General features: G+C 41.4%; 3 protein-coding genes and 3 pseudogenes across 5 annotated transcripts; 3 read left to right on the forward strand and 3 right to left on the reverse strand.

The window, feature by feature from the left end:
* Nucleotides 1-85972: 85972 nt before the first annotated feature.
* Nucleotides 85973-140771, forward strand: SLC36A4 (solute carrier family 36 member 4). Of its 2 annotated transcripts, XM_047691996.1 has the most exons (11): nucleotides 85973-86136; nucleotides 102593-102716; nucleotides 103836-103926; nucleotides 105403-105491; nucleotides 106537-106632; nucleotides 108706-108790; nucleotides 113537-113764; nucleotides 115721-115819; nucleotides 123586-123755; nucleotides 132277-132446; nucleotides 136581-140771. In XM_047691996.1, the coding sequence occupies exons 1-11, from the start codon at nucleotides 86085-86087 to the stop codon at nucleotides 136886-136888; spliced, it is 1512 nt and encodes a 503-aa protein (XP_047547952.1). In that variant the 5' UTR covers nucleotides 85973-86084; the 3' UTR covers nucleotides 136889-140771. The 2 variants fall into 2 exon arrangements, with proteins under 2 accessions (XP_047547952.1, XP_047547953.1); XM_047691997.1 differs by lacking the exons at nucleotides 85973-86136; nucleotides 102593-102716; nucleotides 103836-103926 and adding an exon at nucleotides 104011-104030.
* Nucleotides 140772-186039: 45268 nt separating this feature from the next.
* LOC125078758 (60S ribosomal protein L32-like) lies at nucleotides 186040-186553 on the reverse strand (annotated as a pseudogene).
* Nucleotides 186554-224962: 38409 nt separating this feature from the next.
* Nucleotides 224963-237562, reverse strand: MTNR1B (melatonin receptor 1B). Its single transcript, XM_047693489.1, is given in 5 exon segments — nucleotides 224963-225385; nucleotides 225387-225434; nucleotides 225436-225486; nucleotides 225488-225816; nucleotides 237340-237562. Coding segments are annotated over 5 exon segments (1074 nt in total).
* A 29061-nt stretch (nucleotides 237563-266623) lies between these two features.
* On the forward strand, nucleotides 266624-268281 carry LOC125079695 (elongation factor 1-alpha 1-like; annotated as a pseudogene).
* A 17915-nt stretch (nucleotides 268282-286196) lies between these two features.
* On the reverse strand, nucleotides 286197-958342 carry FAT3 (FAT atypical cadherin 3). Of its 2 annotated transcripts, XM_047692974.1 has the most exons (28): nucleotides 957877-958342; nucleotides 805303-808611; nucleotides 639761-640075; nucleotides 469156-469217; nucleotides 412581-412895; nucleotides 409997-410207; nucleotides 400960-401099; nucleotides 387227-387502; nucleotides 384608-384818; nucleotides 375927-380000; nucleotides 372062-372258; nucleotides 370722-370875; nucleotides 368256-368489; nucleotides 347919-348308; nucleotides 345113-345327; nucleotides 343669-343806; nucleotides 342570-342713; nucleotides 339305-339502; nucleotides 337160-337958; nucleotides 325613-325747; nucleotides 323584-323741; nucleotides 315623-316091; nucleotides 301481-301634; nucleotides 298937-299592; nucleotides 295324-295437; nucleotides 293065-293124; nucleotides 292475-292510; nucleotides 286197-291866 (listed from the first exon to the last, which is right to left on the reverse strand). In XM_047692974.1, exons 2-28 carry the CDS (start codon nucleotides 808592-808594, stop codon nucleotides 291244-291246), a joined length of 13770 nt encoding a protein of 4589 aa, XP_047548930.1. In that variant the 5' UTR covers nucleotides 808595-808611; nucleotides 957877-958342; the 3' UTR covers nucleotides 286197-291243. The 2 variants fall into 2 exon arrangements, with proteins under 2 accessions (XP_047548930.1, XP_047548931.1); XM_047692975.1 differs by lacking the exons at nucleotides 292475-292510; nucleotides 293065-293124.
* On the forward strand, nucleotides 640098-790696 carry LOC125078540 (AP-3 complex subunit sigma-1-like; annotated as a pseudogene).
* Nucleotides 958343-1153433: the final 195091 nt, after the last annotated feature.

The raw sequence follows: 1153433 nt of genomic DNA on the forward strand, positions 1-1153433 counted from the left end.
AGATAATGAAAGTCTGAACCCAAGTGGTGGAAGGGGAAGAAGCCAAAGACATTCAGAGGTTATTGATCATTTCTCTAACCATAATACAGATGATGCTATCCTAAGTATCTAATTCCTGTCTATTTTTATCATCGATGCTATAGGTAGCTAGCAGCAAAGTGGCATTTCTTATGTAATTGTATTTCTTCACATTGAACACATTAAAATACAAAGAGATCCTGAGCTTCCCAGAAATACACAGAGTGCATAAGTAATTTACCAGGCTGAGAGAATTAAATACTCTAATAGAATAAAACAAAACAGTTAACTAAAGGGCCTTGTTGGCTAGAAACAGCCACTTCCCCTAAAGATATTTATTTAATTAAAAATGAAGTTCGTGGGACTTCAGCAGTGGCTCAGTCTTTTAAAACGTGGCTCTGTTGGTTGAAAAGTGCAGAAGCAATTTGGCTCACGTCATGATCCCAAAGTCCTGGGATCTAGCCTGGCATTGGGCTCCCTGCTTAGTAGGAAGCCTGCTTTTCTCTCTGCCCCTTCCCCCTGCTCATGTTCTCTCTCTCTCTCTCTGTATGACAAATAAATAAAATCTTTTAAAAAAAAAGGAAGTTCATAAATTCGTGTGTTGATTTGGTAGCTTCCTATAAAATAGCTCTGTATTATTTGGGGGAAAATATCTATTAGCCTCATAAGGCAATACAATTTAAGTTAAAAATTTCATTGGAAAGGAAATAATCAAGCATAGTGGACTTTTTCAAAGTGTGAGAAGCAATTGAATGACTGTTAATTGCCCAGGTGCTGTTAACAGAGCCCAGGCAACCGGAACATTAAAACAACAGTCACAAAGGAGAATGGTTTCAAAATTTACTTTAGAAGGCTTTGCCTGTATTCTCAGTGGGGTATCTGCCCCTCTGGCATTCCTTTACATTTTCCCCTTCCCCTCAAATATAGAGGAGCCTGTTGGGTTCGGAAAATGACTCCCACCCCTGGTTCTACTGAAGAAACAGGTGATGATGCTATGCTCATTAATGTTCTCCGTCACCCCATGTTTCCATTGGTTTCCATTAGTAAATGTCTTCCACAACCAAATCCTTTCTGCTACCAAATATTTCCACAGTGAATCATTTACACTGGAAAATCTGACCTAGGGAATGCATAGATCACAGCCTTTCGTTTGCTAATAACAGAAACCCTGAGTCAAATGTAGACCTTTATTTCCCCTTACAAAAAGTTTAAAGGGGGGGCGCCTGGGTGGCTTAGTGGGTTAAAGCCTCTGCCTTCGGCTCAGGTCATGGTCTCAGGGTCCTGGGATTGAGCCCCGCATGGGGCTCTCCGCTCAGCGGGGAGCCTGCTTCCCCCCTCTCTCTGCCTGTCTCTCTGCCTACTTGTGATCTCTGTCTGTCAAATAAATAAATAAAATCTTAAAAAAAAAAAAGAAGTTTAAAGGGGTAGCACTCCAAACCACGCCAGTGTCAAGGCTCCAGTTCTCAGCTTTGCCTCCTCCATGGCTCAGTATTGCTCTTGGGCTGTTTTTCTCATTACCATGAGAACCTGCATAGACCAGGAGAATATAGATTGCAGAGACTGCATAGAACAGTCATAGACCAGGAGAATATTTTCCTAGTTAGTTTAGGGCTGCTTGGAATCCACATGAGGAGCTAAAGATGGGATGGATAGCCCCAAAAGAGCAATGCTTTCTGAGGAAGCGGAAGCTAGAGGTGGGGAGACGTAATGCTAAAGGTGACGTAACGTAAAGGAGACATAACGCTAAATGCAAAAAGGTGTTAAAATGCTTGTCTCCCCCGAGGTGACAACGTGATGGGTGAGTTGTGAGACAGGTGACACCGCAAAACATTCAGAGTAGGTGGCAGAGACTTCCCACTACTGATTAGGTGAGTCACTCCTGGGCTTAAAATGGCACAGGGCAGAGACTGAGAGAGGGTTTGGTGTGAAGGTCTTGAAAGAAGATGCTGGTGTGCTTTGCATCTCAAGCCCTCATCCTAAGAGGGCGCAGTGTCTACTCTTAGCATAAGCTGAGCAGGAGGGGCTGTGAGGGAATCCCTCTGGGAGCTCACTGTCCCTTCCTGCCCCACCCCCCACCACAACCCAGTTAGAGAATCAGCATGGGTGTGGCTTGGCTCCTATCCTGGAGGGCTACAGGCTGGAGCTGGGCTCGCCCGCTCTGCTGGTGACAGAGAAGGGAGGGTGGCCACCATGCTACACACGGCTTCTGTGTACACGGTTGTACACGGTTTCTGGAAGAAGAATGTGTGAATGTTTCCTGTGGCAGGGGTGTGTGCCATATGTGTGAACTCCAGAGTCAGTGGGAGAACTGTTCTAGATCTTGTCCATTAGCCACACTGCAGGGACAATGAGACCTCAGCAGAAATGAGGCTGAGGGGCTCACCCATTCCCTCGGGCTCGAGTGGAGAGCAAGGAAGTGCAGGAATCGCAGGCCTTGGCCCAGATTAGAACAACCGCAGGGGACGGACAACCATGATAGCGGGGTCTCTAAAGAACCCTGGAAAGTGAGTCAACTTGACACACCTGCCAAACCCAGAAAGTGTGAGGCTGTCTGACAGCAGTACCTGTAAGAACCTCCTTTCCCGCTTTTCTTTCCAACCTCTCTGCTCTCGGCTCCCGTAGGGGCCCAGCTTGCTTTCTTGCCCGGGAAGCAAGCTGGGTAAAGAAGAACAGGGAAAGAAAGAAGGGTGATACCCTCAAACACCCTGCATGTGGTCAGCCTCTAGCAGTCCCTACCTAGTTTCAGGGCGGGAGGGGAGGAAAGTTGTCAATTTAAATCACGTTTAGAGCCAAAGGAATATAGCGTATCATGCCTTTCAATAACCAGGAAGGTAATACCCAGACTCTGAGATCTCTGCGACAACTGCCTCAAAAAACCAAAACAAACCAAACACAAGTACCAATTGCTTTGACCATCATGCTTGCAAAAAGCAGTAGCAGAATTGTGGGCCCTTGTGCATGATGTTCATGGCCTCCCAAACCCGGCGTGGGGCTATCTGCCAACAGAGTCTAGATTGAGTCTGGGTATACAGTCAGAGCTTCTGGGCTTCAGCATGAAGCAAACACACTCCTTTGGGGGGTGGGCATGGAATTGGGCGAGCCAGCCTGCATGCCCACCACAGGGCTGACACCACAAACCCGGCAATTTATATCCTGAGTAGATTTGCTCCCTAAATGTGTTTACTTAAGAGGCAGGATTAATGAGAAATCAATTCATAGCCTCACCATACAATCGAAATCGAGCTACTCTGTTACCCAGAAGCAAGACCTCTCTGTTTGCTGTTCAGAGACCACCTTTTCCCCAGGCCACCACCCCGCTTCCCTGAACAATGAAGCTTCTCCCCAGAGGTCTTGCCAAAGCCTGTTCCTATTTTACCCTAACTTTGGGGGTCCCCCTCAAGTGCTACCTTCCCTAAGAGACTTCCCTTAGCTTTCTGTTGAGTTCCCTCCTATCTGTGATTTCTAGAACTTCCTGTCCCGAATACCATTTTTTTGTGGAATTTATAAGTTTTGGATTCATTTGCTAATTTCTTCCTTCCTTCAGTCAACAAATGTTCAAGGAGCCCATCCAAGGAGCTTTGCCAGGTCCTAGGAGGTAAATGAGACAGTCACCCCTGTCTTCTTAATGTTTACAGACTAGGGAAGAGGAGACAGACACTCAACAAAGAGACATGGAAATATAAGAATGGTGAACAAAAATATAAAAAATCAGATGTATTGAGACAGAAAATCCAGAATCTATCTTCAGTGCTGTGGTCAGAGAAGGTGTCTCCAAGGAAGTGAAATCTAAAACAGGAAGTCTGAGTAGGGTTAGCCGAGTGAATAGTTAAGAGGGGACACATTCCAGGCAGAAGGAATCGTATGTCCTGAGTCCTGAGGCAGGCAAGAGATCAAAGCATTTCAGGAATTGAGGGGATCGTATGTTTGGGACATTGTGGGCGGGGACAGGGGGCAGGAGTGCGATAGGTTAGAATTTATATGGGCAGATTGCATGGGGCCTTCCAGGTTGGATTAAACACTTCGGATTTAAGGTTAAGGATACTGGAACATTTTGGAAGGATTTATGGCAGAGCAGTCCTAAGACCCAATTAATGTTTTAAAAGAATGCCCTATTCCTCGATGGAAAATGGATTGTAGAAGAGCAAGGTTAGAAGAAAAGAAATTAGATAGGGAGCAATTATAAAAGCCCAGACAAGAAGTCATTGTGGTTGGCCCACTAATGGTGGTTTCAGGGGAGATGGAAAGAATGGTTTATAATTGAGATCATAAGCTTTGTGTCTTGTGCATGCAAGGTATCCTGCTTGATAAAAACCTATAGCTGTGCTCAGTAAGTAAATATAATGAATCAATATGGTAATTAGTTAATTAATTACATGCTGTTTCAATCTTTTTAAAAGAGGAGCAGATCTATATTATTAACTGGATCAAACAATTCACAATGGCTGAGAAAGCAATTATATAGACACACGGTTTATCCGGATTGTTTGCTAAGAAGACAGACTGGTTGCAAGTCTGGCCATGTAAAAACGAAATAATACAGCCCACATGGTTACCCAGAGTTATGTTTAGTCACTATCTTAGTCCAAATGAAAAATCAATTCTGGTTTAATTCAGTAGATAGAGCTTTAAATGCACAACTTAGAGCATTACAATACACAGCAGTGGTTCCTAGATATTTTTAAATTTCATACGCCAGTATTTGTTTTTTTTTTTTTTTTCTGAAATTGGGGGAATGGCTTAATATTGGTCCTTTTTAGATTGTCTAGAGGAGTATTAAAACAAACCACTACTCTCACAGTTAAGGTTCTTGGCTACAAACAACAGAACAGATTCTGGCAGCTTTAAGGAAGAAAGAATTTATGATGAAGATTTTAGGTGGCTCACAGAATTGCCAGGAGGGCTGGAGGCCCAGGGCCAAGCTAACAAGGACACTGCCCAGATCTCGATACGATGAAGACACCACTGCCATTGCCTTCAAGCAGGAAACGACACAGCTTACCAGCTATGGCTGTGCCAATGCCTCCGTTAGATGACTCCGCTGACACCTGGCCCCCAGAACCGACGACAGCCATTGCTGCTGCCACCATTCATCCCCCAAGTGGATTCTGGGCACTTTCTGCTTCTTCAGAACGTTGGTCTCAAACTCAGAGTCTGGGGTGATTTTAGCATTAGCGGAGCGTTGCTCCTGGACTCACGTCCTCGCTGCTACAAGGTCGGTGGGGGAGCGAGTTTCTAGGTGTGGAGGGGGGCTGTGCTTCCCACAGGGATTTATAAAGGGCACAGTTTCCCAAACATCAGAATAGGGTGGAGATATTGGGACCCTAAAAAAGAGTGGTAACTCCTATTTATTATAATGGGGATCAGTTCATAAGAGAAAAAAAATAGCACAAAACTATAAAAAGGGGCAAGTTGCAGTATATAGGACAGCTTATTAATGAAATATGGTTTTGTTTTGTTTTTTAAGTAGAAAACTCACAGTATTGTCCTCACTGTTTTCTTTCCTAGACTCACGGTGAAACCGCTGCCTCTGGGCAGCTTGAGCCACAGAACTGTGCTGGGAGCCCACATAGGGAGAGGACGTGGCCTTGGGAGTAGCAGACGTGGTCTTTGCATTTCAGCTCTACCACTCCCTTAGCCATCGCACAATCTCACGTACATTAAACCTGAGATTTAAGGTTATCTTTTGGAATGTGGGGGCAAGAATTCCTAACTCAGAGTTGTTGGGTGAATTCAATGAGATAAGGTATGTAAATGTGGGGCAGGAAGCCTAGAACACAGAACAAGCTGGGGGAGGTGCTCCCCTTCTGTTCTTAGACATGGTCCAGGAATGGCATCTGTATCTTGCCCTAGAACATTGACTGTTAGCCCTTTGCAGGCATGAACTGAGCTTGTACTGTTTTGTTTTGTTTTTTAAGATTGTATTTATTTTATTTGAGTGAGAGAGCATAAGAGGCAGGGAGGGGCAGAGGGAGAGGGTGAAGCAGACTCCCTGCCTAGCAGGGAGCCCAGATCTTGACCTGAGCTGAAGGCAGACACTTAACAGACTGAGCCACCTGGACACCCCTGAGCTCATGCTGTTTACTGTTCAATCTCTAGCATCTAGCACCATGCCTACCTACTTCAAAAGTACGTAACTACTCAGTGGCTGCTTGCCAAAGAAATAAGTAGCTCTTACTTAAATTACTAATTATATGATGTAATAATGGAAGCACATGGCATCATTGTTGGCAAAGAATAGTTATTTACTCAAAGTAAATAAATGTGAGTTGCCAACTTCCGTTTCTAGTAACAGTCAACGAAGTTGTTTGAGTCAACCCTCCTCCTAGAATTTTTTTTTAATATGGTAAAATACATATAAAATTTACCATCTTACCCATTTTTAAGTATACCATTCAGTGGTATTAAGTACATTCACACTGTTGTGCAATCATCACCACGATCCATTTCCAGAACTCTCATTTTTTTTTAATTTTAAGATTTTATTTTTTAGATAAATTTTAGGTTTACAATAAAATTAGAAGGAAGGTACAGCGATTTCTCATAAGCCCCCTGTCTGCACACATGCATAGCCTTTCCCATCATCTATATCACTAACCAGAATGGTACATTAGTTACTAAGGATGAACCTACACTGATACATTATAATTATCCAAAGTCCATAGTTTACCCTAGGACTCATTCTTGTGTGTATTTTCTATGGGTTTGGACAAATGTTTAAGGACATATTACATCATTATATCATACACAGTATTTTCACTATCCTAAAAATCCTCTTTTCTCTGCCCATTTATCACTCCACTTCCCTACCCCTGGTAACCACTGATCCTTTTACTGTCTCCATAATTTTGTCTTTCCAGAATATCATGCATTTGAAATCATAGAGTATATACCCTTCCCAAATTGGCTTCTTTCACTAAGAAATGTGCATTTATGGTTCCTCTTGTCATTTGATGGCTTTATAGCTCATTTCTTTTTAGTGCCAAATAATATCCCAATGTCTGGAGGTATCACAGTTTAACCATTCACCTGTTGAAGGACATTCCAAGTCTGGCCATTACAAATAAAGCTCCTATAAGCATCCATTGCGGGTTTTTGTGTGGACATGTTTTCAGTTCTTTTGGGTAAATACCAAGGAACAGATTGCTGGATTGTATGTTTAGTTTCATAAGAAGCCTCCAAACAATCTTCCAAAGTGCCACGGCCTTCCCACCAGCAGTGAATGGGAGTTCCCATTGCTCCACACCCTTGTCAGGCTTTGGTGTTGTCAGTGTTTTGGATTTCAGCCATTCTAATACATGGTGTAGTGGTATCTTATTGTTTAAATTTGCATTTCCCAGATGATATATATGGAGCATCTCTTCACATGCCTATTTACCATTTGTATATTGTCTTTGGTGCAGTGTCTCTCGAAACGTTTTGGCCCATTATTAAGTCAGGTCGTTTGTTTTCTTCTTGCTGAATTTTAAGTGTTCTTCATTTTGCATAACAGTCTTATAGCAAAATTTTTTTGCAAATATTTTCTCCCTGCTGTGGCTTATCTTGTAATTCTCTTGATATTGTCTTTAAAAGAGCAGAATGAAGTCTAACTTATCAACTATTTCTTTCGTGGATCATATCTTTAGTGTTGTATCTAAAACCTCATCACTACATCTAAAGTCATCTAGGTTTCTTCCTATAGTATCTTCTAGGAGTTTTATAGTTTTTCACTTCATGTTTAGGTCTATCTATGATCCATCTTGAGTTAATTTTTGTCTCTCTCTAGGTCGATCTTTGGGTTCTCCTTTTTTTTTTTTTTTCTTTTTGTTTGCATGTGGATGTTCAGTTGCTCTAGCTCCATTTATTGAAGAGGCTCTCTTGGTTCTATTGTATTGCTTGTGCTCCTTGGTCAAAGATCAGCTGATCTTATTATTAATAAGAAGGCTAGAAAATAAATTTATGGGAATCTATTTCTGACCTCTCTATTTTGTTCCTTTGATCTGTTTATATATTCTCTCACTAATACTACTCTGTATTGGTTATGACAGATTTATAGTAAATCTTGAAGTCAGGTAGTGTTAAGTCCTTCAACTTTGTTCTTCTCTTTCAACATTGTGTTGACTATTCTGGGCCTTTTGCCTTTTCATATAAACCTTAGAGTCAGTTTGTTAAAACCTGTAAACTAATTTGCTGGAATTTTTATTACCTTGAATTGAATCTATAGATCAAGTTGGGAAGAGCTGACATCATGACAGTATTAAGTTTTCCTATCCATGGGGTGCCCAGGGGGCTCAGTCGCTTAAACGTCTGCCTTCTGCTGGGGTTATGATCCTGGGGTCCTGGGGTCAAGTCCCACATTGGGTTCGCTGCTCAGCAGGGAGTCTGTTTTTCCCTCTCACCCCCACTTGTGCTCTCTCTCTCTTTAAAAAAAAAGTCTTCCTATCCATGAACATAAAATATCTTTTCATTATTTAGTTTTTCTTTGATATTTTTTCCACTAGAGTTTTGTAGTTTTCCTCACATAGATCTTATATATATTGTTAGTTTTATACCTAAGTATTTCATTTTGGGGGGTGTTAGTGCTTAAATGGTATGATGTTTTGAATTTCAAATCCACTTGCTCAGTGTTGGCATATAGGAAAGCAGATGATTCTTGTGGATTAACCTGGTATCCAGCAAACTTGTTATAAGCACTTTTTTAATTGCAGTAGGGTTTTTGTTGTTGTTTCGTTTTATTTTGTTTTTTGGTCAGTCCTTTTGTGTGTTCCATCTAGATGATCATGTCATCTGCAAATAGAGACAGTTTGATGTCTTCCTTATCTATCTATATACCTTCTTTTGCTTTTCTTCTTTTATAAAAGGACTTCCATATAATGTTGAAAAGGAGTGATGAGAGGGGATATCCTTGCCTTGTACATTCTTAGTGGGAAGGTTTCAGGATTTTTTCATCATTAAGCATGATGTTAGTTGTAGGTATTTTTGTGGATGGTCTTAATCAAATTGAGAAAGTTCCCCTCTATTTCTAGTTTACTGAGAGTTTTTATCATGAAATGGTATCAGGTTTTCCCGGATCCTTTTCATCTGGCAAAACTGAAATTCCATATTGTACAACAACCCCCCATTCTCTCTCTTCCACTCATCCCCGAGCTCCTGGCAACAATTCTACTTTCTGTTTCTAGGAATCTGATTAATCTAGGTACCTTATATGAGTGGAATTGTATAGTATTAACCCTTTTTTGACTGGCTTACTTCATTTAGCAAAATGTCTTCAAGATTCATCTATGTTACAGCATATGTCTGAATTTCTTTCCTCTGTAAGGCAGAATAATATTCCATTGTATGGAATAAACATTTTGTTTATTAATTTGCCAGTAAACATTTGGGTTACTTCTACCTTTTGGCTATTATAAACAGTAGTGCTATAAACATGAAGACATACAAATATCTCTTTAAGATCCTGTTCTCAATCCTTTTGGATATATATCCAGAAGTAAAATTGCTGGATCATATGGTAATCATATTTTTAATTTTTTGAGGAATGACCAACCATACTGTTTTCTGCAATAGCTGTACCATTTTATGTTTCTACCAATACTGTCCAAGAATTCCAACTTCTGCACAACCTTACCAACTTGTTATTTTCTATTTTTTTGATAGGCGACATCCTATCAAACCAAAAATAGCCAAATTATGGAAGCAGCCCAAGTGTCTATCAATAGATGAATGGATAAAGAAGAGGTGGTATATATACCACCTCTCTCTCTCTCTCTCTCTCTATATATATATATATATATATATAATATAAAACTCAGTTATAAAGAACAATGAAATCTTGCCATTTTCAATGATATGGATAGAGTTAGAGAGTATTATATTAAGCAAAATAAGTCAAAGACAAATACCATGTGATTTCACTCATATGAGAAATTTAAGAAACAAAACAAACAAGTAAAGGGAAAAAGAGAGAGACACACCAAAAAACAGACTCTTAACTATAAAGAACAAATTGGTGGTTACTGGAGGGGAGGTGGGTGGGGGGATGGGTGAAATAGATGATGGGGATTAAGGAGGGCACCTGTGATGAGCACAGCGTGATGTATGGAAGTGGCGAATCACTATGTTGTACACCTGAAACTAATATAGCACTGTATGTTAACTCACTGGAATTAAAATTAAAAAAAAAAAAAACCCACAAAACTTTTCTTTTGAGATCAGGAACCATACAAGGATGCTGCTATCAGCACTTCCATCTAACTTTGTACTGGAGGTCCTTGTGAGAGCAGTCACACAAACAAGAAAAATGAATAAAACATATAGAGATTTTATAGATTGAGGCTGTCATTATTACTGATAATACGAATATATATATGCACTGAAAATCCAAAAGAATCTATAGAGGAGTTGTTATTACTAATAAGAAGGCTAGCCAGATAGCTGGATATAAAATCAACCTACAGAATCAGCACGTGTTCCCAGTGGAACTATAGAATATCCCAACTGTACTAATAACAGAAAGGATCAATAAATTATGCTGTAGCCTTACAATGGTTTATATACTGTAATTAAAATGAATGAATTATAGGTATATGCAAATTTATGTGTGAATTTTATAAATGTAATGTTGACCAAAAAAGTAAGACTCAGAAGAATCATAGCATGCCTTATGATTCTGCTTATATACAGATCAAAATCAGACATAGATCATGCTTAGTGAAAGAAGCCAGTATACGCTGTATTGTTCTATTTATGCAAAAGTTGGAGACTGAACTAGCCTATAGTGATAGGAAGTGGATTAGTGGTAGTCTGGGGTTGGGACCGAGAGGATTTACTGCAAAGAGACACGAGGAAACTTCCGGGAAGACAGAAATTCTGTATTTTGATTGGGGTAGTGGTAACATAGGCATATACACCTGCAAAACTCACTAAACTATATCATTTAATGGTGTATTCTGTTGTACTTAAATTTTGCCACAGTATAAATGACACGACACATTTTAAAATAGTTACTGCAGTAAAACTACAAGGGAAAGTGAGAAAATAATTATCCCAAAGCCAGGCCAGTGGTTTCCTCCCAAGAGAGGAATACATGGGACACTTGTAAGAGTCTTCACAATGTTTTATTGCTTGGCCTGAGTAGTGGCTCTATCAATTTCATTTTAGAGGGTTTTTTTGTTGTTGTTATTGTTACCTTGCAAATATACATTTCATGTACTTATGTGTGTGTATTTCACAATAAAACAAAAAAATGGAAAGCATAACTAAACCCACAAAAGAACGTTTCCCTCTTGCACTCATGGAGTAGAAAATCATGAGACAGTCCTCATTACCATTCACATTTAGGGAAGAGGTACTGTGGACAGACCACATTAGCAGCGATTGTGTTGGTAGAAGATCCCACGCACATTTTCTTAAAACAGATTTTGCTAAATGTCTTGTCTCAAAAAGTATTGCATCTAATTTCCTTCTGAGGTAAGTACAGGATTCGGTTCCTGCTTCAGTGCTGACTACAAGAGAAGTTTCTCTAGATTTTAAGAAGGAGACTCAAATTAAGAGAAACTTAACTCCACTTATAAAGTAACTAGAGTCTCTGTGTTACGGTTCAACTCTCAGATTTACACTTTTTAGACAAGTTTTTCACTTATGCTTTTTATTTTGATTATTACCATGTTTATTTCACCAGGAAATTGCTATTTTTTTTTTGAAAGTGATTTGGTGACTAGCAGTCAGGATAGATTATTCTGTGGTAATGAAAAAAAAATGGCAAAGAATCAGAGGTCTAATAGAATACACATTTATTGCTCAGTCACACCAAGTGCCTTTCGGTTTCAGTGCCTCTGTACCAGCGTGATGGTAAGAATAATACCTTATGTTTGTTTAATACTTTGAAATCTATCTTTTTCTCAACATCTTTTTCATTTACTATTCAGCAGATTTTTAAGGACTGGTCATGAGCGAGGCACTATGCTAGGTACAGAACGTGGGAATAAGACAGAGGCTCTCGCCTTCTCTGTGCCAATATCTTGTGGTAACTACAATATAAATGCCTGATGGATACAATGATGGCCAAGAGGAGAGAGTGCTTAACACCACCACAGAGAGACACTCCTAACCGGAAGCTGTACTACGTAAGACAAGGTTTCAAAGAGAAGTAGAAATTATCAAGGAGAAGGGATGGGGAGGTAGGAAAGGCAATTCAGGGAGTGAGACAGGCAGCTTTAGAGTCATCGAGAGTTACCTTACACGCTCTTCCCAAAACCCCAAGAACTGGGCATTCACCGCTCTCCCAGTTTTGTAGCTAAGGAAATGCAGGCACAAAGAAGGGAATGATTTTCTCAATTCACACACCTAATGAAAGGCAGAGGAGAACTCAGTCTTTTATTTTATTTCATTTTTTTTAATTTAAATTCAATTAGCCAGCATATTGTGTATCATTCATTTCAGATGTAGTGTTCAATAATTTATCAGTTGTGTATCACACCCAGTGCTCATTACATCACGTGCCCTCTTTAATGTCCGTCACCCACTTACCCCAACCCCCCACCCACCTCCCCTCCAGCAGCCCTCAGTTTGTTTCCTATAGTTAAGAGGCTCTCATGGTTTGTCTCCTTCTCTGAATTCTTCCCCTTCAGTTTTCCCTCTCTTCCCCTAAGATCCTCTGCTCTGTTTCTTATAGTCCACATATGAGTGAAACTGTATGATAATTGTCTTTCTCTGATTGATGTATTTTGCTCAGCACAATACCCTCCAGTTCCATCCACAGTGATGTAAATGGCAGGTGTTCATCCTTTTAAATCCGAATCTCATGCTCTAAGTACTTACTATCATCATCATCTGTATAAAAAGCATACTTTAAAGTAATGGACATACATAACTCACATGACCTATCTTGACCATATTACTGCCTGGCATAACATTGGTATTCAGTAGATCAAAGGAGTAGAAAGCTCTAGACAACTCTGCTGTCTAAGTGCAAGGTATTTCTTCTCCATATGGGCAGAAATTTCATCTCTCTTTTTCTTTTTTCTTTTTTGTTTTTGAAAATTGAGGCACAATTGACATGTAACATATTAGTTTCAGGTATACAACATAATGATTTGATATTTGCATATTTTGTGAGATGATCACCACCATAAGCATAGTTAACATCTGTCATTAATAATATACATAGTTAAATTTTTCTTGTGATGAGAACTAAGGTTTCATCTCTTTGCAACTTTGAAATATGCAATACAGCATTATTAGCTATCATAACCATGCTGCACGTTATATCCCCAGAACTGACTGATTTTATACCAGGAAGTCTGTACCTTTCATGTCTCTCTTCTTTTTTAAATCATCCTGTCCTTTGGTTTCAAGATGAGTATCTGATGCATTATTGGTTCTCTATAAACATTTATTAAGGGAAAGAAGGAAGGAAGTGGGGGGTAATGAAAGAATCTAAGTCTTTATCCTTAAACCAATGGGAAAATTTCCTTTGATTTATTTTTTTAAAAGATTTATTTATTTATTTGACAGGGGGAGAGAGAAAGAATGAGAGAGAGAGCAGGGGGAGGGCAGAGGAAGAGAAAGAGAATCTTCAAGCACATTCTTTGCTGGGTGGGGAGCCCAACCCAGGACTCGATCTCGGGACCCGGAGATCACGATCTGACCTGAAATCAAGAGTTGGACACTTAACCAACTGAGCCACCCAGGCGCCCCTCCTTTGATCTATTTGAACACCAAAATAACCATTTACTTTGCATTCATAGAACTTCCAGTCCACTTTTTTTGTGAGCTGGTCCATTTTTCACCATGACATAGAGCAGTCAGGACACAGAAGTGTGGGTCACAGGAAAAGAGCCCCGTTCAGTATTTTGAACTTGGCAGGTTCCCTAAATGTGGGTCCAGTGACTAGATGGCAAACTCATGTCTGTCGTTATTCATCTGAAACAACACATTCTGCGTGATTTAAACCCTTGGAGACTAGAGATTTATTACCCCTTAGTGATTACTTCAAACACTGCAGATTAATGAGGCGTAAGAGATTACCTCAGACTTTAGTGATCTCAGGAGTTTAGTAAACATCACCAGCTCTTCAGTCTGACGGGGCCACAGCAGGCTTTATTTATAGAAACTCTGGTTCTGCACCAGTGGTAGAACTGCCCTTTCTACTGTGAGAGAAGATTCAAAAGATGGTTTGGGGTGATTGCACAGCAGTACTTATCTCAGGGGCACATCAAAATGCTGCAGTCAGTCACCTTTAGAATTAACCATTTAGATGGCCTTGGAGCTGAAAACAGAAGCTAAAAGGCCACCGTCTGTCAGTTGGCAATGAGTTTTAACAACTTCCGACGCCCAACAGTACGCTGTCTACTTGCTGAAGTGGCTCCTGAAAAAACCAACAGAAGGCATATTCTTTGCTCGTGAGAAGGATGCAAACCAGATGGGAGAAGTATCACAGAATAACAGAAGAGGTCTTGAATCAAGTGCCAAATAATTGGGCAATGGGTCTCTCAGAAGGGAGAGGCCACAGGGTACCAAGAGCATCCAGGAAGACTTATTGGAGGAATAGGACTTAAGATACGTAGGTGTGGATTGTCACCCCTGCCTATGGACTCCTGTGATCCAGGCACACGACGTTTCACCCCATGGAAAACAGACACTTGTGCTTTTGACGGAATATGTGAAATTGCAGACGTCATGGAAGTTTTTCTTTAAGGATTTGATTTGTTCATTTGACAGAGAGAGAGAAAGAGAGAGAATGCACAAGCTGGGGGAGAGGCAGGCAGAGGGAGAGGGAGAAGTAGGCTCCCATTGAGCAGAGAGGCTGACATGGGGTTCGATCCCAGGACTCTGGGATCATGACCTGAGCAGAATGCAGATGCTCAACCCACTGAGCCACCCAAGGGCTCCCCACTTCATGGAATTATTTATGAGCTGCCCATTCTGCCTAGAAAATTCTTCCTCCACCTTCCTGCCCTCCCTGAGGGCATTCAAATAGGGTTTCCTCTTCCATATACTTCCCCAGCTTCCTTTGGCACCTGGGCAAAGTCAGCCCCTCCCTCCGTGGCTCTCCCACAGCCCTCTGTATGTGTCTCTAACGCATCAGCAACCACACTGGAGTGTAATGAATTGTGTTATGTGTCTGTTTCTCCCCTCCATGGTGCCAGGCAAGTCAGGGGTTCTCAACAAATATTTGTTGTATGGGTGGATGGACAGACAAATTAACTGGAGGAGGGCTTTCTAATGAGAGACCAGTGGGAGATCTGGTAAGATGGGTTTAGATTTTGAAGGACCTTTTTTCCCCTAGTTTTATTGAAAAATAATTGACATACATCACTGTGTAAGGGTAAGGCATACAGCTGAGTGGTCTGATTCACAGATACTGTGAAATGATTATCGCAGTAGATAGGCTCAGAGAACATCCATTTTTCATAGATACAATAAAAAGAAAAGAAAAAAGGAAAAAAATTCTCCTTGTGATAAGAACTCCTAGGATTTACTCTCTTTTAAAAATGTTAATTCACTGATATATTCATTTCAGGTGTATAGTACAGCGCTTCCATAGTTCTATGCATTACTTTGTACTCATTGTGATGAGTGTTACACTTACTCCTCATCATCTCTTTCACCACCCCTCCCACCCCTGCCCCTCTGGTCACCACCATCTGTTTGTTCTCTGGAGTTAAGAGTCTGGGGTTTTTGTTGTTGTTGTTGGGTTGTTTTTTTTTTTTTTTTTTTTGGGGGGGGGTCTCTTTTCTCCTTTGCTTGTTTATTTCTTAAATTTCACATTTCTTAAATTTCACATGATTTTCACATCACAGCTGATGATTTGTTTTTCCCTGACTGGCTTATTTTGCTTAGCATTATACTCTCTAGATCCATCCACATTGCTACAAATGGCAAGATCTCATTCTTTTTTGTGGCTGAGTGATATTCCATTGTGTGTGTGTGTATGTGTGTGGGTGCACACACACATATATGTCACCTCTTCTTTATCCATTCATGTATTGCTGGACACTTGCGCTGCTTCTATAATTTGGCTATTGTAAGTAGTGCTGCTATAAACACAAGGGGTGCATAGATCTTTTCAAATTTGTGTTTTCATATTCTTTGGGTAAATACCCAAGAGTGGAATTACTGGGTCATGGTAATTCTATTTTTAAGTTTTTAGAGAAACTTCCACAGTGGCTGTACCAGTGTGCCTTCCCACCAACCGTGCATGAGCGTTCCTTTTTCTCCACAGGATGTACTCTCCTAACAACTTTCCTATATATCATAAAGCAGTGTTGTGAAGTCCTTTTTAAAAGCTAAGACAAAGGTAGAGGTAAAGAAAGGGAGAAAGAGAGAAGGAAGGAAAGCAGGAAGGAAGGAAGGAAGGGAGGGAGGGAAGGAAGGAGGGACATGTTTGAGTAGGTTAAGGGAAAACAATGGAGTTGAGTGTTTTTTGTTTTTTCTTTAGATGATCCAGAAAATAAAACTCATCCATGATCCCACTTCTCAGAGATACCCACTATTAACATTATTTGTGTTTCCCCAGCAGTTTTCCTATGCATATAAATACACTGGCAAATTTCCCTATAATTTATGTTCCCACTATTCATGTACAAGAGTGTCCAAAACTCCAGTTAAGCAACAAATATTTATTGTATGCTTAGGAATTGCTGTGTAATGGGGAGCAAAACATTGTCCCTGCCTTTCACAGATTTTACTGTATAGTGGATAAAATAGCATCTAAAATTATAAATTGTTCAGTAAATGATTAAAATGTGCAAAGATTCATCTCCATCATTGCCACATGTTTTCAATGGACATTATATGATGAAACCAGTGTTTCAAATGACTAAGTTGTCAGCAGGAGAGATTGAGAAGGAGAAATGTTAATAAGGGACCTGGGTGTGGGTGATGGCAGTGAGAATACAGAAAAGACAGTGAAACCAAGAAATACTTTGAAGCAATATTTCTTTCTTTCTTCTTTTTTTTTTTTTTTTAGAGATTTATTTATGTGACAGAGAGAGAGACAGCCAGAGAGGGAACACAAGCAGGGGGAGCGCAAGAGGGAGAAGCAGGCTTCCCGCTGAGCAGGGAGCCTGACGTGGGGCTCCGCTCCATCCCAGAACCCTGGGATCATGACCTGAGCCAAAGACAGATGCTTAATGACTGAGCCACCAAGGGGCCCCAAATCAAAATTTCTTAATGTAGGGAGTACAGATCTATCTGTATCTGGGATACAAAGATAAATTTTATCTTTTTAGGATTGTTGAGTCCTCAAATTTAGATAGTATATATAGTTTATTTATGTATTTTTCTATGGACAGTAAGTCTGGTCGGTCTCCCTAACCTCTCTGCAGAGGCACTATACATAGTATGGTGTACTGCATTGGATTTAGAAAATCTAGGCTCCAACACCATCTCTACCACCACAACTTTTGGAACTTTAGACATGTTACTTAAACTTCTGGAGATAGCAAAGCAATAAAACAATAATAATGTAAATTTTTTTCACCCCATTATCTTTATTTTATAAGGGTCTACTACCTAAAGGATAAAAATCAGCACTGTAAAGAAAACAGCCAACGCTTGATGTCCAATTGATAATGAGGGAGAGAAAGAAGTAGAAGAAAGGGGATTCCAAGGTTTCTGGTATGGGAGATGAAATAAATGAAGATTTATTGCAGGAGCATGAAGGACTCTGAGAATATGTTCCTATAGGGGTACAGTCCCTCTGCATTGCATAGTTTTTAGAATATGAGGAGGGGGTATATTATAGACTTGCTGTAAAAAATTTAGAGTTTGGATCACTTTGCTGATTATCAAAAATGTTGACTCATTTTTATCGAATACTAAAAGCCAATGTTGGCAGAGTCGGGAGGGAGGTGGGGGGAGAAGAAAGCTGAGTGGAGAGTGGGTTGGCAAGAAGACTTCCCAGGACCTTCAGATTTGGAGCATCTACAAGTAGGCACTATTCACGCAGCTACTGGTGAAATTATTATGTTCTTGGTTCTTGGAGTCAGGGTTGGACCTTAAGACACTGTTTACAGATAATAACATACACATTGCCGTAGAGACATCTTGACAAGGGTCCAGTTGTCGAAGATCGTACCACTTAAGAACGTGTATCTCATTGTTAGACCACACCATCTATATACACTGGGAGTTAATATACTTATCATATTGTATTTTTCCTTTTTCCTTTTATCATCCTGAGAAAAATTTAAGCTATAGAATCTTGTTATCTGACCACTAAAATTATTTTTGTTATATTTTCTTCATTAATAGTTGCATAAATCTATTCTTGTGAATAATAGTTACATTGCATTGTTTTTCTGTTTTATAATCTTCTTTTGGCTAAATTTTTTTAAAATGCAGAAATCACAAAAAATGGAAATGACTTGGGTCTTTCTTGTTTTCCATGCAACCGTAGATCTACAAAACACTGTGATAAATGTGATGGAGGAGAGGGTCTAGAGGGAGGAGAGCACAGCATTTTCAAAAGACCCCAAGAGAATTTCTGCACCGTCATACCTTGAAAGTTATAAACAAGTGCCCTCCGTAATACCCATCCTCCATGCAACCCCTCCCCCTGCCTATCTCCCCTCCAGCAACCATCAGTGTGTCCTCTACAGTTAAGAGTCTGTATTATGGTTTACCTATCTCTCTCTTTTTAGCCTCATGTTCATCTATTTTGTTTCTTAAATTCTGTATATGAATGAAATCATATGGTAATTGTCTTTCTCTGATTGACTTACTTCGCTTGGCATTATACACTCTAGCTCCATCTACATCTTTTCTTTTTAAGATTTTATTTATTGATTTGACAGAGAAAGAGATCACAACTAGACAGAGAGGCAGGCAGAGAGAGAGGGAGCAGCAGGCTCCCTGCCAAGCAGAGAGTCCGATGCGGGGCTCGATCCCAGGACCCTGAGATCATGACCTGAGCTGAAGGCAGAGGCTTAATCCACTGAGCCATCCAAGCGCCCCTCCATCCACATCTTTGCACATGGCAAGATTTCATTCCTTTTGATGGCTGAGTAATATTCCATACACATATACACCACAACTTTTTCATTCATTCATCAATTGTTGGAAACTTGGGGTCTTTCCATAATTTGGCTTCTGTTGACAATGCTGCTATAAACACCAGGGAGCATGTGTCCCTTCAAATCAGTATTTTGGTATCCTTTGGATAAATACCTAGCAGTGCAATTGCTGGATCATAGGGTAGTTTCATTTTTAACTTTTTAAGGAACCTGCATACTGTTCTCCAGAGTGGCTGCACCTGTTTGCATTCCCACCAACAAAAACAACAATAACAAAAAATGCACGCTATTCCTATTTACCACTCAGTAGAAGTTTAAATGTCTTCAAAAAGACAGGCCACAAGTGCTTTTTGAGAATCTATTATTTATTTGCCTAGTAATCTGGGGAAATAAAAGGAAACTAAAATATATAGTTTTGTGTTAAGCTCCCAATCTGGCTGTGGCATCAAGATTTATGTTTAGGAAATAATTAAGAAACAAATATAGATAAATGTCCTTGTCAGTCCCTCAGGATGCTATTCTACTGATTCTACTGGTTCTTTCCCTCCGTGGTCAGAGAAAACAGTTTGTAATAATGTTTAATTATTTAAAGACCAAACTATATCTTCCAGGCTTATGATGCTAAATGCATCTCATTTCATGCAAAAATGGGACCTTTCTGAACAATACGTATGATGGTAAGTGCCCGCCACTTACCATGTTTATCATCTCTTTAGAAGAAAAGATAATTTTTTGCATTTAAATATATCAGGATTGGGGCATGTGACCCTGTTACCTAGCCAAAATGGATTGACCCGGAAATCAGAGTCAAAAGTAATTGTTAAGAGCTGAACATAGTAACAATAGGTAAATATTTAATGAGCACTTACTGTGAGTCAAACACTAGGCTGAGGTCTTCATTTAATTGTTTTATTTAATCTTAAAATTGTTCTATGAGGTGGTCAGAATATTATTAAATGCATCTTGATAAAAATACACATGTAGTTATACAGACACCCTGACAGGACTGGAAAAGTTCTCAATAACTTTAAACACATGTCAACTTTAAACACATGTCTCATGACCAGCTCATGCCCCCAGAGAATCTTAGTAATTGGTCAATGTCACAAGCTAGAAAGTGGAGTTGCTGGGGCTTGAACCCAGGATTTTTCTGCCTGCCTAACTCCAGAGTCTTACGCTATTGTTGTTGTTGTTTTTAAAGTAAGCTCTATGCCCCAAGTCGGGCTTGAACTCCTAACCCCAAGATTAAGAGTTGCATATACAGCCCTTACTCTTAACCCATAGCCTGTGTGTTCACCTCATTCTGCTTAATGAGGGTTTTCTGTATGGCTACAACTCAGTCAAATCCTCTCTTCCTGGAGGGTGTGTTGAAGGTGACACTTACAGTTAGAAAGTATGGAATCAAAAGAAATATAAAAGAGGTAAAGATAGAGAGCACAGGCTTAGGAGAATGGGCGTTGTCAGGAACCAGAAAGAGTGAGATGACAGCTATGTCACTACAGCTCAGAAATGCCGGACACGCTAAATGACCCTGAGAGACATTCAGCATTCCAGCTCTCGTTAGGCCTGATAATGTGACATTTCCTCAAAGAAGTCACCTGAGGTCATCTTTGGCCCTAGTTCCCCAAGCAAACCCTAAGTAACACAGAAATGATCTTTTGCTTGGGCAAGAATCAGGTTCCTGATTTCTATGAAGAAATCATCATAGAAGAAAGTTAATCCTGACGACATTCCTCACACCTGAAACACATGGAGTGCTCTCTAATTAATGACATAGATGACCTACTCTTCAAGAGAATTTAGGAGTTAATTTGACTATAAATTGACACTTGCTAAAAGCTGACTTGAAGCAGTTTCTGAGACTGAGTCTGAGAGACTTGTTAGTTTTCCAGACCTTCAGCTTCTCAAAATTCTCTCCCAGCATTAAATTAGGCCACTGTTGAATGAAGATTTAGTATTATAATTTTTGCTCCAATGAAGAGAGGCATGTACAGAGCATCATTTAAAATAATAAATTACTTTTGTTTCACTGGGAGGAAAAATTCATTTTTCCAAGTGAACAGCATATACTTCCTTTAATTACAAAGAGAATTTTAATAACATTAGGTTTTCTGCCATTTCTTAGCTGCCAGGATACTCACAGCCCCAGGATAATGTGCAAGGCTGTCATTAATCGCTCTCATATACCTGGGACCATTTATACACCTGGTGTTTCCAGTACATTTTGTTCTCATATTTTAAAAATGACCTATTTTTATTATAAGTTATCTCCAAACATTTTTGAAAGTGTTCAGTTGAGCCATCTGAAGTTGCCAATAGTCAATCATTTTGAATCTATAAAAGGAGCAATTCCAGATGGTTCAACTTGTAAATCAGAAGTAAATACAAGATGTGTGTGCGTGGGGAAAAGTTCCAAAGGGCACATGGCAAAAATTTAACTGTGAAATCCTACAGTGAGTCTGTATATGCTTTTTTTTTTTTTTTTAAAGATTTCTTTATTTATTTGAAAGAGAGCATGAGGGGGACGGAAAAGGAAAAGGGAGATAAAATTCCAAGTAGACTCCCTGCTGAGCACAGAGCCCTACTCAGGGCTCGATCCCACCACCCTGAGATCATGACCTGAGCTGAAATCAAGGGTCGGATGCTTAACCAACTGAGTCACCCAGGCACCCCTGCATATGCTTCTTATTTTTTTCTTCCTGCTTTTTGTATTTTCTAAATTTTCTATTGCTTCTACTTTATTCACCAACACTGTTGCTTCTTCCTTTTTGCTTCTGTTGCAGATTATGCCTTATTACTCTGTAGCTATCACCCTGGACTTACTATCTTGTATTTATTATCCACACTTATACTTACTACCTGCACTTGATACCTTGTACTTACTGTGTTGAACTTATGACCCTGTACTGCACCTTCAAAAACAAAAACTAACCAAACAAAACCCTATGTGTCTCTTCTGTGAATTTCTTGAGAGCAAATACTGTATCTTATTTATTTTCATATTCACCGTACTTGCTTCATAGGAGGGACTCAACAATTGTTTGTCTAATTGAATGAACAAACGTATCCATGTCATGCTTAACCAAATTAGAACATAATTCATATATAACATTTCAAGTAATTGATTTTTCTGAAAATAACTGAATAAAGCTTTATAATTACTTTTCTATATTTTACATCTTCTATTAATGTGTTAACCTTTGGATGACATACATTCTTTTATTATATTCAGGTGACATTTACATTTCTTTTCAGTTTATTTTAACCTGGCAGTAGCTTTTAGCATTGCATGACTACAGTTCTAAGATCATACTTGGATGTTTTCCAGATTTCTGGGGCTATGTTCAAAGAATGTCCTTGACTCTTGTCCTTTTTGCTTGGAATTGTTTCTTTTGATGAACCCAGTATCTATCTCTGCTCTACAGCAGATAACCTTGAGGGCATTTGACTCAGAGCTTTTCTCTGTGTTTTACATCAGTCAGTCTGCATAGAGTTTATGGCATCCCTTTAAGAATGACCAGTTTCAGATCATAATGATGCCCTGGGCCTAAAATGTATAAACAGCTCTATGTTTGTATGAACAGGGAGGCAGTAAGCTGTGACAAAAGCCAATGCTTCTCAAAATTCAATGTACATACACAACACTGGGGATCTTGTTAAAATGTGGATTTTGATTCAGTTGGTCTGGGCCAGGGTGTAAGTTTCTATGTCCTAGCAAGGTGCTGCTGGTGCTAATGGCTTGGGTCCAGAGTGTGAGAAGGCAGACGACGAGCCCTCTTGTATAGCTCTGGGTATCCTTAAATGCTCCAGTTGGAGCCTGGAGAGGGTTCATCTCTAGTAAATGTAGAAGTTCCATGGGCTGGTGGCATTGTATCTGAAGCATGCCCCCAAGTTAGTTCAAGTTTTTGTTGCTTCTCCATCCCCCTTTATCCTTCCAGATGCCCTCTGCAAGGTATGTCATGGAAGCTCAAGGTTCTCACCGTGGCATTCCACTTGAGCATAGCCTTTCCCTATGCTCTGAATTGTCTTGTTATGCATCCAATCAATTCAAGTTCCCATTTGAAACTAATTTAAGGAACACATGCTCAAGAATGTGTCAATAGACAACATAGTTCAATGTGGTAATTTCAATTTGAAAACACAAGTCTTTGGTTTGCATGTTTGCTCTGCTATTAACTGGCTAGGGATCTTGACAAATCATTTTGTGCCCTCAAAGATGTCCACATCCTAATCCCTGGAATCTGTGCATGTTACTTTGTCTGGAAAAGAAACTTTGCGGGTGTGATTACATTCAGATCTTGAGTTGGGGATATTGTCCTGCATCATCTAGGTTTGCCCAGGGTGATCAGAGGAGTCCTTACAAGAGGGAGGCAGGAAATGTCCACAACAGCCAAACTATGGAAAGAACCCAATGTCCACAGACAGATGGATGGATAAAGAAGATGTGGTACATATATACAATGGAATACTACTCAGCCATCAAAAATGAAACCTTACCATTTGCAATAATGTGGATGGAACTAGACGGTACTATGCTAAGCGAAATAAGCCAGTCAGAGAAAGACAAATACCATATGATTTCACTCATATGTGGAATTTAAGAAACAAAACACAGGGTTAAAGGGGAAGGAAGGGAAAAATAAAATAAGATAAAATCAGAGAGGGAGACAAACCATAAGAAGCTCTTAACTATAGAAAACAAACTGAGGGCTGCTGGAGGCAGTGGGGTGGGGGGATGGGGTAACTGGGTGATGGGCATTAAGAAGGGCATGTGATATAATGAGGACTGGGTATTTTATGCAACTGATGAATCACTGAGCTCTACCTCTGAAGCTAATAATACATTACATGTTAACTAATTGAATTTAAATAAAATTAAATTAAATTTTAAAAAGAGGGAGACAGGAAGATAAAGCAATGTGGAGACAGAAGCAGAGATTGTAGTGATGCAGGCATGAGCCAAGGCAGTCTCTAGAAGCTGGAAGAGGCAAGAAGCAGACTCTCTCTTGGAGCCTCCAGAAGGAACCAACCCTGCTGATACCTTGATTTTAGTCCAATAAAACAGATTTTAGATTCCTGGCTTCCAGAATCATGAGAGAACAAATTGTATGGTTTTAAGCCAAGCCACTAGGTATGGGGTAATTTCTTAAAGCAGCATTAGGAAATTAATACAACATTTCTGTTTCTTAGTTTGTAATATACGACTAATGATAACAAGACTAATAGAAGCTTTGATGCTAGTTATATATATATGAAAGTGTTTTGAAAACTCTAAAGCTATGGATCTCAGACCTTAGTGGATAAAGGAATCATTTGAGAGCTTATTAAAATTGAGATTTTTCAGGGAGCCTGGCTGGCTCAGTTGGTAGAGCATGTGACTCTTGATCTCAGGGTTGTAGTAGGTTCAAGCCCCAATGGGTATTGTAAAAAAAAAAAAATCTTGAAAAAAATAAAATAAGAAAGCAACTGATTTCTGTACGTTGATTTTGCGTCCTGCCACATTACTGAATTGCTATGGACTTTGAGAAACAAACTGAGGGTTTTGGAAGGGAGGAGAGTGGGGGGTTGGGTGAGCCTGGTGGTGGGTATTAACGATGGCATGTATTGCACTGGGTGTGGTGCCTAAGCAAGGAATTTTGGAACACTGAAAAAAATTTTAATTTAATTTAATTTAAATTAATAAAATAAAATTGAGATTTTTTTTTTTTCTTCCCTAGGGATTCTGATATGATATGCTTGGGGTTAAGCTCATGAATCTGCATTTCCAACAATCACCTGAAACTTTCTCATTTAGGTAGTCCCTGGACCACGCCTGCAGGGATTGTTCTCATGTGTGAATATTGATTAAAATCCAAGCCCCCCCCGCAAAAGAAATCCTAGCCCCCTGGTGGACAAGTGGGGTAGATCTTGGGGGGAGTGGGGGAGGAAGAAGGCAAAGGTCTAAATCACCTGACAGAGTCTCCCACAAATGAGCATATCTTTGTAAGGTGCCCTCAAATGGGGTTGGTATGTGTCATGTCAGTAGCAGCATCTATAAAAACAATGATCTGTCCAGTGGCGGGATGTGGCAGCAGCTTATACGGGTACAATCCCCTGGTCATGGTTCTCCCATGCCATATGGCACGGCCCTGGGGCAGCTGTCTGTCCTTCAGATTCAGAGCATATAGCTACCTCCATGTTCAGAACAACTGAACCAAATGCCCTTTATCTATACAAGTAATGGTCAGAGGTCAAACACATTAAAAAAAAATAAACCATAGCCGAGGTCTTATTTTGTGCTAGGCCCTGAGTTTCCGTTCTGAAGGAACACACAGTGGGCTGGGCCATAGACAGGGAACCATCCCAGGGGCATGCGCAGAGGGTCCAAAAGACTAGAAAATCTGCCAACAGAGGACTGAGAAGAGCCAACACTTAAATGTTGTTAATAATTTTAAAGTTCTAGACCAATGGGTTTTACTTTTACTTAATTATGCCTGTCTTTCAGAGTGTTACATGAGCCCAGAGGGGACAACTAATTCAACTTGGGTGATGGTTAATTTTTATGTGTCCACGTGACTGAATCACGGGGTGCCCAGATATTTGGTCAAATATTACTTGGGGTTATTTCTGTGAGGGTGTTTTTGGATGAACTTAACAGTTCCGCTGATAGACTGAATAAAGTGGATTGCTTTCCCTAACGTGGATGGGCCCCAGCCAGTCAAGCCTAAAGAGAACCAAAAGGTTGACCTTTCCCAGGATAAGAAGGAATTCCTCCTGCTTGGCTGCCTTTGAACTGGATATTGATTTTCTTCTTGTCTTCTGGCTCAAACTGCAACATCGACTCATCTTGGGTTTTGAGCCTGCTAACCTTCAGACTAAAACTGCCATTGGCTCTCGTGGCTCAGCCCTCTTGCTGCTTACTGACTGCAGATCTTAGGGCTCACCAGCCTCCTTAATTACATGAACCAATTCCTTATAATTAATCTCTCTCTCTGTGTCTCTCTTACACACATACACCCTGTTTGTTCCGTGTCTCTAGAGAACTCTAACGCAGATTGAGTATCAGGGAAGCCTTCACAGAGGAGGTCACTTCTCAGAGAGGTGTTGACATCATTTCTAAATATTCTACTTTATATACTGTAAATTCCTTTGTCATTCATCCATTCATTTCAACCAACACTTAGGGTTTGGATGAATTTTGTGAGTGCTCATGGCATACCAGGCACTTTGCTAGGCACAAAGGTGGGGTCTAAGCATAAGACATTGGCTCTGATCTTCCAGTGAGAAAGTCAGGCTTGAAGGCAAAGCACTGCTGAGCAATATCGTACGTACAGATGATCTTCTGAAAGTGGCAGTCCCATTCTTACAAAATAAAAACATGCTATCCAGCTAGGATTGCCGGATAAAATATTGCATGGAATATCCAATTATTGGTTGCTTATCTGAAATTCAAATTTACCTGGGCATCCTGTATTTTTAATTGCTTGATGTGGCAATTCTCTCTCGTTCTCCCTCTATATCCAGACGGTGTAGACTTAGGAAGACAAGGGCCACCTTGGACTCAGAAGGGAAGATGACCTTCTCTTCTCTTTTAGAGTATTTCTTCCACCCTGGCCAGCCCCCACCCCCCTGGGACTTCCACTGCAGACATTGCATACTGGCTGACAGCAAATCCCCCATATATCATTCCAGAAATGGTGTAAGCAATCCTTACTGGGACACGGGGAATGCCTTTGACTCTACCTCTGGGGAGGGAAGGGGGCCTGCATTAGCCTGAAGCTAATTCTGCTTTCCCCAAAGGCCCTCCCACTTGGATTTGCTGCTCCAGGTACTTTAAGCTAGTTAAAGCCAGAGCCAGGTTGGGAAAGAGGCAAGCACTCCTGAGTGCTCTTAGAGACAGGACTAAGTGGAGACTGAAAGCAGGGGATTTGGAATGAGCCAGCCTGCATCTGAATCGTCATTTACTTGCTCTGTAAACTTGGATGTGTGGCTTAATCTTCCTAAGCCTCTATTTCTTCAAGGATAACATGAGGAAGATCATTTTTCTGTGAGGATTAAGTAAAATGCTGTACATCAGCATAGTGCCTGGTATCCAGGGATATGTGCTCAGCACATGGTGGTCGTTACTAATGCTTCTGAGTCTCTTTTACACCTAGCTTATTACTGTTTTTTTTGTTTCAAATATGCTGTTGTACACATTTTTGTGCATTTGTGGTTTTTAATTAATTAATTAATTAATTTTAGAGAGAGAGAGAGAATCCTAAGCAGGCTCCACACCTGGTGCAGAGCCTGATGCAGGGGTGGATCCCATGACACTGAGATCATGCCCTGAGCCTAAAGCAAGAGTCCAAGGTTTTCCCATCCAGCCCCTGGCATTTTTTTTTTTTTTATTTTAGTTTTGAATGTGTGTCTTGGAACAGGTGCCTAGGAGTAGTATTATTAGGCCAAAGACCATCAGAGGCACAGAGCACAGATGCAGAGCATAGACTCTGAAGCCAGACCAGCTAGGATCTTCTTCCTGGCTACTCTTCTTCCTGGTTATACAATTTTGGGCAGGTTCCTTCACTTCTGTATGCTGTGGTGTTATGGAATTTAAATCAGTATTAGTTGTTACGGTGAATGTATGATTGGTCTCTGTACCTATTGGCAGGTTACCTTCTAACTATAATAGTTTGATTATGATAGTAACTATCTTCCCATTACCCTAAGAGCAAATCATATTCTCCTTTGCATCTACCATTTTTTAAAAGTGTTTTTACATTTCTCTGCTTTCTTTCTTTTTTTTTTTTTTAAAGATTTTATTTATTTATTTGAAAGAGAGGCAGTGAGAGAGAGCATGAGTGAGGAGAAGGTCAGAGGGAGAAGCAGACTCCCCGTGGAGCTGGGAGCCCCATGCGGGACTCAATCCCGGGACTCCAGGATCATGACCTGAGCCGAAAGCAGTCGTCCAACCAACTGAGCCACCCAGGCATCCCTTCTCTGCTTTCTTTTACTTTAATCTTTGTTTTTCATCATATCTGTTTTCCATTATGAAGTTTTGCTTCAAGCTTCAGAAGTTATGTTCTGTTTGCATCTAAATGACTCCAACTTGGTACTTTAGGAAGTAAATGGGGAAGATATTTTGGGAACAGGAAGGCTTTTTAGTACCCTTTATTTAGCACCAGCAATGAGAAATTTGAGGGCAATAGCAGGAAGCAGGGACTCTGAGAACCACAGTAAGATTGACTTTGAGTCTGAGGTAGAATTCTTCATATAATAATGGGATAGTTGAAAAGTGGAAACAACATCAGATCCAGAATCAGAATATCTTTTTGTTAACAGTATGATCTTTGGCAGGTGTATAGAATGTCTCCTGATTTAGTTCAAGTCCTTTTCAGACAGCCTTTTAAAATTTAGCCTACCAACTTTATGCTTTTATTAAGTTAAAGACCCTATAAAGATGACACTTAAAAGAGATAATAGGGGTGTTTTGTAATTTGGGTGATATGGTCAAAAAGGAATAAACAGAAATAGGGCTGGGACACCAAGGTGGCTCAGTCAGTTAAACGTCTACCTTTGGCTCAGGTCATGATCTCAGGTTCCTGGGATGGGGTCCCACATTGGGCTCCCTGCTCTGTGGGAAGTCTGTTTGTCACTCTCCCTCTGCTCCTCCCCAGCCCCTGCCGTGTGCATGCACATTCTCTTTGTGTCTCAAATAACTAAAATCTTAGAAAAAAAAAAAAGAAAGAAATGGGACTAACTACCAAATGGCGCATATTTTTACTCCTGGCTCTAAGATACACTGTCTGCACGGATAGGCAACATTATTTTTGAGGTGAGTGGAAATGCACCTCCCAATTTCTCCAGGACTATTTTCCTATACCAAGGTATTAGAGGAATAAGCAAGCCTGTGTCTCAGGGTATGTCCTGAACAAGGGATGTGGAAAGAAGACTGCCGAGCTCTACAGGAGCTCTCTCCTTCCACACCGCCCCAGCTACTGCCCACTGTATTCAGGGGGCCTCCCACTGGTCCCATCTCTGCAACGTCAGGCATGGTTCTACTCATTGGTTCTCATTGGTTTATTTTCTCCTCACACCCAACCGAAGAGCAAAGATCTAATTTTTATGGGCTCCCAATTTTTATTTGGCAGGAAGACCAGGTGAATGAAGCACACCATTTTCCTGGCTGCCTTCAGCTAGCTGGATCTTTATACAGAGTTTTAAGCCCAAACATACTTGTTGTCGGAATTCGGAATGTCAGAATGCACGATAGCGTGCATTTTATTCCTCTTTCCAGGGGTAATGAACAAAGTGATGTCAGGCAGGGGAAAATTCCTAAACATACACCAACATCTGTTTTACCTTTCCTCATTCTCTAGGGTTAGATGATCACAAATGAAATTTAAAGGAATATTCCGTACGGCAGGTTTGTCAGCTTCTCTCAATGTCAATCTTCGTCTGTCAAATAGGAATAATCAGAATGCCTATCCCTATCCCAGAACTGTTGTAAGTGTTAAGGAAGAAAATGCAGGGCTGCCTGGGTGGCTCAATCAATTAAGGGTCTGCCCTCTGCTCAGGTCATGATCCCTGGGTCCTGAGATCAGTCTCTCTGCTTAGTGGGGAGCTCGCTTCTCCCTTTCCCTCTGCCTGCTGTTCCCCTTGCTTGTGCTCTCTCTCTCTCTGTCAAATAAATAAATAAAGTCTTAAAAAAAGGAAGATAATGAAACACTGTTTCATAAGCCACTAAAGGGTTTACAATTATTAGTTAATATTTTTATTAGCTTCAAAATCTAAGCCATAATTCCACTTATTACTAACGGAAACAATAAAAGTGGCAAACATTTGGTAACATACTAAGGATGGTAAGGATCAGAAAATATTGAGGGTAATTTTTCTGTTTATTTTTATATTTGGAGTTTATTTAGATTTGCTTGTGGTTTACTGTATGATCAATTTCCATCAATACTCCTATGAACACATGAAAAGGAAAGGTACGAAATTCCAATTTTCTTAGGCATAAAATTCTACATATATTTATTAAGTACCTCATTAGTTAAATTATTTATTTTCTCTGTATTAAGAAATTGGCAATCTATGGATGAGCTTCAGGAGAGCTGGACTTTTTTTTTTTTTTTATAGAGGGAAGGTTCATAGTTTTTTCAGGTTCTCAAAGGGATCTGTGACTCCCCTGCTCTATAAAAAAAAATCTGCTCTATACCCTACTTGATCTGTGAAGGACTAAGAAAGAGAAGTTAAACTACTAAATATAACTTAATAGCATTATTAAAAACGATCCTCAAACAAAAATTATAATTATTTTGTTAACGTACAGGATTCCTGAGAAATTGTAATGTTGATATTTACTATATTGCTAAGTGGCCTTTGTCAAGTTTATTTGGGGCCTTGGAATGAGACTCACAAAAAGTCTGGGCTTCTATAGGATGGCAGAAAAAGGCCAACTCCCTTAATCAAAATTTATCAAATCCAGAACAAGCTGGTCACATATATTCCATTTTCCTTGTGAGTTTTGCACTGGGTCTCTTGCAATGTCCTCTGATGAATTCTGAGTCTTTTCCCTGAATACTTCTCCTCAATTGATTTTCTGAGGAGACAGTCCCACTTTGGAAAGCTAATCATGCCTTAAGGTGACTCAGTTCAAAGTCACATACTTCCTCAAGTGAGGCAAGGAAATAAATGCATCAATTTCTAGGATGAAAATGACAACCACTTAAAAACCGACAGCCAAATTACAGATGTATTTGGAACAGGAACTATCTGCTGGCAAACAAGTCATGTTTTTTGACACAATGGCCTTGAAGAAATTAAAGTCCACCTTAAGAGGAAAACTGAAGAGGCATTCAAATGAATAGGGAGGATTGAAGCTATAACCTATGCTCCTACTAAAGTCCCTATGCCTAATCCTCGGAAGTATTAGAAATTCACAGGGCTGACTTACCCATTAGGCTCACAGTATTATGATACCATGCACAAATGGCCCATGATGCTTTCAGGGCTCAGTGAGATATCCTAACTGCAATTTCTTCTAAAATCAGGGGAAAATGATAATAATAATAATGATATACAATCATGAATCCAGCCTAAATTATGTTTGCCTTTATACCAATGCAGTCATAAAATATATTATATATTTTTTTTTTATGGAAGAGGGACCCATGAAGGCAAAAGTCTCCACCTCCCATGGAAGTCATAATGGGGTCATGGAAATTATTGTTTACTCAATGTGGTTCCTGGTCAGTATCTGAGCAGATGCCTTGTGAAGTTTGCCTTGATGTGTGTTTATGCATGGTTCTAAAGCATTGTTTAGAATAGATTATATTCTCTTAGAAGAAGAGGGATTGAGGCTACAGAGCCTCTTCATGTCTGTGTATCTTTCTTTCTGTTTGCTTCACTCTGGCTCTTTCTACCCATGAACTTCTTTTACTTGCTTATCTCACGACCCAAAAGTCTCTAGCCCCAACTAAGCATCAGATTTGCCACTGATGTTGGTTTTCTGTGGATCAGAATTCAAATTCTCTGCTGGAATTTCCTCTAGTCAAGTGTTCAACACAGATGAAATTAGCTGTAACTAATCCTTCCCCTCTTGTTCCCTCCACCACATACACATACACACACACTCCTGCATGCCCCGCAGAACCCATGGTAGGTGTGGTTAGCCCTTCTGGAGGCTCCGTTGGGTGGTTAATGAAATGTCTTTTACTATACAGTTTTAATATGGCTCAATGACACTCAAGCAGAAAACTATCGGAGGACGATGAGCCTGGCAGTAAGGAGTGGTCTAATTCTAATTACATTATTATAATTTTTCATGTTCTTGATTGTCATTTTTGCCACATATTCAACACATGGGAAATGGAAGGGTCCTCCCCAGGAAATGTCATTTGCAGAGACTGTCCAATCTAGGCAGGTCTCAGTGAAGGGCCATATTGCATAATCAGCCAGGACTCCTGCCTTGAGATTAAGCCATTCTCTGAAGATGAACGATACCCCACTGAGTCTCTTTTTTGCTGGATAAGTGACCTATCTGAGTTAAGTATCCACATCACATACACTTCCTATCACTTTGGGATTGTAATAAGCCTTCTTCATTAATGATTCTGTATTAGGAACATCTGAGTAGATGTGACTTTAATAGCAAGTTGAATTTTATTTAATTATCAGTGTCACACACCTTTCTACATTTGTAGAATTTTAATACTCAACAAGCACCATATTGTTTCACTATAAAGAGGTATGATTGGTGGACCAAGCAATTGGTATGACCAAGACATATATTGTCTATCTCAAGAATGAGATGAACCCTGAGAAAGAAAAAAATTTTATCTGTCATATTTCCCATTTAGATGTGTCACTCCTATTTAAAATTGAAGAACAGGAAAGATTAGGTCCTTTTTGATCAGAAGAAAGCTTTGAGTAAAAAAAGACTGATCAATGACAGTTGTTTTTCTTTTAATATTATCTTACTAATAGAGAAATAGGAAAAAATCTGTCATGGGCATTGTATCAACCAGGATTCAGTTTTTGAAGAACAGAATCTATTCAGCAAGTTTAAGAGAAAGGGATTTATTAAAGGCTATTTTATGGTTTATTGTGCCATTGGGAAGCAAAGAATAGCCTCCCAGATTGAACTTGCAAGAATGACTCCCAAAACAACTGTAGATCTGGGTCAAGGGGAGCAGCTGCTTCTGCGGTGGTCAAGAGGCTGCAGATTCAGAAAGCTAAAATCTCAGCTACCTGCTCCTGGATACCCTGCCTCTCTGCCCACGACAGTCTCCACACCAACCAAGCGGTGTGACATCTTGTCTCTTGTCCCACGTGTCTAAATCAAAGTTTCATTTGACTATACTTGATTTGTGAAGCTCTACCTGCAAGGAAGTCTGGGAACTGTAGCTTTTAGCTTTCTGGCCTCTGCATGGTAAAAAGCGTCCAGAATGGGGGCCAATGAGCCAACTTGAGTATTTATTCTGGGTACATAATTGGGTATTACTGAAAATCTGAGTAACTTTGAGGGTGAAAATCAGATATGGTCATCTTTTGGGTTTATTTTTTTCCTCCTTCAGGACTGGAATTGTATTAATCGTAATCCTTGGTTCATGATACACTCACATCAGTGATCTACATTTGGATCCCAAAGTACTTAATAATATAATAAACATCATAGACCTACTGACCACTAGCATAAAAGCTAGGTCCGTGACAACAACCTACATCTAATCAAGCATCTCTTGACATTCCCCTATCCTAGGAAACCATCAGCCTGCATTTCATGTTTTATTGAATTTATATGTATTCTTATAAAACAACTTTACAAAATTTTTTAGATGTTTCTATACTGCTATAAAAATGGGATCATACCCTATGTAATCCTTTGGTTCTTCCTTTTTTAAGGAATGTTCTGTTGCTAAACTCATCCATATTTTTGCATTTCATTATAGTTCATTTCAACTGTATTCTGTTGCTGATTGTGACAATATTTCATCATATAAATATACACCCATTTTTCTTTTAATAGATATTTGGGCTGCTTCAGAGTTTGGACACAGTGAATAATGATGCTATAAACATTCTTTTAAATGTAGAGGAATTTCTTTGGGGGTGTCTACCAAAGATAGAATTACTGGATCATGGGGATTTTTAAGTTTGGGTTGCACTTGTATATGTTAAAGGTCATCAAAAATGTTTAATTTCAGCCAAGTCTGGCTTAAAAGTAGTAAACTAGCATAATCATCACAAGAATATAAAATATAGGACTTAGAGGTTTACCATTTGGAGAACAAGGGTATTTGGCATTTTGTACCTGCTTCTCTGCTGACATACCTCTTCCCTAGGAAACCAACACACCTTTCCCATTCTCAGTTGAGAGTGTCAACCAGCGGAATTCCTTGATACTCAACAATCATCCTTCTCTGACCACAGTCTCAGGACCATGATCTCTCTAACACTTGGCCAAAAACCCTTCCTGTCACACTATACTCCTTTAGCCTTTGAAACACACAGCTATTCTGCCACACTAAAGAGAAATCTCAGGGTTCCTACCACATCTGCAGGAAATTGATAAGGACAAAGAGTGTCCATTAAAGCCAGCTTGATTTAGTGTAACATAATCATCAGACTGTGAGTAGATATTTGATTTACATCAGGCTGCCTAAGCTATAGAGAGAACCCTTAAATTTCACATCTGTCATGAGATGGGTTCCCCTGAAAAGAGACTGTAAGATTTATGTGCACGTGCTTTATGGGGAGGACTCTCAGTTACAACAGCTGTCAGGGAATGAGGAAAGCTGGATTAAACAAAAGGAGAAGTTGAACCATAATACAGTTGTAACAGAGCCTGCAGCTGATTCTCTGGGAAGCTCTGATGCTGAGATGACCTTTCAGAGATGTCCTGTTTGAGCAAGGGACCTACGGCCTTTGTTCCCCATGTAGACTAGGATCCAGGCTGCCCCCTAGGAAGAGGGCATGATCTTGAGTGAGACAGCTCAACTTTGAGCAAAAATGATTCCTGGGAAAGGCTTCCTGGCCACTGGGGGGATGACTACTCTCTCCTGTAGAGGGGATCTGGGTAGCATATAACAACACTCTCACAAGTCCATCTCTTCTTCTACGTGAATCCACTTGCTTCTCATAAACTCATGCCATCATTAAGTTGTTGGAACAACAACTTAAGGATTCTTGTTGATCTTGTTTCTTGGGGAAACTGACAAGATGAAAATTAGTAGGCTAAACTTGAAGACCCGCAGCTACAAATGGTTATAAGTTTGCAAATAATCCTCCTCTACTCCTCATTCTAAATTCCTCACACCTAGCTAGCACGTCTGCTGGTCTAGGTGCATGACCTAGTGGAGTGTTCAGACTCTTATTCCTGTGGGGTCTGAACCCCCTGGTCAACATGCAATTCTTAGATCATGGCCACTGTTAGAATGACAAGAGACACTGCAGTTGTTCACCCAGATGCTGAACATATTCTTTCTTGTTCCTGTTGTATAACAATAACCATCTCTCTCCCTAAAGATAAGGGTCAATTACCCTTGGCAGGCTGGTGACTCCTTTCCTTGCCTACTGGTCTTGGCAAAAGCCCAAAGAGATTAGATGATAGCCATAACTTAAAGTTCAATGGGACCCTTAATTGTCCCTTAAAGGAAATATTCTACACCTGGGAATCAGAAGTTCTAGATCTGCAGAACCTAGGGTTATGAAAATAGAAGCATAAATTTTTCAAGCACTTTACAGAGGGTTATGATAAGTGGGACTACTACTTTCACTCCTTAGTTCCTTGACCCATGTAGCCTACATACTAGGGATAGAGTACCTTATAATGATCATTGGTTTAGGGTATATAATGGGTCCTAAAGGATGTATCTCATATTCATAAAGCTTCATCTCAAGTCTGGTGCCTTAATTATGTCTTCAAAGAGTGGTTCCATTGCTCTATCAGGCCAATGTCTTCTCGGTGGTGCAATATAAAATAGGATCAATGGCTCCCATGGTATGAATCCCTTTGCTGCAGTGGGTCCCTTGGTCAATTGCAACTTTATGTGGGATCCCATGCCAACAGATCAGTAATTCCATGAGCTCTCTGATAGTGCTGGATGAAGAGTCATATGAGCAGGAAAGAAAAGCCCATTGTCAGAAATATGTAAATTCCAGTCAAGATGAAGTGCCAGGGTCAAAGAGGTCCCATGTGATTATTTTTCCTTCAAATGGAAGGTTAGTCTCTTCTAAGAAAGATATAATATTGAGAGCTCAATCCTAGCCTCTGTTGCTGGTAGGTTAGACATTTCACAGCAACAGTATTGGTCTTGGAGAGGGGGAAACCCATGTTCTTCTGGGGCCTTGTTCCTTGAAAGCATAGCTTCTCTGGTCATGTGCCCATTGTGCCAGTACTGGACTGGCCAAGTCATTCTGCCTACTTGGTGGTTTAGTGCCTCTTCTGTGTTGAAGACTCTCCAGTGTGAATTATCACATCATACAAAGGTCTTCACACTTTGTGCCCACTCCCTAAGGTATATACATGCCTCTTTCCCACTTCTTCTGGACTGTGACCTTCTAATTTCCCTCTTTCCTATGTGTCTCATCAACCAATCAAGACATTTGCCATAACCCATGAGAAGGTGTGTATGTGTATATCCTGATATCAAATGCACACATACACATTTAATATCAGGATAATACACTTCTCTTTCTATACTAAGTTTATGACCATGTAAACTTATTGAAACTTCACTCTTAGGGAAGATTTCCCTTCATTGCTATCTTTTATGGTCATTCTTGATTTGGGCTGCAGTGTAGTGACAATCTATTTCAGCTTCATTCATATACTGGGCTTGCTCATCCATGAACCAAGCTTATCCTATTTATTTTTTCATCGACAGGTCATAATAGACCCATGTTGGTGTGAGCTAAAGGAGAGGCACCAGTGCAATAGTGGTGAATGACATGGGAGTCTGAGTGATCTGATTCTTCAGTTTACTTGCACCCTTTGGCTCTGTTAATGTTGGTCCCAGATGTGCCACTTCTGTCTTTTGGAGAATTATTTCTGGAGCTGCCAGACTTCATGACTTGGCAAGACTGGTGGAATCCTACTCATGATAGACAGTTTTGGTCACATGATAAGTTACATCTTAGGCTCTATGACGGCTTTTTCAAATAATGTATTGTTCTTTGCTGAGGATGGCATGCCTTGCTCCAGAACCCTGGTGCTCATTGTTGTGATTTTCCTACTGAGGTTTGTCATGAACTTCATATGGGCTCCCTGTGACCAGATACATCAAACACTGTAGATCTGTCATGTTGTGTGGCTCAAATTGCAGGGCTGTTTGTTTCACAGACTGAACTGCTGCAAAGTCTCCTGCTCTAGTCCTCACTCAGAGCTGGCTGTCTTCCATATCTGTTGATGAATAGGTCAGAGTAATAGTGTCAAGTTTGGAAGTTGTCGCCTTCAGAATCTGAGAAGGCCTTCTGGATGTTGTGCTTCTTTTGTAACTGCGGGAGGCACAAGTAATAATTTGTGCTTCACCTGAGAGGGGATGTGCCACCATGGCCCACCCCACTGGACTCCTATAAACTTAATTGATATGAGTCTTTAAATCTCTGAAAAGTTCATCTCTACTCCCTGGTGAAAATACATCTGTCCAATTCTTCCAAAGTTTCTGATGTACCACTCCTTGCTCATCTGGTTCAATAAACATAATTATATCATAAATGTGGTAAAGTAATACAAGGTACTATGAAAAGTCTATATTGTCTGGATCCATTCAGACTATATTATGACAATAGATGATAGAGTTAACATAGTCCTGTGGAGAGTGTATACAGTTATCTATCCCACTTGAATTTCAATTGATTGTCTTTCATGATGGAGGTGGAAAAGAAAGCACTCACCAGATGAGATCAATATATACTTACCATGAACCTGAGCCTGTGTTAATCAGCTCTAGCACAGATACTACCACTCACACAGCAGCTGAAACTGAGACTACTACTTTGTTGAGTTTGTAATGGTCCACTTCCATCCCTAGGGATCAGACTAGTGAATTAAATGAATAGGGATATGATAGGGACTACCACCCCTGTATCCTGTAGGTCTTTAAAGGTGGTGCTAATCTCTACCATTCTTCCCATGCAGTGGTATTGTTTTGATTTTATAATCTTGTTTGTGAAGAATGGAGGTTTCAGAGGCTACCATTTGGCTTTCCTCATTATGATTGCTGTTACCCCATAGGCAAAAGAATAAATGTAGGGGCGCCTGGGTGGCTCAGTGGGTTAAAGCCTCTGCCTTCGGCTCAGGTCATGATCCCCCAGGTCCTGGGATGGAGTCCCACATCGGGCTCTCTGCTCAGCAGGGAGCCTGCTTCTTCCTCTCCCTCTGCCTGCCTCTCTACCTACTTGTGATTTCTGTCTGTCAAATAAATAAATAAAATCTTTAAAAAAAAAAAGAATAAATGTGAAGTTTCAGCCAATTACCGGGCTGTCCATGAAAATTATAACATGGGTGCTGGAGAAATGATTGCTGGATTACTGGGTGGGTCCACGGAGCTGGTGAACACACTGTGAACCAGGACCTAGATCATGACTCCATTTACTACTTGAACCCCATAAAACCCCACTTTCATAAAGTGGCCATTATGACATAGTTACAACAGTGACTTCAGTTGATCATATGGGGATGAATATCAACTTGATTCGATGTCCCATAGTCCTTGAAATTCTGAGTATTCTCCTTTCAGTATTTGGTAGCCTGAATAAATGGCTGTAGATTCTTTGGGGGAAGAACCAGGGGAATCACTGCTCCCACACACTTGCCATAATGTTGCCAATTCCTTCCTTATGTGTACCTGGCCCCTCCTTTAACCTGTGGGTTTCCTGACTGAAAGTTGGCTCAGATAAGACTCAAGGAGAAACTGAATGGCAATGCGTTATAACAGAGATCTCAGTCAACCCCGGGGGGAGTTCTGAACTGGAATGACCCATCAGAGATAATCTGAATCAAAGCAAGGAGTTGAGACTTGGTACCTTCATATCAACTATCACTGGATGCAGGCTGCCTCTGGGGAGGCATTGTATATTTGAGCAAGGCAACTACCCTGATCTGAGGGCAATTTCTGGACAGAGCCTCCCTTGTATGCTGTTTGCTGGGCAACATTCCTCAAAGCTGATAGAGTAAGTTCCTTCACTTTGACTATGAAAGGGACATCTGGGTGTTGTCTCATGGCATTCTACAACACTGAAAGTAACTTCTCCGAAGGTACTTAAGCTTTGTCTGAAGCTTCTCTCCTCTGAATCCAGGCCAGCACTTCATTAGCAAGTCCTCAGTGTCTTGGTTGTCTTCTTTTACCTCAAAATGTGTTCCACAGAACACTAATACTATGAGATGTCCTCCAAAAAGAATTCCATAGTCAAACAAATTTGGTGCATGTGACCTAATTTATCACACGCTTGCAGGTTCACAAAGCACATCAACATGTTGAAACCTCTGAGATGACTGAAGCACAACACATTTTTTTTCCTAGAGTTAGTATTTTCAAACTTGTCTTCTTTTAATAGTTCATGAAACTAGAATTCTAGAAAACAACCTTTTGCTGAAGCTCTTTCAATGCTTGAAGAAATTCCTCCTGGCTTCCTTTCTCAAGGATTTTCCTGGTTCTCTTTCCTTTCTTATTTTTTATTTTAATTCCAGTCGAGTTAACATACAGTGTTTTATTAGTTTCAGGTGTATGATTCAGTGATTCAACACTTCCATATATCAGCCAGTGCTCATCACAGTAGGTGCCCTCCTTTATCCCTGTCATCTGCTTCACCCATCCTACTCCCCTCTGGTAACTATCAGTTTGTTCTCTATATTTAAGAGTCTGTTTCTTGGTTTCCTACTCCCCCCAACCATGCTCATTTGTTTTGTTTCTTATATTCCACATATGAGTGAAATCATATGATATTTGTTTTTCTCTGACTGGCTTATTTGACTTAGCAGTATATTCTCAAGGATTTTCTAAAGGATCACCTTTTAGTCAGGTAATGAATGTATGTCTTTCTTTCCATTCCTACTGCTTTAAGCTTGGCCAATGTCATTATGATTCTGCAGACCTAGACTATTGCAGGAGTCTCCTACAAGTGACCTTCCCTCAAGTTTCTCTCACTTTCAATCTTTTACACAGACCTGAGCAAAATCAATGGTCCAGAACTGCACTAAGTAACCACTAGCCACATGAGGGAGATAAAACATGCACGAATGAAGCAACTCAAATTAACTAGAAAATAATATATCAGCCAAATTTTGTACTTAAAATAGTCTATTAATAGTGTGATTTAAATTGAATATATAAATGCAGATGAAAAACAGCTCTTTGCTCCCCAGCATTGTGTACACAATTTCAAAGCCAGAGGTCAGAGGACTATTTTTTGATGATTGTGCTGCCTCGCCCAACAATACAGAGATCCAGATGGAGGCTTAAAGAGGTATTTTCTGAATTCTAAAATAGTAACATTTACAAAGCTGTACCCCACTCTTCTGATTCACAATGGTCAAGGAAGAAGCAGGGGGTCACCGTCAGATTTCTTTTAACAGAATTACCTGGGATGATAATGTTCTGAATAAAGATCACATGAAATAAACATCAAAGGTTAAAAAAAATTACTCTCTTGTATTCCTTTATTTCAGGAATATTACCTACCAGACTCACAAAGCTCTCTTGGCCTATGCAAAGAAGAGTTTAAGTCCCTGAAATTCATAAGAAGACAATATGCTATTTCTAGAAGACACAGGCTTCAGTGTAAACCATAGTATGTGGGCTTCCCAACAGCCAAAATTTTCATGTCACTGTGACCTGGGTAAAAGGAACTCTGAATTTTAGCTGTGAGGGAGGAAAATGAAGGGGAGATAAGGTGAAAAGAAAGGACTGGATGCAGACTGAAGAATGAGGGACTGAAGATGTCAAATGGCTGGCCACAGTTCCATTTACTAATTTAATAATTAAACATTTAAACCAGGAGATGCAAGTGGAATGTGGAGTCCAGTAGATAAACAGAGGAGGAAAGCAGTTAAGTAAAACAGTATACAGAGCTTCAGAGTGAACGAGGCAATAGAGAGTGTTGGGCTAACTGTAGGGTACCCGCCCCCTCTAAGGAGGGTACAAGGTCTCCACACCAGTGAGTTGTTGCCTGATGGGAAGTCAGGCCCTGCGTTGGCAGAGCTTTGGATATCATAAGGGAAATATTTGAAATATGGATTTTTTTTTATGAGAAACATCCCATTTAAAAAATGTTGTGGGAGGGTGGGTGCCCAGATGGCTTAGTGGGTTAAGCCTCTGATTCTTGCTCATGATCTCAGTGTCGTGAGATTGAGCCCTGCATGAGGCTCATGTTCAGTAATTCAATACGCAGTATATTAGCTTAGGTCCTTTCATATGATGGTGATTATAAAGTTCCCAAGAGCACCAAGAGAGTGCAAGTCTTTTTCAAATCTCTGCTTGCATTCCATTTATGTTCTATTGGCCAGAGCAAGCCACACAGCCAAGCCTAGATTCAAGCAGTGGAGATACGGACTCAACCTCCTGATGGGAAAATTGACAAAGACACATTGCAAAGGGGCTTACATATGGATGAGAGAAATTCGTGGTGATTTTAGCAATCTCTTATACTGGGCAGGCTATTCATACCAACCCTCCTACTGAAAACAACTAGAAATGGATATGGCTTTTAAATCTTATTTAAAATACTTATAGATCTAACAAGATATATGAAACGATTAGACCAATATCTATGACAAAATAGGAACCCAGAGAAGTTTGCAAAACATGAAAGCCACTTTTATCTTAAGGACATTTGACAATCCATGAAAACTTGAACTTTGCTATTAATGTGTCACAAAGCAAGGGTGGGGGGGGGGGGGAGAAAAGCTCAGAACCTGTCCAAACTATGGGATCTAAAGACACCGTCACAAAATTAAGTTGGAATCCCAAAGGGTTATACCTTCAGAATAAGAGTGAACCAGAGTAAATCCGTTCTCATCACTTTTCCAAGGGGACAGAAGTTTAGGTTGCCTTGTTGCTGGGCAGAATGTGTATGTGGGGTGGGGATGAGAGGAAACAGTTTCAGATTAATAGGTCTTAACACAGTTTTGCTGTGCAAATTAATTTCATCTAGGTGATACAAAATACCCCAAGGCACAAATTTGGTATCAAGTAATTCCAGGCTGTACTTTCCTAGGCATTATGAAGAAGTAAATTCATATCTTCTCTGGAGGAGGACACCTTCATCCTAGGCCTCAAAGAACCCCTCACAAGTAATTTTTCAAGAACTATGACCAGCATAGTGTCACAAATAATCAAGCATCTAAAGAAAAAAGATCCCATGAGTTAGATGCAGAAAAGGGAAATAGACCCATAAACTTCAGTTATTGAAATTACCAAAGATAATAAAACAACTGTGCTAATAATCATTTTAGAAGAAATAAAAGACATGTTTGAAAATATCTTCAGGAGACAGGGAGTCAAGATGGTGGAGAAGTAGCAGGCTGAGACTACTTCAGGTAGTGGGAGATCAGCTAGATAGCTTATCTAAAGATTGCAAACACCTACAAATCCAACGGGAGATCGAAGAGAAGAAGAATAGCAACTCTAGAAACAGAAAATCAACCACTTTCTGAAAGGTAGGACTGGCGGAGAAGTGAATCCAAAGCGACGGGAAGATAGACCGCGGGGGGAGGGGCCAGCTCCCGGAGAGCGGCGGAGCAACGGAGCACAAAATCAGGACTTTTAAAAGTCTGTTCCGCTGAGGGACATCGCTCCAGAGGCTCAACCGGGGTGAAGCCCACGCAGGGTCAGTGTGGCCTCAGGTCCCGCAGGGTCGCAGAAGGATCGGGGGTGTCTGAGTGTCGCAGAGCTTACCGGTATTAGAACGGGGAAGTCGGCTACAGAGACAGAGCCGAGGAGTGACTCTAAGCTCGGGTTACCTTGAACCGCTCGCAGGCTCGGTCAGCTCAGAGCGCGGCCGGAGGCCAGGGTAACGGGAGTAATTGGGTGCTGTTCTCTGAGGGCGCACTGAGGAGTGGGGCCCCGGGCTCTCGGCTTCTCCAGGCAGGAGACTGGGTGGCCGCCATCTTCATTCCCGCCCTCCGGAACTCTATGGAAAGCGCTCAGGGAACAAAAGCTCCTGAAAGCAAACCCAGTCGGATTACTCAGCCCGGCCCCGGGTAAGGGCGGTGCAACTCCGCCTGAGGCAAAGACACTTAAGAATCACTACAACAGGCCCCTCCCCCAGAAGATCAACAAAAAACCCAGCCAGGACCAAGTTCACCTACCAAGGAAGGCAGTTTCAATACCAAGGAGAGCAGTGGAATTCCAGAGGAGGAGAAAGCAAAGCAAGGAACTCATGGCTTTCTCCCCATGATTCTTTAGCCTTGCAGTTAATTTAATTTTTTTTTCCTTTTCAATTTTTTTTTCTTCTTCTGCTAAATTTTTTTAACTTTTACCCTTTTCTTTCTTAACATTTTTTAAACTAGTTTATCTAATATATATATATATATATATATATATATATATATTTTTCCTTTTAATACTTTTTCTTTATTGGTTTTCTTTTTTTAATTTTTTTTCTTTCTGAATCTCTTTTTTTTTTTTAGATTTTTTTTTTTTATTTATTCATTTGACAGACAGAGATCACAAGTAGGTAGAAAGACAGGCAGAGAGGGAGGAGGAAGCAGGCTCCCCGCTGACAGAGAGCCCGATTGGGGCCTGATCCCAGGACCCTGGGATCATGACCTGAGCCGAAGGCAGAGGCTTTAACCCACTGAGCCACCCAGGCGCCCCTTTCTGAACCTCTTTTTATCCCCTTTCTCCCCCCTCACGATTTGGGATCTCTTCTGATTTGGCTAAAGCATATTTTCCTGGGGTTGTTGCCACCCTTTTAGTATTTTACTTGCTCCTTCATATACTCTTATCTGGACAAAATGACAAGGCAGAAAAATTCACCACAAAAAAAAGAACAAGAGGCAGTACCAAAGGCTAGGGACCTAATCAATACAGACATTGGTAATATGTCAGATCTAGAGTTCAGAATGACGATTCTCAAGGTTCTAGGCGGGCTCGAAAAAGGCATGGAAGATATTAGAGAAACCCTCTTGGGAGATATAAAAGCCCTTTCTGGAGAAATAAAAGAACTAAAATCGAACCAAGTTGAAATCAAAAAAGCTATTAATGAGGTGCAATAAAAAATGGAGACTCTCACTGCTAGGATAAATGAGGCAGAAGAAAGAATTAGCAATATAGAAGACCAAATGACAGAGAATAAAGAAGCTGAGCAAAAGAGGGACAAACAGCTACTGGACCATGAGGGGAGAATTCGAGAGATAAGTGACACCATAAGACGAAACAACATAAGAATAATTGGGATTCCAGAAGAAGAGGAAACAGAGAGGGGAGCAGAAGGTATATTGGAGAGAATTATTGGAGAGAATTTCCCCAATATGGCAAAGGGAACAAGCATCAAAATCCAGGAGGTTCAGAGAACCCCCCTCAAAATCAATAAGAATAGGTGCACACCCCGTCACCTAATAGTAAAATTTACAAGTCTTAGTGACAAAGAGAAGATCCTGAAAGCAGCCCAGGAAAAGAAGTCTGTAACATACAATGGTAAAAATATTAGATTGGCAGGTGACTTATCCACAGAGACCTGGCAGGCCAGAAAGAGCTGGCATGATATATTCAGAGTACTAAATGAGAAAAACATGCAGCCAAGAATACTATATCCAGCTAGGCTATCATTGAAAATAGAAGGAGAGATAAAAATCTTCCAGGACAAACAAAACCTGAAAGAATTTGCAAATACCAAACCAGCTTTACAGGAAATATTGAAAGGGGTCCTCTAGCAAAGAGAGACCCTAAAAGTAGTAGATCAGAAAGAAACAGAGACAATATACAATAACAGTCACCTTACAGGCAATACAATGGCACTAAGTTCATATCTCTCAATACTTACCCTGAATGTTAATGGGCTAAATGCCCCAATCAAAAGACACAGGGTATCAGAATGGATAAAAAAACAAAACCCATCTATATGTTGCCTACAAGAAACTCATCTTAAACCCGAAGACACCTCCAGATTTAAAGTGAGGGGGTGGAAAAGAATTTACCATGCTAATGGACATCAGAAGAAAGCAGGAGTGGCAATCCTTATATCAGATCAATTAGATTTTAAGCCAAAGACTATAATAAGAGATGAGGAAGGACACTATATCATACTCAAAGGAACTGTCCAACAAGAAGATCTAACAATTTTAAATATCTATGCCCCTAACGTGGGAGCAGCCAACTATATAAACCAATTAATAACAAAATCAAAGAAACACATCGACAATAATACAATAATAGTAGGGGACTTTAACACTCCCCTCACTGAATGGACAGATCATCCAAGCAAAAGATCAACAAGGAAATAAAGGCCTTAAATGACACACTGGGCCAGATGGACATCACAGATATATTCAGAACATTTCATCCCAAAGCAACAGAATACACATTCTTCTCTAGTGCACATGGAACATTCTCCAGAATAGATCAGATTCTTGGCCCTAAATCAGGTCTCAACCGTTATCAAAAGATTGGAATCAGTCCCTGCATATTTTCAGACCACAATGCTCTGAAGCTAGAACTCAATCACAAGAGGAAATTTGGAAAGAACCCAAATACATGGAGACTAAACAGCATCCTTCTAAAGAATGAATGGGTCAACCAGGAAATTAAAGAAGAATTAAAAAAATTCATGGAAACAATTGATAATGAAAACACAACGGTTCAGAATCTGTGGGACACAACAAAGGCAGTCCTGAGAGGAAAATATATAGCGGTACAAGCAAACAAGAAGTCAAACTATCACTCTTTGCAGATGATATGATACTATATGTGGAAAACCCAAAAACCCCACTCCAAAACTGCTAGAACTTGTACAGGAATTCAGTAAAGTGTCAGGATATAAAATCAATGCACAGAAATCAGTTGCATTTCTCTACACCAACAACAAGACAGAAGAAAGAGAAATTAAGGAGTCCATCCCATTTACAATTGCACCCAAAACTATAAGATACCTAGGAATAAACCTAACCAAAGAGACTAAGAATCTATACACAGAAAACTATAAAGTACTGATGAAAGAAATTGAGGAAGACACAAAGAAATGGAAAAATGTTCCATGCTCCTGGATTGGAAGAATAAATATTGTGAAAATGTCTATGCTACCTAAAGCAATCTACACATTTAATGCAATTCCTATCAAAGTACCATCCATTTTTTTCAACGTCTTCGACCTCAGCCACGGCAACGTCTTCCTAGGAACATCTCCAAAGGCAAGGGAAACAAGAGTAAAAATGAATTATTGGGATTTCATCAAGATCAAAAGCTTTTGCATAGCAAAGGAAACAGTTAACAAAACCAAAAGACAACTGACAGAATGGGAGAAGATATTTGCAAACGACATATCAGATAAAGGGCTAGTGTCCAAAATCTATAAAGAACTTAGCAAACTCAACACCCAAAGAACAAAGAATCCAATCAAGAAATGGGCAGAGGACATGAACAGACATTTCTGCAAAGAAGACATCCAGATGGCCAACAGACACATGAAAAAGTGCTCCACATCACTCGGCATCAGGGAAATACAAATCAAAACCACAATGAGATATCTCCTCACACCAGTCAGAATGGCCAAAATTAACAAGTCAGGAAATGACAGATGCTGGCGAGGATGTGGAGAAAGGGGAACCCTCCTACACTGTTGAAAATATCTTGCATTGGGAATGCAAGCTGGTTCAACCACTCTAGAAAACAGCATGGAGGTTCCTCAAAAAGTTGAAAATAGAACTACCCTATGACCCAGCAATAGCACTACTGGGTATTTACCCCAAAGATACAGACGTAGTGATCTGAAGGGGCACGTGCACCCGAATGTTTATAGCAGCAATGTCTACAATAGCCAAACTATGGAAAGAACCTAGATATCCGTCAACAGAGGAATGGATAAAGAAGATGTGGTATATATACACAATGGAATACTATGCAGCCATCAAAAGAAATGAAATCTTGCCATTTGCGACAACGTGGATGGAACTAGAGGGTATCATGCTTAGCGAAATAAGTCAATCGGAGAAAGACAACTATCATATGATCTCCCTGATATGAGGAAGTGGAGATGCAACATGGGGGGTTTGGGGGGTAGGAGAAGAATAAATGAAACAAGATGAGATCGGGAGGGAGACAAACCATAAGTGACTCTTAATCTCACAAAACAAACTAAGGGTTGCTGGGGGTCGGGGGGTCAGGAGAGGGGGGTGGGGTTATGGACATTGGGGAGGGTATGTGCTATGGTGAGTGCTGCGAAGTGTGTAAACCTGGCTATTCACAGACCTGTACCCCTGGGGATATAATTACATTATATGTTTATAAAAAAAATTTAAAAGGGGCGCCTGGGTGACTCAGTGGGTTAAAGCCTCTGCTTTCAGCTCAGGTCATGAGCCCAAGGTTCTGGGATCGAGCCCCACATCGGGCTCTCTGCTCAGCAGGGAGCTTGCTTTCCTTCCTCTCTCTCTGCCTGCCTCTCTGCCTACTTGTGATCTGTCTGTCAAATAAATAAACAAAATCTTTAAAAAAATTTTTAAAGAAATCCTTGTGTTCTCATATTGTCTAAAATGGGGCAAAGTATTGATTAATTTTAGTTTTATGATTTGAGTATAGATTTTGAAATATTTAGGGAACCACTGAAAGAACAGAATAGCAGGTATACAGTCTAAACTAATAGTAGAAAAAAATAGAAATTATAGAAAATAATCCAAAAAAGTACATAAAGGAGAGAGAAGTGAAGAGGTAGGTGAGATAGGGGCACAAAAGAAATGGTGAATTTAAACCCAAACATATCCGTTAATTCCATGAAACTCAAATTAACTAAATGATTCTGTTCAAACTGTGTTAGTCCAAACTGGAAACCGCTTAGATGTGAATCTACAGTATACTGGATAAATTGCAACATAGACACACTAAGACACACTAAGACACACTAAAATAAAAATAAAAACAATAGTAAAGAAAAAACTGCAGTTAGACACAATGGCGTGGATGAATCATACAAACTTACTACTGAGCCACAAAGCAAGACACAAAAGAATACATATGTTCCATGTAAAGAATTCAGAAGTAGGCATAATTAAACTACTTAGATTAGTGATGCATATGTAGATTTAAAATAATGATATCTTTATCATTAAAGCTAGGATAATGGTTACCTTTAGGAAAAAGGAAGGGTTTGTGATCAGGTTATGACACATTTAGAGGAAGGGACTAGAATTTTGGCAATATTCTATTTCTTACCCCACATGTAACCAAAGGGTATTCACTTTGTAAGTCTAAAAATGTATGTATATGCATTTGTAGCAGTGTAGGCTATATTTAACATTAAAATGATGTGTTGGGGCACCTGGGTGGCTCATTGGGTTAAGCGTCTGCCTTCGGCTCAGGTCATGATCCCAGGGTGCTGGGATCGAGTCCTGCATCAGGCTCCCTCCTCAGCGGGGAGTCTGCTTCTCCCTCTGTCTTCTCTCCTCTTCTTATGCTCATGCTCTGTCTCTCTCTCTCTCAAATAAATAAATAAAATCTTAAAAATAAAATAAAATGATGTTTTAAGCCATGAATTTTAAATGGTGAGAGGAGTATTCTCATAGAGTATGATTATTATCCACCTTGTATTATACCTGTGATATAATTTTGAATACATGCAAGGCACTATTATAGGGGCATGGGGGGAACATATTTCTGACTTCAAGAAAGTTATCATCCATATGGGGTCCCCAACCTTTCCAAGTTTAATGATGCATTTTTAACATAAGATGATGATTAGGTATTAGGTATTTTAGTAGTTATCTATTAAAGATCCTACTATTTAGTAGGATCTATTAATGGGGGAAAGGAGCTTTTATTAAATCAATAAAGCCTTTTAGTGAAATTTTATTATTTTATTAATCACAACATCATCTAAAGCATTAGAATATATCTGTATGAGCCAAATGTTTCATTTATAATTTCACTGGTAATGTTTTATGTGTGTATTTATTCATTCATTCATTCATTCACTCACTCACTCGTTCTTTCTTTCTTTCATTCGTTCAGAAACAAAACTTTATGGAGATCTACTTCCAGCCATACACTATACCTGTCAGTTCATGGATCCCGGGCAATATTTTTTTTTTAAGATTTTATTTATTTATTTGACAGAGAGAAATCACAAGTAGGCAGAGAGGCAGGCAGAGAGAGAGGAGGAAGCAGGCTCCCTGCTGAGTAGAAAGCCCGATGTGGGGCTTGAACCCAGGACCTGGGATCATGACCTGAGCCGAAGGCAGTGGCTTAACCCACTGAGCCACCCAGGCGCCCCCCGGGCAATATTTCTAAGTCCCCTTAGCACAGGTCTGTGGTTGAGAATCATTGATTTATATCACCTGGCTGTAGCAATGTCTCTATGCTGGTCTTCATGCTGAGAACTTCACTCCAATAAATTAAAGGGACATAAATCTTGCCACACCAGATAAAAAGGCTCTGATCCAGAGTGATGTCTATGCACACAGATACCTAGAAGAGACCAAATTTAATATCTTTCTTTTAAGATATTATCCCTTTTATTTCTCTAATAGCCATTATTTGTCCATGATTTATCACAAACACTGGACATTCCTCTGGCTCTCAAGTATATTCTATTTTTTCCACTAATTTTAATCATATATGTTTTATTAAATTCTTCTCTAACTCTGGCCCTTCCTGCAGCACAGCATAGGAGGTAAGAGGATGGGCTTTTCAACACATAAGGTATCTCCACTGTTAGTGAAAATCATTTTGAAGGCAAGCCGTAGAAAACCTCCCTTGAACGGTATTGTTCAGGAAACTGGGAGGTCAGGATGGGTCGGGTTCAGGCACAGCTGAATCCAGGCACAGCTTTACCCAGAATACCTCATACAATACCTCTTGTGTGTGTTGCTCTCCCTATCTCTCTTCTATAATGTGTTTTTAAAAGATTTTATTTATTTATCTGACACACAGAGAGAAAGAGCAAAAGCAAGGGGAGCAACAGGTAGAGGGAGAGAGAGGAGCAGATTCCCTGCTGAGCAGGAACCCCCATGTAAGGCTCCATCCCAGGACACTGAGATCACGATCTGAGCTGAAGGCAGATGCTTAACCAACTGAGCCCCCCAGGCACTCCATCCCTTCTCTTATCTTTGCTTCCTTCTCCCTGCCCCTGTGGAGCGTGCATTCCCCTGGGAGAAACATGGGTATATGCCTTAGCTGGGGTGCCCAGCATCCTGCTTGTGATGATTCCTGCCTGGAGTTTCTTCATTTGCTCTCATCCTATTGTTAGGTTTGTATTTTTACGTTTCACTCTAAGCATTGCTTAACTCAGTCCATGCCATTCTCTTTTTTTTCTTAAGCTTTATTTTAATTCCAGTTAGTTAACATACAGTGTTATATTAGTTTCAGGTGTACGATATAGTGATTCAACACTTCCACACATCAGCCAGTGCTCATTACAATTGCCCTCCTTCAACCCCACCACCTATTTCACCCAACCCACCACCCTTCTCTCCTATGGTGACCATCAGTTTTTTCTCTCTATTTAAGAGTGTTTCTTGACTTTCTCTTATTTTTTCCCTTTGCTTCTTTGTTTCTTAATTTCCACATATGAGTGAAATCACCTGGTATTTGTCTTACCCTGACTGACTTATCTCACTTAACATTATACTCTCTAGCTCTATCCCTGTCATTGTAAATGGCATTATATATGTATATAAGTATACATATATATACATTGCATACATATAATATATATATAGTGTGTATATCTACATATACATATAAATGTATATATTATCTATCTCACTTTTTCAATCCATAGACACTTGGGCTGCTTCCATATCTTGGTTATTGTAGATAGTGCTGCTATAAACATCAGGATGCCTGTATCCCTTTGAATCAAACTTCTTGTATTTTTCTGGTAAATATCCAGTAGTGCAATCGCTGGATTGTAGCATAGTTCTATATATACTTAATTTTGTGAGGAACCTCCATATTGTTTTCCACAGTGGCTGCATGAGTTTGCATTTTTACCAAGAGTGCAAGGTTCTTTTTTCTCCACATCCTGGCCGATACCTGTTGTTCCCTGTGTTGTTGATTGTAGCCATTCTGACAGGTGTGAGGGATAGCTCGTTGTAGTTTTGATTTGCATTTATTTCCTTGATGATGAGTGATGTAAGTGTCCTTTTATGTATCTGATGGCCATCTGGATGTCTTCTTTGGAGAAATATCTGTTCATGTTTTCTACCTATTTTTTAATGGGATTATTTGTGGGGTTTTGGTGTTGAGTTGTGTAAATTCTTTATATATGTTGGATACTAACTTTTTATCAGATATGTCTTTGCAAATACCTTCTCCCACTTTGAAGGTTGTCTTTTAATTTTGTTGATTGTTTCCTTTGCTGTGCAGAAGCTTTTTTTCTCTCTCTTTTTTAAGGTATTGTTGAATTCAGTTTGCTAATATTTTGTTGAATATTTTTCATCTATGTTTATCAGAGATTTGGCCTGACACTGACCTCATAGAATGAACTTAGAAGTTTTCCTTCCTCTTGTATTTCTTTTGGAATAGTTTAAGAATCAGTATTAATTCTTCTTTAAATGTTTGGTAGAATTCACCTGTGAAGGCATCTGGTCCTGAACTTTTGTTTGTTGGGAGATTTTTGATTACTGACTGAATTTCTTTGCTGGTTATCAATCTGTTCAAATTTTCTATTTCCTCCTGTTTCAGTTTTGGTGTTTATATATTCTGAGGAATTTATCCATTTCTTCTAGGTTGTCCAGTTTTTTGGTATATAGTTTTTCCATAATATTCTCATATACTTGTTTATATTTCTAGGGTGTTGGTTATTATTTCTCCTCTGTCATTTGTGATTTCATTTTTTTAAGTCCTTTCTCTTTTTTTCTTGGTGAATCTGTTTAGAGGTTTATCAGTTTTATTGATTTTTCAAAGTATCAGCTCCTGGTTTCATGGATTTTTTTTCTACTGGTTTTGTTTTGTTTTGATTCTGTATCATTTATTTCTGCTCTGATCTTTATTATTTCCTTCCTTCTGCTGGTTTTAGTTTTTGTTGTTGTTATTTTTCTAGATCCTTTATGTGCAACGTTAGGTTGTTTATTTGAGATTTGTCTTGCTTCTAAAGGTCGGCCTGTATTGCTATAAACTTCCCTCTTAGAACTTTTTTTTGCTACATCCCAGAAGTTTTGGACAGCTGGGTTTTTATTTTCATTTGTTTCCATATTTTTTTAAGTTTCTTCTTTTATTTCCTGGTTGATCCATTCATTGTTTAATGGCATCTTGATTAACCTCCATGTATTTGTGGTCTTTCTAGATTTTTTCTTGTGGTTAACTTCTAGTTTCATAGTGTTGCGATCAGAAAAGATGTACAGTATGATTTCAATCTTCTTGAATTTGTTGAGGCTTATTTTACAGGTTTACATGTGATCTCTTCTGGAGACTGTTCCATGAGCACTTGAACAGAATGTGTGTTCTGCTGTTTTAGGACAGAGTCTTTTGAATACATCTGTTAAGTCCATCTTTTTCTGTGTATCATTTGAAGTCACTGATTCTTTGTTGATTTTCTGTACAGATGATCTGTCTGTTGATGTAAGTTGGGTATTAAGGTCCCCTAGCATTACTGTATTATTATTAATTGGCTCCTTTATGTTTGTTATTAATTGTTTTACATGTTTAGACGCTCTCATGTTGGTGGCATAAATATTTACCATATTTGTTATACTTCTTGTTGGATTGTTCCCTTCATTATTATTTAGTGTCTTTTTTGTTTCTTGTTACAGTATTTGTTTTAAAGTTTACTTTGTCTGATATAAGTATTGCTACTCAGGCTTTCTTTGGAGATCCATTTGCATGATAATGTTTCTCCATCCCCCCACTTTCAATCTGTAGGTGTTTTTAGGTTTAAAATGGGTCATATAGGTAGCATGTAGATGGATCTTGCTTTTTTAAAAAATCCATTCTCTCATCTTATGTTTTTTTGATTGGAGCATTTTGTCTATTTTCATTCAAAGTAATTTTTGATCGATATATATTTATTGCCATTTCATTACTTGTTTTGTATTTGTTTCTGAAGATTTTCTCTGATTCTTTCCTTCCTTCCCTCCTGTTTTGCTAATTTTCTAGTGATGTATTTGGATTTCTTCTCTTTATTCTTTGCATGTCTATTAGTGGTTTTTGATATATGGTTACCATTAAGTTTATATATAACTTCTTCTGCATTAGCAGTCTATTGAAATTGATGGTTGTTTAAGTTTGAACCCATTCTTTTCTTCATGTTTTAGGTATATGCTATTATATTTTATATCTTTTTTTGTGAGTTCCTTGACTGTTTTTTTTAAAGATTTTATTTATTTATTTGACAGAGAGAAAGAGATTACAAGTAGAGCAGCAGGCAGAGAGAAAGGGGGAAGCAAGCTCCCTGCTGAGCAGAGAGGCTGATGTGGGCTCCATCCCAGGACCCTGAGATCATGACCTGAGTGGAAGGCAGAGGCTTAATGCACTGAGCCACCTAGGCACTCCAATTCTTGACTGATTTTTTTACAGAGATACTAATTTTTATTGCTTTTGTGTTTTCTACCTCTGTACTGTCACTTTTGGTCCTTTCCCCTCAAACAGTCCCTCTTAATATTTCTTGCAGAGCTGATTTAGTGTTCACGAACTTCTTTAGTTTTTGTTTGTCTGGGAAGCTCTTCATCTTTCCTTTTATTCTGAATGATAGCTTGCTGGATAGAGGATTCTTGGTTGCAGATTTTACCCATTCAGCCCCTTGAATATATCATGCTGCTCTCTTCTAGTTTACAAGTTTCTGTTGAAAAATCTCCTACCAGCCTTATGGGCTTTCCCTTGTAAGTTACTGACCTCTTTTGTCTTGCAGCTTTAAAATTTTTTTATCACTATATTTTGCAAACTTAATTACGTAAATACTTTGCTGTGGGTTTGCATTTGTCAATTTTGTTGGAGGTTCTCTGTGCCTCCTGGTTCTGGATATCTGTTTCCTTTCCCAGATTAGAGTTTTCAGCTATTATTTCTTCAAATAAATTTTCTGCCCCCTTTTCTCATTCTTCTTCTTCTGGGACTCTTATAAGATGAATGTTATGTTTGATGGAGTCACTGATTTCCCTGAGTCTTTTCTCGCTTTGTGTAATTCTTTTCTCTTTCAGCTTAATAACTTTCCATTACTCTATCTTGTAGGTCACTAATTCGTTCCTCTGCTTCTCCTATCCTGCTGTTCATTGCAGTGTGTTTCTCACTTTGTTTATTGTGCCCTTTATCTCTGCTTTGTCATTCCTCAACTCTGTGTTAAGGGTTTCTTTCACTCATGTCTTCCACTCTTTTCTCAACTCCAGTGAGTATCCTTATGATCATTGCTTTAAATTCTCTACATCTGTTTTGCTTAGGTCTCTCGGTGTGGCCTGGTCCTGTTCTTCCATTTGGGATAAATTTTTCTATCTCCTCATTTTGTCTGCCTCTCTGTGTCTGTTTCTCTGTGTTAAGGAAGTCATCTGGGTTTTCTGCTCTTGAAAATAGTGACTTTATAAAGAAGAGATTCTGGAGTGCTCTGCAGTGCAGTGTCCCCTGTTCATTGGGACCTGGCCCCTCAGGAGAACATCTTATGGGTGTTGCTTATGCCCTGCTGTTGAGTCTCTTTTCCTTTCAGTCCAGTCACTGGCTGTTGGGGGCTGTGCTTGCAGAACCCAGGCAGGCCAGCTCTGAGGGGGTGTGGCTATTGCAGGACTTGGGAGCAGGGCAATGGTGTTAGCAAAATTTGTGCTGGGCCACTAGTGCTATGCCAGTCCCCTAAAGCTTGCTGGCTCATGCCCCGTGTCAAGGTTAGCAGGCTTGGAGCAGGCAAGTCCTCAGGAGAACTCATGAGCATAGGGGATGGCTAGTGGGCTAGGTAGCAAGTGTTTGTGCAGTCCTGACTCTCACAGGGGAAGAGGAGGAAAATGGCCTCTGCCAGCTCTTTTGTTCCCTAAGAAGTCCCCAGACATACTCCAAAATCAGTATGAATAGCTCTGTCTCCTGTTTGTTGCCAGCATTGTGTTTTTTAATGTTGCCTCACCATGCAGACTGCTGTCACTTTAAGGGCAGGGATGCACTGCCACTCACCCCCCCCCCCCAGTTCATCTGGTGCTGAGTCAGCTGACTTCTAATGCTCCAGGTTCCAAGTCCCACTGGTTTAACATACTCTTAGAATTTAGCCCCTCTGGTCTTTAAAGCCAAACCTTCTGGGGTTTAAGCCTCCCCTCTGTGAACTCCCTTGTGCGAGGGCCCATTTCTCTGCCTTCTCCATGCACTGTTGTCCCCCTCCTTCAATTCCTCACTTTCAGATGTAGCTTCTTCTCTATATTTAGTTGTGGGGTTTGTTCTGCCAATCTTTGGGTCATTCTGCAGTTTGTTGACTCAGATGTGGATGATATCTAGTTGAAATTGTGGGATGAGGGAGCTCAGGGTCCTACTCTGCTATCGTCCAAAACTCCCACCCATGCCTGTCTCTTTGGATGAAATGCTTCCCTATAATCCAGGCGGTTTTCAGACTACGTGGCTGAAGTGTCACACTTTTGAACTATAACCACACACATTCCAATCCATGGAGCACTATTGCTCTAGTTCTATTCTTTTTTACTATTGTAGAAACCACATAATGGCAAGCTAGTATCACTCAAGTATAAGTGTATGCTGAAAAAATTCTCTCTGCCCATGGACACCTTCTACAGAAACTTCTGTTCTCCAAGTAGCATGCTTTTACAAGCCTCCCTGAATTTAAATGGAAAAAGAATATTTCTTAGGGCTATGGCCTGAAGATGTCCTCATTAGTCAGAAGTGCTTTTTCCTATGCTCTCTTTGTCAAATATGTCCCATTCACCATCATGCCTCCTGGGTTAAAAGTTCTCCTTTTACACTTGAAGCATAAATCCAACACAGGTTATGCATTTGTTCACCAAAGATATGTGCAAGAATGTTTATAATAGCTTGATTCATAATATCCTCAAACCAGCAACAACCCAAATGCCCATCAATGGCAGAATTGACAAATATACTGTGGCAGATTCACACAGTGGAATTCTTTTTTTTTTTTTTCACAGTCACAGAAATATTTTAATTTCAATCTGTATCTCTACTTTTTTAAATTAACGTATAATGTATTATTTAAGGGTACAGGTCTATGATTCATCAGTCTTACACAATTCATAGCACTCACCGTAGCACATACCCTCCCCAGTGCATATAGTGCAATTCTATACATCCTTGAAAGTAGAAATCCCATTGTGACACCAAACAAATAAATGAATCTTACAAGCTACTAATGAACAAAAGAAGCCAGATACAAAAGAATGTGTAAGGTATGATTCCATTTATATAAGGCAAGACTAGGCAAAGCCAACGTAGAGTTTTGAAATGGCTCATTTTGGGGTAGGAGGGAGAGTGTTTGGAAGAGGGCATGAGGGGGACTTCTGGGGGTGTTGATAACATTTTTTATCTTGACCCGGTTTCATAGCTATGTTTGCTAGGTGATAATTCTTTAAGCTACTCACTTATGATCTGTGTACTGTTTTTAACTAAAAAAGGTCTTTCTTTTTCTGTTTTATTTATTTGACAGAGAGAGAGAGATCACAATTAGGCAGAGAGGCAGGCAGGGAGAGAGGGGGAAGCAGGCTCCCCGCTGAGCAGAGAGCCTGATGCGGGACTCGATCCCAGGATCCTGAGATCACAACCCTGACCCGAAGGCAGAGGCTTAACCCACAGGCTTAACCCACCCAGGTGCCCCTAAAAAAGGTCTTTCTTAGTGAAGTTCCCCATTTCCTGTATTGCCAAAGTTTTTATTAAGTCCCACTTCCTCAGGAGAGCTGTTCCATGCCAGAAAATTCTTAGGGGGAACACTGGGAGGGGAGGTTTGTTTCTCTGAGAAGCTGGCAATAGTGTGCATATAGTGGGTGAGGGCAGATGGAACTGTACTCCAAATTGGGGGGGGGGACAAGTTTGGAAGAAGGCAGACAGTTCCCCAAAAAGTGAGGCCATAATTAGGTGATGAAAAGGAGGCAGAAATAGATGGGCTCAAGAGCCAGAAAGCATGGGAATGGAGAATGCAGCGGTCACCTGCAGACTCTATAACCAGAATCCTTGGGTTGATAGCCCAGATCCACTCCCTTCTGTTTCACCTCAAGCAGGTTACTGAACCTCTCTGTGCCTCAGGGCTCTCATCCAGGAAATGCACAGAAGAAGTCAAAGTGTGATACTTGTCAAGCACCCCAAGCTGTGCCTGTCCTGGGGTGGGGAAACAATGCCTGTTGTTATAGTTGTTACGTGTGTCTTAATTTTTTCTTCCGGGATCCAGATGCTAGAGTATGGTTGCGCACACCTCCCGAGTTGTATGGAAAAGCAGAGAGCCCATTTTGTCTCTCTCAGTGTTAGTTCCAAAGTTCACACATCAGATCCCTTCCCTGGATATAAAAGGTATGAGGACAGACTCCATTGTAAAAATAACCACTCAAACCAAACTAGGGGGTTATACAATTTTTAAAAAAGGTGGAGCAGATCAGTTTTCAGAGAAATAGAAGGAAGGAATAGCTTGGGAGGTAACGTAAGAGGAATACAGCACACATAGCACCTTGGTGGCCCATCTTCCTTCAGAATTAAGCCATCTCTACGCACACAATGTCAAAGCGTCCATTAATCCTGAATATTTGCCCCAGATTTAACTCTGTCCTTAGCCAGGTCAAGATGGATAATTTCTTCAGTTAGAGGGGGGGAAAAAAACGGGTCATCCCTTAAGAAATCCACACTTTGATTTTATATCTCACCGGGTTTTTATTCTGTTGCTTTTATCTCTATGCTGTTTCTCAGTGCTTTATCTCAGAGTTTTTGAATGCTCTCCTCTAACTGACAATAATAACACAATAAACAGCCTAACAGTCAAGAACCTTGATATAGGAGTTGAGGCACATTAACCGCAAGGCATCCAAGGACACTGAGATAAAGCGGAGAAAAGCATGAGTAGCTGGCCAGAGGGGTTCTGAATGAACAACTTACAGCAGTGGACACTATGGAATTGGGGGGCAGTCTGTGAGCTAAATTCAGTCTGCTAATTTCAGGGGTTCTCAGGCTACTAAATAGGGATGTTCATAGCCAATTATAAATATCAGAAATGCTTACGATGATTGGCTGTTTTTTTTCTTTAAGATTTTATTTATTTTATTTGTCAGAGAGAGAGCACACGCAAGCAGGGGCAGTGGCAGGCAGAAGGAGAAGCAGGCTCCCCGCTGAGTAGAAAGCCTGATGTAGGACTTGATCCCAGGACCCTGGGATCATATCCTAAACTGAAGGCAGATGCTTAACCGACTGAGCCACCCAGGTGTCCTAATGCCGGTGGGTTTCTTTAACAGAATAAGTGCTCAATATGTATTGTTCAAACAAATAAATGGATGAATGAATGAATGGAAGAGAAATCAAGTATTTGGTATCATTAGCATTCGGAAATCATGAAATCTTAGAATTAAAAGGGACCTGTAAAGTCCCTTTGTCTATCCCTTTCACAAGCAGTTATAGCCTGAACACCTCTGAGTTACAGGTTTGAATTAGGAGCCCGTGAGAAAGACAGAAAAAGAAGTCAACACTGATACATGACTTTTTCTAGGGTGTACAAAGTATTTGAGAATAATGGCTACCTGAAGGATAGTTTTTAGCAAAATAATTCGCTCCTATCAAGGGAGAATTGGAAAGGACCCCAGAGAGATCATTTATCCTGTCACCTCTCCTCTGACTGTAAAACATAAAAGTCACTGGTTAATACCAACAATATTCTATATTTGTATAGTACTCTCAGTTCCCAAAGTGCATTCAAAGACATTATCCCCATTAATCCTTGCAAGGAAATAGGTGTTCTTTTCTGAGGTAGAAAGAAGTTATGAGCCCAGAAGTGATCAGTGCCTGTTGACTTACAGAATTTCAGTGACCTCATGATAGACATATGGAATGTCCTAATAAAAGATTGCTCCATAAAAGTACACATTCATTCATGGAATGAGTATATACACAGGGAGAGTCATTGAGAATTAATGGGTACCTTGCCTTTTTGAAGCTGTAATTCATCAGTGTTAATTTGGACAGTATCTTTCTCTCCTCCTCCCAAGATGATAGCAAGGACAGACATAAAGGTCTCTTCAGACAGTTATCCAAGCTGGGAGGAGAGGGAAAGTGGAGAGTGGCTCCTCCGTGGAGCTGACTTCTCAGGGACTGGGGTGGGGGCGGGGTGTCTACGTGTTCTGGGCTGTGCCTTGCCCCTGCACACCCCTTGTGGGCAATGTTTGAGAGGAGCAGGCCTTAGATGGGGTTACAGACATCAGGGGCCAGAGCGATGGCTGTGAGAGGAAGAGGGAAAGCCCATGCCGAGCAGCAAGCTAACTGGCAGTGACCACAGTCGATCGTATGGGGATCAATCTCAAGGGGTAGGGGCCCATGGCTTTTCACCTCCATTTCTCTCAACTGCATAACCTCACAGCTCTGGGATTTGGGTATGAATCACAGGAGATGAAAGGATATTTCTAAAAATAATTTATAAATATTAGACTCGGTGACTCAAATCTCAATAAACTGAGATTTGTTTTGATGTAGAAATATAAAGCCGTGACGTTTCTTGCACTTGACGTGTCATGGAGCAATTGTAGGTCGGGTTAGTCTTCATCCAGTAACTATTAATGGAGTACTTACTATGATAGGTGTTGGGGAGGTAGTGAAAAGAAAGACAGAATTGGTTCCTTTGAATCGCTTGTTATATCTGTCAGGGAAGACAGACAATTAAACAAGGAATAACAACGCAGTGTGCTGGGTATTACAATAGAGAAGTCCAGGGATCTGAGACACCACAGAACAGGGGTACATAACCTGGCCAAAGGGCCGGGAAGGCATCCCTACAGAAGCTGCATTTAAGCTGAGATCTGAAGGATTCTGTCCGGGATCGCACAACACGTCATTTCCACTACTACTAAGTTATGCACGGAACATGGGTGTGAGGGATTCATCATTTTAAAACCTTTCACTCAACCCTGACCTCGGGGAGGTCTTGGAGCATGATGTAAATTATGGTCATTATTACTTTTTTAAGATTTTATTTTTGAGTAATCTCTACACCCAACATGGGGCTCGAACTTACAACCCCAAGATCAAGGGTTGCACGCTCCACTGACTGAGCCAGCCAGGCGTCCCTACATTATTATTTTTTTAAAAAATTTCTGTATCCCCAGCACCTCTCACAGAACTACTACAAATAGTGGGCTTTGAACGCACGGTTACTAAGTGAAAAAAAAAAAATGAATGAATATATGGCAGAAACGTCAGTGCTTATCTCCAAAGGACCCAGGTTAGGTGCTGCATCCTAGCTAAGAGGGGCCACTGCGTTGCCGTTTTCCACGCAGCCCGGTGATAAGCACTTGCTTATTGAGGTTACACTGCCCCGGTGCGGGCAAGCCTGGTAATGCCAGGATTGGGCGGGACACGAAGGCCCGCTTTGGTACTCAGCTTCAGGCTGGTGAGAGCACTAGTGAGGCAGGCTCCTAGATGAAGAAGGGAAATGTTCCCCCGCCCTTGCCGTCCCTTGACTCAGACAGCCACCAGCCTTCCTGCAAAGCAAGGGCGTGCAGTTTCTCTTATAAACGGCAGGCCAAGTGAGAAAACTCAACTGCATTTGCATGGCAGAACTCTGGGGGCACAGAAGAATTGTGCCCCATCCCTTTCCTCATGAATAGGCTAGAGAGGAGGGCTCCAGTCCTGCCCCACTCCTTCCATTGCCCTAGAAGAGCCTCATGTTGACCACTCACTTAGACTGTGAGGGCTCCTGTAACCAAATGCCAAGGATGAGGTGGCTTAAACAGCAGAAATTTCCTTCTCACAGTTCTGGAGGAGGAAAGCTAAGATCAGGCTGGCAGCATGGTCAGCTTCTGGTGAGGGCCCTCTTCCTGGATTGCAGATGATTATCTTCTTGCTGTGTCCTCATACGGAGAGAGAGGGAAAGAGATGATCTCTTCTCTGTCTCTTCTTATTTTTTATTTTTTAGAGAGGCAGGGGAGGGGTAGAGGGAGAGAGAGAATTTCAAGCAGGCTCCACACCCAGCACAGAGCCTAACATGGGGCTTGATCTCACAACCCTGAGATCATGACCTGAGCTGAAATCAAGAGTCAGACGCTTACCCAACCAAGCTGCTGAAGACTGGGGCTAGTGTCACTGGGATTCAGACCATGTTGGGTCGGACCCAGGAATTAAACCCTGGCTGGCTGGGCCTTGCCAATACCTCTGCTAGCTGCAGACCCCGAGTCTTTGCTGCATTCTCTCTCCAGCCTGTCGGTCTGACAGTCTGCTCCTGATCTCTGCAGGGAGGGTCACCTCACCCCACATGGCAGACCCATGGGCTTTAGACTTAGCGTCCATTCAACATGGGAACTGAAAGGTCCCTGGAAAGTTAAACGTTAGGGCCTCTCTCTGCTTGACCCACCACACCATTAGATGTATGAGCCCTGCCCCAGATACCTAAATGAGAAAGGGCACTGACCTAATGAGTCATCCCCAAATGAGGAATATTAGAACACATACATATGGTTCTTCTCTTACTCTCTGCCTTTGCTTCTTCCCACCAATGCTCGGCACTGAAAATTGGGCAGTTTTTCTTTTACTTTTCGTACATGATACATGCCTCACCATAATGTTGGTGAGTCTCACGGCTTCACTAAATACCCATCAGGAGAACTTGGACACTGAATCCCATTCCCCAGTGAATTCTCTATCCCCGCTCATTCCCTGGACTCTTGCAGCCGCTGAGCCTCTCCACACAGGTTTCCACATGCCAGGACCCCATCCCTCAGCCTTCCAGCCTAAAGAACAACTAATCATGCTTATTGTGCATAATAGACTCTTCCTGAATGATGGTGGGGGGTGATGGCAAGGGAATGCAGTAAAACACAAGATGGGAAAGAATGTGAAATCAAATGGTTAACGGCACTCACATTAAACCTTCTGCTGTCCCTGCCACGATTTATTTTACCAGTGGACACTCTCAGCTTTTTTATGAAGCCCTGCTTGCCGTCATTCCCTGGATTTGTTTCACCTCCTTCTAGCCAAGCATTTCTCTCAACTCTCTCAGTACAAGACACCCTCATTAACTGTCCTCCAGGCAGCCAGCCCATCGGTCTGGTATGGAGGGAAATTTAGTTCTCATTTTATCCGACACGAAGCCAAGAGGTAGCGCAGAGTAATGATTGCAATCAAGGGTTTCAAAGGCAGTCTGCCCAGGTTTCAAATCTAGTGTTCACAGCTTACTAGCTATATGATTTTAAGAAGTCACTCACTCTCTCCACACCACAGTTGCCCCATCTGTAAACCCAGACTCATCACAGCCCCCCGCCGGCTGGGACGATCATGAGGATAATATGAGTATAGTCCTGTAAGACACTCATACCCATTCTTGGTCAAAAGTTAGTAGCACCCCATAAGAGGTAGGTGTTATTCTCTCTCAACTTCCCCTTCCTAGACGAGCCTAGAACAGTAGTTCTCAAACTTCAGCACACATCAGAATTATCTGGAGGGCTTATTACGTGACAGAACTTCTGGGACCCAACCCTAGAGTTTCTGATTCAGTAGATCTGGGATGGGGCCGGGAAATGTGCATTTCTAAGTTCCCAGGTGTTGCTATGAAGCTGGTCCAAGGATCATACTTTGAGAATTACCAGTCTATTTTTTTCCACTTAAAAAAGTACTATTAAGTTGTTTTTCTTAACATAAGAGCCATCAGTCTTGGCTTCCTACCTTTAGGAACAAGCAGAAGTTTCAACTTGTACTTTGTACAAAGCCTTCCTTGATCAAATTCCGTAGGCAGGAAAGAATATATTTACAATGCTGTCTGTTCTGTAAAAAAGAGGAAGAAACACAAATATATACACGTATCTCCACTTTTTGTAAAAAAAAGAAAAAAAAGAAAAAAAGAAACTTATGAAGGATAAACCAGAAACTGATAGAATTGTTTACCTTGAGTGTGGTATATTATTTTTGTGTGTAGTTTTGACTTTTGGAAGCATGTTGTATTTTACATATTGAAAACATTAAAGTAAATCAACAAGTTTGGAAAGAGAGGCCCAGAAGTGAATAAGGACAGAAACAAATAAAACTAACAGCATATCAAATGGATGACAGAACTACATAGAAGGCAAAAAAGGAGAATGAAGCCAAGTCAGCTGGAACATAGTATTTCGATAAATACCCTGGGTCTAAAGGGAAAAAGAAATACAAATGTTTTGATAGTGCTATGGGTGTAGGGATTCTGAAGCTATTTTGTATCTATTTTAGGACTGAGCAAATGAGCAAATATAATGATGTTTCCAGAAGGCAGGTTTTTTACTACAGGGGAAAAAGGTGATACAGTTTATGGAATAGGGGGAAATAAGGAAGACCTATGGTATTTGCTTAGAATTAGAGGTATCAGTATGAAATCATGATTTTTTTTTTAAATTAAAAAGTAGGGGCACTTGGTTGGCTCAGTTGGTTAAGCATCTGACTCTTGCTCTCAGCTCATGTCTTGATCTCCCAGGGTCATTAGCTCAAGCCCTGCATTGAGTTCTACTCTGGGTGTGGAGGCAACTTAAAAAAAAAACTTAAAAAGGAATATATGCATAGTATATATATTTTCCCTAGCTCTGTATGCTGAAAGTTTCTTCAAGTAATACTACCTCAGCAGCAATTGAATGACCTAGCACTAGATCTTAGGGTGTAAATATCACTCCCATTTTTAAAAAATAGCTGATTTTAAAGTACAAAATAAGACTAGGACTTTTTTGTGTCCGAAAATAATGAAATGCTTTTAAAAAAAAGGTGGGGGAGGTCAAAAAGAGGGAAAATACTTGAAGGAATTTCTACTAGCCAAATCACTGACAATTTGAGCAAAATAATAATAAAGAATAATGACAAATGAGTTATGGCCCCGGAGGGAGAAAAAAACACACATAAGAATCCCCGAATCCTTAATGATACTAAAAAGGGGGAAAAAAAACCCCAAAGAAATGAATAAGGATGACAGGATAGCTTTTCTTTAAAATAGAACACCAACTAATAAATGTAGAAGGAATACTAAAGTTAAAAAAAAATCACCATTTTTAAACCATCATAGCAATATTTGGTTCAGATAAGAATTATCAAGGAATACTAAAACAATTAGGTGAAAGTTTGTTGGGGATGAGCATAGTAACATGGTCTGAAAATTTGTCCTCCTAGATTATTATTTTTTTTTTAAGATTTTATTTATTTAATTGTCAGAAAGAGAGAGGGAGCGAGCGAGCACAGCAGAGGGAGCAGCATGCAGAAGGAGAAGCAGGCATGCACCCTGCTGAGCAAGGAGCTCTATGTGGGACTTGATCTCAGGTCCCTGAGATCATGACCAGAGCAGAAGGCAGACGCTTCACTGACTAAGCCAACCAGCCATTCCTGTCCTCCTAGATTCTTAACTACCAGAGGAAAGAAAGTACTTTTACAGCCGACAACACTATAACTAAGTGATCACTGACCAACTGATATCATGTTTCCTGAAAAGATATACTGAGAAGGACACAACACTCCTTATTTAACTTTCTTGCCAAAAATGTATAACCTGAATCTATAAAGTTTACAAACTGGTCTGTGCTTTTCAAAAATATCAGTGTCAGAAGAAACAAAGAAAGGCTGGGGAACCATTCCAGATTAAAGGACATTAAAGAGCTAAAGGCAGAACATAATTCTCAATTGGATGCTTAATTAGGAAAGAAAAACCCAATGTAGCTAACAAAGATATTATTGGGACAATGGAAAAGATTTTAAATGAACTACATATTACATAATACTATTATATTGCCATTCAATTTTCTAAATGATGATTGCATTCTGTAAAAGAATGTCTCTTTTATTAAAAGATAGATGCTCAAGTATTTAGGAGTGAATGGACACAATGTCTGCAACTTGTTCTCAGATGATTTAGCAAAAATAACAACAATAACCATTATATATGGAGAGAGATGAAGTAAATGTGTCAAGATATTTGCAATTGGTGAGTCTCAGTGAAGGCTATTCCCAGCTCTGTTTGAATTTTGCAACTTTTTTATAAGTTTGAAATTTTTGCAAATTAAGATGTGAAACAAAAGTTTTTTTTTTTAAGATTTTATTTATTTCCTTAACAGTGAGAGAAAGAACACAAGCAGGGGGAGTAGGAGAGGGAGAAATAGGCTTCCTGCACAGTTGGGAGCCCAAAGCAAGGCTCGATGCCAGGATCCTGGGATCATGACCTGAGCCAAAGGCAGATGCTTAATGACTGAGCCACCCAGGCATCCCTGAAACAAAAGTTTTAAGTCTGTAGGTGAATTTCTCTTCCTAACTAGCCAGCGTAATAAAAAATATTCTCCCTTTAAATCCAGTATTTTTTTTTTTAACTATTACCTTTTTCTGTTAATAATAACTTTTAGTTCCCTGGCTTGGGCAGCTGGGATGGGTAAAGAGATGGAGATGGTACAGTTTGGAATCAGTGGATCTGAGGAGTCTCAGGAAGTTCTCCTGAGACAGGTGCTCAGAGGAGAGGTCTAGGTTAAAGAAATAGAACTATCAGATGGTGTTATTCCCTTGAGAGTTCTGGGAGGATCTTGGAAAACAAGAGTGACACTTAAGGACACTGAGAGTGAATGGTGGGAGAACCAGGGGAAGCCATGTCCTGGGAGAACCTGGTGGGGTCCAGGGGCAGCAGAAGGACATGTCAGTATGCACGCCACGGCCAAGCCATGGGTGTGAAATGCACCAAGGAGTAGAGCGGACACCTACAAAGTCCACTGGATTTGGCAAATAGGTGGTCCTTGGTGACTTATGCAATAGCAATTTCCAGGGGGAGGGGAGTGGCACAGGGATGAAACCACTTTGAGCTGCGTAGAAGGGTAGTTAGTGGGGAGTGAATGTGCTGAGTCCACTCTTCTGATAAGCCTATTTTGAAGAATAGGAGAAAATGTAATAGCAACCATAGCAACAGTTGGGTGAAGGCAGAGTTTTAATTTTGATTTTTTAAAAGATTTATTTATTTATGAAAGAGAGGGAGGGGGAGAGGCAGAGGGACAGAATCTTCAAGCAGACTTCCTGCTGAACATGGAGCCCCACTCAGGGCTCGATCTCACCACCCTAAGATCATGACCTGAGCTGAAACCAAGAGTCGGACGCTTAACCGACTAAGCCACCTAGGCACCCCTAATTTGATTTAAAAACTGATAGTGATTTGCCTAAGGAGAAGGGGAGGTTGGAGAAGCAGAAAGGAGAGATGCTTGGATTGGCAAGATCCTTGATAAACTAGCGACCAGGACATCTGGACACGGTGGTGGGCCCAACCCTAGCCAAGGGAATAATGTCCCCTCCCATCCAGCGGCCTGCAGGCCCCAGAACCTTGCTTGGGTAGTCTTTCCTTCCCTACAGTGCTCTCCTCTCCAAAAAACAAACCAGAATGTTCCCCTCCTTCCTATTATTTCCCTTTGTAGAATCTGCAAAGCAGAGTACTGATGTGGGTAGAGCTCAGAATTTAGCCAGAGGACGCCTTTGTCTGCATGTGTACACGTGTGTGTGTGTCTGTCTGTGCGTGGTGGGTTTTTTTTTTTTTTAATTTGTTTCGCTTTTTGTTTTGTTTTGTTTTGTTTTGCTTGACTTCCTGACATTATCTTTCCCAAGCAGCAATTTGCTCTTCTTTAAAATGGGAAGATGTGCCCTATTTCATAGGTTTCTCTGAGAATAAATTAAGGTACTCTATGAAAGCACTCTAACAACTCTAAAAGGAAAAGTGATTCTGTGGCTTGTGTTTTTCATTTTGTTGTTGTTATTGTCACTGTGTGGGGGTTTGTTTGTTTTGGTCTGTTTGTAATTCTTGTGGCAAAGACTCATTCAGCAGTTACTCGCCAAAGGCGTACCACGTGCCAGATCGATGGCTCTTAGCATCTGGCAGTGTTCCAGGGAGCTGGAGACCCGGCAGTTGCCAAGAAAGTTCTCCTCGGCTGCCGGCTTCAGACTGGGCAGCTGCACCAGATCACGTGCTTTTGGCTGTTTGCAGTGAGGGGTGGAAGTGTGTCCACACAGACATCATGGACCCTGGCTATGGTTTGCAACTGTGAGGAATTGTGTAATGCAAGTTAATGGCCGTCAGTTGGGAAAGGGAAAGTTCACTATGAGGTTGTTACTGACAACAGTTTTATCAGAATCTAATTTTCCACTAGGTGACAGCAGAGCCCATAGCATTACCTTAATCATCGTTTCTTGGGAACAGGTAGTGTTTGAGAACCTTCTGGAAGAAGATCCCGCCTTTCTGGAGAGAGTACTTATTACTAAAACTATGATACATGGCCTGAGATGTCATTGTTGCTCTCCTGAGATAATTAAACCCCAGATTGTTAAACAATGGATTTTAGTTTTTTGACATACTGAGTCACTTGAATTTATAGAAACAACTACAACAATAATAAAATGAGCTAACATTTATTAAGCATTTACTGTGTTCACGCCCTGTCATAAATAATCAGGGCCCTGAGACACCCTACTTCTTAGAGATGTCCTTTAGTGAAGCCTTCCACAGGCGAGCTCCTGTCTCTGTAACACTAACCACATATTCAATGTGCTCACGGCTTAACCTCCTTGCCCAGGAGAGGAGGAAGTTGAGAAAGCCTGTTCATAGTTTAGTCATGGGCCGTTTATAGGGTTTTATAAATAATTTTCAGTTCTAATTGGCCTTTCTCAGAGCATATATCTTCTTTTTAAAAATTTTTTTTTCTTTAGAATCATGTCAATCTTTGTTTGGGTCTTCTGGGGGGAGATTCCCTTATCTTGGGAACATCCTGTGAGTTTCTGCGTGACCCAATGGAGTTATTTTCCAGCGCCCATGGCTGAGAAGCCAGGCCAAATGAGTTTGATCCTCACAGTATAAAGCCTTAATCATCAGAGGGCAGTGGGACTCAGAGCAAGAGGTGGGCATCTGATTCTGTCCCCAGACTCCTGACGGCTTTGCCTTGGTCCTGAGCAGAGCGATGCCCAAGGAGTAAAACCACAGGGCTCTCTGGAGCAAGCTGTGACGTAAGTGGGCCGGCTTTGTTTTTTTCCCTATTATAGTGTTACACAGAAAACAGAGAGCCATTCTCCCTGCCTCTCACACAGTGACCTACGACCTACGCACCTTCGTAAATTTTTAATTCTGAAAGAAGGCTTTGATGACCTGTGGATCAAAGGTATACTGAGCATACGGAGTGTACGTCACTGTGCTTGGTGAAGCCTCCAGATGGATGTTGGCTCCTGACACAGCAGCTGCGGTGGCTCGGATGGTGGAGTTCATAAAGCACATGACACCTCTTGATGATTCTCAGGGGCTAGGAAATCATAACATGTGGGAAAATGAGCCATGGAGAATCGGAAATGACTGACAAGGAGGTCTGATTGGTGGTACCCGTAGACCAGTGTGGCCCAGGGAAATTCAGGGTACTGTTATTATAGAAATAGCATATGTTCTCAGCTGACAGTTTAAAAATACAGGTAAGCATATCTCCTTCAGTAAGTGCGTATGTGTGCCCATACGAGTACATACATGTGATATAGTTCTTCCCCACAGTATGGAGCCCAAGCTCCAGTCTCCGAGTCTTAGAGCAACCCAAGCATTAGCAAACAATGTCTCCACGAGAGAGAAGCAGAGACTCCTCTGATCACCCAGAATCTTCCCCCACAATGGCAGCTGGGACCACAAGGAGCGACCATTGTTTCGGTGGCCAGCCTTGGCCAGCCATACCCCAGGCCCTGGCGTTGGCCCAAAGTACATTCACAAGGGTGAGTGCGTGTGCTCCTTGACCCAGAAAGTCTGCGTTGACACCCGGTGTAATTATTAACAGTCCCATTCCAGTCTCATAAAATGGGCCAAGTGAGTCAATAAATTATATCATCACACTAAATACTTCCTCTGTGCTTCAGCTCCCCTAGCATACCTCCTTCAAAGTGTTGGAATAGTTGCAGACCTCTGAGCTGAGGGGGGGCTTTCTCACCCTGGGGTCTCTTCTCAATCTAGAAGTCCCCTGTTTCTGGGGCCATTGACCTTGGAAGGACCAATATTACCTTCAGAGCAGACAAAGGACCTCCCTGGCTTCCTTTCTAAGACTGGCTGCCATCAATCCCTAAGATCCCTTTTCTTCCAGCAAGATCAGTACTCAGTAGCACAAAGGGAGGTTACTGCTCAGGAAGGTAACTTCTCTGGATAATTGTTTTGGCCACTTCCTGATCCCTAGCATGTCATCTGCAACACGAGAAAAAGAAGAAAACGAAACTCCCTCATAATTACCAATGAGAAATTCCTGTGGTTCATATTGTTAAAGCATATTTTCCGGATAGAGATATAAAATCTTTTATTAGAGCTAGCAGTGTTCCATCTGACTTTCATAGCTTTTTCCAGGGGAGACAACCAGGGTTTGCAATGAATAATTACATCGACACTTTCCTAATATTTATTTATTTTATCTTTTAAATATTCTTATTTTAGACTCTAAAACTCCTAGGATGAAATTGAATAACAATAGTTGAATTAAATAACAAGCTTGTCTTCTTCCTGATTTAGTGGAATGCCTTGAGTAGTTTACCCTAAGAAATGATGTGTTCAGTTGACTTAGGTTAGGAATTTGGGTGAAGGGAGTATCCTTTTAAATTTACCAAAATAGGGGTGCCTGGGTGGCTCAGTTGGTTAAGCGACTGCCTTCGGCTCAGGTCATGATCCTGGAGTCCCGGGATCGAGTCCCGCATCGGGCTCCCAGCTCCATGGGGAGTCTGCTTCTCCCTCTGACCTTCTCCTCGATCATGCTCTCTCTTCTCTCTCACTGTCTCTCTCTCTCTCTCAAATAAATAAATAAAATATTAAATTTACCAAAATATTTGTCTGGCTGTATTTATAAGCTACATTGTCAGTTTCTTGATTTTGTCCAGATAAATGGCATTGGAACTAGACTTCCCTCAAACATTCAACTTTTTCATCTCTTTCTCTTTTTACCTAACATAAAATATTAACTCCATAAATAATAAAAAGAATGGGCTTTGGAATCAAACATACCAAAGGTGATGCCTGGCTGTGGTACTCTGTTAACTCTTCTGGAGTTCTTTAGCTGAAAATGGGAATAATGACACTGATTTCACAGCATTTATCACACTGCTTAGAATGTAGCAATTAGTCAATAAATGTGTTAGTATAGTTTTTGATAATAATAGTTATTATATATAGTAACATATAGTACTATTATTATTATATATTTTTATTATTATTATTATTATCCTTCAGTGGATTACAGAATGGAAAATTTCCTTAGAAAAGACTTTCACATGAGTTAAAGTGTCAATTTGAAGACTATCTAATGATAAGTCTAAGATCACTGCTCTGTTTAGAGCTCATAGGGTGACCCACTGTCCCCAGTTGCCCAAGACTGATGGGCCTCTCAAGATAAGGATCTTCCAGTATTAAATGTGGGAAAGTCCTGGGCAGATCAAGACAAGTTAGTCACCCTAAATCATAGTGTTAATGGTTTGTTGCCTGTTTTATTTTAATCAGTCGGGCTTCTCCAAAAGACAAAAATAACATTCAAAGAAAATCATTAAAGACCTGCTGATTGAACAGACATCACCATCATCCTCATCCTCATCTCAACCACAATAACAACAATAAAACCCCCATATTTAGAAGAGAACTACATTTATCTAAAGCACTTTCTAGCAAATCAAGGAAAGCATTCCAGGGATGGTTTCAACAGAAAAATTACAGCATTAAGGATTAGCATCAGGAAGCTGGCTATTCCAGTAGGGAAGGAGGTAGGAAAGAGAAGCTGGGCTGCTTGATATACTTCAGGTAGTGCAAACCTGGTCTCCTGATCCCCAGGGAGAGGGGAGAGGGGGCCAGCCCCACAGGAGGTGTGAAAGGAACAGAAAGAGATGTACTAGTGAGGTGTTTGATGCCCTCATAGAATGGTTGGGGCAAGCCTGGAGGGGACACTGGCTTCAGGGGCTGTAGCCATCCTGTACCCAGATGAGTCATCCCCAGACTACTCTGATGGCAGGGAGTAACCACAGTTGAGGACATTCAGAAAGGTCAGGATCAGACCTGGATTCCTGGGCAGTGGCACTCCTGGGAATGGAGGGTGAGGAGCCAAGATCAGGGGTACCGTGGGACATACAGGTCACAGTTGACACAGTTAAAACTCAACACATGCGAGCTATTTTTAGTTTTTTGCACTCCGAAAATTAACCAATTAATTTCCCTTGGGACAGAAGCAGAAGACTAAAAGTCAAGGGTTTCTTTACTCATGTTTGTGTTGTATTTGTTCCACCATTTTCTGTCCATCCACACAACAGTATGGAAAGATAAGCATTTGTGTCCACAGTGGCTACTACAGAGAACAAGAAATGGTGTCAAGAGCATCTCTGCCAGGAAAAGCCATTAATGACCCTTTATAGGGTCATGACCTCTATACACCCACACAGACCTAGAACCCTAATTTTGTCCATCCACGGACAGAAAGCTTTTCTCTAAGGATTAGTTCCCTACATTAACCAGTACTTACTAGAGAGATACACAAACCAGTGTATCTTTTATTTTTAACTTTTAATATTGATTATTTTTATTTGTCAATGGTATATAAAACAAATAAGTAAAAGAGGGCCAAACATGGACCAATTGTGACAGTGTATCAATAAATGAGGATATTCCAGAAGCAATTAGCCATGTCTGCTCCAACAGGGTGCTCATTAATTTCTGATGAGAAATTACTATCAGAAGGCAGGGGTCCTTATGATCAGTAGCAAACTCCACAAAGTGTCCAATCAAAATCAGAGGCCTGTTAGCCCACTCACAAGAAGAAATGACTGCATAGGGACAGACTGCAAAGTTCCATTTGAACAACACAGTCTTCTCAAGACAGAAGCTTAGCCATAATCTAAAAAGTTATTCCAAATGCAGAGCACAGGAACTAAGAGGAGAGTTGACATCAGGTCAACGGCATTGGGTGAAGAGTACCTTACTCACAGAACCAGAAATACTGGCCAGGTCACTGCCTCTCTTGTACAGGCTGAGATGGGTGCTGCTAATACCTGTCTTCATGACTTTTTGCTTTTTTCTTTTCCTACACTTTGCTAGCTCCACAAAATCTCTTTCTCACATATGCATTCTCTATTTAGCCAAGTTAATATATTCATTCCTACGACGGAGAAGTTTTGCAAACCCACACAGGTCTGTTTGCCCTTGAAATAGCTATGTAGCATGGGGCTTCTTCCCTATCCTGCATTCTTACCTCTCGTTGTTTGCTTAACATAATGTTTTTTTCTGATATTTGCTTAGCACACCTCTCCAGCTGTTTCTGAGCACTGTAAGAAGGAAACAATTCACTGGGTGACAATACCAAGTAATCAAGTCTTCCTCTGAGCATTCAAGACCAGAGCTGTTGTGCAGGGTAGAATCTATGATTTGTTGCCAGTGGTCTCTGAAAACATATGCACTGTCAAAACTAAAATTATCCAGATAATTTGTCATATGATCAGCCAGGTGGCTATTTAAATGGTTTTAGAATGAGGCTGAGTTTCAAAGAGCAGTGGCCTTACCAGATCCCCGACTCCTCCAAAAAGTGAGGGTTTTGGCTCCTGGCATCCTGTCTCCATGAACAGTACCAGAGATGTGGATCTGCCTTGCTGGAATAGGGGACAAGAATGACTTCCTATGACTTCCTGGGCATGAGCTCCCATGTTGGAAGAAAACCATTGCTATGACTAGGGTGGCCATATGGCCTACTGTTCTAACTAGGACACCCCAAACAACAGAGTCAATTGGGTTGATCTCAGGCAAACGAGGACCTCACCTATTAGAGTATGGATCACCTCCCTGGGAATGAAGTCAGCAGCAGACACTTCTTTCCACTCCAGATGAGTGACAAAAGGGAAGGAGTGAGTGCTGAGAACAAGTACAGCGATACTCTGATGTGCTCAATTAATCCTGAAGTGACGGATTGGAATGAATCCAATAGATCCCTAAACTGAGACTTGATGTAAGGGCAGGCTTCTCAGTTAGAAGAGCAAGTCATGCTTTCCACTGACCAAGAGTCAGGCCTCTCCTGTAAATACTGCCCTGTGATGATGGGTAGGCAGAGCTCTGCCTGAAATGGGGCTGATACCTCAACTTGAAAGTCACAATGACCGCATCCAACATTTTCTTGACTTTCCAGCCAAGTGGTTATCCCAGGCTCTTTCCAAATCCTGCCTTATTATCAAGGCTCACTCAGAGGTGGACTGCTCTGTGTAGTCACACTGTCCTCCAAACCCCATTGCTTTCTCTTTCCTCAGAAACTGTTCAGCCTTCTGTACTACAATTCTGAGATTTGAGCTGAAGTTCATCAGTAGCCCAAGTAGAAGGTATCCCTACTTATTTTTAACCCCTGTGGCATTGAGAAATTTTTCAATCCCGTTGATCGTTGGCATATATGGCCTTATATTGTTCTTTAACATGGACTTTTGTTTTCCCAAATTCCCTGGGGATGCAAGTCATATACAATTGTCCCTCTTCCCACCCATCCCAATTGTGATTCAATTGTTGGTGAGTGCTTACTGATTTTTGGAAGGCTTATTTTACACATAGAACCATTTTAGTTTTGTTCCAAAGGGAAGAGCTATTTACTTTAGCAAAACTTATCTAGGCTTTGCCCTCATTTCTGAATATATTAGCAGCCCTCTCCCCGCAAAACCTCTATGCTAATCTGGAATTCAGATCAGACTTCTTAAAAAAGATGAGGGCATGCAGTCAATATTTTGGCCCACATGGTGATGCTGAAAGTCTTAAGTATGCAGTGAAATTGTAAAATGAGCAGAAGCTTTGAAATCCATCAAATCAGAGTTGGGGTCTGGGTCTGGGTCTGGTTCTTACTGACTATGGGGCTTTGAGATTCAGCCTTGGCTTTTTTTGTAAAATATTGATAACAATATCTATTTCACTGAGCTAGTGTGAGGGTTAAATGCGATAACACAGAAGAAAGTACATAGCACAATGCCTAGAACAGAGTAAGTAGAGTAAGTACTCATAAATGTTAGATAATTCTCAAGCTGAATGGGCCACTGATGTTGCTTTAGGGGATGCCAATTCCTGTAATTCTAGGACAGAAGGAAGGGAGTAGCTGTGAGACAAAGAGGAATACAGAATCACAGTGACTCTACGTGATGCCACATGCCTGGAAAAGAGTGTCATAAGGAAGTAATGATTCCGAAGTTTGAATTGGCTTCTCTGGAAACTTTCAGGTTTAATATAACTAATTGCAAACTGTATCCTCAGTCCGAAATTATTTCAGCGATTTTGGGAAAGTATGGAAGAGCATTTCGCGAAGTTTGGTCCGTTGAAACTAGTGCTAAGAATTAATTCACTAAAAATGTCAAGTGAGTTTGTTAAATCTTGCATTCTATATCACCTTCTTAGAGATAGCCATGCATACTAACATGTTGTAGACTGAGAAGCTCTGCATTTTAAACTGTGTAAACTTGGTGTTTCTCAAACTTATTTGACCATGGAGCCCTTTTCACATAACATCTGTCTACAAAGTCCTTACTAACTAAAAATATAAGTTGCAGGAAATATTGCCTTAAAACAGCAATGTGTATCAGAATTGCTGAGGAGGGCTTGTTAGTGTATTATCACAGGGACATACCCTCCCTGTTTCTGAGTCAGTAGGTCTGCATTAGTGCCCAAGAATTTGTCTTCCTTTTTAAAATTATTATTTTCAGGTTGAAGTATAGTTGATGTATATATTAGTTTTAGCTGTACAACATAGTGATTTGACAATTATATACATGAGAAGTGTAGTTACCATCTGTTTCTATACAAACTTTGTACAATATTTTTGTCTGTATTCCTAGCATAGTGTATGCTCCACTTTTCATCCCTAGGATGGGGATCTGAGATCTGCAGTTTGAAAAGATAAGGATGCTCTCAGTCCATGGACCTGACTTTGAGAAGTAAGTCAATAGAATGCGATACTGCCCAAGATCTTTTATTGTCTAAGTAATAAGGTATCTGTCTAGGAAGAATTCTGGTAAGTGTCATTGTAAATTCAGAGTTTGCTAGCAAAGTAACCTGATTTTCTTTGTAGATCTGGATGAACACATATAAAATTTCACACAGGATTTCTGTGGAGGAAGGTTTCTCCTGACATTTTCTATTAGACTAACACAGACTTGAGTAAGAGTCTGTAATTGTTTCTTCATATGATTTAGTCTGAACCTTGTAGTCATCAGAATGAAAGCTTGTATTGATTAGCTATTTGTGACAGAGATCCAAAATATAATGACTTGAATAACTTTTCTCTCTCATATAAAGTCCAAGACGGTATGACCAGCTTTACTTCTAGGAAGTCATGAAGGGCCCAGGTTCCTTCTGTTATGCTGACTCACCATTCCTAGAGTGTTGCATTTATTTCCATGGTTATAAGAGCAAGACTCATATGTTGCACATATTCTTTGATCATATCTCATTGACCAGAGTCTAGTCAGATAACAGAGACGGCCAGGCTGTCATGTGTATTGCTAAAAGTTGTATTTCAATAAAAGAAGGAAAGAGACAATGAATAGTCTCTGTTACAGCAGAAATGCTAATGACACCAATTCTTGAAAGGAGAGGTAAAATGGGGGCATGAGAATAGCAATTTGCTTGAGGAACAGTCACTTACAGCATAAGGACATGGTTGTGTGTTACTCTAGACATGGTGGAAAGTTCTGTTGTAAAACCCATATCCTGGTTTGTTTCTTTCTCAACAGTAACAGAAGATGGCTACAAGGATGATAGATGTTCCAGCAACAAATTATTATAAAAGCGTTGAAAGGGTTTCAAGAGTCCTGCAAGGAAGGAGCCAATCCCTGAGAATAGCAGCAGTTAACAATATGCTCTTCTATTGGGTTGGACCCCAGGATATAGGCAGGAAGCCTTTTTTGGGGGGGGGAATTCTTTGATCCCTTAGTTAAAAAATCTAGAATTCAGCCCAGTTTTGGCTAGAGGCTTCATTTATTCCAGGACATATCCAAAGACATTAAGTTGTGGAACATGCATAGCAACTGAGTCACACTATTTAGTGCAGCATGAGGCTGTCATTTGAGGTCAACTCCAGGAAGTACCTTCTTATCTGTGGAAAACCTATCACCCCTCCGCCCATGAATGGAAAGTCCACTCTGTCTCCATTCCTACTGTACTCATCCAAGTCCAGGAGATATGAGGTCAAGTAAATTTTACCCATGGAGCTCCATATTTCAGAGTCAAGTTTTGGTAATTAAAATGAAAATAAAGACAAAAATTAGAGTTTTATTTAAAAGATCCTAAATCTTGTGATATAAATAACTTTGTTTTTTATTTCCTTAAAGAGTCACATTTGAATGATCTCCAGTGAAGGTCAAACTCGTTAGATGATAGAGAGTCTCTTGACACAACTAATGGAGGTCCAAAGAGCTGACTGGGGGATGAATTAGGAAACACTTATATTATTCAAAGGGAACTCTTCCTTGGTCAATCCCTCACTTCTCTGACTTAATGTAATGGCCCATTTTTAAGTAGTCAATCAATGATCCAATTTATTATAAAATGGATGCAGTCTATTAAGAAAATCAGGTCAAAGTGCTCAGCTGTTTTCATGAGAGAAAAATCAGGCAATGAATAGTTATGTGTTATTATGACTGAAAAACAAAACTGACAGGAATGGGACCATATAAATAGAGTATCATGTGATTGTCTACCAGCCTGGCCCTAATGGAAACAGATGAGTGACATTTCCTTTTTAAAACCGTATCTTTTCCCAAGGACATCTTGTGTTAAAAACTTCTGAGCACATGAGCTGGAATGCAATCCTAGCTGGAACTTCTCTTTTATCCTGAGTGGAACATTATAACTTCTATATCACATTTGTTTATTACCAGAAAGCAAGTTAGGTGGCTTGTGTTTACTTTCTCTAACGAGACCCACTGAGGACTAGCATCTCCTAGACAGATTTCTTTAATGAGGAATGGTTCTATTCCTCCCCAGTGTGGCTAGAATCACTCAACAATGTCATTCAGTTGTGAGCATTCCTTAAATCACTGTGAAAAGGGTTCCAGGTAGCAGGAATTCTAGGATTCCTCATTCATGACCTGTGTCTCAGGTGACCTACTTTCCATAAGTAAGTCTTTAACACATTCTCTTTCAACTGTGATGAAAAGGAGGCTATAAAAAAGCCAACAGGTACAGACTGTCAGATTAAATCCCAGATCAATCTTGATGTTAAAAGCCTGAAACAGAGAGGACTTACCACGTTAAAATTACATGTAAGGACCATGAATTCTCTGTGTCCAGAGAAAACTAGACTTTTATACTCGGCATGACAGTAGTTTCATTAGAAGACAAGTCAAGTTGAATAATTTCCATGTAGATTAATGTCTCACCAATACATAATACTTAAAAGAAGTGAATTTTTGAAAGCACTCTTTTTCTTTTGAGAGTATAGAAGTACCCTTGAGATTTATTTAAGCACAAGCTTTAAAGGTTTTGTTTTGTTTTGTTTTTCCTACCACGGATGTTAAATAACAAGAGGACAAATAACATGTGGGAAAATACTATGTGCTTCTTAGTGCTAGCCATAAGTTACTTTTTTTCTATCACCCTTCAAAGAGTAATATTTTCAGAGAACAATGTTAAATATGTTGGTAGTGATATTTATGGCAGAGTTAAGGCCCAATAGAGAAGCTCAACTACCTGATTTCATGATGATTTTTCCTAATTTTTGATTAGACATATGAGAATGGATAGGTAGACATGTGCAATGCTCTCATGACTAAACCACACCACCAACCTGTGGTCAGAAGTGTTCAATGGCACCCACAACCTGCCTGCTCAGGGAGCTCAGGTGAAGCAGTTGTGAGACAGAGTGGTGTAGAGGTATATCCAAGAATCATAAGTGAACTTGACTACCAGCTGTTGGACTTAGGGCAAGCCACTTTGTCTATCGAAGCCTATTTCCTTGACTAAAAAATGACGTAGGGGCACCCAGGTTGCTCAGTCAGTTAAGTGTCTGCCTTTGGCTCAGGTCCTGATCTTTTGGTCTTGGGATTGAGTCCCATGTCAGGCTCCCAGCTCAGCGGGGTGTCTCCTTGTCCCTCTGCCTCGGCTTCTCCTCACCACTCATTCTCTCTCTCTTTAAAATAAATAAGTAAAATCTTTAAGATAAAAAGCTTTTGCACAGCAAAGGAAGCAGTCAACAAAACCAAAAGACGACTGACAGAATGGGAGAAGATATTTGCAAAAGACATATCAGATAAAGGGCTAGTATCCAAAGGACTAGTCAAACTCAACACCCAAAGAACAAATAACCCAATCAAGAAATGGGCAGAAGACATGAACAGACATGTCTGCAAAGAAGACATCCAGATGGCCAACAGACACATGAAAAAGTGCTCCACATCACTCAGCATCAGGAAATACAAATTAAAACCACAGTGAGATACCACCTCACACCAGTCAGAATGGCTAAAATTAACCAGTCAGGAAATGACAGGTGTTGTTGAGGATGCAGAGAAAGGGGAACCCTCCTACATTGTTGGTAGGAATGCAAGCTGGTGCAGCCGCTCTAGAAAACAGTATGGAGGTTCCTCAAAAAGTTGAAAATAGAGTTACCCTACGACCCAGCAATCACACTACTGGATATTTACCCTAAAGATACAAATGTAGTGATCTGAAGGGGCAGGTGCACCCGAATGTTTATAGCAGCAATGTCCACAATAGCCAAACTATGGAAAGAACCTAGATGTCCATCAACAGATGAGTGGATAAAGAAGAAGTGGTATGTATGTATATAATGGAATACTACGCAGCCATCAAAAAAACTAGAAATCTTGCCATTTGCAATGATGTAGATGGAACTAGAGGGTATTATGTTAAGCAAAATAAGTCAATCAGAGAAAGACAACTATCATATGATCTTTCTGATATGAGGAATTCGAGAGGCAAGGCAGGGGATTGTGGTGGGAAAGGAGGGAAAAATGAAACAAGATGGGACCAGGAAGGGATATAAATCATAAGAGACTCTTAATCTCAGGAAACAAACTGAAGGTGGGAAGGATAGGGTGGCTGGGTGACGGGGAGGGTATGCACTATGGTGAGTGCTGTGAATTGTGTCAGACTGATGAATCACAGACCTGTACCCCTGAAACAAATAACACATTCTATGTTAATAAAATTTTTAAAAAATGAAGTGATATAACATTACTTCATTGGCTGTTCCCAATTGGCCCTGAAGAAAAGGAAAGAAGCCGGAGATGAAAGATGGCTAAGCAGGGTGAGATGACTTCTGACAGGGGCCCCTCTGTTGGTGCCCATGTACCTCTTCATTTGGCATGCTTTCTTTGTTTGGTCAGAGGCCTTATTCTTTGGCCAAAATCATGACAACACCTGCTTCAGGAGTTGAATCTTCAGAAGCTGTCCTTCTGACTGACAATTATTGGCCTGTATAAATAACCATTCCCAACAAATGTTATTGAGGTGATAATGAAAGCTCATAGGATTCTAAGATTGGGGAACTTTCTGGAATGGGAATGTGATTTTCCATTCCCTGAATAAACATTTGTGGACACAGTGTCATTGGATCTTTAGCAATTTGCTTAACTTCTCTTCATCAAGATTTCTTCATTTGTGAAATGAAGATACTACTTGAAGTTTATTTGTTTGTTTTAGAGAAATAACAAGATGATGTATGTGCATTTATAAGGGTCTCTCTAGGAAATGGCATTCACACTCACACAAATTATGAATTGAGAGGGGCCCAGTAGAGGAACCATTTACAATAGGATGGACAGATTTTTAGGAAAATCAACAGGAATAATGCCCTGCTCCCCAGTAGGCAATGGGGAGAAGTATTCCTGCCTCTAGGCCTGAATAGGGAAAGGGAAGGGGTGTTTACAGGTACCCTAGGAAAGGCTGCTGGAGGGAAGCTGTGGCTTTCATAGAGAGATGGAGCCAACTTGTAGTGACTCGGTAAGGAGGGCACCAGAGGAATGAATTTTTTACCAATTTAACCTCTTCTGATCTCCTTACTCAACCTCTAATCACCAACCTCATTGGAGGCCAGAGATCAGGAAGCCCACTGAAGCATTCTGTATAGGGTAGTTTTCCAGAGCTCAGAGCCAAATGGAAAAGTGGGGAAAGTAGATCTGGAGGGTAAAATGGAGGGAAATGGAACATTAGCAGGTACATAGTATTTTGCCTGGCACATAGATATTAATTATAATCACTGAACTACAGGAAAGAGTACACAGATCAGGTTTCAAATTCTAGTTCCATCTTTGGGGGTTGGGAAGCAGATAATTCCAGAGCTTTTTAGAAATGTTCAAAGTTAAAAAAAAAGAGAGAAATGTTCAAAGTTTATAAGTATAAAGTTTTCCAACATTTCATAAATATGTTTCAGTCTGCTTATTGTTAAGAGGATTTTTCCAATAACACTAATATTTTGCAAGTACAAGTTTAACAGTGTTGCTCCAAATTACTGGGGAAAAAGAAAACATTAAGTGTGGAAGTCTGGGAATAAATATAATTCTGTCAACCAGTTCTTCAATTTGAACTTCCTTTTTCTCTGGAGTGTCACACTTATCTAGAGAACCTTTCTCAGGTCAGTTAGTGAAACAGGCAGCATTTCAATTCAATGCTTTTTATAAAATATTTTATTTATTTATTTGAGACAGAGAGAGGTTGAGCACAATCCCTGGACCCTGGGATCATGACCTGAGCTAAAGAAAAATGCTTCACCAACCAAGCCACTCAGGTGCCCCAACCATGCTTTTAATAAAAGCCACATTTTAATAAAAGCTAAAAGGAATTTAGCTTTTCCTAATCCAAATTTTAAAAAGACTTATAATTCATGATTGGTGATGAAAATTTGCACATACATAAATTTAAAGAAGTATGGAGCGGTGTTTGGTTAAATTAGTATGTTTTAAACCTATTTCTTGTGGGTCAGAAATCCTTAATGAGAAAGTTCCCTCTTATTTTGACTATTAAACTTCAAAGAACTTTTTAGAAAATCTGCTTCATAGTCTTTCCCAGTCATTAAAAATTCAACTTCTGAAACTGTTGTCTCTCTAGTCATAGGGCTGATTGGCCCTAAAACCAAATACACAAAGGAGCGCCTTGGTGGCTCAGTTGGATAAGCATCTGACTCTTGGTTTTGGCTCAGGTCATGATCTCAGAGTCATGGGATCCAGACGCGAGGTGGGCTCTGCACTTAGCACAGAGTCTGCTCGTCCTTCTCCCTCTGCTCCTCCCCTTGCTCTCTCTCTCTCTCTCTCTCTCTCTCAAATAAATAAATAAAATCTTTATAAAGAAAACCCAACTACACATGGGGAAAATATAGGAATATAGAGATAATACACGTCACATTATAGATGACTTTTGGAATCCTTGACTTAATAAAAATTAGTAACTGGCAGGGACCAGTTTTAAGACATATGGGAGCTTGAACAAGCTTTACATAAGCTCTGTACAAAGAGTTTTGTTTATTTCCATGTGCCTTTCCTTAGAAAGCCATAGAGGAATGCTCTATAAAAATTAAGGAGTAAACCTAGAAATAAGGAGACTTGTGATCCAAGAAACCAGGGATTTAACACAGGAGAGCGGAATCCCAAGAGGATGCCAAAGGGAAATTCCAGTTATCACAGTTGTGCTGAAGGCCAAGGAGAGCAATTAGTCCAAATGGGAGCAGGAGGACAGAAGTTACCAGGAAGGGATACTCCACAAAACAAACAAACAAACAAATCCAAAAGAACATTGATAAAAGAAATATAGGTATAGTGCACCATTTTCCATGGCAGTGAAAAATACATGCAAGCCGTAATACAAAAAATACAAAATACAAAATTAATGCAGGATGTGTTATGACTCTGTTTGAAGATGTAGTTGGAGTGGGCAGAACTATTCTGTATGAAGTTGATGCAAAAGACTAAATTCTCAGTTTCATATTAGAGAGACTATCATTTCTAAAACTGAAAAATTAATAGTGCTATAAGTATGTTATTTAGAAATATGGAGGTAAATACCAAATGAAACTACCAAAAAAGTTCAAAGTGGTTGCTTCTTGGAAAGGGGGTCAGAACTTGTTTCTTGTTTTAAGTCTTATTTGATCCTTTAAATACATAATGAAAATAAACACTAAATTTAAAAAATAAAAAGCCCTTTCATTGATGGACTGTTTGGCTAGATACAGAATTCTAAGTTGGACATGTTTTCCCTCAGAAGTTGTAATGCAATGTGCTCCCTTATCCTCTAGCTTCTGGTATTGCTACTGAATTTTAGTATTGAATTGAACGTGAGCCCCTCCCTTTTAGTTTTTCATTTCAGGAAGATTTTAGGATATTTCTGTTATTCTCAGTGTTCTAAAATTTTATGATGATATATCTTTGGCATAAGTCTGTTTTCATCTGTTGTATTGGTCATTCAATCAGTGGATCCTTCTAATCAAATGTCCTTCAATTCTGAGAATTTCCATTGTATTATTACTTTGATTTTTTCCCCTTCTTTCTGTTAGCCTTTAAATTTCTGAATTAAGATCTTAGATTTGCTGGATGGATCTTTAATATTCTTACTTTTTCTATCTTCCTTTTATTTTGTCTCTTTGTTCTATTTTCCTTCCCTAAACATTTCTTTTTCTATGGCATCCTATTCTTGTTTTATGTTTATTCATGTTTATGTCATCCTGTTTCCTAAGCTCATTAACAGAATAGAGAAGTCATTCAAGCACATATTATTTAAAAGATGGTGAGAAACTTGTCTCCATGTCCACTGAAAACATAGGGCTTAAACAGCCTTAAGATAATAATAAGTAATATTTTAAATAGAGGGGAATCAAAGTAGGGCAGGCACCCAGGATTTGGTTTGCTCAACTTCTCCTTTTGAGAACCGTTCCTGTTTCCGCACTGTCATCCACATGGTTCTATCAGCACCTACTGTGACCGTGATGTATGACTTTCTCCACCACTCACTAGTCTGGGGTAGGGACCTGACTAGTCTGGGGTAGGAACCTGATTCAGGGTGATCCGATCACAATTTTTCTCTGGAAAAATTTTAAAATCAGAACTGAGAAAAAGAGGCCAGTATTTCTTTGAGGACCTAAACAATAAGATATAGAAAATGAGAGTTCTTAGGAAGCATGTTTGCTGTCAGGCAAACCTGAGAAGCAGTGGAATTCTGCTGCACAAACTAACACAGATGCCCAAGCAGCTGCACAGAGAAAGGTGATTAGTGGAGGAGATAGAGTCCCAGAGCAGGAGGATCTGCTGTTCCTGATCGAAGGCACATCTCTGTCCTAGGGATTTCAGTATCCTCATTAAATTCTCCTTTTGGCTTAAGCTAGTTTGAGATGGCCTTTCTCTCCATGGTAACAAAACCTTCCTAAATCACACACTTGGTTTATTGACGCTTTCTATGAACTAGGCAATGTATGAGTGCTTTATACGCTTTATCTCATTGAATCTTCAGGACAGTCTGTGAGGTTGGTAAAATTTTACACATAAAGAAACTTTACACGTTCAACTGCTGTGTAATAGACACCACTAGCTAGATGTCCCCTGGTGTAAATCAGCATGTCAAAAACATACCACTTCTCCAACTGTAAAATGGGGAAAGCTGTTCTCACAGCCGGAACCATTCATTTTCCCTACATACACCTAGCCAAGTCCTTCTTACCTTGAGATTCCAGCTTAAATATTCTCCGAGGAGACTGTCGTGCCTCCCCAGTCTGCAGTACGTTCCTCATTAGCACCCAATGTCCTTCTCCAACAATGTAATTACACAGTATTTTGTTTAGTTCTTTTCCTTTGCACTCTCCTGTGCTGGACTATGAAGTCCAGGATGGTGGGGCCGATCCTAGAGTTGTTTGCCATTACAGCCCCTACATCTAGCACCATCTCCCTGGCACATGGAAATTGCTCCATCAACACATTTGGAGACATTAAATATTTCTAAATATTTTCTTTTATGTATTTATGAGGCTAGAGTCAACAACTTTCAACACCAAACGTGCAGGGCACTCTGCCAGGCCCTAACTGAGCCAAAAACACAGATAAAGATATGGCTTCTCTCCTGCAGGGGTTCACAGTATAGCTGTGAACTCAAACTGAATTTGACTTATTTGAGCTGAGACTCAAATAATTATAATACAAGGGGAGATGATTTATAACAAGGGGAGATAAAAACAAAGTGCCATGGTCATAAGGGAGGAAATAATCGAGATATAACCCAGGAAATTAAAGTGAGGAAAGAAAAGAGAAATGGCCAGGGCTATTCAAATGGTTAGACTCTTTATGTCTCTATCCGGATACAGCTTTTCCCCATAACCTCTTCCAATTTGTAAGACCTGGAGAAGAAGTGACAGTATCTTCTCAAGTAGTGGTATATGAAAACCATCATTTTCTTGAGTCTTGGGATCATCCCTATCATTGGCTGATCTCCATATCACTCTGCAAAGACACCAGGTCTAGCTGTCTACCTCAGCCCAGTCTTCTTCAAAGAAGCCCAGGTCTGTATTACAGGTCAGGCCTTCTCCCCCCACTCCCCCCCACCCAAACTGCCAGATCTGCTTTCCTGATGCTAAGATTAGAGGACAATGGCTTTGAGCCCCCCATGCCACCTTTTTTTTTTTTTTTTTTGGCTTTGATCCCTTTTAACACTCAAAGAATAATGCTTCTCTGTCACAACACTGTCCCAAGTATTCTCATCACAATGGGTGGTTTTATGGACAATTACCGGTCAGATGACTGTTTTATTTCCCACTCATCTCTAACCTAGTCCTTCATCAATGCTGATTAGGGACTATTCCTCTAGCCATGATCTAGAATAGAATTCTTATTTCTCTGTCTTCCCTACATCTGTGTTACTTGTCAGGGACATTTCAAATCAAACCTCTCTTTGGGGTTTGCATGTGGATGTGTGTGAGTGATTGGGGTTGATATGAGGGAAAACAAACGTTTGTTGCAAATCATCGTTATCACTAGTAAAACCTACAAAGGATGCAACAGGAGGAAAAACTGGATATTATGTAACTGTGTACCTTTTTAATATCAAAATTTTAAATATTTAACACTGTCACCATGTACTTACAGCAGTGGTCTTAGAAATTAGATGCCCCCCTACCCCCTGCAAAAAACTTTCCTGAAAAGACCCCACCGAAATGGAACAGACCAATAGAAAAAGTGTTGTCTGACTTTAAAGAACAATGAAATAAAAAAAAATTGAAAGCATTTTCGAAATTAAAATATTTTCCTTTCAAACCCAAAGCTTGCTTCATCTATTGATTCATCAAAATGAATTGGTACACACCTGCGAGGTCCGCTTTGTGTATTGGTTGAGAGCCCTGGCTCTGGCTGCAGATAGAATTCCATCTTTGCCATTTATTAGTTCACCGTCCTTGGGCAAGTTACTTAGCTTTGTGTGCCTTTAGTTCCCTCATCTGTAAAATGGATATAAATAATAGAATTATCTAGTATTTATACAGGATTGTCATCAGAATTATGTACAGTGCTTAAGAATATTTGACAGCACATCAGTATAATTCTTTTTTTTTTTTTAAGGTTTTTTATTTATTTATTTGACAGAGAGAGATCACAAGCAGGCAGAGAGGCAGGCAGAGAGAGAGGAGGAAGCAGGCTCCCCGCTGAGCAGAGAGCCCGATGTGGGGCTCGATCCCAGGACCCTGGGATCATGACCCGAGCTGAAGGCAGAAGCTTTAACCCACCGAGCCACCCAGGGGCCCCCATCAGTATAATTCTTAATCTTAATTTTCTTTCAGCCCCGAGTGAATGTCAAGTATTTTTGAAGGGCACTGAAAAATCCTTGAAGTGAAACTATTTGATTAAATTAAATCCTAAATGGGAGTGCATCCTGCATCTCTTCTAAAAAGGGGCACCGGAAGATGGATAACCAAGGAACAGTCAGAACTCCAACACGGAGAGGGGACAGTCCCCTCCTACTTTGCGCTCTCCCAGGTACCATACAGAATGCTAAAGCCTTGCAAATAGATGGGCTCCTCAAATTTAAGTTCGTGGTCATCTTTAAAGTCCTCCAGGGAACTAGAGGCCTGGGTTCCTGCCAGCTCTAAGCTCCCATCCCGGTGATCTCCGCAGCGCCCCTTCTCTCCGGTTATTCCACCCCTCCCCGCCCCGCCCCGCCTTCCCTCACTCGGGTCTCCCGCCCCAGTGCGGCTCGCCCGCAGCGCCCCGCGAGCCCCAGGGGGGCCCTTCGCGCCCCCAGCACCGCGGCGGGCCGGGCCGCGTCACTGCGCATGCTCCTCACCGCGCGGGTGGGGTGGCCGGGGCCGGGAGGCGGGCGCTGGGCGTGGGTCCCGCTCGGCTGGGAAGGCCTCCGCCTGTCGCGGGCCACGCAGCGGCGGGGGAGCGCGCTCCTGGGCGACGGCGTCCTGGAGACCCCGGCGAGATGGAAGCGGCGGCGCCGGCGGCGGCCGAGGCGGCGGGGCGCGAGGAGCTCGGTGGGTGCTGCGTGCGGGCCGGGGCGCGGGGCCGCGTGCCCGCGGGATGCACCCGGGGCTCCGGGCAGACGCTCGGCCTCGGCCGGGGAGGCGGCTGCTGGCGCCCGGCCGCCACCGCCCCTCCCCGTGCGCGTGGCCGGGCCGCATCCGGCGCCGAGCGGCTGGTCGCCGGACCCCGACAGTGGCGGGTGGCCTTCCCGGGGCCACTGGGTGTTTCTGGTCGGGGCTTTTGGGGTGGTGGGTCGGGCACGGGTTTGGAATGAAAACCCAGCCGAGCAAACCTCCCCGAACATGGGGTGAGTTGAGGCTGGGGAGGTGACCGATCTGGGGACCGCACCCGCGCAGGAACCCGCTGACTGGGGAGCTGGGCCGGTGACGAGAGGGGCCTACAAAGGGCATTGGATGGGCGCGCGCGCGAGCGTGTGTGTGTTGGGGGCTGGGGTGCGTTGTGTATGCAAAGGCAAGCGAGAGTCTGCGCTGTGACTCTCACTGTTTTCTCCAGGGGTGCTTGACGGCTTTCACACGCCGCAGCCCCATTCTGAGTCCTGGGTGAATCCTTCATTTACCCTGTGCCATCCCCGAAGTGGCGAGCGCGACGAGCTGACCGGACCCGACGGGAGAGACCTGTAGCTGGCTCACTAGCCAAAGTTTGTTTTCCTGCTGTCCTCGGGGCTTATCTGGTCTTATCTTCCTGGCCCCTGGGAATGCAAAACCTTGTTTATGGTTTCCTGCCATCAGCAGGAAAACGGAAAGCAAGGGTCAGGGCTGTACTGTCATTTCCCCTGCCAGTGATATGCATTCTATTTAGGAATATTTTTAATTCGGCCCTGAATGATTAAATGATTTTTTAAAAGTTGAGCTTTTTAAAGCAACACTTCATTATAGTGACTGATAGGTTGGCGTTCCTGTAATAATGGGCAGGGCACTCTGCAGGTAATTTCTTTGAAATCATAATAAGGGTAGAAATAAACTTAGCATTTTATTGATTGTTTACTGTGTGTCAAGCAGCCAGCTAAGTGCTTTACATATGCATTGTTTCCTTTAATCTTTAACACAATTGGGTGAGGTAGATGCTATTATTATCCCCATTATGGTAATTTTAAGTTAATTAATAGCAGAACCCAGATACGAACCTAGGTTTATCTGACTGTTTGAAATTCATTAAAAACACATCTTAGGATGTGGAGAAATGTGCATTCTCCTGCGTTACTGGTAAGAGCAGTGTAGTGTCTTTATCCTTAAAAAGGCACATATCCTTTGACCCAGCAATTTTACTTACAGAAATATTTCCCAAGGTAATAAGTCAGGTAACAAATACTTAACATCGAGAGATGTTCACCACATTATTTGTAGTTGAGAAAATACAGTAACTATCTAACTGTCCAGTTAAAGGAAGATGGGTGAATTGTGATAGAGCCGTATGGTCATGTGTTGAATAGCCATTAAAAGTAGTGTGGGAAAATGTTTACCATATACGTTTTTATTAACTGAGAAAGGTTCCAAGTTATTTCTTAAAAGTTATGTCTGTTCATTCAACACATATTCAACAAGCTTCTCTTATGTGCCAGACGCTGTTTTAGGCACTTGGGATACATCTGTGAACAACACAGATCAATATTCCTGTTCTTGTGGGGGTTGTATTCTAGTAAGAAGACACAGACAAATGAAGAGTAAAGGCAATAATCAACTAATTATGTATTATGTTAAGTGAAAAGTGCTGTGGAGAAAAGGGCAGAGTAAGAGAAGTCAGAGTCAGGGTGGAGGCTGGACAATTAACGTATTTTATGAAATGGTCAGGATGGATCGTATTGAAGAGGTGAGGTTTGTGTAAAGACTTGGAAGGGCTGAGGAAACTAGTCAAGTGGGTATCTGGGGAAAGACATTCCAGGTAGAACAAATGGCTGAATAAAGACAAATAGCAAAGAGGCTAAGATGGCTGAAGTGGGATGATCAAGATGGTGATGGGGCCAGGTTATGTAGGGTTTTCGGGATTGTGTAAAGACTTTAGCTGTTATTCTGAGAGAAGGGGGAGCCAGTGCAGGGTTTCAGCAGAGAAATGACATGATCTGACTTGAATTCTAAAAAGATTACACTGTTGCTGTGGGAAGAATAGACTGTAAGGGGCAGAAGTAGCAGATGGGTATTTCTGAAATGCAAGAAAGAAATGCACATGTTTCTTACAGAAGTATGCTTGTATTAGTGGGAGTGGATAGAAATGGTTAGACTCTGGATATACTTAAAAGTAGAACCAGCATGATTTCCTAACAGATTGGGAAAGGGTTGAGAATGAAACAGGAAACAAAGATGACTCCAGGGACCTGAGTATCCAGAAAAATGAATTTGCCATCAACTCAGATGTTACGGTGGTTTTGTAGAATGTCTACAGATTTTTTGATATTTGTCTCTTCGAAAGGAAGAACTTAATTTTCTTCCCTTGGAGTGTTGATTGGATTTAGTAATTTGCTACTAATCGATAGATTATGGTGGGCACGATAATGTATGACTTCAAAGCCAGATCCTAAAAGACATTGTGCCTTGCCTCTCTCTTTTGGATCACTCACTTGGAGGGAAGGCCAGGTGCCATGTTGTGAGGACACTCAAACAGGTGTTGAGTGAGCAATTTATTTCTAGAGTTAGTGAAAGGTCTGGTCTAGAGATACAAATTTGGAAGTTATCAGCATGTAGATAGTATTTAAAGCCGTGGGACTGAACGATAATGTACAGGAGGTGAGTGTATTTGTGTATATTCTAAAATGTTACCAGTGGTTATTTCTGGGTGGTGAGGTAATTTTAATTTCAGAAATGTTGCTTATTTATATATATATATTCTGATCTTCTACAGTGACCACATATTATTTAATTTAAAAAAGATTTTTAAAAAATTGGGTATGTATGTAAAAGGCACTGGTAGAAATGTTAAGATACAGGTTTCCTTAAGCTATCCAAATGTTATTTGTATAGCATAAGAACTATACTTTATTTCGTAGGTAGTGGGGACCTCTGGAAGTTTCTTGCTGTGCATGTTTTTCAGAAATGAATAAGATAGTTACTGTTTCTATCTTACATATGTAGTAGTTTATAGATTTAGATAGCTACATTATGCTGTATTAACAAAAAATTTTTCTACTTTGTTTTAGTTTGTCCATTGTCAAAATAGAAGTGATTTCCTTTATTTTGCTATTATGAAAGTAAAAACGTTTATTACTTTCTTCTTTTTTTGGATTAGCCAGAGAAAGACAGTAAAAAGTAGTCATGATCCTATGGCCCATCTCCATCCTTGTTAACTTATTTCCATTAAAAAAAAAAAAATTGTTTATTTTAGAGAAAGTGAGAGAGAACAGTGGGAGGGCAGAAGGAGAGGGAGAGAATCTCAAGTCAGCTGGGCACTGAGCATGAGCTTGACACAGGCTCATGCTGATGTCCTTGAGATCATGACCTGAGCTGAAATTAAGAATCCTGTGGTTGGGCGCCTGGGTGGCTCAGTGGGTTAAATAAGCCTCTGCCTTCAGCTCAGGTCATGATCTCAGGGTCCTGGGATGGAGGCCCCCATCGGGCTCTCTGCTCAGCGGGGAGCCTGCTTCCCCCACTCTCTGCCTCCCTGCCTCTCTGCTTACTTGTGATCTCTGTCAAATAAATAAATAAAATCTTAAAAAAAAAAAATCCCATGCGTAACTGACTGAGACACCCATTCACCCCTTATTCCCATTTTTGGTATATTTCCTTGCTTCCATTTTAAATTAACTTTTTAAAACATCATTGAATTAATACTGTGGTTATCTAGCACTTTCTTTTTTTTTTTTTAAGATTGTATTTATTTATTTGACAAAGAGAGATCACATGTAGGCAGAGAGGCAGGCAGGAGTTGGGGGGAGGCAGGCTTCCCGCTCAGCAGAGAGCCGAATGTGGGGCTCGATCCCAGCACCCTCAGACCATGACCTGAGCTGAAGGCAGAGGCTTAACTCACTGAGCCACCCAGGCGCCCCTGTCCAGCTTTTTCACACTCAGTATGATATACTTTTCCCTGTTTTACTCAGACTTCAAAACTATAATTTAGCATCACTGTAATACTTTATAAAGTGGAGGTCTGTAGTTAATTTTGCAATTTCCTGATTGCTGCACATTTAGGTTGTTTCCAAATTTTCAACATTTATAATGTTTCAATCGACATCTTTGTGCAGAAATTCTTTTTTTCTATATACTGGGTCGTCAGAAATGGAATTAGTAGGTGAAAGGATAAACATTTTAAGATTTCAAGACCTATTGCTAAATTACTGTGGTTTTCTTTAATTCTAACTACAAATAAAAATTTAGGTTGATTTTGGGTTAGGAGATTGAGGTTGAGACAGTTGTCTGGGCAGGCAGTAGAAGAGATGAAACAAGTACTACCTAACCTAAGAATGTACCAGTTTTATGCTGCATTAATGTATATGTATGTTCTATCATGTATGGTATATAATATTAAATTAAGCTAGTGTCTCTTTATTCATCTATAATTTTTCCATTTGTAAATAGAAATAACTGTTTAGGTGGTTTGGTTTCCATTGCTTAATAGTGTTTTATCATATAAGGCATTCATTATTAATTCTTATCTGTAGTGATCACATAGCACTTTTTAGAACTGCCAGTTCAGTACTTAGTACTGAGCGAAAAATTACAGCAAGACACGGACAAATAGTAATGTAAATTGTATTTTGTGACTTTTAATTATGTTGCAGAAGTGTTCAGATTTTTATTTCAAACCTTCTTAATTTTGTTAAAGGTTTTACCATGTTAAGTTTTTAAGTATTTGTGTCTTCCCCTAGTTTGTGTTTCCTTCTGGCTGGTGTACCACATTTTGCCTACTCAAATTTTGCCTATTATAGCAGTTTATAGGTTCATAAATGCTCAGAATTATTAATCACTGACAATTTCTTGTCAAAGATTTACAGTTAAAATCCTATACAGCATAATTTGCTTCTGATATATCATCGTGGGGGCGCCTGGGTGACGCAGTTGGTTAAGCATCTGACTCTTGGTTTCAGCTCAAATCTTGATCTTAGGGTCCTGAGATTGAGCTCTGTGCTGAGCAGAGTCTGCTTGAGATTCTCTTTCCCTCTGCCCCTTCTCCCTGAACCCCCTACACATGCATGCACTGTCTCTCAAATAAAAATAAATAAATAAATCTTCAAGAAAAAAATAATCACTCGGGGTACCTGGGTGGCTCCGTAATTTAAGCCTCTGCCTTTGGCTCTGTCATGATCTCAGGGTCCTGGGATCAAGTCCCACATCGGGCTCCCTGCTGAGCGGGGAGCTTGCCTTTCTCTCTCCTTCTGCCCCTCCCCACTGCTTGTGTGCTCTCTCTCTCTCTGTGTCTCTCAGATAAATTTAAAAATCTTAAAAAATGGGGTGCCTAGGTGGCTCAGTGGGTTAAAGCCTCTGCCTTCGGCTCGGGTCATGATCCTAGGGTCCTGGGATCGAGCCCCGCATCGGGCTCTCTGCTCAGCAGGGAGCCTGCTTCCTCCTCTCTCTGCCTGCCTCTCTGCCTACTTGTGATCTCTGTCTTTAAAAAAATTCTTAAGGGCGCCTGGGTGGCTCAGTTGGTTGAGCGACTGCCTTCGGCTCAGGTCATGATCCCGGACTTCCAGGATCGAGTCCCGCATCGGGCTCCCAGCTCCTTGGGGAGTCTGCTTCTCCCTCTGACCTTCTCCTCTCTCATGCTCTCTCTCACTCATTCTCTCTCAAATAAATAAATAAAATCTTAAAAAAAAAATTCTTAAAAAAAAAAACCCACCAAAAACTATCTTTGTGTAGGAAGGGGAAGAAAACTAGTATTTATTGAAGACTTACATCCCAAGGATTAGGCTATGTGCTTCCTGAATGTTACCTCCATTTCATTACCATAAAACCCTTGTGAGGTAGAAGTTACTACTCTCATTTTACACATGAGAAGATAGACCCTGGTTAAAATACAAATCAGATTGTATCACTCCTCTGCACAAAACTCTCTATTGCTGTGTTGTCCAGTGCCATTGTCCTTAGCCCTGTGTACATTTGAAATGTGGTTTGTCCAAATTAAAATCTGTTGTAAGTGTAATGCACACTGGATTTCCAAGACTTACTATGAAAAATAGAATGTAAAATGTCTGGTTAGTAATTTTTTATGTTGACTGCATTTTGAAATGATAATGTTTGATCTATTGAGTTGCATAAGATCTATTATTAAATTAATTTTACCTGCTGCTTTTCCCTCATTTTAAAAATGTAAATATTAGAAAAAGTTATTTCTGGCTCACATTATGTTTCTGTTGTACAACACTGCTGTAGGTGGCTTTCCTATCACTCAGAATGGTCTGCAAAGGGGTGGTCCATCTGTCTTCTCTAACCTCTCACCCTCCTCCTTGTCCTCTCCTCTCTGGTTACTCTGGACTCCTTCCTATTTAAACATACCAGGCTCTCTACACCTTGGAGCTTTTGCCTTTGTTGTTCCCACTGCCTAATTGCTCTTCCCCCAGATATCCACAATATTTACCACATCTTCGGGTCTTCTTTAAAATCCTTCTTTCTCCAGGAGAGCTAATTTGGCTGTCCTAACTGAAACTACAGGCTCTCCCTCCCAATCCCTAGTTTCCTTCTGAGTATAGAACACTAGCATGCTCCCTATTTTACTCACTTACTGTCTCTTTCCATTACTAGAGTTTGAGTTCCATGAGGTTAAGAATTTCTCTTGGTTGTAGGAATTGCTTTTTTCCAGCATCTTTGAGTGCCTGACACATAGGTGTTAATACTTGTGAAACTGAACTGGAAAGGATGGCAACCTCTTGCGTGAGTATGTTCCATCAGGAGGCACCGGCCTTCTGTGATGAGGGCTCCTGGCAGTAGATGTTGGGGAGAGGCCATGCCATTCCATTTGTGGAGGCTCTTGAGCGAGCCGTGCTCACGCCTCTGCATGGCCCCTGCTGTGTGCTCCCCCGGTGGTGCTCACATGCCCAAAGCTGTCCTTGTGCTCACCACCTCTCTCTTCTCTAGCAGACCCAAAGGCAAGGCCTTCAGAGTTTATTGTGCCAAGAAAGGCAACTCCCATGTCTTACTCAGCGCAGGCTTTTAGAACAAAATACCTTCAGTTGGGTGACTGAAACCACAGACATTTCTTTTTCAGGGCTCTGAGGGAGGGGGAAGTCCAAGAGCAAATGCCCGCTGATTCGGTTTCTGGTGAGAGCCCTCTTCCTTCTTTACCGATGGCCATGTTCTTGCTGCGTCCTCACGTGCTAAGAAGTGTCCTCTTTTTAGAAGGACACCTTAGGACTTTATCTAACCCTCATTACATGCCAAAGGCCCTATCCCCCAACACTATCCCATTGGGGGATGGGGTTTTAATGCATGAATTTTATTAATTTTAATTAATTTTATTAATTTATTAATGCATTCAGTCTAAAACATCCTGCTGACAGCTTCCACATACACATCTTTCTGGTTTTCTGCAATGGAATGGGTCCAGGAGAGATGAGGGACACAGTTCTACCCACTGCCCACCCCCCCACCTCTCTGACCTGGAGTTCAGAGGAATGAGCGGTGGGAAGAGTAGTAGGAGATAAGATCAGAGAGGGTAACAGTGACACCACAGTGTGCAGTAAGCCAGGGAAGGACATGGTGGGTGGGCGTGCCTTCCTTGACCCTGAGCCAGAAGCTGCTCACCAGGAAGGGGTTGTGGGTCTTGACAAGACTGATTTGAAAATTTTAATCTTTTGCTTACAATTTTGGATATCTGTTGTACCAAACTCAGTGCAGCCTTTGATCATTCCTTTTCAGTTGCTTTTGCCAACTTTTTACTTGAATTTAAAATATTAGTGGACCTCTATTATTCTGTGTTCCGTTCTGTTCTCCATACAATCTCTGAGTGACCTCATCCTGCCTTTTGATCCCAGTTATTTCTTATCTACCTTCTGATGTAATTCTCAGATCTTTGTATTTAGCCCCAAGTTTTCTTCTTACTTCTAGACCCTGTTTCTGACTGCTCATTCAGGATATAATTTCAGTTTACATGATTTAAAAATTCAACTTGTATTTCCTCCTTAACATGCCGCTTTCTCTTTTATGCATTTATTTGTCCCTCATCTCCTGCCTTCCAGATACCGAGGGTACATTAGCAGACAAGTTGGACATCACTTCTGTCACTTCATGGAGACTACAGACAAATAGAATGGGCCATTACAATACAGTGTATTACAGGAGGGGTGTAGGGTGCTGTGGGAACACCCACGGGAGAGACTTCAGCCAGGCTTGGGGTGAAGGAGGCTACTGGGAGGTGGTGGTGTCTAAACTGAGACCTGAAAGATGAGCAAGGAATAGTTAGACTAAGTGGTTAGACAAAATTGGAAGGGAAGAACAGGGAATGGGAAAATAGAGTATGATTTAGGAGGGAACAGCATATGTGAAGGCCAGAAGCAAGAGAATAAAGGCCACTAAGGGAAGAGAAATCATTCCCTATGGCAGAACTAAAGTCACCAGACTAGCTTAGATTCCCAGAATTAGTGCTGGTAGGATTGGGATTCAGCTCAGGCTCTTAAATTTGAGATCAGGGCTCTGGACCACAGGACACTGTTTCCCTGTGTTTCCTTTCTCAGGGACATTAGCATCCATTCTGTTTTCTCCACTGTGGTCACCTAGGAAGCATCCTCTGTTCCGTTATCTTCCACGTCTAGTTGGTCAACTAGTCTTGTTGTGTCTCCTCTAAATAACCATTCTCTTCTCTTCAACCAAGCTGGCTTAATTCAAGCCCTCACCCGTCTCTTGCCTGCAGTGTGTGCTGATTGGCCTTGCTGAGACCAGTCCTGCCGTTTTTCCAGTTGATCCTGACACTGCTGCCAAGGTGATGCTACCCAAATGCACATCTGACCGCTTCACCTTGAATTCTTTCTCCGGCTTTTCGCAGCCTCTAAGATCAAGTCTAGAGTCCCTAGCACGGTTCAGAAAATCTTTTCAAGCTTTCCAGCTGATCTTCTGCCATCTACACAGGCATTCAGTAACTCTAAAGATAACCAAGCAGGTGCATATGCTCCAATCCGGAATGTCCCACTCATTCTCATGGCTTATGCCAGTGTTAAAACCTCTTGCAAAGAATTCAAGAGTTAAATATAAGAAGACAGGATTACTGCATTTTCCTATACTGTATGCTAAACTTTGGAACAAAAATACAATTTCTTATTTTTTATTGAAGTATTACCTGGAGCTTCTGAAAGTCATAAGTGACTGGTTGAGACTCTCTTTATTAATAAATCTCATCCTCAGAAATCCAGGCCTCAGTGGGCTCTTGTCATTTAAAGGTGCAACTTCTTGGGTATGTAAGTATATCACTTTCTCAGATAATTGTAGTTAGGTGTCTTTGAATGTATTCTTTAGAGTCAGTAACTATTTTATATCATTCAAGTTAATGTAATCAGGCCTAAAACCCGATTTCTTCACCTACTCTTAGTTTACTTCGTTTAACAGATGCATATTTCTTAGTATGTGATGTCAACTAAATAATATAGGTGAAGTCGCAGAGAAAGTCTTAGAGAGTTTTTTTTAAATCTAGTTTTTAAAAATATGTTTAAGCATATACTTAGAACTTAGCTAATGATGTTTCACAATGCTTTAATGGTCTATTCGAAACAGTTTATAAATGTGTACTTCTTAAATTCCTAACATTGTTAAGAATTATTTTTATTTCAAATAGTTTCAACTTTTAAAAAATTGACTCTTTAATCTCATTGTTGTAGTTCAAGAAGCTTCCTGGAATTATTAAATTTTTATTAAGGCTTTAAGGGTGAAGGGTGAGACAAATGGATTTAGACCAAAGAAATAAAAGTTACTTTTCAAGTAAGTCATATTTAATGTTTCCTAGACCACATAAAGTTGGGAAATAATGAATTTAAGAAGTGAGGAAAAGTTTAAACCATAAGGGATTTACACTGTTAAAATTAAATAAGACAGTTGCTACTCAGTGTAAATTTGTTAAGAGTGACTGAGAGCCCAGCTAACTCTTAGTTGGGAATTTGAGGGCGCCTTATAATCCCATTTTAAAAACTTGATCCTGTGAATTATGGAACTAGTAGAAATAGTACTATAGATTATTTTAACACTTCTAGAAATTCAGGTTTAACTAAAAGATACGAAAAATAAATTATCTGGTGATGACATTAAAAGTAAACTTACCCTTGAGAGTTCATATTTTTTTAAGCTGGGAGGAAACCTTTTTCCTGACTTGCCATTGCAGCTGTGATCTCTTGGGAGGTATGCTTCAAATAACAGATTGTTCAGTTTTTGAGATATTGGTAGTGATAACTGTCTTTATGGAGAATTTAAATAGTGTGCTTAGTATACACAAAACATACTGTACATCCTCTGGCAGAAAGAAATTAGTTCAAATAACTGACAATTTGAATAACTGAATGAATAAAAATGCAAATGAACTCGAGTCAGCAAGGGCAATGAAATGAAATTTGGAGTGAAAATATTAACATGATTCTATTTAAAGATGATATAACAAATAATGATGATTGTTATCAATTAAATTCATATTGAAGTCCTACTCTTCAGTCCCTAAGTGACCTTATTTGACAGTAGGATCATTGTAGATGTAAATAGTTAAGATAAGGCCACACTGGAGTGGGGTGGGACACTAATCCCACAAGTATGACTTGTGTCTTTATAATAAGGGGAAGTTAAGACACAGACACGCCTGCTGGGAGAATGCCCTATGAACTTGAAGGCCGCCATCTCTAACCAAGGAGAAAAGCCTGGAACCGATCCTTCTCTTCCAGCCCTCAGAAGGAACCAACCATACCAACATCTTCATTTTGGACTTCTAGCCTCCAAAGCTATTAGATAATAAATTTCAGTTCTTGAAGCTACCCACTTTGAAGTACCTTGTTAGGCAGCCCTAGTGGTTTTACAAGATAAAGTACAATTTTCTTTGTATAGAACATAAAAGAAAATGAATACAGAATCTGTTCAAACCAAAGATGACCATAATCTGTAATACTAAAAACACTGGAATAAATGTGACATAGCTCCCTAATACTGAGAAACACTTAATTTTCACTGTGTGCAGGTTTAGACTGAGCCACTTTGAAATCCTACAGAATAATCTGTGGAGAATGTCTGGCAGGTCAGAGGGTTAGAAAAACTACCCAAAGATGAAGTTGGGGAATTTGAATTCTAGAAAATCCTCATTAATTTAGACTCCGGGCGTTTGGAGTTTTTGATATAATTCATTGGATTTTACTTCACACATATTAGTAACATTATTAGAAGAAGAATATATATTTTTAAGAGATTTCTTTATTTATTTTAGAGAGTGTGAGAGTGATTGGGGGAGGGGCAGAGGAAAAGGAAGAGAGAGAATCTCAAGTACAGTTGCTTCTGAGCGCAGACCTGATGTGGGGCTTGATCCCAGGACCTTGAGATCATGACCTGAGCTGAAATTAAGAGTCATATGCTTAACCGACTGAGCCATCTGGGTGGCCCTAGAGGAAGAATATTTAAATGACTTCAGAATAGACTATTTTCAAGCATTTTTTTTCCCAGCGGTTTATTTTTTAAATTGTAGTATGAACACTTAACATGAGATCTAGGCCTCTTAACAGATATTAAGTGTACAGTACCGTATTGTCATCCATAGGCACAATGTTGTCTGTCCGATCTCTAGAATTTACTCACCTTGCATGCCTGAAATTTTACACATGTTGATTAGCAGCTCCCTGTTCTCCCTTCCCCACTGGCAACCACCACACTAGTCTTTGCTTCTATGAGTTTGACTATTTTAGATCCTCATATAGGTAGAATCATGGTATTTGAACTTCTGTGACTAGACTGTTTCATTTAGCCTAATGTCTTTAAGGTTCATCCATGTTGTTGCATATTGCAGAATTTCTTTTTGAAGACTATATAATATTCCACTGTAAGTAGACATCTACTTTCTTTATCCATTTATCTGTCAGTGCCCATTGTTTCTACGTGCTGGGCCTTGTGACTAGCACTAAACTAAGCATGGAAGTACTAGCCTCTCTTCAAGTCCCTGATTTCAGTAGTTTTGGATGAATCGTCAGAAGTGGGACTATGGGTCATATGGTTCTTCTGTTTTTAGATTTTTGAGGAATCTCTGTACTGTTTTCCTTCACAGCCACAATATTTTGCATTCCCACTACCTGTGTGCAAGCGTTCCTGTTTTGCCACTTGCTCACCAGTACTTGTTGGCCTCTGTTTTTTTACAATGACCACCCTAAGTATGAAGTGGTATTTTATTGTGGTTTTAATTTGCATTTCCTTGATGCTTAGTGAAATTGAACATCTTTTCATAAACCTGTTGAGTATTTGTATGTCTTCTTTGGAGAAATACCAGTTCAAATCTTTAGATAATTTATTAATTGGTTCTCTGGGTTTTTTTTTTTTTTTCTTTGCTCTTGGGTTGTAGGAGTTTCATATATATTTTAGAAATTAACCCTTTATCAAATAATATAGTTTGCAAATATTCTCTTCCATTCTGTAGGTTGGCTTTTCACTATGTTGATTGTTTTCTTTGGTGTGCAGAAGCTTTTTAGTTTAATGTAGTCCCACTTGCCTATTTTTGCTTTTGTTGCCTGTGCTTTTGGTGTCCTATCCATGAAATCATTGCCAAAACCAACATCTGAAGCTTTCTCAAGTATCCAAGTCTTTAATACATTTTGAGTTGATTTTTATGTGTGGTGTGAGATAAATACCCACTTTCATTCTTGTGCATGTGGATATTCAGTTTTCCTAGGACCATTTGTTGAGGAGACTTTTTTCAGTTGTGCATTCCTGGCACCCTTGTCAAAGATCAGTTGACCATATACGCATAGATTGATTTCTGGGCTCTCTGTGCTGCTTCATTGGTCTGTATGTCTATCTTTATGCCAGTGTGATACTGTTTTGATTACAAAAGACCCCAAATACCCAAAACAATCTCGACAACGAAGAGCAAAGCTGATCATACTTCCTGATTTCAAAATGCATTACAAAAATATATAATACAAAGCTAAAGCATCTTCCAGTATCTCAAAGAATAACATTACTTTTATGAAAAAACGCTGTCATGTGTTCCAGTTAGTACGGAATAATGGAGGCTACCTAAATCCTAATTTCTTCACGTGTCCTTCCCCCAGAACCTGTTAATTCAAAAAGAAGCACAAGTAAACCATTCATGAAGTTGTTCTTTTAGCATTAGTAGGAGACAAAGCTACCACAAACCTCACATTATAAGTAGAAAAAAAAATAGCAAATTTCAGAATTCCTGCTGCTGCTGCAAGGACTCTTTAAAGAGAGTTGTTTAGAATCTCCGGAAGAGAGGAGAGGGCATTAGGACGTGTAGTCACACAGCAGCCTCTGCAAAACATTGCTTCTGGAGGAGGAGATAAAAGGAGCAGTTGAGATGTCCCTCTAATACATGGAGGTGAAAAGAAAGAAGGAAGTAAGGGGCAGGGGGTGGAGGGTGGGTAGGGAATTGAATATCCTGCAGAAATGAAGAGAACTAGAGATAGACCAGTTGCTCCCTGTAACCCCAGTAAGTCAACGTCATTCCTATGCTGACGGAAGGCACTACTCTCAAATTAGGATCCCTGTCCATGAACTGTCTAGTGGTAGGCAAAATCATAAATAAATAATAAAGTACAAGGTGTCCAAGGGAAAATGTATTGAAATGAAAGTTTAATAAGATTCATTTAATTTCGAAGGTAAAGGAAGGTAAAGGAAGGTAAAGGAAGACTTTACAAGGGTCAGAGAGAAAGTGGTTGAAATGGAAGGTGGGCAGAGGAGATCTGACATACATTTGGAAGCTCTAAAGAAGAAAAACAAAATATTTGAACTAAATAAATAGTCAAAGCCATAATCCAAGAAAAATTTCTAGAAATAAGAGAAAACCTAAATCTATATATTAAAAAGGCCCACAGATCCCTGGGAAAATTGACTAGGAATGCTTAAGCCCAGGACGTATCATGGTAAAACCATTAGATCATAAACTCAAAGAGAAATTCCTCAGGATCTCAAGCAAAGAACACAGTATGTAATGGCTAAAAAAATTGGTTTGGCATTAGACTGCTCAAGAGTAGCTTAGACAGCAAGGCAAGAGTGGAACAGCATTTTCAAGAAACTCAAGGACAGACAGTGTGAGTCAAAGGTGTTAGATCTAGCTGTCCATCATAGCAAGGCTATAGAAAATCAGTTTAAAGCGTTCCAGAACTTAGGGAATGCTGTGCCCACAAGCCCATCCTCAAGGATCTACTAGCGCAGTGGTTCTCTAGGTGTGGTTCCCAGAACCAGCAACATCAGAATCACCCAGGAACTTAGAAATGTATCTTCTCAGGCCCCCCACAGGCCTGCCGAATCAGAGGCTTCGGGGTGAGGTACATCAGTTTGTATTTCATCAAATCCTTCAGGTCATTCTGAGGCACAGTCCACAAGAGAATGAGCTTCTTCCAGCCAAAGAATGACTGAGAACACTTTGACAGAGGACTGATAACAAGCATTTAATATACTGATGGTAGATGTAAATCTAAGACATGGGTGGGGACATGATTGGAGTAGCAGTGTGTAAAGCATCATATATGTCGCCAAAATAGAAAGAACACAACAACAAAAGTTGTTATTCTCTCACAGAAGTGAGAGAATAGAAGAAGGGCATATCTGGGGGTGGGGGGAGCAGTGTGGTTTTCTGGGAAATAAATAAATAAATGACAAAAGTAGAATAAGACCATTAATTATTGTATAGGTAATAGGTAGAATTCAGAGGATACCATTTTTTAGAAAGATTTATTTATTTTGTTTTGTGGGGCGGGGCGGGGGGGAGGGACGGGGGGGGGGGGAAGGGAGGGAATCTCAATCTCAAAACAGACCCCCTGCTGAGTATGGAGCCCAGTGTGGGGCTTGATCTCGTGACTCTGAGATCAAGACCTGAGCTGGAATCAAGAGTTGGACACTTAACCATCTGAGCCACCCGGTACCCCCAGAGGCTGTCTGACAAACCTGACAAACAAGGATAGTAAAAGATTAAGGAGGGAAAAAGAGGAGGATTAAGGACATCATAAAAGACATAATGGCAAAAGTCACCAGTAGAATTAGTCAGCTAAATCCAATACAAGATCCTGCGGTGAAAACAATTGCTGAGAGAACTTCGTTGGTACAATTGATGAAGTTAGAATACGGAATGTAGGTGAACATACTGCATCAACATCAAACTGAGTGTTGGCTGTGATGTGAACATTCAAGAACTTCTTGTTCTTAGAGAGAACGCACGTGCTGACTGTGGGGTAAAGTGTTATACGTGTAACCTACTCAGATAGTTCAGAAAAAGTGATACACAGTTGAGAGAGAAAAGGCAAACATGGCAGAATGTTAAAAATCGGTAAGTCTGTAAAGGGTGTATAGGAGTTTTTTGGTACTCTTGCAAATTTAATGTGAATTTTAAATTATTGCAAAATAAAAAGTTTTTAAAAATTATGTGTCAGTCAGTCATAGTTACCCCAATTGTCTGGTTCACAGGTTTATTGTATTTGAATGGAACAGTCTTCCACTTCTTTAAAATATCCTATACTTCAAACCTTGCTAATGCATATTAGTCATCTCAATAAATTTGAGTTTAGTGAATTTTACTAGAACAAGGCAGACAGTGATGACTAATGTCATCATAAATCTTGCTAAAAATGAGAATACATTTTGACAGGGGCATGGGGGTGCCTGGATGGCTAGGTTGGTTAAGCATCTGACTCTTGATTTCAGCTCATGTCATGATCTCAGGGTTGTGAGCTCAAGTCCCATGTTGGGCTCCTGTGGAGCCTGCTTAAGATTCTCTCTTTCCCTCTCTCTCTGTCCCTCCTCTCATCCTCACTGTAATTTTCTTAAAGTATTTAAAAACATGATTACTATTTATGTATACAGTATGATTGAAACTAAAAGAGGAAAAAATTCATTTGATTATTCAAATTTTTAAAAAAGATTATATTGATTTATTTGAAAGAGAGTGGGCACAAGCAGGGAGAGTGACTGGAAGAGGGAGAGGGAGCAGCAGGCTCCTCGCTGAGCAAGGAGGCTGATGAAGGGCTTGATCTCAGGACCCTGGGATCATGACACCCACCAAAGACAGATACTTAACCAGCTGAGCCACCTGGGTGCCCTGATTATTCACATTTTTTAATCTCATAACTCTGTGATCATTTGCTAAAAACCTCATGTTGACAAAGCAGAAGAAGATTTGCATTGAATACTTAAGCTTTGCCCTGCTTTGTCCAAACAAAATAATCAGCAAATGAATCTCGTTTTTTAAATATACTAAAACTCAAAGCATTAATGGGAATTAACTTAGACTGGAAAAATTAAGTGAATTAACTTAAGTACCAGTGGTAGGCCCTTCTTTTAAAAAAATGCATTTATACCAGCTTGAACTCAGTGTTAAAAATCATAGTGAAGTACTTTGTTTTTCTTTTTGAAGATATGGATGTAATGAGGCCCTTAATAAATGAGCAGAATTTTGATGGGACATCAGATGAAGAGCAGGAACAAGAGCTCCTTCCTGTTCAGAAGCACTACCAGCTTGATGACCAGGAGGGTATTTCGTAAGTGTTACGGGGTTCAATGTCTCCTTTTCATTTAGTATATATATTTTTAATCTTCTGTAGGTAAAGCACAGGTACTACACAAGACACACAGATGAATAAGATATTGTCCCTACCCTCAAGGTATTTGTAGTCCATTTGGGAACGAAGAAATGCATCTAAAATACAGAGCAGCACGTGGAAATTGCTGCAGTGATGGTCCCATGCTTTGGATCTTGCAAGAAGGGAGACCTGATTGAAAGGAATAGAAATTTTACGAGCTGTGGCTTCGAAATGGTTAGGAGTTAGACAGTGAGAGGTAGTAGACACTTCTTTATGCTGAGTGAATGGTATAAAACAAAGTCATGGTGGTGGGAAGGCAGTGGAACCTTGTAGAACTGTTTTTGTTATTTTGTCATCATTAATAGATTTGAGTAAGTTCTTACTCTAACAGTTAAGCAAAGTTACATTTTAGTTGATCAAAATAGTATAAACTGAAAAAAATTTAGGCAAGCATGTTTATTTCCTGAGTTTAAGATTTGCACTATTCTTCCTACTTGAACTTATTTTTTCTTGGTTAAGAGACTTCCTTCAGATGCCTCTTGGAAACTTAGGTGGAATTCCTTAGGGAGTACATGATGTCTAAATGTTAATCAGTATTTATCTTACCTGATGATACACATAGTTTTAAGACTTGTGTGCTTTTTCTTTTAGTTAACTTGCTGTTAAGTTGATAATCATAGATCAAATGTGTTTAGTACTGTGTTTCATAGACAGTGTCAATAAATTGCTCTGTTTTAATAGCCTAGCCATATATAATCTTCAACATTATTCTGAATGTCATAGCAGCCAGGCATCTTATGAGAAAATTACCTTTTCTGTATTTCTTTAGTATGTACAAAAATAGTATCACTTAAATAGCTCATTTACTCTCCATAATAAGCCTCTGTGTCTCCTTTTGTGAATGGCAGAGGTAGCACGTGAACCCATATGACCTCTGGCCTATTCAACTTCTGGTTGAGTGGAAATGTTATTTGATTCCTTGCCGAGATTGATTTTCAGTTCCTTTCTAATGCTAAAACTGTGATCATGTGATTTTATTAGCTTTTTTCCTAAAATCTTACAATGTTTACTTTTCAGATTTGTGCAAACTCTTATGCATCTGCTTAAAGGAAATATTGGAACGGGCCTGTTAGGGCTTCCACTGGCAATAAAAAATGCAGGCATAGTGGTAAGATTTATCTTTGTGAACTCTATCTAACTTACAGTTATCTCTCTTAATTACAGCAAAAATGACAAGCTAACTGCTGGCCTAGTCACATATGACCTGACCAGGTAACAATGAGATTGTACTGATAAGATTGTGTAAACAGTGATAGTAACATTCATCAAAAATGAGAATTAATTACTCTTTTTCATTTCTGTTTAACTACTTAACTTTTTGTTTAATCACTTAACTTTCAAATACTTCATAGTGTTTGGCAGAAAGAGCCTAAAATAGTATTAAATTTTTCCAAGTATGGTTATATCTTATAACTTTTTTGGATTTCTGAGGATGTAAGCCATGTACTCATATCAACAAATATATTTATAGAGTAGATTATTTGAGTTGGTGAAATTTTATGGTTTTTTGGATTCAGAATAAAATATGCGGTTTTTAGATTTAAAGAATATTAGTAAAGAAAAGGGATAACACTATTGTTTGAAAACGAATGTGCGAAGTGTTAGAACCAGTTACTGTAATTGCAGAGAATCTTAGGGAGAATTGCCTTATGAACTAATGAGATTATATTTAGTCTTTTTTATTTTTTTTAAGATTTTATTTATTTGAGAGAGAGCGAGAGAGAGAGAGCATGAGTGGAGGGAGAGGCAGAAGAGAGGGAAAAGCAGACTGCTGAGCAAGGAGCCCGACGTGGGGCTGGATCCCAGGACCCTGAGATCATGACCTCAGTTGAAGGCAGAGGCCTGACTGGCTGAGCCACCCAGGTGTCCCCACTTAACCTTTTATTAGAGGTCTAAAACCTTACCAGTTTGCTAAGAACAGTTTCAACTATCCTCTCTCTCTGCATTTGCTTGGCCACCCTAATTTAGAGAAACTTAAACTATTTCTGATTACAAAAATAAATTTTGACCGTATTTTGTCTGGGTTGCAATAATCCAGGCAATATTAAATAAATGTCAAATAAATAATAATCCAGGCATTACTTCAATATTAAACAAATGTTTAATTTGTAAACAGTGTAAACAAATACTTGAAATTTTTTATGTACCACTTTTTAAAAATAATTCTTCTTCACCATAGCAAGTGCTCAACAAGCACAGCCCCAGATGGGTACAGCAGTTTTTAGTCATTCAGATGATGATTCATCGTCACATTTAATTTTCGTGATGGGACACTGATGGTCATAGGCTTACCATCTGATGTTACTGGAGGTGAGGTCTGTCCTACCTTACTGCATGGCTATCGTCTGTGCTCATAGTGTCGGCTTAGCAAGCCGTGGAGATGGAGTCATACGCACTTGTCTTAAGTATTGCTGAAATTCGTTCAGTATCAAGTTTATGAATTTTCCTGTATGCAAATGACTAATCATTTTGTCCAGCAAAATTGAATCACACAAATGAGTAGTCCGTTGTCTCATTCACAGTAAGACAGCTTAATTTTTGTTAAACTTAAATATTTAATCCTATACATTTTTTCCCCCCACAGCTTGGACCAATCAGCCTTGTATTTATAGGAATTATTTCGGTTCACTGCATGCACATTTTGGTACGCTGCAGTCACTTTCTGTGTCAGAGGTAAATGAGGATTTGTTAAGTGTGCTCTGTTTCCGTTAAAGCAATGTATTTATTTAAAGCATCAGCTAGTCTTAACTGTGCTTTGCAACTAACAATCATATTTCCTCTAATCTGTTATGTAGTCAAGTCTAAAATAATGAATATGGAAAAAGATAGTATTTCCTGTGATTGAAATCTGGTCAGAATAGATTCACTTCTTTTAGAATACAGCCCTGTTTAGTGAAATGGGATGGTTTATTTCCATGTAAATTAAAAAAAATCAGGATCGACATGGAGGCCCCAGCACTACTTTCAGTTATAGAGTGATGGTCTTCCATTTGGTAGGAATTCATTTTAGGGTATGGTGCCTTTGGTGTTCTTTGCTGATCTGTGGGTTGGCAAATAGTCAGTAAAATTATATTCTTTTTTCTTTGTTTCTGTATCATGAAATGTTTCTACTTGCACAATTGGACTATTTAAAAACTAAATATTGCCTATTCTAGTAAACTAATATTCTAACCTTAACTCTTTTTGTTATTGTTAAATGTTCTTAAAACTTTGGGCAAGTCATTTATGATCTTTAAATAACAATGATACCTGAAAAAAAGGTGGGGAAGAGAACAAGGGGAAATAATGCCTATCTCATGGGCTGAGTATTAGGTAAGATAGTTTATATGTAAATAAATTGTAAAACCCTGTGCTGATGTATAAAATAATGCCCTTCTAAGAATAAATAATCAGGCAGTGAATAATGTAGTTGATGCTGTTTGTAATTGAAATACTTACATATTTAAGTCAGTGAAGCACAAATATTACATTATATGACTTCTACAAATATGTAAACTTTAACAGTAGATAAAAACTAATATATTGGTTAAAAATAACAGATTTAAAATTTCATGATACATATCTTTGAGTATGCAGTTCTTGAAATTTCGAAAACTCTGTCAGTGCATGGCCTTGCATTTATTAATTCCTATTTATTTAATGTTCTTTTCAAGGGTTGGATTTATAGGCCAACTTCAAATTTTCCTTTTTCATATGCACATATGTCCTTAAATTACAGGTTCAAAAAGTCAACATTAGGTTATAGTGACACTGTGAGTTTTGCTATGGAAGTAAGTCCTTGGAACTGTCTTCAGAAGCAAGCAGCATGGGGACGGTAAGCACTTGCTATGTTGTTAATATCTGCTTACAGAAATCACATTATTTTTTAAGCATTTTAATTTGGCAAGATACATGAATAGAAGTATGATAAAGCTGGGGGAATAAACATAATCTTTAGAGTTATACAGACTTGGGTTCAAATCTCAACTCTACCATTTTTCAGTTTTATGACCTGAATCAAATGATTTGTCATTTTATTTTAATTTTCCCACCATCAGATGAGTTTACGGGATACTTACTTCACAGGATTACTATAGTAGTTTAAATAAAATGACATTTATAAAGTATTTGGCTAACCTATGACATAATCGTGCTAATATGTTTTTAAGGAAAGGAGCAAAAGCAAGAAAAATGTTACAGTCTCATATTTTAGATAAAATTGTGGTATTTAGCTACATGCTTATATGTGAAGTGTGTATTTTAGCATAATCTTAATTTTACTGTCTTATTGTTTAAATGTAACTTTATCATTGGTATACATGACTGATCAAAGCCAGATGAATACAGGACTGGGAAAATAAGCATGGGTAATCAACAAAATGCTCAGTAGTACCAGTGATATGTGTAAGGGAAATTAAGAGCAGGAAAAAAAACAAAACAAAACAGTGCTAGGAGAGTTTATGGTTCAATATGGCCTTTCTGGGAATTTGTAGAAAGTGAGATTTGTTTATGAGCTGCTCAGAGTTCTTGATATGCCAAGTAGAAGAAGAAGAAGACGGCCTAATGCTCTAGGATTTGCCCCAGAACCCTATCTTCTTCCTTCTTCTGCCCCAGAGTAGATGCAGCTTTGTCTATGTTTTCTATCAAGAAGAATCACTTTCCAAGTAGATGTGGCTGGAATGATTGCTAGTAGGATACTAAAATCCAAGGTGGATGAAAAGATCTTAAGGGAATACTTAAATGGAGCTCATCAGAGAAAAGAGACTTGAATTTGTTACATGGTACCAAGATTATTTACAAGGGAGATCCCTGAAGAACTATGAGAGCTGTAGTTATGACAAGAGTGAAGATAGGCAAGGGCCCTTCCGGTTTCAGATGAGAGAAGGAAGGGGTGTAGATCTGTAGACCAGGTTGTTTGACAACTCGACATCCGTGGTCAGATTAAAAACTATAATGAATTAGTAGGTGCATGCTTTGTAATCACTCATCGTTCTCCAAACAAAGTAGAGAAATATGGATTGCGTATTAATACCATGTATGCAGATTTAGAACTTGATTAACTACCATACCCAAACTATGCTAATTTGACTGGTGACATCCCCTTTCCATTACTGTGCACTATTTCGTGTAGCTAGAATTTTCTTAAGTATCTCATTAAACAATAAGAACAGAGCTAAGCTACTGGAAGGGTCTTTGGTCTTATGATTTAGGGCCATGCCCCCAGTCCTCTCCCATTCCATGTTCTTATTAGTGATTTGGATAATGGAGAGCATGCTCACTCATCATACTTGCAAATGACAAGAAGCTGGGAGGGCCGGAAAGTACCCTGGGTTAATCAGGGAAAGTTCTCAAGAAGTAGGAGAGACGGGTCTAATATAAAATATGAGATGTTTTCTTCATACTGTTTTTTTTTTTTTTTTTAAAGATTTTATTTATTTATTTGTCAGAGAGGGAGAGAGAGCAAGCACAGGCAGACAGAATGGCAGGCAGAGGCAGAGGGAGAAGCAGGCTCCCCAATGAGTAAGGAGCCCGATGCGGGACTCTATCCCAGGACGCTGGGATCATGACCTGAGCCGAAGGCAGCTGCTTAACCAACTGAGCCACCCAGGCGTCCCTCTTCATACTGTTTTATAAGCAGATACTCAGACTGTTGAATTTCAGAAATAAATGATGGGGAAAATTTTCACCTTTTAATGGAACATCTTTTTGCTCAATAATAATTCTAGTGACCTACCGATCATAAATGTGTGCCGTTTGTAGAAAATACATATTTTGTTTATTTCTTATTTGAAGGAAGTGAAAAGAATGTAAGCTATAACAAAATGTTTTAAAATAGTTTAACAAGAGAAAAAAATATTGATAATATCAGCCGCTCTTAGTGATCTTATTTGTGGGTATCTCTTTTCAGGAGTGTGGTTGACTTTTTTCTGGTGATAACACAGCTGGGATTCTGTAGTGTTTATATTGTCTTCTTAGCTGAAAATGTAAAGCAAGTAAGTATTTTCCTCCAGCTATTGAGATCAGTTTCTCCCACTTCTATAATTACGGCATCATATCTCCTCTGAGTAAGCCCTGGGTGAACACAGAAATGTGTTCCTTTCATAAGGCATGTTCCTTTATAAATTTTCCTTTAGTCTTCTTTTTTGTAAGCTGGATTTTCTGCTACTGTTGCTGATTTTACTTTTCCTGCCATTATGTATCAGTAATGTTTGTTCTGTCAGATCTGAACTGGACATAATTTAACTGACTCTTAGATACTTGAAATTTAGCAGAAACACAGATGTTTGGGGAGCATATTTTTATTTTGCTTTTTCATAAATAAATATATAAGGCTTTAGCCAGCAACCTAAAAAGTAAAGTAAAAAGTGGGTATTACTAAAATCCAGTAGTTGTTGCTATTGTCTGAAAAGATACTACATCCAAAAATGTGCAGTGTTCTGTAATTCTCTCCTTACTTTAAGGGTTTGCTTTACAAGAAAGTGGTTTGCAGTCTTGGTAGAGACTGTCAATTTGAACAAACATGCAAAGCACTGAAATAAAAAAAGCTCCCCTATCCAAACAATGCCGAAACACATTTCCTTACGCGCTCTAGCTTGTAACTAGTACATTACGCCCTGTTCCTCTTTAATCATTATTTTCATCAATAACGTTCATTAACTGTCCACACATGCATTGTGCAGTAGTAGACATCTTACATAGTAATATGTAGAACTTGTAGGTATTTTAATGCAAAATGATGATGTAAATATGTTTTCTAAAGAGTCTGTATGTAGCTATGTAAGTATATATTCGGCTTACTTTTTTGAGTATAAAATATGCTTCATTTTGTATTTAGAGCAGGGATGGCAAACTTTTTCTGGAAAGGGCCAGATAATAATATTTAGTGTTTCACAGGCCATATGGTCTTCTCAACTTAGCCATAGACAATAATATATAAACAAATATAAACTGTAATATTCCAATAAAATCATATTTGCAGAATTCGGTGGCAGACTGGATTTGGTGTATGGGACATAATTTGCTAAAGCCTCTAGCTTAGATTTTTAATATTGGCAAGGCTCATTGAGTCAGCCTTTCTTTATAAATAAGAGAGTTGATGCTTTCATTAGCATTGCTCATTATAGGTGATGTGCCTTTGATTTACAAGTTTTTAATTCCACAAGTTGCTTATTCTTTGGACTATTAACTCAGTCAAGAGGCTATCTGGTGTTAAGAACTGAGAAGACACATCATTTTACCAGTCATTTATGTGGAATACAAGGGAAATGATCCCTTTTTAGGATTGTGCAACTTGGCAGTAATGTATCTTTTCTAATATTTCTCAAGAGAGCTTCCAAAAAGCTTGATTTGAATTTATGGATAATGCTAATAATGCTTTATAATTGTATGTTAATAAAGTATGACATTTTTCATTTAGTCTTTACAACTACTCTGTAATGTACAACGCTCATTTTTTGAATGCGTAAATTGACTCTCACAGAGCATGGGCAGTGTGCCCTAAGTCGTGTGAATCAAGCTGAGACCTAGGTCTGTGACCCGGCTGCCACCTGTCACTGGACAGGATCATGTCTGATTTTAGCTGTGTGTGTGTGTGCAGTATGACAGAGTAGATGTCTGTAAGCTTAGGGTTGGTGACGTTTTCCTGCAGAATAGAATCAGTTGCTTCCAAAGTTGACTGGAACGATGTAAATCATTTGTACATATTCTAAGCAGACCAGGTAGAAAAAGTGACTTTCTAGGAGGAAGGAGATTGCCTGCTGTAGATAGAAGGACAAAAGTCCTTTTGAGGCATAAAAAGCAACATGGAAAAAGATGCTCAGACTTGAGAGAGGTTGAAAGCAATATTGAACCCCTCGCCTCAGCAGAGCGGACATATGGTCCCTGAGACAGCGGCGTCAGAGAAGCCCACACCCACATCTGACAGCAGTCTCCAGCAGTAGACACGCTGGTGGTTCCACCTTACTGACTACTACTCTTACAGTTAAAAACTCTTCAGTTTATTACTGCATTAATCCACATAAAATCAAAGGTGCAATATTTTATCAAATCAGAGAAGTGGGGGTTTAGTTGACATACAGGGAGATGGGAGTACATACAGGGAACCTCCTGCTCTGTAACTGCCACAGGGCTGTTTTTAGTCCCATTAAGTCATTATGAGCATTGGGGGGAGGGAGGGGGAAGGATGGGTAGTGCCTCCAGGATTCTAGCCCATTGTGGGTAGCTCCTTTCAGTTCTTACTCTAAGATACTCTAGAAAATTTCAGACGGATAAAAATAGTATATGTATGGGCATGAAGAGTGGGGAAGGGATATTATACTAAGAGAAAAAAATATATAATGTTACCTAAGACCATGGACTTCAGAGGCAGAAGATCCAAATTCAAATCCCTCCTCTCAGTTTTAAGTCACACGTGGGACAAGATCCCCTTATCCTTGGTCAAGCTTCAGTTTCCTTACTTGTAAAATGGGAATAGCAACAAAATCTCCCATTGTTCCTCCTAAACTTACCATGAGGCTCAACTGACAAAAGGTTTGTGAAAGCCTTTGCAAAATGTGAAGTAGTTTAGAAATACAGGGTCTTTAGTTCTGCATTTATTTTCGCTTTAGCTGAAGAACATAATCTACCTTTGGAATTCTAACCATTAGATTACTGAATCATTGAAAACTCATAAGTAGTAGATGTTAGTAAATTTAAGCTTTAAATGGAAACAACTGAATTTAGTAATTTTATTTTATAATATTTATTTCAGTGTTTTGCATTTTGGTAAACATGTGAGATCATAGGAAGTCCTATTAGATAGCCAATATCTGTCTCTAGAGGGCACCAAAGGACTCAAATGTTTACCTGAATCTTGCTCTGGGTATGTATCTACACTTTATTTTATTTTTTAATCCTGACAATTTTTATAACCGTCTTTCTGCCAAAGAATACTAAATTATTATGAGATATTTGTGATAGAATTAATTTCATATTCCCAACCATCTCACCATTCAAACTACCCTTCTTAAAATTGGTTATGTAACTGATTTTCTCTTGCCAGGTATCCTTGTTAGGGTTTAATTTTGATCATTATCTAATCTGATTATGGGCAGTACTTCTTGGATACAGAAACATTTGGCTATAAATAAATTTGCAATTGGGAAAATTGAGTCAACAAAAAATATATATTCTTAAAACCAAGTAACGTGAATTACCAATCTTTTATTTCAAATTATAAAATATAAAATAGAAAGTTGTGATAGCCAGTTACAAGATAAACATGAGGTATGCATTTCTTAAGTGGTTCCTGATGTAACCTGAGAGTTTATTAGTCCTGTGCGAGTTACAAGTTGCCTATCTAGCTTAAACTGGTAAATATATTCCCTGCAGTTTAAGATGATGTATACATTTGTAGTGACACTAAATATTGCTTTTCATAAGTGGTAAGTATAAAATTAAAAGAAACACTTGAATTGTTAATCATACTGTAATTTTGTTCTAAACTTCTGACTTGCGGGCGTCTTAATACTTAGTATATTTAGAGAGAGAGATGTCAGAGTAGAGGCCAGGCGGCTCCTTGGGTAGGGCCCCCTCCGAGATGGGGGGATTTGGTTGGGTTAAAACATGGCAGCTGTCATAAGCTGAATTCTAGTCTCATGCCTGGGCTGGAATCCTAGAGCTACCACTTACTGACTTGATACTACGTAAGCTTTTTTAACCCTCCTTAAACCGCAGTTTTCTTAACACCCACCTCAGAGAGTTGTTTTGAGGATGAGATGAGATGTTGTGTACCACGTTAGTTCAGTCCTCAAAAACTGCTTCCTGTTATTACTGTAGGCTCTGGTTCTTAAGAATTGATGTATCTGGAGACTTGATCACGTTCATGTGTTCAGTGGGGAGGGGGTACAGTGTTTGGGGGCAAATCAATTTTCACTAGTATTTATATTACAATATTATCTGCCTCTGCTGTGAGTTTTTAAGAATGTTTTTAAAATCCTCTATAATTTCATTTCTAGTTTAGTAAATTGGATCATATTAATTGGATGAGACAATTTTTAATATATAGAAACTATAAGTTATTGTATCTCTCTTGAACACTGAATGTTGGTTTATAGAAGTGGCTGAATAAATTTTAAGGTAAAACTGATGTATTGAAGTTTATTGCTCTAGCAGAAATTTACCTACATCTAACACATGGCCATCAATGAATTTAGTGGATTCTTACTAAGTATTTATTGATAGTGATGATAATTTATAAAGTTATTTTATAAAACAGTTTTAAAGTTAGACTATGATTTCTAAACTTTATTTTGACAACTGTACATTTCCTAGAGGAACTTAGAGCTTGCTTCCTCCTCTGAAGAAAATAAGTCGGAGTAGGATATGGTCATTCTTAACAAGTATGCATCCACTTTTGATTATCTCTAAAACAAATTGAACCTTTGCAGGGATCATGAGCACAAAGCTTCAAAATAAATTAGTAAATTCATCCTCATAATTTTCTAGTGAACCTTCTTTTTACAGTATGATAAAAGAAGTTACTTTCCAAAGAAGATTATCCTATTTTAATTATCCTTAAGCTTGATAAATACATATTTCTAAGAAGCTAGAATATCTTGAAAAAGGTAAATATTTGATTAATCATAAAGGAATTTAACATAGAGTGTATAGATAATAATTTTCTTTCTTTTTTTTTTTATTTATAAGTTGATGGAATTTCCCCCCCCCCTCTTTCTTATTCTCCTGGTAATACTATATAGGTTCATGAAGGATTCCTGGAGAGTAAAGTATTTCTTTTGAACAGTACCAATTCTTCAAACCCTTGCGAGAGAAGAAGTATTGACCTAAGGATATATATGCTTTGCTTTCTACCATTCATAATTCTTTTGGTCTTCATTCGTGAGCTAAAGAATCTGTTTGTGCTTTCATTCCTTGCCAACATTTCCATGGCTGTCAGCCTTGTGATAATTTATCAGTATGTTGTTAGGGTAAGTATAATATGTTTTTGACTGTCATATGTGTTTCTTAATAAGTAAATTCTTTGTTTACTTTGGAGGTGAAAGTAGTGATATGTAAAGACCCCTGCCTCATTATGTGGCATACCAGAGATCAACTTGGAGTCAACTCTGGTCTCTGGTTGGGGGATACTGATCAGCTTGAAAGGTGTGTGCCATAGAGCACAGGCTTAGTGTTCAGGTCTGGTTTTAGATTTTGGTAAATATGCTTCTGGGCTTTATTACTTTGCTGCGGAGGAGAGTAATACCCACCCTAGGAAGCTGTGAGATTTAGGATCGTGCCTCAGTACACTGTGCAACATGAAACAAAGACCTCAGTACTGTTTTGTTTACTCTCTTAAGATTTGAACCAGCTTCCAGATGGAATATAGATATAATTTTTTAATTTTCTTTTATTTGCTTTTATTTTCCTATTTATTTTATTTTTATATTTTCCTTTATTTGCTGCTACCATCTCAGTTCACTGCCACTGCCTTAGTCCGTAACTTCTTTATTAGAAGACCTCAGTTGATTTCATTGTTCATTGTCTGGGGAGCCCAACCATAAAAGTAGTATATTCCTTAAAAAAAAAAAAATTTTTTTTTTGATTGACGGGATTCAGGGGATCTGCAGATGCATTCAAAATATTTGCAAGATTTAATGTTCATGTATATATGCATTCTTCTACTGAGCACTGTATAGCTTTCATTTCTCAAAAGGGGCCAATGACTCAGAAAAGGTCAAGCATTCCTGTTCTGTTCTTTTCTCATCCAACCCATTTTGTATATTATTGCTGCAGTTGTTCTAAAACCTCCACTGGCAGTTTGTTACAAACTCTGTTTCATACCTGCCCCCCCACCAAATTCCAGAACCTGTAGACATTTTCTTACTGTACATAAGAGTGGAAGGGGACAGGCCAGAAGGTCTCATAAGGCTTTCCATAGTTCATGAATCCTTAGCTGAGCTTGTAAGAGTTAGCGGAGCAGAAAAGGAGGCTCCTTAGGTAGAGGGAACAGTGTGAGCCTTGAGTAACAGTTGGTGTTATCAAATGACTCAGACACTTACTACTCTTTTCACTTTAACCATAGCTTGTGTTTTCCATCATGTATCATCACTGTAGCACACACGTCTCCCTGTGCTTCAAATATTCTAGACCTCTTTATTTCCCAGGCTATCCATGTGCTTTCACACTTCAGTTTCTTTTTTCATCCTGTTTCCTTTGCCTTGAATCCCACTTCCAGTTAGGTAGGGCAGAGTGGGAACCAGTCTAGGCGTAGCTGGAAGATACAGCCATTGTGGAACCAGAGATCTTGAGCAAGATGTGCATTTGTGAGTTTCCAGATAGTGAAAGTTGGAACAAGGCTATGCGTCAAGACCAAGTAATCAAAGCCAAAGTTAAGGAATATGTACAAATAATGAGGGTAATGAGAACTATCAAGGTAAAGATTAAGACACAGAGACCAGGAGGAGACCTGTACTAGGAAGCAGCAGAGTTATGATGTGAAAAAGCCAGAGTTAGGAACAGGTATCTTGGAGACTGAAAGAGCAATGAAAACAAAGTAGAAAATGGATTTCATTGGACACCGTGAGTGGGGTTTGATACCGTGGCTCTCAGCTCAGACTGAGGATGCTTGTGTATTTCCTGTCATGCCAGGAGCCATACGTGGAGTGAACAGCCCAGGACTTGAAGGTAGCAGCAGGTAATCAGAAGCGTTTAGCCCAGATGGAATGTGTGGGCATGAGGGAAACAATGGCTTTTGGCAGTGAAGTCCTAACAGCTTGGCTACATTTAACATAGGATGCTTAAAGTGTTTATTGAAAGAATTACTCACTTTTATAACATACATTTGCTGTTGTAAAACTCAGAAGTAAATGATTTCGCTATTTATTTTAAATTCTTTAAAATAAGTAAAGATGTTAACTTATCTTTTTTTGTTTTTCTTTCTCTAGAATATGCCAAGTCCCCACAACCTTCCAATAGTGGCTGGTTGGAAAAAATACCCACTCTTTTTTGGTACTGCTGTGTTTGCTTTTGAAGGCATAGGAGTGGTAAGGATTTACTCTTTATTATTATTTTTAAGGCAACACAAAGATTTATGTAGTCAAACTACATTTAAAAATCATTTTTCTTTTTTGTTTTGTAGTTTGGTAGATTAGATTTGAATTATAGTTTAGTTTAGATTTTTAACACTTTATTATGGAAAATTTCAAGCCTAAGACAAAATAGAGAATAGTAGATGAGCTCCTGTGTCAGCATCACCCAGCTTCAGAATTCAGCTCATGGCCAATTTTGTTTTATCTGTCTTCAGTCTCGTCTGCCAAGCCCAAATTATTCAGACAGAGCCCAAGCATCACATTTTATAGACTAGATGATTTTAAGGGAATTGAAATTGTTACAAAGTTGCCATTACATAGAAGAATCAAATATAAATTCTCCCTTTAGATTATACATACCATGTTTGTTTTGAGAAATGATGTTATCATAAAGCTACTGCCAAGTAATACAAGCACCCTGAGGATCCTCAGATCTTAAGTATTTCCATTTAAGATGCTTCCAGTTTATTTAAAGCCTGGAATGTGTAGATTTGGGGAAAATAAAATATCACTCTCTGTTCTCTATATGTCTAATGGTTTAGTACGGGAGGGAAAACACTTATATGTACCTATACGAACCACAGATGAAATTGACCTAGAAGACAGTTTTATACCATTTTACTTGGGTTCTTGCTCTCTCTTAATTCTTCTTTAGAGAATTCTCACGAATTCTTACAGGTCCATTTATGACGGTTACAGACATAACTGCAGATTTTCATTTCCATCTTTAACCAGTAAGTTCTAGTTAACTATTGGACATACCCAGTTAAGTTGTCCTTTAACATCTCAAGTTCGACAGCTCTGAAGCTGACATAGACTTTCTTAATCCAAAGCTAGCTTCACTTTCTCATTTCCCTATTTCTCTTAGTTTTACTTTCAGTCCCTCAAGCTTGAAACATTGGAACATTTCCTTTCACTTTGTCCCTGGTTCCCCCATTCCATCAGTAATCAAGGCATGTTTATTTTTTTCATAGTTCCCCGTAAATGAAATTACATTTAAAACACCCACAGTGCTGCTAGCCCCAGAGGGAGCCCACATAAATGTGAATTTCCTTCCTTTCCTCCTTTTGTAGCTGCACTGGCACCATTCTTAACCATAGCCCCTTATTTTAGGTCTGGATTATCTCCAGAACATCCAGGTGGTTCTCTCTCCTATTAACTAGTTAATATTTCCATATGGATCTGACTTACCTAAGAAGTAGAGCTATTACTGGAGTTATTGTGGTATAGGGTTATGGTGAGGATTACATGAGGTGCTGCCTGCAAAGCATCCGGAAAAATCCCTGGCAGGGGGTGGTCCAGGATGGCAAGAAGGGAAGAGCCTGAACTCCCTTCCTCCCATGGACACACTACAACTAAAACTACATGTGGAATAATGGCCTCTGAGAAGGACCTGGAAACTAGCTGAACAGCTGCTCCACTTCAAAGGAGTAAAAGGTCCACCTCAAGACGGATGGAGGAGGCACCTGAAGACGGATGGGGGAGACAGAGATATGTTCTCACCAGAAACTCTGCCCCTGCTGCAGTGACCCAGTACAGGGAGGGATCTTATAGGCCTGGAGCTTTTCCCTGAGCAAGGGGTGTGTGCCCCCACATCAGGCATCCCAGCCCTTCAGACCTGCCCTTGAGAGATAAGCCCCCAAGTAGGCTTACATTCAAAGGATCCAAAGGGCCGTTGGGATCTGAGAAACTCCTTCTGAAGGGTTTGTATATGGACTCAGAACCTGGCATGAAAGCTGCAGTTTGAAAGGAACCTAGACTCTATGTGAAGGGGATTCATTTGCTGGTCTAAAAGCATCTGCTGGAGGGGCAGGGACAAGCTGGGACTTTCCGCAGGAAAGTTTTTTTTTTTTTTTTTTTTTTTTTTTAGAGTTTTTAAGAATATATTGAGTGACAGACGGCAATTACATCAAGTGATCTGAACAAACATGCATAGGTAACAAAACACTTCTCAAAGTAGAATATGCCATCACTAACCCATTTGGTTCCCTGTTTCATTAAGACTATTTGATTTTCTAGAGGAGGAAGAGGTGGCTTTCTCAGCTTGTTAGTGGTCCAAGTTCTACTAAATCTTGTGGGAGAACTACCTCCCATCAGGTAAATGCTTCTGTCTAGAAGAGGATTCCAGTTCTGTCAGCAGAGGGAACTTGACATTAAAAATCTAGGTCAAGAATCTATAGGATGAGTCACTGGAAAACTGAATTGTACAGAGATAGGTAAAAACCATTTGAAAGCATCTGTGAGCTTTAAGGTTAGTAACATCTTTTCAGGGATGTAGCATGTGAGGAAAACCACCAACATTACATAGATAGTGAACAAAGCAGAAGAATCTTTTGACTAAAGTGGGGAAGACAGTAGAAAAAAATATTTACACTAAAGAAAGGGTTCAGAATAAAATACTATTTACGGATGTTAAAAAATTAATCTTCAGCCATAATGAGGCCTCTCCGAGCTCCTAAAACCTTTGCTTTCTTCTCCTTTCGTCTTTGCTCATGTTGTTTCCGTTGTTCCTCCCTAGTCTGGAGAGGAGGTTGTTTGTAAGTTTTCTTGTGGAAGCTAACTCTGTTTACATGTTCCTTCAGAGAATTATTTTCTTTAGATTGACCCCATGGTTTCAGTTTGCCTTTGTGGCACTAGCGAGCACCCTATCCGTGGTCTCCCTCTGTCATGGTTGTGCAGGTGGACACTCACAAACACAGCAGTTCCCTGCTGCCTTTCTAACACTGGTGGCTGTGCCCTGCCCCCAGTGTCCTTGCCCTGCCTTACTAAATAAAGCCGTGGGCGAGTGTAGTCCACGTTGGGGATGCCCCTTGATCACCTGGCTCTGGTGGGTAGGAGGGTTTGTGTGCCAGGGCCCCATGGGACTTGAAAAATGGGAAAGACAGTTCTTGGCCGCCTGCCACGCTGAGGGCGCTGCACAGACAACAGACTGAAATGCACAGCAAGTCGGCCAGTGAAAAAGGCCTATTTGCTGGCGCAGAAGCTTTCACCCGAGGGGTAGGCTTCAGGTTGGTCACATATCTTGAGGCTGCGGAAGAGCTCTCAGGGAATGTAGACAGGGAAATACCATCTTGTGCCCTCTGGTCTTGCTACAGCTTGCTGGTACCCCCCAGAAAGGGGCTTATACAGTTATCTGAAGCCTTGACTTCGCAACTGTTCCCCCAGCAGACCCCTCCAGATCTCCTGGTCTAGAGGCCAGCAGGGTTTACAAAGATGGTCCCATAGGACTGTGTCTTCCCATACTTTAAAAGCTGCTGCCTGAGGATCTGACTTCCATCATCCTGAAACTTGGTACTGACTGAGATCCCTACACTGGAACACTGGCAGGCCTTGGCACACCTTCAACAACTGAAATCTATCAATAAATTAGGCTACTTAGACAATCACAAAGGTCCAAGAGACAACCAAGAGCTAGGGCAAGGTTGAATGATAGAGTTCGTCTCCTGTACAAAGTCACTCCTTCAAGACTGGGAGATGCAGCTGTTTCAGCTAATACATAGAAACAAACACAGAGAGTTAAGAAAAAAAAGGTGTAGGAATATGTTCCAAATGGAGGAGCAAGACAAAACTTCAGAAAAAGACCTTAGTGAGATGGAGGGAAGTCATCTACTTGTTAAAAAGTTCAAAGTCATGGTCATAAAGATGCTCCTGAAACCTGGGAGAACAATGGATGTTCTTCAAAAAAGCAACAGAAAAGTAATTACCAAACAGAAGTCATAAAGCTGAAGAATACAATTACTGAACTGGAAATAGACTAGAGGGGTTCAGAAGCAGACCAGATGAAGCAGGACTGATCAGTGACCTCGAACACAGGACAGTGGAGCTCACTCAAACAGAGCAGCAGAAAGAAAAAAGAATTTGAGAAAGTAAAGAGAACTTAAGGGACCTCTGGGACAACACCAGGCAGCATAGCATTTGCAGTATAGGAATCCTAGAAGGAGGAGAGGGAAAAAGATGCCAAAAAATAATGAAGAAATAATGGCTGGTAAATTCCCTAACCTGGGGAAGGAAAGAGTCATCCAGTTCCACAGGCAGTCTCAAATAAGATGAACCCAAAGAAATCCACACAGAGATAGATAATCAAAGAGGGAATCTTAAAGGCAGCAGGAGAAACAACTTGTTTCATAAGGGGAACCCCCTTAAGGCTCTTAGCTGATTTTTCACCAGAAAAATCAGAAGGGAGTAGCATGATATATTCGAAGTACTGAAAGGAAAAAAAAACCCCACAACAAAACTTTGAACCAAGAATGCTGTACTTGGCAAGGGTATCACTTGGAATTAAAGGAGCACTTAACCTGAATAAAAATGGGAACATGGGCGTCCTTGACTTGTTCCTGATCTTAGAAGAAAAGCTCTCAACTTTTCATTGTTGATTGATGCTAGGTGTGAGCCTGTCCTAAAAGGCCTTTGTTTTGTTGAGTAATGTTCCCTGTATATACACTTCTTTGAGTGTTTTTGTCATGAACAGATCCTGAATTTTCTAAGTGCTTTTTCTGCATCTGTTGGGATGATCATATGATTTTTATCCTTCATTTTGTTAATTTGGTGTATCATGTTAATTCATTTGTAGATCCCGACCCATTCTTGCATCCCTGGAATAAATCCCACTTGATCATGATATATGATCCTTTTAATGTATTGTTGAATTTGGTTTGCTAATATTTTGTTGAGGATTTTTGCACCTATGTTCATCAGGAATATTGCTTATAATTCCCTCCCCTTCCTCCCTCCCTTCCTTCCTTCCTTCTTTCCTCCTTCTTATTCTTCTTCCTTTTAAAGATTTTTTTTTATTTATTTGACAGACAGAGATCACAAGTAGGCAGAGAGGCAGGGAGAGAGGGAGAGAGGAGGAAGCAGGCTCTCTACTGAGCAGAGAGCCCAATGCGGGTCTCGATCCCAGGACCCCGAGATCATGACCTGAGCCGAAGGCAGAGGCTTTAACTCACTGAGCCACCCAGGCGCCCCTCTTCTTCTTGTTCTCCTCCTCCTCCTCCTCCTCCTCCTCCTCCTCCTCCTCCTCCTCCTCCTCCCCCTCCTCCCCCTCCTCCCTCCTCCCCTCCCCCTCCCCCTCCTCCCCCTCCTCCTCCTCCTCCTTCTTCTTCTGTGCTTGTCTAGTTTTGGTATCAGGGTAATGCTGCCCTTGTAAAGGAATTTGAAAGTGTTCTTCCTCTTCAGTTTTTTTGAAATATCTGAAAAGAGGAGGTATTTAAATATTATTTGAATTTTGGTAGAATTTGCCAGTGAAGTCATCTGGTCCTGGACTTTTGTTAGGAGTTTTTTTTAATTACTGATCTAATCTCCTTACTAGTAATCTTAGCGTTCTGGTTTTCTATTTCTTCACGATTCAGTTCTGGAAGATGTGTATTTCAAGGAATTTGTCCATCTCTTCCAAGTTCCTCAATTTTTTGGCATCTAATTATCCACAGTAGTCTCGTATGAAACTCCGTGTTTCTGTAGTATCAGTTGTAACTTCTCTTTCATTTCTGATTTTATTTGAGCCTTCTCTTCTTTTTAGTTGGTGAGTCTAACTAAAGGTTTGCCCATTTCTCATGGTAATCTCAGGCAATAATACTTTATTGCATATTTGAAAGTTGCTAAGAGTAAATCTTTAAAGTTCTCATTACAGAAAAATTGTAATTTTGTTTGGTGATGGATAGTAACTAGACTTATTGTGGTGATCACTTTGCAGTGTATATAAATATCAAATTCTTATGTTTACACCTGGAACTAATGTTATATGACAATTTTAACTTAATTAAAAAAGAAGAACCCCTGGCACATTGTAAGTGTGCTTGCCGCTGCTGTTTTCCTCTTGCTGCTCCTATTTCTTAGTATCTTTGACTGTATGGTCAAATCATTTGGCCAAAACCTCTGAAGATTTGCCTAAAAAACTTAACTCTTCAATTAGCCTTTTTTTCTTTTCTTTCAAGGTTTTTTTTTTCCGCACATAATAAAAATAACTTTTTCTCACTACATTGACAGACAGTAGCTGCAGGTGGCTAGCTGTAGAAGCAATTACAGAATGAATATAGCTGGGTTAGTGTGCACACACGTATTTTCTAGCACATCAGCTGAGAGTTACACAGTAGCTACGGGCACACCCAGCACCCTGATCTTGACTTCTAAGTACCACTTTACAGCAAAAGAACCAAAGTTCTTTGGAGAAATGTCTGATTCTAGGGCTGAAACAAGGACATTCAAGATGAGTCTAGAGTATCTTGTAGTTCTAGAAAGTATGGAAATGCTAAAAACAAAACAAGCAAAAACAAAACAAGCAAAAAAACGAAAGAATGGAGGCATGCAAAGGAATACAGGAAGCAACCTGATGTCATTCTCAATGACCAAAGCTGGAACAACATGAGCAACAAAATGAATAAGTGTCTTAGATTCATATTCACAGTATAAAACAAATACACGTGAATGTATACTAATATAAATAGGTGATTAAATAAATACATATATGGGGGGATTCCCACATAATTTATGTAGGTACTTCCCCATCAGGAGGTGTGGCTTACTCTCCCCAGTCCCTGGAGTATGGGCTGTGTTTAGTGACTTGGCTTGCAGTGAACAGAATATGATGAGAAAGAGGAGAAGACCTCTATAAGCAGAGAAACCTGGCAAACAGCCTTAAACCAAGTGATCAAAGTTAGTTTCACCAGGGACAAATCATGTTGGCAAAATGTGTGGTAAGAAGGGCATTTCACCTTTATGGTATCTTGTTCTAAAACCTACAACCCCAGTGTACAAACATCAGACAACATCGGACAAACCCTGCCAGAGAGACATTATACCAAACACCTAACCATTGCTCCTCAAAACTGTCAAGGTAATGAACAATGAGGAAGGATTGTGAAACCATCAAAGATCAGAGAAGACCAAGGAGATTTATGGTAACAAAATGCAATGTGGCATCCTGGAAGGCACCTTGGAACAGAAAAAGGACATTGTAGAAAAGCTAATGAAATGCAAATAAAATGTGGAGTTTAATAGTGATGAACCAATGCTGGTTCTTAGATGTAACAAATGTAATTTGGTAGTTTAAAATGTTAACAATTGGGCAAATTAGTCGGGTGTATGAGAGTTTTCTGTTTATCTTTGTAACTTTTCTGTAAATCTAAAATTATTCCAAAAAAAAAAGTTTATTTTAAAAAAATCTGACAGGTTTGCCTGCTAAGAGCTAATTTCAGATGTTTTTATTTTAAGGATTTGAAAAATCTGTAGTATAAAAATATATATAACACCAAGAAAAATATTCAGTAATTATGTCTTTTTTTATTTTTTATTTTTATTTTTTCATTAACATGTATTATTGCTTCAGGGGTACAGGTCTGTGAATCATCAGGCTTACACATTTCACAGCATTCACCATAGCCCATACCCTCCCCAGTCTCTGTCACCCAGCCACCCCATGCCTCCCACCCCACCCTCCAGCAACCCTCAGTTTGTTTCCTGAGCTTAAGAGTCTCTTATGGTTTGTCTCTCTCCTCAGTCCCATCTTTTTTCATTTTTTCTTTCCCTACACTCCACAACCCCCCACCCTGCCTCTCAAATTCCTCATATCAGAGAGATGAGGATGGACTTTCTCTGATTGAATTAGGTCTTATTTTAAAGGAAATAAAATATGCATACAAACTATAGAAAGATTAATTTACATATATATGTAAGATGGGATACTAGATTGTTTTCAATTACTTGTATTACCTGCATTCTCTTCTTAGGTCCTTCCACTGGAAAATCAAATGAAAGAATCAAAACGCTTCCCCCAAGCTTTGAATATTGGCATGGGAATCGTTACAACCTTGTATGTAACATTAGCTACCTTGGGATATATGTGTTTCCGTGATGAAATCAAAGGCAGCATAACTTTGAATCTTCCCCAGGATGTATGGTAGGTAGATACGAGTTTGTTAGTCCTTAGATACAGCTTACCGATATTTGGTGATAAAGGTGTATTTTTGGATTTATGGTTTAAACATTTAAAAATTTTATTGTGCTTTCTTATTTGTGTAACCTTGAATTTTTTCATAATCTTCAGAAGAGATCATCTGTGATTTTACAGATTTGTTTGGGATTCTTTAATAAGATTAAAAATTGTAACATATTCCCAATTTGAGTAAAATATAAAAGTAAAATGTGGATTCTTTTACTGTGGACTCACTGTAATAAAAAAATATAATACTTATATTTGTTGCCAAATAATCCAACACCCTGGATTCCTGATAAAATAATAAAACCCACCACTTATGACCCTCACTGTTTTACTGGTCTGCCTTAATAGGTATGTACCCCAAATCCTTTCAGAACACAGATAGGACACATTACTAAAAAAATAATATGGTGCCTCTTAATATTCTTTTAATATTAGAACCATATTCTACAAAATGAAGTAATGGGGTTTTTCCTTCTTCCGGTGTTTAGTCTCTGGGGATTTTAAAAAGATTATTGACAGCGATTCCCATATTGACATGCCTCCTTATTTATAAAAGGGAAAGTAACTCCTTAGTTTTGATAAATACAAAGAATAAATGCTAAAATGCTGATTCAATTAATGCCCCACTGCTCCTTGAGCTGCTTGGATAGAAGTCTGAAACCTGTAGTGTTTTTAAATATTATGTGTTCTGACTGGCTTCCTGTTGGTAGCTGGGCGTTTATCCATCACTCAGTAGTCCTCTGAGCCCCGGCTTTTTACTGGACTCAAAAATGTTGTAAGAACAAATGCATACGTGAAGACAGTTGTGATACAATGTACCTCGAATAGTTCCCAGGTTCACAGGGGGCAAACATGCAGTGTGTTCTTCAACTATAATTCTACTTCAGCTGTGACACATTTTTATTTCATGATGGAAACGTGTCCAATGTTATACCTTCGTTTCAGACTAGAGACATGATCACAAACAAGATATGTAACTTTAAGCATTTATTTCATTAACTTGCATTATAGTTGATTATATAATTGTGTTTCTTCCAAATATATCTCTTTTTGTAATAGTTTAATACAGGCTAGAATCTTAGATTAATATAAGAGATGATCAAGGCTAAAAAGTATGGTAGCATAGTTCTTTTTTTTTTTCCCCAAATACTATATGATGTCTAGAAAGTAGTATTTTTCCCTACTAAGAATAATATTTAGAATAAATCTGAAGAACAATTTCAGAAATAAAATTGACAAGTACTTCTAATGTCAAATATAAAATATAGGTGGAAATAGTCTCAGAACTTTCTTCCCTACTCTTCCTCACAGAAGTATTTAAAAAGAGCAGGGAGCGAAGGGGGAGTTGCATTGCATGTGAAGTTAAGATGTGCCTGTCCCCAGAGAGTTCAGAGCATGGCGAAGCAGTGTCGGGGAGAGAAGCAGGGAATGCTCTGGGCGTTCACAGCTGAGTCCTGAGGGAGCCGTATGCCCTGGCAGTAGCTCTGTGTAATCCTTGCCTTTTTCTGCATCCCTTCCCGCCTCTCCCCTTATCCCTCTTTGCTGTGCTTTACACTTAGAACAGAACTAGTTGCAAGTCTCCATTAAAAAGGGACCATTACATCATCATCTGTGTTCAAGAAAGCCTAGCTAGTCACCTGCTTTTCATTTAGAGGAAAGGATATAGTACACGTATCCTAAGAAACAAAAATCTGGAATAAAATGGAAAGTAAGTCAAGATACGGAATTCTCCTTTGGCGAGCTCGTGTAGGCTAGTTCCTTTTCCTTGTGGGAGGCGAGGGAATCGTTACAACCTTGTATGTAACATTAGTTGCCTTAGGATATGTGTGTTTCTGTGATGAAATCAGAGGCAGCGTAACTTTTTTTTTTTTATTTTTTATTATTTTATTTTATTTTTTAAAGATTTTATTTATTTATTTGTCAGGGAGAGAGAGCGAGCACAGGCAGACAGAATGGCAGGCAGAGGGAGAAGCAGGCTCCCCGCCGAGCAAGGAGCTGGATGCGGGACTCGATCCCAGGACGCTGGGATCATGACCTGAGCCGAAGGCAGCTGCTTAACCAACTGAGCCACCCAGGCGTCCCGGCAGTGTAATTTTTAATCTGCAGCCTGCTGTTCATTTCTTTGTGGTCTGTGCCTCTGGGCCGGTTAAAGTAACAGCCATGACCAAGGGATACCGCGGAGGAGAAGCCCGTCTCTTCACAGTGATAGACTTCTGTAGAATGAGAAGTTTGAACCGGCGTGATCATAGGATCGTATCTAAAATTTCTTTCTTGATGTGCTCTGGATCAGTCTCTTCCTTTCCGTCCCCGTGCTTCGGGCGGTAGGCCTAGGAAGTCAGAGAAGGGGCAGGGTGCTGGTTATTGTGGGTATAAAAGCCAACGGCTGTCACGGAGCCTGGGGCACTCTCAGCCGCTACTGCTGGGACCCCCGTGCGGGGCTCTTGATGCCCTGTGACGTACATTCTCTGAGTTCATCAGGGTCGTCCTATAAGAAAAGGCTGGATTAAAAAGCAGTGCGGGATAAAGCAATTATGGATTAGAGAAGCTCCAAGTTATTTACTGTTTATTGACTGAGGTGTCATCTTTTCAAACTAGTTATGAGTAGTAGTATTCAGTCTGTCTCATTTAGACTTCGAAGCAAAGAGTGTGTTTCAAAGATGATAAGTAAATTTGCATCATTAGCACCTTGAGGGCAGGAACCCCGCGGCTTCTCGGCTTAGGATGTACCTCTGTGATCTAGCATGTGGCTCAGCGCTCAGGAGGCCTTGGTAAATGTTTGCTACCTAGCATTCTGAGTTGAAGAGCATGTCCCTTGTTACCTGATAATAGAACCAAGGCACTGGTAGGGGTCTGAGTCGAGTGATGTTGTAGCAGCGTTTTTCCAGGACTTCCACTAACAGAACCCAAATAACAGCCTAGAGGGGGAAAAAGCATTCTCTTGGGAGTCTTGAGAAGAGACCTGTCAAGTAGCCTGTTTCAAGCATAGCATGGAGGAGTGGGGAGTGGAGGGTGATTATTGAGCGTGAATGCTGATGTAACAAGTTCACAAGAGATAAGATAGCAAACAGTGTTTATCTGGGATCTCTCTTGCTGAGGGACATCGTAGGAACAAACATCTTTCGCTTTTGTTGTGATCTCCTTTGTTCATTTGTGTTGTGTTGCTTACTTTTTACCGGTCTGAAACACAAGGTCTGTTCCATACCCCTCCGCCTTTTCCCCCTCACAGTTTCCATGCCTTCTTGGTTCCAGTTAGTGGCTTTTTAACTTTTTAAACTACAACCCATAGTAAAAAAAGGGAAATGTTTTAAAACCTTCTAGAAATAAGAGTATGTGTGTCTGTGCATATGTTTTTGTGGTGCCCACCGCCCACACTCCTATAAGTCACTGAAGTAGGGTATAAGTAAAAGGTTAAATAAAAACCCGTATTTTCTACATACAGTGTCTCCTGGTATTCTTTGTTCCAGTCTGTATCTTAGGGAAAAAGAAGAAAAAAACTTTTCACAACTCCCTCAATTGATACCATAACCCACTAGTGGGTCATGATTAGTTTGAAAAATACTGGCCTGGAGTGAATTCACATGTTACTCATTTAGTCAGCACACATAGCACTTCTAAGAAATATCAAGGGTATTAGGTTTTCACACACACAAAAAGGCTAAGAAGCAGGAAGGTGTTTCTGCTCTCACACACGACGTTCTTTGTGAAGCATGTGTTGGATAGGAACAATTCAGTTAAAAATAGAGAAGAACCATGTACGAACAGGGAAGGGATAAGGTAGGCATTTTAATTTATTAAGATAATTGAACTAGCCCTTCATCTGCCCCCGCCAAAAGTAACAGAACCAACCCCAGGTCTAAGCCCGCGTTTGTAGCATACCGGAGCTGGGAGCCTGAACATTCTGCAGAATAAAGCTGATGAGTAATGAATGGCAGGTAATCGCTGAACCTACTAGGCAGGTAGAGTGTTGAACTCTGAGGAGCTTGTTACCTAAAATGAAAATATTTGGGCAAGAACAGACTTGCCAAGAGGTACAATAAAAAAACAGGAAGAGAAATTTAAGGAAACTGGAAAAATAAGGTTCCTATCTCTTGGACTATTCCCTTTGTCCTCTCCCTGACAAATTCTGTTTGTTTCTTTGTTTTTTCTCATTAAACTTTTGTTTTCATGGTCTCAAAATTCTAGGACAGACTTAATTATCTCCTTCCAGTATTAAAGTTGCCTGTGACTGGGAATCCTGGGTCAAACTGCCTCTGACTCTTCTCTCAGAATGACTGTTCTTTATTATATTAAATTCAGAATGAAAGGCATCTAGAAGATATCGTATGCCTTTTATGTGCTCGCTGCAGGCACTAGACAGACAGCGGTGAACAGGTGAGAATCTCTTCCTCACAGTACGTAGAGTCCGGCAAACATGCTGCACAAGTTGAGTGGGTCACAGCCGTCAGTCTAGTTGTGAATACTAGATAACGCTTATGGTGGTATTTTTCAGCTTAGAATAAGGTGAGCTTCTTGGTAAGCATTATGGCTAGGCCTCAGACAGACTCCTTCTTAACAGAACTAAGCTCAAGAGTTTTAACGTGAGTATCATGAAGGGTCTAAGAGGGCAGGTTGAGTTATCAGTCTTTCCAAGAGTAGCTGCTGTATTCAACCTTGAGAGGAGAATCAGCAGCTTTCTTCCCAGATTGGCTTTAAAAAATTTTGCGAGATATTCAATCTGTACATTTAGAGTAAGTATAAAACAATTAGGGGGCACCTAGGTGGCTCAATTGGTTAAGCAGCTAACTCTTGGTTTCAGCTTAGGTCGTGATCTCAGGGTCAAGAGATTGAGCCCTATGTCCAGCTCCATAACTCAGCATGGAGTCTACTCCCTCCCTCTCGCTCTCCCGCTGCTCCTCCCCACCTAAAATAAATAAATAAATAAAATCTAAAACATAGTGAAAGAAAAGTACAGCAGATGCCTGGGTGGCTCGGTTGGTTAAACGTCTGCCTTCAGCTCAGGTCATGATCCCAAGGTCCTGGGACCCAGCCCCACATTGGGCTCCCTGATCAGCGGGGAGCCTTCTTCTCCCTGTCCCTCTGCCATCCCCCTCCTACCCACCCACCTCCACTTGTGCTCTCTGGCTCTATCTCTCTGTCAAATAAATAAATAAAATCTTAAAAAAAAAAAAAAAAACCTTTGGCAATGAATTTTAGAATGCTTTTTAATGTGCATTAGATGTTACTTAAAAGTTATTGATGTTCTATATCTTCAAAATAAATTCTTGTGACTTTAAGAAGGTGTTTTATCCTTTGGAGAGAGAGTTTACAGGGTAGATCTTCTTTCAACTCTTCATTTCTAAAACAGTACATAGATGCCTGCTTCACACCAAAAGGAGAACCAAGGTTGATAATACCTATAGAAAACCTGATTAGAGAAAAACAAAGGGATCGAAAATATAGATGAAACTAGTATTCTTAAAACAGAGAAGTCAGAGTAGAACAGTTGATTTTAATAGACTGCAATGCTTTTCTTAAACATCTTTATTATTCTTCTTTGTTGATAAATAGCATGTATATTAGCTTTTAAAAGTCTCATACCATTTTATTTCCCATTTGTTCTCTGTGTAATACATAATCTTACTGACTTGTGTTAGTAATAACCAAATTCTTATTCTGTATAACTTGTTTTAAATCAATAGAAAAGTAATTATACCTACATGCATAATGATGTATTTTTAAATATATTGTTAACCATATTGAAAAGCATGTAAGTTAAAATATATAAGTTAAAAGATAATTAGGAATGTTCAAATAATAACAAATAAGCAACAAAAAGAATGTTCAAATAATAAACTAATAAAAATATTCATTTAATTGTCTGCTGTTACATATCAGTATATGAGGCAGGAGTCTTTCAGTTGTTTTGTGCATTGCAATAACTGACCGTTTATATTTAAACTTTAAGCCTCAAGCTGAGAAATATATCCTGAAATTGTTTTAAAAATTAAGATTTTATTGTTGCTAGCCCTGAGGAGTTCCTTCTTTCTGTAATTATGTTTGTAGTATTTTCGAATCTATTTCTATTCAACTTCTTTTCCTTTCTCTTACTCACTCCTCTGACGCATGTATCATAGGAGAACACTTACAGAATTCCTTCCCGCGTGGCCACGGGTTTAGAGAACTGTTTATAACCTTTGCTACTTGAAATCTTAAGACATCAGAAATAAGCTTAAAGTCTCATTAAATGTTGAGGCCTTTCTCTACCAAAAGTGGACTATTTCATCTCTCTTTAAAAGGGCTGCATTTTTTTCCTAAGAAACACTCTTCCCTTGCATAGATGGGCCTTGCGGGTGGAAAAGCGGAACTCTCACACGGAAGACTGGGACTGTCAGGGATGACTCTGCCTCACGAGGACATGGGTGTTAACTAGTACCCCTAACGCTGCGGCGAGTTTCATCCTCAGTCTCCTCTCCAGTTGTTTTGGGTTTTCTATTTTAACTGTTGTAAAATATTCGAAATTTCAAAAAACAAAACAGTTTTATTGTCTGTAACCCAGGAGAATAGTTTCTATAATCTGAGTCCTCTGATACTGCACTTTCTCTCTGTGCCACTATCAACATTTAAAAAGCCAGACAAAAGGAAGTTAACCAAAGACTCTATCCAGACGTGGGTACTGATTTTGACAAGAGACCATCTACAATGTAGAAATCTAAAGATATTTGTAAAACTGAACGTTGCTGTGCTGTTTTGAAGCACTGGGCATCAACCCAACTAACAAACTTTATTTCCCTACTAATGCAACTTTAACATAGATGGATTTCCTGTATAATCTGGAGAACTCTTTAAGTTGAAACCATTTAAATGCCCTCCTTTTGGACCTAAGAGTGATGGTATTTCTGCAACTAATGACATACCTACCAAGTTTTTTAAGGAGAACTGTAACTCAGAGTTCGATGTGAAGTTTTCTTCTATATATAGATCAGTAAGTTATCAAAGACGTAATAGTATGCCTAGTTTTTAAAAGAAAGTTGAGAAAACATTGATTCTTCATGGGACACAGCCTAGCCTTTAGAACACTGGGTTAGCCTAAAATGAAATCTTTGTAGCAATATTCCCAAACCTTTGCATTGCCACATTTAAGCCCTCTGGGCTTGTCAAAATGAACTGTCGACCTGTCATCTAGAAATTCGGTAGAGACAAGCTGGCTTTTTTTTTTTTTTTTAATAAGCATCTAATTAGTAAGATACTGCCCTATGTTTGTGTTGGATTTCTTAACCTATGTTAACATTAAAGATAAAAGAAGAAAGCCAGATTCATGTCAAGACCACCGTGTAGGGGCGCCTGGGTGGCTGGGTCATTGAGCGTCTGCCTTCAGCTTAGGTCATGATCCCAGGGTCCCGGGATTGAGCCCTGCATTGGGCTCCCTGCTCAGCGGGGAGTCTGCTTCCCCCTCCCCCACTCCCCCTGCTTGTGTTCCCTCTGTTGCTGTTTCTTTCTCTGTCAAATAATAAAATATGTTTTTAAAAAAGACAACAGTGTAGATGAACCTGGAAGCCATTATGTTACGTGAAATAATCCAGGCAAAGAAAGAAAAGACAAAACTGTGGCATTACTCATAAGTGGAATCTAAAAAAATACATATGGGGTGCCTGGGTGGGTCAGTCGGTTAAGTGGCTGGCTCTTGATTCCAGCTCAGGTCACGATCTCAGAATCCCAGGATTGAGCCCCCCATCAGGATCTGTACTCAATAGGGCCTCTGGTTGAGGATTCGCTCTCTCTCTCAGCCCCTCGCCCTGCTCACTCTACATATGTTTTCTCTCTCTAGAATAAATACATTTTTAAAAAAGTTGATTAATTAAAAAATATGTGGGGCACCTGGGTGGCTCAGTCTTTTAAGCAGTCTGCCTTTAGCTCAGGTCATGACCCTAGGGCCCTGGGATCGAGCCCCACATCAGCCTCCCTGCTCAACAGGGAACCTGCTTCTCCCTTCCCTACTTGTGCTTTTTCTCTCCCTATCTCTTTCTCTGTGTCATGTCCCTAAAGTTAAAAAAAGAACACACACACACACACACAGTCGATCTCACATTGACTTTATGTGAAATATATATATCTCTCTCTCTCATAAACAGAGTCAATTAATGGTTGCTAGAGGGCTGGTGAATGAGGAAAAAGAGGAGAGTTTGCTAGAAGGGTACAAACTTTTAGTGGTAAGATGAAGAAATTTTAAGGATCTGATGTATAATGTGGTGACCACAGTTGGTAACAGTATAGCATATAACTGAAATTCACTGAGTAGAATCAGTGTTCGCACCAAAAAGAGAAAAAAAAAAGCAAACGTGTGAGGTGATTGATGTGTTAATTAACTCAATAGTGGGAACCCTGTCACAGTGTATATTTAATACTATGTTGTACACTTTACCTGTTTAACGGTGTTGCCTGTTGTACCTCAGTAAATCTGGGGGAAAAAAGAATGACTGAATTTTGAAATTTTTTTTATCAGGTTGTATCAGTCAGTGAAAATTCTATATTCCTTTGGCATCTTTGTGACATATTCAATTCAGTTCTACGTTCCGGCAGAGATCATCATCCCTGTGATCACATCCAAATTTCATGCTAAATGGAAACAAATCTGTGAATTTGCCATAAGGTCCTTCTTGGTTGCTATTACGTGTAAGTATTACTACACATTTACAGCATCATCAGTTTTTCTTGTTGAGTGTCATATAATGAAGCTACTTAAAGTATATTTTTTAATATTTTAAAATCAGTTTTGTTTACATAGCTGAGATACTTTTTGAGTTAAAATTCTGTTATTCTACTACTGTAGAAGAAAAACAGAGCAGATCCTATTACCTTTAAAAGAACTAATCAGATTATTTTGAAAATGCATCAGTGGTTAAAAATATAAGTATATTTAAATCAGATGCATAAGGGACTCTTATATTATTGATAGACATTTTACTTTGGTTCCAGTTTTCCTCAGGTTTTTTATTTCTGCTAACTTTTGTATATTTAACTGCTTAAATCTCCATGACTACCTATAGAAATGGGTTTTGTTTTGTTTTGGTCTTTAATAATTTCAGTGGCTAATTTTACTTACTATTTGAAGGAATGTGTGTAATCTCCTCCTAAGGTTTCACGTTATAAAATGCCTCACCAGGGAGCAGTAATCATGGAGACCTGTGGAGAAGCAGCTTGATTTTGGTACAGTGGGAAATAGTGTGCATTTTGGGGCCGCACTGATCTGACAGTTCACACCTACCAGTTACCTGCTGGTGTCTTTAGACAAGTTCCCTACCATCTGTAAGCTCCTCTTTTTTCAACTGTGGAATGAAGAAAGACTTCCTTTTATGGCATATTTTGTAGGGTTTAAGAATATTAACAAAGTAGCCAGCAGTTATAATTGTCACCATTATTGTTGTAACCAAAAGTATAAGATGATCCTAATACTGAACTGACGATTACCTAGAGTGATAACCAGGGACCACTGGAAATGGGTCAGCTTTCCATGGAAGATACAAGTAAACATCTTGGCCCAATCAAGGCGAGAGAATGAGAGAGTTAGAAATTCGGGGCAACTGTAAATTTCAGTGAGCAGCTTGGGGTGGAACTTATGCCTAGATCTAAAGAAAAAGCTGGGAAAAGTAAATGAGACCTTTTTTCCAAAGTAATCATTTAAATGAATTATAGCAACAATAAGATAAATCATAATGAGGAGTGAAGTCAATGAGCCGATACTCTGATGACTAAGAAAACATTCAGTAGGAAAAAGTCACTTTATGACTTTTTGAAATACTTCTTACTCATTGTTTTTATTGAATTTTGACAACTGTACTAAATAAAAAGGCTGATATCAGTACGAATCCTTTTATCTAGATGTAAAACTGTTCTATTCTGAAAGTGTGTCTCCTTTGAAAATTAGTAACTGAAGTTCACTTGAAGGAGCTTGAAGAAAATGTTACAGGGATTTAATAACTTCTGATAGTTCAGTAACTTCACCCATTTCTGTGCACTGGCCGCCATTGTTATGTCGAAGTGCTGTCTGCACATCTGCTACCAGGAGTCTGTTCCTAGAAGCCTGGGGCTCTCCTCAGGAGCTGAGTCCGTGACACACAGAATGGCCAGTGTTTCTTTGCCGCTTCTCTCTCTCTCCCTCTTTTTTTTTTTTTTTTTTTAAGATTTTATTCATTTATTTGACAGTGACACGGTGAGAGAGAGAACACAAGCAGGGGTTGGGAGAGGGAGAAGCAGGCTTCCTGCCGAGCAGACGGCTGGACACGGGGCTTTATCCCAGGACCCTGGGACCATGATCTGAGTCAAAGGCAGATGTTTAATGACTGAGCCACCTAGGTGCCCCCTGCTTCTCTCTTTTACTTAAAAATACTTAAGAAATTAAAAATAGAGCTACTCTATGACCCTGCAATTGTACTACTGCGTATTTACACAAGAGAGATACAGATGTAGTGAAAAGAAGGGCCATCTGTACCCTCAGTGTTCATAGCAGCAATGGCCACAGGTGCCAAACTCTGGAAAGAGCCAAGATGCCCTTCAACAGATGAATGGATAAAGAAGATATGGTCCATATATATTTCAATGCAGTATTACGCCTCCATCAGAAAGGATGAATACCCCACTTTTATATCAACATGGGTGGGACTAGAGAAGATTATGCTGAGTGAAATAAGTCAAGCAGAGAGAGTCAATTATCATTTGGTTTCATTTATTTGTGGAGCATAAGGAATAACACAGAGGACATGGGGAGATGGAGAGGAGAAGTGAGTTGGGGGAAATCGGAGGGGGAGACGAACCATGAGAGACTGCGGACTCTGAGAAATAAACTGGGGGTTTTGGAGGGGAGAGAGTGGGGTGTTGTGTGAGCCTGGTGGTGGGTATTAAGGAGGGCATGTATTGCATGGAGCACTGAGTGTGGTGCATAAACAATGAATCTTGGAACACTGAAAAAATTTTTAAAAAATAGTTAAAAGTTACTCGGTGGTATATGAGGGTTATAGTTTCAGCGCGCTTTGGACGAAGAGAACACAAAGCGAGGAGTATCCCCTTGTGCTTCACTGGGACGTGTCGCCAGATGCTGACCTTCTTTGGAATCTTGGGCTCGTGTTTCCCAATTAAAGTCAAAGCCAGCTGACATGCAGGACGGGACTGTTTTTTATCTGCCCTGGGGGCCCTTGATAAGCTTGGGGGCAGGCTCCTGACGGATGCCTGTGTGGACAACCGATGGGACCATCGTGTCCACAGAGCAGGCTGTGTGACACTGGCAGTGAGAGTGGAGGCCCAGGTGGATGTGAAGCTCGGGTATCTTGCAGTGTTCCACAGTCCTCTCCAAACACTGAATGCAAGTTTGTAGTACTGCTGTTTAGAGTCCTGAGCTCATCAGCCTGCATTATATTCATTACACCTTTTCTCTAGTTAGCATTTGAATCATCCTTTCAAACTATCTTCTTAGTAGGACTCAAAAGCTTGGGAAGATGGGTCAGACTCGCAGGGATTGACTTGCTATGGCGGCCTCTCAGAAATGGATGTTGTCCATGAAATTTGAAAGGTCCTAGGTTTGTTTGGGAGTTACGATTATGGTTCCCTGGAGAAACATGTTACAAGAATGTGGCAAGCATCTATTTAACAGGGAATCCACTTTATCAAGCATTTCCAGTTTAGAGCTGCAACTCCTTCAAAGTCATGTGTCTTATTTAGGAAAGTTTGCCGCACTTCAGTCCTCTAGGTGTGAGGCTAGGTTCATCATTTCAAAATAATTTTTAGCATTTTAGCTTTCAAAAGAAATTAAATAAATAACAAGTACTTCCAAGAAACCTAGTAGTTTTCAGATTAATACCACATCCTCCTGGAAAACATTGAGGCCACAAAAAGAATATAGGGGAAGGAAAAAACCCATAACCTAAAAATAAAGGAGTGGAAATGGAAGCGTTCATTCCAGAGCCCAAGTTAAATTATATATACACCAGGAAAGTTCAGCAAGAGACAAAGAGGCTAGAAATGAGGAAAGCAAAAGTATGTAAACTTAGGAATAAAAAGAGAGGGATGGGGCCCCTGAGTGGCTTAGTCGGTTGAGCGCCCAACTCTTTATTTTGGCTCAGGTCATGATCTCAGGGTTTTGAGATCGAGTCCCACATTGGACTTGATGCTCATCTGGGAGCCTGCTTGAGTTTCTTTCCCTCTGCCCCTCCCCCGCTCACGCACGCATGTGCACAGTCTCTCTCTCTCTCCCTCTCTCTAAAAATAAATAAAAATCTTAAAAAGAGAGGGATAAAAAGATCAGAGGGGAGATGATAGCTTTAGGAGACAAGTTAGGGAGAGCCAATGCACATGTCAATGGAGTCCTCAAAGCCAGAACTGTGGTGACAGAATCCTCATAGTTTATTGGGGGGGGGGGGGGGGGGGGGGGGAGGGCATAGCTGACATAGCCTGCCCGTGAGCAGACTCTAGCGTTATTTCTGGTGGCCACTCCAAACCCTGAGCAAGTTGATCAGTGACGTTGGAGAAAGGAATCCGAGTCTTAGTTTTCACATATCCTCTGTTGATACCTTCAGCAAGAGAAGGGTAAGTAGGACTAAGAAAGTACGAGATCAGAGCTTTTGAGAAAGCTTGCCAGTAGTTTGGAAGAAAATCGGTCAGAAGTAGTGGTACTTTTTTTTTTTTTTTAAATTTCATCTGGAAATAACTCAGAAAAGTTACAAAAGAAAGTAGAGTTATCATACCCACTGTCTGCATTTAGTTTTCATTTAAATATTAGGTATTTAATTAAGGATTATATGTATTTTCTTTTTCTAGGTGCTGGAGCGATTCTGATTCCTCGTTTGGACATTGTGATTTCCTTTGTTGGAGCCGTGAGCAGCAGCACGTTGGCCCTGATCCTACCACCTCTGGTTGAAATTCTTACATTTTCTAAGGAACACTACAATATATGGATGATCCTGAAAAATATTTCCATAGCGTTCACTGGAGTTGTTGGTTTCTTCTTAGGTACATATGTAACTGTTGAAGAAATCATTTATCCTACTCCTAAAGTTACAGCTGGCGCTCCACAAAATCCTTCTCTAAATTTGAATTCAACATGCTTTACATCTGGTTTGAAATAGTGGAAACAGAACTGTGAGTCTTCTCCTTTTCTCTTGACTCTGGAAATGATACCAATAAGAACTAGTAGAATATATTGCAGTGAGCTTATAAATAGAACCAAATTTTCTTTTCTTTTGGTACAATAATGGCATTTTAGTAGTAAACTATAGTTCTTTACTGATAGTGGTAAATCATGACAGATTATTGGTTTTAAGTATTTGCAATAATTTCAAAATATTTAGTTTTAAAAATTTTTAAAATTAAAATGTAGAAAAATTCAAGAATAAAAAGACTTCCACTATTCTTCATTCAATCAGAAATACTCTAACCAAGATTCTCTTTTTGACCCATGCTCCTCTTTCCCCACCTAGTTGAGGAGGGAACAGGATTCTAACAATAAGAGAATCAAAGAAGGACCTACTTAACAAAGTCTTCTCACTATCTCGGTGAATATCAAAGTGTACTTTGTGTATAATGTAAAAATGTCTTAATCACGTTTTTACTAGAGAGCCAAATACTTAACGATTTGTCCCTGGAAGGATAGAAAACTCATTAAACCTGATGTAAGCATCAGAAGTCCCTACAACCGGAATTATGCTGCATGATTCTCTCATGGTCGTTGATCTGCACGACGAAAACTCTGAGGCACTGTGTGAGGTCTCGACTCTGTGTCTCAGTCAGATGTGAAAGAGACTTTAAGGGCTATCCAGCATAATTCCCTTATTTCTTACCTAAGGAAATTAATGCCTAGAAAGGTTCAGGTAACTTGGTCAAGACCATTCAGCTTTGAGGTCAAGCAAGAGAACGTGATCTTTTGATCCCCAATCTAGGATTTTTTTGTTTTTTGCATCACATCCAGGAAAAAGAATAAATGAGGTCCAGTTTAGCCATTAGTGTTGCATCTATTTAGTTATATTTTACTACTCGGAAAACCAGGGATCTCTGTACTCTGTGCGACCTGACCATAAGGATCAGAGAACTCTAGAAAGCCTGTGTTACAGCCATATAAATCCCAACAAGAGAAGGAAGTTTTTGTTTTGTTTGTTTGTTTTGTTTTTTAAAGAGAAATCACATGCTGGTTTAACTGCTGGCTGGTAGAAGGTACCCAGTACTCTCTGGCTCGGACTCTCCGTATTAGTTCCTCCCTCTTTGGGTTTTGTATGCACCGTCTTTCTCAATAGCAGAACATAGGCATCTGACAAAATACAGGATTTGTGTATTCCTTCCAGCCCTGTGGCCTTTTACTGATCTGAATGGGCAGAATAAAAAAAAAGACTATAAAGAAATGTATGCTGAGGAAAAATCAAGGCAGTGATAGATTACTAAATCTTGAGACACTCCAGGTTTCTTCCAAAGAAATGCCTTTTATTGCCCCAGATTCATCAAGCCCAGTTATTAACCAAAACAGGCTCAGTTGACTTGAAAAATGAAAAAAATTTTACTTTTAAAACATGAAGAATCTTGACTTTTTAAAAAACTCATACTTTCAAAGATGTTGAACTTTTTAATCAGGCTGATGGGACTCTTAATTTGTAATATATCATCAAGATCACTGTAGTGTATGTATTCTATATTTTTATATGTAAATGTTAACTTAGTTTAAGTATTTTTTGCTTTGCATCATTAATGAGTCATCAAATACAATTCTAACAAAATATCAGAAGCTTTATTTTTGTACAAATTCATAAGAATCAAACTTTTTTTAAACATTTACATTAGATGTCACCAATAATTGTTTGTGATACTTTTATACCAAATCTGTTCTATTGAGCTTTTAGTCATACTGAGAGAATGTGGAAGAAGTTATAGGAAGAGTAATCATCATTGAAACTGTTATATAACGTGTTTCTAAGAATAAATTAGGGTTTTTTTTAAATGTATAACTTGGTATAAAATGACTTGAAAACCATTATTTAATAGAAAGCACTATTATTTTGTCAGCTGTCCTCAGATATTTCTAGTCTATGCGTGAAATTTTATTTTTATACTTTGACCTGTTTATTTTCCTTATTAATTCATCAAATTCAATAAATTCTGAATAGTTGATCCTAGCAATAAATAAATTCGAGATTGAGCATGAACGAAACATTGAGCGCACTATCAGCCAGGCTTCCTTATGCAGTGGGTGCTGCATCCACAGCCAGTACTTGGTCCCCTTACTCATCGACACTTTAAATACCAGAGAAAAGTGGAAATGGTGAAAGCAGGGGTTAAAACCGGTAGAGACTAGTCTTAATCCTTAACAAGAAACTGTTTAGGTGTAAAGCATAAATGCGCCCTTACTTAAGGGTTTTTGATGATGTATTTTATTTGGGAAAAAAATCAGTGGCAATATTTTTCCTCTGAAAAATTTAGTTTTAATGAGTCACAACTTTTTTTTAAAGATTTTGGGAGAAGATATTTTGATGGGGCCAGCTGTTGCTTTTATTTTGGGGCCTGGAAAAATGAGAATGATTGCACCTGTCAAACTTTGTGTCTGGTATCTCAGTCCATTACATTATGGCTCGGACGACTGCTGTGTTTCATCTGGCACCATCAAGAGCCCTCTTCTTTGAAAGTGGATCGGGTGCCTGAGAGCCTTTTCTACCACTGACATGGGGGAGGGAAAGGAAAGCTTCACTGACCTCTGCTGACCTCTGTCCTAAGTCAGTTATCATTAGTCCCTGACCTTCAAAACCATGTCACCAGTTTGAGTCAACTTGTCAAAACACTGGTTCTCGAATTTTTTTTTTTTTATCAGAGGATCTTCTTTTCCCCACCTGGTCAGATCTCTCCACAATTAAATAAGAACTAGGGTTTTTCCTTGGTGAAAGACCAATTTGTATGATGTTACCGACTAAAAAAGGATACGGGATCAGCCAATGCCACGTGATGTTTTAATTCTGTCCTTGCTGGATTCTCCAACCATTTTTGCCTCTCATGTAGGCAACGCACTGAATGTTTTTATAAGCATTTTATGCAATGTGCATGTAGTAAATTTCCTAATAGGGCCGAATTTCATTCAGTATTTTCAGAATAGTTACAGGAAAGCTGTCTACCTGCAAAGCACTATAAAAATATTAATGGGACTGTGAATTAAAGTTCTGCATTAGGGCCACATCTAGCTGCGGCAGATGGGTGGCCCAATGGGTATTTTCTGTTGAGGAATACAATTTGGTAAATACACAGACCATTGATCATGTAAAATGAGTTTTGTTTTTCTTTAAATGAGTGTGTCTTGTTCATTTCAGCTGAACTAGGTTCCCCCTTCCTAAGAAAATCTGAGAACTTCGATCTAAAAGGTGTAACAAGAACCTTCCTGACACTAAATGGCTGACTATAATAGTTAAGACTTTGGCACTATTATGGATAATCTTCTTTATGCCCCTAGTGCTTACTCAGCTAAACGCCTTAATAAAAGTGGTTGGTTTTCACCTAGGAGATGAGAAAACATGCTGAAGAAATGACTGGAAATGCTATTACCCTATGATAAATGAAATGACGACTTATTCTCATTCTTGAAATGCCATATTAAAATTAGCTAGTTCTTACGTGTGTGTACACACACACACACACACACACACACACACACACACCAGTAATCCATGTGAATTGGATACTGATATTAACATACCATTTAAATTGGGACCGAAAAATGATTGTTGAAAGATCACTCCCAAAATGATTCCATTAGTGTTTTATTGATAACAGTTAGGAAAGTAAATGCTTATACCGTGAATAAATTAAGCTGTGGATTTTTGTGTTTTTCAAAATGATTTTGTTTTGTGAGTTTGAAAACTAAAAATCATTGTACTTGAGTCAATTCTTTTTAAGTTATTTTTCTTTACACTATGGAAAAAAGCTGTCTTAAAGTACTGTAACTCTTCTGAATTTTCAATAAAATATAATTATTTTGCTTGCAAATGCCTTTTTAAATGAATTCATCTTCTCAAGATTAAATGATATTGACGAATGTCATAAGCTGAAAATGGCACTAGTATATTCTCATCTTAATCAGTCTATGTGTTTAGTTCTTTGTCATGTGATCTTCAGCCTTCGAAGTTGGTATCATGAGCCCCTAAGATTTAAGAGGAGAGGTTGATTAAAAATGAAGGGACATAATCAAAACCGTGACCTGATCTTCCTACGGAGTAAATGCAGAATTAGCAAGCAGTCTGCAGATGTTATGTCTGTGATTTAATTTACCACACTCCAGGTCAAGAATATGTATCAGTTACACTTTGATAATTTTGCTTGTGTTATGCCAACTCACCAAATCAAAGATCATAAAGATTTGTACCTTTATATCAATAATCCTCCTCTTGTGAACCTAGCCTAAGGGCATACCATAGTTCATGAGAAGAGAAACACTCTTTGCCCAAAGGTGCACTGGCAACATTTTAGTAGTGAAAAATTGGGAACAACCTAAATGTTCAACAATAAGGAAATAAGTTGTGACACAGTAACCTAGAATACAATGAAGATCATATTAATTACGTTGTCATTATGCTAAAGGTTAATAATTTGGGAAGAAATACATAAAATTAATTTTTGATTGCAGCTCCATAAAAATAATGCTTTTGAAATGATACAAGGTACACAGAAAGTGGGACCATAGTGTTAGGAAAAAGATGGGTTTTGGGCAACCTGGGTGCCTCAGTCGGTTGAGCATCCAACTCTTGGTTTCAGCTCAGGTCATGATCTCCTGGATGGTGAGATGGAGCTCTGCGTCAGGCTTCATGCTCAGGAGGGAGTCTGCTTCAAGATTCTCTCCCTCTGCCCCTTACACACTCCTGTGTGTGCTCTCTCTCAAATAAACTGGAAAAAAAAAAAAAAAAGCAAGGGTTTTACTCTTTGAATATGAATAGTATTTACTATATTTATTATATGAATAGTAAAGGGAGGACTGCGAGAGAAATAAAGGGGAATAAAATTAAAAAGCCTTAGGGGTACATGCTTTTAGCAAGCAACAGAAGAAATGGGAAGACAAAGACAATAAACCAGCAGAGAAGGGCTGGAACTAGGTACAGAGAGATAATGCAAATGAAAAGACCCACAGAATGCCAGCTGAAGGAAAACAAATAGAGCCACTTCGTAAAATTAATTGTAGATTTTTTTTATGCAGAAGAGAGTGGTGGTTCTAACATGCACGCATGGGTCTCAGAATTTTGCACATAGATTGGTGTGGTTCACACGTTAAAAACTGGCTTGATTCGAATTTTCCTTTTAAGGATGGATTTGTTTGAAGGCTTTAAACAGTGGGAGAGAATCAGGTCTTTTCCGAAGGTCTTCAAAGTCAAAGTTTTCTAGTGCCATGAAGCAAAGGACCACGGGTCCCAGATGATAGAATGATTTTCAAACTAATGCTAAAACATGAATCTTACCAAGGAATTAGGGAGTAAGTTCGTTCTCCTCCACCCTGGATCTTGAGCTGGGTCAAAGGATGAGGCCGGGACACAGGAACACCCCACCCCCATCCCCGCTGGCTCTAAGCGGAGAGGAATATTGAATGTGGATCAGGCTGAGCAGGTCTAGAGCAGAACAAGAAGGTAGACCAAAAAACTGGGCAGGGCAGAAGGAATACCTTCAGATCAGAGATCCACAGGGTCTTAGGTATCTTTGTAGCTCCAGCTCCTCACAGCGCTCCAGAAGGGCAAAGAACAAGTGATGATACCATCACTCTCCTGTCTTAAATCTTCTCTCCTTCCCCAACCTCTCTGCTGTATAGAGACCACGCTCCTTAATGTCATTCACTGGCAGGCGTCACTCCCTTGCCTCCCTTCCAAGTTACAGTAATGCCAAGGTGCCGGTCGCTGCACAAACATATGGCCCGTTTTCTGTTGATCACCTGCATAACTCCATCACGTCAGGTTGAGACTATTTTCTTCTACCCCTACTCCCCCATGTTTTCCTGCCATCCCTTAGCTATTGGTAAGACTCAGTCTGGGTGTTCTACCAGAAAGCCTTCCCATCCATCCTCTCCCCTCTCCAGAGTGTGCTGTGTCTTTGGCACTAGCAGAGGACTTTGGGTTTATCGTCACCCTTTCCACATGGTTTGGTAATCCAGTTTCTGTGTCCGTGTCTCCGCTACACTGGGAGTTCTGCAAGCATACTACATGTATTCATTGCTTGGTTTCTTCTCTGTCCACCCTTAGAGAATGTAAGCTCGCAGACGAGGTGATGTGGGCAATTGTCTTCACTACTAAAAACCCAGTGCCCAGAGGCGGGCTGGGCACACAGCAGATGCCTGAAAAACATTTGCTTGAATGAGTTATGAATTGAGAAGAATTACAAGGAAAAGCCCATATTAGAGCTCTGGCACATACTGAAATCTTCAAGCATACGGGCAAAGTCATGCTTTTTAAACAAACCTCAGCATGCCATGCCTATTTGTTTAATGACTGGAGCTAGCTCTCTTCCATATGCTAACCCAGCAGGCTGCGATCCTGTAGAGCAAAGACCGCCAAGTCTGATGGTCTTGTAAAAAATCTATGAATCACTCCAACCTTAACATCATATTCAGGAGCTCCTGGTCGTTCATGTGAAGTCTAATAAAAAGGAAAAAACTGGAAAGCCTTTCTCACAAGCCTTGATGTCTTCATGTTTTATATGAACTCAGTAAGTTTTGTAGAAAAAAAACTCAGGTTATACTTTTCTACCCATTGTTTAAAAAATTATCTATGACCTAGAAGGCAAGTCGTCCATTTCTGTCCAAAAAGCATAAAAGGAAGTGTGCCTCAGCGGCTCAGTAGTTAAGTGTCTGCCTTCGGCTCAGGTCCCGACCCCAGGGTCCTGGGATAGAGCCCCACATCTGGCTCCCTGCTCAGCCAGAAGCCTGCTTCTCCTTCTCCTACTCCCCCTGCTTGTATTCCCTCTCTCACTGTCTCTGTCAAATAAAATCTAAAAAAAAAAAAGCATAAAAGGAAGTAGCCATTTAAACCATGATATCTAGTCCTGATGTCTGAGAGTACTTTCCTGAATTTTTTTTTCTTTCCTGAATTTTTGATCCCTAAAGTTTCCCTGCTTATCGAAGAGTCATACATTCAGTAGTTTGGGGGAAGCCCCTCACAGAGGAGAATATTCTCGGCTGTTCTGAGAAGCTACCCATTGTCAAAGTGCATCACAGTACACGTCATAAAGGGAGCCCAGTAAAAATCAAGAACGGGAATCTAGAACTGTTGGGAGGGACTGTCAAGATGATCGTTTTGCAGAACTAGCTAGGAATATTTAACTATGGACACCTGGAAATCGGAATTAATTTAATGGAAGAGCCACTGCTTCCTACATTGTCTTTCACGAGACCTCCTTCATGCATGTTATCTGTAGTGTGCTCTCAGACCATGGTCATAGTTTTCACTATATAATAGATGAATTTTGTCATTGGGGGAAGACAAGACCCCTCAGGGTTCCAGTCCTCATGTTGCCCAGGTCACCGTCTTTAGGTGTTTGTACTAGTGGTATCACCCAGTGTTGATGACTGCTCTGTATTAAAAGATGGTGTCAGAAATCACATAGTACCGGCAGCGTGTGGTGTGGAAGACAGCATCACACATGGCATGCCGGGAGCAAGTTCCCCTTTCAGCTAATGCTGTATGACACATGTACAAAGGAAGTGCTGCTTGACTTTCGGTTATTGTAGTACAGAAAACCCATAACAGAAGAGGTTTTTAATTTATTTTGGGGGACACCTGGGTGTCCTGGGTGGCTCAGACAGTTAAGCATCTGCCTTTGGCTCAGGTCATGATGCCAGGGTCCTGGGAACGAGTCCCACATCGGGCTCCCTGTTCAGAAGGGAGCCTGCTGCTCGCTCTGCCTGCCACTCCCCCTCCTTGTGCTTGCTCGCTCTCTCTGACAAATCAATAAAGAAAATCTTTAAAAATTAATTAATTAATAATTTTGGAGCCATTATATAGACAGGAGATGTGTTGTGCTCAATTCTGACAGAGGTCCAGATTCTTGCAAATCTAGAAGAGTAGCAAAGGTAGACCCACACTTGCTAGGTTTTCAGAGATGAATTAGCCGTCTAGCATAGCCCCTCCTGATTGCAATTTTGCGTTTAAGGAAGCAGTGAAAATTATACTGTGATCACCTTGCAGTTACCGAGTGTAGCATGTTCTGTCACCAAGGGGGCTGGGAATATAAGACCCTGCTTTTCCCCCACTGACAAATGCTGGTTGGCAGAGGGAAATGTGCTCTCAGGAGCTGAGAAATAAGGGCGGGGAAATCCCTCCATGACACTGATAATGCCGACAGAGGCCATGTCTATCATTTCAAGCACATGGGGCATCTCAGCAATACCCTCATTTGTCCTGACAAGCCTGGCTTTATCACTGCAGGGATGGACTACTGCCAGTTTTCAATGGTGAAGATCAGGTGTGAGCATTAAGACAAAGGAAAACAAGGTGGGGGCCAAATGCCTTGGTCACTAGGAATTGGACTCATTCCCAATATTTGATGATTTTCTTTCTCATTAGAAGAAACAAAGTAGGGGCACCTGGGTGGCTCAGTGGGGTAAAGCCTCTGCCTTCAGCTTGGATCATGATCTCAGGGTCCCAGGATCGAGCCCCACATCGGAGTCTCTGCTCAGCAGGGACCCTGCTTCGCCCCCTCTCTCTCTGCCTGCCTCTCTGCCTACTTGTGATCTGTCAAATAAATAAATAAAATCTTAAAAAAAAAAGAAATTGTGGGTATGTTTAAAAGCCACATCAAGATGCTGCAATGAGACATGAGGAATTGTTCAACAGAACGCAATGCAGTCAAAGAGCAGATTAGGAATTTATCCATCACTACCCCTAACTAGACCTAGTCAATCCACCAGGTCTCAGTTCCCTTGTGGACTCAAGGGTTTTTAAGGTCCTATCCTCATTAAATCTCTCCAGTAAGTTCTGGGTCCATGTAGACCTGGATGTCCAGAATTATCAGATGGAGACTTCAAACATCTGCTGAAATTCTCAATCACCTATAATTTTAATTTTAATCCTTCAAGTTACCAGCAATAAAGAATCAGGGAAGAAACATACCACATATAGAAGCTAATGCTTAATTATTGAACCAAAGCTTAGTGAAATGTTAGCAGAGAGATCATTTTTCTTCCACTGACATGAAACAATTATCTTTACCATTAATATTATGTTCCACTTTTATAATTTAAATACTTATCATGTCTCTTTCTACTCACTTAGAATTAATGGTCTAAGGGTACACTGAGTAAGCCATTAAGTAGTTTGGAGATAACGAAAATTTGAGAAATGCTGATGAGAGATTGTTGGTGGAATGAGTGGCTGAGGAAACTGTCTAGGATACAAAAAGCCTGAAAATGGCAAGAGAGAGCCCTCAAGGGTTTCATTCTTGTCATGGCCATAGAAAATTGGGAAAAATATTGAGAACTGGCTTAAGGGAAAGAGTTACAAATCCTAGTTTTTTGCGTTTGGTAAATATGGTGATGACTGACTCCTTTAAGACTCCCCTACCCCCACCCATATCTATGAAGGATATGTTCCAAGAAAAGAAAGAAAGAAAAGAACAACAATTTTTGATATCCACATATTATTGTGAGCTTGAGGTCTAGGAGTCTTATCACAGCAAGAAAGAAGAGATGGCCTAGATACTAAATCTGATAAGGTTGTCATTCTTCAATTCAGTCCATTTTCAAAATTAACCCCAGGAAACGGTACCTGGATGAGAACAGCTGGCACCAAAATATGGTACTCATATTAGTCAAGACAAGTACTATAGCTGCTATAACAAACTATCCCTAAAGTCTTAGCGATGTCACATAATGAAGTTTATTTCTTGTCCGAGTCACAAAGTCCCATACAGTGGGACCCTCTCCCCTAGGTGCAGACTCCAGGATCCTGGCCCTTTGCATCTTGTGTCCCTATCATGCTAAACACCTAACTTCCATGGTCACTGGAAGAGAAAGAGAAAGCATGAGTAACATTGTATGTAGTTCTATGGCCAGTCCTAGAAGAGGGGGACATCACTGCCACCCACATCCCATTGCCTGGGACCTAACCAATTGTCCCTATGCTACTGATTGCAAGAAAGCCTCATGGATTGAGAACTTCTCTATGCCCAGGAAAAGGAGGTGGGACTGGTAAACAGCTAGTCAGTCTCAGCTGGAGATGGTAACTGAAAATGCTACTTGATATTTGAAAAAAATATTATGCTCTAAGATCCAAAAAAACACATGAATTTTTAAAATACAGCACAATGCCTTCAGGAAATTTTGAGCTTAAGGATTTCAAATGGGGTTATACTACGGATCCCTGGGAAAACACACTCACACTCTGCTGTCCTCAAAGGTGTCTTGGTAAAGAAGTTGGAGAAGTCAGTAGCCATGTTTTCAGACTGAGCTAGCCACACATCGTCATTTCCAGCTCAGTGATCCATGTCGGAGACTCAGATACACAATCTGCAGACATCGGACAGAATTTCTTCTCACACATTCCTCCCCACTCCCTTCACATTGATCCTTGACTCCTATGAGGGACCCAAGCTGCTGATCTGATGAGCACTGTGCTTGGAACCAAGGCGCCTCAACATGGGAACATTAAAAAGAGACAATGATTGAAGATTAACTGCTGTCATAAAAAAGGTGAAAGGAATCCAATCAGCTCAGCTGTTAACACTGAACAAGGAGAGGAGACAAATCACCACTGGGGAGAACATGGAATGGTATTTCACTTCTGAAATATGAAGGTCCTTTTTTTCTTCAGACCTTACGAGTCAGAACAGAGGAAGCGTCATGCATGGAATGCGGCCACTGAACTCAATTTAAAAGTCCCTTCTGAACACAGCAAGGTATCAAGAAACATTTAATGGGTTGAGGAACAGAAGTCAAGAATGATATTGATGTACGGACAATTCCTGAATATAGCACTGCATCGTTTTAACTAAAAAGATAAAGTCGGTAATTAAACTTGTGAGAGGAGAATGAGTTTCCTGAAATGACAACAGCATTAATATGTAGTTATGATTTGATTATAAGTAAATAGTTACCAAAACTTCATATTTTTTTTTAAGATTTTATTTATTTATTTGAGAGAGAGAGTATGAGAAGGGGGAGGGTCAGAGGGAGAAGCAGACTCCCTGCCAAGCAGGGAGCCCGATGCGGGACTCAATCCCAGGACTCCAGGATCATGACCTGAGCCGAAGGCAGTTGCTTAACCAACTGAGCCACCCAGGCACCCAAAACTTCATATTTTTTAAGTAAAAAGCATCTCTTAGTACAACCTGAGAATAAAAGCCACTGGACATAAGAGATAAACACAAAAAAACGACCAAACCTCTGTCTGCCAAATAAATAAAAAAAAAAATTAAAAATCCAAAAGAAAAGTTTAAAAATAAATAAATAAATGAGTAGTAAAAAAATAAAATTCTATTTTTACGTTTTACATCAAGTCCATGATCCATTTTGAGTTAACTTTTGTTTAAGGTGTGACACTTAGGTCAAGATTTATTTTCCCCACATGGATGTTCAATTGCTCTGGCACCATCTTTTTTTTTTTTTTTTTTTTAAGATTTTATTTACTTACTTGAGAGAATGAGAGAAAGAGCATGGCGGGGGGGTCTGAGGGAGAAGCAGACTGAGCCACCCAGGCACCCACTCTGGCACCATTTAATGAAAAGGCTCTCTTTCCTCCATTGACTTCTTTTTGCACCTTTGTTAAACACCATCCGGGGTTACCTGTGGGTCTATTTCTGGGTTCTCTGTTCCACTCATCTATGAGTCTATTCATCCCCCAGCGCTCACACTGCCCCAATTACTGTAGCTATGGCATACGTCTTGATATTTGGTCTACTAATTTCTACCGTTTTATTCTCTAGTACAAAATTGTTTTAGCTATTTTACTTCCTTTATTTTCCTATACAAATTTTAGAATAACATTGTTTGTGTCTACTAAAAATCCTTTAGTAGATTTTTTTTAGCTCAGTCGTCTGTTCACAATCTCAGAATGAGCAAATGTGAGAGGTCATTGTATAATCATTTTATGCTTGTGTCGATTATGTTCCCTAGTTTCTGGAGGGTTCCAGTTTTATCCTCTGGTGTCCAGCTGGGTAGCTGTTATTCTTAGAGCATAAACAGCCCACCTCCGTGAGAGCACAGAGTGGCACCAGCAGAAAGATATGGAGGTTTCTTTCTTGCTTCCAGTGGTCTCTCACCCCCGAGAATTTGCCTCCTTTGGCAGCCTGACTGTAGTTCTAGCTCTCTCATCCCTTGGGTTTGTATCTTGCTTGCTATTCTATACTGCTACCTTGCCTTTCTACTAGGCTCCATTAATGGACATCCAATGCAGAGAAAAAAAATGTTCCAAGAATTATTCCAATGACTTCCGAGAGCCACTTTGCCAGTGGTAGTTGAGAGCTGCCGCTCAACAAGCATCATTGTCTGAATATCTTTCACAGTGACCCTCAGCAAGACTTAAGGTCACTTAACTTTGTGAAAAGAGCAGAGCCAGAGGTAATTAAGAATAAAAATTGCTTAAAGTTTGGGGCACCTGGGTGGCTCAGTCAGTTAAGCTTCTGCCTTCAGCTCAGGTCATGACCCTAGAGTCCCAGGATTGAGCCCCACATGAGGCTCACTGCTCAGTGGGGAGTCTGCCCTCTGGCAGAGGGCCCTCTGGCCCTCCCCTTCTTGTGTTCTCTCTCTTGCTTGCAAATAAATAAATAAAATTTTTTAAAAATTTTACTTAAAGTTTATAAAGACACTCAATGTATTTTCTTTTCTTCTGGACTTAAATATTTAAAAAATAAATAAATGAAATCCTCATCATTGCTTTCAAATTTGGCCACATGGAGTAATGGGAATGACAATTTTTCTCTTAGATAATTCAAAAGGATAATTATCTACTACATAATATCTCATTGCTCAGCTTTAATAAAATAGGTCCATTGTAGTTAATAAACAATAAAAACAAATAGTTATAGGGCACATAGTATGTGTGGGGCCAGTATTTTGTTTAAATCCCACAGTCATACAAGGGAGGCAGCATTATTCTCCCAATCCGTAAAAGAGGAAACCGAGTCCTAAGAAAGTTAAGCAAAGTACCTCAGGGGACCTAGCTAGCAAGTGGAAAAGCCAGGATAGAGACTAAGGTCTGACCAACATGAAACCGCATGTTCCCAACCAGTATAATACATATTATATTTGATTGCATCTTCGTGAAGGGAAATGACACTGAACAGTTAAGGATCAAATTAATTATCATCCTATGACATTATTCAACTTTAATGATAATAGCTCTTGGCAGTTTTCAAAAGTCAGACAATGGAGTAGTAACTTCTTTAGGTAATTATGTGAATGCTTCCAGGTTGTTCCACTCTCCTTAAAAATGTCAGGAGACAAAAGAAAGAAGACAAGCTCAAAGTGGAACAGGTCAGATGTAAAAAAGAAATTCCCAACAGTCTAATAAGTATGGAAATGTTCTACTGAGGGAGGAAGTGCATAATCTTAAGATGTCCACAAAAGGTTTAAAGATGTCAGCCCAGAACAAGAGGAATTGAGTTAATTACTTCTGAAAATCTTAAAGGGTTTTCATTATTAAGGACATCGTGAACCAAAGTTCAGGTTCTTGAAAACATATGCCTAAAATCTTTTTGGTTGTTTTTTTTTTAAAGATTTATTTTATTTATTTATTTTAGAAAGAGAGAGAGAGCACACAAGTGAGGGGGAGGAGCAGAGAGAGAGAGATCCTTAAGTAGACTCCCCACTGAGCAGTGAGCCCTAGTGGGGTCTCGATCCCAGTACCGTGAGATCATGACCTGAGCCAAAATCAAGAGTTGGATGCTCAACCGAGTCCGCTACCCAGGTGCCTCTTTTTTTTTTTGGGTTACAATAAGGGAAGACCAAAGAGTCCCAAATCTCTCTAAATTTGAGGACTATTTAGACAACTAAGATTTTGATAACATTTTATTACTAATTAAGACCTTCAAAGAAGAATAACAAGTAAGTTTTGCAATAAGAATGTCTTTCTTTTTTTTTTAACATTTCCATCTTAATGAAAGAAGATATTAAAAGAAGCTTTCTAAACAGTGTTGTTTCAAAGCGTTAAGCACGTGGTCCTTTAGACAATAAGAATTTCAATGTTAATTCAATATGGCTACCTCATGTTGGATGCACACTCAGAAGAAAGACAGAGAAGAATTTCCATAAATAAACTGAAGGAACTTCTGGAAAGAATACTGTTGCCTCAGTGTGGTCCTCTTCATTCTGATACTTGGTAAGCAAGCCAAATAGCCAGATCCTTGCCCAACAACCCAAAAGTCAATCTTCTCTAATTACTGCCCTTCTTAGATGGCCTACCCACACATACACAGAGCTCTTCTATAGTCTTCCTGTTCAAGGGAGACACTTACTAGAAAAATGAATCTCCTATACAATGGCAAAGAAACTCACACCATCCACCTCCAACAACCATTCTCAAATATGAGTGGACAGCCAAGAGTCATCAGACAAATGAGGAAAACATCAAGATGGAAGAGGAAGTCCGATACAAATAAAAGGGTACAAATAAAACAATTTCATGCATCACCCAGCGCTCATCACGACAAGCGCCCCATTAATCCTCATCACCTATTTCACCCATCCCCCCACCCGCCTCCCCTCTGGGAAATCACATTTCTTTTATCGCTGGTGCTTAGCTGTTTTGTTTTTGTTTTTTTTTTTTTTAAAGATTTTATTTAGTTATTTGACAGAGAGAGATCACAAGCAGGCAGAGAGGCAGGCAGAGAGACAGGAGGAAGTAGGCTCCCTGCTGAGCAGAGAGCCCGATGCGGGACTCGATCCCAGGACTCCGAGATCATGACCTGAGCCGAAGGCAGCGGCTTAACCCACTGAGCCACCCAGGCGTCCCATGTTTTGTTTTTTTTTTAACACATAAACAGAATAAAACAAAAAACTGTTAATAATCCTGAGCAGGATATTGTAAATATCACCTGAGCTTGGTTATCTAAGATAACAAATAGAAATGCAGCTATTAACTAAATGCTAAATGGAAACATGGTAAATATTGTATAAAGGGCATACATCTAACAAATGAAAATAGTGATTTTTTTTTAAAAAGATATGAATTATTCTCATCAATTATTACCCCCTATAATGAAAAAAGCATGGTCTGCCGTGTCGGGGAGTGAAGTTGGACTGGGAAGGTGGGCCATTCTGGTTAAATGTACGTGGCCTAAAAGAAGACATTCAAAGGCATCTGAGAAGCAATTTCTTTAAACTACTGTCATGCATTTGACTTACTTGCTTTAGGATAAATTTATTCCTTTGTCTGCAATACAAGTCCAATGCATTTTAATTTTCCAAAGAGTAGTTTTCTCAGGAAGCATTTATTCATGCCCTTACCGTGTGCCCAGAACCATGCCAACCAGTATTATCTTCTATCATTCAGTACTCTAAAAAAATCCTAAAAAAATCCTCTTCTCTTCCCAACAGCACTGAAGGTCAAGTTCAAATGATCATCTTTAACATTATCTCAGAGGCCTGTGAAAAAATGCCAACAGGAAAGGAAAACTTAGGTCCACGCAAAAACTTGCACATGAGCATTTGTCCATAGCAGCATTATTGAAAAGAGGTGCAAAGTGTAAGCAGCCTACGTGCCCATCAACTCAGGAATGGATGCGTGAAATGTGGTGCGGACTGACAGTGGGGTGTGATTTGGCAACAATAAGAAATGAAGTACACGGCACATGCAAGGATGAGCCTTGAGCACATGACACTGATCCAAAGAAGTGAGTCATAAAAAGTCACATAAAAAAAAGTCACATAAAAAGTCAATTCCATTTGTACAAAGTGCCCAGAATAAGCAAACTCACAGCAAAGACAGTAAATTAGTGGCTGCCTCAATCTGTGAGGACAGAGGAGCCAGGGGGATGATGATGAAGGTACGAGAGGTTTCTTTTGGGGGGAAACACAAATGCTCTAACATTCACGGAAGGGAGGGGTGTACAACTCTGTGAATATGCTGAAACACTTGGAATCCTATGCTGCAAAGGGGAGGAGTAGGGAGTGTGGGAGTTCTAGCTCAACAAAGCTGTTGGAGGGAAATGCCCGTGGCGGGGGGCTCCTTAGCACCTTCATTCTGGCCTGCAGTGGCTGACAGGCCCCAGGATGTTAGTCCTTGCATGGAACCCCGCTGGGCACATCGCGGAGCAGGGGGGCAGTCTGATGCTTGTAAGAAGCCCTCGGAGGACAAGTTGTGTCGCTTCCCTGGCTGTGTCTCCTATGTGACTTGGGGATGGTGTTATGCCTTCCTCCTTGTGAGATAACACATGACCTTCGCAGAGTGCCTGGCATATGGAAAGACTTGGATACATGCGGGCTAGCATTATTAGATGTGAAATGAGCATAATGACGCCTCCGCGAAGTTGCTATGATGACAGAATGAGTTAATGTAAGGAAAATACGAACTGTGCCTGGCACATAGACGGTGATCAGTAAATGGTGGGTAGGAGGAGTAGCGGTCATTTGGGTTGATCAGATTATTGTTTTCGTGTGCTCTAGGAACAGGGAGCTTCTAAATTTCAGTCCTCATGCGCATACACAAAATCTGTGTTAGTGGTCCCAACAAAGAACCATGGCTGTCTTCAGCTTTAAATCAGGGCCCCAGCATCATCCCGTCCCCCAGAGTCATGGCCTATCGTGAGTGCTCCTGGCCGTCCCTCGGCCCAGGAGCAGGAGACACAGTGCTGAGGGTGCTTCCTTCTTCAGTGGTTGTTGGGTGGGAGTGGGGAGTGAAAGCCTGGCCCTCACCTGGCTCCCGTTGCCCCAGCCCAGATGAGCGGAGCTGGCCTGCAGACCAAGAATGAGAGCGCCCTCAGAAGGCCCTCGAGGGGCTCTGACCTTGACCAAGTGGCTCTCCAAGGTGAGGCCACCTCACTTCCCCTCCTGAAGTTGTTTTAGCTGTGTTGGTTTGGAGGGTTTGTTTTGGCTCTTATTCCTCCTTTCTCTGCTCAAACAACTTAAAAGCCAAATTACTTAGAGAATTATTTATTAGAAAAAACAAAAGATTCTTTTTCTACCTCTTGTTCCTGGATCTTCATTTTCTCCTCTGTTTCTGCTCCACGGGCACGGAATCTGAGCAGAAGTCCTCTCCCACAGCGGGGAGGCTCAAGCCACTCCGAGGGCTGCTGGAGGCAGGGTACTGAGGTGCGTCTGTGGACCTGGGGCCCTGAGGAACCCCGGGCTTCTCTTCCAGCCCCTGGTACTGGGTTCTCTGCAAGGCCTCTTACAACCCCAGGGCATTGGCACGACAGTGTTGAAGGCGTGTGGAGATATGAGACTTCCCTGCCTTCCAAGCAGCCCTGCTTCTCTGTAAGTCTTGCCTCATCTCCATTTGTTTATTTTGGTCCCTATATGCAACACATACTAAGTTCCTATTAGCGCTACTTAAAAACATGGCCCACATGGGCTCCCCTCTCAGCCACTGCTATCCTACCAGCCCACACCACCATCTCCACTCACCTGGATTTTAAAAATAGACTCACGAAGGGGGCTGGGGTAGCTCCCTCGGTTAAGTGTTTGACTCTTGGTTTAGGCTCAGGTCATGATCAAAGGGTCCTGAGAGTGAGTGGGGAGAGATAGGGAGAGAGAAGCAGACTCCCCACTGAGAAAGGAGCCTCATGTGGGGCTTGATCCCAGGACCCTGAGATCATGACCCAAGCTGAAGGCAGACACTTAACTGACTGAGCCACTGGGGTGCCCTTGTATTGTTTGTGTTGGACTCATTAATTCTTCCCTGACTTGCTTCTTTTCCAACATATGTTGAACATTCAACCATGTTGATGCATTTTAAAGCTTAAATCAGATTGTGTCTTTCACCTACTCAAAACCCATCAATGGCTGCCCACCACACTTAGGAATTAAGTCTAATCTCCTTTCTTGTACCAGAAGGCCATACATGACTGGCCATTGCTTGTTTCTCTTGCCTCATTTCCTATGCTTACACCCTAATTTTTTCTGTTCCTGGTCCACTGACTCTTGTTTCTCAAATGTGCCAACTTTGTTCCTGCCTCAGGGTCTTTGTGCTTGCTGTTTCCCTTTGCCTCGGATATCAGGACCTTGCATATATTAGGCATCCAATAATAATTTTGTGTTGAATGATTAAAGGAATGAATGAGTTTGGGGGGGCATAACCTCTATTAGCCCACACCTCAAATCAACCAAATATAAGCAATCTAAATGTAAATACTGTGTTTGCTTTGTAAATGCATCTTTAACATAGACACCTGCCCCTACCCAGGGCCCACCTGGTATAGTTGTGCATGTTGCACACTGCACAATGTTAGGGGTCACCATGAATATACACTAGCGATTTTGGAATGGCCATCTCATTATTCACTAGCATATTTGCTAGTTGTTTCACATTCATAGTTCATATTCTTGTTTAGTTGCACATAACAGAAAATGCAATCTAAACTAGGATCAGTAAGAAAGGGGAATTTGTTGGTCTGTGTTCCTGGAAAGTCCAGCCAAAGAGCAGACAGCAGGCTGATGGATTCAGCAGCTCAGCAAGATCATTGCACTCTCTCTGGTCACACTTTCTTTGACCTTCTTTCTCCTCTGTTGCTAGGAGCGCTAGTTCCATTTATGAGTGGATCATGAAGGATTAGAAGCTAATTCGAGAATTGAAGGAGGAAAGGCACAGCTTCTGCCCCAGCATCCCAGCAGGAATCCTGATTGGTCTGGAGTAGATCATGTATGTGCCAAGTCTCAAGAAAAGGAGCATGGTGAACAGAGTCTCACGGGCGCATGTGCTGGTCAGCCCTGGTTTCCCAGGCTCACTGTGTCCTGAAGGCTAGTCTTCCCAAGTACTGAGTCTGCAAGGGAGCCGGGTACCAGAAGCAAGAAGGAAGGTGTAGAGAGAGTGTCTACAGCAGGTGCTGAGTGGACCCCTGTCAAAGTCCACAGAGTCACCTGTATGGAAACCGTGAGGTTGAGGGAGATCCTAGATCTGGGGGTGATTGAATGAAGCAGTGAATATAAATAGAATGATGGTGGCTGTGAATTCTGTGAGCATCTCTCCCTAGAGCTAAGGGCAGCCACTAGTGTGAGGGCCTGTTCATTTTCAGTTAGAAAGCAAAATCTTCATTTTCAGGAGTCAGAGCCGAAACCGTGCCTTAGCTGCCTATAAACTTTTCTTCTGGCAGGGTAGTTTCCTCCTGGGCTTTACACACCTCGGATGAGAGTGAGAAGGAAAAGAACATTGTGCTCTCAGGGGTTTGATGCCCTCTGTGTTGGCTGATTTGCATTTCCAGGACAGATCCTGCCTCTTTGCAGCAAAGTAGCTCATACAGAGATCTCAACTGTCAGAGAAGCACATTTGCTAAGCATCTGGCAATATCCTGGCCTTGGGAAAAGAAACCATGACCTGACCTTGGGGAAGGTGTTTTTTTCCAAGAAGCTGGGGGCTCCTCCACCCGGTACCCACCTTTCTGCTTTGGACCACTTAGGTGCCCTGAGAAGGATGTCACCCTTCATGACTTCTGGGTTTCCTTATTGTCCTTTACTAATACACGAGGAGTTGCTGCAGGGGAGGGATGTTAATAAAACAGAAGAAAAGAAGAGGAAAAAATGGTTGGAGCGTGTGCTGGCATGTGCCCCTGTGTTTGTGTATGTGTGTGAGTGACAGTGTGCATGTGTACGTACGTGTGTTACCCTTGTGTGTAGGTTGTGTATGCATGCGTGGGCGTGTGACCATGTATGGATGTGATTGAACCAACGGAGGTAGATTGGTAGGTGACTTCTTGGTGTCTACTTCTAGACATATTCCAGAAAGTTCCCTGACCCTTTGTGCTTCTTTGGTCCTCTTCTGTCTGTCTGAAGAATCTGGTCTGCACATCTGAGTCCCTGAACTTTAAGTTTCTAGAAGGGTGAACAGAAAGGAAGCAGGTGGGGTACACCCCGTGATGCCCACACGCATGCAGGACCCGCCACACACCATCACAAAGCCCATGGAGCCTCCCACCTTGCAAACCCAGCCAGAAAGCCGAACCACACCACCTGCCATGAACTGCCACAATGCAGGGAGGAGGTTTCATCAGGACTTAGCTCACGAGGAGCAGAAACTCTCTCAAGTTTGCGTAGATAAAGAAGATCTTCTGGCCCTAGTGTAACATAGTGTAACATACACGACTGTGCCTCATAGGGTCTGGAAGCTACTGGGCAGCTGCCCTCTCCGTCTTGCTCCCTGTGACCTCATGACCTCTTACCTTCAGTTTCTCTGCACTTCCGCTCCTCTCCACAAAAAGCATTTTCTACCCTCCCATAAATTCAGCTTATAGATGGTTTGGTGCTATGTCTGATCCCAGCTCCAATGCTCAAGAGCTCTGCCCATGCTTCCTGTGCCATTAGTTAGTTACAGAAAGCAAGAGAACAAGCATATGTGTAGCCTTGGTGGAGTCTCTTTGCACAAAAGTGGCCACTTTGGCCCATCTTCAGTATGGGCTATGGGGATGAGGTTGTCTTGCAATATTTGGGGGCATACTTGTACTAAAAACTAACTTCTTATTTCCCTGAAAGCCAAATTACGCTGGGTGATCTATATGTTTCTCTGCTAAGTCTACAGTGCTATCTGGAGGCACTCTGAAGGTGTCCATCCACTCTGGGGGCCAAGGAAGGATAACGATTAACCGGCACCTTTTTGTCTTTTGGTCCAACCCTCAAATGCCGCTTTACCATTCAGAACAAGTGTGAATCATGTAATCTTCTGAATGTAAATTTCTAAATGGGAATCATGATCTTATTAATTAAAAACAATTAGAGAAGACTATTATTTACATCCTTCTTTGTTTCAAAATAAAACAGGAAATGGAGTGGAAAATAAAGCTAGTTAGAGCAGGTAAAGTAAGGCAGGCTCTTGACCGAAGGTGGAGACTTGGTGATTTTTGGTTCCCTAGACGGCTTCACCTCCACCCTTTGTTAATCTACCTTGTAGTGCCTACTTAGCTGGAGCAGCCCCACCTCGGTAGAACAGCCATTTTGTTGTTTATGCAGTGAACTTAGATTGATCCTGCCCCCCAGAGGAACTCACTTAAAAATAGGTCTGGGAAACCAGTAAAATATGGCCGACCAGCCCCTGATAAAAGAGCCTATATACCAGGACGTGTCAGATCAGGGAGAGATAACAGAGCCCAGAATGCAAGGACGAGTCAGGCCAGGTGGAGACATCCAGTCAGTAAAGCACACATACTATCTCCCTGACTACCAAAGAATGTGGGCCCCACCTTTTGGGTGCCTTTTGGGCGCCAATTCTGACCAGAGTGATAGGCTGGTTCAAATAGCTACTATAGGGTGAATTGTAATTCAATTGGCCACCTGTGTGTGGCCAGGCTCAACCACATGGCCTTTGCTCTATAAAACTTAGTCTGTAAGGCAGGAAGGGGTCGCCTCTTTGCAAGAGATGGCCCTGAATGGTCGGTTTGATTCTCCATGCTTGGCGCGAAATAAAGCTTTGCTTGACCTTCACTTTGTATCGGTCTCTTTCCTTTAACCATGGACCCAACAGCAGAAGGAACAATTCTCACGGCTCTCGGATACGTCCCCACCAAAGGTTGGGGGGTGGTGCTTTGAATCAGTAACTTGAGAAATACGAGTTCATTGCTAAGTGCAGTTAATGTGTCTATGGAATGATGGCTACCATGTTTTCAAAACTACTTACAGGAATTACAAAGAAGATGCTAGAACTGTTAAGGTAATGGGATCACGAGGGATTTCTTTTCTTTATAATTTCTTCTGTGGTTCGGATAGTGTCGTATGTGCAATAAAAATGTGAATTATAAAATGCCTTTCTAGGGGTATTGTACAAGACAAGACCATTTATTCAAAACAAGCAAAAAACCCAACAAGGTCTCTGTGTGTTCTCGGGAAAGGTTTCCAGCAGTTTCTGTCCGTCAGTCAGTAGCAGCCAGTTTGACAGACAGAAACGCAGAAATTGGCAAGCAATGCCATTACTTACAAAAAAGACAGACCCTGCAGTTGTAAGGCCCAGAGCTGGAACAAGAGACATGAGGAGGTCACTCCTGATTCAGCCTATGACATCTGAGGAAACACAAGTCTGCAAGATGAGGAACCTTGCCTTTCAATCTCTCTGACTTTTATAGTGAGGGCAGGGATCTGGCCAGGCACTGGAAACATCCGGAGTCAGGGACTCAAATAACAACAGGATTTCTGTCCTTGTCTCAAGACTGTGGTAGAATTAGTGAGTACATAGTGCTTTAAATGGACAAGTGTGTAGTAAGCACTGTGTATTAGCTGTTCTTATGATTGCTATGTTGTGGACTTCTGGTGAGAACTGTATTTTCTATATGACAGGGAGTACTGCTTCCAACAGTTCTTCAGTTTTATATCTTACTATTCACTGGAAGGGATTTGTGTCCAGTTCTGAATCCAGTTAAGAAAAATCCACAGGTATAAGAATCAGAAAGAGGTAAACCAACCCTGCAGGAATTGAACACCAAATTCCAACCAACGGGATGGCAAAGATAAATTAATCCGTGAAACTGGATTAAGATGATCCTGATTGATAATATCACTTGACCCCTGACAGAAGCAAGCAAAACTCCTCTCTGGAGAAAGATGACGTAATTCTAGGTTTTAAGATATTACTCAAACTTCTTTTTTTTCAAATACTATGCCTGGCACATCATCAGTGCTAGCCAGGCATTCAAGACCGGAGATGATGAGAACAAACACCAATGGAACCGTAGACAACAGAGACAGGAAGGGACTCCAGGCACTAGAGTTACCTGATGCAAATGTTAAATTATGCTTACTGTGTTCACAAAGATAAAAGACAAGTTCGAAAGTTTCAGCCAAGAGCTTGGAACTACAAAAAGTGACATAACCATTTTGAAAGACCTTCGGGTTGGTGAGCACGTGGAGATTTGGGGAGCATGGTGTGCACCCATTCCCTAAACCATACTCGATGCATCTCTTCATCTCGCTGTTCCCAAGTTATATCCTTTATAATAAACTGGTGATCTAATAAGTAAAAGCTTTCTTGGAGTTCTGTAAGCTGCTCATCCTAGCAAATTAACCAAGCCAGGGAAGGAGGTTGGGGAAGCTCTGATTTATAGCCAGTTGGTCAGAAGTATGGCTAACAACTTGGGCTGGTAGGACTGAGCTGTTAGCTTGTATAACCTGATGCTATCTCCAGGCAAATAGTGTCAGAATGGAGTTGAATTATAAGACACCCAGCTGGTGTCCAGAGAATTGCTTGGTGCTGTGGAGAGAACCCCACCACCACACACGCACACACACCAGAGTTGATTTCAGAATCAAAAGGTATGTACTTGTATTTTCTGACCAGGATGCAATCAAGGTAAAAATCAATAATGAAATACAACTAGAAAATCCTTTTACATTCTGAAAGGAATAAACGTATTTCCAAACATTTAAGATGTCACATGCTAAATTGGGAATATTTCGAGCTGCATAATAAAAATAGTATATATCGCACTGTGTGGGACGATAGCTAAAGCAATACTTAAAAATGTTTCATAAATGCATATATTTGCAATGAAGGAAAGTTGAAAATCAATGAGCTCAGAGTTCATCTAAAAAAGCTGGGAAAAGAACTGCAAATTGAAGTGAAAGAAACAGAAGAAAAGAAATAACGATGAGAATAGAAATTAATGAAATAGAAAAAACGTACTCCAGATCAGCCAAACCAGCATGGTTTATGACAGCCCAGGGGAAAGGAACTGAAATATGCTGCTTGCCTGGTACGTGCTTTACAATCTATAGGGTCTTTAAAAATGCTGTTTAATTTTATTCTTCTTAAATAGCCTTATTAAGATATAATTCACATACCATAAAGTTCCTCTACTTAAAGGATAGAATTCAGTGATTTTAGTGTATTCGCAGGGTTGCACAACCCTAATAGCATCTAATTTTAGAACATTCTGGTCTCTACATAAAGAAAACATCATAAAAGTTTGAGCAGTCACTCCCCATTCTTTTTCATATTCCCCTCCCCTACCAAGCTGGGCTACCAGTAATAGACTTTTTTCTTTATGAATTTGCCTTTTCCTGACATTTCGTATAAATGAAATCTTACAGTAGGTAGTCTTTTGTGTCTGGCTCCTTTCACTTAACATTACGTTTCCGAGTTTCATTCATGTCATCGAATGGATCAGTACTTCATTCCTATTTTTTTTTAAAGATTTTATTTATTTATTAGACAGAGATCACAAGTAGGCAGAGAGGCAGGCAGAGAGAGGAGGAAGCAGGCTCCCTGCTGAGCAGAGAGCCCGATGCGGGGCTGGATCCTAGGACCCTGGGATCATGACCTGAGTGAAAGGCGGAGGCTTTAATCCACTGAGCCACCCAGGCACCCTTTCATTCCTTCTTATGGTTTAATAATATTCTGTTATCTAGATGTGCCACATTTTGTGTATCTTTTCATCAGTTGAATGACATTTTCTTGTTCTCACTTTCTGGCTCTTGTCAATAATGCTGCTGTGGACTCACGTGTACAAGTTTTTGTGGACGCATGTTTTCATTTCTTGAGTTGAAAAGGTTCTTTATATATGCTGGGTACCTGTCCCTTATTAGACGTATGACTTGCAAATATTTTTTCCCATTCTGTGGGTTGTTTCTTGCTTTCTTGACAGTATTGTTTATAAAGCAAAAGTTTTTAATTTTTGGGCACATGGATGGCTCAGTGGTTAAGTGTCTGCCTTCAGCTCAGGTCAGGTTCCTTGCTCAGCGGGAAGCCTACTTCTCCCTCTCCCACTACCCCTGCTTGTGTTCCATCTCTCTCTGTCAAATAAATAAATAAAAATCTAAAAAAAAAGTTTTTAATTTTGACATAGTCCTAAGAAACAGTATCTGTGTAAGATGAGTACTGTTATAGTCATTTTATATGAAAAATAACTGTGACTCAGTCTAAATGAATTCTCCAAGATCAAACTGATATGCATTGAAACTGGGATTTAGATGTAAATTTGAGACCCAGTCCAGACACGAATTTTACTTTATCGTAAAGCCTGCCTAACATTTCTACCACATGAAATCCCAGGCACTTCTAAAGCTGGAATTTTATTCAATAGTATACTCATTTAGTGAAATGTTGTTTCATTAGATATTTAGATTTGGGAAGAAAATGGTTTGGCAAACATCTTCTGGGGCTGGGGTTCATTAAAAAGACATATATTATGGGATGAAAAAACATACCAGAAAACCAACTAGACTCACTAAAGCAAGTGTAATGAGGCTCATAAACCACATTCCATTACATTTTATCTCTTAATTAAATGCCACATAAACTATTAAAATACACCATTTCTACTGTATAGCTAGCAATATCATTAATATCAAAGGATAGTAAATAGATCTCTTAAGCCAGCTTCCTTGTGGCATCAAGTAGCTGATGTTTTCTCTGGGTGAAGAAAACTCAAACGCACCATGAATGAACACATGGATATAAATATAAAGAGATTTATATAAATATGATAAATATATAAAGAGATTTTATATAAATATAAGATATAAAGAGAAACACAGGACAAAATTGGTATAGTTTTTGGAGTAGGAATGTTGGGGTCCGGAGCTGCTGCCCAACAATTCTTGTGATCTTTTTGGTGCAAACAAGTGTTAAAAAAGCACAGGGACAGGCCCCATGGGCAGAAAGAGCTGCAGTTTCCCCGCGCTGCCTGTGGCCCCAGCATTGTGAAGAGCAACTGATTATTCACCCTGGCTTTGAGGGAAGTAAAGATTAGGGCAGTTGCAAAAGGACTTTCAGTGCTAAAGAAGACTGACCCAGTCCCTGAGGCCTTGCTATACTGTCAAGCTAAGACTGTTTTTGCCTCTAGCAAAGCAGTAACGGCTAAGACAGTTGGGAGTTTCCTGGAGGAAAGTTACACTCTGCCTGCCTCCAGTGAGCATCCACGGGCTGGAGGTTATAAGGACATTTAATTTTATCTACATTTCCTTCTACATCTGTTTCCCATGTCAAAATTACTCAGGATGAATTTAGTGAGTTTCATGCAAGTATCGTAGAGCAGTGGCCAATGGTGGTTGAGAGATGTTTTGTTGCGGTTGAGTAGCCGCAAACATCCAGATTTTCTAATAAAGTCTTCCAGGCTTTCCCAGAACTCCCACCCTGTATGTGTCCCACCCTAAAGAAATTAAGTGCCTACCTGGTCTTAGTGAAGACAATGGCTCAGAATCCACATGGCTCTGCCTTCTCCACTCCCATCTCAGATGCCTTCTATAAAGCAGATGGCCAAAACTGGTGCTACTCAGAGTAGAGCAATTTTTTTCATATTTTTTTTTATTAACGTAAAATGTATTATTAGCCCCAGAGGTACAGGTCTGTGAATCACCAGGTTTACGCTTCACAGCACTAACCATAGCACATACCTTCCCCAATGTCCATAACCCAGCCACCCTCTTCCTACTCCCCTCCCCGCCGGCAACCCTCAGTTTGTTTTGTAAGATTAAGAGTTCCTTATGGTTTCTCTCCTCCAGATCTCATCTTGTTTCATTTATTCTTTTCCTACCCCCCAAGCCTCCCATGTTGCCTCTCAATTTCCTCACATCAGGGAGATCATATTGAAAGGTCCCCCAATGATAGGTCCATGATCAAAGGAGTGAGACTGATACAAAGTGAAGGTCAAGCAAGGCTTTATTTTGCGCCAAGCATCGAGAATCAAACTGACTGGTCAGGGCCGCCTCTTACAGAGAGGGCGACCCCTCCCAGCCTCACAGACTAAGTTTATAGAACAAAGGCCATGTGGTTGAGCCTGGCCACACACAGGTGGCCAATGAGATTGTAACACACAGAGAAAGCTGCACAGTCATGCTAGGTCACACACGGGTGGCCAATTGACTTACAATTCACCCCATAGTAGCTATTTGAACTAGCCTATCACCTTGGTCAGAATTGGCACCCAAAAGCCACCCAAAAGGCAGGGCCCACACTCCTTGGTAGCTAGGGAGACAGTATGTGAGCTCCACTGATTGGATGTCTCCACCTGGCCAGACTAATCCTGCATTCGGGCTCTGTTATCTCCACCTGACCTGACCCACCCTTATATGTGGGCTCTGTTATCAGGGACTGGTTGACCATATTTTACTGGTTTCTCCAGACTTGCTTTTAAGTAATTTCCCCTGGGGAGGGGCGGGGGCAGGGTCAGTTTAAGTTTTACTGCATAAACAACAAAATCACTGTTTAACCGGATGGAATTGCTCTGGCTAAACAGGCCCTGACAATATGATAATTGTCTTTCTCCGATTGACTTATTTCGCTCAGCATGATACCCTTTAGTTCCATCCACATCATTGCAAATGGCAAGATTTCATTTCTTTTGATGACTGCATAGTATTCCATGGTATATATACACCACATCTACTTTATGCATTTATCTGTTGATGGACATCTAGGTTCTTTCCATAGTTTGGCTATTGTGGACAGAGCAGTGCAATTTTTAAGCATTAAATATGTTTTAAATAAAATGTTGGAATTGATGGATGACGGTTATTTTTTATTTAAGACTTGACTTGGCAAAAATCAAAACAAATGCTGGCAACTTGACATCAGTGTCTCAGGTTAAAACCATGCAAAACAAAACCTATCAAACTGTCATGACTGGTTTGTCTGTTCTGCCCCCACCCCCAAAGATGCTGAACCTTAACCTTTAGGACCTCAGAATATGACCATACTTGGACATAGGGCCTTTAGGGAGGTAATCAAATTAAAATGAGATTATTAGGATGGGTGCTAATCCCATATGACTGTCCTAACGACGTGGGAAACAGAGGCAGAAGAAAAGTTATTAAATTTCCTTACCCACTGACAAGCCCTTGAAACAGGCAGAGTAACACTCCTCTAGGGACTCTAACTACCTCCATGTCAAGGCTTTGCTAAGGGCAAAGGGCAATCCTAGCCTGACCGACCCCTACCCCAACCAGGATCCTGTAAGTCTAGTTTAACAATTCCTTTAGGAAACTTCCTTTATCTCTATACCCTCCAAGTTACGCGCTGACAATCATTCCCAAGCATGTGGCCCACTGATATACATCTGAAGGGTCTAATGACAAAGGTTTTATTACCAGTAATGAACAACCTTTTTCCCAACCATAGCTAGCCCCATCAAGGTCCTGGAAACCTTGCTTCCAAAATTCCTTAGAGACTTACACTATTCCTGACCCCCTCCCATCTTGCAAGTATATAATGGACCACTTCTCACAGCCCCGGGGCAGCAGCTCTTTCTGCCCGCAGGTCCTGTCCCCGTGCTTTAATAAACCACCATTTTACACCAAAGATGTCTCAAGAATTCTTTCTTGGTCATCAGCTCTGGACCTCGCCCCACGAAACCTCACCTATATTCTAAAACTTCATCACTTAGAAAAAGGATGTCAGCAAGCAGGGAATGCCCAAGGCTAGGAGAATGGCATGCACCAAACTTCTCTCCAAGCCCTAGGAAGAAACCAACCAGCTACTGCCTTGAACCCAGACTTCCTGCCTCCAGGACCGTGAGACAAAGGATACCAAGTCTGAACTCACTCAGTCTGTGATACTTTGCTATGGCAGCCCTGAGAAACCAATACGCAAAGAAGAAACTATCGATGCCTGAAATCTCCAAGTCCAGAGGATTACTGGAGAAGCACAATCAGAAGAAAAATAAGACAATTTTTTTTTTCCCCCCAGAGAAGGAAAACAGTCAGCCTCCCTGGAGTTCTGCCAGGTACCAAGCCCTGGGCAAGTTTGGTACGACCTGTTAGCTCATCTAATTCTTGCACTGCAGGGCTAAGTCATTGGTTACTGATCCATGTATGGATGAGGAAACTAAAGTTTGGAGAAAATCATTTGACCTTGTCCAAGGTCATACTAAGTGGCGAGTGGGATTCCCCAAAATTATAACTAATATTATTGAGCACTTCCTATGTCTGGGAGCTGTTGTAAAGGCTTCCCATGTATTAACTCATTCACCTTTTTTTTTTTTTTTAATTTATTTATTTGACACAGAGAGAGAGAAAGCATGAGCAGGGGGAATGGCAGAGGGAGAGAGAGAAGCAGGCTCCCCGCTGAGCAGGGGGCCGGTTCTGGGGTTCAATCCCAGGACCCTGAGATCATGACCTGAGCCCAAGGCTGGGGCTTAACTTATTCAATCTTCCCAACAACCCCGTGAGGTAGCACCCATGAACATGACCTGTTTCTCATTTTAGTCATTTTTAAGGGTTTTAAAAAACAGAATTATCTTTAAGAACGTTTCTCCATAGTTATCTTTTAATTCTTTCTTGGATTAATTCCTCTAACCAATAGCTATGTTACTGTTACAACGTTTTCCAGTTGGTTATTGCTGGTAGAAATGAATTGTTGTAAGTTACATAACGCTGTGGTTAGAGTCTGGACTCTGCAGTTTACCCCTTGCTCTGTGACCTTGGACAAGGTATTGAATTTCGGCTTTGTGCATTAGCACTTTATCTGTATAATGGGGATAATAATAGCACTTATCTCATGGGGATGGTGTGAGAATTCAATGAATTAATATATTTAGATCATTAAAACAGATCTAATATGTAATAAGTATTAGCTCTCAGCATTGTTATCTGTTGTTATTATCTCATTTTACAAGATGACAAATTCTGTAAAATGTAGGCTTTGCTTTTTGGCAAAACATAGGTTTTCAAGTCAGGCTGACCTGGGTTTGAATTGTAAATTTCACCTACTATGGGACTTCCTCAAAAATGTTCTCCAGGTCTTGGTTTCCTCGACTGGGTAATTTTAACTCTGTTTGAGAACAAAGAAAACTTTGTGCTGCCTTAGATTTTTACAGATTTCCAGAGCAGAGATAACCAAACGGATGTTAGCTAAAATACTGGAATTATTTTGAGTTCCTTATGGTTTTGAAGAGCACTGAGTTCAGTGTTAGGCAGGAAAAGGAAGGGAGAAATAGAGACAGAGACAGAGAAAAGAAAGTCCAATAAATTCACTCTAAGTTCAGTTATATCTAAAGGGATTGATACTATATAGAATTTAGTAGTGACTTCCTACAACAATTAAAAAGTGTTCTATAATTCTTGACATCTAGTCAAACATAGATAAGGGCAGATTTTTTTTTTTTTTTTAAATAAAACCATTTCAGGCTTTGCATTGACCAGGAAGAGAGCATGAGGGCCAAATGTCTCACTGATAGAAGGAATGGTGTAGCCAGTCCAGTCCTACTTGCGATCAGCAAATGGGTTCTGGATCTCCAGCCTTGACTCAGCTGCTTGTCCACACACTTGTCCACAGAGCAGCGTTGTCCACACACGTCCAAGGACGGAATCCGTATGAACTAAGTACTTTTAGGAATCATTTTCCTCTTATAGTTTTCCTTTATTTATATATTTGTTCATTTAAAGATTTTATTTATTTGAGAGAGAAAGAGCACAAGCAGGGGGAGAGAGAGAAGCAGGCTCCCTGCTGAGCAGGTAGCCGGACATGGGACTCAATCCTAGGATGTGAGGATCGTGACCCAGGCTGAAGGGAAATGCTTAACCAATTGAGCCACCCAGGCGCCCCTGGTTTTCCTTTATTTATAGCTGATTCCTTTCATAAAGGAACATTGCTATTTGAACTTGCACATTTTCCTTCCTCAAAAAGAGGCCTTATTTTACTCTCTCACACTTATGGACTTGTTATAAGGATTAAATGAAATAAGTGTTTGCAAAATTCTTAGCACAATGGCTGGTAATGAAGAAAACACTAAATCTTATAATCATTATGCTTCTCTAGAAACCAAACTATTAACTTTCTATGAGAAGGAACACAAAGATGATTCTGTATTAGAAGCCAGTAAGTATTTTCTAGTTTCTTGGGCAAATGCGTCCTCCTATTTCTCTGCCTTTCTAACTATGAGATTTAAAGCTTAAAGCTTTTTTTTTTTTTTCTTAAATGGCTATGACAAGGCCCTTAGAGATTTTCAGAGCTTGAATTTTCATAGTCTTATTTTCAAATATAAAACAGGAAGTAAAAAAAAATAAATGGAAGAAGGCTGAAAGATCTTTGAAATTATATTTGACAGTTCCATCATGAAAAACAGCAATGTGTTTGATTCATTTCTGAGTTGGGAAAGTAAATGCCATTTATTGACGGTAGTATAGACTTGTTCTCTAGAAAAATCACATAAAAATCTTGGAGCTCAACTCTACAGGGAGCCAGCCCACCATCTCAGTTCATCACTTCTGGAGAAGTTTGTGATGCTGTCTCCTGAATGACGAACATGAAAGAACAGATGGCATAAAAAGGAAGTTTCACCAAGTAATAAGGATGGTTCCGATTATTCTGAAAAGCCCTTCAAAAAGGACTGCAGCCACCTCAGATTATGATATAATTGTAACCAAATTCTGTATGAAAAAATGTGGTTATACTCCACCTATTTCTTCAAAGAATTTTATTTATTTAGTTTTTAAAATATTTTTAAAAATTTATTTGACAGAGAGAGAGATCACAAGTAGGCAGAGAGGCAGGCAGAGAGAGAGGGGGAATAGGCTTCCCGCTGAGCAGAGAGACCGATTCGGGGCTCAATCCCAATCCCAGGACCCTGGGATCGTGACCTGAGCCGAAGGCAGAGGATTAACCCACTGAGCCACCCAGGTGCCCTCTTCAAAGGATTTTAAAAGTAGCTCATGGACTTTCCAAAAGAATAATGGAACAAGAAGAGGAAAAAAACTAATAATCTAGGGAAAAATAACTATTACCAATTCTCAGGAAATAGCATCGTTAATGTAGGAAGCATAAAATTTGTTCTGAATTTCTTGGAAGCCAGGGCAAAAAGGGAGTCTCATTTCAGAAAAAGAGCAAAACAAAACAAAACAAAAACCCATTGCAAGGCTGTTAGAATCAAAGAATGGAAGAAACAGAAGCTGCTGCTGATCACACGGCAGTCTGGGCTGGACCGTCTCATCTGCTCATTAATCCCAGAAGGTCAAATACAATCCCTGGGCACCCACTCACAGCCCAACCCCATAAAACATGGCCAAAGACTGAAATAAAAAGGTGTGTGTAGCTATTCAATGCAGTGTGCACATGACACATTTGTTTTGTCCATTTGGCTGACGGGGTTTTTTTTGGGCTGAACTGAACTGACCAATTCGTCTGATGTGCTCAGAACGATATTCTCATTTCGGCTGATACATTGTCTTGCTTGTAACAGGAATTCAACTTAACCAACTAGCCTTATCCCCTCGCCATAAAAAATATTAATAATAATAATGCATTTTTTTAAAAAGGAAAAAAGTTTTGTTTTCTCATGAAAAAGAACTTGGAGCTGGGGAGAGCATTAGTCAGGCAGCTTCACGACCATGAGAACTGGCCCTTTCTACCTTCTGGTTCCGCCGTCTGTAGCGTGTGGCTTGTTTCCTCATCTTCGAACGATGGCTACTTCACCTCTAGGTGTGTGTCTATGTTCTAGGCAGGAAGACGTGGAGAGGACAAAGGGTTAAGGATAAAAGGCAAAAGATGCCTGAACTTTGTAATATGCTTTCCAAGAGCCTGGCATTCCCGTGTTTAGTCAGCCAGAGCTTGGTCACATGGCCACTCCTAGAGGCAGGGGAGCCCGGAGAAATGAGTCTTTCTAATTGTGCATCTTGACATCCCAGAGAAAACCACGTGTTTGTTGGTAAAGAAGGAAGGAAGAAAACATATTGGGTGCACAATTAACAAGAATTGTTAATTAAAGCGATATGGCTTTGACCTCTTTAACTTATTATAAAAATTAAAAAAAAAAAGGCACATCCATTTCCTTATTTTCACACTTTCACTGAATTTCAGGATGGTAGGATTTGTGTGTTGGTGTTTGAATCTTTCATCTATTTAAATAGGTTTGGTTTTTTTTATTTATTTTTTTTTTATTTTATTTTTTTTAGTTTTTTTATTTTTTTCAGGTTTGGTTTTTTTTTAAAGCACAGTTTTAGATTTATGGAAAAACTGAGACGATAGCAGAGAGAATTCCTATATACCTCCTTATCCAATTTCCCCTAACATCTTATATGTTATATGTTATGGCACATTGTCACAATTAATGAAATAATACTGATACTGTATTGCTAACTGAAGTAAATAGTTTATGCGTATTTCCTTAGTTGTACCTAATGTCTTTTCTGTTCTAGGATCCCACCCAGGACACCACAGTACATTTATTTGTCATGCCTCTTTAGGCTCCTCCTGGCTGTGAGTTTCTTAGACTTTGCTTGTTCTTGATGACTTGACAGTTTTGGGGAGTACTGCTACTCAAGTACTTTTCAGGATGTGCTTCTATGGGAATTTGTCTGGTATTTCCATCATGATTAGACAAAGGTTATTCATTCTTGGGAGGAAGATGATAGGGGTAAATTGTCATTTCTATCACATAATATCAACATGATTTATCACTGTTTATCTGACCTTGACATTGAGTGAGGTGGAGTTTGTCAGGTTTTCCTCTACAAAGCTACTCCTCTTTTTTTCCTGGTGGTATTCTGTGCTCCCCACCCTTAAGAAGGAGGAAGTTACGTCCTCCATCCTGAGGGTGGAGTATCCGTCTACATTATTTGGAATTCTTACACAAGGGATATTAGTCTCTTCTCCCTTCTTGATTTATTCAATCGTTTATTTATATCATTATAGACTCATGGATATGTGTGTTATACTTTGAGCTTATAATTCAATACTATTTTATTTTATTGCCCAAACTCATTGGGAATTCTTTCAGTTGGCTCCTCTGTCCCTTTCACGTATCTCAACAATGCAATTGTTTGGTTTGTTTGTCTTGAGTACATTCTTATTTTCTCATACTACAAAGTGTTACAAGCTCCTCTTATTTCCTGCTGCAGGTCTAGAGTCAGCCATTTCTCCAATGAAGGGGCGTAGGACTTTTAAGATATTATTTCTCCCTCTTTACAACGAAGGTAATTGAGGCAGATTAGGTAGCTTATTGAAGTTTCCAGAATTTTCCAGAACTAACTGGCGGTAGTATTAGTAAAGGAACCCCAGGCCCTTTCCTCTAGACCATGATTTTTATTCTTTTATTTAATAAATCTTAGAATCCCTGCAGAAATTTCAAGCACAGATTTCCACAGACTTTTGTCCTTAGCATAGAACCTCAGAGAATTGTCAAGTTGTATACACTGAAACCTAGTGAATGTGACACTCTAAAGGAAAAGAAGAAATACTGTGGGAATATTGAGAAGAAGTGGGGGGGGGGGATTGGGGAACCTTGCCTAATCCACTGAGAAGTTGTCCTTTTTCAGAGACACAGGGACTCTGTGGGTGTCTGAGTATTTGTTGTTGCTGCAAAGGGCCCCTGATGGGAAGACGATTTCCACCAGGGCTGTGGGGATCCTGAGACTCAAGTCAGAGGGGCTGGGGTCACTCCTCAGGAAGCTCTCGGTGTCAGCCGCAAGTTCTCCTGTGCAGAATTCTTAGTCCTACAGGGAGCTTCTGGAAACCCCTTAAAGCGACTACCATAAAAATGGCTCAAGAAAATTTAGGACGTTTGGGGCATAAGTTTAGCCTTTTGAATCAAGTTGGGGATTATTACAAAAACTATGTGATTGAAGCCCTCAGGACTTTGGGGGACATAGCACAATACTTAGAAAAGATATGAAAACTGCCATGCTGGGGATATGAGGGTGAAGCGTGCTTTTCCCATAACTAAAACTCATTAATGCTCACATCACTGGGGGGAGAAAGCATTTGTTAATCAAAATGGACTAGTGGGATTTATCATCCTAGACGTTCCCCCATTGATTTCTTAAAGAAATTCCCTAGTGTGCTGATCCAGAGTTCCCACAAGGGACGCCCATTCTCTTACTTCGGTTTAGTTTCTTGTCTGTCATTTATTGCTATACCAAATGTATCTTTTTCTTTTTTAAGTTCATTTCATAGATTCAGCTGACCTCCTCACAAAGATGGTGTAAATCAGTGACTCAGAAAAAGAACGCCAAGTGTAAGTCTCCATTCAGGTTGCTTTTCTACCAGAAATCTCATACAACCACCTGTCATGATTATGAGGAAGAAGATATCTCTGCAGGATATAGCCCAGACTTCTCTGTGAACACTCAGTGTTTCATGCAACCAGCACTGCCGTCAGAAGAATCTCAGATGATGGGGCTGATGAGATATACAGCAGATGCAGCTACCATTTCAGAGTACTCCCTTCTAGATTTGTTTCTCCTCCAGAAAGAAGGTGATCTTCTAGAGCAGTGGCCCTAACATGAAGCCAATCATTCTGCCTAAGCCATAGCTTGGCAAGTCAGCGGGGCTTTGGACTCCATACTTGAACTCATGCAAATAACCTTACACAGTCAGTATTAAAAAGATTTCATCTCACTTGTTTATTTTTGTTTTCATTGCCTTTGCTTCTGGTGTCCCATGCAAAAAAACCATTGCCAAGACCAGTGTGAAGAAGATTATTCCCTATGTTTTCTTCTGCTAGTTTTATTGTATCAGGTCTTATGTTCAAGTCTTTAATACACTTTGAGTTGATTTTATCTCTACCCCCATGATCTGGGCAGCATTACTCACAATAGCCAAGATATGGAAACAACCTACGTGCCCACCAATGGACAAATGGATAAAGAGGATGCTATATATATATGTATATATATATATATATATACATATATACACACACACACACACACATACATATATCTATATCTATCTATCTATCTATCTATCTATGTATTTATATACTATGGAATATTTTTCAGCCACAAGAAAGAAAGTAATCCTGCCATTTGCAACAACATAGATAGAATTTAAGGGCATTATGCTAACTAAACAAGTCAGATAGTCAAAGACAAATACCATGATATGAATTATATGTGAATTATATGTGGAATTTAAGAAAGCTGAACTCATAGAGATTAGAATGGTGGTCACCAAAGGTTGGGCGAAGGAGGAGGGAGTAGGGAGATTTTGGTAAAAAAACATGAACTTCCAGCTCTATGATGAATAAGTTCAGGGGTTTTAATGTAGAGCACAGTCCTATAGTTTATAATCCTGTATCATATACTTGAAAGTTCCTAAGTCAATATGCAATGTTGTCACCCCAAAAAAGAAATGTTAATAATGTGACATGATAAAGGTGTTAGCTAATGCCCCGCAGTCATCATTTTGCCAACACATAGGTACCAAATCAGCATGTTGTATGTCTTAAACAGACACAAGGTTATTTGTCTACTCTATCTTAATAAAACAAACAAAAAATATCCTGATCACAGTCAAGGCTGTACCATAAATGAGTTGCCTGAGAGTTGTCATAGTTTAGAAGAATTAAGACAACACTCAACCAGGAGTCAGGATGCGGTTGAGGATCCAGCTCTGCTTCCAATAAACTATGTGACTTTCCTTGAACAAGTCCATGCACATCTCTGCCTTAGGTTTCCTTGCAATGAAATGAAAATAAGGTCATTAGAAAAGGTGTCCTCGGATTCATTCAGGGTGTAAATTTTGAAGGTTTTATCTTGCCTCTTCAGAATCTGAAATTCCCAGATCTTTTTCCCTAATGTTAGGAAACACTGTGTAGTTTTTCATTTTAATCGACCTTTCCCAGCTAAAATGGAGATTCCACGAGGACAGGGATCTACTTTGTTCATGACTGTATCCTCAACACTTAGAGAAATTCCTGGCTGATAGTAGGCACTCAATAAACATTTGCTGAATGTTCAAAGATCTCAAGTCTCCCATTGTCTTGGGGTAAAAGCAGAAAAAACAAGGAGATAATTAGGTGTTTAAGGAATCAGACCAGAGAGAGGGTAAAATAAGGAAAAGCTTAAAGAGATGTTACCTGAGCTGACTCTTATAGCATGAGTAGGAGTTTGCATGGGAAAAAGCAAGGGAGAAGCCATTTTGAACAGAGTATTAGGTATGCAAAAGCATGAAAGAACAAAGTTCTTCCAAATCTGCAGCTTGCTGTAGTTTAGCTCTGGCTGGGCCAAAGATACAGGAGGGTGGACATCAAAAAGGCAATCTGAAGAATAAATGAAACAAGATGGGATTGGGAGGGAGACAAACCATAAGTGACTCTTAATCTCACAAAACAAACTGAGGGTTGCTTGGGGGAGGGGGGTTGGGAGAGGGGGGTGGGGTTATGGACATTGGGGAGGGTATGTGCTATGGTGAGTGCTGTGAAGTGTGTAAACCTGGCGATTCACAGACCTGTACCCCTGGGGATAAAAATATATGTTTATAAAAAATTAAAAATTTGAAAAAAAAAAAAGGTAATCTGAGAGAAGGGCCAAGTGAGAGAGAGACTTGCGTGCCTACCAACTGACCATTGTCAAGGAAGGGGAAGCAACCAAAGAGTTTTTGTCACGACCAGACTGAGATGTGACAGCCACTAGGAAGACAACTGGGGCTGGACAAGAGATGGGGAGTGTGTCGAGAATGGAGAGCATATGACGATCTTTCTAACCTGTCAGATCATCTAAACTAGGTTAGGTAGATCAAACTAATCTTTCATCAGGGATTTCTCTGCTTGTCAAGACAATATATGAAGTTCTTAAAACGTTCAGGACTCAAAACACCGTGTGGTTGGATTAATTATTGGGCAAATTCTGCTAAACTCTCATGAGGTTGTTAGTTGGTGTTTCCATCACTCAGAGTTCCCTATTTGCAATGTGTTCACCGATTTTGAAGGAGTCTTACAACAGGTGGGTTTCTGTATTTAGGTCATATTCTATACATTTCCATGGAAATTTCAATAGGGACATCCTGTTCATCATCACCATCAAATTGTGGGGCGGGTTTTTATAAAGTGTGTACATGAACACTTGTTTTGAAATTCGAAATGATGGGGTAATTTTCTCTGCTACTGTCATCATTTTCAGAAAGCAATATTTGCAACATAATCACTTTTTACCAGGCAATATCGATATTGCCAAATGAACTTAAGTGAAAAATAATGAAGAAAAGTTTCTTTGTGTTCTCATTATTCTGAGAGTGAACACGTCCTTCTGGACAAAGGCAGTCATGTTGTTTATTCAAGCCTTATGTTTTCTTTTTCCTCTCACAAATACACTCATGTCATTTTTAAGGTCTTTGTGTTCTCCCATTCCCATTTACCTTGTTTGTTATCTTCCCATATATGCCCATCTTCATATCAAAAAGGGAAGATTAGCCATTAGGATTCAAATCCCATTGTCAGATTTATTCACTTTATGGAAAGGGAGAGGTAGCAAGTTTACCTTCTTCTTTCAACATTTTCCTTCTGGGTGCATAATTGTGATGTTTTTATAATAAAAATGGTAGAACCCTTTTGTATGTAGTAGAGTACATGCTCTTCCCTGGTCACTGATGAGAGACACAAAGGGCACCATTGAACAGAAAACAATGAGTACCATACCATTTGTGCTTACTTACCTCATTACCCTGTTTTAATTAGCCCTCTAATTACTTTCAGCTGCTGCTAATGAGCTTCCACTGTAGAAAGAAACACATACACCTTCCCACCCCCAGTAAACACACTGAAAACTACAATTGCTCACCTCTTCAGGTCAGCACAGGGGGTATATTAGCAGATTTATTGGCAGTAGAAGTCATGGTGGCTTTTCTCTCGTGGTTACAGTTAATCACGTTGAACTTTTTATCAAACGGATCGCTCCACCTTTTGGCTAGTTTTCCATGAGTTTTCTTTATTCACGGAGAACGAGGTCTCCATCTATAGCCTAAATGCAGCTGTAGTTTGATTTCATTCCGTTCGCAAAGATCTGGAGAAGTTTTAGCTGAAAGAGTAATTCTCCCCCCTGGTGAAACCTACAGCTCTCACGTTCCAAGTGACTGTGTAGATGCTTTACAGACTCAGTAGCAGGGAAGGAGCTATGAATAGTGTTTTCTGTACTAAAAGTTCCCCCTTTCATTCCCTTCTTTGGCTATTGACTAGGCATTTGCTCTTTGCTTTATCACATCACATGCCTACCCAAAATTTCTTGGTGGTGTTTTATTGCTTATAGAATCCAAATCCAACCCCCTGAGTCTCATATTGTGGGTCCTGCCAGGGTGGTTCCATTCCTCATCTTCTCTAAATTCCTACCAACACACACACACACCCCACACTCCAAATATGAATTACTATTGCTTCTTTAGGATCTTTGTTTATGCTTGAATCCCTGTATATCTTCACTATCTTTCAAAGACACCTATCACAGGGAAGCTGTAGTGTGCTGCTAAATATTTCACAACCAGCAACCCAGGAATACGCATACACAAACAAGCAGGCAAACTGATTTGTGGCATATACTGATTTCCATCGAGTAAATATTCCCACTATGGTCAATTTCAGTCTATTAGTGCTATGTCACCGAATGAAGAGTGGGAAGAGATGAGCAGTATTACACACAGTTCTACGTTATTCCTATCAGCAGGCACAATAAAATTAGGCAATCTTAAGAACATAGATAAGAGTAAAAGAAAGTGAAATAATTAGGAAATGATGAGTCATGTATTTATCACCTTTATTTTCGTATAGTTGAGCTGTACCTTTCTTTAACTTAATTTTCAATAATGGCTTCATTTAACAACTGAAAATCAGACAGCTGTCTCTCGTGGGCTGGGTTAAGCCAACTGCTTCCAGCGCACCCCTGCCTGGACCCTACCATTACTTCCCTAGCCCACGGAAATCTCCCTCTCTGTGCACAGGCTGGCTATGTAACTATTTTGACAATTCATTTAAGCAAGCATGTGGTGAGTGCCTGTAAGCACTCTGGTTCAGGGAATTCAGGCAGAAACCACCTAAGAAAATAAAAACACAATTTCAGGTGTAATCAGTTGCACCAAGAGGACAGTGACGGGGGCGTGGCGGTGGGGGTGAGTGGTACCATTTACAGGGAAGAGAGAGACGAGCGGATGAGCAAAAATCGGGAGGCAGGGTAGAGGAGCAGGGGCTTGGTTTTAGATAAGTTAGGTCCAGATGTCTAGTAGACCTCCAAGGAGGAGAGGCAATTAGACCCTTTCTTTATAGATTCTATAACATTTAGAAGCCAGGTGTTAGAGGATGAATCGTGTACACCCCCAGAATTTTTATGTTGAAGTCCCCACCTCTAGTACCTCAGAACGTGACTGTATTTGGAGGCAGGGTCTTTAAAGACCTGATTCAGTTAAAACGAGGTCATCAGATGAGTTGTGGGAAACTAAATTTCTCTTGTTTCAGTCTCCCAGTCTGTGGTACGCTGTCATGGCAGCCCTAATGAGCTAATACACCAGGCAAAGACATTAACCAGATTCCACCTGCCATGAACTTTTCACATGCGGGTGTCTTCGTTTCTCCGCGAAACTGCGCTCCTTGAATGCAGGAACCGTGTATCCCCACAGCATCTGTCCCACAGCCATGACTTACGGTGGTTTGCCAGGGGTGTAACTGGGCACAATTGCAGCGGAAGGGGGCCTGGAGCCCTTTATCTAAAGCCCCAAAGGAGCTGAGGACATGGTTTCTTGGTTCCAGACAAAGTAGCTCCTGGGTATTCATATCCTCCCCTGGGCAGCGAGCTGGTCCTGTAGGAATCCTGGAGTACCTTTCATCTGCATCACATTCCACCCTCACCACGGTTTCCCCCAGCGAACAGCCTGTGAGGCAGACCCAGTCAGATCTCGCTCCCATCCAGCACCATGGCAAGCAAGGCCAGTGAGGGGCAAAGAGCAGCGGAAGGCCAGGTCCTAGGGAGGGCAGGGACTGAACTTGGGTCTCCCCGTCCCCTTGCCTGTTCCAGCTCCTGGGGAGTTCTTGGTACAGAGGCCAATTGCTCAAAGGAACCACAGGACCCAAGAAAGTATGGAATTAAAAACATCTTTCTGATTGTGGGGCAAAGACTTCCCCAGGGAACAGACTACGCTTAAACCCAGGAAGAAAAAGCCAGTCTTGGTACCAGAGTCGGAAGTAAACAAGTTTGTGTAATGCATTATTCGAAAAGTCATCTCTTCTCCTGACCCAGAGTGTCATTTTACTTTACCAGCCTGAGAATTTATCATTTTAATAATAGCCTCTGGGACTCCAGAGGCAAGAACACTTGCTGCATTTGTAAATACAGCAACATCTCCTTTCTTCTATAAAGGACGGAACCACAGACTTTGGGCACCAACAAGGAAATTAATATAATTTGCTCATACAGTCTTTTCCTCCAAGGACAAGCCTAGAATACATATTCTGACATCGTTCCTGACCCGCAGTCTCTCCCAACACTCTGAAGGCTGAAGGCAGGTTCCTTTTTCATCTTCCTCTGAGCACAGAATGAAATTCCTGCTCAGCAGGAGGACTCGCCAGCTCAGGCTTCTGAATCCAGCCCTCTGAGCCTCTCTTACGGTCCATGGGGAGGACCACCCAGCCACCCAGAAGCCACAGTGTGCAACTGTCTGCGCACGGGACTGGTGTGACCATTTGAAGAAGAACTGAATGGTGCATTTCCTTTCTTTGATGTATTTTATTTTTTACTTTTCATTTTATTTTATTTTTTTATTTATTATATATATATTTTTTTAACTTAATTTTTAAGGCCACCTGAAGTTTGGTTTTATTTACTTGGCATCAAAAACATCTTAAAAACATTTAAAACATTTTTTAACTTATTTTTTATTTTTACTTATCCTTTTTTTTTTTTTTAAAGATTTTATTTATTTATTTGACAGAGAGAGATCACAAGTAGACGGAGAGGCAGGCAGAGAGAGAGAGAGAGGGAAGCAGGCTTCCTGCTGAGCAGAGAGCCCGATGTGGGACTCGATCCCAGGACCCTGAGATCATGACCTGAGCCGAAGGCAGCGGCTTAACCCACTGAGCCACCCAGGCGCCCCAATTTTTACTTATCTTTTAAGGTCATCTGAAGTTTGGTTTTATTTATTTGTTGTCAAAAAATCTTTAAAAAAGCATAATTTGTCAACATTTTTCTCCCTATTATGTACTTCTGTAACATGCTATTTCTTTTTTGTTGTCAATTTTTTTTATTGTTGCAAAATACACATAACATAACATTTACTCTTTTAGCCATGTTTGAGGGGACAGTTAAGTGGTATCGTGTATGTTCATCCTGCAACCATCACCACCACCTACGTATATGGATTTATATGTGTTTTTAGGTTCTTTTAGATCAGCGAATGAGTCTCCCCGTCAGCAGGTCACACATCAGCAGTACATAACAATCCACATATGCCCGCAGGAGCGGGCGAAAGGTGAAGACGGTACTGTCCGGTCCGAGGGGAGCCGGGAGATCGGGGGATGGTGGACCTATTTCCTGGGAGGCCTCCCAGGGTTGTGAGGGAGGAAGAGAGCAAGCGTATGGGCAGGTCAGAAGTTGTGTTTAATTAGGAAAGAAATGCAGTCTGAGATCATAGAGAGGGACAACTTCAGAAGAAAATGGAGCTGTGACTTGAGAGGAGGTAGCCGAAGTAGTAGAGAGGTGACAGTTACGGAATGCAGGAAGTCGGGTGGCAAGTCGAAAAGATAGACGACTGCCGTCCTGCCTGTTTTGGGTGACTAGCAGAGCTGTCTTCCTAGCTGTGCAGAAGAGCCCCCCTGGGGTCTAGCCTCAAGGCTCTGTCAAAGTGCCAGCTGCATCCATTGGCCAATGCCTAATAAGCAAACGACGTTTGGGTTGTTAATCCCACCAAGTGCTGCCTCAGCCGTCCTTTTGGCAGAGGTCTGGTGTGAGGTGCCAGGGAGATGCAAGTCTGGGGAATCTTGACACGGGGGCTCAAGGCTGTAAAGAAGTGGTGTTGGCCTGCAGTCAAAACCCATACTCCACCACACTGTGATTCCTGTAATGGTATCGAGTACACTCCAGGTGATTGGCTTAGTGTCTGTGAGGCTCTGACCAAACTTATCCCGGCCTTTGAGTAACACTTGAGATAAATTTTAGGGTAAGGAAACAGGTTGAGTATGAAAAGAGTACATTCCCTAGATATGACCCTACCTAGGGAATTGAGAAGTGCCATAATTCACAGAGTTAGGATTTCCCTAGGAATGGGATCCCCTTTCCAGAAATCAGGTGGAGAACTGGTGGGTACGAAGCGAAACTGAGTTTCTGCTAGCCAGAAATAAAGGGAAAATGCCAGAAGGCTGTGGGAGGTATTTGCTATAGCTTTGAGGCCACAAAAAAAAACCCAGGATCTTTAAGACAGAAGCTGTTTATGTAAACAATCTTCAATCTCCTTTTCTTCAGGAAATACCCTAATTAGATGGCAGGGAGGCTCAAGTTGGATTTATTATTTATTTATTTATTTAAAAAATATTTAATTTATTTATTTGACACACAGAGAGAGATGATCACAAGTAGACAGAGAGGCAGGCAGGGGGTTGGGGAAGCAGGCTCCCTGCTTAGCAGAGAGCTGGATGCAGGACTTGATCCCAGGACACTGAGACCATGATCTGAGCTGAAGGCAGAGGCTTAATCCTCTGAGCCACCTAGCGGTCCCTATTTTTTTTTTTTTTAATATTTTATGTATTTATTTGACAGAGAGAGAAATCACAAGTAGGCAGAGAGACAGGCAGAGAGAGAGGGGGAAGCAGGCTCCCTGCTGAGCAGAGAGCCCAACTCGGGGCTTGATCCCAGGACCCTGAGACCATGACCTGAGCCGAAGGCAGAAGCTTATCCCACTGAGCCACCCAGGTGCCCCTCAAGTTGGTTTTAAAAATAAATAAGTTTGTTCTGACTGAGAAGAATTGTGTTTCTGGAGAATTATGGCAAAATGAAGGCAATCTTTAAAACTTTTCTACATTTGCAAAAATTTTCTTTAGTAGGCACCAACTCCACTATGTAGATTTCTATTGCTTTAAAAAAAACAATTATTTCGTATCACAGGTAAAAATAATAGAGCAAAATGCACTAATCTTGAGTGTATAGTTTGCTAAATGATTCCATGTAGAAATGCCCATGTGACCACCCTCTAGACCAAGACAGAAAACATCCTCAGCACTCTATAAAGTTCCATTGTTCTTTTCCTAGTCAATGCCCCGACTTCTGCAAGCGGTACCATCATTCTGACTGCTGTAGGATTTATTAATTTCATCTGTTTTTGAACTTCATATAAGCACAATCATATTGCTTGTTCTTTTCTGCCTGGTTTGTTTCATTCAATATAGTGTTTGTGAGATTCATCCAACTTCTGTGTAGTCCCTCTCTGTTTTCTCCTGCATAGTGTTCCATACGATGAAGATACACAATTATCCTTTTTCCTGATGATGGACATTCGTCTTGTTGCCAGTTTGGGGAAAAAGGAATGTTCTAGTTGCTCTACAACTTCATCCACAATTGAAATTCTCAGCTTTTTCTTTTTTTGGGTTTTTGATTTTTGTTGTTGGTTTTTGTTTTTGTTTTTGTTTAGTTTTAGTTATTGTGTTGAATGTGTAGTTGTATCTTATTGTGATTTTAATTTGCATTTCTCTGAAATGTCATGGAGCTGAGTCTGTTTTCATGTTTATTGGCCATATGGATACCCTTTCTGGGAAGAGTTTAATCTTTGCTCATTTTTTATATGGAGGTATGTGTCTTTTCCTTAACAAGTTATAGGAGTTCTTTATGTATACTGGATATGAGTCTTTGGTTGGATATCATGAGCCAAGTAAATGGCTTGTCTATTGCAAGGCCATTAAATGTGACAGTCAAAGAAAGAATTCTTGAGATGTTTTATGATGCAACTTAATAAGTTTATTTAAGTAGCATGGGGACAGGACCTCTGAGCAGAAAGAGATGTACTTTCACTGTGTGAGGCTGGTAGCTATATACTTAGTGCTGAAGGGCGAGGGGACATGCAGGGAATATCAGATCATAAATGCCTTTCAATTTCTACTCGTGAAATTACTTTCTCAAGATTTTTCTGATGCTTATCATTCAGCTTGGTATTAGCTATGGGTGAGATGTATAGACAGCCATGAGACCCTTTAGGAATGTAGCAACCAGTACATAGTTTATCCTTCTGGAAACCATGCAGTCTACAGATCAGCCTTCTGGACTAAAGGTGAACACTTTTCTGTTTCTATTCATCATGATGCCTTTTCATTTTAATAGGGTTTTTTGAGAGACAGAAGTTCTTAATTTTAATGAAGTTCCACTAATAAATCTTTTCTTCTAAGTTAGTACTCTGATGTATTATTAAGAAAATTTTGTCTACCCTAAGGTCATGAAATTATTTTCTTCTAAAATTTTTATTGTTTTACCTTTAGAATTTAGGACTATGATCCTTATGAAATTAATGTTTGTGTATAGTGTGAAGAATAGATAAAATATCCAGGAATATTTATTTCAAGGACCATACTTTTCTCCTGAATTACTGTAGTGTCTTTATTATAAAGTGACTATTTAATCATAACTTTGTTTCTTAACTCTCTCTTCTATTCTATTGGTCTAATTTGTCTAACCACACACCAATATGTACTGTGTTAATTATCATAGCTTTATAATGAGCTTTGGAAGCTGGTAGGTAAGTCTTTTAGGTTTCTTTGTTCCTTTTTTTTTTTTCCTCCAAAGAATTCTTGGCAATTCTAGATCTCTTCATTTCCATAAATACTTCATTTTTATTTTTTTTTAAGCAGCCTACACAGCCAATGTAGGACTTGAACTCATGACCCTGAGATCAAGAGTTGCATGCTCCACTAACTGAGCCAGCCAGGTGCCCCTTGTAAATATTTTACAGTCAACTTATAAATTTTCAATAAAATACCTGCTGAGATTTTGATGAGGTTGTATTGAATCTATACATCAATTTGAAGGTAATTAACACCTTAACAATACTGAATCCTCCCACTGTCACACTACATAAATATCCTGTTCCCCAACCAAAGTTCACCTACTGATTTTAACAGCCATTGGTGATGCTTGTCTGTATTAATTATCATAATGGAGGCTGGAAATTACTGGCTCTAATTTCATTTATTCTTTTTTTTTTTTAAAAAAGGTAGAGAGAGAGAATGGGGGCAGGGAGGGGCAGAAGGAGAGTGAGAGGGAGAGAGAGAGAGAGAATCTTAACCAGGCTCTATGCCCAGCACAGACCCTTAAGATCATGACCCAAACTGAAATCAAGAGGCAGATGCTTAATCAACTGAGTCACCCAGGCGCCTCAATTCCATTATTTCTTCTACATTCATTAACTTTATATCTGTAAAGAAGAGCCTTATCTCCTCCCTACACCCTTTTTTGAGGGAATCTTTCCACTGAGTTAGAAATGGAAATTTCTTTCAGTATTGGTCAATTGTTTTCTGTCCAGTGGTATTGCATATCTTTCATTAGATTTATTCCTAATTATATGGTCTATTGTAAATTTTCATTTTCCAACCATTCATTGCTGGTACTTAGAAACACAATTAATTTTTAGATACTGTTCTGTGTTCAGAGACTATGCTAAAATCCCTACTTAATTCTTTTTTTTTTTAATTTTATTTATTTACTTGACAGACAAAGATCACAAGTAGGCAGAGAGGCAGGCAGAGAGGAGGAAGCAAGTTCCCTGCTGAGCAGAGAGCCTGATGTGGGGCTCCATCCTAGGACGCTGGGATCATGACCTGAGCCGAAGGCAGAGGCTTTAACCCACTGAGCCACTCAGGTGCCCCCAAGTCCCTACTTAATTCTGATAGCATGTCTAGTTATATATTTATTTTAGATTTTTATAAGGAATATTTTCATCTGTGATAATATATTCCCCTGTCTTACCATGCAGGCTAGGATCCCCAGGCCAATGTTGAATAGACAAAGTGTCTTTTTCTCATTATCATTGGGAAGATGCCCCTTCTCAGTAACTCCTGAGAGATGAGAATACTTCAGAGAAACAGATGATTTTCTAAAAAGAGGACAAGAATTGAAAACTGTAGCAAGGTGAGAGAGGACTCACGTTGGTTCGGAATGAATATAACTTCATGGAACCTCAGGGGTGACCGGAGCAAGAAACTTCTGAGGCTAATTTTGAAAGGGTGTCTCTCTTTTGAAAGCCATGTTATTTTTAGGCCTCACACAAGGACAGCTAGAAAGGATGGCTGGGGGTGTGGGACTGAGGAATGATCAAAGACTGTGTTCCATCAAGAAATTGATCCAAAGGGGAGGGACTTCTACAGAATGTGAAAGGGAAACTTATAAAAAGAAAAACAACTTCAGACAAACAATGCATCAGCAAAAGAAGGCGACAGTGAGCTGTAGAGAATTCCCATGGAGGACCACACCATCACGCCATGGATTTTTCTCAGGACACTTTGCACACACATACACACACATCACAAATTGCGACGATAGTTCTTAAGCGCGTTACAGCTCAGCAAACGAACCAAGTGAGAGGGACCTCCTGAGAGAGTGCACTCATACATGCATCGAGGAAAGTATCTGGGACAAAGTCCGGCCTCTAAGAACATCTGACCCTCTCCTCTTGAACTGTATGTAACTGACAAGGATAAACGTTTATTGCAATGAGGATCTATTCCTCCTGGCTTATAAAACCAGGAAGATTTTAATGAAGGAGGTTTTGTGATCAATTGTGATCAATAACTCCATCTCTTAATTAAATGTGAGCCTAACCTATCAGCCAAAGCAACAGTGGCCACCCTTAAGGGACCTTTACTGAGCTGTCACTTAAGTCCAGTGATCATCTATGCCCAGGTCTGTTGGGAGTGACGGGAATGCCAGCTTTTTTCTATTTTTAATTTGGTGAGAGTCTCGAGGTATTGACATTTGGTACAACTGTGAAAACTTTAAGGCTACTCCTTTAAAAGGCAAAGTAAAGCAGGTGAAATTAATTTTAACAACATGTTTCATTTAACCTGGTATATCCAAAATGTTATCATTTTAATGTGTAATCAATGTAAGATATTTAATTTTTAAAAAGATTTTATTTATTTATTTGAGATAGAGAGAGAGAGGGTGTGAGAGAGCATTACAGGGGAGAAGGCCAGAGGGAGAAGCAGAGTCCCCATGAAGCTGGGAGCCTGATGCGGGACTCGATCCCAAGAGTCTGGGATCATGACCTGAGCCGAAAGCAGTGGCTTAACCAACTGAGCCATCCAGGTGTCCTTTAATTAATTTTTTAAGATTTTATTTACTTATTTGAGAGTGAGAGAAAGATCATGAGCAGGAGGGAAAGGTAGAGGGAGAAGCAGACTCTCCACTGAGCAGGGAGCCCTAATGCAGCACTTGATCCCAGGACCCCGGGATTATGATTTGAGCCAAAGGTAGACCCTTAAATGACCAAGCCACTTAAGTGCCCTGATATGAGGTATTTTATACTCTTATCTCATATAAAGTCTTCAAAATCCAGTATTTTACATTTACAGCACATCTCAATTCTGATTAGCCTCATCTCAATTCTTCAGTAGCCACATGTGGTGAGTATTGGATAGGATAGTTCTAAGCTTGATTGTATATGAACATTTTTGGCCAGAATACTTCATAGAGGGTGTTGCATTCTTCATATCTTATCATTCATATTACATGCCCAGGATGTCATGGCCTCCCATGATTAGTGATGTAAACCTTATCATTTGATGAAGGGGGCAACCATCAGATTCCTTCATTACAAAGGGACGTTTTCATCTTTATGTTAGCAAGAAATCTGTGGGCTGATACTTTGGCCCCATGCAAACATCCTGTTCCCCAACCAAATTTCACCCACTAATTTTCGCAACCATTACTGATGCTTGCCTGGGTCAGTTATTATAATGGAGGCTGGAAACTACTGATTCTAATTCCATTGTCCCTTTCATATTAATCAACTTTATATCTGTAAAGGAGAGTTTTATTTTATCCTTTCCCACTTTTTAAAAAGTCATTAGGGTTTATGGATTTTTTTTTTTACCTGATGTGTTATAATTAATTCATTTTTATATTAAAATTATTGCAAAGTTTGGCTCCCACAAGCTCATTTCTATAAAGGAATTGGTAAATTTGTTTTCTTTTTTCACTTCTTTAGACACTTCCCTAAATAATAGGTTCCAAAAAGACTTCATAATCTGTGTTCGAGTGAAATACCATTAACATCTCAGAACAGGAATATTTCACAATATGTAACATGAGGTCATATCACAGTTGTTCTCAAAAATGTTGATTTCTGGGGTGCCTGGGTGGCTCAGTCAGTTTAGCATGTCCGCCTTCAGCTTGGGTCATGATCCCAGGGTCTTGGGATCGAGTCCTGCATTGGAGCTTCCTGCTCAGCCGGGAACCTGCTTCTCCCTCTCCCTGTGCCCCTCCTCCCTGCTCCTGTGCTTCCTCTCTCTCTTTCAAAAAATAAATAAATAAATAAATAAATAAATAAATAAAATCTTTTTTTTTTGTAGTTTTATGGTTTTATTAACACAAATATGACGTGCACAACAAGCTGTCTATTCATTTTCTTCGCTGCGCAGCCTGGCGTTGGGATTGGTGACTCTGATTGCCAGCTGGGCTGCTCTTTCCACAATAGCTTTGCGGTTCTTGGAGGAGACGTTGTGAACAATCTCTGCACAGTAAGATTTGTTGCACATCAGCAGCACTTCAAGCTCCTTGACGTTGTGCACTAGGAACTTCCTGAAGCCTCTGGGCAACATGTGCTTTGTCTTCTTGTTGCTCCCCTAACCAATGTTGGGCATCAAGATCTGGCCCTTGAATCTTCTGCGCACCCTATTGTCAATGCCTCTCGGCTTCCGCCAGTTGCACTTAATTTTGACATATCGGTCTGACTGGTGCCGGATGAACTTCTTGGTCCTCTTTTTAACGATCTTGGGCTTCACCAAAGGTCTGAGGGCAGCCATGATGCCCAGTAACAGATGGCTGCGACCTCTGCAGGCAGCACCAAGGAAGAGAGTAAAAATCTTTTTTAAAATGTTGATTTCTTATACTAACATTGGAAGGGATTCTCTCTTACCCAAATGTAAAAATATATTCCATCTTCCTCTGTCGACATAGCAGGATAGTTATTTATTTATAAATCAAACAAGTGGTTTTGATGCAAGAATACACTTGACCACCAGTCTTCCACTCTCTACACATATGGATCTCCAGAGAGGAGCTCCATCAAGCGTGGTCATAAAGGAGATTGTAATCCATCAGTTGCAAACCATCTCATGGCCTTTCCTTTGTGTTTCTGGACGAGCTGTTTTTCACCCTCTTCTCAAACTCATACATTCCCCCATGTTAATAAACTAAAAAATGCATTTAATTTTGTTCAAAAAAAAAAAAAAAGCCGGGATGAGTAAAGACTCTCTCCTTCCTCTGATAAAATGTCAGGCTTGCTTTTCCTATATTAGCAGCTGTACTCATTCCACATCAGAATCATTTTTAATTCCCCAGATTCACCAGACCAGTGTATTTGGGAAGCTGCACATCCCTCCATGCCTCCACGTTTCCTCCAGATAAACAATGGAATGTGCTGGATGATAAAGCCGTGATGGAAATGTCTGCACCTTGGGCAGGTGCCTGCCTGTGCCAGGTTGCGTGGCAAAGCAATCCAGCTCAGCAATAGCATGCCTGATGCGCTCCCAGAACACAACCTAGCCCCCCCACCCCCCCACCCCTTGGCGCGGACCTCACAGCTTGCTTTGTTCACGTTGCTTATGGTGCTGCATCTAATTCAGCAGGAGTCCGGGGATTTCTCTGCAGCGTTAGCTCACATGGTCCCACGTTTCTGCACCGGCCATCGGGGTGTGGTGCTTCTCCCACGCACACCTGGGGAGGAGGTCTGCTGGTTCCTGGGAAGGACTAGCTGAAGCATCTCCTCTTTTTGATCACACTGTTAGAGCACAGCAAGTTTGAGAGTTTCCCCTAGCTATTTTTTGAGAGCAGGATGAAATTTCTTCACTGGTGCTGTGCAGTAAAATTTAATACGACATGCAAATGCAAACAATAGGTGTAACTTTAAGTTTGCCGAGAGTCATATTTTAAAAGCAAGAAGAAGAAAAAAAATTCTTAAAAAGCAAACAGTAACAGGTGATTAGGTGTAATGATATGGTTTAATTAATAAATATACCAAAAATAGTAGTTGAGCATATAATAAATATAAAAATTCATTAGTGGGGTATTTTATACTTTTTAAAAGCTCTATTTTTGAAATCTCTTGTGCATTTTGCACTTCTAGCTCATCTCGCTTTGGACCAGCCACATTTCAAGGACCCCGTGGCCCATGTGGTGACTGATTACGGCACTGACGAATGCGTGTCTAGACGGGAGGCAAAAAGAATCATGAGGTTTTCCTCTGAAGAGGAAGTAGTGGTATCCTCTTCATGTGTTCCATCTGATGGCAGTTTGGATGCAATTTCTTGTATTCCACTCACAACTGGTCGGAATTCTCAGAACGAGAGAAATAGCAGAACATGTTATCATATAAGGAATCTTAATGATAATTTTAATCAGCGTCTGCCTTTGTTTAGAATGCTGATCTGGGGGCGCCTACGTGGCTCAGTCGATTAAGTGGCTGCCTTCCGCTCAGGTCATGATTCCAAGGTCCTGGGATCCAGTCCCACATCAGGCTCTCTGCTCAGTGGGGAGTCTGCTTCTTCCTCTCCCTCTGCCTGCTGTTCCCCTGCTTTGCTCTCACTATCAAATAAATAAATGAAAATTAAAAAAAAATAAAATGCAGATCTGGTTTGGGTAGGCAGAAGTGTTTTCTCCTTCAGTGTATCCAAGGCAATCCCTGAGATGATGGGAATTGGATTATTCGTGGTTTTGCTTTGTCTGGCGGACGCCCGCGTCAGTAACTTTAATTGGTTCAGATCTTGTGCAGCATGCCATTGGACATGGCCGAGGCTGCATAGTGTGAACATGTGTGACTGCAGATTGCTGCAGAATGACCCTCCGTGCAGCCTTCCTGTGCAAGTGCTTCCTTGAGATGCTCAGAAGCGGGCAACTGGGTGCAGACACCTGCATTCTGTGGGGATTTCTTAAGCAACCCGCATGTCAAGGAGACTCTGTTGCATCTACTTCACCCCAAGACCTCTGCAGAGACAACGAGGCAGCACCATGGAAGCTCCCAGAAGGAAATGCACATGTATGGAGTACATCTATCTGGTCTCTGTAGGTATCTGTAATTCATCTTAGGCAGACGACAAAAAGAACTCTGTATCTTGTGATGATATTGACAGTGTAGTTTCTCTTGCCCTAGTCAGAACACATTCAGAGTAAGTTTAAGGACTGGGATGATAGCTAGTGCAACATATTTGGTGAGAACTTTTTTGACCTTCACTATTGTCCTCACCAACCTGCTCCCAGAGCCCCTGAGGGCCTCCGTAGATTGGATGAGTGGGAAAGGATAGGCTACTCACTCTGTAAAGACAACCAACTCCAAACAAGTTCCTAAGAAACTTCTGATAACATCTTAACTCTCGGTTCTACTAGTTTTTTCTCTCTTGCACACACAGAGCTCTTCCCAGACTTAAAGGGACTAGCTAGTATATCACTGCCTATCAAAAGACTTAGCCACAAACACAAGTTTTAAAGTCATTAATGATCACACACATGGGGCCACTTTGCTATTTTTTCCCCTTATCCCATACAGTCTTCAGCTCAAATGATGGCCTCGTGCTGCACGGCAATCTCAAGGGTTCGTTTTTCCTTTTTCTATAATTAAACCTGAGGTCCTTCCACCTTTCAAAATTAACTTTGCCTTTCTTCCCAGGGCCCCGTGTGATGCCGTTGTTTCGACCACTCTCATGTCTTCGAGCTGTAATACTTGGGGCCTGAGAGGTTATCCTGGAGTATGATGCCCAGGTGGCAATACACTACTGTGTTCCCTGAGTAATCACTGGGGATGGGTCCTCCTCTAAGATGTTGAAGATCTCAGAGCTACACATGCCAAAGACAGGTGGTCTGGAATTCATACCCCAGGACAGCAGGCCCTGAAGATGTTTACCCTAGTCTGAGTCGGGACTTTGGCATCCTTCTGAAACGTCTGCATTTTCAAGAGGGCATCCCCTAAGGAGGCGAAAACTGGTCGTGGCAAGCTCCCAGACGTCTCACTCAAGTGAGACTGGAAGGCTGGGACCATGGTTGAAATTGACCCCTCCAGCAGCAATCCTATTAGGTTCAAAGGAGGTTCAAACCAGTAACTCTCTAAAGGGACAGTCCTCAGTACATTGTACTGACTGTCTGATACTCTCACCCCAGCGGGACACCAATGCCTCCTGTTTGTGACAGAGGCAGTGAACACAGTCATCACAAAGCTTGGTGGGAATGCCTTTAAAATGCCAGATTTCGAAAATTTCAGAGCTTTATCAGTCCCTTCAAGCCCTGCGTTTCCTCTGACAGAACGCTCCGGTACACCAAGAACCTTCTATGGCTTTCTGTACGTAGAAGGGTAGAGCACAAATATTAGCCTTCCACCCCCTCCCCAAGAGCTGGGCAGAGAAACATCCATGAAGAGTGAATACAATTTCACCCTTTTCAGATCGAACTATGTTTTGCAGTATGTGCACAATGATGGTAATTAATCCCCATGTGTATTTCACCTTCTTTATATTAAGTAATATAAACGGGTGCTGTTGGAATGGACACAGTTTTTCCAGGCTTCGAGCTGTGGTGTCAGCTGGTGGCATCCGTTCAACACCCTGGGCAGCAGTGCTTGGGCTCCAGAAGGCCCCTGCTGAAGGGAACCCTGCTAGAGAATGTAATTACTGACCACAATCCTGGTGGGAGTCATCCCACAGGCTCCTCCAGCCACAGCACTGTGCTCGCCCCTGAAGCCCGGGAGGCAGCCGAGCAGGAAAATAGCCAGGATATTCAAAAGCCACACCTCCTGTGACCACACCTCCCACTGCAGCATGGGGGACACGTGGAAATGTCCTACCTGAGCGCCCAGACCTCAGTGCTTGATCATCACGGAATGATACTTCGGGCAGAGGTAGCCATCCAGGGGTCTCAGAGTCAATGTTCGTGTCTTTTATTTTTATTTTTAAAGATTTTATTTATTTATTTGATAGATCACAAGTAGGCAGAGAGAGAGGAGAGAGCAGGCTCCCTACGGCGCAGAGAGAGAGCCCGATGCGGGGCTCGATCCCAGGACTCTGGGATCATGACCTGAGCCAAAGGCAGAGGCTTTAACCCACTGAGCCCCCCGGGCACCCCGATGTTCGTGTCTTAAACAGTGAAAACGTCTCTCTTGCACACACACAGAATCTGAGTACAACACAGAGACGACAGTGTGCCTCCCTAGAGCGTTGTGCTCCCGCATATGTATTTGTAAAGACATAGGCAAGTTGTCTGAGTTGTCTTTACGATACAGGATACCAGTCCTCTTCCGCACCTGTACGTTCTCGCCGTAATGTAAAAATCAATTTATTCCCTTCCTTCCACAGCAAAAACTCTGCTCCATCAGCTGACACTGTCTGCTTGAGCTCTGCCAGCCCATAGCTATCATGGACCTGTATCTGCTTCTGAAACACTTTCTTAGAATGGGGGACTTGCCCCATATTCTCGGGAAGCCCGGAGCTCGTAGGCTTTCTCACCGGGTGGCTGTCTGTGGTACTCACCCCAAGGCTTGTGTCTGTGGGTCATACGTAGTCTTGAAAATCAGCCATGATCAGTCTGTTTAGGGATTATTAAAATCAGTCCCCAAGTTCTCCCTTGATTTTGAACACGTGTGCTGCCTAATTTAATATGAAACACATAGCTTGGGTTCTTGGGTACATTCTAAGTATTTTAGAGGTCTAAAGCAGATAGATACTTACCCTTCAAAACAATCTTTCATGATTCCATAGCAAAGTCTCACACTCATATGTCTTTGAGGAAACACATCAGAGGCACTGACCACGCCATGTCTTTTCTTGAAAGCTAATCTGCGGGGTAATGCCTTTCCACATGATTTTCTGAGGGAGCTCAGGGAGGGGAGCAGGGTAAGTCGCTCCTCATGCTATAATGATGGACAGAGGCTAGAAGAATATGTTTGTGATCACATTCGTGTTTATTCTTTTGTTCTAAAAAAATTTGTAAAATATTTATTTCCTTAGAGAGAGAGCAAGAGTGGGAGGGGTGGAGAGAGAGAGAGAGACTCCCGAGCACACTCCACACTGAGCGCAGATCCTGACATGGTGTTTGATGTGGGACCGATCTCACCACCCCGAGCTCATCCCCGAGCCAAAACCGAGAGTTGGACACTTCACCCACTGAGCCCCTGGTGTTTATTCTTATAAATGACATGGCATTGGGCACAGATCTGAGTTAACCCAGAAATATCCCCATATTTGCCATTCTGTTATAATGATCAGAGTATAAAAGTCTCAAAACCAATTGGGGCATTGCTGACACCCCCAGGAAAGAAGTGTTTCCATTCACCACCGTCACATGGGAGCCACATCCAAATGTTCTCTCCACCTCTCCGCTGTGTCACTCTCTGAAAAGAAGACCCCAGACCTTGTGATGTGCCCCTGCGGGGACACCGGTAGCATCTTCCTCTTCTGTGGGAGTTGCATAAAGAGTGGGAGCAAAAATACACGTGAGCCTCCAAGTGACGAAAATCTACAAGGTGCTGCTCATTTGATGAGTCATCTGAGGACAAAAAATAGATTGAAGATTTGTTTCCACCTTTCCCCTCTTGCTCTTTACCACCATCATGAAATCTTCACCATCTAAAACCAATGAGGTCACGTTAGTCTGCTACAAGGAGTCTCACAGCATTCTGGCTTGTGCAAGGACCGTGGCTATTGAACTTCTCTTGACAGTTGGAGCTGGGTCTAAACCTCCAGGCTCAGTTCTGCTGATGAGTTTGCAAAACTCCCAGTGGGTTCTGTAAAAGATAGTGTCTGGTTTGGAGAAAGGAATTCATGATTCTATTCCACGCTATGAAAATGTCACATGGGAATTTTTGGTTTCTTTAAGAATGAAAATCTTTTAAACTTTACCGTCATTACTCTCAGCTGCTTTGGAATCCCTGCCCCAGCGCCTGCATGTTCTCAGGTCCCTGAAATTCAGATTCAGGTGCTTTCTCTGCATGAGGCAGCGTCTTAGGAAGGCTGGCCAGCCCCTGGCGGCCGCTGCAGCTGTATCTATCTGAGAAGTGATCTGTGTGATTCAGAGACCCTCTTTGTTCTGATAGCTCAGGGCTCTGGGGGAGAAAAGAATAAAATAAAATAAAATAAAACAGCCAGCAGCTGTGCCCCAGCCAAATCCTTGGGGTCTTGGTCACACACTTCCCACATACTCTCATATTCATTTTTTTAAATATGTTATTTATTTATTTGACAGAGAGAGAGCACAAAAGAGGGGAGGGGAAGAAGGAGAAGCTGACTCCCTGCTGAGCAAGGAGCCTGATGCAGGACTTGATCCTGGGACTCCAGGATCATGATCTGAGCCAAAGGCAGACACTTAACCAACTGAGCCACCCAGGCACCCCATGCCATATTCTTAATAATCTGTGTTTCTAACTTCAATTCTTTTGTTGTAAGTATCCAAGCACTTCCTCCAAGAATGGATAGATAGCCATTCGATGTTAATAGTACAGTGGCTGGGTTTTTTGGTTCTTTGTTTTTTATTTTACTTTCTGCCATAGTACACCAATAGTATAGTCTACATACATGTTACATGCATGTACATATGGCATATGTACATATTTGCAATATTAAAATGTCCAATAACACATGATTGTGTCACAATTTCCAACTCTTAGCAGGCTTATCATTTGCACATTTTTGGGCACTTTGGGGAGGGTTACAGGTGGTGTCAGCAACTGTTTTCCTGTCTTTATTACAGCTTCTCATACATTATATTCATACATTAACCATCACCACTATACAGAAGACAGGAACTTTTGCCAAAAAACATAGTTTCTTTTAAAAAAAAAGTATACATAACCGATTTTAAACATAATTTCCTTCTGACCTTCAAAAACTAAATATTTTCACATACCTTGTGTGGTAGGTATGATCACACGGGGTGAAAAAGTACAACAAACCAACCTCCCACCATTTCCCATCATACATGATTCAAGCACGTAAGAACTACCCCATATTCCCTCCCAAACATTTGCTTCATGGGCTCCCGGGTGGCTCTGTTGGTTAAGCACCTGGCTCTGACTTCAGCTCAGGTCACGATCTCAGCATCGTGAGATCAAGTCCTGTGTGGGGCTCCATGCTGAGCCTGCTTGAGATTCTCTCTCTCTCTCTCCCACTCTCTCTGCCCATCTCCCTGTTTGCACACATGCTCTCTCTTTCTCCCCTTAAAAATAAATATATAGACTCTTGTAAAAAAATTTTGCTTCAGATTGCTGGCTGGTGAGGTTCAGGAATCAATTGGGATGACGTGGTGGGATTGTGAGGAGGGCATGTGGCCTATAAAATGGAGAGTAAGGGATTGGTCTCAAGTTAGCCCCATGAAGGCAAAAATGAAATGTAAGTCGAAAGGCACAAGGGTACCTGGGTAGCTCAGTTGGTTAAGCAGCCAACTCTTGATTTGGGCTCAGGTTGTGATCTCAGGTCATGAGATGGAGGCCTGCATCAGGCTCTGCGCTCAGCACAGAGTCTACTTGAGATTCTCTCTCTCCCTCTCCCTCTGCCCCTCCCACTCTCCCACCCCACCTCAAATAATAAATACATATATCTTAAAAAAAAAAAATTGAGAGGCACATCTCTTCCTACAAAACAAGCTTAGTTACCAAATCTTTGTGAGTCTTGGCTAGGTTGTCTCCTGCCGTAGCCTGAGGAATAAGGAAGATCTGAGCAGTTGCTAGCCAGCAATGTGCCCAAATTGGGGATATTCTAATATCCCCAAATAAGATCACTGCCCTGTTCCCAAAGATCTATTTGGCTTCTGTTTTCTTTCTGAAGACTTAAATCCTATTGGAGTTGCCCTGTAAGATCCAGAGATAGAGCCCACTCAGCACTGCAGGAGAGACCAACATTAACCTCTCTGACTGCTAATCCAACTTATGGTCCCAATAACAAGGTCATTCCCTTAGTAACCGGATTATAGGACACACTTTTGGAAATACTCTATCCATGAGAGTGCGGGCAAACCTTAATCCATTATTTTTTTAATCAAAGGATAGTATGTTCACATGCTGACAAGTTACCCTACATATAGTTGACAAAATACATTAATAAAAATGACTGCTCCTTCCTCCCCCAAGGTTGACAAAAACAGTACTTAGGGTAGCAGAAATGAATCTGTTAGGAGTTATTTTAATCTTTCCCACAATAATCTTGTTGGTGAAGTTGGTGGATTTCTATGTCAGGATCTTTAGATCCAAAGTCTTTCATTCCAAAATCATGTCTAAAATGACCGATGTGTACGCTGACGGACTATTTGGTTGGGTTGTCTCATTCTCCCTTTTCAGGAACATTTTAATTTTTTAGTGGTGCAAGAACAGGGAGGTACATGCTTGTATCACCCGCTGTGGCAAGAGTCATCAAAGGTCAGTGGCGAGAACTTCGAGCTTCACCTTGTGAACGTGTTATACTTTGAAAAAATTCAGTATGTTTTCTATATGGTAATTTATTTTAAAATACTTCAGTACTAACAGTATGGTAAAAATCCATTTGCAGGGTAACCTTGTATCAGTCAGAAAAATGTGTTTCCCTGAGAGCATCACTCTTCCCAACAGCCTAACAGCAGAGCTCCCCCACTCCCCCAGCCCCACCGGGGAGAAGATTATCTTCAGAAGTTTGTCCAAGTCCGAGCCTGATTCCCTCTCTCTGCCAGGCCAGCAGCTAATTGCTGGTTTCTGCTTCTCCTAGTGTTTGAAGGCAGCTGTTCTCATTAGCACTCACTCGCTATGATGTGAGTCAGAGGCTAGAGCTCCACCTGTGTGCTCAGACGCTGGTAATGAAAGGGAAGAGTCACTCCATATTTCCAAAGGAGAGACATACCTTCTAGTAGAGTTCATAGGGAAGCAAAAAGTATTTTTCAGAATAGATAAAGGACACCACGATAGGACTAGGACACCACGATAGGACTCTACCCATCAGCTCTTACCTAGAGAGAAGAGAAACGTCCACCTGCTTTGTGGGCCTTCCCATTCACCAACAGCTTCAATGACCTTTATAATAATGACAACTCCAGATCTAGCCTCCTCAGCCGGAAATGCTCTCCTGAGTTCCAGACAGGTCCACCTGTTGTCCACCAGCTCCGATGTCTCACACATGTTCATTATTCTGTCCCAAAATCTGTTGCTTGCTGCTGCCCCCTTCCCCTGTGTCTGTCCCACCCAATGTATCATTAGATCACCTACCATCTGGAACCCACATTCCAGGTGTGTCCATACCACTAAAATGTGAACAGCTTAATTCAAGAGAATTTTTCTTTTCATTCATCGGGGGTGGGGGGGGTGTCTCCTTTCTGTCCATCAAGGGCCCAGGCAGAGAGATGCCATTTTCATTGTGGCTTCCAAGGTCACTCTGTGCATGGATGTCCGGGCAGCCAACAAGGGCACAGAGAGTACATGTGGCCTGCAACCTATGGTTTGCTGACCCTCGCCTGAGAATGTTGGCTCTATAAGATCAGGAGCCTTCTCTGTCTTGTTCATTCTATATCTCCTGTATTCAACATACAGAGCTGCTGGGGGAAGAGAACATCTTCCTATTGGCTTGAACTAAAATCTGCTATAGGTGCTCTTTATTTTAAGCAGGATGCAAAGAGAAAAATCTTCACTGGGATATGATGTTTTCTTGCTAATGGAAGAAACCACTACATCTACGTAAAATAATGAATTAATAGTAGACGTAGTGAGTGCATTTAAGACTTGCCAGCAAAAATCAATTTTCTTTAACAAATATATTCAACAATCTAAACAAATATTTTTTCCCTAAAATAAATGCTAAACCCATTTCGTAGTTATAATGGATACTTGGTTAAGGTTTGTAGTCCTGTGAAAGTAAATGAAATTTTTTTGTAGTTAAATAACTAAATATCTTGGAGAACCAATAATTTGCTTTTCAACACCCTGAGACTATTGGTGAGATAGAGAGAGATATTTTAATCAAAAGAGATAACTTATACTTGTTGGATATCAGAAAGCATTAAAAAGGACAAATAATGTGGTCAAAAGATTATATAGTCCAACTTTCCTTCCAACTATAAAAATTTCACATAAGTCATGCATCAAAGAAGAAATCATAACAGAAATTAGAAAATGTTTTATACCAAAAATTAACAGAATTCAACGTATCCATCTTGAGATGCAGTTAAAAAAAAGACTCAAAGGAAAATGTATCCTTTTCCTGTGTGTATAAGAAAAGAAGGGAAGCTGAAAAATTAAAGATCTAAGCATTCAAATAGCCCAAAGAAATTTTAAAAGAAGACGGTTAAATTCTAATAAAATAGAAAGCACACATATAACAGAAAGATTCTTTGTAAAACTAATAGAACTGACAAATTCCTAATGAGATTCATAAAATAAAAAAGAGAGAAGTACAAAAGAAGGAAATCTTGTTATTTGCAATGACACAGGTGGACTGTAAGGGTGTTAGGCTAAGTGAGTCAGACCAAGATGGTAAATAGCACATGATCTTCACTGATATGTGAAATGGAAAAACAAACAACAACCCAAACTCACAGATACGGAGAATAGATTGGTGGTTGCCAGAGGCAGGGACTGGGGGAGGGGGAGCTAGGCAAAATGGCTAAAGGGGGGCAAAAAGTAACAAACTTCCTGCTATAAAGAAAAATGTGGTTTAGTGCAGGGAGAGATAAATAGATCCATAAAACAGAGTAGAGAGCTCAGAAATAAATCTACTAATATGTGGGCAGAGAAACACGGACACCACAGAAAAGGTATTGTGGGTTCATGGGACAAGGTCAGTGTTTAGAGTGAATGGTGCTCAGACAAGATATTGTTTATGGCTGAAAATGAAGTTGACTTCCTATCTTGTACCATACAAAGTCTATTCCATGGGGAAGGCAGGATTCTAAAGAATATAGGATGATTCTTTCAAGAGGTAAAAAAAAAAAAAAGTAATAATAGAAGAAAAGTTTAATAAATTGGGCCACATTAAATGAAGAACTTAAAAAAAAACAACCAGAAAACAAAACAAAACCAAAAAATACCATAAAGAGAATAAAAAGGCAAGCCACTGAGAGGAGAAAGCTACTCTTATCACATAAAATCAGTAACACAATAGAATGCAGAATATATGACAAACACCTACAAATCAATAAGGCAAGAGAACAACCCAAGAGAAGAGGAGAGAAAAATGCTCAATAGGGACTTTACAAAAGAGAAGATCCAAATGCAGAATAAAAGGCTTATCCATCAACAAGTCAGTCTTTAGGGAAGTGCAAATTAAGGAGATAACATTGCATATCCTTCTGCTTGGCAAAATTAAAATATCTTACGCTACCAAAAGGTGGCCAGAACAGGGAGTATAAATTGGCACCACTAACTGGGTAGTATTCAGTAAACTTGAAAGTGCCCGTGAACCCAAGACCCCACAGCTCTGCTCCTAGCCATATTCTCTAGCTAAATATGCCCACATGTGCCCCAGGATACACAGATGATCACGGCATGAAAAATGACACGCAGTATGATGCCGTCATAGTAGATTCCAAATAGGCAAAACTAAATAATGGTATTTGGTTATACCCATTGGTTATAAAATGATAAATGTAAACAAATGATTATTACACAATTTAATGCAGTAGTTAACTCTTTGGGTGGAGACATTTGTGACAGAGAATGGGCACGAGGAGAGCTTCTAGAGTGTTGACAAGATCTTTTTTTTCCTGACTAGAGTGGTAGTCACATGGGCATTTGCCTTATAATTATAATTCAAGCACGTATGGGTACTGTATGTGCTGCTTCGTATGTTACGTTTCATAATTGAAAGAGAAGCAGAGCTTGCAACGTTTTCGATTCGAGCAGTAAATTATATTCTCTATAAAATATTGTGGTAACATAATTTCCCTTAACATTTTTAAAGACTGATTCAAAGTCTAGGCTTATCATTTAGTTCTACATAGCGCAGGTGCTCAGATTTGTAGAACAGATGCATAGCCTGATGTGGGAAACAAAGGCAGAAGAAAATTTTTAAATTTCCTTACTACCTGCAGCCCTTTGACAAGTCCTTGAAATGGGCAGAGTGACCTTCCTCTAGGGACTCAACTGCCTCGACTGTTGACACCCTGCTAAGGGGAAAAGGCCCACCTAGCCCAAACCGCCCCACTCCCAGGATCCTGTAAGTCTACTTTAACATACGGAAATTCCACTAGAAACTTCCTTTATCTCTAAACCCCCAAGATACGTGTTGGCAATCATCCCCCAAGCATATGGCTCACTGACAGCCACCTGAAGGGTCTTATGACTAAGGTTTTAGTAGATAGTAATAAAGGACCTTTTCCCAACAATAGCTAGCCCCCTCAAGGCCCTGGAAACCTTGTTTCCCAATTCCTTAGAGACTTACCCTTCCCAACTTGAAAGTATATAATGGACCACTCCTCATGCCCCTGGTGCAAATCTTTCTGCCCAGGGATCCTGTTCCTGCGCTTTAATAAAATTACCTTTTTGCACCAAAGACATCTCAAGAATTCTTCCCTGGCCATCAGCTTCGAACCCTCACATCTCTCCTACATCATAGCCCATGCATATAATCCTTTTCAGTAAGAAGAATCAATGTCTCTTTCTCTTCTAGAAATTCCCCTGGGATTTTAAGTAGCACCTGAAGCCTCTTTGCAAACTTGTAAAACTTGCTGAAAGTACTAGAAACCAGCTGAATTCATTCCACATTTTGCGCAGAGGAAGAAAGTGGATTATGCAAGCCTCTGACAGGTGTGGATCTTCCAAGCAATATTCTGGAGTTGAAGGTGAGCATATTTGCTTTTAGTATTCTTAACAAAACAGGATGTGATTATTTTCTTATAAAACTAAATACTAAACAAGGCTTTTTTCCTCCTGAGTACCCAGCATGAAATTTTCTCCCCCATTGTGATAAGAATTTTGTCACGTCTCAAACAGCTTTGGGCTCACTGTATCAACTATGAAAACCTTTACAGTCTGCATAATTGGATTTTATTTTCTGCCTCTGGTCAGTCCTCCTATTCTGCTTTAAAACTCTTGGGCCCTGCTTAATAGTGCTTATTTGTGCCTTATCATTATGTTGTAGGTTTTCCATATAAGATATCCCAAATCTGTAGTAAAACAAGACTAGGAAGAGAGAGGGAGGCAGGAAATATAAACTTGGAAGAGAAAACCCGATGATGGGGCATCTGGGTGGCTCAGTGGGTTAAAATCTCCACCTTTGGGTAGTGTCATGATCCCAGGGCCCTGGGATCGAGCCCTGAGTCAGGCTCTTTGCTCAGTGGGGAGCCTGCTTCCTCATCTCTCTCTCTCTCTGCCTGTCTCTCTGCCTGCTTGTGATCTCCCTCTGTCTGTCAAATAAATAAATAAAATCTTAAAAAAAAAAAAGGAAAGGAAAAGAAAAACCTCATGATAAGTTTTGGCATAGTTTCCTTAAGTTACAAGTGATGGAGGACAAATCTAATGTCTTTCTTTAACAAAGGAATTAGGTTGAACCAATAGATAAGGAGGGTAGGAGGTAGAGGTACCTCTTTTGGGCAAGACCCTCCATAAAGTGCCATGACCCCTTCCTACTCAACATGGAGAAATCTATAGGAAAAGCAAAGCACCAGGGAGGTTCAGACTGTGGCTAGGCTAAGATGGTGACCTGGAGGAAGCTTCCAAGTAGTAGGGCTTGTGCTCAGTCCCAGACCCTGGCCCCAGGCTCATTACCTCCATTAGTGGCTTGAGTGAAGATGTCAAAGGCATCCTCATCGAAGTGGCTAATGCAATGTATTATAATCTGGATAAGGCATGGGCTGGGAGTGAACCACACCGGTGTCAAACTCTACCTCTAGCATGTCATCTCAGGTGAGCCACTGATGAGCCTTAGTTTCATAGCCTATCAAATGAAGATGTTAATAATACTTACCTTTGGGCTTGTTACGAAATTAAGGGTGATCCACAAAGTACCTGGCATGGAGTAGACACTCAATAGATGTTGAATATTTATTGCAGAATTAAGATCGGGGAAGATTCAGCAGGCTGGAGAGCAATCGGCTCTAATAAAATAATACAAGGTGGTTTTATTGTATCATTTTGTTTCTTTTTTGTTTCTTTTTTTTTAAGATTTTATTTATTTATTTGACAGACAGAGATCACAAGTAGGCAGAGAGGCAGGCAGAGAGAGAGGAGGAAACAGGCTCCCTGCTGAGCAGAGAGCTCAATGCGTGGCTCGATCCCAGGATCCTGAGACCATGACCTGAGCCGAAGGTGGAGGCTTAACCCACTGAACCACCCAGGCGCCCCTTATTTTATAATTTTGAATTTGGCTCAAACAAATAAAGAATAAATGAACAAAAACAAATTGCAAGAGCCCAGGGGGGAGACGCTCTGGGACTAGCTCTCTCTATGAACCCATCTGCACCAGACTCCGACGTTCACGTTGCACACACCATTTAGCCAAAATCGGAAACAGAGCTTTTAGGCAGAAGCAAAGCCCCCATGTGTTACTGTGTGACCTTACACTGTCCCCAACAACATGAGCCGGTGGTGTTTCTGCTCTAGCAGTCACTAAATGGCAACGTTCCAGTGGCAGACCCCACGATCCTACACAGGTTTTTACAGCCTCTGCCCCCGCCCCCAACAAATAGGAAATATTCTGTTTTTTCTAAATCCATCTCTTCGATCCTTTGAGCATATCTGAGGAAAATCCTGGCCCTCTTTTAAAGAAGTAGAACTTACTCTTCATGAGGACCAAAGATCTTTTAGATTCTTCTTGTACCTGGAAAGATTAACTACAGCCCCCCAGGCATAAAGAAAAGAATACAAATAATCTCTTGGATGTCCTTCTTTAGGCCTGGAGAGGCTAGGAGGGACAAGAGTTTTCCACCAGGTCTCAGGAGAAACAGCAAGTCGATTCTTGATTCCCTAGACTGATCCATACAGTCAACAGAATTGGGTGAGAAGCTACCAAGTATCGGGTTCTCTCTTTTTGGTTCCTTGACAGTCATGACTCAGTCTTGCCAGTGGCCACAGACATCCCTTAAAAAGTTACTGCTCATCCCTGAATTCTGGCTCACTGCCTCCAAGCTCCTCTTCCCTCCATCTGCTGTGCTATCACACGGCGGAAATTCTCCACCTGCTCGATTTTTAACCCTCACCCTGTCTCATCTTGGGCCATAGCTTGGGCCCAGACTGAGTCATAGCTTGGGCCCAGACTGCTACCTTGGCTCCGGGCCGGAAGCCCACAGAAGGCTACATCTTGTGGTTGCCTCTCCATCCTGCACTCTGTCCCACAGGCCAGCTGAAGCGAGACCTGGGTCCTTGCAGGCCCAGCCAGCACTTCCCCACCCCCTCTTCCTCCCAGGAAGGGACAAGGGGTAAACTTGGGGGGATTTGTCCACTTGCAAGGCCCTCGCACGCCCTGCCCATCCCACAGCCAGCACCACGTGAAGGCCTCCCCACACACCTCCCGGGAAGGACCCCCACGTGCGGAGCAGGTGGTCTCTCCGAACTCCCCTGGGGAAATCATCTATGCAAATGCACAGTAATTTAACGGTGGGGTGAACAGTATTCTGGGACCCGAGTGACACAGAGAACCTGTTGGATCCCCCCTTGTCTTCAGCTGTTGTCTGATGGATGACAAGCCTGTGCCCGCCGCCTTCAAAGGCAGCCTCGCCTTTGCTCTTGACATCCCACAGCTTGGCAGCTCGGCTAACTAATGGTCCACACAGCTGGGTCCCCGGCTTCTGGGTGACTTCCACTGTGAGCAAGCGACAGCAGCATATGCTCCTGCTAGAGCTAAGGAGTCCTTCATAAGAGCTCCAACTGCGCCTGCCTTTCACAGCAATGAACTGTTCTGTCATTAACATAGCTCATCAGAAATGAGGGCACCTGGGTGGTTCAGATGGTTAAGTGTCTGCCTTCAGCTCAGATCGTCATTCCGGGGTCCTGGGATCGAGTCCCACATCAGGCTCCTTGCTCCTAGGGGATCCTGCTTCTCCCTCTGCTTCTGCCTCTGCCTGCTCTCTCTCTCTCATATGAATAAATAAATAAAATATTTAAAAAAAATAGAGTGTTATTTCTGGGCTGGAAGGGGCTGGGATGTTTCTATTAAGAGAAACAGCCGAATGTGGCCAAAAGAACTCTGAACTGAGGGGTGAAAACAAAATTTGCTGAGCATCTAGTCTTCTCCACTAACCTTTTTTTTTTTTTTAAAGATTTTATTATTTATTGACAGACAGAGATCATAAGTAGGCAGAGATGCAGGCAGAGAGAGGAGAGGGAGAAGCAGGCTCCCTGCTGAGCAGAGAGCCTGATGCGGGGCTTGATCCCAGGACCCTGATATCATGACCTGAGCTGAAGGCAGAGGCTTTAACCCACTGAGCCACCCAGGCACCCCTTTTCCACTAACTTTTATCAAACCCAATTAGCTAAATACCTTTTATCTTCGTTTCATGGCTTAGGAAACTCAGAAAATTAAAAAATACACCCCACGCCCAGTGGCAGATAAATGGCAAAAGCAGGATTCGCACCCAGGTCCATCTGGAAAGCCCATGAACCTGCTATACCAGCGGCCTCCTGGGAGCAGGGGCCCATCATGGTCCCTTGCTGTGCTCAGCCCCTTCTCTCTCAAATGGGGGTGCCTAACCTCAAGGTAGATGTGATAATCAGATGCGGAAGTGGAGGTGAAGGCGTTTTGACAACTCTGAGGTGCTCAGGTCAAGGAGATTAGCACAAGGAACCTGCATATGCCTTCAGGGGCTGGAAAGTGGGCCACAGTTTAGAATTGAAAGGCAAGTTCCTGGGCACCTGGGTGGCTCAGTTGATCAAACGTCTGCCTTCGGCTCAGGTCATGATCTCAGGGTCCTGGGAGTGAGCCCTGCATTGGGCTCCCTGCTCTGCCTGGAGTCTGCTTCTCCCTCTCCCATTGCTGCTCCCCATGCTTATAATCTCAATCTCTCGCAAATGAATAAATGAAATCATTCTGAGAAGGGGGAAAAGACGGCACTGTAATCTTCAGGAGAGGGCAGTGGCAGTGGTGAAGGCCAATGGCACTGACAAGGTCAGTGGGCAAAACCAGCGGGAGCTCCTTGCCTGCAGAAGCCAGGAATCACAGTGGTCCAGGAGAGCGGACGCCAGGATGAGGGTGTTCCAGGAGCAACGGAGGAAGAAGTGAAAGTAGGGGGAAGCCTAGGAACCCTGCTAGAGACTCCCACAAAGGGATCTTTGAGATCCAGCAGTGTCTGGGGCAAGAGCACAGGAAGGACTGAAGGGTCACCCTTGGATTGGACTGTCCAGCTGAACTATGCAGAAGAAATTCTACTTATTAGGGTTGGTTAGGACTCACCCATACGTTAATTTGTTGGGGAAACTGGACTTGTCTTTTTAACCACACCAGGTTCACTTTATGTCTACACTTCATATTCTGGACATGAATGAGGTCAACCTGACTTTTCTTGTGAGGGCAGAAACCAGTTTACATACAAGTATAGGACACCAAAATGAAACAGCACCGCCATCTTTTCAAAACAATAACCTTGTGCCAGCGTGAAACAGAATGCTGTGTATGCATCTAGATCACCACAAAACACTTCTGGGTTCTACCTGATGTAAATGTTCAAATTTGCACTTTAAACAACCCCTCTCTTTCCTTTAATGGTTGGTTTTAATAACTCCTGGACTGGAGGAAATATGGTCAACTACCAATGGGTGTTTTGTCAGGTTCTTTTTTTCCCATTATTAACCTTATTTTGTTGTCTTTTTTCGTATCTCCCGGACTGGTGCCAAGATTCCTTCACTTCCAACTGATAGATGATCCCTTCTACTCAAGAAGTTTCATATACGTCGTCTGTGTTGGATTCAGCTGCCTTCCCCTTTCATAACTCCCCTATATGTTCCCCATCTGACCAATATTGACCCATATATAGGGACCTCTCTACGCCGCTATTCAGCAGGAAGACATCACAGAAGATGAGACCTTCCACCTTCAGCAACCTTAAGGATTTAAGGGTCGAAATTGTTCAGGGGGCAAATGATGAGGGAGCTGAAAGCTAGCTGAAGACAAAGCACAAGCTGCCAACCTGAAACCTTCCCCCACATTCCCAGTTCTGGGTGGGACATGTGTGCTATTCCTCCAGGAAGCTCCCAACCTAATGTTACTGCTTTGCTAGAGGGAAAAACAACCTGAGCTTGACAATGGCAAGGCCTCTGGTATCTTGTAGGTCCTCTTTAGCATATGAAAGTTCTTTTGAAAACCTCCTTTTTAGGAGGTTAAGACTTTGCCTTCAGCTCAGGTCATGATCTCGGGGTCCTGGGATCGAGCCCCGCATCAGGCTCTCTGCTCAGCAGGGAGCCTGCTTCTCCCTCTCTCTCTGCCTACCTCTCTGCCTACTTGTGATCTCTCTCTGTCAAATCAATAAATAAAATCTTAAAAAAAAAAAAGAAAACCTCCCTTTACCCTTTCTCCCCCAGCCCCATAGTGTATAATCAGTTGCTCCTCACAACCACCATTATGCCCCCTTCTGCCCATGAGTTCTGTCCCTATGCTTTAATAAACCACCTTTATGCACCAAAAACAAAAACGATAACCCTTTTTTCCCTTATAAACAAAGTCAGTGCACATTCATTGAAGAAAACTGGGAAATGCAGATAAGTAAAAAGAAGGAAAAAATATCCACTATTCAATGACCCAGAAATAGCCCCATGGTGGAATTTCTTGTGGAATTATCCTTCCACATATTTTTTAACACACATTTTCTAAAAATAAGATCATGCTACTCCTGGTGATTTATTATGTGCTTTTTATTCACTTAGCTAGGTTTTTTCTTCTTTTTTAAAAATTTTTTAATTTTTTTAAAGATTTTTAAATTTATTTGTCAGAGAGAGAGAACAAGAGAGTGAGCACAAGCAGGGAGAACAGCAGGCAGAGGCAGAAGCAGGCTCCCTGCTGAGCAAGGACCCTGATGTGGAACTTGGTCCCAGGACCCTGGGATCATGACCTGAGCCAAAGGCAGATGCTTAACCGACTGAGCCACCCAGGAGTCCCTCATTTGGGTAGGTCTTTAAAAAAAATACTGATGATACTCCAGCCCAGAGGAGCTGAGAGCTTGGGACCCCACTCCTCAGTGCGCCCTCAGAGAAAAGTGCTCAATCACTCCCGTCTCGTTGGTCTCCGGCCACGCTCCGAGGTCACCCGGCTTGTGACTGTGACTTTCTGTCTCTGGCGCATGGCCCTGTTTGGAGTCTCCAAACCCAGCAGATTCCTGCCGCGCTGCTCCTCCAGAGGAGAAAGACACAGAGCACTTGAAAACTCAAGCACGTGAGAGAAATAAGAGAGAAGGAGAAGGGACTGCAGTCTTGATGTGCCCTGAGTATGCACTTCCAGGCTGCCCTCTCCAACCAGATAAGATTGAAGGAGAGTCTATTTTGAGATGAAGGCTAAGGAAACACAGAACCATCTCAAGGCCCAGAGATCATGACCTGAGCTGAAACCAAGAGTCAGATGCCCAGCCAACTGAGCCCCCCAGGCACCCCTATCTGCAAAGTCTTTAAAAAAAGGAAAATAAATAACCTTTAGTTTAAAAAAAAAATACTGATAATATTCATATCCAACATCATTTTTGATGGTAAAATAGTATTCCATAGTATTGATATAACTTAATGATTCTTTCAGTGCTTGAATATTTAGATAGTTGACAATTGAATTTTATAATTTGGGGAGCATATTTAAAATAGATCTAAAAATATAAAGAATGACACAAAACTATCCATGTAAAAATTGCATTTGACTACGATAAAAAAGATGGATTAAAAATCTTGTAAAAAAAAAAAAATCTTGTAGTTCTTTAAAAAAAAAAAAGGGTCACCTGGGTGGTACAGTTGGCTAAGCATCAGACTCTAAGATTCAGCTCAGGTTGTGATCCCAGGGGCATAGATTTATTCTAAAATAAATCTTTTTTTTAAAAAATTCCTATAGTTTCATCTTTGTGCTTATCTCTAGTTACATCACTAGGATAAATCCTTGGAAGGTAATTATTGGCTCAAGTTGCATGCACATTTCCTCCCAAATTTTTATTTTAAAAATATTCAGATGTATAAAAAAAACCAAAGTAGGGACACCTGGGTGGCTCAGTTGGTTGAGCGTCTGCCTTCAGCTCAGATCATGATCCCAGCGACCTGCATCAGGCTTCCTGCTCAGTGGGGAGTCTGCTGCTTCCTCTCTTTCTGTCCCTCCCCCTCACTCATGCTCGCTCTCTCGCTCACTCTCTCGCTCACTCTCTCAAATACAATCTTTTAAAAAAGTATTAAAAGACCCCAAAGGATAGAATAATAAACACATAACCTTCACCAAAATTCATTAAATCACATTTGCTTTATCTTTTTCCATAAATTTATGTTGAAAAGTATTAAATACTACAAACATGACATTTCACCTAACTAGTCCAGCTTGCATCTCCTGAGAACAAAGTCATTAACCCCCTTAACCACAATGCCATCAGCACACCCAAAAACTAAATGTCATCCAAAATGTCATCAAAATGTCATCCAAATTTCCCCAGTCATCCTCCAAATAAAAATCCTGTCAGCAATGTCCCCCCTTCCAGGATTCAGTGAAAAGCAATACCTTACCCTTGGTTGTCATGTTCCTTTAGTTCTCCTTTAATCTAGAATCATCCTTTTGCCTTTTTTTTTTCATGATGTATTAGCCATCTATTATTGTCTAATAAAATAACAAATTGCTATCTAACCACAAAACTTAGTGGCTGAAACAGCTCTAAACATTTATTATCGCATAGTTGCTGTAGATTAGGAATTTGAGAACAGCTTAGTCATGCGGTTCTGATTTGGGGTCCGTCATAGGGTAGTCAATGGTTCACCTGAGAATTCAGTTATCCGAAGGTTTGTTTGAGGCTGGGGGATCACTTCCAAGGTGGCTTTCTCACATGGCTGACAAGATGGATCTAGATGCTGGCAGGAGAGTTCCTCCCCAGTCGGCCTCTCCACAGGAATATTTATGTGTCCTTCTCAGGTCATGATGATTAGCTTTCTCCAGAGCAACTGATCCAGGAAGGTCCAAGGCAGACGCTACAATGTCCTTTATGACTGAGCCTCAGAAGCCATACACAGTTCATTCCACAATACCCTAATCGATGTGGGAGGGTGCTACACAAGGGGATGACCAGGAGGCTAGGATCATTGTGGAGCCATCTTGGAAGGTAGCTACCACTCTTGCACTGATGTTTTTGAAAAGACTGGGCCAGGTGTCTTGTAGGATGCCCAGGTTCTGGATTCTTCTTATTGTTTCCTACTAACTAGATGCAGATAATGAGTATTTCCCATTGAGTTATGCCAAGAGGGGTATCTTGTCAGTTGGTCCATTACTGGTCATGCTAAGTTCAGCCACTTAATTCAGGTAGTCTGGTTCACATACCAAGTCTTGGATTCACTATTATAACATGTCGAGGCCAGAGATAATTTCTCCAGAGAAAACCAAATGGTTTTATTGTAGTTTTACACTCCTAGTATTTAGCGACAACAGCTATGTGTGTTTGTCTGTGTGTGTACGCACATTTGGTGTTGATACTGATAGACATTCTGAACACAAGAATGCAAAGTCAATAGGCAGGAGGGAAAGGGCATGCAAAGGGATGAACTCCTTGAGAACAAAAACTGTCTTATTCTTCTATGTGTTCTGATTGCCTTCACAATGTGGAACCAATAATAGGCATTTAAGAAATAGGGGTTGAATAAATGAAAGAAAAACCAAAAAGGGAAGAAAGCCAGAAAAGTAGAGGGGCACATTCTGATTTATAAACATGTAGAAATCAAAATACCACTTTCTACCAGAATACATGAGTAAGTCCCTGGGAATCTCCTGCCTTCTCAGTCCCCTCTCTGGGTGGCCTCGGAGGCTTCCGGTCCTGTGGTCCTCGGGTCCTGCCGCCACAAGGCTCGTGATCAAAATCTCCAGTCTCCTTGCTTCCTTAGAAAGCTGAATCTTCCTCTTTGCTACCATGATGATAAACTGCTTGCCTGACAACTTGAGCCTCACTCATACACTCAGTCATTCTGGGAAGGAAGCGAAGTCCGGAGGAGTGATATTTTGCTGATGCGAGGACCGTGCTAAATGGAATTGCCTGAGCTAATCTGAGGGCACTTCCATGTAGCCTCTCACATTCAATTTCATCGTTACTTTGTTTGCTCTCTACCATATTAATTCACGAGCCATCCCTCTGAGATGCATGGAATTGTGGTAATGTGTCCCCTGGAGAACAATAATTAAAACGATGGGTCTCATTCTTTAACTGCCTTTTCTAATATAGCGAAAGGGCTTGGAAAAGCGTTGGGCACTATGGAGGTAAATGCCTCCCTCTTCAAGCCTGTCTCAGTGAACACCCTCTTATCCAGCTAGATAAGGACTGAGTAGAAAGAGGAAAGAAAAAGGAGGGTGGGAGGGGGATTTATTGAGAGCCCACTGTGGCCGGAAATGGGCCAAGCACTGTCCTACCTGTAAGGTTTTATAGGCGAGATAAACACGACACCAGGCGAAGTGGGTGCAAGGCAAGATTTATTAAAGGCACTCTCTGGCAAAGTTTCAGGGCTCAGGGGAAGGGGAGCCAGGAAAGTTGCACCGGGAGGAGGTGGACACCCTCGGCCGAGGTTCTGGGACTCTGGAAAGCAGAGTGGGGGAAGTCGCACTGGGAGGGAGTTGGCGGGTGTCTTTTATCTGTTTCCTGCATAGGTATCAGATTACCTATGGAGACGTGACCTGGGCCTACATCCTTTTGGTGGGAGAGTCAAGGGTGAAGGAAAGGCAGGGGAGGCTGGAGGACGGTCATTTCTATTGTTCCTCCTGCACTCCCGGAGCCTCCGACCTAACACTACCCACAGCCAGGAAGTGTCGGGTGGGATTCTAAAGCTGGGTGACATAAGCTTTATACAGAGAAAAAGCCTGCATGATCTCACTTTTCCGTGGAACGTCAAATAGTCAAACTCATAGAAATAGAGAGTAGAGCAGTGGTTACCAGGGGTTACTGAAAGTTTATATTTATTTTTTATTCTATGTTGTCCACTTTGATTACACATACAGAAGTCTTCCTTACCCACTGTTCACCAGCTTGTGCTTTTCCTTAGTAATAGATCTTGGAGATCATTCCAACTCAGATTATAAAGAGCCTTCTCTCTCTCTCTCTTTTAAGATTTTATTTACTTGTGACAGAGAGAGATAGCGAGAAAGGGAACACAAGCAGGAAGGAGCTAGAGAGGAAGAAGCAAACTCCCCACTGAGCAGGGAGCCCAATATGGAGTTTGATCCCTGGACATCAGGATCATGACCTGACCCAAAGGCAGACGCTTAACAACTGAACCACCCAGAAACCCCCAAGCCTTCTCGTTCTTTCATGGCACCACAGTGTGCATTGTGCGACTCTGTCAAAGTTATTTACCTACCCCTTGTGACATACACTTCAACTCTTTAGTTGGCTAGCACAAACTATACTACAATGATTAACCTACTACGGTTTGCACAAAGATGAGTGTATCTCTAAGACAACTTCCTAAAAGAGGAATTGCTCAGTTATGCACAGGTGCATTTGTGATTGTGATCAATCTGCCCTGTTGTCCTCAACAGGGCTTGGACCAGCCTCCACTCCAACCAGAAAACCTGAAAGGGCTTGTTTCCAATACTGTTGCCCACACAGCATCATATGCATCTTTTAATGGCTGACAGTCTGATAGGCATAGAATCAGACTATGCGTTCCAGGCTTCTATGCCTTTCCTTTGCATTTCAGTCTGCCTTACCCACCCTTCTCCTTCTGACCAGTGACCTTCTAACTAATCAGAGCACTGCCCAAAGGCGTTGTTTCCAGGGGACATCTACAATCCAATAAGCTTACAAAATGTTCCCACGGCACTTTGATCTTGCTGCGTTACTATACCTTCCACATTCTCTGTTCAGACGTCTATCTCCTGACCATGAACCTCTCCAGGACCAGAATCTTGACTTACTCATTTTGGTGTCCTCAACCCCCAGCAAGCCTGGCAGGTATGTACCTGTTTAATGAATTTGAAAAATAACTCGGTTGCATATCCATTGGTAACAAAATTAGCAAACTGATTTTAGCAATCTGAAGGAATTTCTCCCTTCTGACATACTTGGGTGATGCCCTGCTCCCTGAAATCTAATTCAGGACGCTTCTCTGCCTTGCCACGGAGCACCCATTCCTTGCAGAGAACAGGGAGACCGTGACTAGGAAAGAACTGTGGACTTGATCATCAGATGGGACTCTGTACTTCCTGGGATGGTCTGGCTTTGACTTCAGCGTGCATGTGAGCCAGGCTGGAAGAATACCGAATCCCCTGCTGTCATATTCCCCTGATTTTCCTCACAAATTTGTGTTGCTAAAATAAAGGGTTTTAATTGCCAGACAGAACAAGCCACATTGTTTTAAAATGAAAGCATGGAGCTTGTTTGTACACTAAATATGAATTTTAGGTTCATGAGAACAACTCTCGACAACTCTGAAGAGGAAATGAATGCAAATGTATTACCAACCCTGCCCATTTTTCTCATTTATGAGATGCGTCTTCCTCTGGCCCACCTCTCAGCTGGATTAAATGAAGAGGAATGATGATGTATCACATCTACTTTCCTTAATTTCATTGTTTCTCATCATAAGCAATTTATATGAGGACTGACATTAATTAATTCGGCTTCATCTATCATGTAGTTCAACATTTAACCTATTCCCGTGCATCAGATAAGAATATAGTATTCTAAATTCTGAAGTTCTTACCTTGAGTGAAAAAAGAGGTCATAAATCTAAGACAGCACTGGTGTCTCTTCATTTTGCTTGCTCCTCCATCAATTACAGATAGATACTGGTTTCCGGAAAGTTCGGGACAGAGAACCACCAAGATCGATGGGCTTAGACCTAATGTGGAGATGTGTGACCAGTCTCTCAATGCCTAACAACCCTCAAAATAAGAAGTCTTTTCTGAAGACTATTTATCAGAAATTCTAGAAATCTTCAGTTTGAGTCAGCACTAGTTCTAATATTTCTTCAGCTTATGTTGTGGCATCCTGTTTTTGATCCCCAGTCTAGACCAATACATTCTGATTGTACAGCTTTGGAGAGCCAGCTCAGGGGCCAACGTCCACAGCACTTTCTTAGTTACGAGGAATGGCACTAACACTCGCCTGTTTGCCCTCTCCACAGTCTTCTCACCCCGAGGTCAGAATAGGTGACCATCTGATGTAGGTCCGGCCCGGCCCCCCACACTGGTCAGTGGTCATGCTGTATGTGAATGAATAACTTACCACGGTTCTAAAACTGGGGTCTGCCTTTCTCTTTATGGGCCCATAACTGTGGCCTTGTCACACCCTCCGACTCAGGTTGATGTGCGTATTTAGAAGGTTCTGCTTTGTTCTTGCGATCTGCCATGGCTTCACCCTAGGGCCTGAAGGGCACCCCCTGCACTCCAGGCTTTTGGCTAGGCCTCTGATTCCTCCTTCTAGCCACATTCCAGGTTTCTTTCCTAGTCTTCCACCTGGGAAGAGGAGGGGAGAGGATATCCTGTAAATCTCTGAGACCATAGACACTGGCTATTAGCCTTGACCTGTATCTTTCACCATTGTCCCTGAACACCTGATTCTACATGTTGGGTCTCCTTCTTCCCAATCTTCTTAATGCAACAATACCCACCTTGGCCTGTCCCCTGCTAGCACCAATAGCCTTGGAGAGTTCATCCAGACCCTCTTTTGTTCATCTTCTTTTGCTGTGGTTAAGCCATCTTTGTTCAGTGACATCATGATAGATGACAAGCTAGTGGGACACTTACAAAAATGTTTTATCTTTATCTGTTATTTCCCCAAATAAGACATGTTAAATTGGAACGAAAAAATAGAAAGAAGTAGATAAAGTAAAACGTGGAAGGTCTCTTCCTACAATCACAGTCCATCCCTTTCCCCAAAGGTAAAAATTAGGTAAATGTATCTGCAGACCTTGTATAATATATATATATATATATATATATACACACACACACAGAATATAAATAGGTGAACATACGTACACAGAAGATATAATATGAGGGATCTTCAGTGTGTAGGTTCTCACTTACCTATGTAACAGTCCATGAACACCAGCACAGTATCCCCTAATTTCTATACTGCTTTCTATGGGACCATGATTCTGTTGATAGATACCTAAACTGAATCCAATTTATCAGCACAAGAAATAGGGAGGTGTTATACATTATTATACTAAATGGTACAGATAGTTCCACAAGTTAAACTGTTAGGTATATATGTATAAAATTTTGATGAGCACTAAAAAATTATTTTACAAATATTTTATGAAAACTTGTATTTCTAAAATAACAAATGACAATGTTCGTATCCTTGCCAATATTGAATACCTTCAATCTTTGATTCAGTTTGCCAATCTAGTGAGTGAAAAATGATACCACATTGGCATTTTTTATAATTTTGGGTTGAATATTTTTTCAAATGTTTAACAGTCATTTCTATTTCTTCCTCTGTGCATTCTATTTGACCTTTTGTTTTTACATTTTTATATTGTACATTTTTTTATAAATCATAATTTAGATATCACTGCTTTTTTAAGGTATTGCAAATATTTTCTGCTCATCTGTTGTTTGCTTTTTAAAACTTTATTCATAATATATTTTGCCATCTAATGGCTTTAGATTTTATGTAGTTAAATCTGTCAATCTTCATTTAAGGCTTCTGGATTTCATACCATTCTTTAGAAAAGCCCTCCCTGCCCCAAATTATAAAAATGTTCTTTATTTCCTCTAGACCTCATAGTTTTGTTGCATTTTTAGTTCTATAGTTCATCTCTGTATATGGTGTGAGTAAGGGATCTTTCTTTACTTTCTGCAAAATGAAGAGATAGCTATCCAAGCACAATTTACTAAATATACCATTTCCTTATTGATTTGTAATAACAGATTTTGTATTCTAAATTCCAAATATATATGACTCTATCTTTGGACTTGTTTCTGGTCCATGGATCTACTCACATATTACTGCAGTGAGCTTTATGTGAACCCAAGATTAAATGGTTCATGCTGTATTAAGAGATATTAAGGTTGCCCTTCATTTGTATTTGTATCATACTAATGAATATAACTATAGTGCGCTGTGACAGTTTTTAAAAGAGGGTTTGAAAATGGCTTTCCTTAACACTGGTCCTTTGGGATCTATACCTTCAGTAGGGCATAAAGAAAATAAGTTACGTGAATCTAAAATTTGGGGACAACTTACAAGATTTCTTCTCCAGATGCCCTAGAGTCTATCAAAAGATCCTCAAGACTTCTGTTCATTCATTCATTCATTCATTCAGTTTACATATATTGCACACTTACTATGTACCGTGTATACTGTATTAAGCATAGGAAAGACAAAACGAGACACAGACCCTGTCCCCAAACCATTTACAGGCTCATTAGGGAACACAGAAATATGAACAAGTGTTGGTTTAAAAGGTATAATGAAGGGTAAATACAAGATAGAGTGTTGACCCAAAGTGAGGCTGGATGAGCCCAGGGGAGGGGACGGGATACATAGCTGGGTCCTGAAGGGTGAACATGAGCTCGGCAGGTGGCTGAAGGCAGGCCAGGTGATTCAGGAGAGCCAGCACGGACACCAGGACAGGCCACTGGAGCACTGAGGTAATGGCAAGGTAATGGTGAGGGCTCCGGGGGCTGGAGGAGAGACAAAGAGTGGGATGGAGCAGGGGATGGTGCTGTTGGAGAGAAAAGCAAAGATAAAAATCAGGAAGGGCTTTTGAACTTCAACAATGTAAAGAAATATGAGAATTATTTTCCCAGGAAGATGAAAGTGCCATTTTTACATTTTGAAAAAATCACTTTGGTTGAAGTATGGCAAATAGATTGGATGAGAGTGAGATTAGAACCATGGAGACATTTAAGAGGTCGTCATAATATCCGGGCTATTGTGGAATAGACAGACAGATAGATAGATTTGTGATATATCTATGTATAAAATGATGTGTGGATATATATGGCTTATCTACACATGTATCTGTGGAGAGTTGTTTATGTTTACACATCATCTAATGGGTTAAATAGCCATGTTGTTTTTCCTTCAAGCCACCTTAATAATGATTCATTATTTGAAAAAAGGAAAAATAATTAATCCATACCTACTCTGATAGCCTATTAAGATATTTTTATTAATAATGGGGTAAACCAGCCAACAGAGTATATACATGAACAGAAAGCTGGGCAATAAAAGTGGCTTACAAATAAATTCCAAGAAAGATTTCTCTGAGTCATTAAAATAAGGGACACTTAATCTTGGGCTTCATCTTAAAGTCCATCTTCTCCCTGATTAAAATTTTGAGAGAGACCCTCTATCCTTTTGAGACCCAGAACATGATTTTAGGTCTAACCAGTTCCAAGCGATGGCTCTAACTATCGTAGAGGGTAACTGGTAAGGTTAACAGTACTCTTCAAGTACTCTTGAAAGGAACCCCAATTCGATGGGGGTAGGGAGTGTTCCCCACTTACACAGCAGAGGTCTGGAGGCCAAGATGCTTAGAAAGAGTTTGTCCCTATTTCCTTTGGGACTCAACCCACTGTCTGCCTGTATTTCCTATTATTTTAGAAATTTTCACCTTTGCCTTTATCCAAATTTCTATTTTATATTCATTTGATATCAAGCTGATCAGTTAATATTTGGAGAGGATCAAAGTAACACCCCGGATCTGGTCGTAACATGTAGAAGAAAGCTCAGATTTTGCCGGGAAGTTTTCAGTGATCCACGGTCAGGTATCATCTATCTTCAGATACAGAAGCTCACAGAAAGAGACTGAGACTGGAAATTCGAGGCTAAACTCAATGGGAGAGTCACTGAGTATGTCTGGTTCTTCTTTCTTTCCCAATGATGGCTCTGTCCCTTGTCATAGGGTGTGGTTGTTAGAGTGACAGCGCCTTCCCTGTCCCTGGCTCTCAGGCATTCTTGCTGAGTCTGTCCCACGGTGTCTGACATTGTACTCACTGGATGGTTTTTCTCTCAAGGTCTGTCATCCCCTGATGCTCTCTCACTTCCACGATGAAGCAATTCATCCATCTTTGTCTGTTTATGCCTAAGCTTTAATTAGAAGCACGGTGTCTGTGCAAAATAAGGAATCCATCTGAATACTGGTGATATGCTGTCCCCTGTTCTCCCCCAGCCGCTCTCCCCCAGTAGCACATCCAACCCTGCCCTCCACGCAGGCAGGATCCTCATGATGTACACAGAGCACCCAACACAGTGCGTGGGACGTGTTTCTAGTAGGATCTAGGATAAGGGAAAGAAGTAGATAAAGATCTCAAAACACCAAACCAAGATACAGAAGACAGAAGAGAGAAAGAAGATAGCTGTACCAATGGGAAAGGACAGTCCCAGTACACAGAAGCTAACATGCTTGATGTCTGTGCATGTGCGCATGTATATGCATGTGTGCACGTGAGTGTATAAGCAGTACGAAAGAGACCAAAAAATAATCATCCAGTACTCTGAAAAGAACTAGAAGGAGCCCATTTTGTAAAGCCAAAACAACTCTGAATTATCCCAGAGATCTTGCTTTTAGAGTTTTGCCTTAAAGGGAAAAAATTAAGATTTTGCATTTCCTTTGACTTATTCTCCTTAAATGCTTTGGATTTCAAAACACTTTTAAAATGATCTTGGTGATTCCCGGTCATGGGCAAGGCACAGGATTGGTATCTTTCCCTGAAATACAGAGGGTGCCACAATCAGCAATAAAACAAATACGTAATACAGCTCTAATATGAGGCAAAGGAAAGTAAGTAACCCCAAGAGCGTGGGGGGAGATGGGGGCAGGTGGTCAGAGCAGGGAGCGGTCTCACAGCTCGAGGATCAACAGGTATGGCGTGCATGACCACGGTCTCCGAGCAAGCAGGCAGTGCAGACAGAACAGGAGGAATCGGGTGTGGCTGTGTACTTCAGGTTGGTGGGTTTGCCTTGACACTTGTCAGCTCTGCAGAAGGTCCGCAGAGCCCAAGTTAGGTCTCTGGGCCCAAGTTAGGTTCACAAGGTTGTCTGCGGTAAGGGAGAACTCCTACTGGGTCTTGGTAGGGTCTCAGATGGGGGAGGTCAGGGAGGGCATTTGCAAGGGGTGGGGGTCTAGTTTTAAGTGGTTTAGGGACAACTGATTTCGGGTAATAAGTTTTATGACATAGTAGTTTAGAATTAGCAGTTCTTGAGAGGTAATCTGGGCTAGTGAGAAGCTGTTTATCCAGATGAGCAAACTCTATCCTTCTCAGAGCTGTTTGCCTAGATGAACACACTCTTGGCCTTAAACAAATCAGTTTATCAGCATATAAGGATTTCCAGAAGCATAGAGTGAAATGCGATATGGGCATAAACCTTACCCTCCTGCGCAAGCATTTTCACGGAACAAATGAATTTGTATGGACGCTGGTGGGCTCATCTCTGTGCTTCACGGATAAGCCCAGACGAGTCAGATGGTCAGGTCGCTGGTTGGCATTTGGGATGGGCTGGAAGATATTGGGACTGAAGCCTGATGGTGGGTTGTCCCAGCTCACAATGATGAAACTTCTGGTGGCAGAAGGAACTGGTTACAGCCTATTTGAAATCTGTAGATGTGATCCCTGCCATGTTGCTCATGTTGAACACCTGCTCTCTATTTACATGGCTACCACCCCTCTTTTCTTTCTCTTTTTCCTGGAATTAGAGCTTTTTAAATGGCCCCTGCCCTCCAGGATTTCTCTTCCATACATCCGACTGGAACACCCAGATTAATTTTGTCAACATACAACTTGGGCCACGTCACCCGCCCCCCGCCCCCCCCCCCAACTCTGGTCCTTAACACACAGCTATTGAACTCCAGTAAGTAACCTCTGCCAAGTCCTGACCCTCCCCACCTCCTGCAACACCCTAGGTGTCCACAGGCACCTGTCATGCCTTTAGACCTTACTCTGAGATCTGACCCCCAGCCTTCAGACACAGTGAAGTCTCAGAGCTGCGGGACACTGTAGACAGGGCCTGGCCTCCAAGGTAAGAGGAAGGGTGTAATTTACAAAGGCACATGCTACCAAAGTCTGTGAAAGAGTCTGAAACAGAAATCAATGCATGATGCTTAGGGTTTAGTGAACTTGAGATTTTATTTTCTTTATTTTTTTTTAAAGATTGTATTTATTAGAGAGAGAGAGAGAGAGAGAGAGTGTGTGTGTGTGTGCACACAAGACTGGGGTGGGAAGCAGGGGGGGGCCAGAGGCAGAGGGAGAAGCAGACTCCCTGCTGAGCGGGGAGCCCGATGTGGGGCTCGATCCCAGGACCCTGAGATCATGCCCTGAGCTGAAGGCAGATGTTTAACCGACTGAGCCACCCAGGCGCCCCAGGGTTTGTTTTCTTTGAAAGTGGCTTTTTAAGCCATGTGCTCAATGTATATAAAACAACAACAACCCGCTTTCAAGAAAGAGTGTGAAGCTCATGAATTTTCTTTGGATCTCACCTACCTCAGTTTCTCCCTCAGTATACATGAAATTCTAGGGACGTGACCACTACTTCGTTGAACAAGAACTTTGCACCAGCTGCTTGATGACGCACAGTCGTTCAGCACCCCCTGGGACCCGTAGAGGTGGCTCTTACCCTCTGCGTGTCACAAATAGGGAGCCCAGGAGTCCGAGAATTTAGACAGTGAGGCAGAGTTCTCACTGCCGCTAAGTGGCAGGTCGGTGTTTGATTTCAGGGGTATGATGGCCGTGCCCTGCCGCTTTTGGGAAGCTACACTGACAAACCCAGACTGCAGGGGGGCCCAGGGGATCTCCACCTCACTCCATAGCAACTTGCCCCCATCCTCTTGTTCCTGCTCCTTCCTCAGGGGACAAGCTGGCTCGTGTTGACCAGCTATGGCGCCGTGGGGAGGACTTCCATTCGTTCACAGCTCTTCGCCCACAGCACAGGAATTTCGCCATCAGATTGTAACACACTGCTGAGACTGTCCCTCTCTCTCCTGCCACCACCACCTCTGGCCACAGTGATGAACGCCTTCCCTGGCTCAAGCTCAGCGAAGCGCTCAACAAACACGACCTTCAATGTTCGCAGCAAGCCTTGGCGCGCACAGCACTGGTGAGGCATTTATAGACGTATTTCTGTCTAATGGCTTGCATTCTTCCATTTTTCTTGCAAACATTTGGCTTCCTGTGCCCAAGAAGATTTTTCTCCTCGCTTTGAAGTCCCTCCCCCAGGACGGTGAGCTGCCCAGAGGGCAGGGACCCCGTGTGACCCCATCTGCAGGTCCTTCTCCCAAGCCCAGGTAAGGCAGCCCGTGAAAGGATCGCTGAGCACAGCTGACTCAGTACGTGGCAGATCAATGCCACCGTCCCTCCCTCTGGCCTGGCCTGTCGTTTGGCTGTGCACACTGGCCACCCAAAGCAGGTCATGAGCAGACTCCTTCAGTTAGCCAGGTTCTCTGTTGACCTTGCTTGGGGCGGAATCAGCTATCGTGCACAGTATGGCTTCATCCAAGAGCATGTCAAGTTCCTTGGCCATCTCCAAGCTATACCTTACTACTATAAAAGAAATTACACTGATGTTTTATGGGTATATTTCAGATCACTTTTTAGATTTCAGATTACAGTTTGTGACCATGAGCTCTCCCAAAGAGAAGAAACAGACAACTGTATTACTAGTTACAATCTTCTCCGTTGCCCCAAACTGGAAAAAAGCAAAGAATCATTATTACTTTGTCTGCTTTAGAAAAACAGAAGTACATTTTTGAAAATTTTATATTTAACCCCTTGAACTTATTTCCTGAGGAAATCAGACCAGCCAACAGATTTTTTACATTTACTGGCCCTCTGCTGGGTCTCTAAACAAGTAGGCAAACATTTGTCAGGAAACTCTCTAAGATGCAGACATTCAAATGTGCATTATTCTTCACAATAGTCCTCTCTAGACGCTGGATACGGGTTCCTACAACCCTGTGGTCCCAAGGATGGGTGGAAATTCCTTTTTGGGATTGCTTTTAGAAGTCAATCTATAAACTGCACAAGAAAATCAACTTCAATTCCAACCTTAGTTTTCAACTCTGTCTGCGCCTCAGATCGGCTAAGGAGTTTTAAAACCCAAACCAGGGGCACCTGGAGGGCTCAGTCGGTTAAGCGTCTGCCTTTGGCTCAGGTCATGATCTTGGGGTCCTGGGATCGAGCCCCACATCCAGCTCCCTATTCATCAGGGAGTTTTCTTCTTCCCTCTGCCTCTCCCCTACCCCTGCTTGTGTTCTTTCTCTCTCAAATAAATAAATAAAATCTTTAAAAAAAAAAAAGATTAAGTACTTAAAAACAAAACAAACCAAAAACCAAGGACTATCTTTTTTTTTTTTTTTTTGAACAGAGCCATTTTTTTTTAAAAGATTTTATTCATTGACTTGACAGAGAGAGATCACAAGTAGACAGAGAGGCAGGCAGAGAGAGAGAGAGGGAAGCAGGCTCCCTGCCGAGCAGAGAGCCCGATGCGGGACTCGATCCCAGGACCCCGAGATCATGACCTGAGCCGAAGGCAGTGCTTAACCCACTGAGCCACCCAGGCGCCCCCCAAGGACTATCTTACTGCAAAGCAATTAAGTAAGCATGGCCGGGGCACTCACAACTGTTTAAAATTTCTTAGATGATATTTATATGTGGCGAGGATTAAAAATTACAACCTTTTCTTTTAACCCAGCTTCTCTTTCAATGATTTTTCTCACTTCCAAAATTTAAATCTATCATCAGAAGACAGAAATATATATCTTTGACAATGCCCCCTCCCCAAAAAAGTGCTATAGTTTCCCAAAGCAACTCCCAAATTGTTTGGAACCATGGGATCTTATTAGAATAAACGTGTACCTTCTTAGGGACCATTTAGAAAAATACAAAAGTTGTCACTTGCTCATTCATTCTTCCATTAATGAGCATTTGGGTTGTTAAGATTTTGGTAATTGTAAATAAAGCTGCTATAAATATTTGCGTGCAAGTCTTTGTGCAGACATGTTTTCATTTATTTTGTATGATTACCTAGGGAGAGAATAATTGAGTCATAAGACCAATTATAATAAAAAAATAAAAGCTATGTGTAATAATGAGGATTACAAGGAACTGTCAAATGGTTTCTTTAAAATTTAATTTTACACTCCACCTGTAACGTATGAGAGTTTCAGGAGCTCTACTTCCTTGTCAACGTTAGATACTTTTCAGGCTTTTTGATTTAAGCCACTCCAAAAGGTATAAAAATTTGATGTAATTAATGGTTCAAATTTACATTTCCGTGATGATTAATGATACTGAACATTTTTTCTTATTTTTATAGGCCATTCATCTATCTTCTTTTGCAAAGTGACCGAATCTTTTGCTCATTTTTTAGGTAAACTTTTATTTTGAGACAATTGTAGATTCACATGCAGTTGTAAGAAAGAATACAGACATTGTGTGCATCTTTTACCTAGCGTATCCCTTGGTAAAACTATAGTACAACATCATAGCCAGATACCGACATTGCTATAGTCCTCCCATCACATTCAGATTTACCTCCCTGACCATATATTCATTTGTGCATATGTACTAGCTGCGCATGATTTTATGACATGCATGGGTTCCTGAATCCACCGTCACAGTCAAGACCCACAACAGTTCCATCATCATGAGGATCTCTCATAACCCTATCCACCCATCCCTAAACTCTGCAACCACAAAGCTGTCTCCACTTATAAAATTTGTCATTTAAAAAATATTATGGAAATGGAATCACACAGTATATAATCTTTGGGGTGATTTTTTTCACTCAGCATAATTTCCCGGAGATTCATTCTAATTGTTGTTTGTCTTGATCGTTCATTCACTTTTTTTGGTAAGTGGCATTCCATGGCGTGGACGTACTACAGTGTGTTTAACCATTTATCCACTGAAAGACATCAGGGCTGTTTGCAGTTTTCACTATTATTTACGAAGCTGAATGAACGATCATTCATGTACAGGTTTTTTGGCCGGGTCAGGGGGTCATTGCATGGCTAGTTTATAAGGAACTGTAAACTGCTTCCCAGAGTGGTGGTACCATTTTACATTCTCACTAGCAATGCATATGGGATCCAGTTTCTCTGCACATTCACTGACATTTGGCGCTATCTTTTTTTTTTTTTTTTTAGATTTTATTTATTTGACAGAGAGAGATCACAAGTGGGCAGAGAGGCAGGCAGAGAGAGAGAGAGAGAGAAGGAAGCAGGCTCCCCGAAGAGCAGAGAGCCCAACACGGGACTCGATCCCAGGACCCTGAGATCATGACCTGAGCTGAAGGCAAAGGCTTAACCACTAAGCCACCCAGGTGCCCCAGGCGCTATCTTTTATTTTAACTATTCTGATAGGTATATGGTGACATATAATTGTGGCTTTATTTCATTTCTCAATGGCTAATAATGTTGAACAATTTTTTTCATGTGCTTATTTGCCATCTGTATATCCTCCTCGGTGAAATTTCTGTTTTGTTTTTTTTCCCCCTATGTTTTAATTGAAATGTTTAGACTTTTGCTGTTGAGTTTTTAAAATTCTTTATATATGTCCTAGATAGTAGTTCTTTGTCAGATATGTGATTTGCAAGTATTTTCTCCCAGTCTATAGCTTGTCTTTTTATCCTCTTAACAAGGTCTGTTACAGAGCAAAATTTTTTTTCACTTCAATGAGGTCTAAATAATCCATTTTTTTCTTTTATGGATTGTGCTTTTGTTGCCAAATCTAAGAACTCTTAACTTAGCCCTACATCTCAAATATTTAGTTTTTTTCCCCTAAAAATAGTTTTACATTATACACTTAAATCTGTGATCAATTTTGACTCAATTTTTATATAAGTAATGTAACTTAAGTCAAGATTATTTTCTTTTTTTTTTTTTTTAAAGATTTTATTTATTTATTTGACAGAGAAAGATCACAAGTAGACAGAGAGGCAGGCAGAGAGAGAGAGAGAGAGAGGGAAGCAGGCTCCCTGCTGAGCAGAGAGCCCGACTCGGGACTCGATCTCAGGACCCTGAGATCATGACCTGAGCCGAAGGCAGTGGCTTAACCCACTGAGCCACCCAGGCGCCCTCTGTCAAATAAATTTAAAAAATCTTAAAAAAAAAAAAAAAAAGGGTGCCTGGGTGGCTCAGTGGGTTAAGCCGCTGCCTTCAGCTCAGGTCATGATCTCGGGGTCCTGGGATCGAGTCCCGCATTGGGCTCTCTGCTCGGCAGGGAGCCTGCTTCCCTCTCTCTCTCTCTCTCTCTGCCTGCCTCTCTGTCTACTTGTGATCTCTCTCTGGTCAAATAAACAAAAAAATCTTTAAAAAAAAAAAAAAGAATGAAAGGCGAATCCCTATAGCTGGTGTCTGGAGAGAGAAGGCAGAGAGACCAGAAAGCAAACACGTGCCTGACCTGATGAGCTCAGGTTCTGCTCAGACTCAAGAGAAATGGCCAAAGTTCGGGGAGAAGCCCTAGGTCTCCTGTGTTTCCCTCTCAGAGACCTTCCTGGATCAGACTCAACACCCAGAAACGGGATCCCAACAGGCAGGCAACAAGGGCTGAAACCTCTGCATTCCTAACAGTTTGGTAAAGGACTTCCAGGGTCCGAATCAGATTCCCAGGCCCTTCTCCAATCTCCACACTCAAAATGTTCTCAGTGGAGCCAAGAGTGCATGCATGTTTAACAAGCTCCCGGGTGACCAGATGACTGGGCACATCACTCCATCTAACAACTCAAATGACAAGGGGAGGGAGAGCATTCAGAATGCCAAGAGGTCAGTATTCCAGGCTCTTGGTTCTGCAATGCAGCTAGCTGGCTGAGGTAACTTTTCTCTCTTCTTGGAACCCCTCCTGGCACCCTATGTACTTGGGGTCCTTACCCTCCTCCACTTTGTTCCTGCCACACATTCTAAGGTGGGGGGTGAGGGGCAGAAATGAGGTGTTGCCATCAGACAGACTTGGGCTCTGTGAACTTGGGAAATCATTTAACTTCTTTGAGTTTTAGTTTCTTACTACAAATGTAGATAAAGATCCCTTTTCAAAGAGTTTTGTAAGGATTACATGAGATAATGTGTATCAAGCATTGACCACAGTGTCTGGTACAAAGCAAACATCCAGAGAGTGTCAGCTGACACCATTCAGTAACAGATTGTGATCTCCAAGAGGGCAGGCAACATGCCTTTTGTTTCTCCTGCTGGACCTGGTTACAGACTAGTCAGTCGTGTTCGTGGAGCTGAAGAAGGAAGCTCAATCTGTTGGTGCTGAAAGAAGACCTGAGGCATCTGCAAAATAGGTACACATGCCCTTCCCCCTCCTCCACACACAAGCTTCCTCACTCACTTCCCCCCACTTCCTGTCTTTGCGGGTCACCCCTTCTCTCCGTCAAGATTATCTCTCATTTTGTGTAGTGAGAAGAATAATACAGTTCGGGATTACTGAGGGCTAGCCCCGGGTCCGGCATTGTCCTCAGCTTTTCAGCTGTATTATCCCAGTGAATCCTCACCACGGCCCTGGGAGGCAGCCCCTGGCGAGATCTCCAAGGCAAGGTGAGTCAGCCTCGGAAGACAGAGGTCACGGGCCTGCCTCAAGTCACACAACTTCAACATGGTGGAGAAGCCAGGCCGACTTCGTGTTCCAGATGCCTGAGGACTGTGTGTGTGTGTGTGTGTGTGTTGGAGGTATGTGTATATGTCGCTGTGGTGGCGGGGTGTGTGTGCCTGTGTGTGCGTGCGTAGGGAGAGTCCGTGTGGGAGAGTACATAACACGTGCCTTCTGCACCATGCCAGCCCCCTGCGACCCCCTCAGAGTTACCTAGAGCTCCCAGCACTACAGAGCTCATGCTTTCATTCTTGCCAGCAGGAAGATATCCGTTCCTACTGCCCTTTGGGGAAAAGAGAAGCAGCAGCAAGGAGGCCCAAGTAGGAGGAGAGGGCAGCTCATAGGAAGTCATTGGCTTCTTTGACCCCAAACCTGTACTCGTTCTGTCCCTTCCTTGGCTGACGAAGGCACCAAGCGCCCAGCGCACTGACAGAGCATCTGCTGGAGCCGGTGCTGGGACATGCCCCCCCGTAGCTATCGGCCTCCTCTCACCAGCCTGAACCCGTGGTGCTGACAGGCTTCTTGTCCACACGATGATGTTCCACAAGCTGTATGCTGTCATGTCAACAGGATGCTGTAGCCCAGAGAGCTGCCCGATCTCCCCCTTGGGGCAGATCTCCTTCTACCATTTCATGAATCTGGTGCCCAGCCGGTGATCCAGGCTAGAGAGTGTCTAACCGGACTGGGTGCTGGGCATTCCCCAAAGGGGGAACTTGGCTGCCCTTGGAAGCATCCTGAACGCAGCGCCAAGGGTTCCAGAGGGCCGAGACAATCCTCCTGTATTCCCTGCGGAAGTTCTGGTTCAGGAGCCCATAGACGACAGCATTAAGGCAGCTGTTGAAATAAGCCAGGAAGTAGCTAGCCACGAAGAGCCCCTCTGGGACTCGGGGAGCTATTGCTTCCGGGTCGATGGCCACAGCGAGGCCGATGCCGTTCAGCGGGGCCCAGCAGATAGCGAAGACCACAAACACCACGAACATGGTCAGAAAGCTCCAGACGTCGCCGGGCTTCAGGCGCGGCTTGGTCTCTGGCTTGGCCCTCCTGCGGGCCTGGAGCACCAGCACCCAGATGCGCAGGTAACAGAAGGGACACGACAGTGACGGGGAGGAGGAAGTGAACGATCACCACTGCCATCCGTGTACCGGGCGCTGGCCATCTGAATGAAGGTGCGGGAGTAGATGCGCGGAGTCGTATGCCAGGGACCCCGCGAAAAAGTTGGGCACCAAGGCCCCCACAGTGAGGAGCCAGATGAGGCAGATGTAGAGGGGCGTGTGCCAGGGCCGGCAGATCTGGTGGTAGGCACGCTGTGGCAGATGTGGAAAGTAGCAGTTAAGGGCAATGGCAGTGATGTTGAAGACAGAGCCAATGGCACTCAGGCCCATCACGAAGGCACTGGCCTTGCAGTGCGCCTCCCCCAGGGCCCAGCCATCTTGGAAGATGGCTGCGAGGATTAGTGGGTACGGGTACAAGGCCGCCGCCAGGTCAGCCGATGCCAGACTCACCAAGAACAAATTGCCTGGAGCAGGAAAGAGGGAGCAAGAGCCAGCAAGAGACCCCACAGCTCCTAGCCTGGAGAACATTCTACTCTTTATCCAGTCGCTTAAAATTAACTATGTCACTGTTAGTATTGGGGTTGGGGACCTAGCGGCTTTTAGGGACGTGGAATTCAGGTTCAGACTGTGTTTCTTCTACACATTGTGTGGCTTAGGCAACTTACCCAAGTGCCCCAACCCCTCAAGCCTCATTTTTCTCATTTGTAGAATGGGAATAACGATTCCTACTTTATACTATAGTTGTGAGGCTCAAATGATGGGGCAAAGTCCTGGGGGCACCATGGGTGCTCACAAATGATGACTGTTTTCACCACAAGCACAGATCCTCAGGAGCTCTGCATCACTGACGCTCCAGCAAGGGTTCTAAGGGAGAAGCATCTGAATATCCAGAAAGTGGCTTCACTAGCGCCAGTCCCCGCCCATACTCCCACCTTCCCACAAGTGTCTCTGGTAGTCTTCTTTTGTCCGTTCTCCCGCACTGGTCAACGCCTGTTGACCTCAGTTTTCTAAATGTGAATTGCATCTTGCAGGTGGGATCGAAGAAAGGTCTGGGAGTAGGAACCATGTGTTCTGGCGTTCGCCTGCCTGCCTTGTCTGGGGCCTACACTCACAGCCAGAAGACGGCCTTGTTGGCGGAAAGTCCCATCTTGTGGGGTCTCGCGGCCTCCAGTGGCCTCCCTGCATTGCCGCACCTTCTCCAGCTCTCTGAACTGCCTTCCTCCTCTGAATGCAGAGTTCTCTAGCCCGAGAGAGCCTCAGTAGCCATAGAGAGAGCCTCTGGAAACCACAACATCCATTGAGTGATATGCTTCAGGCATGTTCTGGGCCAGGATCCTAGGGAAGATCTGGGGCTAAAGCCAAATTGAGAAATCCAATATTTCTATTTCTCAAGCATTTGGAGTCTAAAGCAAACACTGACTCATGAAGAAGGCACCAAGGGTCCAGAAGGGTGGCCAAACAGAGCTCAGAGCATGAGAAGCTCCATCCTTGATGTGACTCCTTCCATTCACCAAGTGTACGGTTTGAGCGCCTACTGCATGCCCAGGAGCTGATATCCTTTCCTGGCATGGAGTAGGTACTAGTGTCGTCTTCCAAGTCCTCTGGCCTCTTGCCATGTGGTGAAGTGCGAGCTGCTGGCCCTACAGTGGCTAGACACAGAGAGAGGATGGAATGATTGCAAGAGGGAATTCCCGAGGAGCTAAGGGTGCTCACTCCACCATGACCACGCGTGTGCTCTGTGTGCTGCAGAGGCTGATGTAACCTTCTCGGGGATGCAAAAGCATCGGGCAGATGGAAAGGGTCCAAAAGGTGCAGCAATCAGAGAGGCCAGTCTGCAGTCTGGCTTCAAGAGGGTAGGGGGAAAGGGAGGCTCAGAACCACCGGGCTGGGGTTCCCCACTCCCCGAGTCAGACCTTCAGGTGAGGGAAACTCCACTATTATAGTTATAAACCCACAAGGCAGAGAAACGGCTGCTTCCGGGCTTCCCCTGTCCCCACCCACATTCATTCAGCACACCTTGAAGAAAATTCCACAGGATGTACTCCATGTGGTTGTGGGAACATGGAAGACCCCCAGGCAGCCTTCGTTTGGATGATTAAAATGCTTACAAAGTGGTGAGCTCTCCTGTCTCTCCAGACATTCACGGAGAGATGGGGTGTGAAGTGGTCTGGCCTCGGCTTGAACTGCTGGATTCCTTCTCCTTCAACTCTGTTAGGGATCTATTTACTCAGTGGGGTGAAACCCCCTCACATTCTTTCTGCCAGGTACAGCCTGACAAGAAATGCACATCTGAGGACCTGCTCCAGGGGCGGAGGGGGTCTCCTCCTTTTCCATTTAATTCACAGTTTTGTTTGCTTTCTGCGCTGGTGGATGTCAGCCTCTGACTCTCCTAGGCAGACCTCACCTGGTCTCAAGACGGTGAGGCATTTCCCCTCTCAGAGTTCTTGTTCTCAGCGGCATCAGCTGTCCTTGTCTCTTCCCAGAATCCTAAGTGTCTTTTTGGCATTGAGAGGTGGTGCTGGAGGGTGGGATGACCTGGGGAATCTGTTTTGCAGCTTTGAAGTTGGGCAACTTCCTGAAACTTCTTCCTCCATGAGTGTTCCTTTGCGGGTTCCCTCCTATTCTTTGGAGGCCCTCCTTCCTTTTCTTTACACGCACTTGGTTGCTTGTGGGAAGAAAATCGCTTCTTCTGACACAGGAATATTGGTCCCGGCAGGGCCTCTGGGCTCCCAGTAAAGCCGCAAACAAGCTTTTGGCACTTGCAAGCACGTGCGGAGAAAGTCAAGGGCTGCTGGGAGCGGCTGCCAGCTCAGCCAGCTGTTTCCCCCGGAAAGCCAGTCAAGCTCCGCCGTGTTAATGTGGCTCATCCCCTGATAATGCCCCGGAGGCTGGCGAACAGCTTGTAAATAGTGGGAAGAACACATTCAACTCCACAGAGAGAGTGATTCAATTACTCTCCCCTATTACTCGGGCTGTTCCTAAAAGGCTGAAATCAACCAGTTCCTGCCGTGGGTTCACCCGCCCAGACGTCGTACTGTCTCCCAGATTTCTTGACATCATTCCAAATTAGGCAAATAAAATTCTTGTTTTGTCTCCCATCTGTAAGAAGCCAGGTCCTGTCTGGATGGTAGTCAAGGGAGACCTAGTCGTCTATCCGTCTCTCCCCCAGACAGGTGAGAAATCCATCAGGACGCGCACAGCACGGCTCAGCCCGCTCTGCGCAGGCGTCTAATGAATATTCATATCACGCGTCCTGGCGTGACTTCTTTCCATCTGCCTCCACCAAACAGGGTTGCGTGAGTGGAGACAGACTTCCACAGCAGGTCTTTGTTCACTAATATGGAATTCCCTTTTAACAATCATAGGAAAAGCGCATCCCTCCACAATCCACTCCCTCCTTGCTTCCTCTTCCCTTTTTCCAGGAAATCTATTTTTCTTTTTTCTTTTTTAAAGATTTTTAAATTTATTTATTTGACAGAGAGAGAGAGAGAGATCACAAGTAGACAGAGAGGCAAGCAGAGAGAGAGGGGGAAGCAGGCTCCCTGCTGAGCTGAGAGCCCAGTGTAGGACTCCATCCCAGGACCCTGAGATCATGACCTGAGCCGAAGACAGACGCTTAACCGACTGAGCCACCCAGCTGCCCCAAGAAATCTATTTCTTAAGAAGGATCTGGTAACCCTGGGGAAAAAAACCAGCAAGCCTTGAGTGATCAAGTCTTCAACAGATAGGAGAGTTCCAGAAGGTCAAGCCATCTCCATCCCTTACCCCTTCTCCCTGTGACTACCCAACAGGCCCAAAGAGTTTGTTAAATTTAAATTGTCCTTGGTCACTGAGCTAAAAGCCAGTGTAGAAATAGATAGTCATGGAGTCATTTCCTCAACAGATATTTCTGAGTATCTACTAGGGAAGAGCTTTGCCTTTGCCAAGGCCGAGGGAAGCATGGCGAGTGAGAGGCATGCTCCCGTCCCCTTACACAGCTGGTGGTCTCAGAGAAGAAAATAAAAAATAAAAACAAGATGGGCAAAGGTTAAAATAGGGAATTCAACAGAGAAGCTATCATTTCTAACAGGGCTGAATTTCCTGTGCCTTGAGGCTTTTTCCCATCCTTTACCTATTCAAGCATACAATACACTTACTGAGTGCCTATCCCATCTGTCTTGCAGGGCACAGGGATGGGTCAAAGGCATGGTCCCCGCTGGGGAGATGCCAACAGGGCTGTTGGGCTGAGAAACAGAGAAACAGCAGGAAGACAGCCCTTCAGTGTGCTGAAAGCCCAGAGGGAGCCCAGGATAAGGGAACAGTGAGGAAGAGCTAAGATGGCCTGGGGATGGGGCTGGCCAGGCAGGAAAATTCACCAAGGAGCTGAAGAAAATCACAAAGACCTTTGCCACTGGCCTGCTTCCTGCCTAGGATGGCTGTTTTCCTCAAAAGGGATCTGTATGGGAAAGGAAGGACATGGGAACACTAGTAGTCTCGAAATGAATGCAAAATATTTTCATCAGTTACTTTCTGGAGATAAGCATTGGAAATCACTAGGCAGATTATTTGTTAAAAACCCGATTTCCTTACAAATACTTAAACAAGGCACTTTTACATTAAAGTAAGCTCCTAATTTGATTCCCAAATTCCTTGAGGGCAGAGATTGTTTTCCACTAAAATCACATTATTTTTGAAAATCTTAGAGAGTGTGGATGAATCATAGAAGGGGCAAGTTGAAATGTAACTGTGCTTTAATTAAAAACAAAGAGGCCTGCTAAGTAAGCTCATCCTGTAAACAAAAGCAGGATGTGGGTGTTTCAACCACTTAAAAGAAGAGAACATATTTAAGAGCATAAGCATCTATTTTTTTTTTTTTTAACTGAGATGCCTATTACAAAACATCCTTCCATAAGCATCACCAGAGATCATTTGGAAACTCTTTCTTTTTCTTTTTTTTTTTAAGATTTTATTTATTTATTTGAGAGAGAGACAGTGAGAGAGAGCATGAGCGAGGAGAAGGTCAGAGCGAGAAGCAAACTCCCCATGGAGCTGGGAGCCCGATGTGGGACTCGATCCTGGGACTCCGTGATCATGACCTGAGCCGAAGGCAGTCGTCCAACCAACTGAGCCACCCAGGCATCCCTAGAAACTCTTTCGATAGCATTTTATCACTTCAATTACACTTAACACTCTCAACAAAACCACAATTGGTATAGCACCTTCAAGTTTATAAGGTGCCTTTACATAAATTGACTCAATTGTATCTCAAAAGAATCCTTTAGGCTTGATTGCGTGATTTCCATTTCTAGAAACTGGCACTCAGATTATGTGACTTGCCCAGGGCCATAACAGTGAAAGAGTGAGAAAGAAGAGAAAAGGAGGAAATCAGGAAAAAGAAATGTCAAGGGCAACCAAAGTGAGAAAGAACAGGAAAGCAAGCCCATTTTACCAGGCAGTTAGGAAGTCAGAGGTGATATTCGCAAGGGCACGGTTCTGTCCAATGTTGGAGGATAAACTTTAGAACTGTGGGTTGTTCTCCCAATCGGCTTTGGCTTTAAGAGAAGAAAGAAACGGAGTGATACTTGCAAAAGGATATCCCTTTGGTGGGGGGTTGTACAGGGGGTTTTTCTTTTCTCTTTCTTCTAAATGGGAGAGATTTTATCTGGCATGTAACGAGCACACAGTAAGAGCAGCTATTTTTTATTACGGCGGCTTTTATATTATTAGTGGTGTCCAAAGAACAAGAAAGAGACTCCAAACATTGGACTACAATCCCTAGGAGATAAGATAGGAGAAGTCACAGTGCGGGGAGGACAGTGATGGGCGGGAACTTCCTAAGCACCGGGGACTCCAATTCTCAACTCCCTAAATTCTACTCTTTCAGCAAGAAGTATTTTAAATCGTAATACCTAATCCAGGCATTGGTATGTCCAGAGTTTTGTGATGTATCGTGCTAAATACAGACCCCGAAATTTCGGCGGGGGGGGGGGGGGGTGGGCGGCGGATAGAGCAGTCAAACAGGAAAGTTTTCATACCCCTGAGCTACTGAGAGCTACACGGGAGGAATTAAAGAGGATTATGAGCTTTCCTGATTGTTCAGCTAAAGACATAATTATGGGATTTAAAATGTGTTCGTCTTTGCTTGGTGAAGAGATAAGAAAGTATTCAGGGCAGAGACCCGAAGTTGGAGAGCTCAAGTCCCAACAGGGAGGGAGTCCAAGTTTAAGCCCAGTTTGGTGTTCAGCTGATAATAGGCACTTCAAACCCCTGCAGGCTGAGCGGGTCAAAAGACACCCGTCACCAAGTGGCATCTCCGTGAGTGGTCGGAAGCGGCATAAAACTGGGATGAAGTGGGTTCTACCTTACCCTACAATGCCTGGAGTGCAGGGACTGTGGATCTATTAAGTATTTCCTCCAAGCTTTCCAACAGCCTTTATCCGGAACTAGTCTATCTACTCATTCATCATCTACACCCTCAGTCAGCAAGTGGGGGGAAAAGGTGGGCCCAGCTCCCCCCCTGACTGGGGATGCAAAACACCTGTCAGGCTGAAAATGCCAATCAGGAAGCCTGCAGTGCAGTCCCTATTTCTGGTTAAAAGATGGCGTGGACTGAGCATCCGTGGGTGCCGGGAGGACAGGGCAGACTCTAGAGGAGGACCTGTATGTTCAGCAACCAAATCCTCCACGTTTTCCTGGGCAATTCCAATGTCAATTTCATATCCCTTCTCTTTACATATCACCCAACTGTCCTAGATACGGATTCGTGTCCACTCATTCACAACTCTTCCCAGACAGCCTGGGAAATCAGGCACTGTGCCCATGGGCCAGGAATACCTGATACCCTTTGGGCTTTCCCCCCTGTTAACAGAGATTATCTCGACCTTCCAGTAAGGACATGTTTCTCTCAGCTCTCTTCTAGGGGGCCAACTGTCTGGATGGTGAAGGTAATGGCGGGAGGCTCACATTCTACGGGCAGCCTGATGGGGGGCAATCTCAGGACAGACCAGCAGGGGGCAAACTCCCTAAAGAGGCAGAGAGAGGCACGATCTGAGGGAGGCCAGGCGGCGTTGGAGACCGCTAGCCACACAGGAGCAGTGGGAGCAGGCACACCTCTGAGCGGATGGTGCCAGTCAGCCGCTAAGGACAAGAGTGAGGTGGACTATGGGCTTTTCGTGCTGGAAGCCATTCAGTTCCACAAAAACTCTACCGGTGGCATGAGCAGGGCTGAGTGCTGTCACTGAGTCTACCCCACCTTGTGACACAAAATTTATTCCTTCTGTCCCACTGCTCTCCTGATGTCTTGTCCATTTTCAATTCATTTCAACAGACAGGTGTTTATGTCTTACTGTGTACTCAGTTCTGTGGACAGAAAGGGAGTACAAGTCTCAGCTCTCAACAGATTCGCAGTGCCCTGGGGAGAGCAGGACATGGACAACAGCATGGCGAGGTGGGTTCTGTCTGGGGAGGGCATGTGGCAGCCAGAGGAAGGAGACCAGCCCCACATCCTGCTTGGTATTAATAAGCAACATCAACCACCACAGACGGGAGCTGAAGAGGGGTCTGAAGGAAAAGTTCGATGGCAGAAAAGAGGCAGGGAGCTCTCCAAGATGAGGCAGTGCGTAGGAGTCTGGCAGCATGGGAGCAGCAGTGGCTCACAAGCAGGATGAGAGGAGGGAGGCAAGGCTGTCTTGCGAGACGGGTTAGAGGGAGAAGGGCTGTGTGGGCAGAGTCTGATGCTGTACAGACAGGGCAGCCACTGATGGGATGGCATGCCTCTGCCAGCGGGGTCAGTCATCGGAGGAGGGAGCCTGGAAATCTGTCTGGACGCTACAGACATAATTTGTTCCAGAGATGGTGAGCATGGGGCATGACTGGTCAGCTCAGGTGGTTAAGTGTTTGCCTTTGGCTCAGGTCATGACCCCATCGGTCCCGCATCAGGATCCCTGCTCAGCGGGGAGTCTGCTTCTCCCTCTCCCTCTGCTGCTCCCCTATTTGTGCTCTCTCTTTCTCTCTGTGTCAAATAATTTTTTTTTTTAAAAGATGATGAACGTGTAAAATGAGGCAGTGAGAGGAGGGAGGGCCGGAAAGGGGAATATTGAGAAATATTAGAAGACAAAAATCATGGGAGCTTGGGGAATGAAGGAACCATGAATGACACCCAGAGATCAGGTGTCTGGGAGAGGAAAAGAAGGAGATCCAAAAAACTAGCATGAGGTAAGCTGAAGGAATGAAAGTTTTCAAGGAGGGCGTAGGCTTGAGAGTCACACACTGCACAGGCGGGCATTTCAGAGGCCAGTCTCCAGAACCCTGAAGAGGAAATGGGAAGCCACGAGGTAGCCAGTACATGGAAATTGATGTCTGGCTATGAAGGGAAGGAAAGAGTAGTGATGAATTCAGAAACAGGCATAAAATCAGGCACCTGGATGGCTCAGTCAGTTAAGCGGCTCTTTCTGCTAGCTCCAATTGTGATCTCAGGGTCCTGGGATAGAGTCCCAAACCCGGCTCCCTGCTCAGCGGGGAGTCTGCTCTTCCCTCTCATCACTCCCTCTCTCCCCACTATCTCCCCCTCCACCCTGCTGCCCGGTGCTCCCTAGCTAATGCTCTCTCTCTCTCAAATAAATAAATAAAATCTTAAAAAAGAAAAAAAAAAGGACACAGAGGCACCTAGGTGACTCATTGGGTTAAGACTCTGCCTTCAGGTCAGATCATGATTGCAGGGTTCTGAGATCAAGCCCTGCGGCAGACTCTCTGCTCAGCAGGGAACCCGCTTCCCCCTCTCTCTCTGCCTCTCTACCTGCTTGTGATCTCTTGTCAATAAATAAATAAAATCTTAAAAAAAAATAACATAAAATCAAGGGAAGATTTTTTTTTCCCTAACACCAAAGACCCTTGCGTGTACATGCCTGCATATGTGGGTGCATGTGTGGGCTAAAGGGAAAGAGACAAACACTGAAAACACAGAAAAGGGAGAAAGAACTTGATGGGGGAAGGTTCCAGAAAAACAGAGAAAGAAAGAGATGAAAACTGAAAACACAGAGATTATTATTGGCGAGGTCTAGACCAAGGCAAGCATGGCCATGGCCGGCACAGGAATGTCCTCAGACGCTGCCAGGAGAGCCCTAAATAGGACAGGTCCCCAGGAAGCATGCACTCAAGTGTGAAATGCACACATAGTCTCACCTTCCAAGTTGGGTCAATGTTCTGAATCTGTCTCCCACCTTCCCTCCATCCCTCCCTCTCTTTCTCTAGTGCCATCTCTAAAGTCAACCCAACACATGCAGCCAGGGGGTGTCCAGCAGCGTGGGCCTGGGAAAAAAGGACAATTGAGCTAACCACTCAACCCGCTCTCAGGATCACCGCTGTCACGGATGATAAAAAGACCTGCCCTTGCAGCAGTCACGTGAAGGATATGGATGTCTGCTAAGAAAGGTCTATGATCTTAATATAGGCTGTGTGCCTTGGTTATGGGACCTATAAGTGTTCTCATCGCCACGGTCCTATCTTCTTAATAGCAGTGAATTAAGGAACCAGACTTAATTATAGAAAGGTCTGAGATGAGGGTTTCTTTTTCTTTTTATTATTATTATGTTCAATTAGCCAGCATATAGTACATCATTAGTGGCTGATGTAGTGTTCAAAGATTCATTAGCTGTGTATAACACCCAGCGCTCATCACCACACGTGCCCTCCTTAATACCCATCATCCGGTGACCCCATCTCCCCATCCTCCCTCCTTTCTGTAACCCTCAGTTTGGTTCCTGGAGTCCAGAGTGTGAGATGAGGGTTTCTTAAAGTCACCCTAAACTCTCAGTAGAGAGACTCAGTTCCTAGAGGAATGAGGGCAAATTCCAAGTGCCGTCAGTTTTTAAGCACCTTCTGAAATCTCACTGCGCTAAGGGTTAACGGAAGTCAATAGCAGATTTTTCAAGACTGTTATCAATAAAGCCAGTGCTCAAATAAAAGCTGGTTAAATTGCGAGGCTGGAGCAGACACTAGCTTATCAGGAATTCATGTCATTTAGCTATGGTGTTAGCATTTGCTTCTGGTGCTGGGCTATAGCCTACTCAACAGAGCAGAGGAAGGAGAGAACAGGGAATGGGCCGCCAACTGAATGCCCAGTACACACCCTCAGCCATGCTCCCCAAATCAGTAAGGTTTCTGTGAGCCCGGCTAAGAGAGCGGAAGAGGCCAGCCCTCCTTGGGACAAGGAAGGGGAGAAGATGCCTGTCTGCTTCATGTAAAAGGAAGCCACACTCCCCCTACTCAGCCACCCCTCCAACCTCAAGCAGCTCAAATTACTGACCAGGGACCAATAGCCCACCCCACGGGGTTAGTCAGGGAGAGAACTAGGTCAGAGTCAGAACCTGGAGGGCCCAGCCCTGCCTCCTTCCTGCCTCTGTGCGGATATGCATGTTTGTGGCAGCTGCAAAGGGACGATGCAATCAAAAATATAAAATACAACTCTTCCCCCAGCATGACTTGCTCTTTCCTAATATACAAGCTTTTAGTGAAAGGACATGACAATATCCTGGAAAAGGTATTCCAGATGATTCTAACCATCACTACTGAAATGACTGAGTCAGAAAGCTTATTTCTACTTAACAGTGTTGTTTCCCATATTATAAACAGAAACTCCTATTTTTACTTTTTGTTTGTTCTGTAGATAAAAATACTGGAGCCAGAGAGCCACACAAAATATATACACCCTCGGGGCGCCTGGGTGGCTCAGTGGGTTAAAGCCTCTGCCTTCGGCTCGGGTCATGATTCCGGGGTCCTGGGATCGAGCCCCTTATTGGGCTCTCTGCTCAGCGGGGAGTCTGCTTCCCTTCCTCTCTCTGCCTGCCTCTCCGCCTACTTGTGATCTCTGTCAAATAAATAAATAAAACCTTAAAAAAAAAAAAAGAAATACACACACACACACACACCCATTTACTGCAACTGGCCTTTCTGGATGGTCTGCCTCCTTAGGAAAGTGTGTGGTTAAAGGACTTGCCTGGCTTTCTGCTGTTGTCTTTTCATGGTAATTCACTGAAATTGGAGTAACGTCCAGTTTAGGAAATTACAAATTGACAACCATGCCATGAGCTTTCCCCACTGAAATGGTCAGCATGCTCCAATGACCTCTCATGGTCAGAGTTCAGAGTTCCCCCTGGTTTTGTTCCCTTGCAGACCTAAAGAATGCCTGCACCCCAAGTCATCCTCCCATCCCTACGTTTTCTCCGCTCCTGCCCACGCCTAATTACTCCCTCGAGGTCCCTCTCTACAGGTCAGGGCACGCTTGGGGATGGCAAGAACTCCTGGGGCCGCGGGAGTTTTTCCTCCAGGAAAAATTGAAAGGAGAGTGAACACAAGGGAAAACATACGTTTCCCTATTGCAACACTACTTTGCCGAATGGCTGTTGTAATCTTCATTTAATCCCACGAATTCCCTATCTGCAGAAAAGAACACGTTATCCCAAAGTAATGTAGTTCCACCGAAGCAGAGCCTGCAGATTTCTGCAACTGCACTCTCTGGGTTGGAAATAGGTCTTCAGATGACCTGGAGAGAAGTTTCTGACACAAAACTTCCCCACCCCACCCCACCCCTGGGCTTCCTCGTCTCACCACCCACTGCAGGGGAGGGACAGAGGTGTTAAAAATCCCGAGATTCTTGTGGTCGGATACAGGCAGCCTCCGGACCCGTAAAAACTGGGGCGCCCTGGATGACAGAAGCTTCCAGCCGCGCGGGTTCGCACAGAGCGGGCGCCCCGCCGAAAAGTGCACAAGAAAAGCTTTGCTCAGTTCACGCGGCATAGATGTGCCCAGTGCGCTCGGGGCAGCAGCGAGAGGTGGGCGCCAGAACCGCACGTCGGGGGAAAGGCAGCAGCTCCCCCACCTTTTGAACACAGGGCTCAACTTGGGGACGAGGTTAGAGAAAAGGGAACGGGGCGCCAGGGACCCATGAAGGGGTGAGGATCGAGACCGGACTTCAGGGAAGGGTCCGCCCCAGCCGCGGGCGTGGCGCTCACCCGCGTTCCGCAGCTTGCGGTTCCTGAGCACCGAGAGGATGACCAGGAGGTTGCCCATGACGTCCCCCGCGGTGGTGACGATGAGCACCACAGACAAAGTGGGCGCCACCCAGGGAGGACGAGCGGTCCCGGAGGGCCGCGCGCTGCCCTCCCCCGGCCAGCCCGGGCGCCGGGCCAGCTCGCCCGCCTCGCAGCAGTTGGAGAAAGAGCCGTTCTCCAGCATCGTGGACCGTCTGGTGCTGCGCGCCAGTCACCGCTCCACGCGCTGTCACCCACCGGAGGGAGAGCGATGTCGCGGCGGCCCCGGGAGTTCTTGCCACCCCCCCAAGTGTGCCCTGACCAGTAGGGAGGGGCCTAGAGGGAGTAATTAAGCATGGGCACGGAACGGAGAAAATCTAGGAATGGGAGGAGGACTTGGGGTGCAGGCATTGCCAAAAGGAGTGCGTCCCTCGCTCTCCTCACCTTGGGAGGAGCCCAGAGCCCAGAACTGCTTGGCCCAGTTCAGGCCTCAATTCTTGAGCGCACCTCCACACTCAGATCCCAGATTCCCTCCTCCCCTCCACCCCCAAGAGAAGCTGTACCCAGGAAAGGACAGCCAAATTTGTGGATTGGAGAAGGTGCTGGTGGTGGGGACCTGCCCTCCTGTTGTCCCAAGGGCAAGGTTTGAGGCCCCCATGTTGGGGGGGGGGTTAGCTCCAAAGAGAACGCAGTCTCCAGGGTAAGGGGACAGATCCCAGGGCAAAGTGGGGTAGAGGGTTACATTCCAGGCAGCAACAGGAGAAAAGCAAACCCCTGCTATTTATTGAGCACTTGTTTATCCTGGGAGACATTGATGATGACTCTGCCCTGTCCTCTTTATAAAGCCAAGACATCTATTAATATATGAACATCTATTTAAATATGACAATACTTAACTAGACGCATGGTCGATGCTGGGGGGTTATTATAATATGGTTTTGACGGGTTTTTTTTATTTTATTTTTTATAAACATATAATATATTTTTATCCCCAGGGGTACAGGTCTGTGAATCGCCAGGTTTACACACTTCACAGCACTCACCATAGCACATACCCTCCCCAATGTCCATAACCCCACCCCCCTCTCCCAACCCCCCTCCCCCCATCAAACCTCAGTTTGTTTTGTGACATTAAGAGTCACTTATGGTTTCTCTCCCTCCCAATCCCATCTTGTTTCATTTATTCTTCTCCTACCCCCTCAACCCCCCATGTTGCATCTCCTCTCCCTCATATCAGGGAGATCATATGATAGTTGTCTTTCTCCGATTGACTTATTTCGCTAAGCATGATACCCTCTAGTTCCATCCACGTCATCGCAAATGGCAAGATTTCATTTCACGTCGTCACAAATGGCAAGATTTCATTTCTTTTGATGGCTGCATAGTATTCCATTGTGTATATATACCACATCTTCTTTATCCATTCGTCTGTTGATGGACATCTAGGTTCTTTCCATAGTTTGGCTATCGTAGACATTGCTGCTATAAACATTTGGGTGCACGTGCCCCTTCGGATCACTACGTTTGTATCTTTAGGGTAAATACCCAGCAGTTCAATTGCTGGGTCATAGGGTAGTTCTTTTTTCAACATTTTGAGGAACCCCCATGCTGTTTTCCCGAGTGGTTGCACCAGCTTGCATTCCCACCAACAGTGTAGGAGGGTTCCCCTTTCTCCGCATCCTCGCCAGCATCTGTCATTTCCTGACTTGTTAATATTAGCATTCTGACTGGTGTGAGGTGGTATCTCATTGTGGTTTTGATTTGTATTTTCCCGATGCCGAGTGATATGGAGCACTTTTTCATGTGTCTGTTGGCCATTGGGATGTCTTCTTTGCAGAAATGTCTGTTCATGTCTTCTGCCCATTTCTTGATTGGATTATTTGTTCTTTGGGTGTTGAGTTTGCTAAGTTCTTTATAGATTTTGGACACTAGCCCTTTATCTGATATGTCGTTTGCAAATATCTTCTCCCATTCGGTCAGTTGTCTTTTGGTTTTATTAACTGTTTCCTTTGCTGTGCAAAAGCTTTTGATATTGATAAAATCCCAATAGTTCATTTTTGCCCTTGCTTCCCTTGCCTTTGGCGATGTTCCTAGGAAGATGTTGCTGCGGCTGAGGTCAAAGAGGTTGCTGCCTGTGTTCTCCTCAAGGATTTTGATGGATTCCTTTCTCACATTGAGGTCCTTCATCCATTTTGAGTCTATTTTCGTGTGTGGTGTAAGGAAATGATCCAATTTCATTTTTCTGCATGTGGCTGTCTAATTTTCCCAACACCATTTATTGAAGAGGCTGTCTTTTTGGTTTTGGACGGTTTTTGAACAAAGAGTGAAAAATGACTCCTGGAAAGAAGGAATTTAGATGCCCTTTATTTAAAACCTTTGAGCACTTTCTCTGATAACAGCAACAGCTTAACCTCTTCCAAGGGTGAATTTTACGCCAAGTGCTGTCAGTGCCTTTCACATCACTGGAACCACTAAAATCAAAATGATGGACAATTTTCAATGTGAGGAGGCCGCGCGCGAAGCATCTGGATACATTGCTTCCGTGAGTATGCAAAATGGTCCAGCCACTTGAAAGAGCTGGTTGGTAGTTTCTTAAAGAGTTAAACATACACCAACCTACAACCAGAAATGAGACAGAAATGAAACATATGCCCACAGAAAAGACTCGTGTGGGGTGCCCAGGGCAGCCTTATGGGTAGTAGCCCAATCCGGGAAATAGCCCAAATATCCAGGAATACGTAAACAAACTGTGATACACTCCTACAGGGAATACCACCTGACAATAACAACTGCTGAGCCGCACAACGAAAAATACTTCGTTGAACAAATGAAGCCAGACCCAAAAGAGTATATACCATACAATTCATTTATATGAAGTCAAAAAGTGGGAAAAAAATTAATCTACGGTGATAGAAAATTAGAACAATGGTTGACCATGGGGTTGAGGATGGATCAGGACAGAGCGCAAAATAAATTTCTGGGGTGTTATTTGCATGTTGTTTATATAAATATGATATGCTTATTTCATGTAAATCATACTCTCCCACTTGTGTCCTATCCCAGCTCCCAAGAAACAAAAACAAAGGAAGAGTGCAGTAGAAAGCAGTGATGATTCCGGAGAAGGATGTGAGAGTTGGAGGACAGCTTCCCTGAGAAGTGAGCCCATCCCGAGCCCAGGGAAGGAACAGCAGGGAGAGGCTTCGTCCCTACGGTAAAAGGGAAGCAGAAGCTGGGGACAGATTCGAAGTGTTTCTAGACTGGGATGAACAAATGAGGGAGCTGCCTTGTGTCTGCTTTAATCTCAAGGAGTTTGAGGCTACCTTATTGGCTGGGACTGGGGGAAAGAATGTGGGAGGTCTGAAGACAGGAGAAGGTACGATATGTCGATATGTCCTTTCAGAAAATAGGTACACTGACTAAGATCGGAGACAGGTTTGTGAGGAGAGCAAGTACCCCTGAGAGGCTTCAGATGTAGCTTTAAGGGAAGACAGTCAGCCTCATGGGGTGCTTGTTAATCAGCAACTTGGATCTGCTCAGGACAGGCACTGAGGAGGTAGGGGGAGGATCTTCAGGAGGATTGGGTTTGCTGGGGAGGAGTAAATAGCAGAAGGAAGTGCGATTCGTGATGGGAAGACGGTTCCCGGGAGCTACAGTATATGAGGGATGCTGGAAAACGAGAGCGCGGCTGATGGGCCATGACACAGAGATGGGATCAAGGGCTCAGAGGGGCGAATTCAAGACTTGTGGTGGGTGAATTTGAACAAGTAGGCTGTACTATTGAGAGAGTGACTGCTTTGAAACTTGTTTTGAGATTTCTTAGGAGTGCAGCTTCTTTCTGTTGAAGGGAGGGCTCTGAGTGGGATGACAGGAGTGGGTGGCCGGAAGAAGGTGAGGGAACGTTAACTGGAAATGAGGAGGTCAAGGAACTGAGAAACCCGGGTACAGGTATTGCGGTGGTGAGAGAAAAGAGAAACTGAGTCAGGGGTTGAATCCCAGTGAGTGGAGAGGAATGACCAGCCAGTTGGTGAGAGAGATGCAAGCAAGAGGGGGAGGAGAGACCTCAGGATGGGGGGAAAATGTCACAGGCTGTTTTCAAAGAAGGGGCAACCTTCCTTGTTCAGACAATGCAATATTATTCCTCCCTAAAAAGAAATGCTCCAAAAAAGCCACAAAAAGATATAGAAGAACCTTAACTACATATTGCTAAGGGAAAGAAGTCAACTGAAAAAGGCTACATACAATATGATTCCAACCACACAACATTCTGGAAAAGGTAAAACTATGGAGACAGTAAAAAGATCAGTGGTTGCTGGAGATAAGGGGAGATAGACAAACAGGCAGAACACAAAGGATAGTTAGGGCAGTGAAACAACTCTGTATGATAGTGTATGGTGAACTGGTGTCATTATTCATTTATTCAAAGTCATACAACACCAAGAGTGAACCCTAATGTAAACCATGGGCTTTGGGGGATGACAATGTGTCAATCAGTTTAAGTTCATCAATTGCAACAAATGTACCACTCTGGGGAGGAGGCGGATATTGACAATGGGGGAAGTCCTTGCATATACAGGCAACATATGGGAACTCTTTGTACTTTCCCCTCAATTTTGCTCCGAACCTAAAACTCCTCTAAAAAATAGTCTATTTAAAAGGGGGAGAGGGGCGCCTGGGTGGCTCAGTGGGTTAAAGCCTCTGCTTTCGGCTCCGGTCATGATCTCAGGGTTCTGGAATCAAGCCCCGCATCACATCCCACTGGGCTCTCTGCTCACCAGGACGCCTGCTTCCCCTTCTCTCTCTCTGCCTGCTGTGATCTCTGTCTGTCAAATAAATAAATAAAATCTTTAAAAAAAATAAAAAAGTTAAAAGGGGGAGGAAAGGGAAAGAAGGAGCGTTGTCAGGAACGGTGAAAATGCCCCCAAGGATCATACCACTTCAGCAAAAATAGAATCCACACCACTGAATAGCAGCAAGACCAACCAAAGCGAACCCAGAGAGCAAAATTCTGATGGTAAAGAGGTTGTAGCTAGGACACCCGCGGCGATGGAGGGGGCTGCCCTGATTTAAGAGAGAGGGTATCACATTGCAGAAACTGAGAAGACTCCAGAAGGAGTGAACTCAGGGCAGAGAGGCTAGACAGGGTTGGAGAATTGGGCAGGAACTGGACCAGGTAAGTATCAAAGCCAGGAATCCAAGACTCTGGACTTTTCCCCTTGCAGAGGAGTCTGTTGAGGAGTGAAACATTTATCTGCGCTCTGTCCTCCTTTGCAGGCTGCCCATCCCAGGCAGAGCGGATGTCTGCCGCAGAACAGTTCCCACACCAACTCCTCCAAGGGTAGAAGAGCGGCGATTGTTTCAGTGTTCCATGCTGATGGCCTCTAAGCGGGAGCAGATTCTTCTCACAATAGGGTGAAATCCACAGGGGCCGCCAACAGTGAAATGAAACTATATGGGAGGGAAAATTAAACCCTGGAGAAGGAAGGGAGAGAAACAAAGGAGAGAGGTTCAGATTCCTAGCTGGTTTCTCAACAAAATAAATCAACAGCTGAACACCTAAGGAGAGTTCTAGTGTTACAAAAAATGAGCAGGACTGGTGTCCCTTACACCTGTCCCCAAGTCCAAATGCAAATCAAAATATGCTTGAAGCAGCCAGCCTCCCGCCAGCCCACCAACAATACCTTTCAATCTGGATAATACTGAAACCCTTCCCAAACCACTTCACCCGCGGCCATCTCGTGTCCCCTTTCAACAGCTCAGTGAGACTGGGAGGCAGGTATGATGGGTCCAGCTGGAAAAGAGAGGAACAGGCTTTCAGAGATAAGTCGCTTGCCAAGGCTGGTGGCCGATGAGTGGCCAAGATGTCTCTAAACCAGCTGTCTAACAGAATCCGTTTCTTTTACTGAATTATAATGGTTTTTCCTCCCTCAGTATGAAATATACAAAGACCGTAATCAAATTTTTCTGTAGGTCATCAGTTTGCCACAGGAGTAAAGCAACCACTTGCCCTTTTAATAATTCTATACATGCTATGATAGCAGCCACAGCTAATAGGGAGTGTTGCCGGACACACGAGTCATATGGATTCCTCATTTAACTCTCACACCTCTATGAGATGGATACTTATCGCTATGTATGCACTGTGAAGGAGCGGAGACTCAGAGAGGTTAAGCAACTGGCCTCACTCATTGCCCAGCTAGTGGATCTAAGAGTTAAAATTAGGATCAAGGCTGATTCCAACACCAGGTGCAGTCTTGCTATGGCATCAGGGAATATAAAAACCTCTGGACTGTTCTCCCCCTCAAGAGAAGGATGGGGAAGCTTGATGTCATGGGGCAGGTTGAACCTTGGGAGAGAACAGATCTGTCAGTTTTGAAAAAGATGGGTTTTATATAGATCACTTAGAAGATAAACCACTGTCTAGCATCGGGAAGCTGCCTCATCTTTTCCTGATGAAGAATAGTCTGGAAAGGAGATATTGTGCAACAAAAAAAAGTATAAAATAAACAACAACAACAACAACAAAAACCATCCTCTGGGCAATCTTTGTCCTGTTACCCAGCATGCAGAACCAGTAGGGGACCCGGTGACCTCGCAGGGCCAGGCAGGGTCAGAGCCTCAAATTCTCTCTACTGCTGGTCGCACGATCTTTACCTTTTCTAACTTTTTCATTCCCTTCAGAGGAAACCTCAGAGTGAGAGTTAGTGCCCTGGTTATTTCAGATGTGAATCTGATCTAATAGTTCAATGTTCAAGCAGAAGGGGCTGACCCTTTCCTCAGAATCTGCTGAACAGCAGTTTAGGGCTTTTTTATTATTGTACCTGTCCAGAATAGATTAGTTAAGGGGGAAATTTGTGTGTATATATATATATATATATATATATATATATATGCAATATTATATATATATTTATATATACAGTTAAAATAGTCTTTTGCTTTATTAGAAGTTTTTTATTGATGGTTTACAGTTTACCAGAACAGTATACTTTCCTAGTAATTGCATAATGTAATTATATTTTATATAAAATATATATTATATATTACATATATATAATTTATAATTATACTGTATAAATTTAAATTAATATAAATTATATATAACATATGGAATATAATACATAACATAACATCTATTATATAATATATAAAATATAAAATATATAACATATAATATTATATATTATATAATTACATAATTATAAGCTGCAAATCATAAGAAAGGTTCAGGGATAAGAGCTGCACCAACGTTGTGATGGTTTTAACTTTTATAGAGGAAATTTGTTTTGGAATCTTAGTGCTTGTTTTTAAAACCTGGGGATGAAGGGACCCAGTCATGGGGAAATCAGTCCAAAGATAAGCTGTTTGGGAAGGGAGGCTCTGGCCAGACCAGTCTGGTCGAGGGGCCAATGGGCACTGTGTCCCCGGGGTAGAGGGCACTCCACATGGTTCTGGAGCCTCAGCTGGATGGGATATGTACCTAGCCTCCTGCCTCTCGGGAGCACATTCATTACCAAGGATACCCAGTGCCCCGCCGAGATGCTGGTATCAGCCCAAGCAGTCTCTGGGGAAGAGGCCTCTGTCCCCTCGGTCAATAACGTTTCACTTTTGTTCTTAAGGCCAATAAGTAATAAACTCGGCTAGGACAGAATTTTATGTATTTGTTATTTATTTATTTATTAGAGATGGAGTGGAAAGAGGCAGAGTGTGAGAGAGAGAGAGAATCTTTTTTTAAAGACTTTATTTTATTTTATTTTATTTTATTATTATTTTTTTTTATTGAGATGGAGTGGGGAGAGGCAGAGGGCAAAGGAGAGAGAATCTTTTTTTTCCTAACACTTTATTTATTTATTTGACAGAGAGAGACACAGTGAGAGAGGGAACACAAGCAGGGGGAGTGGGAGAGGGAAAAGCAGCCCTCCGGCCGAGCAGGGAGCTGGATGGGAGGCTCGAATGGACCTGAGTCGAAGGCAGACGCCCAATGCAGGTGTCTGAAGGAGAGAATCTCAAGCAGGCTCCAGGGCCAGCATGGAGCCCCCCATATCAGGGCTTGATCTCACAACCTTGAGATCATGACCTGAGCTGAAATCAAGAGTCAGACACTTAATGGACAGAGCCACCACCCAAGCAGAATTAGGGCAGAATTCTAAACATGAGTGATTCATTTTGGATTCTTCTCGTGGCTGCCTAACTAAAGCTATTTTTTTCCTAGCCAAGCTAATTGGCCAGGACCTGGCTTGGCCTGGTCCCCAAACTCATGTCCACATGCACCCTGAAGTGTCTTTATCACAGGTTTGAGTCTGCTGCTCTGCTTAGAGGACCAGTTCCTAATAATGCCCTATGGGAACTCCTGTACCTTTGACCCCAAAGCCCCCTTTCCCAGAAGCTTTGGGAGGCCCCAAGGAAGGTGTGGATTGGACGTGGAAAGCTGGCTGGTCCGTAGGGCCCATCACCACCTGTGCCATCAGGAAGGAGCTGGGACATCGCCACCCACCAATTGGCTGGCTGACTCCCTCAAAGCCGTCATTGAAGGTATGGATGGTTAGATGTGCAAAATGGTCCGTCCGCAGAGCAGAGCGACCTCTTCTCCATCCAGGGCCTGGGACATCCCAGCCCAGAAAAGCATTTCATCCAATATGCCTATGGCCCACCCGCCCCAGCCTCCATTCCCACCCACAGGATCCTCCTGGCCTCCAGGACCTACCTTCACCGTCAGGAGGAAGCAAAACGAGGTTGGATCTCTTGTGGGGTCCCCAGACCAGCCATGGCCACTCTCTCCCATACTTCTTCTTTTCCCTTCTGCACCCACAATCCCTGGCCAGGCTTCATGGACTACTGACTGCTGTTTGTTGAGCACATCTGGTGACATGTTACCACTTCCTCTGAGTTACCTCAAAACAATCCTCAAAGGTCAATAAAGTCACGATCCATATCTTAGAGTTGAGGAACCAGGCATAGAGACATTAACTGACTTTCCCAAGGCCAGAGAGCTAAGAAGGGGGTTTGTCTGATGGCTCTTGACCATGACTGTCTTCCTGGTAGTAACATCTCTGAGATACACGATGTAGTAGTTAACACTGAAGCCAAATTACTAGATGTGTGACCCTGGGCCCTCTGCTTAACCTCCCTGTTACTTAGTTCCTTCATGGGCAAAATAGGGATAATAATGCTGAAATCACAAAGATGTTGTGAGGATGAAATAAAGCAAGATAGTGCCTGGTTTGTAAGTTAGCACTAAGTATATTTCGGGTATTATTGTTCCGTCTTCAAGGGTGTTCACATCTATATCTCATTGCTTCCTCAGATACAGAGAGAGGAACGTTCTCATTTTACACTCATGTTCCTGGAGAGGAGTTGGCCTGCCCAGCCCATGACAGCTGGTGGGGAAGCCAGGGGCAAAACCAGATTTCCAGGCCCTTCCGCTGGACCTCTCCTTTCTCACCTTTGGGAGTGCACCAAGAGGGGTGGCCCACTCTGAGTTCAAAGACATCTTCTCAGAATCCAACAAGTGAGTCTGCCATGTGCCAGGTTCACAAGATAACCAGCTCAGCAAAACAGGTTGGCTCCTGCATCGAATGTCCAGACCTACATTCTGCAGGCATGAAGAAGTACAACCAGTAATGTTACAGATGCTGATGGCACACATAAAATGTTTCTAGAATCCAAACCTTGGAGTGACCTTGTCAGATGTGATATTGAGGGTCTTGCCTACAGTAGGTTCCCCCTTCTCACCTGAAAAGAAGACATATTCTCAGCATAAGGCTTCTGCTGACCTCCCACCATGCACCTGCTGGGCTGGGCCAGGAAGCACCTCCCCACTTCTCAGTGAGCTCTTCTTGCTACAAAAGCCAATTCTCAGACCTAGATTTTCCATGACACTCTTTATGGTCAAAAATATCTTATCCTGGGCACCTGGGTGCTTAACACCTGGTTAAGTGTCTGCTTTTGGCTCAGGTCATGATCCCGGGGTCGTGGGATCAAGCCCTCAGTCAGGCTTCTTGCTCAGCAGGAAGCCTGCTTCTCTCTCTGCCTGCCACTCCCCCTGCTTGTGCTCTCTCTCTCTCTCTCTCAGACAAATAAATAAAATCTTTAAAAACCAAATAAATGAGGGCAGGGCAATTGGGGAGGGAAATTGTGTGGGTGTTGAAACGACTGTAAGTTGATCATTATTGAAGTTGAATAACACACAGGAGTTCATTATACTAGTCTTTCTACCCCTATACATGTTTGAAACTTTCCATAATGAAATGTACAAAAGAAAAAATTCTTACAGCATTTTCAGAGAAAGGGAGGACGACAGAAGGAGGTAGGAAAAGAGGAAGGGGAGGTGGTCTGTGAAGAAAGTGAACATGGGCCTGGCTGGGTCCTCCAAGGAAAAATGGGCAAGAGGCATTTCATTTGCTTTTATAAATTTTATAAGGTTAATGCTAAATCTAAAACATTTGGGGGGCTAATGGTGCTTTCCTCTGAAATACTTATGGGAGGGTTGTCAGAACACAGGAAATTGTTGCCAGGAAAAAAAGAAGGGAAAGTATAATTCTATCTCCATTATATTGCAAGATTATTAACACATATGTAAGGAACAAAACATTTGTCAAGCCATTTCATCTACATTGTCATCATATTCACAAGAACTCTGTTGACACATTTCTCCATTATCATGATTCTCTAAAGTACAAAAAAATCCAAGTGATTAGCTCGACATCACTCAGTCAAAGGCAAAGACAAGACTTAACCCTCTTATCTGGCTCTCAACCTGAATCTCTTTCTTGTGGGGTTTGCATGGTTAGAAAACCGTCCTTGAGTCAAATGGGGTCCACAGAAGCCCATCAGGCACTTTTCAGTGACTCTGTCCTAACAAGATGCCTTCGACACATCGCTGGGAGCTGATCTTGCTGACCCAATGCTACGACGCTTAAATGGAGAAAATGGTTACTGAGAAAAGAGCTTCTGTGTGAAGCTCTTGACTCAAATCTATCATATCTTAAAGGGCACAGAGTCTCTGGAATGATCACTGCTGTCAGTACAAGGAGTACGTGCAACCCTCAGATGCAAGGACTTCTCAACTTGGGGCCCCGTTTTAAAACGAAAAAAGAAAACCAAAATGCTTCATTAGACCATGTTCTCAAGAGCAAAAACGATTTTATTCACCTACATCTTGCCAGTGCCTGGCACGGGGCATGGCATATAAAAGAAGCTTAAGTATCTGTGAGATAATTACAACGACAGCGTGCCCGTGTTTAAAAACATGAGAAGCAATTAACTTCTCCAGAGTTGTTGAAGACGAATGCAAATATTTGCATAAAGATTCCTGCATATGCGCAGTGTCTCTGCATTTCACGGACATAGGGTCATTAAGAGCAATGACCTACAAAAAGTCTGCTCCAGGCAATCTACGATTTCTCTCAAATCCTTCCAGTCTCCATCCACTGCCTACTTTTCTACTTCTCTGGGAAGTAGAAAGTCACCCCTCATTTTTTAGGTACCCACATCTCTGTCAGCTACCTGGGGCTGCCTAACGATTTTGTCATAACATCGACATTTTACAATAACGTCTGTTACAGCACCGTTTCCGCGGGGCAAGCATCCAGTGTAGTAAACTGGGTGTCTCCGACTTGGGGTTTCTTACAAGGCTGTGGGAGAGATGCTGACTGGGGCTGTGGTCATGTCAAGGCTCACAGGGGAAGACCTGCTGCCAAACTCACGTGCACGCTTGTTGATGGAATCAGTTCTTCAGCTGTGCCCAGAGGCCACGGGTCCTTGCTGCCCGGTCCCCCCTGTAGAGCAGCCCACAACCTGGCAGCTTGCTTCCTTCAAAGCCAAAGAGTCAGAGAGCAGGAAAGGGTGCTCGAGACACAAGGGACAGCCTTTTGGTACCTAATCGTGAAAGTGAGTCCCCATTACTTTTTCCATGTTCACTTTTTAAAAGATTTTTTTTATTTATGAGAGGCAGGGGTGCAGAGGGAGAGAAAGAATCTCAAGCAGACTCCCTGTTGAGCCTGGAGCTTGACATTGGACTCGATCTCATGACCCTGAGATCATCACCTGAGCCGAAATCAAGATTGGAGGCTTAAGCGACTGAGCCACCCAGGAGCTCCTTTTTTTTTTTTTTTTTTTCCCATATTCTGAGTCACTAGGACTAGCCCGCACTCAAGGGGTGGGGGTGGGGGTGACACAAAGTCATGGGCAGCAGAAGATGGAACTCAGGGGGGGCCATCTTCCACAAACACCGTCTTACCACACATACCTACCTTCCTTTCTGTCTCCTGACTTCCTCCATTCCCTCCCCTCTTCTTTCTAGCACTCACTGTGCACCTACCAGGGTCCGGGAGCTACACCAAGCACTGAGGTCCCAGACTAGTGGAGGAGAAAGGTCCAGTAAAATAAAGGTTTCCCATGGTACCGTTTTGCCACAGATTTCTTAAACCTTTTCTTACTCCGAATTTTTTAGTCTATTTGCCTCTAAAATATGACCTCATCCTACGCCAGTTCTTAGCCCTAGTTGCCTATTAGCAGCCCAGAAGGAGGCCATTCAGGCTTTAGGGGAAGGAGATGTGGTTAAGGTCGTGCTCTGCGTGTGTGGAGCTCTTCCCACTGCCCTACAGGGGCTTTTTCAATATCCCCAAGGGATCATCAGGTGGCAGGTGTCAGCTTCCCAGGGAGGAGACCTCAGCTCCAGCCCTGTGGCTTGAAGCTCCGTCTCCTTGTAATTTCCCCTCCCCACTCACATCCCCACCCAAAGGACCCTGACCCTCTCCCATTAACAAAGAGGCGGAAGGACCTCGCTTTCAGGGAAAAGGTAACCTCTGCTTTCTTGAAAGGAGACGGAGCATTATTGTGGGTACTTGTGACCCCCAGTGGTAGAAAAGGGAAATACACGCGGTGAGATCCGGGAGGCGGAACAAAGAGCTCTCGCCAAAGCCCCAGTGGCAGGGCTTACACTATAGGCAAAACCGTGTCTACAGGGGGGACATACAACGATAAGACACCTCTGCATCTCACCTCATGTCCTGGGGAGTTTTATTCACCAGCACCTCCACCAGTACAAAAATGCCCAGAAGACACAAATGCCCCCTCACTGTCTTTGCATTTCGTCCCTCGGATGCTGGTGCATGATGCAAAAGGAGCTTCTCAAACTTCCCAAGTACCCCTACAGGCTGAAAGGGCTAATCTCAGTCCTCCCTGGGAGCCTGGGGGGATGTCTTTAGCTGCAGCTGCAAAGGCAAAATTGTTCTGTTGAAAGCTTCATGTTTTATTCTAAACACTTACATGAACACTACATACCAATGCGCTATTACCACTATGTTTAACATAAACATATTTTATACAAATCTCTAAATAAAATCAACTCTGCAGAAGGATACCCCATTTTTATGTAGAGCACCTTAGCTAGTACCCCTGAACCTACAGGGGTTGAGTCCCGCCCCCCCCTCCCCCCCGCCCCACTCCGGGGCAGGGACACTGTGGTCACCACCATGGGGCGGGACTCAACAGCTTCCCATCCTAGCTCTCCTGTTTCCTGTGTGACATTGGCAAATGAACTTACTGCTCTGAGACAATTTCTTACCAGTAAGGCAATGGTACCCTGCGAGCTCTGGGGACAGCCAGAACTTCTGACAAAGGTAACACCGTTGTTATTATCAGTAGAGTGTTTTTGCAAAATGCCAAGCATTTCCTTGTGCTACTTTATTTTGGCAAGGCACCTTGATGTGGGAAGGAAGAGAGAATAAGCTTTGGAAGCCAGAAACTTCAGCATCCACTCAGCTCGTCCACAGAGCGCCTCTGTGCACTGGCGCGAGTGACTTAACCTTCGAGGATGTCCGCAGGCTCACTCAAGAAAGAGACATGATGCTGATGTCGCAGGACACTGGGATAATTAAGCATAATTATTACAACGTGGGCAGTCCACAATATGGGGCAAATTTCCTTGGTGGCTGGAGGCCGCTGCGGTGGGTGGGTGAGCACACCAGTTCTGCGTTCAGGCTGGATCAGCCCCCTTTTTTTTTCTTTTCAAATTTGTATTTAAATTCTAGTTAGTTGACATATAGTGTAATTTTGGTTTTAGGAGTAGAATTTAGTGATCCATCACTTACATACAACACACAGTGCTCATCATAACAAGTGATCTCCTTTTAATTTTTTAAAAATTTGAGAGAGAGAATGAGCATGAGAGAGAGAATGAGTGGGAGAGGAGGGGCAGAGGGAGAGGGAGAGAGAGAATCTTTCTCACTGTCACCTCCAACTCAACATGGCTTGCTAGGTGCTAAGCTGGACATTTGAAATTCATCCTGGATCTTTCCACTGCTTTACCTCCTCATTTACTTAGCTCCATGCCTTGAAGCCTTCCACTTCTCTCTACATCCTTTAGAAGCCAGCAATGTGTTTGCGCCAGCCTCCCAAATAGCTCACAATGTGCACCACTGCCCACCTCCCCCACATCAAATCATCCTGCTTAAAACCCTTACATGCCCCTCCCCCACTTCTAGATAGGTCCTTACAAAACAAAATTCCCCTCATACCCTGAAATGTCTCCGTCCTTCCTATGTCTTCCATCTTTTGCCATTCCTTCTCCATGTTTCTCTGCCCCCTAGATGTACTCAGCTTCTTCAGTTCCTTCCTACTTCAGGGTCTTTGCAAGTGATGCTTCCTTTGCCTAGAAGAATCTCCCATGTCCTCCAGCTCCCGGCTTTTGGAGCTTTCCCAGGAAAACCTCCCACAAACCCCAGAGGAAGTCAGAGCTCTCTCTCCACATGCCCACTACACCTTGGATTTCTCTTTCATGGCATTGTCCCAAGTGGAGCAATTATTTAAATAGTTATTCAATACTATTGTTAAATTGTTGTTTAATTATTAAGCAGTTGCTTATTCATATTATCTGCTCCATACCAGCTCTTCTCACCGTAGTATCTCTAGGGTCAAGGGCCGTCCAGGCAGCAATGAGAGGCTTTACTAAGTGGTACCGTCCTTAGATGCAAACCAGAGGCTCCTCCCTGGCATGTGCTCCCACCCTCCTCCATGATGCCTCCTCCCACAGGATAAGGAGTCTACAGGGCCACAGGAATTGTTTACCCAAGACAATGCCCTCTTTCTAGATGCCCAGGACCTGGCGTTACCTACTCCAGTGGTCCAGGATTCACTTCCATTGCCTACCTGCACCCCTTTCCTGGGTCTCTCCTCACAAGAGGGGTTGAGGCCATCAGGGTGAGCAGCCTGGGGTGTGTGCCACTGGGACACACAAGCTAGAGCACCCACGAGCTTGTGCACGAGGATGCAGGGGGAGGAACTGAACTGGGCTGGGAAGAGCAGGTGTCAGGTGATGGGCAGGGCTGGCCATCCTCACACTGACACATTTGGGCCCAGAACTTTGAAAGTTCCAAGAATCCTCAACTCAAACCTGGCTTTCTGGGTCATGTTAAAAGTGAATTTGTCAACGTGGGAAAGCCCAATTTATGTAATGACTTGTGACCTTGATTTATGATTGTTAAATGTTTAGACACATGGTATGTGGACCTCCATGGGCACTCTAGCCCAGAGGCTGATGAGTATTTAATGAATTAATAAATGAATAGATTTTTATCCCTGGACCTCAGCATTTACCGCATGGAGTGACCACATGAAAAACATGTGCATAGTTCATGCAAATTGACCCCCTCAATAGCATATGCATTTTGTTTACTCAAAGTGAAGATCTAGCTGTCAATCAAGTCTGCCCACGAAGGGTGAGATATTTTTTCTCAAGGCAGCTTGGACTTGGGTGCTTCCTTTCTACAGTTCAATGACAATTAGAAGTAAGCCCAATAGCAGACATTCATTGAGCACTTGTGTTCAGACACTGTCTTAAGCCCTTTATGCGGATTAATTCATACGATATTCATGATCCTAAGAGAGAGGGACTATTATCACCCTGATTTTACAAATGAGGAAATTGAGACTCAGAAAAGTTAAGTGACTTGCCCAAGGTCACACAGCTACTAGGTAGCAAAGCGTGAGTTCTCAGGCAGTCTGTGCTCAGGATGTTGTGTTACTGTGTGGGCAGAAACCCTGGCCCTCCTGTGCCACCCCTTCGGTTATCGACCTCTGGGGGCTCTTGGAGAATGAGCCTGGATCTGTCGGAGTCAGAGCCACACCCCCAATGCTGAATTGCCCTTGCAATGGGTGAGAAATGTTAAGGGATTAAATTTGGAGTTTTGTCAGCAGGGAAGCATTCTGTCCAATTTCTACATTCACTATCTCCTCTTGTAGCCATACAGGAAGGTAGAGATAAGACAAAGACCAACTCACTGTAAAGAAAGTTATTGGATTTTCATTTATGAATCATGACATCAGGGGGCCTGGTGGGCAAAATAAATCATAGCTCCTTAATGGTGAATTTTTCACATGCTGTAAAGTTCCATTGGTAAGAATATTGACCCTCTCTAAAAACTCTAGACCCACCTGGGTAGGTTTCCAAAGTTAGGCGGGGAAAGCCCAAATCCCAAAGTAAAAGTAGATAATCTCCTTCCTATTCCCAAGCCAGAGGTTCGCCAGCAGGAGCTCCAAGGATCCCAGGGCTGGGCTAAGTCAGATCGGGGTTGAGGAGTGAGATAATTAGCATGGGGGAAAGATAAGGGAGAAGGGACTGGGCACAGACTCCAGGTTCTGGAGCTCCCAGAATATTACATCTCCAGGTACTCATTTTCAGTAGATGCTCAGGGTCTTCTCTGCGAGGGAGGAAAATGGGTCCATTGCCAAGGTCAGGCTCAGTATCAGAATGATACACACTTTCCCCGAGGGTCGTTCAGAAGTCATTAGAGGAATACAGACTAGTTTCAGGCAGTGTCAATGTTAATCAACAATTTAGATCAATATTTTTACATGACAAAATGTTTATTATTTCAGTGTTATTCTCTGCACTATATTTCAGAATAGCAAAAATGGGAAACACCTTTTGAATTCTGTAACCTGCACTCAACTCAGTTCTCTCTTCCTCTTCCATTCTCATCCTGATCTTCCTCTTCCAGATTTACAAACCCATATTCCATATGGTTGATATGAAAATAAATTGAGATGAAACATTTAACCCTTCCACACAATTGCCATTTACTAGTAATGATGGTAGAGTGAAATGGTGTCATGAGAAAGTTTCTGACACCTGGCAAAGGTTTAACACATTTGCTAAGGGGCACCTGGGTGGCTCAGTCAGTTGAGTCTCTGCCTTTGGCTCAGGTCATGATCCCAGGGTTCTGGGATCGAGTCCCACATTGGGCTACCTGCTCAGCAGGGGCCTGCTTCTCCCTCTGCTGCCATTCGACCCTCCCACCTCCCTACCCTGCTTGTGGTCTCTCTCTCTTTCTCTGACCAATAAAAAAATAAAATCTTAAAAAAAAAATAACACCTTTGCTAAAACCAAACCAAACCAAACAAAAATGGTTGGAAACTGGCTCAACTGGAAAGGCTGACTCTCTCCCCTTCCAGGCTTCCAGATGGGTCCCAAACCAAAACTGAGTGGAAATAAACCAGACTGCGAACTTGGGGTATCCCCAATGACTTCAAAGCAGGTAATGAAATCCAGGCTTTGGCATCAGGTCTCCTAAAATGCAAACAGCGCAAAATTCTCAGAAGAGTCACTTGCAGCCCATAGAGAAATTACCTACATTCTCTCATGTCATTCAGAAGTCGTATTTGTCCTGTACCAGTAAGCACTTTGAGTTTCCACTCCCAGTGGCTGTTTCCATGACTGAATCTGATCTACTCCTTGGCACAGTCACCTCGCCTTTCCAGACTTGTTCACAGATTTGTTGAGGAGGGAGGCATAATAAAATTATCATTTATTCAGAGTTTAATATATGCTAGACACCATCCTATGGATTCTTCCTTGAAAGTATCAAAGCAAATGTAAGGGGGTAGGCAACAGTATTATTTCAACTTTATGGTACAAACCAAGGCTTCTGAAGTTCTAGTTCAAAATCATTTAGCTAGGAAGTAGTACAGTGAGGTTTTGACCCAGCTTGTCTGACACCTCCAACTTCTAACAATTCTGCCCCACAATCTTGAGACTACAAGGGCATCTCACACTTTTCCCACCATCATTGTAAAGTACTAAGTCCCCTCATCTCTTTCTTTTATATGTTTAAAATATTGCTTTCTTCTGCTATTCAACATAGTACTAGAAGTCCTAGGCTCAGCAATCAGACAACAAAAGGAAATTAAAGGCATCCAAATCGGCAAAGAAGAAGTCAAACTATCACTCTTTGCAGATGATATGATACTATATGTGGAAAACCCAAAAGACTCCACTCCAAAACTGCTAGAACTTGTACAGGAATTCAGTAAAGTGTCAGGATATAAAATCAATGCACAGAAATCAGTTGCATTTCTCTACACCAACAACAAGACAGAAGAAAGAGAAATTAAGGAGTCCATCCCATTTACAATTGCACCCAAAACTATAAGATACCTAGGAATAAACCTAACCAAAGAGACTAAGAATCTATACTCAGAAAACTATAAAGTACTCATGAAAGAAATTGAGGAAGACACAAAGAAATGGAAAAATGTTCCATGCTCCTGGATTGGAAGAATAAATATTGTGACAATGTCTATGCTACCTAAAGCAATCTACACATTTAATGCAATTCCTATCAAAGTACCATCCATTTTTTTTTCAAAGAAATGGAACAAATAATCCTAAAATTTATATGGAACCAGAAAAGACCTCGAATAGCCAAAGGAATATTGAAAAAGAAAGCCAAAGTTGGTGGCATCACAATTCCGGACTTCAAGCTCTATTACAAAGCTGTCATCATCAAGACAGCATGGTCCTGGCACAAAAACAGACACATAGATCAATGGAACAGAATAGAGAGCCCAGAAATAGACCCTCAACTCTATGGTCAACTCATCTTCGACAAAGCAGGAAAGAATGTCCAATGGAAAAAAAGACAGCCTCTTCAATAAATGGTGTTGGGAAAATTGGACAGCCACATGCAGAAAAATGAAATTGGATCATTTCCTTACACCACACACGAAAATAGACTCAAAATGGATGAAGGATCTCAATGTGAGAAAGGAATCCATCCAAATCCTCGAGGAGAACACAGGCAGCAACTTCTTCGACCTCAGCCGCAGCAACATCTTCCTAGGAACATCACCAAAGGCAAGGGAAGCAAGGGCAAAAATGAACTATTGGGATTTTATCAAGATCAAAAGCTTTTGCACAGCAAAGGAAACAGTTAACAAAACCAAAAGACAACTGACAGAATGGGAGAAGATATTTGCAGATGACATATCAGATAAAGGGCTAGTGTCCAAAATCTATAAAGAACTTAGCAAACTCAACACCCAAAGAACAAATAATCCAATCAAGAAATGGGCAGAAGACATGAACAGACATTTCTGCAAAGAAGACATCCAGATGGCCAACAGACACATGAAAAAGTGCTCCATATCACTCGGCATCAGGGAAATACAAATCAAAACCACCATGAGATATCACCTCACACCAGTCAGAATGGCTAAAATTAACAAGTCAGGAAATGACAGATGCTGGCGAGGATGCGGAGAAAGGGAACCCTCCTACACTGTTGGTGGGAATGCAAGCTGGTGCAACCACTCTGGAAAACAGCATGGAGGTTCCTCAAAATGTTGAAAATAGAACTACCCTATGACCCAGCAATTGCACTGCTGGGTATTTACCCTAAAGATACAAACGTAGTGATCCGAAGGGGCACATGCACCCGAATGTTTATAGCAGCAATGTCTACAATAGCCAAACTATGGAAAGAACCTAGATGTCCATCAACAGACGAATGGATAAAGAAGATGTGGTATATATACACAATGGAATACTATGCTGCCATCAAAAGAAATGAAATCTTGCCATTTGCGACGACGTGGATGGAACTAGAGGGTATCATGCTTAGCGAAATAAGTCAATCGGAGAAAGACAACTATCATATGATCTCCCTGATATGAGGGAGAGGAGATGCAACATGGGGGGTTGAGGGGGTAGGAGAAGAATAAATGAAACAAGATGGGATTGGGAGGGAGACAAACCATAAGTGACTCTTAATCTCACAAAACAAACTGAGGGTTGATGGTTGGAGGGGGTTGGGAGAGGGGGGTAGGGTTATGGATATTGGGGAGGGTATGTGCTATGGTGAGTGCTGTGAAGTGTGTAAACCTGGCGATTCGCAGACCTGTACCCCTGGGGATAAAAATATATGTTTATAAAGCTGTAAAAAAAAAAAAAAGAAAGAAAAAAGAAAGGATGAATACCCAAGTTTTGTAGCAACATGGACAGGACTGGAAGAGATTATGCTGAGTGAAATAAGTCAAGCAGAGAGAGTCAATTATCATATGGTTTCACTTATTTGTGGAGCATTACAAATAGCATGGAGGACAAGGGGAGATGGAGAGGAGAAGGGAGTTGAGGGAAATTGGAAGGGGAGGTGAACCATGAGAGACTATGGACTCTGAAAAACGATCTGAGAATTTTGAAGGGGTGGGGGGTGGGAGGTTGGGGGCACCAGGTGGTGGGTATTGTAGAGGGCACGGATTGCATGGAGCACTGGGTGTGGTGCAAAAATATTGAATACTGTTATGCTGAAAAAATAAAAAATTAAAAATAATTAAAAAAAATATTGCTTTCTTTTTCTTTATCTTTTTTTTCCCTAAAGATTTTATTTATTTATTTATTTGACAGAGAGACAGTGAGGGAGGAATACAAGCGGGGGAGTGGGATATGGAGAACAGACTGCCCAGCAGGGAGCCCAGTGGGGGGCTCGATCCCAGGACCCTGAGATCATGACCTGAGCCTAAGGCAGATGCTTAAGGACTGAGCCACCCAGAGGCCCAGGTTTATTTTTCCATATTCATTTAAAATTTTCTTTTTTCTCTCACTGCTGCCAAGGCATTTTCTCCTTCTTTTGTTATGACCTTGAACTTGAAATCATTTTGTCAGGGTGCCTGGGTGGTTCAGTCGCTTAAGCATCTTTCTTTGGCTCATGTCATGATCCCAAGACTCCGGGATGGAGCCAGGTGTGGAGAAATCCTTACTCAGCGGGGAGCCTGCTTCTCCCTTCTCCTGTGTCTCCTGCTGGTTGTGGTCTCTCTCTATCTCTCTGACAAATAAATAAATAAAATCTTAAAAAAAAAAAAAAAAGAAGAGAAAAGAAGTCATTTGTCAGTTCTGTGCCATGAATTGATGAAAGTATTAGAGGGCAGAGGGCTATTTTTTTTTTTAAGATTTTATTTATTTATTTCACAGAGAGAGGGCTAGAGAGGGAACAGAAGTAGGGGGAGTGGGAAGAGAGAGAAGCAGGCTTCCCACAGAGCGGGGACCCCAATGTGGGGCTCAATCCCAGGACCCTGGGATCATGATCTAGGCTGAAGGCAGACGCTTAACCGGCTGAGCCACGCAGGCAGAGGACTATTGAAATTGTTTCCAAACTTGGCTTGGTGACATTCATTTCAAGCTCAGTGGGTCTTTTAAATCTCTTTGCTTAGAGTCCTGACCTGTCCATTATGATTAAAAATATCCAGTGTTCTTCTTAGGTGCCTGGGTGGCTCAGTTGGTTAAGTGTCTGCCTTTGGCTCAGGTCATGATCCTAGAGTCCCGGAATCGAATCCTGCATCAGGCTCCCAGCTTCAAGTGGAGTCTGCTTCTCCCTCTGACCTTCTCCTCTCTCCGGCTCTCTCTCTCTCTCACTCTCTCTCAAATAAATAAATAAAATCTTAAAAAAAAATCCAATGTTCTCTCCTGGACCAAGAAGAAATTACACGTCTACTGTAAAGATCTGGAATTCAAGGTCTGGGGACATCTCTTTTGATTAATGCCAAAGATAAACAGGAGTATGACTTACTTACTTTCTTTCTTTTAAGATTTTATTTATTTATCTGAGAGAGAGAGAGAGAGAGAGCAAGCACAGGGAGGGGGGTGATTTGTTTTTGATGAGAACTATGGCCACCTTGGGACCACTCTTCGGTCCTATTTTTTATGTGCTAAACAAGTATTTTCTAAAACACCTTTCTCAGCACATCGGTTCTATGAGTGGTTAATAGTGTGCTTCTAAAAATGGGCTCCGCAACCAAATGTACGTGGTGAACTCCAAGATGAGTTTTCTTTCTCTAAAACTGATTCTTATAGAACCTAGAGTGGCTTGCTCTCTTCATACTACTGACAATGCTGCTGCTCTATCCACACTAATGAAGATACGATTTTCCCAAGATTACATTTTTATTAGCTTCTCAGGCACTTAAAACCTACAGATTATTGCTCAGTTGGGGTTACTTCTCCAGTACATTAACTTCCCCTATTACTAGTGAATTTTCGCATCCTTTCTTCTCTTCCAGTTTCACTTTCTGAGGGCTAGAAAAACAGATTTTTCACCGCGCACTCATGGTAGCCTCAACCCTCCTCCCTAACCTTAGTCCTTGCCAAGTCTTCAGACTTCTTCAAGGCCTCATCAAATGCTGTGACCTTGACCTTTTCTACTTCATGACCATCTCCCTACCCTTATTCTCTGCATGAAGGCTACAAACGTTCATGGGCCTTGTTAAAATGCCATCTCATTCATTCATTTGAATGTTAAACGCTGAGGACCTACCTTGAGCTTGGCATTGTGTCAGGATCTGATTGAAAGGCTCAGTAAATGAATAGATTTACTCATCCCTGGGAGTTGGGAAGATGTGTTAAACGATACATGGCTAGGTATGCTTATCTTTTGGGGAGAAGAGGGATCTACAAATCAGGGAACTATTCGAGCTTTTACAGGCTCGTCCCATGAAAAATGATATAAGCAGTTTTCACTATGCTACAAACCCTGATAATTTGCATTTCTATAGCACATCATTGGCACAACAACTCAGTCCCTTTGAGTAGCTTCATTGAAAGTTGTTTTGCTTTCATTATCTCTCACAGAGCAACCATGAAATGATTGTAAAACAGCTCACAAGTATGTGTGTTATCCATAAATGCTAAATAACAGTTAAATTATTTAACCCTGCACAGTGGAATCTGATGTTCCTCGGGATAATATTTTAATTGTTCAGCCGATGTGTTGTCAACCCTGGAGTCGGGGAATCTGGATTAGGATAGATACCAGTGTGGCAGGAGGGGAGGGCGAGAGGTGTACTGAACTTAAAAGTTTCCCAGAGGAAGGAGAACCTTGTTTTGCCTTATAATTTTTTTTTCCTGTCTCTTACTCTCTCTCAATAGACCAAATAAAAGTTACTTCCAAAAGCAAAACAAAGTATTCATAAAACATGCATGTGTTCATGGGCTAATAGCATGAGTTCAGATGTATAAGTGCTTTAGATGGAACCAAAGTATGGACACTGAATAGACATTCTGAGCACTTCACTGATCCTTCATGAATGGACTTCGTGAAAATCACCGTGAGTGGCATCTTGGAAATAGCGATGAATAAGTCTGCCGTGATCCCTGAGCATCCATCAAAGCAAGTCCCTGGTCATATCTACATAATCACTTTTCTCCTCCAGTGCTCTGGGTATGATGTCTATTTTTGCCCGCACAGCAGAGTCAATATCAAAGCTCTCGGTCTCTACTCATTTTGATTCTAGCAGCTCTTTGGGTCCCTCATGGAGCCCATGGGTTCACTCCCAACCACTTGTCTGATTTCTAAGGACTGGTAGAGGGATGGGGCAGGGATGGTTATCAGTCCTGTTCTACTGGTGAAGAGCCCACCATTCAGTGCATGGGTGGCTTATGGAAAGTCACAGTGATCGATGAAAGGCAGAAACTGAACTGAAATCTCTAGAATCAAAGGTCGAAAGGGTGCAGAAAAAGATGGGGTATCTACAAACTGATTTTCCCCCTATCATACAGTTTACAATGAAAAAAGGTACGACTGGAAATATATACTTACCCATTGCTACATGGATGAATGAATGAATGAATGAATGAATGAATGAAGAGGCAATTCTATGCTCACTTGCCTTTACTGACTTCCCAGACACTTGCTGTTTTCAGAGGGAAAACCCCCAAGACACTTAACTTTAACTGTGTCCTTAACATCCTCTTCTTACCACCACCTACTACCACACTTTTCTCATCCTTCTTCCTTCTCTATCTGTTGAAATGCAAAGGAAAGGAGCCTCTCCTTTGCTCCAATCCTTCCCCTGAAACATTATTCTCCAAGCTGACTCTGGGGCTGGAGGACGGGCTGCCTTGACAGTTTTAGTCACCGTCCTGGGCCCTGCCCTGCCTCTGGACTGAAGTTCAAAATCCACTCACTTTTGGATTTATACTTCTACCTGGCCTATAATCCAATGTGAATAGAGATTGGGAGCCTTAAAATTAACCGTGGTCCTGGCAGAAAGAGATGTTAACTCCAGAGCACCAGAAGGGGTAAGTAATCATGTAACTATTACGAGGGGCTTCCTTTGTTGGATGGACGTTGGCTCCGGCGAGGCACCTAGGGTTAAGTGAATCAGCAGGGTCTCCTGAAGGCTTGTGTTTCCCCTTCCAAGGACAGACCTCTGTATTGTGAGAGCCTATAGAGTGTGGGTGGGAGGGCATCACCTTAGCTGGCCTAGGATTTTCCAGAAGCATGGATCCCCCTTGCTCAGTGCCTCTCACATAAATGATTATGGTCTCAAATCAGATTGAAACATCCTCACCCCGAGCCTCACTTTCCACATCAAAGATGAAGGTACCATACTAGAACAACGCCTAGGGGACTTCCAAAGAGGCAGCATATCCCAGCTGGGGTAAGAATGGTATTTTTAAAAGGAATGGCTTGGTTGGTTTAAATGTCACACCCCCACGCCCCCACACTCCCACCTACAAACTAGTTATGTGGTTTGGACAATTTGTTTTACTTCTCTGGGCCATTCCTAAAGGAAGGTTCGGCAAAAATACCCATCCACAGCACTAGCGGGGTGGTGGTGGGGGTCCAAGAGCACAAAATGCTTAAGAAATTTTTGTTTAATGAATGATGCTTGGATAGTTCACAGGAAAAGCTCTCTACTTTACTGGGGCTTGGCCAGAACTTCCACAATGCCATGTTCCCCGGAAGTAGTCACGCTCTAGGACATAAAGGAAAGGACTCTCTTCCTTTGTCTCCGTTTCAGACCTGAGCAAGACTTATTTGAGCAGAAAGATCACCAAATTAGAGTCACTACAACATTAAGGGCTTTGTTTCGTCTAGAGTTTTGACTTTGTGCAGCTCCTGGGTGTGGTGGGGTCTGAGCCTGTTGTCAGTGGGAGCAGATCATCAAGGTCTATCTCCTATTCCAAGATGGCCTGAGAAAAGGCATTTTATAAATATTCATTCCAAAGAAGTAAGTCCTTCCTACTTAGGATTTGATTTCCTATTTCTGCGGGTCTGTAAACTAGATCTCTCTTTATTGAGGCAATCAGACCCTGGGAACAAGGGCTCTATCTATTTGTTCGCACATTTGAAAACCGGGCTGAACTAAGTCAAAACAATTGTGAAGTTGGGAAAATTCCATTTTATAAATTAGAATACCAGGAGCTTGGTCAGTAGAAGGAATCAGAAAAGGAGTCTCCCCCATATCCACCTCAACCCAACCCCTTGTGGAAGACACCCATAATCTTACTGAAACTTCCCCCAGAGAGATGGCTTTGTACCTACCAGGGACACAGAAGATAGGTCTATGGTGCAGTGAATCCATTTTGTTCAAATCAGATCTAATCCAGCAGCCCACCAAAACCAAAGTGCAGGTGGCTCTTCTGACTTGTCGGTATGAGGTGTTAACTTTGATCTTTTAAAGCTCCCCATTGCTAACTCTGGTTCATTTCATTTGTTTGTCAATATCCTGGTGCCATGAACAGACTTGGTCTATGTCAGGAATGCATTCTGTGCCTAGAAACTCAGACAAAGTAGCGGAATCTGATAGCTATACCTCTGCTCAGTAGCTCTAGAGACCAAGGGGCTTTGGTTAATAGTTATATAGAGAGATAAATTACTTGATAAATGTATTTACTTCATATGCTAAAATTGGAGACATCTTCTAGTTAGTCCTTTAGGAATTAACCCTCTTGGCGTGGTGCTCCTCAACGTCACCTCTCTTCATGTTTACATAGCTGCCCAGCAAGTGTATCTTGACCGTGTCACTCCATTTATCTCAGCATTTCCTCACTGCCTTGGCTTGTCCATCTAAATGATCTTATTTTATCCCGTCCAAAGCCTGCGTGATAGTCACTATAGTCTCATTTCTAATTCGTAACCATCCCATTCCAGAAACTTTGATGCCTTTGTGTTTATGAATTGTAAATACTATTTCCAATAAACTGATAATGAATGGCTGGGTCCCTTCAAAATTGTAAATAGTGGGGATATTTCCCCTAGCAACAGCCAATTATACTAGGCAGGAAAGTCATTCTATCAGAAACACTTACCCTTCAGTTTATTTCAAAGTCAGAAAACCTCTTAATTCTGATTATTCCTCCAGTTCTGAGTCAGCCAAGACCACAGAGATACAATGTAAGTGGCTCAAATGGAAAAAGTGTAACAATAATTCTTAATGAGGAGACAGTCTGGCTCCGAAGAAGCCTGGAAGCCCAGGGACTGAGAGGTAGCCTCCTGTTTCTTCATTAATGTAGTCTGTGACCTTGGGCAGATCGTTTTATCTATACACGAGTGTTTCCCCTCTCAGTCAGAGGAGTCTGGCCACACAAGACAGGGAGAGGAAGACGGGCTAGTAGGTACCCATTATTTATCACCTGCCATGGGCCATGTGCCATGTGCCACTGGGCAGAATGATCTCACATAATCCATCCAAGAAGCAGGAGGCAGATATGTTCCCTACTATACTGATAAGGAAACTGAAGCAGAGAAAGGCTAGTTCACATCCCTCATATGAGTAGGGGAAGCAACATTCAGATTCAGGTCTGACTCTGAAGTGAATTTGTCTTATATGCTCAATTTGCCTCTGCGTGACTTTGACGAGGCTGAAATGAGATGTCATTATGGTTTCACGTTAAACCTGGGGAATTTCACTCCGGGAAGGATCAGTTGAATTGCACGTGTGCGTGGGACGCAGAGCCGGGGAGAGGTCTAGACTCCAACTCCTTAGAACTCACAGCACAGTTCTGCAGGAGCTGGGAGCTGCTTCGAGGGTTTGAGCCTGACTCTGGGAGGAGGGAGAAGACATTGAGCTCCCCATCCTGATGGCAAGGGCCCCCATGAGCGCTCCTGGTCTCCCTCCCCGGCTTCTGACTCCCTTTCCATTTACATCCAGCACACATCCGTGGCTTGGCGTGGCTAGGGCCCCACCACCTCCCTCCAGGACTCCTGCATTAGGCTCCTAAGGGGCCCCCTGCCTCCAGTCTCAGTCTCATGTAATGAATGGGTAATTTTCCCCCTGAGGGCAATAAAGAGTAATCAAGAGATTTAAGCAGGGGGATTATATAATTAGATTTACAGTGGAGGAAAATTAAATGCTGAGGAGTTAATGCATAATCTTTCCCTCTTCATCTTTTTAGCTACCATTTTCTCCAATCCGTTCCCTGCCCTCTGGGCAAATGGAGTGTAGGCATCATGCTCAGCAGACTCCTTTGCCTGGCGAGTGGCCCTCCCCTCTCCCCCATCCCCGACCCCCCATGGGCCCCAACATGCTCACTGTCTAAGACCCAATAAAGTCTCTCCTCTGTGAAGCCATCCTCACCGCCTCACATGCCTGGGACTCTCCTAAATCAGCCGACCCCACTGATGGCCCTCCTAGTCCTATATCCTTACATCAAAAGAGCTTCGTGTGGTCCAGAGTGTGAGCCCCTCTAACAGTCACAGGGGAGTATCCTCCATATTTGCATCTACTGCTCCCAGGGCAGAGAAAGCAGGGGCTACTCCTAGATGTTAGAGGAATGGACAGATGGGCTCTGCCTCTTTTCTTCTAGAAGGTGAATGGATGAGGAGAGCATAGTGACAGTGCTGAACAAGGAGTTGCTGAATCTTTGAAGAAGCGTTTTATCACCTGAGACCTTAGTTGCTTCTGCAACAAAGGGAAGATTTCGATGTTTCCTAAGGCCCTCATGTCTCCGACACTCTAGTTTCTTGGTGCTTTAAAAAATGACATGTGGGCAATACTCAGGAATGTGGGCCTCCATCGGACCAGGAACCCGGAAAGTCCAGATGCCTCCCAGGCCTCCCATCCTCCTGGGCCCAAGCAGGAGCTGGGCAAGCGGCTGGGGGAACAAGGGAGCGTTTACTGTGTGTGACGGAGCTCTGCCAAGGACCTCCCAGGGGAAGGATGAGGGCATACCTGGCCTCGGAGAAGGCTCCAAACAGCCACAGCCAGTCTCAATGCAATCCAAGCAGCCCCCTCTTTAAGCGATTCTGGACCGCTGACTTGGAGGAGACCCAGAAGGGACTGCCATCTCTCCAGGGGCCCAAGAGCTTCTCAAAAGAGAGGCCATGAGTGCTTCCTAATTTGGGGGTCCTCATTCTGAACAGTGTTGGATGCTGTACTCCTCAATAAATGCTGAATGAAGGAATGAATGAATGAATGAAAAGCCATGACCCCTCTGCCCTTAGTCTTGAGGGAGCACCTGCTCAAGTCTGGTCCTATGCACCTGTATTGTATATTTTCTTTTTTCTCATATCCAGCCCTCCCCCCTCCCACTCCACATGCCCAGCAAGTCTACTTTAAAAAGCATTAGGGAGCCTCACCCAGACTTTCTTCATCCAAACACCCAATCAGTCAAGGTCAAAGTCTCCCAAATTGGGCCTGGGGTTAGGGAGTGGCATTTTCTAAGCGGTTAGCTGTGGTTTCAGATTTGGTGGGAGCCAGAAGGAGGGTCCGGTGCGAGCTTTACAAAAGCAAGATGCAAGATGTTCTCTGCCTTCACAGCTACTGTCATTCTTGCTGGTCCTTGGATCAAGTTTGCCTCTTTTTCTTTAAGGTGAGGACTCAAGGGGACTAGCTGCAAACCAGAGAGCATCAGGGTCTCTTTCACTAGAAGTGAGCAGGAGGGGGTGGGGGTGCGGTTGAAGGGGTAGAGATTGGCTGAGACTTGGTATTCTGGGGAAGGCCCACATAGGAGAAAGGATGAGGTAGAACAGCTTGGAAATGCCCAGCAGGGCCCTGGGACACATCCCCGCATGTGAGCCTAGGCGGGGTCAGTGTTACTTGTCAGCTTACACCTGCCACCCTGTCCTGGACTCTGGGCTAGGCTTTGACGTGAAAAGGAGTGCTGGACCCAAGCAGTGTAGAGGGAAATAAAGGAAAGAGGAGGCAGGCTTGGAATGCTTTGGCCTCATCCACTCCCACAGTCTGTCCAGCAGGGACTCGTGAAGCCTCAGCCATGGGCAAAGAGAAGACCCATTTCAATATTGTTGTCATTGGCAACAATGTGACTCCAGCAAGTCCACCACCACTGGGCACCTTTTCGACAAGTGTGGGGTTATCGATAAGAGAACCATGGAGAAGTTTGACAAGGAGGCAGCTGAGGTAAGGCACCCACTCTGGCTAGGAATAGCAGGGGTTGGGGTCCGTCCCATCTCTGGGTGGGTCTAGTTGCAGAGTGCGGAAAGCAGGGTGCACGCGCAAGTCAAGGTGTCCGGAAGTTGGCTGTGATCAACTTGTCTGCTTGCCATCAATGCACACTACCCCTCTCCAGATGGACAAGGGCTCCTTCAAATATGGCTGGGTGCTGGGCAAGCTGAGGGCAGAGAGAGAGCATGGCATCACCATCAACATCTCAGCTCTGGAATTTTGAGACTGGCAAGTACTGCATCACCATCATCGATGCCCCAGTTCACAGGGACTTCAAGAACATGATCTCTGGCACATCCCAGGTAAAGCAGTCTGCCCCCAGGGGCCTCCTTGGGCTCCAGGAAGGACTAGAAGCTCATTTGTGGAACTAGAGGAGAATTTCACTAGGAGGCAGGAACCCTGGGCACGGCTGGGCTGGGCAGAGGGGACTGTTCACTCCGAAATGAGGAAAAGTTAGGAAGGAGCTCTGGTGTGTGATGGCCAGGGCTCGCATTCCGACTTGAATCCATAGCTTCTGAGCTAGGATTCAAAGTCTAAGAGCACCTGGCATTTCCAAATTAGGTCATTTAAATGCTTCCCAGTCCATTTGGTGCTTCATACCGGCTCTGTAGGTGGTCCTTTGTCCTTGAATCCAGAACCAAGGGACCTCTGGAGAAGTCAGTTCTCCGGAGGCAGAGGTGTGTGGGACAACTCTGACTTCTCTGGGACAGGCATTGGCACCGTGCTTGTGGAGTTCGTGGAGACAAGCTTCCTGAAACCTGGCACGTTGGTCACCTTTGCCCCTATGAACCTCACCACAGAGGTCAAGTCGGGAGATGGCATCGTGAGGCCCTGCCTAGTGACAACATGGGTTTCAATGTGAAGAATGTGTCTATAAAGGACATTCACCGTGGATTCATGCCGGAACAGCAAGAACGATCCAACCCCCTCCCCTCCACTCCTTTCCCCCTCCACCCCACATGGAGGCTGCCAGCTTTCTAGCACAGGTGATTGTCTTAAATCACCCCAGGCAGATCCACAATGGCTCTAGTCCCCTGCCGGACCACCATACAGCTCACATCTCCTGCCAGTTTGCTGAACGGAGGGCAAAGATTGACCGGTGCTCGGGCTGGAAGCTCGAGGACAGCCCCAAGGCCCTGAAGTCTGTTGTGATTGACGCCATTGTGCAGGTGGCCCCTGGCAAGACCATATGCACAGAGACCTTCTCGGAGTCCCCACCTCTAGGTAAGTCAGGTTACTACTGAGTCACGGGAAGAAAGCATTGTCTCCTTTGGCAGGGAGGCACGGGCTAAGGAGCATCTCCTTCCGTACCACTTTCCAGAAACCTCATTCTTCCTCTTTTAGGCTGCTTGCCATGTGGGGCAGGAGAACAACAGTGGCCATGGGAGTTATTAAGTTATTAAGGCAGTGAAGTCCTCTAGGGCTGGCAAGGTCACCACGGCCATGGTAAAAGCCAGCAAGAAGTGAAGCATGCAGATTCTACAGCAATCTTCCACCATAAAAATAGAATTTTATGTACCTACTGAATAAGATTAATAAAAACTGAAGTAACTGTCCTGGTTACTTCTTTCTTCGAAAGAAGTAAACAGGGAACCTCTAGGTAGGCTAATGAACTATGATTTAAAACCCATTGGCGGCAAAGCATTTATGCCCTGGGCTGTGATGATTCAGGACCCTCTACCTCATTCTCAGCCACATCTCTATCCCAGCTTTTCTCATTTCCCTCAGACTTAGTCACTTCTGGCCTGTCCTCCCTCCAGGGAGGCTAAATTGTTCTGGGATGTGAAAAGTATACTCACAATGGCGTAGAACAGGATCTCGGTAGTGCCAGTGGGTTAGTCCAGCATTACTGTGTGGTTCCTGCTGCTAGGTGCTCTGTTATGCAGACCCTGATAGGTCAGGACATGTCAAGATCACTCAGCCAAGAGTGGGGTGGGAACTCCAAGCAGCTCAGTTGGAAGCTTGGGCTCAAGCTGTTGCCCCACATGGTAGTCTAGGTCAGATTTATAATATGCCTGGAGGGTGAGGAGTGAACAGATATAACTCAGTGGCCTTTGTTCCCTAACTTTTTACATGGAACAGGTTAACATCTCATGGACCCTAAGCTAAATTATATGCTTGTTCAACATATACTAGGAGTCAGGTCCCCAGGGTCTGCTGGGGGTATGTTCCTTGTCCATTTATCCAATACCAGCACTTAGCATGAGCCAGATGCTGTTCTCACCCCATGGCCTTGACGTTGTTAGAGATAGAAGCAAACATCAAATGCCTGAAGAAAGTGAGCCAAGAGAACGGTAGAGGTGGGGAGGAGATCATGAAAGACAGCACAGTAGAGGCTGTTCCAACAATCCAAGCAAGTGGTGACTCGGACCAGGGGGGAGTTAAGTGGTGAGAAGTTCCAAATGTTTTGTAGAATTTCCAAAAATCTTTACAAACTGATACATTCCTAAAGATTGCATGTGTGGTATGTAGAAGTCAAAGCTGATATCTGGGTTTGGGGCCTGAGGATTTGGAATGGTAGGTCTTCTGTGAAAGGTGGAATGGTAGAGCTTTTATGAAAGACAAGGGCGGGTTGCCAATTAAGATCCTGGGGTGGAGAGAAGGGAGAGGCTCAAGTAATCAGGGGATTCCTTAAAACATGGAAGCAGAATCCCTTGCCCTTAAGCATCTACTGGAAGGAGCTAGGACAAGCATATGGATCTTTCCTGCTGGAGGGTAATGAAATCAATTATGTGATTGCCATCAGTTATCTATTGGGAAAACCATTCGTTTTACACTTAAAATGTGTCAGGGTCTGGGAGAACTGTGGAATCTTTTCTTATCTTAATTCCAGTATAGTTAACATGCCATATTATATTTCAGGTATACAATATGATTCAACACTTCTATACATTACTCAGTGGTCATCGCAGTATATTACCATTAATCCCCTTCAGCTATTTCCCTCATTTTTCACCCCTTTCCCCTCTGGTAACCTCAGTTCTTTGAGGTTTAGAATCTGTTTCTTAGTTTGTCTCTTCTTGGTGGGTTTTCTTTCTTAAATTCCATATATCAGTGACATCTTATGGTATTTACCTTCTCTGATGGACTTACTTCACTTAGCATTAAATTCTAGATCCAATTTTGCGTGTGGCAAAATTTCATTGTTTTCTGTGGCTGAATGATATTCCATTGTGTAGATGTGTATACACCACATCTTTATCTATTCATCAGTTGATGGACACTTGGGCTGCTTCCATCATTTGGCTATTGTAAATAATGCTGCAATAAACATAGGGAACAGGTATCTTTTTGAATTAGTATTTTCATATTTTGGGGGTAAGTATCCAGTGCTCTTTTTAATTTTCTGGGAAACATCCATACTGTTTTCCACAGGGGCTGCACTGGTTTGCATTCCCACCAACAACGCATGAGGGTTCCTACTTCTCCCATCCTCACCTACATTATTGCTTCTTGTGTGTTTTATTTTAAGTCATTCAGCCAGGTGTGAGGTGGTATCTCATTGTGGTTTTGATTTGCATTTCCCTGATGATGAGTGAGGTTGAGTGTCTTTTCATAGGTCTATTGGCCATGTGATTGTCTTTGAGGAAATGCCTATTCACGTCTTCTGCCCATTTTTGAATTGCATTATTTGCTTTTTGGTTTTGAGTTGTATAAGTTCTTTATATACTTTGGATATTAACTCTTTATCAGATATGTCATTTGCAAATATCTTCTCCATTCCATAGGTTGTCTTTTAGTTTTGTTGATTTTTTTCCTTTGCTGTGCAGAAGCCTTTTATTTTGAGTCTCGATAGGTTATTTTTACATTTGTTTCCCTTGCCCCAGGAGACAGATCTAGAAAGAAGTTGGTATGGTCAATGTCAGAGAAGTTACTCCCTGTGCTCTCTTCTATGGTTTTAGGTGTCAGGTCCTTAATCCATTTTGAGTTTATTTTTGTGTATGATGTAGAAAGTGGCTCAGTTTCATTCTTCTGCATCTTGCAGTCCAATGTTCCCAATACCACTGGTTAAGGAGACTATCTTTTTCCTCTTGCATATTCTCGGCTTCTTTGCAGAAGATGAACTGACATGGGTTTATTTCTGGGCTCTCTATGTGTCTATTTTTGTGCCAGTACCATACTTTTTTTTTTTTTTTTTTGTAGTGTATCTTGAAATCTGGGATTGTGATACCTCCAGTGTTCTTCTTTTTCAAGATTGCTTTGGCCCTTCAGAGTCTTTTGTTCCACACAAATTTTAGGAGTCTTGTTCTATTTCTATGAAAAATGCTGTTGGTACTTTGATGGGGATTGGATTAAATCTGTAGTTTGCTTTGGGTAGCAGGGACATTCTTACAGCATTTGCTCTTCTAATCCATGAGCATGGAATATGTTTCCATTTGTTTGTGTCATCTTTAATTTCTTTCACTAATGTTTCATAGTTTTCACAGGTCTTTCACTTCCTTGGTTAAGTTTATTCCCAAATATTTTATTATTTTTGTTGTAATTATAAATGGAATTGTTTTATGGATTTCTCTTTCTGCTGCTTTGTTAAAAATGTGTGGAAATACAACAGATTTCCATGTACTGATTTTGTATCCTGAAACCTTAGTGAATTCATTGATCAGTTCTAATACTTTTTTTTGGTGGAGTCTTGAGGATTTTCTATATAGAGTATCGTGTCGTCAGCAAACAGTGAAAGTTTTACTTCTTCCCATGCAGTCCTTTTTCTGAAGCCAGTTTGGGAAGATCACTCCCTGCCCTTTCCTGAGACTTTGATGTTCAAGATTTAGACTAGGAGTGTGGTGGCCTCTTCTCACTAATCAATCACATCACCTGTCCATGCCTGTAGAGTCGGCTCCCTCTCAAGTGTGACTATCTAGGGAAACCCCAGACCCTGCACAACCTAGAAATAATAGCAGGATAGCCCATCAGAGCTGTCACCACATCAGGCATCAAGAAACTCAGCTGTCTGTGAGGCTGGGGAAACCATCAAGTTCCAGCTGTTGTCAGCACAGATCTGCCTGATGGGTCCTGGAGCACCTCAAGCCAGTCAGTGCCATCAAAGGCCATCCTTCCTGGCTTGGGGAGACAGGCTTGTCGCAAAGCTTTGGTGGGGAGAGAGTGCAGATCACTTGCCTTGCCCTTCCCCACTCCCTCCTGCGACCTTGCAAAATGACTAGACCCTTTTGTCCTCAGAGCTCTTTCTTAAGGATTCTGTAACTCACCTCCACAGTTTGGCTGAAAGCGATCAGGGAACTGAGATCCTAACTTTGCTGGGTCTGGGTTTCTGATAAGTCCTCAATAAATATTTGTTGAATAGTGAATGAATGAGTGTCAACATGTGTGTTAAAGTCTGTGAATGAGCGTGAATGCCAACTTACTTTCATTCTCAAGAATGATCACGGTTCTGAGGCTTGTTTCTTAAAAATGCTTTGAAAAATTCAATTTGAAAAATTCAATTTGAAAAAACTAGGGGCACCTGGGTGGCTCAGTGGTTAGTCTCTGCCTTTGGCTCAGGTCATGATCTCAGGGTCATGGGATCGAGCCCTGCATCGGGCTCCCTGCTGTACAGGGAGCCTGTTTCCCGGCTCCCCCTTGCCTCTCTGCCTGCCTCTCTGCTACTTGTGATCTCTGTCTGTCAAATAAATAAAATCTTTAAAAAAAAAAGAAAAGAAAAGAAAACTAAAAATATCTTTATTAACCCTCCCAACTGCTGTGTTCTCTACTCAGTAATTCCTCACCGGGATGGGAGGAAATGTGGCTGGTAGGAGGGGGAATCTTGTCTCATTAGAAACTCTGATAACATTTCTGTGCAGTGATGCCAAGGGCTGCCAGCATTAGCTGAGATTTTGCACCTAAGTCTGACTGTCACAGTTCAGACCAGTACATAAGAGCTTTGCCAGTTGGCCTGAGAAATATTCCTGCTGGTCTAAGTCCCCCTCGTTTAGTCCTTAACACAGTGTTGCAAACGGATCCGAGGGCCCTCTCTCAGTCATGATGATGAGGTTCTTTGTTGGCAGGTGTGGGACGTGTCCTGTTGTTTGATCTCCCCGCACCCACCCCTGAGACAGGCGGGTATAGTGAGGCAAGCCTCAGGCGGAATTCTCCCCCACATGCTTCCGTTGAAAGGCCTAGAACAGGCATGACAGCTGTGCAGTTTGGAGTCTCAGCGATCTGTCCTTGCAAACCCGACCAGCAGTTTGCACGCAGGGAGATGACGGCATTTGGTGGAGGGCTCAAGCAAGGCTTCTAGTGCGGGACAGGATCCTCGGAAAATGACTCCATGTAGGATGGAGTCCTGAGGCCCTGGCTGCCACTTCAAAGGGTAGAGGCTTCGAGCCCCTTCTGGGCTCCCCTGTTTAACCAGCAAATTGCCTAGGTAGTAACTCATATGTTAGAGACACCACCTGGACTCATTTCACTGAAAAATCTCTCCTAAAATCCCTTAGGACAAACAACAAAACTCCCTGTGCTAACTGGAGATAAATAGGGTTGAGGCCTGCCCGAGGCTCCCGGTGACAGGCATCCCACCCCCCACCCACAGCCCCTCCGCCCCTGTGGGACATTAAACAACCACCTCTCGAGGGTGTCGTCCCAATTAGGGGACTTCAGATATTAAACAACCCCCTCTACTGTGTAGAATAAACTATCCTGTAGACCATAGATCACATCAGAATGCACCGTGAAGTCCTTGGGCCCACCGGCTCCTGGACCCCTCCTGTCTGATTCAGCAACCCCATCCTCTTCTGGGGAAATCCTGCCTTGCTTTGGGACAGCAGCTTTCCCTCTAGGGGTAGATCAGTGCTGGAAGTTTCCTCACTGTCCCTAGATAACCCTCTCAGGGGGAAGCCTGCTGCGCCCCACCCCTGTCTCCATTCCCGACAGCCCCTGCGGCAGAGCGACCCAATGGTGTCGGACACACAGGGAGGCTCCCTGGCTGCCAGATTCCAGTCTGTTCTTCTGTCAGACTCTTCTGGTCTAGGCGTCTGAAAGCCCATCTCCCCAGGCCCATGCGGGGAGGCTCGGCAGCTCCCGACCTGCTCCTTGGGTGTTCTGTGAGTGCTTGAAGGGGGGGCTGCTTCTGGGCTGACACCCGGAAATCACTGGGCTGGGCCTCTCAGCAGTCTGGGCTGTAGCTGCTCACCCCGGACCCTGGACACTGAGGAAACTCTGCTTACCTCAGCTACGAAGACCAGGAGGACAGGGAATCACTATTGATTTATTCATCTTGTTATTTTCCAGATGTCCATTGATCACAGACATGATTGAGCTGGATGGGACCATTAGTCCTGCCTACCCAGACCTCCTAGTCTGGCAAGGAAGATACATAAATAGAACACTGTAATATCACGTGAGAAACCTCTGGTATGGCTAACCTCAGGAGGCTATGGAAGAACGCAAGGGGCCAATGACAGAGCTTGAGGAATTAAAACAGTTCTTGGAAATATCAACCTCTAAAGAAAAGCACGTACAAAGGCCCAGAAGGGAGCAGGAGCCGGGAGGACAGTATGGCAGGTGGGCCGATGGGGAATGCCAAGATGGGTGGGCCTTGATGTCAGGGCAGCGGGGAGCCATGAAGTACCCACGTGAATGCCTTTCCTCTAAATGAGAAAGTCAGGCTCTGAGCTGACTCAGAAACTTAGGATGGGCCCTAATGCAAAACCCCACAGTGGATAGACGTGACCTGATACTGCCATTCCCTGCTAGGTGGTCAGGGAAACTCCACCTCTCATTAAAGCTCAGAGGGCCCAGAAGTGAGGGCCTCATGTCACCTGACATGGAAATTAATGATCTAGTCTCCATCAGACTGAGGGTCCCTTCCCTGGCTAGAAGCTAAATTGAAACTCTAAAATGACTCTATTGTCATTTGTCTGAACACAGAGTCGATTTCTTCTGGTTCTATTAAACCAAGGCCCAGATTCCAGAAACAGACACCCAAGCTGTCATTGCCCATTCATTTAAACAATTGGTATTTTGGCCTTGTAGGGAGAGGCACCAGTTCATGTTTACAGAGCTGTTTGCATTTAATGATGACAACACAACACCACTGAGAGAAGTCACCCTATGGAAAAATCTGTTTGCCTTCTGTTCTGAAAAGGAAGATCTTGCCCCATCAGACAGAACAAGCATGCCCAGCATTTGGAGAAAGCAGTAGACTCAGGCCCTCTTCCTGTTTACCTGCAGGCCAGCTGGGGCTTGGAAATATTTTCAGAGGAAAAACTTCTTACCTTACTCACTCATGTTCCCATTTCCCATAATTAGCCAAGTCCTAATTATTCCCTGTACTGTCTCCGCCACATTAGCTTTGTGAGACAATGGTGGGTAAGACAATGGTGCATAACTCAAACACAGGGCCAATCTGAATGAGAAACTGGCAGAGGGCTCCCAGGACGATTGCATTATTCATGAAAAGACATCAGAACAATTGGAGGGTAGCATTAGATTTTAAATCACAGCAGCAATTACAAGACAATTATCCAAAATGGTGTAATTGCCACAGCTACAGGGCGTGTGGCGGAACCTATACAGCCCTCGTGCCACTTTCCTTTAATACCATGATGAGAACGGGTGGCTTCATTGTAGGAGGAAATTGTACAGAAGAAAACATTTGTGTTCCTCCCTCTGAGCCACATAAAGCTAGCAACCAGAGCCTCAGAAATAAAAACGGAGCCCGAGGCCACCCTCAAGTCTTTCGGGATCCCTTGCCAGGCTTACTCCAAAATATGCCATTCTCGGATACTTGACCATGTCCTGGTGTTGATTTCAATCCAAGCATGGAAGCTGAATCCCACTTTTTCTAAATGATGTCCCTCGACCAAGGACGCCCCATATGAGGCAATGGGAGGTCATATGCTCTGCAAGCAGCAAACTAGGATTTGCTCACTATTCCAATGCTCTGTGCCAGCATGATTTTGTATCTGCTATTATAAAAGCAGCTACCATGTACTGAGTACCTAAAATGCACAATATCTTTTTTCATATCTTATTTCCCTTAAACTCAGTGGGTCTTGGTTTTCTTTATACCATTATCCAACAAATATTTATCTATCTGGCATCTTCTTTTTATCAGGCTGGACTGGGTTGTATCAAGGACAAAACAGCCTGTCTTCTTGGAACTTGTCTCATGGATACAATGTATTGTCTACAGCAGCAGCTCAGCCAAATGCAATTAGTATCAAAACATTTTCTACCGTCTTTCCTAATCTCTCTTCTTTCCTTCCTTTTCTCTTTCCTTTCCTTCTCTGCTGGTCTTTGCTTTAGGACTCTGTCTTTTCAAATCAACTCAACGAGCACTTCTTAAGCATCTATTAATTTGACAATATCCAACAATATCTCAAGCGGGTATATCCTTTGATACAACTTTTTCATTACTAGATCTTTATTGTACAATAGGCTTGTACAGAATTGCTAAGATATGTTCAACAATATACACTGCGGTGTTGTTTGTGACGGTCCCAAACTGCAAATAATGCAAAATATCCATCGCTAAGAGGACTACTAAGTAAATTAGAGTGCTTCCATACAGCAAAGTAGTATGCAGCTGCTAAAAGAATGTACAGATTATGGGAAATGGAAAAAGCAAATATCAGAAGAGTGTATGCAGTTGGATCCTGTATTTGTATAACAAGTTTCAAATATTTACATCTCATTATAGAAAAAAGGCTGGAAGGATGTGCATCAAGTCATTAGCTTTGGGATTATTATTATATATTAATATATATATGGAAGTATGTTGGAGATAGGAAAGATTTTAGCTTTCTTCTTTGTCTTCTTTTTTTTTTTAAGGTTTTATTTATTTATTTGACAGAGATCACAAGTAGGCAGAGAGACAGAAAGAGAGGAAGGGAAGCAGGCTCCCCGCCAAGCAGAGAGCCTTATGCGGGGCTCAATCCCCTTATATTTCCTTTCAAATATAAGGAAAGCAAATATAAGGAAATGACCTGAGCTGAAGGCAGAGACTTTAACCCACTGAGCCACCCAGGCACCCCTCTTCTTTGTCTTCTGATTTAAAATATGTATAGATTACTTTTACCATTAAAATAAAATGTATTTGGGGGCGCCTGGGTGGCTCAGTGGGTTAGGCCGCTGCCTTCGGCTCAGGTCATGATCTCAGAGTCCTGGGATCGAGCCCCGCATCAGGCTCTCTGCTCAGCAGGGAGCCTGCTTCCTCCTCTCTCTCTGCCTGCCTCTCTGCCTGCTTGTGATCTCTCTGTCAAATAAATAAATAAAATCTTTAAAAAAAAAATAAAAATGTATTTGGTCAAACATTATTTTGGTCAAATATTACTTTCTTTTTTTAAAAGATTTTATTTTTAAGTGATCTCTGCACCCACTGTGGGGCTAGAACTCACAACCCCAAGATCAAGAGTTTCATGCTCTACCAACTAAGCCACAAGGTGCTCCTCAAATGTTATGTTCTGAAGGTGTTTTAGATGAGATTAACATTTATTTATTTATTTGTTATCATTATTATTTTTAAAGATTTTATTTATTTATTTGACAGAGAGGAAGAGACAGAGAGGGAACACAAGAAGGGGAGTGGGAGAGGGAGAAGCAGGGTGTCTGCTGAGCAGGGAGCCTGATACTGGTCTGGACTGATACTCAGTCCCAGGACCTGAGCTGAAAGCAGACGATTAACAACTGAGCCACTAGGCTCCCTGAGATTAACATTTAAATCAGTGGACTTTGAGTAAAACAGACTGCTCTCCATAATATGGGTGGGTCTCGTCTAACTAGCTGAGGGTCTTCAGAAAACAAAGACTGAGCTCCCCAGAGCAAGAAGGAATTCTGTCAGCACACTGCATTTGGACTTGAACAGAAGCTCTTCCCTGAGCCTCCAGACTCCTGGCCTGACTTAACCCCACCTTGTAAGACTTTGGAGCCACAGAACCTCCATAGCCACGTGAGCCAGTTCCTTAAAATGAATCTCTCTACATACACACACTTCCTGTTGGTTCTGTTTCTCTTGGTAACCCTGACTAATCGAAGGAGCATGAGGGTTCGTGGTCTAGTGATGGTGCCAGCAAAGGGCTGGTTCTTCCAGGCAACCCCTGAGGCTACACAGGTGATTGGCCGGCATACCAAGTGGTGGCTTAGGGGTGTTTCGGAGCTCCATAACTTCCTTCTGCCACACCAAATAAACCAAATGCCCAAGAGTGTGCTGTGTTTTCTCAGCAAAAGCACTTTCAAGAAAGTCCTCCCAGGAGGCACCTGGGTGGCTTAGTGGGTTAAAGCCGCTGCCTTTGGCTCAGGTCATGACTCCCAGAGTTCTGGGATCGAGCCCCATATTGGGCTCTTTGCTGGGCAGGGAGCCTGCTTCCTTCTGTCTCTCTGCCTACTTGTGATCTCTGTCAGGTAAATAAATAAAATCTTTAAAAAAGAAAAAAGAAAGTCCTCCCAGCATAGCAATTGCCTCTGGAGAGTAAGGCATGACATTTTGGAAAGCATCCATTCCTTGTGACCAGCAGGGGACTGGACCCTGGCTTCCAGGTCTTCCAAGGCCTTTCGTTCTCTACATAAGACCTCCCTCCTGGTGGACAGGTCCACCATCTGGGGATGTGCCAGGCGAAGGGGGCTTCCGTGATTACCAGCCTCAGCAGGTGAAGGGTTCCTACCTTCTACCCCATCAGCTCTCCAAGCTTAGGAGAAGTTCTATCTGCCTTGAGCTCATCCAGGGACCTCAAATATAAGGAAAGCAAATCATTCCAACTTAAATATGATGACTTGCAAATGCAAGAAAAATACCTAAATACACAGAGTGAGAGAATAGAATTGGAATGTAAAAATGATGTCAATATTGCAATTACAGCTGTGAGAAATTATGCAAATGAACGGCTGTGTTCCTGCAAAGTAACGATGGAAAATAAAATAAATGGAAAATAAAAACAGAGATCACTAGTGTGGTAGAAGGATGGTGAAGTCTCCTCTTATTTCATATTATCTCCCCTTATTTAGAGCTTATTTTGTATTGCTTTTGTTGCTTGTCAGTCAAAAAGGAAAAATGGATGAGGCCTTTTTGTCTGAGGAGGACAGGGTTGTTTATCTCTACCTGGCTTCTTGCGTCCAGGCTCCTTGAACTGAGGAAACAGCATGTGGTGACACTTATACTATTGGCACCCGCTGGAGGCTTCTCACATAACCGCCACCCCAGCTCTGTAGATTTGGTCAGTTAACGTCAGTTTTCAAAATCCAAGTGTCAGCATAGTTGGTTTCTCCTGGAATTTTCTGAGGAAAGATCTGTTCCGACCTTCTCTCCTAGTTTCTGGTGGTTATGACAATCCCTGGGGTTCCTTGGCTTGAGACCTGTCCCTTCAGTCTGTCTCCACCTCCACATGGTGTTCTCCCTTTTGTGTGTGTGGTTTCTCCTCCCTCTCTTCCTCCTTCTCTTCTTCTTCCCCCTCCTCCAGTCCCTCATTCCCTCCCCCTCCTCCTCCCTCTCCTCCCCTTCCTCCTCCTTCTTCTTCTGAAGAGAACAGTTCTATTGGGTTAGGCACCACCCTAATCCAGTGTCACTTTGTTTTAACTTGCTTATATCTGCAATGACCCTATTTCCAAATAAGGTCACTTTCTTAAGTTCCCAAGGCTAGGATTTTTTTTTTTTTTTTTTAAGATTTATTTATCTATTAGAGACGGGGAAGGAGCAGGCAGGAAGGGGTGGAGGAAGAGGGAGAGAGAATCTCCAGCAGACTCTCCACTGAGTGCAGAGCCGGATGCAGGGCTTGATCCCAGGATGATGAGATCATGACCTGAGCTGAAATCAAGAGTCCAATGCTTAAAACACTGGGCCACCCAGGCATCCCAAGGCTAGGACTTTAACATATCTTTTTAAGGAACACATTTCAACCTGCAACAGAAGGAGTCAGACCCAGTCTCTCTGAAACCAAAACTATGCTTTGGGTGAGGCCTTCGGAAATCTTGATAGCGCAATTAAAGTAGGGATTTTATAGGTATAAAATGAGGCAATAGATATTTGGGAAATCACTGTAATAGCTTGAAAATGCACACTGGATAATTGATGCATTAATAAAAAGCATCACAAGTACACTTAGAAATATTTAAATAAGCAATGCCTGAAATAATGTGAAAAATGGGTAATTCAAGTACAATAGATTGCGGCATCGATGAATGCTGGGTTCATCAGAAAAAATAAATTTGGCTCTTCACTTTTAACTCTATGAGTACTAATTGGAGATAAAAAGTGTTGACAGCCTCCTCCTGTCAAAGAAAGTGAGTGTAATTTGTTGGTAGCTTGACATCGCCTCCATTATATATAGGAATAATTTATTCATCCCCCTTGCCCCAGATCATAACATCAAATAATGCAATAGATTCACACACACACACACACACACACACACACACACACACACACACACACACACATTACAAAGGGAGCAACACAGGCAGCTTAGTGTTAAGACAGGAGACTCAATTGTAATTTGTACATTTTCCTCTCAAGTATCTTCCAGCTCTGACAATCATGTCCATGATTTAGATTCAATCACGTGATGCTGATTTTTGCTGGAAAATCAAATCAAAAGAAATAGTTTAATTTGCTGACTGCACTGTATGAACACTCCTTTTCACATTACCCGAATTTAAAATCTATGCCACATGATGGGAAAATTAAATTTTCTCGTTGTTAAAAATGATCAGATCAGAATAATTCAGCAGCATGCCTCCAGGTTACGGTTCCTCTAATTACCTTGTATCCTGAATTCTTAATTAATTATATTCTGGAATGTGAAGAAGTCCCTTTGTGCTCAGAGCCTGAGCCTTTTTCTGTGCGAGGTGAATTATTTACACGGTAAATCTTATCACGGCCTTTCAGTTTTGTCCCAGAAGTTGCTGCCCTTTTGGTCATTTCAATCTCATTCTTCTCAGAGTCAATTTCCTACCATTTAGAACAAGCATGCCCACCGTGAGCCTTCCCCCACACCAACATCTCGTCACCTGTCACTGAATTCCTTCGTGACCCAGTTAAATGCCAATTCTTTCTGGGTCACAGAAATGATACAGCCTTAAAAATCTCTGTCTCAAGAAGTAGGACCTGGCATTGATCAGGGACTCAGCTTCATTAGGAAATGCCAGGACGAGAGGAACGGTGAACCTCGGTAGGTATAGGCAGCGGCATCAAAGCTCTGTCCCTCCCATCTGTGTAAAACACATTTATTTAAATACAAGGCTTGATCATGCACCGAAAGCGTGACTCCAGAGAAAGCCTGAGCTTGAACTCAAAGGATTTTTCTTTTTTATTAATAGTTTCAATCATTATGAACTGAACGGTTTCTCCAGTAGCCAGATGAGATGGGACCCTTGGAAATGATTAAAGCCCCTTCTGCACAGTGGAACCTGGATGGAAATTAGGAAAAACGGTATGTGGCTACTATTTGAGTGCTTGTTATGGGTCAGACATTGTACCAAGCTCTTTGCATGCACTCCCTCACTGTGTTCTTGTAAGCTACCTATCTTCTAGGTTATGCAGCTCAAGTACAGGGGGATTAAGTAACTCACTCAAGTTCACATGGCTAGTATGTATCAGAGTCCAAGTCAAGAATCTGGCTGCACTTCCCAGACACGAATGTGCATACATATGAATTGCCTGGAAAACTTGTTAACCTGCGGATTCTGACTCCACGGGTCTGAGATTCTGTATTTCTAGCATGCTCTCTGGTGAGATTGATGCTGCTGGTCTCTGGACCACAATTTGAGGAGCAAGGAGGTAGACCCTAATTGCACAGCTTCCAAAGCGATACATAATGGTCCTTCTTTGTTTTTGACTGATGGAAGCTCATAAGGAGCTTCACGTTTTAAGGATTCCTTTGAGTTATTCTACAGCTCAGAGACAAACAACTTCAAGACTAACAGTTGTGGAAAAATGATTGTTCAGATATGACCTGTTGGTATAGGGCCCTCGGTATTCAGTCTTTATAGAATCTGCTTATGTTTTTCTTAGTCATGTTTATCCTTCCTGGATATCCTTGTCCCAGTGGAGGGCCTGAGAGCTGGATATTTAGTGTCTCAGAAAGAATGAGTTCTTGGTGATTCTGCCAGCCAGCTCTCGGCCCTCCTCTGAGAGCCCTGTCCCACAGACGAGTAGCACACTTGACATGTCTACGGAAGTAGGGACTTACGAGGTCAGTTCTCAAGGTGGTGGGAGCCTGCCATAGCAGTCTTCAACCTAGGATCTCCAAAGAACTCTAGAGCTCCACATGGCTCTGGAACATGGGGCCAACTCCATGGACTGGGTGGACAGAGTGAGTTACATTGTTTTCTACATATTATGTGTAACTACTGATAGGATTATTAGTTGATAAACCATTTTGAAGGCAAATTAAAATAGGAGAAATTCTTGGACTTAAAAAGGGACATGCTCTTGGATAAAAATTCTGGCTTCCAGAAATCTATCCTTCAGAAAAACTAACACATGTGCACTTTGGCAAAATGATATGCATGGGAGCATTATCTTTAATATCCAAAGAGCAAAACAGTCCATCAATAATGGCATGATTAAATAAATTATGGAATGACCGTCATATGGAAAACAATGCAAACATTAAGAAACATTAAGAATATAGCACTAACAGCTAAGACGTTTAAGGTAGATAGTTAGGCAAACATAGCAAGTTTCTGGACAATTAGATCCCATTATATCTCTTCCTCCCATCTACATATATGTATTTGTACATATACAGGGAGTCTCCATCATCTGGATCTTTTACCATGAAGAGGTTGAAGGGGGAAGAAAAGGTATTTACTCTAAGGAAATATTCACCAATGAACTGTAAATTCTCTATTCCGATGTCTCTTCCTGCTTGGGATTGGAGTTAAAATCTGTACTGTTCTGGCTTAGTGGATTGTGGGTTCCCTAAACTTAACTGCTAATTCAATGTCAGGCAGTAAAGGCACAAAACGAGAGGGCACATTTGGCAAACAATGCAGGATTTCCTGAAGCCTGAAAAGGTGCTTGAATCTGGTAGAATCCTATGGGCCAAAGAGAGGGCTGTCAGATCAGAAGCCATAAAAAGGAAATCATCAGGGAAGATCACAGAAGGGTACTTAATAGAGGATTATTTGCATATAAAGTGCTGAAAATGTCCCCTCCATATTTAAAGAAGTGATATTTTGAAGGTAGAAGAGATGTGGGAATGTCAGTTGTGGAGTGAAGGGAACTTTCATGCCTTGTTTGGATGCCTTTTTTGTTTTTGTCTTTTCATGAGAAAGTAGTCATCTATTGGGGTAATATTTTTTTTAAAGATTTAATTTATTTATTTGATAGAGACAGTGAGAGAAGGAACACAAGCAGGGGGAATGGGACAGGGAGAAACAGGCTTCCCGCTGAGCAGGGAGTCCCGGGACCCTGGGATCATGACCTGAGCTGAAGGCTGACCTGAGCCAAAGGCAGAGGCTTAACGACTGAGCCACCCAGGTGCCCTACTGGAGTAATATTTTAAAAAAATTCCCAAAAGTAAATTCATAAAGATTCTCCTTTAAAAAATGTGTTAATGGGTATCTACATAGAATGATATGAAAGAATAATATTAATGATAATAATAACAACTGTTTTTGGAGACATATAGGGGTTCTTTATGACCTTCTGTTCCCTGTCTTCATTTTCTTCTTTGTAAAGAACTTGCACTGGTTTGGAATAAGAGAAAATGAGGAAGGAAGGAAGGAAGGAAGGAAGGAAGGAAGGAAGGGCGGGCCACAGTACAAATAATTAAGGGAACACTAAAAAAAAAGTTCTAGAATTTTCTATTTTTAAGGCACTTGTTCCTGCTCGGCTTGTTAGGCTGTTCTAATTTTTGTGCCAGTTTGTTCCAAGTTATTATTTATTGTTAGATATTAAGGCTGTTCCAAACCTTCTTATTAAAGACAGTATGAAATGGGCATAATTGGCTAAAAATTCATTAGAATTTAACAAGTAAAATAATGGACACAAGGGCTACCTGGCTGGATTAGCAGAGCATGTGACTCTTGATCTCAGGGTCATGAGTTCAAGCCCCACATTGCATGCAGAGCTTACAAAAAAAAAAAAAAAAAAAAAAGAATGGGGACAAAAATGGAAGAATTTGAGAAATGGGCCAAAATGCTTCAAGATGTAGATGTAGGTGGGGAAACTACTCTGCCATGCACCCAAACTAGCAGTTATCCAAAGCTTGGACTGATGATGATAATTTTTGCTCAAATCACCATTGAATAGCATCATTCTAATGACCAGCTTGCATTCACCCAGGAGGTTGTGGCAGAATTTATGTTGCTGCAATTCTTTGTTTCCAAGGAGAAGGTTGGATAAAGAGTTGAAGAGCAGTACTGTGCAGGCCACCTGGAGGGTCCCATGAAAAATGCAAATTATTAATTACTATGAGTTTGGAGAAACAGAGGAGTGTCCATTTGGTAGAAATTTCAGGGGTCCATGGGTGACTCAATCCAGGATTGAGTCCCACATCTGCTCCCTGCTCCGTGGGGAGTCTGTTCTCCCTCTGACCCTCATCTCTCTTTTTCTCTCTCAAATAAATAAATAAATAAATAACATTTAAAAAAGAAGAAAATTTCAGAGGGACTCTGCAGGGACCAGCAGGTCTGATACTATCCTCTGAAAACCCTTGTTAACAGGTGGGCTCTTGGCTCGTGTCTGGGAATGGAACTTAGGGAGGGGCTCCCCACTTCCCTACCATTAATGCCGAACACCTGCATTTCTTCTGGGAGTCTGGAATTTCAGTACATCCCAGGCAGAGGCTGTAGGTGACCCTAGCCTCCAAAAAAACCTTGGAATTTATAAATACAGTTTATAAATATTTTATATATACATAAATATTAAAAATAGAGTTTATAAATATAGCTAAATATCTAATGAGCTCCCCTGGTTGGCAATATTTCATAGCCGTGAGTATGACTATATACCAAGTCCTGGGTCCAAGGGTATCATCCAGATCAGGAGTAGCGCTGGGGACCCCTGACCTGGGCACAGAAAAAGAAGTGACCTTTCCATGGAGACCTAGGTCCAAGCTAGGACCTGACCCCTCTACCTCAGAGAACCAGCAGAGAATGATTACAGACAGGAAAAGCCTTTTTCTTCTTCTGTTTCCCCAACAGAATGGACCTGTGTTATTTCTTAAGTGACGTCTCTGGATTGCTATCATTTTTGAGGCACGGATGGAGATGTAAACAAATTATCTTTCTTCTAAGGGTTGCCACATGAAAGACCCAGACATGAATATTTTCCTGGTGCTCAATTCATGACCCTATCACTGTGCTGTTGGCTTGAAAGGCAAAAGACTTGGAGTATTTTCAACATCCACCTCTCTGGAAATCCTTCTCATTGCTGTTACCCAATCCAGCAAGATGAGGGAGGACTGATGAGGTCCAGGAGATTTCATGGTAGACAACATCAATGAAATTTTCAATCAAGTCTATTTAGCGGAGGGCCGGGATTGTACTGGAACCAAAGACAATGAAGACATGACTTGGCTCAGACTGGCTTGCGTGAGCCAGGGTTGGCTTGACTTTCGGGAATTCGTGAGCCTCTTTACATTACCTGAGTAGGGTGAAATCAGCCATGGTTGGAGTATTTATACCATGGAAGTGGCCTAATGTGCTAAATTGGTGCTCCCTTTCTCTTACCCAGGGGTTTAGCATTTACTTTTTCCGAGGGTGGGTTGGGGGGTAGGGCTTATTGCTGCTGGGGCTCAGACAGGGCTGTTCTCCCGGCCTGCCGGCCCTCCCTCACCAAGGCAAAACAGAGGGTGCCCTTCTGGAGTCCTTCCTGGTCTCCAACTAACCTCTTGTAAGGTCACTGCCTCTTCAAAATATCAAATTGTCCCCCATCCCAACTTCTGTATATCCTTTGACTTTGGCTCCGTGTGAAAAACTTTCTAGAGCTTTCTGGCAGAAACCTCAAGTGCTAATTGTGTTTTAAACTTTAGGATTTTTTGTTTGTTTTTGTTTTTGTTTGGGGAGCCCAGTACTGGAGAAGCTGCCTAGAAGGTGTGGGGAGGTATATAGGAGACATTTCTGCAGAGATGAGTGACTCCACAGCCCCTGTTTTTCCAAGTCCACAGGACTGTGTTCCTTCTCATCAGGGCAAATCCCAGATGTGGGGTATGTGCCCAGTAAGAAGCTACTTAGGATTCCAACACGTGTACACCAGAATCAATGGAAGTATTTCTGGAGATAAGAAGTCTCTGGAGAAAACATCCCCTGGCAAAATAGGACCGCCCAAGTTCCAACGGAGCCAGTAACTGAAGGCGAATAAAAGAAAACACTTAAAAAGGGTCAACACAATTGCTAGTTTTGTTTTTTTTCTTTTTACTTGAAAACTTGTTTTAACCATCAAATTTTGGCAATTACAAACCTGTACACTGTTGGGTTTTTTTGTTTTGTTTTGTTTTGTTTTGTTTTTTTGGGCTGTCTTTTTGTTGTTGTTCTGTTCTTTCTTTCTTTTCTTTTCTTTTTTTTTTTTTAGAAAAAGAACACAAGACTGAGTACTGCCAACAGCAATATATGCAGAAACAATCCATCTGTAAGGGACAAGGCTCACTTGAAGTGCTAGCTTTCCCCTTTGCATAAGGTTTGGTGTGTGGTGTGTGTGCAAGTTTAGGGGAGTTCACATGTGCGTGTGTGTGTGTGTGTGTGTGTGTGTGTGTAAAGAAATGACATACTTCATCTGAACCTGAAATGGCATAAAAATCAGATACTTAGTCACTGGGCAAAACACACTTTTTAAAAAAAATGTCAATACAAACATTTTCTTGGAAACAGAGAAAGTTAAACGAAAACAGTAGAACCCCAAAAAGATTACAGTACATTTTGAAATGATTAAAAAACATCCTTTTCAAATCTAAAGTCCTGTGTGTTTGTTTGTGTGCATGGAGTTACCTTAAAAGTTTGCAGACCAATAGCATGGGTGACTTAGAATTATACTCGATCCCCCAAATTAAAGCATCCTGATAGGCATCAAATACAGTATCTACAAAAAGCCTGGAAAATTGAAACCGTTATATACAATTCTATAAACATTTTAAACACCAAAACATACATCTTTTACAAACCAGCCTGTTTGTAACAGGTAAATTTACAAGACAATCTCTCTGATACAGTGCTTCCATTTCCTGAACACATTTGTCACCTCCTGAAATGCAGTAGTATGGGCTCAGAAAGTTGTCAAGTAGTAGCAATTCTGGTATTTGTTTGCCGGAAAGGGTGCTACGGTCCATACCAATGGGTCCAAACACACTTTGAATGGACTATACGATTCTCTAGTGCATCTTCAACACTGAAAGAGACTAATTATGGCCTTTGTGTAATATTACATACTTGTAATTATTGCTTTTCATTATTACGTAAGGAAAGAAAATCTTACTTTTCCTACCTCTTAGCCAGCTGGCTAAGTATTAACTGATGTCAAACCCACAAATGGTGGCTTTAAACCCTAGAATTATGCAACCCGAAGCTCAAAGCCTTTGTGGATTTCCACCAGAAAAATGTGCAGTTGAATGTCACGGGACGAACACCAGCCTAAACACGTAACCGCCTTCTCACAGACCACACAAAATGAGAACTCTGAAGCAGCACCTCTTCAAATCTCCCTTTCTCATGGTTGGAAGTGAAAAATATAAAACATGCAAGCCTAATGACTTTTAGCAAAACCTGTGCACTGGGAGGGCAGAAGTGTGAAGAAACCAGACAGTTAACTGGGCAGCCCATGCAAAATGAACATCAGATCTTCCCGAATTCGTTCACAGGGAAGTGTTGTCTGGGTCTCACATGATTCCCTGTGGTTATCTCTCTTCTCAGTTCCCGACTTTGATGACGTAGACACAGCATTAGTGGGGGTAGCGGGTGGGGGGAGGGGACGGGGACAGGGTGGGAAGTAAGTAGTCGATGGCCAGTGGTGTCTATCTTTTTTACCTGCTTCTTTTTCAGGCTGTGCTAGTGATTCTCAATGGCAGTTCCAGATAAGTCCCAGGAATGCATGCTAAATGCCCGTTCCAGGTCTTCTGACTGATTGTCTGATAGGGTAAACCTCAAATGCATAGACTTGACCCGTTCTTCCCACTGTCTTCTACAATGGCATTTCACGAATGGGCAGGACATGAGTAAATGGAAAGCTGGCGTGGAATGGAACTCAGCAGCAAAATGCTTGCAGAAGAAAGCATATGAACACCTACTCTATTCATCTTTTACAGCCTCATAGCTTCCGCTCGCTACATGACAAACATCAAAGGTCCAGTCCAGCTACTCTCAACCTCACAAGAATGTGTGTAATACAGGTAAAGTGCCCACAACAGACTATGGAAAATGGCTCCTCGGAGGTAGCACATACGTGATCGAAAAAAAGTCAAGACACTGACTGGCTTACATATTTTCCATGTGGTTCATCATGGCGGAGGGGAGGAGGGGAGAGGAACAAACAGCAGGACTGGGAAGGGGAGGGCGAAAAAAAGAAAAACAGAACTGCATCCAGTAGGTAACACTGTAATCAAAGTCTCACTATAACTGATGCCTGGTCTGAGTTCCATTCTGTAATTAACATTCCATCCTCATTTTAGAAAACATTCATTTGGTAAAAGTAGCATTTTGATAAGTGTCCAAAGAAATGTGTGAATTCTGAAACTACATCCTTACTGGGGGTGGCTGCAAGGAAACTTGAGATCCTAAGGCTTCCAGAGAAATAATCTCCATGAATTCTCTTTGCTAGCATATTCCAAAGCAGGAGTATGAGATGTCGGATGGTCCAGCAGAAGCAGGCAGATACCACGTCCACAGAGGTTTAGTGGTGAACAATTTTATATAGAAAGAATATTAGCCAAATGACGGGTTCTGGTCCCTGCATGAGCTTGGGCAAGTCCTTTCCTCTCTCTGGTCATGTTTCCTCTTTCATAAAAAAATAAAAAAGGGAAGGGGATTAGACAAGCAGATTTTAAGGACCCTTCCAGCTCCTTGGATCAGTGGTGACCCCACCAAGTTCCATGCTGGCCTGACTGCAAGCAGTTCTGTAACCTACAGGGAAAACCAACTATCCCCCAAGTGAAAAGATACCATGTGCTTAAAGGTAATGAATCAAAACATAACACATGCTTGTCTGGTGTACACTTAGCCACAGAGCTCTACTGCAGAAAATCAGGGGAAGATATGCTGAAAAAAGAGGTATTTTATATAGGTCAAAGTGAAAAGAGTGGGCACAATTTTCTTGGGTGACTTCACAATCGCATTAGGGTTCTATTTATTCCTTCATTACCGTGTCAGTCAGGCGTTCTCCCTGGAGGAGAAGCTGTGTAAGCAGTAGGGACTCATCGGCATTAATCTTGTTCCAATATTTCCTGGGGGCAAGAAATGAATTGTTGGTTTTACTTTGATGGTTTCTATGTCATTGCATTATTAAAAGTATAGCAGTGATTCTATTCTAGACCATTAGCTCATCATTTTCTCCGTGATTCTTGCAAATGTGCTTCTTACCTAAGAAAAATACCAGAGACTCTATTCTCAAAAGCAGCCTCAGTGAAATTTCATTTATTTCAAGACCAGAGTGCGGATAATGCTTCCACGAGGAGGTCCGACCAAGAGACGGGGAGAGAAGAAGAGCTGGAAAATCTGTGAAGCGTATCCTGAACTCAGGAAGCTTGGAATGAAGAGGAATTTTTTTGCTTGTTTTTGAAACGAGCTTCAGAAACACTGACTCCCACAAAGCAGTGGACTAAACACAATGGAAGCAACTAAAAATATGTCTGTGCAGATGAGACACAGAACCAGGACAGAACAGTCGACACACCAATGCCATATGCCACCAGAAACCGTGGACACAGAGATTTGCTCATGAAGCAGATAGTGCAAATATGCATTTATTTACCACGGCTGCTGTGCACGCAGCCATAATCTGATTGAAGCAAAAGAGGAGAGTCACTCAACTTGGTAAGTTTCAGCCTCGAGGATGGGGTTACCGTATTTCTGCTGGAATGATTCTCCTGTCAATTTGGGAAACTCTTGGCCGAAGCCCACACGTCAGGAGAGAGGAGAACCCCGGGGAGGTGTAATTAAACATTACACATCTTTCAAATAAGAGTTTCATTCTGGAAAACTGTAACAAAATATTATTTCTTCAAAAACACAGTTTTAAGTCACCATAAATGGCAATACCAAAATAAAGTTAAGTGAACCGGAGCAAAATATGGCATTTGGTGTTTCTCTAACATTGTAGAGATCAGAGAAATTGGAAGGTCTGCCTCTGGCAGGATTTTTAAACACGGTCCTTCTCCTAAAACCTTCACTTTTGCTTTCCTCAAGAGCAGCCTTATGGAGTGCAAGCACATAATTGTATATAGGCCCAGACACACACACTACTATACTCTATACACGAGAACTACTCTACTTTCTTCTTTTTGCAAACATAATTGCATTTATAGTGATGATGCTACGGATTTAAAATAACACTTGGATTTTATCTGCATTATCAAGAACTGTGATTATCCAGCTGAAAACTTTGAAAGTATACTTTTCCCTTTTCCCCCTGAATTTGAATTCTGCTTATACCTCTAATTCCTCTCATTGTAGAGAACAGTGTATCAAAATACACTTTTTTTTTTCTTCCTTGATCCTCAGAACAAAAGCCAATTTCTGCAGTAATATTAAAGTTGTAGCTATGGCCAGGAATATTTACTGGAAAACACAAAAACAGATAATCACATTCTTTCTAATGTTGGAACAATGTTAACCTTCTCCCCGACCCCCAAAATCAAGCCCAAGTATCCTCACATTCCTTCCATTGATACCTTTCTCAAAGATCATAAAGCCCAACTATATTATATGGGATGCTTAACACAAACAAACGAAAATAACTAAGCATACAAACCATGTTACCCAAACCTAATTTTATAGCTGAAAACTGGACAGCTTATTAAAAAAAAATAGAGTTGACTTTAAAGGCTTCAGCCCATTTTCTTTTGTTGTTTTTTTTTTTTTTTAATAATATGTGTTTCTCTTTTCTTTCCCCTAAGAGACTAACTTTTCCAACCATCATAACTACTGTTTTCATCCCCTCCCCCCATTGGCTCAAAATGACATGCAACAATGCGTCTTTGCTCGTTGCCAGTACTAATACTGCCCGCTCTGCTGCTGTAACCCTTCCCGGGTCCCAATACTGCACAAAGCCATATGAGGTGGGCTGTATAACCCAGCAGGTGGTTTATTACCCCTGTAGAAACTCGGTGCCCGTGCTTGGTCGTGAACGCAGGTACCTACTGCAAGGCTATCCGTCCCCGCTAAGAAACTCTCGGAGCCTTTTCTTTTCACCCAGCTGGACAGGAGCTTGCCCGTGACCACGGGACTCGTGAAGAAGTTCCCCGGGGGCAAGTCCCTGTTTCCGTCCTGCTGCTGGCCGTGCAGATGCGAGCCCCACCTCCTTCCCGCGGTTTGGCCCCGGACTGCGCCGAGGGCCCTGGGCAGGCACGCTGTCTACACTTGGGTCTGGTGCTGAGTCTCGAGGAAGGGTATGTGCAGGCTGGCGAGGCTGAGCTCTCCCACGCTCTGGTAGTCACTCATGGCGGCTTCGGAGTCGTCAAAGCCACAGCCGGCCGACACATCCGAGGACGAGGTGCCTCTGGAATTGTGCAAGGATAGAGACGCGCTGTCGGCGGGGCCTGCCGTCTCCGCGCCCTGGTTCAAGCCCACCGCAAAAGTACTAAATTCACAGGCGGCAGGTGGGCCCGCCAAATCCGTGTCGTTGGGGAATGTATGGGGAGGGAGGTACTGGCTGGGGTGGAACTGGGGCCTCCTCCTGCAGTCGGGGCTCAGTGTGCTGGCCAGTGACACAGGCTGGGAGGGCGGCAGGGCCTCATACTGGTCTGGGAAGTCCTCAGGCAGGGGCGGGGGCAGCTGGTCCTGGTTCAGGAACTCCTCCTCGTGCGGGGGAGGGTACTCGCTGTCGATGTCATAGCCGCCCAGGTAGTAATCGCTCTCTAGCTCCCGCGTGCTGCCTTGCTGGGCCGACCCTCCCTCCTGGTTCTCATAGTTGGGCACTTCTTCTATGTCCGACAGGCGGGCCCCGGGCATCCAGTCGGAGGTGTCCCAGTGATAGGCTGTGGGAGAAAAGTCGTGACGGTCAATTTCCTCCAGACCCAAGCTGGGACAGGGCTCGGAAAAGGAATGGACACGGGGAGCTGACATGCAATTAACATCCCAGAGACGCTAAGACTCCGAGGTCCCGTGCATGCTCCTTCTAGGGCTCTATCAGGGACCCACCATGCTCCGGCTTCCTAGACAGTGAGGCGATGGCGACTCAGAGAGAGGGTGCCTGGTGCCACAAGGGATGGCCTACCAGGGCATGTAGAGTAAACCCGGTTCCCGCACCCCCTCCCTGCTAGCCTCTCTTCCTTTCTATATGCTAAATGTAAAGCAAGGCTGGCAGCATGCTTCCGGAGAGAGGAGGGGTGTGGGCCCTACTCTGGTCCCCGGAAGGCAGGGAGATGTGCTGCAAACGGATGAAGGACACACACGGTGGGGAGGGCAGGGGAGGGATGCTGGTGGGACTCTTGCTTCCAATGCCAAGCACACAAGACACCTGGAACATGCAAAATGCAGATCAAAGAACCCCCGGAAGGGACGGAGGGAGAGGGACGGGGAAGAACGAACTCAGCAATTCAAAACGTGGAAGTGAAATGTTATGCTGGGGTCGTGGCAGAGTCACCTCGGTTGTACTTCTGTCCTTGGTCCATGATAGACACTGTTCAAATACAAAGTGAGAGGTAAACCCAATAATCTGGGCCAAATGAAGAGGGTAAAACAGAACATTTCAGATGACTTAAAAACATGCTCCTGTTTCTCCTCCTTGTTCTTGGGGGAATAAAAAGGTAAACCACACCTGTTCCCACCCCTAACTGTACTAAGTCACTAATAAAAGTTACCTGATTGAAATCAATCTCCATAGGATTACAGCTTGGAATGCTTTCTTAAGTATTTCCAGCTTATAATAGAAGCTCAGTACATACATGTTGAATGTAAGAACGAATTTCTTAGTAATATGGATTCCAACTGATTGGGTACTCTTAGAAGGGCTTTTATAAAAAAGAGTACCTCATCTATTTAACAACTTACGAACTAGATTTTTTTTTTTTTCCTCCAGAATGGTAAAATTCACTCCAACCCCTAGAGAAACAACCAATGTCCCTGAGGTTGCCGACTGATTAAAAGCAACCCTGGATCAATGCAACAAGGAAGCCGAATTTCCAAAATGATAACTCTTTTACACAAGAGGCTATGGAAGAAAAAAGTAAATACCTTCATTCTCTATAGTGTCAACTACATTGTTGACAAGCTGAATGACAGTCACAATGGACGCTTGTGGCCAGGAAAAGCAGACAGAGGGGAAGGGAAGGACAGTTTCCGGTTAGTCACGTATTTCGGATAGAAGAGAACTCTTCACAACAATGGCAACATTAAAGGCACAGCAGGCAAACATCCAAAGCCTCCCCAGTCTGCCCATTAGGCAGTGTTCTGGTGCTCGCTTTTATCTGGGGGTCCTGGGGATCCTCAGAATGGAAGGGCCACAGCAGCAAATCTGGAGCCGGTCCTCGGAAAGGCACGGTTGACAGGAAGGCTGGATCATAAATTCACACCTCATGGCCCAGTGAAATCAATCTAGGAAGGCAGTGGCTCATCAAGTTCAAGCTAATTTCTCATTAATAACTCCCAAAGGCTCTCAGGGGAAGACCTCGCTGTTCCCATGGATAATTATTTGTCAGTCAGCCATGCCGCTCTAAACCAAATGCCAGAGATGGAGGATCAGCTCTGCAGGACGGATGGTGTCAGGCTCCCATGATGGCACGGAGAGCCTAGAGCAAACCCAAGGCCCAGCGTCTTCCGGTAAAGCACAGACGGAAGTCAGCGTCTGGCCTCTGAAATCATTAGACTCTGGGAAGGAGAATTCTGTGCTCCATATGGGGTTGCTTTCGCACCCGATACCAGCAGGTTGCCAGAGAGGCAATCAGGCTTAAAATTCAGTTGCTGGAAATTCCTACTACCACCCACTTTCATCAGGAATGATCCAGAAGGTTGAGCATGAAGGGTCAAATGTGTGAGCTTAAGGGGGCACAGAGCAGAGCCCATGAGAACTGTCAGCCAGGTAGCATCACGAGAACTCTGGCCAAAGTGGAAGATATCTGTTCTCGGCTGCTTCTATACAAAATGCCAAGCAGCACCAGCTTTTCTTTGGTTGGAGACGAGGGAAGGAGTAAGCATCACAGCAAACAGATCTGGAGGTATGACCCTGACCTTCTGGGAATAGTCAGAAGAAAGCCACTGTTATGTGGTTTGTTACCCCAGCAGTCAGATACAAGCAGGCTCTGTACCTCTCTGGAATGCCGGGTATCGGGGTAGAAGAGACTGGGGGACAAGGGTCGTGAAAATAGACTATTTTACTTCCGTAATTGTATCTATGGCCTTGGAGCTCCCCTCTTCCTCTATTTACCTGGGGTGCAAAGACTACATCTTTTCCTTTTGTACTTCTGGGCTCAAAATACTCAGCACAGGGTTCAGCACAGGAGAAATGTGGCATGCATATGGGTTGTGTGATCACGTTAATTGATACATATTCAATTTTTGCCAATGGCTTATTGGGAGGGAAATGAAATAAAGTATTGACTAAGAGAATGTTGTCTCTGGGGATGACTACTGGAAATTAGTCTTAATTCACTCCATATAGTAAATTCTCACTGTTTTGTGACCATTTCTGCCACACCTCCTGGCCTGGGGAGACCAACCCATCCTCCAGAGCAGGTTCCTGAGCTCAGAAAACCCAGTCCAGCATTAGGACCCTCTCCATAAAGATAAGTTCACAAGGGTTGATGGCAGCTTTGGAGTGTCAATGAGGTCCAAGAACCATATGGAATGTCCATTTTTCTAAGGAGCTGATTGACAGTCACAGTTTTCATAGAGACTCCAAAGGCCCATGACCCCGGTTCCTGATAAGGGGACTTTAGCTGAATGACAACGCCACTTCTAGGGGAAGGAGGTTCTATGGGAAGGAGGTCTTACCGCTAAAGGAATTTCTAATGATGCAGGGAGGTTGGATACACAGTGAAGGGTGACCAGATCACCAGTTGTAAAATTAAAAAGAAAGAAAGAAAGAAAGAAAGAAAGAAAGAAAGAAAGAAAGAAAGAAAGAAAGAAAGAAAGGGAAAGAAAGAAAGAAAGAAAGAAAGAAAGGAAGAAGGAAAGAAAGAAAGAAAGAAAGAAATCACAGTTTTCTAGAGAGGATCATTTGGGATGAGGTGGTTCCAACAGGAAAAAATCAAAGCGGATGCATTCTTGGAGGTCACAGAACTTGGTCCACCTCTGACAAGGACCCCAGGCCTACCCATAGCAGGTGCTCCTGCCGTGATGACACCGCACAACGGACCAGCCCAAAAAGCTGGTGAACATGCTCTGAAGTCCATGATCAGGCCGAGAAACAGAACTGGTCACCGTACCCTCCTCCCTACCCACTGTCAGCACAGGGGGCAAAGCCACAGAGGAACACAGCTACTACAGAGGGCTTACCATTGTCGTCGCCAGAATCCGACTGGAAGGAGCTCAGGGACTGAACCTCAGAGTTGCTGCCTTTATTACTGCCTGCGAAACAGGTCACTTCTCCGGGATCATCGACCCCTTTGTCTTTGCGGACAGCCAGAGAGAAAGCAGAAATGACACTGGTTACCTTGTGCAGATGTCTAGCCCGCCTGCCCCCAGAGTTCACTTCTCCGAGCTCTTTCATTTGCTTCGAGAAAATAAATTAGTTCCACAATAGAAAATTGATTGTGCCACTGGGGGCAAAGGTCTGTCAATCAAGTGATTTACATTATGGATTTGAAACCCTTAACCCGTGGTAAATGAGCTTCCAGATCGCTGACAGCCAAAAGGAACTGTTCCCTCCTCAAAGCAAGTTGACTAAGTGAAGAGTGAAGGCAGGATGAAGCGGCCGGGCTGCTCTTTGCCATTCAGAGTTAATTTAAATCATTTACATGAACCGACATAGTGTCAACACCAGGTTAAATGAGATTACTTATAAAATAAGGGTATAAATATTTTATAGGTAAGAATGCCATTAAATTCATCCCAACTTTCATCTCTGGGGAGCGAGTGGAGTTCTCCATCTTGCCTCCTAGAGGGCAGCGTCACACCACTTTTGGGAGCAACAGTGTTTGGAATCTGTGTGGTAAGAGGGCAGTCAACGGTGTGGACCTGTTCTCATCTGCCCACTTCCCCTTTTTGGCTATCCAGAGACAGCCTGAACAACACACACACACACACACACACACACACACACACACACACTCACTCACTCTACAGGGCTATTTTCTTATTTGATGGACTAAAGAAAGCAATAAAAACAAGCCATATCTTGAAGTTGTCAAGTAAAAAAATGAATTAGTTGCCTAGAGATTGTCTTGCCAGCTAACTCTGCCTTGCTTAACAAAGAAGGAAATCTACTCAATAAAAACATAATAATACTTTTGGGGGAAATGTGAGTTTTGGCCTGAGGTAAATTCTGGAAATAAAGCTGTCACATTAGGAAGCGAGTAGAGGAGAAGGATCACCAGGAGAAGCTTCAAATCATCACGAAACATGATGGGAAGAAGAGACAGGGACTTGTGATTAAGGGAGCAGTTGTTCCCCTTTGTGACGGTGGAAATCACTGTTTCCTTCACAAAGGGTGAGGTTAATATTGGGTACCGAGACTCCACATCCGCTGTCAGATGCCGAAAGCACAGTGGGACCAGGAGCTGGATAAACAACTGATCTAAGCGGAGAGAGACGCCTGAGAGGAGTTCACCTCCCAAAAGCCATGCTGCCCCAAATACCAAGATATGTCTCAGAAAAGCAGCAGGTAATGGCCGGGCTTAGCGCCAAACACCAGGAAGGGAACAACAAATGATCCATCCCGGTGAAGGCTGTGCATAAAACTCCTTCCTCCACCTCATTTATTCCACCCTCTCTTTTTTCATTGTTAAATAAAAAACAGCCTTTCCAAGAGCTGGTGGACTGGCAAGGCTTTAGTGAAGTCATTTGACAGGGAATGCATTTATAGTGAAAATCCAAGGGCAACAACTTACAAGAGTGTCTACAGGAAGACAGACTCCGCAGATAGTGTGGTTGGGTGGCCCCAGAAAAGAACAGAGACCCTCTTATGTTATCAGGGGTCCTCTCCCAATTTATCCCTCTCCCTCCTGCTAAAGCTCCCAATAGGAGTATTGGTAAGAGCACAGGCTGTGGACCGTGATGGGCCTGGTCCTAGTCCTCATCACTCCTTCTACTACCTATTTGTTCTTAAGCTGCTATCTCAGCCAACTACTCCTTCAATTGGGTGCCCACATGGGCCTCTGGGAGGATTTAAGAAGATCCAACATATGGCAAACGTTCACCTGCTGCTTCCATTGTCTCCCCAAAGCTCTTTGTCCTTAGTGTTTACATTCTGGATTCTCTCTTGACGACCCACTGAAACACCCTTCGATGACCAAAGATCTTCTAGGTGTCAACCACACTGCTGTTGTTTTTTTCTTAAGCCTGTGTCCTTCTGGACCATTTTACAGTACTCAACCCCACTAACTTTATCAACAGTCTTGGCTTCTGCACAGCTGGCATGTCCTCTGTCCCTGCTCTCTTTGTTGGCAACTGTTTGCCTCCCTTCTTGGCCTCTGCCTTCTGCCCACCTCCCACATGTGGGCATCTCCAAGTTCTTTTGGAGGTCCAGTCTGGCCATCTTTATTCTTGCTCCCTCGGTGAGCTCATCACTGCCCCCTTCCCCAAGATTTAACCATTGTGCATCCAGATGATGTCCAAACTTTCATCTCTAGCCTACTCTTTCTCCTGAACAAGAGAACCTGTCAGGTAACCCTCATGTGCCCCCTACCCTCATCAAGCTGCTTCCTGCTTCTGGAAGGCCCTCTCCAATAGTTTCCGACCAAGATCTAACTTATGCTTGAAGACACAGCAGGAATTCCCTCTTTCTCCCCAGAGATGCCCTTCACCTCCTCTGCTCATAGGCTCTCCAGCGTCACTTGAAAACAGTGTTCCCCCAACCCTCTACCCCAACATGTATCATAGTACTAAAACCCCAGCCTTTGGAAACTCCTGCTACAAGGGCAAATCTGCTGCTGAAATATAAAGCCATATGGCCTGATGAAAAGTCACAGGTTACAATAGAGCTTGCCTTAGCTTCATCCTCACCGTGTTAGGACAGGGAAATCAAGCACCATTGCTCAATTAGATGTTCATTAGCTGTTCATGGAAGATAGCTAACTAGTCTCTGCTTTCCCTCCTCTTTGGTCCTTTTTAGTCTGTTCTCCATGGGTCAGTCAGGGCCATCTTTCAAAAATGTAAATTGGATCATGCTGCTTCCCTGCTTAAAAACTTGCACTCGTGTTGCCATTAAAATGCATTCACTTTCCCTTGTTGCTCACCAATCTCCAACTACCTTGACCTCCTTTCTGTTCTTCAGCATGTCAAGGCCTTTCCCACCACAGAGCATTTGCACCTATGGCTCTCTGGCTAGAATATTGCCCCCATGAGGCCTGAGGGAGAGGGAAATACCACTACCTGGACTGGACTTTTCCTACCTTGAGGTTCACCCTCTTATTTCATGGACGCTGCATTCCAGCCAAACAGAATGTCTGGTTTTCCAGTTGTGTGGGTCCCTCTGCCTTTCCCCAGACATTTAATCCACCATGGTCCAACTCAGTTTTCTCTCTGCTCCTCTCAAGTCTTCACCTTAAGTCTAGAAATACTCTCTTCTTCTGACCTTCTGGAACACGTTTTCTGTATATCACTTCTGTCACCACACTGCTTGCATTACACCAATGGCATGCTAGTGTGAGTATAGCATGGGTTTTTAGAGCTGGTGGCTCTGGATTGGCCCACCAGTTCTGCTGCCTCTTCCTAGCTCTGTGGCTTGGACACCTGATGCATGCTCTAGGAGCCTCACTTTCCCCATCTGTCAAAGAGGGATAAGAACCAGAGCGATTTTTCTGGACACTCAGCCAGAACATGTCACAGGGAGTGCCCTGCCCAGGCGGGTTCTCTCTCCTTTACCCGATTTCCTTCCCCAGTGCCAGGCACACCACAGCTCGCAGCGACAGTAAAGGCACAAGCAGACCCACGAAAGCCTCCTACTCACTGTCGGTTCCTGCGTCCCAGCCATTCTTCCGGATGGAATCGCAGTCCGAGCGGCAGGGCGACACAGCAGGCAGGTTGGGGGCCACGCTGCACACGACTACACCACGCCTGGCTGTCAGGATGCGTGGGGACTCCGGGTGGAACGTGGTCATCTCCTGATGCTCGCCCCCCAGCCCGTCCACGATCTTATCCAGGTTGCTCCTGGAGTCGCTCTGGAAGCACGGCGTGTAGGCCATGGGGCGCACGGGCACCTGCGGGGGCCCCACCTCCTGGTAGACGTTGCGGCAGTCCCCGCTGCCGCGCAGGTTCCGGAACGGGATGCCGTTGCTCTTGTTGAGCAGGGCGGCTGTGGCGGGGTCCTGCACCAGCGTGATGTTGTTGCGCGAGTAGTTCTTGCGGAAGACCTTCTTGCGGAAGACGATGAAGAGGATGACCAGGATGAAGATGACGAAGAGGACCACGGCGATGCCGATGAGCTCCTCCTTGCCCACGTACGAGTGGCCGGCCTGGATGTTGGGCACGACCACGGGCCGCAGCCCGCAGTACTGGCCCACATAGCCTGGCGTGCAGTTGCACACGAAGGAGCCGAACACGTTGACGCAGGAGCCCCCGTTCTCACACTCCTCCCGCTCGCACTCATTGACGTCCTCCTCGCACCTTCGGGACAAAACACAAAACCCCTCTCAGACAGCGGGCCACGCAGCACTGTTCCCGGCGGCCTTCTTTACAAGAAGGACAGCGCCCCAAAGTCATGTGAAGCGAGACAAAGATAGAGTGATGGTGTGCGTGTGTGCGTGTCTGTGTTGGCGGGGGAGGGAGGTGGTGGGCACCTCAGCAGGTGGCCCGAGTTGTCAGGGTGAGTTAAGGTACTTCTCCCAACCAACCGGATCTCTCCCAGATACTCCGACCCCCTCCAGACGGGAGTAGGGCAAAAGAGGTCGGGAGGGAAGAGGAGAAAGAACAGATGCTGTTGGAGAGGGACTGGTCTCCGATCCTCGGGGCCGGATGCACTGCAGGGTTTAAATTTTTGCAATTTGAGAAATGTCATGCAGTACATGTCTTTCCCGTTCTGTAACACACCCACCCCACTGCTGGAACTGGTCCTGCCACAGGACCCCAGAATGAAACTATACCGTGCCTCTATGACAAAATATACGGACATTCACACTAAATCAGAGAAATAAAGACTAGAGGTAGTCTTGGAGCAGTTTTGGCCAGTTTTGCCACCAAGTTAGTTTGCCACTAACTTATCCTAAACCCTTTTAGTTCCCTGAGCTGCTAAGATTGAACTGCAGAGGAAAAGCAGTGAACCTGTATAACTTATACAGGCTTTCCCAAGAGGAAGAAATCCTTGGTTCAACAGTTCCGGTAATTTTAGGTCCCTCTGGGAACTGTGTGTGTGTGTGTGTGTTTATGTGTGTAGGGTGCATAACAGAGAGAGTGGACAGGTGGAGGGCTAAAGATCTATATATCTTACAGATTCTGTGCTTACCATAAAGGTTAGTACTAATGCAGATGACCAGGAAAAAAATGATTAAAGCATTCGAAAGAAAAATAATTAAATCAACTTTATTCTTTTTAAAGTAATCCGTGACTCCCATTGAGTGTAATTATAAGGCAAACATTTCAGTCCTTTTCTTTGTTAGTTTAACATTACATGAGAACATAGACCTTACTCCTTCTCCTTCACTTTTCTCTTCACTTCAGCAATTGTTTCGGTGTGTTCTTTTAAAAGGTGTGATCACTTATATCTTTGGTAATCCACCACCTTTTAAAATGTAGTCAAACGTTCCTAATTTGAACAGATTGAGGCCAGGTCATTTGGAAATTAGAATCACAGAGTATTTAAAAATAAATGCAGCTTTATTACTTTAAATTACATCCAACCATTCAAAGTCCTCTAAGTATTTCCTGGTAAAGTCCTCGGGAGATTTGCTTTAATGAATACATAAGACTGATCTGTAATTAGAATATCACTTGCTTGGGATTACATATATATACTTCTCAAATGATCAAGGATGGTTGGAAGTGGCGTTTTACTAAGAGCTTAAAACATTCCCTTTCCATTTGGCTCACACCTTAATTTCCCTCATTTCTTGGGGGATAAAGAGTTTGCAAAGGAAAGGTAGGCTCTAGTTTCTCAGAATGATCATAAAACATTAGGCGGTAGAGTCCAGTTAATGAGTTCTGGGGAAATGGGTAGTATGTCTGTCTCAGAATTATACTGGAAATATAAGAGGTCATAGATGATTTTCTTTAAAAGAACTGTTTTCCTAACTACAGAACACATAGTAATTATGTAAAAATTTGCAAATAGAGACGCATAAAGTTAAAAAAGTATAAATTACTAACAACCCCATTACCCAGAGATAATCCCTGTTAACAGTTATATCATTTGTAAGCCCTCTTTTTGTAAAGATATTAACCTTATGCCTGTCCTACTAGTGGTAGGTAAGTCTTTTATCCCCTCTAATTGTTTACTGTTTGGCTTTCTTAGCAACAAGAAGCAGAGGAGAGGAAGGCTTGTTTGCACAATCTCACTTACGTGACTCCAGTGAGCCCAGCTTTGCAATTGCAGATGAAAGTGTTCCCTATGGGGTCGCAGGAGCCTCCGTTCTGGCAGGGGTTTGGGAAGCAAGCTGTGATCTCCGACTCACAGTTTCTTCCAGTGAACTGTGAGAGACAGGTACACTGATAGCCTAGAGAGACAGAGGTCCTCATGAGCCACAGTGCCATTGGCAATGGTTGGAGTGCAGGGACTTGGCCATCACTCCCCTTCCCGACTCCTCCTTAACCAAATCTTTGGTGGGGCCCAGATTCCAAAGATGATTATCGTATTGGTTATTTTGAACTTGGGACTCATTTGCCACAAAGATGCCAAGTAACGCTTTGGATCCCCCACTAGTCCACAAAAACACACCTAATTAACCACAGGCCTAAATGAGAGTGAGACTGGTAAGAGACACCCAAGGAACAGACTCGGAAGAGCAGAGGCCAAGATGGGGAGAAGATGCTTTCCCCAGCACACTCCTTCATAAAAGGCAGGATGCTTCCAGGGATAAGCGCTTTACCCAAGGTACCATGCAAGCTCCTTTCCTGAACCCCATGCCCCTTCTCTGCTTAGCCAAGAACCGCAATTCCCACCGGGAGAGGAGGTGAGGGGAGGACAGGTAACATGAGGATATATATTGACTCAAATGAGCCTCAGTTTCACAGATGCACGGGGAAATGGAAGAATCCCAGCCTTCACCCAGCTCCTGTATTTGGTCCCTGATTTTCACATCTTTATCCACTTTCTCTATTTCTGCTCATGAACCCATCAGGAGGAAATGGGGAGTAGCATCCTTACCACCAGGAATATTAAGTGTCAGAGAAGGTAAGATTCTAAGAGGACAGTGGCATTATTTACCTCTCAGAGATGGAAGGGATGAATAATTAGTAAGGGTTTTCTTTTGCCTACTTTAAAAAAATTAAAATTCCTTTTCCTATTAAAGGTATAATGCACGTAGTAAAGAGTCCGATGGTTCTCTAAGTCCCACTTAGTACAACAGCAGCCCTACATGCCATTGAACAGGAAAGCTGACCTTTGAACAACATGGGTTTGAACTGCCTCTGCTCACTTATGCATGAACTTTTTACAGTTTGGTACTGTAAATGTATTTTCTCTTCCCTATGATTTCCTTAATAACATCTTCTTTTCTCTAGCTTACTCTATTGGGCAAATACAGTATATAATACGTAGAGCATACACGATATGTTTTCATTGGCTGTTATGTCTTCGGTAAGTCCTCATGTCAATAGTGGGCTATATTCAGGGGTTAAGTTTTGGGGAGTCAAAAGGTATACAGAGATTTTGGCTGTGCAGGGGATCGGCGTCCCTAACTCTCATGTGGTTCAAGGGCCAGCTGTACTTACTGCTAATTCAACACCGAACTCTTCAGGAACTAGTTCTCTCTGGGTGTTGCTATTTGGCCTGGTGTTCTGTATTTTTATACGCTGGAGAAATCTTTCCTCTGAGGCCTTCTGACTGACAGCCTCTGAGGCTGCTGTCCCTGGGATTGCCCTCTCAGCTCTCCTGGGCTGGATCTAGTGTTTTTGGTATCCCCTATCTTCCTAATTTCTTGGCTTACTCTCTATTTCCTTAGGATCCATCCTACGGTAGCTGAGAAAGGGTTTGCAGGTCAATGTTGTGAGACCGTGCATAGCTGGATATGTCTTTACTTCACCTTTACCCCTCTTTGGTAGGCTGTGCCCAGAATTCTGAACAATTCCTTCCATGTGGCCTTTGAGAAATCCAAGGCCTTTTGGTCCCTGAAGTTTGTACGGGACCTGGTTTCTTTTCCTCTACAGCGACATGGAAGATCTACTCTTGGCCCCCAATTTTCTGAGATTTCACCATGATTTGCTGTAGTGTGGGTTTATTTCAATTGGCACTGGGCACTCTGGAAATTCTTGTCCTTTAACTTCTTCAGAAAATTTAATTATTTCATTGATGATTTCCATTCCTTTGTTTCCCCGGTTCCATCTTTATGGAAGTTTTATGATTTGGATCTCAGATCTCCTGGACCTTCCTCTAATTATTTTTCTTATATTACATCTCCATGGGTTTTTTTTTCTGTGCTTTCTGAGATTCTCATCATCTGAAACTTTTACTGAGATTTTCATTTATGTTGTCATTTTCCAGTAGCTCTTTTTTTGTTCACTAAGGTTTCCTGTGTGTGTGTGTGTGTGTGTGTGTTTAAACAATAGCACAATAGCATCCTGCTCATGTTTTGTGGTTACAATATCTTATCTCTCGAGGTTATTAATATTTTTATGAAGTTTTCTCCCTGCATAGTTTTGTCCAGGTTGTTTGTTCTCTGTTTCTTTGCTTTGGTCTCTGCAATGGTGAATTTCATGTGTCAGTGGGACCAGGGTATGGTGTCCAACTGTTGGACAAACACCAGTCCAGGTGATAGTGTGAGGGTATCTGTGGATATGATTAACACTTACAATTAACTGACTTGAAGCGAAGCAGATTACCCTCCATGATATGGGCTAGACCTTATTCATTCATTTGACTGCTTTAAGAAGGAGGAATTCTGCAGCAACAGAAATTGTGCCTGAGTTTCTAGCCTGCTGGCCTGCCCTATAATTTCAAATTCAAGACTACAAAATCAATTCTTCCCTGAATTTCCAGCCTCTTGGCCTACCCCATAAATCGGTGATTTGCCAGCCCCACAATTGTATGAGTCAATTCCTTAAAACCTATCTATCATCTATCTAACCATCCTATTGGTTCTGCTTCTCTGGAGAAGCTTACTACATTCTTTATCTTCCAAATTAGAGGATTTCCGACCTTGTCCAGCTATCCCTCCTAATCAGCTCAGATCGCAGAGTGGGACAGTAGGAAATTAGAAATCTGATGGGAAGCTCTGAGCACATGAGTGGGGTTTGTCAACTGTGATACTGTGATACTGTTTCAGTACCACTGGGTTGGTAAATTTCCCCACTTATGACCCTTATCACTTGCCCAGAGGGAGAGTGAAGGCCTGGTTTCTAACATTCAGGGGACTGGATGGTGGGAGAGGAGGGATGGCTGTGGGTCTCAGCATCCAATGAACACATGAGATTCACTTCTACCCACCCCAGTTCTGACTAAGTGCAGGGCAGACCCAGGCCCTCCCTGCACCCTGTCTTCTCACCCCTGCAATCCACCATCACCTTCAGGCTCTGCCAGGGCAAGGGGGGGGGGGGCGTGATCACCTGGCTGCACAGAGAGAAGGCGGGAATCTAGGGTTCTGACTGCCTCTCAAACAGGTTTTTGACCAATTCTTATTTTAAGCACTTCTCCCCATCTCTTACCTGTCTAGAAGTGACTAATGCCTCCCGTTCCTGAGCTTTTTGGGGATTCAGTTCCCAGACTCCCTTCTGCTGGTCAACATTTCAGCCTCTCGAAGCTTTACTTCTCTCTTCCTTACCACCTGTCCCTTTGCCTCCCACCTTCACCCTTGGTTGATGCTGTCTCCTTTTCAAGTCCCCTTACTCCTCGGGGCTTCTGGCTTATGAAAATGCTCTTACTCATGTGGTGGTGGGATTGTGATGGAGAGCGCCACATTACCTGGAGGCGACCAATGAGACTTTCCTCATTTCTAAGATCTTTTGTAAATGCTATAAATAACCATTCTCACTCTTAGCTGAAGGGTTCTTGGGCTAATCTCTGTTCCCCAGTGACTGAGGTTAAGATTTTATAGATCGATTTTTTAAAGTTTATTTATTTATTTATTTATTGATTTTAGTAATCTCTACACCAAACAGGGGGCTCAAACTCATGATCTCGGAGATCAAGAGTCACATGGTCTTCCTGCTGAGCCAGCCAGGTGCTCCTATAGATTGATTTCTATAGGCATAACATAGTTAAAAATCTCTGGATTGAAATAGTATATATGCTCGTTTATGTGTACTCAACCCACAATACGGAGATCTCTCACATTGAGGGGGACCTTATGACTGTCTGGGTGTTCCTACATTCTGAGAAAGACTTGCCTTTGGGAGGCAGGTGCAGGAGGCAAGAGAGAACTCTTTACATTCACAAAAGGAGGGGGCCGTGTGGTCCCAGCCTCCCAGGTACCAAGAAGCACAAAGGGCCAGAGACTGAGGCTCCGACAGAGACACGGTGCTCTTGAATGCAACAACAGTGAAACACCAGGGAACTAACTCTTAAGGAAAGAACGTTGTTGATGCAAACTGTGTCCAAAGGCGGTCGACCTGAAGTCTGCAGACAGGGTGCATGAGTCTGAGGTATGCTTGCTTTAAATTATGCTGACTTGGAATTTTTTTTTTTTTTTTTCCAATTTGGGAAGCTGCTCGCCCTAATGGAGTCAAATGGGATTGATGAAAACAGTTAGAACTGGGAAAAATGTGTCTTTGTGTCACCTGGCTAGTTCTTGGCCAGAAAAGCATGCCATTTAGAGATAGAGTAACCTGTGAGGATGAATTAGACTCCCTTCTTGACTAAAGGGAGGGAAGCTACAACCATAGGAGAGAACTTAAAGGAACATCAGTGATGAGGTGGGAGGGAAGCCAAAGGGGCAATCTAAGGCAAGGTGGGTTGGGGTGGGTAAAACTCCCCCCTCTCCAGCTCCTACTGGCAAGCTTCCTACAATTCCCCAAATAAAGCCACAGCAGAAGACGTTGGGAGGAAGGGAGGCACAAGGAAGTCCTGTCTGGAAATAAGGGACATTTGAATTACTATCATGGAAACTGGATTCTAACTAAGGTCATGGGTTTGATTTCTTTGATTTGATGTCTCAGTGCCTTGGAAAATCAGAATTTAAAATGAGGCAATACCTCTAGTGCACTATTTTACTCCCACACATTCCCTTCTGCATTTTGTCATTTTCATTATCTTTTGTGGGCTAGCTAGTGTTACTGGATGCGGCTGCCAGGCTGACTGATTAACCTATTCACTGACTGAGTGCCTAAGCCACAGGCAGTGGTTGGCTGGCGCCTGCTCACAGCGTTGTGAGAATCGACTGCTAAATGGTCAGGAATTTGGCAGGCCCATTGTAATACCCTTGGTAGCCTGACATGAGTCACGGTGGGAGTATCTACATTACAGAAATCAACAAACACTATCAACTGGGGCTTTGATTTCTAGAGAGCTGGTTCCCAGCACACCCTGCAAGAGGGACTAAGGCGGACACTGCGGATATAAAGCTAAAAATACACTATCTACACACATAAAGGCAGCTACAAAACCACCATGAGAGCAGGCAGGGAGTGTGGCAGGAGTACAGAATGGAAACATTGGATCTAGGCTGGAGCAAACCACACCTGACAGAGGGGGTCTCTGCTTTACATCTGAAGATGATGATGTCAATGACGAGGATGGCAGCTGACACTTGTATGACATTTATTCTGTGCCAAAAACAGTTCCAAACACTTCACATCTACTAACTCATCTAATTTGGAAAAGAAGCCTGTATCGGAGGTACTATTTTTCCTCCCATTTTCTAGATGAGGAAACTAGGGTACAGAGAAGTTGATTACTTGTTCACGATCATGAAGCTGGTGTGGATCTGACTCCAGAGTCCCCAAACTATTCAATATCCTCTGAACTGTATTTTTAACAACTGTACTACATTACAGTCTCTTTCTGGATTCTCTGCTTATCCAAAGACAGAAGGAAGCTGTCTGGTATCTGCTTGTACCATCTTAAAACCATGGGGCAAAGGAGGCAGAGGATGTTTGGAAAAAAATAATGCTCGTAGAACCTTGAATTTGGAGTTTTTATGTTAACACAGTGAGAGGGGAAAGTGACTGGATCTTATTTTAAAGTGGTCAGATTTTTCTTTAAATGAAAGAAGAGTGAGATCTATTGTGAAAGAGGTTTCTAGATCAAGAGTCCCTGTTATCACAAAGTTTTCCTTATGATCTCATTCTCCTGGCCTGGGCCTATTATTAGTAATTTTAGAATATCAATAAGTCTGCCACAGTGATACTAAGGGGTCTAATGCTATAGTGGTTTAAAATCACTCTGAGTCATTTTATGAAGGACCACAATAACCCTAGGAAGGAAAAATGAAAAGCCCCATTAACATTTCAACTCCATGGGGGCTGGAGAGGTTAGTGGTTCGTTCGAGTACATATAACGAGTAAGTGATTGAGCTTGAGCTTGAATCCAGGCTTCCAGATTCTCAAACATTTCTACAAGATGATATCGGCATTGAAACTCATCAGGAGCGGGAACTTATCACTAGCTAGGAATGAGGAGGGGATTGTACTTAGACCCCACAATGCTCCAGGGAGATAAAGAAGATGGACATCAGACATCCCTCTGGGAGCCAAATAATCATTAAATAGTAAGATACGGGCGTCATAAAGTTTCTGCTCTTCCCAAGCATTACCATATGTAGGTCTAAAATACAAATCAAGGGCAGGGGGTGGGGCGCCTAGGTGGCTCAGTTGGTTAAGCATCTGCCTTCGGCTCAAGTCATGATCCTGGAGTCTTGGGATCAAATCCCATGTCAGGCTCCTTGCTCAGCAGGGAGTCTGCTCCTTCCTCTCCTTCTGCCCCTCTCCCTGCTTGTGCACTCGGGCTCGTGCTCTTTCTCTCTCAAATAAATAAAATCTTAAAAAAAAAAACAACTCCTACAAATCAAGGAAACTGAATTTCAAGAACTATCCAGGCATTATTTGACCACAAATAATATTTTAACACTTTGCAAATGTGAAAGAAAAATAAAATGCAGTGGATATTATCCAAGTCTTATTAAAAAGAGTAGTTTTTTTTTGTTGTTGTTGTTGTTGTTGTTTTTCCCCAGGGTTAGGGGAAAAGGCCAGATAAGGAAATTATTAGCAAGAACAACAGCTTAGGGGTGCCTAGGTGGCACAGTCGGTTAAACAGTTGACTCTTGGTTTCAGCTCAGGTTATGATCTCAAGGTCGTAAGATGGAGACTTGTTTTGGATTTCCCGCAAATCTGCTTCACATTCTTTCTCCCTCTCCCTCTGCCCCTCCCGCTTGGGCTCCCCCTGTCTCTCTAAAATAAATAAATCTTTCAAGAAAATTTAAAAAAGAACAACAGCTTATTATGCACTAGGAAAACGTAAAGAACATTCTACGCATTAACTCATTTAATTCTTGACAATGACCCTATGTTATAAGTACTATTATTACAGTTATTTCAGAAATAAGGGAACTGAGGCTTAAATAAGATGGTTTGCCTGAAGTTACATAGTCAATAAGTGGCAGACACCGCTTAGAGCAAGCAGTTCCCAGGTTCAAAAAATACAAATCATATTCTTAGCATTGGATACATGTTACAAAAAAATAATACTGTTAGAGCCTCTCTTGCCGGGAATCCTGGCAAAGTGAGAAGTGTATTTTTAAGCCTTGCCTCAAAGCTGTGCTCTTGTTTACAATCCTCTAGTTACAGCAGATGCATATGGCTTTGAAATCAGCACCCGGACCAACTTAAAATGCCCCCTCCTTTCCTCGTTCAAAGAAAACTGCAAAACCTATTAAATGCAAAAAATAGAAACGGCTTAAGCAATTACAGAGTGACTGTGGGCTGGGTAAGCAAATAGTCAAGATCATTTCTATCTGACTCCTTTGACGTATTAGTTGTTCTCCAAGCTGATTCATCCAGGTAATGGCCTCAACCCTCAGCCTTGCTCTCCGGTCTAAGTGACATGATTCCAATCAGGTATGGCTGCCCCAATAAGGTGACATCTGCCTGGTGCACAAAGGTGGACGTAATGACAAATGTGAGCTGGCATTTGGGATCTGAAGTCAGTATCAACCACTACGTTGCTGGATTATGGATTTCATCTAAAGACTCTAAGAGCTCACGTGATCTGGGGAGGCAGCCATAAGGGGTTAGGGAGTTCCTGGGTCCTTTTAAGTTCTGGCTGTTACCTACCAGCCAGATATGGTCACAGCTGAGCTGCCTGGCCTCTAGGAAACGCCCTATTTTTATCTGGTAATTGAATCTCACTAATACCCACTTCATGGAGGATAATAAGGCTTTTGGATTCATCAGCTACAATGTTGCACACACACATTAGGTGCTTTGTTGTTATAATTATTATAATTACCATGGATTCTGAAATCAGCTGCGTTTCTGTGTTGCCCATCAACCAAAAGACTGAAAGCCATGGGAGTTTCTTACTCTGACTTTTTTTTTTTTTTAAGATTTTATTTATTTATTTGACAGAGAGAGATCACAAGTAGGCAGAGAGGCAGGCAGAGAGAGAGGAAGGGAAGCAGGCTTCCTGCTGAGCATCGAGCCCGATGCAGGACTCGATCCCAGGACCCTGGGATCATGACCTGAGCTGAAGGCAGCGGCTTAACCCACTGAGCCACCCAGGTGCCCTCTTACTCTGACTTTTAGGCTAAATCCTGAAACGTCTAGTCTGTGTGAATCTCAATAAGCATGAGAAAACCATACTTAATTCAGTGGGCCCATTATGAGATGCTAATCACAAGTGGGGAGGGGGTTTGGCTGTAGAACATGGCCTCTGTCATTCCTGTGTTTTACCATGCAGGGTGCAGAATGACCTTTGAAAGTGAGACCTGTAACTTTCCCTAGGACAGCTTGCTTACATTTCAACCATTGTATATTGGGCTGAGCTTCTAGCATTTTTCTTTGAGGATCTGGAAACACGTAATGTGTTAACAACATTAGGCACACAATAAATTCTCACGTTCCAGCATGTTCTTTTGTGTTTGCACACACCCTGACTGCTTTTGGGTTTTGAGAGTTTGGGTGTTTTTTTGTTTTATAGCAGTATCTATATGATTAATGCTGTTACTATGAGGTTTTTTCCAAAGTACCAAAAACAAGGAACCTCAGGGAAAAAAAAATTTCCCATAAGCTGCAAAGCTCAGGCAAAGTGTGTCCACAGTAAGTGTTCCTGGCTGGCTCAGTCAGTAGAGCACGTGAGACTTCATCTCCAGGTTCTGAGTTGGAGGCCCACTTTGGGTGAAGAAATTGCTTAAAAATAAAATATTTTTACAAAAAAATGATGTTCACAGTATATCGACTGGGAGTCTGGTTCCTCCCTTCTCTGTCCCACTTCGCTCAGTGGGCCAGTGGGCTGAACTCATACAGGAACCCTGTTCAATTCCCTTAAGCCAGCTGGGAGGGAAGGGAGGCCATACAATGGAATCTGTTGGTCCCAGAGACAGCAATGGGATTCCAGAATTTACCAAAAGTTTGAAGGCCTGAGTTTTTCCAGACCCTTACCAGTTAGGGATGCAAAATACTCACTAAAACATCACTCAAAGTATCTCGGGCAGCTTTGTTGCTGAAAACACTTCTATGCCCAACTCCTGGCAACATCCAAGAACTTGCTGTCCTGTGCGACTTACTTAGAGGGAGTAGGGAGACACTCTCACTTTCCTCTTCAGAGGGGAGCTCAGGGGGACCTCAAACTCCTGACCCACTGGGGATCAAAGTTCAAGCTTCACACTAAAACTGTGACAATCAAAGCAGGCCGCACATCTAATGTTCACTTCCTGAACATCCAATGTCTGCTCACCTCTCCTGGAAATCACGGACTCACATTCCTGCAAACACAGAGTTTATTGGCATTCCCAAACATCACTGGTTTGCAAGCTCAGATGTGCATAGAACTACCTTGGAGACTTGTTAAAAACAGAGATGTCTGAACTCCCCTCCTTTGCAGATTCCGAGATTCCGATTTGTAGGTTTGGGTGTTGTTCCCCCCCAACCAAACTTTCACTGAGAAATTTTTCTTGGTAGTAAGTTTAGCAATTTGAGACTATGAGTCAGTGATCTAGCAGAAGGTTCCTTTGACATGGGCAGCGAATGAAGGAGGCAAGTACAGAGATTCTTCTCTTCCCTTAACAATCAAGAGACTCCTCTATAATAAGGTTTCATTTTAATAAGGTCCTCAGGTGAGGCAGGTGCCTCTCAGAGACTGAGAACCACCATATATGTATATGTGAAAACAAAAAAAGAACTAGTTTTCTTAGGTTTCAGGGCAGTTCAGAGATAGAGAAAGATATCAGCATATCACCTAGAGATCTTGTTAAAATATAAGACTTGGACTCAGTGGGTTTGGGGTGGGATCTAAGATACATTCCTAGTATTTGCAGGGATGCCGATGCTGTTGGCTCCTAGAACACACTTTAAGTGACAAGGGTTCCAAGAGCACAGGCTGGAGGGGGGTTCCACAAACCTGGATCGAATCCTGGCTTCCCCCCTGTACTAGCTGTGTGACACAGAGCTAGCTCCTGAACCTCTCTGGCCTGTGTTTTTAATCTGTAAAATGGGGGAGGGGGAATGGAGAAGGGAAGACTAGTACTGAGCTCAGCGTACCATAAGAATTGTCACAGCATGTAAGCGCCTAACAGGCAAGCACTTACCACAGTTCCAAGCACAAAGTAGGAGCATAATACATGTAACTCTTAACATTTACAAATTTAGCAAGTTTTCACTTTAAGAGTTAGGCTTCTGGTCTCATGAAGAGCTGACAGAATGGCTATTTCTGGCCTGGTGCCTGCCTGGCTCGCTGCACTGCTTTGCCAAATTATAGCTTAGCTTCAACTAGGTTTTTCCAGTAATGGGCTTGAGCAGAGCAGGACGAGGCAGGGAGGACTGAGGACTCCTTATCCAGATTGTGGGTGCTCAGTGGGCAGCTCCCTACCCCACAGGGTCTGGAAATGCAGGGGTCAGAGCGGGACAAGGCCATTTCTCCTCCACGGTGGTTGCTATTTCCAGTTCATGTTTATGAAATATATGTAATTCCAAGGCTTTAACAAGAGAGAGCCTTCCTTTTGTGGTTGATTTACAGAGTCATATTTACACTTTTATTACAAGTTAGCATTCCGGGCTCTAATTCCCTCGGGGCTCCCGCGGCTCGTTCTCAGGACAGCTAGAGTTATGCGTTGGTCAAACCTGCTGACCATGTCATTCTGAGCAAGCAGACGCGGCTTCCTGGCCGCTTCCTGCCAAGGGTCTGATTGGGTTTGGAGGAGGCTAGAGCACTATCCCGCCTCTTTGAAATAGAATGCCTCTTGCTGTGGGTTGCTGCTTTAAAAAGTCTGAATGCTCTGCAAGCTGGGATAGCCACAGTTTGAGAGTGAAGCCTGTCCGCAGGAGAGCCGATGACCAAGACGCCAGCATTCTTCAGTGGTCAAGGGGGTGATTATACTCAATTACGTGTTCTGGAAATTTAAAGCGACACACAGCACAGGGTTCGAACAGCAGGAAGACGCTGAGTCAATTTTAAGTTTTGTCACCAGCCTCCTCCCTTGTATGGAGTCACACCGGAAGCACCTCACTCCACTTTCTCTAGCCCTCTCCCCTTTTTTGAATACAGACTGTATCCCAGCCTTTGATCTGGGGGAGGGGGGATCGCGCTCTCTGTGATTACACACCTCTGTGGCCAGAGGGCATTCTTTAAGGCATGCATATTCTTCCATTAACGGGTGAGGTTTTTGTTCTTTTTAAACCATCCCTCACAACCAGGATGATTTTTTACTTTCTTTTAAATACCCTTACAATTAGCTGCATAGTTTCACGGATGGGAGTTAAAGGCCAAATTATTGGTTATTTCCTTCCTGGCTTTTCTCCCCCAATTTCAGGCATTCGCAGAGAAGATATAAGGGCCTAGCAAAAATTCCTCTCATAGGTCCCCTGGGTGGCTCAATCGGTTAAGCGTTTGCCTTTGGCTCAGGTCATGATCCCAGGGACCTGGGATTGAACCCCACTTTGGGCTCCCTGCTTGGCAGGAAACCTGCTTCTCCTTTTCTCACTCCTCCTGCTGTGTTCCCTTTCTTGCTGTCTCTCTCTCTGTGTCAAATAAATAAATAAAATCATTAGAAAAAAAATTCTTCTCATATTAACAGATAATAGTGACAAGAAAATGGATTCCCTCTCCTCTTTTTTTTAGAAGCTGAGGTTTTAATCTTGATACCCAGGAGCAGGTGGATAGATGCCTCCCCACATATCAGAGGAGGAATTCTGTGCCTTTGCTTTCCTAGGGAAGCAAAAGAAACCCAGTTCTTGGATTTCCTGGTAGGTGGTGAGGAGTTTGCTGGCCCTACATTCAGTACTACTGTGCACGAGACCCCCAGATTGGGGATCATGGCCTGGGGGCTCACTGAGGTAAGAACCACTGGGTCTCCTCAACTCAAGAGAAAGTAGGCTTGAAAGAAGAGATTCATATCGATGGAGATGAGGAAAGATACGTTGTTGTAGGAAAACATGAGCTTCCAGGCACAAAGGAGACATTTGAGCTGATGGAAGTCTCTATCGCCTTGGAAGAAAGGGCACCTGTTGTGGAATCCCAGTCCCAAACCCAAAGAGAGGGCAAAGTGGGGAGCAGGAACAAAGAAGAATAGGAGAGAGAACGTAACCGGCCAGGGCGGGCCTTCGGGGAGAGGAAAGCAAGTGCTTGAGGCCATGTGAAAAGCATACAGCATGGGGGTCCTCAGTGCTAAAATGTGGTTAAACCAAATGAGATTTAAAAAAAAAAAAAAGTAGAGGAAAATGGCCACGTTGATATGAGTCACATTCACTTAATGAACATACCTGCACTGAATACTTAGTTCACGGATTTCAGGCAATTAAAAAACACTAAAATGCGTGTCGCAGAGCAAGATTCCCTGTCTTTTTCCTTAATAGGGTGATTATTATCGTTACTATTATTTTAAAGATAACCCATGGTGGAAGCCCATAGCTTTGCCAGCAAAAACACCGTCCTGCCATCGCGGAAAGTAGGTTACAATTTGTGGCCATGCGCCGGGCATTTGACATGGAGTGGTGTTCTGTTTCAACCCAATTTAATTATATGCTCCTTTTATATATCGTGGATGGCTCGCACTAGCAGAATTGTTTTGCCTGGTGAAAAACTGGCCATGACTTGTCATAATGGGCTGGTTTACAGAACCACTGAAGTATAGTTACTGCCCATCAGTCGGGAATTATGGCACCATAACAACCCTTTATTTACATATACTGCTGAGACAGTAAAAACAGCAAATAGATTTCTTAAATCGAGACGGCAGAAATTTCCCCCCAGGGCACTTGGCCCTCATTGTGGCGGCAACATACGCAAGTCTAAATAACTTTGGTGTCTGTATTTCGGCAGTGTATCATTTCATGGACAGTTTATAACATTCTAATAAAATGGACTCTAAATTCGGAGTTGGGCTTCACGAACATTAGATGGTAATGCGCACAGCAGAATCTCTAAGTGATTTGTGAGGAAGGTTTAAATTTGCTAATCACACTACTGCTGAGAGACTCTGCAAAGGGGCTCAAGTGTGATCAGCGGCTGTTGGGAGGCAGCAGAGGCTTCAACCAGGGGAGTGCCTGACCTAGTTTATGTCAGCACAGGAACCGCATCTGGGGAAGTCAGGGATTCTTTTACTTCCAGACTCCCAGGACTTAGATGATCTTGGCCTTTCCCTCAAACAGCAGAAGCCCTCCATTCCCTTCCTCCGCTTTTGTCGTCTCTCCTGTTCTTTCTTTCTTCTTCATGATATATGTTTGGGGAAAAAATTTATTGCAGTAGAGCCTAGCACCCTCACTGTTTATCTGTCCTGAGATTCCCTGTAAAATCCCCTCTCTTTAGTCCTGACCCTCTACCCCTTTACAGAGCAGTCCCTGGATTTATTTTTAATGCGCACGTTTTAAAAGCATTCTCCAAAGCATCTCCACTCTCTTTCCATTCCTGGAGTGGTGGCTTTAACCCTCCCCTCCCTTTCTAGTGAAGTTCCATGTCTGGGTGACAGAGGATCGCATGGGGATGTCATGATTCAGACTCTGCCACCAATCATTCTGCAGTGACGCCCACGTGGCTCAAGAGGGCTGATACCTCAAAGAGGGTCCTATTCCTCCCCAGGCCTGGAAGGGTGTGGGGGGATAGGGGACGGGCCCCGTGACAGCATCTCTGGACCCCTGAGGTCACCGCCCTGTGCCTGTAGCTTGCTGAGAAAGGACCAGTGACGCGGACACTTCTCAAGCTCCCGGACCTTCCTAAAGGAAGCCCGGCTAGTGTCTGAGTGGGAGAGCACTTGAGTGGGGGAAGCCTGTAAAAGCCAGTCCCTCGCAGGTGGATAGGGCCCCTCTGCCTCCCCCACCCCCACTGCCCCTACCTTCTCTACCCCATCCCCCCACCATCTCCAACCCCCCACCCCTGCCTGGTGCGGAGCGAGCGCGGTGCACTCACCTCCGGAGGGCAGGCCAGCGCAGCTGCCCCCATGCTGGCACGGGCTGCGCTCACAGGCATCGGGGTAGAGCACGCAGCCCAGCTTCAGCTCCGTCAGGCCCACCACCTCCGCGAAGCTGCTGCGCTTGTTCTGTAGCGGAAGCTCGTTGTTGTTCAGCACCACCGAGTCCAGGCAGCCCTGGAAGCCGCTCAACACCTGCGTGACCCGCGCGTCCGTAAGGCTGCGGATGTTATCTGCCTGCACCAGCGCCCCAAAGTAGATGGTGCTTTCCGTGCTCAGCGTCTGGAAGTAGAGGGGTGCCCTGCGCCGCTCCACATAGCTGTCGTCCAGGGACAGGCTTGTGAAATTGCGGTTGAGCTCCAGGAAGACGGAGTGCCAGCTCCCATCATTGACCGCCCTGCCGGAGATGCCCAGGATCCCCGGGCCATTGCCGCAGTCCAGCTGGAACCACAGCTTGCCGTCCACGATCTGTGTGGGGGAATGAGCACCGGGCGCTTTTCAGTATGCATCTGGCAACAGACTCCTGGACACCCCTGTTCCCACCCTGTCCACGGGAAGCCTCTAGGATGGAGGTTGCTTTGGGGCCAGTCCTAAGTCTGCGGTGGTTTGATTTCTCCCTATGATGTGCTGTACGCATGCCTGAAATGTCCCAGATCTTGCAAGGAGTAACACCAGCACATCTGCATAAATCTGCCATTAAATTTAAGAATGTTCCTATTCTTTGGATCTGTGCCCTTTAAGAGGTCACAGCAATACCTCGTTGAGAAGGTCTGTTGATTCTCTGCACCCTTCTTTGTTATTACCACCTCAGGAATGATTTCTGTGAACTCAGTATTTATTTACAAATATTGATTGAACATCTACTATGTCCTAAGCAGTGTTCCAGGTGCTACGGACACCACTCTGAGCAAAAAGAGTTACTATCTCTGACCTCAGGGGCTTATGTTTCTTTGCGGGGGAGATGGCCATAAGTCAGATAAGCACTGAAATAACTAGGTACTCCACAAGCAAGTCTGTGTGAAGTTTCTAGAAGGGAGAAAAAGAGGCCAGGCAGAAATAAAAGATCTCTTAATTCCCGGCTTCTTACATAGTCAAGATTTTAGAATGCTTCTATATTAAACACTCGTATATTCTTAAAACAGTTCTTTAGGGGATGCCTGGGTGGCTCAGTTGATTAGGCAGCTGCCTTCGGCTTGGGTCATGACCCTGGGGTCCTGGGATCGAGTCCCACATTTGGCTCCCTGATCAGTGGAACCTGTTTCTCCCTCTCCCTCTGCCCGCTGCTCCCTCTGCTTGTGCTCTCTCTCTCTGTCAAATAAATAAATAAAATCTTAAAAACAAACAAACAAACAAAGGTTCTTTAAGATGGCTGCCCATCATTTAGATTAAGATTATCCCACAAAGTGTTCAGGGCTTGGCCGTTTGCTTAGAATATAGCAATGTGTGTTTAATGATATCTGGTCCCTCAGAAGGGTTTATCTGGGTAATAGTTCACGCCTCATTGATGCTCCCAGCCCCTGGTCCAGGGTCAGCTACAACAGAGACCCGCCTACTTTGATTGCACTGGTGCAAGGAGGGCATCCAAGTCCTTTCTGGGAGGCTAACAAACCACAGGGGGACATTAAACTCAGAAAGTGTATGCTGTTGAGTGATGGCGGCCGGCCAGGACCTGTTGGCCGGGGACTGGTCCTCCACAGAGACCCAGGTTCAACTGTTGCTGAGGAGACGGACCGGCCTTTGAATACCCTGGGGTCCACCCTCCCCTCTGCATTTCCTAAAAGTGGCTTGAGGATCCAGGGAATGATGCTGGATCCCTGTCCTGCCAACAAACCGATACTGGGCCATGAAACGACACGCAGCTAGAGGCTGTGAAGAAACAAAAGGTACTTTGCAGGCCTTTTTGTGTGACCCAGCAAGGGGGTCTTGTGGGGGCCAACATCTGAGTCATGCAAGGCTGACAGGCCTTCATTTAGAATCTGCTGACATCAGTATTCTCGTGCCAGAATGTGGGCAAAGAACACAGACGTGGGGAGAGAGGGAAGGGGAAGTGAAGGGAAGGCAGACCTTCCAGATCTCGAAGAGCGAGGGAGGTATACACGCCAAACGAATTCATAGCAACAGACTGACCTACTCTTCCCAACACATGCTTGATTTAGGACAGCCTGATGGGGATTTTTCACAGTATCGCTCATCCTCACGAGTGAAGTATTTCTCTCCATGTGCTTCAGTGTGTTCCACAGACAACGAATTCTCAGGGACTCACATTCCTGCATCTGTGGATTCTCTAGCCCCTTCTCTTCCTGCATATAAAGTCATGCCGTGGGAACGTGCGTATATGGAAGGCAGGGGGCTGGGCGAACCAGGGAGAGCCCTGGGAAGTATGAATGAGGTCTCTCACGCAGGATTTGTCGTGTCGCACCCAGGTGACCTGGAGAGAACTGTCTGACCTGTCTGGGCTTGGGACCCCTTATGTGGCGAGCAGAGATCATTACTATGGCTCCTTTTCCGAGGAGCTCGTGCCCACTGCAGAATGGTTAGCTACCTGGTATGCAGTGCACACATACTCCACTCTGAAATGCAGTTGTTTACAAGTAAAGAGACTGGAGGCAAATATTTGTGTGTTTTTTTCTAGAGCTTTCCTATGTGATCTACGCTGTTTTGCCTCGATCATTTTTTGGTTCCACAAAATGGACTGAATGGATATTGTAAATCATACCAGTAGACTTGCTCAGGAAAAACTCCTGCGTAATATCCATATTTTTATTTCAATGTAAGTAATAAAATGATCAAATGCGACGTTGGGGACTTCCTTCCTCTGGCACAGTCCATCTGCTGTTACGCTCTGTGGCTACAAAGGGGTGTCCCCAGACTATCAAGGAAGATCTGGTGGTGAAGCTGCGATTCATCGATGGTTTTGTAAGACGATGTATTCCATTAACAGACTTCCTCGGTCCATTCCCTTCTCCATCCCCACTCCCTACCTCTTGGGATAATAACCAAGTTGCAAATTCATCCAGGAGAGCCAGTGTAGCTCTAATGTACTCACATACATCGAAGTTCTGTAACTAACGGACATAAAATGATCCCATAGGAACAGTGAGTACGGTTCCATTTCTTTTCTGCTGAGAAAAGTAACAGCAGCAACCTGCTGAATGATTGGGAAGCCTGATGCCTTTGGAAAACAAGAGTGATTAGTATCCTCAAAATTCTAGGCATTTGGAATTATAAACCTTGTTTAGGTGACACACCAGAGTGCTGATGTCAGAAGTAACTTTGTAAACGTTCACCTTTTCCTATGTCACAAGCCCATTACACCAGGGAGGGAACACTAACTAGTCTGTTCACACTGGAAACTCACGCTCTGATCATATTTAGTTTTTCTCTGTCTCCAGAATAGGGTAGACCTCATTTGAAAGGATCTCTCTTTTAAGAGGACAGAGCCTTCTCAAGCCAGACAGCAAGCTATTTTAATAGAAATTGTATTGCAGGTGAACATATTAAAAAAAAAATAGTCTGCAGCAATGATCTGAAATGATGTGCTTGCAGGAGGCAGGTAGGCAATTCGGTCAATGAAATGCATAATTCTGAGCAGGACTCTAATGTTATAAGATATTTAGGTCCTTAGTTTTGTCTGAAATGAGCGATGGGCTTTAACCTGGATCTTGAGTGGTTTGCGGCTTGGAAGACAAGACATCAGGGCTCTAAGTCATTTTGTAGGAAAGCAGGATTTTGAGTGAAAAAGTATATAAACCATGGCACAAAGTCTTACTGCTTCGAATTTTTGGTGTGTGGCTCCAGCAAATGCACTGATGCCCCAAACTTGTGAGAGGGTTCAGAACTATTCTTTGTAAAGGGAACTTTTGAAAAACTTGTTTTCAAGGCTGTCATCGATGGTTATCTGGCTCAAAAAATATGCCTTAAGGGTGTGCCTGAGTGGCTCAGTTGTTTAAGGGTCTGCCTTTTGCTCAAGTCATGATCTCAAGGTCCTGGGATCGAGCTCTGCATCAGGCTCCCTGCTCAGTGGGGAGTCTGCTTCTCCCTCTCCCTCTGCCCCTACATCTCTTGCTCTCTCAAATAAGTAAATCAAATCCTTAAAAAAATACCTCATCATATGTTTTCACTCATATGTGGAACATAAGGAAGAGTGTGGAGGACCACAGGGGAAGGGAGGGAAAACCGAATGGGAAGAAATCAGAGAGGGAGACAAACCATGAGAGACTCTAGACTCCGGGGAAACAAACTGAGGGTTACAGAAGGGAGGGGTGGGGGAGGATGGGGTAACCAGGTGATGGGTATTAAGGAGGGTACGGGTGGTTATGAGCACTGGGTGTTACACGCAACTGATGAATCTTGAATGCTACATCAAAAACTAATGATGTACTATATGTGGGCTAATTTAACATTAAAAAAAAGCTTATATGAATGAATAAATGATCATCCCAGCCCTCCCAAACTCTTCTTTTGATAAACACCTGCAGTACTCCTGACCCGCTTGCCTTGGTCAGAAGGTCAGATCCACTCCTGACTGGTTATGTTTGGGTAAGCCCACCCATTTTCTCTCTGAACCTGTTTCCTCACAGGCGAAAAAGGACGGGATCCTATCTAGGCACAGGAGAGTACAAAAATACATGCATGTATTTTGTGAAGTACTTTGTAAACTTATAGGTATCTTATTATTATCATCCTGTAATTGTTATCAGTTAACTCACTTCTTAGTGATACTCTTACACAGGTCCTGGAAACTCTGGAATCCTGTGTGGGCTTCCTAGTTACTTTTCTATGTTAGAAAGATCTGGCCATTTGGGGCGCCTGGGTGGCTCAGTGGGTTAAGCCGCTGCCTTCAGCTCAGGTCATGATCCCAGGTCCTGGGTTCGAGCCCCACATCGGGCTTTCTGCTCAGCAGGGAGCCTGCTTCCTCCTCTCTCTCTGCCTGCCTCTCTGCTTACTTGTGATTTCTCTCTGTCAAATAAATAAATAAAATCTTTAAAAAAAAAAAAAAAAAAAAGAAAGATCTGGCCATTCCAAGTGGGCTGTTTTATAAACCAAATGAGCTTTCCCTGACCATCTTCCTTTTATTCCTGGGGTTTTGAGTTAGCTGTATTGGAGAACCATCGAAATGAAACCATGTGTCATCTATAACTTCCCCACAAGATGAAATGATGACATTTCTAGATTAACAAGCAAGGACTTCTTGTGCTTTCACTATAATATTGGACCCGAAAGATGGATACAGGGGGAAAAGCTGTAAATCTCTCCTGGTGATCTGACAGGTTTCTTACACAGGTTTGAGAACAGGCAGAGAACCTATTGCACCATTTTTATTCTTGTTTGGGCTTCCTGAAAATTCACTCATGGTTTGTGTTCAACTGATATAGCAACCCTTGGTCTATATTTTTAAACAATGATATTCTGCTCTTCTCCACTTCATTGGTTGGGTCTTAACCTTTTATTTTCATCTTAATGGTGCTCTGATCTTACTGCATTTTGGTGTTTATGGTAAGCCTGGGATCTCTTCTGGAAGAAGACAAGGTGTCAATGGTCAACAGAAGAATGAGCACCTTCACTGCTGTTAAGAGAGAGTGGTGCTCCTTGTCCACGAGCATGTTTAACCCTTGAGGTCCCACGCAATTCTTCGATGGTCTTCAAGGGGTGCCCTACACCCCCATGGATTGTCTCAAGTACTTTTTAGAGAACAGGCTCTAACTGGGAAAGTATAAACAACCACGAGGTGCAACCTAAACAAAGCATTTCAGTATAGTCGTTGAACCTGAGTACAAGGCACATACTGTACCCAAAGCCAATGAAATTAAATCTTGCATGAGGCTGGAAATGTTAAGCAAACAGATTCAAATCCCCTAAGTGGATATTCCTGGCAACTGTAGGAGAATATCTGCTGTAGTTCAGTACAGCTGTGTCCTGCTTTAGGCAAACTCAACATATGAAAAGCAAACGTACCGAACAGACAGATTGGGGGCGATTATTCACATCACAAAGGGATTAATGGAAGGGTTCCTTCAAATAGCCACCATCCACCGTTTATTAGAATTCCATTTACAGAGATTCAATTTACATAACTCTCAGAAACACGCTTGTTTCGTGAAATACAATATACCTTAGGAGCCAGAGCTGCCTAAAAGGTTTAATTATTCTTCTTTCCCATCCCCAGGGACCTGTGCATTTTAGACCTTTGCCAGCTAAGTGTCAAATGACAAGCTCCGTTTTTAAGAGCTGGCCATTCAGGCCCAGTAGTTTTGTTTGCTCTCAGATTCAGTGCTCTTGAAGAGATCTGCTAGTAGGAAGTGTCTGCCTTGTAAGGAAGGTCTGCAAGCCAGAGGTCCTATTAAGAGCTTGAAGGAGACGGAGGCCGGCGACACTTCAGCTGAGCTCTTGGAGCTAGAAGCTCTGAAGGGCCAGAACCCTTCCCCAGCAAGTATACCAAACTCCACCTCCCAGGGCTATTTAGAAAGTGATCTGCTGACCCAAGGCAGGCGGCTTCGGGGCTAGGAGGTTAAAAAGACAGGACTTGGGTCTTTGCCTGTGTCTTCCTCTACCACAAATATTGGATTTGAATTCACTGTTTGCTAAAACTGCCTCAAGAGCTTCTCCTATTGGCTTTCCGAGAGCTGAAAGGATTCTCTGAGTTCAAAGAGTGCGGGTAGTGGGAGAGTTCCCCACGAAAGTTTTAAACCCAAACTGCCCGCTCCCTCCCTCCGGCCACCACGCAGCGCCCTGCAATATCAGAAGCAGGTGAATAAAAGTCGGTGTGATAGGAGAAGCCACAGGCATTTATTGTCCTACATTCTTTCTCCCTCTGGGATGAAAGCCTGGGATACCTCATCGACTTGGATGTGACCAAGTTAACGATCAAAGGACAGAAGCTCTCAAGGCCCACCATGATCCCGATTAAGCCCAGTGATGGAACCCTAGGAAGGAAACAATTGCCGGTTATTTCCACTTGTATGGGCACTTCCTACCGGTCAGACTGCATTGGCCTCTGAACACACAATGGACTGGTACAGGGACCTTGAGAGAATGGGAGAACAGCATCAGATTAAACATCGCCCTCCTTCTTCTCCCTTCTCCTCCTGTGCTGGAAGGCTTCCTTGGGTGGACAGATGCCCAGAATGTGACTTCTGATGAAATGATGGTAGCAGCAAGACTGAGAGCCGGGGGAGATCAGGCAGGAGAGCAGCATATACAGTGAGGGAGACTGGAATGCAGGTCCGGGCCCGGGCGTTTATGAGCTGGCCAACCCTGGGTAACGAACTTAACCTTTCTGAATCTCTGTTCTCTCCTTGATCAGATGGGGCTGATTGTGTGTCATAAATGTATCATATTAACTTAGTCATAAAAAACAAACGAGGGGCACAACACCGTTAGTATTCGTGTCGTCATTGATTTCACGAAGGCACCAGAAGCTCTGAGCCAGAGACTTGCTCTCAGGGAGATCTGGCTGCTTTGGAGCGTTTCTGAGATTGGCAAGGATTGCAGCAGTGGACAACTGGGGGCCACGACAGGACGCAGGGAACCTCCTCCACCCTAGATCTCCAACTTCCTCCCCGAGTAAGAACAGAAGTCACCTTCAGGGTCAGTGGGGGATAGGCCCGTGTGGGAGAAGAGGACACAGCCAATCTTTTTAAAGGACCACCCCTGCCGTGGAATTGATTAGGAAGTGCATTCTAATGAACTGTGGCATGATTACAGCTCCAAGGAGGGCAGCCCTTGAAACCACTCTAGAGAGAGATGCCCCAATATCCGAAGAGCCTATTCTGAAGCCGAATGTATAAAAAGGAAATGGGGTGTTGGCGCACTTCCCAGGACCGCGGCTGCTCCTCTCTGCCCTCCAGCCAGTTTCTGGTCTTCAGAACTTAAAAGACAAAAAAGATTTCAGGCCCCAGTCTGAGAGCCAAAATCTTAACATGAGAACTGACTGCAGGAAAAGATAACCCATTTTAATTACCTTCAGAATTATGCAGGGATTTGCTCTGGTGTACATTATAATCCCGTTGCTTTGCAGGGTGCGCAGACGCAGAGCGAGCCGGAAGTCCTCTTCTTTGCTATTTTCAGACAGCCGGTATTTGATGTAACTGTTTCCAGCAAAGCTGAGAGAAGTGTGCCCTGAGAAGACCATTAGGAGAAGACATATATACTGGCAACATCCAGATACGGTCAGAGACACAAGAGATCACCCAACAACCACCAAGCACGTTGATGAAAGACCGTGGGAAGTTAATGAAGGCATTGAGGAGAAGCCGCTTTTGATTAAAAACGGGTTCTCTCCACTTCAGGTCACAGCCTAATTCCGAAGTGAAAAAAAAAAAAAAAAATTCATCAGCTACCAAAAAAAAAAAAAAAAAATCCCAGTGGTCTCATGCCAAGGGAAACTTGATGAATTCTATAACCTGATTTCTCTTAGAGTCTCAATGCCCACTTTCTAAATTTAGCACTATTCATAGATAATGCCCTTCCTGCCCACCACCAGCCACGCAGACACTCAAAAACTTGCCACTCCATGAAACAAGGGAAAGATAAGGCCATCTGCAAAGAGCAGCCACCTTCCCGAGTGTCTTAATCCCAAACAGCCAACTGATGTCATTTACGCTAATGTTGGAAGAAGGAAGTTCATGTCTTGCTCATGTGTCATCCCAGTTCTACTTTTTGACCGTGACTTTCAAGGCTAGCCCTTCGAGATCCGAAGTCCTACCCACGCCATCCCATTCTGAGTTCACCCTCTTTTGTACTGACTTCAACTTTATGTTCTAATGAGCAAAATGATGCTGAAAAGCTGTCTTGCTGGGGTGAGAGTTGGCAAGTGTGAAAATACATCCAATGGACGAAAATCATGGACAATCACAAGTTTTCTTCATAGAAAAGAGAAGGAAGATGGGCAGAAAGTGACATCTGAAGTCAGGAGACGTGCTGGCTTTCTTGTCGCCCCTACATATCCACCTGCTGTGTGCCCGGAGTATGTGTAGGGATGGGGTCAGCCTAAGTTTCTTTCAAGTCTGAGCCCTAGAGGACTTCAAAGGCAAGTATGCTGGTGATCTCTTCACTTTGCGGGCAGCTCTGTTCCTGACATCACCTATGAAAGAGCTTCGGCTCCCATGCTTGAGAACAGTTCTTTCTCTTTGCAGAGACTGGATTTCTAGAGCCCACTGCTTAGGAAAATGCCTTGCACGTGGCGGGCATCACTGTTCTGTATTCCCCCTCTCATTGACATTATAATCACCACTTCATAAATATTTCTTGGATTCCAAGAAGGGTATCAGTGCAACTGTATTTTATATAGACTTTCTACCAAAAAGAGTCCTACTGGTACCAAAAACGAATACTCCTAGAGTTTAGATGTGATAGGGAATATGCAAATCAACTGAAGTATTGGGATTGAGGGAGGATCAGAAACAGGATATTTGGATCAAAATAACATAAATACGTTTCTTTCTTTCCTTCTCTCTTTTTCTTTTTCCTTTTTTTTTTTTTTTTTTTTTTCCTTTAGGACACAGAGGTGAGCACCTGCCCTTTCGGGAACACGGAGCAGAGAGTCCGCTCCCTTGGTGATCTAGGCTGGGCTTACCCCATGGGAGGTCAACTGCACTGGGTCAACTGTACCTCCTGGCGAGCTCTGCTTTGGGGCTCTGGCTCTGCAGCCATTTGACCATCAAAGGCCATGCCGTGGATACTCTGACCCTCTGCCTAACCCACAGCTTTCTATTTTCCATTTTACACTCTTAACGTCCGTGCGACACCATCGGAAACACATGTTGTGGTCTTCTTATTATACAAGGATCCCATGGTCGTTGCGTGTTTCCTGAGCACAAGCTGAAGCTGGACTAAATCCCAAGTCCAGGGAGGGCGGATGTTAGCTGGGGGCCATCCTTACAGTGAATGTTGCATGCAGACAGAAGAGCTGAAGAGCTCTGAAGAGCTAGGGCAGAGTCATTTACTCAAGGGCAAATGCTTCAGATTTAATAATTCCACCCCCTCTGCACCTGAGCACTCTCCGAGCTTCCCTGGTGGACACTGGCAGAGGTACGGTCTCCTGCTGGCTTCGTAACCAACACACTGCATGTCCCCCGGACATGGCTTCTCCATGCAAGGATCGTTGGACCCCGGGCACAGTCCTCCTGTGATGAAAGGGAACACACATGATCAGTATGGAGGGAATCACCTCACATCCTAGGCGGAGGCGGTACTGGGATGGTTCCAGAGCTGGGCTTTACAGGCTCTGGGCTAAGAGACAAAGAGGCCACCCAGAAGTGCGAGCACCCGAATGGGCGTCAGCTGCTGTGAGTGCCCATCCAACGTCCCTGTATCAGCCAAGAGCTCACAGCCAGCCTGAAGTAGGTTGGCCTCGAAGAATAAATGGAACTCTTCCTTTTCGGTTCAGATATGCTAAGGTTGTAAATGGGCCAGCGTCAGCTGAGAAAAGGGCACACTGCACGGGCTCTGGACATATTTATTAGAGCGGGGTTCTGCTCATGGGGAACTACCCGAATGCATGGCTGGAGTTCCCAGCTGTCCTACACAGTTTTTCTTTCCTGCCCTGAAAAAACTTCAGGGGACTCTTCGGAGGATGTTGGCTATTGTTTTCAGAGGGGAGAGAAAAAGGTGTTTCTAAAGAAAAGTATGACTAATTCTAAATCGGGCAAACACAATTCCCATTGTTTCCTAATCCCTTCTGCTACCTGCTTTTGTATTGATTTGCGATAAAGATGCCCCACCGTCTATCAAAAACAGTTGAATTATCGCTGGCAAAAGCACGTTTTCTTGCTACCTGCTCGATGCTCACAGCACAGTGAGATGGAAGGTTAATCCCTCAGAAAGAAAAGCCTGGAAAGCAGATTAGCCGATGAAGGCAAAATCCAGGACCCAAGTGAGTCATTTCTGAACTGCGGTGAGGATAAATGGGGAGCCCACAGGAAGAAAGGCACGTTTCAGAAGTCTCAGATATTTCAAATGAGTAGGTCGCTTTCCATGTAGTGAGAGTTTAGGCAGTAAAAGGACAGTAGGAAAGGAGACAGGAACGAAAAATTGCTCGGAACTGGGTTAGCAGTGGCCTAAAGCGGCACCTTCTCTATGAACCACGAATGCCCGGACCTCAGCAGCTTTCTTCCTTGGGGAGGATGTGACCCATTGCCAAACTCCCGTCCATCCTCCTCCTTCCTCGTCATTAAGCATATTGTCCCCTTATACAGTCATTTCTTTGTCCAGGAGAAAGCAGACATTTAATGCTAACTACATATAAACATTTAAAAACTGTAATCCTCGAGAAGAGCAGTATAAGTAGCTCCAGCAAACTCAGAATTCATAAATCCTATTTTCCACCGGTTTAGTGCTCAGCCATAAAAGATACTCCTGGCAATGATCCAGCTTACAAAGTCTTAGAAGATGAAGGGATTTGCAACTGAAAATTTGGAATGATCTCTACAAATGGTTCTAAAAGACATAAGTGCCCCCAAATACATCTTCCTATTTTCGTCCCAAGAAATCTTTACTCCTGCCCTGTATTTATCAATATTTATGCAGCTTCAAACAGCTGTTCTACCACCTTACGATCTGCTTCAAAGGGTTTTGGATAACCAGTTTTAAAATGATTTTTGGTGCATTCATTCAGCAAATAATTTTTTTAGGGCCAAAGAAGTGAGAAGCCTGGACACGTAGATTATTTATTTCTTTCTTTGGAAGAAAGAGAAAGAGAGAGAGAGAGCCTTTGCCACGGGGCTTGATCCCAGGGCCCTGAGAACATGACCTGAGCTGAAGGCCAACACTTACCCAACTGAACCACCCAGGTGCCTGAAGCCTGGACATACAAAGATGAAAGGAAACAATGCCATCTCTTCCTCCCTCCAGGAAACAAGCAGCAAACACATGAAGACAATGCAATAAGGTAACTGCCTTGACAGAAGTCTGGGAGTGCAACCAGAGAAGGGACAACTGTGTTTCCTGGGAGAATGTCAGAGGTCCTCACCAAAGAAGGGAGCGTTTTAAAATTCAGGCTTGAAGAATGAGATCCTTTGAGGAAAAAGGGGCTGTGTTCCATGGGAATGAGCCAGCCGTAGCCCGTGGCTTGACTGCTTGCGTGTGTTAATGCTCATTCATGACGAGTTCATAATTCTGCCAGCTGACTCTTTGCTGTCCCCATACATGGCTTTATTTCAGTTTTGGGTGGCCTTGCGCACTTCCAGGTTGCTCCTAAATGTGGACTCAGTAGTATATGCTCAAAGATGCTACCTCAGCCCAACGCTAACCTTGGCCACATGGAGGCGGCCATGTGCATAGATGAATCACAAAATGGATCTCATCCAATAGATGTAATTCTGAATTACCTGGGCATCGTCTTCCAGATGGACACAGAAACAGTAATTTGCATAGTTAGGAATTTCATTTCTTCCCATTCCATAGACATGACTCTTTCCATTTCCTACTTTTGCCCACTGACGGATAGCTTTCTCTACATTTCTACGTTTCTGAGACACAGAAGCATAGACCCCATTTCTGCTCTAGTGCAAGTCTCCACTGCTAAGAAACCGTGCATTATCAAAAGTCCCATTTAAAAGCCATTATTTCAGAGGGGGAAGAGAGGGCTGGATGATTTCAGACCCATGACAGGAAAGCTATTTTCTCCTGCAGGAATTATGGTGAGATTAAAACAAACAAACAAACAAACAAAAAGCTATAAGCATATATAATAAAAACTAAACAAAATATTTCATATTAAAACAGGATTTGAGTACTTCTCCCTTTTATCCACATTTTTTTTTGCCTCTTCTCTTACCATCAGCCCTGCCCTGGTAGCTGGCACAGGCTTCTTACTCTGTCACCATCTCTCTTATCTTGGGGTAAAGCCAAAGCCACTCAGACCAGCAGCTGGGGTTCAAACTCACAGCTTTTTCTTCTCTCGTGTTATAACCGTGGAACCCATATAATTACATCCACTAAATTAATGGATTATGTAAGATTCAGTGCCCATTATAAAAACTCTAGCTGGAGGATATGTAAAAAAATTACATTAAAGTATTATAATATGTGCATTTAAAAAGTAATAACATTAATATACATATTAGATACATAGTATATATCTATTCATTCTAGCAGCCATTGACTTCAATAGGCTCTTTTTTTTTCTTTTTTTTTAATAGGCTTTTTAAGGCAAAGGGGACAGTTCTTGGCAAGTGAACTACCTCTTGATGCATTAAAAATCCTCTGGGGCCTCCCCCCTGCCAAGTCCCAGCCCGGGCAGGGAGCAGTCGTAAACATTCGGACTCCAGCTGCTGCTGTCAGCTCACTCTGCTCACAGTTGGTCTGCTCTCCTGTGGCTCAAAAGAGCAGGAAGGCAGATTAGAAGTCTGGAGGTTGGTGTAAAACGTAATGTCCTCCTTAGCTGGGGACAGATGTGAGCACATGCGCAAAAGGAGGTCTACTCCGAATAGAGACTTCTGGCTACAAAATCAGTTCTCCCCAAACTGAATAATCCCCATGTATAATATTGTAGTTCTTCCCTCCCTATCAATTAGGATAAGCCATTAGGTCCTTTCTGACATGTACCTTGTCAGAGGGACTTGACCTTTGTACGCCAATGCTGAACACTGTCATGTGTCCCTCGACTTCAGGTATACCCAGATATTTGGGTCCTGGGGACACTTTCCTGGGGATAATAAGCCTCTCTTCAGCCAAAGCCCTACCTTCTCCAGCAACATGGAACCCATGTTTAATTCCCTGGATTTACGTGGATGCTGATGGGTCAACTTGTTTTTAGAAATCCCATGTTTATTCCATTCCCCTCTCATGGAAGTATAGACACTATTGTGAGTCCAAAAGACCCTCTTTCTGGAAGCACTCAGTGCCTTATCATAGTAATAGTTACGAGACAGCAGGGTCAGGACCCATTGGTCTCTGGGAGGAAGTTTATCTTATTAACTATCATTAAATAATCCAGGTTTAATTAACTTGCACTGTGATCGGTGACAGCTGGGGGAGGGGAACTCTCTAGACCTACATGTTCTGCATCTCCGGGCATCCATCAGTTTGGAGCCAGAGTGAGTGTGAAGGGAGAAGGGGGTCGCTTGATCAAACCAACTGATGCTGGTTTGCTGCAGCGGGACAGAAGGACGGGATGTTTCGCTGCTCTGAGAACACGCAGCAGTCAGAGAACTCTCTGCTCCCCACGCCCAGGTCCCCTCAGGAAGCCAGCGCAGTGCAACAGGACAGGATCTGCAGTGCGAGCAGCGGGCTGGATCTTGGCTCTGACCAATCATGTCACTTATTCATTCACTGTGTGGTTCTGAACAGGTCACTTGACTTCTGAGAGTCTCGATCCCCTTTTCTGAAAAACGAAGCTAATAACTGTTCATAGAGTTGTGAGGATTAAATGGGTATAAAATGTGTGTGTATGTGAAGGCAATTTTTATTCTACTTTTTAAAGATTTTATTTATTATTTATGTGTTTGTCTGTGTGTGTGTGTGCGCACGTGTGTGTGTGTGTGTGTGTGTGTAGGAGAGACAGAGAGAGATACTGCCAACACAAGCAGGGGGAACAGCAGAGGCAGAGGGAGAAGCAGGCTCCTCGCTGAGCAGGGAGCCTGATGCAGGCCTCGATCCCAGGACCCTGGGATCATGATGAGCTGAAGGCAGACGCTTAACCGACTGAACCACCCAGGAATCCCACGAAGGCAAATTTTTTAAAGGGAAAAACTTAAAGTAAAAACAAATTAGTACAAGGTCTCAAAACTGGAGATGCTAGTTGGATTCAGCCCCATGGCAGAAACCTGAACTCAAATGTCATCTTTCTCTTGCTGTCTTTTTTGGGTCAAATTCATGATTTGTAAATTGATAGATGATGTGAAATACTGTGTGCCTGGGAGGTACAAGTTAAGGCCTGGAGCATTTTATTAGTCAGCGTCCCAGGCCACTGTAGGGGTCAGACCCTTGGCCACCTTGTCTAAGGCAGAGGTGGCCTTGTATGCAGCCTTGGACAAGAGAAAGGTGCAGAGGATGTGGCTACTGTCCAAAAGAAGGTTTCCACGTTCTAAAGCATTGCTCAGGTGGAAATTTAGGTCACTTTTCACAGAGCTGACAATGTTTAATTCCCTGGAGCAGAAGCTTCAGAGCTTTCAAACTGCCCAGAGAATCATGATTTTCTGGGGGTCTTGGAGGTTCTCGCTGCCATATTTATGGCTCTACCCCTTGCCTCCCCAGAATTCTCACAGCCCCCAGGATAAAGTCTATGCCTTGAGCAAATACATCAGTATCCACCAGTCATTATTGTCACCAACACTTTGAGCTAATTCGACCCCTTGATGTACGTTTCTGCCACATTATACTTTGGTTCCAAAACCTAAAAGTAAATATCCTATGCCCTGAATTCACACACTTGGCCAAGATGCCATGTCTTAGCAAATGCTGCACAAATTAGTAAGCTCTCCTCTTAATTCTTGGCCTGCATGAAGTTTTAAAACATATTCTCCAGAGGTCTTGGGTTTGAAGTGATCTCTTAGGGTTCTCCCACAAGCACAGAATCATCTGGAATGGTGTTTGCTTGGCTCAGCCGTATTTTCCAGATGATTTCGCTTAAATTTCATTTTAAGACATCCTCTCTGGGGCAGTTGTGTGTGGGTGGAATATATAAGGGAAGATCCACGCTCTGGGAAGCTGGTGTCACCACCAGTGTAGACACCTCTAACCCTCTCCTGGCATTCGGGGACTTGTGTGTGTTGGAGATGAGGGAATTGCAGAGACATAGCTGTTATGAATGTAAAATGGAAATGTCCCGGTTTGCAGGTTAAGAGTCAGAAACTACACTGAAGGTTATTTGGAACCACTGGGTTGGGGACTGTTAGCTTTCTTCTCTGAGCGCTAGCCTTAACAAACCCCAGCCCAAGGCAAACCCAATCTCAGATTTTTCTCTGCTTTTTAAAAATTCATCAAGGCTAAGTTTAACGTGTCATACTGCCTCACAGAAGTCTTCGTCATTTTATTTTATGGTGCTTATTAGAAGTGCATTAAGGAGCCCCTGGATGGTTCCGTTGGTTAAGCGTCTGCCTTCGGCTTGAGTCATGATCCCAGGGTTTGAGTCCTGCATCAGGCTCCCTGAGTGGGGAGTCTTTTTTTTTTCCCCCACTACCCCTCCCCCTTGCTCATGATCCCTCTTCCTCTCAGGCTCTCTCTCTCTCTCTCTCCTCAAATAAATAAAATCTTAAAAAAAAAAAAAAAAAAGAAGTGCATTACCATGACTGCCTATCACAGACTCCATGTGCCTATCCCCCTGTACTGGACTATCCTGACTCCTCACCATCCTTGCCATTTGTCCAGGGCATGATGCTGGTTCATGATTCATGAGGACGGGAACCACAGCAGCCTCACTTACCCCTATTCCTCCAGCATCCTGCTCAGGGCTTGGCAAAGTCTTCATGTCACTGCTGAGTGAATGGGCAAATGAAAGGATGCCCCACATCTCTGGGCCCTTCTCTTCACTGCATCCCCTGTCTGGCAAAGACCCAGTAGGACAAGCTTCACTGCTACCAATGCCTTTCGTGGACTCCTCCAGTAGGACTGAGGACCCCCTCCTTTGTGCCTCTTCTCTGCCCTAACTATACCACCTACAACTGTTTATAGCTTCTGTTTGCAGCCAAGGAGCAAAGGAACTTCTGCAGTTTGCCTAGGAAAAGAGGATTCAAGGGGTCACAACCACTGCCCTTTAATATCTGGAGGGCAGCTTGTACAGGAGGAGTTAGACAGGTCAGGTTCTGGATGGCTCTAATGGATGGTGCTGGGTGACATGAGAAGGAGGTGGATTTGGGTGTACTAGAAGAGAGAAGGTCATCTCGGGTCCATATTGTGAGGTTGTGAGGCTGGCTGAATTGCCGTGTCGGGAATGTAGTTAACGGGATGTCTGTCGTGGGTGGGAGGTTGGATTGGAAACCTTGAAGGTCCTTTCAAATGGTTGTGGAAGTAGTAGGGAGCCATGTTTGAGGCTGCCCGCTACGAATCATGGTGCGGCCATTGGCGTAGCTCTGTGAATTTACGCAAGTCCACTGATCTTCCCAAGTCTTAGTCTCCTTAACTTTTGAGGAAGGTTAATGATACCCTGCCTTTACGGTTATTAGAAAGGTTAAATGCAATGATGTATGTTGGAAAAACAGCACAGTCACTTGTCACCGCTCAATAAATGTTAGTTGTTAACACTTGTTGCTGCTTCTCCCCTCCATGCCTTGGCTCTCATGCTCTTCAGCCTGGAGCACGTGCGTGATTCTAGGCATCCTTTCAGATCTAGCTCAGTGGGCATCACACTCAGTGATGTGCTCCAGTGTGGCTCTCCCCTCCCTGAACAATCTCTTGTGACAACACCACAGGCCACGGTTGAGAGCAGGACTGCTGCTGCTCACACTCAGCCTGGCCACCGCCATGCTTCCCCCATGGCCAATGCTCCCTTTACCTTATTCAGAGCTCTGGCTGTCATGGCCATCAACACCCTGGTCTTAAGCTCCAGTGGTCTCCTAGGGAGTCCATTCTCCTGGACAACTGTCTCCTTTTTGACAGATTTTTATTCAGACTTCTGTTTTTTTTCTTTTTAAAGAATTTATATATTTATTTGTCAAGGAGAAGGAGCCAGAGACCACAAGTAGGCGAAGCCAGAGGGAGAAGCAGGCTCCCCACTGAGCAAGGACCCCAATGTGGGACTCGATCCCAGGACCCTGGGGATCATGCCCTGAGCTGAAGGCAGACGCTTAACCAACTGAGCCACCCAGGCATGCCTATATTGGACTTTTGAAAAGTCAATGACTTTTTAAAAAAATAGACAACTGGCACAGCCCTATGGGACAGCAAGGGGACAGAGCATCAGGGACAGCCCACAGGGCACCCATCGTTCCCTTCAGGCTTTCTTCCTGAAGTGCTGATGTTCACTGAACTTGTAAAGTTCACCAGGAGTCATCTAGTGACATCAGAACTCTGTGTCTCTTGAAGTTCAGTTCAAACATGATGCTCGTTGGTGGCTGGAATTTAATGAGCCTATTTGGCACTAAAATTCAAGTCTGCTTCCATTTAGTCAAAGCCACTCAGCATTTTGGTTCATGATGCTAATTTTGTTAATTGGACCCAAAAAACTGTGCAGGAGAGAAAGAGGAGGTGGAAGTGGGGAGGAGTATATCGAGGCCAGATCTCTAGAAATACTGCGACACAGACGAAAACAGGCAGCTAACTCTACTTACCATTGTAGTTATTACACCAAGTAGTGGAAAAGTCCATTTACTGTATCTGCCAAGGTCCCAGGGTAAACCAAGGAGCAGTGAATACTAGTTGTGCATATGTGTGCACACATGAGTGCATGTGTGTCTGTGTGTTTTAAGGGGGGGAATTTACTGAATTCAATTACCTCCCCATCCAATAAACGAGAAAATGTCTAAAATGCCTAGTGTTTTCCTTAACAGTTCCTCACTGTATTTCTATCAGAGGACACCTGAGAAGATGTGAGAGCTATTTCTGTTTCTAAGAGTTTGTCCCTGAACTTGCCAAACATCTTTCCTATTTTATCTTGCTATGGGATTTCCCCAAGTTTGCTTTCCTGACTACCAGCGTTAGAATCACCCAGGGCTATGTATATAGACTCCTAGTCTGCACCTGAGACCCTCCGTTATGTTGAAGTGTGGGCCTGGTGGTAGGTATTTCTGTTAAGACCCATGCTGGTCAGTCGTCTGCCAGGGAAAACAGGGCCATCTGAGTATTCTACAAAGCATACAGCACTGGGGGTGTGATTCACATAGGGAAGGGAAGAGCCCCTGTTCTTAAGATGCAGGTAATAAAAGAGGGGCCCAAGAAGAGACAATTGAATCCACATGCCACCCCCACCAGCCACACAGCCCTGGGCAGGGCACGGAGCTACCTCATTCCATCAAACAGAGAGGATCATACATCACCTGCAGAAGATGGGTCTGGGCCAGGTGACCTTTCCATGTCTTTTTACTATGAAAATCCAGTATTTGATTTTACAGCTTAATTACAAGAGTGACTTGAAGGTGAGAAGAGACCCCAAGATGAGTCCGAATCTACATGTACAGACTTCTTTGAGGAAATGCTGTTTTCAAACCAAGAAGGCCTCTTCGTGGGATGTTTGGGGGTTGAACCACAAAAGCTTCTGGAATGGGGACCTGGGTGGCTCAGTCGGGTAAGCCTCTGCCTTTGGCTCAGGTCATCATCTCAGGGTCCTGGGATCAAGCCCTGCATAGGGCTCTCAGCTCCGCGGGGAGTCTGCTTCTCGCTCTGCTGCTCCCTCTGTTTGTGCTCTCTCTCTCAAATAAATAAGTTAAAAAAAAAAAAAAAAGCTTCCAGCCTTCTGGATTTACTGGGAGTAGAAAGGTTTATGGGGACCACAGAATAGAAGTCCTGGGCAGGGACCCCATTTCGAAACTAGCTGCATCATCAACATTAGTATCTCAGGGCTCCTGGGTTATGAGCCTTTGGCTCAGGTCATGATCCCAGGGTCCTGGGATTGAGCCCCGCATCAGGCTCCTTGCTCTGCAGGGAAGAGCAAGGGAAGCCTGCTTCTCCCTCTGCCTCTGCCCCTGCTTGCGTTCTCTCTTCATCTCTCTCTCTCTCTCTCTCTCTCTCTCTCTCTCTGTGTTACATAAATAAATACATAAAATCTTAAAAAAATCACCCTTCTGAGTTCCTTCTTTCAAGGAATTCTGCCCAGTTGGGCCTCCTCTGACTCTTCCTGATGAACTCATACTCATCCCTCAAGACCCAGGACACAGACCATCCATGGTATAGAAATGTCACAGAGAGCTTCCCTCTGGCAAGGGATCCCGTCCTTTCTCCTCCCTGGCATGTATTTTAACCTTATTATTGCAAATAAGCTCTTGCAAGCTGACCTCCCAGTGGCCAGCTCCTAAGGGCAGGGTCGGGGTCTTTTCCACGTTGAGACTTTAGTGCCTCTCACATTGCTGCCACCACAGACTTCTACTGGCTGAAATGAGTTCTCAGAGCACAAGGATTAATTAGCTGGTTTAGTTTCTCCCGCAGGGTCTGCCCCGTCCTGTAGTGAACCTCTTTTGAACCCTGCCGTGAATCACTGCAGGAAGTCCCCAGCAGAGCTTTGGTGCATAAATCAGTTTGCCTACAAAGGAAGTCTAGGTAAAGCCCAGACAGCTGGCGCTCATAAATCCTGCATGTTGGTGGCACCTGCCAGAAATGCATCACTTCCAGCGTTTTGAGTTACTTTGGAGCTAATTTACATATTCAACAGGTCAGACAGCACTGCACCCACCTGATGCAAACACAGAATTCACCGGTAGCACGGGGTGAGTGCCGAGCACTTTCTGTGCTTCCAGGAGGCTGTCGAAACGTCTCTTGGCAGGAGCTGTGATCTCAGGACCTGTGCTCTGATGGTCGTGTTTTTCAAGCCGCAACCAAGAACTTTCTATAAGGGAAAGAGGCCAGGAGCCCTGCCTGTCCCCAATTTACCTAAAGGGATGTTTTACAAATGACCTCTCTTCTGGCCACAGTCCTTTTGGGTCAAGTTCACGCTGGCTAGAAAAACTCTGGGTGCAATTTTCTTAGAAGAGGGCAGTGAATTTATGGCTCCACGTGTCAGAGAGAAAAAGAGGCAGAGAGCAATACTTCTCACTGACCATCGTGGGCACAGGACTCTGGGCAGCTGTGGCCTCTGACCGGGAAAGGTCAAGGTTCAGGGACTCTAGTTACATCAACAAATTTGAGCCATTCCATTTCCTCTGCTTTGAGGGCTGAATCCCTCCCTTGGCCGTGCTCCTCTCTGTGTGGCCCGTTTTTCACTGAAGCAAATTGAACTGCCCTTACCCTCAGCCATGGTTTCCTAACTTGTTGACCTGCCTTTTACCTGGGTCCAGCTAATTCATTCCCCTCTGCAACCAGCACGCTTTTTGTGAAAGACAGCTCTGATCCTGTCACTTCTTTACTTCACATCAGCCTACCACGGCTCCTCCTGCCTTGGAACAATTTCTACTATGTTCATCCTGGCTAATGGCCCTTGTGTGAACCCTGGGCCCGCTCACAGGTCTCATCTGTCATCATGCCCCCACTTCCAGTAACAGAACATCTCTGTCACTCCCCTGCTGTAGGCTTCTCTCCTGCCCTGAACCTTCCTCACCCAAGCTGCCCCCTGGCCTGGAATGTTCTTCCTCCCCTACCCGTTCCCATATGTCTGATTCCTACTTCTCCTCTCTCCCAACTTGTCAGGAGACCTTCCTTCTCGATGGGTCCTTCTGCAGGATTTTGTACTTCCTCTCGCAATATTTAGCGCCTGGGTGCCTGCTAGCCTGCTGGTCTGTGCTGCTCAGTGAGCTGTTTGCTCCCCGGGAGGAGGGGATTCCCTCGTCTTGCTTACCCCTGGCTGGGCATCTTTCACAGTGGTTTGGCCCACCATAGGTGGTCAGTAAACATTTTGCTGAGTGAGCGAATGCACGCTTATCTGAAGGGCACCCGGGTCTATGCAAACCGGCAGAGGTGCAGGAGCGGGGGTGGGGGTGGCCCACGAGAGGTGGGGGACTCCAAATCAGACTCACCGTTACAGGTGCAGCGCACATTTCTATAGAAACGTGGGCACACGAAGCTGATGCGCGCTGTGCTGTAGGTCATGAGCGCATGGGAATCCAGGGACAGGCCCTGCTCGCAGTGCTGCTCCTGACAGTCCAGCCCCGAGCAGTTTTTCTCCAGGATGGCCGAGATGCGCATGACGTTCTCCAGGTGCCGACGGGCGTTGGACAGCTTCTGGATCAGGTAGGCCGGCTTGTAGAACTCACTGCTGTGCATCTCCACGGCAAAGAGCATGTCCAGCTGGGTGGTCCCTGCCACGGGCTGGATGCTGATGATGCGCAGACTGTCCTGCTTCTGCGTGAGGACGGCATTGCGTAGGGTACGGCGGAAGCCGTGCATGTGCAGCCCCACGAAGTCCTCGGGGGACACGTTCTCAAAGCGGATGGTGACGGTGTTCTGCAGCATCTCATGCACCAGCTGCTCCACGTGCACGACCACGTCGATGGGCACCTGGAAGCGGCCGTCGCTCACGGACACATTCAGCACGTACTTGCCGCTGTCCAGGCCCCCCAGGGCGATGATCTTCCCGTCGTGACTGTTCACTTTGAACAAGCTCTTCTGCTCCGATTTCAGGGCAAATGTGAGCACGTCATACATGTCTTGGTCCGTGGCATGGATCTTCCCAATGACCCCACCAGGAAAGTCGTCCTCCATGGTGATGATGTAAATCTCCAGTGGGATGGCCGTGGGTTTGTGGATACTTTCCTCGATGACCCGCACGTGGATGTAGGAGTGGGAGACCTGCTGGGGTTTGCCCGAATCTTTTGCCTAAAATAGCCAAGAGGGAGAAAGGCAAGAAACTCAGAGAGAGCAGAATTGTTGGAAAACCAATCAAACTTACCAAGAAGACGTTTATTCCTTTACTCCTGTTTGCTCCTTCCTCCATCTCCTGCTCCCATTCGGCGAAATTGCCGAGGACGTGCATTGCAGGAAGAGAAGTGATTTTTCACCTTTGGCTCCTGCCACAGTAAGCATGCACGGCAGGACAGGACACAGTGAGGCAAGGACAAAGGAAATGTAACTGGTGCACTCAGGGATCTTAGGAAGGTAGAAACTCAGCACCTGGAGGTAGTTTCTCCTTAGGGACAAGGATGAGAAAGCTCTCCGTGGTGTTCCCAAAGTCTGAGATGCAGAATCTACTCTCTACCAGTATGAAAGTGTAGGCAAGGAACCGTACTAGCTTCTGTGAGAAGGCACGAAACATCTCTCCTTGCTCTCGGTACCTCTACTGTGATATAAAATTATTTACATAGTATTGTTGGAGGAGTGGAAAGCAACTGGAACATTCACAGACGTGCTCAGAGCCAAAAGTCATTAATCTGGAAGGTTTCTTGGACCAGAGTAAGCTATAACTTGCCCTAAGAAATAATGACACAACGAAATGCCATCCAAATATAATTATTATTGTTATTATTGCTGCCATTAATAATGACTTTGGGTTGCCCTCTGTGGCAACTGTGAGTAAAAAAAAAAAATCACCTGGTTTCACGGAAAGGACCCAAATCTTCGCATTCGCAAACTTCATTCCTGGGAACTCACTTCTTGCTCCTGGCCACACCCTTCCCATACCGGCCACTTTTGCCTCTTCGTCCTATTTCATTTTACACAGGCCACTGATCTTGAGGATCAGATCATGTTGGGAGACCATGGCTATCTGACTTGGCCCCTCCTGTCTCCCTGGGACAACTCACCAAAGGTCTCCTCAGAAGCAGAGGCCGTGATATGCCTCAATCACATTAGGTAGCTTTGACAGGTGGAGTGTGTGGCAATTTCTACTGGGTATAGAGCAGCAAGCCTTAACCAGTGAGTCATCTCTGAGGGTCAGTTAGAACGCCAGGAACTTGGAGAATGCAGATTTCGGTCTGGCGACTATCTGCCTGGCACAGGCTACGGGAATGTCCCTTCTGAACACTGGTGCTTCCCTTCCTTCCTGTTCAATTTCACACAAAGAAGCTGCTTTTATTGGTGTGAAATTGAATTTGAGATTAAAAGGGGAACATTCCTGCACGGTAATGAATTATGTTGACTCGCTCAACAAAGAAAACCCATCCAACGGGCACAGAAACCAGCACGAGGGAGCAGGGGCCTGATGTGGACAGAGGACGGGGCCGTACCTGGACACACAGCACGTACTCTGGAGACCCCGTGTGCTGGAAGACCACGGCGGACCGCAGGATCCCATGCGGGTCCAAGACAAACTCCTCCTCTTCGTTTCCCGACAAAATTGAGAAGGAGAAGGGAGGCCCGTTGTGAAAGGAGTCTCTGTCTGTCACCACCAGCTGCAAGATGCTGGTGCCTACCGGCTTATTTTCCTGCATAAAAGAGGATATTAAAAAGGAAGATAAAATTACACCTCTCTTTACACTGAAAAAAAACCCCATCATTACCGGCTAGAAAAAGGGCTTTCAGCAGAAGGGATTCCCTGTGATATTATCTTGTCTTCTGAAAACATGCTGGCGTCTGTAAGCATCACGTTCGGCATCCTCGGCTGCCTCCCCACGACTGACTGCCCAGAGTTGAGGAGCTGCCGGTATGCGTACGAGGACCTCCCAGACTGGCGCCGGCTCCATCTTGTCCTTCACAGGTTGGAAAGGCCCTGAGTTCACCTCAATGGCTCTTGACTACAGGGTGCCCACCAGCCTTTTGTGGTTGGTCGTAAACCCTCTCAGGCCAAGAAAACATCAACCTTTCAGAATGGGAAGGCCCTTCGTCACACCTGTCACCAGGAGATCGTGCTGAGGCCCAACCCTGTGACACAGTGTCACAACATCGAACTTTCTGGGGAGAAGGTAAAGAGACATCCTGGCAACTTCCCAGTAAAGACACAAAGGCATATGCCAGGTGGGAAATGGGCCTTTACGCCTCACCCCTCAGAACACAGGTTTGCCATGTTCCTCGAGGAAAGGGAAAGGGAGTGGATTGGTTCCTAGGCTAAGAATGAAGAGAACAAAAATCCTTAAAGTCAGCAGAATTTTTGGAAACCCTCATGTTATCATTCAAGCATTAGTTCGCAGAACCATCTCTTGCCTGTGCCCCAGAATAGAAACACAAAGGCTCTTTGTCACTCCTCTGAGGGTTGAAGGTTCTCCTCACTCCGATAACGCCAAATTAAATTTCTCTGTAGCTTAGGCATTGGTTTTCTGCCCCCCCCCCCCCCCCCCCCCCCCCCGCTCCGTTTAGACTTCAGCAAGACCACAGCTTTGGGCCTGAAGTCAGTTTCATTAGTCAGGCCTGCTGATGACATTGATTCAGCATTAAGTAAGTTTGGGCCACAGAGATGGAGACCATGATACACTGCCGCGTGGACGGGAGTCATGCTTGGGGCAGGCACACTCAAGCTCTATGTGCTGAATTCGTCTTATGAAAACCATGTGTTGGAATAAGGGAATTATCCTGGGTTGGAGAAAAGGGAGGACCATTCTTTGAAGGAGAAAGAGAAATGGACTTCAAAGACTCTTATTTGCTCCTTCTCTCAAGTGGCCTTTTGGTCATCAAGGACTAGACACCAGATCCCCCTGCTGTCCGCCACCGCGTGGACTCAGCCCAGGGTAGATTTACTGTTCATGGTGACAACACACTTAGCACCACACAAAACAGCAGATTTATTGATTTGTTTGCTCACTTTATAAAGGCCATTTCCTCCAGTGGAGAGAGAGGGAGAGAGAGAGAGAATGTGTGCCCCAGGGGTCAGCATCTGAGAAGGAACGGGGAGAGAAAGCGCAGACAGGCCCCGGTGCTGCTGTGAGCCACGGTCACTGCTCATGGCCGAGATTCTTGTTTCTTTCACTGCTGACTTCCCGTGGTGCACATGAAAACAGTCTGTCAAGCTGATCGATGGGTGTCATAAACCCGAATGTTGAGTAGGCAAAGCCCATTTTGTTTCGGGGCAAGTGTGCAGAGGCTGTGCGATGCGGACAGCGCCACTGTGGGAGGCAGACTGGGAGGAGAGCGGTGTTCGGGGAGGGGAGATGCAGGAAGGGGCGGACCCCAGGGGGAAGCTTGGTGGAAGCAGGAGAGGGAGAAGAAAGCAAGACTGCTGGAAAGAGCATCAGAGAGGAGAGGAAGACGGAAATACCACCAGGGAAGGAATCAGATTTCGCTGACGAAGTGGGAGGCGAGAAGCAGAGGGGCGCGCCTCCCCTTTCGGGCCTGAGTCCTGGACATCTTGGCGGAGGAGGTGGGGAGCCGGCCATGGAGGGCCAGACTCACAGTCTTGATGTTATTCCAAAGAGGTCCCTCAGGCCCTGGCTCACTCTCATCTCACCTTCTACCCACAAAGCCTGCAGACCCCCTGGGAGGTGATTCTGAGGCCAAACTGGATGAGGCAAGGGCTGGTTCTCCAGACTCTCTGAGGCCCCCCCCCACAACTTGCATATCAATCCCCATTGCGTCTAGCTCCTCCCTGCTAACACCATCCCCAGACTGGATCCCCTGACCCTCCTGGAGTTGGAAAGGGGGGGGGCAGCTCTGCCCCTAGCACCGGGCTCATGAAACAACTTTTGAATTAAAAAATGCATGGGAAGGGGCGCCTGGGTGGCTCAGTGGGTTAAGCCGCTGCCTTCGGCTCAGGTCATGATCCCAGGTCCTGGGTTCGAGCCCCGAGTCGGGCTTTCTGCTCAGCAGGGAGCCTGCTTCCTCCTCTCTCTCTGCCTGCCTCTCTGCTTACTTGTGATTTCTCTCTGTCAAATAAATAAATAAAATCTTTAAAAAAAAAAATGCATGGGAAGAAGAGGCATCTCTGCCCCACCCCCACGCCCCTCCCCACCCCACCACAGCAGAAGACCAGCAGGAAGCTACTCCATCCTGCAGCATGATTTTAAGAAGCAGGTGGATTTAAAGTGCTAAGCAAATTGCTTCTGGAAGATTGATTTTAATGAGTAGCAGCTCTTTCCTGATGCCCGATCTGTCTTGGAGAGATGAGACAGTTTGGAGCAATCTCCCTCTGTTGCCGGGACAGCACGGAGTGGCGGAAAGGCAGCCTGCTGTGGGGGTGAAAAGAGGGTGGTTTCTGCAGAGGAATGACCTGAGTTCAAATCCCGACTCTGACAATTAATGAGCTGCAGGATCTTGGGGGAGCTACTGAACCTCTTAGGCCCTCAGCTCCCCTCACTGTCAAGTGGGGGTTGGGTTGCTGCTCCCTCCCACTTCACTGACTGGGCTGTGGTAGGGAGAGGTGGTGCCTGCAAAGTGCCCCACACCTGGAAGGACGCCATTGGCAACAGCGCTCATCAGTGGTTCTGTCAGCTGCTATGGTAGAGTCAGGCTCTTTTCATCCCAGGCTCGTAACGGGATGAGTTGATAGGAAAAAAGAAAAAAAGTGGACAAACTGATGAGTAAACCATAGCAGAGGAAGAAGGCTGAGTGCCCAGATTTGCTCACCTGGATCACAGCGGTATAGTTAGCAGGCGTGAAGACTGGGCTGTTATCGTTCACGTCGGAAATGTCAATGTTGACAGTGGCTGTGGATGACATCGCAGGAATGCCGCTGTCTACTGCCTGGACAAGCAGGGAGTATCCAGACACCTGCCAGAGCACAGAGGGCCGAGCGACAGTGAGGAAGGGCAGCCTTTTCGTCCTGCTGCCACACTCGGAGGAGCTGCAGGCTCGGCTGCGGGCTGCTGAAAATCGGCACCTTCTCTCTTGGTTCTCTAGATTGGGGTTTCTCAACCTCGGCACTCTGATATGTGGGCCCAAGGTAATTCTTGGCTGCCGGGGCCTGACTTGTGCCTTTGTAGGATGTTTAGCGGCACACCTGGTCTCTACCCACTAGAAGCCAATGTCCCTTGCTGCCCATTTGGGACAACCAAAACTGTCCCCATACATTGCCAAGGGTCCCCTGGAGAGGCCAAACCATCCCTGATTAGAACTACAGCTCTCGGCCTTTGTTTCAAACACGATAGCTGTCACCGAGACATTATTTCTCTTCTGATCCTTCAGGAGTTATGGGTACCTGCCACGTAGGGAGGGTTTTTTTTCTTTTTAGTGACATCTTTTATTTAATTTCACTCCAAAGACATATATTTTTAGTCAAAACACACAATGTTTAGAAACTTAGTTTAACCTTGGCAGAGGAGGAGATTTCTGGATCATTCTTTCTGACCTAAATACCTTCAGATGGTCCTTTTGTAACTGCTCATCTAGGCCTAAAGCTGCCGATGAGACCAGGACCATAGGATCCCAGTGCTGAAGGTATTTTCTTGCCTTCTCACTCTAGGAAGGACTGAAATTCAAAGCATCCAGAAAGACACACCTTTGCTCTTTCTTTAAAACACCCATAAATAAGAAACTGCCTGTATCTATTGGCAGAAAATTCTTTCCAAGACTTAACCCCAATATGTTATGCTGCACTTCAGCCCATTCTATTTACTGTCATTATCTGGGGTGGAGGATCTTCCTACATTTTCCTCAGGGAGCCTATGCTGAATTCCAGTGAAGGGATGGGGGTGGATGTGAGGGGAGCTGGCCCAGACTAGCTTACCCGTTCCCGGTCTAATTTCTTCTTAACCTTTACAAGTCCTAAGACAGGCTCCACGGCAAATTCATTGTCCCGATCTCCGTTCACAATAGAAAAACGAATCTGTCCGTTGGGCTGGCTATCCGCATCTTCTGCTACTAGCTTCATGGGACATAAGCAAAAAAAAAAAAAAACAAAAAACAAAAAACCCAAAAAACCAAAAAAACAAACAAACCAAAAAAAAACAAAACAAAACAACAACAACAAAAAAACCATGACATAAGAGACCAAGAAAATGTTTATTCTTAGGGTCCCAGGTCTTACAAATGGGCATAGCTGGGACAGTTTTCTTAGGCACTGTGATCATGTGCCAGTCCCCCACCGGAAGAGCTGATGGCTTGGCTGAAGGAGCGAGTGCCATTACTGGAGCCGCCATTTTCTTTCCAGTGATTTCTGTCTGTCTGCCATTTGATGCTTGTTAGGCATGAATTTCCTCAGGCCTTGAGCAGGTAAGGGTAGAGCCAAAGCTAACTGATAGGGATAGTTGGGTGATTTTTTTTTTTCTTTTTCTCCAATTCTGCAAAACAATGGTCTCCACCATGGAGTCAGACATTCTCTAAATCTATGCATTTCCATGTTAAGGAAACCCAAAGAGAATTCCCTTTCCCACATGGCAAACACACCTGCCCCACTGTCTGTTGCTCCATTTTGGGGATATTGGGATTTCTGTGTGTGCAAGTAGTCTCTTCACAGCCAGGAAGGAGAGAGGGCCTGAGAAGTCCACCACTGGTACTGCAGGAGCCAGAGATATGGATGGATGAAAGGGACTCATCCAGTAGAGATGGTGATGATGGTAAGCGTGGGACTGATGGCTTCCAACACGTAATTTGTAAGTCTGAGAGGACCCATGTTCTCCTAACACATGGCTTGCTCTTACTGGTATTAGAAAAAAAATTCCTTCCAGAAGGAGTTTCTTTAAGAGTGGCCAATCAATCTTAATCTTGCTCCTATGTAAGCTGCCCTACTCTGTGCGTGCGTGTGTGTGCGCGCGCGTGTGTGTGCGTGCGCACGTGCATGTGCATGTGTGTGTGTGTGTGTGTGTGCTGATTGGGGGGGTGAATTTATTTTATCCTTAGCCACCTAATAACTTATTATCTAAGGTCAGAGACTGGTGAGAGCTATCATTACAAATGTATTCCATGGTCTGTTTTGTTTTCTTGGAAAACATACACTCCAAGGAAGAAAGTAATTATTGGTCACTTATACCTTGCTATAAACAAATTTATCAGACCCTTCCAATGTACAAAAGAAGGAACAGCTGAAAGACTGGTGACTGACTAGAGTTCTTGGGGACAAAAAGACCCTGAAAACAGAAAGTGTGACGAGAACCCAAGATAGCTTTTGCTCACTTTTTCACTCTATTTGGAATCATGAGACCCAGGCATCTGGACCGCCCACTGGCACCTACCAAAATGACAGAGTCACCGACCAAGGCGTCTTCACTGATGACAGCACTGTAAACATTCTGGCTGAACCTGGGAGGGTTGTCGTTCACATCCGTGAGGTTGATGCTGACGGTGGCCACTGCACTGAGAGCTGGTGTGCCCCCGTCTTTGGCTTCCACCACCAGGAAAAACTTTTTGCATAATTCATAGTCCAGGACCTCAGAGACAGAAATACCCCCTTTGAAGAAAAATGGGAAGTTTTTAGATTTGATTAGGAAAAAAAAACACTGGTCAGCAGTTCCATAATCATGGGAATATTTATAACATCATCTCCAGCCAGGAATTGTAGATATTCAGGAATCTGTTTATTTAATGCCCCGCGGAAGGCATTTCAGAGTCTGATTAATGCTGTCAGTTAAAACACAGCCATCCATCAGACGCAACACTGGAGAAAAAAGTCTTTGATGGCTTTTACAATAGTTTCTGAACTTCTCTCAAGCAGCCCTAAACTGTCTGGCATTATTCGCCTCTATGCCGCTGGGGAGAAGGGACAGAAACAAGCTTCCCTGATAAGGGTCTCTTGATGATCCCTTAATTGGACACAGGCAGACAGAGAATGAGCTGAGATGTGGGGCTGTGATTTCATGACCTCCCCCCCACCCCCGCCGCAGACTTTGCTGAATTCAATTAACGACTAACGTGCCATGCCAAGTTATGATGTGCTTATCTAAAGCTATTACAGCACAAAGAGGGCAAAGAGCTCAGACAGCTCAAGGTACAGTGACCTAAAGAAAAGCAAATACCTGGGATTAGTGGTCAAACAGTAAGTGTAGTAGTAGTGTCCACAACTACAGGACGTGGTGTCCATATCATAGTGCAATTCAAATTAAGCCAATAGAACAGGTGAAAGTCCCTGGCGAGGTGCCACCCCTTGGAGGGGCTCTGAGAGTGCCTCTCCCTCCCACTACATCTCCTTCTGGTGAGGTGACCCAATCCTGTATTCCGCAACTGGAAACTAGTCACAGTCCTGCCTGCAGAACTGTTCTCAAGGGCATTCACCTCTCTGCCTACTGGAAAACAATCATTAGGACCAAGATCAGTAAGTCACATCCATTCACATCTCCAAACCGTCACCTTCCCTAGCTGCTAAACTTGCCCTTCTATTTAAGGTGAGAAACAAAGTCATACCTATAACGAGAGCCTCTTTTCCCCCATAATTAAGTTTTCTTAGCAATTACCACTCTTAGTGCTTTGTTTGGTATTCCAGTCTTGTTATCCAGTGCCAAATTTAAACAGCACTTAACCATTTCCCCATGGTGTTCATATACAATGACCGCAACTAGACAGACCAAGTCTAACATGTATTTAAATGAGGGAAATCCCATACATTTTAATTTGAAGTAGGGACCATAATAAACGGAGTTACTGCTGGGAGAAGCTGCTAATGCAATTCTTCCATCAATATAAAAAAATGAAACAAAGCAAAAACAATTCTTTCCATCAATATCTCCTTCCCTTTTTTGTACCACCCCCACCCAGCAGAGTAGGGTCTAATGGAGTGAGAGCATGTATTCCAGAATCAGGAAGATCTGGGCTCAAATCGTGGCTCCCCCACTGACTCCCAGTGGGCGCTGGAGAACTTACTTAACCTCTTTGAAGCTCTGTTTTCCTCATATGGGAAAGGAGAGAAATAACTAACAATTTAATAGGAATCTGGCATATTCACTATGTTAAGTAAATGTTGCTAATTATGATAGTTTCCTGTTCATGTTAACTGAATTATTCAAAGGAGAATTTTGCCACCTTTGCCACCTTGCTCAACAAGTACATTTTCTTTGGGTCCAACGGACGGGAAGTGGGAGAGACTTGCCTTTCTTATCTGAAAAATGGGCCTGCTTTGACTATGATTATTTATAGGGGAATAGGTAAGCAAATGAGAGTATCTATGAAAGTGCTTTGAAAACATTAATACAAACATTATAAATACATAGTGGAAAGTTATATTTACTCTTCAAGGAATACCCAAACTTGTTTCTTGATTACTATCTTTATGATCCTAAGTGCCCCCAATAGTTAACTCCCTAATAAAAAGAAAGCCCTAGCGTTCTCTTTTTGTTCTCTTGATTTCTTTCTAGACATGTTTTCCCTAGGTGATGAGGCACCGTCCCTGAGTTTGCAAAGCATGAGGCCTGGGAGTCTTCTGACTGGGAGTAGGGGGTGGGACTCAAACACAGGGCCGGTTCCGTCTGACTAGGGTGCTGAGCTGATGAGGCCTGCGTGTCACCGTGCACACACACACCACTTTTCAGCGTCTGCTTTGGTGGGTAACCAGAGAGTGGAAGCCTGAGCGTGGATGGGGACAAGCGCTCCTAGATTCTAGGAGCACTTGCACACACATAAACACAATGATCCAGAAAAAACAACAAAAAATGAAACAAAGCAAAAACAGAAAAGACAGGGAAAGAAACAAACCCTTATGCTTGGTATGCAAATATACTTCCTGTCCCCCATCTATGAGCAACATTGCTGTTCCCGAGCCTTCCTCCGAGACATTACTAGAGCCCACCTAGAGGTCAAGTGTTTGCTGAGTGAGCCCACAGCTAGGGGCTTTAACACTTGGCAGTGGGCATCCCCAGAAGCAGGTACCAGAAAGACCCCTCACATCAGCACGCAGGCCCAGCCATGAGAAGATGTGCTTCTGGTGGGAGGGAGGGAGGGAGGGAGGGAGGGAGGAGGAGGAAAAAGAGTCCACCCAAAGTTCAGTTAGAAGGTTAAGAGAAGCAGGATATACTGAAGCTGAGAGTTCTAAGCAGGTTGCCCTGTACCCACCTGTCTTTGGGTTGATTCGAAATCGCCCTTGCTCATTCCCAGACCGGATGAGATATGTAATCTCAGCATTCGTGCCGATATCTTTGCTGGTGGCAAAAACAGCAAGCACTTGGGTGCCCGGGGAGGTGTCCTCAGGCACACTGACCAGGTAGTCCCTCCTCTCGAACACAGGCGGGTTGTCGTTAATGTCCAGGACGGTGATGGTGACCGTGGCAAGAGAGGACAGAGCCTGGCCGGGGCTCTGGTCGGTGGCCTGGACGCTGATATTGTAGGAGGGCTGCTGCTCTCGGTCCAGCGGCTGCTCCAGGATGATGATGCCAGACGAGCTGTCAATGGAGAAGAACCCGTCGGCAGAGTCAGCCAGGGAGTACACTACCTTCCTGTTGATGCCTGCGGGAGACACGAGAAGGTTAGTGACAAGAGCGTGGCTTGATGCTCTGCACTAGAATTTTATGGTTGTGCTGACTTAGGGGGCTGCTCAAAGATCTGTACTGACAGAAACTAATAGCTGTGGTCCTACAAAAGTTTAAAAAATATTAAATTAAATTAAATGGTAAGGAAATGTAAAATATTGGCAAGAAATATAAGTAGTCGTGCATTCTTTGCATATTAAAGAAGCCCACATATTTTTAAAGAAAAAGTCTAAGATGTCAATAGATGTATGGGTAACGATGTGCCACAGAAAGAGAAATACAAATTCATCCATTCCATCAACAAATGTGTGTGTGTGGAATCGATCAGGCACTATTCTAGGTGCTAGAGATTTTAGCAATGGACAAGAGTCAAACATTTCTTGAGGAAATTATTACACTTAGTGGGAGTAAATAAGAAATTAACAAGCAATAAAGAGTAAAATAAATGGTATGTTAGGGGGTAAAAAGAAGGAAAAATAAAGCCGTAAGGGGATGGGAATACTGCAGTGAAAGAGCGTGTGTGAGGTGGAGGGAAGGGTGGTCACTTTAAACAAGGTGGTCACTGAAGGCCTTGACATTTGAATAAACACACAAAGGAGGGGAAGGAGTGAACAGCACAGTTGTTGGTAGGGTGGGGAAGAGGGCAGGCAGAGGGACCCACGAGGGCAGGTGTGGAAGCCCCTTTGGTGTGTTTGAGGGCACCGTCCAGAAGGCCCATGTGACCATAGTCAGGAAGAAAGGAGTAGAAGATGGTTTCTGGGTGAAAGCAGGCTGGGGAGCAGAAAGTGTGGGGTTGTGGTGCTGAGGTGGGAAGCCAGCTGAGTCTCTGAGGTGGGAGGTCATGACATGGGACTCAGATTCTAACAGGATCACTCAGGCTGCTGGGTGCAAAGAGCAGGACAAGCATCGAGCAAGCAAGTGAGCGAGCGAGCCGAGACAGCTGGTCGACTCCCACGGGAGCTCAGACATGTGACAGCGGTGGCTCGATCAGGCCTCTGAGATGATGAGAGCTGGTCAGTGCCAGCCTGTTCTGAACACGTAGGTGATAAGACTGATTTCTGATGGTGGGGCTGGCAGGATACAGGGTGTGAGAGGAAGAGAAGATCCTGGGATGACTCAGGTTTGGGCCTGAGCAGCTGAAAAGAGGAAGCTGCCATCGGCGGGGTCGGGGGGGACGGCAGGAGGACGAGGACGACAGGCCAGGAGCCCCATTTTGGACAGATTAAATTCGAGATGGGCATCTTATACATAAGTGGAGATTCAAGTAGGGAGCTAGCGCAGGAGACTGGAGATCAGAGGAGAGGTCCACGCGAGCTATGAATGGGCTGCTGCCAGCATTCAGGTGCTGTGCAGAGCCATGGGAATGGGTGAGGCCATAAGGGGATGTAAAGAGAAAAAAGAAATCCAGTGGCCAGGGAGCCTGGAGCACTCCATCAAAGAAGGGAGAATATCTGCTCAGAAGGTGACCTCCAGCTCTGTGATTTAAAGGAAGGCACTTACTTAACCAAAATACCATTTTACCTTAATATACACAAAAGCTAGAACATATCAGCCAGGACATGTCTACCAACAACCAACAAATTAGTGAATGATGATCCAAGTGAGTTCTGGTTCTGGAGACCGATTTAACTCTTTTCACCAGAGGACTTTAGCATTTCAAAATAGTTTATGCACCCCAAATTCAGCAGGTGTGAAGATTTGTAAGAGGCAAAGTGTAATAACTTTGTAGGCTGAAAAAGCATTATTTTGATCCTAAATGCTTTTTAAAAAAGATTTTAAAAAATTTATTCATTTAAGAGAGAGAGAAACACAGAGAACACAAGCGGGGGAGAGGCAGCGGGAGAAGGAGATGCAGACTCCCTGCTGAGCTGGGGGTCAGACATGGGTTAGATCCCAGGACCTAGAGATCATGACCTGAGCTGACGACAGATGCTTAACCATCTAATCCACCCAGGTGTCCCTTGATTCTAAATGCTCTTAATGAAGACAGCCAGGAATCAAGGGTCTTTAGCTAGAATGGCCAACTGAAAATGTCTCTTGCGAATCATGGACTCCTAGAATGTAAGCTTTTAGAGGGGAGGGCCTCTGTCTGTGTTGTTTTCCACTATAACACCTCACCATGGGGTCAGGCATTTGGCAGTAATAAGAGTTAAACACTTTACCCCCCCGCCATGTGTAATTTCCCTTAAGCCAAAATTCCCAGCAAACCAATAAAATCATATATCTGGAGGGAACGACATAAATTGCAGTATGTGGCTTTCACCAAAAGGTCAACACTGAGAGAGCTTGTTCTTGGTTCCATTCCAGAGAGTCCATTTTTTCCCAAAGTTTCATCATTTACTTTTATTTCTCTTTCAAAACAACTACCCTGTGATATATAAACATCAACTTCTGATTTTATTGGTGCAGGGATTAAAAACAAGAAGGCTTTCCTCTTCCCTTGCTGCCCCTTGACATAAAGCCCCAGAGCAGAGGTTTCAGGGATGTTTTCTGACCCTTTGCGGGGTGGCTCCAAGTTTAAATTCTTCAATGATTCTGGGGGTGAATATACCCAGGGTTCCAAGAATGCTGCCTGGGTGTCAGAGCAGGTTATGTGACCCAGAGGTGGCCTGGACTGATTAGCTGCTCTCAGGAAACTTCTCAAAGTCACAAGCACAGATTTATGGAAACACATCAGCGATGGACATAAATATACCACACGGCTTTTCAACCACATGCGGCCTGTGGATCTGACTTCCATGCCCAGCATCTGGAAGACCAACGGCTCTTACCAACGACGAGATGGAGCAGGAAATTCATGCAGGGTCTTTCATCTGAGCATCTGCTGACAACTACAAGACCCACTTCTCTGAGGCATAGACCAAGGACTGACGGATTTGCCCGCTGCCACTAGCATGTTTAGGTAAGCACAAGGGACAAAGTCCTGGGTTCCCTAGGCAAAGCCCCTTGAGGATTTCCAGAGATCTGCTCCCAGACATGATGCCCCTTCAGGCCTGGAGATTGTCCAGGAAGAAGGGAATTTGTGACTTGCTGTTCTGACAGCAGGGGCACTCAGGACGAGCTGAGTGAGGAGAGGAGGGGGTTGGAGCCACACACGGCTGCTCCCTGTGGCAGCAAGGCCTGAAGGGAAGGTGCCTCTCATGGCTGCCTTAGGTTTCCTTCACTGGGACAGACAGCTGAAATCTAATTAAAATTATCACATATGTTCCCCGTCTGCTGCTTCTCTTCCAGCCCTTTTCAGAGGAGCCGGGCTTTGCTCCCATCCCCAAGCAGGAGATGCTGTGTTCTCTGAGCTTCCTGCTCAGCGGGATAGCCGGAGAGCCGTGTTGTTGGAGCTCCATTTACATGGCTGACATTAATCAGCACACAAAGACCACGGCTCCCCTCCAGGCAGATTCTGTTAATTTAAATTCGGTGACGGGTTTTTTTCTGCTTTACCACAGCAGAAAACCATCCCTTTCCCTCCCCCCACCCCCATCAAGCTGCTGACCCAAACTCCCCTCACTTCCCATACATTTTGCTTCTGACACTACCTTGGGCATTCACACCAGGAGGAACTGGGAGATTTATTGTTTCCTTCTCCTTTCTGTTACCAATCAGACTGATACGGAAGCGAGACCAGAAAAGGGGGAGGGGAAAAAAACACCTCAAACCAACAAACCTGCTTAATGGTATCACTTATGATTTGGTAGCTCTCAAGAAATGAGCAGAATGTAATTTTGGAATATATTAAAATTCCCATTTGGACACAATTGCAATGGATTTCAATGATTTCTGGAAATAAAGTCAGACAGGTAAATGTCAATTTGGAGGCATAGTACTTGGATCTTTGCTGTGTTACCATGTGATGGGAGCTATCTTTGCTAAATGAATGAAGGTCATGTCACTAAAGAGGTAACTTTCTACCCAAGGGCGTATGATAAATGCCATCCTTCAAATCACCATCCCTTTGCTATGTTCCCCAGCAGAAAAGATGAACCCGAGTAGAAAACTTGCTTGCTAATTGGTCTAATGCTCTTACTACATGACACCATGTATTATATTAAGGTATAACATTAATCCATCATTTTGTGTCTGTGTTTTTAAGTATGTAATTCTCTTCTCCAATTTGAGCCTAATTTAATGAGGACGGAGCTACTTAGCTTCTCAAAATGCTGAAATGACAGGCTACTGAGAGAAGTACGCCTTTCATTGTAAGTGAAGTTTCTTCGCCTTAACTGTGGCAAACGGAGCAGGCAGGTCTTCAGAGGATAAAAATCAAGTAAAAAGAGAGTGATTAAAATCCCGATTTGCTCAAAGGAAGTCAGAGGCAGTGGCATTTTGTGGAGTGGGCTTGGAGAGAAGAAAGAGCCTCTAAAAATTCCCAGTCTGGGAATGCTGTGAGACTGTGTGTGTGTTGGGGGCTCGGGGGTAGGGGTGGCCAATGGCATCTATATTCCCTTCCTTGGAAGATTTCTAAATGATGGTTAGGTTCCTCTCAACTCAGCCAAATGGAATGATAGATCTTTAGGGCATGGAACAGCACATAAAAGTCAAAGTTGTGAATGCTTTCAGATAAAGGGGTCCAGTTCTGGAAGGAGATCTTGCCTCTGGCCCATGGTTTGCCCAAACTACCCAAGCGTACTTGGACAGGTCACTTAACTTCTTCCCTGGGTCTCAGGTCTCTTCATTTTTAAAATGACAGAACCCAGGTCAGTTGAGGCCCAGGACGACCTTCTAGACCATGTTTCATGTCCAGATTAAACCAAGAGAGCTAGTTTCGTTTATATTTCCAAAAGATCATCCCCCACTCTTAAAGTGCTCATTAAGTTGCAGGCATGGGCATACGTGGGCTTCATCACTGAAGTACAAAGTAAGCCTCATCATGAGGAGCTACTGGAATATTCTGGATGGGAAGAAAACTTAGCACAGCCATACTTACCATGCAGTTAAGGGTTCAGAGTTCACATATACGGCTTTGAGCAAGGCTTTATCACTTCAGGGAGAAATAACGCTCACTGTAGGATCATTCCCAGGGATCTAACCCAGTGTCAGAAGAACTCAGCTTTATGTTTGAGATTGTTAAAGGTGTTAGAATCAGCACCAAAAGTGAATGGCGACACAGCAGGTACACTGAGATTGTTGTAACGTGGAAAAAATGTTTTCTACCCTCCCTTCTAACATCAAGCTCTCTAAGCTTAAGGGAACTGCAAGAGCCCTGTCATGCTTGCTTTGGGGTTTTCGGTAGGAGGCTGTTATGACTCTGTCAGGACCTTGTCTGTGACATTCATACCCCCAGCAAAATGCACAGCATCTGGTCTTTAGGAAGTCCAGTAAAAATGGGGGCTCTGCTCAATTCTTATAAACTGGCTTTTTAAAAAAGATGCTATTTATTTATTTGACAGAGAGAGACACACACAATGAGAGAGGGAATACAAGCAGGGGGAGTGGGAGAGGGAGAAGCAGGCTTCCCGCCAAGCAGGGAGCCCCATGTGGGGCTCCACCCCAGGACCCCGGGATCATGACCTGAGCTGAAGGCAGACGCTTAACGACTGAGCCACCCAGGCGCCCCTAGACTGGCTTTTAATAAAGGAATTTGAATTCCAATGGAATAGATATCTGGGGAAGAAATGATCTAAAACAATCTCAACAATCAGACTCTAGTAACCTTCTAAATTTTGGTTCTCATCGCTTTTTTTTTTTTTTTCATCAACTTTATTGTTATCCTGAGGCATCGTAATTTGTGTATTGCCACAGGAACACATTTTAAGTGTCCAGCCATAAATTCTGACAAATGTATACCCCCATGGAACCCTGGCTCTCATTGGCATCTAGAACATTTCAATCAGCCCTGAGAGTTCCTTCACGTTCCATTTTGGTCAGCCCCCCAATCCCACACTGCAGGCAATCTAATACGTTGGTTTTGAACCAGCACTTTTCCTGCTTTCGTTAATGCCTATTCATCAGTGCCAGAAATCCCACAAGTATATTTAGTTTTCACAGTCTTTATGGCCCAGGCTTGGTGACTAAGGCACACTCTTATTTAAGCTAGAAGGATTATCCCTTGAAGAAAAATGATAAACAAAGCTTTGGTTCTTGAGTACGTCATTGCATTCTTTTTTGATGGGCTTATCCTTAAAAGACAGTAGTTACTTCTGAGAGGGGCAAGGGTTCTGTCTTTCTCACAGCAGACATTGGACATGACCCTTGCATTTCATCAGGTTTTGCCAAGTGCCACCTGTTTGACTAGCCTGGGTACAGCTCTGAGGGGAAAGGGAGCCCAAAGGACACCATCTCTAAACCTAGTAGTTTAACAATTGATGAGGAATTATTAAAACGAGAGGGTTTATGGTGTGCCTGGGTGGCTCAGTGGGTTAAAGCCTCTGCCTTCAGCTCAGGTCATGATCCCAGGGTCCTGCAATCGAGCCCCGAATCGGGCTCTCTGCTTGGCAGGGAGCCTGCTTCCTCCTGCCTCTCTGCCTACTTGTGATCTTTTTTGTCTGTCAAATAAATAAATAAAATCTTTAAAAAAAGTAAAATAAACTAGAGGGTTTAGAGTTTCCTGCATGCCTTCTCTCAGTGTCCTTCTCCCCTCTGAATTGGAATGGCAGGTTCTTTTCATTCTGCCTTGGAGACATCTCTTGATGGTCTGTGGCCAGGTCTCACTGCCAGGTGACGCTCCTCTCTAGTCTCACTTAGACAGTAGTACAGTCTACTTAGACTGTAGACTCCTGATGGCATCATTCCTGATGGCAAACTATCTCAGAGGCTTTCCCCTCGTGGCCAAACTTAACCAGAGGTCAGTTCTTAAAACTCTCCATTCAGTTTTGCCTCAGCTGCTCAAGATAGTCACTGACTGCTCACTTCCTCTTTTTTCTTCTTTTTTAAAAATTTACAGAATTTATTTACTTATTTGAGAGAGAAAGAGAGATTGTGAAGGAGAGCACAAGCAGGGAGGAGAGGGAGAAGCAGGCTCCCCACTGAGCAGGGAGCCCGATGCAGGGCTCAATTACAGGGTTCCGGGATCATGATCTGAGCCAAAGGCAGATGCTTAACCGACTAAGACACCCAGGCTCCCTGACTGCTCACTTCTTATAGTCAGAGGTAGAGATGTTTGAGGACGGCTTTCCAATCCTCTGCCCTCCAGCCCCAGCCCACCCTTTGAGTGTTACCTCTTGCCCCTTCCACTGTGTGCTGCCTCCCCTGGCTACCCCTGAAGACTCCATGCACACTTACCTTTCCAGGCCTCTGCTCATGCTTGTCCTTTTACTCAGAACACTCTCTTCCCCTCCTTCTCTTATCAACATTCTGCATACTCTCTGTAAGGTTTCCTCTGGAGAGCTTCCTTTAGTTCCCCAGTTACTTCTTTCTCTGTGCTCCCTTAACAGGATTTTTACAGTATCATCAGTTATGTCCTCTCTCCCACTTGATTAATGTAGCTTTTAGGCAAAGGGACTGTGTCTTGTGATTTCTGTATCTCAGTGCTGAGTCTAGGGCCCCGCACACAGTCAGAAAGCAAGGAACGCTGAATTACAGAAGGAGCAACTGGGGGACCAAAGCAGGAGTATGAGCTAACACAGCACAGGGAGGTGGGAAGCACACGGCACACACTGGGAAGTGTGTGTGTTAAAGAACAGAAGAGTCCCAAACGGCTGCATCAGAGAGAAGTCGCAAAGATTTTTGGTATTAAAAATGTACTGGGTGGCTCAGCTGATTAAGCGTCCAACTCTTGGATCTGAGGGTCGTGAGACTGAGCCCTGCGTCAGGCTCCACACTCAGTGGGGAGTTGAGTCAGCTTGAGGTTCTCTGTCTCTCTTTCTCTCTCTCCCTCTGCCCCTCCCTTGTACTTGCTCACGTGCACACACACACACCCTCTCTCTCTAAAATAAATAAATAAATAAAATCTTTAAAGATGTACATAAAACGTTCACAGATATATACAGAAACTATTGCCAAATGGATATTTGCATTTGTGAATAAAATTGGCAACTACCCAATTGTCCAAGAATGAGGACTCGCTGAATAAGTTACAGTACATTCATATCACAGAATACTACATACACAATCACAAAAAAGTGTGAAAGAATATAGAGCGACACAGAACTATGTTTCTGAGCCAGTGAAAAGAGGAGGTTACAAAAAAAATATCTAGTTTTTGGGTCCATTTTTGTAAAGAAAAAATGTGGAAGAGACTTCACCCAAACAGCAACAGTGGTTAGAATTGACTTGTTTTTCCTTTTGCCTATCTTTCTAGGTTTTATAGTGGACACAGATCATGTTTCTAGCGAGTAAAAGGACTATTATAAAAATCATGTATGGAAAATTTATTACCAATTTTGGAAAGCAGTCAAATTTCGGAGTTATTTTCCAGGCCAGTTCAGTTCTCTACATACGTCATTTGAAGTACTTGTAGAAAAGGATACCTATATATTGTGTAAGCATTCTTTTCTGGGTATTTTCATTCCTCATTTTTTTTCTTGTGCTCCTAAATACACTGACTTTACTTAGAAAATGTTTTTTGGTCAAGGTTTCATTATTGAGTTATTTCAAGTGATACACTGTTTTGAACTATTTTGTATCCTTAAATTAAGTAGTAGAAAATGGTTACCCTCAAATCTCCTTTGTTTGTGGAAGGCAAGTAAAATCCCATTACAGCAAAAGAGCTCAAACTGACCACTTTTTTATATCTTTAAAATAGGCATTCAGATGATAGAAAATAAAAGAAAGTTGCCATTAAGAGGTCCATAGAATTGCAGTTACTTTTCAAGTTAGACTTTAAATAGACTCTCTTGATTATTTCCGTTTTAAGTGCCTTTTACAAGTTTTTCATTGGGTGATGACTGACACTGGAGCATTCCCCCAGGCGAGATACCAACTCTGGGGTCAGGAATCTCCAAAATCGTCAAAAAGGACAGAAGGCAGCCCCAGTCAGGGTTGGAGAGATCCTGACGATACCACAGACTTCCTGGGGACTCTCCAGTTGGGCTGGTACCAGCTCTGCTGGGCAGCACTGGCAACATGATTGTGAGGTTCCATGAAAGATAAAAATGCAAGGCCCCTTGTTTTAAAAAAAGTTGTAAAGTTCAGCATAGCCCCAGCAGAGTGATAAACCAACATGGTGTCCTTCTAAGTAAAGGGCCTATACACCTGCAAAGACTGCAGTCCCACATAGCCAGCTCCGCTGGTGAGTGACACTACCTTCCATGATACCTCAAAAGCTGCAATTCATCTAGACATAAACCCTCTCAACCATCTATGGCTTGGCACTTTCCTAAGCCCAGGAGAGTCAAGTGTGGGTAAATGAATTCATCAAAGTACTTGAAACTCTGACTTTATTCGTGCATAGAACGTCTATGTTCTATGCAATAATACTAAAAATGTTTCCAAAGAGGGTCGTTATGTATGACCACCGGATCAATCATTCATCTCTCCAATAAATCACTTCCATCCAATAAATCCTCACAGAACTCCTGCCTCAGGGTAGACACTAGGAGTGCACAGAAGAATCAGAGCCCCTCAATGTCTCCCATCTGTCAGGAGACAATCATGAATCTAGTTGATTGTTGGAGAGGGACGGCCAATAGACATTTCCCAAGGAAGAAAACAATTCAGTTGAGTCATGAAGGAAAGATAGGAGTTGTCAGGAGTACCAAAGTGGAAAAGTGTCGAGAAGAAGGGGCATTTCGGTGACGCACACACACACGTGAAGTCAAGAATGATGATACTGGGTGCTCGCAGAAGGGCAAAGTGCTCAGTACTGTTAAATGGGAAGTTTAGAAGGGCAGAAGCTAAAGCTGTCTATTTTCAGAACCACTAGCAAATTACCATAGCTATGATAAACAGAGCTAGAGTAAATGGAAAGCTGGGAATAAGTGAATGAATGAATTAGCTGAGAGAGAAGGAAGACTGGAGGAGTGGGATGAAGAGGCTGTCAGAGTGGGGAGCCTTTTGTAATCTGTGAGAAGTTATTTAAGGAGCTCCCCACAGGTGACAGACAACATCATGGGGCCTGTCAAGGAGGCTTCACAGGTGAAATGATAGTGAGTATGCTGATGCAAGGCTGATGAGCACACTCCACTGAGCCTCAAGATACCCTGAAGAGGCAGGAAAAGTGGGGGTGTAGAGGGTCCGTGGTGTCTGCACAAAATGCCCAGAAGTAGGTGGAAATTCCCCAGGACACCAGCACTCCTGTAAATCCATACTCTGAATCCCTGCATGCTGGATCAGAATTGACCCACGGAGGAGCTCAGAAGCTGTTACCCAACCTCATGGCACCCAGGAGTGAAGTCCTGTGTGAATGGGTGAGTAAGTGGCAATGAATCACTACCATCAACGGTAGAAATCCGAATTCCCTGACTATAGGGAGTGGTGCTAAAGCCCTTCATTAATATATTCCTTTCTGGAAGGAATTAGCTATCTCATTGGTTTAGATTCCCTGTTTGAAAGAAATTGGATTTTACTTTATTTTGTTATTTATTCTTTTTTTTTTTTTTTTTTTAAAGAGAGAGCATGCCTGCAAGTGGGGGTGGGTAGAGGGGCAGAGGGAGAAGGAGAGAGGGAGGGTCTCAAGCAGGCTCCAAGCAGGCTCCATGCACAGGCTCCTGACACAGGGCTCGATCTGATTTCATGTTCCCATGACCCTGAGCTGAAATCAAGAGTTGGATGCTTAACTGACTGAGCCATCCAGGCACCCCTGGAAGAAACAGGATTTTTAAAAAACATAATAATGATAACAACTTATATGTGACAAAGGCAAAGTCTTCTAAACCAGGAATGCATCACAGTCAAAAAGAGGAAGAAAAGCGCTTACCGAGCCCTCTCTCAGACTTTCTGAATCAGATTTTGGAGATGGAGCACTCAGCTGTTTGTGTTTATTTTTGGCTGTTTATTTTTAGAAACTCCCAAAGGGATTCTAATGCACAGTCAGGGCTGTAACATGTTTGTCTGATTCTTGTGTGTTATTTTTCTTCTGGCATTGGATCCTGGAATTTGGGAGGGAGTAGTTTTTGTAGAGCTCTAATCAACTGAAGGGATCCTAATTTCTTAGGCATTGAGGGTCATTTCATGGTCCCAAATTAAGCCTCGTGTGACAGAAAGCACTCACATTCTTCCCAAAGGAGATGGAGAGATTAATTTCCAGCATCTGAGGCTTCCTCCACAAGGGAGTTGAGGCTCTGTGAGTGGCAGAAGGAACCCATATATGCACTCGACATGAATTAGAAGTTACGTTGGAATGTCTCAAGTGGTTCACCCAACAACTTGGCAGTTCAGCAGACAGGTATGGGGTATGTATTGGGTGGCTGGTCCATGGCAGGGCTGGTGACACAGAAGGCAGTGTCCCAGCCCTCCAAGAGCTCATGGTCTGGTGGGAAAACAAGGAATTCGTATCTCCCATTTTTTCAGGGAGGAAGTGGGGTTCAAAAGGGCCGGGGAGCTTATTTAAGGTGAGACAGTTAGTAGAGGCTGGAACTGGAATATTTCATCCGGTCTCCTCCCAAAGCCACTGTAGGATGTTGCTTCCCAAAGTGACAGGCAAATGTGACAAGGAGGAGATAGGATGCCACAGTCCACAATCGAGCCACAGAGACTGCAGAAGGTATCCTGATGCTGGTGGGAGCTCAAGAATTCAGGGCTTTATGGGGCCATGGAAACCTTTGCTTAGGACCACCCTCTGTAGACCAGATGGCTTAAGAGGAGTACCTAAACTTTTTGAACCTCAGTTTCTCCATCTGAGGTGAGACTATAAGTGGCTCTTTGGCCATAATAAGATTACATGTGTCAGCATTTGGGACTCTCTGGAGACAGGCTTTAAGCATAACATTATATTTTTTGATATCCCCAAGAGACAAAGGGTTTCAGCCACAACATGGTCCAGAAATGGCTTATGTCTCCAAGTCTTTAGGGGGATTATTTAATTTTTATGAAAATTTTAATAGTCCTTCAGCCACTTTCAAAGATTTAATACTTTAGAGAATAACAGCGCTTTGGGGAAGAAAAAAAAAAACACATTAAATCACTGACCTATGCAGCTTAGAGGTAACAAGCTCTAAGGCATTAGGAAAGACATAGAGAAATGGTATTTAAGAGCATACAGGCTGAATCAGAATTGAATTCCTCTTGAGTCATCTGATAGAAATTACCAGAATACAGAAAAAAGCCTTGGACTGAGATGTCAGGATACCCTCCTTTTAGATCCCTTTCTGCCACTAAGAAAGTCATCTTGGATACGTCTCTTTATCTAGGGGTCTCAGTTTCTTCCTAGGGATTAGAAAGGTTTTGAATGAATTTTGTTTCAGGGCCTTTCCCAGTGTAATATCTCAAGATCTGCTAGGGTCTGATGCCTACGGCCCCAGAGAAAATCCAGGAAACCATGAGAACAGCGACAAGGAGCAGCCAATTCTGTGGTATCACCATTCACCATGCCACACCAAAGCAACAAGTTCTCAGCTTGGCTGAACCACTCTTCCCTGAGGGAGGGCCCTGTTTTTATTGCCACTGTCCTGCACGACAGTTCTTCCTCCCAGAGTGGAGCCTGTGGGAGGGTAATGGCAATGGCAAGGGATTCTTAAGAATATGTGGACAGAATTCAGAAGGCCCATACACTTGCATTAAAGTGCTCATTCTTTATTGCTCCATGTCAAATTACCTCACAACTTAGCATGAAACAACAAATATTTAGTATCTTACAAGTTCTGTGGGGGCAGGGATCCAGGCATGGCTTAGCTGGCTGGCTATGCTCAAGGTTTCTCATTTCCCTGTTGAGTGGGGCTGCACCTTCATCCGAAGGCTCAAATGGAGGTAGGGGTCCACTTTCAAACTCCCTCATCTAGTTGCCAATAGGGATTCAGTCTTTTGTCATGTGGGCTTTTCACAGATCTGCCTCAATATCATAGCTCTCTTCCCCAAGGTGAGTCATTCAAAGGAGAGAGAGAGAGTGCTATGCACAGAATTGTATCTCCCTAAAATCCATATGTTAATGTCCTAATCCTGATGTGACTGTATCTGGAGATGGGGCTTTTAAGAGATATTAAGTTAAATGAGGTCATAAGGTTGGGGTCCTGATTTAATAAGATTCGTGGTCTATAAGAAGCGGAAGACAGAGAGAGCTCTTTCTTTCTCTACTGCACACACCAAGGAAAGAACATGTGAACCTAAGGATGCAGTGAGGTCCTTATAGATTGATGTGAATGACACTCCCTTGAGTTTGTCCCATGAAGATGTAGGAATCTGCTAGCCCAGAGCTCTCAGCGTGCTTTTCTGTCATAGTTCCAGCACCTACTCCACAATACTTTGCTGAGAACTTATCTCCTTTCTTGACTTTTCTTCCCAAATTGCATTTCATGGCTCTCAGTAAGTGGCACATACACAAGGCTAGGATGAGTCAGAAGAGAGAAAAAAACAATGGGAGAGATCCACGTAATGTGGTTTGGCTAGAAAGATCTCTGTTTAAAAACCCTCATGGGTTATTTTTATGAACATTACTTGATAAATAATCTCTGCTCCTTCATAAGGAGCAAATAATAATGCTCCAAGATACGGGGCCAGCCATTCAGTTCCTTTGACAAGATTGGTGCTTAGGAAAACCAAATTCATTCTGGTATCTGCTCCATGAGAGCACAGCACAGGAGCCATGATATCAACTCCCTCATTAAATACTCAGAAAATGAACCCCCAACATGGACAACAAGTTTACATTATTATAGTGAATGATGAAATTAAGAATTCTGAGGGCTGTGGCAATACAAACATTTGGGTCAAAATAGGAAAGTTCTGCCACAAGATCATCCTTTTTTCTGTCTCTTTCCTGTACTCTGTTAATATGAGGACCTAACCATTCACTTTAGAGGGAAAGGCATCATTCCGGAAGACTCTGAGAGAGACTTTCTGTATATTCTGTTAATTCATTCCTTAATGTAATGCACCACCTACACAGCCCTCACTGGGAGAGGCATTTCTTCTCATTTCTTGGTGAATTCCTCTCACTTTTCTTTAAGCCCTTGAAGCAAATTCCCTGCTGGTTTTAATTATTATGTGTCATGGTGTGAACCTCTTTGGGTTTATCTTGCTGGGGCTTTTTGTGCCTCCTGGACCTGGATGTCTGTTTCCTTCCCTGGGTTAGTGAAGTTGTTAGCTATTATTTTTTCAAATCAGTTTTCTAGCGCTTTCTCTGTCTCTTCTCCTTCTGAGTCCCCTATAATGCAAATGTTATATGCAACATGCTTGATATTGTCCCAGAGGTCACTTAAACTACCCTCATTCTTTAAAATTCTTTGTTTTTGGCTCTTTAGTTTGGGTGCTTTCTGTTACCCTGTCTTGTAGCTCACCAATTCATTCCTTTGCATCATCTAATCTGCTGCTGATTCCCTCTATTTTTCATTTCAGTTACTGTATTTTTCAACTGTGACTGTTTCTCTTTTATATTTTCTATTTCTTTGTTAAAGTTCTCACTCTGTTCTTCCCACTCTTCAGTCCAGTGAGGATCTTTTTGACCATTACTTTGAACTCCTTATCAGGTAGATTGCTTATTTCTGGTTCTTTTAATTCTAGGTTTTAAAAATTTTTTCATTTGGAACATATTCCCTGCCATGTCATTTGTCTGGCTCTCAGTGTTCCTTCTCTTCTCTTCTCTCTCTCTCTCTCTTTTTGTTTTAAGATTTATTTGAGAGAGAGAAAGAGCATGAGCAAGGAGGGTGGAGGCAGAGAGAGAGAGGGAGAAGTAAACTCCCTGCTAAGCAGGGAGCTTGATGTGGGGCTTGATCCCAGGACCCCAAGATCATGACCCGAGCAGAAGGCAGATGATTAACCAACTGAGCCATCCAGGCACCCCTCTCTGTGTTTGTTTTTGTGTTAGGTGGATCAGCTGTGTCTCCCAGTTTTGAAGAAGTGGCCTTATGTAGGGGGCCCCTGCTGGTGTCCAGGATCAGGTACTACAGGGGTGTCGCCTTTGTGGACTGTGTGGCCGGGCTGTGACAGCTGTGGGTACACTGGTGTGGCTAGCTGAGAGGTCCAGCCATGGCCTCTGCTGGTGTGCTGGTGGGCGGGGCTGCTCCCCTACCACCCCTCCCCCTTTTCTCCTATGCCACGAGAGTCACTTTGGGTGATGGCCATGCTCCTACTTTTTAAATCCCAAAGCTACTACTCTAATTTTGGCCCTTGTGGTCTTTTTCAATACCCTCCTGGGAGCTTAACTCACCTTCATTTTAGAGGCTTCTGTCAGATTAGCATTTCCCAAACCTAGAATTGATGAGTTCTTTTCTCAGAAGTACTCAGTGGCTCTTTTCCACTGATTGGTTTAAGTACATAATCCTGGCCTGTTTGAACCACCACAGTTAGGCCCAGATGACTTTTCTCATCTCATTTACTTCTTTCCATCTCGGTTAACATGATACTCTCCCAATTATTGAGTTGGGTCCACATGTTCCAACTTCACAAGCTTATCCTCAAGGTTCCTGTCTTCCTAATGCCTTCCTACCCCTGCCTGTTGAAATCTTATTCACTCTGGGAGCTCTGCCTTTCGTTAAAGGTATGTGTGCTCCTGATTCATGTTCTTCATTCCTGCATATGACCTGAGGCCTGGCACTGCATATTCCTCATCTTGGAGAATCTTGCGTTTCCTTCTGTAGTGTCTTCTGCATAGCTACTCACTAAATTTCTGTTAAATTAAATGGAAAATAATTGTAATGTGTGTTATGAGTCCTCAAGTTTCTCTGAAATCCCTGAAAGATGTTCTAAACCTTGCAGGAAATAGTTGGTAAGAAAGAAGTAAGTGAGTTGCTTATTAGAACATTTCTTTGTTTTATCTCCCCGGTCCATAAGAGGAAAAATATGTCTTCTTGCATCTCAAATATGTTGGAAATTGTCCTCTCCATAAATCATGAGCTATAGCATATTTTGCAGAGCATGTTTACATTTTATTTTCATATAACTTTGCCTAAAATGGTCACAGACTTTAGCTCTGATATTCATCACTGCATGTTTCCTTTGCTAGCTTAGAAAACTCTCAAAATTAGGAAGCTGGACACAAATCCTATCTATATGAGATAGACTAAATAGTGAGATATTAACCCCAAAGAGGTAGTACAACAAAAGGTCCCCTAATCTTTACTCAAAGGATCACATTTTTAAGCATGTTAGGTCATAAAGTCATGCCATTAGTTTATGGGATTGAGGATATTTCCGTTCCACAGGAAGACTAAGGCTTTGATGTTAAAATCTAGACAGTTGCCATACTATTTCTTAGAGCTCATAAAATGGGTGTTGAATTTATCTTGCCCTCCTCTGTTTTGATTTTGTTCCTAACGTAGGCAATTATTCTAACATTAGTCTGGTTGTATTATGAATAATGAATTCAGCATAGGAAAGAGGTGTTTGGCTAAAAGTAATAATATTTTTTCAAATTAGAAAATCAGGCTATGAAAGTTTAGCAAGTCTATATAAGAGCTTTGAATTCATGAAGTTATAGAATCAGATTTCAGAGGAATATACCCTTGTCTTTTCTCTGTAATTTACAGTGACTTAGTATATGCTGTAGCTAAATGGTGATGAAGTAATTTATAACTTCAGGTAAAAGAATGAACAAAAGAAGTTTCATGAACCAAAGAGTCCCATCATCTACACAGATGGAGCCAATGTTCTTTCCTCGGACCAAAAACCAATTAGAGCAAATCTCAAGGGAATGGGCAACTGGGATGGATCTTTGTTTCATGAAAAAAGCCAATCTCAGAAAATGATAAACTGTATAATTCCTTTTAAATAATGTTTTTGAAATAATAAGATTATATGTATGGAGATTAGTGGTTGCTGGGGGGTTAGAGATTGGGAAGAAAGCACCAGGAGGAGGTTGGTGTGGTGATCAAGGGGTGACAGGGGGGAACCCTGTGATGGTGGTTACATGAAGCCACACAAGTGATAAAATTGTATAGAACTACACACTCACACACACACACGCACACACCAAATCAGGTAGTATACTACATTACACAAGATGTCCTCAATGGGGGAAAGTGCTGGGTGAAAGGTACATGTGACTTTCTGTACATTTTTTTTTTTTTTGGACAATGACCTGTGAACCTCTTACAATTTCAAAATAAAGGTTTTTTTTAAATCAGCAATTTTCTTGTCCCAAAGAGGCCCAGACGGTAAGGAAGTAACATAAAATAATTTATAATTAATTAATTAATTAATAATTAATTATAAGTAATGTTAATAATTAACATTAATCGAAGTGGCTGGAAATAGAGTGGGTGAGTGACGGCCCCTCCTTCTCCTATAGCTCCTGCCACTGTGGAGCTGTGTACCTGAAGTCTTCTGAGGGCTGTTGCTGTTTTGATAATATGCCAGAAACTGGAATTTTGAATAAAAATCTCGTGACGTTGATTGACAATGGAGTCAAACTTTTTAGAACACTATTAAGCCAAACTAAAGACACGAGAGGGCTGGATTCAGTCTCATGATGAATGTGCAAACTCAGCTTCGGCTCAGAGGTTCAACTTTGCCCCGAGATGAACTGTCCACTGGATGAGCTGGTGATCTCAGTACGCAGCTCAGGCTCCTCTGTGGTCCGTCATGACAGATGAGAAAGGAAGTGTTCTGATTGGGCTGCTAAAGAAAATGGCCGAGGCCACACCAGTCACTGATACCCAGGGACTCAGAGGAGATTGGCTTGATGAGAGCTGAGACTGATGCCTCCGTTGTTGGAATCCCCCTGCAAGCTCTGGCCAGGACCGGCACACCCACTTCCTCAGCCTGGTGCCCGAGACATGGTCAGGTGCCTAGTCTGCATTTTCATGTGTTCATTTGTTCATCTTAGCTGTCTCAGTTTTTTTATTTTTTTATAGCTCAATGAGTTGTACGAAAACTGAGAAATAGAAACCAGGTTGCTATGCTAGAATTTTTCTGAGACAGACACAACGGCTGGGGAAAGTTTATCATATGAGCAGCGCTCACAACCTCAGGGTCTACCTGAAGAGCTGAACGTGAGCCTTTGGCTAATGAGTGCAAATGAACAAAGGCAGGTGCTGATGAGATCATTATTCTGGTTTTGGTCCTTTCAAGGCTTTATCATCTCTTCCCAGCTAAAGGCCGAGAGTCTAGTCATCCCTTCTGCCCCAACTCCCAACCTGGATGGCTGACTCAGAAGAAGTAAAAAGGAGGATGGAGCTAACTGTATGTTCTTCACTACAAGCCATATCTGGGAGCCCATAACATCCCCCACTGTCCACTGGTCATGCTACTCTCTGCACTAATCAGGCTCCTTCTGTCTTCAATCTCTGGGAGACAGAGCTGACCCAACTCCTTCATGAAGGAAATGAGTAGAAAAATTTCAATTTTTAAAAATTAGGATTTTAATATAACTTAATTGAAAAAATCAATCTTAACATTTCATCTATGGCTCAACTACACATTCTCAAATTTAAATTATTAAAAGATTTATTTGCATAATTTCCATTTATGTTTTCCCCCCAGAAGTCTCCTCCTACAAGTCCAGAGAATGTTTTCTAATGTTCCTTTAAAAAAGAGTATTTGTACAAGACCGCGGTGGAGCAAGGTGAGGGACATGCATGAACCTGGGTGCTTGGGGCCTTGTTTTGGGAGGAACTTGAAATACAGTTACAAAGAGAAAGAAAAGAGTATCTGTAGGTACTCCATAATTATAAATCACAAACGAGTCTTTTACTGCTCACCATTTTTTACCAAGCTTAACATAATATGCAGACTTTTAAAGGGTCGGTTCTTAGCCTGGAAAATTATGTTAATGAGATAAGAGCAATAATTTGAAGCAGCCACTAATTTCTTAAAGGGGAAATATGCAGAGACCCCGGGTTCTGTGCTTGTTTTCAACTAATTATTATGTATTTACTTTTCCATTAGTCCAATAATTTTCCTTTCAATTCAGAATTAAGTAATAAGACACTGAATTCTAGAAAGGCCTGTTTAGCATAGCAGACACACCCCATCATTCTCTTGTCCTCTGATTTACAGCTCTTAAAATGCACACGCAAGAGGCTCTCTATATGCCCTCTTTTGTATTTATACTCCATCATGCAGTCACCTCGATAACTTATGCATTCTCCAAAGGACTACCTAGCAATTAACTCCAGTCTTCTCTAACTCACCATCTCATTATGCAAAGTGGATTTGAAACACAAACTTTATTAGCAACTTTCATTTCAAATTCCTTCTTACTTCCACCACCCTCGCTCTGCCTAGTAACGTCAGGATCTACGTGACCAAAAGACTATTGGAAAGCGGCAGTTAAAAAAAAACTGACATTGGACCAGCAGCCCATTTAGTAATTGTTCTTTGCACTATGGGGCTCTACCATAAATCGAGATTGTCATATGTCAGCTGAAGCATGTGATGCAATTCTTTATAGAAATGGAAATGAATTCTCCTGGCCACACGACACAGCATTTTAACTGTGTTCAGGAGGAATGGGCAAATAAGAAAGCTATTATTTTTATTCTAAAGGTTAAAAAAGCAAACAAAGGGGCGCCTGGGTGGCTCAGTGGGTTAAAGCAGCTGCCTTTGGCTCAGGTCATGATCTCAGGATTCTGGGATCTAGCCCCACATGGGGCTCTCTGCTCAGCGGGGAGCCTGCTTCCTCCTATCTCTCTCTCTCTCTCTCTCTGCCTACCTCTCTGCCTACTTGTGATCTCTGTCTGTCAAATAAATAAATAAAATCTTAAAAAAAAAAAGCAAACAAATCCCAAACTCTTTGTTAAAAGGCAAGGAAATTCAAAGCATCACTTCTTTAGATGCTGGAAAATGGGGAGGACACCTTGCAGAGTTCTTGCACACACGTGAAGTGTATCAGCAGAAGAGCTGACACGTGGTCATTGGTTTAATGCCAAGGAACCCAGGTGGGCTGGTGACACCAAAGGAAAGGTGAAGATATGCCAAGTGCATGAAACATGGAGGCATTCCATCAATGCAACTGACTTACCAACGTCAGGATCCACAGCTTGAACTCTGGTCAACAGAGCCTTGGTGGCTGTGTTCTCATATACACAAGCATTGTAGTGGTCGGAAGAAAACACAGGTGGGTTATCATTCACGTCCTCCAGGATCAGGTGGATGTCGGACTGGCAGAACCTACCACCTCCGTCAGTGGCCCTGGCAATCAGGCTGTACATGGGGACCCTTTCCCGGTCCAAGAGAGCCAAAGTTTTTAACTCACCTGTGAAAATAAATGGCCTGGTTTTTCAAAAAACCCTCTTTCTTTGAAGAACAGAGAACCAAGTTTATAAAGAATCCCCAACACAGGAAGGAGCAATGACATTTGGCCCAAGTGTCTCATACTTCGAAAGACAGAGCAAATTCAATGTTAAGCACCAGGGAAACATTTATGGGATTCTCGAGGCAACAACAAATCAACTGTGTGGCTTTTAAATTAATTAATCCCATTGTGAAACCTCTGGTATCAGGATTTCCTTCTTTTGGCTACCTTGGAAGGCTCCATGCCCCTGGAAACATCTGAAGACATGCTCTGGGGACCAGCTACGCATGTCTCTAGATTTCTGCTCGATTTTCAGAAAAAGCATAGCGAATGGACGAGCATCCTTAGTTCTCCTGTGGTCAGGCATGTCAATAATCCACAGACCCAGAAGGGGCTGGGTCTCTGCTTCCAGACACTCAATATCTTTTTACTCCATCTTTTAGAGGAAAACAATCAAAGCAGAAGCTGGTTTTAGCAGAAAAAGGTCTGGAAGGAATTCTGTCGTGTCGGGGTAAACCTGACTTGCCGGGATATAGAAGGGCCTGTGGTGGCTGGGGGGAGGATTCTTGGTGGAGGAATATTTGCAGAGTGTGGAAGGGTAGGTAAGTCATGTCTGTACTTTATCCACTGGATCATCTGTGCTCGTGCTGGGCGTCAGTCCCTGTGGAGACTCGAGGTGGTTGTTTAAATTTCAACGGACAATGGCAACGAGCAGAGACAGACCCGAACAAACGCGATTTGGTGAAAAGTATGACTCCTGAAGTATAATTATTGTTAAATACAATTAATAGACCTTCTTCCAACCAAGCCATCTAGGCTTATAAAGCATTTCCTTCTGTGGCCTCCTTGCTGCAGCCTGTTCTCAAACACAGTTTGGACTATTTCCTTCTCCTGCTCAGAAACCTCCTGGGGCTTTTCAGGGGGGCCGTAGGGACCCTCCACGATTGGCCTGCAGTTCTTCTGCCCATCACCAGCCATTCCACAGCTCGTCTTGCCAGGGACAACGTCACAAGCAGCCCTCCCCGGCTGTGCTGTGCTCTCTGTTCCTGCCGCCCCCACAGCCTGCAGGAACCTGCTTTTGTTTCTAGAATCCTGCCTTGGTTCAGATGCTAGCTCTTCTTTAAAACAGTTTCCTCTTCCCCCTTATGAGAATATCAGCTCCTTTTTCCTCTGTGCCCAGATATAACTCCCCTGATACCATTCTAGGATACTCATTTCATTCTGCCTATTATTATTATTATTATTATTACTGGCTTACTGGTCTGTCTGTCCCACTGGCTTACGATATCCCTTGGACATGGCTGGTTTTGCAGCCTACCACAGATATCCCATCAAGTGCTTTTATATCTACTAGTTACTCAATGAATGTTAGTTATTTAATAAATAATTGCTAGGTCTATGTAGCCAAGCAGTATATTTCCGTATAGCTAAGTGCTTCCTAGTAGGACCCAGCTGACACGGGAGAGGAACAAGGAGAAGCCATCATCTTTGGAGACTCAATAGTTAGTTATTATTCATCAGGACCAAACACAACATTGGAAATATGCAAATTATTCAGTCTTTACACTTCATTTAAAAATTGCCACTGGATGAGCCATCCCGTATACAGCACTGAAATTACATACCTCCATTAAGAAACGTCTTTTCCATTAGCTCTGGCCCTCAATGTGGGCATCTGCTGTTAACATACCCAACCTTTGACCTTATAAATTTTGCCTGAATATCAAGGCTAATCTGAGGGCTCATAGCTTTGGAGAAACTAGGCAGGAATATTTAACAAAAACCAGACAAGTGTATTAATAAGCATTGGGAAGGGACCCAAAAGGGATTTCAAGAGAGAAAAACTCTTCCTTCCTATGCACTGCTGTCTGGTTTGCAACTTATATTGTGATGTAACTCTATATTCTTCACAGAGCAGATGCCTAAGTCACAGATAGGAAAAACAGGAGAACCAAATAGACACATCTGATTACTTGATGCTAATAAATGCAAGGAAAGTCAGGACAAATTTTATAGGCCAAATACATCTTCAGACACCAAGTATGACTAGCATTTTTTAGGGTCCTAGAGAGCAAAGGCATCATATCAAAGTTCTTGTATGCTAACTACCCACTAGTGATGAGACCACATGAGAGTTCAACTTTTCTCATGGATTAGCAATAGCATTTCCCCAAGGAATACATTTCACCTTACCACTTTCTGGATCTAGAAAAAATTCATCATTTCCAGATCCATAGAGTGAGTATTGTATATCTCCATTGGACCCAATGTCGGCATCCTTGGCACTGACTTTCAGGATAATTTTATTTGATGGAATGTCTTCAGGAAATAATGCTGTATATGCAACCTGCCAAAGTAAAGAAAGGTAATGAAATCATTAGTATTTGTGAGGCAATATCCATCTTTCACATTATAAATGATTTCTTTAAAAATGCATTCATGTAAGTTAGCTCTGGCTATTTCTCCCTTCACTACAGAGCTATCTTACAATATATGATGAAATGCGATATGTCTTTTGCCCTGCCCCAGCCCCCGGCCAATCTCATTCATTCGACAAATACTGATTGAGTCCCTCCATGTGCTAGGTACGATTTAGATGCTAGGACTACAAGGGTGAAGAAAGCAGACAAAGGTCCCACCACGTGTTGATCACGATCCCCTTTTCTGTTAAGCACCAGGGACTCTTTGGGACCCTTCCATTCTTTAAAGAGTGCCACGTCTGGCATTCGTATGATAGAATCAATCTATTTGCAACAGTTTTCTAAGCTATAGACTACCAATATTGTCTCTTGGTCCACATAATCAGGCAAAGGTAAATTAACAGTGATTTAATTTCAGTAAGGAAGAAAATAAAATTTGCTACTGGTACCTTGCACTGGCTGTCATGTTTTGTATTGTGATGGACAAGCTATTTCGTGAGTTGCCTGGAGACCTGGGTTCATTACCAACATTGCCACTAACCAACTGTGCAAACTTACTAGAAAAAAAATTTCTGCTTTTGAGTGGTCCATTTTTCTTTTATAGAATCAGTGATTTAGACCTAAGTCCTTACTTATGTCATTAGGTCGCTTATGATTCCTTAAACACTATTTAATTTTTTTAAAAAATATTTATTTATTTGACAGAGAGACACAGCGAGAGAGGGAACACAAGCAGGGGGAGTGAGAGAGGGAGAAGCAGGCTTCCCACCAAGCCGGGAGCCCGATGCGGGGCTCGATCCCAGAACCCCGGGATCATGACCTGAGCCGAAGGCAGACGCTTAACGACTGAGCCACCCAGGTGCCCCAACACTATTTAATTTTAAGGCTTATGGTTTTTTTTTTGGGGGGGGAGGGTGGGCAAAATTAGGTATCTGAACTTCCCACCTATGCCATTTCCTACTCTCTGGCATCCAAATGGAGCTCACTAATTTAAGGAGAGAAGCGCAGAAAGGAGCCTGACCCTAAGGAGAAAAATGAAATGGGCTCTGATTTAATCTTAGAAGGACAGAGTAAAAAGCAGCAATATATACAAGACATTTGCGCATATCTCACCTGATCACACACTGGGCTGTTGTCATTCACATCACTGACGGTCACTTCCACCATGGCCTGGGTGACAAAAAGCCCGTCGGTGGCAGTGATATTGAGGAAGTAAATGTCTTGTTCTTCTCTATCTAAAGGTCTCTTCACATAGACCTTCCATTCACTCTGCACCAGGCCCAGGGCAAACCTTCCTCGGGGGTTCCCTCCTACAGTGAAAAAAGCATTTTTGAAGATGTGCAATGAAAAGCTTTGATCTATGCCTCCACTGAGAGGCCCGTGTGGGGTCATCCAGCTGGTCTGCTGATTGTATCATTTAGAAAACTGAAAAAAAAAAATGACAGTCACTTCCTTCTGATTCTCTTGCAACAAAGCACGATATTTATATGCTTCGCTTGTAAGGAACGTCAAACAGTAACTTTCCAAGAGAATAGAATGCACTAGAGAAGCTGGAGATGATCTCTTGTTTAGTCCCCCTGAAGGACAATCAAATTCAAACTGCAAACAATCAATCCTCTTCCCAGGATGATACAATTGTCTTTCCACTTTGTCTCAAGAGAGGATGTGATACACTATAGCTCTTGTTACCAAGACAATTTCATTAGCTGGTGATTATGCAATCAAGGGAAGGCAGTCAGTTCTATTAAGGAATCCTTTAATGAAAGCTCTCTCATACAGCTTCGTGCGTCTTACCAGCATGGGTGTTTGGGGGAAAAAAGTTGGTGCGACAGAGGAAGACCCATCAATATTTAACGGCCCTAACCAGGGGTCACGGAACAAGCGGTTCAAAGATAAACACTGCAGTTAGATGAAATTTATCAGAGTGAAGCTGGTGATCGTAGAAGAAAAGGAGAAGAGATGCAATAGAACAGCTTTTTATGATATGAAACCACCGACAATGGTCCCAGCAATATGACTTCCCCACAACATTACGTTACCTGGAGACAAAAAGCTGCGTGGACAAGAGGGGAAGAGAAGACAGCTGCTTTGACCTTCTAATGTTAAAGAGGCAAACAGTGTAACTCACATCATGGAGGAAGACTGGACAAGACAACTGGCAAGAAGCCCGAAAGCCAGTTAGATCATCACTATTTTCGTTGGGCATTTAACAAGTATCAATCAGCTGCTCCAGTCCAGGCACTGTTCTGGGCAGTATGGCTAAAGCGGCGGACAAAACTGACACAAATCCCCACTCCTGAGTTGGAGCACACATTCTAGTTGGGGAAGACCGACCCTAAACAAATAAATAAGGAAAGCATACTGCTTCCTGGCTGAGTGTAGCCATCCCAGCTTCTCACAGTGAATCTTTCAAAGAGCAGAGGGCCAAGACTCGGGTCCTGCCAGAGGGACTGAGGGGGAAGTACAGGAAATTTAGTGCCCGGCTGCACTTCTCACTGCTCAGGTGTGGGGCGGTGTCAGTCCAGGGGCCTCTGCCGTGGGGGGACAGCTGTGGGATAAATGAACCATATTGGGGGTAGACGGTACAGAAATGATGAGGGCTGTACATTCCTCTAGGGCAGTGGCTCTCAGCTGGAAGACCCCCCACTGGGACATCTGTCAACATCTGGAGATATTTTTGAATGTCACAATAGCATCCCCCGGTGTGTGGGGATGGGGCTAACTGGAGTCTCTTGGGCAGAGGCTGGAGACGCTGCCAGGCATCCATCCTACAATGCACAGAGCGGCCACCTACAACAAAGACTCATCCAGTCCCAAATGTCAATAGCGTTGAGGTTGAAAAACCGGCTCTGGCGAGGCTCAGGGTCCTCCCTGGGATATCACTTTCCTCCACCACTGGCTAGGATTCAATTATGCCTCAGTTGAATATTACTTTAGCATGCACAAATTTAACTTCTCTCTTAAATGCTTTCAGTGCAGGCCCACATCTTTTGTTAAATAAAATGATTAATGGTCCTTTGTTAAACTGCAGCAGCACAGCCAAGTTGTGTTACATCAAGAGCAAAAGTTAAATCTAATTAAAATCGGTTGGTGGTTGGCAGGGCTAATAGTAACAGTAGCTTTAAGCTACTCTGTTCTTATTACTTTGGTAGAGTTGATGGGAGGGTCCCTTCAAATCATCCATTGACAATTCAGAGACGAAGGATAAATAATTAAAGCTGAACATTCAGCAAGCCTTTCCAATAGGAAAGTATCCCTCGGAATCTCTAAAAAGCTTTTTGTCTGAAACTGAATGCCAATAAATGCAAGTGGGTCTTTGCTCACTTTTCTGCCCTTGCCACTACGGCTCCTATCTTTTCTGCAGAAATATACATTTTAATGAAAAAAAGGGAAGGCATCAGATAATGCACAAAAGCAAACAGAGTTTAAACAAAAAGCACCGTCAGGAAAACAGTTCCAGGAAGAAACAGGAGAGGAGCAACGCGGAAGAGTGGCTCTCCCAAGCACTGACACATGCTCTCCCGTGGATCTTATTCTGCAGTGATTAATTAAATTTCCCACTAACGTACTTAAGCAGATTCTGTGTCCTGAGGGCATTCTAATTAATTCATTTTTCACTTTGAATAATGCAGTTTTTCTAAAGGGAAGCCACCTGACTACAAGTATTGATGGATTCTTTAAAATCTTTTGGCACTTTGCTTATGTTCTGCCTTTGAATGTCACAACATCAAAATACTAGCTTTAAAACTCTTCAGTCGTTTTTAGGAAGACTACTCCTGTCCCACCAACCTTCCCACTTGCAGTTTCAAGCCAGTCACCCCCAGGAAGCTACCCCTGATGAGTGACACCGACATGAAATCCTCTCCCCCTCAGCAACAGTGACATTTTTTTGGTCCGCTCTGGGTGACTTCCTTGATCTAGTTTGGCTTTTCCACTGAACTGCTACTTATTATCAGGAAAGACAAAAAAGGGATCCAAGAAAACTGAGTTATCAGGAGAAATACCCTTTGATTTAGAGTTATAACTTAAGATTTTTAGTAAAAGGTCAAACCACGCCCTTTAATTGGTACAGGTATGTACATGTGCAGGCATAGGAATTTTCAGCACTGGGAGAAACTTGTAAGTCAAGCTTACTGGGATCAGCTAGTTATTTATTTATTTTAGAATTTTTTTTTCAAGATTTTATTTATTTATTTGAGAGAGCATGGCGGAGGTGGGGGTGGGTGCAGAGGAAGAGGGAGAAGCAGATTCCCACTGAGCAGGGAGCCTGATGCGGGGCTCGATCCCAAGACCCTGAGATCATGAGCTGAGCTGAAGGCAGTTGGTTAACCAACTGAGCCACCCAGGACCCCCAGCTATTTATTTTTCTTACCAATACAAGAAGTAGGATTAGAGTTAAAAATACATGCGCCACACCCCAAAGCTGTTATTTTCATTTCTTCAGTTGAGATAATTGGCTGGACTCCTTCCTTCCTTCCTTTCACACACACACACACACACACACACACACACACACACACACACACAGAGATAGGGAGAGAAGAGCACAAGCAGGGGGCATGGCAGGCAAAGGCAAAGGAGAAGCGGGCTCCCCAGTAAGCAGGGAGCCCAATGCGGGGTTCCATCCCAGGACCCTGGATTATGACCTGAGCAGAAGGCAGCCACCTAACTGACTGAGCCACCTAGGCGCCCTGGCTGGACTCCTTTTTAAATGATATAACAGCTCAAGGACTGGGTACCAATCTGGGTAATGTGTCATAGGTGAAGGAATGAACTCCAAACTAAGGCTCAGTCAGCAACAACCAACAACTGAAAAACCCTGCCCACTCGGAGGTCTTTTACTCAGCCCCAGAAAGGTTTTATTACTCTCAACCCCCATCTCATCTCCCTTCTTCTCTCCGACTCTCACCTCCTGCCACTTCCCACCTTTCTTGGGAGAGCAGAGTACACAGATGAAGGCCAAGTGTGGCTGACTTACCCGTAATATGGTAGCTCACTTGGCGATTAATGTCGGAAGTGTCTCTGTCCCAAGTGCTGAGGACGGCTACCACCTCGCCAGGAGGGTCACTCTCCTTCACATTCCCTCGGTACACCTCGTGGGCAAAGACTGGAGCATTGTCATTTATATCCATCACCCTGACAGAGACCAAAGCCGTGGATGAAAGAGAGAAGGCCTCTCCGAGGTCAGAGGCCACCACAGAGAAGGTGAAGGTGGGATCTGTCTCGTGATCCAGGTCCTTCAAGGTACTGATCCAGCCTGTATTGCTGTCAATGTTGAAGGCTTCCATGACCTTTTCAGGCTGGGAATCCAAGTGCAGGGAGTAAGTGACCTGCCCGTTGGCTCCCCAGTCCTCGTCGATGGCTCTCACCTGTGTGAGTCTGGTGCCCACAGGCATCCCTTCCATTATGATCGTCTCATAGCTGGAAGTTTCAAAGACTGGCTTGTTGTCATTCAAGTCCAGTACCTTGATATCTACATCCACAGTAAACACAATGTCTACCTTGTCCAGGGGTATGGTGGCTGCTACTTTAAAGTGGAATACTGGGCTGACTTCACGATCGAGGCGTTTGTCAACCTTGATCGTGCCTGTTTCCTGCTCTATGATGAAGACACCCCCTTTGTTATTTTCTGGCCGTTCCCCATTAACTGTACTGAACCTGACATTCTGACTGGGCAAAATCCTCAGGGTGTCCACCGTGCTCCCAATGGCTGTATCTTCTGAAACAGTGAAAGAATACTGAGACTGGGTGAAAGAAGGCAAGGATGTTTCAGGGGGCAGGACATGAATATAGACAGGGATAAGGGAGTGCTTTACTGGAATGCCCCCGTCTACTGCTTTGACAAAGAATGACAGCACTGTGCTTTTCAGCTGGTTAAAATTGCCCTTAGTGACCATCCAGCCATTGTCAGGATCGATTTCTAGGAGGTCAGCCACCGAGACCGAGGCCTCGCTATATAGAGAATAAGTAATCCTTGAATTTGCTCCATCATCTGGATCCATGGCTTGAACTTGAGTGACCAAGTGGCCTCTTCCAACGTCTGCCCTGACACTGGCTCTGTATTCCAATGTCATGAACTGGGGAGCATTGTCATTCTCATCCACAACGATCACTCTCACGGTGCAAAAGGTCGTCCTCCCTCCGCCATCGAGGGCCCTCAAAAAAATACTAATGTCTCCCTCCAGAGGGTTTTCCCGGTCAAGCCTTTCTGTTGTGATGACTTGTCCATTGCTGTCTATGAGGAATCGATCCTTGGCAAAGTCGTTGATGATGGCATAGCTGATCTGCCCATATGGCCCAGGATCCCCATCTGTGGCTCGAACGTGAATGACCTTTGTCCCAGCGGCTGCATTCTCTCTCACCTCAGCTACGTAGGTGCTTTGGGAAAAGGTAGGGCTGTATAGGTTAGCCCCGAGTACCCTGATGTGCACCTGTGCAGTGCTAGTGAACAACCCATCAGAGACTGACACATTGAGACTGTACAGGGGCTCCATCCGCTGCTTCCGGTGGTTGGACAGGGTGATGATGCCACTCTTGCTGTCCATCAGAAAGCTGGTCCGGTCATTCCCAGATAAAATGCTATATTCCAAGCGGTCAAAATCAGAGCTGTCTGCATCAGAGGCTTGAACACAGGTTACAAAATGGCCCCGGGGGGCTAATTCACTCACATATGATTCGTAAATGAGCTGATTAAAAACGGGAGGGTTGTCATTTATGTCCGAGATATAGATATGAACCAAGACCTCGCTGCTCAGTGATGGGAAGCCGTTATCTGTGGCTCTGACTTTCAAAATGCAGTGTTGCACTGACTCATGGTCCAGCATCCGCGCTGTCAGGATCAAGCCACTTGCGCTGTCTATGTGAAAATAATCTGTGCTGTTGTAAGTATCCTGGACGATCTGGTAATGTACCAATTTATTGTTTTCTGAGTCTGCATCAGTAGAGACAACTTGCAAAACAGGTGTCCCAATGAGAGAGGATTCTGATAATGTTGTATTGTATGTGGGTTGATCGAAAATAGGGGGGTTATCATTTACATCATTAACCAGTAAGTCAACAGTGACTTCAGCCCTGGCACCAGTAAGAGCATCACTGGCTCTTACTGTCAACTTGTAAACAGAGGTGATTTCATAATCCAAGGGGCTAACCACTTTCAGGACCCCAGTGTCAAAATCAATGTTAAACTGTTTATAAAGATCCCCATCAATAATGATGTATATGATGCCTTGGCCTTCTGGACTGGTGGCATTGATGCTTAGAATGGGGGTATCCATTCTAATGTCTTCATTGACCGATGCTGTATAAAAGGGCTTATCAAACACGGGCATCGCTTTGTTGACAATTGTGATGGGAAGTTCTACAGAGGTGGATAAAGAGGGTTTTCCACCATCTTTGGCTAGGATGGTGACTTCATACTCAATGTTGGACAAGTCAGAGTTGAATGCTTCTTTTAAAATAACGTTCCCTGAATTAGGGTTAATCTCAAAGTGGCCATAGTCATCCTGTAGTACATAGGTCACTTCTCCATTTGCACCTTTATCTTTGTCAATGGCTGTCACCTGGTAAATTAGAGTCCCGGGCTCAGCATCAACTTGCACAGCAGCATAGTAAGGGAGACCCACAAAGACTGGAGAATTGTCATTGATGTCTTCAATGTTAACCCTGACCACCACTCTAGCCACACGCAGATGGTCCAGCTCTCGGCTGGCTTCCACCACCAGCTCGTATAACTCTTGTTCTTCACGGTCAAAGGGGACTCCAGTGGTCTGAATGACCCCTGAGGTAGATTTTATCTTGAACTTATTTCCTGGGTTTAAGATGCTGTATTTTAATGGCTCATTAAGGCGATTTCCAATGGCATTGACAATAGCAACTTTGGTTATGTTAGTGTTGTTCTCTGAAATTGAGGTCGAGTAAAAGCTTTGTGTAAAGTGGAGGCCACTATCCATGGCTTCTTTAACCAGGATGGTGACCATGGATGTACTGTAGAACTTTCCATCGGACACTTTAGCTATCAACATGTAGTGATCTTTGGAGAGGCTGTTGTTTTTTATGGTGAGCACTCCACTATTTGAGTCAATCAAGAAATGATCCAAGCTACCTTCCACTAGGCTATATGTCAGTTCCGGGGGCACCTCGGAGTCAGGATCCGTGGCACTAACTTTCAGAACCTCCACTCCAACGTAGGTGGGTAGAAGTAAGACAGTCTCAAACACAGCCTGGGTGAAAACAGGTGGGTTATCATTCACATCCGTTACCTCTATGTTGACTTCAACAGGACTCTCTGCCGTCAACTGGGGGCTGCCACTATCTCTCACGTGGACATGGAAATGGAAATGGGCAATAGTTTCATGGTCCAGGTTGGCAATTGTTCTGATTGCACCTGTACTGGAGTCTACTATAAAGAACTTCTTGGCCGTGGACTCCACAATCTGATACACCAGCAGAGCATTCCGGTTGCTGTCGGCATCAGTGGCTCGAATCACCAGCGGGCTATTATCCGAGCTCCTGACAATGCTATTGACTGGGGCAGCTTCACTCAGACTGCCTGAATATTGAGAAAAGAGAAAAACTGGGGCATTATCATTTTCATCAACGATCTGAATATTGACTGTGGCATTGGAAGCCATGCCTGCCATGTTAGTGGCCTGAACGATGAGCTGGTAGGAGGAAGTACGCTCGTAATCCAGTGCCTTCCGGGTGGTGATGACTCCAGAATATGGATTTATGGTAAAGATCCCATCAACGTTTCCATCTTTGACTTCATAAATGAGGGTAGATTGACTGATGGCAGCGATTAGAATGACTGATGTTCCAATATCAACATTTTCATTTACTTCTGCTTGGTAGTCTTTGTGAGTGAACTTGGGGTGAGAATTATCAGACATGGTAACAGAAATGCGCACAATTGCAGTGGCAGACATTGGCGGGGAACCCTGGTCTGTGACTTTGACGGACAGGACAAACTGACCCGTTGTTGTCATGTCTGGTTCTTTGGAAACGGTGATGATGCCCAGGACTGGTTCGATCTTAAATGTGTTCCCAGTGTTCCCTAAAATACAGAGATAAATGGAGAAATAAGTCACACATCATGTTTTGAAGATTAATTTTTCATCTAAAGGATACTTCGCAGCAACATAGCAAGTCGAAAACAATTATTTGTATTCATTCCATCTCATTCTGAAATAGAATGAAAGCCTTCTCTTTTAGGGGTATTCAAAAGCAACTGAAGTGAGTTTTTTTAGTAAAATTGTGAATTTCAGGTCAGTATCCTCTTAATCCATGTTAACAACACCACCACCACAAGATTGTGTACGATGCCACCGTTCAAAATGGATTTTTGCCTAAACCAGTGCCAAAGTCTATGTTCCATGTTATGAGAAAGACATTTGTAGGAGCTGTTTCAGAACATCATACCACAGATTATCCCAAAGGTGGGCTTTGCTACATTTCACCCTATCAAAACCAACTTCACTCCAAACACTACTTTGGTGAGGGGTGGTCTTTTGTTCGGGTCTGAAGGACTCTTCCCAATCTATTTGCTCTGTAAGTTGTCAGAATATTTTCTGCCACCCTTCTGTTGTTCACCCCCTCAGACCCCAAAAGACACACGTGCATGCACACACTTAAAACTAGACGTAAAAATTATAAGGCCCTTCCTCCAATCTGTAACTGTCCCATTCGCTAAGTACCGGAGAGGTTTCTGGTGACGTAGTGAACTGACGATCATCTGAACCAACCTTAAAACCCAAAACTGGAGGCATTACCCTCCTGAAACCGAGGAACCGGCAATGGGAAGCTCAGATGCTAAGAGCTGTGAACCGTGACGCCTCAGATGTTTAGCGCCTCACGTCTGAAACATGCGGTGGTGTGGAGTCTGAGATCGCTGAGAGATGAGGATAATGAGAGAGGAGCAGAGAGTGAGGAACACGAGGTTTGAAGAATGTTGAAAAGTAGTGGACTGAAAAGTAGTGGACAGTGTTACGTGGAATCCTTCGCCAAGCTGCTTTTTGCTGCTCTCATCAGGCTTTCTGATACTTCCCCAAGAGCACACATGCTTTGCTCTTTTGATTCTTCGAAAACAAAGTGAAAAATCTTGGTCATTCAGTTATAGCTGCATTTTTTTTTTCCTGCTCGAAGTACAGCAGTATCACAGACATAGAGATGGTTTAAATGTCATTATTGTTAAGACCGGCTCCCTTCCCGATGGCACTTATATGTATCTCCTGAGATATGCAGCTAATACAGATGTATACACAGTTCTTACAATGTACTTATTCATTAAACTTTTCCATGTCCGAGAATAAAAAACTCATGTTCCTATAAAACCTTCTTATTTTTAAACAATTAAGTTATTTTATTTTTTCAAAGATTTATTTATTTAGAGAGTGAGAGCATGAGCAGGGAGAGGGGCACAGGAAGATGGAGAGGGAGAGAGAGAAAAAATCCTCAAGCAGACTCCTGCTGAGCGTGGAGCCCAATTTGGGGCTCGATCCCAGGACCCTGAGATTATGACCTGAGCCAAAATCAAGAGTTGGCTGCTTAACTGACTGAACCAGCCAGGCACACTCAAGAATTAATTTAACAAACAAGAACAGGATTCCAGCCCCCACATGTGAGTATCACATGGTGTCCTCTTCAGTGTCAGCATGATAGTTTTTCCTTGCCACCTGAACATGAGCACTTTGTGAGGTCAACATAAAGTTCAATGATCTCATGAGTAAGCGTGCAAGCTTTCAATAAATAATGGAGTTGAATGTGAGTTCAACATCTGATTCATAGACCCTCGCAAGGAGGCAGGAATCATTTCACATCAGCATATCCGAGGAGGAAAATGTAGAGATTGTAGAGATAATGGGGCCAACAGTCAACCCCAACTGATAAATGCAAGAAAGTCAAGTGTGTCTGTATTCCTTGATTGTGGAGTCCCCCTGCTGCGGAGTCTCCAGCCAAGTCCTCCCTTTCTGCAGACCCAGCACATTCCTTCATGCCCAGCAGGACATACATGGCAGGGATCAAGGGGAGCCAGCTTCCGGTTTCGAGTAGAACTTCATAACCCTGCTACCCCACAGCTGCTCACCTGCCTGGCACACCACTCTGGGCTGCTGCTCTTGGACAGCAGGTCAAAAGTGGGCTCTTGGCCTCTTCCCCTCTTCAACATACTCCCTGCCCATTTTCTTAGCATCTGCTTCCTGCTTATTCTCTCCGGCTATCCTTGAATCCTCAGAAACTAACGTCTGCTTGTTTCCTTGGAATCTACAGCTTTTTGTAGACTTTTGGCAGCTGAGCAAAAGCTGGGCTTATCTTACATATCATGACTTATTTAGAACGTAGCACAGTCTGGCATAAAGATGGTGTTCAGTAACTATGTATTAAATGATTGAGAGGAGAGGTAGATCTAAAAAAAGATTGTTAGTCTTCTGTCCGTATGCCCCTTGGGATCAAAGAGGCTCCTGTTGTAACTTAGTTCTTAGTCCTTGTGTCTCCTGTTCCGGAGCCACTCATGAGCAATTGTGGCATGAAAGAGAAACCTGAACCAAATATAGGAACTGAAGCTCCACACTCAAATATCCCCTTAGTTCTTTGGGCCCAGATAAAAGCTTCCATAGTTACTTCCGAGGCCAGGCAGGGGTTAGGAAGCATACGGCCCACCAGTAAGCAGAGGTTTAGAAGAGAACGTACAGAAAATATACACTCTACACAACCACCTGTCATTTATTTCACAATGTTGTGGCATCTGGGTCCTCCCTCTCTCCTACCAGGATCAGGGAAGGAACTGGCTTGGCCAGGAACAGTCCAGGGCTTGTGGAGGTCTGTCTGTCCAAAAAGGAGCCCCAGGACCACTTGGGACTTACTGTATACACTGAAGTCCTCATTATCTTCCTACACAAACAATCAGAGGTCAGTTTTTTGTTTTGTTTTGTTTCATTTTTTTTAGTTACCGATCATTCTTATGAGTTTCTGGAAATACAAGTTTTCTACAGAAAAGATGTTTTAAGAAAATAACTTTTCTCTCTATTTTTAGTCAGCAGTTAAAGGAACGATGGAATCCCTTGTCTACCCATAGCACAGGGCCTCAGCGTGTGGCTGTGGAAAGATAAGGAAAGTAGTCTTGTCAGCAGGATGGGAAATGGTGCTCGTTCATCTCCTCAGAACTTCCCGATTGGCTTAGAAGTTATCTGCCTAACTAGGAGACTGTAAATAGTAGCCTTAATGACAAATACAAAATCAAGCAGACACCATAGACAATGCTTAGGAAATGCTAAATAAAAAAACAGAAATCAAACTCCCTACCTCAATGAGCACAGGGATATGGAAAAATGTAGGTGCGTGGATGAATACCAGGAAAAGAAAAATATATCTAAGATTAGGGAAAAACCTGTAGAAAGAGTCCAAAGAGCTCCTGAATCAGGCGATACTTTCTGTGACATTATTTAAACATTTGTGTTTTTAAAAAGAAGCTTCCTTACATTATTTGTGGAACTAGAAGAGCAAGGATTATATAATTAAATAATTAAAATTTCCTGTGGTAAACAACAGATGCCAAATAACACTTAAAAAAATACTGGTCAGGCTTTAGGTTAGAAGAAAATTCCATAAATATCTACAAAAGAAACAGGTGACGTTGCTTGGGGCACCTGACTGTTTTGAACTACTCTCTTTTATTTCTCTACCTTTTTTTTTTCTTTGTATAGAGCTTAGCTTCAACGCTGATAAAATGTGGGTGCCTAATACAGGAAATAGTTTTAGATTATCATTTGTTGCAGTGGCTTTTGTATAAAGAAGATGGTCGGCTTTTCTTTCTCTAATATTTTTTAGTCCCAAACTGTCATTCTAGCATTCATATTTTAATTCAACCACTCGCAAAAATGCTCCACATTTAAATCCCGGGAAAGAGGCCTTTCCAGCACTGGCATAAAAGGAGACATCATTTGGCATTATGCACGACAGACATAATGTTGCAGAACATTTTGGAAATATGTGGCTTGAATATTCAAAAAAAAAAAAAAGACTCAAGAGGGGAAGGGAAAATACAGCAGATAAGGGATATTTGTAATTGTTAGGTTCACAGTCTCATCCCTCGCTTGGACAATCATCTCTTCTGTCATAAATGTTTTGTTCCTGTCCATCCTCAAACCATCAGGGAAGTATGGTCTGGCCTTAAGGATGTCAAAATTGATTTTCAAAATCTCAGATTTAACAGAATTTGAGCCTGCATGAATTCATCTGTCTGTTTAAGCAGGCAGTTCAGTATCTCCCACCGAGACATGTAGGATTCAATTCATGGAACAGCCTGGCAGCCCCCAAGAGATGGGAGACTTTGGTTATTTTCGTCTGAGGCCATGGCTTGTTGACCTATCGGTAAAAGCCACTGAGCTTACCATGCATTTCTTCTCTTTCCTCCATTCCAGAAAAATCCAAGAACATCACCGAGAACACCATCAAAGGGAACTCTTTCCTCACCGTGAGTGCTGGAAAACGTATTACCAAAAATACCAAGAACTTGATAGAGCCATCATCACGTAGCTGGGGCAGTGGCTTGGCCACACAATGCTCTTGGAGCCATTCCAGGGTGACTATGTGAATTTCACATGGTGATAAACACTGCAGAGGGTCAAAAGCCACGCATTATGTTGCAATCTGTGCAACAGCTCTCACCTGCTTCTATGGTATATATGAGTTCTGCATTTTCCCCCTTGTCTTTGTCCAGGGCGGTCACTTGCAGAACAGCTGATCCCAGAGCAGCCGATTCAAACACAGACGCTTCATACAGTGGGCTGGTGAAATAGGGACTGTGATCATTAGCATCTTCCACATTCACAATGACTCGGGCCAAGTTTCTTCGATAAGGAAACTCCTGATCTCTGACCTTTAGGGAAAATACAAGAAGTGGTAGGACTAAAATGTTAAGTTGCAAGGAACTCACGCAGCTATGTCTGTGGCAAACAGAAAATGAGGTAGCTCACAGAAAGTGCTGGATGCAATCCCAGGCACGGGCAGGGCCACGGTAAGTGACGGTGCTACCAGGGGAGGGCACTAATGGTGAGCAGACTGAGTCGCGGCCACACCCATTTCATGATGACTGGCCCGTGGCGTGTGTTCAGCCTATGTTCGTGGGGCTGCCACAGCACTTTCCTCTGAACCACCGCCCACAGCCGCTCCCCTCTCGTGTGTGTATCCAGCTGCTAATGGAATGGTGGATGCATGCTCTTCTGAGAGGGACACTCGAGTGTTCGGTGAGAGAACTCATAAATGCAAAGCAGGCATTGCCCTCCATTCATTCATTCAACAAACATTGATTGTCACCTATGATCTGTCAAGTCCTGGCTTCACTTTGGGGGGTTGAGCAGTGATTCAGATCTGGTCCTTGCCCTCCAGATGCTAACAGGTGGGTTGGGGATAGAAACAAGGAAATGGGTAGGAGGCCGGGTGGTGAGTGCTGGAATGCAGGGAGTCATAAGAAGCAGATAACCGGGCGCTCAGCTTCTTGGAAGAGGTAACAAAAGTAAGTAGAAATGGCCAAACGGTGGTGTGGGCAGCATGTTTCAGGCAAGGACAGCCTCGAAGGCCAAGGCCCAGGACTGAGAGAGAACCCTGATCCCCAGGAAAATGAACCAAACCTTAGTTTCTAAAACGCCAGACCCCTCCTTGTGACTTCACCGAGCCACCTAACTGCTTTAAAGCCTCCCCTGGTTTGCATATGCCAGAAGCTTGCAAATAATCAACCCTTTAACCCTCACTGTGTGATTTTGCTATAATTTTATGTTGCGCTAATCAAATGTGTGCTTTGCGTTTGTTCAATTTTAGACTCCATAACTTCAGAGAGATGTGGAGAAATTAGAAAGCAGACTGAGGAGAGCCATCAAAGTAAAAGGGCTTTTCAGAAATAGTACCTAGAAGGAATGAGCAAAAGGACTAAAATGGCTTAGCACGCAGAAAGGCAGCCTAAAGGACATATTTGCTCTAAATAATCCATTACAGCCATGACGAATGATACAGGGTGACCAAACTGAATTTTGAGTTTGTTAAGGAAAGAATGAACAGAAATGCATTGAGTCATGAGGATGGAGTTAGTCCTTGGCATACGGTTTCTGCCCCTGAATAAAACTCATGCAAAAACAACGGGGTGAGTGTGCTCAGTCCTCCCGCCTGTAGACTGGCCTTCCACACCCAGGGACCAAGCTGACCTCTGTATTTTGGGATTATTGAGACCTAGGTCTGTTCCAGTGGAATGTCCAAGGGTACAGGAGTTTTGTCTCCTTCCCATTCCCGGGGTTTAGAATGGTGCTTGGTACTCAGTAGGTGCTGGAGAAATATCTTGAATGAATGAGAGGGCAGATCTAATCGTTCCTCTGAGTCCCTCTTGCTCCTCCCACCTGGGGTGGGCGGGGGCGGGGGGTGCGGTGTGTGGTTCTCAGCTGGAAACTGCCAAGGGCATGGCTTCCTTCCTCTGGCCCAGGAGTGTTTCCAGACTTGGGGAGAAGGAAGAGTAGTGCTTAGAGGAACATCACTTTCAGCTGCTGGGAAACTGGTAGCATCTTAACGTGTTTTAAAAGCAATCAGTACCCGAGGTTTAGTCTGGGTCTCAAGAAACTTAGGGGGTCTGTTAAGCAGGGGCTGTGCGATTTCCCCCAGGTTTCTTGGGTGGTCAAAGGGACAGATTTTGGTCAATAAACTAGTCAAGGATGTTTCTTATCAATCTCTACTTCTCATTTATGTGAACTAAGAAAATTCCATTTTAAAATTAAAGCAACTTCCACATAATTTGGAGGGCCCATGAACCCAAATTCAGACTTAATGAACACTCTCCGCAGGCTTTGGTATGTTTTGAGATCTGTTTTGGGTGGCGGTATTTATGACTAGATCCAACGCCAGTGCAGTAAGTAATAAATCAGTATGCATATTTTGAGTAAATGATTAACCTTGTTATTAACTTCTCAAGGAACTTCTTTTAAACTTTTCCACAGAATCTTCTGGATGAGAACCAATATCATAGCCTGAAAGATTTACCGAAACATGGCCTGTTCCTTCTCTTCCAAGTCAGCCTGTCAGCAGCCACTGTTGTAGAACTCATCTACTCTTTCAGTCTGGCAAAAATATCTGGTCACTCCAGGAGAGTAGCCATTTTCCTCAGGGAGATAAAAAGGCAGAAACGAAGGTGGCCCTGCTATGAGAAGACCAAATTCACTCCTAATTACAACATTTAAGGGCCCCGTACTTCTGAAGACCAAGGGTGAAAGACTGTGTTAGGAGAGTGCAATAGCAGTGTGGTCCTACCATGATGTTGAGGATATGCTTGTCCTGGGCCTCGTGGTCCAGCCTCTCAGCAGTGTAGAGCACACCAGTGCTAGGGTCAATCCGGAATTTCCTCATGCTGGCCGAGTCGATGCTACTGTGGACAGTGTAGCTCAGTTTGTGCTTCTCGTCTCTATCTGTGGCTTCAATCTGCAAGATCTCTGTATCTGGAAGCACGTCCTCAGAGATTGTGACATCGTAATTCGGCTGAGAGAATTCTGGGCCATTATCATTATTATCCAGCACTTTGATAAATACCTATAGTTAAAAGAAGACAAGAGTGATGGTGAATGCCAATTCACTCATTGCTAATAAAGAGGCCCCCTCCCTTTCTCCTCCCTCCGTGTCCTTGGAGCCCAGCTTCCAGTAGTAACTATCTCAATATGTAGGAAGATCTCATATGAAAACATTCCATAATTAGAGGCTGACAATAAACCAGTAGTTCATATAAGCAGGAACATAAACTATGAGCTAATCAATATTCTCACTATTAATTGAACAGCTGAGACAGGCCCCTGGGAGTGATAAAGCCACAGCACTATCTCAGGCATAATGTAAGAGATCACAAGGTGACCTTAGTCTGGTATGTTTCTATTATCTTAAGTTTTATTATGAGCTCCTTCAAGTGGATGCAACATGGAAACAGTGATGGGATAGGAAGAGTAATAATGAGGCAGAGGAAGGGGAAGCACAAACACAGGTGTGGTTTTCTCAGAGCAATCAGAACTCAACTGCAGGGGCCCCACACAGTGGTTCTTCTTCAAATGGGAGACATCTGGCAAAGAGCATGGTACTAATGATGGTGAAAATATGGCATTCCCATTTCTTTCTTTTTTTTTTTTTAAGAGTTATTTATTTGACAGAAAAAGAAAGAGTGAGTGAGCACAAGCAGGGGGAAAGAGAGAGGGAGAAGCTCCATCCTATGATCCTGGGATCATGACCTGAGCTGAAAGCAGACCCTTTACTGACTGAGCCACCCAGGTGCCCAAGTTTTTTTTTTTTTTTTTTAAGGCATTTTCTTACAAAACATTTCAGGCAGACATAAATAAGTAATAGTAATAAAATAACCAAGTCATAGGTTAATGAACCCTCACATATTCATAGCTCAGCTTTGATGGTGATCAATTTACGGCTAATCTTGTTTTATATATGTACTTATTCATCCCTGTCTGCTCCCCCTTTTAGTTTGAAGCAAATCCCATCCTTTCAATATGTATCTTTAAAAGATAGGAACCCTTACTATTATCACACAAACATATACACACTACCATTACTGCACCTAAGCCAAGAGAACAATAATTTCTTAATATTAAATATTCAGGGTGTTCATATTTCTATAATTTTTAGGGTGTTAGGTATATTTATAAAAAGAAACATATTTTAAAAAATCAGGACACGTAAAATAAGGTCCAAACATTACATTTGGTTGGCATGTCCTTTAATCATCTTTTAATTTATAGGTTCTCCTTCTGTCTCCTTTTATTTCCTTGCAATTTTTATGTTGTTGCTGCTGGTGGTAAACAAACTGTACCATTTTCTCTTTAGGTGTCACAGCCCAAATTTGGCTCATTCTTCCCCTTTGTTTTGTTCTCCATGTCCCTTTGTTTCCTGTATTTCTTACAAACTGCTAGTTTGATCTAGGAGACTTTGTAAGATTCACATTCAATTTCCTTTCTCTTCCTTTTTTTTTTTTTTAACAAAAAAAAAAATCTCTAATGGTTGAGACAGTATATTTCCATCTGGATATATATGACATCTAGTTATCGTCCTTGTTTTGTGGTATTAGCAACCACTGATGATCATTACAGAGATAACATTTATTTATTAAAAATATGAAATGGTAATGTTTTATTCCTCATTTCTTAGGTAGAGTAGTTATAAAAAGAAACTTCTTTCCAATTACGTGGTTTATTCTGAAAGACAATTTATGTAGTAAAGTCATAACTAATATTTCATTCTTTCCCTTTGTTTACTATTTCAAAATAACAAATTGGTTCTCCAACTCATTATTTATTTTTTTTCAAGCATCGGTATGAGTGCATGAATTTAATCACAGAAGATATATTTCTGTCTGTTGCAGGTACTATACTTACTGATGCACGAATGGCCCTTCCTTGGCCCGTGGGAGCCTCTTTAAGTTGGCTCTTGAGATCTTTTGACACAATTCTTAAAGTCTTTGATAGTAGCTTCTTTACTTTCTAATAATTGTTACTGGTGATATTTTCCAGGGTCACCTTGTACGTTTTCTGACCCAGTCTTACATTATCCATTTCTCTGTCCAAAATTCATTGATTTCTTTTTAGTTAGAAAATGGTGCTAGGAATGATCATGGCTATTGGATTTGCTATTGTATTTAGCTTTTTTCAGTGGATGGTCAGCAAAGGTCTTTTGTTGTTAATAATCATTTCATGAGTTCATACTGACACTTCCAATTCAAAATTAGGGTATCGTGTTTTTTACTTAATCTCATTCTTTTTATATTTGTATCCCATGCTGAAACCCCAAGCTAAAATTTCTCATGCTGACTGACATCATCACAATAATTCACTGTTTTATATGAAATACATGCACACAAGCCTCAAATTATAATACAATATTGGTACTGCAATTACATTACAACTATGATTATTCAAAGCGATTTAATATTATTTTTAGTTCTTTTGGTCTTTGAGATTTATCGCACTAGGGATATATAGTCACATTAGTATGTTTAAAGTCACAGAAGAGTTCTTCTTTGTGTAGCTATGCCATCAACATATAGACGTTCATTTGCTTCCATTTACTTTCAAATTTCAAACTTGTTTTAATATTGAATTTTGTTTTACATTATATGTGAAAGTACCAATGTCAAATTTACAAAAACAGTATAAGTAAAGTAGTTTAGCTTCTATCTCTTTCCCCCTCATCCTATTCCCTTCTTTTCTTATAGGTAATGATATTTTTTAAAGATTTATTTATTTATTTGAGAGATAGAGACAGAGAAAGGGTGGGAGGGGGGCAGGAACAGAGGGAGAGAGAATCTCAAGCAGGTTCTGCCCTGAGCCTGGAGCCCCAGCTTGATCTCATGACCCTGAGATCATGACCTGAGCCAAAACCAAGAGTTGGTTGCTTAATTGACTGGCCACCCAGGCCCCCAGCCCCCAGGTGCCCCCGGTGAATGATTTTTAAAAGTTTAATGTTACGTTTTATCCATCTCTTTCACTAATATAAACATACTGTATACATTTCCCCAACCCCTGCCCCCCACATCCCGGGCACACAGACATGCTATGTCACTTAACATCATATCAATGATTCTCAATTGAGGATGACTTTGTCCCTAAGGGGATATGTGGAGACATTTTTCATTGTCCAGCTGGGAGTTGGGGTGTTCCTGGAATCTAATGGATAGGGGGTAGCGATGCTGCTAAACATCCTACAATGTACAGGCTTGTCCCTCGCATCAAAGAACAATCTGACCTGAAACATCAATAGTGTCATTGTTGAGAAACTCTACATTATCGTATTCTACCTTTTTTTTTTTAAAGATTTTATTTATTTATTTGACAGATAGAGATCACAAGTAGACAGAGAGGCAGGCAGAGAAGAGGAGGAAGCAGGCTCCCCGCTGAGCAGAGAGCCCGATGTGCTCGATCCAGGACCCTGGGATCATGACCTGAGCCGAAGAGAGAAGCTTTAACCCACTGAGCCACCCAGGCACCCCTGCATTATTATATTCTAAAGACTAACCCACACCATACAGAGATACTCTTCCAGTGAGTAGGTGGGTCACAGTTTATTCAATCTTTCCTCTATTGATGCTCATGTAAGATGTTTCCAATTTTCACTCTTAGAAAGAATGAGCAAAGAGAAGTCTTGGGCCCGGGTCTTTTTATATTATATTTGGGTCCCTACAATTATGAGTGTTGGATCAAAGGATAAGTGCTTATATAGTTTTGTTAGTTATTTCCATATTCCTCTTCCTGAAAGTTTTATTAATTTGTATTCCCATAGCAATATATAAGAATGGCTGTCTTCCACAGCTTTGCCAACAGAGTACATACTCAAACTTTTGTATTTTTTGCCAATCTGATGGATGAAAAAATAGCATTTCAGTGTACTTGTAATTTGTCTTTCTCTTATTATGAGGATGAGCATCTTTTCATATGTTTAAGAGTCATTTGCATTTCTTTTTCTGTGAAAATTATTTATATCAGCTCATTCTTTTATGGGTTAGATGGCCTTTTACTTCTTTATTTTTGGAAGCATGGTGATATAAATTGCAAATATGTTTTCAATTTTTGTCACTTAACTTCATTTTGCTATGGTGATTTTTTTTTGCGGGGGGCATGCAAAAGCTTTTATTTTTATTTTCATGGAATTGAATACATCAGTCTTTTCCCTTATTGTTTCTGGAAGCTGAGTCATACTTTAGAATATTTTGAACACTTTCAGGTTACAGGTGAATACACTCATTTTTGAAAAAATAGCACTTGCATGTTTCCTTTTCTTACATTCTCTACTCCATTTGGAATTTTTCCTATATTATGTGAGGAATGGATCCAGTTTTATTTTTTCCTCATGGCTTTCCCTTTATTTTAATGCCACTTTTTACAAGACCATCAAATTCCCACTGATTTGAGAGGCTTTTATTGTATGCTAAAGTTACATATGCAAATGGTATATTTCTGGATTTTCTATTGGTTATTTGTCTTTTCATATGTCAATATAAAATATTTCAATTACAAAGGCTTTACAGAATGTCTTTTTTTTTTAAAGATTTTATTTATTTATTTGACAGAGAGAGACCACAAGTAGGCAGATAGGCAGGCAGAGAGAGAGAGGAGAAAGCAGGCTCCCCGCCAAGCAGAGAGCCCGATGCAGGACTTGATCCCAGGACCCTGAGATCATGACCTGAGCTGAAGGCAGAGGCTCAACCCACTTAGCCCTCCAGGCAGGCGCCCCTTTACAGAATGTCTTAACTGGAAAAGTTAGGCCCTTTCTTTGTTCTTTTTAAAGGTTTTCCAGGCTATGCTTGCTTTGTTGTTCTTCAAAATGAATTTTATAATTGACTGGTATAGCACCTGACAAAAAATTGACAGTGTTTTAAATTGCTTTATGGCAAAAGGATAGGTTAACTCTAGGAGAACTGATCCTTTATGATGGAGTCTTCCCATCCAAGGACATAGTTTGTCTTTTTTCATTTATTCCGATCTATGGTTTCATTGTTCAGGGATGTTTTAGTTTTCCTCAAATAGGTTTTTTTTTTTTTTTTTTAAAGAATTATTTATTTATTTAAGAGACCGAGAGCGCATGTGTGCAGGGGGAGGGGCAGAGGAAGAAGAGGAGAGAGAGCCTCTCCAGCCAACAGCACTGTAAGTCATGCCTGAATGAAGCCCATTGAACACACATATTTTCTCTTAAGGCACATTACGTCCTTCTTGCACTTGGGAACACTAGATTGCACTTCAGTACTACATTTTGGGGTCTTTCAAATCATGAGATTACCAACAAAGAACACAAAATGCAAAAAAATGTGGCACTGAATAGACTGCGAACAGGACACCTGTACATAGTATGAGAGCTGAGATAAGATGGCAGAATATTACCTTATTCAATAGCAGGGAAAATATTTTGCTGCTCTGCACATGTCAGGGAATGAACACAAGGGTGCTGAGAACGTTGATTTTGGGATTATAGATAAATTTCAGAGATCATCAATGCATACCCAGCATCTAGCTCAGGGATGGATACTTCACAGGCACTCGATAAATATCATAGTTAAATATTTGGTATCTTGGTACTTGTAGATACCTTAGACATAGATTGAGATACCACAATTTTATCACAAAATCTTTGATACCACAGATTTTATTCTCTTAGGCCATGATCCAGGTGAAATGATGATTATAAAGATGATGATGATCATGATATTAATAGTATAATTTAACAATAACAATGACAACAATAAAACTATTAGACATTGTAGTAATAATAGTAGCAGCAATTAGATCAATGATGATATACTTCCTTTTATTTTTATAGTACTTAAAAAAAAGCTCCTTTATTTTTGTCGAGTTTTCTTGAATTGGGGACCATCTTAATTATTAAAAGCACTGAGGGGTGCCTGGGTGGCTCAGTTGGTTAAGTGTCTGACCCTTGATTTTGGCTGGTTGTGGGATACAGTCCCATGTCTCGCTCTGCGCTGGGCATGGAGCCTGCTTGGGATTCTCTCTCTCCCTCTCCATCTTCCCTTCCCCTGCCTCCAGCTCTTGCATGGGTGTGAAAGGACTCTCCCCAAAACAAAACAAACCAAAACAAAACCACCCAAACTCATATATCCAAAATGCACAAACCCCAGGGAGTCCATGTTGAAGGATTACATTTCTTTTACCTTTTTCTTTATAAATTTTATAACACAGATTGCTTTATCTCATCTATTTGCACTGGCTAATACTTATAGCACAATGTTAAATAGTAGTGAAGACGGTCACCTTCTTGTCTTATTACTGACTAGCAGGAAAACTTTTACCAATTCTCCTTTAAAAGTAATATGCAGGCATTTGGCTGCATTCTACAAAATTATTTACTTTTTAAAATAAAGGTGGTCAGACCATGGATCCCCCTATAAATTTCTGCACGGTCATTCACTTTGGTGCCTATGAGCTTTTCTGAGGAAGAGAAAAGGGCAGTGCTATGACCTCTGTGTCAGTAAGACTTGCCCACAGAGTGAGTCTGACATGGGAACAAGATTTGCCTGGAGTTTATGGTAAAAAAAGGGGGGGGGGGCAAGAAGTGTGCTGTGAGTTTTAGGTATTGTTTCTAATCTTTACTGTATTTGGAAGTCATACTAGATTCTTTGATTGCCAATTCTTCCTTTTAAAAAGTTCAAGTTAACTTAGTCAAGATGCTAAAATATTTGTGTTCACAGAGGCAGTTATATTAATGGAATAAAAAAGCCTTTCCAGCCAGCAAGGCTGCCCTGACCTTCACGAAGTTTCTAAGTTGATGTGCTCCTGAAAAGCTTGCCTCTTTCTGCTTGCTTTGTCTTGAGCCTAATCTACAGTCAGAACAAGTGTTTCTCTGTCAAAGACTTCCTTTTCCTCATTTGCTTTTTATTTCCCACAGTTGGGGCCATTTGTGAGCTCCTGAACTAACAAACAAAGCAAAGTAAACCTCAAAGACGTTGTGCTCAAAATGGTAATTGAAAGGCCTAAAGAAGCACAATGGAATCAAAGTGGGAGGAAACCTGAATGTAGGAAGTCTCTTCAGAGCTGGATTCAATGCTGCTCCCCACAAACACTTTGGGTTTTGCAGGCTCATCGAAGCTAAGTTTGGGTAGATGCCAAGCCTGGCTTTACAAAGACTCATGGAATGAAGTGTCCATGGGGTGTGTTAGAGGGTAAGGCCTCCGTCTTTTATGAGAACCAATTAAGTCTTAAATTACCGAACCTCTGTTGTGCCCCTCTTGGCATTTCAAAACCATACTTAAAATACTCAGTGGTTGTTAGGTCAGAGGTAGTGCCCCTTGTAATCTCCCCAGGTTTACAAGTTTTGTTTTTTGAATGTGTATATAGAAAAAAATATGTCGGTATATGTTTGTTTAACAATGTATCAATCCATATCATATATGTGTCTTAAACTTTATGGTCCCCAGGGTATTAATGGGAAAAATGAGAATCAGAGAAGTCAAAGGGTGTGCCCAAAGTACCAATGGCAAGGCTAGACTTACACTTGGTCATATGGAGTCAAATTTGACACTCATTCCATTATACCATTTCCATATACCCTCAAATTATATACACACTAATTATAAAAGCACTAACATGTATGTGAACAATTACATGTGCAAATATTATATGCTTTGCTATATGGAAATCCTAATTGACACAAGAGATAATTGACATGATCATTGTCATTTGGGGAATATTAATCGTAGGATTATTCTAAATAGAAAGTTCCCCGCTGCCTTTAAAATTGGAATCCATCTTCCAAAATTGATTTACTTGTAAGTTGTTAGGCACAGATGTATGACATACAGTGAACTTTTATCATTACTATTTTTTTTTTAGCAGAAAGTCCCACCTTGAGTGCTGTGAAGTGTGTAAACCTGGCGATTCACAGACCTGTACCCCTGGGGCTAATAAAACATTATATGTTTAAAAAAAAAAAAGTCCCACCTTAGGTTTGGACTGCTGCCTTTTTTTTTTTTTTTAAATCTCTATGTAATTGTACTAGTTCCAGTATTTTCCTAATGTAACTGTATAAGGAGGCTCGTGGCTACTTCCTTTCTCACCTACTAAGAGGGAGATGACACTAAAGAAGAGAAATGAAAAGCTTTGACAACGAAGGTATCCCTTGGGAGTTCCTTCATCTAGGGAATCACGGAGCAGCTTTGGCAAAAGGATTCATTCCTACCCTCACTGGTCTTTAAGCAGGTATAAGGTAGAGGGAAAGGATAAGACAGAGGCTAAGTCTTCAGGACAAAGTCTGCTTTTTGAGGAAGGAGGACAGTTAGGAACTCCCAACACATCCCTTAGAGACAAAAGAATGGAATCCTCACGGCTGTGGAGGGCAAGGCCAACCCAAGGAATGCTAACCAGGTTAACCAAGGCTAACCAAGGCTAACCAGACCTCTCAGCCCCAGTGCATACACTCTTCCGGTAGAAAACCTCTCTGGCTCATTAACTCAATTAACTGCTTTTGTGGAGCTGAAGAACTTTGGAGATTATCGGAAAGAGATTTTTAATCTCAGGTTTGGCTATGGAGCATACAAATACAAGCTGATTTTCATATCTTTATAAATCAAAGCAAGACTTGAATAAGAAAAGCATATTAAAATCACAAAAGCATAAATCACAAGCCCCTGAATCAAATCAATGTAATTTTTATATTATTATTTGGGCATGAATATCTCTGCTGTCTTTCATGAATAACAATGAAAGTCACACACACAGTATCTTATAGCTAACAGGTATATTATTCCAATTTTAAGTTGATGATTAGACTAATAACAGCTGCATATGTCCAGCACATCACAGATCTTGAGGTAGCTCAAAAAATCTTATTTTATTCTGATAATAACCTATGAAATATGGAAGGTGTTATCCCCATTCTACAGAAGAAGCTGAGTCTCACAGAGACAGTACTACATTTCATGAAAACAAAGACAAGAACTGGTTCAGTGCTGACTTGAACTTGGGTCACCTGATTCAAGGTCAGTGCTCCTTCCTTTATACCAGATGCTTCCACTAATGAATCATATATTCTGTATAGAAGTGTAGGGAAAATTTTCTGAAATCTGATTTTGAGAAGGAAAAGATGGGTTTGGACCTCTTTACCTATGTACACCCAGGATAGCCACCCAACCCATCTGTGTGCCAATTTTTCACTAGAAAAGTAAGTGTAGTGATAATACTTGATTTAACTATTCCCAGTAAGAGAGGAAAATAAAACAAGAAAGAAGCTTGGTTAAGTCTCATTGTGCAAAGACCAGGCATTATATATTACTATATATTTCTATCCATGGTCCTTTGGAAGAGCCGTGTTCTGCATTTATTTAAATTTGTTATGAAGATGCAGTAGCTCAGATGGACTTGATAGATGTATGGGGAAAGTTTTTAAAACCCGTAATTTCTCATTCTTGGTAATGTGTGTCCCTGTGGCATATAAACGCATCTGGCTGAGTGGAGGCTCTGAGGAGACTGGGATATTTTGCTCTCTCCCCAGCATGGCTGGCTGGCTATGAGACATCCTACTAGTCACAGGTGGCACTATGTTCCCCATGCAGCAATCGTAACAGGTGTCCCCCTCATAACCAGGAGAGCCAGGTGGGTTTCTCTGGCTAAGTGTTCTAAGGTGGCTACCTTAGAACAGGTAGCAAAGATTTACCCTTGCTTTTGAGAGGTGGCTCAGGGCGGTGGTTGAGAGAGAAGTTTCTGGAATCTAGCTACCTACCTCTGAATCCTGATCTACTCAAGTTACATAAACTTGCTTTGCTCAGTTTCCTTTTCTGCAAAATGAAGATGACAACAGTTTCTTATTTCTAACCTAACAAATGACCACAAACCTGGTTTAAAACAACACCCATTTGTTATCACCTGGCTTGGTTAAGTCAGAAGTTTGAGTACAGTGTGGCTCACTTGTTCATGAGACTCTTACATAGAGTCCCACGAAGCCAAAATGAAGAGGTCAGCGGGGATGTGTTCCCTTCCGGAAGTTTCCGGGGGGTGAGTTAGCTCCAGGCTCATTCAGGTTATTAACCAAATTGAGTTCCTTGAGGTGAGAGGCCCGAGGTTCCCGTTTCCTTGTGGGCTGTCAGCTGGAGCCCCTTTCGGCCCCTCAAGGCTACCTTCATGCCTTGCCATGTTGTCCCCTCCCTACCTGAACTAGTGATGAGGTTTCAAATCATCTCACATTTGGAATCTCTGACATCCCCCTTCGCTGCCTCTCTTCCTATGCCAGCTGGAGAAACTCATCTTATATGCTCATTTAGGACATCTGAATCTTTAGAACTCAAAATCTGCAGAATCTTTTTATATTCTGTACTCACGCTAGGGAATCTCAGTAAGGAAAAGGATGTTTATTTGCCACCAGGAATTGTAGCTCTGAGGCACAAGAATCCTACAAGTTGGGACAAAAGAACAAAAAGGAAGATGAAGGGAGGGTTTTCATGTAGACACAGAGATCCCTGAGGCTCTGATAAAGATGACATTTGTGAAGTGAAATTCTACATGTTGTTTCTGGCTGAATTGAAGCTCTTGTCATAGATGTTTTATGATTCCAAAGGAACAAAGGAGAGAAAAGTTCCCAAAGGAAAAACTGAACAGGTGTTTTGGGCTACAAAACATTGATTTAGGGCGCCTGGGTGGCTCAGTGGGTTAAGCCGCTGCCTTCGGCTCAGGTCATGATCTCAGGGTCCTGGGATCGAGTCCCGCATCGGGCTCTCTGCTCAGCAGGGAGCCTGCTTCCCTTCCTCTCTCTCTGCCTGCCTCTCTGCCTACTTCTGATCTCTGTCAAATAAATAAATAAAATCTTTAAAAAAAAAAACAAAAAAAAACATTGATTTAGTTATATGGTGAAGGGTACTGTTTGATAATGGAATCATGAAGTTGGCCTTGGGTCATGGGCTGGAGTGTGCTTTAGTGATTTCTAAAAGAAATCTAGAATGCCTTTTCTTTACCAAAACATCTTTTTGTAATAATGTCCTTGATACTGAGGGCTTTGACTAATTGAGAGAACTCCTTCTGTCTTTATTGTCAGAGGTGCTGTGGCAAATGTGAGCAGAGGCCTGGATTGACATGGGCTGGACAGGGACTGGGTGGGTGTTCAGGCCCAAACACAGCCTTATGGACAGAGTAATGGTTTTCTGGTGATAATAATGATGACACACAAGTTTATACTTTGGAAATGGTTAGTTCTTACTTCTTGAGACCCTGGAAAAACAGAGAGACTTGGAAGGTTTTGACAAGAAAATCTCTTGCTATCCTTCATTAACCTACTCAGCTTGCCCTTGCCAAAGGAAACCTCCAAGTTCACCCCCATTCTCCCACTTTCCCATCTGCTCTGGAGATATGTATGTTAGTCTGAACTAAAAATCAGCCAAAGTAGGACTTGAACAATGTGAACATTCAAAGTCTGATAATCTATGCTTCCAAGTTAACTTTTAAAGAGTGTGTGCCTATCAGTCATCTGGTTTTAAAATTCTGAATCACTGTGACCTCAGGCATCTAGCATAGCTCCTAGCACATGGTACGAACCCGAGAAATATTTGTGGAATACATGCTGTTTAGTGATTTCTCATCTGGTCCTAATGAAAGTCTAAAAGAAAAGTTTCATTGATACTTTTTTTTCCGGTTAACACGAATCAGTTGTGTGCTTTCAAGATCCAGAATATCCGCCATGCAGACCCTGCTAACTGTGCCCCACCTACCATTTGCTCACTCATTGTAAACATATTTCATGTGTATCTATAACATTCTGGGCACACACCAACTTACCCTTTCATTCAATTGTTATAAAACCCTGGAGAACAGTGTGGGAATGAATATGGCTCCATGCTCTATTTGTATTTTACTCAAATCCGTCTTGTGTTTTTAAGTGGTGCTAAAAAGTTGAGGTTGACTATGCTAAGAACTGGCGAATTCCAAAAGTGAATGAGCAATAAAGACTTAGCAATACTGAAAGTGGGTTGTTTTGTCTTAGTCTTTGGGGCTTGCTTTTAGATTGAGTCCCTAGGATCCCTACCGTGCTGTCTTTTCCAGGAGTCTGTATTTTAGCCTTGAAAATCCTCTAAAGCAGTGCAGATTTAAGTAGGACAGCCATATAATTTATTGTCCCAATTTTAAGAGAGAATGGGATAATTATTAGTAGTTACACTGGTGCAACAGGTGTTAGTGGGCATCTCGCAGGTAGTCAGGGCTGTATAGTCGTCCTAGGGAGAAGACATGGATTGAAGGATACAGAGACATCACACACTGGCTGCCATGTCTTCTGCACATGATGGCCCATTAACTTGAGTGAAAAGTAAAAGGTAAAGAAAACAAAGGCAAAAAGTAAGAAGTAAAAGTGAGAACAAACCCTACTGTTTCTTTAAAATTTCACTATTTTATGATTATGCACAGCCTCAAAGGAGAAAGTCTTATCGTATTTTTGAAACCACTTCAAACTTAGGGGCAGCACATGAAAAGATCCCCTTCTCTCCTTTTTAAACCTGCATAGTTATAAGAGCTTACATCACGTTTTAAACAAATTCACACTTGCTAACTTTGGGGTTGGCAATGATTTCATCTTCACATCCTGAAGCACTGCGTTGAGGAGTCTTAGAGCACAATTTGGGCTGAAAAGGAGAAGGACCGTGATTGATGAGTGATGGCATCTGGGGTTGTGAGAACAGGAGAGAGAAGTAGGGAGAATGGAAGGGGTATAGGACAGGTGTGTATGCCAGTCCTAATATAGAAGACAAAAAAATCTTGTATTTGGGGTAAATCTGCCCCCACTGATATCTAACACCGTTTTAGTTTCACCCAGAGATTTTCTTCTCATCCTTGCTTTGAATGCTATTTCATCAACACTCACATGCCAAAGTCCGAGCAATGGTCCTCACCCCTGGCTGCTTGTTAGTTAGAATCCTATAGGATCTCTGCAGGTGGGGCCCAGGCTTCACTCGTTTTAATATCCTATGCCCCACGACCAGGGGATTCCATTGGGCAGCGGGGATGAAGGACCACTGGCACAGAGACTAGAACCAGAGATGGGATGCAGGGCACCCAAATCTCAGTCCTTGTACTTAATGAAGTCTGTGTGACCTTGAACATATCACTCATCTGAGTTTGTGGAATTAACTTGGACTCCTTGGTGTGTCTAGCTCTAACTCTCTGAGACTGAACAGTGAGAAGGTGAAGAATATAATGGTGTGTTGACTCAGATGATGTACATGTCCTCTTCTATGTAAATTCAAGGAAAGCTGACTTTGTTGTCTAAGAAAGAAGTCTACAGTCAATGATTAGGAAGAAAATACATATCACTCTACCATGCATGAACAGTCACAGCTAAGTTAAACAATATCATTGATAGAATCCTTTCCTAGATTGTTCTCTCATATGCTTTTTTTTTTTAAATAACAATAGAAATCCATGGACAACATTTACAAATTCCAATACATTCTTTAATCACTTGCACCACTGACATTAGCAGATCGTTGGGCATTCTCACCATTTAGTAATTTGACATCTTACCTGAGTGACAGCAACATTTGTCCCATCGGTGACTTCCACACTCATATTATAGATGGACCTCTGTTCTGCATCCAAAGGTTTTGCAATGACAATGGTCCCAACACCCTTCTCTGCGTCAAAAGAGCTGTCAAAATTCCCCCCTGATGATTTCACAAAAACAACACAAAATTAGCATATCTGAGAAGTTATTACATCTATTGAAGCATATAGCTTTAAAGGGAGATCTCATATAGAAATATTTTTTGACAGGCATCCCCATGGTTCAATTTTATACATCTTAAATGGGACCTCTTTATTTCCAACTTAATTTGTATTTCCAAACACAGCCTCTACAATGCATTACAAATGTCACAAAAAAGAATGTATTGCAAAGAAAAACCTCAGCACTAATGTTAAAGAAGTAAAGCATAACCTGACTCAGTAAAATATTTAGAAAGCTTAAGGCCCTCCAACCCCTTGTGGTTTTTCTGCTAAGAATTTCTAGACCTTTCTGCTTTTTCTAAAATAGATTAAATTCTAAGTAAATAAGTAATCCAATTATTAACAAAACTGTGTAGACATTCTTAAATCTAGGATTGATGGTAAACATTTGGTTGATAGAATTCAGATTCCCTCCAGTAGATGTCAGAAATAAAAGTATAAATAGTAGAAAATAAGAAAAAGGACAAAAAAATGTAAAAAACTTTGTATCTGCAAGTTGGGGTGTTTATAGAAAAATTTTTTTTTCCCATTTGACAGTGTGAATTATTTTTGTCCCCCAAAGGTAGCAAGTTTATGGGAGATTTATAAAATGAAATCTGGGAGGAAGTAGAAGAACACCTACTTTATGTAGGTGACCTGTTTATGTGACATCACTCATAAAACAATCAGTACAAAAGTTTAAAAAACTTTCCTCCCTAGTCTGTTGGACCAAGTACAGCCCACAATCTGTGAATAATGTGCAAAGACAACACAGGCTATTTTGAAATTACTGTAGCTGTTTCCATCTCTGTGAACTAAAATGTGGTTTATGATCTTTCCCAAAATGATTTTTTTTTCTTTTTAAGGAGGAGAAAAGATAATGGTATAAATGCTGGACTGACTTTAATTAAATATCAGTACATGTTCACAAGTTCTATTTATTTTAGTCTGAAATTTCATGATGTCAATTAATTTTGTTCTCAGATAGTAATTTTATTTAGCTACAGCATAGAGGGCAATGCTTTCATTGAATTTCATATTTTAGGAAAGAAATCTTGGCTTCTCTTATATTCACCATACTCTGCATTTCATTTTGCTGATCTATGAAAAATACCATATACAATTTCTATGATACTACAATTACAAATGAGTGAATGACTTCAGAGAAAGGAGAATTTTACCTGAATTAGTAGAATGGGATGTATGGTGACACAAAATAAATCATATGGTTTTCTTAAAAAAAAAAAAACACCGGTCGTATATATTTCAAATACTTATTGCTTGCAGCTGTCATATACACTTAAGATTATTTAATTGCTAGAGAGAACATAATTGCCCTTGACATTTAATTAAAGTTATGGAGATACGGGGGGACCACAGAATTACTTGGTGATGATATATTTTTCAAAAATTTCATCTAAAAAGAGACTCATCTTCCAATTAATATCTTTAATTGATTTACTGAGGAGCACTTAATGTTAACTCCAAAAAAAAAAAAAAAAATCTTTTGAAGAACCAGAGAAGGAGAAAGAGGAGGAAATCAGGGAAGCAAACCTCAGGTCACTGTGTCTCTTTCAAAGGGAGTGCTTCCTGTTGATAACTACATGAAATAAAATGTAAGGCTGTTTCAAGCATCTTGAACTACCATCCTAATGAGCAAAGAAAAATCATTTGCTATCAACTAGTACATTCTGAAAAAAAACTTTGCCACAGAAAGTTTCAAAGGAAGGACATCAAAGACGTCAGACCTGTGTGGAAGGGTATACTGCCATTTCCTGGGCTGTTTTGGGTGGGTGCTACTTCATATTTTAAATCACATTTAAAATCATTTTTCGCATGTTTTCCTAACCAGGTTGTTTACTTTCTTAAATATGAAAACACATTATTTTTTTGGCGGGGGCAGGATTAGGATATAGGAAAAGGTCATCTTTCTATGTCAATTAATTTCAGAAGGTGGAAATTGGTAGGTCAGGGCAAAACAGAAATTATGCAAATTATAAAACTTTGGTTTGCTCCCATTTAAAGATGCATGAAAATGAAATGTAGAGAACAGACAAGCCAAGATTTCCAATTTCAGTTCCTGTTTAAATGGGGCAATCCTATGTGCTCTCTCTCATTGCCTGGGATGCACATTTTCCTCAGGGCCCTGTGCTGAAAGATAATCATTTCACGGGCCGAGTGGCATAAAAGTTGCATAGTTTACAAATGGCATATAGATTGTGTTTTCTTATTAGTCATTTTTCATATGAAAAAAACATTTTTGGCTACTTTTAGGGTTGTGATTTTTTAAAGTTCTCTCTCTTCCTGCTGCTGTGTGTGTGATTTTGTGTGTGTGTGTGTGTGTGTGTGTGTGTATCTCCCTCACACCCTGTTACTGTTTCCAGTACTCTAGAAACTTCTAAAAGGGTGGGAGATAGACAAATGAAAAGCAGGTCAAGGCGAGCTTGAGAGATAGGGTCTGTGAAGTGTCTCTCAGCCCGTCAATATGGTGAGCAGCCTTTGATAGTTGCTTCCAGAGCTTGTGCTCCAAGTTAAACCAAGATTGCATGCGAAAACAAGGCTCCCCAAATCTTCCCTCAGTTTTAAATTGAATTTCTGACAAGGGAGGCAGAATCCAGACCAGCAGTGCACCATCAACCCTCACATGATTTAATAAGCTACCACTTAGGCCTCCCATTTCATGAACGACTCCGTATCTCTCCCCCAGGGCTCATTTCTCAGGCTCCCTTTTAGCCTGAAAGGTGATTTCATTTCATAGGGAACCACATCCAATTCATCTGGGGTGAGATTATCAAATGGAAGGAGTCCTTTTTCACTAGCAGCATTCCGTTTCAACAAGATGTGCTTCCTCAGAGCCAGTAACACAACATGCAAAGCCAGAGTGTGCTAGTGCAGCAGCGTTAGGCTAAACGAAAGGTGGGGACAGGGGAGGACACCGCCGAGCTGGTCTGAGCTTCAACAAAGTGGGAAATTAGAAAAGTCACAGCCTGAGTGTTGCTGCGGGGGTGTGCGGCAGAGATGGTTAAAAGCGAGGTTGTGAACAGCCCACATAACAGATAGTTCATGTCAGGAACATGGCTCTGTGACCATTTTTGGTCAAGACGGGTGTAATAGAGTAAACAAAGAGCAGAAGAGGAGGGTTGGGTTTCTCTTGGATTCTCAAGTTAAACATAACAAGTCAGAATATCCTAAAAAGCTTCAAAAAATGGGACAGGGGTGAAAATACTTGAAGCCAGCAGTTATTGCTTGAATATGCTGGGCAGCAGGGCACTGGCCTGTGATCTGGTCAAGCCTTTCTTTAAAGAAGGGTACAAAATGTCACCATGTCTCCATAATGAGATCCAATGGCGGGTACCCTACCGCCTCCCCTTTAGAGAAACTTCCAGGCCCGGCCCCTAGCATATGATTCCGTTCCACTCTGTGTGTAATTGTAAAAACACCAACCGAAATCTAGTAGTCACCAAGGGGGGGAGTGTTATGTGAGAGGCTTCCAAAACACCGAGCTGCTGAATCTCAATGAATTAAGGGAGTCGTTCACAAGCTGTTCATTCAAGTTCGGCATGTACGTCGAACTTAAGGAAAAATGCTAAACACCGATTATGGTTTGATCATGAATAATTTTCTGTCCTGGAATGAAGCAAGCACAATATGGGGCTGAAAAGGATATTTACATGGAAGGCAGGAGATGCTGCGTAGAGGTCAGGAAACAGCAGTAGGAAGGAAAATCCTTCTAGAATCTGGTTTAAAATTCATTTTCTTAAAATAATTGATGTACAAGGTGCTTTTGGTGCTTTTTATTATTTCACTGAAACCTCTTCAGATGTGCTCCTATGGTCTGTAATGTCACTATGGAGAAAAGGGAGGGCTTTTGGGGATCAAATTAGGGACAGAGTGCAGAATAGGAGAAATGAAGTATTTGAGGTCCACTGAATGTCTTTGAGCAAATACTACTCTAATGGGTACGCAACTGTGTTAGAAATGGTACACAGATATGGCTTCTCTCAGGAGGGCTGGGTAAGAGTTTTGTGATAAGGAAACATGGTTGCTTGATTAGAAAAGACTCAGTCTATAGTCAGAGACCAGACCTGCTATTAGCGCTACCAAAGAGTTTCACTTGCCCACTCGATCCAACTCTAAGGGATGGCTCCACTTGGGGACAAGGCTCGAGAAGGGCAGATGTAAGCTCATGTGATGAAAGCAGCCCAGAACCCAAAGTCTATAGGAATCTATGACCATGTATGAACCAAGGTGATCTTTATATACCTACAACATGGACAGGTCTTTTGGCTAGAGCTGGACCTATGTGCTAGCTTGCACCATCAGAGAATTGTTTTCAAGGAAAATAAGCAAGATATTTTAAGTGCTTACTGTCTACAAGAAAAACCATTTTTCTAATCGAAGTACCAAGTAAAAAGCAAGAAGAGTGGGTGGCAGCATCCGCCATCAAACTGTGCGTGAAGTGGAATTGTTTGAAGTGTGTAATAATGGTGGTCTTTACAATACAAATATTTGCCATTGGGATAAAGATATGTGGAATGAGCTGCGAACCAGATTCCGTGCACATTAAAAAGAATGTAAATCAAGGAGCTGCTGGGTTGAATCATAGTCTCCCGAGAAGTGTGAAGATATGTGATAAAAACCACAAAGGATTATGGGTTATTTTTGTTCCCTTCATTTCTCTTTTAACGCAGAGAAGGAACATGCTGTGCATTGGGCTGTTTAAACACAGAACAGCTGAACCTTATTGTGTTTCCTTTTAATTACAGCTTTCTTTACTGGGTTACAAGTAGGGCTTCTGTTTCTGGAAGCTGAAGAGGGTCCCGCTACATAATATTGTAAGCAGTGGTCTCTTTGGAGGAACAGGAAAGTGACTGGCTGATCCGTGGTAAAGGGGTCCACACTTGGGAATGAGATCTCGCTTGCTATAGTTTTTGTGAATTTATATTATGGTGGGAGGAAAAGGAATGCAGTTAAACAAGAATTGGGTAGATCTGGAAATATGGAAATGAGGAGACTACACTCCCAGGGGGAAAAGCATGCAGAAACACTATTTCTGTTTACTTAATGAGAATTCGTTTGTTACAGCATCTGTAAACTTTAAGTGCTAGGCCAGGATGTTGAATGCTCTGGAATGTCTGTATAGCTGTCTAGGTGCCCTAGGTGTATAATGGAACCAAGTCTTGACTCTCTTGGAAGAGTTGCTGAATATTTACCTAAGCAAGACCACAACCTCAACATGAGATCTCATTTCAGATCCATGCTGATGGTATATGCCAACATTCCACTATAGTATATTGCCAAATTTCTTAAACATCAGGAAGCCATGTTCCCTATCTTTTCCCTCTGAGTTAGCTTGGCTGAGGAAGACACTCAGTTACCAAAGGGAAAAGAAAGTAGAGTCTGGATGGCCAAGGATAACTATGCAAGAAATACTGAAAGTGAGAAGGAAACATCTGAATATGATAAAGAAAACAATAGATTTTTAGAGAAGGGAAAGGCATTGTCAGCAGATTGAAAAAAAAAATGACTCTGTTCGATTAGAAAGGATTCTAAAAAGGGGGATTTGGTGGAAGGAAGACCATATTGATCGTGAGAGCAACTCCAGCACCTGGGGAAAAGATTTAATGTCTGTGGTGAAACAGAATCGGTGTTTCAAGATATTGTTGGCTGGATGTGCGGATGGAAATAAAATCATGTTCTGTTTGGGCATTGGGCCCAGTAATTTCAGTTTGCAGAAGAAGCTCAGCTAGATGTGACCAGATCTACAGTGAAATCTCTGTGATGGAAGCATCTAGACTAGAGGGACAATGCTATAGGTCTTCGTTAAGAGAACTACTGACACAGAGAGGATTAGGAAGAGGGCAGCATTTAGAAACAGGAAGGTGGAGAAACATGAAAACTGGTGCTATGTTTTTGATGATTCCTGGCTATGTATTTGGGGCAGCCTGAAGGGATTCCATCCGGGGAGGTTAGTCACCTATAAACTGCCCCTCTCTTCTCGGGAAAGTTCTCATTTTGTCCACGGTGCCATGGTTGCTAAGGCTGGGAATATAGCAGAAGGTTGCACTAACTCTGGACTGGTCTCAAGAGGCATTAGTAGGTTTAATAATTGGCTACCTGGAGCATCTCCATGGGTCACCACTGTTTATCCCACTCACCCTGAAGCAATCAACACAAGCATGGGCAAGAGGAAGGGGTGAGGAGACAAAGGCCTTGACTGTAAGGGTTAAGAATGGAGATTGGATCAACACAAATGAAAAGACACCATTGCACTGAAAATGCTAACGTGAAAACATGCAGGTAAGGTGACATGCAGCATTACCAGCATTACTACACACAAACACACACAGCAGGAAGGCTGAGGAATTGCAAACTGATCAGGATGTCTGGGATCAAATGGCTGGTGGAACTGAAAGTCAGAGAAAAGTGTGCTTGGGGGATTTTTTGAAGTGGGGTACGTGTGAGTGTTTTTTTGAAGTGGGGTAGCGGGCTGCGTCACGGGGCAGGACGTTGCATGCGTGGATCACACAAGGGTGTGAAACAGTGCTGTTGAGTGTAGAGGAGCTTGTCAACTGGAGTGTCAGGGGAGGAGGAAGATAAACGCGTGGCTAATGAGAGATAGTAAGCCTTCCCACAGCAAAGGACAGCAATGCCAAGAGCCCTGCTGCCTGCTGGGATTTGACTACACTCTTCTCTGGGCTATTTACTTATTTCTTAAAAGATTTATTTATTTATTTTAGAGAGAGAGAGAGAGAGAAAGAGACAGACAGACATCAGGGGAGAGGGGCAGAGGGAGAAGAGAATCTTAACTAGATGCCATGCTGTGTGCAGAGCCTGATGCAGGGCTCCAACCCACAAGCCTGAGATGATGACTTGAGTTGAAACCAAGAGTCCGACACCTAACCGACAGGTGCCCCTGGGCTATTTAAGAGAAATCCCTCTTGCACATGACCCTGGAGGCCTGGCACCAGGGACACAGGGAGAAAGTGAGATGCGTTTCCCGTGACTCCAGATGGGAGTGGCAATGAAGGAAACACCAAAGGGGATGGCATAGAGAACGAGGTGATGCGCGCGTGCCGTTCTCTGTTTCACTAAGAAAGAAGCAGCATCAAATAAAAACTTAATGGACTAAAAACTACTGAGAAGATACAGACTCAAAGACATCTTTCACGGATCAGAAGAGGTTCCATTTCAAATGCTTTAAGTGGAGATGAAGAAGGAGTTGAAAGCTTGGAATGAGGATGGCCAGGTACAGGGATGGTAGATTTAATGCCAACTAAGCAAAACAGAGACATTCTACCGGCATTCCAGCAAATGAAATAATGCAGAAAACACGCCAATTTGGGGGAGTTCAAAGGACCTTCTATGGAGGTTTGATTGGAGGCCGGGGGCATTCTTTTCCTGTGCCTCATTAAAACAGATGTGGAATGTTCTCAATGCTTTCTCCAGATCCAGCCATTCCTGGGAAGAGGGATAGGATCTTGCCCATCCCATCCAGGCAGGGACATATGGAAGGAAATGATTCCCCCAGACCAGGTCTCTGGATTTCTGGCCTCCCACAAAGAAGCGTGGGAAGTCAGCTCCAGCTCAACCCTGCGTCCAGTCTGGGGTCGGCATCCTCTCCCTGCTGTCTCCTATGAGCTATGGCCCATTCTGTTTCCTGGTCCTCTGCACTTGTTTGCCCTGCACTGCTTCTCCTTGCCTGTGTGTGGGGGGACAGGGGTGCTCCTTTGCCCTCTCCTTTTGCAGCCTGCTGTGCTTGCTTGCTTTCTTTCAAGGAATGTAAAGGTTGGCTCCCACGGTCTGTTCTGCACGCTTCCATCTGCTTTCTCTATTCCATTCTCGTAGGAAGCGCTCACTGGCTATATATCTAGGTTCCATTTCCTGCCTTTCCTTTTGTGGACAGCAGCCAGGGACCCTCTTGGTGGAGCTTTTAGGTCTATGAATGGCACTACTGCTGCAAAATAGAGGTGTTGGGAAAATTTTCAATTTTTTTTTCCAATTGGAAAAGGCCCCGTCACATAACCCAACCTACCAAATGATAGAAACAAAACAACCAAAAGCCCATATACCTCAAAAGCAGAGAAAAAAATAATTTTTTAAGTAAATCAAAACCACCCCTCTCCCAAATCCAAACCCCATCAAACCTCAAACAAAGGAGTCAGTGGATTCGAGTAATGCAATAGTTGTTAGAGGCATTGTATGAAATCTGTGGGCTGCACTTGAGCCTGTCATAGGCAGTTATGAAAGATGTAATTTAATTTGCTTTAAAAAAAAACCGTAAAAGGCAGATTGGATAGCTGTATTTTAGCAAATGTGTTTGCACTAAGGGTACCTTCTGTTGAACAGTTCTGCCCACAAGCTGTCTGTAGAATATAGAACATCTCTCGAGCATGCTTGCCACCTTGAAGCAGGGCAGTCGGGAGCAGAAAAAAAAAAAAAAAAACAGAATGCAGAAAAAAGGTGAAGAAAAGAGAGAAATGAAGGACAGCAAGTCTAGTACCATCAATACATTTAGAAATGAGATTAGCCAAGTGTGACAATAGAATTTAAATGACACACAGAAAGACATTAAGATTGCAGTAAATAACGTACTATGGAAAATCCAGCCAAAGAGCACTTTCTGTTCAGCTTAGCTACGGAGTTGGAACGAAAGCACAGGTCGATTATTCATTTTACTGGCTCTTTTGCATTCCAGCACTATACATCTTTTCATCTTAGCACTAATCGTTAGTGGGTTGTTTTTTTATTTTTGTATTTTTTTTTTTTATTTCTCAGTATTTTTTGTATTTTTTTGGCTAGTTACTCCAGTCCGTGATTACTTTGCCCATTACTGCTTTGGAGGACTCGAACTTACCAACTATGTCAAACCACAGAGGGGTGTTAGCTGGCTGCACAGACACCACCCCTACAATCTCGGTGACTCTATCGCTTTCCATGACTGTGAAGTTATAAAACGGCTCGTCAAAAGTCAGCGGTATAGGTGAAGGGGGTGGTTTCTTAATCCATTCAATGTGGAGGCGGGCCGTGGAGGATTTCTGTGGGCGCCCATTGTCCACTGCCTTTATCTACTCACACATGGAGAGAACATAGAAAGAGGTCTTAGAGCTCAGATCCCTGTGGAAATTGGGGTCTGTCCCTCATCCATTGTGGGCCCAAGAATCCCTCCTCATCACGGTATCCGCAAAGGGAAAGGATGGCAGAGTCTGAGGAGAATGTGCTCAGGAATCAGGGGACACAACTGAGTCATGTGTGTGTGTGGGGGGTCCCATACCACAGTCACTGGAAGGTGATCTAAACCACCACCAACTTTACAGATGTGGAAAATTTGAAAAACAGAAGATGCACTTACCATTTTTAGTGTTTTATGGGCATGACTGATAGTCACGTAAGTAGGAATAGCTCATTTGATTCCTTGTACCTCTGGTGGTGATGCTTGAAAGGGAATGAAGTGCGCCGTGAATCCTTAAGTGTGGATGAGAATGTGTGTGGTCGTGTTGTGTGGCTCCTTCCTTCTGCTTTATTCTGGGGAAAGCACTGTGTTCACTCAGAATCCGAGGAAGGTGAGGGGATAGGTGTGGGAAAGGCAGCAGCCTTGCTCACACTGCCTTGGAAGCCCCTCAGTTAGGCCAACTCTGAAGGGGCAAACAACTCTTTTGGTGAAAGCATGGGTTCCTGGAGGCAGTGGGATGGGGAGGAGGGTATTAATGACTCTTCCCTATGGTCTTATATAAGCACCGAAGAAAGCAGTTCTGCCCACTCAGCTGTGCAGGGTGAACTGCTATGTTGACCTGGACTTCAATGACGGTTCAAGTTCAACAAGCAAAAACCACAGACAGAAATTTTTAAAAAAATCAATACATTAAAAAAAAAAGGATTTTAAAATATCGCATCTTAAAAATAACACGTACAAGTGCATGGTCACTTGTTACAGGCTTTAAAAACAGTGACAACTCCCAGCACCCAAATGCCATGGAATCATGACAATCACTTTGCCCCAGAAAACTCCTGTGGGATAGAAGACCTACGAGGATTCATGTCTTAGGTCAGGTTTCCTAGGAGCAGAGTCTGAGACAGGGATTTGAGTACAAATCATTTTGGGTGGAAGTGTTCTTGGGAGAAAGGCACCAAATGAAGCAGGATGAACAGGAGAAAGAAGGTAAACATAAGTGTGGTCTCAGCTGAAGTTTAACCTCAGCCTGATCCCATGCAGTTTCTGAATCCTCAGTTGTACTGCTGGGTTGAATCCACCTGGAGGCAAGGGGTCGGCCTTTTATACCACTTAGTCATTGGCTATGGGCTGCTGGCCTGGGATGGGAGTGTGTAACCTCCTGGGTGAAGAAGGTCAGCCAAGGATGATTCTCTCTAAAAGGGGGCAGATATGAGCCCTTAGCAGCCAACACTCTACAGCAGTTGGGGCATAGCTGCACCAGCTTATGGGGATCTGGCTGGGGCACAAACAGTATCCACTACAGTTCGTCCATCCAGTCTTCAAAGTCTCCCATTGTCACACAACTATAGTAACACATATTACATCAGAGCTGCTAATGGTAGAAACAGGGTCACATCTCTATTATCTTCTTTTCTCTGCCCACAGTTCTGGATAGGTTATTGAGCAGGGAAAGAAACCCAAGTCCAGACCATAAGACGGCAAACACAAATCAAGGAACTCAGACCATCCTTTAAAATAATACAGGACTGACTCTATACAGCAGAGAAGGCTACAAACTAAGAGAAGGATGGCAGATGGAGCTGACTCTTGACAGCTGTTGGGATACCGGCAAGGACCCATCACTCATAAGGATGACCCATCCCCTTTCTGGCCTAGATGCTACCTTTCTAAAGTGGTTGGGGGGTGGTGAGAGCAGGTGGTACTTTTAGATACAGGAATTCTAAGTCTCTCTTTGAGATAGTGCTCATTTTTAAAAAAAAAATTCTCTAACAATGAAAAATGTAGTCATTTCTTACTTAAGTTTTTTCACTGTGGCAGCTTATGCCGAATAAGCATAGCTGAGATTCATGTCTCAATTTTCACGGCTAAATTCATGTCCTATTACGCTGTCAATGATTACAAGAGTTGTTTTCTTTGGGAAGTGAATGATATTTTGGGTGGTGGGTGTAACATGTCACTCTAGTGTTCTCCTACCCTCAGTTTTCATCTATGCTGAGTACCTTACAATGATTTAAGGCTGCAGGAAGTGTGGCTGAGTATGTGAGGGGGCAGGCTGTGTACTGGAGATGGAGGAGGTTTGCTGATAGGACACAACCAAAGGAAATGGTCTCATTATTTTAAAATTTCACCGAAGGAGAAAGTAGTAGCCTTCCACAGCTGTGTGGCTGTACTTATTACTCTAAAGATTTATTACTCAAATGCATATACATGAGGAAGAAAGTAAGTCCCCCCTTCCCATGAATGTTACTGAGGTTCAGAAAGATCTTACCGTTAGGATGTCATAACTCCCTGCTGTAAACTGCTTTCTGGAAGAAACCATGCCAGTTTTAGGGTCAATAAAAAACTTTCCATCATCATTCCCATCCACGATACTGTAGGAGATTTCTGCATTGGGGCCTTCATCTCTGTCAAACGCAAAAGCCCTATAAATGGGTTCTCCCCTTTTTTTTCGGTCACGTTCTGGCAGCTTGATCTGGTAGACCTTCTCTGGGAACTGGGGTTTATTGTCATTTTCATCCAAAACCTGAACCACCACCCAAATTGTGGACTGTTTTGGAGAGGAACCGCCATCTGTCACAGTCACCTGAGTTTTGAAAGAGAAAGCATTTTGCAATCAGAATGGAAAAAAACCTTTCTTGCCACTTCTCCCTCCATCTGCCCACAAAAGGCCTCTTCTGTGCCTTAGGGCAGCTCAACTTTTCTTATTCCTGTAGTTCATAGTCAATGTATAACTTTTCATAGTTCATCTGTAAAAGCAGGGACTGCTTTACATTCAGTAATGGACATCATTGCTGAAAGGGTGGGAGGAAAGCAGAGTTCTCATTGTGCTGTGGAGTGGAGAGGGAGAGGAAAATAAGACTGACTTTACAAAACGTACTAGCTTATATAAGCTTATGGTCATGAAGTATGACCCTCGACAGACACAAAAAACAATATCATCATTAGTACATGTTAACCAATGGGCATTTCTTCTAATTCTTGGACAATGATATCACCATCTTCCCATTTCATGGAAAATTTGTGAGTTTTGCACTGTCACTATACAAAAGGAAAACCGAAATATATGCTTCATAATTTTGATGGTTCATTGTAAGTACATTTAACAGTTACAATACATTTTTTAACAGTAACAAAATAATGGCTTTTCCCCTCTGGGAAACTTGAGGGGGATGGACACTTCTTTCTGCATCTCTGAGGTGCTATTCTTATGAGTGTCTGGGAAAACTGAGATAGAGGAGAGAAATGAAAAGGAGACTTGGTGTCTTGGTCATCTTCTTCTTGGTCATAGTGATAATAATTACTATCATAGAAATACTTGTAAGTGGGGATGGGGACTTACACAGGGAAGAACCTGTGTTTCTTCTTTAAATCATTACCTAGAATAAGACAGCTTATTCCTACAAAATACATATTTGGAGGCTGGAAGGAGCATGAAGACGTACTCGGCACCAAAAGGAGAAAAACAACAGTAAATTACAGCACCTGGTCATCCAGTTTTTCACCTAATAAAGCAGCTTGACAGGAATAATGGAAACAAAGGCCAGAAACGTGCAAAAACAAATTAAAGGCTTTTTGCAAAATGGAACTGCAGTGTAGTTCAGTTTTTCTTACAAGCCGCCTAAGAGAATGGCTTTAATAGGCTTAAGATAAATTTTCATACGAGTTCTTGCTTTCTTTGAGAAATCAATCAAGTTTCCTTCTAAAGTTATTTTCCCAATTGGTTTGTTATGTTTCACAAAAGATCACGTTGGGACCACTATGTGCCAGCGCTGGATTTTGACTCCTGAGATTTTCCCGGACACGTTGAGCTCTAAATGTTACACTCCCAGGTGAGCTGTGTTGACCAAAACACATTGATTTCTTGGCCGCTCCACTTCCCTGCCTCTCTTTTCTCCTTGAACAGCCTCTTTCTGACGCCAGACAGCTCTCGCAGTCTTCACTGTGCACAAAATCACCTCCTCGTAGCTTCTCAAGAAATCCCCTGCGGTGGGCTCGAGACGGGGCCCTGGGACTGGTTGAGGGCCACGTGGCTGCCAAGGAAAGGAGAGACCCTCCTGCCTGCAGTTCACCACTCACTCAAGGATCCTGCTGCTGTAAAAATGGTTTCTTTTGGGGGCGCCTGGGTGGCTCAGTCGGTTAAGAATCTGCCTTCGGTGCTGGTTATTATCTCAGAGTCCCGGGATCGAGCCCCAGATGGAGCCCCAGATCGAGTCTGCTTCTCCCTCTGCCCCTCACTCCCCTTGTGCTCTCTGTCTCTCACTCTCTCCCTCTCAAATAAATACCTAAAATACTTTTTTTTTTTTAAGATTTTTTTATTTATTTGAGAGAGATCACAGGTAGGCAGAAAGGCAGGCAGAGAGAGAGGAGGAAGCAGGCTCCCTGCCGAGCAGAGAGCCTGATGTGGGGCTCGATCCCAGGACCCTGGGATCATGACCTGAGCCGAAGGCAGAGGCTTTAACCCACTGAGCCACCCAGGCGCCCCAATACCTAAAATACTTTTAAAGAATGCTTTCTTTTGGAGTAGAGCTGGATTTATACACCCAGGTCTTCCAGATGTCTGCTTAGCAGGGAAAGGTGGGTCCCCACAACCCCACCTCACCCCAAGCACCCCACTGTCTTGCTCTCTCAGACCACAAAGGCATCCTTGGGTCCTCCAGGGAGCAAAAGCTCTTCCCTCTAGGGCTTTTGCACACCCCGCCCTCTCTTGCTGGAGTCCTCTCCCCATCCCTTCCCCTCCGTCTTGCCTCCTCATCCCCGAGGTCCAGCTGAAATGTCATTTCTTCAGGGGTGCCTTCTCCGAGCCCACAGACCAAGCGCCATCCTCTGGCCCCTGTCGCCATCCCTTCCTGAAGCGCACGCTTTACATTAAAAGTATACTTTTCTTTCATTGAGCTCTTTTGGAAAGTAACTAAATACAGTCTTTTTCGTCTGAGCTGATAAGCTGTGTAAGGGCAAAACAGACTTTGCCTGGTCTGCTTGCTGCTCTCACTCCTGCGTCAAGCCACGGAGGTCGAACATGTGCCACAAAGGCTTATTTACTGAATCGGATTCTAACTCCGGTCTTACTTGGGCAACCTCTTCAGCCAAAGCAGTCTCACCTTATAAAACTGGCAGAGACCATTCGAGGCCTTTTTACAACAGAGCCCAGCTGCCTTTCTGGCCTTCTGGACTGTGGCTCTTCCGTCTTATCCATGGCTTCCAGCACCCGCTGCAGCTGATCCTTCCCCCACATGTACGCCCGTGCCTGTGCCGGAGGCTCGTTCTCCATACCATACCAGTATGTCCAACTATATACCAGCAATCTATTCTCTGGACCTCTCATGCCACAGACTGAAAGTATTACCTTCAAACCTCCCCCCTCTCTTGTTTTGCTTCTCTGTGAAGGACATCCCCCACCTACTCCCACACTGGTTTGTTCCAGAACCCCGGGCATCCACTGAGAGTCCTTTCTAGAGTCCTGTTCTCACTATCCACATCCAGCTGAGCTTGGGAGGCCAGGAGGTGCACATTTTCTGCCACACTGCCCCAGCATAGACCTGTTGTGCACCCTGCTTGGATTGCTGCAGTAGCCTCCTGGTCTCTCTGTCTCCAACCTTCATCTTTGTTGTAAAGTTATTTCTTCCTTAAAAATCTGATCATGTCACTGACCTTGGATGACACCCTTCTGGGGCTCCTTGAGGACAAGGATCTGGCCAGACTTAACTTATCACTGTGTCTTATCCATCCCTTTCCAGCCTCTGTGCCCGGTTACACTGTGAGCCTGGGAGGTTCTGAGTATGTCATGTTCTTAACATCCCCATTCCACTGTACAGCTGATCGTCCACATGGAATGCCTTCTCTTGGGAATATGCCTGACTCATTCTAGAAGCTTCAGTTCCAACACTCCTTCTCCGAAGTCAATCCTGCCTCGGGCGGACAGATGGAGGTGCCCTCACCATGTTCCCACTCCACTGTGTGCATAAGTCCAGGACATAGTAATTATCATCTGTGTTTTTCAGTGTCTGTATGCCTGTCAGTCTCCACTCAAGCCTTCCAGAACAACCCTAGGTCAGGGATTGTCTCTTATTCATTGTTATGCTCTGGTACCCTATGCAGCCCCAAGTGTCAAATAAATGTTGTTAAATGAAATTAAGAATTAATTTATCTAAAACTCTTCCCTATGATAATAAGTGGAGGAAACATTCAGACACTGAAAAGTCCCTGTTTCTTCATCTGTAAAAAAAATTAAGAGACGGATAACATACAATCCCTAAGTGCTCCTTGCTTTATGAATCTAGGAATGGGGGTTAGACAGAGCTAGTACAACTTTCATACCCACCTGACATCACGAGAACATCACCAATCCCATGATTACTCATAGTGATTTCTAGCCACTTCCCAAACTGTGCTGGTCATTGTGGGCACTTATCTATAATCTACTGAAGTGATCTCTTCATGTGTTTTGGCTCTTTCAACAGGCTATAAGCTACTCAGAGGCAGGGACCTTGACTTCTTCATCCTTGCTGTAACCTCGTGTACTCTCAATAAATGCTTGCTCAATGACTACGTCATTTCTGACCTCAGAGTCTTCATTTCCATTTTTTATTTCTCTAGACCCACTCATGTGTCCAGCTCTGTTTGTACCTGGAATATCAATCATCAATGATTCCATCAGCTTTTTAGACTTCATTTTTTCCGTGTTGCCTTAGGGCTAAGCCCACTAGCTGGAATCAGTCTCTATGGAAAAGGAGTAGCAGCAACGGGGATCGAAGCAAAACTAACAGATAAATCCCTACCATCTCCCCACTGAGCCATTTTTCATTAACGACGAATTCTATTGTTTAGAAAACTCTCCCTTCTTGCTCTGCCACAATGCGACAGGGGAATACCAAGCCATCCTAACCTGGATTTTCTGTTCTCATCAATGATCAATAATCAGTGGTTTGGCAATTAATCAAAGCCTGAAAAACTCATTTCTTTAGGTGGTTACGGCGAGCACCTAACAAAAGGAACCACAACGCAAGCAGTTCCACTGAAAGTACAGTACAGTCCATTTCATTTTCCTGTGGTGTCCTTGGGGTCTGTGATTATCAGGTAGAACCAGAGGAAATCAATACAACCCAGTGGATTATATCGATAAAACCACAAAGAGGAACACGTTTATATGTCTATCTCCGGAAGATGCAAAAGCTTTATAAGACCAAAAATGGATGGACATGGAGAATTCTGGATTCATGGCAGCTGGTGGAGGCCATGCTTCTTACTCACTGAAATTTCCTGATGTATTTGTATTTATGGTCTCTCTCCCTACAATAGAATAGAAGCATGCATGTTGCCTGAGTGTGGAGACCTTGGGTCTTGTCCACTGCCTTGTCCCCAGGGATTATTGAAAGTATCTGAAAATATATTAAATATTTCTAAAATGGAGAGTTCAATTCTGACATTCTCCTTAACTATTAATTAATCATAAATGGCTATTTCCAGGCCATTACACTTGGCATTGTAAACCTCTCTTCAGGGATTACATATCCCCCTTCCTATACTTTGTATTTTACCCTTGATATTTTCTCATTATCAGACATATATTTAACTCACAATCTTATTTATTGAATGTCTTCCTTTATTAGAAGATGAGCTCCATTGTGCATTGGCATTCGTCTATTTCGTTCACCCATGAATTCCTGGCACCTATGACAGCAGGTGCAGCAAGTATTCAACAAATATTCATTAAACAAATGAAATTTTCATCCAGTGCCTTGTAGTTACAAAACTCTTTTCGAGGGAAATTGGGAGATAACACCAACCAGCAAACCACCCAACACAAACTCTGGATTCATACTAAATTCACCCTTCTTGCATGCCCCAAATCTTCTATAATATTCTGGACCTGCCATGAACTGGCCTCAGTTTACATGCTTTCAATAAGACACACTCACTGCCTTAGGAAGCAGCCCATTGGTTGTTTGACAAGTTCATTGTTCCCAAAGCTCTTTTTAATACTGAACCTGAATCTACCTGCCTGTCATTAGCCCAGACTGCCTGTCGTTTCCCAGAGACCAGGTTTACCTTTTGTAACTATACAGAAAAAGTCAAATTTCTCTTGCACTTTATCTTGGTAATCTGCAGCTGTGTAACCCAAAACTCAGGGGCTTAAATAACCCATAATGATTTATTTATCTCTCCTGGCTTCTGGGGCTGAACAAGGATGTTCTTACTTGGGGTATCTCATAAGCAACTGCAGTCCCAGGGAGCTGGGTCTGTAGGTCACTGGACATGTCTATTGGTTGACAGTAGCCACTGCTGGCACCACAGCTGGGGCTGAGCCTATGCTTCCTTGCAACACGGTGGCTGGGTTCCTTTCATTCCTTCGATTATTCAAACAGTCTCATGAGATAGATTACACCTATTTGATAAAGAACTTTAATTTAAGAACTTGTCCTGGGTCACAGTGCTCTTAAGTGGAAGAGATTGTTTTAACCCTGCAGTTCGGTTTTAAACCAGGGAATTGGCAAACTATAGCCCTGAGGCCAAAACCTGGCCTCCTGTTTTTGTAAATAAAGTTTTATTGGGATGCAGCCACGCACTCATTAACATGTAACCTAGAGCTGCTCTCCTGCTATAAATACAAGAGTCCAAAGGTTGAGGCAGAGAAAATATGGGTCCCAAAGCCGGAATAGTTGCTATTTGGCTCTCTACATAAAAAATTTGCTGACCTCTGTTGTAAACCTCACATTCTGCCACGTCTTTGGTTACAGGGCTCTCACTTAACAGCATGCCTGCTTTGCTCAGTCCTTTGTGTGGTGATTTACGTTGTCCCTACTTTTTACAGGAACCTGGTAGACATCGCCACTTGGATTCTATAGCTAGTAAGACAGACAGTGGGGCTCAGAAATTAAGTAAGGAATTTTTGCAAGGCCACTCAGCCAGGAAGTGACAAAACACAGATTCGCACCCAAGTCAGTTTGGCGTCACAGCTCATGCTCTTTTCCCCACCCTGCAGAGTCTCCGTAGAAGCATCTGTTAACCATCTGTTTGAAACTCCTTGCCCAAACATGGCTCCAGATCAACACCGAGCTTGGAGTGCTGCTTCTAGAATCCAGCTTTTCCCTCCTTTGAAAACTGGGACCATCTTGGATGGGCCCTGGTCTTTTGGCACCTTTCCTGTTCTCTTCAACTGCTGAAAAACTGCCACCAGGCCTTGGGCGGCAGCTGCGACTTCCTTTGGTTGTCTGACTTGAGACACAAACTTCTTCAGCACAGTTCTGTCTCCTGCTATTTTCTTACAGTTCTGAGCCCTCAGTTCCCGCTCAAAATCTGCTCTCCCCTCCTCCCTGATAAAGGACCCCAGGCAGGAGGGGAGAGTCTGGGGAGGGCTTCAGCTTCCCTATTACCTCTTATTTATCCTGCACTCAGTGATGTTCCTCTGGGCAGGCACTCTTCCAAGTGCTTACAGACACTAAGCCATTTGTCCTCACGTCGTGGGGGAAGGAAGGTGGGGGGATGATCCCCCAACTACAGGTTATAGACAGGCAGGGAAAGGTGAAGTAAAGTGGATTCCACCCGGTCCAGGGTCTGTGCCCCCAACCACGGCCCTCTGCTGCCTGTCCCCTAAATGCTTGCACCAACTCAAGGGTGTGGCCACACTCCTGCCTCTGAATGCGTTCCAATCCACCCTTCCAATGGCCTCAGCACATCCTAGCAAGACATCAACAGTTCACTCTTTGCAATGCAGGTGGCCTCAGCACTTCCAAAACAGAGCCCTTATCCTACCAGTCCATCTGCCACAGTCTAGGCTGATCACGCCCCAAATACCAAGTATCTCCATGTTCACACGTGACTGCCACATACTTTCTCCCCGTCCTGGCAATGCCCCTTCTTCCCGAGTACTTTGTGTCCTTATTCTGAGTCTCCTGATTTCTAGGAGCTATTTTTTGCCCCTGAAATTCTTCTAAGGCAGAAGACAAAGCTCAAAGGGGATTTATGTTTCCCTCCTCCATCTCATTATGAAATGTCTCAGGAACTAGCTCATAGATTTGTGCGAGGAAGAAATCTAACGATAAAGCCATTTAGACCAAGGCAGAGCTTCCAACCACGTGACAAGTAGGTTTCAGATATCCTGTGACACTGAACTTCCTAACTCTTGGGTAGATGAGTGTGACCTCATAGAGCTGGACCCCCGGGGATGGTCATCTCTGGCTGGGGTTAGCCTTTCTTTTTACTTGAGAGTCTTGTGCAAATATTATCATCTTCTGTGTGCAACATAATGGGACAAAGGTTATGAAGCCTGTAATCAATTACTAATAATGTTACCCTTCTCTTGGCTCTGATGACATTTTAAAGCAATATGCCTAGGGTGGTCACTGGGTCCAAAGGACACATTCTCTATGCATAGGATTTTAGATGCTACGGCCGTTACAATTAATTCCAGTGAGGATACCTATTTATTTTCACTCTTTTCTCACAAGACCAGTTGTGGATAGCAATGCTCTTACCCTCTGTCTCTATTCTTGATCATCAAGGGTAGGCAAACAGATGGAAGGGGACCCACTATTGAGTATTTTCTTTTCCCTATAACATTCTCTTATGCACTGAAGAACCTCAGAGCAAAGGAAAACTGGCTTTCCTTACCCTTACACTCAGCAAAGCACAGAGTCACTAGACACTAAGAGAACTCACAAGTAAGTGGGAATTTAGACATCATTCTGGTTCATTCCGCCCGCTTTACAGATGAGGAAACAGGTCTAGACAGATGAGCTTCTTAGACCAACATCGTATTACTGGCAATAACCTTAATTTTTCCAAGACATTGGCTCCAGAATTCCAAGCTGCCTTTTGAGCTTCAAGTGATGCCTCGTGTTCAGAACTTCTCAGCTGTGTGATTTCAATATTGCAGAGGTTTTAATTTCGGTATTTTTCAAAATGCTACATGCTTTTAAAAAAGAAGAGATGTGTTTAGAGGAGAGGTTCTGTTTACTTGCATCTTCAGAATGTTTCCCAAACATTAAAAACTTAATCTTCTCAAGATAGTAGAGAAGTTGAAAACAACTCTATCTCCTCCCTACCCGGGGAGAAACAGAGAAATGACCTCCTCCAAGTATACCCCAGCATTGAGTAGTAATGTGGGGGTCAGAATCCAGACCTGTCTGCTAGTGGGCTCAGATGACAGCCCTGTTGGGAAGACAAGTGTTTCCTTCCATTTCTGGAGAGGAAACTATGTACAAACACTAAATTAAGGGTAGGTCTTGAAGGAGGAACAGCTCTTGAAGATAAACCTTCTGAAAGGTAAAAATCATTGAGCTAAAATTAACCTGTACTATCTCCCATATTTTCCATGGAGGGAAAGAAATAAAAAGCCCGCTTTATACCATCTGCCCTCGGTTTTATTACGTGTGATTTCTCTGATTTAACCTATCAGTTGGCATTAAGAAATCATCTGGAGGCGCTCTAGTCACTCACCATCCTGCCTAGGTACAGTTGAGGGACATACATATTCTCTGGACTGTGGAAGATTCGTGTCCCTGCGCTTTCCAGTTTCCAGTAATTTAGGTACTTCAGGAGGTGTATTCAGTTGAATATCTTCGTGGAATGGCTTATTTTTTACGGGAAAAGTCTTCCTTTGAAATAAGAAAAAGGAGGGAATGAGGAAGGAAAGGAAACAAGGGAAGAAGGAAGAGATGAGAGGAAGGAAACAGGAAAGGAGAGAAAAGAAAGTACAGAGTGAGGGAGGTAAGAAAAGATAGGGAGGAAGGATGTAGGAAAGGCGGGCACGTAGGTAATGTCCTGCGAAGAGGTGAATCTAGGAGGCACTGGGCAGCTTTCTGAAGAGAATGGGGTGTGTTCCCTTCCACATAAGGAAGGCCTGTTACAGAGGCATGGAAACAAGAAAATCTATTCACTGAGTGGTCAGGTTAGCTATCTTTCAGGGATCTGATGATGTTAATCTGATGAGAGTTTACTCTAAACTATCTTCTAGAAAGTTTGCCCTGAAAAGTTAAAGGCACAAACCAGAAGGGCGCCATGATCCCTGGAACCTAGGTCTTGGGGTCACTGAATCATGCCATTCATTTTTGCACGCTCTCTCTTTGCCCCAAGATGTCACATTACTGGGGGGCCCCCAGGACAAATCTGCTCACAATCCACCCAGAGACCTCTCGTGAGCACGTGTGGTCTGTCTTCTGCAGGGCGTGGGTTCTCATAAGTCTGTGAGCCACTCCAGGGGCTGGCCCACACTGGCACACAGTGGGTCCTCAAAAAACACTTGTTGGTTGGATGCATGTGGGAACCTTGCATCTCAGGACAATGAAGGTACCTTTTCACTGCCATGTTTAGACCCAGAGATTTCTAAATGGCAGCTTTTTTAGAAAGATCCTTGACCAATTCGCTTTGGCAGTGGCTGCTAAGATTATAAAGCTTTGTCCAAATCTCTTCTTGGCACTTCAGGAAATAAAGTATTTCCCAGCCTGACATCTCTTAAAGCTTTTTTTCCCTGCAGAGAGGTACACATCAGCTACTAATCTCATCACATTTCCATTTCCTTCCAGGCTCATCTGCTCATCATTTTCTATTCATAAAACTTGCTTGATTCTAATCTTCCCGATCAGCAGGAACTAAACACCTCCTCCAAGTTTCTTTAGAATGATGGTGATTACCACACATGTGCTAACTCCCCCTTTCAAACAGATGGGTCCAATCTATGTGCCCACATGTGGGCCATTAAGAAAGTTCTGCTACGAACTAAGATGTGACATCATATTAGCCCCAGGACTCAATCCCCCTGTACCATTTCGTAATTCCCCTGACATTAAGGCCTTCGTCCGTATACTATTCCACATCCCCTTCTCTGTGAAACTGAATCCACCAGGTATGAATTACTATGTGAAGTGTATATTGGTAGCCTCCCTGCTTCCCAGCACCGAACCTCACACTTTATGTTACTTCTATCTTGCAGACTCTCGCGCCTTTAGCTCCACTGATGATGTTTTTTGGATTTCAATGCTAACACTTCCACCAGACACCAGATTTTTGGTCATTCTTCCCACAATCAAGACTTAATGCAAAAAACATAAAGACATTGTTCTAATTACTAGCTCAGGAGAAAGCTTTGCTCCTTTCACTTGGTAATTCAGCATGGGTTTGTATGACAACTCAGCAGGTCCTTTAACACCTTATCTACCTAAAAATATGAATTTTAAATCAATCCACTTAAAAAAAAATTAAGTCCAAGGATACGTATGAGAGCACATATAGACTACGGTAAAAGTCATGAAAAAAATTGGTGGCCAAGAAATAGGATTTTCCTAGGCCTATGCAGGGTAGTACAAAAATTTCTGCCAACATTTGTAACTAGAGAGGTTTCATATAAAAATTCCAATTCTCAGCTTCTCCTGAAAACTCAGAAGGACCGGCCTATCCCTCTCTCCTCTGTTCTTAATGTTTCAGCCACGTCAATGTCACTCAACAACATCATTCAGAAATTTTTCTTCGAATGCAGAAATACTTCTCACTGCCCATATTCTTATCAAATATGGTTATAAAAGATAGATGGAGAATTCTGCATATTCAAAGACAAATGGAAGAGAGCACATTTCTTTTGTAAGCGAAGTACATTCCTGTAAGCTTCATAAGCAAACACTCTGCCTGATATCCCTCACTCACTTACGATGCCAGAGTGGGCTCTGCAGACATTTGAGCTCATAACCCTTGGTTCAAGGTCTTGGTAAAAATCTTTCTGTATGGATAGGATGTATGTTTTAATGTTTCAGAGATAAAACTGTAGCTCTTGGCAGAGACCAGAGCAAGGGGAGTCGAACATACATCATTCCTACTCAGGGTATGAAGATTTCAGGCACTATGATTTTATAAAAATCTAAAGAACTTTCCAAAAAAAAAAAAAAAAAGGAAAAGAAAGGAAAAGAAAAGAAAAGAAAAAACCAACTGAAGGCATCTTTAGCCCAACAGTCACCTAGACAACAAATATGAGTCATCTTGAACACTTCTCTGGCCCTCCTCCCACATCTCATCAGTCATTAACGAGGGACATTGCCAGGGGTGAATCAGAAATAGGTGAAGATGGGGGGCAGCTCTGCACCAGGATGCGGGACTTAGGAACAAACTGTGGGTGGGCTTCGGTGGTGCTCCGTGACCGCCTCGGCCAAGTGTCCCTGAGCAGGGCACCACCTGTGTCATTCTAACAGCAGCCCTGACAATTCTACCTCTGAAGGGTCAGTTGTATCTCTCAGTTCTTTCTTCTCTCTTCTTGGGGTCAGGCTCTCAGGACCTCCTCCCTAAATCATCTTGTGCCAGTCTTCAGCCTGGTTTCCCTGCCTCTAGTTTTGCCTTATCTCAGTCCATTCTTTAGAAGACCGGAGACTCTCCTAGTAAGAAATTCAGATGATATCAGTCCCCTGCTGAGAGGACTTCAGGGACTGTCCGCTGCTTAAAGCAAATCTAATAAAATGTGTCATGGAGAACATCGGTCCTGCAATGAGCTTGCCTTAACAAGAGAGGGTCCAGGATCCCAGAAGTCTGAAGAACACTGTAGGTAGAGCTTTCTGAGTGAAATGAAAGCAAAGAAGCTGGTTTAATTTTGTTTAAATCTGTGTGTCCCAAGCTTATGTGACAATAAGATCTTTATGTTGAGCGATGCTTATTAACTTCCTTTAGACTTGATATTTCAAGGAACGTACTTTGGGAAGTGCTGACTTACAAGACAAAGCCCACACTCTTCAGGATTAACATGTGAGATTCTTTAGTATTGATACAGCCTGTCCACTGCTACTCTCAGCTTCTAGTTTCTAACCCAGTCTTTACCTGAAGTTCTTCCTCTTAAGATTTTACTTATTTATTTGAGAGAGAGCAAGAGGGAGAGCGAGAGAGCGCACAAGCAGGGGAAATAGCAGAGGGAGCGGGAGAAGCAGGCTCAATCCTAGGACCCTGAGATCATGACCTGAGCCGAAGGCAGCTGCTTAACCGACTGAGCCACGCAGATGCCCCCATACCCGAAGTTTTAATCACAATCAGAGTACATTATTTCAACACACATAACCCGGTGCTTTACAACATGCCTTGTTTTAGACAAACTGGATATACAGTGGTGAGCAACATGGACTCCCTTCTCTCAGGAAGCTCCCAGTCTACTTCTTCCAACATGGGACATGTACTTCAATGCCCTTTTGCCTTTGATTGGGATTCCCACTTCATAGAATCCCCTTTATTCCCTTTTTCTTATAATTCTTGTAAAATCCTTCAAGGCCAGATGCAAATGTCTGTTCCTTTATGACACCTTCTCAGAGACCACGCTCAAAGTCCTTCCTTTTTATGATTCACTTGTCTCACTGATCACATATCTAATTATTATGTCTGTCCTCCTTAACACCCTTGCATTGAAAGAGCTTCACTTCCCTGGTGGTGAAGACATGTCACATCAATCACGATATTGGCAGCACTGGGCATGATGTGCTGATATATAATAAATGCTAAACTAACATCAGTTCCCTTAGGTTTTCACAACAGGGATCAGGAATGCAGCTCTGGATTGGTGAAGGAATTATTTATCCTGCTTTGTTTTCCTACTTCTAACAGCATGTTATTTTAATGTTGAGTCATAATAAGGATCTTAGATTGCTAGTAAATTAGGATAAATTAGGTAGATATCCTGTTGGTTAGAAACAAACATTATTCATTATCCCATCAACAGAGCTATTAAAAATCCTGCGTACTCTTGTATTAATCACACAACAGGTAGGGTTTGTTCTTTGCACATAATAAAATTAAAATCCCTGGGGAAGCATGTCTCAGGACGCAGCTACTAAAAGAGAAAGATGGGTCATCTTAGATACTTAAAGTATCCTAATTAATTTCTCAAGATGAAAGGGAGTATAGGGAAGTTTTAAATAAAGATCAATTCATTAGACTTACACAGATTTGGAAAGAGAAACTTGACAATGAACATAATGGTCAATATGCAATATTTAGGAAGTCTCATAATGTATCCGTATTCAGCATATTTACCAGATGTGCAGTTATGTTCATCCAGTTCTTGCCTTCCAGGAGAATGTAAACATATCCACCCCGTCCCAGGTCTAAACTATATTCTTCTTCTTCGAGAAGAAGAATTTTTATCAAACCGCCTGAAACCGCTCATTTCTATCAAACCGCCTGAAAACTATTTGTGAATTCCCCAAAGGCAGGAACTTTCTTTCCATTCTCAGGACCTAGAATGGGATGGATGAAAGCAATGTAGGGAAAAGTAAACTGCCAAAGATATGGAAACTCAAATAAGACAAACAGCAATGAAATAATTCCATGGTGCATCCAGAAAAGGAAACCTAAGCACACATGTAAAATATAAATCGTACCCATCAAATGAAAAGCCTGGAAATGTTAATAAGGTAGTAAGGAATTAAAAAAGCAAAGACATGGGTGCTCTAGGAACCCTTTTGGTTAAAAATTCTTGAGTATTTGAATGACTGGTGCAAAATAAAAAGTACGACTATCTTCTTTCTAAGGATTTACATGTTTTTTTTTTTTTCTTAAAGCTCTTCTCCCAGAAATAAAGGTAGAAAAAAATGCCAAGTTGTCTTCTGACCCTGAAATCAACTAGACTCAGAAATCCAATAACTTGAGACAATGAATAATCACCTGCAAGAATAATTAGAAGAAATAAAAGCCTAAAACTTGCACTCTGCTCCCAGTCAACACTCATCTGTTTAAATTCCATTTAAAATGATTCTTCACTTTTTACTTTTTCAACATTGGAGGCAGAGGTCTCAGCAAGAACATTCTCATCGTCATGACCCAGAGGCAGCTCTCACCACCAAGCCTAAGTAATGTAAAAAACAGAGGCTGGTGAACGTTCTGCCCACGTCAAAAGCAAAATAGATTAAATGTGTTAAATCGTGGAAGATAAATGAAAGTCACACTGCCCCAGGAGTCAATTAAAAATGTATAACTCAAGTTGCGCATCTGTAAACTCTAGAAATAGTCGTTTTGCCCACGCAAAAATATTGAAAAGTCATTTGAAATGCAAGGCCTTCCATAAGTACTCGGTTTCTCTGCTGGGTGAAAATGTAATACTGTAGGTTTTACAGATGACACTCTACGAAGTTGAATTTTCATTCTCAGAGTACGATTATGATGATCAAATATGACTCCCTACTATGTGTTATAGTCACACAGCCCAGAGTCGTCCCCGTGCTTAACAGATATACCCTCCCTGTTCATTTTATGAACCAGGGCACAGCATTGCCAGGACAGTTCTCCCTCCCTCCTCCCTCCTTCCCTCCCTCCGTTTGTTCTTTCCCTTTCTGCCTGCCTCCCTCGCCAACCCTCCCTCCCTCCCTCACTCCCTCCCTTCCTTCCTCTCTCTTCTCCCAAAACTTTCCTCTCAGATGATCAGGCCTACAAGCACCTATGTGTGAAAGAGATCCCTGGTGGGCAGCACTGTGAGTCACGAATAATGACTATCTCTTTGTAAGACTCTACTTAGCAGGCAGCTGAAACTATTCTGACTTTATGGCAAAAGCTCTCAGGGAAATATATTCCCAAACCATGTTTCAGCATGTGAGAGGCAGCAGGGATTGCCAAGCACTTGGCAAGATTTACCACCACGATGCACACTCAGAGAAGGTTGAGTGATTTGCTCCAATCGTCCTGAAAAATCTCATTCCAGATTTTAACATGTAACTTTGCAAGTGAGCATCTTTCTTTTCCTTCTGGTTTTGTCAAAGGAGTATGTCAAGGATTCCAATAGCTGACCAGGGTAAGAAACAATATTTCACTAAAACATACGGAGAATGTCCTAGGCAGCCTTCCATGACAACAAAAGGAACCAGCGTATGAAGCTTCCAAACTGAGTAGACTTTTACCAGAATGAAAAACTCTGTAGAAAGCTTATGATAAAAATGATTTTTGAATAGACTTAAAGGCGATGAAGATTTCTTTTGATCATAAAGAGTTATTGGTTTCCATGCTCCAATGAATAGGCCCATTACCAAAATATACAGGCTCACAACCTTCCCCAGAAACCTCTAGAAATGATACAAATAAAAGATCACATGAGACATCAGGTAATTGTGTTGGCAGCAGCTGAAGGCTCCCTGGTGATGACATATGGCTGTTATCCAGGTTCTGGTCCTTTTTGGTCTTAAAATCCATTGGTCAGGGGTCCAGGACTCACCACTGAAATCAGGGCAGGATGAGTATGGACGACCTGTGTGCCCTCATCCAGCCGTTCCCCTGACATACTTGGGGTCCTCAGGCCAGCTCCAGTCTTAGTGTTCTTTCTCAGTGCCTTGTGGAGTTTGTGGGTCTGCCATCACGGGTGATTTATTACTGAAAACTATGGGGTGATAGGGACCCTTCATATTCCGGGCCCCTAACCCATTTCAATAATAATATTGAGGCCACATGATTCACGCCATGCCTTCAGAGCACTTTCATATCTGTGATCTCATTTGATTCTCCCAACAATTTGACAAGGGAAATTGGTCAAGCAGGATTAATTCCATTTGATAGCTGATGGAAGACTGAGCAAGGTCAAAAGCTTTTTCTAAAGTCACTCAGCTCGTGGGTGACAGCATGGTCTCAAAAGACATAGCACTTTGTAAAATCCAGGTTAATGCTCCCATATCCTCCTAGACTCAGAGGGCTTGAGCTCAAGTTCATGGACACTTGGAAAAACCAGCTAACAGTGAGGAATTGTCATGTCTTCATATATTTATATGAATATATATATTCATATATTTACTAGTCTCATATAGATAATTCATATATTTACTAGTCTCAATCTGAAATATGTATTTTTCAAAGATTTCATTTATTTATTTGAGAGTGAGAGAGAGAGAGAGAGAGAGATCACAAGCAGGGGGAGGGGCAGAGGGAGAAGCAGACTCCCAGCTGAGCAAGGAGCCCGATGTAGGACTCCATCTCAGGACCCTGGGATCATGACCGGAGCCAAAGGCAGATGCTTAACTGACTGAGCCACACAGGAGCCCTGAAATACGCATTTTATGTTCAATAATTACTCCTTGGGTACCTATAATGTAAAAGCACTGTGGGGGACAGAGGGATGAATATATTCAAAAACATGGTCTCTGCCCCTACATGAGCTTGCCACCTAGAAGAGGTAACAGGTATGTTTACAAATAAGGAAGGGATAATGGAAGTGCGAAGAGCTCAATTATGTGGGTTGTGTACCAAAGTCCTCAGTCCAAAAATTCCTAATGACAACATCAATCCTACGGTACCATCTTAAATGCCACCCAAATGTCCTGGGGAACCTGGTGTTTTAAAGGAACGCCTTCTACTTTTGGAAAATCGAAGTCCTGGAAAAGGAATCTGTATCATTGAGTTCTCTTTTTAAAAGTGATTATGGAATTCAGCCTTATAAAATGGGATGTTTTTAAATCTATCTGGGGTGATGTATTTTTGTTGTTTTGGAGGGCTGCCCAGAGGGTTTCTTAAGGTTCTCCTTATCCTTAGGACGTATATTTCTCACAAAATGCCACAAAAGAAAAGATCATAGGTTTTACACATCTTTTTTTATAGGTTTATTGGATATCAGGTTTATTTGCTACTTGTTCCCTGCACCTCTGCCCCTCCCCTACCCCTGTGTTGGTGTGAACAAGGGAGCACGTTGTTCCAGCTGTTTCTCTTAGCCTTCTTAGATGCTGGCTTCTGGGTGACCCGACACTGAGGACAGCCAGGCAAGAAGCACCAGAGTCCTCGGCATTGTCACACAGATGAACAGTTCCTAACCCGGCATGGCTCCTGGACTTCAGTTATGTGAGTTATGCTAGTAATGCACATTCTGGCCTCGAGTTTATTCTTCCCAAACGCCAGTAACTAATTCTACGGAATTTTATTTTATCATCATGATTTTTTCAAAGATTTATTTATTTATTTATTTATTTCACACACACACACACACACACACACACACACACACACAAGTACGCAGAAAGAGGGGAAAGTAGGCTCTCTGCTGAGCAGAGAGCCCAAAGCAGGATTCAATCCCACACCCTGATATCATGACCTGAGCCAAAGTTAGAGGCTTAACCGACTGAGCCTGCCAGCCACCCCAAATTCCAGTAAATTTAAAAAAGCTGACTGAGATAGATTGGGAATTCTGACTGCTTATGCTTCATAACTCTGTGTAAAAACAAAGCTAATCAGGTAAATTCTTATCTAATGACTGGGTTATCCACTTCCGTTACTTGCGTAACTATCTCGTGTGTTCCTTTATAAATAAACTTTTCTACATAGACAGTGATGCAGGCGTGTCCATATAGGTGGTTGAAGAAGGTTTTTCGGCTGAGGTCCTTAACCTGCCTTTGCATTGCTGTAGGTACGGATTAGAATCAAATTACTTGCCTCTGACATCACCACATTGTAAAAGAACAAAGTGCCTTTTGCTCTCCTAGACCACCAATCCTGTGCCTGCCCAGACAGAAACCCTGTTTGTAATGAAAAGACCCCAGCTGAATGGAAATCAGAGACCAAAATCACAGGCTGGTCTATCCTCTTTGTTACAGAGTATAATCAGTAGACCCCATGGATTACTCGAAATTCCAATTTCTTCCCCCTCTGCTGACAGTACACTTCATCTTCTGCTTTTCCAAACATTTTGAATTGTGACAGAGAATTCGGTGAGGCATTACTGTTTCAGTCTTCTGAAAGTTGCAATTAAATACCCTGTAAGTGGATGTCACTTTTCCACCTTTTTGGAAAGGTATAAGAGAAAAAAACAAAAACAAAAAACAACAAAAACTAGCCATCGGAGGAAAAGAATTCATAGTTAAGGCTCTTTCTTCTTCTTCAACCACATTTTGTTGTCTCTTTATGGCAACAAAGGTCTGCAATCAGAGTCTGCTTCCAGCTTACTAAAGACATCGATGACATGGGCAGGGGTGGGGGATTGAATCTCGGTTTTACATGGAGTAAAGGAGGAAAAAAATAAAAGACCACCCTAGAAGTGACTGAAATTGCATGGGACGTTATAGCGCACACACTAGGAATCTTTCCTTTTCTCAAAAGGGGATGGTGTTGCTATATGTATGACTTTCTTTTTAAAGACAAAATTTCTACACTATCAGTAGCTAAATGAAGCTTGGGCACTTTCTGGAGAGGATACTTTCTGTTCTGGTAGGACAATGCTAATAACCTGGAGTAGCAATTCACAGAGGTGCAGGTGTCTGAAAATGATTTTGTTCTTTCATCAGTCTTCTGAGGGGTCTGACCAAACACCTAAAGGGCCAACTGGCATGATTTATCTTCTATTACTCAACAATTCTGCCTCTGAATGCCATTCCTCTACTCCATGCCACTCTTCTGCCGTGTAATAGGACCGCACTGAATCAATGGGAACCACTTTCATGGATATCTGAACACAGTCTGGTGGCCCGTGGGTGAGGAATGACGGTGTGTTCAGCGGAGGGTGCACATCTGGGCTTGGGGACCAAGGCTGGGGTCAGTAAAGTCACTATCTTGTTCATTTCACGAAGCGGGTGGGCTGGGCTCCCCCCCCAGCTCAGGTTCTCTGCTGGGGCCTTTCCAACAGCAGCTCCAGATGGAGACATGAAACGTCAGAATCAGCACAGACAAGTTAAGCAGCCAAAAATTGATGAGGCTTCTCCAGGACGAGAAAGAGCAACTTGGTCTGTAACTAGGGAACTGTGCGGAAGCGTTCAGGGGGATTACTGTACTTTCAAAGGGCCATGTTGGAGAAAGAGAACAATGCTTCCGGATCATGTGGGCTTGTATCCCATTCCGAGTTTTCCCACTATGTCCAAGCTGCACCACCCTTTAGCAGATTGTTTAAATTATGTCTCAGTATCTACGGCTGTTAAATGGGAAGAGTAAAATCACATCCCAGAGAGTTTTCTGGAGTTAATGAAATATTGTGCGCAGTCTTCAACAAACAGTTTTTAGAGCACTAGCTACCTTCCCCGTAGCCATTGGGGACACAAAGGTGCAAATCTTCTGTCTCTGCTCCCAGGAGTCTTCCCCCCCACAGCATTGCAAAATGATTACTACCGTATCTTAACCCCATCCCCTGATCACATCACATAATTACCATTTCTTTTTTGTGGTGAGAACATTTAGGATTTAGTCTCTCAGCAACTTTCAAGTATATAATACAGTATTTCCAGAGAAGACACCTAAATGGCCAACAGGTGCATGAAAAGGTGTTCACTAACCACCGAAAATGCAAATCAGAGCCAGAATGAGCTATCACCTCATGCCTGTTGGAATGGCTACCCTCAAAAAGACAAGAGATAACAAGTGTTGGTAAGGGTGTGGAGAGAAGAAATGCTTTTACACTGTTGGTGGGAATGTAAATTGGTGCAGCCAAGAACTGTGAGTCTAGTAGTGTATGTAAGTGTCTAAAACAGTACCTTGCATATAGCTGATGTTTAATAAATGTAAGTTCAGGGGCTCCTGGATGGCTCAGTCAGTTAGGCATCTGACTTTGGCTCAGGTCATGGTCTCAGGATCCTGGGATCAAGCCCAGAGTGGGGCTCCCCGATAGATGGGGAGTCTGCTTCTCCATCTCCCTCTGCCCTTCCCTCCACTCATGCTCACTCTCTCTCAAGTAAATAAATAAAATCTTTAAAAAAAAATAAATCGAAGTTCACTTTTAATAAATCACTTTCCTTTAAAAATATTTCTAAATGGTCCTGGGGCATCTGGGTGGCTCAGTTGTTAGGCGTTTGCCTTCGGCTCAGGTCATGATCCCAGCGTCCTGGGATCGAGCCCCACATCCGGCTTCCTGCTCAGCAGGAAGCATGCTTCTCCCGCTTTCCCTCCTTGTATTCCCTCTCTCACTGTCTCTCTCTGTCAAATAAATAAATAAAATCCTTAAAAAATATTTCTAAATGGTCTTTAAATTTTTTTTTTTATTTTATAATCACCCTTTAACATTGTTAACATGTCTATGGAAACAGAGGACTAACTGCTATTATTAATTTCTGTCTATCTGTATTTATCTATCTATCTATGTCCATCCATACATCCTTCTAGTCATTCATTCATGTGTCCATTGGTTTAACACACAACCTTTGGAAGGAACAGGGGATTTAGCATTCCGTGGACCTCTGGGGTGGGTGGCTAAGAATCTGAGAGCAAAGGCTGTATATATAATGTTTTTGATGATAGTGGCCTCACTGAATGGTCTTAATGCAAATGGCTTTGTCCTTATAAGAGAGCAAAATCCACTTCCAAGAAAGAACCCTGTGCCAACTGCAGTGATTATTCTCAGAACAGCAATTCAATTTTACAGTCATAAAAATGGCTATGATTAGCCCCCTAGTGACCTGAAAGTGTTAATGCTACTTCTCAAAGTGTCAAGCAAACAATCTAGGAGAGCAAGTGTTTTGTGCTGGAAAAATCGGGCTCCTCATTCAGCCGTCAGGTGGGGTCAGACATGAGTTGCTCAGACTCCCCCAGGCATCCCTGAATGGTGGCATTCTAGAATCCTGGCTTGTTTATTCACACATTCCATCAGCCACCAAGTTCTTTCAAGTCTACCATCAGAGTCTACCTCAAAGACACCTCTACTTCCCTACACCAACCTTAGTTCAGATCCCCTTCATTTTCTTCTAGACCAGAGCCATAGCTTCCTGACTTGTCTGTTCGGTCTGGTCTTCCTCTGGCAGTAATCCATACTCCCCATCCTCAGCTCAGGGAGCATTTTATAAAGCAAGTAAGATCATTCGCTTGCCAGCGTTTACAGCATGATCGCCCAGCAAACCTGCATACCATACCCACTCTTCCTCTAGGTTTTTGTACCCATAAGCTTGTTCCCTCATCGTGGAATAAACATACTTTATTCTTTTTTCTCCTTGCCCACCTAACAAACATTTTTTTTTTCATTTTTGATTAGTTACAATGTTCCAAGAAAACAAATGTGTTGTTTAAAAAAAAATAGTAGCTTTTACTTATGTTTTTACAGTAATGTTAGGTTTATAGAAAAGTTGAGAAAAGTACAGTTTTCACACACTCCCAGTTTCCCCTATTTTTTGTATCTTTTATTAGTGTGGTGCATTTGTTACATGTGATGCAACAATATTGGTATATTATTATTAACTAAAGTCCCTAGTTTACATTAGCGTTCACTCTTTGTGTTGTATATTTTATGTGTTGACATGAATAATGACACGGGTCATTAGAGTATTATATAGATTAGTCTCACTGCCCTAAAAATTCCCTATGTTCTACCTACCCATTCCTCTCCCCCTCCCTACAAGATCCTGGCAACCACTGAATATTTTCTGTCTGCAAAGTTTTGCCTTTTCTAGACTGTCCTGTAGGTGGGATCATATAGCCTACAGCCTCTTCAGATGGGCTTCTTTCTCTTAGCGATGTGTTTTCAGGTTTCCTCCATCTGTTTTGGTGACTTGTTAGCTCATTTCTTTTTATCTCTGAATAATATTCCATTGTCTGGATGTAGTACAGTTTGTTTATCCGTTCACCTTTTGAAAGACATATTGGTTGCTTCAAAGTTGGGGCAATTATGAATAAAGCAGGTATAAATATCTATATGCAGGTTTTTCTGTCGCCATAAGTGTTCAACTCATTTGGGTTAATACTAAGATGTATGATTGCTGGATCCAATGTTGAATTTTGTAAGAGGCCTCCAAAGGGTCTTCCCAAGTGGCTGTCCTATACGGCATTCCCAACAGCAACAAACGAGAGTTCCTGTTGCTCCACACCCTCACCAGTGAACACTGGTGTCAGTGTTTTGGATGTTAGTCATTCTGAGAGGGGTGTAGGGTGTATCCCATTGTTGTTTACCTGCTCTTCTCCCTAGCTCAAGTGTTCTACCTTTGTGATGCCCTCAGAACTCTTATACCAAGTGTTGATGATCCTAAACCATAACCTCTGTGACTATTATGAATTTTAGAAATTTGTATGCAGTGCAACTACCATGTCGGTGCTGAATGAATATTGTGTCAATCATGACGTTGTCAACGTTAGATAAGTTTATGATGTACGCTTAGATAGAGACTAGATGCTATGTATGATAGATAAACCTAACTTAGACATCACTAATGATGGCAACACCTCTGAATCTCAGTTTCAAACATAATTATCACCTCCTCTGTGATTATCACTTCCTCCCCCAGACGACTTCCTGTGTACTCTTGCTCAAACAGCCCACATGAGCCCACATCCAAGGGTCCTCTGTCCACACTCACTACCCACCCATCCTTACTCAGCTTGGACTCCCCTCCCACCCACTCAGGGGCTTTGCTCCTACAATTTCCTCTTCTTTCTCCTGGAGCACCAACATTAACTCCTTCCTTACTCCATCATTCACTTAGAAACAACAATATGCCTTCACAGTAGACACCTTAAAAAAACAAAGCCAATGGGGCACCTGGGTGGCTCAGTGAGTTAAAGCCTCTGCCTTCAGCTCAGGTCATGATCCCAGGGTCCTGGGATCGAGCACTGCATCGGGCTCTCTGCTCAGCAGGGAGCCTGCTTCCCCTCTCTCTCTGCCTGCTTCTCTGCCTACTTGTGATCTCTGTCTGTCAAATAAATAAATAAAATCTTAAAAAAAAAAAAGCCAAACAAAACCTTTCCTTGACTCAAACCTATTTGATGTTGTTGTTCTCATTGCCTCATTTCTCACTCCCTTTTCTAGCAAAACCCCTTGAAAGAGTCCGTCTGCTTGTTACCTCTATTTCCTAACTCCCCCACCCCACCCCCCACCATTTAACTGGGCTTTTGCCTCCACAATTCCATGTTAAGAGATCTTATCAATGTCACCAATGCCCAACATTAGCCAAAGCCAATGGTCCGTTCTGTCTTCATCTTACTTGACGTCTCACCACTTCCAACACCTCTGACCACAGCTAATTCAAAACACTGTCTTATTCTGGACCGCCGAGGTACCCCTGCTTCCCTGCCTTCCTCCTGTCTTCACTACCTCCACCCCTGCAGTCTTATTAAGATGTGGGACTGCCCGGGGCGCCTTGCCGGCTACGCAGGTTAGGCATCGGACTTTGTTTTTAGGTTATCATCTTGAGGTCCTGGGAGGGACCCCCGCATCTGGCTCTGTGCTCAGTGGGGAGTCTGCTTCTCCCTCTCCCACTGCTCATGCTCTCTCACAAATAAATACATAAAATCTTAAAAAAAAAAAAAGATGTTGGACTGTCCAAAGCTTTCAGCTCTTTCCTCTATTCTATCTACATACTTTATCTCAAGACTTCAAAACTTATTCACAGAGTAATGACTCCCAGCTTTGGATCCCCAGCCTGGGATCTTTCCATAGGGTGCCAATTCCCAGTGCAAATTCCTTTAATGCCTTCCCATTACATTTGGAGTACAATGACAGAGTTTTTCTATGCCATGTCTTCTAAGGCTCCTACATACACTGCCAGTCCTCCACCCCTCCCCCAGCTCCATCATCTGCTGCTGTCTTACCCACTTAACTGGTTCTGGCCACTCCCCATGGCTGTCTTTCTTCTTCATCTCCTGAAACATACCAAGTTCAGTACTGGTTGGGCCTTTGTACTCACTGTTGTTTCAGCTTGTAAGTCTTCTCTCCTACCTGCCTTCTTCTTCTCATTTAGGTCTTAACTGAGATAGGACCTCCTCAGAGAGGCCATTTGCTGACTACATTTGCTAAAGCAACTCCCTGGTCATTCCAATACACTATTCTACTACTTTTTTTTTTATTAAGATTTTATTCATTTATGTACTTAGAGAGTGAGAGAGAGAGAGAGTGCATGAGTGAGCACATGGGCAGGGGGAGAGGCAGAGGGACAAATAGACTCCCCGCTGAGCGGGGAGCCTGATGTGGGGATTGATCCCAGGACCTTGGGATCATGACCTGAGCCAAAGGCAGACACTTACTTAGCCCACTGAGCCACCCAGGCACTCCTGCATTGTTCTACTTCTTAACATATTTCCTGCTCCTTTCATCCTACTTCAACCAAAGCAACAGGAAGATGGCAACTGTGACTGTCCCATCTCTGCTACACCCTCAGTGCCCAAACAGTGCCCAGAAAAGACTGGATGCTCAACATGTGATTTGGCGCCAGCAGACAGTATCTCATTCAACTGTTAAAGCACATGTCACTTGGCCTTCAGGGTTCAGAGCAAATGCTTAACTTTTCTACCTCTCTTCCACAGACAAGGGTGGCCTCTGCTTCCTTTGGTGCTTCTAAAGCTTTGGCACAGACCCCTCTTTGAGTCCTCACCCGTGCCCACTGTGTTTGCCTGTTTGCCTCGGCCCCATAAGAACTTGCTGTATCCCCAGCATTTAATCCAGTGTGTAATCCATATAAGGTTCTCAAATACGCGAGGGTCTCACTGCCATAAGTGACACCAAAGGGAACCTCGGCATGCTTCTCTCTCTCCCCACCAAAGATTTTCTTTTTCCCAGAAGAGGCAGGTGGACTCCCCTACCTGCACGGGGTCCAGTTACTAAGAGCTCTCACCATGACTAAACTAGTGTTGTTCCCCGAGGCACTCAGACACTTGGGGAGGGCTTTGAAGGCTCGAACATTTCACACAGCTCCCAAAGGTGTCAATTTATCACCAGGGGGTTTACATAACATAGCAGCGCTCACAGAAAGGACACTTCCAAGTGTTGCTCTGTAAATCAAACACCAGCCTAAAGCAGCTATTGAACGCTAGAAAGACTTTTAAAAACTGACCTGAAGAACAGGAAGAAGCGTTTACTTACTCTTAAAGCAATCATCTATGATTTGATGATTCCTAAGCCATACCTCCAGATTCAATTTCTTGCAAATATTTTTGCCACATACAACCCAGGGCCAAAGGGGGCGTCTCGCTTTTTCGGCTCCCTTGCTTCTAAAACACAATACATCAAACTCAACTCACTAGACTCTTTCTCAAACCACCCCATGTCAGCTTAGGTCACCCAGGGACTACCCTGCTCTCATTCACCTAAGCTGAGAGCTACATGTAGGTTCCCCTTCTCTTCAATCTGTCAATTCTTCCTCTAGGGAAGACTGCTACCCATCCTGTTGTTTGTTTCTGTTGCTCTTCCCTGCACTTGGTCCGTGGCAGGTAAATCTTCATCTAGGCCATCGCAGACGTGGTGCTAGAACACTCTATTGCTTCACAGCTAAGAGGCCACCACAACAACCAAATTACATTATAGTCTCATCTCCGCTACTTATTCAAATTGGCTTTCTGAACTTTCAAACAGGAGCCCGAGACCAATAACCCCAGAATATGTCAAGATCACTTGAGTCTTCATCTCGAACTTCCTGGAACACAGAATTATTCATCTAACAAGTGTTTACCAAGCAGTGTTTCTTCCAGTGGCTCCCAGTTGTACACTAACTCTCTCATTGGCACACAAAGCCTGTTGATGTACAGCTTTGCTCCTCTCTTCACTACTCTTGTGTGCTTACAGTCCTTGTCCTTTTTTGCCCCTCATGTCGCCCCTTCCTCTAGGTTCCCATCAACTACCTACCCCTTAACAAACCTGGTTTTGTTTTGTTTTAGATTTCATTTCTTTATTTTATATATATATATATATATATATATATATATATATATAGAGAGAGAGAGAGAGAGAGAGAGAGAGAGAGCATGAGTGGGGAGAGGAGCAGAGGGAAAGGGAGAAGCAGACTCTTTCCCCTGAGCAAGGAGCCTGATGTGGGGTTTGATCCCAGGATCCTGAGATCATGACCCAAGCCAAAGGCAGATCCTTAAATGAATGAGCCACCCAGACACCCCAGACCTGCAGTTTCTTATGTCTGTAACACTCTACTCAGTTTTTCCCTAAGACTGACTTCCAATCATTTTAAACAATAAATTCAGTGGTTTTCTCCTCTGGGAAGCTGTCCTTCATCACCTTTCCACCAGTCAAGCAAACCTGCTCTGTAATCCCTTGGATGGAACTTATCAAACTATCTTGGGAGGTTTGTTTACTGTCCATTTCTTCCTCACTAAATGAGCTCTTTTATTCATCTTTGTATCTCTAGACACATGGCAGACTCTCAAAACATGCTTACCGAATGAGTTAGTGAGTGAATGATGGATGAAAAAAACCTGTTCCAATCCCATGCACTCCCCCTTTTAGAAGTGTAGACTGAGTCATGTCACTTCCACAAGCTCCTCCTCTGTGATTCAAATTCTGTTTCAGCCTTTGAGTGAACAGATTCCTATAGCATCCAGACATTCTCTGTGTAATTGAATTATATATTGTCTTTACTTGAATCTTGCTTGCACATTCCTGAAAGACAGGTCTCTTGCACCTTTTCTGGCAATGCTGCCAGCACCTATCACAAGAAATAATTAGTAAATTGATGAATGGACTAACTGGGTGAAAAATAGATCCCCTGATGACAAAAATAAAACCAATGGAAAAAGTGAAATTGAATTCAGAAGACAGAATAATTCTGAGGAAGGTGACAGGAAACCATAGGCAACTCAAATTTATGATCTATAACTTGTATACAAAACTCTGAACAATACAATTAAAGTCATCCACTCAACAAATATTTATTATGTGATTTTTATGTGCTGTCGTTATGTTAGGTACTGGCATTATGCCCTCATTTAATTTACAGAGGAGACAAAAAAGCCACCCTTAAATTATACATATAAAAAACCAAATCTCTATTCAACTAGGGATGTAGAGAGAGGATACAGACGAAGGAGCAACCAGCTGAACTCTTGGGGATCTTCTTATTGTACTTGATGCTTTGTTTTACCCCCAGGGGACTGAAGCTAAGGGATCACAGAAATCCTTGAGCCACCACAGACAGAGGAAGCCACTTCTGTTACCCTAGACTGGAGATGATATGAAAGCCATCTGCTACGGGAAAGTTGCTAAGAAGTAAGAGTGAATCTGGTTCACTGGAATAATGCTGGGTCTCCTGGTCTAAATGCATGTGCTGTAAAGCCTGCATCTCTATGTGGTTCAGTGAGATAGAGATGAAAGTTGGGGGCTGCTGACCTATGCTTGCATTTCTTATTGTGGGCAGTGTTGACATCCAAGCTCCATAACTCTTCATTGTGGGGGGCTATCCTGTGCATTTGGGGATGTTTGGCAGTATTCCTAGCCTCTAGCCACTAGATATCCCTGGGTTCCCCCCACCCTTCAGTATGGTGACAACCAAAAATGTGCTCTGAATCTGGTTGAGAACCAGAAATGTCTCTAGGCTTGAGATCAACTGGAAAGCAAACCATCAATTAGTTTTCTCATACACATATCCATATTCAATAAAAATATTTTCCCTCTCAATGACTTTGACTAAGAGTTTTTTTTTTTTTAACATAGCTATTTAGAGATAGGTATGTCTTAATCACACTGTACATACAATTTTATCTCTGGTCTTTATCTTTTTTTTCCCAACAAATCGTAAATATTCAAGACCTCTCTCTCTCTCTCTCTATTTTTTTTTTTAAAGATTTTATTTATTTATTTCACAGAGAGAGATCACAAGTAGGCAGAGAGGCAGGCAGAGAGAGAGAGAGGAGGAAGCAGGTTCTCCGCCAAGCAGAGAGCCCGATGCGGGACTCGATCCCAGGACCCTGAGATCATGACCTGAGCCGAAGGCAGCGGCTTAACCCACTGAGCCACCCAGGCACCCTCTATTTTTTTTTTTAAGATTATATTTATTTTTAGAGAGAGTGCAAGAGGTGGGAAGAGAAGAGTGGGAGGGAGAGAGTCTCCAGCAGACACTGAGCTGAGTGTGGAACCCTACACAGGGCTTGATTCCACGACCACAAGATCATGACCTGAGCTGAAATCAAGAGTTGATGACCCAATTGACTGAGCCACCTGGGTCCCTCAAGGTTTCTCTTAATAATATGGATAATTTCTCTTCTAGTATTAGTTAAGGTCAAACGTTGGTGTCCTCAAATCTAGACTCTGACAGTCCTGAGATTTTTAAAAAAGACTACCTGGGAATAGAACAGTGTAGTAACATGAAAACACTCCCTGGAAAGTGTCAGCAACCCAAAGCCTACATATAATGAATTTTAGGGGTTCAAACCTCCTGCCTAGAGGCATGGCAATGCTGTGACTGGCCAGCATGTTCTCTCAAAGGCTGAGAACCCGGAGAAGAGCACTAGGTGACAGAGAAGAACAAGAATAAACACAGGGAGGACAAGGAAAGGGCAGTGGGAGAGCAGCCTCAGGGGAGGTGATGGCAAGTGGTCACAGAACAGCAAACAGCAGGCAGAGAGAAGCTGGGACACACAGGTGAGGCCAAAGACAGACACATGTGGGAAGTCTAGAAAGTCACTTTAAGAACAAAGATCATCTTTTGGGGACATGAGAAGACCAGAAAGGGCCCCTGCACAAGATGAACACTAAAGACTTTAAAGAAAGCCGGCTCCTGCTCCTCCGGATGGAGCCCTCTTGGCCCTTGGGCTGTACCTGTTCCTGCCCAACCCAGCAACTGTAACACCTGACATGGTGACAACACTTAGCTCTGAGCCTGTGGTCTCTTTCAGCAGCTAGAGACTGCATTTCCTATTTTACAGAATTTCCAATTGCAACCCAATTAAAAATAAAAAGTTCTAACTACAACAGCTTCCCCTTTAACCCTCTCCTTTCACACCCTGCCTTAAAAAAAACAACACTCATTACAATTTCAGCTAAATAATTATTTGTGTAACATTTATTTGATGACTCTTCTTAACATTTTGACTTGAGCAGCATCTTTGTGAGTGTTCTTTTTCATTTTATGTATTTATTTGAGAGACAGAGAGAGCACGAGCAGGGGGAGGAGTAGAGGGAGAAGGAGAAGCAGACTGTTGGCTGAGCAGGGAGACCAACAACAGGGCTCAATCCCAGGACTCTGGGATAGAAACCTGAGCCAAAGTCAGACACTTAACTGACTGAGCCACCTAGGTGCCCCTAGTGAATGTTCATTTTATTGAGAGTTTAGAACCAGAGTGATTGAAGACTTCTATGAAATAGATTTACTATTAAGATAAATTTGATAGTGTCCTGATATTTTGAGTAATTCCATCCTTATTTCCTTTCTACCGCATTAGACAGTTTTTACTTTTCATGTTGAATCTGTCTGCCCACTGCTACTGAGTTGACACATTCCGTTTATTATATATCCCAGTTGCTAGATAATAACAAATGAGCTTATCATTTGAGAGGAAATGGCTTTAGACATTCTAGAGTTCTTTAGTTGTTTCTGAATGTCATTTTCTATTATTTCAGAGTTTAACGATTCTTCTATTTTCAACCAGAATGACTTATCAGCTATAATTTGGTGCTTCTGGCAACTCACTTGTTAAATTTTATCAAATCATGTGTCAAGAGGTTGTTCTGGGCATCTGAGTATCTTCCCTCCACTGTCATTAAAACTATTTCAAATGTTAGGCATTTCATCATTCTTTTACCAATTATTCAAAGGGTAAATCAGCTGAAGATTTGTATTTCTAACAAGTAACCAAAATGTCACCATTTCCTATTGATATGGTTGCTCTGGATCTTTCCTCAGCAAATTCCCATTTATGATGATTATATGGGAAACTAGTATCATCTTGAAATTGTGGCTGCTATTACAACAATTCCATCCAGTATAACTTCTATAAACTTTATAGTTGGTATTTTAGCAAATTTAGTGAAGTGACTTAAAGCTTTAGATAGCAGAATTATCTTGGTAATTGATTAGTTAAAAATTTTTACAAGTAGAAATTTTTACAAATTTGGGGCGCCTGGGTGGCTCAGTGGATTAAGGCCTCTGCCTTCTGCTCAGGTCAGATCCCAGGGTCCTGGGATTAAGCCCCGCATCATCGGGCTCTCTGCTCGGCGGGGGGCCTGCTTCTCCCTCTCCCTCTCTGCCTCCCTCTCTGCCAATTTGTGATCTCTGTCTGTCAAATAAATAAATAAAATCTTTAAAAAAAAAAGAAATTTTTACAAATTAAAAAAACAAAACAAAACTGTCTACTTGTAGAGGACTAATGGAGAGATGGAAAGTCTCTCCAGTGTGGTACCCTGGCAAGAATTTTGTCACTACTGCCCTCTTGACTTAGGAGACAGGCATGTTGAAAAGGAGTCTTTATATAAAGAAGATGAGAGCATAGAAAAGTGTTCTCTGTTTTGAAGGAAAAAAAAAAAGCTTTTTATAATCCTACATTAACATGCTACTCAGAAACTTGCCTACTGCTTTTATTAGAAAAATCACAACCATATCTGATTATAAAAAGAAAATGGCTTTTTAGAAACTTTTAAAATACTAGACTTCTATAGCTATAGCATCAGTTAGAAAAAACAACTTCTGAAATAAGAATATTCTTTTTAAAAAAATGTTTTCCCCCTTATCAGATAACTTGGAAGCAGGCATTTAATCTGACAACATCACATTGGGACCTGTGCTCACAGAAAACAGATGCCTAATGTGCCTATCCTAGGATAGGAAATCAAACTCAACACTATACTTTCATTGGGGCACCTGGGTGGCTCAGTCAGTTAAGTGTCCAATCTTGATTTCCACCCAGGTCATGATCTTGGGGTCCTGGGATCAAGCCCTCAGTAGGGGGGGGTCTGTGCTCAGTGGGGAGTCTGCTTGCTTCCCTCTCCCTCTGCCCTTCCCCCCACTTCCACTCTCTCCCTCTCTCTCAAATACAGATCTTAAAAAAAAAAAAAACAAAAAAACCAGCAAAATTGTGCACTATACTTTAAGTAGTTGGAAGATAGATTTTCCCGAGACTCAAACTTCAACAAAGAGGATTTTCAGAGTTTGACTGTAGAACATGTTAATGGCTGTACACACAGGTCTTTGCTTCTGATGTAGCTAATGTCAAACGTTTGTGGAATTGAGTGGTTTTTCTGGCTAGACCTGGGTGCTCTGCCGTCCGTTTTTAAATTGTTCTCCCTCAGGGACTACTGGCAGTGGGATGATGATCTCATGTCTTTAACAAGGCTGTCAGATTGTACTTTACAATTTCTTATTACCTGCTGCTGATTTGCCTTATGATGGGATTTTATTAATTCCTTCTCTGGCATTAGTCAATAGGGCTTAGGGTGTTATTTCCCACTCCTGTCTTGTGTTTCTGCTTGTATCCATGTGAATGCTTTGGAACTACTCCTTAACTCTTCCCATCGCTGGGAGAAAAGTTCTAGCTGGCAAATGACCAGAACCGGAACATAAATCATAATGCAGACAATCCTCAGTAACTCGATGTGTACTAGCCACTGCATAATTTTAATCACATCTTGAATTCCCCTTGCTCCTCTGGCTTTAGGCTCCTTTTTAATGATGTGCAATTTAGGAACACAAAGAAACCTTGTTAGATAAATCGGCGGCAAAACTCAAAGGCAAAATGGAAATAATGTTTGCAATAGCTGCTTTCATTACTGCCACTTCCAGTGGGGGGATTAACTCAAAATTTAATACATGTGTAGTAGTATGACTGTATTTTAACAACACTCATGATCATCTTGATCATGAGACTTACTTTAATTACAATGGATCAGGTAAGCTGGACAGCACCAAACTAGATTCTGCTAGACTGATTGTCACTGTGGATTGTAAAAATAGCCCCGAACCACTGTAGCTCCTATGTCAAGAGGTGAATCCTCTATCCCTACCTTTTGTAGTTGGGCTAGCTCAGTGTTCTAGAATGAGTATTTGTGTCCTCCCAAATTCATATGTTGAAATCTAACCCCCGTGATGGTATTAGGAGGTGGGGCCCTTGGAAGGTCTTTAGGATGGAGAGCTCATGAGCGGGATTAGTGACCTTATAAGAAGAGCCCAGAGAGCCAGTTGACTCCATTTCCTTTATGTGAGGGTAAAATGAAAAGCTGGCAGTCTGTAACCTGGGAGAGGGCTCCCACCAGACCCTAACCATGCTGGTACTCTGATCTTGGACTTTACAACCAGCCTATGACACTTAGTTACAGCAGTTCAAACTAAAACATTTGATGGCTTGATTTGACCACTAAAATGCAGTGGCAGTGACCCTGTGTGAGCTCTGATCCTGAGCCTCAAGACACTTGGTGTGCTCTGCTCTTGCTATACTTAAATCAAGAGATCACTGTGTGACCAAGCTCGAGGATGAAAGGCCACATGGAGGAGAACTGAGCACTGAGCAGTGAGCACCTGGGATACCAGCCTGCCAACTTCCACACATGGGAGCAAATCTACCCTAGATCAACCAGTCTTCTCATCAGCTGGCCACAATCCTTGGAAAAAGCCCAGCGGAGATCAAATGAGCCAGCCCCGACAAGTAGAACAACCCAGTGATGCAAAACATCGGGAGCACAATCAGTTGGTCATTGGCTTAAGCCGTGAAGTTTTGTTACAGGGAAATAGGTTAACTGATGCAATTATGTTTTACATTTTATACTTTTGGTTCTCCAGGAACGGCTCCTATCCCAGTGGGCCCCAATGAACACCTGCCAATGGCGTGAGCATCAAGAATGGATCAGGTAAACTGGATCTGTATGTCATACGACACAGCCACAGCCAAAGACAAGACAAAACTTTAACAGAACTCCTTGGGCGGCTGATGTTCACACCTTGAATGTTGCAATTACTGGTTGTTTCACCTGAAAGTTTATTGGGCTCGCTGATGACCTATATGTAAATTGTATGTATGTAAATGTACATATGTAAAATATGTATATGTAAATGAGAGCATTATTTCAGGGGCGCCAGGGTGGCTCAGTTGGTTAAGCAGCTGACTCATGATTTTGGGTTCAGGTTATGATCTTGGGGGGTCCTGGAATCGAGCCCCACATTGAGGTCCCCGCTGAGCAGGGAGCCCACTTCAGGATTCTCTCTCTTCCTCTGCCCTTCCCCCGTCAAATAAATAAATAAATCTTAAAAAAATTATTTCATTTCTTTACCAGGACTTAGTTTTTTAAAAAAAAAATCAGATTTACAGAGATACAATTTATATGCCATTGAGTTCATATGTATTTTTACACCTGTTTTAGTGTATTTTTTACCGAGTTGTGCAATCACCAAAATCTAATTTTGATGCAGCAACGTGGATGGAACTAGAGGGTATTATGCTGAGCAAAACAAGTCAATCAGAAAAAGACAATTATCATATGATCTCCCTGATATGAGGAACCTGAGAGGTAGGTCGGTAGATTGTCGGGGGTAAGGAAGGAAAAAAATGAAACAAGATGGGCTCGGGAGGGAGACAAACCATAAGAGACTCTTAATCTCACAAAACAAACTGAGGGTTGCTGGGGAGTGAGGGGGTATGGAGAGAGTGGTTGGGTTATGGACATTGTGGAAGGTATGTGCTATGGTGAGTGCTGTGAAATGTGCAATCCTGATGATTCACAGACCTGTACTCCTGGGGCAAATAATACATTATATGTTAATAAACATAATTTTTAAAAAATCTAATTTTGAGTATTTTCATTTCTCAAAAAGAGACTTAGCTTTTTACTTCATATTTTTCTGTCATTAAAAGCTGGTAAGATACATCCCACTTCATTTGTGCTAATGTGTTTCCTGCATTAGCCCAATTAACCCATAGTGTAACACACACAGGTCTTGTTACTAAGCAATGCCATAGCATTTAGAATCCTGGACTCTCACACGGAAATCCTAAGAGGATAACAAAAGCCAAATTTAAATACTTGCCTTAAAGAACTTATTTAGCAGATTTTGAATTTGAAGCCCTGGTATAGTTTAAATCATTTTAATTCAATGCAAAAAATTTACGCAAATTTAGATAGCTATCAAGACCCTTGAAATTGCTGCAAAGGCAGGGAGGAGTTAGCCTCCAGAAGATGGGATGTGGAACCTAGAAATGGGGATGAAGAAAAAGGGGCACAGGAACAGAGTAGGGGATGTGCTGCAGATTGTCAAGGTGTCAGGGACCCTTCTACTGCTTCCCCCACCCCAGGCTACAGCCCTGCCAAACCGCAAGTCCTTCTTCACCAAATGCTTCACGGTCCAGCATCTCAAGACATGCTTTCAATGCAAACGTATCTCCAACTGTATGGTAAAAAATAAATAACAGGCAAATAGATTCATTTTATGGACACTATCTCTATAGTTCACTGTACATGTACCCATCTGTTTCCTTAAGAAAAGGCTAACTGGATTATATTGTTCACATGTTTTAAATTATAAGTTAAAACTACATTAGGGGCTCCTGGGGGGCCCCTTCAGTTAAGAATCTGCCTTTGGCTCAGGTCATGATCCCAGGGTCCCAGGATCGAGCCCCACATTGTAGTGCTCCCAGCTCAGCAGGAAGCCTGTTTCTCTCTCTCCCTCTGCCCCTACCCCTACCCCCATTCCAGTGTGCCTGCATGCTCTCTCACTCTCTCAAATAAATAAAATCTTTAACAACAACAACAAAAACAACTACATTAGCAGTGAGTTCTTGGTTTGTTTTCAGTGTATCAAGCTGTAGGTAAAAGAAGACAACCAATCCCAAAGTTTCAAAGATATTAAAGTGCCCCGGAAGGTCAGTAAATAATGAGTCCACAATAGCTTTCAGGGCCTTAGAGTCAGGCAATGTGTTCAGTTGTGAGAGGCTGTAGATGAAAAATCAACCTCTATTCTACTTAAAAGATAGCCTCTGAAAGATCTCTGGAACATGGATGTATTTGAAATTCTAGATCCCTACATTCTCTACATTCTGGCCATCAATGGTGTTAATTCAGCCTCAGTGGGATGGACAAAACCTCAAGGGAGAATGATGCAGCAAACATTTATTGACCACTTAAACCTTGCTATGGGAAACAGAAGGGTGAATCACACTGACCTGATAGCATTGTGCTCAGTTTTCCCCTAAGCACCAGCCCTCCCTGAAACAGAGGAAGGGTAATGGAAAGGAAAGTCCTCCTTGGACTTCCTTCCAGTACATCTCCAGAGTATGTGTCCATTTATTACATATATGATATATATTATGCATTATACATATGTTATAAACATTATAGATATGATAGGAGAAATGTACAAAGACAAGAGCTGGGGTATGAGAGTGGATGATACTATGAGGAAATCTAGGTTAAGGGAAGCTACTATTGCCAGCACAGCAGTGAGTTTTATAACAGATGGCTAAACTCCTCATGTAATAGAGGAGATGCCCCTTAGCCCCGAAGGTAAACTCTGAGATCCTGCTGTAGGGGTCTTTTCTAGGAAATAGGAAATAACCGGGAGGGCAGTGTTCTGAGTAGGACTTCTACAAAATATTCAGTGACAGGTAGACATGGCTGTGTTACATGACAGCTTCAATAAAAACCAAGAATGTAATGCTGTAGAAAGACTTCCATGGGAAGCCAGAGTAACCTGATCTAGGTTTATGATGTTCTGGAAATTTAACTCCATATAAGGACATAGCTCAAAGCATAGAGAAGAACCAAAGACTAAGATTTCTGAACCATTCCTTTAGGGGTATCAACTCATCGCAGATGCAGAGCACTATTTTCAAATTTAAGATCGTTAAAATTACCTGCAGTACAGCTATTCTCCAATAAGACTCTAAGCATCAGAACTGGACACAGAGAAACTAATGTTCACTTAAAGAAATCCATTCAGATGCAAGTTTTTATTGAGCATCTATTAAATGTCAAGTTATCCATCTAGAGGGAGGAAGATTCAGTGGAGAACAATGCAGACTTGATTCCAGCCACTACTCAGTTTATAATCTGTAAGGGGTAGATATAGGAATAATATATTACAAAGAAAAAATAATTTCAGGTGTGATATGCTTTGAGGACATCTACACTAAGGAGGAATTTTTGATTTGATTACATTTTTCAGTTTGACAGCTTTCAGGCCCCACAACACTTTCTTCCCCTTCTGCTCCACAATCAGGCAAGCTGATAAGAAAGCTCAGCTACTCCTGCCTTTGGCGCTGGCAGGAAGTTCAGATCATGTTTGCCCAGCCCCAGGGCAGAAGCGCTCACCCTAGCTCCAACCACCATATAACCCCCAAACCTGTCTCCTTTCCCTAACTTGATCAAGCCATTTGTGAACCAGCTTGGAAGTTTATCTTGCTCTCCCTTGAAAGTGCATTACTGGAGTAATAAACCCTTCTACACCCAATGTGTGTGCGTGTGTGTGTGCGTGCATGTGTATGTGGGTGGCATTGTGAGTCCACATTCAAACCACTTTGCATGGGAGGTCTATCTGGCCTCTGAGGAGTGATCACATCACTAAAACAAGCAAAGCTTCAGGATATACAAACATGGTAAGAACAGAAGCAAGGTCTCTTGGGACTAGGCTCAGCAACTCCACACCACTTCTGAGGGAGGCTTTTGGTCGCAGCAGTCACCAATCCAAGTCTCCACCTCTTGACAAAGAGGAACTGTGAACATCCATGGCCATTTTTACAACCCACCAGAACCATCTAGCTGAATCCCTTTTTGGCACTACCTAGTTTACCTCTTTCCTAATAATGTGAGTAAAAATCTTTTGATGAATATGATGACTGATAATTTTGTCCTGATGGAGGGATCCCCTACTCTGCAAGTGGTGAGAGCTGGGGTCCCCTGTGGGCCAAGTCTTATTCACCTACTGTTCCTATCACATGAAGCACAGAGCCTGTCAATCCTAGGTACTGAAGGAATTGTTGTAGACATGAACTAAAACCAATTTTAAGTTAAAGAACAATGTAATAGCTAAAGCACAGGAGTGAAAGGAAAAAAGTCTGTCATAAAACATTTTGAAAAAAATCTTCCATATATGTTCATACATCACTCATATATCATTCACATTTTTCAGGCATTTTGAATACAGCAGTATCAAACTTACTTCTCTTGTTAGGTGGCTGACAGAACCGTTCAAGATAATTCTGACATTCTAATAACATAATTAGCCCCCTGTCTGCAGGGGGGTGAGTCATCATGAGCCTCCTGACATGACCTGTGAGATGGGATAAGACGGCTCACCTTTAGAAGTGCAATGTGCACACCCACAATTATATGGAAGAGCTTTCCTAGGTTTCCTCGTTGGAAGGCAAATAGGGATATTTGACTGTGGATACTGCTGCTTTTCCTAGTTCTCAAAATGTACTTCTGCTTTTGCATCCATGGAGCAAAAATACTTACTGACGATCCTAGGACTGTGCTAGGTAGGAGGGACATTGAAATGTGCAGGGATTTTAGCCTTAAACAAGATGGAAACTAATAGTAGTTGATACATTGCTCTATGCAAGGCATGTTGCTATTCTCTCTACATAGGCCTTCTACATGCTCCTTACAACAAGACAATGAGGTGGTTATTATTAGCCCCACTTGACAGCCGAGGATACAGAAACTATTGTAGAATATGAATTTGCTCCAGATCATTCAGCAAATAGATGGCAGAATCTTGATTCAGACCCTAGTCAGCTTGAGCTTACACCTAGGCTCTTTCCAGCCTATAGCAATGGACTTCTTCCAGCTAAGGAAATGCACCACTGGTTTCTCTTCTCCATTACGTTAGACTGTTACTACAGTTACAAAAGGGAAACTTCTCTCCCTTCCCTCAATGAGTGTCTCTCTGGATTTCATCTCCAAGCCACTGGGATTCCGTTGGGATGATGGGCTCATCAGACAAAGTGGCTGTGGTGAGTGAACGGTCTACATCTCAGGGATGAACCCCAAACACACATGCAGTGAGGGAGAAAATTAAAACACTTGGACCCTAAATCAAAATCATGTGTGCTCGAAACACTGCAGTTGTCAGAGTGGTCACAATGTGCAGAGTCAAGAACTTTATGGAAATGAATAAAGCTGAAATACATGTAAATTTACAATAAAAAAGAAGGACCTTCTCTCTATTCCTTTTCAGAAAATGCTAATGAAAGTCTTCTCTTTGCACAAGGCAAAAGTAGATAGAGCTTGAGATCATATCTGAAGGTGAATGAGAAGGGGCTAACCAAGCAGGTAGCAGCTGGCCTGATGGCGCATCACTTCATCTAAGGGGAAGAAACATGGATGAAGCCAACCACTCTTACAATATATCTCTATGGGTCTCCTACTGAATACCACCTTTTGACAACTGTGGGAAATAACCACCTTGGTTCCTTCCCTAAGTCTCCCATTTAGTCCCAGAGCTTTGCCCGTGTTCTTATGTCTCTTTCATCTTCCTGATACCCCCACTGTGACTGGGTAGCCATTCCCTTACACCGGAATCCGCCTTCCAGCTGTCTGGTCTGATCCTAGTCCTTTTCTTATTCCAAAGACCCCTTTTTCCAGAGCAATTGTCTTTTTTTTTTTTTTAAAGATTTTATTTATTCATGAGAGACAGAGAGAAAGAGGAAGGCAGAGGGAGAAGCAGGCTCCCCACTGAGCAGGGAGCCTGGTGTGGGACTTGATCCTAGGACCCCAGGATCATAACCCCAAGCCAAAAGCAGATGCTAACCAGCTGAGCCACCGGGACACCCAAACCAATTGTCTTTGTATACAACTTTTATCATGTCTTCACACTGCTCAGAAACCTTTCATTGCTCTGTACTTCCTCATGTTTCTGGTCAACACTACTACACCTCCATCTCCCCTTCCACTGTTCTCCAAATCCACTTCCCTCGACAGGTATGCTGATCTTGTCACAGTCGGCCAAGGTGCCATAGCCATCCCTCTCTGTGTCTGCACGTGGATCATGCAGGTTCTCTGGTTTTACATTGCTTCCCCTCTGATCCAAAGCCCAGGCCAAGTCCCTTGTCTTCCATGAAGTCCTCCCAGATAAACACAGCCCTTAACTCACAATTAAGCATGTAATTTTATTATATATTGCCCTACGATTAATTACTGTTTCATGTGCTAGTCTGGTGTCTCCCAATTGCTTTAGGGTAACCTTGAGTGTCATTACCATGTTGTATGTGTTGTAAGTACTCGCGTGTGTCTAAACATGTGCACATACCTATCTCTAGTACTTATTTATTGAATTAACCATGGCTGTTATGCAAAGCTCACACCACATATTTGCATATTATCACAAATGATAATTTATGTAGATTTATTATCAATGTGGATATTCTTAGAGCATTTTATCGCATTTATTGATAAAGTAGATTTCTAATAAGTAGGCATTGAGCCTCAAATGAGATAAAAGAAAAAATTAAGAATTTTGTCAGGAAACCCCAATAGTTTTTTCCTTTTAGAGAGTCAATAAAATAACCAAGACCAGGGTTTCTAGAACAGTTGGGAACGTCCCTTTATGGATGATCCATTCATTCATTCATTCCACTAAAAAGATCCAGAATGCCTATTAGATATTAAGTACTGTGCCAGATATCAAGGATATTATTTGTATCAAAACTACCTGTGGATAGTTTTTATTAAGCCTAAAGGAAATGCAATTTCATAGGAAAAAAAATAATTGAAAACTGTCAGATAGTCCAAAGTCTAGAAAGAGCTGAATGAGGCTGAGGGACAAACTTGGTTGTCCTAATAAAAAATAAACTCATAAAATAAAAATAAACTCATCAGGTCCATCTGATTTCTATTTCAACCTGTACTGTGGGCACAGCTTGGTTGAAGTTGGTCAGAGCTCCTTAATTGTCATAGATATTTTTGTATTTTCTCTATTTCTCTCTCTCTTTCTTTTTTTTGGTCTGTCGGGGGGAACTCTGATGTGGATGCTTGGAAGGTAGAGAATGGAAAAACCAGTACACTGAGCCCCTGAATTTCAGTGTGGGAAGTAAAATTTCTCTGCTTTTTAATGAATTCTTGGACAACCCAATGGCTTTGCTCCAAAACTGTCCTGCTGGAATGGAGGATTATCTCACATGGGTCATTACACTTCCAAGCTTTAAGCCTCAGAATGAGCATTAAATTAAAATTCCCTGCACCTAGTAGGCAGAACATTGTGACACTTAAAAGATGTGAAAGCGCTAAATGAATTCTGAGCAATAATATTATCACCACCGCATATTTATTGAGTTCAAGAGGGTGCTAAGTACTGTAGGGACAGATAATATAAGCAGCCGATACCAAAAAGCAACAGCAATACTCTTATAAGAACTCTCCCATTCATCTGCTTTAGGGACAGACAGTGTAACTAGACTTGTTAGAAATAGTCTCCTCTTTTCAAAAGCATCCTCAAGGTTCTCTCTGCTTTTGTTTGATTTGAAAGTGGCTGATTTTCTACAGTTACCATTTATGAATGTGGCCAAGTCTCCCAATTTCAAAATTACCATAAGAATGCTGCAGGCATTACAACTGAAGAAATTCATCCCCTTGCAACGGGAGATTACAAATGGAGTTTCCTGAGAAATCTTAAATAAATCGGTTGTAAAATATGATATACATACCATTGTGTTTTTTATTCAACGGGGGAATATGCATTTTCAAAATTAATAACATTGCTCTTTTTAACTAGTCTTCAATTTTCTGGAAAAAAATGCATACATTTGCATGCCAAGAGAATTTAAATAGTTTAGTCTAAAATTGGAGAGCACGATTATTCAACGCGGAGGCATGAAGCAAATTTCCCATTTTTGACAAATCTGGACCCAAATGGAGGAAGAGTTAAAGTACAATGTACCCAGTATGCATGTGTGAAATCCAGTATATGTGGAGATAATCACAAAGAATAACTCCTCATATACAAAAACTAATTGAATTTCAGAATCCTGACTTTCTTCATTTGAATGCCAGCCCATCAGGCTTGTAAGAAAAAAATTAAGCACTTTAGAGAAAATGGGTTATAAACTGTCATTGTTGAGGTTAGTGTTCTGACAACTTTGAAAGTAACTATAATGTAATTTCCCAAGTTGGTAGCTAAAATAATGGAACATCTGGGTGCCCTTGAAATGCATGACAATCAAGGAGAGAACAGAAAAGCAGTATGAACAATGCTCTTCCTTGGCTTATCATTCTTCGTGGTTTTGAACTCTTGCTTCAAACCTCGGTTATGACAGTCAAGGGCAACTCCCTTCTCAAAGCCCCACCTCTTGAGTCCTGATCCTAGAGTCCCTCTCCAGGCCTCCCTCTCACCTCTGGCAGCTGCCCTTTCCCCCTGCCTTGCAGTCTTTATCTGCTGTTGGAGCTTAAGCCCCAGCACCTGAGTGAGGCCGGCAGCCGGAAATGTCATACGCAGCCTGGTCAGAGAGCGGCTCTGTCTGGCCTTTGGAAATGGAGGCATCTCCAGCTAATATAATTTATTAAACAAGCAGAGCCTACCACGTGCTGTCCTTCTGGGGACAAGTGAGCCTATCGTGGGCAGCGTAATGAAGTTGAACTGTGTAGAGACAAATGAGCGAGGTACGTTTATCTTCCCATCTGGCAGCCTCATATACGGAACTTCCCTGTACAGTTTCTAGCCTGGCCTTGGCATTTGTCAGATGTCTAATGTTACATACTACGTTGCTGGAAATAGCTAGACATGGGCCTTATGCTACAACTAAATCTCCCCCTGGATAAGAACTCGTGGTGACCGAGTTGGGATTCCTCTTCTCCTTCCTCTCTCTAACCATAATAAAGAGGACAGGCGAGAATATTTTTTCAATCTTACCCAGCCAGGACTTACCTGTGAGTCTAGTAACACCTCAGTGTCAGGAGGAAAACAAAACGGTCATTAAGGATCTCGTACTCTCTGGTCTCACAACAGATGCCTATTCATCGATTATACATTTATTTATGTTTTTATCCTCAACATGGGATATTTCAGTGAAGCAGACTGTTTTTCCTGCTCTCTCTTACCAACCACCACATTTCAAGGTTGTCTGAAAATGGAGTCTGTCTGAGGACAGAGCTGACTGGTTCTTGGCATACACGCTAGAGTCTTTCCAGAGTCCCTTTTACTGAACGGCTCCAAGTTGGAACTTCTGTGCTATGGATAAAGGCTGCCCTTTTTTCACTAGGTCTGTGTGCACATCTGATGGCAGTCTGCTTTTCAACATGGGAAGGCATATGTGCCCTCTCAAAGACATGTCAGACCTGAGCTAGTTTGTTTTGGATCCTTTCCCTCTTTTTACTCCTCACTTTGTCACCAGCGGGGAATGTAGACAGCTATGCCAAATGTCAATGTTGCCTGTGTGCCCACATTTGGCAAATGTCTGCCCAGATCTTTAATTTGGGACCTAAATAGTCCGTCATTCCGTAGACAATTTCCGAGGTACTATTTAATGCTGACGTTTCATGATTCTGTGGGATTTACTTGCACTTTTGTGAAGAGACTCTTATGATGTATCATATTCCTCTCAATGAGAAAGTGTTGGAAGGTCGACTATTAATCTGCAGTGCAAGAGAGGAAGGTAGTTCCTATGTGTGGGTAAAGTGTTCATATGTCTGCGATTCCATATCGAGCTTTCATGATCGGGCTTCTGATGTCATATTCCTAATGACATGAGTTAATATACAGTAGACTTTTTTCAAGTGTTTCAGAGATACCTAATGTGAAGATTTTCTTACATTGTGTAATTTTTCCTTCAGTAAGTGAATGCTCTAAGATAGAAGATCATAACTCCAGCTGAAGGAAGGATTTCTGTTCGTATCTGTGTGTAGTCAGATCAGTGCATGAAATAATCTGCTAGATGACCTTAGATCATGTATAGCAGTTTTTTGTTTTTTCCCAGTTGATCTACAGGCAGAGGGAGGTAAAGTGAATTTTCAGTGCCTGAAAGTGGGCACCAAACCAACTTACAGAAGTATCAACGGGGGATCTAGGGGGCTGGACTGTAGCCATGCAGTCTTCCAGAAACAGCGATGGACGGTCCATTACTTGAGGTCATTAAAAGCCAACCACAGACTGCTGTTTAATGCAATCTCACGCGAGCAAAAAGGAAATTAACACTAACACATGGAATGTAGAAAAATGCCCATAAATTGAAAAATGCAAAAAGGAGGTTACAAAACAATATGAAGAGTGTTATTTCAATCTTTCTGACAGATTTATATAGGATTATATGATCTTAAATATACATAAATGCAAAAAAATGTCCTGAAAGTTCATATTCCAAAATGTAAAAAGGGACCATCATGGCATGAGTAAATTATGAGTGTGAAATTCTTCTTCTGTTTTGCATATCTTTATGTCTATCTCTCTCCCACTCTCCCTCTCCTTCCTTCCCGGGTCTCTCTTTGTTTTACAGTAAATATGTATTATACATTATATGCTTCTGGTGCATCACAGTTACATGTTTCTAATTACTCTATAATTAGAAAAAACTATATTTAAAAATTCTACTATAGGCTCTATTTAATTTCTAAAAGAACTGTTTTCAAACAGACCCAAATTTCCTTCCTTTCACTGAGGTACGTATATGCGTGTTTTAAACCATTAGACACTGAGTTCATTCTTCCCTACATACTGATGTCCTTGTGATATGACAGGAACTTTTAAATGAGTTGCTCCCAGAAGCATCATTTTTGAAGATGGGTAAATGGTTTTGTGCATGTATCAAGGCACACATCATGGGTCTGTCACGGCCTTGCACAGAGAGATTTGTAATTCGTCATTCCAACGTGGGGCAAGCATGTCCTGGCTACTGCTGATAGAGACAGAATAACATATCCTGTTGTAAAAACGCTAAATAAAAACCCCGTCATATCCTCTAGCTAAAACCAACTGAGCGCGTCTCTAACTCGTGCATTTCACAAGAGTATCTGCTATAGCCCTGCCTTCTGCTGCAAAGGCTATAATGTTGCCTTAAATTTCACTGCAGAATTTCTGACTTCGCTTTTACCTAATGAGAAGAGATCTGAGGCCTTCGGATGGTAACCATGGAAAGGTGAGGCCTCGCCAAATGTACTCTCAAGTGGCAAAGAGGCTGTCCCCACTCTGAGAAGAGAAAAATCCCATCATTTATTTGGTAAGCCAAGGGAGAGAAACGGTTGCTTTCACAGCACTCAAATTAAAAATAAGGCAAGAACAAATGAGACCCCTCTTTATATGAAGAAAGTAAGAATGCCGGGCTTGACTGGTCAGAAGCCCCTTGCTTGGCTGGTACTCTCTATTTTAGAAAGTCTTCATAAAGCTTCTTCAGAGGGCTGCTAATGAGCACTCATACATTTTAAAAAAATATCGAACTTTTAAAATTTTATTTAAAAGTAGTGTCCTAGATGTAGGGGTTATCTCAATTACATAAGAGCAAAGTATACATTAGCACGGAGTTTAGCCCCATGTCCAATTTCAAGATTGATCAGCATCTTTAAGAGTGTACAGTGGCATGCCAGGAATTACAACAGGGCACCTTATGAAAAATCTATGATCTTCCTTCTGAATTATATATTTACGACTTACTGAGGATGATAGATTTCACCATAGGTAAATGTGATTTAGGAACTGCTTTTAGGCTCTGAGCACTCTGGGGTTGGCCAGTGGGGCCTCTATAGGGACTGGAATGCAGTGGGGTGAAGCCCCCCCATCCCCTTTCTGCGTGCTGCCTGCCAACCTCTTGCCTCCTCGTGGACTTTCTGTGAATTTCTGGGCAGTACAGATCTTGGTAACCCGGCAAGCATGCATTATCTGGTTTGTGGGTGACCCGTGGCCTTCATCTGAAAGTTCATCCCATTCACAGTGGTTATGATGTCCCAGGTATTGTTCTAGATTCTAGGAGTACAAAGAGCAATACTCCTCAGCTGCGGCATTCCAGCTTATAACGGACCTTCACCAAAGGGAGGGCCAGGCAGGGAAAAAGCAGATGCAGACTCTCTGAGGAGCTCATCCTGAGCCTGCTACCAGTGTTGAGGATGGTCTGAAGGAGGGGCAGAGCTTGAGCCATCTGAGGGCAATGAATTTTGAATTACACTATCTTTCCTGTGTGTCTTCTTTTTATTATTATTATTATTAAATATTTTATTTATTTTTTTGACAGAGAGAGACACAATGAGAGAGGGAACACAAACAGGGGGAGTGGGAGAGGGAGAAGCAGGCTTCCCGCTGAGCAGGGATCCCAGGACCCTGGGATCATGACCTGAGCCGAAGGCAGCCGCTTAACAACTGAGCTACCTGGGTGCCCCAGTTGAAAGATTTATTTATTTGAGAAAAAGCAAGAGAGAGAGAGTAAGAGCACACACAAGCAGGGGAAGCAGCAGAGGGACAGGGAGAAGCAGACTCTCTGCTCAGCAGGGAGCCTGATTAGGGATTCCATTCCAGGACCCTAGGATCATGACCAGAGTGGAAGACAGAACCACTCAGGTGCCCAACTGTGTGTTTTCTTGACGTCTCATGAGCAGTCTACTATTTCCTAAAATTGAGGTGTAGACATCTGAATAAATCAGAAAAAAAAAAAATCCCAATTTTTGTTTAAATATTAAATGTACTTACTCTGTTAGCAGCTAACCCCCATTTAAAGCCTTAAAATGGTTATAATTCTGGGGAAACCTTGGGAGTTAGTGACAACACTGGGAGGGCCTAGAGATAGCTAACTGGAGAAATTAGCTATCTGTCCCAAGCTAGTCTCAGGGATAATCACTTTACTGAGTCCTTGGGTTCGTAGGAACGCTATAGCTGTCCCATATGATCTTGGATGCCTTAGTTTCCTCTCCGATTCTGACTCAGAAAGCCAGCGAGACTGCAGAGGAGGCTCAATGACGTTCTTCACAGCTGGGCCAGGCCTATGGCTGACTCCTCGTTCAGCCTTTCTTAGGAGAATGAGCCGTTCCAACTTACTTGGTCACAATCCTTTTAAATGGATATTGGCAAACGGAAGTTGAGAAATCTCTGAAGCTTTGGGTTCTTCAGAAAAGGAAGGAAGGAATTAATACTCTCTTGAGGGCGTATCACGTACCAGGAGCTACCCTTTATAGCTGTCATCTCATAAAGAACCATATGTATTCAACGACTACGAGTAAAATTCAAAATACATTGCATAATACAATGCACTGTGTGTTCTGAATTTTTCCACTAGAAGACCACTTCAGAAATCCCAAGGAAAAATCTTAAGCTGCTCGTCACAATAGCTAACATACATTAAACTCTTAACGGGGAACAGACACGCAACATGCCTAGATAAGGCTGGACAGAGAAAGCTGGTACAGCTGGCGAGTGGCGAGGTCTGTCTCCAAAGCCCCTCCAAAGTTTTAACTGTCTCTGTCTACATCTGCAGTACAAAAGACATTGTTTCATGAGACATGTTTTATTTCTAAGTCAGATTGAAGAACTGTAAATATACATACAGTGCTACCTCCCCAAAGACGAAATAACCAAATTTACAACAGGTTTTCTCAATTTCAAAGGAATTGACGGTATTTGCCCTCACATAACAACCCGTTTTCCTTGGTTGTGACATCCAGGACTGCCCCCACTGAACTTCCTCACAGTAACCGGCATCCCGCTGCCAATACCTCTCAGCCTTTCCCTTACTACGGTCTTGCCCGCAAAGAGATGAGGTTGGTAGCCCCCAACCCGTTCCCCCCACCCCCAAGCAAGTCACTAGGAAGGTCTTGCAACAACAGCTCACTTGCACAAAGCTGTCTGCAGCCAGTAGGAAGCAAGCCAGAGTCGGTTTTCCTTTTTATTAATAGAGGCACTTGAGTTGGAATCTCATGTTCTGAACCTGCTGTCATTATATTTTTATTTTCCCCAAGACAGACTTAATGTGTTCAACTGGGTCATACGCATCCGGTGTTAGGCACAAGCTTGGATGATTTCTGAAGGGTCCAAGTGAAATCAGACTGGACAGATCATTCTGTGGCTCAGAGAGTGGGAGGCACAAAATAAACTAGGAAAGCCATACCAGGGAGCACAAGAGAAAAGAAGCTTCGGAAGCCCAGGGCAGAGGGTCAATTTATCATCACTGTGCTAAGGGGGAGAAGTCAGCCTGGGCTTCTGGGACGTGAGCTTCACGGTGGGGAGTCCTCAGGATTGTGCAGAGAGCCATGCAAGGAATTGGCCCTCTTCTCTGAGAAGGGATCAGCCCCCGATGTGATCCCAGACCCGCTGGGAGAGAGGTTCTCTCCCATCCCTTCTGTCTCCCCCAGGACCCCATTAGCGCTTGCCCAGGAAGGAAGCCGCCACAGAGCATGGCTTTCAAAAGGATTCACAACTGAAAACAAAAGCAGAAAGCCTCAGCTCCTCGAAGCTTGTGTGCCCAGCTCAACAGGCTGTGACCCGCCTGGAGAGCTTTCTGCACGCCAGCACCACTAGCCATCAGCCTGCAGAAGCCGGCTCATTTCCATTTCCAGGCGGGGCCTCTGGATGGAGGGACCTTTCCAGGTCCAAGGGAACAGGTTTCATTTACTGTTGCTCGACTAATTAGTGTTCGGATTTAAGGAGAAGGAAAACAAACTCCATCTTTCACAAACCGATAAATTAGAGGTGGCTATTTATAGAATCAAGGACTCATTCCAGACAACTCTCCCAGCGTCTAGAAGTGACTGCAGATTATGCACGGGGAGGCTAACCAGGGACACAGACAAGCAAAGCTAAGACGTACAAAACTGCCAGGGGCAGACAGAGCAGGCAGGACGCCCTCGAGACTCTATGTCATCCAAGGGGCCAAAAGAACTCTTCCCTTCCTCGGTTTGGATGGAGACAGGGTGGGAAGGGGGTCCTCAGCTAAGATCCTAACCAAGTACCCACATGCCATCATTTCCAACCTCAACAGGGGCTCTTCAGACACGGCCCTGGGCTCATTTTTTGTATTTTGAGGGGCTCCAAAGGGCACATTGTGAAAAAAATGTGGGACAAAGAGATGATGAAAAACAAACTGCATTTTACAATATATGTACATTTCTCTACCGTGAGAGGATTACAAATTATGAGGCAGTAAGAAACAAAATCTTCCCCTCCTATCAAATGTTGAAAAATAGGAGTTCATTGGCTCATTACAGTATTAAAAAAAATGCAGGTGTCAACGTTAGTGTAGGGAGATGTGACATATAAATCTGATTTGGGAATTTTTTTGTTTTATTTTATTTTGGTAAAAACAAGGCTTCCTATGAAACTGGGCCCAACTACTTCCACATTTGCCACTGGCCAAGCCTCTTCGGAAGGGGCAGGTGAGACCTACCATCTTTCCCCTCTGCACCCTCATCCACACCCATGATGTTCCCCTGAATTACCAGCCCAGGATTCTCTTGCAATTTCCGTTTTGAGCAAACTATCTCTGAGAATTAATATTTGCTTGGAAAAATGTGTGTGTGTTTGATTCAATACTTACTGCTTGGTCCGTTGGGAAAATAAAGTGGTGTGTAGATATAGATATAGATATAGATATAGATATAGATATTCGCAATTCACAGTGCTGGGAAGATCTCACAAGAGATCGTTCTTGGGCGCTCACACCAACCTGGACTGTTCTGCAGGATTGGGAATCGCAACCCTTATTCCTATCTCATACATCCATGTTCCCAAACACAAGTACACACGCACACATACCACCTCTACCACCACCATCACCACCACCATCACCATCACCCCAGGACCACCACCACCATCGAGATCACCACCACCAACGCCATCATGGTCACCACAACCACCACCACCATTACCACTAATACCCCTTATTTAATGGTAGTTGTAGTGCCAAAGGCCACCCCTGGTTGGCCTGCTTAAGCCCTCTTGCAGCACTATTTGAAATACAACAATGATATTGATTTAGAAAAATCTAAAATGAAGAGTTTGTTCCTGAGCCAAGCTGCAGGATTTCTGGGAAAGATGGGCTAGAAACCCTCACTGCAGACAGTGGAGGAAGCAGGCCCTCAGAAAAGTAACCACTTGAGGGGAGAGAAGCAGTTAGAAACCAGTGCATGCCATGAGGGAGCCTTCAGTCAGGACTTTTAATGTGGGGATACTTCTCGCTCATAGTTATGGAGTGTGGAACATGGAAATGACCAGATTTATGTGGAGGTTTTTTCCTTGTTGTACAATATTTGTAGTTGCCCCTGCCCTCAGTAAATAAAGTTGGATGCATTTCTATAGCCTTGTGAGGGGGTGGTATGAGGAGAAAGGGGCAGGGGTGGGCCCATGTAGGAAGTCGGCCTGCTGCAGTAGTGAGCTCAGGCGGCCATGACAAATGACAACAGGCTGGATAGAGTACACAATGATTATTTTCTCACAATCCTGGAAGCTAGAAGTCTGGGGTCAAGGTGTTGACAGGATTGGTTTCTTATGAGGCCTCTCTCCCTAGCTCATAGATGGCGGTCTTCTCTCTGCGTCTTCACATGATTTTCCCTCTGAATGGGTCCTTACCCAAATTTCTTTTTCTTTTTTTAAAGATTTTATTTATTTATTTGACAGAGAGAGATCACAAGTAGACAGAGAGGCAGGCAGAGAGAGAGAGAGAGGGAAGCAGGCTCCCTGCTGAGCAGAGAGCCCGATGCGGGACTTGATCCCAGGACCCTGAGATCATGACCTGAGCCGAAGGCAGCCGCTTAACCCACTGAGCCACCCAGGCGCCCCCAAATTTCTTTTTCTTATTAGGACACTGGTCCTACTGGATAAGGGGCTACCCTCATGGCCTCATTTTAACTAATTACTTCTTTAAAGACTCCAAACACAGGCACCTTCTGAGCTCCTGGGATTTAGGACTTCAACCTATGACTTTCAACAAAGGCAATTCAGCCTTAATGCCTGGTCTATTCTTCTCCTATTGTGGCCACAGCATCCCCTCAGGGGGACTTGGTCCTGGAGCTTGGGGTGGTAGCCAGCAGGGCGAACCCCTACCCAGAGCTGGGGAGGCAGTAGAGGGCAGAATAGTGGGCACAGAGGAGCAGCTGAGGGAGTGGCAAATGGAAAACCAAAGAGTCTAAGAGAAAACCTCCTCTTATCATACACATATATGCTGATGCTTAAGGGTGGGCTGACCTGACATCTCAGTAAATGTTCTATGAACCAAGAGTGGGAAAAGATGATTCCATTGGCCACATTTCAATGGGCTGATGGGTGTGTAGGGCCATACTGTTCTATGAGGAGAAGAAGACATATCCTGGACACGACTATGAAGGAACTGTGGGACCTTGGCTCTCTCTCGTCTAAGTCTTAGCTTCTTAGCTTCTACCTCTGTATAGTGCAGGAGCAGTGTCTGGAGGATATGAATGAAAAATAGCCTTGATAACAAGACAGCAGCTAACTACAGTAACTCATGAATAAACAGCAGGTTAGACTCTAATGACCTCATTGTGAAAGGCAAAGAAAAATACGTTCAGTGGGCAAAACATACTCGCTCCAGTAACAGAAGCTTGGTGTCTTGCCCAATGCCAGGCCTAGAATCAGCACATAATAAAGCTTTTAAGACAGGAAGGAAAAACAGTGAATTTTCATTAATTCTGTCAAAGTCAGCATAACACAGGAAGAAGGAGAAGTGAGGACCAACTCTCTCCGAGGCCAACGTCTGCCACAAGTGCTGTTTTTGCGCAGGGATAGACCATCTTTTTTCAAGGCCTGCTGGTACTTTCCTCAAAGTTCTTGAAGGTAGCAGAAAGAAGAACCTAATGAGAGAAACTTCCATTGCTCTTATAGTTAAATCATCAAACTTTGGACTGCTTAATGAGCAGAAATAGGTCTGCAGTTTTTCACCACCAGAAATTACCATCATTTCAAGAGTAGAGGCTTACCAAAGGAAGAAACCACTAAGGCTATACACGCACCGAAGAAATCAATTTGCATCCTAAGGCAAGAGGAACTGTTACAAAAACTTACCCAAGAATAGTATTTTTTTTCCCTCAGAAAATAAGACTATAAAAAGGGATGAGAATTTCAAATGGGAAGAAAAAATAGTTGTATGAGATATACCTTACAGAGGACAATGGATGATATGCTAAAGGGACAGACAGTAAATAATTTACATTCTTAGAGCTCTAGTGTATCTTTCTGTAATGTGTTTTGTTATTCTTATCAACTGTACTCTAAAATCTCACCACTTTCTCTGGGCTACTTCAAGTAATACACACACACACACCATAATTTCCCATCCCCTGTCTTTATGCTGGTTTACTCAGGCTTGTCATCTTTTTTTCTGATTTGCAAATAAAATCACGCTCTCTGTTCTCTCTGGAAGACTTTTATCAGAACCATCCAGCCCTGAACAGAGAAGCATTTCAAGATCAAAAGGGAGGCAAATAATACTCTTTCAGACGCAAGATAAAGATTCACACATAATTAAGCCAGAACTATAGGATTATTTAAGTGGCTATATCTTTTAAGAATAATTGAACTGCAATAAGCTATTCAAAATACTGGGGCCAGGACTGAAAAAGAAAGGGAATTGACAAGGTGTTTGTTGAGGACAAGGGGAGAAGGGAGTGGATGGGGAAGAGGGAGGGACAGGTAATGGTTTAGCAGTGTCTGTGTGTGCCGGGCCCTATGTGTGGTTCATCAATGAGGTAGGGATCATTGAACCCCACTTTAAAGATAAGGAAATGGGGGATCAAAGTTAAGTTGGCAAAGTGGATGGAAAGAGGCAGTTATTCCATTATTTCTGTCTCCAAGCCCATGCACTTCATGGTGTCCTAAACTGCCGTCCATCACCTCCTTGAGGGTAGAACAAGGGCCTGTTAGAGTAGTCACTCATTCACAGGACATGTCTTGAGTGCCCCCTATGGACCAAGTGCTAGAACAGACACTCTGAAGACAGAAGTAAGACAGAACTGACAACAGCCGCCACCGTCCAGGGAACCCTCGTTGTCTGACAGTCATCGTTCTGAACACTTTTCACCTGTCATCCCATAACTCTTCACACCAAGTCTGTGTTAGGGATTCTTATCCCCACCTTGCAGGTGCAGGGAAGGGGTCAGTGATCCCTGCAATGATTCCTGTTTCACAGCTGTCTTCTCTGATAGTGAGGGGGACTAACGTCCTAACTGTGAAGCTAAAACATTGATTCGTTATTTCGTTTATGCATTCGTTATCAACGTCCTGCATCTATTTCCCTGAATTAGCCTTCTACCTCTGCTACAAACATAAAAGGCTGTTGAGGAATGTATATGACTTTGAGTAAATGCATTAAAAAAATGCCCTATTTTTGCATTTTATAGTAGGGACAGAAGACCACTCCAATGTTTACATCTAACAGACTTCAAATTTGGCAAGAGTGAACACTTAGAATTCACCAAAGGAGATTATGTTGAACCTGCAAATCTTTCTACAGCTCTTTGCTGCTCTTCTTTAGCAAATCCCTCGGATTCTGATAGTGACCACAGTCGTCTTATCATCCGACATGGAAGGCGAACGCTTACAGACTCAAAAACCCTTACGGCCCATACGTGGTCAAGCTAAATATCTTAGTTCAGTGTACAGGCAGAGTACCAGCGGTATACAATTGAAGCGCCTTCTATCATGGGGAGAGCAAACTAGAAACAAATCATTAATGCCCTTCTGGTTACGCATTCAGAAGTGTCCTCACCAGGTCAGCCTTTGAACGGGTCCTTTCAAGAAGAGTCAATTTTGTTTCATTGGGAAGGAGAGATATGAAATAGAGCCAGAAGGTTAATATCAGTTTAAGAGGAGCATAGGGTTATCTTGGCAATTAAAGGCTCTCCAGGAGGTTAATTACCCACACCCAGCACTTAAAACTCAACACAATGTATCAGTAGTTACAAAAAAATCTGTGGATAGCAGAGAACTCTATTCTGCACTCTGATATTATTTTAACTCAGTGTTTGGAGGACTGAGTTAAAGCAACACCCTTTCCATGATCCATCCAGAAAAAAAGAAACGAATGTTACTAAAACCATCACAGCAAAGTTATGCAGGAAAAAAGGTGCCTGACAAAGAACTATACAATTTAGAAAGTAAGAGCAAGAGAGGGTGCGTGCGAGAGAGAAAAGGGGAGATGGAGGGACCGAGGGAGAAAGAAGAAGGCTGGGATTAGCTGAAAACCTCAGCCACCGAGGTCACTAAAAGAAAGAGCAGAAATGATGGGGGTCCTGGAAGACAGGCAGGACGACGGTGGGTGCTTGGGGCTAGTTTGATTGGTTCGGCTGACCCCTAGTGTTTCAGATCTCCACACTGAGAAGTCAGAAAAGCCAGCATGCTGCTGGTTAGCCAGAATCATGATGGGGTTTGTATCAGCAGACCCTTCCCTTTGACTGACTGCCTTCACCCTGGTTGAAATCAATTTCTAGGCCCAAGAGGGAACCATTCTGTCCAAGGTGCCACATCAGCAAACTGAAACCTAGGTAACTTTGGTGCCCCTGTAAATGTTTGGGTTGACCAGAACCAAAGGGTATCCAGTCAGTCAATCTCTGAACACCAAGCCAACACTGAGCTTTGTGGCCCCAGGCTGGCTGTGTGGCACCAGGCAGGGAGATTTTTTTTTTTTTTCTTTTAGAGAGAGAGAGAGATCACAAGTAGGCAGAGAGGCAGGCAGAGAGAGGAGGAAGCAGGCTCACTGCTGAGCAGAGAGCCCGATGCGGGGCTCGATCCCAGAACCCTGAGATCATGACCTGAGCCGAAGGCAGAGGCTTAACCCACTGAGCCACCCAGGTGCCCCCAGGGAGATATTTTTAAATTGTTCTCTTCTTCGTTCTTTACTCTTCACCCTGTGAACACTTCCTGCCTTCCACCCCATTTTCAGCTACTGAGTGGAGACACCTGCTTCGCAAAGTGTCGACGTTTGTTTTTAGAACCTTAACTGCCTCCTCTAGTTTTTTTTTTTTTAAAGCCTTCATCCAAACCCATCATCATGACTCATGCGGATCCCTCTAGAAGCTCCCTAGGATCTCCCCCACTACCAGTGCCCTGTCCCGGCCCGTTTCAGCTCAGCTGAGTAGCTTACACTGGGGCAAGCATATCACGTCACCCAGGTTTGCTGGCTTTCCACTGCACTCAGGAAAAAAAAAAAAAGCGTCATCCTTACAACAGCCCTGTTTGCCTTCTGCAACTTCATTTCCTACCCCCTGTACCTAGTTCCACCCTTAAACCCTTAAATCAGACTGGCCTGGGTGATCACACTGGCCTTGAACAGAATCTTGGCTTTATGTCCCAAATGTCACCTACTCAAAGAGGCCCTCCTCATCAGTCTGTTTCAGACACTATCGTGGAGACTTCTTTGAGTGGCCTCGGAGAGCTTGTCTCTGAACTTACAGCCTTTACTTGTTTATTATGGGCCCTCCTGCCCCTTCCAGTTTACTTTGTATCCCCAGCATGCAGGGCAGACCCTGGGACCCAGGCCAAGTCCAGGGGCTGCTGTCTGAGGCTCCTGTTTGCACATCAGCTGTCTTGGAGCTACTCTCTCTCCTGGAGCGTGCAGATGAAGTTGGATGTTTGGAAGGCTGAGGTATCATGACACTATATGCTAATAATAAAACTGCAAGAGGTACAGCAACTCTTTACTGAGTACCTACTTAGTGCCAGGTCCCAGACGAGGTGTTAGACACGTTTTCCCCTCAACAATTCTAGGGAGATGGATAGCGGCTATACGGCACAACTTTCCTAGGCAGATTAATATCTGGTACTGGGAAATGATATGCCAGATACATTGGTGTTACCCTCAAGATGGAAGTATTTGGACAGTATTTATGTAAGTCTGTAAAGGATGCAAAACAGTTAAGGATTCTTCTGGGAAGTAAATTCAAATGCCTGGAAAACACTCTTCCCCAGAGTCACACTCTGCACCAACCTCCCCGCTCCGGAAGACACCACCTCTAGGCACAAGGCAGTAAGCAATCTCGGGCAGATTCCCCAGCTAATGAGATACTCTTCTTTTCCCCTGCGGGCAGGTAATGGGTTCAACTATATGAGCACGCCACCTCTCCAGGAGTCCTGGCCTCTGTTGCAAAGAAAAGGAGCATATAAATATAATATAAGGTGTTATTATTCTGGCAAATGTACTCTAATTCTGGACCAGATGCAAACTGCAGCCCAGTGGTATGATTTAAAAAAAAAAAAAGAATTATAATAATTATTTTTTGGCAGCCTGGAGTCTTTCATCTTTATGAGATGATAGCAATGTTTTAAAAGGATTATCACAGTGCTGCATGGTAATAATAATAATCCTTTATTATGTATAATGCTTTAAGAGTTTTAAAAGAACTTTGATATAAAATATAAGGGTTGGTTCTAATAGCAATCCTTTGAGGTATATGGAGTGGTAATTATTTGCCACATTTCACAGTAGGGGAAACTGAGGTCCAGGAAAATTAAACAGCTTTTAGCCATGCAAACCAATCTTGACCGGGTAGCTCCCGGATCCTTAGGCACCACTTCCCGGTCTAGGGCTTGTTAAAGAAATCATTGCTGGTGAACTGATTTAAAGGAAAACACCAGGAGAGATTTGAAAAGTGTGTATGTGTGTGTGTGTGTAGGACCTAAGGATTCCAGTAAGTGATTCTTAGGGACTAACAGACCATTTTAGAAGCACAGATGTGTGATAAAACCTTAATAAAGCCCTAACTTTCAAGCATTGTCATCTGTTCCGTATCAGACTGTCACACTGAAATCCCAGTGCCATACATACTACCCAGACTCCAAGCTTCCCAATAAAGATACTCGATATGTATAGAAAGAATGTTCCATGAAGCCCTTTCATGTCTATTTTCTCATTTCTTGCCTTATGGTGGTTTTTTTCTTTCCCTCCAGAAATAACACTCTTATAGTTTATATTGCTGCTGTTTCTGTCTTAATGAATTATAGGAGTACATTTTATGGTTTCAGAAACAGTTATCTTGGGCAGTGAATCAACTAGCAGGCTTCTCTTCATCAGCCCTCTCCCCAGAAAAGAAATGAGAAGCAAAAGCAACTCGCATCTTCACAAATGATGTACTTTGCTCTGATCACAGCCCTTTGGCTCTTTCTCCCTTCATATCCCAGGCCCTGGAGGCTTCCAGGGCTCTGCTTCTGAACCTTCTTTTCTGATGATTGACAGAGGAGCTATGCACCTGCTTGTTTTCAGAGGATGGCAAAGGCTGCTCGCTCTACCACCCCCACTTGGCACATAGGAGTGTGTTCGGAGGAAGGTACCAGAAACCTCCACCTTCAGAACAAAGCAGCCCAAGAAAGATATCTTCATTTAGGAATCCTTAGTTCAAATATATTAAAGTTCTAGTTTACGTTGAAGGTTAAAGAAGTTTAGTGAAAGTCAGTTTTAATGAATGCTAGTTCTCTCTATGCACTTACCTCCAGAAAATGTTCTGCCTGCTGTTCTCGATCCAATTTCCTTGAAGTTGTTGTAATCAGACCTGCGTAGAAATGAGAATATTTGACTTTTAAATATCTGGGGCAAGTAGCTTACTGAGCATGGGAAGCAAATCCAGTTAAAGGAAAAGCAAAACTGATGGGGAACAGTAACTCTTCCATCCCCAGTGCCCATCAGGATGGTCTCTGAATTTTTCTTACAACGAAATAAAATTTATAAAGGAAACCTGAAAAATTTGTTTTGGTTCTGCTTACCTCCGTTAGGTACTGTAATCACTCTGGGGATGTAGAAACTCACTGAAGAACCATTGTTTTCCTGATAATGAGGAATTTCAATGATTCATTTGCATATGACTGAAATTCTACAGTAAGAACCTCATTAAAGATTTCAGAGTTCTTGAACACTAATAGGTTGTTGATGCTGATCAGAATCAGGCTATGAAGCAGCACTTTCTTATTTAACTTTTTAATGCTGATATAATTTTTTGTTACCCTTGACAAGGAAGGTTACTTCGGTAATAGCTACTTGTACACATAATTATTTCAAATTTAATAACTTATATACCAAAGACCTCACACTGTAATTTTATCATTTTGTTTTATGTGTTGAAATCTTTACACAAAATCAGTTCCACATGGGAAATATCTCTGCATCTTTCCTTCGAATGGTGTTTCCCGTAAATGAATCACCCCTTTGAGTATAAAGACAAAGAAAAGGCAATGAGAAGCCACAGCCTTCAAGGCTGCCCAGTTAATTGCACCAATTTGTCTTTTGCAGGTTTTATTATTATTATTGTCAAATGGCAATTAGGAGGTCAAATTTAGATTCCATTTCTTGATGCTGCACCGTCCCTGAAGACGACACTATGGATTGAGTTGATCTTGTGACCTGTGCTGATGGACAGAAAAGAGCAGGGAAAATCGCATGTCAAGCTCACTGCCCACACGAGTGAGGTACAGGAAGTATGGAAAAGGCATTTTACCAGATCTGCTGAAGAGCTCAAGACCTCCAGCTTTTGTTTACATGTACCTGGTAGGTAGAAGCACGTGGATTTTAGAGAAAGCCAAGAAGAGGCCCCAAGAAGTGAAATGGGCATCAAAATAAAATCCCACTGAGGGTAGCATATCGCTTTACAAAATGGCCCCACTCCCCTTCGCTCTCATCTGCCCACACACCCCATGGGAGGGAAGGCTGTGTTCCCACTCCACAAATGATATGCCTTCCCGTGAATTCTTTCTGGAACATGACCCACCCCCCACTGCTTCACCTATGGATGGTTTACATTTAGCTCAGATGTTAGAGAGGTGACCTGTCTTCCACGGTTAGGTGTCCATCTGGTGTGTCCCAACACAACCAGTATACTCCTTCCTCCATCACGGCTCTTTGCTCTGTGCTAGAATCCGTTGTTCATATGTGTGTATTTCCCCACTAGACAAGTTGACAGAGTTCCTTCATGGGAAGGCTCTGCCTTTTTATTTTGAAGCCCCGCTGTCCCCCTAGCCTCTGGCCTGTAACAAAGAATAGGAAATTCATCAATGCTCCGTTGACAAAAGCTGCTATAGAGGAGATTATTTATTTTCTAATCTCCAGTTTTGCTGCAGACTTAGAATGTGTTTCTTCAGGAAGGTACTGTTTTGTGTGCCGGGAGAGTGTTTGTAGGTGGAATCGGGGGTGCTGGCTTCTCATATTCATTTGAAACAACATTCGGAGTGTCTCCATGGGAATGGCGCACTGCTAGGCACTCTTGGGATACAAAGATGAGCTACTGTCTGAGATTTTGGAGAGAAGACTGGTATCAAGACTTTGAAGTGGGAGAATCAGTAACTTCTCTTCCCTCGCTGCTCATCAGAACCCCTCCGGGGAAACTAAAAAACTCAGATTCTGTGCCCTAGTCCACCTCTCATTTACTGTGTCCAAGTCTCGTGGGACGATGCCTGAACAGGTTCTCTAATTCTGAAAGGCGGCTCTGTGCCATTCCACTCTCCTTTGTTGAACTCAGCATGACTTTTTGTTGACATTAATTTTTCTGCCCAGCCACATCCAAGAATGAAATGCACTGAGCTGCTTTAGCATCTGGCTCAGTGTGTCTGGGGGTAGGGGGCAGGGAGGGTTGGGGATGAATGTGGGGGAGACAGAGATGCTATGAGTGCCCCAGTGGCTGAGATGATAAAGGAAGAATAAAGGGGGACATAGCTCTCTGGTTCAGATTGACTGAGGGTCAGTGTGGTCACACCAAGGGGCGTCTCACACAGAAATCTGACTCCTTCGTTTCCAGGTTGTTCTATCCAACAGGGTCACATGTCACAAAGGCACTGTCCAAGTGAGAAGTAACTGTCTCCTCGGAAAGGGAAGGGAGGCTTTCGCGAACCTCAGCACCTCCTCAGGGGGCATCCTCTGTGAGAAGTCACAATGGGAATGAGGAACACTTATTAGAGGGAGGCTATACATGGATGAAAGGGCCATCAGCCTTCACTCTGCTGGTTGCCTGCTGCTCTTACAGGCACAAAAGACCAAGAGCCCTTTGCCCTCTGTTCTCCCTGAGGACACTTGTGTCACGTCCTCACTGGTCAGGAAGCCATGGACCCTGTGACGTGCTGTGCACAGGGAAGAGGTCAGGCTTCCTCTCCTGATTCGTGTTAGGGTGATTTCTTCCTCCTTCCTTCTTTCCTTCCTTCCTTCCTCCCTTTCTAAGGAAAGCCACTTATTTGCATAATGCTTATGTAGGACTGAGGGAGCAGTGCGACACCCCTGTCATCTCCATCCCGGGATGTGTTTTTCACATACTTAACAGCCAACCGAGAAAGAGACAGCCTTCCTGAAAAGTCTGAAACACACGCAACAGGGAACCTGGAGCGTGACAAAGCCAAGCCGACTCTGTTCCTGGAAGAAAGGCAGGAGAGCCTCTGTAGGTTTTAGTTCCCTGTGTTTCCATTGTTGTTATTTTCACAGATAGATGGTAAAAGGCAGGTTAAAAAAAAAAATCTAAGTCAAAAGTGAAAATCGGTGGGAAATCAGATGAGGTAGGGTGGACAGGAAATGCTATTTGTGGGGACAAGTTTTCTTCTGGGGTGATGAAAATGCTCTAAAATTACAGACTGTGGTGATGGTTGCACGGTTCCACACGCATTCTGAAAACCACTGAATTGTATACTTTAAATGCGTGAATGTCATTGCATGTACATTACATGTCGGTAAAGCTGTTTAAAAATCAGAAAGAGATCACAAACTGCCTTTTAGATTTTTAACAAGCCCCTCATGTTTGGAGAAGACAGACATTTAAAAATAAATGAATGAATGGACAGAGACATTACTTTAGGAATCAGGCATGAAGAGGGAGGGGTTGGGATGAATGGTGTAATAGGGTGTGTCCACAGGGAGTCAGGGACATAAAAATAATGAACAGAACGTTTTGGGGTTAAAGCTACAACTGGTAGTTATTTGTGCTAGGAAATAATCCTTGTTATGAAGATGGGACCAGCTATACTAAGAAGAGGCAAGAGCTCTCTTCTCTTAAAGAGACACACTTGGATGAGCTCTGGCTCTTAGCAGCACTGGTTTTCAGTCAGAAAGGAATGCAGTGAGTCATCCTCACAGTCCAGAGGAATTTGTCAAAATAGCCAATGCTGTGTCTTCATTCTTAACAACTCTGTGGTCGCTGAATGTAGCTGGGCCTTAGAAAAGAGGAGAGAATAAAACAGAGCACACTCTCCCTCTTCAGCTTTTCTGATGTAGGACGGTGGACAGCAATCCCATTGTGTAATCTTGGCAGGAGAGAGGCGTGGACATCACGCATGTAACTGAAGACCCATTGGGCACAGTAAATTGGGGACTGACATGATGAAATTGAATTTCAAAGATAAATCATAGGCGAGCTTTTGAATGTGGTTCGGAGATATAAACAAACACATCATTTGATATAATTACATATGCAAACCTCCAATTTAGGAGGGGAATTGTGCCAGTACTAAGTGAATGATACTCACTAAAGGCGGGGGGGAGCATATGGCTGAAACCATGCAATTACTTTAAAAATGACTAGCTTTGATTTTTTGTTGTGGAGACGGGGGACTCTCACAATCTCTCTGAGAAACAGCCTAAGCACGAAAATGTCACTCCTGTTCAAAAGAGAACATAGAGTGTTCTAAGTAGTTATGGTCAGAGAAGCCATACTTGTGGGAAGACATCTTTTCCCAGCTTTTTCTCCCTGTGGGTGTCCTGGGTCACAGCTGTGTAATCTAAGTGTCGTGACATTCACATTTTGTTTAAGTGCTACTTGAAGCAATGTGGGTCTTAGCTGCTTCAGCATAATTTTCCAGGACTGTTGGAAACTGCGTTTAGTATCAAAAAAACACAACTAGAATTATCAACCCTGTGAGCTACAATTAGTACTAAGTCCGTCCTTCTTATCTCCATTTCCTTTGCTCTCTACTTCTCCTCGCCCACCCCCAGATATCTGGAAAACCCCTCACCATCCTTCCAAATAATTCACACATTGCCTCTCCACGAAGACTTCTCTGATTTTCCCTCTAGCGTTTTTCGGGTAACCCATCTGTCATCAGGATCCCCTTCTAGACCACAGTTCCAAGAAGGCAGAGATTTGGGGGAGTTTACCTGCTGATCTCGGGAACCTAGGGGAGAACCCGTCACAGTTGTTCAACATACAAATACTATTATCGCTGCACCCACTATGTGGCTCTGTTTGTTAGTGAACTGTTCCTAATATGATACAAGTTAAAGGGTGAAAAAGAGATCTTAGTCATCTCATGTTCTTGGTACTTAACATAGAAGCTAGCACCTTGTAAGCAGAACTTGTTTGAAAGAAACTTCCAGAATGCTCAAAGCTGTTTTATACAGAATGGCCATAATGGTCCCAAACCACGGGAGTTGAAGTGACCTGAATGCTCTATTTCATCCTTTGAGTAATATCAAGGTCTTTCCAATTTCTGGAATTTTCTCTCATGCTGAACGTTGAAGGTGTTTAGAACAACTCCTGACAGCCTGTTCTTTTTTTTGTTGTTGTTGATGACAGCTTTTTAATCTTTAATGTTACATACAAGGACTTTGTGGCTATTTCCATTGTCTTCCATATCCGGGTTTCTATCAAATTTATGCAGAAATGTGGACAAATGATCTCCTCATAGTATCCCACATTTGCTGAGTACTATGCGCCAGCCCCTGTACCAAAGAGCTCACATACATGCTGTCATTGAATCTCACAGTGATGAGAGATAAGAACTATTCTTACTCCATTTATAGGAGGAAATTGACTTAAATAAGTGGTCCAAGGTCACCAATGATTAAGCCATCATTCGTTCTGAAGCCTCTTCACTATCTCCCTAGCAGATGAGTACGTGCAATGGTGGCAAAGCTCCTGCCTGGGAGCCAGAAGACCTGGGTCCTGGTCTCAGCCCTGCCGGTTATTGGGTGGAGAGTCTAGGCAATGACATGGTTTCTCTAGGCCCCTGTTACCTTACCTGGGAATGCGCTAAGTCTCTTTTCAGTGTAAGGAGTCTAAAATAACACAAAAACATTAAAAGGAGATCATTCTTTGATCTCTTACTGACCCTGCTTTCTTCTTGGTGGACCCGAGCCCAGCTGAGCAGGACGTGGGTAAGTCACGTCCTGGCAGGAACAAGGGGGGCTGCATTATGGTTTTTATTTACCCACAAAATCTTTATATATCTTGAGTATTATCCCCTTATTGGATATATCATTTACAAATATCTTCTCTCATTCAGTAGATTGCCTTTCTGTTTTGTTGATGATTTTCATTTGTTGCACAAAATCAACACTTAAGGATACACTTGTCTCTCAAAAAGAGGAAAATGAAAACATCAGTTAACTATAAGTGTGTTTTTTAAAGTGGAAAAAAAAACCCTTATTCTCATGTTTATTGCCTCTTCCATAATATCCCAACTTCTAGAACTTCCATTTCCACCTTTCTGTTCAGCCCATCAGGGAACCATGAAAGGTCGCCTGCGTATTTACACATGGATGTAAGGCTGTGAACTGAATTTGGAGAATGAAATAGACACACGATAAGTGCAAATTTCCATGCAAATGCAAATTCAAATGCAAAGATTTTTATAGGAAAAATTAAATTTGGAGTGAAGAGACCTATTAAATTTTTTTTTTAATTCTATTTATTTATTTGACGGAGAGAGATCACAAGTAGGCAGAGAGGCAGGCAGAGAGAGCGGGGGGAAGCAGGCTCCCTGCTGAGCAGAGAGCCTGATATGGGGCTCAATCCCAGGACCCTGAGATCATGACCTGAGCCGAAGGCAGAGGCTTTAACTCACTGTGCCACACAGGTGCCCCTTAAGTTTGTTTTAAAGACACAATCAGATAATATGTTCTTAGATTAAACAATGTTTCTTTCTTTTCTTTTTTAAGATTTTATTTACTTGACAGAGAGAGACACAGTGAGAGAAGGAACATAAGCAGGGGGAGTTCGAGAGGGAGAAGCAGGCTTCCCGCTGAGCAGGGAGCCTGATGCGGGGCTTGATCTCTGATAGAGGACACTGGCATCATGACCTAAGCCAAAGGCAGATGCTTAATGACTGAGCCACTCAAGCGCCCCTCTTTTTTTTTCTTTTCTTTTTTTTTGGGGGGGTTTAAGATTTATTTATTTATTTGAGAGAGAGAGAGAGTAGGAGTGTAGTGGGGAGGGGGAGAGGGAGAGAAAGAAGCTCAAGCCGACTCCCCGCTGAGCACAGAGCGGGGTTGGGGCCCGATCTCATGACCCTGAGATCACGACTTGAGCCAAAATCAAGAGCTGGACACTTAACCGACTGAGTCACCCAGGCACCCTAAAAAATATTTCTTAAAAAAAAAAAGAACCACCAGAAATAAAAAAATATATATATATATATATATATATATATATATATATATATATACATACATATATATACAAGAGTTAATGCATTGGTTATGATGGGGTTAAAAAAAGGGTCTGGAAATTGGCTCCAGCAGACAAGCTTCTTAAGTAAGAGCTGTTTCATGAGGTGTGAAGATTTGGAGTTGCTTGACTGAGTACATAGTGCTACTATTAAATTTTCTTAAGAAAATCTGACAGGGAAATCATGGATAGAGCTTCCCTCTGCAGCTTGAGCTTTTCTTTATGAACAGTGACTTCGAAGATGCCAATAGAAACTTCAAAACCGCGTGAGTGCGGATGTATCCTGGACCAAGGAGGGAGACCCTGTGGCTCACACGTGGTGCAGAGCTGGTGGCCTTCTGGCAGTTAAGTTTCATGTTCTTTCTTTGTAAGCCAATGGATGGCATTTCTCGAGTCTGCCTGAGCAGCACGGAAATGGCAGGCAGGATTCTTCTGCCAGAAATGCGTTCTCCCTTAGATACAGGATGTTGAAGTTGCTACAGGTAGCAAAGGGAGAAAAGCCAGCTTGTGCAGGAAGAGTGTTGGGGCTTGGCACACACCTCTGTATCTTCATTTCAGGCCCAGCTGACGGATGGAGCTGCCCACAGCCCGGAGGGAGAGGTCTAATGTTCTGGTAAGCCCTGTTCCCTTGCTGTACCACTCGTTATGGACAAGATTGATTAAGGGTTTGGGGTCAAGGTAACTTGTCATCAGGGTGAAGGATAATAGTGGCCAACAAGGGAAGAATAATGAAGAAGATGTTGTATGATGGAGAATATTCCAAAGACCTCTTCCCTGAATAATTCTCTCCCATATCATGTGTTCCTGCCACATACATCAACATATGCATGCACACACATGCAGACATATACGTACACACACAGATACACACAGGACCAGAGACACTGTGTATGAGTCTACTTTAGCCCGAGTACCTGGATACATACCAGACCCATCTGTTCTTCCCTGAGTTTCTCTCCTCATCACCAATCCTCATGGCTCTCCCTCCTAATCTCACACAGCCCTCTGGCTCTGCCTTCTGGTTTGGCCTAGATGAAGAAGGATTTATGCACCTGAAGAAGTCTCTAGGGGATTTAGCTAAACCTTGAATGCCATATTGGATTTCTTCAGAGAAATTAAGCTACAGATGGTGAACCCATATTAAGGATGTTGTATGAAATGATGCCATCTTTAGGTGCCATTAACATACCACTGACGTGTGTGCTCAGATGTGCAATATGGAACACATCTCCCTCTTTCTCTTTCTGCCAAGGTTTTCTTCTGCGTAATTCTGAATATTTGATGATCAAGATAAGGAAGAAGTAGTGGCTAGAAATCTAAAGGACATTCTGTGGATGGGCCTCCGAGATGACCTAGTCTGGGAAGCATGATGGGGTACTGGTTAGCAGGGCACTAACCAACACTCAGGCTTTGGGCCTTAGACCATCTACTCTTGCTTCTCGGTCCTGCCTCCAGGCAACTGCATGGTCTTCAGCAAGTTACTTAGCTTCTCAAACAGCAGCTTCCTTAGTGGTAAAATGAGACTTCTTAAATTAAATCATTGATTTAAAATGTTTAGTTTGGTTCCTGGCACATACTAAATGCTCAAGTAATGTAATTCTCATTATGAACTCCCCAAATAATGCTTGTTGTATCCTATGCATTCAAGGGTCTAATTGTGCTTCCCTCCCATTTTAAGACTTCCCCCCAAATGTGTCTGAACATCTGGGCCACAAAAATTGTAAAATGTCTCTTACTCACAGGACAGATAAGAAAACTGATGCTTACAGTTTAAGTAACTTGTTCAAAGACTTTTCAGAAGTCCTTCAGCCACACATTATTACATTTTATCCAGGAGGCAGTATACAGACTTGCAGCTCAAAGTGCGGCAAGGGTTGCAGCATCAGCATCACCTAGGAGCTCGGACGTGCAAACCTACAGGCTCCTCCCAGACCTAGGTGATCTATTTTGAGAGGCCTGGTTCAAGACCATGACTGGTTTTCACGCTTGGTGGTGGTTTGGAATCCCATGGGGAGCATGAGCAAACACGGATGCCAGGCTCCCATGTTCAGAAGTTCTGAATTATTTGGGATGGGTATAGGTCAGAGCATAGAGATTTTTCAAAAGCTCCAGGTGATTCCAAAATTCAGGCAAGGGTGAGAATCACTATATAGATAGTTGTTCTTGCTGGGTGATGTGGCCAAGGTAACTGGTTTTTTGTTTGTTTGTTTGTTTTTTGCTTATCCAAATGGTCTAGTTTTCCCACAATGAAAAATACTCATTTTTAAAGTACAAAAGAATTTAAAGGCCAATAAAATGGGGCCCCTCACGCGTAGTCTCCTGTGTGTCCTCAGCTGAATTCGATAACGTTCTTTCTTTTTAAATATTTCATTTATTTATTTGAGAGAAAGAGAGAGAGAGAGCATTAGGAGGGGGCAGAAGTGGGGGAGGAGAAGCAGACTCCCTGCTGAGGAGCCTGATTTGTGGCTCATCCCAGGCCCCTGAGATCATGACCTGAGCAAAAGGCAGAGGCTTAATCGCCTGTGCCACCCAGGCGCCCCTGAATGTTACCAAGTTCTATTCTGAATCCACCCAGCAAAGGACTAAACCCCATAGTTGCCAGGTTTAGATCGAACTTTAGATCGGACACATGCCTTGTATCTACCCCTAACATAATGGTTTATCTCAGCTATAATTTGACCTCGTTCTGGGGGCTTTCTTGTGCTTTGTGATGCCTCTCTTGGCTCCATCTGGCCCTCAGGTAGCAGAGGGAAACATCCCCTCTGTGGCGACGCTGTCTCTTCACCACAAAAGCATACTGCACACAAGGCACATTGGGAAGAAATAAGACAATGCAATAGTAAACCAGTAAACCTTTATGTTGGTCTCCGTGGCACCCAGTGAGGGAGACACACACCTATGCAAACAGCGATGATACACGGTGTGATCTATTACATACCCTGGGCAAATCCAGGTGCCCCGAAGAAGGAAAGATAAACACTGAATCATGTGACCAGAAAATTTAAGGGAATAAATTGAACGCTGAATTTGCACTGGGCCCTAAATGGTGAACCAGATTCCAACAGATAGAGAAGATGGAAAAAACTGAAGTAGCAAATCTGTAACTAGGTGTGAAACAAATTAATGAGAAAGATGAGTCTGGTTTTCAATCCTGGCTCTCTGATTTCTTAGCTGTGTGACCAAGGACAAGTTACACAACTTCTCTGTTCTAAGTCTGTAGTCTCTGAAATGGGGACAGATCTAACTCCCTCAAAGGCTCTATGTAGCAAATAGTATAGACGAAGTGTTTGGCATGGGGCCTTGCACTTAGCTGGGCTGTTTAAAAAACAGAAGTACCATCTATGAAAAGCAGTGCATTATCTTTATTTTTATTAAAAGTCCTAACAGCACTGGGATGTTATTTATAATTACATTCAAGAGGGACACCTTGGGTAGCCTGGGTGGCTCAGTCTTAAGCATTTGCCTTCGGCTCCTCTCTTGATCCCAGGGTCCTGGGATGGAGCCCCCCATATGGTTCCCTGCTCTGCGGGGGGCCTGGTTCTCCCTCTCCCACTCCCCTTCTTGTGTTTCCTCTCTTGCTGTGTCTCCCTCTGTCAAATAAATTAATAAATAAATAATCTTTTAAAAAATTTAAAAATAAAAAAGAGGGACACCTTATTGTTTTCAGACATGTCACCTCTGAAAATGTCTGCAAATGTAATAACCAAGTCCGTGAGAGTTAAGTTTTCTTCTACTTATTCAAATGAGCACTATGAAGTTCTTTGATTTCTACACACTCCAGAGGTGTGAAAACCACCACTGCACTCCCCTTAGAAATGATTTCACTGCAGATAATTTGTTTCTACATCTGTTTTCATGTGACAGATAAAATCAGAAGGTTGGAGAAACTGCAAATTACTCAGAGGATGTGCAAAGTCTTGAAAACACATTTGTGCTTTGTAGGCGTGCCATTCTGTAAGATCAGCTTTGCTCTGTGATCTGTACAAGGTCTTGGGTAGGAGCAATGTTTTGCAACTCAATTTAAAAAAAAATCTAGGAAAAATATCGCTTGTTATGGAGAGCTTTGAATGTTATCAGAAGACTGACAAGCCTCCCCCCTTTTTATATCACACGTTTTCCAATTAATTTCCACATAATTCAATCCTTCCTTTTGTCCTAAATTTATATATACACTGTAAAACCTCATTATTTTGCATCCCACCTATCTGAGGATTTGTAATAGTTCTGGGGATAGTTGAAGTTTACCTTTGTACTGCCTACGTAAATTAATAGGGTGGAAAGGTCCCAGGGGGATATTTAATGTACTTGAGACAAACCATTTGCAAAGCACTTGAATTTTAACAACCCCCATTTTGATGTTCTAATTGCAAATAGCCTATGTAACTATTCATTAGAGTCCGTCCAACCAGGTCTTCTGTTTGGCAACACTTTAATAGTTACATTAACCTTATGTGTTGATTTGAAAGCAGTAAACGTGTGTTTCCTGAAATATTCTAGAATCTGCATTTTCAACTGCTGTAAAATCCTCTTCCACAAAAGTCTGAATTAATGGAATTTCATGGTCTTTCTGTGCTTTGGGAAGAAGTACCACTTCCCCTCCAAATGCTGAAATATGTGCTTAATCATTGTGAATGCAGCAACTTTGTGCAAGTCTCTAAAATTTTGTGTCTCTGTTTCTTCCTCTGTAACACAGCAGTGATTTACTAGGGGAGGAGTCCCCTTTTCCTCACCAGGAGTAATATGTAATATTTTTTTCCCTTGTAAATTGAAGTGGAAATAGAGGAGAGGTTAGAATTTTTTAGAACTCCTTGGGAAAAATTGCCGTATCAAGTCAGTGAAGAGTTGTACACTCCTTACGGTCTTTTATAGAGGACTTTATAAATAATTGCATTCTAGCTTTATTACTTTGTATTTTGTTTATTATTTGTCTCCCTCAGTAGACTGTGACCTCTCTAGGACAACTATGCTTTTATTCATTCACGTTCACTAACAAAATATAGGAAGCAGGGCGCCTGGGTGGTTCAGTCAGTTAAGCGTCTGCCTTCGGCTCAGATCATGATTCCAGGGTCCTGGAATCAAGTCTCGATTGGGTTCTTTGCTCAGCGGGGAGTCTACTTCTCCCTCCTCCCCTGCCACTCCCCCTGCTTGTGCCCTCTCTCTCTCTGTCAAATAAAGAAATAAAATCTTTAAAAAAATATAGGAACTTAGGCTAGTCTTTGTATCTTCCATGCCTAGCAAAGTGCATATGGATGGGGATCAATCAGTATTAGTCTATGGGATGAACAAAATAGACTATTGAAAATGTGAACAGAAGCGTGTGTGAATGCATCCACAGGTACCACCACCCAGAGCAGGTGATGGCCCATTATCTATGGGAATGCTCACTCAGCATTGATATTACAGCTTGTAAAAGCTCCCATGTCTTTTGGGAAAAGCTTCCAAATAAATTTCAAAATGGAATTATGTGCTGTGATAATTATTATTTTGGGTTTTTAATGCAAAATGTTACAAGTTCATACAGCCATGTTTTTTTGGATCACATGTCAGACTCTGCAGTCTGTGTGGTTAATTGAGGTTAATGGGGGGAAATGGCACATTGCCAATGCTAATGAGTTTTTCTTGACTCTTTCTAAAATGTATTTTATTTCTCTTTTGCCTTTACTTTTTGTTTAACTAAATTATGTTATTTATCCAAGAACCTGTCACATAGAAGTAGGGTTGCTCCCTGCCTGTCAGAGAGGGCTCAGCCCATGTTTTACTTCACAGAGAACATTAGGAGTACATATGTGGGGATGAAAAATAGGAAACCTCTGACTTCCCTAGGTCCGCAAGGCGCTCCGCAGTGAGTATCAAAATGGAGGACAAGTCAAAGGGCCTTGTAGGATCACACTCCCAGCTAGAATCTGATGAATTAATTCTCCCAACATGCAACCAATAATCTAGTAAGGAGTGTGCTAAGGGGGAAACTCCACCATGTTTCATCACAAGAGGGACTTAGGTGGCCATTTTAGCTTCTTGTTTGCAGAAAATAACTGAAAGAGTAAGACTGGGGAGCAACCAAAGGGCAGCAAATACTGGCTCGTGGGGTAGCAAGGAGGGGAGGTGGGCAGCCTTGAAGACCATTGTGGAATCTGTCTCTAGATCTCGTTTATTCCATATTTATCCAGAAGATCAACATAAATACGTATCAGTTGTTAAGAGGCACACAACCAAGTGACCATCAAATTTAGGAGTGGGACTCCTAAATTTGAGCCCTTCACCAGTGTAATGTAATTATTTGCTTGGTTTTCCTTTACTGGTTCCCTTAGGAGAGGTGGCAGAAGCTTGTTGAAGTTTTCCTCCTACTTCAGGGATGAGAAAGGGACGGCTGACCCTGGAAAACTGAAAATTAAGGGCTGCAGGGGCTGGTGGGTATCCTGGGCACTTATGTTCAAGTCTCTGTCTGTCTTTCCCTCCTCCTTTTCTTGGCATCCCAACGTTGACCTCCAAGCCCTCCCACGAAATCAGCAGAGGGGGCCAGTAGCACAGTTGCAAACATTTCCTCTACATTTTTAGCAGTTTCATATTTTGTCTTTGGGGCTAACAGTTTGTAATGGGTGGGTACACAAGAGGGACCCACTTAAAAACCCACTAGCTAAATAAACACACCACCCAGATTAAAAGAAAATGCCATCTTCTTTGTTAGCCCTCCGAGAAATTCGGTACTTCTCAACAAATGGCTGAGCCTACAGAGCCTGAGAATAGATTTTTAAGCGATTCACAACACTGTGTCAGTCCTTTCTCAGTGAAAATGAGCTCAATTCTACTGTGGTTGTAATTAGTGGATAATTAGTACTTGTATATTTCAATGCTACATGTCATGGAACTTGGCGCCTGGTTTAGCATCCATTCCACAAGATTATTTAGTTTTGCTGCAGTTTTAATTCTTCTGAGTCACACTGGTGTCCTGGCACTAGAGAGACTGGGGCTCAAGCTAGAGAGACTAAGGTTTGAAATTATATTAATGGGTTTCATTTTTCCCATGGAAAAGAAAATTGTCAGAAGGCTTTGCATTAACAAACTGAAGCAGCGGACAGGAATGCACAGAGAAGGCATTCCACAGTCTCAGCAGCCATTCTGGGCTCTGGGTTTTTAATACGACATGAGGTACAGACAGTCTATTCCCACTGCAGACTTGGCACCAACGTACCTGCCTTCAGAGAAACCTGGGAGTAACGGCGAACGGGCAGTGAATACATGATTATAGCCAAGCGGTTAAAGATTCAGGTAGAATTATGCAAAAAGGTAACATGCGACCCAGAGGGGCTTCCCAGGATGGGCTCTCTTGGGTTAGAATGAGGAATCTGTCGGGTACACAAGGAGGAAAAGGGCCTTTCACCATGTTCTGGTGGGACAGGTATAGCATGCAGGCAAGAAGGACTACAGTTCTGTCCCAAAGTTACTTCGAGATGCCTTAAGGGAAACTTTGGAATTCTGTGTTATTTATGATACATTTCCCTTAGGGACACTCAGCACCGCAAGGTGCTCTTTTATGAACATGGAAGTGTTTTTCACCTTTACACGTCAAGAAACAGCACTGCAGATGCCAACAGCAACAGTCAGCTCTCCATTCTTGCAAGGCTTACAATAGAGAGACCAAGACCACCTGATAAGCCAGTACCTGAGCTTAACACAGAAATAGGTAGAGGATGCTAGAAGAACACCACTCAGCTACCTCTGAAATAGAGCCTTTCCTCACCACTCCCTTCGTTTCCTCTTGGAAACAACACTTTTGCATGGTGAGCAACCATCCCAGTTTGCCAGAGATGGTCATGTTGTGGCACCAAAATCCTAGTTCTCCTTTCCACAGAATCCTCAGTGTTAGAGAAACCAGGATGACTGGTCACCCTAGTTTTAGATCACAATGGAATGCCAGGTCTCCGGGACTAACTTACTAAACAGACTTTTGAGGCTGGATGCATGTGAAAGTGTTTGCCATCTTGCCCTGGCATCCACTTTGGCTGGCAGATGGCTGGCCGAGGCACAGAGAGGGACAGTGCCTTGTCAGATTCCACAGTCCTTAGCTCTGACTAGGTAATAGCCCTGTTCAAAAACACTCAGAACTGCGTTATGAATTTCTTTTCTCTTCCTCATAATCACACGTTTCTAAACAAGCTCCTCAGCTCCTCCCTGACCTAGCTAAGAACTGATATCATTTTCTGATTATTCTCTACGCAACTGGGTTATTCTGGAGCACTCTACAGGCAACACTTCACTTAATCCTCCCCCAAATTCTAAATTTCTGTTACCAAATTGCTAAACACCATTATCACCCCATTTTTCAGACAGAAGAGACTGAGTCTTAGCAAGATCAGGAAAGCTTGCTAGTGGTTACACAGCTAGTGACAAAGATTGGAAACTTGATCAAATTGTCTGATTCCAGAATTCTTGTCCTTACCACGAGGATACAAGACTCCTCTTCTTATTCAATTTGACCTTCTGCTATTTAAGATTATTCCATCATTTAATCAAAATATTTGCAAAAGGTACAGGAATGGCTTTCTCATTTATTCCACCTTCCATTGATGATTTCATTCACCAGAGAGACATCTTCATATGAGAATCTCTATTTGCTTTTCCATTCCCAGCGGACCTGGGGCCACATCAAACCTTCCCACTACAATACTGCTTCAGAAAAATGCAAATCCGATGTGTGGACAGTGTTTTTGTCTTAAGCTGTTGTAGGACCGATCCAATTAAACATCAATGACCCACCACCGACCGATCCTAGAGGAATCCAAGTGCCATGCTTCTCTTAATTCTGCCAAGACCTTCACCATTTGGATTTCTAGTTCTTCTCTGAGCTCTTCTCTCCTTAGGTAATGTCCTCTTCCAGATTTCCTCTTGCTAGTCTTCCTTTTGAAAGTCTCTTACTTAACAAATACAATTCAATTCATCAAAGTATTGAAGTTTATTACCAGATTCTAGCTACTCTGCAATTTTTTCTGTTCCTGGAGCATGAAAGCTTACTTCTGCTTTAGGCCTTTGTCTTTGGCCTTTCTTGGCAACATTCTTCTCCCCGCACCCCACTCCCATATCTGCATGGCTGATCCCTTCTCTATCACATAGAGCTCGGTTCAAAAATCCCCTCTTGAGAGAGAACACTTCCCCTCTCTCTGGTCATCCTGCTGAAAGTCTCTCCCTCCTGGTTTTATTTTCTTCTGACCTTCTCTGTCTGTAATCCTGTTTGCATATGTGTTCATTTATTGATCGTCTACCTCCTTCTGTAGAATGTAAGGCTTACAAATATAGGAGATTCACACGCACCTGCCGTATCTGTGGTACCTAGAAGAGTGTCTGGCACATGGTAGGCCCTCAACAAATGACTGCTGAATGGAAGAAGGAATGACTTTATGCAAAATACTTATGAATGTTATCGATGTCCTCCTGTCCTTGCATTTGAATATCCTGCATGCTTTTTGTTCTTTCACTATTTTCACAATAAATGTTTTCAGTATTGCTTTCAACTTGAGTCGAAAGTTTCTGGAAGCCCTCCATCTGGGAACTAGTCTAGAAGGACAGTCAAGGAAGATCCAGGTTTGTTTCCACCATTCCCTGCTTCCCAGCTGAATGATCTTGAGCAGGTGACTCCAACTTCCTTGCCATTATCTAGGAAGTCTCCTATTGTCTCATGGGACATCTGTGACTATGAAATGAGATGCACACCAAAGCACCCGCCATGCAACACGTATCTTCTCATGTCATTGTCAAGTATATTTCACTTTTATAATTTCACCTAATTACCTGCACTGAGTACACAATTAATTTGTTAATTTGAAAATAGAGAACCTGGAATATATGGAAGTTCAGGAAAACCTCAGGATTCTCTACGCTTTTTAGGAAAACCAGGAGCCTTTAAGGACGGAGAAGGTCAGTTAGAGGTTTGGTTGCATGGCAATGCAGGGAGGACAGCGGCCTGTTGGCAAGACATTCCAGGGAGATGGATGTCACTTCTACCACTGGACCTAAGAGGTTTGGTGAAGGTTAAGAGATCCAATATTATTTGAGTCAATGGACTGAATTCAAATATCAGGTTGATTTCAATCCCTTGCAAATGAGATCATGAAACCATCTCTCTGCTCTTCAGGGAAAGCATCTCTGGCTCTCAGATCCATTATGCTCATTTGTATTCTTCCACCTGGATAAATGAGGCTTATTTGTGCCAAGAGGCAGAAGTTTCCAGCTATCTCTTTTTTTTTTGCACTGTCCCTGTTTTGTGGCAAGGCATTGGTGGCATTAGGAAGAAAGATGGTAGCTGAAGGTAGTGGAGAAAGCTCGAGAGTCTGGAGAACCAGGCTCTATGTCTGTTTGTCCCCTTAGGTAGTCTGTGGCCTTATGCAAGTCACACAACAACTCTGTGATTCCATGCCTGCACTTGCCATGGGGTATCAGTAACCATCCTACCGCATGGCTCCTCCATTTATCACCATCCATGGCTGCCCTACCACCGTGTCTCAGTAGCCTATGGAGTAAAATCCCAGTTCAACCCGACATCCAGGACCTTTTGTGATCAGATCCCAGACTTTTTATAACCTTCAGTCTCCTGTGCCTAGATATAGTGCTTTCACAGATACCAGTGGAGAGAATGAATGAAAATGAGAGGACAACTTTGAAAGAGCTATTTCAAAAAATAAAAAATAGTTCTGTTATAAAAATAGGATAGTCACGAGAGTCACTCATATTTCAGGTCTTAGTATAGAGATATAAATAAAAAAGGATGTGTAAAGATAAACTCTCCAACCATCCCACAATTAGACAGTCAGGGTTTGACTGACACCAACTTCTCAACCTTATCCACTTCAAAATCCTGTTTAAGTTTCGTCCCATTCATTGATTCGACTAAATGTACTGAATGTTTTGAAGGTTTTCAGGCTACACACAAAGGATTATTACCTTCAGGAATTTCCCATGTGTGACCCTTTGGGTGTCAGGCCTGCTGTTTTATGGGTCTGAGTGTGAAATGCCATCATGGCCATCATGGTGACCTAAACCAGATCTCCATGGAGATGATCAGAATCAGACAGATTGGATTTCCACCCAAGCTTTGCTATTTGCTTTCCATAGGAGGTTGGACAGATTTTCTTTCCTCATCTGTTAGGTGGGGAATACCAAACTTATATGATTATTGGACATATATACTATGATCATACACACAAAAGCATGTAGCATGAGGGTTAGAGCACTGTGGGGGATGAGCCTGTGTGAATATCTGCCTTACCCTGGCCTCAGTTGGACCAAAACAAAACCATTCCTAGTTGTAATAGAGTCTTTATCTTGGTGAAATGCATTGTTTTACAGCAAAGGTAGCAGTTATTGTAAGCTGGTACATAGATTTGCTACTCACTGCTCTACAGGCATTCTCTATTTCTTTTTTCTGGCCCCTGTGGCCTCAATCTCTACCCTCATTGCCCCCACTCCTATTATTATAACCTGTAAGGAATCTCGCAAAAGGCTGCCCCTTTCAAGTGGTCTCAGGATGAAAACAGAAAAGACAGCAACAGGATATCCTTTTTACAGCTTTCTCATCAGTGCAACTGAGAGGCTGGAGGCATCACCCCGAATTACCCAATCAACCTAAAGGGGGAGATCATTTGTTTTCCTCTGGCAGAAACTTTAAACAAGGAATAATATGAGAGAAATGAATCTTACTTTCCTCCTCTAGGAATGGTTCTTAGCAGAGAAGGATCAAGTGAAATTTAAGTTCAATTTGACCCAAGTTCTTGTAAGATAAACACACCTCAAATGGAGGGTGATGGGAACCTCATTACTTAGAATTGGACAAATAACCCAAGGCAGTATGATTATAACCTGCCAGCAATAATGGTTTGCTCAGCAAACCGCCTGAACCTCTACTGGGGACATTTAACACCACTTATATTTTGAAATCACAGGCTAGATCTACAGGCAATAAAGACTGTTATCTCTCCGATTCATTGCAGTTGCACAAACACCCAGTTAATTCAGCTATAACACATCTGCCCAGAGAAATATTTACTTTTGGAGCCTCCCAGGTATGCTTTAAATTTCTCCTAATTGCTACCCATTGAGTTCTAAGTTTAAGTGCTGTTGAGATGGACCTCAGGTCCTTATTCTGTACTGAGAAGTTCACCACTATACAAACACAACGAGCACATTCTTGAATGACCTAACTGTGCATTTAGGAACTCCTTCCTTTCTCCAATTGAATGGATGAGATTCTCTCTGAACCTAAGAAGATAAGTGTTCCTCACTGCTCATTTGGCTTCTCAGTGGAGCAAATGGATGGTAAGTGTTTCTCAAGGATCACAAAGAGAGTAGCATTCATGCTTCCTGCCTGAGAATTACCTTTCTTGACTATTCAAGCTGTAGGAAATGAATTCTCAGGTCACCCCTCTACACTGAGAGGGTAACAAGCGTTCTTATACCATTAAAATGATAAGAAAACGTGAGTTAAGGGAAGGCCAGTTTCAGAGGAGGAAAAAAGAATAAAACCTCCCAGAGGTTTATAAAAACATTTTAACGGACATAACTTATTTATCTTGTTCCTTCCAAAATCCCATTTTTTTTTTCCAGATCCTTTTATGACTTTAAAAAGCAATGTAAAGTAATCCTATGTGGAACTGAGAGTCCGGATTCGTGTGGGTAAGGGAGAAAAGAGAGAGAGGTCACATACTGACTCTGGGTTTGCAATGTTTTTGCATGAAAAGCTGCACTTTCCTGTGCACCAGAGCACACACCAGTAAATCGCATCCTTTCTTTCCTTGTCCTAAATCTCAGGAGCTCACAGTCCTTGGGAACACCAGCGTCAGGTTCTCTAGGCTCTATGCCTCCAAGTTCCTTGCCAGTCCTCCCATCACGGCCCACATCCCCTCTGGACAATGAGAAGTGTTTCTATTGGTATATGTGGAAGAGTCTGGGAGAAGTCAAGGGGTGTTCCTCACCCACCCCGGTTTCATAGCTATCTTCAGATTTGGGGCCACATCCATCCCAGATTTCCAAGAATTTTTTTTATTACAAGACTAGAGTCCAGGCTAGGTGGAAAGATAATATATCTTATGTGTGTGTGTGATCACATCATAGCCCAGAAAGGAAGTTGACAGTCCAACACTAAGAACTAACATAACACCTTGTGAGCATTTAGACATCTTCTGGTTAAAATACCAATTTAATTGAAAACTCACGGAGGATGAAAAACATGTCTCATCCTTCTTTTCATCTGGATACCAAGCAGTTCATCTCCACTTGTAAGCTTTCCTAACACCGTATTCTCACACAAGGTGACTTCTGTACTCTTCTTTGTACACACATAGTACCCTGGGCAAATGTCTATCACAGCACTTACCACAGGGGTTGTTACTGCTGACATACTTGTATGAAGTTGACCATGAGTCCCTAATGACAAGGTCTATGTTCTCATTGTTTAATACAATCTGGCCCATAGTTAATATGCAATAAAGATTTGTAGGATGAATGCACATAGTAGATATTCATTAGTGTTTGTTTAACTGAACATAATCAAATACTTAGCAGGAAAGATAGAAATAAAAATGGTACTTGGAAAAAGCTTTTCAGGTTATGATTTATTTGCAGAGTACTGAGTATGAGTTGTTTACATAGAACTGAAGAAATAATCTAATTTCAGTTTAAGTCCCCTTTTAAATTAGTTGAGAAAATTAGCCTGACCTTCTGATCCTAAGGGCTAAATTAACTTAAATCCAAAGCTAGATCAGACTAATGGATGGTTTTTAATAATAACCCCAAGCCGAATAAGAATTACTAACTCCTCGAGCTAGAATGACCTTTGGAGCTCATCTCAGATCAATACATGAATACTTTTTACTATATCCCTACCAGATGGTCAACCAATCTCTACCTGAATTATTCTCACAGTTTCATGACAGGTCATCCTTCACTTCTGAATCCATAAAGGGGCCATAAGTTCCTCCTTGTAGTGATAGAAATGCATATCCCTATCATGTTCTCCTCATTTGGCCCTCCAGCAAAACACAGGGAAATCTTCTTCTGTCCTACATATGCTTCTTTGAATGCTTAATGACAAACACTGGATTTCTCCTTCATTTTTCAAGAATAATCCTTATGTTCCAGTTCCTCACTTTAATTCAAGGACTTCAGACCATGTTCCATTGTGGTCATGCTCCTCATTTTTTAAAATTAAGATTTTATTTATTTACTTGACAGAAAGAGAGAGAGCACCATAAGGGGGGAGCAGCAGAGGGAGAGGGATTAACAGACTCCCCACTGAGCAGGGAGCCCGACTTGGGACTCGATCCTAGGACCTTCAGACCATGACCTGAGCCGAAGACAGCTACTTAACTGACTGAGCCACCCAGGAGCCTGTGGTTATCCTCCTTTTAATAAGATTCCCAGTCTGAGTATTTAGTAGATCACAAAAAGGCACAGATATGAGAACAATTGTGTTGGCTGGCATTTTTTGTTTATTTTTTTGTTATTTTTAGTTAGTATCGAGACATGCCCTCCTCTTTCTTGGTATGTCTGTCATTGGGGACTAAACAACAATATAGTTGCCAGAGACTTTCCATTCATAATAACTCACAACTATTTAAAACAAAAGGCAGTCTTCTCAGTATTTACTTACTCCAAGGCTTCCAATGTTTGGAAACATTGCAAAATCCATTTCTGCTATAAAGATACTTCTGTTAGATTTTCCATCTAACAATGGGCAGGTTGTAGACCAGGTGGATGGAAAGCCCGACTCTAAAAAGTGTCTTTGAAATATAATAATGACACCAGGTCAAGTGAACCATGAGCAGATGGGTAAGTCTGGGGATAAGAGGTACCCCTATATATTTTGTCCTGTTTGCTTCACAGTTAACCCTACTAAACACCTCATTCATTCATTCATTCATTCATTCCAAGAGTTGCTAATAAGCCACTACTGCTGTAAGCACTTTACTCAGATACAAAAGGGATACAATGAGGAGCAAAACCAGTACAATTCCTGCCCTCACAGGAAATACAGTCTAGTAGGAAGGCACACATTAAATAGATAAACACACAAATACCCGATTGGAGACTACAGTCAGTGCTCTGAAGGTAAACCAGTGAATGCATTACAGTGGATAAAAGAGGATAGATTTTCAGCTGGAGTGTACAAGGGAGGAAGGCCAGTTTGAGTAAGAGGCCTCACAGGTGACTTCCAGAGGATGGAAGTTTTAGTTTAGTCCCCCTGAGTAGGGAGAAAACATCCTAGCTGTAACTGGCATGTGGTAACAATCTGGAGGGAAGGGATGCGGGGGGAGGAGTAGGGAAAGCTTGCTGAATCAGTGGAAATTAAAGAAGGCCAGTGTGGCTTCAGAAGAAAGAGCCAATGACTCATGGACTGGGATAAGGGACAGGCAGGGGCTGCATATGCTGAGTTTAGGTTTTTTTTTTTTTTTAATAATTTACTTTTTACAGCAATGGAAAGCTACTTAAGGGTTTTTGAGGAGGAGGGTGACATGATTGATTATCAGCATGGGATCTGGAAGCTTCCTGATCCTTCCTGTTGTCCTCCGAGTAAGCTCTGACTAGACACGGAGCGTTTCTGTGTCCAGACACTCTGTCCACCCTAACCTGTCTCGCTTTCCTGCCACAGGTGTGACCCATTTATAAAAATGCTTTTTCTCTTTTGAAATCCAAGCCGTTTCTTCTGCAGATGTTATCACAGTGTAAATAATCTAGTTCCCGCTTTGCTGCAGAAACTTTCAGGCGATGGAATTCAGGAAACCTGTGTCATGAAACACTGTCTGGCCCCAATTCCCAGGCACTCGGGCCTTTTGCTCAAAAGGATATCTGATATGTCAACACAACTCATCCTCCTACACGAGGCAGTTCGGCTCATTAACAAAGTACTTCCTCCCAGAGGTAATTTGAGTATCCTCTAAAAGGATGCGATTTGCCGTGTTTCATTAATAAAGAAACATGCAAAGCGTTTGCAGATCCCTATCTGGAGAAGGCCGCACGGTGTTTTTGACTAATAGCACTGGGGCAGCCCACGGGTGTTGGTACTGGTCAGCATTGGCTCAAATGAAATTTGTGAATGGGAAGTCAGCTTTTAAGGAATGCTCCAGGATGGAAAGCAGATACTTCAACCGAGACGACTAAAATGTCCCTATCACAAACATGAAGATAAACTGGGGATGGCCCACACCTCGAGAGCATGTCTCTAAAGCAGATGCCAAGTCATTAGGAACCAAAGCCACCTCTGGGCAGTGCCAAGAAGAATAATTAGAGCATTAATAAGAATACTGACACAACTTTTATGTTACTTCCTTTTAGTCAGAAAACACCACTATGGTACCCCTATGAGAATTATGCCTTTTGCCAGCCAAGAGAACAGATACGGAGGGGTTAAATGGCTCCTCTATAGTCAGGTGACCAGACGTTAGTAAAATTGGGTCTTTGACTTCTGACCCATTTCCCACCCATAGACCATGCTGCCTTTTTGAACGACAATAATGCCATTCATTTACATGCTCTTATGCGATCTCCACAATCACACTGCAAGGCTGGCATGATTATTCCCATCTTATGGGTCAGAAATTAAATTAAATAAACAGAGTTAAATGATTTGCCCTAAGGCCGGCAGCCAGTAAGTGATGGGTCTTGCTGGTCTCCAAAGCACATGCTCTCAACGTCGTCATATTGCCACCCAGTCCCTCTGAAAGAAGGCTCTCCATCTTATCCTCACCCAGGATGGGCAAATGGTCTACTTGCTCATGTGGGCCATGACAAGGACAGGTTCAGTACTGAGGAATGTCGATCAATGAGTCCAACATGTAAATGGTCCAAAGTGTAAATTCTGTGTAGAACAGATAAGGTCTGAGAGCAACAGGCACAAAAAGGGATGTGGCCAAAATCTGTATATTCACAATAAACATGGGCTTGCCCATGAAGTTAAGAAGGGAACTGTTGTGTGTTGCGTTCCCTGACACAATGTGCTTTCAGAGGACAGAACACAAGTTATTTCATTTGATTTACACAACCACTGGCCAATGTAGATTTTGTGGTCACTACTCTAGAGGCTCAGAGTATTGAGTGGCTCTATGAGATCACATATGTCTCTCTGAAACTGGGCTCAGCTCTGAAGGATGAAAGAATGAGTTCTACCAAGTAAAAGAAAGTATTACTTGAGATGGCAAGAGTCAACTTAGACCCTTCATCCCAGGACAAAGAAGAGAGTGAAACCATAAGAAAGCTGACAAAGGATCTAGACAAGTCATCGTTGGTTTGGACTGGACAAGGGGTCTTCGAAAGCCAAGGATGTTTTACAGGACCCCCATAATCTTATAAATTAAAGTCACTGAAGACAATTATGTTGGCATGCACACAGCCTTTGGTGCTGATGTCTTATTGCCCTATTTAGTTCATGTCTTCCACATTTCACTGTAGCCAAGGGACTCCTTCCCTGGCTGGGGAACATTTCATGCTCTTTAGACGCAGCCTCCTCTGACATTTGACATCAGTACCAGAGGAGAAACATGGACTGCTAAAGCTTAGGAGGTTCTGAGAAGTCATGTGGTCCAACCCTCCCATTTTGCAAAGAAGAGACTGAAGAAATAGGCCTCGAGTAAAGACAGACCTACTTACTAAGCAATTTACACTACTTCGGGCATACGGCTAGGAGCTCAACACACATTTTAAAATATACGTGGATCCCCGAGCAAGGGACTATTCTCCTTGTTTATAGATAATGGAAAGCCATGTTCAGAAGAGTCAGATGATTGCGTAGGGTCACGTAGCTTGCGGGCAGTAGAGTCCAGATTCAAACCCTCATTGTGTGAGTCCAAGTCCCATATGGTATTTTCCATCTCAACCGCAATCTCTTTTTCTACTCAGGAGGTCCAGACCACGTGTTGAGGCCAGTTGAATGAGAACCACCTGAATCACTATAAATACAGAGATTCCCAGGCCTACACACAAAATCCCTGACATACCAAATCTTCTATGGGCAAGGATTGTATCTTATTTTTCACACTTCTTGTGTATGTGGAAGGTACAAAGATGAACCTTTGTAAAAGGCTCCAGTGTAACAGGATTAAGGGCTATCAATTTAGGTCATTGTTCAGCCAACCTCGATCTTAATACAGGTTACCATGAAGAAGTCCCAATTGGTGACTTTCTATAAGAACTCCAAGGGAGTCCTCTTAACTCTGTTGCCATGCTATCCAATCATGAAGGCATGCTGTGTTCCCAAACCAGAAGAGACAAAAAGGCAAAATACCGACTCAGCAATCAATGCAGGTCTCATGCTGACCTGATGATCTTTCCTAACGGGGAGCCCAAGGCAGGCTCATGTCCCACTACCCTTCCCAGAGGCGGGTTCACGTCTATTTGCACAAGGAAAGCACACACATCACTATGCTCCTATTGAAAAGGCCTCAGTGGCGAAAGTCGCTCATGATCCACTTTTATATGAGCGTCTGACATTTGGGCAGCAGAAAAAAAGAAATCAGTTCAAGCCAATGACATTTCTATGGGAAAGGCCCCAGCTCCACAAAAGAGCAAGTGAAAGTGGCAGTTAACCCTGTGGTCGCCTTATTGTTCCTCATTCATGACTGGGAACACTAGGACCTTCTCAAGGAGCGCTCACAGAAAGAGGGCTGCCACCTGTTGCCAGGGATGACATCACCGCACCAGCAAGAGCCAACATTCTTTGGGCAGCTTGTGTGTACGTCGTTAATCAGCACTGGCTCGTCTGCAGGCCCATTCACTAAGGTCTCAACTGTCAGCACTCCGGCTTCAGAATTCCAAAGGGATCTGCCAAAATGCCTGGCCTCTATCCTAAAGGGAGTTGGCCCGCATTCAGAATTACCTTGGACTGGAGGGGTGACGGGAACGTGCTGACGTCCTCTTGGTTTTCTGTTTCTGCTGTGTTTGTTTACAAGGCTGCTGGAGTTAAGTAGAAGAGGGGAAAGGGCAGAAGGGGTTGGAGGGAAGAGCAAGCAAAGCCCACCTCATCCCACGTGTTGGGAATAGGAAAGAGGTTGGATGGGACACTTTCTTTTAGCACAAGTGCTCTCGTTCGCATCTCACTGGTTCTTCTTCTTTTTTCTTTTTAAAATTTAAATGCTGGGAAATTCCTCTAAGAATTAACTACAATGGCACGCCAGAATCCGATTTGCCACGGAGTTGGAATCACAGATGTCGGAGTCACAAGCAGAATTTTAGACATCGCCCCTTCATCGTACAGGTGCGTGAATGGAGCCCAGAGATGATGTGTCTTGGCCCAGGTCCTGTGTTGGCAATAGCTAGCTGCTCACCAGAGCCGGTCTCCTCTTCTTCCTGGGCACGGAGCTGGGCTGGATATCTCAGCTTCCCTTGCAGCTGAGTGTGGCCACGGAATAGCCCATGGGTTGTGTGCGACTTTCTGGCTGACCCAGGATGACCTCTGGGCCCCGGCTCCAGGCTCCTTCCCCTTCTGCTGGCTTACTGCAGTCAACATAAGGCTGGATACCACTCAGCTCTCCTACCTTTCCCCCCTCCCCGCAGTGCTGTGTCATGCTGCTATCTCTTTAGCAGAACAATTTACAACAGCAACCTGCCCCTTAAGAACATACTTGAACAACCTTCAGATTCACCTTTAACTATGGATCAAAAATAAAATACAGATGAATTAATCACCCAAGTCTTATCTATTTCTTGCCAAATTAGCATGTTTATTGATTACATCACCACACAGACATTTTACCCAGACTCCCCTCAACCTCGATGTTCCCGGCTCACTATTTTTACTATTTTCATAACTTAGCTTTTTTTTGAGCCTCTTTTTAGTCGCAAGTTGCCAGCGGGCAGTGTCATAAAACTTGCACCAAATGAGGCAGAGAAGGTGTTTTCGAATGAAGTGCTAAAAGGTAAAAGATAAGCTTGGAGTGCAAATGATTTTGAAGTGGAAGAAAAGGAAGACCCAATTAGGGCAAGCTGCGTCTTCCCACCACAGAAATGGTCAGCGTCCTCATGGGATCGGGGCTATACAGCACATGAACGGGAGGTTTTCAAGGCAGCCTGGTGTAGAAGAGCAGGAGGGAGGGCCATAATGAGTCAGAAAGGAGAATATGTGCCTAAGGAAGGTGCCCCCAGGAGTCCGGAGTTCACCCCAGGAAGTGAGAACCACTGAGCTCATGCTCGACTGATCTCTGGTCATTCTCTTAATTTTTAGGGTTTCAGGGACCAGCAACTGAGATGACACCACTTCTGCTACAATTCAGGTCAGGCAAGTTACTAGAACACTCTCAGAGGCTCTTTGAGAAACATATCTATTGCCATCACTCGCTTTTCCTATTTGGGGCTATTTTCTTCCCTCTTTTTATTAATTAACAAGAGAAACCTTGCTGTCAGTAGAACCAGATGAACCTAACTACAGCTGATAGTTATTAAATTTTCAAAAATCTGTTATTTTTACTGGAGTCATCCTTCTGTACTTGACAATGTCATGTCACGAGACGCACCTGGTCAACCATTCCTCTCTGGCAAGAGTACAATGGCGATGATCGGAGATCAGGTACAGTGGGGCCATGGCATTCAAACCAAATGCCAACATGCATTTGCGGGAGGTTCAGGGGGAATCTCAATTTATTTCTGAGGCAAACAGAGACTCTTTTAAGCTCTCCTGTGTCACAATATTAAAATGATTTTGACTGTAGAACATAATTGGATGAAAATGACCTAATAAGCTCTTGGAGGAGTCTGAGCACAAATCGGCATGGCGACTGTCATGGATGACAAATGAGACAAATGCGACTCCTTCCTGGGGACTTTTAGGGTAGAAATTTCAGACTAAAATTAGGACCAAACACAAACTATTCCTTCTTCATTAAATCTAAGCCCACAAACAAGAGTCAAAACAAATAAGAAATCCACCCTCATTGGGAGTGAAGGTGGTTGTGGGGAGGGTTAGGGAAAAAACACTAACTAGAGGAACAGGAATTAATAAAAACTCCCACTTCAAATGGCAAGCAAATAAATAAACATTCTTCCTAAAGGCTCAAAAGTCAATCTGTTGTTTAAAATTCTGAGATGGAAACATATATCAAATTCATTACATATTTCATGTTCTCTTTCATACGCTATATTGGCCAGTTGTCATTCTTTATAGAAATATAAATTCTTTCTTAAAAATGTGTGCATGCATATGCATGTTGGTGGGAATGACTCATTCACCAAGTGCAGACAATGTGTGAGACTTTTTTTAAAGATTTCATTTATTTATTTGGAGGGGGGGAGCATGAGAGGGAGAGGCAAAGAGAGAGGGAGAGAGAATCTCTGGCAGACTCTGATGGGGGGCTCGATCCCATGACCCTGAGACCATGACCTGAGCCGAAATCAAGAGTCAGATGACTGCGCCTCCCAGGTGCCCCCAATGTGTGAGGTGTCTTATTTTAACTCATTTTACAGAAAAGTTTAAAAAGTAAATTTCAAGGATACTTGGGAGCCTAGTTAGGAAATGGGACATCAATAATCAATCACACACCGCTATTCTGATTGTGCTTGTCCCTATCCTTCATTCACTCCACATACACTGATTACTGTCTCCTGCGTATTAGATGACAAAAGGAGAACTAATATCACTCAGACTGTGTCACTACCATAAAGCAGCTAATAGCCTGGTGGGAGAGACAGATAAGGAAAATTAGTTTGTTAAAATGCAACAGATTTTAAATACTAAGCCATCTGCTCTGTGCACTATGCCCTACTGGAGCACAGAGCAATGAACGAATCATTGTCAAGAGGAAACAAAGGAAAGGATCCAGTTGGGTTTTGAAGGATGGGTAAGAGTTTGCCAAGCAGGCAAAGGGTATGCCATGCTGAGCATGCATTTTATATAGAAGCATGAAGATGAAGACAAGCATGCGCATATGGAAAACACAAGGCCAGACACGTGTGTGCTGGTGGGGGGGCAGTGATTAGAGTTGTCGGGCTTGGAAGGAGAAGAGGTAGGGGAGGTCACATTGGGATGGCTCTTTTTGATACCCTATGAAGCCTGATTTTGTCCTTTGGTACTGGAGAGCCAACAGTAATTTTAGAATCTCCAAGTTAATATGAGCTTCTCTCTGTTTTCAAACAATAATTAGCAGCCACAGAAAGCCAGGACTGGGGAGGAAAAATCCAGAAACAAAAAGTAGAACTGAACTGGCTGATGTGGGCCTGCATTAAGGCAGGGAGGTGGCAATGACTAAGAGGAAAGAAACAGATTCATGAAGTGGGAGTGATCATCTAACAGATGTGATGACTGGTTTGATGTGGGAAGTGGGAGACGGGACACTGAAGGATGAGATTTTTTTTTTTTTTTTCTTTTAGTTTGACCAACTGAGTGGGTAGATGTGCTGTTTCTCAAAAAGGAGGATTAAGTTTAGGTTGGTTAAAACTTTTGGATATGCCAGATGCAAGATTTTACAGGAGAAATCTAGGTGGGGCTACTCCAGAGGGGGTATCTGGGAGTCTACCAGCAGCTACTCTCTTCATGAACTGAAGATCTGTCCCTCTCCTGCACTAACTCCTTTTGGCTCCTCCAATGCCTGTACAATCCAGTGCAGACTCCTTACCCAGGCCTTCTTAGACCACTGTGGTCTAGCCTCAACCTCTCTTTCCAGCCTAGGACCCTCACCCTGGATGCCCAAGCCAAGTAAACCACGCATTGCTTCTCGAACACATCCTAAGGTATCATCAGCTACCACTTGCTCGGCTTATCCTTCCCTTCTGGCCCACATTCACTCCACTGGTTGAAATCTGATTCATTACAGATTTCGGCCGAAATTCCATCTTGGCCTTAAGTGTTCCCCCAGCGGCACTCCCTTAATGATAAACAACTTATTCTCCAGGTTCCTGGGACACATGGCTCCCAACTCCGATGTATGGCCTCACCTCCTCCACCTGCCCCCTCACCATCTCCTTCAGTCACTTTCCCGTCCTGCACTGAGGGTTTATCGAGAGCAGCACCATCCCTAGAGGACATCCTAAAGGCAGGCAGGCTGAGTGGAAATGGCTCTCTCCTTGGGCTTCGAGCATTTAACATCCTTGCTCTGATACTGGGTACACTAGTCATCACCTTGGAAGCTAAAAGCTTCAGGGCTGATCACTTGTGCCCCAGTGGGGAGCAGAGAACTCAGGGTGATGTGATGAAACATGACAAGTGACTTAGTGAGCTGACAAAATGGCACAGATTAGACCTTCCTTCTTCCCTGGTGCATTCTGACTTTTTGACTTGTTACGACCCTTGCTGCCAAGCCGAAGGATCAAGACTTCCGCGGGCAGAGCACACGAAGAGGGGACGTGTGTTTTCCTTGGCAACTTGATCGTGAAGTTTTCGTGTTTCAGTACGCATTAACACTTTTTAAAAATGATTATTGCTACTTGCATGAAAACTCAAGCCCCTGCAATCCTGACTATGGCTAAATTCAGGCTGTAGCCTCTACTGTCAACAGTTTACAATCTTTCCAGGAAGACGGCACAACTTGGCCTCTAATTATAAAGGAATTACTCCAGGACGTTATCAGGTTAAACAGGAGGGGACCTCAGAGTAGAGGAAGCTTCTTCTTTGTGAATTCTCTCACCACCCAAGAGCTAGGGATCTAGAAACAAGTAGAGAGCTGCCCTCTATCCTCCTAATGGCTTGCCTCTACTTCCTGCTGTTTGCAAGGCTGATACCACATTTGCCCCTTCTCCTGATAATGGCTCCCAGCACATGATGCCCTTCCCTAGTGTCTTTGTTGACAAGACACTAGCAACTTGGATTCCAAGTGTCAACATGAATAGATAGGTCCTTAGATTATGCTCACAAAATATAGCTCCTTTTATATTGATACTGGTCAGGCACGTTAATGTCATTCTAAAAATCACAGTAACAGCACTGATAACATCAATACAGGGGTAAGAGAAACACAGATCATCTTCCTGGCTACCAAGAAAGCCACTTTGTATGTGTATGATAATCACCCACCTCCCGGATGTATAAGGCAGACATCCTACATCTGCTTGGAGATCTTCCGACTTTCAAACGAAATACAAAGACTCTTTGTATTTCTCCATCTTCTAATTCCTTGCTCACAATCTCCCGCTGGATTATATAAATAGCCAGAGCTTATTTTAGTAAAAAATGAGATGCTGATTTATTGATCATTTGTAAAACGCCTCTCCCCACTCTCCAGTTCTTTCTGAGACTTTGGCTTTTTCCATTTCTAAAGACAGATGAGTGCCCCCTCTGCCATGTGAATTTCTCTATGCTTCCAAACAGATCAGTGGAGATGGGAACATTTATTTATTTGAATGGACATGTGTCAACATGCTCTAAAAGAGAAAAGAAAAAAAAAAAAAAAAAACCCAGTGCATCGTATGAGCCTTGCCAAGCACACTTTAATGTCCATCCATTATGCCTCGGAATCCATGTGTGAAACTGTCTTCGTGACTCTAGGGGGTGTTTGGAGGCAGGATGTGGATTTTGGAATTGCATTCATTTCAAGGCTTTACTACATATGGTAACAGCATCTCCCCTCAGAGCTACAGGGCAGTTCCGGGCCCATTATGGACCATGGCTAAGGTTCAAAAGACCACACGCCTTTCTGTCCCCTTAATGTGATCACATTTCATCAAATTTATTCCACAAATATTTCTTCATACTCTTGACTCAGATGTCATTGGGTACTGAACGTGAACTTGGACAAGCTGAGTCTGGACGCCTTACTGGCTCCTCTTTAGGTTCCCAGGCACTTCCAACACCACTCAGCACATTTCTCTGGCTATTTCCGCCTCATTATCAAGAACTTACACAACGAAGTGCCTGGATTAAAATACAGATGTGGAGATAGAGAAGTAGAATAACGTTTTTTTTTTTTTTTTTTTTTTTTTCTTTAAAGATTTTATTTATTTATTTGACAGAGAGAGAGATCACAAGCAGGCAGGGAGGCAGGCAGAGAGAGGAGGAAGCAGGCTCCCCGCAGAGCAGAGAGCCCGATACGGGGCTCGATCCCAGGACGCTGGGATCATGACCCGAGCCGAAGGCAGAGGCTTAACCCACTGAGCCACCCAGGCGCCCCAGAATAACGTTTTTTAAAAGATTAACTTGTACTACTCTCCTTGCCACAGGACCTAAATGTGAAAGAAGCCGCACTGTGAAGACGGCTGTTGCTGTTTAAGACATAATCTAGAAGATGAAACATTTTATGGGCTTATGATTTTGGAGCAAATTTTAGGTGAAAGCTGTATGATAAAAGCCTTTTACCCCATGAGGTCAGTGACAGTTGACTTTATTAATTTACCTTTTTGTCTCCACGCTGCAGAACCCAGAGCAATGAAAGGGCACATCTACAGTTGAAGACCACAATATAAATCACAGCATGAGAGACCCAAACTTCTCATCCCCTGTTCTCCTCTCATATAACACAAACTCGCAATAATTACCGTCGCTCTTAAAAAGTAACTACCATGGGACACCCCTCTATCATGCTTAAAACATGATTTCGCTAGTGCACGCGGGATGCAGGCTGGGGCAAGTGCGACTTTTCTTGGTGTAGGACCAGTTATCACTTGGGGACATCTTCATGGACAGACCTCTGCTCCAAACCCCAAAGGATAATGCTGGCTGATCTCATCACCCACCCCTGACGGCTGCTGCCGCTGCTCTCCTGGCACCCCCACCCCCCCAACCCTGGCCCACCACCTAGTAAGATGTCAAAGAAAATGAAATGCTCTGGGTATCTTTCTTCAGTCAGGGCTCTAACATTAATTTAGGAGACCATCTCTTTCATGGATTTAAAGACACCTTTATAAACCCTGCCATGCACCACCCCCCCCAACCTAAGCACAAATGTCAGACTATTTCAAATCAGCAATTTACACTTAGTTTGGATGCTAAACACTTTGTAAAAATAAAATAAATAAATAAATAAATAAATAAATAAATAAATAAATAGCAGTAGAAATCCAATGAGTTCTTTGGGTTTTCAATTACAGTATGCTATACCTATGCGCTCCCTACAGTTTGTCAGACCAAAAACAAACAAAACAAAACAAAACCAGTCTTAAGTGGTACACATCACTGCTACATGAAGCTTTGCCTCATTTTCCTCTCCTGTCTTTTCTGTCTGCCGCCTAGAAAGTACTATCACGCTCTCATCGTGTGGCTTGAGAAAGTCCCAAGAAAGGACTCTATGTCTTGGTAGCTGCTTCCGACTTTTTTCCCCCTAGAACATTCCAGTTCCTCAACCAGTTACTATGTAAGAGCAGTATGTACCCTTCCTGGAGGTCCTATGTGAGATTTCGAAGTGCGCTTGGCAGGGGCTCTGTCATTTCTCCAGCTTGGCTACTCCCTGCAGTATCTTCATCACTGTCAATCAGCACTTGTCACTCACGTTTTGGGAACAAGGCCATCTTCTACCATCAGCTTCACACTTTCTTTCTGTTATGCTCCTGACTTTACAATACGGAGTCTGAAGCTAGGCAGCAAGCAGCCCTCCTGAAGTAGCATTTCTCCAGAAGCCAAAATTCCTCCACTAACTCTTTGACTGCTTGTCCTCTCAGAAACTCCCTGAAGTTTTCCTCAGCAAAATTGGGGTGATTATGAGGAAACCATGAGATGATATTTGTGAGCATTCTTAGGAAGAAAAAGTGAAAGCAGATCCTTATTTGATGCTCAAGGACATGACTTTATAAAAAACGGGTGGGAAGAAAGTTTTGCCAAATCAGCTATGTCATCTAATGACCCCACCTTCATCTGGGAGTAGAAACCCAATGTGCAACACAATTGTGTGACAATGACGACTGGATATATTATTACCTTCCCTGAGAGCTATTCTCCGATAGTGATGAAATAGCAGAAGTGGCATGGACTTGGGAGTCAGGCCCATCTCAGAGTTAACCTGAGCCCTGCCGTGTAATCTTGGGTGAGCTAGTTCCCCTCTGTCAATTTCAGTTTTCTCAACTGTTTGATAAGAGAGCTAACAAGCTTGAGCTCTGGCTGGATACTGAGGACTCGAAAGATTGAAAGGGAGAAAGGGAAGATGGCAACACTGATGATGAGGAGGAGGAAGAAGGGGAGGAGGAGGACAATGGCCAATGCAATGAAGACAACAACAACTCTTAGCCCTTTTACCTATAAGGCGCTCACAACTCACTGAACAGGGTATAGGCTCAGCTGATGGCACAGATTTAGCCAGCTGCCTCTTCAAAAGAGGGTTTACCTATTCAGAAAATGCCTTGAGGAGTCCTTGAGGAGTGATAATCATGTCTACTTTTAGAGAAGAACTTGAGAAGACAAGTGGCATTGTACCGGGCTCTGACCCTATTTTATTCACTTAGCACTGAGGCAACGCCTCTGGGAAGGCAGCAAGTGAAGACCACTGATGAGGTTCTGCCAAACTGGATGAAATTGAAGCAAGGTAGCAGTCATTTAATTCTATTTCCTTCCACTGTGTCCCGGACGGAGGCCAAACAACTTCTGCTCTGCCTTCTGTTCCTGATTAAGACCTTGCCTCAACTTGATGCTCACAATGGAAATGATGATGAATCTAGGCTTCGCTGTCCAATATGCGGGCCAGCATCCTCACATGGCTACTGAGCACGTGACCTATGGCCAGTGCCGCTGAGGAGTCAACTTTTAAATTCCACTCAATTTTAAATAGTTTCAACTTAAATTTAAAAACTGCCATTTGATTCCATTTTGGGAGAACTTAAATACGTTTGGAACAACTTGGATACATGAATCTGTTTTTTTCAACTGTAATTTTATGATATCTAAATAGAGTTGAAGCATTTTTGATGAAAACAGCTCTGAAATTGAGATGTGCCACTAATGTAAAATGCACACTGAATTTTGAAGATTAAGCATGAAAAAGTATGTAAAACAACTTGTTAGTATTTTTATATACATTATATATCAAACTTGTGTTTAGGGTATATTAAGTTAAACAAAGTCATTAATTATTACTTTATTATTAAATTAATTTTGTGTATTTATTTTTACTTTTTTATGTAGTTATTACATGTTTTTAAATTGTACAGAGAGCTCATATTATCTTTGTACTTGACAGCATGGGTTCATACACTCCAGAAATGGACATAAAATTTCAGATATTGTTTCACCACTCAAAATGTGCTTGGAATATCATATCCTTTGTAATGGATTTATCTGCCTTCTACCAATTTAAATATCATCAGCCTCTTCCTGCTGTCCAAGATCTCCCCGAACCCTGATGCAATATTCAAAAGTATTTGCTTTCCTTTTTATCCTTATACCCTCTGAAACTTTGATAAATATGTCTTCTACTCTTTGGTTCAATGACAAAATGCCATGAAACTCATCTGGGAAGGTTTCAAAGAAGACATGCAAATTCCACAGCACATTCCAACTTCCCACCATCATTTGTAACAGTGAAGACGTCTCCTCTCATAGTCCCATTGAAGGGGCTTTTCTGTACTCTGGTTGCTGATTTCACAGCCCTCATCTTAAATTCACCATAAACCTCAAAGTCCAGGGCCACAGCCACCATTTCCTTTCTCTGTGCCCACAGTGCAAATAATAATCAAATGTTGCCTACTGAAACTTTACCATCAAAATGATTACTCAAGAAACCTTAAATGAATAAATTCACCCCTTCAGGATTACCTTTATTCAGCAAAATTTATTCACTCTGTTTATCAGGCATATAACTGGGGCATTACAGAAGATATATTTTGGGGATGGCTAAAAAGGATCAACCCAATCCCAACCTGGAGATGGTTGTGGGTCTTTTGGGGATGCCACAAATAGGCACGGCTTATCCAAAGAGATCTGAAAAAGGCTTAACAATGTGGTTTCCTTGTGGAAATATGAGCCTTTGTTTCAAACCATCTTCTTTCCTAGGGCATGGTCTTGTCTAACTTTAGTCTTGGTGGTGGTCATCAAGTTTCCTTTTGTGCCATAATTATCCCCTACCTTTCTCCCTGTCCCACTTCACACACAAACACACATACACACACACGGCAATCTGTAAAGCCAGGTGTTTAGGAGGAGGGAACATGTGGTAAATGAAGCAGAAGAGGGGGCAGAGAAGTACATGGTAAGTGACGGGACTCTAAGGGGCAAGTCTGAGTTAATCGGTTTCAGTTTCTCCATCTCTAAAATGGAATCCAGGCTGATAAAGTCTTTCACCCAGGGAGGCTGTATTAATTGGCTAATTAATGACTGTAAATCACTCTTAAAAACCCAAAGAATGACATTAATGCTAAGTATTTCTTACATAGAAACCATTTAAAGTAATTAGCAAAACTATGATTGCTCTGAATTAGAAGGTAAATTTAAACTTGAGAATCCATTATTGGGATGGCAAAAGAATTAATGGTGGTCTAAGCCATCATAGTGGGAATTTCATGTCAGTACTTGGTGGTTTGGTTGGGTCATGACATCAAAAAGTGGGGGGGCACCTGGGTGGCTCAGTGGGTTAAGGCCTCTGCCTTCGGCTCAGGTCATGATCCCAGGGTCCTGGGATCGAGCTCCGCATCAGGCTCTCTGCTTAGCAGGGAGCCTGCTTCCACTTCTCTCTCTCTGCCTGCCTCTCTGCCTACTTGTGATCTCCGTCTGTCAAATAAATAAATAAGATCTTTAAAAAAAAAAAAGTGGGGCTACATGCAATGAACACACAGCTTGGTTTATAAAAACAAATATGTATGCATGCATGCCAAGTGCAAAGAATAAAGTAAAAAAGAAGGCATCTAGGGCGCCTGGGTGGCTCAGTGGGTTAAAGCCTCTGCCTTCAGCTCAGGTCATGATCCCAGGGTCCTGGGATCAAGCCCCGCATCGGGTTCTCTGCTCAGCAGGGAGCCTCCCCCCCGCCGCCTGCCTCTCTGCCTGCTTGTCATCTCTGTCTGCCAAATAAATAAAATCTTAAAAAAAAAAAAAGGAAGGCATCTATATTTTGGAGGCTGATGGACCTAGCTGAGGGCAAGGAATCACTTCTGAGCCACCAGATCACTAGACTTTTACTTAAAATCACTAGGATTTTAAGGGAACAAAGCAAAATCATTAGCAGTTGGTTCTCTGTGTACTACAGGTGAGACAAAGTGAAATTTAATGACCCCGCCCCATCTTCATACCACTGAACACTATAATTTTGTTTCTGTACCCAAGGTGATCTAGTGATCACAGTTCCCAGTAGAAACGTTTGTCAAAGGGAGAAGAGCAAATGTTTTGAATCAAATGTGGGGTCAAGCAACTCAATTACAAACCCAAAATACAGAGGTCTGTGGGCCTTTGCCACTATATGGGCAAAGATCTCAAGCATCCCATAGCCCAGTGCTTCCTGAGTTCCCAAGAAAAGCAGTGACAGATGGGGGGAATTGTTTTAGTGCATCTAGTTCCTTAAGATTCAGTTAAGGTGATCCACTCATCCATCTATTAATTTAGTGTATATGAAATGAGGACTAAATGCAAGCTGTAATACTGGGCAACGAGAGGTTACAGTGCTGAACCTGACCTACTTTCAAGGAGCTTCCAGGCAAGCTTCAGAAAGAAAGCAAATAATAACCTACAAAAATAAATACCTTTGCACCCAACACAGTGCTTAGTACCTTGTGGGCACTGAAAGAATACTGAATAGCTGAATGCGGGGCACAGTGAGGTAAATGCCACGTTCAAGGCAAATGCTCTGGGAAGTCAGAATCGGGAGAAAGCATTTCCCACCTAACATGACAGATGAGCCTGAACGAACTAGAGTAGACAGATGGAATGATGAGAAAAAAAAAATGCTTTGAGAAATAACAGCAGAAATAACAAACATTTATTATTCCTTATTTTGCTAAGAGGTTTGTACAATTACTATACTTTGTCCTGACATGAGCCCCATTTATAGATAAAGAAACAAGTGTAGTATAAGTAAGCAATAAATCTATGGGCACCAAGTGATAGACCCAATACTCTTTCATTGATTCCTTCATTCATTCATCCAGTATTTAATGAGTGTCTATAAAATACCAAAAATTGTTCTAGGCGCTGGATATAAATAGTTTAATGAAACAGATACTGTTGCTGCCCTTCCGGTGGGTTGGAATTCTGGAGGAAATATGTAAGAAGTTCATTCCTTATCAGTTTATCTCTTGAACACTACAGAGGTTATAATACCTACAGTTCCTTAAGTAAGTGGATTTCTGCCATCATTGGTAAGGAAAGATATCCAAACTAATATGAAAAGATGCCACAGGAAAAGAAAGAAGCAATGGCTTAACATGGAATCATCTGGTAATTTATAAGCAATTTTAAACACAGAATATCAAAGGGCTTAGAAATATTGCAGTATCTCCATGAGATTTATAGAAAGCTTTGAGTAGTGGTGGGCATTCTGTGTAGGGAGTTATTTTTCTAGGGCCAACAGAGGCCTGTTTTAGGGGTGGCACAAATACTCTATTTTAGTGAAAAATAAAAAAGGAAAGTGGATATATTTAAAATTCACTGACGACTCAATGCTAATTAGGCCCCTGCTTTGGCAGCCAAGAAGAGGAGATGTAATTCATTAGGTTTGTTCACAGCAAGAAGGAACAGCAAGCAACTGGCCTTTCCAACCACTCTATACAGAAACAGTGACCAATATAATGATTAAAGATGTATTGTGAACCAGACCCCATTGCTTAATACTGTCAGAGCGACCAACGGCTTTAGGAGAGGAGCTCTGTAGGCTCCCCAACCCATTGAAATTTCAGTGCATTTTTGGAAAGCAGAGAGCGGATCTGATAGCTTTACTGAGCTCTGATATATCCAAGCATCATATTGGTGGGAAGGTGAGCTGCATAGATAATTCGGGACTCCTGCCTCCAAAGAGCTTAGAGTGGCGTTCAGGAAGTGAGCTACACCCCCGTTGCTAATACCACAGGGCAGCAAATGAGGGTCCCTGGAGTGGCAGACTGGGCAACGGGGATGCAGATGCGGGGCTCGATAAATTCTGGCTTGGGGCTGAGAATAAGCTTCACGAAGGAGGAACAATTTAGCAGGATCCTGAAAGACATATACATGCACCCACACTTTATGACAAATAGAGAAGGAGGTTGTAAGCGGTCTGTGAGCCCAAATATAGGACAAGAGCCCAGGAAATAAGGTAGGAGCCAGAGCCAGAGTAGGTGGAAACGATTCCGGGAGCATTTTCCAAACTCTTCTATTTAAATGGAAGATGTAAAGTTATTACACCAATACGCATATATACAAGAGAACAGCTTTCGTTTCCCAGCCAAGTGCCTTCAGATCCCCACCCCCCATTTTTTCTTTTCTGTTTCTGAGGCGCAGTGAAAGCAAAGGGAAACTTTCATGCAAAGAAGACAGGCTCTTGGGGAACCGAGAGTGAAAAGGAGAAGCCAGCATTGGGACATTTTTGTCCCAGGTAGGCTAGTCGTTTCTGAGTTTTAATCAAAGCCCCGTTCGTAGATCTGAGAGACACAAGACGGGTTTTATCGGAAACTGTGGGCCAGAGTTTTGCATAAGTTTCTCTCTTCAAAGCGGCTTAGTAAATTCTTGAAAGCAGAATCAGTTAGATAGCCTTATGAGCACAGTGAAATTAAATATTTAAAAATTAAGTCAATTTGAATATCTGACCTCCTTAACTAGAGAGGGGAATGTGTGTGTATGGAGGAGGGTTTTGATGAGAACCCAAATCTGTTCTGGCTTGGATCTGAGCAGCCAGAGGCAGCAGACTGGGAGGTGGTCAGAGCACAGGCCTTGGGAGCCAGGCTTCAGGGTCAGGCCACCCTGGCTTCAGCCCTGCAGGAACCAGGGCAACTCTGGAGTGTCGGGGAAGCTCAAGAACCTGCATTTGTTGGTACGTGAGAGGTGTCACAATAACACTTCCCTCACAGAACCGCTGCCGTGGCCATGGAGAGTCCACACTGTCTTTCGTTAATGGCCACTCTCCTTGGGGACCCGGCAAACCAAAGCGCGCTCCCTTACTCTCAAAGTGTTTACCATCCATACAGGAAAGACAGACCATTAAAATGATTTTTTTTTTAAATTTAAAATTTCTTTAAACCAGAGCATCCCCTGAATATCAGAGGCAACATTTGCTGTCTCAGAAATTCAAGAGCTGGAGTAGGAAAAAGCTGACAAGGACAGCGTTAGCATGGCCTAAGGGAGATAAATGCTGACCAGATGGATGTTCGTTCCCCTCACAACACATATGAGGTGGACAGACCTGAGGAGAGCTGGGGAAGCCGGAAGTATGCAAGGAGCCACCTACAGTCTCTGCAGAGGCATCAGCTCTCACCCTCAGCATCAATTCGGCATGGTTCCTGTCCACCTCTTGACTCCAGTGGGCGGGGATGGAACTCTGTGGGGTTGGGAGCATGTCTTCGATTTTGAGCGAAAACAACTATCCCCACAAACATTAAAAGTCACCCCCGAGTCTCCAGTGTGAAGCAATACACAGCCCTGGAGTGTGGGTTTAGAAGAGCAGTGGGCCTTTTCCATGCCACACCGAGGCGGGGCTCACATACTGGCATAAGCATATTCCCCATTTTGCCCATTTCTGAAGATGGGTAGGTGGACCAAGCCCAGCAGTCTTCTTGGAAGAACCATCCAGTAGCACTGAGAGTGCTGTCCTGACTTACCTCAGCCCAGCTGGCTTCCCAGTTCTGTGTCACTTGTACACATCTGCCTCCCTCTACTGAACTGTAAGCCCATCGAAGTGTAGACCTGCTCTGGATTTCTCCTCACATTATCCAGCACTGTATAGTCTTTTGTGAAGAGCCATAATTTAATAACCAAGAATTGGTTACTAAGTAGGATGATGGAGTTGTAGGAGGTGAGCCGGGCTGCCAGCCCCACTTGATAAGAGTCTCCCCTAAGCCAAGGGAGGTCAGTCCTATTCTTTGGCTGAAACCAACATCATGAACAGGGTGGGTTTACACTGGAAAGTTCTGCAGAAGGAATGCTATTCCAGAAAGAGAGAGAGCTAGATTACTGATGAGGTTAAGGTGACCAGGGTACCCAGTCGACTAGGGATTCGTCAGTGGATTATGAGGACATTCCCCTCCTAGGTTCTATATATGAATTAATTATCAAATGTCACAATAACCTTTTAGGGCCATATTTTCATACCACCCCCATGTCACACATGAGGAAGCTGAGAATTAGAAAGGATAAGCAATGTTCCTTGGGATTGGCAAGGCTCTTGGGTCCCTCATGAGAAAAAACAGCTCTCCTCTTGTCCCAGTTTTGTGTTCAGTGATTTCACTTTTGTAGCACAGATGTGGCCATGTGGGGAGTATTTACACCATGGAAGTCAGCAAACACTACAAGTCAGAGTTTCGCGCACGCACGTGTGTGTGTGTGTGTGTGTGTGTGTGTGAGAGAGAGAGAGAGAGAGAGAGAGAGAGACAGAGAGAGAGAGAGAGAGATCCAGTTCTTACCACTGTACACACTATCTAGGGCTGTATGATTCTGACATCCTTGTGCTCAGAGGCCACTATTCCACACATAATCAATAAGTATTAGTACACGGACTTAGCAATAGCTGTCCATTGAGACAAGAAGGGCAATGTGTAACGAGGGCAAACAGGACAGAGGTATGCATGTGGGGATCCTAGACAAAGGAACACTGAGCATTAACATTTGCCAGGAGGTCCCCAGCACACAGCACCCACAGTATCTGGAAGACCCAAGGCAACGGAAAGTTATGTTCTCATAAAGCAGAAGGAATAGTTCATTAGTTTTCACCAGGGGCTGGGACAAATAAGTATCTCTCAAGATCATCCAGTGCCCCTTCTCTGTTTCCTAGAAGCCTTCTGATACCTGGGACGAAGGGCAGATCCCAGCTTCCGGCTCATTAGAAAAGTATATACTCCATTGTAATGACAGAAAATGACTTCTATCAGCTTCTTATTGATCTGGTCACTAGGTCACTGATGTTTGATCTCTCCTCAGTGAACTAATAAAACTGCCCTTCTCCAAAAACAAAGATAAGAATCTAGAAGTCTCCTTGGAAGGGCCTGACTTCCTCCTCATTTATGTGCTGTTGAAATGAAGGAAGGAGGGGGAAAGAAGGGGGATAGACAAGGAAAGGAGGGACATATATATGACGATACAAAGTGGGTATTCAACAAATGCTTGATGAAGAAATGCAGCAAGACAATGAAGAAAGAACCCATGATTTTAATTTGATCTCTAACCATCTAATATGTAGATGTCTCACATCAAGGCATATCTAAGACAGATCAACCAGGCTTTATTGGGACATTTCAAGGCCCATTTCCAATTTTGGATATCCTTCACATTCCACGGCAAGCTGTGTAGCCCTCTGAGATGAGGGTCTAACAGAGTGCTCAGCTGAGATGCTAATGCCTGACTGTGGCTTTGGAGCCGATCCTTCCAAAACATGGGTGATGGATGTCCAGAACGGGAAGCTCCTGGCAATAGGACAAGGAGATAATTCTTCAACAACAGCTAAAAAAGAGGGGAGTAAAGGAAGAAAACAGCCAATTTTAAGAGAGTTCCAGAGCTCTGCATTAAACTTTGTCGCAGCCTCTGCCTCAATCAGGCAGGTATTGCAAAGTATGACTGGGGAACATTTGCACAGAAAGCACAAGCAATTTTTTAAGCCATAAACCCTCCAACGAGCATCAAAAGCTGATTTTTGTGGTACTCTCTAGAGTCTTGCTTGCTATAAAACACTATCCTAAGGTATCTATAGCTATGGGGTTCCATTTTAAGATTCATAACTCTGCACAAGGTAATGGAAATCAATAGATCCAGTGATCCTATATTCTTTCTAATTAGTGAGAAATGCCGGTCTTCATCACAATCCGGAGTGAGGCCTGTTTCATCATGTGTCCAGACACTCTTCCACACACTAGATATGAAAGACAAATATCACCATTTATGCCTCACTGGGCAGGAAGATGGAGCTGAATCATAAAGACAAATAGAGGTGGAGAGACTTAGAACAGGACTGCCAAGAAACGGGATGGGAGACAGAAGGAAAGGAAAGCCATGGTTCATTTCCGGAGGAAGTCACCCAGAGATGCTTGCAGCATTCCTGGCTGATCCCAGTTTTTTCTTGACAGCTTCGGACGGTGGAGTCCCCCAGGCCTCACTGAAACGTGCATCTTCATGCCTGCCATGAGTCCGTGGCACAAAACATAGCTTGACTGTTGTTGGCTGGATCCTGGTTGTGGGACACCATTTTGAACACAGTCCATGTTTTGGGCTCAGCCACCCCAGGAAGCAGACCAAGATAAACAGCGGCATGTAGGGAGTTCACTGGGGAGCGTGGTGGGATCGACAGTTGCGGGGCTGTGACAGGAGCAGGATTAGGCAGATGGACAAACAGAAATGCAACAGAAGCCTCCGCTGATCCAGAGAGAGCTCTGGAGCAGGGAGCCAGGCCTCTGTATATCCCCAGATGGGGACTGTCCCTGGAGAGGATGAGGTGGCTCTCTTCTGCTGAGACTATTCCCAGGGCTGGAATCAACTCACCGTCACCAGCTGCCAGCACTCCTGGAAGCAAGAGAGATGCTGTCTCAACCCTGAAGGAGCCGCACAGCACAGCACAGCGTCGGCCAGAGGCCGCAGTAGAGAGCGGTCAAAGATGTCACCCATACGCAATGCTATTAAAGTGCCTTATCTGGTTTTCAGTGGTGTCCCTGACTACAGTTACCCTTCAAGTAACCATCTTCCTGTACCTTCTTTGCAGAAAGTCACATTCCTCCAAAGGAACATATGGCTACTTCTTCATCTGCTGTTTACTTTACAACCCACCAAGAATTTTCTGATTGCCCTACCCTCCACTATTCCACTCACCAGAATACAGTATGGCAGACCAAACCATCAAAATGAAGACAGAAATGCCTTCTCTAACTCTAATATCCTCCCCTGGTCTCTTGACCACTTTCCTCTTCCTGGGACGCAGACAGGTGAATTTCTACTGAAATCTCCATTCAGGCCATTCTATGTCTGGGAGGTGAAAGTAACCTACTGAAATTCAGGTGCACCAGTGAAATAAGACTGGGTGTACTTTGTCCCAGGGTGAGCATACAGCGTGGGAAATAAGCATGTCATCATTTCATTTAGTAATTTCCTGTTCTGTACGTGTAACATTAAGAACCCCTGCTCACGCATCACCCCCATCAAACCTATGATAAATGTCTACAATTTCCTGTGTTCCTTGTTTAGAAAGCCAGAGGAATTAGGATCCAGAAATAGGATAGGTGAAATACAGCTCGATGGGCTACTGGTTGTTAATAAGCTACAGGGTTGTCTCCCCAACTCTACGATAAGCTTGCTGGAAGTACAATATGTACTTTGCTGCTCCTGATGTCTCCCAGATCCCCGAGCGGAGGTAGCTGTTCGTGTTGGGCCCTCAATGCTGGAGAACTGAAAAATGTTGTAAGAATTCTGACCTATTCTCTGAATGAGGAAACAATTGAAGAGAAAATATCCATGACAAATTCAACTCCTGAGGAAAGCACATGTTGTATCAGTTTGAAATACTTTGTCATAATGACGTCAGGGTTTTTTCAATTTTCCAGATAAGACAGGCTTCTCATCCTACCATGCAAGAACTCAGGTGACCACAACTCATCTTGTTCACCTTATTTTTTTTTAAGATTTTATTTATTTATTTAACAGACAGAGATCACAAGTAGGCAGAGAGGCAGGCAGAGAGAGAGAGGAGGAAGCAAGCTCCCTGCCAAGCAGAGAGCCCGATGTGGGGCTTGATCCCAGGATCCTGGGATCATAACCCGAGCCGAAGGCAGAGGCTTTAACCCACTGAGCCACCCAGGCACCCCTGGTTCACCTTATTTTAAGAAATGACCTCACGATGAAAAAAAAAAAAAAGAAAGAAAATAAAAGAAAAAAAGAAATGACCTCACTGGAAGTCCATTCTTCAAATCTACTATTGTCCTTAACATCCTCCTGGATCCCTAGTTAAACTACATAATTATGTGATTCTTTTAAAATAAGGTTCTATGTCATTGGTTCATAATTACTTGTATGTCTTTTTTTCAAACTCTAAGGATTAGCATAAGCACTCAGTAAATGTTGTTGAATTTATTTCGTGGACCATTTTTGAGGTAGATTAAAGCGAAAACTTCATACAAGGAGCTACAGAATAGGAGGAGAATTAAAATATCAGGATCAAAGACAAGGAGATGCTGCAAAAATGCCAAATGGACATAATTGCCTGAGTTTCAGTTTTGGGTTTAAGCCTCCTGAAAAATAAAATAGGAATTGTCCTTGTTCTTATCAGAAGGAAAAAAGCAGAACAGATCTAACAAAGCCTATTCTTAGCAAGATTCTGAAAGATAACTCTTAGCAAGGGATTCTATAAGGAGAAATGCAATCAGCATTTCACAGGAACTGCGGTTGGAAATTACATATGCTGCTTCCAGTAGTGCCTTCCCCCAAAATAGTGATGGTCATATCCTTTTATCTCTAATTTATTGCAAACCAACAGGTGCCAGATCAGCAAATGCCATCACTGTTGACCATCCCGGTTCTACTTCCATATTTAAGCAAAAAAAAAAAAAAAAAAAAAATCCTTTTCTGAATATACTCTCTGTTCCATTAGCTTCAGGTTTTGAAATCTTATCCTTTCTTCCAGGCTCAGTTCAAAACTCAGGTGTGATTTCCACAAAGCCTTCCTTCAGCATGCAGAATTTCTTACTCCCCAACCATATGATAGTTACATATAGGAGACTTGCCATTCTTGTCTAAATGTTGCTTTAAGGTTGATCAGTTGGCATGCCTTTCTTTTCAGTTGGATGGTATGGTACATTAAAGATGGTTGTGGTTATTTTTGCTACTTCCACCACTGAGAGGAGGAGTTAAATTATCCTCTCATCGAATCCGAGCTGGACTTAGTGATGTGCTTAAAGGATAAAATATGGTGGAGATGACCTTATGCCTACTCTAGACCTATCCTCTCAGACACCTGGCAACTCTGTCTAACCCTCTTGAAACTCAAGAGTTACTGTTCTGTGGGCAGCTTAAGTCACATGGAAAGGTCAGGTTTGTGTTCTGATCAATAGCCCCAGTTGATCCCAGCCTACTACCCATCTCTGTCAAGGACCAGGCATAGGATGAAGTGGTCTTGGACCCTTGAGATCAGTTTATCTGTCAACTGAACACCACCAAGCGAGCTCTACCAATGCTCATTCCCAGGCGCCTCGCCAACAAAAGTCCGAGATCTCCTGAAATGTTAGTTGCTTTAAGCCACTTGATTTTGGGAGTGGTTTATTATGCAACAATTGATAGCAAATCAAAATCACCCTGAGGCTGAAATCATGCATTCTACTTTATTTACTTCAACATATCACCTTGGAGTAACTATCAGATAACAGGCGTGACTATAGGAGCTGGAGATACAGTAAAATGAATAAGACAAAATCTCTGCCCCTTTGAAGCTGACATTCTAGTGGGAAGATGGGCACTGAACATGAAAACAAATAACATTACTTTTGTAATATCCAAATTGCCAGGGACAGTCCTAACTATAGAAAGCGACTAATGAATGCTGTACTTCTAAGCTTGTAGAATGCAGCTAAATGTGTCATTCTCAATTTTACTTAAAACACAACAAAAACAACAACAAAACTTAACCGAATCCAAGTATCTGGAAGACTAAGTTACAAAGAAGACAAGTCAGATAAGCCAAAGAAGTTTATAAACAACACATTTCTGGAACAATGGGTATAATGACACGATGTTTACCTGTGTCTCCAAAGCAGTGTCTCTTTTGCCTTGTGGAGTCCTAAAACTTCCAGTAGGAAAGAGGGGGCAAAGCCCCAGGTTTTAGAAATGTAGGTTATTCTCTAACCAGGGTAGAACGTATTGCTCCATAAAATGTCAACATCAAAACAATATAGAAAAATTAATTACAGATAGTGTTAGTGTTGTAAGCTGATAAGGACCAGATGGTCTTTTGTATTTATGGTTTTCCTTGTGCATACAAATGCTTTGGGGATCTAATTAGCCTTCTACAAAACTCAAACTGGGTAATTACTATCATTATCCCCTTTTCAAATAAATCTGAAGTCTAAACTGCAATTATGTTTTTTATCTTACATTTGGTATTCACACATTTTAAGAATTGTTCTTTGCCATCTACTCGGAAAACTTCTTCACATGGACCAAAGTAAATAAAGTACAGGAGGATGATAAAGAACATTTTTTAAAAAATGGATCACTCTGTTCGAGGAAAGTGCTGACACCCACTGACGTGCTTTCTCGGCGAGAGTCCTGTTTCTGTCACATTTTCACTCCAATCAAGAATAAAGTCCCCGTTGCCTGCGACTTTATATTTCCACTTGTGCTTTGCACAGCAAAAGAGAAGAACTTCTACACAGAGGCATAACCAGTCACGCATGTTAGAGAAAGGATTCTCTGCCAGATGCAATGTGGCAGCCATTTCAATTAACTTCCGACTCTGCCCCCAAAGTGCGATACCTGGGCTGTGGGAGAGTGGCAATGCACGTAACAAGGCTGCCGTGTCATCTTTATTGGATTTTTGGCCTCGGGACAGTCAAGTCACATGGTAACAACATCTCTGCACTGCAGGGCGAAGGAGACGTAATCGCTTGCCAGTGAACTCATAATAGAGAATTCATCAAAATCTGTCTCCAGTGAGAGGTCCGGGAGAAGGGGGTGCTAGGAAACGATCATTTTCTTTCAGGCGCAAGGCCAAGGATGAGAGGTTATTGGGGGATATGTGTGTCTTCCTTGACAGGACAAACCGTGGACAGTGACAGGTGTCCAGAATTACCGCTTCTGCACCAGCTCCCAGTGAGGAGGGTCAAGAATATGCAGAACGGCTGGCTGACATCTCGAAAGATAGCATCATGATGACTGGTCCAGAGGGCAAAATCCAAAAATAGTTGACAGAGGGAGAAGAGAAATCAGATACACTGAAGGCGAGGGGGGTGCTTGGCACTGGGGAAGCACCTTACTACAGAGGGAAGCTAGATGTCAACGCAGGCTTCAGAGGTGCACATTGCCCCCCTCCCCATTGCCCCCAAACCCCAGCCTGCCTGACAGAAGGAAGGCTCGAGGCTGCCACCTTGGCTCTTCACCCCGGAGACCGCCCTGGGCTGACCTGGCAGGCAGCAGCTCAGGTGTCCAGGCATTGACAAGGATGGCTGCAAGGTGAGCACATTTTCCTCCCTGCCAGGATCGCCATAACCTCACAGCTCACAGACAAGAATCTCGGAGGCACGCACTCACCCTTCCATTCATTCAACAAATAGTTCCTAGGCATCGACTTAGTGCTATGCCCTGTATACGGTGACTGATGCAAGCTCAGGTGTCAAGAAAACACTGGCCATCATCTGGTTCCCACTGTAAAAGGCGTCTAGAGACCCAGCCCAACATGGTGCCAGGGTCAGGGTCCACGGAGCAGGGCTGATGGCCTGGAAGGGGGTATGCACAGCAGTGGCGTGCTCTCTGCATCTTGGGCTTCCGGGCCAGCCCAGCGTGCTCACAGTTGTGATCATGGTGGGTGGATTTGTGATGCACCAGACTCTGTGACTTCATGCAACTCCTCATAATAACACTTGCTTCACTACCATCATCATCGCTCCAGTTGGAAGCATGGCAGGTGGTATTCTTGTAATTTTACAGACGCACAAGACCAATCAGAGGCACTGAGGGACTTTCCCAAAGTCAAAGGGTGAGTAAGAAGCCTAAGCAGGATGCACACCCAGATCTTTGCACCATAAACCCAGATTTTCCAGACACTGCACCATCTAATGGGGGTTTTGCTGAAGCCTCTGAACAGGAGCTTGGGCACTGAGGCAGCTCACTGCAGGGTTTTTTGGCTGACTGAGGCTGCTTGACATCTCGAATGTCCCTCCTGCTTTTGAGGTTGAAGGTCCAGAGCCCAAGAATCTGAGTCAGGGCGGGCCCAACACGCCTGCATTCATTAACCTGCAACCTGATAGAGAGCAGAAAGAGCCAAGAATTTCAGTCGGCAAGCACAGGTTCGGGTCTTAGCCTGTCCCAGAAGAGCTTCACCGGGTAACCTAATTTCTCTGGGAGTTGGCTTCCTCACAGGTAATCACACCTGAGGGTAGGTAGCAGTTGGCAGTAAATCATAAGCACCTGGCCGCTGACCTCATGCGATTCTTAACACCTCATAGGGCCACTGTGGGGATGGAATCGGTAATACCCAGGTGCAAAGTGGAGCAGAGTAAGCGTTAGTTTTGTTCCTTTCTCCATCAGACTCTCAGGTGGATTTTGTTCTCCTCTCTAAAGGGGGAGGAGAGTGTTTTGAAGAGTTCCCAACGTGAAAATATCCCTGGAACTCTAGGAGTCTAGGGAAAGCCTTGTTCTGGCTCACTAGCCAGGAAGGTTCCAGAAGGAAGTGCGGGGCATGACGAAGTGGGCTGCATCCCAGGGAGCGAGGTGAGAGAAGCCATGGCCCAGGGCCATCCAGACACAAAATCTTCCGAGAGACTGTAGTGCTTCACTGTGTGCCCCTTGTTTAAAGTTGTGAATGAAAGGGGCAAAAAATAACAGCAGCCGTCTTTGCAATACGATCAGCATTTCTTGCCAGTTTAAATATAGTCTCAGCTCTCTGGTGAGTATGAAATCCACAAAACCTTCTAATATCCGCTGAGCAGAGCGGGCTTCCTACCAGTCAGGGGGTTGTGTGGGGTCCTGGACAATAATTGAGAGGACAGTCCCATTTTGCACCAGAGGTTCAAGTATCAAATTGTATCAACTCTGTGTCCTGATGGTGATACACCCTGTCAACGTGCTGGGCTTTGCTGAAAACATCTAAAGGGCCAGGCTGGCCTTGCTCGTGCATGAGGGTATCTCTGAGGTAGGGTCCTCAGGGGCCCAAAGGCGATTATGGCTCAGGGGAGATGGAAAAGAGGTTGAGGTTTTCCGAGAGGGAGGATGTGGCAGGAACCTTTTCTCTACCTGCATCTATGGCTGCCTCAGATCGGTTCCCGAGGTTTCACAAGGGCAAATCATGAAGGGAGACTCACTGGTCCCTGTGTCATATCTACACATCCCATGCCCTTCTCTAGCAGCTCCCACTTGGGAAGACAGACATGTGGTCCCAGTTGGACCAGTGCCTTTGATAAGAGTTCAGTCTCCCTCCAAGGACTCAAAGAGTGTGTTTTGTGATCTTCAACTCCACGTTTTTCAGATCTCAGCATCTTAGTAGTAATCAGAATGTTGAGAATTTTTTCAGCCAACCTAGCAGCTATCATGTTGTCTGTGCTTTAATTGTAGTAATAAACTCCACTGCCAAACTGAACACAAATCCTAGAGTAGCAGAATGGTTATAACGGGTATGAAGAATGGGTTAGAATGTGTATATAGTAAGTTGAAGGCTGGCTCCCCCCCAACAAATGTTAGGTCCATATCCTACTTCACAAAATCTGTCTAGGGGACCTTATATGGGAAAAGAATCTTTGCAACTAGAATTAAGGATCTTGAGATGAGATCATTCTGGCTTATCTGAACCCTAAATCCAATGACAGGCATATATAAGGAAAAGGTAGAGGGAGATGTGAACCACAGAAGGGAAAGCCATCTGAGAATGGGGACAGAGATCAGAGTGATGTAGCCACAAGTCAAAGAGCTCTGGAACCAAGGAAGTTGAAGGAGGCAAGGGAGAATTCTCTGCCAGAGACTTCATGGAGAACATGGTCCTACCACACTCCGATTGTAGACCTTTGGCCTTTAGAAGTATGAGAGAGTAAATTTCTAGTGCTATAAACCATCAGATGTGTGATAATTTGTGTGATAATTTGTTAAAGCAGTCCTTGGAAACTAATGCAGTATGTTTAAAACAAGTATATATTTAATCTACACTTATGTCTCTATCTTTATCTCTCTGTATGTCTATCTAGTATATGTGTGTATTACATGGTGAATATGTTGGCTTATCGCACAGGATATAAATCCCTTCAACATCCTGGCTTGCATGAGGGGCTGAGAAGGAAGAGGTTGTGCCCCACTGACAAACCAAATTCTATAGCTAAGGCTTACATGAGGGAAAGAACTAAATACACTGGGCCCCTAAAATGGGAATGGAATAGAAAGAAAACAATATGGGGCTATCTTTCCTTCAGAAAGAATCATTAAATACTAAACTAGGCTTAAGCTACCTAAAAGAATTTGAGCTAGCTATATTAATAAGATATACGTTCAAATGCAAAGGTACAATATGCTCAGTATTCAAAAAAAGATGCAGTACGAAACCAGAGTAATGGTTCATATCATCCATTTTGCAATCACATGTCCTTATTTTATGTATTAATTTAGAATAAAATTTTTTATATATTTTAAAGCTGTTCTATAAATAACAATAAAATAAATAGCCATAGTGGTTATAAATAATAATCCCTGAGCGTTTACTATGATTCTGGCAGCAAATGTACATAAATGTGTACATTTATGTACATATCTCATTTACCAAGTCCAAATACAATTCCTACAAGGAATGTATCATTATACCTGCTTTTCAGATACAGAAGCAAATGTCATGTTTAGTGGGATGAAGAGACTCACACAAGCTGGCATGGGTTATAGCAAGTAGTAGTGATAGGCCTCTGCTTCTCAGCTGTTAGGCTCCAAAGCTCCTGACCCTAACAGGTACATAGCAGGCCTGTGGGCAGGTAGAACTTAAAATCTGTTATGAAATTCTCTTGTGTACTCATAATTGGTGACAGGACCCTGATGTGGCCTCTCCAAACTCCCTGTCTTAATTTATTTGAAGACAGAAAATGACAAAAAAAAATCACAATACTAAATGCTAAGCAAAATAAGTCATTATTAAAGAAATGAATAGCGTTTGGACAAGGGGACTGGTGGAATGGACATGCCAAAAAGAAGGTTATATGGGAGTGGAATACGCAGGCATGTTTGGGAGTCTGTCTTGGCATTGACCACGGAAGCTTCCAATGCCAAACTCATGAGTCTGAGTAGAGTCAGGTCCTTTCCTAGAAAATGATTCAACTTCCACTCTAGAAAACACACTTGTAAAGTGGTTAACTGTGAGTAAAACCCATGTAACTCATAAGGCAAAGTGGTAATTCTCAATAGCGACAGAGTCTACCTATAAATAAACCCCACTACTGGCTGGTAAAGAACTGAAAAGTGTAATATATTCAAAAGCAGAAGTCCCCCCACAACCCTCCATCTCCAAGGACCTCAAACTCATGCTCCTTTCTGGGAGAGTAGATTCACACAACTCTTAGACATTTCTGTTGCTGGGTTATTTCTATACTCAGGTATATCATCAGGTACCATGCCTTGACATCAAATGGCTCCCAGCACAGTGGGGAGGCCAGGTGGGTTAAGGAGGGAGAGAGAGAGAGAGAGAGAGACACAGAGAGAGAGAGAGAGAGAACTGATACAGATTTAAATTTTTTTTTTAATTTCAGTTAGTTAACATACAGTGTTATATTCATTTCAGGCGTACAATACAGTGTTTAACCCTTCCATACATCGCCCAGTGCTCATCACAGCAAGCGCCCTCCTTAATTCCCATCACCTGTTTCACCATCCCCCCTCTCCCCTTTGGTAACCACCAGTTTGTTCTCTATACTTAAGAGTCTGTTTTTTGGCTTGCTTTCCTCTCTCTTTTTTTTGTCCCTTTGCCTGTTTGTTTTGTTTCTTATATCCCACGTATGAGTGAAATCATATGGTATTTGTCTTTCTCTGACTTACTTTGCTTAGCATCATACTCTCTAACTCCATCTGTCTCATTGCAAATGGCAAGCTTTCATCCTATTTTATGGCCGAATAATATTCACACACACACACACACACACACACACACACACATACACACACACACACACACACACACACACACTTGTCTATTCACCAGTTGGGCTGCTTCCATATCTTGGCTATTGTTAATAATGTTGCAATAAACATAGGGGTGCATATATTCCTTTGAATTAGTGTTTTTGTATTCTTTAGGTAAATAGTAGTGTGATTGCTGGATCATAGGATAGTTCTATTTTTAGCTTCTTGAGGAATTTTCATACTGTTTTCCACAGCAGCTGCACAAGTTGCATCCCTGCAAGCAGTACATGAGGGTTCCTTTTTCTCCACATCCTCACCAACTCTTGTTGTTTGTTGTATTTTTAAAGATTTTTAGCTATTCCGAGAGGTGTGAGGTGATATCTCATTGTAGTTTTGATTTGTATTTCCCTGATGATGGGTGATGCCGAGGACCTTTTCATGTGTCTGTTGGCCATCTGCATGTCTTCTTTGAAGAAATATCTCTTCATGTCTTCAGCCCACTTTTAATTGGATTATTTGCCTTTGGGTGTTGAGTTTTAGAACTTGTTTATGTATTTTGGATACTAACCCTTTATTGGATATGTCATTTGCAAATATCTTCTACCATCTCATAGGCTGTCTTTTAGTTTTGTTGATTGTTTCCTTCACTCTACAGAAGCTTTTTATTTTGGTGTGGTCCCAGGAGTTTATTTTAGCTTTTATTTTCCTTGCCTCAGGAGACATAACTAGAAAAAAGCTGCCATGGCCAATGTCAAAAAGGTTACTGCCTGTGTTCTCTTCTAGGATTTTTATGGTTTCAGGCTTCACACTTAGGTCTTTAATCCATTCTGAATTTATTTTTGTGTATGGTGTAATAAAGTAGTCCAATTTCTTTCTTTTACATGTTGTTACCCAGTTTTCCCAGCACTGAGAAGGAACTGGCTTTTTCACAACCACACAGCAGAGCTATTTGCTGAAAACTACAGGATGCTGTGGTGCTTTGTGAATTACAGGAAGAGGCCTATCCATCAATCTATGTATTCATGATCCTTAGAGTAGAATCTATTAGATCGGAGCAATTAGGTTCATTTGTTTCCCAATACAAGGAGAATGGGTGGATCATTAAAGACAATGTCAGGGAATCTTACTCTAGAGTAGCAAATACTAAATCTGAAGCTCTCACGATCCTGGGAGGGCATTGCTGTTACTTTCTCTCCCCCTCGCATGCATATGATGATGCACATATTAGGAAAAGGCTAGAGGGTGGATTCCAGAACAAGAGGGGATTTGATCAGGAAGGCACTCTGTGCCTCAGGCAATTAGCATAAATATACTTACCATGTTACAATAACTAATTAATGAGATAATCTGAAGAAATGTAGGTACAGGAGGAATAAAATATTTTGCTTGGGAGTATTTGACATGGCTTATGTCCTACTAGTTGGGGGGGGGGGTCTAAGAGATTAATAGTGTATGAATGAGCAAGTACCTTTATAATCTGAAACATACTAATGTCACTGCCAGACCAATCATTATTGAGTTGCTTTAGTGTATCAGGTTGAACTTCTGAATGAAGGGTTAAGGAGTACTGGAAACCAGGTATGCTGTACACAGTTGGCTAAGTTTCACTTATTCCTTCATATATATAATCCAGGAAAGCAAAATTCACAACAGTGTCTTCATGACTTCTGAAAACTGTTACTAACACTGACTTTGCAATGATGCATCTTAACAGGTTTCCAATTAACTGCAAAGTCAACAGTGAGTCCGAATGTGTACAAAGAGGTGGAAGAAACCAGACTTCAGAACTCGTTCACTTGGATTTACATACCACAGGGCAGTCCCATCACTTTCCTCATTTATATTTATGAATTCCATGAAGTCCTAACTTATAACAAGGCATAACTTATTCCATTCAGCTAGAGGTAAAGAGAGAATTACAGAGATGTTATCAAGGCTGATGGTCACATAGGGCACACTTGCGATCTTAGCACAGGCCAACTGACATGGAAACAAGAGTTAAGAATGCTGAAGAACCAAAGTTCTATGTTAGGATTCTGATTACCTTATTGCATTGAGGTCAAGATCATGTTCAGTATATCATGAAAAGACACAGGAGTTTAGGGTCATGTACACACTTGCATATACATGCCTATTTGTTGTCCATACTATTTAATGTAGCTTAAATTTAACATTCAAATAGTCAGTCACCCTATCACCCAGTCAGAGGAGTACCACTTGACCTTCCAGAAAACATTTTAGTGACATCTATTATAAACTGAAGTCAATAAAATATGATGAGATTCTTCTTTTCACATGACTGTGATCTGAGTCACCAGATGTGCCAAACATCGCACGAAGCACGTGGGCTTCCAAACCCTCAACACCACCTGGCACCTGAAAGACGAATTTGCAATATAGTAAGGGAAACAAAAGCAATATTCCTACAACATGTAGCTTTTTTTTTTTTAATTGCAGCTTTTTCTCAGAGTCACATTTATTTCCAGTTGCTTCCTATATCTGACATGCCAGTTCATTTATATTAAAAAACAAAAGCTCCATGTACAATAAGGAGATACCGTTATCCAGACACATAATAGAGTTTGAATTATTTCCATGGTATAGAAAATATTCAGAAGCTCAGCAAGGTAATATAAACCCTATTATTCACAGTTACCTTGCTCTTGTTTTCTTGGGAGATTTTCGTAACCACATGGAGGTGAACACTCACAAAATGCCTACAGGTCTTACGGTGCTTAACAACATATGCTGAAACCAGACTGTAAGTGACTCGGCTACCCAGTGAACATGAAAATCGTGTTGTTATTTGTCAAGCCCTGCTGTGAGGGAAGCATTGGTGACTCCAGTGCCATTAATGACAGAGATATCATATTGTTATCATTATTCTTTGCGATGATTCATTGCAAAAGTAAGAGAAAGTAACAATCTTTCCAGCAAGATAGGAGGCAGGGTACATGGTCTTTATTTTGTTGTTAGTAAAATGAATGTCTTTATTCTCTTCTGAGATGACAGGATAATAGATTTAGATGGGGCTTTAAGAAGAAAAGATATGTAAGAAGTTTGGTATTTTGTCTTAAACAAGGATACAGTGGAATGTCGGTTGTTTGATCGAGCATTCCATGCCTCACACCACCTACTCAACGGGTTGTCAGCTTCACCAGAGCAGGGTCTGTTTTTTCCTTTTCCTGTACCTTGGTGCCCTATCCCTTTTCTCACTTTGGTCCTGACTCTCCCAACATCAAAACTGGCACTGAATATGTGGACTCAATAAGGGTTTGCCGAAGTTGAAAGAGAGATCCTTCGAATGCCGACAGAAATGGCCAGGTTGGAGAAATCACTCTGAGGAGAAAATGGGAATGGGTCGGCACACGTTGAGTTTGCTGTGACAGCCAGATGTCCAATTACAGAGGCTAGACGGGACCCCCACTGAAGTCCTGGGTGATACTGATATCTGTAGCCAAGATAACTTAATTTTACTCAAGAAAGATCAGTAAGGCATTTGAAGAATGAAAATGATACAGCTGGACTGTCATCGTGGTTCCTTCGACAGAAACAGGCTTATGACTAACACAGTTTGCACCCCTCACCTAAACAAAAGGAAGGGTTCCAAAGCCTGAAGTTCATCCGGTTCAACCAGAGTCTTCAGTGAATTCCAAAACATGCTATCCATAGAAAGCCCAAGAACTGTTTGTTGACATTTTAATATTTTTTATAACTCTTTGATTTCATCTGTATTGTTGGATTTTTGTTTTTCAGAAACTAGTACATGTCCAAGGATGCTTATGAGAGCTGCTGAATTCACCGCCCAAAACTTAGGATGATCTAATAGTCTCAGTTCTACCTGAACCTCTCAAGCCATAGTTGTCCCTAGTGCAGCAAGTGCTTTAAGAAGATGTGATGACTGAAAGGAATGGTAATTTCTGAAGAACTCTGACAGGAATATGGATTATGGATAAGGTAATTACAAGCCTCTGATTTATAAAAAGAAGAGTCTCTGGTTATAACTTAGCTTCACCTTCTGCTGCTCAATCATGTATCACGACCAAAGTCAAAGGACGTCTTTGCATCTTTTAAGAACAAAGAGTCCTGTAGGAACTGCTTAACGTCTGTCTCTAAGGCTTTGTTACCGAACACCCAATGACCCAATACACTTTTCCTAACGAAATTATAGCCACTTCATTCTGAAATATTTATTTTGAGCTGTAAGACAGAACACGTTTCTCCGATGCTTTAATCTTCCCTTAACACAAAAGACTGTAAGTATTTAAGTCACTCCAGTTACATCAAAAGAGAATAATCAGTTTCTGTCCAGTACTAGCTGAGTTAAATAGCAGCTCTGTTTCCAGAAAGATAATAATGTCAAAAATTAGAGCGAAAACAGCAGGCATTCTGGGGAATTTGACTGTTGAACAAATGGCTGGAAGGTGCTTCAAAGTCAATTTAAATAAATTTTTTAAATTACACCCTGACTCTTTTTCTTCATATATAATTAAAACATAATGCCAAAGACTCATCAGACAGTGATTCCTGATATTTTAATAATAAAGTAGAATGCCCTCATGATATGGCTTACTCTGAAAAACACATGAAGGCATATCAGATTAAACCAATTTCAGTAGAACACTAATGACAGCATCCAGTAAAATCCTGGTTCAGCGAACTCTTCCATGTGATGGACTCCTCAATATCAACGACAGGAAAATATTCTGCTGAAGATTTTTGTCTTCAATAGTCTGCTGGGGAAGTGGGTCAGAATGACAGGGAGAAGAAATCTAAGCATCACGGTAGGTTCAGTCAGGAACAAACTGAAGGTAAGGGTCAAGGTACAAATGTGTGGTACAAAGATTGCCCCAGAATTGCTTGTATCTGCCTGCTCAGGCTGCCATAAGAGCACCACAGACTGGATGGCTTAAGCAGCAGAAATGTATTTTCTCACGCTTCAGGAGGCTCAAGGTCTGAGATCAAGGTGCTGGCATGGTCCATTTCTGGTGAGGACTCTCATCGTGGCTTGCTGATGGTCGTCTTCTCACTATGTCCTCACACGGCCTTTCTTCAAGGCCTGTGAGTGGAGAGAGTGTGAGCTCTCTGGGGTCTCCTCTTATCAGGGTACTAATCCTACCAGATCAAGGCTTTACCTTATGACCTCATTTAACTGAATTACTTTCTTAAGGCTCCATCTCCACTTTGTCATATGGAGAGTAGGATGCCAACACATGGGTTTTGGAAGAACACACACAACTAGTCCATAACTTTGCTCATCACATTCCTTTTCTGGGTGGGGTGCCAGGATCTCTAAGTGTGCAGTTAAAGTGTGCCTGGGAAAGATCTCCCTGGTTTGCTGAGGCCCTGGAAAGCTCCTGCAGCTCTATTCCTTAGAGTCAATGAGCAATACACAATTCAAGGATTAGAAAATGAAACTTTTTTTTTTTTTAAGATTTATTTATTTGACAAAGAGAGAAAGGGAGAGCACAAGCAAGGGGAGCAGCAAGCAGAGGGAGAGGGAGAGCAGGCTCCCTGCTCAGCTAGGAGGCAGATGCGGGGCTGGATCCCAGACCTGAGCCAAAGGCACACGCTTAACCAACTGAGCCATCCAGATGCCCCAGAAAATGAAACTTAAGAAGAAAGATCAAAGGAACATGAATTGTATAGTTGACAGAAGATGGGGAAGACTCCTAAGCTTCAATACAGGAAGGGATACCACGCACAGAATTCTGACCAGGAATTCTCTACTGCTATGGGGTGGGGGTGGGGGGCGCAGCTAGTAGAAAACAGGTGTAAGCTACAACACCGGTAGAGATTTAAATTAGATATAATGGAGAGAGTCCTTGACAGCACAAGTTTGTTGCCTGACAGTGAGGATTACGATGTGGGAAAACAGATCATAGAGGGAGACTTGAGCTCTCAGGAGGTGTAAGAAATAGGCAAGGGTCCAGAATGGCAGGAAGACACAGTGGTAGGTCAGAAAAAAAAAACAGAGTCTATTACGCCAGCTCTTATGTAGGACTCTGCTGTATTGAAATGCTACCCATTTAAGACTTTACTGTTAGGATCTCTGCATTTCCAAATCTGTTCTGGGCTGTGCAGGGCTATCATGGTCAAGAAGATGGCTGTTGAAAACACAATATTCTGGCAAGCAGGGGACAGAAGACCTCAATTCCTTGGCAGAAGGAACAAAAGGTTATGGGTATACCGTGATCATTACATGCTCCTGTCTTTGTTTTAATCCAAGCTCCCGGAGAGGAGGAACAGTCCATTTTATGCCTATATTCACAGCACTTGGCACAGCAGTCCATATATACAGACAAAGATAAATCTATCTTTCCCTCTGGGAGTAAAAATAGTGACCCTTACGGGCAGAGGATGAACCCAACTGAACCCTGACATGTTCAGTTTTACTCCATTTTTAACCTTGCACACTGAGGATCTCTTTGGAAAAACACCATTGGAAAGGAGATCAGCAGATAAAACTCCTATCTATCAAGTGATACATTTCCTTTTACCTCCAAGGCTAATAAGCAGCAGGATGAGCGAAAGCCTGATAGAACATGGTTTGCTGACCAATGTGTTCTTTAAAATGGGGAGCTGTTCATTGCCTTTCACCCCATGCCTAAATTAAACCGTTTGTTCTCCTTTTCCCATGTCAGTCTCCCAAATCTGAGCACATAGAGAAAGAATGACATGCTGCGGAATCATTCAACGTTCTATAGACTACATTGACCCTCTTGATCATTGACATTTGTGGAGTTCATAGGGGCATTATCCTGATTTTTAGGATGCTAGAAAATGAAGAATACACTTAAAGTCACTCTCTGAAAACATATTTGGCTTATCTTGGCCTGGAAAATATAACCATCACAGTGACTGTTATCTAGAAACAGGCATCAGACCAATAAATGGCTGTCTGAGACCAAATGGAGCCATGACTCCCTTATATCCAACTTGGGAAAACTCTGTCTTTTAGATTAAAAACTCCAGACCCTTGAGGGATTAAAACCCCCTCAACTGTTGTCCTCTTATAGAGTGAAAAGTTTCTTTTGTTTGTGAAGCTACTCATGAATAGACCTAGTGACACTAAGTCAAGCTACAAATGTGTCATAAAGCATCAGAGAAAGAAAAGAAGCAGGTACCTATACAACTAATTTAGTAATTATGCATAATAAAATAAATATTTCAGATAATTATGATCAGTGAAGGCAGCAGGTGCAAAATAAGGAAGAATGTGGAGAGGATGAGCTGGTAATGTTCCCTAAAACATGAGACACTTGCTTAGAGGCAGTGAAAGTAACTGTACATACTTAACAGGCTAGTGCTACCATGTGCTCTAAGACACGTGTTTCTCCAAAGACCGAGGAAGAAAAGACACGCTTTCTGACCTTAGGCCCAGAATAAGAATTAACCTCTGATTACACATCCACAGTGAAATTTGGAAGAATAAATTTACAGGCCAGAAGGTGAAATCCCATCAAGGTTTCTCTGCCTCCTGCCTCTGAACCCATAACACATGAAACTTCCCTCATGACACCAATCGGGGGCTGTGTTCTGTTCTAGGAATTTGTGTACAGTTTTGTGTATGTCTTGTTTACCTTCCCGACTTCTCTCCTCCCGTGTGCCCCTGAACAGAACCTGGCTCTGAGGAGGTCTCAGTGAATGCCTTGGCGAACAGAAGCGACTGCCTGGCTTTCAGGAGCAGTCAAGACGAGTTTAATAATGCTTTTTGAAGCCGATTTTCAGGAGCTGATTATCCAGTTGTTGCCTCGGCTCATCCCCCAGCTACAGCTCCTTCCCCAGTAACCCACCTGCCTCTTGGCCATTTTGCCTCTCATTAGCGCCTTTCATGAAAGCGTACTGGGAAGGAATAGAATGTGAAATTCAAATGACTGCCGATTTGACAGCAGGCAAAGATAGATAATACTGAGTGACTCAAGATTTTTTTATTATCTGTAGGTTTAAATTATCCATACCATGCCTCGCCCTCATTAGCATAGATAGTCAAGGTCTTGCTAGAATGGTTATATTTACGACATGGCAGATAGTGCAGCAAACTAGCTTACAAGTCTTCACAGATGTTCCACGTTGATGATCTTTCATAGGGAGTGGCTGAAGCCAAGAAAAATACTGCTAACGGAATCCTAAAAACAGTAGCTGTAAACATAGACTTTCAAATGTCAACCATCACCCATGACTGTACGAATCATCATGCATTCTGGCTGACATATTCCCTCCAAGAAACTACCAATGCTTTTACACACAAAGCAGTTATCCACTGAAGGGCCAGAAAAGCCAGCAGGTTTTACTGATGGTGACACAGAGTCAGAAGGAAGCTGAGTGGCTTCCATAGGGTCAAAAAAGAAGATGAACGCTTTCAGTGCTCCCAAGTCAACAGCGGATTGGGCAAGTGTCTATGGCCCCCAGCTCCACTTTCTGCCCATGTGTGATGTACAGTGGGAAAACGGAATGAAGGCTTTTAATTTTTCAACGGTATTTTATGACAGCAAGTATTCCTACTTTGTGAAAGATCCAACAGGGAAATCAGAGGCTCACTGAGGAGACTGCCATGGTGACTGTTTGTGACAGAGAGGACCCAAACCACACTAACCAGGCCTGTAATTCACTGCTAATCTGAAGAGAGCAGGAAAGAATATACAAAAATATACAAAATACACAGTGAGTGACTCACTGTAAAGTGGAGAGTGGAGGCAATGGATCCATACTTTCTCTCAAGTGAACTTTGTCATTTTAGACGAAATAACTGGCTCTTTCAGTGTGAGGGAAAGATTCCAGCTGACCTAGTTTGGTGCTGAAGACCTAAAGGAGGGAAATAAATTGCAAAATTCTCAGCCTAATACCAATACCAACCTGGTTGTCGGCAATTTGGGGTTTAAACACTGGAGCCCTCAAGCTCATTGCTTTATATGTTTGATCTGTAAGTAAGAATTTCCAAAGAAGCTGTGTGCTGGAAGGCTCATGCTTTCATTTATCTCACTCTATTGATCACCTGCCAGGCATTCAGCTAGATGCTGAGAGCAGAGCATGAAGAAACCATATTTTCTAACTTCATGGAACTAACCATCCAATGGGGTAGTGGAAACATAAATTCCTCCTAGATATCTGGGAGAACCTGTTAGAAGATTGTCACTAGGGATAATAAAGGGCTTAAGTCTGGAGGAAACACACACACACACACACACACACACACACACACACACGGAGAAAAACTGCAAGGATTTGGTAATGTTTAGTGTTCGGGGTAAGAAAAATTATATAAGGGTGAGTTCAAGTTTTTGGTTTGATTGACAGTGGGATCTCTCCTGGAGAAATCATGCTGTGGAAGGTTTAGTGAGGAAGACAATGGATTCAGGTTTAAACAAGCTGAATGTAAGGAGCTTACAGGGCCTTGGGACACAAGTGTCCAGGGCATAAGAGTATCCGTGAATCTGAAGCTTAGGTCAGAGACGGTCAGGTCAGAGATACATCAACATAACTGGTACTTAAGCCATAAGAATGGATGAAACTGCTCAGCATCTGCAGGGAAATAAGATTAGAAGGCTGGACATAATATCCTTGGCAAAACAATGACAACAAAAACATTTAAGGATAGGATGAGGAATCAGAAAGAGGCAGGGCAGATGATGAGACAAGAACAGTGTCACAGGCACCAAATGGGGTGAGAGTTCCAAAAAGGAAGTGGCCCACCATGCCCAGTGCTCCATGGCGGGCTACCATGCCACCACACTCAACAGCTGGGAAAGACCACAGTGACCCTGGCAAAATAACTTCCACTGACATGAAAGGGATGAAAGCCAGATGGAGGAGGGTGATGAGTGAATAGAAAGAGAAGGGTAAGAGGCAATGAGAAAAGTGGAGTGTTCCAATACCCAGCAGCACAGGAGAATTACCCAGGGAGCTTGCCAAAAAAGAAACCAGATATCTGAGCCATACTTCAGATCTTCTGAACTGAAACCTAGAATCCATATTTTATCAGGCCTTCCAATGATTCTGATGAAAAGGTTGGTTGGGAAGACACACGGCACCAAACAGAATGAGTGAGATGGGGCGGAAGTCTGATTTAGACAGCAGTAGGAAGGAGAGGTCAACATGAGAAACACTTGAGCTTTCTTTACAGGCTGGTGTTGGGGCAGGGGTCGGGGGAAGGAGACGTCATGGTGCCGGGAGAGAAGCAGCATAAGATCCTGGGCATGTGAACCTCTTATCACATAGTAAGAACTCCATAAAATGTTAGTCCTTTCTCCTTTCATTTTTCCCTTCAGGAGAATGAGATTTCTAGCAGAGTTATGAGTAACTAAATTCTCTCACTGCTACCACATCTCGATTCATTTCCAGTTACACTGATGAATAAAGAATGACCCGTTTGTAGGGAAAGATGTGGGTGCATGCTACAAATTAACCGGGTCTGTTACAGAGCGCTGCAGTTTTAGTAGTATCTGATGTTAAGAAAAGCTGTACATGCTTCTGCTTGTCCCTAGTTCTATCCTGAATGATTGAGAAGCCAAGCTGTCTGAGAGCAGAGTATGAGTTCAACTAAATTATGAAAAGAAAACCTGATGTACTTTTCCCTTCAAAAATCTTTGATAGAATCATTTTGAGGAAGACCTCAGCAGAGCCGTGTGTGTGTGTGTGTGTGTGTGTGTGTGTGTGTGTGTGTGTGCGTGAGAGCATTCAGCCTCCTTGTTTTAGAAGATCCGGCTGCTAAGTCATCACTTTAAATAATAGCTCCACACACATGACATCATAATAGTCTCCACAGCAACCGTGAATGATATTACAAACCTGTCTGGGATTAAATGGGAAAGATAAGCAAGAAGACAAGAGTGGACAATCTCCTAAGCAACAAATGCACTTTTTCCATGGAAACACCGCCTTGTGGAAAAGAGATGGAAACACAGACAATAGACATAGGTACACAATAGTTCCTAAATATAGCATTTCACTAAGCACTCTGTCAATTGCAATTTAAAGAACATTCAACCTGTGAGAATAATCACTGGAAGAAAAGCTTCCCCCAGTTTAATGTTTCAAGAGAGGAGGGCAGAGGCATTTTTCCTGAAGTCAGTCATCACATATCATCACAGCTGCTCACAAAAAAGGGCAAATGTGAATGGAACAAGATATTAGGAAGCTTTCAGTCTTACATCACTTTAAGAAAACACCAAAGAACAGAAGCCAAACTTAATAAGCCAGATAAATTATGAATAGATAATTAGCATCATAAAAATCCCCTTCTGAAGAGAACCGAGCTAGATTCCTTTGAAACAGTAAGCTCCCTAGTGAACATATGATAAAATTTACATTCTAAGACTTATGTAAACCCCAATTTCAGGGGCTATTTGCTAAACATGGCAATGACATAGGGCACATTCGCATTACTTGGAAATTAAAAGCGCACTGCTAATGGCCCACAAGAGGCAGACACCATGCTCTGCCCTGGGCATCCAGCAGCTGAACGCTCCCAGTCAACAACCAAATGAGGAAGAGAGCACCCTAATCCTTGTTATCTATTGTTGATAAATTATTTTCCTGCGTGGGCATCTCTATCCCTTCTTCCTTCCCCTCTCTTCATCCCTTTCAGCTATAAATTCCTAGAGATTTAAGAGCCTTTTTCTACGATGACAGTTTGCATCCCAGGGAGCAGTTTCACAGAGGACTGCCTTCCACTCGGCTAACTGCTGTTATCCAGGAGAGGTTCAGAAGGGTCAGCTGCCTCTTCCCAGCCCTCCCCAGCCCATCTCAGAGTTGTTCTTCTCAGGTTGTATTCATCATCTCGGAAGCAACAGAACCTTCCCCCCGAAGCAATCCACTGACTTTATTTGCTCATTGAGGGCCACTGAAATAGCTGTGCATGTCTTTCTTGCCAATCTTTATTTTATCTTATTTATTTTATTTTATCTTTTATAAATTTTATTTACTTTTTTATTAGAGAGAGAACATGAGCATGTGATGGGGAATGGGGAAGAGCAGAGGGAGAGGGACAAGCAGATTCCCGGAGCCAATGGGGGCTCGATCCCACAACCCTGAGATCATGACCTGGGCCAAAATCAAGAGTCAGACGCTTAACCAACTGAACCACCCAGGCACCCTTGCTAACCCATTTTTCTATAAAGAGGTTTCTCTCATTAATCTGTGATGAGCACTGATTAATGTTAACATGAGTTAAACGAGTTTCAGAGAAGACCCCAATGACTCAACAACATTCACTTTTCTCCAAAGGCCTTTAAAAAGTAAGGCATCTATGGTGAATGCTGTGAAGTATGTAAACCTGGCGATTCACAGACTCGTACCTCTGGGGCTAATAAAACATTATATGTTTATAAAAAAATTTAAAAATTTTAAAAAAGTACGGCATCAATAGATTACCTATCACTAATACATGGGGATTTGCAGGCTTATTAAAATTCACAAGGTGAGGAAGTCTACAGCTATTTCAACAATGTTGCAGCTTCATTGATAAAATTCACTCATTTTCTTCTTAAGTATATATCACTGGGTGAATTAAAAGCATAGTCTTATCAAGTAACTCTCACTGGGATGGAGAGCGTTAGGGATGGGGTGCCCTCTGTACCAGAGCAAGTACCATGTATAGTTCATGAGAAGTAAAATAAGCAACCCTGAAAGGTGGTAGAGCCAATGGAGCGGAGGAAATCTGCCTTGATAGCCCTATGATAGCCATCCCATTGCCTCCACACTCTCCCGAGTGCTTTGTCGGGCTGGAGAGAAAACCCAAACCTCAGCACAATCATCCCAGCTCCTTGTGAAAACTCACTTCATTTCTCCACCAAGAGAAAGTTCCAGAACTATTCCCCATTCATTCTGAACTTGCCATGTATGAGAAACTTTAGTATCTTCTGGGATCTAATGAGCAGCCCAACAAAGGACCCAAGAAACAGAAGCCATCTGGTAAATAACTCATTAAGGAAAGCCTAAGTTTCTTTTTTTTTGAAGAACTGAAAAATTGGGCTACGCCATGACAATGTCAAACTCCCTTTTCCTTGATCTAAAAACACTTTCTGTCTAGCCAAACAAAACAAAACAAAACAAAACAAAACAAAAAAAAACCCCAAACAACAAAACAACAAAACTAAACTAAACGAAAAACCCCACAAAAACAAAACACATACGTTCTTTCTTTGGGGACTTCTCTTAAAAAGTCCCAGGAGGCTCTTTTTCTAAATTCCCTGACCAACTCAGGGAATTAAACCAGGCTACCAAATTAAATCCCAACTTTTGAAACTACTATTTCAGTGGTCTTCCTTTAAAAATGAACTCTCAGTAGCAATAATTTAGACAAATACAATTCCTTGCCTTTTTTCAGCTGTGGAGAAAAACTACCTTAGATACGTCCAGTTCAGGCTTGGGGGCTACTCCAATGGCTATCATAAAAGGAGTTTCCCAGAGTAATGCTCGGTCGTTCTCCAAACCTCAGGCATCTTCCAGCTAATCCTCTATTACAATATCATTTGTTTGATTCACTTCAAATCTCTGACTACTTTCTTGCATTTTTCTGAAAACAAGGAGTTTTCTGTGGAAATCATTTCGTCAGGTAGTTTGGCAAGTCACTTACAATACTCAACAATTTCAGTGCTTTAATTAAACTCAGGCAGTTCCTCTGCCCAGTGTGACTCTCCTCTTTGGGTCACAATTCATCTCCACCTTCAGCAGGACCCAATGTTTCAAAGTGACAAAGGAGAGGGATTGCAGGCCTGGGGTTAGCTAAGCATGCCTTTGGATTGGGGTGATACGGAGCATCCTGCTTTCAAACAAGACAAAACAAAACAAACCCCCAAATAACCGAAGGACAGATACTTCGTTTACTGACTTAGGGGCTGACAATCTACCCACCCTAACCCAGCCCATAGAGCATCAAATGACCAGAGCCAATGACAACACTGGGGAAAATAAAGAATCATGTGGTGTCTGAGTATATTTAGCTGGTAAATTTGACAGCAACATCTTTGCTCTCTGGGCTATCGGTCTGGGTTTTGTTGGGGGCTCTTGCTGATGATTATGTTTGTGGAGAGCTTCTGGAGGCTGGTTTTGCTGGCCTCAGGTGTCATTCTCAGCAATGACAGCCACGATCCTGAGGAGGGGGAATTTGAAAATGGATTAATGTCATCTAAGAAGAATGTCTCCAATGCCATCGAATCTGACAGCTCATGTGTAAGCTGGCCAGCCTATGGTTTCCCCACAGCACCACTCCCTTAGGCACTGTCAGAAGACTGAGCCAAAAAGCCAGATAAACACAGAAACGAAGATGCTGCATAGGCAGAAAGTAAAAGTCACAGAAGCAGCAGCTCCTGTGACTCCTGTACTATAATGCATTTAAGCAAAACGTGGCATGGGAGTATCGCATGAAACCAATTTTGTCCTCTTACTCCAGCTCTCATCGAATCTCCTTCTGTGTTCTCAGTGGACGGTCCCACATCAACTGTTACGGGTTGAACTGTGCCCACCAAAAAAATACGCTGGAGTTCCAACACCTGGTACTTCCAAAGATGATCTTTGTTAGAGGTAAGGTCTTTACAGAGGGTATCAAGCTCAAATGAGGTCATTAGAGTGGTCCCTAATCCAATAAGATTGATGTTCTTAAAAAAGAGAGAAATTTGGATACAGAGACAGCTATACTTAGAGGAAAGACCATGTGAACGGACAAAAAGAGAAAATGGCCAACCACACACCAAGAAGAGAGGCTTTGAACAGATCTTACCCTCACAACCCTGCTGACTTCTTGATTTCAGACTTCTAGCCTCCAGAACTACCAGACAATAAATTTGTTTAAATCATCCAGTTTGTGGTACTTTTTGCAGCAGTCTTAGCAAACTAAAACACTCACCAAGCCAGACACCGACATTTCCTATCTTAAGCACTCTCTCTCTCTCTCTCTCTCTATATATATATATATATTGCACACACGCATGCATGTGCATGCTAACTAGGGGCCAATGATAAGGAGAGAATCATAACTTACAACAGAGTACCTATGGGAGAGAGAGAGACAGAGAGATTTTCAGACTCTGTTCACTTTTGTCTACTTCATTGTCAGATTTCAGTTCAGACCACATCATCTTTCATGTGGATCACCACCCCAGGCCTCTAGCTGGTCAGCTGGCCTCAAATCTCATGGTTTTCCAATACTGTCTCTTGACAAGGTGGTCTTTCTACAACACAAGTATGTTTCTCAACCTTTAATGCGTATCTCCTGGCATCAGGAGATAGTGTGCTTAGCCTATACTTTGTGGGCCAGACCCTTGCGGATCTGACTCAGATGACTTCTCCCAGACATTCATCTGGTTAATTTTCCCTCCCTCAAATCCATGGGTCCAGCCTCACCTAGTTTCCTAGACCTGCCAGGCTCACCCACCTCTACACATTTGTTTATGTTGTTCTCTTTACAGGGAACACCCTTCCCCTTGTTCCTCCCCTAGCAAATTCCTGCTCAACTCCAGCCAGGTGTCATTGCTTCCAAGGACTTCCCTGGGAAGATCTCTCCGGCCCCAGTTGGGCTTAGTTCCTACCGAGAACTGTTCCCATAGCACCCATGCATGGCTCTCTCCAAAGACTTACTAGATTGTGCAGTAATAGGGTCTTACTTGTTAACAATTTGGGAGCAGATGGCATGCTGAGTGTGCCTTTGTATCCCTTTTTATGGAGCCTGTACAGTGCTGGGCACATAGTAAGAGCTTCATACATATCTGTTCCCCTGTGTGAGAAAGCTTCAATCCTTAAAAGCAGGTGATATTAATTCTATAACACTCTAAATGTTATAACCCCCAAACAATCACAGTATCTTTCTTCCCCCTTACACAATTTCGTATGCTTTATAAGCAGCGATATATCATTTTACCCTTATACAACATCAATATGGCACGTTCCCATTCTCTTACAGTATACTTAACAAAAACCCAAACTCACATTTCCTCTGCTAATCCATCTGACTCAAGACTAATTAAGACCAATCTGGTTTAAGTCAATTTAGTGCAGTTCTAACCAGCACATATGTACTGTGTAGTCCTGCTGTATGTTGTACATTAAAGCATTGGAGGGGGTGGGAGTGAGGAAGGCAGGTGGTATGGGGAAGATTAAAAATAATAAAATGAATGAGACAAGAGCCTCATCTTCAGTAAGCTCACAGATCAATGGGGGAAGCGTACTTCCTTCTCTGCAATATTTAATTAGACTGCTACGTGGAACCATGGACGGTCAGCATGCCAGGAACGGACTGTATTTGGGTTCTTTTCTAAGTTTTTAAGATGGCGGCAGGTGAACACCAAGGCTTTCAAGAGCGAGTAGTGAAAGATACTCAGACTCCCTCGGACAGCCTTATTATGGGAGGGGTCTTGAATCCAGACTGGCTGGGAGGCCACTATTGGGGAACCCTCGGTCAGGCTCCCACAGATAACAGAACCACCCAGGAAAAAGACCATAAGTCTTTGGGAGAAAGCTTGTTCACACAGCAAAGGCAGACATGCTTTGGCACCCAAATTTCTTACAGGGAGTATCAGGGAAGAAGAGCCTAATTTCAGACAGAAGATTTAAATTCATTTTTGTTAACCTCTGTGGCTTCCCTCTGAAACTAGTAGGGCTTGAATGAGAACTCTATGTGACCCTGCTCTCGAGAAGCCCTCTCTCCTCTTCTTTTAGCTGATTATTCACTACTTCTTCCTAAATCTCAGGAAAACAGGTCACACGTAACTCCTGATGTGTGATGCTTCCACTTGAAGGTTGAAATAGAAATATACACAGCAGGCCTGCTTCTTATCACAAAGGAAAACCTCAAATGCTCCCAGGAATAAAGACTGAAGAAGCGACAAGACACATTCACAATCAAATCTCACTCAGCAAGGATCTCCCCCTCTGTCTCTCTCTGTTTGCTTGTGTAAACACTTGGTGTGGGACACACTTTGCTGCCTCCAAAAAACTGCTCAGCAAGGAAGTTTTTGGAGGACCGTATAAAACCAACAAGTAATATTTAGTACAAAACATAACAGCCTTCATACAAGAGCCAAACTCAGGAACTCTTTCATGCTTACGTTCTACCAGGTTTTTTAAGGTGCTGGGAGAAAACTAATCAGGGGCTATTGATAAGGACATAATTGTTACTTACAATGGAGTATCTACTCAACAAGTCCCTAAATCCATGGATTAGGAAAATTTCAGGGCCTGAGAATAATGTTGGTAAAATGCAGATTCCGGGCCACAGACAAGCCAGAGTTCCTAGGCCAGAATCTGATTTTTAAACAAGCATCCCAGGGGCTCTGCAGATCAAACTGTGAGAAACCACACCTACTGTTCACTCCGACTGGCTCTTAGCATACACTCATGCAAATATGATGCCATTCTTGTCATAGGAACTCATGCAACACAAAGAAGAGACTTTCGGAGTCACAACATTCACAGAATAGCATGGATTCGAAGGCTGCAAGTAGAGGGACAATCCTGATCGTTAACAGTAAAAGAAAGAAGATGGTCACGAGCTACATGTGTGGTGGAAACTAATGAGGTTGCAGTGGCATCTGGAGGAGTGAGCCAGATCTCACACAACAGTGAAGCTTTTGCCAGAAGTCTTTGTGGGACACTTGATTCTCTCCATCTCCCCAAAAGATCTTAAGACTAATTTTTCTTTTCTTCTGACATCTTGAATAAGACAAAGAGTTTTTCTGCTCTTTCTATTTCTCTTTGTTTGGATACTCTTGCTACCCTGATGAACCTACAGCATACGTAAGTGGATTCTCTGGGTGACTGGGAAGGAGGCGTTCCGATAGGGATAAAAGGCAGAGTTAAACTTTGGAACCAAATCAGGAAGTAGTTTTCAAGATAAAGCCTTGATTTAAGATAGTAATTTTCATTGATTGCACATCTGTATCCTTCCTCCCCTAAAACTCCTATGTTAAAATCCTAATGTCCAATGTGATATTTGGAGATGGAGACCTTGGGAGAGGATGAAGTTATGAGCATGGAACCCTCATGATGGGTTTAGTGCCCTTATAAAAAAGAGACACATGAGAGCCTGTTTCCTTTCTCTCCATTGACTACCTGGTAAGGATACAATGAGACGATGGCTACCTGCACACCAAAAGAGGGCTTTTACCACACAATCTGTCAGCACCTTGATCATGCACTTCCCAGCCTCCAGAACTATGAGAAATAAGTGTTTGTTGTTTCAGCCATCCAGTTTATGGTACTGTTATAGCAGTCCAAAACCAGTAAGGCAGTGTTGGAGGGAAAACCAAAAAAAAGAGAAAAGTCAAATAAGAGAATCTTTGATGGAAATAAACCAGTAGGCTCAATCTTCAATTAAAAATGTAAGTTGCAAAAAAAAATAATAATTAATTAATAATAATAATAGTTGCAAAAAAATAATTATTAATTAATAAAATTAATTAATAATTTTAATAAAAATTTAAAAAAATAATAATTAAATTAAATTAATAAAGCTATAGGAGAGTGTACTGAATAAAAGAAAATGACTACAATTTTCCCTAATTACCTTAGGAGATGGTATAATTGAAATTTGGCTTAAAAAAAGCTAACAGTTTTGCTATGGGAAGCTACTGGAGAGAAAGGGGAAAAAGTTTAAAATGCGAGCTTTAAGTCAGTATGAAACTTACACTATTGAGATTTCTATGTCAAAGTGCATAGTCCACAGAGCAACTAGGCAAAAGTCAACCAGGAAACAGAAGACTTGAACAACACTATAAAGCAAATAGATCAAAGAGACACCTACATAATACTCAGCAACAGATTTCCAGAACATATGGAACATTCTTTGGGATAGGCCATACAGAATTTGATAAGTTTAAAAATATTAGGATCATGCAAAATATGTTCTTTCACCAAAATGGAATGAAATTAGGAAACAATATAGAAGGAAATTTTGGAACTCCTTCTATATGTGGAAAATCAAAGGGAAGATTAGAAATACTTTGAGATAAATGAGAGCAAAAGCATAACATACAAAATATAGGAGATGCAGCAAAGGGGTGCCTTAAAGGGGAACTTATCGCTGTACAGATCAATAACCTAAACTTCCTACCATAAGGAGCTGGAAAAAGACAAGCAAACTAAACCTAAAACCAAAAGGAAGGAAACAAGAGAGATAATGAAAATTAACAAAATAGAGAAAAAACCGGAAGTCGTTTCCTTGAAAAGATTAACAAAATGGGCAAACCATAAGCTGGAGTGATCAAGAACAAGAAGAAAGAAGGTTCAAATTATAAAATTCAGGAATGAAATGGGGGGAGCACATTACTATTGACCTTGCAAAAACAAAAGGGATTATAAAGGAAAATTATGAAGATTTCCAAAACATTTCCAAAATTAAAAAAAAAAAAGAATATTCTGCAAAATAGATAACTTAGAACAAACAAACAAAAATTCCCTGAAGGAAATTAACAAAACTGACTCAAGAATAAACAGGCAACCCAAACAGACCTATAACAATTATAAAGATTGAATTAATAATAATAATAATTTTTTTTAAAACCTCCCAATAGATAACAGCCCTAGTTCCAATTGCTCCACTGATAAATTCTACCAACATTTAAAAATGATGTAATACTAATTCTTCACAAACTCTGCCAAAAAACATGGGAGAAGCGAATACTTCCCAATTCATTCTATGAGGGCAGTATTACCCTGACACCAGACCATCATTAAGAAACTACTTATCGGGGCACCTGGGTGGCTCAGTGGGTTAAGCCGCTGCCTTCAGCTCAGGTCATGATCTCAGGGTCCTGGGATCGAGCCCCACATCAGGCTCTCTGCTCAGCAGGGAGCCTGCTTCCTCCTCTCTCTCTGCCTGCCTCTCTGCCTGCTTGTGATCTCTCTCTGTCAAATAAATAAATAAAATCTTTAAAAAAAAAAAGAAACTACTTATCTACCTCTTTTATGAATATATATGAAAAATTCTCAACAGAATACTAGTGAACTGAGTCCAGCAAAGTATAAAAGTGATTTTGCAACATGTCCAACTGAGATTTATCCCAGAAATATAAGGTTGGTTTAACATCTAATAATTAACTAATAAATATTCTATTTCAATAGATTAAAGAAAAAAAAAATCACAGGACCATCCTAATAGGTTAAAAGAAAAGAGGGTTTGCCAAAATCAACAACCCTTTCATAATTAAAACACTAAGCAAATTAGGAATAGAAAAGTTCCTCCACTTAATAAAAGGCATCCATAAAAATGCCCCACAACTAACATAGTACTTAATGGTGAAAGACTAGATGCTTTCTGTCCAAGTTCAGGAGCAAGACAAGGACATATGCTCTTGCCACTTCAACTCAGCTTTGTATTAGAGGTTCTAGCCAGAGCAATTAGCCAAGAAAAAGAAATAAAAGGCATCAGGGTTGGAAAAGAAGAAGTAAGACTATCTGTATTTGTTAATGACATGATCTTTTAATAGATAAACTTAAGGAATCCACAAAGAATGATGAGGACTAATGAGTTTAGCAGGGTTGCAGGGTGTAAGATCAATAGACCCCCCCCACCAAAAAAAATCAATTCTCTTTATATGCACTGCAAATGAATAATCCAACAATGAAATTAAGAAAGTAAGTCCATCTACAGTAGCATCAAAAAGAATGAAATACACAGGAATTAATTTAACATAAGTATATGAATTGTACTTTGAAAACTACAAAATATTGTTGAAATAAATTAAAGAAGACAAATGGAAAGATACACTTCTTGTTCATAGATCAGAAGACTAAATATTGTTAAAATAGCAATACTCTCCAAATTGACTTAAAGATTCAAATAGTACTTACCAAAATCCCTTCTGGCTTCTTTCTTTCTTTCTTTCTTTTTTTTTTTTATTTTTTATTTATTTTATTTGACAGATAGAGATCACAAGTAGGCAGAGAGGCAGGCAGAGAGAGAGAGAGAGAGAGAGAGGAGGAAGCAGGCCCCCTGCTGAGCAGAGAGCCCGATGTGGGGCTCGATCCCAGGACCCTGGGATCATGACCTGAGCCGAAGGCAGAGGCCTCAATCCACTGAACCACCCAGGCGCCCCTCTTTGTTTTTTTTTTTTTTTTTTTAGAAATAAACAAGCTGATCTTAAAATTCACATGGAAATGCAAGGAACAAAAAAACAACACAATTTTGAAGAAAAAGAACAAAGTTGGATAAGTCAATTACCAATTTCAAAGCCTACTATAAAGCTTACTACAGTAATTTAAAACGTGTGGGATTAGCATTAGGATATACTTTCACTTCTGTGGAACAGAATAGAGAACCTAGAAATAAGCCCTACGTTTATGATCAGCTGATTTTCAGCAAAAGTGTCAAGACAGGGTGGGGCGGGGGGTAGTCCTAAGGAAGATGGTGGGTTAGGAGTACACTAACCTTACCTCGTCCCATGGACACAACTATACAATATGCACATCAACAAAAATAACCCAGAAAAAGACCTGAAGACTCACAAACCGACCCTCTACAGCTAAATGTAGAGAGCAGGAGGCATAGAGGAAGACTGGAAGAGTAGAGATGTGGTTGGGGGCTAAATGGACCTACTGGATTGTCTGGGGAGGGAGAGGGGGAGAGAAACAACTTCTTACACTGTGGAGGCCACACAGGAAAGACAAATCCCATAACATTCAGCTTTAAAAACCAGACGGGTAAAATTTCAGGAATTCTCACAACCAGCAAACTTAAACCCTAGAAGTTTAAAAACCAGCAAGCTCAGCTCAGGAAGAGCCAAGAGGACAAGAGGAAACAGTCCCCACCCTTAAAAGAAGACAACAAACAGCCCTGAGGAGATATAACAAAGAAGTAGCACTTTGAAAAAATGCCTGGGGCAAAGAAGAGGGACATTTATTTACTAAACTCACGGCCTGTGTTGGAGGGGCAGGGATCTCTAAGAGACTTCTCCAGGAACAAAAAAGCTAGCAGCAGCACTTCTCTTCCCCCCTCATTTCCCTCCCCAGTCTAAGCACAGAACCTATGCTAACACTCCTTACCTAATTTGCTGAATCACAGCCCTGCCCTTGAGTTCTCCTGTGGACACATTCCCTCCAGCCAGGCCTCAGCTCCAGGTTTCCTCCCACAACAGATCAGCTCAACATTGCTAATACCCTGAGGTCACCCCCCATTCTGTGTGCTTCTGCAGATCCACCTCTTCCAAAAGACTCTTGCCCATATCCCACCCTATGTGGTATCACAACCCTGGCAGTGTGCAAGCAGCCATGACAGTGGCCAGCACCACTCCGAAGTGACTCTCATTGCACAGAATGGGAAAGAGAACCACACATACAAGTCAGATTGGTGGTCCCAGCAGCGGGCTGGGGGCAGAAAGCTGTCTGACTGAAGGTTGCACTCACCCATGAAAGCTTCTCAGGGGACAAAATAGGGAAAGCTCCCTGCATTCAGTGTTACTGTATCACCGGCAAATGCCTGGTCTGAGTCCACACGAGTACAAGGTGGTCCCAGACTGGCCAAGTAACAACCCTGCCCATATGACCAAACCCTGCCCATAACGGATAAGGAGAGTGGACTGAGGGCAAAAGCAACTCAGCCATAAAGCATGGTGCATGCTACACACATAGGAGATCTCTCTGAAGTGCCAGATTGTGGAGAACAGGGAACACTGTACTGCAGGGCATGACAGGACCTCTTCTTCATAAGGACACTACTTTCAAGTACAGGAGACATAGCTGATTTTCCTAACACAGAGAAACACGGGGAGTTAGCCCAAATGAGGAGAGAGAGGGATATGTTCTAAATGAAAGAAGGGGAAAAAAATCACAGCAAGAGAGTAAACTGAAACAGAGCTAAGTAGATGCCTAATAGAGAATTTAAAATAGTGGTTATAAAGACATTCACTGGACTTGAGAAAAGTTGAAAAGAACATGAGTGAGATCCTTAATGAAGAGACAGGACACATATAAAAGAACCAACTAGAGATGAAAACTCAATAAATGAAATTAAAAATACATTAGATGGAATAAATACTAGAGTAGAAGAAGCAAAATGGATCAGTGATCTAGAGAAGAGAGAAAATATAAAGCAATCAAGCTGAATAGGAGAGAGAAAAAAATTAAAAATGAAAATAGACTTAGAGAACTCAGTGACTCCATCACTGATTTTATATTTATATTTTACATTACATTTACATGGTAGGGATCCCAGACGGAGAAGAGAAAGAGGGAGCAGAACATTTATTTAAAGAAATAATAGCTGAAAACATCCTGAATCTGGGGAAGGAAACACAAAGTGAGATGCAGGAGGCACAAAGGATGCCCAACAAAATCAATCCAAGGAGTTCCACACGAAGACATATGGTAATTAAAATGGCAAAGAGTAGTGATAAAGGAAGAAGTTTTAAAAGCAGCAAGAGAAAACCGTTCTATACAAGGAAAACCCCATAAGACTATCAGCGTATTTTTCAGCAGAAACTGTGCAGGCCAAGAAGAAAGTGGCATGACATATTGAAAGTGCTGAAACGTAAATATTCCATCCAGCAAGACTATCATTCAGAATAGGAGGAAAAAAATTGTTAAATTGATAATTTCAAAAAGGAAGACAGAGGATCACAGGGGAAAGGAGGGAAAAATGAAAGAAGATGAAACCAGAGAGGGAGACAAACCATAAGAGACTCTTAATCTCAGGAAACAAACTGATGGAGGGGAGGAGGTAAGAGGGATAGGATGGCTGGGTGATGAACACTGGTGAGGGTATATGCTATGGGGTGTGCTGTGGATTGTGCAAGATTGATGAATCACAGACCTATATCCCTGAAACAAATGCGTTAAAAAAAAAAAAAAGTTTTCTGGCTAAACAAAAGTTAAAGGAGTTCATGACAATTAAACCAGGTCTACAAAAAATATTAAAGGGATTCTGAGTAGAAAGGAAAGACCATAAGTAGGAATAAGAAAGTAGGAAGAAAAGAGTAGTTAAAAAAAATAAGAATATCTATAAAAATCAATTAAAGGATTCACAAAATAAAAGGATGCAAAGTATGACACCATACATCTAAAATGTGAGGGGAGAGGAGTCAAGAATATGTTCCAGTTGAAACCACTTAATACAGACTGCTATATGCTGAAGATGTAACACATAAACTGAACGATAAGCACAAATCAAAAAAATCAGTAATTGTGCAAAAAATACAGAGCAAGTAATCAAAGAATATCACTAAAGAAAACCACTTAATTGTGAGAGAAAAGAACAAGAGAAGAAAGTTCAGAGAGGAACTACAAAAACAACCATAAAGCAAGTTAACAAATGGCAATAAGTACATACTTGTCAATAATTATTTTAAATATAAATAGATTAAACACTGAAATCAAAAGACATAGGGTAATAGAATAGATAAAAAACAAAATTCATCTATACGATGCCTACATGACAGTCATTTCAGACCTAAAGACACAAGCAGATTGAAAGTGAAGGGATAGAAAAATATTTAATGAGTAAATGACTATGAAAAGAAAGCTGGAGTAGCAATATTTATATCAGATTAATAGACTTTGAAACAAAACTACAAACAAGAGACAAAGAAGGATATTATATCATAAAGGGAAAAATCCAACAAAAAGATAGAACAATTGTAAATATTTATGCAGACAACATGGGAGCACCCAGATAAATAAAATAACTAGTAACAAACATAAAGGAAGTAATTGATAATAGTGCAATAATAGTAGGGGACTTTAACACCCCATTTACATCAAAGGACAGATCATTCAAACAGATAATCAACAAGGAAACAGTGGCTTTGAATGATACACTGGATGAGATAGATCTAATAGATGCACTCAGGACATTTCATCTTAAAACAGCAGCATACACATTCAAATTTCCATGGGACATTCTCCAGAGTAGATTTCATACTAGGCAACAAATCATCTCAAGAAACTCAAAAAGATTGAAGTCATATGATACATTTCTTCTGACCACAACACTATGAAACTAGAAATAAGCCACAAGAAAAAATCTGGAAAAAAACACAAATATATGGAGGTTAAATAACATGCTACTAAATAATGAATGGGTCAAACAAGAAGTCAAAGAGGAAATCACAAAATACATGGAGACAAATTAAAATGAAAATATAACAGTCCAAAATCTTTGGAATGCTGCAAAAGTAATTCTAAGAGGGAAGTTTATAGCAATGCAGGCCTACCTCAAGAACAAGAAAACTCTCAAATAAACAACCTACTCTTGTACTTAAAGAAGCTAGAAAAAGAACAACAAACAAAACACAGAAGCAGCAGCAGGAAGGACGTAATAAGGATTACAGAAGAAATAAATGCTATAGAAACTAAAAAACTCCAATAGAATATATCAATGAAATCATGAGCTGGTTCTTCAAAATGATCAGCAAAATTAAAAAAATCTTTAGCCATATTCATAAGAGCGAGAGTGAGAGACAGCGAGAGAGAGAAAGATTGAAATAAAATCAGAAGCAAAAAGAGGAGAAATAACAACTGACATCAGAAATACAAAGGATTATAACAAAATATTATTTAAAAAATTATATGCCAACAAATTGGGCAATCTAGAAGAGAGAGATAAATTCCTGGACATATAAATCCTCCCAAAACTGAATCAGGAAGAAATAGAAAACTTGAAGATACTGATTACCAACAATGAAATTAAATCAGTAATCAAAAAGCTTTCAAGAAACAAAAGTACAGTCGCCTTCACAGGCGAATTCTATCAAACATTTAAAGAGTTAATACTTACTCTTCTGAAACTATTTCAAAAAATTAGAAGAGGAAGAAAAACTTCCAAATTCATTCTATGAGGCCAGCATCACCCTGATACCAAAACAAAAGACTCCACAATAAAGGAGAATTACAGACCAATATCCCTGATGAACACAGATGCAAAAATCCTCAACAAAATATTAAACTCTATCTAACTATATGTTTAAAAAATAATTCACTACAATCCAGTGGAATTCATTCCTGAGATGCAAGGGTGGTTCAATATTTGCAAATCAATCAACATCATACATCACATCAACGTGAGAAAGAATAAAAACTGTATGATCACTTCAACAGACATAGAAAATGTATTTGACAAAGTACAACATCCATTCATGATAAAAAGCCTTAACAAAGTAGGTTTAGAGAGAACATACCTCAACATGATAGAAGCCATATATGAAAAACCCACAGTTAACATCATAGTCAATGGTGAAAACCTGAGGGTTTTCCCTTTAAAATCAGGAACAAGAAAAAGAGGTCCACCCTCACCAGTTTTATTCCACATAGTACTGGAAGTCCTGGCCACAGCAATCAGAAAAGAAAAAGAAATAAAAAGCACCAAAATTGGTAAGGAAGAAGTAAAACATTCATTATTTGTAGTTGACATGATACTATATATAGAAAACCCTAAAGACTCCACCAAAACCTACTAGAACTGATAAATGGATTCAGTAAGGATGCAGGATACAAAAGTGAAAATACAGAAATCCTCTGCATTTCTGTATACTAATAATGAAGTAGCTGAAAGAGAAATTTAGAAAATAACTCCATTTACGTTTTCCCTAAAAAGAATACTTAGGAATAAACTTAACCAAGGCAGTGAAAGACCCGTACTGTGAAAACTATAAAACGCTGATGAAAGAAATTGAAGAGGACACAAACAAATGAAAGGATACTCTATGCTCATGGATTGGAAGAAAACAAATACTGTTAAAATGTCACAATACCCAAAGCAATCTATAGATTTAATGCAATTTCTATCAAAATATCAATAATATTTTTCACAGAACTAGAACAAACAATCCTAAGTTCTGAATGGACCCACAAAATGCTGTGAATGGCCAAAGAAATCTTGAAAAAGAAAAACAAAACTGGGGGTATCACAATATCAGATTTCAAGTTATATTATAAAGCTGTAGTAATCAAAACAGTAATGGTACTGGCACAAAAACAGACATATAGATCAATGGAACAGAATAGAGAGCCCAGACATAAACCCATGATTGTATGGTCAATTTAATCTTTGACAAAAGAGGCAAGAATATGCAATGGGAAATAGTTTCTTTAATGAATGGTGTTGGAAAAACAGATATATACAAAAGAATGCAACTTGACCACTTCCTTATACCATACACAAAGATAAACACACAATGGATTAAGGAACTGAATGTGAGACCTGAAACCATAAAAATCGTAGAAGACAGCATAGGCAGTATTATCTCTGAAATCAGCCGTAACAACATCTTTCTTTATATATCTCCTGAAGCAAGGGAAATAAAAGCAAGAATAAACTACCGGCACTATATCAAAATAAAAAGCTGCTATACAGCAAAGGAAACTGCTAACAAAACCAAAATACAACTTAGTAAGTGAGAGAATATATTTGTCAATGACATATCTAATAAAGCTTAGTATCCAAAATACATAAAAAACTAATATATCTCAACACCCCAAAAAACTAATAATCCAATTAAAAATGGGCAGAAGTCATAAAAAGACCATTTCTCTAAAGAAAAAATAAAGATGGGCAGCAAAAACAAACAAAAAAAAAGATGCTCAACATCATCCATCATCAGGGAGATGCAAATCAAAACCACAATGAGATGTCACCTCACACCTGTCACAATGGCTGAAATCAACAACGCAAGACACGAGTGTTGGAGAGGATGCAGAGAAAAAGGAACCTTCATGCACTGATGGTGGGAATGCAAACTGGTGCAGCCACTGTGGGAAATAGTATGGAGATTCCTCAAAAAATTAAAAACAGGACTACAATATGATCCAGTAATTCCACAACTATTTACCCAAGAAACATAAAAACACTAATTCAAAACCCCCTGTTTATTGCAGCATTATTTAAAATAGTCAACAAATGGAAGCAACCCAAGTGTCGATTGATACATGAATGGATACACACACACACACACACACACACACACACACACACATTCGGTTCTGGGGCAACTGAATTTCCACATGCAAATGAAAAATGCTGGATATCTACTCACACCATGTAAAAAAAAAAAAACAAACAAAAACCAAAAAAACAAAAAACAAAAAAACCCATCTCAAATGGAATCTTAGAATAAAATACAGGATTAAATCTTTGTGACCTTGGATCAGGTGAAGCCTTCTTAGATATGACATCAAAAGCACATGTGACAAAACAAAAAAGATAAATCGTAGATCATGAAAATTTTAAACATTTGTTCTTCAAAGAATACAATCAAGGAAGTGAAAATATAACCTAGTGATTAGGAGAAAACATTTGCAAATCACGTATCTGATAAAGAACTTGTATCCAGAATACCTAAAGAGCTCTTACAACTCAATGATCAAATAACAAAAAATGCAATTAAAAATGACAAAGACTCTAAACCGACATGTCTCCACGAAAGAAATACATATTGTCAATGAGCACATGCAAAGATCCTTAACATCATTAGCCATTAGGCAAATGCAAATGAAAACCACAATGAGATGCCACCCCAAATTCAGTATGGCTAGAATAAAAAGAAACATATAATGACCAGTGTTGGTGAGGATGTGGGGAAACTGGAACTCTCCTCATACACTTGTTATAGGAATATAAAATTATAGGAATTAGAGGAATTTAAAATTATAGGAATCTCCTCATACACTTGTTATAGGAATAAAAATTATAGGAATATAAAAATTCGATAGCACCTTTGGAAATCAGTGTAACGGTTACTCAAATTGTGTAAAGAAATAGTAATCGTATGATCACATTCACTCCTAAGTATATTCCTAAGTTGTGAGAATACATATTCACATAAAAAGTTGTACATGGACTATTCATTATAACAGAAATGTGGAAACAGCCCAAATGTCCATCTACTGATAAATTGGTAAATAGAAATAGAATAGAAATGGTATTCTTCAATAAAAAGAAATTAAGAGCTGATACATGCTATAATGTAGATGACCCTTGAAAACATATTGCTAACTGAAAAAAGCCAGTCAGAGAAATCATTCATACATTGGATGATTCCATTTATATGAAATGTTCAGAGCAGGTAAAAGTATTAAGATAGAAAGTAGATATGTGGTTACTGAAGACAGGGGATTTGAAGGAGGTAGGGGTTGACTGACAATGGGTATAAGGTTTCTTTTGGGGGTGATGAAAATGTTTTAAAACTGTGGCGACAGGTACACAACTCTGAATACAGTGAAGACAATCAAATTGTACAATTTAAAAAACAAATAAGGCACATACTTTATCATTTATTTTATGCCCAGAGTAGCAATTATCAGTTTCTCAGTGAAGTTGTCTGACTCTTCAGTGAAGAAATTTCTTAGGGAATCAGCTTCCTCATTTTTCTTGGCCAGTTCCCAAACGGAGGCTGACAGATGGGGTTTGAAGAGTAATCCCAAGCAGAAAAGACAAAGAAGAGTTGGTGCATATTTAAATATGTGTGTGTGTATGCGTGCACGCACACATGCACACACATGCTCATGAGGTTTTAAAAAAATGAATACTGAAAAACACTGATTAAAAGAAGAGCCATAAGCATGTTTTCCTTCTCATTGCTTTTAAAATCAATCCAAAGTTGGTTTAGAAGGTAACTGTACTATTTGTAAACTCAGTTCATTTTTTTACAGTTCATTATTTTTGGACTCAATGTTTTCATCCTCAACAAAGGAATTTTGAAATGAACTTTCTTAAGTCCTGAACATGATAGCTAGAATGATTCCTGAGTTCCACAGATGAGGAGAATCGAAGAAGTCAGAGGTAACAAATGAGAAAGAGCTCATCTCTTGAGTTCCGAAGCCCTCCCACCCAAAGAAGGCCAGGGAACATGACTTAAAACAAACAGAAACAAAGAAACAAACAAACATTTAAGATGGGTGAACTAGAAAGGCTGCACATACAGACCCAATTAGGTACTCCAATATGAGCTGCAGAAAACTGTCTTAGGATCGAAGAGGGTGATCCTTGACTTTGATAGACTATGACTTTCATTTAAATCTCTTTGATGATTTAGATTTAGGAGATACTTTGGTGTGGTAAGTAAGGATTCTTCTATGACCCCATCCTATGTTTTAAGCTCTATTACTCAGTCTTTTGCTCCCAACATCTGCATAGTATACGTCCCTGCTTAATGGAAACACCAGTATCCCTCATATATCTCCCAACTTTGTGCTTGTGCTCACACTGCTTCCTCTGTCTGTAGAGATCCCTGTTTTATCTTCACCTGTCAAAACCCCAACCCAGGTCCATTTTCAAAGGCATTACCTATCAGGAAGCTTCTCCTGATTTCTCTAACCATTGCCATCACTCCACCTGTGAATGTCGCATAGCACTCTCTTTGTACATCTCTGATTTAATTTTGTGTTACAGAAAGTACAAGTGTCCCTTCCCTAGCCTGGAAGCAGTGAGGGGCTTGGGATTTGGTTCAGAGCAGGCTCTCAGACATTTGTGAAATGGGAAAGACTGCCATTATGTCTTCAGCATGATCTGTGTCATTTCTCTTCAATGAGTCTTTCATCTTCAGTGAATCAATTCAATGTCCCACACTAAGGCAGGCCTTCTAACAGAACTGGATCTAAATCCTGGCTTTATTCGGATAAGAGAAGGCCCTGCTCTCATTTCTTCCTGTTTTTCTTATCCTGCGATGTCCATTCCCCAGTTACCCAGCAGTCCTGTTCGTCTCCAACTTTCTCCCACTCCTCTAATTGAGCAATAGTTCCACTGGTAAAACTTTTTAAGATCACTTCTTGTCACTGTCATTTTTTTTAGGTGTGGACCCAGAGTCAATTCACAAAATGGGGGGTATTTAGGTGAGACTGGGGCAGGAAAATAAGTAACCAGTTGTCATTTTTATGGGTCTTCTGGAACAAAGAAAATAAATGTTTACTATAACACTGAAATGGTTTTGTACAGAGAACCCTATAATAAGTAAAACAAGGAAAGAAAGAGGTGGAGGGCACCTGGGTGGCTCAGTCAGTTAAGCCACTGCCTTTGGCTCAGGTCATGATCCTAGGGTTCTGGGATCAAGTCCTGCATCCAGCTCCTGGCTCAGCGGGGAGCCTGCTTCTCTCTCTGCCTCTGCCCCTCCCCCTGCTTGTGTGCATGTGCTCTCTCTCTCTCTCTCTGACAAATAAATAAATAAATGAAATCTTAAAAAAGAAAAAGAAAGAGGTGGAGATGCTCTCACTCTGGATGAACTCTAAGTAGCCAGAAACAATAACAACTAATATTTTTTGAGTGTCCCTGATGGGCCCAGTATTGTGTTAATTAGGCACTTTTCAGATATTATCTCTTTTCATATTTTAACAACCCTATCATGTAAGTGCTATTCTTTCCCCCCATTTTGGAGATAAGGAAACTGAGACACAAGAAAGTTAAGACACATGTTGAAGGTCAGGCAGTGAAAGCAAATGTGCTCCTCAGACTTTCTCACACAGTCTCAGCCAATTCCTCAACCCTTCTCTGTTATGACGGGTACAGATGTTTGGCTTCTGGGGGCCTTTCACAATATTTTCTGAATAACCTCTGTGGAGACCATTGCAATGCGATCTCTTCCCTCTCCAAATTATCCCTAACCCATAGGAATGTATCAAAGAGCAGAAAGAAGGCAGTCACTCAATAGTCTTGTTTGGATGGTTACTACTTTTTCCTTCAATTAAGGAAAAAACCTATTAAACTTCAGAAGAAAAAAGAAAAGGCCAGCGGAATCGAACATATTGGAGATTCAAAGTCAAAAGAAGGAAGGTGAATGTGGTTTAATCCATCTTAAATTCTGGATTTGAAATACTCTTCTACTCAATGTGTTCAGACAAGAACATCTTGTGTGAAGGAGACAGAGAACTGAAGCCCACGGCTGTCTTTGCACATTTATTCCCCCTATAAATACACATTAGGGGCCTACTTTGTGGCAGGCACAGTCAGTGAGCAAAATAAACATGGTCCTTGTCCTGTGAAGCTTTTAGGATGGAGGGGAGGGGGCACTGAAGAAATACCTCTAATTATGTAATTTCCATCATGGTAAGTGCTATAAAGAAATCTAGGGTCTTCCAGATGACGAAGAGGGAAACCCCACCTGAACTGTGATGCCAAAGAACACTTCCCTGAGGGCAAGACACTCTGACTGAGTTTTCATGGATAAAAAGGAAAATCAGAAGGCTGTAGTTTAAAAGGAAAAAAATTTAAAGGACACTAAATAGAGTAAAAAAGAGATGTTGGGCCTAACTCCTGGTCTGAAATATAGAAATGACTGGACTTTAGAATATTTTTAAAGGAGCATAGCTTAATACTTTTCAAATACATATTACAGCACAAGTAAAAGTCACCAGAGTGTTTTCAGAGAGAGCGCAAACTTGTCTTAAGGACTAGGGAGAACTCATTAGAATTACTTTATAGAATCCAATTAGTATCTAAAACAAAATTTAAAAGATAACATTCTTAGGAAGACTCTGTGCCTGACAAAAGGCTCTACACAGAGTAGCGGCTCAAGAAATACTTCCTGAAACTGTGTGTGAAACACCCCCTCTCGCATGGTTTTTACTACTCACCTAGTCTAATAACTTAGTCAGCAATCCTTCATGCCCGTGCAATTATAAATGTCAGTTCAATCACAATGAAATTACCTCAGATTTTCACTTAACTTTGACTTACTGGAGTTTAAATCACATAAGAAACGAAATTCAAAAGGAATATGCTTTAAAATGCTTTGGCCACTGTTAATACAGAAAAATAAGGATGAATGGTAATTTATTTCTAGAATTATTGACAGTTTCAAACTTAATAAATACTTCTTTGTTTCACTTACTAACACGAAGGGACAACTTTAGTCTGCCAATTTTATGTAGTTCAATGTCAATTATCCAATGTCTGAACCTACACACTGATAACAAATGAAACAGCTCCCAGGTCCCTTTGTAACAGAGCAGCTGAAAAAGGTATCGCTAGGAGAGATGTACTTAAATTGTAGATAAACACACACATGTTCTCTCTCTTTTTGGTATATCTTTTATTCACAAGATGAACAATATTTTATTTGCATCCCTGATAATTGTTGGTTTTCACTTGTGAGTCTGTTCTCTAGTTCTTTTTTTTTTTAATTCCCAACAAGCTTTGATATCAAAATATATTGTTTTGCCCACCACTTCCTTCAGCTTAGACAGTACCTGAGCTATAATGAGCTTTGGGTGCACTTGAGTTTCATGAATTCATAAAGCAAATCCAAATCTAGATTCAGCAGGGATTTGTGAAGTGCACATTTAAAACAGAATTTACAAACACATGCGCATCACTCCAAACATATACACAGTCTCGCTCATGGAAAGCAAATAGATACAACAGCCTGCAAGTTCCAAACAGGTTTTAACCCACACTGACACTAATTATTAACTAGAAACTCTCCCCCACCATTCCCTGTTTTGTGCCTCTATATGCACTTTGTTATTATCAAGGAATTACTTCCAAGTTTACTTCTGTTCCATGGAGTGAGAGGTATACAGAGTGCATTAGACTTCTGAGTGCTGAAGGACCCACAGTTAATTATTCAGCAATCAGGAGCAGGTATCAGTGGGAAAGAAAGGAACTCCTTGCTCAGTCAGTGCTCAAGGACACACCATTCAAAATGTGTGCAAAACAAAACAGTTGTGTTCATAAACAGTGGCATTGATGAACCCGCAGATGCAAAAATGAAAAATCAGTAAGTGTCTCTGGGAAAGATTCCCATTTATCTTAATAGTCTCCCTTCCCTGCTCTATGCCGTGGAGCCAGGGCCTTGGCGACAGCTGGCTTCCCATCTTTCCATCAGGCTCCGGTAAAGGGGAGGTTCTCAAGGTAAAGGGGAGGTTCTCAAGTGTTCCCTGCCTCGCTGGCTCTCTAAGATTCCTTCCACGCTCGCTGAGAGAGTTGCTCTTTCCGACATATTGACTGCTACACTGAAACCCTGCCGGGTTGGATAGGAGGTTTTTTTAATTGCTGAGCTCAGAACTGTATTTTCACGGAGAACATTATCTCACTACCAGGTTCTTTTTAATTCTCTGATTGTTATAGGCATAATTACCCAGGAATACTACTGTGCAATCAGCTAGCCCATTCTAAAAGCTATATCCTGTTTCATTATGCTGTCAGAAGAGAGGGGATAGGCTAGAGAAGTTTTGAGGTATGATAAAAGGAGAAGAAACAGACAGAAAGTATGTAACCTGCAAATTCACATATTTCACACCCAAGCAGGATTTTTCCATTTAGTTTTCTATTAAAAGCTGAGTAATTGCAATATGAAAGCGTGAACACAAGATTGAAAAGTAACAACTAACAGCATATCATTCCGTAAGGAGTAGAAAATGAAAAGTAAATTAACTGAGCGTTGTCAAGTATCAATATCCTGGTAATATAAAACCCATCAGAACCCATGTGTGTAATACTGCCTCAAACAACTCACTGGAAATGGAAATAAAATGCATTAACTTAACGTTTGAAGATTTTAAGGTCAGGGAATTGGCATTTGTTCACAGCAGAAAGCCAGTGATGACTCAGCTCTTTCAGAGAGATGGAGAAATTTGTTACACTTATCACCCATGGATCATTATCCTACGGTTCCTGCAAGGAGCCCAGCTTTTAATTTCCTGAACACACCTTAGAACCTCAACTGCGATGTTCAAAGTCAAGGTATTTCATTTTAGGGTGGAAAATATAAGTGTTCAAAAATGGATGGCACTCTGCTTACTTGACCAACATATCTAAGGAAGTTTGGGTAGATATGAGAGATGTGGGTCCAAAGTCTTATCAGGATAAAGGAAATTACACAGAGCTACAGGGAGTGGAGGCCAGTAATATTAAGGGTGACCAAACACGTACTCATGTTTAGGCATGGGTATATAGAAAGCTCGCCTCAAAAATGAATTAGCAAGAAAAGTAACCTGTTGCCTTTTCCACTTTAAAGGTAAATGAGAAACTGGTAATAATTTTTTGACTACATAACATGACTCACGTGCAAAAACAAGATTATAATAATGTATAGTACATGAAATAGGACAGTTTTTTTTTTAAAAGATTTTATTTATTTATTTGACAGACAGAGATCACAGGTAGGCAGAAAGGCAGGCAGAGAGAAAGGAGGAAGCAGGCTCCCTGCTGAGCAGAGAGCTCCATGCAGGGCTAGACCCCAGGACCCTGGGATCAAGGACTGAGCCAAAGGCAGAGGCTTTAAACCACTGAGCCACCCAGGCGCCCGGAAATAGGACAATTTTAATCACGTGGTGTTCAAAAGGATTCTCCACATCTGAATTGTTTATATTATAGTTAAATACACGTTTAAAATATAGTTCTGCTTGGTTAGTTTGTTTTCAGACCAAATAGCAAAGCAGTAATTATTCCTTCATATATACAAGAAATTTCTAAACATTTGATTCAAAGCTGGTTGGAAAATAGTGTGGGGAAAACAGATGAAAGTCCTGAAGAAGACAAAATTTTCTGTTTTTAACCAAATGTTATATTAAATGTTCTCTAGAAGTTAATTTCTAAAAATTGATGCAATTGCCGCCATCTTTCTTTGATGATATGGATAACAAGTCAGTCAGCCCATTGCATGCGTTGGGGCAAGTCATTTTCCCTGCCTTTTTGGGTCTCTGTCAACAGCCAACCTGCCCTGTGGAGCAGGAAGAGGTGAGAGAATGCAAGAGACAGAACGGGTTTCTGTGGGAAAATATCGTGAGGCATTTCCAGTGAGTACTTTCATTGACCACCAGTGAAAAGTCCTAACATTACAGAAAATTCACTTCTACCAAAAATACAAACTGGGGTCTCCACTGAAATCTTTCAACCAAGAGAGAAACAAAACATTATGAAAGACTACACAGGTGAAAATTAAGGACTTCAGTGAGATGTGGTGGTTAGGTGTCACCTCTTTGTTGTTAATGGCAGGGTGGCTTGGAACAGAGAGGAAGAAGACGTTACGAAGCTGCTAGAGCTGCTCTGTAACATCAACGTGGTGGGGTCGCTCTTATAACCTCCATTCTCCCCACTTCACTCTCTGGTTGAGAAGGGGTACCCACGGTGACCCAAATGATAAGAAGTCGCAGTGAGGTACAGGTGGGTGGGTACTTCCCACTCCCGTCTGCTTCAGAGCCCACACAAACTGGGAACCAGGCCTGGGATTCTGACAGAGCCAGGTTTGAGTCATGAGCAAATCAGCTGACCCCCTTGAGTCTCAGTGCCGTCAACTCTCAAATGTGGTTTAATCAGAACGACTTCAAGAACACTGGTGAGGCTGCAATGAAACCACACATGTGAAGCAGCTAACAGAGTGACTGCTGGAGAGAAAGCACTCAACAAGTGGAAATGCTTGCTTTATTGCTATTATCATCATTGGCAAATGTTCGCTCATCAGTGAGCTGGAAAGAAAAGGTGGGAGGGCAGCAGCAGTCCAAAGCAAACCACCTCCTCTGCGTGCCAGGTGCCACCTCCTGGCCGTGCTCAGCTCCTGGGCCTTATGGAATGTCAGGGTCTGATCTCCAGAAATTTCCATGTTCCTGCAAGGACGGGTGTGTTGCACTCTGGTCCCGATAGGAGGAGGGATGATGTGGTTCCATCCAGATGAGATGGAACAGAATTTTCCGCTTGGTAATTTTTAAAAAATAAGACCTCATGAGGAAAAGAAGTCAACAGGAGGGAGTGGAGGACTGGGGATCAGTCATCAGTGGGTGACAGCCTAATGAGGGGAGAAGGCAGAAGCCTCACCACAGGACTAACTCACTCAGCTTATAAATGGGGAGAGAATGGCAGGTCTTGATAAAGGAAGACATTTGGGGTTCACTGAATTTCCTGTCTGCCCCACTCTAGCCTGCTTCCCTGGCTGGTCACCCATTCCAAAAACCGATGCTTGCCAGCAAGCTAGTGAGGGGCCCTGGCAAGGAGCCTCACAGACTGATCGCTGACCCATGGGCCCAGGACTGGGCCCTGGACTGGGCCAACGAAGAGGTGACACCTGCTGGCCGCAGTCCTGGCTCTTGCTACCTCACAGAAGTTGACTTGGTAAGAATTACTCTCCCTGAAGTTTCAGTTCTCTCATTTGCAAAAGGGGGATAATAGTAGCTCTCTGATTGCCTTACTTTGAGTGTAATTTTTGTGATGTGTACAGAGTACACCAAGTAACCTCCAAGTCATTTCAATTGTTAGTCTGCCATGTGTACCATTCAGAGGGTATTTGTTGAATTTCCAAACCACACTCGTCTCCTCTCCCCTTATTCTCTCTCAAGGCACCCTCTTCTTTTCCTCAATATATACGTTAATATGTGTATACTGAAGCACTCCCCACCCCGCCCCCCGCAGATGATAACCTGTTTAGGGGCAGAGGCTGTGCCTGTTCTGTTCCTCACAGCTTTGCAGGGCTACATCATGGCTGGGAAGAGTTAGTGCCTGGTTAATACTATGGGGTGAGGCCCAAGGACCCCAGTCACAGCATAGCCTACCCCGGTGGTCACAAAAGCACGGTGACAGGTCCTCCAGAATGGCCTCCTTTTTCGACACATATGCTGTTGATTTATATCCCTAGCAGGAAGAGGTTGGATTGCTTTTGTCACTTAGATCAGAGTCTGTAAGCACTTGTGGAGTCCCTCTTTTCTATCAGACGAGGTGGGAATTCAGAAGAAGACAATATTCAGGCTTCTGCTGTGAGGAAGTCCATGACTCAGATTCTGAGGGTGGGAGGAAGTTGGAGGAAGAACATTGTAATGATGCTGGAGGCGCTGGGGAAGGCTTCAGAAGCTGGAGCTTTAGAGCCAAGCGTGGACGGTGGGCCAGGCACTGCGTTTGGTGCTTTACCTACTTACATCATTTCTGTCTTCATGAACATCTCATGGGAGGCACTACATTTACAGAGGAGAACCAAGTTCAAAATGTTTAAATAACGTGCTCACAGGCATTCAGCTAGGAATAACAGAGCCCAGACCTGCCTGACCTGAATTCTCTGCTCCAACCATATCATACCTCAGCATTTCCTCAGCTTGTCCAGGGAGTGGGGGGGGTGCCTTGCCAGTAAGGGGTGCAGGGGACCAGAGGCCAGCCTTCCTGAAGCCCCATGCTGCTGCTGGGAGCAGAGAGAGATGACGTAGGATGGGTATGTATGTATATATACTGGGGCCAATTACCACAGAGCAGTGAAAGCCAAAATCCCCACATCAGGTTTAAGTCATAGAAGGAAATTTCCTTTTTGGAACAGTGATGTGGTTATGAAGTATAGCATGGTTTGGCTTGGGGGAAAGACCGTGGGACTGGAGGCCACCCAGGGAGGATCATAAACTATTCACTTGCAAAAGGACAATTCTTACGTCATTGGTTTCTTCATGATTCCCAGTGTAGTACAGTAGGTGTAGAAGATATTAAAGTATAATTAAATATAATGAAGTTTACAAGGTAATTCTGCACTCTGCAGGCACAAAGTCATAATAAAAATGAAGAAAATAATCCTTAAACAGCAAATTGGTCCATTTATATTAACACTTGTGTTTTTACAATGCATTTTTTGAACATTTCACTATGTCTTCAGCAGTGTTATTCTGGGAGATACACTCTGGTGGGAATATTGAAAAATCATCAGTACTGCTGATGGGCACACTCACAGGATAAAACAGAACCCTGAGCCTATACAAATACTGAGGGGCACCTCATGGAAATATGTACATCATCTCCATTTATTGTAAATGAAAACCGTTGGCCTCTTCCATGTAGGAAAATTCTGGTGCCTATCATAGCATTTTAAAGATTTTATTTATTTATTTATTTGTTAGAGAGAGAGAGAGAGAGAGTGAGCTAGCGAGCACAGGCAGACAGAGTGGTAGGCAGAGGCAGAGGGAGAAGCAGGCTCCCTGCCAAGCAAGGAGCCCGATGTGGGACTTGATCCCAAGACGCTGGGATCATGACCTGAGCCGAAGGCAGCCGCTTAACCAAATGAGCCACCCAGGCGTCCCCATAGCATTTTAAATATAAGTGGCTGGGAGGGTACTTTAGACTGAGCATTAAAGAAGAAATGAAATACGTATCTTAGTTTGTTTTCAGCAGACAGAATCTAAGAATCTAGTCCATGTGAAAACAGATCTCAGAATAGCTAAAAGTCTGGATGAAAAATGTATTTTGAAAGCATAAACTGTGCCTCTTTGGGGTACGATATGTCCAATGCCAGTTACTTAAGTGCAATCTGGTGAACTCCTCAAAGGTGTTCAAGTCACAAACATGTAGTAGATATGTTCTACCTCCCAAGCTTGATGTTAGTTGCTGTGAAAAACCAAAGATGAAGCAAGATCTGGGGACACGGAGAGGTCAACGGGACTGTAGTAGACCCCAGTGAGGGCTCTCAGGGGAAAAACAAAGCTTTCAAACCAAATGGCTAATGATTTAAGTTCAATCTATACCTTGACGAGAAATGTGGAACTTCTGAAATTCCAACTCCTTGTTGAAACCGAGGCACAGGTTTATCTCATGGAGCTCTAATGAGAAGCAAAAGCCTTTTACTGAAATGACCAAGGAATTAACCTTGAGAACAGCAGATGAACACACACAGTTCATTATTCTCCTGTCGTTTAGAGTCTGATGAGTTGAGGGCTCTTGGCCTAATTCATTCATATACAATTGAGTCACTCGGAAGGAAGCAGAAGTTACTATGGAAGTGTGCAGTCCTGGAAATGTTTTTCCCAGGGCAGCACGTGACAAGAATATAGTTATCACAGGGGCAGACTGGCGGTAGCAGAGAGCTGGGGAGAGCCTGCAATTCTCAGTAGGGACTTGGAAGCTTACCTTCCCTTGGGGAATTACTGAGACAACACAAGGCACCACCACATGACTTCTGTGCATTTAGTCTGATTGGCAAAGTTTGGGTTCATGATTTATCACCGCCTCTCACAGTATGCACACTGAAGGTAATGAAGTCTCTGCAATATGAACTTTCCTTAGAGCACAAGGCTATTAAATCTTTGGTGAAAAGCAGGTAGAAGCCGCCAGGATGATTACTTTTATTTTTTGGCCGATACCTGGCAGTGCCAACAAATAAATGAAATTAAAATTCCCCAACCTTTTGTTCAGGCATTCAGAAAGCTTGCTCTATATTCTTTTTATTTTATTTTATTTTTTAATAAATCCAACAATGAACGGCTACCATACTTCTATTAAGGGAGAAGCCATGTTGGGGCTGGAGTGGGTTACAGTAGCTGTTTAGCAACAAGAAAAACTCCCACTTGTGCTCTCTCTCTCTCTAATAAATAAATAAATCATAAAAAAAAATTAGGGCGCCTGGTGGTTCATTGATTAAGCATCCAACTCCTGGTTTTGGCTCAGGTCACGACCTCAGGGTCTTGAGATTGAGCCCTGCATCAGGCTCTGTGCTCGGTGTGGAAGTCTGCTTGAGATTCTCTCTCTCCTTCTGCTCCTCTTGCTCATGTTCTCTGTCTCTGTCGCAAATAAATAAATAAATCTTGGGGGAAAAAAAAATAAAAACCAACGGAGAAAAACAAACAAATGGACGTTGAGCGGAATAGCCAGCCCTTTTCCAGGGCCCTGGTTGGCAGTTCATGGGCAGCGCTTGAATTTGCCACATGTTTTATCTACATTTGTGTCCCTAAATATTATCACAGAAACATGCCATCAGCCCATGAGGCCCGAGGAGGTAGAGTGGACACTGGTGTGGACTGCGAAGTCAAGCTGGCTGGGTTCAAATCCGGACACACCTCTCACTTTCTGTCACCTTGAACAAGCTAACTAGCCAACTCTGCTAGTTTCCTCATCTGCAAAACCAGGACAAAAGGGGATGTGGATAGTAAACAAAATAATACACATCAGCACATGGGACTGTGCCTTCTACGTAGCATGAGCTCAGTAAACGTATGCTGTTATTCTCACTGAGGGAGATGCAGAGTCAAGTGTGTTTGTAATCCCTGGCTGCTATCTGCCCAGATTCGTCTTCCAAAGCCCCATATTCACCTGGTAGCAGAGTTCAGTAGCTGGCTATTCTCGAATGAAAACTGGGTGCAGTGTCACTTCTTTTATGTGAATTTTCAGAGGCAATCAAGTCTCGGTGCTAAAGTCATGAAGACCTACCCAAAGCTGTTCTGCAGAAGGCTAAATGGAGATGTGCAGCCTTGGGAGCTACAGAAGTTTATCCTGCACGTAACAGATTCCAGTCTAAGATTCTACCCACTGAGGTCCCTCCTTCTAACTTTAATATTCTTCGTCATTCTTTTCAGACTATCTGCCCAGAGCTCACATTTTCTCTCTCTCTCACCTTATAGCTTCTTTGCTTCCTCTGCATTTTTCCTTGAAGATTCCTCTTTGGAATGGCTCTGCTTGTCTTTGTACACATCTCCACTCCTGCCCCCAACCCCACCTTCTTCTCCTCACCACAACCAGGTGACCTTTTACCACAACAGTTGGTTTGCCTCTCTCCCCATGTAATTCTGTGTCTCTGTTCTTCCCGCAGACTGCTCCTTCTGACCATCCAAGTTTCAGCTAGTACCTCACCTCTGCTGTGGCCTTTCCCAGCCACCTTCCTTCAAGTAGCCCATGGGGTCCCCCCCCTTCTATCAGCCTCAACTCTAGTTGTCTACCCTATTTGTTTCCAGCAACCAAGCCCCTCTGATACGCTCTTATTTCTTTTGTGTGTACTTGTCTGTATTTTTCTATTATTACCTATATGTTCCATGAGAACAGAAACCTTGCTTGGTTTCCCTCTTATGTCTTCTGTACCTACAACACCAGCCTGCTCCTAATAGGCACTCAATGTTATTGAAAGAATGAATGAATAAGTGAAGACAAGAGTGAATATACCACTCTAAGTGGTTCTTTGGGATCTAACTTAGGTTGACCTTATTCTACAAAGCCTTCTCCAAAGGATTCACTTAACCAGAACTCCTAATATATTTACTATCAAAATATAAACATATTTGTCTAATTTCAGCTGTAGGAATATGTTTTTCTCTCCCCAACTGGCTTTTACTCCCTTGAGAGCAGCAACCTTGACCACCTCAAATGCAGGGTAAGTCAGAAGGAATCAGAAGTTCATGCACTTCAGTTGGAAGTGAGACTGCCTGGGCCTCACTAAGCTCCCATATATTCTTATTTTAGGGACAATTCCAGCAACTCAGCAGATTCAGACAACAAGAAGTGATAGCTAAGAATAGAGGTGAGGAAGACAGCTATAAAAAGCAAAAAGTGGGGTGCCTGGGTGGCTCAGTTGGTTAAGTGTCTGATTCTTGATCTCAGCTCAGGTCTTGATCTCAGGGTCAAAAACAGGTTTAAATCCTGCATTGGGCTCCATGCAGGGCATGGAGCCTATTTGAAGGAAGAGAGAAAGAAAAAAAAAGAAAGAAAGAAAGAGAGAAAGAAAGAAAGAGAGAGAAAGAAAGGAAGAAAGAAAGAGAAAGAAAGAAAGAGGGAGGAAGGAAGGAAGGGAGAGAGAGAAAAAGAGAGAGGGAGGGAGGGAGGGAGGGAGGGAGGAAGAAAAAAGAGGGAGGGAGGAAGAGAGGGAGGGAGAGAGGAAAGAAGGAAAGAAGGAAGGAAAGAAAGAAAGAAAGAAAGAAAGAAAGAAAGAAAGAAAGAAAGAAAGAAGGAAGGAAGTAGGCATAAGAAGTTAAAGGCACAACCATGTGTAGGGGGACAGCAATTCCTGGTCAAGGCCCACGTCCTACCTACTGCAAGCATGCCTAAAGTGTCATGAAAGCTACTATGTTACAGCAAAGTGTAATCCCTGATGGGCTTAATCATCACGATTAGCTTTAAAGGGCCCAGGAAAGTGTCATATATCCTGGAAAAGTTTATAATCAAAGAAAATTCTTTGAGGACTAAGCAATTAAAGGTATGGATTTCTGTTCTCTAGATTTTTCCTCTTTGTGTGGGGCACCAGTTTCCCTGTGAGGTCAAATAAATAAGGCATTCTTTTGCTGTATGCTTAGCACAGGCCTGGACCCATAAGTTTTACTGATGGAAGTATTTACTTGGGAAACCAGCCTAGAATGTTAAATTGAATTCCTGCAACCAACAGTTCATGTTGCTAGGTGACAACGGTTTGGTCTGGTATTTACTGGGTTAGTGATGGACTGATGCTTGGTGACTGGAATTTCTGAACTTTTATACCAAATGTTTCTTCCTGGGACGTTGAGACCATTCCCCTAGGCAAGAAATTAACTCCCTGGATAGTAATGCCAAGAAGAGAGGTCAAAAATAGAAGAGGACTATTCTCATCCCTAGATGTGAAGCAGTCTAGAGGGGATGTCTTCTTCTCGAAGTGTCTTCTATAGCATGGTGTGGAGGAGAGAGCACAGAGTTAGGAGTCAAAACTACTGCAAGAGGAGCTGATATTTGTTGTATATTTTGTGCTAGGGACTGTGCTGAGTACTTTTTGATCCTTACCTCACCTAAGAATAGCCTTATTGGGTCTTGTCTATCACCATTATCACCATTAGTGCACATAGAGGAAGAAAATGAGGCACAGAGCTTAGTCCTGAACAAGGTTAGCCAATGGGAAATACAGGGGCCAAGCTCCACTCCACACTGTGTGATCCCAAAGTCCTTCAGCATACCCTAATACCACAATACCTCGTAAGGTCTGGCTTCTCTTGTTCCTGCCTCTTTCTAGCTGGGTGTCTCATAAACCTCTTAAACTCTCTGAGCCTCAGTGTTCTCAGCTATAACATGGAAATAAATGTAGCCTTTGTCTCTCCTTCACAGAACTGTGTGAAGCCCAAGTAATGTCTCACATCCTTGTGGAGACTTACACATGGAACACAAAAGTAAGCTCTATATATCTCACTATGCAGATGATTATTTTTTTTTTAAAGATTGATTGATTTTAAAGGGACCACGAGCAAGGGGGAGGGGCAGAGGCAGAGAGAAATTCAGGCATGGAGCCAGAGTCGGGGTTCGATCTCACCACCCTCAGATCATGACCTGAGCCAAAACCAAGAGTCAGATGCTTAACCAACTGCACCACCCAAGTGCCCATTATGCAAATGATTTCTATATGAACACCTACACAGCACAGAAAAAACACGTTTTTCTGAAACCTAAAAAACCCATTTTAAAAAGGAAAGTGTTATCTAGCCTTTAGACCTCAAGTTCACATGCTTGATTATCTTCCCCCTATCTGATTCTTCAGTTTGAATTTTCAAAGTTGTTCTCCAACTATGAGCTTCTAAGAAAAAGTTTTCCTACAGAGATTGTTCTCTTATGAAACTCCAAATAAAACACAAATGTTTTAAATGAATGAGGCCATTTTTATTCCCACGGGCTACTGATGCATTTTTCTTTTTTGCTTTAATATTTCAGACATTTTCCCAAAGGCCTTTCTCCTTTTGATTCCTATCGGTCTGGCATGCTGGACTTAGTTATAAACTTGAGACTAGTCATGGATCCCTGGGTCATTTAGTTTTGTATCCTGTTATCAATAATATATAATAGGAACTACTTTAGATGAAAAGCCCACATTTCTCAGAATACACTTTGAATCAACATTTTCGGCAATCTCCTGGGGAGGCAAAGAATATGCCAAACTCTTTACTCCTATTTCCCATGCAACTAAGCAGTTAAGGAAGATTGCTTGAAAAATAGTCAATGGGTTTCTAAAAACCAAGAATTCTCCATCCGTGAAGGGGGCCTCCATAACGCAAATAGTAGACTTGGCAAAGTCAGAAAGACCAGAGTTTAAATCATGGCACTGTCCTCTCACCACTAGCACAAGTCTAGGAAAAAGATTTAAACTCAGAGTCTCGGTTTCTCCAGCTGTAAAATGGAAATAATGATATCCTATAAATTGCCTGTTACTTGTAGGTTCTCAATAAAATGTTAACAAGAAAAAAGGGGGCATTTATTCACTTCAAAAAGATCTGATGGATCATCACGTAAAGGCTACCGGTTAAGCAACAGCCTGAATTAGCATTCAGACCCACCTAGAGTCTATTTTTAACCAGAACACTAACCCATAAATGACCCGGGTATATGAGACATCAGACAAGTTTTTAACAATCAAGCTAATTTATGAAAACACTCTGTAAACCATCAGTTTATCCAAGAGGATGCAATGAGACAGGTTTAAGGAGAAAGAATGTTGAGGAGGTTGTAGAAGGTGATAGAAGGGACAGAGGGAAGTAAGGAATAGACACAGGGAAGAAAAGAAGAGCTAAGCTAAAAAGGGAAGGGAGCAAAATACAGACAGATGTCAAGGTTGGTCATTCAAGTAGCAAAGAGGAGTATTGGGATAAAAAACTCACAAAATCTTAACAACACAAGGTGGGCTCATGAGGAGAGAACTACACTGTGACTGTGATCAGGCTCATGAGAAGTCAGGTGGCTTGCCGGGGATGGAGGGGGACGTCGAAGGTGGGGTGGGGAAGGAACAGGGCACCAGCAGCCTGTGGTACTGTGACAGGCTAGATGCCTGACAGTTTTGAGGCCTATTGTAGGCTGTTTGGTCAAATCTTTTTGACAATCATGACCGCTAAGAAGTTGGGAGAAAAATAAGTTTGTTGTTCTTATAACTGGATACCAAAGAGCATGGTATCTGACTCCACAGGATAGAGAAAGAAGCTCATTCTCACTGTACCCAGGGAACACTCTCTTGCACTACACACGAGAGGGTCAACTGTAAGATGGCGATCTCTCTCATCAGAGGTAATGCGTGGTGGCCTGGTATGCTGAGTCATTGTATCTGCAGAACACTCAGTTCAGAAGAGCCCTTCACCAAAGCAAGGTGCCCACAACCTCCATTAGCCCCCTAAGTCTCCTTGAAGTTACCACAATCTGAACAAAACATTGTGTTGGTTTCTAAAAATGTGTCCCAAAGCAAGTCCCTGGAGTCCCTACCAATCTGACCGCTTCGCCCAAACGCATCCTATATCGAAATTCTAGAGCTGCTACTGGTGTTCCTCAGAAAGTGAGATTTGGTGGTGGGAGTGGGGTTGAAGATGGAGTTAGTTTCTTCTGTTCCCTCAACGGGGAAGGCCTCAGAAACCATGTACTGACCTAACATGGCCAGGCTCACCCCATAAAGTTTTAAAGAAGAATATATGTTGAAATATAGTGTATTTCTTATCCAAAAAGTGGTCCCCTTGTGGAAATTGTGTATTTCCAGAAGGATGACCTAAGAAACATCACTCTCATAAGCCTTCTCACACCAATAAGCTCCTCACCACCCTGACCCCCCAGTCTTTCCTGGGCCATATACACAAACCCTGCTCAATGTTCTCTCTTTTTCTGAGCTAATCAATAAAATTGAGTGTTGATTCCCTTCAGGCCCCCGGAAAGTGGGTCTCTAGCATGAGAACATGATAGTGGGGGAGAAGGAATTAGTCTGATTATAGAAGGAATTAGTCTGACCAGCAATATCACTTTATAATATTAACAGCATTTGAGAATGTGCCTGTATGTACATAAGGTGTCCATCTCAGGGGCAAAGCTTCCTATGAATGAGGTCATATTTATTTATTTTTTCTAATGCCTGGTACACTACCACTAAGTACTTAAAATGCCTCCTAATGAGAAAGTATGTCCTGTACCTTGGAATCAGATGTGGGAATAAGCTTGCCTTTATAAAGGACTTAATTATAACTTCGTCATTTGGGTTCCAAAGGTCTTTTTCTTTGCTTTCTTAGTTCACAAACCAACAAAAGAGAGACCAAATTCAACAACCATGGAAATCCTCGGCCAGGAAGTACCACTATAATGTTCGGGAAGAAAAGCAATTTGTGTTGTGGACAGAATGCATTTCTCTCCCATTATAACCACAGCCTGTTAAAAGTCTGTCAGGAAATAAATAAAACACTTTTTGTTCAGTTGCCCACATCCGTGTGCTCAATTCAACAGATTCCAGCCTTCTCAGAAATTCAGTCTTAGGTGAAGCCAAAGAGGACACAGGGGCTGGAGACTGGAAGCTTCTCAGAGGAGCCTCAGCGGGGACACTGGCTTATTACTTGCTTTACCAGGGACTCTGCCTTCACCACTCCCTTCTGAGCTCATGTGCTGTTAAAGTCGGATTCAACCGAGAGGTTCAGGTCCCTCTCAAGTCCCATCCTTCCTGCCAAACAGAAGCGTCCAGAGTGAAATTAAAGAGCCCACGTGGTTTATGTGGAGTACGTGTGGACAACAAGATGATCCTTATTGGTAGCTCTAAAGAAATAATAAATATATGAGTAAGTACTTTAATATGGATGCTTTTTCTAATGCTATACTTTAAGTGAACCCTACTATATGTATACATATATGTATATGTATATATATATATATATATGCATATATATATATTTTTTCCTTCCTGTAAGCAATTCCCCTCACACCCATTTAGAAGCACTACCAAAATAGAAAGCGTTCTGAAACATACTGTGGATTTTGGCAGCAAATATCAAGGGTGGGGAAAGGGGGGCTGGGTTTACGGTAAGGCAATCTGGGGTACTATTGCAAAATGTATAGGCAGTCTTTCAACTAAGAGGCTCTACCTTATGAATAATCTATGAACACGAGGAGACTCTCAGTGCCATCACGAGTTCAGACACTGTTGTCTTTTTCATGACCATATTGTCCATGCCCAGCATAGTGCCTGACCCATATTAAGACATATTCTTGAAAAGACATATTTACTACAAGCCTGGCCTGCTGACTGAGTGAAGGATGACTAAGGTATGAGGGGAATTAGTACACAGAGGTGAAAAGCAGCCTTGATTTCACGTTCCAAACACCTAGGGAACAAGGAAGACTATTCGTGCATTCTTTTACACAGATGTACAACGAAATGATTGGCATCTGGAAGTTTCTGCAGCACATACTCTTCACCCCACCGCCCCTATCTCCTCGACTCCTGCCTCTACACTCTTTCTGACTCTAGCAGTGGTCAGGGAATTAGTCTAGGGGTTCCGACCAGCACTGCTTAAAAATAGGGGAAGGGGAGAGTCAGGGAAAGGGGCTCCCGCTCCTCCTGTTTTTGTCAAGTGTGTGCATCAACTAAAGTAGGGACCTCTGTTTCTGACATCACAATCTGCAAATGGGACCACACATGACTCAAAGAATGTTTTACAACAAAACCTGTCATACCTGGTTATCATTTTTTGCTCCAGTAGGCTTTTCTGGCCCCTCCAGGTAATCAAATCATATGTAATGTGTTCCAGTAAGCGATGAGTAAATACAGTTTAAGTATAATCTGCTCATAATCTTAGGACTCTCTTCCCATGAAGTCTGAGTCATGTTGCTAGTTCTTGTGACAGGGTCAGTGTTGCAGACCCTTAACCTTGTGTTAGTTACCCTTCTAGAATGTTCTAGAATGTAGAAGGTACACCATGCCCCTGACTGTTGGCAGCTACCACTAGGTAACTGTGAATCAGTCAACTGATTGTCAAGGAAACATTCTCAGAGGTCCAGACAACCCTGCCCAGTGTCTTTTGCCCAGTAGGCGCTCCATAAACATTTGCTATCTGGCTAATTAAAATAAAATCAGACCACCTCACACCTGTTAAGATGGCTATTATAAAAAATACAGAAAATAACAACTATTGGCAAGGATGTGGAGAAACTGGACCCCTTGTGTACTGTTAGTGGGAATATAAAAAGGTACAGCTGCTATAGAAAACAGAATGGTAGTTCTTCAAAAAAATTGAAAATAGAATTGCCATATGATTCGCAAGTCCCATTCCTGGGTATATACCTAAAATAATTGAAAGCAAGGTTTCAAAGAGATATTTGTACACCCACATTCATAGCAGCACTATTCATGATAGCCAAAAGGTGGAGGCAGCCCAGGCGTCAATACACACATGAATAGATAAACAAAATGTGGTACGCACAGAAGGTGGAATATTATTCATGGAATATTATTTACAGAATATTCTTATTCTGTAAAAAGGAAGCAATGTCTGACTCTATATTCTGATGTTACAACACGGATAAATTTTGAATGCCTGATGCTATGTTAAATAAACTTGTCATAAAAAGACAAATAGTGTATGATTCTGCTCATATGAGGTACCAAGGATAGTCAAATATACAGAAACAGGAAGTAAATAAAATAGTGGTTGCTGAGGGCCTGAAGGCAATCGAGGCCCACTTCATGGGTATGAAGTTTCAGTTTTTCAAGATGAGAAGACTTCTAGACATTGGTGCCAAACGATATGAGTGCACTTAATATTCATGAACTCTACACTTAAAAATGTTTAAGATGGTGACATTTATGTTCCTATATTTTGCCACAATTAAAAAAATAAAGTCCACAGAAAGAAACAAAAAAGATATCAATAATACCTAAAGACACAGAATTCCTTAATATCATCAAATATCAGTAGCCAAATGTTCAATTGTCCTGTAAATACAACGAATGTTTGAAATATAGCTATTCTTTAAAAAACAGAATTATAGTATTTCTGATCTGCTGCAGGCAATATTGTTGTCTATGAAAGAGCTGGTAACTAGACAAGTTTAAAAATGATATGTATTCCTTGACCACGAGACTATAAAGACTATAAAGGCAGGGGGCTGTGTCTTATTTACTCTGTGTCCCCAAAGCCTAAGAAACAGTGCTGAATAAATGACCAGACCATGCACTCTCTTTCAGTTTCACTACTGTTGAAACAAGACAAGTCCAAAGAAACAAAGAGAGAAAATGTTCATTTTCCTTTGCAACAATTCATATGTCAGAAGCTAGATGCTTGCTATTCTGCCTGTGGCTAAAATGATAAAATTCTATGCCTTTTTAGGAGTAGAAATATTTTAAGCCCCTGTTACGAACTTTGTAAAACAGCTGATATGCTTATAGTGTAGCAAAAAAAGGTATTTCTTCTAGTCTCTGCAACAGCGAAATGGCATTAGGCATTTAAATTCTGAGGAGATAACATTATAGGTGAAGTAAGGAGATTAAGAGTGACGGCATTGATATGTTTACTGAGCTGGCTGCTGGGCTTCTGTTGTGGTGATGTGGTTGTTTACATTAAGCTAATGGATTCTTTGGATTGTTGGTAACAGATGAATATGTTCCACAGTGTTCCTGAATATTCCAAAACCATCTCTCCTGGAATGTTCCTATCTGATAGTGCTCTGTTTCTAGAAGGTCCTTACTGTGGAAACCAACCCAATGTGGAAGCCCATCTGGGCAAGCACAAGGGCCCATTCAGACCCATCAAATATTCCGGCACTTACGGAGATAAGGGATATTGAACTTCAGTCTAAGAGGATCTGAGGTCGCCCAAACAACATTTTCAAAGCCAACAGGCCAGCTCAAGTACTTCAGTGAGTTTTATCATTTCGTTCCTATGGGCAGGTAGATTTACATTTGGCTTGGTAATAGAATTCTTTAAAAGGTTCTGAATTGGAATGAGCACTTTGGAGACTTTGCCTTATAAAATGTCCAGGCCTGTAGCTTCCCCTCTCTTGTATCCGATTTAGAACACACAGTGATCAGCTCAGTTTGGCTTGTGGTGGAATTATCTGTCGAGTAGCAGAAAGAGTAGCAGAAAGAGTGGGGTGGATGGGGGCCCCCAAATGTGGGGCAATGGGCAGGTGGAAGCCGGCAAGCAGCACAGGGGGTGAAAGACCACCCAAGACAGAGCAAAGAAGATAGAATGCAAAGCAGAGACTGTCTGCAAGGAGGCTGTTTTTAATGGGAAAGATGAGGAGGTATGGGGACTTACGGAATTCTCCTTCTGTTGGTACCTATGCCTGGTGGGAAGTAGCCCATTGTTCAGTCAAGGCCTCTGGGTATTTTGAGGTGGGTCACCTGATGGGCCTATCTGTATTCAGCCAGGGGGTCCCCATGGGCCCTCTCTACCTTCCATCACTCAAAGACAGCCTCTCCAAATGGGTTGTGTTGATTCCTTCCCAATTTCTAGCCCATGCTCCCTTGTAACCAATATTGTACACTTGGGCTCTGTGTCAAAATCCTAGCTCCTCTGACCACAGAAATGGAGATGGAGAGAAGGAATGTCATTAAAAGATTAAGGAAAAGAAAGAACATAGAGAAAAAGCAAACACAAGAAAAACAAAATTCTTCTTCTTCTTCTTTTTTTTTTTTGTTAACCTTACACTGAGTAAGAATAAGCAGCAGTGAATATTCAATAGGCAAATGCTTTTGAGACATTTGCACCTGACCAAGCTAGAAGATTACAGTACAATAACAGAAGAGTACAGTATAGTACAATAGTACAGAGGACTATTCCACGGATAAATAAACATCAGTTTTTGAGTGCTCTTTTCTCTAACCATTTTACATAAAATCAGCTGTGTGTAGGGTATCACAGAAGTAGCAATGGCCATAACTGGATTTTATGATGAGAAATTGTACTTTTAAGGAGCCTGGCTACTTTCTGTCATAGAACCTGTCAGGTACGTGCCCTTTTACAATATGGCCTCTACCTATGTACGTGGTTTTTCTCACTGATCTTCCGTCGCCACCGAATACACCAGGGCACTGTCCTTTTACATGTTTGCATCTCTGTAGCTCAGCTCTTCAGCCAGGCCAGTCACAGCTGACCTACTGTATGTGCTCCTCTAAAGTTTAAAGGTCAAGTTCAAATCTTTCTCCCAAGAAGCCTCTGCCACTTTCTCACTTTAAATAAATCTGTCCCTCCTTCATACTCCTATAGTATATTTTTTGTACTTTGGTTATATTACTTACGGGTAAGTTCTCTGGACTAAAAACAAATTCTTTATGTGGCCGCCTTTATGTACAAAACACCGGAATCATACATAACCCCCAAATAAGAGGAGCTGCTTTAAGAATATGTACGGAAATGATATCCAATGTCACCAAAACACCACGATGAAGGAAAAGGTGAGGTTCCATAGGAAGGGAAGTTTGTTCCAACTTAAAAACCTTCTAGAATTTCATTTGGGATACAAAGGAGCCTCTCGGCATCCATTTATATTGGTCTGACGTAGCAGGCTGGTATGCCATGTGCTTGCTGAGGGTACAAGATTGATTTCCTGTATTTAAGCATCCTTTTTGTGACAAACGGTGCTTGATATAGAAGTAGACAGCAGCCTCACAATATGAATAGCCTCAATTAGGCCTCAGTTATACGTGTCACATCTTTGTTACTGAGATCTGAGGGGAAGGAACACTGTTTGTGTGACCAAAGAGAGAGAGAAAGAGAGGGACCACCAAAAGTCACTCAAAAAGATAACTTTACTCAAGTAGAGCAAATAGGATATGTCCACTTCGCTGAGCAAGTGAGCAGATTTAGGCTTAAGTAAGCAACACAAATACATTAGAAGAAAATTGTGCCTAGATGATATATGTTTGCACATGGGGGGAAGGTCAGGACTTGGTATCTGTAGAGTAGAACTTTCCATACTTCATACCTGAACCAACTCATCCAGTGAAAATATATTGGGTGCCAGGTATATGACGCTTGACAAAACTTTCAGTGGTCAAGAAGAAGTGCTCTAGGAAAAGAATCAGTGGTGGGTCCTGCCACTGTCCATGACTATCTCTTCTCTTCTTCCACAGTAATGGAAAGTCATGGCCACTCTGTTGGAAACCACTTACATTTCTCAGCCTCCCTTGCATCTGGGTATGACTAGTGCAGGCCTATGGGATGCAAATTCCAGGTCATCCCCAATGTAAAAAAAAGTCAAGTCATATGTCCTCAAGTTCCTGTCTTTCCTTTTCCCGTGAGCTAGAACATGAACTTAGTGTCAACCACGGAGATAAAGAGTATACCCAAGGAGATGATGGGTCATAAGATGGAAAATTACTAGTTCTGGATTTATGACATAGAACAGAGCCACTCCGTCTACCTGGACTGTCACCTTATCCCTATTACGTTAAAGAGAAACAAATCTTCATCTCTCTTATGCCACTGCACTTGGGAGTTTGTTTTGACAGCTTACTTTGTATACTAACTAATATAATTCCTCATTAACTCCTTAATACAAATCGCCCTAGAACTATTGGAAGGTGGCTGCATTTAGCCTTTCCATCAAGACTCAGACTCAGACTGGGGACCAAGTTATGATCATGTTTTGTGGGAAATGTACCACATACTATTTGATCTTCTGTAGATCTTTGTCTACCTTCACCTAAACTCATCGGGCTGATGTGGAAAAAAAGAATAACGGATATCTTTCCCATTCATCTGATGGGTACCAGTGACTTCCTGAGTGATCTGGAACAAGTCTCTTAAACCTTTTCATCTGTGACAGAATACATACCCATTTTCCTCAATGAAGGGCTTTGTTAATTAATGTTGATAGAGCAGAGAGTGTTCTAAAGCAGGACTATTACTGTAAGCCTCCTTCACTCCAACTGCATAAGCAACATTGGAACTAATCACTCAGGAAGTAAAATCAGTAGGAAGTTGTCAAGAGGGTCAGCCTGTAATTAATCAGTGAGGTCACTGCCAATAACAATAGTACATGTGTAACTGGACTTAATGAATGTACTGCACTAGCAAGTTACTGGAAAAAGAAAACATTTCATCTTTGTCCTAGAACAGCATCTTATTTCAAAAAAGCAAATTAAAAATCCGTGAGTCTTAATAAGAATTAACAGATTTGTTAGAAAATGACATAAAAAAATAGCAACAGAGAAAAATTCCATTCTAAAAATGGACTCAAGGTAAAGCAAAAAAAAAAATGTTCCCTCAGTCTTGAGCACAAATCTACTGGAAAAGATCAGAACATGGAGATCTTTAGACCTCAGTGGTTATCCGGATGATGCCAAGTTAGGAAGCCGACTGCCAAAAGTCCTGGAAATCTTTAGGTGACTCAGAGAGGTAGCGAGGGATTTTCCAAAAGACTTTGAGTAAGTGGAGGGTTGTTAGTGTTGCTGGACAACCTTGTTCCAATTCTGCTTTTAGGGAAAAATAAAAATTTGTCCCTTATAGAGATCTGGCTTTAGAGAGAACTAAGTGAAGGCTTACAATGGAAAGGGGGGAGATTTGGCCTCTAATTTTAGGTCTACAACAAAAGAGCAAAAAAACAAAGGCTTGTCAAGAAGTGCCAAGTGTTTCTTAAAGGAAGGAGAAGCAAACACACATGAGCCCTCCCGGGACCTCTTCAGGGGTCGGAGCCTGCACTCCCAACTTCTCTGGAGCCACCCAGAAGTTAGGAGTTCTGCTCTCCAGCACCATAATATGATCTGGGTCACCAGGGTCCCTATTCTAAGAACATAAGGGAACATTCAAAATCAAGGTTTTATTTCGGTAAGTTAAATATGCCACACTTTAGCATTTTTAATATTGAGAATAACATAAATAGCTAACCTGAATGGGGGGCATTTTTGTTTATAATAATTTATCAGGAGCAACATTTTTTTTTTTTTTAAAGATTTATTTATTTATTTATTTGACAGAGAGAGAGCACAAGCAGGCAGAGAGGCAGGCAGAGAGAGAGGAGGAAGCAGGCTCCCTGCTGAGCAGAGAGCCCGATGCGGGGCTCGATCCCAGGACCCTGAGATCATGACCTGAGCCGAAGGCAGCGGCTTAACCCACTGAGCCACCCAGGCGCCCCTCAGGAGCAACATTTATCAAGATCCTCAAACATGTGCATTTCATTGACCAGCAGGTCTGTTTCTAGGAATTTATTCGAAAGGGAAAATAAAAACAGATTAGCTTACAAGGATGACGATCACAGCACCTCCTTAATCTGAAATTAATATGCCTGGTTCACTTGGTTAAGGGTCTGACTCTTGATTTCAGTTCAGGTTATGATCTCAGAGTTGTGAGACTGAACTCTGTGTTGGGGTCTGCACTGGGCATGGAGCCTGCTTAAGATTCTCTCTCTCCCTCTGCCCTCCCCTGCTCTCGCTCTCTTACCCTCTCTAAAATAAAATAAAATAAAATAATATAAAATAATTAAAAAAGATATAAAAAGAAATTTTAAAAAATAGTACAAAATTTAAGAACAAAACAAAATGAAACAAAACAAAAAACAGAACCACCCTGGGTCTTGGATACAACAGTAAAGGTGATATATGGGATCTGCTGTAATAAAAGTCTATGAATAACCAATTTAGTGTATATAAATATTCCACTCTCTGCAGATCAAGGTCCCTGTCGTGAAGATCCTAAATATAATTTAATGAATTCACTTGAATTTAAGAGGATTGTAAAAGTGAGCCCAATTTAACATCAAATAAAAAGATCCTTAGAAAATACCATATTGGTATTTTCCCATCTCTGGAAGAAAGTGAAGTAAAGAGCAGAAACCCAGATGTAAGAGTCTCATAGCTACTAATCCAGGTAAACATATACTAATAGGAAATCTGTTGTGGAGTTTAGTACAATTCACTTCTGCCATACCTCTTATATTTGAAATTATTCTAAGACAAGGAAAACACCTTTCCCTTAATTACCTGGAGCCTCTGTTCTAAAAATTCTCCAGTTAGTATCATTCAGAAACATGTTTTCACAGAAGCGATTCAAGGAAAAAAGTTGCTGAAATGCAGCGCATTTCTTAAAAGCATGGTATTTCAGTGAATCAAAGTGTGCTTTCAAAGAGAGCATATAAAAATATTGCCATTTTCAGACTCATTATTTTTAATTAACAGAAATTCATTGTAATCCACAATTAGTGAAATTTAATAATCTCTGATTCTGGGGACTTGGTTAAGTTCCAAAATTTTAAATTTACTGACAAAAAGAACTAGAAAGTAACAACTATTACCCTGACAGTTATACTTTCTTTCCTTCTTTCAATTTTTATTTCAATATGATTTCTAATTTACAGACTAGCCGCAAGAAGAGTATGAAGAACCCTCACATATCCTTCATTTAGAGACCTCATTTAAATTTGACTAGTGGTCCTAATTATTCCCTTGACAGTAAAAGGATCCAATCCAGGATTGTATCTGACACTGAGTGGCCTGGACTCCTTCATCTTCTTCAATCAGGAAGACATTCTTTAGTCCTTCTTGACCTTCATGACTTTGTCCTTTTTGATGATGTAGGGTGGGCTCCAGTATGCTTATTGCTATAGAGATATCCCTCCTCCTAAGTTTTTTTTTTTACTGGACAGAACTAAGAAAAATATACATACACACATCCTTGCATCTATATTTATTTCTGTAACTAACTCTATGCCTTGAAAACATACTGATACCTCTCATCGCAACCCAACATCATAGTCAGTCTAGCCCTCTTCCTCTCTTATTTGCAACATCTTCTCCTTTGACAGTAAGAACACAAAAACAAAAACAAACAACAACAAAAAAAAACCAAACAGCAACACAAAACAAAACTGGTTTCCATTATCCACTTACTTATTTGTTCAATAACTCCATACAACACCAATCTCATCTACTGACTTGACCAGCCACTGATTTTCTCAGTACCTTCCTCATTCCATCTTTGACCCCTGTGCAGCATCTTGCTCAGGAACCTTCCTTGAGTGAGCTCAGCCCCGCTCCATCACCTCCCTTTACATGGGTCTGCTTGTTTTCAACTAAAAAAAGGGAGAAAAGAGGGAAGGAGGGAAGGAGAGAGGCAAGGAGGGAGAAATGAAAGAAGGGAGAGAGGGAGGGAGGGCAGAAGGGAGGAAGGGAATAATCTGAAGCAGCAAGAATGGTGCATTTAATGGGGAAGAGAAGAAAAAAAAAAGGAGTTGAGGAGGAGAAAAGAGGCAGCAGAGGATAATGACTAAGAGCATGGGCTCTGGAATCAACCTTCTTGGGCTTGAATCTGCTATTTCCTAGCTAGAAAAATGTGGGCAGTTGACTTTACCTCTTTGACCTTCTATTTTCCCTTATTCTTAAAACACAAATCATGCACCTATTTTACAAGGCTAATGTGTTATATATGTAAAATGTTTAGAACAGCTTCTGGCACTTTGTAAGAACAATTGAACACTAACTATTTTATTACTTATCTTTAGAAGTTCATAATTTCTCTCTTTAAGATAGTACTATAAAAAGATGTCACTATGAGACAATCGTTTTTTGACACAAATCTGGTCCACCAAACTTTCTACTATATGATGTCCTGGCAAGGGTGCTGATGATGGGAACCACAGAGAGACACTGCAAAATTAAATTCACAGTCACCAGAATTTGAAACATGGGAAATGAAACTCACTGTGCTATCCATCGCTAACTACTTGTTCTCCAACCTCTCACTTCTACAGAATGTCCACACCCTAAGAATGGTCTGGCTTATCTTAGTTACCAAGGATTTGCAACTATTAATTACTCTCCCAATAACTTCCCTGTCAATTACTGCTATTACCATTTCCATCATTTTCTTTCCTACAGAATAAAGTATATTTCAACAGTTAGCATTCCTAAGATGGACAACCTCTACATAAATAAATACAAAGGAGTATCATTTTAAATTACAAATCTCTAGCTCAAATATTCTAAGTAAATTCCACAGACTATTCACAGCACAGCTCAGGGCAAAATACTGTCCTCCAGCAGAGATAATGACTTCATTTTCCAATCAGGCTTCCCCCCGCCCCCCAATCTACTGAAACTATTCCTCAGCATGTTTGAAAAGTGAAGTGGTCCCTAAAGAAATATTCCAACTTATAAATAGTTACCACACACACCTCTGTGAGGATCACGGACTATCAATCAAAATACTTACATTCCCACGCCTTTGTCACATTTTCCTTTATACCATCACCACCACCATGCCGGCAGCCCAGCGGAAGACTTGTTCCAGCTTCCGTTTCATAGTCCTGGGCAAAGCTGCGTCACAGAGCTATGGCACCAGAGTGCCCACAGAGTGGAACACTAACCCAGCATACACTCTCACATTTTGCTCTATGAATGGGCTCAGCGGCTGCTGCTGACCGAACGTTTGTGTGTGCCCCAAATTCACATGTTGAAACCTACTTCCTCAGTGTGTTGATTCTCAGTTTGGTTGGCAATTAGGTCATGTGGGCAGAGTGTCCTGAAAGGGATTTTGACCGAATAAGAAGAGATATGAGAGAAGCCTTGTGAGGTTGCAGCGAGAAGATGGCCATCTAAGGAAATGGGCTCCCACCCGACACTGACTCCACCAGCGCCATGATCTTGGAACTCCCCCATATTTTTTTCATTCAAACTGTGAGAAATAAATATCTGTTGTTTGTACGTCACCCAGTTCATTGTATTCTGTTACAGCAGCCTGAGCAGACTAAGACAAGCACATCCGGGCGATAAAATGATGAGGCAAGAAAGCCTCTAAATGTATTGCTTAGCCTTCAGAAGCCAACCTACCTACATGTTAAGTGGCAAAAGATGCTTTCTCTACCATAAAAACTACATTAATAAATTCCACAAATCACAGTTAAACCAATTTTTAAAAAATGACTGAAAATACAAACATTGGCTCTTGGCAGAATCCAAGGACCGCCACCATGATCACCAATGTCATGAACATGGGCCCAGCACGCTTCCGCTGCGCGACTCTGCTACCAATGTCATGAACATAACATAGCTGGGTCCTGGGAGGGAGATGAGGCTGCGGCTGAATGGCTGCTGGGGTGAATGGCGTTGCATATAATAAATACAATAATGATAGTTATTATTTATGAGAGGCAAAACTAACCGAGCCATATAATTTCCTTTAATATTCTCAGAACTCCAGAAAGGCAGCTGTACTGCATCACAATTTTTTAGACAAGGAAAGGGAGAATCAAAGAGTTTATAAAAATTGCCTCAGGCCACCCAGATTGCACAAGGCAGAGCCGGAATTCAAACCCTTTTTTATCTAAGGGTGATCCTAATAAGAACCGCATTTTTCTTTGCCTAGTACCAGTGAGAACTTTGTTTCACCTCGATGTCTCAATTAAAATATTTCATCTACTGACTCTCTGGTTTTCAGTATGCTGTTTGAAGCTGTATTCTGTAGGCAAGTAGTGTCAGGTAACCTCAGTTCCAGAATTCCTTCCAACAAAAGAAAGAAAGAAAGAAGGAAAGAAAGAAAGGAAGACAGAAAGGAAGGAAGAAAGGAAGGGAAAGAAAAGGAAAAGAAAGAAAAGAGGAGAGAGGAAGGAAGGAAGGAAAGAAGGGAGGGAGGGGAAGGAGGGAGGGAGGGAGGAAAGAAGGAAGAGAAGGGAGGGAGGGAGGAAGGAAGGAACAATCAAGGAAGAAGAGTGAGAGAGAAAGGAAGGAAAGAAGGAAGGAAGAAGAGGAAAGAAAGAAGGTGAGTCTTCAGATGCTGAACTGCCTGGGATTGAAGAGGAAAATTACCCATAGCAGGCCTAGGCCAGGAGGCCCCAGAAGAGGCCCCAGGTACATTTCATTCCTTATATAATTCATTCCTTTAAATGAAAGTTACTAACAATAAGCTAGAGATAACCAGAAGCCCCAATCGGAGCAAGAGATAACCAGCCGCTTCTGCTTCTGTAAACAGGCTTCCCACCACAGGCCCCCTGCACTACTGTTCCCACCTAAAGCAGCCACCACTCCCCCAGTTTAAACCCATCAGCACAGCCCTTGCTACCTGACTGCCTAGAGTCCCCTCTAAAGCCCTATAACCCCGTTGCCTGGGGCCCAGAACTTCGAGCACCAGCTCATCTAGGTCCGGGGGCAAAAAATAAATCCGAGTTCTCCTACTTCTCCAAATGTCACTTGGTCTCTTGCCGGTCTGATTTTTAATTTTCTGGAGCAGGATTAATTAAAATTTCAGACAAATGAGGCAGAACATCAGTTTCAGATATGGCTGATGACAGTGACAACAGGGTGTGAATCTAAGTTTGAATAGCACATGAGTTCCTTTTGGAACTTTGGAGACAGGAGTGGGTAAACTGGGTAACTTTCCAAACCGAGAGTCATCACCAGAGCTGCTGGCAAAAAGAAGGGTAAAGAAGGGAGAAAGACTCAGAAGACTATGAAGAAGGCCAAAAAGATGTATCATTTACACTCTGCATTTTTGTTAAAGATGCTAAAGGGAGCCTATGTGTCAGATGAATGTTGTCTTAGGGTGGTCACATCTGAGCTAATACATTAGTATCTTAGTTTCTGAAGCTCCTGATCTCCATTTCTATAGACCAGCCCAGAGCAAGGCTTTCCACCAAATTTCTGCCTTAATTCAACAGAAAAGAGGGAAAAGACAAAGAGAGGAGATGCCTATCTTGACTTTCCCCCTGTTCTTCTTGTTAAAAGAGAAAGGAGTTTCTCTATTCAGAAGGAATATTCCAAACCCCCTCCATTAATGGGAAAGTTCTATGTAATGCTAATTAGATCCACTAAACCCAAAGATATTTTCTTTTAGACAAGGGAGCCAGAATTAAATTTAATTTAATGTAATTGTAGGTGATGGGTAGTTTTTTTAAAAAAATATCCTGCAAAGTGCTAATGTAATTTCACTATAATAACAGTCTAATAAGGAAACCAATATTTACAGGAAATATATTAAGTGAAACACAAAATTGTTAAAGAGTATTTAAAAGGTGCCTTGTCATACACAATGTATTTTATCTCCACTACTTTCTGTGGTACCCTTTGTGGCTAAGTTTTAGATCAAGGTTTTGCTTTCATGTTCACAAGAGGTCCATCCCAATGTTAAAATAATATTTAGATAAATGAATTTTCCAACTACTGAATAGGCCTATAATCTTTGCAATAGAAGGTCTGAAGATGATTCAGATTTATATAATTCATTCCTTTAAAACAAAGTGGAATTTAGATTATCCTGAAGGGTGTCATGTCACTTCACGCACCATCATATTAGTTCCCATTTACTAAGCTAAGAATAACACTTAGAGAACACATGCCTTTGTAGCCAACAGATTTCACCTGAACTCTAGCTCAGGGCAAATTACTAAATGTCACCAAGCCTCAATTTCCTCATTTACTAAATAACGGATGTGTTAAATACTGAACTTTTAGGTATGTGTGTAGAGGGTGGCTAGATTTAGTTAACTAGGATACAGGATGCTCTGTTAAACTTGAATATCAGATAAACAACAAATAATATTTGGGATAATCATTTCATATATTATAGATTTTAATATTTGTAACGTGTATTTTATCTGGGAACCCTAATTGTGTAGTTTAAGGTAAATAACTCATGCAGAACATCTAGTATCATGAAGAAGTTACAATGGCATATGAGAAGTTCAGTGAATCATTCCCCCCACTCCTTGGGAGACTTTATAAATGAGCTGATGAGATGAGATACCCATTCCTGGAACAAACATAGGATGGCAAGTCAAGGCCAAAATCACAAGTGTGATATGTGCGTGAGAATGGGGGAGAATGAGATGGACTGAATTGCTGGACAAAAAAGTCATAGAGAGATCTTGAATTCAGTCCTAAAGGAATTGTTAAGAAAAAATGAGAGTAAGGAGGAGAATATTTTAGAGGAAAGACCATCTCAGTGTAAGCAACTGCCCCCAGAGGTAATGAGCCTGCCATCCTCAAGGGTCACCAGAAAAGCCCAGCTGAGAAGCGGGGGCTATTTGACAGAACATGGCAGAGAAGCTTCCCCAGATAGGGTGAGAGCAGTTATACAGGGTTTTGGATGCCAATGTAAGAAGCGGACTAGCTAGGTCCGTGAGGGTCATAATTCCCCTTCCTGTAAGGAAGACAGTCAACCTGTGTGCCCCTGCTAGGACCTGGGGAATGCTAGGTGGTGATTTGCACTGGAGCTGAAACAAATGTAGGGAAAGTGGAGCCAAGAGCAGTTGCTGAGCAGAACTGAAGAGGAAACCATAGCCAAGAGCTGTCCAGCAACAGCAAAGACATGATAAGATCAGCCGGTAGGGCCAAGCCTAAGCATGTGGAAGCAGGTTAGAGACTAGGTACCTCAAAGCAAATGCAGGAATGGAATGGAGTGAAGAAGGCAATGGTTGGAAAAATTCCCTGAGCTACTAAATTGTAGCTGTGGGATTTTGATGGGCTCCCAACATTTAGCAAGAGGACGAGACGGCCAGGGAATGTAAACATGCACCGATGAGGTAGCTGGGCAGGAAGTCAGCTATGAATCACCAAGAGAAGCCTAGACCACAAGAGTAAAAGTGAGAATGGCCGGAAGACATCCAGTTCAAAGGCATCAAGAATAGGACCGCAGAGACAGTGGGTAAAGAGGAGGCAGGAAGAGAAGCAGATTCAACAGATAGTGACCCAATATGTAAAAGATAATGTTCCTGGCTTTGCACAGAAGGCAAGGATAAGTAAGACCTCAATGCCTTCCCAATGCTCCTGATGAAAAGGAGAAAGACTGAGAGTAAGATCGAGAACACTCAGCAGCCAGATTCTGGGAAGGCCAGGAGAGGACGTGAGCTAGGTACTGCGGAGGCACCCCAGGCAGGAAACCGCCTTAACCAGGATGGGGTTAGGGAGGAAAGAGGAGAAGGGTTTTTGAGTTGGATCTGAAAGATGGAGTCAAATCTTACAAAGATTTTAATAGGTGCAGCTGGTGCTGGGGGAAGGGCATTTCAAACAAAGGTGACATCAACAAGTCAGGGGTAGTGTCAGTGGATGAAAGGACATATTGTGCCCAGGATATACTAAGACATCTAAGTAAGGATGCTGTGGAATTGTCTGGAAAAACAAAACTAAAGGGAAGGAGAGAAGCAGAAATCTCAGTGAGAGAGATGAGTCATTATTCAGCCTGACCTAATCTTTTTCTTAACACAAGCATAAAGCTCATATATATTTTTTTCCATGCTAACTTAAAAATAACAAAAACAAGATTACAATCCTGGCTCCTTTGAATGCCTTAAGAAATTCAAGCAGTTATTGGGCATATAATGTACCCTATGTACCCATAACTATGCTTATGTAATAGACTAGTCTATGACAAATTATTTGTTTACCCTAACTATTGGTACATTTAAAGCATATTAACTATATTGAAATATTCAGAGATTATATAATTACTGCTTTTTATAAACTTGTGATGATTTTCGAAGAAGGTACCCAGAACTCTTTGCCATCTGAGGTACAAAGTTGTTTCATAATATGATACCATATAACCTGTCCCCAGTATCTTTCTATACAGGTGGTTATCACAGGGGGACTTTTCTGGAGCCATTGCTAACATAGGCAGAATTCTGTAGTTATGAGAAAGAATAATTATCTTATTTTTTTCTTGAAAATGTAGCAAAGATCTTTACTTAATTTATGCCAAGTAGTATTTGATTGGGGTCCTGAAATCCTGCAGCTCTTCTAGTGACAGAGTCCACGTATAGAAGTACTCTGCCCCCAAATTTAATTATCTTAGGGCATAACCACACTCCATGATAGAACGTACCCTCTTACCCACAGCCTCTAGCAATTTGCTGAGATGGAAATGCGGCCCGTTATTAAATACATCTCCAGAAAATAAAAAAAAAAAAAAAAAGAGATTCCATGAATTCAATCAATAGTCCATTCTAGTAGCTTACAACGTTCAGATGCAACAGACTCTCCCCTGGGCACGAGCTATAATCTTCCAGTCATAATTTAAACCAATTTCTTTTCATTCTATCTTCCCATCACCATCTGCCTCTCATAGTTCAGCCTTGTCTTCTGTTTTATTCTCTCCTTCCAACCTTTCCTTAAGAATCTTCTGCTTCCTCGTTCTGGAATCATTTTCACTGATCTATTCCTGACCTTTTCCAAATACTTCATTTGTTGTAGGGTCCTGGAATAGCAATTTAATAAGACCAGAGCGCCAATCTTTATGTTACAAATCTGGCTCCCAGATTAGTCTGGATTTTAGCTTGCAACACAATTAATGGAGCTACGATGCTCGTCGGGTTTTTAATAAAGAACTGTCTTCGGGAACCAAGGGCTCAGAAATGCCCTTATAAGGTAATAACCGCTCCAGTCCCCAAGGTAACTATTTTTATTTTCATCAGTTCTTCATTCCTTTCAACTCCTCTGTCAAAGCCACATACTTAATTACCTTCCCAGCATTGGTTTTTATGACATATTAGATGATTACAGTGAAAAATGTTACTTCGCCATGTACTTTCCTTCTGAAGAACATAAAGCTTCTCTCATAAGTGATCTAATGTGTCCTTATAACACTCATCCCTGAGAGATGGAAGGTTTTATTACTCCTTATTTTATAAACAGCGAAAGTGAGGCCTCAGATTACGTGATTAAGGCTTGACAGACTGCTAAAACAGGGGCAAGAATTGGGGTGCGTACCCCAAGCTCTCTGTTGCCTAATGCAGCTGGAGGATGGCATAGTGTAATAACTCTCTCAAATTTGCAGCCCATTATCAAAATAGGAAATACTGTGTCAGTGTTGCAGACAACATGGCCTGGTGGAAAGCGCACGTGCTCAATAATCTAAAGACACAGGTCACCACTTCTTAGATGGGTGACTTCCATCACTTCCATATTCTGGGTTTCTGTTTTGCAGAACACTCTTGATAACAATCTGTGACCCACTGGGCAAATCAGGGAGTACATATCAACACTTCCCAGCTGGGTGCAGAAGTTATCACTAAGAAGGAGCAAACCACCCTCAAACCCTTGAACTGTTAATGCGCTGTATGATTATTTAAAGTTACTTAGCACATGCAGAATCTGTTAATAAAGAGAAGCAAGTCATTTTACGAATACCACTAGTCATGTTGGTGACGTAATCCTGCGAATAGCTGTGACCAGTCGGTGTTGGTCAAATTACAGTTTTTTTCTTATCCTTGACATTTAATACTGAAATTGTGATTTTCTGGCAATCATTTCGGCATCTCTGAGTCAACAGTTTATTAGCCTGCACGTAATTTTTAAATGCAAAATTTAGAGTTTACAAATTAACCATTTGTCCCATCATGCTATGTAACTTGCTAGTGTACCCTCAGCATCTGTTGACTTAATTTCTAATATATATATTGCTCGGGAGTTGTTTCATTTTCAGTGTGTGTTCTCTAGCTCCCTGTTCTCTCTTCTCTCTCTCTCTCAATCTCGATTTCTTTCTCTCCAGCCTTCCCGCAAGACACAACTGAAGAAAAAAAAAAAAGCCAAAAACTGTATCACAAAAAGAAAAAAACTATCACAAACTGATCTGCATTCTCCTTTGTAAATGGATGGCTATCTCCTAATATTTGGATGCCGAATGAATTTCTCTACTGAGCTCGAGGCAGCCTGCCTATGAGAATATTAATTTTTGTGCCACTATATTAATTTTTTTTCTAAAGCACCTTCTCTTTCTGAAGGAAGTTAAACATTTTGTTGTAAATGAGTATACAGCGTCTTTCTCTTCTGGGTGGTTAAAAAAGCAAAATCTAAGTTAGAGAAAAAAGCTTTTTTTTTTTTTTTAAATACCATGTACAGAAAGGCATACTGCTTCCTATTTTTCTCCTTCCTCCACATGACAAAGGCTCAACTGACTGGAACTTCTGAAGTCACTGCCAGCTTTCAGAGGAGGGAGTCCTCAGAGTATATAAACTTAGCGTGTTCTGCCCAAACGGGCAATGCTTAACATTTGATCACAGAGACTAGAATCTGGGTGGATTAGCCCCATGGTGTAAGAGTGTTTCACAAACTGTCCTTAACTGACAGCAGAACGGTGACTACATCCTTCTTGAGGAGGAACACGTGATCTATAACACAGAAAGATGACCTCTCCCCTCAGGCTGAAGACTGATAGATGTACTAATGAAACAACCACCTGTTTGTACAAATGTCTGCGAGAATTCCCTGCAGGAGGCGGTTTCTTGACGTAGGCAAGGCATGACACGGTTGAGACCAGCAAGTAACAGAATCCTAACCAAGTGACTAAATATTCTCCACGAAATAGCTGTAGGGAGTCCCCAGTCACAGAGAGAGGCTGCAGCTCCGGGACAAAGCTGCCACCAGGGAAAAGAGCTGCTTCCTTGTCACTTCAGGACCTCAAGTCCTTCCTTTAGAAACTAGTCCTGCTAATTTGCATTCGCTGCGGGGTCTAATAGCCAGGTCTCAGCAATTACCTACATTGGTAGAGATGGTACTTAGCATCACCGCACACTTTTAAAATCCCAATTAATAATTCATTTTCTGACAGCTAATTATTAGACTAAAGTAATTAGTATGTAAACCTCAAACTAAGTATGGCACATTTTAGTACAACCTAAAAGGCAAGATCTCGGATTCATTTAAGTATCTTTCTTTTATTCCAAACTTTAACTTTTCATTTCTCGTCTCCAAAACCTGCTAACAGTCCTGAAGCAAAGCCTTCTTCCTTCTGCTTATTAACACATTTGAATTAAAAAACAATTCTTTAATTTTTTTAAATTGCTTTGTTTAATCGTTAAGGAGGAGGAGGAGGGCAGGAGACACCCTCGGGGAAGGAGAGAGACAAGTAATGTTTATCTATATTGCTTATCAAACCGTACTATTTAGAAGCACCAAGCAAGGAGTTAGTATATGTTCTTAGCACTAGACTATAATGACAACTCTGTGGAGAACCCCATTTACAGATTGGAAACTGAGGCCTAAAATAATGGAAGAGAAATGTTAATATTGTCAAAGAGAAAACCCCTCCAGCCACATTCCAAAAAAAATTTTTTTTTGCAAGGTCTTCAGAAGGGCCTTTTGTATTTTATATTTAGATAATTAAGTTGTGTGAGAGACAAAATACAGAAATAGTGTTAAATGAAAATTTGATTCATTTTAGGACATCTAATTAAAGATTCACACACAATGTATCATTATTATTATTATTATTATTATTTCTGCCACATCATTTACAGTCAAATAAATTTATCCATGGGGCGCCTGGCTGGCTCAGTGGGTTAAGCCTCTGCCTTCAGCTCAGGTCATGATCCCAGGTTCCTGGGATGGAGCCCCGCATCCTGCTCTGTGCTCAGCAGGGAGCCTGCTTCCTCCTCTCTCTCTCTCTCTCTGCCTGCCTCTCTGACTACTTGTGATCTCTCTCAAATAATAAATAAAATCTTTAAAAAAAATCAATTTATCCTGTTGCCTGAGTAGTGAAGAAGAAACTGAATGGGGGGGAAGGGGAGGCACAGAATGGGAAACCAAAGGAATAGCTTTTATTATGTGCCTTTATTGTGCTAGAACCTGGGTTAGAGGCTCCCTGTATTATCCCAAGTAATCCTGACATCACCTGTAGTAGTTTTATATGTTGTCTCTCAAAATTCATGAAGTAGCTGAAAGATACACATGGAAAAAACAGCAGAAATAATTTAATAGATGAAAAAAATCAAGGTACAAAGATAGCAATGATAAGCCAGTTTATAAAAAGCACATCGTAGGCATCATCATCATCATAATTATAATTATAATAATTATTATATAATAAAAATAATTATAATTATAATAATCTGTTTTGTGTGGCTGGAAGCTTGTGCCCTGAAGCCACCAGATCAGAACCTGAGGGCAGGTCAGCAACTCCATTCCCTTCACGGGGGTGGAGTTAATGACAGAAAATGCCCAAAGCCTGTTTCCTTTTTGGCAGAGTAGAGATGACAAAGAGAACATCGTTTCCCCACACCTGGCTGCTAGAAGATATAAAATCAAGAATATATATTACATACTTAGCACATTGACTAAGACGAAGCAATGCTCCACAAACGCCAGCCATCAATGCTAAAAATAGTACACAAGGCACAGGACACAAAGAGGTATATGCCAAAGACCTACCGCATTTACTATGAGCTCACCGTGATTTGGCTCATTCTCAAACCCATTAAAGTAAGAGGAAAGAGATCTGCTTCAAGATTTACAGGTTGCATTAGAGAAAAACAAGTCAACCGTTGAGGAGAAATATGGCCACCTTCCCCTCCTGGTAAGTAGGCTGGTGAGCAACATTTTCTGGGGTGGGCATTATCATCCCCATTTTACTTAAAAAGCAGCGCAGCCCTGCAAAGTTAAGCTCCCAGTTTGAGCGGCATACATCAGAGGCTAAGCAGACCAAGGACTTGTTCTGTTTGAGCCCACGGCCAGTGGAAGACACTGAGAGGCCATGGAGAGACTCAGGGATGCACCATCACATGAGCAGAAATTTCTGTCATCTCTGGCACACACTGTGAATGCATCTCAAATTCTCTTTGAAGTTTGAGGTATGAATGGGGAGTCTGGAGTGGGATTTTTATTTATTTTTCTGTTAAGACAGTGCCGTCTCTGATATTTCTGTTCAAGATGACCATAACACATTGAAACAGGTGTATGGCGCTGCTCCGTGACAACCGGCCTTCCCCGCTGCCACCCTGTTGTCAACCGGCACAGAGATGTAAATCAAACTTCTCTTTCCTCCAAAGGCCCTTGGGATATTCCGAGGCACGTCAGGCTTGTAAACAAGCATTTGCTCTTTTATTAAAATTGCCTTGAGAAGAATGTGCCATTTATGTCGTGGCTGCACGGAGAACTTCCATCGCAGATGACTTCAATTTTCTTTATTAGTTTTTTTTTAACTGACCAGTGTGTTTGTTTCCTAGGGCTGCTGCGACATCGTACCCCAGACTGGGAGGCTAAAAGCAACAGAAATATATTCTCTAGCAGATCCAGGGGCTGAGTTCCAAAATCAAGGTGTGGGCAGGGATGGTTTCCTTTGGAGGCCATGAGCGAGAATTTGTTCTGTGTCTCTCTTAGCTTTTGGTGGCTGCAGGCAGCCGTCAGCAGTCACTGGCTTGGAGCTGCATTAACTGCAGTCTCTGCCTCTGTCTTCACATGGCCTTCTTATCTCGGGATGTTTCTGAGCTTTCTCCTTTTCTATTTCTCTTAAGCGTATTTCCCTGGAGTTAGTGCCCACTCTAAATCCAGGATGATCTCATCTCAAAGTCCTTAATTTAATTATACCTGCAAAGACTCTATTTCCAAATGCGGTCACATTCCTAGGCACTGGGGTTAGGGCTTGGACATAGATTTCTGGGGACTACTATGCAACCCACAACAACCAGTGGTGATTGTAGTTGTCAGTGTTCACTTCCAGCAAACAGAAAACAGAGGGATGTTTCTAGGAGTCCTGGAGAATCTTCCTGCTGGGACAGGGTGGAATCTTCTTGTGAAACTCCCACTCACCACCAGTGCAGTCCCCCTGGGTGGAGAGGGAGGAGAGGCGGAGCTAGCGACTGCTTCAGGGATCCCTAAAGCACAGGTGTTTAAGGACCCAAGAGAGTAATGGAGCTGCTGCTTCCCCACTACTCTGTTGGCTTACGAGAAGCAGGGGCATTCTTTTTCATCTCTGTTACTTTACTACCCACATAGGTCCCAGAGCACAATAATTAACATAGTTAAGCTACAGGAAAGGTGGGGAAAAGTTAACAGAAGAGAGAAGAAGGTAAAATGGCTTTAATTTGTACAATTTGTTGTTGCCAAAACCAAGTCACGGTATTTCTCAATTTTGACATGAATTAATTTCCAACAACCTGCCTTTTCTTTTTCACTATATTCTAGGCCCTTTTACATGGCATCAATTCCTTAATTAGGTTAGCAAGACACTGCATGCTTATCAGTTAACTCATGAGATAATCAAATGCTTAGATTATAAGTACCGAGAGCTCAATGTATATTAGGGAAGACGAAGGGTTCTGTTGTCATGGGAACAGAACAGGCTGAACAAGGACAACTCACCCATTCAGCAATTAGCTGCTTCAATTACTAGTTAACTGGCTAAAAGCACCTCAGTGTACACAGTCATCTTAATTCTCACTTTCCCATGAGATCTTTAATTTTTAGACCTCTCCTGCCATGTCAGTAGTTATAATGACGCCTTGCCACTCGCTGTCATTCATTTAACTATACTATTAAGATCAGAATTCTGATGGATTTTTCAAAACCATGGTCAGATTTTCATACTCTGCTGCAGCAGCAGAGTGCCGTGCTCTTGAAAATATCCCGTGACACTTATTGCGTGGATGAGAAAATGCTGAACTATCTGCTGAGTTTACTTCATTTTATTTTCATCGCCGGGTTCTCAGGGTTATCATTTCATCCTGACTGGCTTCAAGCTGAATCTCATTTCAGAATCTATCAACTTTTGGCCCATAAAAATTACCCATGAAACTTGTTGATAGGATGATACAGTAACTTTAAGTAAATAATATCCTTAAAATCAGAGGCCTCCAGGATGAGCATTCAATTTAAATTTTATAAGGAATGGTGTCTTTTGGGGGCATGCTGTTTCACCATAAGACACACTGGGTGGTGAACCCCATACGGGTAGGGAGTGTGTATCCTTCATGCCCAACTCTATGAATCTCCAATGCCAGGGACAGGGGGGCACTTAGTGGACACTGAATGAACATGGGAATTTATGGTCAGGGACCTATTAGGACTCTAAGAGCCAAGCCTGAATTTAAGGCTGTGACTTCAGGCTATCCTTCCCCTCCAAATAGATGACAGGCAATGCTGACATCCTCAGCCATTTTCAGACATGCAAAAATGCTCCATCCCTGAATGCTTTCATACAGTCACCCAAGGTAAAAGCCAGGAGAAAACAGGAAGAGGGACAGTGAGAGAAAAGAAAGAAATCAAATGCGGAAGCGAGTGACAATGGGGAAGGAACAATCAAAGAAAAGCGAGATTTAGAGAATGAAAACCAAGAACCAAAAAAAGAAGAGCTAAGTCCTGAAAGAGAAGGAGGAGGAGACATGGAGGTGGGAGGGATGACAGGGGCGATGCGCTCTTCTGACCATGCTGGGTCATGAGGGAGTTGACAACAGTATCACATATTCAAATTTCAAACATGACATTTCACAAAATTTATCTTAAGTCATGGTGAAAATTGCAAAGAGAAATAAGATGTTACTGAACGATGGTGTTATCAACTCTCTGAAAGGGCCACCTTTATCTTCAGGCTTCGCAGGCTGAGCTGAGGTCCATTATAGTAGCAAGGCACCCACTTGCTGACAGTAAGTGAGCTTTTGGGTACAGGTCCTGTGGGCAGTTGTGACCCCTTGTCAGTGACAGTCAGAGCCATTGGCCACCTGTGCCTCTTAGCCCTGACTGCCTGTGTCCCAGAACTGAGCAGCATAGGCTTAGAGGAGGATGCCTCCTCCTTAAGGAAGAGCAGAGAGAATGCTTTGGGAGCCTCCCTCCAACTACACCTAGCTTGTCCATCCAGTTCCCTTTTCTCTGCTCTAGGTCATTACCTCTTCTCCCTCCTTTCAGTCTTCCTTTCCAGGCTCTCTTGATAGAATCTAAAAGATCCTAATTTTCTAGCTACAGAGTTTTAGAAAGGGCTAAGAGGCTTGCTGTTAAATCTGAGCACACAGGACAGCCCTCGGCATCAAATAATTCTAAATCAACAATCTTTATTAAACATGCAGAGAATGAATGAATGAACAAATTAATGAGCTTCAGGCTCTGACACTGAAATTATACCTTGCTGATCGTTTAGTCCCACTAGCTATTCAGCAATGAGAATCTTGAGAAACCCTGGAAAAGACTGGTTCTGTGTGGTCAAACAGGGACCAAATAGATCGAATTGGGCCTCTATGAATCCATGGCATTAATATGCCACTTAGGGCTTCCTCTTGGCAAATATCCCTTGAAAGCTGATGATGCAAAATAAGTTGTGTATTTATTAATTTACTAAATTATCTGCACATAAGTGTCAAAATCTTTCCTATATGTTGTCTGCAAAATAGTCTGATGGGAGGAAGGAATGCTAGGGGTATAGATACAACAAGATTAGCCAAGGGTTGATGGCTGCCAAAGTGGGATGATGGGGAAGTAGGAGTTCATTATACTCTTCTCGTTCCTTTTGTACATGCTTGCCAATTTTCATAATCAGAACTTTCCCAAGATAAAGCACTAATTACTACCCAACACCAAGCTCATGCAGTCCATCATCAGACATTTATGGAGGGGTAAAATACGCTGAAACTGTTTGATGTTCAAGGCCAAGGCTGACCAAGGACCAGGACTGTCTGCAGGGAGCTTACAGTCTAGAGGGGAGCGGCAATACCTGCCTCTATGATTATCAAAAGCGCTGTGGGCAAATACAGGGCTGAAGAATGAATTCAGTTAAACCGATCATGGTTTTTAACTCCAGCCAACTATTGCAAATTCACTTTGTCCTGTACTTAACAGCCAAAACCTAATTTTACTACACGATGCCAAAACACCTGGTAAGGACACCCCGACCACGATGCCCATCACCGACTGAAATGACGGATTTCAGATACGCGGCTGTCAGTGACATTATAGGAACCTATACAGTCAGACAGAAGAGAGAGCCAGCACATCACAGGCTGCCAGGGAGGCCCATGGTGAGATGAAATGCTCAGCCGTGGCTCCAGAAAGCGGGAGCTGCTGGAAATCACTTTTCCAACCAATTACTGAGATGAACCACTGAGACAGTAAAGGCTTGCGAGTCCCATAGCATACACTAGGCTCCTGATGAAGCAGCGAGCATTCTAGCTTTATTAAATATGCCAAATGATGAATGAAAGTGAAAGTGAAACGTTAATTGAGCAAGGACGTGTCCACTAAATTTCTTAGGAAGACAACCACAAATTTAACCATCTCTCTAGGGTAACGAAACAACAAGTGTGACAACAAACATTACATGAGCATTAGTCTTTTAACTGAACTTCCCACCAGTACAACAGGAAAATGGGGGCAATTGTGTTTTTGAGGTCCCGTCTCACATTTCTTTATTCTTCTTCCTGTGGTTGACTTTCCCTCCCTCCTTATGCAAAACAAGCAAGAACATAATGACATCAATGCTGCCATTTACACTTTGACTGATGGCTAAGTAGACTGGACTGGCATAGACTTTGCATTTTAACAGTTGTAGTTACATATAGGGGTGCCTGAGTGGCTCAGTCAGTTAAGCATTTGCCTTCAGCTCAGGTCATGGTCCCAGGGTCCTGGGATGGAGACCCATGTGGGGCTCTTTCTCCAGCAGCCCCTCTCCCAGCTCATGCTCTCCCACTCTCTCAAATAAATAAATAAAATCTTTTTAAAAATAGTAGTTACATTATTGAATAATATTCTAAGGGCTTTGCCTTTCATATCATATTCTTCCTATCACATAAAAGTACGATAAGATAGGCATGCCTGTTATGTTCATTTTACAGAAAAGGAAAGTGAAGCCCATAGAAGGTAAGTAACATAAGATCACAGAGTGGTATGAGGAAGAGCCAGGATCCTTCCTGACTAACATCCCTCCACCCTATCCACCGTAGCCCCTGGCCTTAACTGCATCCATTAGAAACTTATACTTTATTTGCAAACAGAGAGCTTGGATATCTGCTCAGTGAACTTCAGCCAAGTGACAGCTGAGGGAGAAGCCACACTGGGAGGAGAAAAAAAGACCTTTTAACTCCTGACAATCAGGCTATCTCCATGTCGTGACACTAAGCTACAGAGCTTCTCAGGCTATCTCCAGAATGCCGCCCAAAGCAAGACTAGTTTAGTTTTCCTGTGAAGAAGGTGGCACTCCTCATTCACAGCAGAGTAAGAGGAAGAGAACAGGTCCTCAGAATGCAGGGACCTGAGAGTTGACTGGCCTCCGGGTGCAGATGCTGCTGGAGCACAGTGTGTGAAACCGTCTGGAAGGATCCGGGATGATGTCACAGAGGAGGCGCTCTTTCTACCGAATTTTGAAGGACAACTTGGAAAGCATCAGGTCAACAGAGTGAGGATGACACTCGAGCAGTGTACAAGTGTTAAAAAATTAGCTAACAAGACTAGAAAGCAGGCAGAGGCCAGAGGGCGAAGGTTGCTGGACGCCAGGCCGAGGAGCACAGACAATACCGTTAGGATCGGACAGTGACTCAGAGCCTTAAGCACTACGTTATCATCCATCTGGTCAAAAGGATCCGGCCGTCCTAAGTCTATGTTGTAGTTTTGTGTATGAGGGCCTACGAGAGACACATTTTCTGTGCTTTGCATCGCTGGCATTAATCCCAACTAAGCATCATCGCATACATTCTTGGCTCATTCTGAAGCATATGCACAGTATAATAATGGCTTCATAGTCCACATCTACAGCGTCTGAGGGTGCCTTCAGGACACTGTGACTGCTCCTCCTGGCACATCACCACCCGCCTCGTGGGTAGGGAGTGGTGCCAAGGGGAATCTGCATATTTAGTATTAGTAAAATTTCAATTCTACTGATCTGGGGCGCCTGTAGGGTGTAGTCATTAAAACATTAGACTCTGATTCCGGCTCAGGTCATGATCTCAGGGTCTGGGGACTGAACCTTACGTCAGGCTCCACACTCAATGGGGAATCTGCTTGAGATACTCACTCTCCCTCTGTCCCTCCCCACCTGAAAATAAATAATTAAATCTTTAAAATGAAATAAAATAAGTTCTCCTGATCTTGCGGGGGCATTAAAATACATGCATTTGGAAATCACAAAATGCATTCTGTTTGCCCCATACTAACTGGTTGATTTGCCTAAGGGCAGATACTGTATTCATTTTTGCCTTGCTGTATTCTCAGTTCCAAGAATAGTGACAAATGGCCGAGTAGACATTTAATAATATTTTGTACTGACTGAATGGGTTGAATTTTAAGCTGGGTTTCAGAGTTAGTTGAGGGAAAGTCAGTCTCAAGAATTTCTTCAATTTCTCAGTTAAAATGAGTAATTTATCATGATGCCTATCCTTGTTTATAACTCTTGGCTGAGACTTAAAGAATACTTAGACTTCTTGGGGCACCTGGGTGGCTCAGTGGGTTAAGCCGCTGCCTTCGGCTCAGGTCATGATCCCAGGTCCTGGGTTCGAGCCCCGCATCGGGCTTTCTGCTCAGCAGGGAGCCTGCTTCCTCCTCTCTCTCTGCCTGCCTCTCTGCCTACTTGTGATTTCTCTCTGTCAAATAAATAAATAAAATCTGTAAAAAAAAAAAAAAAGAACACTGAGACTTCTTAATTTGGTTAACCCTTTAGTTTTTGAAGTTGGTTGACATAAATTTTCAGCAAATCACAAAATACTGGGTGCTTGCTCAAAAACATTTACTGAGAGGAGTATGTGAAGAAACTTAGAATACCATCATGTTAGTAATTCATGATTACTTCCACTTCCACCCTCTGTCTCATGGATTTTCTGTTGCTTCTCTACTGCCAGTATCATGTATAGAGGATTATTCTTATATTCAGAGAACAAAGTAAGCCCCAAGAAACCCATCAGAAAATATTTTCTGGGCAATTATCCTGCAGATGACATTGCACTTAGGAGAGAAGGATCTATGGGTGGAAAACAGCAGAGGCAGAGCCCACAGGAAACGAGGCAGAAGACCCATTCTTCAGCTATTTCCTGGTATAGTTCAGGCATCAAAGATGCTCAAGGGAATTCTCTCAGTTTATAGTCAGTATAGCAGTGGACTAACTGGGACATCAGGAAGCAAAATAAGAAGTAAATATATTTGTCTCAAACAGGACACAGCCATTTACACACATTACATATGAATATAAATATCCAAGCACTAACTCATATAAATAAAAACTTAATGTTAGCTAGTGAAAGACTGAAAGTGATAATTAGAGTTAAACAGAGCCAGGGAGGGACCAGCGGATACTGGTGGGGGGAGGTGAAAGCACACAGGTGACAGGGCAGAGGGGTAGAAGGTGACAACTACCCCGAACAGGGGATTTAATGACCCATCTTAGTGAATGAATATAGAAACTATGAAATCAGCATCCCCAAATACTCTTTCTTCGTGGGCAAGAGACATTTAAAATTATCAAATGGTTGATGCCACCTGGAAACAAATTTACTACTCCCTCTGAGAAAACTAAAGAACAAAGTTGTGGGGGGCGCCTGGGTGCCTTAGCCAGTTGACCCTGCTTTAGACTCCCTCTCCTGCTTTTCCCTCCCCTGCTCCCACTGCTTGTGCCCGCTCCCTTGCTCTCACACTCTCTCTCTCTGTGTCAAATAAATACATAAAAAACTTAAAAAAAAAAAAAGAACAAAGTTGTGGGAATTCTGAAAGGCAAAATCTTTTATGGAGGTTGGATTAAGTCCTATGTAGAAAGAAATACATTTCAATACTTCAAGATAACTTGAAATTACATGGACTTTGGTGGAATTTTTATGACTGTTAAACAAATAAATTATTGACTTTTTCTTGTGTAAATGCCATACTTTCTTTCAAAGAGCTCTCCGAACATTATTAATACATAAGGCAGATAACATTATTAATAAATATAAGGCAGATAAAAGTGTCATGACAGAAACAAACACGAAATAGAAGGATCTGAAAAACTGTCAATACTGAAGGAGTTTAGCTATAAAAGTGTCAGTACACTAGAGTACTGTGAAACTTGGAGAATTTTCCTTATAAGTGCCTCAGATAGGCTATTAAGGAACTGAAAGAGAAATTTTCTTTCTACTGATAAGTGCTGCTTAACTAGTCTTAAATCACCTTTTAAGTATTCTGTCAAAAAAGTTGACAATATAAGAAGGTAGTGCATTGATTGGTATTCTTCCTTTTCTAAAAGCTTCTTTCAGAATTTTTACAGCATGAAAACTTTTTTTCAGTAAATACTCTCATATTTCTGCAAAAGTTTTCATAAGGCCCATTTATGAGAGCAATAGAATAATAATAAACACACAAAACATAACAAAAAACATAAATATAGATAAAACACAGAAGCTAGAGGAGGAGGAGTCAAGATGGCGGAGAAGTTGCAGGGTGAGACTACTTCAGGTAGCGGGAGATCAGCTAAATAGCTTATCTAAAGATTGCAAACACCTACAAATCCAAAGGGAGATCGAAGAGAAGAAGAACAGCAATTCTAGAAACAGAAAATCAACCACTTTCCAAAAGGCAGGACTGGCGGAGAAGTGAATCCAAAGCCATGGGAAGATAGACCACGGGGGGAGGGGCCGGCTCCCAGCAAGCGGCAGAGCAACGGAGCACAAAATCAGGACTTTTAAAAGTCTGTTCCTATGAGGGACATCGCTCCAGAGGCTTAACCGGGGTGAAGCCCAGGCGGGGTCAGCGCGGCCTCAGGTCCCGCAGGGTCACAGAAGGATCAGGGGTGTCTGAGTGTCGCAGACCTCGCAGGTATTAGAACGGGGAAGCTGGCTACAGAGACAGAGCCGAGGAGTGACTCTCAGCTCAGGGTTACCTTGAACCGGTCGCAGGCTCGGTCAGCTCGGAGCGCGGCCGGAGGCCAGGGTGACGGGAGTAAATGGGCGCTGTTCTCTGAGGAGTGGGGCCCCGGGCTCTCGGCTCCTGAGGGCCAGAGAACGGGAGGCCGCCATCTTCATTCCCGTCCTCCGGAACTCTACAGAAAGCGCTCAGGGAACAAAAGCTCCCGAAAGCAAACCCGAGCGGATTACTCAGCCCAGCCCCGGGTAAGGGCCGTGCAACTCCGCCTGGGGCAAAGACACTAGAGAATCACTACAACAGGCCCCTCCCCCAGAAGATCAACAAGAAACCCAGCCAGGACCAAGTTCACCTACCAAGGAGCGCAGTTTCAATACCAAGGAGAGCGGCGGAATTCCAGAGGAGAAGAAAGCAAAGCACGGAACTCATGGCTTTCTCCCCATGATTCTTTAGCCTTGCAGTTAATTTAATTTTTTTTTCTTTTTCAATTTTTTTTCTCTTCTTCTGCTAAATATTTTAAACTTTTACCGTTTTCTTTTTTAACGTTTTTTAAATAGCTTATGTAATATATATATATTTTTTTTCCTTTTTATATTTTTTCTTTATCGGCTTTCTTTTTTTTAATAGTTTCTTTTTTTTTTTCCTTTCTGAACCCCTTTTTATCCCCTTTCCCCCCCCCTCACAATTTGGGATCTCTTCTGATTTGGCTAAAGCATATTTTCCTGGGGTTGTTGCGACCCTTTTAGTATTTTAATTGCTCCTTCATATACTCTTATCTGGACAAAATGACAAGGCGGAAAAATTCACAACAAAAAAAAGAACAAGAAGCAGTACCAAAAGCTAGGGACCTAATCAATACAGACATTGGTAATATGTCAGATATAGAGTTCAGAATGACGATTCTCAAGGTTCTAGCCGGGCTTGAAAAAGGCATGGAAGATATTAGAGAAACCCTCTCGGGAGATATAAAAGCCCTTTCTGGAGAAATAAAAGAACTAAAATCTAACCAAGTTGAAATAAAAAAAACTATTAATGAGGTGCAATCAAAAATGGAGGCTCTGACTGCTAGGATAAATGAGGCAGAAGAAAGAATTAGCGATATAGAAGACCAAATGACAGAGAAGAAAGAAGCTGAGCAAAAGAGGGACAAACAGCTACTGGACCAAGAGGGGAGAATTCGAGAGATAAGTGACACCATAAGACGAAACAACATTAGAATAATTGGGATTCCAGAAGAAGAGGAAACAGAGAGGGGAGCAGAAGGTATGTTGGAGAGAATTATTGGAGAGAATTTCCCCAATATGGCAAAGGGAACAAGCATCAAAATCCAGGAGGTTCAGAGAACCCCCCTCAAAATCAATAAGAATAGGTCCACACCCCGTCACCTAATAGTAAAATTTACAAGTCTTAGTGACAAAGAAAATATCCTGAAAGCAGCCCGGGAAAAGAAGTCTGTAACGTACAATGGTAAAAATATTAGGTTGGCAGCAGACTTATCCACAGAGACCTGGCAGGCCAGAAAGAGCTGGCATGATATATTCAGAGTACTAAATGAGAAAAACATGCAGCCAAGAATACTATATCCAGCTAGGCTATCATTGAAAAAAGAAGGAGAGATTAAAAGCTTCCAGGACAGGGCGCCTGGGTGGCTCAGTGGGTTAAGCTGCTGCCTTCGGCTCAGGTCATGATCTCAGGGTCCTGGGATCGAGTCCCACATCGGGCTCTCTGCTCAGCAGGGAGCCTGCTTCCCTCTCTCTCTGCCTGCCTCTCTGTCTACTTGTGATCTCTCTCTGTCAAATAAATAAATAAAATCTTAAAAAAAAAAAAAAAAGCTTCCAGGACAAACAAAAACTGAAAGAATTTGCAAATACCAAACCAGCTCTACAGGAAATATTGAAAGGGGTCCTCTAAGCAAAGAGAGACCATAAAAGTAGTAGATCAGAAAGAAACAGAGACAATATACATTAACAGTCACCTTACAGGCAATACAATGGCACTAAATTCATATCTCTCAATACTTACCCTGAATGTTAATGGGCTAAATGCCCCCATCAAAAGACACAGGGTATCAGAATGGATAAAAAAACAAAACCCATCTATATGTTGCCTACAAGAAACTCATCTTAAACCCGAAGACACCTCCAGGTTTAAAGTGAGGGGGTGGAAAAGAATTTACCATGCTAATGGACATCAGAAGAAAGCAGGAGTGGCAATCCTTATATCAGATCAATTAGATTTTAAGCCAAAGACTATAATAAGAGATGAGGAAGGACACTATACCATACTCAAAGGAACTGTCCAACAAGAAGATCTAACAATTTTAAATATCTATGCCCCTAACGTGGGAGCAGCCAACTATATAAACCAATTAAAAACAAAATCAAAGAAACACATCGACAAGAATACATTAATAGTAGGGGATTTTAACACTCCCCTCACTGAAATGGACAGATCATCCAAGCAAAAGATCAACAAGGAAATCAAGGCCTTAAATGACACACTGGACCAGATGGACATCACAGATATATTCAGAACATTTCATCCCAAAGCAACAGAATACACATTTTTCTCTAGTGCACATGGAACATTCTCCAGAATAGATCACATTCTTGGTCCTAAATCAAGTCTCAACCGGTATCAAAAGATTGGGATCATTCCCTGCATATTTTCAGACCACAATGCTCTGAAGCTAGAACTCAATCACAAGAGGAAATTTGGAAAGAACCCAAATACATGGAGACTAAACAGCATCCTTCTAAAGAATGAATGAGTCAACCAGGAAATTAAAGAAGAATTGAAAAAATTTATGGAAACAAATGATAATGAAAACACAACGGTTCAGAATCTGTGGGACACAATAAAGGCAGTCCTGAGAGGAAAATATATAGCGGTACAAGCCTTTCTCAAGAAACAAGAAAGGTCTCAGGTACACAACCTAACCCTACACCTAAAGGAGCTGGAGAAAGAACAAGAAAGAAACCCTAAACCCAGCAGAAGAAGAGAAATCATAAAGATCAGAGCAGAAATCAATGAAATAGAAACCAAAAAAACAATAGAACAAATCAACGAAACTAGGAGCTGGTTCTTTGAAAGAATTAATAAGATTGATAAACCCCTGGCCAGACTTATCAAAAAGAAAAGAGAAAGGACCCAAATAAATAAAATCATGAATGAAAGTGGAGAGATCACAACGAACACCAAAGAAATACAGACAATTATAAGAACATACTATGAGCAACTCTACGCCAACAAATTTGACAATCTGGAAGAAATGGATGCATTCCTAGAGACATATAAACTACCACAACTGAACCAGGAAGAAATAGAAAGCCTGAACAGACCCATAACCAGTAAGGAGATTGAAACAGTCATCAAAAATCTCCAAACAAACAAAAGCCCAGGGCCAAACGGCTTCCTGGGGGAATTCTACCAAACATTTAAAGAAGAACTAATTCCTATTCTCCTGAAACTGTTCCAAAAAATAGAAATGGAAGGAAAACTTCCAAACTCATTCTAGGAGGCCAGCATCACCTTGATCCCAAAACCAGACAAGGATCCCATCAAAAAAGAGAACTACAGACCAATATCCTTGATGAACACAGATGCAAAAATTCTCGCCAAAATACTAGCCAATAGGACTCAACAGTACATTAAAAGAATTATTCAACACGACCAAGTGGGATTTATTACAGGGCTGCAAGGTTGGTTCAACATCCGCAAATCAATCAATGTGATACAACACATTAATAAAAGAAAGAACAAGAATCGTATGATACTCTCCATAGATGCTGAAAAAGCATTTGACAAAGTACAGCATCCCTTCCTGATCAAAACTCTTCAAAGTGTAGGGATAGATGGCACATACCTCAATATTATCAAAGCCATCTATGAAAAACCCACCGCAAATATCATTCTCAATGGAGAAAAACTGAAAGCTTTTCCGCTAAGGTCAGGAACACGGCAGGGATGTCCGTTATCACCACTGCTATTCAACATAGTACTAGAAGTCCTAGCCTCAGCAATCAGACAACAAAAGGAAATTAAAGGCATCCAAATCAGCAAAGAAGAAGTCAAACTATCACTCTTCGCAGATGATATGATACTCTATGTGGAAAACCCAAAAGACTCCACTCCAAAACTGCTAGAACTTGTACAGGAATTCAGTAAAGTGTCAGGATATAAAATCAATGCACAGAAATCAGTTGCATTTCTCTACACCAACAACAAGACAGAAGAAAGAGAAATTAAGGAGTCCATCCCATTTACAATTGCACCCAAAACTATAAGATACCTAGGAATAAACCTAACCAAAGAGACTAAGAATCTATTCACAGAAAACTATAAAGTACTCATGAACGAAATTGAGGAAGAACCAAAGAAATGGAAAAATGTTCCATGCTCCTGGATTGGAAGAATAAATATTGTGACAATGTCTATGCTACCTAAAGCAATCTACACATTTAATGCAATTCCTATCAAAGTACCATCCATTTTTTTCAAAGAAATGGAACAAATAATCCTAAAATTTATATGGAACCCGAAAAGACCTCGAATAGCCAAAGGAATATTGAAAAAGAAAGCCAAAGTTGGTGGCATCACAATTCCAGACTTCAAGCTCTATTACAAAGCTGTCATCATCAGGACAGCATGGTACTGGCACAAAAACAGACACATAGATCAATGGAACAGAATAGAGAGCCCAGAAATAGACCCTCGACTCTATGGTCAACTCATCTTCGACAAAGCAGGAAAGAATGTCCAATGGAAAAAAGTCAGCCTCTTCAATAAGTGGTGTTGGGAAAATTGGACAGCCACATGCGGAAAAATGAAATTGGATCATTTCCTTACACCACACACGAAAATAAACTCAAAATGGATGAAGGACCTCAATGTGAGAAAGGAATCCATCAAAATCCTCGAGGAGAACACAGGCAGCAACCTCTTCGATCTCAGCCGCAGCAACATCTTCCTAGGAACATCACCAAAGGCAAGGGAAGCAAGGGCAAAAATGAACTATTGGGATTTTATCAATATCAAAAGCCTCTGCACAGCAAAGGAAACAGTTAACAAAACCAAAAGACAACTGACAGAATGGGAGAAGATATTTGCAAATGACATATCAGATAAAGGGCTAGTGTCCAAAATCTATAAAGAACTTAGCAAACTCAACACCCAAAGAACAAATAATCCAATCAAGAAATGGGCAGAGGACATGAACAGACATTTCTGCAAAGAAGACATCCAGATGGCCAACAGACACATGAAAAAGTGCTCCACATCACTCGGCATCAGGGAAATACAAATCAAAACCACCATGAGATATCACCTCACACCAGTCAGAATGGCTAAAATTAACAAGTCAGGACATGACAGATGCTGGCGAGGATGCGGAGAAAGGGGAACCCTCCTACACTGTTGGTGGGAATGCAAGCTGGTGCAACCACTCTGGAAAACAGCATGGAGGTTCCTCAAAATGTTGAAAATAGAACTACCCTATGACCCAGCAATTGCACTGCTGGGTATTTACCCTAAAGATACAAACGTAGTGATCCGAAGGGGCACGTGCACCAGAATGTTTATAGCAGCAATGTCTACAATAGCCAAACTATGGAAAGAACCTAGATGTCCATCAACAGACGAATGGATAAAGAAGATGTGGTATATATACACAATGGAGTACTATGCAGCCATCAAAAGAAATGAAATCTTGCCATTTGCGACGACGTGGATGGAACTAGAGGGTATCATGCTTAATGAAATAAGTCAATCGGAGAAAGACAACTATCATATGATCTCCCTGATATGAGGGAGAGGAGATACAACATGGGGGGTTAAGTGGGTAGGAGAAGAGTAAATGAAACAAGATGGGATTGGGAGGGAGACAAACCATAAATGACTCTTAATCTCACAAAACAAACTGAGGGTTGATGGGGGGAGGGGGGTTGGGAAGGGGGCTGGGGTTATGAATATTGGGGAGTGTATGTGCTATGGTGAGTGCTGTGAAGTGTGTAAACCTGGCGATTCGCAGACCTGTACCCCTGGGGATAAAATATATGTTTATAAAAAATAAAATTTAAAATAGTAAAAAAAAAAAAAAAAAACACAGAAGCTAAAATATATACCTCATTCACAAATGGGCCAATGAACAGCAGCAAAGCCCCAACCAGAGGACCCCTGGCACATATAAAGAACAAAAGTGATGTCTAACTGGAAGCAAAGAGACATTTAGAAAGCCCAAGGCCAAAAGTAGACAACAGAGGTTTTTAATGATCATGTGTAGCAGAAGAGTATTTTAAAACAAATCCAGTATTCCAGAACCAGGGAAAATACCCATCAAAAATGTGTTTTAGAGCAACAGAAATAAGTATGAAAATATAGGAGTAAATTTTTACGACGTTGGATTTGGCGGTGGGGTTCTTCGATATGACACCAATAAAGTGAACAAAGGGCTTGAGTAAACATCTCCAAAGAAGATAATTGAATAGGCAAGCAGCGCATGAGAAGATGTTGAACACCATTAGCCATTAAGAGATGTAAATTAAAAACACAATGAGATACCACTTAGTACCCAGCTGGATGGCTAAAAACAAAAAGTCAGATAATAGTAGGTGTTGATGAGGATGTGGCACTTAGACACACTGCTTGTGGGAATGTGAAATGGTGCGGCCATTTTGGAAAAGAATACGGCATTCTTCAAGGAGTTCAAAATAGAGTGACCATATGACCTAGTAATTCCACTCCTACGTATATTCTTAATAGACCGAAAACATATGTTGATGCAAAAATGTGGACATTGATAGCATTGTTCACGATGGCCAGAACAATATAAATGTTCACCTGCTGATGAATGGATACACAAACTGTGGTATATACCTATAATATTCAGACAAAAAAGAAATGCCAGTACAAATGACATTAATGAGCCTTGAAAACATTATGCTCAGTGAAAGACATCTATCACAAAAGACCATACATGATATGATTTCATTTTCATGAAATGTCCAGAATACACAAATATACACAGACAGGAAGTAGGTCAGTTGTTGCTTGGAGGTAAGGGCACAAAGGGATGGGGGGTGAGGAGTGGGGGTGATAGCTACGAGGTACAGGGTTTCTTCTTGAGGTGATGTCAATGTTCTAAAACTGATTGTGGTGATAGCTGAGTGACTCTGCAAATACATCAAAAACACGGACTGTACACAACAACAGAAGTGATTTCCCTGGTTTTCTTAGGAAGATTAAGTAGGATGTATGGAGGGAATGGGGCACAACACCTTGTGTGCAATAATATCTGGGAGATTTCTTTAAATCACTGGCAGAAGCCAGAAAATTGTGCTGGAAAATGAAGACTCTGGTTCAGTGTTATCAGGCACCAAAGACTACTCACTGATATGTGTTTTAATACTCTCTGAAATCCTCCTTGACCCACATTAAATGGGGCTTGGAGAGTGTGTGAAGGTGAAGGAATAGACCATGGAAGGTTTCCAAAAGTTAGCTCTTTGTCATTGAGGAGAGTAGATTTCCAGCCAGGTGCAAAGCAGCTATTTGGAAAGCCTCCTAAAAAATTCTTCTTTGAGTAATCAAAAATATAAAAACATCACACAGACAATTTTGTCCCTGTATTATTAATTACCTTTTGGGACAGAAATAAAACAAAACAAATTACCCCTGCTGAGTAGCGTGATAACCAGAGCCGGCACCAGATGAGCTAAGCCTGTTTCATGCCAGAGACAAATAGGGCTTGCTCAGTGCCAGAGATAAATTGGACAGGCACATCTCCTACTAGAAATAACCCTCAAAATATAAAAGCAGGTTTAAGCACTTAGCAGCTCAGACACACACACACACGCGCGCGCGCGCGCACGTGCGCGCGTGTGCATGCACAGCACTTGCACATATGAACCCATCACATTGCATTCACACTTTGGCTTCTGAGAGACCATTTGAAATGTAATTTAATGCTGGTTAGTCAAGAGCTTACCTCCAGGAAAAGAAAATTCCCTCTTACCTAAACAAACATTTTCTGGAGTTATTAAAATAAATTCTTATCAGTGGTTAGTAATTACACTGCCTGGAATAAGCACCAGACACCCAAGTGCCTCTGAGAGGACAGAGAGTATCCCCCTCTCCCCCCAGAGACCCAAGTCTCATGCCCACCCCAGCAAGCCCAGGCCTGTCTTAGAGAATGATAGCACTTTATGGGAGGCTTCATATCTTAAAGAATTTCTCACAAGCCAGAGGCTGGCAGCAAATGCTTGATGTGATAGCATGAGACATCTACCCTGGCCAAATAAAAGAAGCCATTCCAAAATAAGGCCCATAAAATATGTGGTAAGAGCCTTCAGGTCTATGAAACTTTCACATTTTGTCAAAGGCAATCCTGGAGATTCTTCCCCCCCAAATAAGTCACCCCTCAGGAATAGAGGATAAGCTTATTTACTTTCTGCATTGAATTAAGAACACTTCCAGGTTCTTAACACATCAGAGGTCAAGGTTTCAAGACCTCTTAAGGCATCATATGATTTTGTTTTCTTCCCTTCCGAAACAACGCAGCCTTAACAAAGCAAGTTTTATCACCCCCTGCAGTGCTCAGGAATTTACAAAGGCTTCCTGAAGTCTGACTGGGGCAGAGAGCTGCAGACTTGCACCACACCATGGCTGGGTTCAGGGTAGGCCTGATATCAACACTGGTGTTGATCAAGAATTAACCAATTCCATTTTGGCAAGTTTAGGGCACCAGAGATAAGGGAGCTGGGGTTAAATAGGAGAGGAATCAGGACAGACTTCTGGCATAAGGGTTGGCTACAGCCAATGAGGCCCAAACCAGGCAGTGAAGAAGCAGAGATTTGAAGTGCAAAGCCACAGTGCCAACATTAGTTGCTTTAAGGTCAGCACTCTGGACAGCAACTTGGTAAGGAAATTAAAAAGTTAAATTCCAGGAATATTCTTTTTCAAAAATATTTAAATTCAATCCATTAACATGTAGTGTACTATTAGTTTCAGAGGTAGAGTTTAGTGATTCATCAATTGCCTATAATACCCAGGGCAACAAACTTCCTTTGAACCTGTGCTGTTTTGCGGGTAATTAATCTAGGCACATCAGGAAACATAGGGAAAGGGTAGTCCAGGGAGGAAGAGGGACCCCAAGAACCCTCCCACTTCCTCTCATGGTGGGTGGTAATGTGGTACAGTATAGGTAGAAACAACTTAAAGGGAAGTTGAGGGAACTCACGTAAGTGATATAAACACCCTTGATAAAATATGAGCCAAACTCTTCAAAAATTGAGATGGAGGAGTGGACAGTGCAGGGCCTTGGAAAAGTTTGAATGCAAAACTGGGAGGAATGTGAAAGAGAATAAAAGGAAGATAAGAAATATAAAAAATGGATTTGCCAAGCAGCAGTTAGAGACTTGTTACAAAGTTGAAAGTGAGAAATGCATTGTAGGTGCATGCATGAATTCAACAAATATTAATTGAATCCCTACTTTAAGCCAAATTTGGTTCAGGGGCACAGAGACATATGAAACAGTGTATGGAGCTCTGAGTTTAGTTGGGAGACAGATAAGTAAATAGACACTTACAATTCAGTGTGAGGTGAGTGCTCTAATGGTGGCAAGCACTGAGCTTTTGGGAATAATGATCTGTAATGGAGCTTATTAGCAACTCTGTGACTTTTCGCTTCCCCTAATGGGGCTTGGAAACCTAAAAGTAGCACACAAACCTGACAGCTTCTGTGAATCAGAGTTATAAATTGAAAAACTGGACATGGAATCAGTGTGTTCATGAAATGATCATATTGTTCCATGTTCTGTTTCAGCACCTTGGAGAGCACCAGACACTGAGGGACCTCCATACTTTTTGTTTGTTTGTGTTTTGGAATTGGAAGGTGAAAAGATGAATTAAGTAATAATTTTGGCTTTTCACAGAATAGGAAGGCATGTGAACAGAAAAAAAGACCCAAGGATTATGAGAATTCAGTTTCAGGGATAGGACTTGATGAGAACATATGGTTTCATTTGAAATGACTAACTTTTGATAATCATCCATGAAGATATTGTAGGCCCCGAGAGTAATGGTGGGGGCAAGGATAGAGAAGATGATGGGAAGCTAGGTATAGAGCTCACGATTTGTAAGAAAACATCTGTGAGGCTGAGAGACTACAGCTTCAAATAAATAAATAAATAAATAAATAAATAAAAGGCAGTTTTAGGCAAAAGACAGAGTACAAGTTACCTTCAATTCTCCTCCTCCATGTTAGGCAAGATAGGAAAATAATCTCTACATGAGGCAGATTCCAGAAAAGTGAAGTCCTCTCCAGGGAGCAGAGGTGCCTATGGCTAAATCCAAAAACAATAATCATAGCTAACATTTGTTTAGTATTTACTACATCCCAGGTGTCGAATGAATGACTACTGATGCATTACCCTACTTAATCCTCACCATAACCCAGGATGGACAATATTATTATGTCTCATTTATAAATGAGCACATTGAGGCTTTCAGGGTTTATATTTAACATGCCTGGTCACAAGCCAATAGTAGCAAACCAGGTTGTCCACACAAACTGCAAACTCTTAACCAACAGTATTTGGAAAAGAATGATAAAAGGTCAGGTTTTAAGGGTGAGTGTGGCAATTTATGTGTGTTTGTGTGCTTTTGATTAAAAACACAAACTGGCGTAGACTTCTTAAATGAATCTGTGAATACTGCTGACTCTGCCAATGACTGAGCTGACTTTCACTCTGAACCAGCCTTGAGGAGGACGAGAAGCTGCCAGGATTAGACAACACAGGCCACTGCTCTCCCTTTCTGCTCAAAACACAAGGCACAAAGGGGCAGTGATAAGGGAGCAGCTTTCCTGCTCTGCTAGGCTTTGGGTGTTAGCAGAAAATGAACTGACCAGCAGGTGGCCTAGACATGCCTGAATGAACAAAGCAATACAAGCCTTAAAGAAAAAACAAATTTGTCCCAGGAGTTAAAGGTATATAAACTGTTATCCCAGACGGCACTTGGCTTAATAATAAAGGAAAACGTCTTCAAACAACCACAGTTTCCCATTTCCATTTAAAGCTAATTTTATGGCATGCAGTTCAAGTCATTTCCAATGTAAAGTTGAACAAGAATCTTTTTCCTAACTACAACCAAAGGAAACCTTTTTTTTTTTTTCATTTCAGACTCAGCCACTTAAATCTTTAATGCAGCAGTACAATCCCTATTTTCACTGTAGAAGTGACAATCACAGACTCTCAAAATCTTCACATCAAGCCATTTTGTTTTCCAGAGAGAGACAATAATCTGGGTTGATAGTATCTCTGCAAATTTTCAATGTAAAGAAACAACGACTTCTAGAAATCCCAAGAAAAAATTAAAATGGTAATTATTTTTTAGTCTCAAAGCTTTTATTATGACCACAGGATTGAAAACATGCCTCTGGAACGTCAGATATTCTTTTTCTAAGATACTAGTGAATTAGCACAGCCAAGTGAATGAAAAGATGCTGCCAGCTCTATAACCCCCGCAGTGGCATCATCCCCCCCCCCCCCCAATTATGAGCCTCTGTGCAACAGACATGCCAAGTGAGAAAAGTCAGAGAAGGTGTTTCACTCTTTCTCCAGTGAAGCCATGGAAGTACCCACAGCCAGCAAAAATACATCACGAGACAAACAACACATGGTTCCTCTTAAGGAAAGGGGCCTTCTTGGGTGCCCGGGTGGCTCAGTCAGTTCAGCGCCTGCCTTCGGTTCAGGCCACGATCCCAGCATCCTGGGATCAAGCCCCTAGTTAGGCTCCCTGCTCTGCGGAGAGCCTGCTTTTCCTTCTCCCTCTGCCTGTCACACTATCTACTTGTACTCTCTATCTCTTTGTCAAACAAATAAATAAATAAAAATAAAAAAAAAATAGAAAGTGCTTTAAAAAAAAAAAAGGAAAGGGGACTTCTTGGCCTTGTAACCAGCACACAAGGTCCATAGGCAATGTAAGGTCTGACAGAAAAGGAGGGCCTAGGAGGACATCCTTCTGACATCAAGTGGAGATGGAGTTACAGTTAGGAGCACTGATGCCATTCACTGGGCCAGTAGTTGCTTCCTTCTACTTGCATCGTATTGCTTCTTCTAGCCACGGGTTTGAAACAGACAATGTTGTGAAGTCTTCCACTTCCTTTCTTTCCTGAACCAAATCCTATCACACCCTGCCTTTCACAATGGCAAAGAAATCGTGGATTCTAGAATTGATGTCCTCCAGTGTCCCCATCGGTGTCCCTCGAGGGCTTAGATCTGCTCTTCTGGTGGCAAAAAGCCCAGCTTCATTCATTGTTTTGCACATAAACCTCTGGTTTTCATGTGTAATATCAGCCTTCCCACACTCAAAAGCTGAACGGATGCCTGGTAATTCTCAGAGTATTCCCGCCATGAATTCCTTTTCTGGAAGAATCAACCTCTTCAAATTTTTAGTTCTATGAAGTCAGTATTTGTGTCTCGTTCATCTTTGAAATTCACAAAGCTCTTGGCACAAAATAGGAAGTCCATGAACATTATTATTACTTCAAGAAGAAAAGGTAGAAAACATCTGGCAAATAAGAAGATCTAGCTTTTGACCTAAGTATAAAGAGGCGATACTCACAGTTGCAAAAGTACAACATGAGTGTTAGGTTTTAGCTATAATATTATAAAAAGCCATAAGATGGTCATTGAAGACTTTTTTTTCCCCTCTATTTCTTTCTCTTTCTGTCTCCATCTTCTTTTATGCGTTTCCATGTTTCCAATTCCTCTTTTCTTCATCAGTAAACTTTTATTAAGACATCCCAAGGGGGGGCACCTGGGTGGCTCAGTTATTTAAGCACCTGCCTGAGATTGAGCCCAGTGTTGGGTTCCCTGCTCAGCGGGGAGTCTGCTTGTACCTCTCCCTTTGCCACTCCCCCTGCTCATGTGTGTGCATGTTCTCTCTCTCTCTCTCTCTCCCTAATAAATAAATAAATAAAATCTTAAAAAAAAAAGACATTATGAGGGTGTTAGGGACCATGTTAGGTATTGTTAAAAGAAAACAGCAGTCAGTAGAGCAAAATACCAACAAATCCTGAGGCTTCGTGATTAAAGGATTTGCTCCAAGTTATTTGTCTTATAAATAGCAGACCATGGACTTGAATCCAGAACACATTAATCTAAAACCTGAGCTTATTTAATCATATGATTCTGTGTTTCCCCTTCTCTCAACAAGAAATGAAGTGCATTCTTTATATTTCTTGGCAATAGTAAACAAGAGTGCTGTCCTTCATTTTAAAAACAGAAAGCATTTTAAAAACAAAAACAGAAAGCACCTGGCTGGCTCAGTTGGTATAATATGTGACTCTTAATCTCAGGGTTGTAAGTTCGAGCCCCATGTTGGATGTAGAGATTACTTAAAAAATTCTTTTAAAAAGCAGAAAATAAAATATTTTGGTTTTGTCTCTGTAAGAATCTTAAAATGAGCTGGTATTTACTAGTATGATTTTTAAATTTGATTTCTCCCATTTGAGCATTTCCCTTGTTAAAAAAGTTAAATTATTTAAAATCACTTGTTTTAATTAGTTAGAAACACATCACGATTTTATGTTAAAGAAAGAAAGGGTGTTCCTTTAAGTGGTTTTGCCATGATTTTCTACTATAATTCAATAACTGCTTAGTGCTGAGGAGGCTGAAATTTTCATTTAAATTTTTATATTTAAATTTTTACATCATTGGCTGCAACCCCAGGGTATGGGCAATTTGTAATGTTAGCAATTCTTTAGATGCTGAATATTAAAATCTACTTTTGTATTTCAAGGGTTATTTCTAATTACATGCACAATTGCTGATCCATCTGCCTACTGCATAGATATTTGTAGTTATATATGCTTGAATAATTATTGAAAATTAAATAACATCATAAACAGTCAAATTAATTTCTTTGAGCCTACTAAAGGCAGGAAGGCGGCACTTAGAATATGATTTGCCCTGAGAAGCAAAAACAGGCTTTTCTTATACCTCACTACATTTGTCAGATTCTATTCTGACTAGGTAGAGTTTAAGAAAAATCCTAAAATTCGAAACAAGGAACACCTGAGAAATATTGCTGAAGAGCAACAAACCTTAGCTGCATGAGTAATTTAAACTTTCAGTCCAAAGATGCCTTACTGTAAAAACAACAAGCCCATAATGTGCTTCCTGTAAAATCATGACCAAGTGTAGCAGTTTCACTAAGAAATGGTCTCCTTGAATGTTCCAACCTAATACACAATTGTAAAAGACAAATGTCCGACCTGCCTTGCTTCTGCAAGACCAGTCATTGCAAAATATGGAAAAATATGGGAGGCTGGATTGCAGGGTCTTCGAAAATTATGCTTATCTAAATCATAGCAGAGAGGTTGAGGAGAAGTTTGCTGCTGAGACCACACACACACACACACACACACACACACACACACACACACAAAAGAAAGGACAAAGATCACCTAGACAAGCGGCAGTAATCAGGTCAGGTGGAAGGAAACCCAAGGAATATGTTTCCTTGTTTTCAATATGGAGGGCAAGGGAGAATCAGATCCCATGTTTTATTTATTTATTTTTTAAAGATTTTATTTATTTATTTGACAGAGAGAGAGAGAGACAGCAAGAGAGGGAACACAAGCAGGGGGAGTGGGAGAGGGAGAAGCAGGCTTCCCGCTGAGCAGGGAGCCCGATGCAGGGCTCCATCCCAGGACCCCTGGATCATGACCCGAGCCGAAGGCAGACGCCTAACAGTTGAGCCACCCGGGTGTCCCTAGATCCCATGTTCTATAGGGCAAGTACTGACAGGACAGTTTTCCTACAGTAGAATGATTTGGAAAGTCTCCATGAACACAAATTTGAACTTTGTATTTTGACTACAGGTCCTTTCAGAGGGTGACTCCCCAGACAGAACCCAGACAGATCCTGAAGCTGATCTCCAATTGGTCTGTAGAAACCAGTGGGGCCTTTCCCTATCCCCGAGAGATCAGGTTGCAGACACAGAGAGAGGATAATGAGTGGACAGGAAAATGTACTTTGTCTGAGGTTCAGCCCTTTATCTGGGCCAGGGAATTTAAGGATCTGGAGGCCAGGCCACATTCAAAGATTGACGGTGGTGCACTTCCCAGAGGGAGGGGGCAGAGGTCAGGCCAAAATGGTAGCTCAGTGAGGGGAAAAGAGCAGGAAACAAGTGCTGGTTCTTGGAGCAGGTGCCAAGCAATCAAAGAGGATGGGGAAGGACCTCAGCATTGCAGAGGCAGCTTAGCTGGAACGCCAGCAAGGGAGGCCCAAGGGGCAAGCAGAGGCTACCAGCGCTCAAGGGCACTCTCCAGTTGGGGCCAAAATGACTATCTTTTGGATCATCTAGTGTCCTGGATACCCTGGTGGGGCATTGTCTTAGACACATCATCATACCAAGCCATGTTTAATTATTTATTTATTTATTTATTTATTTATTTATTCGACAGAGAGAGAGAGAGAGAGATCACAAGTAGGCAGAGAGGCAGGCAGAGAGAGGAGGAAGCAGGCTCACTGCTGAGCAGAGAGCCCGATGCGGGGCTCGATCCCAGGACCCTGAGATCATGACCTGAGCCGAAGGCAGAGGCTTAACCCACTGAGCCACCCAGGTGCCCCCCAAGCCATGTTTAAAACCTCATTTCAAATGCTCACTCAAATCCTTTTCCATAGGGGTTTCTTCAGGGTACAACTCTACATCATACAGACCTAAGATAGAATCTTGCCCTCCATCTGCTGGCCAGGTCACCTTGGGCAAGTCAGTTGACTTTAGTTAACAATACACATACCACTTAACATTGCTGTGAGAGTTAAAATAGGTGCGCCCAAATGTTTATAGTGGCAATGTCCACAATAGCCAAACTAGGGAAAGAGATTAGATGTCCATCAACAGATGAATGGATAAAGAAGATGTGGTGTATATATATGCAATGAAACACTATGCAGCCTCCAAAAAACCTGAAATCTTGCCATTTGCAATCACATGGATGGAACTAGAGGGTATTAGGCTAAATGAAATTAATCAGAGAAAGACAATTATCATATGATGTCACTGATAAGAGGAATTTGAGAAATAAGACAGAGGATCATAGGGGAAGGGAGGGAAAAATGAAACAAGATGAAACCAGAGAGGGAGACAAACCATAAGAGACTCTTTATCTCAGGAAACAAACTAGAGGGGAGGGGGGTGCAAGGGATGAGGTGGCTGGGTGATGGACATTGGAGAGGGTATGTGCTATGGTGAGTGCTGTGAATTGTATAAGACTGATGATTCACAGACCAGTACCCCTGAAGCAAATAATAGATTATATGTTAATTAAAAACACCAAAACAGAACAGATACTATATGGAAAGGGTTTAGAACAGTGCCCAACACATGGCTCTTTCCCAGACATTTCATGCTCTTACTCGCTCCACTGGCTCCCTCCTGGAATGCCTTCCATCACACCTCCATTGGTTTATACACAACTCATCCCCAGCCCTCTGGGATCTGGGTTCACTGCTCCCAACCATGCAGTTCCACAGAACCCTGTCTTGTCAGAGTGCTCATCACTCTGTACTGTTTCTCCCCATTTAGCTGGGTGCCCCTCTGGACCTCAAGCTCCATAATGGCAGCAACCACATGTACCTTTTGGCTGGGCTAACCCCCTAGTCTGGGAAGATCCTGGCCCAGGGTAAGCATCCAGTATATCTTTGCTGAATTAATAAATGATTGCATGATTCAGGTCCTAGATCTTCTGTGTTCTCTCAGACCATGCGCTCTCCTTTTCTCAATTAAATTAATAACCTATGATAATATTTTATTTCTTAATTACATCTAGATTTATGCTATTATTTATGTCCTGAATATAGATAGGTATACCACGTACAAAATGTTTTCATTTTATTGCCTCAATGCTACCCTCTTCCACACAAAGCAGGCAGGGGGTCAATGAACACCCAATAAATTAAATTAGGTTCATGACCTTTGGGGGATCAATTAAACTTAGTGTATCTCAGTTCCCTTCTCCATAACATGGGAAAGCTATGTTACATAAGCTCTGAATACCTTTTATAAGGAAAAATCAAGTATGATTTACCATTTAACATGTTGATATATAGCACGGACCGACAGAGACTATCTTCTTACCATTTTTTTAAAAAGATTTTGTTTATTTATTTGACAGAAAGAGAGAGATCACAAGTAGACAGAGAGGCAGACAGAGGGGGTAGGCGGGGGGGGGGGGGGAAGCTGGCCCCCTGCTGAGCAGAGAGTCCAATTTGAGACTCAATGCCAGGACTCTGAGATCTTGACCTGAGCCAAAGGCAGAGACTTAACCCACTGAGCCACCCAGGCGCCCCTCTTCTTACCATTTCAATTAAGGCACCAATAAAATATCAAAAAGCAAGGATTCCCAAATCAAATCTCTTACCCAAGGGAAGAACTGAATTTCAGTATGGAAGGGCACTCATTTTTCCAAGCATCTGCAAAGACCCAAATCTGCATGTGTCAAGGACAGTTTCAGCATGAAAGATACAAAGTAACATACCTGTACACACAAAGCCTACTTTTTTTTTTCTTTTTTTAAAGAGAAATGTGACAACCAGGTGAAAGGAACAAGGTAATTTCAAAAGTCCTAGCTCTCTCTTGGCAGGGGATTTGGGTAAGCGCTTGCCAATTGCTGGTTACTACTGCCAAGGACCAGGACTGCTGTGTTCAAAATTGCTGGCAATGGCCACCTATTGTTTGTGAATTTCTGTCCTAGCAGGGACTCTGCAGAGAGGCTACTCAGGTCAGCAGGGAAGCAGATTTGGCCAACACTCCCAGTGGTCCTCACTGCTTAATGAAGAGAAATCACAAGACAGCAAGCAACGTGAGAAAGAGGACACCCATGAAAATTTCCCTGAAAAACTTTCGGGATCTTAAGCCAGTATGTGTGTGTGTGGAGATGGACAGATAGATCCTCTGAACAACAAATCATATAATAATATTAACACTTATCCACTATCTTCACTGAACATTTATAAAACCACAGCTTGCCATCTCTTCATCTTCTGGCTTGGTGGGCCATCTAGTCATTCAAGCTGGGGGGTCATACACCACAAAAGAGCTCACAGGACTAGATGAAAGGACCCATTGGGAAATTGTGGTTTGGTGAGCTCAAATGCACAACACCTTGGCATCTCTTTTATGGCTCAATTCCCTAGTTCTATCCACTAAAATACCACAGAAAGTGATTTAAAACAAAAATTGGCTTTTAATTCTTGAAGGTTTTTCCACTTTCTGGTCAAAAGGCAAAGCAATCTAGAGGCTCTGGAGTATATCCCAACTCTTGAATTTACAAGCTGGAGGATCTGGGCATGTTTGTAAAACTCTGAGCATCAGTGTCCTCATCTATAAAAAGCAGCTAATCATAATATCTTTCTCTGGCTTGTCAGAATTGAATGAAATGAGAGCATATGTGTAAAGCAGTTCCTACTACGAAAAAATGTTTGCTGTCATTTATCTCTCTGTCTGTGGCGTATTGGTCAAAAAACACAGGCTCTGAAAACAAACGAACAAACAAACAACACAGGCTCTGGAGGCAGTGAACCTGACCTTGAGTCCTGAACCTGCTGTTTACTAACTCAGTGACTCTGGCAAGGTAGATGCCTAAATATCATTTTCTTCAGTGATAAACTGGGAATGATAGTACTAATATCAAACTTGAGTGTGCTATTGTGCTGGGAAGTATGCTTGGCAAAGATATACCAGAATATAAATTGCCATACCACTGTCATCACGATCATCAACCCATACTTTCATTAAATCCCCAAATCATCATATTCTCTTATATCTTCTTCTCCTATTATCTGAGATCCACAACACAATCCATCTTCCAACCCACCGGAGCCATGTAGCTGATGAAGAGAGAGAGGTACTTCAACAATAGGCTAATGGTGAGTGAAAATAAAATCTTCATCGCTAACATAATAAAACTTAATGGGTTCTCTACAATTAGAGCAGCAGAAAACATTTTGAATGGGTTTCCTGGTTTGAAATACTCTTATATACAACTAGATCTCCTGCTTGTACCAAAATATGGTGTATTGAATGTCCTAAATCAAAATGTCCTGACAGGGTAACAATGCTTAAAGATAAGAAAAATGTGAATGAATCTATGAGAAAGTGGGTATCCAATAATATCTATTATTTTTCTGAGATGAAAAGGCAATGATGACATTTTCAGGCATTTACAACTATTCTGGACATAAAAGAAGTATTCTCTAATGGGGTTTTCCAGGAGTATTCAGCCTTAGAACCAGACAGTTAGCATTATGATCTTGGCAGGCTAATTAGCCAGACTTTCCTTTTTAAGCAATTGACTTAATATGCTACATAAAAGAGAATATAAGCTTGATGCCAGCACTCACTAGCCATTGCTGTTGGCCAATGGAAGCTGTCAGTGCCAACTTCTCTCACTTCAGTAATAAATTATAAATTCCATACACAAGTATCCCCTCTTACTCTTTAAGAAAAGCTTTGGCTTAAATTGTGCTTAAAATATTTTCCTTTTAGTAAAGCAATATTTTCTCCTTCTCTTCTCTCCTTCCTTCCTAAAACAAAAACAAAAACAAAAACACTATCTTTCAAAAAATCTCTTACTGAAGCGATTCCAGAAAGTTATCTGAGTATAAGTCTCCAGGGCAGTTTAGGCAAGAATCTACATGTCATGTCTGGTGGAAAAATTAATTTTAGAAATCACACAGAGCTTTGAAAATAAAGACCCTAAAAGTTGAAGTGATCACCATCAGATTTGGAGAGAAGACACAAACTTTTTCCATTTTAAACAACGTTGTCTTGGTAATTTCCTTTCTCTGTTGTTCTTTTCCTAATGGAAAAACAGAAGATAATTCAAGAACTAGAAAGGCAGGCTAAGATCATCCTTGTACTTAACCAAAAGAGTGTAAGCAAACAACTGTAGCTGAGAGGGAGCTCCATGAGATCAATACTCCCCGGGGTGGATGTTTTGTTAGGATGAACGGGTACCCAAAGATGATAACCACCATTGATCAAAAAAGTCCTTGATATGCCAGAATAAAATGTATTTCATCTCCATTTTCCTGAGGAGCAAACCAGGGATAAATTACATGTCACAGACCCACAAGTGTTTGGGCATGGGATTAAATTCAGATATCCAATATATCTAACTAAAAAGTCTGTGATTCGAGAGGACTATGGACTGCCTCTCATAGCATGGAACTAATAAGGTGATCTCTAAGATCTCATCAGGAGCAAATATTCTATAAATCAAGGGCCCAAATACTGCCCGTAAGTTCTGGCCACCAAAGTCTCAGCCTTCACAATGCAGAAGACACCCCTGGCCCTCCTTCTGCTATGCCTCTCCCCACAAGACTGGGAGATTGGGGAGGCAAGGAGACGTACCCGCTTGGTATCTGCTCATGGCTATCCAGATACATTCTAAAGTCATGATTCTAGACCAAGCACTAGCTCTAAGCATTCTGGAATTCTCTGCCCAGATAACCACTTGGCTTGTTTCTAGGGCCTGAGTGAGTGTCTTTGCTGGATCCATTCTCTCTAGGATAGCCCTTGCCTGCCCAGGGCTCAAGATTGAGGACTGGTTAAAGGGAAGCTGTTCACAGAGGGGTGGAGACTGGGGAAGTAGGAGACCAGAGTTTGAACATGTGGCCTAGGGTGTCCATACACATGCACATGGGGGAGAGCTGGGGGTGAGAAGAGAAGCTAGGCAGGAGTAGGGGCGTAGGCAGGGCCTGCCTTCCCCCACTCCACCTCGTCTGGTACTTACAGGACTTAGAGAACTCTAGTTCCAAATCTGACCTTTCAGATTCGAATTATTTGTCAGAGGATGGAACACATTTTTTTTTAAAGATTTTATTTATTTATTTGACAGACACAGATCACAAGTAGGCAGAGAGGCAGGCAGAGAGAGAGGAGGAAGCAGGCTCCCTGCTGAGCAGAGAGCCTGATGCAGGGCTCGATCCCAGGACCCTGGGATCAGGGATCATGACCTGAGCTGAAGACAGAGGCTTTAACCCATTGAGCCACCCAGGAGCCCCTGGAACACATTTTATTAATAGTTTTGTTGACTTATTAGTTTTATATATATCTGTACGTGGCTTCTATTTGTTCTCGATCTCAGAGAACGATCTGCGAACGTTAATCCCACAGGCATGCTTCACTGGGCTGGTGTGAAGGATTGCTACTTTTAGGTTTGAACTAACGCCCTATAACAATCAGGGGATTTTGCATGAAAACAGTGATTTGTCGCCTCTCTTGAAGGAAGAGATCTGGCTGTTCCAGTGCAACATTCTGGACTCAGTCATCTTTCGGGATTAAACAACAGTAGCCCCCTTCTAAACATGGAGGGAATGTCCACTTGGCCACCTTCAGGAGTTGAAGAGAAAACTACCTGCATAGCCAATGTCCTGTTTTCCACACCACCCTTTGACTGGGACCGATTTCACTCCCTTACATTAGCTATTTGCCCATGTAGACTTCTGAGCCCCGGACCCCTGATCTGAGGACACCTCTAGGTATTAGCTGAATCACCTCATCTACCAGGATCATCCACAGAAATTAATCTAACTGAGCTGGTTTTGTGACCAAGTCTGTCATTTGGCGTGACTGAAGATCTAACCCAAGTCCTCACGAGTCTCTCACTTAAGACAAGAACATGCAGTAATCACTTGAATTGGGAGAGAAGGCTCTTTAACGATCTGTCTTTCTTCAGTTCAGGGCATTTCAGACAAGCAGTTAGTGAAGGGAGCCCTTCGCGATGGTGCTCACAGGAAGAAAATTACCCCCTGAAAAATTCTTGTGGAAAAATAATGAATCCAAACAACGAGAATATCGTTTGTACCCTCATGTCAAAACATTAATCTTTAAAAGAAGGACAGTGCTTCCCTGTGTACAATCCTTTATTTTCCCCCTTAAAACTGAAAACTCTACGGTGACTCCAATTCCAGTTAAGATCAGAAAGCACGACCATATGGTGTCTGGAAGCAAAATTAATTATGGCCTCAACATCTCTTCAGCGTTCCTTCTCTTCATCATGTACTAATCTTCTGGGTAGTGTTCTACATGTTAAAATACGGAGAATGAATTGCTGTTAATATGCTGTTGCCAGGTTAAAGCACTAGAGAATGTGAAGATGTCAGAAAACAAATCCCAGAGAGGAATGAAACACTGTTTTCCTTAGCTTATGATTACCATACAAATAGACTCCTTCTGAATTTAAATTAAAATGACAAAAAAAAAAACCCTTTACATTCACTTATAGGCACTGACAAAGATGGAAGGGGGGACATTCTGCACATCACAGCTCCGGGTGGGGGGGTACTTTCCACCATGGCTAGGGTTTCCCATGCAAAAACACAATCCAACAACACACTCTTCGCTTTGAAACTTGGAAAGTGCCTTGTTGTACAACATTACAGCAGATGACATTTCTTGAATTAAAAGCAAAAATCTGTTATCTTCAACCACAGGGAAAAGTTATTATAAACAACGTATGGAAAAATCTAACAGGCACGTGGAAAGAGGAGCAGAGAAAAAAAAATAACAATTTCTCTAAGTAGAGTTCTGAATGTTTCTGGGATGGAAAGCTTAATTTGGGAAATGCCTGGTCACATTCAACTATCAGTTCTAATCCCAGGATGGAAAGGTTATTTTCTAAGCCCCAACATGTCCAAGAGTGGGCTCTATAATGGCTTTGGTCTACAGTGATGGAACACCCATGACTGAGCAGGGAACAGGCTGTCTTTATAGAGAGGCTTGGCAGGCAAATTCCCAAAGCAACCCAAGACAGTGCAGAAAGGTCTGTGTCCCTGGCTGCCTCTGCTCCCACACATTTGTGTGTACCTTGTAGGTTCTGCCCTTGACCAACTTGACAACATCTACACAATGTTGAAGACTGAGTTCCAGTTCACAATCTTACCTATGCCTTGGCCCCTTAGTTTGGAAGGTTAATATACGGTTTCTACGGAGTGAGTCAAATTTGGACGACATTGCTTATAGTCTCTGAATGAGAATTCAGGCAAATTGATTCTTTCACTAGTTCTTCCATCCATTCATGTATTCATTCAATGAATATTGGCTAAATTCCTACTACTTGGCAGTCCCTGTTCAAGGCAGAATATGTAACGGTCAGCAAAAACAGAAGTTCTGTCTTATGGAGATTCCATTCTAGTGGGGAAAATAAAGAACTGGAAAAATAAAGAAATCACAGATATACTTTGTTAGCTAGCGATCAGTGCTAAGGAGAGAACTACAGCAAGGGAGGGGCACCCAAAAACTGGGAATTACAATAGCAAATGGCGTGACCAGGAAAGGCTGTGTTGGAGGGTGACACACGAAGAAGGCTCTGAAGGGAGCTAGCGATCCAGTCACGTGGTGGGTGGAAGGGAAGAGGGTTCCAGGCAGCAGAGTCAACATGAGCTATGGCCCAAAATGTGTCCCAGAGCTCAGCTGACAAAAGGAGAGTGGAGAAGAGCAGAGCGAGACAAGAAAGAGGCAGAGGGACACCTGGGTGGCTGTGGGTTAAGCTACAGCCTTCGCCTCAGGTCATGATCCCAGGGTCCTGGGATGGAGGCCCACATCGGGCTCCTTGCTCAGCGGGGAGTCTTCTTCTTTCTCAGCCTCTGCCTGCTGCTCTGCCTACTTTTGCACTCACATTCTCTCTCTCTCTGACAAATAAATAAAATCTTTAAAAAAAAGAAAGAAAGAAAGAAAGAAAGAAAGGGGCAAAGAGGGAGCAGATTGGACCTGTCCTTAGCAGTTGAGGGTAGAACTTGGGCTTTGCCTGAGTGAGACCCAACTTCTTTGAGTATCTGTAGAAGGGTAAGCATTAATTATAGTGATGTCTCTGACAGTTGTGAAGATTGGGTATGACCTTGGCAGAGTACGTGGCATGTGTCAGTCTAAAAACCAATCTGGAGAGCCTAACCACATGAATGGCCAGCTGCTCCTGACCAGTTGCTCCCTGAGGGCTGACACAGCTGGTTCGTTCCTCTCACATAGAGAAGAGGGCGCCATGCCCTGGAAGGACCCAGAGTCTTTGCCAGTTCTAAGAGCTTTCTTAGTTGGGGCCTCCAAACACCTCTACTAAGGTGGAACCTGTTAAAAGTCTAGCTATCACAATGCGATTTACTTCTTATGTTGTGGGGGACAGGTCAGATGATGACAGGCACTCTGTCCTTGTCATGTTTGATTGACATTTGTAACAGATTGATGGCTTTACATTTATCTTTGAAAAGAAACCCAGTGTCTCCCCACTGGCATCTTTGGAGAAATGTATACATTTTAATGTGTAACTGGGTCCTGTGTACCCTGAAACAGAACAATTTGAGATTGTTCTCTGCCCAAAGGGCTAACAATGGGGTTCACACACAGAGGAGGACCCCCGAGTACATCACATGGTTGGCTTATAATCACTCTCGTCTTGACAAAGAATCTAGGATGCAGGGAAAATTAAAGCCATGAAGGGTAAGGAGGCACTGGCTCAGTATGAATAATAAAAAATAATGAGATGAAGTACCTCAAAAACCGTACCAAAAATCCACAGGGAGAGAGTTGTGATGGACAAACCCTGCCTACCTTGAGACATGATGTGTTCTTGATCTTGTACTCCCAGCACCTAGCCCAGAACCTGATCGTAGAGTTATTCATACATGTTTGTTCAATCAATTAGTGTGTAATTAATACATAAGACAAGGCACAATGCTGTCAACTCATTAAAGGCCAGAGAATGTTGAATTTATTCATGATGAATTCATAATACAGACTGAATTTATAAGCACACAACCCACTACTTTAAAAATTTTGTTCTTAATAAGGCTTATAGACACCTAGGCCTATGTTTACCCCTTCCTTTATTTTACCTGTCAGTACAATGGTTGATCTTCATTAAAAATAAAGGACCTAAAGTTTCATAACCTTGATTTGTCTGTTGCTTTTCATCCTGAGGTATAAAATTCTAACTGTGGAGAACTTTTCTGTAGGTTCCCTAGATAGACTTTAATCTTGTAAAAGATGTTATTCTAGAGCTATCACAGATAAAATATGTGAGAGTTTAAACACTGTGAAGTATCACATAAATTACAATTATGAATGCAATTATTATTCTGACGTCTATTAGCAAAGACCAACTCCCATATTTTTCCTGTTTATGAAAGTAGAAGGCGTTTCCCCAATAATTGCCTGCTTTCTCCCCCACATATCAAATCACATTAATATCAAACATCATAGAAGGACAGTGGCAAGGCGGCAAAAGGTCACCATGACATTGTTTTAACCACGCCCACACCTTTAACCATTTCAGTTAATGTTAAGTAAAACTTGGCCCAGAACTGATGAGGTCATACCGAAAGTGCTTTCATAACTTAGCATAAACTGACCTAAAAAGCAACTGATGACCCTTTCATTTTCCTTTATGAACACTTAGGAAATTTCCAGTACTGTGTACATTCTGACAACTTGCACACTATGTCAATATAAAATCTGTTTTAATTCCTCAGAGGCAGGTAAATCCAGATATGACATTTTGGAAATAGTTCAAATGTCAAACAGGAGTTTAAACAAAAGCAACTAGTCGAGAAAATTTCAGGCATGTTTGGATTTCAGAAAGTTGTAAGCGCTTTTTTGTTACAAAAGGAATTCAGAAATCCCTGTGCGGTATCAAAAAGTGACACACATTATCCATAGCATATATTCCTTCCTTCCTTCCTTCCTTCCTTCCTTCCTTCCTTCCTTCCTTCCTTCCCTAGAGCATTCCTGTGAGGGAAGCATTGTTCTTGGAATGAATAACAATTGTCTTACTCCCCACTGCATCCAAGTGCCTATCTTAGTGCCTGTCACACAGTAAGTGTTCAAAAAACAATGCTGAATGTTGACTACATAAATGAGTAAATAGATGATGAGTTAATAACAATGTTTTCCCCCACTCTGAAGAATCTTATTTTCTTTGAACACAAATGCCAGCACACTTCCTGTCCTATGAATGGTCTAAGAATTGACAAAACATTTGTTTGGTTTTGCTTACTCTTGCTGCAGGTAGCCTGGATGCTGGAAGGTGGAAAAGCACGCCAGAAAAATAAACAAACAAACAAACAAACAAACAAATAAATATCACTGCAGAGCAAACGTCCACCTTATTTTAGCTGATAGGAGTCTAAGAAGACAATGGAAAATGAAATTGTGCAACCGTAGAGAAAACCTACATTGGGACCTGTGTCAGAAAGGTACACCATGGTTTCTTTCAGGACAAGGGGGTGCCCAGTGCAAACATTACCATGAAGATTCGTGAACAATCTGAAAGGACACAAACTATTGGAATCCAAAAGGTTCTCTAAATGGCCAATGATAAAACCTTCATAGCTTATATGGATGTCACAGGGATCTTACCAAAAGAAATTTCACTTACCTTCTTACCATCTAATGATTAATTAAAAAACAAAAACAAAAACAAAAAACAAAACTGGACTTTAAAAATAGTTTGTTTACAACAATTTTCCCTTAAGGGAAATGGGTCAGAACTGTATGCTTCCCCTCCCCCTGGTGTTTATACAGAGAAAGTCTCTTCACCAAGGTAGTCAGTGCAGGAGAAGAGAAAGCAATCTTAGGACCCCAGAAAAAAAAAAATGCCACAAAGACTGGTGAGGGACGCTGCGGTACTTTTCCTCTGTGGGAGGAGCCTTCAAGGTCACCCTTCAGAGCCTACTGGTTCTCAGCCTACTTACTATTCTAATACCTTATTTATATGATGTCTCAGCAGATGAGAAGCAGCAAATTAGAAGGCAGAGCACTGGAAGAGAGAGGTGGACTGATAACAGAAGTGAGAACTGGCAAGCTGAGCACAAGTAAGGAGACCCAAACAGGACTGCATTTGATGGCTCCAGACAGTAATTCACAGTCCAAATGGAAACCCCACGTCCATGACAGGCAACATAATTTGCAGAGCCCAGTGCAAAATGAAAATGCCAAGCCCCTCGTTCAAAAAAATTATTATGAATTTCCAGACAATGACAGCAGAGCATTAAACCAAGCAGGTGGTCCTTCTGAACACGTGTCCTATATGACTGCAGAGGTAGCTGGACTATGAAGCCAGACCCGCTTGTATCATTGTGTTCAGCATGCTAGGCTGGAAAAGTGAAAGACACAGATAATCCACTATGCAAAGTGGTGCAGAAATATAGCTGCTTTTTTAAATTGTTGTTTTGGCACAAAAAATGTTGAATTTCAGTTATCTGGGAAAGCCACTTGGGTATAATTCCTCCATTTCAGGAGGTACAAGACATCATTACAATTTAAACACGCGTCATCAGTGACAAACTCAGTGTTCACCCTCGACCCAGAACTTGCTTTGCTCAAGTGTTTTTGTCTTGTAAACAGCCTGTTTGTTTATTTTAGGTCTGAGAAGTTTCCTATTTCCTTATGTTCCTCCCTTGCCGATCTGCAGAATCCAAAATCCATAAAGGCTTATTAAATCAGAGAGAGATGAAAGCATAAGATAACTTAAGCCATTCACTAGTCATTATAACCCAGCAATGTATTAATGGAGATCCACTGGAAACATCTCCACTGAAAACATCTCCAGTATTTCTAAACATACGCATGTAAATATAAATGCACCAACTCTATTTGATTAAAGTCTAAGAGGGAGACTTTGGAGACTCTGATTATTAAAGCCCATGTTGCACTGAAAGTCATTTCATTGGGCACTAAAACTACTTAAATACAAAAATTATAGAAATATGTCTAAATCTAGTCTTGTAATAAACCTCTTTAATAAATATTCCTATTTCCCATGCATGAACATCATTTCTTCAAGAGGAAAGCATTTCTCACTATGACAGAAAACAATTTAACTAAGTAAAAAATGAACAATTTAGTATGTACATAGCCAAGATGAAGTATGTCTTTATAAAATGGGAAATTTTCAGAGAAGAGAAATTAACTTAAGTGGTAGGAGGTAAAATTGGATTTGTCTTGCTTAACTGCAATGGCACCATATTTAAAAAAGGTGCCCTGGCAAAGGTTCCGCATTGTCAGCCTGTAAGAGTCTGTTTCTAATGTGATGGATTTATTTTACATATCCTAGCTCATGTTCTCAGATGTTTTCCTTCCTCAAACAACCAATAAATATTATAACCATTTATTATTGACAGAAAAAGTCCCATAAAGAACCTTAATATTATTTACTTAATCTCTGCCTTTTAAAGCTGTGTGACAATATCAATAAATAACAGTTGATGGTGACACGACTCTGGACTATGAGATCTTGAAGGGTAGGGTCCTTATGTTATCAGCCCCAGATGCTCTCTGCTTAACACAGTACCTGGTATATAGTAGGCACTCATGAAACATAAACACGTAATATATATCTGAGACCTCCAACACTTTTAATCAGACATATTCTTCATCAATTTTCAAGAAAACAAATTCCTTTGAAAGGCAAGAATGTCGAATGCATTTAATATTAACTATGAGAAATGATATCGATAACTATAGTAGTTAATATTTGTTGAACACTTCATATGGACAAGACTAAGCCAAATGCTTTATAAAATACATTAACCCATTTAATCCTCAGAACTCAGTAACCTGATTTTACGGACGAGGAGCATGAGCCATAAGAAGTTAAAAACCTGTCCACAGCCATATGGTTGGTATGTGAATGGTAGGGGTTCCAACCCAGAAGTAACCCATGCTTCTCATGGGTATACTGAGTGAATTGCACAGAGTGAATTCCTAGAGCACAGGTAAGGTTACCATGCTCATCTTGTTCAATAGGTTAAGGATAAGCAGAGTTGTCTAAAATAGTGTAATTCACTTTCAACAGAATTGTTGGCCAATTTTCCTATGGAATCCTATAGATAAAATTTAAAATAGTAAATATCTAAGAACTATTTGTAAAGAAAGATAGGGCTTAATCCAAGCACATGCTGGAGATCACAAATATTTTTGATCATGACCCAAGGAATTACATAAATGAAAGAGAAAAAGTGATGGTCAATGTTCAAACCAATGTAAATGAAAGTCCCAGTAATAACATGACTTATAAAGACAAATGACTTTCACTGATCTCCCCACCAATGACCAAATCTACACAGCAACCATTATCAGAGAACATTTCTTCCTTCTAAGCCTCTCTTCTGATTGGCTTTCTACAGCAATGGCCCTGTATGGTCCTTTCTTTGCATAAAGAGAAACCCATTTCAAGCTTTGATAGCAAAGTTACATGTTATTACTATAAGGTATGTTAGAGCAACTTGTAGTGCAAAGAGCAAAGAACACAACTGGGTTTCACTAGCACCAGAACTAGCCATCAGAAAGTCAGCAGGATCAAGCCCATCAGAGCTGGTCTGCCTGTCAGTCTGTAGCTGTTTCACGCACACAGCCGCTATCTTAGTTCCTTCAGGTTGTTCTAACAAAATACCATAGACTGGGTGGCTCATAAACAGACATTTATTTCTTCTAGCTCTGGAGTCTAGATACTCAAGGTCAAGATGCTAGCAGATTCGGTGTCTAGTGAAGGCCCACTTCCTTGGTTGAAAGAAGGTGTCTTCCCAGCGGTGTCCTTGCGGGGCAGAAAGGGAGAGGAATCTCTCCAGAGTCTCTTTGACAAGGCAGTCAAGCCTCTTCCAGAGGGCAGAGTTCCACCCTCGTGACATAATGATTTCCCAAAGGCCCCACATTCAAATACCATCACCTTGCAGATTTGGTTTCAACATGAATTTTAGAGGGACACAAACATTCATCCACAGTTCTCAAGTCCATCATAGCCAGAGATTATCTCTGAATCTCCACAACAAATTCCTGGAAGAGAGAATCTTAATTCTGGTATCAAGGAAGGAAGAATTGAGAGTTAGTGCTCAGAGAAAGGAGATGATGCTGTAAGGTGGTGAGATAGCTCCGAAGTTTTTTACAACAATGTATCTTCTCTGTGAAGACTATCTTCACCTCTCAAGTTCTCAGGCTGACCAAGTCCTTGGTAATTATTTCTACACAGTCTCTTCTATTAGCACCCCCTTTCCTTCTCTACAGTGACAAGGTCCTTGATAGACTCTAGGACTTAGTCAGAGGTAGAGACGGTTTCAGGGCCCTCAATGGCAAATAAACATCCCTTCTCATGCCAGGTCCCCATCAGTGTTAGGTTGAAATGGATGCAAAGTGTGGGCATAACATGAAAGGCTATTATCATCAATTAGTGATGTCTGTGATGGGAAAATGAGCATGTGAGGCAGGTGTTGATGCTCTTGACTCTCGTTCCAACTCTTTGATTTATAGGTTAGGATTCCGAGGCCTATCGAAATGAGGTAAGCTTATTATAAGAGGAGTTAACGGGAGGGGCTAGGTGAAAGTCCGGACAAGCCAACTACTGTTACTAGTGCTCTTTCCAAGGTATCTTTTTTATTTTACTCTTGGGAGTAGACATATCTAAAATAGGGAGAGAGGCCTCTAGGAGGCTAAGAGAACCCCATCACAGTCCACTTTTCAGACACGACTTAGAGAGTCACATGTATGAAAGTCAACAGGACAGAGAGACACAGTCTCACAAGATGAAAATTTAATGAATCTATAGATAAGGTGTTATACTTATTTGTACTTTGAAGACACCAACTGCCTCAGGCCTTAATCATACAATGTGGATGCCGAGTTAGCTAAAAAAAAAAAAAAAAAAAAAAAAAATCTGCCTGAAAACAACATCATTTAACGTTTATTGAGAGCTTACTACATGCTGAGTACTTTTAAAACGACTTCATGTATATTAACTCATTTAATCTTGGTGGCAATCCAATTCATTAGTTACTATAGTTACTATAATTACTCCCATTTTCACAGAGCAGGAAACCGAAGCTCAGAGAGGTAATAAAATGCACCCAACATCATGTTGCTAAGAAGTGAGTGAGCTGGGATTTAGATGCGAAAATATCTGATTCTAGAGTCCAGGCTCTTGAGCACTACTCTGCTTGGCTTCTCCCCTCCCCCGTACTGTTGGGAAGCTTAATACGACTACGCATGTCGAAGTGCTCAACAAACCTCTGTCAGTTTGCTGCAACATACAAGGACTGCCATCAACACCTCATTACATATTGGTTTTAGAATTTTGTTAGAGTTCCATGTGCTTTCCTAGAATAATCTACTTCAAGGTGAACGACATTTAATAGATTTCTGGAACATGTATACCTCTTTGTAACAATGTCAAGAAGATAGGAAAGAAGTCATACAAAGATGACAGAAAATGACAAGTCCAGAAAATAAAGTAGTAACAGTACTAAAACTAGCCTTTAGGCTCTCAAGGTTAATGGTAATCCAGTAGTGACTTTGAATGTAGAAACTTTCAGTGCTTTGAAAGAACCATGCTTCCAGAGAATCAGCTTTAAAAAGCTGAGAAATGACAAAAAGAATAAGACTGATGAGATCCCGATTTGTGAGGGACACTAAATGCCAGTCAACAGCAACTTCCAGGTGGTCCCATGGACCCCAAGGAGCATGTGAGCCCCATCAGGGATGGCCTTCTAGAAGTCCTGAAATGCTTCGAGTAATGTCATGTCACACAGTCTCTCACTGAAACCCTTATCCCTTTCCGAACTACCCAAATAAATAATCTTAACGAGATCGCAAGTACTGCAAAACAAATGAAAAACCAACTATCTAACGAAAGCCAGGCTTGACTAGTGTAAAAATCACTAGAAGTCTTAATATTTGGTCAAGTAAGCAGAGCACTGCACTATGAACCCGTGACCCTTGAATCTGCATCCTGCCCTCACCCCTTTAGGAGAGCGCAATCTTCCCTCCTATCTGTACCCTGAGACTGCACCTGATAGTAGCTTCCCAGGGCTGCTGGAAGACAGTACCGCAAATTGGGAGGCGTTAAAAGAGAAATTTATTCGGCTACAGCTCTGGAAGCTAGAAGTCCACAATTAGGGAGGGTTATGCTCTTAGGCAGGCTCACGCTCCCTCTAAAGGCTCTAGACAGGTGTCCTTCCTTGTCTTTTCCTACTTTCTGGTGGTTGCTGGCAGTCCTCGGCCTTACTTGGTTTGTGGCATCATTACTCTTACGCCTCCTTTCACCTGACTGTCTTCTGTAATAACATCTCTGTGTCCAGACTTTCCTCTCCTAATAAGGACACTAGGTACTGAATTCAGGTCCACCCTAATCCAGTATGAACGAATTTTAACTTAATTATATCCGCAAAGATCCTGTTTCCAAATAAGATCCCATTCATGAACACAGGGGAATTAGGACTTCAACACTTCTTTGGGGAGCGTCATGCACCTGTTTGGACAGCGTGCACACAATCATCTGAAAGCTTTCCCAGCACCAAAGTTATAGGCTCATTAAAGTGTTTATTGAGTTTGCTTCCATTTTTTCAAATTAGATAGCCTTTGTCTTCAGCATTAGGGACCATTAATCAGACAAACCCCAAGCTCCGCGCCGACCAGCCGGGTAACCCTGGCAAATTGCCTAGGAGCCCAGAGCCCTGGTTTCTTTCCAGGATTGTAGTCAAAGCTAAAGGAGAAAACACCAGCATGCCTGGGACACAAGGCAGCACTATGCTCTGGGTGAAGGTTTCTCTTCCCGCCTTCCTGTCATACCTGAGAGAGAAAGGCACAGACAGGCCCAGGCAGGATCCAGGAGTCTCCCTAACAATGGTGGGGAAGAATGTAGAGAAGCAAAGCAGTGGTTTCAATTAAAATTCACTGTTTCTCTCAGAACAGAACAAAGTAATAAACCAATGCAGTAAATTAGTGCTGTGGAATTAACGCCCAGATAGAAGAAATAAAAGAAAAGTTTATGACCTTAATCAATCTCTTTTTTAAGATATATATACACAGCTCCAGCATGTCCTTTATTTATACCCTCCCAAATAATTCTCAGTCATTTTCAGGAGCAGTCAGGCCCACAGCTGAGCCCCAGGGGCAGGCTGAATATCTAGGAGCTCTACCCCATCTCGGCAGGTCATCAGGAGGACAGGAGAGCAGCACATAAGGCTTAGCACCAGCCACACTGAATGACCAGCACCCTGCCCCTGGGGAGGCAGCTTTGAGCCACCTACAGAGCTGGGCAGTCCCCAGATAGGTGGTGGCATCATTCTCTTCCCTCCAGGGGTGCCCGCTCAGTCCTCTCTCCCTTTTGCCAAGATTCCCCATTCCTGACTGTCATTTGGTTTTATACAATCCTTTTTCCAAGTAAGAGTTGTATTAATGCAAAGATCTGAATCTCCGAAATGGGTAAACTCTCATACTGTTGCCTAACTAGCAATCCTGTCCTTTGTAAGGACAAACTTGACTTAATTTGTGGGGGAGGGGTGGTCCAAAGATTTCCTTCCTATTACTGAGGCGGGCACCAGTTCCCACGTTGCTAAGTCTTTCCAATCCTATTATGTATCTAAAGATGGTGATCTGGGCCCCCAGTGTAAGTCCCCACAAATCTACCGGTCGGCTGGGTCTTATAGCACACTGCATACTTACTGGGAATGCCAATGGCCTCGGAGAGCCTTCATCTATGTACTTGACTACAGAATCCTCTGTGGAGGTCAAAAGTTTTTTGTTTTTTTCTTTTTCATCCACTTTTAGTCCAGGAAAGGGACAATCCTCATATTTATCCATCAGAAGGTTGACATTAAGCAGAAACAGGATTTAGAGTTGTGTAAGTCTTTCAAGGAAATAAACCCGGAAACCCTCAAAATAATCTCTTCACGCTGTCTTCTGAAGAATGCTCTTCAAAACTGACTCTGATGACAATTCTGTTACAGCCAAATCCTCTCCAAATACTAAGAGTAGAGAAAAGGATAACTTTATCCACATTCATTCTGTGTGATGTTTTGTTATTATTTTGTTCTTTTTTTTAAGATTTTATGTTTTTTTTTTGTTTTTTTGTTTTTTTGGTTTTTTTTTTGACAGAGAGAGACACAGCGAGAGAGGGAACACAAGCATGGGGAGTGGGAGAGGGAGAAGCAGGCTTCCCATGGAGCAGGGAGCCTGATGCGGGGCTCGATCTCACGACCCTGGGATCATGAGATGAGCCAAAGGCAGACGCTTAACGACTGAGCCACCCAGGCACTCCTATTTTGCTCTTCTTTTCCTAACGGAATTGATTTCAAGAGCTTTTAAAATACAAAGAATCTTGAATCTGAGGGAAGTGAGAGGCAGCTCTAGATTTTTTCCCATTTTTATTTTATTTCATTTTATTAATTATTGATGATACATAGGTACGCATATCTACCTATATGTAGATATACGTATAGATGCCCTTTTTTTTTGGTTAACTACACCATCATACTTTCATAACCAGTCATTTACACAGGTTGCTTTGGTAAGGGCCATATGGAAGAGTCCTGCAAAATACTCCATATTCATTTATTGGTTCGCAACAGGGCTAATTCTACCCCCAGGAGACATAACAATGCCAAGAAGTATTTTGACTGTCACAATTCTTGTCCTATTCAGTAATGCATAGGACAGCCCTCACCAGGAGACTTGTCCAGTCCAAAATGCTGATAGTCCCGAGGTTGAGAAACTCTGAAACTAGCACTTAGAAACATAACATGCATGCAGACAAAATCGAGCCACAAGAAGGAGAGCCACAGTCCACAACAGGGAAAAGCATATTCTTCCCAAGATGGCCAGCCCTGACCAAGCCCTCTGCCCCCTCAGAACCCCACCCCCATCCCTCCAGCCCATAGTTGCGAGTTGATCAAGTGGGGAAACCCGCAGCCTCCCAGGGAACATAATGACAGTGCAGAAAAGTTCCCTTTGTCCTTGTTCATTAGGAGCACATTCATGGGGATGCAAAGGTCACTGCTGAATTTAAATAACCCCCCTGTGATAAATCTGCATGAGCCCGATTTGTTCTACTGGACTTGTTGGATTAAATGAACACAATTTAATGTTCTATAGGACAAGGCCTCCTTTCATGGCTGAAAGAAGGAGCGAGGGTGATTTACAGTTTCATACATACTCATTTGCTACATTATCTGCTTTGTGCCTGTAACTTATGAATATCAACTCATCATCTAGCGGCCATTTCTACCCATTCAGGAGAATTTAGCTTTCCATTAGGAAGGAATAAAGAATAAGACACGGTAACAAGAGATTTCCCCAGCGTTCACACTGAAGAAAAAGCACCAATATTTGTACCCTTGTCCCTCACCTTGGGTGTTTTTTTCTTTTTAATCTCTGGTTTTATACATAAAATAAGGTTTCCTTCTGGTTTCCAGGAAAAGATAGTTTCCTAAGCAGATTATCACCAAACAGGGCTGTGCGGCAACATAAGGATTAGGTTACTTAATATATTACATTATTTTTGAGTACCACTATCTTACGAACTAATCCTTTTTTATAATGAGATACTAATATCAAATGTCTGTTTATTCATTGAAGTAGGTCTGACCTCCACTTAGTAACGACTTCCCCTTTATCCAAAAATGTGGAAATAATACAAGTGCATCCAAACATTTTATAACCCAGATTTTTTATCAATCACAAGCCTTAAGGAATCAATGATGTTTTTGCTTATGGATGATTAAAGAGACTGGATTTTCGTTTGTCTCCACTTCATAAAACACAAAGTATAAGCAACGTTATGAGATCTGATTTTGGGGGTGGCAAAGAGAGAGCACTTTGAATTCATAGTCACAACTCAAAACTCCAGCACTGTGAGGAAAGAGTGTACGGATAAATTATAAGGTGGAAACGACCTTGTCCTCAGTTGTGTGTCTCAGCACCATGTTACCTCCCTCTTGTGTTTCTTGTCGGTACTAACGTCTAGAGCCTTGCTAAGGAGGCTCTCTAGGGAAGCAACATCTGACTCCCTTGGAAACTTGCTAGAAGTACAAATTATCAGGCTCCCCCTCAGCGATCTGCAGCCTAATAAGATGGTCAGGTGATCACGCTGAAGTGCGGTCTTGACTTTTCCCTTTTCCTTCTGTTACCCCTCCTGCTGATTTACCCACTATGTCTTATATATACACCAAAAGGTATGCTAATAGTATCTGGAGTTGATTAAAAAACAGAGGACATCCAGTATTCTAATAAGCTACCCCTCCCATTTTAATAGGGAAAAAATATCTAAATCCAAAGATACCAACGGATGATGGCAGAATTTGAGGTGTCCCTGAGCAGAAACGCTTTTAAAGAGGATCTCTGCCTTTCCACCCACCTGGTGGGCAGGGCAGTTGATCTACCCACACATTAAGCATCTTTTGGTCAGGTAGTAAAAGAGAATTGGGCTTCATCACCACTCAAACACAGGTGGAGATGCCTGTGACCAAAGCATGCGTCAAAGGGAAACATCACAACTGCAGGGAGGAAATCAGAAAGCCTATGCCCTGTGTAATCGACCAGCAGAAGATCTGGAAGAAGCAAGGGTCACTTTCACAGACATGGGCTCTCAAGGCAGCATATGTCAATCCTGGTTGTAGGTTTAACAGAGGCAAAGGAAAACATAGAGGGATCTTCCCTATGTATGTTTTTTTCCCTCTGAAAGTATTATTTCTAAGTTGGCCTCTCAAAAGAAAGAGATACAACCCAAGGCTTTTAAAAATCCAAATATCACCAAACCAAAAAGAGAGAGAGAGAGAGAGAAGAGATGCACATATTTGTTATTTCTAATATCTCACAACGTTCCAGACATTTATGAGTCTTTTAAAATTCCTTTTCTAATTGTATAATGCCTCTCAAACTAGCTTCAGCAGCAGCAGATGGGTTTTCAAGGTCAACTTAACTTGCTTTCTGGCTTGCTCTCTCTGCAGATGGACCCATTCTTCAAGGCCCACTTCAGATCTGGGAAGTCCTTGTCCCAGCCCCTTTCTGACATGTTACCCTGTTCACAGCTTACATTCCACAGAATTTGACCATTTATTTCTTATAAGTTGCCTTACGCTCTTTGCTAAAGTACATTATATGTGTGACGGTCCTATTTTTCCCATGAGAATAAATTCCCTGAATGCACAAACGATCTCATGCTTCTTATATATCTGCCATCCCGCAACACCTGGGGTCTAAAATAGCAGAGGTAGACAGTAGTGCATAATACACTTTATAAGCCTGAATGGAAGGTTCCAGTGCTATACACCGTGTACTGAGGAAAAACACTGCAGCTTTTCAAGTACGCCTTCATCAAAAGACAGTGCTGGGAAAACTCTGCGTGCAACTTACATAAACTTTATTCTAGGGTGGAATACAGGATGATTAATAATAGTAACAGCAGGGGCGCCTGGATGGTTCAGTGGGTTAAAGCCTCTGCCTTCGGCTTGGGTCGTGATCCCAGGGTCCTGGGATTGAGCCCCGCATCGGGCTCTCTGCTTAGCAGGGAGCCTGCCTCCCCACCGCCCCGTCTCTGCCTGGCTCTCTGCCTACTTGTGACCTCTGTCTGTCAAATAAATAAATAAATAAAATCTTAAAAAAAAAAAAAGTAATAGTAACAGCAACAGCTAACATCTCCTGAGTGCTCTACCAAATGCCGGCGTGCTTGCGCTCTGCTAAGTGGTATCCATACTACAGATACAACTAAAATAAACCTTCTAAGACCCTGGAGGAACTTCTCACACCTGCTCCCCAACTGAGCCAGGATGACTAGTCAATGGCCAACTAAAATTTTGTTTCAAGGGCTGGAAGCAAGCATTTGAGGGCCTGTTTCCCCAAAGAGGCAAGTGGACACCAGCCTGCTGGGGGACTGCGGCTCAGAACACACTGGTAGGGCTCTAGTTACCCTTGAGCTGGGGCAGACATCCACAAAGACGCTGCCCTGGAGTGAATTTGGCTGCTCTGCCTGGAGTGAATCAGGGGTTCTCTGTACAGGTAGAAAGGACATCAGAGGTACAGTTTTGTTTTTACTCTTAAGCCACAACAATTACTCAGGAAGGTCCCAGATTACTGCTTTTATGTGGTTTTAGGTCTGTTAGAAACAAAAAAAGGCATTTTGGGTAGGTAACACTGTTCAACAGAGAAATTTCTCTCACTGCTTAGGTCTGGGACATCTGTTATCTGCTGCAGTCTGTGGACCATGGCCACTGACATTATTTGATCATGCATTAATCATTTAAATCTTATTTATTATGGAGCACATTGCCAAAACAAAACAAAAGTCTTTAAATTTCAGCTCTACCACAAAGGAAGGAATGAAAGGTCAGTTTACCAGAGTCTACATCCAGTTGAAAAAAAAAATCTAAAGCAAAGATCTTTAATAAATATGCTGGTGGGTGCACTCCCACTTCATTACTAAAAAATGTTACATTAACATAACTATTTCAGACAAATGCCTTTAGAAAGACAGGAGGAAATGCCAAAGAGTAGTGTCCCTGTAGAGGGTTTGTAGAACTGGCTAAAGACTGCTCCACAGGCCTCATTATATTAGAGCAACAATTTTCACAAGAATTACACCAGGCTTGTGGTTCTGTGAATTTCCATAGAAAGGAATAGAGTGATAACATGATTCTTACAGAGCTTTGTAGTTTACTGACAACTTTCAAACACATCACGACTTTCAGTCTTCATGAGTAACACCCGCCCCCCCATGAAGTCAGCAATGCCATTTTCATTTTATAGATAAGAAGCTGAGGTCCAAGAAGAGTGAATGATGTGTCTGTAATCAAAGGTAAGGCAATCAGAATGGGGTATCACTGATTGCGGTCTCAATGCTGCAGGCACTGTGCTAATGTGCTAAGCATTTCAGAGGACTCCTAAGTTCCTTGCAACAATCCTCGCTCAGTAAAAAGGAAAATTTCAGAAAGGTTCCATAATTTTCCCAAGTTCATAAAAGCTGGTGAAGTCAGGACTGTCTCATTTGGTTTATGTTTCCCCTTGGTGTGGTCAATTGTGTTTCCCAGCAAGGAAATGCAGAGCAGGGACTTAAAAACCAGGACTTCTAACCCCAAATATTACCACCTCCATGAAGCACTCCCTGACCATCACTCTCACCAAGGCCACGTTGAGTGAAATTCTCCCACCATGATCAATTATTGTACTCTTTCACTGTGTGATAAACATGAGTTACTTTGTTAATTTCATGTACCTTTGGGTCCCAGGAAGGTTTGGATCATATCTTAAGTTTATATAGCTGTTACTAGACTTTGTTTGGAAACTAGTAGGCATGATAATAAATGTCTGGTGAGTAAGTGAATCAATAAAATCTAGTGTTTTCTTACCATGTGCTGGAGAATTACAAAGTAATGCTCTTTCTTTTAGACAATTAGAAAAGGGAGTGTAAAATGCCATTCCTGGCACAAATGGTTTTTTAAAATCTATGGCAAGGACAGAGAAATTGTAAATATAATTAAGGCTCTTATTACACATTATAGGCTAAATTGTGACCATACAAGAGTTTCTGAGATTTCATGCAAACTTCTAAAATCTGCACAAAAGACAACTTTAGTTACATGTTCTCCGCAGATAATCTACAGCCTACCTTCTTCACATCCAATTCAAATCCTTTCCTATGACTTCATTCTAAAATCTTTTCGGCCATCAGAGGAGAAAGAGAAGAGTTGAAACTGTTCTTCTGCTGGGTCTTTTACTTCTCAAAAAGAGGGTGGTGGGCTCACTCTGAATGACTCAAGTGGCAAGGGAATTAGAAGGAAGGCAGAAGGTGACTGGGGGTGTTTCACATTCCACGGGGGTTGTGAAATATGAAGACATCTGTGCCCTCAACTTCTTTGCTGTGACATTTTTTTCGGTCTTCATCCTCTCTCTCTCTCTTGACTTTCTAAAATATCTGAATTTGTTTCTCTGTCACCATATTCCACAGAGTCCTTAAGCTATACTGAGAAAGTGAATCAGGAGGGGATTTCCAGCACAGCTCAGGGGTCCCACAGGTCCTTGGGCAGTTTCCCTTATGTAACATGGTTCTGAAAGGATGAGCTAGCCTCCAAATCTCTGAGACTTCTCTTGCAAGTTCCAGCGGGCTTCAGTCAGAAAGATAGAAGATGACCACTCTTTGTCTAGGAGTGAAATGCAAGTGAAATCCTGATTCCACTGTTCGCATGTGAGACTCTGCCTAACAAGACGACTGACCCACTTATAATTAGAGAAAATCAATTATTTCCGAAAAACATGACATTCTCTCTAAAGTATGTTCACAGGAATCTGACATTTATAAACTACATGGGGTCAGCTGTATGTTTCCTCTTTAACAAGCACAGGCAGGAGAAATGACTATCAACCCCATCAGTAGTTTGTTAGGAAAACTGGGTATGTCCACACCAGCAAATACCGACCAGCCTAACTTTTGACCACTGTCAATTCACTTGCCTGGGGTGAAACAACAATAGCTTTTTTTTTTTTCTTTTTTCTAGCTTTCAATTAATTCAGACTCTATCCACCACAACTCTCACTGACGATTTGGCTCTCTTGTTCAGATCTAAACTAGGCAAATTACAAGAAAGCAATGAACCTCTGAGAGTTTCCCAGTGTATGCACTTGTCTCAAAATGCAGTCCACCGAACTCCACACTGGCCCCTCCTGAGCCTTAGCCAGCAAATTGTCAGAATGATCTCTAGAAATGTTTTTATGCAAAAGACCAAAAAATCTACAGGTGGTACACTTTATGTAAAAATTGAGACACCAGAAGTTCTTCTAAACATTGACACTATACTCATGGGTACTACAGGAATCACAAAAAATCTGGGGTTTAAATTTAAGGCTTAAAGGAGATCATTTACACGAAGCTAGATGAAGGTCAAGCAAAGGAGAAGTTCCCAGAAGTATAGGTGTCACAAAGCCAGCTTACCAACAGAACCCAGCATTGGCCAGGTTATTCCTTCTCCAGAAAGACAAAGGGGGCATACAGCCTTCTGAGTGGCTGAGGAACAACTTTTTATTATAACAAGGAAAGCAAATCTAAAGCTTTTCGTGAAAGCCTCTCATTTCTATTAGATTATTTCACCTTGGTTCAGCTGAAGTTAAAACCTACCAGCCAGAACATACCAAGTAGAATGCTCACCTTTTCAGAAACTACCCCTCCCCGGGGTGGGGGGGGGGGGGGACGAGAGAGAGAGAGAGAGAGAGAGAGAGAGAGAGAGAGAATGTTATTCTCCATATCATGAGAATGTTATTCTCCATATCATAAAATAAGTCAGGGGGAAAATAAATGAAATAAATAAGCAAGTGTCAGGCTGATGGATTTAAAAGCCGGACGACCAATTGGAAAAAAAGTCATATGAGCAATCCCTTACCTGTTTTGGTATTGATGGCAAAGAAGTTCTGGGGATTCCCACTTGTAATCCTGTATGTCAGTTTCTCATTGGAACTGGAGTCTGGATCCTCAGCCTGGATCTGAATGACAGATACATCCTTTGGCGAGTTTTCCATGACAACAGGATAATAAATAGGTTCCGAGGTCAGGGGGGCATTGTCATTCACATCTTCAATTTCAATGTAGACCTCAATTGTGGAATAAAGTGGAACAACGCCCCGGTCTGTGGCGTACACGGTCAGCCAGTAGGACCCCGTTGTCTCTCGATCAAGAATGTCTGCAGTAGAGATGACTCCTAAAAGAAAAGCAGAGAGAACATGACTGCTACAGCAAAACTGGAAGACGGTAAGTAAACTGTCCCTGATTCCGGGGTGCTGTGCGAAGTAATCTTAGCATATAAAAAAAATCCTTAATACAAATTTAATTAAGATGTTTCTCTTTACATAAGAAAATTATTTTCTGCAACACCATATTAAAGAGTTCTCCTACTATTTGAGAATTATTATTATGTTCACAAATACTTTATTTGAATTTTGGGGAAAAGACATACCTTAATACACACACACGTACACATGCACATGGATACACACACACACACACACACACACACAAAGACAATAGGGAGCAATGGGAAAAGAGTAGTCCAGAGGTCAAAACACTTCCCAAGGCTCATGGGAAATCAGGGCAATGTCAGGTCAGTATCTCCATTTGACCTGATATTGAGTTCATTTCCTATGCAACAGAAAGCTGTCCCAGGGTAAATTATTTTATTTGTTCATTCACAAAAATGAAAAAGTCCTTTCAAATATTCCTTTGCAAGCTAGGATGGAAAATATTTTGCATGCAAAGATGGAAGCTTTCTTCACACTGTTTCCCTGAAAATCCAATGTCACAGTTATTCCAAAAGAATGAGAGAAGAAGCTATGCCAGCATGCTTTCTGAATGGTCTTTACCCCGTCAAGAACCCTACAGAGGTCTCTAAATAAATTCTGAGCCACTCTGAGAGCTACTTTGGACAATCATTTTAAATTAGGAGCAGAAAAATGCCTGATCTCCTCCCTTCACCTTTCCCATTTCATGGTCAAAATAAGTGCCAACCAGGAAATATGATGTCCTTCAGAAAAGCCAGAGAGAAAACACAGTGCTTTAGAATGTTTTCACAGGGCTCACCCAAAACACCACGCTACAGAAACTTGCTACAGGAGCTCCTAACCACTTTCACCAGGGTGGGAAAACCTGGGCTTACCTTATAAAATCTCTTAGAGGAATCAGGATACTTGTGGAACGCATGCAATCTGTGTAAATCCTTAAACCCGAAAAGAAAGCCATGGAAAAAGTCAAGAAATAGCTCTCTAATTCTAGACTGAATGCTCTACCCTCTGCATTCCCGTCAGACTTTAGACTGTATTAGGCACATATTTTGACCTACCAACCCTGGATAAAAAAATGCCAAGTATGGCAATTGGAAGAGAGGAGGGCATTGTTTATCTAGAAACAGGCTGGAGTACTCTAAGTTGTCTCAAACTAAGAATGGCTGATATTGTAAGGGAAAGAACCTAACTGATGGAGTTTCAGCTCCAAAGTTATCCAGCAAAGAACCATTATGCAATGGGACAAAAGATAATCTGTTTTTTTTTTCTTTTTTAAAAGATTTTATTTTTAAATAATCTTTATACCAAACATGGGGCTTGAACTTACAATCCTGAGATCAGGAGTCACATGCTCTACTGACTGAGCCAGCCAGGCACCCTGATAAAAGATAATCTTAAATATCCTCAGTGCAAATATGTAAAACACGATGGGTTTCTTGTAGATTCACGGGTGTTACCTAGAAGTCAAAATAGGGATGGCCATATGGCATCAGGAGAATAGAGAGCAGATAACAGGGTAGGAAGAAAAACAGGAAGAGCAAAACACAGTAATTATAAACATACTGCTATGGGTCCATTGGCTAAATGAGTAATAGACACCCTTATAAACTGGGCTGAAACAGGGTAGAATAATAGGACATTAAGGTCAAGAGAGGCTGGTGGGCCAGAGACCTGGCCAGGTGTGAGCATGTCCACAGGGCTCAGGCATGTCACACACGCCAAGGTCAGTTTTCTGGAACACTCATAGCAGTAAAAGCCATGAGCCATGATGTAGACATGGTGACAGAGCTCTTCGAGTCAGAGGATGGTCAAGTGACAGAAATCAAGCAGTTTCTGGAATGAAGACAAAGAGTAGGCTGGCAGGATCTGGGATGCGGGGTATGGGTTGTGAACAAAGCTCTAGAGATGCTGGGAAGTACATCGTGCATGAGACCTGTCAATTCAATTCATAAGAATCTACTGGTCCCTGGGCTGGGCACTGGAGGAACAGTAATAAGTGAGAGATGATCTCTGTCTTCGGGGACTCACAGTCTACAGTTTTGCTGAGAAGACAGATCTCTAATGAGGAGATCTGCTCCAAGGGGAAAACTGCAGAGCCATTAGCCAGGAGGACTCAGCCTCATCTGGTTTGCTCTGATGTACTAGGAAAGGCAAAGAACCTAGCAGAACAGGGTGGAATGCAAACGAAATAGCATTTCTATTTCTGTTTCCCCACTGAGCATTTATGATGTGCTGTGAGGCTTGCAACACAACTTCTCTATAACATGAGCTTTATAATTCTCTTCTGTGGATGAGCCATTAAGTCTCAAATATGAGTAGGTAACTTGCCCAAGGTCACATGGCTAACTGAAGAAGAACTTAAGTCTGTCTGCTTCAATGCTCCAATTTCAAATCCAGACATCATTTCCTGGTCAAGGTGTTTAAACTAAGCTAGTCTAGTTCTACTACCCATAGCCCAGTGTTGCAGTGATCATGTAATTAAATGTATGTCAAGAGCTTGGCAAAATACTTGCAATGTAGTAGACGTTGAGCATGTGTTCAGTCAGTGTAAATCAAAGGCAACACCAGAAGCTTTGTAAAGAGTCACCACACTCCAAAGCAAGGACAGTTTTGAGAGGAGAGAAGTTTGGGATGGACTATTGTGTTAGGTTTTTTTCTCTGGTCATGTGGCATTCCTGCGTCGTCTTTGTGACCTGCTCATAATATACCCTTATGTTACAATACCTGGCCTATTCAGGAAATAGCAAAATAAGTTCACTAAAAAGAGACATAATACAATAAGCAACCAAATTAAAGATGTTGGGTCAGCTTTGTTTATACCTTGCCTGACTGTCTACCACGCATGCACTCATTGCACTTACATGCGCCCATGAGCACGTGTGCACATGCACACACATGTGAACACACACACACACACACACACACACACACAGATTTGCAGAATTGCTTTGTGATCCCTGCAAGCCACTTAATTCCCTTTTCTTGCACCTGTCAAACTGGAAGATGGTATATTACAGTCTTTGGACATTAAATGATTTTGAGAAGTCCTTGGGTGAAAGACATCCACAAACGTCAATTAAAATATAGGAGTGGAATTTTACTCTATTTTTAAATAAAGGATCAGACATGTCCCTGTAAATGAGAATTCATTCTCATTAAAATAAAATGTCTATGGCTATATTTACTCACTAACTAGAAGTGCGAATGAGTATCTTGGAACATAGTGTTCAGATATCAGTCTCATGGTCCAAAAATGTAAGGACAAAATGAAAGAATGTGTTAACAATTACTCTAAGGTACATCCCAGGCTCCATATTAATCAGACTAATACAACCAATGCCCAGTGACAACATTTTCTCACTTTCTACTACGAACTCATAGCTCATTATGACCTATATGGTCATGACTAAAAATGTAAACCCACATGACCTTTTCTATTAAGCAAAAACTCATGTTGGAGGTTGCCCAAAGGTCACCAAAACCATGTCATGTGCTCTTAGTGTTGTGACAACCATTACACAATAATTATTAAAGATTGAGATATAATGGATCAACAACAAACTACACGTATGATAAGTAAACATTTCGGTAGGTTTTGATACCCATGAAACCACTGCCTCAATCAAGATAACAAACATAATATCCCCCAAAGTATCATCCTTCCCATTTTTTTTTTCATCCTTCCCATTTTTAATCCCAATTAAAAATGTTCCCAATTCTCCCGACTCCCAGGCAACCAGATTGGCTTTCTGTCAAAACAGATCAATTTACATTTACTAGAATTTTATGGAAATGGACCATACAGTCTGTACTCTTCTTTCACTCAGAATAATAATCTCTTTTGAGATACACCCATGTTGTGATTGATCAATCGATCTATCACTCTATCTATGTATATCTATACACACACCAATGCATCATTCTTCTTTATTTTTGAGTAGTATTCTATTGAGTACATTTGTTTCATCCTTTGACTTGATGGGCATTTCGGTTGCTTTCAGTTTTTAGATATTACAAATAAAACTGCTAAGAACGTTTATATGCAACTTTTATGCATAAGTACTTTCATTAGTCTTGAATAATCACCTAGGAGTAGAATGGCTATATCACATGGCAGGTATATGAATGCACAAGTTTACATTCCCACTAGCTGTCAACATGGAACATTCCCATTGCTACACATCCTCACTTGTGGCCTACCTGGCACAGTTAGTTGCCTTAATTTTAGACATTCGGATACTACACAATGGTAGCTTGTAGTTTTAATCTGCATCCTCCTGATGATGTTGAGCATCTTGAAAAGTGCTTCTTTTCAATCTTCAAGTCTTGTTTGGTTAAATGTTCAGATTGTTTATCCATTTTTCTGACTGGGGTTTGTTTTCTTATTACTGAGATTTAGGAGTTCTCTATATACAGCTAAAAGTCCTTTATCAGACATGTGGTTTGTAAACATTTTCTTCCAGGCTGCAGCTTGTCTTTTCAGTCTCTTAATTACAGCTTTTGAAGAACAGACATTTTTTATTTTAATGGTATCCAAGTTTAAAATTTTTCTTCTATACATAATGCTTTTGGTGCATCTAGGAAATCATTGCCTAGTCTAAGGTCACAAAGATTTTCTCCTACATTTACTTCTATAATTTAATAGTCTTAGGTTTTATATTTACATCTATGATCAGTTTTGAATTATGGCTTAAAAATGGTGAAAGGTACGGATCGAAGATCTTTTTTTTTTTAATGTAGATGTTCATGGTCCCAACACCATTGGCCGAAAAGATGATATTTCCTCCACTGAATTGCCTTTGCATCTTTGTCCAAAATCAATTGATCATGTATGTATGAGTCTATTTCTGAACTTTCCATTCTGTTCCATCAATCTATTTGCTATGATTGCATCAATATCACATTGCCTTAATTTAATGTTGCTTCATAGGAAGTCTTGAAATTAAGAAGTGTAACTCTTGCAATTTTGTTTTTCTTTTTCAAAGTTGTCTGGGCTACTCCAGATCCTTTGTGTTTCTATGTGAAATGAAGAATCAGCTTTAGAGTCCATATAAAATTTAGGAATACCTCTTAGCATTTTAACGGGGACTGGGTTAACTCTAATAGATCATTTTGGAAAGAACTGAGATCTTAACAACTTTGAGCGCATTGATCCATGAAAATGGTGTAGCTCTCCATTTGTTTATGTCTCCTTTTATTTCTCTAAACAATGCTTTGTAGGTCCAGTATACAGATCTTACGCATGTTTTGCCAAATTTACCTCCAGGCATTTCATATTTTTTATTGCTATCATAATGATATTATTATTTTAATTTCAATTGCTTGTTCTTTGTATATAAAATGACTTTTGAACGTTGATCTTATATCCTGCAGCCTTGTTAAACTCACTTATTAGTTATAACGTTGTTTTTAAAAATTCTATCGAGTTTTCTATATAGATGATCATATTATCTCCAAATAGGAACAGTTTCACAACCCCTGTCATCACAACCAACACCTCCATACCCATCACTATTTAATCATAGCGTGCCTGGTACCATGACAGGTACAATAAATGCATTTTTCGTTAACATTTCTAAACCCTTTCATCCAGCAAGTATTTATTAGTGCCAAGAACTCATGAAGTCATTACTAATTGTATCCCCTTATTACAGATTAGGAAACAGATTTAGGTTAAGTAACTTGCCAGTGCTTATTTAGCCAGTAAATAGAAAATCTAGTTATCCAGCCTTGGTCTGTCAAACTCGAAACCAGCTGTTAACCAAAACTTTATATTGTCTTCTTAATTCATATAGATATCAAAATCCACATAGTATTTCATGCCCAAACATTTTTTTCTCCTCTGATAGAATTATTAACTAAGCAAACAATATTAAGTTAATATTAAACTCTTCTATTTGACATATCCATAATCATTATAAAAAAAATCGTAAGAAAGGTGCTTCATGGTCTATCCTTTTAGAATATTTTAAAAAAACAGTGTTGATTCTCTACAAAGAAAGTCTATTTTGATGTATAAAAATATGCATATTCTTAGTCCATTAGCTAATACAGTTCTGGAGTATTGATCTCTAGAAAGAAACCTCCTTCCATCTGCCCCTTACAGAAAATAGGCTCTACAAGGAGAGTCTCTATCTGGTTGTTTAACTGCTAGGTAATCTCACTGCCCACAACAGTGCCTGGCATATGGTGGGCACACAATAAGTATGTGTTCATGAAGGCATTTAGTTCCTGACACCAAATCAACCTCAAGTTAGTTTACCTACTAATGACACAAGTCAGCCTCTCTTGTTCAGACCCAAAAGGGACTTCAAAGACCACTAGGTATTACTGACCACTAGTGAAAACAGCCTTCCACAATATCTCTGATCCAACACCCAGCCTCTGCTTGGAATCTGGCGACTGGACTCTATTTACTAGGGAGTTTCAGGTAATAGGAAGTTCTCCACATTGAGGCAAAAGTCCATCTCTCTCTAGTTTTGAATGCTCTTTCTACCTGCAGCCCTGCCCACATCCCAGAATAAAACAGAACAAGCCTGCAAACCATCATTCACCTGCGATAGGTCTTCAGATAACAGAAGATGACCCTCTCTTTCCAGGGTTTTTTCCTCTCCAGTCTAAGAATTCTGTCCTCATGTATCATGTAGGCTTCTGGTCTTTTCTTCCTCCCCATCTCTGCCTCTGAATCAAGAGGACATGAAGCTCTGTCCATTCACAAATGTGTATTGAGTGGAGGCAGAAATGGGTGATTACTAAATCTTATTTAGAATATAAACCATCCACAGTGAGCTTTTAGCATGTTCCAGGTAGTGGAAAGGACTCAGTAGAAAGTACTCAGGTAAAATATTCCAGATGGGAACACATTTTATCCCTACATTTTCATCTACCGTGGAAATGCTCCAAGTAGATGCAACTGAGATGCTCAAATTTTATGTTGACATTTATGAAAATGTCATTTTAAAAAGTTTTTAGGGGCGCCTGGCTGGCTCAGTGGGTTAAGCCGCTGCCTTCGGCTCAGGTCATGATCTCAGGGTCCTGGGATCGAGTCCCGCATCGGGCTCTCTGCTCAGCAAGAAGCCTGCTTCCCTCTCTCTCTCTGCCTGCCTCTCTGTCTACTTGTGATCTCTCTCTGTCAAATAAATAAATAAAATCTTTAAAAAAAAAAGTTTTTAATAATACAGTTGCAGGGGGGTACCTGTGTGGCTCAGAGATTACGCTTCTGACTCTTGATTTCGGCTCTGGTTATGATCTTGGTTGTGAAATTGAGCTAGGTATCAGGCTCTGTTCTCAGCAGGGAGTACATTTAAGATTCTTTCCCTCTCCTCTGCCCCTCCCCTCTGGGAGCAATCTCTCTCTCCCTCTCTCTCTCTAAGTAAAATAAACAAATAAACAAAAAAATTTCAAAAATGCAGTTGGGATTTTAAATGATTTCTTTATTTTTTATTTTTTTTAAATTTTTTATTTTATTTATTTATTTGTCAGAGAGAGAGAGGGAGAGAGAGCGAGCACAGGCAGACAGAATGTCAGGCAGAGGCAGAGGGAGAAGCAGGCTCCCCGATGAGCAAGGAGCCCGCTGTGGGACTCGATCCCAGGATGCTGGGATCACGACCTGAGCCGAAGGCAGCTGCTTAACCAACTGAGCCACCCAGGTGCCCCAGACAAAACAACTTAAACAAACAAACAAAATAAAAAAAAACCCTGATGGCTCGGTGGCCAACTCTTGGTTTTGGCTCAGATCATGATCTCAGGGTCTTGGGACTGAGCCCCCGGTGAGCCCCGCATCTAGCTCTGCACTCAGTGGGGAATCTGCTTGAGGATCCATTCTCCCTCTACCCCTCCCGGCCCGTGCTCGCTCGCTCTCTCTCAAATAAATAAATCTTTAAACAAAAACCCTGATGGCATATTCATTATAGATGCCCTTAATAGAGTTTATTTGTGCATATATGTTTAATTATTATTTTTAATTAGTCAAAATATTAACTGCCAATTCTCAATGCATTGAAAACTTCCATTAACTTTTTATTTTGTGGTAATGATTGAGTCACAGGAAGGTGCAAGGAAATGTACAAGGCGCTCTCACGCACCCTTCAGCCAGCCTCCCTTGTTGTTAGCATCTGAGGGCATTTTTAAATTGCTTATTGCTTCGAGAATCAGACTCTCACTAGAGTTGTTTCTGAGAACACATGGAATTCCTTCATGGGACCCATAACCACTTTCACCCAACCCTTGCTTGCCTGCAGCAGGATCACAGATACTATTTTTCTTTCTGTTCCTATTCATCCCTGGACTTGTATAAGGCTCTTAATGCCTTAACGGGGATCATTGTTCTGAGCAGAGGGTGGTAATAATTAAGGAAGAATGGGGATTTTATCCTCCTAGGCCCGGCCAGGGTCACTCAGTGCACTCCTGTGGTTCTATCTATAATTGCTACCAGTCTCAATTATACAGCACAACTGCAAGGAGCTGAAACAGGATGAGACAAGATGAACAGAGAAACTGCGAGTGGAGAGAATCTTAACTTCGATGCTTACAATGCTTTGAACACATTTTAGTGTGCACATGGTATATACGCATATATTTTATAACCCGCTGTATCACATACATGATATATAATATATTTAAACAGAGGCTTTAATGTCCTTTTTAAATTGGGGATTTTTAAGTGAATCGCCTGGCTAATCATGTGGCAAAGTCAGGCCTGGAATCTAGAGCACTGAATAGGAGTCACACACTCTTTTCATTACAGAAGTTGCCTGCTGATCTATCCACATGTGTCCGTTATCATGAAAAAGAAGGCAATTCCGTGCCCTGTGCTCCTCACAGTGGGTTGGTATCAGGTCTTTGGTAATAGGAAATTCAATAGTTTCATTACTTTCCTCAATTTCTAAAAGTCGCGGCAATGTATTATTCAGAGTCCACGTTTACATCTTCTCAGAGGTTCTCAAATGTTGGACTGGTTTGAGACCAGGCAACTTGGAGGACCGAGTCTTCCCTGAAAGGCCATCACTCCTTTGTTTTTGTGTACATCTGCACATGTGTGCTGCTCCTTGGGTCTCCGCCTCCACAAAAAGACCTCCGTGCTCCTCATGTTTCAAGGAGGGTTCGGTTTCAGGGAAAACCAGCTCACTCAGATGGCGGGGACTGGGACTTAGCCCTTTTGCCTCTCTTCCTTAGCACCTTCTTTTTGTCTCTTTATCCTATAAATGCCGAGTAAGTAAATGAGTTGAGTAAGTAAACTCGCATCATAACTTAGTTTGGCAAACGTGGGCAAGTTGGGACGTCTGACTTTTTATAGACAAGCACCCTGAAGAATACCTACCTTACAAAAACAGCAATGAACAAAACCTAAGGCAACTAGATTTTTTGCTACCCTGTGATCGGGGGCAAAATAATATGGGAATAGCTTGGGTTTGTCCTTGAGACTTCTCTAATGTATATGCAGAATTGATAGTCAACTGATTCTGAAATTCAGTGCTGTATCTGTGAATTATCCTATTTAAAAGACAAATTTTCTTAGAACTTACATCCGTTTGGGGTTGTCCCTTTACTACCTAGAATGCAGGCGGTGTCATGTTAATATCCTCAAGACCTGAAGCAGAAACAGAGCTTGATGAAGACATCAGTTGATTTCATCACACACTTAAATGCTGCACGGCTCCCAGGTACACACTGCAGACAGACAGAATCAAAGCCTTGGGCTCCCAGATAAAACCCCGGCAAGGCGCCCCCTCTTTATGGGCTCTCATCCATGGATTCGCATCCACCCTGGACACTTTTATTCTACTCTGTACCCTCTTCCTCCCGCCGACTCCTATTTATTAGACATCTTTCATCTTTGCAGGAGGAGAAGAAAAACCCACAACACAGTTGTTGGGAACAATTATGCTCTGAAATGCAAGCGGCCTTCACTCCACGTTCTTTCCCAAGCCTGGAAGCTGGAGAGCAGCTCCTAAGATTAAGGCCAAGGGCTGCAGGCTGAATTCAAGCTTTTATTTGGAATTAATGAAAACGGACAGCTCTCCTTGTCTGTTTGGAACTCAGGAATTCCAAAACCTAGCTGCAAAAGCTTGAAAGCCTCCCTGGTCATGAAGTTCTGAAAGTTCAGTAAACATACGTTTGGTACTTGATTTAAAAAAAAACAAAAAACAAAAACCATTTTGGGACCAGTTGGTAATAGACTCAAAATGTATTCCTGTTCTCTCTTTACAGTAATTCTGTGGCACCAGGCACCAGCAATCTGAAAACGGGAAGCCGACAGAGTACCAGGTTGTAAAAGCAACCATCAGCTTGCGTTGGTTTATTTTAGTTTTTGTTTTCCTTTTCCTGTCACCCAGATGACAGCCTCAAACCCCTTCTGTGACCTGTGCTAATTGGCATAACCACCACACACAGTGTGATGATCTAGATCCTCACAGCTGGCTAGAAAGGAAGGTTGAAATCTCAAGCCATGCCAAAATGCTCTTGGATGATCCAGAAAATAAACAGGGGAAGGGGTTTTGTTAAATGTATGAAAACATGGAGGTTATTACGTTTACCGAAGGGCAGCAATTAGCTAGATTTTATTCCTTTAGAAGAAGAGAGAAGGATTTGAGTTAGATATCTAGAACTAGTCTCTGGTAACAATGGTAGGCCAAGAAAGGAATAGGTATCTGGGGGGAAGGGAAGTTCTCTTCTGTTCCTATGTTTCAGTGATGGATGACAGAGAGGTAGGTAAGGAAGGAGATAGATAGATGGGGAAGCAGGAAAGAAGAGAGGAAGGCTCTTTGGCTTAGCAGGAAGTTTGGGAGCATTCACATTTGGTAATTAGGTAAATCTTTATGTTTTAAAAAAATGCTTAAGACTTCATTAAAGCAGAAATGAGACAATGTCAATAAATTCCCACATATTTGCTCATGGCCTCGGATAATAACTGTTAAAAGTCCTTGGTGCATTGCCTTTGTTCTGTATAATTGTCACCTTAAAGCAGCATATTTGTCTATAATTGTTGATCCTCACTGACGACTGTTTACTGAACATCTGTCCACATCAATAAGTACAGTCCCATGTGATTGTCTTTTAATGACTATGTCGCAGTAATGCCCACTTCCCACTAGGCCTCAAACACAAGAAAATGGAAGTTCCCCAGATGTAAGAATTTTCTCTGTTACACCATAGTTCCATATACTAGTACACTCTAGATGCTCAAAAAGTATTTGTTGAAATGCCCTTATGATGTTAATTCTTTACACCATGAAGCCCTCCTGTTAGATCATTTGTTAGGTTGTCTTTTGTTTTTTTTTTTACTATGATAGTTCATGCATAGATGAATAACCTTGTACCTCTGTCTTTTTTCAATTATTTTTAAGGATCAATTCTTGAAAGTACAGTTGATAGGACAGAACATATATACATTTTTGAAGCATTTAAATTAACTGCCTTCCAGAAAGTTTCTACTAATTATACTCCCACCAGAGGTTTCTGACCCACATCTTCAAATAAATCTTTACAAGATTTGTGTTCTTGTTGAGAAGAATAAAAAAAAAATTAAAAACAAATACTACAATTTTCCATGTCTGACATAACAGTAGACCTAGCAAATAAAAATCTTTAAACCATTCCTCATTGTAATTTAATCATTTGACTCGATGACAAAATGCCATGTTTTTGTGGTAAGACAAAACACTGCTGACAGAGAGATGGTGCTGAAAATTCTGTTGAAAAGACAGACTGTACATAAGGCATAACTTTAATTAAATTAAAATTTGTCCACAAAATCAAATTCTGCAGCCTTGAAAAGTGCTGTGGGATTTTTCAACTAAATGTCAGAATATAACCTTTAGCTCTTCAAGGAAGAACATTTTCAGGTGGAGATTCTGTCAGACATTGGTCATACTCGAATGCAATATTTAGACTTATTTACTATTAACTCTAACTCAGCATAAAGAGTATTTGGGGTCTTTGAGAAGACTAGGTCTCAGGAGTCTTCATATGGACAGAGAATTTGAGTTTTGTTTGGAAAAGCCTTTTTACTTTCAAGAAATTAGACTCCAGGAAAGACTGCCTCCATCACGATGACGCGGGTAAAAGCTGTGGAGAGTGTGTGCACCCTCACGGATCCACAAAAATTCATGTATTTACTCTGTAAGTAAAGTAGCCTGGGACAAAGTCCACTTTTTTAAGCAGGACCGATCCACCTCAATGTCTCTCCTTTTTATGCTCAAGCTTTGTGGACATTTTCTTTTGCGGGGAACTTCTTCTCCAAGTCCAAGAGAACACTTCTTCTTCTTCTTCTTCTTTTTTTTTTTAAATTTCTCCCATATCAGAATATAAAAACTGAGGAAAGAGGCATCCACCCAGACAGAAATCTCATTCCTCCTACCCCAGAAGGAGCAGCAGACTTCAGAACCTCCTAATAAAATAATGAAAGCATACAGTTCACTTACTCGTTTCTCAAGTGAATGCACTCTTGACTTTCACAGCTGATTTGATGTTTACCAAGAAGATATTTTTACTGAGGTTACACAGATAAGTGCACATCTGATACCAAAATAGCTGAATTGCTTCCCTTGGCTAAAACACATTCTAGGTGACAAAAGGGAAACACACACCAAACAAAGGAAGATGGATCTGGGTCTAAGTTTAGTATTGTTGTTTTTCTATTTCTGAGCTACAAACCCGGACTCGCATTTATTATGACAAATTTATAAAAGCCTATCATGGGAAAAGCACCATAACAGAACTTCAGTTCTCTTTCACCCTTTCAGGTTAAATCTCACAAAATTGCTTTTTCCTTTGACCAGTGTTGTCAAAATCACAGACAATGCTATACTTAGGTAATTAAGTTAGGTTGATTAGGTTATAGAGACTATACATAAGCATTAGAGCACATGAATGAAATCCCTGAAACCACCTTACCTTTCTTCACAATGGGAACAATAAACTCTTTGCTTTTCCATTTAAAACCAAATAAGCAACTACAATAGGGCAAAGAAACCAGGGCCCAGAAGGAGGAAAGTGTATGGTTTTCTCTAATTGAGTTTCTCCCTTTCTCATCTTCTATAGATATCTTGGATTGTTTTCCAATTTTCATTCACATTTCATCCTATTAAATGGCTCTAACCTCTGACTCACACACACTACCCTGTATTCATCTTCTATTCGTAATTGAGATGAAATGTGCCCACTCGCTCTGTGGACAGTACCAGAGGCACTGACGAGACACAGACAAATACTAACTCACTCTGTCAGCCCAAGCTTTGACAAGAAAACAAAAGGCAAATCCTCATCTAGTTACAGCACTTGAATTCACAGCGCGTAAGCACAAGACTGGCATTTTGGGACAAGACGGAGCGGCTGACTTGCCCTGAGAAAGTGAAAAAGCAGGAGAAAAAGTGTTGTGAGACTATTTTGTTGCACTTTCAGGCTGCAGATAGGATAGCTCTTTCCAAACGTCTGTTTAAATGTGCTCAGCCATTCTAAGCTCTGTAAAGAGCAATCCAGGTGAATGTCAGTTTTAGAACAAATTATTGGGATTCGTGGACAAATGGCTGTGCTGTTTCCTCAAGACGGAGATGAAAAATCATGTCTCATTTTTTCCCTTTGGTAAGAACATTAATTGAAATATGCCCATGATGTGAAGGAAGTCATATGCATTTGAGTCAGAAACAACGATTTTAGGAATTCCAAAAAAAGGGGGAGGGCCACAATGGGGTATCTGAATTACTTTTGAGATTCAACACTAAATGAAAAGTACAGAATATAAATACAAACATAAATAGTACCGAATATAAATGTTATATCAGCATACTGTTTAAAATGTGTGTGAATTGGCGCCTTGGGTTAAGCCTCTGTCTTCAGCTTAGGTCATGGTCCCAGGGTCCTGGGATCAAGCCCCACATTGGGCTGTCTGCTCAGTGGGGAGCCTGCTTCCCCCTCTCTCTGCCTGTCTCTCTGCCTACTTGTGATCTCTCTCTCTCTCTCTCTATCAAATAAATAAATAAAATCTTTGAGAAAAAAAATAAAATGTGTGTGAATCGTTGAATGAAGAATTTTGATGGTAGGTAGAGACAATGTATGTACATTATTGATAAACATCCAGTATCTAAAGGAAAGTTGCTTCACTATGCTAAAAATGTTTGAGACTGTATCCCGGAAGTACTGCTCAACATAAAAAGTTTTAGCTTAAACTTAGGATCGCGTCTTGGTTAGATAATATGGATAAACTAGGATCAAAGAGAAAAGAGAAAAGGCGTCCAGAAAGGATGGCTCCTGGGTTCTCCCAGGACGTTGCTATATTCACCCTTCCTCCTTTAATATATCTACACTTCAGGTCGAACAGAGGTACCTACAGGTACTTCCATGTACCTACAGGAGGCTGCACCAGAAAGGAACAACAAGGAAAGTCGGTATTAAAAGAGAATGCAGGAATAGTCTGGAGTTTCAGGAGATCATTCCAGACTATAGGTTGGGTGGGGGATTTTTGATTTCAGAGTTAATTCTGACTAGCAGCAGCCTGCTCAAAATCTTAGGCATGCTTTGTAGCTACAGAAGTATTTCTGAGCAGTGAGTTTCATCATATATGATCTTGATTATGGGGTTAATGTCCTATCTCCTCCACAAGACTGTAATATCCCCCAAGGCAGCGAGGATCCTGCCTGTCTTTCTCAACACACCCTAGCACCTACAGAGCACTGGCTAGCTTGTAGACATAGTACATGAACAATAAATATTTGTTCAACTAGTGCACGGTGTTTCAACCTCCGGAAGAGCCCAGCTGAGAATTATTATAATTTGTTACATCCATTAACAGTGTCCAACACGTGGCAATGAGTTGAAAGCAAAAAAAAAAAAACAAAAAAACACCTAGTTAGCCCCAGGAGAGTGGAAACAGGAAAGGCTGCTAAAAGCAAAGTTTAATTAAAATAGCAGGAGGCCCAGCTGAGAAAATCTAAGCTTCTCCCCAATTGGCACAGCATTCACATAACCCATAAGCTGCAGTCGGTGGAGATCTGTAACCTCACCCCACTGCAGAGACAGCCCAGACAAGGCAGCGGTCAGCTTTGGCTCCTCAAAATGCATCTGCTACACAAACAGAAGCTGGGACCAGAAATAGAAACAGACCCCCAAAGTCATGAGTCCAGGGACTGTCTGCTTAGTCTCCAATAGGAAGTCTCAGCAAGTCCAAGAACAATTGCAGAGGGAGCACGAGACAGAATCAGTCTCTGCAGGAAACCTGCCCTGAACACTATCAAATGGGTGTTCCAGCATCCAGAGTTGGCAGACGAGATAGTCAGGGAACCTGGACAATCTCCGTTGCACTACCCATGACCGTCTGCATGATGCATCCATTCCTCTCTCCACCCTGGCCTCCTTCCACTCCCTGTCTCACTATCTGGATCCTCTAGACACCCCAGAATTGCTCTATGTTGTTCTCTCTGGCTGGAATAATCACTCTTCCTCACCTTTAAGATGCAACTTGAGCACTTTGATCACTTTGCAAAGCGATCAACCTTGCAAACAGATGTGGCCACTATTTCACTATATTTATATATTTATAATATATATTGATATATTTTTTTATTTATACCTACCATCATTTTGGCATTCACATGCTATTTTGCAGTTTTCTTTAAATATATGACACCTCTGTTGAGTGTCTTCTTTTTCTGTTTGGGTTTTTTGGTTTTTGTTTTTTGATAATTTTTTAAAGTAAACTCTATATCCGACGTGGGGCTCAAACTCATGACGCCAAGATCAAGAGTTGCATGCTGTACCATCTGAGCAGCCAGGTGGTCCGCAGTGTCTTAAAAGGGCCAACGTCTTCTGCATCTTCAGTGTTTTCTGTCCCTGACACACATAATCCACACATTATCACTCAGCAAATGTGTACTGGACAATAGGGACACGTGCCTGAACTGCAGTCGTTCACAGAAATGTCCTGCCAGGCAACACACCAACAGGTAAATCTTTTTATTATTATTTTTTTAAGTGGGGGAGAGGGGAAGGGAAGGGAAAGGAAAAGATAAAATTTCAAGCAGGCTCCACGTCCAGTGCAGAACCTTACGTGGGGCTCGATCCCATGACTCTGAGATCTCAACCTGAGCCGAAATCAAGAGTTAGACACTTAACCCACAGAGCCATCCCACCTAAATATTGTCAGGAAGATTGTAGAGCCCACCAGGATGTTCTTGTACCCAAAGAAACAGAGCAAGGAAGAAAAGGCAAAAATATAATGTATTTGTTCCTAGCCAGTTAAAGGAATGCTTCAAAGATAATGGCCAACATATGATTTTAAAATCAGCTGTAAAAATGCTTTATTTTATTGCATAGAGCTAATCAACCATTTGCATGATTTCCTGCAGAGAACCAATATTAAAGTCCTAAGTAACAGTTGTTCACAACCCACAGACCTTTGGAATACCTTACTTCTGTTTCTGCTATCAGACCCAAGCCCCGAGCAGAGACCAGAAAGGTTTCAAATGCCCCTTAAACAAACAGCGTAGTCACTGAGAAGCATCCAAAAGAGATGGATGGGAAAAAAATCACGAAAAGAAGTGAGACCTGTTCCCTCCGTGCCCAGGTCTGAGCACTGACCTCCCAAGAAGCCTGGCTCGTTCATGGAATCTGTGCAGCTCTCTGGCCCTCACACAGTATTTTTCATGGCACAATTTGGCTTTTGTGTATGATCTGGACCTGACGGTTATGGCTGTTTTATAATGAAAAACTACAACTATTTAGCTTCCATTACATAATAATTCACAATCTCTGATGGAAATGTTCAAGTCACTTAGGACTCTGATTTGGAACAACGTATCTGTTTTAATTCAGATGACAGTGGTAATTCATTTGGACAACATGATTCATATAATGTGCTTCTCCTTCACCATAACCTCTGCTGTTAGGAAATGACACCGCTTCATGGGACCATCTCAAAAGAGTGAGAAGTAAATCCTTTTACATACATGAGTACTATAATTTATCCAAATGCATAGAATTTTTATTTCTACAGGAAGAGAAAGAACAAGTGTGCCTTATTTTTTTAAATTATAGTTAGTAAGGATCACTTAGTTAGATGTAAAATCAATTTAATAGGTCTGACCTGTGTATTTTGTAAAACGAAATGCAACTGAATAGGAAAATTGGAATGGGTTCTGTGCAATCAGGATAAACGGTGCTTTGTAGAGAGAGAGTGCAGTGTGCTGTGATGCAAAATGTATTTCTTACTGAGGCTCATGGCCAGAAAAGGTGGGAAAGAGCTGCTGAACTCAGGCAGCACTGTGAAAATTCGGGTGAAAAATCCTGATTTTATTTCTGACATTTATTAGTGATGTGCCCTTGTGCAAATAACAACTTCTCTACCTGTTTTCTTATCTGAAATAGGGAAGGCACCTCATAAAGTTACTTGAGGTTTAAAGAATATCATGTGTTTAATCCACTTGTTGTTATGCTAATATAGGGAACATAATTGTTTACTGTTCAAATGCTTTAGCACAGTGCCTGGTACCTAACAAGCACTCACTAAGTGTTAGCAGCTATTGCTGTTAATGTTATTGTTTTAAAATTGTTATTATTGTCTTATAAAGCAACATGAATATTATAATCTGGAAATTTCCAAAATATAAGAATCAAACATTACTTTCCAAGTCCTATGGGCATAACTAAGCAAAGTAGATTGGAACTTCATGGTTGTTGCCCACTTTCTGACTCAAACTTCTTGACGTTCAGCTGAGAAATTAACCAGGAGTTCACCAGCTGGTTTTTGTTTTTGTTTTTTTTTTAAGATTTTATTTATTTATTTATTTACTTACTTACTTACTTACTTATGTGAGAGACTATTAGTAGCGGGGAGGGACAGAGAGAGAGAGGGAGAAATAGGCTTCCTGCTGAGCAGGGAGCCCAAAGCAGGGCTCAATTCCAGGAACCCCATGTCTTAACCTGAGCTGAAAGAAGACGCTTAACCCACTGAGCCACCCAGGCGCCCCCGCCAGCTGATCTTCAGCTTACTTCTCAGGCTAAAGCAAAAAAGGAAGAGTTGGTATGGAGAAGCAGGCTCCCCATTGAGCAGGGAGCCCCACGTGGGGTTTAATCCCAGGACCCTGAGATCATGACCCAAGCCAAAGGCAGACGCTTAACTGACTGAGCCACCCAGGTGCCTTAGGGTCCATTTATATGTGAATTTTTTCGATAAATATAGTACAGTACTATAAACATACTTTCTTTTATGATTTTCTTAATAATATGTTCTTTTTGCTAGCTTACTTAATAGTAAGGAGACAGTATATATGGTGAGAGCAGGAATAGCTACCTTTTATTGAGTGCTTATTACAGTGTACTTACAGCACGTATTCAATCTATTTTAAAGGTGAAGAAACGGGTTTGAAGTTTGAGTTTTTCATGGTCCCATTATTGATAAGCTTTGGCATGTCTTGATACGTTAACATGGGAAGTATATCATGATCATTGAATGCAAGCACCCACCTATGGCAGGCCTCAATATTTAGCATCCTTTTGGTCTGGGTTGAAGACTCAAACCCCATTAGCTCCCTACTTCCTGGGCCTTTCTGCTCTACCGAAAGGCCATTGAGATTATTAGGTTCTTTTTTTTTTTTTTAAAGATTTTATTTATTTATTTGACAGACAGAGATCACAAGTAGGCAGAGAGGCAGGCAGAGAGAGAGAGAGGAGGAAGCAGGCTCCCTGCTGAGCAGAGAGCCCGACGCGGGACTCGATCCCAGGACTCTGAGATCATGACCTGAGCCGAAGGCAGCGGCTTAACCCACTGAGCCACCCAGGCGCCCCGAGATTATTAGGTTCTTTTTTGGAGTCAGCCCATATATTTGCCTGCCTGCACTTTGACCCCTTGAAACAACACAGATTATGTATTCAGCTTCTGCTGTTGCACACGTCCTAAAAAAATGAAAGGATTTATCTCCTTTCTCTCTTTTCTTTTCTGGAGTCAACATTCTGAGTTGCCTTTCAACTTCACTTTCGTGGGATGGCTCTTATCCGTTTCTTCCCATATTGTTCATTTTCTCCTGGATGGTCCTCGCTCTGAACATTTCCCTTAATGGAATACTCCTGACGCATGTGGCCTGTTCAGAGTATTGGAAAACCGGTTCATTTAAAATCCATACTTATCTATCACTGTCCTCAGAGCGCATCAGGCTTCTTGGAACCAAACTGCTTCACACTCTGCTTCACCTCCAGGGTTTGGTGACTAAAACATCAAGGTATTTTTTCAAATGAAGTGCTGGGCCAATCTTTCCATCCTGCGTTTCTATAATCACATTTTTGGACCTCAATTACAGTTTTATTTTTAGCCCTATAATATTTTCTTGCCTTGCTCTTGGCTCCGCTTTCCCTCCTATAGAGGTCACTTCAATTCTTAATTCTGCCTTGCATAAAATTAACTATTATTCTCCAGAGTATATCACATGCAAATGTAAAAAGCATGTGGTTACGCAGGACTATAATAAGTTGACAGACTATGCAAGACAGATGGAAAAATATATATACACACAAAAGCATACATTTTTGCTTCTCTCATTAAATTGTAAACACCATGAGTTCATGAGTACCACATCCTTCTCCTTTTAGAACACTGTGTGGGCACAAAGGTCATTGTACTCATTTTGACTGAATGATTATTAATTTGCACATGTCAAAATTCACGGCTAGAACTGATGATAAGCCAAGAGGCAGGAGAGGAAATAAAACGCCACACATCTGAAGTGCAGGTTCAAAGGCAACGACTGGCACGTGTTGCTTCCTTGAACCCAATCAATCATAGAGTTGACAGAAAATAGAAATTCATAGTAGAAAAGAGCCCAACGGAAAACACAAAGAAGAGAGACAGAGACCGGAAGAAAACACACATGTGCACACGCATATACACACAAGTCACTGACGGGTGGCATTCCTTACGGTAGTTACTAGAAGGCTTTCACACATGAATACCGCCATTTAATGGCATTAGGTCCTTGACTTTGTATTGCTATTAATAGACAGCCTATTAGCCCGTTGCTATTTACGGGCTTCCACAAGGCAACATGATTTCCCAGTAGTATATTACCATTAATTGGTAAAAGGCACTCTAGGAATACCAGTCTAAGACAATAGCTCAGCCACAATTAAAACAGAATTGCATTTGCTGACCTAGACGACAAAGCAGAGTGTGCCTGGGAAATTCTCTGCAATATTTTATATCCTGAACTAATTAAAGATCACATTCCCCATACAGCCAGAAAGCAAACATGAGAAATACCCCCAGCTGAAGACTTTCTACTTTGATGGTTACTATAATGAGTTCAGTCCCAAAGGTGCAAGACAATAGAAAGTAGCTTCTGTCTCAAGGTTGTGGAATGAGGCCCTGACTCCCCTTCCTTTTGGAGCAATTCCTTTTTGTTCCGTATCAGCCCCATCCAAAGGCCGCAGTTCAATTTGTAAAGTGAATATAGGGGGGAAACTGATCTCATTCTAGTCTGCTAAATTTCTCTAACAGATTTAATGTTGACAAAGATTAAGAATAGCATATCATCATTGCCAGACTGTATGCTGAATGAATTTCATTTATTAACTTGGGAGAGTCTTCCCTCATCTAAAGCAGAGAGCAGACTAAAAATGTTTTTACTATATGATTAAAGTATCTTTACACAGGCAGCCCTAGGCACCCCAAGTTATTGCTCTATTGCCTAGAGGTAAATTAAGGTGATACTTTTCCTTCTCCCCATCTCTAATAGGATTGTACATTCTGCTGCTGGCAAAACCGATTACACTATTACCTATTGCAAAAACCTCATTCCTGAATGCTGATGTGTGTTCTGTCACATTTGGCTTGAAAAAATTACCTCTTACTACTTTGTTCTGATAAGGGGGAAACTTGCGGGAAAGATATTTTCAAGGAGAGAGAGAGAAACATAAAGGAAAAATGCACAGTAGGCATTGAATGTGAGTTAACAGATGTCACTATTTTGAAACATTTCATCATATTTTTCCTTCATATTTCTTTTACAATCAGCCTAATCATGTCAGCAAGCATTTTAGAGAATCAGTGCTGTCCTAACAGATACAGGCATTTTTCATCTACAACACAGATACGTTGCTAGAAGAAAACAAATACCCTATAGATAACGAGACACATCAAATTAAACTAAATCATATCATAACTTCATCTAAAGTCACGCTGTATAGCCCAGTAAAACTCTCTGGGAATTGATCCTTAAAGGAAAAAATAAATATGTGATGCATTTGATGTTAATTAGCATTTTAATGTCCGTAAGACTTTTTAAGTCCAGACAACAAATACATATGTGGCATTTACTACATTAGAGGTACTATCTCAGTCCGTGGGTATAGTGTGGAATATGAAAGCCCAAGGAGGCTTAAAAGTATTTTGAACTTTACAACATTATTTGCCCTGTTATAGCATATTAGTTAGGAAAGTCCCAATCTAATATGGAACATCTCTGTATCTTTCCGCCCTCTGTATCTTTTGTGAAGGGAATGGATACTCTGCATTAGTACATCAAGTCTCAAATGATTCTACAGGCTTTTCTAGTTCTAGGGTATCATTTTTCTGAAAGGAGATATTTCCTGTGCTTCCTCTTCCAACACAAGTTAGCTACTTTTCTAAATTTCTCAAGTTTTAATATTTCAAATGATGGTCACTTCCAACAAAGCAATCAAAGCTTTGCTAATAGTATACAAGATGACTTAAGGTGACAGAGAGATAGGCCTTTGGGTGGCTCAGTCGGTTAAGTGACCAACTCTTGGTTTCAGCTCAGGTTCCCATCCCAGGGTCATGAGATCAAGCCCCGCACTGGGCTCCATGCTCAGTGAGGAGTCTGCCTGAGATTCTCTCTCCTTCTGTCCCACCCCGCTGAACACATGTGAGTGCACTAGACTCTCTCTAAAATAAATAAGTAAAATTTAAAAAACAAAAAGATCACATAGGAGAGCAACAAAGCCGAGTTCAGGTGTGATGGCTGGGCAGTCGGCTAGACTCACTCATTTTACAAATCCTTTGCTTCCATGAAGCATTTTAAAGCCAGGTGGTTTAAAAGCAGATTCTTAGCAAAATTAGTAACTGCTCATATCAAGAACCCTCAAAATAGTTCTTGAGTACTCAAAACCATGGATGTTAAATCCATGAAGACTAAAGGTATATACTCTGCTGGGTATCATTTAGCAATATCTCATTCAGTTATCATGTAAAAATAACATCGGAATAGTAGATAACAGTTGCGCCTTATATAACATAATAAAACATATGGTTCTGAGCTATGACTCTGAAAGTGAACTGAAATGATTGGGTCAGCTCACACCATTTGGGGACTTTCCCAATTCCTGTCCTGCCTTCCCCCCAGCAGAATTTGTAACCCCATCCACTCAACTCCCCAAAATAAATTTGCATACTACTGATACAGCGCTCACAGACTCTACAGCAATTTTCCCTTTGAAAATATCTATTCAAGGTCACAGGTCATGTAGTCATCACTTCTGTGTGTCAAGAAGACAGCGAGTCTTCAACAAATGTTTGCTGACTGAATGGTACCAAAACAGTACAAGAAGGTAGCACAGTTGTCTGTACTCTATAAAGTGGGAAGTTTAATGGTATTTTTTTACCAGCAGGTTTTTCAGGTACAGCAAGTAAAATGCTAGAGGGTAAGTTCTTGGAGGGCAGAAGCATGTCTGTCTTTTCCTGGTGCACAGCCGTGCTACAGAAACTTGGCAGAATACTCCCTACACAACAAAGGCTCTTCATAAACAGCTATGGAATGAACTTCAAAGTATTAAAAGGGATCTCAGAACCAGAGTCTTCTGTGCTCATGTGTGTTTTACCTGTAGAATAGTTTCCTTGATAGGCATGACTGTATTCAAGATTACAAGTCATGCAAAACTGTATTGAATTGCAGAGCAGGGTTTTAAAAAAACAAAACAAAAAACAAACCCAAAACCTTTATTCCACCTTTTGCTTTTAAGTAAGACCTTTTAAGTAAGACTTTTCAAAAATTACCACAAACTGGATTCTGTTATAAAGTACCCTTGTCCTATTGACCGATGGTTTCTGACCAATTTAAGCTATATCACCTCAATAAGTACCAGGTGATGTCATATCATAAAATCTGGAGACAGACTTGGGTCAAGGTCTGATGCTGTCATTAACCAGCTGTGTGACCTCCAGCCAATGACTAAATTTCTCCAGAGCCTCCTCAGTTTCCTCTTTCATAAAACTGAAATGAGAAGGGCACCCACCTCTTAGGGGAGTTAAGAGAGAAACGTACATGCAAAAGAGACATCCACTTTCATTTTCATTTGTGTAAAATTTTCACGCTACAATATTTTTTTCCCCAACCAGAACTCTGCACTAGGCACCTCCTGGTGCTATTTAAAATGCATGGATGGGGCACCTGGGTGGCTCAGTGGGTTAAGCCTCTGCCTTAGGCTCAGGTCATGATCCCAGGTCCTGGGATCGAACCCCACATCGGGCTCTGTGCTCAGCAGGGAGCCTGCCTCCTCCTCTCTCTCTGCCTAACTCTGTCAAATAAACATTTAAAAAAACAAAACAAAACAAAAACGCATGGACTTTAACAGGGATTTGAATCCTCTTGGTAAAAATAGCCCTCCTGATACAGATATATTTATCTAAGAAAAATGCTCTCAGACTTCAGTGCCAGGCAGCAGAGAGCCCACTGTGGACCCTCCTCTGATGCAGTGAAAAGGCTGGGGGGTGGGGGGCTGGGGGGTCACTGTGCAGGAACTAAGCTTGCCATTGTGCAAAGTGCAATGAAGTGTGACCCTAGAAACGCACTTAGTTCATTATGAAAGAAGCAGCCCAGGGACTTACGGAAACAAGTATAAGAGAGACCCAAACTAGGCTATTAGAATTCCAGACAAACTCTAGGCGACTGAAGTCTATCACCAAAGTCAGGTTCAATGTAAAGTATTCTCAAACCAAGCAAGGAAGCTGAACAAGGAACAGCCTGTGGCATGCTATGGGTTAATATAATCATGGGGAAGGGTATGGAATATGGAGTAGATGTGAATCGTTTTTATGATTATCACCATGAACATCAGGCAGAATCTTTAGCATTTCCCAGCTCTGGAGTGTTGCTGCCTTTAGTGCTCTCTGAAGACTCTCTCCAATAGCACAGGAGGGTCTCTTCAAATTCAGCTCTTGGAATTTAAGACTGGATCTCCTTCCTCTTTCCATAAAGTTGTTTGTAAGTCTAATACCTTGGGGCTGCACACAGTGTTCCTTCCTTGCTTCAACCCAACCAGGAACTAGCAAGTGTCTGCTATGTGCCCACCACTCACTGCTGGAACTACTCCAGTGTGAGGAAAACAGAGGGCCTACACTGGGGATGGCAGCCTAAGAGAACTCAGAGCTCCTGTTAGAGGAGGCAGTTAACGAGGTTCTAGCAGGATGTCTGGAGGCCAGCAGTGGGAAGTCATGGCCAACCATGAGGAAGTTAGAGGCCTGCCCTGGCAATGCTCCACAGCAAAACCGCAAGAAACCAGATCAGACCAGAGAGGCCCAAGATGGCCAACGAAGTAGGCCAAAGTTCACATTATTCCTTTGTCATACTACATTAATATACTAAAGTCTCCTCCTGAAGGATCCCATGACAGAAAACTCTTGACCAAATAAAGAAAAGAAAACCTGTAACCTTACTTCCAAGAAATCCCCGACTCAGGTAAAGAATATTCCACTCCATTGTTAACACCTGTGAATAAAAGATAGAAACCCAAACCCTAGGGGACACATCCCTAGAGCTCACCTGCCCTCACATTTCAAGAGCTACTTTTGTTTTAATAAATGTTTCTTCCTGTGCTACTTGTCCACCGTGTTGTGTCTGTCCTTGAATTTTTTCTCCTGACGAGACCAAGAGCTTCTGGTGACATCTTTGGGATGGGATGGGGGGAGGCCTCACTGCCCAATGTCTCCCCAGTCTAGCCGGCAACACCACTGCAAGTATATGACAATAAGGTCTGTCAGTTATGACCATGGAAGTGTGCTCCCCAGGGAAGGGAGTTACAAAGAGAGAGGCATGCTGTGAACTCTGACTTGAGTAGGTATCACAGAAGCTTTCACAGAGGAAAAAACATGTGATCTGGATTTATAGGATCAATAAGTAGGAGATGGGCAGCAGGAGAAGAGGCTTTCTAAGACACCATAGAAAAGATGGCACACTTGTAATGGAGAGTACCAGTGTTAAAATGTGGGCAGAGGGCAGCACAGGTGAAGTGGAGAGGCAGGGGGAACATGAAGCAAAGGTCTACAGCACCACACAGCATTCATTCAACAAAAATTTACTGACCACTGTGTGCCAGGCACAGGGGATAGAATCATGAGCAGAATCTCAATTCAGCCTGAATATTCTTTAGGCAAAAGTCTACATATGCTATATAATCCATTGGCTTTTATTAAATATCCATTTGGTAGATGGGACAGCTGACAGCTGACAGCATGGTTACATACTAGCAGAGTGACCCTAATCCAAACCTTCACCGATACTCTGCACAATAGATTTAACCAACCTACAATCCCCAAATTTTTGCACAGAAAATTGTCAGTGCTCATCTTTTGGATGGATCAACACCAGAGAAAATGGACATCTAATGAAATTTTATAGGTTACAAAAAAAAATTAATAAAACACCAAAAATCTTGGAAATGTCTCTTGTACTCTGATTTAACCTAGCTAATTTGAGCTCAAATAGCTAAGCTCTAATGACCAAATCATCTCTAGCTCACGTGGCTTGCCCTTCAAAGAACTGTTAAATTCTTCTTTTTTTTAAATTCATTCATTCAAACATGAGAGACATAGAGAGAGCACAAACGGGGGAGAGGGAAAGGGAGAAGCAGACTCCTTGCTAAGCAGGGAGCCCGACGCCAGGCTTGATCCCAAGGTCCTGGGATCATGACCTGAGCCTAAGGCAGAGGCTGAATCAGCACCCTTCTGTTAAACTATTCCATCAAGGATCTGAAAAAACATTATACTATGTTCCCAGTTTTGTTACTCTCTCAGAACCTTCCAGCGGGTGTTACATCTTGGAAGTCCTGGGGTTTGCACGGGCATCCTCTCCAATACGAGGCTGGACTCCACCATACCAGCTACAGGGAGGTTGTTCCCATGATGACCAAAGAGAGGCGAGTCTGTGATACAGCAGCATTAGGAAAGTGCCCTCGACAGAAACAGCCAACTTCCCTGCTCTGAAAACTTTTCAGATGTCTGAAGAAACAACTTTCAAGACTGATCAACGGTTTGCTTTCTGCTTCTTTCTGCTCACAGGCAAACTACAGATAATGCATTCCTCAGCTACTTGAGAGAAACAATGGAAATCATAGTGAAAAATATCTTCAATTGTTTTGAGCCAAATCAGCCAGTCAACATTTGTGGAAGATTTCATTGTGTACAAATTGTTGCAGCTGTCTGAGCTCACTGAAACAGGCATTTGGGAGAAGATGAACACTGAGCCAAGAGACCTGGATTCTAGCCCCAGCTCTGTCACCAATTCCTTGTGTGACCTAGGATAACTCCCCTCACTCCTGCCACCTCATCTTTTCCTGCAGAAGAATGTCCTCCACCTGCCTACCTTGCTGGGTGGCTAGGAGAATCAAATGAGATAAGTTTACAAAAGCACTGTGGGAAGTATAATGTGCTGACAAATACAATGACTTATTATTAAACAGAACATGCTACCTCTCCTTGAGGAGGTTATGGGTCAGTAAAATAAAAATACTAGATTGTTGATCTTTTTTTCATTGAAAAACAGCATAGATTTCTTTTTCAGAGAAAAACATCAAAAATCCATCTTCTGGACCAGTTTTCATAGTGCTGTGAAATTATGCTCAGTGGTCTCATTACTGAAGTATATAGGGATATTAATATATTAGAATTACCTTGGCCCTGTGGTCCATTGCTGAGTAGGTTTGGGGACCTGAAATAGTTTTTTTTTTGTTTTGTTTTTGTTTTTAAATATAGAAATTGCATTTTCTACGTGACTTTGTTAAGGGTTCCAGAGTCAGGACAGCTTCACAAAAACACATAGTTATTTCCCAATAGTGCTAGAAGATAAAGGATTGTGGCAAGGAACACGGTCCTCTGCAGTAGGACTGGCTGGCTTTAAATCCCAGTTACTTATTATGGGAAATACTGGGCAAGTCACTTAATTTCTCCAATCCCCGGTTTCTTCATCTGTATAACATGTATGACAGGAGAACCTCTCGTGTCATACATCTTACTCATCTTAAAAGATTATTAAGGAAAACATCAAATGAGAAAATGTATGGAAAGGGATCACCACAGTGCTTGGGACACTAATGACAACAATAGGGCCGATGGAGAATACTCAGACAATGCAACAGATACTGCAGGGGACCCTCAAGTCACTAACCCATTAGATATGGTTTTTTTTTTTTTGAAGACTTTTAAAATTATTTATTTGACAGACACAGCCAGAGAGGGAACAGAAGCATCGGGAGTGGGAGAGGAAGAAACAGGCTTCCCGCTGAGCAGGGACCCGAAGCAGGGCTCAATGCAGAGCTGATCCCAGGATCCTGGGATCATGACCTGAGCAGAAGGCAGATGCTTAAGGACTGAGCCACCCAGGTGCCCCATGGATATGTTAATAAAGACAATTCATTGAGTATCTATTGTGAGCCAAATGCATTGTCTCTAAGTAGAAGATACTAACCACGTTGTTAGGCAAACTGAAGTTGAGCATCAGGGAACAGAAACATTTGCAGATCACAAAGCTACTTAGTGGTGGAATGAAGATTGGCCCCCAGACCTATGTGGCTCTTACTCCTTCCACAAGGCCAGCGTCCCAGTCTATGGCTGATTCTCGCTCAGCCTCTGAAAATCCTGGACCTCCTGGGATCTTTGCTTCCCACATGGTCAGTTCCCAGCGGTGCTCAGAGCATGAAATCTGAGGGATCTACTCATAGTCCCATTCCTGCCATTATCCTTCAGCATGTCCACAAGGCCTTTTTGCTTCCCTCCTTGTTTCCTTAATGATAAGCATTGGGACACATCCACTCGATGCTTACATTGTATCAGCTGCCCTGGATTAAATGAAGATTCTTTTTCCACGGCCCCGGTGCCCTAAGAACTCCAAACTTTGCTGGGGACACACATGAAACTAGCAATGCAATATAAATATTACAATAAAGATGATTGCCAACTCTTTGATTTAGAGGAGGGGGCAAAGTTCTCTTGGGTTGAGGCTTGGAAGTGACATCCTAGTGGGTGGAAGGACAACGCAATCAGAAGGAAAGTGAGCATTGGCATATTCAAGGAACAGTAAGCAGAATAGGGTATGTGAAGAAATAAAAGATTGGGAAGAAGCTTACTCAAGAGACCTGAACTCCAGGGGATCTCTCAGGCCTTGAAGCAGGAAACCACATACCCTCAGTAAAGTGCTGAGACAGTATCTAAGGCCAGGAGCCAAAGGGCAGGAGCTCTGGGCATAGACAGGAAAGTTCTGTCCATCTCCTGGGCATCTAGTGCAAGCAGACACCTACAGGCTAGGGCAAAAGTGAGTGAGCCAGAGAAGAAATTCTAGAAGCTCAGCTGGGATTAGAGCTTCTAACCAGGGGGCTTAACCAGGGGCTTAACCAGGATAGGTGCAGACAGAGTTGAGACATCTCCATCCAAGGTCAAAGCCATCTGTGAGAAATGTCTAGAGATGTTTGGAGATCAAGCAGAAAAATACATTTCACCTTGGAGAATGACAAGTCATTTGGAATCCACTGAAGGTTAAGCGAGGGAAGAATCTCTGAATATTTTGCAAAACTTAGAGAAAACAATGCCAAAGAAAACAAAAACTCTGTAATTCCCCTTATTTTCGCCCCTGACTTTAATTTAACCTCATTTGTTTTTGCCAGCAGTAAAATTCACAGAACATCTTGATGATGACTGCCTCAGGGAGAAAGGAACCAGCATTTGTTCTGTGTCTACTGTGTGCCAAGAATTTTAAATGTTTTCTTTCATTTAGTTCTTGCAAATCACTCAGTGATGCTCAGAGAAGTTAAATAACTTACCCAAGGTCACAAAGCTTTGTCTTACCGCTGTGGCTGCAGGGTTGTTACAGGATTGAGAGGGCAATAACAACCCTTAGGGGTTATTAGGCTGGTGAGGGGGTGTCTTCACCATGAGTTCCAAAGGACAGGAAGCCATCTTGTCAACCTTCATGTCCTCCACACCATGGATTCCAATGCCATCACCATTGTCATAAAAGCAGTAATGATAAAGTTAATATTTATTTAGCATATCTACTATCACTGTTTTAGATTCTTTGCTTCCTGTCTCTAATCCTGAATGCAACTTGGCTAAGTGCTATGATGTCAGTTTTAGAGATGTGGAAGTTGGAGCTTGGAGAGGTGAAGGTACAGGCCGGAAGTTACACAGCAAGCAAAAGCCAAAGCCAGGATCCAAACCAACGTTTGCCAGCATGTGCCCACGGGTGCATGTGCACACGCACACAAGGATAATGAATGCACTGGACTGATATTAACCAAATTAAAGCTGTGGTATAATACAAAGGAGGAAAATCTTCTGTGGTGTGCACTAGTGCATGTGTCTCGGTGCTCAAAAGCACGTAAGGCTAGCAAATTGCATTGGCTAGAGACCCGCAGCCCTGTATTACTACATAAGGACACTTCGAGAACCACTTCCGCACGCTGCCCCATCAAATTTCTCTGGCACTTAGACCACACAGGAGACACTGAATGGGGGCCATGGATACAAAAGCAAGGAAAGAAGTGTTCCGGGCAGGTGTTCAAGGGTTCACCTACATGTGATTCAATTCTTACAGACATCCACCAAGGGGCAACAAGCACAGGTCTGTGAAGACCTGAGATGGGGCTTGATTATCTGTCTATATCATTACTGGAGAGTAATCTCTACATGATCCTCTTAAGAACTGGTGATGATATTCACAGGGTGTCTGGCAAAAAGAATTACTCTGGGGAATGAGGTAAGTTTACAATCCAACTCTCAATGTGAATTACTGTTGGAAAAAAAGAACTCAGCACATTGCTCTAGTGTCACCCTACTACTTCTCCCAGAGATGCTACACAATTGTCAAAGAGCAAAGAAATTCCTACATATGAGGCACAACTTCAGGCCTCTGTACTTACGCAAATGCTACACCCCTTGTTTGGAATGCCCTTCCCTTCCCTTGTCTGCCTAAAGACATCTTAATTATCATTTAAACCCCAGCTCTGGTGCCACCTCTTCGAGGAAGTCTTCCCTGACCCCTTCAGCTAGAGTGAGGTTTCTTAACATCGGCACTATTGACATTTGGGGCCATATCATTCCTTGTTGTGAAAGGAGAGTTCTACACATTGCAGTGTTTCGCGGCATCTGTATTCTATAACCACTTGTTTGTCAATAGCACCTAACCAGTTGCAACAAAAAAAAGATGTCTCCAGATTTAGTCAAATGTTGAGGCAGGAGCAGGGGCGATTAACACCAGTTGAGAACCACTAAGTTAGTCTATCCTTGGGCTAGCTCTGCATGTTGGTTACCTTGGCCCAGCCTTCAATTTAAATAGAGGAAGAATTTTTTTTTCCCTTTTTAAATTTTTTTAAAGATTTTTTAAAAGTAATCTCTCCACCCAACATGGGGCTCAAACTTACAACCCAAAGATCAAAAGTCACATGCTCTACCAACTGAGCCAGCCAGGTGCCCTTTGAGTAATAAATTCTCGGAGGTACTTTCTTAATTCCATGTTTCTCTGCTAATATAAGTGAAGGTTAAGATCTAAAAAGCAGAATTTGTTCAGTGAGTGGTCCACTTTGGCAAACTCAAGGGCCTGCCCTGTATTGTTCACAATCTTTTTTTTTTTTTTTTTAAAGATTTTATTTATTTATTTGACAGAGAGAGATCACAAGCAGACGGAGAGGCAGGCAGAGAGAGAGAGAGAGGGAAGCAGGCTCCCTGCCGAGCAGAGAGCCCGATGCGGGCCTCGATCCCAGGACCCTGAGATCATGACCTGAGCCGAAGGCAGCGGCTTAACCCACTGAGCCACCCAGGCGCCCCACAATCTTTTTTTTTTTTTTTAAGATTTTATTTATTTATTTGATCGAGATTACAAGTAGGCAGAGAGGCAGAGAGGCAGGCAGAGAAAGAGGGGGAAGTAGGCTCCCCACTGAGCAGAGAGCCTGATGTGGGGCTCGATCCCAGGACCCTGGGATCATGACCTGAGCCGAAGGCAGAGGCTTTAACCTTAACCTTTAACTGAGCCACCCAGGCGCCCCTATTGTTCACGATCTTCACAGAACAGAACTATGCCTAAGGACAAGAGAACAATTCATGACAGAGATCTAATTTCAAGCTATATAACCTTGATCTTAAGTTTTCTTATCTAAAATGTGGACCTAATGTTGGCTTTCTCACAAAGTTTCTGGATTAAGTGAAATATAGACATCAAGCTGCCTAGCAAGAACCCCTTTCTCCTTCCACCAGAAGGTTAGGAATGGGTTAATGTGTGAGAAAATGCTTGGTAAATTCTAAAAGCTAAACAGCTGTAAAGTGTTATGATTGGATTTTTAAAAATCAGTAATAAAAATTGTGCTTTCTTTTCTGAATTCAAGGAAATTCAAAAAATCCCTGTGAGGATGATATGAATTAGAAATAATAATCACAGTATAAAGAACATTTCACAGTTTATAAGTTCCGCTCGCACACATGATATCTTTCAGGGGGCCCCCATTGCTCAAGGCAATGTTACCTGAAAGGGGAAGAGTCTGCCTAGGGGACCCGCAGAATCTCCCCACGTTCCCAGAGCTCGTAGTAAGAAGTGACTCAAATCCAGTTTGCAATAACGGACCTCTTTCCAATGAACACTGCAGTAATGTTTTAAACACAGAACAAAGAGCCATTCAGCTCAGCCTTTCTGAAATTTGAATTACATTCTTATATGCAAAACTAGGTAGACAGTGGAGACCATTAGAACTGATTATGTCGACGGCTATCATCATTAGTTGCATATAAGCCAGCATTTAGGATTTGAAGGCATAAAAAAGAGCTATTTCTTTTGTCAAAAGCAATTATAATTAATTCTCAAAAAATGTATACATTCAACCCAAATCAGATGAAGGAATAAACCAAAGGGAGAGATGGGCTTTTTTTCCAGTTTTGCATGCAAAAACTCTTAATTAAACCCAGACATGCAAAAGTAGTTTCAGAAGAAAGGTTAATGGAATGGGGTAGGGAGGGAGAATGTCTCCAGAGAACTTTGCAGGCTTTAGTTTTTCTGGGCCAGCTCTTTGGTCGCTCTCAGGATAAAGTAAAAAAAAAAAAAAAAAAAATCTACAAAATGCATTTCTCTCTTTGGAATCAAGAATGGATTGGGGCTACCCTCCAGCACACTGCAAAGAGAGCTGTGGTGTGGAATGTATGTTCCAGGACTCTGACCAGCCCTGATGAAGAGGAGCCAATTTTTGGACACATAGTACTTGACCTTAGAGAAATGCTAATAGAGTTTGGTTTAGAGCAATGGTGTCCTCTTAGCATCTGGTGCATGTTACAAGTTTAGAAGCCATTGAAGTAAGAAGGAAAATCTCAAGAAACAAAGATGCCCATGTGTTTAATCTAAGCATAATTATTCAAGACTACCTCTTCTCTAAGCTCCGTGATAAAAGCCAATTATACCTGATGGCACAGAGTTCACTGGAACCCAAGATCAAGGACAAGCCTAATAGACTCTCCATATGATCTCACCACAACCCAGTGGGTGAAGGGTGGGGCTCAAGGACTGGTACAATTAGAGACTGAAAAACACGTTAGGAACCACGTTCCACCAAGTGGAAAGAATACATATTGATCTGGGACTAGACCTCCTGGAATTCAGTCCTAACCCCATTACCATTCATTCATTCATTCATTCATTCAACAAACACTGTATCTTCTGACTGTCCATGTTGTACCAGGTACTGCATGAAGCCAAGGGACTCAAATAAGAAGCAAGAGTGGTTCCTACTCTCATGAAGCTTGTCATCTAGAAGGGTAGTACAATGGGCATTCACATTACCAAATGCAAAATTTCAAGTAGTGAAGTAAAGGAGTATGGTTCTATAAGAAATCAGGACAGTAATAACAAAAAGCAGCTACCCTCACCATTTGCTGAGAGCATACTAGGTGCCCAACATGGTTCTATGAATTTAAATCATTTGATTCTTCCAACTTAATGAAGTAAGCTCCTACCACACCTCATTTTAATGTAGAAGGTATTAGTTTTCCTCATATGATGAAACAACTACACTCATAGTGTTGCCCTTTAGTGTTGAGGAAGTGGAGACAGAGAGACATTAATCTGTCCAAGGTTCCAGAGACATAAATGGTGGAGCTGAGATCCTAACCCAGACAGTTCAGAGCCCATATTTTGAATGCCCAAGTCAACGTATTATAGAAACTCCTCATCCAGGCTGAGGTTGGAGAAGGCTTTGCTGAGGAGGGAACACTTGAGCTAAAGGTTAGTAGGAGTCCATCAAAAGAGAGCACAGAGTTAATCTGTAGGAATGGAGTCATTTGAAGCAGAGGAGGGAAAGTGGGCAAAGGAGAGGAGGCCCCTGTCCTCGGGGGTAGCATGAGGGAGTGCAAGGAGATGGGCTTGAGTGGTCATGGGAGCAGAACATTTGAGTCTTCATCTTACAGCAGTGGGAAGGTACTGAAAGGCTTTTGGACAGCAGTAATATGATTTGTGATATAATATGATTTGTGATTTCCACTCTGGCTGCAGTGTGGAAAATGAGCAGAGAGGTTCAGAGGGCATGGAATTGTCTAGGGTCTAGGCCAATGATTCTCAAAGTGTGGTCTCTGAACCAGCAGCATGACGGGCCCCCAAGAGATTCTTATAAATTCGAATTCTTGGGACATAACCCATACCTACTGAATCAGACACTTGGGGGAGTATTAGTTATTTATTGCTATGGAAAAACCACCATAAACTTAGCAGCTTAATGCAGCTTATATTTATTGCTTTGTAGTTCCCGTGGGTCAGGGGTCTTGGCACTGCTAGGTGGGTTCTCTGCTCAGGATCTTTTAAGGTTGCAATCAAGGTGTTGGACAGGCTGTGTTCTCATCTGGATGCTCAAGTGGAGAAAACCTGCCACCAAGCTCACTGAGTTTGTTAGCAGAATTAATATACTTGTGTCTGTAGAACTGAGGGCCCAGATTCTTGCTAACTATTATCTGGAGGCTTCTCCCAGGTCTTGTATGGCCCTTGCAGCTCCTAGAGGCTACCCAGAGTTCCTTGTCACATGAGCTTGCCCAACATGGTTGTTTACTTCATCAAACCAGCAGTGTCTCTGCAGCAAATCTGTTAGTCCAACAGAGTCTTATAAAATACACCATAATTGTGGGAGTGACACCCCATCACCATTGCCATATTCTACTGGTTAGAAGCAAGTCACAGATCCTTGCACAAAGGGAGAGGATTATATTAAGGTATGAACACCAGGAAGAAAGGATTGTGGGGGAACACCTCAGAATCGGTCCACACAGACTCCGTACTCTGTGTTTTAATAAGTCTTCCAGATAACTGTGCTGCATACTCAAGTTTAAGAACCTCTAGTCCAGACATTTTGAAGGCTGGACCAAAAGAACGAGGAGCTCTAGTGGCTGTATTGCATTGTACAGATTAGCAGTGTAGTCATGAGCATGGGCTTTGGAGCCATTAAGATCCAAGGTCGAGTCTCTGCCACTTTCTAGATTGTGTGACCTTGGGCAAGTTATTGAACCTTACACACAGCTTCAGCTAGTTTATGTGTATCATGGCATTCCCATGGAAACTACTCCTTAGAATTTAGGGTTTTATAAGAGTTAGGTGATCATCAATGTAAACTATGTCTGAATGCCTGACACAAAGAATGTGCTTAATAAATGTAGGCCACTGTTATGAACATCTGTGGGATTTAGTCTCTTCTGTAAAATGAGATTAGACCGTGCAATATGAATGACTTGTGATTCAAGAATCCAAATATTATAGTTAAAAAAATCTTACATTGAGAAGGGAGTATTTTTTTTTCTCTGATACCTAGAATAGTAATGGCAGCACTGAGATTATGAGTTGCTTTTTTTGTTGTTTAGTTGTTGTTTTTGTGTTTTTAGTCTCCCATAATCCTGGAAGTGAGCCACCACTAGCCTCCTTTAGCTTGTTAGAAAAACATGCTCCTTATGGAACTTCCTGAATGGTTGGTATATCTTTAAGGGCCCCAGTAACTATATTTGCCTCTTTTGAAATACAAAATGTGAAACAGATTAAACTGAGTCATTACAAACACCCTAAGGGAAGTTTCTAAACACTTATTAAGTGGGAATCCCAATCTATGGAAATTTATGTTTTTGGCACATCTCACACAATACTGTAGTTGTGGACTTTTCTATCTTCCTCATTGGGATAAAAACTCCTTACAGGCATGGACCATATCTTACTGTCCTGGGTAAGGGGAGAAGAAGCCTCTTCTGGAAAGAGGCAATGACTCTTTTATTCCCCACCCTTCTCTCTCCTCTGTTCTCTCGTCCCCTTCCTCTTCTCCAATCAAGGTTACACTCCCCAACATTTGGGAAGAGCTCTGCACTTAAGAGAATTCCTCAGAAAGGAGCCAGACAGTGGGGCAAGATTTATATAGAATATACAGGAAAACTAATGTCAAGCCCTCCTCTAGTTCTCTGTGTTCTTCAAGGTAAAATTCAGGGTTCATCTTCGTGTAAATGAAAGTTTATCTAGGAAAATCACTTGAATGGGCTTTGTAAAGGCAAAATAAAGACACAGAGAAGAGGGAAGAAGATACAATAGAGGAAGACAGGACGAAACCTCTGGAGGATACCAAGCTTATTGGTTGTAGAGTCCGAGGCATGTTATTGGGTAGGGCAAATAAGGAAAGACAGAATATGTGGGATTTTTTTTTTTAATGGCGCTAGAATACAAAATCTGGAACAAAGAATGTGCTTAATGAATGCCTAAGGAATAAATGAATGAATGAAACCAAAGTCTTTCTTATTTCCCCTGTACTTTGTAATGTGATCTCTCGTTACTGACTACTGAAATAAGAGAAGGACATGGTCCCCAAAACTAGCAGACTCACATGTAGAAAAAAGCACAGCAACATGTCCCTCTGAAACAGGCACTGCCATCTGCCTAGGTCGGAGAGTATAATTTAGTAAAGAAACAGGCAGAACACGTAGTTCAGAGAATGTTAATACACAGTCAATAAAGTAACTAACCAATCCGTAGTAACAGCCCCCCAAAGGACAATTCTGGAGTGTTTTATTCTGAGAGCAAATTAAAGCAAAACAAAGATGAGTCTACCAAAAAAACAGCAGACTTGCCTCTATTTCACATATGAGTCCTTAGAGGACTTCATGGAAATTATCCATATCTTTCCCATATCTCCTCCCTACAGTGTACAGTAACAGCCTAAAAACCCCTTTGTTCAAGCATAGCTCCAGTGTATGAAATCAGGGCTGAAAGCTCTACCTTTTCTAGTCTCTGCGTGCAGAATATATTCAGAATTAACTATTCATGAGCAGTACAAATCTAAGAACAGATCCAGAGTTTTGATAAGGCTGCAATTAGCCAGTTACACAATCAGAAGTCCTTTCATCAATTCATTAATGATTATTTTAAAACAGTACAATTCTTAGGGTACATAAAAGCTGCTATTTTATTCTTCATAATTAGAAACTACTTCTGTGCCTTTCTGGTTTGCTCCAGCAGCTGACGAGAATTCCCATGGGACATGTGGTTGTTTAGCACATATGAATTTGTGTGTTTATGTGGGGAGAGGCAGGATGGGGACCAATGTTTTCATTCACATAATATATGCTTGGCCATAGAATTAGCTGTTCAGACGCTAATTTGGTGTTTAGTCCCTTTCATTTCTGTGCAGTTTATTGGATTTGGTGTCCTCATTAAGATGATTAAAATAAACCAGTCTATCAATATGTGGTCCAATTAGTTCAAATGTCTACAGCTTTAGTTTGGTCCTTTTCTGTCTCCAGGGCAGCACTACTTTGGGGATCTCTTTTCTGGACTTTTCTCAGGACACATGGGATGCCTGAGTCTCTCTTAGGTCATCCAAAATGAAGTCTCCCAATGAGCAGATGGGGTGGTGGGGAGAAAAGTCAATTTCTTCAGTCTTTGACATTTATTTAACAGCTCCTTTATATGCCACAGTTTCCAGAGAGTAAATAGTGGGCACACATATAACTTAACACTAGGATCCAAGGAGTTAAAATGCCCTGTTTTCATTACACTATTGACTCACACATGACACCTGCAAGCTTCTTTTTAATTTGAAGAATTGTTTTATTTGAAGTCAATTGAGCTTTAAAATGATCTTTTTTTTCCTTAGGGGGCCCACATATAAGCTTACTTCTATATTTTTAAAACTATAAATCTGGTTTTCCAAAAATTGCACATGGAATAAACCGTTAGGTTGTATAAATATATATGTGAACACTCACTCATTCCCTTTCAACGAATACCCATTTCTAAAGACATTTCTCAAAAATTACTTGTCCAATTAACTTCTTTATGAACAAATAAATTCTGTTCACCTATAGACAAGCTACAGTTACAGTCTAGCAACCTGGTGTCTAATTTCAGAATATTATTAACGGTGGTTATTAGCTGGAGAAGCAATGTAGACGCGAACATATAGGGTGAAATTTACAGTTATTGCTCTGCAAAGAGATAGCAAGAATGACTCAGTCTTCTAATAGAACTTACAACCAATAAGCTATAGCGTTTAGATTAAATGACTTGATTTTTTTTCCTGTAGTTCAATAATTTACATAAGATAAAATGGATGCAGTTTTATTATCAGTTCCTACGATCCAACATTTTAAATTGTTTTGCCTTCTCTGAGGATACTTAATGAAGGCTATCTCCCATTGTTCTCAAGTTATTTTCCTTTCCTTCCAGGTCTATTTCCATGTGAGCTGCATGTGATCCCTGTTTTTATGCACCCATTGCGAAGAGGCAACCTCTTTGACAACAACCTTCGAGCAATATCGTCCAGAAGTTTCTTTCTTTCTTATACTGGTCAAATACTAGTGGAACTTACAGGCATGGGTAAATGCTGACCAATCTGAGCAACTACTTTGTGGTAACAGCTCTAGCATAAGAAAGTAAATAAAATCTGAAACAAAAGAAAACATGAATCTGCTATGGGGGAAAATACCACAATGGAACTTGTGAAGTGACAAGAATTCTTTTTATAATTTAATTAGCCTAGACATAGGGCCAGTGTGGGGGCTCTATGCCAAGAAGACATACCTTGGAACCAAAGATAATCTTTTAGAGAATTCACTCAGATCTCACAACCACTGAAAGAACTATGTATGTATGGGCCCTGACCAACTATCTGTCTCACAAGCTAATTATTATGATCATTAGCACTGATCATGACATGTGGCATACCACCCTCCTCCAAGTGTACAGCAATAATTGTGGCCTTAACTGGACAGATCATTGGAAACTGCATCATGGCGACAGACAATGGCAACCCATGTTTTATGACTGAGCAGACAAGTCGGTTAATAACCGTGAGTCAGTTTCCTTACCAGTAAATATTTAACAAATCAATAAGCATGTATTGAGTCCCTTCCATGTTAGATAATATGCAAGAGTCTAGGGTGTCCTAGAAGAAAACTTCCTATCAGGTTATGAGTCGGTGAGAGAAGAAGCCGTACCTTCCACACATATCACTGCACCTCTATGGGCATGACAGGCTTGACACAGAAAAGGTGTGTAACAGACTTGTATTGAAGAAAGGAAGCAAACACTATGGAGGAAAATACAGGTGAGGATAAAAGATAAATGAAATAGGACTCATACCCACATGGACCTCGCTGTCTAACATACAGTGAGCCAAAAAAAAAAATAATAAATGTTAGAAAACAACTTTGTTTAGAAGTAATAAAACAAAATAAAAGGAGAAGAAGTGCTTGCTGCAGGAAGTGGGGAAAGATTAAGAGGGAGCTGGGTTCTGATGCACATACAGAAAATTTCCAGATGAATGTACTCCTCCTACACGATTCCCAGAAGTCATTCAAATATTATATTTTCTGTATACTGTGGTTCATGTAGGTCGCCTAAACATCAGCAACTGGATGCTGTTTTTTTCGGCAATATGAATTTTACCAAATGACATGCTGGCATCTCCCAGTTCATCTACTTGGCTGCCCCCACTCCCTGGTTATACCAGTGTAATTCAAAGCACCAGAGAGTATCTATCACTCTTTCCATAATGTGGATGCAGTAATGTTTCTTTCCTCCCCTCCCCCTCGCCCCTGCCACCGGTTTATGATGACAGCTGCTCTTTGTGACTGCTTCAGAGACTGGTGGTCAGCTGGAATCTGCTGGCTCACAGCAAAGGCATTATAAATCTAGGAAACTCAGAGGAAACGCTCTTTCTCCATCTCTCAGACCTAGGTAGGAATGCAGTCTCAGCAACAGAGCCTGATATGGAATTCAGAAAGGAGCAAATGGGAGAACTAGTTGCTTCTGACCTGTCTCCAGATAGACAGGCAAAAGAAGAGGTCCTGGAGATTTCTATACCAGGATGCCAGAACAGCATAACAGAAAAGAATCTGGAACAGAAGCTCCAGCGGAGAGAAGAGAATGCATTTGGACAGAGCAAGTTAAATACTTGATACAGACACGGCCATTGGGGCCAGAAGGACAGCGATGATGGACTGTAAGATCAGAAAGACCTGGGTGTGAGTCTAGATTCTGCTTCTTATTTGCTACATAACTTTGGGGTCTACTTAATCTCTGTATGGCTTGGTTTCCTCAGCTATAAAATGGGGAAACACAAAAGAACCTGCTCAATAGTGTTGTTGTAAGGATTAGAAGGGAATACTGTATATTTCCAGCAGAATGACTGTCCCATGGTAGGGACCCAAAAGTTACCAACAGCTCTGCTATTATTATTAAATTTATAATATCCACTATAAGAATTTAATGCACAGAAATACACCTACAGTTAGAAAAGATTTATCCCCTGTAATAATGTTGGAAATTATGAAAACTGGAAGACCATCCAAATGTTCACTAACAAAAGCAGGGTTTATGGAACTGTTACTGTTTGAAAATGAATGAGATCTATCTATGTGCATGGCCACAGCAGGCGTCCAAATGTGTAATTAAGTAAAAAAAAATAAATAAAAATAAAGTTCATGACAGATATTGGCAAGGATGTGGAGAAAGGGGAACTTTCTCACACTGCTGGTGGAATGCAAGATAGTGAAGCCACTCTGGAAAACAGTATGAGTTTCCTCAGAAATTTGAAATGATCCAGTAATTGCACTACTGGGTATTTACCCCAAAGATATAAATGTAGTGATCTGAAGGGGCACATGCACCCCAAAGTTTATAGCAGCAATGTCCACAATAGTCAAACTATGGAAAGAGCCTAGATGACCAGTGACAGATGAACTGATAAAGAAGATGTGGGTGTGTGTATATATATATATATATATACACACACACACATACATATACACACACACAATGGAATACTTTATTATTAATAATAATAGCTATTAAAAAATGAAATCTTGTCATTCACAACCACATGGATGGAACTAGAGGGTATTATGCTACGTGAAATATGTCAACCAAGAAAAGACAATTATCATATGATCTCACTCATATGTGGAATTTAAGAGAGAAGGAGACTGGTTCCTATGATTAAGAAACTCTTAATCATAGGAAACAAACAGGGTTGCTAGAGGGAACTGGGTGATGGACATTAAGGAGGGCAAGTGACGTAATGAGCACTGGGCATTGTATGGGACTGATGAATCACTGAGCTCTACCTCTGAAACTAATAATACACTAGATGTTAATTAATTGAATTTAAAATAAAAAGACCAAGTTCAACAATACTCAGAGTATCATCCCATTTCTCTAAGTAACATTAGTTTTTAAAAATCTGAAAAATATAAGCCTTAAATAATTAAAAGATGTTATGTCTGTGGAACAAGATAAAGTAAAAATTATGCTTTGCATACTTATGTGTTTTAATAAATTATTTGCAATAATTATTTTTGCTATTATTTTCAAGGGGCAGATTTTGAGATGGCGGAGGTTTTTCTTAACAGTCTAATTCTCAACAGTCTGATTCCTGCATGGTGTCCCATTGGGCACTAGACTCTTCTGCTGTTTTTTTACTTCCTAGTCAGCAACTTAAGCCTCCTGTGCTCTGAAATCTCACAAAGGAGAGAAATCAAAAGGGTGCAGTAATTGAGAGGACAAAAGCTGCAAGCATGGGACACTTGTATTTTAGATGTTGATTCAATTCATTTCATTAGTCAGTTTATCCTTCAGAATCCTGAGAAATGATTAGAACTAAGATAACATGACTCTGTAGTAGGCCTAGAATAATACCAAGTGAACAAGCCAAAATCCACCTCCAATTAGAAATGCTCTTCCAAAAATTTTCTAAATAAAATAAACTGGATTTATGCATAAATGCACTAACATAGGTAAATACTGTACCCTTGAATGTATAAGCTTCCTATAACCTTGTCGCTTAGGCTCTGATTCGTTTTTGTTTCATTTTTCTTTTGTTTTTTTACAACTTTGGGATTTGATTTCTAAAGCTATAATGCAAAACCTAAAAACATCGTTAGGATCTCAATATATAACACAAAGAGGTAAATATTCTACACAAACATAATTTTTCAAACTATGTATAATTTAAATATCATCAGGGCCCAGATATTTTATTTAGATGAGCAAGGAGTGGAAACATGACTCCAGTTTAGCCAATTGGAATAATTTATTATTTTCTTTGCAATGTTCACAGCTGGGACATCAACTTAACAAATGCTAAAATGAAGCAAAGATTAAATTGACAATCCAGGTCTTCCTTCCCAATCATCAGTTCAGTTTCTTATCCATAACGCACTCTTACTCATTTTTGTCTAGGGAGAAACTCCTAAGTGTACAACAGTGTCGTGTCATTGATCTGAACGAACAAAAGGGACTGGATAAAAGGGAAGTTGAGCAGCTTCCCTGAGATCCACGCAACAACAACTGTTTTCAGGAACTCCTTAAATATTTTTCCCTTAGTGCCTCATCCATAATTTCAGTCCACATGGTTTATTTATGTTTTGGTTATGCAGCATTCAGTGAATGTATTTTATTAAAGTCAAAATCAACAACTGGTTGGCTCCCCTTGTGCTTACAACTAGGCAGTTCCATTCACTTATAGTCACAATAAAATGTGCTTTGCTTCCTTTTACCTGACTCTGGAGCCTTTCTGATCTCCCAAGAAAATCTGCCTCCATCACAGAATGCTACTGAAAGGGAATGCTTGCTGGATTGGGTACCTCTTGCTAGTAATCTTTGCAGAAACCAGAAAGTCTGTTTCACGTGAACTAAGCAGGGACATAGAACACAAATTCAGTTGTTCCCCTTGCCTTTCCCCTTGGCAGTTGCCACAAAAACAACTCCTCCATGCAATATTGTAGTAGGAGTCCTTTGATGCAAATGCTTTCCTTAATTCCAGAACAAAAGCTCTAGTATTGGTTTGCTTCATCATGTAAGGTATGCAAAGGCAGCTGATGAAACTTACTCCCTTTAAAATTTGTGTTTGTGGCACGGTTTTAATGGCCCCCTAGTCACCATGTTGGTAAGGGAAGAATTCCTACTTTGTTGTCATGGACATCGCGGGTACATGACACTCAATACTGGACAGGTGTGGTAGACAACAAGTCATTAGTCACATGAACTCACAGTCCAGAAGAGGACAGCCTACCATGCAGAGCCCCACAGGGGCTGTACTTGGGAACACAAGGAACAGCTGTGGAAGGCAGGTTTTGTAGCATAGAGGGTGTAATGCCCCATTTCTTACCGCACAACGTGACTGGCTTCTTGGCAGGTTGGTGAGGATAAGTAGCATCTGTGCCTGGCCCCTTGGTTAAAAGGTGTGCGGGGGGGGGGGGGGGGGGTGGTGTCTGTCTGACCAAGGGACCTTACTGGCATAAACAAAGGAGAATGGGAACTTAAAGTGAGGCCATTCAAGAACTTCCTGTTTTTACCAGGTGTTATAAATGCAACACGTAATACTGAGCCTTAATTGTAGGCCTTACCCCAGAGGCCTAAACACATAAATATTTGCTAAATGAGAGTGAATGAATGAATGAATGAATGTGTTGAAAGTGGGAGGATTCTAAAATTTTGGAGGATACCACGACTGGGCCAGACACTGAACATCTTAGCTATACTGCAGTCATTAATAAAACCTATAAAATGGGGACTGTAATATCTTTTCTGTTTATCTCAGGAGGTTACTTGAGGGCATAAAATCATTAACATATTTGGGCAACAGCCTAATTCCTTCAAAAGACCTGAAAGGCCCTCCACCGCCCTTATACTTTGGACACACTGGTCTTCTTCCAATAGACTTCGCAGACTCTGTGCATGAGCAACATAGGGTAAGATATACTCTTTATATGCTTCCAAAGCACCCCTAATTTTTTCTACAATTCAGGCTGAAATTGTCTTTGAGGTCTATCTCTCGAATGCCTGGCACACAGTAAGTGCTCAACAAATGTCTGGGTGTGGAATAAGGGAAAAAGTGATAATGATTCGTAAAAGCGTACTCAGAAGTTAAAAGCACTACACACAATTGAAGAAACATATGACTTTTGCCTCCGTCTCCAGTCGTGGGGAGAGCCCACTATACCCTTCTGTGCCTTGCCTCCCCTGTCCAAGCCTCACTGCTGTGGGGGCGTCAGCCTTCCGAATAAGAAGTTAACCGACATCCGCACGAAGCCTCAGATGGTATATGATAACACGCCAGATTTACCGCTACCTCCTAAGCAGGGAAGTTAGGATTCATGGTGTAGGCAACAAGACGTAGTCACTAGGACCAGCTGAGCCAAAGGACAACGATGGTAGAACTGGAAGAAAGAGCTCACTATGAAGCCACATTCACCCGACTAAATGAGAAATTTTGGTAAGTTTTTTTGTTTTTAAAGAGAAAAAAGGACTCAATATGTTGAGTCTGGGTAACTGGGAAAATGATGTTGTCATCTGTAGAAACTTTAGGATCAAGAGGAAAGCTGGTTCTAGAGAGAGCTCAGGTGATGGTTACCAACTCAAAATGTTCTCTTTGAAATAAGTATCTTGAATACACAGCTATCTTGAATAGTATTTTCCAGATCCAGGAAAGCATTTTATTTTAAGATATATGTCTGGTCTCACAATAGCCAGTGTTTAACCGATGCTAGCTGCCTTAAACAAAACTTTTCTACTCTGTAATTTTTCTCCCAAGGACACTTCAGGAAAGTATGTGCCTTGCTAGCTTACTCACAGGTATATGAGGCCTTCTGGCTTTTGTACTAAAGGCTATTACCAGGGAGAGTATTACTGCCTTCTAATGAGCCACATGGTTTCACAGATCCATGCCATGTTGCCATTTTGACAGACTCCCAGAGCATGTGCTTGTGAGTTACCCAAGGTCAAGGCTGACTGTGACTTGCATATCCTGAGCTGTCTAACTGACCTCATGTTCTCATACAGACATAGAAAAACTCAGTGAACCTTGAACAAATTCAGCTTCCACATTTACTGGGCATCTGTTCTGGGGTCTGGCACCAGCTGTGTTAAGTTTAAGAGCTACAAAGCTGAATAGCACATTTTCTGCCTTCAGGAAGCCCCCATCCAAGTCTAAACACAGACAATAAAAGATATCCGTTCACTAACAAACATTAAGTGCTAGAGGAGGTATAGATTTAAGGAGTGAGAGAGCAATTGATTCCAGTGAGATAATAAATAAGCTCAGGGTGAGAATATTTAAACCAAAGTAGAACATTTGAAGTGAAGATGTATCTATAAGAGCAAGTGCTTACAAAAGGATAGGTACAAGAATTACCCATAAAAAGAGGCACACTCTCTTTTGGGGATTAGGTTGCATCTCATTTTGGACCTTTTAATTCAATGCACTGAACTAAAAGTCTGACAGTTTATTTTTTTTTAAAGGTTTTATTTATTTATTTGATAGAGATCACAAGTAGGCAGAGAGGTAGGCAGAGAGAGGGGAAGCAGGCTCCCTGCTGAGCAGAGAGCCCAATGCCGGGCTCTATCCCAGGACCCTGGGATCATGACCTGAGCCGAAGGCAGAGGCTTTAACCCACTGAGCCACCCAGGCGCCCCGACAGCTTAGTTTATATTTTTAGAATGTTACATTTGCCACCTACATAAAGCCCAGACAAAAATACACTTCACACCAGAAACCCCCTAATAGTGAAATCTACATTGTCATCTGCTGTACAGAACAAATAGTCTCAAGTTACCATAGAAATCCCCACTCTTTTCTGTGGGAAAGTATTTAAATAAAGCTGTCAGACAGTCTCAATTAAAAATAATAAACAAAAGACCAATTATGGTCCCTTTGGATTCACTAATAAAGTTCATCAATGAACTTTCCATCAGGTATTCAGGAACAAAAAAGGTAGCATATGGAGGAATTTTCAGTGCAATTAAAGTACACCATTTACATTTTACATTGCCACCTTTGGCCGCCGGCAGTCTGAGCAAAATTAAATAACTGGTTACACAAAAGGCCTCAAGTGGTGGTCGAGGTGGCAGAAGGAATAAACAAGTAGAGGAGAAGGTCACAGCAAATATACTTGAAATGGGCAATTTCCTACAATTTTCCAAAACGAATTTAATTAGTTTTTAGCCCCTCTGTACCACTTGCTTCAACTTGATCCTCTAATGCAAAGTACTCAGAATACTGGCACGTTTTAGCAAGGGTGAGTTTTCCTTCTCTACACCACAAGCTCCTTTTTTTTTTCCCTTTAAGATTTATTTACTTGAGAGAGAGAGAGAGAGCAAGCGGAGGGGCAGGAGGGACAGAGGGAGAGGGAGAGGGAGAGATAACCTCAAGCAGACTCTGCACTCAGCACAGAGCCTGACGTGGGGCTCGAGCTCAGGGCCCTGAGATCATGACCTGAGCCAAATCAAGAGTCTGTTGCTTAACCGACTACACCACACAGGGGCCCCACCCCAAACTCTTTGGGCCTCCTAGTTTTTACAGCTTATGGACTTCAAGAGGGCAGGGGTTAGGTTTCCTTCTCGCAGAGCTCAGCGTTTACCACACTCACCACTCAGCGGGTTTTGATAGAGTCTGTGTATTTACATGTACTTCGTGTAACTCAAAGGGAATCATCTGCTCCCCGCTTCCTAACCGTATTTCATGCTACTCGCTTGTTTTGTGTGTTCTGCATGCTCCTAGATATCGGCTGCTCTGCCCATAAGTCCCATGAAATTCCAAACCCCCATTCTGCCTGCGCAGTAAGAGGGAGTCTCTGGAGCACACAAGGCAGACTTGACTTTTATGTCATTTTGCTTGTGACCCAAATGTACTCAGACAGCTTCGATGAATGGTTCTGAAACAGGATTCACACAAATGAGGGATGTGTCAGTCTAACATTGCCCTCTGGTCAATGTCCTTCAGCTGGTCAGGTGACTACAACAAAAACATGGTGGTCTAGCCAACACAGAAGAGGTTAAAGGCTGCCCCCTTGCCACCTCTTTCCAAGTCATAAGCTCCTTACTTTGTAGACACCTCTTTACTGTCCAGTCGTCCAATCCCGCAGCCCTCCCCCCTCCCCCACATGTACGTGTGCACGCACACACACTTGTATACACACACTCACTCACTCGCTGCTGGCGGCTGGTGCTTCCATTCGACATGTGAACCTTGAAAGGGAGTTGATTTCTCTCACTTGAGTTGTCTCATAAATCACTTAACCTTCCTCCTTTGCTCCACATTAACCTTTGGTCTTTAATGTCTTCCTTTTTACTTGATTTTATGGCCTCCTCTCTCAATAAAGGCTTTTTATAAGGATTTGTAGGGAGGTAACTCCCTAAAAATAAATTTCATTTTAACCCCCCCCCCCCCACTGAGCCACCCAGGCGCCCCTAAATTTCATTTTATATTTGACTACAGTGAGTCTAGCTCATAACTTTAAATTTTAAATAACACGCTTCAAATGCACTGGCATAAAGAAGTAAACTAAAGATAATCAAAACATTCAAGAATTTGGGATAGTCTCCTATACTCTCTGTTATGCTAAAGGTTTTTGTTTCCTTATTTTGCTTTTCTCTGGTCAACGAGAGATTGCTGGAAAACTGACAAAGAAGGTCAGTATTTTGTAAAGTTAGAAACTAAGAACTGTCAGGCTTTGTCTCTGTGTGGGCATCTAGCCAGCTTTTCACACGTATACATGTAGGTTCTCTCTGAGCTCTTTCCCCGTCCCCCTGACCCTGGGCTCCCCACGAAGAAAAGGAGTCCAGAGAGGCATCCTAGGGGATGTCCGTGTCTATTGTTCATCAGTGACCCAAAGACAAAAAATAGACAGCCCACACAAAATAGGCAGCGGAGTGCTGCTGGTAGATGGAGTTCTCTGCCAGAAGATGAACAAAATGGCTTGGGAGAGGTCACTAAAAACATCACAGGGCTAAAAAAGATGCAGAGAATCCCAGAATCTCCATAGAGACAGGAGTGATTCTCCCAGAGACTAGAGGAGAGACACAATCCCCACATTCAAGGAGCTTGCCGTGAAAACGGTAAGACATACACATACAAAAATAGCCTTGAGTCAAGACCCACAGTGAGAAACAGCCATCCATTTCAAGTGGGGGATGGAAAAGGGAAAAGGCTTTGAGAGCTGCGGACATCCAGGGAGGGCAAAGTTCCTTGTGCAGGTCATAGTGATGACATGGCTGTGCCTTTCTAGAGGGAAACAACAATGAATAGAATCAGGGAGAACAACACATTAGGAAGACAGCAAAGCACATTTTTAGGCATTTCTGGTATTTCCCCCACCTTCCAACTTCTTAACTGTCTTTTGTCACCAGCTAGGAGTCATCAGATATCTCGGATATCTGTACCCTTGGCACTACCTACATCGAAAGAAACACTCTTCTCTTCACCTTCTCAGCTCACAACTCCCCACTTAGACCTCAGGTCTTAGCTTCGATTTCTGATTTCTACCTCAGAATGCCTTCCCAGGGGCCCTGGTTTACAGCAGTCATGCCACGCTAGGCATCTAGAGTCTCCTCTTCCCACAGAGACCCTGGTCATGTCCTGACCTCGTGTCGAAGGTCTCTGGCCCTGGCTACATGACTCTAAGCACCTGCTGGGCAGAGGGGACACCTAGCCCATTCACCCCCGTGTCCCCAGCATTCACAACACATTCGCTCATGAGTTCTGACCAATTAAGGTAGAATCTGTCCATCAGGCCCACGAAGGACCCATATCACTCTGGACGAGGACAGCAGAAGTGGCATACATTCTTTATCTATATGAAAAAAAAATTCCAAATTTCTTGCCAGAGCCTAAGTTCACATAATGTTGTCTCTGTGAGGGGGGCTTGCTGACCAACACCCTCCTCATCTCCTAGATAAGGCATAAAATATGTCATTACTGGGATCCTGGCTCCAGTTTTTAACCTCAGACAAAACCAATGAGAGCAAATGTCTCACAAGCACTTGGGAGATGCAGGAATAAGGCCTAAACTATAAGTTCTCTCTGCCTATACTTAGGCCTAAGATGGAGGCGTCAAAGATGTGCTTATTAAATGTGCGGGTGGCGTTAAATTAGGTGACATTCCAACACTATGAATGGGTGGATAAAACTTCAGAATAATTATAATCCACTAAGAAAGGATCCCAATAGAAAAAGGTGAAATGCAAAAGATATATAGAGGCGGTGAAAATATAGTAAGATGGTGGATGGCTGATTCAATCTATCCCTTCTTTTTCTTTTCTCTGTCTCTCCCATACCCAGCCTCCTCCTCTGCGCTTCCTCCGTCTCATACACACACAACTGAGATTATTGCTAATTCCAATTAAGTTAACAAACATTTACTGAGTACCTGCTCTATGGTAAGTACTGCACCAATTAAGTATACAAACATGAAGAACATAGTCTCTGACTCTAAGAGGCTTATAAGCCTAATTAGGGAGATAGATACACACTCCACGAGTCACAAGTGAGGGACAAAGTGTGCAGATGGTGATATGCACGGGGACTCAGCAGCACACAGGAAACACTGAGGATCAGGGAAGACTTTCCCCAGGAATTTACATTTAAACTAAGTCTTCAAGGATAAGTGGGGTTGGCCAAATAGATAAAGAAGAAAATTCCAAAAGGGCAGAAGAACAAACTGGAAGTGACTGATAAATGAAAGATGGGGTGGCCTTCTCAGAACCACACAATAGGGCCTGTAGAGTGTGTGAGCTGGGTAGGACTGTGGGGAGGGCATAGATGGTGACAGGAGTCCAACCACAAGCTGTCACTGACCATCATCTAGCATCTTTGGAGGATTATACCGTAGATATTCATAAACATGCATGGATTTGACTTACTAGCTTGGCCGGAAACAAACTGGAAGTCTCCCAGGGCCAGGTGGTTTTTACAGAGAAAAAATATGTTCTACTGCCCTAGAAAATACCCTGACTCCTGCCAGTATCTTCAAAATGTTTGGTGGTTACCATCAGGCAAGCTCAACTTGGTTTTATGGATCTACCAATGAGGTCAAACCTATCATGACAGGTAGAAAATATTCCAAATTAAACAATGGAGACCAAGTTACCAAACTGCCATCAGCCATGGGGTGGTCAGTGTAAGGAAGAGCGGCAGGATTGGATAATCACTTCTAGTGTCGGGGGAAGTAAAATTGTTTGTTTACATTTCAGAATGCTAAAAAGTGTAGAGGAATAATATTACATACACTACGTACTGCTCATTTAGCTTAAGAGCTAAAATTTCATATAGAACTAAAAGCCATATGCAGATGTTCCACTCCATTTCCCTCCATACATCACTACTGTGAATTTCTCATTTTCGTGCATGTTTATTGATATATTTACTCCACGTGAATATCTCCAAAAATAATATAAAATAATTTCTGTATGTTTTAAGTATTATCCAAATGGGATACATAAGGTACAAAAAGCAGGGGTTTTTGAAGCCTCCTTTATCTCTCAATAACATGTTTTTCAAGATTTGTACTGATAAATGTAGCTCTGGTTTATTCATTTCACAGATCTAGAGTATTCAACCGTATGAATATATTACACTCTGCTTATCCATTCTTCCAGAGATGGACTTGGAAAAGGTTTGCAGCTTCTTGCTAGGAGAAGCAACACTGTAATAAATTTCCATGCATGTCAGGAGAATCTTCTCCAGTATTGATTAGCGTAAGTGCATCTCTCCCTTAGGAGATCTTGGGAAACTGTTCTCCAGAATTGGAGCAATTGACAACCTGCACAACAGAGCATGAGTTTCTTTACAACCTCAAAACCACTTGGTGAAAGCCAAATTTAACTTCTCCCAACCTTATGGATGTGAAATGGTTCTTGTAGTTTTGATTTGTTTCCCTGATTACTACTAACGGTGAGCATCTTCTCACATTTACTACACAGTTTGGCTTACTGTTCTAGAAAATGCTTAGTCAAGACATTTGCCAATTTTTCTATCAGACTGTGTTTTGTAGAATTTCTTTTTACATGTTGATACCGTTTCTTTGTTAAAAAAAATATAGATAAAAACAAATTGTTACTATATATTAAGGCTTTGAAACTGTTCATGCCCCTTGATCAAATAATCACACTTAATGGATAAAAGCTAAGAAGGGAATAAAAGTAGGTTAAAAGATTTAAGGCTCCAAAGATGTTCATCAGGGCATTGTTTATAATAACGAATACAACAAGCAGTATACTTACATAATAGCCACAAAAAGAAAAAAACATGAAATACTCCAACAGGAAAAAAGGGATTGGCATTCCCATAAAGTAGACCGCTATAGAGACATTAAAGAATGTTTAATGTATAGAAGAATGTTAAAAATGCATTAAATGGAAAAAGCACGCTGCAAAAAATTCTTATGGAAAAAATATGACAGAAAGTGAAGTTATGCTAGTTTATGGGATTATATTTCCTTCTTTTTTTCCTATATTTTTCCTCCAAAATTTCTATAAAGTATATGAAATACTTTTTTAAAAGCTATACCTATAAGTATAGTGGAGATTCTCCCAGAATTAGACTCTCAGGAGAAAAATTCATCTAAGAGACAGAATTTTGAAGAGCACCAGATTGCAAGGGCCATGGAAAGCTACAGATAAGAAGAGTGTGTACGTGTATGCAGGACTTGTGTTCACAAGGCCAGACATTCCAGCCAAACCCACAGAAAATGATCACTCTTGGATCACTGCTGTCTCTCCTAATGGAAAATAATAACCTGAGAAGTTCTGGGGCTTCCATACACAGCACAGCTCCCTGTTTCCCAAAGGGTTTACAGTCTAAGCAAGACAGATGAGACAATTAAGACGAACAGACGGGGATGGGAAAGGCAATTTGTACCCCCATCATGGAATAGGCACATGGTTTCTATGTCTCTGCTTACACTTCAGATGGGTTTAAGGAGAGTCAAGACAGATTTAAGTGGAAAACATAGCCAGAACTGAATTCTGATGGTTAGAAAGTGAACATATTTTATGTAGCTGATAGTAGAAGACATCAACTCAGAACAAGAAGACCAATTTTAATACACCTCGATCCCCAAGTCTGATGGTCTAGACCACTGGTATAACTGTTTTTAGTTTATAAAATATTTGCTTGTCATTTTCCAAATTTTTCAAAGAATCAAGGTCAAGTATGGAATGGAAGAGAGAGAATATCCCTCAGAGTCAGATGGACCTATGTACCATCTTGGGCACAATAATGAGACCCTTCATCCTCAAGTTCCTGCATGGTGACAGAACACAGTCTAAACCCTGCATGGCTGCTGGATCTTTAGAGATAGTAAAAATAACCACAATGTGTGGCATGTCCGAGGCCCTCGATTAATGGAAAATATTAATCCCGGGGAACACAGAAATTTCTTCTACATCTAGAACTGGAGTATCATCAAATACTATGTCCCAGATATTTAATTGTTATGGTGTGTAAACTGAATGAAATTCTAAACGTTTTGATTAAAGGCTCATTAACAGGGGCACCTGGGTGGCTCAGTTGGTTAAGCTTCCAGCTCTTGATTTTGGCTCAGGTCATGGTCTCAGGGTTCTGGGATCGGGCCCCTGGTTGGCCCCCATCTGGCCCCACATCAGTTCCCGCAGGGGGGCTCCACACTCAGCAGGGAATCTGCTTGAGGACTCTCTCTCTCTTTCTCTCTCCCTCTGCCCCTCTCCACCATCTCTCAAATAAAAATAAATAAATCTTTCAAAAAAGAAAAGCTTACTAACAACACTATTCATTTTCAAGCTTTACTTTTCCTATTTACAATATATTTTTCATCTTAACTAATCACAAAGTAGAGCAATTTAGAAGATACTTTATAAAAAGGAGTCACCCATAGTCAAAGGCAAAACTACTACCTCCTCCTGATTCCTGTTCATGTAAAATATACAATTAATATTTTAATGTAGCTCCTAAAATAGTATCCAACCATTTCTCCTGTTTTGCCAAGAAGAGACAGATGGTGAATCAGCTTATAAATCAGCCCCCAAAATTCTTGAAGGCAAATAAGTGCTTTATAAATCAGGGTTTTAAAAAGGGCTCATTTTTATAACAGTTATTACTTTGAAGCAATCTTTCCCTAATTATCTTTATAAACATTAAACATGGCTAATTTATGAGTTCCTGAACAGTTTTGGGTTTTTCAATGAAACAATCAAGATCCCACATGCCTGCCTTTTCTCTTTTAATCATCGCTAACATATACAATGACCTTGATCGGCCCTCTGGTCCGTTAAGCTATGACCCTAACAGACAATGAAACCATGCTGAGAAATTACTACTCAGCGTTAAAATTCAGAAAATTTGAAAATGACTTTGGAATTATAAGACACCTTGAGTGTTTGGCTGTGGCCTCATTTCCAGGAAAAAGAAACCATTGGGGGGGGAAAATGATATATAAGCATTGCCAAAAGTCTCCAAAACCCCTCACAACCTCCAAAACATTTTTACCTTTATGCTGACATTTCCTCAGTTGCTCAGAGAAAAAGGGGAGGGTGATTATGCTACCCCACTTTTGAATACACTGAGAGCTGGTGTGTTACCGATACTGTGAGAAAGGGGATATAAGCAATAGCATGGAGGACGATAGAGGCAGGGAGGGAAATCTGAAGAGGGAGAAATCAGAGAAGGAGATGAACCATGAGAGACTATGGACCCGGGAACCAAAAAGGGTCTCAGAGGGGAGGGGGATGGGGTAACCTGGGTGATGGATACTAAGGAGGGCATGTGTTGTAACAAGCACTGGGTGTTATAAGCAACTAATGAATCGCTGAACACTACATCAAAAACTACTGATGTACTATACAGTGGGTAACTGAACATAATTAAAAAAGGGGGGTATATAGACAAAACGTTCCAGGACTTCTATCAAGTTAATAAAACACCAAATTAGACCAACCATATTCTAACTCGGTGCATTCAATTATAAGAAACTATGTACTGCTTTCTAATTAGAGAAGTCAAATTTCTATAACAAGGCACAATGGCCTGGAGAGTTATTTTATATAGTGGCTCTTCTATTGTTACAGGGCTGTGACCCCTGATCTATCCACAGTTCAAAAATCCCCAAAGCACTGAAGACTCATTTAATTGCAAAACCTGGTCCAACCAGAAATCATTTAATGATTAAACCCAACCTGGCCCAATGTGAAGCTATTGATACTCAGCCCACCAAAGTGCCTCCTCCATATGTTTTGTCGCTGAAATATTAAAGTATTTGGTTATAAGCTACTGCCACAGACCCTGCTGAGGATATCATGCATATGTTACAGTATATGCCTCCTCCCTAATGCATTTTAAAAATTGTGCAGCATTCTGAATTCTGACTCCAAGGGTTTTAATACAGGACAATGAGCCTCTGTTAACAATTATATCTTCTTTTCTTCCAACAGGGAAAGAGAAAGTAGTTAATGCTTCCATTCTAGGGTTGTTGAAACAGCAGGATCTCAGGCCAGTCACCAAAAATGGTGATACCATTGCCTCCAGATCAGAGGCCACAGTGGTAAGGTTGGCCCTCACCAACATGCATCAAGAGAATGGCTCCTTCTGGGCACATGATACAGGCACGCTGAACTAAATTACTTACCAGCCAAGGGATAAAGGCAATAAGGATAGGTGAGTGCTTTGTTATGAGTTTGTATCTTTATATAGAGTAGGGACTGAAGTTGGGATCATAACTCTTCTGATTAACCCAAAGAAGGGAAGCATTAATGGAAGAAAAGAGATAATAATTAAAAGGTCCCTGGTGTGCATCAGTGTGTATATCTGTGTATGTTTTTATGAAAAAGAAGCACTATATTACACATTGGGCCATACATGTCAAAGGACATTAAGGAAGAAGTCAAAGACATGGCACTTTGGCCAAGTCAGGTACAGAGGCACAATGGGGATACAGTCAGAGACGCTGGGTGCAGAAGTGATAGACTGAATCATGGTTTCAGAACCAAGAGATAAAACTCTAAAAACAGGCCTCCTGGGTAGTCATGATCCCAGGGTCCTGAGATGGAGCCCCACATTGGGTTCCCTACTCTGTGGGGAGTCTGCTTCTCCCTTTCCCACTCCCTCTGCTGGGTTCTCTCTCTTGTTGTGTCTCTCTGTGTCAAATAAATAAATAAAATCTTAAAAAAAAAAAAAAAAAACAACCTAAAAACAGATCCAGAAACACCCCTCAATTTCAGCTTTTTGACTGCTTGTTTTCCATTTTCCTTTCTCACCCTCTGGCTTAACTGAATAATTGATAACAGTAGTAACCATCCCGTACACCTATATAGATAGTATTCTACAGTTTAACAAATACTTTCATTCCATGACTTTTTTTTTTTTTTTAGACGACAATATTCCAAGAACAGGTATTATTATCCCCAAAAAAGAACTCAGAGTCATAAAGTCAGTTCAAATCATAGTTTGATGATTCCTACCTTACATAAATTAACAAAGCTAGTAAAGCCTCAGTCTTGTCATCTGGAAGATGAAAACAATAACCTGCTGAACAAATTTGTTAACCGAATTAAATGAGGCGATACATATGAAAACGCTTCCCAGCACTGACTAACACTAACGCCCTACAACTAGCACTTGTGACCATGGCGATTACATCTGTGACCTTGATCGTTCATGGTTTACTCTTAGGAGTTATTTCCAAACCTTTCTCTCCTCTTCCACGAAGGCACAATTTATTATTGACGGCAGTGCTTTATAATATGGCCCAGATCAGTACCAGGACGCCTCAATTCAATTTTCACTTTAAAAATAATTCTGATAATTGCATTGGCTTACTCTGAACTTCCTGGCATAACGTAAACTGTATTCTAGCAAGACACTCAACATTTAAAATGCAATTCCATTAGCTTGCAATTAGTAGTTTTCACACGTATTGGAAAAAATAAATTGATTTAGCACCTTTCTCCTGTCCACAGTAATACTGAATATTTTTTCCCTTGCTGTTATTGTACTCTGGCTGCAAATATTAGTTACCCTAACTGCGTATCACGTAAATCAAATAAATGCTTTCCCCCCATGCTTTCCCCCGCTTAATCACATCGGCAGCTGCTCCAGTATGTTTCAATGGCCATCCACTGGAACTCATTAAGAAAGCATTATGTATAGTAAATTAAAATGCAAGGTCTATGATCTGCAGACAAAAAGATGACAAAGCTTATCAAATGTATGCTTTGGCCTTCTCATTAGCTCTCAGGGTTTAAATGGCATTGTCCTCTCAAACAGGTCCCAGAGCGTTTTTATTTGTTATGAGTAGAACAAAGTCAGATGAGCATTCTGTGCTAGAGCTATTTCAACATCCCAAAGAAATAACTTTAAACAGAAATCGGAGTCTTAGATTGAGGCCAGGACTATTCTAAGAACTGTTCAGAAGCACTTATTTTTCCAATTCATCTTTTCAATTTTCTTCCACAATAATCAGATTAATCCATTCCAGCACTGTTAGTCAATCCATGATTATCAGATGCAATGGTATATTCCTATGAGAAACAGTTCCCACGTGGACCGTTTAAGAGGCTCTACCTCTACTTGTGCTGGGCATCCATGCCATGATAGCTGTTCCCTGAGATACCCTCCTGGCTGAAGCCATTCCTGCTAATGGGAGCAGAATGTAGGTATGGGAGAAGTCCCAAATCATCCCATATGAGAAATAGCTGGGGTAGTTGTGGATACTGACTTAGGAAATTAAAATCAGAGGGAACATGATATCTTCTTCAGACATTTGAAGATGGCAACTTCAGCCAAGGATGAGACTCACACTGCAGGAACCCCAGGGAACCTATATGCAAGGGTCAATAATAACCATACATGACAGGAAGCCTTTGGCTTGCTTTAAGAGACAGCCCTTGTGACAGAGCTGTGGGTCATTTAGATAACCACCACCTATAGGGAGTGTTAAAGGAGCAATCCCTCCACCACATGGGACTAGGTGATTTTCTTTTTTTATTAAGATTTTATTTATTTATTTGACAGAGAGAGACAACAAGAGAGGGAACACAAGCAGGGAAGTGGGAGATGGAGAAGCAGTCTTCTCACTGAGCAGGTAGCCCGATGCGGGGCTCGATCCCAGGACACTGGGATTATGACCTAAACTGAAGACAGATGCTTAACGACTGAGCCACCAGATGCCCGGACTGTGATTTTTAACTGTCCTTCCAATTATTACATCCTTTGAACTACTGGGTGTTATTGTCCATTAAAGCACTAGTCACCCTTTATATTTTTTTTAAAAAGATTTTATTTATTATTTATTTCAGAGAAAAAGAGAACATGAGCAGGCAGAAGGGAGAGAAGCAGACTCCCCACTGAGCAAGGAACCCAATGTGGGGCTCAATCCAAGGACCCTGAGATCATAACTCAAGCCTAAGGCCAATGCTTAACTGACTGAGCCCCCCAGGAGCCCCCTTTATACTTCTAACTGGAAACCTGAAGTTGACTATTGTCTTCATATCCCCAGCATCTAACACAGTGGGTAGCACATACTTTTGAGACCAGTGGCCATGCTTTATTGAGGATTTACTAGGTGTGAAGTATGTGAATTCATTGTATCGTGACACTCATATGGTTTCACCAAAATGCTGGTATGTATTATTTCTTTTTTTACAAGTTAGGAAACAAGGGCCACAGAATTTAGGTCGTTGTCCAAAGGAAGGGTTTGAAAACTGCAATTCAAGCCCCTGTTTTTCTAACTGGAAAGTCCTGGAGTTGACAAACCCCAGTACAGATCTGGCTACCAATTGTCTAAGAGTTAACCTGGGCTGCTTGTTGGAAACACAGATTCTAGAATTACCTAGAAAAGCTGACGGAGTAAGTCTCTGTGGGACCCAAGGGCTGGTATATTTTAACAAAATTCCCAAGTCAATTCTGATGCTAATAAAAATAACTACCAATTATTGAACACATTAATTGCCAGTTAATACCCTAAGAGCTTTATCTGGGCCTTTTTGTTCATTGTCATAGAAACTCTATGAGGTAGCTTCTAGTATTATCCCCATTTTAAAGATAAGGAACCTGAATCTGGAAGGGTTCCGAGTCTTCAGCAAGGTTACACATACTGCCAGCTAGGAAAGCAGGAAATTATACATGGGCCATTTTGTTCCAGAACCAGGACTTTTTCTAGTTCTTCTTTTTTTAAGATTTATTTATTTATTTTAGAAAGAGAGAGAGAGCAAGCGAGAAGGTGGAGGGACAGAGGGAGAGGAAGAGAGAAAGTCTTGAGCAGACTCCCCACTGAGTGTGGAGCCAGACTCAGGGTGCAGCATCACAACCGTGAGATTACCACCTGTGCTGAGACCAAGGCTGAGATGCTCAACCAATGGAGCCAGGCAGGCACTCCCGGACCAGGACTCTAAAACATTATGCTATGCTACCTATTCCACAGACTATATTTAGCGAACAGTACATAAATTTGGTCGGTCTTACACAATTGTTAGGGATCTTTTAAGTGCTGGCACAGATAATTTGCTTCTCTGTGAAGTTTCCCAAAATACTCATGAAAAATAACCTTCACTCTACCATGCTTCTCAAAAACATATGGGAACACCCTCTGTCACCCCATGAACCAGCGAAGATGGGGCCCCTCCATGCAGACTGTAGGGTTCATGGATCTTGATGCTTCGTGACACAGTTCTCAGCCCACAGCAGACACCAACATGTGCTTGTGGTAGGAAAAAATAATGGGCATAAAAGGTGCCAAATGGACAAAAGATTTGGCTGCAGGATAGTAGTATTTCTCTCTGAGATCAAAGAGGACATGAAGTGTTGGAGGTTCTGTTGGCCAGGGAAAAAGACAAATATTCTCTTAACCTCTTATAATTTGTCATAATTTCAATTCCTAAAGCACAGTTCTTTCTTCTTCCAGCTTTACTGAGGTATAATTGCAATGTAGCATATGGAAGTTTGAGGTGTACAACACGATGAATTGAGATATGTATTATAAAATGATCACCACAATAAGGTTAGTTAGCATATTCCTACTACATATATTTACGTGTGTGTGTGTGTGTGTGGTAAGAAGTTTTAAGTTTTAAGATCTAATCTTTTGGCAACTTTCTCGAATACAGTGTAGTTAACTACAGTTACTATGCTGTACATTAGATCCTCAAAACTAGATCCTTAAAACTAGAAGTGTGTATCCTTTGACCAACAGCTCCCCATTTCCCCCATCCCACAGCTTTTGGCAACCACCAACCTCCTCTCTGTTTCTATGAGTTTGTTTTTTTTAGATTCCATATACAAGTGAGATCATACAGTATTTGTTTTCCTATATTCAACTTATTTCATTTAACATAATGCCCTTAAGATCTATGCATGTTGTTGCCAATGGCTTCCACTGTATATAAGTATTTTCTGTATATATACATTTTCTTTACCCATCGGTCTTTTCTGATCAGCAGACACTGAGGTTGTTTCCATATCCTCGCTCTGGAACACAATTCCTAATGAATAGCATTAACAAAGGAGAATCATTCACTGCCCAGGATGTTAACACTTGAAAGCGAATGAATAATTGAAATTGTGAACCTTCCAAGATGAGCAAAGGCATGACTGGCGAGATATTCACCAAGTGTCCTGGGTTTTCGCGCTGAAGAAAAAGGGAGGAAGCTCTGCTTTGTGGGCGTTCTGTAAGTGGCCCCCTGCTTTCCCCGGGTTGCCTTCCCCTCGGTGTTTGTTCACTTTGCTTTCACCTTCCCCCGCCATTTCTAAGCACAAAAGGATAATGAGTCTGCCTTAACACTCCAGATAAAATCTCCCTACAGCTTAGATGAGCTGGCATTTTCTTTATAAGCCAAGGGAAAGAAGATTAAGAAAATATATACAGTATAAAAACACTCACTATGCAGAGCATGAGATTCTGGTCCTAAGAATCTCAGTGATACAGCAAGGAGCTTTCCTAAGCCCCACCTCAGTCCCAAAGGGTAAGGATATCATCAAGGTATCCCCCTTCTTTTTTTCCAGCAAGGTTGACTTGTCACTACTACCATGTCACTAAGGATTAGTTTATGTCACAACATTTATTGAGCCCCATACCAGGCACAGGAAATATAAGCGAACAATCAAGACCCACCCATGCTTTGTCCTTGTAGACTTTTCCAACTAGAAAGGGATTTAAATACATAAACAAGCATTCACTACACTGTAAGTGATCAGACTCCAGGCTGAACACAGAGACCAATGCAGGGCTTGATCCCACAATCCTGAGATCATGACCTGAACCTAAACCAAGAGTGGGATGCTCAACTGATTGAGCCACCCAAGTGTCCTATAATTGCTTGTTTTTTTAATGGTGCTTTGCATTTTGTTAAAAAAAAAAATTATAATTGTGTTTACACTATTCCTTATGAAATGTGTTTACTCTGACTTTATAAATATGTTTAATCTGATTTTGCCTATCATTACTTCCAGACCATTAACTCCATGACTGTGGGGACTGTATATGATTTAGTTATATCACATAACCAGGCTTAATGGGGAGCAGAAAAGAGTGTGCTGGGCAGCACGGACAGGTGGGTGATGCTCCTATCTCTGTCCTCTCATCTCACAGACAAATGCAAAGAACCCTCTGAGGAGCTGGGAAGGGTGAGGCAAGTGAGGTATCTGTCCCAGATGCCAAACAGAAGAGGAAGCAAAAAACCACCAAAAACAAAAAGCAAAACAACAAACAAACAAAACCCAAAACCAAAACCTAGATAGATAATATCACAATGAAATGTTTAAAATTTTTTGAATCTATGATAAAGGATCAACTAAGAATAGGGTCAGTCTTGCTGGTTTTTCCTTGAGCCACAGGCTCCTATATGGCTAGCACCGTACAGCCCTTCAAACATTTCCCTGGTCGATACAGCTCAGAACAAAAAGGATCTCCTATTTGGTTTCTTGATGACTTCACGACATATCTGAAGGGCAGTGGATGATGGCTTCTCAGGAGCGGAGTGCCCTTCCCTACTCACAGACAAATGTCTTCTATCATAAAACTTCCTATTGTACATTACAACATAATGATACTTTAGCTAGATGATGTCCATAACATCCATCTAATGAGTGTTGAGGTATGGGGTGCATGTGTTCTGCATGTAGGAATGAGGATGTTTCTGCAGGGTATAAAGGTCATTGCCTTTCAGCATGATTCTAAATTTCCTCCATTTGTCTTACCAGCCATGGTGGCTTTAGGCCGGGAGCAAGCTTTGTATCGCTGGGCCACACGCATGTACAAATATATTTTCTAATGCTGTTTTCAGAAAGTTTCCAATTGCATATGAATGCTCTCTCGCCTGCAAAAATACTACCATTGAAAGTGAAATTCAAAGCAACAAACACTGTCACAGATAAGGAAGCAGCACTCCCGGTCCATTCATTTACGGGATTCTGACAGCTGTGTAATTAGTCCAGCCCCACCGCCTGCCCGTGGGTTCGAGCCGGACCTGTGCGGAACATGACGATGCAGGGATGACTGCTATGGTTCAGCAGAGATCTGATTTCCCACATGGCACCTCCCTTTGAAAACATCCCTCATTCACCAGAAAATAAAAACACATCAACAAGGTACCAGGGGCCAGGCGAGAGCTTAATTATCTGCCCTCTCTTTAATATGTGCCTTCATTATTGATGCTTCTACTTCTCCAACCTCTGATAGAGATACAAAATCTATGTCCCAGGACTCATTTTTACAGAGCATTGCTAAAATTAAGCTGTGCTCAAATATCCAAAGCAGGCATCATTGGAGGGAAAAAGAAGACAGAGAACAGCTGCTTTTTAAAACTAGCTAATAAATAGGTGTCTGGCAGCAATAAACCTTGGGCTAAAGACAAAACAAATAAAAACATATTTTTTTCTTTGCTTTGCACCAACCAGAGTTCCTCTTGCTCAATATTACATTTTGAAGGGGCTCCAGGCGTGCAGAAAAGGCATGCAAAGTTAAAGATCAACCGGCATTGGAAACAATGGCAAAAACACACCATGCCCTCCCAAAAGCTATATTCCCGTTCTTGATCCCCAGGGAAATGTGGGTTTGATGTCTGGCTAGGCAGAGGGATGGCAACATAAAAACACCGCTGGCTACTCCCCCAGTGAAGTCGGTGAGGCAATTGCTCTACCCTCAAAGGAGCGGGAAGTGAGCGAAATGACATCTGCTCGAAATCGAACACCTTTGACCCAAATCCTCCGCGTGGTAGTTCACATTCATTCAATCATCAAATGCTTCTGAGCACCTCCTCTGTTGCAGGCATAGACAGTGAAGTCAGAGGAAGTTTTGGAGAACGTGAGGACCTTGCTTAATGGAACTTGACAATAGCCCGGAACACGGGCAAACACAGAGGATTACTACCATAATAGGGACAACCATAATACTCTAAGGCTCAGAGACGCATCCAGATTTAACCAAGCTGCAAAGCTAGCAAGGAGCTGCGCCAGGGATGGAAAGCTGCTCTTCCCTTTCCATCACTCCATGCTCTGTGACCTGGTGAGCACAACAGGAGCAGCTGTTGGGACCACTGGAAGGCCCCAGGATTCAGGGATGTCCCGAGCCTTGCAGGTGTCTGAAATGGCTCCAATAGGCTCTCTGACGTTGCACATATCCATCCAACCTGCTCACGGGCTCCAGTGTCTTCCTGGGCTGCACTTTCACACAATCCTTATACTGATAAAGGATGGCATGTCCTCCGACCAAACTCCAGGAAGGGTTAAAGGACTGTAACACAGGACTGTCTGCATATCAAAGCTGTCAGAGGATGCCTTTTGGATACCAGGAAGCAGAATGCTTGTCTTAACACATGATAAAAGGCAGATGCAAATTTTGCCTAAATTCAATTTTTGCAAACCACAGTCAAGTGTGTGTGTTTGAGCCCTGGAAGGCAGATACAGTGGTGGCTGATGAATCTTGTTGAATGAAGGCTCCAGGCTAAACCCTGGAATCAAAGCAAGGACTCCCATGTTCTCTGTGGGACTGGGCACAACTCTGGCTCACAGTCTGCTCCGCCTTAAGACCAGGCAAGATGCAGCTGTCTCTTGTCATTTCTCTCTGCAGTATATCACACACTATAAAGGCCTACCACGTAAAACATCTTTAGAGAAGCCAGTGCAAAGCCATCCATCCTTAAAATGACAGTCACGATGGTCCACGCCACTTGGGAAACCTAACAGGTGAAGGACATAAATGAAGACAAAAGGTCACTCCGCTGTGGCTGGGAAGGAGGGTGGCAGAGACAAGGAGCGCAGATCACAGCATGGGGTTTCTCAAAGTTCCATGACAAATTACAGGCAACAAGTGGGACCTTATTCTTAAATGAACGCTCTTCCCTGTTGAGTAAATGGCAGAGAAAAATACATGTTTATGGGTCTGGAAATTTAAAGAAAATATTTCCATGGGAAATGGAACTATATAAGCCAATGTACCCAGGGGTAACGTACAAGTAAATGTCAGAACCTAAAAAAAGCGAGGGAAGCGTGGCTTCTAAATATAGATTAATGGGCATTAGGGCATTTATTATTTATCAGTTAGCCCTGCATGGTTCTACCTACTGCTTCAAGTACCCCTGGTAAAAAATACAATAAAATTCCATTAGTTAAAATATTTAAAAACAACTGAGCTGGAATATGACAGTCTCTCATAGTCTCATCACAGCACTATGCTTACAATGGAAGAAAAAGAAATTGGAAACCACCTAATAATAGGTTCTATGTTGGAAAAAATAAGAGATTTTCTTTTGGTCATCAGCAGGAGGCTTTGAAGAGGAAGGCGATGTTTTTTTCTCTCAGCCACTAGCCAGGGGAGAGGCAGGTGGACTGCTGGCTTCCTTCTGACCCAGTGGTCTGAGATGTTTCAGCTGTTCATTTTAATGTATAATTACATTAAACAGTCTTATTCTGGGAGACTAGACTGATTTGGATAAGGAAATTTTAGATAAACTTTTTTTTTAAGGAAAGGAGATCCACTAAGGTTCACTGATTAGCTTTTCTGCTCTATTTCTCTGGGCAACTTGGTGGGCCAGTGTCCTCTTTACAAAGCAGCTCACAGGCAGCTACCAGAAGCTCTCCAGAGGGATCTCAGCCCTGAAGATGCACTAGCAGCTTCTCAGAGCTCATGGGTCCAAGCTCACACCAGACCACACATGGAGCTTTCTTCCCTACCTGGAACACTCTTCTATTGTATCTCTATTAATTTTTTTATTCCTGTCACACAAAGCTGAACAAGAGTACCATGTCCAACAAGAAGATTTTCCATATTTGTAAGTAAAAAGCAGGCATTGATATATATTTACTAAATGATAGTAATAGAAGTTAATGCATTTTTTGAGTACGTATTGGGGTAAGTAAGAGTTTGCATCTTATGATGCTGCTCTATAATTATTCTATCATGCAGGTAAAGACTCTGAGAGGTTAAGTCACTTCAAGACCCCAATGGAAGAAGTAGGTTAGATTTAGGTCATGTTAAATCTCCCTCAAGAGTTCACGTTTAGGGCACCTGGGTAGCTTAGCAAGTTAAGAGTCTGCCTTCAGCTCAGGTCAAATCCCAGGGTCCTGGAATCGAGTCCCGCATCAGGCTCATTGCCAGCGGGGAGCCTGTTTCTCTCTCTGCCTCTGGCTGCCATTCCGCCCACTTATGCTGTCTTTCTCTGTCAAATAAATAAATAAAATCTTAAAAAAAAAAAAAAGTTCATGTTTACTACTACCATTCAAGTAAAAGGATTCCTGCTGAGGAGTGGCCCAGTGAAAAGGACCATACTCACCAAATGGTATTCTTTCCTCCCCAAAACATGTCATATAACCATGCTAGCAGAAGCAAGACAATTGTCAATGTTTTCCTGGCCTCCTTCATCTGATTTCCCAGATCACTAGCTACAGGAAGCCTTGCTGCAGTCTGGAAGACATCAGCCCAAGAATTAACAGCATAACTAGTGCGTGATATCAGCCAACACAGCACGGTGGTGAACAGGTGTCCTGCTAGAGTCAGATTAATGAAGTGACTGCAGCAGGAACTTGTCAGAGCCACAATTTCTGGGAACAGAGAGAGTAATCATGTTGAAATTGCAAGGTTGGATAAACTGAAGCTACAGCCAGAGAATAATTTTGACCTTCCAGGACTAGTTTCAAACTATCCCCCAATTTTAAGATAGAAATGCTATCATCTTCACATTTACAAAAATAAAGAAAGCATTTGAACACTGTCCTAGTGTCAAGGGTATTTAGAGACAGTCCCCTGAAGGGCTCATTCTCCTTTAATGGTTAGTCTACAGCCATCCCACCCTGACTGTGCCCAATGTCGGCTGATTCCAGAAGGCTGTAGATTCTTGGATGCAGAGGCACATGGGAATCCCGTGCACTATAAGACCAGAGGCTTTAGCATTAAACAAAGCTGACAACTGCGGAAACTTAGTCAAATTTTCCTAAACTTCCAAAGTCTTATTTTCCTCAATCAAACAGTGAGACAACTAGTGGAATGGTCAGGATGAAAAGATGATGCATATTAAATAGGCCTTGACACATGGAGATGTTGAGCATTACTAATATTATCCATTTCCTAATAAAGACACACACAATTACCTATTCTAGGTACACGGTATTTGACATTTCTCTGGCCCTCAAAGATCAGTCCAATGTTTATCTAATAAGTCTCAATCATTTTTTAAATCATATCCACATACTACCAAGGTTCCAACATGCAGAAAGTCAACTCAAGGGCCTACCCTAAATAAAATTAAATTTTATCCTGATAAGGTTAAATTAGGTTTCCAGATGCCTTCCTGTTGACTTTTATTAAATCATGAAGAGTTCTACCAATTGTGTTCCCTCCCCATTAAGCAAACTTGACACTGGAGCTGAATGAAACAGAAATATCAAAGAAATATAGATGTTCTGTGCTGAAATGTCTTACCAACCAATTCATAGAGGCTGGCCTAATTCCAGATGATGCTGTTTGGATGAAATGAAAACTGACTGCATTACACTCCTGGAAGGAAGGGCAAACCGGACCTTCCCTTGAGTCATCTTTGCATGGACCTGCATGGTTCAGAATAGTAGCCACTAGGCACATATGCTTTACTGAGTTTGTATGGAGCCAGTAGGAATTAAGGTATGTTGGAAGTGCAAAATATGCCCTGGACTTTGAAAAAATATATAACATATCTTATTAATAACCTTTATAATTCAGACACAGTGGGTTAATAAAATACATTGCTAGAGTTTATTTCACTTGTTATTTATTTATTTATTTATTTTTGCCCTTTTCACTAGAAAATTTACAATCACGTATGTGGTTAGAATTATCTACCTATTGGATAGTACCAACTTAGACCATGAGGTCCACAGTCAAACACATGCCCTTCAATGGGCATTTGATGGTTTCACATGTTACTTTGACAGTTGATAGGTGTTACATTTATAAACAAAACAAAACAAAGAAAAAAAATACAAGGACAGACAATAACACAATGTCCTGGCCAATAGTGTCCTTCAATAAATGTTAGCTTCTGATCATAATGAATATGGTTAGCCAAAGCTTAAGCTTCAATAAAACAAATTTCTTTAGTCCAGGACTTCTTAGAGCTACTACTCTAAGTTTCTGTGGAATCTGATTCTAAAAATTAGTAGCCAGTGTTTCTCAGACTCATTTGATCATATTATTTTCATTTAATCAGTTATTTGATTAGTTAGTTGAGCCCCTTATAGAAATTTTCTTTTCTTTTTTTTTTCCCTCTAGAAGTTGTTTTGGGAAATGGCTCTACTCTCACTTTGGAATCTGGAAAGGTACAAACAGATGAGTATTTCATTCAGGATCAGAGAATCTGGAATACGACTAGCACAACAAAAAGACCCAAGAAAGAGGCGACCAGCGGGCTGGCCTAATAGACACTGTCCATAGTAGATAATAGCACGTGATCAACATTTAACTTACAGCATTAGATTTTTTCCTAATGAACCTATGAGAAGCAGCATTTGAGCAATAATGTTTCTTACTATAACCTATTCATGAACCCAGGCCTCAGAACATCTTTTGTGTAATCTTTTAATTTTCAAATCTTCTCAATGCCGACTCTTTCTAGGAGAGAAGTGGAGGAGCTAATCGGCAATGATGTGAGTGGTAGTGGGTAGAGATCGATAACAAAAATAGGGATTATCGATTTAGGGTTGCCATGATGGATGTTTACAGACAGTTAATCCTCCTGTCCTCCTTCTCATCATTTCTACCAAAGAATTAATATGTGCTTGTTCCATTTAGCACTAACTGCATCACAGTATACATGGTCATTAGAGCGCCGTCCCTATGGATATGTGTTCCTATCCCAGTACTCGAGCAATCCTTCCACGCTTTCCAGAAAATCTCTGCCATGTTCTTCACCAGCTACCACTCCCAAGTTACCGGTCAACTCTTCCTCGGTGGCAGAAGTGTTTAGGCTGCTTTTCATAATGGCAAAGGCCTTCTAGTAATCTCTAATCGCCTGTTGGTTTTCCTACTACATTGCCTGGATCATTTACTTGCAGGTGTCTGAGGTCACCTTAAAATCCTGGTTTTTCCAGTCAGACAGATACTCTTTATCTTCATGAGCAGTCAGACACTATGACTTGCATACATTTTGGCATTAGTTTTTTATGAGCAATATTAGTTTATATTATTATTATCTATTATTAAACATGAAATAAAGAGTAGGATGAATATAAAGGAAGAAAACATCATTATAAAAGCGTATCAGCAGACAGCTTTTATAGATGTAAGGTTAATGTTCATTGGCTGGGAGTGTAGCTACCCTCTGATCTTCTAATTCCCATTGGCTGAAACCAAGCACTCAAACTCAGAGCAACCAAAAGATTAAAAGACTGGGTTGTCCTACATCTTTCTCTCTTACCCTTCCTCCCTCCCTGTCTCTCTCTCTTTCTCTTTCTCTTTCTCTGCATATCAGTTTACCTATCAATGGATGCTTAAAGAAAATTTTAGAGAAAACAGTGCTATAAAAACTCAGAGTTGTTTGAAAAAGTGTTTAAAAAGAGGTATACTCAATGGAGGCACCCAGGTTGCTCAGTGGGTTGGACATCTGCCTTCAGCTCAGGTTATGATCTCAGGGTCCTGGGATCAAGTTCCACCTCAGGCACCCTGCTTGGGGGTGGGGAGGAGAGGTATGGGGCAGGTGGGGAGTCCTTCTGCTTCTGCCCTCCACTCCCATGCTCTCTCTCTCTCTCTCTCTCACTCAGTCTCTCTCAAATAAGTAAATAAAAAATCCTAAAAAAAAAAAGAGAGAGAGAGAGAGATACACTCAAAAACATTTGTTGCACATTTCTTAGGGATTGTACTCTGTGATCAGTTCATGCTAGGCACAGTCCCAGGTTAGGAATATAAAAGGCAAATACACAATGACCATGGTCTAAAAACTGCTTTTATTGCCAAAAAAATAAAATAAAATAAAATAAAATCAAGTAGCCTGCAACTAACCTTTTTTTCCCCCTGTAGTTTTTCAGTTTCTGCCTCTGTTCATTAATTCAGTTGCCAATTATTCACTTTCCTTCTCTTTCATATGATGTGTGCTACCAAGGAAAATAAAGGGAAAATGCATTACTAAATTTCAGAGAAACATCTAGTGCATGTGACTAACATCTAAATACTGCCGTGCTAACATGACTAATGTTCACTTCCCCTCATTCAAAAAGGTTTGCTTCTTCCTCCTTTAATGTCGTTCATAAATTTGGTCTCCAGGGACTGCTGGCTGCTGTTAATTACGCATATCAAGTCCCGCTGTGCCAGAGGAAACTTAATTATTCTAATTTTCAAGGTCACAGACATATCCAAAGGTGCTAGTTTGACAGTCCGAAGAATAACGCTAGCTCAAGGGAATCAGAGGCAGGACGTGTTATGGAAGGCTGGTTACAACCTTATCCACAACTCTGTGCTGAACATTCACCAGTTTTGCAACCCGAATTAAATTGCTTAGGCTTTGAGCCTAAGGGGCTCTGGGATTGAGCCCCACATCAGGCTCCTTGCTCCGCAGGAAGCCTGCTTCTCCCTCTCCCCTCTCCCTCTGCTTGTGTTCCCTCTCTCGCTGTGTCTCTGTCAAATAAATAAATTAAAACCTTAAAAAAAAAAAAAAAACACTTAAATCTTCCTGCTTATCCACTGGGGTTTCACACATGAGGACAGAAAAGAGAAAAAGTAAGAAACAAAGTGCTTGGTAGAATTTTAAATAAAAGCTGTTCTACAGTTGCTGGGAAAACTATTTGCCCGGTAAATTTCAAGAGACTGATCAGCAGGGGATCGGGATTCTATTTTAAAACTTCTTGGCTTCTTGAGGAATCCCAAGTTTATAGGATTTTCGATATTGCAACTAAAATGGGCCATACTGAAGGACCAGTTTTTAAACAATGTAAACCTATCTCGTTAATAACTCTTTCAAGAACATAACCTATAAAATGTATATTATCAGTTTATCAGAACCACAAAGGCAAAGGATATTTTCAGTTCCTAAAATCACCACCTAAAAGGTAACTAGAGTTTGGGATTTCATGGCTTTTGGAATATAATGTCTGATTCCGAAGAAGACACCATTCCAAGTTCCCATGTCTGACTGGGTACAAGATTTACCTCATTCCTCCTTACTTTCCAAATCTTGTAGCTGCTAATTATTTCCAGCCGTGTGTGGTTCATAAGGCCTGTAAGGGAACTAGAGGCTGTGATACTATGTCTCCTTCAGGACCTCTATGTAGCTCATTCAGAACGATCTTCCAGGAAGCCTCCTAGCAAGACTGCACCCATAAATCCCTCCACACATGCACACACCTTCCCAAACACACACACACAGACACAAGGAAGCCAAACTCTGAATATGAATGCAATTAGAGAGCAGGGTTCCAAGCCTGCAGAAAGCTATGCAAACCATCCTTAAAGAAAATGCCATTCAGCCATCCAATTCCAAAAGTTTAAAGAGGCAATTAAAATGTTTAAATATTAAACACCATGATAATGGCAATTTGAGAAGAAGGAGTTTGTTCTAAGACAAGGCCTCAAGCTCAGTCGGTTAAGCATCTGGTTTTGGCTTAGGTAATGATCTCAGGGTCGTGAGATGGGGCCTCACGTCAGGCTCCACACTGGACATGGAGCCTGCTTAAGATTCTTTCTCTCCCTCTGCCCCTCACCCCATGCACTTGCGCAACCTCTCCCTCTCTCAAAAAACAAAACAAAAAATACCCACAAACAAAACCAAAAAAACACAAAAAACCCCACAAACAAACAAACAAAAACCCAAGCCCTCAAGATGGTTGGCAGGCCCTTGGCTGGCCCACCAATGCTGAGTCCATCACGGCAAGTAGGAAGTGTACAGAGGGGTGTCACAGTCCCTTGGCATTGGGACAGCATTTGGCTCTGGCTAAGGGGGTCATTACAACGGGGCAAGGTAAGGCATGGGGAAGGAACTGGTTTCCAAATAGTCAGTGGTCCAAAAGCAAGTTTTTCAGGATGCAGACTTGGGCGTCCCACCAGGTCAGAGGCAGTTTTGGGAAGAAGTCCAGTGGCCAGGATAGCTTCATGAGAAGAAAGTGGTACATACTGTAAAAGCCAGGGCCACCAGAACTTTCAACAGAGAGTTAACAGAAGCACACAGTTTTTAGCAAACCTAAGAGAGAAAAAGAACCTATCTATCATTCTTGGATAGTTTATGTAAAATGTTGATTTGGATTCCAGAGGATAAATGACCTTTCAGGGCTCTTTCTTCCAAATTCTAATCTTTCCTTTGGAGAGATGCTCTCACTCAGTCCACGGTGGAAGAGTGCACACCCACATTCAGATTTCAGCTCTGCTGCTACGGAGCTGTGTAAGATTTTTGCAAGTGACCGGTTTTGTTTCTCTGTGCTCCTGTTTCCTCATCTGAACTTTCCTCCACACTGGTTTTCATAAAGACATATTTTCCGTAAACAAACTCCTGGCCTCTCTCCAGCACTTGACTCATTCTATTCAGCTCCAGGAGGGGTGATCCACTGGCTGAGTACATGTGGGGAGAATAACGAGGCGAGCTCCATTCAGCTCTATCTAGACTTCTTCCTCTTGGGAATAAGCTGCCCACAAGGAAGCCCATTTTGACTGCCTGACCTGAGTTCAGATATGCCTGGGGTCTGGGGAGCAGGTGAGGAGGCTCCCACCGATGTTGTAACTGGTGTGTCCATCTGCCTAATTCTGGGGTTCAACCTTTGCAAGCTCATTTGGCTCTGACAGTGTCTTACACCTGCCAACTTCGCATCTCCACAATAAAGAGGCTATTTTGGCTTCCACGTTTGCTCTTTGGCTTTCTTTCTCAGATTGCTTGGAACTCAGGCTGAGAAGAATGATGCTTTCGTGGGTCTTCCTCAGACACCCTCAACAGTCTGCAAAAATAGGGACCAGGATGTTTCAAGGATAAACAAGGAGGCACGTAAAGCCACCTAGTCTTAGTCCCACCCAGTGTAAAAACCTCACTACATGTTGGCCGAATGGAATCTTTTACTCCCCGCAGAACAGGTGACCTGAGTGGGCCCAGCACCAGTGTGGCAGCCGGCCACACACACCTCCAGATTCAAGACAGCACCTGAGCAGCTCCACATTGCCCCTGGGAACTACCGGGGTAGCAACATTTGTGAGCCTTGTAGTACATTCTGGAGTAACAGCATGAAAAACTTAGCAGAATTCAGAGATCAGTGGCCCTACACTGGGCTTAGTGACAAGTTGAATCCCTGAGACTCTGAATGCAAAAGAGCAGAGAGAAAGGAAGCGTGAAAGCATAGTGGTGTTCTGCCAGTGCACTTTCAACAGGCAACAAGGACAAGAAACTAATGAAGGTACAGGGAGTTCAGACCTGCCCCAAACTCCAGCTGTGGTTAGATGAATTTATCACAGAGAACAAGAAATGCACTTGGAACCCAGAGCAAACACCTTTGTTAAAACTAATTCGTGTTCTAATCTTAGGCGTGTGGGGACTGTTTAGAACTTTATCCTGCCTACAAAGGTGTTACTTGCTACCCAGGCCTATCAGAGTACAGATTTTGCCCGTAAAAATCAGTAAGGATGATAAATAATTCCTACTATATAAAGTAACTGTCCCACAACTCTAACTCAATAATAGAACAGGCTCAGGACTTATCATTCATAATGTCATACACTTACCTGCCCCCAGAAAATCACAAACCTCTTAAATAAAAATGCACATAAGTCGAGGTGCAATCATGAAAAAAAAAAAAAGAGAGGAAAAGAAAAAATCTTGGCAAGAACAAAAGTGACCATTCAGCCCTCCAAAGGTAGGTAGATTATAATAGCTAAGATTTACTGAACACTTTTTATTTTTTGCCATATATTGTCCTAAGCAGCTTCATAAACTGATTTAATCTTCACAACAACCGGAGAAGGTTAATGCTATTTTTAACCCCACTTTACATTTAAAGGAATTGGCTGCAGAAAAGCAAAAGGACTTGTCCAAGGTCATACACTAAGTGGCTGAACCAGGAGTCGAACTCAGGGTATATGGCCCCAGAATGACTTCGTTGGATCCCTTTCCAGAAGCCCTCCCTCAGATCCAGAATGAACTTTTACAGCTTCAAGTTGATGTGAACTTATTTCTGAATCCTGCCTTCTGGTACCGTGTTTGCAAGATTTTATAAAGAATCCACACTTCAGCAATGGTAAAACTGCTCTAAGTAGGCCTGTGTACCCTCCCCTCCGATACTCACAGGATTAGCCTTGGATGAAAGAAGGCATTCTGCTTCTTTTCTTTCCACTTTTCCTCCAGAAACATCTCCGCATCCCTGACTAGTGGTCTTGGCTCATGGCAGTAGATGGACATAGTCACATGAACACACTCGATCTGGTAACGTAGACAGGGAAACCTCACCCGCATTCAGCGAAAGAAAAGCGTTTCTGTCACTTTTCAAGTAGGACCAGATTCTCATTATAAGACTCTCACATACACGTTTTACCCTGCTTCATACCATGACTATAGTTTAGATGGCAGTGAATCAAATTTGCATTCCAACGCTGTTGAGCTCTTCCTGGGCCAGGCTGGCACCACCTTTATTTTGCCTCCTAATCTCTACCTCCAAGTAGGTATTATTTCCTCACTTTAGAGAAAAGACAACTGGGGCTCAAAAAGGTTAAGTAGCTTCCCCTGTAGTGACTCAGAGAGTGAAGAGTAGAGGAACAAGGATATTAGTCCAAACTGCATAATTCTGAAACACGTGCTTGAAACCACTACCTATACATGTATATACATACACAGATAAAGCATTAAAACAAATTTGTTTTGCAGTATGCCAAGCTCTGCAGATCGAGGGAAGAATTTCAGACAGGGTAACAACCTCCGAAAGCTTGCAATCTATGTGATTTTAAGACAGAGAAAGCACTGATGGTGCCAAGACATGAGAATGTAAATGCAGATCTGTCAACTCAAGGGGCCATGTGCAGATATTTACTTTGGTGACTACAAAGAACTACTTGGAACTATGTAAAAAATGGAATATGAAAACCATATATGCTCATCTGCAATGATACAAAAACGCCAGGAGGTCGAAGACAAGAAGATAGGAGGCAAAAGAAAAAAGAGCTTTTGTGTAGGGATGAGATGATGAATACAGTTGATGGACATGTAGCTATCCTTATAATTTTATACATGAGAATATCATAAATGATTATTACAAATTATTACAAAACCCATTGTATTCAAGGAAATCATAGTATATTACTTTTTTGTAAATGAAAACAAGACAACTGTGTTTACCCTAAAAATATCTATTTTTACCTAATACGTAATATAATTTCTGGTTCTGGTATTTTGATTGGGAAGCTTGTTCTAACCTATATTGGTTAGGAAACCTAAAAATCTAGCCTGCTAGAATTAGGTCTGAAGGAGTATAAAAAATTTTCAGAAGGGCTCAGGGATGAGTTGCCAGTAAGGTCAGGGTCAGCAAAGAAGAATAACTTATTAAGAGCATGGGCTCTGGAGTCAAAATGATTCTACAACGTTTTGGCCCATGGACTCTAGGGGAGTTACCAGACACCTCTGACCTGGCTTCAATTTCCTTATCTGTAAAGTAGGGATAGTGGCACATCACACGGGGATATTTTGACATTATAATTATAAGCACTTAGTATTATTCCTGACATATGTCAGTTATTATCGTAACATTGACTTTGACTTTCCATTTTTTTTTTTTTTCTTCTAACCTGATCTTAACTTGTTGCGTTGGGTGGGGATCAGTGACTTCAGGTCAATGAAATGTTGCCTGTATATATGACCACACAGGTGAATTTCCAAAAGGTGCTGATCAGTGTGTTCATAAGGAGGAACGATTAGCAAACAAATGAATTAGAAGTCCAAATGACAATTCAATTGTGAACCCTGTAATTTGTTAGCATCAGATATTTTGCCCTAACAGGAGGTTTCGAAAAGAGAAAATACTGATTAACCTAAGGTCATTGCTACAAAACACGAAACCGTGAAATTCTACCTCTACTTGTGAAAATCATTCCTAGTGTCCTTAACACTCTCATCTTGAAATGTCTAGTGAAAGAAAAAGACCTGAGGAAATCACAGACCAGAAGTATGAACGAGCTCCCAGTTGGTGGCATTATAGGTAATTTTCCATGTTGAAGATAACAGGTACACACACACACACACACCACATACAGATACCAAAAACAAATGTGAGGCCATTCTCTACCTGAAGTGTCATCAGAAGCACTTACAGATAGACTTAAACTCTCCTGTCTCCCTTCTCAGAGATCCAAAGACTATTTGTGAATCAGAATTTCTACAAAATTTGGGAGTGCCTGGGTGACTCAATTGGTTAAGCATCTGCCTTCGGCTCAGATCATGATTTTGGGCGTCTTGGGATTAAGCCCTACCTCGGGCTCCCTGCTCCATGGAGAGTCTGCTTCTCCCTCTCCCTCTGCCCTTCCCCCTGCTTGTACTTTTTCTCTCTTGCCCCCCTGCTTGTACTTTTTCTCTCTTGCTCTCTCTCAAATAAGTAAAATCTTCCAAAAAAAAAATTTCTATGAAATTTTAAGTAGATACTCAGATGATTCTAAGGATGAGCCCGGTTGGACCATTACAGACCCACGTCGAATAGCTTCCTTTGCAAATAAGGAGCTTCAGCCATCTAGACAGTAGAAGAAAGATTGGTTTTTGCTTTATTTGTAAATGACCGTCTTCCCCCTGTGTCTTCACATTGTCTTCCCTTTATATATGTCTGAGTCTAAATTTCCCCTTCTTTTTTTTTTTATACTTCTTTTTTTTATTATTTTTTTTATTTTTTTATTTTTTCAGCATAACAGTATTCATTATTTTTGCACCACACCCAGTGCTCCATGCAATCTGTGCCCTCTACAATACCCACCACCTGGTGCCCCCAACCTCCCACCCCCCACCCCTTCAAAATTCTCAGATCGTTTTTCAGAGTCCATAGTCTCTCATGGTTCACCTCCCCTTCCAATTTCCCTCAACTCCCTTCTCCTCTCCATCTCCCCTTGTCCTCCATGCTATTTGTTATGCTCCACAAATAAGTGAAACCATATGATAATTGACTCTCTCTGCTTGACTTATTTCACTCAGCATAATCTCTTCCAGTCCCGTCCATGTTGCTACAAAACTTGAGTATTCATCCTTTCTTTCTTTTTTTTTTTTTTACAACTTTATAAACATATATTTTTATCCCCAGGGGTACAGGTCTGCGAATCGCCAGGTTTACACACTTCACAACACTCACCATTGCACATACCCTCCCCAATATCCATAACCCCACCCCCTCTCCCAACCCCCTCCCCCCATCAACCCTCAGTCTGTTTAGTGAGATTAAGAGTCACTTATAGTTTGTCTCCCTCCCAATCCCATCTTGTAATTCATTTACTCTTCTCCTACCCCCTCAACCCCCCATGTTCCATCTCCTCTCCCTCATATCAGGGAGATCATATGATAGTTGTCTTTCTCCGATTGACTTATTTTGCTAAGCATGATACCCTCTAGTTCCATCCACGTCGTCGCAAATGGCAAGATTTCATTTCTTTTGATGGCTGCATAGTATTCCATTGTGTATATATACCACATCTTCTTTATCCATTCGTCTGTAGATGGACATCTAGGTTCTTTCCATAGTCTGGCTATTGTAGACATTGCTGCTATAAACATTCGGGTGCATGTGCCCCTTTGGATCACTACGTTTGTATCTTTAGGGTAAATACCCAGCAGTGCAATTGCAGGGTCATAGGGTAGTTCTATTTTCAACATTTTGAGGAACCTCCATGCTGTTTTCCAGAGTGGTTGCACCAGCTTGCATTCCCACCAACAGTGTAGGAGGGTTCCCCTTTCTCCGCATCCTCGCCAGCATCTGTCATTTCCTGACTTGTTCATTTTAGCCATTCTGACTGGTGTGAGGTGATATCTCATGGTGGTTTTGATTTGTATTTCCCTGATGCCGAGTGATATGGAGCACTTTTTCATGTGTCTGTTGGCCATCTGGATGTCTTCTTTGCAGAAATGTCTGTTCATGTCCTCTGCCCATTTCTTGATTGGATTATTTGTTCTTTGGGTGTTGAGTTTGCTAAGTTCTTTATAGATTTTGGACACTAGCCCTTTATCTGATATGTCATTTGCAAATATCTTCTCCCATTCTGTCAGTTGTCTTTTGGTTTTGTTCACTGTTTCCTTTGCTGTGCAAAAGCTTTTGATCTTGATAAAATCCCAAAAGTTCATTTTTGCCCTTGCTTCCCTTGCCTTTGATGATGTTGCTAGGAAGATGTTACTGCGGCTGACGTCGAAGAGGTTGCTGCCTGTGTTCTCCTCGAGGATTTTGATGGATTCCTTTCTCACATTGAGATCCTTCATCCATTTTGAGTCTATTTTCGTGTGTGGTGTAAGGAAATGATCCAATTTCATTTTTCTGCATGTGGCTGTCCAATTTTCCCAACACCATTTATTGAAGAGGCTGTCTTTGTTCCATTGGACATTCTTTCCTGCTTTGTCGAAGATGAGTTGACCATAGAGTTGAGGGTCCATTTCTGGGCTCTCTATTCTGTTCCATTGATCTATGTGTCTGTTTTTGTGCCAGTACAATGCTGTCCTGATGATGACAGCTTTGTAATAGAGCTTGAAGTCCGGAATTGTGATGCCACCAACTTTGGCTTTCTTTTTCAATATTCCTTTGGCTATTCGAGGTCTTTTCTGGTTCCATATAAATTTTAGGATTATTTGTTCCATTTCTTTGAAAAAAATGGATGTTACTTTGATAGGAATTGCATTAAATGTGTAGATTGCTTTAGGTAGCATAAACATTTTCACAATATTTATTCTTCCAATCCAGGAGCATGGAACATTTTTCCATTTCTTTGTGTCTTCCTCAATTTCTTTCATGAGTACTTTATAGTTTTCTGAGTATAGATTCTTAGTCTCTTTGGTTAGGTTTATTCCTAGGTATCTTATAGTTTTGGGTGCAATTGTAAATGGGATGGACTCCTTAATTTCTCTTTCTTCTGTCTTGTTGTTGGTGTAGAGAAATGCAACTGATTTCTGTGCATTGATTTTATATCCTGACACTTGACTGAATTCCTGTACAAGTTCTAGCAGTTTTGGAGTGGAGTCTTTTGGGTTTTCCACATAGAGTATCATATCATCTGCGAAGAGTGATAGTTTGACTTCTTCTTTGCCGATTTGGATGCCTTTAATTTCCTTTTGTTGTCTGATTGCTGAGGCTAGGACTTCTAGTACTATGTTGAATAGCAGTGGTGATAACGGACATCCCTGCCGTGTTCCTGACCTTAGCGGAAAAGCTTTCAGTTTTTCTCCATTGAGAATGATATTTGCGGTGGGTTTTTCATAGATGGCTTTGATAATATTAAGGTATGTGCCGTCTATCCCTACACTTTAAAGAGTTTTGATCAGGAAGGGATGCTGTACTTTGTCAAATGCTTTTTCAGCATCTATGGAGAGTATCATATGGTTCTTGTTCTTTCTTTTATTCCCTGCATATTTTCAGACCTCAATGCTCTAAAGCTAGAACTCAATCACAAGAGGAAATTTGGAAAGAACCCAAATACATGGAGACTAAACAGCATCCTTCTAAAGAATGAATGGGTCAACCAGGAAATTAAAGAAGAACTGAAAAAATTTATGGAAACAAATGATAATGAAAACACAACGGTTCAGAATTTGTGGGACACAACAAAGGCAGTCCTGAGAGGAAAATATATAGCGGTACAAGCCTTTCTCAAGAAACAAGAAAGATCTCAGGTACACAACCTAACCCTACACCTAAAGGAGCTGGAGAAAGAACAAGAAAGAAACCCTAAACCCAGCAGGAGAAGAGAAATCATAAAGATCAGAGCAGAAATCAATGAAATAGAAACCAAAAAAACAATAGAACAAATCAATGAAACTAGGAGCTGGTTCTTTGAAAGAATAAGATTGATAAACCCCTGGCCAGACTTATCAAAAAGAAAAGAGAAAGGACCCAAATAAATAAAATCATGAATGAAAGAGGAGAGATCACAACGAACACCAAAGAAATACAATTATAAGAACATACTATGAGCAACTCTACGCCAACAAATTTGACAATCTGGAAGAAATGGATGCATTCCTAGAGACATATAAACTACCACAACTGAACCAGGAAGAAATAGAAAGCCTCAACAGACCCATAACCAGTAAGCAGATTGAAACAGTCATCAAAAATCTCCAAACAAACAAAAGCCCAGGGCCAGACGGCTTCCCGGGGGAATTCTACCAAACATTTAAAGAAGAACTAATTCCTATTCTCCTGAAACTGTTCCAAAAAATAGAAATAGAAGGAAAACTTCCAAACTCATTTTATGAGGCCAGCATCACCTTGATCCCAAAACCAGACAAGGATCCCAACAAAAAAGAGAACGACAGACCAATATCCTTGATGAACACAGATGCAAAAATTCTCGCCAAAATACTAGCCAATAGGATTCAACAGTACATTAAAAGTATTATTCACCACGACCAAGTGGGATTTATTCCAGGGCTGCAAGGCTGGTTCAACATCTGCAAATCAATCAATGTGATACAACACATTAATAAATTTCCCCTTCTTATAAAGACTAGTCTGTACTAGGGACCATCCCAATGGCCCCAATTTAATTAATTTATTTTTTTTTGTTGTTGTTGTTTTTTGTTGTTGTTGTTTTAAGATTTTATTTATCCATTTGACAGACAGAGATCACAAGTAGGCAGAGAGGCAGGCAGAGAGATAGAGAGGAGGAAGCAGGCTCCCTGCAGAGCAGAGAGCCCGATGTGGGGCTCGATCCCAGGATCCTGGGATCATGACCTGAGCCAAAGGCAGAGGCTTTAACCCACTGAGCCACCCAGGTCGCTCCCCCAATTTAATTTAATTAGCTCTGAAGACCCTATCTCCCAATACAGTTTCATGCAGAGATACTAGAGGTTAGGACTTCAACATATGAATGGGGTGGGGGGAGCAGAATTAACCCCATAACAGGTTGTGACTTTGGAAATTATATTGTGTGCCATCAGAGTGGTAGAACCTTTTCCTTATAAGACAGAAACCATTGAAAGGGTGCAGGCATTTCATTTCAATTATGTAGCTTCCGCCAATTTGTCGTCAAATTATCTTTGAGAAAGGGAAGGGTTTGTTCAGTGACAGCTGTCATAGTCAGATATAGGAAGCATTCTTCTCCAACCTCTGCAAAACTGTGTCATCCATTCTTAAAAATCAGTGCGGTTCTAAGAAATAACACAAAGTATATTTTGCATTATCTTTCCAATAATATTCATTAACATATTAAAGTATTTTTCTTCTTGGGACCTTGGAGGACATTCTCCCTCTGTGTTTGAGATGAGCATTAACAACTAGCTATGTTTTGTTCTTTCTTCTCATGACAAAAATTTTATTTCATTTATTTATCAAATTTCAATACAGCATCCATGCTGTTCAGGACACTGGTTCAAGCTTTTTTGCAAACAGATTAACTCACACTGTAACTAGGTCCATATTTTACATGTAGAGCAATGAATGCAGATAAGGAATAAACTGTTAGAAAAAAATGTCAGACTTTGAATCAGAAGTTCAAGTTCTAGCTCTGTCACTTTTTAAGTTACATGAGGCATGGGAAATTGTGTGGAGCCTTGGCAGCTCAGTGGGCTCAGTGTCCGACTCTCAGTTTCTGCTCAGGTCATGATCTCAGGGTTGTGAGATCAAACCCCGCATTGGACTCTGCTCAGCAGAGAGTCTGCTTGGGATTCTCTCCCTCTCTCTCTGCCCCTTCCCTCCTGCTCTCACTCTCAAATAAAGTAAATAAAAAATAAAATTTTTTTTTTAACTTACATTTCTTCATGTATGAAATCAATGCTCTCACTGAGCTGTTTTAAATATTATGAGGAAACGCAGAAGTTAGACACTAACACATAAAATCACTTTGTAAAATCATAGAAAAAACACTTCTTAACTCTTCCTTTTTCTCCTTCTGCTCATTCTTCTCAAACCACCAACATCAGGATGACACTTTGGAACAAGGGCTTAGAAGTAAGGAGCTCACTAAGACACAGCCATCTGCCCACATACAATGGATCGATTTCTTGCAAAAGCCCTTCTGGAAATATCTCAAAATGTAATGTTTTAGAATGAAAATAAAATGCATGCTTCCTGCTAGCCTGGCCTTGGTGGCTTGAAATATTAACTGGACAATTCTCACGTGTAAGAGTCCACATGGCTATTCATCTTTGGTTTTCAACTTCTGTTCTCAGGGCCAAGTTAAGGGTTTAAATCATAAACTGGCAACAGTTCAAAAGACTCCAGGAGGACCTGAACATTTCTATAAAAACAAAATAAAAAAAGCGTACTGTGTTAAGTTGTTAGAACAAAACACATATGCCAGGAATTTTCTCAGTAGCTCTGCGAACATTTGACCATACGGTGCACGTAACATGCACTTGGGGACTTTCGGCTACTGACATCCCAGCCCTGCTTCCCAACAGCTGTGCCAAATTAGGAAAGCTTATTTTTAGAAACAATAAACTAGAAAGAACCTCTCCTCTGTCAAAAGACTGGTTTGCTCATGTGATTTGCCTCTCACTTATAAAGGAGATTTCCGAATTACATCTCTAGATTTGAAAACACGGACTCGTGCAAGCATACAAGACATGAAAATATTTCTTGGCTAAACCTTTTAAACAGTAATGCTTACAATTACAATAAAACCAAAACGGACACATGAGAGGAGTCAACCACGGGCAGGTCCATCGAGAGCCAGCCTCTACGTGTGTTTGCACACGGCTGTAGAGTTTTCAAAGGGTGTTTCTATATAGCACGGTTTTTCACTTGTGACTAGAAATATTATTTGAAAATAGAAAAGAAAGGAATGTCGTCTCCATTTTAAAGGATGCTGAAGCCCCGTGAGGTCAAGCACCTCAGTTCAAGTAGATCAGTTAAAAGGTGTCATCCAGGAAAAACCGAACCTCAGGACTTTTAAAGATGCAGCTGGGGTTTCTTTTGACATCATGGGACATGGACAAGTGCCTGATGAGGTTCATCAGAGAAGGGGGAGGTATCCTGCTTTTTGTTTCAATGGTGTGAAAATATTGCTGCCCCTGGTACCCGAGCGGCTTGAGACAGAAACATATAAAGGCACATTACATGCAGGCAGACAGACAGAATGAAGAAGCTGGACCACAGTCAGTTCTCTCTCCTTTTGCCATCAGCTTTGCAGGAAATTCAAGGCATCCCTGCTGACTGCTGCTTTGTAAAGTACATTATATTTGCCGAGAATATCTTAAGTTTCTCTAAGACAGGGAGAGTATAGATGTATTTGTCTTTTTTAGTTACTATTTTAGGTGGCACCACACAAAGCAATCTGAATACCACAGTTGTGAAAATACGTTTCCTAAGTTTTGCATATAAAAAAGCCAATCATGGGGCGCCCTGGTGGCTCAGTGGGTTGAGCTGCTGCCTTCGGCTCGGGTCATGATCTCGGAGTCCTGGGATCGAGCCCCGCGTCGGGCTCTCTGCTCGGCGGGGAGCCTGCTTCCTCCTCTCTCTCTGCCTGCCTCTCTGCCTGCTTGTGATCTCTCTGTCAAATAAATAAATAAAAATCTTTAAAAAATAAAAAATAAAAAAAAAATTAAAAAGCCAATCATTTATTTCAGGATGTCAACACCTCATAGAATGCCCCGTTAAAGAGGTACACTCATTAACCTCGAAAACATGTCATTAGTAAAATAACCCTGGGTCATGGTGGGAAGTTGCAGGTAAAGTACACTTCTGAGGGATCTTTCTAGAGTTTGGTCAAGTTTTGCATCCATACCCTAGAAATTGATGAACCTGTGGATAAGATATTTCCTAAGGAGCCTTCCTGCTCATGGTGTCGGGATCTAGAATTAATTTGGTTGTAACTATTTATATTTCAAATCCTAATTCAGGTCCACTCAAGTCTATGTGATGGTCGAGGGACAGAAAGAGACAAAGACTGTTTCATGGCAGTTTAAACACTGATGCCCCTAATTGGTATGAGATGCCACTTCTAGTTTTAAATCAGTGGGACAGACAGCAGATTCTCTGGCTTCTTGGGGAGCAATGAAATGAATCAAGCAGCTGAAGACCGATATTAAAGCCCGCACCCACTGTGGAATCCCAATTGGTCATATTCACCCCTCCCGATGTGGGGGTCAGCCCCAACTCGCAGTCAATGCTAAAATGCTTTAAGAAGTATTTATTATCTTCCAGACATAATTTACTGCTTTTGATTATTCATTTTTCATTACTATGGAAAGCAAGATTAAATGGTTTCAGAAGCAACTGCTTATATTAATCTTTCAAACACATGCTCCGTGTAAAAACCCTCTGTCAGGAAAATGCACATAATTCCTGCTGCAAAAAGAGCCGTAGATAAAAGTAAACCAACACTAAATAAAAATAGTTTTAGAGTCCAAAATGCAGTGGAGAAACAGGAGCAGACAGAGAGAGAAGACACAAAGTAGACGATCAAAGGGTGGTTGGGGTGGGGAGGAGTCCTCAAGAGTTCATTTATTAGACCCAGCAAATTTATCCTGTGAACATTTTAATTTCAAAAGTAATTTAAATTAGCTCTTTATTTAACTGTGAAATTAGATTACTTCTCTGTTTAACATGCAATACACTCAGGAACTTAATAAACGACAAGGAGTGAGGTAGGAGTCATACCACATCTTTGAATCCATACAAATTGCATCTTAGCACTGGGAGAGATTGGAAATAACCACCTCCCTGGACAGGACAGGAGGCTGGGATCTGGAGAGGGGACTGCACCTTTCTGAGCTGCACAGGGGGTTAGATCACACAGCTAGATAGGAGCAGAGCCAGAACCAAAACCAAGTTACAGAGAAAAACTACTCCACTGTACCACTCAGCTTAACAAATACTTGGATAGTTTGGGGTCTGAAAGCCCAACGATTACTATCTTTTAGTAAAATATTACTTTCCTCTTGACTTGCTCTCCTTATTAAAATTCTCCCTGCTATTGACCCCCAAGACACTGATGGCAATCTGCTGTGTTTCTCACCATCCCTAGTTTAGTCAGTGGACGACTCCCCCACCAACTACCAATGTGATGGAGGCACTTCCAACATTCTATTCTCTTCCTTCTCTACATGCTGAAAGTTGTAATTACCAATGCCACGCACTGCCCAGGAGTTTTTTATTCTACTTACAGAAGAACACTCCAACGGTAAGGGCCAGCATCAGGGCCTCTGAAAGCCATTCTGAACCAATGATGTCTGGGAGGTGTGGACATTGGGTTGCGGGTTCCTTGGCCCTCAGGTGAGATAAATCTGAGGTCATTGCAAACTATGACCCCAGAGCTCCCTCCATGGGGCTGAGCTCTGTGGCCCACAGGGGATACTGGCTTCATGATAAAACCTTTGCTGGCTTACTTCCCTTTCTGACCTCACTTCCTCACTCACCTCTTAATGTTTCCCAGCATCACTCTCTAATAAACAACTTGCATTCAAATCCTTGCCTCCGGTTTCGCTAAGGGAACCCCAGACATGACATTATCTAAACCCCATGCTATACAGCTCCATTTCTGCAGTCTGAGTGGGGCCATTCGCTCCATCCGGAACAAATCTATCATGCATATCCACCCTTATCAAAGTTACCCACCCATCAAGGCTCAAGGTCAGGCTCACCGCTACCAATACTCCTAAGACATTCATCCAGGAAGAACTCTACCCAACTCCAGAAATGGATACCTTTCAACTGTATACTCCAGGACATCTCATAAGAAAATGTTTACATGTATATTTACTTTGACTATAATCCAGGAACTAAATTATGAGCTCCCAGAGGGCAGACACCCTGTCATGTCTGTTCTCACCTCCAATAGAGCAAATGTGCTTCTATGTGGTAAGCATTCATTAATTTTCTACCAAACAAAGGTGAACTTTAGAAATGTCCCTAAATAAAACCATGGGTTTCTTATTGAAAGATTCTTCCTTATGGAATTATTTTCTTATCTTACAGGGATCTCTGGCTTTAACATTCTGGAATGAATATGCCTAATAAGGCAGAGTAGATGAGAGAAAAGTGCTAAAATGATCTCAATTCTCTTAGTTTTGGATCAGAGGCACTGGAGCCTGTCTGTTATAGAGAATTAAAAAAAAAAAAATACACTTACATCAATGGATAGATCACCCAGACAGAAAATCAATAAGGAAACATTGGCCTTAAAGGACATGTTAGACCAAATGGACTTAAAAAAAATATTTACAAAATATTTTATCCTAAAGCAACAGAATACACATTCTTCTCAAGTTCACATGGAAAATTGTCTAAGATAGATAATATATTAGGCAACAAAACAAGTCTTAAATTTAAGAGGACTGAAAACATTATGAAGCATCTTTTCTGATCAAAATGGTATGAAAGTAGAAACTAATTACACAAAGAAAATTGGAGAATTCACAAATATGTAGGGATTAAACAACATGCTACTGAACAACCAATGATTTGATTTTATTCAAAGAATAAATCAAAAGAGAAATTTTAAAAATACCTTAAGAAAAACAAAAATGGAAATGTAACATCAAAATTTATGGGATGCAGCAAAAGCAGTTCTATAAGGGAAGTTGATAGAGATCCATGCCTAGAAACAAGGAAAGTCTCAATTAAACAACCTTACACTTCAAGGGACAAGGAATGGAAGAAAAAACAAAGCCCAAAGTTAACAGAAGGAGGGAAATAACAAAGGTTAGAGCAGAAATAAAGGAAATAAGGACTAAAACAAAAGATCAATGAAACGAACAGCTTGTTCTTTTGAAAGATAAGACTGACAAACCTCTAGCTAGACTCACTGATTAAAAAAAAGAGAGAGGATTATGGGAGGGGAGGAGTCAAGATGGCGGAGAAGTAGCAGGCTGAGACTACTTCGGGTAGCGGGAGATCAGCTAAATAGCTTATCTAAAGATTGCAAACACCTACAAATCCAACGGGAGATTGAAGAGAAGAAGAACAGCAATTCCAGAAACAGAAAATCAACCACTTTCTGCAAGGTAGGACTGGCGGAGAGTGAATCCAAAGCGACGGGAAGATAGACCGCGGGGGGAGGGGCCGGCTCCCGGCGAGCGGAAGAGCAACGGAGCAAAATCAGGACTTTTAAAAGTCTGTTCCGCTGAGGGACATCGCTCCAGAGGCTTAACTGGGGTGAAGCCCAGGCGGGGTAAGCGAGGACTCAGGTCCCGCAGGGTCGCAGAAGGATCGGGGGTGTCTCAGTGTCGCAGAGCTTACCGGTATTCGAACGGGGAAGCCGGCTGCAGAGACAGAGCCGAGGAGTGACTCTCAGCTCAGGGTTGCCTTGAACCGGTGCAGGCTCGGTCAGCTCGGAGCGCGGCCGGAGGCCAGGGTGACGGGAGTCATTTGGCGCTGTTCTCTGAGGGCGCACTGAGGAGTGGGGCCCCGGGCTCTCGGCTCCTCCGGGCCGGAGACCGGGAGGCCGCCATCTTTATTCCCATCCTCCGGACTCTACGGAAAGCGCTCAGGGAACAAAAGCTCCCGAAAGCGAACCCGAGCGGATGACTCAGCGCGGCCCCGGGTAAGGGCGGTGCAACTCCGCCTGGGGCAAAGACGCTTGAGAATCACTACAACGGGCCCCTCCCCCAGAAGATCTACGGGAAACCCAGCCAGGACCAAGTTCACCTACCAAGGAGAGCGGCGGAATTCCAGAGGAGAAGAAAGCAAAGCACGGAACTCATGGCTTTCTCCCCATGATTTTTTAGCCTTGCAGTTAATTTAATTTTTTTTTTCTTTTTCAATTTTTTTTTCTTTTTCTATTCTTCTGCTAAATATTTTTTAACTTTTACCGTTTTCTTTTTTTAACGTTTTTTAAATAGTTTATCTAATATATATATATTTTTTTCCTCTTTTTATATTTTTTCTTTATTGGCTTTCTTTTTTTTAATAGTTTTTTTTTCTTTCTTTCTTTCTGAACCCCTTTTTATCCCCTTTCTCCCCCCTCACAATTCAGGATCTCTTCTGATTTGGCTAAAGCATATTTTCCTGGGGTTGTTGCCACCCTTTTAGTATTTTATTTGCTCCTTCATAAACTCTTATCTGGACAAAATGACAAGGCGGAAAAATTCACAACAAAAAAAAGAACAAGAGGCAATACCAAAGGCTAGGGACCTAATCAATACAGACATTGGTAATATGTCAGATATAGAGTTCAGAATGATGATTCTCAAGGTTCTAGCCGGGCTTGAAAAAGGCATGGAAGATATTAAAGCAACCCTCTCGGGAGATATAAAAGCCCTTTCTGGAGAAATAAAAGAACTAAAATCGAACCAAGTTGAAATCAAAAAAGCTATTAATGAGGTGCAATCAAAAATGGAGGCTCTGACTGCTAGGATAAATGAGGCAGAAGAAAGAATTAGCAATATAGAAGACCAAATGACAGAGAATAAAGAAGCTGAGCAAAAGAGGGACAAACAGCTACTGGACCACGAGGGGAGAATTCGAGAGATAAGTGACACCATAAGACGAAACAATATTAGAATAATTGGGATTCCAGAAGAAGAGGAAACAGAGAGGGGAGCAGAAGGTATATTGGAGAGAATTATTGGAGAGAATTTCCCCAATATGGCAAAGGGAACAAGCATCAAAATCCAGGAGGTTCAGAGAACCCCCCTCAAAATCAATAAGAATAGGTCTACACCCCGTCACCTAATAGTAAAATTGATAAGTCTTAGTGACAAAGAAAAGATCCTGAAAGCAGCCCGGGAAAAGAAGTCTGTAACGTACAATGGTAAAAATATTAGATTGGCAGCAGACTTATCCACAGAGACCTGGCAGGCCAGAAAGAGCTGGCATGATATATTCAGAGTACTAAATGAGAAAAACATGCAGCCAAGAATACTATATCCAGCTAGGCTATCATTGAAAATAGACGGAGAGATTAAAAGCTTCCAGGACAAACAAAAACTGAAAGAATTTGCAAATACCAAACCAGCTCTACAGGAAATATTGAAAGGGGTCCTCTAAGCAAAGAGAGACCCTCAAAGTAGTAGATCAGAAAGAAACAGAGACAATATACAATAACAGTCACCTTACAGGCAATACAATGGCACTAAATTCATATCTCTCAATACTTACCCTGAATGTTAATGGGCTAAATGCCCCAATCAAAAGACACAGGGTATCAGAATGGATAAAAAAACAAAAACCATCTATATGTTGCCTACAAGAAACTCATCTTACACCCGAAGACACCTCCAGGTTTAAAGTGAGGGGGTGGAAAAGAATTTACCATGCTAATGGACATCAGAAGAAAGCAGGAGTGGCAATCCTTATATCAGATCCATTAGATTTTAAGCCAAAGAGTATAATAAGAGATGAGGAGGGACACTATATCATACTCAAAGGAACTGTCCAACAAGAAGATCTAACAATTTTAAATATCTATGCCCCTAACGTGGGAGCAGCCAACTATATAAACCAATTAATAACAAAATCAAAGAAACACATCGACAAGAATACAATAATAGTAGGGGATTTTAACACTCCCCTCACTGAAATGGACAGATCATCCAAGCAAAAGATCAACAAGGAAATCAAGGCCTTAAATGACACACTGGACCAGATGGACATCACAGATATATTCAGAACATTTCATCCCAAAGCAACAGAATACACATTCTTCTCTAGTGCACATGGAACATTCTCCAGAATAGATCACATTCTTGGTCCTAAATCAAGTCTCAACCGGTATCAAAAGATTGGGATCATTCCCTGCATATTTTCAGACCACAATGCTCTAAAGCTAGAACTCAATAACAAGAGGAAATTTGGAAAGAACCCAAATACATGGAGACTAAACAGCATCCTTCTAAAGAATGAATGGGTCAACCAGGAAATCAAAGAAGAATTGAAAAAATTTATGGAAACAAATGATAATGAAAACACAACAGTTCAGAATCTGTGGGACACAACAAAGGCAGTCCTGAGAGGAAAATATATAGCGGTACAAGCCTTTCTCAAGAAACAAGAAAGGTCTCAGGTACACAACCTAACCCTACACCTAAAGGAGCTGGAGAAAGAACAAGAAAGAAACCCTAAACCACACAGGAGAAGAGAAATCATAAAGATCAGAGCAGAAATCAATGAAATAGAAACCAAAAAAACAATAGAACAAATCAACGAAACTAGGAGCTGGTTCTTTGAAAGAATTAATAAGATTGATAAACCCCTGGCCAGACTTATCAAAAAGAAAAGAGAGAGGACCCAAATAAATAAAATCATGAATGAAAGAGGAGAGATCACAACGAACACCAAAGAAATACAGACAATTATAAGAACATACTATGAGCAACTCTACGCCAACAAATTTGACAATCTGGAAGAAATGGATGCATTCCTAGAGACATATAAACTACCACAACTGAACCAGGAAGAAATAGAAAGCCTCAACAGACCCATAACCAGTAAGGAGATTGAAACAGTCATCAAAAATCTCCAAACAAACAAAAGCCCAGGGCCAGACGGCTTCCCGGGGGAATTCTACCAAACATTTAAAGAAGAACTAATTCCTATTCTCCTGAAACTGTTCCAAAAAATAGCAATAGAAGGAAAACTTCCAAACTCATTTTATGAGGCCAGCATCACCTTGATCCCAAAACCAGACAAGGATCCCAACAAAAAAGAGAACTACAGACCAATATCCTTGATGAACACAGATGCAAAAATTCTCGCCAAAATACTAGCCAATAGGATTCAACAGTACGTTAAAAGGATTATTCACCACGACCAAGTGGGATTTATTCCAGGGCTGCAAGGCTGGTTCAACATCCGCAAATCAATCAATGTGATACAACACATTAATAAAAGAAAGAACAAGAACCATATGATACTCTCCATAGATGCTGAAAAAGCATTTGACAAAGTACAGCATCCCTTCCTGATCAAAACTCTTCAAAGTGTAGGGATAGACGGCACATACCTCAATATTATCAAAGCCATCTATGAAAAACCCACCGCAAATATCATTCTCAATGGAGAAAAACTGAAAGCTTTTCCGCTAAGGTCAGGAACACGGCAGGGATGTCCGTTATCACCACTGCTATTCAACATAGTACTAGAAGTCCTAGCCTCAGCAATCAGACAACAAAAGGAAATTAAAGGCATCCAAATCGGCAAAGAAGAAGTCAAACTATCACTCTTCGCAGATGATGTGATACTCTATGTGGAAAACCCAAAAGACTCCACTCCAAAACTGCTAGAACTTGTCCAGGAATTCAGTAAAGTGTCAGGATATAAAATCAATGCACAGAAATCAGTTGCATTTCTCTACACCAACAACAAGACAGAAGAAAGAGAAATTAAGGAGTCCATCCCATTTACAATTGCACCCAAAACTATAAGATACCTAGGAATAAACCTAACCAAAGAGACTAAGAATCTATACTCAGAAAACTATAAAGTACTCATGAAAGAAATTGAGGAAGACACAAAGAAATGGAAAAATGTTCCATGCTCCTGGATTGGAAGAATAAATATTGTGAAAATGTCTATGCTACCTAAAGCAATTTACACATTTAATGCAATTCCTATCAAAGTACCATCCATTTTTTTCAAAGAAATGGAACAAATAATCCTACAATTTATATGGAACCAGAAAAGACCTCGAATAGCCAAAGGAATATTGAAAAAGAAAGCCAAAGTTGGTGGCATCACAATTCCGGACTTCAAGCTCTATTACAAAGCTGTCATCATCAAGACAGCATGGTACTGGCACAAAAACAGACACATAGATCAATGGAACAGAATAGAGAGCCCAGAAATGGACCCTCAACTCTATGGTCAACTCATCTTCGACAAAGCAGGAAAGAATGTCCAATGGAAAAAAGACAGCCTCTTCAATAAATGGTGTTGGGAAAATTGGACAGCCACATGCAGAAAAATGAAATTGGATCATTTCCTTACACCACACACGAAAATAGACTCAAAATGGATGAAGGATCTCAATGTGAGAAAGGAATCCATCAAAATCCTCGAGGAGAACACAGGCAGCAACCTCTTCGACGTCAGCCGCAGCAACATCTTCCTAGGAACATCACCAAAGGCAAGGGAAGCAAGGGCAAAAATGAACTTTTGGGATTTTATCAAGATCAAAAGCTTTTGCACAGCAAAGGAAACAGTGAACAAAACCAAAAGACAACTGACAGAATGGGAGAAGATATTTGCAAATGACATATCAGATAAAGGGCTAGTGTCCAAAATCTATAAAGAACTTAGCAAACTCAACACCCAAAGAACAAATAATCCAATCAAGAAATGGGCAGAGGACGTGAACAGACATTTCTGCAAAGAAGACATCCAGATGGCCAACAGACACATGAAAAAGTGCTCCATATCACTCGGCATCAGGGAAATACAAATCAAAACCACCATGAGATATCATCTCACACCAGTCAGAATGGCTAAAATTAACAAGTCAGGAAATGACAGATGCTGGCGAGGATGCGGAGAAAGGGGAACCCTCCTACACTGTTGGTGGGAATGCAAGCTGGTGCAACCACTCTGGAAAACAGCATGGAGGTTCCTCAAAATGTTGAAAATAGAACTACCCTATGACCCTGCAATTGCACTGCTGGGTATTTACCCTAAAGATACAAACGTAGTGATCCGAAGGGGCACGTGCACCCGAATGTTTATAGCAGCAATGTCTACAATAGCCAGACTATGGAAAGAACCTAGATGTCCATCTACAGACGAATGGATAAAGAAGATGTGGTATATATACACAATGGAATACTATGCAGCCATCAAAAGAAATGAAATCTTGCCATTTGCGACGACGTGGATGGAACTAGAGGGTATCATGCTTAGCGAAATAAGTCAATCGGAGAAAGACAACTATCATATGATCTCCCTGATATGAGGGAGAGGAGATGCAACATGGGGGGTTGAGGGGGTAGGAGAAGAGTAAATGAAACAAGATGGGATTGGGAGGGAGACAAACCATAAATGACTCTTAATCTCACAAAACAAACTGAGGGTTGATGGGGGGAGGGGGTTGGGAGAGGGGGTGGGGTTATGGATATCGGGGAGGGTATGTGCTATGGTGAGTGTTGTGAAGTGTGTAAACCTGGTGATTCGCAGACCTGTACCCCTGGGGATAAAAATATATGTTTATAAAGCTGTAAAAAAAAAAAAGAAAAGAAAGAAAGAAAGGATGAATCCCCAAGTTTTGTAGCAACATGGACGGGACTGGAAGAGATTATGCTGAGTGAAATAAGTCAAGCAGAGAGAGTCAATTATCATATGGTTTCACTTATTTGTGGAGCATAACAAATAGCATGGAGGACAAGGGGAGATGGAGAGGAGAAGGGAGTTGAGGGAAATTGGAAGGGGAGGTGAACCATGAGAGACTATGGACTCTGAAAAACGATCTGAGAATTTTGAAGGGGTGGGGTGTGGGAGGTTGGGGGTACCAGGTGGTGGGTATTGTAGAGGGCACGGATTGCATGGAGCACTGGGTGTGGTGCAAAAATAATGAATACTGTTATGCTGAAAAAAATAAAAATAATTTAAAAAAAAAAAAAAAGAGGACTCAAATAAATAAAATTAAAACTGAAAGAGGAGATTTTATAACTGATATCACAGAAATGCAAAGGATCATAAGAGACTACTGTGAAGAATTATATGCCAACAAATTGGACAACCTAGAAGATATTAATAAATTTCTAGAAACATACAACCTACCAAGAATGAATCAGGACAAAATAGAAAATCTGAACAGACAATTACTGCTAATAGGATTGAATTAGTTAGTAATCAAAAACTTCCCAATAAACAGAAGTCTAGGAATAGACAGCTTCACTGGTGAATTCTACCAAACATTTAAAGAGTTATTAATACCAACCCTTCTCAAACGCCTCCAAAACATATGAGAGCGGGAAGTCTTCCAAACTCATTCTACAACACCAGCATTACTCTGTTAACACATCCAGACAAGGATGCTACAAGAGAAGAAAATTACAAGCCAATAGATTTTTTAAAAATCCTCAAATGAATGCAAACTGCATTCAACAATACATTAAAAGGATCATTCACTAAGGTCAACTGGGATTCATTCCAACAATGTGAGTAAGATATGATATCTGAAAATCAGTAAATGTGATATACCACATAAAAAAGTGAAGAATTAGGGGCACCTGGGTGGCTCAGTGGGTTAAGCCTATGCCTTCAGTTCAGGTCATGATCTCAGGGTTCTGGGATCAAGCCCCGCATCAGGCTCTCTGCTCAGCAGGGAGCCTGCTTCCCCCTCTCTCTCTGTCTTCTCTCTGCCTACTTGTTCTCTCTCTCTGTCAAATAAATAAATAAATAAAAAGTAAAGGATATAAATCATATGATCACCTCAGTAGATGCATAAAAAGGATTTGTTAAAATTCTACATCATTTATAAGAAAAATTCTCAACAAAGGAGGTGTAGAGGGAACATAACTTAACATAATAAAGGTCATATATGACAAACTCATAGCTAACAATATACTTAATGGTGAAATGTTGAAAGCTGTTCTTCCAGGTTCAGGAACAACACAAGGATATCCACTGTTGTCACATTTATAAAACATAGTATTGGAAGTCCTAGCCAGGGCAATTCAGCAAGAAAAATAAAAAGCACCCAAATTGGAAAGGAAGAAGTAAAGTTTTCGTTATTTGCAGATGACATGATATTATGCATAAACCTTAAAGACTCTACCAAAAACTATTAGAATTAATAAACAACTTCAGTAACATTATAGGATACAAAGTGCATATATACAAAATTCTGTTGCACTTCTATACATCAATAAGGAACTATCAGGAAGAGAAATTAAGAAAACGATCTCATTTATCATTTCATCCAAAAGAATAACATATCTAAGAAAAAATTTAACCAAGGTGATAAAAAATCCTCATACTGAAAATTATGAGATAGTAAAGAAATTAATTGAAGAAGACTCAAATAAATTCTATATTCACAGAATGTAAGAATTAATACTGTTAAAATGTCTATGCTACCCAAAGTAACCAAAGATTCAATGCGACCTTTACCTAAATTCCCTTTTTTTCACAGACATAGAATAAATAATCTTAAAATTTGTATGAAACCATGAAAGACCCTGAATAGCCAAAGTAAGCTTGAGAAAGAAGAATAAAGCTAGAAGCATCACATTTTCTGATTTCAAACTGTATCACAAAGTTCTAGTAATTAAAACAGCATGGTACTGGCCTAAAAACAGGCTGATAGATCAATGGAACAAAAGAAATCACCCAGAAATAAAATCACACATATATGGTCAATAAATTTGTGACAACGGAGCCAAGAATATACAATCATGAAAGGAGAATCTCTTCAGTAGATAGTATTGGGAAAATCAAATAGCCACATGCAAAAAAATGAAACTGGACCACTCCTTTATACCACACACAAAAATGAACCCAAACTGGATGAAAGATTTGAGTGTAAGACCTGAAACCATAAAACAATTATACAAAAGCACAGGCAGTAAGCTCCTTGACATAGGTCTTGGTGATGATTTTTTGATTCTGACACTGAAAACAAAGGCAACAAAAGCAAAACTGAACAAGTAGGAACACATCAAACTAAAAAGCTTCTGCACAGCAGAATAAAACACCAACAAAATCAAAAGGCACCTTAATGAATGGGAGAAAATATTGCAAATCATCTATTTGATAAGGAGCTAATATCCAAACTATATAAATAACTCCTATAACTCAATAGCAAAAAAGACAATCCAACTTAAAAATGGGCAGAAGATCTGAACAGACATTTTTTCCAAAGAAGATTTTTTTCCTGGATCAGTAAGGACAGGAAATGATGCTCCTGTTGTTAATCATCGGGGAAATGGGAATCAAAACCACACTGAAATCTCACTTCACACTGGCCAGAATGGCTGGTTTCAAAAGAGATGATAACAAATGTTAGTGAAGATGTGGAGAAAAGGGAACCCTAGTGCAGTGTTGGTGGTAATGTAAATTAGTGCAGTTATAAAGGAAAATGGTAGGGAGTGTCCTCAAAATATTAAAAATAGAACTACTGCATGATCCAACAATTCCACTGGTGAGTATTTATCTGAAAAAAATGAAAACACTAACTCAAAAATATATAAGCACCCCTATGTTCACTGCAGCCTTGTTTCCAATAGCCACGACACAGGAACAACCTAATGAGTGGATGAATGGGTTAATAAATTGTGACATATCTATATAGTGGAATATGAGTCAGTCATAAAAAAGAATGAACTCTTGCCATTTGCAAGAACATGGATGGGGTGGAGGGCATTATGATAAATGAAATAAGTCAGACAGAGGAAGACAAATTCTGTATGATGTCTTTTAATATATGGAAACTAAAACTAACTAGCTAAGTAAATAACCAAGTGAACAGATACAGAGAGTGGCCTGGTGGCGGCCAGAGGCAGGAGGTGGGGGATGGGAGAAATAAGTGAACCGATTTGGTTTTTTTTACTTGAAATAAATTGACTTATTCTTTTTAAAAAATAATTACATCATAGATGCAGTATCTGGTATGTTATAAGAACCTCACAAGTGTTACTTTCATCCCGAGATGCCAACTGAGATTCACACGAGACCTTTGTCTATGTCCCTCAGTAACATGACATTTACAACTTGCAAATGGTCCACCCAATTCCCAACCATTATTTGTCTGAGATAATTTGCTAGCGATGTGTGAGAAGAAAAGGGAGGAAGAAAGGCTTGCGAAGAATTTATTCCTAGGGCATCTGGACAGAGAATATATCTCCACCTACACCATATCATGCAAACTCCATTCAGATATAAATGAGTAGGACTGGGTTTCTGGGGAGAAAGGCAGCCTAAACTAAAATAGTCTTATATTTTGTTACTTTGAGACTTTTTGTTAATGTTTGTGCAACAAAAGTTCCTGTAAGTGAGGGAATTTAGGCATCAGAGAATCTAATTATACAGCACGAAATTGATGTTGAGATTCTTTCTTTTAAAGATTTATTTTCTTAAATGTATTTATTTTAGAGAGGGAGTGTGTGTGTGTGTGTGTGTGTGTGCACGTGCGTGCGCACATGTGTACACCCAAGTGGGAGGAGGAACAGAATGAGAGGGAAAGAGAGAATGCTCAAGTCAACTTCTCACTGAGTGCAGAGCCCGATGTGGGGATTGATCCCAGGACCCGAGATCGTGATTTGAACCAAAATCAAGAGTTGCCCGCCTGACCGACTGAGCCCTGAAGCACCCCTGCTGTTGAGATTCTTGATGCTAAACCAAGAATTGTTCTCCCACAGTTAGCCACACACCAATGCAAGGACTTCTGCCTCTATCTGTGTTTGCATCATATACATAACCTTAACTACTATTTGGATCTCTTGGTTTCCCGAAGTCGGTATGACTGCGTACCCGCCAGCTTGGTTATGGAGCTATTGGTTTAGCCACACTTTCCACGGTGCTAAAATCTCCTGGCTCACACCAGAAGCCTGCAGGTCCTCAGGAGCTCCTTGGTCCCATAACCATAAACTTGGCAGCCTGGGTTTATCTCAGGAAAAAGCACCGTCTAGTTCAAGGTGATTAAACACTGTAAATGAAAACATTAGGACAACTTGGCCTTCTCAGTTCCTTCACTTCCTTTCTATTCCAACTGTGTGATCCTGAGTCAGGGTATGATTTCTGCGTCACGGAAATAATATTCTAGCTAGTCTCAAGTCCTCGCTTCATATTTTTAAACCAAAATTGTGTTTTGGCTACAAAATTAAAAAATTCAAACAACACATAAAAGTTGTATTAAGAATACAAAAAAAATGGCTTATACTTGAGAAATGGAGAATGGAGATGTTTGCCCAACAATATGAATATATTTACCATAGAGCTGTACACTTAAAAATGGCTAAATAGTAAATTTTATGTTATGTATGTTTTACTATCATAAAAAAAAGTCACCTATGACACAAACACCCAAATATAACCACTGTTTTCATTTGGGTTTAGATCCTTTCTGGATGACTGAATGAAGGCACAGGACCTTACACATACACATATATTTTTAAAATGAGATCACACTAACATAATATTGTATATCTTCCAAATTATTTCAGCACTATCTTGGTGATCTATGCTGATAAATAACACCATTTTTACTTGATAGATAATATTAAGTTATATAGATGTATCAATATTTAACAAAGCCCCCATTATCAGGTATTTACGTTGTTAGTTTTAAAGCATTGTTTAGCATACTTTTCTAAAATTACAATTGCCAGGCCAAAGGCAGGCACATTTTTAAGTTTTCAACATAGACTGCCAGATTACAATCATAATTCCCCTCTTTTAGTCTCCTGTCTGTGTGTCTATTTCACTCTCAAATGCACACCAATTAAAGCCAGCCAGCCAGCAGCCCCCTCCTTTCCCCCAGACTACTCATTGAAGTTTAAATTCCACATCCTGGCATCCATGACCGTCCGTGATCAGGTTTCAATTACTTTGTCAGAGTTTACCACTCTGTCAGAGTTTACCTCTCCCTTCTTGCATTCAGGCCCCACACAGCACAGCCAAGCTAGATTACTCCCAACGTTCCCATTAAGACTCCCAATTCCCCGACTCTGTGTCCTTCCTTCCTGGAATATTCTCACCCACCACTAACACCTGTTGAAACTGTGTTCCTTTTTCACGGCTCAGCTCAGAGTGGATTTGCTCCTGTCCTTCTCCACTTTCTGTCAGGGGAACAGCTAATGTTTACCACAGGGCACTAACCAGTGGCGAGCTCATCTCACTTAACTTGACAACAGCTCTAAAAGCTACATTGAGATAATTCCCCTTCTCATATAGACGAGGAATACAAAGCTTGGAGAGGTAAAATAACTTGCCCAAGGTCACACAGTTAATAAGAGGAGGAGATGGATTCAAACTCAGTCCTTCTGTCTCCTATTAATCACTTTGCAGTTCACAACTAGGCAAAACTTCAACTTGGCTTTACGTTTTCTCGCTGTTAAAATGAGGGAGGGTAGGGGGTGCCTGGGTGGCTCAGTCAGTTAAACTTCTGCCTTTGGCTCTGGTGTGATTCCCCTGGGGCTCCTTGCTCAGCAGGGAGTCTGCTTCTCTCTCTCCCTTTGCCTCGCACCCAACCACCCAGGCTCTCTATAGCTCTCTCACTCTCTCAAATAAATAAATAAAATCTTTAAACAAAAAATGAGTGAATGTAGGTTAAACAAAACTTACTTTCAACTCTAATATGCTATGAGATGTTAAGAGTTCCTTAAATATTTCATGCATCTGAGTTCAAGTCCTTTGCATCCCTCAAAATAAGGATGAAAGTTTATTTGCTGCCTGCTCAGAACATTTCTTAAATAAGTAAGATTTTGTCCTCTAAGTTCACTGGAGAGAGGATGAAAAATCCCAACACACTGAATAAATGCCATTGTTTTTACTACTTCTCAGTGATCAATCCAATGATGAAATAGAAGCATAAATATTAACCAAAAATGCAAAGACAGGACTGAAAATAGCATTAGGAAACTAGTGTCAGGAAACTGCTTTTCATGCAAGACTGAAGTTTCCAGAGGCTTCCATAGCAAATGCAAAACTATGCCTCCTCTTGGTTTTTTTCATTTGAGGGTTGCTGTGCTCAGGAAGCTAAGCAACACAGAACAGGAACCTGAAAATCAAAGCAGATCTGTCAGAAATTGGGAACTCAGAGGCCAAAATGGAACAGATGGGCCTCAAAGCTGGCTCGGGGCATCGAGCCAGAAGCCTCTCTTGAAGGGACCTTGCTCCAGGATGTCAGAAGCAGATGTTCATCTTTGCCCATAAGAAGAGTGGCGCCTGATGCCAGCCCAGTCACTCAAGTAACTGGGAACAGGGGTACAAAGGACCCGGGTCCTTGAAGGTAGGCTCAGCTGACTGACGGTGTGTGAACTCTGAAAGGTGGGAACTCACTCCTTTGAGAAGGATGCTTGTCAAAGCTGAAATAACTTTGAAGATTCAAAGGAAGCTAAAGAGCCCTTCAGAACCATGAACAGTTAGGGTGTGTCCCGGGTGAATGAGAACAGCAACAACTTGCTTTAATTTATGCATTTATATGTTAGTAATCTGGGAAACACTGGACTACAAAAATGACATGAGTTCAGAAAGGGTGTTTTACTCAACTTTAAACTCTCAGCATGTACCACGTTACTAGACACAGAGTAGATCATGAAAATACAAATAAAATAAGAAGGGAGAGAATGTCCTAAAGATTAAAGTCCTTAAGAGCTGTGTTTTCACCTTTAGCTATTTCTTATGATTCTTAAAGATTTGCTTATTTATTTTAGAGGGAGGGGGCAGAGGGAGAGAGAGACTCTCAAGCAGACTCCCCGCCAAGTGCGGAGCCTGACCAGGGCTCCATGTCACCACCCTAAAATGATGACTTGAGACAAAACCAAGAGTCGGAGCTTAACTGACTGAGCCACTCAGCTGCCCCTGTTTCTTATTATTCTAATATCAGTTATTGCAATCACAGTACAGACATTGGGGAAGAGCCACCCACTGTGACACTGATTTAGAAATCATTTGGGCCATTCATTAATAAAAATACAAACAGCTTCGTTTAATGAGTACTCAGCAACATGCCAAGTAATGTGTGAACTGCTAGAAGTATATTATGATTATACAATCCCCAAAACAACTCTGAGAAGGAGCTGCTACATCTCCATGTGACAGAAGAGCCGAGTCCCAGGGCATCAAGCAGTGAGTCAGTAATGGAGGCTGATTTGAAGTCGGAACCTCCCTGGTTCTAGAAGCAGTGCTACAAACCAGCATCAAACTCTCCAGAATGGGACAAAGTCTCTACAATGGCAGAAGCAGGAGAACTTGGTGTTAACTAAACGTACTGTGATAATCAGTTTGCATTATATATAAATACAGAATCATGTTGTACACCTAAAACTAATATAATGTTAGATGTCAGTTATACCTCAAGAAAAACAAACAGCAGCAAGAGGGGGAGGTGGGCAGGATTCCAAGTCCTTGAATCTTCCTCAAGGTCTTCCCACATTGCATCAGGAGCAAAGGCTTCTAGAGTGGTAATACCAGCTTTTCTGACCACATTTGGTATGGAAATAAAGGCAAATTGAGGGCTCTTCAGATGGGCTGCTGCTGAAGATTACTTTCACCACTCGTTCATTTTAAAGAGTAGAAAGAATGACATCAGATATGAGCCCTTCTTGTACTTTGGCTATCAGCAGAAATTATATAAACAGACATGTACCGGGGCCCCGGGTGGCTCAGTCAGTTAAACATCTACCTTCTGCTCAGGTCATGATCTCATGGTCCTGGGATCTAGCCCCTCATCAGGCTCCCTGCTGAGCAGGAACCTGTTTCTCCCTCTCCCTCTGCTGCTTCCCAGACTCGTGCTTGCTTGCTCTCTCCCTATCAGATTAATAAAATCTCTAAAAAACAAAACAAAACAAAAAAAAACAGACATGGACATAAGATTCTCAGAGAGCCCTGGTCCTCCTTGCTACCTCCTACCTCACATTTGTGATGCACTGCCAGTGAGGACTGTGAGCCTCCCCAGCAAGGCAATTGAGTTACACTGTATATTCTCTAAGCGCTGGACTTCCCAGCCTCCATGAATCCACTGTGAGGTGAGATACTCTAGGATGGAGAGTGCTTCTCCTCTGAAGTTCAACCTTCTCCACCCAAGTTAATGGCTCCCCTTAAGAAGTAGCTTTTTGTTGTCACTTAAAAGTAGCTGGGCTTTCCTTGAGGGTCTCCAAGGATGCCATGTGTTGGGGCCTTCTCTGGCCAACCTCAGGACCCAAAACAAGAAGAGCCCAGTAGTAATGCTGTGTTCCTAATGTTTGAAAGCAACCAGAAAGAGATTTTTTTTAAAAATCCAAAAAACAGAAAAGCTTCATTCACAAAGCTGTTCGCTGCAGCATTATTTCCCACAACGGGAAATACTCAGAAAACAACTTCAAGGTCCAACAGGGAAGAACTCTCCACAACTTAAGTGTGACATGCCCATACAACACAATATTATACAGACTATCAACATAATGTTTATAAAACACTTATTGTCATTGGAAGTTGTTAGCTTATTAAGTCACCTCACAAAAACACAAGGCGTAGACGTATGCCATCAATGAGATCTTAAATACATTCATAGAAAAGAAATGGAGGGAAAATACTCAAAAGCGAATGACCACACTGCCCTACGATCAGAGCTATCATTTTCAACTTCTTCCCCATCTTCATACTTCTTCAATAGCTTCCCTTCTGTAATTGGCAGTCAATCCTTCTAAAACTAGAATAAATGCAAAACTGAAGGAATTCAGCACTAGGTTGACAAATAGGTCAGCATCAAAATGAAAGCACAAGGGTTTCACTTTGATATTTGTTTGGTTTGGAAACATACAGAATTCTTTCTCTCCAAAGATCCTACCAAGGCCAAGTTGCTGCTGAGCATTGACCGCTACTCTGTGGCGGTCTAAAGTAGGGAAAGGTGCGTAGAGCTTAGCTCCTGCCACTGCATAAGAATCAAAGCTTTCACCAACTCCCTGGACACTCTGCAGACCCTTCCCAGTTTAACTGGGAGCAAGAGAAATGGCAAGTTGCTGAACACTGATCAAGTATTCTTGCAGCAAGATGCCCGGGTGGCTCAGTCAGTTAAGCAGCTGCCTTCCACCCAGGTCATGATCTCAGGGTCCTGGGATTGAGTCCCACGTCTGACTCCCTGCTCAGAGGGGAGTCTGCTTCTCCCTCTGCCCCTCCCCCTGTTCATGTTCTCTCATTCTCTCTCTCTCTCTCTCTCTCAAATAAATGAATAAAATCTTAAAAACATTAAGTATTCTTGTGGCAATTTCTGTAGGATAAACTGTGTCCCTGGTGGACAAGCCAATCAGGAACATTCTTCTCCAAACATTTCATAAAGTATTTCATAAAACACTTAAACAGCTCTAAATACATTGACATATAACTCATATCTAGTTAAAAAGCTATCTAAATTCACAAAGTGAGATGTAAAACTTTTTTTTAGTTGTTTTAAGAAGCCACAAGGTCACGAGGATGATACCAATCAAGCTCATTGCTAATAACTAGGAATGAGAGTCAACAGCACAACACAAGTCCTGACAAAGTTTTCAGCCTCAGCATAGTCTCTGGACACTACAGAAAGTTCTGGAACTGGGCTCATCCCCACCTGCTGTCCTCCTTAAGTGGGTGATGGGTAACTTCATATGAGAATTTGGCTAAGTTACAGTGGGCAGTTGTCTGGTCAAACACCAGTCTCAATGTTGCTTGTGAAGGTATTTTTTTAATATGTGATAAGCAGTTAAATCAATAAACTTTGAGTAAAGGAGATTACCCTCTGTATGTGTGTGGACCTCATTCAGTCCATTGAAGGCCTTATCAGCAAAGCTGAGGTTGCTCCAAGGAGGAATTTTATTCAAGTCGGTGAAAGAGAAGCCCTGCCGGAGTTTCCAGCCTGCTGCCCCGCAGCAGAAAATGGATTCAAGACAACAGCATCAACTCCTACCCTGAATTTCCAGCCTGTTGCTGGCCTGCTTTATGGATTTCAGGCCTGCCAGTCCTACATTCATGAGAGCCAATTCCTTAAAACGAGTATCTCTTTGGGGTGCCTGGGTGGCTCAGTTGGCGAGGCAGGCATCTGACTCTTGGTTTTGGCTTAGACCACGATCTCAGGGTTGTGAGTCCGAGACCTGAATCAGGCTCCACACTCACCGGGACGTCTGCTTGAGATTCTCTCCTTCTGCCCCTTCCTCCCCCGCCAAAAATAAATGAATAAATTCTTTAAAAATGAATATCTCTTTCTCTCTCACTCAGTGGGAATAGTATATATCGACACAGACAGAGACATAGACATAGATATCTCAGGTTCTGTTTTGGTAGAGAGCCCTGGTTAATACAGGAAGAGTGAGACTGTTTCTTAGTAGCTTGAAGCAGTCCTGGTTTACCACCTGTTGTTTCCTGTAATTAAGAACCACCTCGGGGCGCCTGGGTGGCTCAGTGGGTTAAGCCGCTGCCTTCGGCTCAGGTCATGATCCCAGGTCCTGGGTTCGAGCCCCACATCGGGCTTACTGCTCAGCAGGGAGCCTGCTTCCTCCTCTCTCTCTGCCTGCCTCTCTGCTTACTTGTGATTTCTCTCTGTCAAATAAATAAATAAAATCTTAAAAAAAAAATAAAAAAAAATTAAAAAAAAAAAAAAGAACCACCTCTTTCCCTCTGAAATGCATCCTGGTTGGAATGATAAATTACATGATCACTTTACATGTGGAGTTAAACACAGATGTATGGTATTCCAAAGTCATAAGCTCCTTTCACTTACAGTGCTGTTTTTCAATCTTCTGGGGAGACACACAGAAACATTCCTTATGTCACAAAATAAAACTGACTTTAATGCATGCAATATCATGGGCTGTTTTATATTTTATAATGTGTCCTTTCTGATGCTCTCTGCAACCCACTAGTTTTATTGAGTGATCCATGGATGGGAGCAAAATTCAGTTTGGAAAGCACTGACTTAGGGGAATTTGGGGCTGACGGGCCTGCAGTGTTCATTCCTGTCTCAGGACACACTGGCGAGAGGGAGAGGAAAGGGAAAGGCATGTGAATCAGAGATTTACTCTGCATTCCATACAGTCTTTGGTGGTATTTCTCCTAAATGTCAATGAACCAGTAGTAAACGTAAAGACGTCCTATAGGAATATGATTCTAGAGTGTTTTCCCATAGTGTATCTCCAGTTTCCAAGGACTCCTACACATGCAGAAGTGGGAGAATGAGCCACACCAGCATCCCATTGGGTTGTGCTGTCTCTGGCTTTACTCTCCTCCAGTCCCACTTACTTTCCTGGCAAGAAGACCCATAACGTCCAGGCACAGGCAAGGCACTGCCACTAGGTCCCTGCAGCTCTCGGCTGCAGACAGAATAAAATCTAGGTCTCACGTTTGTATTGCAGGTTCCATAGAGCCCAGTGTCAGCCTCCTTTTCAGCCGTCTCCTTCCTCTCACTCCTCACCCTACTGTGCCCAATGCTCATCCACATGCCCTTCCTCCACTCCTGCCTACAGCCTCTGGCCAGCCCTTTCCCCCCTCTACCCCTAGGTGTCCTGTTAAAGTTCTCCTCTTCAAAGCCCCACTCAAACCCCATTCCCTTCACAGGGCTTTCCAGAGGCTGCCAGGGACTGGACAGATCCCACAGCTTCAAGATGGGATTTGGCTCGAGTCCAAGGGGCCCAAGTTTGATACAAGCACTTTCCTATCAAAAGTTGTTCTTACTGAGGGGCACCTGGGTGGCTCAGTGGGTTAGGACGCTGCCTTCGGCTCAGGTCATGATCTCAGGGTCCTGGGATCGAGTCCCGCATCGGGCTCTCTGCTCAGCAGGAAGCCTGCTTCCCTCTCTCTCTCTCTGCCTGCCTCTCCATCTACTTGTGATCTCTCTCTGTCAAATAAATAAATAAAATCTTTAAAAAAAAAAAAAGTTGTTCTTACTGAGGGGCACCTGGGTGGCTCAGGGGGTTGAGCCTCCGACTCTTGATTTTGGCTCAGGTCATGATCTCAGGGTCCTGGGATCGAGACCCACACCTGAATCCCTCTCCCTCATCCCCTCCTCACTCTCTCTCTCTCCAAAAACACACGAAGTTGTTCTTATTGAGGAAGTGCAGGAAGGTCAGTCAGAAACAGAGGGCAGGAGTAGGACTGGGCATGGTGAGGGGGAGGAGCAGGAGACAGCACAGACAGCTCAGCAATGCATGGGCTGGTACTCAAACAAGGAGGAAATATGGCTGTGAGAAGAGACTATGACAGCAAAGTAGTTGGCTCTCCTGATGGCACGATCAAATGTGACCAGAGCGCCCCCCAAAAACCATAATGTAACGGTTTGCTACATGGGGGCGTGGAGCACAGGAACAGCTCGGGGCCTTGGGTTTCTGGTAGATCCGCCTTCAAAATGTTGACCTGTCACACTTGCGGGGTGACTCAGACAAGGGTCGATTCACCCTCTTAACTCAGGACCTTGATGTGTCGAACAGGAAGGACAAAATGTCAACTATTGGAAAAGGGAAGTGGGAAGCTCCCGTGAGGCATGGGCCTCTGCCCTGGGGCTCAGGGAATACTGTGGCTCCCTCATCCCCATCCCCCAACAAATGAAAGCCTCAGCTGCAAAAACACAAAAACACAAGGGATGGCCAAGAGAAAAGGGAAATACATCTTGAGTGTTTTGAAGTAGACTGTCACTCAATAAAATGCAAAATCTATTTTTAACCAAAAGATGGCGCTTCAGAAAGCTTCCTCAAGTCTGTTTAGAGACAAAAATCCCAGATCTCCCAAAGTTGCGGATGCAAATTCCATAAACCCATGTAAGCACACAATTGCTCAATTATCATACACATGGTCACTTGCCAATAAAACAGGAGGAAGCTAACAAAATGATGCAGATGCCTTACTCAGGCTAAGACGGCTCTAGCAACAGACTGGAAGGGGCTTACCGGAGAATTATGCATCAAATTGAAACTTATTAATATAGGACCAGACATGTTTTTTCTAACTAATCTTGTAGACAACAAGAGCTAAGTGAATGCAAACTGAATCATATCTTCCTATCTAAAATATAGAAAATAAAATGTTTTTTTAAATGGCTAGGCTCTCACCAATAAGAGATTATTAAAGAGCCAGCCATGAAAATGAATATAATTAAATTCAAAATGATACTCATGTTACAACCTAAGAAGTGAACTTTGACAAACAAAAACTGAAGAAATATTCTTCGAGATGTTCTCAAATAAAATCAGCTTATTCAAACCTCGAAGAATATTTTGTTTGTTCTTTTGAAAGGCATATTTCTATTGAGTTATGCAATAACAACAGGCAGGAAAATGATCTGAGACAGGAAAACATCGGTTAATGGAAAATGAGAAAGTTAATAAATGAAGTCAAACTGGGTATTTTATGAGCACTGCTGAAAATGCAATTCATAGAAGTAAAATACCATCGTTATGACTGAGCACAATAAAACCGATTACTTGTCTTAAAGGCTATGTGTGATAGAAATCATTTAAATCAATTGAGTTACTGTTTCTTAGCAATTTGATAAAAAGGAAAAATAGTGTAATTGGAAATCAAGTGCTCCTTTGGGAGCATAGAAACAAGCCAGCTGGGTTTGTAAGTGCACTTTAATCTGTTTGTGTATTTTTTCCTTGTTTAAAAAAACGAAAGACAGGAAAGATTTACTGAATCAAGCCGCCAAAGTCCTGGAATTTGTAGAGTTTAAATTATTAGTAAGGATTTAGTTATAGTTCTCTCTACCCCCATACCCCATCGAAGAGCGGAGAGACTGATAAGAGCTTATTCTAGCCATGTCTTCTGGAAGTGCTGAATCCTCCAGGACCAGAACTTGGACACGAAATCCTACTTGATATGAAACTGGGTGAGCGACAACAACAGGGGCTCTATGATGTGTCTCTGAACTCAGACTGGGCATAGCTACACACACGTGCAGTCTTGGTTCAGGCTTTTCTCACACAGCATCCTTTTGGAATGGTCAAAAAAGTTCCAATGCCTTTTGAGAAAGCAGCAAACATAATATGGACTTATGGACAAGACCCCTTCTCTTTACAGGTTAAAATTATCAGCTAAATCATCCTAATAAAGAGTGAGCAGTAGCGATGCTCTAAGACAGGATTTGGCAAACTCTTTGTCAAAAGTCAAGTAATAAGTATTTTAGGTTTTGTGATTCACATAATTTCTGTGGAACTACTCACGTCTACTCTTATATGGCAAAAGCTGGGTCCCATTAAAACTTTCCAGAATGAGCGGCCAACCATGTATTGGACTTCGTCCACCCCAATCAACTCAGAATGGACTTAAATCAGAATGGACTTAAAATCTAAATGAACTTTCCATGTTTCTCAGGGTTTCTCCTGCCCAAGACACCAGTAAGGGAATGATCTTTCTTGTAAACCAAGTTTCCCTCTTCCTTAAAGACTCTTAAGAGGCAAGTATCCCTTAAGCCAACATGTGATTCTGTCGTTTAGCTGCAGGGATGGCGTGAAGTCTTTCAAACAATTAAAGAGAGCCACTACAAGTGACTCTCTAAGTTTCAGACTGTCACTTACCTCCCTTAAGACTGATCGGGGGCCCTGGATTTAGTGACAGGTACACAGCTGGAGATGAACGAATCTACAATGTAACACCAATTACAAATCCACTTATTGAAAAGGCTGAACACGGAAATTCAAAATTCTTCCATTTGTTTGCTAATCCAAACACGAAGGTAAGCACTATCCCGGGCCACCTAAGAATGACAGAAATTTGAGGTCTAAAAGAAATACAACACACTCCTCCTATCTCTGCTTTATATCTTATAATTAATCTTCATAGAGATCTTCAGTGTTTTTCAGCCCCAAACTCTCGTCTTCAGGCACCCCTTTAATGGGATTAACAAAAACTGGGGCCTCATGAATTTCCTGGACCTTTGTAGGTTAATATAAGTGCCCTTCACCTACAACTTATTACAAAGTTTCCCTGGAAGCCAGTTCTATTTAGAAATGTGAAAGACCCTTAAACTTTGAAGAATGCTACACAGAGATGAAAATAACACCTGAGCTCACCACCAAGAAACATAAGAAAATTTAAAAGCATTTAAAAAGTGAAGTTCTCACGAAAGCTGTTTTATAATTAGAATCCTTACATAAGGAAAATAAAACGCAGAGTTCACAAAAATGGTTCTGGTTTCCCAAGGAGTTTCCATGGAGAATGCTAATAATTTAAGATAGAATATTAATTGGAGGTAGGGGAACAAGAAGTCTGCACCAGAGAGCTTAGTTTCATTCAACGAATATGCCAGGAGTCTCGTGAGAAAAACCAAAGTCTCTGGGCACCTGGTTGCCTAGGTCTTCTGGCATCCGTCTTCAGCTCAGGTCATGATCTCAGGGTCCTAGGATCGGGCCCTGCATCAGGCCCCTTGCTTGGCGGGAAGCTTGCTTTCCCTCTCCCACTCCCTCTGCTTATGTTCCTGCTCTTGCTGTCTCTCTCTCTCTGTCAAATAAATAAATAAAATCTTAAAAAAAGAAAAAAAAGGCCAAAGTCTTCTCTGAAAACACCTTAGCTTTGTAATTTTTTAAAAACTAGATTGATGTTTGGCCAATAGGCCTAGATATTATAAAATCATTTTTCTCTCCAGGCCCAGTGATGTCCTAAAAACTACAATAGGTACATCTTTGTTTTGCAAAGACTGAGAGCATCCTGAGGGCAGCGGCTCTGTGTCTGTCAGGCGTCTGTACCACGAACGCAATTCCCAGCACAGTTAGGTCAATTTAAAACAACAACAACAAAAAAAGCCAAAACAAAACAACAAAAACTACCGGCTTTTTGAAACAGAAATTTGATTCAAAAAAGAATCCAACCAAATTCCCTAAGCAAAGTATATTCCACATCTGTTATCCACAGACAGGGGTGAGCACTCTTGGCTGGAGAGCTCCCCAGGGCACAAGGTCAATGAGCACGTCAGATGGGTCCTGGAGAACCTTCAGGCACAGGGAGGCTGAATTACTCTAAGTTGTGTTTTTGCCAAAGATCTCCTGGCCTTCTGATGACTTGGTATGCAGAACCGCATGGGGACAGCGACTATGAGGACTACAGCGAGGCACAGAGGCTAAGGGATGGCTGGTGGTATTAGGATGGAAAGGTTTGTTTTCCCTTTCTGATGGAGGCGCAGGTTATGGAACACTTTCACCCAAGTCTGTTGTTATCACTGTAACTATTACTAAATATTATTTTTTAAATCATTGTCTCCTCTAGCCTAGTGAAATCTCCTTCCTTGGGCTAGGAGATGACAATTACATATGCTTGCTAAGTGATGGATTTACTAAGTGATATGGAATAATGCCTTGGTTATCCAGTAGGAGGGTATTTTCTAGACACATGAATTATTCTCTTTTGTATGTCAGAATTTATTAAGAGGTGTCTTGATAGATGATGAAATCAGATTCGGAAAAAAATTTAGATACTATAAAGTATTTTGGTCAAGAGGCAGGTGACATGCTTAAGACTATGACCTCAGTTAGGGACTGACTGAAAGGAAGCCACACTTTCCACTTCAGAATCCCCCAGCCACCCATACAAACACTATTCACCGTGTACCTGCTAAACCTATTATATCCTCTCTATTAAAAAAAAAAAAAAAAAAAAGAAAAAGAAAAAAGGTTCTTCCTAACTTTAAGGACAGCCATCTCTTAAAGGTCAGCAGGGAGCTGGAGTTGTACACCATTATAACTAAAATCATTCTATTACTTTAGTTGGGTTTTTTTTTTAATTTTATTTTAAAATACTCTTTTGGTCAATTTTCGATCACAATTAATTCAAGGGGCCTGGGGGAGGCTCAGTTGGTTAAGCGGCCGTCTGGAGCGGCCGACTGGATTTCAGCTCAGGTCATGATCTTAGAGCCCTGGGATCAAGCCCCATGTGGAGCTCCATGCTCAGCTGGGATTTGGCTTGAGATTCTCTTTCTCCCTCTGCCCCTCCCCCATCACTTGTTCTCTCTCTCTCTCAAACAAACAAGCAAACAAATAAATAAATAAATAATTTCTTTAAAAGTAAAAAAGTGATATAAGACTGAGCTACATGATAACCCCGTCCACATAACTTTGCTCACCTTTGGGTCCAACCAGCCAGTTCTCCTCTAAGTATCTCTTTCCCTTCTGGTGAATTCCTATCCACCTGTCAAATCACCTCAGATACTACTTTCTCTCCAAAGACGTCCCTGGGTCACACATTCCCTCAGGAAAGTTAACCATGATCTCTTTTACGTTGATTGTTGCCTTATACATTTCTAGTATATGTGCTGCCGAAGCGAGCACGCCTTATACATTTCTGAGGCTACCCTCACTGACCACATTTTTGTATTTTGTTGCATTGTATTATTTTACTATAGGGAGTATATTGTTGGCTTACCTACATGTCTCTTCTTACTTCATGGTCCACTCTAGGAGAATAGAGTCCATTTTTTCACATTTTGGTACCCCCGGAATCAGCAAAGTACCGAAGAGGTACAAAATATATAAATATTTTTATGATGAATTTGAGAGCATGCAATTCAAAAATAGAATCCCTAGAATGGGTTTACTTACCTAGTGAGAAACACAACCCTGTTATCACAGGACAGTGAACTCTTCCCCACAGCTGTGATCTAGAAATAACTTTCATAATAGGTTAGCATTTTTTTTTTAAATTTTATTTATTTATTTGACAGAGAGAGATCACAAGCAGGCAGAGAGGCAGGCAGAGAGACAGGAGGAAGCAGGCTCCCTGCTGAGCAGAGAGCCCGATGCGGGACTCGATCCCAGGACTCTGAGATCATGACCTGAGCCGAAGGCAGCGGCTTAACCCACTGAGCCACCCAGGCACCCCATAGGTTAGCATTTTTAAAGGAGGAACTCAGCAACTACAACAAAATCATAATGGATTCTTAAGAACTGTCAAAACAGCAGGTCATACCAAAGCAATGATGACTAGAAGGTCATTTCTCAACCTACGGAATCAAACAATTGCCTCAATATCCTTTTTATCCTCCATTCCTTTACACCAGCCCCAAGATTGTTCTGCATGGCTGGTATTTTCCAAGGCACACATCCAAGCTGCCTTGGACAAGTTCCCCAGGACACTGCCTAACCTCCAGCATCTGTCCTGGTACCATCCTCTGCTCCAACAGAAGCTCAGCCACATCAATCTTTCTCAGCAGGATGTGGACAGATCTGCACCTGTGAAGGACATTGGAGGAATCTGCAAGAGAGTTATTGTTTTCTGGGTGTTTGCCCTCTGTACTGGGTCCTAATAAACAAGGGCATCTTACAGGTGACCTCTTGCTCCACTAAAATCTCATCCATCAGGCAAAATTTCTGGGTGGGTTGCTAAAATGTAAACAGTTTTCTAGGGACATGGGACAGCTTTTTTTGTGAACTGTTTTCATCTCAAGCCAAGGCAGTGTTGTGTAGTGGATAAAGCACTATAAAAGTTTATGGGGTGCCTGGGTAGCTCAGTCACTTAAGCGTCTGCCTTTGGCTCAGGCCATGATCCTGGAGTCCTGGGATCAAGACCCACATTGAGCCTCACATCAGGCTCCCTGCTCGGGGGAGTCTGCTTCTTCTCTCTCTGCCCCTCTTTTTGCTTGTGCTCTCTCTCTCTCTCCTCCTCTCAAGTAAATAAATAAAATCTTTTAAAAAAAAGCACTAACAAAATTTAGAAATAATCTGATGCAGGTGACTTTGCTCTTATTATATATCCTTAAGAGAACACAGCATATCCACTTTCCCAATTAGAGAAAAGTATATAAGAAACACTAATTTGAATGTCATATAAATTAATTATCATTAATGTTAACATGGAAAGCTTAAAAAATAAGGTTTTAAGGAATCCTGTGTGAGTGAGATGGTTTGCTCTGAATTTTAAGGAACAAGGTTCAAAACAATACAATAACTGAATACTAGAAGATGAATACATTTACCCATATGGTTTTCCACATTCTTTCTCACCTTCTGAGTAGTAGAGGCTATCACAAAGCACATTTCAGGGGCCAGTCTGGACCTTGCAGAAGCCAGTAGTACCAGGGGAACCCCCAAAGTTACAACTAGACATCCAATGCTCTGAGCCATCTCCTGGCACGTGGACTGATGCCTGATGACAACTTTGTTCATTTCTGACAATGGAGGTGTTCCTGTTTTCAACTACAACAGCCACTTCCTAAACCATGGCCATTGATATTTGAAGCACGGAGGTAGAATATGGCCTAGAGAGCGAGACTTGGCTCACCTGAAACTGTGGCCAACATGAGATAAAAAAAATGCAATTCTGTTCATCTGGTGAAGCAAGAGGATAGATTAACTAATGGCCTGGGGCATCTGCTCACACTCCAAGGATTCTGACGCTATACCCAGTGTGCTGCGGACATGCCAAGAACACACAACCATCCCAAGGCGTGTAACAAACTGAGAGGCTGATCATTCCATGGAATGCCACCAGCACTCATTGCTTAATAAATTAGATCAAATGAGAGCACATTCTAAATTGTGACATGGCAGAATTATTCTAGGCTTGTAACTCACAAAGGGAACAAGTTAAACAGGCACCACAGTTATTCATGCTGAAATTGGCAGGAGAATCTCGTTTCCCCGCAGCACATCAGGAAAAGAAAGTTTTGTATTTTTCAATTGGGAACGTTCTGAAGCAAATATTTCACTGCAAAAATATTAAAATGCAAGCCAAATTTATCTAAGTAAGTATATTGTTTGGATATGTTTAAAGCCCAGTTGTGAGAGGGTGTGTTTTATTCTCCTGCTGAGAAAATTGTGCTTTTATTATATGCAGCTTTGTCAAGCATGTTTCCAAAAAATAAAATTATCTAAGCCCATGTGTTGTAGTTCTCATAAGCCAAAAGGTAGCAGAGAAATACAAAACTGATGTAATGGTTTAAAAAGGCAAAATTAGAAAATACAAGCTAAAGCTAAAATAAGATTCTATGAAAGGAACTACATTTTATTTTGCAGTGGAAAGTCCCTAGTGCCAGAGCTTGACAAAAGGGAAACCATCTACAAGGCCTAAAATTCCTTTCCTTTTTTTTTTTTTAAAGGAATTTATTTATTCATTCATTCATTCATTCATTCATTCATTTATTCATTTGAAAGAGAGCGTGTGTGTGCCTGGAAAGAGCAGAGGAAGAGGGACAAACAGACTCCACACTGAGCTCAGAGCCCAAAGCCCAATTCAGGAGCTCATGACCCTGAGATCATGACCTGAGCTGAAAGCAAGAGTCAGACCCTTAACTGACTGAGCCACACAGGCACCCCTAGAAAGTCCACCTCTCTAATCAACTTCAAATATCCTGTATTGGCTAGATCCCCAAACCCAAGGAGTCTCTCTTGTTCACTAGTTTCCAGGGCAGTCTTTGTTTCCTAAGAGGTCTTATTTCCCTGCTCATGAATTGAGGCATGGGGAATGAGAAGCTTTCCCAGCCTGTTTTTAAACCAGCAAATTTTGTTGTAAACAAATGCAAAGCCTAAGAGTAGAAGACTAAGAGAAATGACAGAGATAGGCAACAATATTCTGGCATGCAGAACAAAGAATTTTAAGAAGTGAGCATCACTAACTAAGCAGTCACTCATCAAAGCATGCATGCAAGGACATTCTCAGACCTTCTCACACAAAATGCAAGGTAGACAGATAAGGCAGGTATGGTGTCATCTGTTTCCACAATGACAGCTGAAAAGACAGTGGATGCCGACATTACCAGCAGACAAACAGATCCCACAGTGACAGAGAGACTGGACCAAGAAAATGGCATCTCCTTTATAACCAGCCATACTTTCGCCTCAGTCTACTAAAAACATTTATTTAGTCTTCAACACATTTAAGACTCCTAGGTCAGAAATTTCCCTCTACTGGCTGTCAACATATATAGAAATAATGTTCTTGGCAACAAGTCCAATAATTATACAAAAAACTATCTTAAACTTTCAATTTTTGCTGTTTGGCCAACTCACCCTGCACTATTTCTTTTACTGCTTTTAGTTCAAGAGGGAAAACAGCAAATTCTAGACATCCAGGGGAGTATGAAGGGGCCTCTTATGGCAAGATACAGCATGGGGAAGGCCAACTCAGACTGAGGAAACTCTCAGAAAGGAACCCTTCCTCCATCCCACTACACACAGAAACCTAAACACAAGAAGGTGATGAGAATACAGATATGAAACTGGAGAAAAATGTGGCCCCATTTTGTAGTTACTATCTACATACTCTGGGGTGAGCTGAGCTGAACAATGAATCATGGTAGGTGAAAAGGTACATATGAGACAAAAGTCAATACACACAAATAATAATAACTACCATTTGCTGAACACCTACTATGGTCTTATATATACAGTAACCACTTTACCATTACGATTCATACCATGAAAGACAGATCCTTTTTTCCCTTCTTGTACAGATGAGGACAAGCCATCTTGCTCACCGACTGGCCTATTGCCCCAACAAACGCGTTTTCAAAACAAAAGGGCTCCTTTGTTGACATAAAAAATTGCATAGATTCCCATGGGGCATGTGGACTCTTACTGTGTTAAGAAAACACAAGAAGATAAAAACAACAGATTTTGAATTTTAGTCCCTATTACAGCTAAGTATATTAAGAAACAAAAAGCAATGCATTTATGTGGAAATCATTATAGTTACAGAGTCTTCAGACAATGGCTGGTACCTATATGAATCTAAGAATACCATGTGAACAATCCCCAGTCCCCCATGAGTCCAAGCACAATAGATTCAACATACTACCCTACACTCTGCTACTTCTCTAGGTAAATTCTCTTAAAGGAAAGAACATGTAGAGGATAAGATCCATTTATTCTGCCTGAAGAGAGAGGCAAAGACCTCAACCCAGCACCAGGATAGTTTGGGTCTTTGTAACTTTAGAGAACTACAGAAAATTGGGGAAAGCCCAGACAAGAGCAAGGAAAATGTTGAAAGCATTGGAAGGTAAGAGAAGAGGCTGAAAAAATAAGGATTAATTAGCCTGAGGAAGAAAAGACAGTGGGGAACTTAATAGTTTCTTTGATACACAGCAAAGGTTATCCTACAAAATATGATCACCATGATTCAGTATTCCACTGAGAATGAAAAGAGAGGAAATAGCATTGTGGAAAAGCATGACGAATCGAGATTAAATAGAAAGTAAATATTTCATTCTAAGAGTTGGAGGCACTAAACGTGGAGGCAGCTTAAGGGACTGTGCAAACTTCGCTTCGGCTCCTCTTGCCCAGTTTAATGCCACCTCCCCCAAGAACCCCTTTATTCTCTCTTTCTATGCTGAACAGAACGAATGCTTCTCAAATTTCAGTGGGCATCAGTATCACCTGAAGGGACTTATCAAAATACAGATTCCTGGGCCCCAGCCCAGAAGAGATTCCTAAGGGACCCGTGAAATTGCATTTCCAGTAAGCAGCATGTCTGCAGACACATTTTCAGAAGCAAAGACCAAGACACCATCGCTCCCTACTACTTCTCTAATTCTTGTAAAAATGCATCTGTACTTCTCAGGGCTTTTGTTACTCTTCCTATACTACAAAATTTTATGTACTTTCCTAGTAGACTTTGGTCTGATTCAACCCTGATGCCTCTATGGTGCCTAGCACAATGCCAGGAACACACAGGGCTTAAGAAAGACTACATTCCCTTAAAATTGGGTCACTCCAACTTGCCCACACATTTGCCCGGCATTTATCATTTCTCACGTATTTCTTTATCCTGTTTCCTTGCCTAAGCCACTCCACAGCTCTAAGACCTGCTGCTGATCAATGCACATGAAACTGTCACATACACCAACAGTACCTACCATTTAAAATTAAGGGAAAAAAAATTTAGTGTGATGTATGAAAATTTCCTTCCCATAAGGTTTATTTTTCTTCATTAGAATAGAGTTTTGGCTTACATCACCAAGACTATATTCCAAGAAAATGGCAGGAAAAGAGCCATATTTTTTTATTTATTGTTTATTTTGCCTGATTCTGGCAGGGAGGCCAGCAAGGTCAATGAGCAAATAAAGGAGCTGGCATGTCTGAAATCACGGTGGGTGCAGCTGAAGTCTGGGCCAGAAACTGATCCAGAAAATTATTCAGTAGAACTCACGCCTTCTTCCCATCAGCTACCAAGCTTACTTATTGGCTAAGAACTAAAAGTGAAAAAAAAATGACACAAGACTATATACACAATAGCAAAAACAAGGACCCCTAATGAAAAAGAAAAATGGGGGAATGTCTCTTGGCTTCAGGTTAACTCAAGGCAACTCAACAAAGATAAATGGTGGGTTGTATGCCCGGCTCTGGGACATTGTCATCTCTCAGATGCCTCCAAAGGACGGTGAGAGCTCCATTCTCCCCCCAAACTAGTCCCAGAGGGATTATTCACATACACACACACACACACACACACACACACACACACCCCATTTAAAAAAAAAAAATTCAAGTGTGGCAAACTTTTAAAAGGCCAGATAATGAGGGTTTCAGAGGGGAGGGCAGGGGAGGGAGTAACTGGGTGATGGGTACTAAGGAGGGCATGTGTGTGATGAGCCCTGGGTGTTACACACAACTAATGAATCACTGAACACTACATCAAGAACTAATGATGTACTCCACAGTGGCTAACTGAACATAATAAAAAATAAATAAAATAAATAAAAAATAAAAGGCCAGATAATGGAACTTCCATGAAGGTGAGAAAACCAGGTCCGTCAACAGTACAAAGGACTTCTGGATTTGTGAAATCGCATACCAGCATAAATCTGAGTCTTAAAAAAAAAGAAATTGCTGACCACTTTCCACAGAGCAGGTACGGTCATAATGTAAAAAAAAATCCTCAAGAAAAAGAAATCTAAAGAGTGGACCTTTTAAAAATTATGATTCCCTACTTCTTCACCCTTGTTTACTCTGTGCCATTTTTTTTCCTTTTCTGAGAAGCAAACAATGCACGCTCTTTGTTACTTCTTCTTACCAATGAGTAGATAAACCAACACTCCAGCGTGATTCAGCAGTCAGAAAGATTATGTCCATTCCACTACACCCTATTCAGGAAAATTAAAGATCTGTTACCCCAACCGCCAGTATAAAACGCAGTCTGAGGCTGGTGAAACACAAAAGAAAATAAAAACTACGAGGACACTTCACCTAGAAACTACCACAAGGAGTGAACTCTAAACCGTAAGCACTACCCAGTAATCACACCGGCTCGTAACTGTGAAATATGGTCATTATCTGACGGAACTGATCTAATTTTGTACTCAATGCCCTAAAATCAAGGGTTTCTTTTGAATACCAAATACAAGGACTGGGACTGAAAAAAAATGATAATAATTTGACAGCCTTTTAAAGCAGAGCTTACTTTTCTCCCTCCTGACACACTAAATAGCACCAACGGACAACTACTCCACGGGCTGAATGAATCAAGGAAGGTGTGTCTGCTGAGCCGAGGAAAGCCACAGATGAGCTAGTGGACGACTGCTAGTAGCTCAGGAGAGGGCTTAAAACACGGGGCACAAAAAAGCACATTTAATGAAAAACTACAAAGGTATTAGAAGGCAGCTGGGAAAACACAGGATGAAATCCTTTTCTTCAGCACTAAGAAAAGGAGAAAAATAGGCTTATCTCTTTGAAAGTACCAGGGTTTAGACAGTAGTGATGTATATACTATATATATGTGAAAACCTTGTTAATTCAGGTTAATAAAGAAATTAAATACATATATATACTATATATATATATAGTATATATATGTGAAAACCTTGTTAATTCAGGTTAATAAAGAAAGCAAATACACTGTAGTGACATTTACTAACATCCACGCTCAAATCATGAATAAGAATTATATTTAACACTTGGTCGGAGGAATTTAATTTGAAATACCACAAGAAAAAAGCCCAGAGAAGATGCAGAATCTTTTCTTGTGAGACTTATTTGCAGTGCAGGAAATAAAAACAACACTTCTATACATAATGTTTAATTCATTAACAGTTGACAGGATTATTAAAGAAAAATATTTAAAGATGAGCATAATTTTAAAATGGAATTCTGCTGAAAATTATTCCATTTCATTTTCTCATCAAAGAGAGCCCTTCGCCTAATCCCATAATTTTATAGAATGGAATTAAGGTCACTCTCTCATTTACTCAAATCATTAAAAATGCCTTCCGCAGCATCACGATTCCATAATTTCCACTGGAGTTAATGCGCTTGCTAAGCCTCTCATTTTCTCAACATCACCGCTTACTCGGATAGCCACACGTTCCATATTGGATCCATGCTTCTGAACAGTTTTCTGCTCTCTTGGACTATGATCCACAAATCACTGAGAGGGACCTCAACCTCAAAATGTGCTTGCAAATCTGGAACCCAGCCTTCCCAAAGGACAAAATGAGAGTGGGCATAGCAGGGTAAGGGAGAAGGCAGAGGGCTGGCGCTTGGTGAGTGGTCACTATGGGCCCTGGGCCAAGTCTTCCATACACTCACTGAACTCACTGTCATCTCCCAACGCAGGCTGTGATTATTACTCTCGTGGTATTTGTAGTTAGGGGAACTAAGACTCCAGGAGCCTATGCAACTGGCCAGAGTCCAAACAGCTACTCAGACAAAAACTACAGTTCAAAGCTATCCCACTGCTGTGGAGTAAACTGGGTCCCTCAGATCCCTTAGCTGAAGTCCTAACCGCCAGTGTGACTGTATTTGGAGACAGAGCCTCTAAGGAGGTAATTAAGATTAAATGAGATCATCAGGGTGGGGCCCTGATCTAACGGTCCTGGTGTCAAATGAGATGCTGGAGTTCTCTGTCTCCATCTCTCCCTGTGCTTAGAAGAAAGGTCACATGAGGACTAAGTGACAATCTCTAAGCCAGGAAGGGAGCTTTCACCAGAAACTCAATCCTGCTGAAACCCTCATCTTGACTTTGCAGGCTTGAGAACTGGGAGAAGATAAACGTCTGTTGTTTAAGCCCCACAGTCTGTGACGTTTCCGCAGGGCAGCCCACGCTGACTAAGATGACCATTCGGAAGCTCTTCCCCACCCCCTTGCCTCATGGGTTCAAAAGGTTCGTTCCCCCTCGATGTCTGCAGCAACGGCCTCCTTCTGATCTTCCTGGTCTTTCATTGTCTCCTTATTAGCTGCATCCATATGAATAAAATGTATGATTCTGCAGGAGGCTCATCATCATTTAACAGGAATTAATGTCCTCTTATTATAAAGGACCCTACAAGCTGCTGCTTAACAGTCAGCAACAACACGAATTAATTCATGTCAGATGAACATCAAGAAAAATCCATTTATGACCCTGAAGTCATGAAATTTAGCATAATTACACATGCTCTTGTTTGGGTAATTTTTCTCTCCTCATTAAATTAGGTGCCTACATTAGATTTCAATCTGATCAGTCCTGATTTGTTATATGTCTCTAATCACGGGCATTTCCTCTCAAATCAACCTAGGACTATGCAGGCCAGTGACACCAAACACAGGAACGAAAGCTAAGATACAAGCACAGAAACCTTAAAAGATAACACATTGCTGACATCAGGGAAATTTATTCTTAATATGAATTCACACTTTCCCTCAATAAATATTTATTGAGTTCCTACTATGTGCTATATAGAGTTCTAGGTGTTTTGGAGACATATGAGGTAATGACGTGTGAGGATGATTTCTTCTCGTCCCTGAATCCCCATCTCCGGGCATAACACCTGAGCTTGATATTTGTTCCAACAGCAGTGGAGAATGAATGAACACATTTTCTCAAAAAATATCCCTCACGTGTTGCTAACCAATCTCCATCATCTTTCTCTCTGAAACACACAATCTGCCTCTCCTCCTCTCTTGCAATATCTCCTAAATAATTTTTATAAAGATTTTATTTATTTGACAGAGAGAGAGAGGGAGAACAAGCAGGGGAACAGTGGAGGGAGAGGGAGAGGTAGACTCCCCACAGAGCAGGGACCCCCGACTCGGGGCTCGATCCCAGTACCCTGGGATCATGACCTGAGCCAAAGGCAGACATTTAACCTACTGAGCCGCCTAGGCACCTCCTAAACAATTTTTCTATCAAATAAAATCACTTGGTTTAAGCCTGCAAGAGACAATACCCATGAGACTGGTCTCTGGCAGCCAGAATAACTGTCAACTTCAAAAACTTTAGCTTTCCATAGCCCCTTTTCTCTGCTTGTCTCTAAAAGCCAATCCTTCTAAGATACTCAAAGAAACTTTAAAAGGTCATCTAACAATGTGATAAAGACACAGAGGCCTCTCCAGGCTCTGCAGGGTGCCCAGGTAAAAGGCACAAGCCTACAGAAGTCCACTGTGCCTATATGGCCCCATCTATATAATCCCCATTTGATATCACAGTCACTTAGATTCTAGAAGCACCTGGAACCCCCACAAGAGGGATCTACTATGATGTGCTCTTTCTGGTTCCTGGAAAGGGGCTGAAGTCAAAGTGTTCCTCCAGGCCAGGTTCACAGGGAGCACATGCTTGGAAGCACTCCACGTAAGTTATCTTTCCCTTTGGAAACAATTCTGGAAGTCTACAGCAGCCTGTACAGTTTTCAGGCCAGCAAATTAATTACATTCATGAAGCAAGGAAATCAGATTATGTTTGGGGAAATGAGATGCTGTTCCCTTGCTTACTCTAATGGCAGAGGCACCGGGGTCCTTATTTGAGAGGGAACCATTAGTTACAAAGGAATTTTTAAGGACCCCTTAGGTGCTAAAAATACAATTAGAAAGGAAGTGTATAAAGTGCTACTAAAATATGCTTTTATCAGGGACTAGGGTAACACAAGGAAACCAGGAATAAACTAGCTCCAGTTTTCTAGACTCCTAACTCCCAAAACGGTTTCTTTCTCAAGGAACAAGACAGTCTCCATAGAAATATGAAGACGAAGTCATTCTATGGTCATAGGATGTAGGGCTCAAGTGGTAAGAGAATCCTTTTAAGATTCCACTTCTGCCAGATTCAAAACCAAAAATGGAGCTCATGGCAAAGACTAGGAAGGATCTGTAAGCAGCACTATATAAATCAAGCAACAGGTACCCATGAAACCAAGGGAACGAACCTTTCTTTTTTTAGCTTTTACAATAACAAGGAGTATTTCAAATTTCAAGACTATTTCTTGAAATACTCAAACTTTCAAAATGTTCCTATGTTTAACTAGGAAACTGGAAAAGTCTCAAGCAAAAAAGAACAAATTGCCACTGGTCAGAGCAAATTTTAAATCTCTGCAAATTACCTAAGGAGCTAGCCACTCCTATTCCCTACTTTCTCCACCCCTCCAACACACACTTGTCTAAAAGTTTTCCAACTGATGGGTGGATCTTAATGTATCAATGGGAGCCTTATTCTGATACTATTCTCAGATACCAATCAAAAGAATATTTGATGACCTCATGTTATATAGCAAGTGCTTGCCAAGTCATAGACCTCTTTGGTTGGATAAGATCTTGAGAGAGGCTGGCCACAGTGTATTTCACATTATAGCAGGTACTGTGCCAACAATGGTCCCAAGTGCACCCCTTGCTTCTCTAGAGCATCATGGGAAGGCATCAGGAAGGCTCCTACCATGATAAAAACAAAAGACACACCTACACCTGTCTGTCAAACAGGAAAGCTCTGCTTGGAGAGAAATGGCCATGAAGAAACACACAGAAAGGGGCAATAAATAAGAGATGTGTGGGAACAACTGCGAGTCAGCCAGCTTCATGTACCTGCCTTATTGGATTCTGATGCCATGACCCACACACAATGGGGTCAGGCTTTGACCAAACACAGATGGAAGACCCCCAGCACCCACCGAGCCTCAGTGAGAAATAGTGCTGAGGATTTAACAAAGATCATCTACTCTGAGTTATCCAGCATAGTTTACGTGGGATTACATTCTCTCAGCTTTTTGTTATTCTTCCTCTGGCCTGTGAGAATGAATCACTCCTTCTCTTCTGGGCCTCCCATCCCTGGCCATACATTCTACTGGTACAGCCCCTGTCACAGTGTATTTTATTAGAGATACCAGTATTTCGAGTTGCGAAGCTCCTTAAAAGCAGGAACCATGTCCTTTTAATACTTGTACTCTGGGTGGGAGCACAGGGATGGCATAGAAGAGATGATCCATAGTTGTTGAATGAAGGCAGTAATGACTAATTTCACAGGTGAATTTTTTCATACTTTTACTCATTTTTCTTTATAGTATAAAATCCATAACAAACTTATTTTCCACAACTGCTCAATAAACTTTTCTCTCCACCTGGAGCAGACTGAGCAGGACCTACAAAGTCCCACCTCCAGGCTTTGAACAATGTTGTGGCCCTAACATAGCACACCCTTATAAATCAACTCTATCTCTGCAAATGGAAACACTAAATTTTAAGGTCTAGTTCAAATCTTACTCCTTTATTCGATCTTCCTAGATCATATTCCCCACTTTCATCTCTAAACTCCTACTGTACTTACGGTCTATAATGTCCATATTATAATCACATGTTGCAATGTTTTGTATTTAACTTGCTTTGTCTGGGCGCCATCTCTGTGTCCCAAAGGACAAGCCTTCTTTTTATGGAAGAAGTGGGTGTAAGACTGGCTCAGGGAAACCCAGTTCATCAGTGAGGAACCAAGGAATGGAATAATTTAAGAAGACACTGAGGGTGGAAATTTAGAGACTTCGTAAAATAAAAAGAAGAAACAAAGTCATCAGAAGAAGATCAATGTAATGAGACATCTTGCTCAATGACCATAGTCTTTTTCCTCTTGTTGCCATTACTGCTTTGTCTCCCATCCTCACCTTTCCTTGTCTCTCTTCAGAGGGAGAGTAGTGGGTAAGAGCTCAGGCTCTAGAGGAAGCAGCTAAAAACGGCACTACTAACAATTGATAGCTTTATGACTGAGCAAACTACCTAACAAGAGGATCATGGAAAGGCATGATGCTCTTTTCTTTAATCTGTTAGTCTTTTTAATTAACATATTTCTTTCCTTTTTTTTTTTTTAAGATTTTTATTTATTTGACAGACAGAGAGATCACAAGTAGGCAGAGCAGCAGGCAGAGAGAGAGGGGGAAGCAGACTCTCCGCCAAGCAGAGAGCCCGATGCGGGCCGGATCCCAGGACCCTGGGATCACGACCTAAGCTGATGGCAGAGGCCCAACCCATTGAGCAACCCATGCCCCTAACTGACATATTTCTTAATGTTGAACTATCTGCTAGGAGAAATCCTGCTTGGACATACTGTTTTGTTTTGTTTTGTTATGTTTCCGATTATGCTGTTGGATTCAGTCACTTGTATTTTGTTTAGGATTTTCACATTTATATTTTTAAGTGGGAACTGCCTATAGTTTTCTTATCCTGTGTTCATCCAGTATTTGTAAAAAGGTTAGCCTTATAAAAAAATTGTGGAGGCACATGGGTGGCTCAGTCAGTTAAGCATCCAACTCTTGACTTCAGCTCAAGACATGATCTCAGGGTCCTGGTATGGAGCCCTGTATTGGACTCTGCACTCAGCAGGGAGTCTACTTCAAGATTCTCTCTCTCCTCCTTCCTCTGCCCCTCCCTGCCTGCAGCATGCACACTCTTACTCTCTCTCTGCCTGGGAAAAAAAAAACAAAGGCAAATTGTATACTTTCCTTCACTTCCCTCCCCCTTTGTTCATTTCCTGCAAAAGTACATAAAACATGATTTATGTACATCTTGAAAGTCAGGTCAACTTGCATGTAAAACATGGGTCTAATAACTTGTTAATGAAGGAGGCGAGGTTGGAGGTAGGAAGAGACCAGAAGAGTTTGTCTTCTGATTCTACTTTCTGATGTTTCCCCCACCATAACCTGCTTCAAGATTTTTGCTCACTGTCTCTGGTTGCCTGCAGTTTAACTATGATGTGTGTAGGTTCAAGTTTTTGCTATTTTGTTTACTTGGCTGATTGGTTGGTTTGGTTTTAATTTGGTATTTATCCTGCTTAGTATTCTCTGAGTTTCCTGGGTCTGTGGTTTTGTATCTGTCATTAATTTTTGAACTTTCTCAAACATTATTATTCAGATACTTCTGTCCTGTTCTTTCTTCTTCTCTTAAAAGATATGTTACATCTTTTACATTGTCCCACAGTCTTTGGACATTCTTTTTTTTTTTCCCCCAATTTTTTTTCTCTTTACATTTCAGTTTTAGAAGTTTCATTGACTTATTTTCAGATTCAGTGATTCCTTTTCCTTGGCTATGTCTCATATATCTGAGTCTATCAAAAGCAATTTTTATTTCTGTTACTGCTTGTTTTATTCCTGTCATTTCCTTTTGATTATTCCTTAGAGTTTCCACTTCTCTGCTTATATTACACAAACGAGCTTGCATGTTGCCTATTTTTTCATCAGAACCTTTAACATATTTGCCATAATTATTTTAAATTCTCTGATCTTTGAAGAATCTGTGTCATATCTGGGTCTGCTTCTGATGCTCTATCTCTTCAAACTGTGTGTGTGTGTGTGTGTGTGTGTGTGTGTGTGTGTGGTTTTATTTTTGTGCCTTTCAGCATGCCTTGTGATTTTTTATTGAAAGCCAGACACATTGTATAGCATAATATGTACTGAAGTAAACAGATACCTTTAGTGAGAATTTGTATTAACCTGGCTAGAAGATGAGCTGCGTTCAATGCTTGTTGTGGCTATTGGTTCCTGAGGCTTCAAATTCCTACAGTGGTCTTCTTTGTTCCTCCCCTCTTGGCTTTGGGGCTTCCTTTCATTTTCTGCTTCTCAGAGACAGTCTGTGCTGTGCATTTTTTAAACTGCACTCCACTGTTATTATTACTAGAGGCTTGCTAGAGTGGTGGGATGGTGTGGGGAATAGGATGTTCTCAAATCTTCTATTTAAGTCCTAGTCTTAGTGGTCTCTGTCTCAGGGTATGACTTCCAGAAGTGTTTTATGCCTCTCTAGGAACAGAGATTTATTTCTATCCTGCCCCCAGAAAAGGGTAACCTTTCCTGGCTATATTATTCCGAGTATATTTCCTTGAAACTCTCTCTCCTGTTGACCAGTGTTTCTATTTATTGATTTTCCCCTTAGGTAAGACAGGAAGGCTGGAGGCAGCTTCAGTGGGGTTGAATTATATTTCCTCAGCTGGAATAAGGTTTCAGAATTGCCCTCTGGAGAAGTTCTTCCCCTTAGAGATGAGGCCTTTGTTAGGGAGAAGAATCTGAGAAGGTTTCATGACCAGGACCATGAGTGGAGTTTTCTTGGATCCTCTCCCTGATGGGATTCCAGCATAAAGCTTGTGAATGTGTAGTGACCCACTTAGACCATAGCCACAGGAGGTTTTCAATCTCCCACTTATCTGCATTCAGTCTCCTGCAATTTGTCAAACTTCCAATTAAAAACTGCCTCTCCAAAAGGGAACCCTTTGAGACTGTTGGTGGGAATGCAAGTCAGTGCAGCCACTTTGGAAAACAGTGTGGGGATTCCTTAAGAAATTAAAAATAGAGCTACCCTACAACCCTGCAATTGCACTACTGGGTATTTCCCCTGAAGATACTGATGTAGTGAAAAGAAGGGCCATCTGTACCCCAATGGTCATAGCAGCAATGGCCACAGTCACCAAACTGTGGAAAGAACCAAATGCCTTTCAACAGACAAATGGATAAAGAAAATATGGTCCATATATACAATGGAGTATTATGCCTCCATCAAAAAGGATGAATACCCAACTTTTGTATCAACATGGACAAGACTGGAAGAAATTATGCTGAGTGAAATAAGTCAAGCAGAGAGAGTCAAGTATCATATGGTTTTACTTACTTGTAGAGCATAAGGAATAACATGGAGGACATTGGGAGATGGAGCAGAGAAGCGAGATGGGGGAAATTGGAGGGGAGACAAAGATGAGAGACTGTGAACTCTGAGAAATAAACTGAAGGTTTTGAAGGGGATGGGGTTGGGGGTTGGATGAGCCTGGTGGTGGGTATTATGGAGGGCAGGTATTGCATGGAGCACTGGGTGTGGTGCATAAACAATGAATGCTGGAACACTGAAAAGAAATAAAATAAAATGGAAAAAAAAAGAAAACTAATAAATAAATAAATATAAAAATAAAAAAACAACTGCCTCCCAGTTATGGCACCTGTGTCAGGTAACCAAATCTCAAGAATATCAATTTTTCCAGTTTCTCCCAGGTTTTTTGTTGCTGTTGTAAGGTTGGGAGTAACAACTTCCACAAGTCAGAACTACAGCTTGAAATCTTTTTCTATCAGGATTTCTATTTCTTCTTGAGTCAATTTTAGTAATATATATTTTTTCAAGACTTTTGTTCATTTCATTTAAATATAAAGAATTCTATGCAGGGGTGCCTGGGTGGATCAATCGTTAAGTGTCCAACTCTTGATTTCAACTCAGGTCATGATCTCAGGGTTGTGAGATGGAGCCCCATGTTAGGCTCCATGCTGGGCATGGGGCCTGCTTAGGATTCTCTCTCCCTTTCCCTCTACCCCATCCCTGACTAAAAATAATTTTTAGAAATTCTACACAGTTTCACTGAACACATGCTTTTAATCTTAAAAGGTACTGGTTGCAATTTCCCATCACCTTTTCTTTGTTTTTACTATATTTAATTTACCAAGAACCTTTTCATATTTTCCTCTTAATTCTCACTACAAGCCTGGAAAGTAGGGATTATAACCTCCATTTTTAAAAAGAGAAAACTGAAAATCCAAGAAGATATGGTTCAAATTCAGAACTTTTATCCTAAATAGTATTTTCAAACTGATATGAAATCAATTTAGTGAGACACAATCAATATTTTTTTAATGAGAGGATGGGATAGATATTGAGGTATTATTTAAAGGTGAGTTTTTGTTGTGAATTGAATTGTGATCCCCCAAAATGGTACGGGGGCAAATTGGGGGTATCCCCCATTGAGTACCTCAGAATGTGACCATCTTGGATTTAATGCCATTACAGAGGTATTCAAGTTAAAATGAGGTTATTAAGACAAGGCTTAATCTACTATGACCAGTGTCTTGATTTAAAAAAAGGGAAATCTGACACAGGGACAGGTCAGCACAGAGAGATGATTAGAAGATGAGAGGGAGAAGAACGCCATGAACTGGAGTGATGCATCTACATGCACAAAACACCAGAAGCTAGTTGGAAGCAAGGAAAAAATGTCCCCTGGAGTCATCAAAGAGAACACAGCCCAAGCCAACCTTGATTTCAGATTTCTGACCTCCAGAACTGTGATACAAAAAAATTCTATTATTTTAAGCTGCACAGTTTTTGGTTCACTGTTATAGCAGCCCTAGGAAACTACACAGTATCATTTTGTGAAAGCCTCCGTGGAGTAGGTGTGGGTGTAGGTGTGGGGGTGTATTCTGGGTCACAGTGTACACTTAATTCCTACTGTGGATTGTGGCTGGAAGCAGTCTGTGAAACAGTGTTCTGTAACACAGGCAAATCCACCGGCACTGAAATCTCTCCTTGTCATCCCCTTAAGACAGGAGGCAGGCAAAGAAAATATTCTGGGCAAAGAGAAGAGAGGTGGAGTGTTTGCAGGGTGGGCAATGAGGGCGGTTCCTGAGTAAAACATGCTTTTCTAGGAAGAAGGGTGGAAAGAGCAGCACAATCAGAGTAGTTGATGATGGGGTAACACACTGTGTGAGACCGGCAATGTATCTCCTGTGAGAGACAACAAAAATAGCTCTTTGGGGGCAGATATTTAGGGAAAATGTTTTAGCCATCCACTTTGCATAAAATGATTTAACCCAGTCCAAGCTTCAAAAGAAACTATGTGAGGTGTGTTAATGATATTGGGAACTCCATCCAGACAGGGAGAAAATCAGGGTAATGGAAAAGCAGACCTTAAGGGACCCATGCGCTGTTGACAGCAGACGGCAGAAGATTGCTTAATATTCTTACACAATTAAACTAATTCCCTTTAAGCTTCCTTCACATGATAAACAAGATCTCCCCATCCCTTGGAAATTAACTTTTAACATCTGGACAAATGTATTGTTTAATGCCCAAATCCCAAAAATCCCAATTAACTTTTTTTTTTTTTTTTTTTACATAGGCGAAACCAAAAAACAGTTTGTTAGCAGTGTTAGCCTTATTATTGGAATGCGTATCATGACACAAGGTAAGGGGCACATAGTTCCTGCAAGAGAGGATCCTAAGATATCATCAACGAAGAAAAACTGCATTGTTAGCAAATCTCATTTATTTGTAAAGGCGTCAAAGGGACAACAACATGAAACTGAATGGCTTATTCTGTTACTAAGAACAGGATGCTGAGATGAAGAAGGCAGGTGTGACGTCCTTATGCTGCAGCTTCTCGTCTCAGCATGGGATTTCCACAGGGTCCCCTGTCTGTTCGCTCTGGGCTAGGAGAGGGAGTCGATTCATACCACACCCCCATACCCAGTCCTCTCTGGCAATAAACCACTCCGTGCTCTCTCCCTGCACGTGAACTGGATCTCCTCTTCCAGGTTGAGTGAAAACACACAGCTGGGCTTTTAAGTTCCACCCACATAAAATAGCCCACATAAAATAGCTGTCCATGAGATAGCAAGGTGGTGGGCAGAGCCAGTGGGGGGACAAGGGTTTAGATAAGTAAACAAACCACTCACGCTCCAACACTCTACTCAGTAGCTCCAGTGTCCCTGGTTCCTCAGAAATAAAGTGAATTTGGGACCATCTTCATGACACAGAGTTTCTGAGAATTAAATGAGATGCTAACTGTAAAATGTGTGGCTTCTAGATGTGCTCTGTTCCCCTGGGATTTACTACATCCAACTCCAGTTAGAACCTAGCCCTGTACGTGAAGGAAGGTAGCATCCCTTTCTTCTATAAACTTGACAGTGTCTCCAATGTGCTAGGGACTGACTACGTGTTGGGGTGGGATGGCTGTCGGGGAAGAGAGACAGGGGAAATTTCAAAGACAGAAAAAGCCAGCTTCCCTAGGCTGCCCAGGCATGACACTTAAAGGGAGATACACCCAGGGGAGTTTATACTACAGTACAGCTGGTTAAACAATGCCACTGAAGGAGGAACAAGGAGTCAAGGATGCCCAGTCCCGGAGAAGGTGCCGGTGAATCTGGATTATAAGGATGCAAGGTGAGGAGGCAGAAGAAGGCATGCATAAAGGGCATCTTTGTAGGACAGTGAGAGATGTGGTCAAAGCGGGAATCCAGGGCTCCCAGCAAGCAATGGTAAGATGTAAAGCTAGCATCAAAGGCCTGGCAGCCTGCGTACAGTCTTGCTTTCTAAATACTAATGAACAAAAAGGTGTTTCTATACACAAGGTAACTGACAGTCAGTGAGACAGGCTGCAATGTTTCAACAAATATTCACTGAGCACCCACATGATGGCAGGCGGGATTCTAAGTGCTCGCTAATGTCAGTACTCCCAAAGAGTTCACGAGGGTCTTTAAACTCTGAGCCTTATTTTTAAAGAATTTTTTTTAAATTTTTTTATTTTATTTTTTTATGTGACAGAGAGAGAGAGATCACAAGTAGGCAGAGAGGCAGGCAGAGAGAGAGGGGAAAGCAGGCTCCCGGCTGAGCAGAGAGCCCGATGTGGGGCTCGATCCCAGGACCCTGAGATCATGACCTGAGCCGAAGGCAGTGGCTTAACCCACTGAGCCACCCAGGCGCACCATGAGCCTTATTTTAAAAAAAAGACAAAACAAGAAGTTGGTAAAGGATAAAAGGGGATATACCTAGAGAAATTACAGAGAAAAACTATTTAGTACTATTGACAGTATTTTTATTAACAGCATTAGACTTTTTTAAAAAAAGTTATTTATACCACTCTCGACTGGTTTTAGAAAGGATCTGGGCTGAGTGAAATAAGTCAAGCAGAGAGAGTCAATTATCACATGGTTTCACTTATTTGTGGAGCATAACAAATAGCATGGAGGACAAGGGGAGATGGAGAGGAGAAGGGAGTTAAGGCAAATTGGAAGGGGAGGTGAACCATGAGAGACTATGGACTCTGAAAAACAATCTGAGGGTTTTGAAGGGGCGGGGGTGTGGGAGGTTGGGGGAACCAGGTGGTGGGTATTAGGGAGAGCCGGATTGCATGGAGCACTGGGCGTGGTGCAAAAACAATGAATACTGTTATGCTGAAAAGAAATAAAAAATTAAAAAAAAACAAAGAAAAAAAAAGAAAGGATCTGGGCTTCAGTCATGCCTCCAACAAATATTCAATACCTGCCATTACCAGGCAGCACCTTTCTAGCCAATGAGTGTGCCGGAAGAACAAAACAAGATCCGTGCCCTAAGGGGAGTTGAATTCTAGAGATCCATTTATTGTGTTTTCATTTAAAAAACTGGGGGAAAGTAGAAAAATACTAAAAAAACTTTATATGACTTTTAAAGATTCCAATGGTCAAATAAATAAACAAATAAGTAATAAATAAGTAATAACTAAATAAATAATAAGTAAATAAATAAAGAGTCCTGTAGCCTTCATCTGTAGAGGTAGGTACAAATATTCTATGGCATATATATTAAAGAATGAAACTTTTTTTCCTTTTAATTGCAGATTGTCCAAGAAACTCTGGAAGGACTGTCGATCGAATCTGAATAAAAAAATTTCTACTTTAGTTCTTTTTACATGTAGATCACTCAGTAACAGTTCAAGTGTTTATAATCTGTTGGTGATGTAACCAGATTGTAATGCCTCCCAGATGACTCTTATCTGTCACTGTTATTCTTTCACTGAGTGACTTCTTGGGTACTCCCTCAGACCAATGCCATACAGGTTTCTAGGAATGGAAGGCAAGAAAATATGTAGTCCACACCCTTAACAGGCTTATCATTTTTTTAGGAGGAAAATAAGGTGGGAAATAAAACATACATATCCTAAACAACTAGAAAGCAACCAAGGGGAATTCCTGAAATACTGCAAGATAACAAGTCAGCAGCACATAAAAGTCCTGCGTTAGTGTCAATGGAAAGTAGAATCTTCCCCAACTGGAAGCTAAGAAATGTTCTTCTGCCGCTTAGAAAAACAACTGCTTCCAAGCAAAGTCCTTCAATGCTGTTCTGTTTAATGATGCTTCTCACTAAAACGGGCTAGTAGATTAGGGCTTAGAAAAATACTGCACTCTGTGTAACTAATTAATCAATTAATTACCTTGCCAATTATCATGGACTGGAAGTAAATTCAACATTGTGCTTAAAACCTATTATTTCTGAAATCAAAACGGCAAGGCATACCCCAACCCCGCCGCTCAGTGATCCAAGCCACACGCAAGCTGTTTCCCCTGCCCGAGATGGCAGTCATTGATCTGCAATGCCTCACCCCTAAAAGACTCTGGGACATGGGTAGTACCGATGATGAGAACATATGGTTTGGGTAGTTTGGCAGGCAAAATCCTGGCAGAAGAGTCCTGAAGCATCAGCAGAGCCGCCATAGCGCCCACATCCAAATGGTGGCATAATTGCCACTGCGGCTTTGATGCCACATGTTTCCCTGTGATGACAGCATTGCCTTTCCCCTGAGAGGCTGGTGGCAAAACAGAACCCTCCCTGGCCCCAGAGACAAACACACATGAGCGTGAACATACACAAGCACATGCAAGTGTGCCTGCACGTGCACACTCGATCAGGTAAGCCCTGTCTTCTGGCGGCTTCTTTCATCCACCTTTCACGGTGGAAACCCGGCTGGAAAGAACTACTTCATTCTTCCCTGACACAGCTCTGATATTTAAGTTCCACTAAGACAACAGGAAGTCACCCCAGCCTTCCACCAAACTCATAGTCAGAGAAAAGATGGTGGCCTGCTGGCAACAGAGAGATGGGATCAGAGCCCCCTGGTCTCCCCGGCAACCTTTGGCCCTCCGAGGTCTCAAAAGCTCTGGCCACAAATTGCTCAGATTCATCCTTATCAGACTCATTCAGTCAGTTAACAAATATTTATTGATCACCCTCTCTGGGCCAGGAGGGGAGGAGGCTTTATTTTTTTTTTTTTTAAGATTTTATTTATTTATTTGACAGACAGAGATCACAAGTAGGCAGAGAAGCAGGCAGAGAGAGAGGAGGAAGCAGGCTCCCCACCAAGCAGAAAGCCCGATGCGGGACTCGATCCCAGGACCCTGGGATCGTGACCTGAGCCAAAGGCAGAGGCTTTAACCCACTGAGCCACCCAGGCACCCGGGAGGAGGCTTTAAATAGTCACAACCTCAAAATAGCTGAGGGGAGCTGTGGAGCATTCTCCTTCCATATCTGCCAAATCCCTCCCATTTTCATTCCACCTTTATTGAGCAATGACAATCTGGCCCTCGGCTGAGCCTGGAAACACAGTACCAAGTAAGACAGATGTGGTCTCTGACTGTAGTGAAGAAGTAGCCAGAGAAGCCGGCCAACATTGTGCAGCGAACATCATCTACAGTAGGGTAGAGGTTGGTATAAAGATACTGTGTATGTGTGTGTGTTTGTGTGTGTGGCAGGGGGAGGGCGGAGGTAGCACACTGATTCTCAAAGATAAACCATGGTTACCCAGTTGACTAGGGAGAAAAAGAGTCCGGGCAGGAAGAACAGCTTTAGTCAGAAATTTGCTCTGGCTCATCAAATACTCTAAGCCCTAGTTTTCTGTTTCTTTTTTTTTTTTTAAAGATTTTATTTATTTATTTGACAGAGAGAGATCACAAGTAGACAGAAAGGCAGGCAGAGAGAGAGAGAGAGAGAGAGAGAGGGAAGCAGGCTCCCTGCTGAGCAGAGAGCCTGATGCGGGACTCGATCCCAGGACCCTGAGATCATGACCTGAGCCGAAGGCAGCGGCTTAACCCACTGAGCCACCCAGGCGCCCCTAGTTTTCTGTTTCTTAAATGGGAAAATAATAATACTCAATAAGAAAATGTGAGTAAAGAACTTAGGACTCAATAATTGATGGTTATCATTGTTACTACTACTGTCATTATAATTATTAATAACAACCACAATAGCAACATCTGCAGATGCTTAGAGGTAAAATATATATATATATATATATATATATATATATATATATATGGAACATTCTGGAAAATTAACCTGGTTCAGTTGGGCTGAAATACATTGTGCGTGTGTGTGTGTGTGTGAGAGAGAGAGAGAGAGGGAAAGGAAAAGACAGAGAAGGAGGGGAAGAGGGAGAAAGAGTAGGATTATCTGATGGTAGAAGTCTGAGTTACTTTCATCTTGAGCAGGATGTTGAAAGCCAATGGAATGGACACAGCTGGGCTTTCCATTGTACCAGCTCTACTCCACTGGGCAGCAATGTAACTTCTGTGTACTATATAGTCCTTGTCTATGGAAAGAGTACCAGCATACTCGTCCTGTCAATCTCAAAGACTCTTGATGTTAAGGGATCCCATTCCTAACCCTGAGGTGCCAAGGAAAACTCCAGAAAGGACAGGTACAAGTACAAGAAAAGGCAACCACTGTCATGCTAATTTAGATAAATCTCCAAGTTGGAGTGAGTAAATGATCTAAAAGCACAAAAGTGCCGAGCTGTCTGTTTTGAATGTCAAACATTAGCATAGTCCACATTTGTCATTAACTGAACAAGAAGTAGACAAATTAATGAGCTGACAGAATATGGATCTGAACCACATACAAATAATCAGAACTTACAGGTAAGTATTCAAATTGTCCTCCACTAGAACTGAGTTTCTCTGAAGAAGCAAGAAGAGAAAATAACACACTGAGATCCTTCACAAAGCACAGATCCAGAAAGTAAGAAATCCAGATAAAGAGCTATATGCCCACAGCCTCGGGGCCAAAGCTTATGGGTCACAGGCACAGATTTCACCTCTCAGTCAAAATAGAAATGAGGAGAATGAGGCACCACACAACCTGGGAATAACCAGAGCAGGACAACTTCTGGGGGACAGGAGTGTTGGGAGCTCACATTCACTTGCAAGGTTAGAGGAACACACCAGGATCTTGAATGGTCTGTCCCCTTGGAGGAGAGTCTGGAGTCTGACTACCTGTGAGTCAAGCATTACCAAGGGTGGCGGAGGGGTCGAGAACTGCTTGATAGAGCCGGATAGGCTGAAGATTTTGTCTCATGCAGACAACCCAGAATTCAAATCTGCTGGGTTCTACCTCTTCCTGGAAACACAGACTTAGGCCAATTACTTAAGCTCTGGACCCGTTTGTTGTTGTTGTTGTTGTTTGTTTGTTTTTTGGTTTTTTAAATATTAAGTGAGTCATACATCTCTGTAAAATGCTTAGTAAAGGGTTTCATCAGGCCATTAAAAAGAAAAAAAAAAACAACCAACATCTAGCCTCAGTGGCTCCCCAATGCCCATAGGCTGAAGTCTAAACTCTAATCTCACATTCAAGACTCCCTATGCCAGATTCTAGCCCCAACCTATAACTACAGGATTTAATACTTCCTCGGCACTAATCATGCTTTTGATGGCCATGCCTTCAACAGCCTTGCTCTGCTGTACCTCCTCACAAGCTCCCCTTAAACCCTCGGTCCTCCTGCCTCCTATACACCCTTCAAGGTCCTGCTTTTGTGTCACGTGCTCCCAGAAGCCATCTCACTTCTCCTTTTGAAATACAATTAGTCCATCCCAAGTAAGTGCTAGGACTTGTTTGTGAGGTTTTGACTATCTTGGGTCTTAAAAGAGGGAATGCCCAAACTGGGTTGTTCAAATCAAGGTTCAGGGAATCTCAGGACACAGTGAAGAAATACTGGTTCTAGAGGAGGACCCACAAGCACCATGCATTCAAACCATTAATGAAGGCCTGAGAAGAAGTGATGAGTAGCCCATCGGGGCTCTATGAGGCACATGACAAATGGTGCCCATTCCAAAGGTGAAAGAGGCTTGGGTTTGGCTCCCAGAGATGGCCATGGCTGGTGCTTGACACACTTTCCACCCTTGGCTCCGCTTCTTTCTTTGTGGGGTAGCCTAGTTCCAGCCCTATCACTGCAGGCCCCAAGACCCCTTTTCCCTGCCCAAGTCCTATCTCACTCCCTCTTCTATAAGCTCAAAGAGCCTCGGTTAGTGTTGGGAGAGCTGAGCGGGGAAGGAAAACTCCTAAATCTCCATCCAGCCTCTTTCCAATCTATTTTCATGGCATAAATGCTAGGGCTCGCTTTTCAGAGACCTTCATTTTCTATTCTCAGGTGCCTTTTCTTCTCCCAACAAAACTTAGCTCTTAAGATCAAAAAACTTTGCTTTTAAAACTGTCATTTTTGATGTGGACTTCAAAAGCCTATTTTGGAAGTAAAAAAAAAAAAATGCACTTTTTTCCCTTTGCTTTCTTTGCTTTTCTATGGACAAACCTCCTGCTTACTCTGCTCCCTGCCTAGAATGCCCTTGATTTTCCACAACGCAATGTGAAGACCACCAGCTTGTCAGAAAGAACAGACATTAGTGTGAAAAAGAAAAACTCCCAAGTTTAATATCTCAGGGTGTTATACTATTATAATCCCACAGTATTTAAGAGAATTAGCACTGGAAACAAACAGACCTGACATTTACTCTGACACTTACTAATATGTAATCATTGACATTTAACTTCTCTGTGCTGATGTCATCATCAGGAAAAGGGAAAAGTAATAGTAATCACTTCTAACTGATGCTCTGAGGAGTAAATTATTATAGAGTTCTTCACCAAGACTGTCACATCCTTAACACTCAATAAACAGTAGTTTTCATTATGTACCATGCAGTTAACAATTGAGCATGTTCTACCTTGAGGTAGATATCTAATGTCATGAATCTTTATTTTTTAAATCTATTTTTATTTTACTCACCTTGCATGTAAGCCTTCTCTCCTAAGCTAGACTTTTAAGTTTGTCCACGATTTTCCCGTTTGTGAAATAAGAATAGGAAGAACCTGCTTTGTGAAGTTGTAAGCATTATCACTGGGGGTGGTTATGAGTGTTCAGTCCAATTTCAGGACAGGGTACAGTAGGCATTACTGTTATATCCCTTATGGCAAAAACCAAGTGCCTAAGAAACATATCTATGAGCTTGGATCCATGCAAGGAAAGAGGCAGGCTAAAAGATACTGACAGTACCCCCCGCCTAGTGACTTGGCCACCTCAGAATGCTTTGGATGACCTTCTGCTACATCTCTGGGTCTGAGGTTTTTTCTGGAACTAATGAAGGCCATTGTGCCCACGTCATGGCAGACTAGGCAATTAGTGCCTAGGCAATTAATCTCCCCCATCCCCCAGCAGCCCCCAACTAATGATGGAATGAACATGGTACCTCAATACCTCAACTCCCTTGCCCCTTGAACAGAATAATTCTGAAATGTGTTTCATGCTATTTCCCAGAGTGTCTCTTCAGAATCAGCCCTAGTTATTCATTGTGATCAGTCACTAATAATGTCCTTTATTAGCTACCTGCCTTTCTTGAATTTCTTCTCTCTCACCACTCTTTGCTCCCCTCAAATAACCTCCCTGACTTCAGATTCGGAAGTCAAGCTAAGAGAGTAGGGTCTCCTATGTGTGTTGGCCCACTGTTCACAGAGCTTCCACAAGGATAGTCCCATACCTTTCTCCGAGTATGGTGATGCCACTCAGTGAGGTGGTTTAGTGAAAAGAGCCTAAGAGTTAAAGCCAAAAAAAATCTAGATTTGGTCTTGGCTTTTACTTAACTAGCTCTGTGATCTTTGTGCTATGGACTGACTGTGTCCTCCCAAAATTCATATGTTGACACGCTAACGTCCAATGGGATGGTATCTGCAGATGGGACATTGGGAGATAATTAATTAAGTCATGAGTTTGGAGCCACCATGTTGGAAATAGGTGCTAGTGGTATAAAACACAGGAGAAAGCTTGTTTCCTCTCTCTTACCCTCCCCCCACCCTGCCATGTGAAAATACACAGAGAAGACAAACCAGAAAGAGGGCTCTCACCAGAACCTGATCACCCTGTCACCCTGATGTCAGATTTCCAGCTTCCAGAATGGTGAAAAAAAAAAAAACAAAACTTCTCTTGTTTATATTGTATTATATTAAAAACTGTTACATTATATTATTAAAAAGCCAGTCCATGGTATTTTGTTATGGGAGTCCAAACTAAGACACCTTGAAAAAAGTTTTCAACCCTCTGAATTTTGATTTTCTTATCTATAAAAATGGGACTAATAATAATAACACCTGTGCCACAGTACCAATCTGAGAATAAAATGAAAAATTTTGTGTGTTCCTATGTACTTACTGGGCATAGAATAGAGATTCTATTCTAGGCAATAGAAAGTTAAACAGATAGGAATCTTGACCTGAAGAGGCTCCAGGATAGTGTGGGAGAAAAGACTCATAACTAAAAAATACTACACAAGGCCAAAACAGCCAATGCATTTGAAAAAGCATAGATAAAGTACAAAGAAAGTCGGGTTTAGGGAAAGGGACATGCATGACCTTGAACAAGTTGCCATTTGGTTCAAATGAGGTAAAGGAGCATGTAGACTGCCCACATAGCACTCTTGCTGTAAAGCATTTCTTAGCACTTTCTAGGCAAAGTGCTCTGAAACCCCAAACTATTCTGGATATACTTCTACTCCAGTACTTTTTTCATTGCTTTGCATTTATTTGTTTGGAAACCCATGTTCCACAGGAAATTAATAAGCTTCTTCAGGTCAGGGACACTAAGTCCTATGATTTGACAGACACACATACATAGTTTACATATCTCCCAACCAGGAAACTTATCCCAATAGCTGTTACATAATAAGAAAACCTCAATAAGTGCTGTTGAAGAATGAGCCCAATTCTCTACCTTTCCATACCTGAAATATCCAAAATACATAACTTTCTAACAGTTAAGAAATAAAATCTGGACCCATCTTCATTTTTCTCAATATTTCTTCCCCATCATTTTCTCTTCCCGGAAATATCTTGAACAGAGGCACAGAGCGTTAGAAATCAAGCCAGCAGTAAGTATTACCTTCTACCCTTCGGTGATGATCGGATCAGGATGCAACACCCCTGAAGAGTGTATTAAAATGATCCAACCTAGTGTCAGGGGATAAAGGGCAGCACCCTGGTCCAGCAGCTACAACGTGAGAGCACTGTTCCCTCTAAGAACTAGTATGTCTTCCCTTTCAAAAAACAGATAAGTAATTGTGACACATCCACAAAACCACACTGAAATCATAAAAATTTCATTACTTTATCAGCTTGGAGCCAAAGCATCAAAAAACTATAGTCAGGGCTAATCTATTTCCCTCTGCTTCTAAAAGCTGCCTCATATAGCCTGGCAAAAAGCCCAAAAATGAAAATTAGTTGTTCAGATTAATTCCCTTCCTCAGAAAAGATCTTTGTACTGTATTTAAAACAAGGACAGCGTACCATGGTTCTTTATTGACAGGACAATTACTCTAAGAAGACAGAACTTAATGTATGCTGGTAACTCCCGAGGCTACTTAATGAGGAAAAATCAAGAGATAATATACTGATCCAACTAGAAGACGATAATCTGCATGAAGAAGTCTGTGTTTTCCAGCATGGCCTCCACACTATTTTCTCCTCTATCCCCCTCCTCTTCAGAAGCTCCAACTGGTGTGTCAGTGGGCTCACCGCTAACCGGGACATTATCTTCCCACCTTAACCTAGGCCTTTCTCCTATATTTTTAATCTAAATAAAAGATCTCATCATTCCATGCACACCGGGACAAGCCAAACATTGAGAACCATCATTAGTTCATTCTTTTTTTTTTTACTCAAAGATAATTTTTTTTTTAATTTTATTTTTTATAAACATATATTTTTATCCCCAGGGGTACAGGTCTGTGAATCACCAGGTTTACACACTTCACAGCACTCACCATAGCACATACCCTCCCCAATATCCATAACCCCACGCCCCCTCTCCCAACCCCCTCCCCCCATCAACCCTCAGTTTGTTTTGTGAGATTAAGAGTCACTTATGGTTTGTCTCCCTCCCAATCCCATCTTGTTACATTTATTCTTCTCCTACCCCCCATTAGTTCATTCTTAATCACCCCTCCACCACTCTCCATGTACCCCCCAACATAGACACAGCCATTGGTTGTGTCTATGAATTCTCCTTCCTCAATACCTTACAAATCAGTTCCTTCACACCACTCTTACTCCAGCTCCTCCTTCTGGATATCCTACAACTAGTCTCCTTGACTCCAGTCCATACATACATGGCTTCGAACTACTTTTCTAAAATGCAGCTCTGATCATGTCACTCTCTGCTTAAGAGTCATTCAATGGCTACCAACCCCATTCAGCACTAAACTTAAAGACCCTTCCTCACTTTACAGCTCTAGTCCTGCTGAACTAAGAATGAGTACTCACCTTCCCAGCTTTCTCACTCTCTTCACTCCTTACGAAATGCTCATCTTGGTTCTTTGGTTTGTAATGAGCCCAATCTAACACATGAAGCTAAAACCTAGTCCTTGGCTGGAACTTGGCCCCAACAAGATCTTCTTAGGAAAAGATGGTCTGATACCCCTCCCTCCAACACACACACACACACACACACACACACACACACACACACACACTCCCACTGTTGGCTAACAGCATAGACCATACTACATTATAATTCCCCTTTGAATCACAGGTCTCCTAACAAGACTGTGTCCTTTGCCAATGACTTTGGATCTGACGAACCTGACATAGTTCTTGCCACTCAGTAAGCGCTCGGGAAATGTTTCTTTTTTTTATTTATTTTATTTTATTTTATTTTTTTAATTTATTTGACAGAGAGAGATCACAAGCAGGCAGAGATGCAGGTAGAGAGAGAGGAGGAAGCAGGCTCCCTGCCGAGCAGAGAGCCCGATGCGGGGCTCGATCCCAGGACCCTGCGATCACGACCCAAGCCGAAGGCAGCGGCCTAACCCACTGAGCCACCCAGGCGCCCCACTGGGAAATGTTTCTTAAAAGAGGAAAATGAAAAGGCTGAATGAACAATTTTCCCACTCTGTGATGGAATGCACTGGTTCCAGATCTGGTTCCTGATCTAACAATCAGGCTGTAATGGGAGCAGTTTAATCCACTGAATACAACAAGGAAACCTCCCAGACAAAACAGCCCCCAGACAGCTCTCCCCTCAAACTGGATACCAAGCAGCTCACAATTTATTTCACAAATCTCTCCTTTCTTCTCTCTCAAGTTTAAACTACCTAAGGGCAGTGACTGACATGCACTCATTTAACAAACACCTAATGAAACTAGAAGTGTGCCAATCAGTAAAAATAACACTTAGACAGTATGCATTGTGCACATACCAGGTTGAGGCACACTCCGTGATGTTTTTAGTGCTGGGGTGGGCAATCGACTAGGGACCAGATACACAAGCAAACAACTTCGTACTGCGTGGGAAATAATCTACAGAAGAGTTCATTCAGTATCTCCTCCAGCACTATTCAATGTTCTCTATGCTCAAAGCCTTTCAAGTGTATCAGGGCATTTTCCTGAGGAAGGCATCCTTATTTTATCAAAGAAAAAACTGAAATACGGAGACATCAGTTAATTCCCCAATCCCACAGCTGAGAAGCAGCAAAGCCTGGATTTCAATCCCAGTAGCTGGTTCCAGAACCACCCTCCCCCTTTTAAAAAAAAGTTTCTATTTGAATTCCAGTGAGTTAACATACAGTGTGATACTAGTTTCAGCTGTACAACAGATTGATTCAACACTTCCGTACAACACCTGGTGCAGAGCTCCATTTTTTAACCGCTAAACAAAACTATCTTCTTGCTCATTGCCTCAAAATAATGAGAATGCCTATCTCTGAGCAGTAGTCGTAAGGAGTTTTCTTTTCTCACTTTTGAATTTTCCTTTTTTTTTCTCGCTTATTCATGCTTTCTAGTATCTCCACATCGAGGCATGCAATCTTGAACATAATTTATAAGACAAAATTTGGCTGACCGTGCAGTGAAAACAGTTGCTGCATTACAGAGAAAATGTGCAGAGAGATCATAAAATGCTAATGCGATGAGCTGTCTAAAATCAGCATGAGTCCACTTCCAGACACTCCACTGATGGACGCTCGGGGACACGAGCCCCCTCCCCATGCTGCCAGCTCTCCTAGCTACAGCCACAGCCAATAATGACGCTCCCATAATTTAAATGATTACAAGATCTCTCCATGAACTTAGAAGGAGACGTGATCAAGAATAACCAGAAGACCTGCTGGTTGGTGCTGCTCCCTTAGTAGGAAGCTACAACATGATTTCCAAGGGAAAACGTTCTGGGTCTAGCTGGGCCATGAGCACACACATGACATAGGCACTGGGTGCGCCCCACACGGGGCTGTGCAGCCTGGAGCGGGCAGCTCCTCTCTCTGCTCCATATTCCGGGTGTCTGCAGGAATCTGGGTCACTCCATCACATGGCTGACCCACATTTACAGAAACCCAGCCTTCCCAGCCTATTAGAGAAACAGCAGCCTGGTGGAAGCCAGCTTTATGAATAACTAAATTTACAGATAAGTCTGTTTTAATTAGCTAGAGAAGAGGACCCCCCGCCCCCCAATTCCTTCTTCCAGACAAAGCCGACACTGGTTTTCCTACATCAGCACATCTGTAAGCAGCTCCACTGCGCTGAGGAGGCTGCTTGAAATTCCTTTTGAATATCATTAATTTGCTTTCCCCACTTTAAAACAAAAAAATCTATACATCAGACGGGTAGTGCTTTTGAAGCCTCAGTTTTTGAGGGATGACCGTGGTACACGGTCTCCCAGATGCCTGGGACTCCAGCTTTGGCGTGCTGAAATCCAGCATCCTTCAGATTTTTTACAATGAATCACCATGTCGAGGGGTTGGGGCTCGGGGAGGAAGAGTTTAAGCCAGTTGTGAGTCAAAGCTCCTGGCTGCAGTTTCATGGTCAGAATTCTGAGACACACATATTCCCACTACCCTCTTTCCTTTTTCTAGGAATAAACTCTCTGAGAAATAGAATTTTGTCCTTCAAATGTGTGCAGGGTTTTCTCTTTCTTTTTCAGGCAGCAACCGTCTACCTGTTTCCTCCCTGATTCAGGGCCGTTCTTCTCCTTTTTAAACATCAGGGCCATTTAGCAATAACGAGAGGAGAGACCATTCTGATAAGAAAGTGAGGGATGGCCAGTTTGAAGTATTGTATTGAAGTATTCTGAGATTTTTATAGGAAAGTGCCCATCTCTGTACCCTTCCCAAGAATTAGGGCTGCAGGGGTTAAAGAGGTCCACCCCGACCTGCTGTCACACACAGAGGGAGCCTGGCCATAATGACCTGTCCCACTTAGATCTGCACGGGTTCCTGTGAAGAAGGGGAACCTCTCTGTAAAACGCCTGTGCATGCGTCAGGCCACAGTAAAGCCTGGGAAGTGTCTTACCCTCTGAGTGTATTCCAGATGAAACACCCAAAACAAATTTCTGGTTCGAATCTGCATCTTTGGATCAACAGGACAAGGGATCGCTTGCTAAATTAATCCTATTTTTCTTCTCCTTTTAAACATTTCATTTTCCCTTCTCTTGTCTCCTTTCCTTTTTAAAAATGTGCTTGCTAAACTGGTAGATTGGGGGAATTCTGTAGATCTAGCCTAGCTGGCTGTCAGCAAGGCATTTGATAAAATCTCTCATGAGATCCCAGAGGACGAGACAGGGGAAGTGTGGGCTGAATGACAAGCCAGGAAAAGGGGGTTTAAAACTGATTGAATTTCAGTACACACAAGGCAGTGTCAACCTGGAGAGAAGTCTCCAGTGGCTTGCCTCAGGGCTCTGAATTCAGTCTTGTATCTGTCAACATTTTACTAATGACTGGGATTAGGTCATGGACATCTCACCAAATTTTTACATGACTCAAAACCGGGAGGGACAACAAACGTGCTGGATGGCGAAGCTAGGCCCAAAATGACTTCACTAGGGCCTGCGTGGTGTTTGTCAACGTGTGGTGGGTACTTCGCCTGTATCAGAATTTCAAATGCAAATGCTTGTCCCCCAACCCCCGCACACCTGCTGAGTCATGGCAGACCACTCTAAGAAACGCCAAACCAGAACAGTCACTTGAAATAGAAGATCCAGACCCATAATTTGGTGTGTCTGTTGAGCATCCTTCTGGATATACACACACAAAAATCCATCAGACTGTGGTTATCTGGACATTAGCAGAAACTGAAGAAGGAAAAACCCTCCAGAATGTACTTTGTTGCTGTTGTTGTTTTAAAATGGAAAAGACCAAGAAGTGACTCTTGAAATAAATTCAAGCTGGAGGTTGACAGGTATCCGGGTGGTGGCAGAGGGTTTAAAGCCAAGTGACACTCAGGTAGAATGGAGGAAAGTAGCAAGTTCAACCCTTCAGGGTCCCTGCTCTGGGGCAGGAGCTCACAATGGTCTCCCCTCCAGAAACAAAAGGTGCTCTTCTGGGAGAGAACACTTGAGCAGGAAACTACATGAGCTTTGTCATTTTTATACCAACTGGATTTCCCAAATGAAAATTGAAGAAAATAGTGAACAAAGAACAATGTAAATATTGCTTTATTCCTAAAAATGATAGTCCTGCTGACCCTCCACACAGAGTTCTAGTGATTTGTGTATTTTTTAACACCGGCTCTGAAACCCACTTGTAAGGGCCAGTTTAAGACTCATGCGACTTTCAAACTTGAGGACATTAAAAATACATGTGAAGCCATGTCTTTTACTATTAAATACTAGAAGTTGATATTAAAATCTGGAATCAAAGGAAAAGCCAGCTCCTGCTCCTTCACATGACGTGTTTTTGTGGAGTCTCCTGTCTCCTAACATAATTTTCAATTGATTTGAGCCAAAAGTTCAATTTTCTCCTTGATATTCTGGCATTCTATGAGATCTGGTCCTCTAAATGTAACTAATACTACAATGAAGAAGCAACAAAAACTCATAAAGCATCAAGTCTGCCGAGAAGACACGAACTCCAATGTTTGAGAAAAAAGACAGCCTCTCATGTTTCCTCCCTTCTCTTTTTAATGCCTGCTACACTCATCATTCCGTAATGAGCAATCAATGTTTCAAAAATATTTCCCTTGGAAAAAAAAATGGAAAAGGATACTTAAAATTGGAGATTAATCCATAAATTTCCCAGACTCTCACTAGGATTCACCAAAAGAAATTTACAATTAAAATGGAAAAAAAAATTCATCAATTAATTATCTTTCAGCTAGCTGCCTATTTGCTTGAACAAAAATATATGGGTTTACTTCTTAAAAGTCAGATCAAAGGTGCTTTAGAAAATTAACATCTTTCTTTTATTACAAAAGGGAAGATAAATCAAAATGTGGTTTTATTCTTGAAACTCACCTCCTGGATTTATGATAACATAAAAAGAAACCCCAGTCCTTAAGATTCTACCTTCTCTTTTAACATTGGGGTAATTGAATCACGTTGCATCCCATTCTTTACTGTGGCTGTCCTCTACGCTTATAAAAAGCAAAAAGAGGAGATAGAAAACAGACTGGTAATTGCCAGGTGCTGGGCTGGGGAGAATGGGGATTGGGGAGCTCAGAACTCGACAGAGGGGGTAAATGTGTAGTAGTACATTCACAATGTCGAATGTATAGTTGTGAACGTACTAAATGCCACTGAACTAAATGCCACTGCCAACTTTTAATTGGTTATGTGAATTTCATCTCAATAACACAAAAGAAAACAAAAAGGGGAAATTTCAGTGTTGCCCTAAGGACAGCATCCCATCAGCAGCTCATTGACAATGAGAGGTCAGTTAGGAGCAGAGGGGCATGCAGCGGGACTCGGTGCTACAGCACCCACTCGTGAAAAGAAGACCCTGTATCTTTCCCAACCACAGAAGAATTCTAGCTGCCAAACCAAAGACTGGGGCACCGCCAAGAGGTTCTCCCTCAAAAAAGAGTTGGCCTGGGGTGCCTGGGTGGGCTAAGTTGTTAAGCTTCTGCATTTGGCTCAGGCCATGATCCCAGGGTCCTGGGATTGAGCTCCGCGTCAGGCCACCTGCTCTGCTGGAAGCTTGCTTCTCCCTCTCCCATTCTCCTTGCTTGTGTTCCCTCTCTTGCTGTGTCTCTCTGTTTCAGATAAATAAAATCTAAAAAAAAAAAAAAGTTGGCCTAAAGGTGAAGAGATCTGGGTTTGGTCTCAGCTCTATGGACGGAGCTAAATTATGCTATGTGTCCTTGTCTTGAAGTGGGAATAATTATGCCTCACAGCACAGGGTGGCTGGGAAGGTCACATGAGCAGTACCCCACATGAGAGAGCATATACAACATGATTTCCTTTGGGGTGCTCAAAAAAAGAAGAAAAGAGACAGCTGTATAAACTATGGTTGGCAAATCAAGCAGACAGTCAAGTCTGCTTGAATGACGAGAGACACACAGACCGATGAAGGACCACCAAACACTGAGTACCACAGAGCAAGCGGAATGTTCATGGACCAGCCCCAGACTGTTCACTCCACCCATGAGCAAGACGCACTGTATCAAAGGTTAACCACAAACAGGGATTTTGAAGATGAGACACTCTATGTGACAGGTGCATTCACACTTGCTTTCAAATTTAACATTTCCTACACATAATCCAGTTTTAAAATTTAACATCACTTATCTTGAGAACAGAACCTTGCCTGTAACCAGCTTCCTAAAACACACGCGCGTGCACACACACACACACACACACAAGATTCTTAATTACAGGATGGAATTCCAACCCAATGACATCATCAAGCGATAGCACTAGCCATCGTGTCTCTCTCACAGTTACTTCCTCTAAATGTTCTTCCAGTTAATGACCTAGCCAGCCCCCATAAGTAGGCCTAACCTAACTTCACAGCCCCATGCTAGGACATCAGTCTTCCAGAACCTGGTCTGATTCTCCTTGAGTCTCTTCCTCATATGGATAGAACTAAGAAGCCCGTATTTTTATACTCCAAAGACCCTGTTCTGGTCATTTTAACAATTCTGAAACAGTAACAAATATAAAGTTTGAAACTAAATGAAAAAAGATTGATATTTTTTCATTAGTACTTAGGATATTTTGAGCGTATCAGTGAAGATTCTGGCCCTGAATATGAACGATGTGGACACCAAAGACAAGAGTTGACCTGTAAATCTTTCTCTTATTTATTCATAATGGTTTCCCAGCTATCAGAAAATAAACAGTACTCGTCCAAAGTTCCAGGCTTTTTTCTCATCTACAGTCCAGCAAAGTGATTTTGACAAAGGCAAAGACTGGATAATCTGCCTTGGTCTGGATTACCACCACATAGTCTTAGAACTGCCTGATATGTATAAAAAGATGATTCCCTGCTCACAGGGACCCTTTTCCTGCCTCCCTCCAACCCCCGCAAACAGGGTAACTCCATCAAAAGTAGTGTGTGCTGTCTGCCAGAAGAAAAATGAAGTCATGCAGAAATGCTGGATAACTGAATGCTTTGTGTTTACATTTATGAACGTCTGATGGTACAGGGGCAGGTCCGAGTGATCATAAGTAATACCTGTTACATTCCTTTTGCAGTGAGGAAGCTGAAATAAATATATAAGGAATAGAAACATTGTGCTTTGTGCTGTATACAAAATAACTCATTTAGTATAAATTAATAATCAGTGGTGGAGCAAGCTTTAAAACTATTTCTTAGTGAAGAAGATGACTGAATGAAAGAGAGGATAGAATGTATTTTGTTAAGATTCTATTTATTTTAGGGGCACCTGGGTGGCTCAGTGGGTTAAGCCTCTACCTTCAGCTCAGGTCATGACCCCAGGGTCCTGGGATTGAGGCCCGCATCGGTCTCTCTCCTCGGCCGGGAGCCTGCTTCCCTCTCTTTCTCTGCCTGCTGCTCTGTCTACTTGTGATCTCTCTCTCTCTCTCTAATAAATAAATAAAATCTTTAAAAAAATTCTATTTATTTTAGAGAGAGTGAAAGCAGAGGGAGGGGCAGAGAGAGAATCTCACGCAGACTCCATGCTGAGCATGGAACCCAATGTGGGGCTCGATCTCATGACCCTGGGATCATGACCTGAGCCAGAATCAAGAGTCAGACATATAACCAAATGAGCCACCCAGAAGCCCTGAAGACAGAATGTTTCTAAAGTATGTTTAGAAATGTTTATTATGTAAAGAATGTTTCAAAAAAGTGTTGCCTACTGAAAAAACATGGATGGGAGGGCAGTAGGGAAGTGACAAGGCCAAAGAACTTAGAAAAACACTGAAGTACTTTTGCAAAGAAATACCAAAAGAGGTCAATGTATATAAAATAGAAATTGAAGGACCTGAAGATTAATATATTCACAACATCTTTATGAGAGGAGCGAAGTCTGAGGCCCTTGGCACATTCAAAATTATACAGAACACTTATATGGAAAACTTTTGCCTGAAATGAACCCAAAGTTCCAAACAGGATCAGGGAGGCAGCACCTGGGGTACGAGGGGCTTGGTGAGCTGAACTTGACAGTAAGAGGTTTATAGGGCTTGACTGAAAGCTAGAGAAGAAAGATAATTAAAAAAAAAAAAATTATGTTGAGGACAAAGTCCACCAGAAAATAGAAATATAAAGAGTCAGCCCAAGAATGGACCAGGAGAGCATTAAACACAGTGTAAGAGAAGAATAAGCCAGGTGATAAGAGAGTACTGGAGGGGACTCCTGGATGGCTCAGTTGGTTAAAACGACTCTTGGTTTTAGCTCAGGTCATGATCTCATGGGTTGTGAGATCGAGCCCTGGTTTTGGACTCTGTGCTCGGCAGGGAGTCTGATTGGGGATTATCTCCCTCTCTCTCCCTCTAAAATAAATAAGTAAATCTTTAAAATAATAAGAATGCACTGGAAATCCGCCTCTAAAATAAATAAGTAAATCTCTAAAATAATAAGAATGCACTGGAAATCCGAGAGGACTGCGTTGATAAGAAAGTGACAGGCCGCTCTGCGGACATTTTGTTGGCTTCTAAGGCTGTAAAAAAGAAACCTTAAGCTACTTACTATGAGAAGTACTGAAAATTATTGAAAATCAAATGTATTTTTTAAATGTAAGCCATTATCATTATTTTTGTCATTACCTTAAATGGCTGGGGAAAAAAATAAACCTCAAACTCTGGTATTTGACAAAAGCTCCTTGCACATCATCTGTGTCTCAATTTCCTTTGTCTACATACACATTATTCAAAGCTTTGAACCACAGAAGAACAAAGAAGGCTATGGAACAAATCTCCACATGCTCAGAGGCGAAGACAATGGCGAGGAAACATGCCTCCCTCAAATCCAACTTCTAGAAAGGAATGGGACAGAGATAGAGAGTGGCATTTGCGATATACACAGCCAGCCCTTCCTTCTCTTCCTCCTCTCAGAAGTACCTACTGAGCAGTGATCCTATGCCAAACTCTGGTCCCGGAAAAACATGGGACACAAGGGTGCATATTTACTTACAGAAATAAATCCTGACTTCAAGGAGCCTACAATCAAGCAGAAGGAGTAAGACAAATATGCAGATAACACTGAACAAAGGTAAAGTATCACCAGGGTGTACATGGCAAGACCTATACACCCACATCCGGGGCATGCGAAGCAATTATAACAAACCAGGGAGTTGGAAACAGTTAGATACTTTGGTAGCATGAATGTCAGCTAGAAAAGTTCTATCATCTGCTCTCTGAGCATCTGAATAGAATCTTAATACAGACAGAATGCAGAATGCATAGCCTAAATGTGATTTCAAATAACTGGACCACAGTTTTTATTTTCCAGCTGTACATGGAGCACAGCTGAATTTTTAAAAACCATCCTGTATAACAAGAAAGTTTGACTGCCAGCAATAACTTGTTCCTGGACGAATATTCCTGAAAGAAAAATATATTCAGACTTTGAAGACATGTTGCTCAAATTGCTACTTGGAAAAATTACATACTCATAAACCCAAGAAGAAGCAGTCTGATATGTTGGAAAGATGAGGTATTTGGGCAAGTCCTTAAACCCCTCTGTGCCTCTTTTCTCATTTACAAAATAAGGGAGAGGGCAGATCACTCAGAGGGTGCCTATAACCATAAAATAAGATGACACATGAGAAGATCCTTTTAAAACTCTTAACCATTACACCATCATATGTTCTCTCCAAGTTGCTGGTGCATGGTCATAAACATCTGTTCCTGCATGTGAGCTCTTGCTGGGCTTCATCCATTTCCTCACATTCATAGGGTAGAGAATGCACAGGTTTGAAATTTTGTAACCTCAATATTCTGAAGCCTTTAGAGCGGCTTCCAATTGAAAGTCATCTTTTTAATGTCCACTGAAGGGAATTTACACTGTATTTATGGCCTGGACATAATCATTACCTTCCAATAAAAATGACTCATTAAATAAAAAGCAATTTTCACCCATGAGCTCTTAGGATATATTTGCTTACTTATGGAAATCCAATAGCCTCTTGCTCAATAATTTCTGCATTTCTCAGGACAATTATTTGGGGTTCATATGTCTGTTCAGGAGTTGCCAACTCAGAGCAACTGAGAAACACTAAAAGACAGAAAACAATAACAACAAACACCCAAGTGGACAAAAACACACCTGCCTATCCAAAATGAGCGATTCTAGGGTCCATCTGAGAGAGAGAGAAAACTGCTGATCTTTATTCACCTTCTGGTGAGAAGCCAAACACAGCAAAGCTGGTGTTTTCAACCTCTTTATTAAGAAACCCATGTGCCGGGCACCTGGGTGGCTCAGTGGGTTGAGCCGCTGCCTTCGGCTCAGGTCATGATCTCAGGGTCCTGGGATCGAGGCCCGCATCGGGCTCTCTGCTCAGCAGGGAGCCTGCTTCCCTCTCTCTCTTTCTCTGCCTGCCTCTCCATCTGCTTGTGATCTCTCTCTGTCAAATAAATAAATAAAATCTTAAAAAAAAAAAAAAGAAACCCATGTGCCAACTAGGAAATACTTCCCTTCAACAGAGAGAAATCTTCAGCTCATCTACTCAAACCTGGTTACCAAGCTCTGCATGTTCCATTAGCATCTGAGGCCCCCAGAATGATTTGCTGTTTGCCCAAGAGCCAACCCCACATCTGTGTTCCCTACATGGGTTTCTTCCCCAATGTAGATCTGTCTGCCTGAAAACAGAACTGACTGGAACAGTATCAGACAAAGCAAACAATTTAAGTTTCTGAAACAACTGGAAATATGACCTCACAGCTGGAGAAACGGCACTGTTTTGAAAAGAACAAATGAAAGCAGAAGCCTCTCTTTCCTACCCAGCCCTGCCTAAGTGGCCTGGCCTGTCATTCCCAGCAGAGAATTTCCAACATCCTAGAGTTCACACTTGGAGATGAGAGTACCAGGGGGTATCACTTGGCTCAACCTGCCTTCCAGGAGCCCCAAGGAGATGGTTTGTAATTTGCTCATGTTTTTAACAGCTCCCTAATATTTTATAATGGCAGTGCTACTGTTTCTCATTTCAGTGTCTAATGTTTTAATGTAGGGTTTATTTATCTTACCCAAAACAACATAATAATTGCAGAGTAGAAAAACCACTTTGGGAAAAGGAGTGTTATTTGCATATGCTAATGACTTAATTTAAAGAGTTCTGTGACTAAAAACAGAGGATGTGGGATTTAAAAAAGTGCTCTTTCATCTTTGCTTCAAATGTGAAGTATGATGTTTTTAGGTCAGTGAACAACAGAATTTAAAATAGTTGTAAAACACCTTAAAGGACAGTCATCTAAAAACCTCCCATGTATAAAATGTGCACATAGTCAACTCTGACATCAGCCATTCTAGTAAAAAGCGATGTTTCTTATAGCCAATCCAGTAATCATACCTTTCGGTAATAAATATGGTTAATGATGACAACCAAAAACATAAAAAAAACCAAAAACGGCCAAACGCCAAAACTTCTGAAACATCTTCTGAATCAATACAGCTCTGAGCAGAGCAGAATGAACTCGTGCTTCCAAGTCCTGAGTTCAAGGCTCCCTGCACCAGCTGTGAGCCGTGGAAAGTCAGTTAACTCAGTAAGTCGCACCTTTTTCCATTGTCAACTCAGGACACTGGGCTAACTGTGCCCAAAAGAATCAACAAAGATTTTTATATTATTTTTTTTTAAAGATCTATATATTTATTTGAGAGAGCATGAGCAGGAGGGGCAGAGAGACAGGGAGAGGGAATCTCAAGAAGACTCTGTACTGAGCAAGTATGGAGTCCCAAACACTGGGCTAACCTCATGACCCCGAGATCACGACCTGAGCCAAAATCAAGACTCAGACGCATAACTGACTGGGCCACCCAGGTGCCCCAAAGAGTTCATAAAAATACAGTTCAAGTCCCCAACCAGCCACTGAGGAGTGCGTGTGCACATGCATCCAGGTGAGGAAGGGGTAGGGAGTAGGGAAGGATCCTTGTCAAGGTGAAGGCTAAGGGAAGCCATGCTCTCCAATTCTCCCAGCCCTACAGTGAAGACACACCACAGCAAATCATCAGGGATCCATGTGGTATCTCAGAGAGATGAAAATGTTTGTGATTTCCTAGATGGAGGATAGTTAATTGGAGGATCTGATGACAAACTGATTTATAGACATTATACAGCATTATGTCTTCTATGTGGATTCTTCAGAAAGTAAACTTCGCATTTTAGATCTAATTCAATCATGCAAGAAGCCCAAGAATCATGGATCTCTTGACCATATATAACCAGATCTGACCTCCAAACCCACCCCTCCCTGTCTCTTGAAAATCTTTCCTAAAGTCCCTGGAACTCATGGTGTTTTGGGAAACATTACAAAAGGTTTTTGAAAATACCTAGGAAATAAATTGAGTTTTCCACGTAGACAAGGTTCACAGTATTCTTGCGGAAATGCTGATGGGGTGAATGGTACTAGAGACCAACATGAATGAGATTATTACACAAATTGATGCACGCGCACACACACACACACACACACACACACTGGAGAAGTCTAAGCAAATAGTTTACTCTGGCTTATTTTCTATCAGTCAAGATTTTCCTCAGGCCGGCTTAGTGGGAGCTCCAGCCTATGCTGTATCAGCTATAAAGAATATGAATCTTCCTAGGATCCCAAGAAATAGGAACACCAGTGACATCAGTATAATAGTGTCAAACCTAGCCTCTTTTAAATAAAAAAAAAAAAAAAAATTGAAAAGACCACTCCCAGGTAAAAATCCAGGGGGAAAGTCATCCAAATATACCATGAAGTTGTTTACTCAAAATGGAGATGGAGAGTACTAACTTTTGCTCTTAGATGTAAGTCAACATACTGTATAGAAGGTGTATGAAATCAGGGTGAAAGTTCAATGCTGCTTTTCTTGCTCAGGGATTTCGAAGAAATCGAGTCATTCCAAGTATGATATTTCTCTCTCTTTTCTAAATTGCATTCCTATGCCCACCTAGGGCATGCCTCTATGTATTGGCTACTACAGTATTTCAAAAAGGATTTGAGACATTTCTTCAAATTATATAATCCAAAATACCAGTGTTTAGAATAGATCATGAGTGCAGCATGGCATAATTCCTTGCTATTTGTCACAACTGTTAAAGAATCAAATATGTGTTTCATGCAAACATGACTTTTTTCTCTTTGTTTAAATAAACTTCAGGGTAACTAGACTTCTAAAAGAGAATCCAGTTCAACTGTAATTCCTTGACAATCAGTAATTTGCATATAGGATGTGTATGTATTTCCACTTTTCCAACCAACATGCCTTATCCTCCCCATTAGAATGGAAGTCCTCTGAGCAAGGGGCCAACCTCCATACTCAGCAGCTAGGACATCACACCTGACACAGAAGATGCTCAGTCCAATAGGTTTCAAGACAATACAATTGACGATAACAAAAGTACAACTGCTGCAAAACAGTACTCAGAAAAATGGGGGCCCAGAAGGAAGATGGGAAACAAATATAGTAAGAGAGGGGGCAACAAAAAGTTGTTAAAGGAAATTTGGGAAGGGGTACATTTACATTAAGACTTTTTAAAAAAAGATTTTATTTATTTATTTGACAGAGAGACAGCGAATGAGGGAACACAAGCAGGGGGAGTGGGGGAGGGAGAAGCACGCTTCCCGCTGAGCAGGGAGCCTGATGCAGGGCTCGATCCCAGGATCCTGGGATCAGGACTTGAGCAGAAGGTAAACGCTAAACGACTGAGCCAGTCAGGTGCCCCCCCCATTAAGACTTTTGATTAACTGGAAAATACTTTTAAATGGGAGACTTCTGTGTTTAACTAATCTACATTTATAATACTTGTGTCTTTTGTATTACATTCTGCCTTAGTTCAGAGTGGTTTTGTTAATCACAGAGTACTGGCTTGCCTTTGTCTGTGGCAATCAACCAGGTTTGCTCCTCGTTTGTATCCTCCATGTTAAAATCACCAGTTATAAATCTAAAATTCCTGCAGGACATTATTTAGAGGTCATCTTCTTAGTGAGGCATTCTTTAGAATCCACTGCCATGGGTGACACTTCCTTTCTCCTTTACTTGCATTGTTTTTCTGCTTACCACTTAAACCCATCTAACATATTATACAATACACCTATCTTGACTATGACCTACTTCTCCACTAGAATATTACAAAGAAAAGGACTCTTGTCCATTTGGCTCACTGGTCTGACTCGGTGCCTAAAACAATGTCTGGCACATAGTTGGTGCTCCACATATATAATATATATGATATAACAGGACATGACATTTTATATAATATCAAATATATAACATAAGTTATATAAAACATATTATTATGTATATTAAATAATAATATAGAATAACATATAACTATACTATTACATACTATTGTATAGTTATATATTTTATTTTATGTATTTTATTATTTATTTATGCATTTTATATTGTAAATTGTATTATATATTGTACATTTGTTACATTGAATACATTTACTTAGTCTTATATGTTCATTATGTTACATAATATATTATACAATGTATATTAAAATAAATGATCGTATAGTGCAGATATTCCACTAAAGCTCCTAGCAACAAAGACACATGAGAAAATGGGATGCCCAGAGCAGGTGGGGGTGGCATTTTTCTGGGAAGGCCCAAACATGCAGCCCTCAGCAGCATCATACGGTCAGGAAAAGAGCAAGGGCTGTGGAGTAAGGCAACGTGAGCTGAAGCCTTGGCTCTGTTACTTACTAGCTCTGTGCAATTGAACAAGTCATTTAACCTCTCTAAACTTCAGTTCCCACACCCATAAATCTGGGATAATAACAGTACCTGCCTAGTAAGTTCAACACGAGGACAGAGTGAGCTCAAGTATGGGAAACAGCCTGCAGAGCAAATAACAGAAGGCGATCAGTCCTTCAGTGTGGGATGGGAGTGGGGACGGTGCTGGTGAGGAGGAATGGGAAGGTAAGTATTACTCCGTGACATGGAGCAAAGATGGGAAAGTCAGTTCTGCAGACAAAACTCGCAGAAAACCCCCACCTCTAGCTCCTCTTCAACCTCCCTCTGCATTTCCAGCCCATGAATTCATGCACATGCATTCAGGAAAACAGCACTCAGATGTCCCAGGCTCACAAGAAAGGCGAGGTACTAAAAAGACGTTTTGCCGCCATCAATTGAAGACTACAAAGTGCGGGCACTTTCCCCTTGTACTTCTAAGCCGTGCAAGGGCCAGAGAAACAGGAATCCTAATGCCTTGACAAATCAGAGTCTTTGGGAAATGTGTCATTTTATGTAGCTTAGTTTTCTAAGGAGTTGAGCGTCTGCCCAGGGAGGCATCACAGTTTGAGGGGTGGAGTTTTGCTTTGTTTAGCTTTTGTGGTTTTGATGAAAAAATCTTTCCCCAATACACTGAACTTCTCTACCCAGATCCAGTGTGTGTGGTGCCAAGACGCTCTCAGCCCAGCCCCCTCCACAACCCTCAGGCCTCAATTTGTTCCCTAGCTTCGGACAGGAATGCCCGCTGCTACAACAGAAAAACGAGCCCCCCCCACACCGCCCATCTCCTCCCCACCGAGTACGGACGGGTAAGAGAGACTGTGCCAACAAAGTCCTGGATCCCTCAGTTGCCCAGGCACACCAAGCACAACCCAGAAGAGGGAGTTAAACAGCCCCCCCACCATGACGAAACTCATCAATAAGAGGTCAAAAATGGGCAAGAACCAACAGAAGGACGCTCGCCCTCCCCTCCAACCCCGAGATGCAGCGCTCCTATATGGCCTCCCTGGAGACACACAGGGAGACTGAGAAACATGCTGGGGGTTTTGTTGTGAAGCTGTAACCAGTTTAATAATGTACCAATTTATATTTGGTCTCCCTTCCTTCAGGCTGGCTTCCTCCCCACTGCCCCCCCAAACCCCGCGTTCCCCTGGGATCACACCCTTAATAAAACATTAGCCTGCAGTGTAACTTTTGCCCCAAGGTCTGTTTTCTAGGGAACCTGGCTCTCTACATTGATTGGGGCTTTCCTATAATGATCAGCTATTACACTGCGTGGTAATGAAGCGATGGGCTCCCTCTGGGTTCCAGCCCTTAAGGAGACACTTAGGGCTGTTTATCCAGAGAATGTCTGAAGTGTAGTGATTAAGAACTCAGACTCGGGTGCTAGCCTGCCTTCTTTAAATCCCAGCTCTGAAATCCCAGGGCTCTGAAACCTTGGACACTCATTTGAAATCTAGCTTTTGTTTCCTCATCCATAAGATGTGGATAGTCAGGGTACCCACCTCATGGAATCCTTGTGAGAAGTAAATGACTGAATACTTATTTAGTGCCTGGGATATGACAAACACACGATGTGAGTTAGCTACTTGTTCCTCTTGCTGTCCGATCACATACAGGGTAACAAAGTTACTTCTCACTGTTGTTATAAGCCTTTCTACAACAGTATCTCTGCTATGTGATTTCTAAAATACTGTAGGATAGGTATTGGGAAGTCTAGCTAATTAGAATTATGTGCAAAGTAAATAAGGTCTGGGCAAAAAAAGAAGAGTTCAGGTATGTCAGTACAAATTCTTTTTAAAGTCTATTTACAAGGCCCCCAACAACAATTTTTGCTTCCATCCTAGTTCTTGAAGGTGTCCTACCAAATTATGAAGTTCTCAATTAGCAAGGTATTATTATATACATTTTGAAGTCATGCTGTGTGACCATGGGATACAGAATTTTGACTTAGCGTGAACACCCTTGACAGCCTACACTATCCTACTTCAGAAACACAAGATCTTAGTGACCCATAAACATAGTTCTCACACATTCCAATCCTGATCATTTGCCCTCTGGGCTAAAACTACAGACAGAGAGGACTACACCTGTACTTTTTGCAACTAGAACAATGTTTTATGAAATTGTTATCCCAAACTGAATCACTGTGTTTTCCTTTCCAAGCTGATTCAGTTTAGCCACGTGGTAAACATTCCTTTAGAAGTGTCCTCAAGGGGTGAGAAAGACATAGATAAATTCTACCCAGGTCTGGGGAGAGATGTGTGATCTCCATGAGGACAGGGGTGACCTTTCAGGAGAAGACTTGAGCTTTATGCTCCATCCCCATGACTTTGTTCAGGATCTCAGAGCCTCATACTAATTCAAGTCTGATATATGATATCCCACGGATGGAATTCCCTATCAAAGCTGACCTCCAGTCAATGTGTATTTTATTTAAAGACTTTATTTATTTATTTGACAGAGAGATCACAAGTAGGCAGAGCAGCAGGCAGAGAGAGAGGAGGAAGCAGACTCCCTGCTGAGCAGAGAGCCCGATATGGGGCTTGATCCCAGGATCCTGAGATCATGACCTGAGCTGAAGACAGAGGCTTAACCCACTGAGACACCGAGGCGCCCCAAGTCAATGTGTATTTTTAATAATTACAGGGCTTTATCAGGTTCCGGTCAATGAAATCAGAAACATCCTACCAACGCCAGCAGCCCATGAGCAGGGAAATTACTGGGAGATGCGCTACTGATATATTCATTTGGACAGTCATAAATTAGATTATCTATAATAAATTTTAATAATAATGTGGACATGACGGTTTAGCGAAATCCCTCAAGATTTAGGGGAAATCCCCAAGTCATGCTTTTAGGGTACAGAAAATGAGTCTAAATGAAAGAACTCCAACAGTTATTAGGACAGCCCTCAAAGGCTCTTATATCTGTTTCCAGATCTTGGTGTATCTTACTGCTGAGTTCCCAAATGGGTGTTATAAAGAGAGTGGGCCCAAGGAACAATGCAATTCTCTCACCAGCAAGCTGTTCCAAAAAGGCAGTGAGCCCAAGATGATAAACTTCTTGACCTTGCAGATTTCTTACTCTCCAAGTGCTGCTTTGGCTAGAGAACTTCCAGAACACCTCCTTGAGATACTTGGACTTACCAAGGCCTGATCCATTCACATGCAGCCTAGATCTTGTATCTTTTGCATTGTCTGTCTGCTAGTTCAATAATAACCAAGAAGGATAATGACCTTAAACCTGGTGCAGGTGTCTCTGGCACCAGTCTTCAAATCAAGGACTAGTTCTTGAGGCCTGGTCTAGCTCAGTCACTAACAATCCCCCCACCCCCCGCCCCAACCTTGAAGACTTATTTCTATCTGAAAAAATGTTCATTTACTAGCAATGCTAGGCAGATGCCGATCTAACATGAAGCTATCGCACTCCAGGCTTCCAAGCCCCAGAGAGGAACCTAGCGATGTTTACATGTTTATACTTTTTTATACCTTTTTTGTTTGTTTGTTTTGCAAAAGTAATATATTTAACCACAAAAACTTAAAACTCCTTTCTCTTTCCCCTCCAACTTCTCCTCTATTACATTTGCATCATTAGGCATAAGGCAGAATTGAGTCAGGGATACATTTAGTTCGCATTCTGTGGCATACATTTACATTGCTCTCCATCAATACCAGTTGAGACAAATTGTTGTTAGATGCATCCCAGTGTAGGAATGGCTTCCAAAGACACTCCTACTATCTACTGGACTGAGAGACCCAACACTGTAGCATGGACATGAAAGACTAGAACTTATGTCATTATATGAGCATATCCTGTGGTGGTCAGAATGATGATGATGGTTACTGCCAGAGGAGGGGGCTGGTGTGGGGGCAAGCTCAAATATACAGAGCCAGACGCTAGCTTGTGGAAAATTCCCCGATCGTTAGATATGTACAGTTGTAACTGAAAGACTTGGTTCTTGCCTCTGGAGTTAAAAGTGAAAGTTCTCTCCTGAAATGTAGTGTACAAGTTATAAACACACCACAATCTTTTTCCTTTGTTGATTAGACTCTCTGAAATGGAAATTACCAGACTCTTTGTTCACAGAGCACAGACAAGTAAATGTATTAGCAGCAAAGTTGTCTGTTAGAGCACACAGGAAAAAGAAACTCAATAGAGATTTTTTTTAAAAATTTGACACCAGTGTAGAATACTTACATAATATAACCAATAACAAGCCACTACCATGGAGTAACATGTCTAAACCCTCACCAATAACAAACAAATTTCAATCAAACAGCACTGGGAGAAAACGAAATAATCTTCCTGTACTTTCTATAGAAACAATTGCAAAATTGTTATCCCATGAAGAGGCAATCAAACCAAAAATGCAACCAAAAAAATGTAGGTGAAAGAAAGCATTAGAGAGGTAGGTCAGGAATTTAATCAACAGAATATATTATTTTTCTGAGTTTTGTGGTATTTGTGGTTGTTTGTTGACTTTTAAACTTAAGTGTTGCTGTGATTTACTTCCTTGGTTCAAACAAATACAATAATTTTGTAGTCGTACATTTTTATGCTTTTTCTCAATGCAGGCACCACAGATGATACAAGGTATGCACTTAAAGCCTCACAAAACTTGGACCTGTTTCCGGGGTCAGACAGTCCTCGACAATTAAGCCTGGCTTATATATCATCATCAACTCACTTTAATGCTCTGGTTATCTCTCATACTGTCTTGTCTCCAATTGAAATTTGTAAAAATCATCCTGCAATGCCAAAGGGTGATGCTGAGGCCACAATAAACATGATGAATGGCGAGCACAAGGCACTCACTTACTTTGTGTCACTTACACATCACACGGTTTGTGATTACATGCTCTTCTGTCTCACTGCTGGCCCTTGACTTAATCATGTGTGCATCCTTTTTAGTGCAAAGTACCCTGCCTACAGGGAATTGTGAACTGCAAATGTGGGAATGAGGGAAGATAGAGATGGTAAGAAAAAAGGAAGAAGGGAAATGGAGGGAGAAGAGGCAGTCTTTTTAGGAAGCAAGTGGAGAAAAAACTATGAAAACTGTTTAAGTTTTATTTTATAGATCTTGGGGGTAAACCACATGATGTTTTCACCATAATATCTTTGTGTGTGTGTGTGTGTGTGTGTGTGTGTGTGTGTGTGTGTGTGTGACTTCAATTTTCAGCTTAATTCCTTCAACTTTTATTCACTTTTTGACTCAAGACATTTCATATTCAATATGTTGTTTTAGTTCAGTATTATTCTCACCAACATACTGTTTTTTAAAAGTAACTAAAATATTAACTATATTATGCAAATGAAAATGTGAATTTAATCACAAAGAGTGGCCCTAGAGGAGCCACTAAATCCTCCAACATCCAAAGAGAAAATTGGAGACTCCTATTATATTCAATAGTTCGTATACTGGTGCCCAGAATTTAATATAAATTGAATTGACTCCTACACACAACTCTTTGTAGATTCTGTCTGTCGATAAGACATGCTTTCATAAGAACCAGCAAGCTAAAAATACAGACTAGAGCCCATTTTCATTTTCATTTCATTTTCTTTTCAGTGAAACATTGTGAATGTAGTGGCATCACATAAATATTTATCGAACCCTATAATTCTTCAAATATAATGATAAATGACAGTATCCTTCAATGTGCACACAGAACACCTACAAAAAACATTTTTTAGAAGACTGAAATGAGATGCAATCTATCCAAAGGAGAACTGCTAATAGAAGAAGTAATCATTTGATAGTCTTTGTAACCTCTCCTTACTGGACCTCTGAGGCTTTACTCTCTGTTAACTGAAGAAATAAAAACAATTTAGTATCATACAGCATTGGGGACTCTGACAAGAAGGGCCAGGTAAGTCACTAAAAACTTCCCTTATTGATATAAAAGGAAGATGGATTTCAGAGAAAAGAACTACACAAGTTTTCAGGTTGTTGGCTTGTCACACTATTTGTACTTCCTCTTCATGGTTGTCATTATTTTTATTATTTACTAGTTGCACGGGGATAATAGCAGTTCAAACTTAGTACACAACACAGGCATAATTACTGATTTGGACCAACAATCCTCTATTAAAACCTAAACTGCCTTCAGCCAACAGTTAAGAAAAGGTCAAGAAGAAGGCACCTGCTGAAAGGAGTCATAAAAGCATGCTGTTCATTATTTTTCAGAAGCTTCTAATCCTCGCTCCCACCTGGCTTACATGATAACTACTAAATTCATCTGAATGTTGTGCAGTGTTCAGGGCTCCTCTGGGAAACATTATTTTCCTCTTAAATAACTATGATACAAAGTCTGGAGCTAAGGTTAAAAATCCAGAGCCAAGAAAAGTTTCTGCTGTCACTTGATCGTAACTTCTTTCTTCTGGTCCCAAGTGGAAATTTTAAGAGCAAGCTTGGGCCAAAATTCAATGAGTCTCCTTTGACTTAGATGGTGGTGGTGAAAATATTGCCTTGAAAACAGAATGAGGATGGAGACTGTCTTTTAGTCTGGAATTGTCAGAAATTGTACCAAAGCTGCCAAATAACATCTGTCTTACTCCTCAGCCTGTCAAAGAGGAGTTAAAAGATAAGTTTGGGGAAAAGAAGCTGGAAAGATTAACAACCATCTGTAAGATAAAATAGGATGTCTGGCATCTCTGAATATAAGAAAAAGGAAGCTTGTATATTATTATATTATGTAAGATACGTGCTACTATGGGAATCACTCACTCCTTTAAATACCTGGGCTAGCACTAACAGCTTCTGCAATAACAGAAAGCTCCTCATTTTTCCCACAACACAGATTTTCCTGTTCCTAGTTTTCATTTACCAACCCCTACTTGATTCTCTGATGATAGAGACTTCAGATAAAAGAGTATTAGACTGAGCACTGGTGCTAGCAAGCAACTCTTCAGTTGAACTAACTTAAATAAAAGTTACTCAGTTATAGGACTTTATTCTTTTCCTGGGCCACTAGCAGAAGTGTGTCCCTCTCCCTGTAGAAGATCAAGGTACAGCATCACAACATTTGAAAACCTGAAATCTCAATACCACACCATCCCTCCAAATCCCTCTTCTTCCCACGTCTGGTAGGAGAGGGTCTTCAGGAAAGCAAAAATTATCTTCTCGTTGTAAACAACAAATGGAAATATAAAATAGATAGGGACACAAAGTCCCCTAGTTTCACTTTCTTTTTTCTTGCAAAATGAAAGCAATAGATAATTATGACCTCTCTACTCTTCTTCCTGGCCTCCAGTGGAATGTGCCAATACACATGGCAGCACTGCAGAAATTGGAGTTAATAGGATTTGCTGAAAAACATCAGCCTTTGAAATATTTTGAAACCTAAAAATATGTTTTAAAAATACCTACATAAGAAAATATTTTATCAGGCAGCGTCCTGACAGAAAAGAGACGGCACACTCCCAACTGGGTCATTGAGAAGCATGTAATAAACAGACTATTTACAAAGGCATAGGCAGGGTTTAGAGAAAATAATGCAGCATTACAGGGTTGAAAATAGTGGGGAGCTGTTTCCACCCCTAAGAGGGTACAGCCAAGCCACAGTAACCAGTATGGAAAGAATCAAAGGGATAAATACCCTGACCTAATTCTCTTCCCTACATTCCCAGAGGCAGGACTGACAGATGTCAGGGAACAAAGGAGCCCGCAGGCCAAGGAACTCAGGTACCTGCACAAGTAGCAGAAAGAACGGTGGGAAATGGATCTGGAGAGGTCAAAGGGAGAGAGCTAGTACAGATACTGAACACAATCATAAAGTTATATTCATTTGTTGTTAGAATATATGTTCACTGAAAATAATAATTCGCTTTACAGTGTTTAGTAAGTGTGAGATGTTTCTTTTGGGGGTCTGTGTGAACCCAAATGTACTTTAGGTCTCCTAAGCTTCTGCCAATTGTACCAAAATATTTAAAAGTAAAGAGAGCACCCATGCTTATGTGTGTTAGAGGGATACCGGCTGCAGCTTCAATTTAAAGAAAGATAAATATAAATGTGCACTCTGCCGGGCTGTGCGAGTATGCAGTAATTCTTCATTCCTTGCCATTCCTCTAAGAGAAATATTCTGTGCCCACCTCAATGTTGAGCATGGACCCATGGCCCACTTCAGCTAATGGAATACGGGCTGGGTCTGAGCAGGGGTTTTAAGAAGCACCACAGACTTCCATCAGCTTTCCTGAACTTCTCACCTCTCCCCTGAGAACAGTAGCATGTCCCAGACAGAGGGTACTCCTTCAGCCCAGATCCTGGAATTGGTAGGCCTGTGAGGCAGGCTACGGTTCAACCTACAGTTGCATCTTTAACTGTTCTCCCAGACTTGGGAGCAAGGAAAAAAACTGTTTCCATAAGCCACTGAGATTTTGTGGTTGTTTGTTATGCTGAAATATTACATGTGCTCAACAAAGTTACTGTGGCACGCTTGGGTGGCAAAGGCAGGGAGCTCACGTGAGACCTGGAGTCTACTGTGCTCAGTTTCAGTCCCAGCTCTGAGAACTCCCAGAAGCTGACCCTGATTGAACAAGCCTCATGAAACCCCACCTTCTGGATTCCTGTAACAATTAGAAACATCACCCAAAAGCACCTAGCACAGTGCCTGGCACCTAACAGATATCTGGTGAAGAAAAAAATGATATAAGTAGCAGTAAAGGACAGCCAAAATAGTTTCCCATGCATGTGCTGAACTAGAAGCTGTTTATCCCAATTAAAATATTTTTTAACTTCAAATAAATAAAACAATGAAATCACTGCTCTAGTTTGCAGCTTACGAAGGACTCTAACAAAAAAAATCACAGTTTTAAAAAATACAACGTGCTCTTTCTAAACCTTCTAAAACTTCTGAGTAGTCAAGAATATGAATTCCTGTTGTGTCAGACAATAAGAATGCATTCTTTGTGAAGGAAAAATGATTAAATTGCATCTTCCAGACTAGTAATTTAAATTGTGATCAAACCCACTGTAGCTGGGGGCCTCCCACTTAATCCATTTACTGTGAACATTATTAAACATTTATTAAATGCCGGTGCATGGTTAAAAAAAAAATTCAAAGGTAAGGTTTTGTTCACTGAGCAACCCCCCCCCTAAAAAAAAAGATCAAGAGCATAAAACTACTAAATGGATCAACTACTCCCAGTATATGCAGTTTTACAAAACACAGCACGGCAATTACCAAACCACAGAAATAGATTTTTGATCCATTGGGAATGCATTCAGAAAGCGATCACCACTAATGAATAATAGAAGATTTATTTGGATTGTAAAACTTGTCTAGAAAAGAAATTTATCTAAAATACGAGCTCAATTTCCTGCCTTTCAAAAGAAGTAGGAAAAGGGCTTTACAGGAAAGATCTAATCTGGGAGACATTCTCTAAGGAGCCCAAGTAAGATTCAGGCTGGTGTTTCTGAGCCATGTATAGAAGGAATGCTTGGAGGGCTTAAAGGAAGATCCCCTGGGACTGCTACCCCACACCTAGTGATATGGAATCTTTGGGGGAAGGGCCCAGGAATCTGCATCTGTTAACAAACTCTCCCAGATTCATATGCACTCCTAAATTTGAGAACAACTAGACAATGAAAGCCATTAAATAGCCTTTGGCAGCTGACTTAAAGGTTCTTGAAAGACCAAAAAACAAAAACAAAAAACAAAAAAAACCCCCACCCAAACAAGTTTAGTCCATTCTATGCCAAAGGACCAACTTAGACAACAGAGTCTGGACTTGAGATTCAGTAACAGCTGCGGGGCTAAACAGCCATTCCTTCTGCCAGCAGGTCAAGCCACATTTTTTAGCACTTGGAGGCAAAGAGCTGATGGATGCCTCCACAGTAATGCAAACCCAACAGCACCATGGTAATGCCTTCTCCTGTTGGACATACATTTGCCAAAGCTCTCCTCAACCCCAGCATCTTGCCGGCACAAGTCTTGGCAATCATTCTTCGTCAGTTTCCTGGGCTTGCAAATTAACACATTCAGAAGGTGAGAGGGGAGGAAATTAGATGGTTCAGGATATTATTACACAGAAATTCTAAATTCATAAACAATATCAACATCCAGTCCTATAATATACCTAGAGAAAAACAGTTTTGCTTTCTAAGAGAAGGTAAAAATGATATGTGAAGGGGGTAAAAAAAATGCTACTATAGTTTTAAAATTAAAAATCCTCTGGAGAAGTAAAGCAGAAGGTGTAGTGAATGCAAAGAAATGGGCACCCAGTTAAAATGGAGAGACAGGTGGATTCTAGATACATCTATGTCCTCCAGATATTACCTCACTTAACTAACTTACTATGCTTTAACCTAAAAGACTTAATGTTTTTTGAATAAGCATTTTAAGTCACAAAGCAATGTCCAAATGTAAGTAGTGTTATTATGATCCATGGCAAAATTTATTTTATACAGTCCAGAATATACTAGAATAAAGTCAGAGCAATGAGGGGTTTTGTTTGCTTGTTTGTTTTGTTTTAACAGAGACAAAGGACAACAAACTCTTGCCATCAAGAATTGTGAGGTAAGCTATACCATCAGATGAAACTATACACACATTTTCTGAAATCACACCCAAGATGAGAACAATCAACATGGAACAAATAAGGGAAAGCTATGCCACTTTCACCAGCATACTCCTGCTCTTCCCTGCACCAAGCTACACCAGCATGAAACTTCCAAACAAAACCAACTCAATGTGGCTGAAGCAGTCCTCCACGTAGCAGTGGCTAATGATTCCACCTGACACCTTCCTGTTTGGCCTACCTACCTCCATCTGAGTCCCAAGGAGAAGCTTCTTTCACTGGAGAGCCATAGACAATGAGACAAGAAGGAAAAAGGAAGGGTGACTAATGGCCAGTGCCATCAGTCAATGAACCCAGGGCTATAAGGACTTTGAAAACGGCTTAACACTTACTGCCTGATAGATTTTGAATCAACACCAAATTCAAATATATCTGGAAACATGAGGAAGCCCATATGTGTCTTTAGGCACGAGACAGCACACTATACAGCAGTTAACTTAGAGCTGAGCTTGAAATGAGGCTCCAAGTTATCAGTCTTCTCTGCATATCAGTTCACGACTTGATGATTATTATTTCTACCTCATGGGGCAGTTGGGATCATTAAAGAAGACCCTATTATAAAATCCTTCACATCGTGTTGTGCCCACCTTAAGGACTCCATGAGGTCATTAGTGGTAGCAAAGTAATAGCACAGAGTAGACACTCAGTAAACATACTCCCCTTCTCATTCTGTGTTTCAATGATGAAAATATATTCCAGTTGAATGAAAAATGATACACAATAAAATACAGTGTGTAGATAAATCAGAATTTAATTTCCTTGACATTTGTCTTTTCCTTCATTATGGCTATGGAGACCAATTTTACCATTTACACTGGCCATAATTAGAGCCCATATATATAAAAATTACTGTTTAAATTTGTGATGATACATAGAGTTATGTAACTTCTATCCAGTAGTTAATACAATTTCTCAAGTCCTTTTTCCACCACTATAATAACACCCCCCACGACCTGTTTTAATCATCATCATCATTACTGGGAACAAAGCACTCTGTGAGTGTTGCAGAAAATGAGTTAATATATATAAGTATACCTTGAAAACTGTGAACAGCTAATATTACCATTTATTTGAGAACAGAGAAGACAGAGGCCTGTCTTGAGATGATACAACCCATAGAAAACACACAGTGCTAATCAAGGAACACACACACGTACATGTCCAGCCACATGTCCATTTAAAGAAAAGTAACAACAATAACAAGAACAGAAAAAAGTGTGTGTGTGTGTGTGTGTGTGTGTATCTGTATGTATAATGAAAAGTAAATAAAAAGGTGGGAGACAATGAAAATATTGGGGCAATTTTTCCCCATATTTTAAAATGTTTCTATAAAACAATCAATTCTTACAAATAAAGTCTGAAAAACCATTTCTTCTGAGTATAATCCACAACATGCCCCCTCCAGCCTCTCATGAAAACATTTGTAGAAACACACTGCCATATGTTAATTAAGTATTTCCAGTGCAAATCCCTGTCATTCAAAGGCCAGATGTGCCCTGGGAAACATCAAAGGCCAGGCAATGCTGCAAAACCACTTCAGCAAAGCTGTACTAGCAAGAGAAAGATTCGTGTAGAAGACCCATTCCAAAATCCACTTCACACTTATAATTTAAAGCCAATTCAAATGTAATTTACTTTATCAGGGCTCTTAATTTCGTGAAGGTCAGAAGTGCAATCAACAGAGGTGAAAATTGCCTATGCTTATCAAAAGATAACCTGGTAATAGTGCTGAACAAGAAAAACAAAAAACAGGAAACAGGACTCCCATTGAAAACCACGGTTAGAACCACTGTATAAAACATGCCCTCTCACAAACCAATGCATTCTGACAGAAAGCTTTCACTTGAGTCATCTCTGTACCAAATGCAAACTCGTCATTCTTTCTCAGTGGGAGAAGATTCCTTTTCTTCTCCAATGTTACAGTTCGTGAGACGGGAAATGACACTTGGGCACAAACTAGTAAACTTACCACTCTCGTCATCTATATTGAACCTTCCGAGACCACTGCCATCCCTGATGGAGTACTGGATCTCTCCATCCCTCCCAGAGTCGTCATCTTGGGCAGCTACCTGCAGCACACTTGTTCCGATGCGTGAGTTTTCTTTTACAGATCCAACGACAGCAAAGTCTGGGAAGTAGGGAGTGTGGAGGTTTTCATTGACATCCACCACCTCCACCTCAACAAAGGAAACAGAAGACAGAGAGACCGGTCGCCCTTTGTCTTTGGCCCGAACCGTGAGGTTATAGAATTGTTGCTTTTCATAGTCCAGCTCTTTGCTCAAGCGAATGGCACCACTTGCTTTATCTATTTCAAATCTCCCATTATAGTCATTGACCAAAGAATAGCGCATTTGACCCCCTAGCCCAAGATCCGGATCATGGGTCTCCAGCCAAGCAATGACAGTGCCAATGGGGAGATCTTCCAGAACCTTCACACTATAGCTACTGGGAATGAAAGCCGGGGAACAGTCATTGACATCATCCAAAAAAACCTTAAGGGTGACAACGGAAAACAGCTGCTGGCCACTTTCTGCCCTGTCTCGAGCTTCTATTTTTAAAGAGTAGTTTGCTTTAGATTCCCGGTCCAACTGGTCGGCTACATAGACAATTCCAGTTGAGCTGTTGATAGCAAACTGCTGTGTATCTGTCAACACTGAGTAAGTTACTTCCCCATTAGAACCCAAGTCTTTGTCTCTGGCTTCCACTTGAATTATCTCAGTTCCAATACTTGAACTTTCAAGAATGTTAACTGAGTAACTGTCTTGGAGAAAAATTGGGCTGTTGTCATTCGCATCCTCCACATTGATGGTCAGCAACCTCCATGAAGATTTTTGTGGATTGCCTAAGTCATAGATGGTGATATTAAGGAGATAGAGGTCTGTGTGCTCTCGGTCCATTGGCAGAAGGACTTTAAGTTGCCCAGTCTCCATGTCGATATTAAAGCAACTGTCCGTGTTCCCGTCAGATATCGTAAATAGCACCTTTCCATTGAAGCCAGAGTCAGCGTCATAGGCTTTAATCTTCAGGATGTCGGCACCAACAGGCAGATTCTCCTTCACAGCCACATCAGAAGGAAATGACTTATCAAAATGTGGTCCTTGCCTATTAACTGAATAAAAGTCAAGAAATCCGTCTTCCAGGTTCAGTTTCCCGTTTGCTTTTGCCTTAATGAGCAGTTTCTCTGCCAGCTTTTGAGCCACACGAGTTTCTCTGCAACTAAAGCTCTTTGAAGACACCTTCCCATGTAGGACTGAAATGTTAACAGACATGGGGTCCGCAAAATTCTCTCCATCGGTTGCTGTAATCCTGAGGGCAAAATTACCATTTTTGATGCCAGAATTCATCAGCGACTTTTTAAGTTGTAAAACCCCGGAGTCTGGGTTTAAATAAAAGAAACCAAGTTCATTTCCAGAGATGATTTTGTACTTTACAAGTTCAAGTTCATCAATATCAATTGCAGAGACAGCTGTGATGTGACCCCCGACTGGAAAGTCATAGGAAATAACTCCCTGGCAAGCCACTTTCTCAAAGAGAGGGCTGTTGTCATTGACATTTCCTATTCGAATAGTCACATTTACTTCACTTTCATGGCGGTATGGCGAACCCCAGTCGGAGGCTCTTACGATGAACCTGTAAGTCTCTGGGGAGGATTCAAAATCCAATTCTTCAGTTGTGCTAATAACACCTGTAAACTGGTTAATGGCAAATGGTAACAAATTCAGACTGGCAATACTATATGTGATGTACCCATTTTCTCCTTTATCCTTATCAGAAGCTGAAACCATCAGAACACTTGTGCCCACTGGGACGCTTTCATTCACAAAAGCATCGTACAGCGCCTGCTGAAATTCTGGGGTGTGGTCATTCGCATCTTCTATGCCAACGGTGACTTGTGCTTTTAAATCTCCTTCCTTGTTTGTCACTCCCAGCTTATAAACCTCCTTCTTAACAGTATTCAGCGGCTGTGCTGTGACAATCAGACCAGACCGAGGATTAATTTTGAAGTACTGTGCATCCTCACCAGGAGATAATTTGTATTCCACATCGAGAGGTTCGGGACTTAATTTTACTATAGCAACCACGACACCAGGAGGGGAGAATTCACTAATGCTCACATCATACGTTTCTTTTTCAAATCTAACTGGGACAGTGTCTCTTTGGGGATTGGCAATGTGGACGATCTTCGCTGCTGAAAATTTCTGGGGGGACCCCTTATCTTTTGCTTGAAGAGTGAGGTTGTAGCCATAAGGAAAACTCCCCCAGTCGACCTTCTTTCTCTCCTTAATCTTGTATTCATTCATCCACCTGCCTTCCTTAGCCAGGAAGAACTGATCTAAAGGATCCCCAGCCACAATGGAAACAGACTCAATTTCTCCATTGGCCCCCTCATCTAGGTCATCGACTGTCACCACCGCGTATGTCGGCTCTTTGTCCAGCGAGAAAGGAACATGAGTGACCACATGGAGAGTTGGGGCGTGTTCATTTACACGTTCAATGTGAACATAAAGCTTTGCAGTACTGCTCACTCCGTTGTTTCCATAGAGTTTCATCCCCCGGTCCACAGCCAAAATCTCCAGATCGTACCTATTCTTTTCATCATAATTTAACCGCCCACTTAAAGAGATGACACCACTTGTGGGGTGGACTGAAAAGAGATCAACTTTGTTTTTAAAGTAGTAGTAGAATTCTCCATTGGAGCCTATATCGGCGTCTGTGGCAGTCACCTGGGCAACACTAGTCCTTAAAGGGGTGCTTTCTGCTATTGTAACAGAGTATGTTGTGGGTGAAAACAAGGGTCGCAGGTCATTCATATCTAAAACCTGTATGTTCACTTTGGTCCATGCTTCCAGATCCTCTCCTCTAACAGAACCTTTGACTATCAATAAATAATTGTCCTGAATCTCCCGATTCAATATGGCCGAATTGCCACCTTTAGTTCTTATTCTGAGGAAACAGAAGTCTGCAATGATGACTTCCTCTGCTTTGAAGAAGCCTTCCTCATCTCCAGATACAATTCTGTATTTGACATCCCAGGACAGATCTATTAAGGTGATGCCCATCCTACCCTGGCTGTGGACATAGGTCCTTGCGGCTGAGTTCTCACACACGGTAGCATTGTACACAGGGTGAGTGAAGTGGAAGCCCAGGGGCCCGGTCCCTGGCAGCCCCTGGGACACTGTGGCCATAAGCTTGAGAAGCAGGAGGATGAGGCAAGAAGGGGGAGGCCTTGTACCCACACAGTATCCCATAGTTATATCCATCGCATCATACCTCCATCCTGGAAGGGGGGGAGAAAGAGAGAGAAAAATAAATTAATCTACAGGAAAGTGGGAGAAGATGTAGGAACTCGCTGCGAAGAAATGGTGCTTTTTAAAAACGTCATTATAAAATCTTCTTACCAAACGTCAGTGTGGAAAAAAAAAAATTGAGACCTCATCATACTAGATGGCAAGGAGTTCAAAATCACTAAGGTTTAACTTTACATAGTTTGAGCTTTTTAAATCACACTTTTATAGTGCTGCTGGAATTCTTCATTAGTACAAGATTCCTTCCATTCTGAAGGTCAGTTTAGAGATATCCCTAGAAGCCTTAAAAAAATGCATCTCCTTTCACTTAGAATTATCTTCAAGGCAATTATCCAGCGGAAGTAACTAGACAAGTGTACATTTAATGTACAGATTAAAAGACAAAACAACTGAAAAGAAACTAGATGTCTATCAATCAAGAATCAAATAATTTTCGGTGCATTCAAAAAATGAAATACTATGCAACCATTAAAAATAATTATTTTTCAAATGTACATTTTCAAATGTGGTAAGATATAATGCAGAGTGCAAAAAAGATCATAAAACAGTATGGGTGGTTATGATTGTATTAGTATTTAAACATTTCAATGCACAACTGCAATTTTACATTTAAAAAGGATTAACTGTATGTGGAATCTGGAGGACTATTTGTTTTTCTGATATTTTTCCAAGTAACACTATTCACCAATGGTTATATGATTACATTTGTAACTATGAACTTTTAAAGAAATTCTTACCAGGCATCATAGTCATTTTTTGTTGTGCTGACTTTAAAACTGACCAAGATTTATACAGAATACAATATCGTGAGGCTGAGAATTCAGGCCCCCTAGAAACACATACGACATAATTTAATTCTGTTGAAGTAATCACCATTTATCATTAATAAATGATAAATTTATGGCATCTCCACATGGTTATCTCCTTTCTGGTTTTAAACTAGTTCCAATTATCAGCTATCAGCTGAACAATCATGTTAAGTTTAACATCTTAAAATATTATCAATTGTAGGGCGCCTGGGTGGCTCAGTGGGTTAAAGCCTCTGCCTTCGGCTCAGGTCATGATCTCGGGGTCCTGGGATCGAGCCCCACATTGGGCTCTCTGCTTCCTCTTCCTCTCTCTCTCTCTCTCTCTGCCTGTGTCTCTGCCTACTTGTGATCTCTGCCTGTCAAATAAAACAAATAAAATCTTTTAAAAAATATTATCAATTGTTTTTGTACTTTATAAAACACTTTAATAGCCAGGGTTGGCAAGGCACATGTTATTATACCCTTTTTGTAGATGAGACTAGACAATGTCATTCTCCCAGTGGTAGAGTCAGGATTAGAACCCAAGCCCTCAGGCCACCCCCAAGGCTTTCTCATTTCTTTTTTCCAACTCTGCCTTACAGAAGACTCTAAAGCCAATTTCTGGGCATGTGTTTGCCTGGTTCCAACCGAAGATGAAATACGCCTTGTTGGCGTCATCTGTTGAAGCAACTCAGGAAACGGGAGTAGTAAGTTTAAAGACTACAGTTTAATAGAGGGATATCATAAACAGAATAGATAGTACAAATGAATAGTGGAAAGATGAGATAACTTTTTATAAAAGGAAAGAAGTTAATTTCACATGTAATTGCTTTGGTTGCCTGTCCTTAGACAGCGGCCCACATGCTAAGTGTGCGAAGCAGTAAGTCGGCTTAGTAGGCTCAAATATCCTCCCCCAAAGAATGGAGGGCCCCACGGGACCAGTGCATTTAGAGCTGCCTCTTTGTGGAGCACACTGGGCTAACACATGGGCGTGACAGGGCCCTCTCTAGGGACCACAGATACGAACCAGCAGAAGCTTTATTAATACCGCATGCAACTCAATAGACTCTCACTTCATCATAAGAGAATGTTCCAAAGTAGAGGAGAGATTTTTAGGTTCCCACTCTGAATGGAATGGAATGAGACAACGCTCTTACAGGGAATGACCAGAGGCCATGGATAGTCTCTCAGTGGAGAAAACTGGGGATACTCCCAGCATCTCCAAAGAAATACAAATTCAGATTCTGCCTCATTTCGCCTTGGCTCTTCTACGCCAAGGGCATAGCCTACAAGCATGATTTTGCTGATACTTTGCCCACAGAGTCCAGACTCTGTGGTCATCAGAGAAAATCTTTTTTTTTTTCTTAAAAGATTTATTTATGGGCGCCTGGGTGGCTCAGTGGGTTAAGCTGCTGCCTTCGGCTCAGGTCATGATCCCAGGTCCTGGGTTCGAGCCCCACATAGGGCTTTCTGCTCAGCAGGGAGCCTGATTCCTCCTCTCTCTCTGCCTGCCTCTATGCTTACTTGTGATTTCTCTCTGTCAAATAAATAAATAAAATCTTTAAAAAAAAAAGAAAGATTTATTTATTTATTTATTTATTTATTTACTTGTCAGAGAGTAAGAGAGAGAGCACAACAGGGAGAGCGGCAGGCAGAGGGAGAAGTAGACTCCCCGCTGAGCAAGAAGCCCTATCCGGGCTCCATCCCAATACCCTAAGATCATGACCCAAAGGCAGACAATTAACCAACTGAGCCACCCAGGTATCCCCTCTCTGGTCATCAAGGAAGAAAACAGCCCTGATGGTAAATTCATCTCAGATGAACCTTTCTTAATCTATCTTGCACCCCATCTTCACCCCTGACTGAAGAGAGGAGCTGTGTCTGTGCCTCAATCTATGACCAGCATCACCCGGCCCACACGAGACACACAGGACATCAAGGTACCGATGGAACCGGGGGCCCAGAGGCCTTTCACATGCTGTGTTTCCAAACCCCAGAAAGTACACACATCTCACTTCCGGAAACAGACTCAAGAAATTACATGAACTCACAGAAGCCTTAAAGATCATCAGTTTTGATTTCCTGGGTTTACAGATAAGGACACCAAGACCCATAAGAATAAAGAGACTCACTAAGGCCAGGTCTCAGGACTGCCAGGTTCAGAGCTGATACTACGTGGAAACACTGCATCAACTGAATTAGTTTCTCTTTGAGTTATGTAACAATTTGAGGGCTGTGGTTTATCATGGCTTTGCAGGGATCTTCATCTTCTGACACTTTGTTAATCTCCCTGGTGCTACTCCCACCTCTAAGTAGCTAACTGTAAGTAAACATTTAAGTGCCCTGGGGGACAGTTACTTCTAAAAACCCTTCCGGTGAATCCTTCATAATGCAGAATGCTGTCATAATATGAAAAAAAACATCATTCGATTTAGCCCTTCAAAAGTTGGAAACTTTGCATACTGAGTCTTTCAGCAGGACACACTGCTACGATGTTTTCCTTATGAAACTGAATCTTATATGCAAGTAGAGAAAAACTACAATCCACGCTGAAATGGCACAGTATTGCTGTGTACAGACATTTGGATTTAACTCCAAAAACCTGAGCAGGACTAAGCTTGTCAGCTTCACTTGTGGAGACCAAAATATGTCATCAAGTTTTGGTATCTTTATTTTGGGGGGGAAAAAAGTCCTATCTGGCACCAACTATTTTTTAAAAACCTGCAGATTTTTCCATTGACTTAGAAAATAAGTGAGTGCTAAAAGTGAAGAATTCTGTAAAATTCTGCAAAGTAAACACTAGAATAAGATTTTGGCTCCTTCTTTTTTTAGCATGCTAAGACAACTGTTAAGCTGTTTTAAAAAAAACAAAACAGTGTGCTTTTCCACACTGAAGCCAAGCTATTTGTGAAGCCAATATGATAGTTACAGTGTTTTAGATGCTCTACACATTGATTTATTCTACTGCTTCTGGATTAAACAAAGCACTTAGTTCCCAACCTCAGAGCCTATTTTCTATGACTTAGCAACATAATCAATATTTTTTGATATAATCTCCAAAGAAATCATCAAGCCATCAATCTTGGAGACATTTATTTTTCGGAGCAGTGGGCTGGGCCTCCCCCATCCTGCCCTGGGAGGCCTGAGAGAGAGTGGTCCTAGCCTTCAACTCAGAAGGGCATGCAGATTTTTCTTTCCAGGGATGAATAAATACAGGTGACCTCAGGGGCAGCTCCCAGCTCTTACAAAGGCCACCTCTCTGGGTGAGCCTGGACTCGGCAGGGGGCCTCTGCTTGCTTGGGTAACCTGGGGAAGCTCTTTTCTGCCATCATTAAACGGACCTCCTTAAATCACTGGGATTTCTGAACGTTAGAAATGGCATCTTGCAAGAACATTCTATTTTCACTCCATCTCTTCTTATCTTGTGTATTTTGAGAGGGTTTTACTGGCAGACAGAAAGGGTGCTTGGGAAATGTGCTATGATAGGCGGTAAAACAAAGAACAAAATCAGTCTCTGAAGGGCCTCCTCTTCCCTGGCTCCCTTGATGAAGACAACTTGTGTCAGAAGCTGCTCAGTAACACACTGGCTGTATGCGGGATGATTTCCGGACATGTGGTCTGGCACCGGACTGCCTGAATTTGAATCCCAGCTCTGCCATTTCCTAGCTGTGTTATGTCAGGCAGGTTACTTAACCTCTCTGTGCCTCAGTTTCTTCTGCTCACAAATGGGAATGATAAGGCCTACCCAATTAAGATTTTTGAGTTAATAAAGAGAAAGCATTTAAAACAGTTCATGTCACACAGTAAATATAAAGTTGCTAGCTATCAATATCATTAACTAAGGCAGTTTTTAGAGAAGAAAACAAAATCTGTGAGTCACAAGATAGGGATCATGGAGGTTTACAATGTCCTCTGAAAGTTCCTTTTCCAGTAGCAAAAGGCACATCAAAAGTGAAGGAAAAGTTATCTTTTCTTTATTGAAACAGATGATTACTACATTAGACCCAAAGTTCAGAGAAATCGGACTTGAATCCAGGCTTTGTCACTGACTGGCTGGGTGACATTGGGATAATACTTAAACCTTTTTAAGTCTCACCTTAGGGATTATAAGAGCTCCCACTGTCACATAACAGGCTTACAAGTGTGTCTGGTACACAGCAAACGTTCCATAAATATTAACTGACATTAAAATTATGAAGACATTCAGAAGAAGAGATACAAAATGGAAAACAAATGAAAACTGGGCTAAGAATAAAGGGTCAAGAGGTAGACCCTCTGTGGGGTAGCCCCACCCTAACAGGAAAGCCACCCTTTCAAGAAACCCAGACTCACTTCCCCCCGCATCCACCCAGGTTGGGGTCAGTGCCCAAAAAGGGGTGTGCCTGGTGGCATGGGTCAGGGGCTGTGGCCACAGCTCTGTAGCTGACTCCAACACCTATAAGGAATATTTCACAACTCAGGAAACTAGAGCCACATTAGGGAGCTACTTCTCAGACCTGGCATTTAATTCCTGAGGGGTTCTAGCAGGATTTCCCCTTGCCGTGATGAGTCCCAGAACAGCCAGGAACTGCAAAACCCTATCTCCCAAAACAACCAACTCTGATACTGCTCCAATTATCATTCTCGTGGCACTACTTTATGTTCTGGGCTCTTGCTCCTGAAATCAGTTATAGACGGTCTGTATGACACATTTGGGGATAAAGTTTTACTCTCTGGCTGATGCTAATGGCTGTCTGATGAGAAGAAAAAATGTTTACTCTGTGGTTTTCTTTATACAAACCATTGTAGCTAGAAAGTGCAGAGGATAATCTACGAGGCATTCAGGTCACAAATAATTCATGCCATGCCATTATTTAGATTATATCATGATATACGGAACCAGGGCCATGTAAATTCACTGAGTTTCACAGTCAAAAGGATCGTAAAGTTGTCTAGTCCAAAACCCTCATTTTAAAGTGGAGGGAACACATTGGGAAAGGTTAAGTGATTTGGACAGGGTCACACAGCTTGCCTGGGGGAAAAAGCAAACATCGGACCTCAGGTCTCTCCTGTGAATGCGACTCACTGCTGCTGCCTCATTTAAGAATACATGTCTCTGCTTGTTCATCTCCCAAATGTTACTCATCTTCTCAGATCTAACTAAAATGCCACCATCCCAGAGATTTCTGTTCAAAAGTGAGCTCCAGTCCTTTTTTTAAAAGATTTTATTTGAGAGAGAGAGAGAGAGAATGAGAATGAGTTGGGGGAAGAGTAGAGGGAGAGGAAGAAGGTGAGACTCTCAACCTGAGCACAGAGCCCTGCACACGGCCCTGAGATCATGACCCGAGCCAAAATCAAGAGTTGGTCACTCAACCAACTGAGCCACCCAGGTACCCCAAAGTGAGCTCCAGTCCAATAGCTGTGATTATTAAGTTTTAGTGAACATCAGAATCACAGTAGGGCTGGGCTCCATTCCAGAGTTTCTGGATCAGTTGGCAGAGACTTTATAATTCTAGCAAGTTCCCAGAAGATGCTGGTCCTGGCACAACCATACTCTGAAAACCACTGCTCTGAACTTGTCTATATTTTATCTATATGTTCTTCTCAGATAGCACTTTCTTCCTTGTATTAAAGTTACTTATGGGGGCACCTGGGTGGCTCAGTCAGTGAAGAGTCCGCCTTCGGTTCAGGTCATGATCCCGGGGTCCTGGGATGGAGCCCCATGTTGGGCTCCCTGCTCAGTGGGGAGCCTGCTTCTCCCTCTCCCTCTGTCCCCTCAGCACCCACTCATGCTCTCTCTCACTCTATCTCTAATAAAAAAATAAGTAAAATCTTTAAAAATTAAAAAAAAATAAAGTTACTTATGTGTGTTTTTAAATTACATACTGGACAATAATCTCCCTTATTTCTTCTTCTCACAGTATCTATCTAACAAAGTGCTTAGAAAAGACAAAAATCTGATGAATGTTTGTGAAGTAATATTGGTCCGGTCAGCATCCACTGTAACTCTATAACATGCTCCAGAGAAAAGATCTAAATGAACTGTCAGACAAATCAGGAATTATGATTATAAAACTTATGGACCCCGGGTAAATAGCTAGTCTACCATTTCCCAAACCATGTCCCATGGCACATTACTTCATGACATAGGAATATGTATGCAACTAAAACAACATTTTAGGAAATACAGGTTGAATAAAGGTAAATAGATTTGTCACTTTAGAACTTCCTGGAGCCTTTTGTATGCTCCAAAAGAAACGTTCTTCCTGTCCCGTCCTTAGTCACCTCTAATAATTTACCCCACTCTGTTGTCTCCTTATGAAAGCATGGTGTCTCCTGTCTACCTCCACTAGCAGAAGTGAAGTTCCCTGGCACGTGGTCAGGACTCAGTGAATACCTGTTGCACACAAAAATAGACTATGTGAATTATGATTCTAAGGTGTATAATAACATGTGCAACTTCCAAAATCTATTTCATCACGAATTTCCTCCCCACCCCCCAACCCTCACAATAGCCACCTGCAGGAGAAGAAAGAGTATTTTCTGGAATACAGCTACGGAGACACTGATTGAGTCCAAGCTAGACGCTGTGACCCAGACAGGTCAAATAGCTACCTGGAAAGCTCTGGAGGCGGGATGTAATCCCAGGATTCTTCAGACAAGCTCATTATTCTTCCTACAGCATATCACTGGGTATGGATTCTCATTTCAACTAAGCTGGGAGTTATCCCTGAAGAAATGGCTTCAATACTTGTTATATAAACACATATCCGTGTTCTAACTGAAGAATGAGACAACTGTTCCATAGCTGGTTATGCTCTTCTCTTTTCTTGTTAAAAAGACAAACAAACGGGTTCCTGGTTGACTCAGTCGGTGCAGCGTGTGACTCTTGATCTTGGGGTCCTGAGTTCCAGCTCCATGCTGGGCAGAGAGATTACTCAAAAATAAAATCTTTAAACAAAATCCCAGAAGTTTCAAGGACTATAAATAACAAAGACCAGCATGAGTCATGAGGGGAAGAACGTTATTAATGTTAAATAATCACCCACACGGTCTTGTAGGTTTTTTTTTGTTTGTTTGTTTGTTTGTTTTTTTAAAGATTTTTATTTAATTTATTTGACAGAGATCACAAGTAGGCAGAGAGGCAGGCAGAGAGAGAGGAGGAAGCAGGCTCCCCCGCTGAGCAGAGAGCCCGACGCGGGACTCGATCCCAGGACCCTGGGATCATGACCTGAGCCGAAGGCAGAGGGTTAACCCACTGAGCCATCCAGGCGCCCCCGGTCTTGTAGTTTTTGTTATCTATTTTCACTATGGTCAACGGTGAAAAGCAGTTTGCCAAATCCAAAATACTCTTGAGATGTAAAACCTAAAACCAACTTCATTTTTCACTCCTCCCTGGAAAATCCTGCTTGACTGCCTGAGCCCTAATTCTAAGCAGAGCTTTACAAGCAAAAAGAGCATTTCATCGACAAAGATATGATATCACCTCCTGTCAGTATAAACAAGGACAAAAATCCCAAACCAAAGCCTCCAGTTGGTTCTGCCAACCAGCCAAGCAGACCATTACCCAAACCCATTTCATTACAATAATACTGTAAATTCTAATTTTTTTTCCAGTGGTGCAAATCTTTCCATTGTCTAAAAGTGTCTCTCAGGAGAAAAGTCAATCAGCATGAAGCGAGTGTAATTCACAGTGGTTCTGAGAAAAAAATGGAAGATTCAGCCACACAGCGGCAGTGTTATGAATACCCTCCTTTATTTTCTCCCCAGGTGCTAGAAATATTTCCATACAACACTGGTTAATGTCAAGTATCATTTCATCAGTAAATGCTTCAAATTCAGGGGTAATTCAACCAGGGGCTATCAGAAGGAAAGATTAGCATGTTGTTCAAGCCTTTTAAAAAATCATTTCTCCCTCTGGAGAAAGAAATTCATCATGGGGTAAAAGAAAAAAAAAAAGTATGGAGAGGATATAATTTGCTCCTATGCTTGGCTGTCTAAGAAAATGTTCCAGAAAAATGCATGATTTCAATTTTTCTCTGGTGGGCCTTGCTGACAGAAACCAAAGGGTAAATATATTAGTATTCACTTATGCTCAAGATTTCTTGAAAAAAAAAAAGAAAGAAAGAAAGAGAAAAAGAAAAGAAAAGCAATGGGGAGAAAAAAAAAACAAAAAACAAACCTTTTCCGAATAACTGTATTTACTATGGAAAAACTGCCTGAAGGAGAACAAAACCGAAACAGTTTCAAACAGAACAATGTCTTTAAACAGTGTTCAATCCAAGAGTTAGGAGGGCAGAATTCAGGTGAGGGAAAAAGCTGCCCTCTGCTTGCGACCTTCTGATACAATCCACATTTACTGCTGTGCTAAGTCCCCTCGGCCTGTCCTATTTCCAAACGTTAACATCCTTTTAGCCATCCCGATGGCCATTCTCCTTTAAAAGTGATTCTCGGGCGCCTGGGTGGCTCAGCCTTTAAGCAGCTGCCTTCGGCTCAGGTCATGATCCCAGGGTCCTGGGATCGAGGCCCACATGGGGCTCCGTGCTCAGCAGGAAGCGTGCTTCTTTCTCTCCCGCTCCCCCTGCTTGTGTTCCCTCTCTCTCTGTGTCTCTGTCAAATAAATAAATAAAATCTTTAAAAGTGATTCTCCTTCCAGCTAAAGGCTATTCTACATCCATAAAACCAGAAATCAGATCAAGAATGAGGGGGAGCCTCCCTCAGCACATCCCTCTCCCGCTCTGGTAAGTGGTGGTAATGTCAGGGCAAGAGGGAGTGAATGCATTTGTGAAAGGGCTGTGGTGGGGGGACTGTACACAGAGCTCCAGGACCTAAAGGAGGGAAAGGATGTATCAGGCTTCCCTTTTCCAGAAGAGCTGAACGGCCAAAGGAAGATGTGATAAATGACCAAACATCCTCAAGACTGAGGATGACTTTTGGGAGAATATAATTCAATTCCAAATTTCTCCAAAATTACACGTGGGACCAAGTCTTACTCTGGACAAAGTGGATCACAAGCTCCAGACAGCAGTTCTGGAAATGTCTGTGTTTGGCTGAATGTCTCTGTACAACAGGTTAATACTGATGGGTCACCTCGTGAAGGCTGGGCAAAGGGCAGATAAGGATGGGGAAAAAGAATACAAGGAATAGGTGTGCAAGATAGAAGGAAACAATAGATCAGGAAATTGGTGAGAACTGAAGAAAGTATCTTGGGCAGGGACCCTGATAAGTTCAAAAAGGAGAGGAAAGAACAAAACAGTCTGACATTCGGAAGAGGAACGCACTATGGAGAGAGGTAGGAATTACATTACAGGAGGAAGTAAAGAAGATTATTTGGGGCTAGGCAACAATAAGCGTTGTCAGGATTTCTAAGAGCTCACATGTGGGTCAAGAAATGCAGTCTGGAAGTTTGCTGACAGCCCAGAAATCTTGTCAGTCACGTCTCCTCACATCGCCATCGCTGACAACTGTGTCTTAGCAAACAAGGCAAAAATGCAAATTGGGTTCCTTCAGCTCTCCCACACTCCCCATTACGGCTATTTATTATTGACTGATGGGTTTATGCTGACGTGGCCTGAATTAGTTCCCTGTGCTAATGAGACCAGGGTGGCAGGTTCAAACCCACAGGGGGCTACACACAGGTCTACTCCTGAGAGCAGGTCAACAAGAACTGGTGAGCAGATCTCAGTGGGGTCTCGATGTTCACTTAAGAAAACAGATTTGTTGAGAGGGGCAAAAGACATTCAGAGACATTTCTGTAGATACAGGATGAAGGAGTGATCAAAGAACCTCTGAGGAGTTAGTAATTCTCAGCATAACCACCCTGAGCTCTTTCTATGAGGTCCAAGAACAGGCTTCCTCTCCCAAAGCAGCCCTAAATGGATTAAGTGGGAGACCACTCAGTGCATCAGGGCCCGCCTAACAAGAGCTCTGGCCCTGAGAGGTGCTGCCACAGAGAAAAGTCCAATGCCAAGGCCAGAGCCTAGTCATCTCTGAAGAATACCTGCCAAGCCCACCCGGATGACACTGATCAAGTGAGCTCAGTCTGAGATGCTGACGGACTTTCCGCACCTCTCTGACTACTCCCACACCCAGCAACTGTGACTGAATTAGAAGCCAGTGTGGTGGGTGTGGCTCAAGAGGTGGCTTCCCAAGGTACTCCCCCAATCCTCCTTCTTGGAATCCCGATATCTCTTTGGAAACTGAAAGCCAGACCCAAGAAAGAAGCCAAATGTACTAGGTTCAAAAAGAAAATGAATATGTAAGAACTTGGTGAGTTCCGATCCCGGACTTTCTGGAGGTGGAGTTGATCAAAGTGCATGGCTAATGAGGAAAAGGAGGGTGTCACTGAACTCTAGGTGCTGGCTATCTGTGAAGAGATGACAGGAACCCTGTAGTGTCAACCTCCTGACAAGCCTGACACATCATGCTTGGCCCCCCACACCATTCTACTACAAACAGTCCATCACATACCTAAAACCTGGCTATCTCCTAACCCTTCAGAGACACTGCAACATCTTCCCTGTGTTTTCAGGAGAACAAAGACCAAAACTGTCAACATGGAGAAGGTTCTGCTAGACTTGGCCCTGACTACTTTCCTGTCATCTCTAACCACTCTCCCTTGCAGCCACACTTTCCTTTTCAAATCAGGTGTTCCCCTCCTGCTCTTTCACCTCAGCTTCGCTCTCTTTCCGTTCCTGGTTCCTTATCACAGAAACACACGCACGAGGTCAGTAATCCCAGTTTCTGTATCCTTTGGTGCACATGTCTCTGATCCCCAACACTAGCTGTGGCCTCTTGTGATATGTTCTTACGGCACCCGGAACATTACCTTCTTGTACTTATTAGGAAGGGACTGTCTCCAATGGTCACCATTGTTGTTCTGCCCCCCAAAAAATGTAGAATTAAAGCAGTGATTCCTAACTGTCCCCAACAGAGGACATCTGGCAGTGTCTGCAGATATATTGTGTTGTCACTATAAGGAGAGGGTGACTACTGGCATCTAGTGGGTACAGGCTGATAGGATGCAGGTAAACATCCTATAAGGCACAAGAGAGCCTCCCAAGCAAAGAATTGCCTGGTCTAAAATGTCAGTAGTGCTGAAGTCGCGCTTGGATTACAGAAACTAGGGCAATTCTTTCGAGAAGGGCAGAGGCAAGTATGTAGAAAGAAGTGTTTCCCAAGGAGCATGGTTCACAGCCAAGACACTGCTCAGAGTTCCTCTGGTGCCACGGAGATGGTCCCCAAATAAGGCCCAGGGAGTTGAGCAGTGGGTATTTGGTGCTAAGAACTGGGTTCCCCTCCTCTAGGGCTGGGAAGGCTTCTACCCCCACAATATGACCCTGGCTACATTGTGAGCTCCCCATCTGCAACACGGAATGAAGAAACCTTCACCTTTCCATGGTAGAGCCATGTCACCTGATTTCTCCAGGAAGTATTCACGTGTGGCAAGGCCATCAGTCACCCTGACAGCTAGAACCCCTGATTGCTCCCAAGGACTAATGTTCTCCAGTCTTCCACCACCCTGTCTTGGATCTGACTCTTTACGGAAGCATTTATTCTGCCAACAAAATCAAGACCCCGCAAGATTGATCTTTCCAGGTCAATAGAGGGCCACTTCTCTAGAGGTTTACATAATTTTCTCTGCATGGCTACTAAGACCACAGCCTCTCAAGTATTCAAACAGTCTTTCACCTCTTCCATGGCTTTGGGGAATCATTTTCCTCCGCAGCCTGGTGTACAAGGCAGAGCTCTAGACCCCGCCCTGGATCAAGAGCCCAAGCATCACAGCTCCCAGAGCTGGGCCACGAGCTACAAGAACCTACACAGATTTTTAAATGTCCCTTAATATCCACAGCTCCTGGTAAGCAAACGTGATTGTTACTCCGACGAGCCTTAAACCGAATCCTCTGATTCCACGTACACAGAGTTTTGTCTAGCCCACCCCTGAGTATACGTAGCTAAGAACCAAGTAGACTTTGCCACTAATTATGTATTACAAATAAATAGTTTACACAAGCATATGTAAACTGTTAAAGGGGGAAGCAGCCATTCTGAGCATCCACAGCAGATGTTTAGGGACTGCTGTACAGGGAAGCTGACGAGAATGTAGACGAAATTTATTTTAAAGTCCCACAAGGGCGAGAGAAGGTTTGTTTAACCTTTATCAAGCCATTCCATCTAAGGGGTTCAGATCTGCATTTTCCTTTCAAACAGATTTCTACCACTGTGCTGAACAAGCCTTTTCCACTCCCCCGCCCCTTTTTTTTAAACCAAAGAAAGAAGCCCTAGTGGTTTGACCATTATGAGCAAATGTCATTTCGCTATTACAAATGTAAGTTCCAAAGTCTGCTTTTCAGGGTCCATGTTGTTAGGAAATGCTAACAGGTAGGAGTAAACATGCTTCACAAAGATTTAGCAACAGAAAAGTCTGTATACCAAGCACTTTAAGTTCTGAGCTTCAAGAATCCACTAGCCTACACGGCTGTTTTTAAGAACTTGTCTTTCATGTCAAAAAGAAAGATGCTGGGGTGCCTGGCTGCCTCAGTCAGTTAAGCATCTGCCTTCGGCTCAGGTCATGATCCTGGGGTCCTGGGATCTGGGGATCGAGCCCCATGTCCGGCTTGCTGCTAGCAGGGAGCTTGCTTCTCTGCTCCTCCTCCCTGCTTGTGCCCTTATTCTACATGCACACGCTCTTTCTCTCTCAAATAAACACATAAATAAACAGAAAGAAATGAGAGAGAGAGAGAACTAATTAGTTCTCCACCTCATGAGAATAATGATATCATCCTTCTATTTCTTCTGTGTTTTCAGGTGAAAGAACAAATGGTACGATTAGTGAAAAATGACTTGGATTAAAGATCCCTAACCAGAATTTTAGGGATTCTACCTACCCTTTGCCTCACATGTAATCTGCAAGATCAAAACCATTCCTTCAATCAATGCTCGTTGAATGGGGAATAATAGTGAATGTAGAAGGAGCGCTCACCCTATTGCCAGACCTGGTGTATCGCTATGTTATCTCAGGTGACTTGAAGGCTGGTGTTTCCAGAGTTAGGGAAATGAAAAGGAAGGGATTTCAGAAGTAGTTCAGTCCAGCGGTCTTGCCACGGACGGTTGAACAATGCTACTCAGAACTCAGTACTCACCCCACAGGCTAGCTAATAACAGGGCCAGGAAGAGAACATAAACTTCAGACTGAAAACAACAGTTAAAATACCATTATATTTTAAGAATAAGTTTCTGGAAGTACAAAGAGAATGCTTATTTACCATACTCTCATAGAATCTTTGACGAACGTCCTAGAGTTTATGACCCTACCTCTCCCACTCAAGAGATTACTTGGATTCCACACACCACTAGGAAGCAATCAGAAAATGTAATTTAGTAGTTTAAGATTATTTGGCTTTGCATCTGAATAGTTACTGGTTATTTTATCTTATTTTTTAAAGATTTATTTATTTATTTATTTATTTATTATTTATTTGAGAGACTAAGAGAACAGAGGTAGGAGGAGAAGGAGAGAGAGAGCATCTCAAGCAGACTCCCCACTAAGTGCGGAGCCAGATGCAGGGCTTGATTCCAGAACCCTGAGATCATGACCTGAACTGAAATCAAGAGTCATACGCCCAACTAACTAAGCCACCCAGGCACCTCTGGTTATTTGACTTTATAAAAAATGGCAAACAAACAAACAAACAAAAAAAATTGGCTCTCGTCTAGACCATCAAGATCCCTCCACTAAGTAAAAGTGAGGCAAATGAATAAATTATTTGTGTAATTTCGCTCTTCACAGTTCATGTACAGATTATATAGAACATACACCCATATGATTCAACACATATCAATGCTCTTTTGAAACTTTGTGTCTATCTCATTTTGGATATTTGGGAATGACCTTGTTGCTCTAAATACTCCTTCCTTCTCCATTGATTCAACTTTAATTTCAGTCCCAAACAATTTTTTTCCTACCTCACATTCACAACTCACATGGCACAGTGTGTCCACTGGATTCTGCACCAGGACCTCCCCAAAACCATTAGCCGACAATGGGAAAACTGTGAATATACGTAACATTACTGAACTCAACACTACTTAACACCACTGAACACGACACTTAAAAATGGATAAAATGGTAAATTTTATGCTACATGTTATTTATCACAATTTAAAATAAAATACTTTAAAAAAACACTGGCCTTCTTCAAGATCAGGGCTTTTATGTTTTTTTTATATCAGATTTATATGCTGGCATACAATGCAAAATATTTGAGATTTTCAGCAAAGCCACAATTTTTTTGGAGGGGTGAGAGAGTAATTATTGCAGACTACATAATTGTGAACAGTTACCATACTCAGGCCCCAGGAAGCACACAGGAACTGCCGTACATCACTTTCTGTCCATCATCCGATCCATTTCAAAACTCTCCTGCCTGTCAAGCAAACCATAATCAACTACTTAAACCTAAATAATAATTTCAAGTAGTGTAACCTTCAATTTCAAGTCATTTGGGAATTTTGCATACATTCAGTGTTTGAGTGGGGAGGAAGGCATTCGGGGACTTTGTGCCTTTTTTTTTTTTTTTTTTTTTAACCAAAAACAAGTCTGTAGATCAACCGAACATGGATCCAGCACACAGCACAGGAGGAAATGGGAAACTCTCAGGGATATTCAAAGGTAACTCTCGGGGATATTCAAAACAGATGACAGAGATGGCTTTGTATCTAATGCTCCCACTGTGGCATCATCAGACTTTTACTGTGGTAAGCGCTTCTCCTTTCTAATATATGCAGAGTTCATCAAGATCCTGGCACATAGTCCCTTCAGGATACGAATTTCCACAGGTCTAATCAATGGCGAACATACAGGGCACTCCCTCCAGCTTGACATTCCCTCACATAAACCTAATTTAATTGTGACCAATATCTGAGTCAGCTCTTCACTGACAGAAGAGAGGAGCTCTGAACAGGTTTCACAAATGCTCGCCTGGGGCGGTTTCAAATTCTTTCCATAATGGAAGCCACTATCTTTTCTCCTCAAGGTGGTGTTTTCATATTCTACCAGGGAAAGAATTATAAGCTCAAGACGAATGGCATTATTTGAACATAGGCTGTGCCCTCCTAACTCACAGAAAGAATCATGCCTTTATCAAAAGCACTCTCTGGAATCCCTCTAGAGAGGACTGAAATTAAAAAACAGAAAAAGAAAATCATCGGTGACAGATGAGCCTCTTATGTGGGGATATAAAATGGATCACACTAAAAGTGGGTCCTGAAAAGGTCACAGGGCATTCATAAGACAGGTCTCACAACCAAATAAAAGTTATGACTCTCCTGTCTGCATGAGGTCACTCAAAACAAGAAGAAAAGGCAATATGTAAATGCTGGAATATTGGTCAACTACTTTGCTTAGAAACTCAGCTTTGAACCTCAGTCTCTTACCAATTATAATCTCCTTAACTGGGGGCAAAACTAAAGTTTTTCTCCCTTTTCACTGTTTTTGAGAGGGAAAAGGAGCCAGGGAAGGGTCATGATTAAAGAGATACTCTTTAGGAAGAGTATTAAAGCTTTATAGCTCAATTGTATGAACTATAACTAGGGAACACTCCCAACATCTTGTCCTGTCTTCAAAACTATCTCACTGCTGCCTCAGTGGAGTAAAAATACTGTTACATTAGGACATATGTTTATGAGGTAGAAGTAGGGAGGGTGACACAAGTGAAGTTGGAAAGAAACTTTCATGGTTTCCTTGTCTTTGATACTTCAAGGTAAGAATTCTGGAGAATTCTGATTATGTTCTAGGACTGGTGGCTCTAAACTCCCCATGGGATAAGGGGATTTAGAGAGAAACCACATCCATGTAAAGAGGAGGAGGAGAGGCACAGAGGGTCCGCCAGACACTGAGCACTCACTACACCTTTTCCTGGTCACAGGTGCCAACTACTGCCTTACTTACTTACGTACAATTTCAATGATTCAGGTAAGCCAACAGTTATGGTTAATAGAAAGTTAACATTGCTCATATGCTATAATGAGAATCTAAAACACAGAGAAATCGCTGTTATAATAAATCCTCGTGACTATTTTTTTAATTTTTTTTTCAAAGATTTTATTCATTCATTAGAGAGAGAGAAATCACAAGTAGGCAGAGAGGCAGGCAGGGGGTGGGGGGCGGGAGGCAGGCTCCCTGAGCAGGGAGCCTGATGTGGGGTTTGATCCTGGGACTCTAAGATCATGACCTGAGCCAAAAGCAGAGGCTTTAACCCACTGAGACACCCAGGAGCCCCACTCCTTGTGACTTTAAAAAGGATGCAGCTCAAACCAGTGATGCCGAAGTCCAAACACCCCTGACACGTTTGCAAGTTGAATGACTTCCTGTCTGCTATTTGATCTCTACAGATCTCCCAGCTCTTTCTAATTTAAGCATCTGGCCTTCAATTCTTTTTTATTTTCAGTTCAATTTCCAGTTATTGTACTGTAAAAATATGATTCTTGAGTTTGGGGTGTAACCTAGGGCCATTAATTATCTAAAATACCTCATTTTTTAATAATGAAATAATTGAAAAACCACTGTCATTAAGTACACTGTTGTAGCAACTCAACTTATTCAGTGACATTTGTGAAAAACCTAGCAGAGAGAAACTTCAAGTAAAAAAAAGGAATAGAACGTGGCAAGTGATACAGAGTAAGGATACAAGAGGTTAGGGTCCGGCACAGGGAGCACTAATTGCTGTGTAGGTGTAGGAAAACAGAGAAACATCAGAGAGGAGGAGGTGTTTAATAATATCTTACTGAGTGCCTAATAAATGCCAGGCACTGTGATCATATATGCTTTACATATATTATTTTATTTAATTCTTACAATAAATTCATAAAGTATCACTATGTTCATTTTACAGATGAGGAAACTGAGGTTTCCAGAGTTCAAGGTTCTTGCTCCTGTTCTTACTCACTTTTGACAGAGCACCGATTCCAACTGGGTGTGTCTAACTTCAATGCCCAGGCTCTCACCCATCATGGTATTATACACTCATCTGAGGTGGGTCACAGAAGGAGGAAAAAATTCTAATGACTGACTGGAATCTTTGCAGTCCCAACTCCAAAGGAAGCAAAAATACAGATGTGGGAGAGTACGAGGCCACTGAATCAGGGACCCAGGAGCCCGCCAGGAGGGAGCACAAGGATACAATGAGGAAAGAGGTATACAGTGTTTCAAAGGTAGATCTTCAAACCTTAAATATCAACCTGAAGACCAAGAACTTTACTCAGAGGCAATTCTGGAACCCACTCCCTGCCCTGTTTTGTTGACCATGGAAGCTTTATGATGAATGAGCTGCTTCAGGAAAATTATAGCATTGTAGCTAATGCTTAGGGATATAATTGAGCAGATAGATAAGAGGCAGGGAGGTCTGATATGCAATAACAAACTAGGAAAAGACCATCTTAAGAAAAGATAATGGCCATTAGTCAAGTTAATGCATCCCACCTTTAGTATTTTCTATATACAGTATTGCTTAATGTATTATTTTTCCAATTGTCCGTCCCCCTTGTTAGATTTCAATACCTTCTTTAATCTTCAAATTAAAAAATGACTAAGTCTGAAAAATAAGGGGTAGAAAATTCCTTTTTTTAAAGCACAGTTCAAATTCAGTTTTTCATTTACTTGGTATTCATTACATTATGAATCTGACAAAGCTGAAAACAAGAAAGTTAGCATCTCGCTACCGGAGTATCTCAGCCCATCATGAAGGCAAAGAAGTGAGGATGTAGTTTTTACGGCCACTTTGGTTCAAAAGAACATCAGCTGTTTCAAAAGCCCTGTGACAGAGACTTTAATAAGGAGGGGTTTACTGCTAAAATAACACTCTGCACCTGCCCTGGGGAGCAATGTCCACTGCTATTTTACCATTTTCTGCATTTCATATGTCTCTGCCACAAGCTTTTATTTTGTTAAACAAACTATAATATATGACCTGCCTGGAAAGAGAATATTTATTCAGATCAGAGAAGGACTTTTAATATCTTAGAGAGGTTTCAATGGAACTCTCATTTAGAAAAAAAAGGGAAGAAAGAAAACATACCTTATGTGCACTGCATTTCATTATCCATTCAACCATAGATAATGTTTAACTGTGCAACAGGAGTGCTAAATAATGTTAAATTAGTCATGATCTACAACATCTTGAGATAGGCTGAAAACTTATCTCAAACAGCACTCCTAAGTATACATTTTTTTTTCCTAAGTATACGTTTTATATGACATGAAAAAGTATTTTATTACTGGCTTTATTTTCTTAATTTATTTACATAACTGTGTATAGTGTTTAGTAACAACATCTGAGGAGCTGGTAAATGTAGTTATACATGTTTTACACACACACACGCACACACACACACACTGTACTCCTGTCAGTCCTGCAACAATATATCCCTTCTTTTACTACATTACCATAATTTGCAAACTAAAGTCAATGGAAACTCATTAAAATACTTCACATTATTCAATATTTGCTATGTTTATCAGATATTTAAAGCCTTCCTTCCAAAAGTGTTAATGTTTTCAATAATAAAACAATTACACATTTGGAAGCATAATAGCAACATTCAAATGAATATTTACCCAAATAACAAGCAATAAAGTATTCCATTTATTTGCATATTTTTGTCCATTACCCAATGTCATATCCTTATTGTTTATCATAAACCCCAGGAAAGCAGTGGAGCTGAAGAACTGAATTTAGAAAGTAAATATAAGTTGTAGTCCTATTCGCCTTCCAACCCTGGACAACACGTTTCAACTCTCATGTGTTTATTTTTGCTTTTGTTGCCTTTGTTTTGGGAGCCGGGGTCAAAAAAAATCATCACCAAGACCAATGTCAAGTGTACTGTCTATATTCTCTACATCAAACTAAAAAGTTTCGGAATGGCAAACAAAAACTATCAACAAAATTAAAAGGCAACCTACTGAATGAATGAAAATATTTGCAAATCATTTAAATATGTTAAGGGGTTAATAACCAAAATATATAAGAACTCATAAAACTCTAGCAAAAAAAATCCAATTAGAAAACAGGCGGAGGAACTAAATAAATGTTTTTCCAAAGAAGACATACAGCTGCCCAACAGGTACATAAAAAGATGTTCAACATCACTAATCACCAGGGAAACACAACTCAAAACCACAGGGAGATACCATCTCACACCCGTTAGAAGGACTATCATCAAAAAGACAAGACAAGTGTTGGGCGCCTGGGTGGCTCAGTGGGTTAAGCCGCTGCCTTCGGCTCAGGTCATGATCTCAGGGTCCTGGGATCGAGGCCCGCATCGGGCTCTCTGCTCAGCAGGGAGCCTGCTTCCCTCTCTCTCTCTCTCTGCCTGCCTCTCCATCTACTTGTGATCTCTCTCTGTCAAATAAATAAATAAAAAATCTTTAAAAAAAAAAAAAAGAAATAACAAGTGTTGGCAACGATGTGGAGAAAAGAGGATCCTTCTACACTGTTGGTGGGAATGTAAATTGGTGTAACCACAATGGAAAACAGTAACGTAGTTCTTCAGAAAATTAAAAATAGAACTACAATGTAATCCAGCAGTTCCAAAAATGAAAACACTAATTCAAATGATACATTCATTATGTTAACTGCTTCATTATCCTAACAGCTAAGATATGGAAACAACCTATGTGTCCATTGAAGAATGAATAAAGAAGATGTGATACACACACACACACACACACACACACACACACACACACACTATGGAATACTATTCAGCCATAAAAAAGAATAAAATTTTGTCACTTGTGACAACATGGATGGACTGAGGGAATTACACTAAGTGAGATGAGTCAGACAGAGAAGAACAAATACATATATTTGGAATCCAAAGAACAAAACAAATGAACAAATAAACTAAAAGAAAACTCATAGGTCCAGAGAATGGCAGTTGCTTAAACAGAGGAAGGATGGGTTTTGGGCAAAACAGTGAAGGGGATCAAGAGGTAGATACTTCCAATTATAAAATACATAAGTCATGGGGATGTAATAGACAGCCTGATGACTATGGTCAAAAATACTGTAGTGCATATCTTAAAGTTGCCAAGAAAGTAAATCCTAAGAGTTCTCCTCAGGAGAAAAATTATTGTAACCATATAGTGACTGGTGGTAACTACACTTATTGTGATTATTTCATAGTGTATACAAATATCAAATCATTATGTTGTACACCTGTAACTAATACAATGTTATAAGTCAATCATACCTCAATGTTTAAAAAAAAAATGTTTCCTTTACCCTTTGACTTCGTTCTTCTTCACCTACTTCAGGATGCTATTATGAAATCATGTATCCAAAAGCACCTTAAAATTTAATACATAAACTCTCTTGCATTGCACTGATAAGGAGGCTAAGGACAAGAGAAACGTCTTGCCCAGAGACAAAAGCCAGATGGCAACAGAGCCAAGATAGCTGTAGATTCCCATACGGGCAGACTCAAGATTGTCAGGACATCAACACAGCAGAGATGGGGAGACAGTGGCTTCCATGAGTTCATGCCAAATTCTGTAATCATACTATCTAGAAAAATTTATTTTAATTTCAACATACATGGAGTCTTGTGAGATTTCTGAAAAACTGCATTCTATTCTGCTTTACAGACAGGAAATACATCATGATCTTTCCATGTTTGGGTAAACTAAAGGTCTTAAGTGGTCTCTAGGAAAATAATTCAGGTCTTCTACTTTTTCCTTCAGTTCTCTCTCCTCTACACTACAACTGCTTTTGGATTTGTCTGTTAGTTTTCTTCTCATGCTGAGAATTTTCAACCTTTGCTCTAAAACATTAAGAGTACAAAGCTATTTTAATGTGTAACTTCTAGAGCATGCCTGACGTTTAGCAACTGCAAAAAATATGTTCAAATGAAGCTGAAATTTATTAAGTACAGGTAAGAGCTGCCTACAAAATCACCAAGCATACAAGTTTCAATCCTACCCAGCAGTTTATTACTGCAGAAACTGTCAAGGTTCTAACTTGCTGATAAGTAAGGCATAAAAAGGCTTGGAAAAAAACTAACAAGCTAGAACAGGAAAGGTTTTTTGTTTTTCATGGTTTGGTTTGGTTTTGTTTTAATTTGTTTTTTTTTTAAGGGTTTGTGTGTGTGTGTGTGGCTTTTTGTGTGTGTGGTGGTTTTTTGTTGTTTTGTTTTGTTCTGTTCTGTTTTGTTTTATTCAACAATAGCTCCCCTTTGCAACCTGTTCAGAACTCCTTGCATGAAGCTCCCAGGCTATTACAAAAGAACTGGATGCTTGTGCAACCACTACCCTCTGTTTACTGTCTCAGACAAGAAACAAAGGGAGATAGGTGCCCAGCAACAGAAGCACAGTAGGAAGAATTCGGTCAGCCCCCAACTTCCCGCTTAAGTTAAACAAGTTCGCAAACAGGCAGTTTTCCACCCCCAGCAACTCCCTGAATCCTCACAGCTTAGATGGCTTGAAGTTTTAACTGTCAAGATTATGTTAGGTACGAATAATTCTTAAGAATGGCTCAAAGCAGAAAGTGAAAAGACTAGGACCCATTCAGAAGTTGCCTGCAAAGATAGTTCTCCAAGGTCTAGTTTTTGGAAATGCTAGCTCTGGAGCAAATGAGGCATCATAGGTCTTTGTGGCAGGGAGCTGAGAAGGTACCAAAGTCTGGATGGGTGCTCTAGTGCCTGGTTCTAATTAGCCCCTCCTCTCCCCCAAATGAGAGACAGAGGGCCCCTTTTTGACAATCCATCTGGAATTCCAGCATATTCATTTGAGCTCCAGCAGGGATATCTATACCTCAATGCTCCTGTTGCAGGTAAATTTGAGGCAGAGGTCAGTGATGATCTGTGACCATTGCTAAACCTCTCTTTAGCATCTTCTATGGACAAAGCACGATACTGGCTGGACACTGAGGGATAAACAAAAGTAGACAATGGGAACTTTGTCCCAGAAAGCTTAATTCACCACACCCTCCTTTACAGCACAGAAAATACAATTCAAATTTCCCTTCTAACGTCACATTTCTTTAAAATGTGTTTATACTGCCAGATGCTTCAGGGAGCAATGAGTCAAGAGAAATATTTTACTTACATCAGAAGAAAACTTGACCTGTATCAGAAAGATGTCCAAAAAAGTTTCACAACCATTGAGAGCACTAGTATGTTTTATAACCTCTCCCCCTGCACAGGAATTTCTAGCTTTTTCTCCACAGCAACTCTCTGAAGCTGGCATTATTTCTCCTTTTAAGGTGGGGAAGCTGAGGCTCACAGGAGGTTAAGTGACTTGGGCAAATCAGTTGAGCCCCTAGGGCCCTAAGCAAGGACTTAACATCCTGGGTTCTTGCCTTAGAATGGCCACAATTATTATAGACTCCAAAAAAAATAAATAGATCAATAAATAATTTCCGCTATGCTTCGAGACAGAAAAGACAAGCATTAATTCATGAAGAAGGTTACATTTTCTTCAATAGATTTTAGTTGACATCATAATTGGTTTAGTGAAAATTTAACTGTGGGAAATCTCGCTTAAGAAAAATTTTGAATGTCCTTCTGTGATTACCACACATCTGTGTGTGGCTGTTCCACTCTGACAGAGGCAAGGTGACATTCCTGGGTTTCTTCCTGCTCCCCTCTTACCTTTGGGATGAACATGTCTATCACATCCTTAATCCTTTTTTTGTTCTTTTATGGATCTAAAGGTATCTCAAGGAGAAGGGGAGTCAAAATAGTCCAAAATATCACAAATGATCTTCAACTACCTTGCAGCCGACCACCCTAACCCAAGATCTGGTTTCTGTATTTTTAAGAAAGCCTTGCTGAGGATAAAGTCCTGCCACATGGACCTCTTCCTGAGCCCATTACCTCTACAAACAATCCTCTAGGCCAATTATCTATGTATGTTCCCTAAGCCACTAGGCACTCACATTATCTGTACACATTTTCCATGAATTCAGCTGGCTTCCCATCCTGCATGGTCAACAACGCATCTGCTTATTGGTAGGGTTTTGAAATGAAATAGAAATTCTGCAATCTAGCTTAAATGCAGCACTCCAGTTAATTTTCTCCTTCATCTCAAAGAGTTTCCTCTGCCAAGTATTTTCTTGGTCATCAAGGCTGTTCTTTTACAGTGTCTTCAAAGGAACCAGTTCAAATGACTGACTTGCTATCTCTCACAGTCACTAAACCCATGGACCAGTACAAAAATATGCCTTAATGGATTTAAAATAGGGGCCAGGAGATAGTCTACAATATCTTGAGATCTCAGTGGGGAAATGACATCATGGGATTTTGGCCCTTTGTGGGTGACTTGGATCCCCAAATCCCCTCTGAACAATTCTCCAGATCCTGAGCCACCAAGAGTTCACTTGACTTTTTGGTGAATTGTGTATCTTAGTTTATTCCCTAAAATAATCCAGTTTAAGGACTTCAGAGTTAAATTAGAAGTCTCCCTGGAGGGGCGCCTGGGTGGCTCAGTGGGTTAAGCCACTGCCTTCGGCTCAGGTCATGATCTCAGGGTCCTGGGATCGAGTCCCAAATCAGGCTCTCTGCTCAGCAAGAAGCCTGCTTCCCTCTCTCTCTCTCTCTGCCTTCCTTTCCGTCTACTTGTGATCTCTCTCTGTCAAATAAATAAATAAAATCTAAAAAAAAAAAAAAAAAGAAGTCTCCCTGGAGTCACACACGAATTAGGAATCTAACAAACAAACAAACGTTTAAAAAAACAAAAAATTTAAAAGTATTAGAAAAAATATTTTATAATATTTCTATCATCCTCCTTAAAGATGATTCAATGCTTAGAAGCCATTAAGGAAAGGTTAACATATTTGACCACATACAAATTAAAAGCCTCTGAGCAGCAAAAGATACTATAAGGCTCATATTCCTCAGTGTTGGTGATGGTGAGGGGAAATCGGTACACTCAAACACTGCTAGAAGAGAAGAATTTGGAATGATAGTTTCGAAGAATAATTGAGTAGCTCTTATTAAAAATTTAAATGGAACATGGGCTTAAACACTGCAATTTCACTTCTTTGACCCTACCTATAGAAATACTTTCATACCTTAATTTTCTGATTTACTTATTTTAGCAAGAGAGAGTATGAATGGGAAGGGCAGATGGAAAGGGAGTGAGACTCTTAAGCAGAAGCAGACTCCGTGCTGAGCACAGGGCCCAACACAGGGCGTGATCTCACCACCTGAGATCACGCCTGAGCTGACACCAAGAGTCAGACGCTTAACCAACTGAGCCACCCAGGCAGCCCTCATAATACATTTTACAAGATTATTTATAATAGAGATGAACTTTAGACAACCTAAATGCTTTTCAGTAAAGAAAAGGCAAATGCCTTTCCATGAGGCCATCCAATGAACATCAGGTACCCATTAAGAAGAACCAAACAAGTCTCCTTTTACCAACAAGGAAAGATCTTTTTTCAAAGCAACTAGGATTTGTTATTTAAAATATGGACATACATTCATACATCTGCATGGTAGAGAAAAAGATATGGAAGATTATGCACTCAAAAGTAATCCCAAAGAGAGGAATCTGAATGGGGTAAGAAAGAGATTTTACATTTTTTTTTCTATTCTCTGTTGTTTGAAGAATAAAGAATTATTTGAAGGATACTATTTGAAAGAAGAATTGTCATTTATGACCTAGTGATTTAAACACAGTCTTCTAAAGCATGAAGACAGGTGCTGGTCCTGCACCACCGCACCAAACTGTCCTTCTTTGTCACATTAAATACTGTCAGCAGGCGGACAACTGCCCAGGTCATGGTGTAAGATATCCTCCCTTGTCTCTGCCATACAGTTCTACACCTGTCCTCACTGAATCCACTTCTAAAAGATGGGGAAAGCCAAAAAAGGGGATGATCACAGATGTTTTATTGCTGCAAAGCTGAGCCTACATAGAGCTGAGCTAGGTCTAAGTCAGTAGTCATCTTCTAAAGTCAGTGGGTCTATGAAATTCATAGTGGTCCTGGGGCCAGTACACTTGACTCGACAGGGAAAGAGAAGATGAGGAGTAGGAAGTGACGCTTGTGAAGAGGTGGCTCCCACGGAAGCCAGAGCCCTAGAGGGGAAGACTTGATGCAAGCTCTTGATTTTTCACTTTGTAGCCAGATGACTTTGAACAATTCCTGCTCAACTTCTCTGAGTCTCAATGGTTAAAATAGATAAAATCCCAAAGGGGTGTGAGGATTGTGATAAATGTGATGATGAATGTGAAAACCTTTGCAGTGGATAAAGCATTATTCTTTTTTTTTTTTTTTTCAGTAATTCAAGTATAATTAACATACAGTGTAATATTAGCCTCAGGGTACAATATAGTGATTTAACAATTCTATACATTACTCAGGGCTCATCATGATAAATGTACTCTTAATCTCCATCACCTGTTTCATCCATTCCCCCCCACCTACCTCCTCTCTGGTAACCGTCAGTTTGTTCTCTATAGTGAAGAATCTGGTTAGATTTGGTTTGGTTTTGCTTCATTTTTTTCTGGCGGGGGTCTCTTTTTCCTTTGTTTAGTTTCTTAAATTCCACATCTGAGGGAAATCATATGGTATTTGCCTTTCTCTTACTGATTTATTTCACTTAGCATTATACTACAGGCTGTTATTCTCATCTCTTCCACACATCTCAACTGGAGATCCTTTTCAGGAGAACATGATGCTCTTTAAAAAGGTAAATTCTGGGGCACCTGGGTGGCTCAGTTGGTTAAGCATCTGTCTTTGACTCAGGTCATGATCCTGGAGTCCTGGGATAGAGACCTCATATCCAGCTCCCTGATCAGCGGAGTCTGCTTCTCCATCACCCTCTCCTACTGCCCCTCCTCACCCCCTGCTCATTCTCTCTCTTTCTCAAATAAATAAAATCTTTCAAAAAAATAAAAGGCAAATATCCGTGCTGATGTTCAGCACCATCTGACAACCTAATGGCCATCACTTTCATCAAATAACCTGGCAACTAGCTGATTTTGGCTTGGTGTCCAGAGAGTGGAGAAGCTGCTGGTGTGTGTGTGTGTGTGTGTGTGAGAGAGAGAGAGAGAGAGATTTCCAGCAGGAGGGCATGTCTGGGTGGGTTAGAGGAGTTCAAAGCACTTCATCTCTGGGCAGAACTTAGAAGATAGAGAGAGGGAAAAATGTCCCTAAATCCCAGATAGAGAGACAGCAAGAAGGAGACAGGAACTGGGGTCCCTGGCACACTGAGACCATGACAGATTGAAAATAATGCCTTCCTGGGTAACACCCTGTCCTCCTGTGGGAAAGAAGAAAAGAAAGGTAGAGACAGGGACCCAAGGAAGCTTCCCCTGCTTCTCTCCCCGTTTTTACTATCTGGTCAGGACCAGAGCAATAACCCAAGAGTTCCGAGATTATCCTGAAATCTCACATCCCACAGAGAAAGAAAACACTGATTTTAGATGTTGAAGAGACCCAACAGCCCCACTATTTTATTGGTGAAAACTTTCAGGTGAAGTGCCTTCCTCAGTCACTGCCAAATGGCTGGTAACATAACTAGCAAAACTGGTGGCTAGGACTCCAGGCTGAGGGCACTGCTGCTGTCTCCCTGTCCTGAGCAGGTAGGAGCTTGTGATGGCTCCAGATCACTCAAGGGCTGTGTGCAGCTTCAGGGACATGTTTAACCCACCTTCTAACAATCCTGGCAAAAGCCACCTGGCTCTTTTTGACAAACGATTTTTAAAAATTGCCAAATAATTTCCTTTTACTGGGAAAAAATGTTCTGCAGGCTGTCATACACTACATATCTTGGCTTCTGACTTTTCCGAAACATTCTTCCCCCAAAGAAGAATCCCTCAGAGTCTGACCATTCCAAGAAATTCCTCATTGTCCTGGTCTTGAAAACACAATGTGACCTATTTCTGTCCATTCCCTGCTTGCCTCTGCTTGAACTATAAAGAAACTTAAATTCTCTGATTCTATGGTTTTGACTTCTGGCTTTGGAGGTAGAAGAAATACTAAATAAAAGGAAATCTTCCATTCAGCCTAGGTGCCTTTTAATAGGAAGCTTACAGAAGTCTTTTTTTTTTTTTTCTTTTTATGCAGAAAAGAAAAAGTCAGTAGCAAACTGCATGATAAGCAAAAGCAACTCCATATCTTTTCATAAATATTATTGGAAAGCTATCTGCACTGCACAAGGGATATCTGAAAGTTTTGGTTATACCTATTTCAGCTTGAACAATGACTGAGTAAAGGAAAGTGAACTTCAAGTTTGCTTTTCAAATACAGTATCAGGATAAGGAAGCAGCTACTTTGTACTGGGCCAATCCTTGCTGATTCAAAGAAAGCTTTAGTCCATAAAAATATTACAGAATTATTCAACTTTGATTCATGAATCTAGATATCAATTGAGTCAATATAGGTTCCTATTTCTAAGTGAGTCTTGGGGGCAAATAAGCCAATAGGAAATAAGTTCCCAGTTTCTGATGAAGTAAGGGTAGGGGCGCAAGGTGGGGAGAGGTGCAGGTGCAAAGGGGATGGGGGAAAAGGGAGGGAGTAGGGATGGGGATGGGTGGGCTCTCGTCTTGATGAATACAGACGATGCAAGGAGAACACATCAGGGCCTGTGCCTGGTCCCAAGGGTTTGGGTCAAGAAAAACAGGCTTCACGCTTATTTGTTCAGATACCTTTTGGTGAGCACCCAGCCATCATCGAACACGGTCCAACATCACATCCATTATACCCATCACCAACTATAACCATCCTGATAGATGTGATGAAGGGAAAAGAAATCATGCTGAAGCCAAAGATGGAGACCGGGGGGTGGGGGTGGGCAGGGCAACTGGCTGGTTCAAACATTTCCCTTTTGCTCATTGCACCAAATAAATAATACAGACATTGAGCATGTTCAGTTCACATGAAGGGAGGCTGGAAGGATTGAGATCAGCCATTTCCCCTGGCATTTACACTCTCTAATTCAGAAGGTAGTCTGCAAAAAACTAAGCTGGGGTCTTCAGTATTGTGACTATTTTTTGTCTACCCAATCAATGTTCATTGTCCTATTGCTGCTTAAAGAACTCCATGCATATATCTTTTGATAGCATATGTCCAACCCCTGGTGATGATAATTATTGTTCTCCTTTGCAGCTAGGCTGTCCTGCAGTTTAGGTCAATGAAACTGGCAGAAATATGGATGACAGAGGGGAGGGTGTGAAATTTTCTGTTTTTCAGATACTAGGTAACAGAAAGCATGGCCCTCCCCACTGCTTTCCTTCTTCCTGCCTTGAATGGGGATGTGATATCTGGAATGCAGCCGCCATTTTGCAACCGTGTAGAGAAAAAAAAATGACGGAAATGTACAACAATCACAGAAACATTAGCCATAATACTGCTGAGGTCCTGAACCAAAGCTAGCAACCTCTCATTTCTGGACAATTGGTAAGTTAGAATGATAAACCTCTAAATGTTTAAAATGTTGTAGTTGGGTTTTCTGTTACTTGTTGCCAAATGCATTTCTAAAGAACACAAATGTTTTCTATCTTCTTACAAAATGAGGCATTAGATAAAATATATCTGTATATAACTAAGTAGGAAAAGAACTCTAATAATAACCAAAGTCAAAAAGGGAAGTTAAGGAATACAGAAGACTTTTTTTTTTTAAAGATTTTATTTATTTATTTGGCAGACAGAGATCACAAATAAGCAGAGAGGCAGGCAGAGAGAGAGGAAGGGAAGCAGGCTCCCCGCTGAGCAGAGAGCCCAATGTGGGACTCGATCCTAGGACCCTGAGATCATGACCTGAGCTGAAGGCGGAGGCTTAACCCACTGAGCCATCCAGGCGCCCCATGGAATACTGAAGACTTAAGAATATAAGCCCTCCAGTAATTTAAACCTGGCTTATGTGACATGTGCCAATCTTTCTATTGCTTCTTTTTTTTTTTTTAAGATTTTTTTATTTGAGAGAGAGAGAGCAGTGAGGACACAAGCAGGAGGGGGGGTCAGAGGGAGAGGGAGAAGCAGACTCCCCACTGAGCAGGGACCCTGATGTGAGGCTCCATCCCAGGATCCCTGAGATCAGGACCTGAGCCACAGGCAAACTCCTAACCGACTGAACCACCCAGGAACCCATCTTTATTCTGTTTTCAATCATAGCCAGCAACATAAGATAATTTCCTGAGAGCAGATGCGTTAATTCAGAAATTCTAGTCTGTGTTCATATTTGTATCATTTATCACAAAGGAAGTCAATAAAAGACCCCTGTTTTCCAAGAAGATAGAAAATATATATACGTATATTTTATGTTAGTACAGTTAATTGCAAGCAGTAATTATAGTATCATTTATAAAGTACTTATTATGTACCTGACACTGGTGTTTTAAAATCACTCTCATTCCATCTTAAGCTCACCCTACGGGGTAGGTATAACTAGCCAGTTTTCTCAGATGGGCAGATGGGGAAACTGAGGTTTACAAGCTAAATTACTTGTTCTAAATCACATAGTTAGTTATGATGGACCTGTGTGACCCTGTGCTCAGTGATCACGATAATATTACATTGCCCACTCGAGAAGCACTGTTTTGTTTTAAAATATTTTGCCAGGGCGCCTGGATGGCTCAGGATCTTGATTTCAGCTCACGTCATGATCTCAGGGTCCTGGGATTGAGCCCCAAATCTGGCTCTGTGCTTAGTGGAGAGTCTGCTAGAGCATTCTCTCTCCCTCTCCCTCTGCCGCTCCCTTCCACTCTCTCTTTCTCTCTCATTCTCTCTCTTTCTGAAATAAATACATCTTTTAAAAAATTTTAAATAAACTATTTTGCCAACAATGGATATGGCTTGGAATCCAGACCCTAAGTTTCAAAAGGCTTAAGCATGCACAAAAGAAATGGACACATCCCCACAAATAAAGAATGATCTATGTCACTCGAGCAGCTGCAGACACGCCATAGTCCTGCATTCCAGAAGTGACATTTTAGCCACATGTCAAATGAAAGCTAAGATAAGGGGTTACCTGTCAAGGATGAGAAAAATGTCTGCCTTCAATTAAAGCACAAGTAAAAAGAGGAAAAAAAGAAGAAGAAGAAAAGGAATTATACCCATTCTGTACACCTAGGGAGTCATAGATAATAGGGCCCAGGCTTCTGACTTTAAGTACAGCCGTCAACCTGAGGGCCTTCTGTCGTTTCTCAGCAAAAAAATTTCTTTCAAGCAGCGTTAGCCACAGGGAGCAGAATATTTTCACTGTTTGTGCTACAAGGAGCTAGAGAAGAAGTGTCTTCGGGTCCCTACAGCTGTTTGGAGCTGTCAGGGCTGGCAAGCAAATCAGAAAAGATCAAGTCAAGCCTGTCCTAACTGCACCTTAATGACTTCACAAGGTGTAGGACTGTCACCTGCCCCAAATGTCAGACAACAACCCCCAGAGAATGTTCAGATTCCGGAGACACCTCCCCAGAGCCTTGCCATAACTTACCGAACAAGCCCAAAATGGGTTTCATTTATTTATTTATTTATTCCCCCCCACCACCAAAATGGGTTTTAAAGGTTAGCAGATTAAAGGTCCCGGTTCCTAAAATACCTCTGCGAGAACCATCTTCTGATTCCTGGTGGCGGTCTTCCATGAGGGCCTCCGTCTAACCTACCCAGAGAACCAGCCTGCATGACTGGCCTTTCTTCAGAGGCTCTTTGGATCAATTATAATCATCAGGACATGGGTTCGAGGCCACCGTTCATGGACTCAGGGTACTGTGTTCTCTGACATTCACATGGCCTCCTCGGGCCTGAACGCAAGGCCTACATTCAGCCTGAATCTGCGCTTGAGCAATTTAGGTTTCTGACGACTGCACAGAAATTTTCACAGTCCTTTCGTCCACCTATGATCTCGGGGTCCAGTCGCTCGAACCAAAGCGGTCACCTGGTTTACCGTGTCTTGGAAGGAAGGGAGCCGAAACTCTCATGGGGGTTTGCTAAAAAGTTTCCCACAAGGAAGAACACTCAAAACAAAAAGCAAGTTGTATTTAGGTTTAGCCTGAGGCTAATGCCTGAGACTAGGGTGGCCGCTGGAGCTTCTCATCACCGCCCCACATAAGCCACGCCCCCCGCCATGGTGGCAGTCAACACACACCCGGAAGTCTGCAGAGAGCGCCCGGAAGTCTGCAGAGAGCACGGACGACGCTCCACAGCCATGTTCCCAAACGCGGCCTCAGGTGTGTGTGAAGAGAAAGGTAAGCCTCTGTGGAGGGCTTTCCCGCTCCCCCCCCCCCCCAGGAAAATTATCTTCTTTTCAGGACTGGCATTTTTCATATGATATTTGCCTACTTTTATCACTTTAATTATGCCACTGTTACCCTCACAGCATAATAAATTAACCTAGAATCCAGTCCCCCAAACAATCAGATTTTAAAAATGAGATACTTCACTCTCTCCTCTCTTTGAAGACGCATCTATTTAATGACAAAACTAGCAAATACTCCTTCATTACAAATTTTCCTATCTCTGGGGATTTGGGTTTTATGAATGAAACTTTTAAAAGCATTATTCCCTAGCAAAGTGAGAGGACAGAACAAAGTTGCATGTTGCATTCAACCTCTGTGGAAATGTCTGTTGGAAAACAGAAGAGAAAAAAAAAAAGTCTAAGGATAATATAATGAAATAAGTGCCACTGGAAAAACTAAGTAACACATCAGTGTGGGTTCAGAAAACAGGCTTGATCTTTAGTGCTATCGGAACCACCTCCACAAGCGAAATATCCAGCTCAAAGGAAAGTCCCAAACCAATAAACTTGCAAAGGATCATTTTTTTTCTTTCAGCCTTTAGTGAGAGAATGAGTGGGCCAGCATTTTCTAAACTGTTAGTTCCATAAATGTCAACATGTATTTCTTGGATAAAAGGACTTCTGGTATTGAATAAGGAGGGGAGGGCTGCATCCCACACTTCAAAGGAGCCTCAGTCCAATGCTGGAACAAAGGAATTCCCTGCCTCAAGGTACTCTCCAAAATGTATTTTAAATTAAATTCCCCAGTGCCCCACCTCCCCAAATTGGGATTCACTGAACCTGTGGAGCCCAGGAATTTGTGATTAGGATACCTGATTTGGAAACTACTGCTAAAACCCATGCTGGAGATTCACAACGTACACCAGCAAATCAAAGATTATGGAAAATCCACATTAAAAATCCTGCTTCCTTCATTTGGTCCAATGTTTGCCAAACTCACTTGACATGGAAATGCCTTCTCGCCTCCCACTTTCTCCCCCTCCCCCATAACCTTCAACATTTTCTCACTGAATAAACTCCAGAAAACACTAATATAAGCAAATCCAGTGTTCCGTAAGACTCACTATTCTCAGAATCTCATTTATATATATATATATATACTTGCTTAGAAATGGTAACTAAGCACTAGTAGACATGTTTATAGTTGAAATTTATTGGAAAAGGATGCCCTTTTATATATACTGGGTGGTTCATATTCAGAGCTCAGTTTCCCCATCTCCTACACCTACACCTACTGAGCTACACAAACTAAACCCTTAAGGTTAGGAATCATTTCTTATTTATTTTTGTATCAGCAGCACTTTGCACAGAGTATGAAATGAATCAGTGTTTGTTGCTAGAGCTGTTAAAAGGAAGATTCACAATATTACACTTACTGAACACAGGATTAAAGCAGTTTACAGACTTTTTTAAACAGTGTGAGTTAAAGCACAAATGGTTCATCATTGCCTACAATCTCAGGCAACACAAAGAATGTACGGGGACTACAACTTCATATTTTTCCCATCATTTCATGCCACCAGTTGAATATGTATGGTTCACTTGCTGCCCTGATCCATTCCAAATTATTAACCAATTATTCCCTATCAGGGAAGGGAGAAAGAAAATTAACACATACCCAGAGGAAGATTTTTTTGATAGTCTACCCCTTATTTTTTTTTTTTTTAAGATTTTATTTATTTGTCAGAGAGAGAGAGCAAGCAGGCAGAGCGGCAGGCAGAGGGAGAAGCAGACCCCTCCACTGTGCAGAGAGCCGGACGTGGGACTCTACCCAGGACCCAAACCAAAGTCAGATGCTTTGCCATCTGAGCCACCCAGGCATCCCTAGTCTACTCCTTATTTGTGAAACATTCTGCTTACATGAGGGCAAAGATCCTATTTTCCTTGCCCAGTATTTTTAATCGAGGTGTCCAGTAACCATTTAGAGGACATCCTGTTTCAGACTTTGTGTGTGTGTGTGTGCATATATATATGCAAGTGACCAAAGTTCTCCAGTTCTCCCACTAGAATGAATTCCCAAGAGAGGAGGAGGTCTGTTTTGTTGACTGATGGAGCGATTCCAGTAGTAGGAGAGAGCCAGCATAGAGCTCCACAAACCATGGGGAACAGATCAGTGAATTAAGGAATTGCCACACTGGTCCCATGCACTTGCTGGGGATGTGGTTGCAGAGACCCAATACCCACCTCCTTGGCCTGCTTTTACCACAGTCCTCTTTTCCTCGCTAATCAATATTTGAGACTACCAGATCTCCCAGCGGTGTCCCCAGTCATTGAGCCTCCACTGAGACCTCACACAGCTTTTCTTCATTCAGGAAAGATCTATGCATTGGTCACAGGTGTTGAATACCTCTATGAACAACAGTGCTTCAGGCGCCTGGGTAGCTCATTGGTTGGGCATCTGCCTTCAGCTCAGCTCATGATCTCAGGGTCCAGGGATTGAGTTCCTCATCGGTCTCACTGCTCAGCTAGGAGTCTGCTTCTCCCTCTCCCTCTGCCCTCCCTCACTGTGCACTTGTTCTCTCTTAATCGCTGTCAAATAAATAATAAATAAAATCTTTAAAAAAAGAAAAGAAAAATAATGCCTTTTACTTTATGGCTCTTTCAACTCCAAGAAACTACAATGTCCTCATTCTCTGAGCAAAGGAATTTTTCTCCATAAGCTGGACTTTTTCTTCAGGGAGCTTACCTACCAGGAGTCTAAGGAGCGAAGGGGAAATAGATAATTAGGGCTAAAATAAACCACCTGAAAAAAAAAAAAGAGGAATCCTTTCTTTTACAATTATATACACCCTGAAATACAAATCTCACTGGATTAAGTCTCTCCATGACTTCCTCTCTCTGTATATCCCTTATTTTCAAAATACACCACCATTGTTAAGGACAATACTCGTAATGTTAGAGCTGCAAAATTGAGAGAATGCTTATAAATGACTAAATGAAAGGAAAAGGAGGAGAGGAATGGGGAAAGATAAGGAGTGGAGGCACAAAAGGCCATGTCATCATTCCTGGGGAAATGCTAACTTTTCTTCTGCAACCTCAGAGAGGAGACTGCTTCCTACCTCACCAGCAGGTCACTTGGGGATGAGACATTAAGACTACCACACTACCTGACTCTATCTCAGATTGCCCATTTCTAGAAATCAGTGCCCAGTATGGTGTCTCTTCTATACTATAGGATCTTTATATGCGTTGGGGGTTTGCAAAGTATTTTCAAGGTAAAGGCAAACAATTGCTCTTAACTAAAAAGCATCCCAGCAGGGGCAGATGTCTTGGAATACTCCTTCCCTCCGGCCTACTTCCATCACAGGCAGGAGCTTTTGTACTTAACAAATGCAAGCAGAAAAGTAAGGACTATTAGAATCAAGGCACCATATTTTAAAGCCTAATGAGGCTGAGGTCACTTAGGGAAAGGGAACTACTCAGGAACAGTCCATTAAGAGTAGTGATGGCACCCGAAGGCCAGTCTCGACTCTGGCCAGAACTCTTTCTTCCACCATATCTCCCACACAGCTTATGCATCACGTAATTCTAGCCTGAAGACAGGAAAAGATTTGAAGAAGTTGTGATGACTACAAAAGTAGAAGGCATCACTAGCTGGGCTCAGGCACCCATTTACTGACAACCATGAAGAAGCCACAGACACTTGCAAAAGACTTCACTCCAAATCAAGAAAGAGAACTCAATAGTCAGCAATACTGGAGAGCATGGCTTTATTTCTTTATTGCTCAACAATGGAACAAAGACTCTCTAGCACTCTGAAATTCCCTCACCACCAGCCCAGCCTCTTTCTGCAAGGTTACCTTCTCCAACACACCAGGCAACCTTCCTTTCTGATGCTAATGCCTTTCAAACAACCAAATCCTTTGGTTTTCAAGCTAAATAGCCTAAGGTCACTCAGCTGTAGCAGGCAGAATGAAAGAACTTACATTTAAGGAAATAAATAAATACCATTATATTCCTTAGAACAAAAGCATACAGCTAAAGGAGGGAAGAAGTTTACCTGAATCTCTATGTCCCCTCTGTGTGGAGAAAGAAGAGGAAAGCATTTTGAAGTTGCAAGCTCTAAATTTTCTTAATCTGTCTATCCTTCCATCCATCTTCTCTTCCTTCCTTCCCACCCACCAGTTTATCTTAAGAATCTTCAGCACAGACATCCCAATTCCTCAGCTGCTACCTTCTTGGTAGCACAGCTCTATCTTCCCTATGCCTAGGGGAATGATGACTGGTTAATTCTGTCCTTATGCAGATGAAACCCTGGGTCTCCCTTTTCCCAAGAAGCCTCATTCCTGAGTGGAGAAAGACTGCAGTGTGGGAAATCATTGCCTGAAAGCTCCAATGAGGCTATTAATTAGTCACTCGGCTCAGGACACAGCAGCATATAGGTCTCACATACTAACCCCTAACTAGACCTACAATCAAAAAGTTGATTGAAATAGAATGATTCCCAAAAAGTGATGTAATCACTTCCCCCCTCAACACAAAGAGAACATGGGTACCCTGCAATTCCAGCTGCAATTTCCTTTGTATGCATTTTGTCAGCATAATTTTGTAGAGGCATTAGAAAACAGATCAATAATTTGGTTATGTAATTTGCCAAGACTAACCAAAGCAGTTAATTGTGAAGTACTCAAGATGTAAACCATCTCCAATTGAACCTGGGAAGCATGGATAGCTTATTTTTGGCATGACATTAAGAGGACCCTTGTGAATAGAAAGACAGACATTTAGATTAGTTTTGTTTTTAATCAAAGCAACTAATAAATATGTATTTTGTATATATTTCTTCAAAAACCAACAGGTCTACTGCTGCCAACAAGCATGTTATCTTATGAGGCAGACTGTGTCTGAAAACTGAAACCTCACTCTTTTTCAGCTAAATGAGGCCTTCTGTACTTACTGAGCTCCAAGTGGAGTGTCTTGTTTACACTTCCTAAGTAGTCTCTTCTTCCTATCCATTTTTGTATTTCTAAATCTGCTTTGTTCAAGAGATAACTGAGAACTGTAGCCTCTACAGAGAGGTCTTCGGGAATCTTTCAGCCTAGCGTTGTGCATTCATATTTTACTCAGAAACCCTTTTTTCACCATCATGTATAATCACTGGAAACCCCTTAGGAAATCTTTAAATCATTCCATCCTCTTTGCATGGTGTATGATAAGGGATTTAAAATAAAGCATTCATTTGAGATCAATGCATTATTAAAGATTTTATCATAAAGCTCGTTTAATATAATTTTAATAATATTCATTATGTACAAAGACAAATTTAAAACCTTCGCCATTTAATTAATGATACAGGCTGTTTAATTTACTTTAAAATTTATAAGAAAAATAATGATTTTCCTAGAATTTAAATTTAAAAGTAACATACATATCACAAAGGTGTAGTAATCAGAACAGTATGGCACTGGCACAAAAACAGACACATAGATTAATAAAACAGAATAGAAAACCCAGAAATTAGCTGACAACTATATGGTCAATTAATCTTCAACAAAAAAGGAAAGAATATGCAGTGCATAAAACACAGTCTCTTCAACAAATGGTGTTGGGAAAACTGGACAGTAACATGCAGAAGACAAAAACTGGACCAATTTATCACACCATACAGGAAGATAAATTCAAAATGGATTAAACACTAAATATGAAACAGGAAACCATTAAAATCCTAGAAGAGAGCACAGGCAGTAATCTCTTTGAAATCAACCGTTTTTTCTAGAACTGTCTTCTGAAGCAAGACAAACAAAAGCAAAAATAAACTACTGGGACAACATCAAAAAGTGTCTGTACAGTGAAGGAAACAATCAACAAAACTAAAAGGCAACCTACTGAAGGAGAGAAGATATTTGCAAATGACAAATCCAATAAAGGGTTAGTATCCAAAACATAAAGAACCTGTACATCCCAACACCCAAAAAACAATTAATCCTATTAAAGTGGCCAGAAGACATGACCAGACATTTCTCTGAAGAAGAAATACAGATGGCCAGAAGATAACATGAAAATATGCTCAGCATCACACATCATCAGGGAAATGCAAATCAAAACAACAATGAGAAATCAACTCACACCTGTTGGAATGGCTAAAATCATCATCACAAGAAACAACAGGTGTTAGGATATGGAGAAAAAGGAGTCCTCGTGCACTGTTGACGGGAGCACAAACTGGTGCAGTCACCGTGGAAAATAGAATGGAGGTTCCTCAAGAAGTTAAAAATAAAGCTACCCTACAATCCAGGAACAGCATTACTGGATACTTAACCAAAGAATACAAAAATACTGATTCAAAGGGGTACGTGCACCCCATCTTTATTATACCATTATATGCAATAGCCAAGAACATGGAAGCAGCCCAAGTGTCCATCGACAGATAAATTGATAAAGATGTTGTATATAAATCCAACAGAATATGATTCAGCCATAAAAAAGAATGAAATCTTGCCATTTGCAATGTCATGGATGGAGCTAAGAGTATAATGCTAAGCTAAATAAGTCAATCAGAGAAAGACAAATACCACATGATGTCTCTCATATGCGGAATTTAAGAAACAAAACAAACAAGCAATGGGAAAAAAGAGAGAGAGACAAACCGAGACAGACTCTTAATTATAGAGAACAAACCTGATGGTTACCAGGGGTGGGAGTAGGGTGAACTAGGTGATGGAGATTAGGAATGCATTTGTTGTGATAAGCACTGGGCAATGTTTGGAATTGCTGAATCACCATATGGTACACCCAAAACTAATATAACACTGTAAAACATAATATAAAAAGAAATATAATTTTAAAAATATAACTAATGCTAAAAATATAATTGTAAGAAACAGTCCTGAAATCAAAATTAAAAAAAAAAAAGAGCATACCACATGCTTCGTATGAGAATACTGAAGTAGAAAAGCCTATTTCAATACCTATTTTGACAAAATTACTGGCCTTTAAGAACAAGAAAAAAAAATTTCAGAAGGCGGATATTTAGGCAGGAATAGCAGTGAATTACAAACAAAAGAAATTAGGTTACCATTAAGCTCTTCGACAGGAATGCTTTATTACAGATCAAAAATGTTGTATTATGTTTAAGGTAGTCAATGAAAAAAATATGGACCAAGGAGTTAATATCTCACAGAAATTACTAATAAGTATAAAGTTCACAAACTCTTAACTCAGAAAATACTGTTACAATGAAATCTTTTCTTTAAAAGATTTATTTATTTTTTTATTCGAGAGTGAGAGAGTGCAAGTAAGCAGGGAGGGAACAGAGGCAGAGGGACAAGCAGACTTGCCGCTGAGCATGGAGCCCAAGTCAGGGCTTGATCTCACAACCCTGAGATCAGGACCTGAGAGAAACCAAGTGTCAGATGCTTTGACTGAGCCATCCAGGCGTCCCTAACAATGATGTCTTTCTAAGAATCTATTATAGAATAAGTTTCAGACAACGTAAGGACTTGTGTGGGCATAAAACATATTATTACTCATACAGCTAAAATTAAATGGGACTTAAAAGAGACAGAATAAGACATGTAGTGTGCAACTCCAAGTATAAAAGATTTCGGGAAGATCATAAGCAAAATTTAAAAATTAACCCTTCTCAGGGTGCCTGGGTGGCTCAGTGGGTTAAGCCTCTGCCTTCGGCTCAGGTCATGATCTCAGGGACTTGGGATTGAGCCCCGCATTGGGTTCTCTGCTCAGCAGAGAGCCTGCTTCTCCTCTCTCTCTTCCTGCCTCTCTGCCTACTTGTGATCTGTCAAATAAATAAATAAATAAAATCTTTAAAAAAAAATTAACTCTTATTTTGGTTGTAGTAGTATTATTACTATATTCTGTGTGTAATATGAGATAAATAAGTGATCAATTGTGGGAAAAAATAACATTATATACACTTTATTTTAGGATCAAGCACATATGAACATATACCTTGAGGTTTAACTACACAATATTATTTCAAAAATTAGCAAACTAATTTTTTGATCGATAGGTGAAATGTTTGCATGTATGCTTAAACAACTTTTTTTTGGTAATTTCATGGTTTCAGGTTTCTATTTGTTTACACATCTTGACAAATAAACTATACAGTGGGTATGAATAATTTTATTCTCAGTAAATAAAGGACCTAAGCAGATGGAGTAGAGACTGTATTTCATATTTTTAGCAACTGATATGCAATAGGAGAACCCTAATCAACTCAGCTTTAGGATTTATCTGCCCAGGACAATCTGAGGTTATTAGCAAGATTTTTATTTCATGCTCCTTGTTAACATTTGTATTCCAACATTAATGTTTTATAGGTTTCCTCTCTTCGATCAGAACTCCATTAAGGTTATAAAAGAAACTGTGTATGTGTATGAGTATGCTTGGGCTACACTAACAAAATGCCACGGGCTGGGTGCTTGAACAATAGAAATTTGTTTCTCGGGGTTCTAGAGGACAGGGAGTTCAAGATCAAAGTCCAGGCCATTTCCACTCCCTGTAAGAACTCTCTTCTGGGCTTACAGACAGCTACAGGCTTTTCACTGTGTCCTCACATGAAGAGAAAGAGATCTCTGGTGTCTCTTCCCCTTTTTAGAAGGACATGATCCCTGTGGAATTTGAACTCCATGCTTATGAGTTCACTTAACTTTTACCAATCTCTTCACTGGCCCTGTCTCCACAAATAGTCACATCAGGTGGTAGAACTTCAACATATGAATTTGAGGAGTACAGAGTCCCTAACTATATGTTTAAGAATAAACATGGGTTTGGGGTGCCTGGTGGCTCAGTTAAGCATCTGACTCTTGATTTTGGCTCAGGTTGTGATCTCAGGGTTGTGAGATCAAGCTCCGAGATGGGCTCTGTGCTGGGCATGGAGTATGCTTGGGATTCTCTTTGTCCCTCTAACTCAGTCCTTCCCCTGCCTCCCTCTATTTAAACAAACAAACAAAAAAGAATAAACACGAGTTAAGGAAATATAATGCTCAGGGTACCAGCCAAGTGAGTAAGTTCTGAGAATGATCATCTGACCTTCCCTAACTACCTCAATGTGCCCAGGAAGCTTTCAACTGGCTACGATTTAAAGGGAAAAATCTATTGAAGGAGCTAGAGAGGAGCTCTGTTTTACAACTTGGGACAAAAGATTTTGGCATGTGGCCTGACAGATAACACAGCTAGAAACCAGCAGGTACCCTAGGACAGCTCAGCCCCAGCTCAGCTCCAAACTCCCACCCAATCATGCTCCACTCTCTGGAGGACTTACACAGTGTTCTGGAGCGCACATTCAGTGGTGAAACAAACATCACCCCAGCAGGGAGTAGCAGGAGGATACCCAGAACAGCATCAGCCGGAACTGCTTTGGCCAAAAGTCAGAAACCCAAGGAGAATCAGAAACAAAAACGCAAACACCAATTCCCAGGCCCACAATAAGCAGACACAAAGAACAAACAAACAAGCTTGCAGTCTATACTACCTACCACTTCTGAAGATTAAAATCTCCTTTCCCTTCTGCCAAACCAGACCAGCATTCTTCCTGGTTTCATATAATATAAAAATGATCACGTTTGGAATCATTTGACAAAGTTTTATAATAACCAAAAAAGTATGATACTATCTCCATATTTTTTTTTTAATTTAAAAAAACTGTTCAGTAAACTCCACACCACACCTGGGGGTTGAAGTCACAACCCGAGATCAAGAGTCACATGGTCTACTGACTGAGCCAGCTGGGTTATGCCACCATCTCCATGTTTTAATCTGAACCTTAGAATCTGTCATATACCTTTCCCTAAGATTTTGAGGTTTGAGAAATGATTAGTCCAAGGCAATCCTACAGAGCCACTGGAAAAATGCAAAGTAGGAAGAATCATGCTAGGCTGACAACATTCACAGAAAACAATCCTAGGATATGCCAAATGTTCTCTGCACCTTGCCTCCGAGAATTTTATCATGCCAAAATCCATTAGAGCCAGTTCAGCTACAACAAAACTTATGTGTTCCTAAAAATCTCTATGCTATGCCAATCACGTGATAAAAACCATAGGATTTTTGGGAAACATGTAGTTATGGGTACAATACTCCAAAAGGATACTAATAATAATTATTTTTTAAAGCAGGAGCTTAATAAAAATGGCAGCAGTTTTATAGGGGTTAAATGCTTAAGATATACATCAAAACTACAATCAGTATGGCACTTTACCTCATAAAAAAAACCTAGGGTTTACCTAGAACTGGGTGCAGAAAGGGATGCATCTTATGAGTTCTTGTGAAGCATGGTATGAGGGTGATCTGATATCAATCAGAAAGTTGTAACACCAAACGTGAATAGGTACGGCTCATAATGCATGGATAAATTAAGTCTATGAGTGACTGGGATGTGTACATGTGTGCATTCTGGGTAGTTCTAAGTGGTTTTCAGCTGGCTGCACTTTTCTGCATTTATCTAATGTTTCTCTAGAAAGAAATGGACATAAGCAAATGCACCATTTGCTTTATGTTTGTTCTCTAATATATGTTATATATATAATCTATAATAAAAATTCTCATTTTCAAAATAATAGCAGAATTTCAAATAGCATTTCAAATTTCAAATAGCAGAATTGACTCTACTGAGAGCTGATTAAACTTATAAAAGAAATATAGACTAAAATTCACAGATTAGAAATCAAGGAATGATTTAAGGATCATCTATTCTAATTCAAGTCCTTATATTACAGACAAAATTAAGAGTATCTTATTTGAATTTTCTTTCTTAAAAAATTTACTCTTTATTTTGTTATTAAGGAAGTATAGGTGACAGTGTATTAGTTTCATGTGTACAATACAGTGATTAGACAATTTAAACATTGCACCATAATCACCGTGATAAGTACAGCTACCATCTGTCACCATACAATATTATGGTATTATACGTTATATTCCCTAAGCTGCACTTTTCACCCTTGTGACTTATTTTATCATTGGAAGTTTGTACCTCTTAAATCCCTTCACCTATTTCGTCCATCCCTCAATCTTCCTTCCTTCTGGCAACCACTAGTTTGTCCTCTGTATTTATGAGTCTGTTTCTATTTTTTTGGTGCATGTTTATTTCATTTTGTTTTTTAACTTCCACACATATGGGGCACTAGAGTGGCTCAGTTGGTTAAGTGTCGAACTCAATTTTAGCTCAAATCATCATCTCAGAGTTGTGGGATCAAGCCCTGTGTCAGGTTCTGTACTCAGTGCGGAGTCTGTTTGAGGTTCTCTCTCTCCCTCTCCCTGTGCCACCCCCACTCGTACTAGCTCTCTCTCTCAAGCTCTCTAAAATAAATAAATTTTAACTATCTAAAAAAAAAAGGTTCCATATATAAGTAATATCATGTGATATTTGTCTTCCACTATCTGACTTCATTTAGCATAATATTTTCAAGGTCCATTCATGTCGTTTCAAATGGCAAGATCTCATTCTTTTTATGGCTGTGTAAATATTCCATCGTATATAATATTATATTGTCTTTATCCATTCATCTATCAATGGACATTTGGGTTGCTTCTGTGTCTTCGTTATTGTAAACAATGCTGCAATAAACAGAAGTGTGCTGAACTCTCTCTTTTTTAAAGATCTTGCTGCTGGGGCACCTGGGCGGCTCAATCAATTAAGCATCTGGGTTCAGCTCAGGTCATGATCCCCAAATGCTGGAATAGAGCCCCATGTCGGAGGTGAGAGAGGGGTAGCCTGCTCTGCAGGGAGCCTGCTTCTCCTTCCCCTGCTCCCCCTGCTGGTACTCTCTAGCTCTCTCTCTAATGAATAAATACAATCTTTTAAAAAAATAAATAAATAAACGTGTTGCTCCTATAGCTTAGGTTCTAATAATTTTTTAAGACTCCATCTAAGAGAAGATAAAGGAGAGGAGCTTTGATAGGAAAAACAAAGGCTTAGGACACAGACCAATTCCAGATCCATGGATACAGTCCCTCATCTGATATGCAATGTCAACCTGGGTGCCTTAAGAGCTGTTTAAGAGACATATAATAATTAGTATTCAAGAAACACATTCCTACTGGTTTAAGTGAGAAAATACACCTAACTTTAAAACATACCTGTGAGAAGACAAAGTGTTCAATCTGTTAATTCTCTCCATTATATCATTTGAGATTCATAAGACAGTCATGGGACTGGGGTACACAGTAATTTCTAAGAATGCTGTCATTAGTATCACCGCTATAGGACTATTTGTATGGGTAGTGGAAAATTATTAGAGGACCCTACTAGCCTTTTTAAGGGTGATTCTTTTACTTTCAGAGTTTTGAAAACATCTGCAAAAGAAGCCCACCCTTTCAAAAAGAGGCCCCACTTTTCTCTATATACAGGTAGGAAGCACAGAACTCAGGAAGTGCCCTTCTCCAATTTCCACTAAAGAGGAAGAGGAAAAGATCTGGCAGTGTCTTATCTAATGTGGCCTGTTAGAATCTACTTGGAAACCGTTTCAGTAATTAACATTCAGAGACTATTACTGAACACCTATCATGTGGCCAGGCTCGGATACAGACTTCCAGAATAAACTCCCTGGGTGTGGCAGCTAGAGCCTGAATTATTTAAATCCTTCACAGGTAGTCCTTTAAACACCCCCTTGGTGATAGTCACCAATTAACACATGGAAAGGTTTTATATTTTATGTAAGGGATAAATCCAATTGAAATTTTAGAAAGTTTGGAAAGTGGGAAGAGAGGAGAAATTGCCTATGAAGAAGTATTTGGTGTGCTTTTCTTTCCTTGTTTATTTTTCCTTTGTATTAAGAAGGAGATGTGTGGGATAAAACAGGGGAGGAAAACTTTTAAGATCTCCCTGAGTATGTGCTCATCTGAACTATCTCCTACTGATTTTGAAAGGAATGGAAAGCCATCTTGTTGACACATAAAGAAACCAGGGCGACGTGATGACAGACACTAGGTAACAGGGGTTGTGGGTGATGGGTATCTGTGGGAGAGAAACAGACCCTAATCCAGGCCCTATTCTACCTACATACTCATAGAGAACTTTTGAATCAGGGCCAAAGAGATAAAGCTTCTTCCCTTCATAGATAACATCTTGCCTCAGTATCCACATTGCTTCTGGTATATTCTCAAGGTCGAATCAGTGGAAAAAGTCCAGTTTGTTTTGCTAATATCACTAGGTTATTGAAGCAGATACATCCATATGTCCTTTTGGGAAAAAAAAAAAAATTTCCCCCGTGTTCTTTGACCCAAATTGCATATAGTAATAAACAGAATAAGATGACTTAAATTGATTATCCAAAGACACCTTCCCTCATGTATGGCTCGTAAGACAGACTGATAAGCAGAACCAGATCCCAACCCACCCACTGCATATTCTGAGCAGCAGCCATAAAGGAAAATACCATTAAAGGGATCCTCCATCTCCAACAAAATACCTCCTACACTCCTACTGAAGTGTCTTCATGAATTACTGCCATTAAGAAAATAAAGTGTAATCATTTTTTTTCAACAAAGCTCAGCTGGTTTCCAATGGTATAAATTCCATAGTGATGTACAATCTGTTTTTGAAATTATGCTTCTTAACGAACGGCAAATTCTTCCCAGAGATAACAAGCAACTGATACTCTAGTTTCAATTAGTTTAAGTAGGTGAGTTTGAAAACATAAACTTAAAGTCTACATACATTTTTGGAGTGTCTGGGTGCCTCAGTCGGTTGAGCATTTGACTCATGATTACAGCTCAGGTCATGATCTCAGGGTCATGAGATCAAGTCCCTCACAGGGATCTACAATCTGTGGGGAATCTGCTTGAGGTTCTCTTTCTCCCTCTCCTACTTCCCCTCCCTCCCTCTCTAAAATAAAATAAATCTTTTTTTAAAAAAAGGGTCTATATACTTTAATGAAGTTCTTATTACTAAGATTCTTTTGCTTGTAGTTCAGTCAGAATTCTAAACAGATGCAGAAAATTTCCCCTAACATACATAAAACAAGAGGCATAAATGGTGATTTATGTTTATCAATATGTATCTATCCATCCTAGAGTAACTGACCAATCCTTGTAAATGTTAATACTCATCTAAATAGTCTCAAGCTTTCCTTCCTTACTTACATACTACTCAAATGCACTATAATTTTTCATTGGTAAAAATGCAACCTGCTGAATTAAAGTATTCTTATCTTGCTTAGGATGATATCTCAAAGTTTACAAAAATCATTGAAAATATTGACCACATATATATCACATCTTTTCACTGGCAAATGAAAAGTTTTAAATGTAAAGAAAGAAACATCATGGAATCAAAAGTAGGAATTTTTTTTTCCTTGAAGACATGACATGGACAATCCATCAATAACCATAAAATTGCCCAAATTATCTTTCCTTCAGATGTTCAAAAATCAGAGAATTCTAAAAGGATAACTTACAGAAGTCAAGCAAAAAGTCCCATTCCAGTCTTCTCTCAAGAGCCAATTAGTTGAAGGTCTTAGAAAGAGAACAATGTACCAATTCTCTGCCGCCACAAATTACGGAAGCCCTTACCTTTTAGTCAGAGAAAGTGACAGAAAACCGGCATAATAAACTCAGCAAGCATGCCCGCAATGCACATTTCTCAGTGGACTCCTTCAGTAGCCCTCAAAGATCTGTACATAAAACCCCAGCCTGCTGGCTCCATCCTTCACTGTCTGAGATACTGGCTACCACGGTAACAAGAGAGGGCAGAAGGAAGCAGCAATCTTAGTTTCTTAAAAACCTTTGTCCTGGAAAAAGAGAGGAAAAGAGCAAGGGGTAGGAAGAGGGAAAAAGGATGAACAGAATAATTACTTTCACAAAGGTGAAGTGCTGTTTGCCATAAACTAAATGCACAGCAATAGCTTTTTAAGTTTGAATGGTTCTGCTTGCAAAGCTCCTGAGAAAATCTGGCCCCTACTTCTGCCTCTTGAGAGGAGAAAAGTGTGTGTGTGTGTGTGTGTGTGTGTGTGTGTGTGTGTGTGTGTTTGAGACTGAGAGAGGGAGAGAGAGATTGAGGGGGGAGGAGAATGAGAGCTAGAGAACCAATGCATGGACAGGGAAGGGAAGGGAAGGGGAGGTGGCTGGAGGGATAAGAGGGAGGTGGAGGGGTGTGGGGGAGAGCGCTAGTATGTGACCCACATATGGAATGAGCATTAGAACAATGAGGACAGGACAGCCAAACCAGTGCACTCTGGGGCAGCAGTTTTCAAAACAAGGCTTCATGGCTTTGCAGGAAAGGGGGGTGTGGGGAAACATAACACAAAACAAGCTAATTGAAATAAGAGACTGGATACAAAATGAGCTGGCCAAATCACCAGCAACTGGGACAGTGTGGGCTCCTGGATTTCATTTTTATGCAGCTTATGGGTTTTTTCCCCTCCTTCCTAGAAAGCTTTTGGTCCCAGGGGTTTAGAATTCCAGAGGACCCAATTAACACCATACTTGGCTAGCTTGCTGGTATGATCAATATGAAATAGGCTGCCTTTTAGCATCTCCATAAAATAAAACCGCCAGGAAACTGGGTCTGCTGCTTTTTTATATCCTCTGTAGAGTGACAGCCAAATTGGGGAGGCTAGGGGTGGCGGGAGCCACACGCAGATCAGAGATGAAATGAGTGCAGGGAAGGGCAGGATGACTTGATTGAACATATTTTAAAACCTTAAGTATAACAGACCTCTGAAGTCAGTGAAATCATGTCTCCTGGATCTTTAGGTCTTTGATGGCCAGCAGGCTGTTTCTCCTGTGAGGTTTTCTAGGCTTTAACTCCCAAGGGACTTTCATGATTGCTGGGTTCCTCATAACATAATTCTGATGCTCTGGCATTTGACTCGCTCATGCACACTTTGGAGACTCTTGCCTAGTAAACCTGACTTGGTTTCCTCCAGTAACTTTCATAGCACGTCTTCCTTAAAAATGGTATTCTCTCCAGTTCGGATTTCATTTTATTATCAAACTGGGTTTTTGTGTGTGTGTGTGTGTGTTTTTCCCAAAGCCCAGAGTTAAAACAATATCAAAATTGACAAGGCTAGATTTAATTATTTCATTAAAAGAAATGGGGGAGGGATCATTCTCAAGTGGGGTTTCCACCCCGGCAATTCTTCATTTAACAATATTTCCTTTCTGGTGCAACTAGTTTAATTTTTTATTTCAAACCACTTCTACAGTCTGTCCTCTGCTTATACTGGAAACAAATTCAACCAACTTGTGAAAGAAAGAGATGGTGGTAAAACTTTCCAAACACACACACACACACACACACACACACACATACACACAAAAACTGTGAAAGTCGGGGAAACAAGAGGTCAACTTCAAAATAAGTGCGTTGTTTCTGGTGTTGTAACTCCAAACTTCTGATTTCAGAAGTGCGTGACTAGAAAAATAAAAATGTCTGTGATAAATGCAGGACTGGAATAGCTAGATTTACAGCTAGCAAAAAAAAAAAAAAAAATCCTTTAATCAAATTACTAAAGATCACATTTCCATAAGAATAAGCTCAATTTAAACTGTTCCGTAGAGAAAGAGATCATTAATTCCCCTGTGTTACAAAAGGTCTTAAAGAGTTAAATCACAGAATATGAAAACCTGTGTTTAAATAATTTATAGGCAATGACACAAGCTGAGGAGGGAAATAAAATTAATAAGCAGCATGAATGAGGGGCTGTCAACACCAACTCCAAATTTCATGCTCCTTGGCTTGATCCCGTATTTTATTTAACACAGATTTCTGCATACGAATAACTGGACTCTTCTTGTGAGGTCTGCTACTTTAAAATGAGAGGGGAAAGAAGCCTGGGCTGCTGTAAGGCAGAGGGGTGAGCTGGTGACCTTGCTGGTGGCTTCGCTGGGAGTGAGCTGGTGGGCCATTGCGAGCATTAGGTATGTTTACAGCCGCAACTTGAGTCATGGTCTAAGCAATGTTGCTTCCAAGCGTCCCAGAGGGTCCTCTTTACACAGTGACCTTTTTAGATGCGGCAAAGCTGGTCTTCTGACTAAATGTGCCCCATCTCAGACAGCTTACAAGGACGCTTTCCATGTGCGTTTACTTTGGCTTTATTTGATTGTGATTTTTCCTGGCCAGGTAGTGTGCCAAATCAAATAAAGGGCAACTTCGGAAATATTCTATCCTAGCTTCTGCTTTTCGTTTTCTTCTCTGCAGTTTTGAAATAGGAGCCAGCATGCAAATGGGCGTGTTGTCTTAAAAGGGGCTGTCTCAGGCAAAATAATTCCCATTAGGTAGAAGGATTCTAGGTATACCCTAGGGCCTGACACTTAGTCCATTTGGAGGGTTCTCTTTTAAAAAGGGAGTATAAAATTATGAGTTCAAAAACTAAGTAGAGAGTGTGGAAGAAGCCCCCGAGAATGAAGGGATCTGAAGCCTAAGAGTCAGTTACTTCACAGCAAATATGGCTGCTCTCAGTGCCCCCCTAAACAGACTGTGAAGGGTGGGAAGACCCAGGTGTTGGGCAAAGCTAGCACTTCCTTCCGCCTACAGTGGAGCTGCGCCTTTTCCTACTGGTTGCAATAAGAGGACAGGGTGCTTCTGAGAAGCTAAAAAATGCAGTCTGAATATTCAAAATGATAACATCAAAGGGAATTGTCCACGTGATTTTATTTTCTCAGCAAGGTGACTGTGTGTGTGCAGAGACAAGATAGGAGGGAGTTAATGAATCCACTAATTCAGTAAAGCTTAAGGTCTCTTAAAGAAAGGAGAATCTTGTTTTTTAAAAAAAAATAATTTCAAGGTTACTAAAAATAAGTGAAAAACTAGTTCAAAGAGTTTGCATATAGTTGTCACGCAGCTTTTCCAGATGTTGACATCTTATACAACCATATACCAATGGCAGGAAATTAACAGTGATGCTATACTATTAACTAATCAACAGACTACTCATTTTTTGCTGACTATCCCAGGTATGTCCTTTTGCTGGTCCAGAAACCAGTTCAAGAACCCACGCATTTAGTTGTCAGGTCTCCCTAAGTCTCCTGTCATCTGTGACATTTCCTCAATCTTCCTTTGTCTTTCATGACCTTGCTATTGGAGAGTACTAGCTAGTTACACTGTAAAAGGGCTCTCAATTTGGGTTTATCAATGTCTTCTCATGATTAATTTAGGATGTGCATTTTTGGAAAGAATGTCATGGAAATGATGTTCTCCTTTCTCCTGCATCCTATCAAGAGGTATATGATACCGATATGTCCCATTACTGGTGATATTAACTTTGATCATTTGGTAAAAATGATAGCTACTAGGTTTCTCCACTATACAATAACTATTTTTGCTCTTTAACCTAGAGATTTCTTGTGGGGAGATACTTTGGAACTATGCAAATATACTGTTTCTTATCATACTTTTACCCATGAATTTTAGTACCCATTGGTAACTCTTGCCTATGACAATTACTGCTGTGGAGTTTGCTAAATGGTAATTTTCTCTTTCCATTATTCCTTCTATATTTATTACTCTGAATGCTACAGTAAGAAGAAACTGTCCCTTCTGGAATAGGGACGTTTAAAAGAAAAAAAACTTATAAAAATTGAGTTACCCCCAAATCGACACAGTTGGTTTAACTATAAAATAACACCTCTCTGGGCCAACTGATTTTTTGATGATGTGAAAATTCTGAACCCTTCTCTTTCAACATTCTGGTGGCATTTCAAGATTCTCCAGCAGCTCCACTGCAGTAAAAAAGAGGGCAGAGAGAATGACAGGACAGAGAAATGACATCAGTTTCCCTGTAGCTACTATGGCTTATAATGAGAGAACTTTGAAACAAATGGGTAACTTTTCTTACAAATGTCTATGAAGCAAACTTAGCCAATATGTACCATTTATGTCTTTTTTTTTCTGGTCCAGAATTGAATTCAGCAACCACACTGCATTTAGGTGTCATGCCTGGGTTGGTCTGACCCACTGAAAGGGTCAGTCAGCACGGTGCATCTGTCCTGACAAAAGGACCCACAGGATGGCCACTACTGACAGCTCATATCTGCTGATCAGTTCCCTGTGCACTTGCGACCTCCGTGTGCATGCTTCCTCTGATCCTCACCTCCCCTCACCCCTTCCAGGTCAATGCAAGTCTCAGGATGATGCTGTCCTCTTAACTTTCCTTCTTCTAATAATGTCCTCCCAGTTCGAACAGGACAGACCTCATCTTTGCCACCATAGTGTGTCCCAATCACAGGTGGACCCAGATCCTAGCCATCTTTGCCCATTTGCATCTCCAAACAGCAGGGACAACTGATCTAACATACTAGCGGGAGACTGACATTTCAGTCAGGCAAATGACACGAATACAAATAAACTCAACCAAGGGTAAATTCTGTGAGAGCAGAGGGTAGATATTCACCCTAGAAAGAGTTACCAAGACCTATGGTAACCAGTGATAACACTGTTACCAACACCAGGGCACATTCTCAGCGGGTGCTCAAGTCTTCACCAATCCTTTGTCCCCACATCTATAAAGCAGAGGGGCAAGCCCTGAGGTCTGTGGCCTCTATCACACTCTGCTAAGAACCAAAACAGGTTCAGTCACTTCCCAGAGAAGTCATTGTGGAATTGACATTCCAACCCAGACAGAACCCTGATTTATTATGCAGGAAGAAAGCAGGAGACCAACAAAGGAGCTACCTGGACCCTTTCTGAGCACTGGTGGAGATCTATACTGAGGCATACTCCTCAAGCAGGCATGGCTCAGAGGACCAGAAAACCCTGGAGAGGATTAAGGAGGGAAAATGCCTTATGAGAAAAAGGTTAGAGATGGCTGGAAAGCCACATTACACAGCTCCCTTACTTCCCAGATAAATACTCTACAAACACCCTTTAAAATCACTAAAACACCAGAGTATAACATCAAATCCCATGGGCTTTCAATTGAAATTTTTACATAACCATGCAATTGCTAAAAAAAAAGTCTATATATTTTTTATTTATTATTGGAAGCTGAAACTCTCTAAACTACACTTTAATGGGCTGTCAACATTTATTCAAGGTTTGTTCCATCAGTTGTGAAATTTTAATCCAAAATGAAATAATTGTGTGATAATGTCAATCCAGCCCACTCCCAGTTACAATACCATTGTTCCTCTGCCCATCAACCCAAATTATAAGTATTTCATAAAGGAAGAAAAATTAGAAAGGTAGTACAGTACCTAAGACCTATTATAGGAACTTTGAGGTAAACAATAACTTTATTATTCTTAAATTTCTTTTTATGGACAGATTTTCAAAGTCTATCTAGACTCTAAGAGCAAAATACTTAAGCAATGCCTGCCACTTGGTTCAATGTATAGGACTCAATTCCTCACAACCTAGAATGATTGAGACTGTTTTAGTCCCTCAAAGCATTAAATATCCAGATGGTATTTATTTTTTAAAAACATTTATTTATTTATTTATTTATTTATTTGGGAGAGAGAGAGAGAGAGAAAGAGATGGAGAGAGTGGGGGGAGGGGCAGAAGGAGAGAATCATCAAGCAGACTCCCCGCTGACTGTGGAGTTGGACTCCCATGGGATCATGACCTCAGCCGAAAACCAAGAGCCAGTCGCTTAACCAACTGAGCCACTTAAGCACCCACACATGGTACTTATTTTAAGATATTCACAATACATACCCACAAGGGCTGGTATGAGAGATCTAGATCTTCATTCTGACAAATAGGTAAAATAAATAAATAAATAAATAAATAAATAAATAAATAAATAAACCAAAACAAAACATCGTCACTCACTAAAGAGAGGGAAAAAATGGAACACAGAACAACACAACAATTTAAAAACTAGCACTACCAGATCAATTTGAGTTTCAAAATGAATTTTTAGGGGCACCTGGATGGCCCAGTCGTGAACTGTCTGCCTTCAGCTCAGGTCATGATCCCAGGATCTTGGGATCCAGCCCCACATCAGGCTCCCTGCTGGGCGGGAAGCCTGCTTCTCCCTCCCCACTCCCCCTGCTTGTGTTCCCTTTCTCGCTGTCCCTCTCTTGGTCAAATAAATAAATAAAAATCTAATAAATAAATAAAATTTTTACCTCCAAATTTATAAATAAATTCCTCAGTAAACTGATTTCCACTTAAAGGGGTTTCCTCATCAGTGCATTAAGTATCAGCCCAAATTTAAAATTACAGGGGCTCTCAATCCTCCTTATTACTTCACTTCGACCAAGCATCCATGGACACATCACACTCTGGTAGAAGCCAAACATCTTTGATCCAAACTGCAAACCCTCTAATGAGGCCAGAATGCACCCCTGTGACTCATACCCTGTTTAGCTCTACCGACCTCTTTTTCCACAAGCACCCACTCTGTTCATTAGCTCTGCACTAAAACAGAAGATGACAAAGCCCAAATCTGTGCTTATTTCCATAGTTGTTATTAAGTAAATACCGTTTTGGTGAATAAAATTAAACTAAACACATACAAGAATGACTTCTTTCCCTTCCCTGAAATCTTATTAACATAACGCTGCCAGAAAAGTAATCAACACTATACAATTGTTAAATGATTAATAAAAACAGTGATTATAATAATAAATTCCAACTTGAGACTATTTCTCATTCAAAGTAGGTCTATGAGCTCTGTTTGGATTTTCCTGCCAGCATTAAAAAAAAATGTTTAAAAATGTTAGAGACTGTTTGTAAATGTGGTGCCTTCTATGCTACTATGGAAGTTAGATAATATTCCATAAAGGGGTGATTTCTACCAATTGGTTTTAGCAATTTTTTCTTCTTTTCCCGAAATTGAACTTAATATACACATACATGGTGCCAAGACTATAGAAAAAATGGGAAATAAAACAACCTTTTCAATAATAAGCTTACCATGAGAAAAGACTAGGTAGATAATTATAATTTACATCTACACAATAAACTGCCAGAGTTTTTCAGCTGACTAAATGCTACTGTAGTTCATTATGTAGCCATGCTACAGACAAAAGCCATTTCTTCCTTAGAATTTCAGTTTCTGTGACATAAAACCACCAGGGCATCTGAATACTCTCCAATAGTATTTTAAAACTTCACAGAAAAATACTTTAGTCTTTTGTTAGGCAGTTTGTACCATGTATGCTAATGATCACCAGTGAAAAACAAGGCCACCATATTTTCTTATGATGAGAGGATTATGGTATGTACATATCTATCTATCTGTGTATGTGTCTGTGTATCTCCATCCCCAAAGCAGAGACTAGAGAATTTCACACAGCCAGTTCATTAGGATGTGCCAATGGAATTCTAGAAGTTTCCACAGTTGGCTGTACACTGAAGGATTTAGCACTTCTTTGGGCTCTATGGAAAGAGGCTGGGAATTTTGTGGAGTCTTGCAGTTACAGCTTAACCTAAAATACATGTGTGTGTACAACACACAACAACTAGAAGGCATACAAAGAAGATACAGTTACATCTGACATTTTGTGATTGTTCATTGTGATTCCTTGTTCCCCATAATTGCGACACATTATAAGCTCTCTCAGCATAAGGATACAATAATAATAGTGTAACTGACTTATTGAGTTGTTGAGTCCCAAAGTTGAAAACAGTAGGTATAACTGCCCTCACTGAAGAGTGGCGCTGGACTCAGCATCCAGCAAAGCTAGTTCCTCACCCCTTACCCCATTGCCCATCTTTAGACTACATAGAGGAGGGTGGTCCAAGTAAGGATGACTGGTTGGCAGAGAGCTGCAGACCCAAAATTGGGCCATTTTGCTTCCTCTTTATGGGAGAGGAAGCAAATTCTGCAGGCACACAGAGAGAAATCTTCACCTAGCCACCTTCAGTCAGGTGAGCAGGGCCCTTTGCACTCACTACACTCAAGTGGTTGGAATCCTAGGATTTCCAAGGCACATGCTTATCCACTACAGTATTCTCTCCCCCTTTGCCATCTACCCATCCTCTCTCCTCAACTCCATGTCCTTATTCCCTAAGGAGCAGTCAGCAGTCCTTGAGGAAAGAAGAAACTTACTCTCTTCCTTATCAAATGTAATACATATATCAGTGTTGGTCAGCTGACTCCAGGGAGATAAACAGCTGAGAAAGACAAAGGCTCCGAAAACCCCAACCTTGACACCAGGCCACCAGCCACCAAAGCACAGGAGGGGAGGGTTAAGGCCTCCATGATTCAGAAAGAACTCATTTTCTGTGGGGCACGAGCTGAGAAAAACTCCACGAAAAGTCAGTGGCACAGAGCTGAGTGTGGCCAAAGAGAAACATCATCTGGCTGCCATTATCTTCAAGGAAACAGAAGAACTGAAGCCCAGAGAGAGAAGAAAACACTATGAAAAACTGTGAAGAGCTCATTTCTTAATAATATAAAACATATGCTTGACCAGAAACACAAACGAGGTAAAAAGGAAACGAAATGTCTTTCTATGGGTCTGTCACTGTTCCAGGTGCGAGGAAGTCAGCAGTGACCCAGACAAGCAAGATCCCTGCTCATAGAGAGTGGACGTTTAGTAGCAAAAGAGAAAAGAAAATAAGAGAGAGTTTTCACATAGTGATGCATGCTGTGAAACAGCATAGCTGACAAAGCAATAAAGAGAAACTTGGATAAAGAGAAGTCTGTTTTATTTTATTTTAAGGATTTATTTATTTATTGGAGAGAGGCAGAGAGAGCAGGAGAGTGAGAGAAAGAATCTCAAGCAGATTCCACGTGGAGCCTAGAGCCAAAGAGGTGCTCGATCCCATGACCCTGAGGTCATGACCTGAGCTGAAATCAAGAGTCAGATGCTAAACTAACTGAGCCACCCAGGCACCCCAAGAATGTTCTATTTTAGATAAGGGAGTCAGAGGCTTCTCTTAAACTGAGTCATTAATTCAAAGAGTTAGGAAGAAGTATTCTAGACAGAGAGCACAATTGACACACAATTGTGCTCTTGACACAATTGTCAAGTCCGCTACAACAGCTTGCTTGCACTCCTGCAAACTCCCATTTAAGCTCCTACTTTTCGCAAACGTGAACAAGACAAATCCTCTGCCATGAAAGTCCGCACGTGTAGCAGGGAACACTAACCCAGTGACACAGCAAGTGCACACCCACACTCCCACACAAACACGAATGGGAAGAGTCCATGACAGTTTCTAAAAAGTCACCTTCAGACTTGAGTATGGACTTGATTGAAAAGTTGGATTTTGCTGCAAGGGAAACAACATTCTTGGCATAGGGCACACAATGAGCAAAGGAACTTGAAAATGTAGGACATGTCTATGAACCACATTTGCACCCTGTAGAAATCACTCTTACAACATTTCAGCACTTAATTTTATGGATTTGTTTCATGTTTTCCTCTGCTTTTAGAACGTTCATCCATTGACAACAGGAAACTTAATCTCTTTGAATTGGAATCTTCAGCTACTTGCACAAGGCCTAGCACAGAGAGTCAGTTAGTATCTATTGAATTAATGGGATAAGGAGTAGAAAGACAGGTTAATGATAGTTTGTGAAGGTTGAAATGTGCCAAGCTATGGAGCTGGACTTCTTTTTGTAGGTATGAGGGCCATGAAAGGCTTTACAATTCACAACAAACCTTAAGGATGACAAAAATGAACTTAACCTACCACTGAACCCAGAGCCTTCCCATATAAAGTCTATATTTGGTAGACCTGACAGCTGCCGCTGATGTTGTTTCAGTGAAGATGTGGCTTTTTGTTTCCTTCACTGAAGAGACATATATTAATTACAGTGCTTTTTAAGACATGAAACATGGTTTTAAAAGCTTGATAATCACTTCTGCTAAAGGTTTCCTGCTGTGATTGTCAAATATAAGTCTTCAGCCATTCCTTGTTACCCACCACTCCCCGCCACCCAACCCCCCCCCGCTATTACCTTGTTCCACACTGAATCAGTCAATCCATATGGATCTATTGTCTTCTTCCTCTGTGCACAGCAAGGGGCATTGTGTGAGATCACATATTCTCCACACATCAGAATCATAAAGTAGCCTTAATAGCTTTTGGAAAGGGCAAGACAGTTTATGACATTTTTGTCCCTACTATACTTTATTATCTAGTTCAACATTTTCCAAACTCATCTTAAAAATCTACTGCAATCCAGGTAACTAGGTTGGCTCCTAGAAGAGCTCAGATGATAACCTTGGTTTCCTGGCTTCAGGTCAGCAGGGACCATAGTTTGTCCTTCTTGGTATTTCCAAGGATGCCTAACACAAGTAAACATTTCCAAGATTCAATGCATTCCTTCAGATTAATTAACCCATTCTATACCCAACCATGATAATTACTCTCATTTCTGTCTGTGTACCTCTCCAATCTATACTCCCTTTTTAGGCTTCCGTCAGATGGCATGGCAGTATGTTCATGGGAGCTTGGAAGTCATCTAGAGAGCTGGCCCCGTACAGTGTAGCTCTGTTCACCAGCAGGAACTCTGGCATTGCAACAGATACAACACTTTGCCAGCCAGAAACAACACAGACGTGGTCACACATCTTCAAGCATTCAAGACACGAAGATTAGGTAAGTGTCTTAATATTAACAAAAGCAGAGCAGAGACAGTGGAAACCCAGCTGAAAAAATTCATTCCTTTCAAAGACCCATCCCACTTACAGAAAGGAGTAAGTTCAGATACAAAGAGGACACTCTGAGGTTGCCAATCTCACTCAATACCCTGAAGAATCCAAAGCACTCCACTCTGTTGGGATTAAAAAATTTTAAACATGTATGATATATGGGGTTGTCTGACTTAGAAAAAGAAAATTAGGAGAGGGACCTTAATCACTATCTTTAATAGTCTAATGGGTTATCGTGAGGAAGATAATGAAAGGTAGCTGTCCAGCTCCAAGACATTGAACCAAAAGTCAAATTATCAGAAAAAGCATGAGACTTCAACAACTATGGCAAATGTCCCCTATACTATCCCATTTTTAATCCATGTTACTTGCTAATGATCTAATACCACCTCATTTTATAAAACACTAGTTTGGAAATTAGAAAGCTAAGACATATAAAGGAGACATCACTGTACACAGAGAAACCAGAAATCCATGAGGAGAGGAGGAAACAATTGCTCCTTAAAGGAATGAGACCCATGGGAAGGGACTGTGTATTCTAAGTAAACTAACAGATGAAGAACTTCTCTAACAGTTCTATAGATTCCCATTTACTGTGCAACAGTCATTTCCTTAAGCAGAATGCATTTATCTCTCCAAGACAGAAAACCATAATTTGATCAAATTTAAAATGAAGAACTTACGGATTTGCTACAGTATTAGATCCTTTTGAAAGAGTTAAACATTCCCATGCTCAGATCTCCTCTCTTCCTGTGCTAAAAGATAAGTGTTGGGAGATTTATGTGCCATGAATTTCCAATTACCCATCTCCACCAGCTGGGCTGTCAATCACCACTTGTCTTATCCTGGATGTCTTCACCACCCCCATTTCCTTGTTGTGCACACAAAAACAAGCTTATTCTTCCAAAAAGAGCTTACCACCATGCAGGCATATGCTCATTTTTTATGTCCAGCTTCTGCTGGACAGAATTTCTAACTCAAATTACTGCCACCCCATCGTCCCAACATATTCAAATAAAGCAAGCATTGCCACAGATTGTGAACAATTTAAGATTTCAAAAGAAAATTTACATCATGCATCTTTCCAGAGTCCACTGAAGCAGAATTGATGAGCTCTCAAGAGCAATCCACCTCCCCACTTTGACATCTGGAAGCAGGTGGAAGAATTCTAAATGATAACTACACTCAAACACCAGCAGAACACACAAAACAGTATGTTTGCAAATGCACACTTATATACCACTTGTGAATTGGAAGGAAGAACACAATGGTGGATGCTCTCCACTGCTGTGGCCGTGGTTTTTTCTAGAGAATGGACATTTAAAAAGTAACGTACAAAAGACTCTCTAAAGGAACTTGAAAGGTTTCATCATCAGTATTGCCATTAAATATCTTATGAATAAATAACAGTTGTCATTCACTGGTCAGGATTATAGTGATGAGTCTTGATGGTACACATTCATTTCTTGTGATTGTGTCCAAAGCATATACCTCTTTAGTTGATAAATACTGAATACTTACTACATAAAAGGTTCTATATTAGATATTAAGGGGGATACAAAAATAATACAAAGCCTCTCCTATAAGAATCTAGTAGAAATATGTACATAAAGACTTTCAGTAAAAGAAAAACTAGCATCAAAATGTCAACAAAACATCAGGAGAATTCAGGAAACAAGTTCTTGCATCTGGCTGAAAGATAGGAATTCAAAGAGAGCTTCATGTAGGAGAAGGATTTACTAATGATGAACTACCTCCAGTCAACTACTATTCAATTGCTATCGACCATCCGGCATTTGGTTGCTCCTCATGCTTTGCTTCACTTGTTTCTAGGGAACAGTGCAGAAGCAAGGTAACTAATATTCATTCGAGCTCCAATTTTGTTGCCTATTTGAAGTCTGAGTAATTTTGATGCACATAGAGTCTTTAATTACTAAAACAAAATCTAGAGATCACTTAAAACTCATGGCTCTGGGTCAATGAGGGATCTAAATATTTAGCAAAGGAAGCACATTCAAATCCAGGAAAGAAGTCAGCCCTTCTTTACAGGTTCTGATCCTGGAGAATACTATGGCATTGGGACTGTCATTACTAAGGGCAGCATGTGCAATGGAGTCATCCCTTCATGCACCATCCTAACAAAGAGGGAAGTCAGTGACAAGGTGGAAAAAGAAGGCTAACTACTGAGATAATCTCCATTTCATTCTGGGCTTTGAAACATCCACTAAGTATTTTATCCATTTATTCCACTGATTTTTAAAGGTCTATGAAATACATGGGCTATGACAAGTTGGACCTGATGAGCCAGTAACCACGAGCGGGTCTTTAAACCATTCCTAGGTCATTAGATAGATTGTAGTACCCCAGCATTGCTAGTGCTATGGTGGTACTCATGGTCCAAGATCTTTGGCTGACCCTCATACTACATATGTAACTACCATGACAACCAATGTTTAGTGAGCCTTCCCTGCGTATTTGGTACCATAAAGTGTTATGGGCACAGTCTCATTTAACCATTATACAACCCTTAAATACATGTAATACTCCACTATTTTTTAGAGGTAGAAACTAAGCCAGAATAACATTAAGTAACTTGCTTAGGCCACACACATTATAAGTATAAAGATCAGGATTTGAATTAACTTCTTTCCAGATCTAAAGCCTATGGTCTTAACCACATGTTCTTAGGCGCAACTCCATACTGTTTCCCCAAGACTGCATGGGAATTAGAGTTGGAATTCTGACCCTTTAACTCAAGGGACACTTTCAAAATTGTGGGTCTAGCTGGATGAAAATAACTCAACTATACTTATATACTTTGAATTTGTCCCTCACCACTGAACCAGGCGAAACCACTAACATGGCCTCCTCCCTCTATTCTTTCTATCCTATCCCCACCATTTGCTGGGAGCAACTGCACCAGACCAATATCTAGGCAACCAAAACCTGGGGGAGGCTGAACTTGATCTGGTAAGATGATAGTTCTCAATCTTGCCTGCACTTTAGAATCTCATCTCTGGGGTGCCCAAAGAGGGGGTAGGATCTGGGTTTTTTAAATTATCTAAAGTGATTCTGTTGTGCATCCAAGAATAGTAATTGTTGTGTTAAAAGAAAAAAAAAATCAAGAGTTTGAGGCACCTTCATTCCACAGTCAGCAGAACAGCTGGCTTCATCTCATGCTTTTGTGGAACACATTAATAAACATGCCTGCTGACAATAAATTGTTCTCTCAAGGAGAGAACAATTTCCCAACTGGAACCTAAAATTTAAAAAGGAAAGGGAGGAAAAGCAATAGAGGTAAAACTTTTCAGAAGACTAAAATATATTTCTAACCCAAAGTTAAAATAACTGATTATAATGGGAGACTTCTTTTCCAACCAAGAGGAGGCATTTTTTTCTTTCTTTTTTTTTTTAAAGATTTTATTTTATTCGAGAGAGAAGAAAGAGCACAAGCAGTGAGGAGGGTAAAAGGTAGAGGGAGAAGCAGACTCCCCACTGAGCAGGGAGCCCAATGCAGGACTCACTCCCATGGCCTTGAGATCATGACCTGAGCCAAAGGCAGACACTTAACCTACTGAGCCATCCAGGCGCCTTGCATTTTCTTGGCACCAAAATTCAGCTAAAGAACTGCTTTTAGATATTTCCCAGCATAGGAAGGCAAATAGGCAATATGACTGTCTACTGCTAAACTCCATGCCCTGGCTCACAGTGGCCCTGCTAACCCAGCACAATCTCCTGGCCAAGTCTGAATGCAGCAACTTTTAACATAGGTGTTCCTAGCAGCCTTGGAACCAAGTTTGTGTATGAGCTGGACAGTATTTTCCATTCCTGGACTAACCTAAATACATATCCAGGTGAAGAATTCTTTTATTCTGCTTTGTACCCACTAGTTTCATCTAGAAGAGTTTATGTCAACTAGTAAATGGTTGGTAAATGTGAACTGAATGAATAAATGAGACAATGACATAGGAAATGCATTTTTGGGAAAATCTCCAGCTCTCTGATGTCCTTTTCATAGGAACTCTCTGATGTTTTTTTTCTTACCAAACTGAGATTTCAGGTTTGCTTCTAACAAGGTAATCAGAACCCGAGAGGAGAAACCATGCCTATGGCCACTGAATAAAGCAATCAAACCCACTACAAGGGATCAATAGGGATTGATGAAGATTACGCTAGCTCTACTAAATATTCCAACTTAGAAGAAAGAAACAGACAGGAGTAGTTGCCTGGAATTAACATAGATGAGTACCTAACTCCAAGCTCTGCATTTTATTAATTAATATTCCACCTTTCCAAAATTGGGGGGGGGGAGGTAGAGGATTTGCATGACTTACAAAATTTTATATAATCCAGAAAGATGATGTTAAAATAAGGGAGGGGAAGCAAGGTGGTGGAGGAGTGGAAACTGAAAGAGCACTAGGTCCCAGACAAAGAGTCTGTACTCAGGAAACTATAAAGTACTCATGAAAGAAATTGAGGAAGACACTAAGAAATGGAAAAAATGTTCCATGCCCATGGATTGGAAGAACAAATATTGTGAAAATGTCTATGCTACCTAAAGCAATCTACACATGTAATGCAATCCCTATCAAAATACCATCTTTTTTTTTTCAAAGAAATGGAACAAATAATCCTAAAATTTATATGGAACCACAAAAGACACTGAATAGCCAGAGGAATGTTGAAAAAGAAAGCCAAAGATGATGGCATCACAATTCCAGACTTCAAGCTCTATTACAAAGCTGTAATCATCAAGACAGTATGGTACTGGCACAAAAACAGACATATAGATCAATGGAACAGAACAGAGAGCCCAGAAATAGACCCTCAACTCTATGTTCAACTAATCTACAACAAAGTACGAAACAATGTCCAAAGGAAAAAAGACAGTCTCTTCAAGAAACGGTGTTGGGAAAATTGGACAGCCACATGCAAAAGAGTGGAACTGGACCATTTCCTTACACCACACACAAAAATAGACTAAAAATAAATGAAAGACGTCAATATGAGACAGAAATGCATCAAAATCCTTGAGGAGAACACAGGCAACACAACCTCTTTGACCTCAGCCACAGCAACTTCTTCATAGAAACATCACCAAAGGAAAGGGAAGTAAGGCCAAAAATGAACTGTTGGGACTTCATCAAGATCAAAAGCTTTTGCACAGCAAAGGAAACAGTCAACAAAATGAAAAGACAACTGACAGAATGGGAGAAGATATTTGTAAATGGCATATCAGATAAAGGGCTAGTTTCCAAAATATAAAGAACTTATCAAACTCAACACCAACAACAAAGAATCCAATCAAGAAATGGGCAGGAGACATGAGCAGATATTTCTGCAAAGAAGACATCAAAATGGCCAACAGACACATGAAAAGGTGCTCTACATCACTGAGCATCAGGGAAATACAAATCAAAACCACAGTGAGATATGACCACACACCAGTCAGAATGGCTAAAACTAACAAGTCAGGAAAGGACAGATGTTGGCAAGAATGCGGAGAAAGGGGAACCCTCCTACACTGTTGGTGGGAATGCAAGCCGGTGCAACCACTCTGGAAAACAGTATGGAGGTTCCTCAAAAAGTTGAAAATAGAGTAGTCTATGACCCAGCAGTCACACTGCTGGATATTTACCTAAGGGTACAAATGTAGTGATTCGAAGGGGCACATGCACCCAAATATTTATAGCAGCAATATCCACAATAGCCAAACTATGGAAAGAACCTAGATGTCCATCAACAGATGAAAGGATAAAGAAGATGTGGTGTATATATATATACAATGGAATACTATGCAGTCATCAAAAGAAATGAAATCTTGCCATTTCTGATGACGTGGATGGAACTAGAGGGTATTATGGTAAGCAAAATAAGTTAATCAGATAAAGACAATTATCATATAATCTCTCTGATACGAGGAGTTTGAGAGGCAGGATAGGGGCTTGTTGGGGGTAGGGAAGGAAAAAATGAAACAAGATGGGATCAGGAGGGAGACAAACCATAAGAGACACTTAATCTCACAAAACAAACTGAGGGTTGCTGGGTGGAGGGGAAGGGATAGGGTGGTTTGGGTTATGGACACTGGGGAGGGTATGAGCCATGGTGAGTGCTATGAACTGTGTAAGACTGATGATTCACAGACCTGTACCCCTGGGGCAAATAATACATTATATGTTAATAAAAATAATTAAAGAAAAAAAAAAAGAAGAGGCAAAATAAAACTGGTAAGTTCTATTTCTTTGTGATAGAGGAAGATAGCAATATAGAATCAACCCTTGATTGTTGTGCCTTCTTCTGCCCGAGATCTACTTGTCTCTCAAGGTGTAATTCATATGTTACTTCCCAGTATGTTCTACCTAATGTATACTCCTATATGGGTTCACATTTAATTCCACTATAGCATAATATGGCAATTGTTTATGGATACTATGCCTTCCAAATTTTTTCCTTGTGACCCCTTGGTACAATAGCAGTAGGTACCTGATGTTTGTTCAACAAGTGTCATGGACTCAATGTTGTATTTCCTCAAATTCATACACTGAAGCCTCAACCTTCAGCGTGGCCATATTTGGAGATGGAGCCTCTAAGGAATTTAACTGAGATGATAAGTGTGGGGCCAGTCCAGTAGAATTAGTGTTCTTATAAGAGAAACTAAGAACTCACAATTTTCCTCTCCTCAGCCCTCTGTCCTCTCCATGTACACTCATGTGAGAACAGAGGGAGAGGCAGCCAGGTGCAAGCGAGGAAATGGCTCTCACCAGAAACCTCAAACTTTCACCTTGACTTCTAGCCTCCAGACCTGTAAGAAAAGTAATTTCTGCTGTCTATAGTATTTTGTTATGGCAGCCCAAGCTGATTAAGACAGCAAGAAACTGGTGAACTTAATAATGCAGTGGGAAAAGCCCCTTCATTGGAAACCTATATCTCTATCCAACTATGTACTTAGAAGTAAGTGGCTATAGCCCAGTACCTCATTTCCTCATCTCTAACATGGACAAGAAAGAACCTCTTTTACTTACTCTTAGTGACACTACAAGAATCAGAGACTCTCTGAAGTATTAAAAAGCTATGAACACAGGGCTGTATGGCATTATTGCTATAAACAGCTATGGCCCTTTCCTATTTGCCTTGACACTCAGTCTCCAGGAGACATGACAACTTGAATGGCTCCCAATCCTCTTCTGGAGGTCCCTCTCTACCCACACATTCTTTTTTTTTTTTCCCCCAAGAAGAACAATAAAATGCTTATTAACAAGGTTCATTTTTTCACATTTTATTGAGAAACATGTGACATATATTGCTTTATAAATTTAAGACATAGAGCATTAAGATTTGATTTACATTTATTGTGAAATTGTCACACAGGTTTAGCAAACATCCATCTTCTCATATATAAAAGAAATATTAAATAAAAAGAACTTTAATAAAGAAATATATGAAAGAAATAAAGAGGAAGCTAAGAAGAAACGAATTTTTCTTCTTCTGATAAGAACGCATGGGCTTTTACTCTCTTAACAATTTCCTTACATATCATTCAGCAGTGTTAACTGTAGTCATCCATTACCAAGCCCCATGTCAAGCTTTATTCCTTCACTTCCTTCTAAAAGTTTTCATGGTTTCAGGTCTTACAATTAAGTCTTTAATCTATTTTGAGTTTGTGAGTGGTATAAGATACTATTTCAGTTTCATTCTTCTTCTTGTGAATATCCAATATCCTAGCACTATTTATCAAAGAGATTGTCTTCTCACCATGTTTTCTTTGATTGATCTTGCCTCCCTTGTCAAAATTAGTTAACCTTATATCCTTTAGCTTATTTCTGGGCTCTCCATTCTGTTCCACTCGTCTATTTGTCCTTTTTAATGTCTATATTATACTGCATTGATGACTGAAGCTTTATTGTATAGCCTGAATTCAGGAAGTGTGAGGCTTCCTGCTTTGTTGTTCTTTCTCTTAACTTGTTTGGTGATTCAGGGTCTTTTGTAGTTCCGTATAAATTTTAAGAGTGTTTTTCCTTCTTTAAAGTTGTCAATGGAATCTGGATAGGATTGTATTGAATCTACAGATGGCTTTTGATAGTACTGATGTTACAAAAATATCAAATTCTTCAAATCCATGAACAGAAGATACCTTTCATTTGTGTGTTTTCTTTGATTTCTTTCCTCACTGTCTTATATATTACAGTGGATAACTTTCACTTTCTTAGTTTAATTTATTCATGAGTATTTAGCATTTTTATGCTATTGTAAGTGGTATGAAGTTATTTCTTTTCCAGAAAATTCGTTGTTAGTGTACAGAAAAACTACTGACTTTTGTTATACTAATTTTGTACCTAAAACCTTATTCAATTCATTGAATAGATTTAACAGTTTTGGGGTTTTTTTGGTTGAGTCTTAAAGATTTTTTATATATAAAATCATGCCATCACAAATAGAATCAATTTTACTTCTTCTTTCCAACTCTGATACCGTTTCTTTTTCTTACCTCATTGGTCTAGCTAGGACTTCCAGTAGTATGCTGAATTGGAATGATAAGAATGAGTATCCTGTCTTGCTCCTGATTTTAAAGGAAAAGCTTTCTACTTTTCAACATTGACTATGATGTTAGCTGTGGGTTTGTCATATGTGCCTTTTATTATGTTGAGATATATTCTTTCTATACATAACTTGTTGAGTTTTTATCATGAATGGATGCTGAATTTTATCAAATGTTTTTTTCTGTATCTATTGGGATAACCACAGGATCCTTTCTTTCATTCTATTAATGTGATGTATGATATTGACTGACTTAGGTATGTTGACCTATTGTGCATTCCAGAATGAACCCCATTTAACCCACAGTGAATGGTCCTTTTAATGTGCTGAATTTAGTCTACTAGAATTTTACTGAGAAATTTGCATCTATATTCATCAGGAATATTGGCCTATAGTTTTCTTTTCTATTAATGTCTTTCCTGATTTTGTTATCAGATAATGCTGGCCTTGAAAAATGCGTTTGGGAGTGTTCTCTTCTTCTTGATTTTTTTGAAGGGTTTGAAAAGGACTGATGTTAATTCTTCAAATGTTTGGTAAAATTTATCAATGAAGCCATCTGGTCCTGGACGTTTGTTCCTTAGGGGATTTTTATTTTTTATTTTTTTAAAGATTTTATTTATTTATTTGACAGACAGAGATCACAAGTAGGCAGAGAGGCAGGCAGAAAGAGAGGAGGAAGCAGGCTCCTTGCCGAGCAGAGAGCCCGATGGGGGGCTCGGTCCCAGGACTCTGGGATCATGACCTGAGCCGAAGGCAGAAGCTTTAACCCACTGAGCCACCCAGGTGTCCCACCTTAGGGGATTTTTAATTACTGACTCATTCTCCTTACTAGTAACTGATCTAATCATATTTTCTATTTCATTCTGATTCAGTCTTGATAGTTGCATGTTTCTAAGAATTCGTCCATTTCTTCTAGGTTGTTTAGTTTTTTGTCATATAGTTGTTCATAATAGCCTCTTAAAAGTTTTTGAATTCCTATGGTATCAGTTGTAATGCCTCATTTTCATTTATAATTTTGCTGATTTGGGCCCCTTCTCTTTTTATTTTGGTTAGCCTACCTCAGGGTTTGTCAATTTTGTTTACCCTTTCAAAGATTCCTAGTTTGGTTAATCTTCTGTACTGTCTTTCTGTTCTATATTTCATTTATTTCTGCTCTATTCTGTATTATTTCTTTTCTTATGGTAACCTTGGACTGTTTATTCTTCTTTTTCTAGTTCCTAAGGTATACAGTTAGGTTATTTATTTGATATTTTTCCTTGCTTCTTAATGTAGGTATTTATTATTATGAACTTTCCTTTAAAAACTGCTTTTGTTTCAGTCCAGAGGTTCTGGTATGTTATATTTTTGTATGTTTCAAGAAACACTTTTATTTCTACTTTAGCATCTTCTTTGATCGGGGGTTGTTCAGAAGTGTATTGTTTAACTTCCATGTGTTGGTGAATTTTCTGGTTTTCCTCTTGTTTTTAAGTTTTATGTCACTGCAGTCAGAGAAGACACTTAATATGATTTCAATCTTCTTTTGAATTGGCTAAAACTTGTTTTGTGGCCTAACATATCATATCCTAGAAAATATTCTATGTGCACTTGAGAAGAATGTTTATTTTGCTGCTAGATAGAATGATATATATGTATGCTAGCTTCATTTAGTCCACAGTGTTGTTTAAATCCACTGTTTCCTTATTGATCTGCTGCTGTCTGGATTACCTACCCATTGTTGAGAGTATGGTATTAAAGTTCCAAACTATTATTGTATTAGTGTTTATTTCTCTTTTTAAAGTTTTTGTTTTATATATTTAGGTGTTCTGCAGTTGGGTGTATAAACATTTACAAATGTTGTATCTTCTTGATGTATTGACCACTCTATCATTATACAAAAACCTTTGCCTCTTTTTACTATTTTTAGTTTAAAGTTTATTTTGTCTGATTAAGTATAGCTATGCCTACTTTTCTTTGGTAGCATTTCTTTGACACAACTTTTTCCATCTTACTTTCATTCTATGTGTGTCTTAAGGCTAAAGTGAGTCTCTATTAAGCAAAATATTGTTTGAATTTAATCTTCTTATGCTTAGTGATTATTGATAGGTAAGGGCTTATTGTTGCCATTTTGTTAGTTTTTTCTGGCTGTTCTGTAGATTCATTGTTCTTTATTTCTTATCCTGCTGTAATTTTTATGTTTTGATGTCTTTGGGTATCAGTAGGTTTTGAATTCTTTATCATATTCTTTTCTGTAATTACTAGAGGATTTTCCCTTCTGGGTAAGCCATAGGGCTTACATAAAATATCTTGAACTTATAATACCCTATTTTGAACTGATAACTACATAATGTCCAGAGAACTCATAAATTTTACACTTTTACTTCTCCTTTTCCTCACATTTTGGGTTGCTGCCATTAAAATTTACATTTTTTACCTTGCGTGTCTAATAACAGATTATTGTAGCTATTGGTTATTTTTGCTATGTTCTTTTTTGAAACTTTGGAACTAGAGTTGTAAATAAATTATGCACCACTACTGCCATATTGCAGAATCTAACTCTGACTATACTTTAACATTACAGTGAGATTTATAATACTTTTCAAATATTTTTATGATGTTAACTAGTGCTCTTTTACTTCACTCAAAGAATTCCCTTCAGCATTTCTTCTAAGGCAGGTCTAGTGGTAATGAACTTCCTCAGCTTCTGTTTGGGAGTTTGTATCCCTCCTTCATTTCTGAAGGACAGCTTCACCAGGCACTGAATTCTTCGTTGATGGTTACTTTCTTTCAATATTTTGAATGTCATCCCATTCTCTTCAGGTCTGAAAAGTTTCTGCTGAGAAATCAACCAGTATTCTTGTGGGGGTTCCCTTGTATGTAACTTCTCTCTTTTTTCTTGCTGTTCTTAAAATTATTGGTCTTTGACTTTTGATGACTGAATTACAATGCCTTGATGCAGCCTTATTCGGGCTTAATATATTTGACATCCCTTGGGCCTCATAGAAATGGATGTTCATTTCTGCCCCAAACTCAAGAAAATTTTCAGATACTTTTGATTTATATATAATTTCTGTCCATTTACTTCCTCTTCTCTTTCTCCAATTCCCATAATGCAAACATTGTTTCTTTTCATTGTGTTCCATAATTCTGGAGGCTTTTCCACTCTTTGTTGTTGTTGTTGTTGTTTGTTTGTTTGTTTTGGTTCCATTCAGTGTAATGAGTTCCTCTGACGGTTATTCTGAAGTCTTACCTTCCAGGTCACCAATTCTTTTTCTGGTAGTTGAGTCTATCTTTGAAACTCCATTGTATTCTTCAGTTCATTTTTTTTCCAACACTAGGATTTCTATGTTATTGTTTATTTACTTGATAGTTGCTATTTCCTTGTCACACTTCTTGTTTTGTTCGTACGTTGTTTTCCAAATTTCCTCTCCTTCCTTGTGTTTTCCAAAACACAAGTTACCTGTATATTCCTTGTAGTTCATCAAACTTTCTTTAGAGGATTATTTTGAATTCTTTGTCTAATCTCCATTTCTTCAGGGTCAGCTATTGGAACTTTATTAGTTTCCTTTGATGATGCCATATTTACCTAATTTTTTGTGATCACGGATTTCTTATGTTGATATTTGTGCATATGAGTAATCGGACTCCTCTTTTAGACATTATAGATTTGCTTTGGCAGAGACAATGATTCACCAGCCAACTTGGTTTGGGTTTCTCAGTGTGTCTGTTGGTAACATCCTTGGACTGGTGTGACATGCTACTATGGTCTATTTTGGGGTGAGACAACTGTTTGAATTCTGAGGATGGGGTTGGAGGAGTGCACATCTGGCTGAGAACAGCTGGTTGGATAGGACTGCTGGTTTGATTCCCTACCCAAATGAGGATGGGCTCTGCAGTAAAATGGATCCTTTGACCAGGTTTACTAGATGGTTGGAACTGGGTATTTTATTCAACAATAGTTAGGTCTATGAATTAATTTCCCTTCTCTAGTAGGCAACACAATGGGACCCAGAACTCATACAGCTCACTGTTTGGGAGCCCCAATCAGGCTAGAGTGTGTACTCAATATCCTGATCAGGTGAGATCACTGATTTTTGTCTTGCAAATAAGGGAAGCCATGAGTTTTGCTGTCTGTTCAAATGCCACTGTATGTAGGATTATGAATGGGCAGCTTCCCATATGCTCTGTTTATGTTCTCTGGTCATACAGGCTTAAGGCTGTCTTCAGCAATGAGTGGGACTACAAATTAGACTCCCTGCCTGGGTGCAGTGGGAGAAACTGTTCCAAAGCCAGCGAAGGTCTTTGTTGTCTTAAGTCAATCCAGACCTGAAGTTCCTTGGCTGAACAGGGTCACTGGCTTTGCTTTGCAAACTATTGACTCCACCTGCCCTTCCCTGGGTTCAGAAACACTGCCAGGCTGCACAGCTTCCAGGAGTTGTCATCAGCCCTCCTGGTCATATGGAGCTGGACGAAACTCCCCACAGAAGATAGGGCTGTCTCAGCTTCTCTGCCTGGGAAGAAAACGGAGGGACCACTCCAGGCTAGTCACAATTTCCCAAACAGCCTCTCTGGTTGGAAGGGGATGGGAGCTACCCACAGCTATGGCTATGATTTAATCCCCTTACTTGGGCATAACATAGGGACCAACCATGCCTGCTATCAGCTTGGCTCTGGGGGTGACCAGCTTTACCCACCCACCTCTTGGCTGGATCATCACCAGGCCACACAGCTTCCAGTTGTCATCAGACATTGTGGTGGAAGATGGGGCTGGAAGACACTCTCCACACGGGGTAAGGCTGTAATTCAGCTCCTTGTCTGGGTGTGGACAAACCAGGTTGTAGGGCTGGCAAAACTTATTCAAGGATCAGAATCAGGCAGATCTGCACCCCACCAAATTTCTTGGTCAGAGTGAGCCCCCAACTTGGTTCTGCATATGAGCAAAACCACTGGTTGGGATTATGACTTGGGTACTTCAGGTATGAATCACATTTGCCAAGACCCATGTGCTGGTTGTTATAAGTGCCGTGACCCTTCTCTCACTCTCCTCCCTTCTCTGTCACAGTCAGATTTCCAGTGGTTGTTCCTGAAGATTCCCCTGCAATCTCCACGGTGCAAGATCAGAGTAGTGGCTCCCACAAAGCAAACCCAATGCTGGAGGCCAGGAGCTGGTTGCCCCCCCCCCAGTTCTTTTTTTTCCCCTGGAGGAGCCAGAGGCTTGGGGGCCATCTCTTTGCCTGGTGCTGCACTGGTTTGGGGGAGGGGCAGTGTGGTCAATGGGAAGCTGTTTCTGTTACCTTCTAATGAAGTCTGTCTGGGTGTCTACAGTGAGGACCTTTAGTGTACCCCCCCTCCCCCATGCTCTAAGATTCTCTCAATGGTATCACATTCCTGGACGGTTATTAGTTGCTCTTGAGATGCTGAATGAAGTCAGGAACAATGTATTTCACCATTTTGGTGCTATCACTCTCCTGCCATTACTTTTTAATTGCTCAATTAAGAAAACTGATAGCTAATATGTTAAGGTAAAAGGGTACATGCTGTATATTCAAATTTGATAAGGAAAAAATCATTTATATAACATTTTATTCTCCACTTCAAAATGATAACAGTCGTTACATCAGGGTCAGGTAGTAATGGGGATAATTACAATCTGCTTTATAGTCTCTGAATTTTCAACAAATAATTGAATTACTTTTGAATTAAGAGAAAGGAAAAAAGAAAACAGACACAGGGTAAAGGCTGTCGACTTTCCCAAAGAAAAGAGTGAAAGCCTGCCCAGCAACCTCCCAGCTGCTCCCTCCCTCCTGCAAGAACAGAGAAGAGAGTGAGCCCTCACCCCTCCTCCAGGGCCTTACCCTCATCTCTGCTTTTTACCCTGACCCTCTCTCAGAAAACCAAAAATGTCCTGGGAAATCACCTGCCACTGTTCCCAAATTGCTGTTCTCCACCATCAGTTCAGGTCACCAGGAGCTGATTTTACCCAGAAGTGTTCCAGATGTCAGCCCCATCACTCTGTCCTTCTTAAAAACACCTTTGATCTGGGAGTTCAGAAAGAAATGCCCCCCCGCCCCCCCCCACCCCCCGAGCACAAAGCATGCATGTAACCCACTGTCAGGCATATAGCAGGCTCTCAATAAATGTCAGGTCCCTTCCTTCCTACTGCCCACCTCCTGCCACTTACGAGTCCCCTTTAAATAAAAGTGTCACCTCAGGTGCATAGACATTTGCCATACATGGTATAGTCTTAAACCATTTACACAGACCTCCACAGATATGCACAGACATAAACAGGATTTGCTTAATAAACACTGTAGCATCTCCATTCTGTGCTTTAAAACTATGCATGCTAATTTTCTAGAAGACAGAAGGCAAGTGTCACACAAATTAAGTTTCCTCACAGACAAAAGCAGCTGTCTCACCTCACTTAACATCCCTACGGTCATGTTCAACAGCCCGAGCTTTAAAACTACCACTGGAGGTATGTTTAAATTTGAGGGAAAATGCAGTTCTGGACATCTGGATTCATTAAAAAATAACCTAACCCCCTCTTTTCCCTAAGGATAATATTGATAAATACATATAATATAGTCACACCCTTATGCTAGAGATACATACTTGGCATATTTTAAAAATTATTCTTCTATTTATTATTGATCTAAGAATTTGTTTAACCAAACAGTTTGTGCCTTAATTACAAGCCATTGACATGCCTTAATAAATAGACTTGCCAGGGTTTCACATCCATGGTTAAATTTTGCCTTGGAATAAATACGAGGGATTAAAAGTTGCACCAAATTTTCCTGTGATGGCATGCACATAGAGTATCACTTCTGCAAACTGATATTTTGTTTCAGGGAATAAACTGAAAATGTAAAAGTCAACCATGATACTGCTAATTGTCCTTACTTACTCTAGAAAAAAATAATTGCCAATTTTCAACTGTATTCCCCATCCCAGGCTAATTCTTGAAGCGCAACTTGAGTTTGCCATGGAACACGGAAGGAAAATTTGCTAGGAGACAGGACAGAGCACGCCAAGGCCCAGGGTGAGGATGAGAACCACGGGCTGGAGAACGCGCATGCCTTCGTCACGGCTGGAGCACACGTGGGAAGAGAAGTGCTGAGCAGTCTCTAATGTCCATTTCAGCTCCAAAATCCTCAGATTTGGGTTATCAGAATACACCAGGGTATTCTCCGTGGCTTAGATCTAGGGAAGCAGAAATAACTTTTGGCTATCAAAGCGGAATATGCATTTAGACCAAATTTCTTGGTCCAGACAGAGGAAGTTACATCCACGGTCCAGGAAAGACAGAGACTCTAGGTTCCTTTTTCCATCTGGGTTTCTATCTAGCTAATGTTCCTCTCCACCCTGGCCCCATGACCCCAGCCTGAAGCACAGACCTGGGCCCCAAAGCTGAGAGTATGGATTGCATACTGTCCTAACCCTTGAGGAAGGGGTACGTACTATCCTCACCCTTCCCCCTCTCTACCCTCCTTGCTGGAACTGAATTTTCCAACTGCAAGCATGAGGCCCCCATAAAAACACAGAATCACCCCTCTGGAGAGAGAGGAAAGATACCTTCAGTGATCACCTGAGGGGTCAATGTCTCTAGCAGAGCAGAGTGGGTCAGACACCTGACTTGGCCACCTGCTAAACTTTGAACTTGACAAGTTAAGTAAGCCTCTAAAATTCAGGGTCTTCATGTACAAAATGGAGAAAAAACCCACTTGCCTCACAGGTGTGTGTGTGTTTGTGTATGAGGGAGAGAGAGACAGAGAGAGATAATAAAAAGCATTTAGCAAAACATAACCCAGAGGAAATGCTCAGGAAATGTTAGATATTTTTGTTATGGTTCCTTAAGAAGACAGCTGAGGGGCATCCAGCTTCTCATATATCTTTGCAAGTCCAAGCCTTTCAAGTGAGTATTTATAAGGTCACTACAGTAATTATGTGAAAATTCTCTGATTAGTTACACAAGAGAAATCACATTGGTGTTCTGACGTGGCTGGTGTGCCGCTGAAGAAAGGCATAAAAGCAAATCCATTCCTTTTGCTGGTAAGCTTGGAATATCTCTCATTAAATACCAACACCATAGAAAACAGAACCTTTGGGCCATGAAAAGGCAGATTTTGCTGGAAAGCTTTCACTCATTTATTTGTGTACTGATGGCTTATTATAGGTCAAGCACCATTAAGCAGCCAGGGCACAGGATCAAACAAACAACAGATGATAATCTTTGCCCCCAAGGGGTTTCCATTCTAGGAGAGGGAGAATGAAAAGAAATGAAGATAAGAGCCAAACATACGTGATAATAAGGAGTATAGAAAGAGGGCAGTAAAAGGTGGCAGGCAGCTCTGTGGGCAGGTGAAATTTTTCAGTAGGCTGTTTAGGTAAGTGGTCACTGAGAAAGCTGCACTTGAATGAACATCTGAAGGAGGTAAGGGAGTAAGAATGTAGATGTGTAGGGGAAAAAGGACACCAGGTTGATGTAGCAAAGAGGTCTCCAGGGGGAACAGGCTGGTGTGCTCAAGGAACAAGAATGAAGGCAATGCCATGAGAGTTCACAAGCTAGAGAATAGTATAGATAAAGTCAGTGAAAAACAAGGCACCAGATTCTGCAGAGTCTGTTTGAAGTTAGGTGAGGAAGCCGTTAGTATTTGGTGCAGAGGAAAGATAAGATCAGACCAATGTTTAGCAATATTAGTGAGTGAGGTGTTAAAAACAGACCATAGCAAAGAAATGCTGAAGCCAGCAAACTGGTTAATTATATTTGTAATATATTACAATTAGATATAATTAACTATTATTTACAACATACTACAGTAGACATACCATGGAGACTCTGAGCAGTGCCATCCTTGAGATGAGACAAGGAAGACGGCAGGAGAAGCAAGAGGGTGGGGTAAAGACTGGGAGACCCGTCCTGGGCATGTGAAGCTGTAGATGCCCTATAGAGAGCCCAAGTGAGTGTTGAATAAAATGCTGAGTATACGGGTATGGAGCACGAGGAAGAGTCATTTAGGACACCCAGATGGCATTATAAGCCATGTGACTGGAGGAGATTACTATGTGAGTGAGCCTTGTTTTAAAAGAGAAGACGTTCTATGGGATGCCTGGGTGGCTTAGTCGGTTGAGCCCCTGCCTTCGGCTCAGGTCATGATCCCAGCGTCCTGGGATCGAGTCCCGCATCGGGCTCCTTGCTCGGCGGGAAGCCTGCTTCTCTCTCCGCCTCTGCCTGCCACTCTGTCTTCTTGTGCGCTCACGTGTGCTCTCTCTCTCTCTCTCTGACAAATAAATAAATAAAATTAAAAAAAAAAAAAGGAGAAGAGAAGACGTTTGAGAGCTAATCCCAGGGCATTCCCACGGTCAGTGAGAAGGGGGTACAGGAGACTCCAAGAGGCAGCAGCCAAGAATGCCAAGAAAGACCGTGCAGAGTATTGGAAAGGAAAACCAGTATGTCCTTCAATGACACAGCCAAGAATAGTTCCAGTGGAGTGATGAGGACAAAAACCTGACCGGCTTGGAGCTAGGAGAATCCAGATGGAAAGAAAGTGAGGGAAAGAAGGGTAAGCAATGCTTTCAAGGAGTATTACTGAAAAGGGAAGGATAAAATGAGGCAGTGTCTGCAGGGAGATGTGAAATCAAATGAAGGATGTTTCTTAATGATGAGAGGGATTACAACACACATGCATGCCATGAGGAAGTAATAGAAAGCAGAGAATGATGCGAGAGAGAGACAGTGCAACCGGAGTTTCCACTCAGAATCAGGAGAGCCAGAAATGGGCCCCCAAGCCTGAGTCTAGAACAAAACACAGGTAAGAGGTAGGGGAAACGGCCTCTCCCCACCTTGACAAGCTCAGGAGTAGGACCTGCAGGATTAACCCTTCAAATACTGGAAGTTTCCAGACTGCCAGCCAACCTGGGTGACTACAATTCACCAAAGAGATCATTTAGAGAACGCAGGCTCCTGGGGGGACCCCAGAAGGGCTATAGGTGATTGTTTCCATGACCCTGCACCTCTGCCTCAGGGTCTGACCTAACCCTCTGACTCCTAAGCCCTGTGAGCGGGGCTGAAGCTAACAGCAGATTATTATTCAGGCTCCAATTCTTCTGAGATAGAGGTGTCAGCACATTCCCAAGGAACAGAAAAGGAGGCGGTAACACAGAGCACCAGCCACTCTTCGCCAAAGAGCTAACCTGGTGTGGTCCAGCAAACATGGAAAATAAAGAAAAAAGGCAAATACCTGATTTATGATACTCATGCCCTAGGGACATTTTTTTTTTTTTTTGAGAAATCACAGGCGCATGATGGAATCTTAGATGCTGTAGGTTTGTTTTCCTTTAAACAAGGTTCCCGTCTTCCTGCGATTCCAAGTTTGACAGGTAGAGGACGGAAGGCAAGCAAGATAGGCCAACATGTGCACATTTATAATATGGATAAAGAGGCAGACTGATAAGAACGAACACGTTAAAACACAGAATGCATGAATTCGTTCACTTCTTTAGGTGCTGCCTTGTTCCAGGAAAAATTTAAGGCAAGGAAATGTACACATAAGGCAAAAATGCTGAGCTAAAGGACAGGAGATATAAGAAGCGGACGTGGGTACCAGTTAGCTCTAGGCTCCAGGGACGCCCTAAGCACTCTGGGCCACTGTTTCCTCATCTCCAAAACAGGGGGCAAAACCAGAGGGTCTCAGGGACTCCACTACACCAACATATCTTTGACTTTCCCAAAAGGTATTTCTCAGCCCAGCCATGATTCTGCCTTACAAATGCCTGCCTCCATGCACGTCTCTATCTGAGACAACTCATTTGTTCTGCGGCTCCTCTGTGCCTGCCAAATGGCTCCACAACAGGCTGCTTTAACAAATACCCCCCATTCCACAGCCCCCCGGCACATGTGGGACTTCCGAGCCAACGGGCTCTTTCCAAGCCCACCCCGCAAGGCTGGAGAAGCTGTGCACGTGAGTCAACGGTCCCAAGAACCAGCAGCTTAGAAAAGTCAATTCAACAAGGCAACTCATGGAAAGCAGGGCTTGCTTCTTAAATAAATATCACGCTGCTGATGGGAAAATTAAAAGAAAGAAGGCTCGAGGATCTCTTAGAGAGAGGAGCACAAGTGTTTGGGAGGGTGAAGAGGGAGCTTGGCCAACTTGAAAACAATGCGAAATAGGAGATTTGGAAGGTTTGGGGTTGGCTTACCATTTCTGCACACGATTCTCCTTCTCAACACAGGCATTTCTGATCCAAACAGCAAGATAGGAAACCCAGGTCCAAAAGAAGAGCTAAATACAGCTATAGTACACCGTATTATACTGTACACTCAGTAGAAAGAGAACAGTTATAAAGGACCCTTAGTGTTTCTGAACAAGTTTCTGAACCACACTATACATTTGCTACCTTAGATAGCACAGCAGGTTTTCACTCTAAACCACCTAAGTATGTAGATTTTTAAACACCACTTAAATGATCTTCTCCCCAAAGAATTAAATTACCATTTATAGCCTATTCCTCTATTAAAAATTAATGAATTTACTAGCTCCTAGGATGGAGGCCTTCATTTGTTTTATAATGAAAAAAGCTTTGATCTGCAATTCTCCAAGGCTGTGATTGTTTTTATTCTTCAGTTCTTCTCATTAAAAATAAATACCTCCATTCTCTAAGATACACCTGCTAAGCACTTAAAACACCCATTCGAACAATAGGAAACCTATTTTCGTGTCCCCGCAAAAGAATCTACTGTTTAAAGTGCTTCTGCAGTGGGAAAAGCACTTTTTTTCACTACCCAGGCACCATTCTGGGTGGTGAAGGACCAAAATTGAAGGTTTGCAACTAATCAGTATTTACAGAGCGAGCTCAAAGGGCAACTTCTTAAAGCCAAAGATCTGAGCTGTAATCAGAATTCTTCACATATTGTCTTTTGCTCAAGAGGGAGTAGCAAGCCAACTTGAAATCATAGTCTGATTCATTGAGTACTTCAGGCTACACCCCCTAATGAAGTCCAAACCACCAGGAGCAGATTCTTTAGAACAGATGCCATGAGCCTTAATAGCAAAAGGCAAATGAGCTCTTCGTGCATAACCAAAAAATGGCTGATTTTTTTCTCCCATGCTATCACTACAGTAAAATGCTCATAACCAGTTCCTAAGTGTTTTATGTATTATTAAGACAAGGGAAGAGGGAGGCTTTTCGAAATGAACTAGTTTTCAGAGGCTGTTGCTAATTCAAGTGTGGTCATTCAGGAAAACAGCTACCCCAAAACACATTCTATATCTGAATAACATGACCCACTCCAATCCAGTAACTATTTGCTGATTACACAAAGGGCTCCATGAACAAATGGAGTCATAAGTTCCCTCTGTGTGGATAGGGGACGGTTTCTCAAAGCTATTTCCAGGACCTGGGCATTCACATTCATTACTCACTGCTAGATTATCCAGGCTTCTGCGACATGAGATTTAGAATAATCAAAAACCCTGGGCTGATCCTGTCACTGGCAGTGATTGCCTGCCTAGAAGTCGATAAAACAGTCTTGAACCCTGAATTTTTCCAATCCACAGACACTGCATACTGAATCTCTACAATCAATCAGCTGCTGGAATGACAAAGCATCACCAGCAATGTGTATCCCCACTGCCAAAACTGGGGAGAGTTTCCCATTAGGAACCGTCTCTGATCTAAAGCCCGGAGCCAACGGCAAAGAGAAGCAGTCAGTCTCCGGGGAGTGGAGGGGAGTCACGCTGCTGTTAAGCAGTAATTTTTGCCAACACTCTCATCTTGGGGAAGAGCATTAGCAGTGGCACTCAAGAGTGCCACCAAGCTGTTTACCCACTGCCTGCCATCCTGCCCACCACACCCATTCTCCTGCAAGGAGGGGAAGGGAAGCAAGGTGGAACATTCTAGAAAACAAAACCTAGATTCCCCCAAATAAGTTACGTCGCCATTTCCATCCTCTACTGTCTCAAACACACATACAAAAATACATAAGTGATTAAAAAGATCATTTTCTTAATTTTGGCACTGAATTATAAATATGCAAATGACTCCTCTAGGAGACAAAACACTGACATGCACAACAGAACCAGATAGGATTCTTCTGCCAAGAATACTGCTCTCCCCTAAGTATAAAGGAAATAATTTCAAATTTGGCTAAGATAGATAATTTCATAAAAACAGAGGGGACCTAACTGCTGGTCCCCAGATGTCCCACAGATGATCAGCCACTTGAGCAGATACCTCGAATGAGCTTCCCTGGAGCTGCAAGAAGGGGTTGACCCTGTGAAAAGAACATGGTCCAGCCCTTCTCAATCTGCAACGCGTCTTCCTTCTACCCTGTATCCTAACTCCTCACCTTCCACCACACATAAAAGCTTGGCAGCACCGTCAATCACTGTCCATCCTAGAAAGCCTAACCATTTGACATAATAAATAAAAATGATAATAATAATAATTATTATTATTAATTATTAATGATATAATAATTATAATACCATCATGTTAACAGATAACCACCTGCCCTTAGTAAAAGCTGCACATGCATACATGAGTGTCTAATTAGAAAAACAAACAGACTGGATGTGTTTTCAGAAGTTGAAATCTTAGCCGTGCCCATGCAACTCATAAGCAGAGCCCACAGAGCTGTCTTACTCTACATCCTCCCATTCCTACCTTCTACTCTACACTCTCCCATTCCCACCTTCTTAAAAATGGAAGACATCCATCTCTGACTTCACCAGGCTACCTCAACTTTCCTAAACATTCCCTAATTTGTGTCCCAGAGATATCCACTAACTCGATGAGAGCCCACCGCCCTCCACCTTCTGCTCCCTCCTAGTCTCACTGCATAAAGAAACCAGGAGGATCATACCTGCAATGTTATTTTCCTAATAGAAAATTCTATCACCCGTGGGCTACGAGCATCTAACTCTAATCTAGATGAAACCTCCTGTTTTCTGATGTCCCCAAGGTAATACTATCTTTGGCTATATTTCAGCAGTTCAATTCTCCTCAGATGGTATTTATAGAGTTTCCTCCATGCGCCAGCGCCACGCTCCATCTGGGAAAATGAAGGAACAGCAGCCAGTTGCAGCCATCTGTGGAGAAGACTGACCTGCAGGCATTCCTAGGACAACAGCTGAAGTACTATGCTTGAAAGCAAGTGCAAAGAGCTAAGGGGTAGAGCAAGGAAATCCTCCTAGTACTCAGCCTCTGCAAAATTCATCTAAAGAAGTCCAGTACAGGTTTGTTCAAGCACAGGGGGCCCCGGGATTAACAACTAAAAACAACACACAGAACCCTACAGTAAGATGGGCCTGTTCCAAGAGCCCTGGCTACTTTCCCATCTTAGCTATACCCTGTCCGAAGCTACGGGAAGGATTTTCCAGGCTCGAATCCTCATAGCATGATATCCCCATTCTTCCCCTTACCTTTCTTTACCTTAAAACCCAAGAGTTGGAATCTTTACAGGTGGTGTGAAGGCCCGTGAGCAACAACATCACAGCCTGTTCATGGCTTCCTCTGCAAAACCCGTGTCAGCCCCAACCTCCTTTTCCAGCACTATTTCCATGTTCTCACTTTTGTGGACCCCACAGTCCAACCAAAAGGAATCACTTCTGGGATCACAGAGTCTTGATGCCTTCCCATTTCCCTATGGTTGACACACTATATCCACTGCTGTGATGCCTCCCACCCCACCCTCGTCACAGCCCTTTCCATATGTCTATCCTTCAAAGTCAGCTCAAATGCCACCTCCTCTACCATCCTCCCAAAGTTATCTGGCACCTAACTTTCCTATTTATTTACTTATTTATTTACCCACCACATGGCTATTAAAAACCTACCCTGTGTTGTGTTGGGTACTAGGGGGGTAGAAATAAATGAACAGAATTTGCTCCAAGCCCTCAGGGCACCCCCAGAGACAGGGCGATATAGACAAGCAATATAAGAGGGTGAGGGATTTCACAATATCCCAAAAAACCTTTTGTGTCCCAAGACGCAAAGAACACCCTCTGCTCAGATGGGTCAGTAGAGGCTTCAAGGAAGAGGCCTTGTCATCCCTTCGGGTCTTTGAGCTACTTTAGGGCAAGGTCTGTGTCTAGTTCCTGCCCCTCCAGGTGGACCAGCCCAATAAACAGTCTGAAATAAAGGCATGGACGAATGAATAACAAATCAATTCACCCCAAGGCTCTCACTTTGTGCAAGGTCATTTTAACAAAAACTTCCAGAAAGCACCAGGATTCCAATCTCAGTGACAAGGAGTAGGAGAAGTACATCACCTAGCTGTTCCTGAATGGAAGGTTAGACCAGAAGCTTATTCAAGTGAACAGGCCATCATTAACTGTAAAAGCTGCAGAAGAAAACTGGATTCAACTCTTCAGGGCATTCACTGAACTGCTAGCTAAAAATCTATGAAACCCAAACCATGAAAACTAATGAGTAGAAAATCGAGGTGTTACAGAGACAGTGTCCTGATAGAACTGGGCTTACCTGACTGTCACAGCACTGAGGATGCTTTAGAAAATGATTTAAGGTTTAATGCTTGAGGTGGCGGTTTCATGTCGAAAATTTTGACTGATGAACTTGATAATACTCCGAACTACATGTCAAGTAGAAAACCTGACTGCCTCTCAACTCAGGGGCAAAGCTCGCTACTGATAAGTAAGTCTCAGATTTGATTCTGCTTTAATAGGAATAAAATGGTTCCTGGTATGATCTTTTCTGGGGCAATAACACCAAGATGATTTCCCAGAGAATTAGTCCAGCTTGTAGACAGAGCACTGAACTGGGATTTGCACGCAAATAGAATCCCAAAGACCAGGTTCCAGAACCAGCCTTATAACTTAATTGTTATGTGAGGATAGAGCAATCATTCAACCTCTATACCTTTGTTTGCTCATCTATAAAACAAGAATAGGCATGTTGACTGGCTTATTTTGCAGCAGTGAAATCAGATTGTAAATTTCAGGTCAATGCAATGGGTAAAAGAGCTGGTCATTGAAGTCTGGTTCAATGCTGAGATTACCTACCTTCACAAAAAAAAAAAAAGTTAATGTTGAACTAAATTTATATTTTCTAAACAGCTTCATTAGATTAAGCTAAACAGAACTCCTATTCTTGTTCTACAAATGAAGAAACAGAGCAAGGAGCGGAGTTCTACCGGTTCTGTCTTGAAAATGTTTCTTTGGAGCACTTTACGTGGCAAACTGTCAAGTTTCATGGATATAATACCCACAGCCACCAAATCCAACCCGTAATCAATAAACATTAGGTGGATTTCAGTAGATTCCCAAGGGATCTCTGTTCACTGTACCTCCCCCCGACGCCAGCTCTTCCTTACTACAAATTACCTCTCTCAAGACTTGACAATATTGCCTTGCTCGATATCCACAGGGATGCACGTGAGTTTAAGTAAAATTCCAAACTGTTTCCTTTGCCATCCCCTTCTTTATGAGTATGACAAACAACCTCTATACTGTCTTCAAAATTCATTTCACCAGCTCCTGCTTTTCTCACTCTGACCATCCACATGTCCACCATTTTCTCTACTTTTCTCCAGATCTCATCCATGTTTCGAGACTCAACTCTTGCTTCACAGCCTTCAAGAAGCCACTACACATACAGGGAGTGGACGTCAAGTCTTCTATTCCTCAGACTCCCCCTGGACATGGTCGATCATTTTATCATTGCACTTACCAAAGTTCATGCTGCGTCCTGTCTGCGATATTTTCTCTTAAATGAGACTGACAAATAATTCTGTGGATGAGAAGCCATGTTTTGTCATCTTTGAGTTATCTGATGTTCTTTCTGTCATGCTTTACAAATAGTAAGCATGTAGTACCTGTTGTTGAAGTTACAGAACTGAACTTATTTATCCCTCAACTATTTATCCCACAAATATTTACTGGACACCTTATGAGCCAGGCACAGTCATAGGCTCTGGGGATACAGTGTTAATAAAACTAATAATTCATCTCTATTATCTACCGGAGGTTAAAATAAAGAAATAAGCAATCTACTTACTAAATCTGATTCTGATGATGATCACTTTATAGCAAAATAAAATAAAATAAAAACCAGATCTGAGACATGTACAATTCCAAGGCAAAGAAAGGTTTGTGATTTTAAGTTGACAGGTCAGGGAAGGCCCAAGTGAGAAAAATTCATAAGGCAGAATTGGTGATACAAGGTAATGATCACTTGCAGAGTACCAGCTATGTGCAAATACATCATCAGGTACTGTTAAATACTGAAATCTAAATAAGACATGCTTCTTATCCTTGAGGATCCTTCAAGTATCGTAACAGAGAAGGTAAAGGCAAAAATGACTTATATAGAGCAGGAGACAAGGAGTCTTGCCAAAGAGACTTAAAATCTCTCCTCAGAGAAGAGACACAAGGAAGAACTTCAAGGAGCTGATGGCATTTGAAACAGACACAAAAGAAGCGGCATGGTATATTCAGGTCAAACGGTGGGGATGGAGATTTGAAGAGTAGGACACTTGAATGTAAAGATGCTAGTTTAAATTCTAGGAAAAGGAGTAATCCAGACAAGGAAACCCTTCTCCCAGGTCTCCTGTTACCACACAGCAGCCCAGTGAGTGATTAGAGTATCTGCCTAACTCCAGAAGAAGCTTCATTTCATGTTTATTGATTCATTTACCTTTGATTGAGCATTCACCCCAAAGCAGTTACTGTGCTGGGCACTGAGAAAAAGTCATTTAAGACTTAGGCCTTCTAGATTATGCTGAGTGAAATAAGTCAAACAGAGAGAGTCAATTATCATATGGTTTCACTTATTTGTGGAGCATAACAAATAGCATGGAGGACAAGGGGAGATGGAGAGGAGAGGGGAGTTGAGGGAAATTGGAAGGGGAGGTGAACCATGAGAGACTATGGACTCTGAAAAACTATCTGAGAATTTTGAAGGGGTGGGGGGTGGGAGGTTGGGGGCACCAGGTGGTGGGTATTGTAGAGGGCACGGATTGCATGGAGCACTGGGTGTGGTGCAAAAAATAATGAATACTGTTATGCTGAAAAAATAAAAAAAAAATTAAAAAAAAAAAAAAAGACTTAGGCCTTCTGAAGAGATCGGTAGTTCACGTAAGATTCCCAGGTGGGGCGATCCCTGAACCCATTTATACTGTGCCTAATTAGAAATGTTTTCTTGATTGTAAAATATACATAGCCTTGTGGAAACTTGGAAAACATAAAAAAATTATAAAGAAAACATAAAACAATCCTACCACCCAAAGAGTTTCTATTAATTTTAAGATTATTTCCTTTCAGTGATTTTCTCTTCTTTTCTCTTTTTCTAAGTAATCTCTACTTCCAATGTGGAGCTTGAACTCACAACTTTGAGATAAAGGGTCACATGCTTTACCAACAGAGCCAGCCAGGCAGCCCTTCTTCTAGTGATATTTTGCAATCTCTCTCTTCTCTTCCTTATGAAATATAATAAACACTAAGATGTATAAATGAGAATACATATACATGTGTTTGTGCTTCAGGTGCTTTTAATTTAATATTATCTTATAGGTCTTCTCTTATGTTATCAAAAATCTACGAAAATATAAATCTAATAGCTATGCACTATTGCATTGTATTTACTCTGCCATGAGATATTTAAGTTGCTTCAAATACAGTATTTCTGCTATTATAAATATCTGCAATAAACATATTTACAGATAAATATTTGTTTCATTAAAAGAAGCTCTTAGAAGTGGACTTATTAGGTCAAAGAGAACATGCATATTTTCAATAGGCTTAAGTTTTAAAGAACAAATAGAAGCAAACTAATAGGAAAGGGAAGGCAGTGTTGGCACCAGGAAGAGTATGGACGAAGATTCGTGGGCAGAGAACAGTACGATAGCTTCCCGGAACTTCAAGTAATTTGGTCAGGTGAGATCAAAGGGGTGTGTTCATTGGGCTGAGGGAGTGGCTGAGCTGGGATGAAGCTCAAGAAACGGACAAGAAACACATCATAAATAGTCTGGAAAGCTACAAAGCAGGGATTTGACTCCATCGTGGAGGTAGTTATGAGAAACTCTGAAATATTTTAAGCAAAAGAGGAACATGGTCAAATCTGTGATTTAGAGAGGCCACACTTATGGCAATGACAGATGGGGATACACTGAAGCAGAAAAGACGCCCCTGAGAGCTCCTGTAATTTCCAGGAGCAAAGTAAGAATGGCCCGAAGCAAGGCGTCAGGAATATACAAAAAGGGATACGTACAAAGGATATTAAACCGCTTGAATGTACAAAATGCGGTGACTGATTTCAAAGACAGTGAAGTACCCCCATCTGAAGTACCAGAGAATTGCAGTTGACTCTTCCCATTAGAGATGGGCTGGTGTAAATTCTGGACGGAATCTACACGTCCTTCGTGTTAAATATCCTCTTTACATTCTCCCCAAAAATGTCAACAGTTATCTCTGTTCCCACTTACTTCTGACAGATCATGTGTCCTCAGTATCTTAAAGTTTTGTCTCTAAACAGACCTACCTTTGCCTTTTGTGCATCTACGAAGGGCATGATGGCCTCAGCAGTGATCTAGCCGAGGGAGAGGCTGAACCACACACTGGGGCGGGTCACACGAGGGACAGGAGGCAGGTGGGCCCTGATGGATATTTTGACAAACCCACATGCCCTAAGGTCATCTTACGCAGAGCATAAAGTCTTACAAAAGTCTTACTGCATCTTATAGAAGATATAGGAGTATGATTTTAAATGGTATTACTTTTCTTTGGACCCACCTCTATACTGCTCATGCTAGGATTTCATCCACCTGGTACATGCAGGTCCTAATTCAAACCTACTGTTTTCCTTTCCTCTTCTCCTGGCATGACTATGGTTCTTAGAATCCAACAGTACCCACCAGAGAGGACAAGAAGCCACCCAAGATGGAAATGCGCAGTTGTAAACAGGGCACACTTATTCAACAAACTTTACTATCCTTATCGTACTGGAGACAGACTGTCCCCTGAGATGGGCTGGTCTCCAGAAAAAAAATCCCTCACTCTATCTCCATACCTTATTTATTTATTTATTTATTTGACAGACAGAGATCACAAGGAGGCAGAGAGGCAAGCAGGCTCCCCGCTGAGCAGAAAGCCTGATGCGGGGCTTCATCCCAGGACCCTGGGATCATGACCCGAGCCAAAGGCAGAGGATTTAACCCACTCAGCCACACAGGTACCCCTCTCCATACCTTTTCTAATTAGCACTTATGGATGAAAGGACCTAATGTGAATCATTACATGTTGCAAATTAAGTTTGTGCAAACAGGATCCAAAACTAAGTTGTTGAGTCACACTTTTTTTTATTCCTCCATCTATTTGCACAGTTTTGGCTGTAATTTGCTTACATAGGGAAAATATGTATATACAGATAGATAAACTTTATGAAGTATATACATGAATGTATATGTATATATACGCATGTACTTCATGAAGAATATACAGAGACTATAAATTTATATATATTTATTTATACATACATATGAAATTGTCCACCTACTACAGCTTCCTGCTTCCGTTAGTCAGAGGACATGTATTTCTAGATTGAATAACCAAAAAAAAAAAAAAAAAAAAAACCACCTTAAAATTGAATCTGGGAAATCCAAAGAGACCCAGCAACTTCAGTAAATGTGCAGAACATCCAAATATATGCTGACCTATATGTAAGACCTATCAGAGTTACAATGAAACACAAACACGAGGAATAGAGTCAAAACACTTCATGAACGTCCCAACATTGTTTTTTTAAGATTTTCTTTATTTATTTGACAGAGATCACAAATAGGCAGAGAGGCAGGCAGAGAGGGAGAGTAAAGTAAAAAATAATGACTTAAACATGTAATTTTTAACATAAAATAAATATGTGTATTCACCAATCATTTGACAAAGACCAGTGCCTGTTTCAGCTCTTATATATAGCACACATAAATCAAGCCCCATGATTCCCAGTTAGGCATTCTTTTTTTTTTTTTTTAAAGATTTTATTTATTTATTTGACAGAGAGAGATCACAAGTAGACGGAGAGGCAGGCAGAGAGAGAGAGAGAGAGGGAAGCAGGCTCCCTGCTGAGCAGAGAGCCCGATGCGGGACTCGATCCCAGGACCCTGAGATCATGACCTGAGCCGAAGGCAGTGGCTTAACCCACTGAGCCACCCAGGCGCCCCCAGTTAGGCATTCTTTAATGCCAATTAAACTTACACCACCACTACTACATGTACAATTTTTTCTCTTCTCCTACAGTTATCTCACCTGCCTAATTTGACAGAAATATTTTGGAAAATATCTTTTCCCCAGCATTTCACTAAGTCTCCCAGAAACAACTATCTTTACACAGACCTGTAATACTAATTTACATAATATTTAATTAAAATACTTAAGTCCAACTATCTCAGCAAGTTTGAGCACAACTAAAGTTTATTCTTGTAAGTACCTAACAGCCAGTGGGAGTAGATGTGGGTATGCCAAAGAGTAAGCTACCAGCTGCAGACAATCAACACATCATGAGCATCAGTCTGACTGTTCCACAGTGGGAGAGACTGTCTGGGAACCCAGAAAGGAACTTAACTGGCTTATAGTTAAGAAAGTTTCTGCCACATAAACAATGAATTTTGGAACACTGAAAAAATATAATAAAATAATGTAAAAAAAATGTTTCTGCCACAAATAGAAATTATTTAATAACAAATACAGTTGTCTTATGAGACTAATTAGTCAGTTATGGCTGTAATAATGTTACGGAACAAACCACCTAAATCCAATGGCATACAATAATAAGCATCTTATTCCTCGTGCTCATGAGTACCCTAAGTCAGCTTTGATCAAGACAGGTATACAATAATAAGCATCTTATTCCTCATGCTCATGAGTACCCTAAGTCAGCTTTGATCAAGACAGGTGAGCACCCCTGACTCAAGCTTTGGGTCAGCTAAGTAATTCCTCCCTATAGACTGGGCTGGGTCTGATCTACACATACCTACTCAGGCACCCAGTCACCAAGAGGAAGTAGCTATCCAAGGGGAAGTTCTGCTCATGGGGATGGCAAAGCATAAGAGATTGTTCAAGCCCCTTCTTGACACATCATGGATGACACACCATGAATTCCACTGGCCAACAGAAGACACATGACCATACTACTTCTCAAGGACAGGTAGCAGACACCACCAACACTGAGGTCAAAACAAGTCATATGGCCAAGTCTGAGAAAATACACTTCTGTGGAGATGAGGGAAGGGTGTGAATATTTTCAGGAATAATCCAATCTATCACACAGACCAAAGTGAAATACTGACATAGGATCTTGAGTATGTTAAAATTCTGGTAAAACTTATTTTCAAAGTCAATTTAAGCTCTTTCTATGATGTTACAATTTTATGAATACTGTAATAAAAATGTATTGTTAGATTAATTGATAATATTGATAGAAATAAAAAGGACTAGTGTTTCAGATATTGTTTTGTTAAAAAGTCTAACTTAAAGAAAATATTTTTGTTCAGGCCTAGCTGCCCATGCAGATTTGAGCACAGAGAACTACAATTTATCAGAAAAAAATATTCAATTCTATTCTATTGAAAGTAGTCTCCTCTTCACATTCAAAACTTGATTTAATGAGATATGGGGTTCTTTTTGAAAACACTGCTACTTTATATGTATCACATACCTATGACATCATAAACCTATGACAAACTATGCACTCTTAAATTTGGTTCATATTTTAATTATGAAAATATTCTAAAGATGGGACCCCCAATTCAACTTCTTCATTTTATGTTAAGAAGGTTACTAAAAAACTGGCATTAGGAAATTTTATAAAAAGTTTGTGATTAATAAACATAAATGTACATAAATTTCAATTTTAAGAATCATTATCATCAAAACAAACATTTAAAGGCATTTTTTACTTAATGCAGCATACGCGCTCCTGAAAAAATAAAACAATCGATTAGTAGATAAATACTAAATTGGTGGCACAGAGGTGCTGTCTTCCAAAGTGAGGAAAAGCAGTGATTTGGGACACACGATGAAGGTAGGAATCAAGTTGGACTTTGGAGGATATACAGGTTTTGATAAAGTGAAGAATAAAAAATACATTCTGGAAAAGCTGGAGAAAGGGAGTCATAACTAAATATCATGCAAAGAAGAAGCATGGTATGTTTGCCAATCAGTGGAACCAAAGATGAACAGGGAAGCTTGTAGGCATTTAGGAAAAAGAAAAAAAAAAAAAAAAAAAAAAAAAAAAAAAAAAAAAAAAAGACTGAATACGGAGATTGAGGTCAATGATGGCAGCATTTGAAATCCAGACACAGTAGATTGAATTTGATGTGGTGAGGAAGTTAAATGTTGAGGGGCACCTTGGTGGCTCAGTTGGTTAAACGTCTGGCTCTTGATTTCAGTTCAGTTCATGGTCTCAGGGCTCTGGAATCGAGCCCTGCATCAAGTTCTGCTTAGCAGGAAGTCTGCTTGAGATTCTCTCTCTCTCCCTAATTCCCCCCCACACACACACTCCCTTGCTCTCTCTCTCTAAAATAAATAAACAGGGGCACCTAGGTGGCTCAGTGGGTTAAAGCCTCTGGCTTTGGCTCAGGTCATAATCCCAGGGTCCTGGGATCGAGCCCCACATCAGGCTCTCTGCTCAGTGGCGAGCCTGCTTCCCACCCCCCCACTCTGCCTGCCTCTCTGCCAACTTGTAATCTCTCTCTGTCAAAGAATAAATAAAATCTTTAAAAATAAATAAATAAATAAAATAAACAAATCTTTAAAAAAAAAGAAAGTTAAGTGTTGAAAGTGGCTGAAGGTGAGAAGTTTAATGGATGGATTGCTAGGAAGAAAGAATGAAGGTAAGACTCGGGGAGGGCGATGGCCTAATGCAGCATGAGATCAGGAGAGGGGGGTCTGGTCTAGGATTATAGCACTCTTCCTGGACAGATGGAGAGATGGAAAGACTCCTGCTTGTAGGAGGTACCTGGAAGACTGGGGCAGCGAGGACTTAGAAATCATGGCCTATCCTGCAGCACAATTTCCCTCTTATCGTTGCCGTGTCTATGCATATTGCATTAAATACCTGACATACACACTAAGATATGCAAGTAACCATCACGTATATGTGCAAATGACTGTTTGAAAGATGTCTCTTAACATTCTCCATTTGCAAAGCTTGTCATATGTCTTTCATATGGATCTAAGGGCTTCCTTCCAACAGCTGTGAAAATCTCTTTATATTGAACACTCAAAAAAGCACATAGTATAGCAAGATAAACATCTATGAAAGGCTAGACAAATGTGGGTGCTCACGGAGTCATCAGAAAGGTCAAGAATTCAGTGTTCTATTTTCCTCTGGGTTTAAAGAAATGAGTAAAATTAGATTGTCACAATGATATTAAGATCAATATTCTATATAGTTCTGTCCCTAAACTGGTAAAGAAAGCACAGAAATCTAATGAAATAACATAAGGATTTTATTAAATATTAAATATTTAGTAATATATTATAATATAGCAAAATATTTTTAAAAATATATGTCCACTCTTCACCAAAATATCTTCTAGAAGAACACATCCTGTATAGTTCAATTATTTAAGAATGCTTTATAACTGACATCTCATATTCACAGAAGATGAGAATTGAAAAGAAACCTGAAGTGGTCAAGTAAAATAATGTTTCTAAAGTGCTCAAAAATCTGGGTCTCTAACTTTAAACCTAACATTTGCAATCTATCTCACTGCAATTACTTCCAATCCTATTTAATTTCTTAGAAAACTCCCCTTTGTAGCAATAATTCAAAATCAAACATTAGTGACCCCTCAAGTTACTAGAAAATTTTAATTGAAGACCAAATACAAGGTTTTGCTGTATTATGATAACAACAAAAAGAGCTACTTTGTGAAATAACAGAAAATACATACATTGGTCTCTGCCACTGCTCCCTAGCACAGCACTCTTACAACCCTTCTAATTTCCTAAGTGACCAGAACACGAAGAATATCTTTGGTTCTACTATTTGGTCTTTGGCCCCAGATCCTGACACAGAACTTCTAAAACTTTATAATTTTCTGGGTGATGGGGTGTCTTTTGTTCTAAGGAGGCAAATCTTGGTGGGTTCCTGGATGGCTTCTGGCTGTTCACCAAAGAAATTAAGCCATGATTAGAATTTTGAAATTGACCACCCCGCACCCCCATCCTCCGGGAAGGGGAGAAAGACTGGAACTGAGTTAATAATTCTTCATGCCTACCTGATGAAGCCTCCGTAAAAATCGCCCAAGTATGGGGTTTGGAGAGCTTCCAGCTTGTGAACACATGGAGGTTCTGGGAAGATGGTGTATGTAGAGAAGGCATGGGAGCATCATGTCCCTTCCCACAATCCTGCCTATGCATCCCTTCCATCTGGATGTTCATCTGTATCCTTTATATTCTTTATTATCTAATAAACCAGTAAACACAAATACATAGTTCCCTGAGTTCTCTGAGTTATTCTAAAAAATTATGGAACCCAAGGAAGGGGTCATGGGACCCCTGATTTATATAGTCAGTAGGTCAGGACAGGTGACAACATGAGACTTATAATCGGCACCTAAAGAGTGGACTGTCCTGTGGCACTGAGTCCTTCAATCTATACAAACTGAATTGTAAGAGACCCAGCTTGGTGTTGGAGAATGACTTGATGAATAGAAATTTCACACATCTGGTGTCAGAAGTGAAGTGGAGGGCAGTAGTCATGTTAAGGTAAAGGAAAGCAGGGAGAGTGTTTTTTCCAACTTCTGCTTGTTTTCCAAAAAAAGAAAGACAAATCTTAATTATTCTCAACCATTTCTCTATCTAAAATCATGATCTAGATTATGCATGTGAAGAAAGGATATTAAAAGAAATGTGAAATTTCAAGAATTTTAGTGCCCAAGAAAGATAATGGGAGTACACTGATTAAAGTAATAATGAAAGTTTTAGAAATATTGAGGCCTGATTTTTTAATAAGGAAGCTGAGAAATACCATCATAATTTTCATTAAATTTTTGGTAACAGTAGACATTTCATTATGGGCTATAAAAACCAATGTGTCGAGCTATGCACTAACTTGCAACCTGCTGATAGCAGACCCCTCGTAAAGTCGGTTTATTATACCAGAAATGTTCTAATAAACATAATCATATTCTACAGATCAAGCAACTTTGTGTGCTAACTTCCATCAGCTCAGAAGAATAATAATGTCTAAAGCAAATGAGGGAATGAAGGCTTTGTTTTTTGCCCTCTGTAGAATAACAGGGTCTAAGAGACTCAAAGCCCCATGCAAGCATCTACTTAATCCTCAGAAATCTCTTCTGGTTACAGAGCTTTATAGTCTTCCCCTAATTTTGTCCTATATATAGGCCTTTCTGTTCTTCCTCCTTCACCATCTTCTAAACCCTCTGACTTTCATTTCATTTTATGCAGAGGCTCCATAACAACTTCATTTGCTGGCTTTTAAATTATTTTGATAAAGTGTATGATATTATACAGTTATTACAACTAGGACCGCAAGAAACATTATCAGATCGATATCACCATCTCCCATTAAATGGCGATTCAGTGTGTCAGTAATTTCCTTTCATTGCACTTCAAATCCTAAAATACCCAAGATCTTTTTTATTATATCCTCTATGATCCCTGCAGGCTCAGAATGTTACAGAATCTGGAAGCTGGGGGTGGGGGATGAGCTGAGAGGGAGATGAAGGAGAAGGTCTTAATAGGACTGCTACGAAGACATTGAAGAAGTAATATTAGTTTTCCCCAAAAGCAGAAATGATTTCAAGGACAGAAGATACAAGTTCTCTATAAACAAATAAAACACATTAATATAAATGAACAGTGTAAAATACATGAGGTAAATGTAGTTAGTATATAATTTTGGAAAACACAACATTGGACATCAGACTCTGATTTCACAGATACTATTGTTTGGGACGGGATTTATTTAAGTAAAACAGAGGATCAATTTGAAATATACATAAGTAGTGGTACGGGGGAACCAAGCAATGGCATGTCAATAGAAGGTGAGGTGTGAAAGTCTGATGAATCTGAGGGGTGGGATTCCCCCGTTTCCCCATGACAAACACAACACTGGATAAGGTGCGGGTCAGATCTCCGTCTGGCAGTCGGATAGCAGGTCTGTAGACGAATGGTTTGCTTGGCTCAACAGACCTTAGTTTTACAAAATGTCTAGCAGGCTTTCTTGGCAATCCTTTCCTTAATAAGGTTGTCCAAGGTCATGGACAAGAACAGAAGTGAAAAGGCCTGGGGATGACCCTTTCTTTCACATTTGTGTCATTGGGAGCACATTTTCCCTGGGTTATTCAATTCCATAGGACTTGTGTGCCTCAAATAACCTGTCTTCCATGCAGACCCCCTTCCCCATTCTTTCTATCCCCCTCACCCTGCATGTGGTATCAGACACCCCCACCCCTTAAACACCCAATGCCTTGTGCTTCTTTCTTTCTTCTGGCCTAAATTAGATTCTGTCTCTTATGTTGATTATTTTCATATTTATTAATTAAGAGCTCCTTAAGCACATGGTCCATGTCTCATTCATCTTTCCAGGTGCTATCACTACTACTACTCAGTAACTCACAAAATGTCACACATGTATTAGGGACTCAGAAGGTAGTTCAGTCATGCCAGGGGAATGCAAAGTTTATGCTAGAACAGAGAATCCTTAACCAGAAAGTTGGCACAGACTTACCTGTTAGATTTCCATGCTGCTTGGTGATCTGCAACCAAGTGGGACTCCCACAGAAGCAAAGCACAATGAACAATAGCAACCTTCCCGCCAATTTCCCCTTTAATGTCTTTTCAGTGACTTCAATGCTCCTTCCTATCATCACCTCCACATCTGGCATGTGCAGGAATTTAGAACATCAATAAAAGAGCTCTCTTTGATGAATAAGCCACAGATTTTTCCTTCTGCAACCCCAGAGAAGTAAGGTGGAGGACAGTGACTGCTTGGGAGAACTGATCTAAATCCTCGTACAGATTCAGTCTCGTGATAAACCACTCCCAACCCAAGAGAGAACTGAAAGGAATCAGTATACACTTATTCCAAGAATTGTTCCTCACAGGTTTAAAAAATGGGACAACAGTTTTGCAACGTAAAGTAAATCTACTTCCAAAAGGGGTACCTAGAAGAAGACAGAAAAAGCCAAGTTACATTAAAAAGATTAATGAGATCTGGAAAAATAGTTTCTTCAGATGAATGGAGCAAATCCAATTCACTCAGCGCAGCATATCAACGGGAACTATTAACCTCTCTCTTTAAAGGATAAATCACGAAAGCCATAAAAATCAAGAGGTAAATACAGTCATCCTGTGTTTATTGAGCAGCTACTATGTGCCAAGTACTATTCTGGGCCCTGAGGGTACAGCAGTGAATACAATAGACAGATTCCCTGCCTCCAAGGCCAGGAAATTCTTGTGATGAAGGATAGAGTAGAATACCTAAACATGATCAGTTAAAGTATTGAAATGTACCTGAAGAAAAGGAAATAGGACCATGCTAAGGAAGAGGAAGCAGAAGCATCACCAGAGACAAAGGTCATAGGATAGGACATTTGGGAGGACATAAGGTACAGAGAGAAGACCACTGTGTCACAATAACCAAAGGGACAATGGAGGGAGATGAAATCAGAGAGATCGACAGGGGCCAGCTCAGGTGGAACCTTGAGGCTATTGTAAGGAGTTTAAATTTTAGACAGCGGGGAGCCACTAGAAGGCCTTAAGCAAGAGAGTCATGTGGCCGATAAGCACTCTGGCTCAGGGTGGGAGATGGACAATAAAAGTGCAAGACTAGAGGCAGGTAGTCTATACCTCCATTGGAGCCATGTCAACTGCCCAGGAGAGAGACACATGTTGGCTTGAACAGGGGTTGTGACAGCAGAGATGGTGAGATGTGGTTAGGTTTGGGATATATTTTGGAAGTAAAACAGATAGGACTTGCTAATGGGTTGGATATGGGAAATGAAGAAAAGAGAGGAATTGAGGATGACATCTAAAGTTTTAGCCTGAGGACTGGGTGGATGATGCCATTTATGGAGACTGGAACGACAAGTCAAAGTGGGTTTCAGTGGTGGTGGAGAGAACATTGGTTCTCTTTAGACATGAATGTATATGATACCACTTAGACATCCAATTGGAGGTGAAGTGGATCTATCAGCTTAAGAGTGATTAACCTGTAGATGGTATTAAAACCAATGGACTAAATGATATCAGTAGAGGTAAGGAAAGAGAATGTAGACAAAGAAAGAAGAAGATCCAAGTTCAAGACCTGAGATACCCTCAATATTTACAGGTGGGTACGAGGGTCAGTAAAGAACAAAATTAAGGCCTCCTCAGAATGGCCAGTAAGGTGGGAGGAAAACCAGAGCAGGATAAAGTAACTCAAGACCAGAAGTCAAAGTGTTTCAAGATGAAGGAAGTAGTCATCTATCCCAAATGCTACTGAGAAATCTCACCCCCTCTGGCAGCTTAGAATCAACAAGATGTCATCAATCACCTGGAGAAAAAGAGCCTTAATGGAGAAAAAAGTGGCCACACCCAAAGTAGCAAGTGAATATCTTATTACTCAGATGGCTCCACCATCAATTATTTCTGAATGGTCCAAACCAATAACAACACATGTTAAAAGAAGTGGACTTTGGGACCCCTGGGTGGCTCGGTCAGTTGAGCATCTGCCTTTTGGTGGGGTCATGATCCCAGGGTCCCAGGATTGAGCCCCTCCAGGAGCCCCACAGCAGGTCCCTACTCAGCGGGGAGCCTGATTCTCCCTCTCCCTCTCCCCCTGTTTGTGCTCTTGCATGGGCTCTCTCTCACAAATAAAATCTTAAAAAAAAAAAAAAGGGAAGAAGAAGTGGACTTTCAATAGATAGCAAGAAGATGTATTCTCCAGTGGCATTAGAGGATGTAGGGTAGAACACTCCTCTAGGCCCAACTTCCCTGATGGGCTGCCAAATTGTGGGGGAGGGGCACAAGGAGTACACTGGAGTCCAGAAAACAGAGTTCGTTCATGGGTTTGTTTGTTTTTTCTGAAAACCATCTTCTTCATTGTTGATATGATGATAGTCCACATAAACTATATACACATGAATTAGGAAGAAGGTGGGTAAATATTTCATGACCCAAGAGTGCTTGATAAACTGCATAGGCCCAGTCCTCATATCCCTCCTTTCGCTATCACTTCTAACGAGAAATCCACTTCATCTAGTTTCCATCCTCTGACTTCATGCCATAGGCCTTTCTGAGAAATAACCCAAAGATTAACTGAAGAAAACCAAGTTCTGTTTGTTCAAATGATATGACCCAGATTCATGTTTTCATGGGATAATGAATAAGATCAAGAAAACAAAAATACATCAAGGAAATAATTTCCACTCTCTTTTAAATATTCTGTGAAAAGAATGGGGAGGGGTTTCACCCAGTACACACATACCTATAGATCAGAACACAGACTGAAATGATTTGAATTCAGGGCACCTTGGTGTGGATGGGGGCTAGCCAGCTAGGAGAAAGAGGGTTTCCCACTCATTAAGACCATGCGTCTCCCAGCTCCCATGGCCCTTCTGGAATCTGTCAACATTGTGAGTCACATCGTAACGATAAGGAAATGTTTTTAACTTAACTTATGACCTTCAGTCTAATGAATCCTCTAATTCTACCAGTTCAAACTGTTGAATAATTCAGCAAACAGTCTTCTGACCCAAGGCAATTTAAGATATGGTGGTATTTTTGCTGTGAGATGAAGAGGGAAAAAAGAGCTGATTCTGCTTCCCGTTCCAGCTCATCATGTTGAAAACACCTGAATACAACTATTTTTTTAATTTTTCCCATGCGGAGTAAAAAGCTGAAGTGGAAAAAAAAACAGTTTCAAACCACAGTCTCTCTTTACTATAACCAAAATCTCCCTTAAAAATGTTTTCTCTTTCTTCTCCACTCCCCGCCTCCTTAAAAGGAAGAAAATTGTAAGCTGGAACACTATTCACCAAGGGGTATAGTTTGCACATGTTTCTAAATGCCAGAAGTTTCTGAAGCCAAGGGTAACTTATATTTTAGTCAATTCTCTACAAATGCCTGGGGAAATATGTAACACATTAATCAGGGTAACCGCAACTGCATACTTACCATCTGAACGGAAAAGAAATAAACACAGAAGAGTGACCAGAGATTAAAATTGAGTTAGTGATGGGTCTGAAAGTTCAATGAGCTTCTATGCAAAGAACCAAACTTTTTTACAAAGGGGCGAGGGAATTGTGAAATTATAGTCTCAAGGAAAATAATTTTTACTTTTTAAGAAATCAAGAAAAGGAATTCTACACGAATCTCTTTTACAATTGGCATGTATGTTCAAACTCTTCCAAGTTAAGTAGTATGATGTATTGAAAAGATCACTGCTTAGGGGATTAAGAGTCCTAGGTTCTAGTCCCCTCTCTTTATCACTAACTAGCCGAATAGCCTTTACTTGGGTAGCGGAAAGAGCATGAGCATGGGCACTAGACAGATCTAAATCTGAAACTCTCTTCTGCTGCGTGCTATGTTTCCCTGGGCAAGCTCCTTAACCTCTCTGAATGTCAGTGTTCCCACATGTGAAATGGGGATAATAGTTATCACTCAGGGCTAGGATTAAATAAGTTCATGATCTGAAAGTGATTAGCACAGAGCTTGTACCAGGATTTCTTCTCTTCCCTTTGTTTCTCTGAACTGATTAGTTTCTGTGTGTGTGTATTTGTTTTTTGTTTGTTTGTTTGTTTGTTTGTTTATTTGTTTTTTTAATGAGGGATTTAGGGCAGATAACTAAACTCCTTTTATACTCTAAAAGCCCGTGTGCTTGCTTCAGCTGCACATATATACTCTAAAAGCCCATAATGGTAGTAATGTACACTGAAGGAAGAAGCATCTCAAGCTTCAGTCATCTAAGCAACTGCAGAAAGTGCCACCCCATTGAATCTGAAGATCCAGCTCCCCAGATCCTAACAAATAAAAGCTCATATATGTCATTCTACAAAGGACATACACGTGTGAGGTTCCAGAAAGGAGATTTTCACAGACCTGGATTCCTTAAGAATTTTAAGATGCTAGCCTAAAAAAAGCAGTATCTCCAAACAAGTCATATTAAGTGATGGCTTCTGTTGAGAAGTATCAGAATTAAACATGACTTTTTTACTTTCTTTTGATGTACTTATAGGTAAAACTATGTTTCAGCCATTAATCAGAAGATATAAAAAATGGACAATTGGTAAGAGGTCTGACTGATAGGTCTAGTCCTTTGGGGTCATTTCCCATCCCCATCACTGCCTTTTTCCCATATGTTCAAACACTCTGTTTTTTCATTCCTAAAAGCAATGGTTCCCTAAGCTGCCCCTCTCAGCCCAAGGGCCCTCTCCAAACTCTGTGCACCTTCCAAGCAGCTGAGGGAAACTCTAGCACTATGTGCTCATTCCCCTGTCCTCAGTCAAAACAAATCCATCATTTCTTCTTATACTTAAGGTTAATTCATTAGAACTAATTAACTAATTAGATTTCTGGTAGCAGATTTCAGCATGTACATAGGAATTCTTCACAATTGTGAAGGAAGGTCTGTCCCTACAATGACATTGTGTACACTGTTTCCATCTTTGAGAAGTATAGATGTGTATTATCCCATTTCTTCCCTCCTGAATACCAAATAATACAATAAACTCAGAGATGGCAAGTAGATTTCTTTTCCAGGAAATGTTTTCAATAAACGAGTTGGTATAAGGAGTCGGCATGGTGGGAATTGAGGGAGCAGTGGCGGGTGACAGGCATGGTGATATCAGGCAGCCTTTCTACACCCAAGTAGGGCTGGAACAAAGTCCAAAGTTCTCGCAGCAGGTTTCCATCAGCACAGGCCAGCATGGGGACCATATGCCATTTGCTCATGGAATACAACTCTGTGGACAATGTGCCAGCATTAACAGAGAATTATGAACATAAGTCACAGAGAATGAAAATCATCAGGTAAAATCAAAAAGAGGCACCCAAAAAGCATACCCGGAATTTCACATGGTGTCTCCATAAAACTTGTGGCAAAGAATCACTCAAGAAGGGGCACCCAGGTGGCTCCATCATTAAGCATCTGCCTTTGGCTCAGGTCATGATTCCAGGGTCCTGGGATCAAGCCCCGCATCAGGCTCCCTGCTCAGCGGGAAGCCTCCTTCTCCCTCTCCCACTCTCCCTGCTTGTGTTCTGTCTCTTGCTGTGTCTCTCTCTATCAAATAAATAAATAAAATCTTTAAAAAAAAAAAAAAGAGTCACTCAACAAGTAGAAGATACATTCCCTCTATGAAACAAAATGAGGAGAGTCTTGGAGAACAATTCCTGCTATCCCAGAGGGTGGGTAAAAATGGCTTTTTCAGCCACAACCACCAGACAGAGCTGAAGTCATTGCAGTGGAAATGGACATGCCTTTCTCCAAGGCAAGTTGGAGAAGTTGTACTATATTCCCCAATATAAAATATACCTACTAAAGTTAATAAGGAAATGAAAGCACCCTAGATTATACTTAATTTTCTGACACAGACAGTGATAAAAGCTGAAAAGTACCTATCAACCAAGGCCACACAGCTCAATATGCCTCCCTAATGACATTTTAACAAGGAGGATTTGTATGTGTCAAACGGGGAATAAATAGCATTTTGGTTCTGAAGACACTTCTTTAGCTCCTGCCCATACTAAAGAGAAAATATAGTTTCAAGGATATTTGGACATAATTTTTCATTGTGAGGCCAGGTTCCCAAAGTGGAGAATGAAATAAACAGCATGAATTGCTCAGGGAGCTACTTTGATGAATTTTGAAAAGAAATGTAGCTTATTTATGACCCCTTTCTCTTAATGAAAAACTAGTCAGTATTTCTGTAAAAGAGACATTTAGAACCTGAGATAAATCTCCTTCCAAGTTAAAGATTTGGAGGAAAATATTACAAACCACGTCTTATATTTAATAATAAAAAGTAGTTATTGAAACCATAATTTCAGCTGGGACAACTGCTAAAGTTAATCCCAGACAACAAGGAGAACTGATGTAGGGAAAGGGGAATGAAAGAGGGAGGAGAGGGAAAGTGATGCTGGAGCCTCCTCCCCTGCGCCCAACCTTAGCCATTCCCAGGGAAGTCTTCCCAGCACCCGAGATGTTCCCAGAGGTGGTGCTCCCCTTGCCCTCTCCGATAAATCTCAGCATTGGGCTGTAATCTCCTGTTAACTCAACTCTCTTCCCCATGAGACTGGGGTCCTATGATGGCAGAGAAAAAGTCCGCCCCATTCACCATTTTAACTGCAACGCCCAGTACAGCACCTGGCACTCAGTCAATATGGGAGGGCAGAGGAGGAAGGAGAAAAAGAAGAGAGTGTAGTGGAGGGAGAGGATATATCAAAGCATAAGGCAGAGTTGTTTCTTTTTAGCTTTTGTTTTTGTTGTTAGCCTGGTGGAGCAGAAGGCAGTTACATTTTCCATCTTTCAAGTAAATACAGGGTTTCAGCTCCTGGACAACACTGAACCATCTATAGCTCCCTGACTCTTGAGTGGTCATCTTCACTCACACTGTGGGTTCCAAAGAAGGGACCCCAAGACAAAAACTTCCAGGGAGCTGGTCATAATTTCTAGATTCTTGGCTTAGCAATTGTTTTGTTTTGTTTTGTTTTCTTTCTCAGGTCTTCTACTTTTTTTTTTCTTTCTTTACTGAATGCCAAGAAAGGTCCCCACAAACTATTCACAGAATTAAGTCCCGACCATCTAAAAGGTGAGCTTGGAGTATCTCTGATGCTGAATTCTCTTTACTCAAGGAGACTAAGGCTTCAAATCCAAGTTGAAATAAACACATGGTGATATTTAAGTTATAATAGTAAGGACGGATGTTTGATCTCTCTCCATAACTGCCCTTAAGATGTCAGCATAGCCTAGCGACAGCCACGCTGAACACCAGGACCGCCACTAGGAGCTGGGGGTGAAAGGGAGAGAATTGCATAGCTCTGAAGAAGCACGGCTGGTGTCTTCTCACATCTTTGCCTTTCTAACATGAAGTCAGAAAAAAATCAATATAAAATGCAAACATAAGCAATATTCAAGCTTCCTGTGTTTATACTCTAAAAAGGAGAAAGTGAGAAATATTTCTATTGTCATAGCAACCTGGATTGACCCACAGTAAGTGTATGGTATGTGATAGCGGTCAGGGTGAATTACTAGTTAAGCTCCTTCTAAATGCAGTTTGTTCTACAGGGCAAAGGACAGAGAGGACTTTAATGTCCTTAAAACAACCCAAGACTGTTTTCTACAATTTAACCATTTCAAGACACATTTCACTTACACTATTGATGACCATATTAGTGTTCTATTCCAAGGTGGAAACCAATGCAGGAAGACCCACTATCCTGAAACATGGGCAACAAGAAAAGAAGGCTTAGAAATAACTGTTGGCGAGGACATGGAGAAAAGAAAACTTTCCTGAATTCTTGGTGGGAATGTAAAGTGGTGCAGCCACTATGAGAAACATCATGGTGGTTCCTCAAACAATTAAAGAGAATTGCCATGTGATCCAGTATTTCCACTTCTGGGTATTTATTCAAAGAAAACAAAAAAATAACTCCAAAAGATACATGATGCACCCCTATGTTCACAGCAGCATAATTTATAATAGCCAAGATATGGAAGTAACTTAAGTAGCTATCAAGAGATGACTGGATAGGGGCCCCCAGGGGGCAAAACTGGGTAAACATCCAACTCTTGGTTTCAGCTTGGGTCATGATATCAGGGTCGTAAGATAGAGCCCCATGTCAGGCTCCCCACTCAGCACAGTGTCTGCTGGAGAATCTCTCTCTTCCTCTGCCCCTCCCACCCATGCTCATCCTCTCTCTCTCTCTTTCTCTAACTCTCTCAAATAAAGCAATCTTTAAAAAAAAGAGATGACTGGATAAAGAAGATGTGGCATATATATGCAATGGAATATTACTCAGCCATAAAAAGGAATGAACTCTTGCTATTTGCAATGACACAGATGGACCTTGAGGGTGAGTAAAATAAGTCAGAGAAATACAGATACCGCATGATTTCATTTATATATAGCATCTAAAAAAAAAAAAAGAAAGAAACAAAAACAAAACCCAACTCATAGATACAGAGAGCAGACTGGGGGTTGTCAGAGAAGGGGATTATTGGGGGGTGGGCAAAATGGGCGAAGGAGATCAAGAGGTATAAACTTCCAGTCATAAAGTAAGTCATGGGAATGTAATGTACAGCACAAGGAATATAAACAGTAATATTGTACTGATTTTGTCTGGTGGCAGATGGTATTTTGCTGGTCATTTCACAATATATACAAATATCAAATCATTATGTTGCACATTTGAAGCTAATAAAATACTGTATGTCAATTATACTTCAATTAAAAAAAACAAAACCGAGGCTCAAAATATGAGTCTCAAATTATTCTGCATTTGAATTTACAGTAAATATCAGCATCACTATAATAACCCTTGGTTTGTCACGAGACAGGGAAAATATCAAGGTATCCTGGTTTCTATTATTTATCATTTCTATAATTAAATTAGCCAAAGTCAACAAAATGAGACCTAGAATACATAAGGTAGAGAGGTATAACTGGTAAAATCTAAACGAGGCTGTGGTCTTGGCAGTGATGGGTGAGTAGTTCAGACCTAACTATGCGCTCTAGTACTTAACCACTCTGCTGCTCAGTTTCTCTATCTATAAAATGGACATGCTGATACCTGCCTTGTCACACTTCCCTGAACACTGCCTCCTAGCACAACACATAGAACACAGTGGTTGTTCAATCAAAGTCTGCTTTCTTTCATCCTAAAAGCTAGTATCAAATGCAGACCCTTGCTCTTGGGGGCCTGAGAGATGTCATCAGAAAAGTTGTTTAGGGGCGCCTGGGTGGCTCAGTGGGTTAAGCCACTGCCTTCGGCTCAGGTCGTGATCTCAGGGTCCTGGGATCGAGTCCCGCATCGGGCTCTCTGCTCAGCAAGAAGCCTGCTTCCCTCTCTCTCTCTCTCTGCCTTCCTCTCCGTCTACTTGTGATCTCTCTCTGTCAAATAAATAAATAAAATCTTAAAAAAAAAAAAAAAAGAAAAGTTGTTTAGATAAAAAAAAAAGAGAGAGAAGATTAAAAGCAACAGGATATGATCAATGCTAACAGATGACACACTGGGGAAATGTTTCATGATTTGCTCACTTTCAAGCATTTAGAATTAAAAATTAAAATTATAACATGCATATACTTATATTCAAATACCACACTTACTACACAACATCTTAGAATACATGGAATTTTACTCAGCAGATCTAATCTTCAAAACTTGTGCAGACAGGAGGAAGGAAATTTTTGAGGAAGACTATAAATAGTTTTTTGCAAACCCTTGTAATTATTATATGCAGTGATATAGTTTTTGTTACCACAATACTGATGATATAAAATCTTTTTTAAGAAATCAATTTCACATATACATATGAAAAATTCCAGACTCTTATATGAGCCCAAAATGTTGAGGAAGACCAAGTTAAATGAATTGAAAAGAAAACAATGGGCAGGGGCACCTGGGTGGCTCAGTGGGTTAAAGCCTCTGCCTTTGGCTCAGGTCATGATCTCAGGGTCCAGGGATGGAACCCACGTTAGGCTCTCTGCTCTGCGGGGAACCTGCTTCCTCCACTCTCTCTCTCTGCCTGCCTGTCTGCCTACTTGTGATCTTTGTCTAATAAATAAATAAAATCTTAAAAAAAAAAAGAAAGAAAGAAGGAAAGAAAGAAAGAAAGGAAGAAAATGATGGGCAGAACCCATACCTATGTGCTGGGAACACTGGGAAAAGGGCCATCGAAGATTCCCAAGTCCATGTGACTAGTACTCCATTTATTATAATGAAGAATGTGGGGCACAGTCACCAGCTACAAGGTAAAGATAATTAAGAAGGAAAAGAGGAGGAAGATAAAAGATGTCACTGCAGGGGTACAAGAGCCCAAAGAGGAATATCTGCATTTCAGTAGCTACTTTGACCACAGTAATTTGTCTCTGTTTTTCTATACTTCTATGATCTTGTTGTTTGTGGGGCAGAATGGGCAATCATCTGGCAGAAGCATTTACAATCCACTGCATTTCAGCCAGGCATTGTAGCTTCAGAGACATAGATATTACCACCCCAACCCTTCTTCTGGGGATGTTTTCTCTTCCTGGTCTTATCACAGTCCCATGTGGAATCATCTCATTTTCTCAAGAAGGGTATGGATTAAATTCCCAAATAATTATAAAAAATAAAAATTGTTTCAATCCTTTCACTAAATTATTTAAAACATATCATGCTCTGCCCTACTCATAAAGGACTGGCAAAAATTCCACTAGATGGGGAAAGAGATTTGTCTGATTTCCTGAGATACTTGATGTATCATTAAAGGGTCTGATGACCTTTCCTGAGCTCTGACAAGGGCCATGCCAAGAATGCCTTACTATATTTCATAACTGTTCAAGGACTAGATTCTCCAAATTCTGAGCTAAGGTTTCATCAGCTGATAGAAAGACCTTGATACGTCAAGCAACTCCTTTGAACTCAAGTACAAGTGGGTGTACACTTGTTCTTCCTATCCAGTACTCAAAAGATCCACTGAAACTACTTCTTGACACCTATTTACAGGAAAATATAAGAGAAGGAAAGACAAGGATTTCTGAAGGCTATTTAAACCACCCATGAGCAGTTATTACCAACTAAAGGCAGCTAAAGAGGCCTCCTATTTTATAATCTGTTCAACAGTAGAATTTCCAATTAAATGTTCTGTCTCAGAAGGTTCTTATCACCATTTCATCATTTCAGATGCCTCTGGTAAGCAAAAGCTAATCTAATATGGTGGCCTTCATCCAAGTCTCTTTAGGTCACATGGAAGCAAATTAATGCCTGAGTCCATTTACTCTTCCGGAGACAGCATTAAAATTTTTTTTTTAATTAAAAAAAAATGAAGAAAAAAGTCAATATATATTAAAGAAGCAATATAGGAATAGGAAAACCTGGGATTCAGGGGGGAAAAGAAAGAGTAAATGTAACTGGATATTAATTAGAAGGCATTAATTGAAGAATCTTTAATAAAAGGAATGGCTAAAATGCCTTGGCATCAAGCCAGCATGAACAGGTCAAAGAGCTAATGCTTTGGAGATTCAAAGTACATTGCACTTAACTCTTAGTTGTAGCATTTTTTTTGCTTTTAGGAAGAAACACCTTGAGGAATCAGGATTAATATATAAGTTACGTAGCCACCAAGGGCCTGGAACAGCACAAACGTTTGGAAGATACAAGGCTCTTAGGTCCCATGTTGTACTGAACTGGGTCCAGTCAGTGGCTGTAATTCGGCTGTGCTATTCTGAGCTGAGCTAAAATATCACATGGTAAGATTCCAAGACAAATTTCACAAATAAGTAAATAACCAAATTAAAAGACAAAAAAAAAAAAAAAGAAAGAAAGAATGAGAGAGAAAGAAAGCTTTGTTCTTCAAATACCTCACCTTAGAGGACAATTCTCAACCTTTGTAGGTATGAGGTCATTTTAATACCCAAAATGTAGAAAAGAATCCACGTTTTTTCTTTCAGTCTACAACAGAAAGATCTGTCACACACGCCAATTACCCAGAAGTCTGGGACACTCCAGGTTGGGGACAGTTGCTTTAAGATATCTCTAAACTGTGCCTGTTCCTCCTTACCTTTCCTATTTAATGATATGAACTCATTAAATGGTTTCTTGCTTGGGTGAATTCCTCCTTACATTCTGAAATTCCTCCCATGAAGAAACTAAAATAATTTTGCCTCTGAAAATACTGTCTTTTCAAAAATCCCCTGAGTACAGGGATTTGAGATGATTTATGGAAACAACACTCATCTGAAGTAGTACATTGTCATAGCATTTTTTAATATGAGTAATGATACAGCTCTTTCTCTTTCAGTAACTCTGCCCTATAATAAACTATCACCGCACTACCCACAGATAATGATATAACAATTTTTTCCCAGCTATTCATACTACTTAATATGTGCAGACAAAAAGCGAATAGGATACCCACTACTTAAGTTATTTTGTTGTCTATCTGATGTCCTACATGTTGGCATACTCAGCTTGCAATTCTCAAATCTTCTCTACTCTTCTGTTAAAGGGTATTCTAATGTCTACTTTAACTTATCAAAGATAGGCCATCTATTGCATCTACCCCCTCAGGTACAACCTAAGATAGTAACTACACCTTCTCAACTACAGGACATATAAGGGAGCAGGTGACACATTAACTTTACCATCTATTTATTAGAAATACATCAGAGAGCCTTCCTGGTTTAGATGCTGGGTCCTGAATGAGTTTATGGCCTGCTTCCTGTAACATACCTGGATGAGAGCTTGCTACATTGATACATTTACCCGCAGGGGCTTAGTGACCCTAAAAGAACTACTGAAAGGGGAGTTTACAAAGATTATTTTCTTTAATTGTCAGCAAAATTCATCTAAAGGAGATGTCTGGCTATTTTTATGCCATCTGTTCCCATTTCATGCCTTACCACTATTATAACCAAATAAGAAAGCTGATAAGGATTTCTGCTCTTTCTTTTCCCTATAGGGCAAAATTCCCAAAGCCCTGAGTCAATTTTTTTTTTTTTTTTTTTTTTTTTGGTATGTGATTCCTAGAAAACAAATAGTGAGTCTGAGTTCAATCACATAAATGAATATTCTACACACACACACACACACACACACACACACTCCCCTTCTAGGCTGCTAAACCTGGAACATTCCTAACCGGAAACAAAGCTTATGAAAGAAGAGGGGTAGCAGGGAAAAAGGCTATAGCCCAAGGCTGCATCTGCCCAAGAAACCAGGTCACACTGACAGGTTTTATAAAATGGGTGCTTAGAATTCTGCATGACAGCTGTACAAAGCTCTCCAGCTTCACTTTCCTGCATCAAAAAAAGCAGAGGCTCAGGGGATAATAGATCCTACCCCTGAGAAGTAGAACTATCTTATCCTTGAAAGACTTGAGGACAAACTGCACTCCCACCTTAGAAACACCCCGACCACATCTTCCGCTCTCAATCCCTTATGTGGAAAAAAAAAAAAAAAAGCCCAAGGAAGAGGAGATGAAAGCACACCGAAAACCTTCTCTTTTAAAGATGAGGCAGGCCATTTAGGTCTCCTCCAGCAATGAGGAGAGCTCAGTCCATTAGTTTTCAATGATAGGTCTGATTCCTTTCCAATTTATTTCAACTCAACAAAATTTCAAGTCATTTAGATGCCATAGGATTATTTGCAAGTTATCATATGCAGAGAAGGATTTCAGTTCTTCCTGAAGTGCTGAGTTTTGAATACTAAATATACCTATATCCCCACTCCAAGGTAGACGTCTCCTTATATCATCTACATTTATATAAAGGTAAGACAGGAATATGACCTATAGTTCTCTTTTCATAGCTTGTAATATTCATTACACGGCCATTAGTGTGGTCTCTTTAGAAATTTCAACCCACTTCCTGTTTATTACCCATTGAACAATTAGCCTTGATTAAAAACGTGGCCAGTGTAGGCACCACCCAAATTATTGCCATCTTAAGTGTCAAAGGGGAGAACTTCCACTTCACTAATTAATTAACATACCCTTCTGTCATTCATTTGAATTGTATCTTTCCGCTTTAAATGTCAAGAGTCTAAATCTTATGCAGCAGCAAAAGATCAGAAGCTTTCCATACTGTGTTCCTGCCCTTCCCTTTTCTTACTTTCTGAGAACTACTTGAACAATTCTGTTCTCTATTTTTCTTAAACAAATGATATTTGGAATAGTGAGTCATAAGAATTAAAGACGCATTTTACAGATGTGGAAGCATGCTCAGAGGGGTGAAGCTGCTTACCCAAGATTACACAGACACACACACACACACACACACACACAGAGGCACACATGCTCAGACATTCCCCCTTTCTCACCTAATTCTGATAATGTGGCCACCTTTCTCTTTGTCCTCCAAATTCCAATACTCCTCCCTGACACCTCATCAGTGCTTCAACTGTGGTTCCCCCTCCAAATGTCCTTGGTCTCTGGTCCCCATTTCCATCTCACCTGTCCTAGGTCAATCCCCTGGTGTCCTCATCCTAACCCACCTGCCTCTTCAGTGTCTGTTTCCTTCACCCCCATGTCCTTCCAGTCCACAGTTCACATTGCAGTACAGATAACACTCATCATGGTTCTCATAATGCCAAAATGCTCACATTTTTTCAGTGAAGGTCCACTGCCTAATGAATCAAGTCCAGGCTCCCTCTCTGACATCCAGGACTCTTCAAAATCTGGCTCCAATATACTCCCTTTACTGCCATCCTTCATACACACAACACTCCAATCAATGAAGCCAGGCACGGTCTCCTGCCGGGCACCTCTGTGCTTCACAGTCCTGGGCCTCTGCTGATGCTGCTGTGCCCAGCCAGAGCCGCCAGTCCTTCCTGGCACTGCCAAGACTGGAGCTAATTAAAATGGTCTCTCCTGTGATCCCTCAAGTCAGGGCGAAATCTCCCTGGTCCACATTTCATGGCATTTTTGATCCCTTAGGGCTCTTGCCGTGGTATATCTGGTGTTTTCGTTTCTTCTCTAAATGACTTAATTCTCCCAATCAACAAAGCAGTGAGTCATTGCTCGTTTCACTGTGGGTCCATCTCAGACTTAACACAACAACAGGCACACAGCGAGGACTCACATGGGCAGCTCCAGTGAATGCATTTGGGATCCCAGGGGCTGGCTTCCTCTATTAGAGCATGGTTATTCCTGGAGCCAAGCATGGTCTTACACACATCAGCCAGTAATAATAAGAGCCAGAGAAGCAGAAGGGCGAGGAGACTCTTTGTCATTTTGGGGCAACATGAATAATTTTAAAAAAAGAACATTAAAATAAAAAAGGTATTGGGACTATCTGGGGGGTGGGATGAAGGGGGCTGGCTTTAATGTTCCTGGTTCCACATATAATTTCTAAGCAAGGTGGGGGTGTCCTGGGTGAAAAAACTGATTACATAACGCGCCCCTTTGACCAGGAAACTGTGATAGGCAAACAGTGAAGCAGATACCTTCACAGCCCCTGGAAAAATAAAATGCCCAATCATAATTAGGTTATATTGTTCATTAAAATATATTTCCACTGCACCCAAAGCAAGGCTGAAAGGAGCTGAATCTCAGCATTCAGCAATGATATAGAGGGGGGAAATGGGGCTATGTAATTTGTGAGTTTTCAATCGCACATCAATCTGATTTCTCTTTCACGTGTCTTTTTTCACTTGTCTCTATCCCTCCACACACCCATTTTTCAAGGCTAGGCAGGAGGGTAGAAGGTTATAGTTCAGAGGAGAATTGGAAGAGTTTGTAGCTTTCACTTTTTTTGTTGTTATTTTTTAAAGGGGATTTTTTTTCTTTCCTAAAATTTCGAGAGATGGGAAATCCATTAGGTAATTAGGACCAGCCCAAGAGACCAATTCAAGACTGTTCCCTACAGTTCACTCTCCAGCAATTTTCCAGTCCACTTCCCTGGGGAAATGTTAAAGTTGCCTCCCCCACAGCCACTTTCAAATGTAGCCTAACCTGGTACCACTGTAAAGGATTGAAATGTAAACTTTATAACAAGACCTGAGCTGAAATTGCAAGCAGCTACGAAGACCAGGATCCCTGCTTTTTACAAGGGGACAAAACAATCCTAGGCAGAAATGGAAAAGACCACACCAGGATTGCATGCATTTCTCACCATAGTTGTTCTCCCCAGCAAGCCTCAACATGTGGGAACTTTCGTACTGCCCGTCTCAGAAGTCTCAACTTCTGAGCTGGGGCACAAGATTGTCATTTAGAATTTCACTGCACTACCAGAATGGTCAAAAGCAGGCTACCAACTTCTAAAATTCTCAATTAGTAAGGTAGACGAGCAAACTTACCAACCTAGGACCCGTTGCTAGTGGAGCAAAGAATCCACATTGACCAAAGGCTGAGACTGTATGATTTACAGCTTAATTGTAGTCAAGAAGACACCCTAGGATCACAGCAGACCTGGGTTCTAATCCCGACTCCACAATTAATTAGCTTCTATAATCCCAAATTAAGTGATGTTTCTAAACCTGTTTCTCAAGCATAGAATGGACATAGTAATACCTACTTCATAGAATTCTGATGATCTTGGCACATATAAAAATGCTTTGCACAAAGCACCTTGTGGCCCACAGAAAATCCACAGTAAATGTTAATGGTAATAAATGCACTTAAATTACTATTAACCTGAATAGAACCACACTACCTTGCATTTAGAAAAGATTCAATTTACACATCCCAAACAATGCCTGGGTTATCGTTTTTTTACTTTTCAAGTTTTGGTGGTTTTTTTCTTCTTCCTTTTTTTGTACTGAGTTTTCTTATGCTTCATTCCTTTTTATTTCTTTATCTCATTTGTTTATAATATTAACAACTTTAGATATGGAGGACATCTTTTCTCTTATGACCTCAAATGCTTTTCTATAAAGAGATTTTATTTATTTGTTGACTTACTTGAGAGAGAGAGAGAACGTGCACGTGTGCAAGCGAGCACGTGTAGGAGAGGGGCAGAGAGAGAGGAAGGAGCAGACTCCACATTGAGCAGAGAGCCGTGGTATACGGGGTATGCGGGGCTTGATCCCAGGACCCTGAGATTATGACCTGAGCTGAAGGCAGATGCTTAACCCACTTAGCCACACAGAGATGCCCCCCCAAATGTATATAAAACCACAAATAAGTCATTTATAATCTTGCTCACTTGTAAATTCCCTAACTATAAATTCCAAACACTGAAAGGATTTCCTCTGTAGCTGAGGGACACCACAGACATTTTAACAGTATGTGCGAATTAAATGTGCACCTTCCCAGGGTAGTCTCTACCAGGTACCCACATTCTTCCTGAAGCAAGATGCCCTGCTCCATAAAGGATCTATTTGCTATGCCAATGGATGGATGCCAAATCTTTTCAAAGTAGAAGAGGAAAAGGTGAAACAAAACCACCAGTATTTAGTTGTGTCATTTAGGCTCAACAACAAAAGGTATCCATTAACACACATCAATATCCAGAAGAGAATGATGGATTTTTGTATTTTTTTAGATCAATGTTTGACAATAATATTTACATCAGAGCTCAACTACTTTCTATTTTTACTTGATTTCCACTGCTGTAATGGGGTAGATGTCACCTCTACATTTCAGTTACTTGGGCAATGCCTGCTTCTCTGATTTTACCCACTCTGGGTATCTTTGTTTCCAATTGGTGACAGTGCAAAATATATATGGGGGTGAAATTTCTCCTTTACTTAGTCTTAAAGGAGGTTCATTGTTACCTACCCCACTTCTTACTTGTTGAACACCCACTCTGTGCCAGATGCCTAATTCATAGTCATAAAATTCTTAAAGGTAGGTGCTATTATCATCACCCATTTACTGAGAAGGACATTAAGCCACAGAAAGGTTAAGTAAATTCCCAGTCTCCGAAGAGTCAGGGAGTTACAAACCAGACTCAACCCAGAGCAGCATGTACTTAATTACTCCAAGAGACTTACTCCTTAATCTCTAAGTGTTCACAATAACTCTTCTTCACTGATGAGCATGTAAAAATCTGATTGCTTCAGCCTGCCTTCCTTCTTTCCTTCCTTCCTTCCTTCAATATGCTTTTTAATTGAATCCCTACTTTATGGCAGGAACTGTGCTAGATAGTAGGAATCCAGTAATAAGAAGACAGAGATTGTATCTGCCCACAAGGTGTTTATAAAGGTAATGAGAAACTTTTATTTTAAAAACCCTAATATTAAAAATTATCCAAATAATTACATAAAATTTACCAAAGAATACCATAAATTAAAAATGATGTAAAATGATTAAATAAAGTCAGGATCATTGCCTGGAGGACCCTGTGAAAGGAGATAGCAAGGGACCATCCCGGTCTGGAGGACCAGAAAACACTGACCTCCAATGTTGTTGATGGGGCTATTACCCAGGGTTAACTTTGGTCATGGCATCTATAAATGCAAAGGTGCCACTAGCTCTGTTTCTATAACATGTGAATTCCTGAGTCATGCCCAGGTAAATGGCACAGCCAACTGCTTGATTTTTTTAGTAATACAAGATGGCCGCCAATAAAGTCTCTAAATGTCAACCCTCCTTCCACCTCTCCCTGGCTGTCTGTGTGTGCCTAGAAATTAAATAAGTTCCTATAAAATTTCAATAGGGTAACATGTCATAAAATGCTTCTCCACTCCCCAAATCTCAAGCAGTTCTCTGCCTTCTAGTCTGGCATCCAACACCGGTTTGGAGTTTACCTAAGATACCCCCCTGCAGACCGGGAGGCCGCCATCTTCATTCCCGGCCTCCGGAACTCTACGGAAAGCGCTCAGGGAACAAAAGCTCCCAAAAGCAAACCCGAGCGGATTACTCAGACCGGCCCCGGGTAAGGGCGGTGCAACTACGACTGCAGCAAAGACACCTGAGAATCACTACAACACGCCCCTCCCCCAGAAGAGCAACAAGAAACCCAGCCAGGACCAAGTTCACCTACCAAGGAGTACAGTTTCAATACCAAGGAGAGCATCGGATTCCAGAGAAGGAGAAAGCAAAGGACGGAACTCATGGCTTTCTCCCCATGATTCTTTAGCCTTGCAGTTATTTTTTTTTCTTTTGTTTTTCAATTTTTTTTCTTCTTCTGCTAAATTTTTTTGAACTTTTACCCTTTCTTTTTTAACGTTTTCTAACTAGTTTATCTAATATATATATATATTTTTCCTTTTTATATTTTTTCTTTATTGGTTTTCTTTTTTTAATTGTTTCTTTTTTTTTTTCTTTATGAACCTCTTTTTATCCCTTTCCCCCCCTCACGATTTGGGATTTCTTCTGATTTGGCTAAAGCATATTTTCCTGGGGTTGTTGCCACCCTTTTAGTATTTTACTTGCTCCTTCATATACTCTTATCTGGACAAAATGACAAGGCGGAAAAATTCACCACAAAAAAAAGAACAGAGGCAGTACCAAAGGCTAGGGACCTAATCAATACAGACATTGGTAATATGTCAGATCTAGAGTTCAGAATGATGATTCTCAAGGTTCTAGCCAGGCTCAAAAAAGGCATGGAAGATATTAGAGAAACCCTCTCGGGAGATATAAAAGCCCTTTCTGGAGAAATAAAAGAACTAAAATCTAACCAAGTTGAAATCAAAAAAGCTATTAATGAGGTGCAATCAAAAATAGAGGCTCTCACTGCTAGGATAAATGAGGCAGAAGAAAGAATTAGCGATATAGAAGACCAAATGACAGAGAAACTAGAAGCTGAGCAAAAGAGGGACAAACAGCTACTGGACCACGAGGGGAGAATTCGAGAGATAAGTGACACCATAAGACGAAACAACATTAGAATAATTGGGATTCCAGAAGAAGAGGAAACAGAGAGGGGAGCAGAAGGTATATTGGAGAGAATTATTGGAGAGAATTTCCCCAATATGGCAAAGGGAACAAGCATCAAAATCCAGGAGGTTCAGAGAAGCCCCCTCAAGATCAATAAGAATAGGTCCACACCCCGTCACCTAATAGTAAAATTTACAAGTCTTAGTGACAAAGAGAAGATCCTGAAAGCAGCCCGGGAAAAGAAGTCTGTAACGTACAATGGTAAAAATATTAGATTGGCAGCAGACCTATACACAGAGACCTGGCAGGCCAGAAAGAGCCGGGATGATATATTCAGAGTACTAAATGAGAAAAACATGCAGCCAAGAATACTATATCCAGCTAGGCTATCGTTGAAAATAGAAGGAGAGATTAAAAGCTTCCAGGACAAACAAAAACTGAAAGAATTTGCAAATACCAAACCAGCTCTATAGGAAATATTGAAAGGGGTCCTCTAAGCAAAGAGAGACCCTAAAGGTAGTAGATCAGAAAGAAACAGAGACAATATACAATAACAGTCACCTTACAGGCAATACAATGGCACTAAATTCATATCTCTCAATAGTTACCCTGAATGTTAATGGGCTAAATGCCCCAATCAAAAGACACAGGGTATCAGAATGGATAAAAAAACAAAACCCATCTATATGTTGCCTACAAGAAACTCATCTTAAACCCGAAGACACCTCCAGATTTAAAGTGTGGGGGTGGAAAAGAATTTACCATGCTAATGGACATCAGAAGAAAGCAGGAGTGGCAATCCTTATATCAGATCAATTAGATTTTAAGCCAAAGACTATAATAAGAGATGAGGAAGGACACTATATCATACTCAAGGGAACTGTCCAACAAGAAGATCTAACAATTTTAAATATCTATGCCCCTAACGTGGGAGCAGCCAACTATATAAACCAATTAATAACAAAATCAAAGAAACACATCGACAATAATACAATAATAGTAGGGGACTTTAACACTCCCCTCACTGAAATGGACAGATCATCCAAGCAAAAGATCAACAAGGAAATCAAGGCCTTAAATGACACACTGGACCAGATGGACATCACAGATATATTCAGAACATTTCATCCCAAAGCAACAGAAAACACATTCTCTAGTGCACATGGAACATTCTCCAGAATAGATCACATTCTCGGTCCTAAATCATGTCTCAACTGTTATCAAAAGATTGGAATCAGGGGCGCCTGGGTGGCTCAGTGGGTTAAGCCGCTGCCTTCGGCTCAGGTCATGATCTCAGGGTCCTGGGATCGAGTCCCGCATCAGGCTCTCTGCTCATCGGAGAACCTGCTTCCTCCTCTCTCTCTCTCTCTCTCTCTCTCTCTGCCTGCCTCTCTGCCTACTTGTGATCTCTCTCTGTGAAATAAATAAATAAAATCTTAAAAAAAAAAAAAAAAAAAGATTGGAATCATTCCCTGCATATTTTCAGACCACAATGCTCTGAAGCTAGAACTCAATCACAAGAGGAAATTTGGAAAGAACCCAAATACATGGAGGCTAAACAGCATCCTTCTAAAGAATGGATGGGTCAACCAGGAAATTAAAGAAGAATTGTAAAAATTCATGGAAACAAATGATAATGAAAACACAACGGTTCAGAATCTGTGGGACACAACAAAGGCAGTCCTGAGAGGAAAATATATAGCGGTACAAGCCTTTCTCAAGAAACAAGAAAGGTCTCAGGTACACAACCTAACCCTACACCTAAAAGAGCTGGAGAAAGAACAAGAAAGAAATCCTAAACCCAGCAGGAGAAGAGAAATCATAAAGATCAGAGCAGAAATCAATGAAATAGAAACCAAAAAAACAATAGAACAAATCAACGAAACTAGGAGCTGGTTCTTTGAAAGAATTAATAAGATCGATAAACCCCTGGCCAGACTTATCAAAAAGAAAAGAGAAAGGACCCAAATAAATAAAATCATGAATGAAAGAGGAGAGATCACAACGAACACCAAAGAAATACAGACAATTATAAGAACATACTATGAGCAACTCTACACCCACAAATTTGACAATCTGGAAGAAATGGATACATTCCTAGAGACATATAAACTACCAGAACTGAACCAGGAAGAAATAGAAAGCCTGAACAGACCCATAACCAGTAAGGAGATTGAAACAGTCATCAAAAATCTCCAAACAAACAAAAGCCCGTGGCCAGATGGCTTCCCAGGGGAATTCTACCAAACATTTAAAGAAGAACTAATTCCTATTCTCCTGAAACTTTTCCAAGAAATAGAAATGGAAGGAAAATTTCCACACTGATTTTATGAGGCCAGCATCACTTTGATCCAAAACCAGACAAGGATCCCATCAAAAAAGAGAACTACAGACCAATATCCTTGATGAACACTGATGCAAAAATTCTCACCAAAATACTAGCCAATAGGATTCAACAGTACATTAAAAGGATTATTCACCACGACCAAGTGGGATTTATTCCAGGGCTGCAAGGCTGGTTCAACATCCGCAAATCAATCAAGGTGATACAACACATTAATAAAAGAAAGAACAAGAACCATATGATACTCTCCATAGATGCTGAAAAAGCATTTGACAAAGTACAGCATCCCTTCCTGATCAAAACTCTTCAAAGTGTAGGGATAGACGGCACATACCTCAATATTATCAAAGCCATCTATGAAAAACCCACCGCAAATATCATTCTCAATGGAGAAAAACTGAAAGCTTTTCCGCTAAGGTCAGGAACACGGCAGGGATGTCCGTTATCACCACTGCTATTCAACATAGTACTAGAAGTCCTAGCCTCAGCAATCAGACAACAAAAGGAAATTAAAGGCATCCAAATCGGCAAAGAAGAAGTCAAACTATCACTCTTCGCAGATGATATGATACTCTATGTGGAAAACCCAAAAGACTCCACTCCAAAACTGCTAGAACTTGTACAGGAATTCAGTAAAGTGTCAGGATATAAAATCAATGCACAGAAATCAGTTGCATTTCTCTACACCAACAACAAGACAGAAGAAAGAGAAATTAAGGAGTCCATCCCTTTTACAATTGCACCCAAAACTATAAGATACCTAGGAGTAAACCTCACCAAAGAGACTAAGAATCTATACACAGAAAACTATAAAGTACTCATGAAAGAAATTGAGGAAGACACAAAGAAATGGAAAAATGTTCCATGCTCCTGGATTGGAAGAATAAATATTGTGAAAATGTCTATGCTACCTAAAGCAATCTACACATTTAATGGAATTCCTATCAAAGTACCATCCATTTTTTTCAAAGAAATGGAACAAATAATCCTAAAATTTATATGGAACCAGAAAAGACCTTGAATAGCCAAAGGAATATTGAAAAAGAAAGCCAAAGTTGGTGGCATCACAATTCCGGACTTCAAGCTCTATTACAAAGCTGTCATCATCAAGACAGCATGGTACTGGCACAAAAACAGACACATAGATCAGTGGAACAGAATAGAGAGCCCAGAAATAGACCCTCAACTCTATGGTCAACTCATCTTCGACAAAGCAGGAAAGAATGTCCAATGGAACAAAGACAGCCTCTTCAATAAATGGTGTTGGGAAAATTGGACAGCCACATGCAGAAAAATGAAATTGGATCATTTCCTTACACCACACACGAAAATAGACTCAAAATGGATGAAGGATCTCAATGTGAGAAAGGAATCCATCAAAATCCTTGAGGAGAACACAGGCAGCAACCTCTTCGACCTCAGCCGCAGCAACATCTTCCTAGGAACTTCGCCAAAGGCAAGGGAAGCAAGGGCAAAAATGAACTATTGGGATTTTATCAAGATCAAAACTTCTGCACAGCAAAGGAAACAGTGAACAAAACCAAAAGACAACTGACAGAATGGGAGAAGATATTTGCAAATGACATATCAGATAAAGGGCTAGTGTCCAAAATCTATAAAGAACTTAGCAAACTCAACACCCAAAGAACAAATAATCCAATCAAGAAATGGGCAGAGGACATAAACAGACATTTCTGCAAAGACGACATCCAGATGGCCAACAGACACATGAAAAAGTGCTCCATATCACTCGGCATCAGGGAAATACAAATCAAAACCACCATGAGATATCACCTCACACCAGTCAGAATGGCTAAAATTAACAAGTCAGGAAATGACAGATGCTGGCGAGGATGCGGAGAAAGGGGAACCCTCCTACACTGTTGGTGGGAATGCAAGCTGGTGCAACCACTCTGGAAAACAGCATGGAGGCTCCTCAAAATGTTGAAAATAGAACTACCCTATGACCCAGCAATTGCACTGCTGGGTATTTACCCTAAAGATACAAACGTAGTGATCCGAAGGGGCACGTGCACCCGAATGTTTATAGCAGCAATGTCTACAATAGCCAAACTATGGAAAGAACCTAGATGTCCATCTACAGACGAATGGATAAAGAAGATGTGGTATATATACACAATGGAATACTATGCAGCCATCAAAAGAAATGAAATCTTGCCATTTGCGACGACGTGGATGGAACTAGAGGGTATCATGCTTAGCGAAATAAGTCAATCGGAGAAAGACAACTATCATATGATCTCCCTGATATGAGGGAGAGGAGATACAACATGGGGGGTTAAGTGGGTAGGAGAAGAGTAAATGAAACAAGATGGAATTGGGAGGGAGACAAACCATAAGTGACTCTTAATCTCACAAAACAAACTGAGGGTTGATAGGGGGAGGGAGGTTGGGAGGGGGGGTGGGATTATGGACATTGGTGAGGGTATGTGCTATGGTGAGTGCTGTGAAGTGTGTGGACCTGGCGATTCACAGACCTGTACCCCTGGGGATAAAAATATATTATATGTTTATAAAAAATAAAATTAAAAAAAAAAGATACCCCCCTGCATAATTTAAAAGGTTTTTATATGTAAATTTTTAAACATAGAACACCTCATTTTTTCTCACGTGCTCAGTGACAAGGGTTTGTATTTCCAGCCAATAGGAACTTAATTGTTTGAAATTTCTTTTTCTACACTTTGTTCCTTAAAATCTTTCTAAAATGCATTAATGTAATATTTTATCTAGCAGTCTGGTAAATAAAATAAAACTCAGGCTCCTGGATCCTTCTGTGAGATTTCTCAGGATATCAGTATTTCTTTAATCTTGTCTTATTGCCCATAAGACAAGTGGAGTGGAGAATAGGGCCCTTGGTGTGGATAATGCAGTATAGTCTTAAGAGGTGAGAGAGAGAAGCAGAGTCACTGGATTTCTACTTTGCCTCTACCTTCCATCTCTTGGCAAGAAGCACAGTATACCAGGGGTTCCTAGGTGGCTCAGTTGGTTAAGCATCTAACCTCAGCTCAGGTCACGATCTCAGAGTCCTGGGTTTAAGACCCTAATCGAGCCCCACGTCAAGCCCCAAGTTAATCTCTGCACTTGGCCAGGAGTCTGCTTGTTCCTCTCCCTCTGCCCATTCCCAGCTCATGCTCTCTCTCAAATAAATATATAAAATCTTAAAAGAAGAAGAAGAAGCATGGTATGCCAGATAGAAATGACAAGGGGATAAGATAAGAATCCTTAATCCAGAGCCTACCAGAGTACAGAGCCTTTTCCCCTCCAACCAGAGACACTTCATTTTTATCTACTTCAAACCTGGAGCTTCCATGGAGAATTTCAATGTCAAGAAAAGATGTCACTGCTTTAAATGTTAAAGAATTACTAATACCTGATTTGAATTAGTTCAAGTATCCAAACCCAAATGAATTAAATTTCAGAGTGATCTAGGAATTTGAAATGTGATCTTTTCAGTCCAGACTTCGTCAATAGTAGAATACTGGGAATCTTTTCCATATCTCCTCCAGTTTGAGATTCTATAAATCAATGAATCTGCTGTCTGCCTGGACCACTACCTTGGACCTCTCTGCAGTAAACTAGTTCCTCACAGAGGCTGACTTTCTTAAGATTTGCCTCTTAAAAAAGAACTGGGAAAGAAAATATGGCTAAATCATGGTTACAATTTGGTTTAAGAAGAGAATTACTTCACATTAAAAGAAACCTGAGTTACTGTGAAGAAATACTCCATAAATCCTGAGTACTGAACAATTATCCTTACACTTTCCAGTGGGCTTCCTTTCCAAAGAGCCAATAAATATGCTTGAGGTGCCTTGGCAAATGAGTCCCGTTCAAAGAGGAAAAAAATCAGAGCAGAAAGCAAGGAAGTAAGCAGGAAGAATGAGTAAGAATGAAGGACAGTGCTGGCAAGTGTGAAGTTAGTGTTTTGTGTGACATGTTTAAATCCACCAAGGAAAAGACAGATAAACTAATAAGACATCCGAAAAAAGAGGGACCAAATCTGCAGGGCTTTAGGAGGAGAAAGGGAAGCATAAGCTGTCCAGGGGATGAGGGAGGAGAGGAATACAGCCCTATTCTTGTGCAATGGACCACAAGAATGTGAGAGAGGCTACAAATGGACCCCCGTTCCTGTAAAACACTGCCTGCTGCAGGCAAAAAGGCAGCAGTAGGAGGAAAGGATGGCCATAATTACAGAAGGAGCTGGAGAGACTTAGGTTTGACTGCTGATCTCGGAGTGTCAGTCAGGTTCCTGGGAAAAGCAACTGGATACTGTCCACTTAACTCCTCCTTACCTTAAGTGCTATAGGACAGGAGAGGAGGAAGGAGGGGTGGGTGAAGAGATTTCCTTCCAGCGGATGCATGGTGCGGAGTTCAGAGAGAATTACTGAAGACTGTTGCTGGAGGAAGGTTTACCAGCACGTCCTTGCTTCTTCTTTGCCAAGTAAGTGGCCTAAGTCAGCAGGACCTAGGAATCTGTAACGCTACAGCTGCCCCAATCCTAAGGCCCAGCTAGGTTTGGGAGCCACAGCTCAGGAAAAAGCTTTCACTAGCACATGACTGTTAGAGACTGAAGTGGACAGAGTCAAGAAACACCAGTAGGAAGGAGAGGAAATGACACATGGTCCCACAGCCGGGCTTGGGGCCAAGTAAATCTGTTGAGGTGCTCAGCTGGGATGATTTAGGCGAAGACTGTTCTCTCCTTGATGTCCCTTCAAAGAAGAGCCTTCCAGAAGCACAGGATTCCTGAGACGTGGTCATAAGGTTCCAGTCTTCATTCCGCTGCCAATCGTGTCACTTTGGGGCAACAGAGTCGGCTAGTATGGTTGAGATGGTCACAAGGGCGGCTGAACTTACAGGATTTCAGTTCTTTTGATTCTATTTCACACACGCAAAACTGACATGGATACACAGCTTAGGAGGAAGAACTCTCAGTTCCCAGGACTGGGCAGCAAAGCTGCTCTGGGGCACAGCTGCCTCATTGATCTTCTCCATTCTTCCCCCAGCACTTCATGCTTCTCCTCAGATACTTGGTTCTTGGCTCCCTGGGTCTCTCCAGAAGCTCGACCCAGACAAGCAGCTTCTGATCCCTTTACGCATTTCTGAGCAGGCCAAGGAGCCTTGTTATTTCATAAAGTGATAATGGTTGAAAATGGAATAACACATAACCCTAGATAACCAAGTCGCATCTTTAAAAGTAACCAGTGAGTTACCTGTGTGGAACTTTCAAGTAAAATAGGAGCGAACACATGGTTTTACAAGTAAACCAAGAGCCCTTTCAACACATCAGTTTGTTCACAGGGACTTTCTAGGTCACAGAGAATTAAAAAATTGATGAATTAAAAATAAGTTTATTGGCTATCTTTCCCCACAAAACGTAATTTTCATGAGGGCAGAACCTTGCCTTTGTCTCCCATGTTATCTCTTGCTGCTTCAAAAAGCCTGGCACAGAGTAGGCACTCATTTCTTATTTATTCAACAAATTGATGAAAAAGTAATTTACAACGATTAAATATAATTTGTGGGCCTTAATCCAGTAGCTTTATCTTTTTAAAATTAGATTTCTCCTTCAATTAATACTAAAATAAATATGAATTCCTTAAGCACATTACTGGAGAAGTAAGACATAAGGAAAATAGGACTGGAAAAATACCTGGTTGTGGAAAATCTATAATCAGATCATCATGAGGTAATTTTAGTTCAACAATTTCATTAACTGATTTTCATTGTTTTTAAGAACAAAGTACTTGCTTTTTTGTCTAAATGTAACATTCTAAATGTTCCTAAAGAGGGGTGCCTGGGTGGCTCAGTTGGTTAAGCATCTGTCGTTGGCTCAGGTCATGATCCCAGGGTCCTGGGATCAAGCCCCATATTGAACTCCCTGCTCAACAGTGAGCCCGCTTCTCCCTCTCCCTCTGCTGCTCCCTCTGTTTGTGCTCTCTTGATCTCTCTCTCTCTCAAATAAATCGTAAAAAAAAAAAAAAAAAGTTCCTAGAGAAACGAGGACAAATCATTTGATGAATTCAATTAGTGTAATATGACATATAACTTCAGCTGTTAAAGGAAAACTGTAATGTCCCACCTACTTGGGGGTTCCATTTCTCACTAGGTGTGCAACCATCAGCAAGGAACATAGCCTTGCTCAGGCTCAGTGCTCACCTGTACCTACCTCAGAAGCCAGAGGTGAGGAAGCTTCCATGAGGCCACCTATGCAGTACTTAGCACAGTACCGGCTCTCAACAAACACAAATGCTTACTGTTACTAAAGAGAGTGAAATATATTTCATTTGGGTTTTGAGATTGTGGTTTAAAGGGAATTTCTCTAGATCCGTGTTTACTCAAACTTTCTCAAGAAAATACCACATGCATTGTAGGAATTGACTGATCCACAATCAAGATGGCTATCTTAACCACTGCACTTTGTTTGATTTGACTTTCTGTAGCAACATTTTGAAAGTCAATGTCACTTTCCTAAACTAGTGCAAAAGACACACTTATGCCTGTAAATTCTGTTGGCAAACTCTGTTGAGAAATGACAGTGACTCCCAGAGCCATTCCTGTCCTTCTCCTGCCTCATCCTCACGGAGAACATGTAAGCAATGGCTCCAAATCACCAAAGTGGAAATTGGTTCAGAGACCCTCTCCTCAGGCTTCAATTGTTTTGTTCTTTCAAAGCATTGTCCCTTCAGAATAAGCCACTTACTCACAAGTAAGGGTTTAGCAGTCTGGAGTTCTTTAGAAGTGAGCTCCATTAATTACAGACATCCTCAAATGCAGTTTTTCTTTTTCCCTTTTGATGTATTAAACTGGCTGTCAGAAATTAAATTAATTCAGAAAGGAATGACTGAATATCTCCAAATTGAATCAATTGTTAAAAACTTCCCAGAAAATGATTTTTTGTTGCTAATGCTAGACTTATCAACCTATGAAGTTGACTTACTTGTTATTTAAGAAGACACTGGGCATTAATATTGTATAACTGCATAGGTCTTGCCAAAAAAAAGTCTCATATAACTGGTTTACATTAGAATAAAAAATGCTTAGATGCCAAAAATAGAAAACCATCCCTTCACTCTGTTCTGTATGTAAGTCTGCTTTGTAAACAGGAAAAAAAAAAAATGTTTTAGGCTTCGTCTGTAAAATAAGAATTTAAAATGTCATACAACTGGTTTATATTATAACCCAAAACACTTAGATACTAAAAATAGAGTTTATATCAGTTTGTATCCCAAAACAATAAGAAATGAATGTATCAGGACCCAGGAATTTAGAATGTCTACAGCAGAGAAAACAATGAACTTTTTCATGGAAATAATGATAACAAAACTTCATTTCCTAAGATTTATGTATTCAGAAAATTTTAGGAGCAGAAGAAATCTCAGATATCAAGTCATCTATCATTCTACTGCAGGCAATATAAAACATAACCCTGCAAGACAGAGGAGAATCTATTTTATTCTGTATCAGGATTATAGATTTGCAATTGGGTAATAATCTGTCGTAATTTGCAAGGGTGGCGTGTCATTATGTAATGAATATTAAAACCTCTTCTTGGTTGTAAAGACTCTCCAGCCCTCTCCAATGACTTCCATGAGAGCAAGGCAAGAGCTTCCATCAAACCGAGGAGAGCTGGCTGCTAGCATCCCAGGTTTCTAGAGGGTGTTTATACTGCTTTCAAATCTGTCTCATCATAATGACACTGTCTTTTGATGCTTCACTCTTGCATACGAAGCTGAAGGAGGGAAGATGAAGTTCTTTGTTACTCTGATTTGAGTATCCATCTTTTCCAGAACCTTCAGTCTACACACACAAAAGCCAAAAAGCCTCTCAAAAAAAGGTGATTTATGAACTTGTAAAACCCAAGAAGTCAATCAATATGTAATGAAGTAAAGAGAAAAAGAAAGAAAAGCAGGCAGGTGTGACAGAACGCTTGGTCGATGGCAATTACCGACATGCCTGAATTGAAAGCATTCAGTTCACTTACTAAGACCTCCAATTCTGATAAACACTGATTGATGAGTGAGAGACACATTTCAGATTGCATGCGCCTCTCAGTGCCTTCACTTCTAAGTCACAGGTGGTGGGTCTGTACGTACACACACTGGCTGCCTTGTTACAATCTCCCATTCCCCCTCCAGTTCATCATTTTTATCTAAATTACTCCCTACAAGTTCACCCGAGGTGATAATGTTTGTCCAAAGTGACGCAGCTGTCAAAACGTTTCCATATTTCACAAGCAAAATGCAGGTACTTAACTTACTTTTAAGCCACAACTAAGTCTTTCAAAATACCCACTACAACCTTAAAGTATAGCCTTAGATGCTGAAATGGCTGAGGTACTTAAATCTAGATGGCCAACTGGTGATGGGCACAGAACTTGGATTTTAGAGTAGGATTCTAGCCCCTCACTAGGTCCCTAACTGATCTTGGACAATTCATTCACCCTTTCTCTGTACCTCAATTCACCTGTAAAAAAAAATAAATAAATAATTTTTTTTAAAAAGGAGATTAAATCAAATTCATTCTAAAGTTTCTTCCAGCCTTAACACTCCATGATTCTTGTTATCTTTTCAGGATCATTAATGTAGTTATGTTCTTGAAATTAATTCTGCCCCTTAGAAACTCTGTACTACAGTTTCTTTCAATACCAAACTATATGCCTCACCAAAACGTATATGAGAACGTCACTTTCATGCAGTAAGATTTGAGATCCTACGTATGACTGCCAAGTACTACCCCACCAGCTGTTCCTCTTTTACCAATATCTATTATTTCATGGGGTGCCTGGGTAGCTCAGTGGATTAACCAATAATCTATGACTTCCCACAATGACAATATAAACAAAGTTGGGCTAGCGTTGTTTTTGTTTTTGTTTTAAGAGTTTAAGTTTGTTTTTAATGTTTCAGTTCTCAAGATACTAATGGATGTCAAGTACATGGTAAACTTTTCTGCACAGATTTAGTCAAAAGGTAAATGTGTACACATTCCAACAAAACAGATAGGGTATTCATAACATCTGACAGCTATTCTAATAATCTTTTCTCCAACATCCGTTACCTTTCATATTTACATCTTTCCTTTGGCAATTCCAAACTGGAGGGAAAAAATGCAGAGGGCAATGCCATCGGCATGAGATATGAAATGTAGTGTGAGATGTGTTGATTCAAATACAAAAAATGATACACTTTTCTAATTCATTTTCTCTGATTTTCTCAACTGATACATGAGTGTATGAGATATAAATCAAGCCATTCCTATAAAAAAAAGGAAAAGCTTCAAAGACAAAGACAAATTTAAAACCTAGTCCTCTTTTCTGTAGGTAAAAGAATATGGTTGGATAGCAGGAGGGAGAGAGGAAAGGAAGGAAGGACTGGAGAAACAAGGAGATAATCCTTTGAAGCACGGATCCTCTAGGATGCCATTTTAACGATTTGTTCTAAACTTTTTTTAAATGTCCATTTGAACGTTATTTTTATTTCATTTATTAAAGTCATCATCTATGTGAGCTTGAATTTTCTAATGGAAATAGTTCCTGTTTGTCTTTAGAAGACTCTGAAATCAGAAGCATGAATATAAAAAGACAGGTCCAAATCTGTTGTGACAGACAGGCTTCCTCAAAGAAGTCAGGCACAATATAGACTGGAAGTTACTAGCAACCCCTAACAATTTGTAATCCTTGGTAGAGAGGAAGACTTGATCTCTCCTGTATAGAAGACACTGGAAAACGACTTCCTTCTGATTTAGAATGGACAGTCACAGAAGTTCAGTTACCAACAGAGAGGTACCCTCTGTGTCTGAATCTTTCTTCATGCTTCTGCCAGCTAGAAAAAAATGAGGAAAGAGGGATGCCTAGGTGGCTTAGTTAGCTAAGTGTCTGCCTTCAGCTCAGGTCATGATCCCAAGGTCCTGGGATTGAGCCCCACATTGGGCTCCCCTTCTTGGCAGGGAGCCAGCTTCTCCCTCTCCCTGTGTCTGTTGTTTCCCTTGTGTTCTCTCTCAGATAAAAAATCCTCTTTAAAAATTTAAAAAATTTTAATGGTGAGTGCTGTGAAGTGTGTAAACCTGGCAATTCACAGACCTGTATCCCTGGGGCTAATAATACATTACATGTTTATAAAAAAATAAAAAATTATTTTGAAAAATTTAAAAATTTTTAAAAAGGGAAAAAATGAGGAAAGAGAGAGTGAAAATGTGGGGTGAGTTGCTTCAGTAGTCACAGAATGAGGAATGTCACAATTAGCAAGGGCAGAGAAGACAAAAATGAGCAAGGAGTAGCGGCTCTAAAAAAAAATCAGAAGAGAAGACGTTTCAAGGCTGAGCTCAGTAGCAAAGTTAAGGCAGGTGGAGGATGAGGTCTCTTCTGCTGTGGCAAGAGCTTTCTCCTCTCTTGCCATCACGTCATGTGACTTCGAGGTCCCCTCTGCTAACCTCTGCATCCAACTCCCCTCAACAAGGCAGCCACAAAACACTACCTTCACTCCACTCCAGAGTCTAATTTCACAGGCACAGCCTAGTTCTCTGTCATTCCTTGGAACAGCCCCATCTCTGAAATTGCTACAAAATACCCACAAAAAACTTCCGATCTTCTCTAACCCCCTTCTATCTCTCTTTAAACCCGTCCTTCATCTTCCCCAAGACTTCAGGTGATACATGGGCAGTCTCGCTTTCATTCTCTCCCCTACACTTAGTTTTCCCCAACATTTCCACTCAGAGGCATCTGAAATTCTATCACCTCATGTCCTTCTGACCCATCTTTCTGGGCAACCTGTAATTCTGAATCAGCCCTCTTGTCTGTTTTGCTTTGTACAGTTCCCAGGCTGCTCTGGACCATGGCAGAACTCCATATAACAGGGACGTGTACGTGCCCTGACGGATGAGCTCTGGCCCCAGCAGAGCCCTCAGGGATGCCTGGCAAGCTTGGTACTTAGTTTTGACAGACTCTGCCTCATTGTCTACCCTAAGCCTTGACCAATTTCCGTAAGACCCCTACTCTCCTCACTCCAAACTTGCTTCCACTTCCCCAAGGGAACACGGGCAGCCCTCTGGGAACTCCCTTCCTTCCCTTCGCCTGAATGGAGCGATCCTCACCCACTCCTGTCCTGGAAGGACTTCCCTGTTAGCAGTCCAATGTGCAATCCCTGCAGGCTGTCTTCATCCCTTCCCATCCTGTGTCTTGTGAAGGCTTTTTCTTCATTAATTACCCCCCTTTCCTGTATTTGCATCTGATTCCCTTTCAGCACGTGCTGCACAACTCCCGGGGCGCCATTTTCTTAGGAGACGGTGTGTGTACACTGGCCAGGTTTCTGTTTCTACTGGCCCTTTCCTCTCTGCCCTAAACACACTTGTTTTGTCTATCCTCATTAAAACAAAACAAAACCTCCCCAGATCCAACTTTCCAACTTTCTCCTCAGGCTTCAGCCCCAACCCCTTCCATTCCTTCATTGCCAAACTTGTTGAAAGCGTATTCAAAATTTGCTGCTGCCACCTCTTCCCTCGCTTCAGCCCACTGCCATCTGGCAGGCATCCCCCTCTGTTCCACAGTCAGTATCACATCCTAATGGCCAAATTCAATGGCTTTTTTCAGCAGCCATCCACCCCTGCGTCCGTAATGGCCCCTCCAACTGTGGGTGAGAGTGACTCACACTTTCATTCTTGAAAATCAGGTTCCTTGGCTTTGGGGTTCATCCCTTCCTCTGGGTGGTCCTCCATGGCTCAGACTGCTCTTTCTCTGGTTCCTTCTTCTCTGCCCAATTCTTAAAACCGGGCAACCTCAACTCTTGCCTTTTCTCACCCTACAGCAGGGGATGCAAACTGTAGCTGGCCTATGGGCCTAATGAGGCCAGTCACATGTTTTTGTAAATAAAATTTACTTGCACCCCATTCATTTAGATACCTTTACATAACCTTCTGTGGCTGTTTTCAAGTTACGCAGGCAGAGTTGAGTGAGTAGTTGTGACAGAGATGGTATGCCCTGCATGGCCCCAAATACTTAACATCTGGTCTTTTCCATAAAATATTTGCTGGTCCCTCTCTAGACAGTCTATGCAGTAACTCCCAAAGGATGGTCCCAGACCAGCAGCATTGACATGTAGTCTTTGAGTTCCCCCTGAAGCCAAACAAATAGGAAATAATGGAGGGAAGCACAGGAATCTATGTTTTACAAACCCTCCAACTGATTGATGCTCAACTACAGTTTAAGAACCACTGGTCCAGCGGCACTGAGTGGCTCAGTCAGTTAAGCATCCGACACTTGGTTTCGGCTCAGGTCATGATCTCATGGGTCTTGAGATCGAGCCTCACATTGGGCTCCACGCTCAGCAGGGTATCTGCTTGAAGATTCTCTCTCCCTCTGCCCTTTGCCACACTCACGCTCTCTCTCTCTCACTCTCACTCAAACGAATAAATAAATCTTTAAAAAAAAGAAAGAAAGAAAGAAAGAAAACCACTGGTCCACATAATAACACTGGACAATCCCCAGGGCTTCAAGTACCACCCATGCAGCTACGTGGGGCCTCAGTGGTTAAGGGTCTGCCTTCAGCTCAGGCCATGATCCCAGGTCCTGGAATGGAGTCCCACATCAAGCTCCCTGCTCAGTGGGGAAACTGCTTCTCCCTCTGCCCCTCCCACTGCTCGTGATCTCTCTCACTCTCTCTCTCTCTCAAATAAATAAATGAAATCTTAAAAAAAAAAAAAAAGTACCACCGATGCATGTGATGACTCTTGAATTAAGCTTCACTGTGTTCTAAATTAGTATATTCAACTACTGGATATTTCCATCCAAAGGCTCCTTCCTTTTCATTCAACTCTTTCTCAACACCCTCTATAGGATAAGCTGCCATCTGTGCAGGAGTTGAGCTGCCAGATACAAATGTGTCTTATGCAATATTTGAGACATACTTATACTGAAGAATTGTTCAGTGTTTATCTGTAATTCGAATTCCATTGATCTGTATTTTTATTTACTCAACCTAAAAATGCTAAACAGGCCATAAAGTGAACATGAAAGCGTTTTTACCCCAAAGTAGCCCAGAGTTCATTCGGGGAGCCAATGATCTAAATACAGTGCAGAACAATATGATAACCTCAAAATCTCACATTTCAAAACTCTCTCCCCGCTCCTCCCATGTCAGTTAACAGCTGCATGGGCTTTTGGGGCTAAGCTACTTCAAAAGCCTCTCCTAAAAACCCAGAAAAGGGGATTCTGACCCTCAAGTGGAGGGAAAAAGTTGTAAGGCAGAGAGGAACATTCTAATCAAACGTGTGTATGAGAAACAGACTGCGATATGAATCATAATGGAATGATGAGACATTAAATATACTTAGATGCTCATTTCTCTAAACTTTGATCTTTATGAATGGTTTCATATAATGAATAGTCACAATACTAAATGAGCTGAAGTTAAGTATTTTAAGGTATGTTAATGAAAATTGGGTCAATTGTTTAAAAAAATGATAGCCAGTGATAAGTTCACGGTTCGGAATCTGGATGTAAAATTAAAGTCCTTGGCTTCTGGTCCAGACCACAAACCACAGCACTGAGGCTCATCTGGTAGCATTTTACCCCATTAACAAGCCAAGAAGAACTCTTCTACATTGGTTTAGTGAAGTCTGATGACAACAGTGAGACTTAGGCATTCTATTAACCAGCATCCTTCGAACAAGAAAGTAGATTTTTAAAACAATGAATTTAAAAAAAAAAAAATTCTGACAGGGCCGCCTGGGCGGCTCAGTCATTGGGCATCTGCTTTGGGCTCAGGTCATGATCTCAGGGTCTTGGGATCGAGCCGGGCATCAAGCTCTCTGCTCAGGGGGGAGCCTGTGTCCCCCTCTCTCTCTGCCTGTTTGTCTGCCTACTTGTGATCTCCATCTCTGTCAAATAAATAAATAAAATCTTAAAAAAAAAAATTCCAAGTTTTCTAATTAGAAGAAAAAAAGACAATTTCTTAAAACATAGACCTCTTTTTTTTTTTTTTTTTTTTTAATCAAGGCTTCTGGCAATGAACATTTCCACCTCACTTTGAGCAAACTCATGTTTAAAACTTTCTCCAAAGGCCCCCAAAGAAAACTTACTGCTATTATAAGTCACCCACACTTGAACACAGTCCATGGAATCAGTTGTGGACATGGAAAACAATGACAGCAGAGACAAATGAAATTCACTTTCTCTCATTTCAGCTAATACCTACTCACTCACTTTGACTCCTGTTCTCAGTTTAATCAATACTGGTTGATTCCAATTCAACAAGTCCTGCACTCAACATCTGGTTTAGGTGGAAAAAGGAAGACAACAGAGAAGAGGCAGCTGCCAGGCACCAAGATAATCTAGAATATTGAAAACAACTATCCCCCGATTTTAAATTCCCAACACTGTTTTAGTAAATCCAAATTTGCAACTCATAAATGACATTTGTTTCTTGATGCAAGCTGAACTTGTAGGGCTTCTTGAAGTGAAGAGATCTCATCGCAATTTTGCTTTTAAAAACACACCTTTGAAACCTATACATCCAGGTTCTCAGAACATCCTTACTAGATAAAACAGCATTGCCTTCAACTTGCTCCTTGAAGAAATAAGAAGTACCAGCACGGATCAGAAGCATCAAGTCGAGAACCTTGACTCTTAGTGGTAAATTACTGGGTAATGAACCACCCTCAGCTCCGGTGCTGGGAGGCACTGGCCTTGGTCGGGGGAGTCCTGCTTCACAGAAGTGCCTGGAGGACTCAGGTGAGTTCAGAGAGGACATGTGCACGTGAAAGCGGCAGAGCACACCCACTGTAGCAATATGCCTTTCTACTCGCCTTTCTACTCCCCTGCGGTTACCAGCAGGCCTGACCACATCCCCACACCTTCAGTTCCCTGAGGTCAAGAACAGTGTTGTATTTATCTCCTTGACCCTGCCAGCAGCTAGCAAGGTGTCACAGGATAACAGGGTCTCTGTGAATATTTATGAGCCCGTAAAGAACCGGACAAGAGGCGGGGAACCACACAAAGGGAAGGTTCGAAGCCTTCACTTGGAAGTCGCACTTAACTGGCCCTTCAAAAAATATCGTCCTGCTATTTTAACTACTCATAGTTTCCCCCTGCCCTTGATCCAAGTCATAAGGAGTAATGCCTCTCTCAGCACAATTCAAGATAACCCGTCATTATCAGATGTCTGAGCAGTCCTTCACGCCAGTAGGCAGTCAGATAAGGCACTTCTAGTCCTGTGCTGGTTCATAAAAGGCCAAAGTAGCATCTTTTAAAAAGATTTGTATTTGATTCAATACCTTAATCCAGAGACACCTTCTTAATCCTCGAAAGGAGTCAAGCCCTCCTTTTAGAATTCTCAGTATTAAAAAACAAAGTTGTTTATATTCCCCCTTCCGGCAAAGTCATCATTTTAATTCTTAACGTGTAGGATGAATGTTCTTCTCCACAGTTCCTAAACCTCTACATCGAGTGTAAGGTGTGTTTTCTTTCAGTTAGTATTTATTTTAGCCCAAATCACAGAACAAACTCAGTGTGTAAACAGCCCTGTATCTGCGGATATGCAAAGGAAATCCACTGGACTGAAATAGTCACTAAAAGAACAATCACTCAGGGAGTTAACCATTCAAATATGGCCAGTCGCTCAAACTGCAGAAGGCTCATCCCTAAGTGGAATTATAAAAGAAATGGGCATTTTAATAACCACATTAAAAAAATACCTAGCAGACTAGTGAGTTAAGGAAAAAAATCTTTTAACCAAGCAAACGAAACACCAGCAATAACCTGCACTCATTAAAGGCAGTGAGTTCTTACGGAATCAAAATCAGATTCCTCCACCTTCAGTGACTACTTACACACAGCTGTGAAACCAGATGAAATCAAATTCGAATAGCAGACAATTAATTTTAAAATAAGTATTACCTGAACATTTAGCAGCACAGACCTACATTTTCTATGAAATATTTGCAGGAACTTGACACAGATGCAAGTTAATAAAACATCTATCTAAAAATACTGTATTTAGCAATGATAAAAAAACACTTGAGACAGCAAAGGAAACATCACAAACGAGCTTTTCCAATGTATCGTGGCATACAAACAAGTGTTTCTTGCAAACAGTAGAGTACTAGGTTTCCTGAGGTCCCCATAGTGCCCAGAGGAAGAGGGGAGAAGCAAGGAGGTCCCCAAAATGAAGACATCCGCTGAAGGAGGCGCAGTTGGGCTCAGCAGCATTGGAACAGCAGGTTCAAAGCCAACAAAGAGTTAAACACCTAGGCTAGCTCTGTAATGAATGCTTAGTAAGTTTGGCCAACGAATATCAAGTAGATACCAGGGCTAGAGCAACTGTTAAAGGGATGACCTCCTTGAATCTTATTTGCATAGCAATGAGATATCACAAAGGCATTAAGTCTGAAACTGCAATGCTGTTTCTAATCCATGCTTTATTTTGTTGTGACATGAAGCAAACTGCTTTTTAAAGTAAAACAGAAATGATTCCAGCAATTCAGGCACGGGGGAGGGTGCGGGGAAGGGGGGACAAGTACAGATTATAAAATTGACTGGAAAGTAGCTATGCAAAGAGCTACTAAGTCACTCTGGGAGCAAAACCAGCTTAGGGTAAAAATGAACAGTAAAATAGTAACTTTCGAGGATTATTTCCAAAGTGAGACCAGGTAAGTAAGTTGCTGGCTTTTGTCAACTAATATATGTGACTTGGACCAAGAATAATGCATGTCTGCTCACAACAGACAAAATATCAATGAAATGAGCCAAACTCTCTCAAAGTGTATCTGTTTCAGCCTCAGGCTGTTGCCTATAATGATGCGAAAGCCTTCAGTTACAGTTTGGCTCTTATTTTTGTTTTGTCTTATTTTGTTCTCAGGAATTGTGCTTCCAAGTATTATTATCATCAGCTAATACTAAGGAAAACTGGGGGATTTTTTTTCCTTTACCATGGAAGAATGCAACTTTTTTTTAATATACTGGATTAAATTACACACACAGCTAAGGCTGCAAAGAGAACAACAAGAAAACCGCATTGAAATCAAGCTTTTGTGTTAGAAAATGAAAAGGCATTCAACAAAATCATGAATACTCAAGGTCTACCTATATTTCTTTAAAAAGAAAAAAGAGAGAGAGAGAGAATACTTCTATGCTTCAAATGTTGTAAGTTCATTTCTCTCCCAGAGTCTTATGCATCAAATTCAAATGCAGTCATTGTACAATTAAATGAAAACAAAATAAAACAACAACAAAAAAAAACCTCCATGATGCCTTGAACACGCAACTTACCCAGTTACGTTGTTTTCCTGTTATAATTATCAAAGAACATAGAGATTTTTACCCATGTCTGTCACAAAGATAGGCAAAATGAAGTTTTAGCTGCCTGTTACTCAAATCCATGAACCACCTTTCTGAAGGCATAAAAAATAACTCTTATTTTGTAATTCTGACAGAACCTCAAGTTATTCACCAGACCATATGAATCTACTTCGGGCAATGAAATTAATATTTTAGTAAGTCTTCTTCCATGAAACAGGAAGCCTTTTAGTAATGACCTTGGACCGGATAATAGGAAAGGCAAGAAAAGCAGGGTCCAAAGCCAGAGGGTAATTGTGATTCAAAGACTCTTTTATGCAAATAAGACCCCAATCATGCTAATGCAATTTTCTACATTTTATCTTCCATCTTTTTATTTACATTCAGCTGAGAAGCCAAAATCAGAAAAGAGCAGATTTCCGGCTTCTTTATCCAACCTGTCCCATGCAAGCTCAGCCCCGGAGAGCTGCAGGACCTTCACTGAGCATCTGATGGGACACTCCCAGAAGTAACAGGACAGAACTAGAACATCCTGCTTACACTGAATGTAGTTCCAGCAAGTGGTAAATGACTCAAGCAGGGTGCAAAACCCCACAGATTGGGCACTGGCTAACGTTTCCCTTTTCTCTTGTGTTATCAGACTGGTCTGGGAGGGAAAAGTCATTTCCAAGAGGGAGGATCCGTACTGTCGCCCTGATCTCTGGACGCCCTCAGTGTGCTTCCTGATGACCTGGAGGCACACTCCTATTTGCCATGTGCTGGCAGGTGTTTTCAGGGGCAATGTGGTCTGGAGAAGCCTGCATCCTTCCAGCAGGATGGCTACGGGGTCACGGTAACTATGAGTCAGGCTGGGGACAGGCCAGGAGCTCAGAACTCTGCTAAGGAGAATGGTTGTTGGACGAGCAGAGGTACAGAGAGCACAGCTTGTAAAGATAGACAAAACCAAGTTAGAATCCCGACTTTGACACCTCCTGTGTCGTGTCACCATGGACAAGTCACTTCCCAGCTCTGTGCCTCAATTTCTTCATCTGTAAAGTAGAGATCATGATAGTATTTGTCTCAGAGGGTTGTCGGGGGGAAATGAAAGGATATACGGAAACCTCGTATCAGTGTTAGTTGTTGTGAACCAATACAAAAACACATAAAGAAACTGTAATAAGTAAACCCAAGTTACTATCACCAGTATTGTCAATAATTTCTTTTTAATAGTCTATCAATTCTATCAATTCCATGCCTACTGAGCAGCAGGAAGTTTGGGAGTGTTCTGTTTTTCAGGATTCTTTATCCATTTTTCTTTTTTCAGCGTTCTCCCATAAACTCGATGATCCACACGCTGAAACTGGGATAGTAAAACAGCCCATTGTAGCTAACCTTATGCGAGGTGTTTGTCATTGTCCTCACGATTATCCAAATGATGCAGGGCGGTGTGGCCCTGCACCTGCTTCTCAAGCTCGGATTAACAGCAGTTACATCCATGGAACCCAAAGTGCCTGAATAAACAGGATGAAATCACGGGGAGTTTTAGTACCTTTCCCATCTCCAACAGCTCAGGCCATGGCAAATAAACATACAATCTAAATAAAAAACTATACTTGCTAAGGAAACAAAACTTCAAAATAGGTGCCCCAGGTCTCTCTTCCAACCCAGCAGCCATGTCTGATTTTCTCTCCGTGGAAATTCTAAAGATGTCCCAGAGGATATTCTCGGAGCAACTTTTAGGTGTGTCAATTTTACTTACTTTTCTGAAGGTTTCATTTATTTATTTCAGGGAGTCAGCACGAGTGGGGGTGGGGGGGCAGAGGAAGAGAGAGAGGGGGCGGGAATCTCAAGCAGACTCCATGCTGCACACAGAGCCTGAGGTGGGGCTCCATCCTGGAACCCTGAGATCATGACCTGAGCCGAAAGTAAGAGACAGACTCTGAACCGATTGTGCCACCCAGGTGCCCCAGTATGTCAATTATAATTAAGGGGTTTGGGGAGAAAGTCTAAGTATGCTGACAGCTAAGGAATTAAAATATTATTTCACGTTTAAAGAAACACATTATGAATAGACTTAAAGTCACATAAAGCTTTAGAAAAAAAACAATCATCAAAGGAATCTGACTGATACCCATGGTCTATCTTTGCACTCAATCACCAGGCTTTGAGAGTATGAGACCATCCTGCTGTTTTGCTACAAGGATTCGTGTGGCTACATTTGAGAAGCCCTGGTTGTAGACAGGAGATGTGGGTTCAAATCCCGCTCCTGCTAACTAAGGTCCATGACCTTGGTTCAATTCCTAATCATACCTTTGTTAACTATGGAATAATGATGCTGGGGTGTGGGGGTGGCTCAGTCGGTTCAGCACCTGCCTTCAGCTGGGGTCAGGATCCCAGGATCCTGCGATGGAGCCCCACGTTGGGCTCCCTGCTCAGGAGGGAGCCGGCTTCTCCCTTTTCCTCTGCCCTTCTCCCTGCTTGTGTTCTCTCTCTAGCTCTATCTCCCTCAAATAAATAAAATCTTTTAAAAAATAAAATAAACAAAATTTAAAAACAAAACCTCAAAAAACCAAAAAAGAAGAAAAGAGAACAAAGATAAGTGTTGGCGAGTAAGTGGAGAAGTTGAAACCCTTACAATATAGTTCGCAGCTATGAAAACATGGAGGATCCTCATAAAATTAAAAATAGGTCTGCCCTATGATCCATCAATCCCACCTGTGGGTACTTATCCGAAAGGATTGAAATCGGGGTCTTGAAGAGATCACTAGCTCTCTTATGTTCACTGAAACCCTATTCACTAATATCGTGTGGAAACAATCTCAATGTCCATCGACAGGTGAGATTTTGCAAAATGTGATACATGCACACAATGGAATACCATTCAGTCTTTTTAAGGAAAGGAAATTCTCTGGGGCGCCTGGGTGGCTCAATCGGTTAAACATCTGCCTTCAGTTCAGGTCATGATCCCAGGGTCTTGGGATTGAGCCCCATGTCCCGGTTCCCTACTCAGCGGCGAGCCTGCTTCTCCCTCTCCCTCTGCCTACTGCTCCCCCTGCTTCTTCTCTTTCTGTCAAATAAATAAATAAAATCTCACAAAAATTTAAAAAACATAATGACGCTGACATCCAGCTACTAGAGCACAGTGGATGCTGGAACCAAAGTGTATATACAAGAGCCTGATGTAGTGGACGCTCGACAAATTAGCCATTATCTTCTCCCCCTGCCTCCCCCTTTCCTACTGGTTGTTTAGGATCTGAGATCATAATGTGCTTGGAACTCCACCAGCCATCACCTCTAACTTCTCAAGGATGCTGACTCAGGGGTGTCCAGGTGGCACAGTTGGTTCAGCATCCAACTCTTGGTTTCAGCTCAGGTCATGATCCTCTACCCCTCCTGCTCATGCTCCCTCTCTCTCTCTCTAAAATAAAAGATAATTATAATAGTAATTTAAATAAATAAATAATCAAAATAAATCAAAATGAAATAAAAAGATGCTAAATCAGTCCAGCATTGAAAACCTATACATCTCGTTCATTTCTCCATTCGGCAAATATTCCTTAAGCATCTATTTAGTGGCAGACACCGTCTGTGCAAGAAAGGGCTCAGGAGGCAAGAAAGAATGTGAAAATACACCATTCCAGGTCATCATTTCACAGATGAAGTGTTTTCCATGACAGCAAATGGCTACAGAGCCTTCTCAGTTGGGGGAAGGAGAAGCAATGACAACACACGCTGGCACCCCGGGTAATTCCAGCATGGTTTAATGCTCTCACCAGTGTTCACTAGGACACCAATGCCCCCATTCAGTTTGCATCAGGGATATTAATAATAACCAAAAGCCATTAGTGAGGCCAAGAAAAAGAAATGAAAAGGCCCCAGACCCAAACAAAGAAGGCTTCCAGCAGCAAAGAGCCACCAAGAAGAAACTGCTGGAACTTGGTCACCAGTGGTTCATCTCTGCACCCTGCCCATTTACTCTCTTTCCAGTTCAGTGGTAACAGCGATCACACCATTCAGACTCAGCACTCAGACGGCTCCAGCCTGCCCGGAAATCTGCATGAAAGCAAAGGATCAAAATGCCTTTTCATCTAAAGAACTGTGATTTAACTCTCTGCCTTTTTAATTACTCTCAATTACTTTCCCACTATTTATAAGGATTTTTTTTTTTTTGCATAACAAAATCCAACTCTAATCAATATATGCAGTATATCCCAGCTGATTAGTGTAATTCTTGCCCCACCATGATGCTGGAGTTGTGCCAGCCTTACCTAGCACACAATTAAATGTCTGGTACTGCCTGCTGCTACCCAGCAGGTCTCACGAGTTAATAGGGGGAAAACGGGATTCACATTTGCCTCTACCAGCCCCTAAGTGCCCTTGCTCTCTCTCATCTGCTTGTAGACACGTACAAAGTGTGCCTGGAGAAATAAAGGCCTGGAATGATCACACAAATCTAAAAGACACAGGAACTTAAGAAAAGGATCTCCAAAGTCTAACTCGTCATCTCCTCATTTCAGTAAATCCTTCCAGGAATAAGGCATAGCTCTTCCCACCTTCTATTCCGATACTGAACTGTGTAAGCACATTCTAAGTACAGAAAAGAATCAGGTATCTAGACCCACCTAAATCCAATATTATGAATTATGTTCAGTGTACCTTCAAGCCAATTTTCAATAAACACAAATCACTTAATAAGAAATTAAGAGCATTACACACTTCTCATGCTCCCATGGATTTGGTGTTAATGAGATTTTGTTTGTTAAGCTCACAGAATGACATAGTGTCTATAAGACAGATAGAGCCTTTTCCAATTTCCATTCATTCAAGAAACAGTTATTGAGCATTTTTTGTAAAATGACATTTTCAACACACACACCTGTTCATAGGCTGATTTTACCAGCCTGCCCCTCAAATAACGTTTTATTGCAGTATAATTGAAAACAAAACAAAACAAAAAAACCAACAACTAGGAATTTGGAATTTTACAAGACTTACATTTTAATCTATTCTAGGACTCTCAGGCAGGTAATCTCACACATTCATTCACACACACTATGTGCCTGACACTGTAAATCTAATGCTTTCAAACAAGATTCTCTTGCCCACAAAGGTCAGAAGTGAGTAAGCAGTGGCGTGGAACCTCCATGTCTCAGTATACATGGGAATGGTGTGTTAGTTGTAGGTTAGTATAGCAATAGATACAGCACACATGTTTGCAGACGATTTGATTTTTAAATGTAAATTAGAAAGACCCCAAGGACACTCGTAATAACAACATTCTTATGTACGTATGTATTCTATGCTTTCCGGAGACAGAAAAGACTCAGCACTGAAGTGGGCTCCCACCTCCCAGTGTATTTTACCTTTAAATGTGAACATTGATTTCCATGCAGTTGTACCATTCGGTACAAATTCCTCTATCAGGACCTCCTCAAAAATAAAGTGGTGCACCTGGAAGGTAACCAGACATTTGGATGTGTCCATGATGCCTTTCTGGTATATCTGCCGCACTCCTTGAAAACCTATGGGAAAGAGCCACAGCTCTTACAGGTCAGCCAGTCAAGAACCTGGGTGTGTCTATGCCTGGAGGATCTTTCCTTGGAATAGAAAATGTGGACCTCAAATGTTCTACATCCCACCAACATCAGAATCATAATGCAGCCCCAATACCTCAGAGATTTTTCAATATTTGGCTGTGGATGTTCCATTTGAAGGTCAATGATACACTATTCCAGTTGAACAGAAACAGATATGGTTGTTCAGTTTTAAATATTAAACATGGGGAAGATCTGGCAACGATAAGAGTGAAGGAGTAAAGATTGATTGTAATTGTAATTGTAATGCTACTGAGCCCTGGGAACGATAGTCCCAGGGAATAGGATGGGGACACCCGGGGACACCAGGGAAGAGACACCGGGACAGGTAATTTCATGACCAGGCAGATGGTATTTGGTGCCATACCAGCAATACAAACTGTAGTGGGAACCTGAGCAGGCAATGTGGAAACGCAAAGTAGGAGGTAAGGATGAAGCGCAGCTACAGGAGGGCATAGGGCTCCAGCTAGGGTTGGAGCAGGGGGGTCGTGCAGGGGGAACACAGAACTGGGCCACCAGCCACCAAGGAGAGCGAAAAGTAGGAGAGGGCCCTGCAGCAGGTAGAAAGCTCTGAACAATCACGTCTACTCCTCTGGACGTTCCCAAGTTTGGGAACAGGAGAGATCCTCATTCAGTATCTTCACAAAAGAGCTGATGTAGTCAGAGGTGTGATTCTGGGTGGCACTGGCCTAAGCCCACCGACCCAGAAACTCGTCAGCTTTCTCTGCAACCATCTCTGCAACCTCTCTGTAAATGAGGCAGACCTTTCTCTCCTAATTCCAGTCCCACTCCAACGTGCCCCCACCCCGGCTCCCCTCTGATGCTTCTCCTCAAAGTAGTGCTGAAGGAGAAGGTCACACTCTAATTTTCAGACCGTCACATATTTGAAATAGAAGACATTCTCCATATGCGTACCCTCTTGCCTTTCTCCAAGAAATCGAATATACAAAAATTTAAAGTTAAAAAACAGACAAATTAAGGAGAAACAAAATATTCTTTGGAAAAGAATGTGCCCCAGGATCTGCTTAAATAGTGCATTTTCCCTAATTGAATGCATTTAAAATGTGATTTGCTTTGAAAAATGTGATTTACGCTTATGTTTAAAAACGTTATCTATTGTATAAGAGCAATCTAGGCTTATTCACTTTGATTATTATAATAACCACTGATGAACTGTATGAAAATGGCATATCTCATAAAATACCTGTATCTCCCTCTCTCTCTTTGAAGAGGAAGTAGAATATGTTATTAATCCTACCTCTTTAACAGAAATATAGAGAGTATAAATTGAACAGACTGTGTGCACTGCTGAATAAAACTTGGGAATAAAGTGACGCAGGTAAATAATTACACATACAAAATCCACACTTCCAAAGTAAAAGAAGATTATCTAATTATTAGATATTCAGGAAGATCTAGGAAATTGATCTGGCTATAGAATATGTTTTCATCTTACATTTCCCAATCAATTGCCTGCATTGCATAATTCCCTCATCCTAGTAGTTGTCTTCTGAATGTAAATGATGTATCAGGGTCTCATTGTTACTCCAGGCACTTCTAAGCAGATGAGGTCACTTCAACTCAATAAAAGATGGCTTGTGTCATCTTTCTGACTTAGGGCACACATGCTTTCTGTCCTGTTCTGGACCTATCTCAGGAAACATCATCCAGTCCAGAAAGCTAACTTTTCAAGGGTCAGGCACCACATTTGTATATACGCTTTCATGCAAAATCAGTCCAAGGTCATTAGAGCACTCAGTGCATTTCTGCCAACAATGGCATGGATTTCAGGAACCAGCATAGGCCTCAGCAACACTAACAGTATAATGCGTACTTACTTCACCCAGACTATGAAGGATCTGCTACACCTACAGGAAAGAGGGAATGGTCGGTTATTTTAGATAGCTCCTAAAGAAACATACTTAGGAAGATGAAGAATTAAGAAATCTCATAAAACTAGCTGTTTACATTAATACCGTTGCAGGAGAGAGCTAAAATTTAAATTGTAAACAGGTAGTGACAAATCCTGAAGGATATTTCCGGATATGTGTTTCTCACATCTTCACTTGTTGTCAACATTCTCAATGTATTTCTTTACTCACTGTGGCACTTTCAAGCATTTATGATCATCAAAAAGAAATCTATCCCACGACAAGGATATTTAAAAAGAAAGGAATTTCTCAGTCTCTTATATGATTGGAAACTCTTTCATGGCAACAATCTGGAGTCAAAAGGATCTATATCACTAACCCATCAACCCTAAAACTGAAAAGGACACTGAGAAATGCAGATTTCAGATAAATACAATATAGGGCTGATAGTTACAAAGAAGAAATTAACCTCACAAATTACTTTTAAACTGTTAGAGCAAAAATTCCACTATGAGTTTTACTTGCCTACCCTTGTTTTTCAGAGGTACAAAGTCCTGCCTAAGGTTTTGGTGATACTTCGTGTTAGGAGTTATCACAGGCTCACTCCATGGACATGGCCATCAGTGAAAGAAGCAAAAGCATCCTAATCGGTTGCAAAGTCAAAAAAAAAAAAAAAAAAAAAAAAAAAAAGGCACACACCACTGAAGTCAAGAAGCACAAAATGGCAAATGATCAAGTTCCAACAGCTAAAAAGATCCAAGACATTATGAGCTTTTAATGAGTGAAACATGCCATGAGAAAGAGACCTTCTGTCAATAAATCCAAATTCTGGTTCACTAATTAAACCATCTAATACAGTGTCTGAATATGTAGACACCAGACTTCAACATTTCTTAATTATATTCAGTTCCGGGCATATTTTTCCATTTAATTGACATTCTAAAATGCCTTTACAGTCCTATCAAATAGGTACCAAATTCTCAAAGGAGATTACTACACACTTCTGAATTCTGATTCATCTGATTGAAATTGTTATTCTGAAACTTTTTTTGAAATGTGGAAAAGATTCACACCCCCGCTTTGTCCATAACTCTAGCAACATTAAGGTCATCCATCTGCATCTGGCCCACTTTCCTGTGTACCTTTCTTGGCAGTGGGGCTCTCTACAGCCAGGCCAATCTTATGAAACCAAGGCTTCAAACCCTGGCCTGGCATGGAACTTTAACCATGTGAATCACACAACACACCACTCAACCAATCACAGCACCAACCACCATCATTAAGCCACCGCTTAGAACCAAACACAGAGTCTCAAACTGCAGCCTTGAAATAGACTTTAGATGCCCCAAATATTTTTTTCAGATGCCCAAATTATTAATCATATACTTAAACTTTTTAAAAAAATCAACAAAATACCATTTGCAATAGATGATCTAGGTTTCAGAAAAGACCAACCTACCCCTCTACCACTCTTTCCAAAATGCAGGCCCATTCAGCTTTTGAAGAGCACACCCCACACACTCAGACACACATACACGTGCATGCCATGTTTATCTGAAGGAAAAAAAATGACATTTATACTATCATGAAGCACATTTGTCACTAGATTTAATCTGTATTTTCCAGCATGCTTTCAGATGATTACGAGTGTTAAGTAGCATCCAATGATATTTCGTAGCATTAGTGATTTGGGGTTTATTTCAAAATATGAAACACAATCGCTGCTCCAACGTGCTCACTTTTTAACCTTCCACGGTACTGAAAAGCTATAATTTTTATCAGATTGTTTGGAATTTAATTTAGTTGAAGTCCTGAAGTTACAATTAAACTTCCAGTTAACATTTCATATCTCTGCCTCATTCAATGGCTGGACTTATCTCCAACATCTCAAAAGAAGAAAAGAAAAACTAAGAATTATGGAAATATCATTTACAACTGCTCTGCAAAGTACAAGCAGCAAGTCATGGTGGACATCCAAGGGAAACTTTCGAGCCTTCTCACACCCGTTCTGGACGCCAACCTTACCGTGCATAGTGTTTACTTTATTTTTTTTTTAATGTGTGTTATAAAGCAAGCAAGAGACATGAATGCTGAGTTCCCAAAGGACAAAACACCTCAGAGTTCTCTGTGCCAAAGCTAATTCATAACTAAGCCTCAGAGGAAAACTGGGAACCACGAATATTCCAAGGACATTAGCCTGTAGGAATGAAGCTACTTCCTTGCATGCAACAGAACCGTGCCCGCCAAATTTGGTAGGTTCCTTCAACCTCCAACATTAAAAGGTGCTGTGATTTTTTTTCTTCCTTAAGTATACACATCTTTAGCTACAACTAGACTGTAAGCTCCTTGAGAACATGATTCATTTTTCTACGCAACTCACCCCTTGTAACCCTTACAAATAAAAAGAAAATTGAGCAGATATTGATGGATTACATAGCATGCATACCCTGAATCCAGAAGTAGATTAAAAAAAGACCTCAGAGCAAGAGTCCAACATGGAAAAGGGAAGAATATTTATTCCTGGAGATGTCTGAAGCCTTCAAAATTTCATTTCTCAGCTCCTGGACCCGCCGTGATTACTATCTGGAGAAGGAACTGAGACAAAGTCTAGGAAAATGGAAGAATAAACTGACATTAGGCAACAGAGGAATGTTAACCACTGGCAAACTGAGGACCAAAAAGTGCAGGCAGATGGAAGCCACAAGGATCCCAGCCATCTCCTCCAATGCAGAGCGCAAGGGCTCCAGGTTTTCATTCACATTCCCTGAGGTCTGGGAGCTTTGGCCAGGACTCAAACTCCATTCCTGATGCCCAACCTTTGTAGTGGTGCTTCTCAGCCCTGGCGACTTAATGAAATCTGCTGGGAGGCTTTAAAAGATAACCGAAGCCTGGATCCTCCCCAGGGAGATTCTGATTTAAATGGTCTGGATGCAACTTGTGCATCAGTTGTTTTAAAAGCCTTTGGGTGATTCTAAAGTGCCATCAAGGTGGAGAACTGCTTGAGGACCACTTCTGAGAGCCTTGGGTGGTGTGAGACACCTCAGGGAATTAACGGTGAATAATAATACGTAGTGCTATAAACAACCCATTAAAGTTTATGAAAACAGCAAAAATGAATGATTCTTTAAAGGATCTGCTAAAGAGTAGTTTATTTATAACAATACATTTTAGATATTGCCAACAGTCAACTAAAAAAATCCCAGAATTGTTGATATAACCACTAGAAAGCCAGGGTGTGTATATGTTGGGGAGGAAGTGGGGGAGGTGTGTGCACCTGCAGGCAGGCTCCCAGACACCATTAAAACACTGAAGGGTCCTCTTCAAAGTTGGGGGACCACAAAGGATAATGAAGAAAAGAGCCTGAATAAATTCTGATATCTTCCCAAAATACTAAATAACAATCTAATAGCCTATTTGGTCTGTTTTGTGAATATGTTCTTCCAGAAAAGAAGCCCTGTCTTTAAGAAATGAAAGAATTAATTTTGTAATATCTTGCCCATATAAGGTTTCACTGAGAATTACTAAATTGGGTTGTATTCACTCTATATTCCTCCTAAAAGTTGACCTCTGCTCCTATTAATCTCTCCCTTGTCCTCTAGGACCCTTTTGTCAATTAACAAATATGCCCATGTGTTGATTTCTAGTTTGCACACGTGGTTAACTCCCATCTTCCCAACACGATCGTAAGCACAGATCAGCAACGATATATTTTACTTTGACAAAGGCTATATCTGAATTCCATGTGACTTTACAGAATAAGCACAAAGGGTAAAATTTAAGACATACAAGGGCAAGAGTTAATTAAACAAACTTCCTTTATTCAATAGAGGCTAAAATCCAGTCTTGAAAACCTGTAAGTTCAGAAACGTGCAATACTAAAATCTATCCAAGGGTCTTTTTCCAGGTCCCCTACACAACTTTTCTTGCCCAGACAAGGCCACACTCTCATCATCGAAGCGAAGACAATTCTACAAGGCTCCCCAGGCCTCCCATTCATACATATCTGCCCGGTGAAGGAAGCAACACACTTCCATTATATGGAGGGTTTGATTGTTAAGTTTTGAAATTTGAGCTCTATTTTCTCTGACCACCATCAAGCCAGAAAATCCATTCTCAAATTTTACCCTTTCTAGTTAATACAAATACATTTCAATCCTAGAATAGGCTAACAGCAAGACTAACCTGGGAGTGCCAGTCCAATCCAAAGCTACTAGAATGGTCATTCGTCACTGTTACATGTAACTGACAGACTATTTTGGTCAACCAGAAATTGGCTGGAAGCCACTAGACAAGTGTCAAATATGTTCTCAATAAATTCAATCTGTGGCACTCAGCTGAATCTTTTTATTTTTGTTTCTTTAAGGAAAGGCATGCTGTTCTAAAAATTAGAAAGAAATTTGGGGGAAAGGAGGTTAATGTAAAAACAGACAAGAGCTTATTAGAGGAGTAGATACTCTTCAACTGACAGAAAATCGGTATGTTCGAGAAGCCAGTAGAATCAAATTGGCCAAAACACAGAAAATATATTTACCCTCAAGGTCTTCAACCAAGAAGTCACCTAAGCCACAAGTATCTACTTTGTGCCTCTTGGGCAGCAGGCACTGTGGTCAGCCTCAAGACAACAAACTTATAAAACACAAACCCAACCCCCACAATTGGGTAGAAGGATTCCCACAATGACATATTCAACAACTACAGATTGAAAAGTATTTCAGAAAATTTTATCAATAAGCAAGGCAATACACACAGGAGGTGCATTTCTACCTTTAACATCTGTGGAAATCAGGAAGGAATTAGGCAAGAGACATGGCCCTCCCTCTAGGTCTGTTAGATCCCTTTCTTTTAAATTTCCACTCCTCCCTGGTGTTTGTCACAATCAGCAAAGACAAGGGTTCAATAGTCCTTCCCCAGCAATCAAAGGAAATCAATCAGCATGGCCAGCCCACCTGATCCCATCAGATGATCCCCACTCTGTGCTCCTCCTGTCCAGGGAAAAAAGCCTAAGAATGACCCACAATCGAAGAAACGAAGAAACCGAACACTCCCAATATTATCCTTTCCCTCTGGCCCCAGAGGAAAAGGTCCACCCATCAGTTAACCAGACAGATGTGGAGCGTCACCGAATGCCACACCCAGCTCCACAAAAGGTAAGATAAAACCACCTTGGTCCTATTTGCACTAGGAGCTATAAATATAGCATAACACAACAGCCACTAGGAGCACTACTCAGACCAGCTGGAAATGACTAAATACCCTCTCCTCACTGGTAATTGCCTACTTCTTTCTATTTGACATAATTCATCAGCCAGATTACAGCAGGTCATTCTGCAACATATGAAGAAAGCAAGGATAACGTAACCTGACACATCAAAATGTTCCTCTGCGAGCAGCCTGAAGAGCTGCTTTACAAAAAGCTGTGAGCCGGCAAAATAACCATATAGCATACAGGTCAGTGGGCATCCACTCTGCTTATTACTACTCATTTCATTTTTGAGTAGCTCAGCACAACTGTAATTGCTAGTTAACAGACAGACTGGGTCCTGACTGTTAAAAAAAAAAAAAAAATTCCCAAAACAACTCTGCCAGGAACCAAAATAAATAAAATGGGGGGGGGGGCAGGGGGGTGTTGATCCCCAGTCACTGGTCAACAAACACTGGCTATGAAAATCCTGCAGCTACAAGGGATGCAGCCAGCCCAGCAGCCACTGATTTCTGATCTCTGAGCCCCCTGCCTTTCATGTGGAGTTCTCTGTGTGGTTAAGATATGAAGACATTACAACTGGACAGTTCTGGGAACTTTCTCATCCCAGTGCACTGTGCATAGATACTGACCCCAGGAGTATTCACTGTCCAAGTTCCAAAAAGGAAACTACATGGATTCATGATTAAATATCAGCATTCGGTTTAATTCTAAGAGACAACTTTGCTCCTTGTAAAATGTTAAAAACCCTTCCCCCACTCCAACCCTATTAGGAGAAAAAAATCACATCAAAAGCGCTGAAGTTATTATGCATTTTTTGTCTTTGTCTCTTGGCGCCCTGGTTTTCTTGGCCGTTCTTTATTCTCTCGCTGCGCAACTGCTCCAATTTAGGAATAAGAACTTAAAAAAAGAAAAAAAAAGAAAGAAAGAAAGGAGAAAGAAAACAGGAACAGTTGCCTCTGTGCAATTCCCAGGATTCTGCAGAATTTCCATCTCTCAATCCCTTCTCCCTCCTTCTCCCTCTTCCATCCCCTCCCTTCCTTGCCTTCTCAGATTCAAATCTTCACGTCACAAACCAGAACACCATTCAAGCCTTCGATAAACGTTAAGAGAAGTTCAGTGCCTGAAGGTAGAGGCGAAATCTGGGCTCTCCTTGGGCGACACTGACAAGGGGGAACCTCAAGTCCTCAATTCCTAGATGGCGGGCTTCCCCATTCCACCACCAGAACTTGCCGCCTGGATCCCAGGCAAAGTCGTCTGCAGATTTTCTGGTCGGTTCTCAGTCTCTGCATTTATTTTAACCCGGCCCGGGCGCAATCAGAGAATCTAATCCTAGCAACAAAGCCAGGAGCACAAATCCACCGTGAACTGGTGGGCCCGCTCCCCCGCCCCCTTCCTCCCACCGCCCGCGACTCGCCTTTGAAAAGACAAGCTTTGGGGGCAAAAAATTAATACGTCCGAAGCTAGCCGGAGAAAAGCGGCAGAATACAAAGTGGCCGGGAATGGTCTGGGTTTCGTGGTGGTGTTTATGCGTTATCTTTTTAAAACAAGGACCCACCGAGGTGAACCCGGGCCGGTCAAGCCCTGGGTGGGAGCGTCGAACAGCCCCCGGCGCCGCGCAGACAGCTCGCCCCCCGCCCCCTCTGCCGCCTGGCTGGGGCCGGGGTGAGTGGGGGAGGTTCGCGCGGGTTTGTCTGACACTTGTAAATGGAAGTGGGATCCAACTTGGAAAACAAACGCGCCGGAGTCTGGGGGCGGGAAGGAGCGGGAGGAGGGATGAGGAGGAGAAAAGAATCTTCAATTATTTGCGCGGTCCGCGCTTGCCTCCCTCCCGCCCTGGTTGCCGCAGGTTCGCCCAAACCCGAAGCGGAATCCCAGTGGGCGCCCGGCGGCAATGAGACCCGGCCAGAGACCGAGGCGGGCCGAGTCTGCCAGCCGCCACCCGCCACCCGCCGCCGCCACCGACCACCACCGCCGACCGCCCACGCTCCGGCGCCGTAGGCGCCTCTCCCGCCCGGGAGCCTCTCCTAGCCCCCCAAGGCGACCTCGCCCGGTCACCGCAGGCTCGCTGGCTCCTCATATCCATTCAGGAACCCCCCTTCCGTTGCCCGGTTGGTCCCCATTATTACGAGGAGCTGCAGTCGCAGGATGCCATCATCTCTCTCTCTCTCTCTCTCACACACACACACACACATCCCGGGGGCGCCCACCCCTTTCCTCTTGTCGCAGGCTACCCTAGAGGCTCCCTCAGCTCGCGGCCAAACTCCCGCCACCCCCGCATCCCAGCCCCAAGCGCAGCGCCGCCTACGACAGTAGAGCAAGGGAAAGTGCACAAAGTTGCTTTCCGCGAAGCCTAATCCAGGTCAATGTTTAACCATCTCGGAAAACACGCGCGACAAAAGTCAGCGGGAGAAGGGAGGGAGGACTAGACCACAGCACCTCTAAAAATACCCGGGCTCGCCGCCTCGCGCACGCCCGGGGGCCGGATGCACTTTAGCTCAGCGACCCCCACTGGCGGAATCCTGGCGCGCCAGGCGCGCGGCGCGAGGACGGTCCCGGCCGTCTCCGCAGCTTCCCGGGCGCTCTCCCTCAGATCCCGGCCCCAGCCCCGCACCCACTGTCGTCCTGGCTGGGGGGGGGGGGGGGGGTCCATCCACACCCGTCCGGGAAGGGGCCTCCAGCGCAGAGCTGGCGCGTCCTCGCGTTCCCGCCTCCCGACCCAGAGAGGGAGGCAACGCACCCCCGGGGCGGTGAGACCCGCGCCGCTTTCTTTTCAAAGACAAGCAACCTTCACGCGTGCAAGCCCGCCCGCCAAAAATCATGCACTCTCCCTAGGCGCTCTGTTTCCTTCTCCCTGTGAAGGTAGCAAGAAAAATCCTCCCTCCCAGCCACTACGTTAAAAGCTGGCGCCCCAGTTCGAGAGCCGCTGCTTCTCGGAACATTTCACCCTGCCCGCGACCCCAGCAAACCGGAGTCAAGCGTGGAGCTGACCTGCAGATAGCCCAGAAACCCCTTTCACTCCCTAGCGAAAGTGGAGTGTGGACCCCCTGCTCCGCCCTGCACCTCGGCAAGCAACGACCCAACTTGCACCTCCAGGTCGCCCAAGTGCATCCATCGGCATCTGAACATCGCCGCTGCGCCCGACAGGCACCAGCTATCAAACAGGCTTAGCAGCCTGGATCCTCCTATCCATCTGCAACCGGCGGCCGGGGCTTGAGGGACCCAGGGACAGGTGTACTGATCCGCAAGCCTCCTCGCGGCCCTCCCCAAACGCTCAGCCTCAAACTTGGCCAACTCTCCATGCCAACCTCCCGGCTACTGCCGCAAGACCGAGCCTCTCTTCCCTCCTAGCGGCAGCGGCTCGGAGCTGTGCCGAGGCAGGAACTTTACAAGGTGAAAAGTTTCCCCATGCGCTCCGTCGGCTCTCGCCTGCCCGAGCCCACCTCGCAGCCCATCTGCACCCGGCAGCTGGAGCTGCGCTCCTGGAAGCGCGCTTCGGCTGGTGCACCGGGCAGCCAAATAATTACGCTAAAATCCCCACGCACCCTTGCTTTCGCCGGCGATCCACGGCTCCACCAGGCGCAGCCTCCGCGGTCTTCCTCTCCGAGCGCTCCAGCCCAGGACTAGCCCGCCGCCCGGCCGCCGCCGCCGCAGTGCACGCCGCGCGCTCTCCCGGACTGGAGCCGCGGGCTGAGGCGCTCGGCGTTCGGAGGCTCGCAGGCAGAGCGGGGGAAGCCGGGAGGAGGAGAACGGCAGCGGGAGGAGGGGGACGGGGCGCGAGATCCCAATCCGCAGCCCAGATCACAGCGCAGCCTGCCGGGAGCAGCGCCTGGCTCTCGTGTCTGCTCCGTGCTGCCGCCGCCGCCGCTACTGCTCGCCGCCTGGCTGCTCCCAGCTCCCCATCACAGCCGACGCCGACGCACAGCCAAGCCCCTCTCTCGTCGCCCCCTCTCGCTTTTCTGTCGCTGTCTCCTCCTCCCAAACCGCGAGCGAAAAGGGCGAGGGGGAGAGAAGCCTCGGCGTCCGGGCAGACTCGCGATCTCGGAGCGCCCCGCGGGGGGCGGGGGGGAGAGGGCGGGAGGGGAGGGGGTTGTGGGAGAGGCGCTGCGAGCTGGAGGGCGCTCCCGGCGCCGGGCCTGGAAGCTGGACTAATTTTAGAGCGCGAGTCTTCCCCCACTGGTCTCTCGGGGCTCGAGGATAACACCAGCGCGCCTTCCTGCCTCGCCTAGAGCGTGGTGCCGGCTTCAGGGAGCGCGCACACACCGCTCTCAGTGGAATCAGCACCGCGGCCCCGCGCACAGATCAAGCTCGCGTTACTCTCCGAGGACAGAGGAGGAAACTGAGGCATGTCGAGGTTAAAATGGCTTCTCTAAGATCCCATGGTTAGTTTGTAGCGTGAAGACTAAACCATCAAACGTTGCGCCTAGATTCTAAATGTGCTTCCCAGACAGGGCTCTTACGTACTACTTTGAACATGTTTGAATCCTGGGGTCATCTGATTCCCTGTGGAGAAGGGAGTAGTATTCGACCGCAAAAGTAACGGGGTGCATTCTCTTTCCTCCTTCCCTGACCCCAAATGGTTTTAAACATTTTTGCCGAAATGAAGGAGCGGTACTCTGAAGAGAATGAGTGATTCATTTGCGGCTTGAGTTGCAGCTCCAACCTGCCATACTCCTGTTCCAGTAACTTCTGCGCCCACACCCCTCCTAGTACTCGCAGACCACACCCACACGTCCACACTCTGATGCACCAGAGCCTACACTGGTCCCCCGCTCTGTGTATCCTCGCACTTCTGCCTTTCTTCCCCAGGAAAGGAGAGAGGCAGTCTTAGCACCCGGCTCCCCCTCCCCACCTACTCCCCCACACAGGGCAACGCACATCTGTCCCGTAAAGCAGCACACAAGCAGGCGCGTGGACTCAGATGCTCTCTCCCAGGCGCTCCCCACCCCCCGCCCCCGCCAACTCTAGTGCTGGCACCCGCGGGAGAGGCGCGCTGGGCCTGCAGATCTATTCTCCAGAAGAAATCCTTACTCTTTGAACCATGAAATTCTCTCTGGGGAGTAAGGTGGGGGTTGTTGCTGGAGGGGGTGGGGCTTTGTGCTCCCTCACTAGAGCGAGCCCTTTGAAGAGACACTTGAGTTTATCTCTCTGTCCTTCCAGCTCCCAGCCTGGGGCCTCTGCCCTGGTTGCCACCAACCACACAATGGCCCCGCTACTCCCCACGGGTGGAAAGTTCCCCTTGAAAGCCTCCAGCAGCCTCGCTGCCTAGACTGCTCCATAAAGCACCGGCATGCTCTGGTCACTCTGCCCCGGAGAGTTTAATGTGAATACTAAAGAACACTGACAGCTCCCCATACATCAGCTAATTCAGAGGTAATGGGCATGATGTAACCTCGGGCTTCATTGTCACAGAAGGCCAGAAGATGGGTCTGGAGTGAGGGAAACCACTGTCAGGGCTAGGAAGACTCACCTGCTCTCCAAAATGTGATCATTTGAATACTTTTATTCTGATTTTATTTTTATTTCAGCATCTTCCAAAAGCATCGAAAACTTTATTATCATATAAATACGTCTCTGGCATGGCATTTTCCTCTCCACAACAGGATGTGGCTAATTGTGTATCAGAGATGTTAATGAATGGATGTATTTCCTACCTGAGTGCTTCTATGCAAGCAAGCGCTGGAAAAAGCTGGCTCCTGAAACTAAGCATTGGGGTAGAGTCAGCTGGTGGTGGTTTGGCCAGTGGGATGCTCATGGAGAGAGTGCTGGCAGGGGACATGGCATCTTCCACCGTCTTCCTGGGAATACTGCCAGGTGTGTGTAGGTGCGGCCTCTGCTGCTGCTGCTGCTGCTGCTGGTGATGCTCCTGGATTCTAGCTCCTCAGACTGTTCTCTTACGCCTAGGAGGCACCTTACAGATAAGTACAGAAATCTGTCTAAATTTCAGCCTCCCCTATCCCAAGGCAGTACACTGATAATAAAGTAAACAGTCTTTACTCCCAGGGCAGACATAAGCCATTATAGCCAGTGGGTAAGAGATTTCCTGCAAGGATGATAGAGTGGTTTATCTAGTGGGACATCCCTCTGGTCATTTAAGACCTCCAGAGTAGTTCATACTCATTTACTACTGATTGTATTAGAAGACTCTTTTCTTCCCTTAAAAATGCCTACTGCGTGCTGGTACCCAGTGCTAGTACTGGGGTAGGCACAGACTGGATAACGTAGTAGGCTGTATGGCAGCAAGAATCTCTTCATCATATTCATATCTCTATCCCCAGTTCCCTACACAAGGCCTGACACACCCAATGAAGATTCATCACAGGAATGAACAGATAATGAAAGCTGGAGACTCTTCTGCTAGACCCGGTGAGCAGGATATACAGGACATTAAAGCCCATACAGGAAAGGAGGCCAGCAAATGAAAAACTGTGACTCTATGAAAAAATAACATTACTTTCTATCTCACACCTCCCCTGTACCATTTCAGATCCTCAGAGCCTAGTGTCTGTTTTAGGCACTGCAAGAGCAACCAGTTCTAAGTGGGCTCCAGCCAGCTTCACATAGGTACAGCCTGGCAGTGCCTTGCTCCAAGGCCTCTCTCGCATCTCTCCCCCCACCCAGAGGCTTCTTGGTTGAAATTTCGGTGTACACGAAAACCCACAAAGAATCATGACAGATAAATACCCCGTGGTAAATCTTTGCCTAATGGGAGATGGGGGCCCATGGATAAATGCTCCCCTTTTTATCTTCTGACAAAGGATCCTGAAATGCGTAGTATAGAGCTCCTTAGTTGGTCTTGCTGAATTAAGCAACCAGTCACCTAAATCAGTGGCCGTTGGTAACACATCCCGTCCCGGTTCTTCATCCTTTGCTTGTTCCATCCCTGCAATCACACTCCCCAGTAAAAGAATGTTCAGTAAGTCCTTGTGTCAGGCACGCTCTACTTTCTGGCACCCCAGGCTAAACACCGGACTACTGCCACTAATCCAAAAATTTATATCAAGAAAAAAAATATTTACAACAAGGAATAGTCAAATGATTTTTCAAAATGCCCTATAACACACACACACACACACACACACACACACGGGCTCCTCTTTGTGATCACTTCTATCCTGCCCAGATTTGTTCGTATTAATCCCAAACATTTTGTTTTTGTGTTCATAAAATCAATAATCTAGGAAGTAATTATCTGGTGTGATATTTGAGGAGGCACCTACTTTATTGTTAACTTTCCACAAATATTCGATAATGGTTTCCTTTACAGAAGAGTTTGTTTCCACAGTGGGCTATTAAGGAAAATGGTAGAATTTCCCTCACTAAAGTATTTAATCAAAGGATAGGTGCTTATCAACTTGGAATAGAACTGGTTCTTTCAAGAAACTGGTAATACAAATTTTTGAAAACAGATAAAATCAAGTTATGTTGTAACAGGTAGTCAACTTAGGGTGGTCATAAAGTGAGCTGGCCCTGAAGGGAAGGGAAACTGAGTTGGGATTATCATTTTTCGGGGCGCCTGGGTGGCTCAGGGGGTTAAGCCTCTGCCTTTGGCTCAGGTCATGATCTCAGGGTCCTGGGATTGAGCCCTGCATTGGGCTCTCTGCTCAGCAGGGAGCCTGCTTCCCCCTCTCTCTCTCTGCCTGCCTCTCTGCCTACTTGTGATCTCTGTCTGTCAAATAAATAAATAAATAAAAATCTTTTTAAAAATTCTCATTTTTCCACTTTTAATCTGTTTTATCTGGGGTAAGTACCTTCCCTAAGTCTCGGTTCCTTATATGTAATATAGAACCTATAATGGTATCTATCCAATAAGATTATTTTAAGAATAAATGAGATAATTCATAAAAGCATGTATTCAACATATAGTAAGCCCCTAACGCATTTCAACTATTATTATTCTTTTAGAGACAAATCATAAAGCAACTATTTTATATCTTCTGACGTTAAAGTCAGTGCTAGAAGCCAGAACAAAATTTCAGACTCTACCACTGTCCCTTCCATGCTAAAATTTTATGATTCTAATCCCAGATCTAAAGTGGCATTTTCTTATCCACATAGTTACCAGACAGACTTTTATTTAAATACAGCAAAAGGATGATGTTCCAGATATTCAGTATCATGCAATCCATTACACACACACACACACACACACACACATATCATGCAATCCATTACACACACACATATACACATATACATACATACATACATACATACATATATATATACATACGTACATATATAGTGGGTGGGAACATTTATTTATCCTGTTTTTGCTCCTCTTTTTAAAACTCTTTAGATTTCAAATTTACCTTTTACAAAATGACATTATATAATTATATAATGAAAATGACATATACCATATACTTCATACATGACTATAATTGTAACTCAAATATTTTTATAGAAAAATGTTTCTGCTCATTCCTCCTCACTATAAAACATGGAAGAATGTAAAAGATACATTGGATACACCTTGTCCTCTTGGCTCTTAATGTTGTTGGGGGTCATAGACCTCTCTGATGAAACTAACGGAGCCTCTTGTTAAAAATACACACATACATGTTTTTGCATCCTTTTCAGAAGGTTTTGAGTGCCTCTGAAGTCCCCTTAATAGAATAAAGATTAAGGAAAATATTGTGCATAAAAAACTTTAGCCCAGAACTCAAGTCCTGTATCTTCAAGGTGTTACTTACTATGTTAACATTGCTTTTTCAAAATGTGCTATTTAAAGGAAAGAATATGAAGAACTGCAGGGGTTTCTAAAGCAAACTTGGATAATCCCAAACTCTTAAGAACCCACTCTTAAAACAAGTATTTGTAGGCAAGGCCACCTTTGTTGAGGACCCAGTATGCAACAATAAATTATCTGAATTAACCTCCACTTAGACTACAAAGCTTATTAAAAGATAAGTAATTAAAAATTCAACACTAGGGCACCTGGGTGGTTCAGTCGATTAAGCATATGTCTTCAGCTCAGGTCATGATTCCACAGTCCTGGGAATGAGTCCTGCATCAGGCTCCTTGTTCAATGGGGAGTCTGCTTCTTCCTCTGCCCGCTGCTCTCCCTGCTTGTGCTCTCTTTCTCTTTCTCTGAAAATAAATAAATAAAATATTTTTAAAAATTAAAAATAAAAATTCAGCAGTAAGTAAATTGAAACAACAGTAACTGCAGATTTTTTAGTACTTAGACCAAAAAAGATCTTGTTATAGAGGATTATTTTATTATTGGTGTTTTTTAGAATTGTAGGTATACAGTAATACTAAAAAGCAGGCTGACTTTTCAAACTTTCTTTTTAATTCTCTACAGATAATGCTTCCATCCAACATATTACCTGCACACTTCTCCTACTGCTCCCCCATGAGTATGCACACCATTGATTATACCTGCATGGGGCCTTCTTTGCCCCTTAACTATCCTAAAGGCTGATGGATCCCAATCCCCCTTATTTTGAAACAACAACCAAACATGCTTGGACAGACCTAACTACTTGATTTTCACAAAATAAACTGTCTTACCAACTGTTCTCATCCTTGGAGAAATTTATTTTTATAACCCAGTCTTTGGCTATGACTCTCCCCTCTTTGGCTACGCAGAGATTAATAATAAATGTAATTTCAGACATTCATTTTTAAAACATCTATATTTTTAACACATTTCTACATTCTTTAGGCCAATCTTTTTTCCCCCTTATTCATTCATTCATTCATTTAAAAAATACTCTCAAACAGTTATGTAGTTGGCTTTCTGCTAAGTGCTGGGGATCTAGTGGTTAGCAAAATCTTATTATAAGATATCTGCCCTCTTGGGTCTTTAGGCCAGTAGAGAAGTCACCATTTATCAGATGATCATATAAGGACACGTAACAGAGAGAAGGGCTACAAATGAATGTTTCAAGTTGTTTGTTTGATTATCACCACCACCTCAGAAAGGAGGACTTTTCATTCCGCTCTCTATAAAGTACATTTATAAACTATACTAAGCTAAAGTTCAACACTCACTATGGCCATTACGGAAACAGGATATTTAATGTAAAACCAGATACATGTTTTGACAAAATCTTATAAATGACAAATGTCATCAAATCCTGAGGTATTAACAGTTTCAGGATCCCACTTGAACATCTTCACCAAACGTTTTCATCTACCCTTTTGGCCTCTTATGAGACCTTCTTTTTCTCAAGTATCCTGAGATGAAACTTCAGAGGTTTTTATTCAAAATCACTGCTTTTAAAATTATTTATACATTATGGATACTTATTACCTGCCCCTATATTTCAGTACAATAGATAAGTTGTGAATGAAATATGCTTAATGTGGGCTAATCTGGGTAGACCACAATTTATAACATATTTCTGTGGGAAAAGCATTCTGAGTTTGAAACAACTGTCTTACAGACTTTTAGAACATTACCTGTTTGTAAACTAGGACGTTCCTTTACCAATCAAAGGTTAGGTTGCTATGTAATATAAAAGTGAGGTAACCATTTATTAAGTTCCACAAAATCTAAGAGCTAGAAAAGTAGAGTTTACTTCCCTCACTGTCTTTTAATTTGCTTACATGTCACAGCTGCTTATTATTTCTGTCTTTACTTACTTCCTTAGTATACTGTCAAAAAGTCATCTTGGCACAGAAGGGAGAGTTTTGTCTACTTGCTAAAAGGAAGAAGTATGTGCTCTTCTACTTCATTTTTTGACTGATGAAGAAAGGAAACTTAAAAAGAAATCCATCTAAACTAAGGAGACCCCAAACCAAAGGAAAAAGCCTTTCTAAGAGGTTGGTGAACAAACAAAACAGCAATTGTTTTTTTTTACTTGATCTTAATTGAATCAGCCAAATATTATTAAAAATAAACATTGGCATATTGTCCTAAATGAAGTAACATAGATTCCCCCCATTTTCATTTTTGAATTCATGACAAGATCTACTTACCCTTATTTTTTGGATACTGTAGCTAAACAAGCTAATATCTATTCCATTTCGCCAGCCCCTGTGTTAGCCATGAATGTGAGTGTAGTTTTTAAAAAATGAGCTGCATCAGACTACTTGCATAACAAAAATGACACTTTGAACCAGCACCTTGCTGCCCAGGCCTGTTGTCAACGGAAGCTGGAAGACCATCTATTTTCATACCTGATAACTTTGTTCACCTGAAAATGACTATTTCCCCAATACACTTGATTTTCATTAAAGTGAAAAAGCTACTGATTATGAGGAAGTAGCAGGTTCAAGGAGTTGATAATCAGATTCAGGGTTTTTCTTTGTTTTGTTTTTTATTTCAAAATCTGCCAGCCTAAATTCAAACCAGGTTTGTGGTGATTAAAAGTTCTTTTCCTTTGGCTCCAATTCAGGAATCCACTTGAATCGAGTTATTTCTTTAGTACTTTAGTATTTTCCACTGGGCAGATCAGGTCATTGTAGAGTATCTGTATAATTGCTGATCAGAAGCATTGCATTCCTACACTGAAAACCTACTATGTGCAGAGGGGCAGATGACTTCGAGTCCAGGTGGACTTTCTGTGTTCCCAATGGTACCCAGTCTTTACTTCTGTGGTATCACTTCTCACAATGCCTTATCCACATCTTCATCTGGTTGTGTCCATCTCTCCACCAGACTGGGAGCCCCTTTAAGGATGGATATAGACTGGTCTTTATCTCGAGATCACCAAGATAAGCATCACACAGTGGGTGCTCGACAAAACACTTGTTGAATGAACATCTTAGTAGTAGTTTGGGTTTTTGAGAGATGGGCAGAAATGTAATTGCCATAGGAAGCATCACATTGCTTTCATCTTCCTGAGAGAGAGAGAAGAGTAATTCAGTTGTTCCCAAAATGTGGTCCCTGGACCAGCAGCATTTGCATCCATTGGGAACTAGTTAGAAATGAACATTCTGGGGCATTTCTGTTGGTGGCTGGGGGGGCTCTGTTGGTGTCTGACTTTGGCTCAGGCCATGATCTTGAGGTTCTGGGATTGAGCCCTGCATCAGGCTCCATGCTCAGCAGGGAATCTGCTTGTCCGTCTGTCCCTTCTCCTGTTCCTGCTCACTCGCTTTCTCTCAAATAAATAAAATCTTTTTAAAATGCACATTCCCAGGCCCTACACTGGATCTAGTGAACCGGTAATTCTGAGGGTGGAGCCCAGCAGTTTGAGTTTTAACAAACTCTCCTGGTGATTCTGACACTTGTTAAAATTTGAGAGCCACTAACCTAGATCTTCCTCACTCTTTTCTTTTTTTTTAGTTTTTAAAATGTTAACTCTAGTATAGTTAACACAGTGTTATATGAGTTTCAGGTGTACCTTTTAAAATATTTAATTTTTAATTCTAGTATATAGATCCTCCTTACTCTTAACATATACACATGTGCTCACAGTTCAGAGTAAATCCATGTGAAGCCTGATACTGTGTCCCCCAAAAATAAGTGCCACACCCCTTTAACTTGACCTTTCAATCTGCATTCAGGATGTATTCAGTTAGCCTAATTTGGCAAAAACTTCAAATTATCCTCCTTTGCCTCTCATGGGGAGGTATTTGGGCTTGAATTGCCAGGTAATTGCTTCAATTAACCAACTCATTTTGCTTAGGTAAGCACAGCTGGTGGTAAAACCATCCACAGGATCCTAAAAGTGCTCTAGTCTATGCCCCTCCAGGTGAAGCCAACCAGAGCCCTGCCAGGGAGGGAAAATTACCCACAAGGGGAGGGGAGAGGATCAGTGTCTGCATCGTACTTCACACTCTCACACGTTTTTTTCTACACCCAGGTTCATCGCATTTCATGCCACCGGCACCTGGCACGTGAGTGATAGAAGGAAGTGGTTTCCAGCACTCTCTGAGTACACTGTGGGCGCATTTGCCCGTCCTTAGAATCACACACGCTAGGAAGAGCAGGGCCGGGTCTCTGACCTGTTGCCTCAGCAGCTGATTTTCCCGTCACGTTAAGTGCAGCTGCACATGGACATGAACTGGAAGGTAAGTCTGTCCCCCATGCACAGGTTGTTGCCATCGTAGCCGCAGGGGTGCACGATTTCTGAAACCTTTAGACGGGAATTTTGTGGCAAGTGATTACAAGTAATCCTTTTGGTTTAAGAAGTTATCAGATTACCGACCCAGATTAGGGCACCTTCCAGAAATGAAAGAATACTTAAGAAGTTACATGGAAAGGAGTTTCATTTTCTTCAAGTTGCACCCAAAACCAGTAATCTTTTTTGTTTGGGTTGGGTGTTTGTTGTTGTTGTTGTTGTTTTGTTTTGTTTTTGTAGCCGTGCTACAGGTATTACTGTCCCTGAAATATCTGAAACCTTGTGCCAGTACCTTTTTATTTGCCTTTAAGACAAAACTGACTCTCTTGATAGAACCTTCTATCTTTCTGAGTTGGAAGGCTTAGATGAAGGAATGTCTGAAGAAAATTTCATTTCTCAGTACATATTTCTGAGCTTGTTTCGGAGTGACAGTAATGGCATTACAAGGTATTGGAGCGCTGCTGCTGGAAGCTAGCGGGGAGGCCAGAGCAGTGTGAAAATCTCCTGTGAATCTGTCGAGCATCCGCCGGCTCCCGGAGGTAGGAGTGCAAGTCGTTTTTCATGAGTGGTCACAGTCAAGGAAGCCGGCCCTGTCTTGATACTGACAAAGAACATTTGGAGGTCACATCATCGTTTGTGTAGTATTTTTTGTTTTTTTTTTGTTTGTTTGTTTTGTTTTTAGCAGGGGCAGCGTGTTTTATTTTAAAACTCTGAGTAAACATGTGTGCCTTAGTCCATTATGGTTAGAGTATTTGGAAGCTATAGAGAATTCAGGAAACATTAAGTTTTAATTATGGTAAATTTGAGTGTTACAGTAGAGGATTTGTAATAATATTCTGATAATCTTGGGCTAATATTCAAGAAGAACCAAGATAGGAAAAGACAACTACTTTTGTTCATTTATTAGCCCATTTATTGACTTTGCAAACATAAATGCATCCCATAAACACTCCTGAGTGTCTATTATGTTCCAGAAGCAGAGGGCATAGAGGTTAATAGGACGTCGCTCCCGCCTCAAGGAGCTTGCCTCCTGTTCTAGTTGTATCTAGTTGCCTTCACGGGGCCCAAGAACACAAGTGGGCAGTAATGGAATGCTGTGTACGACTTAAACTTGCTTCCTTTCCAGAGGGGCTTTCCTTGTCAGAGTATCCCTAGGTCCCTGACTTGCTTTTATTGTTCAGAAAAAAGGAAACCATTTTTTTTTTTTCAAAGCAAAGGACAAATTGAAAAGCATCTCCAGAGCAGCTATTAGGATCTCAGGTGTGTGTCTCTGTTTTACATGGTGTAGGACACCTGTCTGCTTCCTGAACTGTCTTTAGGGGGTTGTTCCCAGTGGTCCTTTTTTTTTTCCCCTTGGAGCAACTGGATTCCTCTGGGAATAGAAACAGCTGCTGCTGAGCGACGGCTCAGCACAGATCATTCTCTCACCCCAAAAGGGTTAGAAATGGCCCTCCTGAGAATGGACTTGGGCAGCTTTTTATCTGTTCTGGTGGCAGGTGCAGTACAAGAAGGATAGCTTCTCCCTACGGCCACTCTAAGGCAGCATACGTCCTATTTAGCCAGATTCATTAGCATTTCCCTAAGAACTGATTAACTAGAAAGAAACAGTAGTATTTAGTCTGAATGATCCTCCCACCTCGAGTATAAGAAGAGGATCATTGTGGTTTTGCATGAACAAGGGTGGATAAATAACAATCTTTTCGAAACCTTGCTTTTCACAGTGCCGGTCCCTAACTTGGCTGGCATGTTGAGTGGCATGCCATCATGTCCCTGTTGAAGTCCCTGAGGAAATGTATCAGTGGTAGTAATCTTGCAGCAAAATCTGCCACTCAAAAGTCCATAGTTCTCGAAGGGAGCCAGCTTGAAATCTTGGCCAGGATCGTTGAGCTTCAGTCCAGCCTCAAGGCTGTTGTGACCCTGCATTTGTCTCACTTTTGTCTCTGACCCTTCATGTTCTCTTCCAACAGGGACAGTCTCTGCTCTGCAAGAGGGACAGAAAGGGATGAGGAAGCAAAGAAAGAGGAAAGGGAAGGGATATTTTACTGTATTAAGATATAAGAGTTAGCCCTCTTTTGTTCTAAATCAATAACCCCATATATATACACATATATATGTGTATATATATGTATACATGTATATGTTATGTGTGTATATATATGTTATATGAGATATGAGAGACCTTTTTTGTTCTAAATCAATAACTATAAGTAACATGTATATATATAAGTATTATATATATACATGTTATGTGTATGTATGTGTGTGTATATATATATATATATATAAAATGTATTTCATCTAGCTAGCATAACCTAAAATACTTAGTTGCATTAACCATTCAATCAATATTCTTTTATGCTACGTACAGTGTTTGTTTTGCTTGCTCCTGGCCATGTTCCTTGTTCCCAATAGAAGGACAGTTGAGTCGTAGACACATAGGAATATAATAAAGACCAGGAATCATAAGGAACATTATTTAACTGCCTAGAAAGTAGGATACATAATGAGAAATTATTGTATGCTGAGATGGTCAGAAAAGCTTCACTGAAGAAGTACAACTTTTTCCTAGAGGATGGGAGGGGATCCAGAAAGGTGGGCAGGATGAATTGGTACTTTCCAGTAACATATATAAAGGAAGTAAGATCAAGGACAAAAATGCCTAACCCTTGTCCAGGGGTAGTGAGAATACTGGGCTCAAGCTTTACTGTGAGAAATAATATGAAGTCCAGATCTTAAAGGTCCTGGGATGCTAGACAAGGGAGTCTGAAATGTCGTCTTAAGGCAGCTGAGAGAAACTGAGGACTTTTAGTTGAGAAGTGACAAGATGAAGACAGTGTTCAGGACACTGATGGTGGCGGTATAAGACCTGCTTTGAAACAGGAGGACAGGGAAACCAGTAAGAGTGGCTGAGAGGGCAGGACTTGGGATCCAATGGATCTGGGTTCCAGTCTCTGCCCACCCCCCAATTTTCTAGCATGTGCAGGTCACTTAATCCTTCTGAGCTGTAGGTTTGGATAGTGTTCCCTATTCTTTTCATACATTCAGCAAAAACTATTGAGAAGCTACTTTTCCAGGTACTGTCTTAGGCACTGGGGATATAATGGGGAGCAAAACAAACACATTCCCTACCCTAAGAGCCAGGGCTCCATGGAAGTAAGAGAATTGAGAGGATTAAGTGAGGTAATGTATATACAGCCCATGGCAAACAGGAGGTACTCATTAAATGGTGATCAGAAAGTCAACTGTAGCAATACTTAGGTTACGAAATAGAAAAATACCAACAGTATGCTTTTTCCAGAACCATTATTTGCCAGAGAATAAGCACAGGTAAACATTTCAGGATATGGATCTCATCCCACTGGCTCCTTCTCAGGGAAGCACCTGTCCTTGTCCAGGTGGGCTGGATTTCAGTCACTTATACCTTTCCCATGTGCATGGATGTACCATGCTTGCTACAGAGCCACTGAGTCAGACCCTGGTGATCCAGGAACTGCTCCCCCCTTCCCAGACGCCTGGGCTCTGGAGTCAGCCATAGGCCTTTTCTTAGCCTTTGCTTCCCACAGCCACTTCCATCATCCCCAGCTTTCCGCCTGATTAGATCATGAGAACTAGAACTCTCTCCTCCGCATCCTGTGCTCAGGCCCACCCTGCTCAAGCAAAACGTGTCCTTGAAGGACTTGTTCACGATCTGCTCACCTACCATTTTTGTCACCAGATGGTTGACCAAGAGAACAAACTATGTTTGGTATCTTTAATATTCTCCCAAGCAATACCAAGCAAAGCACCAAAATACATTTTATTTTTATGATACATTAGCAACTCTATAATTTGACTTGGAGTCTGCTGCCAGTTCATTATTCAACAGTATTTACTGACTATCCATTGCTTGCAGAATGCTATGCTAGATATTAGGGTTCAAAGTCTGGCGTCAGGATCCATACTCTTCACGGTCATATCTCAGAGGAAATATAGCTAGACTGGGAAACAGAACACAAGAATTCTACACTTGGGTGTGGCTTATGATCCTGAACAATGCATTTAAATTCAATGTGAAATCAGAACAATATAAAAACAGTTAACATTCATTGAATTACTATACATTTGGCAGTGTACTAAGTGCTTTACATATATTATTTTATTCTCTCAGCAACCCAACAAAATTCATATTATCCCTATTTTCCTTTCTATGTGAGTGGAATGAGGCTTGGTGTACCCCTCACCCCACTCCGCCGATGGAAAAACCAAAGTTGAAACTACATCTCTCTTAATCCAGAGTTCCAAGGCTTACCCTCCATTCCCTAGGGTTATTTATTATAAACAGCAAATTAGTTAATATCAATTAAAGAGCACTTTGAGTTCATAACAAATACAGAGAATGCTCTTTTTTCAACTGTAAAGCCTTTGAAATAAAGGGTTGTACCTGATTCTTGCATAGATCTTTTTCGTGTTTAGCATGAATGAGTAGGTGATCAAACAGTATTTGTTGGAAAGAACATTTGTATGTTTGTGCTACCTTATTCCCAGCCCCACTGCTGTATCAAATTTATCTCCTTGTCCACGGAACAGCCCCAAATGTTGCTATTTACAGGATGAGGATTTGATACTATTTATGTATTGAAATGAAGTACCCCTAGCTCTAAAATTCTGTTTTAGATTACTTCACAGTTTTGAGTACATACATACATATAAGAGACGGAACAGTTATACTTGGGAATTTCTACCCTGTTAAACTGAGAATCCATCCTACCATATTGTCATGACTGCAATATGAAGACAGTGCAAAAATGCCAAGGGAGCACCAGGCAAACAGTGCTCATTCAGGGAGAATAAATAAAGAAAGGCATCCCAGAGCGGTTATTTTTAGGAGGACTTTGAGGGAAAGGAATGGCGGGCGGCTGTGAATGCCCTACTAGGATATGATACACAAACCCCTCTCCTCTGGTTTTCTTCCCCCTGCCCTTCCTCTCCTAACATTGTAAGACTAACAGTAAAATGTTTCTTTTTAAACATTTGCTGGGGCTTTCTTTATATCTTGTTTTGTGTTTTAAATAGTCATAAAGTTGCAAACACAGAGTAAAGGAGGCACTGTAGCAGACCCCTTGTCTTCATCACTTGAGATCTGCCTGTCTCTGTTCCAAAAGCTGCCCCCCTGCACCCAATCCCATGTCTTCATGCAGACCCAGCCCGAGCAGGCTGGGTCCTGCCAGTGTCTTGCCAGTGACAGGGCACTCCACCTGGTATCCCTGTGTGTGCAACCCCAAATTGCAGGAGAATTAACACTCTGTGATGTGAATCTTTGTCCAAAGGGAGATGGGTACCTGTGGATAAAGTCTCTTCTTTCTGTCTTTCCAGCTTCCTCGACAACACTGTGGGGACCAGCTTGATAAGACATTTTGTGTGGGTTTTCTTTCCTGCCCTGCTTCTCTCACCTTGTCCCCCCACACCCCCCGCAGCTGACTCTTGCTTTCTTGGGATTGTGTTTCCAATAAATAAATAGCACACATACCCTCTGCCACAGGCTCTGCTTTCTGGGAGACACCCGTTATGGCAAACACTGAGAATAGGAGGTTCACATCTTAGCAATGAGAATCCTTAAAATGAAGCCTTTATTTTTTAACTCATGGAGAGCAAATGTGATAACCAGAAATGTAAAAGTAAAAGGTATCAATTTGCTTGATACAGACATAAAAATCATGTTCCTCAAGAATATTAATGAAAATGACCTGGGTTAATGCCCCCCAAATTAAGGATGAATAAAAGTAATGCATCTGTTCTCTGTGATCTAATTTGATGTAAAATATGTATTTATGTACATGTAAGAATAACATGAAAAAACCCCACTAACATGTTAATTGTGATTATCTTCGGGTGGTGGTATAATGGATGGTCTTTATTCTTTTCTTATGTCCTTCTGGAATTTTCCCAATTGTCTCTGACCATGCTTTACTTTTAAAATTAGAGGAAAAAATTACAGTTATTAGAGGTGAACATAAAAAGTCATTTATTCCTTCTTTTACATTTTTTTTCTCCATAAAAGCAAATGTGTGTTTCTGCCTGATAAAGCACAGTGGCATGTAGATCCTTGTCTTTTTCACAGATCAGAAGTTGGTTTGGCTTATGCTGTAATTCGACTGCCAATGGAAGCCCAGAAATGGCTTCACACTTCAGGTCTGTGGGAGCTGCCATGGCAGTGAGGCTGAGTACACATTTACTAGCTGGAGGATGATACTAATGACAATAATGATGGGGAAGAGCGCTGAGTGAGTCCTGACAGCATAAAGATGTTGTCAGAGCACAGAAGTGGACATGGTCCCAAAGTCCAGATTTAATCACCATTTCTATAAGGCATCCTGGCAACCCTTAGCATCACCCTCCATTGGCGATGACTGATAAGGAGAAATAAGTACAGAGACTGTTTCATATTCTTAGCATCATAATTGCTTTACATACAGGTAAAGTAGGTGTCTGCCAATGTAGGACAGCGAGAAGATTATGCCTAACCCCCAGTCTGTCACAGATGCCTGGCCTTCCACCATCATTACCTCACTGTGATGGATTAAGAAATATCCACCACCCGGGCTAGACAGAGTCCCTCAGTGTATTCCTGGGACCATTATCAGCCCTAATCATCTTATATTAAATGTCAGATTTTTACTTCTTTGACAATAAATTTTTAATTTGTTGATTAAAAGGACAGCAGATTAAAAGGACAAGGAGTAAAGAAAGGAGAGAATTTGACATCAGACACTCTACAGAAGCAAGTTATTGGAAGGAAGTAAAGTGGATATGTACTAGCTAATATCTATCTACCTGCCTACCTACCTACCTATCTCTCCATCTATCCATCTGTCTAATCTCTATCCATCCATCAAACATGACCTCAGGTCTATTTGACTACAAAGTTCATATGGTAAATTGCCCCCAATTCTTCACCTTTTCTATATTTGCTCCCCTTTACATGTGACTTTATAGTTGTTCGCTCTAAGCTTTGAGCTCAGCCGTAAATCTTGCTTGGACCAGTGATGCATGAATGGAAGTAAAGCCTTTGCTTATTTCCATTTGTTCCACACCATTATCATGAGAAGAGCAAGTCTCAACCAGCCCACTGACCCAAGGAGGATGAGAGATACTTGAAACATAGCCTCCCAAGTGAATGCAGACTAGATCAGCTGACCCCCAGGTGACCCACAGATGTATAATCAATAAGTAGTATTCCTATTTTAAACCACCAAGTTTGGAGTGACCAATGGCAGGCAATAGCTGAGTGATATACTGCTCTTTGAGTTTCTACACTCTAAGTTCATTGCATCGTAGCTCAAATAACTTTGAGCATTTGTGGACAGGAACTATTTTTTTCTCCAGCAAAATGTTCAGCACGTGGCATATGACTGACAATGTTTATTGAATGAATGATTCTTTGCAGTAGTTCCAACCTCCTTTTCCAGCCTTAACTCTGTGTTGTGGATTAAATTAGGTCCCCCCCCCTTCAAAAGATATGTTGAAATCCTGACCCCCTAGTACTTCAGAATGTAAATTTATGTATAAATAGGGTCTTTACATTAGTGATCAAATGAAAATAAAATCATTAGGATAGATTGTAGCCCAATATGACTGATGTCCTTATAAAAAGGGGGAATTTGGATACAGAGAAGGAGATGGCGTGAAGACCCAAGGAAGAAAGTGGCCATCGGACTGGGCTGAAGGAATGACATGTTAAGGAACACCAGGGATTACCTGCAGCCACTAGAAAGAAGCTGGAGAGATGCAAGGGGAGAGCCTCCTCTTGAGACTAGATTCCGCCCTGGTAATACGTTGATTCCAGACTTGTAGCCTTCAGCCCTGTGAAATGAGGCATTTCAGTGCTTGGGGGCTACCCTGTGTTTGGTACTTCATTACGCCAGTCACAGGAAACCAAACTCTCCACTGCCCCACAGCCCACCGTCTACTTCAGCCATGTCATGCCACTCCCTGCCCCTTTATTCCTCTCTATTCTTATCCGTGCAACTCCTCTGTTGGGGAAATCTCTCTTTTCTCTTCCTCAGCTATTTAACTTCTCATTCAACTTTCAAAACTCAATAGAAAGCTCACCTCCTCTGAGAAACCTGGTCCAAACACCACAGGGAGAGTTCATTTCTCATTCTCTTGTGTTCTCATTTCCCCCTGCATTGCGGTTCTTCTAAGGTGTGTCACCTTGTAGTTAACTACCTGTTTAGATGCCTCTCCTCACCACCAAGACTGCGAACTCCTGGAGGACAGGAACTATGTATTATTTTTCTTTCCTTATATCATCCTTTTTTACTATGGTTCCCAGCTGATATTTCACATTTCCTTTGAGAAGTATCTGTTGACTGACCACAGAAGTTTAAAGAATGAGGATTTCCTTTAAGAATCAATACCTGAGAGATGGCCAGGGGGACACCTGGATGGTGGTAAGAGGACATTGCTGTCATGGGGAGAGGGCAGTCCACAGGCCTGGTGGACTGCTCTGACAGGAGGATAGAGAGTGTCTATTTATGATCTTTCTCAAGGAGAGTCCAGCTCTCCCCACAGCAAAGCTATGACTTAAAGTGTACTTCTTGTTCAAGTCTACACACTGAGCCTCCGCTCTTTGTCTTTGGAAGTTCATAACAGAAAGGAAAAGCAGACAGTTCAACGCCTCCTTCTAACCACCCCACTCAGAGCCCTCATATTGGAGAATAAAGATCTTGTGGGGTCTTTGAAGTCAAGAAGACCAGGCTTGGAATTTCCTTCCTACCAACTGTGTGACCTTGGGCAAGTTCTTCCACCACTCTGAGCCCATGTTTCCATATTTATAAAGATGGAGACGGTGCTTCCCACTTTATAAGGCAGTTGTAAAGATCAAATGATAAGCACAACCTAGAAAAACATGGTGCATGGTAGGCATTCTTAAATGCTAGCTTCCCTGCTTTAGGCCTGCTCAACTAGTAATTCAACCCAGAATGGGGATGTTGCCTCTGTTGCAACACAGGCAAGTGATTAGAACATTCTGATCTTCAGAGCACACTGGCTTATTCTGTGGTAATCACAGTAAAATATATGAAAGTGATTAAAGGGCAGCAAACAATTGGTGCAAACCCTACGCCTCTGAAGAATTTATGTCAAGTTCAACCCTTTATACAATTTTATAGATGAAAAACTTACAGAAATCGGGCAAAAATGAAAGTGGACAGACCCTTATCTCAAGCAATAAAAGGGGTCTCTTTCCATAATGATGGAAGTATAATAACTGTTGGTTAAATTTATCAGGGTTCACAGCTTTTTAACTGCTGGATAAAAATCACAGTACGGTACCTGGATTCAGGAAAGAATATAAATAATATATTTATAAATGCCAACAATTTTGTGGTCTCATTTCATACCTGTCACCTCACATTAGGAAATACATCTTTTTGTGAGTATTCAAACACACTCGCCTTCCTTTCGTCTTTAGAACGATTTCAATTTCCATTATTAAAGCCTGTTCAGAGGTAAATTCTTATTCTTGAAAATGGCAGTTCCTGGAAGCCCTCTTCAACCTGAGCAACTTTATTTCCAGAGCATCTGGCTCTTGCATGTACGCATTTATTGCTGTTTATTAGAAGAGCTATTCTGGTAGCCGTACATAGGTTTAGCAACAGGTTGGTGGGGAGGCCAGGTGCCCCACACTGCTGTTCTTATAGCCCTGGGTCAGCCTCCTCTCAAACAGCTCCCCCCACCCCCCCACCCCCCACCTCGGGCAGCTCCTAGACAGCCACTCTTCTCAGACTCAAAGAGGAAGTAGAGACAAATAGAGCTTTGCCTTATGGTGAATACAAATATATTTAAAATAAACTTAACCCTGGAGGATTAAGTTTTACTGTGTGTAAAAAAGAGAATGTGAGTTTTAGTGCCTTTCCTAACCAAGTTCTCCTATGAAATTCTTTAAATTACATATGAGAAAAATAAAATTAAAGAAAAGCAATATAAATAACCAAATTGTAGAGCATGCATCATAAACACCTCTAAATCAGAAGGGCTCATAAAAATAATATTTTTAAGCTTTTACTAATAATATTAATATAAAAACACTTAAAAATTAATATACCCTGTGCTGCCCTTTTTCCCTTCAGGAAGCTGAAAAGGCTTCACGGGTAGTCTCAGCCAACCTTTAACACGTGCTATAGGCTGTGGGCAGCTTATACTTCCTCTCTCCCGATTTATGTGTGGGTAGACCAGACCACAGGGAGGTTAGGTAAGTCTCCTGATTGTTAAACCCCACATCACCGGCTTAGGATTACACTTTTGTGAATTCTTTTTTCCCAGTACATCTCACTTTATGCTAGCTCAGAAGATCTGGCTTTTAGACTTCCCACACCGCCTTCTCCCATCCCAGAGCCAGGAGGCTTCCTTTGCAAGTCTGGTGTTCACGCCTCCCTCCCAATTATGAAGTCACTTAACTCCTCTCCCAAAATCTGCCCTCAGGCAGAAGCCAGCTCAGATTAGGAAGGTTTTGTGCAATCTTTTTCCTCCCACAAACTCCTGCCTAACAATCAGACATTTCTCAGCGTACTAACTCAGATGGTGTAAAGCTAGATGAAAAATATGAAAACCAAAGGCCAGAGTCAGAGCTGGCTACTTCTAAGCCTCAAGACAGTCCTGTACAGTAGGCATTATTTTCTCCTTGAATGGAGTCATGCATGTCTGCATTGATGCACTGATTCCTCAGTTACTGGGGCAGGAGCTGTGCTCATTAGTGGGAATACAAAGAACTTATGTCAGGAATATATTGTAAATTGTGCATTGAACTACTACCTTCTCCCCCAGATAGAAAGAAAAACATAGAATGAGAAATCTTTAGATTTTTGTGCTTTAAAACAAGGTCAGTGTCGGGGCGCCAGATGGCTCAGGCGATTAAGCTCTGACTCTTGGTATCTGCTCAGGTCACGATCTCAGGTCTTGAGATTGACCCCAATGTCGGGCTCCACGCTCAGGGCAGAGTATGCTTGGGATTCTTTCCCCCTCTCTCCTTCACCCTCTCTGCTCCTCCTCCTGCTCAATCTCTCTCTGAAATAAATAAATAAATAAATAAATAAATAAATAAATAAATAAAATCTTTAAAAAAATAAATAAACAAAATAAGGTAAGTCTCTCCATACCAGAAATGAAATAAATGAAAAGTAAAGCTAAGGGGAACGAAGCTGAGAGGATGTTCTGCTGGCCTTCTGGTCTCTGACCGGAAATAAGGCAGGGTTGGCTGGGAGTCTGGTTTGCGCAGTTATGTTTCCCGAAGAGGTGGGGACCTGAGCCAGGCTCACTGCTTGGAACCAGTGGCAGGGGTGCATCTCCCACTCACAAAATGATATGGAAAATGTATGTCACCTGTCTGCTGGGCTGGAATTTATATGCAGCTACAGAGCTGTAGGAGCTGGAAGACATTGTCCCAGCCGCAGGACTGAGAATGGAGTCAAGTTGACTACCAGTCCTGTGAAAGGCTGAGTGAAAATTAATTCAAGGCTTTCACAGGAGGAGGTGGGAAGCAGATTAGAAAGAGAAGGGAGAAGGAACAAGAAAGGAAGTAGAAGAGAGCAAGAAAAAGAGGGAGTTACAGAAACATCTCTTCTGAGCTTAGCCTGCCATCCGAAATCTAAAATACATTTAAAGTAAACAGAACAAATAACAAGGACATCCCAAAAGCCCACAATTGGAGATGGGATTTACCACAGTATAAATAGGAGTGACAGAAGAATTTGAATAAAGGTTATATAAGTATGTTCATTGTTTTTAAATGAGCAAATGAAAAAATACCCCTATTATGAAGAAAAGATTGGGAAGATATTTTTAAAGCACAGTAAAAATAAAACAAAAATAAGTGGATATGAAAATAACTTAAAGCAAATATCATACTTCATAGTAAAATAGTAAGGCATCCTTTTAAAAATATGGAGTGGAGTGGAAAAAAAAAATGCCACTATGGAGAGAGAACCTGGTAAAATGAGATAAAACAAATATTGAAATTAAGAGCTTATTTTTAAAATTCAAAGACAGCATTGAAAACATGAAAAGAATAGTCACGAAAGTATGAAAGTATGAGCAACAAATCCACAAAGGTCTAAAATTGAGAATGCATAAAAAATTCACACAAATCAATAAGAAAACCACAACCACTCAGCAGAAACATAAGCAAAAGTCATGAACCTACGAAGAACTTGTATATGAAGACATGTCAACCTCATCAGTAATTCAGGAAAATGAAAAATATGTGATTTCACACCTATCATACTGACAAAAATTAAAATGGCTTATGATACCAAACGTGAGTGAGTATATAGGTTACTGGAATTCTAACACACTACTCTTGTGATGTTTTAATTCTAAGGCCATATTTACTTTAGAAAAACACCTTCACATGTTCACTACAATAATACTTATAGCAGCAATGTTTGCAATAGCATGTGATCCAAATATACATTGATGGGAAAGTGGATAAACTGTGATTATATTTATACAATGAAATATTATATAGCAGTGAGAATGAATGAACCAAAGATACACTTATCACTGAGAAGACATGTCACAAATAATTATATTAAGTAAAAGAAAAAGCAAGATAGAAAAGAATACTACATAAGGCATACCATCTGTATGCATTTTTGAAGTGCGCAAAACTATTTTAGGAATGTATAAATCTATAGTAAAACTATAAAGAAAAACCAAGAACCTTATATACAAAATTCAGAATACTAGTTTACTTCTTTTGGGAGATGGGAATAAAATTGGGAAAGGCTATAACAGAAGGTTTTAAAGGTTTTATGTCTTTTTTTTTTAAGATTTATTTATTTAAGAGAGAAAGAGAGCACCAACAGGAGGGGCAGAGGGAGTAGGACAGAAAATCTCAAGCAGACTCCATCCACACTGAGCTCAGAGCCCATCTCACTGAGATCAAGAACCAAGCCAAAGCAAGATTTAGATGTTTAACTGACTGTGCCACCCAGGTGCCCCTGTCTTATTTTTTTCAAGCAGATTATTTAATACATGAGTACCAATAAAATACCTGTATACAATGTACACACTGTAATATTCTTTTGTATGTATGACATTCCTAATAATAATAATCAAATAAAAGAAAACATGTGAGGAAGATAGAGGATAGATCACAAATTCCCAAAATATGTCTAAAAGCGAGGCACCTGGCTGCCTCAGTCGGTACAACATGCGATCCTTGATCTCAGGATCATGAGTTCAAGCCCCATGTGGGGTGGAGAGATTGCCTAAATTATAAAATCTTAAAATATATATATGTCTAATAGAAATTTCAGAAAAAAGGACTAGAGAGAATGGAAGGAAATCATCTGTGTTCTCTAACTCCAGGTCATCAATTCCTGTTGTGTAATGGAATGGAGCCAGAAGGGAAAGGAGCTGTGCCATACAGACAATATTTGGAGAGACAATGGAGAGAAATTTTCTGTAACAGAAAAGTGACAGGAGCCCTCAGAACTGAAGTATACTTTGAATGATATATATCCAGACAAACTATCATTTAAGAATACAAGCAAAAAAGAGATCTGTCTAAATATAAAAAGACTATGGGTTTATTACTCTCAGACTCTCATGGAAAAGACATTCCAGAAAGAAGATAAATGAAATTAGAGGGAAAGAATGAAAAGCCAGAAACACTGGTGAGCACAGACATTGGTAAATTAATATGTTTTAATATAACTGATTTTGTTATTTTTTGTAATATCAAAACGAAAACTCTAGGTTAACTACAATAAGAAAGGTGAGCAGTGGCAAGACAAGAGAAGATCTTCAGTACATGGTTAAACATAAAAATTAGCCAGGTCCTCAAGTTCTTTGGGAGACAGAAATCCTGAGACATTCTTAAAGTGTTTAGAAATAATATGTTAAAATTTTGTGGGTAGGCAGTAAAGAATAAAAGCCTAATGTAGAGTTTCCACACCAACAGGGGAAATTTTAATAGGTTGTAGGGGGTGCCTGGGTGGCGCACTTAGTTGGTTGAGCTTCCAACCCTGGATTTTGGCTCAGGTCATGATCTCGGGGTTCTGGGATTCAGCCCGGTGTTGGGCTCCCTGCTTGGCAGAGTCTGCTTGAGATTCTCCCTATCCCTCTGCTCTTCCCCTCACTTGTGTGCACACTCCCTAAATTAATTAATCATTATCAATTATTAATTAATTATTAATTATAATATCAATTAGTTATTAATTGCTATTATATAGATATTATTATAATATAAAATATAAATATTTTATTATATTAATAAAATATTAATAATATTAATTAATTATTGATTATAATTAATTAATCATCACTTTAAAGCTTTAATTAATTAATTAACTAAAGCTTAAAATGTGATAAAAGGATATAGAAACCTGTATCACTTTGAACAGAAGGCAGAATAGCTAAATAAGAACTAAGGAAAATGATGGTAAATGAAAAACACAAAACCCAGAAGACAGTAAGAATAATTTCAATTATATCAAGAATCATGGTAAATATAAATGTATAAAGTTCCAACTGCCTACTGCAGATGAGAAATTTCATATGCCTCAAAATGATTTCCTGTTCTCCACTGCACCACTACCAGTTCCACCTCAAACCTGTGTCTAAGGTATCCTTTAGCTTATTTATGGCAATTCCATCCCTTCAGTGGCTCAGTCCAAACCTTGAAATCGTCTTTGATTCCTTCTTGTGTTCCACATCCCATATCCAATCCATTAGCAAATCCTTTGGGCTCTATCTTAAAAAGAGTTCCAGTCCATGATTACTTCCCACCTTCTTCACTGTTACTGCATAGAACAAGCTACCGTCATTTGTTGTCTGGATTATTTCAATAGTCTCCTGATTGGTCTCCTGTTTCCAACTTAGCTAGCCTTCCTCCCATACTGCCCTTCGGGCTTTTCCTCCCTTAGTCTTTCTTGCAAAGTCAGACATAGGGATCCTTTAAAATATAATTCATGTATCTTCTGTGCTGAAAGCTTTCCGTGGTCATCTTCTCACTTGGAGTAAAAGCTAGAATTTCTAGAATGGCCTAAATGTCCCTACATGATCTGACCCTCATTATTTCCTTGGCCTCATTTACTGCTCTCCGCCTTCCTCACTGTATTAGTTTCCTATTGCTGCTCTAACAAATTACCACAAATTTCATGGCTTCAACAATACAAATTATCTCATGGTTCTGAGGTCCGAGGTCTCTGTGGGCCAAAATTACAGCATGGACAGGGCCACCTTCTTTCTAGAGGCCCTCAAATCCATTCTTTGCCTTTTCCAGCTTCTAAGACTGTCCACATATTTTTTTCTCCCAAAATTTATTTATGTTAGAGAAAGACAGAGAGGGAGAGAGCATGAGCAGGAGACAAAGAGGGAGAAGCAGATTCCCCACTGAATAGGGAGCCCGATGCTGGGCTCAATCCTAGCACCCTGGGATCATGACCTGAGCCCAAGGCAGACGCTCAACTGACTGAGCCACCCAGATGCCTTGGCTGCCCACATATCTTGAATCACGTCCTTTTATATCTCCTTTTTAACTCTCCAGCCTTCCTTTTTCCTTTTTAAGGACCTTTGTTGTTACACTGGGTCCACCCGGCTAATCCAGAATCATCTCCCAATCTCAAAGTAACTGAATCACATCTGCAAAATTGCCTTTGCTGTGTACGGTGACATACTTAGAGGTTCCTGGGATGTCTTTAGGTCCAGGATTCTGCCTCCCACACTCACCACACTGCAATCATGTGGACTCTTCACTGTTCTGCGGACATTCTGGCCATGCTCCTGCCTCAGCACTTTTGGCTGCTCCCTCCACCCAGAATGTTTCCTGGTGAGATACCCCGTGGCTCACTCACTCAACTCCTTCCCGTCTTTATTCAAATGCTCCTTGTCAGGGAGGCTTTCCTTAACTACCCTATTTAAAATTACACCTCCACAATATTCTAAAATCCCTAATTTCCTGATTTTTTTTCTACAGCATTTGTCTCCTTAAAAGTGTTAAGAATTCATTATGTATTAATTGTATTAATTATGATTATATTAATTGTGATATGTATAATTATGTGCATGTGCATGATTATAAATATGTACATATACATAATTATAAATACACATGTAATCTATTATGTATTCTGTACATAATTATGTATAATTTTATACTATAGTTGTATTAATTAATTGTAATACTTATTATTATGTATTAATTCTGTGTTGTCTGTCTCCTCCCAGTAGGGGCAGCGATATTTGCTTTATTCACTGGAGTATTCTTGGCACCTAAGTAATGCCACGTTCCCTGCTTGGTGCTGAATAATTATTTGTTGAATGAGTGAATAAATGAGTAGATGGATGGATAGATGTATAGAAGGTTGTGTGGATGGATATACACATATATAATATGTAAGACATTATATACAATATATGTAATAAATAAGACATTATATAATAAATACACACACAAATATGCATAATGAGGCAGAATAAAATTGTTAAGAACAAGATGGCATTGGAAGCCTTAAGACCTGGGTTCAAATCCCAAATCTAGCACTTGCTAAAGATGTGACCTTAGCCAAGTTAATTAACTTTTTAATGGCTCATGTTCTTCATCTATAGATTAGGAGTAATAACCATATCCACCTTGTAGTTTTCTTGTGCAGATTAACTAATAAAGGTAACCATACTTGGCTGTTTATTATTATTAAAATAATAATCCTGATTGAACTGAAGAAAACATGGCCCTTATCCTCCAGGAACTTGTCCAGAGCAGCACTCCTCTGAAGGTGGGGGCAGATGCTTATTATTATTTTTTATCTAAAGGAGGACACGCACCAGGCTGTCGCAGTTGCTGGCTGGACTCTCCCTGGGCCCTCAGTCAGGAGTGTGTTGTGGGAAGAGTGGTAGTTCTGCAACCTGTAAGGAGAGGTTCTTTCCTTGCTTATTTACTGTCCCTTCCATTTACTGTGTCAGATGGGTGTCTGTTCAGTTGGCTTATGACCGCCTAACCCTTACAAAATGGAGAAATGGCTGAGAAAGATCCCTTCAAAAAAAGAATGGATTAGAGATAATATTAATAACATACACATAAGCAAACAGTAAAAAATGGCAAGGTAGACATTTTTCTGGTCAGCCACGTTAGGAGGTAAAGAGAGCCAAACTGATCTGATCTGTTGCAAAGCCACATGGAAATATATCAAGATGACTATTTGAAATATTGATTTATTTCCACTCTCTTAATGATCAGCGTTGCCCTGAGGATATATTGTGTCCTAAACTATTAGCAAATCGGTAGTGAGAAGACATGATAATCATCAAGATATTGAGCACATCATTAAAATTTGTTTCTCATATTATAGTTTTGTATTTCCTGTATGAGTTTACAATACACATCAGAAAGATACTACTGCAAATGATTTTTTAAAAGATTTATTTATTTATTTGAGAGAGATAGAGCATGTAGGGAGAGGGACAGAGAGAGAAGGAGAGAGAGAATCTCAAGCAGACTCCCCGCTGAGTGTGGAGCCCAACCTGGGGCTCAGTTTCACACCCCCAAGATCATGACCTGAGCTGAAATCAAGAGCCAGCCCCTTATCCAAACGAGCCATGCAGGCACCCCTGTAAATGATGTCTATATACATACAGACATACATGGCTTACTGATCAGATGCTGGTATCAAATCAATGTGGACATCATGCAGGGGAGGAGATGCTTAGGTGCATTCTCATGGGCCAGCACATGAGACAGGTGACACAGAGACATATAGACCATACCCTAGAGGAAATCAGGGCTGAAGACTGAAGGGCAGGTAGTTCTTAGCTAAGCATGAAGCGGATGGGAGGGCAGTCCAGGCAGAAGGAGCAGACAGCAAGGACATGGCAGACACTGAGAACTGCAGGTCCCACAGGAGATTAATGATGAGTCCAAAAGGGTGAATGAAATCCAAATATGCCATTGAACAGAGGTTTTGGCTCAAACCTCCTGGTATTGAATATCCAGTATTTCTCTTGGGAAGCAATGAGGGATGCATAGGTTAAACAAAGAAATAAAAAGAAAAAAAAACCCAACTTCACAGGCTTTGGAATCAGACAGACTGAGGTTTGAATCTAAATAATGTCACTTGCTCTGTGACCTTGATTAAGATGCTTCTCTTTTATAACCACGGATCCCTAATCTGCAAGTGATAATAATGGTAAGTATCAGCTAGGACCACTCTGAGGTTCATCTGAGATGGCGTGCTCTACCCAACAGAGTGGCTGGCCTATGGCGAAAGCTCAGTTCCTGCTGTAAGGTAAGGAGTTTCTAGGCAAGAGCAACACGTGGACAACATTGGTCTGGAGCCACCACGGGCAGCCTGCAAACTGCACTGCCAGAGAGGACACGTTTTCCTTGCACATTCTTCACTGAACCTTAAATGGCAATAGAAAGAAGGCTTCAGTACTGTGAGGCCAGGAAGAGACCTTTAGAATGAGTTGTGTTGGAATGGGACAAAACTGAATAGGTGAGAGATGCTTGGAGAAACTCCCTGTGGAAACTGCTTTTAGAAGGAGCATTCTGAGCGGGAGAAAAGGCAAAAGCCTTCCCTTTGAAAGAAGTATCCAGCATAAACTGCAGCCACACTCCATGGTCAGAGCTTGCATGCGGCTAGGGACAGGGATAGGTAAGGTTTTCTTCTGGTTTACTGCAGGTGCATGTCTTCAGCAAAGCCTTGAGGAAGGCAGGGTGCACAAGTAGGATCTTTGGTGAAGCAATGTCTGGAGGAATTCTATTACCTAGCGAAGAAAGGGGAACAAAATACAGGAGAGAGTTCTGCATGGGTGTGTGCATGAGCACATGTGTGCACATGCACATGTAGAGGGGATGATTTCTATTTCTGTATTTTGAAGAATTCATTCGATGAGAATTCACTCATTTTATCTCAGGAAAACATAATCCAAGAGAATGACATTAGAAATCAGAAGAGGTTGGGGCACCTGGGTGGCTCAGGGGGTTAAGCCTCTACCTTCAACTCGGGTCATGATCTCAGCTCCTGGGATCGAGCCCCATGTTGGGCTCTCTGCTTGGCAGGGAGCCTGCTCCCCTCCTCCCTCTCTGCCTGCCTCTCTGCCTACTTGTGATCTCTTCTGTCAAATAAATAAAATGTTAAAAAAAAATTGGAAGAGGAGGCAGAGTTCTCAATTTCACGGGACACCCCACAGCGTGTTGTAACTCAATCATGGCATCTGTCGCAGTCTCCTTGTGTCACTGTTTTTCCATCCATGTGGTTGTCTGGACTATTGGAAGCTCTAGAGGGCACAGGCTGAGGGACACAGGGGACATGCACCAGCCTGGATTTGCGTTGAATCCTTACAGACAACCTTCAGGCTCTCTTCCCCCAACATGTGTATCTGCTGACACAGCCTAACCATTAGATGGTGGCAGCCCTCATCACAGCTGAAGAGTAGGCACATTTCAAGCCAGTACTTTTGGCTTGAGGGCTAGAGAGGGCTGGACTTGGCCTCTCCCCAGTTCTGCTCCTACCACAAGAACACCCATCTTCTTCTTCTTTTTTTTTTTTTTTAAAGATTTATTTATTTATTTATTTATTTGACAGAGAGATCACAAGTAGACGGAGAGGCAGGCAGAGAGAGAGAGAGAGAGGGAAGCAGGCTCCCTGCTGAGCAGAGAGCCCGATGCGGGACTCAATCCCAGGACTCTGAGATCATGACCTGAGCCGAAGGCAGCGGCTTAACCCACTGAGCCACCCAGGCGCGCCCCCCATCTTCTTTGCTGGGGGGAAAGAAGGCTGCTCCAGCCACTGAACAATTTTCACTTTCATGGAGATTGTAGATCATCCTATGGTGCGACGGAATGAGTCCTTTTCATTCTTGATCTTCCAATTACTGGTAATTTGGTTTTGGTCAAGTAACTTCTCTGAATCTGAAATAGCTCATCTACCAATGGAAAGATAATATTCATCTCAAAAGATGGTTACGAAGACTGGATAAGATAATATGGTTGAAGTACCAGGAGCAGTGCCTTGCATATACTACCACTGCAACAAATGATCATTTCCTCTTTTAATTAGAGGTTACTGAATTCCCTGGCATGGCTTTCTCCACTTGGTGAGGAAGATGACTCTGGACCTGACCTGTCCTCTCTGCTAGTGATTCCATAGGCAAAGGGTGCTCTCCTCCCTTATCAATATCAATTTTCAGAGAACACGGATCAGCTGTTTTGGTCCCATGTCCACCCTCGGACCATGACAATGTCCAGAGTGATGGGTTACTTTGACAGCCTGTGTCACTTGACCACTCTTAAGTGGGCAGCGTAGAGAGATAAAAATAGCAACAGTGCAGAGGGGTCCATGACATTATTATTAGACAAGAAGCTGAGAAACACTAATGACAGATCTCTTGGGCTTTAGAAGAATCTAACTGCACAAAAAGTCCTGGAAGATCTGCTACCTGGACACCACGACTGGACTAATGTCTATTTCTAATTTCTGTGAGGTGGGCAGCGAATCCTGGAGAAATCTGGCTAAAGCACCAAGCAGGAAGTCAGAGAAGAGAACAAGCAAGGGAAGATGGCCCGCCGTGAAGTCGTAAGATAGACGGTAAAAATGTAACTCGAAAAGACACCAGGCTGTACGGAGTGGACATGAGATTTTCATACCCAACATGTGTAGTAGTAGTAGTAGTAGTAGTAGTAATAATAATAATAATAATATAGCAACATCTCTATAGTGTGTATTGTGTACTGTTCTAAGCATTCCATATATCATTTAATCCAGATAAGAGTCCTGTGAGGTAAGGATGTGATATTGATCTCATTTTGACACCAATTAGAGGTAACAAAAATAATGAGAGGGTAAAAGGTCACTCATTAAAAGAAGTAACACCTTCCCTGGTGAGTTGTAACCTTCCTTTACCTATAGGAATGTCAATTTGACACTATCTTCATCAAGCATTGCAGTTATTTTAAAACTTTGCCACCAATTTATTTTATGTAAAGATTGTATGCGAGCAACCAAGTGTCATTACATGGGGAGAGATCTTCGGACTTCTCAGAGCAGGGACAGGACTTACATGCTCAGGTGTCACTTCTGTAGATTTTGTTTGTTACTTTTGGCCTTGTGAAATGAACGAATCTGTGTCTTTGTTGCTACAGAGTACAGAGCATTTGATTTATAAGGTTGCCAAGTTAGGAAATAAAGCACTTTCTATAATTAACAGTCTCATTAGAATGCATTTCTTACTTTTGAAGTTAACAGCAGAGAGGACACTTAGGAGAATTAATGAAGGATTGTCCAGAGACAGTTCATAGATATTCCAATGCATCAGATTTGATAAGGAATATCAATTCAGCACCAAGGAAACACAATAGATTTAAGTACGGTTTAGCTTTACCTCTACTTATTTTTATAATATAGAGTGTTCTTGGCTCCATGTATCATTCTTTTAAGAAACTGTGGTGACAAGCTACTGCATTGCTTATTCCTCACAGCTACCTGGTGAGCCAGATTGCTATTTTACTCCTCAGAGATGAGAAACAGAATCAGTGAGGCCAAACTACTTAGCCCATATTAGTTACAGGTTAAGAACTAGACCTTAAATCTTCTGGATTTGCATATTTCTTAATTCTTTGAGCCAACTGATTCTCTTTAAAATCATGTATTTATTATGATTCCTGTATTTTCAAGATAATTTAAAAAACCCTTAAAGTAAGGAGAAAAGAATCACTCACAAACCCACCATTCTATATCTCATGATTCTAATAACTCCCTAGTCCCTATCTGTATGCACATATATTTTATGTAAAAGCAACACAAATGTACCACATAGTCTCAGGCTTCAGGAATTACTTGTACCTTTAATCCCCAAATACCAATAGATGGAATTCTCATCTCTGTTGCAGGAAGGCCAGTGTGTTGTTAGGATCTCCTCAAAAGTTTCTATGTATCCCAAAGGAGGTTTAGTATCTCACAATTTCCATTCTGCTACAGAAGTGGCCTAGACCCAGTGATGTACTGATTCCACAACTGGCTCTCCAGGAAAAAAGTATATAAATACATATATTATATATATATATATATACATACATACATACATATACATATATATATAAAATTTATCATTAACTTTACTGATATAAAGATGTATAACACAATTTGCCATTATAATAAAATATACAATAGTTTTTATAGTAAATTCCATATAGCAATTGACTCTTACAGAATGATTTCGTTGATTTTTGCAGAATTTTTGTGCTTCTAGGAAACATATGGTTGCGATCGACAAAAAAGTGTGGTTCCAACATAAATGCTGGTTGATATTTTGGTTTACTCCAGGAGCGTTTTATGCTATTCACAATGTAACAGCTACAGATGTGACACAATTTTAAGTTTACTGTGGGTTTTTAACATTTTCTGTTTTACTTTCTTAAGTCTAGAAAGTCAACAAAGTAATAAATCAAGCCCTGTTTTGCAGCATTTGCCCATTTCCATGGCTGATTTCAAGCTATCAACATGGCATCATCAAACATGGAGTTTAGAAGAGTTACGCAGTAGCATTCTGTTGTACACTGTTTCCACCCTCCTGATACAAAAGATGTAAGTAGAGGCCCCAGGGTTAAGTGTCCCACTTCTGGTTTTGGTTCAGGTCACGATCCCAGCATCCTGGGATGGAGCCCCGCTTGGGGTTCTGCACCAGCATAGAATCTGTTTGAGATTCTCTCTCCCACCGTCCCTGTCCCCTCTTCTCTCTCTCTCTAAAAAATATAAATAAATATTAAAAAAAAAAAGGAGATGTAAGTAACCTGAAGAGCATAAGTGATAGTACAATATAATAAAACAGTAACTGGTGAGTTTTGAATATTTGTTATCTTTGTTTTCAGTAAAATTTATTTAATTGTAAGATTACATAATGAATTTTTAATACTGTCTGCATTTAACAATGATTTCACAAAATTCCTGAAAATTTGGCAACTGAGTCTTGGAATCTATAATGAGCTGCCTTCAGCACACTATTTCATAGGCCATGTTTCTACACAGTTCGTGTTTCAGCATCTTAGAAAGACCCTCCCCCTCACTAGCTACCCACTAGTGGGAGGGGAGGGGAAGGTAGGCTCAGGAGGTTTTTCCAAAAGGAAAGGCAATCCACAGAAATGCATCTCTATATACATCAAAGTCAAAGTCATTATTATGCAGAGGGGGTAAGTTCCACATACGTTCCTATTTCAGGGAAGGATTTTTACTTCACTCAGTGTAACCAAAAGGGCCACCAAAAAATTTCCTTCTAGACAAAGGAATCATCTGCTCCAAAGACAAACTTTAGTTTCTACCTCAGAAGGCAGACCCTTCTTATAATTTTTAAAACAGATCTCTCTCTCTGTAAAACCAGGATTGTTTTGAAAGATATGCAAGTCTATTCTGTTCTAAGGGGCTCAATCATATTATAAATATTATATATAACATATACATGTTGTAAATATGTTAATCATTCTGTAAATGTTATGTACAACTATATTTTATATGTTTCTTATTCTGCTTTTCCACGTAATGTCTTGTAAATATTTCCCCATTGTTTGTAATTTCCATTTTACAGCCTGCATATAATAGAATATTTCCTATTGATTATAGCAATTTTTATTTAAGTTTATTACTCATTTAATAAAAAATTATGAAGAATCTACATGAGGTGTTTTGGTACAGGCAAATGATCAATGATGCATAAAACCATTATGGTTCCCCTTCATGCAACAGTCTGGTGGGGGAGAGAACCATTACACCAAACACACAAATTGGGATAAAAGTGGGTGGAAAGTTCAGCATATGATTGGAGGGATTAACAGAGGCAAAAGCATATAGGGTCTTATGGGCAATTTTAAGAAGATTAGATTTTATTCTGAGTGTAATAGGAAGCCTTTGAAGGTTCTAAACCATGGTGCCTGGAATGCAGTTCACATTTTTAATAGCTCTGTATGGCTGTTATTTGGAGAATGGATCAGACGGGGCAAGGACAAAAGTGAACGGACCACTTTAAAGGTTGGGAAGATGGTGGTGGTTTGAACCAGGGTGTTCTCTGTGATGCTAGGGGTAAGTAAGGACATCTGAGATGTCCTTTGGTGTGGCGGTGATTTGATGGAGCTTTTGAGCCATTAGGTGGATGGAGCCAGTCTAGTTCAGAGGAGAGGAGTTGAGGCACCCACTGCACGGACTGGCAGGTACCTGACCTTGGAGGATCAAGGCTTCAGAGTGTGTGTGTGTGTGTAAATGTGTGTGTGTGTGTGTTTTAATTTATTTAAACATATTCAGTACTTCAAAGTGTGGTAAGATGAGGCTAATCTCTGCATATTTTCTGGTGACTAACATAAAAAGTAAATGGAAAGTCTTGAAGAGCAAATTAAAGAATATATCTGATAGGCAACAAGACACACGAGAAGCAAAAGAGCCTTGGAAACTACTAGAGGGAAGAAAGAAGGAAAATTCAAAGAGTTTCTGTTAAGTCACAAAGAACCTTTGGAAACACCATGTTATGAAATTCTTTAAGGACTAGATGGTTATTGGCATAAAATGATTAGAAGCTTAAAAGTTTCATGTATGTGATTTTTTTCCCTACTTATTAAAAATGGCTTTTGCTTAAACCAGGAAAGAGGCTAGGGGTTAAATCGTGTCATAAATGGGGAAAAACTTGGTTAAAAGTGATTTAGTGTATATTGAAGCTAGATCTTAGATGATCTGAGTTATGAGGCCTCTGAATAAGTTATGAAGATACTTTCAGTTTCTTGTGTAAAAAGAAAAGTCCTTTTGCAGTGTGACACCTCAAATATGGATAGATTTGATTTAGTTACTCTGGTTACTGGAGCTTCTAACCTGACCTACGCACACTGGGGTCCAGAGTCCTGATTGTGATTGTCATTTAGGTCCCACAAATGCAGTCCTCCTTTGACAAGATCTTGAAATGTGCTTTATGAGGAACTTCATGAGGGCATCCAATATATATGCTTAAATAGATGTCAACAAACTACATGTAATAGCATGGAGGTATCACCTCAGAAAAGTTACTTGGCCTCTCACAGCCTTGGTTTCCTTATGCGAATTGTAAAGACAATCTTTTTTTTTTTTTAAATAAACATATAATGTATTATTAGCCCCAGAGGTACAGGTCTGTGAATCACCAGGTTTACACACTTCACAACACTCACCATAGCACATACCCTCCCCAATGTCCATAACCCCACCACCCTCTCCCTCCCCCACTCCCCATGGCAACCCTCAGTTAAGACAATAATTTTTAATATACAGGGTTGCTTGAGGATTAAAGGAGATCCTGTTGAAAAAGTGTTTCTCACCAGGCTTAGCATAGACTAAACACTTAATCATTAGTAACTATTATTATTTTATTTACTAAGGTAAGCGTCATCATTCTATTGTTATCTCAAGTCTTCCCCAAGAGGGTTTGTGGAAATATTTATTTTCTGTGTCTCACTACATTTTGATCTTCCTGTCGCTTTATTTCATAGTGTCTGCTTACCTTGTATCAAGAATTTCTCCCATGCAAATTGCTGCCATTTAACTGAGTCTCTACTATGGGTTACAGAATGTTTACAGAGGACCACTTGTGCCTCAGTTTTGGCTGAGGCCCCAAATCAGCAGGTGGATTATATTTCTATAATGGAGTGAAGTACCAGGTCATCTATTCAGGATTTGAAAAAGAGTTGCCAAACTCCAGTCGTGTAACCTTTGAGTCAAAACCCACCTTTAGAAGAATGAAAAGGTAGCAGGTAGAGAATGTACATGGAAAAATTATTCCAACATTGAGGGATTTTCTCTTATATCACCTTCCACTCTGTCCACATTCACCCCAAATTGAGTAAAAGTTGCTTCAAGGAAACCATGTGGAGAAATTGACTCCTGTCTTCCATAGGCCTTAGGTCAAGCTTAGAATGGTCTACAATTATGAGGCTATTGTTGGTTATTGTGTTCATAGCGGAGTGAGGAGAGGTAGCTCTGTAAGTTTGCTTGGTTTGTTCGAGCAAAAAGGTGGGTGAGGAGTGCATGATGAGCAGATGTGGCACAATGAGAGATGAAATCCACCCAGAGCTGTTTTGAAATGACTTTAAGAAGGAAGAGTGATGTGTCCTCAAAAGGGAGGGTCTGTGCAGTATAGATCACTCAGATGGGGGCAGTAAGAGAATAAACAGATGAGGCATTTGCTTCAGTTATGGGAGATGAAGTGAAAGATCCCAGCATTGACACGGTCTGCAAAGAATCCAGAAAAAATGTCTAAACTTCTGCCACACCCAAAGAAACTTAGTTATAGGCTTGTAACAAGTCCAGGGGAAACCAAATAGATTGGTGATATCAGAGAGTAACACCTGTCCTGTTCCTTACCTCTTTCTCTTCCTTGGCTTTTGACTTGAAGAGCATGTGAGACTCAGGAATGGTAGAAAAGAGGTGGGAACGTAAGAAGGAGCTCACCTCACTGTTGGAGGAGGTTATCAAGAGGAAGGATATGACCACCAATTGCCCTGGCAATTGGAGGCTCCTCCTCCCTCCCTTGTCTCTGGAATGTTACACTCCACCCACCATTCCACAACAAGCCATTTTGAAAGACTTGAGAGAGCAATATGCTGTTGAGCTCTTGAACTCCATTAAGGTTGCTATATAAACTTTTAAGATTCTGGCTGACAAAGTTGGTGCAGCCACTTTGGAGAATGGTGTGGAGATGCCTCAAAAAATTAAAAACAGAGCTACCCTAAGACCCTGCAATTGCACTACTGGGTATTTACCCCAAAGATACAAATGTAGTGAAAAGAAGGGCCACATGTACCCCAATGTTCATAGCAGCAATGTCTACAATCACCAAACTGTGGAAAAAGCCAAGATGCCCTTCACCAGAAGAATGGATAAAGAAGGGACGCCTGGGTGGCTCAGTTGGTTAAGCAGCTGCCTTCGGCTCAGGTCATGATCCCAGCGTCCTGGGATCGAGTCCCACATCGGGCTCCTTGCTCATCGGGGAGCCTGCTTCTCCCTCTGCCTCTGCCTGCCATTCTGTCTGCCTGTGCTCGCTCTCTCTCCCTCTCTCTCTCTGACAAATAAATAAATAAAATCTTTAAAAGAATGGATAAAGAAGATGTGTTCCATATATACAATGGAATATCACGCAGCCATCAGAAAAGATGAATACTCAACTTTTGTATCAACATGGATGGGACTGGAGGAGATTATGCTGAGTGAAATAAGTCAAGCAGAGAGAGTCAATTATATGGTTTCACTTACTTGTGGAGCATAAGGAATAACATGGAGGACATTAGGAGAAGGAAAGGAAAAGTGAATTGGGATAACTTGGAGGGGAAGATGAAGCATGACAGACTGTGGACTCAGAAATAAATGGGGGATTTTGGAGGGGAGGGTGCTGGAGGGATGGGTGAGCCTGGTGGCGGGTGTTTAGGAGTACACGTATTGCAATGAGCACTGGGTGTTATACACAAACAATGAATCATGGAACACTACATCAAAAACTAATGAAGTACAGTAATAAAAACTAATGAAGTACTGTATAGTGACTAACACCAAAGAAAAAGCTTCTGTAGAGAAAAACAACAGTTATCTACAAAGATAAGAGCCCAATGAGCAGAAACTCTCTTTAGCTGCATTGACTGACAGATGGTAACAGAATGACACTTAAATATAATTCTAAGAGAAAATGACTTTGAATCTAGAATTTCATTCCCAGCCAATCTATTTTGAGGGGCAAAATAAAAACACTTCATTTATTCAAGGATTATACCCTTCCCGCTCCCTTTCTATGCAACCTTTCTAAGAATGGAACTCTAGTGAAATTTTGGTGATTACCAAGAAAGAAGATAAAGAATTCAAGAAATTGTGGGACTAAACCAAGAATATGAGTAAAATATATCCTGTAATGATAACTTGGGCAAAGGTCTAAAAACTGACTGTTGTACATTGCCAAAGGCAGCCGAAGGCTTTACTAGAAAATCCTCATGAGAAATAAATGGAACAGATTATAGGCGGTAGAGAGAATTATCAGAGGGCTGGAAAACTGGCAATATAGTGAAATAATAATATTACTCTGACAAGAAGAAAAAAGGAAGGCAACTAGAAATGTTTGAAAAAAATTAACAAATAGTTGTGTCAGAAGTCCTTGTCCAAATATGAAGGAAATAAAAGGTATTGCTTGAATTAACAATAAATGGGGTAAAACACTAGTGAATCAACTTGATCTTAATCGTAGAAGCAATCTCCTTGGGAGGGAGGAGAGGTGGAATTAAAGGTAGGAGCATTAATATCTTCATTGTACATAACTTAGGGTCAAGATGTACTTTCTGAATTTGGTGAAACAAGATTGGTAAAAATAAAAAAATAAAAATTGAGAGAGGACCAAGAATATGGAAAACAAGGCAAAGAAGTTTAAATCTATTCTTTCATAGCAGGAACCAAGATATAATACCTTATGTTTATAACAAAAAAGTAGCTAATATGTATAAGTGCTAGTACCTACAAATTATTAAAAAGCAGTTACCTTTAAAAATCAGTTACCTAAATAAAATACCAATATTTTTATTTTTAAAAAATATTTTATTTATTTATTTGTCAGAGAGAGCAAGAAAGCAAGCACAAGCAGAGAGGAGTGTCATGACCTGAGTAGAAGACAGCTGCTTAACAAACTGAGCCACCCAGGTGTCCCAGCAGTTACCTTTAGAGAGTGGGACAGTTGGGGAAGAGGGCCGTCCAGCAAGATAAGGGAAACAGAGACTGGCTTTTCATGATGACTCCTTTTGTGTGATACTTGATATCATTCTTATATGATTACTAATGTAAAGTTATATTTTCTTGATACTTAATAAAATAAAAAAACTTCAAAAGGTACACAAAAAGATCTACAGTAAGAGATACAACATAAAGTGTTATAAGTGAAAAACAAATGGTAAAATATTCTTAGGGAATACAACAGAGAGGGGTCATCCTGAACTTAAGAGAATTGGAGAAACCTTCATGGAGAAGGTGATTTTACATATTTACTTTTAAAAGAATTTGTTTATTTGAGAAAGAGAGAGAGAGAAAGAGAGAGAATGAGTGGAGTGGTGGCAGGGAGGGGGGAGAGGGAGAGAAGCAGACTCCCTGCTGAGTAGGGAGCCCAGCATGAGGCTCAACCCCAGGACCCTGAGATCATGACCTGAGCTGAAGCAGATGCTTAAGTGACCGAGCCACTCTGGCTCTCCAAGAAGGTGATTTTAAATCAAAGTATATTTTTAACAAGAAAATATTAGGAACAAGCCATTTCAGTTGTGTGTGTAGACTGTGAGATTTGTGTGTACTAATTATAATAATAAACTTTTCAGCTTGAAAAAAGAATCTGTAATGCATTTTGCTTTGTTCAGAGACAGCTATAAAAGACAAAGAAATTAAAGTAATTATAAATGACTATTTTTTACTTCTAACACCTAACACTATATGTTGAATGACACACAGTATATGGTTGGTAAATGCAGATGAGGTAATTAGTTAGCAAATGAGTCAATGAATTGCAAATGATTAGGAAATTATGTCTTTATTTTTTAAAAAATGTTTTATTTATTTGAGAGAGAGAGCATGAGCGGGATCAGGGAGAGGGAGAAGCAGGCTCCCTGCAGAGCAAGGAGCCTGACAATGTGGGGCTTAATCCCAGGATCCTGAAGTTCTGACTTATTAAGTTACTTCATGATCTCAGGGTCCTGGGATGGAGCTCCACATTGGGGTCTCTGCTCTTGCAGGAAGTCTGCTTCTCCCTCTCCTGCCATTCACCCTGCTTGTGCTCTCTTTCTCTCAAATGAATAAATAAAATCTTAAAAAATAAAAAAGTTAAATGACTCTTTCGTTAACCATGCCAAGGTGTTTATTCATATTGAATTTATAATTATTTCTTGTATTTTTCTTCTTTTTCTTTTAAAAAATATTTTATTTATTTATTTGAGAAAGAGAGAGAGAGTGCACACAAGTAGGGGGGAGTGGCAGACACTTGGGCAAAGCAAAGTCAGATGCTTAACCCACTGAGCCACCCAGGCCCTTTGTTTCTTGTACTTTTCTACATGGGTGTACATTAAACCAGATCTTCCTCATTTTTGCATTTAGGAATTATGAATTTTGTGAATCAAAATATTTTATACTTATCCCTATTATATTTTGGGTGGATTTTTTTCTATTAAAAATTTAGGCATAATTTGCACGTAGTAAAATTTGCTCTTTTTATGGTACAGTTCTGCAAGTTTTCACAAATTTTTATAGCCATGTAACCACTAGCACAGTCAAGATAAAGAGAAGTTTTATTGCTCCAAAATACTCCCCAGAGCAGTTCTGTAGACAACTCCCACCTCTGGCAACCACTGGTCTGTTTTCTGTCTCTACAGTTTTGCCTTTGCAAGAACGTCATTTCAGTGAAATCATTCAGGCTTTTGACTATGGCTTCTTTCATTAAATAGAATGCATTGGAGATTCAGTTATATCTTGTTGCATGTATCAGGTGTTTGTTCCTTTCCCTTTTCATTGCTATTATTCCATCATACAGATATATTACAGTCAAGTTTATCCATTCTTTAGTTGAGTGATACTTGTACTGTTTCTAGATTTTGGCAATTATAGGTAAGCTGCTGTAAACCTTTTTGACCATCTTTTTGTTTGAACCTGAGTTTTCATTCACTTGGAGAAATATCTGGTAGTGGGATTTCTATGCTATTGTTAACTGTATGTTGAATTTATAAGGTATTGCCAAAATGTTTCCAAAAAGTAACTGTACTATTTTGTATTCCTCCCTGCCATGTAAAAGAGTTCCAGTTGCTCTCCATCCTGTCAGCACTTGGTGTTGTCAGGTTTTTTAAAAATTAGATTTGATTTTAATAGGTATATAGTTGTATCCTACTGTGGTTTTACCTTGCTTTTCTCTAGTGACTCTTGCTATTAAGCATCTTTATAGATATTTATTCTAAATCTTTGTATCTTCTTTGATAAAGTGTTTATTCAAATATTGCCCCCATTTATTATTGAATTTTGATTGTTCTTTATATGTTCTTTATTAGAAATGTGATTTGCAAACATTTTTTCCCTTTCTGTGACTTGTCTTTTCATTCTTCTGATTTGTCTTTTGAAGAGTAAATGTTCTTAATTTTGATGAAGTCCTATTTATCCAATGTTTTCTTTTATGGATTGTGCTTTGGGGTGATAGCTAAGAAATTAATGTTTAACTCAAAAATGTAAAGATTTTCCTTTATGTTTTCTTTTAGAAATTTTATAGTTTTAGGTTTGACATTTAGGTCACCATCCAATTTGAATTAATTTTTGTACTGAGTGAGAAGTATGGATTGAGGTTCATTTAAAAAGATAACCCATTTTTATCAAATTTTCCCCCATTGTTATCCAGTTGTCTCAGCACCATTTTTTGAAATGACTTTTCTTTCTCCACTGAATTGTCTTTGCATCTTCATAGAAAATTAATTGATACTGGGAGGCCTGGGTGGCTGCCTTCATTTGGCTTGGGTTATGATCCCAGTTTCCTGGGATTGAGTCCCACTTTGGGCTCCTTACTATAAGGGAAGCCTGCTTCTCCCTCTGCCCACTGCTCCCCCTGCTTGTGCTTACTTTCTGTTTCTCTCTCCCCCTATCTCTGTCAAATAAATAAATACAATCTTTAAAAAATTGATACTATGTGTGTACTTCTATTTCTGGACTCCTCTGTTCCATTTATTTATACTATGTCTGTCCTTTCTCCATCAGACTGTCTTGACTTCTGTAGTGTGATATTGTGATTTATAAGAAATATATATTTGGTAATTTAGATGACTAACCTATATTTCTCATATATATTTGGTTTTCCTCCCCAGTTCTTGGTTCACAGCTCCCCAAAACCTTGTAATTTCCTAAGGGTTTAGAAAGATAAAGGTGTCTTTTGTTATGTTAATGAGGTCTTTTGGAGTGCCCTTAGGTCACCTGAGAATGGGAGCTGGACCAGAGACACCAACCAAAAAATTTAGAGAGTTGGAATTTTCAGTCCCCACCCCCAACTTCAGGGAGGGTGAGGGCCCGGAGGTTCAATCAGTTGCCAATGACCAGTTATTTAATCTATTGTGCCAGTGTAATGAAGCCTTCCTAAAAGCCCAAAAGTTCTGGGCTTAGAGATCTCCGGGGCTGGTGAACCTAGGGAGGTGCTGGGAAGAGTGTCACACCTGGAGAGGGCAAGGGATCCCCATTCCCCACGTCTTGCCCTATGTATCTCTTCCATCAGGCCTTCTAAGTCATAGCTTTCCATAATTAGCTAGTGATCTAGTAAAGTAAATGTTTCTCTGATATTTCTAGTAAGTACAGGTTTCTTTGAGTTCTGTGAACCACTTTAGTAAATGACTCAAACTTGAGGAGGGGATCTTTATAGTCAGTGGGACAGAAGTATAGGGACCAACCTGGATTGGGGACTTGTATGTGAAGTGTATGTATGGGGCAGTTTTGTAGGACCGACCCCTCCATCAGTGGGGTGTGATGCTATCTCTGGGTAAATAGTGTCAGAACTGAGTTCAACTGGAGGGTCGTCAGCTGGTGTCAGCACATTGCTTGTTGCCTGTGCGTGGCCGCCGCTACCCACACTGGAATTGTTACCAGAACCTAAAGATATAGTTTGATAGTAAGTTTGGAAATCAGGTAATGGGAAACTTCAACTTTATTCTCTTTTTTCCAAAATGTTTTTTCTATTCTAGGTGATTTGCCTATCTATGTAAATTTTAGAATGAGTTTGTCAATTTCCAAAAAAAAAAAAAACCCACAAAACTTTCTGGGATTTTGACTGAGATTATGTTTGAATCAATAGATCAGTTTGGGGAGAACAGACCTATTAACAATTTTAAATCTTTCATCCCATGAACTGGTGTATTTCTTCACTTATTTAGATCTTCTTTGATTTCTTTCACCAATGTTTTGTAATTTTCAGCACAGAGATCTTACACTTACTTTCTAAGACCTGTACATAAATATTTCATTTTTGGGATGCTATTGAAAATAGTATATCAAAAAATATAAATTTCTGATTATTCACTGCTAGTATATAGAAATGATTAAATTTTACATTGACCTATTCTTTAACAGTGCTATGCACTAATTAATAGCTTTTTATTTTTGAAGCTTCAAGATTTTGTACATAGACAATCATGTTGTTCGCAGGTAGAAACAGTTTTATGTCTTCCTTTCCAATGCATAATAGAGTTTAATTTCTTTTTCTTGCATCTCTATTACCTTTTTCTTCTTTTATTTAGCCTATTGTGCTAGCCTGTCAAAAAATTCAGGATCATGTAATTGTCACCTTGTTTTTTCACTGTTGATCATAAAGTTCACCAATTCCTCATCTTATTTTTAATGTAAAAGTATGGAACCATATCATTTTTGTAAAGTAAACAGAACAAAACCACCTCTATTAGGAGAAATTTGGAACATATATAGATGTGGGAAAATAGATTCATGAACACCCTGTCCTTATCACAGAGCTTCAAAAGTTATCAACCCATGGCCAATTTTATCTCATCTATGTCTTTACTGACGCTCTCTTTGTGCTCACCCACTGGGTTATTTTCAAGCATATCCAAACAACATGATTTTCAGACAGAGATTTGACAATCAACTCCTCTACTATGCTCTAAGTTGCTGAAAGCTCAAAATGGTGTCTTATTCATAATTTTATACCCACTGCATAGCTCAGCACCTTGTAGATGGAATATATGCTCAAAAATTGTTGTTGAACTAAAATTTTATGGGATCTCTCACTTCATATAGTTCTAGAAATCCTTTCTCTCTTTGTTTTTTGAAAATCAGTCTACCTTACTTTGAGGTCCCTTTCTATATTTAGTTGTTTATACAACCTTCTGTTTGTAAATATTCTATCTAACACACATGACAAAATATAGGAACATATGTGAGTATAAAGCATGGTAAATGTATACTCAACACCCAACTTAAGAACCAGAATTTTACCATATCACTGAAGCTGCTGTTCCTCCTTCAAATTCTGTGTTCTCAATCTCTTTCTATAAGTAATCTCTATTTTGAATTTTATTATTCACATATTAAGTATATATATACAAATAAATGCATCCTTAAGAAGGGTATTGTTTAGGGGCACCTCGGTGGCACAGTTGGTTAAGGGCCTGCCTTCCACTCAGGTCATGATCCCAGATTCCTGGGATCGAGCCCTGTGACTGGCTCCCTGTTCAGTGCTCAGTGGAGAGCCTGCTTCTTCCTCTGCCCCTCATCCTGCTCATTGTTCTCTCTCTTTCTCTCTCTCTCTCTAAAATAAATAAATGAAGTCATTTTTCTTTTTAAAATATTTTATTTGTTTGACAGAGAGAGACACAGTGAGAGAGGGAACACAAGCAGGGGGAGTGGGAGAGGGAGAAGCAGGCTTCCTGATGAGCAGGGAGCCCAATGTAGGGCTCAATCCCAGGACCCAGGGATCATGATCTGAGCCCAGGACAGACACTTAATGACTGAGCCACCCAGGCACCCCTAAATAAATGAAATCTCTTAAAAAAAAAAAGGTATCATTATGTTTTGCTTATTTTTGAGGCTTATGCAAATGTTGTCACATTGTAGTTAAATTTTGGTGCTTTATCATTCTTTAATTAGAGCATTCAGACAATATACATTTTATGTAATTATTGGCATGTTTTGATTTGAATATATTATCTTACTTTGATTTGAATATATTATCCAATCTCTTCTTTTTTTCCTGCTTTTCCTGACTTCTTTTTGATTAATTGAATATTTTTTGGATTGTACTTCATTTCCACTTGGTTTTTTAGTTAAATCACCTTAATAATGATTTTGGTGATTACTCTAAGGTTTATAATATATATCTTTTAATTCATTACTAGTGTATCTTCACATAATATTATATTACTTCATGTGGAGCATATGAACCTTACAACAATTTCCTTCCTCCCACTTTTTGTGCTGTTGTCATACATTTTAGTTCTCATATGCAAACCATTCAATATATTGTTACTCCTTATGCCTTAGATATATATATATTTTAAATGATTAAAAATAAGAAAATGATTATATTTATTCTCATTTTTACCATTTCTGATGCTTTACATTTCCTCACACAGATTCAGATTTACATTTGATACCATCCTTCTTCTGCCTAAACAACTTTGTTTAAAATTACTGCCAACCAAATCTGCTGGCAATATATTATCTTTGCTTTTGTTTTTCTGAAAAAGTTTTTGTTTTGCCTTCCTATTTGATGGATAACATAGCTGAGTATAGAATTCTGGAGTGGCAGATTTTTTCTTTCAGTGCTTTAATTATGTTTTTCTATTCTTTTCTAGGTCACAGTGTTTCTGATAAGAAGTCTGCTTTTCTCATTCTAGAGCTCCAACTACATCTACGTTAGACTATTTGATATTATACCATCACTCTTAGATGATCTGTTCTGATTCTCTCTCTCTCATCTTTGTCTTTAAGTTTGGCTAATTTCTACTGACCTATCCCAAAGTTCACTGATTCTTCCCTCAGCCATATGCAGTCTACTGGTACATCTGTTGAAAGAATTATCTGTGATATCAAGTTTTTATTTATAGCTTTTTTTTTTTTTTCTCAGAGAGGGAAGGGTATTAGGGCAGAGAGAGAGGGAGGGAGTGAATCCTAAGCAGGCTCCATGCCAGGCACAGAGCCAGGCATGGGTTTTGACTTCATGACCCTGAAATCATGACCTGAGCTGAAATCAAGAGTCATTAGTTTAACAGACTGAGCCACTGAGGTGCCCCTATTTACAGCTTTTCTGTTTGATATTTTTGATAGTTTCCATCTCCCTGCTATAATCCTCCATTTTTAAATGTATGTTGTCAATATTTTCTGTTAGGTCCTTCAGCATATTAATCATAAAGTTGACTATCTTTGAGTTCTAACACCTGAGTTTTCTCTAATCTGGTTCTATTAATACTTGGTCTCTCAAGAATGTTCTTTTTTTTTTCCCCTTATTTTTTGGTCTGGCTCATAATTTCTTTTTAAGATTTATTATTATTATTATTATTATTATTATTATTATTATTATTATTCTTAAGTAATCTCTATGCCTGATGTGGGACTTGAACTCACAACCCTGAGATCAAGAGTTGAGATGAAGAGTCACAGGATCTACCAAATGAGCCAACCAGGCACTCCTCATAATTTTTTTTTTAAAGATTTTATTTATTTATTTGTCAGAGAGACAGAGAGAGTATAGCAGGCAGAGTGGCAGGCAGAGACAGAGTGAGAAGCAGGCTCCTTGCGGAGCAAGGAGCCCAATGTGGGACTCGATCCTAAGAATCTGGGATCATGACCTGAGCCAAAGGCAGCCCCTTAACCGACTGAGCCACCCAGGAATCCCTCCTCATAATTTTTGATTGAATGTGTTACATCATTTGTACAGAGTAGAAACTGGAACAAATAGCATTTATTCCTGGAAATGGACTTGAGTCAGCTCAGACTGTTAGCGTTGGTGGTTGAGTAAATCTAGTCTCTAGTTCAGCTGGGTTTCTGTTATATGGTTGCTATAGTTACTGATAGTGTACCAGCGGCTTCAAGTTCCTCCAGCACTGAACAGCATTACCTTCATCTTATAGTGTGGCCTAGAGTTCTAGAGGGTTATTATTCCCTGTGCCTTGGTGCTACCTTTAGCTTTTAGGAGTCACTATATGCTTATATTACAAGATTCTCTTTCACACTCTTTTTCCTTTCCTCAGGGGTAGAATGCTATTGCTTCTTACTTGATACTAAGGGGTTTTGTTTGTTTGTTTGTTTTTTGTTCTTTTTTTGTGGGACCAGAGGATATTTTGGTTTTCTTGGGCCAGTCTCATCTTTAGCCAGGACCTATGTGCTTGGGCTTTTGGGATAGGGTATTTTTAGTGTGCCTATCAACTCCACCATGGCAACCAGACTCTGTCTTGTGTCTGTGGCAGGTATTGAGCAGAAGGGTTTCCCGACACTCCCCTAAGGCGGTCGACTTCAGCTGTGTATTGGTGTAGGACCCTGGACATCAAGATTTTCCTTTCTTTCTCCTGGGAAAGAGAGCTTTGTTTCTACTCTTCACCAAGAAGGTTTCTGGTCGGGGAAAGGAAGTGTCATGTTCTTCCTGCTGATGCAGATGGGTTTGGCTTCTGTCTCTTGCCTGGTGACCCTGAGGAGAGAGGACTTGCCACCCTTCCCTAAGTGGTTTTGCTTTTTATAAAAGATGGGTCCAGGGAAGTGGATGGTTTTGTGCCAACCCAAGCAGATTATTTTTTAAAAATTATTACTTATTCTAAAGTTATATGCTGCCCATATTTGGCCTTTAGGAATTCGTTAATATTTTAACTAATTTATTCTTACCTTCTTTTGGAGTGGCTCTCTGTTTCTTTCATGCTCTGGCAAAGGTAAAATCATTTCCATGTCTTGTTTCTCCTTGGAGTGGCTTGCCTCTTTTTGAAATTCAGTTCTTGTGGTTGCCTTTTGACCTCAGTTCCCTCATGGGTTCAAGAAAAGTTACGATTTGGTTATTTTATTATTGTTATTAGGACAGGAAGATCATTCTCTTGCATTTAGTGGAAGCAGGATTTATATATTTTCTTCACTCAGCGTTATATTTTTAGGATTCATTTATGTTATGGAGCTGCAAGTCATTTATTTCCCTTGATGTATAATATTCTATTATGTGAACATAGCATCATTTATCCATTTTCTTGTAAATAGGCATTTGGGTTGTTTCTAGTTATTTATTTTTATGAATAGCCTTGCTTCAAACACTCTTATTCATACTTGTTGGGACACCTTGGTAAGTTTCTCCAGCTCATACAGCTACAGTTAAGTGCTATTGCTGGATTGTAAAGTATGTATGTTTATACTCCATCTGACAAATAATGCCTTCTCTTTGGTTTTTCATTTAGGCCTTCATACCTTCTGGACAATAGAGAAAAGCTGCATGTGTCACTAGTACTCATCCCATTTTCTTTTGGTCATCACCTGTGTCTATCCTTCCTTTCTTTATGACCTCTTAAGTTCTAATTCCTCCTGGTTTTTTATTTGGATCTTGGCTACACCTGTAGCTTATCATCCAGTTCATTTTCTCTTGATATTCTTTTTTTTTTAAGATTTTATTTATTTATTTGACAGACAAGGGATCACAAGTAAGCAGAGAGGCAGGCAGAGAGGGAGGGGGGAAGCAGGCCTCAGGAGCCAATGCGGGGCTCCATCCCAGGACCTTGAGATCATGGCCTGAGCTGAAGGCAGAGGCTTAACCACTGAACCACTCAGGCACCCCTTCTCTTGATATTCTTATTAGTTCCCTTTGCTCAGGGAACAACAGACTTTCGTCCAATAAACAATAACATCTCACATTTTATTCAGCCCCTCAGCTCCCCATCTCTAGCCCTGGCTAAATGAGCCAGCATCCTAACTTAGTAGTCACTCCCTGGCCTACTGTGTTTGTGTGTTATTATTTGAACACTTCACAGTTGAAAAAACTCTGTCAATCATTATTCTTTATGTAGACTTAACTTCACTCTAGAAATTAGTTAAATAGTTAACTAGTCACAAAACCAAGTCTCATTTCTCTGCTTCGTTTTCAAGGATAGTAAGAAAAATAAAGTCAAGATTTAGATACACAGTTCATGATACACAGTGATCTATTCTTTGCCCTCAAACTAATGTGCTTCAGAGAACTTACTTCATAAGGCACAAATTAAGATTTTTCTTTCTGTTTTGGTCTCCTGGCAATGAATCTATGAGCCAGTATTAGAGTACTCACAGAAAGGCATTAATACTTGGGCCATAATAAGTATGAGGACAAACTTAGAGAGAGATTCAGTGTTTATACTCTTAATGTCAATTGTCTAGGAATATATTTTATGATAACAGAAATATAGATTAAGAATAAGAAGTTATAAGAGGAATTAAATAAAGAAACCCTTATTTTCTGTATGCTCTCAGTTTTATTTTCCCTAGGGAAATATTGATTCAAAGCAGCCATGAAGTATATAGAATTCTCTTCCCTCGATAGTTATAAAATTAGGAAAAAATATGGTCTGTGCTCTTGAGAAGATAAGAATTTAACAAAGATTAGTATGCCAACCAATACCAATGAATGCATCAATGAACACATGGTAGAAAACACATAACAATAAGTTAAATGCCCAGATGGATATAACTTAGTATCAAGAATTAGCTGGACCAGAATAGGTTAGGCAAAGACAGTCAAAGAATGAGCAGCCTCATCAAAAAGAGAATGGTCATAAATAAACACTTCCTTATTCAGAGGTACGTTATAAAAAATCTGTATCTTTCCTGATGCAAACTCCTCGAAGTCTTGTATCAGAGGCTGTGGATGCTCTACTGAGATACCTTCCACTCAGTCAGTGCATCGGGCCTTTAGCTGTTGAGAGTGTGGTTTACAAAAGGCTCACCACTACCCTTCCTCTGAATAACTGTGAAGTTCATGATCCTAAGAGTGTTCCCAAGAAAAGGAGCATTAACCTCACTGGGAAACTTGCTACGAATGCAAATTCTCAGACTCTAGTCTACAACTACTGAATCAGACACTCTGTGTGGGGCCCAGAAATGTGTGTTCTCTGGAACACCATGTGATTCTGACTCAGCATGAAGTTTGGGAATTGCTGTCCTCATTGCTGAGAGCCACCTTGTATCAGGGGGTGAGGCAGCATCCCTACCCCAGCTCCATAGCTGGGGTCTGACAATACAGAGACAAAAGGCCAAACTCCTTGCATCTGAGGTAGGGAGAAGGGAACAGGCAATTCTGTGGTGTGATTTATACTCTAGAGCATGAATCATCAAACCATGGCCTCAGGAGCCAAATCTGGCCCACTGAATGTTTCTGTAAATAAAGTTTTATTGGAGCAAAGCCAGACTCATTTATTTTATTGTCTGTGGCTGCTCTCATGGTACAATGGCAGAGTTGAGTAGTTGTAAGAGAGGCTCTCTGACCTTTTACAGAAAAATTCTGCCAAGTTTTGTTCTGCAGTCTCAAATAATGTTAACTCACCAGGCCAGCACTAGACTTCACTTGACACCATGTCCTTGCTTGGTTCTCTCTTTTCCATTCTGCTCCCTTCTGTGTCTTACAGATTGTATCCAAATCTCTGCCTCAGGCTCTGCTTCCTGATAAGGGGACCTGTCAAGTACTTTTGCATGCTTCCTTATTTTTTGGCTATTTTTCTCCATTTGTATTGGCTTTAGGGGAGTAGTTTCCCAGACTGATGCGCCAATATTGCTCAATAGGCAGTCCCTCCTAAATGGTCTTTTCGATCAGACATACTTCTTGGAAAGGGATGGCACTTCTCTCTGCAACCCCAACTTTTTTTTCTACCACTTCTCTAACAGAGTGTCAGCAACTGCCTAGAATTGTCTTTCTTACCCTGATTTAAGGACCATATGTTATTATTATTTCATTTATATTTATAATCTATAGAGCACCAGAAGCTTCTGTGACACATTTCACCCCATAATATTTGATTTGGCAGATGTCTAAGGACCTCTAAAAATACATATAAAAGTAAGACAAAAATATGTATCCCAACCACCGGTGATGATTACAAAGTATGGACAAGAGTTAGGTGAGGATATTCTTGTGATTCATTAAGTTAAAAATAAGATAGAGGGGAGCCTGGGTGGCTCAGTGGGTTAAGTCTCTGCCTTCAGCTCAGGTTATGATCCCAGGGTCCTGGGATGGAGCCCCACATCGGGCTCTCTGCTTGTCAGGGAGCCTACCTCCCCCTCCCTCTCTGCCTGCCTCTCTGCCTACTTGTGAGCTCTGTCAAATAAATAAATAAATAATCTTAAAAAAATCATAAAAAAATAAGATAGAGAAAATAACTTTGTCTGTAGCTTGCTAAATGTCCCACCGAAAGAATGAAGCTTTTCTTAAATGTCACCCAGTCCTACAGTCTACTCCCTGAGTTGTTTACCATCTTAATGAAACAGCCCCAGAATCTTCCCAATATGATGATGTTTTCATTGTGCTGCAGTTGCAGTTGATGCCTGGAAACATATTCACGGTTTGTGATGCCGTATGTTTTAAACTATTTTTTTTTTTCCTGACAAGCCAAAGGAAGTAGGACTAACACCCAAAATGAAAAATATAATTAGTATCCAGAGGTGAAATAGCAAAAGTCATTTTATGGGAGAATAAAATGCTGACAATGAGAGGAGAGAGAGAGGCATTAATGAAATAAGATCGGCATCATGAGGTTGTACTTTATTTGCCGAGGATTCGGACGGAGGTGAAGAATGAATGGACTGTTCTTATCCGTGTATAGAGATGGTTGATCACTTCATAAATTCTGAGGCTGTTTCTTAAGACATAGGAAAAAACAGTCTCTCTACATCTCTTCTTTGAAATAGCTATTTGCAGGTCGGAGGACCACTGCAGGGTTTTCAAATGGATGGTTTTGTATGGCTTATAGGAAGGTGCTATACGTATGGTATAAGAATAATTTCCTTACTAGAATAGGAATTAGGAATTTTATGAGCTGAAGTTTAATTTAGAATGTCATTTGTTAATGAATTTCAGTGAAGTATTTTACATCTGAGGGACTTTTGTCAAAGCTCTTTTCAGCTTTCCACTTGATTAAAAATCATTGTTGAAAACTACAGTTGACTCTTAAACAATGTGGGGGTTAGAAATGCCAACCCTCCTTGAAGCTGAAAATCCACATATAACTCCTGACCCCCAGAGCTTAGCTACTGATAGCCTACTGTTGACTGGATGTCTTACCAATAATATAAACAGTCAATTAAAACACACATTTTGGGGGCTCCTGGGTGGCTCAGTGGGTTAAATCCTCTGCCTTCAGCTCAGGTCATGATCCCAGGGGTCCTGGCATCGAGCCCCAGCCCCACATCGGGCTCCCCTCAGCAGGGAACCTGCTTCCTCCTCTTTCTCTGCCTGCCTCTCTGCCTACTTGTGATCCCTATCATATAAATAAATAAAATCTTTTAAAAGAAAAGGAGGATTCAATTTAAAACACATATTTTATATGTTTTATATATTATATACAGGATTCTTACAATAAAGCAAGCTAGAGAAAAGAAAATATCATTAAGAAAATCATAAGAAGAATACATTTACAATACTGTATTTACTGGAAAAAAAAAAAAAAACCATGGAGGGGCTGGGTGTCCCAGTTGTTTAAGTATCTGCCTTTGACTAAGGTCACAATGGCAGGGTCTTGGGGTTGAGTCCCACATCAGGCTCCCTGCTCAATAGGAGTTTCTTCTTCTTCCTTTACCTTTCCTTCTGCCCCATTCATCTCTTTCTTTCTCCCTCTCTCTCTCAAATAAATAAAATATTGAAGAAAAAGGAAAAAGAAAAAAATCCATATATAAGTGAAACTGCATGATTCAAATCTATGTTATTCCCACATCAACTGTAATAAAGAATGGAGCAATCAAGATTTAGAGTTGCATACTTAAACACACATCCCTTAGATTTTAATATAGTGATTCAAATCTTATAATGATCAGTATAATGGAGTAAGAGAATAAAACATTTCACCTTTGTGTACCGTTTTAAAATTCTTTCAAAGTACTTTCATGCTTTCATTTTATTTTACCCTCACAACAGTATTGCAAAGTTAATTAATTAACTTAATAATCATGCTCAAAATAAGCTTCTTTTAAAAATTAATGTTTAATAAATATACAGTAGATTCCTAAGTAGGAGCATGTACTTTGGACAAACCCAGAAAAGATTTGGGTTCAAATATCAGCTCCACTCTCACTAATGTTTTCACATTGATATGTCATTTGACATATCCAAACTTCACCTTTAAAAAGATTATGGTGTTACTGAATATCACCTAAGGTGATATGCATATAACTACCTGGCACAGAGTAAATGTTCAGTGAATTGTGGTGCTTTTTCTATATACCCTCAGCTATATGCCTCCAAAATTTGGAAAAAACAGAAATCAACTTCCAAGTTAAATATGATGTAAAATGGATAGCTGATGATGACTGATGACTAGAACAGAAGAAATGCTACCTAAACCCTGCCCTCCATCCAAAATAGTGCCATAAACCCAGGGTGAGTTAATTTCTAAGGTATGTCTGAATTTAGCTCTAAAAGGATTCCTCATTAGCTCCTTAATGTTCACTACAGACAAATGAAAGCGTACACATCTACAGACAGAAACAAACCTTTTCTGAGAATTAAGTTAAATGAGGTGAATTTCTGTGGGGCTTTTTAAAACTGATTATTTGCAACCACAGTGGACACTGACTGGCTACAGCTTTACAAAAACAACAGAAATACTGATGAGACAGTTTTCATATCGACCCTCTGTAAAGGCTCAGGGCAAAACCTTGCATCATCAATCAGTAAAGGCATTTCTACAGAGAACGGAGATAATTTGGTCCAAGTACATTGCTTCTTGGTGGTCTAGCTTAAAGTGCAGCAAGCTGGAATCTGGGAGAAAGAGTATTTAGCATGTCCATTAGACTGTATTTTTCAAATATCAGATGTCTTAAGCCAGCTGTTGGCAGGTGCTGGCTCACAGATAATTCAGGATCGAACTCCCTAACAACTACCCACGGTGCAGCCATTCCACAATATTGGCTAATGGGAAGCCCTTACGCTTTAGATACTAGACATGAGGGAGGCAGAGTCATCATTATATTATGAAAGGTAAGAACTTTACTTATATTTTTGCTAAGTCAGGAGGCCAACTCATAGAAGCTTGGGAAGTAGGAGTATTTTTAGATGGGGATGCTATTTTCTCTATGAAAGAATTCTGACTTTTCTCAAGTGTTTGCTGGAAATTCTTGGTTGCATTCTTCAAGTTTTGTGCTTTATAATGCGTAAGGGCAAGTGTCATCCTTGTATAAGGGAGGTAAAGTGTCTTTCCTGTCTACAGTTAGCAACAGAGGCATTACTAGAACTTTCAGTCTCTGATTCCCTGGACTAGAGCTGTTTATATATAGTAAGGGTTACTAATCCTGATTCTACGTAATCATGATTCTACTTCAGCATGTTGCTTCTGCCATTTCTTCTGGTTCAATCTATTACAGATTAAATTGTCAATAATCTCGTTTCACATTACAAAATCCGGTTTTGGATGTGTGTTTCTATCGACTCAGCTAGATTCCCTGATATCAATATATATTTTCAAGGACTTTGGCCCAGTCATGTAGAGTGGACTTGATTGTGGGGGGAAAAAAAAGTCTATTTCACGTTATTTATGTTGTTCTTACAAATATTTCCATGTATTTTTATGGTTCTTCTTTTAAGAGGCCATAATTCTAAGATTTGGAGAACAGAATGTGCCTGGGAGGTTCACATGTTTGACTCATCAATGGAGTAATGTCTGTGCAGGTGGCGTTTGCTTGGGAAATTGAACTGATGTTTGCACAATATCTGCTCACTTATTTTTAAGATTGCTTTACTGATGGTGTTGCAACTTCCATGTGCCATACCTCTGACACCCACAGCAGAGGGGGATTATGGCAATAACACATTAGCTTAATTTTCAATCCAGTGTTGCACCTGGACTCTTAGTTAATGTTAGTACTTCTTTATTATTATCTGTCTTTTGTTAAGAGAAAATTTCTCAGGCATGGAAATATATCATATTCTCCTGGGTCTCATCATAGAATCACAATTTGGCAGTTATAGCCCCCATCTTTATTGTATTTTGCATTACCAAAAAAAGAAACCCTAACTTCTGAAATGTTCAAAGTGAAAAATGGAGCACACCCTCACCTCAAAACTATTCCCTTGGGGGTAGCCCAAGTAAGTACTTTGTTAGGCATCCCTTTTGAAAAATTTTGATTAAGGTTTAGTCTCAACAATTTAAAGGTCTATCACAAACAGAATATGTTCATAAGCATATTGACTGAAAAGGTTACATAAAGATTTTGTGCTGGAAGCATGCTGCTGTTGAAAGAAGTATTTTTAAATGTGCATGCCTGCTCTTTAAGCTGTGACTAAAAGCCAAAAATAAAATAAAATAAAATAAAATAAAATAAAAATTATATTAAAACCTTCCTATAGAAAAACATGAAGTATATCCATGCCAACACTTCTCCATTCCAGAACCAATCAGTAAGGATATTTATAAGTACTCTTACTCTCTATTTTTCCAGGTTCACTCAATCGGGCACAAGTAGATGCAGATTTCCTGAGGTGAAACAAAGACTTCTATGCCTCAGAAGTTTAGCAAAGAGGTCTGTGGTCCTAATGAGGAATGTCTTCGATAATAAGTTTGCATGAATGAAGCACTGGCATGTTTTTATATATTCTGTAAACACTGCAGTTGTGCCTGGTGTTCATTTAGCAACAGTATCACACATGTGAGTCAATGACATCTTGCTCTGTTCTGTGCCTCTAGCATATGTCTCCACTTTTCTCAGGAGAGGATCGCCGGAACCTCTACAGTACAGAGTTAATGTAGCCAATGCCACAAAAGTCCGAGTTAACCAAGGGCAAATGGAAGATAGGGTCCTAAGCCTCCTTCTAAGTCCTTCAAGATCGAGTGAAGAAGCTGACTTCACCAATGAGCTTTCCATGATCCCTCAAACTGGGATTAATGACCCCTCCCCCATTTCCATGTTATTCTATGCACATGGAACATTCTATTATAACTGAAGTTTACTTGAATTTCTAAATGGTAAACCCTTTGATGGTAGAGGTTATGTCTTATTCATGACTGTCTCTCCATGTCCTAGTACATTTCCTGAAACACAGTAGTTTCCCTATAAGTGTTTATTGAATGAATAAACACATAAAGACATGAATAAATGTTTACTAAATTCTCCATCCTCATTGAAGGCTTCTAAACTCCAGCTCCAAGATTTTGCTAACAGCCACACTAGCTGGTTAACGCACTTAAGAAAGCTAGCCAGCTCTTTTCTGAGGCTTGTCTCAGCTGTCACTACTTTCATGATTCTTAGAGAGGGGAGTTCTTGTTCTGAGCTATGCACTGAGTTGAACCAGAGCCTGAGAACTCTGACATTCTTCTAAAATCAGTACATTTAGAAGTTTGAGGGGGTGCTTCCTGTTTGAAAAACCTAAAATTCTATCCCAAGAACTAAACACCCTCTTAACAGACAATCCCTTTAAAGCAGTGCCTGAACCTTGTTTTTTTTTGCTTTGTGGCTGAAGAGCTAACACACACCTGCTGATGATTGCTGCCAGGGCACCAGCAGACACCTCTGCCTCGGGCACAGGGTAGAGAACAGCACTGGAATGGTTGAATTTCACTTCTGGTGGAGTTGGGTACCTCAGCAACCTGCCCTTCACACCCCAGGTCAGAAAGTTACTCTCTGGTGCGAATTACAACATTTTCCACACCTGAGCTATAGTTTTCTGGCTTCTTGCCTCATTTCTTCACCAATCTACACACCCCTTGAAGGCAAGATTGTATCTGTTCATTGTGGTGTTACAGCTCCTCATATACTAATGGAATACAAGAAATAAGGTAGAGCTAATTCTTTTCTACTCTGTGTGGGAGATTTCTCAGGTAGTATTAAAGTTGGAAATTATATCAGGAAGCCAGAATGTGTTTTTGGTCCTTTCCCTCCACAACTGAGCAGAGAGAGAGAAATAAAGCAGGTAGTTTCCTCGTGTATGTATCAGAGAGGTGAGCAATATGTTCTTAAATCGCACAGACAGATCCGGTAGAAAATTAAGTACAGCCATGTGTAGAGCTAATGAAAGAGAGATAACAGAGACCATCCTGAAGTTGTTCATTTCCGGAATTAGTTTTAAAAACCATACAAAATGGGGGAGGGGAAAGTACCCTATGAGAATTGGTGAAGTAAATGAACAGTGTGGTAAAGAAGGAAGCAAGAACAGGCCAGAGAATTTGAGCTTAGTCACCCCAGCCTAAGAACTAAAAAAGTTTCTTAAGAGAAGTTAGAAGCAAACAAGAATGTCTTCATTCATTCATTCCTTCATTCATTCATCAGCTGTCTGCCAGGACATGTATTGGGTTTAGGGGATGTAAACAACAAAACAAACAGAGTTCCTGCCTTCATGGAGCTAACTGTCTAGTCTCAGGCAACCCAGGGCAGTGAGTTTAGTCCTGGGTGTTTACATTTCAAGGACAAGATAAGGTTTACCTCTTCAAGGGACAGAGAAAGAATGCAAATTCTCTCCTAGGAATTTTGGGGTATATTTCTCTCTTATTAGAAGTCAAGAGCAGGGCACCTGCATGGCCCAGTCATTAAGCGTCTGCCTTTGGCTTGGGTCATGATCCCAGGGACCTGGGATGGAAAGCCCCAGGTCGGGCTCCCGGTTCCTCCAGAAGCCTGCTTCATACACATCCCCTGCCCCCACCTCCCGCTTGCGTTCCCACTCTTGCTGTCTCTTCATCCAAAAAAATAAAAAATAAAATAAAATCTTAAAAAAAAAGTCAAGTGTAATTGTTATTTCAAATTGTCCTTTGCATTACGGGTCCAATGGCACAGGGTGCTTCCTCAGCATCACCGTCAATCACAATATCCTCACCTTTGGTCTCCTCACTCCCCCAAGGATCCCTCCTCTGGGCAGCTTACTTGAGCTCCATCCCAAGCGTGCAGACCTCCATCCACGGCAGCAGGCACCCTCCCAGCTTTGGGAAACTACACACAAAGTTCTTCCACTGGCGATCAGTTTTGTGGTTGAGTTGAGTTTGAAGTTCTAGATGAATACATAGGTATAATACTAACAGGAGGAAAATGAGATGCAGATATGAATTTGTATATATCATCAATATTTAGCTTGAAATCATGAAAAGAACCTAATTTTACATTGTTTTATATGCATATATTAAGTATATATTTATATGTATTATAAATATATATGTATATAGTAAATGAATACATGAGTTAATATATTAATATCTAAATACATTTTTATGTATTTATATATAATTTTATATTTAATACATTATATAATTCATAGCTTATAAATTCTATAAATCTATACTAATATTTAAATGTATAAGATATTAGGGTTCCTGGGTGGCTCAGTTGGTTAAACATATAAGATATCAATATCAAATAAATATACTATAAGTAGGTTTATATAATATGAAAATATTTATATATTAAATTAATATATATAACTATTTATAAATTTGTATTTATATTTAAGCAACTTTGCTGACAGATCGTGTTTTAGAAGGTAATTACACTATATTTTAAAAAACAGTAATGCAATATGGTCATTAGCACTTGTGCCTTACTCCCAGTATTTCTGTGGTCAAGAGTGAATGATTGGCCTTAGTGACTGGGTCTAGTGCCTATTAAATCTCTCTAGTACACAAAATCCCAAATTTTCAGGACCATGAAGTTGTCTGTGAAACTCATGGCCATCCAATCTTTTACTTTCTGGATACAATGAAGAAATGCATTATATTTGAAAATTAGAATTGTAAGCATCCCTGAGTGATCAAATGAATCCACTTTTAATTTACCAACCTATTCTGTACGAAGAGTTTCAAAAAAGGACCAATAATCTTAACAGGCATTTTAGTTCTTTAACATAAACAGGATTTAACATCCATGCAATCCTACTTTAACACTATTAACCAAAGGAGTATGCAAATCTGCAGTGTTCTGGTCTGTGCTGACATTTTGTTAACACTTCATTAAGAAAAGTCAGCTCTTGGTACTTGAGGTTGTGTTAGGGATGGGATATTTCTTTCCCTTTAAATCCACAGATATTTTCCCAAAGCCTCAGAGCTCCTTAGAATATCTATCTATCTATCTTTCTATTGTAATTAAAAAAGAAACAACTTAGGGCTTCTCCTAACATCCCTAAATCCATGGAGGGATAAATGTCCTCAGAGTGTCCTTTTTTTTTTTTTTAAATAACTTATTTATTTGACAGAGATCACAAGTAGGCAGAGAGGCAGGCAGAGAGAGAGGAGGAAGCAGGCTCCCCGCTGAGCAGAGAGCCCGATGTGGGGCTCGATCCCAGGACCCAGGGATCATGACCCGAGCCAAAGGCAGAGGCTTTAACCCACTGAGCCACCCAGGCGCCCCTCAGAGTGTCCTTTTAAAGATTAACAGTAAACTAGCTCCACTTGAGGATGGTTGTCCTAACAGCTGACCCTTGTGGTGGGGGGACTATGAAATAATCTAGGAGGGGTGCGTACGTTCCATTCAACCATGTTTTTATTTATTCAGTAGTTATTAAGCACTTAACTGTGTTCTGATCACCTTGTGAGGCTTTGTGGCAAGAAGATAGATAGGTTTCAGGCTCTATTCTTGAGGAGTTAATTGATTAGTTGGGGAACCTGGATGTAAATATTTATCTTACCATATGATATGTTAAATTTCAAGATGGAATTATGAATAGCATGATATGGGAGCTCTTCCCATAGGACATTGACACAGAAGAGCACATATTTGGTTTGAACCCTTAAGGATAATTAAGAATCTTTCATAGGAAGAAAAACTGGTGTGTGTGTTTTGGATTTATAGTGGTGGTGATGGGACAGGGTTTGATAAAACCCAAATGTGTCCTGAATTATGCTAGGGCATAGTCTATTGAGAAGAAAAGTGGTATCAGAGCATAGCATATTTGGCAGTAGAAATAGGTCATCCTTGGTGGTTTTAACAGGATGGTTAGACCTCAACGAATTTCAACTCCTGGAGTCCTATTGGAAGGCCTGGGGGAATTTCCAATATATGAAGCTATAACTTACTGAATAATATCTTAAGCTATAATAGACCTCTAAGTGTGAAATTCCTGGGATCTGAGACTGTTGAGGCTCCACAGTGAAGCCCAAATGAGGCCCCCAGTATCTACCTAAGTAACCTGAAGTCCTAGGATGATCAGCTGCTCATGACTTTTTTTTTTTTTTTAAGATTTTATTTATTTGTTGGAGAGAAGGAGAGGGAGAGAGCGTACAAGCAGGCACAGAGGCAGGCAGAGGCAGAGAGAGAAGCAGGCTCTGTGCCGGGCAAGGAGCCCGACGCGGGACTCGATCCCAGGACCCTGAGATCATAACCTGGGCTGAAGGCAGCAGCTTAACCCACTGAGCCACCCAGGCGTCCCAGTTGCTCATGACTTTTAAGCTCATGTTTGTTTACAGTACAATCCAGACTTCTTTGTTTTTCCTCCTCTGGGATTATAATGCCACCAGAAAGAACAGACAAATAAACGTCAGCCTCCACATCTTCTGCATGCTGAGCAGTGCATGTTTACTTGCACTTTTAGTAAGTTAACCTGTGTGCACCTTGCAGCCAGTGTGCTGAGACAAAGCGTCACTCTGATATGGAAAGACGGAAAAATGTAGGCCACATTTAAATAGTGACATTTCTGGAGTACTGTGTCCAATTTCAGGAGGGACTGGTTATTCTGTATCATCAGTTAACCATTGGTGAGGTTCTCCTATGGGATTAACATTGGATAAGATGGGTTTTCCTTATAGGAAAAGGGCAGGTTGGAAAAATCTTTTACTTCTTTTAAGATCCTGGAGGCAAACTATCAGCAGCTTGAGGGCAGTGGTTGTGTCTGTCTTGTTCATCTTTATTTTCCTGGCACTTACAAAAGTATCAATTATTTATGAAATGAGCAAATGTGTCCTTTATAGTGTCATATAAACTTTTATTAGATATTTTTAAAGTTCTGTTTACAAGTATTTAAACTTAGAGGATGAATGAGAAAAAGCAATGTAAGTATCAGTCTATATATTGAGAATTTCCTTATAAAGTATTCCTATGATCTTTCTTTAGAAACAAGGAGTAACAGAAGTCATAAATACTATATTTAGGGTTCAAATAGTATGTCTTGACTTCAGATGAATACAACAACAACAAAACCCCCACACTTATTCATATTGGTCAACACAACCTAACCAGGATAGTGTTTAGCTTACTGTATTTCTTTAGTTAGTGAAACAGAGCAGTTGGGCTAATAGTAGTAAGACCCTATCTGACCTTTTGCCTTAGGTTTCGAAGGAGATAATAATAAGGGGAAGGCCCCTATGTCTGAGCTAATCGCTTTGGGGAAAGGGACCATTTAAGTCAGGAGGTGGTGAATGAGTCCTCTATGAAACTCTAAGCCCTTGTCAGCTTCTAACTGACATTCACAGTTGTCATTACATTCATTCAGATGATCCCCAGGGACCTAACACTACATCTCTATTTTTCCCCAGGACAGGAAAAGCCAGACGACACAGCTGAACCCTAGTCCAGAAGAAGTCATCAAAGCTACATAGGCATTAATCAGTATCTACCCTGTGGGCCTCATGTTTAAAAGGAAGAGTTTTATAGGGTTACCATATGGCGGGCCTCCAGGAAGGGCCATTCCTATTGGTGACCATTGGAAGGTTCCCTTGAGTTGTACAGTGAGCAGTGTGGCCATGGGGTGGCCCTGATCTTCTATGCTGGAAATAGGATTAGAAACACGAGGGCCTATGGAGCTGATAGAACTCCTCTCATTGTTCACAACCCCAAATATACTTGATATATTGCTGACATGGCAGAAAACAGGTAAATTAGAGACAACAGAAAAGATTGTAAATAACTCAGTTTGGTACAGTAGACTTTCTGTGATTCTATCCATCTTTATTTTAATTACCTATCAATTAACTTAGCACTTTCTGTAAGCCATACACTATGTAAATGTTTAATACATGACTTCTCGCTAGAGAAGAGTGCTCACCTTTATGGCAAGAGGTATCCAAAACAAAGCTTGCTTCTCTTCTTTTCCTCTCTCTCTTTTGTGTTTATTTTTTAACTTTTATTGTTTCTTATTTTAATTAAGAATTATTTAACATAGTTAACATAGTTAACATACAGCATGTAGTTAATGTACAGCATTGTATTCATTCCAGGTGCACAATATAGTGATTGCGCAATTCCACATATTATTCGGCACTCATCAAGAGAAGTATACTCTTACTCTCCTTCACCTATTTCACACATCCTCCTACTGACCTCCCCTCTGGTAATCACCAGTTTGCTCTCTATAGTCAAGAGTCTAGTTTTCAGTTTTTCTCTCTCTTAATCTTGCTATCTCTTTTTCCCCCTTGCTTGTTTGTTTTGTTTCTTAAATTCTACATATAATTGAAATCATATGGTATTTGTCTTTCTCTGACTGAGTTATTTCACTTAGATTATACTCCCTAGCTCCATCACTGCCCAAGTAAATGGCAAGATTTTCTTTTTTTTAATGGCTAAATAATATTCCATTTATATATGTAATTTTATCCATTATAAATGGATTTGTATTCTATATAATTTATATTCCATATACATGGAATCTTTACCCATTCTTCGATGGACAATTGGACTGCTTCCATATGTTGGCTATTGTAAATAATGCTGCGATAAGCATAGGGGTGCATGTATCCCTTTCAATTAGTGTTTTTGCATTTTTGGGATAAATACTCAGTAGTGAGATTACTGCATCTTAGGATAATTCCATCTTTAACTTTATGAGGAAGCTCCATATTGTTTTTCACAATGGCTATAGCAATTTACAATTCTGTCAACAGTGCATGAGGGCTCCTATTTCTCCACATTCTCTCCAACCTTGTTTCTGGTGTTTTCGATTTTAGTCATTCTGACAGGTGTGAGGTGATACCTCATTGTAGTCTTCATTTGCATTTCCCTGATGATGAGTGATGTTGACCATCTTTTCGTGTGTCTGCTGGCCATCTGTATTTCTTCTTTGGAGAAATGTATGTTCATATCTTCTGCCCATTTTTAATTGCATTATTTGTTTTTTGGGTGTTGAGTTTTTAAGTTCTTTATATATTTGGATACCAACCCTTTATCAGATACATCATTTGCAAATATCTTCTTGTATTCAGTAGACTGCTTTTAGTTTTGTTCATTTTTTCTTTTGCTATGTGGAAACTTTTATTTTGATGTAGTCCTAATAGTTTATATTTCCTTTTGTTTCCCTTGCCTCAAGAGACAGAGCTAGAGAAAAGTGGCTATGTCCAATGTTGGGGAGATTATTGCCTGTGCTCTCTTCTACAGTTTTTTATTGTTTCAGGTTTCACATTTAGGTGTTTAATCCATTTTGAATTTATCTTTGTGTATGCTGTAAGCCAGTGGTCTGATTTCATTTTTTTTTTTTTTTTTTTGCATATTGCTGTCCAGGTTTCCCATCATTTAGTAAAGAGGCTTTATTTTTCCTATTGTATATTCTTTTCTCCTTTGTCAGAGATTAATTGATTGTATAAACATGGGTTTATTTCTGAGCTTTCTATTCCATTTCATTGATCTATATGCCTATTTTTGTGCTGGTGCCATACTTTTTGATTACTTTGTAGTATAATTTGAAACCTGGAATAATAACCTCCAGCTTTTTTTTTTTTCCCCTCAAGATTGTTTTTGCTATTTGCCGTCTTTTGTGGTTCCATGCAAATTTTAGGATTGTTTGTTCACGTTCTATGAAAAATGTTTTTCCTATTTTGAAAAATATTGCAGTATATCTTTAGGTTGCTTTAGGTAGTATGGCGATTTTAACAATTTTTTTATTCCAATATTCCAATATTTTTTATTCCAGCTGTTTGTATTTTCTTCAGTGTCTTTCTTTTTTCAATTTCTTTCATCATTGTTTTAGTTTTCAGAGTACAGGTCTTTCACCTCTTTTGTTAAGTTTATTCTGAGGTATTTTATTATCTTTGGTAAATTGTAGTTGGGATTGCTCTTTTAATTTCTCTTTCTATTGCTTCATCATTAATATATAAAAATGCTACGCATTTCTATACATCAGTTTTGTATCCTGCAGCCTTATTGAATTCATTTATCAGTTCTAGTAGTTTTTTGGCGGACTCTCCAGGATTTTCTCTATATAGTATCTCGTCATCCACAAATAGTTAAGTTTTACCTTTTTTAAAAAAGATTTATTTATTTATTTGAGATAAAGAGAGAGAGACAGAGAGCAGGGGGAGGGGCAAAGGGAGAGAAAGAGGGAGAGAAGAGACTTCCCACTGAGCACAGAGCCCAGTGGTGCTAATTTTATGACCCTGAGATCATGACCTGAGTTGAAATCAAGAGTCAGACACTTAGCCAACTCAGCCACCCAGACACCCTGGAAGTTTTGCTCCTTTCTTACTAATCTGGATACATTTTATCCCTTTGTTTTGTCTGATTGTTGTGGCTAGGATTTCCAGTGCTATGTTAAATAATAGCAGTGACAGTAGACATCCCTGCCTTGTTCCTGACCTTAGAGTAAAGTCTCTTGGTTTTTCATCATTGAGTATGATGTTAGCTGCGGAATTTTCTTATATGGCCTTAAAATGTTGAGGTATATTCCTTCTAATCCTACTTTGTTGAGGGTTTTTATCATGAATAGATGTTGTACTTGGTCAAATGCTTTTTCTGCATCTATTTGAACTAATCCTATGGTTTTTATCTCTTCCTTTTTTTAAAAAGATTTTATTTATTTAGAGAGAGCATGTAAGCAGGGGAGATGGACAGAGGGGGAAAGAGAGAGAGAGAGAGAGAGAGAGAAAATCTCAAGCAGACTCCCTGCCAAGTGTGGAGCCCAGTGCGGGGCTCGATCCCACAACTCTGAGATAATAACCTGAGCCGAAATGACTGAGCCACTCAGGCACAGCATCATTCATTGATATGATGTATCACAATTGACTTACAAATATTAAATCACACTTGTATTACAGGGATAAATCCCACTTGATCATGGTGAATTATTTTTTAATGTAGAGTTGGATTTAGATTCCTAATGTTGTGTTGAGGATTTTTACATCTGTATCTGTGTTCATTAGAGATATTGGTCTGTGGTTCTCTCTCTCCTTTTTTTCTTTTTCTTTCTTCTTCTTCTTCTTCTTCTTTTTTTTTTGTAGTGTCTTTATCTGATTTTGGTATCAGGATAATATTGGCTTTATTGAATGAATTTGAATGATTTTCTTCCTTTTCTAATTTTTGGAATGGTTTGAGAAAAATAGGTATTAACTGTTCTTTAAATGTTTGGTAGCATTCACCTGGGAGGCCATTTGGTCCTGGATTTTTGTTTGTTGGGAGTTTTTTGATTATTGATTCAATTTCATTACTGGTAATCAGTTTGTTCAAATTTTTTGTTCCTTCCTGATTTAGTTTTGAGAGGTTATATGTCTCTAGGAATTTATCCATTTCTTCTAGGTTTTCCAATTTGTTGGCATATCATTTTTCATAATACTATCTTGCAACCCTTAGTATTTCTGTGATGCCAGTTGTTATTTCTGCTTTTTCATTTCTGATTTTGTTCATATGACCCCTCTTTCTTTCTTTCTTTCTTTCTTTCTTTCTTTCTTTCTTTCTTTCTTTCTTTCTTTCTTTCTTTCTTTCTTTCTCTTTCTTTTTTTTCTTCCCCTGAGGAGTCTGGCTAAAGATTTATTGATTTTGTTAATCTTTTCAAAGAACCAGCTCTTAGTTTTACTTACATGGTTTTTTAGTTTCTTTTTTGGTGTATTGCTCCTCTAATATTTCTTTTTTCCTTACTTCTACTACTTTTGGGTTTTGTTTGTTGTTCTTTATTTCCTTTAGATGTAAGATTAGGTTATATTTGAGATTTTTTTTTAACTTCTTAAGATAGACCTATATTACTATAAACTTCACTCTTAGAACAGCTTTTGCTACATCCCAAAGATTTTGGACCATTATGTTTTTATTTTCACTGGTCTCCATGCATTTTTTAAAATTTTCTTGTTTATTTCTTCATTGCCTACCCTCATTTAGTAGCATGCTCTTTAACCTCCATGTGTGCCTTCCAGTTTTATTCTTGTGGTTGACTTCTAGTTTCATAATGTTGTGGTATGAAAAGATGTACAGTATGACTTTAGTCTTTTTTAATTTGTTGAGACTTGTTTTGTGGCCTAAATTGTGATCTGTTCTGGTAAATATTCCATGTGCACTTGAAAAAAATGCATATTCTGCTGTTTTAGGATAAAATGTCCTAAATATATCTGTTAAATCCATCTGGTCCAATGTGTCATTAAAAGCCACTGTTTCCAGGGCTCCTGGGTGGCTCAGTTGGTTAGGTGACTTCCTTCAGCTCAGGTCATGATCCTGGAGTCCTGGGATCGAGTCCCACATTGGGCTCCCTGCTTGGCAGGGAGTCTGCTTCTCCCGCTGATCTCTCTCCTCTCATGCTCTCTCTCTCTCTCAAATAAATAAATAAAATCTTTAAAAAAAAAGCCACTGTTTCCTTGTGGATTTTCTGTTTGCACGATCTATCCATTAGTGTAAATGGGATGTTAAAGTCCCCTACTATTATTTTATGACTACCAATTAATTCCTTTATGTTTGTTATTAGTTGCTTTATTTTGGGGGGTGCTCCCATGTTGGGTGCAAAAACATTTACAATTGTTATATCTTCTTGTTGGATTATACCAGATATGATTACATAGTGTCCTTCTTTGTCCCTTGTTACAGTCTTTGTTTTAAGATCTATTTTGTCTGATAAAAGTATTGCTACTCTGGCTTTCTTTTCACTTCTATTTACATGATAAATGTTTCTTCATTCCTTTACTTTTGGTCTGCATGTGTATCTGTGTCTGAAATGAATCTCTTCTAGGCAGCATATACATAGGTCTTATTTTTTTTAATCCGTTCTGTCACACTGCATCTTTTGATTGTAGCATTTAATCCATTTGCATTTAAAGTAATTACTGATATGTATGTCCTTATTGCCATTTTGATACTTGTTTTATGTGGTTTTGTATTTCTTTTCTGTTCCTTTCTTCCCTTGTTCTCTTTTCTCACGATTGGCTTTCTTTAGTGAAATAATGGATTCCTTACTTTATTTTTTTCATGTCTATTACTGATTTTGATTTGTGGTTACCATTTAGTTTATTTGTAATCTTTGCATATAGCAGTCTACATAAAGCTGATGGTTGCTTAATTTTGAACTCATTCTTTACTCCTGTCCCCTCTACAGTTCAGATATTTGATATCTTTTACATACTTTTATTTTGTGCTTCTCTTGACTGATTGTTGGAGATATACTTTTTTTTTTCTTTTGTGCTCCCTAGTTTTATTTCTCTTACTTTTCATTTTGTTTTTCACTCATAGAGTCTTACTTATGGTTTTTGTTTTCCACTCACAGAGTCTACCTTAACATTATTTGTAGGGCTGGTTTAGTGGTCATGAAGTCTTCCCTCACCCCCAACCCCCCCTTGGAAAGCTCTTTAGCTCTCCTATTCTGAATGATAACCTTGCTTGATAGAGTATTCTTGGCTGCAGATTTTCCTTTTCAGCACTTTGAATATATCATCCTACTCCCCTCTGGCCTGCAAGATTTCTGCTGATAAATCAGCTGACAAGGTTATGGAGTTTCCTTTCTATGTAATTGCTTTTTTTTTTTTCCCTCTAGCAACCTTTCAAATTCGTGGTTTATCACAAATTTTTTTGCCATTTTATTATCTTATTTATTTTTAATTGACTATTCCATAAGGAAATGACAGGAAGGACACCAAAGGAGAGACTGTCTGCCTTGAGGTAGTGCCATTTTAATTACTCTGTGTCTTGGTGTGGACCTCCTTGAATTGGGGGTTGTCCGTGCCTCCTAAATCTGGCTTTCTGTTTCCCTTCCTATATTTGGGAAGTTTTCAGCTATAATTTCTTCAAATACATTTTCCAATTCCTGTTTCTCTCTTCTGCTTCTCGGACCCATATAATGAGAATGTCATTATGCTTGATGGTATCACTGAGTTCTCTATGTCTGTTCTCAATATAGAGTGCTTGTTTGTCTCTCATCTCTTCAACTTGATTGCTTTCCATTACTCTATCCTCAAGGTCCATTATATGTTCCTCTATTTCCTGCAGCCTACATTTACTCCATCTGTTGTATTTTTAATTTCATTTTATTGAGTTCTTTCTCTCTGATACTTTTTTTTTTTTATCTTTTTGTTAGGGTCTCACTGATGTTCTCCACCCTTTTCTGAATTCCAGAAAATTAAATTCTCTATCTGACCTTTTGTTCTGTTCTTTAATTTGGGATATATTTTTCCGTCTCCTCATTTTGTCTATCTCTCTGTGTCTTTTTCTTTGTTAAGAAAGGCAGCTACATTTTCTGCTTTTGAAAGTAGTGACTTTGTGGAGAAGAGGTCCTGGGGTGCCTTGCAGTGCAGTGTTCCCTGTTCACCAGAACCTGGCCCTTCAGTAGAGTCTCCGAGGTGTATTGCTTGTGTCCTACTCTTGTTGTCACTTTTTCTTTCAGTCCAGATGTCTTCACTGACTCTTTTCCTGTTGTGGGCTGTGTTTGCTGTGTGGTGTTAGTGAGGTCCAGGCAGGTCATCCCTGAGGGGGTCTTCCCATAAGAGGGTTTGGAGGCAGGGCCGTGGTGTTAGCAAAATTCACATTGAGCCACTACTCCTTAGTCAGGTTTCTGGGAAGTTCTACAGCTGGGGTCACAGCGTTTGTGACTGGGGCCCTGTGTACAGTGGCCGGACAGGGCGTGTGGGAACATGGCATTAGGAAAATCTATGGTCAGCCCAGGGCCAAGGCCACCAGGCTTGGAGTGGGAGCATTCTCGGGAGAATGCGTGGGCCGGGTGCACTGCCAGCAGGTCAGGTAACAAGTGTCTCTGAAGTGTTACCTCCTGCGGGTGGCTTGCTGTTTATGCTGGGTGGGAGAAGAGAAGACCGCACCTGCCAACTACTTCCTTTGTTCTGAGAGAAGTCCCCCAGCATGCTCCAAATCATTATAAAGAGATCTTCCTCCAATTTTCCTGAAACGTGCAAACTGTCCCTTCTATGTTGCCTCTCCATGGGTTGCTATCTCTTTAAGGGTGGGGACCCAGCTATCACTTACTCTTTTGGCTCACCCAGTGCTGAGTCAGCTGACTATAAAAACTCCAAGCTCCTTGTCTGACTTATTATACAAACTCATGGAATTTAGCTCAGGTTTTCAAACCTAGATGTTATGGGGGGTTCATCTTCCCTGGATGATTTCCCTGGCACAAGGGACCATTTCCTTCCTTTCTCCATGCTTATAGATCTCTCCCTCTGAAGGCAGCTCCCAACTGCTGTTTCAGCCCTTCTTAGCCTCTCAGATGTGGCTTCTTCTTTACATTTAATTGTAGAGTTTGTTCTGCCAGGCTTTGGATTGTCCTCCAGTTCGTTTACATGGGTATGAATGATAATCTAGGTGTAAATGTGGGTTTCAGGTGAGCTTACAGGTCCTCTTATTCCACCATCTTCCCAAATTCCTTTCTGAAGTTTTGTATTTCAATGAACTATGAACTATAAGGGGAGAAAATAACCCCGTAGCTCTGCTCTTAACATTGGGAGCTTCATTAGGAATATGCAGTTGATAAATTTACTAGCTTGAAAATTGTATCCCATACATTATTGACCTACCATCTGTGACTGGCGGCTGTATTTTGGTGATACATTGTCAGGACAGTTGTTTCAGAAAAAGACCATTCCCTTGTTTTTAGTAAAACAAACTTTTTGTCATGCACAACTTCAGATATCCTAATTTCTAGACTACAACCAGAATTTCCAAGGAAGTTTCTGGCAATTGCTTGAAGAAGGTTAAATTAAGCATGAATACAAGGTTAGTATTTGTTTCCTTTAATAAAATTGCCAAGAAATTAAATCTCTAGACTTCTGAGACTACCTTTCAGGATTTTTTGCAGAAAACCATTAAACCATTATCCCAGTATCAGTGGTTTTTTTTTTTGTGTGTGTGTGTGTTTGTGCTTTTATCTACATACTATTGTTAGAATCTTAAAAATTCTCTATTTGACCTGTGATGAAAATATGAGTTTTGATTTCTTCTAAGCAAAAGAATTTCAGAAGGAGTAGATTACTTATTTACTTAAGGTCTTTGTTTATTGTTAAAATCAGGATATAACTAATTCATCTTACACAGAGGTTTAGTAGCTGCTTATAGATAGAATGACTATAAGGAGTACTGTGAATATTGTAGTGGCACAGAAATGCTTATTATCAGTAATAAGAGTAATAAGCAGTGAGGTATTCAGCTGAAGAAGTTGAAGGCAAGACATTGTCACATTGTTTTCTTAGGATTTTAAGAAACTTTGGCTTTCTTGTGCATGTGACACTTTCAATTGTGTTGGAGAGATTAAGAGCTATAAATGCAGTACTTCATTGTCTAAGGAATTCTTCATAGAGACAGACTTCATATAAAGTCTAAATTGTGTCACTCACTGTCTGAGTTTTAGCATTAAGATCTTTAGAAGATAATTTGTTTATTCTTAATGTAACCTCAGGCTGAATTCTCTTAGGTTATCATAGAAGAAATGTCACCTGAAAGTAGAAAATATCCCTGAGATTGCTTCAGGCTTGAGCACATTTTTCTTGTCAAAAAATTAAGTCCAACCTTGAAGGTTACTAGTATTTGCATATTTACCCCATTCTTTTGGGTTCCCAGGGACTAAAGGATAAAGTGACTAAAAGTGGGAGGAAAAGAGATTAATTATTCTTACACTGAAAAATACTAAAAAATGGTTAAGAGTATATTCCAAGACTGGGTACAGTAAAGATCTCTGTGTATCTTCTTGATATATCTCTGAGTGTCTGCAAAGAAAGATCCTAAGGTTTTGTCTGTATGGACGGGATCCCAAAACAATTGCTTATATTCAAATCCTTTCACCATTTCCTTTCCAAATGTCAGTTTATTTAAAGGAATGGGTACTTTCAAAGTATACATGAAATTATTTAAGTAGCAGCTTTTAAGTAATAAAATTGCAGATCTTCCTTAACTTCTGGTGGGGTTATATCCCAATTAACCCATCATGAGATGAAAATATTGTAAGCTGAATGTAATTTAATACACCAAACCTGTTGAACAGTACAGCTTCATAGAGTTTACCTTAAATGTGCTCAGAACACTCATGTTCTCTTACAGTTGGGCAAAATCATCTCACACAGTCTTCTTTATCATAGCGTGTTGACTGTCTCACGTAATTACTGAATGTCATATTGAAAGTGGAAAATAGAATGACTATGGATATAGAATGGTTCTGAGTATATTTAGTTGTTTAGCCTTATGGTCACGGGGCTGACTGGGAACTGCAGCTTGGGGCCACTGCCCAACATTGAGAGAGAGGACTGGCCTACATCTCACTGGCCTGGGAAAATAGCAAAATTCAAGATTAAAAATACAGTTTCTACTGAATGCATCTCACTTTGCACCATTGTAAAGTCAAAAAAATTTGAAGTCACACCATCGTAAGTTGGGGACTGTCCATATTGTAAAGGGCAAATCAATGATCTTTTATTTAGATAGTGTGTTGGTGTGCTTTCCATGTGGAAATTAGAAGGACAAGATTCACGGTAAATTCATTTGACTTAACAGTATTCTTTCACTCATGAAAAGCAGCCTTGGTATACATTCTGTACATATTTTGGGTAATTAGAAAGAAAAGGGAAAGAGAACAGAGCCTGGAGTGCTGCTGAGAGGGTATGGACTCAAAGCCCACCCTTTACCTCCCAAACAGAGGGGAAAGGGTTGGTTTGCATTCTGTAATTACAGTGTGGGGCTTGCTAATGCTCCCATGAGTGTTGGAGTCCAAGACATCTTGATGAAGATCAGAAATCAAGTTACCCTAGAGGAATTTTGTTTTTGTTTTTAAGCAGAAGTTCACAGGGCTGCAATCTTTATTAAGTAACAGCACCAGGGAAATGTTACAGACAGGAATGCTTCCTATCGATCACAGTTTAGATTGGCTTGGCAAAGGATTAGTAATGATTTGGAAAATTCCAGAACTAGTTTGATGTCAGAATGTTAGGAACACTTTATGTGAAGGCCAAAAAGGTGACTTTGTACCTCTGGGGTTAGTCAGTTACCCAACCAAACCACAAATGTTTTATTCAAGACACTATCCTGGGCCTTTAGAGGGGCACATAAAGAATTATCACATATAGTCTCTGTTCCAAAAGAACTTGCATTTATTTGCAGAAAAATTCAGAGATGTATGAAAAATTAATGTAATAAGGCAGTATATGTAAAGTGCCCAGTGAAAGGTACAGAAAGTAAAGGTTAAAGGGAAGAATATGTATGACTTAAGGTTCTTTGATTCAAATCAACAATATTGCTCTCAATAACTTGAAAAAAGAGCTTTTATTTGAAGACTTTTAGGAACTCAACAGACTTGCCAGAAGTCTTGAGAGTCTGGCTCTAAGGCCTTAGGAGACAGGCTTGCAGGAGCTGTCCAAAAAGTCTGAGGTGACTTGGATCCTGGGGTTGGAAGGAATTGTGTGTTAGGTCCCTCCAAGTTGTGGAAATTATTTGACCATTTTTATAATATCCTACCATAAATGTAGAAGCGATGTATACAGTATGCTTAGGATAATGCACAAATTCTTCTGCTTCTAATGGACGATAAATGCACAAGGAAAGGGAGCAGTTCGCAAAGTAAGTGGGAACCAGATTACGGAGTGCCTTGCTAAAATTATCTTACTGGCAGTGAAGAACACTTTGCAATGTTTAGCAAGAGTACAGCAGGGTAATAATAGCAAGGTTTTAACTCTGTTCTTTACAGTGGTGATATTTCAAAGAAAGTAGCCCCTCCCTTCCTTATTCCTGATGGTTTTGAATTCAGCCTATGGGTGGTCTGTTCCTCAACTGCTTCCTTTCTTTACAGCAGTCATTATCATGCCTTTCTTAGGGCAGTGTTTCTCAAAAGAGCAACCAAAGGCTACCTGCATCAGAAATGACCAGGGAGAGATGTCTGGGTGGTTCTATCGATTAAGCATAAGACTCTTGGTTTTGGCTCAGGTGAGATCTCAGAGTCATGTGATGGAACCCCACTTCCAGCTCTATGCTCAACAGGGAGTCTGCTTGAATTCTCTCTCCTTTTCCTGCTCATGCTCTCTCTCTCTCAAATAAATAAATAAATAAATCTTTAAAAAAAATGACTGGGGAGATTTGTTAAAATGCATATTCTTAGGACCCTACTGAATTAGAATATTGGGGAGTGGGGGAAGAACCTGCATTTTCAGCAGGCTTCCTGAGTGTTCTGTGAACTCAGGTTCAAGAACCACTGTCCTGAGCCGTACTTAAATGGACCAATAAGCACAGGGACAAGGGTAAGATCCTTCTTTCCTGCCTTTCCTTCTCCCTATCTCCTTCTCTTTCTCCCCATCTCTTCTCATTCTGTATGTTTTGCTGGTCTTCTGTTTTCTCTTTCACTTAAGAAACATGCCACTCGGGGCGCCTGGGTGGCTCAGTGGGTTAAAGCCTCTGCCTTAGGCTCAGGTCATGATCCCAGGGTCCTGGGATCGAGCTCTGCATCGGGCTCTCTGCTCAGCGGGGAGCCTGCTTCCTCCTCTCTCTGTGCCTGCCTCTCTGCCTACTTGTGATCTCTGTCTGTCAAATAAATAAATAAAATCTTAAAAAGAAAAGAAAAGAAAAGAAACACGCCACTCATACGAACCATGAGAGACTGTTGACTCTGAGAAACAAACTGAGGGTTTTGGAGGGGAGGGGCGTGGGGGTTGGGAGGGCCTGGTGGTAGGTATTAAGGAGGCAGGTATAAAGGAAGGCATGTATTGCATGGAGCACTGGGTGTGGTACATATACAATGAATCTTGGAACACTGAAAAAATAAAATTAACAAAACAAAACAAAACACTCTGCTCACTGAGCACTCCCTGTGTGCAAAACACTGCTAGATGACTTTCTGAATGCTGGAGACTTAAAGACATACCTGGGGAGCTTAAAATATATGTCTGTTCAAAATAGACATTGGCAGGAAATCAGTTCTATTTCAAGGTGAGCCTTTTATGGGAAAGACGTTTAGAATTTGCTTTAAGTAAGGCTCACTTTGATTTTCAAGTGTGGTAGGGCTCCAATCAGGAAGATCTAAGGATTTTCAGCCGTTGATAAAGGGACAGCAGCTGGTGAAATCAAATGGTAGGCATCAGGGTGAGAATCTCCATAACAATTCAGAACATCAGGGAGAGTGTAGGGCCAGGCATTAATGCTTGGGTGGATTCTCTCTTCCCTTGTCCACTGCTCTTGTTTGAGATATCATAAAGAGAAAAAACCATCTATTTAGCATACCTAATGCTATGCAGATATCATCTCATTTATTATTTATAGGAATCCAGTTACTAGAACAATACCTAGCACAACTAGGTTTTGAGTGGATATTAGTACTGATTTGTTCTTTTAGTAAATGCTAGGCAATGTACTGGACATTGAGATGCATCACTGAAGAAAAAAAAAAGAATCTTTGCCTCATGTTGCAGGTGATTTTATATCAACCTTATTAGGTAGATAATATAATTCCCACTTTACAGATGAGAAACTGGAGATTAGGTGAATTTATGAGGTCAGACAGCTAGGAATCTGTAAGGTTTAGCTCTAGGAAATGGATTCCCACACCTGTTTGGCTTCCAAACTCTTATTTTCTATGACACTATTATAGATTCAGGTAGATTTTTAAAAAATATTTTATTTATTTATTTGACAGAGAGAGATCACAAGTAGACAGAGAGGCAGGCAGAGAGACAGAGAGAGGGGAGCAGGCTCCCTGCTGAGCAGAGAGCCCGATGCAGGACTCGATCCCAGGACCCTGAGATCATTACCTGAGCCGAAGGCAGAGGCTTAACCCACTGAGCCACCCAGGCTCCCCTCAGGTAGATTTTTTAAAGTAAAAAACTATCTTCTTTTGTTTGGATATGTTGGTCATCTTCAGAAACTGCAGTGAATTTCCTGAAGAATAGCCTTTATGCAACAAAATGCTAAAGAGAACTGAAAAGACCCCAAACAATGCCTTGTCCCAGTCTCTTGCCCCCTGTGCAGAAATCAGAAGACTCCAGTTAAGCTCCTGTAAACTGACTCTAGAACTGAAAGCTTAGATGCTGTTTGGAAATGTCATATCCCTTATCTAACATAGACCCTCGCTTCTGATATTTCAGCCCATTACTTTTGGGAAGGGTGTGGTGCTCCTGCCAAGAAAGTGGTGGGTCAGCTGGTCCATGTGAATAGTCCTGCAGTTGGCGTAGTAGTTGAAGGTTAGCCACCGTGCCTCTCACCTCCGTGTGGCTTCCTGTTTCCTTCCTGTCCTGGTGCTCCTTCTTAGGGCCCTTTGTGCTGACAGTCTCAGAGTCTGCTGACAAAGCTGAAAATGATCTAAAAAATGAGATGTAATACCCTCGTCCTCCAGGAAGAGGTGTTTGCATTTTAGAAGAGGGCCTGCTTCACCCAAAGGGTTGATCCTTATTAGAAATGGCTTAGAGAGGGTACTGTCTCTGAGGCTCACTCAGATGCACCTTCCACTGTGCATTTCCCTCTCCTCCCAAACAGAATTAATTGCTTTTACTTTGAGTCTGTAAAATTTTGCTGTTACTTCTTTTATAATGCTTAGCTCAGTCTAACCTGTTTGTTAATTAGCTGTGATTGTGGCCTTGTTATAAGACAGCACTGGGCATGGGGCACCTGGGTGGCTCAGTGGGTTAAAGCCTCTGCCTTCAGCTCAGGTATGATCCCAGGGTCCTGGTATCGAGCCCCGCGTGGGGCTCTCTGCTCTGCAGGGAGCCTGCTTCCCCTTCTCTCTCTGCCTGCCTCTCTGCCTACTTGTGATCTCTCTCTGTCAAATAAACAAAATCTTAAAAAAAAAAAAAAAGATAGCACTGGGCATGCATCTCTAAAACACGGGTATGACTGAGGTGCCGGGAATAGTCTTTGCACTCTGCATGTGTTCCATAATGGTTTGGTACATTGAACTGAATTGGAGTTATTCTGGAGAGGGCACATTTTAAGGGTAGAGGGTATACTTTTACCTTGAATCCACTCAGAATAATTTGCCAGAAATGTAAATAGGTATAGAGAGATGAGATGGGCATCCTAAGTCATTCTCTAAAGAGATGAATTAAATACCATTTGTTTAGTCCAACTATACACTTAAACACTACAAATTTGGGTACTGTGCACTATCTGTCACTTATTAACTTCCCAGAAGCCTTGGACATGCCACTTTCTGTCTCAGGGATTCCAATTTCTTCACCTGTTAAAATGATACGTTGATCCTTAAGATACAATGAGATCATATGAAAAAGCACTGTGCACATTTCCTAGCACATGGTACATCCTCATCACCCATTCTTTATCGTTATTTTTATTTTCACAATGCTTTGAAGTTGATGATCCCTCCATTTTACAGATAAAATATAACAATGACTCTTATGTATCGGGTGCAGTCTTCCACTGGATTTTTACAGCAAGCTTGTGGGGAGGTACCGTTATCACTGCCACTTTTACAAAGAGGAGCCAGGCTGTGCTCAGGGTCACTCAGCTGAGTAAGTAGTGGAGCTGGGATCCATGCTTAGCTCCGATGAACTCCAGAGACTTCATTCTTTCCACTATGACAAGCTGCCTGTAAGGAATGATTGCCACTTCAAAATTGCACTCAGCCTTCTTAAAATACTTCTGTTCTTCAAACGAAATACCTCACGTCAGTTCTAAATCTGTAATACTTGGGGAATTAAGACCTCATCCCATGTAATGCTGCAGTGTGCTCTCTGCGCTGCAGAAACCTCAGACGCAAGGGTTTTCACCCTTGAGGTATCTGCTGGTGGGTGGCTCATCCTTATGCCATCTATGAGGTGCTGCAAGAGCACTCTAGATGAAGAATGCTTGTAAATGCAAGCCAGTGTTTCTGCGCAAGACCTATTTGTTGCTACTAGTGAATATATTAGTTCATTACACATCTTCCAAATAATTAGAAAGAATGTGCAGCATGCATTATAGAACGTATATATTTCAAACCCCCAAGCTGGCATGTTACAAGCTTTCAGTTACTAACATGTGAATTTTAACTCTAGTTCCCTGTCAGAGGTAACTGACGGCAGAATGAAAACTCTGGAATACAACTTCATTCAAATGTGAGTGGATAGGGCCAAAGGAAAATCTTCTGATTGGAAACTGGACTCTTGCCAGCTCTTGAATTTTGAGGGAGATCTGAGACTTGGGGAGAAATAGCCAAGTTATAAAATATGATTTCCTTTTGCTTTTACTTTGTTTCTTCGAATGTAACATTCCTTCGTAGTCTGTAGTTATGTTTGATCACATCAAAGCTAGGTTAGATACACTTCCACAACACTCAAAATATTTTGCTATGTAGCCTAGAGAGGTTATTTTTACTTCAGTATGAACAAAATCCAGATCTATTAGAAATGATTACTAAGCTCTTTTTTTCTTTAATTCAAGATTTGTACTGGTTCTTTACAAAATTTTCACAAATCTTTAGCAAAATGAAAAAAACGAAGGGCAATGTGGTATGTTTTCCATGAAACTAAATTCATTTAATTATAAGTGCTGATCTTCTATTTTGAGATTCAGCCATTGCAATTTTTCTGTGTTGCAATGTCCCTTTTATTATGAAATGGTGGTAATAGTAGGCTGAAGTTTCTACATTTAATGTTTTTGGAAATATCTGAAGTTTCTAGCTCTATTTCTGTTTGCCAATTTTTGTTTGTTTTTAATTTACTGACTTGTGTAATGTAAGTCTGGGAACCACTGGCGTGGTAGAAAAAGCACAGGTTTTGAAATCAGAAGCCCCTGAATTTCCTTCCTTGCTAAATCTACTACAAGCCAGATGAGCTGGGCCATTATTGGTGCGCCTAGAATCTCAGCTTGTCCATTTGTAACGTAAAGGAACAGGGTTGTTGGGAGAATTCAATGTGATTGAATATGCAAAATGTCTATCTCACAGTCCTACTTAACAAACAATCATTTTTCCTCTTTATTTTTTTCTTCTAGGAGCACAATTCATTAGAAGAGTGTGACCGTTGTCTGAGATACGGGAGAGGAGCAGATAAGGGAGCCAAATCACAAAATAGAAAATAGTGATCCTAGAGGCAGGAGATGTTTGACGTAAGTCTTTCTTTCTATTCCTGACAACATTTTCTTATATTAAACTCTTGGAGGACAGTGATTTATCTTGTTTGTGATTCCCCGGCATCGGGCACAGAGGGTAGGCTCAGAGAGGCCCCTGCTAAAAGTGGTATGACTGGGGAAGTGGTCTCTGATTTGGCTATTTGCATGCAGGAAATTTATTGGGGTGTATTTGCCAGTTTAATGACTGTAGGGGAAGTGAGGGAAGAAGGGCCAGGCAGAGATCTCTGACAATGCTACAGTGAGTTTTGGAGCTGGGATAACCATGCACTTGTCCTGAATTAGGGGATTCAGGCTTTTTACTCCCTCTGTCAGTTGGTCATAGGATATGGGTTGAGATAGAGAGGGGGGCATGACTTGGGAGAGGTCCCTCTCTTCAGCTAAGGCAATCTCAGGAGGGGTTTTAGCGGCAAGCTCTCAGTTGCTGTTACGGGTAGAGTTGTGTCCCTCCAGAAATTATTGAAGTCTTAACCCCAGATACCTGGGAATATGACCTTATTTGGAAACAGGGTCTTTGGAAAAGATCAAAGTGAGGATCAAGTTAAGATGAGATGATTAGGATGGTTCTAATCCAATATGACTATGTCCCTATAAAAAGGGGACATTTTGACACAGACATAGACATATGTAGAGAGAAGACAATGTAAAGGCCCAGCAAGATTGCCATCTGCAAACCAAGGAATGCCTGAGGCTCCCAGAAGCTAGGCTCCCAGAGGTTAGGACCAGATCTTCCCTCACAGCCCTCAGAAGGAACCTGTCTGCACACACCTTGATTTTGAACTTCTGCACTCCAGAACTTCGAGACAATACATTTCTAAGCTGCCTGGTGTGTGGTGCTTTGTTACAGCAGCCCTGGGAAACAAATACAGTGGCCAGAGCTCTGACAGCAGGGGGCCTGTGCTGAGTTCTGAATGGGTGGGCATGGCACATCACAGTGTTACTAACAGAACTCCATGATGTTTGTGGGGTGAAGGAGCCTTCATGTTTTAGCTTTGACCAAAGTGGGGTCATGTTTCTCCCTGAAAGAAGTCTGCTAAGTAGGTGGACGGGTCCTTCTATCTAATGATGTTTTAGACCTCAATGCAATGAAATGCCTGGGTCTATAAGGCTGCCTTCAGGCTAACTATGTCCAGAAATTGACAAAGGAAGAGGGCTCTGCACGTGCTCAGAGAACACTCTAAATCTGAGGTGCCCTAGAAACCAGGTAGATTTGTGGACTTGGGTCTCGCGGTAGCCTTGAACTGTTCTGGGGCTTTTTACTGCTCTTGCATTGTCAGCTTGATGAGCTTGTTTAAGGAAATGAGGTTTTAAAATATAACAAGAGTCTTGGCTATGGAGGAGGATGGAGGAATCAAAAAGTGACAATAAGGAATTTTTATATCACAGTATGGCTCAGAGTAAATGCTAATTTACTGAGCTGAGCAGTTCTATCAGGGTAGAAGAGAAATGGGGATGGATTCACATAATTTTAGATTGATGTTTGCTGGTTCTTTGTGTTTCTGTATTACCTTTGGATTTTGTCCAGCCTATCAGAGGCTGGGACTATGTCTTATTCATCTCTGTAGTCTCAGCACCAAACTGGATGGACAATTCTGGGAACTGAATATGTATTTAGAGCTGAGGAGTATATGAAATCAGCCTGTGTAATCCCCTTGTCTTTTTCCTGCAAGTTGTGAGCATTAGCTATATTCTTCCATCAATAGAACAGTAGGAGCAGAGAAATCCATTATCTCTCTCATGCCATCAACTGAACTGTCATCAGAGCTTGCATTGCAAAATCTTTATTTCTGGTCATAGGCAGGAAAAAAAAACAATCTGCTTTCTACTGAACTCCAGATAAATACTTAGGGTTTGAGGTTGAAAACAAAACAAAACAACAACAAAAACGATTGTTGAATGGATATTGAAAGCATGAGTAAAGCCCTTCAATACTTACAAGTTTTTGTCTTTGGATTGTAAATGATAAGTTTATGTCCATTATGGAAACCACATGGCTTATTGCAGAAAGGTCCCAGACTCCATCCTTGCCTGCAAATCAACACTGAGGATTCATTACAAGCATGTAGTAGATGCTCAGTAAATATCTTTGGAATGAAATTCCATGCTGCAAATGGAAACAGGTTCCTACAGAGTCTATGTCAGGTCTCCACTGAAACTTCTTTCAGGAGAGGACAGCCATCTCTTACCTGGTATACTTCTCAACTTCCCTGCCTGCCATCTGTCCTTCCTTCCTTCCTTCCTTCCTTCCTTCCTCTGTCTCTGTCTCTCTTTTTTTCTTCTTTTGGTGAGCTCCCCACTCACTTCCCTGGTCTTTCACTTCTAATGTCTTCTGGGAAATCCAGAAATGCTTGGAATTTATTTGCAGTGTGTGTCTGTGGGGGCAGATGATGGGGGTGGTTGTGAGAGCCAGCATCTCCAGCTTCAGGTTTGGAGAGCTCTGAAGGTACCTTACACCACACAGTTACCCTGATGTGTTAGGCAGAAGCTGCTTCCAGTAGGACCTTCCAGAAATCCCACCTCTGTTGGACCTCCTCTTTTCCTCATTTTGTTTCTCTGGTTCCCTTACTAGTATCCTAGCGGACACTGTCTTCATAAATTTCTCATACATGGGGATCCTGGGAGGCTCAGTGGGTTGAGTGTTTGCCTTTGGCTCAGGTCATGATCTCAGGGTCTTGGGACTGAGCCCGCAACTGCCTCCCTGCTGGGTGGGAAGTCTACTTCCTTTCTCTTCTCCTCCTCTCTTCCCATGCACTCTCTTTGTCTCTTTCTCTCTCTCAAATAAATACATAAATAAATCTTGAAAAAAATAAATAAATTGGTCATACATGAATTCTCATCTCAGGGAAGCCCAACTTTAGGCTTTCTACAGTATGAGGGGAGAAAAGCCCTTTTGACTGATGTCCATCTCTAAAAACTACCCCGTTTCTCTGCTCCCTTTCAAAGCAGAACTTCTCAAAAGAGTCATGTAGTGCCTCTTACACTTCTCTATTTCCTTCCTCAAACCATTCTAATTAGGCTTCTATACCAAACACTCCATAGAAACTGCTCTTTTCAGTATCACCAGTGACATCTATCTGGCCAAATTCAATAGCTACCTCTTGTTCTCATTTTGCAGGAATTCTCAGCAGTATATAACTCATCTGACCCTTCCTATAGAGACACTGTCTCTTCTTGGCTTTCCTGACATCACACACCTAATTTTCTTCATACCTCATAGGTTATTCCTTCCTACCTTTTGAGCTTATCCCCTCTTCTTTTTTTGGCCTACTATATGTTGAATACCCCATGGCTTAGATCTTGGATCACTTCTTTTATCTATTTATGCTTCTCCTTGTATGTGCTGAAAAGTTGTGCCTCTTGCCCCAATATCTCAATGAAATTTTAAGTTATATGCCCAACTGCCTATTAGACATCTCCACTAGTGTATTTAATTAATGTATCTCAAATGGAAACATCCAAGAATGAACTATTGTTTTTGTATGCCAACAACTTAAGGAACACTTGTGTTTCTCACCTATTCCACCTGGTCTTTGTAAATATGTTACTTTGCACTGTACTGTTCAAACTAGAGACAGAATAATCCTCCTCCATTTCTCTACTCTATCCTCTCTATCACATCTAATTGATGACACAATTGATGACACACTCCCACTGACTATGCTACTGCCTTATGTTCTTTATCTGAACTTCTCATCGTCTCGGTTGCCACTACCACTGCTGCTATCATCTTTTATCAGTCAGACTACTGAATCAATCAGCTAACTGGTCTCTTACTTCCTCTGTCTATCCTTCTCCCCTTAAACCTGCCTTAAACCATTCTTGGAACACAAAACGAGATCACACCATCCACCTGCTTAAAACTCTGCATGGCCTCTTACTGCACTTATGATGAAATCTAGAGTCCTTGCTACAATTTATAATCCATGCTTACCCTCCTGATTCTTCCCTTTCCTTAGTTTGAGCCATCAGCCATTCCAGACTTCTGTCTTTCTTAGCACATGACAAGTGTTGTACTTGTGGCTCTTCCTTCTGCCTACAGTATTTTGGCCCTCAGTATTTTCTTCATTTTTGTATGAGATAGATCTCCTTTTTTCTATCTTTATTGAGGAATAACTGACAAACATAGCTTTATGTACTTAGGATATACAACATGATATTTGATATACATATTCACTGTGGTGATTATTAAGATCAAGGTAATTAAGACATCCATTACCTCACATGGTTAACTCTTTTGTTGTTGTTGTTTATGGTAAGAACACTTAAGCAATACTCCTCTTAGCAAGTTTCAATTTTCAAATTTACAATACAGTATTATTAAATGTAGTCAGCATGTTATACAGTAGAGCCTCAGGATTTATTCTTAAAACTGAAGTTTGTAACTTTTAAACTATGTTTCCCACTTCCCCATCCCCAGCCCCTGGCAACCACCTTCCTATTTGCTGTCTCTATGAAATTGATTTCTTTTTGTTGTAGATTCCACATACATCTGATACCATACAGAATTTGCTTTTTATTGTTTCCCCCCCCTCTGTCTGGGTTACCTTACTTATCATAATGCCCTCCACTCTCAAAACCATGTTGTCGCAAATGTTAGAATTTCCTTCTCTCTTGTGGCTAAATAATACCCTATTTCACCCATTCTTTTATCCATTTTTTCTTTATCTACTTACTTATCCGTTGAAGGGCATTAAGGTTGTTTCAGTATTTTGGCTATTGTGACTAATGCTTCAATAGACATGGGAGTGCAGATACTCTTTCTGGGACACTGATATCATTTCCTTGAGATATATACCCAGGAGTAGGATTGCTAGGTCATATGGTTGTTCTATTTTTAATTTTTTGAAGAACCATCATATTGTTTTCCATAATGGCTATACCAACTTACATCCCCAGCAACAGTGTATAAGGGATCTCATTCCCCACATCTTTATTAACATTGCTTATCTCTTGTCTTTTTGATGATAGCCATATTGATAGGTGTGAACTAGTATCTTATGTGGCTTTGTTTGAATTTCCCTGATAATTAGTGATGTTGAACACCTTTTCATCTGTATGTCTTCTTTGGGAAAATGTCTATTCAGTTCTTTGACCATTTAAAATGGATTATTTTGCAATGCACCAGGGTGGTTCAGTCAGTAGAGCATCTACCTTTACCTTAGTTCATGATCTGGGGGCCCTGGGATAGAGACCCAGGTCTGGCTCCCTGCTCAGCGGGGAGTCTACTTCTCCCTCTGCCCACCCTGCACTTGTGTTTTCTCTATCTCTCAAATAAATAAATAAAATCTTTTAAAAAATGGAATATTTCCTTTTTTTTTCTAGTAAGTTATATGAGTTCTTTTTTTTTTTTTTAAAGAGGGGGGATGGGCAGAGGAAGAGAGAGAGGAAAAAAAAACTTAAGAAGGCTCCATGCCCAGTGCAGAGCTACACTTGGGGCTTGATCTCATAATTCTGAGATCATGATCTGAGCTGAAATCAAGAGTCAGACGCTTAACCAACTGAGCCACCGTGGCATCCCTGAGTTCTTTTTTTTTTTTTAAATTAAATTTTTATTTACATCCCACTTAGTTAAAATGCAGTGTAATATTAGTTCCATGTGTATAATTTTTTTTTCTATTTTTTTAATTTTTTATAAACATATATTTTTATCCCCAGGGGTACAGGTCTACGAATCGCCAGGTTTACACACTTCACAACACTCACCATAGCACATACCCTCCCCAATATCCATAACCCCACCCCCCCTCTCCCAACCCCCCTCCCCCCATCAACCCTCAGTTTGTTTTGTGAGATTAAGAGTCACTTATGGTTTCTCTCCCTCCCAATCCCATCTTGTTTCATTTACTCTTCTCCTACCCCCTCAACCCCCCATGTTGCACCTCCTCTCCCTCATATCAGGGAGATCATATGATAGTTGTCTTTCTCCAATTGACTTATTTCGCTAAGCATGATACCCTCTAGTTCCATCCACGTCGTCGCAAATGGCAAGATTTCATTTCTTTTGATGGCTGCATAGTATTCCTTTGTGTATATATACCACATCTTCTTTATCCATTCGTCTGTTGATGGACATCTAGGTTCTTTCCATAGTTTGGCTATTGTAGACATTGCTGCTATAAACATTCGGGTGCACGTGCCCCTTCGGATCACTACGTTTGTATCTTTAGGGTAAATACCCAGCAGTGCAATTGCAGGGTCATAGGGTAGTTCTATTTTCAACATTTTGAGGAACCTCCATGCTGTTTTCCAGAGTGGTTGCACCAGCTTGCATTCCCACCAACAGTGTAGGAGGGTTCCCCTTTCTCCGCATCCTCGCCAGCATCTGTCATTTCCTGACTTGTTAATTTTAGCCATTCTGACTGGTGTGAGGTGATATCTCATTGTGGTTTTGATTTGTATTTCCCTGATGCCGAGTGATATGGAGCACTTTTTCATGTGTCTGTTGGCCATCTGGATGTCGTCTTTGCAGAAATGTCTGTTCATGTCCTCTGCCCATTTCTTGATTGGATTATTTGTTCTTTGGGTGTTGAGTTTGCTAAGTTCTTTATAGATTTTGGACACTAGCCCTTTATCTGATATGTCATTTGCAAATATCTTCTCCCATTCTGTCATTCTGTCAGTTGTCTTTTGGTTTTGTTCACTGTTTCCTTTGCTGTGCAGAAGCTTTTGATCTTGATAAAATCCCAAAAGTTCATTTTTGCCCTTACTTCCCTTGCCTTTGGTGATGTTCCTAGGAAGATGTTGCTGCGGCTGAGGTCGAAGAGGTTGCTGCCTGTGTTCTCCTCAAGGATTTTGATGGATTCCTTTCTCACATTGAGATCCTTCATCCATTTTGAGTCTATTTTCGTGTGTGGTGTAAGGAAATGATCCAATTTCATTTTCCTGCATGTGGCTGTCCAATTTTCCCAACACCATTTATTGAAGAGGCTGTCTTTTTTCCATTGGACATTCTTTCCTGCTTTGTTGAAGATGAGTTGACCATAGAGTTGAGGGTCTATTTCTGGGCTCTCTATTCTGTTCCATTGATCTATGTGTCTGTTTTTGTGCCAGTTCCCAGGTGTATAATTTATTGATTCTGCACATCCATGCAACACCCAGTACTCATCACAACAAGTGCCCTCCTCATTCCCCATCACTTGGGGATGTTTAATCCACCTCCCCCACCTCCCCTCTAGTAACCATCAGTTTGTTCTTTATACTTAAGAGTCTGTTTCTTGGTTTGCCTTTCTTTTTTTTCCTCCAATGTTCATTTTTTTTTTTTTTTAGTGATGTCATATGGTATTTGTCTTTCTCTGATTAACTTATTTCACTTAGTACTATACTCTCCAGTTCCATCCACAGCATTGCAAATAGTGAGATCTCATTCTTTTTTAATGGCTGGGTAATATTCCAGTGTGTGTGTGTGTATACACATATATATATCTCACCTCTTTTTAAAAAGATTTTATTTATTTATTTAACAGAAAGAGAGTGAGCACACAAGCAGGGAGAGCAGCAGAGGAGAGAGAGAAGCAGGCTCTCTGCTGAACAGGGAGCCTGATGCAGGGTTCGATCCCAGGACCCCAGGACCCTGGGTTCATTACCTGAGCCAAAGGTAGGTTAACCGACTGAGCTACCCAGGTGCCCCATATACCATCTCTCTTTTTTTTTTTTCATTCATCAGTTGATGGACATTTGGACTCTTTCCATACATAATTTGGCTATTATAGATAATGCTTCTATAAACATTGGTGTGTTTGTATCCCTTTGAGAGTTGTATGAGTACTTTATGTATTTTGGACATTAACCCCTTATCAGATATATAGTTTGTAAATATTTTTTCCCATTCTGTAGGTTGTCTTTTCATTTTGTTGATGGTTTCCTTTGCTGTACAGAAGTTCTTTAGTTTGATGTAGTCCTACATGTTTATTTTAACTTTGTTGCCTGTGCTTTTGGTATCTTACCTAGGAAATTTATTGCTAAGACCAATATCAAGGAACGTTTTCCCTTTATTTTCTTCTAGAAGTTTTATGTTTTCAGATGTTACATTTAAGTTTTTAATCCATTTTGAGTTTTTGTGAATGGTGTAAGATAGGTGTCAACTTCATTCTTTTGCATGTGGATTTCTAGCTTCCCTAGCATCATTTATTTAAGAGACTATCCTTTCCCCAAGATGTGTTCTCAATGCCCTTGTCAAAGATTCATTGACCATATGTAAGTGGGTTTATTTCCAGGCTATTTTGTTTTACTTGTCTATGTTTCTGTTTTTATGCCTGTACCTACTATCTTGGTTACTATAGCTTCATAATACAGTTTTAAGTCAGGGATTGTGATACCTCAATATTTGTTTCTCTTTCTCAAGATTGCTTTGGCTATTCAAGACTTTTTAAGGTCCACAGAAATTTTAGAAAGTTTTTCTATTTCTGTGAAAATTGCCATTGGAATTTTGATAGAAATTGCATTCAGTCTATAAACTGATTTGGTAGTCTATCCTACCAAAATATTTTATCAGTATTAATTCTTCCAAGTTTCTTGGATAGACTTGGAAGTTTATCCAAGATAAACTTCCATTTATTTGTGTCTTTAATTTCTTTCCTTAGTGTCTTACAGTTTTTAGGGTGCAAGTCTTTTACCACCATGGTTAAATGTGTTCCTAAGTATTTTATTATTTTCTATTTTATTTTATAGTATAGTATTTTATTATTTTCTTGCTATAGTAAATGTGATTACTTTCTGAAATTCTCTTTCAGATAGTTCATTGTTAGTGTATCGAAACACAACTGAGTTTTGTATGCTAATTTTGTGTCCTGCAACTTTACTGAATTATTAGTTCTAACAGGGTTTTTTTTTTTTTTTTTGGAGGAGTAGAGTCTTTAGGGTTTTCTATATGTAGGATCACATCATCTAGCTTCCCTAATAAACAGATAATTTTATTTCTTTCCTTCCAATTTGGATGCCTTGCATTTCTTTTCCTTGATTAATTCCTGTGTTTAGAACTTCCAGTACTCTGTTGAATAGAAGTGGCAAGAGTGGGCATCCTTGTCTTTTCCTGATCTTAAAGGAAAGGTTTTTAACTTTTCTTCAGAGAGTATGATGTTAACTACAGGTTTGTCATGTACGGTCTTCATTTTGGTTAGATACATTTCTTCTATGCCTGAAAAGAGTGTTCAATTTTTTCAAATGCTTTTTTTTGGGGGGGGGGGGTCAAATGCTGCATCTATTAACATTATCGTATGATTTTTATCCTTCATTCTGTTAATGTGGTAAATCACACTCATTGATTTGCATATGTGAACCACCTTGCACCCCAGGAATAAGTCCCACTTGATCATGTATCGTCCTTTTAATATGCTCTTGAAGCTCTTGGATTTGATTTCCTAGCATATATGTTCATCAGGGATATATCCTTTAATTTTCTTTTCTTGTAGAGTCCTTGTCTGGTTTTGTTATAAGGCAATGCTGACCTTCTAAAAAGAGCTTGGAAGTATTCCTTCCTCTTCAATTTTTTGGAGAGGATTAGTATTAATTCTTCTTTAAATGTGTAGTAGACTCCATCAGTGAAGGCATCTGGTTCTAGACTTTTATTTGTTGGGAGAGTTTTGATTATTGATTCAATCTCCTTGCTAGTTACTGGTCTGTTCAGATTTTCTATTATTTCATGATTCAGTCTTAAGTTGCATGTTGCTAGGAACTTATCCACTTCTTTAAATTAGCTAATTTTTTAGCATTAATTTTTTACAGTATTATCTTATTACTCTTTGTATTTCTGTGATACCAGTTGTAATGTCTCCTCTTTTGCTTCTAATTTTATTAATTTGATTCATCTATTTTTATTTCTTAGTCTAGATAAATATTTATCATCAATTTATCTTTAATAAAAACTCTGAGGGGGAAAAAACCCCCAAAACTCTGAAGGGCACCTGAGTGGCACAGTTGGTTAGGTCTCCTACTGTTGGTTGTCATCTCCAGGTAGTGAGATCTACTTAGGACCCAGGGGGCAGTCACAGAATAGCAGCCGCATGGCCCCAGCAATAACCTGTGGAAGCCTCATGTCAGGACTCAGAGGAGAGGGTTCGGAGCAGGGGAGCTTGGACCTAGCTTTGGCAGGTTAAAGCCTTGACTTAGTATTCAAAGGGTGGACTGCTGTGCAGTGGTGGCTCTGTTCCTGTAGGTGGCGAGGGACTATGGTGTCCTGATCTGGAGAGTGGTTCACTGTGGCAACTAGAGTCTCTTGGAGCAGGTCTCACTGTAGATAGAACTCCAACTCTGCTAAAGAGATGCAGTGAGGGGGACTCCGGCCAGCTCCATCAGCTGGATTCTGCACTGGTGAAGACTGGTGGGTGAGGGTCCTCAGTAGCAAAGGCTACAAGTGTTTACAGTGGTGATGGGGCTTGCTGTGTTTCTCTTGCTTTCCTTTTCCTTTTGGGGTGAAATTTCCCTGAGGAAATCCTGGGCACTGATTTGCTCTGGAAAATTCTGGTCACTGCACTGCTCTGGACTCAGGGCTGGGGTTATGCCGGTAAAATGTTTTCTGTGCTTGTCTATGTAGCCATCCTTATTTTTGAGCTTTGCAGGATTTCTGCTGCTTCTTTATTGGAGTCCAGAGCTTTCCCAAAGCTACTTTTTGTCAGTTGGTGGTTTATTTATTGTTTTTGTAGGAGAGACAAGAATTGGGACCTCCTAGCCCATCATCTTGCTGATGTTTGCTCTGGGTCTTTTCAAAACTGACCCTAATAGCTGTGGGAAGCATTGACCTCAGTAAAATATCTCTAGATTGAGAGAAAGCTGAGTAACACATGAGCCCTACATTCAAGCAACTTCCATCAACAGTCTGAAGAATGGAGAGACATTCTAGCCAACATAGAATGAACTCCTAATTTTATTCTGAAACTTAGAGACTGGTTTCTATTATATGGACTTCTCTAAACTGTGAAGCTAGACTGCATCCTATTGTCAAATAAATATGTAATAATTTTTTAAAGATTTATTTATTTGAGGGGGGTGGAAGAGAGGGAGGGGCAGAGGGAGAGAGTGTCTCAGGCAGACTCCTTACTGAGCACAGAGCCTGACCTGGGGTTCTGTCTCATGACCCCAAGACTGTGACCTGAGCCAAAACCAAGAGTCAGATGTTCAACTGACTGTGCCACCCAGGTGCCCCTATTTGTGAGGTTCTGGAGAGCAGAAACTATACATCACTGACTTGGACAAGTGGCACAGTGTATGGCATCTCTTCACAAGGTAGTCAACAAATGTTTGTTTGATGATGTAATGACCAGTGAAGATTGGGTTTTGCAATTAGCTTTGAAAATTTAGTTAACTTTCAAAGTCACTCTGAGCCTAGTTTTCTTTATACCTACCAGATAGGACTGTGGTAAAGAGCAAATGAGAGTGTGAATATGAAAGCACCAAACACATGCTTGGCGTACATAATAAGCATTGTAGGTATATTTATTTTTCTCTTCCTCCCTCCATCTCTTTTCTTCTCAATCCCTCCTTCCTACTATAGATTCACCTATGATCCCAAGTTCAACAGTAGGCATAATGCCTACATTCCTTTGTCTTCCTTTATTCTTCCCTCAAACCCTCCCTTCTTTCTCAACTGTTTCTCCCTTAGACTCTTTCTTTTTTTTTTAATTTAATTTTATTTTTTCAGAGTTCCAAGATTCATTGTTTATGCACCACACCAAATGCTCAAGCAATACGTGCCCTTGTTAATACCCACCACCAGGCTCACCCAACCCCCACATCTCTCCCCTCCAAAACCCTCAGTTTGTTTCTCAGCGTCCACAGTCTCATGGTTCATCTCGCCCTCCAATTTCCCCAAACTCACATCTTCTCTCCTTCACTCAATGTCCTCTGGTTATTCCTTAGGCTCCACAAGTAAGCGAAACTGTATGAAAATTGACTCTCTCTGCTTGACTTATTTCACTCAGAATAATCTCCTCCAGTCCCGTCCATGTTGATAAAAAAGCTGGGTATTCATCTTTTCTGATGGAGGCATAATACTCCATTGTATATATGGACCATATCTTCTTTATCCATTTGTCCGTTGAAGGGCATCTTGTCTCTTTCCACAGTCTGGTGACTGTGGCCATTCTTAGCCTCTTTCTTTATCATATCCTCTCTCCCTTTTCTATCCTTCCCCTCCTTTTTAAAATAAGATTTTACTTATTTATTTCACAGAGAGAGAGAGGGCACACAAGCAAGGGGAACTACAGAAGGAGAGGGAGAATCAGACTGCCTCTGAGCAGGAAGCCTGAAGAGGGGCTTGATCCCAGGACCCTGAGATCAAGACCTGAGCTGCAGACAGACGCTTAGCTGACTGAGCCACCCAGGCACCCCTTTATCCTTCCCTTCTATTCAACTTTGAGCTCAACCTGTACTTTTCTCTTCTGCCTTTCTTAAAGTTTAGCATAAATATCTAGTCTCTCTAGCCTACCAAAAAGGTCAATAGGTTGCTCTTTAGTCAGACCTAAATACTCATTCTCAAACTCTCTATAGGAAAAGACCCTCTATGGAGCTTGTCTTTTGCTCCCTACTGAGACAAAAGGGCTTCCTAAGCCCATGCAACCCAAGTGCTGAAATATTAATAGGAAAAGACCACAAGGCAAGGGCACGGCAGTTTGGGTGCGAGACCAGCAGGTCTTCTGGAGCTCTCTTCTGCGTGGAGCCTGCAGGAGGGCTGACATTCAGCCTGCCTCCACACGGAGTTGCAGATGGCTGCTAAGCTTATTTCCGCGAGCATACAAGGAAGGGGGTGGGAGAGACTGGCAGAACACAGCCACAATTCCTATCCATGACATCAAGATGCCAAGATCTAAAGACAATTAAAAATGGATAACTTGAGGGAAACTCACAGGGAGACAGTTTGAGCCTTATTAAAATGCATTGAAAACTTTTTTGTTTTAAAGGAGGAAAAAATATTCTGATTTGTTTTTGAGTTTTAAAAAATAAACATCCCTCAAGATTGGCCTCTTCTAAATAAGGTCGGTATGGGTATGTCTATATAAAAATAAATCCAATCGGACCTCCTACAGCATTTTCCTTAAAAAAACATGCCAATAAATTTGTAATACTGCCAAGTTCCAAAAGAGCAGATTGAAATACCCAAGATTAAATATTCAAATTTTTCCCCATTGAAGTGGCATTTTAATTTCCTTCCCTAGAATACCCTGGTCAGAGGGGGAGAGAGTCACTGTCTTTAGATACTTTTTTATTTTCATTTTCTTTCAAGTGGTGGGTTCTAGTTGAAAGAGGTACAAATACTTAGGTAGACTTATTTAGAGATCTTTGGGATTCCCCAGTAGAGGCCCCAAATGGGGAGAATGTCGATATGTGAGGATGACAAAACTATTAGTTAAATGTAGTTTATTATTTTCTGATAATGCATTCAGGGCCAGGCAAAGCCCATCTATTCACTTTCATTGATAGGTTGTAGATGAGCCTTGCATATATAAAAGAGTGCTCTTCTTTTATTGTTGGACATTTCTTTATGATTATAAAGCTCAGTAGCTCATCTTTTTAGTGTAGTCCTTAAAAGCTTAATAAGCTCAAGATCTGGATTTCATTTTAGGACCCATCCCATCCATCACTTACTGCTGAGTGACTCTGAGAAAATTACCTCATTGCTTTGAGTCTTGGCATAGTCGTCCATAGAATGAGGATGTTAATACCTGCCCTTATGGTCTTTGTGAGAATGGCAAGGAACTCAGCTTATATAGCACTAAGCACAGTGTCTGGCATGTATGCAAGGAGTCAATATTTGTTAACTAGTATTATTTCTGCTGCCTCAGGAGTTTATTGCACTGACATAACTTCAGATATTTTCCTAGCACTTTGCAAATTTCAAAGCATTTCCACTTATTATGTCATGCATCCTGTGAAGATGGCAGGGCAAGAATCACCTAACCTTATTTAACGTATTTGTATTTAGGCACTTCCCAAACTCATGCAGTTAGAAAGTATTATGTCAGGACTTGAACCTTAGTGTTTTTGAGCCCATTGCTACATCTATGAAATATTAGTAATACGTTTGGAATTCAGTGAGTCCTTGTTGTTTCAGGACTGTTCTTAGTGATTTATATGAACGATCTCATTTAATACTCACAATATTATGATTTAGGCACTATTACTTCCCCATTCTACAGGCGAGCAAACTGATGTTTGAACATTAACATCTGGTCTCTTAGCACAGTATCTAGCTTTTAGATAAAAACACTTAGGACTACCTTAAGTATGCCTGAATTTTCAGCTGTGTAATCTTAGGCAAAATCACTGAATTTCTCTGTATTCTCATCTGTAAATTGGAAATAATAATTCAAACCCACTTTCTGAGTTGTGAGTATAAGATAGAACATTTGAATGTCCTTTGGAAAGGTAACATACATGTACTAATTATTATAATATGGTAATAAGTCTTTTAAGTGGATGTGTGTAGCTAAAATGATCACCAATGATCTGGGAATAACTATTTTCTACTTTTTAAAATGCTGTGTTGGCGATAGGTAGACACAGATATGAAAGGAGCTCACTAGGAACATGTCAGCTTAATCACAGTTATAACAATTGTGGTTTCTTCCAGAAATGACTAAATTACCAACATTTTCACGTTCAGATAAGCTGATTTTCTAAGCCCAAATTGTCCACAGCTGGATCTGTGTTGGGGCTGGTGCTTCCAGCTCATGGTTTCTGGACTGGTGGCCAGTGAATTCCAGACACCGCTCTTTGGGTTAGAAGTTGATTCTAAATTCATGGAAGGTGTTTTACTATTTGTGCAGATAGCCCATGTGGACTCTGCAACTCTAATTGATTTTGGCTGTTCATTCCTCACCTCGAAGTTTACTTAATACCATTGTTTGAGGGATGGTGACTGAGTCAATATCTGTGTGGACAGACCTGGGAGCCTCTTCACCAGTGTTGCTTAGTTAGTATTAAAAAAAAAATCAAACAGTGCTGAATTGAAACACAAGACTATGAGACATTGTACTGTCTTGTTGGAGCTGGTTTCCAGGCTCATAGGATGTCATGTCATCCTAAGTGGAATATCAATGGTAAAGCCTGGATATAAGAGCACCCAGTAATGATAGTTCTCACTCCTCTCCCTTGGTCCGTATTTCCTCACAGCCTAGCACAGAGCAGGGCTTGCGGATGTGAAGCTAAGTCACCACTCCCCCAGGGTACAGGAGCAGAATGGCCAAAGCTCTGCAACCTGGCACCTTGGTGGGGCCCCTGACTCTAGTGTGTATGGACACTGCAGACTTGAGTAAGTTCCTGAACTTTCTTTTTTATTTATTTATTTATTTATTTTTTATTTTATAAACATATATTTTTATCCCCAGGGGTACAGGTCTACGAATCGCCAGGTTTACACACTTCACAGCACTCACCATAGCACATACCCTCCCCAATATCCATAACCCCACCCCCCCTCTCCCAACCCCCCTCCCCCCATCAACCCTCAGTTTGTTTTGTGAGATTAAGAGTCACTTATGGTTTCTCTCCCTCCCAATCCCATCTTGTTACATTTATTCTTCTCCTACCCCCTTAACCCCCCATGTTGCATCTCCTCTCCCTCATATCAGGGAGATCATATGATAGTTGTCTTTCTCCGATTGACTTATTTTGCTAAGCATGATACCCTCTAGTTCCATCCACGTCGTCACAAATGGCAAGATTTCATTTCTTTTGATGGCTGCATAGTATTCCTTTGTGTATATATACCACATCTTCTTTATCCATTCGTCTGTTGATGGACATCTAGGTTCTTTCCATAGTTTGGCTATTGTAGACATTGCTGCTATAAACATTCGGGTGCACGTGCCCCTTCGGATCACTACGTTTGTATCTTTAGGGTAAATACCCAGCAGTGCAATTGCAGGGTCATAGGGTAGTTCTATTTTCAACATTTTGAGGAACCTCCATGCTGTTTTCCAGAGTGGTTGCACCAGCTTGCATTCCCACCAACAGTGTAGGAGATTTCCCCTTTCTCCGCATCCTCGCCAGCATCTGTCATTCCCTGACTTGTTAATTTTAGCCATTCTGACTGGTGTGAGGTGATATCTCATTGTGGTTTTGATTTGTATTTCCCTGATGCCGAGTGATACGGAGCACTTTTTCATGTGTCTGTTGGCCATCTGAATGTCTTCTTTGCAGAAATGTCTGTTCATGTCCTCTGCCCATTTCTTGATTGGATTATTTCTTCTTTGGGTGTTGAGTTTCCAAAGTTCTTTATAGATTTTGGACACTAGCCCTTTATCTGATATGTCATTTGCAAATATCTTCTCCCATTCTGTCAGTTGTCTTTTGGTTTTGTTCACTGTTTCCTTTGCTGTGCAAAAGCTTTTGATCTTGATAAAATCCCAAAAGTTCATTTTTGCCCTTACTTCCCTTGCCTTTGGTGATGTTCCTAGGAAGATGTTGCTGCGGCTGAGGTCGAAGAGGTTGTTGCCTGTGTTCTCCTCAAGGATTTTGATAGATTCCTTTCTCACATCGAGATCCTTCATCCATTTTGAGTCTATTTTCGTGTGTGGTGTAAGGAAATGATCCAATTTCATTTTTCTGCATGTGGCTGTCCAATTTTCCCAACACCATTTATTGAAGAGGCTGTCTTTGTTCCATTGGACATTCTTTCCTGCTTTGTTGAAGATGAGTTGACCATAGAGTTGAGGGTCCATTTCTGGGCTCTCTATTCTGTTCCATTGATCTATGTGTCTGTTTTTGTGCCAGTACCATGCTCTCTTGATGATGACAGCTTTGTAATAGAGCTTGAAGTCCGGAATTGTGATGCCACCAACTTTGGCTTTCTTTTTCAATATTCCTTTGGCTATTCGAGGCCTTTTCTGGTTCCATATAAATTTTAGGATTATTTGTTCCATTTCTTTGAAAAAAATGGATGGTACTTTGATAGGAATTGCATTAAATGTGTAGATTGCTTTAGGTAGCATAGACATTTTCACAATATTTATTCTTCTAATCCAGGAGCATGGAACATTTTTCCATTTCTTTGTGTCTTCCTCAAATCTTTCATGAGTACTTTATAGTTTTCTGTGTATAGATTCTTAGTCTCTTTGGTTAGGTTTATTCCTAGGTATCTTATAGATTTGGGTGCAATTGTAAATGGGATGGACTCCTTAATTTCTCTTTCTTCTGTCTTGTTGTTGGTGTAGAGAAATGCAACTGATTTCTGTGCATTGACTTTATATCCTGACACTTTACTGAATTCCTGTACAAGTTCTAGCAGTTTTGGAGTGGAGTCTTTTGGGTTTTCCACATAGAGTATCATATCATCTGCAAAGAGTGATAGTTTGACTTCTTCTTTGCCGATTTGGATGCCTTTAATTTCCTTTTGTTGTCTGATTGCTGAGGCTAGGACTTCTAGTACTATGTTGAATAGCAGTGGTGATAACGGACATCCCTGCCGTGTTCCTGACCTTAGCGGAAAAGCTTTCAGTTTTTCTCCATTGAGAATGATATTTGCGGTGGGTTTTTCATAGATGGCTTTGATAATATTGAGGTATGTGCCCTCTATCCCTACACTTTGAAGAGTTTTGATCAGGAAGGGATGCTGTACTTTGTCAAATGCTTTTTCAGCATCTATGGAGAGTATCATATGGTTCTTGTTCTTTCTTTTATTAATGTGTTGTATCACATTGATCGATTTGCGGATGTTGAACCAACCTTGCAGCCCTGGAATTAATCCCACTTGGTCGTGGTGAATAATCCTTTTAATGTACTGTTGAATCCTATTGGCTAGTATTTTGGCGAGAATTTTTGCATCTGTGTTCATCAAGGATATTGGTCTGTAGTTCTCTTTTTTGATGGGATCCTTGTCTGGTTTTGGGATCAAGGTGATGCTGGACTCATAAAATGAGTTTGGAAGTTTTCCTTCTATTTCTATTTTTTGGAACAGTTTCAGGAGAATAGGAATTAGTTCTTTAAATGTTTGGTAGAATTCCCCCGAGAAGCCGTCTGGCCCTGGGCTTTTGTTTGTTTGGAGATTTTTGATGACTGTTTCAATCTCATTACTGGTTATGGGTCTGTTCAGGCTTTCTATTTCTTCCTCGTTCAGTTGTGATAGTTTATATGTCTCTAGGAATGCATCCATTTCTTCCAGATTGTCAAATTTGTTGGTGTAGAGTTGCTCATAGTATGTTCTTATAATTCTCTGTATTTCTTTGGTGTTCGTTGTGATCTCTCCTCTTTCATTCATGATTTTATTTATTTGGGTCCTTTCTCTTTTCTTTTTGATAAGTCTGGCCAGGGGTTTATCGATCTTATTAATTCTTTCAAAGAACCAGCTCCTAGTTTCGTTGATTTGTTCTATTGTTTTTTTGGTTTCTATTTCATTGATTTCTGCTCTGATCTTTATGATTTCTCTTCTCCTGCTGGGTTAGGCTTTCTTTCTTGTTCTTTCTCCAGCTCTTCTAGGTGTAGGGTTAGTTTGTGTACCTGAGACCTTTCTTGTTTCTTGAGAAAGGCTTGTACAGCTATATATTTTCCTCTCAGGAATGCCTTTGTTGTGTCCCACAGATTCTGAACCATTGTGTTTTCATTATCATTTGTTTCCATAAATTTTTTCAATTCTTCTTTAATTTCCTGGTTGACTCATTCATTCTTTAGAAGGATGCTGTTTAGTCTCCATGTATTTAGGTTCTTTCCAAATTTCCTCTTGTGATTGAGTTCTAGCTTCAGAGCATTGTGGTCTGAAAATATGCAGGGAATGATCCCAATCTTTTGATACCGGTTGAGACTTGATTTAGGACCAAGAATGTGATCTATTCTGGAGAATGTTCCATGTGCACTAGAGAAGAATGTGTATTCTGTTGCTTTGGGATGAAATGTTCTGAATATATCTGTGATGTCCATCTGGTCCAGTGTGTCATTTAAGGCCTTTATTTCCTTGTTGATCTTTTGCTTGGATGATCTATCCATTTCAGTGAGGGGAGTGTTAAAATCTCCTACTATTATTGTATTCTTGTCGATGTGTTTCTTTGATTTTGTTATTAATTGGTTTATATAGTTGGCTGCTCCCATGTTAGGGGCATAGATATTTAAAATTGTTAGATCTTCTTGTTGGACAGTTCCTTTGAGTATGATATAGTGTCCTTCCTCATCTCTTATTATAGTCTTTGGCTTAAAATCTAATTGATCTGATATAAGGATTGCCACTCCTGCTTCCTTCTGATGTCCATTAGCATGGTAAATTCTTTTCCACCCCCTCACTTTAAACCTGGAGGTGTCTTCGGGTTTAAGATGAGTTTCTTGTAGGCAACATATAGATGGGTTTTGTTTTTTTATCCATTCTGATACCCTGTGTCTTTTGATTGGGGCATTTAGCCCATTAACATTCAGGGTAAGTATTGAGAGATATGAATTTAGTGCCATTGTATTGCCTGTAAGGTGACTGTTATTGTATATTGTCTCTGTTTCTTTCTGATCTACTACTTTGAGGGTCTCTCTTTGCTTAGAGGACCCCTTTCAATATTTCCTGTAGAGCTGGTTTGGTATTTGCAAATTCTTTCAGTTTTTGTTTGTCCTGGAAGCTTTTAATCTCTCCTTCTATTTTCAATGATAGCCTAGCTGGATATAGTATTCTTGGCTGCATGTTTTTCTCATTTAGTACTCTGAATATATCATGCCAGCTCTTTCTGGCCTGCCAGGTCTCTGTGGATAAGTCTGCTGCCAATCTAATATTTTTACCATTGTACGTTACAGACTTCTTTTCCCGGGCTGCTTTCAGGATCTTCTCTTTGTCACTAGGACTTGTAAATTTTACTATTAGGTGACGGGGTGTGGACCTATTCTTATTGATTTTGAGGGGGGTTCTCTGAACCTCCTGGATTTTGATGCTTGTTCCCTTTGCCATATTGGGGAAATTCTCTCCAATAATTCTCTCCAACATACCTTCTGCTCCCCTCTCTGTTTCCTCTTCTTCTGGAATCCCAATTATTCTAATGTTGTTTCGTCTTATGGTGTCACTTATCTCTCGAATTCTCCCCTCTTGGTCCAGTAGCTGTTTGTCCCTCTTTTGCTCAGCTTCTTTATTCTCTGTCATTTGGTCTTCTATATCGCTAATTCTTTCTTCTGCCTCATTTATCCTAGCAGTGAGAGCCTCCATTTTTGATTGCACCTCATTAATAGCTTTTTTTATTTCAACTTGGTAAGATTTTAGTTCTTTTATTTCTCCAGAGAGGGCTTTTATATCTCCCGAGAGGGTTGCTTTAATATCTCCCATGCCTTTTTCAAGCCCGGCTAGAACCTTGAGAATCGTCATTCTGAACTCTAGATCTGACATATTACCAATGTGTGTATTGATTAGGTCCCTAGCCTTTGGTACTGCTTCTTGTTCTTTTTTTTTGTTGTGAATTTTTCCGCCTTGTCATTTTGTCCAGATAAGAGTTTATGAAGGAGCAAGTAAAATACTAAAAGGGTGGCAACAACCCCAGGATAATATGCTTTAGCCAAATCAGAAGAGATCCCAAATCGTGAGGGGGGAGAAATGGGATAAAAAGGGGTTCAGAAAGAAAAAAGAAAAAAAAAAAGAAACTATTAAAAAAAGAAAGCCGATAAAGAAAAAATATAAAAAGAGGAAAAAAAAATATATATATTAGATAAACTATTTAAAAAACGTTAAAAGAGAAAACGGTAAAAGTTAAAAAAATTTAGCAGAAGAAGAGAAAAAGAAAAAAAAATTGAAGAAGAAAAAAAAATTAAATTAACTGCAAGGCTAAAAAATCATGGGGAGAAAGCCATGAGTTCCATGCTTTGCTTTCTTCTCCTCTGGAATTCTGCCACTCTCCCTGGTATTGAAACTGCACTCCTTGAACTTGGTGAACTTGGTCCTGGCTGGGTTTCCCTTGATCTTCTGGGGGAGGGGCCTGTTGTAGTGATTCTCAAGCGTCTTTGCCCCAGGCGGAGTTGCACCGCCCTTACCCGGGGCCGGGCTGAGTAATCCTCTCGGGTTTGCTGGGTTTGCTTTCGGGAGCTTTTGTTCCCTGAGTGCTTTCCGTCGAGTTCTGGAAGACGGGAATGAAGATGGCGGCCTCCCAGTCTCCGGCCCGAGGAGCCGAGAGCCCGGGGCCCCACTCCTCAGTGTGCCCTCAGAGAACAGCGCCCAATGACTCCCGTCACCCTGGCCTCCAGCCGCGCTCCGAGCTGACCGAGCCTGCGACCGGTTCAAGGCAACCCCGAGCTGAGAGTCACTCCTCGGCTCTGTCTCTGTAGCCGGCTTCCCCGTTCTAATACCAGTAAACTCTCGACACTCAGACACCCCCGATCCTTTCTGCGACCCTGCGGGACCTGAGGCCGCGCTGACCCCGCCCGGGCTTCACCCCAGTTAAGCCTCTGGAGCGATGTCCCTCAGCGGAACAGACTTTTAAAAGTCCTGATTTTGCTCCATTGCTCCGCCGCTCGCCGGGAGCCGGCCCCTCCCCCCGCGGTCTATCTTCCCGTCGCTTTGGATTCACTTCTCCACCAGTCCTACCTTTCAGATAGTGGTTGATTTTCTGTTTCTAGAATTGCTGTTCTTCTTCTCTTCAATCTCCCGTTGGATCTGTAGGTGTTTGCAATCTTTAGATAAGCTATTTAGCTGATCTCCCGCTACCCGAAGTAGTCTCAGCCTGCTACTTCTCCGCCATCTTGACTCCTCCTCCCAAGTTCCTGAACTTTCTTGACACTGTTTTCTTCATTTGTAAAATTCTGTTGATAGTAGACACAGTTTTGGGATGGAGGATAATGAAGATGGTACAGGTAAAAGTGAATACCCTGTGTAAAAATAATATAACCATTAATTTTCTGTGAGTTCTTACCATTTACCCTCTTCTCTCAAGGTATGAAAGTTCTAAATGAACGGCTTTAAGGGAAAGGGACGTGGGAGTTGGGGTGTTTCTTAAATGTGAGGTGCTTTATGCTCATTATCTTGGTTTGTCTTCTTACAGTTCTGTGCCATGGGTGTGCTATTACTATCACTTTCCAGATAAGGAAACGAATCCACAGAAAGGTTAAGTCACGTGTCCAAAATGCCCCATTTAGTAGGTGAAATATTCAGAATTTGAATCCTGTGTTCTTTATTGAACAGAAAACTGGATTCGGAGCCAGGTGACTTTTGTTTAAATGACAATGGGGCTAATAATGTTAACTATGCCTTAACCATATACCAGGTCTGTGCAAAGCAGTTTGAAGAACTAACTTGTTATATCTGCAATGACATGATGCCCCTTTTACAGGTGAGTAAACTGTGAGGTTACCTGGCCTGCCACAGGTCAGCAAGTAAGCCGCAGAGTCAGGATTTGGCCCGAGGCAACCTGGATTAAGAATCTCTGCTCTCTTTTCTGTGCAGTATTATTTGGGGCTAGGTTCACCTTTGCCATTCTCAAGCATGACACTTCTCTGCTCTGGGCCTCAGCTTGTTAATTGGTAAAATGAGGAAGTCATTTAGATAAACCATGAAATCCCTTCCATGTGTCTATCCAATAGAGTGAATCAATGTTGTCATAATAAAAATCACATAAAGGCATGTCCTGCAGGTCAGACCCATCCTCACTGCTGAATCATGAAGTGGGACTGCTCAGTGAGTAACAAGGACTGCGTGTCTTTTCCTGTGTTTGTGACCTGTTGACATGGAGCTGAGGTATATGGGATTCCATAGAAATATGTTATCTCCACAGTAGGACTTCTCTTTCCTCTGAGGTGATTCCCCCTTGTTCTCCTTTTAATTTTCTTCCCAAACTTGAGCTTTCTCTCACTATAGTCAGAATCAAAATATATGTGGCAAAGGCATTGGTTATGATAGGGTTGTGACAGTCACCAGGAATGGCCTCATTTTGGTTGAGCACAAATTAGGTTTCTGCATGCACTTTGGTTTCCTTTTTTCCATTGGAGGACGAGTCCTGCAAAACGTCAGTAGAAAACGTGTGAGCTGTATAGCAGAATATCAGGTACAGTATTTATTCTCTGGCATTTTGATTTCAATTTCCTCTTATAGAAATTCAATTAATGTATTTTCAAAACAGTACAAGGAAAACTCAGCCATGGGTATGTAGGGAGTTCCCAGTGAGGGATTTCTGCTTCTCTGAGAAGGACCCTTTCTCTCTCACATAATTCTGTTTATAGCACAGACACTTTGGAGAATGTGATGAAAACTACAGACTATTTTCCCAGCAAAAGCACACTCCCATTCACACAGAATTTCCCAAACAAATTCAGGGGTTCACAAGCCCCCCAGGCTTGTCCATGGTCAGTGGTTCCGGCTAAATACCCCCTTCTCTAGGGCCTTGATTTCTTTCTTTCTTTCTCTCTCTTTCTTTCTTTTTTCTTTCAGCCTCTCTTTGTCTCATTCATTTTCCTAACTCATTTTCTCATTACTGAAGTGCAATAATAGCATCTCAGATGTGGAACGGACCTCAAAGACCAATGGACTGACTCCTCACCAGCTCCGAATGACCCGTTAGCTCAGATCGTATCTCTCTAGTGATAAGGAATTCGCCCCGTACTGGTGACTGTTCATTAAATTTTAAAAATGAATTAGTTAATGACTAAATAATTCTATTAGAAGCGCTCACATTTTCTTGAGCAGAATTCTACTTGCCCATGTAATAGATGCTATTGGGTCCAGGCCCCTTACCTCATTCCCCACACTCATTCCCCAGCTGCTGTGAGGGCTGGCTGATTACTGTTTATGGTTGCTCTTTCCCTCGAGAAGTACCACTGGCTCAATGTAAGCTGCAGTTGCCCCGTGTTCGCATGAGTGTACTGCACGCTGGGATAGCCTGGCATAGGTGCTTCAGAGGCTGGGCCACTTGCCTCAGGGTAGGAATGCTTCTCTGGCGCATTCTGTGCTCCAGTTCCAGAATGACCCTATGGGATCAGATCTATGCTTCTTTTTAGCTGTGGTTACATTCTTGCTTAGCAGTTGTCCTATTCCTGACCCTGCTTCCCTTGCTCTTCTTTTGAGAGCAGTCCTGTCTTTGCTCTTGGGCTCTGCTTCTGGATCGGGGGCAGTTTGGACTGCAGATGGTCCTGGAATGAGATTCTGGAGTTGGATCCCTCACTGGCTGGGTGGCAATGACAACCCCTGTCACTGGTGGTAAGTGGGGTCTTGATAGTCGCCATGGGAAACAGTGCAGTTGCTAAGACATTCCGCTGAGTTGAACTGGGGTTGAGATAGATGTGGAAGAGTTGCTTTAGCTGAAGCATTGTGCTGTGCATTTGAGATGTGCAGGGAAATAGTAACCCAAAGACTGTGGAATTAGGTAGCTGTTGTTAGCATAATTAATTCACTCGAAAGAGAAAAAGTCTCAAATATAGCTATCAACAATTTAAAGCCAACTGAGCGGCAGGGAATTTTGTTGGAAGTTTTCAAAAAGAGTCTTATCTCCAACAGCCAGAGGGGAAGCACAGCTGAGGGGTCAGGAACAAGACTTACTCAGAAGAGGGCAGAACTTCAGATAGCCCTGAAGTCTCAGCTGAGGCAAGTCTCCTATGTGAAAACGAAGGCCTTCATAGGGAATGAGTGAGACTGTGAGACTTGGGATGGGGATAGCCGGTAAGATGCACTTAAGAATCCAGAACTGCCCAATTCCCTGGAATCCTCTGGGCTGACAGAAGTAGGTTCTGGAGAAAGAGTACTGACTCCTCCCCCCCTTGCTTAAAGACTATGAGAGGCTTCAAAGGAGAATTATAAAGAGACTTATAAGACACGTTGGGATCTGTTCTACCTCCTCTGGTCCCATGCATACAATTAAGGTCAAATTGCAACAAAACTTGCTGAGATAGGACAGGACTGTGTGTGCGAGTAGCTGTAGGACTGGGCTAACAGGTACTGGTATGAACTGGAGATTGTGTCCATGAAAGAATCGATGCTACGTAATGGGGAATAGAATATGAAGTTAGATAAGGGAGGGTTTATCTGTATTGGGAGGAGTCTCTTGTGATACAGGATTTACCACCTTGGGAAGGACCCTGCATGCCGGGATGACTTGCAAAAACTTGGAAATCAGCAGCACATGGCTACGGCATCCATTGCTCCTACCTCATACTATACCATCCAGAAGATTATAGCTTAGTAGAACAAGGAAGATAAGCTTCTGCTGTCACAGCTGAAGCACCATGTGTCTTTGAGAAGATACCATGCAAAGATGGATGCTATCAGTATACACATTAAACCATTAAGCATTATATGATATTACGTTCCCAATTGGTTGAATACATAGGCCTGAGAACCAAAGAGTGGAAGTAGAAATGGCGCCATTCATTTTGACTCCCTGTAAACCATTTATAGAATTTTTGTAAACCTTTTCTGCAAACTTAGGCTCTGTGGGTTTGGAGGTCTTAGGTCCCAGAGGGGATTGTTTCTACCAGGTGATGTAGTAAGAACACTCCTCCTCTAAAGTTATGGCTTCCACATGGACACCTTGGGATCCTTGAGCTAATTGACCATCAGCCAAAGAAGGGAGTCACCCTAGTGGCAGAGGTATTTAACCCTGATTATCATGAGGTAGTAGGATTGCTCATATACAATGAAGGCAAGGAGGAATATGTCTAACATAGAGATAATCCACTTAAGCATCTCTTGTATTTTCATCCTCATCTGTAATTTCAAAATGACTTGTAGAGCAACCACTGTCTAATAAAAGCATAGTAACCAGGTTGCAGACCCCTTGGGATGAGAATTTGTGGTAACCCATCAGATAAGCCACCTAGACTAGTAGAAGCGTGGACCATCGGGAGGGAAATCTAACACAGACATTAGAAGTTAGGACGGATGAGTGTCAGTTATACCTCAGCAGCAGAGGCAGCAGCAGGGGATGAAGTTCATCCCAACTCACCATCTTTCTAGAAGGTCTCCAAGAAGTTGAGGCACATGAGAATTCTAGAAGCTATACTCAGAAGGAAGAACTTAGGAAACAAATTATTCTAAGTGCTGTAAGCAGTACACTGAGTCAATACAGGTGGGGCCTTGCCCAGATATTTTTAATCAATAAGGGTACCCAAAACCCACCTTCTGAGATTGTTGGCTAGAAATAGTTCACAGCTATCCCCTTCCTTGGAGAATTGCCTTAGACTGTGGGGCACTTCACCTTAGAGGCAGTCCCTTATTCCCTCTTTTGGGTCAGAAGTCTCACTGGGATGGTCATATAAAGGCCATCCCACATGCTGCAAGGTGGAACTAACTTTGTGGTACAACTTGTTCTCCAGAGATTTCCTGTTACAGTGAAGCCAGTCTCTAGAGGAAACCATTTCACTTTTCCCGCATTCACTCACCCTTTCTCCTGAGAATGCTTCCTGAATAAATCACTTGAAGAATTTCTAGGGAACTCTATCTAACACACCCTGTAGCTTTCATTCCTTATTTCTCTGGTAGCCATATTTCTTTGTACAACACAATGGCTGAAAGATAAGGAAAAGGAATAAAGCAAGCCATGGTAATGACAAAGTAAGTTCTGTCTTTTCAGTTTTACACTCTACAAAGCTGAGGCCTCTTGACACCCACATCAAAGTTGATTTCCTCACTAGTCTCTGAGGATAATCCTAGTTTAATTCCAGGATGGTTTAAAGAGGGATAGCTAAAAAACAGCTAGAGCATGTCATCACATTTCATATTTTGAAGGTTTCTTTCTATTAGACATTGTTCTGCTCTGACCATTTTGAATGGTTACTGTATCCCAGTCTCATTGCCCATACTTGAGTTTCTCCTTTACTGTCCTTGCTGGTACTTAAGTTCCTTCAAGACTGTGCCTAGTCATGGTTTAGATGAACTCTGCAACGATCTGTAGTTTCGGCCCAGAGAGAGGTTTGCATGACTTGCAAGGACTGGGAAAAGAAGATTAGGAGGGCTCCTGTTGGATTTCAGATCGCCCTGATGTTCAGGTAGGGAAGCCACTACCTGTGGTCTCAGCTGCCAGTATCATGGAAGTGGGGGATTAACAGGTATTTGCCAGAAAGCATTTGGATAAATACTATAATGTCATGTCCACATGCCTGCACATAGCTTAATACAATGACCTCCTTTCTTCTGTTTTACAAATCTTGTGCATGTAAAGGGAATCTACTGAGAGGGGAGTCAGAGGATATGATAATGGAAGGTGGACACCACAGCCTTTCTTGAGAATTGCGAGTTGGGTGCTTAGTTGGATGATCCGTAGTGAGGAATGGGCAAGTTCCAAAACAGAGTTCAGTGATTGGCTTTGATAAGGACATGCCAAAGCTTGGATATAGACTTTCTTGGATAGTTTATTGCTAGCCCTTTCAAAGCAGTTAAAAAAAAAAGTCTGAAACAGAGATGCATCTGTTGGAGAGGACATCATCTCATGTACTTTTACTGCTGACAATTCATCCCGTTTCATCTTATCACGCTTGGCTCCAGCCCTGATGGTTCTCTCTGTTGCATTCAGAGCTGGCATTGCCTACACGGGGATCCAGACACAAGGTATTATCAATCACAACACTAATGCTGGGAACTAGGTGTAGGAGGGGCTAATGGCGAGTGACTCCTTTATTTCCAGTGGTTTACACTGTGCCTGTCATTTAGAAAGTACAACAGTAAGGTTAAACGAATGAAAGAGTGTTTAATCCAACTACCCACACTTCGTAGAGGCAGCTCATTCCAGTGACAGTTCTGGTTAGTCACAGGAAAACTAAGTAGCAATGTAAGCTTTTGTGTATTGTGACCATGAAGTTAGGGAACATTGAATTGGGAACTCCCAGGAGCTGCTTGGACAGCTCTCAGTCTATCTTGCCTATAAAAACAGTGAATTCAAGGTCACTGTGTACATGCTGCACAAATAAATAATGGGAGGAGCTGTCTGGGCTCTAAGCAAGGAAGAAAATGCCCTTTGGGGATGCTGAAAGGCTAGGCTAAGTGCTCTTCATGATACTCCAGGAGAGTGGAAGCTAAACCCAAAGGATACTTAGACCACTTCTGCACTTTGCAGAGGATAAGCAAACAAATCCCTTTCATACATCCTAGGGTCACAGAGTTTCAGAATCAGAGGGAGTCTTGGAGGCTATCTGGCTGTGCTCTTATCTGATAACTAAATTTCTTCTTTAACAGTTTTCAAAAAGTGAATGTCCCGAGGTTATTTGAGTCCTTCCATGGACAGAGAACTCCCTGCCTTCCTACTCATTTAATTTCCTTTTTAAAAAAATTTATTTGGATGTAACATCTCCCCTATAGGCACCGGTGTTTCAATTTATTACTCTATAGGGTAATAAATTTCCTTTCCAATGCCTTCACCTCCATTTCTCTCCCTTATTATATCTTAGCTAGAGAAAACCTGTTGTCCAGTCCACTTTAACCCTCCCTTTGTAGGGTCCCATGCAATTAACAAGTGATAAAGTAAAAATATGATACCAGGGTTGTTTGATACCCAAGCCTGGGTTCTTAACATTGCATTATAATATTGGGCAAACATGCACATATGGTTGCTCACACAAATGCAGTTGCATATTTTTGTATCAAGTCAGTGCTTCTAGTTAAATTTTGGTCCCCAGAAGCATCCTGCACATGAACCTTGCAGAATAGAAGTAGTTCTTTAAAGAATAGTCAGACCCTGAGGGCTGCTTGTGTGGTCCTTTACCTTTCCCGTAGACTCATTAACTAGACCATCTGAGCCTTGGTGAGTGTTAAATAAAACTCCCTCATTTTACTAAAGGGGAATATAAGGACTACAGTTGGCCCAAGCTGTCTCAACTAAATAGCTGAAAAGTAAGGCCTTAACCTCAGGGCTCCAAAATCTTTCTTGCATGAAAACCAGTGTGCTGGTCAGAGTGAGTAGACAAATCACACACACTGAAAAATTAAAAGACTGATTGATACATGTCTTTAAAAGGTCTGTAATTTGGTTTTTAACTTTCTTTCTTTTTTTTTTTTTGTTGAAACCTAGACTAATATATCATTATACTTTCTTTTGGCTCAACAACTCACATCATTCACAGCTGTGGGAATATAAATTATTGCCAAACAAGAGAACAGCGGTAGAGGAATAGATGGGGGAGGGGAGTGGGAGGGGGGGGTTCAGTTACTAAGTGAAGACAACACAGATCCGGGGTAAAACTAAGCTTCCTTTCTAACAAGAGACCAGATCCCCCAAGATCTCATGAAGTTAGAAGGTGACAGTGATAAGAGCCATGCATGTCTGGATTCAAATTTTACTTCTGCAACTTTCTAACTGTGGGTCCTTGGATGAGTTTCCTACTCCTCCTGGGCCCACTTTTCTTAGCAGTAACAAGGGGCTTTGTAAGGATAATGAGAAGCCTACGCATAAAAGTGTTTTCCTTCGTAAACGGGACATAATAAATTCTCATTAGATATCATACTTTATTATTATTATTATTACAGCTTATTTTACCCCTTATTCTTTTCCCATAAAGTAAGTATTCAGTAGATTTCTGTAGAATTAATGTATAAGATTCACAAGATCTTGTTTTTACAGGAAGGGAAGAAAGATGGTATCTTTCATTCTTACCCTGATAATTAGAGGAAGTGGGCTTCTAAGATCAAGAGTAGAGAACACACATCTATCAAGTCCAGACTTTGGCCCACTGGCCAAATCCAGATCACTGTCTGTTTTTGTAAATAAAGTTTTATTGGAACATAGGCACTTACTTTTTCCATATTGTCTAAGGGTGCTTTTGTACTACAGTGAGAGCTGAATAGTTGCTATAGAGACTGTATAGCCTTCAAAGCTATTTACTGTCTGGCCCTTTACAGAAAAAGTTTTCTGGCCCTTGATCTAAAAAGATAGAAACCAATTGAATGCATGACACAGTTCATAGAATGACCACATCTATGACTTAAGGCATGCGAAGGACAAAAATGAAACAGGGCAGTTGGGGTGCATGATTTAGTGGAGCAATTGTGGCTTAAAGTCAGGAGATTTGGGTGATAGTCTTACCCTCACATAGTCATTAGCTGAATGACCTTGAGTAATCATTTCATTCTTCTAGGTCTTTATCTTCAGAATTAAAGAGTTGGGTTAAACCAGCCCTGTGGTCACTTTATCACTAACATTCTATGATTCTTTGGAAACTGAGGCTAGGGCATCATCTCTTTAGGGTGTAGGAAAGTCTGGAAAGGGATCCTGGATTGATACTGGGATGGACTTGAGTTCAGGAAGAATTAAAAAATACTCTTACTTTCCCCCAAAATGGAAATGAATGAAACTTTATTAAGGCTTTTCAAATTCTAAGGGGAATAAAAAGGCTGCATTTTATGAAGCTATTTTTGGTTCTTGTCAACTACAGTAAACTCATGTTTCAGATAAAAGAGCCAAGCACTAAAAGCATTAGAGGAAATTCCTTTCCACAGCACTGCTAACATGAGATTGTGGAAACAGAGCAGTCAGATTGAAAAGTTTAAGTAGATTTTAGTATATATATATGAATGATATTAAATATACATGTATACATATATGTATGTACATATATACATTCATATATACGTATACTCACATATATTTCAGTATGTCATTACCTGGTACCTAGCCTGACACTTAGTAGTAGTTGACTAAATACTTACAGGTGAGTGAATAAAACCCGTTGGTACCTCTGCATTATACTACTTACTACTTTAATTCGACAAACACTCTGTGGCTATTATTTGGATCATTGAGTCCTTTTTCACCTTACTGAGAGTAATGGTTTACTTTTAGCACTCCTGATGTTTTTTTTTTCTTTTTCTTTTAAAGGTTTTTTTTTATTTTTTGACAGAAAGAGAGAAATCACAAGTAGGCAGAGAGGCAGGCAGAGGTAGAGAGGAAGGGAGGCAGGCTCCCCACTGAGCAGAGAGCCTGACGCGGGGCTTGATCCCAGGACCCTGGGATCATGACCTGAGCTGAAGGCAGAGGCTTTAACCCACTGAGCCACCCAGGCGCCCACTCCTGATGTTTTTAATAATGTTTTCTGAGATGAAATCCAAAAAGGGAATCTCAGAATCATAGTTTTAGAGCTAAAAGGGACTGGATGAAACCCCTTGCTCTTGGATGTATCTTCCTCAGGCTCTTATCCAAGGTTCAGGGCTACTGTAAGGCAGTGAGGAATAAAACCCATTCCTTAGATTCCTAGTTCAATGTTTTTTCCTACACAGTACCTCAACTTATATTTTAGAATTGTACTTATTTTCTTTTACTTTGTTTCTTTCTTTTTTTCTATCTTTCTCCTTTTCTCCCTCCATCCTTTTCCTTCCTCCCTCCCTTCTTTCCTTTCTTTCTTTCTAAGATTTTATTTATTTGAGAGAGAGAATGCACACTATCAGAGGAAGAGGGAGAGGCAGATTCCCCAGTGAGCAGAGAGCTGGATGCGGAACTCGATCCCAGGACCCTGAAGTCATAGGTCGAAGGCAGACACTTAACTGTCTGAGGCACCCAGGTGCCCCACATTTTAGAACTTTTTAATGAAGTTCTAACATACTGTCTTTGATGGTAAGGAATTTTGGTGTTCCAGTTAATGGTAATTTTATTTACTCCTTCATTTATCCTTTCATTTTCTTCTTCAACAAGTATTTATTAAACACTAATTGTACCGATTGCCATATGCTATGCTCTTCATGGATAAAATGGAGTGAGACACAGCCCCTTCTCTGGGGGGTCTCCTGTAAGAAGATTTCCCCGGGTCTCTTCTGCTGCCCCACAGGCTCACCTCTAGCACTGCATCTACCATATTATATTGGAATGTCCTGTTGATAATCTATCTCTTCTAGTAGTCTATAAGATGCTTGAGGTCAGAGACCATTTCTTACTAATCACTGGACGTATTCTGTCCCCTCTCTCCCAAAATGCACTCATCTGAGCTCATGATATATTTGAGAGAGAGGTGAATAATATAGAGCTTGCTAGTTCAACACATACATTATGAAGTAAATATTTATGTCCCTGACAGATTCATATATTGAAGATCTAGCCCACAAGACAATGGTATTTATTTGGAGATGGGGCCACTGGGAGACAGGTTAGATGAGGTCATGAGGATGAGGCCCTGGTCTGATGGGATTAGTGGCCTTCTAAGAAGACATATTAGAGCTCTTTCTCTCTTACATAGCACCAAGGAAAGGCCATGTGAGGATAGCAAGAAGGTGGCCATCTCTATGCCAGGAGGAGTCTACCAGAACCTCACCATATTGGCACCTTGATCTTGGACTTCCAGCCTCCACAACTGTGAGAAAATAAATTTCTATTGTTTAAGGTACCATAACTTTACTATTTTGCTTTGGCAGCTTGAACTAACTAATGCAGTATTTTAAAACTTATAACTGTATTAAAAATCACAAACTCTTTCACAAAATTACGACATTTAAAACTTTGTAGTCTTTCTAGATTTTTGTGAACTTTCCGACTGAACCAAAGCATCTCTAGTTAGTTAAGACTAACAGCTAATAAAATGCCTGCGAAATAGACTCTCTTCCTCTTTTCCTTGTGTATGAATCATGACTGTATTAGTTTTTTGTAGCTGCCATAACAAAGTACCACAGAACAGGTGACTTAAGCTAACAGAAACTTAATTGCTAATAATTCTAGAGGCCAGAAGTCTGAAATCAAGGTGTTTGCTGGACTGTGGTCCCTCTGAAACCTCTATGGGATGAACCTTCGTTGCTTCTTCCAGCTTCCAGCATCCTCAGGGAGTTCATAATGCCAGTCTCTGTCTCTAGCTTCATATGGTCATCTTCTCTCTGTGTGTCTCTTTACTGTCTTTCCTCTGTGCATGTCTGTCTCTGTTTCTTCTCTAGTCATAAGGACTCCAGTTATACTGGATTAGGGCCCACTGTCATGATCTCATGTTCACTTGATTGTATCTGCAAACACTCTGTTTACAAATAAGATCACATTCTCAGATATCAGGGGTTAGGAGTTCAATGTATATTTTTGGGGGGGGGGCATAGTTCAACCTATAACAATGACCTGATCTAAAATTGTATTTTTTCTCTTCCTCACAATAATAGCATCAACATCTACCATTTGGGACCATGCATTACATGCTAGTTGTGGTACTAGGTATTTAATGATTTCATTTTAATTGTCTCAACAAGGCTGAGAGGTGGGAAGTGTTAGCATTGGTTAGAGCTATGAAACTGAGACTCAAGGAGGTTGAACACCTCACCAGGACCTGTACTAAATAGTGGAGTGGGATTTAACTCAGATTTCACCTACATGAAGGTTCATGTTCTTAACCACGATGTGAGTATTTCTCTTTTTATACTTATGAGCCTATTAATCATTCTGGGATCCCTTGTATCTTAAAACTTTAGAAACCCTTTCCCTAATGTCTACATGGAGCATTGTTCTATCATATACTCAGCTGCAAGCCAGCTGCAACCAGACATAGAGGTCTATATAAACTGTAACCTGGTTAGGTTTGCTAAGAGTATCTCACCCATTTTTTAGGTTGGCTCATCTGTCAGTGTCCCTTCTCTTTTTTCCCTTTGTCCTGGTAATCCATATCATCTCCGAAACCATTTCTAAATGCTAGGTCAGGCCCAAAGAGAAACTCTACAATTCTTGTATATGCTGTTATTCCAACCTTGGCCTGAAGTCAGTTTCTGTATGGAGAGAGTCTAACATTCATACTGCTGAGTTCAGTCACTGCATCTTCAAAATTGACATCAAACACAAGTTCAGTCAATTTGCTCTGGATTTGGAATCCAACATGCATTGTGCTGGCTTCCTCATCCCTTTGCCTCATCAGAGGCACATCCATGTACCAGCCCCACTTAGTTTTGCATGGATTTTCCCAAGGTAGTTGCAAAAGTCATCAAATTATTTGCAGTTGTATCTCTACAGTTTGCAGCTGTTTGAAAAATTCCAGATTGATTTTCAGCTGAGCAATGCAGCCTCAATCCTAATAAGGTTCAAGCACTGAAAAAGTACAGCAATGAACCATTGATTAAGTTGACACCACAATCTATTTTCCCTGCCCCTGGTAGACTGAGCTAGGTGCTTACGCTGCTTACACTTGTATTTGTTAAATATTCCAGGCTTTTGTCTTTATGAATAATCTTATCTGAAACCAGAAATGGTTCAGTGCTTAGTTATTTTGTCTGGATATTTGTGAGTGCCTCTTTCTAGGGATCTGAAAATGAAAGCTGAGGAAATTAAGTGAAGTGCACAGGGAATTCACCAATCTAAAAACCTAGTGTCCCGCCCTGCTACCGTGTGCAATCCCAGTTTTAGAACTGAAAAGGAAGACTAGTTGGAAAATGAACATGTCCACAGGGAAATAACAGAGCAGGAATGTGTACTACTGAGTGAGTGTCAAGTTTAGAGCACGAATGGCCTTTCCACATAGACAAGTGTCCCTAGACAGTGGCTGTTCTGCTGCAAACATAAATCATTAAAGTATACGACATCAGATTCTCTTCCCTCCATCATAATGCACCCACTTCCCCAGCTTCTTTGAAATGATGTGCTTCATATTGAACCAGGGTTTTAAAACGTACTGCTATGTGATCTTTGGAAAGAGCTTAACTTATCTCAGCTTTAATATCCCCATCTCTATTATGGGCATGTTACTGGTACTGTTCATGCATGACATTGTATGATCAAATAAGCTAAAGGATAGAGTGAGCCTAATATACAGTAAGCATTCAATAAATTAGTAATAATGAAGCAAGGTTTACAATTGAGGCAGATAAAAGCACTTTGAAAATCAACCTATTTCAAAAAAAACTTTTTTCCTTATAATTACACTGGTATTTATATATGTTGATAAGGGACACTCTGGTGGCTCAGTGAGTTAAGCACCTGGCTTCATCTCAGATCATGATTCTGGGGTCCTGGGATCGAGCCCAACCTTGGGCTCCCTACTCAGCAGGGAATCTGCCTCTTTCTCTCCCTGCCCCCTGCTTGTGCTCTCTCTGTCTCTCTCTTTCTCTCAAATAAATTTAAAAAATCTTTAAAAAAATATAAATGAGCTGAAAAAAAAAAAGTGGTGTGGTTAATTCTTACATTGGGAATGGGTAGGAGGGAGCAGCCTGACAGTCAGAGAGATCCCCCGATGAAGTAGACAGCAGGACTCAGCAGTGTCACGGCGATGAAACTGTGCGTCCGCAAGTGGCTGGATGAAGACAGCAATGGCTGGAGAAAAGGTATTTTGCTCACTCGCTGCACACCCCTGGCTGCTCTGCCTCGGCAAAGGCATATTCCCTGCTCTCATTCCTTCAGAGTGATTTCTGGTTGCATAACAGTTGTTCCAGTATGGCAAACATTAGGTCTTTCAAGTCTCATGTAGATGAATTTTAACCATGTGCATAGAGTAAATATACATACACATCTATACAGGTATATTATCTTCTATAAATATTAATGCAGAGCATATAAATGATTCACACACAATCCCTCACATCCTAGGAGAAGAATAGAGAGATGCATTCTGTTTTGTGACCTGACCTCCCCTCAATCCCATCAGAATGCAAATCGTCTAACCCTGGACATGTAATTGCTCAGATAGCACAGGTCCTAGGGAGCTGATTCTCATGTGGAACATCATCACATTCTAGACACTTTCATCAGTCTATTCCTTTACCAATAGTCCCCTAGACATTTCTTACCAGCTCTGTGCCTGCCTCCGATTATTCTGAAAAACCACAGCAGTCATGTGTTTGCATTTTAAAACATAGATGAGTGCTGGGGAAAGCTTGAGTCAGACTCTTGGTAAAGGTGTTGCCTTAAGAGCTGGGGGCAGAAGGAGGTCTTTCCAGCAGTACTATCCAAGAGAACTTCTAGCGAGGATGGATATGTTCTCTCTCTGTGCTGTCCGTATAGAGGTCATTAACCCCATGAGGCTCTTGGCCACTGAAATGAAGCACGTGGAAGGAAGTGTTGAGTTTTTAATTAAATGTTAACTAGTTTAATGCAAACAGACATTTGTGACTAGAGGCTACTGTATTAGAAAGTAGATCTTTAAAAAATAAGCAGCCCAATTTGCTTAAGAAGATGAACAGGAAGTCGGTGGAGAAGATTGGATGGATTGGGATGGGAGCAGCAGGGAGGAAGCTGGCAACAGGTTAAATCCTATTTTATTCTTTTGACTAAAATAATCTCTACTGAGGCAAAAATGGATTACTTAGATATTACTTAACTTATCAACTTCTCAGTCATTTACTGAGAATTTTCATGTGGCTTTTTATATCTTTATTATGCAGGAAACTAGGGATGAAGAAATAAATAACATTTAAAAAGCAATATGCCTTTGCCCATAAAGTGCATATATTTAGACCATCAGACAGGCACATGCCAGAAGACACTTTATATGTATGGTATGTGTATGGCATATAGTACAGGAAGGCTGCAAGGAATAATGAAAGTATTATTACATTTTCTTTGACTGGTAAAATTAATTCTAATTGGTGTTAATAATTCAAATTCATAATGGTCTTAAGGAAATAGAAAATATGACTTCATGAAATTAAAATGCCTTTTTAAAAAATGATAATTAAATACTGACCATTGTTTCTATTTTCTAACTCTTTGGTCATTCCTCTGACCTGTGTTGTCTGTGTTGCCCTGACTGTCTGGCTAAGGTCAGCTGGAATGGAAAGCCCGTGCTTTATGGTGCAGACCTAGTCTCAGAAGCCTGGGATGTTTGGGGTGAGATAAGTCACCCAAGAGTGCTTTCTCTGAGTAGCCTCTGGACTGTCACCACATTGCTATTATTTATAGACCAAACAAGTATGTAGGAGTGAACACAGCTGTGTATTCAGGCTGCCCTCTTTAAGATAAATCAGAACTCCAAATATTTACAAATATATTACTCTTCAATGTCTGCTTCCTGGAGACAATAGTCCTACCACTACCACGAGCCACAGGAATATATCATTCTGATTTTCTGATGGATGATTTTTTTCCTAAGTCAAAGAGCCTCTTTTTTTTTTTTCTCCCTTCCTATCTTATTTTTATCCCATAGTAGTTATTGAGTGCTTGGTGTTTGCCATGCACACTGTAAAATGCTGGAGATGTAAAACTAAATAAAATTAAGGCTGAATTTCTTCATTTATGGAGTGGGTAATGTCTTCCGTTGGTTAGGATTATAGGCTTTGAGGTTGGTGGACTCATCATTAATTACCAATGTGATCCCAAGAAAGCTTGTTCACCCTTTTGTGCTTTAGTTTTTTCTGCCATAAAATGAAGGTAGGGAAGTATGTTCTTTAGAGGTTTACTCTGATAATTAAGGAGATAAAACATGTAAAGCACTCAGCACTTTATCGTGGGAAGTACCCAGTAAGTGTTAGTGTATACTATTGTGGTTATTACTATGAATAATGTCCCAGTTTTTTTAAACGATATTATGTTAATTAGACCATGTTTGTGAAAACTTACATGTGCTCCGCACTTCTGTTTTAATTCACCTCATTTTCAAAATTCTGGTATAGCACTGAAGAGGTTATTTTCTTGTTACTGTTTACATTTCCAATTTCCCAAGTATTCAGTGTGCTACTTGAAGGCAGGCACCTTAAGGCATTTGTCTTTGTTTAGTGACACAATGTCTGGCTCTTGGTTAGTGCTTAAGAGGTATTTATTGAATATTTCTTGCTAGTTTTGAGAACCTTACAATGAATTAGGTGAGACAGAAGTTTATGACCCACTCTAATGACACTGGACATGCAGAGCCCACCCTTCTTTCTCTTTAGATGTGAGATGCCCAGTGGAGACATGCAGTCTTCTCCCATCCTTCCTGTGAGACATGTCCCCAACCAGTGCTGCTGCCACCTGCATTAAATTAGAATAATTTAGAAGTTCAGTATACATGTTCAGTCTCTTCTCCCAAACTCACCAATCAGGTGGGTCACTCCTTGCCTGGTATGAAAGAAAATGGGGAGAGAAGCAAGGACTGACCTGTTAAAGAAGCTACTTTGACACAGAAAGAAACATTAGAATTGAGGAAGACTATTTACTTCCAACAGGATGATTAAATAATCAATTTCAGAGATAATAAATCTTAAAGAGTTTTAAGACATTGCCCAAGCTGCTAAGTGGCAGGTAAGGAATATGAAATTTGGACTGAGAGAACTCGTATCTGAAACACTGTAGGGAAGGGCTGTACTATAGCCATCTTTGCATTAGTGACTTCTCCATTCATAGGCTAAATATTCTTTGAAATGTCTACTGTGTGCCAGGCACTCTCATAACATACAAAATACTGGCAGAACAAGGAATAAGCTCTGGGATTCTGTCAAGGTGAAGTAGCCTCATTCCTCCCAGGTCCTCCTTCTTACAACTAAAAACCCTGGCCATAATCTAACAAACAAGGTTTGTTAGAAGAAGACTCTCAAAGTAGACAGAAGAAGATGGGCTGCTTAGGAACATTAGGTCTTGAGGAACGGCATTGTGGTAAGTTCTCTGGGTTTTTCCTTAGTACCTCCAATGTATCAACAGGGTGCTACAGAAGCATCCATCTCAGAATCATTAAAGGGCACAAAAAAATGCAGACAAGGCCTCTTCCCCTAGCCAAAGGACCAGGAAAAGGGTCCACCTTACTCCAGTCAAACACTAACAGAAAAACCATACTACTCCTTCCCTACAGTTTCAGCCTGCCAGAAAGGAGCTGATCTTTCATTCTACCATTCAGTCCCTTCCCTGTGGAAGCAGATATTGTGCACCAATTCCCCACTTCCCTTCCATTCTCTACTTGGCAGAAGCAGGTGGCGGTACTCTACCTCTCTCACCAGATGGTATTGGTGGACTGAGTGGGCAGCTGGTCTTCCATCCCCCACCCAGCAGAACTAGGCAGGATTCGGGTTCTCCCACAAGACTGGTGTCCTTGGATGTGCTGCTGAGCCCTAAATGGCATCAATGACAGTGAACAATATGGTGCAAGTTGAGGGCAGTAATAAGGACTTCATTTTCCCCTATTCCCCACCCCATGTCAGTGGGACCCATTGGGGAGCTGAGCCTCTACCCCCACTCTACAGCAATGGAGTATGAGTCAGTCCTCTGCTTATCCCTACTTAATGGCAGCAGGGCCCAAGTTGGGACTCAATCTTTACTCCCACTTGGTGACAGTAAGGCAAGTTGACTATTAATGCATCATTTTTTAAGGAAAGGAGTCAGCAAAGACAGGTGAGCTGAATGTTCACTCCACTGGTCTGTTACGGGGCATTGTGAGTCAGAGTCAGTGCCCCTCTTTTGCTGGATGGTAATGGTGGGGCCCACTTGGTTCTCATGCTACACCTTAATAGAGGTACTGAGTACCAAAAAAAAAAAAAAATAGGATCCAGAGTCCTATAATATAATATCCAATTTGTTGGAACACAATAAAAAATCACTCATCATACCAAGAACCAGAAAAATCACATGAATGAGAAAGGATACTCAACAGACACCAATACCAAGCTGAATCAGATGTCAGAATTACATGATATTTTATTTTATTTAATTTATTTATATTTTGAGAGAGAGAGTATGCTTACATGCATTTTAGTGGGGTGACGCAGAGGGAGAGGGAAAGGGAGAGAATCTTAAGCAGGGCTCCATGGAGCCTGACTGACGCAGGGCCTAATCTTACCACCCTGTGATCTTGACCCAAACCGAAATCAAGAATTGGATGCATAACTGACTGAGTCATCCAGGTGCCCCCCCAACCCCGACAAGTATTTTAAAGCAGCCATCAAAAAATTCTTCAATAAACAAAGAAACAAAAAGAAGAAATTCAGAACAAACCAGTAATTGCCAGTGGGGAGGGGGATGAGGACATGGGTGACATGGATGAAGGAGAACGGGAGGTACAGGCTTGTAGTTATGGAATGAATAAGTCATGGAGATAAAAATACAGTGTAGGGAATACAGTCAGTGATCCTATAATATGTATGGTGGCAGATGGTAGTGACACTTGTGGTGAGAGCACAATATAACATATAGAATTGTCTAATCATTGCATTGTATACCTGAAATGAATGTAGCATTGTGTGCCAACCATATTTCAATTCAAAAAAGTCTCAGCAATTATCCTGAAATATATAAAGAAAATAGAAGATCTCAGCAAAGAAATAAATCTTATTAAAAAGAACCAAATAGAAATTAGCTGAAAACACAGTAACTGAAATTAAAAAAAAAAAAAAATCACTGGATGGGCTCAGGAAGTGGAATGAAGATGACAGAATAGAATCAGTGAACTTGAAGACAGCTCAGTAGAATTCACCTAATCCGAAGAGAGAAAGTAGACTGAAAGAAAATGAGCAGTCTCGGGGAACCTGTGGTGTAATAACAAAACTGCTAGTATCCATATCATGGAGTTCCAGCAGAGGAAAGAGTGGTATAAAAGCATTTTTTAAAGAAATAGTTGGTGAAAATTTCCCAAGTTTGGCAAAAGACAAAAACCTATAGGTTCAAGGTAAGCAACCTTCAAATAGGATAAACCCAAAGAAATTTATGCAAAGGAACATCATAATTAAACTTCTAAAAATTAAGACAAAAATGGAATGCAACAGAGAAATGCTGTATTCATTACTGATAAGGAAGCACCAATTAGAATGATGGTAGATTTATCCTCTGGAGCCATGAAGGGCAGAAGGAAATAATAGTGCAATAGTCTCCAACTACCGAAAGTAAAGAACTGTGAAGCATGAATTCTGCATTCAATGAAAATATCCCCTAGGAAGGAAGGGGGAAAGTAAAACATTTTCGGTTGAAGGAAAACAGAATTTGTTTCTAGAAAACCTCTCTTTGAAGAATGGCTAAAGGAAGTTCTAAATAGAAAGAAAATGATAGCAGAAGAAAGGTGGGAGCTTCAAGAAAAAAGAACATCAGAATGGCTACAAATAGAAAAGAATATAATAGACTATCCTCATGAGATTTTTTAAAATAGTATTTGATGATTGAAGTAAAAATTATAAACATCTGCTGTCATTCTCAATGTATGCAGAGGAAACAATTATATTTATATTATTTAAACAATTATATTTAACAAGGAGGAAATGTAAAGAGACCTATGTGAAAATAGATTTCTTGTGTTACTTGAAGTGGTAAAATGTGGATACCAGTAGACCAAGAGAAATTATGTATGTATATTATACACCTAAAACAGCCACTAAGAAAACTAAACCAGGTGGTAACTCAAAAACACTAAAAATGAAAAAAAGCAAAACAAAACAAAAAAGACAAAAAAACCCAAAACACTAGAAATGAATCAAGATGGAATCCTAAAAAAAAAGTTTGAATAACCCATAGGAAAGTAGAAAATGGAAACAGGAATAAAGAATGGAAGAAACAAACAGAAAAAAAGGAAAAAATGGCAGACTTAAGCTCTGCCATATCACTAATGAACATAAATAGTTTAAACTTAAATTAAAAAACAAAAATTGCCAGAGTGGATACAAAACATGACCCAATAATACACTGCCTACAGGAAATTCACATCAAATATAATAACATAGTTAGATTAAAAGGGAAAGATGGAAAAGTTACACCATGCAAACATTGATTAAAAAAAGAAAAACAGGAGCAGTACTGATACTGGATAGACTTTAGAGCAAAGAAACAGTCTCTGCCCTCAGAGAGCTTAACATTTACATGTTACTTGAATGTAACATTTTCAATTTTTATTTTTAATTTTAATTTTTAAAAAGATTTTATTTATTTGAGAGAGAGCATGTGGGGGAGGGGCAGAGGGAGAGAGAGAAAGCAGACTCCCAGAGGAGGAGCCCAATATGGGGTTCCATCCCAGGACCCTGGGGTTATGACCTGAGCAAGGCAGACACTTAACTGACTGAGCCATTCAGGAACCACATACATTTTCAGTTCTTAGAAGGAAACTATAAGTAACTGCCTCCAAAGCCAGATCATGGGGTTGCAGAATGTAATTAAGCAGTGATTTCAAAGTTAATTCCTTTTCAAATATAATCAGCCCACAATATTTGCTTCTAATGTACATGGAGCATTCTGCTTTGTGCTCTTGGGTGATGCAGCTGGTAGGGAAATTCCATGTAAAATGCGGTGTAATGGGGTTTTGAGCAATCTCTGAGGTATCGGGAAGTTTTGAGCAGCAAACCCTTTCAGGTGATTTATTAAAGCACAGATGAACAAGACGGATATGGTCCCTGCCCTCATAGAAATTAGGGTGAGGTTGATTAGGCAGTGATGTACTTGCAGGGTTGGGAAGTAGAATAATGCTGAGGTCAAATTCAGGGGCATTAGGAAAGAGATTGGTAAGAGATTGCCCATTGCCTTGATTTTGTCTCTTGCCAAATTCATAGTGAAAATGGGCTATATTTAATGACTGGATTTTATTCTAGTATCTGCTTAATCTTGGTAACAGTGATTCTTTAGAGATATGTTAAAAATTATTCTATAATATTTAGTAAAATAAAACTGTTTTTTCCTGTCTGGTAGTTACAACTATGTAAAAAATGTTCATGCATGAGAACAAAGAGATATCAGGCCTGCAAAAATAGTTAATCTCCTAGGGTGCTGGGATCGAGAGTGATTTATGATTCCTTCTAAGTGACCTTTTATTAGTATATGTGATCTTCAGAATAAGTAGAAATGGGCAGGAAATGGGTATGCTGAATTCAGAGGATGAACAGAAGGCTCCATGTATGTGGCTGAGATCTGAAGACAGGAGGGAAAGCCGAGACCCTTTCTTCACAGAAGCGTGGACTCCTGGCTGATGCCTACTGGGGGATGTGACTCTAACTGGTAGAGCCTGTTTTTGTTTTGTTTTGTATCTTTTAAAGATTTTATTTTTAAGTAATTTCTACCCCCAACCTGGGGCTTGAACTTACAACCCATAGATCAAGAGTTGCATGCTCTATTGACTGAGCAAGCCAGGTGCCCCTGGTAGGGCCTGTTGTTGGCTGAAGATCACACTTTACAACCTGCTTTCTGACACTGCACGTATATTGGTCTTTTACTCCCTTTATCAAAAAGACAGATATAATATCAAAGGTTCTTCCTATTTGTACTTTTCCAAGCATTTTTAAGAAGATTTTATTTATTTATTTGAGAGGGAGGGAAAGAGAGAAAGAAAGAGAACGAGTGATCATGAGCAAGGGGGAGGGGCAGCTGGAGAGGGAGGGAAAGAGAGAAAGAAAGAGAATGAGTGATCATGAGCAAGGGGGAGGGGCAGCTGGAGAGGGAGAAGCAGGTTCCCCCCCAGAGCAGGGAGCAAGATGCAGAACTCCATCCCGGGACACTGGAAACATAACCTGAGCTGAAGGCAGAGGCTTAACTGACTGATCCACTCAGATGCCCTAGCCCAGCACTTTTATTTCATTATCACTCTTTGTGGAAGTGCTGTGAGGTAGGCATGAGAGGAGTTATGTCTACATTTAACAAGTAGACTGAGGCAAATACTGCCACTTACGATCTGTGGAACCTTTGGTAGTAAACTTCTGTGCCTTAGTTTCCTCATCTATAAAGTAGATGATACTACTTAAATCATAAAGGAACTTCTGTAATTAAAGAAATTACATGTAAATTAATTTGAACAGGGTCTGGCATATAGTAAGGACTCAACAAATGTTATCTATTATTATTTAATAATAATTATTATTATATTACCTTATTTCCAGTGTGGTTTTTTTTTTTTTTTTTTTTTTTTTGGTTCCACCAGTGCAGTTAGGACTACAGCTCTGTTTTCCAGGTTTTCTATATCCTATACTTCTTGAAAAAGTATCATGGTGGAAAAGGAAAAAAAAAATAAAAACTTTGTACTTGAGGAAAAAATTCTGTTTCAGGGGTGCCGGGTGGCTCAGTTAGTTAAGCATCTGACTCTTGGTTTTGGTTTAGGTCATGAGCTTGGGGTTGTAAGATGGAGCCCTGCATTGGGCTCTGCACTTGGCAGGAAATTTGCTCGGGATTCTCTGCTTCCCTCTTCCTCTGTCCTTCCCCACACATGCAGGCATGCTCTCTCTCTCTCTCTCTCTCTCTCAAAATAAGTAAATAAATCTTCTAAAAATTCCTTATTTCAAATACTGTTTTTCACTCAGCCATGAGATATTGGAAAATTCTATGAATCTTAGTTTCCTTGTATTTAAAATGAAGACAATGAGAATATGAATGGTTTCAGTCTCAGCCTAGGTTCTTTTAAATACAGAGCCTGGGTAAAGGATTAGTTGCTGTGTTTTATTTGGAAGATGTCATCGCAGAGCATTGAAAGTGAGAAAGGAAGTGTTGCAGGTAAGAAAAGGAATTGGTGTAACAGGACCCAGGACTCTGCTGGCCACTACAGCATGATCCACAGAGATGCAGTCAGTCCCCTGGCAGGTGCACCAGTTTGGCCTTGCAGAATTTCTCCAGACAAGTCATACTGTGCTTCCAGACTGACTGTCAGTGGGATGAAGGGAGAGGGAATTTATCTGCTGGTTCCCTTCTGTATTTTGTCTGCAACTGGTCACAATTTGTACCATGGGGAATTAGCTTTGGCAGCCACTCAGAAAGTCAGATCCCATATCCTGTTACATGGAAGTGTATTGGAATCTGGAAGTAGAAGTGGTGGGAGGAGTTAGCAATCAGAGGAATGAAGCTTATCGGCTTGTGCAGGCAGACACTCCCAGGTCTGCATATTTGGTTTTGCTACAGCAGTACCGGTTGACAACGAAGGAGCCTGGAGTCTAGGAATGTGAGGAGGTCCATAAGATGTGCCTATTATATCCTTAGAAGGTGAAATAGAATATAGGACTTGTCTTAGTTTGAGCTGCCACAACAAAATACCAATAGACTGGGTGGTTTATAAACTACACAAACTTGAATTTCACCATCTGGGAGGCTGAGAAGTCCAAGATCAAGCGTCTGATAGGTGTGTTATTTGTGAGGGCCTGTTTCCTGGTTCACAGATGTCTGTCTTCTCGCTGTGTGCACAAATGGCAGGAGAGTCAAGGGAGATTTCTGGGGTCTCTAAGTTCACACTAATTCCATTCATGAAGCCTCAACCTTGTGACATAATCATCTCCAAACAGCCCCACCTCCTAGTACAACTCCTAATCACATAGGAGATTGGATTCCAACATATGAATTTGGAGGAGACATAAGCAGACAATATATAGCAGTGCCATATTAATATTAGTTATTAAATTTGGCCACTCTATATTGAATAGTGGTGGCAACAGAGAGATAGAGCTGCTGTGTGGAATTCTAGAATGCACTTCTAAAACCACAGTAAATCACATGTGTCATCTGAGACACAACATCATCTACCAACGTGCATCCTGAAGACAAGGCCATTCCAGTGTTTATATGCAATGCTTTATTCCCTTAGCAGGGGCACCTAGTGGTCTGACACAGAAAGAACAGTAGCTGGTGGCTAGCAACTATTAGTAAGAGCATAAAACATTTCTATTATTTAAAAAATGCTTACAAATTCAGAAACCTCTGTCTCCTATAGTGCAGATTATATTTCCTCTGATGGCCGCACCAATATAGATCTTATCCCAGATGATGCACTTACAACTAATATGCCTGACATTAATATACCTCTGTAAGGACCTTGAGTCTATATTCCCACCCCCTTAAAACTGGGGGCTGGGGGGCTTTGTAACTGACTCAGCCAATAGAATGCAACAGAAGTAACGCTGCGTTTTTTCTAAGACTGGGTCATAAAAGGAAAAATGCCTCCCCCCTACCTCTCCTTCTTGGGACATGCACCTTGAGAGCATAGACTGACATTAAGAAGTCTAGCTTCCTAGCAGTTGCCTGCCTACTAGGGAGCTTATGCAGAGAAACCAGAGAGGGAGCGAGTGTGCATGAAAAGGAGAGACAGAGACAGGGAGAGAGGTGGGGAGAAAGGAAAAGAGAGAGGAAGAAAGTTTCCCAAGTTGCTGTAGCTGTTCAGCCCCTGCTGTTGGGTTTTTCCAGCCCAGGTATCAGAAACGTGTATGAAGTCTTTGAGATGACGCCAGCCCCACCAACGGTCTGACTGCACCACATTCCCACCCCACAGAAACCTTGAGTGAAAATAAGTGATTATTGTTTTAAGCTGCTACGTTTCAGAGTGATTTGTTTGCAGCTATAAAAACTGAAACACCTGTGAAGCCCCACGTGCTTTGATTAAAAGGCTATCATGACAGTTGCTTTAGGTGTTGCCATGTCTTTCATTTTGTTTACAACTTTTAACCCTAATTACTTTGTTAATAAATAAAATATTTACTGAATGTCGACTCCTTGCCCAAATGATGTAATTGTAAGAGGTACAGAGTGAGCAGTAACGTCCCTGACTTCCTGAGGTTTAAAGCTCAGTTGGGAGGCAGGTCTACCTGCATATGAAGAAGAACAAGGATGGGGACTAAGATGTCAGCTAATGCATGATGCAGAGATGCCGTGTCATGCACTTTTTCAAAACTATTCTCTGTTTGAGGAACAACAAAACATTATTGCACTCCCCAGAGGCTGATTTACATTGAACTAATGAAGCTTAAGCTTCAGACCCCTTGGCTTTCAAGGGGCTGGTTGCAATTACCTGGTTGCAGTACACCTTCTATAGACCTCGTGAAGTCATGGACTATTGCTGCTCACCTTGTACCTCTTTCAGCCAGATCAGTTTTGAGCAATGAGTAGGTGCTCAATAAATATTTTATTCTTTAACAAAATGATTAAGGTTAAACGAAAAGAAAGAAAAGGCAATACTTAAAAAAAAAACCTGTCTTGACAGCCTTCTAATCAAAGCACCTGGGGCTCCATAGGTGTTCCCGTTTTTATATACTATACTATATATAATAGAATTTTGAAAAGTAAGATATTTTATCTGAAAGCGTTTGTAACCTTTTAGATACTTTAACCAAAAGCATTTCTGCTCCAGCTTCCCTCCATCTTTCTTTCCCTCTTGTCCAGGGATGCTGGAGAGGCTCTGACGCTTTTGGTATCTCATTAAGAGGAGGCTAAGTTGAGGATACTTTCGGTTTGAATTCAGTGGGTATATGTGGTTCACAGTTAATTCTCTGTAAGGCCAAGTGATTGCTAGTCACCCTGGTGTGGGAACAGTTCCCAGGAATTCTCCTGCTGCCACAGTGCTGGTTCAACTGATACTGTGAAATCGAAGCTCAGAATTACAAGTGGTCTTGTAAGAGCATACCCCAAACACCCAGCGTCCGCTGCTGGAAGTACATGGAGAGTGGAAAAGAAGCAAGGCTTAATAGTCCAGGAGCTGGTCTGTAGAAAAATTCTAAAAATGAGCCATATGAGGGGTGCCTGGGTGGCTCAGTGGGTTAAAGCCTCTGCCTTCGGCTCAGGTCATGATCCCAGGGTCCTGGGATCGAGCTCCACATCGGGCTCTCTGCTCAGCGGGGAGCCTGCTTCCTCCTCTCTCTGCCTGCCTCTCTGCCTACTTGTGATCTCTGTCTGTCAAATAAATAAATAAAATCTTAAAAAAAATCTTTAAAAATGAGCCATATGAAATTATAACTAGAGGATTCTTTACTCACTGATACCCCATCAAAAGGGAAGGCCTTGCCTACTGGAAAGGTTCTTAAGAAGGCAGTGTATACAATTTTAAGCACAAATGACTAAAAGCTGAGAAATAGCTGAAGCATTATAAATCCAGAAAAAAATAACATGTTAGTTTTGTTATTTAAGTATCAAATCAGCAGGAAATAAAAATTTTCTGCCAGTGTTTTCATATGATTCACTCCTCTTCATTAATTGGATTATCAAACAGCCCAGAAGTCTATTTATTGTTGCTATTCAAAATTCATCTCTTTCCCTTAATAAATTATTGCCTTGAGTATGGTCTGAAAAAAGTAAATTTTCATTTTTCTTCTCCATGCCAAAACAGTTTCTATTGATTTCAGTGCCTATCATGTTTGCTTCCTTTTATATTTCATTAACTTTTAATTTGATTTTCTTCATTCTTTAATAAGTAAATATAAGACAGCAAAGAAGATAGGCTTCCATGTTGACCAAATTGTATATAATTTCTGACTTGCTTTAAATTTGTAGTGATTGTGATTATTTTTCTCATTGTAAATAGTCACTTTTGTAGCTATTAAAGGAGAGCATCCAAATTGTAGAAGCTTCGGGCCTCATACACCTGGATTCATTCGTGACTAGACCTGGGGAAGAGGTGAATGGGCCTGTTGAAGCTTGTCTTCTTTTGGGAATTCTGTCCTGATATCCCATGTCTGAATTAAGCACCCCCTTGATTCCCAGATTGCCCTTTGCCATGTTGAGAACTTACCACCTTGAATGAGATGCACACCTTTTCTTCTAAAGCTAACAAAAACTTTGTGAAGTAGGATGATAATCAGTTTCATGTATCAGCTTGGCTAGGATTTGGTGCCCAATTATTTGGTCAGATACTAGTCTAATGTTACTGTGAAGGGATTTCGTAGATATGCTTATCATCTATAATGATTTATTTTAAGCAGAGGAGAGTTCCCCCAGTGATGTGGGTGGAAATCATTCAATCAATTGAATGGTTTCAGAGGAAAACCTGAGTTTCCTGGAGATGGAGGAATTCTGCCCCAAGAGTAATATAGTAATTCTACCTACTTTTCTAGCCCACTGCCTTACCCTGTAGATATAGGACTTGCAGGCCCCCACAGCCTATTCATGAAAATAAATCTGTCTCTCTCTCTCTCTCTCATTCTCTCAACACACACCCACGTCCACACCCTCCCTACCGCCCGCATCTTCATAACCTGTTGGTTATGTTTCTCTGGAGTACCCTGACTGGGAAAGGTAGTACTTATCAGTATTTTTACGTAAAGTAAACAAGGTTAACACGTAACTTATCTCAGGAAATGTAGCTTGTATGTGGCAAACCCGGGATGTAGATAGACCATGCTCTTTCTACTCTGGAGCACTTTCTGGAGTTAGAAAATTTTTCTAGTTGAGCTTTGTTTCATTGAGTTGCATGATCTTGGGGGTTTGGTACCGCCCTCCCTCAATCTCTCTTTCCTTATATGTCCAGTGTGGTAACAATGGACCTTGACCTATATATATATTGTAGAACTCTTTTGAGAGTCAATGAAGAGGTGTCGGTGAAAGCAAAAACAACCAAAGGGATATAATTAATTGTTAAGTAAAAATTAACTTCACGACTTTTACCAATGAAAGTGTCAGGCTTTCCTCTTCTGAGTATTAGTTTCTTTCTCTTCCTCTTGCTACCTGTTTCCTCCACCTCATGCCCCTTATGTTTTTCAGTGGTAATTATATTAAAACCTTTGTACTATCATATACTATTTTATTTAATCATCAGACCACACTTGGTTAAATAAATATTCTACCCATTTTGCAGATGAGAAATTGACATGACATGTAGAGGTGCTCAAAGTAATGTGGCCAGGTAACAATAGAGATGGAACATTCTCTCACTATATCAAAGTAAAAGAAAGAAAATGCCATAAAATTTTAATCAATTTGAACCCTGAGACCATTGCCCTACAGAATGAATCCTTACATTGCAGGAAGATATGTCTTTAATTCAGGTCCCCTTCCTGCTCCAAAGGGAGCAAATTATAATTTTAGTGATTAAGCTTTTAGAGTCAGTATTTCCATTGGAAGACTCTGTGTCTGATTCACCTGCCAGTACAAAACTGAAGCTATCAAGCATTTGGTGCCCAGCTGGCTGAAGAAGATTAAACTCAGAAAATATTTAAATAAAATTTAAATAATTCATAATTTGCCACCCTCTGAATAGTAGGCCTCTCTAGTGCAAGGGGAAGTAGCGGTAACATCTTCAATAGAAGGCTGAATTATGAAGGGAAGAATATTTGGGATCTGATTTTCTATGTAGATTGCAGCAAACAAGAGGAGTTGATATCTTTCCTTTATAAATCAGTAAACTAACTACTCTTACAAACTAGTTAATTTAAAGTACCCAGAGAGTGCAGTGTATATTGAGACTAGAATTTGATCGTCATATTTTCAGGGGGATATTCACAAGTCAGAGCAGTTTAGGAGTGTGGAGACTGTTGAGGAGAAATAGTTGTGGAGCTCGGGATGCTCGGCCTGATGAAGGGTTAGAGAAAATAAGCAACTACTTTTCACTATTTGAAGGGTCAGTGTTTAGCTCCAGAGGACTGTTGGGTAGAGTACAAGGAGAAGTAGATGAAAATTCTTTGTCACAAGGAACACTGTCCAAACATGGAACCAGACTGGCTTGTCGGGCTGATCTTTGTGGTGCTAGAGATGGTGACCAGGACGGTGATCCGTTGATGCTGATGTTTGAATTCCTACTTTAGGACATGGGGTCTTAGACTCCACAAAATTTAAGGCCTCTTCTGTTGCTACTATTCAAGGGTAAAATGCTGATTAAAATGGTCTTTCCATTTCCAGACTTGTGTCTGTTCAGATAAAAAATCATAACTGATTCATCTGATTTGTCTTCAGAGGAATTGGTATGTATTGAAGATCTTTTATTCATCTCTACAAATCTTACTTACTTAAGTATTTTTTAGAGAGAGAGAGATGGAGACGAAGACTGAGAGTAAGGTGGGAAGGGGAAGTGGGAGAGGGAGAAAGAGAGAATCTTTTTTTTTAAAAGATTTTATTTATTTATTTGACAGATCACAAGTAGGAAGAGAGGCAGGTGGAGGGGGGAGGCTCCCCGCTGAGCAGAGAGCCCGATGCGGGGCTCGATCCCAGGACCCTGAGATCATGACCTGAGCCAAAGACAGAGGCTTAACCCACTGAGCCACCCAGGCGCCCCAGAAAGAGAGAATCTTAAGCAGATTCCATGCTCAGCCTGGAGCCCGATGTGGGGCTCCAGCTCACAAACCTGAGATGGTGACCTGAGCCGAAATCAGGAGTCGGCTGCTTTACCAACTGAGCCACGCAGGCACCCCAACAAATCTTATTTCTTTTCTTTTTTTTTTTTTTTTAAAGATTTTATTTATTTATTTGACAGAGAGATCACAAGCAGGCAGAGAGGCAGGCAGAGAGAGAGAGGAGGAAGCAGGCTCCCTGCCGAGCAGAGAGCCCGATGCGGGGCTCGATCCCAGGACTCTGAGATCATGACCTGAGCCGAAGGCAGCGGCTTAACCCACTGAGCCACCCAGGCGCCCAGCAAATCTTATTTCTAAGTCTCAGATTCTTAATATATGGAATGGGATAAATATGGTGCCTGCTTTGTGAGGTTATTATGAAGATTGGTTTGAGAAAATGCACATAAAGTGTTGAGTGCCTGACACATAGTAATTTCCCAGTGAGTATTAATCACTATTATTACTGTTGTTGTTGCTATATGTAAATTGATTCTACCTTATGATCTTGTGAGGTTGATGATGTCATCCACGTTTTAGAAATAAGACATCAGAGGCCTAGGTCAATTAAATTGCTTGAGCTCCCATCGTTGGAAAGATGTGGCAATGGAAGTCAAATCTATGTCCTGCTCACACCGAAGCTACAGCATTTCTTTAGTACTCTCTGTGGCTATAGAGCCCTCTCTTGCTTGCTCAGAAATTGACTATAAAAATGACCCTGTTGTTTCATTTTGATGTTTAATCATTCTGCATGCCAATAGAAGCAAAACCGTGGCTTTGTTGTTAAATACATATACACACATCCATACCCATACACAACCTCAGTGACTAGAGTAGAAACTGTAGGCCTCTTTGTGACTTCATTATTTGAAACATCATTTACTGGTGGCTCCAGCAAAGCTTTTGATCGCGCCAAGCTGTGTGGCTCAATGAAATCCATGTATAGAATCCTATCTAGCTGCAGAAAGATTGCATCAGAGAAGGCTGAATGGTTCAACTGCTGTTATTCTTAAGCCAGCATTCTGGGGAGAGCATTAGTATTCACAAACTTCAAAAGAGTCGCTAGAATGGAAATTGACCCTGTCTTGTAATATAAACAGGTCAGCTGTTCGAGGGTTTTCAAAGACAGTTATGATGTAATAGCCTATATACAGTACTCACAGTCTAATCTGTTTTAAGCTTCTCCTCTGGCATTTCTCTTTCCCAGGAATGAAATAAAAGGAAAAGTGAATGCAGATAAAGAAGAGAACTCATCCCTTTTGCCATTTAAGAAACAGCCCTATTGTCCATCCTCCGTAGGGATATGGCATGGCTGGTAAACTCAATATTTACATCACGGGGGCTGTTTTCTCAGAGACTTTGTTTTCATGTGAGATGTTATCATCTTGTGATTTATGATCTGTGTATCTTTGCTGGCATTTTTTCTGAAGTTTTCATTGTTCATAAATGGACATGACACCAGGCAAATAGCTAATACTGATCGAGTCAGCTGCAGGTGCAGTAGACATTTTAAATAAGATCACAATTAAATGGAAATCTGAATTCTAGCTAGCAGGATGTTAACAATAATATAGCACACTGGGGTGCCCTGCAGTATTGATTCTGTGGTGTCTCTATAAGCAACAACTCACAGTGCATTTGCCACAAAAAGATGTATGCGTTTCACAGGAGCCGTCTCCCACTCATTGCACTTCGTTGCAGGAGGACTTGAGTTGAGGCAATCCATTCAGATGTACAATATGAATCAGGGATGAAATTATATTTGGTTTTATCTAGATTTTCCTTTCCCTTTAAATTTGTGACTTTCATCTCATTTCTCTTGACAGTCCCTCTCCCCCACAGAATCCTACAATTGTTGGTGAGCATAAAAACTAGGAGTGAAGAATTAATTTGCACCAAAAAATATAAAATCACAGTTTTTCTCTGAGTGACTTTTTCTACAATCGAAGGTGAAAAGCCACCAATAAATTGCATTTGGCAAAAATGCAGACTGATGCAATGCATCTCTATTAAAGGAATTAAAGTTGAACACACAGCTGTAACATCGTGTGTGTTTTACCCAGGCCAGTCTTTTCTGGGGCATGTTTGATCTGTAAGACTCAGACCAAATGTCACATATCATTCAGAAACAGGTTTAGAGTTCTGTGATTCCAAATCAGATCAAAAGACTGGTGAATTTTTCATATGGCAGGAGACTTTTCAATTCTGCCTTTTTAATCCACACTGTAGACTTCTGAAACTTTTTTTTTCCCCCCTATAAACACTTATTTCATAATGGATGGTGTGCAAACATCTAATAATTTGGAAAATATATCAATGTATAGGTTTAAAAACAAGAGTTAAATGGAGAGAAGAAAGTACCTCTAGCATATGCATTTTTCTAATACATAATTTGTTTGTGTAAGAAACAGCATTTGTCAGCAAGCATCATCTTCTAAATTAACTACCCATAAGTCATCCTTTAGTCACTTGGCCTAGAGCATTCTGTGGCCAATGAGTTTGGTAACCACTCCCCTTTCTCTTAGAAGCCCTTTAATCCCCCCAGGTGCCCACTAGCAGTTCAGTCTCCTGTCATAGCCTTGCCACACCCTCAAGTATGCTGTGTCATTCCTGTATTACAATGTCATGTACCCCCTTTTGTCTTACAGCTCCATTCTCTCAAAGATGAGGCAGCATAAAAAAGTAGAAAGAGCTATCAAATCAGAAATACCAAATCCAGAATCCCAGCTCTACTATTTCCTGTTTGATTTTGTCCAATTTCTTATCTCCTTTAAATTTTGAGTTTCTTATCTGTAAATAAATATTTTACAGAGTTGTGCATACTACATGAAGGGACATGTGAGTGCCTAGTACAATGCCTGATGTGTAGATGTTGGTCTGCAAATAATAAGTTTGCTTTTTCCCTGCACAGAAAAGATAAAAGAGATAGAAGGGATCACTTAAGGTTTTGCTTTCCCTGACATGAGTCATTTGCATTTTAAAAGAGAGCCCTTGCTGACCCAAAGAAATAAGATACCGATGCTGGAATTTTAGTGAGTTGATCAGGCTGGTGTGAAAGTTATTTTTAAATAGACTTCCCAGTTGCACTAAATCTTGCAGTGAGGATACCTAGTCCATGCATGTCTCCTCTAACACAGAAATAAGAATGTCATCATAAAATTGCATTAAATAAGGCCTCTTAGATGCTCAGTGATCCCAATTGTAAGAAATTAAAAATCATTATTATTTGATTAAATTTAATTAGAGGGAACCCACCACCTTAGAACCCCTGGGCTTCTATAAAGAGAATATGAATGTAATGATTAAATTAAGTCATAACTAATAAAGATTCTCATCAGAAAAGAAAATGGGAGGAATTATCTGATTGAGAACCCTGAGTCAGTTATACGCTTTGGATAGTTCATGAAAAGTCACTGAAGTTTACCTGTGCCAAAATGGAAAGTAGATCCCTTAGCAAGTGCTTCTTACCCCTTCATCCATCCATCCATCCATTCATTCTATGTTTATCAGGCCTGTCGTCAGGGTAGAGAGTGTGCTGGACATCTTGTGAGAAACACAAGGATAAATGAGATGCATTTCCTGCCTCCCCACCCCAAACGTGGAGTAAGATATACTCACAAATGAATATTATCCATAGCATTGAGAAGCCAAAAAATATATCAGTTTTGAGCTGAAAAGACATTTTGAATAGATGGTATCGAATTTAGGCCTCAGAGTTGAGATGGCTCAACCAAAGTCATTCACCCATTTTTTATTAGATCCTTACCGTATGTCCATCTTCCAATTTCAGATGGAATGGGGTTGTGTTCCAGTTCTGCTATTTTCTAGCTGTGAGCCATAGTAAAATTTAGCCAGTCTCTCAAATGAGTTCCTTAACTCAGATCAAATAAGCTTTGACCTCATAGGTAAATGTTGAATGAAACAATGCATATAACAGTAATTATGTGTTCAATAAAAGTTAGCCATTGTTATTATGACATTCCACTGATCTCCTCTTTTCCATTGTCTTTCTCTAAACTTTCCTATCTCTAGCTGCCAGTTTCAGTCTCATTAAGCAGCACTTTAATCAGCAAAATCCAAGCAAAAATACTGGTAGCTTTTCAGCATCTTTTGAGAAATTCTAATAAACACTTTGCTTTTATTTTCACAGAGTTTCATGCTCTGCTTCTACCCTTCCTGTTGTATGTACCATCTAAAACCTGGATAAACTAGATTCCAGAATGTTGTTAGAATGTGACCTGGGCTCTGCTGCCTTTGTGTCTAATCATCTTTGGGGAAGGGGTTTTGTCTTTCTTTTGATTAATATTCTTATTTTTTGAAATATTATTCAAGACTCAGCTAAAAATTCACCTCCTCTCTTATGCCCTCCCTGGTTTTCCTGACTCATTACCTTTGAAAATAGTGTTGATCATGTTGTGACTCTGCTTAAGAACTTTGCTGGTTTTTCATTCCTTCATGAATCAAGGCCAAACATTTTAGCATGATATGCCCTTCCTAATTAAATCATCCACATGATTTTTTGCTATTTACTTCTATACTGCTACATACTATATACTTCTGTGCCTTTCTTATGCTGTCTTGTCTACATGGAATGTCCTGAGCTGCTTTTCAGTCTCTGGCCTTTTTAATGTCCAGATCTGGGAAGCTGTTCTGGATGTTCAATAGGGATTAATCTGTCCATCCTTTAGGTTGCCTTAAACCACCCCATTTTCATTCTATTACAACCCTCAGCAGCATCTCAACCCAGAGAGCTAGGTGTGTGTTCATACCACCTTAAAGGAGTCTGAATTCCTTAAGACACAAACTAATTTTTAACGATCATTGAAAGCCCCATTTGTATCACAATGCCTGACACATTGTACACATTATAGACTCAATAAATATTAACTGAATGGTGTTGAGAGCATAGACTGTCCCAGCGACAGAATAGTGACTCTTGTTGTGCTCATTTTGCTGGTTTCATGGAGGGACTCATCTGGGGTTCTTTGCTTCATTTTGGTGTCACAAGCATGTAGGAGGAATTCCTCTTGGATTTCTTTATCTCAGCATTACGGCTTGTGTTAGGTTGCTTACATAAGTCAGTTTGCTTGCAGTGGCTTTAAGACAAGAGACCTCCAGCGAGCCAGGGGGTAGCTGACACCCGTTGGTCTGACTTGTCCGTCTGGGGACAATGAGCACCGGAGAACTTCCATAACTAAGCTGATTCTTGGGTTTTGACTCAGTGCCCAGGCCTTAGTTCCACCTCTAGGTTTAGTCATTGCTTTTGCGAGTAGTGAATAATGGTATGTCTGGCACCAGGCCTGGCATATTGTAGTTTCTCAGTAAAAATGAGATTGATTTGTCTTGTCTTTCCTTCCAGTCAACCAATTTAGGACCTTTAATATAAGGTAAAATTAAAGAAATCAGGTCCCTCTCTCCCAATCTAAATGAAATCCTAAAACAGAGTGATAGGCTGTGTTGTTGCTTGGAATCTTCTCTGGGTGCTCACGCATGCTCTGCCCCACATCTCCTTAAGGCCCCCTCTCAAGGGCAAAGGCTGGATTTAACTCAGCCTTCTGAGTTGTGCCACTCAAACCATCAGATGGTCAGAGCCTGGTGCTTTCTGTTTCTTGGATAAATTTTACAGAATTTATTTATTTATTTATTTATTTATTTATTTATTTATTTATTTCAGAGGTTGGGGAGTGGCAGAGGGAGAGCATCTCAAGCAGACTTCCACACTGAGCATGGAGCCTGACATGACCCTCAATCTCACAGTCCTGAGATCATGATCTGGGCCATACAAGAGTCAGATGTTGAACTGGCTGAGCCACCCAGGAGCCCCTCATGGATAAGTTTTAGATGGTAGCAAGCTCACTCCTTAAGGATGTGTGGGGCTTTATAGTGTTTGCTAACCAACTGCTCTGCGCTATTGTTTGGGCGCTTGAATTCAGGGCTTGAGGTGGGATGAGGTCTAAGACATCCTTTCTGTCTTTTCTATCTGATCCATGATGCTTTGCTAAGAGGGAGGATGGGAATAATGACAGAAAGGGAGTCATGGAAAAATAATAGTAATATTAATGACGTAGGAAGAGATAAAGCTACAACTATAGTCTAAACATTTTTTTTAAAGATTTTATTTATTTATTTGACAGAGATCACAAGTAGGCAGAGAGGCAGGTGGAGAGAGAGGATGAGTAGCAGGCTCCCCGCTGAGCAGAGAGCCCGATGCGGGGCTCGATCCCAGGACCCTGGGATCATGACCTGAGCCAAAGGCAGAGGCTTTAACCCACTGAGCCACCCAGGCGCCCCTACAACTATAGTCTAGACTGGAACATGCTCTTCATTTTGGTTACATTAATCCTCAAGCAGGGAGGGAATGAAGTTCAAATTATTATTTGCCATGTAGTGAGCTTCTCATTAATGGTGCTATGCAAATGAGGGCTAGATAATTTCTTTTGGAGGAGAAATACAAATCTTCCTACTTAGCTTTCTCACAACTGTGAGATTCTGTATTTTCATGGAAAGATGACCTCATGTCTCATGAGCCTGTACATGTGCAGACATCACTGAGAACACATGTGTGATAAGTGCTTTAGAGCTCCAGATGATATCTTGGAGCTGCCCAAGGGTCTGCAAAATTCACTGTCCCTTGTGTCTACCTGTAGTCGTAACTTTGGCTATAGAAGTTAATGAGAATCTTAGAATCCACTTGCCTATCTGTGGTAGTCTTTCCTTTTTCTGCTGAATTGGGTAAAAGAACCAAGCATTCTGGGCTCAAAAAAGGACATTGAGGAAATCAAAGGGTCTACTTCCTCCTTCTTCCTTCCCTGGCAGGTTTTGGCTGTTGAGGCTGTGAAATGGAGAATGAAGGGAAGGCTCTGGTTCCTGAGAAAGGGTGAAGGTGGGAAAGATCCTAGTGTCCTTCAAATTTTTTTTTAATTTTTTTTATTTTTTCAGCATAACAGTATTCATTATTTTTGCACCACACCCAGTGCTCCATGCAATCCGTGCCCTCTACAATACCCACCACCTGGTGCCCCCAACCTCCCACCCCCCACCCCTTCAAAATTCTCAGATCGTTTTTCAGAGTCCATAGTCTCTCATGGTTCACCTCCCCTTCCAATTTCCCTCAACTTCCTTCTCCTCTCCATCTCCCCTTGTCCTCCATGCTATTTGTTATGCTCCACAAATAAGTGAAACCATATGATAATTGACTCTCTCTGCTTGACTTATTTCACTCAGCATAATCTCTTCCAGTCCCGTCCATGTTGCTAAAAACTTGGGTATTCATCATTTTTTTTTTTTAAGAGCTTTATAAACATATATTTTTATCCCCAGGGGTACAGATCTGCGAATCGCCAGGTTTACACACTTCACAGCACTCACCATAGCACATACCCTCCCCAATATCCATAACCCCACCCCCCCTCCCAAACCCCTCCCCCCATCAACCCTCAGTTTGTTTTGTGAGATTAAGAGTCACTTATGGTTTGTCTCCCTCCCAATCCCATCTTGTTTCATTTACTCTTCTCCTACCCCCTCAACCCCCCATGTTGCATCTCCTCTCCCTCATATCAGGGAGATCATATGATAGTTGTCTTTCTCCAATAGACTTATTTCACTAAGCATGATACCCTCTAGTTCCATCCACGTCGTCGCAAATGGCAAGATTTCATTTCTTTTGATGGCTGCATAGTATTCCATTGTGTATATACCACATCTTCTTTATCCATTCATCTGTAGATGGACATCTAGGTTCTTTCCATAGGTTGGCTATTGTAGACATTGCTGCTATAAACATTCGGGTGCACATGCCCCTTCGGATCACTACGTTTGTATCTTTAGGGTAAATACCCAGCAGTGCAATTGCAGGGTCATAGGGTAGTTCTATTTTCAACATTTTGAGGAACCTCCATGCTGTTTTCCAGAGTGGTTGCACCAGCTTGCATTCCCACCAACAGAGTAGGAGGGTTCCCCTTTCTCCGCATCCTCGCCAGCATCTGTCATTTCCTGACTTGTTAATTTTAGCCATTCTGACTGGTGTGAGGTGATATCTCATGGTGGTTTTGATTTGTATTTCCCTGATGCCGAGTGATATGGAGCACTTTTTCATGTGTCTGTTGGCCATCTGGATGTCTTCTTTGCAGAAATGTCTGTTCATGTCCTCTGCCCATTTCTTGATTGGATTATTTGTTCTTTGGGTGTTGAGTTTGCTAAGTTCTTTATAGATTTTGGACACTAGCCCTTTATCTGATATGTCATTTGCAAATATCTTCTCCCATTCTGTCAGTTGTCTTTTGGTTTTGTTCACTGTTTCCTTTGCTGTGCAAAAGCTTTTGATCTTGATAAAATCCCAAAAGTTCATTTTTGCCCTTGCTTCCCTTGCCTTTGGTGATGTTCCTAGGAAGATGTTGCTGCGGCTGACATCGAAGAGGTTGCTGCCTGTGTTCTCCTCGAGGATTTTGATGGATTCCTTTCTCACATTGAGACCCTTCATCCATTTTGAGTCTATTTTCGTGTGTGGTGTAAGGAAATGATCCATTTTCATTTTTCTGCATGTGGCTGTCCAATTTTCCCAACACCATTTATTGAAGAGGCTATCTTTGTTCCATTGGACATTCTTTCCTGCTTTGTCGAAGATGAGTTGACCATAGAGTTGAGGGTCCATTTCTGGGCTCTCTATTCTGTTCCACTGATCTATGTGTCTGTTTTTGTGCCAGTACCATGCTGTCTTGATGATGACAGCTTTGTAATAGAGCTTGAAGTCCGGAATTGTGATGCCACCAACTTTGGCTTTCTTTTTCAATATTCCTTTGGCTATTCGAGGTCTTTTCTGGTTCCATATAAATTTTAGGATTATTTGTTCCATTTCTTTGAAAAAAATGGATGGTACTTTGATAGGAATTCCATTAAATGTGTAGATTGCTTTAGGTAGCATAGACATTTTCACAATATTTATTCTTCCAATCCAGGAGCATGGAACATTTTTCCATTTCTTTGTGTCTTCCTCAATTTCTTTCATGAGTACTTTATAGTTTTCTGTGTATAGACTCTTAGTCTCTTTGGTTCGGTTTATTCCTAGGTATCTTATAGTTTTGGGTGCAATTGTAAATGGGATGGACTCCTTAATTTCTCTTTCTTCTGTCTTGTTGTTGGTGTAGAGAAATGCAACTGATTTCTGTGCATTGATTTTATATCCTGACACTTTACTGAATTCCTGTACAAGTTCTAGCATTTTGGAGTGGAGTCTTTTGGGTTTTCCACATAGAGTATCATATCATCTGCGAAGAGTGATAGTTTGACTTCTTCTTTGCCGATTTGGATGCCTTTAATTTCCTTTTGTTGTCTGATTGCTGAGGCTAGGACTTCTAGTACTATGTTGAATAGCAGTGGTGATAACGGACATCCCTGCCGTGTTCCTGACCTTAGCGGAAAAGCTTTCAGTTTTTCTCCATTGAGAATGATATTTGCGGTGGGTTTTTCATAGATGGCTTTGATAATATTGAGGTATGTGCCGTCTATCCCTACACTTTGAAGAGTTTTGATCAGGAAGGGATGCTGTACTTTGTCAAATGCTTTTTCAGCATCTATGGAGAGTATCATATGGTTCTTGTTCTTTCTTTTATTAATGTGTTGTATCACATTGATTGATTTGCGGATGTTGAACCAACCTTGCAGCCCTGGAATAAATCCCACTTGGTCGTGGTGAATAATACTTTTAATGTACTGTTGAATCCTATTGGCTAGTATTTTGGCGAGAATTTTTGCATCTGTGTTCATCAAGGATATTGGTCTATAGTTCTCTTTATTGTTGGGATCCTTGTCTGGTTTTGGGATCAAGGTGATGCTGGCCTCATAAAATGAGTTTGGAAGTTTTCCTTCTATTTCTATTTTTTGGAAAAGTTTCAGGAGAATAGGAATTAGTTCTTCTTTAAATGTTTGGTAGAATTCCCCCGGGAAGCCGTCTGGCCCTGGGCTTTTGTTTGTTTGGAGATTTTTGATGACTGTTTCAATCTCCTTACTGGTTATGGGTCTGTTGAGGCTTTCTATTTCTTACTGGTTCAGTTGTGGTAGTTTATATGTCTCTAGGAATGCATCCATTTCTTCCAGATTGTCAAATTTGTTGGCGTAGAGTTGCTCATAGTATGTTCTTATAATTGTCTGTATTTCTTTGGTGTTCGTTGTGATCTCTCCTCTTTCATTCATGATTTTATTTATTTGGGTCCTTTCTCTTTTCTTTTTGATAAGTCTGGCCAGCGGTTTATCAATCTTATTAATTCTTTCAAAGAACCAGCTCCTTGTTTCGTTGATTTGTTCTATTGTTTTTTTGGTTTCTATTTCATTGATTTCTGCTCTGATCTTTATGATTTCTCTTCTCCTGCTGGGTTTAGGGTTTCTTTCTTGTTCTTTCTCCAGCTCCTTTAGCTGTAGGGTTAGGTTGTGTACCTGAGACCTTTCTTGTTTCTTTCTTTTTTTTTTTTTTAAAGATTTTTATTTATTTATTTGACAGAGAGAAATCACAAGTAAGCAGAGAGGCAGGCAGAGAGAGAGGAGGAAGCAGGCTTCCTGCTGAGCAGAAAGCCCGATGCGGGGCTCGAACCCAGGACCTGGGATCATGACCTGAGCCGAAGGCAGCGGCTTAACCCACTGAGCCACCCAGGCGCCCCACCTTTCTTGTTTCTTGAGAAAGGCTTGTACCGCTATATATTTTCCTCTCAGGACTGCCTTTGTTGTGTCCCACAGATTCTGAACCGTTGTGTTTTCATTATCATTTGTTTCCATGAATTTTTTCAATTCTTCTTTAATATCCTGGTTGACCCATTCATTCTTTAGAAGGATGCTGTTTAGTCTCCATGTATTTGGGTTCTTTCCAAATCTCCTCTTGTTATTGAGTTCTAGCTTCAGAGTATTGTGGTCTGAAAATATGCAGGGAATGATCCCAATCTTTTGATACCGGTTGAGACTTGATTTAGGACCAAGAATGTGATCTATTCTGGAGAATGTTGCATGTGCACTAGAGAAGAATGTGTATTCTGTTGCTTTGGGATGAAATGTTCTGAATATATCTGTGATGTCCATCTGGTCCAGTGTGTCATTTAAGGCCTTGATTTCCTTGTTGATCTTTTGCTTGGATGATCTGTCCATTTCAGTGAGGGGAGTGTTAAAATCCCCTACTATTATTGTATTCTTGTCGATGTGTTTCTTTGATTTGGTTATTAATTGGTTTATATAGTTGGCTGCTCCCACGTTAGGGGCATAGATATTTAAAATTGTTAGATCTTCTTGTTGGACAGTTCCTTTGAGTATGATATAGTGTCCTTCCTCATCTCTTATTATAGTCTTTGGCCTAAAATCTAATTGATCTGATATAAGGATTGCCACTCCTGCTTCCTTCTGATGTCCATTAGCATGGTAAATTCTTTTCCACCTCCTCACTTAAACCTGGAGGTCTCTTCGGGTTTAAGATGAGTTTCTTGTAGGCAACATATAGATGGGTTTTGTTTTTTTATCCATTCTGATACCCTGTGTCTTTTGATTTGGGCATTTAGCCCATTAACATTCAGGGTAAGTATTGAGAGATATGAATTTAGTGCCATTGTATTGCCTGTAAGGTGACTGTTATTGTATATTGTCTCTGTTTCTTTCTGATCTACTACTTTTAGTGTCCCTCTTTGCTTAGAGGACCCCTTTCAATATTTCCTGTAGAGCTGGTTTGGTGTTTGCAAATTCTTTCAGTTTTTGTTTGTCCTGGAAGCTTTTAATCTCTCCTTCTATTTTCAATGATAGCCTAGCTGGATATAGTATTCTTGGCTGCATGTTTTTCTCATTTAGTACTCTGAATATATCATGCCAGCTCTTTCTGGCCTGCCAGGTCTCTGTGGATAAGTCTGCTGCCAATCTAATATTTTTACCATTGTATGTTACAGACTTCTTTTCCCGGGCTGCTTTCAGGATCTTCTCTTTGTCACTAAGACTTGCAAATTTTACTATTAGGTGACGGGGTGTGGACCTATTCTTATTGATTTTGAGGGGGGTTCTCTGAACCTCTTGAATTTTGATGCTTGTTCCCTTTGCCATATTGGGGAAATTCTCTCCAATAATTCTCTCCAACATACCTTCTGCTCCCCTCTCTGTTTCCTCTTCTTCTGGAATCCCAATTATTCTAATGTTGTTTCGTCTTATGGTGTCACTTATCTCTCGAATTCTCCCCTCGTGGTCCAGTAGCTGTTTGTCCCTCTTTTGCTCAGCTTCTTTATTCTCTGTCATTTGGTCTTCTAATCGCTAATTCTTTCTTCTGCCTCATTTATCCTAGCAGTGAGAGCCTCCATTTTTGATTGCATCTCATTAATAGCTTTTTTTATTTCAACTTGGTTAGATTTTAGTTCTTTTATTTCTCCAGAAAGGGCTTTTGTATCTCCCGAGAGGGTTGCTTTAATATCTTCCATGCCTTTTTCAAGCCCGGCTAGAACCTTGAGAATCATCATTCTGAACCCTAGATCTGACATATTACCAATGTCTGTATTGATTAGGTCCCTAGCCTTTGGTACTGCCTCTTGTTCTTTTTTTTGTTGTGGATTTTTCCGCCTTGTCATTTTGTCCAGATAAGAGTTTATGAAGGAGCAAGTAAAATACTAAAAGGTTGGCAACAACCCCACGAAAATATGCTTTAGCCAAATCAGAAGAGATCCCAAATTGTGAGGGGGGAGAAAGGGGATAAAAGGGGTTCATAAAGAAAAAAGAAAAAAAAAAAGAAACTATTTAAAAAAAGAAAGCTGAGAAAGAAAAAATATAAAAAGAGGAAAAAAATATATATATATTAGATAAACTATTTAAAAAACTTTAAAAAAGAAAATGGTAAAGTTAAAAAAATTTAGCAGAAGTAGAGAAAAAGAAAAAAAAATTGAAAAAGAAAAAAAAATTAAATTAACTTCAAGGCTAAAAAATCATGGGGAGAAAGCCATGAGTTCCATGCTTTGCTTTCTTCTCCTCTGGAATTCCGCCACTCTCCTTGGTATTGAAACTGCACTCCTTGGTAGGTGAACTTGGTCCTGGCTGGGTTTCCCGTTGATCTTCTGGGGGAGGGTCCTGTTGTAGTGATTCTCAAGCGTCTTTGCCCCAGGCAGAGTTGCACCGTCTAACCCGGGGCCGCGCTGAGTAATCCGCTCGGGTTTGCTTTCGGGAGCTTTTGTTCCCTGAGCGCTTTCCGTAGAGTTCTGGAAGACGGGAATGAAGATGGCGGCCTCCCGGTCTCTGGCCCGGAGGAGCCGAGAGCCCGGGGCCCCACTCCTCAGTGCGCCCTCAGAGAACAGCGCCCAATGACTCCCGTCACCCTGGCCTCCGGCCGCGCTCCGAGCTGACCAAGCCTGCGACCGGTTCAAGGCAACCCAGAGCTGAGAGTCACTCCTCGGCTCTGTCTCTGTAGCCGGCTTCCCCGTTCTAATACCGGTAAGCTCTGCGACACTCAGACTCCCCCGATCCTTCTGTGACCCTGCGGGACCTGAGGCCGCGCTGACCCCGCCTGGGCTTCACCCCAGTTAAGCCTCTGGAGCGATGTCCCTCAGTGGAACAGACTTTCAAAAGTCCTGATTTTGCTCTGTTGCTCGCCGCTCGCCGGGAGCCGGCCCCTCCCCTGCGGTCTATCTTCCCGTCGCTTTGGATTCACTTCTCCGCCAGTCCTACCTTTCAGATAGTGGTTGATTTTCTGTTTCTAGAATTGCTGTTCTTCTTCTCTTCAATCTCCCGTTGGATTTGTAGGTGTTTGCAGTCTTTAGATAAGCTATTTAGCTGATCTCCCGCTACCCGATGTAGTCTCAGCCTGCTACTTCTCCGCCATCTTGACTCCTCCCGTGTCCTTCAAATTTTAATCTTTAAAGCTCTCCCCACTGATGTGGTAAATGAAAACTAGGATGGGAACATCAGGAGATTAGTTAGTTTGAAGCTGACAGTAGATGTTTGGTTTATTTTTTGTCTTTTGTTTTTTGTTTGTTTGTTTGTTTTTTTCACAATATAATTTTCCTGGTAATCCTGGAAGGATTTGAGCATTGATGTAGAAAGAAAAGAAAACAGGTACTCTCAGTGTAGGCAAAGACTTAAAAAAATTGCAAGAAAAACGTCAGAGATATTTGATTAAATAACATAAGGTTGTCCCTTTTTAGCTTTCAGTTCTGTCTAGTCTGATCCTATGACCTCCCCAGGCCAGTTCATAATGGGTGTTATTCTAAAGATGTGGCCTCTTGAGGAAAGCATACATACACCTAACTCTTTGAACAGCAGAGAGGGAAATCTTGCCAAGTCTGCAGTCGTAAGTGGGCAGGCAACATCAGCCTCAGAAGCCATGCCCAGTAGTGACAAAATCTGAGTGAATTTGTAATCACTCTATTACCCATTCAAAGATAAACAATAATACTTTGAAGATATAGTACCAAGAATGATGTGAGTAGTAGTGGACCCCATCACTGAAGGAAGTAAAATACTTTAAATGTCTTTTTTTAGTAATAGCTTTACTGAGATAGAATATGTATTCCATGAAATCCCTTATAGGTGTAGGATTAGGTGTTTTCTGGTGTATTTACAAAGTTGTGCAACCATTAGCACTATCTAACTCTTCCCCAAAAAGAAACACATTCCTATTTGCAGACACTCCCCATACTCTCTGCCAAAGCTCTTAGCACCAGGGAATCTACTTTCTGTCTCTGTGGACTGACTGACTGGATGTTTCACATAAATGGTGTCATACAATGGATGTCCTTTCTGATATAGCTTTTTTCAATTAGAATAAAGATTTCAAGATTCATCAATGTTGCATATATGGCGCATTTTCACTTTATATGGCTGAAAAATATTCCATTGTATGGATATACCACATTAAATCATTCATCAATTGCAGAAATCTGGGTCCACCCCCACTCTTTGGCTATCCGAATAGTACTACTGTGAACACTTATGTACAGGCATTTGTGTGGACAGATCTTTTCAGTTCTCTTGGGTATATACCTAGGAGTGGAATGACTGGGTCATATGACTCTGTTTAGCCTCTTGAGAAACTGACAAGCCTCTTTTCAAAGTGGCTGTGTCATTTTACATAACATCTTTTTAATCTCCAGTATAGGCGAAGAAGTTTATTCTGCTCTGGAGACCATATTGTTGCTGTAGTTGTATTTGTATTTGTATTTTTTTAAAGATTTTATTTATTTATTTGTGTGTGTGTGTGTGTGTGAGAGAGAGAGAGAGAGAGAGAGAGAAAATGAGCAGGGGGAGGGGCAGAGGCACAAGCAGACATCCCCCTGAGCCCCATGCGGGACTCTGTCCCAGGACCAGAGATCATGACCTGAGCTGAAGACAGACACTTAACCAACTGAGCCACCCGGGAACCCAACTATAGTTGTATTTTTGAAAAAAATCTGTCACATTTTGAGGGTTTTAAATCTTACCATCCTGGCATTCTTCCTTCTGTCTTGGCAAGGTCCCCCTCATGAATATTTATAGACAGTCTGATTATAAAGAGAAAAAGTCCACGCCAGAGCATGAAACAAGGCCTTAGACTACTGCATGCCACTTAGCCTTAAAATTATTTCCCATACTCTTTCTCCACTGGACATCATTGTTTCCCTTTATCATAATTGTATCACCTGACTTCAATAGCAATAAACAAATGATAACTGAGCATTTATTTTGTGCCATGTACTGTATTCTCTCCTGGAGAGAGAAAGCAAGTTGGCAGAAAACCAGCATTTAATAGTTTCACAATTCCCTACAGGTGCTGACAAGTGCATCAGTTGAGATGCAAAAAAAAAAAAAAAAAAAAAAGAAAAAAAAATATATATTCAAAGGCAGAATGGTGTAAAGCAGTGTTTTTCAATTTCAACACTATTGATACTTTGGGTGTGATAATTCTTTGTTATAAGTACCTGCCCTATGTGTTATAGGATTTTTTTTTTTTTGTGAATCTGTATCTTTTTATTTCCATGACGTCATTTTTTTTTTAATTTTATTTTTTATAAACATATATTTTTATCCCCAGGGGTACAGGTCTGCGAATCGCCAGGTTTACACACTTCACAGCACTCACCATAGCACATACCCTCCCCAATATCCATAACCCCACCCCCCCTCCCAACCCCCTTCCCCCAGCAACCCTCAGGATGTCCATCAACAGACGAATGGATAAAGAAGATGTGGTATATATACACAATGGAATACTATGCAGCCATCAAAAGAAATGAAATCTTGCCGTTTGCGACGACGTGGATGGAACTAGAGGGTATCATGCTTAGCGAAATAAGTCAATGTGTTATAGGATGTTTATCAGCATCTTGGGCCCCTGCTCAGTATATGTCAATAGTACCCTCCCCCAAAGTTGTCACACCCAAAGGTGTCTCTAGACATGGCCAAATATTCCCCTGAGGGCACAGTTGGTCCTGGATGAGAATCACTGGTATAAAGGTTAGAGCATTGGCTCAGGTTTCAGGACTTAGGTAAGGTAACTAAAACTTTCTGTTCCTTATCTTAAAAATTAGGAGAAACAATAGCTATCTTGAAGGGTTGTTGTATGGACTGGATAATATAATGTATATAAAAGCTGCAAAGAAGGTGCCTGGTACACTGCTCTCCTATTGTGCGATGGTGGTAATAATATAGGAAGGTTCATAGCTCAGTTTGAAGACATTGGAGAGAGTGACTCTCTTTTTTTTCTTCCTCTCTCTAATTTTTCCACTCCCTAATTTAAACTTGAATTTTATTTATTTATTTATTTATTTATTTATTTATTTATTTATTTATAAAGGTTTTTCTTTATTTGTTTGACAGAGAGAGACACAGCGAGAGAGGGAACATAAGCAGGGTGCTGGGAGAGGGAGAAGCAGCCTTCCCACTGAGCAGGGAGTCAGATGCAGGCATGACCTGAACCGAGGGCAGACGCTTAACAACTGAGCCACCCAGATGCCCATTTATTTTATTTTTTTAAAAATATTTATTTATTTATTTATCAATCAGAAAGAGAGCGCGAGCCCAAGCAGAGGGAGCGGCAGGCAGGGGCAGAAGCAGACTCCCTGCTGAGCAAGGAGCCTGGTGCAGGACTGGATCCTAGGACTCTGGGATCATGAGCTGAACTGAAGGGAGACCCTTAACCAACTGAGCCACCCAGGCATCCCTAAAACTTGAATTTAAAAAATGTAGACTGGGAGAAGTCCAAAGGACTAATAAGCAAGGGCAATTTGCTTGAGTATCCTTGCTTGAATGAATGGCTGGAATGCCAGATGCCTGAGTAACTAGACACCTATTCATTCCTGGGTTCCCTCATCTACTACCTGCTCACTGGCAACATTGACGGAGTGTCTGCTTCGGATTCCTTTCTGCCTTTCTGCTCTTCAGTCCCTTGGGTCGCTTCCTTGACTATCTTATGCTCCTTCCTACCTCAAGGCTTTTCCATACTCTCTTTCCTCTGCCTGGGGGCACTCGTCCTACATCATTCCTATTCCTTGTTGAGATCTCAGTTCAAATTTAGCTTTTTCAGAGCTGGGTTTGCTGACCATCCCCACATGCACTCTATCCCAGTTGGAAGTAGAGTCCAGTCTTAAGCACTCAAAGCCCTGGAATTATTTTACTAGATCAGTATGTGTTGATCCCACTCAACGGTAAGCCGCGTCAGGGTAGCCGTCATGTCTGTGTTTCCCAGCACAGTACTAAGCACATACTGAGTGTTTGATCCATGTGTCCAGGTGAATTGTCTGCTGAATGGCAGACAGAATGAATGAACAGGTGTTGGGCATGGTTCAGGTTTCTTCTGGCCGTTCGTTCAGTGTTCTGAAAAAAAGCTAGACTAACAGTCACTCTTCCCTGTCTCAGGAATGATGGACACTTGCCGGGCAGGTTGTCTGAGCTTGAGGAGTGAGGTCCTCTGATCATAGGAGGGAGGGTGAGATGGCACTGGGAGTGTAGACAGGGAGACCTAGCCTTCTGCAAAGGTGGGGTCTACAAGCTTCTTTGAAGGTAACTGCCATCTCCACCATCAGGTGCTTCAACAACTTTGGCTACAGAATAAAAATTATTCCTTTGCTGCCCACATGACGCATGCACTTTTTGTTTTACCATTTGAAGCTAAAATCCTTCTTTATCATCTGGTGGTTTTTTTGCCTTAGGATGTGGTGATTTTTAATTATTGAACACATTTTTTCTATTCAAAACAACTTTCTCTTAGCTGGTTGGGGGTTAGGTTAGCCTTTGTGTTGGCTTCTTGGTGAAGGCATGGTTGGCGGGACGGCGTGAGAAGTGATGGCCAAATATATTTTTAATATATAGACTTTATTCTTTAAGTCTATAAAGAGCAAATTTAAAATGTGCATATTTGTTAAACAGTCCTTAGGCTGCTAAGAAGATTGGAATTAAAAAAAAATAAATAAATGAAAGCAGGAAGCCTTTATCTGGGCTTGCAGTGTGCCCAGTGAAATATCAACCCCTCGTCCCCTGTGAATACTAGCCTTGCTCTGCATGGGCTGAGCGTTTCTGCTGATTTGTGGCAGTGACACTTTCGGGTCCACCAAGAGAGGTGTCTTGCTTGTTTCTCTGGTGAATGTGAAGCAAGGCCTCGTTCCCATTATCCCTGCTGCTCACCAACTCTGAAAATACATGTTGTCGCAGCTGGCCAGAGGCCAGTGGTGCAACATTATGCAGTACTTTGTAAAGCTAAAGACTGAAACTCAGCGCGAATATTTATTTGTCATTTTGGAAAGCTTACTCCTTTTTCCTGTGTCTGAGGTTGGAAACAAAGACCGGAGACCAGCCTGGAGTGGGGCAGTGAGGAGGGAGAGGAGAGGTGGAGAGAGAGGTGGTGTCTCTACGCCTCCATCCATTGCCTTGATTGCTGACGCAATTCAGACGAACGGGTCTATTTCCCACCCCTTTCCCAGAGGCCGGTGACTCTGAGGTGAAAGTAAGTGAAAGTGAATTTCCAAGGCTACGTTCAGCATCATGTATTAGAGGTATCATCTGTGGTTGAGATTTTCATTTCTCTGTTTATAACAACCTGGAATTAGACTTGTTTTATTATTCACAACAGTTGTTTGTACAGTGGTCTCCATAATTAAACCAAAATGTCACTACATCCATATGCCTTTCCATATTCTATTTCCTTATGAAAGGTTTATCCCATAGGAAGTACCCCAGTTTCAGTCAGGTACGGCTTTGCCTTGGGGAAAAAAGACACAAAAAAACAACTCGTCTTTTCAAATGTTTCACATAAACTGTAGAACGATTAAAATTATTTATATACAACTATGACACAGAAGTAATGAGATGATTAAAATATTCTTAATGAGTTTGCATTTTCCAATTGTTTGACTTGATGTAGCCATACATATTTATGATTTTAATTATTGTTTTGGCCTCAGAAAATGTCTGTTTTTTAAAGATCAGCAGGGTTCATGAGAGAGTTGATAGGTTGACTTGTTGACTTCTTGATTCTTTCCTTAGACTACTAGCAATTAGAATAACATGCTGTGGTTAGGAAATAATTTAACAGATTTATTTACAAATGTTATGGGCTTTAGAAAACTAATGCTAAGGTCCTCTTCTTTTTTTATTTTTTAATGTAATCTTTAAATCCACAGGGTCTGGTGAGTGCAGTACAATCCATGTAGCATTAGAGGCAATTAACTTGTATATGAGGTAAGAGTTTTATCTCCTCCCCTCGCTTTATGTCGTTCTCATCTTGGTAGGTGAGAAGGGACTCCGAGAAGTGGAGGCTAATCCAGCCATTTGTGCTCTGGCATCTCTTTCCCCCCAGGGACTCAATTCATCACTATTCCTCTGGTTTGTTTCTCCAACTTCTGCCATTCCTTTTCTCTCAGTAAAAAACTCCAGTCCCTCCATGAGTATAAAACAAAATCATAAGAAACTCCTTCCTTTCCTTTATTTTGCTAATTCTCTATCTCTTGCCCTCTCTCTTTTCCTTCACTTCTTTTTAAAAAATATTTTATTTATTTATTTGACAGAGAGAGAGAGAGAGAGAGCGTGCAAGCAGGGGGAACGGCAGGCAGAGGGAGAAGCAGCTTCCACACTGTGCAGGGAGCCCAGTGCGGGACATCTGGATCCCAGGACCCAGGGATCCTGACCTGAGCCAAAGGCAGACGCTCGACGGACTGACCCACTTAGGCACCCATTTCCCTTTACTTTTAAGTTGTCCTTCCCCCCCTCATTTATTCCTCAACCTTCAGCAGTCTGCCTTTCATCCCTGTTCTCTGTGGAAAAGGCCCTCCCTGGGTCACAGCGGTCTCCAGTCAAGGGAGACTTCTTAATCCTAATGTTATCGCTTTCTGTGGCAAGCATTCTTACTGAAACCCTAAAGCTCTTCATGTATGTGAAACCACATCTTCCCGGTTTCCTTTCTCTTTTCTGCATTTCTTCTACTCAACCTTAAGTGTCGATGTTCCTCAGGATTCTCATTTATGTCTTCTTCTCTTTTGCCATTTATGTATATTTCATAAATGATTTAATCAGGCTAAGAGTTACTCTTGGTCATGATGGCATGACTGGGAGTGAGAATATTTGGAAGAAAGAATATAACATTTAGAGTCAAATCCATCTGTCTTTGAATTTTGGTTCTACCATTTACAGGGTTAGTAGTAGATTTATCAACATATACTCTAATAACTCCCAGCTTTTTTTGTCCATCATGTTCTCCTGAAGTCTAGTCATGCATAGCTGTCGTTGGAAATTCCAGTAAGATGACCCACAGCCGTATAAACTAATCATGTATGAACCGATACTTGGTTCTTGGTCCCGCTCTGCCTTCAGCTCTTCTCTTCATTCTGTCTCCCTTCCTCTAGTGAAGGTACGATCAGATGTTTAGGAGCCATGTTGCCATTCCCTATTTCTCTCCTTTTTTGCTAATTTTATATGATGTTAATCAATATATCCATTCCTTTCCATCTTTATCTCCACTTTAGGTCATCGTCACCACTTCAGGTCCAGCCTCATTAACAAACCCGAATTATTGACTTGACATAGCAGTACATATTTATGATCTTAGTTATTGTTTTGGTGTCAGAAAAATGTCTGTTTTTTAAAAGATCAGCAGGATTTGTGAGAGAATTTATTGCTGACTTGTTGACTTCTTGATTCTTTCCTTAGACTGTTCGCAATTAGAATAACATGCTCTGGTTAGGAAATAATATAACAAATATATTTACACACATGATGGGCTTTAGAAAATTATAATATTAAGGTCTCTTCTTTTTTCTTTTTTAAGTAATCTTTAAGCCCATGGGGTCTGGTATTCGTAAAGATCTGTCAACATTCTCGGTTTTCCCCTGGTCTCTACAACTCTCTACAAAACCGGCAAAATAGTATTTCTAAAGCACATACCCTTCAAAATATCTCATTTACTTTGTGGAAACAATTTAAGTTCCTTAGTAAGAGCACAGTACTGTTCATGAATGCTCTTTGCCTTTATACTATAGCCATTCCTTAACTATTGCCTGGTGGAGATCATCTATATTGAACTCCATGTGTTTCCAAGAATTGCCATACTTTATTTCATCTTTGTGGCTTTACACTAAAATCTACTTTTATAAGGAATGTCCTCCCACTCATTTTTCACCTGTGTAATACCTGCTTCTATTTCAAAGTTCAGTTACCTTGTGGGAATGTGGATGTAAAATACTGCGGCCTCAATACAAAACAGGTTGGGTCCTCAAATAGTTAAACATAAAATTATCACATGACCCAGAAATTCCACTCAAATATAAATACATAAATATAATATAATAAGAATTATATTATATAATAATATAATAAGAATTGATAATATAATATCAATTATATTATTGATAATATAATGTAATATAATTATATAATATATAATGTATAATATAATATATAATAATATAATTATAATATAATAAGAATAAACATAGTTAAACATAACATTATCATATGACCCAGAAATTCCATTCAAATATAAATATATGTAATATTATATAATAATACATTATTATATAATATAATAAGAATTGAAAACTGGGACTCAAACAGATGTTTATACAGGAATGTTCATTGCAGCATTATTCACAATAGTGGAAAGGTGGAAACAATCCAACTGCCCATTCAACAGATGAATGAACAAACTAAATTCGCATATCCATACAATGTAGCATTATTCAGCCATAAAAAGGAATGAAGTTCTAGTACCTGCTGCGGCATGGATGAACCTTAAAAACACTGTGCTAAGTGAAAGGAGCTAGTCACAGAAGGACGAATGTTGTATGTATATTGTGAGATGTAAGATATCTAGAGTAAGCAAATTTATAAAGAAGAAAATAGATCCAAATTTACTAGTGACTTAGGGAAGAGAAATAGGAAGTTATTGCTTAATGGGTACAATCTTTCTGTATGGGATGATGAAAAAATTTAGGAAATAGTTAATAGTTGGTGATGGTTGAACAAAAATCTGGTTGCAGTAATGCCACTGAATTTCACTAAAATTTGTTTCCTAGAAGTTTTCATTCATTGCTAGTGGAAATTCAAAGATGGTACAGCCACTTTGGAACATAGCTTGGCAGTTTTTTTTTTTTCTTTCTTTTTAAACATTTTATTTATTTATTTATTTATTTATTTATTTATTTATTTATTTATTTTTTAAGTTTTAAAAATATTTATTATTTCATTTAAAAATTATTGATTACATTTTCACACAAATAGCATATTTTTATGAAAAAGTGATCTTTTCCAAGAAGAAAATTATTTAACAGGAGGGCATTGTTTTACATTTTTGCACATCTCTTTATTACCTGACATAAGACAGCCAGTTCTCATATGTGCTTCCGTTCAGTCTGGTGCGATGTGTTATTTTGGTTCAAGTATATGATGAAAATTCAGCCTCACACAGATTTATAGTTGGAAAAGACAATAATATTGCAGTAGCCATCTCAGATAATCATGGATTTTCTCCTCACCAAAATTTGAAAATGGTAGTTGTTTTAAGGTTAATTGCTACACAGAATCTGAAATTACAACAATGAGCTTTTCATACTGTTAGATTCAAACCCATTGAATGTCTGTGGGATACATTTTTGTTTGGTTGGGGGTTTTTTGGTGGTATACTTTTTTTTTCAATAGTTCTTTTTTTTTTCATTAAATTTTTTTATTTTTTTATAAACATAAAATGTATTTTTATCCCCGGGGTACAGGTTTGTGAATCGCCAGGTTTACACACTTCACAGCACTCACCATAGCACATACCCTCCCCAATGTCCATAACCCCACCACCCTCTCCCAACCCCCCTACCCCCCGCAACCCCCAGTTTGTTTTGTGAAATTAAGAATCTCTTATGGTTTGTCTCCCTCCCGATCCCATCTTGTTTCATTTATTTTTAAGATTTTTTATTTACTTATTTATTTTTAAGATTTTATTTATTTGTTTCTTTATTTTTATGATTTTATTTATTGGAGAGAGCAAGACATAGAATAGTGAGAGAGGGCAGTAACAGGGAGAAGCAGGCTCCCCACCAAGCAGGGAGCCCGATGCTGGACTCCATCCCAGGACTCTGGGATCATGACCTGATCCAAAGGCAGTCAGCCGACCAACTGAGCGACCCAGGCACCCTAAAGATTTTATTTGTTTGAGAAAGTGAGAGAGAGAGAGAGAGAGAGAGAGCGAGCATGAGAGTGAAGAAGGGCAGAGGGAGAAGCACAGTCCTGCTGAGCAGGGAGCCCAACATGGGGCTTAGTCCTGGGACTCCAGGATCATGACTTGAGCCAAAGGCAGACCCTTAACTGACTGAGCCACCTAGGCGTGCCCAGTCTGACAATATCTTAAAAACGTTTCTTTCTTACCATATGATCCAGCAGTTGTATTCCTTCACTCAAATGAGTTGAATGTTTATGCCCACACAAATGTTAACTGCAGATTTATTCATAATTGCCAAAACCTGAAAGCAAACAAAATGTTCCACAAAAGGTAAATGGATTAATAGACTGTGGTACATCCAGCCAATGGAATATTATTTATCACTGAAAAGAAAGAAGTTACCAAGCCATGAAAAGACATGGAAGAACATTAAGTGCATATTACTAAGTGAAGGGGGCCGTCTGAAAAGCCTGTGCACTTCATGAGTCTAACTGTATGTCATTCTAGAAATGGTACATTTATGGAGATAGTAAAAGGTGCAGTTGTTGCCAGGGGTCATAGAAGAGAGAGTGATGAACAGGTGGGGCTCAGAAAATTTTTAGGACAGTGAAACTACTGTGTATGATCTTATAATGGTGGATAAATCTTATTGTATATTTGTCAAAACCTATATAATGTGCAATGCAAAGAGTAAACCCAGATGTAACCAATGGACTTTGGGTGATAGATTCATCACTTGTAATAAATATACCACTCTGGTTCAGGATTTTGGTAGAGGGGGAAACTTTCTATATGTTAGGGGCAGGGAGTATGTGGGAAATTTCTATATCTTCTGTTTGATATTGCTCTGAAGTCAAAACAGCCCCCCAAAATGAAGTCTTTTAAAAAATTACTGCCTCCCTTCAGTTTCCTCTGTCTTTAGATTAGCTCCTTCTTTCCAGCTAGAACCTTTTTTCAGTATTCTGCAGGCCCAGTAAGACAGACCAGCAAAATCCCTGCAGCCACTCTCCTACCCTACGGGTTTATCTCACTCTCCTGATTCTTATGCAAACATCTTAGTAGTGGGAGTGTCTGTGTCCTTGGCTTCACTTCCTTCCCCCTGAAGCCTCTGTCCTTGGCAGTGTCTCTTCCATCCTTCCTACACATTGTTGACTGCACTATTTTGGTCCTTATCTTACTTGACCTCTTTCAGAATTGATGCTTTGTACTAATCTTCCGAAGAACTGCCTTTGTATGTTTTTGTTTGTTTGTTTGTTTGTTTTTTGGTATCTTCTCTCCCCCAATTCATTGACTCTTCCTTTTCAGTGTCCTTAAAAATTCTCCTCCACATCCCTCTAATGTTGTTACTTCCCCGGAGGCTCTGTCTGTAACCCACCTTCTCTCACACTACTATTTCACCCACATTAGCAACAATTTGAACATGGTTTTTTCAAAGGAATCCTTATATACAAATTATTCTCAAATCTACATCTTTACCCTTAATTTCTCCTCTCGTGTAAGACTCTAGCTTCCTCCTGATGATGATGAACATTTCCTTCTCGAGGCTCTGTATTTCCTTTGAACTCAACATGGTTAAACCTGATTTCAATGTCTGCTCCTCCCACACAGCCTGTTCACCTGCCTCTGGTCACTATCTCCTGACATCTTAGCATCACCCTGGCTCATAAGCTCGCTGTGAGGGTTCAGTGAGTCATATGTGAACGTGTTTAGCACAGGTCCTGACAAATATTTAGATCTCAAGAAGTGCGCACTATTATTACTGTTGCTATTCTTATCTCAGTGAGAGGTTTCACTGAACCACGCACCCAAGTCAGGTATTTAAAAGTCATCCCAAATCTCACCACCTGTTCCAAGCCTCTCCTTTTCTTCCATAACCAAGTAACTACAAGATCCAACCTTTGCCTACTTGTCCAGGCTGTGTTCCCATCACTACCTGCATCATGAGTTATGTTCTAGCAGGACTTAGATTTTGTCTTTTTAAAAATTCCCTCTCTCCCCTTTTTTCTTGTGCAGTCCCCTATGCCTGGAGTGATCTTCCTTTTTCTCTTTACCTGCTTCATTTTCTACTGATTCTTCAGTTCAGCATCATCTCCTTCACAGAACCTTTTTTGCTTCTCAATCCTTAGTATGATTTGGATGCCTGTTTTCTGATTTAACACCGTGTCTTTTGCTTTCCTATAGTATACACAGCCTTCCATACTGGACTGTGAGTTTCAAGAACTATCTTATTCATATTTGTTTTCCTTTCACCCAGCAGAATGCCTGGCATATATTGTATGTTCAATAAATATTGGTTGAATTAAGCTAAACTGTTGATTCAACTTAGACATTGAGTGATAACCTTAAAACCTTATGCTGTATCCCCTCATACGTTTCAGTCCCAACTCTTCTTGAGTTATAGAAGTATAGATAAATCCTCATAACATGTTCGTGTTGAAGTCCATGGGTATTTTGCCAGTTAAAAAGAGGCCTTTTCAGATGTGATATTCCCATTTTGAACTTGATGATCAAAGCATCAAAATGTGTATTTAACCTGGTGCAAAATTTGACAGGTTCTAGAAGAGAGTACCCAGAATCCATATGCTCCTTTAATCAATAAGTACTACTGGGTGTGGCCTTTTCACAAAATGTGGTTTGCAGTTTTTCCCTAATTACAACTATAGTAAAGCTCAATATGATAATATTGGAAAACCTGGAGATTTATAGAGGAAACAAAACCAAAGTTAACTACTATTAAAGTTTAGTGTACGATCTCTCAGGATTCTCCATAGTTTTTCTTTATAAAAATACTATAATTTGAGTACTGTTTGAAGCCTGTTTTATTTTTCTCTTGGCAATAGAAGAAAAATATTTTATATGTTAATAAAGATTTGGTTCTATTGTTATTTTTAATTTTCTACTTGGTATTTTATTAGATGGATATAAGCTTTTACTGTTAAACATGAAAGTCATTTCCAAAAATTGTAATGAAAAATTTTATGCACATATTTTTGCTCTATCATTTATATAGATATTTGTGTGATAGGGTACCTAAATACATATATTAAGTATGGAGATTAACCATACAAATATATTTTAAAATGTTCTCTTGTTTATGTGGATGTATGGCTTGGAATACTGACAAAAAAGAAAAAAAGACACAATGACTTCATGTCTTCCTGTTCTGCAGTTGAGATGAAAATAATACTTTGTTCTGCAGATTTCTGGTGCTAATTTGCAAGTGATTCATTTATGTAGGATTGGTAAGACTTGTGACTTTATGGTCCTCAAGTTTTACTCATAAAATGGAACTAATAATACTCTGACCTTTGTGGAAGATAAGAAAGCATCTAGAAGAATGATGCCACATGTAGTTTTCATGGCTATTATTTTCTGATTTTTCTCATTGTTCTTCCTTACTGTGATTTTGTTTGGTATTATTATCCTCCCCCCTGCCCCTGACCATCTTATCATAAATCAATGATGACTTCTAACTGCAACTTCCTTTTTCTTGGTGCCTGTTGTATGGGGTTCTTTTTATATATATACGAAGCAACATTTTGTACTACACAGAGACACATAATAATAAATATACTTCAAAATTACATTTCAAAATGAGCTATTGTTTCAAAGTGGAACTTAAAATATGGGAAGTCTCTGAAGTGGAGGAAAAGATGAAACGGATGGCTTAAATGAGATGTGGCCACCACAAGGGACATTCCACTTCATAGAAGTCCCAGAAATCTCAATGAAATCACTACATAATTTACACATGTTCATAAATAATCCATCTCAACCTTTTTCTTTAAGGATCCACTTTTCAAGCGCATAAACTAAGCAATCCTGGTGACCCCCCTCCAGCATGAGATATTTCAAGTTTAAAAAATGACTTCATGGGTTGTGGTTAATGGAATATTTGCCAGTTTCTGTATTGAGGCCAAAGGGACATTAGAAAATGCACACCCTTTGATCATTTATTAATGCACCATGCTCTGAGCCTGTTCAAATAATTTTAGCATTCAGGAATTGGCTTATGAGAGTGGAAGAAGCTTGAGAGAATGGTTGAACTCTAGTTTGAAAAATGCTTTTACCATCCTGCTTGAACTGTGCTACATAATCCTAGCCCTTGCTATAATTAGACACAGGTCTCATGATTACAACTCCAGTTTTATTAGTCAGATAAAAAGTAGCAGAGGAGATAAAGAGTAGTGTTTTTTCCCTTGAATGATTCAGAGTCTGCATAAGGGGAGGGAACACTAGGGTCTGACGCAGAATCCTAGCCACCCCACCATCCTGCATTCCAAGCTTCAGAAGTAACTTCAAGTATTAAAGAACACAGATTTCCCTCCATTGATGGATGAGGGGTCTTGCCTTAGCCAAGAAAGGAGCCTCACATGTGCCTGAAAACTGGGGATTAGCCCTGTGGTGACCAGACATGCTCGTCCCTATCTTCTGTGTGAGTTATTCCACAGGTGAAGAGATCATTCATCATCAGTGAAAACACAGTTCTTCCAACACACAGGATTGGTCTCCCAAATGTGCACATCTGGAAATCTTATCTCAGCCTGCATAATGACCAGTGTTTAAGCATAATCTGTGTGTAAGTGAATTCAGCTGAAAGGGAGTTTGCCTTTCAGCTTTTGCTGTCTGAAGGCTTGGCACTATCGGGCTCTCTTCTGTTTTATCATCTGCACAAGAAAATTAATAAGGGCTGGGCAAGAGGCTCTAAACTGATCATTTTTACAAAGAATATGGCTGTACTTCTCGCCATAACATTGTATAGAGTGTATGGTACCACTGGATAGCTCAGCAGCTTTCAGGGCTGTGAGTCAGCTTTTGTGAGGTTTTGGATTAGAATGTCTTTGGATTTCAGGGATGCATGTTCATAAGGAAGGGTGACTATTGCAGGAGAGCTGAGAATTTGTGTTCTTTGTGTATCATGGTCAAAGAATGTTCCAGCTGTCTTGTGTAGATGATCTCAATCCCTGCATGGCCTTGAGAGGGGCATTGTTGCCCAGATATATAGAGGACAAACCTGATAAAGGGTGAAGTGACATGTGTAAGCAGTGGTATAACAGAGTTTGAAACCCATTTCCGTAACTTCATGAGGTTTCCTTATCATTTCTTCCACAAACATTGTCTATGGAGCTCAAGACTACCATCTGTGGGCATTTGTTGACTTTTCTCCTCTGTTAACCTGCTGGAGATAATAACTGGAAGACCATCTCTGCCAATGGAGAGACCTGGTATGAATGGAAAGACCACATGTAATCCGTGGAGGGCAGCTTCTGGCTTGCCTCATAGTAGTAGTAGATGATGTTGTTGAGGAGCCAAACTGAAGGAATCACTCTCTGTGCCTTCCTGTTGAGTTCCAGGGGGCCTCCATGGGGACAGGTATTGGTGGCCTTATTGATGTTTAAGGCTGTGCTAGGTGTGGTTTCCATCATAAATCCCTTCCTGACCAGAGCTTCTTTTCATCTTGTCTTTGGTTTGCAGAGGTCCTAGGCCTTTACTGGAAGTGCAGAGTCCTTGAATAATGACAGGTTAGAATGGAAAAAAATACCACTTCTGGAGGGAGTCCCATTACTTCTTGCTTTCTCTGCACCTTTTAGAAAACTGAGAAGATTTTAGTGTTATCAGAATGTTATTCAATGTATTGCTTTAGTTAAGAGCTTGGGCTCTACAGTCAGGCAGATCTGAGTTTAAATCATGGCTCTGTTATATCTAAGTGCCATCACCATGGTGAGTTGTTTAACCTCCTGGAGCTTGTTCCTTTATCTATAAAATGAGACATTCATAATTCCTTACCTTACAGGATGATTTTGAAGGTCAAACAAGAGAGTGATGGTAAAGCAGTTAGCACAGTGCCTGGCAATGTTGATGTTGTTTGTTATTTTTGTTTTTAAATATGAATTCAAGTGCTTCCAGAAAGTGTTTATAGAAATATTAAGCAAAAAAAGCAGAAGCTCATGCTTACTGTTGTTGAAACTATATAAAAATATGAATGACTATAGATGAAAGCAGAATAGCTCAAATATTTAGACCCTGGCCTTTAGAATCTGAAAGGCCTGGGTTCAAAACTTGGCTGAAATTATCTGTGTGTGATCTTGGAGATTTTCTTCCTCTACTAGTCTAAGCCTCACTTTTTCTATTTGTAAAGTGTAGTTAATTATAACTCTAGTGTCCTCAGGATGCTCTAAGGATTAAATTAGATAGGTCCTATGAAGTTCTTTGCACTATTGATGCCTGACATAGCAAGGCATCAATACACATTAAATACTGCAGGGCAATAAATGTATTTGTGCCAGTGCAATGAGATTATCAGCATTTTAATTTAAACAAAATTTCTCAAACATTATTTTTACACGTATCATTTCAGTACAAATATGGGAACCTTTTCCTAGGAATGGTGCAATTCAAGTCTGCCCTTAGAATTAGGATTCAAAATGTTATTTATGATTTCAATATTTACAACTCCTGACTCTTGTGATCATTTTTAGTGGATATGGCCTGAAAATATGCAAGGAAGTCTACCTTGTGACAACCCAGACTGAAGATGACAAATCAAAGGAAGCAAAAAGAGGAAATGAATTATTCTTTGTACATATGGAAACATGATTGGTGTTTGGGAGTATACTTTTCCAGATGAGGAAGTTGAATTATAATGAGAACCTCATTCAGCTCCCTATGGGAAGAGGAAAGACAGGGCCATCCTTGTGAATGGAAAAGTGAAGGAAGAAGGGTGATGATCCCAGTAATGTCATCACTATGGGTTAGGCCCACTGAGGTCCCATGAGATGCGTATGCTTCTCTGTCTCCAAGCCTGTCGCATGGAATCTGTGTGTCAGAGCCAGGAGTGACCTTAGCAAACACCTTGTCAACCCTTCTCATTTATAGAGTGGTGAAGTGAATTGCCCCTTTGTGCAGCTGATAAGTGGAGTGACCACTGCTTAAACAAACAGTTTCTCAGGCTCCTCATCCAGCTCTCGGTCCACACGCGGGGGCCTCCCTGCTCTGGGCAGGTTTGATGAAACTCCCTGATGGAGGGAGGTGCAGTGAGTAAAGAAATTAAGATAGTGTGAGAACCTAGGACACTTCCTCAACTTCTCTGAATTTCAGTTGCCTCCACTGTTCTGGGCTGAGAGGATTGCGTTAGAGAAGTCTCCATATAGCATCAGCTATATAACAATAAAAATGAACAAATGTGGAGCGCTTACCATGGGCTGGGTATTTACTCTATCTGCTATTTTACATAAGCATCTCATTTAATCTTCAGGAGAACTCTGCAAAATAGGTACTATCATCATTCCCATATTATTGATATTATAACCAAAGCTTGCGGAAGCAAAATCAAGTTTCTGGAGTCATATAGTTAGAAGGGGATGGAGTAAAATTTTAGAGGGATTCTGACTCCAAATTCCACATTCCTCATTCTTGTGAAATTCTACCTCCCTCTTCTGTACTCCATACATGGAAGCCACTCCTATCAGGACCAGCTTCACACAAGTATTCTGACAAAGCATTGCTTTATGGTGGGAACTTTTGAGTATATCTGATATAGTCAAGACAGGATGGGTGATGTCTAATGGCTAAGCAGAAAAGTCATCCTGGTTGTTGGGGTTATTAATGGAGTTTTTAATGACTTATGTTATGGCAAAAAGGGCTCTAGATGAATGGAGAGGAGAAGGCTCCCAAATTACAGAGCATACTAGCAAGGGATGTTTCTCCTTTCAGAAGGGAGGAAAAGGAACGTAAGTCACTAGTGTTTGTGAAGTGCCAAGTCATTAGATCTGCATAATTCTTTCCATTTAATCTTACCATAACCCATGGAGGTGTCTGCAATTGATCTGTTTCACTTCAACCTGTCCAAGGTCATATGACAAAGTAAATGTCAGAGGTAAGATTTAAACTTAAAATAAACTTATACCTGTTGGTCACCAAAGTACATGCTTTTCCTGTATTGTACTACATTTCTGAAGTGTTTCTTTTTTCCTTTTTACCTCTGGAACACATTGAGACTAACACTCCCCAGGGCACACCCACCCTTCTCCCCACACATACACACCCCGCCTGTCAGCTTTCCCTTTACTACTCCACCCCCATTCTCTTTCACATCCAGTGGGTCCTCTGCTTCTTCACCATGACAGTTAGATTGATGCTTAGGAATTGATGGGGCGGAGAGACAGCATGTGCTGATGGAGGTTCTGAATCACTACACTAATGCACTACATCATTTATTCATCTGTGTTGACCTATAAACTTGATATACATAGACAGAAAGCAGTGACTCCTTGTAATAAAACCCAGATGAGCTTGCAGAGCATACTCAGGGCCGCTGGGCATTGAAATTCTGAGGCAGGCATCAGGGCTGCCCTTTGAACAGGTGCTGCAGCTAGCCCTAGGGAAATTATATGAAGATACCGAATTCACCTGGAAAACTGTGAGTGTTCCCAGGAGGTATATAGAGGAGCTTCTCCATCAGAGTCCAGGACTTACTCTGAAGCCCACCCTCTGGCCTCAGATCATCAGAGAAAGAAAGACCTGACTTAAAATCTGCATTGAGATACATGGATTTTTGTATGCTGCTGTCATTCATTTCTTCAGCAAGTATTGAAACTCTGTTGTGTGAAGACACTGTGTTAGGTGCTGAGCTCACACCAGGGAACCAGGTGCAGAGCCTGGACTTGTACACAGAGCTAAGAGTTGAGATGCAGTGTTTCACCACCTTTTCATCTGTCCTTTCATTCATACCACCTTTCATTCAATGTCCATGTCCATGTCATCATGTCCATCACATGATGGACAGTCTTAGGCACAACTGTGATTGCCATTGCTGCACCCCTTTGTGTAATTAGAGCTACTCCAGTGTGTTACCACTCTCTGGGCAAGGAAGGATGGCAAGTTAGTGCATGTGGTCCATCTGTTAGCTGCCACCATCTTTCATACACCACATAAGACATGCTCCTGTATTAAAGTTTTGAGTCACTCAAGTCACTTGACTATCTTTTCTGCTATAGCCAATTTGATCAACTTATTGTGTCTGTCCTCTGAAGCAGGACTCAGAGTTCTCCTTCGCAGAAGCTCAGGCACTGTTTAGACACAGCCTGATAGTCCTACCATTGAAGGGGAACCATGTGGTACAGCAGAAGGAACCAAGCTTTTGAAATCAAATGTATCTGGTGGGCATCCTAGGCCTGCCACATATTAGCAGTTGAGGAGGGACAATGTTTCAGCCATGGAGTCTCTATTACTTCCTCCATGGAAGGCAATAACAATTCTGCCTATGAGGTTTGATGTGAGAATGAAATAAGTTATATAAATGTTTGTTCCCACACCTCCAGTAATTACTCAGTTTTACATCAGTTCTCTCGCTACCTAAGAAAGCATATTTGGAAATACGTTACTCATTGTATAAAAATCCTCCTGAACTGGGCCCAGTTTACTCCCCATCCTCAGGTATGGACAGTGTTTTGCACATCTCCAACCCTGTCCACCACACTGGGAATTCTTGATGGTGGCAGTCATGGCCAGTTGGGTCTTTTATCTCTCAAGTCTAGTCCAATTCTGGCCTGCAATGTTTAGGCACTTAATAAATGCTTGTTAAATTAAAGGGTATCTCAATATCAGAATACCACTGCTATATGCCAAGTACCTCAATGACTTTGTTTTTATGAAAACTTTGAATCCCTTCACCATCAGATTAGATCTTATCTCTTGAGTCTCTTTTATTTTCAGAGCTGTTATCTTTTAAAATATAATAATTTAGAAAGACTTTGTATTAAGAATGCCTTTTAATACCACTTGACTATCTTGGGTTATAGCCATTTGATTATACAGCTAAAAGTGACACTATGAAATCCTGCAGCTTGCTGGGAAAACCCATAAGGCTAATACTTGATTACAAAATCAAGTTTGCCACAATTGGAACAGAGCTTATGTCAGCAGAGTATCTTTAATGAGAAGGTAATTTTAACTGAAATGTCTGTATTATTTTGTTTACTCAAGGTCTAAGTGCATGACCGTTTCTTCATGCCTCATTCAGTCACATTAAACTTACTGTAAAGCATATTATTCAAGCACAGCATTTTTTCCCTTATATAGTGAATTCCAAGTGCCCGGAAATAAGCACTCTTCCAATATTCCTATTTTTGGGATAAGAAAACAGAGGCTGTGATTAAAATGAGTATAAATAAAAATGACCCATGAATCAATAACAACATTATGTAGGATTAACTGGGGAAAAGGCCCAGGTGAATAAGTGATAGTGTGAATATCTATTATGAAAATACAGTATTATTATTTATGATGATATACAATTATACAGAGATAATCCTCCTTAAAATGTCCTACATTGTAAATTATTTGATAAGAAAGAGGGATTTAAAATTAGTTTTTATACAACATTGTTCCTATGAGAGCAGTCAGTTAAAATTGTAAAATATGTAGATAAGCTAAATTCCTGAGTTTCCCCCCATATCAAAGAACTTAAGAATAGGAGACAAGCGGGGAGGAGTCAAGATGGCGGAGAAGTAGCAGGCAGAGACTACTTCAGGTAGCGGGAGATCAGCTAGATAGCTTATCTAAAGATTGCAAACACCTGCAAATCCAATGGGAGATCAAAGAGAAGAAGAACAACAATTCTAGAAACAGAAAATCAACCACTTTCTGAAAGGTAGGACTGGCGGAGAAGTGAATCCAAAGGGATGGGAAGATAGACCGCGGGGGGAGGGGAAGGGCCGGCTCCCGGCAAGCGGTGGAGCAACGGAGCAAAAAATCAGGACTTTTAAAAGTCTCTTCCACTGAGGGACATCGTTCCAGAGGCTTAACCGGGGTGAAGCCCAAGCGGGGTCAGCGTGGCCTCAGGTCCCACAGGGTCACAGAAGGATCGGGGGTGTCTGAGTGTCAGAGAGCTTACAGGTAACAGAACGGGCAAGCTGGCGACAGAGAGCCGAGGAGTGACTCTCAGCTCGGGGTTACCTTGAACCGGTCGCAGTCTCAGTCAGCTCGGAGCGCGGCTGGAGGCCAGGGTGATGGGAGTAATTGGGTGCTGTTCTCTGAGGGTGCACTGACGAGTGGGGCCCCGGGCTCTCGGCTCCTCTGAGCCGGAGACTGGGAGGCCGCCATCTTCATTCCCGCCCTCCAGAACTCTACGGAAAGCGTTCAGGGAACAAAAGCTCCCGAAAGCAAACCTGAGCGGATTACTCAGACCGACCCCAGGTTAGGGCGGTCCAACTCCGCCTGGGGCAAAGATGCTTGAGAATCACTACAACAGGCCCCTTCCCCAGAAGATCAACAAGAAACCCAGCCAGGACCAAGTTCACCTACCAAGGAGTGCAGTTTCAATACCAAGGAGATCAGCGGAATTCCAGAGGAGGAGAAAGCAAAGAACAGAACTCATGGCTTTCTCCCCATGATTCTTTAGCCTTGCAGTTAATTTAATTGTTTTTCCTTTTTCAATTTTTTTTCTCTTCTTCTGCTAAATTTTTTTAACTTTTGCCCTTTTCTTTTTTAACGTTTTTTTAACTAGTTTATCTAATATATATATATATATATTTTTTCCTTTTTATATTTTTTCTTTATTGGTTTTCTTTTTTTAATTGTTTCTTTCTTTCTTTTTTTTTTTTCTGAACCTTTTTATCCCCTTTCTCCCCCCTCACGATTTGGGATCTCTTCTGATTTGGCTAAAGCATATTTTCCTGGGGTTGTTGCCACCCTTTTAGTATTTTACTTACCCCTTCATATACTCTTATCGGGACAAAATGACAAGGCGGAAAAACTCACCACAAAAAAAAGAACAAGAGGCAATACCAAAAGATAGGGACCTAATCAATACAGACATTGGTAACATGTCAGATCTAGAGTTCAGAATGATGATTCTCAAGGTTCTAGCCAGGCTTGAAAAAGGCATGGAAGATATTAGAGAAACCCTCTCAGGAGATATAAAAGCCCTTTCTGGAGAAATAAAAGAACTAAAATCGAACCAAGTTGAAATAAAAAAAGCTATTAATGAGATGCAATCAAAAATGGAGGCTCTCACTGCTAGGATAAATGAGGCAGAAGAAAGAATTAGCGATATAGAAGACCAAATGACAGAGAATAAAGAAGCTGAGCAAAAGAGGGACAAACAGCTCCTGGACCACGAGGGGAGAATTCGAGAGATAAGTGACACCATAAGATGAAACAACATTAGAATAATTGGGATTCCAGAAGAAGAAGAAGAGAGAGGGGAACAGAAGATATATTGGAGAGAATTATTGGAGAGATTTTCCCCAATATGGCAAAGGGAACAAGCATCAAAATCCAGGAAGTTCAGAGAAGCCCCCTCAAGATCAATAAGAATAGGTCCACACCCCGTCACCTAATAGTAAAATTTACAAGTCTTAGTGACAAAGAGAAGATCCTGAAAGCAGCCTGGGAAAAGAAGTCTGTAACATACAATGGTAAAAATATTAGATTGGCAGCAGACTTATCTACAGAGACCTGGCAGGCCAGAAAGAACTGGCATGATATATTCAGAGTACTAAATGAGAAAAACATGCAGCCAAGAATACTATATCCAGCTAGGCTATCATTGAAAATAGAAGGAGAGATTAAAAACTTCCAGGACAAACAAAAACTGAAAGAATTTGCAAACACCAAACCAGCTCTACAGGAAATATTGAAAGGGGTCCTCAGAGCAAAGAGAGACCCTAAAAGTAGTAGATCAGAAAGGAACAGAGACAATATACAAAACAGTCACCTTATAGGCAATACAATGGCACTAAATTCATATCTCTCAATACTTACCCTGAATGTTAATGGGCTAAATGCCCCAATCAAAAGACACAGGGTGTCAGAATGGATAAAAAAACAAAACCCATCTATATGTTGCCTACAAGAAACTCATCTTAAACCCAAAGACACCTCCAGATTTAAAGTGAGGGGGTGGAAAAGAATTTACCATGCTAATGGACATCAGAAGGAAGCAGGAGTGGCAATCCTTATATCAGATCAATTAGATTTTAAGCCAAAGACTATAATAAGAGATGAGGAAGGACACTATATCATACTCAAAGGATCTGTCCAAGAAGAAGATCTAACAATTTTAAATATCTGTGCCCCTAACGTGGGAGCAGCCAACTATATAAACCAATTAATAACCAAATAAAAGAAACACATCGACAAGAATACAATAATAGTAGGGGACTTTAACACTCCCCTCACCGAAATGGACAGATCATCCAAGCAAAAGATCAACAAGGAAATCAAGGCCTTAAATGACACACTGGACCAGATGGACATCACAGATATATTCAGAACATTTCATCCCAAAGCAACAGAATACACATTCTTCGCTAGTGCACATGGAACATTCTCCAGAATAGATCACATTCTTGTTCCTAAATCAGGTCTCAACCGGTATCAAAAGATTGGGATCATTCCCTGCATATTTTCAGACCACAATGCTCTGAAGCTAGAACTCAATAACAAGAGGAGATTTGGAAAGAACCCAAATACATGGAGACTAAACAGCATTCTTCTAAAGAATGAATGGGTCAACCAGGATATTAAAGAAGAATTGAAAAAATTCATGGAAACAAAAGATAATGAAAACACAAGGGTTCAAAATCTGTGGGACACAACAAAGGCAGTCCTGAGAGGAAAATATATAGCGGTACAAGCCTTTCTCAAGAAACAAGAAAGGTCTCAGGTACACAACCTAACCTTACACCTAAAGGAGCTGGAGAAAGGACAAGAAAGAAACCCTAAACCCAGCAGAAGAGAAATCATAAAGATCAGAGCAGAAATAAATGAAATAGAAACCAAAAAAACAATAGAACAAATCAACGAAACTAGGAGCTGGTTCTTTGAAATAATTAATAAGATTGATAAGCCCCTGGCCAGACTTATCAAAAAGAAAAGAGAAAGGACCCAAATAAATAAAATCATGAATGAAAGAGGAGAGATCACAACGAACACCAAAGAAATACAGACAATTATAAGAACATACTATGAGCAACTCTACGCCAACAAATTTGACAATCTGGAAGAAATGGATGCATTCCTAGAGACATATAAACTACCACAACTGAACCAGTAAGAAATAGAAAGCCTGAACAGACCCATAACCAGTAAGGAGATTGAAACAGTCATCAAAAATCTCCAAACAAACAAAAGCCCAGGGCCAGAGAGCTTCTCAGGGGAATTCTACCAAACATTTAAAGAAGAACGAATTCCTGTTCACCTGAAATTGTTCCAAAAAATAGAAATGGAAGGAAAACTTCCAAACTCATTTTATGAGGACAGCATCACCTTGATCCCCAAACCAGACAAGGATCCCATCAAAAAAGAGAACTACAGACCAGTATCCTTGATGAACACAGATGCAAAAATTCTCACCAAAATACTAGCCAATAGGATTCAACAGTACATTAAAAGGATTATTCACCACGTCCAAGTGGGATTTATTCCAGGGCTGCAAGGTTGGTTCAACATCCGCAAATCAATCAATGTGATACAACACATTAATAAAAGAAAGAACAAGAACCATATGATACTCTCCATAGATGCTGAAAAAGCATTTGACAAAGTGCAGCATCCCTTCCTGATCAAAACTCTTCAAAGTGTAGGGATAGAGGGCATATACCTCAATATTATCAAAGCCATCTATGAAAAACCCACCGCAAATATCATTCTCAATGGAGAAAAACTGAAAGCTTTTCCGCTAAGGTCAGGAACACGGCAGGGATGTCCGTTATCACCACTGCTATTCAACATAGTACTAGAAGTCCTAGCCTCAGCAATCAGACAACAAAAGGAAATTAAAGGCATCCAAATCGGCAAAGAAGAAGTCAAACTATCACTCTTCGCAGATGATATGATACTCTATGTGGAAAACCCAAAAGACTCCACTCCAAAATGCTAGAACTTGTACAGGAATTCAGTAAAGTGTCAGGATATAAAATCAATGCACAGAAATCAGTTGCATTTCTCTACACCAACAACAAGACAGAAGAAAGAGAAATTAAGGAGTCCATCCCATTTACAATTGCACCCAAAACTATGAGATACCTAGGAATAAACCTAACCAAAGAGACTAAGAGTCTATACACAGAAAACTATAAAGTACTCATGAAAGAAATTGAGGAAGACACAAAGAAATGGAAAAATGTTCCATGCTCCTGGATTGGAAGAATAAATATTGTGAAAATGTCTATGCTACCTAAAGCAATCTACACATTTAATGCAATTCCTATCAAAGTACCATCCATTTTTTTCAAAGAAATGGAACAAATAATCCTAAAATTTATATGGAACCAGAAAAGACCTCGAATAGCCAAAGGACTATTGAAAAAGAAAGCCAAAGTTGGTGGCATCACAATTCCAGACTTCAAGCTCTATTACAAAGCTGTCATCATCAAGACAGCATGGTAATGGCACAGAAACAGACACATAGATCAATGGAACAGATTAGAGAGCCCAGAAATAGACCCCCTACTCTATGGTCAACTAATCTTTGACAAAGCAGAAAAGAATGTCCACTGGAAAAAATATCAGCCTCTTCAATAAATGGTGTTGGGAAAATTGGACAGCCACATGCAGAAAAATGAAATTGGATCATTTCCTTACACCACACATGAAAATAGACTCAAAATGGTTGAAGGACCTCAATGTTAGAAAGGAATCCATCAAAATCCTTGAGGAGAAACAGGCAGCAACCTCTTCGCCCTCAGCCGCAGCAACATCTTAGGAACATCGCCAAAGGCAAGGGAAGCAAGGGCAAAAATGAACTATTGGGATTTTATCAAGATCAAAAGCTTTTGCACAGCAAAGGAAACAGTGAACAAAACCAAAAGACAACTGACAGAATGGGAGAATATATTTGCAAATGAGATATCAGATAAAGGGCTAGTGTCCAAAATCTATAAAGAACTTTGGAAACTCAACACCCAAAGAACAAAGAATCCAATCAAGAAATGGACAGAGGACATGAACAGACATTTCTGCAAAGAAGACATCCAGATGGCCAACAGACACATGAAAAAGTGCTCCATATCACTCGGCATCAGGGAAATACAAATCAAAACCACAATGAGATATCACCTCACAGCAGTCAGAGTGCCTAAAATTAACAAGTCAGGAAATGACAGATGCTGGTGAGGATGCGGAGAAAGGGGAACCCTCCTAGTCTGTTGGTGGGAATGCAAGCTGGTGCAACCACTCTGGAAAACAGCATGGAGGTTCCTCAAAATGTTGAAAATAGAACTACCCTATGACCCAGCAATTGCACTGCTTGGTATTTACCCTAAAGATACAAACGTAGTGATCCGAAGGGGCACGTGCACCCGAATGTTTATAGCAGCAATGTCTACAATAGCCAACCTATGGAAAGAACCTAGATGTCCATCAACAGACGAATGGATAAAGAAGATGTGGTATATATACACAATGGAATACTATGCAGCCATCAAAAGAAATGAAATCTTGCCATTTGCGATGACGTGGATGGAACTAGAGGGTATCATGCTTAGCGAAATAAGTCAATTGGAGAAAGACAACTATCATATGATCTCCCTGATATGAGGGAGAGGAGGTGCAACATGGGGGGTTAAGGGGGTAGGAGAAGAGTAAATGAAACAAGATGGGATTGGGAGGGAGACAAACCATAAGTGACTCTTAATTTCACAAAACAAACTGAGGGTTGATGGGGAGGGGTGTTGGGAGAAGGGGGGTGGGTTTATGGACTTTGGGTAGGTTATGTGCTATGGTGAGTGCTGTGAAGTGTGTAAACCTGGCAATTCACAGACCTGTACCCCTGGGGATAAAAATATATGTTTATAAAAAATAAAATTTAAATTAAAAAAATTTTTTCTATAGCCAAAAAAAAAAAAAAAAAAAAGAATAGGAGACAATAGTGGATATATGATTGTAACAGGTAATGGAATAATTGTGAAGATTATTATGGTGATCTCTGGCCAAACACTAAGGATTACATGACTTGATCTTTGGCTGAGCCTTGCTTCCTTGGTATAAAGTCTCTGAGGGAGATTCGTGTACAAAGATGTCAAAGCAGGGCACACTAACCCTTTATTACTCAGGACTTTGGTCAGTATATTGGGCTGGACCATAAGGAAGGCTATTTCTTTCCTAAGCTTTTTAAGTACTTTCCCCAAACCCAAACCAGAGCCTTCTATCTTTCTCATTAGTGGAAGGAAAGATCATCCAGAACAAGTTAGGCAGGCACAGGTAGTGGTGCTAGAGACAAACCAAGAGAGCTGGCATCCCCAGCTCTCAGAGCTGAACTGGCCTGGGCTCATTCCCTCACCCTTGTGGCATGCAGGAGAATAGGATGGTGGTGAGAGGGACAAAGAAAAGGAGAGAGAGAGAAGAAGGGGCAGAGGGAGTGGGGAGGGAGAGAGTGAGGAAAAGGGGGACAGAGAGCGGAATGGGGAAGGAAAGTAAGAGGGAGGGAGAGAGAGAGGGAGAGGAAGGGGGAGAGAGAGGGAGAGGAAGGGAGAGAATGATAACAAGAAGTAAACCCTGGGTATCCTTCCCACTTAGATACAACAGAAGAAATAGAGAAGAGAATGAGGTCAAACTAGGAAAAAAGGGTCATTTAATTCTAAGTGATTCTACTCAATGGCTAAGTGCCAAAAAAATAAAAATAAAAAAAAGTGTAAAAACTGATCTAACAAGAGTGGGTCTCCTTCCTCTTGGGATGCAATAAATGAAAAGGTTCCTAGAATCCCCCCTAAAGGCCACTACTAGAGCCATTTATGTACATTTTCTCACCAGGTATGTACTGGGTACTATTATTAAACCCATTTTACAGATGATTAAGTGGAGTCTCAAAGAATTTAGGAAACTCACTCCATTCACCGAGTTATTAAATTAAGGAGACTCTAACACAAATCTGTCTGACTCCAAAATCAGATCTGGCAATAATTTTAGCTATTCACTGGGTGACCTCCAGCAAACCAGACAAATGAATAGTTGTCAAATGAATAAATTCCCAGATGAAGCTATCTGGTTTTTCAGCCTGAGGATACTTAATCTGTATTTTTTTTTAGGGTTGCTGGAAGGATTAAATGAAATAGTTAAATGGTGAGTTATGGATGAAAATATAATAGAACTCTTAAAGGGATGAAAAAAATTCTTACTGAATTAGGAAAAGGAGCTAGGACCTTTTTTATTTTTTTCTTAATTCATCAACTTTGAGGTAGATGTCAGAAGCAGCAAGTATTTTTTTTAACTGTCTATTCTTAGTAATCTAATGAGGAGTAAGACTGAACATTCCTCTTTGAGTTGATGGTGACCACTCTGACATTCTTATGTTAATGTACAACTGGGTGCTTTTAAAGGGCTTGCAAGCATTTAGTTCCCTAGAGTAAAATAAAAATTCTTTCTATTTTATATACATGATTATTTTACCTGCCTGATTCTTTTCTTTACTAAGTACAAAGATGCCAATTCAAGGATGAATAGTCACACATTCAAAATAAGTAACGAATGGGTGAATTTTTGCTTCCTCTGTAAATAGACATTTACCTAGCACTTACTTGCAAACAAAAGACATGATTCTTGGGTGATGCACTACAAAACTGCGCAGGAGGTCAGGTTGATCTCAAGCAAACCTTGTGTAGGAAACGTCAGTGAGGTTCTTGGCAAGGGTGGGTCAGAGTCAGCTTACTTTGAACCCCTTCAGTGAGACTCGGTGTCTTTTGAAATTGCTACCTTCTCTGTAGTGTTTAAAATATGACTGAATTTGGAGAGATTTGGCAGAATTGTTAAAAAATACAGCTTCATCAAGGTTTATCTAGATAATTAAACCCAGAAGTCTAAACATATATTTTATTTGTTAAACTTAATATCGCCTTTCTTTCTATAGAGCAATATTCCACTATTTTCTCCAGCTACCACATGTAATTCCAACATATTACATTGCATTTTCCATGCCTTACTCCCTCTAAATAAAGCCAAGAATATATCTTGGTTCAAAGAAGAATTTGATTTTAACCAAAATATCCTCTTTTCACTTGCCACACTCTGTCTCTTGAAAAGACCTATTTTATCTTCATTTTTTCCCCTTACCTTCTGCTCTATTAGACACCTCCATTTTCACAACTGAACTCTGAGAAAACACAGAAAAATTAACACATTTTATTTGGATCCAACTGATAACAACGCCAACAAAATTCAACAAACGTGCTAATCTGCTCTTCTCTCCTTGTTAAAATCAGTGTCATTATTCATCTATGTCACCCAAGGTGGGAGCACCACCTCTGAGAGCGCATTTAGTGTGCCGACTTGATAAGAGAACTTTATAACTTGCAATCCCAATTCCCATATTTTATTCATGATTTTGATACTCCTAGTCATTATTTCAGTAACCTCCTATTCAAGGCAGCAGGTTAATGTATATGATAAATTTGTCTGCTAATGGCTGTACCAAATTGAGTGGCATGGCTGGAGGCCGCCCCTGGCAAATGGTATTAGGCTCTTCTTGGTTGGAGATACAATTGTATATATAGCTTATTTCAAAGGGACTTAAGCTCTTTGAGAGAAGGTGCTCAACAAAGTTACATTTCTAAAATGTGAATTGTAAGGATCAGAATTAAACTCACTTTAAACATTGTAGTTCATAACTTTGTTTTTGTAGCATTTTAGATGGATAGATATGGATTCATTTTTATTGAGGTAACTGGAGCATTCTTACATATAAAACATTGAGTTGTCATCACTGGACTATAAGACCTGTATGAGAGTCTGTTATACCAGTAATTATCTGTATGACCTTAATTAATTAATTTTCTTGGATCTTAGTTTCCAGATAATGATTTGCATGCTTTGGTAATAGATGCTCAACATGTGCTGCTGAGTGAGTGTGCTAGAATTTAAAACCTCCTGTACAGCCAGACTTCTGTTTGGTGATTATCCAGACTTGTAGGATCTTGCTTGTCTGTTATGTCTATCCCTGTTCTAATTCTTTTCCTTCAGACTACCACAACCATCATTTCTCTCCAAGATTACGTTAGCTGTTACTTGTTATCCTGCTTCTGATCTTGCCCCTCTATTAGTGTCTTCTGCAGTGTTATAACAGTGATCTATCTGAAACACACGCTGGGTTGTTCACTTTCAGGCTTCAGGTTTCTTCCAGGGACCGAATGTTTATGAACCCCCCCACCCCCAGATTCATATGTTGAAATCTTAACCCCAAGATGATGATATTTAGAGTGAGGCCTCTAGGTAGTGATTAGATCATGAGGGTGGAGCCCACATGAATAGAATTAGGGACCTTGTAAAAGGGACTCCAGAAAGCTTCCTTTCTCCTTCTTCCACATGAGGACACAGAGGGAAGTTGGTCATCGATGAAACAGGAAGCTAGCCCTCACCAGACACCAAATCTGTGGGTGCCTTCATCTTGGACCTCCTGGACTCTTGAACTATGAGAAATAAGTCCTTGTTGCTGAAGCCCCTCAGTCTACAGCAGCCTGAGAAGAGGAAGACTATTTCTCTGTTGCCCTTACTATCAAGTGCAGGCCATTTGCCTTCTCTTAGAACTGCCCCAGTTTGTTTCTTTTCCTTACCACTTCTTTGAACATTCTGAACTTTCAGGGTGTTTTAGATGCCCTTTCATTTCTGGGTCTTTGCATATGACATTCCTGTCCTTAGAACAATAATCTCGTCTCCCTGACACACTGGCTCTTCCTACTCATCCTTCAGAGCATTCCTTGCAAGTCACTGTCTTTAAGAAAATTTCTCAATTCAGCATTCCTGTGACATTCTATTCTTCACCCATCCCAGCAGATTTTGAATTGTAATAAATAGAATATTTTCTTGTCTGTAGCTTTCCCTACACTAAGTTGTGCTGAGGGACTGAGGCTACATCTGCCTTGACCTCTGTAGAATCACCAGTGCCTAGCAAAGTGCCTGACATATTGGGTATGTTGGTTGAATAGATTAGAACATGGAAGTAAATTTCTGGGGCGCCTGGGTGGCTCAGTGGGTTAAAGCCTCTGCCTTCGGCTCAGGTCATGATCTCAGGGTCCTGGGATTGAGCCCCACGTCGGGCTCTCTGCTGAGCGGGGAGCCTGTTTCCTCCTCTCTCTCTCTGCCTGCCTTTCTTCCTGCTTGTGATTTCTCTCTCTGTGTGTCAGAAAAATAAAATCTTAAAAAAAAATAAAAAATAAAAAAATAAAAAAAACTCTTTAAATTTGTTACTAAACACTGTTTTCAATTGTATATCCCATCTTTTGAAAAATATGTTTTATTCATACAGAGAAAACCAAAAATAAGAGAGAAAGGACAAATATGTAAGTAGAAAGAGATGGAAACAAATGAATGATTTCTTTCTTAGTAATTACCATGCAGGTACACTAAGCTAAAAATGGTATGCCCTTGATTACCTTCACGTACCTTAAATTATATTAATAGGCTTTCTGGAGTATTAAATGAATAGTATTATGCTCTTCTGGGAGAAAAAAATTGTCAGTTTCTAATAATGAACTAGCTGTGGGCATTAGCCTCTGTGGGGAAAGATAGATATTTAGAAGAAAATAAAGCAGAAATTAAACCAAAACTTCATTTTCTTCCATTTGTGTGTTCAGAGAAGAAACTCAAAAACAATAGTTTCAGGTGACATATGCAGTTTGTTTTTTAGGTTTATAGAAATTCATGTGACCATGAGCACGGAGTGATGCTTAAATTATATTTTGCTATTATGGAATATGCTTTTTCCCTATAGATATTTCTGGAATATTTGGTTCTCTGGATTAATATTTTGAAGGTAGAGCCAAAAAGATTGGCTGATTTAATTGAATGTGGGAGCCAGAGAAAGAAATCAGTCAAAGATGCCTCTAAGTTCTGGCCTAAGCAAATGGACATATGGCATTACTAACAACAGGGAGAGAGAAGACTGGAGATAAAATAGATTTGGGGGAGAAGATCAGAGATTCAGCTGTAGTCATGTGAAGTTTGACATTTTTATTAGACATATATATGCAAGGGAGATGTTGAGTAGGAAGGGGATAGATGAGTCTGGACTTTGGGAATGATGTCTGTGCCATGATTACAGTGTTTGCACACGCTTAAGACTCACCGGCATGCAAGTAGTAAATAGAGCTCTGAGACTACGTAAGATCACTAAAGGAATGAGAGTAAATAGAGAAGGGAGTACCTGGAGTACTCCAATGGTAAAGACTGTTGAGGAGGAGTAGCCAGAAAGGAGGACGAGAAGGAGAGACCAGAAAGGGAGAAGGAACACCAGGAGAAAGTAGTGTCCAGGAAGTAAGATGAAGGAAGTATATCAAGGAGAAGAAAGTGATCAACTATGTCTAACACTGTTGGTAAATCTGTAAGAAGACTGAGACTTGACCACTAGATATGGAAACATGGAGGTCATTGGATACTTTGAGAAGAATGGAACAGAACAGAGCAAGATCTTGAGTGGAGTGGGTTTAAGAGAGAGTGGGAGGAAAGGGATTGTAGACTGAGAATGCAGATAATTCTCTGTAATCAGAGATATACATGATACATATAGGATATCATATGTTTAAAGGAACTTCTGACCCAATTCTTAATGATCTTTTTTTCTGTACTTTTTACATATTAAAAATTCTATAGAACTAGAGTCATTTTTCCTTCAATGAAAAAAAATCCTAGTAACAAAAATACAGTGTACATGAGCAGCAGTGAGGAAGCATATGGACTTGAATAATTGCTAAGATTCCCACAACCCACCCACAAGCTCACTGGCTATACAGATCTTTTTTCTATTTTTAAAAATTTTTTTCAGTGTTCCAAGATTCATTGTTTATGTACTCCACCCAATGCTGCATGCAATATGTGCCCTCCTTAATACCCATCACCAAGCTCACCCATCCCCACACCCCCTTCCCCTTCAAAACCCTCAGTTTGTTTCTTAGAGTCCACAGTCTTTCATGCTTTGTCTCCCTCTTTAATTTCCCCCAACTCACTTCTCTCCATCTCCCAATGTCCTCTGGGTTATTCTTTATGCTCCACAAGTAAGTGAAACCATATGATAATTGACTCTCTCTGCTTGACTTATTTCACTCAGCATAATCTCCTCCAGTCCCGTTCATGTTGATAACAAAAGTTATTCATCTTTTCTGATGGAGGCGTAATATTCCATTGTATATATGGACCACATATTCTTTATCCATTCATCTGTTGAAAGGCATCTTGGCTCTTTCCACAGTTTGGCAATTGTGGTCATTGCTGCTATAAACATTGGGGTACATATGGCCCTTCTTTTCACTACATCTGTATCTTTTGGTAAATAGGATTTGCCATGAACATATAGGCAGAATAAAAATATTAGTATTTCCAGGAAGATTGTAGGTCACTCATGTTCCCTGGTCTATTTCCACTGAAATCTGGTAACTAACTGCTTTGTTCTGTCAGCTCAACTCTTAATAACTTATACATCCTAGAGAGGACAATATGGTCTTTTACAGGAATGGGAAACTGTTTTAAGTTTTCATTAGTTTTTATAATAGTTATGAAATAGGGACACACTTTTATTAGTCAGTTCTGTGTGCCATGATCACAGTTTAATGGTTTTGTTTGACCCAGGGCTGGGATTTAATCCTTGGATTATTGTTATACATATTAATCCCTGTCTATTACAGCTCCAATTAACTGCCCAGAGTGAAAAACTGGAATTAGTCCGCCACCCTCATTTCCATTGTATGGTGTTCTTGGAAGTAAACTAAATACATGAGTATCTATGTGAGTATTAACTGTGATTTTTCCCCTACATGTGTCCAGTTTGTATAATGAACTGTCCTCTTATTTGCTCCCATTGCAGCAAGAAATATGGTCTCCTCTTTCTCAAGAAAGTGGTCTAGGCAAAGAAATAGAAATAAGTCCTTTTTCTTCCCTCAGCTACTCCTACCCTAGTTAAAGGCCAGAGCAGTTAAAGATACTTAGGTTGAGGACCTTATTAAATGAATAATTCATTTTTCTTAGGTGTCTTTTATCATTCAGTGCATAATCATCAAATCCTAGGGACACATATATGTAAGAATATTGTATTCTAGGGACTGTGATAGAGTTTGATTGTGAAAATGCTTTGGGAGTATAGAGGAGGTAACAGTGTTTGGTTAGACACTTGAATTTGTTATTAAAGCAAGATTGGTGCACTGTTGGTAGGAATGCAAACTGGGGCAGCCACTCTGGAGAACAGTTTGGAGGTTCCTCAAAAAGTTAAAAATAGAACTATCCTGTGACCCAGCAATTGCACTATTGGGTATTTACCCAAAGAATACAAAAATACAGATTCGAAGGTGTACATGCACCTGGGTGTTTATATAGCAGCATTATCAGCAATAGCCAAAGTATGGAAAGAACTCACATGTCCATTAGCTGATGAATGGATAAAGAAGATGCAGTATATATACATAATGGAATATTATTCAGCCATCAAAAAGAATGAAATCTTGCCATTTGCAATGACATGGATGGAGCAAGGGTGTATTATGCTAAATGAAATAAGTCAGAGAAAGACAAATACCATATGATCTCACTCATATGTGGAATTTAAATAAGAAAACAGATGAATATATGAGAAGGGGGAAAAGAAAAAAAGAAAAGGGGGAAAGAGCTGTAAGTGACTCTTAACAGTAGAGAGCAAATTGAGGGTTGATGGTAGAGGTGGGTAAGGGAGGGACTAGATGGCTGATGGGTATTGAGGAGGGCACTTGTTATGATGAACATTGAGTGTTGCACTTAAGTAGAAAATCATTGAATTCTACTCCAGAAACCAGTATTGCACTGTACGTTAACTAAAATTTAAATAAGTTTTAAAGAAAGATACCAAAGCAAGGTTGGGAATTGATCAGGTGGCCAGGAGGCACAGGAGCACATCTGGCAAAGAACCACCATACAGCACGGGCAAAAGCTTGGAGGTGGAGACAAGCATATGTGCTCGAGCAATGTAAAATGTCCAGTGAGGCTGGAGCACTAGGTGTGTGAGAGGACTCTGTACAGTAATAAGATTCGTGGTCTTACTGCTCGATTCACACCGAATTAGAGTCATATCTGGTTGAGACTTGTGTTGTCACTTCTTAAAACCTTTTGTCCTTAGCTAACTATTTTAGTCATTTGTTTGGTAAGAGACTAAATAATTTTTAGCATCAGTCAGTAAAGAAGATAAAATCCTAAGTACTATAGGTCAGGGAAAATGAGAGGGCGCCGTGTCTGAGACTTAGTAGGCAAGACCATACTTGGTATATTCACTGAACATGGTGGCCAGCCTCTGGTGCTCTATCTTGCTGTTAGGCTTCCAGCTCCCAGTGTTGGCTGCATACCTCTGTGACCAAACCACGTGTGTAATTTAAATAGGAAGAGTGGCAGGTGACCTCTTTTTAACTCCCTAGCTCAGTTCCAATGGAAGAAAAGTCCCAGTATGGCGTCACGTCTAACACAGAGTTTCTAGCTTTAGCTCTGCCTGGGTAGTTTCCCCTTATACTGGGATCGACCTTTTCTCTGACCTGGCTCTGTCCCTCACATTCAACATAGCACATCCACTCTCCTTTGTGGTCAGAGGCTAAGTGTGAATAGAGTTCCAAGGCTATGAAAATCTTAATTCAATGTCCTTCTTACTACCCAGGACAAAACTCTGGAAACTTTGGCTCTATCTTCCAACTTAACCTCCTGTCTCTTCTCCACCACCTGATCTTCTTTTACTAAAACTTTATTTTTGTCATTAATAAATTACATTTTAAAAGGGTCTGATAAAAACTAGTAATACATGAAAGAAAGTTCCCCTTTGCCTATATTTCCAGAGAACATTTTATTTTAAAAAATATTTGTTAGCTTTCTGGGAAATGAGTCAGTCAATGTGACTAACTTGGAATGTAGCTTTTATCTCTGGTTTAAAATTCATAATATAATTAGGTCATGGTTTCCTATGTTGATATTTGCTCCACAGTAATTCTGATAGCTGATAGTTTAATTGAATTTTCATGTGTCTGAAACAGATGCTAAAAGCTAACTCTCCCATCAAAGTGCAATGTTAGTCATGCAAATTTAAAGAGTATTTATTTATTTATTTGACAGAAATCACAAGTAGGCAGAGAGGCAGGCAGAGAGAGAGGAGGAAGCAGGCTCCCCACTGAGCAGAGAGCCCGGTGTGGGGCTCGATCCCAGGACCCTGGGATCATGACCTGAGCCGAAGGCAGAGGCTTTAACCCACTGAGCCACCCAGGTGCCCCAGTCATGCAAATTTAGAGGAGAGGGTTCCTTCATTGTTCATGCTTACATTTCAGGGCTGTAGCTGATTTAACAATTGACTCATTTAGCCACAAACATTGACAATAATCATAGGGGTTGTGTATTAAATTTTAAATGGCCACTGAAAGAGACATTTCAGAAAAAAGATTCAAACCAAGAGTGTGATGTAAATTGCTTTTTAAAAATTGTTTTCTATAAGAGGCGCCTGGGTGACCCAGTTGTTTAAGTGTCTGCCTTCAGCTCAAGTCATGATCCCAGGGACATGGGGATTGAGCCCTATGTCAGAGCTCCCTGGGGAGCCTGCTTCTCCCTCTCCCTGCTGCTTGTGCGCACGCACGCTCTCTCTCTCTCTCTCTCTCTCGAGTAAATCAATAAAACCTTTAAAAAATGTTTAAAAAATTATTTTCCATAAGCAAATATATAGAATGAAAGTGACTATGCTTTTCACTATCCTATAGACTTTTAAAAAAATTTTTGGTATGCCAAAAATTGTTTTGCTCTTTCTCTTGATTAGTGTCAAAGCATACTGTGTGTATTTTTGGTTTAATGACTGAAATTTTGGGTGGAACAGATGCACACATCAAGAAGATCTAAAATAACATTGCCATGAGTTCTATTATAATATACAAAATACCTAGAATTTATAGTAATTACATACAAACTTATAAATAATGGAAGAGACTTAATCACGTTGACCTTGCTCAATCATAAATAACAAGGCTGCCTTAAACTCACTCTAATTGCCCCCTCATTATACAGAAAAACTTTTTTAATCCTTTCCAGTCATGAGAACCTGTATAACAAGCTACAGTGTTCCTTTGGGCTGCTGGATTTCTTTTTGACAAATTATTCTCCAGTTCTACCTTTTTTCCTTTAAAGCCTCCTCCCTCCAGTTCTGTGCACATTATTTCTCACTATGATCTCTATCTTATTGATACAAGTGATTCTCCATGTGTCCCTCACGGAATCTCTGCAGGTCTTGGCTACTCATGTGGAGATTTAGACAATGAAGTGCAAGATTTCATATTGAAATTGCTACTGCTATGGAGGCAGTTACGTGAATGGTTTTTCTCCCCAATGTTGTTAAGTAATGTTTTCTGAGAAACAGGATCTATCACTGGTGTGAGGATGAAATCTACTTTAAAAAGAATAAAGCTGCATGTCTTTTGGGGGTATAATGTGTTATGAAAGGGCATAGTAAAATTCTAGGGCATTTTTTTTTTAAGATTTTATTTATGTATTTGATAGACAGAGGTCACAAGTAGGCAGAGAGGCAGGCGGCAGGGTGGGGAAGCAGGCTCCCTGCTGAGCAGAGAGCCCGATGCGGGGCTCGATCCCAGGACCCTGGGATCATGACCTGAGCTGAAGGCAGAGGCTTAACCCACTGAGCCACCCAGGCGCCCTGCTGTGGCATATTTTTATACAACAAGAGGAATAAACATATGAAGAAAGAGAGAAAGTAAAAAAAAAAAAAAAAAAAAAAGTGGGTAGAACACGGGTATTCCCTGAGTTTCCAGTCAAACAGTTGGAAGATATGGCCAGAATATGCTAGTTGGGGAAAATTCTTTTTCTTAAAATTGTATATATGATGGGACTACAACTAGGCATACCTATGTACACATATGTTTATATAATGTGTGTGAAACAAACCGCAGACATTTAAAAATAACACTAAAATATTAACAGTGAATTTTTTTTTGGAGGGACGTGAAATGGTAGATTTATTTTTCTGTTAAATGTGGCAACTAGTGTGAAGTGAGTTCCACTGTGTGTATATTTGATACCGACAATATCGGCATTAGAAGTCAGAAACTCTGCTCTGATCTCCATGCCTGTGCTCTGGCGGAGGAGTCACTAAGAACTAATCACCAAACTACTGTTTGTTTGCTGTGTGCAGCACGCTGTGGAATGAATGGTAAAGAAAGCAGTGGCACAATTATCATAAAAGATTGCTGTTCTGGTGTTAATGGTTAGTATTTTTCATCCGTGGGACTTGGGCATGAATAAATAATGGACACAGATATATTGTTTTCCACTCCCGATGACTTTGTTGTGAGCTTGCCATTCTTATCAGTGGAATAAATTGATAAGTGCCTGGTACACAGGCTGTGGAATGAACAATGTGAGCTGGATCCACATTAGTTTTGCCTGTTACTCCTGCCAGCTGGTAAGGTTTGTCCTGTAAAGATTCCCTGGGCTAGCTACTAGCCACTGAACAAATATTTCTGGTTAACAGCAAAATTCATCAATAAGCAAATGGAAAACAAATCAGCTTAGCAATAAAGTTGAAAAATAAGCACAGCCTCATAAAGGAAACCTGCAAGGTGATTTTACAGTAAGAGTGATAGCAAAATTGCTGGGATGTGACTCGAATTTACACTGCAAATGGCTGTCATGGGCCATACCACAGAATGCCAAATGACGGTGATATGATTGCTGTGCAAAAACATATTTGTGCTTTCCAGTTACAGACAGGAATGCCAAGAGCTTTCTGAAAGTAGAACCTCCTGGTACTTAGTCATGGGGTACTTCAGGGTACAAAGGGTGTTCTTGTCCAACGTGCACTCATACCATATAAACAGAGAACAAACAACATCTCATTTCCAGGTGGTTTCCTGGGCATTTGATAAAGATGCTGAAAAAAATTGCTATATTTTTGCATGATTTCTATGTGCCAGGCACCATGTTAACACTCCTAATACGCCTTGTTTACCAACCACAAATGCCTGTGAGCTCTTTGGCACTTCCCCAGCTACCTCATTGTCTTGGGACGGACTTCCTGTCACAGATACCTGCTTTATTCTTATTATTTGATGGATAGGCCTGACCTTCTGGATCTCCTTCTTGGTTCTTACGTTGCACATGATTTCCCTGTCCTGTACTTACTATTCTCAAGGTATGTGTAATAATAATGCTAGGAAAGACTTTAAAGTACTTTCTGTGATATGCCCAGCAGGCTGAGCAGGCACTATCCTTCTATCTCACATCCATCTATCATCAGTGCCCTTCATCCGAAGACCTCAGGAACAACAGAAGTTGAACAAGTTGAGTTTATTACTAGTTGCCAAAAGGGAGAACACATGAGAACATGAGAAGGAAACTGTGGGGTGTCTCAATACTAGGGTGTTAGAAAAAACTTAAAGGATTTAAGATCCAATTCAGAGATTTGGGAGAAGGACTAAGAAAGCAGGAATTTCTGCTAAATTGAATGCTGTCAAAAAGCAGGGGCAGTTTTATGATCTAGTATCTCATTAAATCTTATCTTTGGAGAGTGGAAATTAGAGCCAGAATAAAGCTGTCATTGGCAAAGAAGTAGCAGTTACTCATTTTACCCAAGGGTGGTGTTGGGGGGAATTTTTGCATTTTATGGGCAGCACAATTACCTTGTTTTTGTCTGTTCTTAGCAGCTTTGCTTTGTCTTTCTATATCATGGTCTGAGAGTAACATTGTCTGAAGTTAGTATTCTGTAGATTTTTTTATTTCCAACAGGGGAATAACATAGTTTAGCTATGAGTGCCAGGCTAGCTTCTAAATGTTAAGGAGTATTCCTTTTTATTATCTTTCTATCTACCAGTCATCTATCTATCTATGTTTTTTTAATAATCACAACAATGCTATAGGATAGGTATTATAGATATCTTCATTTTACAAGTGATGAATCTGAGAAACAGAAGTATCATGCTCTGAAATGCTAATAAATAACGTTCTGGGATTCAAACTCAGGCAGCCTGACTTCATAATCTGTTTTTTTTTTTTTTCCTTAAGATTTTATTTATTTATTTATTTGTCAGAGAGAGAGAGAGAGAGAGTGAGAGCGAGTGCACAAGCGGGCAGAGTGGCAGGCAGAGGCAGAGAGAGAAGCAGGCTCCCCACTGAACAAGGATCCTGATGCGAGACTTGATCCCAGGACCCCGGGATCATGACCTGAGCTGAAGGCAGAGGCTTAACCAACTGAGCCACCCAGGTGTCCCTGACTTCATAATCTGTTTTATTTATCATTATACTGTGTTGGTTGACAAGAAGCAATCTATTAAGTAGTCCATCCTTCCATCACAAATTGCATAGATCTTTCTATAATGATCTTTTACACTGTTGCTTCAGGAACCGAATGATAGACTATTGAGCTAGTTAGGAGGAGAGCATGCTGTCATGGCTGCTGGATGGGCAAAGATTTTTGTGAAGCAGCGGTTTAAGAAAATCCCAATTTCTTCATGAGGATACCCACCTAATTTATCCATGCGTTGATCTGAATTGGGGAAACAACTTAGAAGAGGTGAACAATAGACATCTGGAGAGACAACTTCAGCAGGCTGTGCTTCCCAGCCCCTGAGAGGAGAGGAATGTCTGAGAACAGGGAGACAAATGCAATCACTCTGGTCAGGAGGAAGAAAGAGAAAGAAATTAAAGAGCATGAAACAGTGGAGGAGGGAGGAGAAACGTAGGAGGCATGGAATGAGAAAAAGGGGAAGCAGGTGCTTGTCTTATTCCCCTAGGCTTGTAAGAGCAGGTGAGGCCCCAGAGTGCAGGAGCAGGGGAAGAAGAGAGCTGTTACTGCTCTGGCCCATAGAGGTGTTTGCCTAATAAAGCAATGATGGCTGTGTTCCTATTTAAGGTTTTTCTTTCTGGAAACATGGGCCTGTTTACATTGTTGGGGCATAGGGAAGAGACAACACAGAAGGAGGAACACAGAGAAGTCTGAAAGTCCTGCTGGAGAATAACAACAAGGGGGACAAAAATACCACATTTATGATGTCTGTCCTCAGCCCCAGCCTAAAAATCAAAACAGAGAAAAACCTCTTAACTTCTGAACTTTTCAGGTTTATCAAGTTAGACAAAATGGAAAGTCAAAGCAAACAAAAACAAAAACAAAAACAACCAGAGTCCTAATTGAATAGAAGTGCATTCAGCACATATGGATAATAATTTTGGTTTTAATTTATTTTACTTTCCCTTTTTCTTTCCTTCATTCATCACACACTTATCAAGAGTCTGCTGTGTTTTAGGCACAGTGCCAGGTATGGGGACACGATGATGAATGAGACAGTCAGGATCTCTGCCGGTCACAAAGTAGGCCCCAGACACTTAGGTCATAGATGAGAAGCCTCAGAATCTTAAATGTATTCTGGGGGGATACGTGAATTTGAGTTGTAATGTGTTAATTTCCACGAACCAGGCTGCTGCATGGTAGCTTGCTTATCTACTTGGAAGAAAAGTAAGTTGAATTTTGAATTGCTGTGTTTCCATACCGGGTCATTTATACGTGTTGTGTCTTGGGGAAGCCGACAAAAAGCGGGCTCTCCATGGCTTACCTGGGATTCTTGGACGATCGGGTAGACTCGATTTACATGTTCTCATCTTTCTCTACCTTTGCTTTCTGCCTCCTTTTTATGATTTAGAAGCTGAAATCTCAGCTGGGTGAGTGCTTGATCAGGTGCTTGTGGAGGGCAGTTGTTCAATAAATGAAAATAGGTATCATCAAGGTAAAGCAACCTCAGAACCCCGGTGAATAGTACTTCCTAAGTACCGGTATCAGTGTTCACTCTCTTCTTCCTTTTGAACTCTCCCTGAGGGAGGATGGGTTAGCTGACAGGTCTCAACCTTTCCCACCTGAATTGAGTCTTCTAAATAGTCGTGTAAAAAAATTTCCCCAAGCCTCCAGAAATGGCCAATAAGTCCAATCACAAAAGAGTATTCAGGGATTTTGTTTCTCAAGCAAAAGAAAGTACGGGGAAAAAAATCTCTGATACTATCACTCTTTCAGCTTTAATTTCTCATTAGAGAGGTATTTCCAAAAGTCTGAAGAACTCTTTCAATAGCCTGACATCTTGTGAATATAAGCTATTGTGCGGCTAAAGTGTCTGTTCGTGTCAGAAAACACGAGGTATGGGTGCGCTTGTCCTGTTGATCCACTTTAGATATCTTTCATTGTCTCTAAGAAACCTTTCTTCACAGACCTTTCCCTGCCCTTCCCGGTGGAGTGGACAGCAGTTAGGCTTAAAGTGTAGCTCACTTTCTGATAAAAATGAGTCATCTCATTCACTGTTAAATTTTGTCCTTCCTAAGTTGACAGTTACAGGATCGGCATATGGGAGATGCTGAAGGACACCACCTCTTGGACATAGATGGTGAAATTTCTGAGAAAAACTCTCAGCAAACCAAAACCAAAACCCCAATTAAAAACTCACCACAACAGAAAGAGACAGAGGAACAAGAACAAAATTAAAAAAAAAAAATTAAAACCTCAATAAAGGGCAGTTTTCATCCTCTATCTCAGGTACAAATTTTCAAGAAATCATATGTGATCTTCATTGTGAAGGTACATGTGCTTTAAAATACAGGAATCAGGACATGTTCTTACAGTGCCTGAGATTGCAGCTGGAAAGTGTGCAGGACAAAGTCCAGGTGGCAAAATTGTGGGAAATCAACAATTTATCAGCTATTCACATTGATGCATTTCACGCAACAATTTATCAGCCATTCAACATCTGTGGCTCCATTTGAAGTTAGCAAAGAAATGGACTTCTATATTTGTTTTTATTGGATTTTAATGGGCAGTCATCTTTTGATGAGAGAGAGAGAAGGTGAGAATGAGACATTATTGAATTATCACTAGATTCCACAGGGGACAGTGTGGTGTCATTTCACCTGCCTATGCTTATATCAGCCGGTCTCTCATCTGATGAAAATTCCAAACACTATGGCTTCGAATCTTACTATATATATTGTAAATGATCTGAGAATACTGTGGAATGGCCTCGTGAATAGGATCCTAGGATATGTAGATCCAAGATTATTTGGCTAATGAGTTGCTTGCTGCCAAATATCAAATGGGAACCTACCACTCTCCATGATTTCTTTGAAGTTAATTAATGAATTACTTGCATTATCTCAGCCTTCCACATGAGGTATTGAATTCTTTGTGCACTTGTTAATACCTATATTTATGGATCTTAGCATGATGTCTGGTGTATAGTTGGTGCTCAGTAGTTATCAGAAAACAAGAATAAATGAACGAACTAGTGAAGGAACACATGGATTTGAAAGGTTTTTGGTCTTTGAATTCCTCATTTGAGTACAGATGGAGCCATATTATTTTGTTTTTAAAATATTTTATTTTATTTAGTTTTATTTAGTTTTGAGAGAGAGAGAGAGAGCATGAGAGGGGCAGAGGGAGAAGGAAGAGCAGACTCCATCCTGAGTGCACATCCCAACATGGGGCTTGATCCCAGGACCCAGAGATCATGATCTGAGCCAAAGTCAGCCACTTAACCAAATGAGCCACCCAGAGACCCCTAGATCGAGCCATATCTTGAGCAGATAAGAGCAAACTTTTTTTTTTTAATATGTTGTGAAATGAGATGATACGGTAGTTTCTGGCACAGCAGGTACTCCATAAAGATCAGTTCTCTTTCCCAGCACATACCTTTGTGGTGTTTAGTTTGAAGTCTGAAGAGAGCAGGATCTTGAAGGACATGGAAGAGGATTGGCCTTGAATGATGGAAGGGCAGAGAGAGTTGCTGTTAAGAAAGTGGGATGGTTCCAAAACCACATTTTACCAAACCGACAGTTTTCCATACACTGTGCGTGAAGGACTGCCTGAATTGCCAATATTTCCTCCTATTCAGGGATTTTGACTTAGTAAACTGCCTTGGTTAGAATTTCCATTAATTCATGTCAAGATTTCTTGGATAATAATGTTTAAATTTTTATTTGTGACCTTGCATATTGTACAGAAACTAACTTGAAGCGAATCAAAGACCTAAATATAAAATTTAAAACTATAGAAATCTTAGGAAAAAATGGGAAAAAGCTTCATGATAGTGGATTTAATGAGGATTTCTTGGATATGACATTAAAAGCACAGACAATGAAATAATACAAAAAAAATAGATAAATGGACTACACCAAAATTTCTGTTAGTGGCAGGTCTAAATGCTCTTTCCTATGTGAGACTGAAGAATGGTTGGAGTTCCTGCCTTGTAAAGATGGGTAGGTTTACTTTTAGATTGTCTCCTTGGTTAAAGGCACAATGGAAAATAAATCAACAACAGTTGTTCCCATAAAGTCTTATAGTTTACTGAAATAATTTCATCTGAGCACCACAAGGTTAGGGTATCATGGCATTTTTTGTTTTTACTTATTTGGGGATGTTTGTTTTAGTTTTGGTTGCTGGCAAAGGAAGCCCATTCTAACTAATTGAAAGAGAGGTGGCTTAATGAAAATGTATGAATTGTTTTACAGAACCAAAGGAACATTTGAGGAACTGCAGTGGGAAGTGTTTATAAACAAGAGAGTTCTTGGGAAATCAGGTAGCACGAGTTAATCACAATCTCATCAGATAACACTCCAGGATGAGTCAGGTCCAGCCATCTTTTCCAGTCCTTTGTCTTTACACTCAGTGTCTTTTTGGCCAAGCCTGAATCATGAACCACCCAACCTTCCCTTCAAGAAAGAAATAATAACTTCATTTAAAATTTACCGAAACTACACAGAGTCAAAGAGCCGATTCTACCAAAGGAAATAGATGTGCTTTTCCAGAGAAAGAGAGCATGCTATGCAGCAAACACACATAAATAAACATACAAACAAGAGAACAAATAAACAATCCAAGAGTGCATGTACTGTGAATTTGTTGTTCTCATCGTCCCATTCGTGGGGAGAAACCTAGGCTTAGGAATTAAAAGGAACCAAAAGAGTGATAAAGCTTCTGTTGAAGTCACCATTTCTCCAGTGAATTGTATTTCCATGCTAAACTCCTTGAGCCATACCGTAACACTCAAAGCTGTTGGAATTAAAAAGGAGCTTGTTTCTCATTAAAGAAGAGTCATTTAGTCTTTAATTATGTTTGACTGTCCCGTTTTAGGTTTAGAGCCATATTTGTCAAACAGAAATGATGAGTTCCAAATGCATATGGGTATTCCAAAACCCTGGAACATAGCCTGATGGTATCAGAGCTTGCTCTCGCTCCTTGAGCTAAAATCTTATTTGTAATTTCTACAGAAAAATAAATATAGTTTCCCAAAGATTCTTCATCCTGATTATTGCTCTGCTGCTCCCTCGTTCATGCTTCAAATAGCAATAGGTAGTAGCAATCCCTGGTGGAGTCTGTGAATTGTTATCCTATCAATATTTGTACCAACCCATCTGTGAGCAGAATCACACTGACAGCTCACATATTCATAGTATATTTTCACAGATGCTTTCTCCATTAATTTTCATCAGCAGTCTGGGAAGATAGAGATTTATCATTCCCATTTTACAGATAGGGAAAAATAAGCCTCAAATTGGCCATATCCTTAACCAAATAAATAAATAAATAAATACCCATAATAAGTCAAGCAAATAGTAAGGCCACCAGGTCTTTTGCTGCCAGGTTGCATAGAAAGCACTTGGTAAGGTTAGAATCAGCTTTTCTACTGATTCTTGTTATTCTAAAAATTTCTGATAACAAAATAAGTCAAACAGAGAAAGACAATTATCGATGATCTCTCTGGTATGAGGAATTTGAGAGGCAGGGCGGGGGTTCATGGGCAGAAGAGAGGGAAAAATGGAACAAGGTGGGACCGGGGAGGGAGACAAACCATAAGAGACTCTTAATCTCAGGAAATAAACTGAGGGCTGCTGGGGCTTGGGGGAGGGATAAGGTGGCTGAGTGATGGACAATGGGGAGGGTATGTGCTATGGTGAGTGCTGTGAATTTTGTAAGACTGAGGATTCACAGACCTATACCCCTGAAACAAAAATGCATTATATGTCAATAAAAAATAAAATAATTTTAAAATTTTTTGATAAAAAATTAACATTAAGTTGGGTATAAAGATGTTACTCTTCAATGCAGAAGGCAGAACATTTTCTTCCTAATGGTGTTTGTTTCATTCGCTTTTTTATTCATTTTTCGTATACCTTACTTTGCTTTTAGTCAGTTGCTCTCTCAACTTTAGCTGATACCTACATTCATTCATGTACTTTAAGTACTGGAAGGTATAACAATATCTATATTTCTATAGCACCATGTTATATTTAAAGGGCATTGATCTATATCAGCTCATCTGATCTGACTGATTCTCTTAACATTCCTATGAAGTAGCTATTATTCTTAGTTTTCAGATGAAAAAACAGAGACAGAGAGCTCAAGTTTCTACTTAACCTTCACGTAGTTAGTGAGACCTGGAACAAATTGTGTCATTGAGATTTGAATTTAGATGTTTTTAAACGCTACAGTGTTCATTTTCTGTTGCTCATATTGTCTCTCACCAGCCCATCAAAATACAAGACAAGACATCCTAGAGACCACAGACTTTGCAGGCTCATTCTCCTATCCCCAGCTGTCTGTGGGCTAAGATACTTCCTCATTGGGAAATTATTAAATTGTGTATCAGTAATCATGAATGGAAGAAAATATTTTTATGCTCCCAGACAATATTATTGCCTAGATGTTTCCTAAATATAACATTTCCTTAGTCTAATTTTATAAAGGAACTGTGCTTTATGCCATGAAAACATGCAGTCTAACATTTTTATAGCACTTGATTTGATGCAGGTTTGCTCTGTTGAGGACTTTCTGCAGAAGGAATGCCTGCCTGAGAATAAACAAGTTCTCCAATGCTTGGGATAGTCAAACAACGGAGCGATAACCATGTAGTACAACGGAGCAATAACCATGTAGTGATCTTGAAAAGGAGTAATGTTTCATGTCTGCAGTTAGGTTTCATTAGACCACAGGTAAATTCTGTAAGCTTTACTGAGATTCTCCTTGACACTGGTTACATATAGACCAGAAAAAAAAAAAAAAAAAAAGACAAAACTGCAAAGTTCTGACACCTGTCTGTATTAGGCATCCATATTGGTATATGACTATCATAATTGTAAGCAGCAAATACATGAACCACAGAGAGCATCACTGCTTATGCACCTAGATTTTCTCAAGTGTTAACTCTTCCACAAAACTTTCCTTTCAAAAAACAAAATTATTCTTAACATTTTTCTGGGTACACAGGCAGGACGGCTTCATGAGTGTGCAGCCTGCGCAATTTCCCTGGACATCATGCTCACAAGGCCCTGTCCCTGGTTTAATGCTCTGCTGTCACCATCCTCAAGTTTCTTAGTGATTTTATTCTTGACCCTATAATCATAGATAAAGTCCACAGAGACAGTAGAGCACCCAGATGTGCAGGGAGTTGCCCATAATAATGCATATCCACGGCCTCTTGCTGAGCCAGTTGCACAGAGTGTTTGTGTTGCCTCATAAAACAGAATCTGGTGCTGCACCCACCATGCGTGGGGGTTCACTGAGACTCAGCTCAAGCATAAGACGAATGTGTTACATCGATGTCTAAGGAAGCTGAGTCACTGACAATCTTGAGAGGCCACCTTGGAACACCCTTTGAACCTGAACTTGCTTTGAAAGCAGAAGGCAGTGATGTCCTAAGAAACATAAGTGACAAAGAAACACTATCATATCATTTCTTACTCGTGTTACTTCATTATTTTAGCCAGCCTCTTACACTGAAAATGATGATGTGAAAGGAAAGGAAAGATAGGGTGACCCAGAGTGACTTTTCCTTTTGGTTCTTCCTTACTCACCAGTAAGCTGAAGGTAGAGTGTTGGCAGACTATATCAAGAAGTGAAATAAAAGTAGTTGAATTTGTTTTGCACAGTGTTTCCATTGTCCTGCTAAGAACAAAATATGCATACTTATATAAGCTACAAAAAAAACCCAATTCTGAAATTTAGTGATGTCTTTGCATCAAAAGATGCACATACAACGATGAATAACAAAATTCAGGCTAAAAATATAAAATTTTAATTCTTAGAATGATGTTCAATATCAAATAAAAAACCACCATGGCAAATTGAGACAGAGACCGTGTTAAAAAGGTAAAAGTTTATATTTTAGTGTCTTTAAATAGGACTTTCCCCCTGCTTTTTGAACAAGAATTCCCTCATTTTCATTTTGAACAGAGTCTTGTTAATTATGTAATCAGTCCTGTGGCTAGAATATGTTTTTCAGTCTTGATTGTGGTTAGGGAGAGCTATGTGACTAAGTCCCAGCCAATAGAATTTGAGGAAGAGATGTGTACCACTTTCAGAGTCCCGAAACTTGCACACATGAAAAAATTTCCTCTAACGGAATATCAAAATCCGAGGAGACCTAGTAAAGCATGTATTGAAGATGATGAAACCTCTATTTGTCTGGTTTCTTATATGGATATGTGATATCAAGTCTTCCGACTGATACAGAAACTCTTTGGATTGTATATGTGTCATACATGAATAATCAACACATCCATCTCTGTTTTCTTCTGTGTATAATTCTGGGTCTATGAGTTGGCTTATAGTAACCATCTGATTTATAATGCTTTTGCCTTTCTCTAAACACTTATACCATATTTTTTCTCCTACAGTAAGGTTGATAAGTACAACATAAAATCTTCTATTGTTGTTTGATTTTTGTATTTCCCTTGTAATTAAAGTGGCTTAGAACTAGAACTAGAAATTATCCAGTTCTTTGGCACTCACCATTCCTGTTCACTCCAACCAACATCATGCCAGTCTACTAAGTTGATGACATCAAGTTAATCTGACTTGGTGAGCAGTATGAATTCCCACATAAGGAAGCAGAGAGTAGAAAGTAAATTTATAATCTTTCAGAGACCTGCACAATGATAAAGTAGTCTAGGGCAAATCAAGACATTTTTTAAAAAAGATTTTATTTATTTATTTGATAGATAGAGATCATAAGTAGGCAGAGAGGCAGAGAGAGAGAAAGAGGAGGAAGTAGGCTCCCTGCTGAGCAGAGAGCCTGATATGGGGCTTGATCCCAGGACCCTGGGATCATGACCCGAGCCGAAGGCAGAGGCCTTAACCCACTGAGCCACCCAGGCACCCTTCAAGACATCTTTTTAAGGATAAAGTTACTGGTTCTTCACCTTCAACCATTAGGGATGAAGTATAGAAGCTGTATATAATACCTCTAATTCTAGTATAGTTAACATACAGTATTATATTAGTTTCAGGTATACAATATAATGATTCAGCAGTTCTATACATTACATAGTGCTTATCCTGATAAATGTACTCTTAATCCCCTTCCCTCTTTCATCCGTCTTCCCCTCCCCTCTCTTATTGTATCCATGAATTTGTTCTTTGTAGGTAAGAGTCGGTTTTTTGGTTTGTCTCTTTTTCATTTGTTCATTTCTTTTTTTTTCTGAAATGCCATATATTAATGAAATCACATAGTATTTGTCTTTCTCTGACTGACTTATTTAACTTAGCATTATACTCTGTAGTTTCATCCATGTTGTTGCAAATGGCGAGTTTTCATTCTTTTTTATGGATGAGTAATACTCCTTTGTGTGTGTGTATACACACACACACTGTGTCTTCTTTATGCATCTATTGGTGGATACTTGTGATGCTCCTGTAATTTGGCTATTGTAACTAATGCTACTACAAGAAACATAAGGGTACACATGTCTTTTTGAACCACTCTTTTTATATTCTTTGGATGAATAACCAGTAGTGGAATTATTGGATCACATGGTAGTTCTATTTTTTACATTTTGAGGAACGTTCATTATGTTTTCCACAGTGGCGTCACCATTTCCATTCCCACCAGTGGTGCACAATTTTCCTTTCTCTCTGCATCCTCACCAACACTTGTTGTTTCTTGTGTTTTTGATTTTAGCCATTTTGACAGCTGTGAGGTGATATCTCATCATGGTTTTGATTTGCATTTTTCTGGTAATGAATGGTGTTGAACATCTTTTCATGTTGGCCAACTGTATGTCTTTTTTGGAGATATGTCTATTCATGTCTTCTGCCCATTTTTAATTGGGTTATTTGTTTTTCGGGCATTGTATAAATTCTTTGGATAGTTTGGACACTATAACCTTTTATCAGATATGTTATTTGCAGATATCTTTTCCCATTCAGGAGGTTATCTTTTATTTTATTTTTTTTAAAGATTTTTATTTATTTGATATTTATTTATTTATTTATTTAATTTATTTGACAGATCACAAGTAGGCAGAGAGGCAGGCAGAGAGAGAGAGAGGAGGAGGAGGCAGGCTCCCTGTTGAGCAGAGAGCCCGATGTGAGGCTCGATCCCAGGACCCTGGGATCATGACCTGAGCCAAAGGCAGAGGCTTTAACCACTGAGCCACCTAGGCGCCCCTCAGGAGGTTATCTTCTAGATTTGATAATTCTTTTCTTTTTATTTGGATGTAGTTCTAATAGTTTATTTTTACTTTTGTTTTCCTTCCCTCAGGGGACATATCTAGAAAAGCACTGCTACAGCCGATGTTGGAGAAAGTACTGTCTGTGCTCTCTTCTATGGTCTTTCTGGCTTCAGGTCTCATATTTGGGTCTTTAATCTCTTTTGAGTTTATTTTTGTGTGTTTTGTAAAAAACTTGTCCAGTTTCGTTCTTTTGCATGTGGCCGTCCAATTTTCCCAACACCATTTGTTGAAGAGTTTGTCTTAACCCTACTGTATATTCTTCCCTCTTTTGTCAAAGAGGCAAGAATTGACTGTATTATCATGCGTTTATTTCTGGGCACTCTGTTGTGTTCTCTTGATCTATGTGTCTGCTTTGTGCCAGTACTGTGCGGTTTTGATTACTGTAGCTTTGTAGGGTATCTTGAAATCTGGGATTGTGATATCTCCGCTGTTTTTCTTTTTTTTTTAAAGATTTTATTTATCCATTGGACAGACAGTAGTAGTAGACACAAGTAGGCAGAGAGGCCGGCAGAGAGAGAGCAAGGGAAGCAGGCTCCCCGCTGAGCAGAGAGCCCGATGTGGGGGTCAATCCCAGGACCTTGGGATCATGACCTGAGCCGAAGGCAGAGGCTTCAACCCACTGAGCCACCCAGGCGCCCCTCCACTATTGTTCTTTTTCAAGATTGCTTTGGCTATTTGGGGTCTTTTATGGTTCCATACAAATCTGGGGATTGTTTGTTCTAGTTCTGTGAAAAATGTTGTTGCTTTTATGATAGGGATTGCATTAAATGTATAGATTGCTTTAGGTAGTAGGGACATTTTCACATTATTTTTTTTTCCAATCCATGACCATGGAATGTCTTTTCATTTGTTTGTGTTGCTTTCAGCTTTTTTCATCAATGTTTCATAGTTTGCAAAGTATAGGTCTTTCACCTCCTTGGTTATGTGTATTCCGGAATATTTCATTATTTTTGTTACAGTTGTAAATGGGATTGTTTTCTTAATTTCTCTTTCTGCTGAATGATTATTGATGTATAAAAATGTAACAGATTTCTCTATGTTGATAGTGTATCCTGCAACCTTACTGAATTAATTAGTTATAGTAGTTTTTTGGTAGACTTTTTAGGGTTTCCTATATATAGTATCATGTCATCTGCAAAAGTGAGTGTTTTACTTTTTTCTTATCAATTTGGATGCCTTTTATTTCTTTTTGTTGTCTGATTGGTTAGGAGGACTTCTAGTACTGTGTGGAATAAAACTGATGAGAGCAGACATCTGTGTTTTGTTCTTGACCTTAGGGGAAAGTCTCTGTTTTTTGCCATTGAGTATGATGTTAGCTTTTTCATATATGGCCTTTATTATGTTCAGGCATGTTCTCTCTAAACTTACTTTGTGGAGACTTTTTATCGTGAATGGATGGTGTACTTGGTCAGATGCTTTTTCTGCATCTATTGAAATGATCATATAGTTTTTATCCTTTTTCTTGTTGATGTGATGTATCATGTTTATTGATGTGTGCATATTGAACCGTGCTTGTATCCCAGGAATAAATCCCACTTGACTGTGGATAATGATTTTTTTAATGTGTTTTTAGATTCAGTTTGCTAATATTTTGTTGAAGATTTTTACATCTTTGTTCATCAGAGCTATTGGCCTGTACTTTCTTTACTCTTTTCTTTTTTTTAAATTTTTTAAAAAATTTTTGGAGTGTCCTTATCTGGTTTCAGTATCAGGGTAGTACTAACCTCATGGAATGAATTGTGTTGCTTTTCTCCCTCTTCTATTTTTTGGAATAGTTTGAGAATAGGTATTAACTCTTTCTTAAATGTTTGGCAGAATTCAGTCATGAAGCTGTCTGGGCCTGGACTTTTGTTTGTTGAGAGTTTTTTTTTTTTTTTTTTTTAATTACTGATTCCTTTTATTGCTGGTAATCCAACTGTTCCAAATTTCTGTTTCTTCCTAATTTAGTCTTATGTGTTTATATGTTTCTAGGAATTTACCCATTTCTTGTAAGTTGCCCAATTTGTTGGCATGTAACTTTTCGTAATATTCTCTTCTAATCCTTTGTATTTTTGTGGTGTCAGTTGTTATTTCTCCTCTTTCATTTCTGATTTTATTTGAGTCCTCTCTCGCTCTCTCTCTCACTCTTTCTCTCTTTTTTATGATTCTGGCTAAAAGCTTATCAATTTTGTTGATCTTTTTCAAAGAACTGGCTCCTGGTTTCATTGATTTGTTCTGTTTTTTTTTTTTTGTTTGCTTTGGTTTTTTTGTTTTGTTTTTTGTTTTTTTAGTTTCTTTTTTGTTTATTTTTGCTCTAATCTCTATTATTTTCTTCCCTTTCCTGGTTTGGGTTTTTTTTTTTTTTTCCTAGCACCTTCAGATATAAAGTTAGGTTGTATATTTGGGTATTTTCTTGCTTCTTGAGGTAGGCCTGTATTGGTACAAACTCTCTTAGAACCCTTTTTGTTGCATCCCAAAGATTTTGGACCATTATATTTTCATTTTCATGTGTTTCCATGTATTTTTGATTTCCTCTTTGATTCCTTGGTTGACCCATTCATTATTTAGTAACATGTTGTTTAACCTCTGTGTATTTGGTGTTTCCTTATTTTTTCTTGTGGCTTATTTTTAGTTTCATAGCTTTGTGGTTAGAAAAGATGCATGTGTGACTTCAGTCTTTATAAATATACTGAGACATTTTGTGGCCTGATATGTGATCTTTTCTGGAGAATGTTCCATATGCACGTCAGAAAAATTTGTGTTGTGCTATTTTAGGATGGAGGATTTTGAATATATCTGTTAAATCCATCTGGTCCAGCATGTCATTTAAAGCCACTGTTTCCTGTTGATTTTCTGTTTGCGCAATCTATCCATTGATCTAAGTGGGGTGTTACAGTCCCCTACTATTATTGTATTACTATAAATTGGTGTCTTAATATTTGTTATTAATGTCTTTATACATTTGGCTGCTCTCCTGTTGGGTGGGTAAATATTTACAATTGTTATATCTTCTTGTTGAATTATTCCCTTGATGAGGATAAAGTATCCTTCTTTGTCTTTTGTTACAGTCTTTGTTTCAAAGGCTAGTTTGTACAGGGATTGCTACTCTGCCTTTCTTTTCACCTCCATTTGCATGATAACTGCTTTTTCATCCATTCACTTTCAACTTGCTTGTGTCTTTGAGTCTCTAATGGGTCTCTTATAGGCAGCATATACATCGGTCTTGATTTTCAGTCCATTCTATCACCCTGTCTTTTGTTGGAGCATTTTGTCCATCCACATTGAAAGTAATTATTGATAGTTATGTCCATATTGCCATTTTTTTCCTTGTTTTATGATTGTTTTTGTAGTTTTTCTCTTTACCTTTCTTGTCTTGTTCTCCTTTCAGTTTGTTGGCTTTCTTCAGTGACATCCTTGGATCTCTTTCTCTTTATTCTTTGTATATCTATTACTGCTTTTTGATTTGTGGTTACCTTTAAGTTTGTATATTAAGATCTGCATTTAGCAGTCTGTATTAAGTTGATGTTTGCTTACGTTTGAACCCATTCTTTACTCCTTTTCCCCTTTTGTTTTAGGTTACAGTATCACACCTTACATCTTTTTATTTTGTGTATCTCTTGCCTGATTTTTATAGATGTACTGCTTTTGTGTTTCCCACTTTATTTCTCCTACTTAT

Source organism: Lutra lutra, chromosome 10 (genome assembly GCF_902655055.1).
Source record: "Lutra lutra chromosome 10, mLutLut1.2, whole genome shotgun sequence".
Taxonomy (NCBI): domain Eukaryota; kingdom Metazoa; phylum Chordata; class Mammalia; order Carnivora; family Mustelidae; genus Lutra; species Lutra lutra.

What these genes read in the sequence shown, in the direction of transcription:
- FAT3 (XM_047692974.1), bottom strand. Translation starts at nt 808,594, where the DNA reads ATGGATATAACTATGGGATACTGTGTGGGTACAAGGCCTCCCCCTTCT. An exon ending in TGCCATCAATACCAAAACAG is followed by an intron (nt 469,218 to 639,760) that starts GTAAGGGATTGC and finishes ATTTCTACGCAG; the next exon opens with GTCTGATTACAACAACTTCA. An exon ending in GCTGGGCTCACTGGAGTCAC is followed by an intron (nt 299,593 to 301,480) that starts GTAAGTGAGATT and finishes TTTGTCCCGAAG; the next exon opens with GTGCGAGGAGGACGTCAATG.
- SLC36A4 (XM_047691996.1), top strand. Translation starts at nt 86,085, where the DNA reads ATGGAAGCGGCGGCGCCGGCGGCGGCCGAGGCGGCGGGGCGCGAGGAG. An exon ending in AGTCACTTTCTGTGTCAGAG is followed by an intron (nt 105,492 to 106,536) that starts GTAAATGAGGAT and finishes CTTAAATTACAG; the next exon opens with GTTCAAAAAGTCAACATTAG. An exon ending in TAGCTGAAAATGTAAAGCAA is followed by an intron (nt 108,791 to 113,536) that starts GTAAGTATTTTC and finishes AATACTATATAG; the next exon opens with GTTCATGAAGGATTCCTGGA.